This window comes from Lagopus muta, chromosome 1, assembly GCF_023343835.1.
Source record: "Lagopus muta isolate bLagMut1 chromosome 1, bLagMut1 primary, whole genome shotgun sequence".
In the NCBI taxonomy this organism is placed as follows: Eukaryota; Metazoa; Chordata; class Aves; order Galliformes; family Phasianidae; genus Lagopus; species Lagopus muta.
In genome coordinates, this window is record NC_064433.1 from 81,210,877 (window position 1) to 82,364,309 (window position 1,153,433).

General features: G+C 43.7%; 2 protein-coding genes and 3 long non-coding RNA genes across 9 annotated transcripts; 3 read left to right on the forward strand and 2 right to left on the reverse strand.

Moving 5' to 3' along the window:
* The first annotated feature begins 5,938 nt into the window (after window positions 1-5,938).
* On the forward strand, window positions 5,939-963,644 carry LOC125689536 (limbic system associated membrane protein). Of its 4 annotated transcripts, none has more exons than XM_048936808.1 (9): window positions 5,939-6,360; window positions 679,215-679,293; window positions 806,657-806,889; window positions 859,936-860,061; window positions 938,018-938,152; window positions 942,215-942,335; window positions 943,219-943,367; window positions 949,645-949,680; window positions 961,998-963,644. In XM_048936808.1, the coding sequence occupies exons 1-9, from the start codon at window positions 6,294-6,296 to the stop codon at window positions 962,093-962,095; spliced, it is 1,044 nt and encodes a 347-aa protein (XP_048792765.1). In that variant the 5' UTR covers window positions 5,939-6,293; the 3' UTR covers window positions 962,096-963,644. The 4 variants fall into 4 exon arrangements, with proteins under 4 accessions (XP_048792765.1, XP_048792785.1, XP_048792754.1 ...); XM_048936828.1 differs by lacking the exon at window positions 5,939-6,360 and adding an exon at window positions 625,071-625,095; XM_048936797.1 differs by lacking the exon at window positions 5,939-6,360 and having other exon boundaries at window positions 678,593-679,293.
* LOC125689545 (uncharacterized) lies at window positions 150,598-159,221 on the reverse strand. 2 transcript variants are annotated; one of them, XR_007375332.1, is made up of 4 exons: window positions 159,186-159,205; window positions 157,286-157,355; window positions 155,779-155,999; window positions 150,598-153,376 (listed from the first exon to the last, which is right to left on the reverse strand). It is a non-coding gene; the product is annotated as an uncharacterized LOC125689545 (long non-coding RNA). The 2 variants fall into 2 exon arrangements; XR_007375335.1 differs by lacking the exon at window positions 157,286-157,355 and having other exon boundaries at window positions 159,186-159,221.
* On the forward strand, window positions 277,017-279,196 carry LOC125689552 (uncharacterized). Its single transcript, XR_007375338.1, has 3 exons — window positions 277,017-277,053; window positions 277,907-278,001; window positions 278,665-279,196. It is a non-coding gene; the product is annotated as an uncharacterized LOC125689552 (long non-coding RNA).
* On the forward strand, window positions 305,679-316,056 carry LOC125689541 (uncharacterized). The gene is made up of 3 exons (XR_007375331.1): window positions 305,679-305,751; window positions 312,604-312,652; window positions 314,951-316,056. It is a non-coding gene; the product is annotated as an uncharacterized LOC125689541 (long non-coding RNA).
* A 17,454-nt stretch (window positions 963,645-981,098) lies between the features above and the next one.
* On the reverse strand, window positions 981,099-1,039,593 carry GAP43 (growth associated protein 43). Its single transcript, XM_048968950.1, has 3 exons — window positions 1,039,464-1,039,593; window positions 1,009,585-1,010,206; window positions 981,099-986,740 (listed from the first exon to the last, which is right to left on the reverse strand). The coding sequence occupies exons 1-3, from the start codon at window positions 1,039,491-1,039,493 to the stop codon at window positions 986,652-986,654; spliced, it is 741 nt and encodes a 246-aa protein (XP_048824907.1). The 5' UTR covers window positions 1,039,494-1,039,593; the 3' UTR covers window positions 981,099-986,651.
* Window positions 1,039,594-1,153,433: the final 113,840 nt, after the last annotated feature.

A 1,153,433-nucleotide genomic window follows, 5' to 3' on the forward strand; every position in this document is an offset into this window, starting at 1 on the left:
TCTACAGCTCTGCTTTTGGGCAGAGTAAGGCACGTGCAAGAGGATCTGAGTGCTTTGTGAAGAAAATATCTTCTGTACAGTGCTGCCGGAGGAGACAGGCCCTGAATCCAAGGCAGAGGTGAGTGAGGTCTGTGTTGCTAAGCTCTGGTAGAGATTTATGAGACCAGGGTGGTTGCAAAAACAGTCTTGAAAGGTGCTCTGTAGCCTTGAGGGATTGTTCATTCTTCTGCAAAGGCCAGTTAGTGCTGAATGTGGCAGGAATTTTGTGGTGTAAACACCTGTCCCTCTAAATTGTGGATTTACTGATGATCTTAAGGGCTTATTATTATTTTTTTCCCAGCTTGAAAGAGCTGACTCTTCTCACAGAAGATGTGATAACTCAAAAACATGATCTGCCAAAATTTTTCTTTGTTTGCTAGCCAATATTCTTTTTCTTCTTGTTGTTCACACTTGCAGATTTCCAGTAAAATTTTGCAAATGTTCAAAGAGCAGGGATCCTTTCTGCAGAACTCCTTATGTGTGTCCCAAAGGCTGGGTTCTGTGTGCCTGTGTCTCAGACTTCTCAGCATAGCTTGGATGAGGCCCTCCTTGAAGAAGTAGTTGACTTTGGGGGTACAGTAATGGTAGACGTGTTGATAGCAACTGCTGTTCCATTCATTTTATATTCTAATTATGTGGATGTCAAACTGTGGGTGTACACTGCTGCCAGATGCTTTCTGTGAGATACGCTTTATATGCCCTAACTTGCAGAGGATATGGATTATCAGAAGTAGTCAACATAGATTCACGAAGGAGCAAAAGTCATGCTTGATCAACTTGGTAGTCTTCTATGATGTCATCTCCAGCTGGGTAGATGAAGAAAGAACAGTGGATGATGCATACCTTGACTTCAGCAAGGTGTTTGACACTGTCTTCCACAGCACCTTTGTAATGAAGTTTAGAATGTTTGGGACCAGTAAGTGGACAGTGAGGTGGATTGAGAAGTGGCTGAGTTCTGGTTCAGACAGTTGTCATTGGTGGCACAGCATCTGGTTGGAGGTCTGTAACTTGCGGTGTTCCCAGGTATCAGTGCTGGGTCTGATTTTGTTTAACATCTTCATCAGGTAACTGAATGAAGGGATAGAGTATACCCTCAGCAATTTTGCTGATGATACAAAGTTGGGAGGAGTGGCTGACACACCAGAAGGCTATGCTACCGTAGCACAGGTGAGCTGGGCAGAGGGGAACCTGATGAACTTTAATAAGTTCTAAATGTGGGAGTCAAGTTGATGGAGGCTGACTTTTTTGGTGGCGTGCAGCAATAGAATAAGGAGCAGTGGGCAGAAGCCAAAACACAGGAAATTCCATACACACATGAGGAAGGACTTATCTACTGTGAGAGTGATGGAGAACTGGAACAGGCTACCCAGAGAGGTTTTTGAGTCTCCTTCTCTGGAGATATTCAAGACCCATCTGAATGCCTTCCTATGTGACTTGCTGTGGTGAACCTGCTTTAGCAGGGGCTTGGACTTGATGGTCTCCAGTGGTCCTTTCCAACCTCTACAGTTCTATGATTCTGTCTGCTATGGCTAATTTGGGGCAAACCCTCCCTGTGGTTCTTGTATCAGAACATGTAACATACTTGTCTCCAACAGTTCTTGGTACAGTCCCTACTGCATCACCACGCAGTGAGTGTTGCTGCTGTCTCATTAGCTAGCTATTTCTGTGGGTTTCTATTTTATGGAATTGCTATATAGCCAAGTACAGCCAATAAAAAGGCTGTGCCTTTTATTGGCTCAGAAAGACTCTTTTTAATTTTGTAGAAGCCCTGGTGAAAAATCCTTCCTTGAAGAAACCTTGAAAAGGCATTCTTCCTTCTTTGATGAGTTTCTCAGAAAGATAGTAAAGAGGAAGAGAGGAATGGGGTAGGGGGGTGGGAGGTAGTTGGGTGTAAAGAGAAGTTGAGAGTGGGATATGGGAAGAATATAGATAAGGAATATGAAGTGGCAGCAAGGAAGTGGTAGGTGGGAAGTATTGTTTGATCAGAGTTGGCTCTTCCTGACTCTCAGGCTGTAGGTGAATGGGAAGCATGAATGCTGTTTTCTTAGTCTACATAAAGCAGCCTAATCAGATGTGAGACTATTTATCATGGTCTTGATGCACTGCGCATCCCTTCAAGAACTCACATTTCTGGACACTGTGCAGTCCTTGACCTTGGACAGTGGTGGGTTTCATAGAGCCACATGACAAATGACTCTTTCTTGCTGAGAGAACATCTCCTTCCACTCCCTTTTCCAAGATCACATGCAGCACATGCCACAACACTCTTCTAAATCACAATAAAATGTGCTATTCATCACAGATGCACTAGTCCCAAAGACATGCTATGAAACCCACAGATGCAACACTCAATAAAACAAATAGTAATACACATATGTCAGAGAGAGACATGCAGGACAGGACGCTAAAACATCCAGGATAAAAACACTCTTGGGTAATGTATGGCTCTTGTCTCCTGCTCGCTTTACCAAGCTCTCTCAGCTTTAAATTTCAGGACCACTAATTTTCTTATGTAAACTCTGCAAAAATTTGCATGGCCAGCTATGTTTTTGATGCTACTCCTATTAAAGTAAAAGAAAAAGCCACTAAGCCTTTTGCTAATGCAACACGAAATTTGCACAGTTAAATAACAGTAATTTGAAAAAAAAAAAAAAAAAGTCTGTAATGGAAAAGTTATAAGTTCCTCTATCAACTTTAGTTTGCCTGCTTGAGAAGTATTTTATGGTAGGTTCAGTATGAACATTTGGAAGAAGTAATATTAGATGTGTGCAGGCACAGTCAAGTTAATATTGATATTGCACAAAGAGACTAAAGCGTAGATGGAATAGAAATGAAAGTGTGAGTGCTTAAACAGTTAATAGCACAAAGCACATTTATTTATTAAAAAATGGACAGGCATCCATGCACAGTGCATCTATATGCATCCACTCAGCCTTAATGAAATACTTTCACTATGCATTAAAAGTAGCCATCTTTCAATCATTCAGAGCTGTCAGAATGCAGCCTTTTTTTTTTTCCTCTCTAAATGGGGTTGTAGATACACTCTTTGATAGCTAATATGTCTGTGGCTCATCTGGCTTTTGAATCTAAGGTAAGTGGATAAACTGCAGCAATTCAAAAAGAAAGGGAGGAAGAACAATGACTTAAAGAAAATTTGTTATATGTGTTTAGGGAGAGTTGAATATAGTGTTCTTCCTTCTGTTCTTGTCCTTGCAGTCTGTAGGTAGCAGAGGGATTTGACCATACAAAAAGAGGGCTCACCTTTGGCTCTAGACCAATCCCAGAGAATTCCAGCCCACAGAATCTGATACTCCAGCTCATATTTAGTAGCCGAATGTCCTGACTAACTCTGTTGGTATGACTCAGCATGAGCAGGAGAGCCAAACCCCAGCCCTGAATGATTTTGAAGGTTAGGAGTATGTCAAATGGATGGTAAGAAGTAGCTGTTTCTGGCTTCTCCGGAGAAGCATGAGATGATGCTACCTGAAGTAAAGCTACTTCTTTCGAATCTTCTGATTATTTTTTCTTAAACTGCTGTCCAGTCCAAATGGGAATACTTCAATATCATTTTCCACTAGTTTTGTCCCTGCAAATTATGGTCTGAAGCAGAGATCTAATTCTGATTTTCCTATTATTATTGATTGCAATGTTGCTGTTCTGTCAATGATCAAAGAATTCAAAGAGGATTGGATCCAACGGGATGCTCATATCCCAAGTATGACATGGGCACACGGTTGAGAGCTGGCCTAGTTGGTCCTCATAGTGCCTGTGCCCCAGCTTGGTGGGAATTCCTGCAGCGACACTTAAAAACATACAAACTGGCTTGACAGCATTTCACTTTGGCACAGTGAGTTCCAAACAAAATGTGGGGCATGCTTATCTTTTGCACATGCCGTCTTTTATAAGGTAATCTGTTGGCATCAGAGGATGAAAACCATTGTAAAAGGGAAATTGTGAAAAAGAAGTATGTTCTTCCAGCTGGAGTCAGCTGACTCTAATCCGCTCTAATATTTTAGTTTGATTTCCTCAGGAAATGAAGCCTAGCTGATAGAATGCATCAATCTGTTTTTTCCATGTGTTGTTCCTCCCAACCAATTTCAACCACATTTAAAAGAAGGTGGAAAGCTGGAAAGTGAGTTTGCACCTGTATGGTTCTTAATAGCTGGTGATTAGGTAATGCCTCCCTCTGTCCAGAGGGGAAAGGCACCTGGCGGCAGCCAGCCAGGCCAAACAGTATCTCTATTTTGCACTGCAGTGCGCATTTTGGTCAACTAGAAAGCGAGTATGCACTTCTGGACTACCCGCAGCAAACAGTTTATTTTTGCTGCAGGGGATGTCATAGGGATATGATGGGATCTGGTCACGAGAAGGCAGGCTTTGTAATTTCTGTTTGCAGAGCAGCTTGCTCTAAAGCAGTCTAAAAAGGAATACTGCTGGAGTGGCGTTACTTCTTTAGTGGCAAGAATCCTGCATGCCTTTCCTACGCATGCGTTGTCTCTCCTTAGTTTTCTAGGGGGATTCATAAGGAGACTCTCTGTCCACATCTTTGACTCTGGACATACTTTCCAAGACAAATACATATATTTTTTTCTTCATGTTTTTAAGATTTGTGTAGAAGGTCTAGGACAGACTGGATATTTAATGAGAACAGCTGTTGCTGGCTGTTGCACCTGTGAGTACTTTTCTCCTCGAGCTCCTATTACTAGATCAGTGGTGAGGACCCAACCCCTTTGTATCTTCATCACCCTTTCTCCTTCCTCGCTTGCAGGCCGGACCCTTCATTACCTGAAGTTTCCTCAGGTTTTGTGAAAGCTACTGAAGGCTCCGTGGGAGCCTGGACTCCTGCCTGTGGCCATGCATGTGGAGGGATATTTTGCCTGTTGGCTTCTGCCTGAACTTTCAGTCTTTGAGGGCCTCGCCTGTGGGTGGCTAAGCAACGTTTGTGATGTGTAAATTGTGATTGTTATCTCCTAGCGGTGACATCCAGGCTGCCATGACAACCGTGGTGAGGGCACAACGTGGCCCAGGAAGGGCCGCCAGGCCGGGGGGCAGTTTGCCTGGACTGCCACCTCGCAGTGACTTCTCAAAGGCCGCACAGCGTCTGTGTCCCCAGCTGCAAAAGGAGGCCTTTTTTTTGAAATGCTTGGAGAGTGACTGATGAAAAGCCCTGTGCGAATGTTAAGTAGTACTTCATTACTGCTGCTCTTCTCACCAGAGGCAATGATTTCAGGGGGCAATGAAGCTACAGGAGCTAATTACTCCTTGGGAAGAAAGTTCATCTTGTGTAAGGTAGGAGGGACCTGTGTTTGAAGGGAGAGGGGTTGTGGGAGAAACCTGGTGTTAGCAAACAGTGGCTTTGCAATCTGGATTTCCTACACAGAGTGATTCCTTCTGGTCCCTCTGAAATTGCACGGAAGTCACGGGAAATCCAGCAAAGATTAATGCAGCCTGATATATGCTATTTGTCCTGGAGGCCTTGGCAGCTCTGTAATTACAGTCAGTGTGCCTAAGTCCCTCTCTGGCCCCCTGCGTACCGCCTGGTGGTGCCACCAGCATCAGAGAGACCCTGGATTTGGGACCTGTCAGGCAGAACTCCGCTGAGAAATCAAACCTGCCCCTCTGCATTTCTCACTGCAGCGATGAGGAGTGCTGTCCTCCTTTGCTAAATAACTTCCCCATGTCAGATGGAGCCTTAGGGACTCTTGAGCCAAGCGTGGCTCATAGACTTGTGATCCAAGAGAGATGTTTTTAGGGGAAAGAGAGAGCCATATTTCTATAACGTGTATATATATATATATATATATATATATAAATGAAATAAATGAGCAGGCTTGAAACACTAGGTGGCAGAGGTGGGATCTTTTCTGCTCAGAGCACTGTCCTATAAGGCATTGCTTGTTTAAGTACAGTCGCATTTAGTTGGAGCTGCAGGAGAGAGACAGAGAGATTCTCTGTGTTTACAGCCAGTGCAGGCTACGGCGAGCATCTAACCTGGCCCCCCTTCCTCCCACACTTGGAAGGGAGAGTGCGAGGTTGTTTGGGAATCTGGCCACTGCGGGTCAGCCCTCCCTGTGACTGGATTGCCAGGGCTGGTAGAGCAGAGCCCAGGGGGACTGAAGGGAAACACACATCCCGTTTTATTTGAGAGGGGAAGAGGAGAAAAAAAAAAAAAAAAAAAGAGAGAGAGAGAAACTGAGAGAGGAGGGAAGAGACGGAGAAAAAGGCAGAGGAAGCGGAGCGAGTGAGAGAGAAGCATGAGGACCTACTGGCTGCACAGTATCTGGGTGCTGGGATTCTTCCTGTCCCTCTTCTCCTTGCAAGGTATGTGATGAGTTCTTTCTTGCAACCTCCGCAAACCCCTTTGCTTGAATTGAGGCTGATGGACTGAGGGTGAATGGAAACATGGAGCTGGAAGCTGGAGCTATTTAGATTCCTTTCTTATTCCCCCCCCCCCACCCCCCTCACCCATCAAGCCTTCCCCCTCTCAGGAAATAATAATAAGCCAAGGAGAGATCGTTCTCAGTGAATCCTATGGTTAGAGGACATTGCATGTGACTGACTTTGCTGCTGTATTTATGCTTTTGCAGAGGGGGAGCTGGAGAGGGGGGGGGAAAGAGAAGATTTGCAAAGGTAGAGAGGGGTAGGTTAATGTGGGTATCCTTTTCATCTACAGTCAGTGTTCCTCAGCACTCTGGGGCATGAGTACTGATGCTTCAGGATTCCTCACCTTCCTAAGGAGATCAGTGTTAAGTTTCTTCTTTTTTTTTTCTTTTTTTTTCCTGTCTTATTTTATTTTGGTATTTTGGTTTTGCTGGTGAAGGGAAGAGGCTAATTAGAGGATCCTCAGTGCCTCTTTGCAAAAACATTGTCCTTCCCTTCCTCAAGGGAAAAAAAAAAGAAAAAAAAGAAAAAAAAAGGAGGAAAAGACGGGAGAAGGAAATTTGTTGGGTATGGGATTTTGTTCAGTGGAGAATTGCCAGCTGGGTTTCTTTCTTCAAGAGCCAAGTGCGAGTACAGAATTTAGTTAGAAGTGATGACAGACGTGCTAGCTGGTTTTGAGATGCTTTCTGTAAACAGGAGTTAAGGGTTAATGCATCCTGTGCTGTATGTATAAATACACATCACACATGCACATATAATCATAGCCCTGCAAATCACAGCTTGTGCATGATCCAGGCTCACTCACACGTATCAGTGGTCCCATATACCCCTGTGCACATACACACTCATGAATATAGCATGGAAGATGAATAAACTCGCTTTGGCACATATAGTTCTAGCTCCTGAGCTCCAGTTCCTGGAGTGCCAGTCTGCTGCTCTCTCGCTCACATTTGCTCTTCCTCACTCCATCCTTTAAGCCTCTCCTTGTGCCTTCTCTTCATCCTGCGCACTGGTTTTGGTGGCTGCTTGCACATCCTATGCCTGTCCTGCTGCACTGGTCTTGCAAGTGCATGTACGTGTAAACGGTACATTTCTGCCCTGTGTATATGCACCTATCTGGCTCCTGCCTTGCACAGTCTTGCATTCACAGCATCTTGCATGCATCTTGAGGGGATCTCTCTGCGACTGCCTTCACCTCTCACACTCCTGTGCACACTGTGATGTATGGAGGGATGCCCAGTCACAGTATTCAGCCTTTTTCCTCATACTTCTGCACAGTTTCACATTTGCTGTTCTGCGTCCACTAAGCAGATCACGCAGGCGTGCTCCTTGTTACACATGTTCTTTCTGTTGCAGACTCTTGCTTACCTGTCACTACTGTGTGCACTGCTGCAAAATCCCTCAGTTTCTCCCTCTTTCTCACATTTACCAAGTGTTTCCTGCCACACAACCCTCTCTTCCTCTGTTTCTGCATTGCATGCTTTTCCACTGTCACATATATTTGCTCAAATTTGCACACTTTGAATCATGAATCTAGCCCCTGCACCTCCTGCCTGCTTTCCTCTGTGAAGTAGCTGATTCTGACAGGCTCGGAGGATTTCCTCCAGCACACAGGATGCACGCAGGGTGACAGGACACCAGTAGTTGCATACCACAAATAGTGGGTGTCAGCAGTGTAGTTGGGGAGCTGCTGTGAACTTCCCTCTGCTCTGGAATTGTGGAATCACTGAGGTTGGAAAAGATCATCTAGTCCAACCATCAGCCCATCCCCACCATGCTCACTAAACCACATCCCTCAGTACCCCATCTACCCATGAGCACAGACCTCTCAAGGAAGATGGATGCTGGCTTTGAGCACTGCTCCTCTCTGATACTTGTTCCCTAGCCTGCAGTCAGTGCTGCTTCTCTTTGCACTGAGTCAGAAGCTTTCCTTGAACTGCAACCAGAGCATCCCAATCCTAGCACAACTGGTTGCTGCTTGAGAGGTCTGGGGTGCTCTTTCCTGAGAGGTCTGTGCTCATCCTTTCCAATATGCAGCTTATGCCAGGTTTGGGGGCTGTGTTACCTTCTATCTTAGTGAGTTACCATTGCCACAGCTGGGACAGAAAACATCAGGGAAGATCCCTGGGTGGCTCTTTCACCAGGAACCCTCTGAGAAGGCAGAGACAGCACAGTTGCCCTCTCTGGGTTTTCAAATGGGACTGAGGATACGGGAGATGTCACAAGCTAAGAGCTGCTGCTTCTCCTGCTGCTTCTCCTTTTCCCAAACTTCAGATGTGGTATAAACTAGCCCCGTTCTGCTGCTGGTTCCAGTTCAGTGCTTTCCCTTCCCACAGCTGGGAGTGAGGAGATGGGGAAGCAGGGACATTAGGGCTGCAGGTAAGGTGCGCAGTACATCACAAGCAAGCCCAAAAACATCTGAAGGAGTTAAGAATAGGAAAGTATTGTGTCCCTCTATGTTTGTTGTTGTCGTTGGTGGGGTTTTTTTTGTGTGGTTTTTTTTTTTTTTTTTTTTTTTTTTGTTCTCATTTAAAAGAGAAAGACGGCCGGGAGAGGGGGGTGTTGTGGAGAGCCACTTATTTCAAATTAATTGGCTTTCAGTGAAAGCGTGATAATGAGCCCGGTACGTTTCTGTGACCCTGCTGAGCACGGGTTTTGAACACTTGCCCTAGAGAACCACAGCACCGGCTGTGACAGGCAGTGACCCCGTCTCCGCTTCCAAGCGCGTTTCCCTCCGGAACCAGGCAGCTGTGCCTGGAGCTGCCCCAAACTTGCCAGCGCCTTCTCTTCCTCACCGTCCGCTTGGGGGTGTACCGGGGGAACGCTGAAGGAGCTTCTGGCCGCCTCCTGCCCGCCTAAGGCCACTGGGCACGGAATGATGAGGAGGAGGGAGGCTGGTGCTGAGCTGAGACTGGGTAATAGCAAGGGATGGAGGATGGGGGGAAGCGTGACGGAGGCTGCCAGGAGACCTACGGGCTGCACTGTGCCGAGGGACGAGGCAGCCTCCAAGCAGCTCTGCTGGGGACGTGCGATGGGATGCCTGTCTTTGCCTGAGGGGCATAGGGACTTGAACCCCCGTTCCCTACGGGCTCGAGGTTTTGATTGCTGCCCGGAAGAGCTACGTTTTCTTAACCCGGTGCCTCAGGCTGCGTGCTGCCGCATCTCTGCGCTGTCCTGGAGGCAGGTGGCTGGGGGGTGGCCGGCCGCTGTCCCGGTCCTCCTGCCCGGCGCTGGGAGGAGCAGAGCAGCCCCGGGCTGCCAGTGGGTGGGAACTGCTGGTGGCATGCTGCAGCTCTTCCCCTGAAGGGATCCGTCTCTTAGCTCGGTGTGCCTGTAGCTTCTGATAAGGGTCAGACTCTCGGATCGAACTTGGAAGCTGGATTTCCCTTCTTTTCCTCATCCAGCCCCTCCTTCACTCCCTCCCTTTTTCCCCCCCTGAACAAAACAACAACAATAACAAAAAAACACGACTCAAAATGTGGTGTGCGAGGGTGAGAAGGAGAAGCAAATTATTTGTGTCTATCAAAAATTGCATCTTGATCACTTAAAATAACTTCTTACTGTTTTCGCTTTTACCTCCTATTACTCGAAATTAACCGAGCTGCCTCTATGAGACGTTCTGTTTTTCCACCTGAGTTTTTTATTTAAGAAATGAATGCCTTTAAAATTACACATTTGCTTCACATTGAAAATTCTTCTAAATAAAATCCCCTTGAGAAATAGCAGCTGTTTCAAATCTACAATTCACTTCAGAAAAAAAAAAAAAAAATTATTCCATCTTATTTTAACCAAACCCTGCCCCCCTCCCCCACCCTTCCACCTCATTGTTTAATTGCAGATTGGTGGTGGTGTTTGGTTTTTAAATTATTAGAATCCTTCCATTTTGCCAGTTTGTTGAAGTAGATGCTTTCAGAAATGTTGTGTGGAAGTGGTCTGCATGGTACAGGTGGCATTTCTTTATAGTGCATTTTTTGAGTTGCTCAAGGGTATTCATAAATGGAGAAATGAATCTGTAAGAAATCAGAGGCACTTGGGTAAGTGGAGTAGGATGCCTTGGGTTGGTATGCGGTACAAATGTTATCTGTGAAGTCTTGTGCTTTATAATGTTAGTGGGCAATGTGGGTGTGAAAAATGATGTGTTTGTTAATGCGCAAGGCTTGTGCAATCTATATGGATGGAGGCATGTACCCAAGTGTTTCTGTGCTGATAATGTGTAATGGATGGGGAGAACAGAGAGAGGAGGAGAAAGAATGTATGTGTGGTGCGGTAGTATTTGTGTAACAGCTGTGCAGTTGGGTAATGTTGAAACTGGAGAGAAAAGTCCTTACTTTCTCTCCTGGTTTTATTTCTCTTTCCAGCTCTTTCAATCAACTGGGGCAGGTGAGACTCTGATGTGATAGACTGTATTGATGAGGAAATGATTCAGTCCACTGCTTTGTGCTTCCTTAAATGATGAAAAGGTTCAATACCTAAAAAAGGAAAAAAATGCTTTCCTTGTAGGTTTAAGATGAGAAAGAGGCAGAAAAGGTTCTGTATCTGCAAAGAGGGAACACTGAAAGGATATCCCAAATGTTACTTCTGGTCCTGTTCCCCTATTTGCAACCTTTTGGGTTAATGTTTGCCACACCAATGACAACCCATTTCTTGTTAAAAATCTGAGCATTCTTCTACACATTCAGAGAGCTTTATTATAATATGTAGAAATTTGCTTCCTCTTACTTCATGAGATATCTCCTCTTGTAAGGGCTTTACTAGTTGGGTGATAAAAGCCCTAATCCCTATGTTTATGGGAGCTCCTCTGCAGCCTGTAAGCACCCACACATGTGGTAGTGGTCTAAGGAGGACAAAATCCTTCAAGAGTCCCCCCCTTGCACTTCCTTGTCATCCCACAAGCATTGCAGCCCCTTCTGATCAGGGTGAAGAACATGGCTGCTGTCATCCTATGTTGATAGCAAAGCCAGTGCTTTGAGAGTTCGCTTCCTTGTTGTGTGCCTCTTGTAAGCCTTCAGGTGCTCCTTGCCTTGCTGGTAGGGATCATCTCCATCACTCAACAGACTCATTCTGTACAAGACCAATTTACCTAAGTAATGGGTGAAAGCAGTGATGTTAACATGTGGGCCCAAGTGCGGCAGTGACTGGGGGCTCTGCACAGGGGCCTTCCGAGGTTGATGCGGCAGTACCACCACACTACCTATGGACCTGTGTGCTGTACCATGAAAACAGACTAAAAAAGGTGATCATGAGTATATGAAAGAGAAACTGCCTCTTCTGGGCAGATCTGAATAGCTGATGGGCTTGATATGGAGGAAGATTAGCTGGGATTGCTAAAGGATGGAATAATTTCATGATCAAGTGAAATCTGCAGTGGAAGCAGAGAAAGGCATCACAGAAGAGTCTGGGGGTAAATCTTCTGTATGTGCTTTGGAATATGCAGGCGTGTGCTTTGCAATAAATGGTCCCCCTCATGTGCAGGGTGGCTGCTGGGAGGATGCTGCCTGTGGGTCCTGTAGGGAGCTTGATCCTCTTCCTCTTCAAGATCCCTTTTCCTTAAAGAACTGTGCACCATAGCTTTGTGTGCTGCTCAGGCTCAGTCAGCAATGTTTTTGACAGCTGATGTGCTCTTCCTGCTGTCATTTTTATCTGGGGTAAAATGAAAAATACCAAGCACAGCACAGACCGTCTTGTCCCACTGTGATAAGGAATAGATAAGGGCAAGATGAAGATCTGCGGGGGCGAGCATGTGAGACAAAGTCCTCTCCTGGTGTCAGGGAAGGGCAGAGATCCCTGCATACAGTACGGAAAGGAAGAAGAAATGCTGGGGATGTGATTCTTATAGGAGTGGGTGGGGAAAAAAAGAGAAATTCAGGCTCGATTCTGTGCTATGCTATTGCTCTGTGGTTCCTAAAGGGCTTTAAACAGGAGGACTATGGGATCTGGCGTCAGTGCTGGATATACTGGAAGCTGAGGAGTTTCCCCGTGATCTTCCTCCAGCAAGTTGCCTTCCAGTAAGGCAGTATGGCCCTGCCCATCCCAATGGAAGGAAGGGGAGCAGCAGGGGGATACGGCTGATTTCTCTGAGCCAAAGGGGGAATATTCTTCCTTGCTGAGGTGAGCAGGGCCTTACGGTGAAGTGTCCTGCTGACCATATCTGCTGTGTCAACGCCTCTGGGAAAATCTCTTTACTGAGAAGAGAAAGGCCCGTTACCTTGCATTTGTTTACTGTTTAATCACAAGCACAGAATAAGATGTTGCTCTGGTTTGCAGCTGTAGGGGTACTGGGCTTTGAATGACATTTCAGGAAGATGATGGCTTCAGAGGAAGAGTCTTAGCTTGAAACAGATGGGAGTATAACTGGATCTGCAAGTTCACAGGTGGGGCTTTTGTGGTTCCTACATTATATGAAGCATACTATAGAAGCTCCCTTGCAGATGACTTTTCCTTTAAACGTAGTCCTTTAGTGTCTGCCTCCGTGCGCTCTCATGGGTGCATGTTTCCTGGTGTCTCTGAGATTTGGTAGAGCCCTCCTGAGAACATGGTGGGCATCTCCCTTCTCTGGAGATATGCACTTGGCTGTTGGGGGGAACGCGTGGCAGGTAGAAGCAGTGTAATGAGGGAGGAAGTAAGGAGGGGGACGAATGGAGGGCTGTGGACTTTCCCATCCAGGTAATTCAATAGCATATCAGCATGCAGCCACTGAGGTACAAGTATGCAATGTTAGTGTGTAATCACAGCTCCTTCCCCTCTGTCCCTTAGCACTTGTATTGATGGCAAGTTGTAGGCTGGAACTAATGAATCCTTGCAATATGCTGGGACAATAACTATTAACTATTGTTAATATAGAACTATTGTGCTTCTATGCGTCCTCTGGCTGCTGCACATACATGGAGCCTGGATGTGCTTGGTTCTGTAGTTTGTTGACCCAAAGCTACACTGTGATTGGGAGTGTGGGACATTCTGGCTCCTACCCTCGTGGCCAGTGCCTACTGCATGCATGGGGTTTGATGAAGCTGACCGTCTGGATGTATATTTGAGTGTCTGACAAAGCAGGGATTTGCTTAGGGGGAGAACGAGTTATTTCAAGGGGCATCAGTGGATTTTTGTTGTGTGAATTTGTTTAGACTTGTGCTGCTGTGACTCCGTCTACTTGTATGAGTACTTTGTTTGCCTTGTAAAGCTATTTTGTTGTACAGTGGGTTCACTTCTTTCACAATATCCAGTTCTATTCATGCCTGTATATGTGGTCTGTATGCGAAGATCTGACCAGAGCCTTTCAGTATACCCTCCTTGGCTTTTAGGGGGATGTGTGTGACAAGTAAGATAGTCATAAATGGGTGTGTTTATGTGCATGTGACAAAAAATGTTTAAGTTGTGTAGTATAGATACTTGTGCTGTGTTAACAAATGTGGATCAGGGTTGCGTTTGCTGCAAGGGAGGAGTTGTGAAATGTTAGTTCAGTAGGTGAATGTAGCAAGATTAGTGATATCTGTGTAGCTGTGTATGCTTCTGGAGTGACCATTATTCATAGCAGATTTGCATCCTATCTTGACATGGCAAGAGATTGTTGCAATGAAACAGAAGCATTGCTGTGGCTACACCTTCTCATCTTTCTGATAGCTTCAATGTAAGATGGTCACTTAGTCATGCTCCATTCACCTGGGCATGAAATACAGTGTAGAGAGTGAAGAGGACACGCTTGACTCCTACAGTTTCATGTGAGAGTTGTGGAGAATAGAGGATGAAGGGAAGCTTTCTTGCACATGTAAACTGTGCAGTTTTAGACACTGACACACAGCTGAACCAACCACCAATCTTTTTTGTTTTGTTTTGCAACATATGAGTAAAAGATTCCTGGGCTGGATGCAATGTCAATGGGTAAACCAGCAAATCTGTATTTTGACTGTGACTGCAATAACATGGATTTGCTAGTTTAGCTGCATCAACAGCAAGGACTGTGTCCAGCAGAACTGTGTATTGTCATTGTGTCAAGTTTAGCCAGCTGAGTAACAGTCTGACCGCAGGCATACCCCTACGAAGGGTTTTGTGCTTAAGGATATGTTATATAAGCAAGTGGTTTGTCTGGAAGAGTCTTCATGCCAGAGCTGTGTTATGTGTTTTGCTAACACTAAATTCTTAGTTTAAAAAAAAAACAAAACAAAACATAACTCCAGCCAAAGTGGTGTAAGGACTGGCTGTAGCCTAAGCCTACTGAGAGAGGGAAGGTGAGAAAGCAGCAAGAGAGCTGATGTGAAGGTAGAAGCTTTCTTCTCCTTTTCCAAGTATCTTGGGTGCCTGCTCTTGACTGGTTTGTGTACCCCCAGCAGCCAGAGGACAATAACAGATCAGGTTGTTAAAAACAACAACAACAAAAATCAAGTTCATGCTGCAGCATGAGCTAAATAAGCTGTGGCATTACCCTAAAGGGACCTGAAGCTCAGGTCATCAATGCAGTCATTTTTCTTCTCTTCTGTGTGCTTAGAAGAAAGGCAGAAAAGACTATTTTGACTGGCCTCGCTCTGTCTTGCTGTAAAGCTTTGTGGCTTCAGGCTTTCTTTCAGGCTTCAAGGGAGCTCTTATAGCCCCTGCTTGCAGGCTCTGCTCATCCCCTGATTAACCTGAAGTTTCTGGTCTCTTTCTCTCTCCCTGCTGCCCAAAACAACACAAAAATATGAAACGGCCCAAGCTGTCCTTGATGCTGAGGTGTTTCTCAAGCTGCTGTGGAGGAGGAACAGTGATGAGAGAGGTGTTGTGGAGACAGAACACTTTGAATTCCAGCCCTTTTTTTGCGATGAAGCAAAGATCCTTAGAGCATCATCTTTGAGATTTGTGCAGACCTGGGTATGCTATGTGAGAAGAGGCTTTGAAATTGTTGCAGGTGAAGACTTGGGAGGATCTTGAACATCTAAATGAGCACTTTTTGTGGAGTTGGCATCTCTTTGGGATGCCTCGGCTACCCCATCAATGCCCTGGGAGCTGGTAGGAGCACTGGCACGTTTCTTTCTGAACCCTGCCTGAAGCTCACCAGAAATTTGTTGAAGCAAACCAAATGGTTCTGCAGAATAGCTCTGCCTCTCTGAATTGGTGTTTCTCTAAGAAAAAGAAAAAAAAAAAAAAAGTGTCCTGTTGGAAAAATTCCAACTCATGTTTCAAGAACAGATTAAGTCACAAGTGCTTAAAGGCTTCCTTGTGATGTGGTATCTGCTCTCATAAGATTATATCGAAGTCTCAACTATCATCTAAAACAAAAGAAGTTCTGAAAATGGTGGCCTCCATAGTTGTGATGAAAAATTCAAAAATATAACTGGTGTGCAGTCAGTAGTTGGTGTCTGTCTTGAGCCTGCATCAGTTAAAAGAGCATCCTTTAGGATTTGTCACTTGTTTAACTTCTCGGGGATGTTAGGCCAGATCTCCAGGTAACAACAATTTGGTTTTCAACACGGATGACAAAGAATGTGGTTGTCCAAGGATTAGATACCATTTCTGAGGAAAATGCTCAGAGAAACCACCGTTGGCATACATCCCTCAGTGTCTCCAAAATAGGAACAACATTTTTTATGGACACTGCTTGATGAGACTGGAACCATAGGAGCATGGAGGGTTGGAGCTTGGTGATCCTTCAAGTTCCTTCCAACCCAAGTCATTCTATGATTCTGTGATTCAGGTTATGGCTTGTGTTTGTGGTAGTGGTTATATTTGTTTCCCTGAAAAGGCAGGGAATTGTAAAACTTGAAAATAAAAGAGCCAATTCACAAGAAGTCTCCTTCAAGTTTTAAAAGCCCTGAAGATCATCTCCATCAGTTTTGGAGTTGGATTTCTTTGAAAGAAACCCAGCTGCTGTTACTGCGGTGGGGATGTGTGTGGTATGGGATTCGTGTCCTGTAGCTGTGCTGCCTCTGGACCAGAGGGTGAACACGTTTGTGTGTCTGTGTGTGCATGGCATATGTGGGGCTTGTGCTGTGATCACTGGAATTACAGTCTAGCCAGATAACGAGCTGTTGTTGTTTACTGCACTTGGTTCCGGGCACTTCAATTCCGGAAAGATGTAAACAAAATTAGAGGGAATTCAGAGGATTGCAATGAGAACGATTAAGGGGCTGGAGGGACTGACTTATGAGGAATGCTTGTGAGAGCTAAATATATAGCTGTTTGGCTAAATGACTAAAGAGGAGCTATGCTAATGATCTAGGCATGCTGGGAAGGCGTGAAGAATTCTATAGTGTGGACTGAGAGCTAGAAGTGTCTCGTGGTACAAAATTTGGAGGAAGGAAGAGGGGAAAGAAATTGCCAAGAGAGAAAAATACTTAATAGGAAGAAGGAGATTAGGTGGTGAAATAGCTTTGTTAAGAAATGTGGTGGAATTGCTGTCATTTGAGATATCTGAAGTTTGGCTGGGCAGAGCCCTGGAGAATAATCCGTGCACTACAAGCGTGAAAAGGTCCCTTGAGAGACAGTCTAGATGCCTTAATAGATTTTTATGCTGTCATTAATTTCTGAATCACAGTTAATACTTGCAGTCTCACAAAGAACCATATTCTTTAAAGCATGTTACTTTCTTGCCTTGTGTTATTCCTGCTGTGACACAGATCCTGGCCCAAAACAGACTCATGAGGAAGTCTGCTGCTGTATTAACTAAATAATAATGATAGAATATTAACTGCTTAGCTCCCAACACTTTTTCCACCTTCTTTCCTTTAATGTTGGCGGGTTTGGTTTTTCTTTTTCAGATAGGTAGGCAAAGGAAGCCTCCTGGACACACAGTAAGGTGACAGCTCAATATGTGTGGCCATACCTTTATTCTGTCGGATGTGTTAGAGTTTGCCAGGTTTCCTGTTACCATCTCACGATACATACATCCCTTGCTGTTTTTTCTTTCTCACATCTTTTTAGGATGGCTGAGTAAGTGAAGAAGTTTCTCAGGGCTCAGAAGCTGATTGTGGTTGAGCTTGTAGCATTCCTGGTGTGTCACTGGAGCTGAGGCACACCAGTACCACCTCTGTACTCATGGGGGAGACAGAGGTGGAACAAGATAGTAGGATTTGATTGGTGGAGGGAAAATCAGCCAACTGTTTTGCTCTTATATTGTTCATAACAGGAAGTGAATAGTGAGAACTAGATAGGTGTTGTTGGCCACTCAGTTTAACACTTCTTTCAGAAGTTCAGAAGTCAACAGCATGAGTTGAGACGGAGTCGTGCAGTAGTCACTAGGGCTGGTCCACCAGCCCTAGGTCACTAGCTGGCTGACACCCAGGACTCTGAGAGGCAAAAGGTGATGCAAGATAAGTGGAACAGCCAGGATATGTGGTATGGATCATCCAGACTAAAGATTACTTGTGCCATGGGTGCCGAACCAGAGAGAGTTCATCATACTTTATTAGCTCAGGTACCGGAGTATGCAAATTGCAATCTGTTTACTGGGCAGGAAAGCAAGGAGTACATGCATGCAGTACAGACTGGTAAGTGTTGCTGGATCTGTGCAAAGCAGTTCAAAAGTCTCAGCAGCACATCCTAGCAGTGCTGAGGATCAGTGTACAGAGACAGCTGAAGTGGGCTGGAAACTGATGTGTCTTAGCTTGGACTTGGCATTAACCTCAGTATGTGCAAGGCAGTTGTTGGTAATGACATCTCTACTCTGTGCTCCACAGCAGAGTGGGAGAGCTTGTTAGCTCAGATTCAGTGCAATAGGAGCGTGGTTGGACTCTGGCTCTGAACCAGGGATGAGGAATATGCCCTAGCCTAGATCTGTCTGTGTTGAACTTTTTTTTTTCTATTTTCCTACTATAACATCTTTATTGAAACATAGAAGTCCTGGGGAAATAAAAAATGACAGACTTGCTGCTTTGCTTTAGGTAGTGTTAGACTGCCCCGTTCACTCCAGAGTGGGAAGGCATGAGAAATTCAGTAAAGGAAGAAAGGGAGAAGATTGGCAACTCCAGAAATGAGAATATGTATTGGCAGGGACAAGTTGCTATTGGATGGTAAAGGTGCACGTTCATGAAGATGAGAGCTAGAAATCAAAGGCCAACGGACCCAACTCTTTTCTAGATACTGTTTAGGCAGTGTGTGTGCCCTCTAGTGGCATAACTCACTGAGGGGAGATGAGAGCTACTGCAGCTATCTTCAGTCAAAGGTGATATCTGCCACTTAAAAAGTTAGCCAAGGTTTGGAGCCTGAGGGATAAATGTTCTCCAGTCCTCGCTTGCTGCAGGGATAGGAGTGGAGGGGGAGAGGTAATTTGTCTAGTAATTGTGTTTGTTGCATGCAGCAAATGGATTCGTTACAGCACCTTTTAATCATTGTTCCATGGGATTTTGCTAATCTCATTCTAACCCCCGACTGAGTGTTTGTCACTTCACACCCAGATGTTGAGTCAACACATGACACTGTCTCCTTTAGACTCTGTTGTAGCCACAGGGGGCCTTGAAACACACTCCTGCTGCTGGTTGTAAGGAATAGAGCTGTGGGGTTGTGCTCCATGGGTTGCACAAACCCTAACTCCTGTAAGGAGAAGTGACACCCAGAATGCTGAAAGGAAGAGAGTGATTGCTATCAAATTTGCAATTACGTTGCTGTATGCTGAGTTTGGGAAGAAAAATTGAAGACTTTCAAATCCAAAATGTCGAATAACCTAGGCACCCATCCTCTAAAATTCACGGTGTAGATATCTAACAGTAGCACTGTTTAATAGCAGTGTTTACAGGGGGACTCTCTTCCTAAAAAACAAAATGAAAAAGTAATTGGTTTACTTTTTACTTCATTCAGGCATGTGAGTAAAAAGTGGATTGACGCTATTTTAGCAACTACTTTTGATACTGGTTAGAGTTGGTGCTGTAAAAATGATTGCACAAATACACTGAGACAGAAACTTCTTGGATAAATGGGGACATTTAATAAAAACTAGCCCTAAAAAGGATTTCTCATGATGGGATGTCCTTTCTGAAGGGAGTGGTGACTGATACAAGCTTGTGCAAATGAGTTTCTGTTCCAAAACAGAATAGGATCTGGTCATCCCGTAGTTCAGAAAACACATTAATCTCCAAACTGATCTTCTTTGTAGAAGTGTTTTCTTCCTACCCACAACATGTTTCTCATCACTAGACACGTTGGAGTCTGAGCTCTATCCCTCCCAGTATTCAGTCATGGGTTTCCATAGGAGGTGAACAAAAAACGTGCACCTGCACATAGAAGCAGGAGGAGAGTTCACACTGCTGAATGCACGTGAGCGCTGTGTCTCTGGTTTGATGCAATGAAGGCCAGTTTGTGGGAAAGCCTCAGCTTGTCATAGCAGATGGCTGAGAAACGATAGTTGTTTCTGGGAGAAGGGGCACCTGCAGAATGCAGGCCTTGCAGATATTTCAGCAGATGAGCTACCATGAACGTGGAGGTCTATGTTTTACAACCACATTGCCAGTTTCTTGCCCATTTCCCGAAACAAAAGCTTGAAGATGTCCGTATATCAAAGCAGAGTAGTCCAACAGGTTGTATGATACCTACCTGTTGCACAGGGTTATACTCAGAAGGTACAGTCTAAAGTTGATTGGAAACTCTGAATTCCACATCAGAGTTGAAGCTTTGGTCTGTGGTTTTGTTTGTTGTTCTGTGGTAGAGGGTTACCGAATAACCCTCAAATGTTTGCTTGTTTGTTTTTAATGACAAGCAAGGTCAAAATATAGCTGTTGGGGCTCTGTGCCTACTTTAGGGAGACTCAGTGTACAGTCCTTAATCCAATTTCAGGGAGCAGTGGCTTCAGGCTCAATTTATACCATCTCTGTCTAGGAGGTTGAAAATCTGTCATTTGACTTGCTTGTCCTCTACAGTCTCTGTTCCATCTTGAGACCATGAACATTCTAAACTGGTGCATTTCCTTAAGGGGGAATTAAAAGGAGAAGAGGTTATAATGCACATGTGTTCTGATCAAAGACAGTTCTGCCCTCCTTGAGTGAGGATACCTTTACCCTTCTGCTTTCTGCTGGCACTGTGAAATTCATTTCTTTCTGGTTTGTTCCTTTTATCTTGGATATTCCTAATGGAGGATTTTCCATCCTCCCTGTGATGTGAGCAAACTCCTTATGGGGTTATGTATGAGGCTTAAGGGTTGCATGAGGATAGCTAGGCATGTTATTTAGCTTGCAGAAATGAGGGAGCTGGTGATAAGAGCGCAAGATGCAAAGCGTCTACCTGGATTCTCAGATCCAATGGTGTCTTGCAGTGCAGGCTGGCAGTTAGAAGAAACAACTTTTCATGTATAATCTTGAGCATCCTTGAGTCACAAATAACTAAAAGACAATAAAATACATATTGCCAGTCTCATATAAACCCTTTTAAAGCTAGAACTGCACTTTCAATTAACTCTACCATATATGGCCAAAGTCGACACTGCATAAAACTTTGATAATTTCACATTTTAAAAATGTATCAGGAAGTCTCATTCATACATCTTCACTGAAAATTTCATGAATTGCACATTTCCTGGTGTTAGATGTTCAATAAACTTAAATAATGTAGCAATTTACATCCAGAAGGTTTGCTTTAAAACTGTAAAGTCTGGCTACTTCTCTTATGGATTGAGAACAGCTCACTCTTTTTATTCCTTCATCCATTAGAATGGACGATTTTGTTCTTCTGAAATTGTATGAGGTCTGTTTTGACCCTTCAGTACTAAAACCCTGGTCTCAGGAAGATATCTGAGGAATATGCATATAGGAAATGAAATATCCCTCTGCTGCGAGCTTCAAGTTGTGTCTTCGTTTCGTGGGCATCAACACTGAATGTAGTCAGAAATCTTCCAGTGAAGCACTTCTTTTATGAATTTTAGTGCCTCCTCATCCAATCAGGAAGTTGAGAGCAGAGCAAGTGTGAATGAAACTAGCTTGTGAAATCTGAGGTTTGTTAACATAAAGCACTTGCCTTGGCAAAGTCATTGCGTTTTTGGAAGCATTTTCCTATATGCTAATAAGCCTAAGGTGAAGTCTTAGTTTAAGTGGCAATTCTGTCCGTTGATGGAGACAAGACAGTTCCTGGAGCACCCTGCTTCTCTCAAGCAGAGTTCTATTTCCACATCCTATCTCTGATTTGGAAAACACTTTTTTTTCCCTTTTATCTGACTGATCTCAGGAAAATAACCCAAGATGTGAAGAGAGAGGCTTTAAACAAAGCTCTTTGAAGCCTTCCTCCCTGTTAGTCATCTAATTTGAAGGTTTTTCACAGGAATTCAGTCTTCTCATCCTCCTTGTCCTCAGTGTGATCAAGCTGAGGGTGCAAGAATGTTCTACCATGCACTTGCATTTCCAAAAATGATCACAATTCTCAGCTGGGAAGTAAGGAGATAAAAACTGATCCAAGGTGTTTCTGTCAGTTCTGGGACCGCAGCACTATAAGAAGGTCATCTCAAAATTGTCTCAAACATCTCAGGCAGATTTTCTACTCAAGAGACGGATTCCACTTAGCCATGCAGTACTGTTCAGTGACTTTCATCACCAGATATATCCAGGTGTGTAAAAATGCGTGTAATGCATACTGTGCCAACATCTCAACAAAAATAGGTTGGGACTTGATAATCCCATCTGGCCACACACAAATTGAAGGCTAAAACATTTTCCCACTGTAGTGAACTAGATCGGTTGCAGCGCAACTCCTGGAGCACCCCTTCTCTATTTGGGAAGATTTCCCAAGTTCAGATCTTCTTAGGCACGGAAGTAGGCAGTACTGCTGACAGAAAAGGTGAAACAGAGGGCTGTGAGGGGTAGAGAAATGGTTGAAGAGAGGGAGGCTCACTGATGTCTGTAATGAGATGTAGAAAATGTCTGGGGGAAGGAATAGGGATGCATTTGACAAGCTTTTGAAGCCTTATTTGCTTAATGGGAGCTTCTGCAAAGGCATGGGCTGTGTAAGCCATAAAGAGGAGTTGGCTTCTCCCATGGCCCTTGCAGCTGCACCAGGCTATGATAACAGAAATTAACTTCATCTCCTTTGTCTTGCTATTCAAGTGCCTCAGAATAGTAGTTATGAAAACAGTGCTGTTTAATATTGTCTTTGATCGAGCAATCCAACGGGAGCCCTGGGCTTGTTCTGCTCAGCTTTGTTAGTTTCAGACCCTAAGGCAACAAGCCGTTGCCTTCAAAGCCCAGGCAGGGCTGCGTTAAGTGTGAAGCGCGCAGCAGAAATCCCAGTTTGTCAATTCAAATGGCACTCACCTAGCAGCAATGCCTATGTATTCAAATCAGCAGCAGTGTGGGAAGTGGGGCACGTGCAGCTATTCTCCTCTGGAGAGAGCAGCTCTCAGGAGGTGGTAATGATGCAACATATTCAAAAGACCCAAAGGGAAATAATGGAGGGTGGATTTCTCCTGTTATTATTCAGCATTAATACACTGGCTTTTTTTTTTTTTTTTTTTTTTTTTTTTTTTTTTGCATTTGGTGCCTGCTGGCTTCATAGTGCATTTACATCCAGGCAGACTTCAAAGCATGTGCTGCAGGACAACAGTATCTCTAGAGAAAGGAGGTTCCCACTCTTCTCCTCCACCTCCCTGGTGTAAAGGTGCACATCTTTCCCTCAGTTTCCTCTTTCCATTGGTTTTGTGACTGAGGGAGCTAGCAAGAAGCAGCTTTGGAGATGCTCACATGTTGCTTCACAAGCAAATAAAATGAAGTCAGTTTCCAAAAACAGAAAGATGCTGGCAGTGATGTGCCAGGGGCTCATGCGAACCATAAAGGTAAAGGAGTTCATCTGAGTACACTGTAATCCATACAGATCCAAGTGCACTGACTGACCGTCCCTCTAGGTAACACTGAGAGACAGGTCTATGTACTGAGCCAAAGATGGGTGCATTTATTTACTTGTTTATTCTTCCTTCCATTGCTTAATTATGAGCTTTGCTCTGCTTTGTTTTTTTTCCCTGTGTAAAACAGAAATGAGGCACACTTTTGGTCATCGTGTGGGGCTAATGAAAGTTATAAATACTGCATTGACTCTTCTGATGCCTCTCAGAGCCCACTTGCCAATTTACTTGGGACTGAATCACCATGGTGCTTAATCTAAATCCTTACGTCTGTGCGAACTGCATAGAGGGTAGGTTTGGTTATGAAATGTTTTAGAACCCAATGTGCTGCTTTTCCTTTTAAATGGAGAGGGGCTTTTTATAAGGGCATGTAGCAACAGAATGAGGGGAAATGGCTTTAAACTGGAAAAGGGTAGATTTAGATTAGATGTTAGGAAGAAATTCTTTACTGTGAAGGCATTGAGGCACTGGAACAGGTTGCCTAGCGAGGTTGTGGATGCCCCCTCGCTGGAGATGTTCAAGGCCAGACTCGATGGTGCTTTGAACAACCTGGTCTAGAGGGAGGTGTCCCTGCCTATAGCAGGGGGTTGGAACTAGATGATCTTAAACGTCTCTTCCAACCCAAAGCATACTATGATTCTATAGAAATTGTGAGACTCCACTGAAATAAGGGAATGCCATGTATGTAATACTTTGCAATTAAGGCAAAAGGCAACAGTAATTTTCTATTACTATTTTTTTAAGGAAGCTCCAGTAAGTGTGAGTCACAAAGGGCTTAGTGCTAAGAGACAGGACTTCAGAGTTCCCATCTTCTTCTGTTCTTGACAGGAACTACTTCAGTTTCGACGCTTAGGTGTTCCTTTCTGTTTAAGGAGCAGGGGGATTTTGGAGATATTTTCAGATAGTCAGATGGAAGAAGGTAAAGGAAGTGCAACGAACTTCAAATTGCATAACCAGAGAAAAGATGTAGTGTATAACTTCTAGCTTCAGGTACCTGGAGAAGCTTTTTGGATGCTAAGGAGGTGGATGGGGGCAAAGGGGGATGGAAATTAAAATTAACCAATACCCTAAACTATGTTTTAATTGAATTTTCAATATCTTCACCTTGCATATTATCATACCAGACATTAAACTCATACACATTATTCTGTAACCATATACTACCTGCAATAAAAGCTCCAGCAATTAAAATGGAAGAGTATTAAAAGCTCTTTCAGTCTGCCCTCAGAATGGTTCAGCGCTGTTACTTATGCAGTATTTTCTGTTTCTGAAAACATAGTAGCCTGGAATTAAGCAAAGGAGAAGCTTTCTTAGGCTGGCAGGGCAGTTCCTCCCCACTTGATCACTGTAAGCTCTTTCAGTACAAGGACAGGCAAAATCAGCCCCTCTCAAATCTGTGCTGTATAATTACAAAGGAAAGCCATAGTACTTCAGAGTGGAAAGATATGGGTTTGTTAAGATACTGGGTTGATCCTCAGGAGAGCTGAGCTTAATTCCTGCCTTTGCCACAGACTTTCTTTAAGTCACTCAATTAATCAGTTTAGGCCTCAGCTTTACCTGTCTGTTCAATGAAAATGAAGACAAAGGAAGTTTCAGCCCAACCTTCCTCTACACATAAAGGATGCTCTCTGTGTGATGGGTCCCAATCTTCTCTCTGCATTTTTATTATTTCTTGCTGTAAAGGTACCTTACTTTTAGAAGTTCAGCTAACACATGCTTTTTTTTTTTTTTTTTTTGGTATTTCTCTAGTGCCATGGATAAGAATGTGGCACTACACTGATTTAAGCTGAGAAAAAGTCTTTATCACAAAAAAGAAACCCTAGCAGAAACTAAACCTATTGGATCATTCAATCCATCTTCTCAATTACCTTCTCTTGTAGCTTGTGGAGCAGAGTAATAGTCTGTGAATAGTTAAGGAAGTGATTGAATTTCCATTATGTTGCTGATGTTTTTGTTCTTCTTTTCTTGTTTTTCTTCTTTACTGGTGTTCGCTATGCACGATAAAGAACTGGTCAGTTTGGCCATTGACTTGGCACTTTTGTGTTGAGTTTGAAGTTAACTTTTTCCTGATTTTCATGTATAATGTATGGATCTGATATAGGCAATTTCAAATAAAAGTACCAGTCAAAGTGTAAGGAATCTCTCTGCCCTATCCTTCCACCATTTGTAGCAGTGGCAACAAAGACGAGAGGAAACATGAGGCATTTTGTTTTCCTGTAGTTGTTGACTCAAGATTGAGAGGGATGGGCAACAGATTAGTTGATTAAGCTTTAATTTTAAAAGTTTGAATTCTAAATAATGAGATCAAAATGGTTCATTGACTTGTTCCAGTGATCAACTTCTAGAGGTATAGGCTTTCATTAAAAAAAAAACAAAACAAAACATGTAATGCTGTCTCTATCCCTTTTATCAAGAGAGCTTGCTCAAGTCACAGATCGCTGGAGATAACTATCATTGGTGAAAGGGGACAAGTTTCCACTAAATGCTAATCAGAGGAGTTGATTGGAAATTGCTGCTTTTATGAATTGGCCTTCTGCAAAATTCCTCAAGCCCTGTATGCTTTCTTAAGGACAAAAACATGTGAAACAATTATACTTTTGTCCTATTCTGTTATGGACCAAAAGGGTCAGAAGAAGGATGGTAGGTTCTTTGGTTCTGCTCTTCTCTCATCAAACAATGTCAGACCATGTAGAGCAGATCCGTAGGTGTGTTCTTAGAGTAAAACAGTGCAGTCAGCAATGGAGAAAAAGGATCTGGGAAGAAAATCAGAAGGAAAGCTATGGAGCGAGCCTGTTGGTACTCTTCTTCCTGAACTCACTGGAGATTATTGCAGCATCATTTTTAAAAAGTGGCATTGGTCTTTTTTTTTTTTTTTAATTTCCATTCCATTTTCTTTCACCATCTACTTCTTTTTTGTTGTTGTTATTATCAATGTTTTTATTTTTTGTTTTAGCTTTTTGAAGATGTCTTGGAAAAACACGAGACCTTCAAAACCAATTTCAAGCAGATTTGGCATTTTCTTGCATTTGCAAGAGCCTAATGAAACAATACGGGAGTAAGGTTGCCACAGTACTCCTGTATTTTGTAAGTGGAAGCAAAAATCTTCAGTGACAAACTGTTCTTCTTATACGTTGTGACAAAGACTAGAAGCAATTCTGTTCAGTCACTGAACTCACCTTGACTCGTCTCATGCAAATGCCGTAATTCAGGAGTTCTTAAAGAGGGGTCTGCAACACACAGCAGTTGCCTCTGGATCTCTATGATCACTGGTGCTTTCAGCTAACTGATCACCAAAGTGCAAGCTACTCCTGGCCAAACAAAAAACAGGCTCTGAACTATCAACCCAGTAGTTTTGGAGTTATGGCTTCTTTGCCAAGAGCAAGACTCCTGCATTACTGAACTACTGTGTAATTAGTGACTAATGGAACAACAACCCCCAGTATATTAATTGCTATTGTAGCTATGTACAGAGCATTGTTCTCTGTTTGACAGACGTATAAATTGTGTGCAACTACATAGTCCCTTTCAGAGTTGCTCTCTCCAGAGTTGGGTGTCGATAATGAAATGCGACTGTTCCTTGAGGATGGGTAATGTTATCTCCAAGGGCTTGTCTCAGCAGGAGCACGCAGCAAAGTTGATCTGCATTAAGTAACAAGGTGGGTTTCAAGTGGATTATGTAAACCGTATTAAACTGATGCGTGCGTACACACATTCAGAATTTAAAATGGTGTTCATTTGATTTTAGTTTAATTTTCCTTTGAAGGGAATTAAACTAAATCGAATTAAAGCCACTTTAATTCTGGCTGGAAGTGTGAATGTTAATTCTACTGTGATCCATAATAAAAATTCAGTATGTTGTTATTCTGAGAAAGAGGCAAAATTCTCTTCCCGTTCCTGGGCACTGTGCTGAGCAAATGTGAAAGCTACCTTCGCTATCCATTTTAACATTCTGTAACTCAGTGGGAGTTATCCCTTTTTTTTTTTATTATTTTCATGCCTGAATATCCTGTATAGATAATGAAGAAGGCTAGTAATGATGTATTTTATAAGTATTTTATATTTAATTGATATAATGTTGGAAGTGTTGTGCTTGTTTATTTTTTTCCTGGAGACTTAATGCTTCCCTACAATAAAATGGAATAAAATGGAAGCACGGAAAGGATAAGCAGGTATCCCATAGAAACCCACCACAAGCTGCTTGTGGAAACCAGTGTGAGATTTGCTTTGGTTGGTGCTAATGCTTGGCTGCTGTATGTCAATATGCAGATCCTGTCAATATGAGCCTGGGAATCTGTGTGTCCAGGTTTTGTTTGTTTATTTATTTTTCTTCTTCATCTCATTCTGACAATCAAGCACTTAGACCTTCCCAGTATTATTAAATAGGATGGAGCAGTCCATCTGATATGACTGCTATTAGACATCTTCTTTAAATTCTTATGGAGAACTGATATTTTCTGTTACTGGAGAACCTCTTTCCTGATCTATTGTCTTGGTTGTTCACTGGGCCATATACAAAGCAGCTGAGTTGGGGATTGTCACTGCTGTGCAGTGCAGCTGAACTCAGGGAATATGAGAAGAGTGGTTGGAGAGTGGGGAGGAGGAAAGCCAAGCCCTGAGATCTCTCTTTAATGCAGAGAGCTTTTCATGAAGTAACGATAAAATGAGCAGGAAGGCACTAATTTGAAATGAAATAAACCTTTGGAGCCCTGGAGTTATAATGTACTGTTTTTAAATGGGTTCTTTTCTTGTTCATCCCACTCTTGCACGTTGAAAAAGGAACCTTTTCTGTGAATTGACCCACATTTCTTTCAAGTATACTTTTTTTAGGTAGAGCTGCAGGGAACTCCTGATTTGGTGACTGGTTAATCCTAGCCAGGAATTAGGAAAACCACTGGCATTGACAGCCAGGGCTGCATTAATGGAGATGTATCCAGTGAAATTGGTGAAGAATTGCATTTTGTTTGTTGTAGCACAGTTCTGCCTTTCCATAATGCAACACATTGTATTTCACAGAATCACAGAATGGCCAGGGTTGGAAGGGACCTCAAGGATCATGAATCTCCAACCCCCCTGCCACATGCAGGGCCACCAACCTCCATGTTTAATGCTAAACCAGGCTGCCCAGGGCCCCATCCAACCTGGCCTTGAACACCTCCAAGGACGGGACATCCACAACCTCTCTGGGCAGCCTGTTCCAGCACCTCACCACTCTCTGGGTAAAGAATTTCCCCCTGATATCCGACCTAAATCTCCCCTCCTTCAACTTAAAACCATTTCCCCTTGTCCTGCTGTTATCTACCCTTTCAAAGAGTCGATTCCCCTCCTGTTTGTAGGCTCCCTTTAGGTACTGAAAGGCTGCAATGAGGTCACCCCGCAGCCTTCTTTTCTCCAGGCTGGACAAGCCCAGCTCCCTCAGCCTGTCCTCATAGGGGAGGTGCTCCAGCCCCCTGATCATCTTTGTGGCTCTCCTCTGGACCCTCTCCAACAGCTCCCTGTCTTTTTTGTACTGCGGCTCCACACTTGGACGCAGTGCTCCAGATGGGGCCTCACAAGAGCAGAGAGGGACAATCACCTCCCTGTCCCTGCTGGCCACCCCTCTTTTGATGGAGCCCAGGATACCATTTGCAATATTTGTCTGAGTACTTAAATCTGCATGGGCTCTCTTCTGTTTCTTAGAAATAGCAGCCCAGTTTTTATATGCATCATGAATGGTATGTGAGAGGCTAATGAGAGCATGGGTTTTTATTATTTATTTATTTATTTTGCTTCCAAAACAAATCCAATGTTTTCTTGAACATTAATAGATGTATTCTCTATGTTTAACAATAGAACCTCATCGTAATGGTCCAGGCATTGTCCAGATGCCTTTGTCAGCTGGAGGGACATCACCTATGATATAGGAGTCATTGAAGTACAAATACAAAATATGGTGTTGCAGCCACAGCAGAGTACCTGGCGTGTTAACTCTGTATCTGTGGACTTGAACGGTTAGCCAGAATTCATGGGTGAGGAGGTTTTGGTTTAACATTCCTCTGAGCATGCTTGGTATCTGCTATCTTCTAAATATTCTCTTGACAGTCTTGCTGGTTGCTTTGCAATGAGCTTTGGATGCCTAACTTGGCTTGGAAGAGAAAATGTAATCAACTGCCTGACAGCGATGTGTATCAATATTGCTGTTTTTTTGTTGTTGTTGTTGTTGTTTTTTTTTTGTCAACATGAACATCATTATGAAAAAGATTCCACGAGTGGAATTCTACCAGCACTTGTCCACTAGTGACATTCTTCTGTATACTCCTTATAGAACAGAAAAGATGATCGGCTTATTTTAAAGGAGAGTTTGTTGTGTGGTGCTGTGGTAAACATTGACTTTTTAATGAGAGCCTTTTTATCTGATAAACCCAAGGCTAAATTTTGCTATATGTTCTCCAATTACAGAAATCCTGGAGAAAAAAAAGCCAAAAAAACTACAGTGATCCTGTAGGGAGTTAAGCTGTACCCAAGTCTGAGAAATTCAGCAAGTTCTTAATTGTTTTAGGTAGACATCTGATGTACCGGAACCCTGAGTCATGAAGAGGAGGAGGATATGCTAATGCAAACACTGTGCCTATGGTTGCACAGAGCTTATAGGATGTAATTTGCTGCAGTCTGACATAACCTGGAAATCGCCTAGAATGTCTTTTTTAATTCCTGTCCCACAATCTCAGCCTTTGAAATTCTCAGTTGTTCTTCAGGGGAGATCATATTATGCAAATTGAATCATATTGACTAACACCAAGATCGTCTTTAGAACAGATTCTCAATTTAGGCAGGACAAAAGATAGTCCAGTAAGTGAAGAATTCACTTCATCTTCCTAAATGATTTAACTATATATAGATATAAATGTAACAAGAGCTTGAATTTTTCTGTATCCATTTAGCTACACTTGTGGATGTTTGTTTATATTGCCTAAAACCTGGCTTTTTTTGTGCATTAGATTTATAAGCTACCGTTAAAGCATTTAAACAGCCTTTAGAAATCTGGAGTTTGGTCACTAGGGAAAGCAGAGCCCATCAGCGATAAATGAGACTAGATCTCTGATGCATCTAAGTCATGTCTGGAGATGAATCATCAGTCTGTAAAATGCACAAGCCCTTTTGCAGGTAGTGAAAATTCACCTGCAGAGCACCTTTGACCCAAAAGAGAGGAGCCCAAGGCAAAGGAGAGACTGAAATGACAAGGTGGTGGAATCACTGACTTTTGGCTCCCTGACTTGACCCCTGGTCTGAAGAGTCTAGGGGAAAAAACAAAGTTTTTCTAAAACAATCTAGAATAGGAGTCTTTGCTTGCTGTATAATAACTTCAGGGGAACTCACTGCTGGTAGTCTTCTTTGCCTCCAGCATCTGTGTGATGAGTGCGGATGGATAGAGTGGCAAAGCTATAGTGACAGACTTAGCGTGGTTATGATTAGTAGTGCTAATTACTTCTTGGTAATCTTTGTTTTGTGTTGATAAGCTTATAATTACCATTCAAGTAAATCAACAGAAATTACATCTCACTAGGTTGGATGTGCATCCTTCTGTTGGTGAGACCCCTTGGCACTTGTTAAAGCCATAAATAAAGGTAATAATTATGTGAATAATTATTTATTTATATTTTTACAAGACTATTTTTCTAAACCAATTTCCCCTCCCTTTCATACCTTCTCCTATTGGTGGGATTCTCAGGAGACTTTTAAATTTGTTAGGCCTGATAAGCTCTGGAAGAGAACAAGTGGGGCTATTTTAATCCTTGTTTTCTCTAGTATATGAAACAACCTTGAATAGTGCAGCTTATTCCATCTGTCACTCTTTCTCAGTCTGTAATGTCTGGAACCAGATAAATCTTAGAAGTGATGAAGAAGAAGAAATGAATGAAGAAGGTGAATTTTTTTTCCTGCTTGCCAATCCTACAGTTGCAGATAACTTTGGTATTTGATGTTTGACTTGCAATTGGTGGCACGAGTTGTATGCTATTTGATGTCCTTACTGGGCAAAGATAGTTTTTGTAGTGAGGGTGAGGGTGGACAGAGGCAATAGTGAGACTGAGAAGGAACACATGAGCAGAGTTGATAGAGCTTGCTGCATGGAGACCTTTCCCTTTGTAGGTCACGCAGGCCTTGCCTGCAGCATCATTCCTAGAAAAATCAGGCTACTGTAGGATTGATTGGCTGAGGCCAGAGCTCAGATGTAATTTTCTCCTGGTGCATTCAGAAGAGCCCTAAGTAATTGATTTTGTGTATATGCGTGCAGCTTGCACAGCCCAGTGATGGAGGGTGTGGCTGTGTCTTGCTCCAGCTCATTTAACTTGCATCTGACCCAGGGCTATGGCAAATTAGGGTTTGTCCCTTCACAGGGAAAGCAGCTCCCATTTACAATATGCTGACTGCGTTGTCAGTCATCAGCATGCAATGGAGAAAGAACCCTTGCAGAAAAGTCTTCCAAAGGGACTTGATTAGATGGCAGGGAGAGGCAAACAACAAGTGTCAGAACAGAGAGCCAGTGCAGGTTGAGTTAATCTGTTTGTTTCCCTATCCAGCAAATATTTGGGTTCTGTCTACCCACAAAAAGGTTTTGCTGGTAAAACTTCTGTAAATATTCATTGTGTATGCCCTGGGCCCAGGCAGGTTATTTTGGTTTAGTTTGAATCAAGCAGCTCTGAACTGCAGTGAATTGATAGAGGTTGAAAATGAAAAAAGCAGCTACTCCACTGGGCAGATGCCGATTTGAAAGTCGGATTGCTATGGCTTCGTGTGCTATTGCTGATCAGCTGGGCCACAGTAGCTCCCCAGTTTTAACTCATTTCATCATTTTCCTGATGCATCTGCAGGAGAGGAAGGATATTTGGCTTAGAATCAACAAGTTCAGCTCCACTTGCAAAAAATACTGTGGTAGAGAAAGTAATCTTCAGTAAATGGCATGCTTCTTCCTGGCTTTCATCTCTCATCACTAATGGATAAATAATATCCAAGCCTTTGTTTCACAAATGCAAGATACTTTATCACATTGTTCTGCATTCTCTGTAGAGGCATTACACCTATTTAGTAACAGAGGGAAGACCGATAGTAAGACCAACAGTTCTTTGTGTGTTGACTAACCCTAGCACAAACTGGAAGCATGCTTTCTCTGGTACATTCATGTGATCAAAACTCATTTGGGAGCACCAGTTGCAACAAACACCATGTATGGTATGTCAAAAGAATTCTTTTATATCCATACCATCTAAATTCTTAGGAGTTCAGTTCAGCTGAATTATCAATAGGGGCTGCTAAAAAGTTGCGCCTGCTATTTTATTATGTTGGCCCATGAAGTCAGAGTAAGATGGTGGTGGTATGGCAGCAGAGGTTGAACGCTGAACCTTTCCACCAGTTTTCCATTCGGTTTTGTTGTTGTGTACCAGATGGCAGCAGAGCGGCAGCCTAACAAAATGGCGTCTGACATGGAAGTGCGCATGAAGCAAGCAAAGGCGTGTCATTGAATTCCTCCATTACAAAGAAATGGCACCACTGATATTCATCAATAGTTGCTGAATGTTTATGGAGCCCAAACAGAGAATGTGAGCACAGTGAGGCAGTGGGTGGTACATTTAAGCAGTGGTGACAGTGAAATGAAAGACAAATCAAGTTCTGGATGGCCACGCGTGCCCTTCACACCATGAAATGAAGTGAATCTCGATCAGCTTATCCATGCTAACTGGCTAATGGTGGTGACTGTTTTGAATGGAAGTAAATAGGAGGCATTATTTTTGGAGTAACCTACGTAGTTACTGTTTCCCTCATAGTCCCGAAGAGGAATAGGAGAGAGGAGCAAGTCTCTACTTCTGGCTGTAACTGTGGATAATATCCTGCTTTGCCTTGGTGCTTTTGTGCTATGGCCTATCCATTATGGTACTGAAGGACTTATCTGTATGATTGTAGTGGAAATGAAATGTACCACAACCTTTCATAGACCAATGGATGTGAGTGTTGTTTTTATTAATTTGGAGATTTCTTATGTTTACGTTCCTGTCTTTCAGGGTCACTTCTACTTTTTATTGCTCTTTGATCGGCAAGATGAGTGTGTCAGTGTTATAAGTTTTTCAATTTTTGCAGCAGGAAGACCTTTAATCCAGCTTTCCAGCAGGGAAATCAGTAGAAATTTCCATTGACATGCGTGAGTTCTGTCTGACGGAAGGCCTTGTAGGACTGGGACCCAATTATATTACTTGACATTTTACGTAGTTGTATCAGAATGCTTGTCTAACAAATACAAGACAGAGCCTGACCAGAGACAGCTTACTACCTGATAAAATAATATAATGCCCTGAAAGCCAATTACTTTGCTGCTAAATTGCATAGAGTGAGAATGTACCATTCACATCTTCAGGCTGTTGGATTATTTTTTTGCCATTGGTCAGTTCTAGCCCAAAATGTCCATTTTGCTGAAGAAAATCCATCCATTCTTGTTTCCAAATGTCTCTATCAATTTAATTAGATTTGGTATGGGAAGCTTTTAGAGGTAATTGCCATTTGTGGGAAGTTGCATGGGTCAGACATGTCTTCTGCTACTTCTCTCAGGCTAGCATTTAAATAATGATATTAATGGTTTGAAATCTGTATTTCAGGCTTCCTCTTCATAGGAATCCCTAGCCAACTAAAAACAGAAAAGATGGTGGTGGTGGTGATCTTTTCTCAATGTTTTCTTTGTTTGATTTCACATTTTTCTTCCCCCTCCAGCACACTGTTTAGTGACTTTTTTACACTTAAAATGTGAATTTGGAAGGGGAACTACATCTTTGATGCAGAGATGCTCATTCTGCTCTCTCCACAAAATCATTCACTTTTTGAAAAACTTATTTTTTTATCATTACTTTTGCAGTGTTTAGAGAATGATGTTTTGTTGTGAAGAATACAGTTGTTTCTAGTGGTGCTGTGCCCTCTAATTGTTGTGCTGGAAGTGGGTGCGTTCATACTCTTCCACTTGACAGCTGAATGGCTTCCTGCAGTGCAAGTTTGCAGTTTGTGGGATGAATCCTCTTTCAGTCCTTCGCCAACACACAGCACCTGCACAAAGCCACTACCTGGGTTACAGCTTCTGCAGGCAGTTGAGAAAAACCCTTTTGCAGCATCGCTGACAGCACAGTGCGTGATGGGCAGGCACAGAAAACATGCTAGCCATTTCTCTAGCCCTCGGCCTGCCTGCACAGTGCAGTCATTGATCCCTGGCATGGGCAATGCGGAGGCCAGAGAGGAGCAGATTGGCCCACAAGCCGCTGTGGAGCAGGGTGGCACCGCAGTCAGGATCGATCTGCGCCTGAGAAATCAGCATTGGTTGTATTATATAATTATTGATGTAGCTGGAAAATGCCACAGGCAAAGCACAGCTTACTATTTGTTATGCTGTATTGTCTCTCTAGTCTGCGTCGGGCCTCTGTGTTTTGCCTCTTGTGTTCCCATTGCATGTTTATTTATACCGTGTGCCTTTAGCTTTCATATTTCTCCTGTGAATCCAACTTGGAAAAACCAGCTCTAGTTTTTGTTCAGGAGAAGGAGGGGTGGGCTGTAAAGGAAATGAATTCCTTCAGATGCTCACGAGAGCCCTAAGCTGAATACAAAAATCAGGGAGAAGGCGTGAGTGGGGAGAAGGGGCCTGGAAAGCAGAAGGCCCACTTCATCTTGCCAGGGCCCGCAGAGACTGCCAATCTTTTGACAAAAATGTAGACTTAAGAAGCAGCCGTAATGTACAGCCTCATCCATCATAGGGTTGGTACAAACAGGCTGAGACCTCATTTGCAGTACCAGTTAACTGAAGTCCAGCCGAACCCTCCCAGAGTCCTCTGGGATCAGACTTGCTTGGTATTGAAGCTCCTTCCCTTCCTGAGGAAGGGTCTCATGTTGAGTACTGTGCTTCACCTGACAAAATGGGAACACGTGGGAGAATGGATCTGATGTGGAAACAGGAAGAAGAGGAAGCTGAAGGAGTTCAGTAGAGCTGGTGTGGTTACCCCTGGCCAGGGAGCTGCAAGGCAGGTAGGGATGACAGTGGTAGGGCTGGTATGGGCAGCCTATAGCTGGAGCAGTCTATGTGCAATGAGCACAAACCTGGTCTGTATGGCAGATTTCCAGGGCAGGAGTGAAGGATGAGGCCTCATTAGGCAGAATTGAGATGGATACCTGAAGGCAAAGCCTGAGGTGAGCTACAGTGTGGGTGCAGGCCTCTCACAGCATCATCCCCCTACATGCCAGACAATAACTGCTGGTTACTCGCTTGGACTGAAGCAGAAAGTTATTAATCAAAATATAGATACAAAATATTACAATTTTCAGGATTATAGAACTGCACAGGCTCCACATATCTACATCAAGCAGTCCTGTAGGAAGATGGACTGGTGGAATTTCTGGGGTTTATGGGATTTTTCCATTATTAACAGCTGTGATTTGATTCCAGTATACAGTATAAGCTCCCGGTATGTGTATGTATGGGACTGCCCTCTCCTGGAGGAACTATGCTCCGCTTTCCTCTTCCTCCCCTTTTGTCTTCCTCAGCCCTGTGCTGCTTGATCCACTGGTGATTATGCTGTGCAGTACAACACTGTGTGAGCATGGTGCCTGACACAGGGAGCACGTGCAAAAGGCTTCTAAAAACCTCTTGGGAGCCCTGTCTTCCCTCTGATTTTACTGCCGTTAAACAGCTTTGTGTTGGCTTAGAGGAGGCTATAGATTAAACTGATGGTCTCGGTGCATCACGGCAGGAGCAGTGTTGACCCAATGGACCATGTGCCAGAATCTTTGGTTTTTGGAAGCTGTGGGTTTGCTGCTTCAGTATTTGAACTGTACCTCAAAGTGCTGAAGAGAACCTAAGCTTTGGAAAGAGGTCACTGTTGGGACAGGAGGGGTTCCCTATACAGAACTTACTGTGCAGGCTGTGCCACTGGGTGATCCTTGGGCTACTCAGTGAGCCACCAGCAAGATGTAAGCATCATCTCTGTGGCAAAGTGCAAGATCTGCTTGATTTGAAGGCAGCAGGCTTGCATAAAGTTGAACCTAACACTAATTTCACAGCCAAAGGTGTGAAAAGGCAAGATGAGGAAAGGCAGAGGCATAGGGCCTGACAAACGCTTGGGCTTCATGAAACCACTTGAATCTGCAGACTTCTGCTAAAACTAAAGGCAATGCTGCCATCGCATCGGGAGAGCAGTCACACCACAGCAGAAATCTCAGAGTGTGTGGGTGCTCTCTGAGCACAGAGGAGAACTTAGTTTATTCCCTGATCTGCAGCTGTCATGGGGTGATATTTTAAGTTGGTGCTTTTATTGCTGTACAGAGGGGGGCTATTTCTACCTGACATAGCACCGTGGTGCTCTTCCACCCTGCGCCTCGCAGCAGAGAGCTGCGGCAGGCAGGCAGCAAGCAATCGGTGGAGATTCACTGAGGGCTGTGATGCTGTAAAATAGCCTCTCGGCACAAGATACAGGGAGGTGCTTACCGAGGCAACGGGGAAACCATACATTTTTTCTCTCAATCCATTAATCAAAGCTCCTGCAACACCCGTTCCGGTGAGGCAGGTGAGGCTCTCATAAATATTGAGCAGCAAAACTTGATCCACATCCAGACTCTCAAATTAGAAGTTACAAACCAGTAAAGTAAAGCGGGCTGGTTCCCAGCCTCTCGGCTGCTAGCCCTTATTTGCAATTGATAAGCTGTGCAGCTGGCCTGGCTGGGCCTGAGAGGCTGGTGACGGAGTGGTTGGGCACAGCCGGGCGCTGGCTCTGCTGTGGGAGGAGGAGGCATCCCTCCTCCCCTTCCTCCCTGTGCTAGAGATGGATTGTGTGTGACAGGGCCTGCAGCTGGATTATTCCCCAGTGCTGTGGCTCTTGGCAGGCCGTTTTCTCAACGCCCCCTTTGTACTGGCTTGATCTTATTAGTGGTGAAGGCCTCAGGAGCTGATACAGAGATGGCTTCACGTCTCAACCAACTTCAGCAGAGGAAGCCCCTTTTGCAGGCCTGATTCAGCAAGTCTGGTTTGCCAAGTAGCTCCATTGATCTACACAGGGCTATGCAGATAAAGTGCTATGGTCCTTTGTTTTCGAGTACGCCTTTCAGCTAACATCGTTTCATGATTTCAGTCTTCCTTCTTCCCTGATACAGAAACGTAACTTTTAGGAGCACTCAGACTGTTTGTCAGTCTCCTGTAATTTCTGAGCACCTTGAGTGATTTTAGCTAAATTCAAGTCGTAAAGAAATCCAATCCTAGAAGTCCTCATGAAAGTAGGAGAAGAGTGACCTTGTTGGTTCTGTGGTTGTGTGAACTCAGCCATAGATGTGAGCAACAAAGGCTCCATCCAGAAGAGAAGTCATCAGTACCCAGAAAGTGGGGAAGGACCTCATTTGGAGGCTTTTCACTCTCCTCCAAATCATTTTCCTTCCCTCTTTCCTTCCTTTCTTTCTGTTGGGAACACAAACAGTGACCTACTCAGCCTCTCAAAAACCAGGTGTCACCAATCCCAGTTCTTACAGAATGACTTGCTAGCACTATTGGGCTATATTCCACTTGTTGCCAAGATGCCATTTACAGTATCAGACCACAGATCTAGCAGAGTCCGTGTTGTTTGCATCTTTGACCTTGTACTTCAGAGGACAGCTGAGAAAATCCCACAGTGCCTCTGTCCAAAGGTGCACTGCTGTGTATTGGGGTGGAAAGGTTGAGGGCAGGAAGGCTGAGAACAATCCTTTCAAAATCCACTGAGATTCTTGCAACCTTAGAACGTAGTGGTTACTATTATCTCTCTGCCAATCGATAGACAAGCAAGCAAGGTCTTTCAGACAGGGGAGTTGGGGCTCTTGAGTATTGCAGGCGGACAGTGACTCTGAAACTGTTTGTGCTGCATATTTTTCTTATTCAATAGTAAATGGAGCAGGATGATGCTTAGTCAGCTTTTATTAAGTGCTTAGAGAGACCCCAGGATAAAAGGCGCTCTAGGAATCCAAAGTAGCATTGTTGTTGTTACCGCTCTTTTAATAACATTAGTGGGCATAGTGCTTTCTGTTCCTTTTTAAAGACGTTAGCCAAGATGCTCTTTTAGTGGCAGAGTCAACATAATAGGTAGGTTGGTGTGCACTCCTGAGCTGGTTCAAAGTTACTGACCATTCCACTTGTTCCCACTGGTTGGACAGAGAGGTTAAGAATGTTTGTTTTGGAACTGGTTTTCTCCAATGTGATTTTCTGGTTTTACCAGTAGCAACAATTTTGGCAAATGTGTGGGAAGCTCCCCAATTTGCAGGCTCACTAATGTGTGCAGAACCAAAGACGTGTTTTTGTAACTTTCTGTAAGTTTTAAGATGCTTTCTGGAACTTTCTGAGGTTCAGATATTTCAGTATAGTCCCTTCAAGTGTAGTTACCAAAGGCTACATTCAAATAAGTATTTTTGTGACTCTTTTATTCAGGCCTCTGGACGGTCATTGGGTTCAGTGGAGTTACATGCCTGGTAACGCTTGTGTTTCTAGCTGTAGATGCCTTCCTGTCTTGCATTGGCTTTGCTGTAAGGAAAGGGTAGTAAACAAACATAATAAAGCTGGGACTTGAGCTGAACAGAACTGTTCTCTCTGCTTTTACATATGAGTAAAGGAGCCAGCCCCCAATGTTTGCTGAAGTGCCACAGTCCCATTTGCTTTTGGGTAGCCTGCAGCAATGTACACAATTGAGGATTTTCCCCATCTTTCTTTAGTACAGGCTACATTTCCATACATTGTGCATTTGTAACAAGCATGTGTTGTTTGTTTAACAACTCAGAGCCTATGCCGGAATTTTTCTGTTGGCTTTAAATGTGACCTAAGAGTAGTTTTATTCTAGCTATCTGTGAATAGGAGCGTTTTTGTGTTCTTAAACACTGGTTCTCAGTGACCAAAGCTGTGAATGAGATTCAAGCTGAGTCTTCAGCTCTTGCCATGTTATGTTAGGTATATCCAGAGGGGTAGAAGCATCTGACCTTTGCCATTTCAAGAGCTAGGCTGTGACGAAAGTAACCACAATGTTTATAAAACAGACTGTCATCGCTCTGGCCACTGGTTTTGCACTACTAAAGCAATAAGGGAGTAGACCAGGAGAGGATTTGCTCTGGAGATCTTTGAAGAAATGGTATGTTTCAGAAAAGGATACTGAGCAGATGAAAAGAAGGCTTCCGTGGTCTTGCTTGCATCAGCTTGTCCCATGGAGGTGTTTCTGATGTGAAATGGAGAGCAATGCTGCACCTAGACAACTCAGCAGTTCTGAGAGCTGGGATGTGGAGGTACTCCTGTAGAATCTGCTTGCATGGGGTGACCCATAGCCCAAATAGAGGTTGGTGTGAGCCATAGGTGGCTTCTAGCAGTGGAGATAAGTGCAATATTTGCATCACTTGAGAGTGACGCTTCTGGTGTCACACTTCTGTTCTGAGAAATGAAAGAGCAATCTTGGAAGTGCCGCTTCCCTCAGCACTCTAGGTTTCCCTTGATGGTATCCCATTGAGGTATTGACAAGGTTGGATGTTGCTTATCTTGGGAAATCAATGACATGATAGCCCAAGGTACTGCAGTACAAAGACAGGCAAGGAGATGTGTATCTGTCTCTGACTTTTTTCCACCTCAATAAATATGTTTCTCTAATCTGGTGGTATTGTAACAGTATGCAGTAATTACAGTGACTGCATCCATCTCTTTTGATTTAATCAGACAGATATTATATGTTAAGCATCAATTGATTATTAAAAACATATTTGCTGATGCTTCCAAATCCACGTAATGACGCATAAACAGTTATTTACTGCATAGCTATTAAAACTCACCAACTCAACTTGCTTTTTACAATCAGTATTTATTTAACATGCAATGACCATCCTATCCTATTAAAATTAAATGTGTTAGCTGTGTTTTGGGCATTTAATTTTAAAGCTTTTTTTTTTTTTTTTAAATTGTGATATAAAGTGATTACAAAAAGCCATTGTGTTATATTTGCAGATATTTGGTGCTATGCAAACATATTTCAGAGTTGCATTTTGATAACCTGTCATGATGTTACTCAGGGTCACAGCAGATGAACAGTGATGGTGCCCCTAGTAAAGTAGAACTTTTTGATAACGTAGGGAATTGTAAAATCTTGTATGGTCTTGTCTTCTGTGAGGTTGAACACCCTGTTTTATGGCCAGTTCTCCTGGGACGGGAGATACTGAATATCCAAAGAGTGCCTTTACTGAGCAGAATCCAGCTTTCCTGTTTGGGATAATCAGAGTTACTCCTTATGTCCCAGGATATTTAGTGCAATAGAGTAATTAGAGAATTTTCTTAACATTGCAGTATTTGTAGAAAAACTTTGAGTAGGTCACAACTGAACTACGGGTGCTTGCCTTTCTTCCTCAGTGAAGGCTCAGGAGCTCTAGCAAATAAACTTTCAGTAGTGCTCTTATTGTTTGAGTAACTGGGACTGAGGATCGTGGGGAGGCTGGGTATGTCTCCATAAGGTAATTAGCAGTCTTGGGATGTATGATGGTGGTTGGCTGGGCGTAGTGTTGTGTTGTGCAGTAGTGACAGTTGGTGTACATGGCTGCCTGTGAAGCAAGTGGGATGTGTCTCCATTCAGTTCCCTGAAGACCAAACCTTCCTTTCTCTTTGCTCCCGGGCATCATAATGCAGTTCAGGGTATATTTTCTTTCTTTGCCAGAAGATTGTTGAAAGCTCCATGGCAGGGCCTGCGATCCATCTGCCTGCCCTTTCTGGAGTCTGCAGAGCTTTCTTACAATTCCCTTATGCTTCAAAGCAAATAAATAAATATTTGCAGAGTTATTAAAGATTTATTGAAAACGCAGTATATTTAAACCAACTTGCGAAAAAATAGATGACTGAATATTTATTATTTACATGTTAGGCATCCTCTACATGTTTATTTATTCCTCCTTAATCCAATCCGTGTTTTATAAATATTGCAAAGGACCCGTCAATAATATAACATGTTTTCACTAATCCAGAGGAATAATTAGAAGACATTTAGGATAATATTGCTCTGTACAAATATTGCATGAGCCTGAGAAGAGAGATGTTTTGAACAACAGCTGCTGTCTGCACAGCTGGGGTGCACGTGAGCACCCCTTGCCACAGCAGATAGCAGTAGGCACACTCCTTGGCTGCCTTCTGTGCACTGATCTTCCTCCTCCACTTGTTGGGACAAAGGGCTTCCTTTGCAGAGAGACCACTGCACTGACAAGCCTGCTTCTTCAGATGAGGACTTCAGTTATTCTCTCACGAACCAGGATGGTCATCCCTCTGGCTGAAGTCGCTCCCAAATTGTATTTATCTCAGTGACGTGGCAGAGGTGAGATAATTGCAATTGCCCTCACTCTGTGCTGATCCATCTACAAGACAATGCTGAATTCTGCCCCTTTCTCCACAAGGTAAGAATCTTTTCCAGGGAAGAAGTCAGCAAGCTGATGATCAATTACTGTGTCTTCAGAAATGAGAACAAACTATTTGTACTAATGCATTAAGATCATGGGGAGCTCTCACCCCTATCACTCATTCCTCAACCTTTCCCTACCCTTGCCTCAGGTCAGAGGTTTCTGCCTGCGATCACCGTGGTTGGAATCATAACTATAAAAGAAAGAAAGGTCTGTGGTTTGCTTTCTTCTTTTCCCAGTCCTTTTAAAAACCATGCTCAGAAGGCAGAATTAGCACTTTTATTCCCTACACTGTATTAATTAAGACTTTGACCTTCTTAATGCTAAACTTTCACTGGAGGGGACCTTCTTGTATTCTTTACTATTCTGTCTTCATTGTTAGAAGTGCAGAAATATTTGAGTCCAAATTGCATCCACCTCTATCTGACTCTTTGGGAGAAGACTGTAGATGTCTGAAAGATGCTCATATCTCTACTTTCAGATCCTACCCCTAAATTAAAAAGAGTACCTAAACCTTAATGCGGATCAAACTATGAAGTAAATTAATTTCTGGGGAGCAGTTAATTGGTTACTACAACCATGCTTTTGTGTTTTTTTGTTTTAAACTGAATAGCCCTTGTGTGTCTGTAGCTGAACAATCTTTATTATGGAAAGACTGAAAAACAGTAAAGCTTGGGAGCACAGGAAGGGCAGGGTTGTCTCTCTTTGCATGTGCCTTACACTGCTGTGCAAGTCCACTTCAGCTATTTTGGGACCAGGATAATGGTGTGGATGGACCTCCTGTAAGATTACTGAGTTAGCCAGAGAAGCAGAACACAGTAGCGTGGTCAGCATGCTGCACTGATGTGTCCGTGCTTTTTCTAGGACCTAAGCTAAATTATTCTGCATGACACAGACATCTTCTTTGCTGTCCAGAGCCTAGGGCCAAGCAGCTCTTGCCTTTGGACAATGCAGACTAAAAATCTTAATGAAGTCGGTTTGAGCTCCAGCCCTCATACAGTAATGCTACTTAGCATTATGTTCCCAAAGCCTGTAGCAGACAAACTGCAGCATCCTTTGAATCTTTGAATGCTGTGTAGGGTGCTGTTTAATTGGGGGAGGGAGGAGTTGTTGAGGTGGGTTTGTTGGAGGGTGAGGATGGGGGGGTGTTTTGCGGTTGTGTTTTTGGCTTTTGTTGTTGTTGTTGTTGTTGTTGTTGTTGTTGTTTGGGTTTCTTTCCTTCTTCCAGACATTTTTTTACTCATCCAAAGCAAGTCAGACCCAAAGATTTGGGCTGAAAGAATTGACTGTAACAATTGGTTACCATAAGCAGCCAGCCTGTCATTTTGCCTAAGGAAACAGAGTGAGACATGGAGCATACAGACTTTATGTAAAATCCTAATAGGAATAGGACTTAGGGACATCTTGTTCCCAAGGCACTGTTAAGCTCATTATTTCACCTCTATCTGTTCTACCCACAGCGTTTTTCCTACCTACTTGTTGTTCACAGCATTTAGATGAACACCAACTCTAATTTTCAATCATTATTTGCTATATAGTATTTCATGATCTCTTCCAAAGTCAGAGCTGGATTATTTTAGGCTTCCAATAAGGAGCTGAGGCATGGTGATTTGACCAATATCACGTCATGTCTCTTAGCAGAGCTAATAGCTTAACCTCAGTCTCGTGTCTCTTCAGTTGCCAGGCAGAACTTCCATCTTCCTTTGTACTTTCTTTTTGGCTTTAATGTTGTTAGTCTTAAAACTATGCCTCCCTTCAGAACTTGGGAGCCTAAATGAAAAGTCAGAGAGGAAAACTAGATGTACATCATAGTCCTCGCCTTCAAAGTTGAATCTTCTGGCTGTGGGGCTTGAGAAGTCACATTCAGCTGTCCTGTCTTGAGTTCTCTCATAATCTTGCCTAGTAAGGTGCAATCTCAGTTGGTCAGTCTTTCTTATGGTTTTACCTAAGCGTTTATTATGGCAGATCACATAACAGCTGAAGAAGAGGCCTTCAATTCATTAACTGGATTGAAGGAGAATCCTAAAGAATCAGAAAGTTTGTCGTGATAAGCTTAAGGGAAAAAAGAAAAAGGAGGTAGGAGAGAAAGAACTTTTCTACTACAGGTTTCTGTGTAGACAGTGAGTTTGTTAAGAAGCTTGTGGGGGAAATGTATTAAGCATATAAAAGAGCTGTGGACAAATGAGGATAATTTCTATGGAAGGACCGTAGAGAGATGGAATAGGAAAACGTGCCTTTCTCCAGGGATGAAACACCAAAATACTGTTCTGTTTGAAAATTGTAAAGGCTGGATAATTATCGTAGATCTACAAGATGCTTAGTGCTCTCATACAGCTCACAAAAAGGCTTTTGTGTCGCATATCCTGTGGTTAGCAGGTGCCATGCCATTGGATGAGATCATGCCCCAGCAGCAGAGTTTTGACTTCAGCTGAAAGCATTGAGTCCTGTGCTTGGACTGTCATAGTAAAAATAGGAAGAACAGAAAAGTAGACTATTTTTCATCAGGTGATCATGTCACTCCATCAGCCAGTGCATGGAAACCTGTACAGACTTAGGACATCTGTCTCATCTTTGAAGCCTGGTGCCATACAAATATCTCCTGATGTCTCCTGCCTCATTCTTCTGGGCATGTTGCAGCAGGATGACTTGTAGCAGCAAGTGATGTGTACACTTAGCCCACCCTATGGGAAGATTGGGGTGGGTGAACCATGAGCAGTGGTGAATGAGAGCATGACAGCAGGATAAGGATAAGAAGGGAAAGATGATGTTAGGAAGAGCCTGCAGCTTTCCCTTTTCTTTCCATGTACTCCTTGTTTGGAGAAAAAAAGTGATTTTATTTTTTAGCAGAAAGAACGTTTTAAGGGAAAGACTCAATTTTTCCCCTTTCTGTTCAGAAATCACTGTGCAGAAGAAGAGAGGGCAAAGCATTGTGCAGGGAGCTCCTGCTGTCTCCCCAGTGTGATGGAGGGCCAAACAATAAGCTAGGAGAAATTGCATAGAAAATGCATCCTAGTGTGAAGCAGAGGAGACTGTGGGCACAGAGGTACATCGGCATTAGAAGCCAGGGAGAACACACGTTGGCATATTCAGCATGTTGGCTTTTTTGGCAAACGGCTGAGCCCGGATTAATAAAATGTTCAGATAAAAATCAGAGTTTTATTAAAGTGTGCTCACACAGCGGCAGCACCCGGCCACGCTCCTGGAACGTGAGCTGGAAGCCTGCCAGCCTTGCTCAGGAGTGCTGCTTATCATACTTGATAAGAAGGTCCTGCTGCGAGGGAGTGGGAGCAAGAGTGGGAGAGGAGGAGGGGAGCCTGGCAGCAGCCTGCCTGCTACTTGGCCCAAGCCTCGCCTCGCTCCAAGCCCACTGGCCCATAAGGGTTTGTCCTCTGTATAAATCCCATGCACGTTGGAGGAAAAGCACACAGAGGCTTCCAGGAGAGCAAACAAGGCCAATAGCTCTTGCAGCAGCTCCCCTCTCCTTCCTCTGCTCCCCCCGCTCCTGCCCTACTCGCAATTCCACAGCTTGCTCAGCACCGTATTTTAAACAAGACTTTTTCTTTACTTTGTCTCTTCTCTGTCAGCTTGCTCAGTGCCAGATCTCAAAGCTAATTAAAAGGGGCATGGACTGGGCTTACATTTTTCCTTCACTAGTGAGCTCTTGGCAGAGTTTCTGAGCTGCTAGGAATGGGGACTGTGAAAAGAGTGTTGGTGCTGGCTAGAGCCTGGAAAGCCAAAAGCTACCCTAACTCCTCTGAGCAGGGAAATGAATAAAGCACAACTGCAAGTCCTTCAACAGATTAAAAAGCAGGCACTCAAACACAGTGTCTCTCTCAGTTCTTCCTCATGTACTTTGCTCAAACTTTGTTCACTTAACTCTTTCTGCCTTCCAAATCTGTTCGTACGCTGTGTTCCCAAAATACACCCAGGATCCGTGTCCACTCCATCATGTCATGCTCTGCTTACCTGTTCCACTCTTACACCCCTTGTATGGAAACGTGGTCTGATTGCTAACAATATCAGGCTCCCACAGTCTCCTAGCAAAAACGGGCAGTGTGGATTTCAAGGCAATGCTAGGGAATAGCTGGGTGAAGCAAGCGTTGGGATTTTCTTATCTCATACCCAACTCCATGGCTTGTGTTTGTCCAGTCCTGTGACAGAAGTGACCCTGTGACTTGCCAGGTCAGTCATTAAGCAATGATGCTTGATTTTTTCAGGCAAGTGAAAAATGAGCTATTGTTGGGTTAGATTAATTAATGCATTCAGGAAAATTGCAGATGATGGATGTGATATTGGTATCAGCGTGCTACTTTGCAATAATCTTCCTGGCTAGCTTCCACCATTTATTGTAAATATAGTGTAGGGAAGAGTAGTGGCCTTCAGATGTCTTACTCAGATCATCCTTTTTGGTATGTCATTTCTCATTTTTAAAATGCAAGGTGCAGTTCACTCTTGGTTTACCTTCAAATTTAAGGCCTGTTGTGCCTGTGATTTCAAAGAGCCTTAAACCAATATGCTTAGTCTTAGTATGAATTAGATGAGCTACCAGCTTTATTGAATGCCTCTAGCATAGTGTAATGGCCACCTGGCACTAATTAACAATTCCCAACTGTTTCACTATCCCAGTACTGCATCTTGTGAGTCACCTGCACTGGATTATCTGGGAAGCTGTTCCTTCTGCTTCACTAATTCAAGTATCCCAGTGAGGGGTAGGGCATGGGGAAGGCAGCACAGAAAACAGTACGATTTTTTTGCCTCATTACAAAGCTGCTTTCAGCTCATCTATGCAACTTTAGCAAGGAGTGGGGCTGCGCTCTCTGGGATAAACGATGTCGGCATTATTCTCCTTCCTTTTGTTCTGCAACATTATATAAATATCAGGTGAATTGCCAGCTCTTTTCTCTCAGTTCTATAGCATTCATGTGTGCATAAACCAGGGAGAGAGCTGTTAACGTGGTTGGGATTACCATGTACCTACACCATTGCTCAGAGTCTGTCCTCATAGCTGGGCAACATTCCAGTATTTCATCTGCCTGCTTTCTGCATCTAACCCTGCATCTACCTCCTGCTCTCTCCCCTCTACCTCCCGCCTCTGAAATGCGTTTGTGCTGACGGGCCCATCTTTCCTCATCCACAGACAGGAGATGTGATTAGAGGGAATCTAATTTGTTTGGAGTGCTCTGGCGACGGAAGGAAATTATTCTACAGCAATATTTGCAAATGCATTCATCATAGAGTCCCTAGCAGTCCGTCACTATGAGCTGATGACTTTGTGATCTTCATGAAGGTCTGATTAAAAGTGCTTTCTAATGATCAGCTCGACTTTCTATCCTGCTCCTCCAATTATACACCTAGAGAAAATGGAGGAATTGAGAATAGAGGCCAGTTACATGCTGAGCTATCCTTTCTGTGTCTCTTGAATCCAGGCTAGACATAGAGACTTAGTCAAATGCCATCGAGTTGCTACCAAAGTCTGCAGTCCTCCAATTCTCTGGTTTGCTCTCTGTGTAGCCAACAGCCTCCTATCCACCTGTGCTCATTATATTTGAGACTTTTGCCTGCCTAGGGTGACAGGGAGATCTGCATAAGCCCTATAGCTGCCTCTGCAGTCTCAAACACCTTCTCGACTGCTTTGCAGACAGCAAAATTACACATACAGATCTTTCCCAACACCAGAGATTGGCACCAATCAAGAAATGTGACAGAGGGAGATGAGGAAAAAGTGAAAGTAGTGTAGGTGCTATTTTTTGTCATGTAGCAGCCATTCAACAGCACAGTCCTGAATGTAGCACAGTGCAGTGGCTTCTCTTGTCCTGCAATTGCTTGCACCAGTCCACAGGCCTCAGACAGCTGTATTTGAGATTGTGATTACAGATCAGAAGTGAAGCTGGGATGATGTACTGCAAACACAGGTGCAAGGCCAGGCATGTGAGAGCAGAAAGGGGCAATAACATAAGTCGTGCTTTGGGCTTTCAAGGGTTGGTGAGTTAGTCTGTCTGCAAGAGTTAAGGAGGTGGAATACCGGTGTATTCCACCTCCTTAAGGTGGATTCTGCATGGGAAGGTGATTCTACCTTCTCAAATTTTATGTGTATGTGTCTGTGTGCATGTATTAACAGAACTAAATAAACTTGTTCTACATAGTAAGGCTATGTAGCAATGGCTCCTCAAACAAAGCAGATAAGGGAAGTGGGACAGGTTAGAGCTAAGACACTGATTGTAAACTGTGCTTCCAGTATACTGAGTTGTATGCTTGGCATGTATGAGCCTGAACTTCCACTTCTGACTGCATCTATTTTCTGAGAAAACTGGATATCCAGTTGTCTCAGATCTGCATTTTTGATCTGGTGAATCCATCACAGACAAACTGCTATAGCCTTGTGCATCATACTTTTTGTATTAACTTTCCTATTAACATCGTACTTTGATGGGGAGGTATTCCATTCCTAGGTGTCCCACGTACTGCTCCCACTGGCTTCCAGGTTAATGGGCTTCTGTCCTCCTTCCCTCCTTCTGTAGTCTAGTAGCTGATCTGGGTTGAACAGATATGGGTCAAAATTAGTTGCAATAGTGTGCTCTTCCCTAGGTTTGCAAAGTACAGCTCTACAGCATTTTGTGATCTGTATTCTTTTCTTCTTATGGATTCCCTTTGGCTTGGGAGGTCTTGGTGACATTTGCTTACTCTGCTTTCTTGCACCATGCATTGGCACTGTGAAGATGTCCATCCATCTGGCTTGTGAATATGACTCAGACTCCCTAATATGTACTAATATATGCTAGTATTCCATTGCCATAGAGTCCTAGCAGGCTCTGCTGCCATACTAACCAGCCATAGCATGTTCTTATCATTGCTGCATCTTGAGCAACACCTGCATGGGGTTACCTTGAAGGATGTACACTACTAAACCAGTTCAGTTTGGTTCAGTCTTACCTCTAAATGTAGGCCCCCTGCAAAGGGTTACTTTACCTGCCTAATTATTTATTTTGTCAGGGACATAAGGGTAAAGTCTATGAATTCAATTCTGATTAGGCAGCTTTGCACCCACCTTGGAAAAGGCAAGGAGGTTTCTCAGGCTATGCTTTTATGCTTGTGCTGTGGACTTTTGTTCCACGTGATATTTTGTAGGTGGAGCTTTTTTAGCTCTTTAAAGTATAATATAGTTAGATGGAACTACAAATGCCTACTGAGTTCAGTAGGAGCTTTGTTGTGTATCAGTGGTGCCATTTAACCTGAATACCACAAACTCACCTTGAGCTCAACTAGCTCAGGGTCCCTGTTGTCAGGGGGAGCTGTTGTGAAAAAATGTATAAAGACAGTTTGGCCAGTTATCGGTGTTGTGTAAACACCATGCGGGTATGATCTATGTATTTATTTGCAGCAGGATGCTTGTGTGTATGTAGGAACGTGAGATAACTGTGAAGAATAGTGGGTCATTTATCACCCACTCCATGTCTTGAGCACTTAGTTACTGCTCTCCCACAGAACTTAACCCATAACTGGGGAGCAGTTTGCATTGTGGCTTTGGTATAGTTTCTATTCACATCTAGCCCTGAAAACTTCAGAGCTGTCATTTTTTGAAATGCTGTGTTTGTTCCCCCCCTCTTGAAGCAGAGGCATGTTTACCTGGCATGAACTTTGGGAGACGAAAACACAAAGGAGGGCTTCTTGAGGCTGCTTGTTCCATTCCTGGTGCACTGGGAAGTGGTTGCAGGCTGAATTTAAATTTTTTTCTAAAAATGTCTCAGCTGTTTCTGGTAGTATTTACATATTTAAAAGCACATGCAGTGCTTGTTGAGGGCAGTTGTTTTTTTCCAGATACCACTGCAACTCACTGCCTAATGCAGCATAGTTTAAGATGCTCTAGACCTTCTTGTTTGAGCTGAGCAGTTGGGCTGCGTTAAGTTTAAGGGTGGCTGTGGTAATTGTTTGTATCATCTGGGGTATATTTCAAACACACTGGCTGCTAATCCCTTACGTACTGTTCACTGGCTTGTACGTGTGCTTTTTACCATGAGCATAGTGCTATGCTTCTTTCACGCATGGGGGCCAGTGCTCCAAATTTAGACTGCATGCGTAACTGTCTCTAACACTTAATAAAGCTGTCTCTCCTTTCAGCCAGGTTCTGTGTTATGGACAAGAGGATCATGCTGACTGATGGGAAGGAAATGAGATTTAGAAAGAAGTTGATGCTAAACCAGAGGAAAAGAATTAGGCACTGCAGTAAGACCAAGTGACCAATAGTTCTAAGCTGTCCTCTTGTAAAACTGGCTAGCTGAATGCACGAGTACAAGGTTACAGGAGCAAATGCCTCTGCGTGTGTGGATCTGCAGCAGATTCAGTAGCAGAAGCATTCCCACAGCAACATTTACCAGCTTCTCCCTTCTGTGGGTTTCAGTTCAGCATCAGAGATACTGCTTTTAATGTAGGAAAATCTGTTTAAAAACACAAAAATTGAGGTGTAATGCAAATAGTGATGGTAGAGCTGCCAACTTGCTCGAACTATTGGGTGGCCTTAAAGTTTTCAGTGGGCACTTTATAATACTTAAATATCTAGTTAAGTTGTTACGTATGGTATATCCCTGCTGAGGTTCTCTTAACAGAAGTATTAGTGCTTGATTTACTACGTGCTGTCTCCAGATACCTTCTGAGGAAAGGGAACTAAGGGATGGTTGGCTTTCTTCAGCAGAGATGAGAAAGGAAAGAGTGCTATTAGAAGAGTGGATGTGTCCAAACCAGGAAACAGCATTTCATGAAACCAAACACTGAGGTGTACTGAAGAAAATGACCTAGAAAACCCCGCTTGACAAGGACAGTTCTAAGTAAAGTGTGAAGCCTGGAGCGACAAAGTAGCATGTGGAGACAGGAAAAAGCGTGTGTATCTAGAGTAAAAATTAAATAGTCTAGTAATAATTCAGCAAAAGCCTGTTCTCCACCCACTCAATAATTTGCTGGCAAATATTTCTAGCCACATTATCATCACTGTATGTATTTAATATAAAGAAGGAGTGCGGCAGAGTGATCTTCCCTAAGAAATTTGGATGTTTGACATTTCCTGAAGTCCTGAAACAGGAAATTTCAGCAGAGCCAGTGATGTTGCTGTAGGTGTGGCACTGAAGTAAAGTGTATTAACTTGAGGTATGGATCTTTGTTCTTGACCAGAAAGGACTTTCTCCGTATTAAAAATGAATTAGGGCACTGGATCGCAGTGCAGAATTTGATAGCCAGCTGGTCTGAGGCGGGGAAGGGAAAGATAGAGTTAGTTGTCAGGGCTTCTCATTGTGCCGTATTTCATTTTATTTATGAATGTATGGTCTTGTATATAGTGATTAGGACTCAGATTCCTCCGTGTTTAAATAAGAACTCATCATCAGAGAGAAGAATTTTTGTTTTCATCCTTGGTAGAACTCAACTTGTATGCATTTAGTGACGCTCTCAATAGATATTTGGCATCCTCCCTCTCACCATATCATAGAATCACAGAATTGCTCGGTTGGAAAAGATCTCAAAGATCACCAAGTCCAACCACAACCTAACCACACTACCCTAACTCTAACAACCCTCCACTAAATCATGTCCCTGAGCACCACATCCAAGCATCCAAGCCAATATTTTAAACACATCCAGGGATGGGGACTCAATCACCTCCGTGGGGAGGTTGATATACATCGTGGCAGAAGTGTGCTTGGAGGCAGTGGATGCCATTCTTGTCAAGTGGAGAGAGACTGCAGCCCATCTTGATTCAAAATCTTGACACACGGTTTTTCAGTTCCTCTCCTCTCTGTGCAGCCAGCGTTTTCTTAGCTAACTACTAAGGCAGAGAAATGAAACTATCTAAGCTGAAGCTTTCATGTGTAGAGTGTCCTTATAGGGGAAAAGAAATACAGGTATCTTAGAAATCAGCTTTTCAGAGAGAGAGGATATAATCAGTTTTGGTGGAGAGTGGAGGAAAAAACAGAAAAAAGGGTTTTCCAAGGAGAAATCTGGAACGAACATTTTAGTTCAAAAATGAACATTTTGACTGAAAATATTTCATTTCTGTTTCTCAGCTTAAAAAAAAGGAGAAACTAAATGATAGCTCAAATGGAAATGTCACTTTGTCACGTATGCTTTTATTCCAGTCCAAAAAAAAAAAAAAAAAAAATAAATAAATAAAAAGGAATATGACATTTTAAAGCAAAATAGAAGAAAAAATTGTCACTTTGAACCTATTCCAAACTTGAGTGGGAAAACTGACAGTTTTTTGACAGAAAAGACGATGATCTTAAAAGATTTTTCAGCTGAAATTTTGTGAAAGAAAATGTTGATTTCCCAAACAGTTCTTGGAAAAAGAGACAACTGCAGCTTGGGAATTAGTTGTGCTGTGTAGACTGCTCTACTGTGAAGTACTTTAATATTGTATTCTTCTGAAGATGAGCTCTTCTATTGCTCTCACAAGGAAAAAAGTGGTGCATGCCATTGTATTTTTCTCCTAAGAAAATACTCTCCAACCCCACGTAGATAACAGAGCTGCTGCTGTCTGCCCACCCATCCCTGGCAGAGGTGGGCGAGGAAGCAAATGCGAAGAGACTTCAACTGTGTTCTGTTCTGTGGTGGAAAGCTCAAGGGGTGAAAGCAAGAGCAAATTAATGACTGCTGCTTAAAACACTGTCCAAGATTTCCATCAGAAAGCACCATTTCCCTGATAAGGTAGCACTTTGTTGAGAAGACCTGGTGAAATATTTAGTTTCAAGTAGTGTGAAGTACTTTGTTTTGACAGAATTGCTGACTAGTTTATGCTGGTTGGTAGAGACCGCTGGAGGTGCAGCCTTCTTTTCAAATATGAAATCCACCAGCAGTAGTTGAGGCTGGAGTGGCTCTATCTGGCCGTCTTGACAAGGTTGCAGGTGCTGCTGTCTCCTTGGGCACCTGCTGCAGTGCTGCAGCACCCTTCCCAGTAAAGACATTTTCCCGCGTGTCCAGCAAGTGGCAACAGCAGAAGCATTTTTGTCCTTGTCAAAGCAAGGCACTTCAGCCTCATTGAAACAAAAAATTCTCACACCTCCTAAACAAAATGTTTTCCCCAGTATTTTATTTCACAGGAAAGCCTCTCATCTGGACAAGTTTCTTTGCTGGCAAGAACTGTGAACTTGTGAATTTTTTCCTGAAGAGAAAGAAAGGTTTTGACAAGCTCTGACAATATGATGATTTTAGGCATAAGCATAGTGGTACATACCAATCAGAAGCTGAAGGCAGGAGACTGTACTAGAAATGAGGCAGAAATTAAAAAGGATGATACCAGCTGGTCTGGCTAAGTTTATGGTAGACAGCCCTCCAGAAGCTGGAGTCTTTTAGTCAAAACTAGCTACCTTTCTACAAGATGGTGTAAAGCAAAAAACTTTCTTCAGTAAGTGCTGAAATGGCTGAGTGAGTTGCTTTGCAGCCCATGTTATCCTGATGGTTATATTAGCACACATGACCCCTTCTGACTTTATACGTGGTTCTTGTAGCAGTATCAAAGGGCCTTAAGTGGTGATCAGGACACTATAAGTGCGTACAGCAGTTCCTGCCCCAAAGGGTCAGCAATTCAGGATCGAATAAGAGCTAATTTCAGACCTGCTCCTTTCTATCTAGCCTAAGACAGGAATGGAGTTAAGGGTGCTAAGAGTTGCTGGAGAAAAGGAAAAAAAAAGGAGGAAAGGGTGGAAATGCTTTGCTTGAAAAATGGTGCTAAAGGCAGGGATTCATGGTGCTACATGCAGCTGAAGGAATGGGGAAGGAGACAAGATGGAGCCAAAGCAGAGAGGGGAGGAGTAGAGACTGCTCCACTAATAGCCCTATGGGGAATGGTGATGAAAGCAAATACCAAAGACATAGCTAAGCTATCCCTCTGACCATTAATTTCTTTACCTTACTTGTGGGGTCTAGGATTTTTTTTTCTTTCTTTCTTACCTCATTACTTTCTTTGTTTTCATTTCAACTTTTCTCTTTCTGCCAGCGGGTTTCAAAAGTCCGAGATGGTTTAATGCCAGTTAAAGTCCTTTTGAATCATTGCCTGAAGCCAGGTTTGTGAGGGCCAGGGTTGTTCACTTTTCTGTGGCTGGTGGCTTCCAATGAGTGAGTTCAGGAATCTGTGGATATTCCTTTTCTAGTTCTGCATAGCTGATGTGGCTCTGCTCTTACAGGATGAGATATAGCAAAAATAGACCCTGGGAAAATGGACAGGGAGCAAAAAAGCACAGAGAAAAGGAGTCAGCAGAAAGACCTGAAGTACAGGCACAATAAAGGTTGTGAGTAATGTCTTGGCTCATTGTAGCAGTTAGAGCCACAAGTAGCCTGTTGGTAACTTCTTGGTAGGGTTCAATTATGTGAGCCCTTTTGTCTTCAGTTTTCAATGATGGTACCTTTGAATTGAGATCACCGACAAATGGAACTTGAGACCCTACTGACCTTAATATAGCAAGGTGTCTTCACCAAGCAGAGGAAGCTTGTGACCCAGTGGCTAACTATGACTAGATCAGTGTCTCAAAACAAACTTAGTGTTTGGACTGCCGAGCAAAGAAAAAGGCGGATGCCTGTGTGGTCTGGGTGTCTCTGTCTACCTGAGTACCCACTAGAGTTTTCCAGTGCCTCCTATTGATTTTGCAACCTTTTCTTCTTTCTCCAGAAACTTTTCTGGGTGTGCTTCCAAATCCTTCTCTGGTCCAAATTCCAGCCTGCTGCAGAGTCATCAAACATAAGGTTTCTCACTCGGCCCACCTTGAACTCAGAACCCACCTTCTGAAGTGTGGATTCTGAGTTCTCACTTCTCTCTTGTGGCTTCCTCTTCTAGAAGTAGAAGAGCACATGTCGAAACAGGCTAGTGACAAGAATTCTGCCATCAGAAAATAGGCCACAAGCATCTGAACAGCTTTATTTGCAATGGGAGGACTCTGTGTTACTATAATTATTCCAAAGCGTTTGTGAGCAGGCAAGATCTTTTTTTTCCCCCCCTATGAACCAAAGATGTAACAAGCTTAACTTCTTGTGTTCTCCTCTTCTGCTTGCTCATTTGCTCTCTCTGTAGTTGAAGCCAGCACTGCATTTCCTCAGACTTACGGCCTTCAAATATTTTGGGTGAAGTTGCACTGGCCAAATAGGCTGTTACAGTATCTAGCAAGCACTTAGGCTGCTGTATCAGAGGTATCTAACCTCCTTTGGTGCCGCTTGTTCGTAGGCATATCTACCAGTGTGCACCCAGCGCATAAACATGACTGCCACAGCGTGAGACCAGTAGCTTCTCTCTGTTCCTAGGTAATCATGAATGGGTTGTATCACCTCTGCAGCATCTTATTTTACTTCTTGCAGAGAGGAAAAAAAAAACAAAACAGTTACTAGTTCTCTTAGTGTAGACAAGGCCTAAGGGACTAAGCATTGTTTGGGAAAGGCTGTTCTCTGTAGAAGCTGTATCGATTTTTGGGGGTAGAGCAAAGGAGAAGAGACAAAGCTTTTCCTTCTGAGAGTGAAATGACAATTGCTACTGAGAAATCCAGCAAATCTTATCAAAAATTTGAACGCAGGGGGGCAATTAATCCTCACCTTGCCTCCATTGAGCCCTGTGCATTGTATAAGCATTAAACTTGGTCTTTTCTATATGAGTGATGTGCCTTCCTGTGGTGGAGCAACATGACTCTGGGCAATTGGAACAGAGAGTAATGTCAGGAGTGGGAAGTAATGAAGGATTTCTCTACAGAGACATCCAGAGGACCCAGAAAAAAATCAAAGAAGGGCAGAGATATAGCCCCTTGCAGAATGGGTATACAATGGGGGAAAGGTTCAAAGGCAGCATCTCCATTTCCTACTTGCCAAGTGCTGCCTTCGGTGTAGAGCTGTGAGATCTATTCCCCTGTCAGGTAAAGCTGAGCAGCCATTGATTGGCAGCCAGATGGAGCAATGAAGGTGGATCAATGTGAATTGGATTTTTTTAACTTTAAATAAAATTTGTATCGGCATGAAGTTAATTAATAGAGAGCTGTCAGAGGGCTCCTTGGCACATCAGTGTGTTAGGCGGCAATGGTACCCTTCGGGGAGGTGGTGGGAGGAGGCTGCAGGAAAGGGATTCAGCTAGCAGCAAGCTGAAATTAAAAAAACAGACCAGTCTTTCTTTTGGCCCCAGTTCAACATTTTTTTCATCCTTCCTTCCTTCGAGATTGCTTTTTCTCTACTGACATGCCGTCCCTTTTTTGGCTTTCTGTTGTCATTGTTGCTTGCCATCTGAAATCTTTCTTTCCCCTCGTAATGGAAATGTTGTTCTACTGATTTCGTGTGTTGGCACAGCTGTTTCTGATTTTGCTTGCTTACTCCACTCACGCTTCCTTCCAGGAGAATAGGTGATGAGAAGTGGGATGGCAGCAGTCAAGCCTGAAAAAGAGGCGTGCAGGTGTAGTGGTTATTTTGTGTATGTAGTCTAACACAAGACCCAAAAGGAGTTCATCCTGTCCCTCTAGAAAGGACAGGGTGGGTGGTGGGATGCAAGTTACCTTTCAAATAGAAATAACATATCATTAACTCACAGGTCTGGCTCTCTGTTGCCAGCTGCTTGTGGACTTTAACATACACAGGGACGTGTGAAATAACCCCAGCATTTTCTGACAGGCCTACGTAAGAGCTAGAGGTGTGTATACTTGGGGACATTTCAGTTGACCCTCTGAAGCACAGTGACCTAAAGGCCTCGATCCCACCTGATATTTAATTACACTTGTCCAAAGAATAGCACCATTGGCCCTTCCTGTGGGGAAGGTGGCAGTGCTGGGCAGCCCCTGGGTTACGTAGGCCATGCTGTGGCTTGCCTGCCTCCCAAGGGGGTGGCTCATTGCATCACTGATCAGCATCTCTCTGCTGGCTCTGTGCGGGGACATGACGGAAATAGAGAGAATGGAGACCAGATGCAGTTTCCATGGCAACATCCAAAAAAGAGGGAGAGTGACTGGGGGTGGGGAGAAAAAAAAAAAAAAAAAAGGAAAAAAAAAAGAAAAGAAAAAAGAGAGTGTTATAGAGATTTAGGTTTAGAATGAGTGAATGAGCTCTGATGCTGGCTTGTCCGGTACTGGAGGATACTTTATTCACTCTCTGCTTTCTTTTGCATGAGAAGCATCACAGAGGAGTCTCTCTCATAGCCTGTTCCAGCCTCAGCAACTCACACGAAGCATTAGAGGCAGAGCTGTTGTCTGTCCAGCACGCTCCTACTTCAGGGACTGAGCATCCCAGCCAGTGGTGCAGGAGGAGGCAGGGTGAGACCTTCCAGTTATTCTAGTCCCTGCCTCTCCCTATGAAGAGTACATTAGGAAATGAGGTGATAGAAGCAGCAATGAGACATTTCACAGTTACTCCAGGCCCAGCAGCTTGCACACATGGTTAGATTTGGGCTTAGATCACATTCCTGGGCTTAGGAGAGGTTCCAGCTGCTCCTGCAGGCTTCAGGTGGAGCTGAAGATAGCTGTACTCCCAGCCTTTCCCAGCAGGAGGCACAGGGGAGAATGCTATAATGGAGCTGGCTTTGTGAAAGGCTTTCATCTCCTCAGAAATTCTCCTTTCTGTGATTTCCATGCGTGCCCACTTATCCCATTATCTGTGTCAGGAGGAAAACAGAATCATCAGCAGTCGTGATTTGTATCTCTGAAGATTTTCTTCTCTGTGCTTAAGCAAAATCCCCTCTTAACTGCTTCTTGTCCTTGCCTTCATAGGTTAAAGCGTTTCGGTTCATGATTTTTCTTACATACTTTCCTTATTTCAGAGTTCAGTCTTGTTGTTGCCACTCATTGCTGCTTTTCTTAGGCTGCCAGATATGGCCTAACATGGAGTCCAGTAATACAGTATACTTAGATCCAGATCAATAAAGGTTTTAGATGCCTAACCCCTTGCTTCAGTGCTTTTACTCTTTCAGATCCCTGTAGAGCTGTAAAATTCCCATTTTACAGAGTGGCACACTCAAGTAGGAGCTTGCCGATGCCAGCAGAAGTTGTGAAAAAGCTGCAAATACCACTCAGGGGCTACTACGTCTGTTTAAAGAACCTTAAGTTGCCTCCACACGTGCCATGAGCTACTGAGCAACGTTCTGTAGAGATCTCATGACACCTTCCTATCACCTTGCTGCTCTAGCTGTGGTCTCTGCCCCAGACTTTACTCTTTCCTACTTCAGTAGGGCTTTCTGAGGAAAATGTTCTGTAATACCCATTGATGACTTCAAATATGAAACCCAGACCACGCTACATTTTTGGGGGACTGCGCACGTTTTACAGATCGGCCCTGGTCTATGATATCTTCTATTGGTAACACTAAATGTCTGCTTTAACCTGGAGCTATGGGCCAGCTGCATGCTCCTTTGTCCTGAGGCAGAGTTGGGCCATAGTGTTCCCTGTAGCATCAAACACCCTGGGGGTTTAATGAACTCAGACGTGGCTGGACTTCTTGGTTTACATTGTTGCAATGAGGCGCTTGTCTTGAAACGTGCAAATTACAAATAAGCAGGTATAAGTAAAGTGTATCATAGTGGTGACTGGATATGAGTGTGTTTGATAACATTAGGTTGAAATCCAAGCTGCCTGAAAGTCTGTGGTCTCTAGGTCTATTTTTACTGCCAGTAGGCTTTGCTTACAAAACTGCTACACTCAAGGATAGCAGCAAAGCACCAGCTTAGTATTATGCTTCCAACGAGGTCTGCATTGGTAGGAAAGTTTTGTTTTTCCTTCTTTCACTTTTTTCAGAGCCTTTACCTTGCATTTAGAACAGGCAAGTTCCTTATCACTTTTTAGTTGTTCTGATTGTTCCTAAAGTTACCTACAGCAGAAGTGGTCCGGCTTGAAGTCATGCTGTATACCTGAGGAAGGACTACCCCTGTGGCTGGAGGTGTAGTTTGCTAGATGGTGCTACCATGCAATTATGCATTTCTTTTCTAATGAGATCGTTAGGAGTGCAGTACTTGTCGCTGATTAGAAGTTCCTAGAATAGAACTTGCTATTTTCTCCTAATTACATTATATAACAGTGTAATTCACAAGGATAGTAGTTAAGACAAAGTATATGGATTTAGGAGATTGGTTTCTGGTTCTGTTTTTTATTTTTTATTTTTTTTAAGGCACTGCCACAACCTTTTTGTATGACATTTGGGTAAGTTGCTTAATATTCTCTGCAGCCAAGATCCTCAAAAAGTAAATAGACACGTAGATCATTAAGTATCTAATTATCTTTGAGGATATGGACTTCTGTTCCCTAGGTGCCAAATGGGAGGATAACTTCAGAGATGCACATAAAGCCCTTTTGGATACTACAGTAAATATTAGAAAAGACAGTAAATAGTGGTGTGTATAGAATGAAATCTATTTTACTGGAACTAGATCTGTTGCCATATTATGGATTGTCCTTGGAAATTGTCAAGTTCTTTATGGTTCAGAAAGAGCCAGTTCTAAGTTGCAATCAAGTGATCAGCTTGTTGAATGTGGGGGATGCAAAACAAAGACTGTGCAAAATGAGGTTTATCTGGGACCAAGACTTCATCTTGTTCTTTTTTTGCTTGTAGCTGGGCACTGTAGGTTTCTTAGCTATGCATTTGAGGATTTTGGGTCACCATCACTTGTAATTGTCTTTTCTATGGAAGCGTGTAGGGTATGGGAGAAGTAGACCCTAAGACACCCAAAACACAGAGCATGTGAATAAAAAGCAAAAATAAATGGAACACTGCAAGTTGGGAAGCACTCGTTTCTGTATATGTAACATAGATTTGTATATGTGTCTCATATATATACATGCATAAAACCAATCTGTTATTAACTCTCTGTTCATATATATATTTTTATGTACCTATGGAAAGAATACTGGCCAATCTTCTGATGCTAACTTAGGTGTTTGTTACAATGGAAAACGTGTCCTGTTAGTACGATAACATCAAGGTCATTGCTTAATTATAAAGCTTTATCAAAAATCTTGTTGAAAGTACTGACTTTCCAATGACATCCGACTTAACTGGTATCCCTCGTAAGAGGAAATTGTAGTAGACAGTCTAAGGCCTTTGGTCAAAATTGTATTGCTTATTTAGGATGTAATACTTTTTCAATCAAAGCTGCTGTAACCTTGAACTTCAAGCAAGCCAGTAGAATTTACCTTCACTTGTTCAAAGAAGTAAACAATAAGATTAGGACCGACAGTAGAAGAAGTACACTAGTAGTTAAGAGCACAGGGCTCAAAAGGACCTCTTTGGGTCATCAAATCCAGTCCTCTGGTATTACTAGCAGCCAGGTCATTATCCTTTTCATAAGTTTGGAGCCCATGGAGGAATGTCGGGACAGATTTATAATAATCGGCACTCCCCGCACTGAAGGGCTTAACACTTAAACCTCCCTGCTGTAAACAGATGGATGACACCAAGAGGGGCCCAGGGGCTGGAGAGGATAGAGGTGATGATAGGTAGGTCTGCTAGCTATGCCAGTAATTGTGAGGTGGAGGAAGCTGCTTGCTGGTAACATTATTCATAACCTACATATGGTGTCTCTTGTGGCGAGTTTCTGAGTACAGGTTTTAGTTGGAGGACGTTATGGTGGCAGTGTGTTCCATTGGCTTCTATGAATAGATAGAGGCTGGTAAAAAAATATTGTTGGCTTGGTAGTGCATCTTATGTTGTTGTTTGTTGTTTCTATTTTTGGGGGGCTTGGGGTGTTTTTTGGGGGGGTTGTGTTTGGTTGTGTTTTTTGATTTTTTAACTTTAGTCTCAAAATTTTGTTTAAAGATGTTACTACTACTTCATTCCCAGACACGTTTGTTGTTGCAAGACATAGGACATTATAGTATTGAATGACAGCTGAACATTTCACATTTTCTTGCCTATTTTACGTCCCCTATATTTTCTTAGCTATCTGGTGTACCTGTTATCAACATACTGTAATCAGTCCTGCTTCTATGCGAGTTTGCCTCAGTAGGAGTGGATCAGACCCATGAAGTGCGTGTACCTTTCCAGAAGGCAGCGTGTCCTGGGATGCATGTCTTCAGGGCTCCTACTAAGACTGCAAACCCTTGCTGAATACATCTCATGGCAGAATTTGGTCCGAAGTGACTTGATTTCTCTTACTTGAAACTCTGACCCTCAGAAATCTATTGCTATGCCATACTTCAATTTTCCAAGCTAGTCATTCTTTACTGATGAGCACATAGCTTTCATCATCTTGGAAGGCCTGACCTATGCTTCCTTCTCTTTGAAGGGTACTAAATAATTAAGTAAATGCCAGTGACACCTTTACCTAAATATTGTTTTTAAACATTAAATCATCCATGTATTAACTGAAACTTTCTCCTTTTTTTTGTTTCCTATTCAACCCAACAAGGTTTTTGCATTCATTTGCTTTCCTGGGTCTTTTTTTCTCTGCCTTTTCTTTCACTTCAGGCATTCTCAGAGGGCACCTAAAGTTCTTTGGCTGTGCAGTTTTGAAATGTGCAATTTGGCAGCAGCACGAGCCTCAGATTGAATTAAATTAACTTGAGGCACTCTAATTTTTTTTTATTATTAAATTACTTTTTTCGAAGTTACTACAGAACATTCCACTTATTATTTTTTTTTTAATATTATTAAATGAAAAGAAAAAAGGAGAAAAGACATAAAAGTTGTGAAAAGTCTGGAGTCAGGACTTGTTTAGGTTTTAGGGGTTTGATATTGCAGATTTCCTGCAGTTTTCTTTTAACAGGTTTCTCCTTTTAGAGAAACTCTATTAGCTTGGAGATCCTCATGGATCTCGTCCACTTTTGGCATATATTTGATAGTGCCCTAATTTAGTACTTCTGAGAACTGCTAAAGCTAATTTGAGCATTACCACTGTCATTTAAGGATCCCTCAAATTCACATGCTTGATAGTCATGGAAACTACATATGACGTTCAGGCAGGTATTTCCACAGATCTCGGAAAACTATAAGATGAGGCAGCCCATGGCCAGAGTCCAGTCTTTAGTGCTAGAGGTCAAAAGATACAATTCTTGAGGACCAAAGGGGTGGAGTTGAGGAAGTGTTGGGGAATGGCTTTTTGGTAGTGATGATGATGACAGTCAGCCTCCTCCTGCTAGAGGAAGCTCTGTGTCCATCATCAGTATCTGGGTAGTGGTAAATAAAGGTAGGATTTCATGTTTTTGGGGGCTCTCGCTTTCTCTCTCATTGCTCTGGATGGTCAAAGGAGATGTACCTTCTGAAGTACAGTTGCAGCTTGCTCCTATGCAGCCTTGTTTTGATCTTGGCTCCCATCTGGCTTCCTTTATTTCTACAGGGAATTGAGCTGTGGAGTAGTCCTACCTTCTCCTTACCAGCTTGACAGAATGGAGTCTAGATCCCATATGTTAGGTTTTAAGACAAGTATTTCTCATCACCTCTAACAGTCTTCTTATGGCTGAGTATTTAATGTTTTAGCTCCCCCACAGTTGTGTTGGGAAGTCATAAAGCTATGCGGGGGATGGCAGTGGCATTCCTAGGGCTTCACAGAGTGTTTTGTCCTAAATGCAAAAGGAGCAGTGGCTTTGCCTTGTGGTCAGAGAGAAAATAGAAGATGGCTTGACCCAGAAAAAAAGTGCTTGCTGTTGCATTTCCTCTAGAAAGTAGTGGCACAGAAATAGAATATAACATTACTGTGATGCAGTGGAGAAAGAATCAGAAGCTCAACAGCTTGATGTGAATGCAAGTCACTGTACTCTTTGAAAAGGTAAAGCAGAAGCTTTCTCTGGAGCTGAAAGTGTGTGCTGACTGGACGCAGGTACAGGATGGGCCTGCTTTTGGCTCCCCAAGGTTGTAATCAACCAAGGACTTCCAAGTGGACTCTGGCTGGAGGAGTGGGGTCCATCTGCTACATGAGACAGGGGCTGCCTGTGGAAAACTTTCACTAGAGATAGCTGAGGCTCCCTGGAGCTTCTGAGGGAGAAGGCTGTGCTATAAGCGGCCAAGGAAAGTAACAAAAGGAAGATTAGGCTTTAGTGCCCTTTCTCTTTCTTGTTATGTCCTTCATTCTGCACCTACCTTCTTTGTGCTGTCTTCTCATGGCTTTTTTGGGAGCTCTTCTCTGTGCCATTGGCTTTTTGACTAAAAAGCTCTAATCACCTCAATTTGCTGTACTTTTTTGCTAATTATTTCCTTTGACATGAACAAAAACTTCTGAGCAGGTAACTTTTGATTTTGTATCTGTAATCCTGTCGATGTCAATACCTGGTACTGTTTCATATCAAGAGATTCTGCCTTAGTGGATATTAAGCTAGAGAAATGTCACCACGGTTGTCTTTAAAGGAAAATAACAGATGACCTGTTTTAGCTTCTGTTTTCCTTGGAAGTAGAAGGACATCTGTGTGTGTGTGTTTAAGAGAGGGAAAGGAGGCTGACTGCCTTGAAAACACATTCCTGGTTTGTTTACTATAATTGATGAGGAACAATTTGACCTGAAGAATCAATCTTGTGTCTCACTTCTGATAACTCCAAAGGACAGGAGAAATCAGAAGTAAGCCACTGAAGCAGATAGAGGGAAGGGTAAACAGGGGGCAAGATTAAGGGTGGAGACCAACAAGCATGCAGGTTGACCCACCTCTGTGTTCTTGGAAAGATGCAGCAATGCACAACATGCAGGATTTCCAAGAACATAATGAGAGAATTTACTATCAGATTCTATGGTGGGTTTTTTTTTGTTTTTTTTTTTTGTAAAAGCAATTGGTTTTCTATTAGTCAGACTTTGGTGTGTTTTCTTTATCTGTCTTCCGCTTTTTACTGGAAGATTTTAAGTGGTAAATGCTTAGTTGTATGCTGGCTTTTGTTTCAGATTTTCTCACTGCTCTTATCACTGAAGTGAATGAATTCTTGGACGTATATTTCTTCCTGGACAGATGCACTTTTGGTGTGATTATTTTGCTATAACTTTCCCTTTTTATCAAAGACAGTTCAAGCCTTTTAAAACTGCCTGCTAAACTGTGAAGGTTTTGTAAGGAAGAGAACAACCCAATCAGAACTTTGCAGATGGTGGAAAAGTCAGTATAATCTTGATATCAGGGACAGCTCCTGCCTTGGGGATAGCCATCCCCCACAGAACTTTGTAACCTTCAGTAAGATCTTCAGGCATATTTCCCTCTTGTGCTAACTGTGGATGGTGCAAATGCTATCGCCAAGCATGGCACTGCAAGATGCCAGATAAGAGAGCACACAGCACCTGTCCTGTATCCATCAGGAGGGATTTCAGTAGCTATCCCCAGTCCTGCAGAGATGAGCAGGTGGCAGCTTGCGCTGAGGGCAAAACGGGGCATGTAGAGAAAGGTACAAAGTCAAACTTACAGTGGCCACTTTTTTTGTTTCCCAACATACAATATCTAAGCAGTGACTTCTTAGCATTATCTTGATTATAAACAAAGAAAAAATCATGTTTTGGTTTGTTTGATGTTGTTCCCTGAAATGCTTGTTGTTATGAGCTTGCATGCACACATAGCTCTTAGACAAAATCTTGTATTGAGATTCTCACCACCTAAGAAGCAAGAGAGCTGCCACTGCATCATATTGCATCATTCCACTATGTGTCTATGTGGCCCATATAAGAAATACTATTTTAGGAATGTTTTAGGTGGGCTAATTTTTCTTTCTTTCTTTTCCTTACTCTGTGGGTTCAAATAGACTACAAAATGTGCAGTTGGTACCTCCTTAATAGAGTGCCTGATAGATCAGAAGGTAGAGTTACTTTCTTCAAGTGAAGTGGAATAGATTTGGATAGGGACAAAGATTGATTGAGTGGGGGAAGTTGAGATACACTGGTAGAATATATTTTAACAGGTTTTCAGGGAACAGTGAAGAGCAAAGCAAAATCTAGTTGAAGTAAGTAATATTTTGGAATGAGTCTTAGGAAAGAGGCTTGTGGGCAGAGTGTAGGGGAAGCAGTTAAAGATGTAAAATGAAATGTGCATGTGTTCAGTGGATCTTTGTTTTTGTTTTTTGTTGTGGTTTTTTTTTTTTAATTTAATTTTGTCACTTCAGTATCCCTTCTGGAACGCGCTGCGCAGGAGTATGCTGTTGCGTTTTGCTAATTAAAACATCTGGTAGCACTTTATAGAACTCTGGCCTTTAAAATAGTGGGAGGCAGGCAGGGTAATGCATTTATTCCTGAATAGCTTAATTTGTTATCTGGTTTGAGCTCAGGAGTCTCTCTAATCTGAATGCTGCCTGGATTAGCAGACAGAAGTAGATGGGAGAAAGTGTTTCAAACTTAAAGCTCTAATCAGGGAGGATATATTGGAATTTGGGGCCCAGGCAAAAACAAAACAAGAAGTGTTTTTCTTCAGCTTGCTTAGCCATTCGATAAAGTTGAGGGTTTTTTTCCTTCTTGGTAAGTTGGTCAACCTCCTGCCTGGTCGATACGGAGAATGGGAAGCCTTCAAAAGCAGGGTGCTGTAGGAAGTGGAATGTGTGCTTCCTCTGGATCGATGCTGAATGAATAATCCAGTGTGGTGCCAGAGAGTGCTGTAGTGCTCTAAGCGTGGTGCTTTCTGTTCGAGCCATAAAGCAAGGTGGGAAGTGGTTCCTTGAGAGTCAGTTCTGAACTTCTGCTCCAGTGGAATAATAGGCTGGGTCTGGAGTAAAACCTTCCCCTGAGGAGGTGTGTTGCGGTGAGCGGCAGCTTGAGGATCTGAAGGGGCATTTATCTCCATAGTGGTAGCATTTGACTCTTTGTGGTTTCCACAAATCTCCTTTAAAGGCATTGATCGCCACTGTCGGCGCGATTAGTGGAAGCGGTCATGCAGAACGTGTTTGTAAAAATGTTTAAAAATATATTCTTGAACATACCAAATCTTGTAAGGGATCTGACTATGCTGGGAAAGGGAAAGGTCAGCTTTAAAGAACGAGGGATGAATGGCTTTCTTTTCAACTGCTTTATTAGGACAGAGTTTTGATTTTTATTAAAGTAGAGACTTGCATCAGCGACTGCAGCCCAGCATGTTCTGTGCAGCGGACATGCGAACAACTTCGCTTGTCTGAAGAAACCTTCCAGTTCACCTCACCTGCCCTGCAGCCCTCCTGGTTTTCCAGTTCAGAGCTCCCCTGACAAAGCTCTGTCAGCGTCCCAACTTCTGACCAGCACCTCTCCTCCTGCCTTCTCATTTTTCCTGCATTGGTTTCAACCCCCCTCCTCCTCTCCCAAGCCTTGAAGCATAGGGTAGATTCTGAGTGAAAACTCAGAGATGCTTTCTGCGTTGTGTTTGTGTGTATTGTTACAGAACACAGCAGGAAAACTGACCTTTTGCCCGAGTGGCTGGGAGCTAAGTAAAGTTGACCTCAATACAAATCTGTGTCAGATATCCCAAATTTAGTTTACAATGGATGTCCCTTGAGTGTTCTGTAAGATTGTCTTCTGGTACTTAGGTGGAGAGCTCCACAGTGATTTTGAGGACCTGCAGGTTATATCCAAAATGGATGATGCCAGATGGTATCAAAGGTTCCTCAGATGTCTCTGCATGAGTTGGTATAAACTCATGGCAGAGTGCAGTGTCGGCCTTGGGTCCTACAAGTGGAAAAACAGAACTAAACAAAACCCAACAAACTCACAGATATACTGCATGGAGTAGCAGTGATGTTTTTGGGGTATTGCACTGCCAAGTCCTCGACTTCTTCCTGCAGGGCAAATGCCAATAGGTGGCACTGCTAAACATCACTCCTCCTTTCTGTAAATGCTGTCCATGAGGGACTGAAGGGAAGATATTGGATAAGGGAAAAGGGTGGTGCAGACAGGTGGTGTGATGGGAGATTAATTACCTGCCTTCATTGTCACACGACAGGTTAGTTAGAGCAGAGCCCCTGTGGGCCACAGGAAGATGTTTTCTTTCTGCAAGCTCCATCCCTTGTAAATAGCAGAGCTGGCTCCGGCTGCCACCCTGCATAACAGCAGGCTAATCCCACTTGTCACTCCCAGACAGTCCTCCTTTCCTCAGCATTCGGGCTGCTAAGAAGTCGTGATGTGCCTTGGCCCTCTGGGGAAATGGCTGTGGCAGGAAGGGAGATGGGTTGCGAGCACTGGAAGCGGGATGTGGGCAGTTGCCTGGGCATGTCTGCCACTAGAGGAAATCAGATTGCCACTCACTTCTTCCTGTTTTTTTTTTTTTTTTTTTTTTTTTTTTTTTTTTTTTTTGTGTGTGTGTTTTTGTTTTTGCTTTTTTGCTGAGCCCTGCTGTCTTCTCTCCAACTTCCCAAAGACCTGGGCATTCTCCTCTCTGAAGAGTGCTCCGGTTTTATCTTTCTGCAGTAGCTGATCCCACCAACCATACGGGAGAAGGAGCGACTTCTCTGGCCTTTGTGCTTGGTGCTGAAAACTGTGGTTCTTTTACTGATAATCTGTTGCACGTCTTTACAAACTGCCATGTATCTGTCATGTGCCAGCTGCAGAATGGCCCTTTGGGGAATACTTCAAGCTCCAGTTGCTGAGCTATGGTGAAAAAAATGTGCTTTTTCTAGTTGACATTGCAGTCTTCATCTAGGGAGTATGTGTGCCTATTTACTTAATTTAGTCCTAATCATTGCGTAAGTTGAAATATTTCAGTTTTTCTGTGGATGAAACTATCCCAGATACTCCATTATAGGGGTCTCCATTATAGGGGTGATCTGCCATTTGTGTCAGTTTGCTTTGGCTTTGCTCCAGCCTGGTGGAACTGGATCAGCTATTAATGTGTCCAGTGCTACTACTGATATAAACGTGCTCACCAGGAAATGGCCAAAGGCCGCAGAACTCCACCCAGCAGCCACCACAGAGCAGTGGACAGCAGTGGTAATAGTTTTAATGTGTTAGCACAGGACTCAAACTCACAACCTAGTGGCAACAGCTCTTACAGAGTGATGTGTGTACAGTAATGACTTTTATAGGACTCTCCAAACTGTCCTGCTGTATCTGTGCTGCCAGGCTCATCCAAATCCATCCTGCGTAGCCAAAGCCCAGCCCTTTGGTCTCAGCACATAAAACTCCCCACTCTTTTTAGTTTTGGTTTCTGTGTGTTGTGTCTAAATGGGAGGTTGAGGTTTTTAGACTGTGTGGACCTGGAACTTATTCCTGTTTGCAGCAGACAGATGTTCACACCATGCTTCCATCCTGAAAAAGGAGTCCATGCATTGTGGTCCATCTGCTAACTCTGCAGACCCAGCCAGTGGCCTTAATCCACCAAATAATTAGTTCCAATTTTGGATAATGTTCTTTCCACCTGAGACTTTTAAGCTCAACTGTATTTCTCAAACACTTTCTGAACTGCTGTTTTCACCCTTTTTCAAGAGTCCCTTAGAGAGCAGAAGTCCTACAGAAAAGGAGTAAAGATTCCAGGGAATTTCAGTGCTAGAATTTTACATGTATTTCATGCTCTCAGCCAAGGGGAATGTACTGGGCTGTTAGATAGAAGTCTGTAGGAAACAAAAACATGCCATCACTGGCAGCAAAAATTGTACTGAGCATCCACATATTAGGGCTAAAATCAAAGTATTTTGAGCAGAGCTTTCTACAGCTCTCTGTCTCATTTCCTGCAACCTCAACTTTGAATAGTTTGCCATCTCTACTACATTTTCTTTCTCATCTCTCTTCTAATTTTCCCTACTACAGCCCTTTCTCCACACACCCACTCTATGCCTTATCTTTATATGTGATATATATATCACTATCTCTTTCCAGATTGTTTTCTCTTATTTCTTGCTTTCCACCTCCACTCTTTGAACAGGATAAAAGCAACGCTGTCTAGCATTAAAAGTATTGATAAGTAAATGCAACCAAACTTTTACTACCCTTCTGGTTCCTCCCTTTACTGTTGTCCTCAATGGCTCAGAAATATGAGGCAGGGTTCACTTGCATGCAACAGGCTAAGGAAGGGCTGGTATTAATTGGCAAGGCTGTTTTAGGATGCCTTGAATCGCAGAGTGGCTTGGGTTGGAAGGGACCTGAAAGATCATCTGGTTCCAACCCCCTTCTGTGGGCAGGGTTCCACCCACTCTTGTCTTTCTTACAAGAATGTCATGGCGCAGAGTCTAGCAGGGTTTATGTTATTACCTTGCACTGGGACAAAGTTTATGTTTCCCTTTCATTGTCTTGACACTGATGTTTATCAGATCTTTCCTCAACTTGATCACAAAGGTGCTTTATTTGAAGATGATTCAGTGTTCAGTATATACTTGCCAGGCAGCTATCAGAAGGTTTCATGGCATGGTTTGGGGTGAGAAGACAGGGCAAGCTGAGATGTGATGTCCATTTGTCACACAGAGCTGATGGCTCTGTCAAGGGAAGATTTTTTGGTGCCCAGGCTTGCTGTGAAGGCTGTGCACCTGTTTGCACTGCACTGCAGCTGGCTTCAGCTGGCTCTTATAAAAGCCTTTCTAAGGCACAGTTCCCATAGGGGGGACCTTTGGCATGAAAAGAGCAGGAATAAAGCTAAGGTGATGAAGTCAGGTTTTCCTAATGTTGTCGTCCCCACCTTGTTTCCCACAGACTGACTCAGAAAAGTGGGTTTTCAATACCAGCCTGAATACTGGGAAAGAGGGTGAGAGATTTTAAATTTATAGTAATTCCCTAAAGTCTTCCACTTTTAACCTTGAGCGTGCAAGTGCTTTTACAAACATGGACACTGCATCAGTTTGGGTCAGTGGGCATCTCTGTTCTCTGTATTTTAATGAAAGGTAAATGGAGGTGCAGCATGTCTTCCTAATAGCATCTGAGTCCTTGGATGCCCTATCCAGGAATACAAGCCAAGCCTCCTGAGCCTTGCTTTTTAATCTGACTCTGAGCCAAAATTTTATTAGCGGATTAAGATCTGTGCTCTCATATCTGATAGATTTGAGCTGAAGGACTGTGGAGTTCAGGTTCCCCTTACAGCTTTGCTCTGGAAAACAACACAATTTTTGTTTACATACAACATCCTTGATCTGAGGCTTATGTGAGGAGAGAGAGAGGGGAGGGAGAAGGAGAGCTGAAGAAAAGTAGATGAATGAATGAAGGCAGCATGAGAAAGAGGCAGAGAAGAGTCAGGAAGGGAAGATGCTAAGGTAAGAGGTGTGGGAGGACGTCAAGAGAAAGCAATCTGACAGGAAGAGGAGAGGCTACAGGCTGGAATGACAAGGGCAGGAAGAGCTTGGGAAGCAAAGAGCAGTGAGATTGAATCTCGGAGTGGCTGCAGCGCTTTAGCCAGGTGGCTAGTGGGATAACTGGCAGGAAGCTGACATTTACCTGGATGCTAATTCTTCTCTTCCTGCCAGTCTGATAGGGTGAGTGCCTGCTCTCCCAGTGAGATGAGATCATTTGAAAAGCCCCCAGGCTGCTGATATGAAGAGTCAGTGAATGCATGCTCCACCATTGTGGTGTGTGATAAAGCATGGTGGCTGGGAGGGGAGGAGGCTGGTGGCAGTGGGAGCGCTGGAGACAGGCTGCTCTTTTAGTGCTGCCAAATTCTGCATCTGATTAATTACAGAGCGTTTGATTAGTAACATTGTGGAGATGCTTAATTCAATGGGAAAGATAAAGAAGCTGAGAGGGGTGGAGGGACTGGCATTGCTAGGGCAGATAATCTCAGAGGCTCCTTGGCAGTGGCAGTGCTGTGTTCAGTGGTGGCACCTGACGAGGGTGGTGGGACTGGAGATGGCACACTGGGAGTTGAGGGCACACTGCTGCTTGGAACTTCATGACAGCTTTCTGTGGAAACATCCAAGGTACAAAGGTGGTCCTCATCAATGTGGGAAGCAAAAATCCCTTTGAGTAGTCTCTGAGGCATTCATTCTCCCTGTCTCCATAGAAAGGGATGAGTGCTCTCTTTCATGAGGAGGCTGAGGATTCAGCAGAAAAGGATGCTCTCTTTTTCCTTCAGACTCAGAGGTAATTCATTTTCAGCTGCTATGGGACACTCACTTCCACTGCTGAATACAGGATTGTTCTCAACAACAGGGGCAGGGTGGATGCCCAGTAATATGTGTCTGGTGCCTCTTGCATTATTCTGTGAGAAGGTTGTCTCGAGGGGTTTCTGTTGTCCTTTGTAGGTGGTTTTTAACGCTTGAAAACAGAAGTAATGTAAACTGCTACCTACCCCTTGGCTTTGAGTCAGTGAATGTATCTTAGATATTAGATCAAACCTACCCAAGGACTAAGGATTGTGATATGGTAAACCACCAAGAGTTGTGCTGGGGACTAAACATTTGGATAGAGTATACACACCCCTGTTTTTATGTATTGGGTGAGGTGAAACAAATACTTAACTGGTGATTAGTGTAGGACATGGGAATGTAGACTTGGTGCAGCCCTTGACTCATCCTGTCTCCTGAACAAGGAGAAATCTTCAAATAGGGCCAGAAAGTGGTAAATATTGATGTCAAATTGGGTAATATCTATCGATGTCTGCAGCTGAGTTGCAAGGTGGCAGTCAGCTGGTGTCCTAATACTAAAATGAAAGTCCACAACACAGAACAAATCTTCAGTTCCAAACAGGAGATGAGCATGAGAAGGTTGCTGTGGTGAAGTCGTGGCTTGGAGAGGTGAGCGTGGAAAAAGTCCTGCAGTTTTCTTCTGGTAGAATACCTCCCTTCACAGCCAGGATCTGTTTGCCTGAGCGACATGTAGGTGTATATTTGTACCTGGGTGTATAAATGAGTTGTGACAAGGAAAACAGCAGGGCTAGTGAAATGTGGAGCACACCAGAGGGGACCAGAGCGTAACAGTAAGTTCTCAGTATGTTGGGCCAACAGTAAGGCAGTAGTGAAGGAGAATGCAGTGACTGAAGTTCTTGCATCCAGCAGAAAGTCTGGCAGTGTTTCAAACCAAATGAACAGAATAGAAGTAAACTGGCTCAAGAAATACATAAAACATGAAATTGGTCTTCCCAGTGGGAAATTTACTTTGTGTGATACTTTGAAGAGCTGGGGATGCTGGTGGGGAAAAATGTACTTTTAGTTCTTCCACATGTGCTTTTGATCTGCTTTGGGGAAGACTGGACACAGGATGTTGAATAGAAGACTCTGTGAGCTGTGAAGCAGCAGCTGCCTTTATTATTGTTTTGGTATTTTTTTCAGTGCAGATAATTAAGTAGTTGGAAGAGCATCAAAACAAGCAGACAGCTTTTAGGAAAAGAAACCACATGGGACTTCTCAGCTTTTAGGTCCCGTGTTTCGTTATTCTACCTATTTTCATATTTTCATGGATTGTATCTTTGAACTATCCCTGGAACATATGAAAGAAGAACTAGCTTTTTAAGTGAAGAACCAACTCAGTTCTTGGCTCCAAGCTCAGTGCCAAAGCTTCTGTAACAAATGTACAAAGGTGAATTTTAGAGCTTGTCTGGAAGCAAAGTACCTGATCAGTAATAACCAATACCCCACTCTTCCATTTTCTCCTAATTGATGTACAAATCTGAGTACACGTGAAGTTAGTAAATGTTTCCATTGTAAGTCCATCTCTGGGACTTGGATGATTTTTGATTATTTCTAATTTCACTGCAGTGATAAAGGGAGGAGGGAAAAAAAAATGGTGGCAAACTTGTTATGATTATGCTGCCCCTGTAAAACCTGCTCAAAAAGATGCTCTATTTTTTAAATTAACAGTGAAACATGCCAAAATTAGGATCCATCAATTAAGAAGATTTTTCTGTTTAGAATTGAGTAGTGTCACTAGAGATCTAGCAACACAATAATTGTGGCTTTTTACAAGTATCTGGAAATGGAAAAAAAATCTGACCAGTCTTGTATGAAAATCCCAGATGAGTGAAAGATAAAAGAAAGAACTCTGTTAAGGCAAAAGCCACAAGTAATTTAAATCTGGAAAGTGTGTTCTATCCAATAATCTATTCTAAAGTGCTAATAGCACAGTGCAGAAAAAATGTTATAACAATCTAATGAGGTCCCATTAAGTTTTCCTTCCATTGAGTTCTTTTGGGCCCTATCTAGGCTAATAAAATAGGTAATTTAAAACAAAACCTGCTTCTTTGTCTAAATGTGTGTTTTGTTAGAAATGAAATATGTGAGTTGATGCAGCCTGGGTTCTGCTGCCTTCTCTGCAATTGAGCTCAGAGCCTTGGGCTGCAAAGCTTCCCTCCTCTGGGCCATCACTTCCCAGGTTGTAACGCTTGTATGATTATTCTTATGCATCGAGCTGGGTAGTGGAAAGCGTGATTTCCAGGGAAGAGCCTGGGATAAAAGCATGTATACATGCATACATACATTCCTATGTATTGTGCGTGTGTTTGCTCCTATGCTTGTGTGTGTGTTTGACTCTCAGAAGTGTACAGATGGAACTCAGAACTTGTCAGGGTTTGTTCTTTGCAGAGAACAAATGTTAGAAGTTATTGGACATTTATTTTTAGCTTTCTTTCACTGGAGCAAGTGAAAGAACCAGGCCGTTCAATTTTGTTCACCCAGCCATGCTGCAATCCTGAACAGGAGCAGCTTTGACCCATGCAGGCTTTCAATCAGAAGACGCTCATGATTGAGGGGGGAAGTGGACAGACAGGCTTGCCTTCCCGTGTTCTTGATTTGCCTTCCACGGGTTTTAATTAGAAGCCTTTGCCAAAGGTTCCTTTGGGAGAAAATCAGCCATCAGACATGACGGCAGCAGACAAGACACCAGTTCACTCAAAAGCTGTCAGCTAACTTTAGCCCCTGTCTTGCTGAGCCATCCTTTATTTAATCAGGGTTGGAGGAGCATCCGTGCCCGACACTTGACTCTGCAGGTGGGGAATGATTTACTGCCCTGCTATCAGAGAGCTCTTTAATCTTGTCTTTATGAACACTTAGCACCTACAAATCACCTGTTTGGCTTGAAATACATTGCCTGCTTCATGCCTTGGTGCCCCCGAAGGGGAGCAAGTCAAAGGTACATCTTGTTTACGCGATAGTCTGCTTTATGGAAGTGGCCCTACTGCCAGCATGACGTTTCCCACCCCAAACCTCACCTCACTCCCTCCTGTAGCCCTTGAAGTGCATGGTCTCCTCCCCTGGGGACCTGCTGACCCTCAGCCTGCTCCATCTGGCTCCCCACCTCTCATTCCCTCAACCAGGAAGTCAGGCAGGAGTTTTCATTTATGCTTTGCACCCTTCACTCTCTGGCAGTTTTCATGGTTTAAACCACGTCCCCCTAGATGCAAAAGGAAAGCGAGAGTAGCTCATGATCAGTGTTTGACATTTCTACCAATGCATTTTATCCCAGGCAGCTTCAAACTGCTTCCTATTCAGCCATCCCACTAGGACAGTGCAGCCAGCTTTGGGGTAAAGCAGGATAACCGTGACTGTTAGCTGAGCTGCATGCCAGTCTGGGATGAGAATTAAGGACTTTAATTGAAGCAAGATGTGTAATTGAAACTGCAGGGGAAACTTTAGGATATATAGCAATTATACAAATTAGGACGTCATAACACCATAGCTCCACTTTAAAAAAGAAAAGGCTTCTGAATTTAGAAAAGAACAATAACCAGAAAGAAAAACCTCAGGCTCTTGAGTAACTAAAGATGAGCAGCGTGAGAAATCCCGCTGGAAAAACATATCTCCAGTGGCCTGGAGCCCTTCAGTACTAGTAAGGGGCAAGCTTTGTTACAGGTTCAGAGAACAGATATTTGACATTTGATTCAGCAGAACATATTCTTTGTATACATTTCTGTGAAAGCTCTTTTGTTCTTCGCCCCCCTACAAGCATTTGCTTACTATCTGGAAAAAAAGAATTGCCAGTCAGCCTTTCAAACAGAGGTTGGCCTTGCCCATCAGGGATGTCTGGGACTTGATGCAAATCTCAGGACTCCTAAAAACATAGATGCAGAATTTTTCTTTGGGTTTCTGTGTCCCATCTGAAGAAGCCACCCATTAAACCCTATCATCTGCCTTTGCTTATGCCACAGTGCTCATACCACAGTGAAGACAGGAGCCTGGAATGAACGAAAGCCTCCCATCTGTGTCCTGATCAACACTGCTAAAAATACTTTGATATAGATATTAGAAAATCTGCTAAAGTTTGGAACTTTTTTTCCCTACATTTCAGAAGAGCAGAAAGGGGGTTTCTTGGATAGAGATGCTCCAGGTTTGCAGCAGAAGGTGTTAAGTGTGGTCAGGAGTCTTTCAGTCAGCACGTTCTCCTCTCTCTGGCGCCCATCTCTTTCCATAGACATGAATCTTGATGTTATTTTTAGTATGGACAGACCAAATGGAGCTGGGGGAGGAGGGAATAAAAATGGAGCTGATAGTATAATGGGAGCCAACGTGCAGGCACTCTGCTTTACCACGAGATGAAAGATGACATATCATATATCAACAAGAACAATAAAACATGATAGATTTTTTAACCTCAGCATCAATCCTAGATATGCATGTCCAGTTCCTCCCGAAGCATCCAGGCTGAAATGGCTTAGCCTCTTCTAGAACTATCACCTTTATCTTTACCTTTATCACATGCATCAGTCAGTTTCAGTGACGGCCTTTGCACTGTACTGGACTCCTGCTGATGTGAGATACCCGCAGTCCAGACCAGCACTGTGGTTCCAGGCTCTTTTTTCTGCCAAAAAAAAAGAAAGAGCAGTTAGACTCTACGATTTCCAGATTTGAAAGAGTCTAGAGTTAGTAGGCAGCACTTACTTGAAGCCTGAAACTCATAAATTACATTTGTTTGAAGCCTAAGACATCTTCCAGATCATATTAGACTTGGGAGAGGTTGCTGAGAATTCCTAATTCCTGAAAATCATTTAGAAAGGATTTTTTAAGTGTCTATTATTTTAGGATTATGCAGTCTTGAATGATCTCAAGCAGATCTGAATTTAGAACAACACAAGCTTTCAAGTGGTACGTTCATTTCATCAAGAGAAGAATAAGCACAATTTCTCCCCTTTTCCCCCTCCTTTTTTTTTTTTTTTGTTTAATGCTTCTAAATATTAAATGCAGTTGTAGGAAAAAAAAATATTTGAAGAATCATTTAACACAGTGATGCAGAGTATGAGTCAGGTAAATCACTAAGCTGAGGGCATTGGGGAGTAGGAAAAGCTCAAATGCTTCTTCTGTTCTGGGCAGTGTCAAATATGGGATAATGAGTGGGCTGTTATGAGGTTTGACCCTATATATGGTAGTGGCGATTCCATCTTTGTCTAGATCTCTGTTTATCTGGAGATGAGTAAAAACAGTACTTGAATGTCTAGACTACCTTCAATAAAAATAACTGTAATGGAGTTTAATGGGTGCTTTTATTGTGGAAAGCACAGTTTGTTGTCTGGATCTCTTTGAAAAATGTTCTTTCCATCAGCTATGGTAGACCTTTCAGAAAGTCTTTGCAATGGAAATGCCTCTTCAATATCACTTCACCTTGCTAGACAGCCCCCCAGCCAGTGCGTGCACTGCTGTCTATTCATTGCATGCTTTTTCTTTAGCTCTGCTCGAAGCATTTCCATTTGTAAGGTGGCAAAGGAGACTGTATTCTACTTTTCCCTTAGAACAGTAATTTTTCTTGTCTTATTCCTGTTGTCAGTGAACTGCTGTTCCTCTGTTGAGCAGCTTCTGGTCCAGTGGTGAACAGAGCGTAAACTAGTATTTCAAGCAGTTCTCATCAGCTGAGAACTGAAAACATTCTTCCCTAGCTTTCAAAGTGTAAGTACTTCTTTGTACTCTCCATAGATGCTTCATATCTTTGTTTTTTGTGCCTGTTTCTTTTGGTGTGAATTATACTGTAGTCAAGGTAAAAAAAAAAAGCTCTGAAGAAAACTAAACAGTGAAGTAGAAGGGAAGGACTTTGAGCAGTGAGAAACTCACGCAGCAGGAGGGAGTACATGGTGGTGGTAGATGCTGGGAAAGGCTTTAAAAACATTTGAAAGTGGCCTGTGTGTCCTCACACTGAAGTCAAAGATAAGCCAGTGCTGTGTGCTCTTGAAACTCCTACCTGTAAAATTCTGCGTCTCGGGAGAGGAAAGCACAGATTAAAAAGAGAGGATTTCAAGTGGACACCAAGGGGCCAATATGATGACCCAGTGCTAAGAATTAATGTGTCCTGTCAGAAGCACATACATCTTGTTCTTCAAACTTGAATCCGTTTCTAGTGCCTCTGCATTTTTCTTCTTCTGAAGAAGCTTGTCCAAAAAGAGCCTATTCAGTTGAACTCAGTCATGTCTGTACGTTACATTTTGTAATATGTGGGGGGACATGTCCCAAATAAGCAAATAAGCTGTTGATAAATATGGAAAGATCATTGACTGCCTATGAAAATGGATCCTAAAAGCTTGTAAGTATATTTGATCAAATTGCTTGCTCATATGTAAAATAACAGTTTTAAAAGACAAAACAAAAACAATCACAACAAAATGATGAGATGCTTGCTCTTTGAAGCTTCACTCATCCAATTAGGGGGTACTGCAAAAGGTATGGGACTTAAGTGACTACTGTCTTGCTACATAAGATGACATTATAAAAATGATAGGCTTGAAGAGATGTCAAGATTTAAATCAGTCAGCCATGGCGCTGAGTCAGGCTGCCGTTTTGTGAGCCCCTTGCAGAGAAAGTGGGTACAAGGGGCAGAGAAAGATCAATGTGTTTGTGGGGCTTTTATGTCTTCTTATGTTTTACTCTCATAGTTTCAAAGAAAAAAACATCCAAAAGCCTGGCACGTATTCTTTTGTCTATATAAATAAAACCCGCAGTACAACCATAACAGAATCAAGCTGTCCTTATGCATGCCATACGTTGAAATGAGTTCACAGTAGGTCATGTGGTAAACTTAGTAAAATCCCAGACTGGGATTATGTGATTCTTTGAGAAAAACAAGTAGCATAAAAGCAAAGAAATGGCTGGGATCTTGCTCACTTTTTCTGATGATGATTCCACCATACTAGGGTGGTGAAGAAATTAGGCAGTCTTGCAGGTTTTTTAGATGGATGTAGGATGCTTCCGCAGAGAAGGCAGTGGAATAAAGCCTGTGCTGGTGCTGGTGGGGTGACTGGGAAGTCACTGCTGATAGAGCAGAAATGCTTTGGAGCAGCCAGGCAGAGCAATATTGAAGAGGAATAAGGTGGGAGCACCCTTTTCGTGTCTTGCCACCCCTTTCCTTTTGAAGCTTAATGCTTTCTGCCCTGGGTTTCGATAGGAACATGTTAGGACCTCTAGCTAGCCTTGTATGAGTCTGTTGGTCTTCTGTTTTCTTAAATGTATTTAGTCCACAGACTCAGTACATCTCAATATGCTTTATGACTCTGCTGAAAAAAGGACTAGAAGGATATTGCTTATCGAAGAGCTGTGTTTTACTTGTTAAGTAGTACACATTTTAAAAGATAGTGTGAATTGAGTAGCTCCAAAATAGTTAAGATTATGCTTTGAGTACATCTTACCATGACCATTTCTGTGGTCACCATTTTTGATCAGCAGCTGTGACCATCTGCTGAAAGTCCTCTCATATGGAGTTGTTTTTGTTCCTTCTAGTGAGAAGGAAACTGCAGTGATTGTTTCCTTTCTTCTGTAAAATTATGTCCACTTAAAATCATATGCATTCTCTTTGCTTAAAATGAAGAAGTCCTGAGGGGACGAATCAACGGGTGCTAAGTAAATAACATGCAATCAAAACTAGTAAATGAAGCTAGGAGCTGGCAGCAATGAGGGAAACAGGGAGCGGAAAATAAAAAGCAGGTATTGGAAAAAGAAGCAGTGTGGAAGGAATGAGAAGCAGAAAAGGCATTCAAGCGAGTTATTTATATTATCATTTGGGACTTCCTGCAAAAATTCTTCCCTTCCATTAATGCCCTTTTCCAGTAATCACACCTGAGTGGTGCAAAGAGAAGGAAGCAGAGAATGCTGGGAGAATCTGCAGATTTATTTCCCTACTTAAATAGCAACCACGTTTTGATGGAAAAATATTTCAGAAGCTGTTTCCTGAACCTGCTGCTGGGAAGGCCAAGGTCCAGCAAGAATCAGCAGGAAGAAGGAAGTTATTTTGTTCTTCCTCTCAGCAATATTTTCTAGGAAAAGCTGTCTTCCACTTCTCTAGTTTGCTGGCTGGAAGCAATGTGAGGTGCTTGAGTTAATTGCCATAGTAGCTTTGTGGTGCCCTGTATGGCACCTTTCCACCAGTACAGATGGAGGCAGGTATTCTGTAGTCCCAGTCATATCTGCAATTTCTGTGCAGATGCCTTGGACACCCCAGGGCATCCCAAATGGCACTGGGCACCTCTATTCAGGCAAGTGAAGAGAACCGCAGAGAAATGTCCTTCTTGGCAAAGCATGGTTGCAGATGTACTCGGGGAAAAGAATAAAGCCATCTGGGCTGGTGGTTTAGTAGGGCTCCTTTGTATTACTTTCCATAATATTTGTGCCACTGTGGAGTAGGGAAGGTGGCAAAGGTCTGATGGGATAGTGTGTTGCAGAGGAGGAAAGGGACAGATGTGGCAGATGGCTCCATGTGGCCACTGTGTTACTTGAGGATCCAGATAACGCAGGCTTCCAAGGAGTGCTGGCGCCGTGGCAGAGTTGGTGCTCTCTTACTCTGCGTGAAAGCTTCCATGCACTCCTGCATGACACAGCCAAGGGTGCAAGCTGCTCAGCTACGTCTTCCTAGCATTGGAGTGGAGCTCAGTAACAGCAACATTGCCAGAACACTTGGCGATTACTGAACCAGCCTGCTGTTGTGCTGACTAACTGCAGCAGTGGCAGGACATCTAGGATGAATATAAGTGTGTTGTGCACTGGACGGGGGTGCTGAAAGATTTTTCTGTCAAAGAGATGGAGAAATGCAGAGAAACAGGAAGTCAGGGCATTCACAGTCATGAAAATTTTGTGTGGGAACAAAAATTCTAAATCTAAATGCTGAAAATGCTACCTTTAAATCTAAATGCTGAAAAGCTGGAATTGGAAAGTTGGTCTTCGTAGTGGTTGTTTTTTGAAACTGTTGTGTTCTCTCTTCGTTAATGTCTGGATTTGTGCTGTCAAGACTGGTCTCATAAACATCAGGGGCATGTAGTATTATTATTAATATTGTTTTGGAAAGTAGATGAACAGTGCTCTTTCAAACTCTGAGGGTATACAGTGATCAAATCTAGTTGTGTAGCCCTGGTGATGTCCCCTGCGTCAGCTTTCAATGCTACATCCTGCACAAAGCTCTCTGGATCACCTTAGGAGTCCACAGTCTCTATCCCATGATCTTCCAAGGAGGCAGTGCCCAGCTTGCTGAACTGTGGACCAGTTTAAAGGTAGAAATGGGGAATATTCCCTACTGGGATCACATCTTTTAGGTATATAAGTAGCAAATCCATCTTGACTATCTAGTCAAGATTTTGTCTCTCTCAAGAGCAGAGCACGAGTTCTTTGGTGATGCTGGATTTTCTTTTTCTGTAAATTTTAATGCATGATTTTTCACTTCTCTTCCTGTTCCCCATTTATGTTCTCCCTAATGACTCCAGATGACTTTTCAAAGCCTCCATGAGTGAGGAAGTAGTTTAAAGAGGAAAAAAAAAAAGTTAAATTGGTTCGTGAAAAATTGTGTTCTGTGGTTAATGAAGCGATTTTTAAAGATTTTTTTTTTCCCCGTAAGAAAGCAATTAGACTAAAATATTTCAAGGAAAATGTTGATTTTTAAAATAGAGCTCATTTCTAAATTAATGTGGAAAGTATATGTTTTCTGCCCTTCCACTTCTGCCCTCTATTTTCATCTGAGCATTTTCTCCACACCCCCCTCCTACTCCTCTCCAGTCAAGCTAGCAGAGACAGTAACGCTTTCTCGCTTTCAGAAAGCTTTGCAGACCATCTGCCCTTTCCTTTGGCTCAGCCTCAAGCAGACGGTAGTGGAGGTGGGCTAAAGGACCATGCATCTCTTGATGGCCATGCCTCTATTCTCCTTGGTTTTCCAAGGGCCTGGCTACAGGAGCGGTCTGAAATGAGCAGCCCAAGCAAATCGTCTTTTTCCTGAGCCTGAGTCCTTCCCCAGGGCAGTGGTTCTCTCAGCTGATCAATCCCACTAGGATCCCAGCATGAATGCTAATAGGGAGGGTACAGGCAACTGATTTATAATATTCTTGAAAATCTGAATAGATTGCTGTAACAATCAGAATTAATTGCTCTTTTCAAGATTTTATGTATTCAAGCTTCCCATTTCCTCCTCCTCCATCCCCCCCTCCCCTCCCTGCCAGCTGAGCCGTCCTCTTTTCCCTCTGGAGTCCTTCCACCTTGGCTCCCGGCCAGCTCTCTACAATAAAGTCACATGCTAATCAATAACAGTTTTATTGAGAGTGACAGACAGGAGCTAACTGCACCAAAACAGTAACAAGCTCGGCCAGTAGTAAATGCGCTCTGCTCAAATCTCAGCCCTCATCCTTTTCTTGCTGACTCTTTGGCTTCCCTTCAATATCTGTCTCGGGCTCGTGTTCCTTCCTTCAGATCTCGGGATGCAATGGTTTTCTGACTACCCTGCCGAAAGTGACGGTCGCCTCCAGGCCTGCTGACAGGAGGCATTTGGTCTCCGGGATTTTAAGATCCTTTGGCCTTGACTGTGCTGCTTTGGTAAAGTGTCGCACAGGGCTATGTAGCTGTTCTTACTTAGCTATATTTCCCGGATGGTGAGAAGATAGAAGCTAGCGCAAAAACACAGTTGGCCATTGCTGTGGCTGCTCTTCTGATCCAGGCAAAACTTGGTCAGAGTAGAGTATCGGCATAGCAGGACAGAGGGGCAGGTGTCAAACTTTCCAGTGCATCCACAAGACTGACATGTCATCCTCCTTCATGCCACAAGAGGCTTTTGTGCCGCTAGGGGCCTACGTAGCCCGTGCTCTCTCCCCATCGCTGTTTCTGCTGGGAAGAGAAGTTGCGCTTCTGGTGCTGCCAAGGCCTCTGCTCCCTGCTTCTTGCCTTGCTTTTTCATTTTGCCTTGTCCGAAGTGTGATGTTGGTCCATAGCTTCTGCCACGCGCCATCTGAAAGACTGTCATAACCAGCTGTGGGTGTGCTGATAGATCTGAAGTGTTCTGCTTGTCTAGTGTAATACACAAACCAAAACAGCCGCAGAAAGAATTGTAGGAAAAATAGCAATTATTCCGTTTGCTGGACTTGATGATCTTCAAGGTCTTTTCCAACCTGAGCAATTCCGATTCTGTGATCTGTCATTATTTTCAGTAATTACTTCTTCTGTCAGAAATATAAAAAATCAAGAACAGTAGTGAACAATTTTGAACAGTAATGTCCAAAAGCTGCTTTTCACTCAAACGCTGCAATCTGTGTGTTTATCTTTTCAAATATTCTGCCTTCTATTTTTTTTTTTTTTCTTTTTTTTTTTCCCCTTCTGTTTTTTTTTTCCCTTCTTTCAGAAAATGTGTCATTTCTGGCAGGACCCTATCCTATAAGATGTAATTCCATAGAAAGGTTTGAGAAACCAAAAATCAGGGCTGATCATCTTTCAGTTTTAAAACGCAAGAGTATGTGTTCTGGGGTTGTAGCATGCACAGAGCACATATTTGGCCTTCTGAAGGATGCGCTGAGATCAGTTTGCTGAATCTTCTGCTGAGTTGGTAAATCATTTATTGTGATGCTCTATTGTACAAAGCACAGAAATAGAGCCTCATAAAATATGAATAGTACAAAAGACTTTGGTCCTATTAACAACCTGTAACTGATGCACTTGAAGTCTTTCTCATTTTCCTTTTTAATTTCTCTGTCTTGTAAAGTGAAGCTTGGTTTATGATTGCAAATAAAAATGAATTTGGTGGATCTCAGTTTTATAGTCTTGAAGCCATAGTTTCACCTTCTGGCTTGTAGTTTATAGTCTTAAGGCAAGGAAGCATGAGGGCAGGAGAGAGGAGAGCCTAGTCTGCCACAAGGAAGGAGATCTCTGGCGATAGCCGTGCTGGGGTCAGGGCTGAGGTACATTGTTGATCATCAAACCGCACGGCAAATCTTGCTCTGAGCTGTTCTTGGCTCATGCAAGGGATATTGATCCCTGACTTCCATGAATCTCTAAATCCTCTTTCAAATTAAAATAAGTGAATAAATAAGCAGAGGTGGAAATGCAGGAAGCAGTCAATTTCAGATTACTTTGCAGATCAGGAGCAAAGTATGAAATCTGTCAGCCACTAGGATTAACCCACTTATGTCAGCAGGTCACTTATGTCAGCAGGAGGGTTGTTTCAGCCCCCTAGTGACTTCCTATGTGGGAAAAGACTTGCTATGCTTACCTGTGCGGTCCCTTCATTGAATTCATCCATTATGCTGAAAGTTGGCTGTTGGCAAACCCCAAAACCACTTTCCTTTTTCTCATCTTCTTCCCCTTCTTAAGCCAGGGAATCTTTTTGCTGTTGTAGCTCTGTATTGTTCTTTATATGACTGTGTGGATGTAACAGGATAGCACGATGGTGGGAAATATGGCGACTCTCTGATCTTTCAAACCAAACTATTTCTGGAGATCAGTAGCATCGGCACTTGTTGGCGAGAGCTACATTCCTTCCTGCCTCCCTTCCACTTCCTCCCCTCTGTCTTCCTGCAATTTAATTGCCAGAGAGAGGAGGAAATAAGCCAATTCATCCTAGTTTATTCTTAAAGCATTCCCACCATCTTTATGTATTGCTTGTTAGAGACTCATGTTGGCTCTTAATTCCAAGGGTATTCCATCCCTATGGATGGAAGACAAAAATGGGACCCTCCTGCTCTTACTGAAATAAAATATAAACAGATGCTTCAGGGAGGTATGTGTTCCCCTGGAACTTCAGCTTTCCCCAGGCAACTGGGTGGGCTCAGTTGTGCAATGAAGAATATCAGGTTGAACCCAACCTAGGACTTTGCCTCACAGTAGGACATATGGGAGCAAATTGATGGGAGGGGACAGACCACGGCACTGTGGGAATGGGAGGGAGCAGATAAATTACAGCCCGGCATCCCAGGGAAGTGCAATTATCCTTGAACTGCAACCTGCTGATCCCACTGCTTTGCCTCTCTGTTGGCTTTTTGGACTAGAGTAAGAGTAAAATGATGTTTAGTTACCTGTAATTGTGCTGATACACCAGCCTTGCCATAGCCCTTGCTCCACAAGAGCTATACATTTCTATCTCCATTTCTTCAGATGATCATCCTTACACAATCTGACTTAACCTCTGCCTTTACGTGAATTCTGTTCTGAAGTGCTGGGGGATATGCAAACAATGCCCTTCCCTAACCATCTTCTTCAGTGAATGAGCAATGGGCAGTCTTGTGGATAGCTGACAGTACTTTGTCATGCAAAGCGTTAGTCAGATCTCTCAGATTTTAACATTCTCCCATCACCGCTAGCAGGCTGTGTGTGCAAGTGCGTGCATGTGAAAATCTTTGCCAACTTCTCATCCCTTATTGAGCAAAATATTGACAGGTTTGGAGATGGAGGGAAGATGAGAAAGAACATTGTGTCTTTCTGGAGAATTAAGAGGCTTCTGCATGCAGTGTATTGCTTGATCTCACACACGCATGCGTGCACAAACACCCCGCTGCCCCTACCACTGCTTCCTTGCATACAGCCAGAGCCTGGAGAGAGTATATATTTCCTCATCATGGAGCAAAATCTTTTTTAGCAAAAATAATAAAACTTCATTAGAGTATTAATTCAAGGCTTTTATTTTTTATAGTCCCCTTTTTATCATTTTTATCGCTAGGTTTAAAAGGAGGAGATTCCCTACATTAGGGAGGCAGCGAGCTGTTTTACGTGGAGTATCCAAGTGCCATTTACTAGCATCAACTTTGGGATGGAGGCTGGTTGCTTTTGTGCCTGACTTGCTTAGTGCCACTTTGTGCTCTGCTCTGCTGCCAATCTGAGCCTGTTTGTGTGCTTTTGCCCTGTTGTCCTATATACATCCCATCTGTTGTAAAGGGCTGCAACCAGAGTATTTGTGAATTCCCACCTGTGTAATGCTTGTTAATTGTTTCCTTCTGCACTTTATGCTGTGGAGGCTGAAGCTCAGAGCAGTTGTGAGCCAACGCCTGTTCGCTTTTCCCTGCGCAGTGACTCATGTAAGGGAGAAGTTACACATGTCAGCATCTACCTAATAACAACATGTGGATTGTTCAGAGCCCTAAGCTCTCTGTGAGGGAGACATGACCTTCATTATAATGATACAGTTGACATTTTCCCTGTGACACTTATTGTAACATCATTGCTTCCTGTTGGCATCTGTGGGCTTATCAGGAGGTTTGTTCAAGCAATCTGGAGTTGTGATGAAACCAGGCAGGAGGGAGGAGGCTGAGGTTTGAGGAGGAGGGGTTGAAAAAAAGAAAAAAGGATTCTTAGAGTATCAGAGCACATTGAGCATTTATCAATCTAATCTAATGTTCTCCCCTGTACACGTGTCTTGCTGCCTGTGGATTTGTGAGCACCCCTTGCTGCAGAAAACAGGCTTCCTGTGGCTTGCTGTCAGCACTGCTGCCGCTGTTGTCAGGGGTGCTCCCAGCACGAGGAGCCTGGCTTCCTGAGCTGCCAGACCTGACAGGAGATTCAGGGTCCTTCCTTTATTTTGTGGTGGGAAATGAGGCAAGCTGTAGTCTCTCTTGGAAAGTAGGAGTCAAGAAAACTGGCTTAGACACTTGGTGTCTCTCCAGAGGCAGACGTTGAGTGGTGCTTGTTTTGGGGTAATCCAAAAGATCCAAATGCACTTTGGAAATGGCTGCAGGCTCTTCTGCTGATGTGTTGTAGCTGGCTGGGATCTGACTCATCCTGGGGGAATATCATGCCATGCAGTGGCTGAAATCCAAAATGAAGTGTGCTGACCCTGCTCCATGAGCCTTTCCCTTTTTTGCCTTTTTTTTTTTTTTTAAATCCCCTTGTGCCTCTTTTCCGTCCTTCTGCAGAAGTCTTAAACTTACCCTTGCAGTAAAGAAGTCAATTAATGGTTTTCGTAGCAGAGTTTGAGAATATATTTCCAGTGGTTTCTTTGCTGAATCCAACTACCCATAGGCCACCCAATGCCTGCCCAAAATAAGGCTTTTTGCACATAAAGAGCTTTCATCCACCTTTGGTGGGAGCTTGTAAGAGATAGTGCCATGCAGAAGAAGAGCTTCATCCCTTATAATACATTCCCTGAGCATTTCAGTTCCTTGTCGAAACTCTTAAACCTTGCATACAAACCCTGCATCTAGAGACCTGCACTTTTGCTCCTGGTCTACAGTCTATAAACATAAAATGTACCACAAACTCATTATGATTAACTGATACTGCATTTTTTGTGTCAGGGCTGATGAGGGACATGAAATTAAAGTTCTCAGCTGTTCTGGTGGGCAAGTAGGCACATGCATCTCCTGTTCCCTTTGTGTTCTCCAATCCACACCTCTCCTTTACTTCAGGGTACCACTGGCAGCCAGGTCAAAGCAAGCCCTGCATGTTGCAATTTACTTGTGGCAGAGCACTGGCTGGCTAGCTGGGAGAGAAGAGCTGAGCAAACTGGCTCCTTCATTTTTCATGGGAGTATAGCATTTGACATACAAGATCAAACTCTGCCTTCTCTAATGGCCAAATATGTGATATTTCAGAGAATAGCAATACACTGCCAATAGAAAATATATTTATTGGCATAGCTTTCTGCCAAGAGCTCTGGATTGAGATGCCTGACAGGCAAGAGGTGCAGTGAGACCAAAGGCTCTCCAAGTCTCAAGGTAAAGCTGCAGGCTTTGGGCTCCCTTCCTGAGCCCCATGCAAATCATTACACTTCTTGAAGCATGAGGTTTGTTTGCCTCAGTAATTATTGTGGCTCCCACAGCTACAAATGCCATTAGTGGGCATCATATATTTCAGCCATAATATGGGGACTTTTTGCAGAGAAAAACAAAATTCTTAGTCACTGTTCACCTGGCTTGATCCCTTCCTCCAGGAGGGAATCTCCCAAGTTGCTAATATATTGTTTCACAAGTAATGATATTTGCGTGCAGTGGAGGTGATGGGATCTATCTTTCATTTCATCTTAAGGACAAATGGTTCAGGATTATGAGAGATAAATGGAGGTAAAACTCCCTGTTATTTTAGAATTAGGTGGCACTTTAGGCCTTTTAGCTTCAGTAATACCGTCTTCAGCCTCAATGGGAGAGGACACTTTGTTCCCTCATATACAAAGAGCATCCTTTGGTTTTCCCTGTGAATGTCTTTAATGAGGAGAGGAAAGCAGCATGAAAGAATTCAAGAGAAGCGCAATAAAGCATTTCAAATAAAGAATTGCCACAGCCTTAATGTTCAGACTGGGATTTGGGAAATTTTATTCTGTTGCCTCTCATGGTTTTAGCAAAATCCTTAGTCATTCCATATTTGATTTCAACCTCAGCACCTGTAGCTACATGAGCAAGAAGCCACATTTTCATCTTTTATTCCTTTTTGGGGGGAAGGGGCAGGGTGGGGATGGATGTAAAAGGACGTGAAGAAAGCTTTTTGCCACCATGTTGTGATGAAAAGCTAAAAATTAGCAACCTAATTGTAACATGATGATTCAAAAAAACAAATCTAGAACACTGATTTCCACAGTTGTGAGAAGCCAAACTCAGGATTCCTGATTGCTTAAAATGGCAGTACAAAGAAGCAAAGATGGAGTATTTAAAACTAAGCTTCCTTGATTTCAGGCCTGGTTTATGCAATAAAAATAAGATGCCATTTGTGTTTCACTTAGAGCTTTACAGCAAGCATTGCTTCTTGTAACTTATGAAGGCTGGATATATCTCCAGTCAGTACCTATGCAAGTACCAGCACTTTGTAGAATGGTCAAGGTAGAGAGAGAGGTTTTGGGGGACTCATTAGAGAGCATCATTGTTAATTATTCCTGTATTATGGCCGCTGGTGGCCTATAGTGTTGCTATTTCAAAGTGAGATTGCCAGCAGCACTTAATCAATGCTGCTGCTGGCTCCATGTTATTGGTGTGTAGCCATACAGGCATTTGGTGTATTATAAAGTCAGAGTACCCCTTAATAATCACCTTGCAAAATGTGCCATTGGTGTTTCCAAAGTGACAAGCCTGTCTGGAAATGCAATCGTGTCTTTAGCTGTAATACTATGGATATGATAGCACAGTCATACTCTGGGCACTGAGTAACTACAAATTAACTATGCAATTGAAAACGGGCAAAGTAATTAAATGCAACCCATCCTCCAGGCTGCAGAAGCCTTAGTGCTTCTCACTGATGGGGACACATCTTCCTGCAGAGCTCTGCAGGCCGAATGTGTTAACAGCCTCTCTGTCCTCTTCCTTAGCATCCACAAATAATTTTTCCTAGGCAAAGTGGTGTCCACCTAGCTCTTTCCTGCTTCTTGAGTCAACGTCTGAAAGCAGATCGCAACCCTTCCTCTTGTTATAGAAGAAAAGGTGGCACTGAGAGGCATTTTGACAAAGCAGTGGGAAAAATCACCAAGTTAGCTTTAAACAAAGGTTGTTTTCATCCAGAAGCTGAGTGCATTAATCTGTCCCTAGTGCAACACCGAGCTGGCTGTGTTTCTCTGGGAGATGAGCTCCCAGATCCCAGTGCAGCAGAGCCTCCAGCCTTCCTGGAGCTAGCTTCAGCTCCCCTGAGGCTCTACTGGCTGTGTTGCTCTACATAGATGTGCTGAGTTCAGAGGGGCTGCAGAAAAGTCATCGCCCATCCCCTTGAACCCTTAGCCTGGATTTAGAATGCTATCTTCATCTCATCTTACTAAGACGTAAGATTTTTAGGGAAATAAGACTATTCTGAATGTAAGATCCTCTTGGCTGGCTGGAGCTCTTTTCCAAACTTTGGCATCCCCCTGCCTGGCTTGGCCAGTAGATAATTTCCTCTGTGGTTCAGCTGGCTTGGCATCTGCTTGCAGGACTTGGCCATGGTGCTCTGAGCCTCAGCCATGGAAACACACAGGCCATGCACACACACAAGCCTGGTCTGCCAGGCTGAAGGACTGTGGCCAGTTGGTCACATCTATTGTAGTGTCTGGCCACCAGCTGGGAGACATGACACCCAGAATGTCGCTCCTTATGCTAAATGAATTGAGAATGATTACAAAACCTGTTTCTGTAAAGGCTTCTACTTGGTTCTTGGAACATCCATATGCCATGTCACTCTTTGAGCTGGTAAAGCTTTGGGAAGATGGCAGGATCAGGTCAGTGAAATGGAAAAGAGAACGTAGTACCAAGCTAGGTGTGCCCTCTTCTTATTAATCCTTTCTTTTAAAAATCTTTAATGAAACATAAGAGAGGCTTTACCTTCCTTGGTGACTAGAGTTATGCTGAGGGTAAGGCAGCAGGCACTGCTTCATATCCATGAGCAAGTTTACCTTGTGATGCCAGTGAACACAAGCTCAAGCTGCAAGCAGGTCTTGTTGCAACTGGGGATATGGGCTGAAAAACATTTTGCATGCCTTGTGCTCTGTCTGCGCAAGCAGTGATGCATGCAGGTAGCTCTGCCTCTGTCATTAATGCATGAAGCCTTCTTGCATATTTTGTTATGATATCACAATGGGGTGATCTGGAAGAAAACAGCTGACCTGGATGTGTAGGCATCTGATCAGCTGTGATGATGTTGTTCAGCTAAATTCGTGGCTAGGGTCTTCATTTAGCCAAGTTTTACTCACATCAAGAATGTTACAAGAAACAAAAATGTCTTTAGGCAGCATCCATGTTTATGGAGTGAGAACTGTATGAGAGTCCTGAGCTGGTCAGTGATACACAGAGATCAGTGTGAGTGAGGACATCCTCTTGGGGACTGCTGGTGTAGCTTCAGCATATTGCCCATAGATCAGAGATGCAAGGTCTTAAAAGCAGTAAAAAAGTGCTTTTAATTGATGTGTGTTTTTGTAGAATCATTGAATCATAGAATGGCCTGGGTTGAAAAAGACCACAATGATCATCTAGTTTCAACCGCCCTGCTCTGTGCAGGGTCACCAACCACCAGACCAGGCTGCCCAGAGCCACATCCAGCCTGGCCTTGAATGCCTCCAGGGATGGGGCATCCACAGCCTCCTTGGGCATAATCTCCTTGTAGGTATAAAGCTTAACCTGGATAAAATCGGGGAGAGAACCTATGTGTTTCAGAGTACTTGCTGATGACTATCTGTGCATGTTTGTGACTTTATCCAGGAATCTCTTAAGGCAGAGCAATACTTTGATAGGACCCTTACTGCTTTGAACCCTTCTGAAGCAGTGAGTCAGAATGAGAATTTTGGCTATGTGTGGAAATGTCTTGCCTACACAGGGACAGTAGATACATTCTCTGTTCTGGTGCTGAGCTGAGCAAAGGTTGCAAGAGCATTTAAACAAGGCAGGAGCTCTAGGTGCAGTCCCCAGATCTCTTTTTGATTCACTGGGCAGCCTTGAGTGCATCAGCCTCCCTACTCTGTTTCTGGAAATGAGTCTACCAATTTTTTAAATACCTTAGAGCTTCACAAGCAAGAATGCCGGAGAGGTGCCAAATGCTATGGGTCTTTATTTAAAGTTTAGGGTCAGCGTGAATTCTAAAAGGATTCTGTGCATTTGTAAGCTTACGCCGTGTAAAATGCATGCAGTAACAGAAAAACTGGTTGTTGAAATGCTGTCATCTCATGTCCCAGATGTTATACTTCTGGAGCCCCATCCACTGTGTTGCAAGATCCAGGCCAGGTTTCATATACCCATGTAGGCTTTTCTTGGAATAAAATACATAATGGATCAAGCTGCCATATTAAATTTAGTTGCTCACTGTCACATCACCTGGTACAGAGCCTGCTCCCTAAATCCCATACTAATCCAGTTGTTTGTATCTTCTTTGGTATAAAAGCACATTAGTCTCAAAACAAGTAGCAGAGCCAGCACTTATGGGAAAAAAACAGCCATGAGAGGGTTAATATCAAGCTCCAGTCCTAACTTGATATAGATTTTATATGTCCGCAGGAACAGCACCTCACCCTCAGTATGTATCCTTGATGCTTTGCTGGGAAGATGATGATTTGTGATTTGTCTTTATCCTCTCACAGACCCATCTTCTTTCATTTGTTTGTGGTAACCTCGATGTGTAGTGTAGTTCTAGCAATGTTGATAATGCACCTTTTACCTGGAGTGAGTTTAATGGGATTTGACAGTGACAAGGGATGGGAAATTTTTTTGATTTTATTATTCATCCCATTTCTGCAATGGTCTGTGAAGATTGTATACAGTTTCAAGAAAACATATGTCTTGGAAGTTTTCTTTCTCTCCCTTTCTCCATCTGCATCCATCCTTATAGCTTGCTCTCATTAGACCACAAGTATCTCTTGTCATTAAAACCCTTTGTGGGAAAGGGGCAGGAAGAACACCAAGAAACCATTCAGACACCAAGCAGAGTATATCCACATATTACAGGACAGGTCTTATCCCAGAATGGTTATGAGCAATATGGCAAGCAAAGCCAGAGTCTCCTTGATTTGTTACTTGCATAACTTGTGTCTGACACTTGGATCTGTGTTCTGTAAGAATGGCAAAGGCCTATTGATATTTTCACAGCATCTCTCTACTTCTGGGCATGGTTTTCTACAGTGTGCTCATATTGCTCCTTGCCAAGCTGCTGTTATGGGGCCTGTACCTTCTGCCTATTTGAACTTTATCTATTTTAGTCTTTTCCTGCCCTTTGATTTACTCTGTGACCATCACTTTCCTTTCTGATCTCCGGGGCTCCTGCTCGCACACAGCTTGCTGTCACTAGAGGAGCTGGGGAGGCAAGGTCTCAGCAGGGTACTGGCCTCTTGGCTCTGATTCCATCATTACTGCAGCACAGAGATATATAACTGATCCCTCCAGTTAGGGAAGGCAAAATACCCTCTCCAAAGTCCTTCCCGAAAAGGTTAAGAAATTAATTTTGGATGAACATCCTTGCCCTCCGAGCAAGTCTTTGTATTAATGATCTCATGACAGATTGCTCCTTAAACTGGCCCTAGTGCAGGTCAGGATAGAGTGAGAATATTCTCTATTTAATGAGGCAGAGATCAGAGCCTCTAATATTTCATCATTCGTGTGCATGGGTGGAAGGCAGTTATGAGCTTGGAGAGCTGATGGCAGAAGGGGCCCTTGTGAGCAGTTGCAATGGCAACTCTCTCACTGTACAGTCCTTAGACCTTAAGACTGTGCTGCTGGAGGTTTCTAGCTTCCTCTTGGAAAAACTAACCTTTATCATTAAACTCATCTAAATGATTGAACTGAGCGTTGGCAAAAGATCCAAGGCTAATAACCCTCAGGACAGAAGAGGCTTCTTTAGCCTGCAGACCGGCACAGCAGGAGAAGTGTCGTTGGATATGGACAATCTACAGGCCTGTGTGGAGCATTTAGTTAAGCTTTGTTCCTCCCTGCAGCTTTTGCCTAGGAGGGGTGGGCAACCCGATACTCAGATGTTAGTAAATTAGAAAGCCAAGTTGCAGATCCAGTGGTTTACAAGTGTCTTAATTTATTAATGAGTGGAGGCCATCTCAGTGTGTGTAAATATAGATTTCAAATAGTTGACATGATGTACGTAAAGAGTCAAACTTCTGGTGCAGTGCTAAGATGCTAATGTGAAATCCACCTCTGACTTGAGTGCTACTTTTCAGTAGCTCTGTGTTCCCTGGGAAGCAGTGATATATAGCACTGTGCAAATCACTGGTGCCCTTAAAACTGCAGCTCTGAAATATTTACACATCCAAAGTGTGTGTGTAAATTGGGAGTATCACTACGCTCCCATAGGGTGACAGAGATTTGTAAATTTTGTTTTCCGCCTTTCCTTGCTGGCAACTGAGAGCCAGGACCCAAGAGCATAAATTCCCTGAATAATTCTTGCAGTACTTAGGGTGAGCTCAGCTTCAGCTCTTAGGTACCAGAAGCAAATCTTTTTGAGGTGTCACAGTTATGGTTTGCCCTTTTGAAAGGAACTGGTCGTATCTATACAGTAACAGCTCCTGGAGGCACACTAATAGCCACCCAGGGTGCTTTTCCATGGCACTGTGTAAGGGCATCCTGCTGGCCGTAAGAGTAATGAAGGATATAGAGCTGGACAAAGGCAGGTGCTCAGTTCCTCCTAACTCATCAGAGCTGACAAGGAAACTACTAGCTAATGCACGTATAGCTAAGCTCTGCGCATTGCAAGTGTTCATCATTTTTTGCTTCTCCCCATCCAGCCAAGTAAGAACTGCTTCAAAAGACGTTAGGTCTGCAACCATAAGATGCCATACCTCAATCCACAGATGGTAACCTCGGACACCTATTTGCAACTCAAAATCCAACCACTAGATGTCTCTCTGCACTGATCTCTATTGTAAAGTGGGGCTGCACCTTGGCGAGCAGGAAAGGAAGCTGGAACTCGAATGTAAGGGCAGCTTTGGCTAGGTTTGGGTTTTGCCCAGTCTGGCTGCTTTCTTTAAGTTCAGCTTCCCTGTGTTATTGTGCATGATGCGCCTTTGTGGTTTTGCCAGGGTGCTGGGTTGCAGAACGAAACCTCATGTAGTAGGGAGAGCAAGGTGTAAAGGGATTGTTTTGGGGGTAAGAAAAACACTTTGAATGGGAAAGAAGAGAAGATACTGCACCACTTGTGGCTGTTATTGTATGATATATTTTGTAAGAGAAACTTTACCTTATTTCCTGATTTGAACCAGATTCCAATCTGGATAATTACATTCTGCCTAATCTCATACTCTCTCAGCACTTGCAATTCTTCTTCATTTGCTGCCTTAAACTATTGTTGCTTTTAAACAGCTGCTATGTTCCATCACAGAGGAAGCTGCACTTCAGGGAAGGGCAAGCACTTGTCAAATAATATTAATTCAATAATTTATATAGTGTTTTTTTCCCCCATATTTTGTAATAAATTATTCACCTCGTATCATTTCACATTATTCATCTGGTTAACTGAGGTAGCCTAACAATTTTCAAATGTATTTGTCAAAAAAATTGTTAAATTACTTTTGTCAGATTTTTTCACAATAAAAGCTTTGACAAATAATCACAGTCCTTAACTGCATGGCCCCTGTGGTCAGTGAAGTGGTTTAGATAGATTGATGGTGAACAGTTTGGTAAAACAGGAAAGAAAACAGGAAAGAAGAAAAAGCAGAGCAGCCAAAGCCTATCTTTGAGATTTTGTCTGCTGCAAAATGTAAATTATATGAGAGTCAGATCTGTTTGTTAACTCACCATTACTTGGGTGGCAGAAACTATGAGGGCAAGAACTTGCCACTTGAATTTTAGCACGGGTGTTAAAGAAAACCTGGTTGAAAATACGTGGCAGGAGCTGTTTGCTGCATCCCACGTTCCTGAGACAGTTTTTGCGCCTCCAAAATATGCAGGCTTCAATTATGTATCTTTACATTCACTACAGGATTACTGAAATGGTTGTCTTCCAGATTGCTTTAATCTTGGCCCACTTTGCATAAGATGAAGTCTACCGTAGGGTAAGAATGTGCATGCAGGTGGGAGGCTGGGTGTGGATTACATGCACGTCTTAAATGGTAAAGTGGCCTCTATTCAGCCCCCTGAGATACTTGAGCTGGATCAGCTGGGGATTGTGACAAAGAAGAGTTCTCCTCTTTCCTCTCCAGGCAGAAAGTGTAGCTACAGGAGAGCAAACTGAAAGGTATTGACATGTAGATTGAGATCTGTCCTGAAGGCACTGAGAGAGATGTTAAAATCATATCAAGTCATACAGCGCTCTTTGAAGAACTGCTTTTCTGAACCTACCTAAATATTTGTGAATTTGCTGTGCTCTTTTTTAATCGCTAATGGAGGCCTTTGACAACTGCAAGACAGATGTGCACCCTTCCCAGTGAGTACTGGGGAAAAAGAGAGGACTCGCCAAGAGTCCTTGATCCTCACAAGGGAGGCTGACCACACAGTAGTGCATGTCCTACACTGTGGGGTAGTGTTTATTGCCTTTACAGCAGATAAACAGTTTGGAGGTGAAATGAAGGATGGTCAGTGACTAGGGCACAATGCTGGCATTTGGAAGTATTTGGTTTGACTGTTTTGCTACAGGTGACTCAGAACTGCCTTGCTTTTCATGCTGCATAATTGCGGCAAGAATGCTTATATGCTTTTCTTCATCAGGATGTTGAGCGTATCAGTATATTACCTCTGATTTCCTATTTAGATACTGCAGACATTAGGACTGCAGAGGTATTTTGGCTATATGCTAAATGTCTTTTTGAAGCATTGATTGGCCAAGAAATGAGAAGCAGCAGGAAGCCACAGCTTTCTGACTTAGGAACGAGAAAGTCTTCCATACTGTTCATCTTGTGCGTTGCTGACATGATCTCACTTGCTAATGCTTTTTGCAGAGCATCCTATGTAACAACATAATTAGTGTAAATTACATTTTATTTTTAAATCATCCCCTTTCCTTCCTGAATTTTTCAAGTCTAAACGTCAACTTTTATGGTAAACAGCAGTGTTCTGAAAAGGAATACTTTTGTGCAGGTGAAAATGTGCTGGGGAAGTTTTGAGGCTCTCAGTTGAACTGGAGCTCCTCGGGCTGAGGTCAGTGTTCCTTTAAGACACAGCAAGTTATGCTTGATTTTGTTTTCTTCCTGCATCCTAAGTCATCCTGCCATATCGGGTATTAAAGACTTGAAATTATGAGTAGTACTGGAGAATTGCTAACAAATTCAGATTTTACAGATCAAAGGTAATTAATAATGCTAGACTACCAAATCAACTCAAACATGCTCCAGTAAAAATTCCCCTTCTCTATTATGGTATGGATTACTTTGCACTAAATACTTTCCTTTCTTTGAAAGATGAAATTCAAAGCAGTCAGAGCTCTGGGAAGTGATGCTACTAACTTTCCTCACCCATTATTTTTCATTTTCTGGCCATTCAACTCTGCCTTACTAACTCTAGATGGCATTAAGAATTCCAACACACTTTTCATTTTGCTTTTTCTTGTCACTATCGTAAGCTTTTTGGGAGTGGGCATGGCTTCCTTATTGAATGTAAGTGCAGATCTGGCACTGGGACTTACTTCTTGAGGCCCTCTTGTCAAAAAAGAAAATAAAAGTCAGTAAGTCATTTGCCAAACAGGACACAGATGATAGTATTTACTGGAAACCACACAAATTCCCAGTCCAGTTCAAAGCTAGGATGATTCTGTAAAGTTCAGATGAAGTCTGAACACTTACCTACACAGTATGTGACCACAATAATAAACTTGTGGGTGTTATTAGTTGTAACAGAATCTCACAGTACTCTTGAACACATACAAAGTGAGTCTGCCCATCTCCACTGCAGAGTAATACTATCACTATTACTGCTTTGGAAAATTGAGGCATGTATAATAAGAGGAAATTTGCCAAATGTCATAGGCATCTCACGTTTTCTGTCTCTTGTTCATCTAAGCTGTTTAAAGTTTTCTCCTTACTTTTCTTCATGATACTGATCAAGACAGAATGAGAAGAAAAAAAAAATAAAGAAAAGAAAGGAAAAAGAAGCAAGTTCCCAAAAGCTAGGGGAAGCTGAGAAGACAATGCAGCACTTGGAAAAATGTAGACTCCAGAAATTGGATTCTGGGCATGTACTGCCAGGATGGAGAATTTTTATTTAATTTTATAGAAAAATGTTCGGGTTATTTTACACTGAGATGCGAAATCTCATTTACAGCCAAGCCCCGGAGGGACTAAAAGGAACTTGGAGAGCTCATAAAGACAAGTGTAATAGGATTAATAAGAAAAAGGCCTAAGACATAAGCTTTCATTGTACACATTTCTTGCTAAATTTTGGTATTGATGAAGGGTGAAATGCCAAGACATATCCAAATGCTCGTGTCCTTGGGGCAGTAACAGTATAAGTGTTCACATGGGCTGCTTCTGCCGCCATTTTAAGAGCAACCACAACTGTTGGGGTAAAAAGAGAAAAGAGAAATGGAGAGGATGCCATGAGTGGAGGCAGCTCTTCCAAATACTTTCATGGAATTCATTGTTGACTTGTCCTGAGATTTTGTATGCACACTTCTACCACTACTTTGGCAGGAAGGTAGTTTAAAGGTTTACACCAAAAAGCAGCCTTTCCTTGCTGATGAGCAAGCCTGTAGCCCCTCCTAAGTGGATTGCTTCATTATTCTTCTTGGGGCTAATCTCTGATGGAAGTTATTGGTGCTCCACTTAATGTTGATGTGTATTTGATGCAAAGGAGACTGGAGAGAGGAAAGATGCTGAGAGGAATTCCTATGGCTTTGTATCAGAGATGGGCTCCCACTGTGACCATCTTGAGAGGATTTGGGCCTGATCTGTACAAGATGGGGCTAGGAGGAGCAGCAGCAGGCAGAAAAAACTCAGTTGGAGTTCAAGTGCAACACAGGGCATTTACTTCTGTGTCTCCATCCCAGCACCTTCACAGGGAATGAAGACTGGGGAATGCTTGGGGTCCCTGTGAAAACAAGAGGGAGCACAGCTGGATGCCCATTGGATGGAGCAAGGGTTAGCATCCATCACCACTGAATAGGTCAGGCGAGAAACACAGGCAGGCCAAACATAATAAATGGATCCTAACAAGAAGCAGATCACTGTCACCTCATGTCTTCTGTGCATGAGTTATCTTGTGGCATCTCCAAGGGAGCCAATGAACCTTTGCATCTTTCCAGCTGCCACCCGGAAGACCTCTATGGCTGCTCAGGCACTCAAGTGTTAGAGAAACCTGCCCTTTGTATGCTCAGGCGTTAATAGAAAGAAGAGAAAAGGAGAGATGGGGCAGGCCCATCATATTTTCTTGTCTGCCTGCTTTACCCATCTTTCTATCTACTGCTGCCAATGTCTGTACTGTGGGAGAAGGATGACTGCATCACTTCCATCAAGCATGCTGTTCCAGTCCTTTGATTTAGGGTGAAATTTGGTTGTGCTGCTGGGTGTTCAGATGCTTGCCAGGTAGATGCTCCCAAGAACATTTATTAAAATAGACAGATGGACACTGGGGTGGGAAGCAGCCATTTTAATGTTTGAAATCAACCAACTGTGAAATAGAAAAATCAAGAAACTGTGTATTCCTGATGCTGTTAGGACAGTCCTTCCTGTTTGGGGCTCTCCATTTTAGCCCTTTATCCTCAAACAGAAAGCTACTCATGAAAATGCCACAGCCAGGCTTTAGTCTATCTTTTTAGGCATTTCAGTTTGACTGGGATTTGGGAGTAATCCTAGAATGGCCTCCTGAGCCAAAACTGGTGCATGCAAAATCAGAATTCAGCTTTGTTTGCAAAGAAATGCCTGGGTTTCTCCAGGAGCTTGGGCAGCTCCAACACAGGCAAGATCTGTGCTGACCATGGTTGACTGCAACAGGAACCTAGTCACTGACTTCTGGTAGGTAGCTGAGGCTCCTAATCACTTGTCTAGATGCATTTGCAACTTACTCCAATTCCTTAACAGCTCCTTCTGTCTGCTCATGTTTCTTTGGCATTGTGATCACTCTCTATTAGCTCTCTCAAATAGTGGCATGAGATGCCAGGACAGATACTGTCAAAATCAAATCTTTGTTCTGTTCCTTTTCTTTTTTCTTTCCTAAGTCATCATAGGAAAAAATAAGATGGTATGTTGGTGTTTTCTTAGGTGTATTTAGAAGAGGGGGTTTAAGGCTATTAAATATATATATATATCACTCTGATTTATCAGATGACTGGGGAGATCCCTATTCTTCGCTTTAAAAATGTGTATAATCAGTCACTGCCTTCAGATAAACCATCATGGTGTCATTATTAGCAGTCTATTTTTGGTCTGTGTTAAATTCCCTATGGATGAAGGGCAGACCCCAGTACTGCTGTTTACTTCTAGCTGCTATCTTGGCTGAGTTGCTTACTTTCTGATATAGTTAGACTAGCCTGCAAGAAGTGCATAGGTCTCTGTGAACTTTCTGTGAGCTTTTATGACTCTAAACATGTCCTTAGTCTGACCATCTTCCTGCTTGTCTATCACTAATCTGAGGGAGCATGGACAGAGCCAATGGGTGCTCAGGGATTACAGCAACAGCAGGGATAGAACATTTATCTGATAGCTGAATCTGTGGAAAGAACTTCTTGAAAAGGGAATGGAACATCTTCAGAAGATCTGCCTTAGTGTCTGTGCTTCATCATACTGATGTTAACGGCACCATCCCAGAAGTAGAACATGAGACTTGTACTGAGAAAGCAGAGTGGTTTTCCCAGAGGGTTATCTGAGTCTATACAAAGCCAGTACAAGATCCTCTTGTTACTTCAGGGGAGTGATGTCATGGACAGAGAATGTAGGTTTCTTTGTGTTTTACTTCTTATTTGGGCACATGACAGCTCTGGCCTCTACATGGTGTCAACTGGGGTAGCCAGCGAGGGGTATGGCTTGCAAACCCAGGACCAAGCATCCATTGTGGTGGTGGTTTTTGTACTCACTGTAAATCTCTCTGAGATCTTCTAAAATATAAATAATTAGTCAAGTATACATAAATGTGCATATTTGTCCTGTTTCTCCTAGTGCTGCACAGTGTTCCATTCCATTGGCTGATTTATAACCCACAGATTTGCAAGGTCATCTCCATTTGATTCTGAGGGGTTGCATTTTGAAGGATGCCTCCCTTTCATTGCCAAGGTAGAAATAATACGAACTGAGCAGACTTTACCAAAGGAGTAGCCCAATAAAACTAAGTTGCCTGCACCAGGCCAGCAACTAGAAAACAATTTGCAGAGCTCAGTGATGCTTTCAGTTCTTTTTTTTGTACTCATTAGTACTCTGTAGAGCAGCCTACAAGATTCTGTAAGCATGCCTTCTTCTTATATACATCTTCTTCCTTTGTGACTTCTTTTCCTGTGTGCCTTAGCCCTGGTTCCTCTTGCACTCTAAACAGGTTCAGCTGAGCCAAAGGTTTTTCTCTTTTAGCTGAAGGCACTGCACCTCAAAGTATTGGAGTCGATTGGTGGACGTATAGTATGTACTCCAGCCTAGAGTTGTGTAGTTGGTGGATTTGACATACAACCTGCTTCTCCTCCTGACAGAGGCAGCACTTACTGGAACTTCATCTAAGGCTGATGGTTATCTTTCTGTTTTCTTCAAGACTTGTATGTGGCATCTTGTGATTTTCCAGCTATGGACCTCGCTGTTTCTAGGAGCAGAGGAGTCTGAAACAAGGCATCTTTGCTTTTTAAATGTGTTTCATTGGCAAGAGCAGGGAAGCATATTCAGGTCTTGAACAGCGTTCAGTGAGGAAATGGTGCATCTCTTTTCCTTTGCTCCTGCCTCACACGGGTGACCCCAGAATGTAAGGCCAAGGACACAATTGCTCCAGCTCACTTGATTGTGAGACATGTTTTTCTGGCCAGTGTGTTTCTACGTTTTCACTGTCTCCCAAGGTGACAGCTGTTAAAGGAAAGGAACAATAGGCAAAAAGAACTTTTTTTTTTCTTTTTTTTATTTCTTTTTTCCAATCTGTCTGTGATACTGAATTAACCAAGCATACCGTAGCATCATGGGAAGCTGTAAAGCAAGTGAACTTGGCCTAAACTGAAGAGATCACAGGACCCACAATCTAATATGATGCAGTGTGTATTCCTTTAATAAATAAGATCAAACCAGTGTTTGGCTGGTGGAAACTTTCAGAATCCTAAAGCAAGCCCAGGGCCACAACCATGCTTCTCTGGCTGAAGGTGATCTCTAGCTTACCTAGATTTAGACATAGGCATTTACAATGAAACCAAACCCACAATAGTTCATAGTGAAGCTGTTAAGTAGCTAGAGGTGTGCTGGCACACTCCCTTGTGATGGGTTTGGGACTGAGAAGGTAAGGTCACATTCTACGCCTAGGGCCCTTGTCTCTCTACATGACTTTATATTATATTTATATTGTATTATATACCGTGTTCAGTTTTGGGCACCTCAGTATAGAAAGTACATTAAGGTGCTGGAGCAGGTCCAAAGAAGGGCAGCAGGGCTTGTGAAGGACTTGGAGAATATGCGCTATGAGGAGAGACTGAAGGAACTGGGGCTGTTTTGTCTGGGGAAAAGGGAGACCTTCTTGCTCTCTTCCAATACCTGAAAGGTGCTTACAGCGAGAGTGGGACTGGTCTCTACTCACAGGTGACAGGACGAGGGGAAATGGCCTCAAGTTGCGCCAGGGTAAGTTTGGGTTGGATATTAGGAAAAACAACTTCACAGAAAGGGTTGTTAAGCACTGGAATAGGCTCCCCAGGGAGGTGGTTGAGTCACCATCCATGGATGTGTTTAAAAACTGTTTGGATGTGGTGCTCAGGGACAAGATTTAGCAGAGGGTTGTTAGAGTTAGGGTAGTATGGTTAGGCTGTGGTTGGACTTTGATGATCTTTAAGAATCTTATCCAACATGAGCGATTCTATGATTACTTCCATCTCTTCATCTTTCAGGGCTTCCTCCCTCTCTTGTTTGTGTATGTCTTATGAAAAAGCAGGCACTGTGATGCAGTGGAGTAAACACAGTGCTAGAGTGAGCAGGTTAGACAAATTTTTCTTCGGACAGAGATCACTTTTTCTGCTGGGCTTTGTTTTGCAGCACCTGATTCTCTGCTGTCAGCATTAACCTTCACCTGGCTTTATACCTGCATCAGCCCCTGCATCTGTGTCTACACGTGTAGGTCACTCCATACCAGTTGCTTTCTGCCTTTCCTTTGTTCCCTGGGGGATAGAAGGAGTAGGTCTGTATGATCTAGTCTTGCAATTTTCATGTGTTTACATTTTCACCTGCCTCACTGATGTCCTTAATTCCCCTTGCTCCAGCCAGTGCTGCCTTTTCTTTGCAACTTCCTCCCCATCTCTCCTTCACTATTCTGCTCTGCCATCACACTGCTCCCCTATCTGAGCCCTTTTGCTACAGACCCATCCAGGTCCCTTAGTTGGCATGCCGCATAGTCACTACTGCTTCTAGTTAATCAATTAAGATATTATGTTTCATGGCTTTGTTATGTTGTTGAGGTTTCTTTTCCCTACTCAGTATTATTTTTCCAGCTCCATCTTGGCACCTACATTTATTTGAAACAAATAGCAGGATAATTTGTTTTTCTAATTTTCGAGATGTGAACTCCTGGTTCCAGTGGGGGTCGGTGTTTTGGGCACGCGGTGCCAGTGAGCTGGGACTGCACACAGAGATTTGTGCTGTGTGAGGAAGTACTTCATTAGACTTGTATTCCACGAAGACACTCTTGCTTCTTAACGCCTATGATTTTAATTAAAACCTGGAAAGTGAAGAATCCTCGGTTTGTATTAATGTTTTCATTTCCATTAGGACAGCGGAGTTTATAAACACGAGCTGGGTTTATAAATTAGGCCTTGTACGAATATTAAGTGCAGAGTGCAGCAAAGGCAGACGAGAACTGGAGTGGAGCTGGCCCCATCTGTCTCTTTCCTTGGCTTGCTCTCATTTTACAGAGTCTCCTCTTGGCACAGGCTTTTCTGAGCTGTTCAAGGTTCTCCCTTGGAGATTAAGCTAATGGCTTCTTCCATTTCTTTCTGGGGAGGCTCTCATCACTCAGCAAAGCAGGGAGAGAAGCAGATATTTCAATCAGGAGCTTGTGGAATCACCTGCAAAGGTGACTTTGGGTATAGGTATTTTTAGTGTAGACCCAGTTCTCCTGTGTGCATGGAGATGCACATAGAGATAGTCAGATCTAAATAGGCATCCTGCTCAGGCATCCCCACCCAGACTATGCATATGTATTGCTGAGCATGCAGAGGAATGTGACAGAAGATGTGGTCTCCTCCGGAGATGATGTGACAGCTGTATACAGCTGTGCACAAGCTGCATGGGGAGGAAACATCAGACATTGCCTAGCATGCATGGCCTGACACCAGCAGTGATGCAGGGGACCACAGAGCCCGTACAACCTGACTGTGCTCAGCTGTGCGAACTGCACATAGGCTGTTGGTGTGACACCAGTGACAACAGCAAGCCCTTGTATGTTGTGTTCTGCTCAAGGACGGCAATCGTTGTCCTTGATTTTATACAAGAGAAGCTGAAGTGTTGATGGGTGAAGTGCTGAGATCCGCACAGCTACTGGTAGCAGTGCTGGGACTAAAATCTGGATCTTGTGTTTCTGGATGTATTCTGAGTTCCCCTTTCTGATGCTTGCAGTCTAAACCTTCCATTCTTACCTGTAATTACACAACATCTTTGGAAATGACAGCACTTTTTTCTTGACAGTGTAATAGTGAACGATGGTTATGTTTATTTGCATCAGTGGTCTTTGGCTGTGGTACTTGGAGGTTGGCTGAATGCTCTCTGTTGAGGACAGCTCAGATAGGCCTGCCCTGTGTGCAGTGGAGCATTGTGCCATTAGCTATCTGAGCTAATCAGTGTAGGCAGTGTGTGGTGTAGAATTGCACACAGCCGCCTGTTCCATGTTAGCATTTGCTTTTGGGGGGGGATGATGCACACCTTTCATGCTAAAATTTGGCTCCTCTTGAGGGTATGGAGGTAAGGACCCTATGCTAAATCCACCCATTGCCCCAGGATGCAAAGGACCTGCAGCAATGAATCTGAAGATGTTTTGCATGGAAACATGCACATCTTTGCTGTCTGAAGTGCGTGAGGGGCCTAGGCCATCCCTTCAGGCCTTGCTGAGGCTGGGTTAACACCACAGCTGCTGAACTGTCTGAGCCAGTTTGCAGGGATCTCATGTAGAGCTGTTTTCATCACTGGCAGAGGTGGTACAAGGGAGTGGAGGAAGGTGGAAAGAGAGCCCTGGGCACACCCACCTCTCCTTGTCTCCGTCACTGTGTGACTGGATGTTTTGACACATGGGTGATGTTCAGGAGAGAAGAGAGGGGCGTGCTTATTGTCAGTCTTTGTCTCTTCAAGCCCAGTAGGGCTGTTACTGATATAGCTTAAATAGAAATGTCTGGTGAAAAAATGAAAATAAATGGAGAAACTGTTGAGACTCACTCTCAGGGGTTCCTTTCCCCCGTGCTGCCAGCCCCTGAGCAAGAAGCCTTCTGGCACCTTCAGCCCCGACAGTGCATCTGTGTCAGTGGAAGGGGTGGCAGTGAGGAGGAGGAGGAGGAGGAGGAGCAGCTTCATGGGCCATTTTTCAGTCTCCTGTGATGCTGCTGAACCTATGGAAGCTATTACTTAGGCTGAGAACGTGGGCTCTCACTCTTAATGAGTTTTGGAGGGCTCTGGGCTATCACATCTTTGAGGAAAGAAGAGAGAGCTGAGACCCATTAGTCAGAGTGAGGCAAGAAGCTCCCCACTGGCAATTCCCAGTAACACAATGACTCCTGCTGCTGCTACCAGTTAAGTCCATAGGAAAGCCAGTGATGGTTCTGAAATGTTGACCACTTTTGCTTTCTCTCCGTCCCCTTGCTGCTGTTTTCCTTTAGTATGTTTCTGCAGGAGGTAGCGTATCATTTCATTTAATGAGTAACAGATTTAAGCTGCAAGAGGGCAGATTTAGGTTAGACATTTTGAAGAAATACAGATAGTGAGGCATTGGAACAGGTATCAGGGATCTGAAACCTCCCCTAGAATGTACCAAAGGGGCTCCTTCTGAACGTGTTGTTCCAAGGGAACCTTGCAAGAACTTCACTTTTCCAATGAGGGGATGTATGAGGGGGAGGAGAGGATGGGGTTGGAATAGAAATGCCCCGCTAACACCACACGTTAATAGCAACACTTCTCCAAGAAATTTCTCTTGAGAGTTCCTCATTATGCAAACAAGTCTGGCAAATGATAATACCTCCTGCACTTCTATGGATTAATATATGTAAATGGAAGAGCTGCTGTTCATTCCCAAAAGCAACATTCAGTTTCCCGCACATGAGCTACTGCCTGGGCCAAGGGCAATGTGTTTTGGCATACGAGCAGACTATAGTTTTCACCTCTTGCACAAGGTTGGCCTTTGCATTTTCTAAAAGTATTAGGCTCAACTTTGTCTTCCTTTGTACGTGCGTCCACATTGACTGCAGCATCATGGCCCTCCGTTGAATGCATATGGGGTCGGGATATGTCACTGTGTCCTGCTCAGGGAACGTAGGGCACTAAGGAAGTATTGCCTGTCCTGGCAGAGGAGCCAACAGGGGTGGTGCTGTGGGGACTTAATCCAGGGAGTAAACTGCGGCAAGACTATGCAGGGGGTGGGCTGCCCTCCTAGTCACAGAGTTAAATCTGATGTGGGAAAAGCATTGCTTATGTTAAATGATGTTGGCGTGTTTTGTCTTTTTTTTTCTTTTTTTTCTTTTTTTTTCCTACTTCTGAGCAGTGTGGTTAACACAAGGAAAAAAGAAAACGGAAAAATCAGATTGTTTTACAGAGATTTTTTTTTGTGAAGTAATCTAGGTCAGGTCAATCCAAGTTAGCTGAGCCTGGGGCTGACATGACCAAGTTTATCCTGTGGTAAAACCAAAGTATGCTATCAGTGCAATGTTTTTCCACTTGAGATAACTTCTGACAGTTGCCATGAGGTTAAAAACACATTTTTTTCATTTTTCCCCCCTTTTATTTCCCTTTCTTTCCCCCCCCTAATTCTTCTTTTGAGAGCAGACTTGACACATACCTTTCTCTCACTCGAATGTGTGTGCATAGCAGCACCCTGTCACAACTGTCAGCAGCAGCAAGGCAAGGCAGTACTTCCTACCAAGGTCCTGGGCTGTCCTGGTGCATGGCCCACAGAAGTATGCCATTCTCAAGCTGCTGTGCCTGCCCTCAGCACCAAATAACTGAATATGGATTAAATGACTTCTGATCACCACAACTGGTCTGTGCAGTTGCACTTGCAGCACAGGATATCGATGCTAAAGATCTTCCTGTTGAAACACAGACAAAGTGTTTTGTGGAGCAACTAGAGATAGCTAAAACTGAAGTAGGTTTAGAATTCTTTAGGTGCAAAAATTAATTTCACAACCTCTTTTTTCTTTTCTGTTATCAGGAAAATGAAAGCAAAGGATTTTGAGTCAAGTTTTGACCCAAGCAAAAATATACTTTGCATTGTTCATTTTTAGTGGGCTTGAACTCTTTTTTATCACTTTGGGATCACTTCCTTTGGGGTTGGAACTGGATGATCTTCAAGGTCCTTTCCAACCCAAGCCATTTGTGATTTTCTAGTTAGCTCCTTAGTTCCTGAGGCACACTCTCTTTTTATACATCATGTTAGGCTGGGGAATATGTGTGACATTTTTGTCTTCTTTTCCAATAGCTCAACTTAGAGAAAAGAACAAAATGCTACGTGGAGGTGGTTTCCTTCCAAAGCAGAATTAAATCATGGGAGATGTGTTCTGCATAGTACAGTTGGTAGCAAGGGAATGGAAGCATTTAGCATTACTCTGCCTTTCCTCAGACAAAAGGAAAATGTGTCTTAATGCTAAAACAGCTTGAAATTAAGCAATTTGGGACACTTCAAGATTTAAGACTGAAAGATTGGATGATAGGATCATTAAAATTCTTTCTCTCTTTCCTAACCAAAAGGAGAGAGATTCTTCTGATTAATTTTGAAATTTCTGGGGGAAAAAAAATAGCATTGCCCTGTATCTTGAGCATCTTGTAGAAATGGATGTGTTACATCCTGATGCCAGTTTTTGCTGCGCTTTGGGTACAAGCTACAGATTTCTGGTGACTCTGGGGTGTTGGTAGTGGGGGGAATGACTGGGAATGCTGCTAGATTTGGAACTCCCTCAGCTTCATTTTTGTTTGTGGGATTATGAAATTGCTCAGAGATTGCAGTTCTTCTCTGTCTTGGAAGAATCCTGTTGATATATGCTCCACATTATGATCGTATATAAAGACAGATAAGGCATCTGTGAAAGAAAATCAGAGGGGAACTTGTTGCCGTGCATGCTGAAGTAACAGCAGTGTGAGCGTCAGGTTGAAACCTTCCATTTTGATATACGGCCATAACAAAAGGGGTGAGGGGTCTGTCTGTGTAAAGAACGCTAGAAAATCTACTGCCTAATGATTTTTTAAAGAGAATATAAATCAAAATTGTGAAACTCTGAAGTTTTTTACACCTACTTACAGGATTCTGTGTGCACTGGATGTCTGAAGCTATAAAACCGCGCTGCGCTCTGTCTTTGAAAGTTGACTGGCAACTAATAGCACCTTATCAGGGCTTTGCATGCGATAGCCCTAAGGTTTACCTTTTGTAGTGCCTTTTGAAAAGAAAAAAAAAGTCCAGCTAGTACCAAGCTTGGGTCTGCGCTTCAGCAGAGGGTGAAAAGGAGCCGCAAGAAAGGGTAGTAATAAGATTACACCTAATTGCCTTAGCATCCACTTAACTATTTTACATACGTGCTTTTAGAACAAATGTTTGTAGAGTGTCTAGACTGGTGTTTACAAATGTGTTTGCGAGCTCCGCTAATTGGGGAGCAATTAACGTGAGTTAAAATGCTGAGAAGTCTAGACAAAGCCGGAGCAGGCTGTGGTTGGTGTGCACAGGCACACTGCCTCGGTTCTTCCAGGGAGATGGAGAAGGGGTTTTGACAAGTGTGAGGAGTCACACTGCTTCCTGAGTACGGCATGGCCCTTCCTTGTTCCGTTCAGACTGAGGTAAATTCCTCTTTGGTAATGGTGTCTGCTTTAAGAGGAGCAGCTGAGGTGTTGGGCTGGGGAAGCACAGGGCACAGGCCTCTCAGCAGGCAGAATGTGTCCCCACGGAGCCGAATGTGTGGCTGCAGCCCCTGTCCCCTGCATTCCCCTAGGACCATTCCTCACTCTGTGGGCAAGAAGGGAGCTCATAGTGATGCACTCCTGCTTGCATCCTCAGGTCCATGTGTGCTGGCATGCAGCAACTGTGCAGTCATCACTGTGGGCACTGTGACATCATTTTGCTGCTGGGCTACCAGGAGGACATTGTGATGATGTCACGTTGGGCAGCCAATCCAGAAGGGCAGACACTGTGATGTCAGTGCTGCCACTGGGCTGTATAGGGCAGTGGTGGGCCACATGTTGCTGCCAGGCTGGGCAAGGCTGACAGCAAGGCCCTGCTATCATACAGCACGAGACCTAGTCTCCTTGACTTGAGCCCTACTTTGGCCAACGTTGCCCATCAGAGATACTGACCCCAAAGCGTGCAAGACTATGGTAGCAGGCACCTGCAAGACAAGGACAGATGAGGTACGTGACTGGATTTCAGGTGGGCTGGCTTGTGAGCAAGCACCAGGCTGATGTGGATCAGGAATACCAACACTCAGCTTCTCCAAACGTTGCTTTTAAAGGTTTCCCAGTGGGCAAATTAAAGATTGCATGCACTGAGCAATTGGTTTGAAATTCCTTCAGGAGTGCTGTGTGTTGCTGCCCTGGTTCATATGGGACTATTTTTTCCTTGGGTGGAAGAATACTTCAGAATGTCTCATTAAAAGTAGTGTTAGATCAGTACCAAGATTTTCCCAAAGTGCCAGCACACTTGTCAGGTCCACTCAGCTGTGATTTAGTACACGCATTTAAGAAGCTTTTTAGAGATCAGTGTCCTCTGAGCTATTGTAGAAGTGCATTACGGGTGTGGCTGTGTACCAGGAGGAGAACATGTGTCTGCAGGCTGTTGGCTTCCATTTCTGCTGCTATTGATGCTGCTGGCTGCCTTGTGCTGCGCTGTGCTGCTGTGGTAGGATTGGAGCAGTCCCCATTGACTTCAGTTTCTCTGGAGGGAGAAGAACAGAAACTTGCTTGCATTCCACAATTTCCCTCATTTGCTGTCTTTGTTCTGCATTGACGAAGGAGCAACCAATTCCCTCTCAGAGAGTTTAGTGCTAAACGTCTTCACATCACTTTAACATTTCTTTCCAACCTTTCTTCCCTAAGTCCCTTCTTTTGATGCCCCTCTGGGTTTTCCTCCTGCAGAAAGCACTTTTGGACAATGGATTGCTGTCCAAGGGCTGCCCCCAGGTGCCTGGGGACATGGTACCACATAGCGCACACACAAAATAAACCTGTGCCTTCCTACAAGGCAGGAACTGAATGCCTTATTGGAACTGCGGGCAGTAAAAACTCTGTCAAGGGCAGAGTGTGAGGAGACAAATCTTACACGGAAAGGATTTATGAGAGTAGACACAAACCTTCATTTCTTTTTTCTCTCTCTTTTTCTCCATTGCACACACATATATGGAAGTTAAATCCATTAGCTAATTGCAAAGCCACACACACATATCTTTATATATATAAATAATAATAAAAAACCCATTCATTATGTACCCTGGAGTGTCTAACCTGTGTTGCATCCAATAATTCATTTGCCTGGGAATCAATCCAATATTAGAACAGCAAAAATGGAAGGTTGGAAGGGATCTCAGGAGTCGCTTTTCTTCTAATAGATGGGATCAAAAATACTAATTGCCAACCCACGATCCAGTTCACATAATCATACATGCACAGAAAGAGTTCAGATCTGCCAGCCAAATGAATGTTCTTTTCTTCTAAATTTATATTTTTTCCCCAAAACTTTCCTAAGAAGATTCAGTCGTGAGGCAGTGAGAGATTTAAGCTTCTGGTATCTTATGACAGCAACAGGACTGCAAGCTAATAATCATGAAGATTTTCTCATTTGGAAAGGGAGACTGGCAGTCCCCTACTGGGGCATGAAATATTCACTTCTAGTTCCTGAATTATCATATTTCAATCAAAGTTTCTGTATGCATAAAGTTGTTAAAACATTTTGGAAATGTTTTAACGTTCCAACATATTTTAATATTCCAAAACTTGGAACATTTTGGAAATGTTTTACATGCATTTGTTTGAGTCTTTCTCTCCTCCATATGTCCTTTGCGGTGCTTTTGCGTAGTCCTTGCAAGTTTTGGAATCACGTTAACTAACGGTGTTATCAAGATCACTCTGAAGTTGGAAGGAACCTTGTCACTGACTCAACAGCCATCACCAAAGATCCTGGGCTGTCTAGGTGGAAGACAACATGAAATGTGAGGTGTCTGTAATGACTGGGAATAATGAGGAAGGCATGAAAAGCGGGACTGTTTATTTCTGCTCTTGGGAGCTGTCCAAGAGAAATCTGCTTATTGTCAGGAGCATCCTAATAGTGTCTGTTGCAGGTAGAGTCATTTTCAAGGCAGTATCAGCTGTCAAGCTGAGTGTTGCCATCTAGTAGGAAACATGACTGGGATTCCGCTCTCGTCATGGGTTGCAGACATTCAGTGAGTTCACCGGTATTGCAGATTTATTTTAAGTTCACTGCTTTAGGAGAGTGATGACTTAAAGCGTTTGTCACTTCTAACATAGGCAATGTTGAAAACTAAACTAGTTTCCTAGGAAATAAATGTGTTTTATTCTAGTCAAGCAGAAGTTTTGTGTTCCCTATTATAAAATCGGAGATGCAGTTACAAAAAGAAGCAACACAACTGTGGCATCTGTCTGTAGTTTCAGCAGCCGCTGGTAGGATTTTCTAAGCACTCTGCAGTCAAACCGCTTCCAGATGTAATCAATCCAGGCAGAACAAGTACTGTTTCTCTTGTGTTTGTCTGTGTTCATTGGGCATGCTCTTATCCAAAGGGAAGTTAATTGCACAGGTGCCATGTTGGGATTTTCCCACCCTACCAGTTTGGGCAGTAGATGCTCAGTGGGAGGAGGTTTGGGAATGGCAGAGGGATTGGTCATATGTCCAAATGTAGAATGAAATGGTGTTCTGATGCTAAGTGAAAGTTCATTTTAACAAAGAATTTGTAGCTTAAGTGTTCATTTCAAAAACTTCTCAAAATTTCTCTCTATACTTCTCAAATCTTTCAAGAAAACATTTGAATTGTGTTTTAGGTTGTTGGTTGTTTGTTATTTTTTTTAATTATAAATAAAAATATGGAAGTGTCTGTATGCTATGGTGCATAAATATATGAAGTTGGCTGCTTAGATGGCTGGGAGTCCACCTGGGAGTCTTGCCAAGAGAGGGCAAGACGAATTTTGAAGTATCATTTTTTGAGGCACCGGCACAGGAGTGTTCCGAGGAAGATGCTGCCACCACAGGTTTAGGATGTCCAGTAGCCTTGGAAGACTCCTAATGTCTGTCCTTACAGGTTCTGTTTTTCAAACATGCTCACTCCCAGTGTGATAAGCTCTGTTTTTAAAGCCTGGAAATGGGATTTGTTTCCTGAGCAGGATCCCAGCCTTTTGAAAACCCTATTTCCTGCTATGAACACTGCACTCTGAGGAAGCCAGCCAAAAGTCGACACCTGCTGCAGCTACCGAGCTTGGACTAACATAAGCTTTTTACCTTGCACAAAGATAGGCTTCCATTTTGCTAAAGGGAGTGGCATGTTGGAAATCCATTCTTTTGATTTCTGGAGCCATTCCAGAGGCCTCATCCCTGTTTTTAGGTGCTGTTGGAGCTGTTGCCTTTTGTCACTCCAGTGTGTCCTAGTCTGGTGTCAGAGTAGTGTGCTGTGCCTGTCCTGCTCTGAAAATGTTTTGTGCCACACCTATCTTCTAATCTCCACTGCCACAGTTCTGTAAATGACATACAAATTCCCTTATTGATACTTAATGCAGCATCAGGTGAATGAATGGGAGGAGACTTGTCACACACCTTCAAAAGTGGGGTGTACTCATCCTCTCTTGCCTTTGCTTGCTGATATGCCAGCGTGATCTGAAAGCTGGTTCTCTGTCCAAACACAGCCAAGGTAGCGAGATGCCTCCTTGTTCATGGGGTTGGAGCTGTGTGCTCAAAGTGTCTGGAATTTCACACTGGGGTCCCCTGGAGAGATATGCACACCATAATTTCTGAATCACTCAGTGTGCTTTTGAGCACATGGGACTGTCAAATTTCTGAGTTAAATCTACTCATAACCATTGCAAAGCCATTTTGATGTCTATGACAGTTAAAACCTCTTACGGTGAAATCATTTATTGCAGCCTAACATTTCTCTACTGCGAGAGTAGGTGCTTCTAGTAATCCTTGGGAAAGATCAAATTGAATTGTAAAAGGTGCTTCTCATTGCTGCAGTGCTAAGTGCTTAACCATGTGAGGGTCCTGGGGAGCATTGGGCTTCCATTTCTGTAAGGACACCATCTGAGGACGCCACAAGGGGAAATCAGCAGAGATTCAGAAAATCAGAGGGGGAAGTGGCCTCACAAATCAGTAGCTCTTTTCACTGGAGGCATGCATATGTACAAGCAGCACGTTTACAGGGGTCTAATCTTCAGCTGTTTTTCATGTTGATGCAAAGGCACATAGGATGCGGCATCTTGCATTTTCTGGGTGAGAATTACATATAAGATGCCACACTTAGAGCTAACTAGTCGTTCGCCCTAAGCCTTTGTTTTATTTTACTTTCTTTCATTTCTTTCTCAGGTGCTTTTGGACTAAATGAAGCCATTCTTCTTTTTCCTTGATATTTTTACCTTTCATGTAGTATGCAGAATCACATTTCCATCACAGAACTATTAGAAAAGAAAGGGCACTCGTGTCCTTTCAGCTAATCAGTAATGCCTACCATTACATTAGAAAGGCTTTGAACAATGCTCTGGTCCTCTGCTCTTATCCCATGGTTTACCTTCTGCCTACCTCCCACATAGCTGGGTGTGCTCTGAGGAAATATTTAGGGGATGGTGCCTCAACTGGCCCCTGGAACGTGGTCCACAGCCAACAGAAACTGTCATACCTATTCACAGGCAGAGAGGATGGAAAGGCATAAGTGCTTTGACCTGGGAATGTTGGACAGTATGATCTTTTCTGCAAGATTTCAGTCTCTTTTTGGAGTCAAGACCCCTATTTTGAGATCTGCTTACCTTGGTGAGTTCATCTCCAGTGATGCCAAAGGTAAATACCTTGCTGGCTGCATCACAGGCCGGTTTGTTTAATCAGGTGGAAAGAAAAGTTTTACCCATGCCACTATGCAATTTGAGCTCCATGTTCCTTGTTGAATTCACTGTGGATATGAAAAACAACAAGATGTCCTCATCTTTTTTGCTGAAACCTTTAAAGCTTTTCAAGAATTGTTTTAATGTCAGGTCTTTTCTTTTGTCATCTTTAAGCTCAACAACCTCAAAGCACTCAAGCTTCCTTAGAAATGGTGCTTTCTGGACCTCTGCTTATTACTGCTGGCTTCTCCAGCTGGGCCACTTTTTCACTGGGGTTCGTTCTTTCAGAGGGGACACAGTACTCTAGCTGACTCACACTTGGGTTAGCTAAAGCACAAGATTAGATTCTGTGCTTTGCAGATGGCACGTTTGTAGACTTAGATGGTGTTTGCTTTTTTCTTGATAGCACGGTAGCAGTGATTCATGATAAGTTTTTGCTCTACTATTGTCCTTTTCACTGTAACCCCTTTTTCCACCACTCTGCTTATTGCCTAGTTGTTCTTCATCCTGCATCTGTGGAGGCTATTATTTGCCTTAAATGCAATACCTTGCACCATGAGCATATAGAACGTTATTCTACTTTTTATCTGTTCATATTGTAAATGCATTTGGATCATTCTGAATTCTATTCTTGTCTTTCACGTGCAGTTCTTCTCAGCTTGCTGTCATCTGTAAATTCAATAAACTGACTTTATCCTGGTCATTAATGAAAATATTGAATATCACCAGACTGCGAGCAGATCCCTGCAGAACCCCAGCTGGTGTATCCTTGCATTTTGACAGTGAACTCTTGGTAACTGATTTCTGAGTACTGCTTTCCAATGGGTTTTGTGTCTATTGTAGAGTGCGTTCATCTAAGCCACATTTTCTGAGCTTACCTGTAAGAATGTCATGAGAAAAGGTGGCAGAAAGCATGCTAAGGTTAAGATGTATGACAGAACAGCTCCTCTGCTGTCCACAAGACCTGTTACCCTTTCACTGAAGAAAATGAGATGGATTTGACATGATGCTCCTTGACAAGTCCATGTTGCCTGTTACTCATCACCTTGTTATCTTGCAGGTGCTTAAAGGCAGTCTGGTTACTTGTTGCAGTCAGCTCCTGTGAACCAAAGCTAAGCTCTGCTTTTAATTCCCTGGTCTTCACAGTTTTCAAGATAGGGACTACATTTGGCCATCTCCTGTCTTTTGTGCAACCAGGCTAGAGTCTGGCTGAACTTCTTGATTTTCAGTTTGCCTGCAGATAAAAGTTGAAGCAAAAATGTTAAGGCTGGGCATGCTTGATTGAATAACTTTGCACCCACTGAGATGATCAGCCATACCACCCCCAGGATCACAGCTTTGCTTCAGTTGTATGGGCGCAGTATATGAGCTTGTATCCAAAATGTGAGGTCTCAGGATATTACTTGCAGTGTAAATGAAATAAATCATGCACTGTTTGGAGTATCAGAGAAATAAGTATACACAGACAAGCATTATACTGGCCAAATCAGAAGCACTGTAAACCAGTTCATCTGTGTTTATCCTTCTGTTCTGCATAGTACTGACCCAAGGAAGGGAGTCTGAATAGCATTTTAGTACCACTGTTTGAAGATAAAGTGGAACAGACAAATGCCTCCTGGTGTGTGTGTGAAGAACTAACTGTGTCTGTAACTGGCACAAGCCTTTTGTATAGCTATTTCTAGGCAAATAGGCTTTGACTGAGCCTTGGGGCTTGTTCTGGAAGATTTAAAAATATCCAGGGAGGTACCTTCCACTTGTATTCACGGGTAGTCTTAATTTTACTTAAAAATGACAAAGAAAATGCAATTCAGGGTAGATTACGGAAAGGAAAAAGCAAAAGACTGATAGAAGAGCTCAGTAGCAGAGAAAGGCATGGGAGAGAGGTATCACAGGAGCGAAATGTGTCGAGTGAGTGAAGGCAGCAGTGCAGGCAAAGGGAGTGAAGAAGGAAAATGCCGGTAGAAGAAACTGGGGGAAAAGGCACTGAAAAGCATGGAGAGAAAAAACGGTAGTTGTGTGTTGGTGGTTTTTAAGGTTTGCAAAGACATCCTGCATATCAGGAAGTGCAGAGGCTGGTACATAGAGGTGGAGTAAGACAAGATATGGGATGCTTGCAAGAGTATCAGAATTACCAGGAAAGTCTTTGCTTGGTGCAGAATAGGTACATTGTGAGAGGTATTTATGGTCTGTGTCTTACTTGCAAGCTAGGTGCTGCTCAGCATATGAGCTTCTGGTGGGGAGTATGGTGCAGCCTGCATGGTAGGTGGTGACACAGATTGGATCAGCATAAACAGCTCTTGGTTCTTGGAGAAAAGGTGGAAAACCCTTTAGCAGAGAGACTGTTTTTTTAATTCCAGCATCACATGTACTGTCATCTTTCTAGCTAAAAGGCAGACAGTCACCTGGGTGTACCAAACAGTGTCCATGTTACCCTTGGGTCTGTTGTGAAAAACAAACAGGAGTGTGAGGACTGAGAGCTTTGCAAGGCTGGGAACTTGTGCTCAGCTGGAGGGCACTGGTGCCCTGAAACAGGGCTCTCACTGTGGTTAAGGTGCAGTTGAGTTTATGAGGGGTAGCAGTCAGTAAGAACAAGGCTTGCTGCCAGATAAAAAGAAGAAAAAAAAAAAAAGAAAAAAAAAGCAGAGAATATCTTTGGGATCTGTGGTTATCCTTGTAGTGAAACCCTGTTGCATTGATTCATGACACCTGGGGATTAATCTGTCTTGAAGTACACCCGGCCTGTAAAGGGGCTCCATTTTGTTTTTTCACAACCTGAAATAAGTTGAGTGAAAAAGAATTTTCTCAAAGTTTAGAGACATCCAGTTCTGGAGATTTGTTTAGCCAGCTAGGGAGAGCCAGCCAGCTGCAAACTCCAAATTTTTGTTCAATGCTCACTTTTATATCTGCAGAGATGCTCCTGCAGGAGCTCATCACTCGCCCTTCTGAGCCTTCAGTTCTGGTGGAACAGCAGAGTGACATGAAAGGCACTACAACACAAATGCAGGGAGAAATCTGAATCAGAATGTAAGAAAGGGGCTGTGATCATTTCCAAAGGCAGCAACAGGAATTTGTTCTGACTGGCTTGCCCCAGACGTACAGCCAGAGAGAAGCAAAGGCAGGAGGTAGCTTAGGGAGAGATGGGAAGTCTGATGGGTGAAATAGGAAAGAAAGGTGTGCACTAAAAATAAAAGATAAAGATGTTTGTTTTTTCTGAGGGCTTTGTCCTATGGGCACTTAGCCACATCTTCACAAGAGCAAGTAGAGAAGAGGGTTAGGAGTGATAGAGGCCAAGACTTTCTGGGAAAGAATGGTATGTTTTTGCTGAAAAAAAACCAACACATTGTCACCAACAGAGCAGACACAGCACTGCTGAGTCCCACAGCCCTGTCAGTACTGATGATGAGGACAGCCTGGTGCCAGCAGCCTGCTTTGAGGCTGGGGTGGGGATGAGACATGCTGCTAGCTGGGCCTTTCTCTGCCATCACACTTCCATGCAAGACCTTGCCAGGCCGATGCTGGTGTTGTCTTCAATAAAAATCAAGGGGGGACCTTGAAGTTTCCCTTCAGACTTGCTTGCATTACATGTCACTGAGGCTGAGGGCCCCTTCCAGGACCTGCAGGGCTATGCAGGTCCTGACTCCAGCAAATGCTGCTTCTGGTCATCTGAGGGAGGACAGATCTGGTTCTCCATCCAGCAGGGTAGCAGTCAGCAGTGATGAGGTCTGATAGGAGCCTGCACCTGTGCCTGAACTGAAGGATTACTGTGCAACTGCTGTGCTGTGCCAACACAAAGGTTAAGCTGCCCAGCACATGCTGGCTGGGGCTGATGGCTCCGACACTGCTGCTTATACATCCCAAGTCTTGGCCAGGCCTCACCACTTTAGCTTTCATTCTTAGTAAATCATGAAACGAAATGGAGTTTTCTTCCAAGTGACAGGTAAATCTTGGCCAGTCTGCAGCTGCTGTATGGGTATCGCTTAATTCTGTAATCCCTTTGCCCTCCGTTCCTTGGTGCAGTGAACGCATGCTGGGAAGCACCGGAATGACAAGCGATTTCTCTGCGCCTGACACCTCAGCCGGGAGACTTGATTAAGTGAAAATATCTTAGCATTCATTTTTTCAGGTGCAGAGAGTAAAATACACCCAAGGAATCCACTGGGGCTGGGAAATATAGCAGAAACTCCCTGCTCTGCTGCCTGCCCTGCCTCTCAGGCCAGTGCCCCTGCTGTGCTACATTCACAGCCAGTTTTATGGGAGGATGAGCATTTGCTTTGCTCTTTCAGACTTTATTTGGGTGAACTAAGAAAGGCTTTTTCTGGGACTGGTGCCTCTTCAGCACTCCTTACAGTGCTGTCTTCTACCAGAATTGGGAGATCCAGGTAAATCCCATCAGCTTGCAAGGTACCATCCTAGGGAGCTGGAGTGGCTAGGAGCTGCTCCCATCAAAAAGTCCCAAGATGATTCCCACCAACATCTCTCACCCTGCCTTGAGTGACATTACTGCAGCTCTGGAGATGGTTATTAGTATTCAGTGGTACACTTTTAAGCAAAACCTGAGAAAGGAATTAATCTGTCAATAGGAATGAATATACTGGACAGTGATTTATGCAGATCCTGTACTCAGAGTGACTGTGTTCGTTTCAACTGCATCTCTCAGGCTTGTTCGCAGAGCCCATACACAAACTTGCATTTAAAGTAACATTACAGATGGCTGATCATTTATCCAACGCTTAGGTCCACGTGGGCACTGCTACACTGAGAAGTCAATGCTCAGGTGACTCACACGTTTCTGTCACTTGTTACAGAGCCCAAATGGGAAGGGACATGGTCAGGGCACAGGGCTGTGGTTAGTTATCCAGGGCACATACTGAGTTCTGTGCTATCCTGTGCACGCAGCAGCCTTTGTGCGTGCTTATAACTGCACAAGCGCCGTGCTTCATCACGGGGTGTATGTGCAGAAACATAGGTACAGCTGTGTAAATGCTGCAGTATACCTGTGAGAGTGGAAGAACGTGCCCTTCCTGTATGGCTAGCACAGCTATAGAACCTTCACATCCATCCTGTGTATAGCCAAAAACAGCAAAGTTCACGTGTGTGCATGCGCTCCTGAGAGCACGTGTGTGGTGACAGCCTAATCTGGCTGGTTGGGAAAGCATTTTGCGGGTCAAGAGACATATGCTGTGTTTTCCACCATCCTCCTTATTTGTTGTGACACTTGGTACAAGCCACTTCGCAGGTCTGTATCTTTTCCCTGGTTTGTACGCTGAAAGCAGCAGCAGCATCACCAATTGGAATTTTCTGTCATGTGTCTCAGTGATAATTTGTGCTTTACCAGATGCTTCTGCTTCTGAAAGCAAATTGTTCTCCAACTTTTTGTGTACTTGATGGCAGAGCAAGCCTTGAAAATATGGCTCGATTCACCCTGGAGGCTCATAAAATGAGAAAGAGAAGAAGCAAAATGAACTTTTCTTATTATTTGGAAATCCTTTCTATTTTCTAGGAAACTGATTGATGATGTTTGCATGATTCAGGGTTATGAATGTTTATTGAAGTACTGACAGCGTTATTCAGCCTGGCATAGGTGGGACACCAGGCCTCACCCCACAGAAAGCTGTTCCAGCTTTGTAGGCCGCTGCATTTCATATTGGCACGTGGGTACATGTATAGTAGTGCTCCCAGCTCTGCAATGAAAGCACATGGAACAATGCCTATGAATGCGTATGTATTTATGTAGAGTAAAGCATCTGGAAATTGAGAGAGGTTCCAACCCAAACTGCCAGTGAATTGGAGTTACAGAGAAAAGTACTTCGAGACATAATTGTGCAGCTATACCAGGACTGAGATCAGAGGAGGAAGAGCACAGTTAAATGAGCGAAGTCTCTCTGTCATGCTGTATGTGACTGTGTGTCATCCCCCCAGCCAGAGCCCATTGATGACGTGCAGAGCAGCACGGCTCCAGTGGCAGCAGTGCGTCCGCATCTCCTGACTGAGCTCAGTGGTAGCCGGGGGCTTTTTGACAGGGAAGAAACAAAACAAAGCAAAAACAAACAAAGCAATGCTTTTGCCATTATGGCTCATTTCAGGTCTCATTGTAAAATAAGAGTGCAACAGAAAGTAGGCTGCTTTGTAATAGACATGGTTTTAATATCTCAGTTAGGGGTAGCACTGGTCCTTACTGTTCTCACACACAGCGCTGACTGTCCATGGCTGCCAGCCCATGAGTACTGTTGCTACATGCATGCAGCCATCCTTCCCACTCCTCCCTCCTCCTTTCCTCTCGCTTTCCCATCTGCAGTGCAGAAAACATGTTTGCTACCTGCTGACTTTTCCCACCCACTTCGCAGGTGGGAAGGGAGAGGTATCGGTTATTTCCTAGTGCTTTCCATCCCCCAGACTGGCTGTGTTTTGCAGCAAGCTTCTCTTGTAATTGTTGGGATTATTACCATTGTATATTTTATACATATGCATGCATGTACACACGTGTGTTTTTTATATATATACATATATATATATATATATTTTCTTCAGTCTCCCCGTGCAGCTGAGAGACGCAACCAGGATTTATCTCTGTAATGAGAAAAGGGAGATAGGGAGAAGTAAGGGCATTTTTCTCTGACTTGGACTGTAAGTCATTTTGATATTCATTGTAAAAGATGCTTTTCAAATATTTAAATGTATGTGTGCTCACATATCAGTTCTTCAGGATGGATTGTATGCGATGTAATCACTGGTTTATATCCATCGCGCTCTGTGATGTTCTCCTGTATGCACTCCTTTGGTAACTTCATCTGAGAGAGGTGAAAAGATGGAACTGGGATTACTCCCATAGCCCGTGCTCTGCCATCATCTCTTTTATTGGGAGAGAAATACACTTGTCCTTGACCAGAGTGCTCATACCTTCACCTGACACAACCAGTTCTGGGAGTGGAGTGAGTTTAAAGTAGCTGAGCCCACCTGAAGAAAATGCTTTTACACCCTCATGGGAAAGGCTGAGCTGGGATTTTGTTTGATGATTAGCTCGGCGTGCTTGGTTATTAGTTCAAACAAAGGGTACTTTAGCTGAGGTGGGAGGACTGTACAAATTTAGAGGTACCAATGCCACCTGCCCAGCTTCACCCCAGTGTGAAAAATCTCCTCTTGCAACTGGGTGAGTGGGGGGGTGGGCAGGTTGGCTCTGACTCGATGTGGTCGGGCAATGAGGCTGGCCCTGCTGCGTGCAAACCCTCCCCCTTCGTCCTTGGAAGGTCTGCTCTCTGTCAGGTGTGCCATCCCGCCATCTGCTCCCAGCACCGAGCAGCTGGCACAATCGCCGTAAAGGCTGGCAGGAGTGGCCTCCCAGCCGCGTGAATGACAGCACGCACCACTGCTTCCTTGGCACAGAGAGCTGTGATTGTAGCTGGGAATTGGAGGATTGTAAACCTGCTGGCTCAGAGTTGGGGGAACAGCTCTTCAAGCACCCCTCAGACATTAGGAACCTTCCCCAGACCCCCACAGATACCCTCATCTCTGCAGGGAATTGTACACCCATGGCTCGGCACTCAGCTGAGGTGCAGAGGGGGTGAGGATGGGTTGGCAGAGAGCTTCCTCCTCAGCTCTGAGTTTTCCTCAAGTCCCAGTGCAATATTCCAAATCCAGAAGAAAACTGAAGGATCGTTTTCAAAGTTTAAGTTCTGGCTGTCATAGTTAAATATAGGCTGTTGGTTTCAAATGTTGGGGATGTTGTGATCTGTCTGTGTTTGGGAACAACAAGTGTGAAAGCTGGGTCCACGTATGAAGCAGTGTGCCATAGAAATTCAGACATATTTACCTGTAGAGTTCAGACTTGTCCTTAATGTTCCTGGGAACACCTCTTTTAGCTGGGGAGGCATAACTTACCCTGTGAAATGGATGTTAAGCCTTATTTAAACCTGTGCATTCTGTAAACAGGCCAGTTGCCAGTTTGGGAGAATTGCTCTGATTTTATGCTTTGGCGAAAGCATTCTTTATCCTAATGTTTGTAAGGTGCCTTGTTTTTCTGCTTCTGTTCCTCAGTCTTGGAGAATCACCAGCCTTCTCTTTGTAAGTAGTTATCAAACCAAAGAGAGATGGCAGCAGTTAGAAAAGGGAAGAGGCCCAGGATTTGAACTTGTACTACAGGAGAAGATCTGGATTTTGAGGGTTGCACGTCCCAGGTGGAGGAAGCCAGCTATTTGCTTTTGTCCCTTTATGGCAAAAATATTCACTGTAAGGAATGCTCCTGCTGAAAGCTCAACGAAAGCTGCTAACTGTGAAAGACTTTGGCTTTTTTATGAATTGGCTTGTTACTACTCAAGTCTTTCATCCAGACACTCCCAGGCACTTCTGAGACTTAAATATATGCTCTTCCTCATTTTGAACTCTGTTCAAAAGTCCTTTTGAAGGTCCAAGCTGGAACCCTGGCCCTCACTAATCCCTCTCAGTTGGTCCTCGTTGCTCTTAGAGCACCTTGAAAATGTGGCTGTATAGATACGAAATAAGTTCTTTGCCCTGTTTTCTGCCTTCAGAGGAGGGGGGCTTCACATTCTATGAGCTGCTCTCATGCCTTGGCTGTACCATCGCTCATCAGCTCAGAAGATCTGAAAGGATTGACAAATAGATTAATACCTGGCAGCTATGGCTGAAACTAGCTACCTCTGAACGGGCAATCATTTATCACTAAATTACTTTCTCTAAGCCAGGTAATTTCTGATCAACATGCACAAAAACAGAGACACAACAGTGATGTGATGTTAACCAGAGGCCATTTCTATTCCCTGGGCCGGTGCAGCAATGAATGCAGAGAGAATTGTCACTTGAAAGGTTTATGAAGCTTAATGAAAAGTGACACTGCAGGATGCTGGGGAGGGAAGGGTCCATAAGGTTAGGTCTCATTTGTCTGGTAACGAGTGAAATGTGGAGAGGATATATGACTGGAATTGTTGCAGGGCTGGCATAGCTGGAGTGAGGAATCCTGGTGCTGAGAAGGGGTGGGTGAGAGGTGGAGACAGACCAGAAACTAAAGTGGGTGAGCTTTGTGGTAGCCTTGCTTTGGATGGAAGCAAGAATAACCACATATGAAGAGTTCTTTAGTGTGAAGCGGGTGATGAGAGGTGAAGCGTGCCTGAAGCAGAGGCACAGGGCGAGATACTTTTGAAATTGTCACTGTTTGAAGCTCAGCGTAGAGATGCAAATCCAGAAGTTGCGGTGTGGTATGACTGATGTCATTTCTGTCGGCACTGGACCAAACGAGGAGCGCAGTCCAAGCCTTTTCGAAATCTGGGACGCTCAGTTCCAACATGATAACTCCTGAAGAAGAATGTCTTTTGCATTTAATGAATTTTAAATGTGCAGCGTGTCTTTAGGGATCTTTAAAATTCAGAGGAGTTAGAAGAGGTGTCTCACCTCCCAGAATAAGGCCTGGTGGAAAGGAGGAGCAAGGGCATTTTTCTGTGTGCCAGGAGAAGTCACGATGAAGTTCTTAACAGCGTGCCTTGGCTAACGCCATGCCAAGCGCCATTGACGAGACACGTCTGTAGTATATCTCTATGGCCATGCAAGGTTAATTTTATTGTGCCTCATAGGGATTCTGTAATTGATGTGCATGCATACTTTTAGGCTGTGCATGAGTGTCAATGCAAAGTAAGACGCTCCCCATTAACCTTCCGAGCTTCCCCTCTCCCTGTTCTGCTCCTCAGGGATTGCTAAGCAAAAACCTTGAGCATCTCAGCAGGTGCCTTTTCCCTAGTGCTCCATACCTGTCCCGGTATTTCCCAACTGATACCTGGAGAGAGAGGAGCTGCTAAGATGCGTAAGGTTTCTTTCTTGACAAATGTCCCATTTTCACAGGCAGTTGAACTGAACTGCAGCTTGTGCTCCGTTCAAACATGTCAATAAACATTATTGCAAAGACGTACAAGCAATAATGGGAATGTATAAAACTCACCTTTATTACTTCTTGCCATGAATTTACACGCTGCTCTAAACAGCTTTCACTCCTCCAGGGGAAGCCTTGGGATTTTGCCTTTACCAGCATGCTGATTTTCCCTGGTTTGTACCAGAGATCTGTGCTGCCTTGTCTCTCTTTGCACCACAAGTGCTCTGGACAGAAGCTGTGCAGCAGAGCTGTGCGTACCTGACTGAAGTTGCAGGCTGGCTCAGTTAAAAGCTGAAGAGGTGAAGTTGCCATTCTCCAGGATAAGCTGCTACAAATGTTATTGCCCGTCCTTTGCTTGATCACACAATGCCAAGAAGTAAATTACATTCGACAGTGCGGTGGAAGGGAACAGCTCAATTCCCCTCTAGCTGTAGCTTCACAAGTGTGGTAGTTGTATTTCTGCATGTAGGGACTGAGGCTGTTCGCTGCACTTCCGAAACATTCACTGATGTTGGTTGGGGTGTTTTGTGAACAGCGTGCTTCCTGGCTCTTCATCAGTGATTTAGCACTGTTTTTCCTGTAGTGAGAGGTGTATAGCAGTACTCTTTCAGTGTGAAAACATCAGGGAGAACACGAGGATAAAACCCATTCCTAAGTTGCACCATGGCAGAAGCAGGGTAAAAAGAAACACAGGTGTGGGGAAGAGATTCCCAGTCTGGGTTTCTTGGTAATTGGGAAGCATGGATCAGGAAGACTATCAGCACACTAGGAAAGAGGTGTTCCCTGTCTCTAGGACAGCTGTGCTTTTTGTTGCAACACCAGAGTGCAGGCAGCTTTGCTCTAAGCTAGGAATTCCTTTCCTTCCTCTCTGGGGTTCAGCGTCTGCCCCTTGTCTTGTACCTTGTCTAATAATTACAGCAGAGACTGCAGCTTTGCTCTGACTTCACACAGGACCAGCCACAATGGCTTGCTCTTGGTCCCAGTGTGTATTCTCTATTTCCTTTATCAAATCACCCAGTACTCCAGCAGGACTCTACTCCTACTGACGCTCGACATGAACTGTGTGCTCTTGCTATTTTATCCTGCTGTCACGTATCCTCTGCTCAAGGAGATCCTTCTGCTTGGGGAAATTCTTCTGCTTAGGGAAATCCTTCTGCTTGAGTGCCAGCTCCTATGGGCGGGTGAAGGACCTCTGGGAGCTCTGTGAGGTGTAGGCTGCACGTAAGCTTGCCTTTCCCTGTGGCCTGGCTTGCCCAGGAGCACAGTTCCTCTCTGCTGCCTGGGCCGCTTCCCAGTTTCCCAGCTCAGTGCCAGAGGGCGGGTTGTTAGTTTGCCTGTGGTTGCTGCTCATGGAGCTCTCGTTCTGCTTTGCTGCCCATGGCACTGATGCCAGTGTGTAGGACCCATGGCTTGGCTCTGGCTGCTGGCCTGCTCTCCTGCACTCCTGCAGAGCCAGCTCTGCTGGCAGGCAGAGCTGTGATAGTGCTTTAACAGCCTGAGCTGTCTAATGGCTGCTGCTCTCCTGTGGGATGCATCCCTACGGGCTGACCTCCCTCTGTAGCCTCCTGCCGTTTGGTGATGTGGACCCAGAGCTGTCTTTTGGCACTCACAAAGCCAGCAGCTCCTTGGAGCTCATGCAAGCATCACAGAGTTTTGGCCAACCTGTTCCTCCAGCAACATCTGGATGTTGATGGCTCTGTTGGCTAATCTGGCAGAAAAAGAAAAAAAAAAAAGAAAGAAAAAGAAAAAAAACAAAACAAAACACAAGGGAAAGATGGGAAAATTTGGTACTTGGTTTCCTTCTTCCCAACCATGGTCTCACTGTAGCTTAGAACACCTTGGACAAGCCCTACAGATGGCCTTGGTTTAGAGACTTGTCTTCTTCGACTGATTGATGGTAACTGGCAAAATATAATGGCCCATCCTTTCCATGCTGTCTGTGTCAGCCGCTGTGTCTCTGCCTTCCTCCTTTTTTTGTTGTTGTTTTCTTCTGGTTACAGATACAATGTTACACCTACAGGCAGGAAGGGAAGTGTCTGTGAGGTCAGCCTGAAGTAAGTAGGTCTAGGCTTTAATAGGGCCCAGGAAAGGCTGAGAGAAAGCTGCAAGGCTCTCATGAGGCAAAAGGCCATGAAGAGGGCATGTTTGCCCAGACTTAGGCACTGCATTGCAGCAACTAACCAAAGAAAGTACTTCAAAATTTGTTTTTAAAGCTGCATGCGTGGATTTCTGTACTAGCCCATGCTAGCCCAGTAGACTGACTGTATCCCAGTGGTTTCCAGCATCCTGAGCTGCAGACAGTCTGAGCACGACTTAGAGCAGCTGTGAAGTTGCTGCACTGACCAATTCAGTGCATGCAGGAAGCATGAAAGTGTTGCGATCTTTAATTTTGTGAGGACTGACTTTGTTTCAGTCTTCTGAGAATCACATCTGAGTTTCTGCCAAATCACAAGAAAGCACATGAGATGGCTAATAGAGGAAAGGCAATGGTTGAAGATTGCATTAAGCTGGCAGAGATCCTAAAAATTTCTCAAAAAGGGATCACAGTCAGAAAGTAGCTGAGGTACGAGGCTTCTGCTTTCACGTCTTAAAAAGTTTGGGTTCTCAAAGCGTTGCCAGATAAAAGCCAGTTCCTATGGCAGCTGGGAATGGGCTGACACTTCTTTGCTAGCGGAAATCACACCGTCCACAGTTGAAAATCCCTCCTTCCCCAAGCAAACAGATTTTTCTTTGTTTCCATCAGCACTGGAGTTTGAAGTCTGGGGGAGATTTTAGAAGTGTGAGACGTTTTCATGTTTATGGCATGGATATCTGTGGATATGACCCCACCTCTTTGTCTGCTTCTTTGACCTGTGTACTTACATGGGGTGGAAGATTTATTTTTTATTTAAAATGGAAGTACAGGTGTTCATGCTGATCAAATAAGCTACTACGGGGTTAAGATATCTTCACACTGTCAGAAGCTAGCTCAGTTGCAGCTGCTGGCTTTGCTAGTGCACCGCCCTGGGACTTAGCTTGCAATGATTGTGTTAAAAATGAGTTAATTTGTATATCTCATCAGAATTTGCTCTGAGAAGTGCATTGTGCTATTAGTACACTTTATACCCAGGAAAGATATATATTTAGTAAGATCCATTACTTGATTAACAAACAGTGCAGCAGGGACAGCACGGGCTGAGCTAGACATTTGAAGGGGAAAGATGCTTAAAGAGCTGTGCAAGGAAGCTTGTTATAAAATAGAGCAGGTTGTGTCAAAGCAAAGAGAAGAGGGCTCAAAGAAAGTAAATGAGGAAAATCTGTTGAAAGCAGAGAGGGAGAAAAAGGCAATGAGAGAGCAAGACCAAAAATGGAGGCTGGAGTAAAGGAAAAGCTTTATCTAACAAGAGGGAAGGAGAAGAAAGGAAACTGTATGTGGAAGAAAAAAGGCAGACATCTGAGCACTGAAGAGCTCATGAAAAAGACAGGATCAGTGTCTGCAAAGGATCTTAGAGAGTCATAGAGGGTGAATTAAACATGGCCCCAAAGGGCCCAGAATCTCTGAGCAATAAAGGAAAATGAGTTTGGGAAGGAAATAGTGAGCTACAAGTGCAAGCGGTGGCCGGATTCTAAGTCCCCATAAGCAGGAAACTTGTCTTTGTATTTGTGCGTGAAGTGCTGTGCACTCCTGTGCTACTGTCGTACAAGTGATACATACCTGATAAACTAGACAGGAGAGGGTGGGGGGGTAGAAGGGAAAGGATACACAAACATGAAAGGGAGAAGTGTGTTACATTTATTTTGAAGGGCGGAAGGGTTTCATGGAGAAGACACCGGTGCCTGGCTATCAAATTCCCGAGGGTTTATTCCTGGCTGTGCTATAAACTGACTTTGCGACCCTACAGAAGTCCGTTTACCTCTTGGAGACTGTTTTATTCATTTGTGCTGTGGGATGATGATTCAAACATGCTTCAAGCACAGGTGAGGAGGTTAAATGCTCACAGTCATCCCCCCCACTAAGCTCGTGTTACTGTTATCATCGTCATCATCTTTTACAGGTGACACAGTGACATGTCCCTGCCTGCAGAGCATAAGACAGGCAGAGAACCAGGAGGCTGCTCTTCCTGCCCCTTCCCACTCCTCTCTTGCCATCAGACCCAGCTGTCTCAGCACCCTGGTGCTGCTGGGTGCTGAGGGGCATAAGCTGGTAGCAGCGCTAAGGGCTGGGTGGGTTTTTGCCCACCACAGCTGCCTGCAGTGCCTTCTTACTCAGCTAAAGCTGCTGACAGCTATACTGCTATTTATTTATTTGGCTGTTGAGGACAGAAACAGCAGGAGATAATCATAAGAAAATCATAAAAAAAGAGGGAAAACCAGCAGATAATATTCTGCAGAGGGATTTAACAGGGTGAAAAATTGTCTCTTGCCAAACCGTCTCTGACACTAAACACTGCCTCCAAGATCTTCACTCTTCCTCCTCACCAGAGGCTTAAGGAAAGCGACAGGCAAGGCTCTGAGCCAGCGTCTGGGGGTTTTGAAAATATGACAGGCAGGAGCCTTGTTTTTTTTCTTCTCATCAGCATGTTTTTCTGAGGCATGGATGCCATCAGTCATTCAGACTGTTTCTGAGCAGGACTATCCCCTCCTCCTGCCACAACGAATTGAGAGGAGGACACTTGGGACACGCCACTCTACTTCCTACACCCCAGTCTTTCAACTGAGATGAATTTTGCAAGAGCATGGTCAAATAGCTGGAAGCACTGTGAGCAGCTTGCTACTGCTACAGGAGGTAGGAGTTTCAAAACTAATCCTGAGTTTGATGCTGCAGTCTGGCATCGGTGAGGTGGAATTCACTTGAACAGAGGCGGCAGATGAGATTTAATTCAGACTGGGCAGATCCTTCCTGCTGAAGCTGTCTTCGTCAGATTCCCCTGCCTTGCTGAAAGCTCCCTCTGTCAGGCAGAGGGGTCAAACCTTGGGAAACATTACTGTGCTGCTGTCAGGCTGTCATGGTGTTATAGTACAACGTAAACCATATAGTTCTGTGTGGTATGATGATGAAGTGGTATGAAGGGCAGCTGCTTGGGTCTGGCTAAGATGGGATGTGCAAAGTCACCCTCTGGGGTGGGCTGAACAGCCTCCATCGTGTGGCTGCTTTTAGGAAAATGCAAAAAAAAAAAAAAAAAAAAAAAAAGAAGCCCACAAAACAACAACAAAACCCCTTTTTGTTCTGCTTCAGCACAAGAAGCTTGATGGGAAACAGTTAGGCTGTCAGAAAATCTGTATTTGAGTCCCATCACTGCTAGAGGCTGCAAGTTTGACTTCAAAGACATTGAATCTTGCTGTTTCCCTCTTTCAGATGGGCACAGTAGTTCTTCCCAGTCTCCCAGGAGGACTGGTGAGCGTTCTGCTTCTTCATGTGTGAGGTGCCTAGCTGCTGTGTTGGTGATGGAGGTCTTGCAAATGGCCTGGTTAGATTTCCTGAGAACAACTGCAAATGGATGAGATCTCTGAGTTCCCACCTACCTGCTGCCCCCTTACAAGAATGTAAGGTTGTTCCCTGTACATTATTCCCTGCGTATGTCCCAAACAGTGAGGTTTCTCTTAAGGCAGTTTCTTACAGCCTTCATAGATCTTGCTGGAGTAGAGGAAGAGATCATACATCAGGCTATGTGTCGTGCCTCAACCCTCAGCTAGCTGACTATCTCTCAGTCTGTAATCTGCATGCATCCAGGTTTTGTCCAGGGGAAAGCAAAACAGCTGTTGAACTCTGCAAGGCAGTCAGAAAATGAGGGAAGATGTTCTTCCAGAGAGTAGTGAGGTGGGCATCTTCCCAGGACAAACCCCAAAGACTTGCCAGAAAACTAGTATGCCCAAATCTGGTTTAAAATCCATAAATACACAACCCTCTTTTTTGGGAAGATATTCACTTGCAAACAAGTTGGCATAATCACTGTTTAGGTGGCTGAATATGGCATATCTCTTCCTCAAGGCTCTTGTGTTGTGGAAGAACTAATGCCGATGCAGATTCCCTCATCTCTGTGTGGAGGAGCTGAGGTTTAATTTAAACAAGGATCTGTTTTTACCACCAGGGGTTAAAGTGCTTCAGTGAGGTCTACACCTCAAACTGAAGCAGCATTTTGATCAGCAAAGTGCAAAAGTAAAGGCTCTTTACCTATGCAAATCACAGTCCCTTGGTGTTACGGGCTCATTGGCAACATGAGGATGCAGGAAGATGTAGATCTACAGGTATTTGTTCTTCCCCGTGGTGGTGAATGAGGGGAAGTTTGTTGGTGGCTTTTTTGGTTGGTTTTGCTTTGTTTTGTTTTGTTTTGTTTTGTTTTTTGAGAATTTCAGGGTTCAAGGAATACAAAAGATGCTTAAAAACAGTCCTTGCTCCTCCCAGTCCTGCCTCATGGCTAGCATCAGACTATCAAGCAGCAATCTGCCCAGTTTGAATTAAATCTCACGTGTGGCAAGAATAATATCATAAAGCAGTGTATTTCCAGAGCTAAGTCAGTTTGCAGTTCTCCACTAAAGCACATGAGGTGTGCTCAAAGGTCATCCTGTCCCAAAATGCTGTCCTTTTGTGTATCTTCTTGTAAAGACAGAAATGATTCTCAGTGATAAGTATAATAGAACTAGATAGGGTACAACTCATGCCTATGGCTCTGCAGTTCACTGTGGTACCTTTGATCAAGCAACTCAGTGACAAAGCTGTTTGTGGGACAGTGTCCTTTCTCTGAGATATTTTGCATGTGCTGTGCAGTGTATCTGAACCCACTGTGCACCAGCAATCAAACAAACAATTCCAGCTTCCTCCAAACCAGTCGTGCTGCTTTTAGAAGTGCTGGAGGAAGCATGAAAAATTCCTTCTTGTTTGAAAGTCCTGAAGCGTTGGTCAGCAGGAGATCTGCTGCTGATAGACTCTTGTTCTTTGGCAATGAAAGAGATCATAAATTACCCCAACTGACCCACACTTTAGAAACATTACTTACATTCTTAAAAAAGAAGGGCAGATGAGGACAATAAGATCTCAGGAAACTTTCAGAAATGCTGCTGCCAAACCTGCTCAGAGCTCCCAGCATGATCCCTCGTTGCTGGGAACTCTTGCTCGAGCCCCTCTTTGTGCCTTGGACATGCTTTGACATTGCTATTCACAGAGACAAAAGGAGAAGGGCAAGGGATCGAGGCAGGCTTGGGAACACCAGCTATTTACATGGGAACAGTGGCATTAGGATCAGGAAGTATAAGGCCACCACCCAATTGCTTTCCTAATAGCCTGCTTTGACAACAGATGCCTTTGTTCTGCCATTGCCCCCAGAGGCATGGTGTCAGGAGTGTTAGCAGAGCAGTTTTTGAGCTACTGAATTGTTGTCACATTGTTGGCATAGGGACTGTGGTAGATTTTAGTGACAGGGCTGGTGCATCACCTCTGATCTGAGTGTGCTGACCATGCCAAACACAGGCTCCGGGAGAGCACTGCCTATTCCCTCTGCTCGGGGAGGCATCACATGGGTTGTCCTCAGATCGTTTAAATACAGCTGGGCAGGTGACATGTTGCCATTAACAGCTGGACATGAACTGCATGCACAGTGCAGATGTGGAGTTATCACCTAGATTATCTGGACACTGACGTTTCTGTGGCTTGTCTTTGTCCCACTACTCACTTGGGATTACCTGCTACTGGCAGCAGTTGGCAGCATGGGCATCAGGAATGGATCGACACTGCAGATAAGCTGCAGCAAATGCAGTGGCAGTGAGATACGATGGTAATTGGAAAGGCTTATTGCTTTCCACTTTATTTCCATGTGGGAGGGCCAATATCAGCTGCCACTGACAGCCATTCCATTTTGATTTTAACCAAATGAAAATGAATACTTTTCAATGGAGAATTTTCTTGACTGGGTTAACAGCCTCCTCCTACTTCCTTGCTCTCAGCACCAAACTTACCCATTAATCCCTTCATCCCATAGTCGGAGCAATCCACAGCATCAGCTGGGTATTGCAGGGGCCCTGCTTACAGTCTCTGGTTGTCCAAGTGGGCTGTGCACCCACAATTCCTGCTGCTCCAGAATTTCAGGCTGCCATTTCCAGCTCTACACATTTAGTGTTGGTTCAGGGCACCAAGAGGTGTGAGCTACTTCAGAAAACTGCCTTCGTGGTGATTCATCCATGTTAGACATGCATTCTCTGACACTGCTACCAAAGAAATGTGAATCTCCTGGCTCTCTGCTATACAGATCTGTTTTTTGCCTATACCATCTGGCTTTTTATCTCTACCACATATACAGTGAGTGTGACAGTGGTAGTCAACAGGACAATGATTTCCTCATTAGGGGCAAAAAGGAGAAAGAAAACAGGATCCAGCATGACTGTTTCAGGGTGGAAAACGGGAGACTTGGGTTTGTCAGAGCAAAACTACAGCAGGGATCAAAGGCTGCTGCTGGTGGCTTGTCACCGGTGACTGATTCTTGCTTTCTCTCACCTGCGTCCCAAACTTCATATCTCACGGCCAATGCCTTCCCCTCTCTATATTCCCTTCACACGTCGGCACTCAGCCGGCAAGCGGAGCGGCAGAGAGCGAGCGTGAGAGCTGGCAGGGAGTCAATATATTTCAGTGTTTTATTACTACGGAGCTGAAGTAGCATTTAGTTGGTTAGGCTCAGCACAGAGTGAGCAGTCTAAAGTGACTCAGATATCGGGGACAACGATTAAAGGCACAACAAAAAATCCATGGATTAATTAGCAGGTCAATGGTGGTTGAGTAGTTATTGCTAAATTACAAGGTTTGCATGTACGAGAAGGGATTGATCACTGGATCTGCTGGCTTCTCTGCCTGTGTGCTAGAGGTGGGGGTCAGTGAGATGGATTCCCATTGCTGCGGGGGCTGGGAAAGGGGTCAAGAATGGTAGGGAATGGTGCTGCCCAGGGTTTACTTGCCCCTTGCATGAGCATGTGTGTTTTGTCTGTTTAGTGGAGGTTCAAAATGAACTGATGCTATCTGCTAGGCAGCTCTGCAAAGCCCATTGGGCTGCCAACAGGATGGAATGGGGTGCAGCCCCAGCGAGTGGAGTGGAGGATGTGATGGGCATCGTTATGGGTGGATGGATGGGTCTCCTTTCAGCGCAAGGAGAAATGAGCTGTTGGGAATGGAAGTTCCAAAAGTAGGGCTCAGACAAAGTCTGTAAGGACATCAAGACACACTTGCCTCCACTCTTACTGTGGACTACTGGACAATTTTGTGGAGGAAAATGTCTGTATATATTTATATATATATGCACACAAACATAGAAAGGTATATGCACACACACAGACCACAGCTTCCGTGTTGGGAAGAGACACAAAGACAGAATTGCAAACAGCTCCTTTCCAGCATGCTGGGAAACAGACGCTCTTCCCTTAGAGGGCACAGGAGAGTTTGGAGAGGGACAAAATCTTTCCTGGTGTGGAGTGGAAGGGAAAACACCATTTTCTCCACCATCACCATGTTCTGTAGTGATGACAGCTGGAATTGATCAGAAAAAAGAAAATTATCCCCAAGATCTCCATGTAAATGCAAAGCAGGCTGCTGGGGGGAGGGGTTGGAGGGAGGAGGAGGGAGGAAAAGAGAGAAAGGGAGAGGGATGCTGCCTAATGGATAGAGTACTGGGGGACTCCATGGGCTCTGTGTTGGGAGCTCACCAGATTGCTCTAATGTGCAGAATAATCAAGCCGTCAGAGCCCTCGTTCCAGCTCTGCTCGGAGGCAGGCAGCGCCGAGAACATTTTATCTCATTTCCAAATGACTTTTTATGCCCAGTAAAATGCTGTTTTCATATCAATTAATAATTCAGCTAATAACACAATTAAGGAATCCGCCTTTTGCTGGGAGCCATTTCAAGGAGACGGCAGGGGAGGGGCAGGCATAGCATCAGGAGGCTTCAGGCTGATGCTTCGCTGCACTTGTGGGTCGCTACTCCTGCGCAGAGTTATCCGATAATTAAATGTGTGCGTCGGGGAAGCCAAGAGTTATGGGTCTTGTGTCTCTCCATGTGACAGAGGCACTGTGCATCTGTTGGCAAACACTTAACTTCTCTTTGAGCTTCAGTTTACCTCTGAAAAGTAAGGTCTGCGCTGCTTCCATGCCGTGTTCTGCAAAGGGAACGTGTTGCTAAATGTTCTGGTGCTGCTGTCACACAGGCCAGGTCTTCCTTATGAGAAGATATATGCCGTGTTAGGGCTTTGCAGAAACAAAATACCAGAGCTTAGTGGGTCATCTGGGATTTATTGTCTACCGTGTAGCAGCAGAAATCTTGGTATGTTCAGAGCTAGCTATTTTTATCCCGATTATGAGAGTCCAAGGGTGAGGCCTACTCTGTAGATTTCATATTGGCTAAGAATATGATTATTACTAATTTGAAACTGATGCAATTATACGGGTGCAAATCTTGATATGAGCAAAGCAATTTTTTTTAAATGTGCCGTGAATATGTATATAATCTATTTCTTTCTTTCTCCATCCTTTGCAAACCTCCTCTAGGGTATTCTGTGATAGCAGCTCTATTCCATTATAGTTCAAATCGTACAGTGCATGACGGTAGCCAAAGCTTGCGTAGGACATTTAACTGCTGCTCTTTGCTATCCAGAAGAGGTACAACAGAGCCACAGTAAATGGGACACACAATATCTGAACATGAAAATGTTGATTAGGCTTTGTTCAGAACCAAACTGGAGGGTATCTATCTTATCCTTTCTCAGGATCTGACCCTTGGTGTTGTTGCTTTCCCCCATCTTTGGCAGTTTGATTTACCTCTTGAAGGCAGGTTAACTTTTGGGAATAAATAAACAATCTCTATTTAGTTATTTATTGCTTGCGAAGATTGAGTCCCGGTTGACTGATTGATGGTTCTATCTCCAGTTCTATAAATCAGCACTTGAGAATGTATCACATGCTAGCCGCTCTCTGAACATGCAACTGGTCACAAAGGAAGATCTACTACTGCTTTAGATCTGCTTAGCTTACTCTCATCCTAGCTAACATTCCCCTTACGTCCTCTCTCTGGCTTATTTAGGTGGGAGCTCTTCGCTGGACTGTCATTATACATCTGTGTTGTATTGCAGACAAAGGACCTCTGTCTTCATGACAATCTTTAGATAATCTTTAGATATGTCAGGGATCTCAAGAGATCATCTGTTCCCTCCTTTAATCTCACAGCAGAACTTCCTTTACCTAAGCCTAGATTATCCTAGATTATCTTTCATTGCAACCATAGTTCAGATAATAAATCTAAGTAATACAGCGTCAAGAGGCAATAATTTTCTGTTTTTTTTCTGATATTGCTGTTGCCTCATCAGTTTGTGCTTGTTTTGTTGTTTTGGTTTTTTGTTTGTTTGTTCTTGTAGTTGGTGGTGGTTGGTTGGTTTTTCGGTTTTGTTTTTTTTTTGTCATTTGTTTGGGGTTTTTTTGTGATGTTTTTTTTTTAAGCAAAATTTGCATGAAACATGCCAAATAGTGTCCCAGAACCTCATCAGATCAGTTCAATTCTATGGGAGTCAGCAGTACAACTTTAGTCTCTTCCAGAGAGGGTGAAAGTATGATACCTTTGAGAAGAGCAGCTGTCAGCTGCAACAAGTTGGATTAGATCCAGAACCACAAATGGTCCATGACCCAATCCGCCCCTTCCTTAGCAAGAGGAGCCTTTCCTGCTGCACTTCCTTTGGCTAGGCTTTGAGATCTCTATGCCCTGCTGTTCACAGTCAGAATAATTTGTTCCCTCCCTGTGGTTAATGTTGTCATAGAGCTTGTCTTGCTCTTTTTCATTTATTTATTTTTTTAACAGAACAAGATGTTGAGGAAAACACCTGCTCGATTTTGCTTTTCTTAATGAATAATCTGTAAAACATTAAATAGCACCACAGACCATTAAATGCCAGGAGAGATAATGGCCATGTGGTAAGAGTGCTAGCATAGATCGTTCATGTCAGGCATCTCCTAACAAGGTGCCTGGATGTGGGAATCACCTGGGAAATAAAGACAGCCAGCATCTGTATGTTTTAGGGAAAGGCGCTAACTGTATTTTCTCTCTTTCTTGCTTTCTTTTTCTAGGTAAGTGAAGCTTTGGTTTTCCTGTGTGATAACTACTAGTTGACTGGCCCTTGATGAACTGAGAAACTGATGTTCCTCAGCTGAGAGTCAACAGTGAGGGTCGTTCAGTCTCAGATGTTCCCGGTTCTCCTGTTTGTTCGTGAGTTTTTGTCATAAAAACCCTTTGGAAAAGAATTTCTTGCAGTTCTGTGATCCAGCAATTGGGATGGTTAACCTGCATTGCTTTGTACCCTGTCAGTAAGCTTTTACTTGTGTCGGGGTACTAATGGTATGCATACTGTTGTCCTGGGCTAATGGAATGTCATCTGTGATCAGAAGTCTGTATAATCTTTTTTTCCTGCCCTCTTGCCCAAGCCAGTTTATAATGAAATCATTGAGCTCTGTCCCTATTGTCTGTCTTTAGCTTAGGCGTTAAGAGGGCAGTGCTCCTTCTGGAACAGGCACTTGTGCAACTTCTGCTTTGTGGTAACAGTATGAAGGCAACTGCATAGTGCCATAGTGCAATTTACATGAGAACAACAGGCTCAAGCAAGTGTGCTCATATCTGCAAAGCTGATTCCCATTTCAGATGCCAAGTCCTTGTGGTGCGTGACCTGAGTCTGCCAAAGTATCTTTGAAGGTATTTTTATCACTCCTGTTCTGAAGTTCTGATGGCCACATTTGAAATCAAGATTTATGTCAGTATGGACTTAGCATACATGAAGGCCGTAGTTCATCCTTCCAATTCTCAAACATCTCACTGTTACGTCTACACTGTACAGCTTGTAGTGTACTGAGCAGAAAACTGGCCACAGAATAGCATTTTCTGTGCACTTGGCTCTTCAGATCAGTTTTAATGCGAATGCTACATGATTTATTGTTGCTCTTCCTCTTACTTTGTACATCCACGACATTAGGCAGTACGCCAGACTTTGGTCTGGAAGACCAGTGAATAACAAGCTTAGAAATGCAGCTATAAGGAATAAGGGATTCTTTTGGGTACAGATACAAGTCCTACTTATACAGAAACAAATAGCCAGCCAGCTGCATAGGCACAGGTAACAAGAATTTTGCCATTGATTTCTGTCAGTCTGTGGTATTAAGTTATCATGGATTGGTTCTATTCTTTTTCTTCAACTATGGGAGGAAACAGTATTGGACAGGTGGTATTCAAATACATCATTTGTATGACATGTACTTCTGCTCACAATTGTGGTATTGTGGTCCTGGTTATTTAGAGACATTGTCCAGATTACATGCTATATTGTAGTGGATTTAGCTAAGGAAGGAAGATCTGGTACTGGTCATGGACCAGTCCTAAACTTGTCCTGAACAAGGGGTTCATAATAACCATGCTTGGGAAATACCATACTTCTATTGCTTAAGCAGTTCTGCTAGGATATTCCTGCTGAGTGCAGAGAAATTATGTTGAGTAGCTGATCTTCTGTTTTAAAAGGAGAAAATAAATGAGAAGAAAAGGATAAAAGGAAAAAGAAAAGAAAAAAGAAAAAAGAAAAAAGAAAGTTTGTCTGTGTGGGCCAACTAGAATAGTAAATATCTGGGAAACCGTATGGGAACATACAGTTCATATGATGAGTTTCAGATACAGAGGTAAACCATTCAACTATAAAAAAAGGAAAGAGAGTAAGGAACACAAGAGGAGAACAGATAGCATTCATATTTAGGACTGCACTGCTTGTGTAGCTTTAATATGATTGTTGTGTCAAGCAAAGGTGGTTCTTTTGCTAGTGCATTATCTGGGGCAGGTATTACCTGGGGGATGAACTGTGAGGCTGTTTCCTGTGTCCTGCAGGCTGTGTGAGTGGAGGAAAGCATCTTTCTGTAGCACCTGTGTCACCAGCCTGTGCACAGCAAGTTTTTGGGCATGTCTTCATATCAGGAATTTTCACCTGGCTGCCTTATCTTAAGCAGTGTAGGGCTCTGTGGTCTAGGCTTGTCCCTTTTGGATTCAGATTACCTCAAAGAACTTTACTGCTAGCATAAGGCTTAAATTTCTCTCTGATGAGCTTCAGGATGCACATCACAAGAACAAATGTGAAAAAAATGAAAGGCAGATAGTATAGTGTTTTAGCTGAGTTCAATAGGGTTTTCAGCACAGAAGATGACAGACCAAAATCTGGCATCTCTGCCACCCTGACACTTTAATGTATTTAGATCCCCGTTGCACATTGCAGCCATGACAGACGATTGCAGGCCAAAGACACCCTGCGCAGCGACATCAGGCAGAAAAGCTGTGTAATTAGTTCAGCAGCTACAGAGCCAGAGAAAATCATCTTCTGTCTGTGTCCAGATGCAGCATGCAGGGAAAAAATCTTTTGCGTTGGTTGCATAAGCAAAGCCTTGACGTTGCCACTGAGGAAAATGATTTCTGCTTTCCCCTGGCCTAAAAAGAAAAAACTCATCCTTGTTCCACAGCTGGAAAAGGGAAAGCAAGATTTGGCACACTTGGGACACACGGGTCATTGGAATCCAGATCTTCCCCCTGCATCTCCTCCTGCAGTGCAACATGCATTTCCTCATAACAGGAGCATCTAGGACCCCACTCTTCTTGCTTGTCAGCTGTACCAACGTGTGTGTCTGCTGGCCTACATTGCTGAGCACATGCATACACTTGCTATAGGAAATATCCCTCCTTGCTCCCTTCTGCTTTGTTACTTTTTAGCCAGATGAGTTTTCCAATCTCATTCATAGCAGTTGCACAAAGAACTGCTCTTGCACCCTGTGTGTAACACACATAACTGATAGTAGAGAAAGGCTGTGATAGGATTGGTAGCATCTTATGCCAACTGTGGCTTTAATTACTTGTTGCTTTTTTCATTTCCTTTTTTTTTCCTTCCATCCTAGCTTCTGCTATCCTGATACAATTGTATCATTAGTTCAAAAAGACTCAAGCATCATGAGGTTTTACAACCCTAAATAGATATGGGGTTCCTTTTCATTGGTATCCTATTCTCCAAAAATCTTGATGGTTACGCGTTTATCTGAAATGCTTAATTGAGTTTCTTTCTTATTGACATGGCTCAGAGAGCTGACGCTTTTAAGAAAGCCATAAAGCTGTGGTGATATTGAATAAATCAGTCAAGCTGCCATTTGTTCAAACAGTATCCTTATATGGACACTGGGAAGCAAGGAAGAAGTCCTTGCCCAACCAGGATTACAAAAGAAATTGACGCATCATTTATGGCAGCCTTCTTATCATTATCATTAGAGCTAATGCCATCATCATTTTCCCCAGTGAAAGCAAGGCCTCTGGGGCTTCTCTGCTTCCTGACAGTGGAGACACCCGTGTGCATATTAATACGCAGCTTTGCTTATGCTAATGGCTGCTATTTGTAACATTAATATTTTCTTCCACCATAAAAAAATAACAACAATAATAATAATGCTTTGTCGTGAGGATTTGAGCTCTAATGCGCTTTGCAGGAGTGGAAGGGGAAGAGAAAAGCTTCTGACCTAATTTTTGTATCCTTGAGGGAAAGACCAAATTTGCAGATGGCATAGGTGCTGAAACACTCGCTCTCCTCAAAAGCAGTGTGAAGGTCAGTGGGGAAACTGGTCCACTTCATGCACAAAGCAAGCGACAGCATCATTAGAGCTGATCGCTGAAAATTCCTGCTCAAAGGCACTCCTGGCACTGAATCAGCAGCAGGGCAGAGGTGGGTGCAGTCAGCCATCAGGGCATACCTCCTGAGCCTCAATATCCTGCTGTGGTGTAGCATTAAGAGTACTTCCCTTTGCTTTCTGGAGCAGATCTCTTCAGTACAGTGCAGAGGCTTTGATACTGCCCCATTCCTGCAGCATTCCATTGCCATCATTTCTGTCACAGTTGTCATCTCCGTGCAGAAAGGAAAGTTGGACCCCAAGCCTTTTTCAGTCTTACTGTAGTCACTGTAGTTATTGGAGCCACACAGGATGATCCCACAATGGGAGGTGCTGTGCAATGGCAGATCAGGAAAATTGCTATATATTTTCTCACAGAGTTTGCAGTTGTCTAAGCTCTCCAATGTCTAGATTTGGATTGCTGAGATTACCTGTTTTATTTCTAAGCTTCATTCTTTTCTGTGGCCTTTGCTCACTTCGCTTACAAGAAGGGCGCAGAGTTCTTGGAACGGGTCTAGAGGAGGGCCACTAAAATCATCAGAGGGCTGGAGCACCTCTCCTATGAAGAAAGGTTGAAGGAACTGGGCTTGTTTGTCTTGGAAAAGAGAAGGGTCCAGGGAGAGCTCATTGTGGCCTTCCAATATTTGAAGGGAACATACGAACAGGAGAGGGAACAGCTGTTTATGTGGGTGGATAGGGATAGGACAAGGGGGAATGGTTTTAAACTGAGACAGGGGAGGTTTAGGTTAGAGATTAGGAGGAAGTTTTTCACACAGAGGTGGTGACGCACTGAACAGGTTGCCCAAGGAGGCTGTGGATGCCCCATCCCTGGAGGCATTCAAGGCCAGGCTGGATGTGGCTCTGGGCAGCCTGGTCTGCTGGTTGGTGACCCTGCATATAGCAGGGGGGTTGAAACCAGATGATCATTGTAGTCCTTTGCTACCACAAGCACTGACTCATATCTCATAGCTCCTCATCCAGGCACCTTTTGAACACTGCCAGGGTCGGCAACTTCACCACCTCCCTTGGCAGGCCATTCCAGTGCCTGACCACTCTATTGCCCCACTAATGTGGGGGCACTGCATCCCTGCTCTGCAGCACAGGTGCTGAATTGTTGGTGTTCGGTTTTATGTAAGTAAATAACGAAAAAAGTAAAAGATTTTTGCAGGATGAGGGAGTCAGAACCTTTAAAAATGTCTGTAATTAGCTACTTTGGGAGCAAATAACGATATTTAATGGGCCCCTCGGTGATAATCTTAGTAGCTTTTCCTGATACCTGACAAATACTGAACATTGTGTACTTAATTTTAATTAACAACTCTTTAAAGAAAATGTCAGTGATGTGCCAGTACCTGTAGCTTATTTGGTACTAGGGGGGTCACTGTTTTTCTTGTTGCAAAAAGAAAGACAGGAAGATTATGTTTTTCTGGATGAAACTGCGTGATCCCAAGCAAGGATCTGTCTTCCCTTGCATTTCTTCTGTTTTAAACTATTTAGAGCCCCTCTTTCTGCATCAAGGGCTTATGGTGGTTTTTACCATTTTATTTTATGACATGAAGGGAAGGAGGAAGGAAAAGACCACACCATATATTGAAACCATACGTTACAGGATTCGATCAAAGGAGAAGAAAACAATAAGAAAAACATCCCTAAGATTATCTTTCTTTCAGAGCTGATGTTCAGAGATGTTCTTTCTCAGTAGTATCAGGTTCCCTGACTGTCTCAAAGCAAGAGACTGACTTCAGAATGCCATGTAAGTCAGAAATGAACGACACCATCCTCGCCAATGCACAATCAGCACAAACAATTCTCAAATACCTGCATTTGTTCTTTGCATCAAGGTTCAAGACATTTGAAGGTTACAGTTTCATACTTTTCAGTAAATACACAGAGGTTAATGAGATTCTTTTTTTAAAGTGAGCTGAAATTTTCTTGAAGGTTCATGGGAGTTCAACCCATATATCACAACTTGAGTGACTTGTGTCACAACCGTGAGATTTAGGAATACTTCAGAAACAAGAAAATTATGCATGCAACTTAAAATAGAATAGAAATGACACCTACTCCAGTTCAAATAATGCTAAATCTAAAAACAGCTGCAAACATTTTACTCTAGTGTTCCTGATTCTCCTGTATCACAGCTTTTACTGCACAAAAACTTGTGAATGAAACTTAGAGGAGGTTGAACGTGGCTTTGATTTTTGGAACTCCTTGTACATTATTTCAGAAACATAATACTGAGCCCATTGAAACCTTATTGTTTTTGAGAAGGTAGCAATTTGCCTTCAATAGAGAAGTGAAATTCCAAGTGAAAGCAAGAGTCGTAGCTAGTAAAGAATTAGGTATTCAACAGTCTTTCAGGACCAATTAGTTGAAGGTGCCATTGGCAGCATAAGCAACAACTATTTGACAGGACGCTTTTGGAAAAGATGGAAGTTTCAGGTTTTCTTTACTAAGATGGTTCTGCAGTAAATTCTTCTGTTTATAATCTTTGTGTGAATTTGTTATTGCTTTGTCGATTCTACTATAGTGGCTTTGGTTTTTAACGATGTGATGTAATAAGAAAAGTCATCTTCCAAGGTTCTCAATCAGATAAAGGTCAGTCATGGCTGTGGTAGAAACACACCAAGAATTATTCAAGGGTTATTTAAAATAGGCTCTGAGGGGTAGGAACCTTAAAAGAAAGCGTGTTCTTATGGCAGGGAACACAGGACTGAATCTGCTATGTGCAGACATCTCCGTGTCCAGATTTGGTCAGCAAAATCATTTGGTTTTGCTGCGCAGCTCTGCCTCAAATAGATGGAGATATTAGGTTCATTTGTACATTCTCTGTGTCTGCATTGGCAGGATTCCTCAAATACCTGTGGAGAGGCACAAGGTATTTGTCAAGTGCAGTGGCATAAAAGAGATGTCATGGAAAATGATAGCATTGGCAGTGCAGCACTGAGGAAGGCAGTAAGACTTTATGGATTCTCTGGTACCCGTGAGTAACACGCATTGATGTTTCCTCTCTAGGCTACTGGGTGCTTTTAGGATGCAAAGAAAAATGGTACTAAAGGGAATACCTTGGTTCACTGGTTGTAGAACTCACTCAAAATGCACAGGTAATAAAGCAGCGTTGTCACTTGTGCCAAAAACTATCTTGGTTGCTTGCGGGATGGTGCTTGCGGGAAGGGGCAGTACGGTTGCAGGGGCACCAGTGGCAAAGAGAAAGTACTAGGTAAGGGAGGAGGTTAGTACCTTGTGTGCATTTGTCCTTGTAAATGTTCCTGCTCTTTGTTAGTAAGCAGGGGATATCCTCCTGCTGGTTGTTTGGTCCCTAAGCTTTGCAGGGTCTGAGCTGGGTGTAGCACCTGCCCTTAAAGGCAGCCTAGGCTCTTGCATAGTAATGAAGTACTCAAGTAAGTCATAAAAAAGTCATTCACAGCAACTGAGATGGCTTGTCACACGTGATGTGTTTGCATGTGTACCTAAGCTCAAATAACATTCTTTCTTGAGGACCCAGAGGAAGTCTCTGTTCCCAAGTAGTTTCTCCCAATTGATTTCTCCTTGGCTTGGTGCAGTAAACACGTGATACAAAGCTTGGCAGAGACTGCTTGCTTTTATCTGTGCATCAGGAATGCCTAGGATAGGTGAGATTCCCAGTGTAGTCTCTTGGTTCAAAGAGTGTTTGGTTTAGCTCTCTGTCTCTCAGCCGCACACGTCAGCTCTGCGTCTGTTGCCCCCTCATGACATCAACTACCAGACTGGAGCTCATTTGACACTAAGGTTAATTTTCTTTAGCCACTGACAGACTGATTTAAGTGTCAGCTCGTTACAATGGCATTCTAATTAAAGCCCCACGATAGCCTTTGACCCCCAAAAATGACTTGGAAGAGAAGAAGCAAATAGGGTGATAAGCTTTGATACTGGCACATGGGAGGAAATATATCCTGCCTGACGCTTGTGGGTGTCAACTCCAGTTTTATCAGATTGTCCTCTGGAAAGGACTGATTATTAGTATTTATCTCCCGGAGAAAAATTCAGCAGCACTGATTTCTTTTGCTTCAAAGGAAGTTGTACCTTTTTGCTGGGAATAGATTTAGTCCTCTGCCTTCATTTTCAAGGTGTATTTTGTGTAGTTTCTCTTCCAGAAATGTTGATCACTACTATGTGGAAGGTCAAAACTTTACTAGAATGTAGGAGCACAATTGCTGATCTCTCTTTTTTAGGCTATGGCTGGGGAAAAAAGAGATTTGGTTAAAGCAAGGGGGTTTTTTGTTTGGTTGTTTGGTTTTGTGTAGTGCATTTGTGTCTGCATCTACATGCTAGAAAAATTATTTTGTTTCTGGTATGATACAGCCTTTGAAAAAAAAAATAAAAATGGGACAGCCATCCTGGGTCTAAACATGTAAGTCCTGCACAGTATCAGGACTATCTGCTGTCCAAAGTAGATCCTTTTAGCAAAGCTGTTACAAAAATGCACAAACTCAACACATCCTAGCTAGGAGTACTCTCTGCCAAATGAGACTCTCATTCTTCTTCTGTACCTTGATTCATGCCATTCTCTTCCTATCCTATCAGGCCTCCTTGCTTTCTATTTCCCTGCTTCCTTCCCTCTCCTGTCCTTTAATAGCTTTTACCCTCTCTCACTTCAGTGGCTGTGTCCTTAAAACTTACAGAGGATAAAATATCCTCTTGTCTAACTTTGGCTCCAGCTTTCTGACATTGCAGTGGAGAAGAGGAAAAGAAAAATGACTGACAAACAGAAACTTTGCAAGTGCTGGTGGATCAGACTTTCCCTTCCTAGATCTTCACAGCTTGACATGCCTCAGTTGCTTGATTTAGTAAGTCAGACACTGATGCTCTTAGCACATGTGGTGAATAGTAGTTTCTTTTGCAGTGAGTTTTCCTTCCCATATTTTACTCAATTACTGACTGTGTAGGCTGTATATGTGAGCACAAAACAAGGACTCTGAGTCTGAAGGTATCAGTTAGTGGGCAAGCCAATGTGGGAGGATAAGAGTAGGATGGGGAAGTGCTAGGTCTGACAATTTCATCAATGGAATGATGAAATCATAGTATTTTATTATTGACAGTAAAGGGGCCTGGAGGATGTGATCCACTTGAATTGAAAAGCATTGGCAATCAAATAGTGTCCTTTTCCTTTACTGATCGTACCTGGTACATCTGAGAATGTACCTTAGTACGCTAAGTCTGTGGATGGAACCCTGCAGAACTCACATAAGAATCCTCTTGTTTCTTTGATGAATGTGGAGAGGTAGGTTTGCCCTCCATTGAAAAGGTGGAGAAACAAAGCAGAGAGTAAAGGTGTCATATCAAAATTGTGTCAGAACGTGCTAAAACTTGACTGTTGTATTTCAAACTTGATCCAAAGTTCACTGAAATCATTTAATCTTGCTAAGAGTCAGATTGAGTTGATTTTATTTATTTATTTATTCATTCATTCATTCATTCACTCATTCATTCATTTCATATGGGTAAATACCAGTTAATTGAAACAGAAACTTAGGTGGAATTGTTTTCATTTCATAGAATCACACAATGGCTTGGGTTGGAAGGGAATATTCCCCCCTCTTCATGCATTCAGGCATATGCTCATTGCTATCTCCATCATCTTTAAATCAGAGTAAAATACTTGGTTGCAGAGACTTTCAGCAAGGAGTGTGGGCCCTAAGGGGGTTTATTTTCATACAAATGTATTATGCAGAAGGTTGATCTGATCACAGGCAATTTGAACTATCTGTGCAACCCTAGGAAAATTCCTTTCAGAAATGTAAATGATGTGACACTCCAAAGAACACAACAAAACCAAACAAAGAAATGGAAAGGAAAGAAGAAAAAAAAGTTGGAGTGTGTACTGGTGCAGATTATGGGCATTTTCAGAGACACCAGGTGGAGGACACAAGCTCTCAGAGCTCTTTCACCTTCCCTCTTCCTCCTCTCAAAGCATAACCTTCCCATACAACAGCAAACTGTTGCAAGGTGCTGGAGGGAGAGAGTGTTGCATTAAATACAGTTACAGATTACAATAAATGTTTCTATGGCAACAAGAAAATGCCTTCCACGGCTTTTATTTGTTTATTTATTTATTTGAGCAAATAGGCGTGAAGTGAAGGTTTGTAAACAGAAGGCAGTGGACAAGATGTGAGCAGAGGGCTTTCTAGTGCCCTGCCTATGGTGCTGGCTCACCTGGGCGTACATTTCTTCCGCTGTGTTGGGCATCTTCAGCCTTGTTTCAGTCAGTTCCAGCTCTGATTTTGGACTTTGCTAGAATAGGAAGGAAAGCAGGAGGGCAACAGTTTTGTGCTTTTCCAGGTCCTTCGTTACTGATCTACTCAACAGTGCCAGAGGCCCAAATAGCCTGTCCTTTCACGAGGGAGTGAGCAAAGCTTTGTTTTTCAGTGGGATTCCCCCATCCTGCCCCATTGGAGAAGCCCACTCCTGACCCTGCAGAGATCTCTCTGGTAGAAGTAATAAGTGTAATGAGGGCAAGTTAATCCCTGCTTTCATAGAATATTAATCTTCCATTCACGAGAATTCACTGGGCAGAAAGATGCACTGTAACTGAAACCTCTTTGGCTTCTTCTTGCCAGCAGTGCATGGAGAGGCCCATCTATTATTAAAAACCCTATTAGTTGTGGTAAGATTGTACCACCCCCTCTCACTGTAGTTTCTAAGTATTGTCTAATTGGTTTTTATGACTATGCCATCCCTGGGAGCATGTGGAGCTGAAATGCACATTTGCTCAAACGTTTGTGTTCCCTCATCCTTGGTGGGGATGCTTTTAGACCATTTAAGGTTTTGTCAGCAGGATAAAAAAAGAGAGCGAGAAAGGAAAAGAAAAAAAAACAACTGAGGGGAGGCATTTCCCAGGCTGGAGACAACAAGTAGGCAGGCCCAAAAGGCTCAGTTTGGCTGATCCCCACAAGTCCTCCAGTGATCTTACCCCTAAAGGTACACATGTTTTGTGTCCCCTAGTGAGTACAGATGGCTTGAAATGCAGCTGGTGTTTGCAGCTGGTACTGTGAACCTAGGGGCCCTCTCTGCTGAGCTCTCCATACATATACCGGCACTCAGAGCAGAGTCTGCTTACTCAGGAGAGGAGCTGGGAGCGGAGCTCATTGAGGACAGGACAGACTGTGCCTATTAGGCACAGGATATGACCAGATTATCATGATGACTAGCAGCCTTTTTACATGAGACTGGTTCCATCTATTGCCTTATCCCTCTGTTTTACCATGCTTTTCCTCTGTTTCTCTGCCTTTGGTCTTTCCCCTAAATATCCCTTCAGACTTAATACGATCCTCTGCATCCCATAGTACTGTACCCATTAAGCAGTACTCCTGTTGATCTGTAAGATGACCCAAAGGTCCTCATTGGTTGACTCATCATCATGATGTTGCCAGGATGTGGAGACAGTGTTGGGGCAGGCATTTCTCTGACCAGGTTATTTGGCGTTTTGGTTATTTGGTTTCAGACTCCCCACTTGATAGCGTCCACAATCCTTTATGTCCGTGCAGATGAGATTTTTAACTTACCACCCAAACCACACGTGCTGCAAGTACCCAAAGGAATAAGCATCTTACCCTGTGTCATGCACATCTCCAGTAGTAGTAGCCTCTCACTTGCCTCGCGCTCTGCTACAGTCAGCATGTACGTGGCTCCAGCTGGATGTGTGAGGTTTGCATGTGGAGAAGTTCTGGCCCTCTGACTAATGATATTTGGGTGAAGGGATGCCACATGGCCTCAAAGTGCTGGGTGAGGTCAGTGAGATTTCCATGTTACTCCCAAGCAGTACAGGCATCGCTTGTTTAGAAATGACTGGATGGCAAGGAACCAAGTCTGGTGAGGCATTTCTGAAAGAAAAAAAAAACACACTGATACCCTCAACAAATCTTTCTGTCCCTTTGATTTCCTAAATATTTTACACATTTTGGGCCCAGAGTCCTTAGCAGTAGGTACAGATAAGCCTTCTTGTGAGGTGTGATGTGACTGCCTTCTACATGTGAGTTGTCCAACCAGGAAAGTGTAACAGCTTGATAAATATGCTCTGCATGGGCATTAAACAAGCTGTAACGCAGCATCGCTGCTTGCTCAATTCAGACTGGGACATTCTAGTTTTTGTGGTCACTGATCAAACGAAATTGTTTGTTACGGCCGGGTAGTTTGGTGTGTGGTCTTGATTTCATTCATTCATTTCCCAGGCACTGCTGCCACGCACCAAGCTGAACAGTTTAGATAGGGTATCAGTTGGTTGAGCAGGGCAGCTTGAATCTGTGTTTTGATAGTTTTACCGTGCCCTGAAACAGGCACTCACGCCACTGCTACGTGCTAATGAGAGCAAAAGAGTGTTTTGCAGGGATTAACACCCAGCGAGATGTTCGTGGTCTCCCCCATGTTGCACAAAGCCTACCCCCTCCTTGCTTTGTGCAGGCTGGCAAGGCACACTCACACCAGGAGCTCTGGCAGGTTTTCTATAATGCTTTTTTCCCTCTCTTCATGCAGTCTCCTGCTGAATGTACTGGGTAAACAGGTTTTTCTCTTTCCTTCCTGGAAGAGACTATTACAGATTGCTCCACTCTTCCTGTCAGTGTTTCACGTTAGTGTGCAGAGCATGTTGTTCTTTGAGCAGTGCCCGTTGTTCTAATGGGATCCATTTAAAGCAAACTCTACTGTAATTTCATTTTCCTTAGAGAGAGGGGGGAAAGTACTTTCTACTCGGGGCTATATCCATGCTACTCACTTTACATCTCTCTAGCAGGATCTGCAGCACACTGATTTCTCTCCAAGATCACTAGAAAATGCTGAGAGCTGAGGGGCCCTGGAGGAGTGTTTGCAGATGCGCTGCTGCTCTGCACCACTTCCCACAGCCAGAGCCCCATCTCCTATCCCTGGAGCAGCCTCAGCCATGGCTCTCCCTCCTGTTTGTTGTTTGGTCTGTGACAGCTAGACCATGCAATCTGCAGCAGGCTGCACCTTGCATTCAGTTCTTTAATGCGCATGATGCCTACTATGGTTTGGTGTTTGTAGTTTTTGGTTCCAGCACTGGTATTTATTGACTGAAATCACCTGGGAGCCTCCCACACCAGTGAGTGTCCTCTTTGTGTAATGTTGGTGCATCTATAGTGCCTGAGATGCCCTGTAGCTCTGGGCAGAAATTCAGCGAGGAACTGCTGAGCAGGGCTTTTTCCCAAGGGCCCCACAGCACTGTAAATCAGTCTCCCTGTAGCCTTCTGTGCATTAGCCTTCAGGGGATGCAGAGAAACTTGTCTGCTGGCTGGGCCACCAAGGGCTGGCTGAGATGTATGGGCGGCCAAAGGAGGGAGTTGTTTTTCTGTCTGAACCGCTTGCTATTTTCCTGTTGTGTGGGTTGGGATGTGTTGCTGGATTTGCTTTTGGTTTGATGTATTGTTGTTTGTTGAATGGCTCAGGGGTTTGTATATAACATTGAAATGACTGGGACCCATGAGGGGTGCTTTTTTATCTTGGCATTTAAAAAGAAATCAAAATAGATGAGATGTTTTTCGCATAATTAAAGATCACACCTAAATCAAATGCTCTAGACCTCAGTCTCCTCTATTTCCCCACTTCCCACTCGTCTCCCCCTCCTACACGCATACAAAGTTCAGCTGTTTCGGAATGCAGCTGAGAATTTCCTACTGTCTAGAAAGCATGAACTAAACCTCTTTTCCTCCCTTTTTCAAAGAAAAAACAACACCCACAACATGCAGCACGTTCGTGGTTCTCGTGTCAGCACTGTAGCTGGCACTCCTCTCTAGTTTCAGTGTAGGTTATTTCTGAATTACCCTAAATAGACCATTCCCCCATTCGGAGGTCAAGGTGAGTGCAATGATAGCCAAGTCCCCTTGTTGGCAGCTCTCTGTGGGGAATGATATTAACCTGCACGCCTCTCCCGCTCCTACTCCCTACAGCCTGTTATTAAACAAGGACAAGTGGGTAGCTTGTCTGTGTCTGTGTGTGAGAGCGCGACTCTGTCACCTGATGCATACAGATGGCTTATTAACCAATTAATTCATAGGACTAAATTGGTTAAATCAAACTAAATGACACCCAATTGCTGTACAAGGGTAGAAATGGATTGGAATAAGTGTTTCTTAAATGCCAGCCTCGTTGCGCAAAGGAATGAGTGGTGAAGGGAGGAGGGGAGCTCATGGAGGAGCAGGGAAGGCAGCAGACACTGGCAGCAGCACAGGCAGAGCCATTCAGGGCATCATGTCCTAGGGAAGGAAGCATCTCGCGAGCCCGTGGCTGATTGTGCTGCCAAGAAATCAGATCTCTCTTTTTGCTGATGACATTTTAGGGCTGGGAATTCCTCCTGAGAGAGACTTCCAGTTCCTGCCTTCAGTCTGTGGGCAAGAAGAGGGGGCTGCTTGGGTCCTAGACTTCAGTTGAAGCATGAAGAGTCATTATTGTTAGTTTGTCTCAGGAGTGAGGGTTTGAATTTCAGAAGTGCAATCTAGTTCTAAAGTGTCTAAAGTCTCTTGGAGCAGCTGATGTTCCTAGAAGCTCAGGTTTTTAGTCCTCCTTTAACTGGGCCCCAAGGACCAAGTGGCTTCAGTGGAAACAATTATATATTTTAAGTCTTCAAATAGAAAAAGCACAGAAGATGTCATGTGTGCATCCATTTTCTGGAGGATAACCCCACTGTCTACCTTACCTGCAGCAAGATCATCAATTGCTTAGGGACGCTCCTCTGTAATGTTTCCCATAGTGGCATTATCTGTACGTGTGTATTACAGAAGACTTTTCTCCATAGGACAGCACTCCTTTTTTCCACACCAAATACTAACCTTTTGCTCTGAGTTGTGATACAGATGATGAACTTGATCGGATTGACTGAATGACTGGAAGAGGAAGGTATTTCCCCTGATCCCAGTTCAATTTAACAACTACTGCGATACATAAGAGTCATAACCCAATTTGGAATAGGGGAGGGAGTACAAAAGCAAAAATACAAAAAGCAGAGTTGTGCATCAGAAACTACTCAGTGGAGTTTTATCTTACAGTTTGAATGTTTTGCCTGCCTCGAGGCTAGATCTTATATCAGCATATCAAAGCTGTGGTTGCTTGTACCACTGTTCTACTGGAGCTGATTATCAGAGGGAGGTCTTCTAGTTGCTTCCTTTGGCCAGAGCTTCATCTTGATAGCCATGACTAAAGGGGAACGTGTATGGCTTGTGTTAAATTGTAGAAGGGAGCTGTTCCATAAGGGAATATGGGAAATGCTGAGGTACAAGTCCTACATAAGATGGGTGCATGCAGCATAGTTTATGAGGTTTATGGCCTTGTTCAGCATGGCCCAGGGCTGACTCTTCATTGATCATCCACCTTGTGGTGTCTTGCTAAATGCATATCCCCTGGATAGCATTTGAAATCTGTACCCCTGTGCCTGATGGCACAAAACACAGTGGCACAACCCTGGATCAAGCTCCACATAAGGGTGAAGGTCACAGCCAGTGAATTGTAGACTTGTAGAATTACTTGGGTTGCAAGGATCTTTAGAGACTGTCTGGATCCAATCCCCTGCCGTGGGCAGGTCTGCCACCCACTAGATCGAACTGCCCAGGGCCCCAGCCAACCTAGTCTTGAATGGCTCCAGGGTTGGGGCTTCCACTGCTTCTATAGGAATGATTCCAACATTTCACTACCCTCTGAGTAAATAATTTCCTCCTAATACCTAACCTAAATCTCCCCTCTTTTGGTTTAAAACTATTCAGCCTTGTCCTATCACTATTAGATCATGTAAGAAGTCAGTCTCCCTCCTGTTTATAAGCTCTCCCCATGTATTGAAATGCTCTCCCATAGCTTCTCCAAGCTGAGCAAGCCTAGCTCCCTCCGTCTTTCTTCATAAGAGGGGTACTCCAGTCCTTTGATAACATTCATGGCTCTCCTCTGGACCCACTCCAACAGCTCCACATCTTTCTTGTACCGGGTGCCCCAGGCCTGGACACAGTTCTTCAGAGGGATAGTCCCCTCCTTTGCCCTCTTGGTCACCCTTCTTTTGATGCAGCCCAGAGTATAATTGGCCTTCCAAGCTGCAAGCGCACACTGCTGGCTTGTGTCCAGCATTTCATCCATGAGGATGCCCAATTCTTTCTCTGCAGGGCTGCTCGCAATGAGTTCTTCTCATCTTTACACATATCTGGGATTGCCCCAACCCAAGTGCAGCATATTGCACTTGGCCTTGTTGAATCTCATTAGGTTCACATAAGCCCACTTTTCAAGCTTATTGAGGTCCTTTGGGATGGCATCCATTCCTTCTGTTTATTAACTGCACTGCTCAGCTTGGTGTCAACAGCAAACTTGTTGGGGGTGCACTGATTCCACTATTCAGGAGCAGAGCTTACTTCTGGGATGGGAGCATTCACTTCCTTGGGATGGGCCAAGCGCCTGAAGTTAGCTCTGGGTTGGTCAGTGCTGTCTGTGTGCAGCTGTTTTCATTGTGTGACTCAGGAACTGTGTGATATGGTGAAGGACACTGCTGCAAAACCCAGCAATTTGCATGCATGCATTCATGTAATTCTGCTTGTATGCCATTAACATATATAGGCATAAATTGAAACATCCGTGCACATGGAGTACAACCCATTAAAAACAAAACCTGTGCATTCACAAAACTGCCAAGAGTATATTCACCAGCACCCTGGTACTAGCTGTGGATAACCGCCAAACAAACACATGCTTGACTATTATGTCAGTGTTAAAATTGCTCTTCTTCAGTTCCTGCAGCAAGATAAAGTCTCCAAAGCCCGTCATGCTGCGGCATCTTTTTCAAGGCTGCAGTATACGGAGTGTGTATAAAATATTGAATCATTTAGAGCTTTTCATCTTTGCTTTATTTATTTATATATATTTTTTTTTAAAGGAAAGAAAAATAGGATTTACACTTTGTCCACTGACAGAGCAAATGTTTTATGTGCTGGAGCCATGACCGCTGCTCTACAGCATTTTATGCATATATTCTTTTACGTTTCTTTCTTTTTTACAGTCATGCTACTGAAAAGGGTCAAATCAGCCATTTGGAAGGGTAATTTATTATTCGTAGATCAAATTGCACTCTAAGAGTTGTAAGACCAACTTTGGCCCCTTCTCACTAACATTTGTTCTGGAAAGATCCCTCGCTTTCCTTTGGCCCTAGTAGTTTTTGGTGTCTGAAACTATCACTGATGCCAGAGGTGGAGTGGAAAGGAGTATGTTGTTCCGACACGTTGAGAAATGGTCTGACACCCACCACACGTTTATTTTGGATAACAAAGACCTTTTAAGTTAGTGAGGCACTCACAGACAAGCTGGGTCTCTAAAGACTTCTTCACTGGTTCTCAGATTTCCTTCCTTCAGCTTCTTCTCGATGTACCTGTTTTCTGGAGGCTCTGATCATACTCTGTAGTGAATTGGCTGAACATATTGCTTCACAGTCTGTGTGTTGTATCAGCCTGTTTTAGTTGGTAGCAACTCTTCATGTTTCATAGTAGCCCTATAGGGAAATTTCGTTTGAAGAACCTGTGGCTTGAACCACACTCTTGTCCTGCACTGTGCCATGGCCAGCATTGCACAGGAACATCACTTTTCCATATATCAGGAGAAGCTAGAAAGGCTAATTTTTTAGTATGATCAAAAATTTTGGGAACAGATAAGTCACTCCAATCCTCTGAGCTGTTTTATTCCTCACCATTTACAATTATCTGGACTGTCTCTTGAAGTCTGAAGAAGAAGCAGGTTGATCTTGTCTGAGTTTTTGTTTTTACCATTCATTTGAACAGATCAGATAATTCAGAGTCCTTTCATGGGCACCGAGAACTTTTTTATTGTTTCTGTGGTCAGGAACTCTAGACACAAAGCAACAGCCCAAGGTAATAAGAGAAGAGAAAATTTTAATTAAAAAGAAAGAAGGAAGAGAAAAGAATTCTATTTTATTGCAAAAATGGAAGGGCTGAGGAGGCTGTTGCTGTTTGTCAGTGTAGTTAGGACTGTTATTGCCAGCCTGAGAGAAACCTCAAAAGATTTTGAAGTTCAGATAAGGAACCAAAAGTTCTTAAAATTCTCTGAATCTTACGATGATTCTCTTCAGAGAATCATAAAATAATCCTAAAATCTTTGGCCTGTGCTTCTCATATCACATTCAGAGATGTAGCTTAGACACCTGTACAGTTGCTGTCCCTGAAGCAATTCTCCAGTTCCATCAATGTGTGCAAGTTGGCAGCACTCACATGTAAAGAAATGCGTGTCAAGTTTAGAGGCAGATATGTCAACCTATACTTTGCCTTTGCCGTTAGGATGTGTAGAATAAATCTTTTCTAGGTCGCCTTGCCTGCAGGTTGAGTGGGACTAGGCAGATGGAGTGGAGTTCAAGGAAGCATGAGGAAGTTTATCTAATATGTGAAATTCTGCAGGTACCTTGATAATCTCCTTCTTTCCCTGAAGGAAACAAGGGGAAAATCTTTGGGGACATTCATGTTTCAGCTCCACAGAGAAGTGCCCCTACATCTCCTTGGAAAGCTGGGAAGAAAAAGGAAGGAGTTGGAGAACCAGAGGATTGTAACATAAGTCAAATCAAGATCCAGTTGACCAGTCACCTCCTGCTGGTCTTTTCTGAGTTGTCATTCTCCTAGAAGTGCATCCTCTGAGATGATAAAGAGCACCTGAAGTGCATTAGCAAGATCACATCTCTTGGGCCAGGAGCATTCTGTAATTCCTGAATTGTTTTGATGCAAAATGACAAGGAGATTTGGAAAAAAAAAATCCTTCTTACTGGCTTATTTTTCTTCTCCCTTTTCTGTCCTTGTTTTTGAAAGATCTAGGATGACTCAGGTGTAAAATAATGTCCAAACAATGAAAAGAACATTCAGAATGAATGTATGTCCAAATGTTCATCCTCTTGCTTTGAGTATTTATTTTCTTGCTTTTCTTGTCACTTCTCTGTGACCTTTAGCAAACTAGGTGTTTTGGCATTAAACACAGAAGTTTGCTGTAAAATGGAGGGGCAGGGAAGCAATTCTTTTATGCTAACCAACATATTCTGGTCTGAAAATGTATTTCAGCAGGTTTTCACGTAGTGTTTGGGCAGGAAAAATTAAGTATTTCTTGTCTTTTGCACAAGTCAAAGATGAAGAAATTTGAACTTTCCTTTTTATTGGGAATTGCTTTACTTGTGCTATCTTGCTTTGTAACAGCTTTGGAGCACATCATATTTTTTCAAGGTACTGGGTGGGTGACTCCAGGAACTAATACTAAATTTCAGTTGCAAGAAAGTGGAGAGAGGCAGCTGTGCATTTAATGCAGGAGGCCTGGATCCTGATCTCTGCCTTGCCATGCACTGCTTTTGTGACCTTGGGAATGGCGCACAGCATTTTTGTGACTGGATTCCCCATTTGTGAGCTGCAGAAGGCAAAATTACTATGTTAGTGATATTGTAAGGATACATGCTGTCCAGTCTGTCAAACGTTGAATTGTAACGGTGACTGGCACTGTAGGCAGGAATGAGCTGGGCTTCTGAGAAAATGCTGTGGGACAGATTCATTCCTTTCTCCTGCAGGCTCTGCGATCTGTGTTTGCAGTTTCCATCTTCTGTATAACAAATATCAGAGCTTTGTAGCCCTCAGCTGAGGCAGTGATGTCATTATCTTCATTTCACTCTTGGGAAACTGAGTCATGGAAGAGCTGTGTGCAGTGGCAAGGTCTGAAGAAAGACACCGGGAGGAAAAAAAAAAACAACATGAAATGAATGATTTCTGCCTTGTTTTCAAATAGCTAGAATATGCTGATAATAATTCTTCCTGAACTCATCTCAACTGCGTATCAGGGGATAAGCATGTGTGTAGCAAACCCAGCTGTGCATTGCAGTCATTCCGTTCTTGCTAGGGTTTGGAGCGCAAAGTATTCCTCTGCAGTAGATCTGGATAACTGCAGTTTTGGGACAGGGAGCCCTGGTGTGCTGGCCCGCACAAGTTGCTGAGCTTCCCGCTGTGCATTTTTAACTTTGGATCACTGACTGTATCGTTTCCACTAGAGAGGTTTTAAACACTGCTTTTCTTGGGCAATGTCAGACGGTGTTTAATGAAGAATAAAAGAAGCAGGGTGTTTCATACTGCTTTGGGGAAAACAGAAACGTCCCTATAGGAGCACTGAGATGCAGCAGCAGAGGTGGGTGCCAAGCTGGCAGTCCCAGTGCTCAGCTTGTGACTGCACGGCATGGAGGAGTGTAAGTAACAGCCACTGTGTCTTATTGTGGCAGAGGGAGAAGGGTCACCACTCCCCATCGCTTGGCTGTGATGAGCAGGAGAGGGATGTGGCAAGCAGCCGTGCTGTGAATGCAGCATCAGAAAGTGTTCAGGAACTGTTTCTGTCTGCATTTCTTCCTAAAGTCACAATACTGTCCCTTCACTGTTCTTCATCTCTCACTTCCCGGCTGAGCAGACACTGGCATACAGCAAGGCAGCTGGCATGTAATGTGCCTTTCTCCCTTCACTCCTGCTCTTGCTGCCAGTTTTGTCTGTGTGCTGCCTTTCTCGCACACTGAGCATGCGTTCTTTGGGGGTCTTTCTTCCGCTGAATGTCTGTCCCCTGTCTGGCACTGGCAGGACCTGCTCTCTCTTCAGAGCTAAGTGGGTAAGGATGGATTCTCCCTCCACCCCCAGTCTGTGAGTTTCAGTGGTGCTGGTGTTTCGTTGGCCGCATTGAGGCACTTGGAGTGTTCACCTGAAGCTGCTGTTGCTGAGTTGTTAGGCCATAGGTTTTGTTTGTTTGTGCCAATAATGGAAATGTCTTAGTACCTACCAATTACTAAAAAAAAGAGGCAGCGGTAATCTCATTTATCTTTCTCTTTCTGTCTCTCTCTCCATTTTTCTCCCCTCTCCTCTGGGACAGAAGTAAATAAAATGCTTGATAAAATTTAGGCTTTATGTGTGCGAGAGAGATACTTATTGTGGTGAGCTGGGCTGAAGAAATGAGATTTGCATAGATATGGATGGATAAAAAGAATAAGAGATTGGGAAAATAAATGCCTGAATACTGAATAACTGAAAATATATGGATCCAAGTGTATGCTTGGAAAAATGCTATGGACTTCAGCAAAGCTGTACTCTCTTGAACTAGCTCTGTGCTCAGCCCCTAATTTTCCATATTACTACATTACCCTTTTTGGCTGTTTGCTCCTTAAGTGTCTCATTTGTGGATATTCTTTCTCATTAGGATATGAGAGGGGAGAGTCAGTGTTTACTGTCTTGTAGGTGCTTCTCTACCACAGAGATTTAGCTGTGCTTAGTGTGGTTGATGACAGGGTCGTACTCCAGTAGAGGCCTTGGACAAAGAAAGTGCCCGTTGCCAATGAGAGTCAGAACTTGATGAAGCCCTGGGACATAGCCATGCATTATAAACAGACAAATGGTACAAAAGGCCAGGAGTCCTCAACTTGTCTATTTGTCAGGACAGAGACATAGGCTTCGATCAAAGATTGAACTAAGCTAGATGATTTCCTCTTCATACCAGTATTGGGATTTTTGAGACATGCCTAGGGCCATTATGGCAGATTTTGCTAGAAGATGTAAAGATCCTGGGAACGGGTTTTCTTCAGGATATTTCACTTCTTTCATGTTGCAGTGGTGACACTTAAGCTAGGGCATCTGAAAATTGAGGTCTGACTCAGATCTAGATTCAGAAGACCAGCTGTCATGATGGTCAACAGATACATCAGAGAAAAGGAGAAAAGTGGCACATTTGGAGAATCCGATCCTCATGCTAAGTTTCATTTCTAGTCATGAGAATTAGGAGTCTTCAGTTTACTTTCTGAAACTTTAATATGTCTTTAGAAATGTTGCTGTCGTTCATTGTCATAATTCTGGATGTTGCGATATGTCTCCGTCCTGCCCCGTCTGCAATACTGTGAGAGTCTTCCTTTCAATTATTTCCTTCAGCTTTGAGTCCCACAGTCTAATAATATAATGTGTGGAAGGGGGGGAAAAAAAGGAAGAAAGGTATTCCAGCACTTTTGAATTCAGCTTTTCATTTCGTTGAATGCCTTCTTAGTCCTTGTTTCCCAAGCTTGGACAAAATCTAAGCTGATGAAGAAAGGTAGCTACTTACTTTTCATGTGCTTAGGTCCTTTGGAGAGTCTATGGAAAGCATATCTGTGATCTCTCCAGGCCAGCCCCAAACCTGAAAATTGAACACATTGGGACCTTTCTTCCACATGACCATTTTGTGGCTACATTTCTGGTCCCCATACGCGGATAGAAAGCAGGTTTGCTTTGTCGCAATCCATTTCTGGGCAGCCCCGTGTGCAGTCTTTCCACATGATGAACGGGCTAATTAATTTACAGGACAGAGAGAGAAAAGAAAAATAAAGGAGGGTGAGGAGGGGGACTGGATCAATTGACAAATTGAAATGTCATTTCCCAGCCTGCAGCTGGATTCTGCTGTCTTCTCTCCCCCCTTCTTTTTTTTTCTGTTTTAGCCTTTTGTGTTTTGATTTGGTTATAAAAGCCAGGACATAATTGAAACTGGCATCAGAATCAAACAGTGTGACCTTGTCGTGTTTCTTGCAGTCCGGCACCGCAGCCCACTGGGAATGAGGGAAATAAAAGAGGATGAGGAGGGGCAAGGGAGCCCGCCAGCATGGGGACTCCCTTGGCAGTGAGACTGCTCGCCTGCGTGTTTTTGAAGAGCTTCTCTTCTTTGCCTCTCATCCTGCCTCCTATTTATTTAGCTTTTATCCAAAGCAGCTGAAGTGTTTTGGCAGGCAAGGAGAACGTGATGTAGGAGAAGGAGCAGGCCTGGAAGGTGACAGTGGAGCACGATTGCCCCTTTTTCGTAGGAGCTCTCACATAAATTTGCTATGGGAACTACGTGATGTGGGCTAGCAGTTTAGGAAAGTGATGCCAGCCTGAAGGAACTGGGAAAACAAGGGCCTTAATGTCTTCCCCCTCCTTGGCCTGACGAGCTAAAAGGAGCAATTTTATTTCCAGGACACGTGGCTCCAACTGTGCTCCCCACTTCCGTGTTGCAGCAGCACCCCTTCAGGGTGATTCAGCCAAGAAAACTCATCTCTCCTCTGAACTGGGCAATTGCAGGAGTTAGATCTGCTCAGAAGAAAGATTGGTGTAGAAAGACCAGCTGTCTGGGGCTAATCTGCAGAAAAGTAGACCTTGGACCTAGCAGCACCCAGCTCTTGGCTGTACCCTCCACAAGCTTTTGGGGACAGGGCTGTGGCATAGCTTTCCCTTTGACCCTCTTCTATATCAGGGAGTCTAGCAGGTAGGAGGGCATGGTGTACAATCAGGAGTCTCTGACTGTTGGAGGGGAAGCACCGCAGGACTGCAACTGCATAAACCAGCAAGGAATAAATCTCCACTAAATCTGTCCCATCTCTGCTGCTGTAGTTTTTACAGACCAGAGCAGGAATTAAGAATGAAAGAAGTGATGAAAAGAGGAAGCACAAGGAGAAGAGTTGGAGGGGAAGTTGGTGAGAGCAGAGTGGGTTTTCCATGCTGCAGTATTTGTTTTGGAGAGAAGGGCTGTAAATCTGTTACCCTGTCATGAATCCCTAGGCGCTCAGCCCCTAGAAGCTGGTTGGCAATCCTGGCTCATTTACCTGGCCAGCTTTCACAGGCTCAGCAGTTCTTCAGCTGCAACCTGTTCTCTGCCTTCCACTGCTGCAGGACCTGAGGGGAGAAGCCAGCAAGCTTATTTACAGGCTATTAGAAAGCTGGGTTTGAGCAGGAGGTAGTGGGTGCAATTGGTGTAGCCTGTATGTCCCTGTGGCCCTTATCCGCTCTGCTTATATGCTGCACACTCGTTACTTCACTGTAGGTTTACAGAGAAACTGCCATAATAAAAATAAAAATATGTATTTATGTATCAGCCTGCATTTCTTTGTTCTGATATAAATGAAGTATAGAGGAAGTGAGCAAATGGAGCTCCCGCAGGAGAATAGATGAAGAAGCTTGAGTCAGCAGAAGCAGAGCAGGAGGACCGCGATGGTTTATGCAGGCCTTGATGCTGCCTCATGGAAGACAGTGATTTGTGAGGTGGTGGAAATGAATAATACCATTTAATTCAATCGCTTCTTTGCAGACTTAAGCCAAATTCCAATGTGATTTTGGGATACTTTTGGTTACTGATGTGTTTTCTTTTGAGAATAATTCAAAAGATTTTGTTCACTCTCAGCTATAGAAAACTTGCACGAACTTTTATACAGATCAGAATTGGGCCCTTCAGGGAACAGAAGACATATTTAAACTATTATATATCTTTCAGAGTTTATACTGATTTGTCATGGTTTGGTTTGTTGGTTTTTTGTTTTTTGCTCTTTTTTTTTTTTGCAGTTTGCATTGATTCTTCAGTGTACCTGTTGTTAAATTTTTGCTCACTATCAGATCCTCAGGTGCTGGCATCTTTCTGCAGACCTGAGCTGTACACCAAGGGCTCTAGTTGGTAAACACTTAACAGCTCTATTTCAAACCACAGAATACTCTCCTTCCACGAATATCAACACAATTAGTGAGATTACAGCCTTTACAAAATGCTACTCGCTTCTCCCCCTGAGTGAAGTGTTTGCTGGTAAATAATGCAAACTGTATTTTTATGAATGTTAGATCAAACTTGCCAGTGAATGTGCTGTGGTTTCACTCAATGCCCTTTCATCCTCTCCCTGCGTTTGTTTGAACAATTTCATTTTATTGCAATTAAAAAAAAAAAAGAAAGAAAATGAATTTTGGTATCATGAAAATATTAATTGAAATTGAATGTTAGAAATTCCGCCAAGGATGTTCAGGTTAGGAGGATTTGTGCATTACTCTGGCCCTAGCAGTTGTCAGAGAGAATCAGTCTTGAAGTCCCTTGAGCCTTGATTTGACCTACCAGTGGGCAGCAGCAGATTTTTAGCAAACAGGTAAGGGAACCACCATAGCTGGCAGTTAATATAACATATTTATCAATAATAATGATTAGTTTCGTCCCTAAGCTATGAGGCAATATAGTCTTTCTAATCAGGATTCGTGCTTTGTATTTGGGTAAATTCTTGTAATTCTTTGTTTCATTTTGCTGATCTGTTGGCTTTAATATAATGTGGCAATGAGTTCCCCTGCCTAAGTTCAGTGTTCTGTTAAAACTAAATTTCTCTAGTAAATTTGTAATCACCACCTTTCAGGTTCATTAACTGCTCATTTTTCTTGCATTATAAAAAAAATAAGTAGCTCTTCACCTTCTTTCTTTGTATTACTCAGTATTTTATAGACTGTTATCACAACTTCACTTATTTGTCTTCTTTTTGATATGAACTTCCCCCCCCTTCATTTTTGCTTCATATATGCATTTTTCTGCTCCTGTTATCATTCTTACCACCTTTCTAAAAAAGAAGCTAAAACAATACATTGTAACTTATCTGGCCACTAGTCAAACCATCTGGAATTCCAGCCTTCACCTTTGAGGGGGAAAAACGGGGGAAAATCCATCAAATAAATTGGAAAAACGAATACATTTATTGAACTCACCATCTGGTAGTACACATTCCACCAGCAGACAAGAAGAACAAAAAACCCAAGCTAAATTCAACAAATCAATTATTCATTGTGAATTATTCACTAGCTTCTATTCCAAACACTGCCAAGATGTGTTTGTTTATTTTTATTTGGAGTTTAAAAAAATCCATGGCAACATTGCTGTTTGTCTTAGCTTTCATGTACAAAGTGCAAACCTGTGCTTCTTTACTGAATGCCTTTATTTAACCAAAGAAAAGCAACAGAGCGCAGAAGAATAAAAGCAAACTTCTCAGAAGAGAAAATACTGTGTATCTAGAAAAGTACCGTTTCACCGTGTCTCACAGAATGATAGATATTCCTGGTGACCAGGCCATTCTAGAAATATAAATGCAAAAGCCTCTGAAAGTGAAATTTAATCTGTTGTATCAGTTCTGTCTGTCGCAATGGTCAGATCACTTTGGGCTTGCCTGTGCTGGTCTCTCTTTAGAGCTGCCAGCTGTATCATGGGACTTCAGCAGGGACCTGGATGTGATCTGAGGCAAGGACAATTTATGATCTGCTGCCTGCTTTGTAAGCTTTCTAAGAGTTCTGCTGCTGGAGGGAGCTGGGGAGGGTGGTTGCATGAGGGAAGTCAGCAGAAGTGGCCGCCGTGTGTTCCGCAGTCTACAGCCTGCTCTATAGAAAGGCTCAGTAAAAGAGGCATTCCCTTTTCTTTCCACTTCTGTGTTGTTGGGTTTTTTTTTGTTTGTTTTTTGTTTTTTGTTTTTTCTCCAGACTCAGTTACACATAGCAACTAATTACCTTCTAATTGAATATTGACTGAGGGGCAGTCAGATAAGTTGTTTGTATTAGGAAAGCAAAGGAAATAAAAGTGCACTATGAATTATACTTTATATTGATTGTAGTCTTCTCCGATACAAGGTGCTAAGTGCAGGGCCTTAGAATGAAAACCTTTGGGGAGAGCATTTTTCCTCACGTTTGCACAGTGCCTTGCACACAACCTGGCTCCCTTTTCCACTGCTCTGGTCAGACACCAACATTAACACTGGTGTTCAAACATCCATGTGCAGGTGCTGATCTTGACAACCAAACACAAGATTCACAGTGCCTCATATTAGATGCTCAGTTCTGACTTAATGGGTGTGTTGCCCCAGAAAGCCCTGATGCCTTCACGTGGGAATGAAATCACATTATTTGCTGATGTACTTCTTCCAGAGAGTTACTTTTGGATGCAGTTTTTATGCCCCGATCGGTGCCTAACTGGTCATCAATTTAATATTTGCAATTAAATCCAAGTACAAAACGTTCTGCCAGTAAGCTGTGGACAAAAATGCTGCTGTCCCCGATTGCACCTAGAGAGGAAGTAAGAATTCTTCTTGATAAAGCTATACTCTCCATTACGTGCTTTCTACCTTTTAAAAACTGTGGCCCAGATTCTAGGAGCAAGGGTTAGAATATTCAAAACAGTGGCATTTTCTATCTGCTGATGTCCTCAACTTCCATGTTGCTGTTCTGAGCACTTTACTGTGCTAGAGCTCTCTACTGCTTCTTTTGACACTGATGCAAGGATATATTCAAAAAGAAGGACACTGAGATTGAAAATGAAAACACACAAGATTAAAAGTATAAAAAAAAACAGAAAAAGCGAAACAAAACAAAAAGCCCAACAAAAGAGAGAAAGATTAGAGACTTTTTTTCCTTAGGAAAAAACTTCATTTTAATCGTTTGATTTTCCTGGCTTCCACTCAAACATCACTTCTGTTCAGCTCTTTCTGTTCTTGCTGCGTTGTTTTTTTTTTTATCCCTTCCCTGATTTGCCCATCCCCATTTCCTTGCCACAGATCTGCCTGAGCAGGGCTGCAAATGAGGACTGTGTAATGTCACGGCTTATGTCATGAGCTGGAGATGTTTGTGCATCTGCAGGAAGGGGAGAAGCTAAGTAGGTTCATCTGCAGCAGGTATATTTGTGTCCTCAACTATGCAGAATCTGAAAGGGCAGAAGCTGAAACAGCAGAGGATGTGGGACTGCTCTGTTGTGGTTTGGGAGTGCCCGTGTTCTCATGGGGAATGTCTGCAGAAGTTAAGAGCTTCCAAGAGTGTGTAGACACTTTAGATCTTTCTGGACTTTGTACGGGCCAAAGCTATATGAATGGAGAGGGCACAGGGAATTTTGGGACTTGATAACAGGAAGTTCATAAGAAGCAGACTCCGGTTTGTTTGGGATTTCGTTGAGGAGGCTTAAAATTAATGCTAACAATGCATAAGACTGCCAGTATTTTTCAGCAACATTTTTCTTTAAGGTACAGGGGAGTTTTGTTGGCATTTACAAGTGATTTATTCTGACAGTTTTTGTATGTTCAACAATAAATTAAGTGAAAATAGGCTAATAACACATATTCACTGATGCCTTAGCAGCTCAGAAATGGATTGGAATTTCCTCTCTGACCTCACTCTCCTTCTTAAGTATACAGACAATCATGTGTAAGCCAGACAAAGGCAGGATTCTCAAACAGAAAGGATAGGTAGGTTGGGAGCGCAGAGGACTGAAGCAAATGCCTCTCTAATTACTGATGTGTGGTGACAGAGGACTAAGGAGATCATTGGAGGCTGCAGTATTAGTGACAGTGCAGTTTTCTCCCAGCTAATAACATGTACTATGAGAAATCACTCTTTCCAGGCTTTGAATCTTTCTGGAAGTTTGAAATCCGTGGCAGTTGAATGTTTCCCAAAAGTCCTTGCAGCATCTTGCACATCTCGAGGATCTCACAACACGTCAAAGACCCCTCTTCCTTGCCAAGCTGCTGTGCCACCCAAAATACAAATGCTCTGTCTGAGAGCAGTGCTCCTTGAACTCTGGCAGACCGTGCCCATTGCCTTGTAGAACAGATCCTGTTTTCTGCCTTTTTTTCTTTCTTTTTTCTTGTCTGATGTTGTAGAGCTTGCAGGCCTGCTTATGGATATGTTAGGACCAAAAAGACTGAAATTCTGGAGGGATGCGTGCAAGGTAACAGCGCTTTGGAGAGGATACTGAATGGTGTGTATATAGGCCAAGGATTGAGAAACCCTGTGGAAGAGCAGGCTGTGTATTGTGAGCTTAAGAAGTTTTTGATCAGCTGATAATTCCTGTCCTTTCCATTTCCTATTTCTCCTCCCTTCCAGTAGCCAGGGCATTTGGTAAAACCTCATGGCTGATCTCCCATGCATTGAGAGTCTGTGCTATTGCAAGAAAATAGCTGTCACAGATAGGTGATGGGAGGTTACAGAAGGTTGTCCATGGTGATTCAAGGGTGAAACCCAGACTCCAGCTCTTCCCCTTGTTCTCTGCCCAGTGCCTAGACATGTGGTCATTTGGCACTCAGTTTTCTGTCAGCTCAGCCCAAACCATACAGAGGCTGGAGACCTGATGCCAGTAGCATGCCTGTAGTAGTGGGGAAAGAGTGAGCTGAACAGGTGGAAGAATCGGGCAGCAGACAGCGTATCAAACCAACATGCTATAAAAACGCTCCGCTGAAGCACGGTGACACTGCAGGGGCTGCTTTTCCATCAGAAATGGACTGGAGCATCCCCAGTGCAGTGGTTGATGTACTCACCTGTCCAATTCCTGCTGAGGCAGTGCAGATGGGAGCGTAATTCTCAATGTTTGTGGGGCTGGAAGCAATCTGTCTGTCACCACCTCTTTTCCTCCCCTCTTCAGCTACTTTCACTCTCCCACTTGCCATGTCCTGTTTTCTTGTAAACAAAGTGGTGGCTGATTTTTTGGACCTAGAATGATAACAGGTCACTCTCTCTCTCTGTAGTTCTTCACCATCTATTGCAGCTGCCTGGAGCTGGAGTGTTGAGGGCATTTGCCTTGACTTTATTCAATAAGTGATTGTTTGCTTACTTATAAAGCTCTTTTCTATTTGCCCTTCCCTTCCCTTTATTTGTAAAGTTATTTTCTATTTGTCTTCCCCTCCCTTCCCCTCCCCTCCCCTCTCCTCTCTTTTTCCAGTCAGCAGCAAGGGTGAGGGGTTTGCTATTGGATCTGCTTTGACTGTGCTAGATCCCATGCATGTTTTCCCACTTTGCTGAGGCTATCTCTTGTAGACAAAGGGAGTAATGAAGAAACTAATGGCCCTCACTCCCCCTGAAAGAGGAATCAGTTTATGAAAAGAGAATAGAGAAGAACTAGACCACTTGCAACATGTTCAAAACCTCTTTTTCCCCCAGGCTTGTCCTGAAGCCTCCCTACTGGGAAATTCAGGCAGCTGTTCAGCTTGCTGACTGGGTGGGAGTTTAAAGGCAATCTTTGTGTGCACAATTGCATAAAGTAATTGTGTGTGCATTAACATTTTACCTGGATTTAGGCATGTGCAAATGACTTGCTGAATTACTTTGGAGCTGGAGTCGCAGTAAGAGATTTGGGGAAACTCCTCCTCTTTGCTGTGACAAGCAGCATCTGGTCCAATGTAAAGTACAACTTTCAGTGCAAATATGTAGATGTGTTTGAGCTTATTCTTTGTTCTCTGCCATTACCAGGACGTGGGTTGGCAAGCTAAAAATGGCTTTCCGCCAACATTTAATGGGAGCATCTCCCAACTGTGAATGTGTGTGCAGAAAGTAAATGCAAAAGAGAGAGGGTTGTGGTGGTCAGAGCAACCACTATTTAACTGGGGAAAATTCTTGTGTAATATGGATTCTGTAACTTTCCCAACTCTGGTTATGATACATTTTAAAATCCATACTGCTGTGAAGGAGAAATTATAGCCAATTAAACAAGAGTACCAAACAGAGTCTGTCCCCAAATTTTCCCTTTTTTGTATTTGTTGAACTGCACAATTATTTTAAATTGAGTGTTGCATATTCATAAACTGCATTTCCAACCACCCAGTCTTCTGTTTTATGGATCTAGTTGGAATATTAGCATATATTTCAGTAGCTCATTTCATTTCATTGATCCCAAAGTTCTTTACAGAAGACACGTACGATGCTCATACTGACAGCAAAGAGCAGCCACCTCTGCGATGGAATATAACAGGTGTTTAACAGAGCTCAGATTCCTCCCACTGCATCAGCTAAACCAACGTACAGCTTCTGCTTTTTCCAGCAGGAATGTCTAGAGGGATTGCTGTACAAACAGAACACAGCAGAAGGATTATAGCACAACCACAATGCTAGCAAATTTCTTTGCTTAGATAGGTATTAAGACCTGTCTTTGAGAATGACCTTAGACCCCAAGGGTTATTCTAGGTGGACTGATTGTGCAGGTGTGACCTGAGGTGTGGATTTCAGCTGCAGTTGCAGCGGAGAATTGGGTTCACACACATACTCTTACGAAAACTACTTCAGGTGTTCAAGTGAATGAGGCCATTTTCGAGTGAGGGTGTATTATACAAGGGAGTTAATGGGTGCAGCTATGTGTTTGTAAAATCACACCGTACCGGCAAATGGTGTAACTTTCCTGTGCAGGCAGAATCAAAGACCCGCTCCGTGAAATGAATGTTATCAAATGCCTGCTGCTTTTTCAAATACAGAATAGGGGTTGGTTGCTCAGGGGAAATTTTAGGACAGCACCCAGCACATCCCTCTCTGAAATGCCTGCTTGGACTTTGTGGTGGCACCAGTGCATTTCTGAGTCACTAGCAGCATTGTTTGCAATTTCAGGGATCTCCCATCCAAATAGTGACAGTTCGTTTCTCAGCTCTGCTTAGCTTGTCAGATCTGTGGCAGGGTGTCATGGTTGTTCAGTCAGTTACTGAATGGAGGGAAAGAGAGACATCTTTAATTTCTATAGCCTTTCATTCTGATGACATTTATCAAATTTCCTCTGTCTGACAAGTTCAACCTAGATGTGCTCCTCTGCCTTCCTGCAAGTGCCCTGGTGATGGGAAGGGAAGATGGAAAGAAGGGAAGATGGGAAGGAACCAGTGGACAGCAGTTACTTGTAAGAGGGTTGGATAAAGGAAGAGAAGGTGAGATGTACTAAAAGTAAAGAAGCTCGAAAGCAGGTGACTACAGAAGGACAAAAAGAATAGACAAAAGGAGAGGCAGAAAAAGTAACTAGTTGAGTTTGTATGAAAGGCTTTTTAAGCCCCCACACTGCAGTCTACACTCTTTAAACTACTTGAAAAACCAAATGATACTTTTACTGTGCATCTGCTAATGTCCTCATCACATAGTTAATTCTGTACTGCCCAGTTCCTAGCCCTCTCCTGCATTTCCCCTATATCTTTTTTCTTTTTTTCTTTTTCTTTTTTCTTTTTGGCTTCAATTAATGTCTTTCTTATATTCCTTCAGAAGGTTTTTTAATCCCTTATTTCTCCAGGCCTGGATCTAGAAGTGTCACAAGAGGTTTCTTTCATTTCTAGACAGAGGGACAACCTTAGTAGGTCATGCCCACCTACCCTCTTTCCGGGGCTAGACCAGAGGATGTTCCAGGAGGAGAAAGGCAATGAGGGATCTATACTGAATTTGGAGATCCTTCTGCATCTTTTCCCCCATCTTACACTTATTGATCTTGGTGCTAGCAGGACTGAGAGCAGTCACTGCCTCCTGTAGCCACCTTGATTAACCAACTGTCCTAAATGGGTCATTTAGAGGAGGCCACTGGGCCCATCACTAACACTCAGCTCTGCCATTGGCACTGGGCTCACAAGCTTGTCATATGCTTCTTGGTGCATCAGAAGGTAGACTTCGTGGGGATACTGCATCTGATGCTACTGACTGGTAGCATCTTCTCAAAAGGATGTGTTAGGAAGTCTTGATGATGTGCAGACATAGGTCTGGTCTCTTTGTGGCTGAAGGATGTCATGGTGGGGACAGCGGCCCTTCGAGCTCAGAGTGTGCTTGTAGCACTGCCAAGTATCAGGGAGTTGTCAGCATTTATCAGGACATCTCATGAGTCTTTTTAGCATTTATTACCAATCATGGAGAGGAAAGGTTGAGCAGTGGGATGGCTGAAACAGAAAGCAAACTGGGTAATGCAGCTCAGGTATCCATGTCTTGTTGGGTATGACAAGTGGAAAAAAGCCAAAGATATAGTCATTCGTTGATTCCCTGTACTTGCAGATATCTGCCTGAACGTGCAACATTTCCACACTGATAGCATTTCTGTTGCATGTTACTGTCCATCTGCGAAGAGATTACACATTTAGCATCTGTCTACCCATCCATCAGCGTTAGGTTTCTTTAGGCACCCTTTAATGTGGGTTTTCAGAGCCTGCCTTGCTTGCCACCTCTTCTCTGCGTTCTTCATCCTGCGTCTAGTGTGGATGTTTGCTACTTCATGTCTCGGTTCAGCAGAGACTTACTGGCTCTCTTTCATGGAACTGTGTTTTTTTTCTTATATTTTCTTCCTTTGCTCTGTAGATTTTCTTGAACATAAAATAAAAGTCAGGTAGGTTCAAACATTTGGCCTTACTGCTGGAAGATAGAAACATGACCTGCTGTGCATCAGTTACTGATGGTGTAGGACACCATTATATTAGCTCCTTTTTGAAAATACGCAGTATGTTGGATTCCTGACTTGCTAAGCTTCCCAATTCTGATTTTCTACTTGTGATTACAAAACACATTGCGTTTTTATTCATATGTATGAAAAGAGCCATCTTGGTATAGGCAAAAGTGGCTGACTTAGACATCAGAGCACATGCACAGGTGAACGTCTTGAACTTTTAACAGCTAAGCTATTAGCCATGCAGTCACGTAAAGACCTCCACTGCTGAATCTGCCAGAACTGGTTATCTGCAGAGACTAAATAGTTCTGTGTGGGGTTGATGTATCCTGGAGGCTCGAGGCAATTAGCTGTGGATGATGAACACGGAGTGTAATGATAAGTCCTCAGGGCAGAAGTGCTCAGCTGCTCTGCTCCTGCGGATCTTGGGCACTCTGCAGGACCCAACCTTCATCTTGAGGTTCATCCCTGGCATGCAGATAAACAGAAGGCTGGACTAACTGGGGAAAAAACTGTAGTAAACACTGTGCAGAGAGTTTCAGAGCTCTGCAGATGAAGGTTGTGGGTTACAGAAACTGCATAAGTCAAATAATTTTAGCTCTTTTTTCTTCTTCTCCTTGAAAAGAAGGAAAGTAGAAGCTAAATGCAGTCTGTCCCCTGTCCCTAGTTGAATCACTAACTTATTCTGTCTTGTAATAGCACTTAGAAACCCTGGTGTCATTATTAGCATTGTACAAAAATATATCAAAGAACCAGTCTCTTCCTCAGACAGCTTGCGATCTGAAGCCCACATCCTGCAAAGCCTTACAAATATGTTTAACAATATGTTGCAATTATTACTGATCATAATTACTATTATGGAACATGCAGTTCCCAAATATAAATCAGGATCCCAGGCTACTGGGCCCTCTAATGATACACAATAAAGGCAGTTCCAGAACCGACAAGTTTACAGTGAAAATGTTGAGCGTTGACCCTCTGTGGGATTTCTTGCAGTGCATACAAATTCAGTGCCTGCATAAGGCCTGGCAGACACTGTGCATAAAATAAAGGAAAAGATAAGAAATAGATACAACAAAGATATAGGTGGAAGCATAAGGTAACAATGTAATGTAATATTAAGAATATAAATCTAAGATAGAATTGAGAATATTCCAAGAGCTTGGTTTTTTTCTGCACCATTAACTTGATCTCATTGCGCACCAGAATATATATGGATTCTCTGTTCTTACCTTACCTGAGAAATGCACAATTTCATATATAATGCGTGATAAATAGGATGTACGATGGGGTAGAATCAATGATGCAGGAGAAACTTTAACATATGGAAAGGCTCGACTTCTGAGCACTTGATTTCTCAGTCTTAATGTTTTATCAGTGCTGAATTTTTTGTACTGGAGATATATCTGAATGTGTGTAGCCATCTGAATAATCAGGTGAAACCAGAGCCAGACTCAGCCATGTAGAAATGGAGCGTCTTTAACAAGAAAGCTCTAATGAGCTTGTTGCAAAGCCCATCTGTGTTTGACAGGACATTTGTGGAGTGCTTGTGCAGCTGGAGTGGGCTTCTCTTTAGTGAGAGTAGATGGGAAGACTGGTTATTTCTATGTGAGAGAGCTGGGGATGTGAGGAAGAAAAAAACATTTTTTGTGTTATTTTCGGTTATCTTTTTGTTGCTCTATTTGTTAATGTCTGGATTTTCTTGAGGCTCTTTTCCAAATTTCAGATAAATAAATAAACAATCCTATTTTTTCCCCATAACCTTGGGGATAATCTAGGCTGCCTCTGTAATATGTCAGAAGTTTTCTGCTTTGGAGTGGGGAGTGGTGGGGCTTAGAACATGTTATTTTAGACAGATATCTATTTGGACAGAGTGAAGAACCTGAAGATGATAAATGGCCTGTATTTGCACATTTCCCAACTGAAATGCTAGCATTACTGTAGGCCTATTTCCCAAATCTGATCTGAAAGACATGCTTCATACTTATGTCTCTTCCTAGTGCTTTTATGCCATCGTAAAGACTTTACTATCCCATCAAGACATATTAACATTTTTCCTTGAGCTGGGATGGCCTGAAAGTGGCTTATTTTCCAGAACTCATCACGCCTTCTCTTGGTAACAAAGAAGTCCCATATATCCTCACTTTCACTGCTTTTAGATGGCTTGAAGGAGCCTGTGAAGTAGCAGTAGAAAAGGTAAGGTACTCAGATAAAGTCTATGAAAATCCAGCCAGAGGGGCTCAGGAGAAAATAAACTATACCACCAGTGCTTTTCCCAGTGTGATGACCACAGCCCAGTTTTTTTTGCCTCCTTTCTTAAGGAAGAACATATGGAGTGATGAGAATATTCAGTGGAGGAAGGTAACAGATGATGCATAGAAGCATTATGTATGAACATAAACATAAATATATTATGGAAAATATCCCATAGCCCCAGCAAGTGCTTCCCCTCTTTCCTTCTTTCCCTTTCAAATCATTTAAATTAATATTTTATTTTTGTGCAGCTGTAGGGAAGGCATATATTATTGACGGGATCGTGTTTTCTCAGAATCTCTCCCAGTTCCCTTACTTTCTGTGGCAGATAAAGGAAAATTTAAAAGGAAAAGCAAACAGTAACTTTTAGGTTTGAAGTTATGGCAGTACCCAAAGTTACATCCAGATGCTTAACAGAAGTACTCTCTGCATGCTTAACTTTATGGCTCTAGTTCTACTTGTCTTACCTGGACACCCAGTATCATTATCATTAAGGCTCCCATGGGAAGGGAAGAGTACCTAAAGTTTGGCTCTTAGTAAGTTATGGAAATGGTACAAGATCTGAGTGTGGAGTTCACATTCTGAAGGATGACAGTCATCTTGCTCCCAGCCCTACCTGTGATTTTGAGTGTTAAAAAGCAGTGCTTCCCAGTTTACACAGCATGCTGTAATGATATGTATGCATGAAGAGCTCTAAGGAGAGAAACGTATTGAACTGTTGCAGTCCCAAGCCAAACAAAATTTGCAGTTGTTTCTTCTGAAGCAGGCCTAAAAATTTCTCATCCAGAATTAGGAGAATTTAGGTGCCCCGAACTTCAGCAGGGACTTTGCTTGCTTGGATTTCACAGAGAAGAGGTGATAAAGTCAGAATTTTTGGATCCAGACCAAATTTGCTGAACAGGACACCCTAGAGAAAATCTGGGCAGAATCTCCAAGTGAAGGATAGCAAGCATTCCTGTTAAAGCCAGTGCTCAAAGGTATCCCTCAAACTGCCAAAACATGAAGATGCTGATAAGGCTGTTCATGATCTCAGTTTCAAAAAGGCATCTGGAAATAAAAGATTTCTTGTGGGGCATGTAGGTGTCTTTTAACAGGTAGGCATGGAGGATATGACTGACTCTGTTTTTTTGTTGACTTTTTGTGAATTTCTGGGTAAGATATAGTCAAGATTCAGTGATTTGGACTAGAAATAACCCACATTTCAGATTGTTTATCTTCTGTAGCCTCCTTACTGCTCAAAATATCTTTTAGAAGAAAAGCTTGGGAGCATAAACTGCTCCTACAGGCTGATCTAAAACATGTTCCTTTCTGGCTAGTGGTAGTGTTGAGATTATCAATTCCTGGGTGCAGCATAACCATTTGCCTGGTCCACCATGAGGTCCTGTGCAAAATTTTCAGTTTCGGAGTGGCAAAGGGTTTGCAGTGTTTAGAAACCCAGAGCATCACCCTCAAGGAAGATCACATCAGAAGAGCTGTCTTGCCTTGCCTTGCCCTGGCTCCTCCCTTACCATCCCATCCACCCCCAGTGCCACTCCCAAATACGATCACCCCTCTGCTTGCTTTGATCACCTCTCTACTTGCTTCATGCTTGAGAAGACGCACAGCTGGAGCAGAAATTTGCATCCTCCTCTGTGTCCTCCCCTTCCCAAGCATGCACAGAAAGAAAATTCAATTAAGCAAGTGATTTGCTGTTGTGTTTAAGTTACAATAGTAGTAATCACACCAATTATAGAAATCAGGTTGGCAATCATGGACCCTGCCCTCTGGGTTGCTATTAACTTCATTCCGGTGTGTGATTTTCCTCCGCCCCACTGAAATTGGTGAATGTCACCTGCGTATATGCCTGCTCCTCCAGGATGTAATAGCATCTTTAAAACCTAACAGCCAATTGCTGCCCTCGCACGTGCATTGAGATTTATCCCTACCTCTCTTTATTACAATAATGAGTGGGTAGCAGATGTAGTCAAATGCTGTTGCAGTATTCTCCCTCTGCCCTCCCTCCCTTTTCCCCAGCAAGCGGTAGTTTGAATCTTAAGCAGTGTCTTGGATTACTTAGTGGAAACATTCTCCAGGCCCAGGGGAAAAATAGTTACACAACTGCCTAGGATCTTTTTTTTTTCTTCCCTTTTCTCTTCTTTTTCAGTTTAATCATTCTCTCTACTTGGGTGAATCTTCTTTAATTATTAAAACTGTACAGTGAGAAGCACTGCTAACTATGATGACAGATGTCTTCCTCTTTCCTTCTCTCCCATCCCCAGGATTAGCAATGGACATCTATGCTCAGCCAAAATATCACTTTGTTGTGATGTAAATTTCCCTGTGATTTTTCTTTTTGTCTGTTTCTCTCGTGAGTGTAGGCAGATTTCTTGTTGGGATCCTTTTGTTACCACTCCCTCCAGCTCTGAAAGTGAGGGAATGGAAGATTCAATATATATGGCTGCTGGAGCATTTTTGAGAAAGATGCTTTTGGTCCATTATCTTTGATTCAGGCACGAGATGCTTCCCTCTTTCTGCTGTGAAATGCTGAGACATTGCGTTTCAAATGTGGCCCCTGGCTTCAGGGTGCAACAGCTCCTCTGAGTACCCAGATACCCTCCAAACCCAGAAGCACTGAAATCACCAGCTGCTTTCAATAGAATTGGTCATCACTCAAATGTACATATCTATGAATGCAGAGCGAAATTGGGTTGTGACATGCAGAGGGAATGAGCTGAAGTGATGAATGAGATTAATCTCAAACAATTTTTAAAGGGCTTTGAGATCTTTGAATAGAAATGCCAGTGAAAGAGGAAACAGAATTACGATTGTTCGCATTGATACTGTTCTCTCATCACCATTTTGCTTGCTCCCAGGGCTGGAAGACCTGTGCATGTCTCAGGGCTAATCTGAACTGCAGCGTAAGGTCAGAGAGCTCCAACCAAGTGCTCTCTTGCATGCTTACCTCACCTGCCCTTTCTGGTGCACAGCTGCTCCTGCCATGCTCCTGCCTTTCCTGCAGGCACCGTGGCTGAATCAGGTGGTCACCAATCACTTGTGGCATTTACTGCAGTCCAGTGAAGAAGCTGGTAGGGAGATGCTAATTTAGCTGTTAGCTGCTTGTTCAAAAGTCAAATTAGCCTCTCACATCTCTGCCTTTTTGGGATCATTGTTTTTCCTGTGGTTGGTCTGCTGTGTTATTTACACTTTTCACAAGAGAGGTGGAGAGCCATCTGGATTTGGTGTGCAGCCAAAGCTGATCTGAATGCCCACAGAATTAAAACAGAGCTGACACGTATGGGGAATATCAAGCCCTTGAACAGGTACGAGAGCAGCTCTGGAGCAGCATTTTCCCAACATACTGTGCTTGGTAAATTGGGCAGCACCGAAGCATTTAAAAGATTCTCTTTGTTACGTCTGTTGTCTACTGCATGTCTGATGCTACAGCTCTCTAAACAAGCTCATTACAAATCAGTGATGTGCTTGGCTCAGCGTGTCCACACCACAATGTTAGGACCCAGCCAGTGATTGCAGAACTGCAGGCTTTGGGGTGGTGCTGCTACAGCTGGAGGCAAGGTGGCAAGGAGGCTGCTTCAATGGTGCTTAGGCTGCCATGGGGCCTTTACAAGAGGCCGAGGCTGCCAAGTGCTGGGCTTTGACAGCAGCACTGGGCCAGCTGCCTGGCTGCTCCCTGAGCAATTCCCAGGTCGTGTCATTGTACAGAAGAGACTAGTTTAATCCCAGAGAAGGGAACAGATGGGGAAGGGCAATGGCAGCATTTCAGGATTTGCAGGTGTTGCTTGCTGCGGTGCCTCTTTTGATTGCCTGCATGGAGAGGTGTCCTTGCTGCCACCTTTGCACCCTGTGGGCTGAGGAGCTCTTCAGCCCCAGGCAGGCAGAGGAGGTGTGCTAGGTCCCAGCCAGCCACTGTGGCTCTCAATCCAGTCTGCTTTCCCAACACAGCTGCCCAACTCACAGCCACATGTAAATCTCCCCTTGCTCCTCACCTGCCAGAGCCCAGGTGGTGAAGGATCTGGTGGCAGGTAAAGTAATCAATCTGGAGGGCTTTTAGCAGCACGTCCTGCCATCATTTGACAGCACATCTCTGTCAAGGAGACTGTGCCTTTCCTCGATCAATAAATCAATCCATCCTTTTTTACCTTTGTGCACCTGCATGTCAGTCAATTCATGCCATGGACAACGTAGAGCTGGCATTCAGGTGGCACATTAAATGTTCCCTCCCACCAAGGCCTCTCAGGGCAAGTTCAAGCCCAGGGCAGGGCTTGAACCTGCAGGATCTCTGCAGAATCTCTGCTGGTAGCTGTGACAGCAATCTCCCACATCTCATCACTTTCTCAGTTGTTGAGTGGCATCTGCTATACAGGGCATCCATGTCAGGATGTCTCCATGCCGTGCTGAGCATTTCTCTGAGAAGCCAGGGGCTCGTAATCCCTGTAAGCCAGAGGGCTTTGTTTCCCCTAGGTGCCATGGTCACTGAGTCCAACATCTCCCCTGTCTCCCTCTGCAGTGGAACTCTGCCAGCATCTGCCATGCATCCCTCAGGAGCTCCCAGCCACATGCTGGAGAAGTGACTGTGTGGCCGAGCCGCCTCTGTCTGCCTGCTAAGGTTTCTAGAGACACAGCTTGTGTCAGCCTCAATCTCCTATTTATCTCCTCATATTCCCACTGTCACAACCTCTTCCTGCGAATGCAGAGTGAGGAGGGTAGAAGCATTGGGCAAAGAGGGACTGACAGACAGCTGGGGCCTTGGAGCTCTGCTGTGAATAATATCTGTGCAGTGCGGTGTGTTTGCTTGTTTGCTAAGGATTGAGGGCCACCAAGTCAGTTTGCTCGAGAATGTCCATCTGTAATAGCAAAGGGAAGGGCTGTGTCTCTTTGAGCATCTCCTCCACTGGGATGTGATTGTGAGAAACTAGAAACAACTAGTTTGGATGTTTCATGCTAATTTAGGGCAGCTGCCTTGGTTGCTTTTTGCTCCTGGCTCTCTTGGCAAAAAGCTTTGTCTCCTTTAGTAGCTTTTTCTCCAATATCTCCTATCTAAGTATACTACAGGGGATCCTGATGTTTGGATACCATTAAAATGCCTCATTGTGGGCTTGGGAAATCCTCAGACTAGTCCCAAAGTATTCAGAAACACTGAAATTGAGATGTTGAAAGCTTCCCGATGGAGTCAGGAGGAGTCACTGCAACATATCAGAGACATCTGGGAGGCAGCACCAGACTGCAGCCTGTATTATCCTGTTCCTTACCTTTATGCTGTAACAACAAGATCAGCCTTCCTCTCTAGACACATCTAATTGTGTCCTTAGGCTATCATGACTATAACTACACCGCTACTCTAATTAGGCTTATGGTTCAACATCTTTCTTAATTTCTCCTTTCTTTAATTTCTTTGAAATGTTTTGGACAGCCTTCCTCACTTAAGCAGCCTTTCATCACCTAACATCCTTCATTGCTTGCTGCTGATGTGGCCTGTGGAGGTGCCACGAGACCATCCCAGCTTCCACTCAGCTATCACTTGCAGCTGCCAACAGGGCAAGAGGAGCCCCATTCTCATCACTACTGTGAGTTTCAGGCAAGGGCTCACTGTGCTGCAGAGTGACAGCTGCAAAATTCCTGGATGACCCTGGGTTTGTTCCAGTATTAATTGTTCTTACTTCTTTTTGGAGGTCAGGCCCTGCCGCTGGTTGCCAGCTCCTCAGAGAGCTGAGAGAAAAATGGAGACTAAAAGCTTAAAATGTGGTCCTCCTCTCAGAAAAAAAAAAGCAACCTGATAAAAATAGCCTCTTCCTCCAGTGTTGCTCTAATTCCTGTGTGACTCCAGGTCAGTTTTGCTTGCTCAAGACAGAAAAGAAGTTTTTGCTGTCTCTCTCTCTTGTTCACCACAGTGCTTCAGGAGAGAGACCTGCAGGTTCTCAGTGGGACACCTAACTAAGGTCTAAAGGAAAAAATGAGCTTCTTCTTGGCAATGAGAAAAAAATGCCCAAAGCACAGGTTTAATCCAAAGATCCTTGCTTAGGTCTGCATGGTTGAGAATAAGACTGAAGTGTGACCAGCAACTTAAATCCTTCAGCAGGGCACAGCGGGAATCACAGATTTATGACGAACACCATTTTAAGTATCTATTTCCAAGAAACTTCTTCAAGAATTATCCTTCAAATGTTTTGGCCAACAAGTGACTTGCAAAGTCTTTATGACGGACGTAAGCCTGCTGTTTGCCTTCAGTTCAGAAGATATACTTCTTCCCTGTAGGGTTTTGCAGTTTTAGAGTGTAAAGCATGTCTCCTTCTCTTGCTGCTGTAATTGCTGTGAATGGGTGTTTCATAGAGAGGCTCAAGGAACCTTTCTGAAGAAAGGAAAAAATAAGATAATCAGAAATGGGTTGCACACTACATTAACGAAGTATGCACAGTCGCCCTGCTTCAGACTATCCCATGCCCAAGAAAAAATGCCCTCCGGTTGTCTCTCTGTTAAGCTTGAACACACACATCTCTTCTTATGTGCACATCTGCATATAGAATGTGTATTGGGAGTATGTATCAGGATCTGGACATGAAAGCCCTTTCTCCTTACCAAAAGAGATTGTTCTTTCTGGGTGCTCCTCTCTCCTCCTTCCCACCAGCTCTGCTCCCTGGTTTTTTAAGTTTGCTGAATGCAAGGGACTACTAATCACAGACCAGGCTTGGGAAAGCAGAGGACTAGCACCCTCACCTCTCTGCATCGATGCTCTCATCTAGCTTCTTCTCTGCTAACATCTCTCCTGCCCTGGCTGAGAGCTTCAAGAGAGGGTTGTCCTGAGGAACAGACAAAAATATGCCCTCTGTCACCCTGACCAGAGCTGCTTGAGAGAGGAGGAAAGATCACAGCTGAGGCTCCCCATGGGCTGTGCCTGCATGGACACTGCAGGCTGGGGCATCTGTCAAATGGATCTTAAAACTTGCGACCTTTCCCACCAGTGGTTGGTCAGCACCCCATGGCAGACTTGCTTTACGGCAGGTCCCACTACCGATGTTATCAGCTCCAGGACATCCTGTGGGGACAGCACTGCAAATTAGGTCAAGAAATAGAGAAGCCAGGCTGGAGCTCTGAGAGATACACCTTTTTCATTCATTCCTTCCCAGGTGCCTTCTCAAGCAACCTAGAAGTTAAGGGAGGAGGGAAGCAAAAGCTCCTTCCAGTTAGCTGTGTGAGTTTGCTAGCTGAGGGGCTTTAAGGGCAGCTGCCAACTATAGTAAGGCTTGCACGAAATTCAGAGGAGTTTGCTGTTTGCATGTCAGATGAGGTAAGGAAAAGGGACTCAGTGATGTATACAGAAATAGAAGTCACCAAGCCAGCTGGGGAGAAGAGGAAATGTTGCTTATTCACAGGAAAAAAGAGTGTGTGTGTAATACTGTTTGAGAGGTATTGCCTGCTTTCCCATTCCTCTCCTATTCCCATTTTTTCATTCTCTTGTGATTGGCACAAGTCACCCCACAAGCATCCCTAGATTACCACTTCTTGAAGAAATGAAGCTCCCAGTGCCTTGAGAAGTGGTTCTGTGGGCTGCACAAGGGCTTTCCTAAAGCAGAATGCTGACCTCAAAACCGATGTGGAAAAGGATTTAAATCAACACATCATCATTTGGGAATGTTCCATGCCCTGTGTCCTAGAACTCTTCTGCTGTTTCCTGCCTTGTAGGGAGTGTTTCCTGCCTTGTATACTGTAGATTGGTGGGCCCTGCTTGCCCACTGCTCAGAGCCACGTGCAAATGTACCCCGCTGTCCTACCTGCGCTGCGATTTGCAGCCATTCTCCCTTGAACTGCAGACTATGCAAAGGGAAGGAGAATCTAACCCCAACCATGCACTGTGTGGTCTGGAGCTGGTCATCCCTGTCCCCTCATTTCTGTTACTCATTCCTGGGGGTTCTCAGAGTGTTTCTGCAGGGTCAGCCATTCTGGCTTGAAGTTGTGAGAGTGGTGAGGGATGAAGCTCGGGATGAAGCCAGGGTGAGAAACAGCAAGTGAAGCAAAAGCAGAGAACAGGCTCTGACTGAAGATGGATTTTGCCCCCTTCTGTCAGCTTCCTGCAACAGACCCGAGCTGCTGCCTCAAGCTGGTTCTGAATTGCTGTGCTTGGTGCATTTGGCTGTACAGATGCTGTCGACAGCCACTCGCATCCTTCTCCCAGACACTTACTGGTTACAGGCAAGGAGGCCAGAGATTATGACTATAGTGTTTGGGGAGCTCAACTTTAAAGGGTCAGAAGATATTAGGGTAGGGTAGAGAAGTTGGTGGGGGTATGGAAGGGATAAAATATCTGCTGGGGCAGATAGCTGAGGGGTGACTGGCAGTGTCTGAACAGATCTTGGAAGATGCCAGTGTATTTTTGCCTACTAGAGCCACTTGTGAAACTGCTGCTGTCCTAAAAACTGCCAGTACATGCATGTTGGTCTCACAGGACCATAAAGGCAGGATGCTCCCACAGGCCCAGTCTCCTAATGGATAGCAGGAGGAGTGATAGAATTGCTAAAGTAATGTCTCCCCTCCCCTCCGCTTTCCTTCCCTCTCCTCTTTTTTTCCCTCGTTTTTTTTTTGGTGATTTTACAATTGTTATTTTTAATAACAATCTGGCCAACAATAGCATTTTGAATCCAAATAGACTCAGGAAGACATGCCTTCAGAGCTGTGTTAACCTGCTCATGTCCAAGCTGAAAAGCAGATCTGTTGGCCTAACCCACTCCTTTTCAGCCACTGTCAGGACAGGTTCATCTCTGGAGTGCTCCTGAGCTCGCTCCAGGGTTCAGCTGGCATTAGCAGAAGTGAGGTGGAAATCTTAGAGGGAGCTTTGCCTTTTTCTTCCCTGTGGCAGTGTTGAATACCACCTGATCCCACTGCAGCAAAAACAATGTCCTTTAAATTGGTGCATGGGGTGTGCCTGTCTGGTGGAGGGGATCTGAGTAAGCCCAGGAAAAGGTGTAAAGGCACACCTCAGCCTTCCTGGCATTTCAACAGCAGACTGGTATCCAAGTGTCACAGAGCATCTTCCAGTGCATTGCTCCATTTCCTTTTCCTCTCATTATTTTGCATTTATCTATGGCCTTTGTATCTCTTGGCTGCAGCTCAGGCCAAGCATGGGCAGCTCACCAAGGCACCTGTTCCCTATCTCTGTGTCGCTTTCCCCCTCTTCTTATTTCACAAGGCAATAGATAGAGGTCACTGGGTAAAGCACCTAGCCTTCTGCATGCAGATTGTATCTACACAAGGCTTGGCAAAATCTGGTCAAATTCTAGTGATGAACATCTTTCTAGGTTGGCCAGGGTGGGATGAAAGCAATTGTACGTGGTACATTGGTTCTGTTTTTCCCCAGTGACAAGTTTAGTAAAGGCTGCATAAATGCTTAGAAGATGTTTGCAGCCCTTTACTCTCCTGCTCAAAGGCCTCACACTTCATCTACTGCCTCGATCCAGGGACACCAGAGTCCAGGGATGGTAATCTCCCTGCCTGCCAAGGCTGTGAGCTGGTGCCTCTTGATGTCCTGGCAAGATCATCTTGTGGCTGCCGTGTCTTTTCCCCAAACAGCTGAGGGTGGCACCTGCGACTCTGGGAGGGAAAGCTGGACAGGTTTTTGAAGTGCTAATGATGATTAGTTTGTCTAAGCCAGCACAAACTATCAATGGGCTTGAAATGTTAATCAGGAGAAGGGCCTAGTGCTAAAGAGCTGCAGAATGAGAAATGAATTGGGAAGCAGGGGGAGAGCAAAGCTGGAGATGCCTAAGTGGGGATTTGACACAAGTATTTTCAGCTGCTCAGCTCAGTGCTCTGTGAGAGGGATGGATGCCTTTCTCTTCTGCATGCCTGAAATACCTTACTTCATTTGCAGAAACATTCCAATTGTGAGTAACTTCATTCTGACTGCATAGGAAAACCTCAGGAATTGCTCCCCAGATCCTGCTCTTCCATCCAGGGAGCAATGCTGTTCCCCGCTCACATGACTCCCCTTGAACTTGCCCTTATATCCTTGCACTGCCATTTTCTGCTTGTTTATGTTGAAGTGCGTTTACTTAGCACAGTCCTGTAAGATACTTGCACACACCTGATTTCAGACAAACCACGCAGGCTGCACTTTCCTGTAGACTGCATGGATGGTTGGACTCTGATAAACACTATAAATATGTGCTCTGTAAAAAGTATTTGCAGATATTCTCCTCTCTCTTCTCTCTCCTATTCCTTTTGTAGATACCCGTGCATCTCTCTACACTTATCTCACATTTGCACTTGCACTGCAAGCCTGTAGTATCTCAGGTTTACCGAGACATAGAGGAAGATCTTCCTCAGGAAGCCTTGCCATGCTGTTCTGGCTCTTCCAGCTCCCAGGTCTCCTTAGAATGGCATTGCTGCTTGCACACATCTCCTGCTGGAATCGTGTTTTCAGTGAGTGATTGTAGATAGGTGCAGTAATGGTGTCCCCTAATCACACTGCATCCTGGTGCTGCATAGATGGGACTCTCAGTACCTGCTCATAGGAGCAGAGTGCCAGGTGCTCCCGTTCTTTTCTTTGAGATGTTCAGTAGGCTCTGTGGAACAGCATATGCAATAAAAAAAATGGAAAAGAACAAGAGAAAGAAAAAGAAACACGTCATTTCATAGCTCTCCAAGCACAGACATGCCTAGCTTCCTGCTTAAGGATCTGAGCAGCACAGCTCACCCAATTAGTCAGTAACGTAAGGTCTGCCATACCAGGCAGAACCAAGAATCCATCTAGCTGCCTTTCCTCCATATGTCTCCCACAGTGACCTGCAGCAGATGCCAAGAGACAAATGTAAGAGTGGTGTGGGTGTGTAATGATACCTCCTTGTTACACTGTCTGAGCCCCCAGTTATCCTGCAGTGCCTGCTCTGTGCTGGATGGTTCATGGTCTGAACTGCAGTCTGCTCCCTGACCCTGCCCTGTCCTGTGGCAGTGAGTTCTACCACTGAAACATGCACTGCCTGCTTAGTTGGGCATTTACTCATCACCCGTCTGTTTCTTTTGGTTCCCATTGCTTATACTGGAAGTGTCTTCCTTACTTTTTACGTTACTCATTATCTTATATTTCTGTCATGTTTCTTCTCAGTTGTCTTTGCTGTAGCCTGAAGAAATCTAATCTTTTTGCTGTGTGAAGAAATACCCAGACTAGAGGAAGCTTGAGGAAGCACCCCAAGCATCCTTAGCTTTTGGCACATTGAGCATCTAGTAACGTAGATGGAATGATGGCATTGGTGGACAAGGGAAAGGTGGCCGATGTCATTTACCTGGACTAGAGCAAGGCCTTCGACATGGTCCCCCACCACATCCTTATCTCCTGATTGGAGGGATGTGGATTTGATGGGTGGACCACTTGATGGATAAGAAATTGGTTGAAAGGCCACAGAGGGTGGTCATCAATGGCTCTATGTCCAGGTGGAGGCCGGTAACGAGCGGCATCCCCCAGGGGTCTGTCTGGGGACCAGTGCTCTGTAATGTCTCTATCAATGACATTGACAACAGAATCGAGTGCACCCTCAGCAAGTTTGCTTTTGACACCAAGCTGAGTGGTGCGGTTGACACGATGGAAAGAAGGGATGCCATTCAGAGGGACCTCAACAGGCTGAAAGGTGGGCCGGGTGAACCTAATGAGGTTCAACACAGCAAAGTGCAAGGTTTTGCACTTTGGCCATAGGAATCCCAGGCATCCATACAGACTGGGAGGAGCAGTTCTTGAAAGCAGCCCTGCAGAGAAGGACCTGGGGGTCTTGATGGATGAAAAGCTTAACATGAGCCAGCATCTCGGAAAGCAAATTGTATCCTGGGCTCCATCAAAAGAGGGGTGGCCAGCAGGGAGAGGGAGGTGGTTGTCCCTCTCTACTCTGCTCTTGTGAGGCCCCATCTGGAGTACTGTGTCCAGGTCTGGAGCCCCCAGTACAAGAAAGACAGAGAGCTGTTGGAGAGGTCCAGAGGAGAGCCACAAAGATAATCAGGGAACTGGAGCACCTCCCCTACAAAGACAGGCTGAGGGAGCTGGGCTTGTTCAGCCTGGAGAAAAGAAGGCTGCAGGGTGACCTCATTGCAGCCTTTCAGTACGTAAAGGGAGCCTACAAACAGAAGGGGAATCTCAACTCTTTGAAAGGGTAGATAACAGCAGGACAAGGGGAAATGGTTTTAAGTTGAGGGAGGGAAGATTTAGGTTGGATGTCAGGGGGAAGTTCTGTACAGAGAGAGTAGTGAGGTGCTGGAACAGGCTGCCCAGAGAGGTTGTGGATGCCCCGTCCCTGGAGGTGTTCAAGGCCAGGTTGGATGGGGCCCTGGGCAGCCTGGTCTGGTATTAAATGGGGAGGTTGGTGGCCCTGCATGTGGCAGGGCAATTGGAGATTCATGATCCTTGAGGTCCCTTCCAACCCTGGCCATTCTGTGATTCCATAACCTCTCCTTTAACTGATGCTAGAAGTCAACCTGGTAATGAGTGTACAAGCACTATATTCCAGTCCAAAAGGAACGCTTGTGTAGCCTGTCTGCCTTTTGTATGCTAAGGATATTAATATCCTGTATCTAGTGCTCCACCAAAAAGGCATTCGAAGAACATCTGCTCACTGCATTTCCTGTATTCTTGCTCATTTTCATGACTCAGGCCCTTAAGTAGTCCCATTTGTGCCAGCTGGCAGCACTGTCCTGGGCACCTCACTCCTCAGACGAGGCTGACACCTCACAGACAGACCACAGTTAATGCACCTGGGGACTCTGGTCCAGCCTCTGCCAGTCCTGTGACGTGCAAAGTGTCTCAGCCTTTTCTCAGAGTGCATATTCCTGAGTATGTTATTCTGTGAAGGAGATAACAGGGGAACTGTTATCAACGCATCTGGTAAGAGTCCTGGCCTTGTGCAGCTATGTAATTATTTGCATCCCTGGCACCTTGGGAGTGCCACCTTCTGCATCTGTCCTTTTGCAGAGGAGCAGTTCTGCAGTAGGCTGCATAGTGTAATCACGTCAGAGGCCATTAGGATTAGCTCTGATCTTTACAGAGGCAAAATCCACTTGCAGTAAGCGGCTCAGACAAGATGGAGAGAGCAGCAGAGCTCCCATTTTGGAAACTGATGTAAAGATAAGGAATTCCACTAAAGAGAAACACAGAAGAGAAAGCAATAATAATAATTAACCTTCTTAATCAAGTAATCTTTTCACAGCAAGCAGAGCCTTTAGTTAGTTTAGCCCCATGTGTTACAGTATAGCAGACAAACCATTTAAGTCAATGGACAGACACATTTTCCTTTAGCAAGCTTTGGAACAGGAGCTGGCAAATGAGCCAGGCACCAAGATCTGACATAGCCGTTGTTCCTAAGCTTTCATTGGGTAGCTGATAGGAATGTTTCAGTGAGAGCTGCCCGTCAGAAGATTGCCGTGTTTTATAGTTCAGGTACTCTGCTAATCTCGTGTGTCCACCACTTGCTCAGCTTTGCTGTTTCATCAGAAGTGGCTCACAAGTTTTCTAAGAGCATCAAGCAAAATCTTCTAGCACTGATACATAGTCAGCACAGCCATACTCCTGTCTTTGTCTCGCTCCCTGGGGACAGCGTTGCAAACCAAAGCCATTTGCGTTAATGTTCGCAGCAAGCGAATAAAATGGGCCACGAACACCATCAAAACAAATCTGCTGTTTATATTTGAATGACTGTTTGGTCATGCTCTAATAGCAATAATCATCAGCAGTAGCAGCAGGGAGCCAGCATGCGCGTTAACTGCATTACGTTTTCATTTGACATGAGTAATTGTAACATTCTGTGAAGTTGTTCTAATAGTTACGAGGCACTTGTTGGTCCACAAGGTGGGAAATGGTAGAAGGCCAAATTAAGGTAGTTTGCCTGACCCCCAGTAACGAATTGCCTCACTCTCTCCATAATGCAGTAGTACTTGGACTGCTGATGATTATTTTTAAACTATATTTAAGGCACATTGGCCATTTTCTCCTCTGCATGAGTACAGATAACAATGAGAGATGGCCCCAGTCAGAAGCCTGGTATCTGAAGGCTGGATGCAGTGGCTGGATTTTCTTTACAGCTTTTCTCTGTTCCAAACTAAATGAAGGCCCCCACGTTTAGCCACTCCCATGTTTTGTAGGGGAAAGACAAGAATCGGTTATATTAAACAAAGAAAATTCTCAGCTAATAAAATTGACTGAGTATCCAGTCTAGTGATGCTCTGTAGGATATCCTTAGGTCTTCACCTGCACTGGAAGTTGAGCCATGGGTCAGTGACCATACCACTGGGGGTTCAGACTCAGGATCTGAGGTACGCTAGCTCTGGTGTGCGAGTGCCCAGCCTGTTGCACTGAGAGGCTCCAGCTGAAGGCTGAGGCTGAGCACTGAGGCTGTATTTCAAACTTATCTCTAGTCAGCACTAGAACCACTGGATGGTCATCTTTCTTATTCTCTAAATTAAAAAAAAAAAAACAAAGTTGGAAGCCAGGGGCCTCACAAGGAGGCATACTTTGCTTACTTCTGCAAACTGTGGCTAGGCCTCTGCCTTGGTGCCCTCCCTGCTAGTGGCTGGCACGTCACTCGGTGTCACCCCAGGGTGACCTCCTTGCTCAGCACCATGAGGTTCTGACTCCTGTTCACAGCAGGACTTAAACGGAGTAGAATGAGGCTCCGATTACAGTTCTAACGAGGATGAAATTCCCGATTCCCATCTCGTGCTGAGATCCCAGCTGTAGGAATTTATCTGATTGTTACAGCCATGCTGATGCTTGCTTCTCATTCTGCCATGGCCTCGCAGTGTCTGTAAATAGCAGAGTGCTCCTTGTGCAGCCAGGCCAGGCAGCTTTCTCACATGGCAGCAACCAATCGTTTTGTTCACTCACCTGTGCACGCATTCATGGTTTCCTAGTTGCCTCTATGAAGCACTTTTCCAAACGCATACCTGCCTCACTGCTGGACTGCAAAAGGATCTCATGGGACCAAGGAGAAAGCTCCGGAAAGACCTTAGAAGAGTGTTTCTAAGGATCCAGCTTCACTTGTTTCCAGCTTTTTTTTTTTTCTTCTGGTCCAGGATCAACCCAAACCCCTTACACCAGGCCTTGCCCAAACTTTGCTTGGTTCTGTACAGGTCCAAGATGCATGTGCTCCCTCCAGCTCTGCTCCCTCCAGCTCTGCTCTGAAGCAGTCCAGAGCAACTCAAAGTTTCCTTCTGTTCAGCTGGATACAGAGGTGTCGTGCACCTGGCTCTCACCTGGGGAACTGAGCTGTTCCTGTGTGTTACCACTGTCTTCCTCTTCAGCCAAGTCTGTGATCTCACTTTGGCTGTGTCTGGTTGGCCCTTTCTGCTCTGTCCTGTTTTCTGTGCCATTTTGTCTCACGTGGGTTCCTTTCATGTAGTTTGTAAGGGATGCTGAGACTGCCCTGTGTGCTCCCAAGTGCACCCAGAGCCTGATGAAATCTGGTTCAGACAAGAATGGAGGAGGAAAGAAACAAAGATAAGTGAAATGAAGATGGAGAATAGGGTAAGGAGTTGGCACAGGTGTTCTCCATGTAGGGCCAGGCGGCACTTTCAGGCAGCAGAAGCACGTGGCGAACATCACTTCGCATATGAAAATCTAGTTAAGCTAACGAGGTCCTTAATTAGGGCTTTTATTATCTTTTAATTCTTTGCTTAAAGGAAAGTGATTACAAAGCTCATCTTTATGATACAGCAAACTAATCTTTCATTTCTGAAGTGTTTTCTTTGCTTTCCTTCCCTTGCCACAATAATGAGGAAAGGGAGAGAGAGAAAAGGGAGGGAGACAGAGAAAGGGAAACAAAACCTTGAGAAAGAGATTGTAAAGCACAGCGTTTGAACCTGTATGCTCCTGCAGTAGCATTTCACTGCGGATCAGAAAGAGCCTCAGGAAACTGTGACTCAGTAGATGGGAACAAGTGGGCGAGCGGCACAATGCTCATAAAGCCCAGAAGCACAGAACACTGTGGGCTCTTGCTGCAAGGTCTGCAAATCTCTGTGCCCAGCAGTGGGTTCACTGCCCACCAGTGCAATTGCCTGCCTATAGGCCATCTTGCTTCATGCCCTACAGTCCTACATTACAGGGTGGCTTATGGAAGATGCCTCATATAACAAAGCAGAGTAACCAGGGCTGCAGGGCTCATGTTTTATCCCATCCTGTTAAACTCACCTACGTACAGTCCTGGGCTTCACATAGAGAGCAGTTCATCCAATTGGTTTTAATTTATTGCACACTTGAGGGTCTGACACTGGATAACAATTTTTTCTGAGTTTTATGTTATGGCCATTTGTTGAAAACTGCTAAATTTGTGTTTCTTATGAACTTTGCTGATTTTAAACCTCGGTTGCCGCTTCACCTACTTCTGGAGGCATGAGGCATTATGGCACGAAGCCACGTCAACTAATATGGTGATCGTGATTGATCTCTACAACTAAAGAGTGTAAGGCGGGATTAATAAAACAGTGAGAAGCCCAGGAACCTCCTGCTGTGAGCTCCGCAGAGGCAAGTTGTGTGAGCCAGAACTGATCAGCTGCCTGCTGCTGCATCACACAGATCCCTATGCTGGTGGTGGAGCACTCCTTTGGATATCATATAAAAGAAGGTGCTGATCATCTGTTGCCTTGCACAGTCCTAGGGCATTTCTCATAAAAGTAGGGATGTTAACATCAACATCTTGGCCAAATTCTGTTACAGATTATTACATTCCACTTTCAGAATTCCTTCTCTGTGCAATTAGAATTTTCCACCCTCTTCCCTCCTTTTTTTTTCTGGCCTACTTGAGCATTGCAGAACAATTGCTGCATCCTGCACCACAGATAGCTGCATTTCGGTTCTTGCAGATGTGATCTTTACAGTACATATTTAATATAACAGAAAACACAACCTCAATGAATCTAAATACCATCCACTTTTCATTGCTGTGATTGCAATGTCTGCCATGCATTTTTAAATTCAGTTAGAACCCAAGATAACGTAACGTAGATTTTTTAAACCTTCAGCTTTCAGCCTGGAGTACAGCTGTGCATTGGACACTGGGCATCACAGCAATTTGTATCTATGCAATCACTTTCCCTGGTAAAAGAACATCAGCTTTATCTATGAAGTTGTAGATGATGCTGAAGACAAATGGGCTGATTTTACAAGGTGCTTGCTGTCTGCATTTCCAATTCAAGCTAATGCTTAGTATCTGTGAAAATTAGGCAAAAGATTTTTTACAACCACTTCAAAGTGCTTTGTTGTCTCTTTCCTCAGTATCGTTCATATTTATCTAGATTGAAGGAAGTTTAGAGAAGCAAATACAATTACTGGCACTTCTTTGTCAACCTGGCAATAGCTTCTGTCTATTCTGCTTAGAAATCTTGGTCTAAAAAGGTAAGATACGTGTGTATTTTGGCTTTCCAGACAATGCCTAGCGGATGCCGAAACAGCTTAGTCATTATGATATTTTTAAAGTGGTGGATTAGAGTCAGTGTTTTTAACTGTTTGTTTGCTTCTTCTTATTAATCCCCCCAATACCAGGTAGCTTAATTTTCCACTGATTCCTTAAGGACACACTGACCTTAGTTAGAATCAGTATGAGGTAGAGAACACAGTGTAGCATCTCCATAAATCTAATTTACATTATAAGATGAGGATCCTGCCATGGCATTTGCTTTGTCTGGAGCTCCAGTTAAGTCAGTTTGGCCTGATCTCTGCCCACAAGGTTCTGGTTTAGATTCACAGGTATTTTATGTACTGGATCAGCATCGCTTTCTAGCTTCCTGCAAGACTTGCCAAAGTCTTTCTTTGTGTTAACTTCCCTGTACCCAAATTAAAACATCATCCATTAAAAGTCTGACACCTTGTAATCCCTCAAAGATCTGTGCAATTACTCTTCGTAACACCTTGGGAGCAGAACTTGTACCAAATGGCCTTTGCTTCAATTCACTGTATAATATCCAAATGGTGTATTAAAAATCACTGGCTTGGAGCCTGTGCTAATTTTTTTCACCCCCCCCTCAAAAAAAATCATGTTTTATACACAACATTTAGAATATTTCTGGTTTTTGTTTGTTTGCTTTTTCCTGCTAAGATATTGGCTGTCTTTTGTGTGTGTGTGTGTGATTTTGATCAGATGCTATACAGATTTTATGGCTTCAATTCATTCATGTGAATCAATACACATCCGTAGCACATTTGACTACTCAGTTACAACCACGTAATTCCTTCAAACTGTAAATTTTTCTTCTGTACCAGTAAGCGTTTGCTTTTTCATATGGTCAGGTTTCGTTTTTCCACTTGTTAGGGTAAATTATACCCTTTTCTGGGTGGGCCTCACATGAAAATTACTAATTTATCAAAGTGGCCTTTGGAGATGTGAGGATTCCTATGGTCTGTTCAGGATTCTGCAGAGATTATGGCACACATCGCTTTTTACTAACTCAGGCTATGTCACTTTCAAGTCCTAGTATTTTCCCTGGAACACATTGCAGTTTCCCAATTTAAAAAAATACAGCCATGCCATTAACGTTTAGCTGTGTTTGCCTGTCTGAGCCATTTATTCTGCACTCTCTGTGCCAACAAAAATATATATGCCGTTACTTTCTGCTCACTAAATGTGCAGGGATAATATGTGTGCCACAGCTTTGAATTAATGACTGTGGGCCTTTCTTGGCTTCTGTTCTCAACATTGTTGTGTGGCTGGGGGGTTTGTGATAATGAGAATTTGTATTTCTCTTTTGGATTCTTTTTCAGATTCCCTTCTTCTCCAGTTTTCTCTTTTTGAAATGATGCAGCATGGACAACCATTCATCACTGAGTCATACAAAGCCCAGCTGTGCATTCTACTGCCTTTTAAAATGTCTCTGTTTCTTGTGTGACTTCTTCTTCAGAGATTTACATCCATTTGGGGTCTCATTCGATGCCCCCAAAAGCCTGTGGAATAATCCAAATTGCCTTCTATGGGCTTTAGCTAAGGCTAGGTCATTTTGTCCTGAGGTTATGAATTTCTCTTTCAATTAAAGGTTGTGGAGCTTTTCAAATCCATATGACCATGCTTAAATTTCTGTCCAGTCCCCACTGCATCAGTTAGATCACATTACCCATGGTTGTAATGTTTTTAAATGATCACATTTATATAGTAGCAGCTTCTCCCTCTGATTATCAGAGCTTGAGCCAAATCCTTCCCAGTTTCTTCTCCTCCCATGCAAAAGCAGTGCGTGCCAGCAAACACAACAGTGTCCACTGTGTGAATGGTACTGTGGCATTTTAAGTGCCTCCTCTGCAGCTTATTGGCACTGGGCAACTGTTCAAATTCTGCCTGATGCTCTCTTTTCTGTTACTATTTCCTGATAATTCGAAGAATTTAGGGAATATAAACACTTCTCTTCCCGCTGTGACTTGGGTCGTGGTTTACTGGACACTAAGAAGGAGAGGCATGGTGCTTTTATGAAAAGAAAAGTGTGATTTTATGTACAGGAATATACTCATGATTCTGGAAGTGTGTGAGTGATTCTGAGCACGCTCAGAGTATCAGTACACACATCTATATAGCCAGTCCCGTGGTAACGTAATGCCACCTCAGCTCCAAGAGCTAGGCCTGAAATAAATACCTCTAGGGTTTGACAAAATGTTGATCCTGGGCTTGGTCCAAGGATGCAACATCTCCGGACCAGAAGCAAGGCAAAAAGCTGAACACTGCAAGCTAGCTGTCATGAAAGCGAGAAGATAAAACACAGGAAAAAAGGAATTAACTAGGAGGCATCCATCAAAGTCCTTCTTGAGGTGAATAATTACACTCTCTGTTAATTACACGTAGTACCATAGCTTGGCTTTCATGATATATGTCAGTTTTTATTGCTCTTGTTGTCAGTTTCTAGATGTCATAACTCTGCTCCCCAGCAGCCTGTCATCAGAAAGAGCTATGCTAAATGAATTCCATAAAGAGAAGCATTTGCTAATGTTTGTTTCTCCAGGAGCTGCAGTGCAATAGGGTAGCTGGAGCTCGTGTACCAGACTTTCCAGGGGGGTTGTGCTCAGAGCTGACCTATTTCAACAGCTTCTCTATAGAATTGCACCCAGAGCCTGAGTAATTCTTGCTGTTGCAGACAGAGAGGTGTTTCTTTGTGCAGGGTTTGTTCTGCTACCTCCAATCTCAATCATAAACCACAAGCCACTGTTATCCCCTGGCTGGTTGTCCCTGGTTCTCCTGTCTGCATGGTGCATTGCATGCAGATATATCTACCTTCAGCTTCAGTAGAAGGATTTCAGGAGTTTTCCAGCTCTCATGTGGGACCTCATCTTCTTCCCTCTCCTTGTGTGTGGGCAAGGCATGTGGTAGTCCTCTTTCAAAAATGTTTCCCAGGTGAACCTTGTTTATGATTATGGAATGACAGAAATAAGCAATGAAAAAGTGTACTTGCTTATTCCGAAAAGCCCTTTCAGCTCAAACTCACCTGGTCAGGGAGATCCACTAATATTATTTAATTTTTCTTTGTCATACCAAGTGATTTGTTAGCCAGCTTTCTCAGAGCATACAAGCTCTTGAAAGAATTGTGGATGGGCGTTATGGTTTAAGCTACTCAAACAGAAATGTGTGAGGGTTCTGTTGCTTTGTCCCTTACTTAGCCAAAAATAAATACATTTCACTATGCAGTTGAAAATTTTAATTTGTTGTAGTCATGTGGAAAAGTTTTAAGTTTAGTCCACAGGCTGAAATATGTTCTCATCAATTTTCCCTTGAATACGTTTGCATAAGGAACAAATTAGTCAAAAATGTCTGTGTGCCAAAATTTCATGAAGAAACGTTGCCAAAATTTTTAGAAAACTGTGCTGCAAATATTTTATCCAGCTCGGGTGTTCAGGATGAGTAAGAATGAGTGAACATTTTCAGAGCAGGTTTGTGTATCTGGTTCTTCTGTGCTCTTGGTCACAGTCAATATCTGCAGGCTTGAATATATTGAGGCCTGTAATACCCCTGTGAAAACAAAGACAATTACTTTCTCCTTCTTCATGAATAAGAGTTTAAAGACTGAGTAAGACCACCCAAACTAAGCATTTTAGGATAGGATGAAATGTTGTCTGGAAGTGTGTAGGCTATAATGGGAGATGATGATAGAAATCTATTTCATAGGTAAAATATTAGGTTAGATGAATCCTACTAGAAGTGAGATGTCTCTGACAGAGAAAGAAACAAAACTGTTTCAGGGATCCAACGTAATTTATGGGCCCTTCTTTCATTTATGTCATTTCAATCATCTTCCTCTCTTCCAAAATACTTATGTTCTAATACAAGCCAACTAGCAACCCAGGCAGAATAGATCATGAGATCTCAAGCAAGCAGCGTGAACACAGCAAACATGCACCATCACAGAGAATTGAAGCTCAAAAAGCAAACCTGTTGAGAGGGAAGTGTGCAGATATACTGGTCTTGGTGGCCATGCTGTCAGCAGGAACTGAACTAGAGACTTCAAGAAATACATTATCAGATGCAAAGTTCTGCCAGACTCTGATCTTCTGCTCTGGAGGGGGAACAGCTGTTTACAAGGCTGGATAGTGATAGGACAAGGGGGAATGGTTTTAAACTGAGACAGGAGAAGTTTAGGTTAGAGATTAGGAGGAAGTTTTTCACACAGAGGTGGTGACACACTGGAACAGGTTGCCCAAGGAGGCTGTGGATGCCCCATCCCTGGAGGCATTCAAGGCCAGGCTGGATGTGGCTCTGGGCAGCCTGGTCTGCTGGTTGGCGACCCTGCACACAGCAGGGGGGTTGAAACCAGATGATCATTGTGGTCCTTTTCAACACAGGCCATTCTATGATTCTATGATGATTCTATGAAATGATAGGGAAAAGCTGTACTTCAGGGACTGTGGGGGACAAGCAAGCCATCCAAGAAGCGCTTGCTTGTAGGAGCAGGATCAGCCTAACACTTCAGATGCTTCCCTTTAAAAAAAGGGCTGCCTGGAAATACTGAAGGATTGCATGAGGTGGCTCAGGGTTTTGCTTCAGACACCTGTCAAATCATCCTCTAATCTGCCTGTCATAGCCACAAGCCTCAGCCCTGGCCCTCTCTGCAAGGACTGTGAGGAGTACAGGGGCTGCCTCTTCTCTCATGCCTTGCCTGCCTTTCCCTTCAGGGCAAGCCAAGAGGAGCAACATGGGGCCGCCTTAGTTCAAGGCCAGATCTCCTCCATGGCTCTCATAATGTTTTCAGACCACCTGGCAGAAGTTTATTTCCTCTGGAATATAAAATATCTGAATTTGGCAGTAATAGTAGCCTAAAATTGCTTTAACTGAGCTAAAACCAATAATTTCGTGGGTGCTGGAACTCATATAATCACATTTGTTCTGTGGTTAGATTCCCAGGTATCAGAAAATGCTCAAGCTGAAGCTTTCCATTCAGTTAGTACAATTGTAAAGTCAACATCACATTGGGGTGGGGGGTGGGGGGGTTCTGATGTCTAATAAGTCAGTCTTCTTTTGGGGAATAAGAGGCAATTGCTGGGCCTCTCATGTTCTTATCTAAAGATATTTCTGATCTTCTCTGAACTTATTTCTGAAATTTTTGGGGATATAACAGCTGAGAGACCATTGTTTATGAGTCAGAACGAATGGAAATGAATGCTTCTCTGCTGTCTTAGACATTCTTGGGTTTAGCTGTGCTCTGCCTTCTTATGTAAGTGCAATAACATCAGATAAAGCCAGAACCATTAAGGCAGTAGACTTTGAATTCCCCATCGTTAAAATGGAGTCCATGGCACTCAACATTGTAGGGGCTGTTCTGGGGAGTAAGTGTGAAAGAATCAGAAGTGTCTGTTCAGAGGGTTTAAGAGAAAGAGGGATATGCTCTGACTAGTTGAAAGAAGGTAAGGATAGAACTTAATTTTGCTGATTGGATTTTAGGAATAGAGGGTAAAGAAGGACAGGAGCTGAATTAGAATCTCTCCTGATTGTATCTCCTTTGAAAAACTTTCATCTGGACTTTCTGTAAGGCTGTGATTTTTGTGCAGGCACACTTCTTGTCAAGTAACATTGGGATCTCATGTGACAGAAAAATCAATAGTTGAAGCTCCTCAGCTTCTTACAACCCACAGCTGTTCTCTGGTAGCCTCCAGGCTGAATTGTGGTCCCAGGGACAATTCTTGCTGCCACGAGGTAGTATGCAATACAGTAAGGTATGTTTGCCATTCAGGGAGAATTTGCCATTCTGGTCAAGATGTTGGAAAGGCTTGCTCTAGAAAATCAATGTCATTCGGAGATGACAAAAAAAAAATCTAGGTGATCTTAATGAAACCTTTACATAGATACTGTTTGTGTATTTATTGTTAGCTCTCCTTGTGAAAACTTGATGTGTGGAGGAGTGATTTAATTCAATTACTTCAAGATTGTGCTTAAAAATGTTCTCCTAAGATCTCAGCACGTCTCTTAGCCTACCAGCATACTCAAAGACAGTTCGCACAATGGAAATCTGAGATCTCACATTCAAGTTAAATCCCACACAGTTGCTCTTGTTTTACTCAGATCAGCTTATGCTTCTCTCTAGGAATATGTTGCCCAGATGCTTGGGGCTTTATAAGAGCAAGTGTTAACAAGCTTTAAGCCACAATTCGATGTTAAGTTTTCTCTGATAAATAATATCTTTGAATTGATGCCAATATAACCTTTGCTATAACATACTCTCACCATCTGATTCTCAGAATCTAAAGTTCTGGTGATTTCATCCTTTAAAGCAGCAACCGCTCACACACTTGTCAGGAAATGCACTGAAAGCATTTTTCCATTGTTGACTGAATCTCTCAAACATGATTGTTAGGGGATAGCCAAGTTGATACCAGCATTCAAAGCACTTCTACCTAAGCATTTTCACATATTATTGAAAACAAACAATCAAAAACCAACTAGAGCAGTCCTAAAGATATCACAAGCCCATCTCTCTACCTTGAAGCAGAGTCACCTGTACCTTTTACTCCTTTGTGTGATATGGTTTGAAAACTGTCCCATAATGTGGAGCTCCACAGCCTCCCCACGCAGACTTTTTTAGTACTTTACTGTGCTTACCAATAGACCTGTAATTTCTCTTGCTAGCTGCCATACATTTTTCTTGCTGAAAATTAAGTCAGTTATGCCTTGCACTGTCTGTGTTATCCCCTTCCCTTTTGTATACATTGAAGATTGTTGTCATGCCTCATCCATTCCTCCCTTCTGATAACTGATTAGCTCAAGTTCTTTCAAATTCCCCTTGAAACAAATGTTTTCTTGAATTGTAACCATTTCTATTTGCTCTCTGTTAAGCTTTGTCTACGTCTTTCTGTAATTGTCCTCTGCAAAACAGGACACAGCATTCTACCTGAAGCCACTCAATACTTGGTAGATTGGAAGGATCAAGAGCATCCAAATTCCCATGTCTACGCAGTACTTGCCTTTTTTACAATGATACAACACTGCTTATATAAGTCCAGTTTGAAAACCGCTGCATTCCAGCCACCTCCAATTTTCTAATGAAATTCTATCTCATTGTTTCAGTATCTTATGACCATGCAGTTGTTTAATCTTGGTAAAGGCTTTAATTGATATTTTAATTCAATTAATTCTGTTTTTAAGAGTGTTTCTCCACTCTGTAAAGATCCTTTTAAATTCTAATTTTAGCTTTCAGTCTTCCTTGCAAGGTGTCACCTACACAATATGTAAGCAAGGTCTCAATTGCACTCCATCATTCAGCTTGGGGAAGATGCTCAGTATTTTGGGCCCTGGAGTCTTGGTGCAGCTTTCTTTTTTTTGACACAAACTACTGAGAACAAGCCTCAAAGTAAGACTGTGCCACTGGTTTTACACCTACCCTTGAGTCATTACTAGTCCATGTTTTCCGAGATTGCCAAAGAGCGTATTGCAGGCACTAATGTCACAAATCCTACTAAAAGTCAAGATATATGGCATCTATTGCTTGTCACCTATGCCCAAGGCCCATTACCTGTCACACAAAGAAATTAAATTGGCTTGACACAATTTCTTTCTGACAACTCAACAGGGCATGTTACTCATCTCTTCATACTTATCCTTTTAGCTTCTTACGTATAGTTCGATTATTTGCTTCAGTATTTTTTCTTGGGATGAAAGTTAAACTGAGTAGTCAGTAATTTCCTAACATAATTTTTTAAAGCTAGACACCATGTTTCCTCTTTCCAGACTTCTGAAATCTTTTCTGTTCTCTATGATGCATTTTCTCCATGAACTGAAATTACTTCAGCCATTTCTCTAAGTATTTGGAGGAAGAAGTTCATCACAATCAGACAACGTGAAAATATATTCCTCTGGGTGTTGTTTTTTCTTTTTTTCTTTTCTTTTTTCTTTTTTTCTTTTTTTTCTTTTTGGTCCTAGGTTATCATAACTTTAGCTTTCGTAATGCTGACATTGATAGCATAGCGTTAGATGCTTGCACTCTACCTTCTTAATTATCTGCATCCCTTATATGATTTGGCCTTTAGAGTGTCATCTATCCCTTCCCCTTAGCACTTTCCTTTGTATTCCTGTCTCTGTTGGTGATGGAAGGGGGTATTTTCTTGTTACTTTTCAGCTGCATCCCTACATCGTTCAGGTAGACACATCCCTGTATCCTCTTAATGGCCTGGTCTGTGTGCTTTCTTCTAATGCCTGAGCTCAGCAAAGTGTCTGATTTATTCAAGTTGGTTTCCTGCTTCCTTCCCATCTGCCTTTCCATGTTCTGCAAAAAGATAATTAGCACTGGGTCTCTTAGTATTGTTTTTGGAGTAATTCTCAGCTTTCCTTTTCTCCTTTCTCCTTTAGACTCTCTTCTTATAAATTTTACCTACCATTTATTCCATTTATTGGAATATGCCATGTCAATGCTCCTTTTTTTTTCATGTTGCTGTCTTCTTACTTGTCATGGATTTTGAACTCTACCCTTACTTTTTTGCTTTCACCAAAACTGCCTTCTGCTTTCATAATCAGAGTTTGCATTGGTTCCAGGTATTAAGCTTTTTTCACCAAGAGATGCTGCCTTTGTGACTGTAGCTCTTTCTGCTCCACAGCACTTGCTGCCATAATGGTGTTTCCCTTTCACATCCTCCTTCTCCTTGTCTGTCCCCCTAGTCGATGTTTGTAGCAGCAAGACTTGAAAGCACTGACTGAGCTGTAAACACAGGGGATCTGAGCTGCTGTAACTGCCCTTCTCCCACTGGGTCACTGGTTAGCAGTTTTGTTTACTTGGGGCTTTGAATTCCTTTGGGCTTGCCTCACATTGCATGAACTTCATGGATGCTTTGCGTTTGCTTTCTCTCATTTAATGCTCATTGAAGTTGAACAGCCCATTTCTTGCAGCTCTGCTTTGATTTACGTATCAGCACCAGTAACAACCTGATTGCATTACCTTCTTGTGTCAAATCCGGTCATTCCTACGGCTGATGCAGGTCCACATTAAGATCTCTTCTCATACAGAAGTGGCTTCTGAAGTGCCTTCACTTTTACATTTTCCTTTTGATTTCTTTTTGAATACCCTGTTACTTTTCTACGATCCCATAACAGGAAAAAATTGCAAATGCCTATTTGTTTCCTTACTGTTTTGCATGGAAACCTTTTATACACTCCAATCTTAAAGTTACATGTGTCACAGTGCCAATTTTAATGTGTGCTTACTTCTGTAGAATAATTTGTTGTTTGTAGTTTTTTGTACGTGTCGAATAATTTGTTCAAGGGCTCTGGTGTATGTGTTCTTCTAACTGAAGCTATCCTGAATTGACTGTAGCTATTCTGTAGTTAAAGTTTCAACTGAAGTTTACCTGATTTTGAACAGATGTTTGCCTTATGAGATAGATAAACAGAGGAATAAAATGCTCCCCAAAAGACAGACCATGTGAGGCCTTGACTAAGAGATTTTTTCCCAGTATGAAATGAATAGGATTCACTGGGTTCTTGGTTATAGCTACCTAATTATGGACTTTTTCCCATGCCAGAATGTCCTTTCATTCACTTTGCCGTTTTATAGCATACCAGCAACAATAACAGCAGCAAGGAGATTAAAACCACTTTAGCAGACTCATCTTGTTGAGATCTACTGCACAAGAGCACTGAAAATTAGTTGATTGAACTCTAATTTGAAAAGTCACTGACATTATAAAAAAATGTCAGAGGGCATGTCATCACAAACAGGCTTAAAATAGGATGTCAGATGACTGCTGAAGACCTAATTCTTCTTTCTGTTTCTTTTCTTAATTTGTTTAGCAGTACACAAGTCCTGAAACTATACAGCAACTGTCGAAGCAGCTTTATTAGTAGAAATTCCCCCATGCTCTCAGATGACCTGCATTTACAGATTGTATAAATGGTAGAACAACAAACTCTCTTCAAGAGGATCTGAACCAAACCTCGAGAGAAAACTAACTCCATAACCAGTTCTCTCTTTTCCCTTTGAATTTCATCAACCTTTGCTCAAGACAGTGCTTCCATTTGGAAAAATTTAATGGTGATGTCCTTCTTGTGTGATGCTGATAAGGATTACAGTGTTCAGAAATATTCTCTGCTAATGTGGACAAAGCAAGGAGATCCATTGTTTTGTTTTCTGTTTCAGAGGCACGCTCTTAGTTTGTAGGTGTTTGCTAATTTTGGATTTAACTAAAACAATCTTTTCTGCAGTCAAAACTCAAATGGAAAAGCTCTGTGCTAGTTTGGAGAATACGCTGTGAATTGCATCCAGTGTTGCAAAGCTGTTGTGAAGGTGTTGTAGTAAGGAAAGGTCAGTAAGTCCTGGTGAGCCTCATTCAAATGGGAACAACCTGAGCCTGGGGGAAAGAGGAAAGCAGGCAGACAGTCACACAAATAGCAGATACCCATTTCCTTCAAAGAAGGAAGAGGGTTGTCTTCCACCAGAAGAGCAAAGATGTCAGGAATTAATACAAAGTCATGTCATGCATCCCATTGCAGATCATGCTTGTCATTCCTGGACAGCTGAGCTTCTCCAGAAGCAGCTCCTGAACAACTGGAGCTGTGGCCCACTTAAGGCAGATTGGAATTTGTCATTCATCTTAAAATTCCAGGCTGTGAACTGCAGAGGTTTAGGAGCTTTTTATGAGCATCTTGAGTCTCTCTACATTAGGACAGGAGCAGGACATTTTAAATCAACACGATGGCTGTCAGACTTAGTCGCAAGCCGCAGCCCGCAGGGAGAATTAAGAACCAGAAGAATGCTGGCTGCACAGAAGAGCAAAAATGCATGTTTTAATAGTGGTGGGGTCTGTTTCAATGGTGAATCTGGGTACGAGGAGGGAATTCAGCTGCTGAAAAAACAAAACAGGTCTTTCTTCATGTCTGTGAACTGGGATCCTTGGCTACCTAGCAGGCTCATCCGAATAATGTTTCCAAGTGATGAGGCAATACAGTCAGAATGTGATTGCGAATGCTTTTTAGTCTTATTATAGATTTTTCTGTTTCTTACGCTAGCCAAAGTAAAGAAGGATTGATTTGTGAAAGCTCAATAGAGCCCGTGCAGTTCCCTTAGGATGCCTTTCAGGAAGGGTGAGAGGCGATTTCCAACCTTCCCTCTCAGCTCTGAAGGTCTGAGGAAAGGACGGACATGAGTTCTGTAAGATGAAGGGGCTGGAGCCAGCCATGGAGCTGAGCTGCAACGGAGCCTGGCTCAGCTGTGTGCCACTGGGGCACAGGGGGAGCACGGCTGTGCTGTGAGTGTGCCAGAGGGGCAGGGGAAGGCACGATGCTGCTGGCATCCAGGGAGGCTGGGTAGCACATGGGCCCTGCACGTGAGGCACAAATATAGACGCTTGGTGAGTGCCCAGCTGGGGCAAGGTCTATTTTGCTTTTTAAAGGAATGCTGTCAATTCGTGTTTGGCTGACAAATGTTTTGATTGAAAAACAAAAAAGGGGGGGGAAAAAAAAAGACAGTTTTGTTTTGCTTCCCCTTCCCACCACACACGAGCAAAGAGCAAACAATTCCCATTAAGTAGTTCACTTTTTAAAAGTTACACTGCAAAGGGTGGCCTTAAAACAAAACCTGCTCCCCTGTTACCTTCTGCCAAAATTGAGTGGAGAGAAAAAGGAAACGAGCTGCATTGATTTTCACTGTCCGAGCTGAGAGAGCACAACAAAGCTAACAGGGAGAGGGTAGAAGACAGTATGTACTTGGGAATCCTCTTCCCAAAAGTGGTATGAGGAGCTGCTTGCCACTCGACTGTGTTCCTTTAAAAAACATTGTTGCTTTTTAAGTGGCTAGTTCTGCTGTAAACAAATCTTGGAAAGCGCCTGTGGAATCAGATGTATTTCAATTAAAGAACTCAAAGGAAATAGTTTTTTACCTACAGCAGAGTATGGAAATGAGGGTGGGAACATAAAGCGTTTTACAAAGCAAGATGTGAGCTCCTTTGAGTGAACAGGGAAGGAACAGCTGTGAAATGCTGCTAGCAGAAATTGGATGTTATGGCCAAAGGTTTGTTTCTCTCTTAGACTGTTTGCTAGGGCATAATTGTTCAGGTACAAACAATCAATCAATCTTCAAGTGTAAAGAAAGGGTCACAGTGTCCATTTCATCAAACCAGACCGGTACATTACTTATATGCCAGCTTAAATTGTCTGCGGGAGGGAAGGATGTCAAAACGTCATGCCTGCCTCAGATTTGTTTTCTTGTAGACAATGATTTTTTAAATGTCTGGCTGTGGTGGCTGTAAGTGCGTTGCTCTGAAACAGGTAGTCATTGCCCACCAGGGAGGCCAAATTAAGGGTATTTTGGAACATGCAGCGGGATGCTGAGTAAGTCAGCTCTTACTTTGCCAGACGTCATTCAATAATGTATTTGGCTTTCTTTTTACCTTATTTTTTATTTCCTATTAGATGCCTGGAAGGGAGGTTTGTGCGCAGCAGCCGCTGGTTGTTGTACCCATGTAGGTACATGAGTTGTATCAACTTCTTGAATTCTTACTGGCATCAGAAGGACTGCCTGTGACTCAAGCTACACATGTGCATAAGTATTTACAGATCTAAGTCACAGTAATCACTAAATTCAAGTTAATGAGGCTTGTACAGGTTTTAATTTCTTTATGTGGGGCCCATATTTCTGCTGTTACTCTGCGCAGGCTAATTCACGAGCAGCTTAAGGACCCTGTTTGCCACCTTCATCTTTCTGCTCTGGGTACGTTTGGATTTCTGCCCATTTATTCGATGCTTCCTTGCCTGCAAGCTTGCAGCCTGAGTAGTTCCCCATTTCTCACAGGAATCTTCCCTGGGTATGGGAATAAAATGACGTTCAGGCCAAAAAAACAAATGTCTGCAAGGTTTCCCAAGGCTCCTGTCAGGAACAGACAAGAGATGCACAGCTCTGCTGCATGATGTTCTCCACTACAGCAAATGCAGTTGGATTCTTTGTAATGACTTTTTCTTTTTTTTTCTTTTCTTTTTTTTTTTAAAGACTTCTTCGTTGGCCATAAGAAGTAATTTGAAAACAGCTATTAATATGAAAAACCGGAAGATTAACAATGTTCAGAGAGGGGTTCTTTTTTCTTTGGAAGGAGAGGGGGTAGAACTGCAGGAAAAAATAATTGGCTGGGTTATATTTTATATTGAATCCAGTGCAAACACGGGGTTTATGCAAATTACAAAAATACTGAGTCCCACATGTAATTGGGGCCGAAAGTTTAACCTCTAGAAGTAAAAACACAGCCAAAGTAATGGAAAGAGTAATCGCCTTTAGCTCAGCATAGGATGAATCTCATGTTTTCTGTATGCAGCAATTTGCAACTTCCAGAGCAAGTGGAAAATGTTTTGATAATTTTCCATGTTTTAAGTGGAAGAGAGTCTGGTTTTAGGTTATTTTATCTTTTTCCAAAGCCAGAAAAAATTCCCCAGTTGTGTGATTTTAGCTTATGGGAGGTTTTCCAGCTAGCATTGGCTACCAGAGTATCAACTGTGCTTATGTTTGCTTCATTACAATTATGTGTTGGTGGTTTATGACTTTATGACTTGCACCTTGTTTTCTGCAACTGCTGCCTATGCATATGTTTTCTAAGAGATTTGAATTTTGAATCCTTTGCGGAGAAGAAAAACCCTCTTGGTCTTTTTTAGGGGGAGTTGCTTTGTTTTTATCTTCTGAAGTGAGAAGCCTGGCAAAGGTTCAGTCTGGTATTGCCTAACTCTTTGAATTATGGGTCCAAATTGTTCAAATTGCAATGAGGAGGAGGGAAGGGGGAAAAACAATCTTTTTAGCTTCAGTACCAAACCCTGCAATTATGAGCTGAAGTTTGAGAAATGTGTATGAAGAGTTATTTCAGTGAGAGCTTAGAGTGGAAAATGATAACAACCTCAGCTATGGAGAGGCTCCAACTTAGAATCATAGAATATCCTGAGTTGGAAGGGACCCACAACTTCTCCAAAACAAAACCATAGTGGAAACCCTCTGGAAGATTTTTGTCCTTCCAGATCTGCCATCTGCTCCTTTAGTCACCTGTGACCAACACATAGAGAATTAGGTAGGGGAAGGATGTCAGAAATAGAAGGTCCGCATCCTCTGTTGCTTTGGAGATGTAAACTTCATGAAAACCTGCCCTGGATATTCCTGAAATTTTTTTCATGGGAACAAAGAGAAAGAGGGCAAAAAGCTTTCTTGCCAGAGGTCAGTGGGGAGTCTTTTGACACAGAAAAGATGGCATTCTTTTGGACCTAGTCACTATTAATGATCTGGATATGGCATCCTATTTCAGTTCTAGAGGAAAAGGTCTCTCCTGAGCTCTTCCAAACGTGTATATGAGTCATCTCTATGCTAGGACCCTTTTCCTAACATCTCAGACTGGTATTTCAGATCTGATGCCACTCAGTCCATGAGATCACCCAGTCATGGAGTTCACAGGCATTTTTATCAGCTGGGAAATGCAGTAACATGGAAGTGGGATGCCAGAGTGATCCCACAGCTTGTTCTAGGAGGTGGTGATGGAGGGAGGTGCTGGGAGAAGCTGCAAACAGAAACACTTTTATGATTGCAGGACAAAGGAAAGCGATTTGAGTAAACTCTCATGGGGAACTCTCATGGCACTCTACTTTCAGCTGGGTGAGCTGCAGTGCTAGAGGGGGCTGCCATCAGTCTGCTTAGGGAAATAATGCTCTTTTATTGCTATTTTAACATTGTTTTGGTTTGTTCTGTGTTGTTTTAACTAATTGCTTTTATTTTCTGTGGCCCTGTAGTCTCTTGTATTTTTGCAAGCAAAAAGATGCAAATAGTGTTCAGGCATGAGGACAGGAATAATGGAAGACTCTTACATTGATTTCACAGCACCAGACCTGGGGACGAAGGTCTTGGTCCTCTTGGTATGTCTGACTTTGGGAGCCTGGTAACTCAGCCACTGGCTCCTCATTTAATCAGGCATAAGCAACAGAGAGGAGATTAAGGCAATAACAACAGCTGTCAGAATATAGCCTTTTTAGTGGTGTATTGGAATGGAAGTTTGGCCTGCGTCTGTCTCAGCTGAGAATGCTTCAGCAAGTCCCAGAAAAGATGAAGGAATGAGTGTGTGGCAGAGTCTGTTCCCTGGTTTGCTGTAAACCATATGTCTGCCTGTAGCATACACAAATACTGAGTAGGTGAATAGGTGACTCAGATGTTTGGTTGGCCATATTTTATGATTACCAGCACTACTTAGTCATGCAGGCTCTGCCAAATAACTTTCAGGCACTTAACACCTGTGGATGCTGTCCCTGTCAGCGTGCCAGAACCGAATGCCATCTGAATAACAGCAGCTCTGGCCCCTTGATGTTGTCTGCTTGTCTAGCTGAGCCAAGCTTAATGCACACAGGAATTGTTTTACCTGCAAATGAAGCAGAGCCACTCTGCTTGGTGTTGCTGTGTGTGTTTGTACTGTGCAGGCAATGACAAAGAGACTATTTCTCATTGAACTGCGGGTAACACAAATGCAATTATCTGTGTTGGTATTTGGCCACTAAAAATACAGTAGCATGCTTGGAAGCCAGAGAGTTAATGATTTTAAATCTTCATGAGCGGCTGAAGCCAGCCTTCTCCCCCTACTTTCTTTTTGCCTGCCTTAATGTAGAAGTTCCTACCTTTGAATTGCAGGTAATTAAGCTGGACTCCTCCGTGTTGAAATGTCACACTTACCACCTATAGGCTTCCTATCTCCAGCTTTAAAAGGAATTATTCTTCCTGCAGCTCCTGCTGCTCCTGTGTTCCACTCTTATTAACCTTGTGGTCACAAAGAACAGACCCTCCTGTGTTTTCATTAGATCTGCCTACTGAAGAGATGCAGCTGGGAACCAAAGGAAAATAAGCAGAGAAGGAATCGACTTATTTCACTTGTGAGGTGAGGATTGGCAAACAATCCTTCTAGCTCTTATGGTCCCCTCTGACCTGGTCCTTCTGCTGCATCTGTCACAGCCGTGTTTTCCTAGTTTGTCTCTCAGCAAGAAAGTAGTTGTAGATACATTTTACTATCATTCAGCCTCATGATACAAAACTCCTGGTTTGATACAGTCATAGAACTGAAGAATATTTTCATCCAGATAGGGGCCCTGCACTTAGAAGGGCTCTGCAGCATAGTAGTGTGCTTCTTTTGTGTATAATCCTAAGTGCAACTTGAGGGCACCCTGTGCTGCAATGCTGGAAAGCACAGATGGTGCTAGAGTCTGTGAAGGATGTTCTGGAGCTGGTTCAGAGAAACTTTAATCCATTTGAGGAAGGCAATCTATCAAAATGTAGTGCATTATGTCATAAACCCCATTCAGACCCATTCACTTGTTATAGCACTTGGCTCCACTTACTTGGAGGCGAGCAGTGATGGTCATTTGGAGGTTTCTGTAGGGAAAGCTGATCCAAAACCCCGTATTTGTGCTTCTTCTTCATTGCTCTTTTCCCACTCTGCAAGATGCATGGACGTGCCATGATAGAGCTGAGACAGTGCTGGATCTGCAGTGGATGCCAGCAGGAGACTGATTAAAAGAGATGACTTAGTCTCCTCATTAGATATTCCAACTCGTGCATTTACTCACAGGGCCTCACATACCTCAATGACACAGAAAAAGGCACAGGAATTCAAATGACAGCCCTTCCTTCATCAAGAGGGAGAGGATTTCAGGGCTTGGGATGGCACTACTGCGGGTGTCCTCCATCTCTTGGCTTTTTCGTACAATCTGAAAAGATTTCTGTACAGAGACACAGAGACTCCCAATGTGATTCAAAATCTCCTTTTTGATTTTGAGAAAAAATGTGTTGTTAGAGAAAAGAGAAGAGCAGTATGTGTACAACAGAAGGTGGTTTCCCAGCCACAGGAAATGGTAGATTTTTCATGATTACTCACAGGCAAGATTATCAGTTCACATATGCTAGCTCTGTTAAGTATTGAAGTCATTACCAAATCAGAAGGAGATCTGTAGCTACTTTGCCCTCATCTAGAAATGATAGCTTAGGATAGCTCAGGTGACTTAAAAAAAAAAAAAAGCAGTGCTCAAAACATTCAGGAAAGAGCCTATCTGCTGATGGTTATGGGCTGGAGGGATAGGAGCATCCTTTCCCGTCAGGGCACAGACCATGAAAAAGCCAAAGCTCAGAAGCTGGATGTTCTCAGCTCCCAGCCCACACTGCAACCAGGCACTGGTGAGAGCTGTGACAGACCTCACCCCTCTCCCAAGGGAGACTGAACTATAACTGGGTGGCTCAAATTGATGTGGAGCTCATTGCTGCGATTCTTTCCTTTGCAGTTTGACCTGGGAGAAATGTGGGTCTTATGCAGTAGGTGAGAATGGCTGCAAGAACTCCAGTCATAGCACTACTGAGTGCTTGCAGTGGGCAAGCAGCTGCCCAGTTCTTCCTATGTCCTGAGCTCGCTTGATGTCTTGATCCTTTTCCTATCCTCCCACAGGGCCAGTTGTGCACTAAGCATGTAAAGCAGAGGCATGAGGAGTGCTGTTTGGTTTCCTCCCTTCTGATGTTAAAAGCTTCTTCCCTAGAAAATGTTTTCCCTTCCCTCAGGGCTCTCTTCTCATCAATCGAGAACAGGAGTTAGGCAGACACACAACTGATTTTTAGATCTTCATAATAAACAGTTAGCAAGGCTTTGGTATGTACTGTGCTCTGGAGCCCTGGGATATGCAGAGACACTGCTTTTCATTACCAGTTCCACAAGATAATGAAGTCTTAGTTCTCCCTTACAGCAGTCTGAGGACATGCAATTTTTTCAGATTGCTTGGAGAGGCCAAGGAATGGAAGGTACCAGAGGTAGGGAACAACCAGCAGGACAATCCTGAGCCTCAAAAGCCTCTCCCTCATGATGAAGGACTACCACTCATCTTTCTCTGCCTTTTCCTGTGTTGTCAAGGTGTGTGAGGCCCTGTGGATGTTGGATAGGATGAGGTCGAGAAGAAGGATGAGTTGAGGGAGGCAGGAAGGTCATATCTGCACTACTGCTGTTCTGCTTTTCTTGATGTGGCTTCTCTGTGCTGTAGCAAAAAAACAAACAAACAAACAAACAAACAAAAAAAGAACCAAACCATTGCCTGAGGATTTGCATGTTTTATTCTAAGATCCCTGAATATGAAGAGGTGTAAACTGTTTCCTGTCCCTCCAAGCTGTGGGGTGACCCTGCTCCAGACAGGATAAGGTATTTGCCTCTGTCCGTAGTGGGATGCTTTCCCTTGCAGGCATAGACTTGTCATAAGTAGGAAACAGTGCTGTCATTTCATACTCCCTGCTTACATGTCCTCATCTTGTTCCCCAGACAGCTGTGACCTGTCAGTGACAGGCTGTGGCTAAGCTGTTAATCACAGGAATCCAAGTACGTGAGAGATGAGTGCCCATCCATTGACCATCAGGCACCTGAGGAAGGAGGAGTTCAGTGGAAGGTTTGATGTGGGTTGGTGCCTTGGCAGGGAAGAGTGTTACCAGTAATATTTTATGCAGTGAGAAGGAGATGGAGGGAGCACTTGTGAAGATCTGAGACAGGAGTTTGGTGATCAAGGTTCAGGAAGAGAGACTACTGGTTTTGTTAAAGAGTGAGACAACATGGATGAGGCTATTTTTAGGAACATCATGTCCAGGCAAGTGGATGACAGTCGTACTTCACAGCAGAAATTCTGATGTTGAAGTGCAAATGCTGCTGAGCTTGTGCTGCCAGCCTAATGAGCAGAGGAACATGACGAGCCAACTACAGCAAAATAGGGATTTAAATAGCATGGATCACAGGGGATTTGAATGGGAAAGAGGAGATGTGCAACAGTAGGTTGCAGAATGAGTGCCTTCTTTTGGGGTAAGAAACCTGTACAGCTTTCCCCTTAGGGCACCATGAACATTGGAAGTAGGGTAAGCAGTGATGGTCATTTGGAGGTTTCTGTAGGGAAAGCTGATCCAAAACCCCATATTTGTGCTTTTTGAGAGTTAACTAGTCTAACTGGATGGGGAAGGTGCTGGTTCTTTTGTCTGAGTTGTGGAACTGGCATTGCTTCCTGCTTGGGTCTGCAGGTGCAGGGTACATATTCAAGCATACTCCCACTAGAAGGAAAAGCAGTTTTAGAAACTGGACTTTGTCTCCTTGCAATCTTTTTCCCATATTCCCCATCCCTTGCCTTGGAGAGCAAAAGACAGTAAACCAAAAAGGTTAAAAAAGGTGAAGAAGAAAAAGCCCACCATACCCATTTAAATGTAATGCCCCAGTTTGAACCTTGCAAAGATTCTGCAGAAAATGGCAGCTAGGTCAAAAGCCTGATGTGGAGGGAGAGGAGTAGGCTGAAGGAACAGCCCAGTCGTAAGGACTGTTACCTCACAGCTTGTGCCATGGCAATGACGCAGACCCCATGATTCCAACAGCCAAGCGTGGGCCTGCTATCACCCAGAAGTTGCTGTGGTAGGAGATCACAGTCACTGTCATGACTGATGAACAGTCTTCTCTCACTGATGAGATGGATGTCAAGTGTCGTGTGCCAGCAAGGCTTTCTTTCATCTAGCCTGCTCTATCTGCCAAATGTTTGGTCTGGCCCCACGCATGGGATTTGCAGTGCTGCTAACTAAGTTGGCGTAGAGACAGGGTTAATTGAACTGCTGGAATGGGTTGGTGGAGCCTCTTACTTTGGGTTGGGGGGCTCCAATTAGATGTTGTGCTAAACTGACACCAGAACCTTTTTTTTTTGCTCAAAGCAAGAGCAGATGTGCGCAGAGACAAATCAAATTTAGCAGACTGTCTTAGAAAATGATTTCATTAAAACAGGTACAGTTTCTCTGCGCAGATTAGACCAGAGCTAAAGCGGTTGTTAAAGCGACTGTAGTTAAACTCATATAAATTTGAGTGCAGACAGGCTTTTACAAATTCATTTGTGTGGATCAATCGTGCTGCCGATTCAACAGAAGCACTTTGCAGAGCACAGGAAATAAGTTAATTTACTGGATGTCATTTGCGGGCCAGAATTCAACAGGCTCACCTGATGGTCAAGGCCATACCCAGGCCCGTGGAATGGGACAGTGCCATTAGTTATCACTGTGGTGGCAGATGGGCTGTATCTCACCAGCCTCCAAACATCACCTGCTCTCCCTGCTGAGCTGTTAGCCCTGTCCTGTCTATGTTAGAAACCAGTTCAGCTGGGAGCTTTGTTCCTAGCTCTGACTCTGCTGGGATATTGAGATGACTCTGTTTTGTGAGGGCAATTTTCAAAGCTTTCAAAGGCTGGTGTCACACCCAACATCTTTCTCAGGCTCAAAATAATGACAATTTTCGTACCAGCTCCAAAATACCGACCCTTTCCTAAAGGAGGCTCCAGCAGGAGCGTGAACGAAGCTGTAGCTCATCTTTAATAATGCTACTTTTAAAAATAAATCATGTTTTATGGATCTAAACTTAGCCTCTCCAGATAAGTGAGTCCCGAGGCCGCTGTGATTAATATGCAGCGCTGGAGCGTGGCCCAGCAGGGCCCTGATTAATAGCGATGACATCATGACTTTTAAACATTCAGTTAATGCTGGCCCCAGTGACAAATGGGGATGCGCAGCATCGCTTCTCGTGGCATTTGTGTTGCTCGAGTGAGGGCTCAGAACGATGCCCCTTCACCTCCTTAGCCCTGCAGATAGGATGTAAAGGGCTGGAATCTGTGGGGCTGGGAGTCAAGCTCCATCCCCCCAACCCTGTCTGCATGAATTCTGAGTCTGCCAAGAGAGAAGCAGGCATGCTGGAGGCATTCAGGGCCAGGCTGGATGTGGCTCTGGGCAGCCTCGTCTAGTGCTTGGTGACTCTGCACATAGCAGGGGTGTTGAAATTAGATGGTTATTGTGGTCCTTTTGAACCCAGGCCATTTTACGATTCTATGATTCTGTGATCCACCTGCATCTTCCTCTGTCATCCTGCTATTCAGAGAGCTTGTTTAGGGGCCTGAGGCTACCTCCTGCTCCCTGCTGCATTCCTCCCTGCAGCATGTGCCCCTACTGCGTGTCAAACCTGGAAAGCTCTGGCAAGATCTGTGCCTGGAAATCATAGCTTGGGTCCTATTTATATTTTCTGTTCCCAGAGCTTGAACTATACAAGTCCATTGTGTGGAGGGCAATCTAAAAGACCAGACTGCTACAGCTTTAGCATCCTGCTGAGCAGGTTTCTTAGCTGCCTAACATTTTACAAAGACTTTTTTGCCTGGTTTCAACGTAAATTCTCCTCCACTATCCCACCAGCACCAGAGAGAGAAGAGCTGTTTGAAAAGCTCTGCTTGTGTGTTCAACTGGTAAAACCCTATAAATGCAGATCGCATTTTGGCATCCAAAAGCAATTCCAGGAGGGCTCCTGACTGTTTGGATTTTATAATATGATTTGTCTTTTGCAGATCTGTGTCCCACTGGCATGAATCTCAGGGACCAAATCTGTGGCAAGCTTTGGACTGGCAAACATCTGCAATAGACTCACCACTTGTGCTGTGCTGGGGGCTCTGCCAGGCACTGCTCTGTAGCCCCACAGCTGTTAAAGCTCCATAAAAAGGCAGTGGCTGGAGACTCTTGCATTAAAGTTATTTTTGGTCTGTTGCTTTCTCTTTGAACTTTCCTGTATCAAATGATGGCACTACATTTTTAAGAGCCTTTACTGTGGAATAGCTATGTTGCTTTGGACTTGCTTGGCATGTAAGGAGGCTTTTTTCTTCCCAAACCGCTCCCTCCAAATCCCAAGAAATCTTATGCTGTGCTGTACAGAGCATATTTCACTATTTTAAAGGTCTGAGAATATAGAAGTGTTATAAATATATAACCTCAGAGCTACTGAGTCTCCGCCAGGGAAATGTTCACCTTCCCCTGTGTGTGACAGGGAATGCAGACATACTCTTTGTCGATGTGATCTTTGCTTTGTGCCCCCACCCATTCAAGAATGCCTCACCCTCATAGCAAACCCCCTCACTTCCTCTCTGCTCAGTCTCATTCTTTGCACTTCCACAGTCCTCGCCAACTGCAGTACTTTCTGCTGGGGCAGTGATTAAGTGCATCTTGGAGTGAAAGTAGAGACGATGGGATCAGGGGCATCTAATTTCGTGTTGTAGCCATGGACTTGTGTGTGCTTGGTTTTTCCATGCTTCAGCTTTCTCCTCAGTGTCAGGAACAAATTGGTATTTGTCATAAGCTCTTTTGATCCTTGAAGAAAATGAAGGGCCATTTAATATTTTTAGAGTAATAATAATAATGGAAGAAAAGGAAGGTATTCTGGTATCTGAGAACAGCAGGTATTTGTTTAAGAGCGTACTTTAGAATAATAGCAAAAAGGACCTTTAATCTCAGAATTTCAAGGCGCCTTGTAAACTATAAACATCGATTCTCTTTCGTCTTGTTATTCCTTGTGGGCGTTTTACCACTATAAAATGAAGCAAGGAGACCTGATGACCTTACAGCAAGAATAAATGAGTATTAGTGAGAATTGGGGCTAAGTACAAGTGGGATTCGGGTGGCAGAAAGAAGTGGGGAGTGTGCTGGAGATGGGTGCTTAATGTCCATGGTATTTCATCCATGGGGATGTGCATTCTGGGTAAGTCACAGGCTCACGGACACCTGTGAAAAAGAAATTTATATTGCCCTAGGGAAGCTGAGTAGTGGGGCATGTAAATGAGACTGGTCACTCAATAAATTTCTCTTCCAGAGACGTAGCTTTTAACCTGACAGGGAGGTGAGCGGGTGAGCGGTGTTGGATAACAGAGCGGACAAGCAGCAGCCAGGGAAGTTTTCCTTTGGCTCCTGTAAGTAAAGATTTCCTCCTAAAAGCCAAAGGAAGGGGCTCTAGATTTGCCTGTCTAAGAGGGTCCCTGCTTGTCGCCTCTACACTGATCATGATATGCTTTTTTTCTTTTTCTTCTTATCTTCCCCAGTTTCTATAAAGCAAGCACTGAAAACCAATTTGAGCTGTTCTGAAATTTTGGTTTTCTTTGTTTCTCTGCATTTCTGTTGGATTACGTCCCTGACATTATTGCCAAGAAGTTAAATAATACATCTAGAAATGGAAGAAACTGAATAATGCAGCTCTGCAGCTTATAGCTTTCCTAGTACTCTGCCAGAAAGCTTTTTGAGTTGAAAATTGTGACTGGCAGGCACATTTAGACAAAAAAGTTTTGGAAATGATTTTTTATCTTTTTTTTTATCTGATAAGCACCAAAATGTACTGCTGAAAACTGTAATATTCAGAGCAAAATAACCAGAGAGGTTCAGAAAAAGTAAACACAGATAGGTAGGAAACCTGTTTGCTTAACAGCTGTTGATGGCTGCAGAACATGGATTATTTAAGAACTGTGGGCTGTGCCGCTCCGTAGCAGGAGCTGGACACGGCTGGCTCATCTGGAGCCCTATGCAAGATGAAGTGATGAAGGAGATTCAGACTGTCTCTGGGTTGGCTGAGGATTTCCACTTACTCAAGTAGGTGGAAAGATTTATATTGTTAGGTACTGTAGAACTGGGGACACTCATCTTGGACCCTGGGTGCCTTGGGAACCTGCTGGATCACCTGGATGTCTCCATTATCTCTTCTTATCCGTGGATGCCCTTTGCTGCCTGCTCACACCAATTCCCAAGCCTGTTCAGGAAGCTACTCCCTCTTTCTTATGGGAATAGAAAGTGCTAATAAAAGCCCTCTAAAACAAACTGAACAGAACCCCACATGTTATGTCCGGACCTTGCTGAGTAATAGCAATCTGCCTCTAACCACCTACTCCTTCCTCTGCTTACCCTCCTGGTTGTTTATGACCTTCGCTCATTGTATCCTGTTGAATGGAGCTTGTGTATTCCTTACACACAGGAGCTGCATCTTCATTCATTTGTGGTAAACGCCTGAGACACTTAGGGCACTTGAAATTAAATAATCAACGGTGAAACAAAAGACCCCAAATGAGCACACAGACACATTGTCTGTTTTATTTGCGGATAAGTTCTGTCTAAAAGCCAGCAATGCGTGATGCTCCTTGCTGCTTTTTTAGTTTAAAACAGCTGTTGTGTACATTATTTGAAGCCATATACTTGCACTCTGTGATGTAATGATAACAGGAAGCAAGAGGTGAGAAGCAGGGATATCTCCTGCTTTTACAGGTGAGGCTCCAGGGAGCCTCTGGGCTCTGATGTAGATTCTAAGAGGTCTTATGTCCAAAGAGAATCCCCTTTCTCCTTTCTTGCCACGCATTTTTGGGAAAAAGCCTGGGAAGCTGTATTTGCCATCTCTTCTGAAGAAAAGCCACATGAGAGCAGTCTTGCACAGCACCCTGGGTGCAGGTGGGACATCTTCAGGAAGAAATGTGTAGCAGCACAGTGAGTCCCTCCCTTTTCATGTGTTTTTGCAGGACCCGATAAGTGCATCTGATTTAAAAATTTGGAAAGACTGTGTGTATTTTGTATTTGTATGCATGTACCCAAACCTTCCCTCTGATCACTGTAAGTGGCTGCTGGGCATAAGCAGCTGGAATATAACATGTTCATCTCTTCTGCCAAGGGCACAGAGCAGCAGCTGGGCCTTTGAGCCTTGACATGCCACTTTCCGTGTCTCCGGTCCCCTCATGCTGTCTCCAGCCCATTCCATGTGAAATCTTAAATGGACAAACCCTTGGTTGCCATTTAGTCTGTGTCCTGAGCCTATGAGGTCTGGCCACAAAGCAGAGGGATACCAAAGGATGGCAATGGGCAGAGCAAGTTAACCCCGTGGGGTCTGATGGTGCCAAGCAGTTGCCAAAAAAAGTCTTGTTTTGTGTGAAGAGGCTCAGGTTGCTGGTTACCTGCCATGTGCAGCCACAGTTTATTCTTCTTTGTCCTTATTTGCTGCTTCTGAAAGATTTGTGCAAGCTCTGCAGCAGGTCTGTGAGTGCGGTCCAAGACCCTTGGGGCTGCTGTATGATTGTCAAATGGACTTGGTGAATTGCAGCCCTTTCCCATGTTGCAAGGTGTTCATGTTGTAAAAAACACCTTTTGAAATGGAGGAGTGGGCAGCCAGCTTCAGGGCTGGGCTTATAGCAGAATAAACATACTGGCAGTGCACAAAATTAGACAATAATTGGAAAAGCATGTTGGTGCTCCAGTCCCCCAGAGAAGACCAGAAAGTTTCTAGGTGGGTAAGGAGCAGGAAAACTTCTCCTTCTGTGCTTTGTCCATGGAGTCAGAGGGATTCTGTTGAAACTGCCAGGTAAATAAGTGGAAGTTGTCCATGTAAACCCCCTCAGGCAGCTTTGGAAACCTAAACTATAAGCTCCAGAGATGTCAGTTCATTCTTATTGTCTGCATTTAAAATAATGTTTTATTACTATTATTATCATCACTTTTTTAGAAAGAAAAAAAATAGTGAAAGGAAAAAGAAAGGTGAGGGAGAAAAGGAAGGACCTACCGCAGGAAACTATCAAGGTTTGATAAGGTTTGATACAAATGAGCCTTGGAGACGAGAAACCTTGCCTCATGCATTCTGCATGCTGTGGGAATTATGGAGAAGATGGAAATATATCTTGGTATTTAAGGAAGAAGATGAAGGCTGTGACATGCTGATGAGTATGATGTAGCTCCAGCATTTTCTTTTGTTAACATACTTTTGCAGATATGATATTTTCAGTTTATCAGTGCTTTTTTTTTTTCCCTTTATTAGAAAAGACTTAAAACCATGACTTTTTGTGAAAACCACTGTATAATCCCCATTTTCAGAAAAGCCTAAGCCTGAGATGGTGAATGGCTCACAGAACAGCTGAGATTGGAAAGGGACTTATGGAGACCACCTGGACCAGCCCGTCACTCAAGCAGGGTTGGCTGCAGCAGATTTCCCAGTGCTGTGTGCATTTGGGTTTTGAGCATCTCCACAGACGGAGACTGCACAGCCCATCTGGGCAACCTGTTCCAGTGTTTGACCACCCTCACAGTTTTTTTCTGAAAAAAGGAGATTTCTTGGGTTTTGATTGCGCTGCTGCAAGGCCCTGATTCCTGATGGTTTGTGAGAACAGCAGAGGTAGCAGCAGTGTCCTTTCACTGGAAAGTGGAAAGATAACCCAAAAGGATTCCTTTCTACACTTACTTCAGTTTAGAGAATTGATGGGAGGGACCATCTGGAGAAAGCAGGAACTAATTTGAATTGGTATAACATGGCTTCATCTGATAGTGTTTTAGTTTTAAACCTCGCCTTGTAATCAGACTTTCACATTCTGTTTGTACTGAAAACAGACAAGTGCCAGTTGTAAAACTTAGTCCTGGATCTGGACTCAGTTTTTTTTCCTTCTCCACAAGCTTTAGGAAGCCTTGATTCAGATTTTCTTTTTGTTTTTCTCCTTTCACTTTCTGGCCAAGAAGAAATGCCTGAGCTTTGATTTGGGATCTGTGAAAAGCAGTGAATATGCATAGTTCTTAGGAACTGCATCTTCCTGCACGTCCTGGAGTGTTACAGAACACATTAAATAGGAGCTCCCTGCTTTCCAGGGCTGCTGGTAAAAATTATCACCATTTTACAGAAGAGAAAAATGGAACAAAATCAAGGGCAAAATGACATGGTGGCTCAAGGTGACCCAAAGAGCCAGTGCTGGATAGAAATTGCTGCAGCCCTGATTCCTGAACATGCCCTCTGGCACCTGCAGGTCATCCCAGATGTCTCCTCCCTCTTCTGAAGTATCACACCTCACGACCTAATCCTGCAGGGTGCCAGACATGTCTTGGAAGATGCCCTTAGTGTGGAGTGGAAGGGATCTGCACCGATGGGGATTACTTTGGTGGTGCTACTCAGGGCTTTGGTGCAGCACAGGGAAGGGAACTGGGCCTCTTGGGACTTTGATCAAAGCGATCCTCTAGGCAGAATGATTGCCCATCAGTAAAGAAGACACCACAGAGAACCACCGCCTGGTTCTTGACAGTGTAATGGGATATTCATGACAGTATAATGGGATTTTGGTGAAATGTGATATTTGATTCTCATTACTGGAACACAGCAGGGGCCCTTTAAGTCAGAAGAATTGATTTTAGAATAGGGCTTGTTAGAACCTTTCTGTCCCACAATCAATGTAAATGGGCAAATATCATTCTCTTTAAATCCAGTTTCCTGAGACACAACTGTGCTGGACACACATCAGAGAAACAGGAAGAACACTCCCATACACCATTAAACCTGAGAAAACCAGACAAATTCTTCATGAGCAGGAAGACCTCCAAAGGGAAGGCTGAGAGAGCCGGGCTTGAGTGAGCCAAGTTACACCCTCATCCCTGGTGCAATGCCATTGAAGTCTGGAGAAGAGAGAGCAGAAGGGAGCTGTGAGAACTGCCTGCTGACACATGAAGGGACGTGTTGCAGGGAGGAGAGAGACCAATTATTCTCACCATCCGACAGAAGTGTGGAAAATATATAGGTCAAGTATTAGGAGAAGAAACTTTCTAGTGGGGGTGTAATTAATCAGCAAAGGTGAGCCAGTGGGAGCTGGAAAACCAGGCCTGCACTTATAGGCTGGGAAAAAAAGAAAAATGTTGTTTTGTCTAGAAGGGCAGGGACTTGGGAATTTGGGTATGTGAAGTTTACATCTTGTCCCTGTCTCTGAGTACTAGCAGTTCCGTAGAGAGGTGAAATTTGAAGGATCTGCAGTTATGAACAGGTCCATTGCCAAATAATATATGTCCATCTGTAAGAACACGAGCAGTTTGAACATTGATAACTACTCAGTCATTGCCTTGCATAACTGCGAGGTGAGGTACACCTGCCCAGGACTGGGGCTACCTCCACTGTAAACATTATACGTACCACCTGTATTGCTAGGGAGAAGGCATTTATTGTTCTGTTACAGAAAGCTAGGAGGAATAATGTAGAAATGCCAGAGGAAATACTCTTGGGAAAATTCTAAGTGATTTAAAACCAGTTTTTCATCTTTGAAAAGTCTAAGAGTTTAAAACTTGTGTCACCTGACCTGTAAGAGGATGGTGGGGAACGTTATAATCTTGGAAGCATTTATAAAGAGTCTAAAAATGTTTTGCTTCAACCTTACTGAAGCATTTAACTTCTCCTTTGTGTTATATTCATATAATGCAAAAGCAATTTTTTTCAGCCTTATCCAAATGAGATGCTGTCATGAAAACTTTCCTTGAAGATTTCAGCACAATTGATATTTTCCTGCAAAACATGTCTTTTCTGTTCATCTTGAGTTTTCTGCCAGAAAATGTTCCTTTCAAAAGCCTTGGGCCAATGCTAATTACCATTATGCAGCTGCTGTTACTGTGGTAGATGCTTTAAAAACATAGCCAGTGAGAATGTGAGTTTGTAGCCTGTACCTCATGGCTCCTGATGCACTGGGGATATTTCATTTCCTCAGCTGACAGCATTGCTGCCTGATGGATGTAAATGGTAGAGCCTTAACTCTTACTCTCTCAATGTGACCAGACCTTTTTCTGTAAGTGTAGTGTGATGTGCGTCAACACCACAGTGCTCAGGCACACTTACCTGCACAGTGGCAAGGAGATGCTAAGGTTTCCTTGGAGCATCAGTATTCCCCATATTTCCCTAGGGGCACTGTATGAAGGTTTTTATCTTCTAAAATGAAATGAATATCATTTCTTCCTGTTAGAAGGGTATCAGACTGGCAACCCAGAGTCTGTGATTTCAGTCCAGGTTGATGTTGCAGCTAAGACATGTGCACGTGCAGATGCCAAGGCTTCCTTTGTCTTTTGTTGGGCATTCATGAGGATAAGTGAAGTGTAAATGTTCCCAGTCATCCATATTTTTTTCCTCTATCTCAGTCCCTGAAATGGTTGTATACTGGGATTTTTATGATGATTGAAAAAGCAATGTCTCTTGCTCCATAAAGCAAGCTGAATGAGAAGATGTTTCTTCTGTCCCCCTCCCTCACATCTTCAAGAACATAGATATATCCCTGTTTAAGAAGTACACTTGTGTGGAGCCTGATTTCTCTGGAGGAATTACAGTGACAATGGTTTCAAGTCTGGGGCTTGCCTTAATTTAACGAGAGGCGCACATGTCACACCCTGACAAGAACATTCAAGCAAGGCTTGTTTGCCTGTGGATGGTCAGGGCAACCACACCCTGACCATCCTGAGGTGATAAGGTGGCTCACAAGGCCACTTAGAAGCAAGTGCCAGGCCCTCCTCAGCTCCTGCCAGAGCAACGGGGGTTGTTCTGCGTAGCTGGCACCATGTCCCCAGCACCATCTGGGAAACACAGTGACATGGAAAGCAGAAGAGCAAGAGAGGAGCCTCAGCTACATATGAGGCAGTTTCCACCTCAGCTGGCTTCTGCTCTCCTAGAGTTTCCAAGTGCATGGGGAGTGAGAGCAGGACCTGCCACTGAATGCAGAGGTGTGAAAGGCTTGAGGGCTCTGTCCTGTCCCTCTCCAGGCAGGTGCAGGGCTTTTATTTGAGCATCACACTGTTAGGATTTCCTAGGTGACATTAAGTGGATTCATGGCTGCAGCTGAGCCCTGACACCACAGCGAGCCCCAGCATGTTATGGTGCCATTATTTGGTCTAATGAGGGGAATAAATACACCTGGAAGTAGAGAACCCTCTCTCATCCTGGGGCTCTGGCTGGCTGGATGTGAAACCTTATCAGTCCAGTGCCATGCAGGAGGCAGTGGCTGATGTTTAGTCCCTTCATCGGGCACGAAGTGATACTTGAGCACCGTTGCCTCCCAGTCACCTCCATCCCTCATTACCCTCCCTCTCCTCCCACTGCCCCCTCCCTCTATTACCACCCACCCGTAATGTATACTGCACCAGCACAGCACCACTGCAATAACAAACACCGCCTCATTTCAGCATGATGAATGAAGAGTTTTAATGAAACTGGCCTAAGCCGTTGCTGGCAAGCTGCCTGTTTTTTGTTTGTTTTAAGCAGGGGTGATCCATCACCCTCCCGCCTTCTCTCCAGCACAGCATCCCCAATCAATGCACCGCACCAGCCTCCCTCCCGCAGCCCTCAGTGACCCATTCCCATCTCCCCACCACTGCTGTGGCTCTCCCTGACCCCAACCGCTGCCAGATTTGCTCCCTGCAGTGGGGATTTTGGTTGGGCATCTGTCCTCTGTTAAGGCAGCAGGTTAGCAAGGTGCTCGGGAACGTGCATACGCAAATATCTTCTCTGCCTGTTCCTTTCCAGTCGACGGTGCTCACATAACACACGTATAGCTCACTAATAGTACAGTTGAATGTCTGCTGAGTATTAATTACCCTTGCAGTCTGCTCTTTCATTAGGGTCTCCTGTCTCTCCTGGGACAGGCTGTAAATCAAAGGGTGACTCATGGCTTTTGGAACTGGCAAATATAAATAAGTGATCCCTGAACAGGGGAAGAAATAACACTGAGCTCCACCCAATATCTTGGCAAAGATATATATATATAAATAAAAGTAAATGCAATTTCAAAAGCAAGAAGCATTTCAATTAGGTGAGCAGGTGCCAGCCTCCAGCTCAACATTTTAGAGACTTTGTGGGAATATGGGTAAGAGGTCTCTATGCATTGCTTTGTCCTCTTGCACAGCTTTTCCTCATTAGAAGGCAGGGAGAAGGAGCCATTTTGTTCTTTCTCTTTGCAGCTGTTGAGAGAGTGAAGCTGAAGTGCATGTGTGTGAAAGGTGGAGTGAGGCAAGACAGAGGGAAAGAGCAACCCAACTCAAATCACAGGGCTTGGTATTTCCTCCAGGTATGGGTTTCCTGCAAGGAAGGAGTAACTTGCTTTTCTAACTGCTCTCCAACTGCCGTCGGTATTTATGTTTCTCAAAGCAGCGTGATGAGCTGTGCTGAATAAATGCCATTTTAAAGCCTTTATCCAAGTATTTGACAGCTTTTCCTGGAGAATGACCCACAGAAGTTTATTTACTCCTGAGAATTCCCTAGGCAAACTGATTTGATTCCTTTAAGCAGATGAAGTAGTAAAATATGGGGTACAAAAGAGGCCATGGGAGAACCCATGGGAGTTAGCAGAAATTTCAAGAGAGAACTGGAAAAGTTTCTGGACAAAAGCATGCACAGCTGTTCTCATCTATTAAAGTTGTTCTGTGTGCCCACATTCTTGTTCCCTTTGTGAGCACAGTGAGCACCAAACTTTGGAGCATAGCTGCCCTTCCTGTAAAGTCAGTCTTATTTTTGGAATGGGGAGATGTGCACTGTCCTCGCTGTTCACTACTCCTGATCTTATTATTGAACATGTTTCACGACCACTCAAGTCACAAAACAACTTTGCAAGCTGTGGCTTTTTATGACAGAAAAGGTCTTTTCTTCTTTTCTTACCTACTTATTGTCTCATCCCATGATGATAAAACCCCCCTGTGGAGTTGAGGTAACCTTGCATGCCCCCAGTGTGGACTTACAGGTTTTCTTCTTTGGCTGTTTCAATCAGAAAAACCTGGCTGTACCTTGTTAAAGACATCCAAAATCCCACATGGTTTATCCAAACTTGTTCTTCATTCAAAGAAATAGCATCCTGTACAGCTTGCCAACTGTATGGGAACTGTTGAGTCACGGCCTGAACCACTGATTGATCACCTGAAGCAAGGTCTGAGTCAGGCATGGGAGCACAAATGAAGGCACCTGTGTGACTGGAAGGGATGGAGCCTGGCTGCACCTCTCCTAGACCCCATTTTAAGGGCTGACTGCCGCTGGGGAAGGGTTTCTTTCTGGAGTTCCCTTCTTTTGGAGTTTTCTACTGCTAGCCTAAGAGGTGGGTGAGCATCTTATTTTTGATCATCTCTTTCCTCCGTGATAATCTTTCTAATTCTAAACCTGCAAAATGCTATCCTAACCATGCTACTCTTCTAACTGTACATTTGTTAACTGTACGCCAACTAAAGTGACCCCATTTTGTTGTAGGAGGCTGACAATAGTTGGACCCTATGTAGGGGACTGGAATGTCTGTCCTGTGTTTGTGGGGCAGTTATTCTCATCTTTATTCACTTGCTGTAAAAATAACAGCTGGCCTTAAAGAGAATAGTTTGACCTTTGAAATCAGGGTATCCCTCCAATCTAAATGCCTCTTTTACAGAATATTTTTCTGAACCTTGGTCAATTTTTCTTGAAAAGAGCTTAAAATAAATGTACTAAGGTCTTTCGTTACCAGGAATGCATGCAGGGATTCAGTTAGTCGACTGCTGTAATGCACAAGGAGATGGAAAAAGCATATGGAGCCTGGGCTATCTAATCTAATCTCGCTATGTCTATATAATCTGGGTAAATGGCTAATCTATTACAGAGAGATAATAATAATTAAGGCTGCAACCAGGTTCCATTAGCAAAATTGATGTGCCCTGATCCCTATTGGGTTTACTTTGAAAGCAAAGGGGATTTTTTTTTTTTTTCCTATAGCTCAAAGAAAATTAGTCTAAGTATTTTTTTTTCCCCTTCAGTTGCGAGGCGTTAACAAATTAACCCAGATTTGGAAGTTTGGCTCTTACCTATCATTTGTTTTCTCATCTTCTGGCTAAACATAGCTTTATCACTGTCATGTATTCCAAATTTGCACACTGTGAAAGCCTCTTGAGGATCCACTGTTGGATGTATTAGTGGAAAATAGGTTGTAAATCAGCAGAATCGTTAACTCTTGCTTTATGTAGGAGCAGTGGTTGCTCTGTACTTTGCAAAGAGATGTTCTGCCACCTATTTGCCCCTCGCTAATCCAAAGAGAGCATTTTTTCAGGATGCCTGGAAGGAGCTTTTCATTTACACATGTCCTAGATCTTCAGGATATCTGCAGTCCAGGTGGTGGTAACAGAGTAGACCAGACTTTACTCATGAGGAAATTTATAAGTATGGCACTACTTGGGACTGACACCTGACACATGGGATTTTGTCTTGGTTTGCTTTTACTGCTCTCTACAAAAGATACCTATATTCTGTCAAGACAGGAAGGAGAAGTAGTACAGGGCTGGGATAAGCAGTACTGTGCTGTTTCTTCCACGTGTTCTCCTTGTGGCTCTCCTGCAGCTTCAAGCAGATTGCTAAGCTAAGAGCTGTATTTCACTGATTGCTCCAGATTTGAAGGGACCAGGTGCATCATCAAGTTTGGCCTCTAAATCATTTAATATCTTTAATTTAGAAAGGTCTACAAGAAAAAAAAAAAAATTATAACAAAAACAAAACACGTTTGTACAGCTAATCCAAAGATCCCTATGTACAGATCATGGAATGCTGCTTAAAACCCTATACTGCCCCATAAAGGGGGCAGATTTTTTCTTTCTTTTTTTTTTCCTTTCTATGCAGAATAGTGATTGGTAAGCCCTGCTCTGCAATGAAGAGTTACTTCTAAGTTCTTGGAGAATCTGCCAATGGAAATGGCAGGGAGCATTACTTCTTGTTAACCGTGAGCAAGTACAGTGGTGAAACCACAGCAGATGGGAGCTGGATTTGAACAAACAGTAGCTTTGGACTACAGATGTGCAAAATGGCACAAGCTGTAGAAGGGGCATTGTCTGGGGGAGTTTGTACTGTGGTATTTCACAGATGTCCATTTACTGAAGAAAACTTATAACCTGGAGGGAGTTTAATTATTTACCGTAGGACCAAAGGTAGAAATGCTTAGTAGATTGTTTGTTTGTCTGCAGCTTTCTGCCAGCGCTCTGTATAGATGAGAAGGAAGAGAGTTTGTCTTGCTGCGAGCAATTAGCTTTTGGCTGGGGGTTGGGATCTGCACCCAAGGATGCCAGTTGTCTGGTAATTCCAGCTTGTCTTGGTCTGCAATGCTTATAAAGCAGGATGGAAAGATATGTATCCTAGAAAGAGAGAGGCAGTGATTTAGTGTTTGTGGAAGTTAGACAGGCGTTTAAACTGGTCATGTGTAGAACATGCCGAGCTCAGTCAGAACTGGTGTGCTCGTGCTCCCTGCCTCCTGGCTCCTGCCATCTTCCTTGACTTATTCAGAAAAGCAGCTGGTCTAAGCTGCTCTGTTGAACTTGGAAAATACTCAGTACCCAGAGGGGATGGGGCCTGCACTGTAAGAATTTCTGTTGTTTTTCTGATTTGAACTTAATGATGTTTATGGAAGCAAGGAGACAAAAACAAAGGCTAGAATTGGACAATACATAGTTGGGAGCTACGTGAAGCCCCTTGGCCATGTCTTCAAATGAGCCGTCCCTGTTGTTCCTGGCAGCCCACATACAGCTTTTCCAGCAGCTCTGCTCATCCATGCCCCACAGCACTGCATCACTGAATGCTGCAGGCAGGCTTTGGTCCTCAGTTCTCTCTATGCTCCTATCTCTCTATCAGCTTCCTCAGCTTTCTAAGTGTTGGCCTTCCATTTCAGGGACTTCTGAAAGTGACCATTTTCTTACTTCAGATAACAGCAGATCCTATGTTCTGTTCCTCAGTGCTGTGAGCCTCAGAGCCTTGGAGATAAATATTGAAGAGTGTAGCAGAACAGAAATCACTCCAATTAGATTGAAAGCTCCAGTAGTTTGGGATGGGTAACCAAGGAGCTATGGAGAGATTTCAGTGTTGTCTCCCTGCTTCTATTTTCCTTTATTTCATTCCCTACTGTTTCTACCCTATCCCATATGGTATCTGTCAGATACTATACTCTTACCCCCAGAACTCTTAATAAGGAGGAGATAAAAGTGCTCCTTTATTAATAATTGTGAAAAGTGTTGTGTGTGGAGTTCAGAATCATGAGAGTAAAAGAAAGACAGTAATTAGCTTGTTTCTGTATCTCTGCTCACTGAGGCATTTTGGATACAGTGAGAACATTTTTGACAGATTTTTTCTTTTGGTTCCCCCCCCTCCACCTCCCTGTTCCTTCTTTTCTTTTGAAGTATCATACAAAGTTCTTGGGTTTGTTTTTTCTTCTTTTTAATGATAAATTCTATAATCCATGTACAGTTGTTTCTTGGTTTTTGGTTGTTGTTTTTTTTTTTTTGTTCCCCTCTGACTTGTCAGCGATATCGGCTCACAACACATCCCTTTGTTTGCCTGTTTTTCTAGGCAGTTCTGCATTTGGTCTTCTGAAAGGAAGTAAACATGCCAATTTTCCATTGACGAGCAATGTTTAAGAAGAAGTGATTTCATTAGAGGGGTCCGGAAAACCATTGTTCACCAATTTCCTTTGTCCCTTTGCAGGGGATAAAGAAAGGGAATTTAATAGTCTTCATTTACTGTAGGGCTGAGCCCTACAAAGATGAATGCAGGTGGCGTTCCCCACAGGTAGCGCACAGGATGAGACAAGATGCTGTCTACTGACTAGACCTGCTGTACCCCTAGGGAAAATCCTATAGGAAAGCAAAAGGCCTGTGCTTGCAGGGGCTGTGAAGGAGGACAGAAGCCTAAAAGCAGCCCTTGTGCGTGGTGCTGACAGCCTGACCAGAAAACAGAAAGGAGCTGGTGAAATGCCTTCCCAAAGGCATCTGCTATGAGTTGGGCTAGGACAGACATTTTCTAACTGAAAGCCAAGGGTCCTTGCAACTGCTGTAGCCTGTCTCTGAGTCATGTCTGTTGAAGGAATAGCAGGTGTTTATTTCCCTTTCTTAAGAAGAAAGAAACTGAAAGCATGGGAAGTGCGAGAGGAGCACTAAATCGGTGTAGCTTTGTCCCTTATTTTCTTTTTGCATGTAATGGATCTAAGTGGCAAGACAGGGTAAAAGAGGGAAGGAATGCAACATCGGTTTTGATGACATCAATAACAAAGAAGATTTTCCCCACCTAATCTTGGAGCCCCCTTTCAGGAGTTCTTGTTTGTTTTCTATATATTTATTTGTTTTCCTGCAGGGAATAATTTGTTGATTTGCATTAAGAAATAAATGAAAGACCAAAACCAATATGGGATAGGCTTGAGAGATCCTTCTGATTTTGAAAAACGTTTTGCAGTGGACAGCACCAAATGAGTACTTGCAGCCAGCAAGAGATTGCTTTGACTGTAACATTTTCTGCAGGAGCCAGGTGGCTCTTAAAGCATCCAGTCTGCGTAGTGTGCGGACTGTCTCCAGATTAGTATAGAGACACCTGAGTAAATTTGGTTAATTTCTGTCCAATAATGAAAAATGCTAGATTTAAAAAAAATAAAAAATGCTAGCTCTTAGTGCATTAATTAAAAGCTCCTATGAGACAACAAGGATGAGTGGGATGCAATAAAGACACTAAGAAAGAACATTATTGTAACGAACACTGATTAATGGGTCTTCACATAGTGGTGCTAATGGATGTTTTTGAACTTAGAAAGGAAGCGATGAGACAATTGAGTAATGAATTTTGCCATCAAAAAATCGCAGCTGAGCCAACATCACCATATAAAAAGGGAACTGATTTATTGATTATAATGGAAAAGACTAGGAGATGGATTTAGTGAAGACACAACACATTTTTATTTTTTTTCCAACAGGAATATCCTTAAAAGGCTACTCATTTTTGTGTCCCTCCCCAAACTGGAGGAGTAGTAATTACATCCTTTGTTTGTACAGTTCCTGAATGTACTCGGCATTAGTGCCAAGCGTGGGGCGTATGAATGCAAAGCTTAAATAAAAACTCAAAGTTGGAGGAGGCAACAAAGAAGACAGACATCATTGTTAAAGCACTGCTGAGTTTCTGCATGTGTGCAGAACTTGAGAAATCAGCTAGCCTTATGAGCATGCCTTAACGTTTTACATGTGACAAGTCCCAGCCCTCAATTGCACTGGAGTACAACGTACAGCCCCCCCCACTGCATCCTGCACACAGCCTTTTGGGGACTAATTATTACCTCATCCTGAAATCACTTTAATCACCAGAGGGAGGGAGGTGGCATCTGTTTAACATCTGCACAGCAGTAGGCTGCCCACCAGTTTGAGACATGCAATGCAGATAGAAACGTCAAGTTGGAAGTGCAAGGAGTGCTAAGCACAGACGTTGCTGCAGTGCAAGTATGGCTCTTGGGCACTGAGCTCTGCCCCGTCTCCTGATATATTCTCCAGCAGTGAGGACCCTGTTGTACATTCTGGGAGACGTTCCTCAACCTGCTGTACCTTGCTGTCAGGAAGTTTTTCTCACATTTGCTGTACATTTGCTTTTTTCTTTTACTGTTGGTATTGATATCCTGTCTCCTATTTCCAATCAAGACAAGCAGATTTGACCCTTTTGTTCTTTGACCATTCTAATTATCTGACTGTTTTGTTGCTCTGCTCTGCTTTTGTTTATTTTTGTCAATATATGCTGCGTAATTAGGTGCTCAGGAGTGAATATAGTGTCTTGCATGCACTCACATGATAGCTCCACACAGAGAAAGCGATTCCCTGCCTGCGCCAGGCAACTCCACACAAATAGGTGAGGGAAGGTTACATGGTCACTGAAGACTTTGCCTTTGTCTTTGGAGACTGTGGGGCATAAGTTGGGAGAGCAGTGACAACTGTGATGGAGCATCTGCTCCTGGTAGAAGTTCTCAAGACCTATTCTTCACCATAGCAAGCCTTTGGGCAACCAGGGCCCACAAAACTCTTCTTCACACCACAGGTTGGGAAGACATGCCAATCCTTTGAAACAATGTCCTATTCTCCAAAGGTTTGGAGGTTTTGTGAACTGGAGTCTCTCCAAACCCATGCTGCTTTGATTCTGAATCTTATCCAACATTACTGATTCGAAACACATTCTTTTTGAGAGCTTTCACCAAACTGCAGGAGCTTCACAGTGATGTGAGCATCATAAGTCATCACACACGCAATGTAAACAGCCCACAGACCTGAAGGCATGGAGGAAAGGAGAGATTTGTCCAGTGAATTGGTTTGCTGCTTTCAAACTTTGAATTACCACTGGTCCAAAGTCAGGCTTTTTCTCTGCAAACTGAGAACCAAATGTCAAAATTTCCAGTGAAAGAGAAAGTGAGGAGATTGAAGTGATTTGCTACACTGGGTTTGTGAGCTCTTGGTTGTAAAAGAGAGTTACGGGGCAAGCCTGATCTATCCTGGAGTTATTCACGTTTCCTGATCTTTTGAGCAGAGGCTAAGTCAAGTAGCTTCAGAGCAGAGAACCCAAGGACCCTGCAGTGGAATTGGAATACCATTGTCTTTTCAGGTGTAGCATATAGCAGGATCCTGTCAGTAATAATTGCACAGAACCATCCATGGGCACATCGAGGTACCCTATTTCTGTCACTCTTAATGTGCTTGGTTTTGCTGCAATTATCCATCTATTGATATCAGTGGTGAAGAAAACACTGGTTTGAATGGGAGTGATGACATGAAAGCTATCTGAAAGATGTCTTTGGTGCTAATTGTGAGTTTACTATTTATGAAGTAGGAAACAGGACTGTTTCCAGCAGAAATTGAGGTGAAGAGTGAGGCATGCTAATTATTGGGGTGGGGAGGTACATTACTGTCTGCTGCTTTGGGAAAGCAAATACTGTTGCTGCCTAGACTGTACGTGTTGTAGGATCAATTTGGGGTCTTGCTGAGATCCTCAGGAGCAGTGCTGTGGAGTCAAACTGTGTTTCTTCCTGCTGTGAATGAGAACAGAGTTCCAGTACTGAAATCCATCCTTAGCTACAATTCTGGAGTAGCTCTATTGACTGCACAGAGAGGTTGTACGGTCTCCTCCTCTAGAGATATTCAAGAACCACCTGGGACACTTTCCTGTGTGACTTACTCTAAGAAACCTGCTTTAGCACGAGGGTTGGACTTAATGATCCCCAGAGGTCCCTTCCCACCCCTTTGATTCTGCAATTCTGTGATTATAGCTGGACTTACCATGGGTTGTGACTGAGAGAAGGATTTAGCAGGTTGGTCCCTGGGGCTGTTGAGCTGGCATCTCTAACCAGAGCTACATTTAGTTAATGTATACAATGACTAAGTGTTGAGGTGTGATACTCCAAAACTTGAACCCCATTGAGGACAGACTGATCTTGCATGCTATCAACTGTGTTCCCCCAAATGCAAATAAGCCTGTTTGTGAGTGTGAGTAACATTTTTCTTCCTGCTCTTAAAGAATGCAACATAAGTCAGATTTTATAGCACAAGAATGACGTAAGATCTGCCTCCAGCTGTTTCCATATATGAGTCTCTGCCTTTGCTTTGGGAGCAGTGTGATGCAGTATCTATCCAGTGTGTCTTACACTCAGACCAAAAGGTGCTAAATGCTGGGAATTCCACTGGTATTTGTTGATGGCTGGTGGCTGACTGGAGTGAAAGACAGATCCCAGCAACCCCAAGCTGTAAAGTGAGTGATTATTTGTCAAAGAAGCAGAAGGTGCAAAGTCACAAGAGAGGAACAAATGTCTGGGGAGAGCTCCTGGTGTGTGGAAATGGGCTGGCATGGCACCTAGGTTTGAGTCTAACGCAGGGCTCAAGTGGCAGGAAGTTAGTGCTCTGCAGGGTAACTAATGCATATAGTACTAGTGCACTGGTAACTAGTGTTGTCTTAATTGTTTCCTTCTCCTTCTTGGAGCCCGATTGAATGAGTACCAGGTTACTGAGCTGTGTGTGGTCCTGGAGTTGGTGCAGCGCAGGGGCTGGCTGGCCAGGAGCAGAATGTGTATGGGAGCAGCTTGATCACACTTCAGCAACTCTCCTGTCTTAACGAGAATAAAATATCTGTTTTTGTTTCGTTTTTGTTTGTTTGTTTTTAAAAAAAGAGGGAAAGCAATTACCTGGATTGCAAGAGTTTGGCAGGCAGTAGTCCTGAGCCTCTCCCTGCAATAAAACCTGCTGTGAGAGGCTGGAACAAGCTGCAGTCATCCCCAGCTATTCCTCCAGCACAGCCCTGGCTATATTGTTGAGAGGCTCCACAAAGTCTACTAGGGATTCTGTTATTGCTATTGATTTTACATGGGAGATGCTTAGATATTGGGGGAAGAGGTCTGCAGCATAAGACCCATGACAGAGGCATCTTCAGAGCGCTTTTGGCCTGTGCTGCTACAGCTGCAGGCAGCTCATTCCTGTTTTACTAGTCTTCTAGCTGCTCTTGCTGGGAGAAAAGCCTGCTGGCTCTGCTCAAGGCACAGGGAGAAAGAGGAATTCAGCTTTTCTCCCCATTAACAACATGCTATGCACAGCACAAAATACCCTAATGTATATCTTTAGAATATACTGCAGAGCTATTTCTTCTCCTTTTTTTTTTTTTTTTTTTTTTTTTTAATAAAAACCTCTCTTTTATAATAATAATAAAAATGCAATTTATATACAGTATCTTCATATCCCAAATATTTATAAACATAGTTATCTTTGGTCGACTGATTCCAGGAAGTTTGCCAGCACATCAAAGCGATGACATTTTACATCTCATATTCTTTTCATTGTGAGCAATGAGATGCTTCTCAATTTCTTAACTGATTTTTCAGATTTTCTTTTAAGGCTGATCTAAGCAGGGTAAAAACTTGCAGCGCCCAGAACAGATAGAAAATTCCATGAGATTTAATAAACTCCATAGTTGGCTTGATGTTGCGGTAGGGTATTGAAAAGAAATATTATTGACCATTAGTCTGCCGCACAGAAATTCTGTAAGTTGCTGTCATTGGAAATAAGCCTGTAAGCATAACACATTACAGACAACTTTCTTAGAGCCTGGTCTCTAGTCTGACAGTTTCTGGAGCCCAAATACTGTAGCTTCATCCCATACCGTAGTTCTGAAGAAGTATGGGGCCCAGTGGTGCCTTGGTCGAGTATTTCCTGGTGCTCACCTTCAGGTCAGATTGCAAGTGCAGAAATTGCATGCTTTTTTGCTGGTAGCTGATTGTAGATGCAAACTGGGGAACCTTTTGAAACAATTGTCCCTTAATTGTCATAATGTCCTTTCACCGAGCCCTGGCACATTGAGTTTATTTATGTTATGTGTTTTGCTTAAGACTTTCTCAGTGAAATCCGTGAAGAAAATGCTATGGCATTCCTGAAAGTTCTGCTGGATATGGTCTCTGGATGTTTTTAAAGGTCCATCTTCTAATTCAACTCCCAAGAGGCTTTCAGAAACTAAAGCGAGCAATTGGAGGCAGCAGCATAATATGTCAAATGACCTACTCAGTGCTTTCTTTCTTGATCTCTTCTTTTCTCCATGTAGGTTATCCATTTGCAATGAAAATCATAGCACCTAAGCCATTTTTGCATTGTGTAGAAACCATTCATGCACATCACTTTAACGACAGGGGAGCAGACCTGCTGAGAGCTAGCCTAACAGATCCTGCAAGTGCAAGCTTTAAATGGAGAAGATGATGGATGGATACAGTATATGGGGCCCAGAAGACAAATGAGCATAATGAAATGGGTACGAACTGTGTAGATTTGAATAATGTTTTGGGTTTGGGGACAGCAAGGGGATGGACTCATTCTTAGTGTTCAGCTCACTGTCAGGAGTACCATCAAACAGGACTTCTTCCTGTAAAGTAACACCATTGTCTTCCTTATTTTCCATTCTTTCAGATACCTTCCATCGCAGCTAGCCCAGCTATCTCTTAAGATGCCTATTAGCCTCAGGATCACTACTAAGCAAGGGACTAATTTTTTCTAGAAATATACAAAATATGTGTGCGTTCATATGTGCATGTGTAACACAGTGTTTCAGGATGGTAAAGCAGGAGATTTTTAGGAAACAAATGCTATGCAGGAAAGGAAATCAGTCTGGTCCTCTGCCTTTCATGACTGGACATGGCACACATAAGAGGTAGGATGTTGAATTCATGCTATCTGCTTTGGGTCCCAAAGCCACAGTGTATTGGAAGAAGCTCCAGGAAGAGTGACAAAAATGCTACGAAGTTTGTAAAGTATAGCATAACTGAGAAGATTAAGGGGGCTGGTATATATTCATTGAGGAGGAAAGATGTGTGAAGAGAGATGTAATCACTGTCTGCAAATCCATAAAGAGACGCTACTGAGAGGATAGGGATCCATTTTTCTCAGTGGTTGGTACAAACAGGCATAAGACATAATGGTCTTGAGGTGCAGCAGGGAACAGTTAGTTAAAAAATATGAGGGAAAACTTTATAACTCTAGTGCTAAACAGTTTGGTGACAGAGCAGGCTGCCAAAGCAGGCAGTAGAGGCACCAACACTGGAGATATTCAACACAGAGATGAATCACCCATCTGTCAGGGATGGTTTAGGTGTAATCAGACCTGTCACAACGTGCAGCAATGGCCTGGATGATGCACCAGAGGTCTTTTCTCACCCAAATGAGCCTATGATTTGTCATTTGTGCCTAATTCAGTGCACAGTATTGTGTGTGTGAATGTTTGCACTTGATGCCTAATGTTTCTGTGCACATCTGCAGCTCAGATGACTCCTGGCTGGTACTGCCAGTTAGTTCAACATTTTCTTTTCTCTTTTCTTCTTGCTGCTTTGCTTGCCCTTGGTCTGTTTCTCTTACATTTTTACATTCACTGCTTCTTTGCTGACTCTTTATTTTTTGTGACCTCTTAGCTATTTTTCTTTCATGGTGATGCACATGTGCCTGAAAGTGTGTGTGTGCATGTATGCGTGTGTGTGTGTGTGTGTGTGTATATGCCCCTCTCCATGTTGCCTGTCTTTATTTTCCTCCTTTTGTCTGTCCTGGGTTGTGACAGCAGCAAATAGAGAAGTGCCAGCAGCAGAAGTATTTTCTCACTATGATCGAAGCTGCTGAGAATCACCCAGTTCTTGTTTGAAAGCTGTAAGGATGTGCTTTTGGTAACAAACTGGCCTGATGGGCAGTTGGTGCCCGACAAGGGATGGAACATGTTAAACTCTGATGTATAGGTCTGTTTCATATCTAATAATCTAAGAATCAGATGGAAATGTTGATCTGTTTGAGGGTAGGAAGGCTCTGCAGAGACATCTGGATAGACTGGATCAATGGGACAAGTCTAATTGCATGGTATTCAATGAGGCTGAATGTCCGGTTCTCCATCTGGCTCATAACAACCCAATGCTGCAGAATGGACTGGGGAAGAGCAGCTGGATAGTTGTGTGGCAGAGGAGGATGTGGGGATATTGGCTGACAGCTGACCAAATATGAGCTAGCAGTGTTTTGATGTGGCCAAGAAAGCCAATGGCATCCAGGTCTACATTAGAAATAGTGTGGCAAGTCTGACAAAAGAAGGGATTGTTTTTTAATACACAGCGCTGGTAAGACCTCAAGGACAAATTCAATTTTAGGCCTCTCACTTCAAGAATAATATTAAATTGGTGGAACTTGTTGGTGAGGAAAGGAGTTGGTGATGGGGACTAGAAAACAAGTCATGAGGTATGGCTGCAGGAACTGGAGCGATTCAGTGTGGAGAAGAGGAAGCTCAGGGGGACTTCATCACTGTGCAACTACCTGACAGGAGCTTGTAGCAAAGTGGGGATTGGTCTCTTTTCTCAGGTGATGAGTGGTAGGATGGGAGGAAATGGCCTCAAGTTGTACCACAAGAGATTTAAGCTGGCAATCAGAAGGAATTTCTTCACAGAAAGGATGGTCAAGCATTGGAACAGGTTGCTCAAGGAAGTGATGGAGTCCTCTTCCTGGAGGTATTTAAGAGATGTGTGGATGTGGCACCATGGGATGTAGTTCAGCAAAGGGACTCAGTAAGCCAGGTGGATGGTGGGACTTGATGATCTCAAAGGTATTTTCCAACCTAAATGATTCTGCTTCAGTGATTGTGCCAGGAGAAGCTTGACTTGGCCAACATTCTTCCTTGTCTCTAAGCTTGAGCCCCATTTCTCTGCAAGCTCCCCATGAGAGCTGAACAACCTGTGCCAGCCAACCAGCAGAGACAACACAGCTCACTGACAAAGATTCTGCTGACAGTGATGTGCTGCATCTTCCCAAACTTGAGGCAGCACTGAGAGAGCTTTATTAAAGTAACACATGATAAATACTCATGCTGAGTGCCAGGTGGATTTCAGAGGTCAAAACTGGGGAAGGTTTCTTCCAACAGCAGTGAGCATGCTTGAACAGTCACCAAAGCCAAGTGACATGTGCTTGCTGATGTTCTGACAGAGAGAATCATTAAAATGCTTTCTTTTTTTTTTTTCGTGAGTGTTCAAGTGTGCACACAAAAATCTGTGTATTCTGACTTCATTTTATAAACTACTTTAGATCACTTAAACATGTGTTCAGCTCCTCACAACTTACATTATTCAAATCAACATCAGATGTCTTTCTAACAGACTTTCTTTGCTTCACTCGCGTTATCCACTTAGAACTAGGGAAACTATGGGCTAAATGTAAGGTCTGCATCCCTCAGGGAGAAGCCCTGTGTGATGATTTCTTCAGTTCTCATCTTGAATATCAGTGAAGTTATCTATTGTATCAAGAAAAAGTTAAACATCAGGAAGTAGACAAGCTAGATTATATGAGAGCCCTCACAGGGAAACAAGGAGCCTATGGTAAATACATTAATAATGAGGATGAATATGCATGTTTACTCAGAAGTCATCTGGCACTACCTTATAATGGGCTGCACTAAAATTACTTTCCAAAATTATAACTCTGCTTTTTCATTTTAATACTGGTCTACAGCAAGTGTCTTACAGTGAAGCTTTTCATTACATGGCTGCATAAAAGTTTTCATGCAATGCTACTTTTTTAAAAATTATTTTTATTTAATCTTAATCATCCTTATGTAGCATCTTTTGTGCTTCTCTACTGTTCCATATATGGCAGATGAACAGAAGCAATGAAAGTATTTTGTACAAAGAAATGCACAGCAAATTGTGTTACACAGTACACAACAGATCAAGAACAGTAACAAAAGTAATAGTGAAGATGTGCTGGCATATAGAAGGGTTTATAATTAAATTGCAACATTAGTAATTCCATTGTTGGTGTTTCTTTAATATGTCTTATGAGAAATGCTCTATTACTGCTTAAAGTAATTACTTTGTACTTGAAAACATGTATATATTTTAATGTCATCTAGAGGAAGAAAATCTCACTTTTCAATTTACTTGTACTTGTCCGTTTAGAAGCACATCGATAACTTTCAGATCAGTACTTTTGTAGGATAAATTATTTATTCAAACTCTCACTCATTAAAGAAAGAATTTAACAGCAGTTTAAAGAAAGCAGATTGATTACCTAGAGGAAGTAATATTGGAACTTTATTAAAACGGTAAAAAATAAATCAAGTGCAAACTACAAAATAGTTAGATTGATACGTAAGAGAGCTAGTCAAACAAATCATCAGTTATTGTCATAAAAACTATCCACTGTTAATACAACTCTGTACACATATTTCTCAGAGAAACAGCTTTGGAGATAGTAATATAATGAATTACTGTGCAGAGGTGTATCTGTCTGCAGCAGAGAAAATCTATCTTATTTTAAATGTGCGTGGGTGCTGAGAAATTATTAGCATAGAGGCCTGGCATCAAGGAGAATATGGCATAAAAAGAAGCTTAAAGGTCATTTGCTGTGATGGACCAAGAACTAGCAAGCCTGGTAGAAGAGAGGTAGAGCAGAGAAGAAGAGGAAGGTATGCTTAGCAGGAGTTGAGAAGCTCTAAGAATTTTGCCCTCAATTTCTAAAATTGTATGGGTCCGTTAGGACAATTTTATCTTTCTCATGAATACTGTCTTTTGATAAAGGAAAAGCTAAAAAAAAAAAAAAAAACTAGAAATTTGAGTGCCATTTCTGTCTTATCCAAAGCATAGTCTTAACTCTGTGCTAAGCTGATTCCCATGCAGAGGAGAAAAGCAAGCCTCCTTTCCCTTCTGTAGAGCCCTATTATGCATCCTTGTCTCACCGCACTACTATGAGCATCATTTGTTGTTAGGACTGCTAGCACGTTTCTCATAGAATGATTCATGGGTGTATGGTGAATTGTAATCAAACATACACGCTACTAGATCTTGGAACATTAAGGAACAGAAAGGAGAGCCCTTCCCTAAGGCTGCATAGGAGGCAGGTTTGGTATCTGAACTGGCAGGCTGATCCACTGCCCTAAAAAATCCCACAAGCGGACTGTTTGGTTAATAGCAGAGGAGTAAAAGTCCAGCCTAGTAGTATCCCTGTCCAACCAGGAGAGAGGTTTCTCTAAAAGATGTTTTCCGGTCCATTGTCCAATCTAGATGCTTCCAATGAAGCACATGCCATGTTGTGGCACAGCTGAGTTGATGGAGTGGTCAGCAGGAGGGAGGAGGCATGTACCCAGAAGCTGTCATTCCTTGCAGCTGATCTTATGCCACAATTTGGAGAGCAGTTGCTCGAGACATTTGGTTTAAAAAACAAAAGCAGGTGACCTGCTTGGCACCTATGTGCTCAATGCTGGCTGCTCAGTCCCTTGGCTTTCCTTCTGCTCCCAGCCGAGTGAATTGGAGAGTGTCAGTCTGATCCTGTATTCAAACTCAATCACTTCAAGATGAACTGGGAAGCTGAAGTGACCTATTAGCGCAGCCAGCAATCTTTATATTTTTGTGATTATGTTTCATGTATTTCTTTACCCTTTGTTCAATTACGGCAGGATCCCTTTCTTCATGTCCGCTCATGTTCTCTCTCAGTGCTAAGTGCCAGCTGTCACTGCCTGCTGGATAATTACCATTTTACAAACAGTGTTTAGGGAAATGCCATCGGTTCCTGAATATGTGGCTGTCAGTGCTTATTTGAGGGGCTTTCCTATGTTAACTACCTCTTTCCTTTTCAGGCAGGAGGGCAAGGGAGGGGAAAGAAGCCAGGAGATTTGTCTTGTCTCCAGGCATTTGAAGAAAAATAGCATTTTATCATTTTCGCATTTTGACTGTCAATGCTTGCTCCTTCCTCCACCCTCTTTTCCCATTTATGCACTCCTCTCACTTTTTCTTCGTGACAGACTGCTCCGTCTGTCCTTCTTTGCAGCTCCAGTGGCCTGCAAGCAGCTAGTGGCAGCAGTAAAGATGGAGCTGCTTATCACAGGGGGTTACTAATGGGAAGGAGGGCATATTCTCAGAAATGGTCTTGGCCCCTTATTACTGTAATGTTTCTTAAAGCTGCATAGGTCTGCCTAAGGTGAAGCGGGGGATCAGGAAAAAAGCTTCAACTCTGATTGCCTGGTCACATGAGGTGGTAGCATGAGCATAGCCAAGGTGTGACGAAGCCCAGCTGTTGCTGAGAGAGGCTGAAATTTGGGGTGTCAAAGCCAAGAGCTTCAGTGAGAGAGTCTGAAATGTGGCTTTCACAAGGCACAAGCTGCATGGAGTCCTGCCTGCGAGGATGGCAGGGGAGCAAGCAGGGTCTCTGCAGCAGTTGTGTAGAGTTTAATTTGCCTTTGCTGAGAAGAGTAATGACAGATGCATAAAAAAATACATACATTCACCTGGACGGCCCAGACCAAACTTGAGATCTGTCAGCTTTTCTGTCATTGAAAGAAGTTTCTTTCCCCCTGGTGACAACTGGTAGTAGTTTCTTAATCATTTCTTTGGAGCCTTAGTCAGCAGAGGTCAGCACAAAAATTAGAGCCCTGTGCACTAGTGGCAAGACTATGTGTGAAGTTGTCCCAGTAGTACTCACCTCCATGAAGAAAGAATTTCCCCAAACTGTCAGTATTTTGTCTCTGTAAACAGTTTTACCATCTATCTGTTTTGGGGATGACTGAGGAGAAGGCAGGAACTGTTCCTTTGGCGCAGCAGTAGCTCCAGGGGCTCTCAGCTTTTTGCCCTGATCTGAGCAACAGGGGTTCGATAAGGGAGGGACCCGGAGGGATTCATCTCAGTCTCAGTCCTCCGACAGAGAAAAATAACACAATCCCTAGCAGAGTCTGAGTAATTATGTCAACCAGTAGGGTACAGGAGCCAGCATGAAGTGTGCATGATAGCTGCCAAAATGTCCAGACCGGGTTGCATAGACCTTCCCCCTACTGCTACCGCCATGGCTGCATCTCTGTGCCATGCTGCATGGTTGTCTCACTGTGACACGGACAGCTGGTCTGCTGTGTTCTGTTGAACTGGCTGGTGCTAGTGCTGTTTGAAGTAACATGATGGAGATGGATTTCTGCAGCAAACCTTAAGTACTGGCATAAAGAATTAATACCTCAGTGCAGTGGTGACTTGGGCACTCGAAGTGGCACAGATTTGCAATTCAGCAATAAAGATGCTAATGTCTACCTGACTGGAGGCATTCAGCATACAGTCAATACCTGTCCTGTGTCCTCAGCATTGCCTCTTTTTTCAGTTTGCCTCATTTTCCACCGTGGGCCAGGGCCCGTTGCTGTGGTAACGTGTGGTGGGATATGGCTTGTTTAATGCATGCAGCTCCTCAGAGTGGATTGATTCAGGGCCTTGGGAAAGAAGAGGAGAAGGTTGTCCTATGCAAGGAGGGAGATCTGTCAGAGATGAGTCTCTGCTTCCCACAGCTGGCACAAAAGCAATTGTGAAATTGCCGAGCTGTCAAACTGAAGTGCCCAGCTCTGGGGAAACTCGTAGGATAGAAAAACCTCCTGGAAATTTAAAGATCCTATTGATATTCACACATCAAGTCTTACTCCTCCGTAAAAGCCACTTCAGCAGAGACAGCGTGTATACACGAGTTCCTCTAGGAGGTGAACGTGGATGGGCATAGTGCTGTGCCTCCTCCAGGTCAGGGAATGGCAGCTACCATTCCCATTCAGAAAGCCCTCTCTCAGTTTCTGCCCACCCTAGTGCTCAGCTCTGCCCCAAACTAGGGAGAGGGTTGGTGGACCTGGAAATGACAGGAGGAGAAAGGAAAGAGACAAAGCACCTCCAATTCTTTATGTGTGACCAAGGAGCTTGCTTCTAATATCTCATTTTCCATCATCTGTCCAGTGAAAAGGCTATGTCCTAGCCAAGCACCTTAAAGGGGAACAGGGAGATAAATTCTTGGAAACCCTGACACCAGTGTTTAGTGGTATCCTGCACAGCCCTGCAGCCTGCTCTCTCTGCAGTCAGGCTGGGAAGTGCACCGGCCCCTACTTTACTGTAGCAGACAACTTGCTCTGTTAGGTTGCTCTAAAATATGGAAAGTGCATTTGAAATCATCTCTTATTTTGAAAAGTATTATGTCAGCCTGCTGCTCATACTCAACATGTAATGAAACACGTTCATTAGCCATTTGGGTCATCACTTCTCATGCTTTTCCGAGTTTGAGCTGCTCAGCAGCAGATTGCAAGGCATTTTTCTAACCATCCTTTCCAGCCCTCTATAGTGATAAGCAATATGTTGTGTACTGTTACTATCATGGTTATAAATGACCACCGTACCACATGCTATCCAAATTTAACATGCTGAGACTGTTCTGTCACTGCAGCTACTCCATTCCTTAATAGCTGTCCCCAGAGTGAAACTGCTTTTAAGGAATACAATGGCTGCTGACTCCTTCTGTCATACCAGGTCTTGCTGCAGCAGAATTTGCTTTCTACCTCCTTACTTCAACACCATTTGCTAAATCATTTCAGTGTCATTGGTGAGGTATTGTGATTCTCTTTTGGGAATCAGTATCCTGAAAGATTCAAATCACTTTGTTTGCTGTTACCTTCCAGCTCACTTCTACTTACTCAGTGGTTTAATAATATCAAAGAACAGCACAGACGTAGATGTGTTTATCTCCTCCCAAGGTAGGGAAGAGTTAATAACCAGAAGTCGTGTACTAGAAACTTAGTGCTGGTAGGATCAGGCAGATATTGAAGGTCAAAAACATGAAGTGGTGGCAGGGCTAAGAGCTAGGCGTGTAACCATCATTTCCCAACCCAAAGCCTTACTTCTTTCCTCTGGAAGCAGCTGGTTTTCTTCCATCGTTTCAGCCTCTTGATTGCCTTCTCTCTGTGTGGTTATTTATCACTTAGCCTGCAGAGCAATTTTGGTCCTGTTTATTTGAGAGATGCTATACAAAATACAGTTGTATTGTATTTCATTTCATCCACAAGGCAGCTTTCTCACAGGGAGGCCAGTTGCCAGTAAGGACAAAGAACCAACAAAGCAAAGGGCAAGAGTGCTCAGCACTTTCTTGAATTTGATCTACTTCCTCCTTTAAAATACACACAAAACCAAACAAAACTACTTTACTTCATGGAAGGGGCTTAGAGTTAAATCTTGGGCATAGCACAGGCAGAGTCATTACCTAATGAAAGGAGGCCTATTGGCTCTCTCCTCTCAGTTTAAGACTGCCTCTTCTCCTCCAATCTTTCAAGGGTAAAGCTATTAAATTAAGCAAAACCTGAATCAAATCCAGGCCATGTCTATCAAGAAAATTGCTATGCTAGCTGGATTGAAAGGCCCCACATTTGCTCTGAGAGCACTGGCATATTTCCATAAGCCAGCATGATGCTGTAGTAGACCAAGTCTGAAAAGCGGAACAGCCACCTTGGCGTGCTGGTGGAGGCCCAGTTGTTTCCAGTCAGGAGTGTGAGGAAAGCTGAGACCAGAGAGATGGATGGAGAAGGAGAGCTGGACTGCGTGACTTTGCATGTTAGCGTGAATTGATCAGTTATGCAGACAGCTCTTTCCTAAGTTGGCTGTTCTGTCAGAAGTGCTTTTCTCGCCGTCTGAGCTGTTCTTTCTGTAAGCTGGCATTTTTTATGTGAGCACATTTTTGGATCAGATAAAAATACAAACGGAAACACCATTTCTGGTCTTTCAGTCTCCTTGTCATGCTTCTGTTCTGATCTCGCTCTGTATCTGTCTACTCTCTGTGTTTCTTGCTGGCCCTTCGCCTGTTACTCACCATCTTTCCCTTCCTTTTTGTGCCACTTTGTGTCCAGGTCTCACCTAAATGAGCAGCTGTCCACTTGTACCTGGCCTCATTTCTCATTGTTCACTTGTCTTGCCTCTGTTCAGCCTACTGTGTCTCCTTCCTGTGCAGCACAGAGGCAACTTAGAAAGGTTGCAAGGTGGGAGCCAGCAGCTCTTGACGGTGAGCTGTGCAAGAATTATCCAGTTACCAAAAACTGTGTGTGTGCTGGAGATGAGGTGCTGGGGACTGGAACAAGAATCTGAGCAGACCCCATTGGCAGAGATCAGCATTTCATTCTGCCTTTCATCAGTACTGTGTGAGGATGTGTGTCTGTGTTTATGTGACAGACCCAAGAGGCCTGAGAGGCCATGTACGCGGTGCCTGCTGGAGCTACCACTGTTGAAGTGCTTACTTGCGTTCACTTTCATCTGAATGAGTTCATGGGATGATGTGGGTTGGAGACCTTAAGGAGTCTGTTGGATGTAGTAGGATGTGCAGGTCTGTGCTCAGAGCCAACAGGATGAACAGTGTTGACTCAGTATGAGGCTGGGGAATGGGAGCTCCAGGGTACTCTTTCACAGTTGATCTCTGGCCTCCCAGCCAACTACCAAAAGAGGCTATTAAAGCAGGAGGAGGAAACCTGTCCTGTCCCTTCAGCTTCCCTCTGGATCGTGATGGGCATGTTCCCCTCCTTCCTCATGGAGCACAGTGTAGCCAGCTCATATTCAGCACTTCTCCCTTGCACTGAGAAAGTACAGTTTGTTCTCTTCTTTTATCCCATGTTCCTGGAACAGGCAGCCATGAGTTGAAATCCCACTGCTATCTCCTGTCAGTGTTGTCTGTCTTCTTCAGCAGAGCATAGTACAGGAGCAGCCACACTAATTAGCTGGACTGGGAGGTCTGGCTCCCCAGCTAGGGAGGAGCTAGGCAGGCCTGGAGTAGTGAAGGCTTAGGGTACAGGGGAAGTGCTGTGGAAGGTCAGAGGTTCTGATGTACCTCAAGCTGCATTCCACATTTCCTCAGTGCTCCATCGTTCTGATTGTGCTTGCTATTGAAAATATGTTTGGGTTAAAAAAAAAGAAAAAACAAATCACATCCAGGCCAAGAATAACCTTTACGTGTATACTGTAGCATAGGGGTTGCCTCTGTTGCTTTATGTACAAGCATACTTATACCACTGGTAGCTTACTGGACCTTTTTTTCCTTGTGTCACATTTTTAGGGTCACATCCTTCTCCCAGACTTCCTTTTCCAAAGCCTTGCATTCACCTCCAACTCTCTACTAGAAGTGGGTGCAAAGCTTGTGAACTGTGTCTTTATAAGCTATATATGACACTTTCTTATTGTTTTTCCTCAGATTTCTCTTCCTTTTGCTTTAATGAGCCTTTGACTTTTGCTTGCCCTCTGGAAAGCATGGAATATTTCTCTGTTGTTTTTACAGAAAGTCCACAGCACAGTTACCTAATGAATTTGTGTAATTATTCAAACTAACTAACTGCAAAATAGCTACATTTCTTTCCTGGACAGGGAGAGCAGGCAGGTGCCAAAATGTAGTTACTGTAAGGGCCTGAATGAACTATGGAGACCTTTCTGCATGTGAACATGGCTACATGAGGTGAAAGAACAAAAACATAATGTGAGGTTTTATTGTCCTGGGGAGGCAGGTCATTGAAAGCAGCCTGACAGCATAGCTGAAGTTGATAGCTAAGGCTCTGCAGTTCAGCTCTGGGAGCTTGAGATGCACAAGCAACAGGCTGGGCTGCACAATTGTTCATTTGTGAACTTTTCTTACTAGTGAATCCTATCTCCATTAAAAAGGAACTACTGTAGTTTGTTACAGGGGGTCAGGATTTGTGGTAGATCCCTGGAAACGGAATCTTCTGTAAACAGCTCATACTCTTCAAGCTTTTTTGAAAAGACCTTTGAAAAAAATATTGGGATCAGTTGCTATACTGTAGAGATACAGGGTATCTTTTTCACACCAAAAATCTGTTCCCAAGGTCTAAGATTTAGTAGGTGGAACTCACAGAGCACCTATGTAAAACTTCAAGACAGCATACTCTGTGGCACCATGACTTACTTGCAGCTGCAAGTCTTGTGTAGAGCTGCCGTGCACAAACAATGCTGAGTTTCACTGTATATCTGGAAAGTGTTTGCGACTGTAATGGTACTGAATAATAGAGAAACAAATGACAAACCCAAGAGTTGCATACACTCTCCATATAGCTCTGGAAAGAGACACCTTGGATTCTCTTATTCTGTATTTATTATACATAAGATCTTCAGAGATGTGTGATACCGATTTTTCTTTTCTTATGCTAGTAACCCTACTGAAGCTGATGGGAGTCAACATGGATAAAAGCTATTGGACTGCTTAACCGAATGTTCATTGAAACAAAACAAGCATAAATGTATGCACAGTCTGCAATGTAGCAGGGCCTATCAGTGCATAATATGGGAGTAGCCTTTATGATGGGTGTAGCTGTGGATATGTCTAGCATCTCTCATCTCTCACTGAAAGCTGCCATTTTACTTTGCACTCTTTTCTAACAGGAAATATAGCTTGCACACAATATGCCAATTTGCAAATGAAGCTTTCAGAGGTGTTCACAAGCATGAATGAATTAAACCTCACAACTCCTCTGTGCAGTACAGGAGACATCCTCACCTCATGCTGAAATGCAGCCACCTGTGGAAGGCAGCAGCTGTTTAATAGTGCATGGTAACGTTTTACAACTGTTGGGTACAACAAGTGATGACAGAAAATACCCAGATTAAACTTGTGGGAATTAAGCCTAGGAAACATAATTGCTGAAATTAAAACACGTGTAGTTTAAGTTAGCACCTATGCAGAGTACAAACTGCCACTGATCCCTTAATGAACATTTGTGGTGAGGGTTAAGGCTGTGCAAATATTTTTCTGCCAAAACATTTGGGATAGAAAAATCGGCTTGCACTGAGCCAAATTCTCTTTCTGTTGTTATTCTCTTATACTCAAGTGCTATCTTTTTTTTTTTTTTTTTTTCGTATTGGAGGGGGAAAAGGATGGAAAACTTTTCACTTGACAAAAATTATTTCATTTGGCCCAAAGCAAAATCTTTCACAGCAGTGACTTGTAAGAAAAGGCCAGGGAAGGCAACCTTCACAGAGCTACTGTTATTGCTGCCGATGTAAAAAGCAGTACTACGAGCAATACAACACTTCCTAAGGGTATTCACCGTGCTGTCAGTGGACCAAGCTGCCAATATCCTGCCTACCTAGAGAGGCTGAGTCCAGTTCCTTCAGCTTTATGAGTGGTACAAAGAATTAAAGTGCAAGGAAATATTGTTATGTCTGTAGAGAAGAAAGACAGAGTGAAAAAGCAGGAAAAGAGCATGCCATATCTAAGCCCTTTAGCTGGTCCTGCCATTTTAAAGGAATCTCTACATGGCTGGTCTGAGCTGCTTTCTCAGTTGGCAGTGAGAGCACTTGTCCAGCATAGACCTGAATTTCCACTTCTAATAGAACTGAATGGTTAATTTAGTAGCAAAAGAAAGCACAACGGGCTTGTTTCATCTCAGCGTTGTTTTTGTCATGTTTAACTTACCGTGTGGAACAATTTCAGTAAGCTGTATTATCAGTTGAAATTTCTTTTTCCTTTCTTTTTGGTTGGTGCCCAAAAGCAGCTAGGCGAATGCATATCCAGTTGTATTTAAATTCACACTCTCACGGTTAGAAATTCACAATATTGCTTTCTCCTCTGGTGCCAGGGTTGCGGATGCCTCCTTATGATGAAGGATCTTATTAGAGTTAGCGCTCTGCATCAAGGAGAGACAATCAATTCCTGTAGGAGATTTAATTTTAATCATCTGGTCTGGCTTCTGTCTCCCTGTCTCTTCTATAAAACTTTCACCGTTCCCTACTCCTTGGTATTAGTTTCTGTGGATGACAGGCTGCAGAGCTTGTCCTGATAATCGGAAGCAGGAGGTTACATTAGTCCCAGGTTGTGTTGCACACAGCAATTCTATTTGCAGAATCTGTTTGCTGCACGGTTAACGGCTGCTTCAAACAGCGCGCAAGTAATTTCCAAATGACATATCCCCTCTCGATCTGCAGCTATTTTAAACTTGGTTTGCCACATGTGGTGTGGCCGTGGCTTTGGAGGGAGTTGTTTCCTGCACCCCTCCCTTTCCAGAGCCAATGCTCTGCTGCCCTGAGCTGAATGCTGAATACTGAACTCTTTCGACAGCTGAACTTTGGGACAATTATTATTCAAAGAATAGTTTTAGTAGCTCATACAACTAAACTAGCAACCCACCATTTCCAGATGATTTCTACATAGGAAAAAGAGATGGCATTCATCCCGTGAGCCAGGGTGAAATTAGCCTCAAAGTTCTCGTGCTAAGGAAGAAATTCAGGGCAGGCACACAGCATTACAGCAGTGACTTCTATGAAATTCTTTTCACTTTTGTTCATAATTGTGTTGTCCTTTAACCTGCAAATTCCAGTGCTGCTGGGAGGTATCTGAGCATAACTGCCTCTATCTTGTACATTCCCACATTCATGCAGCCTGGGCCCATCTCCTTCTGGTACTGCAGTTTTTCAGCAGCATGACTGATTTATATCATGGTGGGCTGGAGGGAATCAGACTCTTTTGCTTTGGCCATTCTCCAAATATGCCTTTTAGGAGCACTCTTCTTATTTGCATTCCTAACATTGACTTTAATGTTGGGATTCAGCATGTTCACTCTTGGGGTTTCTTAGCTTTAAAGCCAGATGTGACTTTGGAATTGACCTTTCTTTGAACATGATCCAAGTAAAACTTCAGGTCTAAATGGTAGTGCATGGTATAGTTTTGAGTTTCTGAGTGTAGGACCCTCATCTATGTTTTTGTCCAGAGCTCAAGCATCTGCTGTATGGTCCAAGGGGACCTTATAGTGACTTTCCTGTACCTGAAAGGGACCTACAGGAAAGCTGAGGAGGGACTTTTTATAAGGGCAGGTAGAGACAGGATGAGGAGAAATGGCTTTGAACAGGAAGAAGGTAGATTTGGACCAGATATTAGGAAGAAATTACTTGCTGTGAGGGTGGTCAGGCACTGGAACAGGTTGCCCAGCAAGGCTGTGGATGCCCCCTCCCTGGAAACATGCAACAGCAGGCTGAATGGGGCTTTGAGCAACCTGGTCTAGAGGAAGGTATCCCTGCCTATAGCAGGGGATTGGAACTAGGTAATCTCAAAGGTCCCTTCCCACCCAAAACATTTTATGATTCTCTGATTCTATGATCTGCATTCCCTCTCCTTGCCCGTATACAGCTCCCTTCCTCCCACTGGGCATATTAGGGCTGGGAGGATGTTTATCTCAGCTAATGGAAATCTTTTGAATCCTTTTCTTTGGGTTGTTTCAAATCTCAGTGGCTAGGATTTAAAGCTGGGAATGCTTTCTGGTGCTTCTGTCCAATTCTCCTTTCCAGCCTTCCTCTCATCAGGCTGCTCTTGTTCTCTGATGCTTAATGGTTCTATCAGGCTGGCACAGGGCAGCGTCCACCTTGGTATTATAAACCCAGCTGCACTTTCCATTTCTGGTCTGACATAATTTTCTAAGCAAAACTTATTGGTTTGTTTTCATTAGTCTTTATCAAAAAAAGACTATTTTTATCTTATTCAAAAGAAATCACAGTGAGATATTAGAAGCCAGCAAGGAAGCAGCCATGCTCTGACAAGAGTCTTAAGAATGCTTGAGTGAAAATACTCACCTTGATCAATACTAAGACTTGGTGATTGCTGAATTCATAGCTGCCACTCCATTTCTGTGTTCACAGCAGCATAACAAATGAGTGGGAAAATAAAATAATAATAATAATAATAATAAAGCATAGAATTCAATGGCTGTCAAAAGAATCTCGGCTGAAATGAAGTTTACCTGGTGAAAGGCTATTCATTACTCACAGCTAACAGAGGTAAAGGTCGGGAGGGAGCACAACTCAGCAATAAGGCCATGGCCAGACACAACTCCACTGTCTGCCTCTGCACTTCCCAGTTTTTTAACCACTTGAGTTTTTGCATCCTTGAGTCTGAGCAATAACAGGATTTTGTTGAAGGAGCTGGTTGGGAACGTTTGGGTTACTTGACGACTTCTTTTTTGGCTGGGAGACGTTGATTTATTAAAGCTGGGGCTATGCAATATAAACATACCAGTTCTGATCATAATGGGAAATATTTCATTCTGATTTTTTGTGTCTGGCATATCAAGCAATCAATTTTATTTTACTTTAACTCTCTGTAGCATTTCTTTATCACCAATTATTTGCTACAAGGCTGAATGGCTAAGCGCTCATTACAGGGAACACTGGGGAAAAGCAAAGCGGTAGCCTAGGTCAAGTACTCCAAGGGCTCTTGGGCAAATGAATACGTTTAGAGCTGTGAAAAGCTGAAGCTCCAACCTTAGTGGCATGGTGGTTTAGCCAGGGCTGAAGGGAGCAGTACCTCATTACGGAGTGGAGGCAGGGGGCCCGCTGTGGCTGTGCCCCTGGGAGAGACACACACTGCATGCGCATGCGTGCACACACCTGCCTTTGATGTTCCTTAATATCTCTCTTTTGAAGTTCTTGAATCCTGGAGCAATATCCTCAGGTCTTTCTTTCTCTTTTACTAAACTGAAGGCTTTCAGAGCTTGGAGCCTAGAAACAAGAGATGAAAAAGATCTCTTATATCCTTATCAAGTTTTTGCTTCTATTCTGTTTTGAATTTGCTTTTAATTTGAATTTTCTTTTAATAATGATACATGGATCCTGCTGATATTTTTCAAATGCTGATACCAGAAAAAAAACCAAAACAAAACCAAAAAAACCTCTTTTTTTTTTAAATATTGACAATTTTAACCTGCAAAAAAGAAAAAAATGAAAACCAGTTTTCCTTTTTCTCTCCATCACATTAAACTCTAATAACACCATTGCATTTTGCAAAGAGGTTGACAGCTTCGCCATGCGGTATGATATCTGTGCAACTGTTTAGCAAATGTGCACAAATGCTTAGGGCTGCAAATGGAGATGGGAAATGTACACTGGGAATGGATATAGCTGTGATGGGCCCCCATACACATCTCAGCTGTTCTTCCAGCAGCCTCTCCACTCGGCAGTACTAGTTTTAAGGAGTAACAATCCCCTTCATCTGTGTCTCCCTCAATATCTATCTCTGTGTGTCAGCAAAGTCCCACACAGTTATCAGGCTGCTCTGCAGTCTGCTGATGAATAACCACTGGATTCTTTAGCTTCTGCTTTTATCTCTGGAAGTCTCTGGTTCAAGCCTATGGTGTCAATCAAATAACTTGATTTTGAATGTGTTGAGCACACTAGGATTTTCCCACTCTGCAGTTAGGGAAGGCACTGCATAGCCTTGTAATAAGTGTAAAGAACAGAACATGTTTCTGGACATGTTCAAGATAAGCTACGATCATTGGTACAGTCACCTTTCTGTTGTGCCAGGACGATGACTACACAGTACCTTAGGAGATTCCAAAAAGTCTCTTCTTTCAGCAGTGAGGAGTTGTATCCTCCTTATTAAGGCAATGATGCTCCTTTCCTGCTTGGGCTGTGCACTGGGAGGCAAGAAACATCCTTCCACTGGTAGCACCCCATTCCCTTGCATTGCTGACATGTGTGGGGCTTCTCTGGGAATCAAAGGAGTAATAAGTGCTTCTTAAAAGCATGGACTTTAATAGGTCTGCTCGTTGTAGGTACCTTGCTCTTAGTCTGGAGTGACAAGTCCTTGTACTGCTCTGTGTTTGCATCCCATTCACTTTCCCTTTTAGTGCTTGATATCAGTCATCCTTGATCCTTAGGCTCTAGTTAGCATAGCTGCTTCTCTTGTGGAAATGGGGTACTTTTCCTAAACAGCACCAAGTGATCTTCCAGCTTCCTCTATATATAGCTTGCATTCCTGTGCTCACTCCTCATTTACTGAGCTCAGACAGACTGGCAACATGCACATTTCCCTTTCAATGAAGAACTTCAATGCAAACCTGAACACGACCAAATTTAACATGAACTCTGGTAAATATTCTTTAATAGGAAGACTGTGGGTGAAGAAGGGTTTGTTTATTTACAGTGAGATTTCCAGTTTGGTCTGATTTCTTTGAGTTCAATGGCCATGAGAACAAACTCAACTGTTTGTCAGATAGTTTCAGAAGGTGAAAAGGAGGGAAGGAAAATAAAAGACGTTTTTCCTTCACAAAAGGGTTGTGCTGTGCTTAGACAACAGATTCAGGCCACTTGTCTTCTAAACCGTTCTGCCAAATGATGAGGATAATTTTGGCTATATAAGTGTGCACTTTTTTTTTTTTTTTGGTAATGATATATTTTAAGCATTGTATTTGCATACGTGGGCTTAGAATAAGCCAAGGAAGCACAGACGAAATGCAAATAGAGACAGACAGCACAGAGAGCAAGTGAGAGCACGTGAAAAGAAAGTGCCAAGGTCCCAGTCTTTTTCTTCTGAACTCAGTGTCACAGAGGGGGGTTGCAGAGAGACAGACAGATAGAGCCATGTCAGAGACCAGGCAGATGGTATAACTGTCAGAGGGAAAATGCAACACAGAGTAAAGGAGACTTCTGTACATGCTATTGGAAGTGAAATATATTTTTTCCTTCTCCTAACCCTTATTAAGGCTTTAATCTTAATCCTATTCATCATCATTAACTTCGGCAATTGGCCAAAATATTTAAATGAGGTGAAATGAAAAGATTTAAGAGTCCACTGAAGTCTCATCAAACCACAGAAGAATAATCTCCAAAGATTAAGAAAGCTGCGCTGACCCAACCTGCAAGGAACGAGAGGAGGAGGAGGGGGAGGGGGGGCTTCAGAGATGAAAAGAAGTTACCAATTACATCCTTTGACTAACAGTATTGAGTCTTTTTTCCCCTCACAATAGCCAAGTGCAGGAAAAAAATTACAGAAGATGAATTAAGAGTTTAAATCCAGTAAAAGGAAGGAAAAAAAAAAAATAGCAGGTAATATTTTAATAAGACTTAAATGAGTCTTCCAGAGGGACTGGAGAGCTCTTGGGCCTGCATCTCTCCCCATTTCTGGGTGTAAAATAGGCTTTTAGCTATCACTGCGCTATGAAGTGCTTTGATGTTTATTCTACAAGGCCTGATTTTTGTGCCTGACGCCATTTGCTGCTCCTGTGTGTGTGTGTGTGTGTGTGTATTTTGTATGTACATTCCCCGGAGGCGCCCATTGTAACTCGGTTTCAGTTACCCTTTAGTTAATGGGCACTTAAAATAAAGTGGCACCCATTTCGCTTTAATTTCATGAAAGGGGTAGAATGCTGTTTCCTTTCCATTTCCAGATGAAAGGAGCAGGGCTGCAGCTTCATAACGAACCTCAAATGAGATGGAGAGAGCTGATAAATTTACCTATTTCATCGGCGTATAAATATACATGTGTGTGTTTATTCACACCTGTGTATGGAAATATTCTGTGCATGAATAAAATACAGCCTAAGAGAGAGGCACGGGACCTCCAGGTAGTTTCAAATGCTGGATGGAGGTGGGTTAATTTTTGCAGAACTGCAACTCAGCCCCTTGTGCATCAGTGACCGAGTGCAGCCTTCATTTGGAAGGCGGAGGGTAACAGCATGGCGTGGGTGTGCATTGGTTGTTTGGGTGTAATCACGTAATCTCATTTTAAACACATATATTTTTTAGAGACTTTGAGACATTTAGTGTGGCAGCTAATGTTGGGCCACTGAATTGTGCCCTTGAATTCCTGCTGCATCAAGACTCTGCTTTGTGGCAAAAGCGAGTCACGTTTCTTTCTCTTTCTGTCCTTGCAAAAGCTGAATGGGCAGATGTGCAGTAAATTGCAAAAGTCCGTAAAAGCCAGCTGGGGTGCCAGGGAGTTGTATCCTAGTCCAGAAGACATGTGCATGCCCAAAGCTGTCTTTTACAGGTATTGGCAGTCCTGGGCCAGCCTTGCCCCAGGGAGTTGTGGATGTGTGTGCGTGTTTGGCTATTTCTGTTATGCCACACGACTTCTCTATTATTTCACGTAGTGCTGCTTGTCCAGTGTCTCTTGATTTCCCTCCTCCATGTAGCTTGGTCTAATAATGCTAAAAGCAAGATGGGTACGGTGCTGGCAAATACTGAGGTTCTTAGTAACTTTCTGCCTCACTGCTAGCAGCACAAGTGTTGTGTAGCCCTTACCCTACAGAGAGTGAAAGCTGAAAGGTTAATGTTTGGAAAGCTGTATTGCAGCCTGTAATTCTGCATTTGCAGCTCTTGTATTTTCTCATAGAATTCTTACCTTATACTGAACCTATCCCATGCAGCTTAAGGGCAGACCTTTCTTCCCTCAGGGAATAGCCTTTTGATGACATTCAGAACGGGAGGCAATGTGAGTTCTTAGAGGAGAAGCTCAGCTTGAGTTGGGGGATTTTGCATAGACTGCATGTAACAACTTATCAGCTTGTGGCATTTGTACAATCTGTATCTTCATTCCCACTGTATAACCCTCCAAAAAGCCACATTCCTAGCTCTTCCTATCTTGAGAATCCACTGCGCTTTTAGAAAGATGAAGTGGTAAGGACTGTCTGCAGACCTCTGCCAAGTGAGTTTCCCCCTTCTCTTCCCCTGGTTGACCATGGCATTCATTTCTCCATCCTTCAACTGCTCTATTTTATCCCAGTGCTGGTCATCCAGCCAGCCTCGCATAGTGGATCCTCTACTTTCACCTACCCATCTACAACACAGGCCACACTTGCAGGGTAAAATATCATCTCCGTCAGCACCGACATCCGTCACTTTAATGAACAGCAAAAATCAATCTCTAATTGACAAAAACATTTTTAATCAAAGTATGAGGCATTTAGAGCACAGAAGCAGCCTTTCATCTTCTGTCAGTGTTTTCCTTTACAAGCGGAAGCAGCACAGGTATCTAGCTGGCCAGAGAGGCCAAGTGGTGTGTCTGGGAGAACACGGGGAAAGATTTCTAATGATATCATTAGAAAAAATATGCTGGACTTCACCGTAACCCACTTAGTTTGATTCATGAAGAATTAATAGCAATGGTTGGCAGAAAAAGGGAACAGAATATGTTTTAACCAAAATTCTTTAAGACGTCACTTAGGACGTGAATTTTTCCTTTCTTTTAACACTTCCTTGTGTTCAGCCTATCTAAAGATTTGCAATTGATGAGCTGCAGTGTGCTTCTGAGACCTATCACAATAAACAGGAGAGGTGAAGAAACTCAACTTAGCAGCTCTGGTATGTGCCATAGCTGTTAGGGATACTACCTGTGTATATCTGGAGTTTGTGTTAGGGCAGCTCTGCTGCTGGTGAAGACAGGAGAGGTGGTAGCAATTGTAGCAGCGGTTGTTTGAAAACCTATGGAAACCTATGTTAAATACAAATAAGGGAAACTTCATGCAGCAAAAAGTATAATTTTCCCTCTGCTTATGGAGTCCCTCAAAGATTTATATGGTTACCATGGGCAGCTTGGTATCCTTGCCAGTGTTTATGAGCCATAAAGGGCAAGGGAAGGTTATTAGAGCACCATCTGGGCACTTTGGTCTTTTTGCCATTTCTTACAAGAGGGGATTATTGAGAAGGCGGCTTTATTGATGCCTGGCACAGTTTGGGTGCCTTGGCATCGCTGCCTATACTCGTGATAGAAAGGGCATGGAGAAGTGCATTGCTAGTGACACTGCTTTAGCACCTTTGCCAGTGTTTGAGAGGGAAGCAGTTTGGAAGGTGCAGCAATATTTGGTGTTGCATGAGCTCACTGGCAGCACTGCCTTGCCTGTGAGAGGAGCAGCAGGGAGATGCAGAAGTTGGCACACCATGCTGACATTATGAAGGGAGAGATGGAAAAGGAGGGTGCATCCTCACCCACTGTAGTTGCCAGTGTTTGCAAGGGAATCGGGCCAGGGGGCTGCAGTGGTACCCGAGCACCATCTGGCCACGCTGGCATTCTTGCTGATGTTTGCGAGATTGGCTTTGGATAATGTCTTTTCCTGATCAAAGGCCAGCGTTTTGGATGTAAGCCTGGAATACGTGTTACATAAATAGTATGTGCTCCTTTCCAAATGGCTCCCACAGCCACAGAATCGTAAGAGCTTCACGGGAACTTCAAATTTTGGTCCCTTGCAGAGAAGTGACACCTCCAAGTATACTGATTGAAGGCCTATTAACTCATCCTCTCCTCCTCATGTCTTGATCAGGGAGTACGTTCCTTTGGTTTTTCTCATTTTGAACGCAAGGGGAAGAGCTGGTGGAATTCCCTCAGCATTCTCTGGAACCACTCTATGGAGCTATGACCTGTGTGCATAGATGTTCAACTGGGAGGAGATTGTTGTGGCTCTTTCTGTGTCGATGTTCCTAATGCTCAATCAGACTTTCATATGTTCCAAAGAAGCTTTAGTATGTACACAAAGAGGAAGAAATGATTTTGGCGTAGGAGCAAATGGAACAAGGTCCAGAATGAGGCAGAACATCCGGGATTTGGCATTGCAGGTGGATGGAGGACGCACATCATGAGGAAAATAGAGAACAAGGCAGAGATGGACCACAGAGCTGCAATGGGCATGGCTCCAAGGCATGTTTTACTGAGCATCCAGCACATGCAGAACAGCTGTGAGAAGGCAGCATGAGGAGCACGCTAGCTGGTGGCTCACCTTGCCTGGCGTATGAACATTTGCATGCTGCATAAACAAGGCAGAGCTGGGAATCGCTGCTATTGTGGAGATGCCAGGAAGCATGACAGAAAGCAGAAGAAATGAATCAGTGACAATTTCCTCTTACAGAAATGCTTACCACTGCTGCCCATCTTAGGGCTCTCAAGACTACCTCACTGGCATTTGCTTACCACTGGCTGAGCTAGCGTAGATGCTGTCATTCATAAAATATGCAGATGCCTGGCCAGGTTACTGGGTTCTCCTGCAGCACGTCTTTCCTAAGCTATGTTGAAATATATGGATATCCTTCACTTATGAAGATGGATGAGATCTATAGATCGAAGGTTCCCCATGTATCATGCCAGATGTCATGCTTGGACCTGAAATATGGTGGAGAAGGGGGAGGGGTGTATAAGTGAGCTCTGATTTAGGCAGAACCACTTTAGATAATTTTTCCTTGAAAGGTGAAATAGAAAGCCGTTATACAGCTAAATAGCTTGCCAGTTTGAATCTATCCCAGTTCAGCAATCTCGGAAGCTGCTACCATGCAGCAGCCTATGATATACAGAATGTGCTTACATCAGAAAACCCACCATTTCAAACTGCCCCCCTTGCTGGCAGACTCTGCAGAGTGGCCGTAGGCTGAACAGGACATCGAGAGAGATTTAACCTCTAGACCAGAGTACCTGTAGGATGAGATCCAGCAGTCAGAGAAGGAGATCATGAGATTAGACGTTTGTAAGCATCATTACAGACCTTGGGTTGCTAGGAGCAGATCTGCTCCCAGCACTACCAGTGGGGCAGATCTGGCTTTCAGAACATGTGGAAGCTGTGAAAATCTTCCACAGTTCATATGAGTTCCAGTAGTGAGATTTTAGTAACTCTAAGGTCTGTCATTTTATTTTTTTCCCCTTTTTATTTTTATTTTTTAATAACTTGGTATTTACCAGAAACTTTCTACAGGCAGTAATGCGAATTTTCTTTTTCCCCACTCCTCAAGTAACTGGCAGGATGCACAAGGGATTTATGCTCTTTAAATCTGTGTGTATTTATGAACATGCATATGCACATGCATGTTTCTGGTGACAGCTATGGCAGCCACATCAGTCCTCCCCTTCACTAATCCGGCTCCCTCTTGGCCAGTTTGACTAACAAGAATTTACCAATCGAGCAGCAGAGCAGAGCAAACATATTAAAAACAGTATCGAATGCAGCCTTGCAGAGAGCCATTGGCATCATTCATCCCACAACAATCTGTACCACACGCCTCTTCTCTGTAAGGCCAGAGACAGCCTTTCCCAGCCTGCAGCCCTTTCACAGTAGTAAATGTAGTGGCTTTCTTTCTGCTCTGTGACAACAGATAGGAACTCTGTCAAACACCTCTCTTCAGAAAACTCTGCTCCTTTAAGAATTTGGTTTTGCCTCTGTATAAGCTTGACTTGAAGCTTGAAAAAATAGCTGTTATATCCAGACTGTTTGTGGTTCTTTCAGAACAGGGTGGCTCCAGGTATTGCTCCCAGAAGAATAAATGATCTTGTCCAGTTTAAGGTGGAGTTATCAACACATCCACTGGGATCATGCATAACTACCAGATAGACTGAGATCTTCTCTATTCTCTGTGCTAAGATAATTTCAGCCTGTCACTCCTTATCATATCCCCTTTAATCATGCAGAATATTTCCTCCCCTTCTCTCTTTCATCATGCTTGTAGGCTTATCATTTTCCCCTTTAGCCTTCATTCAGTTGTAATATTCACATTGTATTATATATTCTCTATACAATTAAGTAGGAAAACTGTCACCACAGGATATCTGGAAGGCCAGAAGTAAGAATGGGTTCAAAAAAGGATTAGAGAGTGCATGGAATAGCCCATCAAGGCCTGTTATACTCAGATATGTATGTAAACACTGGCTCAGGATATCCCTCAGCCATACCAGTACACAGGGAGAATATACTAGGGAGAAACATCACTGTATTTTGTCATGTTTTTTTATAGGCTTTTCACAGGGTGTTTGCTCTGGCCAGTGTCAGAGAGGCTGGGGGCTAGCAAGACCTGTACATCTAACACCATTGGGTTTACATTCATAGGAAGTTAGGGATGAGATGCTTTATTGAATTATGGATAAAACACCTTGCTCTATTGTTAAGATAATTGCTCAATATAACTCTAAATTCTGTTCCCTGAGATTTATTGTGTTGTGGAGTCTTCCTGGATTTTTTGTGGATCTTCTTGGTTTTACAGACTGCAATTACTCTTGCTTATTGCTGGTTTTGCAGAAGCACTTAAAACAAGTGAGGTCTTTCTGTAGAAGTGGCTGTAGATAACCAGAACAAAACAATCTGAGTGTATTAGCTGTATATTTTCCTAGTTGCATCTCAGTTGTTATCAAAGTTAGAAATCTCAGGGGAACACAGGGAGCCAATGATTGAGAGGTGGATTTTTACAGTCTTGAAATGCACTGCGAAGTTGTCCTTTTTGTCTTTATGCTCTTGGCTTGTTATATACAGACTGTTGTAACAGTGTCCTGAAGGTGAATGTTGCTGCTTTGTTTTTTTACGTTTAGAAATACCGAGATTTTAAAGCCTTCCCTTTCAGGGTTTGAGTGAAATTCTAGCTCAGGAAAAGCAGACACAATCTGCTTTTTCTCTATCCCCCCTCTTTTTCCCAGTTTGAGAAAAAGGAAATCAAAGAGTATTTAACAAATTATGAGGAACCAGACTTTCTCTGGTTGGAAGCTCTCAATTCTGTATGAAAGCTTCTGCTGACTTGACCAGATTTTGATCTGAACCTCCCAAGCCAGAACTGCACTGACTTCAGCCTGTGGCCCATCTCTCTACAACCTCTCTTTCCCCTCGCAGTGGCTACAAACTTCATGATCTGATGCTCAGATTTTCCTTGGTTATCTTTCAGTCACCAGCTGGTGGGGAAAAAAATCAGACATCTGGGGAGTAAATTAGTGAGGAATTACTCTCATCTGACAGGGAGTTGATACAAGGTGATGCTGCTGGTTTCATGTTCATACTCCAAGAAAAGGAACCTATAACTTAGGCATCTCTGTGACTTGCCTACTTTGACCCAAAGTACAGCTTTCAGGGAGTAGGCAATTGCATGCAAGTTAGATGCATGCAGAATAGCAGCAGGTACTCTAAGATAAAGGCTGAATTAATGAGATGATCCACAGCTATATTTTTGCCTCTCTTTCTCTCTCTCCGCCAATTTGAAGCAGTAAACCCGGGCTGTTTGTATTTTCCTATAAATGCAAATGAGATAAAACTTCCATATCAGTTTAAAATTTTCAGTCTGCCTTTGTGTATCATAAAAAAAAAAAAAAAAAAAAAAACAACCTGATAAAAAGAGCAAAAGCACAACTTTGTTTGTTTTGGAGGTTTTGGGTGGTTGTTTTTTTTGTTTGTTTGGTTTTTTTTGCTTTTCAGTTCACATCTAATGAAGTAATTACAGTGAAATACACTCAAAATTCAAGACCTAATTAAAGCAAGGAATAAAATCTCAATTGATCCATTATTTAGATTGGTGAGAAGTGAGCGAAAGGAAGCAATGCAGAAGGTAGCATGTTCGGGGAGGAAAGAAGCATGCTCCCTCCTGGAGAATCCTGGTAGCAGGGAGATCCTGGGAGGCTAGCAGCCCAGTAAGGATGTGCTTACATAATTTACTAAGAGCTCATCATCAAAGAAAAAAGCAGGAGCAAAAACAAGCCAGTAAGTCAAAAGGATGATTTTCCCAAACAAACCCAGGTGTTGCCAAATAGATTTGAATTGGAAGCCGTCTTGCACAGTATTCTCATTTGGGATGGATGGCTCCCAAACTACCCAGTAAGTAACACTCTTAACTCAGCAGCAAAGTTTCTTTCTGTTTGCACATGGGTGTAATTTGTTGTACAATCTGTCTTCTATCTGCCTCTGCCTCTTTACAAGCATAGGGTAGGACGGCCTTCAGCACAGGACAACTCAGGCCTGCCCACATTGTGCTGCTCAGGCATCTCCAAAGCAAACTAAACTCCACAGGTGAAGCCTTAACCAACTGACTTTCCCTGCCCTTCTTTAGCAGTTGCTGTGAAAAATCAGAGTAAGAAAAAATTTCTGTTTACATGGAGATGGTTTTAAGCTCTGGTTGAAAACACATCCCATATTATTTTATTCACTAAGGCGTCTCCCATATTTTTTGAAGTACTGCCTTAAAGTCCTGGATAACCACCCTCCTGGCTCCAACATCCCTACACCTGCATTATTATTCCTATTGCATTTACACTAGAATGATACTGTAAGGGGAGATATCTTGTTTGGATTTATTTCAGCAAGTTAGTATGCTTTTCTGTAAAGCAGCAGCTTTCTGTGTTTGTTGTCTGAGCCACTAGCAGTTGGGTGCACCTTCAGCTTAACTAAATCTCATTCTCGTGATTGACCCTCCTGTCCCATGCTCATGTCTGGCTGCACAGCTGTCCACAGCTAGTGATTTGGGTGTCGGGGAGGCCTTTGTCACTGAAAGAGTCTCCCTGGAGACTCTATGGGTGTTTGTGATCTTTCCTCGATCACAAAATGTGCTGATGACCACGTGATGTCCTTTTTAATTATTTTTGTTTAACAATGAAAGAACTCTAAGTGCTGAGTGTTTCTTTGTCAAGGCACAATTGAATATTACTCTGCCGTCTTCAAGGGAACAATCGCCAGGTTTTGCCGGCCTGGAAATAGTCAATTCACTTTCAACCAAACGGGTGCCTTTGAGGGACAGTAGTTGCCCACTGTCTTCATCCTGAGCTGTGAGTACCCAATGCTCCTGAAATTCATCTCTCTTCATTACACACCTAGATTCAGGCAAACTTTTGAAACCACAGCCCCTTCTTGTTTAGATGCAGGTTGGAGAACAGTGATTGCAAGGCATCTGCAGGAACAACCTCGTCTGAACAAACATCTTAGACTGAAAATCATGTCATTTCTACTTGTACTTGTCTTCCGGGGGACTAAAGTAAAGCTGCAAAACAGTTACAGTTGGACGTGTAAATGCAATGGTGGAGTTTAGTCAGCAAGTAAATCTCTTTTGCAGAGCTTCACCAAGGGACAAAGCAATTACAGCTCTGCACGTAGATGATTTCCCAAACTGCTTTAGATGGTTTTTGCCATATATCAGTACATGAAACACACTGCTGATTCCCTCGATGGAAGGCACGGTTATCAGGTTGCGTTTTCCTAATGCATTTTGGGGAAGCAGAGTGGTTCTGTGTTGTTCAGGTTATAGAATAAATGCTACAGCTTAAGTCCTTGTAGTGCCAAACAGCTAACAACTGTCTGCACCAGAAGGAGGAGAAATTCTGCCTCTTCCAGTCAGCTGTAGATGCCTTAGGGTCACAAAATTGCTTCTCACACTTCTGCTTAACAAACAAGTCCTTAGAAATGTGCAGGAAAGGCAAAATGAACACTGGGCTTAACTCTGCTTTGTGAAAATGGACCCTTACGGTCTCAGCTGCGTATATATCTGTATGCGCACAGAAAAAAGTAAAGTAATAAACGCTGACTACAAGACAGCTTTTGTGTCTATTTTGACAGTTCTCCAAGTAGTATCCCCAAATTCCTCCAAAATCAAAATGTTCTATTTTCCCATTTTCAAAAAAGTTTAATTCTTGGGTTTGTGTCAATTGGAATCAACTTTTCTTTAAAATAAAACCTCTAATCATTTTTAATTAAATGCTTGAAATAGAAGAAAGTATTTGATTTGAAACAAAACTTTTGCTGACGTTCCAAAATCACTAGCAAACCGAAACATCAGTCATGAGTCTGAACTGTTTAACTATATCAGTGTAGCTAAGGACAAATGACATTCAACACCCTGCCAGCAGCAGTGGTTAAACTCGATAATTGTTTCTTTTATTGTCCCCCTTTGCTAAAAATTTAAATCCCTCGTTATGCAATTAACTCCTCTTTTCTGCTAAAGGCTCTTGTCTCTCTTGACAGGCTCTCTGATTACAAAATGTCTGCTGCAAACTCAGAGTGGCAGCAGATGCAAGGGTAGGAAATTTGCTTCCTCTGGTCATTACCTGAGCAGATTGGAGTTCTCGGATCTGTAATGGACAGAGGAGGGGAGGGTGTAGCCAGAGCTCCTGCACACAAGATTCCCAACTATCATCCTCTGGTTCTGCTTTCTTTATCTCTTCCAGTTCCTTCCCTCCTTCCTCTGTTGCTGCTTTTTCTTGGGGAACATCAGCTAGCTGTCACTGCTGGAGGGAGCAGTGTTTTCAGCGTCAGGCAAGTAAGCGAGTTGGATCAGCTCTTTCCTGTAGCTGGTGGCAGTTTACCTTCTCACTTCTATCTCAGAGATAAGCCCCTTGCTCCGCTTTTCATTGTCAGCCATGAAATCGGCTGCCATTTCAGAGCACCTCTCAGTAGCTTCCAAATGCTTTTGACGCACTTTGCCTAAACAGGAGACTGCTGAGAATAGCTGCTAAATCTTTAAATCTGGTTTCACACTTAGCCATCTTTGTGACTTTAAGTTTGTTGTTAGCACAGCTTGTGTTCCAGGTCACCGAGAGCCTGGGATTAATACGCTAAGACTAGGTATTAATATCAGAGTCTAGCAGTTTTATTGAGCCTCCCTGCTCTGGCTAGGATCAGTTTAAACTAACTAATGCTTTGCAGACTTGCCCCAGTCTTTTGTGATGCCCTGAATGGGCATGGAGAATGGGAGGCATGTCCCCCCCTAAGCATTTCCAAACGATCAGAGAAAGTGTTAAGTCAGGATGTTACTCCACCATTGTTTCTTTCTTGATTGTAGACCGGCAAAACTTTTCATCGGGTCATGGCTAAAATCCCTGTTTCCTCTGAGTGATACAAATGCACTGACTGGTAGCTGGTTTCTAAAGACACTGGATCTCTTTTCTCTGTGCTTCTTTCCCTCCTTGTTGCTTAATGAAACCATTCACTCACCTGGCTTTTCTCCCTCCTCCCCTTCAGTCTCCATCTGTCCGCTCCAGGTGGCAGCTCATCTGGATGATAGTGTACCTTCGGTATCATGGCTCTTGCATGGATGATATTTCCTAGGCACAGCTTCTGTTGGATGTGCTGGAGATTATTCATTCCAAGTTTTGGAAAACGCCCAGCTAAGATGGGCAGGAAGAGAACTGTATGGTTTTGACCAACTGCTTTAGAACTCTAATGGTATGTGGGACTCTCTAAAGCAAGGGAACTTTTTCTGCATGTCTGCTTACATATTTATTTCATGGAAGTATCTCCTTAAGCATTTTACAAGCTGAAAATGGCAGTTGCATTACAGAATGAAAGAACCATCCAGGTTGGAACAGGCCTTTAAGATCAAGCAGTCCCTTATGTGTCAAACATAAGGGTGAATAGCAGACTCTTCCTGCAGTTTCTCCATTGGTATGAGCTCTGAAATCATGTCAGTCAGCAGAATTTGGCACAAAAACATACAGGATCAAATCATCTTGGGCCAGCCAGATGTTTCCACACTAGGAGCATCAAACAAAACGTATTCAGAGCCAACAAGTACCTTTACCACTTGTTTTCTAAGGACAGACATTCTCTCTCTATGTCCTAAGACTTTCTGGATCTCTCCATCTCGCTGATCCTTTGTTATATAAACACTGCTTTTTCTCAACACTTTCCAGCCCCTTCCTCATCTTTTGTATCTTTTCCCTGCAGCTGTGACACCAAAAGAGCTCTCCTGTATACCTTTCCATTCTTTGAGTTTACTGTCACAGTACCCACAGAACATGATTATAAAGCCCAAATTGAAAACAGTATTGATTTTGCTGCTGAATAAAAGGCTAGGCTTCATGTCTTCTTTTGGTCTTTGCCCAGCAAGCAAGACTCAGACTGCGAGGCTTCCTTCCTATCTCTGGGCTGCATTCCCTACCTGCTGTGTGAAGAGGAGCAGTATTTCCTATTTCATTCACTTTTTTTTTTTTTCTTTTCATAGCTGTGGTTGGCCTCCTTGCTCATTCTGTGTAAAGCTCCATCTACAGCCCAGCTTTTAGAGCCATCTCTGTCCAGCAGAACTCATTCCCCTGCTGGCTATACCTGTTTCCACTTTAGTGTGCTGAAAGATTCAAAGCTAATGATTGCCAAATTCCATTCAATTTTCAGATGCTGTTACCCATGGCTTTACTACTGTTGAATTACAGTGGCTTGATGTTTTTGGTTTTTTTTATTTTATTGTGGGAAGAAGTTAGATACCTGCCAGCAGATCTTCCTGATCCTCTTCTGCTTCTCTCCCTAGATGCTCCCTAGATGCCTAGTAGAGTTGTATCTACTAAACCTGCCGGTATCTTTCCTTCAGCCAAGCAGATTTTACCATAGTAATTGAGTATTCTCATTCCACTTCCTTGCACCTTTCTAAGCCCTTGTAACACGTCCTTAAATCTCTCAGTCTGTCCAAAACCTGAGCAAGTTCCTTCACTTGTGGTTGCATATGGCCATCCCTCCATTTGCCACCTCTGCAGATGTGCAAGCCACTTGGTAAGTGTGAGGAGGCTACATACAGCTTCCCAGTACAGCTGCAGTCCTTTGGAAGTGTTGCTTCCGCATCCCTCTCTGGAGCACACTTCTGTGCTGCTCGGGCATTGGAAGAGCCAGTTCCACACCTCCTGCTTGTGCAGGTCTATCTTGAGCGTCTGGCTGAGGCTGTGGGGAGGAGGTGGCAAGAAAGGATAATGCTCGTTACAATATTAAATAAATCAGAGGAATTAGCTCTGAATAGAAAGCAGCAGCTGGCTTTTGTGGTGTTGTGAGAGGCTTTGCCAATTATGCAATGTAAATAGAAATTGTCTGACTTCCACGGCTCCTAGGCCATGACAGGTTTGAAAAGTCTATTTGGCAACTCCCTTGGATCATGTCCGCAAAATCAACCTCTGTTGAGCCTCAGAGAGCCTCTAGCCTCCACTGAAGAGCAACCCTTCTTCAGGTCCATTCTCTGTCAGAGCTGTTACAATGGGAACCTCCAGGCTCTACTATACACCCTCACAGACTGACACAGACTCTCCAAAAAACTCAGTTTTATTCATATTAACTGGTAACACTGTTAGCATTATACTTGTTATCTGGTAGCTGTGCTCTGGTAGTTTTTCAATGCTTAGAGCAGCAAAATGAGGCCAGCATACCAACACCATGGCACTTGCTCTAATTACTCTGCAAGGTTAATTTGCTGAGGCTGTGCGGGTACGTGTGCCTGACAGATTGATTCCTTTGTATTCTATTAGCTAAGGGAGGAAACTGAGTTTCATATACATATGGGGGAAGGTGAACAATTAGGAGGAGGGGATCTTTTGCTCTGGTAGCATAGGCAGGTCAAGGTTATGCTGAAATGAAGTTATAGCTGAAACACGAAGTGTAGATACCCTGTTCAAGGACACCAAGAAGGATTGGGATGAAAGATATTGAGGAGGAGATGGATTCTTTGAATTCAGATGGTAGCAGACTGGTAGGGTGTTCAACCTTGACAGGAAACTGGGAGAGAAGGGAGTTATATACTTGTGTGGGTATGCTCAGAGAAAATTTTAATTGAATCTTGTTTGACAGAGTGTGACCGTAACTGAAAGTTTAGAAGATTACTGTCCAGGGTTGAGAGCTACAGTGTGGAACTCTTCAGAGAACACATAAATCTGCAGCCAGGAACCTGAAAATGTAGCTGTTACATTAGAAATGCTAGATAATAGTGTTAGACTAGATCACAATGTCTCTCAAGAACGAGAGGCACTCACAAAATAGTGTCTTTTCCTTATTCCAAAAATAACTGTACTTAGAAATGTAGGATGTTCCTGATACAAGGATACTGTCTTTCTAACTGCTAAGAAAATGAGATGGTCCTGTTTGCTCCACAAGAAGCTGAGTATGATGCAGAAATGTTCTGGAGCATATCTCTGCAGAAACATCAGAGAGCAGAGCATATCTTAGCAGAGCAGTGAAGACACTAGTGGAAGAATTTTGATAGGACACGGTGGTGGTTCCAAATGCAGTTGTAAAGCTAGAGCTGGAAAATGACAATAACTGAAGAAGACCGCAGTGACATGTTTCCTAGAAGTAACCATGTAAACATATTCACCCCACATTAGAATAAGAGAATCCTAGAATTGCTCAGGTTGGAAAAGACATTAAAGACCACCAAGTCCAACCACAACCTAACTGTACTACCCTAACTCTAACAACCCCTTCTGCTAAATCATGTCCCTGAGCAAATGTCGCCTTGTTTTGCCAAATGAGCAAGCTGACAGTGAGGAGCAATGCCATGAATCTGAGTGCCTCCCTGTGTACAGACATTTTGTTTTTGACTTAGGTGCCCAGTGTAGACGCAGCAGAATTTGAATTTTCAGCCTTCTCCAGAAATCTTAGCTTAGGGCAGAAAACTGCTGATGAGTTAGCAGGGGGAGCTCTTCCTTTGCCTTTACCATAACCTTTTCCCCTGCATGATGTTAGTAAATCCTCCCTTGTCATGATTTCAGACATAAATCTGAAATTCTGTTTTCATAAAGATGCCATAGGTCTTGTAATAGGAGTAAAGGGAGTAAGGCAAACTTCCACTCTTGGGTAATTACATTCTGCCTCTGTAGCTTCTCCATCAGCTTTAGTGTAGAGTGGGTCATTTTCTGCAGGCAGGAGCAGGCAGAGCAAGAGATGTACTGGTAAGAGGTCTGTGTTTGGATTTGGTCCCATCCAGTATGTAACATGATGTGAATTTCCAAAAAACTCCAGATTGCATGAAACCACTGGGGATCCGCATCCCTGGAGAACTGCCCCAGCTGTGGCAATGATCTCTTTCCCAGTCCTGTCAATCAAAGGATGGAAAGAAAATGTCTTTTGCCTTGCATTAATTTAGATAGTTTGTGGAAAGGATCTGAGTGAGGTGTGTGGGAGGATAAAAACTTCCCTGGTGCATTTTGTGATTTAAAAATAAAAATAAAAAGAAACCCCGTGTGTTTTGAAAACTCTATTAAAAGAAATGTAGTTCTGCAGGAGAGATGCATGAAAGAGGAAAGCGAGGGCCTCCGCAAGGTGAATCAGAAAAAAAAAAAATATTATTTGGGACTGACATTAGGGAATAGAGCTGGGAGCTGAGTGAAACAAATGGCATTGCAGCATATGAAGCACATGAAGTTTGTTTTATATGCAGGCCTCATTGTATGTACTGGTTCATTTAGGCTGAGAATGGAAGGGGATGAGGAAGAAACAGTGTTCTCATGTAGACCCACTGGTGAAAAGAACTTTTTGGCTGTTCCACATAGGCTCACATGCCCCTTTGAACTAGCAGTGTAAGAAAGGCAAACTACTCTGGAGCTGTTTTGAACAGGTTGCCCAGAAGGGTGGAGGATGCCCTGTCCCTGGAGACATTCAAAGTCAGGCTGGACAGGGCTCTGAGCAACCTGATCTAGCTGTAGGTGTTCCTGTTCATCGCATGGAAGTTGGACCAGATGACCTTTAAAAATCCCTTCCAACTCAAATGCTTCTGTGATTCTAAGCTCACAAAAATAGCTCCTGGTAGAGAGAATGACCTGAGATTTGAGGACAAACTGATTTACAAATGCATGTAACCCCCTGTCCATCCCTCTGCTCAGCTTAGGGCATGGGAGGCTATTTGGAGACCCTAAAAACAAAGAGGTGTTGATTAAAATCAGTGTGGTATTTGTTGTGCAGAAAAAGAGAGTGAGAATGTTGCTGCCTGGTGCTCTCTATACAGATAGCAAATTTCAGTTATAAGCATTGGAAAAGGGCAAGCAGAGGCACTAATGTGAGAGCACTAGTGGTGGGGAATAAGCAAGAAGGGATCTCAAATGATAAAGGAGATGAAATGAGCTTTTTGTTTGTGGAAAGGTAGGAAGTGTGACAAACTCAAACCTGAAGCTTATGTTTTATTCTATATTTTCTCCTTGACCCCCGGAGAATACACAAATAAAATCAATTAATGGGCCTTGAAGAAGAATCATTTTAAACTGTTCAATTAAACCCCGCAATGCAGAGAATAGAAAGGAGAGGGGAGAAAAAAAACAATAAATACGTCTTAAAAAATGGACTTGTCTGAGGCGCCTGGGCCCCGACATGCACCATTACTGACGGATCGAATCACACTTCCATTAACACCATAATCTTATAGACTCCACAGGCCGTAAAAAAGGGATTTACTTTAATCAGGTTTGGTTAGGGCTGAATTTGAAAAGCGCTACAAGTGAAATAAAACACGACCTCGTCCCCCCTTTGATTTTCTTTCTTCTCACTCTGGCTCTCTAATTTACAATTTGCCAGCCGCCAATGGCTCGTTTCTAATGGCCACGATCCAGTGGTGTATATCGAGCTCTCTCCCTTATTGTGGCGGAAATGATTAGGCAGAACATAGACCTTTCATTTCCGCCCACACCTCCGTCTTCCCTAGACAGATGCCTAGCACATGGCATTTCCTTCCGTGCAGGCTTTGGTCCTCTGTGTCCCCCCAGTCCTTTTCCTGGATGCTATAGGGATGATATTCAGTGGGGAGGGACTGGAGCAAAAGAGGCATGGGTAAGAAGTGAGAAAGATGCCTGTTGGCTTCTAAGCATCATTACTGACCACAAAGGAAACCAGAAAGCCACAGGAAATCAAAATGATGTGGGTTTTTTTGTTTATTTGTTTGTTTCTCTTGCTGCCTCCTTTATCTTTTCCTCTTCTCCATCTTTCAGTCTGCACAGTTTATCACGTGGTCATAGAATCTTAGAATCACAAAATGGTTTGAGTTGGAAGAGAACCTAAAAACCATCTTGCTCCAGCTCCTCTGCCATAGGCAGGGATACCTCCCACTAGACCAGGCTGACCAGGGTCCCATACAACCTGGCCTTGAACGCCTCCAGGGATGGAGTACCCACAGCTTCTCTGGGCAGTCTATGGCAGGGCCTCACAACCCTCTGAGTAATTAATTTCTTCGCAGTATCTAATCTAAAGCTACTCTTTTCTAGTTTGAAGTCACAACAAGGAGTCCCTCTCCAGCTTTTCTGTGCCCCTCCTTTAAGTACTAGACAGCAGCAGTGAGGTCTCCCTGGAGCCTTCCCTTCTGCTGACTAAACTAACTGTCCTGGCACCTTTGTGATTCCTGATACTTTTTCCTTTGTTTCCAGTTCAAGGCTAATTCAGTGCATGCTGTGTGCAAAGCATGGAGCTATCAAGTGGCCATTAGAGTCTTGCTATCCTTAGTGATAAAAAATATCTTATTTTGTGTTATTTAGAGAGGTGCCTTAGCAGAATGGTTTTAATCAGCTTCCATTCTCTTGGGTTTTGTTGTACGTAGATCTCTTCAAATGAAATGCTTCCTGTTTATTTCCACAGAAACTACAGTAAATACAAAAAGCACGATAACACTATTTGATAGAGCAAAGTCTCAGCTACGAAACACTATTTTGCATCATAGTCACTGCCATTAGCTGTGCATTTTTGCCGCCAATGAACAAGAGCAAGCATGCTGCACTCACACCAGCGGAGATGTCCCACTGCCGCTGTTGCCACCGTGGAAGCACACCGCCACTGCCTCACTGTGCTCACATCCAATATTTGGTCTCCATAAACTTTCAGCAAGTGTTGACACATGTCAGTGGATGCAGTGTCTTCTTCGTGAAGGAATTCAATGACACACCTTTGCTTCATTCACACTTCCATGTCAGATGCCATTTTGTCAGACTGCCCCTCTGCTGCCATCTGTCACTTGGCAACAACATGTAGCAGAATATTAGTGGGAAGGTTCAGCCTCTACTGCCATACCACCAACATCCACTTCTGATGTTGTGGGCCAATATAATAACATAGGAGGCATTACTTTCAGAGTAGTCCTTTTACATCTCTAGATGTCACATTTCTAACCATAGCAATGTTGTCACTTAGGTAGCAGTGGTGAGGAACTGTAGGTCACCACGGGCTCCCACCTGTAGTAATAAAAATAAAAGAAAGCAAAGAACAGTCACATTGGAGTAGCTGTTGCTGCCTGTGCCTGCTTGTGTTGTGCTTTGGTCTGACAGGGCCTCCACGTGCTCCTCCAGTATAACTGGCCAGTGTGGTGGGAAATTGGCTGGATAGCAGTACTAAGTGCAAAGCAATGAAATTAACTCATGGTGTCTGCGCAGAACTCTGCTAGGTCAGCTGTGGCTAAGAATTGTTTTGTGATAGCTGGATGTTGGCAAGTGTACTTTGGTTCCCAGCAGGGTGCCCGTGTGAAATTATTTGGTTGTTTCACAGAGTTGCAGCTCCCTGAAAATTTCCCTCACTTATCTCATATTCCCTCGTTCCGCTCCAACGCACAGCCCACATCTGTGAATGAATATGTAAATTCCTAGTGTTTAACTAGAAAATGCTACCCACTTTTCCTATACAGCGCTAGCAACGTACGCCACCAGACTGGACATGTTCCTCAAGGTTTTCAGGATAAAGGCAGAAAAAAGAGTGGGAAGGAGAAGAGTTTAACTGCTGCATGGAAGATCTGATAGGATGGCCAATTGACTTGGTTCTGGAGAGCCACGCAGCAGGGAGCACATACTGCTCTTCGGGTCACTCAGTCTTGGTGATTCCTAAGGAAGGAAACTCACCAGAATGCCTTGTAAAAATAGCTTCAAGCTGCAAAATTTGCAAAGCCCTCCTAAATACATTAATCTCTGAGTCCTCAGAAGTCCTCACAGCCATAAAGCATCGCTTTGCATCTGCATCAGGTATAGAAGAGCCATCGGAATCATCTTGATTCTGCTTCACTTTGAAATGCTCGCACTAAAACAGGAAAGGTGTAAAGGAAGTTTATTTTTTTGGGAACATGAGATCAAGCATTTAAAATGGAGTAACTTCTGCATATTTTTGTGTCCTGGTATGCACTGGTATGCATGCATCATAGTTTGCACTAGGAGCAACATCTGGACATCTGACTTCATGCCTGTCTTTCTTGGATTTTGCTCCACACAGCTTTACCATCCTGGAGCTGCTCTGATGGGGCAAGAAAAGTGGCTTATGAGAAAAGTACTCTAAGGTGGACATTCTGCTTTCCTCCCTCTTGAAGATGACAGTTTAGCAGCTACTCAAAAAGTCCCAGGAAGCAAGAGGTGTATTGGCAATGAATAGTTTTGTTGTGGAAGAAGATGCTGAAGAAGGTTGAGGCTGTGAGATGGGCATTGTGGGTGTTTGTGTGTGTGGCTGGCAGTGGAGGGGGAGAGAGGAGGGAGAAACTTGAGGGAAGCAGAAGAGAGGAGTCTGAATGACAGTTTTGTCATGGCAAGGCAAGGCTAATGTTAGCAACTGATAATAAAGGCAGGCAAAGGGGAAAAAAAAGAGCATAAAATTCACTTTAAAAACTCTCCAAGTTTAAAAGCTCCCCAGAGGCTTTGTAATAGAAAAGGGCTTTTAAGTGCTATTTTTTCCCCCTGTTTTTCCTTTGGGGATGTCTCAGAGGGATGATTTATTGTCTAATGTATTTAAAGTGACAAGGCCAATTTTGGAGTGCTGGCTGCAGCGGTGCCAGCAGCGCTTCTCACGGTGCTGCAGAGCGCACCCTCTGCTGCTGGCTGCTGGCTGCTGGGCACGGGGCTGTGCCACTGCTCTCTGCACACAGCAAGGTGAGGGAGATGCCCTTGCAGACCATGTCAGCACCCTGGGTTAGCTGGTGAAAATGGAATGAGCATGCTTACTCATGGAAGAAGACAACTAGAGGCCTGCCCCAGTTTCTGCACCCAAGACAAGTGCCTTTCTGGTGCCCTTTATCAAAAGAGCTGCATCACCATTTCCTTTCCATGCTGCCTTCTGCTGTGGCAGCTGGCCCAGTCATTGTGCCACAGCTCTGTCTTCTGTTGAGCTTTCTGCAGGCCAGTTTGGGCTGTTCCTCTTCACTGGCGACTCATGAACTCTTACCTTCTTCCCTGGGTCCATTTCTGTGGAGCCTTGCTGCTCAGGCATGACTGTGCCCTGCTTTCTTCATACCACAGCAGCTGCTGCAAGCAATAAGCTTCACCTTCCCAAGGAGAATATAACAAATTCTCAGGGCGAAGGATTTTTATTTAATATTGAGCCTGTATTTACTTTTGCTCTATTACACTTATATTTATATTCCTTAATACAATTCCTCTACCTTCTTGGTATTTACACACTTGTAGATGGTTAATCTTACCCCTTGCCAAGCAATACATATTTAATTATTTTAATCTCTTCTCATATGTCAGTGCTTTCAGACCCTTAATGTTTGGGGGTGGGTTTTTTGTTGTTTTTTAATTGCTTTTTTGTTTTTTTTTTTTTGCTACTCTTCTCTGTATTCTCTGCAATGATCAACATTTTCTGTAAATACACGTTGCCCAGAACTGAAGGCAGTGTTCCAGTTGCTGTTGTGCCAGATCCATACAGAGGACCAGTACCGCCTTGCTTTCTCATGATTTCTGTGCAGATGAAGCACAGGAGTATGTTAACTTTTATTTTATTTTATTTTATTTTATTTTATTTTATTTTATTTTATTTTATTTTATTTTATTTTATTTTATTTTATTTTATTTTACTTTATTTTATTTTTCCCCACTGCTGCTATAGAGCAATTCAGATCCGTAACTTAACTTACTGCCCAGTATCTCTACAGCCTGTTCATCTCCCTTGTAACCATTTTCCAAATCTGCCTCTCTTTTAATGTCCTTGTTTCTGTAGTATTTTTTTTTCTCTCATATAATAGCCTAAGTTATTCCAGGTTGATTCTCTTTTTTTCTATTGGTCCCTTCTCCTAGACTTTCTGGTTTATGTTATATTTTCTCTGTCTGTAGCAGTGGGTAATGGAAGAAGCTATTCATGTTTCTGTACACTTTCTGACACTTTGCTCTACCGTTATTTGTGCTTGTTTATTCACTCCCTCCCTGCAACGGTGCCCCTTCCTTACAAATAAGCGGTCAGTAGTCAGGCAGCTGTGTCTTGCCTCTGAGGGAGCCAAGGAGAATCCCCTTGACCTGAAAGGCAGCAGAAGCAGCAACTATCTCATGCTCAGCTTGGCCATGTTAATGCTGAGCATGCCAGCCAGCTTTGCATGTTCTAAGTACTGTGTGATGCTTCCTTTTATAATCAGTGTGAGCATCACTGCTTCTCCCAATCGCCTCCTGCACTTAATTGACCAATAGAGCTAGACATATGGAGGATCGAATCACAAACCCAAATCAGCAGTTGTCAGAGGAGATTAATTCAAACAGGAAGCTACAAAACACTTGTTTTTTTTCTTTTTCTCTTTCTTTTTTTTTTTCCCCTTGAGCTCCAGTGGAAGAAATGATTATTAATATCCCCAGCTGTACACTCAGGCAGATGGCAGTGACTCTGGTGCACTTTCTCTGACCAACTTTCCACATGATTTCTTTAGCATTTAAGCAACAGTAGGAAAATACTGAGAGAGGGAAGGAAAGAGGAAGCTGTATTTACACTGCCTAACTCAAAGCATCTATGTTAGGTTAGCCTGTGTAAAAGGATAGTCTGTCTTAATTCACTGCACAATCAATGCAGGGAGAGACAGGTTCACTCTGGAAATGCATGACATCGCTGGCTCTCTGGTTGTCTAAAGAGGTGAACACCTTAAGTCAGGTGTACATATCCTCTTTCCTTTGATTGCATTGTGCTTTTTAAACATTCTCAGGAGTCTCCAGCTCCGAAACACATCCAGTAAGGATGCTCTGATGGTATCCCACTCTGACTGCATGCTGCAGCCATGCTGAGATTCAGGCTCCTTCATGTTGGCTGCTGCATGTTCGTCTGCCAAAGAACAACCTTTTCCCACCCTTGCAAACTAAAGAGATGGCACAGCCAAAGAGGGACAGTGAAGGGTGTAGAAAAGAGAAGCAGTGACTCAGTGAATAGTGATTCCTCCTGAGAAAGGAGTCAGTGCACAGGGAGACGGGAGGTCAGCCTTCTGATGGCAGTCAGGCACGATGGTTTCACCCTCCCAGGACAAATATCTGCAGGCTAGACAGTCAGTGCTTTTCTCTCGGGATAAGAAAGATGCACAGAGATGCCCCAGCCTTCCAGCAATACTGGCTCTGCACTGTTGTGCTACTTCAGAGCCACCCTTTGCTTGCAGCTTCCCGGAGTGATGTTGTGGCTTGTAGGTGCTTCCCACCACCCTTTGCTGTGTGCTGGGAGAGCCATGTGTCGTGCTGCACTTTAACAGATGTCCTCAGAGCCATCCCCAAAAGCAGCAGCTCCAGACTCAGAGAAAGGTTGCTTCAGGCATCTCAATTTCTATCTGTATAGCTGAGTTTGTGATGTACCTTATACTACAAGGGGTGGTAAAGCAAGATATCCTGCTTCGTAAGACGAATTTCAGAAAAAAGACCCATTTTCTCCCAGTCCCCTTGAAAATAAGTTCCCTCACTTCCCCTCCTTGTCTTGTCTAGTTGCAGGAAAACACAGCTGTGGGCCTCCTTTCCCTGCTCTGATTCTGGGGGAGGAGGCCTATGGAAGTGATGGGTAGGATGCTGGGTATTGGATGGGATGACTTGTGATGAGTTCCACCTGCACGTAGGGTTGGGGCAGTAGGTAAAAGCACTGAGAGACTAACAAAGCTACTGGCTTCAGCATGTGAGGGTTGTGGACTAGGCCTATGGTGCGTGCATTGAGGATGTTTATGACTTACTCTCTTGCTTGCCTGCTCCTGGAAATAATTTGGCTGCTTGCACACATTGCTGGGTTCTTGATTAACTGTAATCAGTAATGGAGAAGAAACTGGAGCTCTTTGCAGTGAAACCCTCTGCTCGATACCCAGAAGTAATTTTGCAATGTTCCATTCTTCCCCTTCAAAAAAAAAGAAAAAAAAAAAACTTGAAAGCGTGAGGATGCATGAAGATTGGAATAGAAAACATTGACAATCTTATCATACTACCATATAAATCAATAGTATGCACTTGACTGGAATAATACTGATTGCTGTATCCTGCAAAAGTTATAGAGGATTGAGGTGGGATTTGAAACTCTGAGACTGGCCTTTTTCAAGAGACGCCCAGGCCCATTACAAGCTGTTTCAGAAAGCACTGAGTGAAAACCCACTGTCTGTTTTACACGGGTGGTCTGGGAAGATCATCAAAATGGTCTGAAAGCATGAATGTTTGGTTAAGCAAAGGGCCCAGCTGCAACCCTGGCAGCAGATGGGAGAATTCAACGGGATGATTCCAGCCCTACGCATGGAAATGTGTACCAAAGGTAAGAGGGTGCAGAACAGTTTTGTGCAAATAATTGTATGTACATGGGGGAAATGAGCTATCTTAGTTTGAGTGGATGAAAAATTGCTTTGAAACTGAACCCTGACTATTGTCACCTGAACTCTGGCATGGAACAGAGTTTATTGGGTAAACTCTGTCCATATTTTCCTGGAAAGCTAGCAGTTGCCTGAAATGAAGAAATGCAAATTCACGCTCCTAACTAGGGCAGCAGAACTCAGTGCCGTAAGAGATCACTTGGGTTGTCAAGTGAGCAGGATTAGAGTTGGTCAAGGAATTTGAGAATAAACACAGTTCTGTTGTGCAGGATAAAAGGAGACGGTGATCGATATATCTTAGAGCTTCAAGGCTTAAGCCAAGCAGCATCTGACAGGATTAGGAAGGAACTTTTTAGACATAGACTGGTCATCCTGTAATTGTCTGCCTGGGATATTCACATATCCTTTTCTGATACCCTAGTGCAGCTGGCTGGCTGAAAGAGCCAACCAGTGAGGTGAGACCTCTGAAAAACGTACTGAAAAGAGTATTGCAGTTCTGTGTGTAGTAGTTACTGCAAGATGGGATACAACAAAGCTTGAATTTCTGGGTGTAGGATGGCAGTAGGTGCTATATCGTGCTTCTCAGTTACACCTAAGAAGAGTGGAAAGGAGAGGCTGCAGATCAGGAGTTGTGATGGTACTCTGCTTGGGACTGAGCCGTCACCAGGGGAGTGGATGGATGCAAGAGCTCTGGTGTGGTGAGGGAGCTTGCCAGCTGCTTTCTGGAGCTGTGCAGGTGTGCAGGGATTCATTACATTCTGCAGCCGCTGTCATTAAAGCAGTGGCAGATGTTGTGAGATGTGACTGGTGCAGCCACAGGGGACACAGCAAACCAGGTGTGATGGTCAAAGCAATAGAAAGGCTCCAGCAAGCTGAGAACTGTGGAGCTGGGTCTTGCTGTAAATACGGTGGTGCCTTCTGTGTGCGGGAGGCAAGCATTTGGTTTCTGGGTCTTCTCTGTGGGTCTCTGTATTTTAATTCCTAAACTCAGCGCTCACTGTTTTTTCTCCCCTGTTTCATGCCCAGTTTTTACATCTGAATGTAACCTGACGTAGGCAATGTGTATACTTGTGTTCTACTACTGTTTTTAGATAAAGAGAAATATCTTCTGTGTTCTGGCCACCTCCTCCGCAATGGCAATTACAAACAGCACGCAGTAATATACTCTATAAAAGGCACTGTGCTTCTGCAACCTCTTGTTTATGTGCTGTTTTCCTCTTTCTGATAATCATGCAGCACCCACCTACCAAATGCTTCTGTTTATTACAAAAGCCTAATAAGTAATGAGGTGATAATGAGAGAAAAGCAGAGTTGGTTGTGTCACAGCTCAGCCTCAAGAGATTCAGTGCATCCCCCTGTAGGAACGTGGAATCAGCAAAGGTTACATTTGTTTGGCCTACTAGAATCAGGATGCAAAAGGAGCATTGTTGAATTCTGTGGATACACTGAAACAAAAGAGTGCAAAGGGAAAAGGACTGTGTAAGCTGAAGAATGATGTTGGCCCAAGAAAAGCAGGGAACGTCTTAGAAGATTGCAAATTAGGAAGGAATTTTCTCAGTGTTTGAGTAGCAAGGTTCTGAAGAAGGATGCCTGCTGAAACTGTTAGGGTAAATGCTTTGAGCCATTCTTAAAAGAATATTAATCAAACTGTGAGGAAAATGAGTAAGTCACAGCTTGGCCTTTCATACCATGAGTTTTCTCTTGTGTGTGGGACTAAACCTGCAAGCAATGCTGGGTTGTTAGTATCTCTCACCTCTGGGAATAAATAATCTAATAAGGATGTAGGTGAAATATCCTTGGAGCTATTTTTGTCTGTCTTGGGTCTTTGACAATCAGTACTGTTGCATTTTAGAGCCTGCCTGAATGTACTCCTTCATTTGAATTTCTCTACTTTAAGTATCAGCATTTCCATTTCACAGATAAAGAAATTGAGACAGAAAGGTAAAATGACTTGCTTAATGTGCTCGCAGTAGAATCAGCACTAGCACCCTGAATGCTCAGTGCTGTGCTGCATCTGCCACTTTATACTTCTGTTACTGCACAGAAGGTCTGGCTAGCAAGCCTCTCTGAAACCTGGTGGGCTACAGGCTTTCTGGCAGTTCTCTGAGACATCAGCATGTGTCTTTATGGAAGTTTTTAGGGTTATGGAATCTGTTCTTTTTGCTTTTTACGTCTTACAAAGCATCGAGTAAAAATCTCAGCAAGTATTTGCGACTCTTTTCTACTCAATCCCAGAATGTGCTTGTTGCACTTATCATGACAACATCTAGAAACAGGTTTTTCTGTTCATGCTGATGTTGAAAGACCTGATGATCACTGGACAAGAGGTTAATCATGCAGTAGTGCAATCTGGCAGATTGGGAAAGAAGAGAAAGCATGCCCATCCTGCTTTTCCCTGCCTAGCTCACAGTCACGGGTCCTTCTGGTACCAATTTCTGACTGCTGTAAACTGACCAGCTGCTGCTGTTCCCCATAACTGAACTACGATGGCACAAGGACTGTTGTTAAATACAGATTGATATGTTCCTGCTTGCATAATTGGAGCAAGCGGGGTTTAGTATATCATCTGTCATGGTGTTTTTGTCACACTACTGGTGATGGGTTGGTAGCTCACCTTGCTACTGAAATGTGGGAAGGGGAGAAAGCAAAAAGCAGTCACAGTCTTTGTACATACTCCTTTATGTTTTCTTTCTGCTTGTCGTAATTGTAGGTTTCACTGACCATTTCAGATGATAGATAGGAAGTCTCTTTTTTCCTAAGGGATTTGGAAAAATAGATATCTGAATGTAAGGGAACAAACCCTTTGTTTTGATCTGACTGAGGAAGAAAGTCACGGAACCAGCTCTTCATTAAACCTCATAGAGTTTACTCAGGAGAAAGCCCCAGGAATGTGTCTGCTGTGGAGCTTTCCTTGGCTTCCACACCTTCTTAGCCACTGGAGCTGTGCAGCCATGAAGCACACAGCTGTAGGGAATAGAGCCTCATTAGTTCTATGGCTTGTGGAGCTACTTGTTTAATTTCATGTTTGATTTAAGAATGTGTGTATATCAAGCACTTAACATTCCTCTTCTCTTATGTAAGTTATACTGAATCACATATACTGTTTGTTTTTCATAAGTAATTACAACATAAACTCTGAATTATTTTATAAATTTTAGCCTAACTGTAGTATTTACGCAGGTCTCACACTTCTGTTACAGAGTGCAGAGGCTCTACTTAACCTGCTCAGCTATTGAGAGCTGTCTGCCTATCCATCTCTTTTCTCATAAGTACAAGACGTATTTGTTTTATATTGCTCCATATTGCACATAACATGTGGCAGTATGGAAGAGATGGAAGTCTAGCATGAAAACTTATTACATATGCATCTAAAAGGGTCTGGGGAACAGAATGTAAAAGGGGTAGTATTGGTGGCTGGCTGCCTTGGTAGTAGAGATTCCTCTTGGTAGTAGAGGTACTCTTGTGAATCAAAAAAGGGCAAGTTAAGTGAGGATTAGTGTTTAAGGCACTGGGCTGGAACTCGAGAGCAATTTTAAGCTGTTTCATGGACTTCCTGAATGACTGTGAATAGTTTATGGGATTTTCCTCATTCTCGTTCTGTGAAGGCATGTAATACCACCATCCCTTATCATGTGTATTTATATGGCTATGTGATCTGGGACACAAGTATCTGCTGTGTGTTTATACGGCTTTGCATGAAATCGGGCACTAATCTTCGTGTAGCAAGTTGCTACTGTAAAAACAAATGGTGATAGGTTTATTAATGGAACATGGAGCAGCCTCCTGGTTCTATGGATTGATGGGGTTGGTAAGTGGTATGAGAGTCATACGAAAAGCAGAGAGTAGGACAGGAATGATTTTAAGTACGCAGAATTGTTTTAATTGGGAAGCAGAACTGCCAGGATTTTGAAGAAAGCATTTGAAAGACACAGAAGCTTAACATTTATAAACCTTTCTTTTCACACAGTGTTTTGATTACCTAGCCAATCTCTTTACAGGGTACAAATGTTTAGTGGCATTGATCATCTGCGAAAGCTGAAACAGAAGCCTCGTTATTCATCTTTTGTCCAGCTGCAATGTTGGCTCAGATCGAGGAACTTAATTACCTGGTGTTTAAGTACAGTATTTAGACAGTGAAAGTTCTCTCTCCTGAATTCTGAAGCTGCATCTTAACTTGGGAGGGAAGGCTATCTTGTCACCTTGAGCCCATGTGTGGTGTCACTCATCAGTCAGATGCTCCCCGTTAGCAGGACGGACTCCAAAATGACAGGCACAGCCTTCTATTTCTAGAGGATTCAACACTTAATTACTTTGTTTCTGTCAATTGCTTTAGGCACAAGGAAAATCTCAGGCTCCATGGTGCCAAGGAGAGGCTGCTGAGCCCAAGGAGATGACACCTGGCTGAGCTCCTGGTGCTTGGTTCAGTCCCCACAGCAGCGTGCCTGCAGCGGTGATGAATGACCAGTGCTTGGTGGGGTTTTCATGCATTTGTCAGGACAAGAAACCTTAAGTCTGCTCATGCCTGTGCTGCTGATTCCTCCTGGAAGCTTCTGGTAGTGTGATAGGGCCTCAGTTTTCAGCTTTGCATCGCTGGTTTGAGGTGTCTCCAGTTTTGTAGCCACACCACCTGAGGCCTTCCAGACTCGATTCGTCTTCTGCCACCCAGACTACTTTAAACAGTTGAGGGCAAGTGGGAACGTCAGTGCTCTGCCTCTCAAGTGCAAAATACTATTTCAGCATGAAATGGTAAGGCAAAATCTTCTTTGGAAATAATACCTGTGGGCACTTACAAAAACCTATTTGGTCATAAAAGCCCTCTTTCCTTGCCCTCATGACAAAACATGCCCTCTGGACACCATCTCTTCCCAGACCAGGTAAGATGAAGTCATCTATGGACCCAAACTCTGTCAAGTTACTGTGTGCCAGCAAATTAATGGCACCTTTCCTTCTCTGCCACTGAACTTGCATGGCCTCCCTTTGGAGTGAGGGCTAATCGAAGCAAAATTACATCCCGCAGGGCCTTGCAAATTCCCTAGTGGCAGGAGAAGCTGCAGCATGAACTGAAACCTTAGTAAACACGAAAATCCACAGGAGTGAGTTGTTACAAATGCCCCAAGGGCAGGCAAAGTTTCAGCTGGTGCTTTCTCTTCTTTACACACTGAAGTCAATCAATCAGAAGATGCAAATCTGTAGAAAATGAGGCTTCATTAGTTCTGCTGCTCACAGCACTCCCTTGGGGTTTTGCTGGCTGCTTTTTTTTTTTTTTTCCTTCCCCTTTAATGTTACATCACATGTCTTAGAGCTTCTTGTTCTTAATGTGGTCAGGTAAGTCTGAGGGAGAAGTCTTGCTCCCTTGCTGTCTTTTGGAAGTCCCTCTGAGGTTTTTGGCAGTTCCGATTAAAAATGGAAGGGCAGTAGTCCTTCTTTCACAAGCACTGTCTGATGGACAAGAACTTGCAACCTTGTATGATTCCGCCTGTGACCTGATCAAGAAAAGGAGTTGCTTTTCAGTTAGATTCTCATGGGGATGTTTTGGTTCAACTTCCACAGGGTGAACAAACACATTGGTATAGGTATCTCAGTGCAGGCTTTTGCCCATGGCCTTTGAGGTCCTGGTCAAGGCTCCTGCAAAAAAAAACATTGGGCAGTGTGAAAGGCAGCAATTTTTTTTGCCACTTTTCTAAGTAGGAGTATTAATGTTGTTGAGTGGTTTTGCAAACCCTCCCTGAATCATCAAGTCCTTTGTGAATGAACCTGCTGTGCTAACCAGCCCTTGGAAGTACAATAGCCCTACTTCTGCTTAATCAGGACCTTTAAAGATACTTGTGCATATGAAACCTCTGTGGAATTTCTACTAAATGGTTAATAAGCTAGGCATATGTATATTTCTCTTCCATATAAACATATTTTTTCTGTAATATTCTTGATTTCTATTAGCCATTTTGAGGTAAGGAGGCAATTAGTCTTTGCTTTTTGTCTTTTAGTCCTATAGAAGCAAAATAATCTGGATAGCAGGGAGCACTGAGAAGGACTGCTGAGGCAGTCATGGCTGATCTTAGCATGTTCTGAATTAGGATTAACAGTATAGTTCTGCATCAACTGAACATGGCTCTTGGTTAGATCCATGAGATGCTTAAGCAAATAAATATTTAATTACAGAAAGGGGTTCTTTCTAGCAAGAGCTTCTGAGTAAAACTGATGGTGGCTTATACTCTGTTTCTGTCCTGATATGGACTGAAAGGGAGTTGAAGGTGCTTTGTTTACCTTGGTGTTGTTTTGTTTCTTGGAAGAAAAAAAAAAAAAGAAAAGAAAAAAAAAAAAAACCTCCAGCATGTTTTGAGACAGCCAGAGCTGAACCCCCTGATCAGTGAGCCTTATTTTTAGAGGGGCCACTTGGAAAACATCTCTGCTTAGGCCCATCTGTGTATGCATATAGTGCCCTGCAATGCATTGCAAGTCATGACTTGAACACAGATGTGTGCTCCACTCATCCTCCTGCTGTTCCAGAAACATCTCTTTTTTTCAGAGCTTTCATTCTTTGTGGCCAGTTGCTGTATTTTACCCCTGTCCAGCTGGAAAGTGCCTTCCGTGGTATCCATCTAGCACAGCAAGAGACCGTGATTGCAATCAGTTACTCCCAGACCAGTTTGCCACAGCCTGATGAGAGTGAAGAGCACTTCAGGCATGCTGATCTCTTTCCCTGCCTGCTCCCTCACTGCTAGCTTTGCAGAACTGCTGTGAGTTACGTGTGCTTGCCTCTGCAGCAGGAAGAGGAAAGCAGTGGCTGCATCCCTGCCTTGGCTGCTAGGGCTGGAAGTCATCTGTGCGCTGGCTGTGCCTGAGAAAAGGAGAACCTATTTGCATGGCCTATTTAAATTCTTCAGGCAGCTCACATTTCAGTGTTTTCTGTGGAACCAGCAAATCTCAGCATTTCTAGACAATTTATCACCATGTATTTCCCCCATTGGGGACAGCATGAAATCTAGTCCCAGCGAGAGCACTGCTTGCATTTTGCATGAGAAAGTGCTTGCAGTTTTAGGTGCTAGATGCCAGCAACCATTCCAGGGCTGCTTGCTATTAGTGCTGTTATAGTTCACCAGCAGGAACTTCTGGTGTTGGACGTGATGAAGCCACCTTTTCCTTGGTTCATGGCACCTCGTGATTTGAAATACTTCAGTACCAGAAGCCTGAGGATGCCCAGACTGACTGCAGCAGGTTGTGTCCAAATCTGTCTTTCTTTCTTGCATCCTTCCTGTCTGTTTCTTTTTTTTCCATCTCTCCATTGGCCACATTCTTTCTTTATGCCACAGGAAGCATCCCAAGGAGAGCTGTCTTTCAAGTACTCTTATAATGGGCTGACAGGATCTTTACCAGGCAAAAGCATGATTCAGAATGTGTATGTCAGGCTGGTATCCTAGAAAGCAACTGAACTATGAGTTGTCTCTAAACTACCAGATTATTAGAACATCATGCCCTATCAGAAATGAGCCAGGTCCCTCTAAAGCATTAAAGTATTCAGAGCATCTCAGTTTACTTCAGTATGAGCATCACCTCCATAATGAAGTCTCCAGGGCTCAAATTGTTGTATTGCTCTGTTAAATTCACATTTACTGGTCAAGGAGCTGTTGTCTCTATTCCTCTTATGCACGAGGGATTTTTCCTTGATAAACAGCAAATGCTTCTATTTATCTTCCTTTAGACTTAGTGATTGAGCTGACTGGGAAGTTTCTATTGAAATTATGTTTCTGCTATTCCCCTACAGAGCAGACTGGATTCCTGGGGTTTGTGTTTCCTTAGGCATGCTGTGGTCTCTTCTGGTTGAAATGGCAGCATACTGTTGGTCAAACAGCCATGTTACATCATGGTGCGCAAAATGAATCTGGATTATTTGATGTGGAGGACAAGGAAAAAGAGAGACAAATTTAGTAAGTTTTTCTTTATAAAAACAGGCTACCTGATGGAGCTTGGAAAGGGAGAGAAATTTGAACCACACATTGAAACAAGCATTTTATACAAGGAGTAAACATTTATTTTTAAAATCATTACGTTATTTAACGTGCTGAGTCAAAGTTTTCAAAATATTCCCTTTCATGAAAGCCACAGTTCTAAGTTTCTTACTAGGATTAGAAAGAGAAGTGGGGTACCAAAATGCTAGAATTTGGTGCGGATATCTTTTCTGTACTATTTACCACCTCACAGAGTTGCTATCTCTTAGTAGTTGTGTTCTGTGTGAGAAGGGTGTATGGGAACTGCTGAGTCACAGCCTGAACCTCTGATTGATCACCTGAGGCGAGCAGTGAGGCAGCCAGAGGAGCACAGGTGAAGGCAATTCACCTGTGCTGCCTGGCTCCACCCCTCCTAGACCTATTGAAGAGCTGGCTACCAGTGGGGAAGGATATCTTCAGGAGATCTGCTCTATTGGAGTTTTGTGAGTGAGCCCAGGACAGGGGTAAGCCGCCTATTTATTCTCTTTTTGTTATCGTAGTCTGCTTTGTCAAACTCTCTTGTTTATTTCATAATTATAACATCTTAATATTCATTGATTATAAACACAGGTGTGCTATAACTTGAGCTTCCGTACACAAAAACTGAAAGCATCACCAGACCTCACTGAATATGGCAGCCTTGTGTTGCTAGTGGTAAGACAGTTAAGTCTTAAAGATGACCCATCTGAGAAAGTAAGCCTGGAAATAGGTTGCCTGTAAATGCTTCTTGCCTTACAGGAGAGGGGTAGGTGCTGGCTATAGGTCGTCTTAGACTGGGTTACCTTCCAAAAGGCAGAGAGGACAAAAGCCATGTGATGGGAGTGCTGTAGGCTGGGGGCTGTCTATTAAGTCCATGAGCAGATCACGTGGATAATTTGCATTCAGCTCTGAGTGAACCATGAGCACTCGCCATCTTCCTCTCTCCCTTCTGGTCTCTCTTCTTGAGTGAAAAGAGCAGTGTTTCCCTCCTCTTCCACCTGAGATCATTTAATGTTTGGGATGGGATTGATTTCACTACTGATGTCTGTAAAAGTGGCAAACTAGGAAATGATATGCTGTAACAACTGTGTAACTATAGGATATTTATACATTCAGTCTGATTACTCAAATGTTACTTGGCACTTTATTCCACGAGTGAGTGATTAGATGATAAACTTCTTATGCAAAAATTTCAGCATCTGAATGCATTATAAAGCTGCTATATCTCAGTGTTGGAGAGGAGAAGGAGTATGTTTGGAGGTGATACTGGAGAGGTGGAAGGAAGGCAGCTCTGATTTACAAGCTGCAGGACCTGGGTTTTGTTCATGTTGATTTCAGCTGTGATGGCAAGCAGTGCCCCCTGGGCCTGGATTTTAGCCATTGACAGTGGCACTCACAGAAAGTCTGATAAGGAGCAATTCCTATTCTGGAAGGTGAGTTGGCTCACACACACTTATTTTTCCCCTTGGGCAGTTCACTCCATAGACACCAAAGCCAGGTTCTCTGGGGAAGAGAGGGGAAGGGGTTGTTGGAGCAGTATCCTAATATCAGCCTGTTGTGGGACAGATGCCTGTGTCTTTCAGCTGTATATATATATTATTTATATTTCAGAACTGTATATATATATATTATATATTTCAGAACTGTATATATATATTTCAAAATATACAAATTACGGGGTGTGGGAAGCTGGTAGGGATTGGTCAGCCAAATCAGATGCAATGTCACAGCCTGAGCTGTGACAGAAAATCTCAGTCATCAGTGACACCGCCATAACACACTTCTGTGCTTCCTGGCCCATGCTTCAGTGGGGCTCTCTGTGGGCAGCTATAAATTTCTTTTCATCGTGCCTCTGCAGCCTGATTCTGTCTTCCAGAATGCGAGTTTTGCTTGCCCTGCCACTTCAAAGGTTACTTCCCAGGCATACGATGCTGCAGGTGCTTTCTGCAAAGGTCTTTAGATGAGATTTCAGTAATGGCTCTGTTGCTGTTCTGACTGAATTAGAATGAGCCTGCCTTATGGAGGAGTTTCCACACTGTCTCAGTGTCCTGAATTTGATTACGGTTGTGGATTTCTTTGTCTTTTTACTTTTTCAGAGAAATTTGTGAATGCTTTGCCAGACGCCTACGCAGCCCTGATACCAATCATGCAGGGTGAGCTGTAAGAAAATCAATGCATCACATGTGTTGGCAGTTCCAAAAAGGAGATAGTTACTGAAGTTAGAAATACCCTAGCTGTAGGTGTGGGTGTTTCTCTCCCTCTCAATATTATGCAGGCTTCCAGGGAAACAATGGATTTACCTCAGGGTACAGTTGCATTGCTACAGATTCACATCTGAAGAAGTGCCTTGTGCAATCTGATACCCATCATTGCTCAAGATTTGACTGATTTTGAGAATCATCATTATAAGCATCAGGATTCTGTTTAAAACCATCTTTCTCTGTGTGTACCCACTCGACAGCTATTGGAAATATAGACCTATATAGCACAGTCAACATACTGGCTTGACAAGAAACTACTTTTGCTAGACTTGGAAGCATGGAAAGGTAAAGGGTCAAAGGTAGTGGAAACTGGCCTGTGGTTAGCTTTGCTTTGATAAACTCAGACCAATGGTAAGATTGTTTTGACTACTAATACCTGGTAACCACAGAGGGTCAGTGTATAAGATGCAGAGTTGCTGATGTCTAGTACACGCCTTACTGTCTTCCCCTGTCCCCCTCTATTATTCAGGGCTGCTGATTTCAGATGAAGTCCTCTCTGCAGCTACGACAATCTCTGTCTTGTTTCATTCTTTATTTGCAGTGTTGATACATGACTTCTTAATGTTTTTCCTTGTGCTTTGATCCTCTCCTCTGGAAAGAAGTCAGAGCTCCCTGTGAAGGTGAGCACAGTGTGACGTAGTTTCCCTCTCCTTAAATATCTTCTGAAGTTTTCCTATTGTGGTGCTTTCAAAAGCAAAGCCTCTAACTTAAGTGCTCAGAAGTTGGCAAAAGTATGCTAAGCAGAAGCATGAGGAAGTTTAAATATTTAAGACTTTTAGATTAAAACTCAGATTTGATTCCTGTTTGGAATGAATGTAAGGTTTGTGTCTTTTAAATTAACTTAGATTGGCACTTCATCCAGACCAGTGCATCTCAAGCAACTCATTGTTCCTATTGTTTCTGCTTTGTTTTAACATCTCTTTATGTCCACCTTTTAACTCTGGCTTTGCATGTGGATGTTAAATCCTCCCAGGCAAAGACTTTTCTTTGTACAGCATCATAATTAATATCACGAAATCCTGCTTGTGATGGTTTCCTGTGCTCTGCACTAATGCACACTGGTCCGACAAATTTCAAGGCAGGGATGTCCTCTTGGCTCAGTGAAGAGCATTGTTCAAGGCAGTCGCTCTTGGCATCACCAATGCTTGCTCGGCACAGCTGGATGTGAGTGGGACAGCTTGAAAAGGACTGATCCATGGCATGAGGGTGCTTTTTTTGCAAATACTCTCTATCTCCTCCTAGTTGAAAAGGTTCTGCATTGTGTGCCCAAGTGTGATTGTCTCCTCTTCACTGCCCTTTCCTTGCTATCAAGGACTGGCAGTGGTACCTGCCATGTTGCTCTTCCTGTGAAATGTCAACTGAAGCAATTCAATCTTATACCGATTAGCTCCAGCTAAAAAATGTCAGGAAAGCATTCCTTGCCATCAAAGCTTGCCTTTGTCAGAAGAGCTGGCTGGTGAGCAAAGAAGTCAGAGATTACTGATATGGAGCGATCAATTGAAGAACTGTAATTCAATCAAATGGTTCTGCTGGTATCATAAACTATGAGAGCAGGGCTCAGTCCGTTTTAGAGATCATCAGAGCCCTGTGACTGAGTTAATACAGACTCTGCGATCGATGAAACTCTCTCTCCCTTACCTCCTTTTAACTTACCCTCTTGCTGTCTGCTTTTCCATTTCTCCTGTTTGTCCTCTGCTCCTCCACCCTTGCGTGCTATCTGCTTTTAATTTCCCTTGTCGCCTTTCCCTCCTCTTTTACCACCTTCCTTCTGCTCCTGCTTCCTGCTTTGCTCCTTACTCCTGAGCCCAGCCTGATGTACGTGACAAGGTTGGCAGATGTTTTGTTGTTAAATGAAGGGGGCTCTTCAGTATGTCAATTCTGGCAGAGTGTATATTTTTTCCATTTTGGGACATCAAGAATTCATGTCGGGGGTCAGGAATACAGATTAGGATTTTTCCTTTCAAGAAGGTTTTAGACTCTGTGTGTGTCTTTCTCTGTTATTTCATTAGAATCATAAAGGGAATATCTGTCCAGGTGATGGGCTCATAAACACTATTAATGCCACTTAGATCTTCATGTATTTTTCATGAGCTGAACACATGGCTGTAGATAGCGGGCATACGCAACCTATGTAGTGACATAAAAATTTAAATTTGCTGGTGGGCAGCATGTCTTATGGCTGGCAAGGGGTGCTTGGCCTTTTTATTTTACCCTTAATCAGAACTTCTATTCTTTGACATTTTGGGTTGACTAGCTGCACCTGCTGTCCAACACAATTGTGTGAGCACTGCCTGTGATCACTTTGTAAAACGGCTGTGAGCATGTGTGCCTCCAGCTGTGCTGAGCCACAGCCCCAGGGAATCAGGTAGCTGACTGTGTGACAGGGTGAAGGGACAGCACCGAGAGCAAATGTAAGCTGGATGGCACCATAAGAAAGAGGACAAACTGGGCACTGTGTGAGAATTTGGTGTTGCCACTAGTCCCACTAATCAGCAGACTGAGGAGCAGATGCTTTACTATGGCAGTGGCTGGGCATTAGGTCTTGGGATCTGTTACTGGCTACAGAAGAAGTGATTAGATCTTCGTCACCACTAACACCTCAGCTGCAGCAGGAGACCTTTTCTTATAGTTCAGGTCTCTGTTCTGTGTGCTTCTGTTTTGGGGTGCAGTGACACTGATGTACCTCTGCACTTGGCTTAGTGCTTTGCTGCTATTTCCTATTCCCTTTTCACAACGTGCAGCAGGAAAGCCCAGCTCTTTCTTTATCTGTGGGTGGTACATATTCATCAGTCTAGCTCACCAGATCAGAACAATCAGCAATTGACCGTATGTTGAAAACAGACACGCTCATTAATTTTAGGAGCCAACGTTCACTAACCAAAATGGCTCATAAACTACCCCAGGGGATCAGGGAGAGATTGAAAATTCGAGATGTGATGCCTTTGCAGCAACAGGACTGCTGGTTCTTCTCCTCTCAGCTCCTCAGTGATTGTCTGGGATCTCATACGTGGCATTTGTGGGCCCTCTTCCTCTTGCCTGCATCCCTTACCTGTGTTCAGCACTGATGAGAAGAGGTGGGCTCTGGAGGCGTGCACAGCTGACAAAGGCAAAGCACGGCTTGGTGTAACCTCCTGGAAACTGAGCTGCTCTTCTCATAGGGAGCAACCATCCTCTAGGTCCTCTGTGAATTTCACAGCAGTCCAGTTAGATCCACAGTGCAGTCCCTTGGGCATCCTACTACAGTCACCACTGAAGTAGGAATATCAAGTCATAGCCACCTCAGCTTGTTTAAGCTATTCTTGTAGCTTTGAGTTAGACATCTCTTTGGTGTTCCTAACACAGAAGACTTCTCCCACCCCCACATACTTCAGAACTTCTGTTCTCTTTCAAGTATTCTTTTTTTTTTTGTTCTTTTGTTAAAATCATTTCTCTTCCTTCAAGCTTTTCAAAGTACTTCTGAGGCTTCTCAGTCACACAAAGAACGCTTTATGGGTTGAATTCCTAGTAGCATTCCCTGTATTTCTGGCTATTTCATGTTTCATATAATACAGGCAAGGTCTCTAGCAAGGACTGGTGATTATGGGCCATTCCATGAGACAGCTTGCCCACCCTGAGAAGCTATAAAAAGACTTAATCATCAGAATGCATCGAGCCTTCATTATTTAAAAAAATGGGGCTCCGTTTTAGTTGTTTTTAGACAGACTTCAAAAATGTATACATGAGGGCTGTGAAGAGGGAGATGGGCTTACAAATGATTTGGTCATCTATAAAAATTGCTTACCTTTTTAAGAGATGTGTTTTAACTAACAGGATAGAATTAGAGTTGCACTGCAATTTGAGGTCTGTTTTAGTGCACTTGAACAGCTGTGAGAATTTTGGCAAGTGGTTGTGGAGCTTGCTATCGTGTTCTGGTGGGTGTGAGTACATTCACACAGAGCAAAGGGGTATTGGCATAATGCATGCATGCATTTGTGTGGCCTGTGCTGGGAGTTGAACAAGTGATTAGCATTAATGGAATTACGCGGGCAGCAGCAATGGTATCATGTACTCTGTTCATCCTACACAGAAGCAGCATTCTCTGTCACGACTGAAACATTCTGCCTTCTCCCACATTATTTTTCAGCCAGGATGCGTGTTTTCTTTTTTTTTGTTTCCTGAAATATTCAGCTATAATACACATCTGAGCAATATCTAATGAAACCAAATGTGTGTCTGTGTGGGGGCGGAGAGCTGCCAGCATTTATTACAACAAAAGGAATTAGTCATCACAGGGCTTTGTCATGACCTTCTGTTTGTCTGTCTCGTATCCCAGAAAAAGCAGAGAAGCTGCTTTTTAATGCTGCTTCCCCTTGGATCCACTTCTTCCAGTGAAAGTAATTCCCACAGAAATGACTTTTACTCGCTTCTGAAATGAGGAGGAAAAGTTTGGGGAAAATACTGCTAAGATTCCTGATAAACTGGTGAAGAGTACATGAAGTTAAAACTGCTTCCCAGAACTTTGTATTAGAAGCTCATCTAATACGAGTCTCAAGAAACGAATGACTTCAGTGCAGATGCCTCAAAAATACTGAATTTTCAGAAATGCCTTGAAAATGATAAAAATGTGTAATAAAACTTCAGGGGCTTACAAAGATTGAAGAAACACGCAGGTCAGTGGATTTGTTGGAGAAATAGAAGGAATAAATCTAATTTACTCTTTTAAAAGTTATGTGCAAACAGCTGCAATGTGTCTGTCTTGCTCAAGCCATTTCCTTTCTTCTTTGTCACATACTTAACTACATTGTCAACAGCGATTGCATTTGTGGAGTACTGGGTGAACAATTTATAGATAATAGATGTGGGGTGAAAAAGTATGACAGTTCTGGAAGCATCTTGTCTTCATTTAATTTGACCATATTCAAACCTGCTGTTGTTCACTACACTTCAAAGGTAGCCTGCTGTGCTCAGTCAAATCCACATACTTGTGGTGAAAATTATTCAAACTTTTGAAAGAATCCTGGCAGTTTTGGCCTCTTGTTCGTGTTCTTCAGTGGTTGATAAGCAGATCGTCATCATCATTCCTCACCCTGCCTTGATTTATTGTCTGGTTGAGATTATTCAGAGAATTTCTTTGAATAACTTTGGTCTGTTAATATGTGAACAATTTGTCTGATACTCCGTCTGACTCATGGTTGTAAGATCTAACTGGACACAATAAGCCATGTGTTTTTCTTCCTGTTTCCTAATTGGATTACTGGAGTGCAGTCATGGGTGATGTTATAGATTTTATGAAATTGTAGAGTACATTTGATGTTCATCAGTATTTACAGCTGCGGCAATGTATTTGTTATTTTTTTTTATGGCAGGAAAGTTTCTTCTGGTGATATCACTAACCAAAAAGAAGATGCAATAGTGATGAAATTAGTGTCATATTCTGGAGATCAAAAGACGGTTTTGACTCCTAAGGAGGATTTTTTCTTTTCTGCTCTCTCCAGACTTAACAGAGGCAAGTGAAGGAGGAGAACAGGAGTACTTTTATTTCATGGTTTGTTCAGGCTCAGTGGGACCCCCTAGCTCTGAGTGGAGTCTGACTAAACATTGCCTTATTTCTCTGGTGCTCCTTCAGCCTTCCCTGTTTGTCAGCTCACTCTGATAAGAAGTCCTTGGCAGGGTAGTGGTACTCAGCTTCTGATATGTGAAACTGATGAGGGCAAGAACAAGCAAGGGAAGTTGCCCAAATGGGAAATGCCACTATCTTTCACAATTGCTATGCTGCTGGCTTTTGCTTCAGTGAACATGTGGCTCACAGAGGCCACCTACCACACAGAGAGTTTGCATAAAGGTGAGCATGGTGTCTTTGAAAGGGGAAGCAAGGTCTGCAGACAGCTCTGAGCTGATGGTCAGGGGAGACTGTGCAACCACACTGCCACTGATCACATCTCAGCTGATATATCATTTGATGTCTCATTAATGAACAGTGGAACAGCTTGGCTTCCTTGTTTGGCCATTTATGAGTAGGAACTTAAATATTTTAAGGGATGCTATGACTCAAGATTCAGCTTGGCTTTTGAAGATGAAGCTGTAGGAGGTCTCTAAGTCATCTTCTATAGTAAAAACATGTCCCACTAGGATGAAAGTGAGAACTTCATACTTAATAACATCTGTGATCTCATGTAGGCGCTCATTCCATCCATCTGTTTCCATCCCTTTGGTTTACCTGTATGGTACCATAGAGGTAGACATGGGATTGTTGAATGTATGCCTGGAACTTAGAGTAGTGTTGTAAATGGGAGTGTACTGCTGATTTATATAATGGTATGAGAATGTACTCATATTTCTTTGTCAGCAAAGCATTGCCTTTGATTCCCCCTACCCTCATCTACTACCTGTGCATGTTGATAGATTTTCACTGTGTTGCCCACATCACTCAGGTCTCTCTGCTGGGTGGTAGCAATTAATTTAGGCTATAGGTGTCAGTGTGGATAGTTCAAACAGGTTTGGCTGTTTCACCTTGTATTTGTTGCACAAAATTTCTGCTATTATGCTATAGGTATGCCTAGCTTGATAAGTGATCTCTGAAGATTCTTATTATATTGCAATCTAAACAAGGCGAATCTTACATCTGGATTTTTTTCATATTACTAATGATCTGTAAAAATACGCAAGTAATAAGCACAGGAAAAAATAGTCTGAGACTTATCGTATACTACATTGCTCTTCAGACATAATGGAAATGTTTGGGGTCCATTTTGTCTTGTATATTTCTGATTAAATGGCAGGACCATATGAATCTGAAAGACTGTTAGATTTTGTTCCTATTGCTGTTCTAATAATGTAAAATGAATGATATTCTAATCATGAGTATATACTAGTTCATCAATAACCAGCTTCATTTTAACTTCTCTAAAGTAATGGAAAAACAAGTTTCAAAGGGTTTTTTTTTTCTGCTTTTTTTTTTTTTTTTTTTAAACTGCCTAGAATTGGCAGAGTCAAGAAGTTCTCACTCACATTAACAGCAATTTGTTTCCTTAGCTTCCGTCCTTCTGTGCTTGGACATGTAGCTGTTATGTTAGGCTTCCTTTCCTTTTTGGTCTCCTTTATCATGGCATGTCTACTTCTTCTTTTTTTTTTTTTTTTCTAAGCAGAAATCATGTATTATACCTAGAATGTTTACAGCTTGGTGTTTTCATCACAAGAGATGCTAAACTACAACTCTATGCTTTTAGTGATGTTATATCACTGGATACTGTGTGTGCTGAGACTACTGCTACTCCAGTGGTCTATGTATTAGAGGACCGGTGTCTTTACTGTCATAACTCTACTGGAGTCATTGGAACTGTGAAGAAGAAAACTTGGCCCCAGTCTATCCTTCTTGAATACTTTATAGCCAGGTAATACAATATCCCATTGATCTCCTTTTCTTTTTTTTTTTTTTTTGTCATTTCTCCACATTTTGCTATCAGAAATACTTGTTGAGTTATGGTCCCATTCTTTTGCTAGGAATTCTGTGCTGCTTCTCAATTTGGTACAATAGCTAGCTTTCCATATGTCTTATTCTTGGCATTGTGCCGTCTAGTCCCTTAACAAAAGGAAACTTAGGAAGCCATTTCCTGCTTGTCATTTTTGCCTCGCTCACTGTTTGAACACATCAGCTGATTTCAACCAGAAGTGTCAAATTTAGGTGGTTAAAAAGCTTTATCCTCTACATTTTATGAATATAAGCATGTAGCTATTCCAAGTAATGCTGCTAAACGTGAAACTGTAGAGTGAGCTCTGATGTTCTGGGCACTGAAGAATTCTTTCAGGAGAAAACTCAGTCGTGGTTAATGCTTCAATCAGTGCTTTTACTCATGACCAAAGATACTTTTGGGAATCTTGGCTTATTTCATTTCTTTTGCCATGACTCTTAATATGTACTCCCAGTGATGTCCATGAATCCTTGATGTCTTCCTCCAGGTGCTGAGATGCAGTTTCTTATACCTGGGGTAGGACAAAGGGCTCTCTTCAGTCTTGTTTCCAGATTGATTTGTCTGACACGAGTACCTGTAGCATTTCAGTCTTTCCTCCCACCAGTAACTGCAATAAGCTCTTTAACCTTAGTAGGTAAATATAAAACCCCAACCAGTACTCACTAGTGAGTTGCCTAAGCACTGTGTAAAAATGCGAAGCACTGACACTAGGGCCAAAGGATCAAATATTCTTCATGTTTACCATAAATACAGCTTACCATATTTCTGAATATCAGAGATGGTCACTCCTTCCATCGTGTGAGGAAATATTTAGCCAAATCTTGTTGCTGTAAGCCAAGTCTCAGCTAATGGATTTGCTCTATTGTCTCTCGTAGTTTCTTATTCGTTACAATCTGGAACACTGGAGGTGTTGGCTCTGAGGTGTGTGCTGTCATCTCCATAATATCCCTGTAAGCTGTCTTTAAAAATAATTCTGGCTCTCTACCAGTTCAGCAACTCGGGCCTCAGAAAGAAATGCAGGATGCTTTAGTTTACCCTACCAGGTGGCCCTGAAAGGAAATTTCTGGATCAAAGTGATGTTTGGCTTGACTCAGCACTGGGGTAGCTGCAAAGGGCTAATCTCTGACCTTAATTTTCATCAAGTACTGATAGAGGATTGGAAACTGAGCAAGACAGAAAGCTCAGAATGACAACAGATCAAGATAGGACCAGGTACAAGGATGTGCCTGGAGAAGGAGAGAGAGAGAGAAGAGGTAAAAAGTATGAGGGAGCAAATATAAATGAAAGCAGGGAGGGAGGAGGTAGTGAAGAGAGCCTAGTTTTCATCTGTCTTCAGCACTGCAGCAAGTGAAGGGGCTTGGGTTAATGGAGTGTCTGGGTAAAAGCTTGGCCTGCTCGACAAATGGAGGAGAGAAATAAAAGGGAAGCCATCAAAGGGAGCAAGAGGAGAAGAGGAAAGTAAAGGCTGTAATTCATGGATGGAGAGACAGGAGAAGATAAAGCTCTAGGAAGACTGCAATAAAGGGATGTTGGAGCAATAGAGAAAGAAGGGCAGGGTATTAATAAAATGATGGAAAATGGAACGGGGGGTGGAAGAGCTTATGACAACTTAGAACTGCTCGAAAAAGGTCATGCATGCCCTCTGGGCTCCTAGCCACACAAAAGCCAGAGAAGACTGTCATGGTAGATAAACAAGGGATGGTAGGATTGAACACTATTTATAACTTGCTTGTCATCCAGCATGGGAATGGAAATGAATATCCTGCCCTAGTAAGGTTGTTGGGGCATTGCAGAAACTGGTGTCTGGTTTCTCTTGGCTGTCAAGTGGGAGGACAGGTGCCAGATACTCACACACGTTTCCCTTCTACACAGAGGTGCTGGGAGGGTTTGTGAAGGAAAAGAACAGATCTCTGGAGGAAAACAGGGCTTGTTGTATTGAAATCTGTGCTTCTATGCCTCCTTGTCCACTGGCTTAGGAAAAGTGGGTGCTTCAGGCTTTGATAGAAGTTTTAAGACCAAAGAAAATCAGTTTGAGAACTTAGTGTCAGGTCCTCTGTCTGGTTCCTTAACAGCATCAGAGATGGATCCTCAGAGGAAGTTTTATGAACTGCTGATCAAGAACAGGAGGCTTTAGAGAGGTACAGTGCTACTCTGTTATGCCACACTGTGGCTGTCTAGCTACAGCTGAATTCTTCCCAGATACAATAGGGGACAGATGTGCGTGACTATTCAATTGTGGTGCTTACATCGAGCCTTATTGAGGGCTCAGCAGGTTGAGAACTGTGCAACACGCAGATGGGATTTGTGCCATCAGCACATGGAGACAAGCTCTCCTCTCCCCTGGTATTATCTGAAGTACAGCTTTTCTTGCTTCAAGTTCAGATGGAGTGGAGGAGGTAGGGTTTTGAGATGGAAGTGGGCTGAGAAGTTACTGGATGTCACAGTGCGGTTCCTGTTATTGAATGTCTGTCTGCTTCTGGGATGCTGGCAATCCTTTTACTCTCACAGCAAGCTCTTCACGCTGATTAGCCATATGGACACTTTGAAAAACAGCTGAGCAAAGAGGTCTGAAAATCCAGATTTTTCCAGCATGTGGGGCTCTGTCCATCTGTGGGTATCTGTAGGTCAGATGATTCCAATAACAGTCCCTTGGTGGAGACTAGGAGTGGACAGCTGTTCTGGAGATCTCTACCAGTTAGCCAGAAGGAAGGGAGCTTTCACTGAGATGCTCCTTCAAAGAGCTTTGGCAGGAAAACCATGTCTGAATGTTCCTCTGCCAGGGAATGTAATATCACAGGTACTACAGAACAGCAGTAACAGACCACTTTGCCGTGTTTACAGGCCTAATGTCTATCCAGCTGGGGTGAGGTTTTAGTTATTATGTCCTGGGAGGATTTTTGGGTAGGTGGGCACCCGAGCCTGGTAAGCCAGGCTATGTAGCAGGCAACTCTTATAGCACATATCTGTACTCATCCCTCAAGAGATTTGTGTGTTTCTGCATAGGCACAAATCCCTGCTCATGTGAGCATGTAAGTCATCTTCCCTTCTGTAATTTCTCATTTTGAAAATCTGTGTTCTCCCTAGAGAAGGGGAAAGGCAAGCAGGATCATCTGTCTGACAAGGTTGCCATCACTTCTCACCAATGTTTGAGGGCTTTTGCAAGTGATCCCTTTCCAGCTTCCCATCCTTACCAGACTGTGAGAAGCAAAAGGCCACCAAGTCCACATGCTGTACTTTATTTCTGGTAGTGTGTATTTCTTCAGTATGCCTGGCATTTTTTCTGATTACTTCCATTCCATCAGCAAACAGCCCTGCTGTGATCTCCTGCACGTGCCTCAAGGCTTTAAGCCCATCTCATCCTTCCAGAGCAGGTGGGAAAGGGAAAAAGTGACTTCATCTGAAACATCAGTTGTCGGCTTTTTACAGATGAAGGCAGAAAAGAGTGTCGTATCTCCTCCTTCAGTGGCTTGTAAACGGGCTTTGAGCAGGATTTTAATCTTGAGTTGAGGTCTCCCTTTTTTGTTTGCATCCCACCACTCCTGCTTCCTTCACATGATGGTCTGAGGTACATATCTTCTGTCATGTTTTAATCCTTACAGTGCCCCAGGGAGCTGAGCCTGTCATCCTAGGCTCACGGATGGGCAATGGATGCACAGATGCAGATTAATGGTGTGACTATGTCTTGGAGACAAAGATCTGAGCTCTTTCTATGCGAGTTGCCTCCCAAATCTGGAACCCAAGTCTCATGTCTTGTCCTATCACTGTCATAAAGGGTGGCTCATTATTTCGTGCTGACTGCTGCCTGCTATATTTTGGCCTCTGCTTCCTCCATGAAATCATGGTGTCATTATAATGGACAATGAGCTGATAACGGCCATGTAGTAGGTGATGTGTTTCTTATTCCTGACAGTCACTGATTGTCTTATTGCTTAAAGCAGAAAGGCTATGACTCCCCACTGAAGCTATATAAAGTGGCAAAGCTACATCCCGCCCCTGCCAGTCTCACAGGAACAGTCAACACTTACTTAACCTTTAGTGACAGGTGACATACCTCAAAGAGAAACAATGGTTTGTGGGTAATGGTTTATTTATTTCTTCAACAGCAAGCTGTAAATCCACCTATTTATGGAAGCCACATTTCTTGCCTATTGTTCAACTGTTGCTCAGAAGTGCAATTCTGTTATCAGCGTGGATGTCAAACAGTCACAGCTCTGTCAATTTGATGTCATGTCTGCTGCGGGAGGAACTAAGGTTTTTTGTGTGTGCACTTGCATTTTGAGAGAGTAAGTGTGAATGAGCTGGAGAGAGAGGAAGAGAAGGGGCAACCTTGCATCAGTCCTTCACTCTTCATAGAATTATGGAGTCATAGAAGCATTTAGGTTGGGAAAGATGCCTAAGATCATCTAGTCCAATCATCCACCTACCACCGATGTTGCCCACTAAACTGTTAGTATCACATCTGCGTGTTTCTTGAACACCTCCAGGGATGGTGACTCCACCACTTCCCTGGACAAACTGTTCCAATATCTAATCATTCTTCCCGAGAAGAAATTCCTCCTGATACCCAACCTCCCCTGGCAAACTTGAGACCATTCCCTCTCATCACTTGTTACTTAGGAGAAGAGACTGACCCCCACCTTGCCACATCTCCTTTCAGGCAAATGTAGGGAGTGATAAGGTCTCCCCTGAGCCTCCTCTTCTCCAGACTGAACAATCCCAGTTCCATTAGCCACTCCTCATAAGACTTGTGCGCCAGGCCCTTCAAAGCTTTGTTGCCCTTCTTTGAACACACCCCAGTGCCTCAGTATCTTTCTTGTAGTGAGAGGATCAGTACTTGAGGTGCAGCCTCTGCAAAGCTGAGTACAGATGGTAATCTTCCTGCTGGCTCCACTATGCAAAATGATGCAAAACAGGGTGCTGTTGGCCTTCTTGGCTCCTATTCAGCCAATTGTCAACCAACACCCCCAGATCCTTTCCTTCCACAAAGCTTCCTTGCCATTTCGCCCTAAGCCTGTAGTGTTGTGTGGGATCGTTGTGACCAAAATGCAGGACCTGACATTTGGTCTTGTTGAACTTCATCCCACTGGCCTCAGTCCATCAGTCCAATCTGTCTGTGTGCCCCTGTAGGGCCTTCCTACCCTCAGGCATTACAGCACTTCCCCCCAACTTGGTGTTGTCTGCAAACTTACTGAGGGTGCATTTGATCCTTTCATCCAGTAAAGATGTTAAACAAGCTGGGCCCCAGTACTTACTCCTGGGGAGCACCACTCATGACGGGTTGCCAGCTGGATTTAACTCCATTCATCACCACTCTCTGGGCTTGGCCATCCAGCCAGTTCTTTACCAAGCAAAGAGGATACCTGTCTGAGCCAAGGGCTGCCTACTTCTCAAAGAGAATACTGTGAGAGCTAGTGTCAAAGGCTTTGTTGAAGTATAGGTAGACTATGTCAATAGCCTTTCCCTCATTCACCGGGTGGGTCATCTGGTCATAGAAGGAAATGCACTGCCCAGAGGGTTGATCAACTCTTCTTCTTTGAAGATATTCAAAACCCACCTTGATGCTTTCATCGAGTCATAGAATTGTTGAGTTGAGGTACCCTTAAAGGTCATCTAGTTGACTCTTCTCCTATGATCAAGGACATCTACAGCTACATCGGGTTGCTCGGAGTCTGGTCCAGTCTGACCTTGAATGACTTTAGGGATGGGGCATCTGCTGCCTCTCTAGGCAACCTGTTCCAGTATCTCACCATCCTTCTTCCATACATCCAATATAGATTTCCTCTCTTTTAGTCTGAAACCATTTTCCCTTGTCTTGTCCCAGCAGACCCTGCTAAAGAGTCTGCCTGCACTTGTGTAACCCACTCTAGGGAGCCTACTGGGGCAGAGAGGTTGGACTAGATGACCTGCAGAGGTCCCTTCCAACCCTATGGTTCTTTGATTCTGAGACAAAGTTGGTCAAGCAGGACTTGCCTTTCATGAACCCATGCTGGCTGGGCTTTATCTCCTGGTTGTCCTGCACTTGCCACATGATTTCACTTCAGATGATCTGTTCCATCACCTTCCCTGTCAGGTCAGCCTGACAAGCCTGTAGTTCCCTAGATCCTCAATACAACGCTTATAGATGGACATCAAATTAACAAGTCTTTAATCCTCTGGGACCTCTCCGGTTAATCAGGACCGCTAGATGGACAGTAGAAAGCAGCCTGGCTATCAGCTCTGCCAGCTCCCTCAGTGCCTTCAGATGGATCCTGTCTGTCCCCAGGGACTTGTAGCAGTCTAGATGGAGTAGAAGGTGTCTGTTTCCACCTGAATCAATGGGGGGTTCATTCTGTTCCTCATTCCAGATTTCCAGGTCAGAAAGTTGAGTACCCTAGTTATAACTGGTCTGATTTCTAAAGGCGTAAAGATGTAAGAAAGGCAATGAGAACTTCAGCCTTTTCCTTATCCTCAGTGATCGTGTTCCCTTCTGCAACCAGTAAAGAATGGAGATTCCAGAAGAAATACCAGCATCCTGAACAGTTCAAAGTCTGGAAATCCAAGGCAGCAGTTTTCCTGACCCTCCTTCTAACTTCAGCAGAGAGTAAAAACTCCTGTCAAATCTGCAAGGAGGTATTACCTGTTCTTTTAGGTGTAAGTGCATGTTTCTTGAAGCCTAACACTCACTTCTGTTACCTGTGGAGGAGGAGGTAAGAAATGAGTGCCAAAACATATAACCATAAACTCAGATAATACAAATCAGCTTAGCATCACTACGAGTGTAAGCTGTTCTCCTTTCCTTAGACCAGCCTGCAGATTGGCTTTGTGAGTGTACGTGTGCTAGTGCACTGAAATGTTATGTCCAGCAGTGTTTTGTTTATGAGCACTTTCATTAATATGGAGGTACCATGTCTTAAAGGTGTTCATTTAGTCAACCACATGACTTCATCCTTGTCTCATGAAGTCATGCGAGAAGCCAAGGCCACAATTTTCAGCTGTGTTACCTTACCACTGCTTCTGACGCTAATCCTAACTTAAGGAAAACTTCCAAACCTGTAGGGATGCTTTAGTCCTAGATATTTGACAAGCTTCATTTCTTTAAATATTTCCTCTTAAATATTTTGTGCATCTTCCATACTGCTGCTGGATTTCCTCATTCTCTCTGCTGTGGTGCTTTAGTGCTTTTATTCAGTGTATGGTGGTATTATATTTCAGCAATGTTCAAACAAGCCTTTAATTTTTCTGGCATTTCTGGATGTGCAAATGACCATTTGCATGTGAAAAATGAGCACACTCACTACTCTGCAGCTACCCATAAATATCGGAGAGTACAAAATTGGAGGCTGCAGTATGCAATTTAGCACAGTGTCTTTGTGCCCTGTTCTGTTCAATTTATTGTTGGTGAAGCATGCACCTATGCATAAAGCTGAAGTTGTACACGCATTTTCACTCTAAATGCTAAATTTCAAATAGAGCTGGATGGGATTTTTGGTTGCGTACTTCATTCATCAGAAATAAGCACTCTGCTTGACCCAAGTGATTTGTGAAATATTTTGGCCTCAAGCCCCCTCCTTCAGATTGAAGAATTTAAAATTTTTTGCTCCAACTTTTTCAGAATTTTTTTTTTTTTTTTTTAACCTCAGAATTCTTTGACAGTTTCATTCATTTTTCCTTTTGTTAATTGTTCTAAGGGAACAAGGGAAAAACAGGGGTGAAATGACATTAACTGCAAGCATTTGTGGGTATCTGTGGGTGGTGGAGCACCTTGGCAAGAAGATTCAGTGTTTCAGATAAACTGTAAATAAAATACGTTTCTTTGGCCAAAAAAGAAATTGATCAATACTGAATAATTTATTCCCAGACAATGCTGCCCATAGAAAATAAACAGGCTGCTTAGGTGCAAGGGCAACCACATGGGATCTGCACAGATTAGTTTAGGTCTGATAAAGCTTAATACCTCAGCTGCCATATGAATGCAGCTGGGCTGGTTTTGGGCATTCACTCAGTGCTCTTCTCTGCAAAGGTGCTATAGGCTGGGCATGAGATATGGGACGGAAAAACCTGAGTGTGTCACCACCAGTAATAGTGTTGTCTTGTCTTTTCTCCAGGATCTAGCTTTTTTGTTACTGTATCCAGTAGAGAACAGGTCATATTTGCACATCTTCATTTTAAGGTGCTTGCAGTGTTTGGATGGAAACCAAGCATCTTTCTTGTCAGCTTTTCAACTGAGCTTGGAAAAAAGTGATAACACAGTCATTGCATCTGTAAATGGCAAAGTCTAACTTCTCAGTTGTAACAAATGAAAATTCTCTTGCTGTCTGGTTTGCAAGTGGATTTCGTTCTTAACTTTGTTATGATGCACAGAAATTGTGATTTGTTTGGGATTCCAGCCATTGGGAATAAATGCCTGTGACAGGCCCCATCTAACTTGACCTTGAACACCTCCAGGTTTGGGGCATCTGCAGCTTCTCCGGGCAGCCTGTGCCAGTGTCTCACCACCCTCACCACCCATTATTTACTCAGGCAAATAATTTTCTCCTAATTTCTAATTCAAAACTTCTCTCTTATTTTATATCTGGTCCCCCTTGTCCTATCACTACATGTCCTTGTGAAAGCATCTCCCCAACTTTCCTGTAGGCTCACTTTAGGTACCGGAAGACTGCAATGATCCTCTGACCCTTGCCTTCTCCGCACTAAACAAGCCTATCTCCCTCATCTGTTTCATAAGAGAGATGCTCCATCTCTCTCATCATCTATGTGGTCCTCCTCTGGACCTGTTCCAACAGCTCCACAGATGTGCTGGGGATCACAGGCCCAGATGAAGTACTGCAGATGGGGCCTCGTGCAGGCAGAGTAGAGACCAGGATCACCTCCCTTGCCCTACTGACCACCACCTCTTTAGATGCAGCCCAGGATGCAGATGGCTTCCAGGCTTTAAGCGTGCGCTGCCTCCTCATGCTGAACTTATCAGCAAGCATCCCTAGGTTATTCTGTGTAATGCTGCTCTCGATTCACTTGTTGCTTAGCCCATATTTGTGCTTGGGATTACCCTGAACCAGGTGCAGGATCTTGTACTTGGCTTTGTTGAATCTTATGAGGTTCACAGAGGCCCGCCTCTCTTACCTGCCAAAGTGCCTCCAGATGGCATCACTTCCTTCAGGTGTGTTGACCGCCTCTCTGGGGAACAACCCTTATGACTGGTTGCCAGTCACTCCATATACCACCACTCTCTGGGCTCAATATTCCAGCCAGTTCTTTACTCTGCAAACTGTGTACCTGTCCAAGCCATGGGCTACCAGCTTGCCCAGGAGAATACTGTGGGAGATGGCATCAAAGGCTTTGCTTAAGTCTAGGTAAACTATGTCAATAACCTTTACCTTCTCCATCAGGCAGGCCACCCAGTGACTCACACAGCTTGGTGTCATCTACAGACTTGCAGAGGGTGCACTTAGTCCCACTGTTCTTGTCGCTGACAAAGATTGGGCTTGTGTCCAGAAAGTTTTGCTTCTGTGATGGAATTATTTTTTTTTTTCCTGTTTTAAGTCTCCCTCCACACCTGGTGTGGCTTAGAGAACTGAGAAGTGGCTCCATGCAGAGGGTCCTGGGCTCATTACTGAATATTGTGCCCTTTTGGCAAGTCATTGCATCCTCTGTGCCTCTAAGTCCCTCACAGCCTTGATCCAGTGTGAGCAGTAGCAGGCTTTTCTGAGACTTGGAGTCTGTATGGCCAGGGGCTGGCACTATGGGACCTTGGCCGTGTCCAGCAGAGCTTACTGAAGCATGAATAAAGCCTTGTTTTGCTGGCTAGCTGCACACTTGGGGCCCTGGTCCACACAGCGCCATCAGCCATGTACCATAAGAATGATCCCCCAGCCCTACCCCGCTGTGTAATTGAGCTAATTCTTAGCATCATATGACCTTTCGACTATTAACTCTGCTTGAGGTATAGTTGTGCTTATGCACTTAGTTTATAAATAATAATGAAGAGGTGAAAGCAGAACAGGTAGGGGATTCTTCCCCAGTCATTTGCTTTAAAGCAGGAGCTGGGCAATCTTCCTTTGTGTTTTCTGAAAGGATTTTTACAAAAAACATACTTTAATCTTGTTGAAACTCATGCATTGAAATGATGAAAATAGCTTTGGGGTGGACACAGAGAAGGAGGTGCCAGAAGTAACCTTAGGGAAGTAGAGAGGTGAAAACAGTAAAGCATTGGGAGTTTATATTCAAAATAATCACTTAGAAGGGAACTTTTTTCGCAAGTGTTAGAACTTTTAAAACAGAGCCATTTATTCCCAGTGCAATGCTTTGGTTTATCCAAACAAATTAGTTTGGGGGTTTCATTTGTTTCTCTTTGCTTTTTAACTTAAACTAGACTTTTTGGTAGGCTTTTTAGAGCAACTCAAAAATAACTTATTTTGATTTGCTGGCAAACCAAAAAATCAATTATTTCCACAGTTGTAAATTGTGCGTTTATAAAAGACAAATGCTCTATTGCTGTTTGTCAGTGTGTTGCTCATGAAGGAATTTCTTTGTTTATCCATTTTTCTTTTTTAAAGAGGCAATGAAACTCAACACAAAAGATGTGGATTAAAGCAGCATCAGAATGAAATGCACAGAAGTCAGGAAATGCTGGAATCACATGGTGGTCTTTAAAAGCTCACAGGCTGTTCTTAGGGCAGGATTTCTGCCTTGTTCAATGAGGGGCTTAGATAGTGTATGATAAATAACGTGTATCGCCACACAATGAATAATGAAGGAGAAATGAAATATTGAATAGCCACTTATTCAGCAAGTTGCAGGCTTCCTGTGGACCGAATGTGGCAGGGTCCTGCAGGAGGTAGCAGCTCAGTGGAAGTAAAGGAAAGCCACGTTAAAAAGTCTGCACAGGAGGCTGTGGTTAGGAGCATGAGAGGGGCTGTTAAACTGCCATTTGAGCGTTTCACTTCACAAATTTCACATTTTAGAAGTAAGATCAGTCTGAAATTCCAGATACTACAAAAGATTGTAAATGGCTGTGAGAGCTCTTGAGATTATCTAAATCAAGCCACTATGTAAAACGAGGTCACAGTCTTGCCCGTTGTGCTGCATGGGAAAGCTGTGAAAGGTAGTGAAGGCTGTGCGTGGTCAGGGTACTTGCACGCACAGAACAAATAGGCTTGCTGGAGCAAACACTGTACATTGTAGGTTGTGTACAAGATCGTTTGCCAAGCTTACAGCCTCTGCAAGAGCTGAACTTTGTTTCTTGCCACATTCTTTGGAGAATATTATAGAGCAGTCATATAAAGCAAGATGACAAATCTCAGGGGGCTCCTATGCTGTGGCTGAGTAATGCTGCTGTTTCCCAGTAACTTGGTAGCAGAAGGAAATGGAGTGTAGCCTTTTGCAGTGTTTCAGTAAAATGCAAGGTATATTTTCTGCTTGTTCTAGGGACGCTCTTAAGTAAGACTGGGGGCACTCTGGAGTCCCAGTGCTGTGCTGCAATGGAGTGCCTCTGCTTAGGCAGGAAGATAGCTAACTTGGTGCTTATGCATACGGATTATTGCTATTGTAAGTATGGTTTGACCACCGTTGAATCTAAGCAACCACCTAAAAAACTGATTGATTTTCAGGTAGTTTAGTAAGTTGAGTTGGTTGGCAGTGAAAGATTGGTCCAGCAAGCGCTGGAGTTGGTCCAGCAGCAGTGCTATGCAAAGGAGAAAAGATGGGGCAAGTTTCCAGTGACCTGTTGGATCTGCTCAGCTGCTCAAGGAGTAATGTCTTCGGAGGAAAGGTCATATAGAGCCATTAACAAAACTTGTACCAATATTTGTTCAAACTTTCCCAAGTTCTTGCTATTAGCCTGTGCAAATAAATTTAGCAGGGAGTTGGCAAAATGCCTTGTGTACTGTTAACCCTAGTAGTGACTGGTTGCAGGATCCCTGGCCTTCTCTCCTAACTTCACCTTGGTGAAACCTGGAGGTTTAGTGCCAATTTGGAGCCTTCATGCACGAAGTGGTGAGTGAGAACTTGGTAACAGGCACACGTTTGAAATGGCTTGGCAGATACCTTTTGCTTTTACTCCCAGATCTTAATCTTGTGGAGTTTTAAAGCTGCTCGGTTCTATCAGGGTTTTTTGGATAACAGTGATGAATGCCATTGCACAGTGCTCTGTAGTGGCTAAGTCACTTTTGCCATTTTCTTTCAAAAAGATAATCATTATTGGATACTGGCCAGGTCTAGGAAATCTCACCTCCAAAGAGCAAAAATTTCAGCAAGTCAGAACTCTGGAAACAGCAGAGGAATTCTTTTGAGTTCTTAACTGAAGCAGATGTTGCTGCTTGTTCAAGGAGCAGCATGCCAGACATGTCAAGCCAAACAGCATGCCAGAGAACTAGGGGCTACCACACTGCCACAAAACCTATTCCTGCTGCTTGATTCTTCCTCTTGTTCTTGTCCTCAAACATAAATTAGGACACCACAGAGCATGTTCTATGCAGTGGTATGTTGGTGGCACCAACTATGTTTTCAAGTGCTGTTATTTCCTCCTGTGTATTCATACACCTTCCTGCACATGCCTTAAATTTGGTTTTGGAAGTTGTGGGTAGAGAGAATACAAATGATTCAAGGAAAGGGAGCACTAAGAGCAGGGACTCAAGATGACACTGGACTGAATCATGAGAACCCATGAGACTTGGGTTCTCAAATGTCTGATTCTGAGTTGTGTGGAAGTGATGGGTCCTGAAATCCTCTTAAGGTTGGAGCTTCTTTGGAAAAAGGTCCAGGCATAGGATTGTAGTGTCAGGGCTGAACTAACACCCAGTACAAAATTTTTGTAATATCTTGGCAGTTAGCTTCCTGTTTTGGCAGGGAGGTGAAGTTCCTCCCTGTCCAGTGGCAGAATGTAAAGGGAGAAAACTTGAGTGGAAAGTCTTTGAAAAGGATTTTGCTGAACTCACTAGCATTGAAGCATACATAGGAAGCAGAGGGCCTCAGAGAAATGTGTGCCAGGTTTACTTCAATCCCTTCTTTAGGAGGCATATATCAGGGGCTGCCATAGCCAACTCACTGCTCTGCTTCTGTGGGAGAGTGTATTTTCCTCACCGCTGTTATCAGCATGATGCCAACAGATATTCTGTTTGGGTGCAAGCATACACAAGAATTTGCTTTTCTGTGTAGTGAATGTAATATGAGGTCGAAGTTGGAAATGTCAGCTCTATAGCTGCATGTTGCTGGAAAGGCCAGCAGAAGTCAGAGAAGACAACCCAGGGCATATAAAATATTGCTACACAGCTCAGATGACATACATAAATACATAGGCTGGGGATTACGCTGCCAGGCATGGGCTTGTGCCTATTAACATATGGTCTCGCAGCCATCCCTTTGGGTGCTGGTTTTTGTTTTCTGAAAATGTTGAAGTTTGGTGTAGAAGTTGTGTGTATTGAAGTGTGTACTGTTTCTTTTCTGATCAAAACCTGCTACTTTAAAGCACCAGCCTTTCCAAGGAAAGAAGGGACCAGCCTGTTCTGTCCCATGGCACTGCCAGAGTGCTGAGTCCATGGCAGCAACTGGAGGTGCTCAGCCCACGTTGGATTAGCTGGGAGAAAACAGCAGTGATGCCTGTGAGGAGATACATAGTGAGGCAACAGAGCGGTGGTCATTAGCTGCTCCCACACATCTCAGGCTTTTTGACACAAAGGGGAAGAAACCTCATTCAGTGGTGTGAGCTTGTGAGGATCTGGTTTCCATAACAACTCCAGGTCTTCTCTTCGTGTTCCAGCATCATCTTTTTGAGCCGCTCCTAGAACTTGACTTGTTACAGCGCAGCACGCTTCAACAGCAGCTCACTCCTCTTTGGCAGCTGGAGCGCCCATTGTTACCTTGGGAGATGACTTATTTGTCACAAAGGCAATGCAGAATGTGAAACACAAATCTGCAGTGTCTGTCTAGTCTTTCCAGCCTTTTCAGTGGCTGGTATGTTTGATCTTCCCCCAGATGGTGACCTGCTGGTCTTTAGCTAAACTGTCTGTATAACTCAAGGGTATGTATATGCACCTAAGCTCTGACTGCAGTTACATGGTGGGGTAACTCCCACCCCTACTGGCACACTAGGGGTGCCCAACGCACATAGGACTACCCACTCTTTGTATAAGTGGGTGTCAGAGCTCACAAAGGAACAGTGCCTGACTGCTGGAATATCTTTTAGAAAGGTATTAAAAGCTGACATGGGTTGCAGCAGTACAGAGGCTGTACATGTGGTGCAGAAATACTCTAAATCTTGAGGAGCTCAGCAGCGGGGTTGGGCATGGTGAGCATCTCTGCAGAGCTGGCTGCAGGCATTCTCCTTTCTGCTGCTGGTGACAAGGAACAGCGAGTTCTGTGAAGATGTCTGCCAGACTGCTACTTTCCTTTTTAAGTGTTGATACGGTTTGGGAAAATATCTGTGACTGTGACTCCCTGCTTGCTGGCAATTGAACAGTCAGAAGTAGAATCATAAAATCATGGAATATCCTGAGTTGAAGGGGACCCACCAGGATCATCGAGTCCAACTGCTGACTCCACACAGCACCACCCAAATCCAATCCCTGTGTCTGAGAGCAGTGTCCAAATGCTCCTTGTACTCCAGCACTCAGTGCCGTGCCCACAGCCCTGGGCAGGCTGTTCCATGCCCAGCGCCCTGTGGTGCAGACCCTGTCCCTGCTCCCAGCTGCCCTCCCCTGACAGCTCCATGCCGTTCCCTCGGGCCCTGTCGCTGTCACACAGAGCAGAGCTCAGCGCTGCCCCTCCGCTCCCTGTGAGGAGCTGCAGCCACCATCAGGCCTCCCCTCAGCTCCTCTGCTCTGGGCTGAGCACACTACTGGACCCCAACCGCTCCTCACACACCTTGCCCTCCAGACCCTTCACCATCTTCATAGCCCTCCTTTGGACGCTCCCTCTTACTGTTACGTCCTTTTTGTACTGTGGTCAGGCTGTAAACCAGCTTGTTTCTATAGCGCGTTACGTAGTTAGATCAGTTGGCATTGGAGTTCAGCTGTGCACTAGTGCACATCTCTAGGGGATGTTTCTTCCTTAATTTTATCGAAAAAAAGTTGTTAAAAGGTGCAGAGACTTTTGGAGGGAAGGTCTGACAAGCACAGCAGCCTGGGAATGGTGGCTTGCTCTGACTACTGTCTCTGCGTGGGTTCGCAACCCTGCCACTGATGGGGCAGCCCTCAAAAGCTGGGAGCAGCTTCATTTTGCAGGCTGTCAGCAATGCATGCAGCCCAGAGCAGGGGTCAGAAAGGCGCTAACACCCTCTGCTCCCATCTGTTGTTGCTCTGTCCCATCTTTTCCTGTTCACTCTACTTCAGTGTTTGTCACCAGGGAAGCCTGAATGCATAAAAGAGAACCACAATTGAGACTGGCATTGAAGTAATAAATTTAACTTTGAAATAAACGATACCTGTGGGTAATAGGTTTGAAATTGCTGTGTTCCTTGGTAACAGGATATAATTATAAGTACCACAAGATCTGCAGGGCAAAGGTGCAATTATCCCCCTCATTTCAAAGTTTCAGTGAAAGCATTACTACAATGTTGCCACAATTCAGTAACATGGAACAGTGAACTTATTGGGAAGATAACAGCGGTTGAGCACACGCTTCTTTGTGATCTCTCCACACTGGAGCCCTCCACCCAACAATCTTGAAAATGCACAATATGCTGTGATAAAATCCACCCAGCCACAGTGCATCGCAGTTGCTGTGAGATTGCTGAAGGGTTCCCTTAGTAACTGCCAGGGAATGCTCGATGAGTGATGGAAGCGCTTTATACCAGCGGGCAGGTCATCATTTGTTACCGCGCCATCCTACAGTAATTAAAGGCTATTGAATGATATTTCTACACTGTAACCGTGGGGGGGTGGGGGCTGCCTTTGTGTCCCTACTTACAGTTGCTCAGTAATTACAGAGTAATGACTGATAGCATTCCTGTGTTTCACTGGGCTGCTTATTGTGTAGGGTTGTTCTCTAGGAGTCTGGGGGTGATGCCCTGAATGCAGCTACTTCTAACAGCAGTCCATCTGCATACAGCTTTATTGTTCCACCTCCTTAGGTGCTGGCAGCAAGAAGGTGATTGTGCCAAGATCCGCATGGACTGAGGATATCAGAGTTAGGGGTGTTGCTGATGGATAGGGTATTCAACTGATAAGCGGGATATAGCTCTAAGGGGAAATGCTGTATTTCCAGTGGGGTGCTGTCTGTCTGTCTGTTCATTCACTTGGATATTGATCGGTAACCCATGTTTGGGATGGGTTTTTGTTCTGGTCCAAGGTTAGCTAGACAGCCATCATATAATCATTTGAGTTGGAATGGGCCCTTGAAGGTCATGTAGTGTAAATCCTCTGCAATGAACAGGCTAGATCAGACTGCTCAGAGCCCTGTCCAGCCTGACCTGGAATGCCTCTAGGGATGGAGCATCCACCACCTCTCTGGGAAGCCTGTTCCAATTGTTCACTATCACTGGGCACGTAACTTGAGGCACAACACCCCCATGGTCTCAAGGGGCCTTCCTGGAGTTGTACTGCTGCAGAATAACGCTGTAGGTGTAACTATGCATACAGCTTGGTCTAAACCTTTGCTCACAATGCAGAAATAGGGCTCTGGGGGCTATTAAACTCGAGTAGAGTTCATGCATGGTGCTCCAAAGCTAGTGGCTGAACACAGTGGGAGCTGTAAGTCAGCCCTGCCCATTCCAAAGCAGTGAGTCACATAGGGCCCTTTGTGACCTATCCATGTGCCACCCAGGTATGACATACACTGCCGCAGTGGCCCCACAGTGTCTGTCAGGACAGTGATGGGACAGGGCAGGAGTATGTGGGTCTGGCAAGGAGAGAGACCCAAGACAGTTTCCACTGCAGCTTTTCCTGGCACCACTCATCCCAGAGGATGGAGGAGAAATTCCCCAGCTGCCTCAAGGTGGCTTTGGTGGAAAGTGTGGCTCCCTAGAGTCCTACAAGGTGTGCAAAGTGAAGGTGCTGTGACTCGGTGAGTGAAGGTCCTGAATAAGCCTGGGGCCACCAACATCCCCTGTTCAGTGCCTCCCTGAGAGCCGTAGGCATGGGGATGGAGAGGACAGAGCTCCTTTGTCATGCTGGGCTTGTATTTCCTAGGGAGCGAAAGTGGGAGCAGCTGAAATGCTGGAAGTGGTATAGCGATAAGAGTCCAGAGTAACAACAGGTACTATTTAAAATTAGCAAGGAGCATTTTTATGCCAACTGTAGTCCTTTCTAGAGTAGTGTTTGAAAATATAGCCTTGGCTTGCCTCTCCACATCCTTGCTAATCCTTGTAACCCTGCCCTGCATTGCTTGTTTGTAGGTACAAGCTGCTTGTGACTTTTCCTTGTAGCATCCAGATTTGGCTATTTTTTGAAAAGATAGATTGGATAGTCCAGGACTTTGTGAAGCCAAGAGAAATAAAGCCACAAGCTGCAGTGCAGAGGCTCTGGGACTGCTGCAGTTCTTGCTCTGCTGGGGAGTATTTGGGAAGAAAACTCCAATTACAAAGCCACAAGGAGAACTGCTTGTCACATCCAAGCCTGTTTCTCCTTTTGGAGGCTGCTGCAGTGCTGCCAGACTCAGTTCTCCCGTGTGTGAGCCTGACTGTCTCTGTTGCTGGGAGTGATGATGGTGGTTTCTTTCTTTTCTTTCTTTTTTATTAAAAAATGTAACATTTGGGTCTTTGAAATTGAAATGGATTTCAGTCTTATATTAATTATTGATAAATGGAGCCTCAGAGATGGAGATGAAGCCTGGCATGATTAAAGACAGACAGTTTTTAATTTTATGTCTCTCACAGTGACAGAGGAATCCAGTTTAATAGGAGTCATTTATTAAAAGGAACTTAATCACAAGCATGCAAGTAATTGGGAGTGAGATAGCAGGAGAAATGGGGGGAAAGAGGTGTGCAGGGGGGCAGTCAGTAGGGGTGGGGATGACCCTGTGGTGTATAGAGGCCCTTTTCAAGTCTCAACTCGTGTGGGGAACACAAGAGGAAGCCACAGAGCCTAAGTACAAAGGCAAGGGAGCCACGATCTGGCAAAACAAAGTAGTGGTGAAGCAGCTGAACCCGAGGCTCGAGATGACATCTGAGCAACATTAAGAAGGCCTTGCCATTTACAAGGACCCGCTGCCCTGCCTGAATGCAGAATGAAAATGACAATTTTCTCCTCCAAAACTTTACAGGCTAATTAAAAGGCATGACACAAAAAAATGGATAAAGAAAGACAAGGAGATTATATTTTCCTCTGAATGTGGGAGTAAAAGTGTTACTCTCCCTGTCAGGCTTACTGAAAGGCATGTAGGTAGTTGGTTTGCATTTTTGTGATGCTGCTCTGTAAGAATGCCACTTCAGGAGGCCTGCAGTGATCGGGCCCCTCCTTCCTGTTCCCTGGCTGCACTGCCCACTGGCTAGCAGGTGGTGAGGATGCTGCTGCTTTAATGTTTATTCATTTCTCAGGTTGGATGTTACTTGGATTGACTGCATTATCAGTCTGCAGTCCCTTTTGCGATGGCATTGTCTGAGCTGTAAGCTAGGGGGATTGTGTGTGGTGAGCAACGTCAGCACCATCAACTGCTGCTGCCTGGTGAACTAGAGAAACCGTGGGTGGTTGTACCTCACTCCAGCAGTTCCGATACAAACTTGATTCCCACACTTTCATCTTAGCACCATTTTGTTGCTTTTTCTGTAATGGACGTTGCTAAATTTATAACTCTTTGCTGTGCAAATCTGACTTTGCTGTATTTAGTGTAGCCTGGGATGGGAATGCAGCATTATTAAACTGTACTGCAAAAAAATAAAACAGGGTAAAATACTGGGCAGCTGCTTGTCAGGCAAAAGCTGGGCAAACTCAAAGGGACCATGGTAAAATTTTTGCCTGAATTGCCAGCTCTTTTTGTGAGAGCTTAGTACGAAGACTAGCATTTTTGAAGTGCTGTTTTACTGTTACTTTTGTCTTGGGATAGTCTTGGTAGTAGAGATGGGGATTGCAGTGTTCAAAATGACAGGAACAAATGTGTCCACCATCTTTTGTGGCTAATGAGATTTTTATGTGGATTAAGTAGAAGCACACAAGCAGTGGAGGACAAGAAAATGAATTGATGTAACACTGATATTCATTGAAGGATGGAAAGAGAATGGAGCATTGATTTAGAGAGTTTTCCACATCATGTTTTTTCTCGCTATCATACATTACAAGTCTCATTGAGGAAAAGGAGAGTTATGTATGCCGTAGAAGAATGTTGATGGCCTTAAGAATATGAGATTTAGGGGGTGTAGTGGAAATGCTAAGTCATGGTTTGAAGTGATTGAGCACCTGGAGGGAAGGCAGGGCCAACCCACTGGAGCTCAGGTGCATGCACTCAGTGGACTTGATTAACTGCAAGCTGTGAAGCCAGGATCCACCCCTTCTCAGACCTCATTTAAGGGTTGGCAGTGGAGGTGAGGGTTTTTCATTGGAGATCCCTGCCTACCTGAGGCCTTCTGGGCGTAAGTAGAGTTTCTTCCTTTGTTTCTGCATCTATGGCTTATGCATTTGGGTTTGTCCCAGGCTGCAACCTGGGGTTTTGCTAGTCTGCTATCACTGCTGTGCTTTCCATCATGTTATAGCATTATCGGGGGCTGGGGTGGGGCTCTCTGATAAAAGACTATGGATTGAGGGGGAGGAGCAGTAGGAATGCTGGTGACCAATTTAAGGAGATTTCCCATTTGTTCTCCTTTTCTCTGTTCCTGTCTACTACATTTTCATGGAATCCATATGGTATTCCATACTTTTAACAAAATTGATATGATATACCTGAGAGGATTTTGGACTTCATTGTCCCTTTAGTTTCTTCTGATGAGAAGATATTTCAGTTCTCCACATGACAATATTTTTTCTTATTAAAAAGCAAATGCTAGTTTGGACCATTCTTGTTTTTTTCCAATTCAGGAAAAGAGATTGGGGAGAGCATGGAAAGTTGACTTATTAGTCCTTTTTTTTTTGTTGTTGTTGAAATAAGCACTGGTTTTCAGAGTAATGAGTATTACTCTTTTCAGGGGTGTTACAGGAACCCAGTCCTTCCTGAACTTGTCTGTATAGCTTCTGACACGTTTGCCATGTGGAACTTTGCTCTTTTTGTTCAGATGGATTCTTGAGCCACTCTTCCATACCTATCAGGATATAGCTTCCTAGCTCTTCTGTAGCATGTGCATACAGGAAGAAACACTTCTCATCAGGGTAGCTGTTTACATCCAAGATAAAAGAAAACATCTTGCTCTGTCCTTTTCATCGTTCTTCCTCTTTGTTCTTTGGTCTCAACTTAGCTGCAAGTTAGAAACACTGCAAAGCTGTACTTGGCGAAGATGAAGAGAGTAGCACCTAATGATCAAATGCTAGGTGTTCAGAGCCACGCTTGTAGATAGGCTTCTGACCAGGCTGCCTGAGACCTTCATGGAAAGCTGGTCTGGCTAAGAGGGTAAGGGTTTAGCATCAGTCATGCTGTCCTTTGAACGTGATAAAGTCTTCAGCCATTTCCCTAGGGCACTAATGCAAAAGATTATAAAGCAGCTCTATAATTTTTGTCTATTCAGAATTTAAACTACTATCAATCATCTCAAGTTTTTAGTGTCAAATAAGATAATGTAGCCAACTATATTATTAGAAAGAGATGTGTTTCTGAAGCAGTGAATGTCTGTGGGTGTGTCTGAATAGCGCTTAACTAGATACGCAGTCTCTCCTCAACAGTGCTATTTAAAAAGAGCTTCTGCTTGTGGAGGTGGACTCTGACTCAGGGAAGCCATGCTGAGGGATGTGGCCATCTACTACTTCCTTTGTAGCTTGAATGTTTGGTAGGGAGGCTGATAAAAAAGAAGGATATAACATCACACAGTCTGAAAGTAACTTTTCTATTGCCTTTACATAAAATAGCTCTGGGGCTGAAGAAACTTGGTTGAGAGGTGGTCTGGAAATGATCTGATTTGCTCTATCTGATGGTCACTCCCTCTTTTGTTTTGTACTCTTTAAAGAGGAGTTTTTGTGCTGGTGTAGATGCTGGAATGACTGATTTAGATGTGGATAGCTTGGTGCATATAAGCAGCAATAGCCTGGACAGCTGGAAAGCAAGCATAGTGCCGCAACTCTATTGTAATCCTTGATAGAGGCTTTCCTGAGTTGGAGAATTAATGAGTTGGAGTTCTGGTCCCTCTGTGGAAGCCAGGGAAGAGATGTGAGAGTAGAAATAAAAGGAAGGAGGGAAGGCACGTTGTGCTGAGGAGGTACTTTGGGGAGAAAGAGAACCGGGGAAAGCTGTGGCCCACAGATAACCTAAAATAGAACTGGGACACCCCTCAGATGCCACAGCGGTGGGTGGCCCGTACCATACAGGAACACCTACGGCAGCCTGCAAAGGACTTAGGCTGGAGCAGAGGAAAGAAGCAAAAAAGAAGGAAGCAGAGGAAGGAAGGGATGGGGGGGGAGGAAAATCAAGGAGCAGCAGTAAGAAATCACCACATAGTGCCCCAACCTCTTGCACCGCCCATTGCTTCACCCAAGGAACCGATGAGACTGAGTGCAAAATATGGCCAAAAACAGGACAAATTAGCTGGGATGAGGTGGCAGGTGATATGTTAGACCGAAGTTGAGCCTGGGGGACTGGAAAGAAGTAGTGTACCTAAGTGTTTAATTATTTATCATCTTTGTTTTTGCAGTGTCTCCTTCAGTAAATAAAAGTTTATGTTAATTGGCAATAAATCAAATTAAGTGAAATTCCCAAAGTTAAGACTGTTTTGCCCATGACACTTTAGAACTTACTCTTGCAAAAAACTGTTGTATCTCCCTCACAGTTATTTATAATCCCTTTCATCTGATGATTTGCCTTAATTTTAATAAGCAATAAGGTAGATTTTTCATTTTCAGAAGGCTATAACATTATGCCTCCCTAGAAAGTTGTAGAGGCTCCAAGCATGCTCTGTTGTGGTTCTCTTTTTTTCTTTATTAGCCCAGTGCAATCAAAACAAGCCTACAAAGCTAATGTTGGGAAAGAGCTGAGTAAAAAGTTTATTGGCTTCCTTCATACTGGTGTTTCTTAACCAAATAAAATCTTGACTTGTTTGTCCATGAACTCTCATAATGCCTTTGTACAAGAGTGTTCAGAGGACAAAAAGGAGGGCTCATCATTTCCTGTACTGGCAAGTGACTTTAAGATAGTGACTGCACTCATCATGCATTATAGAATAATGAGAAGAGATACTTGTATTGATCTCTTAACAGAGAAGCCACGACAAGCCATAAAAATGATGTATGGATTGTTTCACGTCACTGAAATGCAGCCATCTCAGGTGCAGGGCCTGCTAGCTACTAATGCATGCAGAGGTTTGGGGGTAATGAAGGATACTGAGGAAGTGACAAGTGGCCGTGTCACTGTGCTCTGATCTCCATGCTGGGTTTTTCCATATGGCATTGAACACTCCTTACCCAGGGTTTTCAATCACATTTGAATTGCGCTCAGGGCGAGGCCTGGCTTACTTACAAGAAGAAGGATGAAGGGAAGAGTATGCAGATGGTTGGTACTTTCAGTTTTATTCCCTTCCACCAGCAGGGAGTGAAGAGATATCAGTCTTACGTGCAAATTTACTTGGTTGCTTTGAGGCTTTTGTTTTAGTATTGTAAAATTCTTCACGTGGGTTCAATTCTTCTCGCTGCCCTTGCACTCAGTAGCCAAACTCCTGCTCTAGAGAAAACAGTGACTGGTGGTACCTTAGAAAAAGCTCCTTTGTTTTCTTCTGGAGTTTTTGTTTTTCTTTTTAAAAGCTCTGAATAGACAGATTCATTTCCAGCTATTATAGTAATAATGACCTTTGCACTAGAAAAATAATGATGGCCATAACGGTCTCCAGCCAGGCTATTGTGGGACCCCCAGTGCTGGAGGCCAGGCATCTGGCCCAAAAATTACATGTCAAAATATAATTGGCTTCAGCAACAAAGAGAGGGAGCAGAAGGAAGAAAGGGGAAGTCAGCAGGTCGAATAGTGAGGTTGCAGGTGTTTGTGTCTAAATGGCCTCCCAATGTACCATTTTGCTCCTATAATGGCACAGGATTAGGAGAGGAGAATAACTGAAGTCTTATCAAATGTGCAAGTGAACAGCATAGCCCATCCACCTCCTGTCCCCTCCTTCAGACTAAATTTTAAAGGACTTTAAGGATTTGGAAAACCAGATTTAGCAGCTGGAAATCATTCTCTCCCTCCCCTCGTTCTCCATCCTCTTTTCCATTGCCCCCTCCATTTCCTATTTCTGTTCCATTCAGTAATTAACCTTCAGAATAATCTTCTTCCAGAACTGGCTAAGCTGTTCTTCTGTTTCCCTATTGTTGTATCCTTAAGACATAAGCAAGACCAAATGTTGTGAATTACTGATGGGTTCTATAATCTGGAAGGCAGATGAGCTTAACAGGGGGAAGGAGTAACGGAGGGGAAGAGGGTGAAGTTTCTTCTGCTGGTAGGGAGGAGAAGTTGGGCTTTGGGATTTTTTTGGTTACATCTAGTGTTGCTCTTTTTAGGTGGTTGTCCTCTTGGGCTCTGCAGAATGAGAGCCAAATGTGTTGTTGCCTTTTGAAAGTCAGAAGCATCACAATCAGTGTAAGCAGAGGAAGGCTGTTTTCCTCCCCCCCTCACTTTCTCATCCTATATATTGGAAACTGTTATTTTTTTTCCATCAGTGTTCATGTTTTATTCTCTACTGTTCATTGCACTCTCTTTTTTTGCTATCAGTTGCTCCCAGTTGTCATCAGTCCACTCAATTTCTAAGAAGGTAAGCCCTTGGCAGGCAGTGTGTTATAAAACAAGGTCTCTCTCCTTACCTTTCTGTTCAGTAACTTATCTGGGTGCAGGCTATGATTTTACACTAGATTTTGCACTAATTTGTTCATTTTTGTCAGTTGTTAGATGAGTAGTTTGTGTGACTGAATTTTTAGCCCCTGGTTTATTTGAGAATTACTTTTTTCTGAGTATCTGTTCCTAATTTTCCGTGTCATTTGATGGATCATGGATGCCACATGACATTATTCTTGTTCCTAGATCAGTGAATCAGAGTTTGCTACAAGTTACATCCTTTAGCCTGTTGACAAGCTATCTATGAATATTTATAAGTATTCAGTGACTCTGATATTCACATAGCACAGAGGGCTGTTCAAAATATATGCAAGGACACTTCTGAATAGTATGTGTACATTGAGATATAACTGGGATCAGAATGTGCACGAATATTTTAGCATTATCTGCTTTTCTATCTCTGAACAAGCATCTTTATCCTTTCTTTCTTTGAATATGATTTTCTTGCAGCTTATTGGAGAGAAAAAAATGATCCTAAGCCTGTCTTAGAAATGAAGCACCCAACTTTGCTCCTTCTCACTGAGTCATTTGGTTCTTGTCTCCATTCAGTGAGGTTTTTCTCTTGAGGTGGGTAGGGTGGCTGTGTTGATTGGTGATGGAGAAGTCAAAAAGACAGCAAGAATGTGCATAAATATTATTTGGGAACAGCTGTCTTGCTGACCCTAGTAACAGTGTTCACATTGCCTCAATTTGATCTGTAGGCAAAAATACTGAGCTGGTACAATGTGTTGCAGTACTTCCTTGCGTAAATGAATAGAAAATCATGTAGCCAGAAGTCCTCATGTTGATGAGCTTGCTCAGCTGTCTGTGGGCTGAGTCACAGTTGTGTACAGGCTAGGATCTCAGCTTGCTGATACGGGTCTATAGCCCACATAGCTGATATTCCTTCTCCAAAGAATTTTGACTCTAATATGTTACTCCTTTCTGCTTTGGGCTATTGACTTCAATAATTTTAGATCAGCCTCCACTGAAAATAAGATTTTGAAGTAAAATAAATACAGGAGTTGCTTCAGTGTTTTCTGGGATGTGAGCCTTTGCTTTTTGGTATTTTTTTTTATTCTGCTTAAAAATATTAATGAAGCATTGCATGAAACATTCATCTTTACGGAGCAATATCAATGTTTGCATCTTTTCTGTGCAGCAGCTAATACCAGAATTCACTTAATTAAAAATGAAATGGTGAATTATAATGGCAGGGCAGGAGAAGGCTCGAGTTGGAAGCCTACCGAGTATTGGATTTTCAGTTGAGTTGAGTGATGCTTGTAGCTTTGCCACTAAGTTCTACGATTCTGTGTTTAAAAAGTTGTGAGAAATTTAATGGAAGCACCTTGAAACTCCCTGGAGCAAAACAGACTTCAGCTTTCTGTGTGTGCAGTGACCTAGCACTGTGGATCCTTGGCCTATAACGGCATGTACCTTGAAGAACTAGATGGTTAGTAAAGATGAAGAAAAGGATCTTGCAAAGCACTTGTTTTTGCTGCATGCAAAATAACCCTGGGAAATAAGCCCCCTTCACATTATAGAGCCAATTCAGGACTAATTTATTATGTTTACTTTTAATGGCTCCCTTCTGACAGCTAATACAAGTATTCCACGTAATCCTTAAGATCTGTCTGATATTCTCACAGCCAAATATGAGAGCAGTGGTATTTTCTAGTTCCCCAAGTGATCATCTTCTGATGTGCTCATCTTAAATGAGAATGTGAGTTCTTTGGGGCAGGAAGCTATATTTTTGTTTCAAGCACACCCATAACTGCTTAAAATAACCCTGTTCTTACTGTCAGCTGAAAAGTTGGTCCTTTCTGATCCAAGAGGCTGTCGCTGCAAGGAACTAGATATGCTTTTTCTTGGTATCTGATGAAGACTTTTGTCATTTCTGAACTAAATTTTCAAGAGAGATGGCAAGGAAAACCCACGCAATTACAGGGTGGAACTACTGCCAAGGAGCTGCAGTCCAAGACTGCAGGTTGTGATTAACAGCTCTATGGCCAGGTGGAGGATGGTCAGGAGTAGTGTGCCCTAGGGCACTGTCTTGGAACTCTTCTATGAAGAAAGGTTGAGAGAGCTGGGCTTGTTCACCTTGGAAAAGAGAAGGCTCAAGGGAGACCTCGCTGTGGTCTTCTAGTACTTGTGAGGACACTGTGAAAATTAGCCTCCTTCCTGTTTATGTAATCTGGTAGTGACAGAACAACGGGGAATGGCTAATCTAAATGGCAATTTAGATTAATTATTAGGAGGAAATTCTTTAATCAGAGGGTGATGAGACTGCCGCAGGCTGCCCAGAGAAACTGTGGATGTGCCATCTCTGGAGGCATCCAGGGCCAAATTTGGTGGGGCACTGAAGTCTGATCTGGTAGGTGGGCTCTGCTCATAAGGAGGTTGGAAGGGACCTAATTCCAAACTAAGCCATTTGATAATTCTCTGCTACGATCCTGTTTGCTCATTTCTTAATTTTGTTTCTTTTCTTTTATAGGTAAGTCTTAGGGCTTTTTAATCATCTCCTGATTGTCCTGAAAGTAATGGTAAGTTACTTAATTTGATTTAAATATTTTTACATAAGTATTCTTTCATATATACTTTCACTAAGTAATTTGGATTGATGACAAAAATGCTATGGTGTGTAATGAAGATATTGAAGGGAAAAGATAAATAGATATGCACTTCTTCTGAGTCCTAGTCATTGTTAAATATCTTGATGCTATTTGAGAGTAGCTGTGGTAAATACCAGTATTTCACTGTAACTGATGATCATTAATAGTTACAAAATATCACAGCATCGTGTAATCCAAATATATAGCCAACACTGCTTCTATGTTGAGCATGGGAAACAGCAACCAATGTGTGTACTGGAGTTGGTTATATCCAGGAACCTTAAGATCTTGCTGAGTGTTGTATTAAGAAGACCTTCGTACTGCAAAGCCTTCCTTTCTAGTTGTGTTGGAATGGATGTTGTGCAACGATAGAACTTTCTTGAGTGACAAGGAAGGCTAGTATATTCTTATGGGATAGGACATTAGCAGAGTCCATCGGTTTCCAAAGGAAGTTTTCTGTGTTTATCAGAAACTTACTGCGTTCTATGACACTCGACCTTTACTGTAATGTGACAGCTGAGTTCTGTTGAAGTTCTGGAAAGTCAGAGTAAAAACATCCATACTAAAATGCAGTCTGGAAGAGGCTGCTAGCATGTATCCTGCTCAGATCAACCTATTGACTCAAAGTGGGTGGTGCGATTTAGGGGAATGGGCATCTCAGCCAGTGTCAAGATATGTGGTCTACTGAGCTGAGTAGACAAGCTGTTTCCTTAGAAGGAACTTCTGATTCATATCTTAAGCTTTGTTCAGTCTAAAGTACCCAGAGTGGCACACTTCCAGAATTGCTTGCTGTTTTTTTTTCAGTAAAAGTCTTCATTTCACAGGTAAACCTTATGGCTCTGCCTCACACTATCTGCCTAACGTGATAAAATGAGTAAATGAAATGTCTCAAATGTTGATACTGTGCTTGGATTAAATGAAGAAAACTAAGTTGGTTAAGTCTGTACAATTAAGAGATTACTTTTGATGGTCAGCTGCTATACTTGAGCTCCTTCCATTCTTGCTAACAATTTTACATGCACTGGTTGCAATGGTTTTTCCGAAAGTCAATGTGGAATTAATTTAAACAGCAAATAGTTAATTGGCATGTTGGCAGTGGGAAGATGCTTATAGTCCAGATGTGGTCTGTCAGTATCACTACAGCTTTGTACTTGAAGAATATCTCTCTTACTCAGGTATACAGTTTATTTAGTGGTTGAGGAGGGTAGAAGGACACTAGAGTTATCCAGGTCCTGAGCAAAAATGTGCTGAGGATTTGATTACTGTTGCTGTGGAGCAGCAGGTAGTCCATGGATTCTGGGTTAGAGCTGGTGCTGAAGTCGACAGCAGAGCTTTCTCTTTTTTTTTTACTCTTGTCTGTCTGCAGTGTGCCATGGTCCGTGATCCTCAGTCACACAGAAAGGAGTAAGCAAAACTGTGCAAAGTTTGTCATCTATCCTAGTATTTCAAGCTCCATTAGAATCAGAAAGGTTAGACACATTGTTTTCAATATGGCACAGGACAAAACTATGCTGTGTGACTACAAAGAGGGAGTAAATCAAAGTGCCTAAAATGACATTAAAGAGTAGGGACAAAACTCTCAAAAGCACCTCAGCTGCTCACGAGCTTGTCTTCCTGAAAAATCAAAGGAGTTGGGGATCTGAGTTCTTTTAAAAAGTGGAACTTGTTTTTGAAAGCTACTTTTGAAGACACATGCTTTGTATTTGCAAACTTGTTTGTTCCACATCTAGGGAACGCGCTTATTAAAATCAGTTACCATGATGTTCAGGGTACTGTGGTTTCTTAACACAGTGTCCTCTGATCAAGAGAAAAGCTTTTCAGCAACTGGTGCAGGGTAATCACCATATGGCGGAGTGTTGTGGGATGGTTTATTATGGTGTAGGATAAAGTGGAAACCTGTAGATTATGTGGTCTGTCTCTCATTCCTTGTGAAGTTCATCTTAAGACTGTGCAATGCGTTAGTGACTTTCCACTAATGCTGAAGTTGGACATCCCTCTGTGATCTCACTGTGCTGAAAAGCTCATGCTGCTTTGTTTCTTTTTTAAACTCCTGGTTTAAGTGTATTCATGGTCAGTAAACATCCATATGTTCTAATGTCAACATGATCTCTTAGTTTAAAGAGCTCTTTTTCTTCTCTGGTGCTTACCCATCTGATGAATTTACAGCCTGTAATCACACAGCCTTATATCTCTTGCTGTCTTTTCTATCCCGTCTTCCTACACATTCAGACAGGGAATGGAAGGAAGAGTTTCCAAAATGATCTGCTGGGCTGATGTAGCACCATCTTGATGGGAGCCGCGATGCAGCTGAACAAACTTTCACCTCAAACAGCCTAATGTATTGACTTCATACGGGAGAACAGGGCTATAAAAATTGCAACCCTGTGTTGCTTCAACAGTGCTCAAGCAGTGAAGATGGATATCAGCCTAAGCAATATAAAGGACTCCAAATCTGCTTAGTGGCATCTGATGGCATATTTAGTGTTAGTACTCAGATGGGCTTCACTACAATGTTTTTTGAACACATCTGCTAGTCTGTGAGCTTTCTTTATTAATGAATCACAAAGAGGCACTGGGAATGAATGTATAGTTACAAGTGATTGGTCTGCAAATATATATTTTTTTTCTCCTTGGCTTTTAAATTACCTGCTTAGTATTTTAGGGATTGCAACTTAGTGGGAGTGATATGCCTAAAGGCTGTCTGAGCGTCTGGAATTCTCCTTCATAAAGCAATTCTCTGGTCAAGCTTTCAGGTGCATTTTATATGGGAGAGTTCTGTTGATGCCTATTCAGAGGCTGTCATGTGCTTTATGACTATATATTGGTGCCTGATATGAAGACAGAGTCCAAAGAATTTGCAAAACATGGCACCTTGCTGTGTCTTTAAAGAGCTCGTGAATCTTCATCATTGATATTCTAACCTGTCTTGTATCTTTTAAATAAATTTTTCTAAACAGTTCTTAGGCAAGGTTTGAGTTAGGACTGTGGGTTTTACTGAATTTCCATTTTCACTGTTGTACTTCTCTACTTTTGAGGATATCATTGTGTTGTGCATAGCTGGTTGTATTCCCAAGACTCAAGGAAACTATTTCCTGGCTGTCAGGATGAACAAATGGCTCCTGTAATACCTTCGATCATTTTCTTATTTACAGACAATTTTATTTGTTTTACACTACCTGAATTGCCTTTGTAGGTCTTCCAAATGACACCAGCATTCAAACACATCTCTAGTATTCGTCTGTTCTGTTTAGGTCCCTGTTGCTTGCTCCTTATGTTCTTTTCTATGAAATTTGTATGAGCCTATATAGGCGTGACTTCACAAACAGAAAAATAATTTTCAGAACTGATTTTGTGGGGAAGTGGTAGTCCTGAAACAGGAATAGCATGACTGTAGTAATAAGCCAAATGCTGCTGTGCGGAACTTTACCCCTCACAGAGTTGTCCTTATGGGAGACACCAGAACACATGGTGGCTAGTTTAGTTAAGAGCAGAGGTAAAGATGCGATGTTAGCTATTCGTGCCAAGTATTTCTCAGAAGAGTAGATTAGGCAGTTGATGCTCAGTGTGTGATATAGATTTACTACGATTAATTTGTGAAGTCTTTTGCCAGACATCGCTGATGCCTGCTAAGCTGTTTCTTGCAGAAGCCAGGTGGGCAGTTGGCAAGAGCTGCTCATTAGCAGCAGGAAATGCCAGTTCAGATTGTGTTGCATACAAGCTACCAACCACCTCAGTGACAAAAGAGCAGTGCTGCTGTTTGCATAGAGGTCCATGGTTCCATGGGCCTCAGGTCTCCATGCTATTTCAGTGCTCCTTGAGTGGTAAGATCTTGCTAAGGAAAAAGCATCAGTGAGCATGGCTGAAGATTCATCCTGATGTTTTGTCTAAAGAGTGCAAAAAAAAAAAAAAAGAGTGCAGAATAGTACAAGAGTGCAGAAAATGACCTAAAGGTTTTGCTGACAAATTATTACAGCTTTCTCACAACTAAGGTAATGTAAGGTTGTTGGAAATATCCAAACAATTTTTGTCAGGACGATATCTCTGATAAAAGCAGATTTTATTCGTGATTGCAATGGCGGGCATCCCGCAAGCAGGAGCGCCCCTAAGGACACAGTGACAGCTTTTTGTACCTTGTATCCCCTTTTGCCCATCCCCTGCCCCGTTTCCCTGTTGGCTGGGTACACCACGTTCACAATCTTATCAAAGTTTGCGTTTGTTAATTGGTGTGTTATCTGCTGTCAGTCAGCAGCCATCCTGTTGTTTCCAAGATGTCTCGGTGCTCTTCTTGTCGTATTGATACGGTGATTTTCTTCAAAGTCTTCATTAAATGAAGAGCACCGTGGGCAGGTGCATGATGCCAGGCCTTCTGATGTCTCTTCTGGAGCTTCCTTGGGCATGCCATCACTTGTTATCTGGTTTGATCAATCTCATGCAGGATATGCAGTGTGTATGATAAAATATACGTATATACACCTATATACAGAGCGTGCATTCCTGGGGGGAAGGTTCGTCTAGAGGATAAGTGATGGAAAATAGCAGAGACACTCCCCCACCACCATCCCCAAGTAAAGTAGAAAGACTCCCAAAAAGAATTAATGACAGTGGAGACCATGAAATATAAAAAAAATATATATTATCCAATTCTAATGCAGAAACAACATTTGATTCCCACAAGGTGAATTCATATTGCTGGGACAGTTTCTGCTCTAATAGGCTTGCTCAAGTATCTTTATCCCGAAAAGAGACAGAGGAGTTCTTCTTTATTATTTGAATAAAAGGAAAATCCATTGGGACATAGCCCTGTGGGGTCTCAAAATATCAGGGGACACAGCCCCTCTTTTATCCCTGTACTTCTACACTAGTAAATCCTTCCCCCTTTCCCCATTGTTTGAGGTACTCAGGGTTCACAGTCTTCTCATTTCGCCTATCACTCTTTGCTCTGTCCAGCAAAAAAGATTTACATGCAGGTACTAAGTTAGTTAGTATCCTGCCGTATACCTGCAAAATAAGTTTATTTAACCAGTTCTTCTCAGATCTTATTTTGCAAGGACATCCTTTCTTCCTTCATCTCAATCTGTATTTGGAATGACACCATTATATGCACAGAGTTAGGATCCATTTCACCAGTTATCTCCTACTTGTGTCTGCAGTTCAGGTTATGCGGTCTGCAGTGGATCTCATCTTCAAAACTTCTAAGCTCTCACCTGTACTTGCTTCAAAGGATGCACTGAAGTCTTGACTTGTAACAGTGGTCAACTGCAGAATTGCAGATGCCTGTAGCTTCTAATGTGCCCCTGGCTGCACAAAACTCTAGGTCAAGGTGCTCTGAGTGTCTTTTCCTGGTAGGTGACCATGTGAAAAGAAAGCTTGTATATCCAAGATGTTAAGTGGCTGTTATTCATTAACATCTGGCAACAGCCAGGGGATGGTGTAGCAATACCTCTCGGTTGGAAGCTTCTGCAGAAGTACCAGGGGAAAAAGAGATCAGCATCTAGCTTTTAGGATGTGATTTATTCTCATCTCATGCCACTCTTGTTTTCTCCTCCTGACTGTTTTTTCCTTTCTTTGTCTCGTAGTGTCTGTTTGTTAAAATAATCTTTTCTTTTCCCTGCATGAGCTTCTGTCATTAGATGAAAGGTCATGGATATAATATGAATCTGCAACGATAAATACAGTGCAAAATGGATTGAAATGCACACGGTAAAGAGGGTTTCCAATTAAAAAACACTTTGCCGAGCTTGCACCAAACAAACAGCCACACAGCCCCTGATTTCCATGCTTATAATTAGCTGCCATTGAAAGTTAATTACTTTCAGGACTGAAGTGAAAGTTAAATGCAAAAAAAGGGGGAACTTTTTCATAATGTTTCAGCACAAGTGTATAGTTGCCAACTTAAAATCTAGTTTTGTTGTTTTAAACTGCACATCAGTGATATTTCCTATAGGCAAAAACAGCAAGAGTGGAGAGAGACCAAGATTTTCAGTGCTGCTTATTCTTGACGGCTTTTTTTTTTTTTTTTTTTTTTTTTTTTTTTTTTTTTTTTTTGAGCATGCTCATCAGCTGAGAAAACTGTTTGCTTTCAATAATTCTTGCTGTGCTTTCTACAGATCAAGATCCTTCAGGGTATTTTCAGGCTGGGCACCTGGAGGAGTGTCCATGCTTTCAACTCCCCCTTGATGTGAATCAGTTTCCTTGAGTGATGGTGTATATCTCCTTTGTAACAAGCTGCAAGAAACTTGATGAGGAACAGAGTTGAGTGTTGTTTCTACACAGAGGCAGTAAACTAAACTTCCAGTACGAAGAAGGTAGATCTAAGTCTCTTGTTCCCAATTCACTCAAGATTCATGAATCAAATAGACACTTCAGTCTATCACATGAATAATTAGTTATATCTATATAGTACACTTAGGTGAAGTTTTTGCATATTTAGGGGATGTGACAGGTTTTGTTAATTCCATTACTGGGGACCATGTTTGTCCTTGCAGCATAAGGAATAATATTCAAAATGCCAAGAAAGAGTGTGGAATTCTTTACCAATACAACATCTCACTAGCAGAGATAGGCAAACCATTTGGAAACTAATTTGGTGTACAATGGCTCTGTTTCCACATCATTACCTTAAGGATCCTCTTTCTCTTGCTGGCACCAGAACACAGGAATACTGATATAACTGGGAAATAAAAGTGCATGGAGAATGTATGCTGAATAAAGCATTCTCTTTACTTAAATGTCTTGCTCTATGAGGAAAGGAGCTGTAATTGATAGAGCTGATAAGCCTTCCCTTTCCATTTGTGAAAAAGAAATAGAAAAATCTATTCAAATAAAGAAAGCAAAACAGATTTCATTTAATTTTGATAATCATTGTGTGGATTTATGTGTAAAAGGAAGGCTTGGTGAAATTAAAGAAGCTGATCAACTGTAATCAACTGAATGACCTGGTGTCACTGCTCATAGTGGAAACCAAGACAGACTGCAGGCCTCTTGGAAACACTTCTCCAGCTAGAGAGAGAATGCAGGAGGTTTAGGAAAATATCAGCCATGTGAGAAGGGTCAACCCTGGTAGCTTATGGAATTTCTATATGGAGAAAGAAATGGGTTGTAATCCTAGTGCTGCTATAGTCAAAGCTTTTTCTTGATATTGCTTTGCAGAAGTGTGTGAAAGCACTTCTGGAGCATGCTTACATCTTCTGCCCTATGCTGACAATGGTATTCGCTGTGGAAGGACAAGTCAGTCATGTTGTATGGTCTCAGGCACCCTTTTCCCAGGTGAAGTTTCTGGCCCTAATTCTGCAGTGGAAGCTTTGGAGGAGTCAAACTATCTGTAGTCTATATCAAGCTTTTCTTCTAGCCACAGAATCAGGACTTAGCTTTAATCCTATCCTGCAGCAGAGTATGCCAACATATCGCTTGAGAAGCCAGCCTCCTCCTGAGCCAGAGGAGCACTTTGACATTCCTATGCCAGCTTTCTTGGGGAAGGTTTTTGATTGAAGCTTTTGGAGGGGCAGGAGCAAAATAGAGCAATTTCATTTCACTTGGAGTCTTCGTGGCAGCACATTACTCCTCTTCTTCCCCCTCCCACCTTGTTTTAAAAGAAAACGGGGAGGAACAATAGCAAGCAAGGCCTTCAGTGAGAGCGAGAAATAGAAACTCATTTACAGCTGGAAAATATAGAAAGTCAGGAAACTATTGAATGATCTGTAAAAGGGGCATGGTTTGCTTGTTTGCTGTTCCATTCACTGTCCTCCATGTTAATCTCTAAGAAGAGAGACAGGCCATTTTCTCAGCCAAGAACAATTTACCTGTGTGCTGGCATACAGCAATTAGAGCAATTTAGAAAACAAAGAAATCCCATTCCAAATTATCATTTAGCTGCTGACATCAAGGGATTTTTTTTTCCTTTTCCCTCCTGTTCAGAAGTATAGGAACTAGGAGCATTCTTGCTCTCAGAACGCATCAGAAGTGTGCTGTTTGCAGGGATGGAGTGCAGTGTGCCCTGAGGGGACAGGGGCCCATCAAAGTTCCATGGACCTGTAGTGTACAGGTATGACTCTAGGAGCAAGGACTCTAGGACTCTCCTGTCCTTGCTCTTTCTGAGTCCAGAGATTTTCATAGGGTAACTACCTGCTTTGTGGAGGATGTTGTAACTAGGATTATTCCTTGTTGTGGACCAATAGTCTTTGATCAGTAGCTGAAAAAGCTTCTGCTTCCACCTGCCTGTGAATCCCTGCAAGCAAAGCAGTGACCAAGAAATCATGTGAACGCACAGTTTCCAGCTGATGATGTAAGCCTGTTTTGTTTGGCCTCTGTTCAGTATCACTATAACGTGTGCATATGACTGGAGCCTGGTCAGACAACTTTCCTGGTTCTGCAGGTTACGTTTCAAAGTTGTCATGTGGCAGGCAGCAAGAAACTCATCTCTCCTGAAGTTCATAGTGCTATGGGGAGATGGAGCTTCTTGAGAGTCTCCTGAGGCAATGGTCTCAATGTTTCTGAAGCTCTGCTGTGAGACAGGGTTGAGCCTGCTGCCTCCTCTAGCACCTGTTTGACTGACTTCTCCTATGGCCCAGCCTGGGTGTCTGGCATGTGATACAGCCCTGGTACAGGAACTTGCTGTGGTAATCTCAAACAATGCATGGCTAAGGAGTGACAAGTTCCTTGCTGTGGGAGGAAGACATCATCTGTGCCATCAGTGACTCTGTGATGATTTGCTAGACCAAGGAAAACATGGCCCCTACAATAGTATCTAATAGAAATGCTTAGGGCAAGTAGGAATAATTTGCTGATCTCAAACTTGTAATAGCACCTTTATGCTGGGGGAGAAAGCAGGTGTTCTGACACTGTCTGTACCTTACCATTCTCCAGGATAAGAAGAAGATCCTGGCATCTGAGTGCAGTCAGTTTCCTTCTCCCTGCTAGCACTGAACTCCCTCAAATTGTCAGAAAGGTCAGAATCCTGTGTTAGTTGCTGATTTGGAGCTCCAAAGCTGACAAAAAGACAAACTATTTTGGGGAGAGTATGATGTCTGTATGGGGAAGACTGCCTCAGCTATAGTTAACAGGGATAAGTATGCACAAGTGTTAGGAACAGGGGAAGTGCTGTCCCAAAGCCATTCACATCTGTGTGCTGCACCAAAAGCAGCAGTGAAATAGCAAACCACAGATAAGCTGATCTCTCAGCATCTTTTCTTGAAAATCACTTAGGAGAAAGAGACTTCGGCATGAAAGTGGTAGCACCCAAAACAATCTCAAAAAGGGAATTTCTTTTGAGGTCTTTGGTTTTTCTTGTTCTGATCTGGAATTAGCACTGAGATAATACTTAGAGCTAATAGAAGTGACAAGACTGGTCTCCTTGTGTCTTAAACTACCTCCATAAGGCTGAGCTGACTCAAGGAGGTCTTGAGGAACAGCTCGTGCATGAAAGCATGGAGTGTATTGGGGGACATGAAGCTGTTAGTTACAAAAATAGGAACATACATCTTCTCCCAGCTGTTAACATGCTGATCTAGTTTTCAAGGAAAGCCTCCCTCATTCCTCTCCTTTGCATGCCAGATAGAGGAGGCCCAGTGGCTCCCACTCAAAAAGATGCCAATGAAGGCATGTCCTTGGCTTACCCTTATTTGTGCACACATGCAGCACATCTTCGCTGAGGTAGGTGCTGTGGGCCAGGATGGACCCTGTGTGCTGCCAGCTGCACCACCCTGATCTCCTATCCACCTGCCCTGATCTGCAGTGCCCTTCTAGACAGTGATTAGTAGAAAGAAACCAGGTCCTCACCAATTCCTTTGCAGCAAAGTGAAAACTGTCTATATGTGAATGCATTCATCTTCTAATCACCATGCTCCTATGGAGCCTCAGGTTAAAATAAAGATGTGAGTGGCTCTAGAAGTAATCCTTCTGTTAGTTGTACACAGTGCATGTTCGCACTTATCCCTTTCCTCCTCCTTCTGCTAGAAGGCACCAATCCTTCCCCTCCTTCCCTGGAGCAGTCCACCCCATCATCTATTCTGCTGCTGTGCATGCCATGTCATTTCTTCTTTTTTATTTAATTTAATAAAATGAGTGTGTGGGCTGATTTGCATATTCATGGATCACTTGATTAATAATTGATGAGAAGGCCTGGGGCAGGTGGTTGAGAATGAAAAAACATTTAGCAGGGAGCAGAGTGGAAAGAACAGATCCCTGGCTGGCATGTGTCCACAGGGGGAAGAGCTGCCGGGGGCTGGGAGGGAGGGAAGGGGAGAGTGAGAGGCAGAGCAGACAGTGCTGAATGTCACCAGTGGAATGTAATTTTGTCAATTTAAATATTTAATCATGTCCTCTGAATTGGTGACATTTCAAGTCCCAGGGGCTCTTTCTTCATGGTGCTTTTGGTAGGAGAGCAGGTGAAAGGAGGTTTTTCTCCTTCAGATGGGAGGAGAATGGGCCGGAGATTGTAGAGAGTCACGTGCCAGGTCGATGATTTCTGGTATGAATCTGGCGAGTTTGGGGGAACCTGGTATTCAGTACTCTCCTGCAGGGATCTGTGAACAGGGCACGTGATAGAAAAGAAGGTGGCAGGGGAAGCTAAAAGCGCACCAACTTCTTGGGATCTCATTCAGTGAATCAGGAATGTCTGCCTTTTCCCTTCCCAAGTTTCCACCCTGCTTGTCCCTGGAAGGCTGTGTCAAATAAATGTTGGTAGGCTTAGGTTTAGTTGACCTCCAGGTTTTGAGGGCAGGAAAGTATGGTGTTACTTCATGCTTTTTACATATATAATCTGAATACAGATAACCTATCACATTCATCTTGGAATCTGTTGTTGTTCTTTTTCTGCCAAATGTGCTTCTGCAAAGATATACTGGATGGCTTAGGGAAAAAAAAAAATGTTTTGGTTTATTCCCTGGAAATCATCATGGGTAACACTTGGTATTACTGAGAGTAATTAATCTATTAATGTAGATGTGGCAGAGGTTAGGGAGACCTGGCTAGTGAAGGAACAGTGGTAGAAAATCTAGGGTTGCTCATGGCTGTTGAATAGTTTTAGTTCATCTTCATTTTGAGGGCTTTGCAAGCTGGTGGGACAAGCACCTTCACATTAGCAGCTGAATTTCATTGTCTGCACAAGAAGGGCAGGCTTGGGTTTTTCACCCTTAGAAGGCAAAGGTTTCCATTCTTCTATGTGGTGCAAACTTTCTGTCTGTTTCCTCTAAGGCTGGAACTATTCTGAATCCAGTAAGGCAAAAATGAATTTTGATCTGGAGTGATTCTCACCCAGGACTGACTTCTGATGTGTTCGTTACCTGCATATGTCAGAACTCCTGACGTTCCCATTGATGGTGACAATGCATAGGGGAACTGGGATCCATAATGAATTTTATCTCCTAGTGGATGGTTTGATGGTTTATTTATGAATGCTCTTCATAGATTAAAAATAAAAGCAGCCTTAAATAACAGCTCAAGGAGACACTGACCAATTCATTTCCATTAAAGTCCATCTGTCTATTAATAAATTGTAAGACAATGCAATTTACACAATAACTCATCTCTGTTCATAACATAAGTAGTTGTTTTTCAATTGCATGGTATTTAATGATGCAGCTTTTTTTATTATTCTCCTCCTTGCTGGAGAAAGGGATCAGTGATGAGCTTTTCACCCTCTGAACTCTGCTGCTGAATTTCCCAGTTGTCTCAGGTGGGAGAGCTGGGATCTTGACAAGCTCTGAATTTGCTTTAGCTTCTACGTTGGTATCTGTCCTTACAATACCCCCAAAGGGTGCTATATGTACTCCAGTACGTACTCTGCTTTAACTCTGGTGTATCTCTTAACCTGTCTCAGAGTTTCCTTCTGTTTCTCTTCAATACCTTCAGTTTGAAACTGAGTTACTTCCATCTGAGATACTGCCTCCCTTCCTTATTTGGAAGTAGTTTCTTCCGGCAACTGTCTCATGCTGTTACTTTGAGGACAATAACTTGTATCCTCCGTGCATACATACTGAAGGATTTGGCATCAGGATCTCCACTGGGTGCAGGAGGGCCACTGGGAAAGTTGTGTCAATTCATCTGTGAGCTGACACTGCAAGAACTTCACTAGCAAGAGCCTTGGCATAGTGCGTTTTTGTAAATATATCAGGAAAAGCTGCAAAGACATCTTCAATCTCTCACTGTTCTTGATCTTCCTTTTCAGGACAAAAGAGTAGGTGAAGCTTTAGTAACAAGTGAAACAATCTGAGCACCCTGCAATTCTGTTTTATCATTTCAGGAGCAGATACATGCTTTGGTAATTTTATACTCCCACCCTGTTCTCCTCTTAAAATCCTAAAGGAACATCAAGGGGTTTGAATCAGTACACAAAATAAAGCAGCTTCTCCAGACTTTGCAACTAAGTCTTTTTAGACAGAAAAAAAATGAATTGAAAACATGTAAAGTGTAGACTTCAGTGGAATATCCTCTGCTATATTTTCTATGCCTGAGATGGAATTATTCTGGTGGCAAATATCAAACAACTAAACCTTTGAAACCTTTTTCGTCTTAATGCCAAAGGTATATGGTAAGGGTGAGGGGGTATTTGAGGTTCTGAATCTGCTTTTTAAACTTTCCTTCTGAAATTCAGGTCAAACCTTATTTTAAGAGGAGTCCGTTCATTTTTCTACTAATTAGGAGCCTATGATCCAAGAAAAAAAAGAGCATCTGGGGTGAATGTAGATAGATATCTTTATTCTATCTCTGTGTATTTGCACATCCCAATGCTAATTTTATAGCGGATGTACATATCCAAAGAAACTTGCGTGGAAGATATTTCAACTGGTTGGAAATTTGTAGAGTATGTAGCAGAGCTTTTCATCCTTGCTTTTGCTAAGTCTTGAAATTCATTCCTGGATGCTAAGATAGGCATGTAACTTTTAACTGGATCAATTTTTCTCCTTTTGAAGAGAGTGGTTGAGTCTTCTTGGTCTCTCCTAGTATTTTTGTCCCCATTATCACTCTGTCTAATCACAACTACAGACATGATTAGCATATCCTTGGTGGGAAGGACCTGTTATTCTTTCCATTTCACAGGAGGGGAGAAAGAGACCCCAAACAACTGTGTGAGTAGTACAAAATCCCAAGGGAATAAACTGAAAGCACCATCTAGGGAAAACTGCAGGAAATGCTGCTTTGGTACAGAATACGGCTTTACTGAGTGTTTGATTTTGTAATGTGAATCCTCCTCACTGGAATCTGAGCTCAGACTCATTTGTTCACCTACATGCAAGCTGGTGGTAAGCATCAACCTCCATCTCCCAAGACCATGGTTTACCATAAGCGTGTTTTAGCAAAGTTACTGATTTGGTTGGCTGAAAGATTTCCCACATCTGGATAATTTTAGTCAGATTTCTTTTTCAGGTTTGATTTTTATCAGTATCTGAGACTTTGGCCAATGGTCACAGGAAAGAAACTCTGCTCATAGAATTCAACTCTAAACTTTCCACAAAATATGAAGGGAGAAATGATGGTTTGTAGTTCAGGCCTGTTTCATTGCTAACTTCCTTTGCTGTGTAGTTAACCTCAACAGTGATTGTAGGCATATTGTACCTGTCTTACAACTGTCCTGCTGGTACCACGCGCAATTAATATGACACCGGGGAATGTAATACATGCTTCACGTCATAGAATTCAATTCATTTAGCCATTTTCTTCCCTGGATGTGTCTTGGCTAAGGTCAGTGGATTTGCACTGAAATTTCGTTTGTCTCACTGTGCACATACTGCTGCATTACCACAAGATCCCAATTAACAATGTCAGGCACATTTTTTCTCCTTTTCTTTTAATAGGAGAAGAAAACGCACAATAAGCTGATTTTTCACAATGCTTTTCATGCACACAGGCCTTGGCACAACCTAGGGAATAGCCTTCTATTGCTAAAAATAATAGCTCTAAAGTCTTTGCCCAACTGTTAACTAAAATTTGTATAGTATGGTGGATAAATCATCTGCTTAGTACGTCTGAAGCATTATGTTCCAATCCTGTTAAAGTTGTAGTTATTCAATATTTCAATTAACTCTTTTCTGCTGATATGATTATATATTAATTAAATCTTGCTAATATTTTCAAAGCCGTCATAGAGGAATATATATGATCAGATAGTTCTTTTCATGTGTATGAAAGGCCTGCTAGAGAGAGAACTGTGGAACTGCGAAGAGATATACTATCTCTAAACAGAAATGACTTTAAGGAAAGGGCTGGCTGTGGGAGAGGCTTGCAAGCATCTTACTCTGTTATATGATTCTGTTTTTTTTCACCACACAAGCACAGTTGGGTCTCAGCAGAGACAAAATTGTAAGAAAAGACAGAATCGCAAAACAACGGTGATGCAACGGCTCACACTTCTCCTTTTTAGCTACTTGTGCAATGATATTCCTGTGTAGCAAGAGGGGTTCATGTGTTGGAAGCATTTTCTCATTCACAAAATCATATGGAGTGGCTTGGGTAGGAAGGAACTCAAAGCCCACCCGCTTCCTACCCCTTGCTGGGGGCAGGGCTGCCACTCACCAGATCAGATTGCCCAGGGCCCCATCCAGCCTGGTCATGATCACCTTCAAGGATGGGACGTCCACAACTTTGGACCCATTTCAAATCATTAATTAGGGGTCCTGTGATGTATCCCGTAAATACAGGTGACATTAAGTCACTGGAATATAAGCTCTGAATGAGGCAATTGAATTTTCGTAGTGCAAAGCTCAACTCTCCTGCCATTGTCATTGGAGAGTGATGCTCTTGTCCAGCCCCTGTGCTGTGCAGTTGAAGGCAGCCCTCTATCTGAGGGTGAGTGATGTGGGTCCTGCTTCTGTATCTAGAAACAAAACCTTCTGTAAAATATGGAGCATTGAGCACTGCTTTTTGAACCATGTAGGACAGAGTTGTGGCCATCTCAGTCTCTGCCTTCTCCGTGTGTTTAACACCTGAGCCCTTCCAGAACCAATGCAAGCTGCTCATGATCCTTTGTCATTTCATTTGACCGTACAAGCAGCTCACTTGTGCCTGGCCTGGCAGCTTTAGTCTTTCACTCTTTCCTTATCTCGGCTCATTGCCAGCGTGCTGTGATTTGGATCCATCCCATTAGTCCCTAATGACACCCCCATTCAGTGTTTCTTTACTGAACCCCTGTGCTAAGCCCTGTCAGCAGTGGGGCAGCCTGGAGCATGGGCTGTGCAGGCTGCCTCTAATGGATGGGCCTGGGCCACAGGGCTGACTGACAGGAGCTCACCTCGGTGGCATTGAGCGCTGGTCTCTGCCTTGCCATGAGAGTAAGCAGTGGTGGAGAGCTGTGATCCTGCAGTAAAGGAGCAGGCAGTGCCCTCCAACAGGCATGGGCTTTTGCTGCGTGACCTGCTGTTTGCTTTGGTAGCTTGAATGCAGGCATGCTGCCTGCAACCTCATTGCTGAGAGAAGAAATGTTTCTTTTTAAGTGAATCTTTAAGGCTCTTTTCTCTATGTTCATCCTATTCTTCTCTCTTCTTTTTTTTCCTTTCCATTTGTTCGCTTTTTATCTTCTTCTCCCTGCTCGGCACCTTCCATTCTCCCTATTCACATTTTCCCTTGTGATCAGGAGAAGACAGCATTTCCCTGTTCAGATCAGGTCCATTTGTTCCACCTGCTGTCCATCACGCAGCTCAACAGCATGCATGCTTCAGAGGGGAATGTGTGTGTGTGCCACACTGTACATAAATGGGGAAAGCATTTCTATTCTTCTCTGTCCAGACCCTGTTGCCCTGAATTTCACATTTGTTCAGCATAGCTTTCAACATTGTTATTTCTCCTGAAATTATCCAGTTTCAGTATGTGAGCTGACAGCCTGCTGTGGCGCAGATCCCACAGGTTCTCCATCACAGTGGGAGGTTTTCCTTCTTTTCCCAAATCAACTCCATCCTAACTTAATCACTTCTCATCGCCCTCGGGTTTCATTCCTGCAGTTCTGATGATGACCATAGCTTGCCCACTGTGTCATGCGTTTCTCTGGGTCAGATATGGTTATGTTCCTTCATAAATTGGGCTCACTATTCCTTGGACTCTCTCTGTGCAGCACCCCGGTGGCTCTAACAGATCTGACTGGTGTCATAGCATGGGCTCTGGACTTGCCTTCTGCAAATGTCAGCTCTGCCCCAGTTTTCCAACATGATCTTGTGCAGAACAATGAATCTTCCACTGCCTTTTCCTGTCTGTAGAGCAGGGATTTAATTTTTCTTTCTATGCTTCCTGATGGTTTTGCTTGTCTTAGTTATTCCTTAGTATCAGATGGGCTGTGTCTGTGCCCACAGCTGGAGCTCTTGCTTGAGTTCCTGTGTGTTAGGGCTAGCAAAACTTCTCCCCCAAATACATTCAGAAGTGCCAACATCCAGCACATGGATGCAGATCAGCTGAAAACAGTCTCTGTAAGTGGCCAAGAAAACACATTTTATTGAATGGCATCAAGCACAAGCACTGCAACTTTTATAAGGTTCACCGGACCTGGCTTCATCACCTGGTGGAAGAGAGGTTTTTATTAATCCATAATTAGTATTGATGGATTGTATTGATGAGTTTGTAGCATTGGGCTGATAATGGGTTGTTGAGATTGTTTAGTTTTGATTTGTTTATTTTTGGCCAATGGCGTCCTGGCCTGCATTAGAAATAGTGTGGCCAACAGGAGCAGGGAGGTGATCATCCCCATCTATACAGCACTGGTGAGGCTGCACCTCGAGTAATGTGTTCAGTTTTGGGCCCCTCACTGCAAGAAAGACATTGAGGCCCTGGAGCGTGTCCAGAGAAGGGCAACGAAACTGGTGAGGAGTCTGGAGCACAAGTCTTATGAGGAGCGGCTGAAGGAGCTGGGATTGTTCAGTCTGGAGAAGAGGAGGCTCGGGGGAAACCTCATTGCACTTCCTGAAGGGAGGTTGTGATGAGGAGGGGTTTGGCCTCTTCTCCGAAGCAACAAACAGGACCCGAGGAAATGGCCGCAAGTTGTACCAGAGGAGGTTTAGGTTAGACATAAGGAAAAACTTTTTCTCAGAGAGTGGTCAGGCACTGGAATGGCTGCCCAGGGAGGTGGTGGAGTCGCTGTCCTGGCAGTGTTCAAGAGGCGCCTGGATGAGGAGCTGCAAGATATGGCTTGTGGTAGCAATGGTGATGAGAAGACGGTTGGACTAGATGATCTTATAGGTCATTTCCAACCTCGTGATTCTATGGTGAGAAACTTGTCACTCTAGCAACCACCAATTGGTTGGTGAACTGGACTGAACCTTTGTGGTCAACCAGGAATAAGGAGTTCAGTCTCTGAGGGGCTGATTTAAATATAGCCTTTTGTGAGCACCAAGTGGCACAATTGATTGATAGTGTGATAGATATGTTCCCCTGCTCTGGGATCCTGACCTCCAACCAGGTTAGCAAGTCACATTCTGTTGTGAGTGTAGCATTTCTGGAGATTTAAAATCCTTTAGTACCCAAAAACAAATTCTTTCCTTGGGGCTGAGAGAAACCTTCTGAATGTAAACAGCTGCTGTAGTTAATATTACAGAATATATAACGCTAGCCAATGCATAGTTCATGAAAATTTCAATAAGAGGGTATGAATTTTGTTTTCTTCCATGTGAAATATGTAACGAAAAAGGAAGCATTGGACCCAAGAGCCAAATTTAGCCCTGTATGGAGCAATGAAAATAAATAAGACTTTATAGCATTTTTGTTCTATTGTCTAAAATGGAACAAAAGATTGTGAGGTGTGAAGTCACAGATGCAAACAGAACAGAGGGTTGAAAAAATGAGCAAATTTAGACCTACATACTCTGATGGTGGTTGCATCATGTCTCTGTGATTAGAATCTGGGAGATTTATGGGGTGCTGCAGGACAGAGAAAGAGGAGAGTATTAGTGGATGTTTGTTAAAAATTTAATTATTTTGCAAAACCTAATAATTATTTTTGTGTATATGAAGTTCAATTATAAGTGTTTTCTAAGACTTCCATTAGAACTTTCTGAAATGATTCTTTGTGAAAGAGCAACAATTAAATAATGCATTCTTGAAACTCAAGAGAAAATTACCTAAAGGTTGGAAAATTAGCTTAAAGGTGCAGTAACAGAAGATCATTCAGCTTTGACATTATGTGGGAGGAATCAACTGATCTTCAGCATCATAGATTGCTGTTACTTCATTTTTATTATTTTGTATCAAAAAATTTAAGGAAGGCATATGTGGAGAGTGATGGATCTTGGTTGCAAGGGAGAGTTCATATAATCAGTGTCTTAGGGATGGATTGAAACCTGTTCCCAATCCATCCCTGTTGGATATATGGGGACTTTTATCAGTTTCAGAATAAGGTGGCAAGAGCTAGTGAACCAGAATATCTCCCTGCTTCTTTTACTTTTTGGAGTTAGCTTTGCATTTAAAATATTGAAGGCTTTCATTTACTAGGAGTGGTGGGAGTAGAAGGGGGAAGTTATATGACACAAGAAGTTATCTGAATTAAAAACAAGAGCAACAGTGAAAGCCAACTGCAGTCATTAAAAATGAATTTCCAGGAAGGCTGGGAAAGGGAGATTAAAAAATATTGTGATTTCTGTCACGACCACATTGAAGCTGGGCCATTAAAGATGGTATTGTTTGGCCCAGCTGTTTTAGAACAATTATCTGTTTGACAACAGGCAGAAGGATAAGCTGCCTATTGCCCGTTTCTCTGAGATGCTGTATAGAGGCTACATGTGTGTGCATGGAGCATGCTGTCATGCCCTAGCATTCCTTCCTGCCTCATTCCCATGTTGAAAAATGTAAAACAAAATCCTGGCCCTCTACTGAAAGAGATGAATAAGGCAGAAATCTCAACCATAGACCCTCCTAGCTGAAACATTTAATAACATGTATGCTGCCAGAAGCCCTGTCTTTATTTCTTTATTTTCCTCCTATTTGGTCACAAGTCTGACAAGATCACAAATGAATGTTTGGCATGTGGCTGTGTGTATTTTAACACCCACTATGGCAACCACTTCTCAGTTTCTTGTAGTTCCTTCTGCTGTATGAATTAGGCTGGTTCTTTTAGCTGAGGAAGGAAGGTTCTTTTAGCTGAGGAAGGAATACTTAAGCAATCCATTTGGGGAAATATTCTTCCCTCTGTCCATATACCTGTTTTTGATAATGCTCCTTGCACATGTTCTGAATCTCAATCTTTCTTTCCATCTTTGGTTCCCTATGATGGTTCTGAGGTCTCAGAGGAAAATATGCATATATATATATGACTATATATATGTATAGTCTCAGATTTCTTAAATATCATTCAGTAAGAAATTCAGTGAGCAGAGTCTCTTGGGATTGATTGTTTGTTTCTTACTGACAGCAGGAAAGTTTCTGTCACTTTGCATATCCAAAGGGTAGGTTTTTTTTGTTTTCCCTTCACTTCCAGACCAATAGTTCATCCCTTAACTGAAAGCCAAGCTGCCTTCTTGGTAAATCACCTGTATTCAAAAGGAAGATGCAGCTAAAGGGTCTTAGTTAAAATGTCGCAAACAGTAATGTTAATCACTCAGCTCTACAGATAGGGCTGATGAAGAGAGGAACAAACTCCGAGGAAACATTTTACAGCATTTATTTTTCAGAGGTTTTTGCGGCTGTACTCCTCTAGGTAATTCCTGTCAGCTCGGCTGTACAATAACAGTAATCTATTTCTTAAGGTAAACGTGAAGTTTGTGATTTGGCTTTTGTTTTCAGCCCAAGATTACTTCAATAACAGGCCCAGGCCAGCAAGTGTTCAATCTCAGGTATTGTGTGCTGATCTCAGAGTGCAGGCTCATTCAGGGAGGAAATGCAGCAGTTTTCTCTGAATGCTTCTCTTTGGAGCCCTTTCTTCCCTTCATGCAAGGAGTGAAACCTGCTCAGGCTTGACTTTCCTCCCCAGGCCTAAAGGAAGGCAAGCAGATCTTCAGTGGCTTTTTTGAGCTTTGCTCTTGCAGTCACTGCTCTTAGACAGGGTTAGATACTGGTGTGGTGGGGCCTCTTCAAGGAGAAATGAAGTTGCTCTTTGTTGGGTGCATCTGCAGTAAATTTTCAACTGCTTCATGGGGTGAGGTGGCACCCTGCCAGTGCAAGTACAGCCTTAGGAGGTCAAGTGCACATCTTGGTCATTAAATGCAGCACTTCCTATAGGAATGGGCATTTTACTTTCTGTAGACATCATAGAAGTGACTGCTCCTTCCTCAGACACAGCTCTTTCTGATGGATGTGGTGTGCTTCTCCACTTCCTGCCCTAAATGGCAGTGTACTGTTTCTGAATCTTTTTCTGTATCCATCACGTACACAACAGTTTGGGAAATCTTTCACAGTACTAAGTCTGTTGTGCTTAATAAAGCCATGTTTCAATGCCTGTCTTGCCAAAAGGTTATGAGCTATGCTGACTGTATGATCTCTGTTACCACTACGTTTTATGCTGTGGTTGTTTGGCAGCAAGGCAGAGAATTTCTCCTTTGCCAAAGCTTGTGCCACTGGCACTTACGTTAAATCAATCTGTCTGCTAAGTGCTGACAGTACAGAGCCTATGACACATGGCTCTGCTCCTAATTCCAGTTACTAGAAAGTGATAGTACTGCACGCAAGCCAGCCAACTGGTTGCTGACGAGCAGTTGCAACAACTGCTGGTCATTGCTTCCCTTTCAGTTTGCATTCATCTGTATTTCTATCAAGCAGATGACCTGATCGCCACAAAGTCTCATCTTGTTAATGGCTAATGAGCAGTTCGCAATAGCTGTGGAGCTGCAGCATCCCTTCCAGGCTAGACATTGACAGGCAGTAAATAAATATCACACTCTATGCTTGTGTTGGAGTACTGGTCATGCTGTAGTCATTGCTCTGCTTTCTGTAGCTGCTGGCATATCATGTTAGTCCTGTCCCTAGGTTTGTGCATGGGAGGGAGGAGAGGATTACTTCATAAGAAGTTAAAACATGAAATTTGTCTTCCCCAGGCTTTATGGGGCTGCTGAAATGTGATGTGTCCTTGCAATATGAGGCTGTTGGTACAGTGGATCTTGCTGCGTATTGAATTTGTTTTAAGGCTCTCTTTTTTCTTACCTTTTCCAAGGTCTCTACTGGTTCTCTCCTTCAGATCAATTAAAAATGTGTTCCTCTGCTCTTGCATTGGACCTGTTTAAAACTTTTCCTCTCAGCCAGTGTTGCTGAGCAGCATTGGCTTGGGAATATGATGCAAGAAATATTCATTGTGTTTAAAAAAAAAAAAAAAAAAAAATTCAAGTACAGAGATATGCTATTAGTTTTTCTAGCCTTTTAATAAGGAAAGCTTTGGCTAGATTGTATTTTTTGATTGCAAGTCTCTGTTCTGTTTAAAATTTCCCCGTGCATCAGCTTTCATTTTTGAGGTTTTATAAGGAAAGGATGAGGACACTGCAAGAAGATTTTACAAGGTTACAAGAGTGCAGAATCTACTGGAAATGATAATGAAGGGTTGATGAAGAAATGCACCATGAAGCAAGAGGCAAAGAGCATGACTTTATTCTCTGTGCAAATGCGGGGAGTTTTTATGTGCTCGTGTTATTTGGTCATATGCACATTCTTGGCCAACTTCCTTGGTGATTACTCCATCTCAATGGAAGTCTCAGTCAGATCTCTGGACAACTGAATCTGAGGTATGCAAGCAGCTACTTTCTCTCTGACATAAGCTTCAACAAAATGGCACTGGGATGAGATGACTCCTTTGTGTAGTAGAAATGGATACGCTTTCAAATATGCATGTTTCCTTCTTGTCCTGTCTGTGGGCACAGCTATTCATCCACCTACACAAATGTTTGTTACATGGCCTTAACAAGCCTGTGCAGAGACATATTTTGTTTTCTCTTAGTTGTTCAGGAGTTCACCTACAAATAATCCAGGACGTGTCACTCAGCCAGCCGGAACAGCTGCCAGGTCTGTAGCACTGTCACATGGTCCAGGCATGGCTATCCTTATCAACATCCATTAACCCATGTGATACATGGAGAACGTGGATTGTGGACCATCAAGTAACTCAGACCCAGTCCTAAGTGCCTTGTCATAGCTATGGACCTGAAGTTGCATAGGCACTTGCTTGGGTTATGGCAGCATCCCAACTCATGATGTACAGTCATGTCTGTATGTGTTCAAGCATCCAGCAGCTCTTTAGATTACCTGTGCTTTTGGTTTCAAAGTCATGGGTCATTTAAATCAAACAAGATCCTGGTCATCCTTTCAAATGTCCCATAAAACAAGCCTGTTGAAATCTGGCAAGGCCAAATCCTTGCAGCTGTTGGACCTTGGCAAAAATTTGTGAGATACAACCATATATGCCTGTGGAGTTGATGATTCACCCAAACTCTCTGAATCCTTTTGTTTATATTTGTAGATAAACATGAATGTGTGCATATCGTTTGTTACCTGTGTTGTGTAAAGAACACATTTGTTCTTTCTCCCTCTGCACTTTTTCCAAATTCTGATTTTTCCCTCATTTCGCACATAAAACTGTACCCTGCCTTTGCAGTTAACTTTCCTGTGCAAAGCTAATTGTGCCAGATTTTTGCAGGGCGGCTAAACATACACTGTGGACCAGGTTTGTGAGATCATGCATCACCTCTCACTTGCACTGACTTACCTGGTGAGGGAATTCACATTTTCAGAACTGAAAGGCTGCCTCTTCAACTCTGCAGTTTTCATGGGTTTCCCAGGTTGTGCCTTGCACTCTGCTGCTTATGTGCCAAACGTGAGGATGTACAGCACATGCAATATATTTTGAGAGGCTTGACTGTTTCAAGCTGCTTGTGACTCTGGAAGCAGCTTTATTTAAATACTGCATGCAAGCTGGTATTTCAAAATAAGAGAATAATTAAGGCGAAGGGGAGGAAGGGAGGGTATCAAATATTCATGTACTTCAAAGAAAATACAATCACCTTAGGTGTCCTGTGGCTACAGAATATTCAGGAGCAAGATGTGCCACAGCAGTTTGCTGAACTTCTCTGTGCGTAGGTATCTCTGAGAACTTGCCTAAGCAACTGTAGTAGTGTTCGTGGATGGGCAGAATAATGTAGGGAAAAATAAAAAATATAGGAAAGCAGAAAAATGCCAGCAGGAGTGATACTTTGTTTTCCTAAGCACAGTCTGGGGAGGGTTTATGCTCTTTGTGCGTCACACTTGTTTTTGGGGAGGAAGAAATGGAGAAATTATTTGGAGGAGATGAACTATTTCAGTTTCTCATTTTGCAGTGACATTGCTGATTTGGAAAACTTCCTTTCAAAAAATAAAAATACAAAGAATGCTTGAAGGGAACAGGCATTTTTTTCTTGTAGGTCAAATAAAATCCTTCAACCATTCTGAAAAGATTGTTTTTCTAAAAAAAACAAACAAATTAAATGATAGGTCTGAGTCTTCCTGGAAAGAAATATTTTCAATTTATCACTTTGACCAGTGGACAGAAAAATTGTGCCTGGCGCTGATGAAGTGTTTGTTTTAGGGACAGGGGAGAAAAGGGAAAAAATGCGGAGAGACTGATAGAAAGACTGAAGCTGGTGCTACCAAGGTGAGAAGAGGGACTGAAAATGCTTGTACCCATTTCAGGGCTCCATGAACAAGCTCTGGTCCTTCAAGAGAAAAGGGACTGAGCATGTCTGCACCAGCATTGCCGCGAATAGTCTGGAGCGGATGGGCAGCATGGTTTAGGCTCTGCTGACTGCACTGCTTGGATGAACAGCAGCACAGTGCCTGGCCCTGGGCGCCAGAGGCTTTGTTATCAACATCTGTGGTCTTGAGTACAGGAGCAGGAGATGGAGAATGCTGGGATCAAGGAATTGCTCCACGCCTGCTGAGCTGTGGAAGCAGAGCTGTCCAAGAGGTGCAGCTGGAGCCCGTATTTCCAGATGTCTTAATTAGGGAACATCTGTATGAGAGTTGTGAGACCTGGACCCTTCCAGTCTGAGCTTGTCAGAGATGGACACAAAATGGTGATAAAAATTGGCTTTACATTCAGGACTGAAGTTTTGGCCCAGGGAGACAGTACTTGTTCACATAGCCTGAAGAGAGGCATGGTGTGAAGGAAAAAACAAGGAAAAGGTTTAGCATTAAACGTGGAGGTTGGTGGCCCTGAATGTGGCAGGGGGGTTGGAGATTCATGATCCTTGAGGTCCCTTCCAACCCTGGCCATTCTGTGAAAAGAAGGATAAAAGCAGGGAGTGAATCCAAATCAAACCAAGCCAAAACCTAGTGTTTCCTGGTGTTTAGTGCAGCCTTACTACAGAAGAAGCAGAAAGCATTCTCTTTAACCACTGTTTTCATTTCCAAGTCCAGCACAGATATATTTCCAAAGTGTCATATATGTGTCAGAGCGAAGTATATTTCTGAACTCTTCTTACCCTGCAAATAGTATTGTCCTAAATAAAAAAGGCAGTTGCATAGGCAAAGAAACTGTGGGCTAGCTCAAGTGAGCAGAGTGTTTTAGATGTGTTTTAGTGCTGGTGTGGAGCACTCTGGGAATAAGTGGAAGGGCTCCTATGCTAGTATTTTAGGAGGCCTGGTCTGGTGACACTTCAGCTGTGTAGGTTGGGGTATACAGGAATCTCGGAATCTGGCAAGCCCTACAGACATCATCTGGCAGCCTCAGTAAAGAATTGCCTTTTGGTTAAATGAGATCCTTCAGACCTTTTTTCATATCCAAAAGATCCATTACATAGTTATGGAGCTTTCTGTACTTGAATTACCAGTTTCAGTCTGGGTTTATGTTAACAGCTGTTGGATGTTGTTTTTGAGGAAAGAACGGGTAGATCTATAGCAAGGCAAAGGTAGAGGTTGCTTTGGATCTTGTCTGCAATTAGATTTTGCCCAGACCACGTTAGGGCCAGACTACACAATGTGTCTTTTGTACTCTTCTACCTTTTTTTGTGGTACCTTTCTCACATGTGAGGCAAGGAACTGAGCATCTAGCACTGTTGATTTAGCTCTCAATTATCTTCTCTATTAATCTCCATAGTCTCTGGAGAGTAGAGCTCTCTCTCCCTGCTGTCAGTGCTGCACTTAAGGATCTGCAGTCATCCTCAGCTCCCCTGCAGCGATGAGATCCTCTGGGCACATGGGAGAATATTGGGATTTCTGTGCTTGTTGACTAGGTCCCAGAAGCAAAGTCCCTGCGGTAAGCTGCTGGGCTTTTGTAGAGGAAAATCTTCCTTTGTTGGGTTATGTCAGAGTCAGAACCCAACGCCAAGATGGATTTAAACAACTTAGCATTGGGTTTTGAGAACATTTAATGATGATAATTGCAGGTCTGCTGCATGTGAAGATAATAAATTTCCTGTGAAGGCTGATTGAATGCGAGAGCTCAAAAAAGACAGAGCTCTTCTCTTTTCATCAGCCTTCTCTTCAGCCTCTTCCTGCAGAGTGCTGCACACTGGTCAGAGGAGCATTGTGGTTCTGTTTTCCATTTATATTTGAAGCGTCAGCACCGTCTACTGCTTCCGACTAGAAATTGTAAAGCAGGACCAATTTCTGGTCAGTTGTTAAGGGAAACTCATTGATTTAATTGTGCAGTCCTATAAATGCTATAGTTCCTCTTTTTGAGGACTTGTAGGTATGTTCAGTGTTAGGTGCTGCAGTTCTGCTAATGAAGTGATATTAAACTTGTACCTGTGTGTAGGTGCATTGACCTAGATTTATCAAGCTGTTACATTTAATGCTTAAATTGCACTTGATTGGCCCAGTGCTCTGATCTGGTCTGGCAAATCCTATATATTCTGTACTATGCTCCTAAGAGAAATTCCCTAGCTGATCACACATTTCTTTGCACTATTATAGATCTTCTCCTATCCATTTCTTCTTGCTCGTTTCTACTTATTATCTAGGGAAGCTATTTGCAGCAGCTTGTTCACAGGAACATGTGAAATTACCTTGTTCCTCTTTGCTCAATGTTTCCACTGTTAAAAGAACAAATATTTGATTTTTTTTTTCCCCTTAGCTGGAAACATCTTTTTGTATACAAGAGGATTAGCGGATTTTTTTTTTTCCTTCCTTTTTTTCCAATTTTCTTCCAGAGAGAAAAGCAGTTGGGAGTTTTCCACTGTAACAGGTTCTCATTAACAAATACCATTTTGTTGAAATCAAAACACTTTGCAGAAACTTACTGCAGAGTTGATTTCAGCAAACTTATGATCCACCACCGTCCAAGGGTTGCCAGAAGCCAGCTCGCTGGGCAAGCTGCTGAGAAGCACGCATTTCCAAGAGCTATCAGTCCTAAAGCAGAGATTTCTACTATGCAGAAACTCTCAGTTTTAGCCAGTTTGTTAGCACTTTGTTTGTATCTGTTTGTTTTTTTTCCCTGAAGCATTAACCAGTCGCGTACCCTAAGGGCAAGCGCTAAGTGATAAAACCTGCTTCATTGTTAATGTGACCATGGCTACCACCTAGCATCAATTTTTTTTAGAAGCCCTCACAATCCTGGGTTAATGTTTATAAATCCTTTACACAGATGTGAGGTTTTGCTTCTGGAGCACGAGTGTTATGATGTCCCAAAGGACACAGCACAGGCAATAGCTGAGATTTGCCTTTGTGTAAAGATGACCTGCATAATGATGCATTGCCTGTTGACAATCTGGGGACACAAGTTGTGTACAACTCACAGTAGCAAAATAATTTGTTTATAGCACTTAAGCTAAGGCAGCAGCTGTTTGGATTCAGACTGATAGGGTTCTATCTTGCAGGTAGACTGAATGCAAAAGAGTTATTTTGTATTTAGCCAACCTCTGAAATGTGAAGTACTGAGAGTTGCATCAGCAGCTCAGTTATCCCTGCAATCTAGGCTGGATGAACATATTCTGCAGTGCTTTCTATAAGAAGCTAGGATAAGATTCTAAAACAAACCATAATTTTGTCCCATTTGGGATGAGTTTTGCTGGACTTTACAGCCTTTCTGCTGCAGAGGTCTGTTTATAGCTTCTAATCTACTAACTCTTCTAACATGGCTTCTAATTGTTCTCCCAGAGAAGGCTCATTGACTATGCTGAGCACCCTGTCCAAGGCATGGGGACCTACAGAGGAGCAGAGCTCCATCTACGAACAGCTCTGGTGTTTTAGATGTGCTGACCTGGGTTCTGGGTACTCACCTTATCTTCGGTTAGGATCAGCTCACCATGTGGTACTTCCAGCCTATGGGAGATGATGTGAGCCTGGAACTTGCAGAGCTTTCCCTGAAGTGGTCCTAGATTTTAAAAGAAAAAGTAAATGTTTGAATGGAGACAGAAATCTGCCATATTCCCCAGTATCAATATATTCTCTGCTTTCTTCTGCTTTTGTCCTATAGGCAAGATATATGCCAGTTTTCTTACAGAGACAGTCAGATATTTATTTCAAGCCAGATGAATGTGACTGAGGATAAAAAAGCAAGCATGAATCTATTTTAAAATGTGAGATTCTGTTTTAAAACAAGGGAAGAAGCAAAAACTTGAGGAAGAGAATCAAATATTTATGTACTGCAAAAGCAAAGTGATATAATTTCAGTGACATTGTTGCTAAATGACTGTTCATCCCCCATCTTGACTGACAGATAAAACAGGTTGGTGTCAGTTTGAAGTGGCTCCTCATCGTGCAACTTATCCTTTGCAGTCAGGGCTCTGGCAGCTTCCTTTGGAGATCTCCATGGGGAAGAAGTGAGGAAGATTACAGACGTGCAAATATACCAGCCATTAATTCAATTGTTTCCTTTGCTTGTTCTGCTGTTGTTGTTGCTGATGGTATTTGTTATGTATTCTGCTGACTGTAAGATTATGTATGAGGCCCGTTAGTTCAGTTCAAAAGAACCCAAATTCTAGTTGCTTACAAACAGGGAGATGGTGGGGAGCCTTAAGAAGGTGGGAACACAGAGTTCATAATGTAAACATTAGCTTGTGATAGTCCTTTTCAAGCGTCTGCTGCCCTGTAATCCTGGAAACACTCGCAGCAGTCGATTTACCTGGGTGCTGGGTAGCAGCCCCACAGGGACTCCAGTTAATGCTTTTGGGTCTGTATTCTGATGGTAGTATGAGGCTGTGCTGACAGGAGATGGGATGGAGAGAGGGGAGCTGTCTCCATGGGGCATCACTTACAGGAGTCTGCCATCAGTCAGGGAAGCACTCACTGCTGCTGCCTGCTCGCTCTGTGTGGAAGCGGTCAGCTGAGGGGATGCATTGATTTATGGCCAATACACTTAAGCATTTCCACAGAGGTTTTATTGGGTCTCTGCCTATAGAAATGGATTGGGTTGGAAATGATCCCAGCAATTGCTGGGTATGTGTAGGGCTGTGTCAAAAGAAAAAAGAAAAAAAAAAAAAAGGAATAAACTGGAGGGGAGAGAGTGCTAAGCAGGAAGAGCAGGACACATCTTGGACACTTGGGATGGTGGGGGGGTGGGGGAGGGGCTGTCTTTAATAGTGCTAAGCTTAATAAAAAGTTAACAATTATTCTGGATGTGTTAGGCATAATCTGCCAGCTGCTAGAGTCGAACCTGGTGTCCCAAACAGCTCAGTCCCAGCATTAGTGTCTGTCTTGTCATATCCAGTAGGAGAACATAGTGGGGGATCTTTCCAAAACATTATGCATAATGTATCTTAAGTCATACCCGATGTGAGCAGCTTCAGCTCTTCCACTTCAGTGGACTGAAGTACACTGAGCATTTCCTTTCATTTCAGCTTGGCTATCATGAAATGTTTTTTTTATGTAGCAGCCTTGCTAATCCCTTGTTCTGTTTCCTCCCCCCTCCCCACTTAGAGGACTGTGCTTGCAGCAGTGCTAGGGTTAATTAGCATGATGTTAGTATGGGAAGCTAGCAACAGCAAGAGCAGAGCAGCATGGGCTCTCAAGTAAACGTGGCATCTTAGCTAGATTAAAAACAAGGTTGCTAAGCCTTCTCACATGCACCTGCATTTATTATCCACTGCTGATGTACCAGCAGCCTTCCTCTTTCATTTTGTGCTGGAGAGAGAGTGGCTGTGCTGCTTCATCCCCTGTCCAGAGATTGCATATCCACAGGTCAGGTTATGGCTATGGCCATGCGTGCAGAGCTGGGACTGCAGCGTGGCCAAGAGGACCCCACCGATGTTGTAACAACAAACTGAAGATATGCAGCGAGGAGTTCAAGGCTCCAGGCAGCTCTTAGGGAGATTTGCACAGCTGTGAAGTCTGTGTTGTCATGTCTGTCTTCACTGCTAGGGCATACTCCAAATTAACACTCCCATGGTTGTCCTCCAGCACTGTGGCTACTGATTGTATGCCTCAGTGAGTGCTCTGGCCTTCCCACAACCTATTCCATCCTCTCCATTATTCTTCCCTTGCTTCACTGTGGTGGGGTTTGCAGAAGAACTATTAACATCAGGGCTTTTAAATGACGGCTCTGTTTTCTTTAGCTACAGACTCCATCTCTGCATTGTTCTGCTAAACTGTTGGATGAATGTGCCAGAGCACGCTGTCATAGAAAGCATTCCTCATTATCTCTCTTTTGGAAGGACAGTCGCTCTGTGATGCTGTGAATAGGGGTAAATATATACACAGTGAATTGAACTGAGCCTTTCAGTCCTTTGCGGTGCTTAGTTTGTTAGCAACTCTACAAACTCAGAGTTGAGCATTAAGCATCTTTAGAGGCATATTCTCTTTATCTCTTCAAGGCTGCTCAGCTCTTTAAGATGGTCTGAAGATACCTTTAAAGAAAAGAAAATCAAGTCTCTCAAATCAGCAATGGCATCTCTGGAGAGGGGAGTGATTAGTGTGTAGTAATATAAAACTCTGAAGTAACCATAGGATTCTCCTTTCTATAGCAGTTTTTTTTTGTTTGTTTGCTTGTTTTTGTTTTTTTTTTTCCTACATAAATCATCTAAAAAATCATGTATTGAAACAACACCCATGATAAATTGCCTGTGATGGATATATGGATGGCAGCAGCTTACCGGTGTAGAGCAAGCAGGATAGTGCAGTGAGGGGAAGATGCTTTGGCCAATATAACATCCTTCTCTTCAAAATGGAAATGTATGGATTTGATGGATGGACTGTTCAATGGATAAAGAATTGATTTTGAGATCATACCCAGACAGTGGTGGTCAACGTCTACATGGAGGTTGGTGACAAGTGGTGTTCCTCAGGGCTCAGTTCTGGGACAGGTGCTCTTTAACATCTTCATCAGTGACATGGACAGTGGGATCTAGTGCAGGACCCTTAGCAAGACTGGGAATGATGCCAAGCATTGTGGTGTGGTCAACATGCCTGACAAACAGGATACTGCTCAGAGAGACCTAGACAGGCTCAAGCAGTGGGCCCAGGTAAACCCTGTGAAGTTCAACAGACCCAAATGCAAGATCTTGCACCTGGATCATGGCAACTCTCACTGTCAGTATAAGCTAGGGTATGTAAGGATAACGCAAAGCCCTGTCAAAAAGGACTTAGGGATACTGATGGATGGCAGCTGGACATGAGCCAGCAATGTGTCCTCATGGCCCAGGAAGCCAACTGTATCCTCGGCTGCATCAAAAGCAGCAGGGTGAGAAGGTGATCCTGCCCCTCTGCTCTGTGCTGGTGAGGTCTCACCTGAAGTATTGCGTACAGATGTGGAGTCCTCAGTACAGGAGAGATGTGGACGTATTGGAGTGCATCCAGAGGAGGGCCACAAAAATGATCCAAGGGATAGAACACCTCTCCTATGAGGACAGGCTGAAGGACCTGGGGTTGTTCAGCCTGGAAAAGAGAAGGGTCCAAGTGGACTTTTAGTGGTCTTTTGGTATCTAAAGGGGGCTATAGGAACTTTAGCAGGGCCTGTGATGATAGGACAAGGGAAAATTGTTTCAAACTAAAAGAAGGGAGATTTAGATTAGACGTAAGGAATAAATATTTTTTAGAGTAAGATGGTGAGGCACAGGTTGCCCAGAAAGATGGTGGGTGCATTGTCCCTGGTCACATTTAAGGTCAGGCTGGACACGCTCTGAGCGTCCTGATCAAGGTGTAGATATTCCTGTTCATTGCAGGGGAGTCAGGCTATATGACCTTTAAAGATCCCTTCCAACTCAAAAGATTCTATGATTCTAATATTTGTAACATGCTGACCAAATCTTTCACAGGGTTAATCAAGTATGTGCATGTTCCCACCAAAAAGAAACATGAGCTGTGAGTTTTCTTAAGGTTAGCAACACATAGAATGTTTTGGGCATAGATCTCATGGTAACATGCTCTCTCTGTGCTCTGAGCAAGTACAAGGGAATTTGCCATCTTCGGGGAAAGGGAGAACAGCAGCAAAAATCCAATCCCACAGCTCTAAACAAGAAGCAATGATTAGAAAATGTCAATAGAAAATTTTCCTGTTGGGAGACATTGTATCAACAAGATCAATGGTTTTTAAAGTCAGACTAGTGTTGACAAAATTCAAATTGGATAACAGAAGAAATTGCTGCTGTTTTCTGAAAGGATTTTTTTTTTTTTTTTTGATTGCTTGATTATATGCTTTTGGTAAAACAATATTTTATTATCACTCAGAAATTTAACTTAGATTTTATTTATCAAGACGCAGCACTTAAACCGTCAGTATTTTTTCCTTTCAGCATGATGTTTTGGGGAAGGTTTCAAAATTTTAAATAAGACCATTCTTCCTTTCTCTTCCTGGATATGTTTTTCCCCATGACCACAGCATGGTGCTTTCCTGGGGCAGCTGTTTTTTTCCACCTGAGGATTGCTGTGTGCAAAGTAAATACGAATTAATTAATCCTTGCACAGTTGTTGCGACATAAGTATTATCTGAGCTTTACAGACACGGATGTGGATGTCTGTTCCCAGGGGAAGAGGAAGGAAGGACCAAATGCAGAGAGGTGGTGCCTCCTGTTCAAGGTCATGCAGTGACAGGAATTGCACTGATTTCATACTGCTCTCTATCTGTACAGGCTTCTCCCTTGGGGTTGGCCTGTGGGCAGAATAGAAGAGGTTGTACAGTCATGATTTTCCAAACCTTGGTGGTAGTGAGCGCTTCAGGAGGTGGAGTGCAACAGGAGGCCTACAGCAAACACAAGGAGGAAGAGGAGGGATGCAGTGCAGTGTGTGTCCAAATACCTGCTGAAGGCTTTACCAGTTTTGCACTCATGCAGGCTTCTGTCATTACCATTGCTTTGCACTCATGCAGGCTTCTCACATCTCCCTGTGCTGCTTAAAAAGCTGCACTTCTTCTTTTCCAAGCACTTTTTGTCTTCATCACCACCTGACCTGACAACTTTGTTAATCAGTGACTTGCCACCTCTGCCTCCAGCCCAATATCCAGGGATGACTATATATTTATTCATATACTTCTGTATTTTTCCCACTGCATCATGGCTTCAAATGGCCACTGTCTGTTTCTCTATCGTGTTTATCTATGTTTATCTAAGAGAAAAAATGACAAAGAAATCCCGAGAAACAGGTGCAGGGACCCTCCTGCTGCCATTGGGTGATTCTCAGCTGCAAAGGTCAGTCTCCTCCTCTTTGAAGAATGCTGTCAGCTCTGGAATGGGCAGAGGTTCAGTGTCTGGCCTCCCTGTTGACACATTTAAAGATTTTGCTCGCATCTCTCTCCACTTGAAATACTTCTAACAGGCCCTTTTGAAAAAGCTGCAGCCATGAAGCGGTGCCCCTGCTGCTCCCTGCTTCAGCTTGTTACCAAACCAACATGCGTTATTAGCAGACAGTCCCCTGCAACCTTGCTGTGTTCTTAAGAATTTCACCCTTTTCCTATGCACTTTGAAGGCCTTTAATCTTTTCTCACAAATAAGGAGATGTACCAATGGAAATAGATTTGTAAAAGTAGCAAATAGGAGCTCTGAGGCTGACAAAGAGATGTAGCTTACCTGATCCAAACTCCCAGGAGAAACACCTCCTGCATTTGCTGATGGCTGCATCCATACAAAAGATGCATTGTCTGAGGTTGGTCAAGACTGGGTTTTGTCCTTGGCACTGTTTATATATGTTTTGTTTGGTGTTTTTTTTTTCAGTTTGTTTTCCCAAAGAGAATTTCAAAGAAAGGTGGAAGAGAGGTTTTTTATGTCTTCTCTACAACTAAAACTTTTTATTCAAATTTTGCTTTTCAGCAAGATAAAGCCTCCTCTAATATTTCTGCTGAAAGTGAAGAATAGGAAATAGTTTTGTATATATTGTTTGATTTTCTCCAATTTAAATACATATCTTTTCTATGGAGTGTATCTCATGAGTTAGTCTCCAAATTTCACTGAAAAACTTCTGAGCAAAAGTTTTCCAGGAAAAAAAAAGGATAAATTCATTAATTGCCTTGTGGGTTTTTTTTGTCTTCTCACTTTTAAAAATGCAACGATTTCAATACAGGCAGGTGGAAGTGGATAGCTTTGTAGCTATGAATGTTCCAAATGCAAACTTGATCAAAATTTTGTTACTTTTTTTCTTTGTTTTACATTCAAAATGACCGGCTTCACGACAGCCGGCTTCAGAACTGGCTTCTTTTAGCCTAGATCAGAAGGATGAGATTTGATGTAGTCGTACCTATGAAATAATGCCCAGTAATAGACCCTGAGGAGTTGCAGATTATGAGAAGTAGAAGAAAGACAAAAATATCTGAAGTGTAAAGCAAAATTTTGGAGGAAAAAAAAAATGCTGTGGAGCTCAAGAGGATGCTGCTATTAGCTCCTCCCTGCCTCACATTTCCTGTTTGTAAAGTAAAGCTGACAACTAGAGCTAATAGATTCATTTGGGTTGTACAATTAAGAAACGTCGATCCTTTTGTTTGCAAAACAACTCTGAGAGGATTTCGAAATTTTCAAATGTATTTGCTGTTTGGCAATTATTTAAGTCAAATGATTGAAAGTTAAATCATTTCTGCAAACAATTATTGGGCTGTAAGTTTACTTCTGAGATCTTCGTTCTGTGTTTCTCAGGTGTAGAGAAGAGGGAAATCCAGCAAGATCTTGATATGCCCTAGGTACAAGTTACTGCTGCTCCTATTGCTTGTTGCAGAGTTTGGAAATTTGATTGCTTTTCTTTTTTTTAATATATTTTTTATTTTTTCCTCCCCTGCTGTTTTTAAAGACTTGTAATATTTCATTTCCTTGGAGAAACATACTTCTTCCAGCTGGCTTGTGGGTACATGTTTGCTTTATACATTTGTGCATTGAGACATTTAGAATTACAATTAGGTGGTAAGGGAAGTCTTTCTGCCTCTTTAACAGTTCCCACTAGAAAATGAATTTTCTTAGGTAACCAACAAGCAGAAACCACTGATTAGTGAGTTGCAAGCACCCTTTTGCCTGATCTTTGGCAGTTATGTCTGTTGTTCGGCGCGTCCTTGAGACCCTGGTCATCATGCAAACAGAATGGGATTATCTGTGTGGTGGAAAGCAAACTGGCTTACAACCTGGACGCAGAACTACTTGCTAAAGTTCTCCCCTTCAATTTAGCTACTTAATTAAAATAAATAAATAGATTAAAAATGCATTAGATCAAGCTTGTGCTGACAATGCATGGCTTGACATTTAGATTATTTCCCCCAGTACAGGGAGGCCTGGTCTGACATAGCTGCTCTTCCTGGTTTTTGATGGGATGTGCTCACATGCCTTTCATAAGCAAATTCTCTTGTGTACAACTTTGCAGTTCATTTCCTGCAAACCCTTTGTGGCAGTAAAATTTGATTGCTTGAAACTCTGTGGAAATGACAGCACAAGGGTGCAAGTGAAATGAATCAATTCACTGTCAGTCAAAGGAGTATTTGTGGAGGATTTTCAGTGTCTTACCTACCTCTTGCGAAGGTATTTACAGCACCTACATCCCAAGGGTGTGATGAGACTTAATTTAATAAAAGCTTGTGAAGTGCTTTACGTTAGAAAAGAGGTTAGTGGTGTATGTGGTGGCTTCATTTGAATGTGCCTTTGAGCTTTGTTGTTTTACCTGGTCTTGCAGGTAGGAGTGCTAGAAAGTCTGTCCCCTGCACTTCAGCATTTGAAGGAGCAGTTTATTCTCCGGGATATTACTTGAATATGGCCCACAGCCTGCTTTGACTTGCTTAGTTGAGCTGAAAAAGCCAGGAACTCCAAAGCCTCATGCAGGCACTGGAGAAGGAATTCCAGAACCTATGAACTTTCTCAACTAGCATTTTACAAGCATAGATATGTTTTGTAGTAGGTCAATGGGACAGGGACAGCACTATGCAGAGAAACTCCATGTGATTTCTGAAGCCAGATAGTGCTATGCTAGTGAGACAACTATGCCCAAGCTGATAAACCCTGTTTCTCAGCAGGGCTGATGAGCTTGTGAGTAGGTCTGTGCTAACCCTGTAAAAACTCCTTGCACATCCCAGGAGCTAAGGTTGTGCTGGGAACAGCATTTGTACCAGACTGCATTTGTCTAATGTGAGGATGTCCTTGGTGCTCTGCAAGGAGAATTGTTTTGCCCGGTGTTGTGGTTTGGCAGCAAGCCCCTTCCTGGTGTGCTTGTTGGCTTTTGTGATCACCCACAATTACCCATACACAAACACTGCTGAGCTCCTCTGTGGTGTTTGGTTTTTCTCAGCCCACACAGTATGTGAAAGCTCTTAGTCCTGCTTCATAAAAAGAGAAGAGTGAGGCACAGGTATATATAAATCTTCTATTTGTGGTTACAGGGAAGCTGAAAAATACACAGACTTCCTCAATTCACAGGATAAGGTTAACTCCAAATTAAAATGCCTAAACTTTTAGGAGTCTTTCTTGTAGACACCTGCATGTGAGTTGATGTCTAAACAGCTGTTAGAGCTGGTAGAGATTCAGTGCAGTCAGTCGAGCTTAGGAACTTAATTCAACTCATCCTAGAGCAGGCATCTCCTGATCAGCCGAATTAACCTCTTGACTTTGCTGTCTGTAAGGACTGAGTCTCCATTAACTGTAGGAGGAAGTGAGACCACGCAGCTCTGACTTGTGGGAGGTTCAAGCACAGGTTGATTTCCATCTCAGCTCGCAGGACAGCTGTGCCTGTGACTTTGCAAACTGGCCTGCAGATGGAATTTAAGGAGACAGGAGAAAATCTTTCAGCCAGATCAGACTGGGGACCAGGAAGACTTGGAGGATGATAGAATGGCCTGGGTTGAACAGGATCACAATAATCAGCTAGTTTCAACCCCCCTGCTGTGGGCAGGGTCACCAACCACTAGACCAGGCTGCCCAGAGCCACGTCCAGCCATAGTCTTGTATGAGTCAGAGAGGACTCGTTCACCTCCGTGAAATAGGATTACCCATGTCTGTCTTTCATAATGAATCAAAGGAGGATAAAAACCTGCTTTGGGAAAGGGGAAAAATGAAAGAAAAAAAAAGGAAACTAACAGATGCATGCAGGCCTGAGACAAGAAGGATTCATATGTCAGTCACAAAATAAATTTTCCCTTCTTTCTTGCTCCCTCTTATTTCTACTCTCTTCTTGCTCTCACTGGAGAAGGAACATCTGGTTTAATTATATTGACGGACTCTTGTCTTTGGCTTTGTAAACCATTTTCTACACTAATGTATGGAGGCTGTAGGCACAGCAAGATTGAAGTTTCATTACTATATTCCTTTAAGAAGTGTTCAGTGACTGGCTCATGCAGCTGTCTGGATCCCTTCTGGGTGAAAGTGCCAGGGCAGGAATCTAACAAACCAGACTGCTTGGAAAAAGAGGAAAAGAAAGAAAGATGAGTTGGGGGGAAGCAGGATGAAACTGGGTACTTATCACGAATTTGTCTCCTGTGCTTGTTCTGATTTTTGTAATACAGAAAATGCATTTAGAAGATTGTGGACTCACATTTCAATTCTATGTGAAATTCTACATACAATAAGAAACGTTCATTTTTAAGCTAATTTCTAAATGTGATGGTGACGTATTTTACTTTCAGGCTACTTTCATATTGGTAGCAACCAGGAGCATTGCTGTAGCTGAGTCTACGATGGGTCCACCTACCTTTCTGGCTCTGGTGTATTTGTTCTGATAGAGCTATGTTATCTCCTTTCTCTCTAGATGAAACACATTATGCCTAGTGAACATCATTCTCCAGCTACTCCTTATAGTCCCTTTCTTTTGTGACAGTTTCTTAAGGAGAGTCATGCGTGCTCTGGTAGAATTGTTCTGTGAGTTCAAGAGCTGCAGGCTGTAGCCAAGGTGGAATGGACCAGAGAGAGACGAAATTCCAGCAGCTGATTTAAGAAGCACAGGCAATAAGCTTAGGCATGAAAGCAGGAAAGGAGGTGGTGAAAGAATGGGGTAGTAAGTGAAGTGGGGGTAGGACAGGATGATTTGTCTCTTTAAGGCATTGTTTCAGTCTCCCTTGAAAACTCAAGCAAGCAATGATGTGTCAAATATATCTATTTCACATTTTCCTTCAAAGTAAGAGCAAAAAAAAAAAGCAACTTCCATTAAAAAAAAAAAAAATTAAAAATCTGAACACAGTAAGGAAACAAGTACTGAGCTCAATGCCTGCTTGTAACTTTCTCAGACAGTTCCCTCTGGGCTGACATTTTTCATGCTTGAAGTAAAATAGCATGTATATAAAATACACATGCACAGTTCTACTCTAATGGGAAGTTTTGTCAGAATTTCAGTGATAAAGTTTTATGTAGTTTTGGTGGTGTTAGTTCTTAGTTTCTCGAAGCTGGCAAACGGTTTTCAGTTGCTTCTGTTGTACTGAGATGACAAAAACTTCTCATTTAATTGCTAGTGTGCTCCTGAACATATGCTCTGGCTGTCTCGCTTGGAGGGATTGGGGATCTGTTTCTGGCTAACCGTGAATGTATACACACAAAGATTGCATTTGGTGACATATGCAGTATATGCAGGAAAGAATGCCCTGTACTCTTATGCCTATACCCATACCCAAAACCAACTCTCTGCCTGTGCACCATAACACCTGCAGAGTCTCTCCTGCAGAGAAGAAATTGACTCTTCTCTGATGGTGCTGTGTTGCCAGGAAAGAGCACATCATGAGACAGGAACTCTTTGTGAACCTCCTCCAGTTTGTAGGTGGCAGTGGTATGGCTTAATGCAGGCATTTGAGGGGCTCTCTTACACCTGTGAGATAACATAGCACTCTTTTCCTGTTCTCTCTTTCCTCCCAGCTATCCTCAAGGCTTTAACACAACATGTCCAATGTGTTCTTATGGCTACCATGATGGTTGAATTTCTGGTTTTGCCTCCTTGCAATTTTAACGTGTTGTTTTATTCTTTAGTCCCTTCTAAGACTCTCTTTAAGCCCTCAGAGCCGTTTGAGTTAGCCTTTCTCTATTCCCTCCCCCATAGCGTGCTGCGCGCCATCCACCCAACTAGAAGTTGCAGATCCCATGGCCTTGTTTATTTTCCTGTGTTGCAGCAGAGAATTTGATTGATTGCACTAAGGCAGGTTTTGAAATGGGTATTTCAACAGCTCCAGTGCTGGTTGTCACAGTGCTTCAGGACGGATGTGTGCGGATTTTGTACCTGTCTCGCAAGTGTAACTGGGAAAGGAAAATACATACTGAATAATGAAATCAAATAGAAATGCCTTTAAAGTAATAATAGAGTAAACAATCTCAGCGTGTCATTTCCCTTAAAGGAAAGCTTTTGCTATTTAACTATATAAACATGTACATAAACAATAGTATGAGAAGAGACAGTGTTGTTTTCTTTTGCATAAGGCACGCTATCTGGTCTGCTGTTAGAAATCTGATTTCATTCATGCATTTGTGGCCTCTGTGATGTTCTGAGTTATCAGAAAGTTGTACACGTTTTTAAAACTCCTTTACCTGTTACTGGAATCATTTGACAGACTTCTTCAATCTTTAAAGACTTTGCAAATCTGTGTTTTTTTCCTGGCTTATGGTCTTGGTGGGAAGGCTCATAATCTGCAGCTTGCATGGTGTGCACCATCAAGGTAGGCACTGCAACCTCAGTGAAACATACTTCAGGGTCTCTTCATGAGCACACCCTCACTTAAGCTTTACAGGTGGCCTTCAAACTTATGTATTTCATTCCTGATACTGACATCTTCGTGGTGGTGTTGTCTTCATTTAGAGGCCAGTCTCTTGTGCAAGCAACCTGAGCTTCCTGGCATTTTTTACAGAACTGCTTCCTCAAAGAGGCACTTCTGAGCTCTTTTCAAGCTGTTTAGGGCAAAAGCAAACTACAAATTCCAGACCTGCAAGTTAGGGTAGTGCTATGGCAGCTGACAGCCGGGGCTGAGAGCTGCAAGATGTCTCAAGTCCCTGAGTGCTCTAAGTGCAGGCTGCTTGTCACGCTCTTTTCCATGTCACTATTTACTTTCCATCCTTTTACCATTCTGTTTATGTTCAGGCACACCTGTAGTTTCTATATAAGCAATAAGGTAACAGCTGGGGCTGCTATATTAGTATTGCAAACACTGCAGGGGCATAATGGATTTCAAACCACAACACTTCTTTTTCTGTTAAAATAATAACAATAAAAGAAGACAGGAAATTTTCTGAGCCAATCGCATCTTCTCATCCACTACCTTGCCCTCTTTAGCGCTGAGCTGAACCAGCACTGTTAGTTAAGGAATTAGAGCCTTCCCTGTTTGTGCTTGGTGATTCAGCCCTGTCTTCAGAGGCTGTGTTCCCTGGTGCTACAGAGCCACACACAGCATGGATCTTTTATTTCTGCTCCAATCCCAGGGAAACATATAAGAATCTGCATGGTTTTAAGGAGTTGTTTGTCCCTTTTACTTCCCTAGGGCTGCCATTCTGTTTAAGTTCAATAGTGCGGGATAAGGGTTTGGGGGAGGTTCCAACTGGATCAAATCCAGAATAGGGCTAGCTCTGCTGGCATGGGGTGTATGTGTGCATAATTGGCTGCTTTAGGAATTATAATATAGCTACTGTAAGTATAACCATATGTCTAAAACAATGAATTTATAGGCATCTACAGTGTGTCCATTGCTATTCAATGGGAGGGGAAATACCATGAGACCTCTGCATCACCAGATTGTCAAAATACAGCTTCCTGTATATATATAAGTATTATTTCTGTCCATTACTTACTTCTTTTTTTTTCCTGTTTAGAAAGAAGATTTGTGATTCATTCTTTGTAATGATTTGAAACTGTTTGTTTGTTGACTTATTTATAAAACACCTCCAGCACATATGGCTCTGTACTTGTAAATGCTATTGACAGGTCCACTCTCCTGCAACTCTTTCAAACTGGCATATGGTGTAGCAGTGCCATGCTGCACTGACCTGGCAGGGGCATCATCTCTGGAAGGTATGATGGATTTCAGGAGTGAGCTCTTAATACATGTATACAAGCAGGTGAGGGAGGGAAGATGCATGTGCTGCTGTACCCTCAGGGAACAGCGCTAAAAAGCAGAGCCCCTTCACTTCCCAGTTACAGAAAGACTTTAACCAGGAATCTCACTTAGATTTCACTTGTTTGAACAACAGCTGATGGCATGGTTGTGGCCTCCTGTTCCTCTGCCATTACCACTTTGCAGAGCCTAGAAGTTGGTGATAATGCAGTAGGGATACTCTTAGAGCAAATTCACACTGCATAAGTGTTTGTTCAGGAACAAGTTGTGTCCTAGGGAGCTTGCAGTCTGTATGCCTACAGCAAATGAAGGATGGAAGATGATAACTGCAGAGAATTTGAAGGTGACTTCTGCCTTACGGATGAAGGAGAAGGTACCTTCCTCTCCAATTGCTTTCCCACAATGTCACAGTCCAGTGTCTTTGCCTTGGCAAAATGTAGGGAGAGAAGCTAAAAGAATGCCTATGTTACTTATGTCCATATTTTTTTCCATCCCCTGAAACTCTCCCTTGCTTGCTGCATCTCTACTGCCCAAGTTGCTTCTTCTTTCCCACCTGCCTTGTTTGCCTTTCTCACCTAGTACTCAACTTTACTGTTACTTTTGTCATCCACAGCATTAAAAGTGAGCTCTTCTCAGCTTAAAGAAGTTGAATGCAAATCTTTTTGTGCTGTGGTATTTCATTCTGAAGAATGTCTTCCGTTTTCTATTGATAAGAGGCCAAGCCACCGTCAGAGCATAACGGTGCTGAGCAAAGGAGATGGAAAGGAGAGCAAGAAAACTGCTGTCTTAATGGGGTTTGGAGCCACTGACAGTCTCCAGAGTGTAATGTCTTAGATCCACACCTCATCACTTCCCTACCCACTCTCCCCCTCCCCCCAAAAAAAAGAAGGAAAAAGAGTGAGAAGCCAAGACTGACTTCGCTAGTTTGCGTTCCCTTTCCTCCCCCCTTCCCAATCTGTCTTCGATCTAATGGAGAAACCTACAGCTCCAGAACTAATACTTTCCCACATTGTGTTAATCCTAATTGACTTGGATATAAGTTCCCCCTCCTTCTATCTTCAGCATGGCATTACCACCTGCCCCCTGGGAATCTGCAGCCGCCTTTACTCGCTGACTCTTACCAGCAGCTTTTACACACAAAAAAAGAGGTTTCCCAGTGGGCTGTAGGCTGCATCAGGTGCAGCTGGAAGGACAGAGGCAGTGACCTTCTTGGAGAGGTCGGTGTTCAAACTCTGAGAAGTTGCTTGTTAGGTGTTAGCTGAGCTCTGGGAGAAATTGGGATTGGGAATTAGTGGGGTTTGCATCCCCTTCAATGCTGGTGATGCTCATGAGACACTCCTGGATCTTCTGCAGAATGGATCCTAATGGGTGTGTAACAGGAGGGACTGTTCAAATCTTTCCTGCTTTTGTGCCAGTCCCTTGAAAGGGAGTGGTAACAAATGTAGTACAGAAATGAGCTGCAATGCTGAGCTTGCACTAGCCAGAGAAAATGCAGGACAGAGTGAGAATCTGTTGTGTCTGTTTACACTTGTGAAATGACTTACATTGTGTTGTCCTCATGGTGACTTCAATTACTCTAAGACCAGGCATCTTGCCTTCCTCCTATCTGTCTACCCGTAATTCCCTGGACAACTGCTGACCTCTTTCTGCTTCCATTATTTTTCCTTTTGTCCATTCCGCTAGATATCTGTACTCCCATCTCTTCCATCTCCTTTCTTATCACTAGTGTAGCTAGAATTAGTTAATCCTTTCTTTTTGCAGATGGGAAAACTGAGGCAAAATCAATGAATTGATTCTGAGTTTCTCCCAAACAGTGACTAAGCTGAAATTCGTGCATCCTGAATCCTAAGCCCTGCTTAGAATCATTCAGTGGCTTAGCTTGGAAGGGAACCCCATCAATCCCAACCCCCCTGCCATGGGCAAGGTTGACATTCACCAGCTCAGGCTGCCCAGGGCCCCATACATTCTGGCCTTGAACACCTCCATGGATGGGGCATCCACACCTTCTCTGGGTAGCTTATGCCAGTGTCTCACCACCCTCTGAGTAAATAATTTCTTCCTAACATCTCACCTAAATTCTTCCTCTTTTAGTTTAAAACCATCTGGCAGCACAGCTGTTCAGAGCTAGTTTTCCACATGGTTTCTAGTGGTTCAGATGGACAAAGCAATGCTCTTACCTTGGTTGTTTCTCCATTCAATGCAATCTTCTGTGATCAGAATGGTGTGAGCAGCCACATACAGCTGGTGCTGTGGGGAACAGAGAGATACTGGCAGAGAGAGCTTGGATAGGTAAAAGAACTGGAAATCAGATATAGGGAAAGGAGCAAAGATGATGGAAAGAGAAAGTGCACTGAAAAAGGAGTGAAGGAAAATGCAAGGTGATAAAAAAAAGTGGGGTGCCCAGCCCAGAAGAGGGAGGTGCAGCTCCTAATAGGGAGAGTTACATCCACATAGTTTGGCTATGTTTGTGCAGCAGGGGGGACGTGGTGTGTGTTTGTTTTGGAGTTGTAACTGCAGAGAATTACATGCTGCCAAAGTTGCTTAAGAAACTGGAAATCGAGTGCCTGTGAGCTCTCTTCTGTATCTGCAATCTAAGCAATTTGTTGCCACTGTGCTGGGATTTGATCTCCAGAAATAAGGCAGAGAACACAGGGGAGTAAAAGGGGATTAGTGCAAGAGCCTTTCTTGCCTCTGTCTCTGCTGCTGTGATTGCTTTTCCTTCTCAATAACTGTCTCTTTCCCACTAGTGGCTCTCGGTTCTCTTTCTCATGTGGCAACATCTTCTTGGCTCAGCCTAGCCTGAATGTTTTTCTTTTTGGAGCACTCCTCTGAAAAGGTGTACCCTGGCTGACAAGCAGCTGATTTTTAATCCCCATCTACCTCTAGGCAGTTTGCTGTTCAGCTTTGCTCCACTGTGAGCTCAGGTGGCCTGTGACAGGAATGGGAGCTGGGGACAGCATCTCTTGTCTTTTCCTATTACTCAGACCTCTCTGGTTTTAGAAAGAAGGCAGAGGTTTTTGTCTTCCTTGTAACGAGTGGATGGGCCTCTAAAGACTCTTGATTCTCCCCTTTCTGAATACCCTTTACAGCATTTTCGTGTGCCCAGCTTCTTTCCCAGAATTGCTCCACTGCCTGCAGCAGTGGTGGCCCCAGCTGCTGGTCCTACAGATAGGAGAAGGAAAATGTGATCCCAGCAAGGAACTGCCTCCCAGATTAGCTCTAAGAATTTCATTTTTGTCACAAGAGATGTGCGTGGGGCTGAGAAGATACTGTTAACTACTCTTATCTATTGAAAGTGGCTGGAGGCTCAATTTATTTCATGCTCTTCATTGAGCAACACTAATAGCAGTGTAATTTATGTAGAAGGAAGTGGATAATGAGTAAGTTAGAGGACCTTGCAAAGATTCTTAATGTATTTGGTTTGTTTTTAGGGGCTACAGTATCATGGGCACATTGTGAGGTTATTCCACAGCCATGGAAATGTGAAGTCTTAACCCTGTGCTCTGAAGCCAGGGGCCATGGTTTGCTATGAGGGACTAGCTCTCGCTTAATGGGTCTGCCATTGGAATCCTTTGCCTCTACTGTCCCTCTGGCTTCTTCCCACCTAGCAACTTCAGCTGGGCTCTCCATTTTATTGTTTACACCCTGTGTTTTCAAGAGCAGAATGAGAATTGGCTGTTATCTGATCAGAGATAAGGGACTGCTTGCTGAGGACTTGGTTCACCTGTTTTGTTGTTTTAACTGCTGGGGTCTGGACTGCACCTCGGGAAACATCTTTGCCTGAAGGCCCCTCACAGTGGTTTGGAGAGGCTGTGGAGTACAGCAGAGTCACTGTCAGACCTAAATTGAGCCCAAGGTTTACCCTGCTGAAGGTCAGCAGCTGAGGTTTCCCAGTTGTTGAATGGACTCAAAAACCTTGAAGAAGCAGACAAATTACCTGTAACAAGACCCTTGGATTAGGAGGCTGTATAACTAAGTCCTCGATTGTAGAGGTCTCACAGGGCAAAGGACACTGCCCAGGCTGTCACCTCAGCACAGGAGCTGGGAATGAGGAGGCAAGTTCCTCTTCACCTGCACAAGAAGTGCCCTCCATTTAAATTAGGACATGGACAAAGATGTTTGGTCCAGGCTCACCTCCCCAGACTTGGGATAGACTCAGCTTCTTACCTTACCGTTCTGTGTTTTAACTACTCTACTGCTCCTGCGGAATAAATAAATGAAGAAATCTGATAGTCCCTAAGTAATCATTAGCTGGTTGTTGTGTCCCTCTGAAGACTTGAAATGCCATTTTCCTCTCTCCAGCTTCTCTATCATGCCAGCACTGCAGTTTCTGAACTCCATTATTGCTCCAGTAAATATTGATCATGGTATATGAAAGCTGAAGTTGTCTCTCACTGCTTTTCCCTCATATTGCTCTTTTAACCTCACAAAGCCACTGGGCCTTCCACTATTGTCCCTAGGGCAGCTGCTCGCGGATGCCTCAGAGGCAAGGAGCTCTTCCTGCCCCTTACAGCTGATGCAAAGGGGTAGTGCAGAAGGTGATAGCTGAGGATGGTGATGTGAGGAGTGATTCTGCTCAAATTCCAGGTACATCTGTGAAAGCTAGTGACAAATACCAAGACGTGGGAATCCAGCTGATCCTTGTTATTTTTTTTTGCGATCTTCCCTAGTTCTAGCTGCATCCATCTGGTTGTTTAAGGGCTGAGGGAAGTACTGAATTGTGCACACCTAGGGTAAGAAACACCACACTTTTGCTATGTGATAGTGACAAATAGAACTGTGTTAAAGTAAATCTTCTTTTTCCAGATAAATATAATTAATCTGCTGTATGCAGCAGCCTTTCATATCAGAGGACCTGGATGCCCTTTATGTTTAGATCACAAGTGAGTGATTTGAGTAGATGCAGCGTAGTCCTGAGGGGACATTTATTCACATCACTAAACCATCACAGAACTGGGAACAATTAGGCATGATTGGCTGTCTTAATTGAGAAAAAGCCAAAGGGACTGCAATAAAGGATAGTGTATTGATGGAGCCCAGTGGGCTCCCAGGACAAACTAAAAGAGGGGAGATTTTGACTGGATATAAGAAAAAAATTATTTTCAATAAGAGTGATGAGGCACTGCACAGAGAGGTGGTGGATGCCCTATCCCTGGAAGCATTCAAGGTAGGTCTGGACCCGACTGTGAGCAAAATACCCTAGCTATAAGTGTGCCTGTTCATCGCAGGGGAGTTGGACTAGATGGTCTTTAAGGGTCCTTTCCAACTCAATTCTGTGACATTCTGATGATTGTCGCCAGGAGGCTGAAGCTGGTGTAGGAGCCCCTAGGCTGGGGCAGTTCTTGGAGAAGTGCTGCTTTGCAGGATGGGCTGAGTTACTTGAGGGGAAATGGAAGTGGGTCTGAATTGCTCTGTGATTAACCTGACAAAAAAAACAAACAACAAAACACCTGAAATCTAAGAAAGACTTCTATTGCCATATAACATGTATGTTGAACTGGTAAATCCAAACTTCTCAATTTAAAGCAGAAATCCTGACAGATGGACAGCATGGATGAGAACAAACAAGGATTCTCCTTGCCCTGGATGTTTTCTGATCAAACTTTCAGCAGTGTTCTTAATAGGCCTATGCAGTGCCCCGAGTTCCGCTGTGACCCTGAGCTGCATTGTATTTTTTGTGTACTGAGCGCAAAAGCACAAAGCTTCAATCTAGGTGTTTTATGTCTGAGATTCAGGAAAAGGACAAATATTGGGTCTCCTGGCCAGAGTAAAAGGAAGGCACAGATTACCCACAAACATGATTTTCAATGTCAAGGCTCAGGAGTCACATCTACCAGTGCCAATCCTGCAAGCTCTTTGCTAAGCTCTCTGTCAGCCCTGCTGAGGCCAAGGGTAACCCCTGAATGCTTTATCAGGAGCCTGGGTGAGCATGATTCCTAGGGGATTGGCAACCAGGTGGGCAGCAATGAGAAGTTTTTCTCTTGGGTACAAGAGAGAGTATTCCTGAAGTCTTAAAGCAAGTTCAGAATTGAGGCACACTGAATGTTAGGGTAAGCTTTCCCTCTGCTCTTTCTCAGTTGGAAAAGACTTTGCATTTCTGACTGCCAGCTTCTTAATGATGCTGCAGGAGGTTAGGTTCAGCTCTGACACGTAAATCACATCCACCGTGAATCTTCCCAGGCACTGTTTGTCCAAGCTCGCTGCTCATAGCTTCCCTCTGTCACAGTGTCCCATTAGTTTGCCCAGGATGGGTTAGGTACTGAGGGCTACTGACATTTCCCACTCATCCTTAGGAAATGTTTGCTGCAGGATTGAGGTGAAGTCTCCAGTGCCTTGCTGTGGCACTGCAGAGAAAAGGACAGGGCTACCGGTGGTGCTAGAGGAGGGGAGGATAAGGGCAGGAGAGGGCATGGCAAAGAATTATGCGGATGTGCATTCCTCCAGAATTCAGGATATCCCTCTGTATAGAGACATCTTAAATGTGATGCAGTGGTGCTTATAAGAGATTGGTCTGCCTGGTCTTTCTGTCATTTTGTTATGATGATACCTGAGTGTGGTGGGTTTTTTTAAAATAGAAAGCAGATTTCAGATACTTGATGCTTTGCAAGGCTGTTCTTTTTTTTTCTTCTTTTTTCTGTGGGACCAGTGCTTGACTTCACAACAGACATGTATTTTTGTGCAGAGGAAAACAAGTGCATCCCAGGTCACGAAATGTGATCCAGTAATGTGGTACTCTATGAGCATGGGGCACATTCAAAATGAGAAATGATGGAGGTCAGCTTCCACCACTCACCCTACACTGAGAATCAGCTTCTTTTAAAACACTTGCTGCTAATAGGACTGCTGGGGGATTGCTCTGTGTCGGCAGAGGTTCCAGAAATAGGGTCAGCATTAATATGTAAGTGACCTCCTGAATTAATGTTTACAGTAAGGAGCTGCAGGGGGGCAGATGTCTATCTCTCTTGGAGAAGAAAGCCAAGAAGACAGGGATTGGTGAGGGCCATGGCAAAGCTGCTCATTAAGTAGAAAGCTTTCTAAAGCGCTGCTTTCCTTTTCAGCTTATTTGCAGGATGAGGATTAGTTTTAATTGCGAGGTTTTGCAGAATGGAAGTGCTTAATAAGCAGAAGATGCTTTACATGTGCGACTGTGAACAAGGGAGGGTGGCAAGGGGGTGCGGGGAGCGAACCACAGAAGGGCAAGCAGGAGTGTGCCAATGGATGTACACAGGAAGCAGCAACCCACACGTGCCCACTCCATGTGTTGCTCCTGTTGCAGTTTTTTTAACTGAGAGCAGTGAAGTTGCAGCTTGTCATCAGTGGCTGAGCTCTAAAGGGGAATCAGACCTCCCAGCTCCCGTTTCCCTGCTGTGGTTTTCAGGCAAAGTTGCCTCATGCTGCCATTCCTCCCTCTCTTCATCCTCTGCAAAATTGGCCCTAGACTCCCTCTCTTTTAACGATGGCTCTCTTCCTTTCTTTGCTCCTCAGCCCCCTCAGCAGCGCAGTCACTGTCAGACAGGCTTTGGCAGTCACTGTCAGAATGAGGTGAGGGAGCCTAGGAGTCTGTTGCCGCCCTGTCAGCAGAGAAAAAGAAATTCCCATGGCCAAGAACCTAAAATAGAAGCAGACAAAATAGGCCAGGAGACTGCGCTGGCCAGGCACTGCAGTCCTCTCTTCTATTCTTTTCCCATTATCTCTCAGTCATCTGCAGAAGTGCAATTTACAAGGCAGAGGTGGTAGCAGCAAGAACAAGCAGTGACTTTTTCTGCCTGACTTTACTACAGAACACCAATGGATGCTACACACATGCAGTCTATATAGTGAGTTGCACTCCCATCTGGTCTAAATGACTGGGAAAAAAAAGAGATTTCAGATGAACTGTACCTTTCTGTGTGTATTTGAATTTGGTCTGAAGAGAGACAGCTGGAGACAGGTGCGTCATATGCAAAGCTGATATGATTGCTTATCATTAAAGTGCCTAGGCGTTTTCATTATCCAATGTAATTTTCCATTGCTTATCAGTTTGCCAAACTTCATCCATTTGATATGAAGTAGTTTGTGCTGAGGATTAGCCCAGGGCTGAATATTTGTGAAAATATCAGCTAAAACGTCCAGAGATTAGGAAAACATATGTTGTCTTATTCATTAAAATTTTCCTGTTTCTGTTTTGAAGGAAAGTTTGGCATTTGGGTGGTTTGGAGGAGAGACCGGAATTTGGCAGGTGAAATAGCCGTGGTGTCAGGGACTTACCTTTGGTCGTTTCTGTTCAAATCTACCTAGATGTGGCCAAACTACAAGCTCTGAAAAATCTCTGTCCATACGTACTCAGCAGAGACTTGTTAGGGTTTGGCCACTAAATCTTCCATCTGTATCAGTCATGCTCCATCCAGTCTTGCCAACTGCTGAATTATTTGTAATTCTCATACCATTTGGTGTTTTACTTAACTTTCCAATACCCAGATAAAAGTAAATTTTTAGTTTCTTTGGAAAATGAAGTAGTTTTATAACAGGGAAACAGGGGGCTACACACACTCAACACGCAACGTTCCTTTAGCTGTTTTTCAGGGAAGTTAGCTGTGATTCATCTGTCAGAAGTCCCCTCTAATCCTGGCTTCCATTACCTTTGTGCATGTTTTCTTTCTCCCAAAGAATGAAAAGTATAATGAGACTTTAAGGCATGCATTACAAAGGAGTTCTGCTACGGTTATAAAATAAAACCCTTCATCTTTCTCTTAAACTTTGAAGGGTTGTGGGAGATACTGGATGAGTTTGGGTGTCTTGGGACTTCCCTGCGTAGGTAGTAAGTTGAGAGGGTGCAGCCCAGTTGCTGGCAGAGTAGGTAGGTTGGGTGAGGATTTCATCTTTCCTATGCAGAGGAAAAAAGTGGGAAGCTATAGATGCAGAAAGCCACCCATCCTCTTGATATAAGTGCAGGAAGCTTTCATAAATTCTGCAAAGTATATTTGTGTGAGCCTCCTGACTGATCTTGGACAGTGCACTTCTCTGCAGCTTTTCAAGGAGTGATACCTAACGTTACTTTCCTACTGGCAGAGAGTTTTACACTGGCTCAAAAAGCCAGTTCTGGATTATTTGATTGATTTGGGTAGACTGAAACTTCCATGATTTCCCATAGGAGCCCAGCGTTCATGATTCAGTATTCTAGAGGCATTCAAGATATGAATCATTTTGATTTTAACTTCAAAATGATGACTGTAATTCATTGATCGCTGGAGACATGCTATCCATATGGGTTATGATGTTCGTGGCTCTAGGTTGGGGGGCCAGCCAACACCTATTCCACCTCCAGAGAATGTCTGGCGCTGCTCCAGCCCCGTGCCGTTGTTGTTCTTGCTGCAGCATTTATTCAAGCTCTCTCTGATTCGCATCTCTGGTTTAGATGCTGTCTCCCACTTGAACAGTTGCATATCCAGACTCTCACGTTGTTGGTTCAAACACAGAGCTGCTGAGGCTGAAGCCTCTGTTGATTTCTGTGAGACTTATAGTAGCTTGCCATTGCTGGAAAAGACTTAATGCCTCTACTGCATGAAAGTAAGTTCAGGCTCTTTTGAGAAATGGCAGGGGGCCGAGGTAAGCAGTTTTTTTAATTAATACAGAGTTTTTCTATGACTCATCAGCCCTACCTGCTTCATTTATTATTTCCAGCTATGAGATATTAGGAAAACGGGGTTATTTTTTTTAGTTATGCAATAAACATGGAAATTATGCAGAACTGTTGGAGGGATATGTTTTATGAAACACATATACTCCTTTGTTTAAGTTAGAGAGTTAATAGTGGAGAGGGGTGGCAGAGGGAGGAAGAAGAAAAGGTTTGTTTGTTTTATTGTTTTGGTGAAAAAGACAAAGCAGGAGCTTCTTGAGGGACTGTAAGATCATAGAGAACACATTACCTTAGAAAAGCTGAGCAATTTCCTGATGATTGTTACAAAAATCAGTATTGTTGTGCCTGCAGCCTCCTCTTAACTTAGGGACTTCTTACAGGGAACTTCTCTAATGTCTGTCAGTTGGGTATAAGGTATGTGTAATAGAAAAGGTACTACTTCAAAAGGAAGGATATTAGAAGTTAGAGCAGTCTTAACAGTCCATTGCCACTTCTTTGTAATTCCTAGAAGTCTTCCAAGTGCCATAAGCAGTGCTTTTAACTTCTGAGATATCCCTCCTTTCACCACACTATTTCCCAAAAGAAAAATGTTTGCAGAACCATCAAGAGCCATCAGTGCCAGGGAGTAGAGCAGCTTGGTAACTGGATGAAGGGGAATGGTAAGAAGTCTGTCACGCTTCTGATGTAAGCAGTGTGCTTTTCTTTTTCTTTTTCTTTTTTTTGCTTTTTTTTTGCTTTGAGCTTGGTTGCAGAGGCTACCAACAGTTAGTATACGGCATAAAACTGATTCCTGAGACGGCTGTGGATAGAGAGCAAACTAGGTGGCTCTAGTTAAGATTTCGTGCTACTCTTAAGTGTTTCAGTGCAAGGGAAATAAGATGTCTTCCTTACGCTGTCTCTAACAAACATTCAGACTATGTGACCATAGGTCAGAGAAAGTAAGAAGCCCTATGTCAAATATTCTCTTTTGGATACCGAAGATAAAAAGATTTTTGTTTCTTAAACTCATTTCTAGTACTGAGTGAAGTGCTAACTTAGAATAGCTCTAAACTTAAAATAAATTGTTTCCATTAAAAATTATAAAAAGATACAATAGCTTTTCAGTGATGTGAGTTGTTAGTGGGAGGCTTGACAAAAACAACTCTATTTTAAAAATCAAGACATTTGAGTGTTGTTTGTGCCAAAGAAAACATATCTTGCCTTGACAAGGAAAAAAGATCATTTATTACTACTCCACTTCTTCTTGTGGTCTTCACTTATTTCATTCAGATACTTCGCATTTATTCACATTTCTTATTTGAAAATCGTTGGAGTAATTCTTCATTAGTTGTTTGTTGTTTGATTTCAGGAAAAATTCCTGAAAACTTATTTCTGAAGGCTTTAGAACAGTTAGCATGATAGGATGTGCCATTGAAGAGTGGTGATGTGTCATGGGAGATGGAACGTGTATTTGACACAGCTGAAATCTTCGCAAACTCACTCAATGAGAGAGCAAGTTGCCTTTATACTGAGTGCTGTCAGCAGCAAGTTGCTGGTATCCCATCGTGGAACGGAGCTGTTAGATTGAGGTAATTAAAAACAGTACTGAGACTGTAATTGAATTCTATTCAGGAAGGTACACCTTACCTAGAAGCTTTTTTTTTAAACTACTACAGCATTGAGATCCTGCTGTTATTTTGTTTATCAGGCAGGATTTAAGGGATCAGTTGGTGCAAGTCTTCAGCTGTTCATCAGAATATGACAGCCTCCTACTCTGTAGGACAGAAGAGTTCTCTGACCGTACCGAAAACAAACACATTTAATTGTTCAGTGTGCGAGGGGCTAAAATCCAGAGCCAAATCCTACTGCTGTCCATGGGATTTTGTCCAGTGGCTCCCCAGGATCTTGCCCATAGTTTACATAGTGGTATTATGTGTTGTGCCAAGCCCATCTCCTCTTTTCTTCAGTCTCTCTAAAGGCTGAGTATAATGACTACAGACTGGTCAACAAGCAAGCATAGCAGCCATTGTCTAGCCATCCCTGCCTGACCCTCTCAATGAACTGCAGCTAAATGAAGACCCTTGGGGAAATCTGCTGGAGGCAACAACAGCTGTAAAAGGGGATGACTTTGAGTGGTACCTTGTCATTTAATGGGACTCCCTTTGCCTTGAGACTTACTTTTTGCCCCTGGAGCAAAGAGGTTCCCTCAGGAAGTGGAACTGGCTCCTTTTGCCTCTGTCAGGCAGAGTTTCTGTAAGGAAATACAAAGCAAATAGGGCTTGCTTCCTTTGAGCATCTGCAGAATGGCATAGCAGGTGGCAGTGAGAGTCTATGCAGGCCAGTTGTCCGGTCACATAGAGCAAAGTGCCTTTGCAGAGGAAGGAAACAGCACAGAAAGAACAAACTGGTTATTCAGGAAAGGAAGGCGAAAGCATTCACATGGTGCCAAGAAGATTTTCCCTACCATCACCAAAGCCTGTGAATACACAGGCAATTAAGACAGAGAAAAACAGAAGGTTCTTTTCTCTCCACTACTGCATATCCAGTGCCTGATGCATTCCTCCTCATTACCAAGGACTTAAACAGAACAAAGATCTGCTCACATCCTTTCCAGTAGGAGCAGATGTGATGGATGAGATCAGCCAAATGGTCAGCTAGGATCTACCCCTCAGCCCATGTTTACCTTCCTTGGACACTGACCTCGATGTTTAACACTGAAGTCAGCTCAGTTAGGTCAATGCTGCGGTCATTCATTCCTGTTGCATTACAGGCACAGGCAATCAGAAAACAACATTAATGCAGATCCATAGGGAGAGAATTGCATGCAGATCTTTTGTGCATGTGTGCCCAAATCATCCAGGCATAAAAGCCCTAGATGGCTTATACGTGCCCATAAGGTTGTTGTATAGGCAATCCATTTGTGAAGGCAGCTGCGAACATGTCTTCCAGTAATGGTGTTCACTGCTTGATAAAGTCTGGTTTAAAATTCCTTACTGGAGTAGCTGCAGCCATCTTTGTCCTAGCTGTCCAGGTCCTTAAAGGCATGTTCCCAAAAAGGAATTAAGGGAAATACACCTCTTCCCACCAATGGACTGTATATAGATCCAGTTCAACTATTGTTTTTTTTACCATGATAAGTTTAACCAGTGATGACCAAAAATGAAGGAATCCAGCTCAGACTAAGGCTGTGTTAAAGGTAGGCACAGTTCTCCCAGGAAAGGGCCTAGTAATGAATTGAAGTTTTGAGTCATATCTTCAGCATGACAACTGTAATTTGAGTTGGTAGCAGTATCACTTACAGATATAGCGACACTCAGCTAAGAATGCAATGCAGGAACAGCTCAAAAAGCAGCTTTAATTGAGGCAAACATACCTACCTCTGTGAGGAGGTCAGGTTGGCATTCAGAAATAATGCAAAATACATATGTAATGATGAGATAGGTAACGGGGCAGCCAAGCACGAAGTGACAGGTATTCATGTCACCACACATCTGTGATCTGTCTATGTCTTGCAAACCAAGTGTGGTTCTTGGTGCCCATCTCTAAAAGAAATGTGCAGAAATACAGGAGGTCCAAAATGGGATGCTCAGGTGGTGAGAGGCAGGGAGCAGCTTACAGGGAAAAGACAGTCACTACTGGCTGTTGTGGGATGGCCTAAGATGATCATGAAATAGGTTTGCAAAATCACCTTTCCAGTGGAGAAGTTAGTCATAGAGTGACTGTCATCTCTTACAGTGAGAACAATCATCATCTAAGGATATAATAAGGAAGCAGCTTTAGGTAATGCAAAAAGGAAGTGCGCACCGTGTAGCTATTGTAGGAAACCTGCTGCCACAGAATAGCTAAGGGATGAAAAATAAAGCTGATTTTGGCAAGTGACTGGATAAAGTCCTGGAAGAAGAGGTCTAGTACTGTGCAGAGGCTGATGTGAGTGCAGAACCTGCAAGAGGAGGGCCCAGAGCAGCAAATGGCAATGGGCTGGGCAAGCAGACTGAGTTCGGGCCGTTGGGCACTGACCTGTTTTCTTAACATTTTCTGCAGTGTCTGCTGCTGCTCTTGCAGGCAGGACACCAAGCCAGGTTAGAAAATCCAGGTAGGATGTATACAGGGGATTCAGAGAAATGACCTGGGTACTTTTGGCAGAGCTTGATGTTGGTTTTGAAGTGCCAAAAGCCTGGAAAATATATTGATGTTGAGAGATGCTTTCGTACAATGGAATGACTTGAGAAATGAGTCCTATCATTCTAGTACTGTTTCAAGGTAAAATAGTACAAGAACTTGTTTGAGATCTCTTTAGCAACAACAAAACAACAACAAAATAAAAGTACAAGAAGGGAAATGTAATTAATGCCAATCAAAATGGATTTATGGGAAATAAATCCTGTCAGAGTTAACTGATATCTTTTTTTTTTTTTTTTTTTTTTTTTTGAGATAGTAGTTGTTGATAAAGGTAATTAGTGTAGATGTGATTTGTTAAAGCATTGGGTGTTGTAGCTCGTAATATCTTGATAGAGAATCTGGAATAGTACCAAATAACTTGCTGTGTATTAATAGTTTAAAAACAGGTTAAATGGCAATCAAAATACAACTGCAAGCAGGGAGTCATTATCACATCATCTTGTGTCACGTTGCACAGACTGGCTCTCATCCCTATTTTATTTACTATTTTTTATCAATAGCAGGGAATAATATGTAAAAGCAACAGAAGGAACACTTGTTAGTGACACAAATGATAAAACTCTGCAGACAAGCCATGAAAAGGGACAAGATCAAAGATGGAAAGCAATAGCAGATTTCGTGTTAAACTTAGCTTAGGGAAACAGTGTATTTTAGTACGGTCAATTATGAAGCACAATGTAAAGACATAGGGAACAAAAGCATTAGCCATGCTTTTAACCTGAGGAGTCCACTCTGAGAAGTAGCAAATCTAAAAAATATGGTAGATAATTCTATAATTATTTATTATTGTACAGGAACCCTAGATCAAAACTATGCCAGAAGACACAGTGCAGGCTTAGAGGTGTGAACAGAGGTACCTCAGGTGAGAGCTCGGGAAGCAGTGCATCACTTCTGTGCTTGACAAGTGCTCAGTTAATGCAATGCTGCCTAATGTTTTGGTGTCCACAGTTCAAGAGAGATGCTGCTCAACTGAAGGAGCATGCAAATAGTGATAATGCGGGGGGTCGTGCTTCACAGTCTGAGCCTCCAGGAGAGCAGCCTCTTGAGTTTATCTGTGGGAAACCTAAGGGCTGCAGTTTGTAAATACCTACTTAGAGAACTAAACTTTAATAAGAGGGCACTTCAAGCCAGCAAACAACGTATAAAAAGAGCTAGTGGCTGGAACCAAAAGCCAGGCAATTTCACACTAGAAATGAGGCACAAGTTTTTTCAGCAGTGAAAGTAATTAAACATTGGAACAATTTACCATGGGAATGTGGTGGATTCTCTATCACTGGCAATTTTAAAATCAATACTAGCTTTTTCTTCACAACATATGTTCTATCCAAGCATGAATTAATTCAGGGCAGTCTTATGAGCTGTGTTATTCAGAAGATTGCAAGAGAAGTACGCTCTTCCTTCTGGCATTATAATCTCTATTTTTTAACTCTTGGGTGATCCCTTCCTTCTCCCCCCTCCCCTCCCTGCTTTTTATTTATTTATTTATGGGTCTCTTAACATTCTTACATGAATGATCACATATATTTTTCAGTGTTGTTTCTGATTTGAATACAAGAAAATGATTTTATTTTTCCCACTTGGACAGGCTTGTGTTTTCCATCTCCAAGTTTTCAATATGAGTTTATCATCATTAATTTTAGTTTTGCCCATGGTTTGCCTTATAATTCCCCTTTTTTTTTTTTTTTCATGCTGCAGTGGTAGTTGCAATTCTTCTAAGGGATCAGTTATGGCTTCATTGGTACTCCTAAGTAATGCAGTCACAACAGTGTCATCAGGTCCTGCAGCCAGCTGGCACCACATCACTCATCCCCTATCTTGGTGCATTCTCTTAACTGTCAGAGCAGTCAGGCCATGCACAAATGGCCTGTGGGGAACAATTCCTCCTTTTCAATAACTTCCACACCATGATAGCTGGCATAGGTACCAGTGACCACAATAATAGTTCAACAGCGTAGACTTGTGCCTTTGCCATTTTAGTTATGGAGTATAGATGAAAAGCCCTGCGTGTCTGTTTTTTTTTTATTGTTAGAGCTTGTTACAAAAAAACCTTCAAAAGTATCTTGTAAGAGGTTGAAGCCTTTCATGGCAAACCGTACATTTTGATGAAAATTTTGACAAGTGTATGTCCAAATAGTGGATTCAGCTTTCTAAATTCCTTTTAGTAAGGCTGATGCATTTCTTCAGAGTAGCGTAAAAATACTTTGATTAAAATGTTTTGATAGATTCTCATTTGACTTTTCTACTAAATATTATATATTGTATTTTGTGTTTCATGTCGCAGTGCTTTGATGTTATCCAAACGCACCATGCCAATATCATCAAAATGAAACAATCCATCATCATTCTGATAGAATATTTCATTTAACTCTAATCTTGATTTTATAGAGCTATTGTTCTGCAGGATCTTCCAAAATTTTAGCTTTCAGCTTGACTTGAAATGAAAACAAATGATGAATTTCCAGAACTTCCCCAAGAGAAGCAGCAGCTTTTCTTTTCTTTTTTTAAGGGAGGAGAGAACAGGCTAAATCTAAGCATACACTATGCATTGCAGTAACTTCTATAGCTATGATTTTAAGTGTCAATGTGACCTCTTGAAATACGTTTGTTGCACATGTCCACAGTTAAGGATGGGTATCAACTGTGGACTGAGTATAAAATTAACTGCAGACAACTGTGTTAGCCAGGCACCTCAGCTCTCATGCCTTAGTCATTCTTTACTGCCTACATAGTCAAGTCAGACAGCCACATTTAGTCAGCAAGATGGCTCTTGAAACAGGTATAGACCAACGTCTTGATTCAGCTGCCCAAATTTTAGCTATATGGAGCTGTTTTAGTTGCCTTAAAGTGTGAAGACTTCTGCAGATGATTTAGATGGCAATGTCATGGGATGTTTTGAAAGACTTGCACACTACTCTGTGGAGGTGATTCCCTTGTGTGTTATTAAGAGTACAAATGTAAAATGTAAAAGCATTATCATAAAAATTTAAGTAGCTTTTGGATCCTTCAGCTGTTTCAGCTCCATCTCATCTGCTTTCACAGAAAATGAAGCATTCCTTGATGATAAACAAGAATAAGGTGAAATAAGAGAATTATTCATTTTCTTGTTACACCACTATCTTTTATTTTCAGTGCTATATTTCAAACGCACTACTTTAGGACAATCACAAGTCTTCTGAGCTGCTACTCAGCTTAGGGACAGCTCTCCTGGACTTGTAGTTTGGAGGAAGGGAACGTTAGACCATTGAATGATGGTCCAGGTCTCTGCTGGGGTCGATAAATTCCCTGAAGAGCACCACCTGAAAGGTTTGAGACCTGAATTTGGATGCTTGAATGAGGAAGGGAAACAGTAAAGAGAATTCCAACTTGTTTTGTTTTTTGTTTGTTTGCTTTGTTTTGTTATCGAATACTAAGGTATCAACAAAGCTAAAACAATTCATTTCTTCATTCTTGCTGTCAGCCCTACTTGAATTATTGTAGCAAGACCTTCAACTACCACAGGGCTTTCAAGTAAATCTCTTTTTAAACATGTATCTAAGTGTTCAAGGAAGCTAACCAGCCCCTGGAAGAATTCTGAACTCAAAAAAGGACAAATGCTAGCAATTCTGTACCTACCTCTATGACCCCTCTGCATGCGCTGTTAGTGGACTCTAACCTGATACTGAGTCACTGTCATGGAATAGCCCACATTCAGGCTCCTAAAATACTTCATTGTCCAGAACAGATCGGCAGAATCCAAATAACCCATTGGGAAAGAGGCATGACTGCTAACTGTTTGGCATACTGTTTGTTGTCCTAGGTCTAAACTGTCTTGGTAACCAGTCTAGTAGCTCAGTTAGTGTTGGTGGCTCCAGTGGTGAGAAACACTTCCAGGCACTGTTTCATTTACTAGTAGGAGAACTGCCGAGGAAGCCAGCTCAGAACTTTGTTATTGCTATTGATCTGACACTGAAGGGTATTTCAGTGATGAGCAGCAACATAAAATGAATAGATGGGAAGGTATAGAAATAGGTCATGTTTTCATCTGGATTCAATTTCTGATTCTCCAGTGCTTTGTGGTGGTGTTTGTATTCTCTCGGTTGGTTGAACTGGCATCAGGACAGACTGCTGTTTTCTGTAGATCTATTGGCAGGGGAGATCAGCCCAGTTCTGTTCTGCAGCTGTTCTTGCTGAAGCTCATTGCATGTGTGCCATTTGTTTGCAAAACTTGGTATGAGGGGTTCTGTGTTGGAGTTGTGTTCTCATTAGCCCATTCAGCTGTCAAAGATGGGCTCTAGCCTTAGCTTCCATATAGTTGGCCAAGAAGGATTGCCCTATCAACTAGTTTTGGAGGATTTTCTTTGTGGAGTTTTATCTACCTAGAGGATTCTTTATGGCACACAGCAAAGTTGGGTTTTTTTCATAGTAATTCTTTCATTTTTAGACTGAAACTCAGTCATTCATTAATTATGAGGCTTCTCCATATATAATTTAAAAGATATTCAATAACTATTCTCCATAATAAAATTTTACTTTGTTTTGGTAGTTTGAGGTTCATTTTCTCTAAGTTTGATCTACAGCTTCCAGGCAGTGGGTTGTGGAGATCATCCTATGCTGCTTAATACAAACATCGTTGAGTGTTAGCACCTGTTCCAGAGTTGATTGGCTGGAACTCAGGATTTGAAGAACGTCCAAGGAGGCTAGCAGGTCACAGGTGTCCTGTGTCCATGATGCAGAATGCTCCTCCAAGCCTACGAGTGTTCTAGTCTCCATGCATGTCTGCATAGGTTATATTTTCAGTCTTCATTTTTGAGTTACTGTATGAATGTAATGAGAGGCTATGTTTTTCTATAAATTTAATTCTGAGTGCCAGCCAGAGTCAAAAGCTGTTATTTAAGCTTATGCCTCAGAAAAATACCTTTGCAGCTTTTGTCTGATACATGCTTGTTAATGAGCATCTGCACGGTAATGTGGTTAGCACTTAGTTTTCTAGGGAAGAATCCCATTTGAATTCTCAGGATGATGTTATTGTTGGCCAGATACCATAATGCTTCTTTCTTGAGGATGCCACTGACTAGATTGCTTAAAAATATCTCCGTGGTGTGCAGGGATTAAGTGGATCTTGGCTTTTGTGTATCTGTGGTAGTTAGTTAACCTGACTGCACGTGGTCCTGAAGGGCGTCTAGTGGGCGCACGTGCCCCACTCGCAGTGTTCAGCTTGCACCAAACTTTAGAGAAACATATGAGAAAGGGAAGGTTTTGTGATACGGAAAGCTAGAGTGCCAGAGCCACAGCAAGCACACAGAAGGTGGGGGGGAGTGATGTATTTAAACATTTAGCCAGAGTTGTGAGGAGGAAATTGCAGACAGGGTAGAGCGGAACGCTTGTTAATTGTCGATTTTCTGGGCATTCTACCATAGAGGCACTCGCTCCTGTCTTGTTACTTGCTGAAGAGGTAGAGGGGTTGAAAAGGGAAAGCCATTTATTTTTCTGTGTGTGTTTTTAATTGTCCCTCCTGAGACGGGCTTTTGCACAGTTGCATGTTCAATCTGTTGCTCACAGTTTGTTTTCTGACAGTTGAGGCTCTACTATCAGAATGCACCAGCTATAGTGGGGTGAGACAAAGGGTGGCATTGCGGTCCCATGGTGGACAGGCTTTGTCAGTCATATTTTGGGTACATGTAGAGTTGTTCTTATCTTTCAAACCTAGACAAGGAGACTTGTTCCTCCAGTATCAACTTGAAGTGTGACTTCCATCCTGGTGGGTCTCCATGGTTAGATGCCCTACTCATTTGCCCTGAACAGCTGTTGTATGCTTTTCCTTGCAAAGATAATACTGATCAAAAATATGCTTTGTAGTTAAGGAACTGACATTCTCTCATGTTACTGATAAGAAAAGTGATAAAGCAAGCTGTACTGTCTGTTGCTGTTGTCATATCACCACTTGGTGATGGAGGGCAATTGGGTCTCCACGGTCCATTTAGTTTTTGGTTTTTCCTGATGGTTTTGCTTCTGCTTCCAGACTTCTTCCCAGTTCTGTTACCAGCATGGCTGGTCAGCACAGTATGCTGAGGAGTTCTGATTCACCCCAAGAACAAAGCATAGAGATTACTTAAATGGACACATCGGCTTTAATAGCAACAATGACCACACAATATGGAGATACCCAATTTCTGTTTCATTGCCTTGTTTTCAGTTTGGTTGTGGCAGCAGGAACTCACTGGGAATTAAATCACCCCGCTCCTCCACCGTGCTTTGTAGGCTTTGCCGAGCTTTGTGATGTGGTGAGACTTCTATTAGTACCAAAACACATCAATTGGACTTGCCAGCAGTGCCCTGCTGTGTGTAGATGGCAGCTGGCCAGATGTGTTGTTGTACTCTGCTCTGAGCAGAGCTCAGGGAGGCTGCCCTGAGGGGTGGCAGCTGTTCTCATTAGCGGTTCCTGCAATGCTCTACATAAACCTGAAACATGGATAGCAGTAGTAGGGAAGTGAGAATGCATGAAAGAGAAGAATAGATTAAATTTCTTACCTTCTACAGGAAGAGAAATAGAGGGAGAATGTCAGATACCTCTAGGGAGCTCCTGCTGGTTTTTGTGGGTTTTTTTCTCCAGAAAGCGTAGCAAGGGCCATTTCATTTCTTAGTCCTTGGGAGAAAGCTTGGTCAAAGAGATCACAGGTTTAATAGCTCAGATTAAATTCAGTAGTAAACAGGGAGAAATGGGTTCTCACTATCTATGGGCTCAATATAGACTTTTTGGGATAAACAAGCAGAATATATTCTATAAGTTTTCCATACATTTCCACTGTTTCTGTTATTAATACTCTTTTTCCATGCTTCTCTCCTCAACATTCCCTCTCCCTGTACAGAGATCCAATTCACTGAGTCCAAGTGATTATTAGGATGTTAGTCATCATTGGTCTGGAGTTCAATGAGCAGGCATCATGTAACATACAACAAACTACAACTACCAAGACTCTGTGTCTGTTTGTGCCTTGAATCCAAACTTGAAGCAGCCATCACCTCAGAGTAGTCTGGAAATGACTTCCATAAGGTCTTTGCATTCAGTTCTGCTGAGACATGTGGATATGGACTTGGTTATACTGTCTCCCTTCATGATGTGGCTGTGGAGCTCTTGATGTTTCTAAATAATATCAGGATTGTTGAGTAGACAATAGTATGTATATTAGATTCCCTTGATCTACTGGACTCTCAGACATAGAGTGTAAAGCAATACAGGAGCACTGTAAATGCACTTCAGTTGAGTAGATGATACATGCTTCTTTGAAGTTGCCTTGTCAGTAATTGTCATGATAGGAGTGCATGTCTGAAGTATGTTTATGTTTTCAGGAGTTTGTCAAAACAGAGTTTCATCCCACTGGAAGTGTTGAGACTTAGAAATGTGTGTTATTTTTCCCCAAAAGCAGATGGGAAAAAAAGATGAAATTTCTCTCTTTTTTTTTTTTTTTTTTTTTAATGAAAGAAATATTTAGGCATATGGAAAGCTTTTCTTTTGACATCATAGAGATTTAATTTCAGAGATTCTGAAACATTGCATTTCTTCTTTATCATCTCAACTGCTAAATGACTCAAAATATTTCAGCTTTTAAAATGGAACACAAACTGGTACATACTCTTACCTGACTAAAATTAAACATGTAAGTGCTTCCTAGTAAAAATGTCAATGAAATGGATTCAAATTTCTATCAAAGTATTTTTATTCTCACATGAGTGTTTTGTTTTGTTTTTATACCAAAGTTCTATTGAGGAAATTCTCACAAAAATCTTTATAATTTGTTTGGCACTGGAAAAGATCCAAACATATCTTTATAATAATAAAAATATTATATATATATGTATGTATGCATATTCCAACAGAATGCATTTACTCCCCTTCCAAAAGTGCTTCCTTGACAGACTGTGTTGACAGTACCAGATATTACAGCTTTGGAATCAAAGTGGGGAACTGGCTGAGAGGTACTTGTCATGAATTGCAAATAGCAAGCATTTAGCCTAAAACAAACAAACAAACAGAAAAACCCACAATTGCTAGGAAGGTGGTAGAGAAGCCCACTTAAACCATGCTGTCTGGGATGAGAAGATATTCGTGATTTTGCCTTTATCCCATTTTCCCTGCTAAAAGACCCACATGCACACACATTTTCTTGGTCTCATTTGAAAATCTTAGGGATGTTCAGATATATTGTATGTACTCCCTCTGGCTAATTAATACACTGCAAGATATCATTGCACTCCAGAAGCGGTTCATTGCTCAGACAGTAAGAATATTACTTATCTGACCAACTGCAAGGAAGCAGTACCATTTGAATTTGGAATATAATGCACGTGTTGAAGCCATTTATGAAAAAAATGCAAACAATTTAACAAATGCAATTGGGAAACAAAAACAAACAAAATCGAATTCAAAGCAATGGCCCTCTGGTCATGGACAGAAGCTGAATATGTTGGCTGTCTTATCTGGCATGAGTTACTTGATCAGCTGTACATACAGACATTGTCCACCAGGATTTGGATTGGGAGCCAGGAGCTTGTTGCTAGGCCTTCAGCTGGTAACAGCCTTCTATCATTAAATACTTCCCTGATAGAAATAGCTCACATTTAGAGAGCTTTTATGGAATCTTGCTTACTATTTAATAGAGAATTTGAGTCTTTCTATGAGAATCTTTTTTTCAGTTCTATATTGAAAAGACGTTGTGTGGACTGCTTATTAAGCTTCTCAAGAGCCCTGTTAAGGCGTTCTCCATCATAATCTATAGGGCTGTTCTGCAGGGCCATCTTGTAACCTGCCTTCTGGTACTGGTTCCTCTTCTTTTTCCTCTTAAGCCAGACAAGTCAGTCAGTGTTCCTGCTAGGTCAGATACACGGCTACTGCTCATCAGCTGAGCTCCCAAGATCTCCATGAGGTATCAATGAAGCTCTGTCTGTTTATGAGGGCCCAGGATCTGTCCCTATGAATATCTCTGTGTTTTCTCTCTCATGCCTTCAACTAGCATTGAAGCTAATTTTTAAATAGAAAAACAGCGTTTTTCTGTTTGAACAGTGACAACTGGACTTCAACATTTTTCTACCCTTGCCAATCATAAGTAGCATCACAGGTGTCTTGAATTTTGCAGCAGCCTCTAGTACTGGAAGAGAACACTTTGTTTTTCTGCGAAGTGTTTGGCAGAGCGTGACCAAAGAGGGGAGCCAGAACGTCAGCAAAGTAAGAGAACTAACAGCAGTCAGGCAACAGGATGTAATTAAGGATTTCTGGATGCTTGCGTGGGCCTGTCACTGGTGTGTATTACTGTCTTTCAGAACACATCTACTAGTTAATTAAAGCTAAATGCAGATCACCTTCTCTGCTTTCTTTCCTGTTCTGTTTTTTTCCTGGTGGTTTTTTGTTGTTGTTGTTGTTGTTGTTGTTTGTTTTTTAGTGGTGGTGGTGGGTTTTTTTTCTCCCTTGAGCTGAAGGTCTTGGATCACTCCACTGATTAGAAGCAGTGATTCGAACTGACTGCAGAGTCCTTAGCTAGATGCATAACTGTCTATGGAACAGGAAGCAGAAGCAGTATGAGAGAAATTTCAATTTATTTAGCTTCCTGTAATCCATGTTATTATGGCTCTCAGCGCCTCCCCTTTTTATGACTCAACTATATTAAAGAACATGAGTTGCACTTGCATAGCAACTGGGAACAAGTCTTCTAATAAGCTGCTCTTTGTGTTTATCCTTCCTAGGAATCAGGTGGCCTCAGCACGTGAGGGAGCATCCCATGGGGCCTCTGGGGGGCTCTGGGATGGGAAGCAAAAACGTAGTCACTGTGCACAAACTCCTTGGAAGTAGGGAGGTCTCTGGAGCATGGTGTAGTGGAAAACAAGAAGCAGGGTTGGTCAGCAGCAAGGTGCCACATGCCAGAGTATAAAAATGAGGCAGGGGTGATCTATCATCTGTAAATGGCATGCCTTGATATTAAGAAAACCTAGTCGTGTCTTTTCCTTTCCACTAAGCAGTTCTCTATGACCCCGCCTGCCTGGCTCAGCAGTTAATGTATTGTGCATGGGAAATACTTGTATCTATTAAGTATTGAATATTTTACACTCTTGTTGCAGGAACATTTTTCTCAGGATTTTTGAATGTAGTTAAATGTCATGTCAACGTAGTGGGAAATCAGGGTACCAGTTAGAACCAGGAAAAGACCCCATTTATTCCCACGGCACTTCTGCTGACATTAAAATATTTATAATCTGTCTCTGCTTGGACAGTATTTCCAAAAACGGGCACGTTTCCTAAGAGTTGGCCAATAACTATTTTAAGAACCTCTTAAAAACTGTAAAAGCATTTTTATGTAGTACGTGCTTATAAAAGTATGTGGCTACAAGCAGCATCCACAGGACATATTTGCAGTAGCAGACTGTCTGTTTCCACTCATCTTCAAACTGCAGAAGCCAGAGTCTGGCATTCTGGCCCTGATCATCCCATGTGTGAGACACTAATTCCCTGTGCTCAAGAGAATGAGTAAAAGCCATCCCATCCTATTTTCACTAGTGACACTGACTAGATGGTTAATGCTGTGATTTGGGAAACATTGACAAGGATGTTGCCACAACCCATGTGCGAGCCACTCAATGTCCCCTTTTTCTTGCAGATGGAGAAAAAACTTTCTGACTTGACAGCATAAAAGAAGGGTGGTTTTTTTCTTTTTCTTTTTTTTTTTTTTTCTTTTTTTCTTTCCGGGGGGAAAAATTATATAGAATTATGTCACATCAAGAAAAACACAATGATTAAAATAACTTGCTATGAATATTCATTCTCAGCTTGGCAGATGGATGAAGTGGGCTGAGCATTTGCAGAATATTGCTAACTGAGCTCTCTTCCAGAGAATAACATTTCAAAAGAATTTCCGATTAGGTCTGTTGGCCAAAACTATAAAGGATTTTTCTCTTCCTTCTTTTCTTTCTTTGGCATTCTGAGCTTCCACCTTCCTGCCGAAATGATTTTCTCTCTAATCAACAGTTTTGGATACTTCTGAAGCCTCACACTGAGGCCTTCCAGATGGGTTCACTGCAGTGGGAAAGAGAAATAGTCGTTATCATTATTATTATGATTATGATTATCGTTCTTAACTCTTACATTTACATAAACATGCTTGTCCCAAAGGATCTCAAACTGGTTTGCAAACAAGGGTCATTTCCACCCACCAAACAGTTGCTTCTGAAGGAGTGAATATTTTGTTGAACTACCTTTGTGATAAGGAAAAAATAGACTCTACACGTTTGGGAGGTTAAAAAAAAAATAATAATAATTAATGAGAGCAAAATGACCCAAACTGGAACTCAGCTGTGTTTGCATGTCGGATATCGTGAAAGACTGCATGGGCACAGCAGCAAGCAGTAGCAGAGTTGCAGAGGTAGCAGAGTTGTACCTCCTTGGAGTGTTGCAGTGCCCCCTAGCAGCAGCTTTCAATATTAGTCCGTGTAGGCTTTAAAGGACTCTTTTATCTAAACACCGATGCTGTCTCAAGTTCGGTTTTCAACAAACCAAGTGAAGAAATGCATGGGGCTTTTAGTAGGTTTTGTTGTTTTCTGTGTAGATGTGGCACTGTACCATGCTTCTGAGCAGAGCACGCCACTAGCTCTTTTGAGAAAGCTAGGATTCAGGTGTTGCTATATCGTGCCATTTTGCCTAGTCGTGTGGGACTGCAGAAAGATGTTCCTATGTTAACTTTCCAGAGCTGTCAGTGCAAGTAGGAAGCACGTGTTAGAGAAACCTGGAGGCTTTTACTGCTTTGGACAGATAGAAGATGTGGAGAAAATATGACCATTCAGGAAAAGAGCAGAGAAATGCAGGTTTATAAGGAAAAGAGGAATGTAGCAAACAAGAGTCTGCTTCAAAGTGATTTGTTATCATCCCAGCAATAGTTCTTGTTTCAACTGAGCATGATCTCTCCTGAGAAGAGGAGGAATCTAATCACGATGATTGATAATTCCTTCAGAGGTTCCCCAGTAGGTATCATTTCGGACACGGAAAACTGCTCTCTTCTAAGAAAGCACACAGGGGCAAAGCACGTAGCGTACTGCTCTGAGGGTCTCCCATCTCACTTCAAGTTCAGCCCTTGAACCAGGATGTTTCATTGCTTTGGAGAGCAGAAACAATTGTTTGAGGGCCATCCCAGGAAGGCCCCTGGCAGGTTGATGTGTGAAAGCCGGTGCTCCGGTTTAATAAACTCGGTACCACTTGTACACCTCTCTGGCAAATGGATAGTGACACAGAGTCACCAAGCTTTGCCGGCAGTGTTGCCTGAGGCTTTAATTGCTTTCCACATAAAGTTATTTATCTCCACATCAAGAGGGTTGAGACCACATTTAGGGAGTAATTACAAAGCTGCCAGAGGGACTGGTGTTTGCCATGCCAGCCAGGCTGTGATTTATTGGTTCTGCTTGTGCTTAGAAAGTGAGCTTTCCCCCTCACCTCTTCCCTTCATCCTCTGCGTTGTGGCCAAAGGCATCTGTATCCCGCAGTTCCTTCCTATGCTATCTGTATGGAATATAATGGGTGGCTCTAAAGAATCAAATACTGTGAGCTTAGTCCTGAACACTACTCTTATTGCTTTGCTCCTGAGGTACTTTTCTCCTTTCTCTTTTATTTCTTTTTATATAAAAGAAATTGTTATTAGAATTTTCAGTGGGATTTAATGACGGTATTTGGGGAGGCTTTGCATGAGCTCTTGATTTTTTCTGTACCCTTTATAGAGCAAATGCTTTCTTAGAGCGTTTGAAATGCCTCTGCCTTATCAGTAGGGTCTGTACGGTTTTGGTAGTTGTTTACTTGTGAAATATGAGAAAATGCAGTGTGTTCAGACTGTAGTCTTAGCTAACTGATCTGTAGATCTCTGTACTGTCCCTCCCTTGGGCTTCAAATACCCACCGAGGCCCAAGTGCCTGTTGCTCTTGGTCTGCATCCACCCTCACTAATCTGTTCCTTCATTTGTTCGTTCCTTTTTGATTTGGTTTTCCATAGCAACAATTTTCTGGTAAAACTCTGTTCAACCTGAGTAGTGGTATAGTCACACACTGTTGGATACTGAACCTTAATGCATCTCTTCTGCTAACCCAATGGAATTTTATGATCTCTAGCGTGTTTATGTCAGTGGACTGGAAACCTTGCCCCAGCAGAAGTGTGATTTCACCAAAGATCATAAACTGCAAGGATGAAAGGGATCTGCTTGACTACAAAGAATACTTACCATAAAAAAGGAAAAAGTGAAAGAAACTCAGCAATTGCCTAAGTAGCATGCTCTAACGCTTTGCTATCCTTAAAACTGATTTTTTTTCCTAATTTACAAATCAAATCTACCATTTTGTATGCTAAGCTGATTTCTTTTTTTTTTTTTTTTTTTTTTTTCCCCCCTGACTGCTGCAGACACAGAGCAGCCTCCTAAAAATAAGATTTCATGTATTCAAAGACTGTTAGTCCTGTAGTCCTCTCTTTTATAGATAAAACAGAAATACTTATGCCAGCCTTTCTTCACGGGTCAGGCTTTCTAAATCTCTTCATTTTTTCTTCCACTCTGGATTTATTCCAGGTGATCTGCCTCCTTCCTGAAGTCTGGTGCTCAAAACTGGACAACAGCTCTCTCCAGATGATGTTTCTCCATAATTGTATTCACCTTTCTCATTACACCTTGTGCCTCTTGCACATTGTTCTCCTTTTAACATGGCATGCATTTTCTTGCTCGGTTGCCTCATACTTAGTTTGTGAACTCCAGTCATTATTGCAGCACCACTCAGTATCTAATCAGTGATACTCATGACACAGTTTGTGTATGATATAATTCCCCTTTCTGATGTAGCACTTGGTAGTTTTTTCTGTCAGATTTCACCTCGCTTGTTTTGGACCACTTCTCCAATCTTCCATGATCACTTTGAAATTAGTTCTTATTCTCCAAAATGAGAATACAAACAATCACTCTCAGCTCAGTGTCTCTCACTGGTTCTCACCAGTGCAGAGAACCACAGAATAACAGCAGTGTGACCTTGATCTTCTCCCCAAGACATCTTCCCCTGGCAAAATCACTGTAAGAAAGGGTAATCATGAATTATTTCAAAGTGGAACCAAAGAAATTTTGTATTTTGCTTGCTTGTATGGGTTGGTCACAGTGGGACTGGATTCCTTTGTACTAAAGGGATACCTGTGTAGCTTTGATTTCTTCAACTTGTCCATTTCAATGTGTTGTTTTGTTTTAAGAGTTTCCTCAGCTGGCTTTCTAGAGTCTTGTTTACTTTTCTCATTCAGAAGTGTCTTTCTGACTCTCAAATAATTTTATTTCCTTGTCCTTATTTATTAGGATGGGGATTTAATCCTTATCACTTCCAAAATTACAGCGCTTTCAGCCAGCTTCCTCATTAGTTTTACAATCCTCTTTCAAACAATTTAGTGCTTCACTTCAGTGGTTTTGGGTTGTTTTTTTCCTGGCTTTTTTTTTCTTTTTTTCTTTTGTGGAATCCCTGAAGGACATGCAGCCTGATCGTGAAGTGGTCACTGTTTTTCAGTGTATCAACAACAGTTGCTTTGCAAATAGACTTCTGTCTTTCATGTCAAATTGCACTGAAAATAGCCTCCTCTCTTTGAGCTCTGGAGTAAGCTGTTCTAAGTGATAATTTATTTAACACATCAAGAAATTATTTTCCTAAACTGTCACCCAACATGACACCTGAATCATTTGTGTAAGCAGATAACCAAAGTTATCCACATTTTTCTGCTTTATTAGAATGATTGCTGCTTTGATGTTCATCAACATTATGCATTTAGCATTTTTTTGTTCTCTTGATCAAGAGGATGGTGATGTAACCCTGCTAGTATACTGATATTCTTATAGCTGGGGCTTTTGGAGTTTGCTTTGTGAACATGTCAAGACATTTTATCACTGGAATCTGGTGAGGGGGTGCAGCACCCTCATCTCTAACTGCCTAGCATGTTCTTTGTTGTACAGCTTGGAACCCAAGATTATATCCTTCCATTGATCTTTGTCATTCCATTAGCCCTTATTATAGCAAGTTTTTCTTCTATTACCCAGCATTCTCACTTACCCATTACTGCTCTTAGGCTTCCACAACACTATGTGCACACATGATGATTTTTGCTCTTGGCTTGGAACCTAATTTTATTGAGATTCTGAGTCTGAAACTCTGTTATTTCACAGAATTTATTTCTGAAGCTATAGTGTTTCTCAGCTTTGCTTCAGCTAAAGTTTCTGTCCTGTCCTTTGCTCCCAGATAGCAGTTATCTCTCTATTACTGACAGTCCTAGCAGATGTCTTTGTCTGACTTGAACGCTCCTCAGCACCTGCCAGCTTTCCTTAGCTCTGAATTTAAGAAAATCCCCTCCAAATCATTTTCATTTTCCAAAGAGCGGTTGGGGTCTACTGTGGTTAAGATGGAGCGTACCCTCTCTACAAACACAGCATGTTTGTCTGCTGTCTCTACATTCCTAGTAACATTTAAACCCTTCCTCTTTATTTGATCTTTCCATCCCCACAGAGTCCATGTAATTCCAGCCGTCTACGCAAGGTAACATGGTACCTATGAAATATTTCAGAGAAACCTGTCATAGAGACTTATGTGTATTTTAGATGTAATTCTCTAGAGTGTCTCTTGTACGACTATGTATTATTGTTACAAGTACGTGGCGTGACCCAGAACCTCTCCTCTGCGCTCATTGGGTATTGGTCTGGATGCCTGAGGAGAGCTATGAGCCCTACGAGCCCTGCTCTCTCACTGGCAGGCCCATAACTGAGTGCTCTGCTCCAAACTGCAGGCCATGCTGATTTTTTGTAAGGCATTCTTAAAGTGAGGGGGTGGGTTTGACATCTTTTAACTTAAATGTTGAGGGTTTATTTTCAGGTGGAACAGTAGAACAGCCCCTTCACTTCAATTTCTGACTCCTCCTCAAGCTAACTTTTTTTTGTGATGGTTGCCTGCTGGAAAGCTCATGTGAGGCACTGCACTGCTATCCTTCCCGTGTATTGCTATGGTAGAAACTAGAACAGATTGCTGAGTGGTGATGGGGGGCACCTAGGGAAGCAGAGACGATTGATAAATTGGTAAATAAGCACTTTACACCCAAGTAAAAGTTGACTGCAAATGTGTCAAGGTCAGAAGAGTTGCTTTGTTGAAAAATGAGAGGTTATATCTATGCTACTGTTTGCAGATGCCTCAGATATTAAGCTGGTTTCTGTAAACAGACCATGATCTGGCATCTTAGATAATTCTGTGAATTAAAAAAGCAATAAAGTGATTATAATCAAGAGTATAAACCAAAATGCAAGGGGAAAGCCATGGAGATGCTGGAAATGTGGATTCAGAACTCAGTGTTAAATCGTTTCTGTGCTCTCCTTTTTCTGTCCATTTCTCAGGCATTGTGAGTATAACATTTGACATTGTAGCCCTGGGCTGGCACCAGTAAACTTGTTACAAACAAAAACGAAGCAACCATCTTTAATTTGGTTTTATGAGGAAACTCAGTAGCATTGTGCTCTATCTCCCCTGTCTGTGAAATCTCCCTGTGCTCTGTTGGGGATAGGATGGGAGTAGGCCATTGCTCCAGCCGTTAGAGAGTGGGCCGTGCCCTCAGTTCTGCCACTGACATTGTGAGCACTCTTGGAAATGTCATGTTCTGCCTGTGGATTTCCATTTCTTCTGCTAAGATAAGAGAGCTATCATTCCCCCCAGTGTGAGCTGTGTTCTGGAAATCTTAAAAAGCATGCATTCTGTAAGTGTGAAGCCCTATTTTTTTTACAATTTATCAGCTTATAACTGGACCTCTCTCTTCATGTAGATACATAAGTCTCATTTTTTCTCTGATCTTTGCCCCCTTGACCTCTTGTGCTCTTTCTCTTTTGGCTCCTACTGCTCTGTGTGAGCATGAGATGTATTATTCAAATACCCTCACACTTCTCTTATTGCTAATTATATATTAAAGAGGTTCTGACTTCATTTTTGCTCTCTTCAGAGTCTTAGTCCGGCCGTGACACTGACAGAGAGGGCTGCCGGAGCTTGGTGAGAACTTGTGCAAATGGCACTTCTCTTTTTGGGCTGTCAGTCTTAATGGAATATTTGATGAGCTGGTAATAACCTCAGCACTCCTTATGTGCAAAGCTAGGGGAGCTTTCGTTTATTAATACGTGTTTGCAAAAATAACATTTTCTACAAAATGTTTTCCTGTGATTGATGCCACTTTCCATCAGCTTGGTCCAGGTCAGTGAAGCTGTTTTGAAAGATCCCTCACTGCTAGCTTGTGTGAGTTTCATAAGATCCCAGGGAAAATAGTGTAGAGGGAGTTGGAAAGCTCAGCTACTTCATGCTCACACCAGTGTGCAGAAACCTTTGGGCTGTTCTGCTCCCAGGGACGTATTGCTTAGGATGCATTGGTTATTGCAGTTGGAAGCATGAAGGAGGTGGTGTTAAGTCCACACTACTGTTTTATAAACACAGATTCATAGTTCCAGAAAAAGCTGTTGCATCATCCAGATCCACCACTAGTAGTTCCTCAGATATGAGACTTTCACTAGATCTAAGCCTGAGACTTTGGCTTAGACTTGTGGTTACGGATAGATGTATTTGTAAGCAACTGTGGAGGTCTGGCATAAGGGTGTTCATTGGATTTTGCATGGTCATTTTTGGTCTTTGGCTGTGGAAAATCATTTTATCTGTTTCTCTGTCTGTGCGAATTTAAGAACCCAAATTTGACCACCTTTTTTGTGTGTGTGATCTTGACTGCTCATTGATTTTGCATTTGAACATTGGCAGCTGCTGAGACACTGTATTGATGGACGTAGCATAGGGACCTAAAGATGACAGAAAAATTACTGAATCCAGTGACTTGCTGAACCAGAGATGAGTCTTTGTTCTGTCACCCGCTCTATGAAAATCTGACCTAACACATGAATTACGCTGTATCTTGCATATCAGGGAATCAGGATACCACAGGCAAACGTCTGTCATATCATGAAATGCCAGAGGCTATAGCAGCAATTTCTCTTAACAAATTCCCTTTCTAAGATATACCTAAGTTACACCTTCCTTTGTTTCTCTACGCTTTTGTACAGCATTCCCTTCCCAAGTCAACCAGGCATGAGTTGTGCCATGGCTAGAAGAACTTAAAAAGACTTTCTAAGGCTGTGGATGCTAGAATTTGTGCCTATGTAGATAAATTGAGAGGTGAATTCTGAATGTAGTCCTCAACTGTCTCATAATGCAGAAGTGTTTAAGCCTGAAAGGAATACAATGAGGCCATTTTCTACCTTAAAGTCGTGAGAGAACCAAAATGTTTTTCATTGTATAGTACACACTGTGGATACTTTGGCATCCAAATAAACAAGCAAAACAACAGCTCCATCACACTGTAGGCAAAATCCCTGTTTCAACACTCCTTTGAATACAGAGGACCCCACCATCCCCCATTCTTGCTGAACACCAGGCTCTCAGAGTCTTTTTTTGTTAGGGACTATTGGAATTTCTTACATTAAAACTCACACTATTTTCTTTTGATTTGTTGTCTTTATTTTGAGTCTTTTAATGCATTAAGCTAGTAAGTAAATAACAATCTACATACATCTGATAGCAATAGATTAAACAGTATATTAATATGACAAAAATCAAAACAAAACGGATTTAGAGAAAATGTTCTGAGACTATTGCAGTGAAACATTTGAATGCTTTGCCATCAAACATTTCATTGAAGTTGACAATTCCCATAGAGAGGTTTTACTTTTGATTTTTAAAAATGGAATCGAAACTGTTCAGGCAGTTTCTTCCCTAATCTCCAACAGTTTTAATGATAGATCGACTAAATTTCATCAGGACCTTTATCCATTAGGAGAGTGTCAGCTCACTGACCCGAAAGACAGTGTCTTTTTAGAAAATACAAAGAATCAAGAAACTTTGTCTTTTGATGCAAATTCCGATGCTGACTGCCTGGCTCACACCATATTGGTTTTCTCTTGAGCCCTTCCTTTCAGCAAATGAGGAACAGTCATTAGGGCTTTTTTCACAAGAATGTAGTCAACAGATGCTTGCTTGTATATGACTTGTATTACTGAGGTGCAAAGAAATGTACTGCTGATGTACTCATGTATGGGTAGCAGACCCAAAACGGGCTGCTTCGCCTTCTAGTGCAGTGCACTTTTGCTGCTGGCACTCCGTGGCAGGACAGATCATAGCACCATACCATAGTTTTATCAGATGCCTGCAAGACTGTGCTTGGACATCCTTTATAGAAGAGGTTCTCAAGCAACCAAGCTGCTGTTTCAGCAGGATGCAGTTTGTGACTGCTGTTCTCCTTTGATAAGTATTAAACCAACCATTGGAGGGGCTCTTAGTGGTTCTGTACCGTAGATGTTGAGAGTAGATGCAAAATGGATGTAAAACTCCCATGCAGTTGCTAGTAAGAAAATGCTTAACATGTACGCCTGGAAATTCTCTCTTTGTTGCCTGCTCACAACAGGAAAAAATGCATTTGCATAATATGATAATGACATCTTAAAGGGAAGTAAAGGTACTCGTGGCAGTATTTGTGTATTCACAGTCAGTTTTACTCCGTCTCACATGTGAAATTTGCAAATTATTTGTCAGTCTAGGGTTATAAGAAGAGTTATACCCCATGTTGTTTTTCCTGGTACAGCCTTGGAAGGGATGAGTCTCAAAGATCACCCAGGGCTCTGGCACTCAGCAGAGTGATGGGGCTGTTCAGCCTGGCAAAGAGAAGGCTTCAGGGAAACCTGAGAGCAGCCTTTCAGTACCTAAAGGGGAGCTGTAAGAAGGGAGGGGAAAGATTCTTTAGTAGGGCCTGTTGTGATAGGAGAAGGAGAAATGGTTCCAAACTTATAGAGGAGAGATTTAGGTTGAATATGAGGAAAAAAAAATTATGCTAAAGATAGTGAGGCACTGGAGCAGGTTGCCCAGAGAGCTGGTGGGATGCCCCATCCCTGGAGATATTCAAGGTTAGGTCAGACCCTGCTATGAGGAAACTGAGCTTTTATCAGCCTTATGCTTATGCTGTCTAAGTATTCTTCCTATAACATCAATTTCTTACCACTGGTGTTTTCTTCCATGTTATAAGAAGACTGTAAAAGTGATCAGTTTTTGTTCCCAGTGATTTTGTTTTTAGCTTGAGAATTTCCCGGGTGACTGCCACAATAGTGTGTGGGTTCTTGTGAATGCTTTCTGAAGCCACTTTTCTTAAAATGCTCAGACAGGGCTTGTTTTAGTATTTGGAGAGGTGTCAGTTTGAATGTCTTAGCCAAATTGAAATGTGGCTGTCTGCCTTTTTAGCTCCCCCATCCATGCGAGCTGGTTTCTTCACCCCAGACCTGAAGGCAGTTTGGCATTAAATGAAATGTTTTCACCTGCAGCGAAATGCTTTGGGATGAAAGATACTGTACAAACGAATGATTATAACAAGATAAGTAACTATAGTGAAGATACAGTATCTGTGTTTAGTAGCTCAATGGATAAGCAGTACTTTTCCCAAGCAAATAAGCGTCATTTGTAGCAAAAGCTGTGTGAATTACTGAAAAGTTCATATGATGTTTGGGCTGTGCTATTTCCTCCAGTACCAGTGTAAATCTTTGCTGTGTGTTGACGTCAACTTTCTCTTTTGAAATCATTCCACTTTCTTCTACGAAATTCCACTGGATTTATGCTGATGAGAGTGGATTTTGGCCCCTTAAATGTAGCCCAAGACAATTACATCTCCATTAAGAAATTAATTCAGAATTAATGCAGTTATTGTGCAGTGATTAAATCCCAAACTGCTGTTGGAAAAACTGAATTATTGAGGTTTGCCATTTAAGCTGTAGCTTGTGGAGACATAATGAACTGGCCTTTTATATTACGCGATAAACCTCATGTTCTTAATAATCACTTGGAATTGACTTCATGTAAATAACTAGTACAGCTGCAGCAATCAGCTCCTGAGACAGTGCAGCTATCTTGCCAGAATTTTTCTGGTTGCTGCATTTCATTCTACTTTATTTTTTACTGTGGAATTGCTACAAAACCAACCTGTATGGTCTCCTAGCAGCTCAATTAATACCTTGTGTAACTTGTAAAGAGCTCTTTATGGATATAACAGGTTCCTTATTGTAGGTTAAAAATGTACCAATTGAATTTGATTGTTGCCATTATTATTGTTGATGGAGTTTTTCCAACTCTGCGAGATGTATAAATTACAGTGGTTGAAGCTCAATAAATATGGTTTAACAGTAGAGCAGTTTGTATTTAATCTTCCATACAAGGGCTGGTCCAATAATCCAGAAACTGATAGTGCAAGTGTGCAGTTGTGTGTGGAACACTATTCGTGTATTTTTAAAAGTGGTTAAGGGACCCCATGGCTTTTGAACATCTAATTCCCTTAGCTGCTTTTGAGAATTGTCATTATAGAAATAAGCCCTGTTTTTCAGTGTGTGTCTGTATGGCTTAGTCTGAGGTTGGTTGGTTTGCATTTCCCAGAAAGAGTACTGATTTCTGTTACTGTTCAAGGAATAAGGCATAGATCAGGCCTATTACTAGACTGTGTGGAGGGATGTAAGAACTTCTCCTTACCAGGATGATGTTCTTACCTCTCTGCTTGGATTAGAGATTTTGAAATCTGAATGTCAGACAGTAAAATCAGAGAGAGCAGCTGCAAGTTCAACTCCTTTCAATTGCAAGCCATTAATTTAGGAGCTCCAATCTGAACTTGAAGAAATCTGTTCAGCTCTCTTATTTTCTCAGAAAATTTCAGCCTAATGACTCATGTTCAAATATGAACATAATGTCTCTCTTATGTGAGAAGACTCAAAACAGCAGGGTCAAAGAAGCTACATTTTGTAGGACATCTTTTGCTTTTCGCTAGCAAGAAGTGGCAGTGCACACACTAGGAAAAAAAAGCATCGTCTCTTCGTAAGTTTTGTCTTCCCCAACTTGCCAACAGCTGTGCCACCAGGCAGACTGCAGCTACCTTATGGCACTGTGGTTTTGCAGAACAGGATTACTCATAAATGTGTGGGTCCTGTCCTGTTGTGTGACGCAAGCCTCCAGCGGTTGCAGCACGCTCTCAGCATAGCTCCAAAGGGTTAAACACAAGAAAACTAATCTCCTTTCCAAATCTCTCAGCCACCACTGGTTTCTCCTACATCACGCGGTTTACCTCTGTTCAAGTGCTTTCTGGAGTTTCACAGGTGCAGCTGTCTGGGTACCCATTTGTCTACAATGTGATTATAATTATTATTTCCTTTCCAAATCAACTAATTGTGTTTTGTAGCTTCTTTGTCCACCTCCTCCTCAATCACCTTCTGTTTCTGTCTTCTTTTTTTGGGGTGAAAATTTCCCGAGATGCTGTTCAGCCAGAATTTATAGAACAAGAAACAAATTGTTTCTGGAGAGTGCTGTTTACCTTTTTTATTTTCTGCATTGTTAGCGACACAGAGGTTTCATTAGCAGGGAACAAAATGAATCCCAGGGACAACAAGTAATATGCACACAAATTATTAAAAACAAAAAAACAAAAAACCCTAGCAACCTTCAAACAGGAAAATAATCAAACCCCTGGAAATAATACAGCTGAAGTATGTACTAATAAGGAAGCAAACTGCCTTCAGGATGATAGTGCAAGGTAGAATTAGCCTTTTGAAACCTTGGGAACCTGGCGGTGCTGTAACCAAAACCAGCAGGGTCACCACACGTGCAACATGTTGTTAATTCTCCAGAGATCTGAGTCCAGCTGAAAAAGCATGCCAAAACGGTAATCACCTTTATTTCTTTATGGGTGTTTGTTTCTTTTTGCTCTGGCAGTTATTACAGTGGGCACATCAGGAAAAAAAAAAGAAAAAAAAAAGCATTATATGGAGGTTCTGCATGTCAGATGGTTCATCAGAAGCATGATGCAAGCACCAAGCTGGTAAATGGGAGCAGTGCAGGCCAGGAGAGCATGGCACCAGCACAGTTTGACTCAGACGTAGGTTCTGGAGGCAGAACATCAAGCAATAGTGTTGCTGTGGCTTAGTTGTCTTGCATTTATGAGAGTTCTTAAACTAAACATGCCTATTTCTGCTCTTCCCTTCTTCCCGCATGTTCAAAATGTGGTGTTACCAACTGTAGGACAGGTATAGAGTTCCTCTGCTCTACCATAGGTGGCAGAACTGCACAGCTTGCTCTCTGTGTGTGAGGAAAAAAGTTTATACGAGTGTGTGTCTGGAACACACCACCAGGAGCTGACTGGCTTCTGTGCACCAGTTTATTACCGGGGAAAACCCTCACTCTTGCAAGTGGTTCTAGCAGAAAAGCTTCGAATCTCCACTTAGGGTTGAAGGGGGAAAATAAAACAGCCTTTAGCCTCCTTTGAGCGTAAGGGAATGGAGCTTGTTAGAGCAGATAACCAGGATACTTTTATGAAATGGATCAAGCCCCTTCACCTCAGGGGAGGAGGTGTGAGGTGTTGATAAGACTGTACCACACAGAGGATATTTGGTAATTAGCTGTATCTCTAATGTAATCACTCACTAAGAGGTTTAGCTGAGATGTGACTTACCCAGGAGAGGCACTAGAGGAAAGGGGAAGAAAGGACAGGTGAGAAAAGCGTAAGCAGTCTTTGCCCTTCTTTAATGCTATCTATCTGTGGATCTCCAAGAGTCACCCCCTTTTTGACAACAGATGTGTAGTATCTGTGACCTAGGTGGTATCCTCTTTTTGCGTAGGAAGGAATAAGTTATAGAAATGCTGATGTCTAATGGCTGCCTGATGTGTGAAAAACAGATGGGAATAGAACAAGTGCACCCAGAATAAGGACTCCACATAGAGTTCGTGGCACTGAAATACTCGCAAACCTGGAAGATGTGTGAACGAGGCAACTTCTGTTTCTACTTCACAGCAAGTCTTGCCTTGAGAAGATAGTTGTTATGGGTTTACTGGAAATAGCCTTTCAATCCTATTACAAACAATAACATGCTCTTTAGTCTTGCTGCTTAATCTCCTTTTCCCTTTTGCATGTTACCATAAGCAAGTCAAGAAAGACTCACTGGGATAGCTTAGCAATTTCCTGGTTGTCTCCAGATGAACACCTAGTGTGAGATTTAACACTGCCACCTCTCTTTGATATGCCACATGTAATAATAGCCAGTGATAACAACTTGGTGCATTTGACCTCTAAATGTATATACACTCTTTGATCTTTATGAGGAGGACCCTGACACAGCATTTGAAGGAGATACAATTAGGTTCTTCAGATATTTGAAAGTATTCCCCACTTATAGATCTCATCTCATGCCACAAATTCATACAGAGGAAGTATTGTTTTATTTTTCTAACTTTGAAACTGAAACTTGTTCTTCAGCCTAGGGGGAGGCCCTTCATGTTGCAATCCTGATTCTTAGCTTCCTGTGATCCTCTTTCATCCAACACTCCAGCAGTCTTTATGTGCGCACATCTAGGCTTCTCTGTTTGCACTTGATCCCTGCAGAGGCAGTTGGGGTAGCTGGGTTTTTGCTCTCCCTCTTTATTTTTCTGTAGTCCAGTTCCCTATGGCATCACCTTCCTCTCCAGACAAATAATGCCTTGAGGCTAGCCAACATCACTGTTTTAGCCTCCTTTGCATGGGAAGTTGTCAGGCCTCATCTGACCTGCCTTTCCATCAGGATTATAAAGGTGACGGATAGTCAATTTCAGGGATTCATGATCCATTTTAGCACAGTGCTTCACCTTGCAGCTAAGTAATACGGCTGTGATAAAATCAGCCATAATCACTGCATCTTACTCAGCACTGCCTTGGCTGTAAATATTGCCTTCATATATTAAAAGAAAGAAAAAACTCAAATGGAAGGAGAGGAAAAAAGAGATCTAAGGAGAAAAAGTCTGTTGATCATCACTGACCAGTGTGATATTTCCATGTACTGTAGGTGTTCTCAAAGAAGGAAGCAGGGCTTGGAGCTGGTGGCCTCCTTAGAGCTCAAGGAAGACAGTGTAGGGTGCAAGTGTGAAGTCCTTTTGGTGAAAATATAAATACATATAAATCTAAAGTCCTCTGACTCCATGGTTGTTTGTTTGCTGTTGTCCTAGCATGAGTGGGACTTTCTTTGGAGTAACATCTCTACCATAGCTTATTAGCATCATATAACCATTCTGTGCCTCAGGAAGTCAATACCGGATATGAAATCCAAACCCATCCTCTTTTGACCTACATTCCAAATTTCTACTGTGCTTTTTTTCAGTGATATGAAGTATGTGACTATAACACTCGCGGCACGTGGTATTTTTCAATCAGATGAGATGAAAGTTTTCTTTCCTCTGACCCTGCTCACCCTGTCCTGATCTTACAATGAAAAGCCATTATAATCAGAACGTACATGATGTATTTCTATGATTGCAACAGACAGCGAGGTTTTTGGTTGAATCTGTTGAGGTTTCCTGCCCTTTAGTTTACTCTGGAATAGGGTCTGGCACTGGGAAAAGCATGAAACAGTGGTGTGAAGGGCTTTGTGCATATCCCTAATGAGAAGCCAACGAGAAGGATTTCAGTTGCTGTTCCTAAAGGAAGGTGTGATAGACACTCAGCTGCAGATAATAAAAAAAAAGTGGCTGAGATACAGTGATGAGTATAGAGTAGAAGTGGATGAAGCTGTTATGCAGCCATTCTCTGTAAAGCTGTGCAACAGTTTCATAGCTGGGTTAAAGTGGTTGCTGTTCTTCATCTCGCTTTTTGCAGTGCCTTCTCCTATCTAACTGCTTTAATATACCATGTTCTGCTCTGTGTTTCCTTTTTTTTTTTTTTTCCCCATGAATTTATGATAGTCTTTCTTTTGCTCACTTTGTATCTGGAAATAGAAAATGAGGAGGTGAGAAAAAGGGGCACATTTCCTTGGCTTCAATCTGGAAAGGGGGAAACAGCAAGGCAAGTAACAGGCAAGTAACTGTGAGTTTGCATTATCTGAGGGAGTAACCCATACACTGGACTCTGGGGCTGCCTTCTGGCTGTCTTCTGGCAGTACGGGTTGCATACTTGTCTTTCTGATTTGCTTTTATTCCTGCATACATATCTGCCTCTGTTGAACTTCGGCTGAACTGCATTGATCATCAGTGCTCATTCTATCTGCTCTGGAAATTACGAGAGAGAGAGAAGGGAAGGAGAAGTCTAGCTTGAAGTTAGCATCTCTTCAATAAGAATTTAATTTAGATTTTGCACGGTTACACTATGTTGGTTAAATCACACTATTATGAAGAGAAAAAAAAATTGTTTCTTATTCTGTAACCTCTGGATAAACCCAAACTATCTGTTCAGTAGCTACATTTCCGCTCTTTCTTGATTCTAAGGGCAAAATAAGTGAGTACATCTACTGAAGAGCAAAAAACAAGTTCTCTTGCATGCCTGCATCCACTACGAAGTGTCTGCCTGGACAGCAGGCATAAGACAGATTTCATAGGGTATACCATGCTGTTGGCTGCCTGAATCCCCTGTACTGCTCCTTCCCTTGTGTGTTGTCAGGGGCTTGGCTTCAGCAGCTGGCTGAGGAGTTGTCTTCCCCAGCAAAACCTGTGAATAGCATAAAGTCATCCACACTAACCTTCTACTTCTCTGGAGGAGAGAAGGAGACAGGAGTGGTTGTGGCAGGTCTGCCCCCTGCTCCTGGAAATCATGTCTCTTTCTCCCTGTGCTGATGAGAAACTGGGGGGAAGCTTTGAGCTTTAAAAGTGGAGCAATACATGTTCCCAGTAAGAAAAAAACATGTGGAGGGAAGAGAAGCTTCAAGGCATCCTTGCTGTGACAATGGTTGTTTATGCGGGGCTGAACGTTATTTTGGTTAAAACATGAGCACCTTAGTGATATCCTTGGTGCTTCCTGAACAGTTGTGCTCTAAGGACGAAAAGCTTAAAAGAAGCCAACAAAACAGAACAAAACCAACCATCCAGCATGTGAGGAAATTGGTTCTTTAAAGACTAATTATAGGATATAGGTCTTTTTGTCTTGGCTTCCTGGATCTTTTCTTTCTTCTTAATTGCTACATCAATAACCTACAGATATTTTGGAGTTTAGTTTGAGCATCTGAAATGAGTTTTGACAGCCTTAGTCCACTTAGTCCTCGTAACCATTTCCACATTTTTCAGAAGACTCTGGCTTCTACTGCCCATTTTAATTGGTGTCAAGGCACAGTGGCTGGGAATTGTATGGGGTGAGACACATTGCTGCTCTGTCCTTACCAGGAACAATTCATAGAATCATAGGATCATAGAATGACCTGGGTTGGAAGGGACCTCAAGGATCATCAAGCTCCAATCCGCATATCTAATACTAGACCAGGTTGCCCAGGGCCCCATCCAACCTGGCCTTGGATACCTCCAGGGATGGGGTATCTACATCTATCCTCTCTGGGCAGCCTGTTCCAGCACCTCACCACTCTCTCTGTAAAGAACATCCTCCAAATATCCACCTAAATCTTCACTCCTTCAACATACAACCATTTCTCTTTGTCCCACCATTATCTACCATTGTAAAGAGTTGATTCCCCGCCACTTTATAGGCTGGCTCCCTTTAGTTACTGGAAGACTGCAGTAAGGTCACCCTGCAGCCTTCTCTTCACCAGGCTGAACAAGCCCAGCCCCCTCAGCCTGTCTTATGGCCCTTTCTGGGACCCTCTCCAACAGCTCCCTGTCCTTCTTGTACTGGGATCCCAGACGTGGACAAAGTACTTCAGATGGGCCTCATGAGGGCATAGTAGAGAAGGACAATCACCTCCCTGTCCCTGCTGACCACTCCTCTTCTGATGGAGCCCAGGATACCATTTGCTTTCCAAGCTACAAGAGCACACTGCTGGTTCATGCTAAGGTTGTCATCCATCAGGACCCCCGGGGTCCTTCTCTACAGCGCTGCTCTCAAGGACTGCTTCTTCTAGTCTGTATGGATGCCTGGGATTCCTCTGGCCCAAGTGCAAGACCCTGCACTCTGCTGTGTTGAACCTCATTACATTCACCCAGGCCCACCTTTCTAGTCTATTGAGGTCCCTCTCAATGGCATCCCTTCCTTCCACCGTGTCAACTGCACCACTCAGCTTGGTGTCATCAGCAAACTTGCTGAGGGTGCACTCAATGGATGGAACAATTCCTTCAGATGAGAAGTGAAGCAGGATTTTGAGGTACCATGTGAGAGCAGTTCTGTACTGTGACTTTCCTCTCTGTGTCTTTAAGGAGGAACTCAGTCCTTCAGGGCAGTCAAGCCAAATTCTGCCAACATTGCAGGATTCCTCACTTCTCAAAATTTAGAAAGCTTTCACAGGTATAAAAGCAAAAATTTCTTTCCTTCCTTTCTTACAGTGTTTCATTTTCTCCAGGAAAATCTAAAAATAAATGAATGGGTAAATTAAATGCATATTTACAGATGCTGCAAGATGAAAATGCTCCAGTCTTTTATTCTGTAACATACTCCAGACACCACTTTGCTTTCCTGCTGTTTAAAATATCCCCTTACCAGTTTACCTGTTTTTCCTATCCATCTCTGGTTGTCTCTTCCCATTTCTAAAAATCTCAAGATTTTTTCCCTAGGGGGAAGTCGAAGAAAGGTGATATGAGGATAGAGAGTGCATGCATACTGAAGCAGCTTTAGGTAGAAGCTACTTCACTGAGTGAAACATTTTCCCTTTCCTGCCTATCTGAAATTGAAATTTCTGGTTCTACTTCAGGAAACACTGGCACTGGTAACAATACAACATTGCTGTGCTGCCTGGCTGGAATAATGTGCCCAGGACCAGAGAGTGCTGATTCCAGAATAGCTGTGCATCTTCACTGGGACAGTGCCCAGCTTGTAAAGCCAGGTGAACACAGGCAAGGCTCTTACTACTAGAGTAATGGCAGCCCTGGAGGGTTAAAAAGGAACAGCATTCTGGTGGGGGAGAAATTGTTTTGCATTGGGACCAAAGCTGGATGGAAAACTACTCTCCAATATTATCTGAGTATGGCCAATCTTCAGGTAGAACCGAGGCACCACGTTTCTATACTGCAAAAAGCTGCATCTTTGAGGAGATGTTTACAAGGAAGATGAAACAGTGCTAAGCTTTTGATTTGTTGGTGAGCTCACGCTCTTAGGAACTGCATTTAGGAGCACCCTGCCCAGACAGCAGATCACTCGGCAAACGAAATGCTTCTGGGCTGTTACCTCAAGTTTTGCCTGAAATGAACTGGCTTGTTGCTGTTCTTTTTGGGTCGATCATGTTGCCAACTGCTTGTGCTAAGATTGCCTTTGTTGCAGTAGGTGCTGTGATCTGATTCATTAAATGTCATCTTTTAAGTCACCTTCTTCCCTTGAAAGAAAGACTTCCTTCCTCTGGGGTGTACACAAAAGAAGCTTGGGTAATACATGTGCCTTATTTAGTTTTTGATGTCTTTTCTTCTCCTTCCCCCTTTCTTTACTCTCCAGATCAAATTCTTTCCAGAAGACTTCTTTCTCCCATCACAGCAATGCTCCTCTCTCTGTTCCTCACCTTTCAGCAGCTGGTCCCAGCAAATGGGAAACAGAACATAGCTGCTTTTAGTTTAGTAATACCATCATCTTTGTCATCCAGAGGTCTTCCAGATCAAGTGCACTGCTTGAACAACTGCTGTCTGGACAAAGGAATTGGTGCAGAGTATTAATAAAGAGTATTAATATCGTTCATGATCATTAGCTACAATTCACTGCCGGTTAGTTATGGCCCTAGAAGTAGTTACCCAGTTGCTTTCTCATCCATATTAAATGGATTATCTCCTCCTGGTAAATTAATGCCAATCCTTTGCAGTGTGTGTGGTGGGTTCCACCAGCAGCTGTGTGAGCCTTCTCAGAATTCTGGATGAACTGATTTTTTCGGTAACACAGTGCTGTGTTATTGATCGCAGTAAGACAAAAACCTGCTATGGTTAATGGGTTATCAGATGTCTGTTGTAATAACTTTCAAATGTCTAGAATTTCTCCTTTTCTTAGTAGTCCTGGAGATTTAACTAGTTATAAACAACGTTCCAGTTACTACCTCCTTAAAGAGCATGACTTGTGCAGGTAGTATCATTTTCACAGAATCATCAAATAGCTTGGGTTGGAAAGGACATTAAAAAGATCATTGAGTTCCAACCCCCTTGTCATAGGAAGCTTTGCTATCCACCGGCTCAGGCTGTGTAAAAAGTCTCCTTCCTATTTATAAGTTCCTCAAGTACTGGAAGGCCACAATGAGGTCTCCCCAGAGCCTTCCCTTCTCCAGGCTGAACAACTCTCCAATTCTCTTATCCTGTCTTCACAGGAGAGGTGCTCCAGCCCTCTGATCATCTTAGTGGCCCTCCTCTGGACCCACTCCAACAGCTCCACATTTTTCTTGTGCTGGGGGCCCCAGACCTGGATGCAGTACTGCAGGTGGGGCCCCATGAGGGCAGAACAGAAGAGGACAATCCTCTCCCTCTCTCTGCTGTCCACCCCTCTTTTGATACAGCCCAAGATTCAGTTGGCTTTCTGGGATGTGAGCATGCTTTGACAGCTTTTTTTTTTGTCTCCCATCGACAAATATCCCCATGTTCTTTTCCACATGACTCCTCTACATCCATTCATCCACATCTGTACTGATAACAGGGGTTACCACAGCCCAAATGTAAGGCCTTGTTGAGCTTGGCTTTATTGAACTTGGTTCACATGGGTCCACTTATTAAGTTCATCCAGATCAGGTCATCTAGCTCTTCCAAAACAACTGAAGTCTGTTTTCTATTGCAGAAAGTTTTTATGGGTTTTGTGCTCTTGTGGCAGCGCCAAAGCTGCCACCAACTGCTAGAACATATGCTAATGGTGCTGTGGAGTTCTTTCCTAGGCATCACCTTGAACTGGGTGTGCCTTATTCTTTCTTGCTTGTTTCAAGTATGTTGACTTTTTTAACTGTCTACTTTATTTAACTCCCTGCTGCCTCAACTAGATACTTAAAATACATTGAGATAGTAGAAATCACTGGCATGATATGGAGCAAGTATTTTCTTTGTCTTCATTTCAGAAAATTGGCATGCCTCTATCCAGTCTTAGAAATTCATGAGTAGTGTTTTGCCAGTAGTCTTATGAAGCTCCCATAACAAGGCTTCTCAGAAGATTTTGTAGCCATTTTTTGTTGTTGGGTAAGCATTACAATTACAAAGCTCTGCAAATCACATGGAAAGGACACACTGCAATTCCAGATGCAGAAGTATACAGCAGAAGCGTGGCTGCTGAAGTCTGAACTACGGAGATCTAAGCTGCAGTCTTTGTTTCCCTGAAGTTATTTAGCCTTCTTCCACCAATTTTCAGTTTTTTCCTCCGCACAAAAATAAAGACAGAGTCGAGGTGGCTTACTTTGCTGAGGGAATGCAATTAATCACCTGAGCAGCAATGGTTCATGCAGTCTAGTGGTTGTATGCCTTAATAGTGACCTAAGGCCAGATGTAGTGGAGGAAGGTAAGCCATAAAATAGGAGCCAAAGGTAAGAATAAAGCTATATCATACAACTTTGTTAGATTTCCTACACTGACTATGGTCCTGTAAGTAAAAAATTTCTGGGTGAAAAGGTGGCTGTTTTGTGCATGACATTACAGACTAGGAAGGTAGAATTTTCCCCTCAAGTGCTAGAACTGGCACTCCAGTGTTGGTGTCTGGCATGAAATATGACATCTGTTCAGATGGATGTACTTGGGCTTTTCAGCTAGTGTAGAAAGGAAAAATGCAGTGGAAGCTACTGAATTTCTGATGCTTTGTTTATAAAAGTGTTGGTGTTTTGATCGTGGTCTGAACAGACATGTTGAAAATGTGAGAGACTACTTGTCCCTGTTCTTTTTTAGTGAAGATGATGACCTGATCAGTCGCTATTCATGCAAGCCACTCACTTGGAGGATATAGAAGAGATTTTTGAGTTAAGAGAAGTTTTTGTTTGTTTCTCTGGAAAAAAATGTTCTGGTGGCTTCCCTTTCATTTCAGTTCGCTGAGGTTTAAAACAAAGTTAGCTCACTATTCTTTGCCAATCCCTTCTCCTCGCTTTTTAAAAGTAGATCCTCAGGTGATATAAGGAGTCATGGAGTTACAGCAATTTAAAGCCATCTGTGGAAATGCCCCTGGGTCTCCTGGGATGCAGTAGTTTTTTGAATTTTCCACTCATCAGAGGATGTCTTGGGTAGAAAGAATATGAATTTCAAATGTTGAATGGAAGCAGGAAAAGAATCCCTTGGGGCTTATTTTACACAGGGAAATGAACTGATAGAACTATAGTGGAATAATTATAATTATACTACTGTGGCATAGCCATAAATGAGATAGAGTAATTGTATCAGAAGCATCTTACTTTTATTCTCAAATACTGTGCTTTCATAGGGAGTTATTCTGCCAGTGCTACAGCAGACGATCATTATTATCATTATTGTTCTTATTTATTAACCAGCATTTAATTTAGCACCTTTTTGCTGCAGTTTTCAAAGTGTTTGAAAATACATCGTTCCTGTTTGAAGTACTACTCTTGTCCTTCGGGCCAGTTTCTACAAAATCTTAGGAAAAATCTTCAGACCTTCTTTATTCATCATAAAAATGAAACAAAAAAAAAAAGAGCAAAACCCCAAGTATTTTTCTTTTGCAGGTCACCTTAAATATACATAGCTAAGAGCCAAAAGAGATGAGTTGTTTTCCCAGCTCTGCTACTGACTCTCTGTACGTGACCTTGGCCAAGTTATTTCACTTCCACAAATGAGAATAATAGCGTTGACCTCGCAGATGTATTATGAGGCTTTATTTCTAAAGCCTGCAAAGCCTTTCGAGGTCTTAAAGTGGAAGGAGATAGCAAAGTTTGAAGTCCAGCTATTATTAAACACATTTATCATATGGGTTGGATACAGGCGTTTCAGCAATCTGATCTTGGTCTTCTTCATTTTTATACTTCAAAGCCTAATTAAGATTTAGATTCTGTAAGTTTCAGTGATTTCTTTATTTCCAGTGTATAGTTGATAACTGTGTGTTCTCCTTTACCTTTCCACAGCCCTGTAAAACAAATCTGTGGCCAGTGTCTTATCCATTCAACTTCCCTCATGGCCGTTCACCAAGAGACAGGCTGATGTAGGGGGGCTGACAAGATCAAGCATTGTTAGGTTGCTGATCTCTGCACTTAGGATTTTAATTACTTATCTTTGTGAGACCTCAGTGGCCTAATTGTTGCTGGGGCTCTTGAATCTTCCTGAGAGACTGGGTTGCAATCATGGCTGGGTAATGCTTATGATACCTTATCTTCGCTGCTAAAGGAAATCGTCCCTTTTGTTATAGTCTCTAAACATCGTGAAATGATTCCATAATGGCACCTCATTAACACCTGGAGCCTTTGCCTGTTAGTCTCCATCTTTAACAGCCTTTGTGGTTGGATACCTTCTCTGTGCCCTCCAAAAAGTAAATTCCATACAGTTTATTTGTTCCTAGCAGGACTGTTTCAAGTCAAGCATATTTTAAGCATAAGGAGATGCTGAAGAAGGGAAGCTATATCTTTTACTTTAGGGAATGTATTTTTCACGTCTTCTAAGCAAAGCAGTGTTTCAGTGGATAGTACCTGGTAACCCTGAAGTGCAGACCCTCTGTGTAGACCCACTAATGACATCTGAGAAGTGAACTCTAGGTGGTCATTTGATTAAAAGCATATTCTCTACACCGGGATCCACAATCCCTCTGTGGAATGTGGAGGGATCTGTTTATGAAAAAAAGGTTGAAAATCAATGCTTTAGAAAGCCCCACTGGTCTGTTTCCACAGCTGTTGGAAGTGGCAGTCTGAAAGAAGGGAGATTTGTATGAATGAGTAGCCAAACCAAATTCCTTGAACATTTCTGATTATGTTTCTTGCCAAACAAAGGCGATACATTAGCTGCATTGCCTTGGCCTGGTATTTATAGTAGGCAGTGACGTTGTTTCTCTGTAACGCTTTCTCTCAGTAGTTTCAATTAGGCGTAGATCAGCCAGAAGCGCTTTTGAGAGTCTCCTGTTTCTGTAGCCCCAAAATAAATATTCTTCAGCAGGCATCTCTACTTAAGGGATATCATTCCTCCTCATGAAAAGTTCTTCTCCCTGTGCTAATCAAATTGCATGGAAGACGCAGTTTTCTCCTGTCACACCTCTGTGATAAAAGGTACTCATGGACTGCTTTATCCAGGCTTTCTCAGTGCAGGTCTATCTTTCAGCCAAGTACAGTGCTACTTGCACTCTAACAGATAGAAAAGTGATTAACAAAAGTTGAAGGCCTAAAATTTTGGCTGTGCTATTTGCTCTGCTATGTCATAGATGTCACTAACTTTATTTGAGAGATGAGGAAGAAGTGGGGGATGGTTGTTGGCATTATGATGTTGAATAAGGTTTATAATAGCAATAATCCTCCATGAAAACAGTTGTTATCATAGTTAATGCCTGCTTTGTCAGTGTGTTAACCTTCCTTGGCTTTGCCTCGGGCCATTAAATGACCAACCATTCGTTAAACTCCCGGGAGCGACCAATTTCAGAGGGAATATTATGGAGTTCATTTGCGAAGTGAAGCACTTGGAATAGCATGCATGTATCACTTGCTACCACATAAGCGTGCGCACCTACACCAGCACTCATGTGCATGAGCTTGATTGCAGACACAGTGCTGTCATCACATGTGGCCTCATTTGTGTTCTAGTGTGCACTGATCGTGTCCTCCTGTGTTAAGTATGGATCCAGGTAATACAGATGGGCTACAAAAAGGAATAGAGGACTAGAATTGTCATTCAGATGAAACCTGAATGATCTGCATTGTTATTATCACTTTTCCTACTTTGACCTGCTCTCTTCCCCAGAGACTCTCTTTCTGATAGTTCTTCACCGTGAGAGGCTAACTTGTCTTAGTGTCTTTCATGATAACTGAACATAAATTTTAGTCTTCTACTTTTGAGCTTGACATTGCTTTTACAGCCCCTTCTATAGCTTTCCATAGCTGTACCTATAGCTAGCCTTCTATAGCTTTTCTATAGCTGTACCTGTGCACTTCTCAAGCAACTGAAGTTGTCAGTTGCTTCCTGAAGTGAATAAATGAGCTGTGTTAAAGACTTGACTGTTTGTTATCTTTTTTTTTTTTTCCCCTACTGAAGAATTTATCTGGCCATGTAGCACTGGGAGATGCAGCATCTCCGTGCGATCCTGTACACCAGACACCATCTGGGCTGGTTTTCTCAAGGCCAGGGATTTCACTACGTACCAGAAGAGTTGTTGTTCATACATTATGGTGATTGTGGATCCCGCCACATGCCCCTTGGCCTCTTTCTTTGTGTCTGTAAAATGTTACATAAAAATATGAAACTTTATACCCAGTATCGCTCACTGAATTTTGAGTATAAATCTGTTTTCTCTCATATCAATTTTAGAGAGATTTACTGTTTTGTCAACAGTAAAAATGGCGTGTGTGCATTCTCCTGCTGATATCCTCCTGTGTTTCAGCCTTTAAAAGTTCCCTCAGGCAGGGATCCTGTCTTTCTGAGTATCTGGAAAGCAGCTAGAACAGCCAGCAGCTAGAACATAGTATTTCTTCATGCAAAGAGGAAAAAAAGAAAGAAAAAGATTCTGCGGTATCAGTAGGATTGCAAAGGTTGCAGTGAAAGCTCCTACTGCTGAATATTGAGATCTATTTGAAAAGACAATGCAAGACAGCACACTGTGGCAGGAGCAGCAAGAGGGCACGCCAATGTCCCTGGCACCCCTTTGCTTGAAAGGGAAGCGGTACCTTTTGCTTCAGATATGCAAATGCAGGTGCTCTTTGTACTTCCTCAGCACTTGAGAAATTAAAACGAAAAGAAAGGGTTCTCCTTCAGTGCCAGCCACTCTTAATTGTGCCTCTCTGTCTTAATACGAGTTTCGCTACTTTTTAAGGGCTCCCCTGCTTTCCTCCCTGTCTTTCTGGAATAGTAAAGTGCTCTCACTTGCTGCTTGGACACTCCCAAGTGCTGCTCGCTGCAGGTGTCAGTCTGACAGTTTATGAGAGCACTTCATAATCCCATAAAGAGACAGAGAGGAGAGCACTTCGCAGTGCACAGCCAGAGATGCTGCTTAGCTTCGTTTGCTCTTCACATGCAAATTAGGAAGGCTGCTTTCACTACACAGGCCCTTCAAGGCACACAGAAGTGCAAACATTTTCAGACAGAGTCTGTATCTGGTAAGCAAACATCTTTAACTTTCCACAAGTGCGTCTCCCTTGTCCTCCAATCAAATAAAAAAGAGCGAGGAAGCTAAACATCTAACTAAATAGTTCTTAGGAATAGAAAGACTGTCAAAAGCAAATGAGCTAGATAGCTAAATAACAAGATTTCCTTCTGTCTCGTTCTTCTGTGAGATTCCAGCCGTACCAGCAAGGATCTGGGCAAGAAGCGTGAGCAGTAGTTTAGGCTGCTGGTAAGTTGGGCATCCAGAGAACTCAGATAATGAGCCTTGAGCCTGTGTAGCATTAAAATACATTAAGCCTGAGGCTTATCTATTTGATTCCTAAGCCTTTAGGATGAAATTGGTTCACGTTGTTTTGGGTTTTTAAAAATTACAAAGGTTTCTTTAAAAGTCAAAAAATAAAAAATGAACTGTATACAGAAAAGAAAACGACAACAAAAATACCCAACAACCAGGGTGTGGGTCTCAGCTTCAGAGAACAGTGACTTGAAAGAAAAAGAAACATTGCTCATAAGAAGCTGTGTGGAACCTGATGCCATGAGTGCCTTTAGGACAGACACTTCATTAAAGCACAAGTAGCAAGGGGATGAAATGTTCAGTTTGTAATTCCTTCTTGCCTCTCTGGTACATTTAATTTACTTTTAATATAATTATTCATTGCTTAGTACAGCCAAACACTATTTACCTAAATATCTGCACTATAAAACGTGCTTATCCATAATGAGGTCATATCCCTCAGTTGTTTCCATCATATCAAACAGTACTTTGTTTTGCAGAGCGTTTTACCAGCATGCCTTATGTGACTTCCCCTCTCTGTCAGATAGATAGAGGAAGGTGAGGGTATGTTTTTAAGCACAGTCCTGCCTATCTCTGGATTTATAAAACACTATTGCTAGAATTTTGGGCAATGTAACAAGCTGCTTGCTCACTAGTTATTCACACAGCATTGCATTACCCAAACACAAAGTCTGTTTTCTACAAGCGAAAAGAGACAGCAGTGTGTGCTGGGGAAGGAGTTAAGAATACATAGGATAGGGCTTGCTTTCTCTTCTGACCAATACCAGGGTAGAACATTTCTTTTTGGATTCAGAGAGACAGACCAGTGCCTTAGCAGTAAATCAGATCTGTGATGTGTTTAGGTTTTATAATGCCGGTGAGCGTTAACTTATGCTACTACTTGGGCTTCTGTGGGTGATGGGACTTCCCGCAGTTCTTGTCTCTAGTTAACATCACATGCAAATGAAGCTATTATAATTCATACTTTTAAGGCATATGAGTGGCAAATTAGCAACCACTACTTCAGGAAGAGATCGGACAGCCTTCCCACAGCTAGCACTGGGCTGGAAGTTAGCGATATACATGTAAAACAGGAGCTGGAAAGCTAAATTCCTTTAAGAATGGATTATACGAGTTCCATGGCTTTTCACTTCTGTATCAGATGTGAATGCTGACTAGGGAATGGACTCTTGTTTTCTGTGTCATGGCGGTAGCTCAGAAGACTGTGTAGGCTTCCCATCAGTTCTTTCTCCTTGGAACAAAGAATGTTGAGCCAAATGGAAATTCTTCTGCTGATTCTGTTGACTCCTGTGAGCTTTGAGCTGTATAATGGTCATCTACGTGAAGTGCATATCCCCAACCTGTAAACTGTGTCTCTTTAGAAGAGAATCCTGACTGAAGGGCCAAGCCTGAGGCAGTCTCTCTGTATCAGCATTTGGGTATGTCAGTGGAATAGAGTGTGGAAAAACAAGCACTGTTCCCCGTGCTTTGGATTAATAGAGAGTTTCCTGGGACTGGCAACACAATAAATTAAAACAAAAAATGAAAATACCAACAACAACAAAAACACTTCATAATAAATTTCCATGTAAGAAATGCCTATCTGAATTCTGGTTTCGTGCAGTTTGTTGCACTCGTTTGCATGTAGCATCCTCGTGTGTCATTGTCCTTGAAGATGGTTAGCACCTTTTATCCACAGTCCTCAAAGTCACTGCAAAGCAATAATGAATTAAACTGCACAGTGCCCCTGCTAGTTAGGTAAATGCCATTTCTGTTCCCACAGATGGGGAGAAATGAGGCACAAAGAGGTTAAATGCTTCACCTAAGGACTTGCTCTAATGCATCGTTTTCCTTTTTCTGCATGGTGAGGGCTCTGTCCCCCCTGCCAGAAAAAATGCTCAGAACTGTTCTTGGACTCTAAGCAGATCTGATGAATCCCATTCATACTGACAAAACTTGGGAGCTGGAATTATACTCTTGTCCCTCAGCTATCTAAAGTGAACTTCTGAAACTTGAATTAAAGGACGTCTTTATTAGCTAGCTGTGGTGATAGTAGGTAATAATTGAATAACACCTCTCAGTTGGCCTATCCAACACAGGGCTACACGATCGTAGTGTACAACAAACCATGTAACAATGCACAGCTTAGTCCTGGTTCTGTGATATGGAAAAGGTCTTACAGTGGCTTGAAGCTTTCTGCTTTCCATTTTGGGATGTTTTAGGGAGATAGCAGCACTGCTGAACACAGTGACGCTTGTTTCCGTATAGATTAAACTTTTACATACACTTCTATCTTCACCAATTTGTCATTCCCCTCCTTTCTCTTACCCCCATAGTTTTGGGAAACAGCTGTCATCACCATCTTGCTGATGAGGACAAATGGTGGAAATGACAGCAATGTCATTGTGTTTGCAAACAAGATAAAAGCAAACCTGAAACTCAAATGCACTTTCAACTATCAAGTGGAGAAAACTGTCATCAGATCAAGACTTGATGGTAAAAGAATCCTCCCGTTCTTATTTTATATTCAGGCAAAAAAACAAAATGATGAGAACTAGAAAAAGCAAGTTCCAGGATCCAACACCCATAATCCCTAAGAGGTTGATAGACTTTTTAATATATTTTTCTTTCTTTATCACAAGACCATCCGGGACATGTGAATGATCATACTCTCTTCCACTCCCAAGTGGCTTCAAATCTGTTGTTCACTCATGATCACAGGCTCCGTATGAAAACACAGTGCCTCTAAATGTGTCAGCTGCAGGGGACAAGCCTGAGCTTATGAGGCAAAGTTTTGTCTGCTAGCTGTCTTGTAAAAACTTTGTTTTTAATTTAAATATGATTTTCTTCAAAAATACTTGCAGAGAGCTGTGTTTTTCCCGTGTTGTTTCCACCTTATTACCTCTCTGACCAGTCAGCAGTGAACAGCTGCCAAATTGCCTTCTCACATCTCTGTGGACTGTGTACCATTGCTTCTACCATCTCTGCTCAGGAGCTTTTGCACATAAAGGTGACAATGCCAGCCCCATCTTAGTGAACAAAAGCTTCACTGAGGCTGGATGTTACCGATTGGAAGGAGATAACTCGTTCCACATGTAAGCAGAATGAAGGGAAAGAGAGTGTTCTGCCTGCCTGTCTTACACTTCATACACCTATGCTGGTATATATGTGAGCATTCATCATTATCTGCTCCTGAAATTGCTGCTTCTGAAATTCGACAGGTTTTTATTAGCTCTTTTTTTAATTATTATTTTTATTTTTAATTTGGATACCTGTTTGGCTAAAACTCTGTTCTTCCAACTTTGTCTAAAAAACCTGAGGTGTTTCTCTAATAGATCCTTTTCTCTCAATTTTTTGCAGTTAGGAGGGTAAGCTGTGCTGTTCTTGCACTGGTGTTCTTACTCTTTTGTTTGTATCTTCTTCTGTCAAGGTCAGCTGGGGAGGTGGGGACAGAAGATGTCCTACAGCCTTTTTGAATCTGCATGTCACATATCATCAATTACTTTTTGACAAGTTCAAGCAGTCAAACTCCATAATGAAATGCCATCCCCCAGGTAGCTGAGATGTACTGAAGGGTTCTAAAATAACTGTAATAAGCAGAGATTCTCTTGTTTGGTCCTCCAAGCAAGTTTTATGGTGCTGATGAAGTAGTTTCATCAAGAATTCCTTTGACCTCTCAAAAGAGAAGAGAAGTTCAAGCATGTAAATTACGTTTGATGGTATATGAATAGACCATTGTGCTTTACATACCGTGTTTGTCCAGTGAGAAGGTCTTTATCCTAGAAGCTCAGCACTGACATTGGTTCTTTGTTATTCAAGTTAATTATATGCTTTGGGGATACTGAATGTAGCTGCTTCCCCTGTAAGACCAGTCTTATAAAACTGTGATTTTGTTTTAGATTCCTCAAGTCCCACTTTGTTAGAAGCAGACAGAGAAATGAAGGAAACTTCTGCAAATTCACAGGCATTCTGTTAAAGAAATTTTCTGAATCAAAATAAAAGGAGGAAAATGTCCTTCGTAAGTGCATTGGATGTACAGTGCACATACATTCCATGACCTGAACTAGGTGAAACAGCCTTTTAAGTAATAGCCATGCTATTCCTTGCTGAAGTTGGTGGGACTTAGATAGCCGGGTTCCTTTGAGTACTTACAGCTTAAGGGGTTGCAGGAAGGCGAAGTCCTGGCGCAGGGAAGAATAGAGTGCACTCAGAGGTTTTGTTGCAGGGAAAGTATGGGAGGAATAGGGAATGCATTTCCTTTATGTTGGTTCTTTAGGCGCTGCTGACAACCTTCTTAAATATTTTAAAGTTTTTCTTCTTACGGCTTCAGAAGTTCATGTGCTTAAGTAAATCTCTTGGGCTGGGAACCCAAATTAACAACTATGTCGGTTCCTGGTGGAGGGAGATAAACAGTGCTGATTAATCAAACTCAAGGAAATGCTAATCATGTTGTTTTCTGAATCTCAGAGAAGTTACAGAGTTTGTTTATAAGTAAGTGGTTCTAGCCCTTTCTCCTTCTGCACTTAAAGTCTTATTAACCAGAATTTTTCCTTTCTGGTTTTCGTTCTTAAATTGATAGACAAACCAGAGAGGGAGAGGACACAGATCAGGATAGAAAAAGATGAATGGTGAGGAGCCTCTCTCCGCTGTTATAGATCCCATTCAACATCAGCACACCGAGTGTAGGAAATATACCCTGAAAAAGTACCAGCATTGGTGGGACTATTGCCTTCTACATTGCTTCATAGAACAGGTGAAGAGTTTTTTTGGCTTTTTTGCTGGTGGGAGCAGCAGGGTTTTGGATGGAACTGTAAGTTTGTGTTTAAGAAGACACTGACAAGTCCAAAACCAGACTTACTGACACTTGAATCTTGTTGGGAAGCCTAGACATGTGTTGTTTCTGGTAGCATGAAGGATTTTACTGCATTCAGGGAGAAATTCCGAAAGCAGAAATATCACCCCAGTGGTATATCTTTTGGGTAGTACATCCAGAGACTACACGTTCATCCTTGATTACCCTTTCTTGGCATATCACTTGTTCCTAACAGGGAGGAACTCCTCCTTGGCATATCACTGGGCCATATACTATATAAGTGAAATGGCCTCAGCTTGACTTCAGATGTGGGTGTTTCAGTTTTTTGGTATTTTTTTCCTTCTTTTTTTCTTTTTCTTTTTTTTTCCCAGGTACATAGCACTAATTAAAATCTTTCCTTTGTTAGTGTTGCTAGCGGGAGGACCTTGAAAAGGATTTTCATTTCTTTCTTTCCTACTTCTGTAGAAATTTTGGAGAACAGTTACAAAATTGTAGTTGTTTTTTGAATGTGTGACCAAGTGCCATGGTGTGTGTAGGGGGATCTGTAGATATTGTAAAAGCAGCTCAAATTTTACCAGCAGAAAAGAAATAATTTCTTCAGAGCAATATTCAGAGTGGGGAAAAAAAAAACAAAAACACAAAACCAACACAAAATCTTCATCTAAAACTCCTTCCATTGGAAAGTGATTTTTTTTTTCTTTAAAATTCATTTTGAAGGATAAGTGCAAATTCCCCTTTAGATGTTCTAGAGTGCAGCTTTGATTGTTCTTGTACAGAGCAACTTACTGTCGTAAAAGCTTCCTTGAGTGATTTAAATTTTGAGGCAAAAGGAAGACTGACCTAGAGTAGAGTTTTAGAACACTTGCTTTGGAAGAAGTTTCACAGTCTCAATTTTCTGTTTTCAGTGATTATCTCACACTGCTGCCTGAAGGTCTAGAAAAAGTCTTTAAAGTAAGAGGTTTCTTTTTGCAGTTCTACTGATTCTATTCACTTTCCTGTCCTACAAAAGGCCTTGTTACAAGCTCATGACATTCAAGGTTTGCTTGTAAGTGATTTTCAGAGCAACACTTTTCTACTAGTGAACCATGACAATGACAGTATACAATGGCATTCTGGATGTATGTTCTCCATCCAATGTTATTAACCCTGTAGCAGATGGTCTGCGTCTTGAATAAGCACTGTAACCCAAACCAGGTTATTTGTGTTCCTGCCTTTTGCCTTTGGGCTTGAGTAGGAGCTTTGAACATCCTCTCCATAAATATCTCTTGTAAAGTGGGTCATTAATTCTTTAAAATGTTTCACTGTCAAAATAGCAGTGTTAAGGGGTGTTTGTTTTGTTTTCACATTCTCTAGTAGTTTACAGAAAAGGTCTTTTCTTTCTCTGGCTTTCAGCTTCAAAAGCTTCCTGATAAATTCACTTGCCCACCTTGGGCAATGGCAAAAAGTTGGAAAGACAAATCCTGCCCTCACCCATGTAACATCACTGCTGTAAATCCCTTCTACCCTGGCATAAGAGCAGCCTGTATTTTCAGGCTGAGTGCCTCTGTACAGGAGGAGGAGGTGTGGGCCTTACATCTGATTACAGGCAGAGCTTTTCAGAGGCACAAATGGAAAGGAAGACATCAGTTACTGCTGTATGGCCATGCCTGGGTTTGCTACTTCAGTTTTATTATTCTTTTTTAAACAGCTCTGATGATGATGAACAAATAATGATAGCTGTGGCTCATTCAATCTACCTCTTCTGACACTCCAGGGCTGATTGGAAGAAGGAGCAGGGACAACTTTGGTCAGCAGAAACAACAAATTTTATTAAATCTTCTTGAAGGACAGGTCCATGATAGAAAAAGAAGCACATTTTGCAGGGCTGTTCTTTTTTTTCTCTTCAGAATCTTTAACACGCTTTACAAGATTAATTCCCAGCTAGCTCTAATTGGGAGATCTGCCATTGCCGGCAAGATTATTTGGGGGATATTAATCATTTCCTCAGCGGTCAGTAGGAGGAGGTGCAGAGTTGACATCTCTGCTGCTTACCTATGATTTGAGATAACCTATCAACTCTTCAGTCATGATGTGCAGAAGCATTTTTAATGCTCTTAATGCACTATTTTTTTCACTCATTTGTGCTGATCCATATGCAGCTCTTTCTCATTTGTTTGTATACCCATTTTTCTGTGTCTCTCTCTCTCTCGGTCTTTATCTCATTCTCCCATATATCCTTGTCATTTTTTCATCATCCTTCTGCTTCATCTTTGTATTTACTCAGTCTCTATTCTCTCTTTCTCTCTTGTTTTTCCCCTTTGTCAACTTGTTTTTCTTTAGTCTTTTTTTTGTGCATGTCTCACTTCCTCTCTACTCTCCCTCCTCTACTCATCCTTTATCTCTTTCCCACTCTTTCTCTTTTTTCCAATTCCATTAGTGAAAGTAGATAATAACTTGTGAATTCAAGTGGAACTTCATTTCTGAAACCGTACACTCATGCTGGAACCCATTAAGCTCGATAGCGAGAAATGAGAGAAATCATAATTATCAGGCCAGTAAAATACATGAAACATAAAATTTGTCAGGGAAAGTAATTGAAATTATTGGAGCAGTTGGGTCCTGGTGCTGTGCAGACCCTCAATGATAATGGAAAGGTTACGGGCAATGTTTAGCAATGCTGATGAGGCCCAAGGTGACTCAACGCCACCACAGTCAGCAACTTTATGCTCTGCTTACATTAATTTGCTAATCCATCTTTGGAAATGGCCAGGCTGAGCAGTGCATTGGGGTTCGTAGAACCCTTGCCAAAGAGCCAGTATAGGCAATGTTGCAAAACTTTTGCTTTCGTTTTCCTATTACTTTACCTCCCTCTCTTCTGTTCCTTCTGCTTCTTTCCTCCTATCTGGGCTTTCCATCCATTTCCCTCCACAGCCATTGCAGGGTCTGTCTGTACAGTCACAATATGTTGATTATTTCAAGCTCATACTGTAGCAGTCCCGTCCACTCCTCTCGTATCCCCCTCAGAGGAGCTGTGTTTAATTGCAAACCACCAGGGAAGTTTAGGAGCTGTTGCTGATGTTGCCATTCTCTCTTTTCGGGTGGGGAGGCTAAATCAAAGAAAACTGAAGCTGTCAGCATCCAAGCTGGACATAATACATTTATCTTTGGCCGTGCTCTCCCTTACCACTAGCTGAGCCTTCGTCCACTTCTTGATTTAAGATATTGCTGGCACTGTTGGAGAGCAGCGCAGCCTTCAGTGCAGCTAGCTGGTGCCGGTTCAGTGCATACTAAGTATCCTTTTGGGTTTGGGGTTGTATAATGAAATGTTATTGCATTTGCTCCAGCAAGGCAGCCCTGAAAAATTGGCACAACTGTTGATCAGACAAGGTACAAAATCTACTCTCCCACTCTCATAAAGGCAAATGCTAATGAACTATTTGTTCTGCGCAGAGAGAATGATTTTGCAGGGCTCTTTGTATTTAAAAGAGGAAGAGAGAGAGAGGAAACAGCATCTGCTACTCTTTAGAGCCTGAAACAGCTTGTGAGAGTTACTGAATCATCCAGCCCTGTCTTTATTTCTGAAGGGTTGATGTGATCTGGAGGCAGTGGCACAGGAGCCTGCGCTTTCTCCTTAGGATTGCTGTGATCGTGCAAGCCCTGATCTGAGTAGCCTATTACTATCTTTCTGTACCTGTCCTAACTGTGCTGACCCATCCTCTGCGTGTTGCGTCTAGAAAGGGGACTTTTTCACTCCCCGTGTGCTTGGTCCCAGTCACATGCAGTGCTCAGAATGCCCAGGGGCTTTGTTCAAGGGGGTTGAGGTGCTCTCTGCTGGGCACCTGCTTTAGTCCCATCTGGCAGAGGGAACCCATTCTTCTGAAAGGACCCCAAAGCCTGATGGGGCTCATCCACACAACTTGGGCACAAAAGTAATTGTTGCATCTTACAGGCTTTTTCCAACCGTAATAATTCTATGACTCTGTGAATCCACATGAAAAGAGTGGTAGGGTCTGTTACAGTGCCCCTACTAACCTTTTTCTCTCTTTAGCCCAAACTGTTGTGTGCTTCCCTTGCTGAGGGACTGATGCTTTCTAGTAGCACTCCAATGTAAGCAGTTCTGTGGGCTGCATTGGCAGGAGGACTGTGTTCTCCAGCTAGGTGCACAGCTAAAAAAAAAAATAGGAAACCTGATAAAACCAACAATACAAATTTTAATGAAGTGAAATCCTCTCTCCAGCAATTACTCCTAAGCTGTGGTGGTGTGCCTGTCATTTTCACAGCAGAATGCAGTTAGCTCTACTAGATTTCAGACCCCAGAAAAAAGGGTATTTAAAGAGGCGTCCAAGCAGCCTCTTAGCAGCAACGGCGGGAGTAGCACAGCTTATTAAGGCTGATGCCTTGGTTCAAAGCAGAGCTCCTTATTATGGGGAATATGTTACACGTAGCTTGTCTGAGGGGGCCGATTGTAGATATATCTTCTGTTAATATTCCTGATAGCGATTATGAAACCTCACTGCTGCAATTCAGGAATAATCCGTGGTTGTTTTTCTTGCACCCCCTCTCCCTCCCAGAAAAAACTCTTGTGTGGATGCACTGGGTTTAAGAAGTCTCCGCACAGTTCTGTCAGAGAAAAAAAGAAATCAACGGCTGCGGTGCCACTAGATAATAGAGAAGTTATAAGGCACCAGAAGAAAATGAGACATCATTACAAATGGCCTGGGAGCAAGAATTATCGCCAGCTCTCACAATGGCTGGAATGCTCTTTCCCCCTGACACTTGGGAAGATAGCCTTCACGTTTCAGGGACTGGAGATTATATTGGTATTTCTGTCCCTGGGAGCCTGGCTTCTCTAAGTGGTTGAGAGAAGTTGTAAGCAAGCCCAGGGGAAGATGAAAGAGGGGATGGTTTTCTTCCTTGCTGAATTGTTTTTTTTGCTTCTGGCAAAATCTGAGCCTGCTGTTCCCTGGCAGCGTGAGCACTGCTCCTTCTGTGTTGGCTCAGCCCTGGAGGGTGAGCAGTGGCTCACCAAGGCAGAAGGATGTAGCATCCACATTCATATATTTGAACCCCCCATGAGGCAGTGCTCTGCCCTGAGGTGGTCTGGGAAGCATCTCCAGTGGTGCCAGATACCCTGCTCCATTCTCCAGCCAAGCAGTGTCTATCAAGCAGCAGCTTTCTCTTGGCATTGTGTTGCTAAACCCTGAATTTATGATGAGCCTTGTGAGCATCTTTCTTCCCTGAACAACTGCAGCAGCTGACAAGATTTTGTAAGAACTTAAACCCTCTTTATTTCTTGAAATTCGCAAAATAAAAAATGGTTTCCTGCTATTGTGGTTGCAGAAAAATATCTGGAAATACATGGAATGCAATTATAATCTCAATCCTGACGTCACATTACAGAGGGGAAATTAGAAAGAAGTTGATTTTATTAAGTCGTGTTATGATTTTAAGGGCATGGTTAATACTTTTTTTACTTGACGACAATTTGCTGCATGAATGGAGCTTCAGAATGGTTGCTTCAAAATATAAGTCTCAGATGATTCCAGTATTTAAAAGAAGCCTATAAACAGGAGGGGAGAGTAGCTGTTTATGAGGGTGGATGATGATAGGACAAGGGGGAATGGTTTTAAACTGAGATGGGGAGGTTTAGGTTAGATATTAGGAGGAAGTTTTTCACACAGAGGTGGTGACGCACTGAACAGGTTGCCCAAGGAGGCTGTGGATGCCCCATCCCTGGAGGCATTCAAGGCCAGGCTGGATGTGGCTCTGGGCAGCCTGGTCTGCTGGTTGGCGACCCTGCACATACAGGGGGGTTGAAACCAGATGATCATTGTGGTCCTTTTCAACCCAGGCCATTCTGTGATTCTGTGATGGTATTCATTCCTCTAAGATCGTGTGGGAACTGAAGTTCGACATTGTCTCTAAACTTATGCTGTTGCTGTAGTTTTTGTTTAGGTTCTTAACTGGGGTAGTAGAGGTAGATGAGTTTGTTTCCCTTTTCTTTCTTGTTCTGAGACCTCGTGCGTGGTAGCAGAATCGAGAGCAGTGTAGGTTGAAAATGCTACCAAATAGCTTTTATGTTCAAGAAAAGATAATTATTCTTGTGATGAAAAGATGAGGGGATGAGTAGTTCTGAAACTGCTTTTCTTCCAGTCAAAGTCCAAATAAGTTTTGGTGGCAGCGATGAAGTTTCTTTGCTTCAAAACTTTTTTTTTTCAGTTTTTCACTTTCAAAATTAATATCAAAGCTGCAGAGAAAGAAGATTCTCGAGTGGCTCAATCTGCATATTTTCTCATTAAAAAAAGAAAAACATATAGTAGATTTCCATGTGATAATATGAATAGTCCAGATTTTATTATTTTTTTTTTTAATGGACTTTAATTTTTAATGAGACTGATCCTTCAGCTCAGTTATTTATAACTCCCAGCACTTAATTAAGTCCAGCGAGAAGGACTGACTAAGTGGGAGCATCTCGACCTGAGCTAGCAAATGGCAAACAGAAAATGTTAAGTGATGAGATGGGCTTTCAGCATTCCGCTGTCCCTTTAAATCTCTCACTACGCAAGCATGGCAATACGGCACAACAAGCAGGGCTTCTGCTTCTGGTGCTCTGTTAAAATGTCAATTTTAAGAAAAAAAAGTGTCTCTAGGTCAGCCTTTTGAGGTCTGGGAATGTGTCTGCTTGTGTGGGTGCTGCTGGCAAGCAGTTCGTAGACACCAGTGCATCAAAGTGTCTAAACAACAGGGCATAGCTGGGAGCAAGCCGGAAAATGAACTGCAAAGAGAGGGGCTGCCTAGTGCATATTAAACCAACTCACAGGCAGAAGTGATCAGAGAGAAAAGGAGCTGGTTGTGATCCACTTCAGCCTTCTGTAGTATGTGTGGGGTGAAGGAGTGAGTGTTAGAGGTGTCGTAGCTGTCTGAAGGAAAGTGACCTATGCTAAGGGAACATCCGCGCTCCATATACACAAGGCAGGGCTCAGGGGCAGGTGGTTTTGGAGCTGCTGCCATTGTAAGCTTTCTTTTTAGCAGGTGAGCAATGGATTTGGCTGGCATTTTTTTCAAATTTCAGCATGATGTTGTAATTAAAGCACCAAAGAGCTCTGGCACTGGGAGACATGGATTGTGCCCCGACTCCTCCATGCATCCTCTGTGCAGTTGTCAAACCATTTAGCTCTGTGCACGGGCAGGTAGTTGAGAATACTGTTGTAGCTGAAGTGCTTTGGGACTCTCATTTTCAGGTTGCTATAAATTCCTATTAGAACAATATGGTGATTGCTTGTGCAGGCACATATTACAATATTTCCGCTGTTTCCACAGAAAATGAGTATTTTACCCTAAGGTAAAAGAAAGAAGCAATAATGTTTTGGTGTTTGTAGTGAGCCCAGTTGTTTTTATGTGGCAGCAGTAGGCCCAGTCAGCTAGAACCGTAGAAACACGGAATATCCTGACTTAGAAGGAGCCCCAAGAGGTCATCGAGTACAATTCCTGGCTCCACGCAGGACCACCCAAAAATCATACCAGATGTCTGAATCAAACTCTGTGTAAGCACAAGGCAAACCAAGTCATGTGGTTAGTGATTGCTGAAGTACCTGGGTCCCCCCACCACAATCCTTTCCATCCTTCTGGTGTTGCTGGATAGGTAACTGGAAAAGAAGTTCCAGAGCGGGGAGGTCATGGATGCTTCTAACTTGGAAATCTGGACAGAAGGGATTTGCTCAGACCTTGCTGTCAGAACCACTTTGGAAAAGGTTCTCTGTCACTCAGCTGTGGGCTTTAGCACAGCTGACACCTCAGAGTTCACAGAATGGGATCCTGCCAATGGCATGAAAGCCTTAGTATTTGTCCAGTTTTCGGCAGGCTGGTAAGATTTTATCTTGAGCAACATGGAGTTTGGTCTTTCTACATGAAGGTACAATATATATGCATTCTTGTTGCAACTTCTTGGGGTCTGGCTCAGCTCTGTTTGTCTTACTGGCACCACCAGAAGGTGGATGAGCTGTCCTATAAAGTTGTCAGCAGCAAATGGCTTGCAAGATTGGGATGAAATTGTCTTTTCCTTGTTTTCCTCATTCCTTTTAGAGAATGAGTCAGTATGTGGTAGAACAAAGTCTCTGCCACACTAGGATTATTCTGCTTCTCTCTCTTATTGCTATACAATGCAATCGTGTCTAAATCGGTTAAAGCAGCGTTATGGCAAAAGTGGTTCCCATACTGATGGACCGGACATGTGGCCAGAGAAAATACTTGTCTGTTGCAGAGCACTGCTGGCTTGGAAGTTAGTCTGTAGCCAAGCATTGAGCCTATTCAAGCAGAGACAAATCTTCATAGATTTCAGCGGTCCTTCAGTATGCTACTGAATGTAGTTTTCTAGTTACTACTTCATTTCAGAAGGCTGGGAAGGCTTGTGGGGATCTGCCTTTTAGAGAGACATCATGGTGTATGATGACCTCTCCCAGACTGTCACTGTTGCCTGTTGTAGTTTGGATTTGTGAGAACCAGTGAATGAGGAGAATCAATTTGACAAGTCTAAGATTTTCTCATAGTTGTTATTCAGAGCTACTTGCTAGCTAACATCCATAAACACATTACTGGCTTTGCAATAATCCTTAACTAATCATGTGTTTTCCATCAGTTCACTGAGTCATATTATACCTGCTGGTCACTGTAGTCCTAGATCACACAGTGATCTTGTTCTTGCAGTGAATATTGCATTTCTCTCATATAGTTTTTAATGAATTCAGAAATTTCCTGTCTTCTCATGAAGTCACTTATCATGAAGACTCCTATCAGAGAATTCACTAGCTGGTGTTCTTGCTCAGAGTGAGCCGACGACTGAAGTTACTTTGTGTCACATGCACACACTTGTGGAACACTGCTTTTGTACTAATCACTTAGATGTGTTGGTTTCCCTGCATGGTTATGCCACTTGTATAGTTCTGAAGCACCTGCCTAATAGATTGTAATTGCCTGTGCGTGTACAGAAGCTGTATTGCTGTGTAATGTTAAGAGCTATTGTTCAGAAGTGCAGAAGAATATGTTTAAAAAACAAAACAAAAAAAAATTGAGTTCCATCCTTGCAGATATGTCAGACTACTGGGAGGCAAAAATAAGCATCAGTAAATTAGCAATGGTGCTGCATGGCAATGAAATCAAAATGAAGGGCATGCTGGAAACAATAAATACCTCATTCTTTTGGAAGCACTAAAACACACAAAAAAATGAGATCTCTGACAGGTAGTCTGTACTCCACCAAAGGTCTGCTTTCATCTTCAGAAGACTTTGTGCCTTCAGGTTATACATGTCGATGCAGGACAGGTCAGTACCCACGGCACTTACTGTTGTGTTGTTCTATACATGCTGCTACCTATTCTCATCCTGTACTGTAACACTTGTGGTTGTGATGGGTGTTAAGTTGCTTGTGTTGTATTTTCTGTAGCTCTATTTCAGCTTACTAGTATTTGTTCCCTGCCCTGACCTTAAATTAACTGGAAAGTTCATGTTCTAAGTGCTGTTCAGTTATCACAACTACTAAATAGGGAACCTCCCCCCCCAGAGAAACAAAACAAAGCAAAACAAAAATGCCAACAATACACAGAGAAAATGGAAGATATGCGTGCTCAGGGAGATGTGTGAATCATGGTGAGAATGAACCAGATGGGTTCCCAAAGTCTCAGTCACCTGGAAACTCAGATGGAAGCATTGATACTCAAAGCTCAGAGAAAGTGAGGAACCTTTGCTGTAGTAAGAATTCTTATCAACATATCTTTATGTTGATAAGAAATACAACATATCTTTATACATGCAAAGCCAGGGACGAGACAAAGCCTATTTATGGAAGAATGATATTCTGGTAGGAAATTTCATTTTCTTTCTGTTGAGTTGAATTGTTAAATGTAGAGGTCTGCACTGCTGTAGCTACACTTTTCTTGCTAACGCACTAGTTTTGCTGGACTCTGAAGGACATGCACCTGTAGTGTGGCAGCATATGTTACTTCCATTTATTTAGGTACTGTGTGTTGAACTGTGAGTTAGTGATAACTACCTTACATAAGGATGCTAATTATGTAATTAAGGCAACAGGAGACAGGACTTATGGGTTCTGTTTCAGCTGCAGGCATGTACTTTATGTGAGACCTTGGGAAAACGTCGAGGTGCCTCTTGGATAAAGAAGGTACAAGCTTACAAAGTAAAAAATAATTACTCTTCATCTTTTCCATGTGTTGCAATTTTAGATATATATATATATTTTTTTTTTTTCAGGAGGGCTTTAGTTTCTTAATGTAGGCACAAAAGATATCTAGTGCAATGCAGCTTAGCTTCTTCTCGAAACAGGAGTGCCACAGCACTGTCCTTATCTGCAGAAATACACAGCTCCTGTTGTCAATAATGAAGGTCATCTCTTTGCACGTGGAAAATTTCCATGGATTCCAATGAGGAAGAAATGGGAAATTCCTACAGTTAGATGGGAGAACGTGAGGAAATGTATGGAGCATCAGGGCACAAAAACTAGACAAGCCATTGTGCCTTTCCAGTGAAAGGAAACTTTATTTTTTACTTAATTGTTTTCCAATGAAATAACATGACAGTGCTGCCTGCCCCCACATGAGCTGTCTTAGTGACATGTGGGTTGTGAACACCTGCTCACACCTTATGCTGCACCATATCAAGAATGTGAAATTCCACAGAAAGAGCTCAAACACACCAAAAGCATTACTGCTCTGCTGCCCCCTCTTCTCCCTAGATTGGGGCCGTCCTGTGTACCAAAATTATCCTGTACATCTTTCAGCTGGTATGAGATTCTGAGAGTGCTTGTGAAAGCCCTTTTTTGAGTGCAACAATTGTTCTTTATGCAATTGCTCTGAGCTGTTGCTATACATCTGTTTAACATTCCTGACTTGTTTCAGATCTAAAGTTTTAGATATTTAATGCAAAACAATAAGGGGGAAAAAATACCCTCTCACCAGTCATTTGTCTTCATCACAAGAGGTGCTCATCCCTGGTTTCCATGGCGATCGTGCAACTCGGTGATTTGTTGAAGTTCACACCTCCCTCTCAGCTACGAGAGAGGAGATGCTAAAGGAGAGGCCAATGTAATTACTAACCTTACAGCTCTCCAGCAGCCCTGGGGCTTATCTGCTTCCATCAAGAGAGGGCTGTGCCTGAAGTATGGGAACCTGACAGTAAGAGGAGTTATGCTTCATGGAAAGCTGAGGAGGGGACAGAGGAAGCCAAAGGTGAAAGGTTTGCTTACCTCTAGAAGATGCATGAGGTACATGTGGGACATTTTCTACCACATTAAGTGTTGCAGTTAGGAAGGTCCAAAAGATGATCCCACATATATTTTGTCTCACACTACACTCACGAGTACTCATATATAAGAGAGAATCTGGAATAGCTCCACCTGAAATAAGTGCTATTATACTTCTATAAAGCAAGGTGAGGTGGGAGGAAAATTGGTCCTTTCTGATCGTGGTTTGCAGCAGTACTGCACTGTCAGTACCTTTCCTATGAGGGTGTTTCTAGAGCAAGCAAATTAGAAGTTAAAGGAGAACTAAGAAAGCATTTTATCCCTGTGAGCACTGTCATAGCACTATCATAGCTCCAAGTGGAAAAGTAGTGGGGTCGCTTCACCTCTCAGCAAACAAGGTCTAGGTCCAGAAATCACCATGAACTTCAAGTGCTTGTTTAACATTCAGGAGCTGAGACATTTTCAGTGGCTGTATTGTGGAAAAGAAAAAGAAAAATTAGGACAAAAATCCAATGAATTCTCTGTGGGCAAAAAAAACAGGAGCAGGAGGAGGGGTCTCAAGCTGTTTTCCCCTTCAGCTCTCTGGGAGCTACTCTGCACTGTAAATCCTCCTGAATGCTAAAGCTCTGCCTAGAGTTATTTCTGGACCTTCTTCCCATGACGGAGGGGAATGCTGAATGACTCTGAGCTCTCAGCTTCTGAGTAAAATTTACTATCACTTTTTGTCCTTGCTGTCTTTCCAAAGTGGTCATTTGGCTACAGCAACTATCTATGTATTTGTATTTGATTTCTGTGGCCCTGAAGATTTTAAGGAGGGAGAGAAGAAATCCGTGTAAATTCATTGGGTGTCAAAGACCTGCTTGTTTGCTTTAGACCTCTTAACAATCCTGCTCCACATCCCACTTTCCTTCTGTATTCTCTATTCAGCTTGAAAAATCTGTTTCAGCCAAAGGGGACTTACATGGTAATAGTTAACTTCAGCAGATAGTCTTGTTGTTGTTCTTTTTCCTTCAAGTTTTTTAAACAAATATATAGAATCAGAAGACTCTGGGGAATGTCATAAGATTCAGAATTGCTTGAAGCATATGAACAATGGTGTAAAGAAAAAACTGTAAAGGAGGAACCCAAGCACTACTAAAGACTGATAATTCCATGTGAATAGTAATGAGTGTGTCGTAGCCCTTTTTAGACACAAAGAGAAGCCATAGCCTGGGCAAATGGAGGAGAGTAGAGGCAATTTCACACACTTCTAAAGAGTTCAAGTGCCTGCAGACTATCGCTTGTATCTAAGATATTTGGAGTGTGCTGTCTTTGAAATGAGAACCGATTTGACCCAAGTCCTTTACTAAAAGCCAAAACCAGAGCCATAATTTTCAGTAGGTTATATCTTTTAACGCTATACTGTTTATTTCCTCAGCCTCTCTTATCCTAGCTGTTGTCTTTTATTTTAGTTTAGCAAAGTAAACCCAAAGAGTTTTCAGCAGAGGCATAACTGATGTTCCCTGTGCATCACTTGCATGTCCCACATCTCCATTGCCTATGGACTGTCTTTCCTCACCACAGCTGTGTTTAAGACTGTTGAAGATTTTGTCATGGTAGGAACGTTTCAGTTAAGTGTAAACTGGCTGTGAAACACTCAAGCCTGGCGGATGTAGTGTAAGAGCAGAAGTACCTTAGTTGTCAAGTATTAATATCACTGAAATTTTACCATCATCTCCTGTATAAATCATTATCTCCTTCCAGCCCTCCCTTCCCCCACACATACAGTTTGTCTGTAGTCTTGGGCAGTTAGACAGCCACAGTGGAGGCCTCCTTCCGTCCTGTAACACAATTAATTAATTCTGAAGATTATTTTAGGAACCTTATTTCCTTCCAGCTTCCTGCAGCCAAGCAGCAGTGTACAAGAAGAGTACATGCAAATGTTATCAGTCATTCTGTTACTATTATGGCATTGAACCTTGTCACCCAAAAGTCATTGCACCGCTCATCGTGCGATCACAGCATTGAAATGTTTCTGTATTGTCCGCTGCAATTTTTCTCCAAGTACTATAGAACCTGTAATTACTGCAGGGAGAATAACGTTTTACCCATTAGGCCAGGAAGCACTCAGAAGCATTGTCTAGAGCGTCGTCAACATTTACAGGAAAATTGCTACTAGTTCAATTTAACCTAATGTTGAAGCAGGTGGGTGACTGAGCAGACAAGGTTGTGGTGGCCAGACTTGGCATTTATTGCTATTGCATACAGTTTGTGCAGTGTTGGTCTCAACAGATGTAAATAAAAGGGTGGAATCCTTAGCTTAGTTTTCAGAGCACATTCCACTGTTGTATCAGACTGGACTGGGTTGGAGTTAATTAAATTTGCTTCTTGCTTGTATGATAAATAAAAAAAAGGTGAATTAAACTAGATCTGAGAATTAAGGACCACAGCATCTTACCTCACAACTAGGCAGAGGTTTTGGCCTAAGGGTAAAGCAGGAGTAAAGCTAAAAATCTGAGAAATAGAGGAATTGTAGAGATAATCTATCTTCTCATCCTTATTTCTTTCTTGTGGGCCTGATTGCTTGATTCACCATCTGGAACCGCTAGTGGGGAAATGGAGGGTGCAAGCAGGGAGGCAAAGAAGAACAGCTTTATAGAAGCATCATCTGACTTGTGCAGAAATGAGGCAGGAATGCTCAGGTCCACAGCAATCCAGCAAGAGCAGCTGTTTCACACAGAGGTAGAGTACCTCTGACCCAAGGCAAAAATGAGTTGATCAGAAGTATATTGCTCATATGAGCCCTCAGAGGCTGTGGGATTCTACTTGTAACACTCTCCAAAACCAGGACTTGTTTTCATGTGAGGTAGAAATTTTCAAAGAGAACATCCTGTGAAAGGGGCTGTGTTGCCACCTGTTTGCTTGCACTTCATCTCTGCTTGTCTTGCCTTGCAGCAAGATCTAGAGGAGTGTAGGTAGTTAAAAAACAGGGCAAAAAAGATGTTTTTCTGCCAAGTTTACAGAGTAGTTTAAAGTTCCAGGACAGAAAGTGTTTCCTCTTTTGTTCCAGATAAACATATTCCTGTAAGGAGTTCTTGTTAGTTGTGCTTTATTTTAGCTTATCTAGTCTACTGGTCTTAGAGCTAGCCTCCCCTGCATCTGTAAACATGTACGTGTTCACAAATAACAAGTAGAGGTTGAGATGTGATCAAAATGAAGAAAGGCTGCAAACCCAATAAATGAATTCCTGTGGTCCATGGGAATGTATAAAACATTTGTGTCTTGAGGAGATTCAGAAGAGGCAGGAGAGGTGGGCACGGTGCTTTTCTTAGAGGGCATGCAAGTGTGTTCAAAAATATCAGAGCCTGAGAGGGGCAAAATGTGGGAGCTTGCAACTCTGTTTGGTCTTCTAGACTGGAGAGCACTGACTTATGCAGAGTCGCATAGGGGAGAAGATCTAAAAGCAGTGTTCCGGTTGTTGGAGAAGCAGAATACAGTGTTACCTTGGCAACCTGAGATGTTCCATGTTCAAAGGGAGATAAGAGTTTTTAAAAGTGTGGAGAAAAGTCTTCACCAGTGTGGATGTGCTGGCAAATGGCTCTTCAGAACAGCAGTCACCTGAGCGCAGCCACGATAAGACTTTGAGCAGTAGTTGCAGTCTATCTGGAGTCTCCTGTGCATGAGTGCTTAAATCTGTGGGGTGAAAAAAAAAATTGCAAAGGCATGTGAGTTGTATATGAGTTGTAATCTTTCATTCTCTTCAGTTTAATCTTCTTTTTTCCTAGGTCTAAGGTACCCCTGTTCATTCACTCACTGAGGAAAGAATAGGTGCTTCTATAAAACATCCTTTTATTTCAAATCATGAAAAATTTACATTTAAAGTATCCTGTAGATAAATCTAATTCATTTTCAAATTCTGCTGTAGGCACTTTTTCTTAGGTGGCAAGGTGACCCTTTGCATTGCATTGCATCTGAAAATCCCCTCTGGAGCACTCCCTGTGTTTCGGGGAGGGCACAATTTGGGGCACTTGTGGGTCTCGTGGATGATTGAAACTTTCATGAGAGTAGAGTTTAAATCAGGAGAGCACTGTGCTCTCTGTACGTTTTCTATTCTGTCCTGTAGTTCCAGGGTATTACGCTACTTGGGCCATTTCTGACAGAAGTTTGTCTAACCTTAAAAAAAAATTTCTTGGCAGAGAGATTGTATAACAGCCCGAGGTAGTGAACTTCTAGTTCTTATTCTTGCAGATAGAAATTTCGTTTGAATATCTTATCTAATTCTGTTCTGTTGCAAATTAAATTAATTACCTCCTGTTCAATCCTCAGCAGACACAGAGAACAATTGATCACCATCGTCTTTGCTATATTTTACATAATGAGAGACTGTTATCATGTCACACCTCAGGTTTTCCTAGACTAAACAAGCAGTTCTTGTTCTTTTTTTCTCCCTGTATTCTTACAACCTGTTTCTTGAACCTTTTGCTTTTCTCAGTGCTATGCTTGTGACACTTGTTTACCCAAATCTTCAGGTGCAGAGGCAGGTTCTGGGTGGGTGATGCTCAAAGATGATGGTACAGTCATGATGAGATGATAAGCATGATGATACCTTTTAGAAATAACATGACAATAAGCATAAAATGGCAGTGATCATCACAAGCAACTCATTTGATATAGCATTCTTGACAGCCAGCAGGGGTGGAGGCAGACTCCACTCCTTATATGGAGTCTGCTTCCATGAGTGCTCCATCGTATTAGCAGGTTATCTTTCTTTTTCTTTTTTTTTTCTTTCTTTCTTTTTTTTTTTTTCAAAAACAAAACCATAGTACTGTTGAGGAAGAACAGCAGCCAGAGAAGTGCATGCATATTAATGGTGACATGATGTGTGGGGCAGCTAGGTCATTCTTTGCCCTCTCAGAAGGAGCGGTAACATGTGGGGACAATGTGACTGGGCAGTGAGGTGAGCACAATAGTCTTTCCAGCCTTGTAAAAATTGTCACTATGCCCAAATAGTAGAAGTGATTCTGGGTCAATGAAAAGTTGTTCAGTGTTGAGAATTGTTTGCAGAGATATTGCTGCTGTTAGCAATAACTGGTGCCCTACACAGACCCATGTTCCTCTTTCTCCTGGAAACACCGCTGGAGGGTGTTTGCTTGGCTAATTGCAAAGATAGAACCCACAAATCAACACCTTCTCCTTAAAAGAGGTCCTTCAAATGCTCATGTTTTAAATAGCCATTGTGAGGCTGAGACTAACTTTATTCACCAGGGTGTTTTGAGCAGCTTTGAATGAGGAATCTATCACAGACTTACAAAACAAATGTTACTCTTCTTTCTCTCCGGGAGTTGTCTGTGCACATTATGTGATCTTCTTGAATAATTCAGCATTCAAAATCATTTGTCAAATAATTTCCATGAATAATTTTTGACTTACAGCTTGTCCATGATCTATTTATTGTGAAGATTTGAAATCAGATCTGACTGATGAGCTCTGATTGCACACACTGGTTACCTAGAGTAGTGCTAATCCCTGATGGGATGGGCCTAGGCCTTTGAAGCACATTTATGCAGTGAACGCTTATGATTAAGAATTTTAAATTCATTCTTCACAAATAATCTCCAATGGCTGCTAAAATTTGCTGTTTCTGTGAACATTTCTGCCAGTAAACTCATTAGCTAGAATAATTGCACAAAAAAACAACAACACCACACAAGGAGAGGAAAGCAAGGCAGACCAATTTGTTTTCAAATCAGAACGAACATTGCTGAAATATTCTAATGTTCCCCTAGTCCTTTGGGACTTAGCTGTGTGAGAGTATTTTGTGATCTTGATAGGCTTTCATTTTCCTGAAGCTTTAACAGCCCCTATTTAGTTGGTGGGTTCAGCGCTCACCCAGTTTCCTTTTAGGCAGACAAAGCGAAGACTTTGAAACTGCATCGTATGCTTTCTGTGTAACCACAGAAATGCAGAGGGTTAAGCATGATATTTACAGATACAGTTCCAGCACATTGTTTGTACCTGGTTACTGTGTAGTATTTTAAGACTTTTTGGTGAAACAGAGCAGGTACCTGAGTTCTAAGGGATGCCACGGGTTCTGATTTTATTGCTCTCGGTTTCTTTTATGTTTCTGCGGAGGGAAAAAGAGAGAGAGCCTTTCCTTTATTTTTTGTTGGAACCAGGAGCCTGTTTTGGTGTTGGCTGATTAGCTTTCGGTATCATGTTTAAGTAGATGCCTACATATAAATTTGCCATCCTCCTGTCAGCTTTGGTTCCCTTCGGTTTGGTCCCTTTCCTTCTTTTTCTCTTTTCCCCACTCACTCAGGACATAAACTTTAATGATGAGATTTCATGCTCAGTCAAGTTTTTGAAAGCCACTTATGAAGCATCAATCAGATTATATACCTGCCCTGGCTGGGTGGCTGCTTTTCCCTCCCTACAAGGGGTTGATGGTCAAAATACATAATGAGCTACCACTGACAGCCTATCAGACTTCCATCTCTTTCTGTCTTCCTCAGAAGCCTCTGCAAATGATGGCTTAGTCCATCACCATGCAAACTGCTAGTACTTGACATTGCTCCACAGAGCATGATTGTTTCCCTTGCTTCATAGAATCATAGAATCTTATAATCATAGAATTGTTAGAGCTGGAAGGGATTTTTAAGACCCATCTAGTCCACCTCCCCTGCAATGAACAGAGACATGCACAGCTAAATCAGATTGCCTGGGGCCTGATCCAGCCTCACCTTGAAAGTCTCCAGGGACAGGGCATCCACCACATCTGTGGGCAGCCTGTTCCAGTGCCTCACCACCCTCACTGTGAAAGACTTTTTCCTTATATCTAACTTAAATCTACCTCCTTTAAGCTTGAAAGCTTGTTCTATCATCACTCTGCTGAAGAGTTTATCCCCTTCTTCCCTGTAGCTTCCTTTCAGATACTGAAAGGCTGCTATGAGGTCACCTTGGAGCCTTCTCTTCTTCAGGCTGAACAGCCTCAGCTCTCTCAGCCTGTCCTTATTGGAGACGTGTTCCATCCTTTGGATCGTTTTGTGGTCCTCCTCTGGATGCACTCCACAGGTCTATGTCTCTCCTGTACTGAGGACTCCACATCTGGACACAGTTCACCAGGTGAGGCCTCAGCAGCACAGAGTGGAGGGGCAGAATCAGCTCCCTTGCCCTGCTGGCCATGCTCCTTTTGATGCAACCCAGAATATAGTTGGCTTTCTGGGTCATGAGGGCACATTGATGGCTCATGTCCAGCTGCCATCTACCAGTACCCCCAGGTCTTTTTTGACAGGGCTGTTGTCAGTCCTTTCATTTACCATCTTGTATTGGTAGTGGGGGTTACCTCAACCCAGGTGCAAGACTTTGCATTTGGATTTGTTGAACCTCATGAGGTTCTTCACTTGGGCTCACTACTCAAGCCTGTCTCGGTCCCTCTGGATGGCATCCCGTCCCTCTGGTGTGTTGACTGCATCCCCACAGCTTGGTGTCATCAGCAAACTTGCTGAGGGTACACTCAACCCCACTGCCAGCATCACTGGTGAAGATATTAAACAGTGTCAGTCCTGCTGCTGAACTTTGGGGAACACAGCTCATCACTGATCTCCATCCAAACACTGAGCCATTGACTGCCACTCTCCGGACTTGGTCCTGCAGCCAGAACTTCATCTGTTGAACAGATGTTGTCAGGTACTGTGTCAAATGCCTTACTGAAGTCCAGATAGATGACATCAGTGGCTGTTCCCTTGTCCATTGTTGCACTGACACCATCCTCATAAAAGGCCAGTAGTTTGATCAAGCAGGATGTGCCCGTGGTGAAGCCATGCTGGCTCTCCCATGTCATCTCCCTGCCTTCCATGCGCCTTACATAGCTTCCAGGAGGATCTGCTCCATGATCTTTCCCAGCACAGAGGTCAGACTGACAAGTTGGTAGCTCCTGGGATTGTCCCTTTTACCCTTCCTAAAAATGGGCATGAAGTTACCTTCTTTTCAGTCAGCAGTGACTTTATCTGATTGCCATGAGTTTTCCAATATCACTGAAAATGGCTTGGCGTCTACATCAGCCTGTTCCTTCAGGACTCTGGGATGCATCTCATTGAGATGCACATACTTGTGGGTGCTCAGGTTCCTCAAGCGGTTACGAACCTGATCTTTGCTTATAGTGGGAGGGACACTGCTTTGCCAATTCCCTCTTACCAAACCAAGCATCTGAGTGCTGTGTGATGAGCAGTTATCAAAGAAGACCAGGGCAAAAAAGTTGTTAAGTACTTCAGCCTACTCCTTGTTTGTTGTTACCTGCTTGCCTGCATCACTCTGTAGCGGGGATATGCCCTGTACGCATTTACGCTGCCTCACATGTCCACTGACACATGAGCTGTCTGAACAGTCTTTACAGAAAAGACCCATTCAATGTCTTTCTACTTTTTTTTTTCTGTACTTCTGCCACTGGCTTTGCATGGGATTTTGTGTTTCTCAGCACATTTTTACCACAGCTGGGTCAAGAGTCTCGTTTTTCTGTTAGTCTTACTGCATGACCTCTGGTACTCTGGAGAAACACAGGAGAATATTCCTACAAACAGTATAATTAATTCAATCACACTGGGACTGGCACTGATAAAGGCCAGGGCCCAGCAGCTTCCAGTTCACTTTAGGTAATTATGGCTCCTAACTTGTAGTAAAAATGTTTGGAATCTGCTGAAGACTTGCCTACACAAGGGCTTGAAGCTTTAGGATTTTTACAGTTCTAGGGACATAACCTGCAGAAAATCCCTTTCTACACCTTTTCTTCCTGTGCTGGCCTTTGGTGCTAATGCCTCCCATCTGCAGCAGATGGGAAGGAAAAGGCTGTGGTGGTGTGTGTGCTTGTGAAATGCCTGAGGTTAGTAAGTCCTAGCTCTTAAGCTGAAGTCATTTCTATAAAATACTGCATTGCCCATCTTTGACACAGCGGCCTCTCTTCTCCTCTGGAGTGTTGTGCTCTCTGAGCAGTTCTTCCAGACTGCCCTGCAGAGTTTCAGTTCCGAATGGCCAGTGGCTGCATGGCATTCACTCCTTGCCCCACAGTTGGTTACTGCCAGCAGATGGCAGAGAGGACAAAAGGAGACAGTAACTGCAACTAGATTTACTAAAGTTTGTTTTTCTAATTCCTGTGCCCAGGGAACAGTGTTCCCTAACCATATTCAACTATGGATTTCTGAGGTCAGCCTTATCTACTGCACCGTGCTGCTTCACTCATTAGTCTGCAGAATATTGGCATTTAGTTGAGTCCTTCTGTCCACTCCATTTCCAGCTCAGCGTTATTATTTGTCAGATACTGCCTACCCAACTGCTGTTTAAATGACCTTTCTAAATGTAAAAAGTGTAATACATAAATACTGTCCACTGAATAAGAAAGTACAGATTATAGCTAAAAAAAAGTCTCATTACCCAGCTCTGATGTAGGATATAACAGCTCTCATAACATATTTTGACTTCTTCTAACAATATAAAACAGGAAATACAGAAAAAAATCGTTGTATGATTTCAAATGATGGCGAGAACTAACAGAGGGAAAGACCTAATTACATTTAAGTTTGGTGAGGGAGCTATGACAAGCAACCACAGCTCTTGAAAAAGAGCCTGAGAAGTTATTAGTTCTGTAGCTGATATAAACAAACGTCCACTAACATCAGATGTACAGTCCAACCAACACTTGATGACTTTGAGGATGAAATTAATTCCCCTAAATAATGAACATACTCTCTGCCAAATGGATTTGGAATTTTATTGTTGTTCTGTTGGCTCTTTGAAGCAAGCACAGTTTGTTTTATTTGTAATCTTTTGTATCCTTGGAATGTCGTTGTTCTGTAAGGTCCGCTGTAAATGAAGTGCTGATGGTTTGAGTTGTCCAGGCCTCTGCTTTTCTGCTTTAATTAGTTGCAGAGTGGAATTAACACAAGAGGTGCAAGTGGCTTATGAAGGCTTTCCACTTCCAGGAAGCATGCAAAAGCAGCAGTGTGATGAAGGCCTTTTCTCCACCTGAAGCCTTATTGCACAACTGAGTAAAACACAGGGCCATGAACTTCCCTTTGCCTTTCTGCCGAGTCTGAATTCTGTAGCAAAGTCTGTTTCCAGGAGTAAACAATAACCTTTGCTCTATAGTGCTCCATCACATAAAAAGCTTATGTTCAGATGCGCCAACACCATCAGGAAAGTCCCCTTCCTACACTGTCCTGTGCAAACCAGTGTTCTGTAGCATCCCTTAGCTGTGCAAATACAACCCTTCTGACATGCAGCTTGTGTTTTACATGAGAAAGAACAAGACAAAACTTCCAACGCACATAATATGCAGCTTGCATTGCGATCTCTTCAACACAAGCTTGGCCCTGCTTCAGGTCTTGAAATCAGAAACTGTTTTATGCAGCAGAGGCTGCGGTCATACCCTCAGCTAATCCCATCCTTCTGTGCTCACCACCAACTCCTCTTTGCCTTTCACAGTTCTGCTGTGTAATAGGCCTCTGTCTATTTAATGAGTTGATGAGCTGTTTTCAGAGATCAAATACGCTCCTCGGTACACACGTACCTTCATCTGCTAAAGCAAATTCTATTGGCTTTAGGAAAGAAGGGTTGACAGTGTAGAGAAAAAAGACTGATGAAGGGAAAGGCTGCGTGATTGCTGAGCATTCAGATTTGGGAGGCAAGAGGGGCTGCTGTTTTATTCCTCCAGTGTTCTGTGTATCCATCACTCAGACAGAATTCCTGTTAGTGGAAATCTAATTCTTCAGTCACTGGCCAAAGTTAATTAATTTGTAAATATATTTCATCTTGTAAGCAATAGCCTTTTCCAAGAGAGAAGCTGATAAAAAGAGCAAAGGTGTGAAGATGTCGTGTGACACATGTCCACCCCAGGGGACGGAGGTGACACCAGGTAGTTCCATTTCCCCCATCAGCAGCCCGGCCCGGCAGAAGTTTTCATTTTACTCTGTGCAGCAGTGCTGAGGCTGCACCAGGATAATGCATCCAGTTTGGACTTCCTGATTGTACGGGGATTTTGAGAAACTGAGGCGAGTCCAGTGGATGTCAACCAAGATAGCAAACAAGAGTGTGTGGCTTGTGATGAATACTTGAGGGACTTCTGTTCATTTAGATTGGTGAACAGGAGATACTGGACTGAGCAGATACCAGCTGGCAGTTACTTGACAGAGTTGCAAAGACAGCAAAGCCAGACTCTTCCCAGTAGTGGCAAATGACAGAAAGCAGTGCAGTGAACACAAGTTATACGGTTTGGTTGAGCTAGTCCCTGGTGAGTAATGTTGTATAGGAAAAAGTACCCAGATTGTCTCAATCTCTCCCTTCCAGAGGATTCTCAAGACCTGGCTATACAAATCCACAGCTGGCTTGATGTAATATTGAGTGGGTTATGAGACTAAACGGCCTCCATGTTCCTGTTCCAACAACCAGTTCTGTCATTCTGCCACCTTTTTGTTGAAGCTGTTCATTTAAATGTAAAGGAAGACCAAAAAAGAAAAAACAAGCTGAAGTAGGCACATATAAAAAGCAGCCATCAAACCAAAGTTGTGCCATTCTGGAAAAGTGAACCTTCCAAAAAATGAAATAAAGATCTTTCTGTGGAGCAACTGAAGGTTCTCTTGGACTCAGAACTGATCCCTTTGTGTTGTGGAACTCTGTTTTGGCAGAGAGGAAACTGTGCTTCAGCTTCATTTAAATGAGAAGTTTAATGAATTAAATATAATTAAATATGAAATTAATATACATGAGCAGCACCTTTCCTTATGTTTAGTTTATTTTGTTGTGCAGTTCCTTAACTAATAGTATGGGGATATGAAAGATGCTGAACCCAGAAGAGGAACAATGAATGGGGTATTTAAATAATGAGATGCATAACATACAATTAGGGACATTCACTGTTTTGGTAGTAGCAAAAAAGATTATCTGAACCATTTCACTGGTTCTGCTTGCACTTTCTTCACTTGTTCTTTTTGAAGCTTTAAGGAGGAGGAACACACTTTCTAGAAGTTAAAAGTTTCCAGGTTCCAGGCGTTGATCTGCATGAAATCTGAACATTATCAGTATTTTCTTAAATTTTCTTAAATTCCTTCTTCCATGACGAAGTCTAAGAAGTGTTTTTGGTCTCTCTGGCTTGATGTTTGACATTACTCACTGATGTTCTGGCATTACATTAGAGCATTTGTTGTAAGCAGTGGCTAACTTCTCTCTGCAGAGATGAAATACGTACTTTTCCCTTGTCATCAATGCAATGCATACGCTATGTGTGCTATAAAATTTACTGCACCTTTAATTGTTTACTTTAGTGCTTCTCAGTGCTTGTAAACAAAGGAACAGGAGGTACTTACGTGTCTTACCAAGTTTAACAAGTTATGAAAAAAGTTTTTTGTTACAGAACTTCACAGTTTATTTCCCTTTCAGTTTTCCCTCTTTCATTAGTAAGTGAAGACGTAATTTGTTAAATTCTTAGTAAGTGGGATTGAAGGGTCACCAGATTGCTAAATTAAAGGAACAAATTAAATATCGATACTAAATTAAAGTGTTGGCTGGGCTAGTGAGAACTGAAAAACAATATCTGGACTCTATTAGCAGCTTTGAAATTGTTGTGGAAAACTGTCAGCAAAACATGCAGTCTTCCATATATCATCCTCTATCTCTGCTATGGCGGGCAAAAGAATTCACCAATGACAGGTGCTGTCACAGAATATATTTATTCTGCAACTTTTTATTTTCTCCGTCAGCTACAATGATGGACAATCATGTCTTGTTTCCTGAATGATGGCAATTTCTTAAAGATTCTACAATTGCTGCCCTTGAAGACTGCCTGTTTCACGAACCAATGTCAAATTCTATCTATATGCCTTTACAAAACACTTATAACTGTGGTATTTAAGCACTCTACATGGATTAAAAATGAACAGTGAAGGTGCCTGGAGAATAGTTGGTAAAATCTACTTAAATTTTGGATTTGGTGATGTAATATGATTTCATTGGGTTGACAGAGGTAGAAAGACACAAAGAAGTACCAGACACTTCACAAAATATTCAGAAAAAGAGCTTTTCATATTTTTTAACTCAAAAAGAGATTCAAGTATTGAAAAATTCGAGAACAAATTCTAGTTGGCAATGAGACTTAAATCTTGACTTGCAAAAGAATCAGGGTTTTTTAGTTACTATGTGATGATGGGAGGTGGGTGTTCAATCAGCCTGTGATAGGCTTTGCCACTAGATTTACACTTCCTGTTCTATATTCATTATTTCCCCATTGGCACGTCAGTTGAGAATTAACAAAAAGTACGTTAAATGATGAGTTTAGAGTCCAGGTTCTTTGCTCTTCAAGCAGTACTTACTTCCATGGAGCTTACAGATTCCAGGAGCAAAGCTGCTTGACCTCTTTAGGAGTGGTGGTTCTTTTGGCTCCCCAAAGACATAACCCTGCAACACGGAAGAGATTCTCAGCTAATGACTCGGCCAAGTTCCATCACCTCAGAAACTAAAATTTTGCCCTTCTGCTGCAATCACTTTATTGTTTAAGAACTGCTTAGAAGGTCGCTCAAGCTTTGTACAAGTTCTGCATAGTCTGGGAGACCTTAGCTTTATACTGTAAACAATGCATTGGATGCTGTGTACCTCTCATATATCTTTCTGTCAAACTGCAAAGTCCATTTTGTCTCCAGAGCACTTTTTGATTATAGTACTGTTCAGCACCTTTAGCTCAATTGGAAAGCCTCCATACTGAGCTGAAGGATACAGGAAGAGGCAGGAAAAAATCATGCACTCATCCAACACTGAAAATACAGGGATACCAGTATTTCCCATAGTGATAGAGCAAAGCTCACCACTGGTGAGTAGAACTTTACCAAGCTATTGGTTTCATCAAGATGGTGGAAGCAAACCAGTAATTAAGGATAAGCGTGATAAGCTTTTGGAATTGATGAAGACAGCCACAAATGGGGAGGGAAGAAGATGTATAAGGCATAGCTCTTGCCCTACCTCAAGAAGTTTCTTCTCCCTTAAAGAGATAGAAGGAGTAAGTTGAGTAGGCTCAGGGAGTCACACAGGGGCTGGGAGAATCAGCACAGAAGCAGATGGTTCCCCTCTTCTGTTTCTAGAGCCCACATAATTACAGCAATATGCAAAGAGCAAAAGTTTCCATTACTTACAGGAGTTATTGACTAATTCCAAGTGTCTGACTGAATAAAGCATTAGCAAAGCTCTGCCCTGTACTCTCAAGAAAAGAAAGTGTACACACAGCCAACCGTCTCCTTGGCAGTGCACAGAAATAGCAGCAATTTGTGTTGCATTTGGCATCTTCTTAAAATGTCATTTTGGGATGATGGTGGATAAGCTGATATGGATACTTGTCACAGCCACAGAGTATGCAAATTCCTTGGGATGTAAGGTAACCAGCAATATGGACAAATAGATTAAAAAAAAGATTGTCGGTAATATGCCTTCTTTAACAGAGCAAGGAAATGTGAGATTTACTGAATATATGTCTTTGAGTGGCTGTGTCAGCAACCTGAGATAATATTTGTGCAAAGACACTCAGTAGAAATGGGATACACGTTCCTATGAGTAGTTTGTGATAGCAACTAGTGTCCAAGATGCTAACAGAGCAGTAGCAGGTAGCGTTACATACAGAGCTACTAGAGCAGGCACTAGAGCATTTATCTATATAACTTGTTCAAAATGGGAGACCGATGACTTACGTGCCATAACTGCAGCAAAACCTGAATCTCGGTATGTTCAAGTGGAGAAAGATGTCCTAGCTTACAGTTATGAAAAATTTCCAAGATGTATTTGTTGGAGGCCAGCATTAGCTGGAACTGACTGCAAGCCATTCATTGCAGTTTGCAAGATGCACTGGGCAGACACCCGCTGGGCACAGAGGGATTATTTATCTGTCCACCTGCAAACGTGTGATTTGCAAACTGAATAGTGGTAGAAAAGGTCTGGTGGCTGCAGTTACACTCCTAAGCATTTTTAAGGGTGGTTTACAGCAAACCACATGAGCAGCCAATCTGATTAAAGAAGAAAACTCCACCTTCCTAATCTCAGGAAAGTTTGAAGGATTCTCCTGATAATATAATTAAAGAATGAACTTTTTAGAAAATTGGTGAAGCTATTGGCCAGAAGTTTATGTGTCCACTGCCTTTTAGAATTAAGGAGAAGTTCTCAGCACTGTAAGGGATTTTGTTTAAGGGCAGTAGGATGTTGATCTGAAATGTGTTACAGGGAAATATGATTAAAATGATACATGAAGGTCATTTAGGGATTGAAAACTCTGAGAGAGGTCAGAGATGTTTTTCACTGCTCCTTAAATGAACAGTGATACCAAGGAAACTACTGAAGTGTCAGAAATAGAGGTCAGTGCACTGAATGAGACCATGCTGGTAGCACAGGAAAAAAAATCGTCCTTGAGCAAAAGAGGGATAGATTCAAAGAAAAATGTGCTGGTTCCCTTTGAAAACTTAGTTGAGGATGGTGCAGCCAAACAGGTGTTTGCACATGTCAAATCAATTTTTGCTGGAAATAGCATATGTGATAGATTCTGAAAATGGGGGGAATGATACTGGCTCTAAAACACAATGGTTCCAGCTCACAAAACAGAGGCAAATGTGTTACGTTCATCCAGTGCAGCAGTGTGAAGATTGGTTGTGACCCTGATCCTTCACAGAAGCCTAACCCCCATTATTTGTACAAGTTTGTTGTGATCTCAGGGCATTACTGGCAGGGACTGTGTTGTTAGCTTCAGCTCTGAAGTAGAAATGCTATTAAGACATTTTAATGGAGGAAATGGACTACACGCACGTCTACCGAGAGGAAGGACTTTGGAGATAGAATGTCCTGAGGTTTTGGAGTTGCCCAACTCTTCTGAATGTACGGACTGGATTAAGTTAGCAGTAGAGAAGCAAGTCATGAGTCAAATGAGGAGGTTTTGTTTTCAGAAGTAGATTCCTAGGCTGGAAATCACATTTCATTTTTGGATCCCAGGGATTTCTCTAACACTGCTTATGCTGTTGGAATACAGTTCTTACACTAATGATCTACATCTATTTCAAATTTTGAGGTGAAACATGATTTCATTCAGCACGTACAAGAATGCTAAGGACTGTAAGAAATGAGCAAACAGTTGGAAAATTCTGCAGAAAGTCTTTTCTTCTTTCATTTAATATTATTCTGCATTTGTTTTTTTTAGTCTTTATGGGTGCATTAAATGCAGAATTTTTAGCCAGTTGCCAGTGTAATGTCACTCACTGCTTTGTCTCAAGCCTTGCTCTTCCCAGTACAGTCTGGGGGTAGAAGCAGCTGCCGTGAGGAGGCTGTGCTACACCTCTGCAGTGCTGACCAGCATACAGCCAGCAGGTTTAGCCCTTGAGCTCTCTGCCCACTCTAAATCCACTCCTGATCTTATCTAGATTAGCCATTTTATACTTTTCCCACTTGTCGACTTACAGTCTCATTTCAGGTCTTATCTCAGATTATCCCTCTGATTTTTTCCCACCTGTGCTACTTTGTCTTTCCTCTTCTATAGTCATTTATTATTGAACACTACACTGGGGTCATGCTTTGTTTTTAAACTCTGGAAAGCGGTTCCAAATGGCATGCATGGAAAGAGCCGTGCAAGCACACTGTGTAATAACCATTTTCACCCCAGAAGATGGCTTTCACTACTCACGGACTTTGGCCTACACATTATCAGTTACCTCAGCACCAAAGAAATGGAGACACAGCACCAAGTGTTAGGACCCATGCTGACAAGTTGCAAAAGCTTGAGTGGCTGCAGATGAGCAGTAGAACATGCTGACAAGTTTATACTCACTCTGCAGCTTTTTGATGGAACAAAATAGGGGTCACATCAATTCAAACCTTCCTTTACAGAAACAGAGCAACTCAGTTAGTTATTAGCTGGGAATTAGAGTGGAATGCAGCTATTAGATCTTGGTGGAAAGGCTGCCAATTTTCATTATTTCAGACCAAAATGACAGTTCCTGGGGTATTCAGTATACTTTCTACCTCTATGTTCTTGGTATACTGCAATAATATAAATTACACATTAGGAATATGAAATCCCAGGTAGTGTGAGGAATGGCACAGTACAGGTATTCTCATAATATGGTTAATAAACAAACATTCTTTTGTTTGTGTGCTTTCAAAAACTGTCAGTATTAGTGCTCAAGGGAACTTAAAAGGACAAGGGAGAACAAATGGTATTCACAGTCTGTCTCAATCCTACCTAAGTTAGGAAACAATGGATAGGCAGACACTGTAGTGAATCCTCAGATTGTCTTTGTGGTCTTGGAGGAAGAGGTTCATCGTTTGCACTACTTGGTGATGAATCATCCCCACAGACAGCATTGAATCTCACCAATGGGCTGCAGAGGGTTTCCCCCTCTCTGGCTCCACTGCTCTGCATGTGTCTCTTGGCACAGGCACTGCAGGGCGATGTGTGTTCAGATGGCTGTTCAAATGGAAGTGTTTGCTAGTGGTGGATGATCCAGCCAGCTTCTCAGTTAGCAAAACAGGTTGCCAAATATTTTTAACAACTGCTGTGATAAACATTTGCTACAAAGGAAGGTTGAGAACAAAATTAGAAGAGTTGTCTAAATTTGTACAGAAACAAGCGTTATCTTTGAACAGAAGTTCCCCCCAGCACCTCTGTTAGCCCCTTCAGCAGTCAGTCCTTATGTAATCAATCATGTCTGAGCATGTCAGAAGGCAACAGTGTCACTTCTCTTGCTTCTGCCATTGTCCTTCTTGTTCCTCAGCTCTGGACCAGCCAGCATCCCCATGGCGCTTGCGTATGTCCTCAAGGTTGTGGTGCCTGCCTGCATAGCCCTTCTTTCCTACATAGTGCATCTGCTTTCCAGATGCAAGGGGAGTAGGTTGACTGATGCCTCTGTAGAGATGCTGAAGGTGCAGGGTACAGCTGTGGGAGATTTAATTTCCTCCTATTGTCAGAGAAAAAAATAATAAATTAAAAAAGGCTTACCCAGCAGCTAAAGGACTAGTCTAATATTTGGGAGGCGAGGGCTCAACCACTTCCTTTGCTACGGACTTTCAGTGTGACCATAGGGCAAGCCATTTTGTTTCTCCCTTTCCTTAACTGCATAGGCTGATGTTTTTTCCCTTGTAAGGATTTTCTAAGGCACATTGTAAATTAAGATCATGGAAACCTCAAGTGCTCTGCTGATAGGTGTATGTTATTAAAGATTATGCATGCTAATTAAAGAATGGGAATAAATGTGTAACAGTGATGCACTGACACATTACGTATTTTGTTTTCCCTTTCTCTCTTTTAAAATGTCTTCAATTTACCGACTTCTTACCTGATTACTCTGACTAAAAAGCTCTCAACTGACAAACCACCCTTTGGATTTGTTTACTCTGTGGACTCTATAAAGGAAAATGAAAGAAAATTACTGCTAGGAAAAGTAATGAAAGCTTCAGCAGTGACTGGATCTCACCTCTTAAATCCGTAGCATTTGAGGAGCCATTCTGTTTCTATTGCAGAAGTTCATAGTGTCTTAAAGTTGCAGTTTAAACAAGTTCTGGTGCTGGACATCAGGAGAGGCTAGTGAGTGAGAGAATGTTTTCATGAGCGTTTCAGTCATAAAGCATGTGTTTTTAAGGGCTGTGTGGACCCCAGTGATCTGTGCTGTTTTGTAGGGAGTTGCAGTGGCTGTTTTCTATGTTGTTTAAAATTACAGATGGTTGGGAATGCTCCGTGGGAATGATTTTCTGCAGAAAGATTTTTTCCAAAATTGAAACTTTCTTTTGGGAAATCAAAATGAAAGACTTCATTTTATTGTCAGTTCAACCTGAATCATAAAACTTAATTTTATAGAAGTGAACCAAATGTTTTATTTTGAGTCAGTTCAATACATGTTTAATTTCAACATTTCAGCTTGCTAGGGACCAAAATGAATGTTGAAATGTCAATATTTCTCAGTGGATGGGAATTTCATTCGGCTGTATTTGAGCTGTAGTTGAAAAATTCTTCCATAGGCATCACAGGCCAAAACTGCTAATTCTGAGCCCATTTTCAGTCTATGCTTTCTTTTGATGGGTGATGCAGGAAGCAGGTAAATCTAATAGTTACTTTCCTTAGTCGGTTGTAAATAAAAAAAAAAAAAGAATTAAACTGGTGACATGTGGATCTTAAAGCTCAAGGTCATGCTGCTGGATTTGAAATCTCTTCTTTGCAGACAAACATGCAGATTATTGTATTCATGTTTTGCTCAGGCGTTGCTGGCAGGGGAGGGTGGCCCGTGCAAAGCTGGTCCAAACCACCTCCTCTATGAGGTGTTTCTCTATTTCTGTTACAAGTGGTTTGGCTCCACTTGTATAGGTGGTGTTTGGAAATGCTTGTACTCAGAGTAACATGTAAGTGTGCTGTCCCACTAGAGACAGAAGAAGCTATGGTATTTAACTGGTTCTCAAACCAGCTCTAAATACATCCTGCTCCCTGCCATCACTGCCAAGGATCATTTTTCCCTGCCTTCTCATGGTTTGTGTCTTAGTGTCTCAGCCCCACATATAGGGCCAGCATTATTCCAAGAATGCTGCAACCACAGAGAATCAAAAACTGTCTTTGCAAACACAAAAGTGGTCTCTCATTTGTACCACCAATAAATTAAAGAGTTTAAATAGGGTTCTGCTTGTCACAGCTCTTCAGAACTGTCTGTGATCCATCCAAGACCAAGTTCCTTATACATCTGGGGGAATAAGGGGAATGTGTCTGTTTGTTGTTTCTGAGCCTTCTCTGTTCCCTCTTGCCTGCTAAGCCAGGAGTTGCTTCACCTCAATCTGGGGGGGTCTGTTGTCACTGGGTGGTTGGTGAGTAGAGGGAGGGTAAAGAAGCAGCCCTGTTCCCCCAGCCCTAATGGACTCATAGGGAGCATTTACTGCTTGTTGGCATAATGCAGGCTGAGCTGAGCATCAACTGTAATGGGAGCTAGAAATACAGATGCTTGCTTGCTAGAACAGTAACCTGCAGGAAAGAAAACACCCTCTGCCTTCAGAGTTGTCTTAAAATATTCAAGTCAATCTGTTCTTATTATACAAATGCGTCTGCTTCAATAGGATGTCAGAGGTGTCAGTCTTTTCCTTTTTCTTTATGGTTGTCCTAAAAACAGGTGTTTGATCAAGATCATGTACTTTGTCAATGGAGATCTTAGTATACACCCCCACTCCCGCCCTCATCCCCTTCCTGCCCCTGAAGAAAGGTCCCTTTAATCAGCTCTAGAGTGCTGTACCAATTACCTTCCTACAGGGTGACCTTTTTATCTCATAATGGCATTTTGGAATCCAGTCGCCCTAACCTCACTGGGAGTGTATGCATGTCACACTTCCAATCCTCTCTCTCTTCTTTCCCCCCGCTGTTGTTGGCACTGAATACGGCCTAATATATTCATGACCTAATTAGAGTAATTTTTGCATAATAACGACCTCCCGGGGGAAACTTTTTTGGGGTGTTTTTTATGTGTGTATGTGTGTGTGCATGCACACTCAGACTGTTCAGACACATTAACTGGAACAAGTGTTTCTTAATTTTCAAATGTTTCTCTGGTTATTAGAAGTATTTTTATGTTATTTAAAATGGAAACGATGCAAAAAGAAGCCCCAGAGGAAAGGGATTGTTTTACTTTTCTGCTCTCTGTTTCTCTCTGTTACTTTGAAGCTTATGTCTTCTCTTCTGAATGTCCAAGACAGCACCATGCTGCCTTGCTGTTATTGGATGCTCTCACTTTCAAGGTTTCGCTCTCATCTTTGCCAGCTTCATCCTTCCCCTCTGTCACGTAGCTTCTTCCCCTCTCCCCTCATGTCCTTGTTTGACCTTCAGGAACAGGTTGCCCAAGGAGGCTGTGGATGCCCCATCCCTGGAGGCATTCAAGGCCAGGCTGAATGTGGCTCTGGGCAGCCTGGTCTGGTGGTTGGCGACCCTGCACATAGCAGGGGGGTTGAAACCAGATGATCACTGTGGAACTTTTCAACTCAGGCCATTCTGTGATTCTATGAATCCTTCGTTTGCTGTGATGGTCACTTACTTGACCTTATCTTAGCCAAGGGCCATGCTCTCTGTTTCTGACATCTCAGTCCAGGTCTGTGTGGGCTGCTGTAAGTGGTGGCCCATCTTTGCAGACCATCTCAGCCCTGCGATGACCCTGACTCTGTTACTCTCTCACTTGTATGGAACTTGACATGTCTTCATTTCCTTGCTGACCTTTCTGTTTTCCCTCACTTTGCAGTTTCCACTTTTTCCTCCTCCTCAGCTTCTACTGCTCATTGTTCCTGGAACGCAGCTCCCACTGCCAGCCCTCTTTTCTTGAGCTCCAGTTGTTCTTTCTCTTGCAGTCCTCGCTGGCTCTCAGCTATTGTTCTGTTTTCAGCCTCCGCAAAAATGAAAATACAGCCCTTTTTGACAGAGGTCATGGTCCACCTTCCTCAGTGTTACGTTGTTATAAATAAAGTAAGTCTGTTGACCTTGACTGTGTTAGTAGAGATTTATACCAGCAGGACATGTTTATTTCTATAAGCATATTAATTGTGTTTTCCCCAAACTGCTGTTTAAAGAGCATTAAGGGGTAGTGTTCAGAGCACTTACTTGCTCTAAAATGACACATCAGGATGAGTTTGCTGAAAATGTTATTCATCTGTTTTCTGCTTTCTATGTATTTACTTTAGTCTTAGTAAATAGCTCACTCAGGTTTTACATCAATAAGAAAAGACAAGCTTTCCATAGACAGCTGTTTTCTAGTGTTGACAGAACCTTCCGTGCCTTGAGCACTCCTGTCTCTTGGGCTCTTGTACCCAGCTCTGCTGACTTTGTGCTGTATCACAGAACCACAGAATGGTTGATGTTGAAAAAGACCTTTCCTACAGTTCCAGGTTTTTCCAGTTCCTTTGTACGCATTCATCCATTACTTTGGCAAATGACTCCAATTATTATTGACCTGAGCATATTACTATATGAAAGACAGGCTGTTCTGCTGCCTGGGTCTGCAGATCCATCTCCTGCTTCGGTTATAGCCCTTTATCTTGTACCCAACTTGCATCATGCTTGGCTGACAGCATCCCCTGTCATTTCAAGAGTGGGTATACATGCCAAAAGGGAATAGAGAATTAAACAGGTATGCTCAAAACATTTCCCAACAAAATCTATGTTTTTTAAAAGAGTCTATGGGAATGGTACAGTCCACATTAAAAAGTGCCATGAAACATTCATCAGTGCTCTTCACTATAACACAGTTTGTTTTGGGGTTAGCTGCAAGATACATTGGGCAAAAACAGGGTATGTATAAGGTTGTTTCACATCGTGGCATATCTGTGTCTTGATGTTGCTCTTTGCATTGTTTTTTCAAGTGCCCAGACCTTTGCATATGCAAAAGTACATGCATATGATAAATGGGAGCCACTTCAAATGTATGATGCAGTTGGAGAATTGTCATTTGTTACTTTTAAAGCTGTACTTCAAATGCATCTTACGTTTCATAATCTTTGTGTGCTGTTTCAGTAGGCATGTGGATTGAGCATTAATATACACAGATTGTGGGCAGTGGATTTATGAGTAAGAAGGTACAGATGCTAAGATCCCAAACGCTGCTTGATTAGTGTATTACATTTGAAGGTACCACAGGAACAGGTGGGCTTGGGTGTTGGGATGGAAGGCGAAAAAAAGAGGGATGGATAGATTTGAGATAGTTCTGAATGTTTTCACAGCAGTTTGGCTTCAACGCTCCATCTGTGCTTGTGCGCTATACATGGTAGGGATGGCATATCTCTTTCAGATCACAGGAGGAAAGACCATTGTGAGGATTGTGATAATCCTTGAGCATGGTGGAAGAATTCATAGCAAGAAGAGAAGAGGCTATGAGAGCCTTTTGGGTCAGTGCCAAATTACCATTGGTAACCTTTTCATTCCTGCTGCTACTGTTGTTGGGTTTTTTTTTGTTTGTTTGGTTGGTTGGTTGGTTGGTTTTTTTTTTGGTCTTTATTTCCTTCAGTAAGGCAGAATTCCAACATGATTTGCTCTTTGCCATCTTGTAACACCTGAACTGGTCCAAAGAAGGGGGACCTCCTCAACCAAAATAGAATAGCAGAGGGGCAGAAGGGAAGAACACTGTGTTTAAATGAGAAACAATAGATAACTGGAGAACACTTATTTTGATACTTGGCCATCAACACTGTATCCCTAACTTTCCAGAAGTTGCCTAGGAACTGAAACTTTCATTCCCAAATTCTGCAACACTTCAGGGCTTCTGTTATGATGCCAGAATGAGAATGCTTTGAATCTGAGCTCTGACCACCTGGATTTGTGCATTTACATTTTTCACTATGGACTTTCTTAAGAGGTTGCTGCTATGTGCCACTGCTGTTCCCCCCTCTTGTAGAAGTACCAGGAGTACTTCTGCCTGTGAGCTTGATATGGATCAGCAAGTTAGGATGATGGTGCTGGACACAGAAACAAGATCAGGAATTTGAGTGTAATTTTTGTTGTTATGGTGGCATTTATGAACGTCTTTCATTAAATGCTGTCACTTGCTTTTGTCCTTATGATGTTCATAAGAAGGGATATAATTGTTTTTTTTTGTTTTTTTTTTCTGAGGTTAGGTTGGGTTTCTTTATTTTTATGTAGGGTTTTGATGAGTAAAGGATTGCAGGATATTCTTACTAGTGTAAGTCTCTTTAAATTTCTGAGTTGCTTTTGCCGCATCACATTCCAGTTGTTTTTATGTGCTCTACATTTACTGGAGTAAAGGCATTTATTATTATTATTAATTAATTCTTCTGACCTACAAAAGCGGTGTTGGTAACAAAGCTGAGCATATATTAGAAATCAAGAGCTTTGGTTTCACCACGCTTTATAATGTAAAGAACTACCAGCAACTCAGAATGCACAAATTAGGTTTTCCAAAGAACTTCAGAAGTGCAAGGCTTGACATTTACAGAACAATGAGAAATCCAAATCACTGCCTACTGCTTCCTGACTCCTTCTTGACACCAGGTGCATCTTCTTGTTGTACCTGAATGGAATAAATCTGGAATAGAAAAGGGGATGACACTCAAGAGCACTCAAAAGACTCTGGAGCTCCCAGAAGAAAGGAAAAAGAGGGGAACAAAAAATGGAACAAAACAACTGTATTAAGCTGAGTGGAGAAAAATCTTATTTAAATTCCCCTGACAGCTTTCTAATATTGCTCTTAGTGTGGTACTAGGAGAGCATGATACAACTCTTTGCAGATTTCCCCACTCCCTAAAAATCTTGAGGTGAATGAAGGTGCAAATGTAGAGAAGGCTTTTATTCTTCTTGTTTAAGATTTCCACAGATACGTAATAAATCCTTCAATCTTGCATATTCGATTCTGCTCTGACTCTTATCATTTGGGATCCAGATTGTTTCATCTTCTTGAGGATTTCTGAGGGAACAAAACATCAGCATGGAGAAAACTGATGGAGAAAAAAGCATGGAGAAAACTTTATTCCTTTGCCTCATGTCATCCCTTTCCTGACTAACCACAGCAAGCATCTAAAAGAGAGAGGAGAGAGGGCTGCTGAGTAACCCTGTAGGGAAGGCTTCTTTAACAGCTGGATCAGTGAAGTGCTTCTTCCAGAGGCCCGTTTCCTTGATTGATCTGGTTGACGTTTTCCCTTTTCATCATCCTTTTCTTCTCTTGGCACTTCATTTTAATTCATCCATGAGTAATCCTCCTCCTCTCCAGATGCCTTATTAAACTGCAGCCCTTCTTGGCCTATCCTTACCTTGGACCCTTATGCAAAAAAAAAACCAAAAAACAAAAAACAAAAAACAAAACAACCAACAACAAGACAAACCCAAAAAAACACAACAACATCACACTTTCATTAACTGTCTTTTTTTCTGGCAAGATGCGCATCTGCATGATCCTGATGTTTATAGTGGCAGCCAAGCTGTACCTGAGAAGTCCCAGCAGTTGTTTCCTTTTCTCTTTTCAGCAAGGGAACGACTACTGCTTGCAAAGGCCATTGACTTTACTGACAGAACATTTTTCATTGGAAAGTGCCTTTTGCTGCTGCAGTATTTGTTTGCAATGTTGTTTTATCATTTCTGAATCAAAAAACAGTAAAAGTGCCTTGATTTCATCTAAATGAAATGTTTCAATTGTTCTAGACCAAATGTTTGCACGTGTGTTAAAATTTTATTTCATAGGAAATGTCAGAGCTGTTTGGCTTTGTTCTGACTCAGAACAAAAACAGATCTTGATGTTGCCTCCAGTAGGAAAGAGAAAAAAAAAAGAAAAAGCTCTCAGCAGGAAAAGTCTCCCAGTCTCTAACTTACTTTAGGGAAGTTAGTATTCTTGTCTATGTTGGGATTTTCCCTCAAACTCCATTATAGCACGAGTACTTCTGCTAGTCATGTAAATGGTAGATTGACCAGTTCAGAGAGAAGGCTTCATTATGGTACCAGTGCTCCCTATCATTTAGCATTATCTAAATGTGCTGTGCAGGCACAATACTGGGTATTGGGCTATCAGCACTTTGGAATATTGGAGCTGGGCTCATCCAAACTAAGGCAAAGGTAAAAGATATGAAGCAAAGCTCAGCAGTCACACAGCCAGACAGATATGCATATTTGGTTTTGGTAGAAGAGCCATCATCGTGTTGCCAGAACTTCCTCGTTCATGTTTATGGAAGTGCCTCTGAGTTCCCAGAGGGATCTTGCTTTGTGAACAGGTATGAGACCTCTGTGCACTTTTTCCTCTCTCTGGTGTGTTTGGGCAGCACAGGGCCGTGTTCACAAATGCAGGCATCTACTGATCCAAACTGACAACATTCCAACCCAAAAAGTATTTTGAAGAGAAACTGACTCTAGATTTTCAGATTCATGAGTCTTCAAGAGGCACCTTTTGAGATAAACTTAATTAAGCAAGTCATTCTATTAATCAGTTCTAATTACCCATGCAAATCACAAGCTCTCCGGCCTGTGGTTAAGTGAAACCTGATTTGATCCCAAGTGCAGCCAGGCTTAGCGAGTCCGGTGGGTATTTGCAGGAACGTGCCTTCTCTGATCTTCCTGCTTCTCTTCAGACGCAGTAATCTTCTGGAGACTGTAGTGTGAATTGATTAGTTGTCATGGGCAGAGTGCCATTACCTTAAACACTGGTGAGGATGGGGAGAGAAGCATTGTGAGGGGTGAGAAGCTTCCTCTGCATCCCTTTGGCTCCCACGTGTGTAGACATCAGAAGGGCTAAGTCTGTGGGTAAGAGGGGAGGCTAGCTAGTCATGCAGGCGAAAGGAGACAGTTGCCCCTTTCAAGGCAGAGATGTATGGTTGTTTCTGGAGAACCAAGGAGCCAAATCCATCAAAAGGATGTGGCTTGGTGTACGATGTGATCCGGCCTACCTTCAGGCCCCTAATGCCATTCTCCATCTTAATCCCACCAGGTAAGGCAGCTGTGAATAACTCAGTGTTAGGTCGGCAGCCAGTGTGGACAGCGGAGGTAAACGAGTGAGTGATTGCTGACTTCACCTTGATTGATTTGCGAAACACAGCGCTGTTGGCTAAAGGGCTGAGAACACGGGCTTGTTCTTTCTCTTGCCTTTAAAGAGTCAGCAGCATAAATATTCATTAACATAAGATTGGTGTTAACACTTCAAAAAAGGCTCCTATTTCACAGAATCTCTGCTGCAAGACCGAGGTCTTTGATTGCATCAGCGTGGAGAAACTCCTTTTGCCTGACCTGGGATTTCCCTGGAACTGGGCTATAGTCAGCCGTCCCCATGGGCTGCGTGAAGGAGTGCCCATGAAGCAGGGAACAGCGTGGAGCCGAGGACTATATCCATATATCTTCCTGGCAGCCAGTCCCTGCTATGTAGTGGCACAGCTTCCCTAACATGAGCTGGGTGGAGCTCCAGCTGAGCTCTCCAACAGGGAAGCCCAACGCTCCTTGGTTTATTATTATTATTTACTTCTCTGCTAGCATGCCTGCCAACCCTGCGTGCACATGTCCATGTGCATTCTCCCTCCCTTTCACACTTCCTTGCATGGCTGGCAAAATGAGCTACAAGCAGATAAAAATTGAAACATAGAAGAGAGCAAATTACAACATGTTCAATTATCTTTTTCAAAATCATTCTTCATCTCTGCTGTACTTGGTGGCTGGTAATGTTCTCTTAGCAATCTGACAAGGGCATTATTTTCTCCCTTGTTTTATCCCTTCTCTTGGGTGGTAGGTGGTCAACGAGCCGGGACTCGTTGGGAGAAGTTAAGCAGCGGGGCCAGGCAATTCAGGTTGCATGAACCAGAGAGCCAAAAGACCAGTGCTTTTCTGGTCTCTATTCAGCAGCTTGTATAAGGAGTTCTCCTTTCATTAATTGCAAATGTTTCTTCTTGTTTCATGCAAATCTTACAGTGGCAAGCAGTGCTTCCCTCCCCACAGCTTTTTTTGCAGAGCTGTGCTTTGTTTCCATCCTTGCTGTTGTATTGCAACTGCCACCCACTGCCAGCTCGCTGCCGGCCTCACCGAGGGCTCTGCTAATTTGCTAATTAGCAGGCTCCCCCTCCTGGCTCCTCGCAGCAGCCCTGCGAGGTAAGAAGGGCTTGGACCACAGGTACCTGCCTGCAGTTTTGTTTCTCCCTTGAAGGGCGGGGGATTTGCTGCTTCGTTGCAGATTTCTTGGAGCAGAATTTTAGTATTGCTTCTGGATTGACAGCACTGGCAATTCAGGTTTTCTGTCTGTTTACAGGATGCTCCGGGGTGAGCGTCCTTCTGTACCCCTGAGACCAGCACTGCGGGATCACCTTTTGGGTTGAGAGGAGATTTTGTTCTTTATGGTCTATTTAGCTCTTGGCCTCTCCGCTGAGAAACTGTCAGTGAATATAGTGTCAAGTGTGGTAGTGATAGTTTTAATAATGAGGACACCTGTCTGCTGTAAAATAAGATTACATCAAGACATTTTATGCAGTTCACATGTAAGTTAGGAATGACTTTTGGTGATGCCAGCAGGGATTGCATTAAAGGATTGAACAATAAATGCAACAAATTGCCCATTAAAATTGGGAGAAATTTCTTCAAGTAATGAAACATATTTAAACGTGTGTATTATAAAGGTGAAACGGTTGAGCAGTTTCCAAGCCATATTAGGTCTGGTAAAGAGCTTGATCAGCTTAAATCTGAAAGGGAATGTTTTGTGGCTTAAAGCAGAAGCAGATTTTTTTCTAATTGTTCCGTTATTAACATCGGCATGGCAGTGTGTGATTTTAATGGAGTGCTATTGTGAGGATAGTTAAGAAGAAGAGAGGGGCTGTAAACAAACTATAGTGCTTGTAATGCAGATCCCTAGGTAAAACAGGGTGGCAAGAAGAACTTGGTTTCACCCCTGTTTTCAGGAAGATTGCCTTGTTCACAGTTGCTCAAAAAGTCACTGGCAGAACTGGAAAGGTGGCTCATCTTTTGGGAGACCTAGCTCAATATTCAGATCTAAACCAATGTTTTCTTTTGGTTACTTTTGTGAAGACAGTTTCCAGTGAAGACTTGAATGTGACATCTTCATGGTCTCCAGTCATAACGATATTCTTAAGATATGTGCTCAAAAACCCAAAGAAAAGAGCAGTGTACTGATGCTGAAAACCAAAGACAGCATTTAATGAGAAAGAAATTGTACTTATTATTACATTGCCGACATTAATCCACTGGTCTACAAAACCAGAACAAGTAGGAATATACTTTCTTCTTATCTCCAGTTAATATACAGGAAAATAGGGACACAGTAGAGCTATTGTTTAACCAGCATCACACACTAAACTAGGGATAACCTTTTAAAAATATATATGTATTGTCAAACACAGTGTACTTGTTCAAACCAATGCAAAGTGCAGACAATCACAGTGTTGCATAACATACAGTTGAGGTGCTCCAAAGTAGCCATCGGCATCTGGGACAAGTTCAAGACACTTTTAACAAGAGGACTGAGAAACAGAGTCCCTAAATCAGTAGCCTTTTTAACAGATGTAGGCCTAGGGTTCTTAAAATGCACTTCTAATAGTTTAAAGTGTCATCCAGGGAAGTAACATTTGGGTTTAAATTTATGGGGCCAATTGAATGTGTGATATAAATCTATATTATTTAGCAGTTTCCCCTGAAGTGAATCTTGGAGAGATTTTTATCTTGACAGTAGCCCTTTAAAGGAAAAGGAAGAGGAAGGCATTGAATTGGAACAAGCCAGCATCTCTCTGTGTTTGTCTTTGGTAAACACTGCAATTTATTTAAAGCACATGGAAGGCAGAAAGAATACGGTGAAGTTAAATCCCAACAAATTGTTTTATATTTACAAATGAATTAGATTATTTGCATTTGTTGTGTTTTTTGGTTTCTTTGAAACTGCAAATTAATGAGAAAAAATTATTTCCGAATCTTATTTTACTTAAAGGCGAGTTTAGCAAAGGCAATTTGCATGTAAATCAACGTTTACCTGACGCGTGCAATTTCCACAGTTAGATAAACCATAACATGAAACAGATGAAAGACATGGGAACTGTATAAAAATTCTTTGAAAGATAATAGGCAGCAGTTTGCAATAAATATTCATTAAGTGAGAGGTTGCCCTGTTCTCTCTCTGCTGCTATCCGTGCAGCACTCACCTCTTTCCGACAGCCTCCTCGTTATATATCTTTGCTCTCCTATTTCTTCCTTATTTAATCTGTCTTCTTTCTTACAGTGTAGCATGGGTCACTTTCATTATGGGATGCCTTGTGCGTTTCCATCAGCATTCTGTACTTGTGGGATGCATAATGCAGACCAGGAAGAATGCATGTGATAAAGCAGCAGGGAGGTATGGGCTGGTTGCAGGACAGAGCAAAGCAAGTGCCTGCTGGGCTCACAGGGTGGGAGGGCAGCTGTGGCCCTGCTGTCCGTTCTTTTTTTGTGTGTGTGTGAAAAGAGCTTTGCCCTCATCCAGTCTCCCGAGGAGCACCATTTCAGTTGGCCGATCCCAACATGTAAAGCTTTGAGCCTGCTTTCTAGGGCACAGCTGTAAATAAAAGGATATTTGAAAGAAGTACAGACCAGAGAAAGTCCATAGGTGTGCCAAATCCTGCACGCCTCTGAAAACCAAAACCCCGATCATAGTACCATAGAATCATAGAATGTCTTGGGTTGAAAGGGACCCCAAGGATCATCAAGTTCCAATCCCCTGCCACAGGTAGGGCCATCAATCTCCATGGTGTAGGCCATCGTCTCTTTGGCTGTTTTGACATTCAGAGGTAACATCAGCATACTGCCTGGGTCTTAGGAATGTTTTGAGACTTCTGCAAACGATTCAGCATGCTCAGAATTTCACCCAAATATCTAATACCTCCAGAGAGAGATAGATCAGTCTGTTGTCACGCTAAGAATATGGCTGTCATTCTAAAACCTGCAGTTATAGGAGCAACTGGTGTGTGACCAGTTGAAAGATCAAATGTTCCACGTTGCAGTGAATTCACACTGCATTTTATTGTATGTGTCTTCTGCTACCATTATCACTATGGTATCTGATCACGTGCCTGGAGAGCCATCAAAAGCTGTGTTGATGTATGGCCAGATTGCGGACTGGCAATATGCTGTGAAATTATAATAGCAGGAGGTTTGCAACATGTTTGTGAGGGCTGTGTTCCTGCTCCCGAAAATAAACTGTTTTCTCAAATGACTGATTTCAAGTTTGAGAGGCCGTATGCTACTCACGTGCTGCACTGCGGGATTTCCACATGCACAATGAGCAGACTTGCTCAGGTGGCTCATGTGCAGCAGACCCTTAGGATGGTCCTTACTGACGGCCTTCTCTTCCCGCTGCAGTGGGACTGTGTGCTGGTTGGACAGTGCAGTCCTTTGTATTGAAGCGCAGGTCCTATCGCTTTGTTGTTTGTATGTGTCATCTGTCACTTTCTTTTCCTAAATTTCATTTTGTTTCGTCCTGTCAACCTGTAGGACTGCAGCTAGAACATAGCTCTGGGGCTTGCTCTGTCCTTGGGAGCAGTTGTCGTCTTTCCTGCCGCTTGTGTTGTAGAGCTCTGTGATCATTTTCAAACACAAAGCCAACTCCATTCTCTCACACTCTCTATTTGCATTTAATATCCCTTAAATGATTAAAGCAAACATTCCTAATTAAATGTTAACGTGCTGTAAGTATCTGCAGCCAGAGTACTGGCCGCCCCTCTAATCTCATATATGTGGACATAGCACCTGGACTTGAGGAGAAAATTACTTTCAAAAAATTTGATAGGGGAAGCACGAATGACTTATCCAGCCATTCCTGTTACGTTTACTCTTTGCCCTTGGGAAGATCATTGTGCTGCTGAAGCCTGTGGGTGCCCAGAAGCTCAGGAGGCTGCTTTCTATATATTAGAGTCCAGCCTGCAGAGACACAGTGTGCTAGCCATCAAACAGCAGGCTGTGAAACATGGGGCAAATCACTCAGTGTGGGGATTTGACATGGATTCGGGTGGTTATTTTAAAAATGAAATAAAATTTGCTTTTCAAAGAAACACAATCCCTGTTTCACCAGGTTAGGTGGTTTGCATTTCTCAGTATGCTTTTAATTCGTATCTATTGGCAGAGTTCTGATGCTTTCCTTTTTCCTCCAAAAGGGTTTCCACCCTATTTAGACTGTGTCAGCACCGCTTCGGTGTCTCACTCCAGACTGCGGCACCCGTAGCTGTAGTCAGTGTGATGGCTGAGAAGGGTGTCTCTGCGGTTGCACTCCCTCTGCTGACTGCTTCTGCAACGCCAGCATTGAGAGCTTAAAAGTGGACAGATTCATTAAAGTGCCAGAGTATATGCAGGGCAGCACAGTAACTCTAATATCACCACGTGGGCCCTCTGATTTGCTTTCATCCCTGAACCGTAGACTGACTGCAATACTCACAGACACAAAACTGGTTCACTTGCCCATCTTCACGTTGTTTTCTGACATTCTTGTCTTAAGAAACTTGAAGTCTGTGTTCTGTTTTAGAATCCCTGACTTTAGAGCCCTCTGAGTTCACTGCTGTCTTTCCGAGACATGCTTCTTGTTCTCGCTTTCCTTCATGGTGCATGACTTGCTCTTCGGCTTTTTGTTCCTTGAATGTTAAAGGTCAGTCTCCTGGAAATAATTGTTCTTTTTATGCAGACAAGACAGATGAGATTAAATTATGTTACTAGTCTAATACGTGCTTCTCTCTAGAATTTTCCCATGCAGAATATTCTGGGTAATTCCTTTTAAGTTAATGTACAAAGTTTGGGGAGAAGGGTGGGGTCTGTTTGTCACTGTCTCAATTTTGTCTCATGAGAGCATCTGAGCATCCTTAAAATCAGAAGCAGTAGTGACACAACCGTGTCCTTACATGGTTCAGTGCCAGTATGGCTCCAGTGAACTGCTGATTGTCAGTCTTTCAAATTGAAGATCCTAAAGCATTGAAGTATCTGCCATAAAAACTGTTGCAAGCCATTTCCGGACTGAAGAGCTGTTGAGGGAAGACAAGGCGTGGTGACAGAAGTACTTTCTTCTGCTGTCATGGAGATCACTTTTGTGTCCTCCCTAAATCTCAGTTGTCGTCTAAATCTTCTATCATTATGCTGGAGATGATGATGTTTCCTTGCTTCATGGCAGAGCGTAGTTTGTTGGATTCCATTTGCTTACGAGCTTCAAAGATGCAGAAAAGGTCTCCTGATTTTTTTCAAGCCTGCTCTTTGAGACGTTAAACCTTTTGTTAAAATGACTGTATGTGTTCAAGCTAGAAAAAATATTCATCAGGCTGGAAAAAAAGAGTCTCTCTCTGTAGACTACTGGATATGCCAATCAGGTGCCTAAATGAAGGTACCTACTAGTGGCTGACCCCCAAAAGAAGGTGAGACTCTACTGTAGCTCTAAATACGAAATACTGAGTCAAATACTTGTTAAACGTTCACATGGTTGGCAAGGACCCATAGTTTCCCAGCTAGATGATGACTCAGTATCCTAATCCCAGCTCTCCAGATGTGCCCGTGTCCTTGCAGACAACAAACCACATAGAGTTGCCAAGCTAAATAGAAATGAGCTCAATGAAGACTAAAAGCTGTGCTTCTTGGGTGCAAAACAAGGTTTGCTCAGTTTCCCTGTGAATACATGCAGGTTCAGAGTTACTAGAAGTGCTATATTCATTGGTATCAAATGGCTCTTTTGGGGAACTTTTTAAAGAAGGGCGAGCAGGTTCCCTCAAGGCTTTGTTTTAGAGAGCTTTACAAGGCAAGCTCTCAAGTCACCTTCATTCATGTCAGGTTCCTGCAGGAGAAAAAGCAGCACGAAACAGAAGTTGCAATTACAGCTTTTGTTTAAGAAGATGCTGTCAAGCCCTTTAAGTACAAATACCAAACATGTCTTCAAAGTTTTGAATTATCCTGGGGACTGTGCTGTATATTCCACTACAGTAGTCTTGCTTTTTAAAACCAGTCCTCTGGTATTTACTAATCTGAAGAAAATACACGACCCTTTCAAGCAGAGATAAAAAAACCTACTAACAGCTGATAGAAGGGAATGCTCTTCCAGTATTCTGGGCAGCAGCTTAATTTTTTGAGGTGCAATTCCTGATGCACGCGATTGTTTTTTTCAACAGCAGTTAACACGCACGCTGATTTTTGAACGCCTCGGTTCTCTATCTGTAAAATGGGACGATAGCTTTGTGAGGATAAACGCTTACAGCGTTGTGTAGAATTTACAACCTGAGATGACAGAGTTGTAAGTGAGCAACTAAAATTCTCCCGAGTGCAAGTCAAGGTTTCACATCGGTTCCTGCGTTCTTTACTGCTGCTGAACATTCGGGTGATTAAAGTTAAGTATTTGCATGCTGCTGTCAAGTTGTGATTAATGTAAAAATAGTTACTTGCACAAGGAAATAAAGTTCAAAAGAGGAGGTTTTTCATGTATGTTAGATCAGCCAGTTAGGAGACAGAAGCTGTGCTCTGTGGCTCAGGTGAGCGTTGCAAATCACTCCGAGTGTTGAACAGTTAACAGGATGTTTACTGCTGCTGGTTCCACAAAGGCACAGCACCTACATTTCAGCTGTGCTAGAGGAAAACAGTGCTTCTGACTTTGTCTGAAGAGGTCACATGCAAGGTGCAAAAACTAAATTAGGGAGCGTGGTTTAAAGAGCTGAATAGATGACCTTGATAATTTCATCCAAAGGTCATATGACACTTTCAGATAAGTCCAGAGAGAAACATAAGTCCTTGTCTTTTCCTGCGCAGTTTACAAATCAGTGCAAGTGATAAGAATGTTTTGCAATGCACAGTTCATCCAGTACCAGAAAATAGCACCCTTAGAAGTGTTATTTATACAACATTAAATATACTTTCACTGTATTTTGTGAAAATTTTCAATTTTTACAATAGCTGATATTTTTTAAGTCCCACCTCAGAAGTCCTGTGATTATGCCATAATCATAGGTTTGCTATGTTTGAATGGGAAATACTCTTTTTCTTCTTGTGGTTGTGAAAAATAATTTGAAAGCATGACTCATAAGGACTCAAAACCTAAATTTCAGATTAAAAAGCCAACGTGTATGTTTTCAAATCTCAGGGTCTTTAAGCCAATCTCACAATTATTTTTTAGGCTTTACTCATTATTTTTTGCTGCTTGGGGTGACAGTTCTGTAGATGAATGTTGAAGGCCTGCCTGGTTCCATTGTGCCTGTTTAGCTTTGTGTACATATGCTGCAGTAGCTGAAGTAATGATTGTGGTTGTGATGGCCATGTTATTGTATGGCTGATATTTTCTCCACTTCGCTGGGGATTCATATCTTTTCTGAAACAGATTTAAGTGGAATGCGGGTATCTGTACCCACAGAATATTCATACTGACTGGGATTGGGAATTGCAGCCAAGGGGCAAATATTAACATATCTTTGAATCTTATGAACCTCCTGAGAAATATTACAGCAATAACATCCAATATCCACCATATTATTGAAAATTATATGACACCTATCAGTCACTTTGATGTTCATGGGACCTGAGCAGTCTGTCTGACTCACCTCTGCTTTGTGACCAATCTACAAAGTGCAAAGGGATCTGCTCCTCTGAATTTTCCTTGCTGATTGCAGCACATCCCTTTCGTGAACATTTCCTTGGCAGGTCTTTTTCCTCTCACCAAGCTGCTACAGCTTAGCCTGGCTCTGCTCCCATGCCTTATTCCTATGCTCAGTGGACAAATCTGTGGCCCACGCTGGGTGGCAGAGCCCTGTCTCTGTGAGTGGCTCCAGTGGCTTCAGAGTAGTTCATGTCTTTTGCGCTTGCTACCCTTTTGAGTTCCATGGGGGCAACTCAGTCACTTCCTTGTCGCCTGTGTTGGGTTACCTGCACCACAGAATCATAGAATCACAGAATTGCTCAAGTTGGAAAAGACCTTCAAGATCATCAAGTCCAACTGCAACCTAACCATACTACCCTAAAGTAACCTGCGTGATGAACAGCCAGGAACGCTGCCACTTCTCAGCTCTTTCTTGCTGTGGTGTCCAGAAAATCTTTACATACCACCTTAGTGACAGCCACTGGTTCAGCAGCATGTGCAGCAGGAGAGTTTCTGTATTTTAGGAAATCAATATGTCCACTTGATGTGACTGTAATATTTCTGCTGTAGGGTGACCCTCGGTAATATATTACTAGGAGTAACAAAGGATTTTTTAACCTATTTGATATTTCTTTGAATCCTCATATTTCATTTTTAATCCAACTGATTAAAATCCACAATATTTTCTGTTACAAAAGTTTTGACAGCTTAAATCTAATTTTTGCATTTTCTTATATCATTAAACTGTTCTACTTTATGCTAATGTGTAGTAAAGAGGGTTATTAGCACTGAGGGTGAACCTTAAAAGGGTTGGAGGTTTGATTCATCTATGAAGAACCGACAAATTTGGATTAATTATTCAAATCTAATCCAAACCTCTCGAGCCTGCAAAATTGGACTGGAAGTCTCAAGAGAACAGGTTAGCTTGTGGAATTTCTGGTGCTGCCTGCCTAGCTTTCTGATGAGCCTTCATAACCAGTAAAACCTTTAAAATACACCACCTTTCTAAATTACATATATATTTTAGATTCACCGCTGTTCAGGTGCATCTGGTGCATAAGCTATTGATCACGGGTGAGAAATGTTCTGCTATCGCAGTTCTCCGATTTGGTGCAATGTGTGGCACTTCAATGGCATTGGGGGTCAGGAGCTTAATATGGCTGAGAGCAGGCAGCTAAGATTGCTGCCTTGTGAAAGAGATATCCGCAGCCGTGTTTTTATATCACCAGAATCGTAAATTGCTCGAAATATTCTGGGCTATTTTTTGTTGAGGAGTGATTCTGCTGTGAAAAGGTTAGCATTTATTTAGCTTGACAAATAGTTTTGGGTTTCCTAAGGCTCACCATTTAAAACTATGTACCTACTTAATATTTGATCTTAAATCCCAAGTTAAGTCCCTTGATGATTAGATGTTCTAGGACTGTAAGAAATAGTTCTGTGTCTGGGTAGAAATATATAGTCTGTCAGGACGAAAATTATGCTCGGAGGGACAAGCACTGAGCCTAGCTTTATATTTGCAGAGCAGCCAGCACAGCAGGGTCCCTATCTTGATTTGAGACCTCTAGGAACTACTACAAGATAAATATCAGATGATAACTCATGCCATTCTGCAAGAGGACTACAGATTTTCAAGGAACACCAGGGAGTTTTGATTTTTATGACCCCAAGAGGAATAGCACAGACTTTTCTCTCCATATAATGGACAGGGTTGGTTGGGCTTTCTTGTTCAGTGACAGGCCAGCAGGCAATGCCGACCCGTGCATCTGACCTGTTAGCAAAATTCCTCCATCTCCTCCAGTACCCTGATTGCAGAGCGAATGAAAGGAGGTTCAATGGCACTCTGTAAAAGGTAGGACATTCATACCTGTTGCTGGGATGCAGGCAGAAAGCGTCACAGCTCATGAGTTCTGCAGTAAAAGGCAATTAATTATCACCTCGATGACCTCCTTTGCTATCAAATCGCTACTCAAATGATTTTACTACTATTTATAATGAGGCAAGATCCATACTATTTTATCCAGTGATTTCAGTGGAGGCTGATGGGTGCTCAGCACATTAGGAAACCTCGTATTTTATAGTTCTGCCACATGACTTCACAGATCTGCTTTTATACTTGTACATGAATTTTAGTGCTGCTCTCCTGCTTCTCTCTGCCTGTGTGTTATTTAGGAATCCTAGTGCTTAATGTGATCCAGTGAATATAAGGCTCAGAACAGATCAGTATATTCTGATCTCCAGCTATGTGGCTGGAGATCTGAGTAAAACCCTGCTTTTGTACTCTCAAGCGCTTCTGGAAATCAGATATTTGTTTGTTTGTTTTCCATTTTCAAGGAAATCACTTATCCATTCCTCACCTCCCCCAGCCTCTCTGTCTAAAGCAGTCAGGTGGAAGTGCGAGTGCTGATAGGTACAGTATAAGGCTTGTAAAGCTCTAGTTCTTAACCTTGTAGGGTTCACCTTTGTGATGAGGTGTGGGACTATGAGCAGCAGCTTCACAGATTCCCTCCCTCTGCCCTCTCCTTTTCAGGAGAATAAAGCAGTGCCCCTTCTACCAGGTTTCAGTGCCAGCTCTGAGCTCTCTGGAGCTTTGCACACCCTGGAGAACCTTTTTGCTCCAGCTGCTCCTCCTGCCTCTGTTGCAAGTCCCAAGGGCAGAAGAGTTTGAAAGGAGGGGAGAGCAATCGCTCAGGCCAAGGAATCCTGTTTCCCAGAGCAGTTTAAGAGTAAGGGAAGAAGGGGAACAAAAAGCTGTGGGAAACACAGGTAAGAAAGCTGGCGATTCGGTGTCACATTCAGGGGGGAGAGAAAGGACAAGAGAACAGAGAAAGGTTGGTTGCAGACATCTGGACAAGGCAGAAGAAATAATGTTCTCTCCAAAAAAAGCTGGGAATCAAAAGATCCTGACAGTTGTATTTTGCCTGTATCTGTGGCTGAAGCAAACAATTAGGGGGAAAAAAAACCAACCAAATTAAGCAAACAAAAAAAAATCTTAACTTTATAGCATCATTGCAGCGCAAGAAGGAGCAAAAAACTTCTAAGGGATGACAGGAAGGCCACATGAGGGAAAGAGAGAAGACCTGTTCTATCTCTGCTGAGCCCATGCTCTGTACAAGCTAAGGAGAAACCAAATTTGCGTTTTCTTTCCTGTTAGTGAAGTAGGGTCTGAAAACAACATCTCCTCCAGTTGTTAGTGCTGCCAGTCTTCTGGTTTCTGTACCACCTGCAGTGTTCAAGGTCTGCTTGCGTGGTCTGGAGGGGAAGGGATATGCCCTAGTGAACATGCTTTGCCCACAGTCATCATTCTGCGATCTATTGAGGAAGAAGGATTGGGTTCCATGGCTCCTTAGGTCATCAGCAGTCAAACAACAGAAAGCTCAAGTCAGTGTCACCTCTTGTGCAAGGAGCAGCCTTGACTGCAGTCCCAGCATCATTTCTATCTTTCTGCGCTTTAAATACACTTCCTTTTTCTTTCAGATTTTCTCAGCCCTTCCAACTGTACCTGGTAGCTTTGTTAATGTTGGGTTGGGTTGAGAGAGCTCTCTGCATGGGGAGTATGCATTCCTTCTTCAAATGTAATTTTGGTTTGGAGATTAGGGTTGGTTGGTTTGTTTTTCCATCTTCTGTGTTCCTGAGCTGTTGTAGTAGTCCCACTAACAGCTGTCAACGCCCTCAACAGAGAGACAGACAGAGCAACCAGAAAACAAACAACAGACAAAAGGAAATTCAAAATGTGTTCAGAGAAACACACTACTTCAAAGGCGAGAGTAGAAGTCCCCCCGGAGCTCATTACTATAGTCAGTGGAAGGGAGGGGTTTGGGAGAGCACGGAATGGGAAACTGTTTTCTTTCCCAGCAACTGCAGCAAACATCACAGCTTGCGGATATCCCCCCATCTCTTCCATCAGCCCATGCACCCTGGTTTCTTCTTCATCTCTGCACCTCTGTCTCTTCAGATCTTAGCTGACACAAATCCTCCTCCAGGTAAAGCGTGCTTCATGTAGACAGTCTTCTTCCTGGGAGCTCTTGTCAGATTTATGTGCGTGAGAAGCCTCGCCACCAGTAGGGGAGGACAGAGTCTGTGATCTTTTTGCTTCTTTGCTGGCCTGGGACTGCCAGCTTGGGAAACTGAGAAAGTCTATGGTTGCAGATGGTGCGAGGGGACCACTGGCCGCTGGGAGTTGGTTTGTGAGACCTGTCAAAACCTGAAACCTGTCCGTTTCAGCCTAACTGCTGTCTTGGAAACGTAGACGGAGTTTCTTTAGCCAGTGAGCTCACAGGTTTCTCTCCAAAAACAGAGGTTATTCTAAAATGACCTGCACTTTTGTAACACTCTGCTGGCTCCTGTTCCATGACTCGAGACTGTCACTTCAGTCTGGCCAGTCTGTCTTTCATGACATCTCAAAAGGATGGTGAGGTAATGGGTCATCTCAGAAAAATTAGCTCTGATCACAGGAATATCCTGCATTGGGAAGGGACCCAAAGGGGCTGTCGAGTCCAACTCCTGGCTCCATACAGCACCACCCAAATCTAAACCCCGTGTCTGAGAGTGGTGTCCAAACGCCCTCTGAACTCAGGCACTCAGTGCTGTGCCCACAGCCCTGGGCAGGCTGTTCCATGCCCAGCGCCCTGTGGTGCAGACCCTGTCCCTGACCCCCAGCTGCCCTCCCCTGACAGCTCCACGCCGTTCCCTCGGGCCCTGTCGCTGTCACACAGAGCAGAGCTCAGCGCTGCCCCTCCGCTCCCTGTGAGGAGCTGCAGCCGCCAGCAGGCCTCCCCTCAGCCCCTCCGCTCCAGTTCCTACTGAGGTAGTGTCTCACCGTACACAGTAGTTTCAGCCACGTGAGGGCTCTGTGAGGGGTGTACATTTTTTATTTATAAGACGCGGAGGAGAGGGGACTTGCAGAAAGATAAGCTGTGCATGGACTGTGTGCCAGCATTGCAGCATGTTCCCTTTGGTCTTTGTTGGTTGCCTGGTATGCTGTACAGAGGTGGCTCTGAGTAGAATAATGAAATACTATTATTGGGATGCCGCAGAGAGGCAGAAGAACGGTGGCATTGTACGCAGGTTTTATTTACAGAAGGAGTGTTAATGGAGAGCATCTGAATTACTGCATGCAGAACCGCATGAGCTGGTGGGCCTACAATAACAAAATAAGTGTTTGTAGCACCGTGCTCAGACTGCACTGGGAAAGCAGGAGGATGGTAGCATAGAAAGGCTACGTGATGTTATGTGCCGTGGTGCGGTAGTGATAAGCATCTTGTACATTAGAGCCTTTCCTCAGAGGTAGTGAGTAGATAGTGGGTGTGATAAGGTGCGCAGTGTGAGAAGTCAACACGCTGGATACCTCACAAAGCAGACAGTGCGAGGCTGTTCATCAGTGGAGAGATTACAACAGAGCCAGCCCATGTTTGAAGGCTTCCAAAAGCCTTCCCTTGACTTTGATCATTTGCAACTCATTCTCCCAGTACACAGCCAAGACCCACTGATCTGGGAAAGTATTGCAGCTGTTGCTGTAAACCTCCAGAAGGATCTAAAAAGCTAATTGCAACAGCCAAACCAGCTGTTAGAATAAGGGCTACATTCTCAGTCCTCAGATCCCAGCATGTCCCTGTGGGATGGAGTTTCTTCTTCAGCTCTAGGAAGCTGAGGGGAAGCAGCTGGGCTCTTTGCTGAAGCTGCATTAACGAGGCTGGGAGAGACTGTTCTGCCAATCAGGAGACTAAAATCTTAACAGCTGCTGTCATTTTGGGCCAGAGTGTGGAAGCTTTTATAAGGGACAGGATTTTTGTGTTCACTTGAGACATAGGGGAGTTTGTCTTTCTATTTCTTTTAACTGTTTCCTTCCTCAAACACAGTAGAGACTGACCTGACTGAACCCTCATGGGTTGTGCTATGCATTTCAGCTCCCATCTTTCCTTTCACAGCCGGGAAGGAATTTCTGCCCACAGCATCCTGGCTTTGCTGCAGCAAGACTGCTGAAGTGCGTGAGCAAGACAAGGGGGACAACAGAAAGCTTTTACAGGATAATACCAGTAATGGTGGGGAGTTTGATGCTCACTGTTGCGTTAAAACACTAGCTTGTGTATTTTTATGTAGTTTTTCCCAAGTGTGATAAACTAGGAGTGATTTTTTATCCCCATTCCTTGGCAGAAGCATTTCGTGTGTTACAGGGGAATATTCTTTGTTACAGGGTGGAGGAGGAATGGTGAGCTAAGGATAGTGAACGATAGCACCCTGTTGTGTGGTCATCTCTGACAACCAGGCAATCACATGCAATCACTAGATTCAGTAGCACATCTTGCTTTGCAGCCTGGTTAAAGCACAGAGTCCAAGTGGGTTTATTATGGAGGCACTGGAGTGTGTCTGCTCCATAGTCCCTAGGATGATCCACTTACTCAAATTATCCATTTTTTCCTCGTCCTGTAGGGCATCCCTGTTATCTTCCCTCCCTATTATCCAAGATAATAGAGAGCTGACTTGCAATAATGCAGTCACAATGGCTCCATAGTGTCTGAATGATTCCCATGTGATTGACATTTTGTGTCTGTCTGAAGCTTCCTGAAGAGCAATTCTCCATCAACACTTCTTTCATCAGTAGGCATTAGGCAGAACAGGGTCCTATAGCACAAGTCTATTAAAGCCAAAAAAGAAATCTATTTCACTGTGACAAACAGGAGATGTGAATTATACAAATGGATACGGTGCTGCTTAGAGTGTCAATTCTGTGTGTTTGTATGACGTACTGTAGCTGGGCATCAAGGTCAAATAGAACCTGAGGGTCTCTGTTTTTGGAAGCCAGATTTCCTCAGCTGCCCAGGCTTAACAAAGAGTGCAGACAAGAAATGGGGGGGAGTTGAAGCATCTCCATGTTTTCAAGTCTGCTGTTAGGCAAGAGCAGACTGTTCAATTGGAAATGACAAAGTCCCAAACTATCATTACTCCACTGTGGGGTTTTCTTCAACATTTGGAGGTCCTAGCCCATACTACATGTAGTATTTAGGAAGATATCGCCTTTCAGTGCTTTTGTGAGTCAAAGTTTTATTTCTTATTATATCTCAAAGGCCAAGAAGCAGCTCTAGAAGTCTGTGAAAAAGATTACAAGCTTGGTTTTGCTAGCTCAGCGGAGATGGGTATTTATCAAATTCAAAGTTCTGGTCAGTCAAGGCTTATGAGATTCAGAACCCTTAACCACAATCCACTACCTTAGTGCGGTAGGTGGACTAATGTGGGAGTGAGAGCAGGTTCTATGTTCTTCTCAACTTTGCTCTTTGTTCAAAAGCAAAATCTGAATTCTGTATTTACTTCTCATGTTAAGGGGGGGGGGTGAACCCAGAGCCCTTCGTAGTTTACAGAGCCCGAGGAGCTTCATTCCTGCTTTTCGCTTTGCTTTGGTATAAGAGAAACATGAGCGATGGCCCATCTGCATTGAAAACGCCTGTAGGTGGAGATTATTTATGAACCTGGAAATGCAGCCAAAGGCCAGCCCCTCAGCTGGCATAAATCTAAATGCTGTTGACAAAGGTACACTCAATTACACCGGCTGACCTGATGGTTTAAAATTTCTTACAAATTCAATATACTTTGTTCTCAGCAAATGTTTTGTCACTAGGCTTTGTTTTTCTGTAGGAATATTTTCAAAGTAACACCAGTGTAATTTCTCAGGCAGCGGGCTGCTTTAGCTTTGACTTCCTTTGCGTTGTGCAAGCATTTTGCAATATCCTTACCTTTATGTTGTGGCTCTTGCTACTTAAGTAGCCCATGCTGATCTCTGTGGTGTGAATGGATGACTGAAACTTTTTTTCCCTTCCCTTCCCCCCCCCCCCCCCCCCCCTTTTTTTTTTTTTAAGAAAGAAAAAAAAAAAAGAAAAGAAAAAAGAAAAAGTGAATTATGCACTTTCCAGAACTAATCTTCAGGCACTTGATCTGTGCTAAAATGCATGAGGCTTTGGGGATTTGTGAACATTTTCATGAATAATAAGAACTTCACAAATAACAGGAAAGCAAGCTTACTGATCTTATTCCCAAATCTTTTATACGTAGAAGAGATATGAACAGTTTTCAGAAAGAGTATGGAGGCAGGTCACTTTTTTTCTGAAGTGGAAAAAAAAAAAGAGAAACAAAGAATGGGGCATGCGGGAAAAGAAAATGAACCACATAATTTGCAAGGTTCCCACATCCATGAGTATTCCTTAACTTTTATAGATTTTCAATAAATTAGCGTAACTACTGTATCCAGGGTTTCTTGTTGTTGTTTTTCCCTTCCAATGTTGATGTGACTGAGAGGGAATCTGAATGCAACAGCTTTAGAGAAGAAGAGAGGAAATTATCATATTTAATATTTTTTATACAGAAACTGGTGTACTTTATGATTAACTCTTTTCAGCTCTGCAATGTGTGTGTGTGAAAGTAGGGAGGAGAAATGAGAATTAGCCCATATTTTTCCTGGCATGAGGTACTGTTGCTGCAACACTTGTATGGCTGGCAGCGTGAGACATAATATTACCTAGAAGAAAACTTTCAAGTGTTGAATTAATTTCCCACCATCTGCAATCTGTCTGTACTGGAAATCTAGCTCTAAAGAGAGAGAAAAAAACTGGGGAGCAGATCTGGATATTTAGCAATTAGGTTTGGAGAAATTAAAATTATTTTCAGGAACTGTTTTCTTGTCAGCTGTTTGGTGGCTGGAAGTGCTCAGTCAGCTGGGGAGCTGGGTTTGGAAAAAGTGCTTTTGCTTAAGTGGCCTGAGAGCATTGGAAGAGAGGAGCAGTGCTGTTTTGCAAAGCTGCTGCCAGTTGCAATTAGGGACAGACCATGGGTGCTGGCAAACGAGCCCTGAGAAAGCATACATGTAAATTTAGCTAGTAGTTATGTCCAAATGGGATTTGCTCAATAGGATGGCATTGGGTAGGGATGAAATCTTACCGTGATGCAGCTGTAGATGTTGGGAGAGGAAGGGATGGATGGTAGATCAACACAGAAGGCACTGAAAGGAAGAGGGAGCAGCAGAAAGGAGGATGTCAGGCACCTGTCATTTCTTTGACTGCTGCCTACATCACTGAAGCATGGAGAGAAAAACCCTCACGGGAGAAGATGAGTCGCTGAATATTCAGTGGAACTGCCTTGTGCAGAGAGCCTGGAAAGGATGGCCCTGTCTGTGCTGCTACTCTTGCAGCCGGAGCATGACGAGCCCTTCCCAACCTACAGAGTGACAGGGGGTAGGAGACAGAGTGAAGATGTGATTGCTGGTGGGAGTTCTGTCTCCTGTAATATGCTTATGTTTCTGTGTTCTCTTCTAGGTAAGTGTGTAAAGTGCTTTTGAATGGTTCTAAGGAGCTCTGGCCGATGCTGTACAGGCATCGTTCTGGTTTCTTCAAGGAGGAGGAAAATATTGAACTCTCTGAAGTGGTAACATGATAACCTGTGCTGCAGATGTGCCAATGGTCACTAAGGAGCAGAAGCATGCTGGGCCCATAACCCAGAGATCGATGGATGGAAACCATCCTCTGCTAGGCTCTCATTTGATGGTTGGACTAGATGATCTTAGTGGTCTTTTCCAAATTTAATGGTTCTATGATTCCATCTATCAGTGTGTTATTTGTATTTGGCTGTAACCCACTGCCTGTCAGAATCAGTATTCTTAATTCCATAGTGCAGCTTGCAGGCCATGTCCTGCATCCCATTGTGTGCCACCTCTTGCTCACTTTCCAGTCCTTCTGGGGCCCTCCCCAGAGGATTAGAGGGTGTTTTCTAGAAGAAGTGCTTAAATATCAGCCCAAAAATATTTGTGACCTTTGCTGCTCTTCTATCTTGAGATATTCTTGGATATTCGAGTGTTGCAGCAATCCGTATAGTCAGTTCTCATAGCTTGCCACTTCAAGTGCAGAGATCTCCCAGGACGAGGTTTTCTAAATTTCTCTTTCTCTGGCTGACTTTTCATTCACCCAGTGGGGGATTGTTTTGAGAACATAGTGACAACTAAGCAAAAGAAAATTCACAGCGACACTTGGGGCAAAGCTCCTTGGCAGCGAGATGAATTGAGCTTCTCGGGGGAAGTCCCGGCAATGCTGTTGTTTGAGATGTTCAAAACTCTGTAGGTCAGAAATTGCAGGGAACTGTTCTTTGCTGGCATATGGACATAGTGGTGGAGATGATGGGTCTGTCTCCTCTCTGACAGCTTTTATTTTTTTGTTATTATTTATTGTTTTATCAGCTTCAGATCATTGATTTCACCTCTATTTCAGTCTTGCTGTATATACTACACAGTCCATAATAAGCATGGTACTAAATGATATGCTTTTGTGCTGATGTGGTGCTTGTTTGTTTCCCAGTGGAACAAGATGATATAAGCACATACATTAAACATATTTATGATAAATTTCTCATCTATTACTTTTATTTAGAGTGGTTTTGAAGTAGTGCAGATTGTGCTGGAAAACAAACATCTTTTTAGAGGTAGACAGCAAATCCAAAAGTATATTTGCATCCTTACTCCTTTTTTTATTATTATTATTATTTTACACAGGCAACTACTTTGCAGGGTAAGGGAGAAAAAGAGCTCACTACTTTCATACAGTCAGGACAATAGATTCTGGCTCATCTCTACTTGCTGGAGAATCTCTCCTCAGTAAAGCAGGGAGACCACAGTAAACTGAAAACAGTGGCCGTGTCCTTTCTTTGTTGCTTTGAGTTGGGACAGCTCTCCTGAAGCTGGGAAACTCTTTGGATCTATATCTTTAAAGGCTTAGTGGATAAAGCTATCAAAGCAATTCAGTATCCATGCACATGGCTATTATTAAGCATCTGTTTTTTGTTTACAAATAGTCCCTACCCCAGCAAAAAGGGAGTAGGGAAAATGACCATGTTCAGAGGCCAGGGAAAATGTGTTGGGTGGTAAAGGCAACTGTCATCTGATTTCTGTGCCCTAGAAAGACCACAGATATATGTACCTGTACGTGTCACCTGAGAGCTACTGCAGTGTGGTAAAGGGTGAGCCCTTATGTGTTTTAGGAAAGTGTGTTTCTGAAGTGGTCCATGAAAGGAAATTGATGCTTATATTAGATAATCATGTCAAATAAGAGATCTCTCTTGAAGTTGAGTGCCTCCGTTCTTGGCAAGCCTGCTACCTCTTGTCCTGACTTACTTGAGGGAATATTCTTGCCTCCAGCTTTTTAATCTTCACTGATGTCTATTATTTTTCTAGTTTTCCTGCCCTCATAGATAGGCTTCAGCTGGACTTAGCCTAGGTTTCAAATGGTCTTATCTGGCTCAACCATGTAAAATGTAGCTCTGGTGTCCTGCTGTTGGACCATGTCTATTAACTTACTATGAGACTGAGATTCATAGGGAAGAAATGCTTTTCAGATGCACGATTCCTTCTTATAGTTATAGATTAATCTTATTATAATGAATGCTATTAGATGTTTTCTCTTAGGCTTATCTTTCATATCTTCTTTAGCTCTGGTAACGACATTAAAATGGCCAAAAAGCCCCTGCTACTGGAAAATTGTTAGAATGCCTTCAGCAAAATACCTTTGATGCTCAATTTTTATTTTTTATTTTTATCTTTGTCAGCCAGACCTTTTTATACTTTTATTATGGTCCTTCTGAATGAGGTATTTGGCTTGGTTTGCTATTTCTGAGCCTGTTTCCCCAAAGACTGTAATTACCAAGTTGTATGGGAATCCTGGGGCCCTCAGGAAACCTTTTTTCCTGATCTGTAACCTGCAGGAATTTAGTTAGTGTAATAATTTGTATCCACATTCAATGTAGTCAACTGACTTTATCTCTGATAGTGACCTTTCTAGTGAACTGAGCTGACATACGGTGTTCATGTATGCAGTTTGAGGCAGGGCTCTGGGAAAGCAGCAGTATGGAGCAGTCTTAAGCCCCTTAAGGAGAAGAGTCATGAAGTAGCTTGGAAAATAGTGAACATTTCTATATCATAGTAAGAGCCAAAGGCTTGCAGCCATGTTGGAAAATGCTTCCAAATTTGGTTACAAGGATGAGAGGTTGCAAGCTTTTGAGCTTTCCCTCTTCATTCATTTCCCATTGTATCCACCAATTCATTTACTTTTTCTCTGGCGTTCTTCTTTGCTTTCACATTCTGTTCTTTGGTCTTCTGCCTCGAATGCTAAGTGCCTCTTCTGCCCTGCATACTTCTGTGTGTTTGCAATCTTGTAAAATTTATAATAAAGCTGAGGCCTGATTGTCTTTGAAAGTAGATTCTAGCTGGGTTATTTATCAGCTATGTAGATTGCATTTCCTTGATCTAGTTAGCTATTTGGTTTATAAAGACATATTGCATGCAGTCAGTGGATAATGCAGTTATAAACTATGTTGCATAGAATTTCCATTTCTTGTCTGCTGTTTTGGGAACAGATGTGAAAAATTTCATCCTGATCCAGTGGTTTTCACTGTTGATGTTTTCTCGTGAATGTATTAGGCATTCTTCTCCCTGTCTGGCTTTCTGTTTTCTAAATGCTCTTCTTCCATGGATCAGTTTAGTTAAATCCTCTGCTGTATGGATCTGCCGGCATGGGCCCTTTTGAAGTCACTAAGATGAGCACAGTGCTCCTGAGAATGAAGGACTGTTTGCATTGGCAGGTAACACCAAACACTTATGACTGAGTGCAGTATGTAGTCCTACCCTAAATTATAGCAGCAGAGCCCTCTTAACACCTCCAAACTGAATGTAATTTGGCGATTACAGTCCAGCTTGGCTTCTAATATTTGCCAATAGTCATGTGAACCTGATAGTGATTTTGGTTAGTATTTAATACACTAACTCACTAAATCCCCAGATTGTATGAAGATCTCAAGAAGAGAAGATAAAATGTTTTGAGCTTCTCGCCATGTAATTATCAGTTTTGTCCAGTGCTGTCAACATTACCAATAGAATGGGCTCGATGTGAGTCAAAAGGAGCCTAGTCTGTGGCACAGCATCAGAGCTTTTATGGGCCCCTAGAGAGGGTATTTTGAAACACTGGCAAGTCTCATCAGACAATGATACGCTGTCTTTCAAGTGCCTCTCTGCAGCGGTCTGTATGCACTGGTGGAACAAATCCAGTCAGCAGCTCTCTTGCTACTGTCCTTTCATCTGGTGATAAAGTAACAGTCTCCAGATGTCTGCCATGGTGGTGTTCAAGTAAGGGGGGAAAGGAACCAGTGGACAAGAGGACCTTTGATACAGAGATGCTAAATTTAGGAGTGGGACCTTCATTCTTGTCTCCTGGGCATGGGTCCAGGTGAGCACACGTAGGTGGAGCAGAATGCAAATATGTCTGTGCAGGCAGGGCAGTGATCTGGATCTGAGATGATTTGGAGGAGGTGTGTTACAGCAGTTAAGCACAGGACATTTCTTTGTTGGGAGCTGACTTTGATCTTGGAACAGGACTTCTGTGTGAAATGAGTTCTGCTAGGTGCTGGTCCCTTTCCAATTGAGTGACTCCTGTATTTGGAGATGAATGAGGCTGGAATTCAGCCCACTTTGCAATTGGGCGCATGTTAACCTATGTCCTCTCTGTGAGACAGATTTGCCTGGCGCTCGGGCTGTATCACCCAGTGCAACTGTGAAAGTGAGAAGAATTTGAGAATAAACCTAGAAATAGAGGGTATGCATAACTGACTGTAAAGGCACAACATCTGCCTGTTTGACTCACAAGCTGAAGTTTCTTTCACAAATTTATCTCCTACAGTCTTGTATCCTCTGATTTCTCTGACATGTATGTTTATATCAATCTATAGGTTGGGAAGAGATGATATCTCTTCCCGTGCACCTGGTCCAAAAATGCCTCTCTACTTCTGTCTGCCTTGTGCCTTCTGATATACACTTTTGGCTCACAGGTACAATAGATGTACCTCAATTAAGTGATTGGTCAGATAGAGAAATATGCTTTTGACAAAAGTGTGAAATTTTCCAGTAGTCCTCTGATGCAATAGTGACTGTAATATGTGCCACACAAACTGCATTTATGTGGATCGAGCTGAATGGAAATACAGCCTCGCCATAAATTAGAGGACAGGGGACTCTCTTTTCTCTCTACATTCCTGCTCGCCTGACTCCCCTAGCTCTTCACTCTTTCTCTCATTGCCTGCCCTTTTAAAACTGCTCAGCAGCATTGTATAGGATGCTGGGACTGGGTGTTTGAGCCGTGGCCATCCATGCCTCTGTTTTACAGGTGAAGCCAGATAGACTCCACAGCATGCTAGGAACGATGAGCTGCTCTGTTGTGAGAGGCTGTGCTGTGCGAAGTACCTGCTTCTCTCTGATCCAAGCCCCTGCAAACTGTTGTGCCCACCACAATGCCACCGCCAAGAACTCACAGCAAGGTCATTCTGTGCTTGCATTGTCCTCCAGGGAGATCCACATGCCGGCGGAGTTAATTACACTAACAGCCACAGAAATTATATTGGCCCACCACTGGCCTAGTGAGATGAATATCTCCATTTCTTAGTCACAGGGGGATGTTAATGGTATTTTTATTAACTGGTGACCTGTTGACTGCTATTAGAATATAGATTGTATGCATAAACCAGGTCAGGGTACTGAAGATATGATTATAGAGCAATTACTGTGTCAGCCAGTGTGGCTTCTAATCAGAGCTGGCAAAGAGTCTTTGGAAGCCTGAAAACTGTTTTTGGAGTCCAGCAAGAAGAAACAGCTTTGAATCAAAGTCTGTATTGTGCCCTTACATCTTTCTGGAATTATATGTCTGATTTTCTGCGATTAGGATGGGCAGTCGAGGCAGAAAGAAGTCTAAGAAGGAGAGCTTTAGTGGAACACAACAGATTAAGGGAGTTCAAAGTGTGAAAACTTTTTTTCTTTTCTTTTTTTTTTGTTATATGGTTTATGTTTATTCCACTGAGCTGTCTGGGGATGCTAATTCTGCTCTTGCCCTTTAAAATGAACTGCAAGGTCATATGGCTGAGTGTCTGAGATGTCAGTAAAAACGATTACACTAATACATGCATTTCATTTGATGAGGGCCATAGCTACACAACCAGATTTAGAAATGCTCCACGTTTGTCAGAACCATTAAAGGAAAAAAGAATTGATAAAATGGAGAGTTTGTGCTTTAGATACAGAATCAGGGGCTGACTCTTCTCTGAGATGCAGCTGCTCATTCAGAGGTTGAACTGGATGCCTCAGTTCCCAAAGAGTAGCTTTGTTCCACCAGCAGTACCACTGAGCCCAGTGAAACGATAGGAAGAGGCAGAGGAGCTGCTCTGCAGGAATGAGAATTTGAGACTCACGTGTGCCTGGGCTGACACCTGTAAACATATTTGTATTCTCTCATTCACGGACTAGACTTGAACATGCTTGAGGTCACCAGTGCACCTGCCAAATACATTTTATATTTCATGTTTTCTGTAGTGAACATTGGCTTTACTGGAGGGTAGGGCGCAACAATATTTGTATGTTTATGATTATCCCATTTCCAAAAAGAAAAAAAAAAAGCTCTAAGACAGCTGAGATCTGAGCAGCTGAATAATGACACAGTAATCTGAGGCAAAAGCCAGATTTGTGTGTCTGGTTCGCAGGTTTATGGAAAGAAAAAAGTTGTTGTAATTCAGGAGGAAACAAAATGGTTATAGATTTCATTTGATGATTAACATATAATATGCAGCTTAGAGGATAAAGTCTCTTCTAGTTTGGAGCTGGAATTGAGCTTCTATAGAAAAAATAAAATTTGAATGATGAGTCTGCTGCTAGACTTTCTGCATTGAGGGAGTTGAGTTGCATGCTGAACCTTGAGGAGGAGGCATGTTTCTGTTTTTTCCATCAGGTCTTCAATGATCTCTGCAGTTGCCATTGTTATCAATGTGGTTAGTAAGTCCTGAGTATTCTTGAAAATTCATCCATTGATCTTTTGAGATTTGTTCCAATTCTGTCTCCTTTTTTAGCTTGTGAATGAAAAGGATGTATTCTGAGGGGGCAGAAAGAGAAGGTGGGAAGAGCAAGAGATTAATGCGCTTCTTGAGCCAAACTCCTCGTGAGAGTAAAGGGAAAAATGTTCTTTTGCTGCCGACAGAGCTTCAATCCACCATGAAATGGTGGCAATTCTTGACATACTTTTTTTAAGTCTTAAAGTTTATTTTGCGTAGTGTCCTCACGAGAGTGTTTGCTTCTGCTTAATAACTAAATAAAAGGATATCATCATTTGTAATCTGAAACATAAACCATCAAGAATTAGAATGGCACTGAGAGGCCCGATAGCAGTTATTCTTGCAAGTGTTAAAATTTTTTTTAGCTAATGTCATGATTCTTTAGTGTTTGACTTATTATCTTTGAATACTGAAATATGCTACTAAGGCAGATTTTCTTTCTTAAACACTTTTTCTCTGACTAACTTCCCAATCCAGCAGCTTGGCATCTATTTAATACTCTGTGTGTCAGAAATTCCCATCTCGGAGATGACTCTATTTCCATCAAAGCAGCAGCCGTACTTTACAATTTCACTTATTAACAGCCTACTGAGATAATTGGGTCTGCCCAGCTCATTAAAAGTAAAATATTGATGTTTTCTTAGGGTGGATGTAATTATCTTGCCCCCCCAGGGAACAGCAGCATGGAGGAGGGAGGGTGTGGTCTAATACACATCCTGCTATGCACCTGCTTGTGCTTTGCAGCGGAGGAAATTAGGAACTCCTAGCACCGTTACATCGTTAACAATAGGTGAAGATGGGGAAATGCAAGGAAAGATATTTGAAAGATATTTTCTTTCTAACCTGAAAAACAAAACACAAATTGACTTTTTTTTTTTTTCTTTTTTTTTTTTCTGTTTAAATGTCATTTAAATCCTGGTTATAGCAGAAGTGTGTCACAGTGTTTCTGCGCGTGGTGGTTTCACGCTGATGGCAGCTCAGCTCTACCACTCCGCTCTCTCATTTCCCCTCTTCAGCGCAACGGGGAGAAAATATGATGAAAAAAGGTTCATGAGCTCCTGGGCTCCGCTCATAGAGGCCACCACCACAGCCACCCCACCAAAACCTTGCCGCATAACCCCAGTATACTAATGTATAATACTATACTATAGTATACTCTTTGTAATATACATCTGCAAACATTCCATTCCAGGGAGAGATGTCTCCTTTATCTCTCCTTCGTGAGGAGCTGCTGGTGGTGCAGGTTTTTCTTTACTGCCCCACTCGATGCTACTCAGATGAGATTGATGGAGCCAGTTGTACAGGTAAAAAACTGTTCCAGCCTTTTATTTCTGAGGGTTTTTTTCCTCCAGCAATTGCTGATGTCTTGATGCCTCTGCGGGGCAGTAGATAGGTCACTCTCAAATCCAGTAGTACTGGTTATCAAGTGTAATATTAGACAGTAATGACTTATAGCTATCATAGATCCACTGGTGAACCAGGAGCACTGAAATACGGATGCTCTTGTACTCCCTTGCTGTGAGTTACCCAGTTTGCCTTGTCCAGCCGCAATTGTGAGATGTTTCAAAGGTGCTGCACAGGCAATGGGCTTTATTTCCCATTGCTGAAAATGGACACAGAGGGATATCAGGATTAAAACAAACAACAAAAAAGGACTTTTTCCTCCCCTTTCTTTCTGGTTGTTTTTAATGAGTGGTAGAAGACCACTTCAAAAGAAGATCTGAAATATAGAACACCGAGCGAGACTTAGATGTTCCTATCTCATTGTCCTGTCTTTGGCGCACAGAATCGCACCTCTAATTGAAAATGTGATAAAGGCTCCTGAGTCATTTTGGTTGCCAGTGAAGGTATTTTACATAGCTCACATATTTAGTTAAGAAAGTATTGCAGCATCCAAATCAGTGGAGACAAACTGCAGTTTTCATGCCTGGCTATGGTTAGGCTGTAGGATCACATCAGTTTGTTTCACTTCCAAGAAGAGCTGTACCAGCTTAAAAGCTGCAAAAATCTTGATGTGCTCTCTCTTCTGTTAGCAGCACTGCAGAGGCATTTTCTTGTTTTGGAGAAAGCCTCCTGTTCTGCTATGCCACAAATGATGTATACAGCTCTGCAAAATGGCTGGAGGCAGCATTATAATTTTTCAGGTTGCTTTTGCAGTCAACTCTGGAGTGCTTCATATGAAGGTCAGTGATAGATGTCTCTTGAGCAAGAATTAGGAAAATGGTGTAAAACCAGCAGGGCTTGTTCCTCCTGTGCTTTAAGAGCACACTGCCTCAGATTTGGTTAATACAAAAATGGGGCTCTCTCACCATCAGTGTGACTTAAAAATCAGCCGCTTCCAGGATGCCAGCCAAAAAAGAGAGACTTTTAAGCAGGCCAGTTTCTGCTTAGGCAGACTGCAAAATAAGTGGTCATGTTTCTGAAAGAGCTCACCATGTTCTGGCTGTAACTGTCACAGTAGGAATTGCTGGGCCCAGGGCACTTTGGTATATCTGGCCTTTATTTGGATAATGGGAGCTGAGCAGTTTGGAAAAATCTGTCCCTAATTATTGGTGCAGAGCCCTTGAAAATCTGGCCCTAAGCTCTTCTCAAATAAAAAATCTGGCCTCATGGGCACAACACTGTCAGAAGCAGTGCCTGGCATAAAGTGCTTCTTATCCTTTTCAGTGATTCTGTCCTCCTGTGAAGTTTCTAATTTATTTTAATTGCTTTAAAACTTTTTAAATGAGGCTATTTAATGGCTAGGATTTTGACTTATGGATCGAAGCTTCACTGCACTCCACATTAAATGGCGTGCATTTCGTTATGCCTAAATTCTATTGTTATGCCTGCCCTTTGTGCTGCCTTTTCATTTTCCAGTTTGGGGGTAGTTACGTTTCTAGGGCTCCCATCTGTCATAATTTAGTGTTTCTTCAGCACTTTTTCTCATCTTAGGAAGCCATTCAGCATGTCCAAATATTGCTTTATGCCTGCATGGACAATGCTCTCTATCTTTGGAGGCGTCTATTCTGTTTCACAAAGGGAAACATTGCCGTACATCTGACTGTGGACCGAATGCAACGACGTCTCTTTGAGCCACTGGGTTGTAAAGAGATGAACTCTCTGGCTGTCCTCTCTCAAAGCCTTTCATGAGCCTGACTGTTCCTGGGGGTTTCTTTGCATGGACCACAATTGAGCCTAGTTCTTCCTGTGATTGCTGTTTCACAGAGGGTAGCGCTACGCGGAGCTAAGAATGGAGTTTTGTTGCATTTAAATTCATGTCCCCAGTAGCCATTGGCTGGAGCTAAAAGGCTGAATCCACGTCTTGTTAATTAAGTCCTCCTGTCTTTCTTGTGAGAACTGTTTTGAATGGCATTTCTCTTGGTCCTGTCTTCTACCTGGGGTGATAGTCTGCTCTGCTGTTCCTGGCAGCAGAAAGAAAGATCCCTTTGACAACATGCCTGTCTGAAAGTGGGGAAGGGGAATGGTGTCAAGAGAGCAAAGAGCTAAAAGTGAGATACAGGAGGCTAGAACTGGGCCAGGAGACTCATCATCCATCTTGGGTCTTAGAGAAAATGGTTGGAGTCCATAGCAGCTGAAGAAGTTGGGACTTTTGCCTCTGTGCAGCTGAGGCCACCGTTGTCACAGAGTTTTTGTGCATCCCATGACAGACTGTGGAGCTGTTCCATGCCTCAATTTCTGTTTGTAGCACAGGAGCCACAAAGTCTGCCTGTCTTTCAGAGCCATTCTGAATGATTTTTGCAGCATTTTTTTCTCTTGTGTTTTGTTTTGTTTTGTTTCTTCTTCCTTTGCATTAGCAGGGGCAATCTGATAAGAAGGCAGCTTTCACAAGGACCTTCAGCTTTGTGTAGAAGACAGTATGATCTGCTTAATTATGAGAGCAGAGGGTTTCTTTGGTGCATAGAAGTCTATTGAGACCTATACCTGGAGTTGTTTTAGCAAAAGTGCCACACATTTCCTGACCAGAGCTACTTCTTGTTTACTGACCTGGCCAGATGAGATTCCAGCATAGGTTTATACTGCTGCAGAAACTAACACTCTGAATTTCTTGCTCCAGGGAAATCAGCTGCTGCATTCTTCAGTTTCAATGAAACTGAAGTTTCAACTGAATTTCAAGGGAGAGATCCTTTGGGTTACATCTGCTTGTTTGTCAGATCGGTCTTTCTGGTGTTTTTGATTTTGGTGAGGGATTGATTTTCCCTTCTTGCACAGCCATTGTGCCACAAGTGGCAGAAGAGCAAATGCTCAGTAGGAGCTGAGGTACCAGTAATGCTCTGAAGCCAGTCAGAGGTGCACTGTAACACCTGGAGATGACTGAAATTTGGAAGAAGAGCGTGTGTCATTGAGGCAGAAGTGCTGTGTGCTTGCTGGAAAGATGGCTTTAAGGAAAAGGGGTGGTCTCTGTATTTTCTCATTCAGTAGCAGTATCCAGTCACTCATATCCACAGTGGCAAGAAACCACGAGCAGAAAACAATCTGGAGATGTTTCTCTGCCAGCATCCTGGAAGTTGTCCTGGGGAAACAAGGTTTGCATGCTAGGTGAAGTTCAGATAGGTAGGTGGTTAGCAGCCCATCAGATGCATTCACCCCATCCTGGTGCTTTTATTTATCTATTTATTTTAAAGGTATCCCCTCACCATTTAAAATACAAAATAATAATTAAGAGTTTCTGCAGAGGCTCCAGATGGATTAGGGATGTCTTCCCAGAGGTTGGCTGACATTTCTGTTCTCTGAGTGTCTCTGCTCCACTCCCTCTTCAAGCAGCAAACCTCGATTCCAGCGGCCATCTGATTAAACAACAAAGCATCAGCAAGTACTAAAAGTCACTTCTCTTGGGCCAGGCTGCGCTGACAGTAAGGGCAGAAAGAGAAAATGATAAAAGGGGAGGAAGTCTTTTGGTGCAAAACATGTCTCTTGCTACTGCATGGAGAGCTGGAAGATGAAATGTTTTCCTTCGTATGATCCTGGCTGGGCTGCTGCTTGCTGTGTCCTAATAGCCTGGATCCTGGCTGCAAGTAGACAGAGATTTGATTTGTATCCTATGCGCCACTGTGTGTGTTTGTGTGAGGATGTGCAAATAAGGGCTGTTAACTCCATGATTAGACTCAGTTATCCAAACACTTCTCCACGTGAAACATTGTTTTACAGAATTTCCTCTGGAAGACATTACCACACCTCCCTGCCACATCCTTGCCCCATTTCTCTCTGACAGTCCTCTCTGACTGCAAGCTGCAGAGTGCTCAGTGCTCTGCCTCAGCTTGCACTACAACTAAGCCACTGCTCCCTTGCTGCTCTCCCAGGGCACCCCACACAGAGCTCTGCCTCGATGTCACATTGCCAGACACCAGGCATCACCAAAACAGGCACTGCTTTTCCACACTTGATCACTGTGTGCTAAGGTGGTAACACTGCTTTCACAACTGAATTAGTATCCCTCCTAAGCAACGTGCTGGGGAGAGCAGTATGGGACAGGGAGCAGAAATACCTGCTTGAGTTGGTTCTTGATGTGCCTGCCCTGTGTGACACGCAGCTCTGGTAATGCGACCAATTTTAGGGCTTTTATCAAGAGTGTTGTTATAGTTGGTATATTTTTTAAAGCCACAGCTCTTGGTGACATGCTATTACACAAAAATCCAACCTGCTGTTATTTTCTTTTCAAAGGAAGTTTCTAGTCCTTCTGGGTGAAAAGGTGGACAGAAGAGATTTATTTGAAAAGGAAGGAGAGAGGAAAGAAAATCTGCAGTGTTCTTTTTAAAAAGAAGTTACACTTTTTAAGTCAAGCATCCTGCATTTGGAGGAATGTGATTATTTTTTTTTTTTTTAATAGTTAGAGCCCCCTGTATTAAGACAGCTTCACCATTTCATCATAGCCCGCAGTAGTCTTTTATTTTGTGCTACATCTTGCAGCAATTGCCCCCAAAATGTGGATGTTACTGCATTTAGTCCTTGCTGATGCTAGATGGCTCTGGTTCAGGTAGTAAACTGTCTTGACTTTTGGTTTTGTAGCCCTCAGAGCAGGAAACACTTTTTAAGTCACAAGTGAGAGCCCACTCTTTGCTCACAGGAGGTGGTTACAGCCTTCCTTGGGCGGGCTTTGGTCAGCAGGCTGAGCAAGCACACTTGCTCTGCTCCTTCTGCTCTCACATTTGACTTTTAATTTTTGCAACTGAATTATGAAATGCCATCTCCACTAGCCGCTGCCAGGAGCAAGGAGCATTAATATTGATGTTGGAAGGCCCTGCTGCAGAGCAGTAAGGTGATTTAAGGGTGAGAATTATCAGGGATAGCATCAGAGTAAATAAATTCAAAGTCCAATTTATTTTTTCTTTCATCTAGCTCTGTGTTTTTGTGTTGTTTTTTTCTTTCTCTTTTTTTTTTTTTTTTTTTTGTGTGTCAAGGCAGATTTAATAAAATAAAATAATTTAAAAGATGGAAGAAAAGGTGTATCGACAGATTCTGTAAGCTGCTGACTCAATTGGTTTATAGTGCTTGTGCCTTGTTCTTCCCATTGCTCTTCAGGAGAGAGGCAGCCCCACGGAGCCCAGTGGCCAGAATCTGCCTGTTACTTTGTCAGAAAATGGAGTGAACTGGGCTTATTCTGGGCATTGTGGCGGAGGCTGTCACGTCTATTGCTATTACCTCTTCTGGTAAACAAGTTGAGGCAAGGCTTCTAAGCTTCCAGCTGTGACAGAGATGGCGACATGTCCCTTGTGCTTCGCCTGTGCTGCTGTACAAGGCCCAACCTGGGTAGTCAGGTGCAGGGCGGGATGGGCAGTGCGGTGCCCACAGCACAGCCACGCTGCTCTGCAGGCAGGCAGAGCTGTCAGGCCAGCAGCTTTTACTTGTCTCTCCCCAGGGACCTCCCTGAGTCATTCCCTTTCCATGCCAAGCTGAAGAGTGAAGTGACTGCAGGACCCACAGTGCTTTGTTTTTGCAGTGAAGTGTGCAGACAGGGCGGCATCATGACACACTGTTCTGTAGAGTTAATGGCTCGTTTTGTTGCTGGTGACTGATGCCAACACTGGGACATTTCCCTACAGAGAAGCTCTGCAGTAGTCAGGGCTCACCACCACAGTGCAGACCAGTATCATGCTCATGGGCCTGCAGGAAATAAATATGACTCGGGTAGGAGGGACTGCTTTTTTCTTTTTTCCCACAGCAAATGCCAACAATACATAGAATCGTAGAATAACACAAGTTGAAGGGACTCATAAGGACCATCAAGTCCGATTCCTGGCTCCAGACGGCACCGCATGATGCAATTTCCGTTCAGGTTTTCTTCCCTTAGAAACCAGAGATTGCAACTATGGTTCCCTAAGACACTCCTCTTTTCCATAGGCCATCACACTGCCATTCCCTGACCTTCCCATGTGGTAGCAATAACTACAGATGGATTGGAAATGACAGTTCATGGGGGATGCAGATATGTAAACTTGTTTTCCATGGCACTGTCCAGTTTGATATCAAGGCTTCTGCAGCTCTTGGGGAGTTTTACCTTTTTTCCTTCTTAAGAAAACTGTGCTTGCTACTGTGCCTGCCTCTAGCATCTCCCTTCCCTCTGAAGGTTCAGTTCTTTTGCCTTCCACAGCTAGGGCATCTCTGCTTTAGATGTTGCTTTTGATGGATTTTTTTTTTTCCCTTACCCATCTTAGTTTCTTCTGACCCCTATTCTGTTTTTATAATGAGGCCATGTTAATTCATGCTGAGTGCTTATGAGTTTTCTTTAAGCACAGAGAGGTCACTGAGAAATGTCTGGGAGTGTTTCTTTCTTCCCATGGCTGCGGTTCAGAAGGTCTGATCAATTTATTTCCCTATCACCATCAAACCATTTCCTGGCACAATTAACAGCAGTGCCTTGTGCAGGCATTGTGAAGGGAGGGGAAGAAAGGAGCAAATAAACTGACATAAGAGATAGGGATAGGAAGATAGGGTCTATGAGAAGATAGGTCTGCACCAACAAAGGTCTTTCTACGCAAATACCAGATGCTTTGCTGTTGTGTGGCAGAGGCCAATGATTTCGCATAGTGTAACTGGTAAGGGAAAAGCAAATTAAACAGTTACTAGAGAGAGAGGCAGGTGGTTGGTACCTTGCAGCGGGCTATAAGCAGACCTGTCAATCTTCTTCATTAATTGAAGACAGGCCTTAAGGGGAGCACTTCTTCGGGATGTTTACTTAGTTACATAGAAGGCCCTGTCCCTTAGCGAGAGCCTTATCATCCTTATTAGTGGTAATACAATAATAATAATGCTGACAAATATTACTTCCTCTTGAATGAATCCTCTTGGAGTTGTTTTTATTATTATTATTGTTATAAAAAAAAATCAGCCTCCTCATGCTGGGCTCTAATTACCATTTTTATGAGAACTGCATATTCTCCTATTTGTGCAAAAAGGTTTATCAAGAATTTCTCTTCCTGTACTGCATTTTTTAAGTTTTTCTCTTCAACCTAGGCAATAGGTGTTGGGATTTCAGGCTGCATGAGAGAGCTGAGTTGCTGGGATGGATGGAAAGCTGAAAGATCAGATTCCTGGTTAGGTTGAATTGGTACACATCCAGCAGAGGTTCTGTTGCTGCACTGCTTCCTGCCATTTGAAACTTTCACACAAATTGAGAAGAAGAGAGTGAAACAGTTAATCCCTGTGAAGCATTTATCCAGACTCAGCAACAAACATCTCACTCTGATTTGGGGAGCTGTTTTGTAAATGAAAAATAAAACAAGCTCTTTTAGTCACCCTCTGAACTTTCTGTGCCTTGGCTTACTCAAGCAGAGCAGTTCAAATTAGAACAAAACCAGAGAAATTTCTCATGAAAGTGGGTAACCAGAATTATAACTTCTTTCAGATGAGATCTGACCAGTGTCTTCTGTAATGACGTCTCCATTTCTTTGTCAGTACAGTTGCCCCATGAGGCATTCGTACTCCCAGCTCTGTCTTCTCCATTGTTCTTTCCTACTAACAAGCTCCCTGCTTGCTTGACAAACTTCAGCTGTAGTTCTTGACCTTGCACTTCATACTTTTCTCATTTTTGTTTGTCCAGTCCTCAAGGTCAGGTGGTTCATTGTTTATATGTCTCAGTCTCCCTCTGCGCTGACAGTGTTTTCCAACTATGTGTCATCCGTTGACTTCAATAGCACGCTCTTACTTTTATGCTAAGATCAATCATGAAAATATTAAATAAAGTTGGTCTCAGTCCTTGAGGAGCTCTATTAATAAACTCCCCTTTCAGCCTGACCGGTTGTCATCTCTTTCATCAATTTCATATTTGCCTTACAATTCTTTACTAATGCCATAATCTGCATCATAACTAATAATTCTCTTTTAGACACTGGATCCAACATTTTACTTAAACTGTGATAGATTAGTTTACTACAATTAGTCTATTTTGTTTAAAAAATCAGTTATCAGAAAAGGCAGTCGGTTTGTTTAGAGCTTTCACAGAAACTATACAGCATTTTATCCTATTTTCTGCTCACCTTGATGTCTTTAATTACTTCAGCTTGTATTCCAAAGCCTTGCGTACTGTTGGGTTACTGTCTAAGTAAATCTGTAGTTGCCCAAATCACTTTCTCTTTTTTTTCTTGCATTTATGCTTTAAATTGAGTATTTTGCAGTAACATAAGACCCTTCAATTTTGATCAGTGTACTGAGATCCTTGCAGCTTACCCTGCAGTGTTCCTTATCAGTTCTTCAAGTGTTCTGGGGTGAAAGTTCTCTTATTCCACCTACTTGTGTGCGCTATGAACAGAGTTTTGCTCCACTCCAGGAATTATTTCCATTTTCTCATTCTCATTAGCTATACTGCCCTTGTTCTCTACTCAGTATCACCATTCGTATTAAAACATTAAGCCAAGTCTTCATTTATTTTTTGGCATACGCACAGATCTTCCTCATTCTCTACACTATGCTGACTGCATAGCACTCCTGCTTAGTTTTTCTTTGCTGTCCTTTTATTAATATGACCAAGGAGTCTTTCTACTACTATTGTTAATATAATTTGTGAGGTCTTAGCATACCCTGACTTTTGGCAATCATCACCTTATTTGTATGCTTCTGGACCACAAGAAACATTCATTTGTAGATTCTTTCTTCCTTTCCTTTCACATTTTACCCCCTCACCAATATCCTTTTTACAGGGATTTCTTGTTCCCAGAGCTCTGCTCTATCATTCATGAGAGAGAACATACAAAGTTTGCACAGGACATCAATGCCTGAGTATATTAAAATAAAATTGCAAATTCCCATCAACTTTTCATTACTTCCATTTCATGTTTTTAAAAGAGGGCATAAGCTTCCATATTTTAATAACCAAGCTTAAACCAAAGGTACACATTCAGCCTCTACATCTGAAATGTGGAGAAACTTCCATCAAAATTCCCAACACAGAAGCTTGAATTTGTGTGTATTTTGAGTATTTGTTTGTGGACTCAATGATACAGAAATAAATTTTGCCTCTGCTGCTCCAGTAATAGGTGGGTGGAGTTGTCTCATTGTGAATGATACTTCCTGGGACAGATTATAGCTATTGAGGTAGTGAAGGGTCAGGAGACCTTGGGATGTGAACAAGTGAGATCAATCCAGACTTCACTAATACTGGCACTGTGGCTTGCTCTCCTTCCATATGAAATGAGAGCAAAGAAGGTGCCTCCCAGATTACTGCTCAGTGAAGATTAGACAAGATGGAGTTTGCTTGGATTTGAGCTTATTTGTATTCATTGGAGTCCTCGACGCCCACCTCAATTCCAGCAACCTAAAAAATAATGGTTACGCTAAAGCTTTCCAGCAAATGCCCACAACACAGATCATTATCATCTGAGTGACAGAAGGGAAAGAGATGAGGGGGAGGAGAGGCAAAGGGAAGCAGTACCCTGCTGCTGCTGTCTGGATTCACATCGTGCAACACCCCAATAGTCACAAAGGGAGAGTGTTTTTTCCAATAGAAATTGCATGCATGTGCCCTAATAGTGAAAGCAGAGACTTGCAGCTCCACACAAACATTCAGGTGTTCACAAACACTGAATTTAATGGAACAGCACACAACTACCACAGAATCTGCAGTCACTGTTGTCATCCAGACACCCTCATGCAATTAAAATAATAATAATTATTACTATAACAGAACTGTACTTTCATATCTATTACCTATGGGTTAACCATTTAAAAAGAAAAAATAAAAATAAAAGAAACAAAAACCCAAATCCTCAAGAACAGAAAGATTTAACATCAATACAGGATACATGTGCAAGAGCTGAACCTTACATCTCATCTCCCCAAGTACTTTTCCTTTCTTTAATTCTTCATGGTCTGTTCTTTGCTCTTCCATGACTTGTAGTAACTTGAGGCTGTGTATTACATGAGTACAGGGTCAACTAGGGAGCTGTGTCTTTTGAATTACTGAGGGTTATCTGTCTGAGTTGTAAGTTGTAATGTGAAAAAGTACATGGACAATTGTGCATTGATCGATATGGACCCATCTGGGCATACAGAGTTTGTTCTGTCCTTCACCTTTACCCCAAAGTCTTATGCTATTCTAAGTTTAATGGTAGCTATTCCCCTTGCTTGTCCTTAGTTAATCAGTTAAAGGCAGGTGTAGGATATCCATGACAAAGAGCTGTATTCTGGTGCTTGTCTCCTGAAAGGATCAGTACCTACATGGCTGGGTTGTCTATGTATGGGAACCTAGTACTGGTTTATGCTCTTGTGTGTGTGCCGTATGCAGTGAAGGCTGCACATGTAACGCAGGGCCTGTGCCCTTCAGGAGAGCCAGGCAGTGTACACTGGGGTCCCTCAGATGGCATCAGCTGCCTGTATTTACAAAACTGAATCACACCCTGTTTGATTCACGGGAAGACAATGTAACGGTTTACTATTAGATTTCAACAAAGCCCGAGTACACTGCAATGAAAAATGTTTTATAGGGTTAATAGTTGATATCTGTGCTTGCACAGAGACAGACGTATAACTGCAATAAAAGCCAACCAAACAGGCAGCACATGAAGGCTAATTATCTAAATGCATTTTCCCCTTCTCTGTTTTTATTTGCTACACTTTCAAATAGCAGAGAGAAAAACTGTACATAGAGCAGTTGTTTTGACCAGGTTTTGTATCTTCCAGATTTGAGCATGTTGGGCTTTATAGCAATGCTATTTCATTGTCTCAAGCTTCAGTGCCAGTTTATTTGCTTTGCTACACATTTTGAGGGGCTGTTCTTCTTAACTTCAGAGGCAGCGTGTGTGTTGTTGTAGGTAACAGTGCCAGGGGACCTTTCCAGCTGCCCCTGAGTGTAGCAGTAACAGAACAGTTACTCACTACTTGATATTAGCATGTTTTTAAGAAATTTGAGGAGATTTATGCACCTATGCATGAAATTGTTTGAATGTCTTTTGGCAGTTTGGGAATGAAGAGTCACAAACTAGATGTAAGATGTAGAATGCTTGGCACAACTCATATCACTTCAGCTTGCTTTGCTTTTGTATGGCATCAGCCCATCACTGACTTTTTAAATGGGAAGAAAGAGATGTAGGGAAAGTTGAGCTATCTCACCAACAATGGGAACTGATGTACAGTATTTCTGAGAAATGTTCTTTGTTGAGAAAAAGGCTAATAAACAGCAGGCCTGTGACATCCACTGCTAGAACATCCATGAAGACTGGTATTCCTCCCACTGTGTAACTTCTGAGGGATGGACAGAGGAAAGAATTCAGGTCTTTGGAGCATCATTTACACAGGTGGTTTTTTTGTTTGTTTGTTTGAGGGTTTTTTTACAGCTTTTTGTTTGTTTCTTTGCTTCTTTTCTGAAAGAGCTCCCGCAGTCTCCCTTAAAAGCAGTTTTCTCCTGGTTGTTGTCACCTCTGCCCACCACCAGCAGAGTGTGTATGCTGGAATGAACAAATGCTCTTCCATCATCTGCCCCTCTAGAGGGATGGTGCAGTCCTTAGCTGCAGCTGGAACAACATGGTTCTTCAGCTCTCTTAGCTCTAGGAGATCCATGATTCAGCCTCAATCAATTGGCCATTTTTTTGTAATTTTTAAGACTCTAACCTATTCTACGACTGAACTTGAACGTAATTTCGTAGCCTCTGAAGGTGGAAAGCAGGAACATTTAAAACTGATCTTAGAAGATGTAGTTCAGGGAGTTTCCCTTGAGGAAGGGAGGGAGGGAGGGAAAAGGGTAAGAACATACAGTAAGATCATGACTAAAGGAAGTGGGGCTTCTCTTGTGCTATGTAAGACTCTGAAAGTTGTATTTAGTTGGCCTTTATTCCTTCTGCTTCCCCTCATAATGGCAATATGAAAGAAATGACACTTATCAACAAGTATGTGGTGTTAGCTATGTTTGGCAAACTTCAATGTAGGGTAACAAATGCAAGAGAGGATAGCAGATTTTCTTCAAAGAGGACAGTGTGTGTGTTTGTATGAATATCTTAGGAGATCTCCTCTCAATACATATTGTTCTCTTCAACGTCAAGAACATCATTTTCAGTGAAAGTTTATTGAAAGCATGAGAGTGCAAGGGAAGCAGCACAGTCATAATGCTGATGTCAGCAGCAGGACTGCCACTGTTCCGATCCTTCTCTTGCTAAGCACCTGTTCAGGCATCGATGGAAATTAGAGTCTCTGAGTTGACTGCATTTCTTTACGTGACATCTCTTCCTGTTACTGTTAGCTTACACAAATATCAAAGATCCCAGCGGTGTGAGACTACCCTGTATGTTGAATGTACACAGTGCCCCCACAGTTTGACTGCAACAGCTATCCCAATTTATAATTAGGATGTTCCAGTCAAGGATTTGAAAGAGTAATGATATGCCTTTGTCTACATAGGCAATATAGCAGACCTATTGGAGAAGATCTGTAGAATGAAATGTCAGGACCTGTCTGCAAAAATTTCAAGGCTAGGAAATGTGTTTTGAATTAGATCTGCCTGTAAATTAAATACCTACTAGCATCTGCATCTTATTTTCAGCAGAAGGAAATCCAGTCTGTGCACTCCTAGAGTACTTTGTAGTCCAGACTCAGGGAATGGGGATGACCTAGAGATGCACTTCAAAATCTCATTTGTGCCGTGAACTGAAACACTGCTTCCTTGAAATCCTGGGAGATCTTTCCATTCAAGAAAAACATGGGGAAAGCTGGCTCCTGGAAAGGGGAAGTTCTTCAGTATTGTCATTCCTGTATTGTCATTCATCACTATCAATAAATATGTTTCTTGGCATTATAAATTTAATTATAGATTTCTAGTGATGGTGACCAGGTTTCTTGGGTTTCAGAGGAAACATAGTACTTGAAATTAATGGCCCCACTGGATTTCACTTCATCACTAATGATGAGTTCACGAAGATCTGTTTGGAAATAAGCTCAGCGTAGACAGTGTTGTGAAACTACCCAAATTGGATCCATCTGCAGTGATCAAGCCTGGAACTTCAAACCTAAATGCCTGTGAACTTTAGAGCTTTATTTTACAGTTTGAATAAATACCTGCCAAGTTTTGGAAGTCTGTATTCTCTCTGAGCTTTTGAGTTGCAAGCATAGGTCAGTGCATGCTTCCATAAAGTATTCACTGGCAGTTCTCCTGGGTTAATATTGTATTATAACAAGCCTGTCAGCGTTTGGATAATACCCTCCATAACATGCTTTAGCTTTTGGTTGGACCTGAAGTGGACAGACATTTACACTTGATGGCCTATGTAGGTCCCTTCCAACTGAACTATTCTGTTTTTTATCTTCTCACAGCTTGGATGAGGCACTACCATAAGCAGGTTCATCACTGCAGAAAGTAATGCCAAGATGGCTTGATATGCTGTGCTGTGTTTCTTCCTGAGATGGTGATGCAGTATACCACCATGGTGTGGTGAAAGGGAGTCACAGTGCTACTTAGTGAGACAGTGCTGTATAAAATCACAAAGTAATGTGATATAGATTACGTGCTTTTCATGTAAAAGTGAGATCTGGTCATGGATGTGCCTGTTCACAAGAACTAAAGATGTGAGGATGCAACATCCTCAGTATTCCCTAATTAAATCTACCTGAAAGAGGCACCAGAGCCACACAGTAAATTTTGCTCCTTTTACGACCAAAGTTGATAAAAATACAAAAGGACCCCACCTCTTAATTCCTCTTGGTGGCTTTCACCATAGCTGTCCTTTCAGCTTCGGTTAGAAGGATTCTGGGGAGCATTTAGTGCAGGTAAGCGTACCAGAGAGATGAAATAAAACTCAGTTTAAGACATGCATAGATTGCAGGACTTGTCTCCTACACTGTATTTTCCACCACTCTAATTGCAAAAGCGTGTAGAAAGTCATGTTGCTGTAATGAAGGATAAATATCTTACAACTGGAAGCACAGATTTTTAGCTGTAGTATTCCAGCAGCAAAATTTCAGCTTAGACATTTACTCTTCTAGAACTCTTCTAAAAAATTTTAGTAGACACAGAGGTCATCTGCACAATTTCCTGTGATAAGCTCGTCCCATGATGTGACCCTTAAAAAAACCACTGACATCCCACTCCAAAGATGACTGCATTTTAGCAGCAGGTGTAAGGAAATGCCAGTATTCTACAGTGTGTATTTAAATCTTCTGAATCCTTCACGATAAAGTGCAATATAAATGTCTGATGATAATAGGGTTTGGAAACATTGTCCTTGCTCCATACCTTGTAGCTGGTTGAATGATTTACTGACTAATTATCTGATAGCAGGTAGCAGTAACTTACCCCCAAAGCACATATTAGTGATGTTGATAAAAAAGACAGCCTTAGCCAACATGGTTCACCACGATACCTACAAGGTGGGGATCCTTTTGAAATAATAGTATCAGCTCTATACGTAACTCTAAAGGCAGGAAGAATCCATACTTCATGTAGTTTGGGAGCAAAACTGTGAGAGTGTAAAGAAGGAGAGATCTTCTAAGTGTTACAGTTATACCTATCTGGCATTAGATTTGGTATTATCTAGTATTATTTGAGAGCTATTTGATGAGAAAAAAAGGCATCAGAGTCACAAAACTGATGTTTCATCAAATCAGATTTGGGGGGCAAAGGGTGGCCTTGAAATGCCTATTTGGGGCTCTCTGATTCCTTTCTGCCACTGTTTATGAAGCTGTGCCCGGCAGTTCCATTAATGATGCCAGCACACAGGTCAGGGATGCTGAAGGAAAAAGTGGAACTGCTGCTGAAAGAGCAGGAACCTGTTGCCAAGTGAATTAGAAAAGGAACTTAGTATTTTCTTCATCTCAGCCTTTGCTGGTAAGATTTGCTTTTGGGAATCCCATGCCTCTGAGACCAGTAGAAGATACTAGCACAGTGAAGACAGGAATGGTAAAGGAGATTTGAAGACATTTAAACAAACCAGAGACAAACTAGTCTGTGAGACCTGACAAAATGCATCCTTGAGTGCTGAGGGAGCTGGCTGATGTTCTTGTGAAGCCAATCTTTATTGCTTTTGAAAGGAGTTGGTAACTGGGGGAGGTTCCTGGAGACTGGGGGAGAAAAAAATGCCATATTCATCTTCAAGAAGGGCAAGAAGGGATACTCATAGAACTACAGGCTGGTGAACTACCTCTCAGTCTCCGGAAAGGTAAAGGAAGAAATTATCCTGAAAACCCTTTCTAGATGCCGTTTTGGAGTTGTCAATGCAGATTTGCAAAGAAAAGACTCGTTCAGTGAGTGATGCATATTGGGGATTTTGACAGTTGATATTGTTTGATATTGTTGGGTTTTGTTTTAGAAAGGCTTTTGATGCTGTCTCTTCACTGACAAACTGATTAAGTACAGATTAGTAAGTGTACAGGAGGGTGGATTAAAAACTAGACCCAGTCTTCTCTGTGACAGCCAGTGAAGGTATAAGAGATGACAGCCACAAGCTGCAATACAAGAAATTCCATTTAATTACAAGAACGAAAAGACTTTTTAACTGCAAAAGTGCACAAACACTGTAACAGGCTGCCCAGAGAGTTGTTTGAGACATTAAAAATTACACATGGCTCTGAGCAACCTGCTCAAGTTAACCTTGCTCCAGTTAACCTAGCAGAGGAACTTTCCAATCTCAATGACTATCCTAGGAATCTGAATGCTTATGTTTGATGGACAATATCTGTGTTAGTTTCAGAGCTGTAGACAGAGAATGTAGATGGTCAGCATGCTGTATGTGAAAGAAAACTAATGTACACTTCCACTTGTAGAAGTTATCTTGAACTCATTTAAAAATGTCTGAACAGCATCTCTTGGTTACTCACTTTTCCAAACTTCTTTGGCATGAAAGAGCTGCAGTCACATAACAATCACAGAAACTCTTGCATTTTGGTAAGATTTCTTACTTATCTTGGCAAACATTGATGTAAGCACAGAATTTCATTTTTTTTAAGTTGTTTCACTCCCATTTGAAAAGGCAAAATTATGTGTTGGCAGAATGGACAGTGAAGAGAGTATGCAAAGATGCTCACTTTCCCTTTGAATCTCGTATTGATGACTGTATATTGACCCATTTGCGTGATGCAAAAGCAGTCCTCGGAAGGAATGCAAAAAGAGTAATTATTGTAGTTCATGCCATACAGATTCTTCTGAGGTATTCTGGTGATTCATCTGCACATTGAGACAATCCTCCTGATCTTTAATCGGTAACTTGCTCTTGTGTGTTTTTGGAATTAAATCTGCTGGCTAGGGCAACAATGTGAAGGTAAAAAGAAGAACCAGTACTGCTATAGGAAAAGCTTATTTAAAACACTTATGGGGAGGTGAGGGCAATTTGGCAACAGGTTCCTTATCATGTAAATGCTAAATGTTCCAGGAAAGAAAATCCAGGAAAGAAAATTGATCAATGCTGAAGACAATTTTTTTGGCTTTGGCAGTCAGGAGAGGAGCAAACATGTAGTTGTTTCATTTATAAACAGAGCCTGTTTGTTGTTAAGCCACTGCAGAACAATAAACTTCCTGTCTAAATAATTGTCTATTCCCACCACAGCCCTTGTATGCTGAAGAGATACAGGAACTCAAGGTTCTGATAGAAAATATTGATCTTTTGGTTGAGGTCAGCTAGTGGTGATGAGAAAGGAAGGGAGAAGGATGGGAAAGTGTGAGCTCTCTACGTGTTATTTTTTTTTTTCCCAAGAGCATCCACTTGAAGAAACCGCAGGAAATGTCCTTGTTTCATTAGTTCATTGTAAAACTCTCCCCTTTGCAATTGAGACATTCAGCCTCTTGGGAAAGACAGCTAAACAGAAATCCATTTACCTTTCACGTGTTTTTCATAATTTCCCCTGCTACTTTGGTTAATTAATTATCACCGCTGTTTGTGTTTAAACAAGGGGTCTGCCTCCCTCCCTCCTTCAAAGCCCATCTGCTCCTCCATGACCTTGCTGTGAAGTCATCACACGCTGACTTTGTGAAAGCACAAACATTCGCATGGCAACAGACAGCTGTGTGACAAAACCAGAGCTGTGACCTCACAGCAGGAGGGGCCAGGCAGCTTCTTGGGAGAGATTTCTCCCACCAACACTGAAGCTTTTGATGATCGCGCAGAGGAAGGCAGGACGTTACATCCTGAACAAATGATCCTGCTGTCTGAGTCTTCCTGCTTTAGAAGTTGTCCATCGCTTTAAATCCTCTTCTTCAAAGAGACTTTTTTGACTTGCATGTTTCTCATGCAAGGAGAATGGCTTCTCGCTCAGATTTCGACTCAGAAGACATCGTCAGGAGGAAATAGGGATGGATGTAATCACAGAGATGGGCCTGGGTTTCTAAAAAAACCTTGTAGGTATATGGATCCAAATTTTCATTTGTTCAGCTTGGGCAAACAAACCTAACTCTTGAAAGGCGGCCTGAGCTTTATTCTGATTGCACATGGATTTCTATCTTTGTCTGCCCCCACCCAAAAAGCTATCTTATGAATGAGATCAGATGTTCCTGTATAGAGCAATCTAGCGATGAAAGCTTTTCTCCATAAACATATTTGCATGACTGGATGGGAAGTGGAAATTGAGTCTCATGATCACAAAGCATTTTTAATGTAGATACAGCAAGACACATCAAAGCTGAATAACATATAAGTGGTACTTCACAAGCAATCTGCAGAAACTGCCTCAGTATGAGTTGATTGTGAGAGCACAGAAGATGTGGCTTGATCAGTCTGTTGCTATCTTCATCCTTGGCTGATTGCTTGGTTGTTCCATGAAATGGCAGTCTTCAAATCTGCACACCTCCTTCGTTAACTAAAAGTAGCCAGTGTTTCAATATCATTCATTACTGTTTATTGCCTGAGAACAATTCATAGTGCGGTTTGCTACTGTGATGGGCTAATCGTGTTGGAGTAACTCTCCCCTTTGGATCTAATATGCGATAATGCCATGCTTACTTAGAGCATGCACGATGGGGCCACATTGATTTGACCCACAGCAAGCTTAACTTTTCTGGAGCCCGTTTTCTTTCATGATAGCACCTCCATAACGCCTTCACCACAGCCGTTGACAGGTAGGAGTCAGTGTCCTCAGCAACCCCATTTTGCAAATAATGATACTAAGTCACAGTGAGTGGAAGCAATTTCTTACAGTTCTTCCATCTGTTCCCAAACTAGGGGGAAAAAGAAAAAAAGCCTGCACAAACTGCATGTTTGTTATTATCTAAATGCCAAACTGCCATCTTCCATGTCTGATATTATTTGGGGGATTGAGAAATTGGTAGGAAAGAGGACAGAAGATTGAAAGGATAGATGTCAGTTTACATTGGGATTGTTTTTCAACATTTTAGGGAAATGAAAGGACTTACCTCAAATTTTAAGGATTTGTCTAGTCAATAGGTGGAGGCAGAATCTAAGGGAAAATCAAACCCTTTGTGTCTCATTGAATGGCTCTCACCCAAGCATCATTTTACTTCATATCTGATTTGTCCTTGGCATTCCCTCCAGCTGCTGCAGCTGTTTGCTTTGAGTCCCATCTGATTCTTTCTTTATGTCTTCTCATCTGGATCACTTCTTATGTTCTGCTTGAGAATGAACCATTTCCCATCATTTGCCAGCATCCTGATGTATGTGACCTCTCCTCCATACACAGACTTTCCTTTCTATGATGGCTTTGCTTACTTGGATGTTTGGACATATGTACATGCATAACACATAGAAAATATTGATTTTTTTTTGCTGGAGGTCAACTAGTGATAATGAGAAACGAAGGGAAGTATCTCCCCAGGTGTTAAAGCAGGCATTTCTGTTTTGCACTAACAGTGCATTTGGTTTTGCTGAATTTATGTTCTTGCAAAAGTAGTCTTCTCGGACTCCAGTACCCTGCATAGCATGGAAAATTATTGCTCTCAGATCTGGAAATCTTTCTTATCATTGTAATAGAATTACTGGTGGAATCCTGTAAGAAACTGGCCTTTCTGTTTTGCCGTGCAGTCCGTCTGCAGGTTGTTCCTTTGTTCTGGTGTCATATTCAGCAGAGTACCATGGAGAGGCTTGTTGGGGGACAGCAGTAATGTTATACTTAAGTATGCTTTAAAGAAAGAAAAAGGGCAAGAAGTTTCTTTAGTTTGGCATCTTCTATCAGAGGCAAGATAATAGAATTTCTAAACCCATTGATTTTATGGCATTAAGAATCTGCTTGATAAGTCAGTCTCTGTACACTGGTGATCACTATCTCCAGCTGTATAAGCAGTACTGTCCCCATTTCATTTTCAATAAGAAATTGAGGGAGACTTAGCTTTGCTGAAAACTATGGAGAAAATAAGTAGCATAAAATCTCTGTGCAGTTGGCTACGGCACAGCTATTTATTATTAAATACTGCAGGGGTCAGAGAGAAACAGTGTTGGAGGAAGCATGAGCAAAGAATTCTTAACGGAGCCCCAGGCAGCGCTGGGGCTTTGGGGCAGGAGCAGTGCTGGTGGTGCTTCAGCAGACCTTTCCAGTGGCAACTCCCAGAGATGGGCAGGGGGTTTTTGTATGAAGGTGTAGCAGGGAAAGGGGCAGGAACTGGGGCGGTGGGGAGGTCCCTACAGTCCTACAGATGTAAAGCATCTACAATATTGAAGCTCCAGGGAAAAAGGATTGTGTTCCCCAACCACTTTGCCAAGACTCTGAAAAAGAAAGGGAATAAATGAGGGCGAGTGGAATTGCAAGAAGGCCCACGGCATTGCCAGGTACCTTGGCCAGATAGATGCACAACATCCCATTCCAAATGCTGCCTCCCTCCATGGGGCTGTCCAAGTCTGTTTTCTACTTGGCTGGTTGTGCTATTGAGTCCCATTTGGAAGGATTCACATGTGACTTAAGACTGTCCTCTAAATGTCTGACTCTGTCCTCTACAACATAAATAATGCAAAAACAAACATGCCAAACAGTAACCTTCACTTGTCTCCCTGACACTGCTGGAGGGAGGGAGGGAAGGAAGGAGCGAGTGTGAGCAAGTGAACTAGTAAACTGCATGCTAGGCAGGCAGGAGACTGGCAAGGAGAGGCAAGGTACGGCACAAGGAACTGCAAGAGCAATTAGATCCATTCTGCAGCCCAGCTCCACTGTTTTAGATGATGCTGCCTGCTGAAGCAGTGTATTTGGCACAGAAGGCCAGGGAAGCATCCGTCCCCACGCTGGTGTGGAGCAGCCCTCCTCCCTGAGCAGGATGCAGGGGAAGATTCAGCAACCTCCCTCCTGCTCATTTCTGTTCTCTGCTGACCATGGCTAGAGCTGGGTGAAAGCACTCGTACTTCTTGAGTTCAAGTCTTCGTTGTACAGCTTGGCTGCCCTGCTAGCCTCCAGCAAGTTAGTTAACATTGCACAGTGCGTGCTCCCTTCGTTGTGCCCTCTCCCAGAGCCCCAATTCTCTAAAGTGGAGAAGAGATTCCCTTTTTCTTATTGAATGTACTTGTGATGCAAGTATTCATTAATTGCAGATACAGTCATACGCAGCTCGCATGCTAAAGTACTATCAGCTTTGTGTGGAAGACAAATGCACGCTGACTTAAAAAGCTGAGATTTTTATCTCTTTCTCCTCGCATGGAAAATATGCAGCAAGTTGTCCTCGTCCAGGGACTTCGTAATGAAGAAAAAAAACTTCTGTCTATCTCTGTTTCCTCTCCCTGAGATAGGAGGAGGTAGGGAAGTGGCCTGCATACTCCTTCCAAAGAAGAGGGCTTCCCCATTCCAGTAGTGGAATGCTTCTGTCAGGTTGAAAACTATGAAACTTTCTCCATTTGTACATGGGAGAAAAGCAGAGGCATTTTTCTTCTTTTTCTTCTGGTGCCTTGCAACTTCATGGGGGAGTGTTCTAGGGAAGAATGTCAAAAATACAGGTTTTGGACAGAGAGAAAGTATTCCCTCTGTGTAAATAAAATACTCTGCCATGGAAATGTGGGTAAGTGGAGTCCTGAGGATCTCCTGAAGATGTGTGCTTTGGTGGGCACCTAGGGAGAGCACACGCTGAGGTGATCATGGAATGAAAGCTTGCCTTTCAAAGAATGAAAGCACAGTGATTCATTCAGGTTGGCATGGGCTTGAACCTGATGGATTGGAACGGGACATGTGGGATGGTCTCTTGCTGCAAGGGAGCCACCTGGACAGATGGTGAAAGCCAGGCCCCAGCTCAGCTTCTGATCAGAGTCCAGCAGCCAGGCAGGTAGCTCTCTCCAAACCAACTGTGAGGCAGGCAAGAGGAGAGGATGGCACACAAGGAAATGCTGAGAAGGGCTTCAGCCTGAGAATCTTGGCATCGAGGAGTCTTTAGAGAGGGGCTGTCCTGCTCCCAGTGGACTCTAGGCTGAAGGAAATCCAAGTTTCTGAGCATTTGCTAATCAGGTGGCACTGCTTAAGCATAAAACCGGAAGCCTTTTGTTTTGAGGAGTGCAGAAGACAACACTGCAGGAACAAAGCAGGTGAGATTGCTGGCACACAGGAGCACTGGGTAACTAGCTGCCTTGGAAGCAAGCTATTGTGGGCTGATTCCCTGGGTACCGCTGCCCCTATTCTGCTGATCTGTGTTTGCACAGAGCCGGTTCCAAGCCGTCATCTTTGCACTCAGAACCTGCCTCCCCATCTGCTCACCTGCCGTCCATCACTGCCTACATTCTGGGATTAATGTTCCCAGCCCTGCATGCCAGCAGTCTGACTTTTTCAAGCTTTTGTAGCTTATTTTCTTGAGGATCAGAGCAACTGTTCTCCTGTCCCACTGTTCAGTACACACCAACTCAATCTCTGTCATACTCACACACTCTTGTGCATACATGCATGCGCACACATGTACACACACACACTTAAGTTAGAAAACTTTTGCTTGTTGTGTCACTCACAGCATTAAAAGAGTGTTTGCTTCAGCAGTGTGATTATCCCATGTGTAAGGAATTTTTTCTTCATTTTTCTTCCTTGGTTGGAGGAAGGCAATTCTGTGCAGAGCTTGCAAAAATTTGTTTGCGTCTTTATTAATGGGGAGCGGAATGTTGTCTCTAGTGTGTGACAGGAGAGCCTGAGCCATTATTTTAAATTTTTATTTAAAAGGCAACAACAGTCACAGAAACCTCACAACAGAATGTCTGCTTCTTACCAACATAGATCATCATCATCTTATAGCTATATGCAGAATAATCTGTTTCCCCTCAGTCTTGTGCCCTAATGGGATGCAGTTCCTAAAGAAATGGGATTTACAATTCATGCAGGTTTTTAATATACCATCAGAATGCTGCTGTGTCTGAGACTTACTTTGGATCCCAGCAGACCTTCTCACCAATATTGACTTGCAGATGAAAACTACCATGTGCTATTAAAATAAAGAAAGATGCTGAGCTTTGTCATCATACAGTTGCAAGACAGAAGCATTAGGCTGTATCACAGCAGTGGTGGCAGGGGATTTACAAGCCTGGCAGAGTGTCTTCAGGCCTCTGATTCCTTCTTGGCTGGACAGGAGATGTTTGTGTGCAAAGCGGTGGTCAGTGCATGGCATAAGCCTGTGTCACTGGTGCATGCAGTTGGGCAGTGTGCACTGCTAAGCACATTCCATGCTGGGGTGTTTAAATAAATAGCTTTGATGCAAATTTATTGAAAGGCTCTGACCCATGGTTAAATGATCATGGTTTTATTATTGGCTGTAGTTTTCTCACTTCCCACATGTACGCTCTTAGCTAGAGCTGGGAGAGAAAATGGAGAAGTGCTGCATGTGATGGGACTAAGGCCTGACTTTCAGCTTTTGCAGCATTTTAATAATACCTCTTTTCAGCCTTGGAAACAAAACAGAACTTAATCACCATCTTTGACTTAACTGTAGGTCCAAGACAGATGTTTCTGGTAAACTGTTTTCGGAGTCCAGGATGGGTTAGAAACAGGAAAGATAATTAAGGTAGAGTATACATGAATTAAGAAATAATATGGAGGGAAAGGAATCTGTATGCATGTGAGATACAAATGTGTGGGAGGGTGCAAATAGCCACTGCTCTCTCTGTAACTGCATGTGTTGTCTTCTTGGGTTAATGAGCTGCTGTGCCTTAGGAAGCCACTCAGCACTGCCCTTCTGTGCTTACATTCCTGCCCTCGGGGAACTTGATCCAAAGTGGTAGAGTTAAATTGGGCTTTAGTCCCTTGCATTTGCTAAGATTATGCCCACAGAGTTGTACAACTTCAGCACAGTCAACTGATTATTTGTGTCAAAGCTATTTATTTTAGTCTTTTATCTAGTTCTTTTCTTGTTCCCATTGTTGCTGCAAAATGAAAGATGTTTGAATTTTTCAAGCTGACCACAGATAGTGCTCCAGGACCTTTATATCAAAGTGAAGAAGCAGGAGGAGATTGCAAAGGGAAGCTGATAGCATCCATCCTCACAGTTGGCTGCTGGGGCTCAGCGCCAACTTCAAGACTGTGTAGCTGAGGCTGGCCCCCCTTTTTTTGGTGGCCTTCGACCAAAAATCCCAGTCAGCTCTGCAAAAAGCCTCCACAGGGCCAGTCCCTCCTCCATGTGAGCTGCTTTTAAACTGAAACTCTACAATTCAGTCCTTGTCTGAGCTACATTATACTAGGAGTGCCTGTCTCCTGCTTCAGCCACAGCCATGCCTGGCCATGCACACCTGCATCCTGGCCCCATCCCCAGGATCTGTGTCTGATGCTGCGTACTCTCACCAGGCTTGATCCTGCTTCTTTCTTCAGGGTGCCTGAACACAGAGATATCAAGGCCTAAGATGCACATTGGTGTGGACCAGAATGAAAAAATAGATTAAATTATGTATGTGATAGTAAGTATGCTGAGGCAAGCTCACAGCTGCACTCTCCAAACTCAGCTGTCTGTCCTGTATCTTGCTGCGTTGAGGACTGTGCAAGAGAGGTACAGGGATAGGTTGGCTGACTGTCTCACAGATGAGAGCCAGGCTCACTGGGAGCAGTCTGCATTTCTTGCTATAGGATAAGAAAAATATCGTAGCGCATATGATCATTCCAACTGGACAGAGGACTGATACTCAGCTGTATGCGATCACTAGGAACACATGTAATGGCTACCTGGACCTTGAGTTCTGTTAGAGATGTAATGTTGTGGCATGGATTTCATTTAAGAGTAAGCTGATCAAAAACTCTGAAGATACTTCTTATGGAAGTACTAACATCTGAGCAGGTATCTTTCTTCCCAGTCTAGAAAAGCAAGCCAGAATAAACAAACATGTCTTTAAATGATGAATATTCTGATGAAGGAATGAGGAAAAATATGAAAGCTTGCTTCAGGTTCAGTTGCCAGATATCCCAGCCTCTTCGGGGCCTCACAGAAGCTGTGATGCAGGGCCCACCACATGCTTGTCCTCTCCTCAGGGCTTCGTACCCTATCCAACTACATCTTCCATAAAGGATTAGAACTTTAAGTTATCAGAGAGAACATCTTTATTTTGTCGAAACTTCATCTTCCAAAGGGAAAATGTTGTGGTCAAACTTAGTCATGATTATGCAGCCAAGCACAAGGATTATAAACAAAACAAAACGTATTTTCGGTATGAATAGCTTTTCATTCTAGATTAAAGCAAACAACCAGAAAGAATATTGGTCTCCCATGAGAGAGCAATGTATTGTTGAATCTATGGTAAGAATATGCAGCAACTCTGAGAATAAAATGGCTGTTGGGGAGAATTTTGGAAACATTTTTAAGAGGAAATACACAGAAAGCAAAGAAGCAAGAATTTCATGCTTCTTCCACCATAATAATAATACTTTGCCCAGTGCGTATGCTTTACTACTCACTGCAGCCAAGAGCGAAATTCCCTGCCCGCCAAACAAAATCAGCAAAAGGCAAGACTGACTTTGCAGGCAGGAAAACTTCACAAGTGCATCCATCAAATCCTGCAATGGGACCAGTGAAGCACACAGGCTGCAAGGCATCAGTAATGAGAACAGGAGAATAAAAAACCCTCAGCAGTACGGGCTCAATAATTAATCAAAGCTGAAAATCTTTCTAACGAAGGCAGCAACCCCAGCAAAACAAAAAGAGAGCATTTAAGGAGTTAGGGATCTGAAAAAGAAAGGAGTTCTCACAAAAGTCATCAGTAAATGGGGAAAGAATGGCTGCAGCACTTCTCCTCCTGAGATTCTTGAGAATGCAATGAAGCTGGTACAGCAATAGATAGGAATCTTCTTGATTTTCCATGATCTGATCCATATGAGTGCCTCTACCAGTAGCTAGCTACTTGCATAAGAAGGAGGTCATTCTGCAAAGGAAGAGTTCTGCTCAGGGAGCCTGCATCTGAGAGATGTCTCTAGTTTTCAGGGTGACACTGTAAATGTGTTTCTTAAAGTCCCTATTCTAATGCATAAAGTTGTCTGGCAAAATTCCCAGGTTGAGTCTCAAGACTTACTTAATTATGAATCAAAGCCTTAATATATACCTTGCGCTTCTACCTCTTTCAAACCAAGGACCTAAGGTTACTCCTTGCACTAGAGGAGGGAAGTGTTTCATACAGTTGGTTGTGAGGGGTAGATGCACTGTAGTCATAGCAAATGTGAAATAGGAGCCATCTCATCCTGACAGAATCACAGAATTACAGAATGGCCCAGGATGGAAGGGACCTCAAGGATCATGAATCTTCAACACCCCTGCCACAGGAAAGGCCACCAACCTCCCCATTTAATACTAGACCAGGCTGCCCAGGGCCCCATCCAACCTGGCCTTGAACACCTCCAGGGACGGGGCATCCACAACGTCTCTGGGCAGCCTGTTCCAGCACCTCACCACTCTCTCTGTAAAGAACTTCCCCCTGACATCCAACCTAAATCTTCCCTCCCACAACTGAAAACAATTTCCACGTGTCCTGCTGTTATCTACCCTTTCAAAGAGTTGATTCCCCTCCTGTTTGTAGGCTCCCTTTACATACTGGAAGACTGTAGTGAGGTCACCCCACAGCCTTCTTTTCTCCAGGCTGAACAAGCCCAGCTCCCTCAGCCTGTCCTCATAGGGGAGGTGCTCCAGCCCCCTGATCATCTTTGTGGCTCTCCTCTGGATCCTCTCCAACAGCTCTCTGTCTTTCTTGTCTTCTGAGGGCTCCAGACCTGGACACAGTACTCCAGATGGGGCCTCACAAGAATAGAGTAGAAAAGGACAATCACCTACCTCCCTGTCTCTGCTGGCCACCCCTCTTCTGATGGATCCATTTGCTTTCCAAGCTGCAAGAACACACTGCTGGCTCATGTTAAGTTTTTCATCCACTCTCAAGGACTGCTCCTTCCAGTCTGCATGGATGCCTGGGATTCCTCCAACCCAAGTGCAAAACCTTGCTCTTTGCTGCATTGAACCTCATTGGATTCACCTGGGCCCACCTTTCAAGTCTGTTGAGGTCCCTCTGAATGTCATCCCTTCCTTCCACCATGTCAACTACACCACTCAGCTTGGAGTCATCAGCAAACTTGCTGAGGGTAACTTGCTGCCTCCCATTCACTTTGTGAGCGACAGGGCTTCCAAGGCCATAGAAAAACAAGCTGATAGTCACAGCCAAGTTTTCGCTAAGCACTTGAAACTTTTCTTCCCTATAGTTTGATGCTTCTTGAAGGTATAGAACAAGATAATATAGAGATGGCTTCTGTGTAGAAGCCAAGCAAGTGAAGTAGGTATTTTAGCAAGAATGCTTTTCTGTGGCAATGAAAATATTTGTCCAGCTGCCTGCACTGCACTCGTTTTTGCTATGCACGTGCCAAGGGGACTGCAGTTCCCTTTATGGAAATGAGCCCTTACGACTGAAGAAGCACCCATTGATTGAGAAATTGGCAGCAAACCTGCTCAGAAAAACAAGTCTCGAGGGACACATTACTGTTATCTACCACGCTCTTCTGCAGCTGTCTTTGGGACGCATGGCCCGTTTCAAAGTCTTTGATCAAAATCCTGAGAGATCTACTAGTTTCTCTGTGAGGTTGTATCTTTTCTACATGTAGCCTTGTGATACAGTGATCAGGTAGAGTGACACAGGTGGCACAGCAGTCCCACTAACTGAATCCGTATTGGAGTTCTCTGCTGCATAAAGAAAAGATCACTAAATCATTGGTCTGCCAAAGCTAACTGTGGCACCTGTGTCTTTGTGTCATCTCCTCACATTCATTTCCATAAATCCTCTGCATTTAATCTTATACCTCTGTCCTGAAATCACACCACTTCTTTTTCCCCAGCAGAAGAAGAAAACATCATTGTTGTTGTTTACACTAACTAGAAACAAGCAAATAAAAGTGGGGATGCGGTCAAATTAGAACTGATAGATAAAATAGATTGGGAAGATAGATGGAAACCAAATTAGCTGTGAAGCCAGTGTCAAATAGAATAGAAAATCATTTCCACCCAATAGCCAGCTGAAAGATTTAGCAAGACAAGAAGGAAATAATCAAGATTGCCTAATTGCCAAGTAACCTTTCGGTCTTTCTTTTACTCCCTTTCTTCTCTGATACAATCTGTCTCAGATTCCTCTATTAAAACGGAGGAAAACATCTTTTGATGTGGTCTGCAATGTGAACTGCAAGACAGGCTCACAGAAACTCCTTCTGAAAGAAAGGTCCTTTATGTAAAGCTATCTCTAATGTGCCATACAGCTGCCTCATGAGATTTTTGGCCAAAGGAAAGAAAAGACAACATGCCAGCAAATACTATGCATGCTGTTCCCTTCTGGGTTGGCTCTGTTATCTAGCATGTCACATACAAAGTTTGATATGCAAACAGTGGGTGAAGAATTAAGTAAATAGCAGCGATATATGGGGTGCACTTTATCTCCATGAATTGCTGATAATCCCTTCCTGGGGGTGGAAAGGGAGAGCTTTGAGGAGCCGAAGAACAGCTTTGTAATTAGTGGGAGCCTCTGGTCACATTGAGAAGCAGTGTTCAACAGCAGCGTTCTTGGAGAAAGCAAAATTTTACAGGGTTGCTGTGATGGAAATCTGTTCCTACAAGCCTGGCAAGAGGGGTTCTATCCATTTTTTTCTAAAGGACTTAAAGGTATGTAAAGACTATAATATATTCTGTTGGTAGAAGAAGTAGGTAAAGAGCTGTGTGTGTCAGGAGATTGATAACAGCATGCCTGGATTTTCCTGCAGGTGACTTGTTCAAACCTCAAGTAGGAAAAATTGTTAGAGGTGCCTCTCAGAAGCAAGCTTACTTTTCCTTGCAGTGCATATTGAACATTAGTGTTAAAGTCCCTCAGAAGCAGGCTCTCTAGGTTCCTGCAATCTGTGAAGATACCAGGTGACGCCAGTAGGAATCAGGCACCATCTAGATGTCGAGTGCCCATACATTTTCCATTATCTATGTACTTTTTTTTCCTCCCAGCCTGTTAGGTGAAGGAAAACTGCCTGGCTGGTGGTCGCTTTTTGCTGGTTCAAAGCACAATACCAGGAAAAGACAGACTTGAAAAGCCAGACGTGAATGCTGAGCGCTGATGAGAGTTGTGCATATTGGGTTACAGCTCCATCTGGGAAGGCTTTCCACATTTTCCAGCTTCAGTGGGGTGATGACCGCCTGCTCTCCAAAGAGGAGGAGGCTTTGGCCACAGGCTCTCAGGTGGAGGAGGAGAAAGTCTAGAGCTCTTGCTGGGTTTCTGTGTAAACGCCAAATGTTATTTCTGATTGACTGAATGCTTCCTTTGAAGTAGGAAAGAGGGGAAAACTTTATGTTAGACTATACGCTTCTCCTAGGCAGACATCTATGGCATTTTCATTTCTTTTTTCTAAATTAAAAAGAATAGAAGGCTCCCTTGAGAACATCTTGGTTGTGTTCAGGGCTGAGAATAGTTTTTAAGTCTTTCTTCATTACAGAAAACAATAACAACGTCTTGACAAAAGGCGTGATGTTACCGAATGCGGTAAATAGAAAGTTAAAATAAATCTCCGTGATTCAGACCTGAGTGCCTCTGAAAGGCACGGAGGTAAAGACAAAGTGCTTGGCCTTTTCAGCAAGGTTGGAGCAAGGATTCTGTAATAAACGCTTCCCACTCAGCACTGCTCTGAGTCCTGTCAGAGCTGAGTCTTCAGGGTGGTTGTCTAAGCAGGTTTTTTTGCTGGGATTTTTGCTAGAGCAGTTTGGTTCTTAGAGGCCTACGCCATCTCAGTTCACCAGTTTGCAGAACTGTGTGATGATCCATCACTGCTATGAAAGTCTATAAACCCATTTGCTTACAGCGGCCTTTACATCGAACAGAACTACATGAAAATGTTGACATTCTCACTCAAATTTTACTCAAGTTGATACTGAGGCAGCAGTAGTGGCCAAGGGGATAGCAGTGGGGCCATGACTGGACCTCCTTGGAATGCATTCTCCGAGCCCCCCGGGACAGGGCCAGAAAACAGAAAAGCTGCTGCACGTGAAGCAACCATGTTTCCCAAAAGTGAAGCAGGTGAGGGAGGCATCTGTGCTGATAGTAAAGGCAGCCCGTGAAGTAATGCTGTGTTTCTGCCAGGAGCCGGAAAGGCCTATTCTTAAAGTAAGTACCTGTTCTGAGAACGTGGTTTAATTTTTCCCCCCCTCAGGGAGGTTGCTTTGAAGAAGAGAAAAGTGCTTTTACAGCAGAGTTGCAAGCGAATCCTTTCCCCTCAGTGTCATTTCCTACTTGTTGAGAAAGAGAGAGCAGTTCTGGGGAAAGGAACATTGAAATCATCTTCTAAATCACTTTGGTTATGGATCTCTTCGGTATTGTATGAAAACCCGGTGTAAATACACCATTAAGAACAGGTCTGGTTGAAACAGGCCACACATAGCCAATGTATTCAGATCAAATGGGTACAGCAAAAGCTCTAAGTAAGTAGCAGATAAAGGGGGAAAATGCCTATTAAATAAATAAGCACACATACAAAGACACGTACAAAGCAAGCAAGAGAAAAATCTCGTGTGACTCTCATGGGAAATAATAGCATTACTGTAGGAGACTAGGCAGAGGAATGAGGCTAATAAATGAGAAATATCTAGTATATCAATTCTATACCCCAGCAGTGAATTGTGCTGTTTTATACTGCAACTAAGGCTCTGGATTTTATTTATTTATTAACATAAAGAGTCAAAATAAATACTGAAGATTCAGGGAGAGGGTGTGAGCTGAATCCATTTCTTCGAAGTTATACTAACACATATGTGTGGAGAATGGCAAGTGCTGGTGACTGTCGGATCTACAGAAGATCTTTCCACTTCAAGCTTTATGACATGCAGTGTGACAGTAATGTGAGAAAACCTGCCTCAGTTTTCCGAGAGTGTAGGTCTGAGTGATGCAGTAGAAGTATAGCAGTGTCAAGGGCACCTTTGCCAGACAGAATAACTATTTTGTATAAGCTATTTTTTTTCTTTTTTTTCTTTTTTTTTTTTTCTGAGATCCCATTTACTGCCTATATGTTGTTCTAACTTGGCCAGGAAACAGTTATAAGTGGCAATATAATGCATCTGCTATCTGATAAGGACACAGTGAATTCAGTTTGCACAATGCAGAGTCAAGCAAGGCAGCTAAAAACTATCAAGAGGTTGGAAAATAAAGTAGCGGGATGCTTTTTTTCTTCAACCTTACAGACATCTTAGGATTTGCCTAGTTCTTATTTTCCTGCTAGAGGGCTCGTGTCACCTACCATTGTGCACATCAGGTATATAAATTAGATCTACCTAAATGATCGCTGAAAGAAATGGCAGCATTTGCACATTTTTAACATTTTGCAGCTTAGCTTAGATGAAATTCACAAATTAAGAATGAATATTTAGTTTAAACTCGCCTTTCTTGTAAACATGCATTATAATAAAGCCCTTAAAGGCAGTATAATAACATATCCATTCTCAAGTAACACCACGCAAGGCATTCATATTTTTTTCTGTGAGCTTTGACAAATGTGTAGGATCTTGCAGCTGTTCAGTATTCTGGTTGTTTCAAACAAACAGAGCTTAATGATGGTTTCTTAGGAGAAAAGTATCTGAACAATGCATCATAGATGAAGAGGTATTATAGTGAAAAGCATGTGTGTTCTAACGCCTATGGAGTTTTGTAGATAGGTTGCAAAATCAACTTACGACAAACCCAGGTAAAGTCTTCTTCTCATTGCTGTCCATATCACTTTTAGCTGATAATCTCAAAAAACATGGCCATATATCTTGGCATTTTTCTCCATCTATGTATTCCAGAGTGATTTTGCTACTGGCATTTAATACAATTAAATGCATTGGATTTCCATGGTTTAGCGCAGCACTTAAATGTAAAAAACTGCTCTTCGAGAGACCATTACTGGAAGGCTGTCTGCATTTGACTGCCTCTTCTAGGACTTGTTACATTTCTATTCCTTTTCTGATCTAAAACTCCTTCAGTCTAAAATTTCACATATCAATCTTTTACTGTCTCTTAGCTGCTGATTTTACCACTATGAAACCAGGCTCTGGCCTATGATAATTGTGTAACCTAGGGAGTTTTTGGATTCCGTTCTGTTCATAGTTATGTCCTAGCCTCTTTAAGCAAAAATCTTGTGCACTTATACAAGTGAACAAAACATTTTGCGAAAAAAAAAGATTGTAATTCATGAGCTTTTTATATGAATATGTCTAACCTGACATCATGTGTCTTATAAAGGGGACTTCAGAAAACCTGTCTTATGACAGATTCTGAAGTCTGCTCCTTTTATCAAGAAAATTGTCTTCCTCTTTTTGGTGAATTGCAGTCTGCTTCTGCTGTGATGGATCTTACTCTGCTAAAGATTTTATTATGCTTAAAGAAATTGACTGAGACCAGCATGAGCTGAGGGTCAGCCAGGACCAAGTATAACAGTCCCTGCATAATCCTTTGGTATTTGAGGTTAAGTCACCTCATCTACCGTATTACCTTTCCCTTCCTAGAAACAGCCGTCTTCGAGTTAAATCAACATATGCATTCAGAAAATGTCATAAAGATAATCAGTCTTTCATGCTGTGTGCACAAATTATTTCAGGCTACTTCAAATTTGTCACAGGCTTCTTGCTTGCAATACATTTAGAGAAGCCTCACCTCTCTCCTTCTTACCCTCAGTGTCAAGAGGACTGAGGATGGGGGACAGAAGCAAGGACAAGTTTTTGGATAAAACTGCATTAATTTGTTGAAAGTAGCAGTAAGAGAAACTTTGGAAACCTGTGAATGCAGATAGCTTCGGCAATGCGTATTGAGCCCCAGGGCTGAAATCTATGATTCAGGGGATGCAAAGAAACAGAATATTACCAGCAATTTGAAAAGAAATAGTTGATGTTGTTTTGCTGTGGTTTGGATGTATCGCACACATAGATAAAAGCTGGCTAGAGTTTGTTGATAGAGTTTGATAACAAATTGCATGTAAGGCTCAAATCAGTTTATGCTTCTGCACAAAAAGGTTGGCAAGATGTCACAAACCATACACACTTAATACAACTCTGTGCATCTGTTAATCTAGCTGGTAGCTTGTGAAATTCTACAGTAATAAATTGCTATTGTGAAAATCTACGGTAATAAATTACTACTCAGAAGTGTTTGTAGTCTCCAGGGAAAAAAAAAAAAAAGAAACTAAATCTTTTGTTTAAAATATAATGCACAGTGCAGGCAAAATTATTATAATACATCCCTTAAAAAGAAGGTAATTTACTGTTAAAATCTGTCAATTATTACAGTCAAGCATACAAGTATAATAAAATAAGCACAACTGTCAAACAAAAAAAAAAAAGAAGCTCGTGGAAAGGGCAGTTACACATTTGAAGTTTTAGGAAAAAACATCAGATACATTTGAAAAATCATTCCTGCTGGTTGTTTAAGGCAGTGATTAAAAAAACGCATACACAAGTAGAGAATTAAGGCAATATTGCTCAGTTCTAACAGGCACTTTGTGGTGGCAGTGGGGCTTATTTTTTCTTTTTCTTGCTTGACTATGCACATGTCTAGCTGATTTATGCATCTCCGTCTCTGAACCCTATACAGAGGCGGGGAGAAACATTACAGTCATGTTGCAGATGGCATAAATAGAACTGCTTACAATTACAAACCATATCAGCAGCAGAGCCAAGAAGAGAAGCCAGACGTTCTTTCTTCTTTACTTTGAATCCTGTGTCCAATTTAGTGAAGACTGTGGTTCTAAAGTTATATTAAATTAGGTCTCTGATCCCCATCTCCCCTGACCTGTGTAAAAATAATAACCCAGGCCCTCAGCTGCTAAAATCACTGCAGCTCCATCTGGCCCATTAATGTGCATGTACATGCCAGTGGACAAGATTGCAAGTTGTTACCTACTCCCTGCCTAACAAACCTGGCAAAAAAACAAGAGTAATAAACACATAAAACTGTCATTAAATTTCCAGCTTAGGTGGCAGAGATTTTTCCCTCTGCAGCACAATGGTGAAGATAATAGGCAAAAATCCACCATTTAATACTCTATCAAGAAATGACTATTCTTCTGGTGAATGTTTAGTGGAAGCCTATGTACATATAATTGTTTGCTGAGAGAGACAGAGAAAAATATGTTGGGCTTTATGCAGGTGGTAGGCTCCTAATCTCTTGTCCCAATAATTTTAATAATGGAATTAATGACAAGATTACCACAGCCACATTGAGATGATCTCTGATGTGAAACCAACAGAGTGTCATGGCAAAGGGCTGGTCAGCAGGGATGCATGATGATAACTTTCTTCTGTTTTTATTTATTTATTTATTTAAATTGTGTGTGGGGAAGCAGAGAAAGGGCACTGCTCTTGATAGCCTTGGCTCTCTGTTCATGAAAGGGCTTGCACCAGTCAGCCCCTCTTGTGGGGCAGCTCTGGGCTCTGATGCAGGGTTGGCTTCCTGTGCCCCAGCAACAGAAGGGATGTTGAGGCCCAGCAGACAGTGAGCCCCCCTGCTGCACCTCTGCACGGTGAATGTGATGAATGGCTGTATGAATAGCACTGTGTTGCTGTCCAAGTCAAAATCCAGGATTTCTATCAGGATCTCTTCCTCCAAGCCAGTGAGGAATAGGGGCTAGATGATGCTGTACACCAGCGTGTTTATGTGCGGCTGTGCTGCTCATCCCTCCCTGGGATGTCCCAGCTGCCTGATCCCAGTAGGGTCAAGTAGCACGAGTGACTCTGAGATGGGTACTGAGAGCTGCAGTAGCAGCAACCAGAGCACATTAAAGCACTAAGGCTCATCCAGTCCACACTCCAGTCCTCTCATATGCTCAGTTGGAGGGCAGGCAGAAACTGCTGAGCTGAGCTGCTGCAACCGTATTAAAGCAGTGCTGGCCACACAGACACAATCCATCACCTGGGGATGTTACAAACCATCACTTGGTCACATTGCAAAGCATCATCTTCACTCAACCTTCACTATGGAACTTCAGCACCTGTCTCACCCAGATGTCATAATCCATTGCTGAGTCATCACGATGAGCCATCCTCACCTGCAGCATGTGCATCAGCAGCACTCCAGACCCAGCACAAGTTCTCCAACACTACTGCCCACTCCATTCCCCACATATCATGTGCTTGGCATCAGTGTTTCACAGCAATCACCAAGGCCTTGGCCATGTCTTCCCATGTGCCCCGTTAGGTCGCTCTGGCCATGGCACACAGCTCCAGGGATGTACAGCAAAGGTTTTTTTTCAGTATAACTTCATGCTTCCCTCTGAAATCTGTAGCCTCAATGCCTGGGATTTGGCAGTATTCAGAAGTGTTTTGCCATGTGGGAAATTAAAATCTGCAAGTACAAAATTGCTTATTTAAAAACAAAGAACAGCAACAAAACCCATGTTAGTTCAATTAAAGGGTCAGTCCAGGGAAGCCAAAATAGATTTTTTATTTGCTAAGAAGCAAGGGACTGGAAAAAGATACATCTATGTAGCAGGTATTTCTAATTAACCAATGAGAGTAAAGGCACTTGTTCCACTTAATCACAAAGCAACAAAATGGAAAATAGCCCTTCTCAGCTTAAGAATATGCTCTGAAAAACAACCTAGAATGAAGGAGAAGCTTGTGGCATTTCAAGAATATATTCTACTTCCCTTCTCCATCTTGTAATCAAAACTGCTTCAGCCTAAACAGGTATCTATTTTTAGTTTTGTTTTAGGACAGGCTTAGTGCTTTGTGGTGAGCAGATGGGAATTTGATGTTACATTCTGTTTCAATTGTCTTTCACTGAAATTAATTGAAATAATGATCCTCCTTATTGATGTAACTCCTGTTTCTAGAAGTGTCCTACTGTAAGAGCATTAGAATCTAAAGAATTTAGAATAATGTATCTCAATACAGGATTAACACGAGAGATGGTCCTTGAAAAACGTCTCGGATTCAGGCAGCATGATACTTGAGAACTCAAGCAGCATTTTACATCTTACTCTTAGGTCTTTAATTGCTGCCACATCAAATAGAGCTATTGGGTTATCTATTTTGGGTCTCCTATGTTGTGCCTAGAGGTTCTTGCATTTTGGGCTGCTTTCTCGGAATCTCTTATCTGATGTAGTCCCTGTGCCCTCTTCCATGTTGTACACACCTTGTCATCTTTCTGCATATCAAGAGGATGGAAATGGATTCCAGTGCCTATTAGCAGTTTGGTGGGGTAGCAAAATGGCGCCAATGTACATGCATACCTCCATGGAGCTCCAGCAAGACCCGTGTTTTATATCCTGCCTCAAAACCAAACAGGGAGAACTGCTTCTTAATTCACCAGTTTTATCTCTCTGGGCTTAGTGAATTCTGTGCTCATAAAAAGTGAGAGACAGCTATTGCAGGCTAAAGGCTAGCACAGCGCAAGTTTCATGCATACATACCACTCTGCTAAATACACCTTACTGCTGACCCTGTGGCATGTCCTACTCTAATAATTCATCCTCCCCTGGTTCCCATCACTCCCCACACCGGTTCATTCTTGGCATTTCTGTTGTGCCTTGCACTTCCCTTTTAATATTGCAGGCTTGGATGCTTCCTGATTAGTGACTGAAACTTATGCTGAGCTCTGCAGCAAGTTTTGTGAAGGGTCTAGGGTGAAACCTTCTGAATTCATTTTCACTCTTGATAGAAACCAGACAGTGAACTTTAGTTTCCAGATGAGGTAATGATTCGCCAACTGATCCCTTGTGCTCCTTTCTGATTTAGGATCTTCCTCTGGGGAGATGCTCGTACATTTAGGAATGAAGTCACTTTTATAGCACACTGTCCTGAATTGAAAATCATAAGCATGGGCCTCTCTGAGCCCATTTTCTTTGTGCTAAATGGGAATGTGTTCTCCAAATGAGAAAATTCTCTTTTCAGCAGATGGTTCTTTTTTGCTTTTCTTTCCTTTTTAAAAACACAATGAAACTCTAAAGACTGGAAAAGGTCAAATATTTTAGTGAGCTTTATTCAAGGAGGAGGAAGAGATCTATCACAGGAGAGCATACTGAGACCCCTGAAATGTCAAATAAGCAGATTATTTGGTTACCAGAATTGGGGCAGCTGGTCCCAGGCGAGGACAGTGTCACAACTTCTTAGCAGTCTTTTTCAACGCTTAGCTTTAAGATTTCTCCAACTCAGATAGAACAAAAAATCAACAAACTATGTTTTTTCATATCGAAGAGAATTTCAGACAGAGAATAAAATCCCAGCCCTCTTTAGATCAGACAGATGTAGCCATTCAGTTCAAGGAGCATGGATTTCACCTGAAGAACAATCACCTGTGTGTCTCCTTTGATGAAGTAAAGTGACACATTTTGAAAGATGAGAGAAAAAATAAGCATTCATTAAGGTGTGGGCATGGACCAACTAGGAGATCTGCATCTCATCTGTAGGATAGACGTGACAGCCATAGGTCTTAAATCATCCTGTATGGACTTGTTGATACAATCCAGAGATGCAATAGCCTCTAACAGTGGTGGGCATTATGTCCGAGTGCAGGGATCATTGACACAGGAAACTAAAAGGATTTAATAAATATCTACCCTGTATAAAACGTTTTCCCTCCACAAATCTCCAAGCACTTTATGCAGGAGGTAAGCATCATTATCCCCATTAATGGGTTTTTCAGATTTTTCCTGCAGACATTTCTGGTTGGGTAAAGCCAGGTTAGCTGAGAGAGAAAGTGACGCTGTTAATGATCCCCTCACGCTTCATGGAGACCTAACTGACTGCTGCTGTAGGCCAAGTTGCAGCATGGGCAGCTCCAGGTTTTACCTTGCTTCGCCACATGTGAAATGAAAAACAAGTGAGAACAACTCACCGTGATGTTTTCGTGTGGTTCCAGTAGGTTTCTCCCAGAGGTCAAGAGTTTCCACGTAACCCTCCTTTATCTTTGAGTCTAGGGTGACAGTTTGGGGTAATTGAAATACAGTGATGGATTTTGATCACACTTTCCTTATAATAGCAGATAAAATCCGTGTATCCTGCCTTAGACCTGTCTTGTTACTTCACAGTGCTGAAGTGGGTCTGTGCAACACAATGCAGAAAACCACATAGGTGACTCTATACTGTGTCGAGTTTCAGTTATATGTGGTGTGGAGAGTGCTAGTGGACCTGTGGGTGGATGCTTTGCTGCATGGTGGTAAGCATGGTTTGGATGCAGAGGAATTCTTGTAGTTTTTTTTTTCAGGAGTGTTACAGCTGAATTAGCTCACAATATTCTTCCAATTTACTGCCTGGACAGCCACCTAAAAGAAAGTCTTTGCCTCCTCCTGGCAAAGGTTTCTTCACTCATTTTCCATGCTCAGTCTGTTGATATTTTGTGACTAAGATTGGTTGGCTCTAAGTGGTTGGAATTATATTTATTTCTCTGACTTCTGTGACATTCACAAGGTGAATGTATAAGCCAAGCATGCCTCTCTTGCTAGACGCTAGATGAAAGAGTGGCAGCTGTGGTGCCATTCTTTTTTAATATCAGAGACATTCTTAGAATGAGTTGACCATTCTTAAACATCTTAAAGGGTCGAGAAGTCCTTGTCAAATGCTATATTTCACTATCATCAAGCCATCGTTCTTCTAGCTTTATGGGGAAAAAATATTGATAGGCTTTGCCTGAAAAATTCCAGTTACACTAAGACCTGCAGTATTCATGCTTTTGACCTTTTGGTTGCTTAAAGTATACTAGCCAAACTACAGAATAACTGTTTAGTGACTTTTAGTTCAAAACTGGATGTTATATCTTGAGCAGTTTTACATTAGAGTGGTTAAGGAATGCTTGCAGGAAACACAGATATTATTTCAAGACAGGTTGTCTTCTGCCTTTGTAATGCTGGACAGCACGTTTCATTTTTATATATCAGAAACAATTACGGAGATGTTTTTGGTGAATATCACATCTAATATACTGAAGTTGTGAGGCCAAAGAGTTACTCCAAAATGTCTTGTTCTCTCAGCTCTCTCTTTCCATGTGATCTCTTTGTGTTCTTTGCTTAAGATGGAAAGTAGCCTCATTCCAAATGCAGTAATAGAATGACAAGTAGAAGAAAAACAAAAGTAAAAACAGAAGATAGGAGTGGGCAAGACACCACAGGCAGAAGTTGTGGGCAAGGAATGGATGTGGTTTGTAATGACACCAAATGGCATCCCTCTGAGGGGAATGTGGAGCTTGCCTGAAAAGGACCTGGAGCCTATTGGCACCTGCGGCCTCAAGAAGCACAGTCAGTTGACAGTATTTTCTCTGTGCTTTTTTAGAGAGTGTTTCTGGAGTTCAGTGACTTAGATTCTCCTAGCTGACCACCATGAATGAAGCAGAGGACTCTCGTCACTCATCTCCTCCTGGCTCTTTGCAGGAGCTGACAGCCCCAGGGACCCACCACCAGCCTTGGTGTATCTCCTGTTTGGTGCCACGTGAAAGTCAGTCTTCGTGCAAAGCTCTGCTTGCCCATGGCATCCCCAGATAAAACTCTTCATGGGAGGATGTTGCTAGCTCCAGTGAGCTCTGCTCACTGCCAGTCACCGGTGGCATTTTTATTTTTTGCTGTACCAAACAGAAAGGATTAATAAAAAAAACAAAGTTCATAAGAGCAGTAAGAATAATGAGAAAGCAGAGCAGAAATCCCAGCCAAACATACCTTCTTTAGTGGAGGAGAGAGGGGAAGCCTAGAGTTGCAGCACAAATACTGATTATTCCTGTCAAGGATTTGCTGCTGTTGCTATGTTACTGGCCTCTTTGGAAAAACCTTGAAGTATGGGGTACATTAGGAGCTCATTAGGGTCCCGGGGACTTGTGCTAAATGTACAATGTGTCTTTGTGCAAAACACACGTCAGAAATAACAACATAAACTTTCTGCACTAAGGTTTGCTTATTTCCCTTGTTGGGTTCTCTGCTCTCCTTCACTCCTGCATCGCTCCAGTTGTTCTTCCATGGCAGCTGCACTGTTTGACAGGACGGCAGAGGTTACCTGGATAGATGAAGATGAGCTCCATTTCACTTCGTGAAGTTTTCTGCTTTTCATGCAAGTTCCCCTGTGGGGGGAATGCAGGAAAGCAGGGAGCGTGATTGGAGACGCATCTCAGATCTGTTCAGAGTAGAGGTTTAATGACACTCTGGGGATTTTGTGTCAAGTTGGCAGAGCAAAGAAGCCTGAACCTTAGGAAATCATGGGTGCACAAAGGCCCATTTCAGTCGGAGGTGCTGGAGCACAGAGCAGAGCAGGCAACCTGGAGCTGGCTGCTCAGGTGTGCTGGAGGGAGCCCAGCACGCCGACAGCTGGTGGGAGGACTCAGGGCTGTTCTCAGGGGAACCTCGGCAGCGTGCCTGCATCCGGAGATAGCGCACGTGGGCTCTGCAGGGAGTTAGCAACGTGTCTGGGCTGAACAGAAAATGTGTATCTTCGCTGTTTTACATAATATTTAATGAATGATATATTAGTAGCCCCAACAGGATTTTAGTTTTATTTAATGTAATTTATAAATTAAACAGTCCAGACTGGGCGGAGAAAATTAACCGGCAGGCTTACTGGAAACAAACTGCCGGTCTTAGAAACAGACAGCAGTTCCATTACATGGATCATGTGCCATTTAGCTAACTAGGCATGAATTAAGCAGAGAAATACTCTTTTAGATTGCAGAATCATCAGTTTCCATAACTCATCAACCTGGAATCTACATCTGAATTGGGAGCAAACCTCAGACTGTTTGTTTAGGGAGCATTTTGAAGAAAGAAAGAAAAGCAAAAGAGCTTTCTCTGCACAGACCAAAACAGATGCACAGGGGATCAGCCAACAATTTTCCAGACGGGTTCTTAGAATTCAAGCATAAGGGTAGCACTCAAAGGCATGAGAGAGTTGTTGTGATCTTAGCATCTTCAAATCTGGTGGCTGAGATGGCGAAAATATTTCTAGCTGAGAAAGCAGTAACCAGCAACATACCTGATCAGAGGGACAAGGCTAGGGCTGTGCTGTGTCTTACACATACAGACTCATTGGCTGTTGCCAACTTCGTGATTCCTGTCTGCAATGGAGGAAGCCAGCTCAAGGTAGTGTGCTTGTATGAACCCTATCTGGCTACCTCTCACAGCTCAGCCATTTCAGAGATCTAGGCAAGACCTCTGTAGCTAAATGGGAACCCCATTCCTAGGTTGTGTTTTATATTTCTTTTTGTCATATTCTTTCTGTTTGTTTTATTTTGTTTTTTCCTCTGACTTGTAACTTAAAAGCCTGACATGTTCATTGCTGCTAAGTGAACTTTTCCTTTGACCTAAATACTAAGTTTATCCTGTGCTGTGAGTCAGAGAAAACCACTTACGTGCAGGCAGTCCTCAAGGAATGGCACCTCGTGGTATCTTTAATGAGCATGGAGGCAGGGACAGTTTTCATCACTATGCAAAAGAGTAAACTGGTAGCTTTTGGGGTTTTTTTGGTTTTTTTTTTTTTTTTTTGGAAGCCAGTTCCCCTTGGTGAGCAGGAACATGCGTCCCTCTGCAAAACTCAATTGAGAATAAGCATCCTCCATACCTGGCCCTGAGCAAACCTGAAACCTCCTTCAAATTTTCCCATGTGTTGCATGTAGGAAATAAAGGACCTCAAAATGGCGCTCACCCAAATAAGTGCCCTGGACAGATATGCTTAAATAAACATCTTCTGCTTCTAGACTGGGAAGGACAGTACGTGACCTTCTTGTTTTCAGTCTGTGAGATTATTTGACAATTTAGAAGCTCATGACTATTTTTGTCTAAGAGAGCAGACAAACCCGGCACTTATGCCACCTTCATACTGAGCTTGTAAATTGCCTGCAGAGTCCAAAAGCACTTCCTCCCCATCTGCAGAAAAACAAAACAAAACAAAAAAACACCATAGATTTTTCCCCTTTTCATTGATGTAGTTTCATGTAGTTTCAAAGAAAACTTTCAAGCACGGAGTGTGCCTAATTAACATAGTATCTGCCTGAAGCAGTTTCTCTAAGGTAGATTTGATCTATATCCAGTCATTTGTATTTGATGTTAACCCTGAAACCTAATGACTCTACCTGCTCTTCATGCTAGTAAAATCTTTCAGGGTCATGGCTTACCCACATCTACTCTGATGGCTGGCATCAAACAAGTGGACATTTGTGGAGTCTTTCTTACATGGAGGAGTTTAAATCCATGTCCTTCAGTTTTTAATTTGTGTTCAACAGCACCTCATTGCTAAATAGGATCCTGGGACCGAGTATTTAACTGTTCTGCTGAAAACCTGCCTTACCCATGGTTCCTCAGTAATGCAGGCCCACGGTTTCTATAGGGAAATGTATTGCATGTCAAAAAGGCAAGAGCTATAGAAAATAACTGGAACATAATGCTGAAATAAATAACAGCAGAAATTCAGTACTAGATGCATTATTAATTATATGAGTAATGAGGACATAATATTCAACTGGCATCCTTAGAAGTGCCCCTAAATCTGCTGCAGCACTGGAGGTTGCTGTAACTAGGGGCTCTCCTCTGAGCTTCAGTCTGTTTTCCTGTCTGCACAGGGCTCTGGCTCCCCTGCTTTGGTGGTTGGTATAGGGGGACTAATGAACTGGCATTTGTAAAGCCCTCAGAAGATAGGCATTTGCCTTTCCGAGTGATGAAGCCCCCTGAAATAGCTGTTTGGGAGTACCTGGTCTCTTTTGCCTACTGATTAGGTGTGATTAGAGCAGCTTCACCTCAAGGTATCTGTCCAGCCACATCCCCTTAAAAAGCTGCAACCTCAATTGTAGTATCCCTTAAAAGCCAGAATTATTTCCATTTCTTGCTTATGTATGCTGACGGGCAGCGACAGCAACAGCCTTGAGCATTTTGGCTATAGTGGGAACTATAACAGTCGTTCACTTTGATGAGCATAAAATTCTCGCAGAATTAAAACCAACAGATACCTTGAGAGCCCCAGCTCTGCTCTCAGGGTGGGTGAGTGAATGTATGCTGCCATCTAGCAGCTGATCTGGGCTCCTGCCGGAGCTCCCCGCCTTCCGTGCCAGGTCTCCTGCCTTGAAGCAAGTTTGTTGACTATTAATTAGTTTCACAGGTGAAGGGCTTTTCTTTTTCCGTTTACATCATCATCGCAGCATGTTGGACTAAACACATTGAGTGGTCCTTGCTGAAAACAGCAGTGCAAAGCTAGGAAGCTGTGTGTGCATCTGTGAATCCTGGCATCTGTGTTTGTATGAACATGTGCTTGCATGTGCTTGCATGTGAATTTATGTGCACCCAGCTTTTCTAGGAGTGAGAGATGCCTTTCAGGGGATGGCCACCATTGTGCAAGAGACAACTGCCAAGTCCAATAGGCCTCAGGTGAAAAAAAAAGAGACAGCTGACTTCATGATTTGCAGGAATAAAACAAGATCACAGGAAATTCAGAGGGAAAATAGCTGTGCTGCTAGATTGACCTTTATAAGAGTAAATGTAGTCTCTGTAGATCAGGCTATCTGATGCAGAGTGGACACTTGACCTTAGGGATGAGGACTGAGAGATGCTGATGGTGCGGGTGGAACACATTTAATTCTTTTTCAAAAACCTGAATGATCTTGACAAGGGTCCAGCCTCTGCCATACCAGGCGCGTCCCAAAACTATGGTCTCTGCTTTAAAAAGCTTTGGCCAAATTTCAAAGGGTTGGAAGGTAAAGGATTCAGTGAACTCTTCAAAGGAGCAGCTGGAATAGTCAGAAAGTGAAATTTCAGATTCACGTGAAAGGCTCTATCCTGTTAAAATGTGTGTGTTAGGGATGGCATAAGCAGTGCACTGCCCTAAGTTGTATATACCATTTTAATGCTGGAATGGTTTATTCTGGGGAGGCCAGGAGAAATTAGGAGATCCATGTTCTGTCTTCTCCTTGCAGTCCTGCTAGAAGTATCATGTAAAGCACTTAGACCATGCATGCTCTCCCAGTGCCAAGTAGTTTAACAATATCACCACACACTTCTAAGCCACACATTTTCTTAGTTTCACTATCCAACCATCTCTACTTTTACCTCTGTTATTACTGCTGTTTTGCTTTGCTTTTGCCTGTGGCTTTGTGTATAAAATGGAGTTAATAAGCAGTTTTCCATTCTAACCACCGGAATTGGGTGGTTTGCCTTCTTGACCATCTGCACCCCATTTATGCTGGCCTCTGCTGCTGTGCTGTGAGACCTCGTGGATGATCATCCAACTGCTCTCTCAGACTCTTTAACAAGTCCTTCTGCTTCCTTCAGTGCACATTCCCACCCTAAGCTGCCTCCATCTCTGCTTCTCACTCTGGTGCCACGTGGTCATAGTTCTTGCTCTTTGCCTTACCTCCTCACGCCTTTCAGTACCTGCTGTTCTTGCCTCACCACACCTCCAACCTACCACCCTTTTTCTCCCATTTTTGATGCAGAAGAGCAGAATTTTTGTACTCACCTACCATGGAGCAGAAAGCCAGGAGAAGACCTGTAGCTGCTGCCTCTATTGAGAAGTGGAAAGGAAAAATCACTGCAACAACAGAGGAAAGGGTGTGCTGGTCTGTGGTTCAGTTAGTTTTTTCCGTGGCCTCATTCTTTCTTTCACTGGATGGATGAACGATGCAAGTGCAAATGATACAGGCTCCATCCTACTTTCAGGAGATTTCTTTACTGCTTCCATGCAGAGATTCTATTTTGGTCACGTTTCCACCAATGCTGACCACCTGAGTGACAACCATGAAGTTAGTAGGTGGTGATCACAAAGCTGTAATAGAAAAATTTCTTACTCCACAAGATGCCTCTATTTGGGATCTAACTGCTATTCTGAACCTCTGTATGTCCACAAATTGCTCAAGCAATGACATGTTTACACTTGAATTTCAATTGCTTGGAGTGCGTATCTGTTTGGAGAGCAGAATTCTCCCAGGAAATGAGGGCAGAATGGTATGGAAAATTGCTCGTCTGTATCAAACTAATGGCCCATCCAGTCCAGTATTCTGTCCTAACCATTGCCAGTGCTAGATACTTTAGAGAGAGAGACTTCTAACAACCCCCTAGTGTGCCCAGTTTTACAACACAACATAATAGGGAGACATTGCTTTCTGACCCCTACTTGCGATCATTTTATACCCTGAAGTGGGAAGACTAATAACCCATATGGTTTTTATTCTAGCAAGCCTAGCTGCAGATGCTATTCTTGTAAGGTCTAATCCTTTTCTGAATCTTGCTAATCTGTTTTTCTCTATAATATCCTCTGGCAACAAGTTTCACAGGTTAATTATACGCTGATTGCAGAGACTTTCCAATCATAGGCACAGTTCTTTTGTACCTCATCCGTGTATTTTTAAGTCTCTTTCAGCATCCAGAAGTGCCTGCAAATTTCTTTCTGCAGAAAAATAATGAAACTCACTTTATACTGAATTCTGCATGCATAGGCCTTGAGTTACTGATATTATCTCAGTTTCCTTTGAATTCAGAGCATGCTTCTTTCCAAGTAATCTATCTGGTGTAGCTATAAAGAACTTCTCCCTGGGGTTCTGTCCTGCAGCTCACACCTCTAAAATTCACTCTCCCAAGTCATCTATAACATAACCCACTCTCAAGTCATAGGTAAGTCATCTAGTTAAACTACAGCCAAACCAAATCATGCCTTTATGTGTTTGTATTCCACTTCTCCCGATCTTCACAGCTCACTAGATGCTACATACTAGGATTTTCTGCATGCCTGGAAGACAACCAGCCCCTTTCAACCAGCCTGTGTTCCCCTGTGGTCCCACTGTCTTTCAAGAGAGAGTAGGTGATTACTCCAAAGAGCGTAAGTAATGCCAGAGGTGCATTTCCCTGTGGGAGCAGAAAGAATTCCCTGAGTTAAACATATCTGCTCTGTGCCCACGTGCAACTCTTCTAGAAGCTCATGATGTGCTGGCTGCACTTTGTCCCCAGAACTCCTTGGCTACCTGACCAAAGCTGTATTTGCAGTATGTCTTGCGTATTTGTGTGTGTGCAAGAGTGATGCGCTGTATATACACTCTTTCCCTGTTTGTATCATCCAGATGACTTTATAGCAGGAGCTGAAGGGTGCTTTAATCTCCCACATCGATATTGGCCAGCGTGGTATGATTGCCCAATATTGTGAGGCCATGCCTCTATCCCATTCAAACCAATACTGCATTGTCAGACTGTTTTCTAGGCAGCGCACCTTTTGACAGCATTAGGTACAGAGCAATTTAGGGTTTCCAAGTATATGCAGTGTCAGTGATGGAAGACAGACCACACTTGGCCCTTGCAGCCTCCCTCTTGCCGTTCCTCAACTATCCTCCCTGTTGTGTAAGGATCAGCTGAGTGAGTGTCCCATTCAGATCCCTTTACATACTGATTGCACCTGTCAGAGAAGGTAATCATTAAGGATCTCAGCTAAACAGAATAGGAAAGTGAGGCAGAGGGAGGCTTAATTACTTGCCTGAGGTCATCTTGTTTCTCAGCCTAACATCCAGCTCTTGTCACATCTCAACTACTGGGCCAGTTTTCCTGCTGACATGCAATTGAAATATTGCTATGACTCTCACACTTCTCTGTTAAATGGCTGCTCTATAAATAAATTTTCCATTGAAAATGGCACATTAGAAAAATGCTACTGCATAATTATTATTTCGTGTTGTGAGGGTTTTAGTCATCACATAGAGAACTCTCCACCTCAAAAGTCAGCTGCCATAGCCATTCCTCTTTACTGTTCAAGGAAGAGTGCTTACGTGTAACATGAGCCAAATTAAATGTACCAACGCAAACCAGAAGATGCAGAACGGAATAACTGAGACAGTCCTCTTGGATTCTCCTTCAGTACAGGCTAGAAAGGCGTTTTCTTCTCACCTGATGGGCTCTGGTAAGCTTAACTTCTCCACTGGAACACATGGAAGTGGACAAATGAGGGAAGTGACTGTAACATGGGCAAGGCTCTGGAGTGTGTCCTGAGAAGGCCAACAAAGCTGTGCAGGCTCTGGAGCACAAGTCTTATGAGGATGGTCTGAAGGAACTGCGATTATGTTCAGGGAGAAGAAGAGGCTCAGGGGAGACCTTACCACTCTCTACAATCTGAAGCAATTTGAAAGGAGGTTGTGGTGAGGTAGGGATCGGCTTCTTCTCCCGGGTAACAGCGATAGGATGAGAGAGAATGGCCTCAAACTGCATCAGAGGAGGTTCGGGCTGGCTATTAGGAAAAATTTCTTCTCTAGAAATTTCTCTAGAAAAAGTGATGAGGCATTGGAATAGGCTGCCCAGGGTGGTGTTCAAAAAACATACAGATGTAGTACTAAGGAAAATGGTTTAGTTGCAATATTGGTGGTAGGTGGACGGTTGGACTAGATGATTTCAGAGATCTTTTCTAACTTTTCTAATCTTTTCTAGTGATTCTAAGTGCATTGGAAAGGGAAGTCTAGCATCTTGTGTAAATAGGAAGACATAAGGCTGGGAGAAAATAGGCTCGCCATTTCATATTTTCAAGCTGTCTGCTGAAGTTTTTGTCAAAGTCATTCTAATCAGATATTTTCCTCTAGCTATTAAAGTACTAATACCTCCTCTGCTGGAAATGTCCTTATTTTCTTTATGTGCCCAAGAATCCAGGTAGCCCATAAAGAAAAGTCTGGTTACAGAAGAGGCTGGAAGTTTGAAAAAAGAAGCGTGAGGCCATTACATTGGCAGTTAGAGTCTGTCTTACAAGAAGGACATGTAGCATGGCAGATGTTGGAACTGTTCTTTCTTGGTTTGATTTTCATGGGGCCTCTGATGGGGTGGATGGACACAAACCTCATCTTCCCATCTGCAGCATGGTCCTACTACTTCAGAGTGTGCTGGAGGGATGCACAGAGTCAGGAGGGACTCAGCAAGCACAAACTGCTTTTCAAAGCCTGTTGGCAGACACAAGGGATTCATGCTTCTCTTCTCTCCCGTGGTAATGAACTCCCACAGAGAACGTACCAAGTGTTCTGTCTTCCTTCAGTCCATCTGTGTGGTGAGGTTTTTATGGCCCCTTCCCTCTGTCTGGGAAACAGGGAATTTAACAGCTTCTTCCCAGCAGCTCTAACCCCTCCGAATTAACGCCGGCACTACAAAAGGAGGTGGCCACCTGGTTCTGTGGCTCCCTGCTGTCGGGCGGTGAGTCCTAATGAACCTCTCAGGGGGAGCACCCGCAGGAGGAGGCTGATGAGCCTAATAGACACTTTGGTCCCTGGAGCTGAGAGTCATCAACAGCAGCAGGGATGGTGATTGGGAGGGAAGAGATGAAGGGCTGACGTCTTGCCTCTCAGCATTAAAGGGCTGACGAGCCTTCACGCCATCGTGCCTCTCAGTGTTAAGCTTCCGGCATATGGTGGCTAGTGATGTGTGAAAGTGGGGCTGTGTAGCTGGCACAGTGGGACTTATCATTCCAGAACTGCTTCTCCTTCCTGCTTGCCCTTCCCCCTGTGCCTATGTGCTGCCCTTGCTGGTGACTCATCAGCTGCTCCATAGGTACCTCATCAGCTTAAAAAACACCTGGGAAAGCTGGGGTGTCTCTATGGGTAACCAACTTATAAGCCAGGAAAAGCAGAAAGGTGCCTGATATAGGAGCATCTGCCCTTGTTACATCTCTAGCCATATGTAAGCGTTTCTTTTTTAAGTTATTTGCTGGTTGCTGGTCTAGCTACATGCAAAACTCCATCCGTCAGCTAACCCCTTTCAGAAAGAGACTAAGGACTGTGGATAGCGTCAGAAATAAATGATGCTTTCTCCCTCTGTCTGTATCACAGAAGATCTTTAGAAGAGGTGTACTTAATGGAAAAACCTCTTTCCACATTTATTAAGGGTCTGCCATTTTCCAGTAAGATTATTTACGGTGTTCTAACCTAGTACTATGAAACACCTGAATTTTGAGAGTTAGAGAAGGAACTACTGCTTTTTGTTTTTATTTTTTTTACGTTCTGCAAAATGATGTGACAGTGGTTTATAATCTGTAATGAGTGTGATCGGTCCTGTTTATACCAGTGCAGTGATACCAAGAGTGCTTGAATAACATGATGATGGATATTGCACAGGAAACTAGAGAACAGGGTAAATACTATGATCCAGGTAAATATCCTGGCTTCAAAACACACTCGTCTAATGTGCAACATCTGCCACTATCAGGCTGAAAATTGCCTCAAGGATTTTGGAAATTAGGTCATAACAGGGAATAAATTTCCATATCTTGGTAGTGTTTTATTGCCATATGGAATTCATGAGACGCATTGCTTTTTGCTTTTGGGAAAGATTGGTGGACAAGGTTTGCAATAGAGTTTCAGCCCAAAAGCAGCTAAAATGCTAGGAAAGCTAAACCTTAGCAGAAAGCCTTCAGGATCTTTTGAGCGCTCTTCCTCTGTCAAAAATATATTTAGGTTTCTGCACAGTTTCTTGTGTAAGAGGGGAAGGGGGACTCCTAAATCTCTCTTTGAGCAGCCATTCTCTCTCCCTCTTGCCCTGCAATTGCTTGCAGAAAAGTGGCCCTATGTTATGGGTGGATGGGAAATGCTACTTTGTCACTTAATTTCTGTGACCTTGTTAGATCCCTTTGTCCTTCCTTGTCCTGTTTTCCCTTCTGTGATGGGAGTCTTATGTTGGGAAGTTTTGTGCTTTTCTCATTGATTTGGGTTTTTAAGCACAGTGAGTAATGCAAAGTAAAAAGCAATAATATTTTTTTGTTTCAGTATTTTAATGTTCTCACTCTTTGTATCTCCCACACTTGTGTAGGATGAAGGATAATCAACTCAATGTAAACTCTGCTTTGTGGACAGAACTCCATTTACAAAGCCCCAAGGTCTCTTGTTTGTTAGTTTTTTGGGTTTGGTTTTGTTTAGTTTTTTTACAAGACTTCTTCATGGCTCCCATTGGTCCCAAGGTTGAAAAGAGCATGATGTAAATGGATTTTACCCCCAGAACAATTAGAAAAATTATAATAAATAATAAAAAATTTCTCCTCTTTAAGAAGCCAGATCTTCAGCTTTCATAATGCATTCCTGAGCATTTTGAGCATTTTAGCTACTTGAATTTTCTGCAGTGTAAGAAATCCTCTTGAGAGTGCCACGACCTTTCAGGTTTGGTATGCTTGGAATGAAGACACTATCAGTCCTTGCAAACAGCTGATCTCTTTTCCCTAACTCATTTTGTTTGGAAAGTGAACTGTCTGCTCATCAAGGAGATCATTGCAATGTTGTTTTCCAGGCATTTGTCTCCCATGTTATAAATGGTATTAAAATTACCAAGGGCAAAAAGGAAATTGAAGTCCTGGCTGTGAATACATATGGCTTCCTGCATTTGAGTACAAACTTTCTATGCAGCAGTCACTGGATGCAGAACTTGGCTGTTATATCCAAGCCTCTGTGAGTTTTTTTGAAAGCTTAGATCTGTGTCGAAGGCCTGTCTATAACAAATGTTTTCAAACAGTCCTACATAAAGATAATTTGTTAACTGTTAGAGGCTGTCAGGAATCCTAGATCACTCAAAGTGGACTTAAGAGTATTCACCCGATTAATTAAAACTGAGCATGTGGGCTCAAACATGTGGCGGTTGATTTGCAGAGAAGGAAGATGTATTAGAGTAAGATTCTAACCATCTGCTGTAGCAAAGGAGACCCTGGCTGACAAGACAGAGTTGAACAAAATGAGTATCCAGTGAGACCAAATAAAAACATTTGATCAGATTCTTAGAGTTTAAGAGAAATCTGAGATTTAGAATTCAAGACCTTTCCTGGTTATAAAGGCTGTCTGAAAGGCAGGAACCACTTTAAAAGATTGCGCAGCCCAAACTGTCCCTGTCTCACAGAACAGAATCGTTCTCTGTTCATTTTTATAGCCCTACAGTGGAAGAAACTAAAGAGGCCTAATGGCTGATTGGTTTTCTGCCACCACATTATTTCACTGTTTTTCTCCAGGCAAAAGAAGGCAGAGTCTCTTACTGATTGTCCTTTTAGGTTTTATTTTATTGCATCCATGTGGCATCGCATTTCTGGATGCATGTGCCAGGGAAGAAGTCTGTAAGATAGATTTTCATACTGGACTTACGAGGATCAGTTGATAGAAGTCTCTGTTCTGAATTTAGGGTGTGACACCTACAGTTTAGGAACTGGTAAGAGCTTGAGTCAGTGCCTTATGGTCAGGATATGCAGTTTGAGTTTAGAGGAATTGACCAAGCTTTTAGTAATGAAGAAGCATATGATGAAGAAATATGAAATGTATTTATAGTGTGAAGATTTAGTGTATGCTACAGAACACTTTCTAGATTTTCACAGCGTTTTTAATCTGTAGACTGAGAAATTTGTATTGTTCAGCAAGATTCAGGAATAGAGACCTACTCACGCTTAAGCCAAAAAGCACCTTATTTATATATCCTCCGTGCTTTGTCACTGTGCAGGTAGAGAAGCATGGGCTAAACAAGAGGTTGCTGATACAGGAGATATGACATAATGCTTACAAACCAAATCAGGACTCAGGCAACCTGAGCTGTAGTCATAGATCTGCCACGAATGTTTTGTGCGACATCTTTTGTGCAAGCATCTTAAGTCTGTCTTAATAAACTAATTGTACCTTGCAGCATTTCCTAACAGTAAAGCCAGGTGGCATGGAATGGCCCAGATCAGTGGTAGTAAAACACTAAAGTACCCCAAAGAGTGTAGCGCTGAGCAGCCCTTCCTGCTTACAGGTGTTTCCCTGGGCCATTCATTTCTGGGAATCATTTAGAGTAGGTGCAAATTTTAGTAGGGCAAATCTATGCAAGCAAACTTGCTTACAGTTTATTGACTTACTGTTTATTAATGTTACTGTATCTGGGATCATTCTTGGGCACATTTAAATTTACTGGTAGAGCACAGTCGTTGCTGCTGTAGTCAACTGATGGCCTGGGAAAGTGTTCAAGGAGCTGCTGGGGCAAGAAGCTGGATCCACCACCTCCTGTTCTCCTTTTACAGCCCTTTGTTTTGTTGGGAAGGAACCTTAGCTATATGGGCTGACAGGAGCTATGGAAACTCCATCTGGGTCTTACACTTACACTAGGACAATCAAGGGACCAGGCAAACCACTGCGCACCACTCAGTCCTCTGTCTATAAAGTGAGGGTAATAGAATTTCCTGACTTAGAAAATATGATTTAAGGCAGCACAGTAATAGTCGAGGTTAAAATACTCTGCTATATAATTGCTATGCTAGCCAAGCACTCTTTTTGCCTTAAATTGCTCCTGGGTTTTTGGAATCATTTGTTATGGGCAGGTTTTTCTAAAACTGCCCATGGCGTGTTTCTCTTACAGTCAGTTCTCAATTACAAAAAGTAATAGGAAGTAGTATATCTGTGTCCTTTGCTTCATCCAAGCTAATACAAGCTTGGATGGCAGCCAGATGAACCATTCACTCATCCACTATAACAATTTCTAAGCCTTTATCATTCGTAAGGATTGTATGGTATTTCTGACAGCTGTAGAAAAGCAAATAGTAGGTATAATCCAAGTATCTAGATTTTCAAGACTTAATTGGTCTAACCTTATTTAGATTGTACCTTACTACTAACTATGAAAAAAAAAAAAAAAAAAAAAGGTTTAAATTCTTCTTCCAGCAGCTGCATATGTATTACTGGAGGTCTTCAAAAGCTGCCTGGACATGGTCTGGGCACCCTGCTCTGGGTGTCCCTGCTGGAGCAGAGTTGAGCCAGATGGACCCAGAGGGCTCTTCCATGATGTGATTCTGTGATTTGCTGTGGGGTCAAAATAAACTCTACTGTGCCAGTCATCTTCATCTCTTTCGCACTCCCTGTGGGAGCGCAGTGTTGAGAGTTTTCAGCAATTACCTGATGGTGGTTACATTAAATTGATAAAAGAAACCTCCATTGTTTCCAGTGAAAAGGCAGTAGTGTAAAACGTCCGTTCACGGGCTTTGGCACAGCTGATTCTACACACACCAACAGTGCTGTTTATTTTATTTTTGTCTTATCAGCAGGTGAGTGGCTTTTCTTTCTTTTTTGTTTTTTTTTTTTTTCAGTGATGCTCTCTGCCTTAGCCATTTTTGAGAAACATCCTTTGCAAAGCTGAAAAAAAATCTTAATGTGCACTTTGTAATATGGAATTATAACTTCACATTTGCAAAATCAGCTTCTCCTTTTAAGATTCCCTTATTTTGGATTACTCAGGACTGTGATATGAATGCAGCCTGCTGAGTGGGAAATTGATGTAACCCTTCCCCACCTCTTGTCGTTTCTGGCTGTCACTCTCACCCCTTTTCCACCACGTAGGTTAAAGCTATATGCTGCTGTATCTCTTAAAGGCTCTCTGCTATGGCTAGTCAAAGTAGTTTTAAAATAAAGCACTGCTGCTTGAGTCACAAAAGATATTTCCAGGACCTTTGGCAATTCTGCCAGCTAGACTCCTAGAATGTGGCCGACTTCCCTGATGCTCGAGATTCTAAAGACCTGAAACTCTATGAATGTGAAAGGAAGCTGCAGTGAAATTCAACTGTAAATAATATTTTTCTGACGGACAGGTCTATGCTGTGCAGAGGAGCATTTTCCTGTATCTCACTTAAAGGTAGCTGTTTTTTGTTTGTTTGTTTGTTTTTCACAGTAAATAATGCTCTCTCTTCCACTCATCAGTTTTGGTAGCTGCTGTTCTTGTTTACTCTGCTTCTTCGTGGATCTTTGCCAAGGTCCTGACAACACAGTGGCAAAACAACCTTGTGTACCCTCCCATTCTGTGTGTACTCTGAACGAGCTCTTTGCTCATTTTTGCCTCCCACCAGAGCTGTGTTCCTTTTCCCTCATCTGTAAGGATGGACAAATTAAAATAATTTGTCAAGATGTATACAGTATGAAGGAAGCTCCCCTGAAATGAAGTTGTTAATAATACCCCTATTGATAGCAGAGAAAGTCATCTTTGGCGTAAAAAATTCCCTATCTCTTCCTATTTCTTACTTTCAAGTCAGTAGCATCCTCTTTCCTCCACCTAAATTGTTAAATAAAGGTTTGCATTTCTTATATTAACATTCTGGCCCTGAAGCTTGCTCTTCTTTGTAATCATGTTGTCAGGGAGGTTTGCTGGAATCCCACACCATGTCTGTTCCAGCCCCAGCTCAGTAATTGTGTTTCTTGGTTTCCTTTTGTATCAAATGAAACTGTTTTCCTGAGTAAACAAACAGTATTCCCACTCCCAGCTCTTTATCGGTGTATACCTTGTTTCAAAAAAATTTCTTTGAAATCTGCATAAATGCCGTGTTTACTGTAAAAAATACATTGGCCAGAATAACGATCATTTGCATGTTAATAGCTCCATCTCAGTAGGTGGCTGTTAGTTATTGCCGGTCTTGCTTGTTACAAAGGATGTGAATCCTTTTAAAGTCCTAATCTTAATTGCAAAATGATTGTAGTTTTCCATAATTCCCTATATTTCAATAATTTTAATCTGTTTCAAATGAGATTTCTTGACATGCTATCACCTGCTCTGTATGTTATGCCTGAGCTCTGCACATCTTCCAATAGGCGTGCTCATTGCCAGGCTGTTTGGTGTTTGAACTGCAAATGGGCCGTTAGCCAATTCTTTCCCACTGAACTTCCGTAAAGAATGGATTGAGACTTGAACTTGTGCATTGTGTCTGGACTCCATTTCATTCTCTCTGCTCTTCATTTCTTTCGCTGTATCTGACAGAGAAGTGACTGACATGGCAACGTGCTGCTGGCATCATTTCCACTGGGGGAGTGGGGTTACTGGGGTGCATGGCTCACTGTCATCATCAGTTTACGTGGCCTTTGTAGCACCAAATAGTTGGTGTTTAGCACACACAGAAATGTGGACTCTGTGTTTTAAAGGGGCTGAAAACAACTGTGTACAAGAACTTCTATGAACGCACCAGTGGAGATCTGTAGTGCACAAAGTTGTAATGGCTCAGCATGGAGGAAAGCTTAGGCACAACAAGGCTATGTGATGATGTGCTTTCCTATGTAATGGGCAATCTTAGCTCCAGATGGCTTGCATCTGGAGATATTACAGGTCTACATGAAGTGCTCGTGTGCTTTTCCTGCACTGTATAGGAAAAGTGAAATGTAAAGGAACGTTACTCAGGAAAGTCTGAGTGCAGAAGAGAAAGCCTATTAAAGCAGTTGCTAGGTATGCTAAGCAAAGCAGTATGGTTTTTACCCTAGGCCTCTTAGGGGCTTAGCTATTCCTGCTCTTAATTCCTGGTTTTGAACTTGAACATCCCAAGATAATATGAATCTGCTGTGACTTATCTTCTATCCAGTGATGGAAACTCTTTTCAGATTGGTTGTGTATCCATTGTAGAAGTCAATATTCTCCTGAGCTGTACATAGACAGGCACTCTAGAGGTGCAGAAATGGCGTGTGGTGGGGATGTTATGCTTTAAAATCATCCCTTCTTTTTGGCTTGTAGCTCACTGAATTCTTGTAAAATTATTGGAGCTAGCCTTTTCCAGCAGATTTTCTCAAGTTCTGTCCCAGGCCTGTAAAGAGGAGATCATCTGTATAACACAGAGCTTTCCAAAATGCATCCTAGTTTCATGGCTCTTTCAGGGAACAACAATCCTCACAAACAGACATGCTCGTGGAGGTCAGGCATTAGTGTACACAGTAGCATATGCATCTTGTGCATTCATTCTGCTTTAACGTCAGAATTCAAGAACCATATTCAGGAACTAGAGTGAGTTTAGTGGAGGCAATTAATATGGTGGTTGGGGCCTATGGTACAACTTAAAAAAAAAGACAGAAGGATCCAGGCTTATTTAATGTAGTCAAGAGCACTTGAAATATGATTACAAAGAGAACAGAACCAAGTGCTACTAAATAACAACAGACAGTAAAACAAGGAGCAGCAGCCACAAGCTGTGGCTTGGAAGATTCAGAGAGGAAATAAGGAAAGCCTTTCACTGGGAAGGTGGTGCAGCACTGGTAGAGGTATTCTGTAAGTTCTCAAGTTGTCTGTGTTGGGGCTTTGGGGACCAGCAGTAGCAAGCTAGCTTGGGAGCCGGCAGCTCAGCTACTTGGTCTCTCTTGCAGTGAGCAGGGACTGAATCTAGCAGAAGGTATATTCTTGAGGCTCGTTCAGAAATTATTTTTTTAATGACAGGAAAGCTTACTTTAGCTCTTTGTAAAGTCATCTTTTCCTGACTTGCCTGTGCCTTTTAAGGTGATCTTCTTTCTGTCTTTGTAGAGTGACTGTGTCTTGAGAGCAGCATCCCTGTGAGCATTTGTGGGGTATAGCTGTCGTCGCTGTTTTAGTGCAGTTGTTGGAAAAGATTGGAACAGATTGGTGCTGTGTGAAACTCACGTCACATGCTTTTATCGAATACACTCATAGTGGGATCTAAAAGTTTTAGCAGCATGAATTTGGGAGGGTCGTTTCCTTTATGGCTGGGGAAGAGGAAAATGAAAAGTGCACATAAAAACTTCTTTAATTCTTTCCCTAAGTCTGTCTCCAAACTTCTGTTATTCACAGAGGATTGTTTCTGCAGTTACAGAAGGTAGGCTGGAGCACGTGTGTTGGAAGAGGGGGACAGATCACCAGTCCTTTGGAAAGTCCTTATAGAGAAGTGATGAAGCTAGAAAGGAGAGGGAAAATAATCACAAAGAAATTATGCTGGGAAGAGATCAATAGCCAGAAAATTGCTCTCGTCACTCGACACCGGGACAGATGTGTTTAAAATCCTTCTCTTTATAGAGGAGTAGCCTTGAAATTGACCCATTCCATCCAGTCTATTCTTTTCATGTTAAAGCAACAAAGAAATTATTGAAAATGCAATGCCGCCTTCTTTCCAGCATAAAAGATGCAGCTGCCTTCCTTCCCCAGGTATGCAGACTGATTCCACTAACTGGGTTAGGACGGGTTTGGAAAGACCTTCCGGGGGTCTTCATAATATGACCACTGAATACAGCTCATCTGTATGGGGAATGATCTAAAAAATGAACCCCGTGCATCCTTCAAAGTGTGATTGCAGGGAACACTTCCAGAGGTTAAAACCTACAGGCACGTAAACATGGTTTTGTTACCATGTGAGGGCACACACCTCAGTGTTACCACTGGTGTACAGATAAACAGTGAAAGAAAGGGGCAAGCAGACTGGGAGAGGTGGAAATGGAGAACAACAAAACAGTTTCTGTGATGGGGACCTGTGGTTGGAGATGGCAGTATCCTTCCCAATGGATGGTTAAGAGGATTGTGAGAAGGGACATAGCTAATCAGTACGCTCAGTGTGAAGCCCACACAGCATTAAAGAAGTGAACAAGCAGGGAGACTTATTTTTAAATTTTGAGAGATGCTACTTTGTGATAAATCTTTTTCCTTTCCCACCTTCAGTCTCACCAACTTCTTTGTTTCAGTAGAAACTGCATTGTGCTGCAGAGCTTGGAATAGCACAAAAGGGTGATAGAAGCCAAGGACACATGCCAAGTGATGGCAAGGGATTGCCCTGGATTTCCAAGCTCAACTGATGAGATGCCAGGCAATTTTATTTTAATTCTGTAACAATGAATTAGAGCCTGCTCATAGTCTGTTCTATTTCTTCTCCAGCTCATTTCTTTCTGGAAGGATAATTAAAGGGTGGCACATCTAAAATTTCAGTTATCTACAGTTCCACCTGTGTTAAGCAGTTTGATTTATTTATACCTATTGTTACACGTTTAAATTGATATTTATTTTGCTTGGTATAAGACAGTAAGAGTTGAATTCTGCGCACTGCTAAGTGCATAATGTTTGCAAATATGAAACTACTGTTTCTGCATGTGACTCAATTCAGTTAAAGCTGGTAGTATCTTGCAGGAATGCCTTCCAGTCATGTTCTTATTCTGCGCCTGGCTTTTATATAGGTCACTATTTCAGTTGCAGTTGGGTTTGAATTCTGCCAGATTCACATTGTTCTTGTTTAAATGAAGCCTGTAGTTTTCAATTTCACTTCAGTTCTCATTAAGAAAATGTGACGCTTTCAGCACTTGTTAAAGCATAATCCGTACATCACCAATAGTATCCAACTCTTATGTCCATCAGGAATAGGAACAGAGCATTCATAAGTAGCTTCTGAGGTCCTAAAGATCTGTTAATAGCTCGGAAATTTCCAGGCAAGATATGGTTGTATTTTTGAATAAGGCAAATTTGGCATCTGAGCTTACACTCATTCTTCAGAAAAGATTTTTATGTTGAGGAGTCTTTTGATTTATGCTTCTAGTTGCCTAGTCTTCTTTCTTGAAATGGGAGAGAGGCCAAGGGCTAGATTTTCAAAGGTATTCAGATATTTCACGATGCAGGTAGATACACAGTGAGATGCTTAAAAAAAAAATAAATTAGGTTGCTCACCTTTCAATTAAACCACTGAGGATTAGGTATTCATGTGCCTTTGAGAACCCTGCTTTGTGATTACCCCCATCATTAGACATCATTTAAGTCTTTTCAGAAGCATCATCTGTACTTTCATTTCTATTCTGTGCAATTCAGACAATAGCTTTTCTTTCCCTTACAATCCTATTCAGAACATCAGTGTGTTATAAACAGGGTCATATAAAGTCCCTTAAATGAAAGAGCAATAAAAGCCTCGCTGTAGCAGCTTAGAGAACTGCCTACTGGGCTTAAGGGTGTTGCAGAGAAGATGCAGAAAGTAGTCAATAGTACTGGATGGGGCAGCTGAAAAATGAGAAAGGACAAGCATATTCTAGACCATCTGTTCCTTTGGAGAACGAAGCTCTTACAAGTTAACACCTGCTCTTGTGTACTCAACACGATGCTAAACATCTCTTCCGTGGTTTTTGACTGAATGACATCCTTAGTGCATTTGCTTTTTCTGATTATATTGAAATGTTAAAATGAAGCAAATAATGCGTTTTTCCTTCACTTCAGCTGCAAGTAAAGAGGAACCAGTGGCATTGCACAGGCCTTCTGAACCTACTGGTGTTCAAGACCTGCTGCTGTGCCTGCATTAACCGTGATGTTAGCCCTTCAACATGCAAAAGGATCTATTGCCTCTGTCAGTCGAGTTGCCCTAATGAGAGATTTTCATCACACAAGGATGCAAAAGGGTTGATGCCTGAGTTCTTAACTAGCAGGCATTCTATAAATACTTACTGTTTATATATAGATATGTTGAATATTTAATAATAGATATATAAGTTAAATACAAGTATGGGATTTGCAGCAGAGAGAGAGAACAAATGAAAAGGCCAAAAACAGGTTGCAGTCCTAAATTTGCTTGCATGGATTATAAGAATAGGGCAGTTGATACAGGGATGTCTTATACTTGGATGCACTGCCTACATCTGGTTTCAGGGCAACTTGTAAAAAGCTGGAGCAGGCCTATCTTACGTCCTGGGTAAACAAGACCATTTCTTCAAGTAGAACCAATTTCATAGCACCTTTGTCCCAGTTCAGCTTGCTTCCAGCCAGTTGTGAAACTCCCACAGAAATAAATCATTTTACAGTATCACAAATCCCATCACACACTGCTGGTAATGAAAATTAACCTGCCTAGATGCATTTGACTTTGGAAACTAATGATCAGTGTTCTTTCCTGGTCATTGCACAGTCCAAAGAGCCAATGTGAGAGGTACTCTAAGAGCAATGAAGACTTGGATCGGAAGGAGAAAACACCAAAATTACCACAAACATTAAAAAGAGAAAAATGAAGCCTTATGGATTAAAAACAGAGGCATGTATGCTCTTTTTGATTCCACAGTAAAGATGGGAAATCCTAGTTTGTCTTTAGGCAAATTATGATATGGCAACAGTCGTATCTATTGCAGTATGCCTTGACTGCCATTAAATATGTGATGGGAGATGGATATGATCTAATCTTTAAGTCCTAATCCTTCAACTTTTTGGAAGGCTGGATTCAGATCAGAACCAGCCAACCTACTTTGCCATTTGGCCTCCTTTGAAGGTGTTTGGTAAGAGTCACACCAGTGGAATTAAACCTGAGATTGCCGTAATCTTTGCAAAAATGTAAGCGAGTCTTTTGAGATGTCTGTCAGATGAAATTTCAGGGACTTGAATTCGAACTCTGATTCAGCCTCAAGCTCATGTACCTTCCCAAATCAAATGCTATTGACTTGACCTCTCCTTCCATTTGACCCAGGCCTATGAGTGTTCTTGCAGAGTATATACTCAATGGATTTACTGCATACAGCTAACCAAGTGTGGGTTGGTTGGCTGTCTGCACTGAGTATTGAGAATTATTAAATGTTTAGAATCAGGTGAGGCAATGGTGCAGAGTCCTGCATGCATGTGAACTCCATCTCATACTGCTCAGTGTTTTTATTAACATTTTCACTGGAGACTGGAATGGAGAGTATGCTAATCAAATTCATATGCAAAACAAAGCTGGAAGCAATCGCCAATGCATCGGAGAATAGGATTAGCCCAGAGACTGACTATGATGAATTCAAGAAGTGAGCTGAAATCAATAAGCTGAGATTCAATAAGCACAAATGTAAAGTAGTTCACATAGGAAGGCATAATTAAATGCAAAAATGGAAAATGGGGCTGTCTGTAGGCGGCTAATATGGACGGAGAGACAAAGAGGTTTTGCTCCTTAAACCAAATCTAGGAAGACAAGGAATCATTTTTATTCTTGGTAGTGAACAGCCAGTAGCTCTAAAAATTAGCTTCATGTCCAGATCTAGCTTTTAGCTCCACATGAGCTTGTCACTGATGATGCATAATTAAAGGTGAAAAAAAATCCATCCTAAAATCATTAGCTCAGCATTTTCTGCTCTCCACAGAAGCTGTTAGCTCTTAAATAAGGAATTTTCAAGATTTTGTTGTTCCTTCCTCAGCTCTCTGCAATCCCTTATCAGAATCTCTCTATTCTTCACATCTCATGTGGACTGTCAGAGATGCATATTTGCAGAACTCGGTGGACAGCTATTTTGCCATGGACAACAACTGTGACCAGTGTCATAACCTACCATACATAGCTCCTGCTGGCTGTTTTATGTCAAAAAGCAGCACATAATTTCTTCTAATTATTGATCTTTGCACCTGAATTTCTAGATTGACATGGGCTTGTCAGTGAGAAGAGAAGGTGTCTGTAGGCTGCAGTGCTTAAAGCGGAGTCTTGGTATCCTGAGCTGAGATAGATGAGCAGATCTCTGTACAGCCCTTGCAAACTTTGATAGAGAAGGATTGCATGGGTCAGTACTTCCTGGAGAGAACACAGGTTGTGTAGGGATGAGATTAAGAGAATTCAGTTCCGCTTCAGGCAGGTTTGAGCTGTAAAGCATAATGAGAGAACCAGACCTTGGCTTGGAGGGAAGGTCAGGGGACACCACCTTGAGTGGCGCTTGTCTATAGCGTGCTCATTTCGTGCACTGTCTGTCCAGGACTACCAAGCAAACACTTCACTCAAAGTTCCATATTCTTTGCAGGAAAAATAATATGTACCATTGTTTGAAAGGAAGTTTGTTTGCTTATTTTCAAGAATACAGTAAATTCCTTCTATTACCGTAATTGAGCTGTTGGAGTTAAAACCTAGCCCATATGCCCTGAAGGAGATTTTTTTCAAGTGCTGATCAGGCAGAAGTAGAGTGTTGGTTCAATCAGCTGCTACTGTCATGGGAGGGACTAACTGGAGATCATTGAGGACTGTTACTGCATCATACCAAAGGTCAAAATCTGCCTTTGTTCAAGCCAGAAACTGGGATCTTTTGAGAGCCACTGATGCTCACATTCCCTTATTAAATCCATCCAGGCTCTTTTGCTGAGAGGACTCTTCTCTAGCTAAGAGTTGATTTTATTTTCCAGTCTCCTGATCTTTCTCTTGTTGATCTTGGGCTAGAGATTTCTGTTTTGAAAATGCACTTCCAGGAATCACAGTTCTTGAAGGGCCTTTTGAGAGGCAAAAACAAAATGTTTTGTGTGCTTGAGGCTGTTAAAGAAGAGTATCTTTTATTTGTGAGGCCAAGAGAACATCTTTAAGTGAGGTGACAGCTAAGAGATTAGCTGGAGCTGTCAGTGGGCTACGTGCATTTAGATATTCCAGGGTTTCCAGTGGGGGACCAACAAATTGCATGTAGAGAGATGTTAGATACTATGGGTTGCCTTGATTTGAAATTTTGGCTTCAGGATTTGTCTCAAGAGAAACATCATTGTGGCAGAATTGCTTCTCATGAGGGCTGTTGTCATGTTTTTTGTTGAGTAAAATTTGCCTGAGTGGGGCTGTATACTTTCATCAAGATTCACATCTGTGTGTGCTTTCTGTCCTCTCCTCAACATTCCCAAACTTACCTCTGTAATGGAAATGCTAAGTCAGAGATTGAACTAGTGATTGAGCACCTGGTAGGAAGCCAGGGATCATGCAAGGGAGCTCAGGTGCATGCAGCGTGTCTGATTGACTGTAAGGGGTGGAGCCAGAATTCACTCCTTCCCAGACCTCACTTAAGGGTTGGCAGTGGAGGCAAGGGTTTCTTACTAGAGATCTCTGTGTACTTGAAGCATTTTGAGGGTAAGCAGTTTATTTTCTTTGTTTCTGTGTTTGTGGCTGTTCCATTTGAGCAAATCTTGCTACTCTGCTGCTGTTGTATCACATTACAACTGTGAACAAATTCAGAGGTATTAGCATACTATTGTGGGGTGCTGTGCTCCTCCTTCCCGTGTAAACAGTCATCTGTGATGTTTTCAAAACTAAGTTTTAGGGGTGGTTGGCTTAGGATGAGCTTTAATTAGTTTAATAGCAGTTTGATACAACTGGCAGGGTATTAGGGTGCAGGAAAGAACTCTGGAATGTATTTATTTCCAGATATATCCTTCTCATGTAATAGCTTTGAAAGACCATTATAAGATGACAAAATTCAGGGCAGTCCTGAGGTTTCTCTCAACTGTGGTGCACAATGAAGTGGTGTATAGCTGCTCCCAAAGTCAGGAACAGCTAACAATTGCTTTGGACTCCTTTCTGTACCCAGCAATTCTTGTGTGTGGCTGAGGACTCTCCATGCTGCTAAGGCCATAGCTGCAATAAGAATTCAGAGTTAGGATGCATTAAGCAAATTGAGCTAATGCAGCAAATAGCGTCTAGAAAAGATATTATTTTGCTGTGATCACTTAGGACTGAGTGCAGTAAGAAAAAGGCGTAGGACCCATTCATTAATGAGAATAGGTTTGGCATAACTGACTTGATTGGTGGGATAAAGCACTTGATTATAACGTTTAAAATGTGGTTTTTGCCATTAAATAGTGAGAGGAAAAAATAGCAGTTGAAGTGGCACCCTGCATAGAACTACTCTTAACTTTTCACAATTACTGACAAGTCAAAATTTAAGTTTTGATAATGATAAGTCATGCCTGCGAACACAGCCTAGGAGAGGGGCAACATGTGAGAGTATGTCTGCCTTAATTGTGCTCAGGTGTATTCCTGTGCATTGAGTACAGCTGGGGCAGAGCAGCTGTTCCTGTGCTGATGAACATGCTTTCCATTGAAGGAAGGGTGGCTTGATACACTCAGTGGAGAAGGGTCTCAGGAATGCTCTAATTTCCAAGTTGTGCCCCAGAGATTCTTGTGAGTGCTTCCCAAGCTATGCTGGGGCTGTGCTGGCTGCCCAACAGTGCAACTGATTATTTTGCTGTTTCCAGGACCACCTGAAGGCAGTGTTTATCTTATGAATATTGATGCAGTCTGACTGCCCCAATCACACCAGAAAAGTGTGATTGGCTGCTCCCTAGCGTGCTCATCTGAATGAATGTGAAGCAATTGAAATGTTAGCAGAGATGTCAGCGTTGACCACCAGCTGAAAGTCTCAAGCAATCATTATGTCTTCTAAAAAAGCCTGGACTATATATTTTAACTAAATGTAAGGCAAGAGACACAGAAATCCACACATGAGAAGGTGGAAAGAGTAAGAGTTAGTATTATTGCTTAGCATGAGAGAACAATGTGAGCACCTTGAGCCTGGCTGTCGTCATTATGAACAGTGCGGCTTTAGCATTGAGCTTTAAGCAGGACAACAAAGCATCTCTGCAGAAGTTAAGAGGAGGAAGCTCAAAAGCTCTGTTGAAAACATTTCAAGTTGGGTAACGCTGCCCTTCAGACATGGGAGCTAACCTTTCGTTAGGGATTCAGAGGTGTTGCTTGGATAAGGGTAAGCCGTAAAACCTTGACAGCAGAGATGGACAGTTTGTGTTTCCTTAAATAGAGGAGGAGCTGAAAGAAACAGGGTGAGAATACAACGTACTGCAGACAACAGGAAGGGAATGTGACCTTTGTCTTTCTGCACTGATTTGAGCCTGGCAGGTTTGCAGTAGTAAGACCAGGAAAAGGATGTTGTAGTGATGAGAAGGTGAGCTAATATGAGCCTGGGCAGCTGTTCTGGCTGCAGAGAGTCAGGAATTTGTGCCTTAGATGTTTTCTAGCAGCAGCCTTCAAGTTTCCATACAGAGCTCAAATGCAAGGACCAAGAAGGAGGTCTGAAGGAACAATAATGCCTGGGCTGAAAGAGTGATGGCTTGCCAGGGTGATGGTGTGCTTTGCAGGGATGGGAGAAGCAGGTGTTTCGGAGGGAGGGTTTCTCTTTGCGCATATTGAACAATCCCTTGTATTCACCACTGGGTTGAAGCTCAGCAGCATGTTCATTTGCATGTCTTCTAATGAAGCGTGAAAAAAATTTGCATCATGTTCATGTAAAGCCGGCTCCTTCCTGGATGTTCCATATGGGGCGTTTCCAAGGTGTGAAGGGAAGTTACTGGAATGTGCTGATATCCCAAATGTGGAATATAGCTCAGAAGCTGTGCAGGTAGTTTAGGCTGGAATTACCAGTCATAGTAACCGTTCCTTTGTTTATGAAATTGACAAGGCATTTTTCACTTCATTAATAGTTTTGATGGATGTTAGCAATGCTTAATAAGAGTAGACATTTGAAATCCATGGGCTCTGGTAAATTGTGCCACAGAGCTCACAAGAGGTGATTGAGGTGATCTCCAGATCACAGATGTTAATTTTAAATCTTTGTGGGAGAATAACAGTAATATTAGAGGAATATAAATGTTGCGCTGCATTCGAAGCAAAACAACCAGGATCACTTGAGCCAGCAGTAGGGCAGTTATTTTGACATTGCTCCAGAATAGAAGTGGAAATAATGATATAGAATCCAGCAGCTAAAGAATTAGATGGTAAGAATGTCATTAGCACTAGTCAACACAGATTTAAGGAAAATAGGCTTTTTCAAACAAATCTGCTCTTTTCTGTGGTATTAGAAGTCTGGCTCATAAGAATGACTTTATACTTGCATTTTTGTAACATGATATAATACCTCATGGCATTCTGATAAAATGTTAACACTGTGCAATTACCAATAAAGCAGAGATTAAGTGAGTTGACAGAAAGCTAAATGATAGATCTCTCAAAGCAGTTGTCAATAGGGAATCATCAAATGGGAGCATTCCTGAGTAGCTTCTGAGAAGTCAGTACAAAGCCCCACTTTATTCAGCATTTTTATCAATGATCTGTGAATAAGTATGGTGATGGGGAGGGCTAGGGGGGTGAATGACACAAAGATTAGCAGATGGATACAAAAAAATGACAGTGAAAACCTCGTGCTTGGATTATTTGAAGGCTGCATCCTTTCTTGCCAAGATGTGTAGGATACCCAAAATTAATTCAGATATTTAGGGGGGTAGAATAGCAAATCAGTCTTTCTGCTAGCTAAAAGACTATATCTTGAAAAGAGGAGTAAGGTGTTGTACAAGTGGAGCTTAGACTTGCAAACAGTGAGGTAATAAAAAGGATGTTAATGATGGTGGATCTCTAAACACCACAACAACGAACTGTGGTAGGAACTGGTTTTCTCACTCATGGCATTGGTGAGTTCAGTTCTGATACAATACACCCTTTTCTAATATCCACGTGTTCAGAGCATGCTGTGTATTAAACAGGCACACGAAGAGCATTCAGTGTGACTTTGTGGGGTGGTGAAAGTGTCTTGCAGTGAGACTTCAAGATCAGTCTGTTTTAATTTATTTGAAAAGATTGAAGGGGGCTTGATTACAGGGCATAAGTATCTTCATAAAGAAAAAGATGTATGTGCTACAAAATGCTTTAATCTAGGGGAGAAAGGCATAGCAAGGACCAAGACATGGAAATTGATGTCGGACCAATTCAAATGAGTAATTAGGCCCAACCTTTCAACAGTGAAGCTGATCAAACACTGGAACAGACTCCTTTAGGGCATGGTAACTCTTCATCATCTTTAAGCCAAGACTGGATACCTTGCTTTTTAAAAAAAATAAAAAAATAATTAAAAAAATTAGCCAGGTAACAGTCACTGAGCTAAGTACAAGGAAAATGGGGTGAAGATTAAAGCCCTGTGACATATCGAAGGCTAGAGGGAATTGTTTCAACCTCTGTTCCGGCCTTAAAACATACAAATCTACCGAACCTGATCTCTCTTAGCAGTGCTTTGCTTGTTTCTTTGTGCTTTGCATTTTTCTTCTGCCATCGCTCATAGGAGTGTATTGCACAGAAACTTGCAAAAATGGCAAACAGAGGCAAGCAACACCTTTAGATGGATCCGAAGCTTCTTTACATCTGCTGCCCTTCTCCTTACTTCTTTCTGTGATGATTGATGGGGGAAGTTCTGTTTCCTGATGCTGAAATGTCATCTTTTCTCTTTAATCTGTTTTTGAGAAGAACATTGTTTACTCTGGTGTATTGGTTGTTATTACCAGGAAAACGAGTAGGAAGCATTCGTTGCCCAGGTGATAATCCAAGCAGCTGAGAGGAGAGTCTAACTGAAGATGTAAAAATAAATGGTGGATTGCATGAAGTATGTCAAGGTAGCACATTGGTAACTACAGTCGCAGCAGGAGCAGTTCTCTTGTTCAAGAGTTTCTAGTAGATTGGAGAGTTGTGCAGTCATCAGTGGCACATAGCTCCACAAAGGAAAATGCCTGTTTCTGGACCTGAGATACAGTAATGCTAGACATGCTGCTAAGCAGCACCTTAGCAGGGAGGGATTTAGGAGTGATGGTAACAGCAGGCTCAGCAGGAGCCAGCATTGTGCCCTGGCAGTCAAGGGACAAACACTCTTCCAGGTGCATTAAAGAGCTTAGCTTTTAGTTAGTCCTGAAGTGGCCAGGCAGTTGGACTTGATGATCTTTCAAGGTCCCTTCCAACTATTCTATTCTCTTTCAAACCTTTAGTCAAAGCATAGCAATTTGTGCTTGAGCATCTATTGAACTCAGCAAGCTAAAGCCTTGAGATGAACTAAAATAGGGATACTAAACTCAGCATAACTTGTTCTCTTGATAATTTCTGAGAATCTGAGCTAGCTTATGTTAACATTACATTTACAAAGCCTAAATGTAGTATGTTCTGTGTTAGCTAAGTATCAGAGGATGTTTCTGCACTTAAACACAAATCCAGATGCAAAATGAATGGTATCAATCATACAAGTTTTGGGTCTGGGGACAGGAAGTCATTCATACCAGTGCAGGTACTCCTCCTGTCCTTGCTATATGACTTGAGAGCCTTGCTATTGATGTTAGGTCTTTGAATTTTTAAGCGAGTTAAGTCTCACTTCATGTACTCTTAAGACAATCCTGTCAGTGAGGAGGCAGCCTGTTTGGGACACTGGAATGTGTCAACTTAGCATAAGCCTCTGTGCAAACAGAAGGCTAGTGCTGTAGTTCAAAGATGATAGTTGAACAAGATTTGCAAGTCAGAGGCTTGAAATTCCACAAAGGAAAGATCAAACAGCCTCTTCCTTTTAACAAGCATTTCATTTCTTTAGGGGACTGGACAGTTTTCATCCAGAAAATAAATGCAGAAATTTCATGCAGAAATTAAATGCCACTATTGATATATATAACAAAATGTTATCCCTGACACACACATTGTCAACTGCCAGCTCATCAGCATATCTGGGAATCCATAGAGATGGTCCCTAACTAGCTGGATTCAGAGCGGTTGTCAGCGGAGATCATACTTGCACCCTGTCCCTCTCTGAAGTACACATTCTGAGTTTTACAGATAATTTTAGAAGCGTCTCCAAGCCTGTGCATTATCCCTTTAACAGCCCAGACTACAAACTTAGGCACCAGCACCTCTGAACCCTGTGGCATTTGAATTTCAAATCTCCTTTCTGTGTATTATTCTATTTCCATTCCTGATCTTAAAATGCGACACCCCTCCGCACCAGCTTTCCCCAACCTCCCGAAAGTGGTGCGAGCTGGAGAATGCTAATTCTGTTTCACGACAAGTTACAAGTTTCTGAATTTTGTTTTTTGATCCATGTTGGATTACACCCAAAACTTTTCAAGCATTTTAATGAAGGAGAACTGTGTTAAAATGTCTACTCTGCTTTTGGAATGGAAATGCTAAGTATTTTGATTTAGGTCTCTCCATCATCCTATGGATGTATTTGGCTAGTCTGCCCTAGACTTGAAATGTTTTGGCTTTCACTAAGCATCACATTTTGACCAGAACACATTTAGTTGGTAGTGCTCCACCAACTTAACTTGAAATTTTGCTATGGTAGTAGAGCACATCTCATGGTTAAATGAACAGCTGATACTGTGACCTCTACAAGCAAGCAAATAGATGCTGAGATGGCTTCTGCCATTACTGATGTCACAGCAGATACCATGGTGACATGTTGCCGTGGACATGATTGCCATTGCAGACCTTCTCAGAAACATTCCAGGCTGTGTAGGTATGTGTATACATTGCTGGTTAGGGGTTGTAGCTCCTCTGTTCAGAAGGTTTGGTTATTTATTTACACCAGGAGCATTTTGATAGTTACTTATAGAATCATTAAGGTTGGAAAAGATCACTAAGATATCTAGCCCAATTTTCGACCTGTCCCCACCATGCCCACTAAGCCATGCCCCTGAGTGCTGCATCTGCACTGTTTTTGAGCATCTCCAGGGACTCCACCACCTCCCTGGGCAGCCCATGCCACTGCCTCACCATTCTTTCTGAGAAGAAATGTTTCCTAATGTCCAACCTGAACGTCCCTGGCACAACTTCAGGCCATTCTGTCTTGGCCTGTTGTTATTACCTGGGAGAAGAAGCTGATCCTCACCTTGCTACAACCTCCTTTCAGGGAGTTGTAGACAGAAATAAGGGCTCCCCTCGGCTTCCTCTGGATTGAACAATCCCAGGTCCTTCGGCCCCTGCCTGTAAGACTTGTTTTCCATACCTAACACCAGCTTCATTGGGCCCTTGTCTGGATGTGCTCCAGGGCTTCAATGTCTTCTTTGTGGTGAGGGGCCCAAAACTAAACGTTCAAGGAGCGATTGGTCTTCTGCATCATGCAAGATACAACAGTAAGCCTACTGTACATCAATCTAAAATGATGCTTGGGGAATATCTGGCAGCTCAGAAAAATATACAAGTTGTTAGAAAGGAGATGTACATAGAATGGTAGAAAAATGGACAGAGAAGGGACTTCATAGAAAAGCATTTAATGTTGTGACCTGACTTTATCAGAAATACAGTAAAAGATTTGTCAGGTGCTTAAGATTCTCTTATATAAGCCTTAAAACACCTTTGGTCTCTGTTTTTAAGCTCTTGCTGGTTCTGGTGTTGTCCTACAACTTTGATTCCTATCCAGATGCACCTTAAATACAGCTATGGGTTTGTAGTCTTATTTCTCCTTTTGGCAACCTGTATGTGGGAGACTGAGGATACAGTGTCAAATCAGTCACAGGTTGATTCATGGCCATGTCCTTGCTACCACTTTCACCATTCTTTAAAGGCTTCTCCTGGTTTGATCTGCTTAGCTGATCTGCTGATGTCCTTGCAGAGTGGAAGCAGGTACTGAGCTCCCCTGGGTTGGCCCTGCCTTCCCACCAGGTGCTCAATCAGTGTTTCAGGGAGGGAGCTTAACTTGGCACAGTTGGTGTGGTGGCAGAAAGGTGCCATGTGTTGGGAAGACCGTGTGCTGCATCCTCCTGCATGGCTGGTGTGCAGCTGTGCCCAAAGCCTCCAGCTGCAGTCTGCCTACAGCTGTAGTTCAGGTTGCTGAGCTCTGTGCTCAGCAATGGGAGGACAGAACAGAGCATGGATGCAGTGCTGCCGAAGGGCCTCCTGTGATGCAAGAAAGCAGGGGAATGTTTAAGTAGGCTCCATCCAAGCAGGATGAGTGCTGTCAAGTAGTTCTCTAAATTCTTTCACCAATTTGTCTTGATTGCATTGACACTCTCTTGGCATCCACATCCTGTCATTATTCCAGTGAGTGCATTTATGATGAGGAAGGTTTGTGGAAAGAGTAGATCTCAGGTAAAGCTCTCTGACAACAAATTTTGAATTCGCAGTTGGCAATATTGGCACTCGAATCTGATTTTGAGAAGTGAGGTTCCGTCAGGCGAGGGAGGGAACAAATGTGCCAAGGGATGCAGGAGGCCAGTCCCAGCTGTTCATGCTTTTACAATGTGCACCTTGCTGGGAGGCTCTGGCATTTAAGCGGTGTGCTACAAGCTACTGATGGAGATCACAGGCAAATAAGTTTCAATCTGGACTAATTTTAGCTAGCATGGTCTGTTTCCAGTTTGTGAGTGGAAGTATTTGATGACTGTTTCTTTCATTCTGTGCCTCTAAAAATGAATGGAAGTGAGTTTGGGGGGAAAAAAAAACAAACAAAAAAAACCAACCCAGATCCTGAAATATAGTGGAATCACTTGCAGCTGTAATTCCATTTAGCCTCTCTCCCTTTGTTCATGTTACTTACCTCAGAGCTAACTAATTTTAATTTTTTTTTTTGGGGGGGGGGGGGGGGGTGATGTTTCCTTTGTCAAACCATTGCACTCTTCTATTTCCCGCTGTAGTGGAAATGCTGAGACACTGCCTGAAATAGTGATTGAGCACCTGGTGGGAAGGCAGGGCCAACCCAGGGGAGCTCTGGTGTATGCAATACACCTGAGTAACTGAAGGGGTGGATCCAGGATCCATCCCTTCCCAAACCACGTTTAAGGGTTGGCAGTGGAGGTGAGGGCATTCCTTGCTGGAGATCCCTGCCTACCTGAGGCCTTTCAAAGGGAAGCAGCTCTTTTCCTTCATTCCTGCATCTGTGGCTGCTGCATTTGGGCTTGTTCTCATTTGCTGTAGTAAAAGATTTTGCCACCCTGCTATTATAATCCCATTATAGCATTATACCTGTTTTCTTAATAATGTGGTTTAGGCAGGATAGACATTCACAACACCCATCAGTAGGATTCACAAGAACTAATTTCATGGATCTCCCCGTCAGTTGCACAGATGTGGGTACTTAGCAAATCCCAAAGCCGACTTCTTCACTGTGGAGCATCAGTTGTCCAGGGTGGACTTCAGTCATCTGACTCTTGTTTTCCTTTGTCCTGGGGAAGATTTAACTTGCTGTGAATGTCCTTGTTCTTTAGTGTGATGTGTGAGCTACTGGTTATAATACATGTGAGGATGAGGGGTTTCTTGCTCATTCCATCCCAAACTTACTGATGTGTGTTTTTTTTTTTAACTTGTCTGTAAAATGAAAGCACAAAGTGCCATACAGAGTTGTTAAATTAACTCATAGACTTAATACGTTACAGTATGTGAAGCACCTAGAAGTCAAAGGGCCCCCAAACCCCTAAAAGTAGCATTTGGCACAGTACTGGGAAGTACACACTCTGCAAGGGAAACAACTTTTAATTAAATTATCAGTGATCCTGATTTAATCAGGCACTCTGAGTGAGACAAGACTGAGCTTAGGCAGAGACAAAGGAGTCCTTTCAAAAGGACCTTGCATGGTCATAAGGGACCCTACAACTGCAGGGTGCAGGTTGCAAGTAATGGTGCTCTGCAGTCTTGTATGGTTCCTTAATTCACTGTGAACAAAACAATACAAACTCCTGCTCCCTGACCTTATTTCTAAGGAATGGCTTTATTTTTTTCCTCCCTGTTCAGTGGAATTCTGTGTTCAGGCTCCTTTCCACACTGCTGTATTGAGGTTGGTGGATCCTAATAAGCAGGTGCTCAGGGGTAGCTGCTATCCTGGTGTGGCTCTCAGACACCAGCTCTCTTGTCCTTAACAGAACATTTTGGGATCTTTCTGACTGCTGAATGCTGTGTAAATGCTGTGCATCGTTATCAATTAAACTGTGTCACCTCATAAGTTAACTTCTAATTACACAATTACTTTATGTGGCATTAATAAAAAGTAATGTGAAATTTTTCAGCAAACTCTAATTTTAAGTAAATAATATTTTTTGAGACCAAGTGATTTATTAAATTAATTTTTTATTAGACCTAATTTAGACTTCAAGCCATTTTTACTGGTGCTACCCCATAAAACTATTATGTAATTAGTAATACAGTTGTCATACTTATAAGTAATGGCTTTACTTAGAACAAATTAAAAAGAATTAGATTTTTTTAAGAGAGTACAGGGTCTCAGGGGTAATAATAATAAAGGATAACTTACATAGGAAAGGTGTAATGAAGTTTGATCATCCTTTGGAAGCACGATCTTTATGGAGGTCACCTCAGCAGCTATTCTTCCCTCACAAGAGCTATTTCTAGGGTGGAACATGCCATGTATTTTCTGCCTTCACTCAGCAGTTAATGAAGTTTGTGGGGTGCAAGTGGTTTCAGTTTCAGATGTTCTCACCCCACAGCAGGGACAGCTCACAGAGCAGCCCCTTCCCTAGCACAGTTTTACAGGCAGCTGAGCAGGCTCAGCTGACATCAGTGTGATTCATGTTAATTGAGTGAGCTTCCAGGTGCAGCAGCTGGCCCAGAAGTTTGGTTAGCCCATAGGTGGGAGCTGCAAGCACTGGGAGGGAGGCTTGATGGCAAGCTGCATGCCCTCAGCTGTCCCAGCTGTTGTTAGATTCAGCAGCTTCGCACCCTGTGATGAGTAGTGTTCAGAGTTGTTGCCATTAAGCGTCGATACCATTTGGTGATGGAGGGTGTCCAGGAGAGCAATGTAGTGCTAGGCCAGTATCTAGCTTCCCCTTGGAGGGATTGTAATTCCACCTGGGTTCTTTCGGGCCTGAACTCTGGGATGGTTTTTGCAGCCAGGCCTGCTGATGTTAGGTCCTCTATTGCTTTGCTTTGAGAAGTTAAAACTTCTTCCCCGTGGGAGTTGTATAGCAGAATACAAAATGCAGAATCTGAGCCAAAAGAGAAAGCTCTGGGCAGAACAACCCCTGGGAAGCCCTTGCCCCAGGGAGAGACTGGCATCACCAGGGAAGGCCAAAGCCTGTGGCAGAACAGGCAGGGAGAGCAGGGGAGAGCACCTGGAGTCTCAGCCACCCACACCGTCCCTATTATTCCCATTGTAAATAAATTGTGTTTATCATTACTGGCACCCTTTGTCTCCAGGCTTCTGAGGTGTTGAAAGCTCTGGTTAAATGGATTGCCCAAAGAAAACACTGTCACATTTGCATAATATTTTCATAGACACTGAGCTCAACCTGAGCCTGAAGGGAGACAGGGATGTTCCCTGCATATTTCATATTCCCTTCCTCAATTCTCACTAAAGCAAGCTCTAAATTGTGGCTTGGATATGGGTACACGTATGAGAGAGGGAGAGAGAAAGACAGATGAGAGGTCTGAATCTGTCTGGGGTATTTCCAGACACTCAACTTGAGGAGCTACTTACACCCCATGGAAAACTCTGAAATAGTGCTATTTAGAAACAAAGCTGTTCACATTTCACTTTTTTTTTTTTCCTCCAGTATTCTTCATTCTTCATTACTAGGGACATCTGTATAAAAACTGTCTTTTTTTTTTTTTTTAATCTTGGGAATTCATCTGCCTCTGCTGATTATCCCCTCCTTCCCCTCTCCTTCTGAAGTCATTATCTTCTGATTGCATTACATTTGCAGCCGTCCCACCGCGGGCGCTCTTCTCATCAAGATTCTCCAGTTACACAGGGAAAAGAATCGGTCAGCCTGCAGAAATGGAACCTTAAGGAAAGTCTGGCCTGGGCAGAAGTGAGGTGCTTGGGTCCAGTCTGGGTCACTGCCCATCTCAGCCATGGCTGTGCTTGACCTCTGTTATTTCTGTTAGGATGTAGTCAAGTGTTTTCCACAGACAGTGTCTGATCAAGAGTTGGGGGAGGTATTTTTTTACAAGATGTATATTTGCACCAAGATGCAATGTCATTCACATTGCCTACTCTGCAATTGTTGGTAAGCTTGGATTCATTTAAGGTAACTGTTTCATTGCAGGAGTGGGGGGGGGAAGTGCAACAGGAAATGCAAAATGCCATTCATATCCTTCAAACCCCAACTGTAAGCTTGCTGTAGGGTTGCCATATAACACTCTGGCCATATAATATTTATCTGAAGTGAAAAAGTCTCCTTAGGAAAGGATCAGGTAGAACCTTCTCAGCACACATACAAACTACAGTTTGTAATCTTGGAGTCAGAAAGTGAATTTTATCACAGGTCTACTGTGTCCTGCTGCAGCAGCAGTTTTCACAATCAGTTTTCCTGGGTGCTAGAAGAAAAAAAAAAAAAAGCCTTTTGTCTTTCTAAATCCCTTAACAGAATTAGCAAGGGGTGAAATTATCCTGTTGAGTATAGTTTCACTGGATTGGGAACAAAGCTGAGGTCACAAAACAAGCTGATGCATAAGCTGAACCCAACTCCCAGGTGTTCAGCCACATCTATCAGACCACCCCCTTCAAAAATTATCCTGCAGTATATTTCACTAAGCCCATCTAGAGGCTTAAAAGCAAATTCATGCATGCAGCATTATTAATATTCCTCTTTGTCTGTCCTAGCTTCCTTCCTCCACGAGAGGAGGATCCAAAATAGCAATGATAAAATTGTAACTTAAAGGATGAAGTTAAAAATTCTTCATGGGGTTCTGTATAAAAATTTAGTGGCTTTAGGAAACAGCTCTGCTGGCAAATCTTTGTGCAGTTGACCCATCAGAAAAATGTTACCACTGTTTTCTACTCTGCTCTTAATTACGTGCAAGTGGTGTCATAGAGGCATTGTTTGTTTCCACTGTTCAACCTCAGTACCTTCATACAATTTTTTTTTTCTGAAAATAGGGTGATAGGTCCCTTTACTTTTTTTTTACTTGGCAAAACTCATGTATGCTTAAGACAGCAACAGGGTCATAGCGGTAATGCAATGCAAGAGGCAGCAGAGTTTGTAAACAACTTTGTACAGGGTGAAAATGACAAACCTTTATTTGCAGACAGATGCCTAAGCTGTTCTGGTTCGCCCCAGGAGGCATTGGAAAGGTGATTCTAAATAAGAGCTCCCATACATGTGTTTGCTTTGTATCTCTGAGTAGGGGATGCCAGCAAATATTGAATTTACTTCTTGAATTAAGTGACCATGCAGCAGCACATTATTGCATTTAACTCTACTTTGGTACTGCAAAGAGTATCGGGGATAGGAATCAGTTTAAATGTAGGATGATCTGATTTCCTACTATCCCATTACAGTTGGTGGCTCCTGCAGTGTTATTGCACAGGCTTGGCATCTGCGGCTGATGGGTGCTTCTGCCTCTGGACATATTTGCAAAAGAATAGGCAGCGTACTGGGTGGTTTGATCAAGTGTTTGTTCCTTACAGATATGTGAGGATGAGACCATGATCTTTTTTTTCCATTTTAAATCATCTAGGTGAATCAACGTCCAGCAAGTTGTGGAGTTGTTTTTGAGTTCTTCCTCCAAAAACAGCATTAGGCAGGTAGAGTTCTGTAAGCAAAAGAGACTGCTCAACTAGAAACCAAGTAATTATGCAGAGTGAATATCCCTATGGATACTTCCCAGGGCTGATCCATACTTAAAGATGATAAGGGGGTTGGTTAAGTTGCTCCCAGTTGTGTATCCTTTGGGGAGATGAGGCAGAAAATAAGTCTGAGGCCAGCAACAGCACAGCATCTGGTGAGCCCAGCACGTATCCAGCTTCGTGTGCTATGTATGTCTTATTTAAAAAAAGAAAAAAAAGGCAACAGAGGAATTCACATTGTTGAAGTTAATCGCTGGATTAAATTGCCATTTGTCAATAGCAATGTAATTTGTATTATAAATTACAGCAGCCTAGCTCTCAGACGCATTTTATCAATGTGCTTCAAATTATTTAATAACAATATTTTTTCAGAAAATAAGCAATGGCACTTCTTTTCACCCCACCCCTTTTCACATCAGCCCATTCTGAGGGTTTCCATCAGCGTAATAGCCAGCTCTGCAAAAACTCCTGCTAAATAAATTATCACCAGGAGTCTCAAAATCCATTACCATAAACAAAGCCATTTTCCCCTCCCCAATCGATGGCCTGCTGTGTTGCTGCTAATGGGACGGTACACACATGTTGCACAGAAAGGAATTCATTTGCAAGTTCATCAGATTTTTTTTGTTCGTCTTTCTTGATGGAGAGGGGAAAGGAGGGGAATATTGTGGGAAGATTTAGAAAACATCTTACTGAACTCCGTATCTCATGCAGAGGATAAGTCCTTCAGCTTGCAGTAAGGGACACACTGGCTTGCACGGTGGGAGAGAATTTTCTGCCCTAGTTTAGGGCAAAATGGGAGAAGCAAAAAATGGGAAGGAAGCCCCCAGAGAACGTGATTGCTGCCTTTATCTGGGACATTGTTTTTGGCAAGCAAAACATCCGTGTATTCTGCTACTGGTTTACAAGTGTATCTGAATCGTTTCTTGTTATATCCTTCTCTGTTTCAGCCCTGTCTTTATCCTGCAGCTCTGCCTTGGTGCTTGCAGGCTGATTCCCTGCTCTCGTACCCCACACACAGTCTGTGGGTGCACTGCAGTCATTTTATTCTCTCTTATTTTGGACTGAGTACACTTCTCTTCTTAAAAGTGAATAATCATTGATGTTTCTTTCTCTTTTTCTTTACAGGTAAGTGGCCGTTCCTGTTTTTATAAGACCACTGAATAATCAGCAAACCTCAGCTCTCTAAGGTACTCTTTGTGGTATGGTTTCTTCATAAGCACCTTGAAGTATTTTCCTTGTCTGCGTTTGTACAGCACCTCAGCAGGAGGTTCGAGATAGATGAACTGGGATTTAACCTTAACCAAACAATAATTCCTCTTCTTTGATTTGTGAGGTTTAGTCGAGCCTTACCAAGGTGCCCAGAAATAAGGAGCTAACGGTACAGTGGTGGGAGAGATTGTGTGTGGCTCTTTCAGCTGCCAGGTACAAATACATGAAAGGCTGTTAGCACAGTGGGAGGTATGCTGTGCAAAGCTCTCCCAAACATCAGGTCGGCTTATGCAGGTGCACTGCCTCTTGCATATTCCAATTCCTTTTGCACTGTTCTCAATGGGTGCCTGTTAGAGGAATGCTACCAAGTCTGAGGTGCACACCCGAGCTCAAGTGCTCCAAGTGTTTCTGTAGACGTTTCTAAATCTGGCAGGGCTGGTTGCTAACTAGCAAGCATTCAACTGTATCTTCTGCTGCTCCTTCTCCTGGGAAAGTGTTGCACAACAGTGCCAATGGGATGGCAGGAAAAGACATGTGTAAGTCCCCAGAAGCTGTCTGCAATTGCTGCAAAGTTGTTAAGTCATATATTTTTAATTGATGCTTTTGGTATTGGGAATCCAGAGCATTTTCTGTCTGTCGTTTTCACCCCTTCTGTGATGTGAAGGTGTTCAAAGTGATTAAAAGGGAAACAATGACACTGTATTTATTTTCAAGAGTGTGGAAGTTGAGTCATTAGGGAAAAAAATAATACAGCAGTGATAAAGTCATGAAACAAAGTAGTACCAATCACTGGACAGAATGCTGGCACATCATAAGACTGATTTTACTTCAAACACAGGGCATTTCCATGGGAAAAATAAACCAAATATGAAATTGCTCAAATGCAGAGAACCTCAATTCCCTGAACAGAACAATTTTCAAGACCTCTGATTAGTTGCACGCTAGTTTTTGGTGCTGAATGGACAATTATTTTGTGGTGTGACTAAACTATTATCTCAAATGAGTTGGACACAGCTCTGAGTATTACCAAGAAATGAAAGTCTGGAACATATTAAATATCAATATTAATTAATGAGTCTTGGACACATACAGGAAATTGCCTTAAACCTCCAACCTTCTGAAAATATCTTCAAGTGGGATTACTGACATGAAGGATTTGATCTAATTATCAGTGCTAATTTCTTTTATGATGGTGGTAGCAACACTGTTGTTAAAAAGGCGCAGTCAAGATTAGTCACCTACAGTATTAATGTTAATCCCTTATCCTTAATACTAATATTTTAAAACTAAATCTTTTAGAAATTATCACCACCAGTGCTGCTTCACAATTTTATTCAGTGTAGGCAATTAGGTAGTTTAATTTTCTCATCTTGATGTGCTGGTTTGGGGCTTTATTTCTTTGAGTTTTCTTCGCCTGAAATTGACATTATTGGTTACACTTTTCCGGCCTTTGTGTGATTTGAAATGCTAGCTGTACACTATAAGAGTAGGAGGCAGGTGGATAGATTGAAATGATTTAGCAAGATTGTGTTTTTCCCTCTGGCTTAGCCATTAGAGGTAAGCAAACTCTGTGAAATAAACAAAATCCAAGAAAATTGTGATGAGGGGCAGGAGAATAACAAGAAAAGGAATCTGTGCAAGATAGAGGACCTCCATCTCCCCAGTGTGATTTTTTTTAATTTTTTTTATTTTATTTTATTTTATTTTTTTAATGAGAAACCTGAGCTCAAAGCCTAGCACTATACTTTCTGGGATGCAGCAGAGGTCTTGTGGTGGCATTGGGAGGTGTATACATGGCTCTGTTTGCTACCAGCAAAGCAGGTACTCTTAGGCTATGAGTCAGCTGTGCCTTAGTAAGACAAATGCTCCCAGAAAAAGGCCTCATGAAAGCTTGGTTGCTTCGTGAGCCCGGTGTCTGCCAAAAGAGTTTGTAGACAAGGGAGGTCTCTGAGGGAACTGACCAGCTGAGTTCCCTGAGAGCCTTCATCCTTGGGGACAGAGAGAATGCAGTTGAAAACCTGCTGCCTCCAGCACTGACACAGAGAAATGCTACATTATCTGTGAAGTTCATTATCTATTACTTGGATCTTAGCAAATAAAGTTGCTGCTGAAGAAATCCCATAGTCACCAGTGTCACAACAGACAGCACAATGTGCTATCAGCTCTTAAATGTCCAACCCATCAACACAAATTGGTTCTTCTGAACAGCAATCCCACACAGAGATCAGGTTTCCCTTGACACTCCTTTTTTCCTCCTCTCCTGGTTTCCTTTCTCAAATACTTGGAATGGTCAAGTGATCTCTTCTTGCATAGATCTTGGAGTATTATAATTGGTGCACAGTCCTCAGCTGGAAATGAATGTATTGAATTGGTGCTTTGTTTTGTTTCTAGTGCTGTTTTATTGACATCTCTTTCTGGGTAATGATCCAGACCTCTGCAGTGCTTTTATATCAACATGTGATGCTTTGATAGGGAATAGCAGGCTGGGACAGGGCTGTGTAGCTGGCAGGCTTTGATTCAGCCATTGTGCCAACGGGTACAGGACTTATTACCTGCTTCTGAGCAGACAGCAATTAAAAAAATGCCACTTTTTAGGGGGCTGTCTCATTGCTGTGCATCAAAACAATTGAGCAATAAAGGGCAATGCACAAGAGAAATGTGAGAAAACCCGGCAAATTCCTGTGTGACAGTGACACTCATTCATAGTTCTGCAAATTAGCAAATAAAGATGATAACAATAATAATAAAAAAGAATAAAGACGGTGAATCACATAACACTCTCGGTTCACATAGTTTGAAAATTGCTAATTGTCTATACCTTGCTAATGCTCAGATTTCACAGGAGTAATAAACTTTTGGTAATGTGGTACCTCTCCCCCTGCAGACGTCAATCTTTGCTGAGCAGAGCAATATTATTGTAGGTGGGAATCTGTGTGCAATGTACTAATTAATCTTGTACGTGTTAAAAGAGAGGAGGTAGAGAGGGAAGGAGGAAGGGAGGAAGAAAGTTTCTTTCAGTGGTGTAGTTGCTATGTGCAGCTGAACAAAGCACCAAGATTTAAAGGAGATGCGGGCTGTGGAAAATGATAAAGAATGCAAATCTATGCAGTTGTCCTCTGTGACTTGGAGAAAGAAAGAATTAACTAAATGGGGGTACTCATAAATGTTCATGTTTACATGCGTATGCATACATACATTTGTAAGCTCGTATGTGTGTATGCAAACAGGTGTATCTGTCTCAGTCTCTGGCAAGAGACTGTATGGTTGAGATAGGACTCTGCAGCTTGTGCCTTCTGCTTTGTATGTCCAGAAAGCTGGGCATAACTAGTTTTCAAGTCATTTGTCAAAGATCACCCAAGCAGGTGAATAGGACTGACTTCAAGTGCTCATCCCAACACAACGCCCACTATAACATTCTGCCAGCTCATCCCAGCTCTAGCATCTCTGCATCACAGCGGGTGAGAGGACAGTAATCCTAACTAACATGAGAAAAGCATGAAGGGTTTGCCAGGGTTCTAATGCATACCTCTTTTCCTCTATCCTCCAAATGCCCCAGAATGAAACAACTCCTCTAAAAAGTTCTCCGTGTGGAAAAACAAATCTACTGATCTAGCTATGTTTTTAAAACTTCATAGGGAAAAAGGGCTGGAGAGCTACTGCTTTTTTATTATTATTTATTTATTTAGGCTTTTAAATGAAAGCACAGTTCTTCAGAAGTAGTTTTGGCACCTTCTTTGAAAACCTGACGCCCTCTTCTGATGTTTCTAATTCATCGTTGACTCACTTCTCAAGTTTTTCTTTTTGCCTTTTCGAAATCAGTCCCGTATTGCTGGAATTCACCACTCTCCTTTCAAAGAAACTACAAGCTGCTTTCATGATAGGGTGTTGGTAAGAATCACTGGAAGCATTCTGGAAGCATTTTCCAAATGTTGTACATCATCTATATGCTGCTGAGTGCTGCATTTAAAAAAAAAAAAAAAAAAAAAAAAAAAAAAAGGCTTGCCTGAATCTCCCTACAAAATACTCTCCGTGGATTCAGGCAAGCACTTCTTTCTAGCTACAGGCAGTGTAAGCTTATGAAGTGGAAACCACCTTGTTGGAGAGAGGTATAAAGGAGCAGCCTGACTCTCTAGTATGAATATGATGGAGTATTGTTTTCTTCAAGGGAACAGCAAGTTGTGTTTTTCTTTGTATAACTGGTTCTGGCCACAGCCTTATTTGGGAGTGGGCTGTGACCACCTTGTTTGAGGCTGGCTGTCCCAAAAGGATTATCAGTGCTGTGCCACTTACCTGAGAAGCTGAGGGTGTGCAAAGCGGTGCCCACCAATTGCATCTGCAGCATCCTCAGAGCTTGAGCTTCGTGCAGAGGGATTCATTTCACATGCTGTACATTATTGGTGGTCTCTCAGCAGGCAGGGCTGGTTATTTGTTTCTATCCTACCCAGCTTGTTGCTTTCCCTGTTTCTGACCTAGCTAGCGTGCCAGTCTCTTGACAAGCCCCTGGCTGGCCAGTGTTCAGCTGAGCGGCACAGGTGCTCAGGAGCCTGCCATGGATGGTCTGTAAATCAGTTTGTGCTGTGCAGCAAGGCTCTGGCTTAACGATAAGTCAGAAGAAAAATGTTATTAATATTTAATGCGCGAGCTGAACGTCTGGCGTGCTGTTATTAGTTACACATCATGAGGGGTGCAGTATCGGCTACCAGTCAATGCAGGTCGCTTCCTCCAATGTTCTCATTCTGCAGACTTAATTTGTACTGTATTTTTCCATTCACTGAGACAAATATCTGCTCCATTTAAAGGGGCTTTGTCAAAATCTTCCAGCTAAATCTTTAAATTGGTGTGCCTAGCTTTCAAGACCCCTTTCTGTGAGACGCTTGATTACTTCAGAGAGCAATTCCTCAAGCTGTAGGGCACTGCTGACTTCCAGAGGGGTTCTGTGCTACATTCGGGCTGTGAGACCCCATTTGGAACGGGCTGCCCCGGGAGGTGGTGGAGTCTCCTTCTCTGGAGATGTTCAAGACCTGCCTGGATGCCTACCTGTGCGACCTGCTGTAGGGAACCTGCTTTGGCAGGGGGGTTGGACTCGATGATCTCTGGAGGTCCCTTCCAACCCCTACAATTCTGTGATTCTGTGATCTGGCAGATGACCCTTTGGGGGTGAGACGTAGGAGTCATGGAGAGCAGGTCTGAGCTGAGTCTGCCTGAACCTGTTCTTCAACGGTCTACTGCTTGCAAACCCTTTAAGTACAATATCCAAGCCAGGGCTGTATCTTTTAGCCAGCAATGGTGTTCTGCTGCTGAAGAGCACTGGATAATCCACATCTGAACTCTTCCTCAAAGCCTTTCTTCAGCCAGCTTCCCAGCATGGAGAATGCAGGGATGTGCTGCTAGGATTTCTGATCTCCACACATCATGTGAGGATAGATAGCTGTCCCTGGCTTGGGCTCTTGTTGTGCTGTAGCAGCCACTGAGCCTCCAGGAGGATGAGGTTTTATTTATGAATTGAAGTAAAGCTGCGCAGGGTGAGGAGTCCAGGCCAGTAATTTGTATGCAATTAGTGTAAAAATTATGCTTTCTCAGAAAAGCATCTGGCCAGTTTCTGCAGTCCGTTCCCTTCTATTCCCCTACCATACACAGTCATTGGACTGGGGTACATTTTCTTACTTGTTTTCAAGTCTCTTCACGGCCCTCTTGCTCATAAAGGTGTTGTTTATTATTATTTTTTTTCAACCTGCTCTAAAACTACATGCTAAAGAAGATTTAAAAAAAAAGAGAGAGAAAGAAAGGAAAGGAAAGAGAAAGAAAGACAAGGAGGGGAAAACCAACTACAGTATTGCCCCCAAAGAGGACACATGGTTTACAAATAAGTGACTTTTCTCTTCCCAGTTACTTAATACTTTGTGGGAGAATTTGCAGCTTCAGGCATGGGTTGGCTTCTTGTGACAGTGAGACTTAAAGGGATCCCTTCTCATTTCACATTGTTTCAATGCAAAGGTCTCTGCTCTTTGCTACAGGTCACGTTTAAAAAGAGGAATGGCTGGCAGGGACAGGGATTGTTCCCCTCTACTCGGCTCTTGTGAGGCCCCATCTGGAGTACTGTGTCCAGGTCTGGGGTCCCCAGCACAAGAAAGATGTGCAGCTCTTAGTGCAGGTCCAGAGGAGAGCCACTAAGATGATCAGAGGGTTGGAGCACCTCTCCTATGAAGAAAGGTTGAGGAAACTGGGCTTGTTTAGCTTGGAAAACAGATGGCTCTGGGGAGACCTCATTGTGGCCTTCCAATATTTGAAAGGAACATATGGGCAGGAGGGGGAATAGCTTATGAGGGTGGATATTGATAGGACAAGGGGAAATTGATTTAAACTGAGACAGAGGATGTTTAGGTCAGATGTTAGGAAATTTTTCACACAGAGGTGGTGATGCAATGGAACAGGTTGCCCAAGGAGGCTGTGGATGCCCCATCCCTGGAGGCATTCAAGGCCAGGCTGGATGTGGCTCTGGGCAGCCTGGTCTGCTGGTTGGTGACTCTGCACATAGCAGGGGAGGTGAAACTAGATGATCATTGTGGTCCTTTTCAACCCAGGCCATTCTATGATTCTGTTCTAAGTTATTCCTGAATCCCAGCATCACAGCTTATACTGAATTCAGAGCTCACCCTTCAGAGCTTCAGCATCATTCATTCCTCTTGCGCTAAACTGACCAACTCTTGAAGTCCTGCTTACTTGGAGTCAGCACCAATAAGAAGATTAAATGAAGCAAAACAGTTGTATTCATAAAGCATGTCTCTTCTTATGGCGTATGGGGGGAGGCACATACAGCTCCTCTTTCTCTATTCTTTTTGCAAGATAAACCCAATTCCTGTTCATTTGGGGGGGAAATCACAAGAAAAGCAACAAAGCCATACACAGGTAATAACACTTCAGGAGTGGCTTCTGGGGAAGAAAAAAATAGTGTATTGCTCTCAGCGGAAGCAGCTGCTTTCCTTTCTGTGTATTAACCCATTCCCCTTTGAATACCTTTTAATTTCTCATTCCCAGCTGTTTATATTTTTATGCTAGATTATTTCTTCAAGACACTTGACTGGAGCAATCTTATCAAATTGAGGTCAGTCTTACTGTAGGACTCCTCCCTCAGCCATTGGGCTCAGTACTTCACATGGGAAGAGAAAAGTTATCTCAGTAAGCGAAGACTGTGAGAATGAGATCTGACCAGAAAGTTCTTATTTTAAGACTATTCTGACTCTGCTTAACCAGCTTATTTTGACCACATAAGATATTATTAAAAGATTAAAAGTTCAGCTCCACAGTGTCATAACTTTGTTATTTTTAAATTTTAGCACACATGCTGGAAATGCATTAAGGGTAATAGAAGTCTGTACACAGTGATTTTTTTCTTTAAAAACAAAAACAAACCAAAACAAAAGAAAAAGACCAAAACCAACCCAATAAAATCATTGTGTGAAGTAGCAGGATGGGATGGATAGGCATAGAACGTGTTTTGAATGATTTTATTAACGCTATTACTAATAATTTTAAAAATAGCTTATTTTCATAAAGTTCCAGTGACATAATCCTTCAGGCTGTGACCTAGTGCCCACTGGTGTCAATGTCACCAACTGGTGTCAGTAGATTATCTATTAAAAAAAAAAAAATATTTTAAAATATAGTAATTATTCTCTCAATTGAATAAAAATAAAATGTTCTTTTGTATCGGAATTAAGGCCATGGTAGTATAGGATCCTAGAGCATTTTTACCCACTTCAGAGTATTAGTCTAGAGAGAGGCAGAATTCCAGTTAGGAATAATTGCATGTATTCTTGCTATGCTCTTCTTCTTTTTTCCACTTCATATCTCCCTGTCCTTCCTATAAATTGGCTGTGTTTCAGCAAATTGAAGTTTTTTGTTTGTGGAGTTTGCAAAACATTCAGTGATTTCTTGTGGAAGAAGCATTAATAACTTAGCATATTGGTGCTAATAAGTTGTGTGCTTCTTTTTTTTTTTTTTTCTTTTTTAAATCACAATCAGAGTATGAAGATTTGCTGTGAATTGCAAAATTAGCCAAAGCCGCCTGGCATGTCGCTGCTGCACTTTTTCTCTTCCACATGACATATTCTTAACTAAGTCAATCATTTACATGGGCTTTAAATTTAATTTAAATGTAATGAATTTAAATTGGGCTTTGCTCTATTTCAAGGTTGTTGGGTTACTTTTCTGTGAGTTAACATTCAGCGCAAGGGATTCAACTTTAGGTTTGCTGTTTCAGTTACTCCCTCTCCTGCCCCCTCTTTTTTTCTTCTTTTTTTCCCCCTTTCCCACTTTCCCAAATCAAATCCAGTCCCACCACCTGGTGGCCCGGGAAGTGTGTGGGAAGGAGAAAGGGGCAATGCAGTGGCAAGCGACGCGTGCTGGGAACGTGAGGATTGACAGCAACAGAAAAGCATTATGAGAAAATCAAACATACATTTTCAGGAGGAACCGCGCGATTCTCTCTGCGCATTACTGCCTATCTCAGTAATCATTCTTTTCCTCGATCAGGAGCCCTCTTAATCCTCCACCCCATCGTCCTCCTCTATCAAATCTCCAATACTTCTGAAACAAATCAAATCAAGAATTAACCTTTCAGCCGTGAAACATTCCTTTGCTATGGTGTGTGTGTCCCCTGTTAATCACTGTGCTGCAAAAACATGAGGCAGAGAGTGTGTACTCCATCAGAGTTACTGGACTTCTATATTTTCTACATTTGCCCTTGTAAAAGTCCCTTGTTCCATCTCAGCAAGAATCTCATGATGCCTTTTCTCAAATGTTGCACTGGGGAGATTCTGGTCTGTAGTGGCCCTAAACTGGAAGTGGTTCTGGAAAGCCACTCTGCCCAGAAGTCATTGTGCATCTTTGGGGATGATTGCCACATAGGGAGCATATAAGCAGGAAGGGAAATGGCTGTCTATGAGGGTGGGTGGTTATAGAGCAAGGGGAATGGTTTTAAACTGAGAGGTTTAGGTTAGATATTAGGAGGAAGTTTTTCACACAGAAGTGGTGGCACACAGGCAAATCTTGCCCAGGGAGGCTGTGGATGCCCCATCCCTGGAGGCATTCAAGGCCAGGCTGGATGTGGCTCTGGGCAGCCTGGTCTGGTGGTTGGTGACCCTGCACATAGCAGGGGAGGTGAAACTAGATGATCATTGTTGTCCTTTTCAACCCAGGCCACTCTGTGATTGCCATGGTGCTGCTCATTCATTTAGGGAAGGTTTTCTTTATTGCACTTGGAGAGGGACTATAAGGAGAGCTTACTCAAAGTCAGTGATTTAAAATGAGCAATTTGGAGACAAATTCTAGGCAAAGAAAAGGTGAAGCAGAGTGGCTTGAATTTGAAAGGACTCAAGAGTGAGAGAGAGGGCAGTTTTGCATAGCTTCAGGACAGTGCCTCCCAGAGCCTGATCCCAGCATCTGCCTTGTAGACATAGAATATCCAAACAGGATGCCTCAAATAATTTGCTTATTTCTGTGAAGTCTTGGTATTTTCTTGGTCGTTTCTGCCATATCCTGTGCATTTAATCCAGGCTACCCACTGTCTGTGTATGTCGGGTAATTCTAGACAGTGATGGGCAAGACTGTCAGTGTTGCACTTCAGTGTACCTTCTGAGGAAATGCTTTTCTCTGGTTTCTTTTTTTCCCATATTAGTATCAGGTTACAGTTTCTTTTACCTATCTGCCAATGGTATAAATTGCTACCATTCTGTTTTCCCTCACCTGGATGTCTTCCCCCTAAAATAAGGTCAACAGACTGCAAATATGTTAGTGCATTCAGTCTCTTTTCATCTGCAGCTAAAAACTGGGGTGCTACTGCCACTACACTTAGTCTTAACTCTCTTACAGTGGCTGCAGGTTCCCCAGGGGTTAACAGTGCTGGTTGCAAAGTGCAGAAAAAATATAGCAGCTCAATAGTAATGAAGTAACAATGTACTAACATAGCAAAAAATTGAGTGAAAATTAGAGCATAGCTGATTCATCACTGTGTTATTCTACTTAAACCAGTAGTGAATCAGAGCCAGCAGCTTGGGGAGAGGTTGTTAGAGTCTTTATGAAGTTTAGAGCCATTTACCAGCATACAGTCAAATTCATTTTGTTTCATTACGGTTATGATAACCTTACATATTTGGGGACAGTGAGTAAATTTTGTTTTGTTTTGGGTGTGTACGTTGTTTTGTCTCTTGAAGGACAAATCTGTTGCAGAAGTTTCTCTGTGTTCCTGCCTAATAAGAGCCAGGCTGTAAACCTGTAGTAAAACAGTTGTACCATCAAGGGGTATGCATAGTAACTTTTAAAGTGGTGTATCATTGCTGTGCACTTGTAAATACAGCCGTTCTACCTACTGTTGGTCTTGCCTTCTAATTAGACATACTTAGAGTCTTCTCTAAGTAATATTTCTGAGAGTTAGGTAAATAATTTATAGGGTACTCTTCACAAATGGATACAATGTGAATTCAGAGCTAATCTGCTCCTCTGGAGGAACATAAAATTATCAAGCTTATACAAGAGCAAGCTAATTAGAAAGCAATCATCATCAACAACAGCTGTTCTTAGCTCACTGAAGGGCGGAGGCTTCTCTAACACTGTCCACTCATCCATTTCCTCTCTCCAGCTTTCTGAGACACAAAAGCATCTCCAGAGCTACTCCCATACAGCCATTCCTGCCAGTTGCTCCCAGCTCAGTGGTCTGTCTGTGCTGGCAGTGGGTTCATTTCTGCGGTATGTTATTGCCATCTCACTGAGGATGGATGTGTATCTGGGTCACGGTTGGAAGTGGAAAGATGGGGGATGTGTCCAAAGTGTCTTTCATCCCACTATCCCAAAAGGAGGATTTTGACCACAAGATTTTGGTCTTTTTTATTTCATATATATATATATATATATGTATGTATGTATGTATGTATGTATGTATGTATGTATGTATAAATTGTAGTATTTCAGTGGGGTTGAAAACTGTGGTAAATGACAATAATAATAATGAAAAAAAGTAATAATTTCTATGACATTACTGTTAAGAAATAACATTTGGAAATGGTGAGTCAGTTCCCTTTCCTGACTTCACCTTTGTTCCTTTTAACCCCATCATGGGCTGTGTTTCACCCATTGGGTGGAAGAACGTGTCCATCAACTTGTACCTCAAAAGTGAAGTCATAAACCCCACAATATAAAGCATCCATGAATTTGGCAGATACCCTCTTGCCTTGTAGTCACCACGTGGCACATAATGGAAAGCCAAGAAACTTATTCATTGTAGCTGCCTCAGTGCATACTGAAGTACCTTCTTCTAGCAAATTTGTTGTGCTGGTAGACTGGAGAGGGATGAATTAGCTCTGGAAGATCTGTGAAGAGAGAGAGAGTGGTTAGAGAGGTTTTCAGGATCACTCAGCTCCAACTCCTTCCTAGTGCCCCAGCGATTAGAAGAACCTTGCCAACGCGTCATAAAGCTCTGGATGGTGAGGAGGTGATCTGTTGACAGCAGGCCTGGGGGCACATGCTGCTGGAGGCAGTCTTTATCCTCAGGAATGAATGACAGAGAGGTTTTTTTAGAAGGATAGGGTGGCCTCAAAACATTACATTGCTTTTCTGCTTTGGTGAAGGATTCATCAGAGAAGCCTTCAGCTGCCAAATATCTGACCTTGGAGAAGGCCAGGCTGTCCCACAGAGAACTGAGATTCTTAATTTCTTAATTCTTCTTTTTTCTTCTTAATTTCTTTTTGCTCTCCTCCCTGCAAAACACAGAAGAGCTGAGAGGAAGGGGAAAGTTGACTGTCAGTGGAAATGCTTTGAGAGACCTCACTAAGGATAGGCTCTCCTTAGCAGATGATGCTGTGTGAGTTGCAGAAGAGGAGACTAGGTTTGGGGTGAGGAAATATGGGTATCTGAAGAGGAATTCAGGGTTGGCAAAGCCTGCGACAGCTTTATAGATTAAACTGCTGCCAGATGTTAATTGTTTTCTGTGTAGTTTTCAATTGATCTGTAATTTGACTGTAGATTCCAGGCTTTTATAATAAATTGTGTACAAAGCTAGCCACTTAAGGTGATAATAAAGACTCAAAGGCAGACAGAGTCATAAATTTGGACTTATCCAAGAGTAAGAGATGAGTTAGGGCTTCCGTGGGAGTGTTTTATTTTTCTTCTCCTTCCTGCATTTTTGTTGTGTAGAGAAATGGGAAGGAACTGGAGTTTTTCTGCTCTGGAGACAGGAGCGAAGCAGAAGGTTGGATCCTAGCTGTGCTGCAGACACATTCCTTTCAGTGGATGATGCCCCAGCATCCATTTAACCTGGCAGATTAAAACTCCCATTTGTTCCGATAGGGCAGGAGCCTTTTTGGTGCTCAGGTGTTCTCCTCTGTCTTCGTTCATGTATGTGCATCCACATTCACTGGTGTGTGTGTCCATCTACTATTTTGGCTTTTCACTGTGACAGCTGCTGGCTTGGCTTGTTGTGGTGAAAGCCCTGCTGGAGGGTAATAACCTGCAGACCTTGCATCCTGGTGTGGTGTCTTGCACTTAGTTTCAGAGGTGTTAAGACTGCCTGTGGACAGATACTTCTGTCTTCATCTCTGGCAACTGCTAGGAAGCAACTGTCAGGCCCCAGATGATAAAAATTGGCTTGGATGGAATACTTCAGGCCTTCTGCTCTTTCTGTCACTCTGTGAATGGGGCACAGAGTTTTGGTCTCAAAGATTTATGATAGTGAGTATCTGATCATGATTTGTAGCATGCAGTGCTGTGGCACTGAGGTGTGTGGCAGAAGTTGGCCTCAGCAGAATGACAGTTTTCTACTTGAAAATAGTTTTTGTCTCCCTAGCAGAATGTTCTGCTGCACTCTTGCAGGAAAATTGAGTGATATGGGGATTACTTAGGGCTTTGAGTAGTTGCGAGAGTGCACATAGAACCCTCCTAGAGGAATATTGAACAGGAGTCACAACTGGGCCACTGTGAGCTTGGCTCTACTCCTGGACGCAGGGCACGAGAGCTCATGCATCAGATAGGGGAACTGGAATTGTTCTGGTGGCTTCAGCAAAACTAAACTGATTAGCATCACCTGATTGCATGGCCCTTTCCCATTGTTTTTTGCAAAGGCTGACAGAGCGATAACAATTTGCAAACTGCTGAGGACAGCTGCTGTGCTGTTGGACAGTTCAGGGGACTCTGCAGGAGTCAGGAGCCTCAACGGGCCTGAAACACTGGAAACAGAAAGCACCAGGTTTTCCTCATCCTTGCCCTGTGGGGGCATCTTTGCAGCAAGTTTGGAATCTACCCACATTGGTTTCTGATGACACCAGAGCTGCTGTGAGCATTCTCTTCTCCTAGTGCCATGCCTGCCTCTGCTGCTGCTGCTGCTTCCATTCGAAGTCACCCCTCTGTCTCCTTCCAGCTGCTACCACACAAGCCCATGCATTTTGATTATTCTTTGAGCTCCTGCTTCAAAGGAGTGTGTTTACATAGTTCTTCCCAGAGTACAACCCCTTTGTTTCAAGTTAATGCTCCTGTGTGACAGTAAGCCAAACAAGGGGCTGTAAGATGCTGTGCTGATGCACAAAACCACTTGTGTGCCCATATCCCCCACTGAACATGTGCATTATGTTTCGTTGTCCTGTGTGTGAGCTGCCACAAATAGTGTGTGTGTGTGTGGTGTATGCTATAGGTTCTGAGGATTTTATTGTCTGGCATGCTCTGGTGTCTCACTGATGTGTGTGCTTTCTGCATGCTCTCCTGCCCTGTGATGGTAGCACCCTCCGAGAGCAGGATGGCAGCCAGCTGCTGGCTCATAATTTGGCGTGGGCTGTCTGTCACATGGGATTAGCTTTTCTGATGTAGGTTTCTATGACAAGCTCTCCTTTTGAAGGTGTAGAATTGAAGCTGAATGTATGCAGAGCAGCACTGTGCAAGGTGATGGGCTCTTGTATGTGCATACCTGTAGTCGTGCTGTTTGTCCTGTGATGCTTAATATGAAATCCTGAGTGAGTTCTCCTTAGACAAATATATCTGAGGAGTTCTCCCTTGTATAAAAGGTCTTAAGATTGAACTTCTACAGCAGGATCTACTGTCTTGCAGAAGAGGCTGCTGAGAGAAATGAACAGCCTGATCTAGGGAGTGGTCAGAGATGAGAGAGCCCAGTGTGGAGAACTGTGCTGTTAATTTACTCTCGTCTCCCTTTTTGTGGAACAATAAATCCTCTCATCCCACAGACAGTGCATCCTGCTGAGAGCTAAAGCAATGAGATTGTGTATGCCCTGCAAGCACTCATCTGCCTGGAGATCCAAGCCCTCCTTCTGCTCCCCTCCTTTACTACCCTGCCCTGTCACAACCAACCACTTTATGACCTAAGAAAATGGTTCCTGTAAAGGCTAAAAGGCACCCAGCCTGCTAGCATTTAGAGAACTGTTGGACTCTCCCCTTTTCAACTGGTCTTTGCCACTTGAAACTAATTCATGAGATCCATATTCCTTTTCTCACTGTGTGATCCTTGGAAACAGAAAGCAAATGAGAAAGGCACACTCAGTTTCTACCCGCAGATGCAGCAGAAGCAGACAGCAGTTGCAGTTGAGGAATTTCTTACCTTTGTGCTTGTTTTTACTTTCTTTTTTTTTTCCCCTGCTGCTCTCTTCCTTCAGAGTACCTTGCGCTCATCACTGTGCTAAGTCACTTGTAGCCCTATGACTCTCGATTGCCCTGTAGAGAGGGGTGGGCTATTAACTGAAGTGGAAAGGGTTGGTGTGTTGTTACTTCTTCCTCAGCAGAACTGTCTGAGAAAGAAATAATATCTCAAGGACATCTCTCCTCCCACTTTGGAATCCCTCAGCCAGCTGGAGAGGATCTTGAAATATGTCCAGTTCAGCCGAGCCCTGTGATGGGACTTTTATTGCTGCTAACGAGGCAGGTCACCATGCAGTACCTGCCTGAGGAGCTTCAGAGCTGTTCCCCTTCCCTGCAGCAGAGATGCTGCTCGCCCTCTGACCTGCTCCTCTCCCAGAGGCATCACACCATCCATGCTGTCATTGGACAGGTTGCCCTTCCCCAGAATCTGCTCCACGCCCTGTTTTAATTAAACAACCTAATCTTTTAAGTGACCCTATGCCGTGACAGCTGCTGTAGGGCCTGCAGAGTCCGGACGAACGTAATTACTCACTTTGGAGATGCTGTGCTCGGCCATCCAAGTGACAGGGCCTTCATCTTCCTATTCACGCTTTCCAGTACAGTTTCTCCTGCGGTGCCAGACCCAACCTCCAGCAGGTGGTACTTGCCCCAGGCACTCCTGCCTGGCTCTTATTTAAACTGCCTTCTGCCTGCAGTCCTTTGTGCAAAAACTCACGCCTCTGTCCTTTCCAGCACACCAGCTCTGAGTTCTTGACTGAAAGCCTACAGCTGGAGACACAGCAGTGATTTCAAGTGATTCCTCTCATTCACTGGGAGATTTTGAAGGCCTCAATGGCCTGACTTTGGACTTTAGGCCAGCAGTTAATGACAGTTAAAGCCCCACAGCTCAAGGCGTGGAGTCTTCCACAGAGCAGAACGCAGGAGAAAGGGATGCTACAAGGTTTGGTGGTCTGCTTCTCCGTGTTTAGGGGAACCACATACCTCACCTGAATGGCTGCAACTGCTGGGCACATTTCTTTATATATGTCAGTTTATTCTGTGTTGTAGCTCAAGGGCATTTGAAGGACTCACTGCAAACTGGGAGAAAGGGATGGGTCTTACAGGTGGAAGGAGGAGGAGCTGCCATTTGTTTTGTCACTGGAAATTGTCTGATCCTGGCTGGAGTCCTCCTGTTTCCCTTGGCAGAGGGGAATGTGCAGGGAGGGGGAAAACCTGTCTCTTTAATCTGGAGAGTCGAAAAGGCCCAGATAAATAAATAAATAAATAAGCTTCTTCTCTTCATATTCTGGGCTGAATCTCTCTGAAGGGAAAATGAAAGGGGAGAATGAGAAAATCATAGTTTGTCCTGTGCAGCGAGAATGTGTCATCACACCCATGCTTCTAGGTGGTGGGTTTGCTCGTGAAATGTCCTTATTTACTCTCCCACGCTTTGCTAAAGTGTTTTTGCTGAGCAGAGTTGAAGCATTTTTTAAGAAGAGTTTGCTTCTCTCGAGCACTCTGTAGATGGCACCGCTGCGCCCCTTTCCAGGAACGGGATCTGAAATGCTAACGTGAAGTACCGGTGCCATCTGCTGGCAAAGAGGAGTTTGTCTTCTCGTGAGTTTTGTTCTTACTGGCTTGAATGCAGCAGGGTAGCTGCAGACTGCTCCATTTTGGGTGTTTGAGTAGTGGACTGTGAGCTCCAGCATTTCTAATTTGGATTGATTTGTTTGTACGTAAAGATTTTGTAGCCCTGACTTCTCACTGCAGGACTTGCAATGCAGCCCTTGCCTGGTGGTAGTGTCCCCGTTCCACAGAACGCTGAAGGACTTTATGGAGATCCCTCAGACTGCTGTGTCCAGATGGGATGGAAGATGCTGCCCCATAAAGCCTTGTGAAAATGAGCTTTGCAACCTCACATAAAGTACTGCAGAAAGGACTGTATTCCTCTCTTCAGAGTTTGGATGGTGTGCACTATGAAGATCTTTCTCAGATGCTCACATCCATCCCTGTCCTGGGAGAGCTCAGCAGGCCTGACCTTGAACACTTGGCACTGAACTTGGCATTGAACACCTCCAGTGACGGGGCATCCATAGCTTGTGCTGGTGCACCATCCACATAGTGAAGAATTTCCTCCTAACAACTAATCAGCATCTCACTTAGTTTAGTTTAGTATCCTTTAACTTGTCCTATTGCTCTCAGACTGTTCAAGAAATTGGTCTCTGTCTTGTTTATAATAAGCTTCCCTTACTGGAAGACCTCAATAAGGTCTCCCCAGAGCTTGCTTTTTTTCTGAGCTGAACAAGCCCAGCTCCCTCAACCTGCCTTTTTAGGAGCAGTGCTCCAGCCCTCTGATCATCTGGTCCAGCAGTGCTGACCCTTTTCACTGCACTGGTTGCAGGAGGTGAGAGAGAGTCAGCCCTGCTCTTCTTACCCCAGAAAAATAAAGGCATCATTGATGACCTTTTTCACAGCCTCAGTCTTCATCTCTAACTCTGAAAGGTGACTGAAGGTGAGGGGAACACCCACCATAGCACAGCAATTATTCTGCACAGCTAGGAGTGAAACTCTGAACCATCCCTTCACTTATGCATTGGTACTAACACAGCTTCAGGCCTTGGTGAAAGCTGAAGACCAGGATCTCTTTTGTCTCTCTTTAAGATCTTTGCACAGATTGTGGCTGATTATACTGAAAGCAGGTCTGGAAACAAGCAAGGTCCATATTAGGGTTTCATCTGGATTCCTTCAGAGCTTCAGAAATGGTTGTGGTGATTGGGAGAGGTGAAAGGATAAATGGGGAGATATGTTTACCTCCATAGGAAATGCTTTTTGTGAAGATAACCAGTGAAAGTGTGACACAACTTTTCTGAGAAAGGTCTCTCAAATTCCAGAGGGAATTTCTGGTGTAGGAAGGATAAGGAAATGGCAAAGACTGAATAGTATCCTGAAGACAAAAAGCAACATTTGTCTCTGCTCTTCCTCTCATTTTTTCTGTTTTTCACTGTTCTTTTTTTTTTTTCCCCACAGATGTTTTATGTTTTCCAGTATTCTTAGGCTGGTTGTGTTTTGTTTTGTTTTGTTTTCTTCAGAACAGTCTCAGAACGCATTCTTAAGGTTCAGGTTGGATATTAGGAAAACATCCAAAATACATTAGAAAAAAATCCTCAGGAAAAGCTGTGAGGTACTGGCACAGATTTCCCAGGGAGGTGATGGAGTCACTGTGGGCATGGTGGAGATGGGCTGACAGTGGTCTCTTCCAACCTTAATGATTCCATGATTTTCTGAAGTAGGTGACTCACAGCTGTAAGTGCATGGACCTCATAGGTGAGAGCTTTCTAGAGGAGTGGTGACTCTTCTGTAGATAGCCAAAGGCTGAAGGACTGCTTTAATGGCTTCTGGCACTGCAGAACAGCATCCTCTTTTTTTTGCATTATTTCTGCCCATCATTAAAGCTCCCATTGCCACTTCATGAGCAAATGCTGCACTTTCCTCATCAACTTCCCAAACCTTGTGCTATCCACATGCTTCAGGTAGAGCTCTGCCAAGCAGACTGTGCTGCAGACACTGCCAATGAGAGCTAAAGAACAAGGATGTGGGAGTTGCTAGGGAAAAATGGAAGAGAAAAAGTGGAACATGTGGGTAGGGTAGGGGAATGGAGTTGCAGGATCTAGATTTCTTTTTTCTGTTTTGTATTTGGTTGTGAATGTAGCAGTTTCATAGTCAACAATAGCTGAATCTTCTTTGACCGTCATAGAGAATAAAACTCATGCACTTTCACTCTTAGCAACCTCACATAACAATGCAGGAAGCTGCAAAACTTTCCAAATCCTTGCTTGTTGTGTAATGCCTTTTAAAGGATCCTCTTGGATATAAGTGACAGTGGCAGCATGTGAAGCCGTTTCTGTTCTCTGTGCTGCAGCCAACAGAGAGCAGCATCGTTATATGTCTGCTCACACAGGTGGTGAGGAGAAGCTGGTATGAGCCACTGCAGTGCCTTGCCTCAAGAGGGAAGAGAGATCAGGAGCGTTCCTTGGGAGTGGCAGCGTTGGTCCAGGAGGCACTGAAGCATCACATACGTTTGTGACCAGTGCCAGGCCAGGCTCTGACTGAGATTTGGGCAGAAAACATGGATAATAAGCTGTAAAGCTTGTTGGTTTGTTTTAATCAAACTTGACAGCAGATTGTCAAAACGTTTACCAGCTCTTGTATTAGGGAACTAAGCTAGGTAGCACAAGGCTGTGCTCTGAAATACATTTCCCATCTGACAGAGAGAAGTCTGGGCTTCTCGTTCTTTTTGTAGGATGGGGCTTGCAGCACTACCCTGGCTCTTGAGGGTGTTATATGGGTGAAGCATGGATGTCTGCAGACTGTGGAGTGGGGAAGCAGGAGGTAATGGTCCTGAGAGCAATACACTCCTCAGCCCTGGGGGTAAGTTGAGTCAGATTTGGATTGCAGCCTGGTGGGTATGTGTGTGAAGGGCCACAGCAGGCTGTTATCTAGGAAAAGGTGGCATTTATCTATCTGGGCAGCACAAGATACCTATCTGTGCAACATCTTCTCTGCTAGAATTAGTGGCTAAAGCCATGTTGGTACATCTTCCCTTAATGCACACACAGCTAAAGAGGTTAGGGTGGGCAGGACCCACTTCCAAAATAGCAGATTCTTCCCCTGTGGCTGCAGGTGCTGCCTCAATAGGGAAGCATGCTGTGGCTTGCTGCTAACCCACCCATGCACAAGCCACAGAGAATTAGCCAGATGGTTTCACTTGAAAAAATCAAAAGTGCAAAGCCATCTGCTCTCCTGTCCAGATGATCGTGAACTTGACTTCTTGTCTACCAGTCTAAATTGAATCTCCCAGAGGGCAGGAATCATTGAGCCTGATGGGGGCAAGAGGACTGCAAACAGCTTTATCACTCGAATTTCTTGTGGGCAGAAGTTTCCAGCATGTGTTGCGGCAACCTTTCTGAGGTGAGACAAATGCCAGCAAAACAGCTATTAGTCAGGGGAAAACATCAGCTGGGAAGGCTGCAGAGCACTGGCTGGCTCTGCCTGCCTGCAGCCCAGGGAACGGCAGAGGGAGCGCTTGCATCACTCTCAGGGATACATCTGCATCTCTTCCCAACCAGGCATGAGGGAGAGCTGCTCAGGGAATGGGTTAGATGCTCCTGAAGATGCTTATGCCTCAAGATGCTCATGACTGAGCTGATGGAGGAATGACACTGCCAGAGCATGCAAGCCTTCAGACAAGGATAAGAGAGAAATGCTTGCACAGGGGACAGTTGCTACTGAATGTAAATTGGAAAGATCTGTAGGACAAAAAATTAGATCCTATATAGGGACTAAATAGAGCTTGGGGCCGAAATCTTTCTCCAGCAATAGCTAGAAAGCCTAACTTGACTCTGGTTCTGTTCTCCCATTTTAGATTTGTGTGATTTTGTTAGGAAAGAAGTCCCCTTGCTGGAACTGTTGTAGAAATCATGGCAGTTAATTCAGCGTTGCAAGCAAATGTTTGTATGACTAGAGCATAATTGTGTAGTTGCCAGCACTCATGTTTTGTCATGAGCTGAGTAGTATTCTCTGTGTTCCCAAAGGCCTTAATGTTGAAGTCACAATAATTTGTCTTTCACATTTCTGGCCCTCATGCTTTAGACAACCAGAATGAGCCTGAAAGGTTAAGAAGAAAGGAGGGGAATGAAAAGAACACATTTGTTTTTTGGAAAAAAAAATGAAAGCCCACCAGGGGGCTGACTCCCGATTTTATTATTTGTTTGTTTGTAATGTATTGGTAACGCAGCACTGAGGAAATGTTGTGAATTTTGCTGGTTTCCTTGGAAGTTAAATTCCCTGGAAGCTATATTCATCCATTTGAGAATATGCAAAGCTACCACATAACTCTTGCAGTCACTCAGGAAAGATAGGTGCAAAATCCCAAACTCACTGCTAACAAGTAAGGTGAAAATAAAAGATAGCTTGCAGAGATAAAGGAACAAGATTCATCAAGACGAGCTCTGTTCAGCAAAAGCTTGAAAGTACAAGCTTACTTTTCTGCAAAGAAATCATCCTGCTGACTTCAGTGGATTTTATTGTGTTCATATCCAAATGATTTTGAAGAGAAAATAGGCTGGAGGAAGCTGGGAAGCAGTAGTGGACAGTTCATGAATTGGAGGAGGTAGAATTAAGCTAATAAATGATTCATTCAGAATTGTTTACCCAGCTTTAGCTAGCATCAGGAGGGAAAGAATGCAAATGGGGCTGATTATCCAGCTTCACTTTGTGCCACTGAGTTGTTCTTGGCTCAGGAACTCTTCCTACAAAGGGAAGGCTTGCGCACACTATCACTTGAGGACATTTATCACAGAATTGGACAAAGGTCTGAGAATGCACAGCAGGAAATCCTCATGGCAGAGCAGAGGGCTGGATTCCCCAGGTGCTCTTTCCTTATCTGCCACAATGCTTTAGTGTTGGTAACCATGCACATTGCTAGCAGAATTGCCTGAATGAAATTGTGATGAGGGAACTCTCCCCTAAGAGTTGAACACAATAAGGATTGCTAATAAAGGTACAGCAGAATCCTTGTCAAGTTGCTAACTCTTTCTTGCAGAGGAAATAGCAAAGCTAAAGTGAAAATACCTGGCTGATTCTCTGCAAAATCTACAGCCAGCCCTCTGTCTCAGATGAGGATTTTGGAACTGGATCCACCCACCAGCTCCAGTGACAAGCAGCAGGAAGCCCAAGACAGGCCTCACACTGATGGTGTTGCTCAAGATGACTGTGTTTGCTGTTCCTCAGTGCCCCTGAACAAGCAACCCATGCACAGAGATGCAGGAGGCAGGCCTGTTTATTTTGTGACCTACTCCAAGCAGAAACTGCTAGCCAAAGAGAGGGCAGAGCAGTCTCTTGGTGGATGTGATACCTGTCATTAGATGGCCTTCCCTTGAGAACATGTTCATCCACAGGCATAGGACAAAGAACTGAGAGTGCACAGAAATGCTCATAACAATTTTTTGGGGCTGGGGATGTATGGGGGATGGCAGGAAAATGCCCAGTGCTGTTTAAAATGTTAATGAAGTTACCAGCAAAGCCATAATGATGTTCCAGAGGAGAGGGCCAGGGAAAACATGGGCTCTACTTTACTGGGAGTTTAAAAGAATAGCATTGGACAAATGTCTGTCAGGAATGATTTTAATGTAGTTGATGTTTTGGGGGGAAGAGGATGTCTAGGTGATTCATCAGCAGTCTCCCAGCTTTATTTTATGGGATTCTAGTAGTATGGGTTGTAGGGCAGAACTGCATAGTAGCTCAAAGTGACTACAGATGGTCAAGAACTCTGCTTTACAAGTGGTTCTTGTCAGTGTCACTCCAGGACATGAGGACTAATGATGCTGTAGAAGGAATGACAGCCACTCACTCATGAACGCAGCCGCCTTCAGCACCTTAAGTTGTCTTTGGAGGTCTCCCATCCACGAATCTGAATTAATGCTCCCCTGGAACAGGGAGAGAGAGACAGAAGGAGATTTATGGTGGTTTGCAAGCCTGAGAGAGACACCATGACTAACAAGCTAATTAGCCCCTCAAAAGCTGGTAGACAAATGGAGAAGAGCTTCTGTCTAACCCGTAGCCATACATTTTGCACACTGCAAAGGCAACTTGCCTGCAGGGGCCAGCAGAGTTTGCTAGGAAAGAGACTTCATGTACATCTGCTTCCCATCTCGCCCCCTGCACCTCACCATGGTGACAAGGTTTCCTTCCAAACAAGATGTCTGAGGGGTAGGTGAAAGAGACTTTGGTGTTGGAGTTGGGGTAACTGAAGCGTGAGCCTGGTGGAGGAGGGGCACCAGTAACACTGTGCACCCTACATTTCTTGAGGCTCCTGCCTTGCGAGTTTCAGAGCGAGGGAGCAGCCCACTCCACCTCCATCTCTGTGAAATGGATGGAACGTAAGAAATGTTTTAAATAATTGAGTAATGAAATGAATATATTAATGCTCAGAGAGCGAGAGAGGGCTCCTGGTTGGACTCATTCAGGCAAACAGCCCCTGACAAGCCAGGAGAGAAGTAGGGTCAGCATTTATTCCTCTGGAGGGGATTGTTCAGTGGCTCTCCACGGAGCCCTCCTTTTTCACTCCCATTTCTTTGTTCAGTGATTGCAGCTGATTTTCTATCTCCAGGTTGTCTATTCAGCCCTGCTCTCATACTTGGCTGTCTCTGCATCTTATCTTCCTATAGCTTTACGCTGTTTAATCCTCCAAAACACAGGCATCCTTCTCATCCTATCCATCTCCAAGACGTATGTTCACCCTTATTCTGTAGCCACTTTGCTTCTTAGGAGCATTTAATTACAGGTGAGATTCATCTTCTCTGCAGATATGCTGCCTCTTGTTCAGGAGACAAGTAAGTGTTGAACACCAAGTGCACTTTGTTTCTGGGAACACTTGCAAGGCTGGCAGCTGAGGCTGGCGGTCTGAACCATCCATTTGCTTATGCAGGAGTGCAAGCACAGAAACACGTTGGGTTTGGTAAGTCAGGCAGTAAATGGCACAGGAGCTGGCATTAAGAACTGTTGAACTGTGATTCTAGTGAAAAACAGGGAGCAATCAAGCTGGCTGCAAACAGCTGCTGCACAGTGTTTGTTACACCCTGCTCTGCCCACACCCATCCTGCCTGCAGACCCCAGGCTCGGGCTGCCCGTAGCAGCTCTGCCGGTGCCTCTGTCCACCCTGCCAGCCCCCCTGCCCTCTCCCCACTGCTTCAGGACTTAATTCCTCTTTGTAGAGTCTGCCAGTGTTGCTGATGCATGTGGCGATTTGTCAAAACGACCGTTCAATTCCAGAATATTATGACAAAACCCGCTGATTCCTATCAAGTGTAACCTGAGTCATATTTCAGATCCTAAATCCAAAGTGCTTAAGGAATCACTCAGCCATTTTTTGTTTGTAAATGTAAATGCAAATCATACAGATACTAGCTTTGCCCTGCTTGAGCACTTCTTTTCCCCACTCAGATCTTCCTGTTTGGATTATGTGGGGAGCAGAACCTTTGGAGTTCTTGTAGCCCTGACGCTGAAGTCAGCAGGGCCCTGCTGCCTATGCTAAACATAGCAGTTGTGCTGCTGCTGTGTTGTACTGAAGGTGCTTTATGTTGAAACCTAGGGTGAAATGGACAAGTGTAAGTCAGAGCAGGAATGGGTTCAGAAGAACATGAGAAGAGATGAGCTGGGAGAAGCTGGGAGCTGGAGGCACTGCTGGAAACTTAATTTTCCTCTTTCGGTGATGAGAAGATTCCACAGATCAACATAAATGAGTAGCTTACATAGAAAAAACCACTTAAAATACATCTACAAGATACTTATATAATAGTTATGGAATCAGAACCTGGGTAGGGATCAGAGCAGCAGCTGGTGAGGAGAGGAGATGCTGATGGAGAGAGACAGATGATTTCTGGGTGCTGCGTGCAGGGACGGGTGGGGAGGAGGAGAGCACCAGTAGTTGAAAAGTGGCAGCTCTCTCCTTCATCTGAAAAGTTATTTCTTATGCAGAGTGAGTGTAACCCTCCAATGCGTCTTCCAGTTAGTGACACCCAGGAAATGTTTTATGGATGAGACTCCATCACCTGTTAGCATGAAGAGGAGAAGGCAGAGCCACCGGTGATGGATGATCCTCTGGAAACTGCACCGTGTCCTCTGTACCTCCAGCTCTGTGCCTCTTTATCATGCATCATCACAGCAGCATCCACCTGTGGCTGCCGGGAAACTCCCAGTTCCCATCTCCTCTCCCACTTAACTTCCAAGATGTTCTGACATCTCCTTCTCTGAATCTGCCTTTCTTTCTGAGTAAAGATGGATGAACTGTGGCCATTTCTGCAGGTGACAAAGGGATTGTTCTTCTCCGGATATGTTGTGTAGAGTTGTTACTTGTTAACCCTCACTTCCTCAGTGAGCATCCTAGCATAAATCAGATGGTTTTGTGGCTTGGGGGACAAAGCAGAAAGATTTTGCAGAGGATTTATTTTGAGTGGTTGTGGATACATGCTTACCAGTTTGAAATCTTTGTGTGCAGTATTTTTTGTTTCTTTTAGTAAATACTCTTTCTCTGCGTCTATGTCACTGTAAACTACAGTTGTTAATGACACGGGGAATGACAGAAAATAACCATGATGCGTATTGGAAACCCCTGGCCCCCAAACCAGATTATGGTGAGAGATGAAGTAAGGAGAGTGCTTCAGAGGTGACAGGCCAATCCCGCTGATACTGCTCGTTTGCTGAGCAGCCTCAAAATCCAAGCACTTGTCAGAACCTCATTTAATAAAAGTCATTTTCTGTATACCTTTGGAAAATACAGACAGAGCCTAGGTACTGGCCAGTGTTTCAGTGCGTCTGTTCTTGGATGGTGCAGTATCAATTAAACCTTCCTCTTCAGTCCCCAGTCATCAGGAGCTCCCTTCTGTGTCTGCCAAGCCCAGTTTACAGAAGCAGGTCTCTGACTGTGAGCTGTGTTATTGCCATGCCAACCCTTTCTTCTTTCCTGAGTCCCTGAGTCCCATCTTTGTTTTTGCTTCCTGCAGGAAGCCTCCTGCTAACTCCTCATTAATCAGCCGGCAGTTCACTTCAGCGCATCACTTAGTCTCATCTACGTGGTGCCCAAGCCTCCCCATCTTTTTTATTCCTCTGCAAACCAGAGATGGCTTCAGTGTATGAGAGCCCTGGAGAAGCAGTGTAGTGCTGGTACACTGCAGGCTGCGAGCAAAACCCCAGGGTTTATTTAAGCATGCAGTTCTGGCTCCAGGTTGGGTAGCAAGGGCAGTGTAGGTAAATTCCTCAAAGCTCTGCTACCTGCCTCCCAATTGCTTCCCAGCAGGCAAGTCCAAGTGATGCAGAGGGGCTTGGGACCAAGCTATGCCCGCATTGCCTCTGCATGTAGCATATACAGTGTCCCATAGAGTAAAGGAAGTATCAAGCTACGAGGCTGAGGCTATCCTGACTGCCTGGCCCAGCTCTCATCCATCACACCCACATCCACATGGTGCACGTACAGCAGGCCTGATAGCAGGGGAAGATGAATGCCAAGGAATGTTGCTGTGGTAATCGCCCACCCCAAGAGGCAGAATTTGTCCTGATTGCCAGCGAGCTGGGGATACAGCCTAATAATGGGTCCTAGGGAGCAAATTTATTTTAGTTTTATTCCCCCTCACCCCCACCCTTTCCTTTGCCTGAGTGTTTAGCTCTGAAAAGAATAATTTATCAAATCATTTTTCTTCAACTTCGGAGGAGGAAGAAAAAGGATGGAGGGGAAAAAAGGGCCCTTTGCTGTTTTAATTGCTTTGCGGTGTACTTGTGAGAGCGGAGCCGAGCTTATCAAAGCTGGTGCAGCTGAGTCCCTGCCACTTGCTAATGAGAGCTGCCACGTGAGCAGCCACGCTCCTCCGATGGAGCAGATAGTGCTCCGACCAGGCAGGGCTCAAACACTGGCATGTTCGCTTAAATGAGGAGCTATGAAATGAGGGGGGGGGGGGGGCTGCTGGGGAAGCTTGTTTTACAAGGACTCGGAAATCAAATTAAGGGGGTTGTTTATCTTTTTTTTTTTTTTAAAGGCAAAATGAGGCGTACAACCTAGGATGTTGCTGGACTTGTTTTTCTGATGATTCATTTCTGAGTCAGGTGCCAGAGTCTAGGGAAAAAAAGGAGGTTTTTTTGTTTGTTTTATTTTGCTTTTGTTTTTCCTGGAGTGAATAAAACACAAGGAGCCAACTGGATTCCTGGAGCTCATTTGTTTCTCTCTGTGCATCTTTCAAGAGTTGGGTGCTGTGGCCACTCCTGAGAGCTACTATGGAGGCTAGGGAGATCTAGTTGCAGGGTTGGAAAGGCTGATTAATTGGTCATAGCTCTTCAGTACCAAGGAACAGTCCTGAACCTCTGGCTCAGGATCATTCCTACTGAGTCTTAATATCTTAGTACAGTTTTATGTCATTTCTGCTAAGTTTAAACTCATTGCAAGCCAGTTTCTGGCAGGTGAACATTTACACTAGCTGCCAAGGTTCATGGGTTATATCATAACTAGCATCCTGACCTCCAGCATTGGGTTTTGCCATGGCATTTTAGTCACGGACACCTCATAGCTTTTCTTCATGTGGCTACACCAAAACCTTTCAACGCAGCTACCACTCCTTATGCAACCCAAACAAACCAGCTAACCACCAGCTAGCCCAATTTTGAGTGGCAAGTTGGATCGGGTGCCATCCTGAAGTCTTTTCTGGCTTTTATTCTTTTAGGGTTCTGTAGTTATGTGCTCCTGTTGTGCTGAGGATGAGCCTAGGGTACCCCCAAGTGGAGTGCATCCAGGATTGTACCCATCAGTGAAGATGACTTCTCCCAGCACAGGATTCAGCACAGCATTGCAGGCAGGAACACAGGATGTGAAGGAGGTGACTAAGATCTCCTATTTAAGTTCCTTTTCTATAACCTTGCTCTTGTCCCTCCTGGCTGTCAGCACACTTAGGTTTCACATTTTTAATTAAAAACTCTACAGCCAAAATTTCTGTAATATTGTGAAAGCAGAAACTGTATTCTACCTGACTGCTTGTCAGTTTCTTCCAATGAAGAAACAATGTCAGTTCTCTAAAATATCAAACGTGAATAAAATATGTTCCCTTTTTCTTTTTTTTTTTTAATCTTTACTTAAAAAAAAAATAGTTTCATAAAAAGCTCTCTTGAAAGCAATGATGGGACAATCTATTATTAAATGAAACAAATCAATATTAATGCAATCTGATGGCTGAGATTTGCTTGAGTAGTATTTTATATTCATGTGTATGCTGTTAACTCTGCCTTATTAGATATCCGCAACATGGGTGAGTTAAGGTTGCTGTGGGAACCATCATTTTTTAACTTTCCTGACTTTTACGCAGGTGAAGTCAACCCCAAGCTAGCTTGCATTAATATCGTGTAATTTCCTTGATTGAAAAAAGTGTTGGAGTACTTTATTGTCTGTGTTCCCGCATTCGATTGCATGTTCAGCCCAAAAGACTTCAATTCATAGCCCCACAGCAAAGAATTAGAGCATTTGAGCTGGAGCTCTCTTTTCACAGACACAGAGGAAGAATAAAGAGGGTTTTTTTGTTGTTTTTTTTTTCTTTTCTTCCAGAAAGCACTACTCCAGGAAGAGTGCAGAATTCTGCACTATGTCAACATCCGAAATGGTGGGAAAATGATGTCAGGCGTGGGCTGTGCATGTCACCAAGTGAATGCAATGCTAGTGTGAGGCTTCATTATGCTCTTTGCTGTTCCAATACATCTTCCTTTTACCATGTCTTTTCCTGAGCTTATCAAGCTTATTCAGGAGGAGTGAATCTAGTGGATGGCACCCTGCCCACAGCAGGGGGTTGGAACTGGATGGTCTTGAAGGTCTCTCCCAACCCAAGCCATTCTATGACTCTATGATGATTCTATTTAATTGCCTATTACTAATTATCTACAACTTAACAACATTAGTATCTATAACTATATTGGCTGCAAGCTCTTTATAGTTAGTGGAGTGAGATAGCCAGTTAGGAAACTGTTTGTCAGACATTTTCATCTCATGTCCTCAACAGGATGGGATGCTGTTTTCACATAGAGCCTCTGTTTCTAGTACCAAAACTGGCTTGCAGTTCTCTGCAAAGCTCTGCTTTGTGCCATGGAGAAATAGCCTCAGAGCTGTTTCTTTTACTGGGCATGGTTTGTACTGTTCAGCGTATTTTCAACTACTTGTAATCAGCACGTGAAATTTTACCATCAATACAAGTTTAGCTAAAGCTGGAGCATAAAGGGAAAATAGCAGCTCATCTGTTGTAACTGTTGGATAAGGACATGTAAATCTGGGAATAGATGTGGAAAAGAAGAACCTGGAGCTGGCATCCTACGTTCATCTACTCGGGAGGTATTGAAAATAGCAAATCAAGCCTCTCTGTGTGGGAAGCAAGCAATCTTTAATAGTTGGTTGGCCTCTTTTGGCTAATAATGCTAGTCAAAATGAGTGGTGTTATTGATAGCAGTCATTTTGTGTAGGAGCTGAAAAGAATGCGTGAATCTCAGTTTAAGACATATGTTGTAACTCTACTTATGCAAGGGGATAACTGTTTCAATGGTTAACTGAACTCCTGCAGTAAGTCATTGTGGCTGTTTAGCAGAGATAGGACCATGCACACTATTATGGTGTGTTACGGAACTACATAATTTATTATTTTGTGCCTTTGTTGGATGGTGATGCTTTTTGCAATTATTTGTTTCAGAAAGACAACTTTAAGCCAGTCAGTGTGATCCTTTCAGTCCAGAGATGGAATTTCCTTGGGGCAAAACCAGTTAATAAAAGTTAAGTCATTGCATAACGGGACAGGAAAGAATGCCATGTGACTGAGATGGCCAATTAGACATCATGAATATTCAGAATACTCTAATCGAATGAAAGCTCATTACAAACACTCAGACTGAAATTTACTCATGTAAAATATTCATTGAACAATTTTGCATAAATAAATAATAAACAATAATAAATGCATAAAAAATTTGTTCATAGACCATCTATCAGCAAGGGAACAAAAAGGACGGAATCTGCTAAATAAACTGAATGTAATGAGTAATCTGCCTACTGCGAGTTCTCCCATGGTAGGTCTGCTGGGGAGATCTGACATGGGCATCTCTCTTCTGAGAAGATATGAGTGAGTCTGAAATTTCGCTGAACATGTAAACTGGAGAAAACTTAGAGGAGCAGAGAGAGGTTCAAACCCGTTTCTGCCTATGAGCAAAAGCAGCCTCTTGTTCAGCCAGCCAAGGTTTACAAAACTCCTCCCTATGCAGAGGATATGCTCAGCTTCGCCTGTTGTGGTAGAGGGATGCTGAGTGAGGACAAAATTGAAACTGTAGTGGGTGTGAGGTGCAAGGGAATGTATATTGCTGGACACATGCAAACAGACTGTAAACAAACAGAAAAAGGTCAAAGCTGTCCCAGAGCTGCATATGAAATAAATGCAAATATCCGTGTCCTCTCCGCCTACCTGCTTGGTTAGCAGGGCCAGGGAGAGGAGGGGAAGAGCAATCAGAATGCTGTTCCAGTAAAATGTGAAAGCCAAAGAGCTGTTAGGAGAGAAATACCAAGGAAAGGTGCTCTCCTCTGATTGGAGATGGCTGCAAGTGGAAAAGGCTTATGCTCTGATCATACTGTGGGGATGCCCATCTATGTAGCATCTGGCTCTTGGGAGGTCTGTGAGACAGCCTGACCTATTGAGCATGGGCTACGCAGATGCTGTGTCTTCAGGGCAACTTTTGTTGTTTGTTTGAACAGATGCTAGAATAGCAGCTGCCTGCTCTCCAGTTGTGCCCCATCATGGGAGCAGTGAGCGGGACAGGGATAGGGATACAGGGTGATTGCATAGCCCTTTGTGCTGCCCAGTAATTAGAATGTAAAGGTGGTTTGTAAGGGTTAATTTAGTGAGATTGCTTACATTCCCACTGCTTACTCTGAGCTGTGGTCTTGGGCTGTTCAGGGGTGCCACCTGTTTTCCTTGGCCTTCAGGAGGTATTCAGCATCTCTGCTGATTAGGCAAGGGATGCAGACCGGGTGGGCTTTTATCTGCTGTCATGCCACGTGTCCAGTTCCCAGCAGGTGAATGTGTGATGCTAGCATGAAGAAAAACCATCTCCCATTGTGAAAGAGGATTTCTGAAACGCGGGATTTTCTACTGAAGTGGATGATTATGTGTCTTTCAGTTTGGAGTTTTGAGCTTTCTTGGTTGGATTTTGGTTAGTTGGAGAGAATCCTCCTCCTTTAACTGTTTGCAAATCCCTACCCTGTTATCACAAGACAGTTAACTGTCTAATCACATGGTTTTATTGCATGCTTAGCCATGAAACACCCCATCCTGCCAGATGCTCTAACAGACTGTATTAGGGAAATAATAACAAGGCAATTCAGAAGGCTCGTCTCATAGCTGCTGGGTAATTTAGTGACCAGGCTGTTCTGTAATTTTGTTGTCACTGTGGCTCTGTGGATTTGGCTGGGAAAAACTGTGTCAACACATGTGCCATTTGCCATGATGGACTGTGTGTTCTCCAGCCACGCTGCATGGGAGGAGCTGGTATATGAAGAACTGGAGGTGTGCTCATTTCTCTTTATTGCTAGTCAGGGCGGACCTCTGCAAGGGGGCTGATCATTGCTTTCCTTGCTAGCTGCTTTATTGGAGAGATCAAAAACAGAAATTGTAGTGTGGGTTGGTACTTCTCATCCCTACAACTGGTATTTCTAGGAGAGAATGGAAAATATGGGATAGGAACTCTTTATCTGTTCAGGCCAAAAAGTTATCCCTGGGGCTCTCTCAGATTAACATTTCTGCAAGCACCAGGATTTATCGAACAGAGGAAGGCAGAGAATATATTAAACCATCTGTTTCCCTATTGAAAGACACTGTAAGGTAGGACAGAGATGAGTGTGTCTCCTTGTTCACGGCTGCTACGTAACAGTGAGAGATGGGAGATTGAGTGCTGGCAGGAGACATTTAAAGACAAGTAGCATTCGGTAGGAGCCTCAGTAAATTCATATTTACTAGCAAAGGAGGAATAGCAGCGTATGAGCAATGTGCAAGTGAGAAATTTCTGTTCCATCGATCCTTGTCTGTGCTCTGTGCCTCAGCATGAGGCTTTCTTCAGCCTCAGTCTGTCTGAACAAGGCTTGGTTTGAACAATCCCTCTTTTCCTCGAACCCGGGTTGTAACCCCTTTGTAAAAGCACAGCTCCCTCCAGGCAGTGATCAGAAACCCACCTCCTCCAGCCATGCTACTCATTCATAACCCATGCCTCAAATAGACTGCTAAACAAATGAGAGTGTGGATGCTTCACCTCGTCCTTGTGCCGCAGCAGATGGCTGAACAGCACATCCTGCCAAGCAGAGAGTGGCAGAAGCTCATCCCTGGTGCTGGGCAGAAAGAAGAAAAGGGTGTCTGTGACTACCAATAAAGGGAGCAGTCCTCTCAGCTTTATTGAGCTGGACTGGAAGAAGCGTCTGTTTTGTAGCACCTATTCCTCTCCCAAAACGATCATAAAGATTATTGCTTAGTTGTATTTTTATCTCTCTGCTCTCACATTTCCTTCATCTGGACAGCAGAAGAGAGGAAAGGCATCAAAGCAGGCCTCCAACACTACCCAAATATCAGATGAGGAGTATTTGTGTTTGGGAGTGCTCAGATCTTTAAGATAAATATCGCTTGCACTGTGTTCAGTGGAGATTGCAGGGGGAAAGCATCCACATTTACAGAGGAAATGAACTGCCCAGTCACTATGTATAAAGTGAATGGAAGGTGCTCGAAGGAAGAGGTGGCAATTAGGAGGCTTGTTTGGCGTTTGAGAGAAGAAAGTTCAATTCCCTGCTGTGTCATACATGACCCATTTGTCAGGCAGGTCATTTAGCCCTCTACTCCCTGAGTTCACCATTGCAGTATGACAGTGGCATCCACCTTACAGAAGCATTATGAATGCAAATATGCTACCCCGAGGTACTGAGATACCATAGAAAGAAAACTAGTAAACACAGGTACCTAGAATGAAATATGGCCCCTTAATGCACTCTAGCAGTGTCAGAAACCATGCAGTGACAAAGGTCCAGCTGACGGTCTAGCTGACTGCAGGCAGCTGAACAGGGTCTGTTTCTTGCTCAGAGCTTTGACAATGCTTAGCATATTACAGAGTGTTCTTGGTTGCTTCCTAGACGTTACCATATTATTAAATAATCATCTACTGAAATTCCTGTAATAAAAGTGAACGAGCTGGGATTTTTCTCCTTCTGTTTCTGCTGCAAAAGCACAGTCTAGCATACACCAAGATGTGCCCCATACTGATGTCACGGAGAGCAGATCTTGCACAGAATTAAGAAATTCTAATGCCTGCTTGTCGATGAAGCTGCTGCTCAGAGGTGGAATGAGGTGGCACGTCCCTGTGCCACTTCTTTAGCACACTGATAACTATGCCATCATTTTTATAGAAAACAGCTCCGTTCATAGAGCTCTGATGATCTTAACAAGTGCTGCCACTGCTGCTGGGTTTCTGCAAGGTTATGCTGATTTAGGAACTGTTTCTTCTCTGGAATGCAAGTTACAACTCATCCTCTGGCTGGCCCAATCTTCTGTGACTGGCCTTCAGCGCTGTGCCTCTCAGAGAGCTCAGCAGGAGCAGGGATGCCTGATGGGCAAATCAGCAGAAAGCTGTCTCCTGGCTAGTAGCAACTGCTCTATCACAGCAGCCACAGTGTGGGCACAGCTGGGGCTGTGCTGTAACTCCTTGCACCGCTTGAGTCAGCACAGAGCTCCCTCATGAGTCACTAGCTCAGCATAGAGGCAAGACTATGTGGGGTGCAGCAACTCGTGCACACGTGAATTGAGTCTCCTATGTCTTCTTGAAGTCCTGCACTGTAGGATGAATGGGGACTCCCCAGTCACCCTCACGTGAATGGGAACTTGATACGATGTGATGCAGAGATCTATCTTCACATCCAGGAAGGGAGCATGCACACCCACAGAAACACTATACCTTTGTCATTTTACTCCCCAATTTGAGTTCTGGGCATGCAAATGAGAGCAGTGCTGAAAGTCAGGAGCTGGGGATACTGCTAGATGATCAGAACAGAGAGTTTAAAATCCCTGTTTGCAAGCAGACATCTCAGGAAATCTTTGGGAAAAAAAAGATGGATGTCCATGGGAGACTTCTATCCAAGCACTGACCTATAGTCTGGTGACTCATCCCATCTTCAGTATGACCAGTGGTAGATCAGAGGCAGCTGTCAGTCACTTACATTGCACCAATTTTGGGCTATGCAGTCAAACAAAGGTATTTTTCAACTTTTATTTCATACCATGTGCAAATATGGTATACATTCTGAACTGCTCGTATCTGCGTCTTAGGTTCTTTCATGTCCCTGTTAATCATTTTTAGACTTTTTTTTCATTCAGATTTTGAAAGTTTCTCATATTAGCTTATTTCTATGGGTTTTGGTACTCTCTGTTCTACTACCATGGAACAGTGAGTTCCACAGGTTCTCAAGTAGGCACAGTATGACACAGATGTGCAATTAGTGAAGCTACACTGAGTGCTTTCCTATTCCTCTCTTTTGGGTCGCTGAACAGTAGCATACCATTCATACTTGAGGTTCTAGAGGTTGTCCTGGTTTTGAAATGGTAAAGAGCAATAGCATGTTCCCAGCAGCTTAGCAATACAGAGAGATACATTCTCTTCTCTCGCTTCAGGGTATTTAAAGCTGCTTTCCTGTTATGCTTCTGCAGTCAGCAATGGACCTCAGTGCCTTTCTCCTTCCTCCTAGCTCTCCCCACTTCCCTCTTTATAGCTGTAATAGCTTCAATGAGGTTTGAATTCAAGCTTTCAATATTCCATGACCAAACCTCTGCAGGTAGCATGGCGAATTGGTTTCCATGCCTGAGATGCCTGCTTTCATAGAGCACGTTGAGTCATTGTGCCAAGGGAGGAAATGGAGCAGCCTCAAACTAACCTGAGAATATCGGTCGACTCCAGAGCTCTTGTGGAGGAAGCAAGGAGGGCTGGCAGAAGCCCTGATTAGTTACCCTACTGGATTTTAAACTGGTTTTTGGATGAAGAATTTACTGGGAACTCTGTGTCCTGGACTTTGTGCAAATCGAACTACAAGTGAGGCCAGCTTCAGAATTACTGGAGCGCTGAATAAATTGTGTTGCAGTGGCTGCAAGTTGAGCACATAAGTCTAAGTGCTTGGCACCCAGTTGTTAGGAGCAACAGCAACTAAACACAGCAGTGAGAAGAGAAAAGAATTTAGGGTGGAACTGCATGGCACCCAGTGTGTGAATTCTGGCTGCTGCATCCAACATGGACACACATGCACAGGTCTTACAGCTGATAAGCGTGCAGCCCGGCCTGGCAGGTGATGCAGTCAGTGTGCACATGCTCCTCACATCTCTGCAGGTGGCTCTCCCAGCTTAGTGCTCCTGTGGGTCCCACAGGGTCCTCTCCAACCCCTCTACAGTGCTCTGTGGGCAAGCCGGCCCTGAGAGAGCATTCTGGGGACCACACAGGAGACCACTGGGATGGATTAGCCAAACATTTTCCCATGGATTGCCTTGCTACGGAGCCAGTCTGTATCCATGACAGGTTTACTCTACTAGCAAACCCTCAAGGGACTTGCATAACCACTTAGACTATAAATCTGCCCCTTTAATACATTTAGTCTGCAGCTAGTCATTTCTCTCCTGTGATGTTTCTCATCTCTTTTCTTCACTTCTCTGCTTTAGAGTTGCTATTAGTCCTGCCTTTCTTTCCCCCCTCTGATTTCTTTCCCTCCTCCTTTCTTTCTCCTCTGGTGATAGAGTCCACTGAGCAGTCTGATTGCCACACTGGGGTTCAGGTCCTGCTGTAGGGTGGACATATTACCTTGCCTTTTTTCCTTACCTGCTACCTCATTTTAAGATGCTTGCATAGGCACAAAATGGAGCACCATGACTAGACAGATGCATTCTAAACCTATTTATTAACCACCACTGTGGCAGTCCTCGTTTCCCTTTCAGGAGTGAAGTATGTGTCCATTTCTCTTTTCTAGCAGTTTGTCTTATTTTGCATCTTTCTGCATGCCTGCAAGCAAGTTAAAATGCCCTTGTGCTGAAAGTGTTGGGGAGAATCCTTCACAATTCAAGCATAGGAGATGCTGGCACCTTGTTTTTGCCAACAGTTTGTAATGTTGTTTTACCTAGCATCTGAAAAGTAGGCCATACTGATGGGTTCAGAGTCCTGGAGAAAATATTTCTGCCTAACATTCTACTTCTCTTCTGCCTCTTCAAAAGCACTGTGGGCATAATTTTACAGCCCTTCTACCCCATAGGTATCCAAGAGTTCACTGGGCAAGGGCAGAAACGCCCTGCTTCATGAGGCTTGCACATTTAATCCATCCGAATAGGGAGGTTAAATCTCTTAGTATGTCATGGATGTGTCTATGCATATATGCCCACCAGTGCACTCTCACATAGAAACATCCCAATATCCACGTGACTAAACAGAGAGGAGTGCTTAGGGGAGAATGAGCTGACCCTATTGGGGCCATAGAGGTAGGATGAGGGAGAAAGCCCCTCTCCTCTGCTTGCCAGTGGAACATGTCTGGGAAAGGAGGGGAGGTGGCAGACTTGTGCTGTCTGTGCTGGTGAAGCAGCTTCCATTAAAGCCAGAGTGCTGCTGGGGGTAAGCCTGAGCCCATTGAAGAATCCCTGCTGCAGTGTGAACCTCACTCCTCAGTGCAGGACATTGCATAAAGCTACCATCTGTCCTAATGTGATGTGTGTTTTTAACAGCACCAGCATCCACTGTGAATTTATAGTGATTTTTCATTTAATCCCCTTGGCATGGCTTGCTAGTTGTTTTGCCTTCAAATAACATAGCAAAAGGAAATTCCTCCATGTTCTCTGTCGCTGGTCCTGATTTGGATCTGACATACACACCATTTGGAGAGGAGTGAGGGAAGAGAGTAATTTTCCAGTTTCACTGCTGCTCTTTTTTTTTTTGTAAGAGGCAGGTGCTGGGGGATTGTCATACCTGGATCACTGTGCTCAGGAGTGAGTTACTGGTCTAATAAGGCCACCTTCTTTGGCATTGGCCAGAGGAAGCTATTTCAGTAAAGCAGAGAATGGCAGTCATTCTATGCAGAGAAAGCAGTAAATTGCAGCATTGCTCGAAGAAAGAGAAGTGAGACCTCCAAGCTGAACTGGCACTGCAGCGTTTTGCAGGACCTGCTCTTTTAGCAGCAAGTTTCAGCTTTTGACTTAGAGGACCACAGGGCAGGTTGTACGTAGAAGAAATTGAATCCATGATCATGAAGCCTGACTTAGCAAGCACGGCTTTTCTGGGCTCCACTGATTTCCTTTGCCAGAGTGTTAGTTTGCCTCTCATGGAATATCTTTCAGCTCTTTTCTTACACCCTTTGGGAAGCAAAAATATAGATTACATATACTGCGCAGGGAGTGAAAAAAAAAAATAAAATAAATCTTCTTCATGCAAACTAGATGTCTTTTCCACATCAAAACATCTTGGTTGCAAAGCTTGTCGGTAGCTTTTGTCATTCTCTCTGGGCAAAAACACACTTTTGTTTTTCAGAATGAGACAAAGCTCTCATGTCTAGCCAGCTTGGTGAGAAACATTGAGTCCGTGCACATGGTTTCAATTCTGCCTAAATTCTTGTGTTTCTCCATAGCTGGCTCTAGCTTTCCTGATGTTCACACCCAGAAGTGTCAGCAAGGGGTCAGTAGTAGAATCAAGACTGTTCAAATTTGGCCCCTCATCCTTGAGTTTTTGGTTCAGTGGTCAAGAAGACTGCAGATACAAGGCTGTGTCTTGGCTATCCTAGCCTAAGTAGCTGGGAATGGGAAGGGTACAGCAAGACTAAAAAGTTGTTCCTGCCTTTATATTTTTCAGCAAGTCTGCAGAATAGTCTAAAAGCAATGAAATACCAAATACTGTTAACAGGAACAGCTCTTTTCTGAATCTGTGAAAAACACACAGTTGCCTGTTGATCGTTATCATAAATTGCATTATATCCTACTTCTCAGTCTTTTTCATTAGGAGATCCCAGGGCTCAGCTGCAAATGTAATGCCCACATCTGCAAAAAGCTAAGCAGCCCATCTGTATTCACAAGCTGTTATCTGTGGTTTCATCTCTGTTACATTGCCTTTATATAGTTTCCATAGGTTGTTCCATGCCAGGCTGCTGCTGTTGTATCCAGACATCCTGGCTTCAAGTAGCCATAAGCTTCTCTTGGCCTGCATAGGCTGTTTGCTTCGCATTTTTTTTTTTTCTTCCCCTGCCCTGTTTCAAGTACTTTTTTCCTTTTCCATAGAAGCTGGTCTTATGCTCTGTGTGCTGTATGCACTGGAGCCAGTCCTCACTGCTCTGGAGCAGGGTACACCTTTTATTAGAGCTCTGTAGGCAGGGTGAGTTTATAGACCCTTTCCTCAGGGACCTATCATACTTAAAGTGAAAATTATGCACAGAGATTGTAAAGATTCGGAAATCCCAGACATTCTTTACTAGCATGAGTATGTGCAAGGCATGGAAAATCATACATGGCAGTTACCTTTCCCTGCTGGCCCCTAAGGACTCTGTATTCCTGTGCCCACCAAAGACCTCACAGCCTTTCACCATCAGTGGCTGAGGGAATGCTCTGGCTTTTATAAGAGCTGGCTACCTCCACAGTGTGTTCCCATCAATGCAATGCACTGCTAGGTGCTCTGCTTTTCCTTCCTTCCCACTTCCAGCCTTAGTTTCAGCTTGGAAAACCAGCTTGCCCTAGGCAGCAGCCAGCTGGTTTTCTTTTGTGCTCTGTTTGAGTGGATGCCATCAAAGTTTAACAGGCCTATTCTGTTATCATTGTCACCTCCTGTGGATTTTAGTTCAACTTAGAGGCAGAAAACCTCAGAAAAGAAAATACAAAAAAAAAAAAAAAGCCACAGAGAAGGTATGAGAACCTCTCAGATCTTGGAGTCCTCCACTAATGCTGGAGCCCCTGGTATCAAACAGAATTCATAAGCTTCACTCAGACACATTATCCACATAGTCATGGCAGCTCACCATCCGCTGGCACTGGCATGAGTTGATCTGGGGTGCAAACACTCATTGGCACTCACAGAAAGGGGAAAGCGTGTGTGCAGCAGGTGCCAATGCAAGCAGCATCCTTTGGAGAAATGACTGTGGAGCCGCCTGTGGTCATGGAAACCACTCCTGCCTTCCCTCCCCTTCCAGCACAGCGAGACAGAACGGTTTGTTCTTGCCATAGCTGCCTTGTGCACAGCCTGAGCTCCTGGGAAGCCGAATGCGGGCAGCCCTTTGTGCTGCGCCGTGCTTTCAGCGGCAGGCCACATACAGTTAACCGTCCTCCCCGCACCCCACCAACGCCCCTTCAAAAGGAAAATTAGATCAAAGTTTTATCAGTTCGCTGTGTTTGAGAGTAACACATGCCAGGATTAATAGTTCTCAATTTTTCAGAAATATTAAAATTTGCTCTCTATTGTCAGGACAATAAATCTTTTAGCCTGCAAGTTCATCTTGCTCTGAGAACGACCAAGCGATTACTGACCCCAATTACACAATTAAATCTTTGAAATAATACTGTTTGATATTAAACAATTACATTTCTCATATGAAAATATCACCATTCTCTTGCCAGCTAAGAGAGTATTAATAATGTATCTACACAGATTCTATTGTGTGTTAATAATGAATGTCTACAAAACCTTATAGGATGTTAATACTGCATGTACCCACAGAGCTCTATAGGATGCTAATACTCACCCACAAGGCCCTGGGAAATGCAAATAGTGAATGCAAAGCAAAGAAATGGGATTGCCTACCCATTCTAGTCTTTAATACAGCAGTCTGCTCTGAGCAGTGAGAGCAGTGTAACATCACAGAAGAACGGGAGGAAAGTGCGGTCAGCTGCTCATATAAGATGTGAGTGGTAACTATCAGAAGTGATGTTTGAGATCTAATAAGAACTGGGGGCTTCTGGCATTGACTTTGCTGGGATTTAGAGTGGAGAGTACGAGAATACGTGGGGCAAAACCAGGTCTAGTCATAGAGCAAAATGGAAATGTGGAAAGTGTTGGTACACTGAGCAGGAAACCCTTAATGCACTTGCAAAATACAAGCATGGCAGTCTGTTCTGGTCTCTGGATGTAATTAATAATTGAAAGCAACAATATTGCACAAGGAAAGGAAAGATGAAAGCTGTCTCAAAGAACTTAAATGCGGAGATGTGGAATAATACCTGAAAAGATGGAGTTGGAGTCTCATTGCTGGCAGCAGTTACAACCAGCATGGATTAAGTTGTAGGAAAAAAATACAGAAAGGAATGTAATGACCTGGCTCCACTGGTGCTGGGCTAGGTGACTGAAATGGTTACTGCTGCCTGTGCTGTCGCTGGTTATGCCATGGCTGCATGTGCTCACAAATCCTAGCAGCAGCGAATGCTGGTTTAACAAGCATCCACAGAATTTTCACAGAAATATTTACCTCCCAGTTGCTCCGGGATATTGAAATACATCTCTGAACCTGATGTAAAAATAAGCAACTGCAGCATCTTGTCGGATGACAATAACGTGCCTCTGCAATCCCACGCCAGAAGCTAATAATTCAAAGCCACAAAATGGAAGTTGCTTAGTAGTTATGGAAAGGTGTACTTTCTTTTTTTATACTAGATCCTGAGCACTGCAAGCAGAGAAATGTCTCTCTTTAGTGCCAAACAATATTTTAAAGTTGCACTGCAGGAAAGCTGCCCTACAAATTGAATTGTGGTAGAGCAGGCAAGGTGTCCTGTTGCCACATGTTCATTCCTATAGATAGCACTTTCTATTCCTCAAGCAAGCAGGACGTGCTTGGCAGGGTTCTTGGTTGTGCCAGTTGGCAGACTGGCAGCATTATGGTTGGTTGGTGCACCCTTCTGTGTCCCATGCTGGATGGGACCCTGAAAGACGGGCTGCCAGATGCACACAGAGTATTCAGGGCACAGCATTGTTTGTATGAGAAGTGACTTTAGAGAACATAACCCCTGACCGATAAGAGTCAGAATAGCAAAACAAAACAGAAGAATAAAATGAAATGAACCTTCAGACAGGTCCCTTAGGAATAGACTGGGGCACTGGTTAACAAAAGAACTATTTGTTTCCACGATAAAACACTCCTTTTGTGTTCTCTTCTGTGTGTATTGTAGTGAGTATATTGACTGGCAGGAATGTTCATGGGAGCACTGAATTTTATGTAAATATTGGAGACTATTTGCAGGAGGCAAATTTTGAACTCATAAAAAGTAGTATTCTCTATGGAAGCCTGATCCTAAAGGTTACTCAAAAAACAAAAACATACAGTGGGATTTACGGAATATATTTCACAGAAATGTATCTAACTCAGCTCCAATTTTGAATATCGACTATCTGGGCACAGTTTGTGGACAAACAATATACTGAGAATTATTTACAGAGACAAGTCAGCAAATAATTGCAAATGACAAATAAATTTGAGAAAATTACAAACTGCTTGTGGACAGTTCATGAACAGAAGTGAGGCAAAATTAATCAGATAAATTATTCACAATGAATGAATCTCTCAGCTCTAATTAAAACTCTGTAGGGTATTAATAATACATGCTCACAGAACCACAAACAGAATCTTATAACCAAAAGGATCCATCTGTGTCTGCCTCACAGACCTTCCTATCCTAGAAGGGCAAGCTGCTGTTACCATCATGTCTCAGTATCTTGTTGTGTTTGCATGCTGATGGTGCTTGCTGCTGATAAAAGCCCTCTTTGCAGGAGGTATGTGTGGTTAGTGTGGTAGGTTTCCCACAGATGTTTGTGGTGCAGAGGATCTGCTCCTTCAGAGTTCTTTTTGCTCTTCCAGCTCTAGGAGGATTCCTGGGGAACATGCATAGCATTGCCACTGCTTATCTGAAGTCCTTAAGGTTTTTCCTTCATGAGTGTTGCAAATGATTTAGAAAATGATTTAGAAAATGATTTTTTTTTTCTTTTTTTCCCCAAGATACAGATACAAACAAAGACCTAAAGGCTTAATCCTGAAGATTCTCACAGTGGGAACTTGGCTAGCGCAGAGATCCCTGCACCGACTCTGCCAGTGCCCCCAGTGGCTCGCAGCCCTTTGTATTGCAGATTGAGACTCCCTGCACATAGGTCTGCTGTGACCTGGTGTGCTGCCTGATTAAAGGAAGCCTTATCCTAACAGGAATATTTTGAGGGGCTTGATCGCTGTGCATAGCAGGACTCTCTGCCATGGGCAAGGAGCAGAAAGCCCAAGGCATTAGGCTGAGTGATGGCTGTTCTGCCTGTTGAAAAAATGCCAGCAAAATAAGGAGACTTGCTCTTCCTCCCTCCCAGAGTTGTGTTATTTAGCTCTGTTTGTGGTATAACTGCACCTTCATACTCTGAGGAACTTCTCAAACCCATTCCCCCTGCCCTGATTCCCTGTCTTGCAGTCAAGACTTAGTCAATCAGAAAATTGTTTAATACTCCTTTATTCCCAAGAGATCTCCTGGCCTTCTGTGTTCCATCAGCTTCTTTTCTACCAGCTACCCCCACCCTTTCTGTGTCTTTTATCTGCCCAAACCCAATCACTCTTTCCCTCTTCTTTTTTCACTTGTCAAAAGGAATCAGAATTCAATAAGAGCAGGCTGCAAAATATCAGCATTAATCCCCTTGTTCTCATGGGGCCAGTGCCATGAGTCCCTGGGTCCCCTTATCGGCACCAAACTGTATTTCACCAGCTAGAACCCTTCTGATAGCATGAATACCTGCCATGCAGGTGTCTCCAGCTGACAAGATAACACATTATCAATCATATATCCCCAATTTATGCAAAAAGCCCGTCTTCCGTTTATTTCATCTCATGGTGTATGAAGAGCTGGTGAAGGGAGGGGCCGAAAATTAAATCCTTTCTGTTCCCATACACCCTTAGAGCCAAATGACACGTCTCTTGCCTGTCCACAGCAAAGGCCTTTCTCTCCTGTAATTCACTTATTAGCAGTTATGCGGTGATGGTGGCTCAGAAAAGGAGCCCTGTGGAAAGCCACCAGTGACTGGTCATGAGTCTGATGTAACTCCATTAATTACAAACTTTTATGTCTGACCTGTCAGCCACCTGCTCACCCATTGTAATAGGTTTTTCTCTGTCTGTATGCTGTATATTTATCCAAAAGGATACTGTGAAAAGCAGTATGACAAGTTTTGCTGAAATCCGCCAAGATTACATCAACTGGCCTCTCTTGCTCAGCCAGATTGGTAACCTTCTTATGAAGGAGGTGCAGTTGGTTAAACAGGATTTTCCCCTTGTGAACTCATGCTGGCTGTGAGCAATGACTATGTTGTTTTTCAAGTGTTTTTCAATAACTCCCAGAATAATCTTCTCCATAATTTTGCAAGGCAACAAAGAGAGAGTGACAGACCTGATGCAGGAGGCAGAAGATGTTCAGGGTACATCTTGCTCTTCACTGGCCATCTAAGGTGCCCATTACAGTCATAAAGGAGGGCAGGACCTTGCCTCTGTGAATCATAGAATCATAGAACGGCTTGGACTGGAAGTGACCCCAAGGATCATCAAGTTCCAACCCCCCTTCCACAGGCAGGGCCATCAACCTCCATATCTAATACTAGACCAGGTTGCCCAAGGCCCCATCCAACCTGGCCTTGAGCACTTCCATGGATGGGGCATCCACAGCTTCTCTGGGCAGCCTGTTCCAGCACTTGCCACTCTCTCTGTAAAGAACTTCCCCGACATCCAATCTAAGCCTTCCCTCTTTAAGCATAAAACCATTACCCCTTGTCCTATCACTATCTACCCAAGTAAAAAGTTGATTCTCCTCCTTTTTATAACCCCCTTATAAATACTGGAAGGCTGCCATGAGGTCTTCTTGCAGCCTTCTCTTCTCCAGGCTGAACAAGCCCAGATCCCTCAGCCTGTCTTTGTAGGGGAGGTGCTCCAGCCCCCTGATCATCTTTGTGGCTCTCCTCTGGACCCTCTCCAGCAGCTCCCTGTCTTTCTTGTACTGGGCACCCCAGACCTGGACACAGTACTGTAGATGGGGCTTCAGAAGGGTAGAGTAGAGAGGTCCCTCTCTCTGCTGGACACCCCTCTGAACACATGGCATCTTTAAGTTGTGAAAGCTCTCTGTGCTGGCAGCTCGCCTTCCTCCTGTGACAGCCCCAAATGGCTATTGCCTGCCAGGGCTCATTGGCAAGGGTCTGTAGGACAAGCAAGATTGGCTTCAGTTCACAACTCTTTTAGTCGTGTCCTCCAACACGATTCAGCCTTGTCAGCAAGGTGGGTATAGTGTGGGATGTGCATGAAATAGCTTTCTTTACTTCATCCTGCAGAGCAGAGTAGGACAAAATTGATCTTAAGTGAGAGGGATGAGGAAGGAATATGCAGTGTCTGTGGCGTTGGGGGTTTTTATGCCTTTAGTTTTGTTCTCTGGACTCTGCAGAGTTAATGGCACAACTTCCATGTCTGCAACAGGTATTGGTATAAAAATGCCTTTGACCAGTCTAGTTTGTTTTGTTTACTGTAGGGAACTATGCTTTCATAGTAAAAGGAGCCAGTACAGGTCTAACAGTTACTTTGGTTGAAATGCTGGGATAAGATTTCACAGACTGAAATAGTCAGACCTGTACACAGTACTGAGTTGACCAGCTTGACCTTCCACTGAAGTGTGATCGCAGTGGTAGCCATCATATGCAAAGATCCAGTTTAAAAGTCCTAAAAAAAAAAAATAAGTAAGAATGAATGATACTTAGTAAGTAAAGAAATGGAGATGCAGTACCATTTCCATTCCTGCAAGGTGGCATTTTCTCTGCTCCGCAGCACCCTTGGTTCACAGAGTGGCTGATGATGTGTGGGGAAGGAAATAAGCATCAAGAGCAAATGACCTCATAGTCAGCGAAGAGCTTGGCTTCTATTGCAAATGCCTTTACTAGGATGGAAAAAGGTAGGAACCAAAAGAAAAAAAAAAAAAAAGGCAGAAAGCTCAAGGCAGAAAAAGGCCTGGAAAAGATGTCTTTTCAGTTGTTTCCACAGCATCTGTTCCTAAAAGGGGTTGTGGTTCCTTAAACATATATTTAACCCTATTCTCACAAGTCTTTTCTGTTCACTAATAAAGGAAGATTCTAAAAACAACAGTGAGCCCAGGTGTATCACAGGGCAGTATTTATCTTGGTCTCTAATCTGTACTTGAATTGTAATGTGCTTGGAGCAGTGACTGTATCCTTGGTCTTTGTGTGTGCAATTCTTATCAGAGTGGATTTCTGTTCCGCAAATGCAGCTCCCATATGCTGCCTCAATACAGAAAATTAGTGATGGTAATAAATCACAGCCAGCACTGATTCTGGAAAGACCAGTTGTGTGGGAGAGGAAAAGAACAGTGGCTGTTCAACCTAAATCATAGATGTTCCTGTACTCTCTTAGAGTCTTTGTCCCCCTTCAGTGTCTGCCCTTGCTACTTATTAAAAAGTAAAATGACTCCTTTAGGATGAAGGCTTGTTCTGTTGGTACTGAAGATCCCAGCTTTAAGCTCTAGGGACAGGTGTGGCATCTGCCATCACTCACGGTGCCCAGAAATCAAAATGCTTATGCCTGTTATGTCAGTGAGAGTGTCTGTCTCTCTCTGACAAGGGAGTCAGTTGACTGGTGGACTTGCTATAATGAATTAGCTAGCTGAGCCAGTGTTCCTTTTCTAACCATCATGGGTAATTAGTATTCTGTACCACTCCAGTCCTTCCAGATGCAGGAGTCCCCACCTTTGCACTGATGCACTATGGGGAGATCTTCTCTATCTCTGGACCCTCCAATTTTCCATGTAACAGCTGATATCACTCTCCAGACCTCTACCTCCCTTTCACCCTTGGGACCTCTCCATAAAGACACCTGTCTTATTCGATTAGGACTGTTCCCTGTGGGGACGTGGAGATGTATGGATCACGTCTACTGCAGTTTCCATCTCCAAACTATGACATGTCATTGATCAGCATCTTCTTGCTCTTGTGTCTCCTCCCTCAGTCATGAATGACCTTGATGGACACTTTATGTTGTACTGCCTTGTTTTCCCAGCACTGAAAAACGTGCTGGTGATGCAACCAGAAGCCTTCTGTTTCTTCTCCTTCACTGAAGTTTTTGTTATATCCACACTGAGAGAGAACATTAGCATGAATGAACATGATGGAGAGCTATAAAGTTTTTATTATCACAATTTTAGGCTGTTCATCTTATAAGAGGCAAACTAACTCCTTGGGAGGGAAGAGTATTGGGAAGCACTTGCAGAGCAGTTTGGGGAGGAATCCCAGTGGGGATGGAGGAGATGAAGGACAAGGGAATTTGTGTTGTTCATAAAAGCAAAATGAAGATAGTTTGCAATAATCAACCCTCAGCTACATGCAGGTAGTGTGAAATTGTCATCTTGATGTGGCCTAACTTTGTGCATTGGAGAATCGTATTTAGCCTCTTACATGCACTAGTTTGGTCTGGATAATACAATTACTAAAAAGTGGCTTGCATAGTGCCCAGGACAGCTGCCATAAGTGTGTGGATGCTCTCTGGGCCTGTGGATGAATATACTGTGGATGTGTAAGCGCTTTTCTCTTATTTACTCCTCTCACCCTCCTCCCCTTTTAAAAAAGACAATTTCTGTGCATCTTTCCCTGGTCTCTGGACTGTGACTTTCAGACAGTTTTCGATAAGTCTGTGTGGGTGTGGGTTGTTTTGTCACTTATTACCTGGGCACTGCAGAGCTCGCTGAGTTTAAATTTATGTGTTCCGGCTTTTATTGCCGTGCCACTTGGCTCTTTTGAATTATCTGAGTCACCAAATGAATTTTATAGTCCACTGGGGGCTGTCCATGCTTGTTAAGGTGATATTTCCATCTCCAGCGTGCTGTGGAATCTCATCTGCCACACAGCGATCGCTTATGCTGCCAGCTGCCTATCACTTCTTCAAGAAGCACCCCCTGCTCCTTGGAGACTCAGGCAGTGACTGGACGAGTTGTAGCAGGGCTCCTGGGAAAATGCACGACTCACAGCAGGACTTTTGCTCAGGAAGGAGGTGTCTGATGCTGTTGCATTGTTGGCTCATACCAGCTGCTTGCCCCTGAGCCCTACTTCAGGTACATCCCCCAGTAAAGAAGGATTATCAAGCAGAAGAGGCGGTCCCATGGTTCAAGATCCATCCTTTTGTTTTGCCATAAATTGTTTTCTCGATCTCTTCTGGAAGCGGGTCTGATATTATGAACCCCAGTGTCACTTCAGTAAAGTTGTCAAAGTTTCAGGGGTATTTTGAGAGTTTCCCATGGCTTGCATCAGGTCTCATAGCACAGCAGATCTGTATGGTGGCAAAGGTATGAGAGCAAGTGAGAAATTTATTACTCTGCAGTGATGAATGCTGTGTGTTTGATACAGTGCTGAAGTGTGAGGAGTTGTCCAAGGGCAGACCTAATGGCTTGTACTCCTAGCAGGGATCACAACACTCTCCCTCTCCATCTCGGCATCCAGAAGACTCTCTTTCCCAGGAGACTTCACCTCTTCCCGGTGCCTCCCCAAGGGCCCCCGCAAGCACTTGCCATGACTGCTTAGATGTCTCCAAATGACTGTTTCTGTCTTGGAACCTTTTACCTGTTTTCCGTTGGCAAAAAACAATTAGTATGTCCCTTGTGCCATTTGTTGGCATGGCTGATAAGCAGCCCATGTATGGCTTTGCCAGGAGCCTGCAGGTAGAGAGATCAGCTCTGTTTTTCAGCTACAGTATGTTATCCATCACGGTGGCAATACAGTGATTGTTCCTCGGATGATGTGGAGTTCTTGCATTTTTGCCCTGATCCCCTTAACAGAGCTTCCGGTGGAGTCAACCACTAGAAGATAACTTGCTGCTTTCGTTTTCCTGCACAAAGGGCTCTTTGATGGTATTTCTCAGTGAGTCTCTGCTGGACTCCATGTGATGTTGTTTCCTTTCTCCACTCCTCCATTGTAAACTACCAATCAGTGATATATTGCAGCTGTTTTCATGATTCATTTTCTTAAGCCTGTCGTAAGGCTAATTGGTTTTCAGTTTAAGTCCTGGATCTTGCAAATTACAGTGTGTGGGCACTTTGCAGGATCCAGGCCCCAAATTTTCAATCCCCATTGTCATTAGCTGTGCTAGACTCTGCGTTAATCCCTCTCCAGCTAACTGTCTTCACACAGCAATTTAACTGCTTCATATTAACCTAGTGTACCTCTTCCTGCTGATTGTTCTGCATTCCTATGTCACCCTTGTGAGCACCCCTTGTATCCCTCCTACTGAGTGCAAATAAAAGCAAATTATGAACAAAATAAAGCTTAAAGCTACACATCTCCTCCCTTTCTCCCCATTCTGTCCCTCCAAAAAAAAAAAAAAACAACACCAAACCAAAACAGATTCCTGTAAGGAGTTATCATGTCCATCATTTAACTAAACTGTACCTATCTAGTGTTTTTAATCTCCCCTCATAAATCAATCCCTCCAGGTCCTTATCTAGTTCAACCGTCTGGAAATTAAAAAATAAAACAGATGTCACAATAGGACAACTCTGAAATGTCTTTTCTGGGGAGGGATTGAGTGGTAGCAAATGATATTTCATATTTTATAACCCCTTCCATCTAAGGATCTCGATGTACTTTGCAAACAGGAGTGACTTAAGGGGTCACTGTGTCCCCCGTGAGGCTGGAAAGGCTTGTCACAAATCTGTGTCAGCTAGCACCTGTCTTTATGAAGCACGTGCAGCTGCTGGAATTGCTCAGCCTCTGCAGGGATTGAAGTCATTTTTTCCTGCTGCAGGAAATTAGCTTCTACCTGCTTCAGTTGCAAGTGAAGAGGAGGCTTCCCATTAGGAGCAGAAGGCTTCTTACGGAGATGTGAAATACTGACTTCTTTTAGTAAAGCTAACTGGATTAAATGTGTACGCATTTAATAAGCTATGTATTTTAGAGGCAGGAAAAGTCAGACACAAAAAGACAAAGTGATATGTTCGGCATCATGCAGTGAACAAGAGAGTGAGGGAGTCTTCATCCATTGTTTTAACTGCAGAACCATTCCCTTTTCTGCAAATAGCAGGAAATTTTGACTACTTATGGCCAGCAGCATGAAATTTGGGCTATACATCTAGGGATTCAACAGAATGGCTTTATCAGAAACTCCAGATTTGCTTACAGGCGCCAAGGGAACAGTCTTTCTCAGGAGATTTCCACTGCTTCCTGCTTCAAGGAAGATTGTTTTCAAGGAAGACAAGAGCAGCTGTCTTTCTGGTGGTATCTTGCCATTCCACACTGTCCTCACAGCCCCCAGAAGGCACACTGGCCTGCCCTCAGATGAGATAGCAGAAGGTACCAGGTCTTTTTCAGGTTTGGCTGAATTTCTGAATGTAGGCTTGCATTTTTTCTTCTCTTGCCCTTACTGATCCAACCCATCCCCAATAATTATCTCTCAGATTCATCCTTTCCCTCCATCCCGATTCTCCTTAACTGCTCATTGAGATTAGGAAACATCCTTTTAGTCTCTCTCTCTCATCCTCATTAAATCTTCTTTTTATTTTTTTTTTCCTTTATCTTCATCTTCTCCTTCCTAGACTGTCACTAAATTAAAAAAGAAAAAAAGTAAAGAAAAGCTCTTTAATGTGTTAAAAAAAAAGTCTTTGAAAATGATACCGTCTGTGTCGCTTCTCTCTCTCTGTCTCTCTTGCTGTATGCGCTTATTTATTTATTTTTACAGACTGAACTAAAACTGGCTTATTGATAAAAGCCACAGTGGCTGCTGTTTGCTGATGATTAGATGCAAAGAAGAGGCCTTTCCTTGCTCAGATAGGTAAATATGTAAAAGATGTTATTTAAATTGAAAGAACAGGATGACAGTGTGCATTCCTCCTCCCTCCACCACCACATGTCACAGGCACAGATGTCCAGGAAAAAGACAGGACTAGAATCCAAAGATAAAAGCAGAGTTTGCCCACAAATGTGCACTTAACCCCAGGCACTGATTCCAGAAACTGCTGATGTCCCCAGGCCCTTGAGAGATGTTCCTCTTACTAGCAGACTGCAAATTACAGCATCTCAACCCTCATGGTTTCCATTAGTCAGCCCTAGAAAGGAAATGGTACAGAAGAGCAGCTTCTTACCCAATGCGAGCCGGATCAAGATGTTCTCTTTCAAAAAGAAAAGACAAAAAAGTAACACTTCACTGTTTGAAATACTTGAGGACCAGTCCTAAACATCTTCTCACAATACCCTTAAGTTTGGAAATTTGTAATCTGAATCAAAGTGCTAATAGTCAGAAAAGACTACTAATCCATCTTCACTCTAATCTGAATGTGTTACTATATGAGCATGTGTCCAGGTTATCTTTGTTCTCTCTCTCTCAAATACTATGAACAATGAAACTGCAGGAGCTTTTGTGTTACCTACATGCACTTATCCAGAGCTATGTGCCCATAGCAAGTCAAAGTTGTGCTCTTGCACATTTAGAGTTGTTGGCAAACAACCTGCTGCAGGTAGCTTGCTGCAGTCACACTTGTGGTATTGGTAATGAGGTTGGTAACTCCTGGTTGTGGAGCTCCAGACCATCTGTGTGTGCCAGCTGCCTGGGCACTGACATGAAAGAGCTGGGTGTGATGGTGGCACATAGAATCACAGAAGTGTTGGTTGGAGGGGACCACTCATTGGACCTCCAGTCTCCTGTCCAAACATCTCTCAGAGGGCCACACGTCAGGATCAAAAGTGCTATATCTCAGTAGGTTGATTTCCTCTTCCCCCCTCCTTCTCCCACCTCATTACCTCCTCAACACTCTGCCAGCACCAAGGCAGCCTTGGCTGCCTATCCAAGTCTCAGTTCCAGAGGCACATGAGGTGGCCTGTTGCAGAGCCAGCATAGATCCAGATTTGGTTTTTAGTTCGGCTGTAATGTGCTTTTGGCTTATGAGCAGAACCGGCTTCAACCTTTGGGTATCGCAGCTGTAGAAGGCAAGGAACGGGTCCAGTGCACTATGCACTGGGGCCTTTTGTACGTCCGGTGGAAGGTGTGTGTGGGGAAAAAGAAGAGAGCCTTTGGATAGTTGGGAAACATGACAAACTCTTATTCTTCTAGTCAGTCCATTCTCTTGACTGAAGAGTTGATGTCACAAATAAAAAGGTACGTCATGACTCGACGAGCACTGGCCTAGGAGAACATTACTGCCTAGAGAAGACAGCAGTGAAGGTCTTTCATCTGGCCTGTGCTTGAACACATAAAAAATGATTTTAGAAGTAGAAAAAGAGAAAGAAAAGCTACAAATTGATAAAATCAAGAACTCAAACTGAAAGAGCAAAGTAGGAAAAAGACACAGATACCAGAAAGGAGAAACTCTGCGTCATGGGGAAGGTCAATATGATTTATTTTCATGAGCAGGATCTAGTCTTGGAAAGGTGGTTTGCATTTTTTTTCCCATGTGGTTACCTATAAGGAGGCATCTAGGTGAATTTGTAATAACAAGTGTCAATTTTGCTGCGTTTAATGAGTGATGTGGTTTGTACTGGAAGAAATCATGTAATATACAAGCTCGCATTGCTGCACTGATCTGAGGAAGTCAGTGATACTTTTTAGTTTGCCCTTCAGGGTAAGTAGGACTGGATTCTCGACAACATCAACAAAATGTTCTTGAGAATACAGCAAGGGTGCAAATGGAGAAGAGGAGAAGGGTTTCTGCCAGATCCGTGACCTGATTTCTGCTGGTGGCATTTTGTTCAGAGATAGACATCGGCCTTACTTTTGTAGTGGAGCCAAACAAAACCCACAGCATATCCATCTGCATTTCAAGCCGTATCATTATGAAGTTGCCTTTGAATTTTCCAGTTCTGTGTGATCCTGCTGCCCTTGACTCCTGTGGTAGAAAATACCAGTTTATATAACCGAGGGCTGTGCCTTGCTTTCTGGAGTTACCTCAAAAAAGCCACAAAGCCCAGTGAAAACATGCATCCTATATCTTATGTCTTAGAAATGCTGCAGGCATTTACCAGATCATTCTCTATGATTCTTCAGTGCTTAGTCACTAATTGTTATTCACTGCTCCCACAGAGCATTTTGTTTTTTATGACGTGTGTAAATGGCACACTTATTACCAAACAAGGTTTAAGAGTGAGAACAAATCTAGTTTATTCTAATAAAGTGAAAATTAAAACAGTGGGCTACGCTATTGGAAATGGGAGTTATGCAAAATGAGACAGCAAAATGGACTGTCAGTTATCTATGTGACACTTTTCTTCTCTTTCCTGCTCTTTACTGAGGAGCTCTCTCCCAGCCTGGGACTCCTAGAACTGAGAGTGAATGCCAGGAGTTATTCTTCCTGAGTGAATAGCTTACATGGCGTACGGCCTTCCAGTATATAACCTTCCATCTTTGAGGAACCATGGCATGAATGTGCCTTTTCAAAGTGGCTCCTTACCTCACTATTCTCTTTTATAAGTTTTGTACTTATACAGAGAGAATACTTACAGAGTATTCACTAATAGCATCCTTTCCCTTTCTATTACACTGTTCAGATGATTTCTGAGAGGGAAAGGGAGAGGGAGAGGAGAAACAGTTGGAAGGACCTTCAAAGACCAAGAAGCACAGCTGACTGGCCACTTCAGGGCTAAACAAAGGTGAAAGATCTCCAGAAGTATGGAGCATCCTCTAGAGGGCTTGATGACTTCCAAGAAAAAAGGGAAAATGAATCATTCTCAGGTTTGTATCCCTCGTGCAGGCATCAGGCCCTTCACTCCCTTTGATACCACTCCTGGTGGTCCCCAAGCAGAGCTGTCAAATGGTAAGATGGTGGGACAGCCATCGTCAGGCTGATGGCAGTCCTCATACAGAGGGGCTATTCGCCTCTGTGCTGTAACTAACAGTAGTGAGGGGTACCAGGAAGGATCTCTGTTGGGTTGCTCCCAGTCATTCCATATGAGAGGTTAAAAAAAAAGGTGTTTCAAATGTTTCCTTTCTACATGCCTAGAGGCTGCTTCTGCTCCTCACTCTCCATCTTTTTGATTGTTTTTCTTTATATCCTTTTGCTGTCTTGCTTTTTTGGATGGGAATCTCTGAGGGACTGTGATAGTCTCTACACCTGTATGCCCATACAAGATCCAGTAGTTAGGGGCTTCACCATTAGTGGGGCTCGTGAGCCTAAAAACAACCAAGCGTAGTGGTTGGGTATTTGCTGGGGTGAAGTTCACATCACAGTGTTACAAGGTTTCCAAGCTTCCTCAGACCTAGAAAGTGATCAAATAAAGAAGAAAAAATGCTTAACTTAGCATGAAAAAACCTGAAAGTGTCAAAAAAACTGAAGGCAATGATGCCAGTCTCCCCTGGCACATGGCAGAGCAGCCTCTCTCCCTTTGCTACCAACGCAGGCCTGTCACTTCAGAGGGACATATGGCCCTTTCATTTCTCTGGCTGTCACCACAAGAGCAGAAAGACCACCCTGGAAGCCACCACCCCTACTGCTGCCCTCCCCTTCTGAGCAGGAGAAGGGACAACCTGTCGTACTGTACCTGTTATCTCCTGGGGAAGGGAAATGGAGAGAAGTTATCCATTTTTCCACAGTTGGGGCATGGCCACAATGCGGAGAACAGCACCAGCAGGGGCTGGCCATGGTTGGAGATGTGCAGCACGTCACCTGCTGTGAAGGCCTTGGGGGCCCCTCTGCTATGTGCCACTGGGATTGAAGCACTTTATTCTTTTATCAAAGAGAATTTAGATTGGACATCTAAATCCCTTTAAAAACAGAGAAGTCTTGATGTTCTGTGTTCCCAGTGTTTGATGCGGGAGTGTTGCAAGGGGCAGGTAACACTGGTTTCCTGGCCCCATCTTGCATTGCACAAGTCCTATGGCATGGTGGGGCAGAAGAGTCCAAGACCTACTGTGAGGAGCAGGTCCTTACAGTGACCTTCAGCTGGACGGATGGGGAGTGCTTTCAGTTGTCAGAAAGATGAATGAGTAAGTAAAGGCTTCTTTAGATCTCTTAAAGGACTGTAGTGAGCCTTTTCCCATGGGAAGACATTATGAAAGCTCGAGCACTGAGTTATGGAGTTTGGCTTTTATGCTTCTGGTGACTGATGACTCATATCTTTGGCTTAGAAAGCCTTGCTGTCCATTTGCCTGCCACAGCTTCCCTCAGTTTGAGCAGCAGTGCATCATTTGATATTCCTTTTTATGTACAGGTAATACGCACCGTTATGTATAAGTACAGAAGGCACAATCACAAACTTGAAAGGCACTGGGTTTGCAGAGTGCTGTGGGAGGACCAGGAGGGTGACCGAGTGTCAGTAGCTCTATTTTCATAGTGTAGAGGGGAGATTTTTAAAGGGTTGCAGTGTGCCTCTGGGAATTTGGTGCTCAAGTTCCAGGTTTTTAAACATGCTGGTGTCTCAGTAGGTTTAAGCAGTATAGAAAGATGAAGGTAGCAGCTCTGGCAGCGCAGACTTAAAGGCATGATCCCATATGCTTGAGGTGGCAGGGAAAGAGGCAGTGGGATGTGACTGGAGGGGAAATGTGGAGGAAGCTGAAATGTGGTATCACTGGTAAAGGAGGAGGCTGAGCTCAAGGTGAGTTCAGACAGGTGAAAAGAACAGACAGGGCTGAAATTGCTGTAGGTTTCTGTAAGTGAGAAGAAGAAATTGAAAACTCAAGAAATTGAAACTCAATCCGGTGGACACTTCAGAAACAACAGAGGGATGAAGTGGGATAGATGTGCTATGACAGGATTTCAGGGTGAGGAGAGAGAATGCTAATGGCTATATTGTATACACTTCGTGTGTCAGAAAAGCTAGGAAGAAATTGCAGTGTATGGAAGTGAGCAGGAACGAGCAGCCAGGCATGCCTCCCAGCTGTCAGGACAAAAAAGAAGGGCTTGGGTGCTGGCTATGTTGCACAGTTGTCATCATCCCAAGGGACTGCCATCTGAAAGCCTCTCCGTGGGAGGTTCACTATTTCCCTTGTCAGTACTGCAGTCTCTCATTCTACACACTGAAGAAGCGGCCCCCAGGACTCAAGAGACCAGGCTGGGTCATAATAGTTTCATTCCTCTTCCAGGCCTACCACCTTTCCAAAGGCTTCTGCTTTTCTGCACTCTGGGGAAATGAACTTTCTGGAGAGAAAGAGCACAGATATTGTGAAAACTATTTCAGTGGAGTTGTTTAATTGCAAAGGAGGAAAAACAATTTGTAAATTAAATGAAGTACCCTGTTTACAATTAAGAAGTGTAAAGAATGATCTGAGAAGAAACTGACATTTTGTCAGTCTGATGGCACAGTCGAAGCCACAGGAGATACAGCAGAGCATCTCAAAGTAACAAAGGAAGCAGTGGCTTTTAGAGCAACAGGAAGGCAATTAGCTTTGCTTTCCCTACAGTTCCTTAGATGTCTGCTTGCTGTTACCTAACTGTCCTGTCTGCCTCTTCATCCCGTGCTCTGCTAGGCAACGTGCACACTAGAGGGTCACAGAAACTTGAGGGGCAGCTGAGAACGGCTACAGTATTAACCACCTGTAAACTGAATTGCATCATGTAGTCTAGCACCTGCTCCCACCCTAACAAGATGAGTGGGAAGGGTTTTCACATGAGGTAGTTAACGTGTTCGTCTGTCTTTTGGTCTGTATATTGCAATAGAGATGTGCAGCAGAGGCTGGGTATTCCTTGTAGTGGTGGAGCTGGGGTTGCTTTTGCTGTGTATGTTTGTAGTCTAGCCTCCAGGCTTTCCCCTGGGTGGTGTGAGGCTTCCAAAAAGTGGTCAGAAGGAGCTAGAATCTATGAAGCAGTCACACTTGGTAAGATGTTGGCAGCAGTAGCTGTCTAGCCAGTTGCTTAACTATTAAATAGTATGTCTGTACTCTCCTAGGACATCCTGCAGTAAAAATTAATAGTGATTACATAGTGATAATACAGTGGTTCTGATAATAGTCATATCAGCCTGTATGTAAAGAGATAAGAGCCAATACTATAAATACAGTAATATCTATGTGGAGAGTCTTAAGAACATCACATATAATAAATGTGGCTATAGTATTTGTAATGAACAGTGTAGTTCTTTGCCTATAAACTCTGCAGTTTTCTTGCAATTAACTTGCCTCATTTTATTCCTTTTTTCCTCTCTGTGCTGTTGTAACTGCATAAGGATGCTTATGACTTAAGTAAGAAGCTATGCTGAGCTGAGTAGGTGCCTGTTAATATTCACACTAAACTTTAGAGCAGAGACTAAGGCAACAGGCAAGTTCTCAGGACAGCCTTGTGCTCAGAGCTTAGAAGGCTTTTCTGGATTTCCACTTCTGTTAGTCTTTCTTTTTCTTGTGCTATGCCATGAGAAAGCACGTGAGGAAATGGATGAAAGCTTTTTAAGCTGACTCACTAAGGTTAAGGTGCCTTGTTACTCAGCGTATGCACACTTAGAAGATACACAGCTGTGGGAAGAAGTCCCGCCTCCTCTGAGAAACTGAAGTGAGCAGAGATAGCAGAAAAACCCTTCTGTGTGCTTCACACTTGTGCCTCCTGCCTGTGGCTTCAGGGAGGAACTTTGAGCTGCTCTGCGCTTCCTCAGGGCTTAGTCCCAAGATATCCATACATTCTTTGAATGCCAGCAGCCAAGGATGGAAGCAGGAAACTCTGAGGTTAGTGCTATCAATTTTTTTTTTTTTTTTTTTCTTTTCTTTAAAGAAAAAGGAAATAGAGGTGTCAACAGAGGGAAGGCCTTCCCTGGCTTTCTAAGCTGGTGCTGCTAGGGTTAGAGAAGTGGGTTACTATTTCAGGACATTCCTTCTCAGTAGAAACACAGGAGGGAGACTTTTAGATTCAGAAATCCTATTAGGAGTGACCTGTGCTAACTGAGGATAGCTGCTTTTCTGTGGATTGCAATGTGTGGAGGGCACTAAGGTTTTCTCAGGCCCAGGTGGTTATGCTTTGAAAAAGATGGCACAGCATGTGGTAAACTGATCAGCACAGTGTGCTGGGATGATAAGGAGGGCAAAGTATCCTCAATGAGAGGGGAAAAAGTCCTCAGGAGTGCAAGGGATTGTACAGCCCAGACCCTGCTGGTGATGCTTTACACACAGAGTTAGCTGCCCAAAAGCTTGGCCTTCTTCTTGGCCTAACAGTGAGTTGTACCTGTTGGGTGGCACCAACTGCAGACGCTGCCTGTGGACCCAAAGCTTCTCCAGACTTATAAAATTCATACTAAAAGACTTTGGCTGCAGTGTTTGTCAGAAACCCAAAAGGATCCTGATGGCACAGACAGCTGCCTTGCTCGCCTGCAGGGCAGCAATGATAGAGCAATACTTTTGAGTGGATAATGGGGACAGGAGTGGTGTGGGGGATGGTGAGTGAAATGGGCCACACAAGTGCTCTAGGAACTTTCTAGAGGTGATCGGGGTTACTGTCAGGTGTGGTCTGTTCAGCTGGCTGCTGTGCTGCTGAGAGTGGGTGAGGTGGTTTCCTTAATTTATGTTTAGAACAGCATTTTCAGCTGATATAAATGCATTACTTGCAAAATTTAAAATGGTATGTGTAGAGTTGCAATCAGATATTAAACTCAAAAATCTGACAATGTCTCTTTACCAAAGATTTTCATAGAATTATAAAATGGTTAGGGTTGGAAGGGACCTTCAAGATCATCTAGTCCCAACCCCTTGCTTTAGGCAGACACCTCCCTCTAGACCAGGTCGCTCAGAGTTCCACCCAGTCTGACCTTGAAAACATCCTGGGAGGGGGCATCCACAACCTTGCTGGGCAGCCTGTTCCAGTGCCTCACCACCTTCACAGTTAAGAATTTCTTCCTAATCTCTAGTCTAAAACTACCCTCTGCTAGTTTAAAGCCATTTCTCCTCACCCTGTTGCTGCATACCCTTCCAAAAAGTCCCTCCCCCGCTTTCCTGTAGGCTGCTTTTAGGTACTATGAGGCCACTATAATGTCCCTCTGGTGTCTTCTCTAGCCTGAAGAGCCCCAGTTCTCTTTCTGTCCTCATAGGGTAGGTTCTCCAGCCCTCTCATCATCTTCACAGCCCACCTCTGGACATGTTCCAACAGCTTGATGTCCTTGTTGTGCTGGGGGCCCCAGAACTGGACACAGTTCTCTAGGTGGGGTTTCACATGGACAGAGTAGATGGGCAGAATCACCTCTATTGACCTGCTGTTCATGCTTATCTTGATGCAGCCCGGATATGATGGGCCCTCTGGGCTGCATGCACACACTGACAGTTCATGTTGAGTCTTTCATCAACAGACACCCTCAAATCCTTCTCCTCAGGGCTGCTCTCAAGCCATTCTCTGCCTAGTCTGTGTTTATGCTTGAGATTTCCCTGATACAGGTGCAGGACTTTGCACTTGGCTTTGTTGGACTTCACAAGATAACTGGCCCATATCTTAAACCTGTTCAGGTTGCTCTGATGGGCATCTCTTCCCTCTGGGGAGTCAACTGCACCACTCAGCTTGGTGTCATCAGCAAACTTGCTGGGGGTGCATTCAATCTCACTGTCCATGTCACCTACAGAGATGTTAAATCTAATCCCAGCACCGATCCCTGATGAATACCACTTTTCACTGGTACACTGAGCCATTGACCACAACTCTCTGCAGCCACTCAGCCAGTTCTTCAGCCAGCCAGTGGTCCATCCATCAAATCCATTTTTCTCCAATTTGGAGACCAGGATGTCATGTAGGACAGGTGGATGATGTCAGTTGCTCTTCCATCATCTACTGAAGTTCTAAATCCATCATAAAAGGTCAGCAAGTTTGCCAGGCATAATTTACCCTCAGTGAAGTCGTGTTGGTTACCACCAATCACTTCATTTTTATTTTTCATGTGACTTAGGGCCTTCAGGAGGATCTGTTCCATGATCTTGCCAGGCACAGAGGTAAGAGTGAGGGCCTGTAGTTCTCTACATCTTCTTTTTTTTTCCCTTCTTGAAAGTGGGGATTATGTTTCCCTTTTTCAATTAGTGAGAGCCTCACCAGACTGCTGTGACCTATCAAATGCAGTGGGATAGTGGCTTAGAAACTTCTTCTGCCAGTTACCTTTGAATCTGTGAATGGATCACCTCGGGTCCCATAGACTCGTGCTCCTTCAAGTTTTTTTGGTGGTCTTGAACCCGATCTTCACTTACAGTAGGCAAATCTTCCTTCTTCCACTTCTTTCCTTTGTTTTCTGCAACTTGGGTGGTATGACTAGAGCTCTTGCTGGTGAAGACTTTTAATAATCCCTGTCTTACTAGAGGGAAATCTTTCTCACTTCACAGTCATTCCTTACTCATGCAATCACTTTTTGGTAGTCTTTACATCTGTGAATGACTGTTTTCAAGGATGAAGTATAGGAAATGTAAAATTTCATCTGAAAGTCTCTGAGACCTCATTAAGAATTGCAACTGCTGCCAATGATCAGCTAGTTTCCCCAAAACAAGTTCAAATATCCCCCTAATTTTATGATTTTGTTCCTCTGTTTTTTAAAATGTTTTAAGAAAAATATTTAAAAACTTAAATGTTTTGTTATTTACATGTTAACAATATTGTATATTTTATGAGGGCTGCTCTGAAAGTAATGCCTCCTATGTTATTGTGTTTGCCAGTGACGTCTGAAGCGGATGTTGGTGGTATGGCAGTAGAGTTTGAACCTTCCCACCAGCATTCCATTACATGTTGTTGCTATGCACCAAATAGCAGCAGAGGAGCAGACAAAATGGCATCTGACATGGAAGTGTGTATGAAGCAAAGATCACAGAATCATGAATACCCATGCATTACTGCAGAACTCTTAGGACTCGTATGGCTCTCTGGTTGCTATCCAGTATTGTTTTCTTTTTTCTTCATGTTGACAGTGATGAAGTAGCAAAAGGAGGTCAAATTGAAAGGGAATTCAGGATGTTGATAATGTGATAGGTAAACAATTAGCTGATGGATTGGGCTCTATGTGTTACAGAATTGGGGTTAAATCAAATTGGTGTCCAGTCAGTGACGGTGTTCCGTATTAGAGCTAATTCTCCTCAGTATTTTCATGAATATATTGGATGCAGGACTCGAAGGTATGCTAAGTGTGTTTATAGACAAAGCTAAATTAGGAGGAGCTGCTGACTCCCTTGAGACCTTGCAGAGAGGTCTTAGCAAACTGATGGGCTGGGCAATTGCCAACCCTGTGAAGTTCAACAAGAGCTAGTGTGGGATTCTGCACCAGAGAAGGGGTGTGAGTCTATGCCCCTGTATCTGTATACAGACCAGTGGATGAGAGGCTGGAGAGCAGCCACAAATAAAGGGATCGGGGATTCTGGCTGAAAGCAAGTTGAATGTGAGTCAGCGTGCCCTGGCAGCCCTAAAGGCCATCAGTACCCTGTGGTGCATCAGGCCCAGCACAGCCAGCTGGGTAGGGGGAAGGGTTTCTCGCTTTGCTCTGTATTGCTGCAGCCTCACCACCAGAAGAAAATGGGAGAGGTCAGCAAGCAGGGACCTGGAAGGAGAAAGAAATAGAAATTGCAGTCTAATTTTTTTTCTCTCTCCCTATCTTCCCATTTCTCAGTCTTGTCTGTTTGAGGCTTCGTGTCAAATACCTTTGTGCGTGTTCCCCTCCCCACTCCCAAATCTCATCTCTCTTCAGAGCCTTGGCTTTAAATACACGCACATATATATGCAATTAAATGCAGGCTTTGACTTTTCGCCTGGGAAACTGGAGGGATAAGGTGAGCTAAGCTTTTAATTACGAGTACCCATTCTGGGAGGCAGGGAATTCAAGCTGACAGTAGATGCTGCAGTGCTGTGCTTAATCCCGTCTTACAGGGAAGGGAGGGAAAAAAAACATGAATCTGCTGGAGAAAAGGTTTCCTGAGTATATAAAGAAAATATTGTTTCTTTTTTCTTTCCCTTTTGAACATTTTTTTTTTTCAATGTCAAGTAGAAATTAGGCATTAAATACTGAGAATTTGATTATGGCTTTTATTAAGGTGAAAGCATTAATGTGCCCAGCTGACCTCTAGCGTCGTGCTGTTTGTGCTAGAATGGGTTATGTTCATCTAGGCTTCTTGCATTAACTTGGCTGGAGTCACAGTCACAGACACTTTTCTTTCGTTTGAGTGATTATCTTGGTGGAGAGATGAACAGTGTAGGAGTTCAGTGGCACTGCTTCCAATATGAGCACAGTTGAGGTTGCTTGGGGAAAAAATAAAAAGTGTTCATTTACATTCTACAAAGAAACCACTAACGGGTTTTCCAGCGCTACAAAAAGTAAAAGTTGTTCTCTGCTGTTTGCCAAGTATGATGCATGGTCCAGTCTCGTTCATGCCTCTCTTCTTTTTTTTTCCCCTATTCCTTCCAGTTATTTGTCCCTGTGGTTTAGGAACAGTAAACTGTCTCCTTGCTTAAGAGGTTGTGAGCCTACAAAGGGAGGTAGGATCAGGCCTGGAGCCAGGATAGCGGGTGCAAGTCACAGGTGAAGACTGGACTGAAGAAGAAAAGCAGAACAGAAAGTGAAATGTGCTCACATAGCATCTCTGCTGAAGTGCTGGAAGGCATCACATCTATCTTGTCTTTGTGTCCTCCTTCTCCCAGCCTATGCTACAGCTTTGTCAGTCAAACTCTGTGCTCTTTGCAACTGTCCATGTGCTATTTTCTGTAGTGTGTTTTTTCTGCAGCTTGTGCTGGAGCCTCTGACCAACCAGCCTTGGTTCAGGCTGGAGCTGCTCTTGTTTCCACTACTAGCTATTACAAGCCTTTCCAATATTTTTCCTTCTCCCTTCCTTTTCTCTAGATTAAGTAGAATCATAGAATCATAGAATCACTAAGGCTGGAAAAGACCTAAAAGATCACCCAGTCCAACTGTTCACCTATTCCCAATAGCTCCCACTAAACCATGTCCCTCAACACAACATCCAGTCTTTCCTTGAACACCCCCAGGCTCGGTGACTCCACCACCTCCCTGGGCAGTCCATTCCAGTGCCTGACCACCCTTTCTGAAAAGTAATACTTCCTCATGTCCAGCCTGAATCTCCCCTGGCGTAGCTTGAAACCATTCCCCCTGGTCCTATCACTAATGACACGAGAGAAGAGGCCGACCCCCAGCTCACTACAACCTCCCTTCAGGAAGTTATAGAGAGCAATAAGGTCTCCCCTGAGCCTCCTCTTCTCCAGGCTGAAAGTAGTTGCGTGTCTGTGTGAAACTATTCCATTTGAGTATGTCCATGAAAGAGGAAGAAAGGTCTTTACCTTTCATATAGGAGAGTCAGTTATTCCTTTAGGGAAGCTTCTCGCAGAAGGACATGGGGTGCCATGTACAGGAGCATAACATTCTTATAAAGGGTTTTTAGATCAAGAGAAGGTATTAAGGGCCAGGTTTAGCAGGAGCCTGTTAAAGAATGAGGTCTGGGCATTCAGAGAGCTGGTTAGTCAGTGGCACAGTGGAGCTCTTGTTTTCTTGTTTCCACGCTTTGGAGGGAGCTGGGCTAATATCAACATTTCAGATGGGATTTTTCTTAATTCGAGTTCTTTTATCTGAACTTATGCAGAACAAGAACTGTAAGAATGAGTCTTCTGCTATAGACTGTGACCCTCTATGCGGCATAAAAGCCGAGGCCTTTGCCTAAGACTGCTGTTAACTGGAAAACCTGACTGTCTTACTGATAAGAAAAATCTCAAAATTTCACTACTGCCTCTGAAGATCCTCTGTAATACCATCATGCCTCCTGATTAATTTCCATAATGCAGTTTTGCCAGGTAGACCTCTGTAACCTTCTAGCTGACCTCCCTAACCTGCTGTTCCTCACAGGTTCCTGCTATTAAGAGCTGAATAATCCAGCCAAACCTACTGCCTTCAAACAGATTAATGGAGTAGCCTGACATTTATATAAGACGGATTCCCTTCTCCAAAGATACCATCTGTACAAAGCCTTTATTTCTTGGCCTCAGCTCTGCTTTTTTTTTTTCTTTGTTATTTTTTTAAGATGCCTTTTTTCCTTTGCTTCAATTCTTCAACTTAGAAAACTGAGTTGTATTTACACAACTACAGTGTGTCACCTGTGATAAAGGAAACCTGTCCCAAGCTAGCTAGCATTCAGTTTAGGATTTAACAGCCTGTATTAGATACAGTGCTCTAGGTAGACTTCTCTGTGCCACTTCAGTCAAGTGGGAAGTGTGACAGTGAAGTTGGTGGTTGCCTAATGAAGCAACATCCATCGGGATCTGACAGCCAATTTGTGCATGGGGAAAGAAAGCACTTGAAAAATTAAGACATTTCTTAGCTTGAAACTAATAGTGTGTGTGCATGCATGTATGTTTGGGGGGGGTGGGGGGGGCATCTCAAAAATGCTTAGAATCCCAACAAACCTAGCTGCACCTTTTGTGAGTCTTCTGATGTGTGGCTTGCAGAAAATTGTGAATCCCTTCAGTGAATAATGTTCTCAGTCTTCAGGATTGCCTTATTTCTCATGCCTTAAACACTGACAGCGTTGCCCAGTTTCATGAAACACAATAAAGGTGAATGCATGGAGGCTCTGTGATATTGGGCTAGTGTGGTGACTAGGAAGGGGGAGAGAAAGGCACAGATTAGTCTTGGAGAGGTTCCCTAAAGCAGCACAGGTAAATTTAGAGGTTGTTTTACTTGTGGGGAGAGTATTTTTGTTTATTTTTTCACCTGAGGGTTTGTTTCCTATTGCCTCCTTGACCTGCGTTTTGCAGATGGAAGGAATCTCAGCCTGGAGCAAAATTTTCTTTTCTCACTTGGCTGTGCTGGTCCTGACGGAAGGGTTCTACAAACAAGCAGCAGGAAAAAAATGCAGAGTGTCTTGGTGCCCTGCTTTGTGTGATGCCTGAAAGCTCTCTGAGTCATCACTGGGGCAGAGCTGAGATACAGAGTGGGACTGTGGGGGTCTGAGCTGAGGACCTCAGTCTGTTGGCTTGCCTCTCCCCCACTTCTCCAACTCCAGCTGTGGAATCCCCTTCTGAGAGGCTCTTGTAAAGGAGCTCAGCATGGCCATGCTGGATTCAGCCCTCTGACCTGCTTTTCAAACCACCTTCATAGCACAAAGCAGGTCTGGAGAAGGCTTGTGTGAAAGCCTTTTGGGAATGGATTTGTGGAAAGAGGGAAAAAAGAGAAGTGGGATCTAATAGGCACACTGGGGAAGGAAGGAGCAAAAGAGAAGGGAGCTCTCTGATCTGTTGTGTGCTCAAAGTACCTTGGCCATGGGCTTGCCCCTAAGGTGATGCTGGGGCGGTGAGACTGAATGCACAGTTGGTATGTCAGGAGGATATGTCTGAGAGAAGCGTTTATTTAAGACAATCGTGATCAAATATTCATCACCTCTCACTCCCTCCATCCCACTACGGCTTCTTTCTTGCTTCTCTCAGCTGGAAAAGACTTCAGAGTAAAAGAGGGAGCAGCACTTAAATGCTTATTTATGTTGTCATTTCTAGGCATTTTATCAGGTTTCTAATGAAATAGATTTTCTCTCAAGAGGTGCATATTTTCTGAGCCAGAGGGGGAGAACACTACAGATTGCTGAAAAAACTGCCCACATTCAATACATTTGTTGCATTATTAATGATGATAAAAGCAAGAGGTTATAAACATTTTCTTTTCTAAGTACTAATTGTAGCTGACCTTAGCTTTAAAAAAAAAAAAAGTACAAACAAACCCAGTAAGCCTAAAATGTAACTGTCAGGGCAAAACTCTCTTCTTGACAATCCCCAATGCTTTCACATATATCATTTCTAAGAGTGCTGCCAGAGCCAAACCATTTGGGACTAGAATTATAGCAGAGATTAGCAGGATTCTGTTCCAAGAATATCTTTATGGTGATCACTTGTCACTTGTCATTACAAATAAATCCTATTGGTCTTCTTTCCTCAGTCTCATCCTTGGCTTACTTACACTTGAGAAATCATTCTTCTTCTCTCTTTTACCAGCAAGCAAAATTCAGGTTGCTTCTTCAAGTGGCTGCTGGTTTATCCTGACTCAACACAGCCGTCAGCCCTGGGTAGGGGAAGATGCAGGAGTTTTTCATGCTTGTGTTTTGTCCTGTAGCTGATAAAATGTATTCTAGTTGGTGTTGTTGGATTCTTTCACATTTCTGTGTTTTCACGTGGGGCATCAGTCTATGCACAAAGGAACAGACAGCTGACCCTGCATCCCATTTCCTCGGACAAAATGAAGGTGCTTTTTGAGCCATGACTCTGACTCTCAAGGGCACCTGGAGTGTTCCAGCAGGACAAGTTTCTTTTCATGCTGTATTGCTCACATGCACACAGGAGAAGCCATCTGAGTAAAATAGCAGAAAACAAGTGCACGAAGAAATAAAATAAGCCTTTCATTTGCCTGCACCAGTTTAGTGGGCTAGCTAGCTGATTGGAGAGCCCAGGTATCGCGAATTTTGTAGTGCAGTCCCACCTCGTGAGCTGTATACCTTCTCTTGGATGCTGATGCACGCAGGGCTGTGGACAGGGTAGCTAATAACTAGACTGTCTACTTCAGTGATGCTGGTGCTCTTGTTCAAGGCAGCATGAGGCAAATTTTGCTGGCTGAATTCTCCACAGCTGTCGTGAAACCCACTGAGTTTTTATGGGTGATGCTGAGACATCCTAAGTCTAAGCAGCAGAAATGGAATATGAAGCAATTAAGGAAGGTATTGCACTGTTACATGAACAAATCAAGTTAGTTATCCATATGAATGTTCAGAAGGGTTGAGAGTTGAATAGTTACCCGCTGACTTGTGTTGCTTTCTTTGGAGCTTTAAAAAAGACATTGTGTGTTAACATCGGAGCTTAGGCTGGTGTTTGAATATGCTTTAAAAAACCAAACACATTCACTGATATGTTGGCTTTGTTTGCAACAGAATGCCTTATTTCTATGTATTATTTCAGTCATTTATTATTTATGTTACAGCAACAGCTAGAAGCCTCTTTTTGCTAAGTGTCATACAGATTCATTGTAAAGGGAAAGTTTGTCTTGTCTGCTGGAGATGTGGGCATGCATTCAGAGAAAGGAGAAAACTAATTGCAGAACATGGGAAGGGCTCAGATCTGTTGGATTCTGGCTTCTCAATGTAAACAGTGGCCCTCACAAAGGGCTGTGTGAAACAAAGATGTTGCCCTCTTTCATGTGAAAGCTTTAGTTTGAACTGACACTGGATGGAAGCCTTTAAGTATATCATACAACTAGCTCTGCTTGGATGGAATGTCTTCCTGAATTGTATTGCACAGCTGAAGAAAACTGTGTTGCCTGAAGCTGGTGGCCTCTGTGTTTTTTCTGGAGCGTAAGCATGAAAAAGGTTTTTCATGCACTTTCCAGAGGCAGAAAATTAGAGGTCGTGCTTAACTTCTCTCCTTAGTAGAACACATTGTCCGCATTGCTCAAGGTACCTGGGGAATCTTCCCCAGATGTGCATGCTAACAACTAAATGTTTTGATGGCTGCTGGTCTTTGAGTTTAAAAGCAGTTGGAAAGGGACCAAACCCTTGGAGATTCATATTTGCTTTCGTTAGGATAATTAAAGAGCAGCATAAGCAGAACAGACAGACTTCCCCAATTTAAGATTCAAATGAGGGATTCTGTGAATGGTATTTTGGATCAAGTTTTCCTTCATGCTATGCAAGGAAATGGAGTTCCAGCAAGAAGAGGACGGGGGTGATTTGAGAATCTTGTTTTTTTGTTTTGTTTTTTTAATGCATCTTCTGTCAGTACTTGAATATGAGACACAGATGATCTCCTGATCTTGGTATAGAAGTAGAGTTATTCACAGGAGTGAATCTCCCAAAGGATTTTCTTGGTTGTTTCTCTTGAAGAAGAAAACTAAAGCTGGCTTTGTGGAAGAAACTTCAGAAGTGTTTCAGTAGAATGACAAAGTGGTTGTAAGGGGAAAGAGATGGAAGTTGCATGGTGATGGGTTTCAGTGTGAGAGGGAGAAATATTAAATGGAAAAGACGTGTAGATGCAGCACTATAGGACTTGGTTTAGTGATGGGACTTGCTTGGTCTGATTCATGGTTGAACTCCACGGTCTTGAAGGCCTCTTCCAACCTAGGTAATTCTGTGATTCTCTGTTTCCCAAGTGGCCAAGTTCATGTATTTATTCTGCTTTGGTGGACGTGCGTAGCAGTAGAGCTGGCTACATTGGTGTTCTGTGAATGCAGCCATACAGTGAATCTGCCACTGTGTGGATGATCGTGGAGGAAATCATAGAATCATGAACGTTGGAAATGACCACTAAGGTAATGTAGTCCAGCCATCAACCCATCACTACCATGCACAAATGAGCTGCTTTCCTGGTTCTAGTGCAGTATGGAAGTTAATGTGAACTTGACAGATAATCACCCACTTCTTCCCCTGTACCACAGCAAGGATAAGCAGCTGAAAGCATGCCTTCCAAAAGTCTTTGTAACAGTGGTACTTTGTGAGTAGGTACTATAATGGAAAGAGTTGTGGTTGTGTTCTTTAATGGAGTGCTCTTCAAATCTCCTTTCCTTATCTGGGTAGTATTCTTGTCCTTTAACAGACAGAACATCAACTTTGTAGCTTTGCTAATATTCCAGCATATCTACTCTATATCTACTTTATTTGTGTCATTATTTCTGGCATTAGCCTTGCTTTCTTCTCACGCCCCTCCCCCCCCTGACACAGCTAGGCCAAATATCAAACAGATGCCTTTTCCTCAGGGATGTCACTGAACTCATTTCTGACAGACAGGGCTATTTTCTTATTAATTATTTAGTCAGTTTCTCTGAGGAGATCTAGGCCCTTTCAAAAGCACTTTCTGGTTTTCTTCCAGCGCGTTGGAGCTGCGTGTGCACGGTGGTACTGTGCCACACATGTGAGCAGTGTCCTTGTGTCTGAGTCGACTCTTGTTCAAGGAGTAGACTTGCTCTTCCCAGCGAGTTCTGGTGTCGTTACTTCTGCTTCTGCCCATGGAACAGGTGCCAGAGGGCACGTGAGGGGAGGCAGTGAGTCCGTGAAGACTAGGCATAAAGCTAAGCAAGTAAAAAAAATAATTGCAGGAGGCTGTCCTTCACCTTTTATTTTGTAAACACTCAAGTATTAAATATAAATGAATCTTTCAAGGATGTATGTTTTCTTTAGGGATGCCTGTTTGCTACATCCTTGTTATAGGAAAGCTTGTTTCTTTGGGGTCTAGAAAGCAAAAAAGATATCATCTTCTCTATCCCTGCTTTCTCCTCCTACTCCCACACAGTCTTCCTTTTTTTTTTCTTGCTTCCTTTACTGAATGATAGGAGAGCAATGAACGCTGCAAAGCAAGCATGCCCTTACATAAACTACCTAACCAAAATCTTAAGCATATTATAAACCTCAGCAACCAACTTTTTCACATAGCTTTGCCTCTGGACCATGTTTGTTTAACCTGTGTCACTCACTGGGGCAGCTACCCTGCTTTGAGTGCTGGATGCCAACGTGTTCAACAGAGCACAGAGGCTGCAAATCAGAGCTTACAGGTCATTGTCTATCTTCTGCAGACTGGCATGAGCAGCTCGGGTATGTATTTTTGATAGCAACCCCCTTCTTGTTGCTTCAGATTAAAATGTTTTTCTGCAGTTATTTTATATCAGTGCTGCAAATTAAATCACATAGCAGGAGACATCACCTTGTTGGCTGCTTTATTTTTTGTAAGTTAAGTTGCCTTGTAGTAGAAGCAGACTATCATTGGCTAAACTGCAAGATCATTACTGAATGTAGTATCTTAATTACATCATATGAGTGTCATGTCCACTGCAAAGTACTGATGAGATAATCCTAAACCATACCAGCTGTCAGCAAGAGGAGAAGAGGCAGGTTAGGGATGCATTTAATTTTTGTACTTCTAGCTGTTTTGCATAAACAAGCCATTGCACCAGTATTGGTTTGAAAAACATGCAGATTAATTATTGTACATTTACTAGCAAAACTACCTTTTTAAAAAAAATAAGTCTCTGATGGCATCTGGGATGTAACATGGCGCTATTGTTTTGGGTTTTTTTTCTTCAGTGGGGAACTCGCAGCGACTCCCCTCATAGCCTCTTGCAGCAGGGAGCAGGCAGAAGCAGCAGCTGTAGTGTGCTCTGGTCCCAGCTGGATGAAGCACATATGCCACAGTATGAAAGCTGTGCCGCTAGGGAAGCGATCAAAGCTTCACTACTGTTGCATTCAGAGTCTCCTTCTGCCTTAGACCCAGGAGCACAGCTCTTCCCCATCCTGACTGCTTCCAGGGGAAGGTACGGTTTCTGTGTAACTGTAAATAGCTGGCACCTACAGTCAGTTCCTCCAGTCTCCTTCCAGTGCCTTCCAGTTCTCTGCATGTGTGGTGTCAGCAAATGCACAGCAGTTCTGCTTCCAAATGGGATTGGGCAAAATAAATGAGCTGAAACTGCAAGAGGATTATTCATCACAGCAAAAGCTTGAGCTGCCGCAGTGTTTGTCTTCTGTAGTGCCTTTGTTATCAGTTCCATCACCAAGGCCAGCACACCTTGTTGTGGGTTAGAAGTCAAACCACTACGGAGGGGCCATTCCCTTCCACTTCGGTAACTAAGAGTCAAGGGTAGAGGTGAGTAACATTACATTTGGGACAAAGGCACTGCAGGTCGTGGTTGGGAGCATTTCTTTCTTTAGGGACTACAGATGTAACTGTAGGGGGTGAGCTTTTTCCTCATTTCTTTCCTTAGCTCCAGTGACTAGAGGTAAGGTTTGAAGTTCTTTTCCAATCTGTTTATTTGCTCCCTCCTCTATAAAGACAGAAGAGTTGCATCCATCTTTTGCGTAGGGAGAAACGTGAGAGAGTAGTATTAAGTTAATGGAGGACAGGCTGAATGACTGATAACCTGTCTGTCCTTCTTACATATTCCCTCTTCACCTCTTTCAGTCATTCATGTACTCTATCACTTATTCTCACAAAATGTATGCAAACTGACATCTAAAGTCTGAATGTTTTTCTGCCCTGCCCTTTTCTCTTCGTACTTGTTAGTTTACTCTGTTCCATGTTCTGGTCCAAAGAGGAGCAACAAGACTTGTGAAGGGCTTGGAGAATATGCCCTATAAGGAGTGACTGAAGGAACTGGGGCTGTTCAGTGTGGGGAAAGGAGGCTGAGGGGAGACCTTATTGTTCTCTTCCAATACCTGAAAGATTATTTCAGTAAGAGCAGGGCTGGTCTCTTCTCACTGGTGACAGGACAAGGGGAAATGGCTCCAAGTTGTTCCAGGGGAGGTTTAGGTTGCACATCAGGAAGAGCTTCTTTACAAAAAGGGTTGTTAAGCACTGTAATAGGCTCCCCAGGGAGGTGGTTGAGTCACCATCCCTGGATGTGTTTAAAAACCATTTGGATGTGGTGCTCAGGGACAAGATTTAGTGGCGAGTTGTTAGAGTAAGGGTACTGTGGTTAGATTGTGGTTGGACTTGATGATCTTGAAGGTCTTTTCAACTTGAGCGATTCTGTGAGTCTATGTCTTTAAGGGGAGATCAAAAAACACAAGCATGGGAAGGTGTAGCAGTAGGTATAGCCAGCAGTAATATGAGAGATGACATGAAGGAGGAGAGGAAATTCAGACAAACTTGCTGAACCTTGAAAGCTCCACTGCTTCTTGGCTCTCCTGAGGGCCATGTCTTTGCATGAGCAGGAACAGCCTTAAGGCTGCTCTTCCTCACAGCAATGTATCAGTTGCTCCACAGCTTTTTGTGACTCCCATGGCACCTATGTTCTGGCCCCAAGAAAAGCTCTGAAAGTTATCCTCTTACTTCTAAATCACTGTGGCCGCAAGGGAAAGAGGCTGGACAGCTGTATGGAAGTGGCCTATAATTTTGGATGCTTTGCTCTCTGCTGAGTATCTCTGATGACATTGCTTTCCTTCAACATCAGTGTGCACGCAGGTTTATTCAGAGTAGGGTCTGTAGGGGGAAGTGTGGCTTTTTTTTTTTTTTTTGACTTCTGCAACCTGTCCTGTGTCTGGAACTCCATATGAGGAGCTCCCTCTTCTTTTCAAGTGGCCCTTTGAAGGCTAAAGGAGAATGGGGACCAAAGAAGTGAAAGGTATGTGCAAGCAGGCGGGTTACTGAGGACCTGTTCATATTAGGGCCATCTTCTGATTCCTCGCTTTAAAGACATTTTATCTTCACTTCCAAGGGAGGTCTGTCCTTTGCCCTTTTTTCCTAAGTAACTAAAATTCATCAGATAACCTCTTAAGGCCAGGCTTAAGGCAAAATCAGTCTCCAAAGGAAGCAGCAATTGCTGTAGCTTAGACAGCTAGCAGAATGTGAAATCCATATTGGTTTTTAAAAGCACAGGCTTTGTCTTGCTTATCTCTAATGATGACAAGCAGCAATTATTTTTATTACATACACATGTGGACATGTGAAATACAGACTGTGCTAAAGGCAGGAGCTTCCTGGGGGACCTTGTAGTGATCCTCGCTTCACTGCTGAGGGCAGCTGAATCCTTTCTTGAGCAACGTCCTGTGTCAGTGTTTGAATCAAGTACCCTGATTGATCTGTTTTCCTCTGGAGTTTATTAACTGCTCTGTTCCCCTAGGAGAGCTGGGTTTGGAGGGGAGATGTATGGCAGTGAGATGAGCATGCACTGTGGCCCCACCAGCTGGGGCTCTGATGGAGAACCAGGGGGTTTTAAATGTCAGTGAGTTAATAGCATCCAACTGGTCCCTGAAAAGGAGGATGCTGCAAGCAGAGGCTTTCTTCTGGGCAGGCTGGAAGGCTCCTAATTACTAGAAATCAAGAGAAAAGTCAGTCAGGCGTGAGATAGAAACCTCACAGTGGGGAAACACCACACTGGGAAATGCCTAGTGAGCAGACAAAGTTTCTTAGCTCTTCACAAATGTAGAAGATGATTACCGTCAAGTTTCTTTCTCTTCCTTGCTCTCCTACTTCCCTGTGGAAAGAAAAACAAGCTCTGTCTCACAAGCTGTGCCTCTCCTTGTCAGTCCCTCTGGGGTCCCCACAGTTATGCAGAGCACTTTCCTGCTGCTGCACACTTTCAGCTGGCCCTCTGCAGCCCAGGGTAGAGTTAATGAGCTGGGGACGCTGCACTGTGCTCCTCTCCTTGCTTTCATTATGCTTCTTACTTCAAGCTTGCTCTTCTTCTTCCCCCCTCCCTCCCCAACTCATATGTATACACTCAAGATCAACCTGGCTGTGTGAGTCGATCATACGATGCCTTGCTTTGGGCTGCCAAATGATCCCAGAGAGCTCTGATTAACGTGAAAAACTGGTGTCAGGTAAAACCAGGACATTGTGTGCTCACTCTGCAAGATCTGATTGCTTGGGAACACAAATTGAAGGGAATGGTGAGGTGAATTAACTCCCTGATAGGATTGGGGAGGACCAGTCAGCCACTGCCTTGACAAATCTGCCTTGTCTTTGTGTTTTCCTGTCCCCATTTGTCACTGTGAAGATTTCCTTCCCCCTGTAGTTTCTCCCCTGCGGTTTACACATAGTCTTGGGAGCCAGGAACTCTCTGTTTGTCCTAGATTCCTCACAATTTCCTGGAGTCACTGAATTATTAGGGCCAAAACAATCTGAGTGTCTTGTGTTGCTCGGAGGGGAAGTGCCCTTGCTTTTTTCGTGCCTGCCTTACAGAGCTGTTTTTCTTTATACAGCTTTGGCTCAAAATGTAATGCTGGGAAGTTTTCTTCCTCCTGTTCTGCAGCAGTGGAGGTCACCCAGTAAGATCTGAGTCTCGTGGAGGTGAGGAAGGTCAAGTGAGGAAAGCAGGAAGGCACACGTGTTGTGCTTGGTTTCTAGGAAGTTTGTTGGAAGCTGTTTGTGTCACTTCAGACCTTTGTGTCTCTCTCATAGCCTGCAGCTACGCGTGCTACTGCTGATATTCTGCTTGGTTTTTGACAGAAACCACAAGTCAGGTTTTCTGTGAGAATGTGTCACTGTCCTTTGGCTGTGTCATAGCACCTTGTAATCATGGATATGTGCCACTGTGCTGAACTCTCTGCCCTGTTAAGTCTGCAGCTCTCGTGTTAGCTGTAGTGTTGAGGACAGCCCTGTAGTGCAGAGTTCCTTCGAAACTTGACTTCGGGCTTGGACTCTTCCATGCTACTGGTTTGCCCTGTACAGGAGCCCACTCAGTGGGAGGAGATGGCCATTTCTAGCTATTGCAGGAAAACAGCCTTGCTTTTTTTTGGAAGCCTTGGGAGAGGAAGGAGGGAGAAAAGTATGAAAAGCCCAGCAAGTCATCACTCAGTCACAGAGCTGTGACTCAGCCTTAGCTCTCCCTGGAAACTCTGATCACATCTCCAGAATGTGCATGGAAAGCAGTGCTGAGGCAGGGAAGCGTAAGTCTGGGGTCAAAGAATTAACAAATGGATGTTTCAGCTGAAAGCACAATGAGGTCTCTGCTGCTGGAGCTCAAATCACTTTGCATCTTTATAATATGAACAACGCTATTATTAACATACAACTTGTGTGCTGGTTTTTTTGGTTTTTTTTTCCCCTCTTCTGCTCCAGAGGAATGGAATTCCCCTAATCCCTGTTTTATAGATAACATGAGGAACAGGCAGGTGAAACAGTCAGCAGCCTAGCCAGAGATGCAGCATTTTCCCTGGAATCTATAGTACATTTGTATAATACCTGGGCTCTTCATCTTAGTATTTAAGGCTGTCTTTGTAGGAGAAAGGCTTGTTTGGGTCTGGGCTGATGTTTTTCCCATGGAAGTAAACGTGCCTGCTCCTCTTCCAACCATCCTTAACACCCACTGTTTCTGCAGTGATTCACTGCCCACTGAGTTATGCACTGTCATCTTGTACACGGGCAGGTCTGTGCAGCTTGTTTGGGATTCTTTGAGCCTGTGAGGTTACTCCTAAGAGGATGTCCCCGTAATACTCTCTTTGTCTGTTTTGGATATTAATTACAAGTCACAGGTATGTTAATGTAGAGTAAACTTGTTGTTTATTGCATACAGCCATCTTTGCCTCGGGAGGTCACTGAAGCCAATTATTGTAAAAGGATTTCAGAAAAGGGCTGGATAATTTTATGACCACTTGTAATTTTATATTAAGAAGGGGATAATCAAATCTTACTCTTTGTGGCAGAAGATGATAACCATAGGGACTATGAAATGGCTCATTTTCTCTCCTGTGCCTTAGCTGACCATTAGGCTGGAGGTTTCACCTGCCTCTCTATCACTTTAAATTAATTGCTGCTGAGCAGAGCAGACTAAAGGCCCTTAATCTTCTGATTTCATCTGGCAGGTTGAAAGCTGTTAGACTTTGGTCTGCTTCTCCTGTCTTGTTGTTGGGGAGAAGCAAGTAGAGATATTTCCAATGGAAATCATTGGGTGCAGGAGCAGCCCCAGCTGCCCTGTGCATTCCTGGACAGGTCAAGCTCACAGCTGTGCTCCTGGTTGCAGGAGCAGTGGCACAGCATCACAGGTACATGGTGAATAGCTTCTGGCCCCAACAACTCAACCAGAGCAGCTGTCACATTGCCTGGCTCCCAGGCAGCATTTGTATGAGCAACCTGTCTTGGCAAATGATTACGTTGGATTTTGGATGAGAAAAAAGTCTCATTTGTTCCAGGCTTCAGCTGCATTGCTTGCATTGGCTCATCTTTAGGATGTTCCTTGGGCAGGGGATGCCAAGCTGACGGGATTGAGAAGTGAGGGTAATACAGGGAGTTTTTCATTCTGTGGCTCTGCTGTGCTGGCTCCATCGTGATCCATGGCTGTCTGCTGCGTTTGTTCTGTAAGGTGCTGCAAATGGATGAAATGTTTCACTGAATAATGAATTGTGGCCTTTGAGGCAGCCGTCTGTGGAGATGCTTCAAACCATTTTCAATTGTGAAGAAAGTGATGTTCTTGCCAGTGGCCTCTCCAGCTTGCAGAATTCCTCGTGCAGTTTCCTCATCAGCTTTCTGTATAAAATGGAAATTTCAGCTGCATCAGTTTTCAGTCACTACTAGACAAACTGTTTTCCCTCCCCAGTCTTTTAACCTGTCTGCTTGTAGGCAGAGGCCAGAATGCAGGTTGTCACAGATATGCCATAGGTGAATAAAGTAAAACCAACTGGATATTTTATCTAAACACTCTGTATTTTAGCCCTCTGCATCTGAAGGATCCTGTGCAGATGCACTTTGGGGAATGCATCTCTTCTGAGGCTGGATATGGTAGCAACTTCTCCACTGCAACATTAACTGTTGGTTGAGATCATAAAATATAGAAAGAGCTCTGTGTCCCGTTAAGGAAGATGGAAATGGTATCCCTCTATCTTATCCTAGCTAGAAGACAGCAAACATCTGTGCGGCTGTACGTGAGAGTCTCTTCAGTCTCTTGCTTCAGTCAGTAACGCTCTGAACTGGCAAATCCACTGCCTTGGCATGCTGTTTTGTAGTGTTACACTGTCCATCTCTTACAGATGGGAATCCTAAATACTTGATGGAGAGGAATGAGATCAAAAGTAGAAAAACTGCAGGATTGTTGGCAAAGGAGAATAAGAGATGCTGTCAAGAGAGGAACTGAACTGGGAAGGGGAGTAAATGAGGCAGATCGATGCAAGAAGGCTGTTCAAAAGGCAGGACGCAGAGCAGAGACTTTCAGAGCAACAGCAGTGAAAGCTCTACCACATGAGATAGTGCACAATGAGAAGAGCAGTGGTTAGATAACACAAGAACTCCATCTGTCAAGGTTTACATCTTGACATCCATCAGATCCTTCTCCTTGCAATCAGTGTTCCCATCTCGTTCCAGCCCTCCACACCTTGCTTTGTGCCATGCTGCTTCCTTCCCATTCCACAGGCTTCAAGCTGTGAGTATTTCTCCCAGCTGCCACAGGCTAGTCCAGGTGATCTCATGACTCTTCAGGCTGAATTTTTCTTTACCTATAATTAAAGGAGCAAAACAAAAAAATGTTCCTTCTCAGTCAGCCTGGTGGCTCTGTACCGAATTTATCAGCATGTGCATCCTGATGCTCGATGTTCTCCCACAAATTGGGCATTGCTGTCCTCAGGTCATAGGGCTGTGTGTTTTTCACTGAGTTTGGTCTTCTCATTATCTGCTATAATTGGGGAAAACTTTAACTTCATGGGACAGAAGCTGTCAAACCTATTTCTCTGGTATGTCTGTAACTGCAGGAATTTGTAAAAATAGAGCCAGAGCAGCATAGAGCTGATTGGAGCTTGCAGCAGTTTACCAACAACCACTAATTGCCAGCTCTGTTCGGATGAATTGGAAATGACCAAGATAATGCAAATTAAGAAGATGTTCCCTTAGCAGGGTTTTAGCAGCTTCTGGGAGCAGGAGAAGTCATGCAGCTCTCTCTGATCCTGAGAGCAGAGTTCAATTTGTGGCGGCTTCCTTAGGCTGGGAGTAAACCTGTGAGCCCCTGGACCACGGGCTGCCTCCGGGGCTGTGCTGGTAGCTAATGCCATGCAGAACCAGGGTTTCTCTCAGTCTATTTTGGTCTGCCTATGTAGCTTTTAATGAAATATTTTCAAACTTTATCAGTAAGAATTGACGCCGTGAGTTTCTTACGCGCTCTGTTTTTTTCCTGAATGTAGTAGTGATGTATTGGGAAACTCTACGCCTGAGAGAATACGGACAGGGATATGGGATCAGTTGTGTAAGAGATTCCTGAGATTCCCTTGTTCTCTTTGTTCACTTGTTGTGCAGTTTTGTGGTACTCCCCCTGATAAATCCACGAGCGCAGGTGGAGTAGAGCCTGATTATTGTGGGAGGACAGAGGGGAAGCCTCCCTGCTCTCTGAACCCTTCCATCACATTCAAGAAATGTGCCTATGGGGAGAGAGCCCTGACACGCGTGCCCTGTGTTTAAGGCAATGGAAAGAACTGTGTATTTTAACAGTTTGTGTTTCTGGTGGTCTGCTGTGGTAGGCAGATAGAGACCCTTCAGCTTTTGCAAATGAAGTAATTTCACCTTTTTTGTCCCTACCTCGTACAAGTTTTTTATTTTATTTTATTTTTTTGGTGGGAGAAAGTAGCCTGCTCTGAATAAGGAGCAAACAGAAGTCAGATCCGTTCCAGGCAGGGGGAAGTTGGATACTGTAAGTACAACAGCACAGCCTCAGCAAGGAGCAACCTGTAGTAAGCATGGGGCTTCCTCTTGACAAAGGGTGTGGGGCACTGGATAGATTTAACCTGGCCCTGCCAGAGAGTGGCTGTCATCACATACTTCCAGGGGTAGCAAGTAATGGTGAACCTGACAAATATTGGGTTGGAAATTGTCGTCACCAGATGGAAGTCTGCCCAGATGTCTGCTGATTTGAAACTTGCTGGCTGTTATCTGGGTGGCTGCCCAATCACAAAAAAACTTGTACTGAAATGGCTTGAGGTCTTGGGTGCCATTCCTACCGTTTCACTCAGGGAATAAAATCAAGAGGAGCAGGCTGTCTATGGACTCTGTCATTTCTTTCTGGTGCTTGTCCTATGGCAGTGGATGTTTCTAGGAACAAGCTTGTTAGTTTCTTTATTTCCATGAATGTTCTTACGGGCACATTGGGGTGTGAACACTGCTAAAGTACAGATATTTAAAAAAGTTTTTTTTTTAAAAAAAAAGAAAAAACGTGTTTTATTTCCCACTTTTCTTTGGAAAATGAGATTGGTGGGAATGCGTTTGCATGTGCGTAAGGTAAGGCAATGATGTTCAGCATGGCTAGCGTGAGTGCACTTAATACTACACACAGAGGGAGAAACTTGAGACTGATGGTGTAATTGTTTCAAATTAAGCTTTTTTTCCCACAGTGAAGGCTCAAAGAAAGTTGAGGATGGCTGCCATGGTGCAGGAGGTACAGAGGAAGGGCTTTAACACTGGCAGTAGAGTGCCAGCAGTGAAAGAACCCAGAGGTTCAAACATAATTCTGCACTTCCACTCTCTCTTTAAGTGGTGTGCTTATGTTAAGCAATTCTCATTCACAATGAAATCTGGTGTACTTTATTTAATAACTGTGTCAGGGGGTTCCTCTGGGATCCGGAGTGCCAGAATTGGTTGGCTTTTTAATGGGGCCTGTCAAGGGAATTGGCTACAGATGGGGAAATGAGACGTGTTCGCTCATCTCTGGTTTTAACCTCCCAGCTCTGGAGTAGAGGGTGGGTTCTGTTAAGTGCACTTTGTGGCTTTTTCTGGTCCGTAACAGCCCTCTACTTAATGCAAAATGCTACTTCTCAGCTTTAACTCAGCAAGGCAAAGTGCACTGTTACAAAAGCACTGTGGGAGGGGAGAGGACGGAGAGGAAGTACGCATGTTTATTTGCTCCCATTACAGCACTGCTGTTATGAACACAGATCGAAGCTTTCCTTCCAAAAGGCCCCTTGGCACAGGTTATTTGCACATAAATGGCTGCAGGTGATTTATTTATCTGGCACAACTGGGTTCTGCAAAAGAAACCGTGGGCTCTACTTCCAATACGTTAATACCATTCCAGAGGGCGTGGAATTTGCTTTGCTGCGGGAGGCTGCAGACTTGAAGAGCATGGCTGAAATTTTCAAAAATCTGGGGTAATTTGTAGATGTCCTTTCTGCTTACTGGTATAACTTTTTTGAGCATAGCACTAACTATCACATAGGGATTTCGATGCTGTGGTACAAAGGGAAGGAAGATTGTTAGGGAAGGAGTTAGGAAGGGAAAGTTTGCATTGCCTAACTGGGTTAGTGTGTTATGCCACTGTAGAGGAAAGAAGAGTTTGAATACAGGGGAACAAGAAGGGGACTGCTGTGGGCTTGTTCATTAGGTAGAATTGACTTTAGTGATTAATGAATGCCGTGGAGCTAGGTGGTCTTGAAGGTCTCTTCCAACCTAATCCATTTCTATGTAGTCATACAAAAATGATTCCTTGATATGAGGGTGTATTCTACCTCTATCTGAATTAGCTATATATGTGACTGAATCTAGATTTTGATGACTGAGTGTTGCCCCTTGAATACCTCTGGTGGTGGCTTGTTTCCTCTGGAGCTGTTGGTGTCCACCATAACGTAGACGTTTAGCTACATCATTTGTAACATGAATTACAGTATTTTTGTAACTCATTAGAGAGAAGAGAATTTGTCATAAAGATCAAATTCAAATGCGTGCAGTGACTATGGTTGGACGATGTCCTCACTGGTTGGGTTGGTGAGGATGTTGTGTACTTTCACTTCAGCAACGTGTTTGCCATCTCCCTTCCTTGTTAGAAAATATACGAAGTGTGGGACAGATGAGTAGATGTAGTGATGCAGAGTCTGGTTGGAGGCCTGTAACAAGCGGTGTTCCCCAGGGGTCAGTGCTGGGTCTGGTCTTGTTCAACGTTTTCATCAGTGACCTGATGAAGGGATGGCATCCACCCTCAGCAAGTCTGCTGATGATACAAAGTTTGGAGGAGTGGCTGACCTGCTGGTAGGCTGTGCTGCCATTCAACAAGACCTGGACAGACTGGAGAACTGGGCAGGGAGGAACCTGATGAGGATTAACAAGAGCAAGTGTAGAGTCTTGCACCTGGGGAGGAATAACCACAAGCATCTGTACAGGTTAGGGGCTGATCTGCTGGACAAGGGGCTCCGTAGAGAAGGATCTGGTGAACAACAGGCTGGCCATGAGCCAGCAGAGTGCCCTTGTAGCCAAAAAGGCCAGTGGTATCTCGGCGTGCATTAAAAAGAGTGTGGCCAGCAGGTTGAGGGACGTGATTGTTCCCCTCTAACTCTCAATGTGGTGAGGTTACATTTAGAATACTGTGTCCAGTTCTGGGCTTCCCAGTTCAAAAAAGGCAAGGATCTCCTAGAAGGAAGTCCAGCAGAGGGTCACAAAGATGAGGAAGGGCCTGCAGCATCTCCTGTATGAGGAAAGGCTGAGTAATGTGGGTCTGTTCAGCCTGGGGAAAAGAAGACTGAGAGGGGATCTAATAAATGTCTAAAGGGGTGTGGGAGGCAAATGGATGAGGCCAGGCTCCTCTTGGTGGTGCATAGTGATAGGACAAGGAGTAGTGGCCCAAAACTTGAACATAGTAAGTTCCATACAAAGATGCAGAAGAACTTCTTATACTTCTTATGAACCTGCAATAAGGGTGACAGAGCAGTGGGACAGATTGCCCAGAGATGTTGTGGGGTCCCCTTCTATGGACATATTCAAGACCCATCTGGACACCTACCTGTGTAATCTACTATAGGGAACCTGCTTTAGCAGGGGAGTTGGACTTGATGATCTTTTGGAGGTCCCTTCCAACCCTGCAATTCTGTGATCCTACTGGTCTTTCGCAACCTTAATGATTGTATGATTCTTAATGATTCTGTGATCTATCACTACTGGTTTTTAAGATGAAAAGGACTTTCCAGGTAGAGTACCTGGATCCTAGAAATTGAGTACCAAGAAGTAATGAGTTGCTGGGAGAGGGATATGGTGGGGAAGGGACTGCAGGGATCAAGTGGTCATACATATCAGTAGGGTGAACAGAGGATGCTGTGGAAAGGAATTTGTTTTAGAAAGTACCTTGTAAAAATTGGGGTCCTCAGAGCCGTCTGTAGAGAAAGCGGTCTGAAAATCTCTCACATCTAACTTCAAAGGTGCCCAAAGGCTTTCAAGTGCAAATATTTAGAAGCTTGAGCATCAGTTGAGAGCAGAGGGGATGGCTTGTTTTCCCTCTCACTATTTTTTTTTCCCCCCCCAAAGGGAATTATGAACTGTTATTTCCATAAAAGTTTTCCACAAGGGAAACCTGTTTCCATCACAGCATATTTACATGAAAGGCCAAAAAGCCAAAAGTCTACAGTACTAGAACTGCAAAGCACTTATGTCTTTAGACGTCCTTCTTCAGGAAAACATGAATTGTTTTTCTCTGACCTAACCTGTTGCCTCTGAGCTGGGACTTATAGAAAATCTCAAGATAGAGAAGCTCATGTTTGAATTGGATTAAAATTTGGCATCCACTAATCAAACAAGAGAGGAGCTGGAGAGAAAGGTACACTGAATGTTTAGGCACCTGTATCGTTGACCAGCTGGAGCCAAGAGCATAGGGTGTTTGTCCTATCACAGTATGCAGAATTTTGTACAGCATGCTGGTCAGGGTATGAATTGAAAGTTGAAGGAGCTGGGTCCATATGCTCTCAGATAACTCTTAGACAAGTCCTTCAATCTTTTAGTCCTTTAGCTTGCTGCTTGCAAAAATGAGGGTTGTGACATTGTCTTAAATCAGAAGCCTTGCAAACATACATATGTTACTGATGTTCTAGTTCTGAAGATGATATGAATGCATTCAACAATTAAGATAAGCCAGCGATTGAAGGGTATGGAAGGTAGTTGGGTTTAAGTTCTGTTTTGAGTTCACTTTCCTGCAGGCCGTGCGTAAGAACTTGAAATGAGTCTGCTGGAACCTGACATCTAATTCCTTCCCATCTCTAGAGGAATAGAAAATACCATCTAGAATGTGTACTTAGGAAGTCAGCACATGTTGATTTTTAACAGGGCTGAGGTTATTTAATCTTTGTTACTTTTAGGTGACTCAAGATTTTCTTCAATGCCATTGGAGGAAATAAGACAATTTCCTTTTCTTCCTCCTTCTCTTTTATGACAAAAACCCAATCTGCTTAGGGTTAGCTCTGTTATAAAATTTTCCTTTTAACAAACTCAGTAATACAAAAATGTCATGTGAAATCCTTCTTACCCATTACAGAACAATAAATCTCAATCTAGAAGCTGGAGATCTCTGTGGAAAAAGTCTCTCTCTAAATATGTATATATATTTTTTAAATTTTATTTCAAATTCTCTGTTGTTTTCTGCCTGTCTCTACCCCCTGGAAAAAAATGTCCTTATGTGAAGTAAATCAGCTTCAGTTTTCTTGAGATGACAGAGCAACTTCTATTTATACCAATTTAAAAGTCTTGGATACGGGATCAAAATGTGAATGCAGACAATGTCCAGCTATTTCTTAAGTGACCGTAGTTTGAGCTCTCCCATTGTCTGACAGCTTGTTTGAAGAAGGGTGGTGGGAGTGATGGTCTGGCATAGTAAAGAGTGTAGAAAGGCCTGGAGAACAAAAAAGGAGTCAAGATCTCACTGGGCTAGCTGACTCACAAGGAAGATAACACTGTCAGAGAAAGCCTGAGTCAACCCTGCAGTGGTAGGTTGAAAAAGATCTAAATATATCCAATTTCTGTTCATGCTATGACAGCTTATAATATTCTTAACCAAATATTCATCGTATTCCTACTGTTAGAATGCAGCCCTGGTGCGAGCACACTGCGAGTCTGGCACTCGAGTAGCATTTGGCTCTGTGCTTTGCCAGAGTCATCCTAGGTGACCTTGGGTAAGTCACAAAAGGAGAAATGAATATTGTGAAATCCCCTTACAAGTTGTGTGCTTCCCTCTTTCCTCAGGAATCTATCAGAGTTCCTAAGCCAAATATGCCCTTTTCTTTTTTTTTCCACGGATGTGGGAAAGTCTATGTGCAGGGTGGGGGACAACAGCAAGGTTCTCTTTTGTTTGCTCCAGGTTCTTCCTCTTGCTGAATAGCTCAGGTCTGCATATTCCTTGAAATGTGGGCTTAAGTCCTTACTGGTAATTGAGTATAGGAAGGATTTGCATGAGTGTGCTCTGTACTAGATTATAGCTTTGAAAAGTGCTGCTATGTCCTCCTTGTCTTCAAAGAGAAAGAGAAAAGGAAGACGGGGATGTGTTCGGGCAGTAGGAAACATACTGTGTGTAAAACCCAGATGACAAGGCAGTGAGGGAGTATCTAGCACATCAATTCAGCCAGAGCATGGCTGTGAAGGAGGGTTTTGAATGTCTGCCAGGTTTAAGTGGTTATACACATGTTTAATTGCAGAAATATAGATGTCTCAATAATGGATGAGCATAAAGATTACCCACAGAATTACCTCAGGTGCCTCCAGGGCATTGAACAGAAGCCAGGAGGAGGTTTGGTGCATGGCCAGTAGCACCTACGTGTTCAAGGTCTGTTTAAGGATCCTGCACTTGGCTCTCCAGTAATGTCAGCACAGCTCTGCCTGCCAGAAGTGTCACAGGGATTCATATCCAAAGTGCAGAAGTGCTGGGACACTACAGACATGTGGTGCTTATCAGTGCCTATGAAATGTGATCAGGATGGCTCCTCAAGGGTGCATCTGCAAAGGTGAGACTGGAATTTAAATCTTATTAGCTCTCTGCTGCAGGTTTTTGCCAGCTTGGTGTAGCTGGAGATGAAGGAGCAGATTTTGACCCTGAGGCCTGTGCAGTCCCTGAAGAATGGATAGGGGTGCTGCTCTTAGGATGCAGGTGAGCTGACATGTGAGTTGGAACACTGCTGGCAGAAAATGCAGCAGGAGGGGCCGTAACCTGGCAGCAGCAAAGCTCTTAGCCTTTGTGTTTTGCTCAAGCCTGAAAAGCTGTAAAGGTCAAGGCAAATTCTGGGCTTCCTCACAGTCTTCCTGCAGCTCTGCTCCAGATGTCTTGGTGCTTTAGTTGTTTTTCGTTTTGTCTCTTCATAATTTTGTTTCTCTCCTTCATTTTGCTTGTGTGCGTTTCTTGCAGTTTATAAGGAATCAGAAGTGGGGGAGGGGGGACTTTCAGCATTAGGAAAAAATAGCCAATGCACCTCATGCCCACATGGCTCTCGCACACACACTTCCTGCGTTTGACAGCAAAATCAATTAATCATTAGGAATCTCCTCCTGGTATCAGCACTGAAAGATTTCTTCGCTGTAGAAGAGAAAAAGCATACAGGAAAAAGGCAGAAAACGTAAAACAAACAAACAAAAAGCCCAATGAAAGAAAATGAAAACCCACATTTTCCACCTGCTTTCTCTCTCTTGTTTTCCTTTCACATAGCCACACACTCACACCTGCAGATGTTGACACAGCGATCTGGCTGGCTGGAGCTGCCACTCAGTACAAGCACTGTGGGAGGGCAGAAAATAGCACTCTGAGGAATAAATGTGTCCCTGTTGGTCCCGCTTGGGAGGGTTGTCTTGTGTGGGTCTCCTCTTTATCCCCTGCTCTCTTTTCTCTGTTGAGTGTGAGCATGTCCACAGGACTCCTTTTGAATTTCCAAAGAGACACACTTGCCCCTTTCTGCCCGTTTCTTGCAGGGAACAAATGTGCAGAATGCTGTCTCTGAAAACTTGACCAAGAGGTTTTCTGCTCTGATGGAGATTGTTAGTCCCCTCCTTATCTTCTGGGATACGTGTCCCCTGTGCCAGTGTTTGCTTCTGATTTAATGCAGTGCTGAGAACAAGCTGTATTCCCAAGCTGCTGTGTAGAAAGAAGGGCAAATATGTCATCTCTGCCAGCTGAAATCTTCAAGGTGAGAGGAGGGATCAAGCATAACGCAGGAGAAGCTCACATGAAGGTGACCTGGTGGCTGTGGGGTTTTAGTTTTGTTTGCAGAGAAACCATATGGGTATCTGTGCATACTGCTGTAGGGAAAGCAATTCCCCTGCAGAATAAAAAATGACATTCATGGTGCTTTGATCCTATATGTCACTAATGCAGCTTCAGCACAGGCTGATGTTAGTCAAATGCAATTGCCCTTAGCAGGCCACCCAGCATTTCCAGCTGGAGGAGCGCATGGACTAACATTTCTTCCTCTGCAACCAGGGCCCGCTCCATGCAGTCTCTGTCCTTGCAGGGAGTACTGGCAGCAGGTCTCTCCCTGGTGTCCTCAGAAGGCACCAAGCAGAGAGCTTCCTGGTTCCTGTCTACCCTTAGAACATGAAATCGCCTGATGAGACAATGTGGAGATTAAATGAGGAAAGCTTAGGCTGTTAAGGTGATTGGGAGCTCACTGCAGCACAGAGAGATATCTCTGCTCTGCAGGCAAGATGGAGGGTTTATTTTTTTTGCCTGTTGGGTTATTTTGTCTTCCTCCAGGCAGCAGGATTCACATTCACAGCATCGCAGTTCCTCCTGCTTACTCCACACCACACTCTACCACCACTAACTCCTTGGCCCAAGCTGTGGGTGTTGGGACCCTGCTCCTGTTTGGTGATGAGCATGCATTTCTCTGTCCCACCCTGTGAGACCCCAGTTTCTTTTAAACAAACACTGCACCCCACAAACATTTTAAGGAGACTTTTGCTGATATAAGCATTAAAATTCAATGGCCTTAACTGCAGGATGTTTGAATTGGAAATTATTTGCTTTCTCTAATCCACCAAATAAGCCAAATAAACCCAAACTGCCTCGCTGCAAAGGTGACTCTCGCTTTTTGTGCATTTGGAGTTTGCTGTGATGATCCTGAGTATTTCTCCATAACCAAAAGGAAATAAAACCCATCCATCTGTGCCGGCAGCTCTAAAAGATTCTGGTTTATTCGGGCGGGAGTTATGTGAGGAAAGGACCGTGGCTGAAAGCACCACAGGGAATTAGGAACGCTGAGGCACGATTCTGCTTCTGTCTTGGTGAGTGATATTAGTCGAGTTATGAAAACTTGGATGTTTTTCCCCTTCATTCAAGCCTAACTCAAAGGCATACTGCATAAAAAGGCTCACTGGTGCCAATTTTTCACTCTGCCTGGCATCTGCGGCCGGGGATGGTGTTAACAAAGAAGCTAGTGGTTGGCTCTGTGGCTTAGAAGTCAATTGTATGCTAACCTCTGTGTATAATTTAAGAGCAGCCTGAGGGAATACTAGTCCACGAGTTCCTTTAAACTCTACCATCTGGCCAGGGCCCCTGGTGACAAAGATGTGGAGTCAGAGAGCAATAGTGTTCCAGCTGCACCCCATATTGCCTTCCATGTTCCCCTTACCAGGGGAGGTGCAGTGGGAATCCAGTGCCATCAGCTTCAGCTGCGCACCAGCTGGGAGCATCCTTTTGGGGAAGGTCTTCTCCCTCAGAAGACAGTGGGTGAATCACTGTCCAACTGTTATGGCCTAATTCTGTTTTGACAAGAGTTTTAGAGGGAAAGCATGGATATTCTCAAGATGAATTTTTCAAGTCAATGCCACAATGAAAATACTGGTTTTGTTGTTAAACTAGTTCCTGTTTTCTTGTTTTGTTTTGTTGTTGTTGTTGTTATATATGATTGTCTCTGGAGAAATCATCTCCATTTGAATTTCAGGGAAGATTATTTTTATTTTCTGTAAGTCCAAAATGTGCAAGTTTATAAATCAGTAAAGACGGCGCTCGATCTCAGTTCTGCCTGGTCCCCCTGTAAAACTGTGTGCTCTGATTTAATACGAGAGTTGTCTGTCGCAGACAATGGATGACTCTACCTAACAGAACTGTTGACGCACAAAAGTTATTTCCATCACATCTACAAGCTTAAAGAATGTGTTTTGCCGATGCAATTAATTTGAAACAAACCCTGTGTATCCTGTAGAAAAATTAGGACGCAGCAAATCCTGGCAAAAGAATGGCAGCTCAACCTCTTTCCCTGTCAGAAGTGCAGGCAGAGCAGAATAGTTCAAGGCAGCTGGGACTGCCCCAGCCACAAGATTACAATGCCTCTTAGAAGATGTAGGGGTGCACCTGCTGTTGCATGGAATCGCATGAGCTTGGATGTGTCAAAAACAGCATGTGGAGGTGGCCCACTGTCTTGCAGACCTTAAAAGGCAGTATATTGCATGATTTTTCATTTTTATTTTTTAATTTTTATGTCTCCTCTGGGAAGGTGGGAAGGTAGAAAAGGCCTGACGTAGTCTGTGGCTTGGTCTTCGTAAAGGTCAATGAGTGCTAAGCTCTGACTGATTTGAATGTTAGAAGTGATGCCTGGCTGAGTCTTGCGTTACCAGGAGACTGGATTTAGGAGTGCTGGGGCTTAATGTGTCAGGATGTTTGGCAGCAAGTTCAGGCAGTACCAAAGCATATGGTATGTTTTATTAAATACCTGCTGACAATTTAGCCAAGAAACTTGGCAGCCAGCATGTGATGTCCAACTGAACATGTGGAAGCTTCCAACCACCGAGGCTGATCTCCAGTCCTTGGACAAACAGGAAAGCATTATGAGAAGTTAGTAAAAACAGGCACCACATTTTCCCTTGTGACCCAGCCATCAGTGAGCAGTGCATGCCCAATGGCAGGACAGTCACGCAGTGTCTGTAGTGCTTTTCGACAGTGCAGTATCAAAGGTTTCTGTACCAATGTGTTTGCTATTAGGTTTCCTCATTCGTGCTCCCACCTTTCTTGGCTTCTCCTCAGTGCTGGAGTGGGAGGACACTGTCAATTATTCTATTTGTGCTCCATCCACAATCTGAAACTCTGCCCATTATTCTAGGGCAGACAGATGTTTTTGTTGAAATGAATGGCTGGAAACAAGTTAACAATGCCGACAGTTAAATTGACATAATTAGACTTCAGAGTTAATACCCATAGAGACCTTTGAGAGGAGCTGGTATTTAACATAGCTGTTGTTCTTTTGAAAAGGGATAAGATGGATCTGTATTAGGGAATAAAAATAATATTAAAGAAAAGATTACAAACTTTTTTTTTTAATCACAAAGGTTATCACTTTGCTAAATGCAGAACTGAAGAATCCCATAGTCTGTGTTGAGTGCTCCCAGATGTTGCATTCCAGTGCATTGTTAGGTGCTTATGCAGTCTGAGCCTTAATTTTGCTTTCTGAAATATTTTTTTGCATTATTTCTTGGCTTAATTGTTTTGTTTTGACATATATCCCATTTGGTTTTCCTGTATTCAGTCTTTTCTCTATTTCAACTTTCAATTTCTCTGTTGCAACTCTTTCCCTTTGTTACACATACTAGCTTGTCATGATGCAACATTTTAGGTCCAAGCAGGCAAACCTATACCTTCTGACATTAAATCTGCAGCTGTGTCCTTTGTGCCTTCCACTGCTCTTACAGAGTGCCCACATAGCTGTGCTATGCCCTGAGCACGTCATGTGTTACTGAGTTCTAATTTTGCTTAGAACGCATAAAGTAGAACAAAAAATGAGCTGCCATAAAGGGAAAGGGAGCATCTTCTTAATAAACTTATTTGTTCCCTTACCTGGAAACTGCTCTGAGCAGCCCAATACTCGCAGAGGTACTTGAATTTTTGCTCCTGTGCAGGAATTGTGCAGTGTAGAAGATCAAGCTGTCTGCCTCCATTTGTGTAATGAGACCACTGGAGGTAGGAGTTGAGACTCAGACTGAGATGCACGTGAAAGATCGTGAAATGCTCTTTAAACAGATGTACAATTACAGCACTTCATATTTTCCTGGAACACTGGCTTTGTGCTATTAGTTTCCTGACAAAGAAGTTTGTTTAATGTTTGATTTGGTTTTTGTTTTTTTATTTTTTATTTGCACTGCTGGAGCCAGAGCGTAGTATATCCAGAAGCAATAGAGCTTTTATAGGAATCTGTGCCTTTCAAGCTGGCATTTGCCCTTTCGCAAGCAAAAAAGAAGAAGAAAAAAATAATAAGAGAGGCTGAAGTCTTTACAGTGCCTAGTGAATCCCCCAAGTCAACCACAGAAGTCTGAAGGCCGACAGCACGAGGTGCACCGTAGGCCCCGGTTCTCCTCCAGGAGTGTTGTTTGAACACAATGAAAAGGGCTTCAGTTGCAGAAGTCAGAAAAAAATCAGTGCTCTGCAAAGGCAAAGGATACCAAAGGATGCTTGTGTTGGGAGCTGCCCTGAAATGAGGAGATGCGGGTGAGATTTGGCTTTGCCTCTCCCTGCAGTTCCAGGTTGCTTGGATCCTAGCCCTTGTGGTTGGCTTTCATTCTTCCAGAAAGCCATAAAATGTCTTTTGTATTGTAAGGGAAACAGAAAAAGCTAGAATAAAAAGTCAGTGAGTGAGGAGGAGAAAAGCAGTAAGGGAATTATAAAAGTGCTGCACGCAGCTTCCCTAAGGCCCCTCTGCAGCCCCCATTTCCTTAGGCAGCCTGCCCAGATTGCAGGCAAGCTTGTAACTTCCTCTGCCTTTATAATGGAGTGCTTTTCCAGAGTTCCTTATCAGAGTCTCAGTACCAGTTCTCCAGGGCTGTTTGCTACATGTCTGGCTAACGAGCAGAGGTGTGCTCTGTGAGGGTGCTCCCCCATGCTGACCTCTTCTGTCTCCATGCTCAAAATGGGGACTTTCAGTCCAAAATGGCATTTATTGCAGACAAAAAAAAAGGGAAAAGTTTCAGAAGGTTGGACTAGATGATCCCTGGAGGTCCCTTCCAAACCCGACGATTGCGTGATTCCATGACAGAGCACAGTTCACTGAGTATTTTTAACATGAGAAATGATTCCAACCTCTCGCAAATTAGCAAACTCAGTATATAGACTAGAAAGGTTGGCTGGTTTTCAAAGAAAAACAGAAGAAAATGCCCAGGAAAGAAAAAACATTCATTACTGCTTGCCCATGAAGACAAAGAATACTTTAAGTCTTTGTCCTACCAATTGTTCTAGACCTGTTTTTAAAAATAAAAGTTAATGGTTTTGTGGTGGCTTGGCTATGAGGAGCTGTTTGGATTTGATGCAGACCAAACAGTGAGCAAAGCCTTTGCGTATGGGATAAAATATGGCTTTCTCCCTACCATGCTCCATAGCTGAGCTTCAGAGTTTTGCCACTTTGTTACTTTAGGCATAAAGTTAGGGTACCTGATTTAGGAGGATGATCTTTGAAAGTGACTTTGATGGTAACAGTCATCCTGCAATTTGTCTGTCTCTTCATTCTTGAATCATCCAAGGTGCCTAGACTCTTAGTACGGCATCTTTGATGAGATAAGCCTGGATGTAAATCCTGGACATATGCTGTTGTCTTGTAGGGAGGGAGGGTGTTCTTGGCATTAGCATAAAATTGATGTACCTATCACTCTGGCTTACATGACGTTGTCTGAGTATCACAGATGGTTGTAGTAGACCTTCTACTAACTGGTCTTGTTCAACATCTTCATCAATGACCTTGATGAGTAGCCAACCTCATCAAGTTTGCTGATGAGACGAAGCTGGGAGGATTGGCTGACACGCCTGAAGGCTGTGCTGCCATTCAGCAAGACCTGGACAGGCTGGAGAGCTGGGCAGTAAAAAACCAGATGAGGTTTAACAAAAGCGAGTGTAGAGTCTTGCATCTAGGGAGGAATAATTGCATGCACCGGTACAGGTTGGGGGATGAGCTGCTGGAGAGGAGCTCTGCAGAGAGGGACCTGGGTGTCCTGGTGGATGACAGGTTGGCCATGAGCCAGCAGTGTGCCCTTGTGGCCAAGAGGGCCAATGGCATCCTGGGGTGCATTAAAAAGAGCGTGGCCAGCAGGTCGAGGGAGTTGATCCTCCCCCTCTACTCTGCCCTGGTAAGGCCTCATCTGGAGTACTGTGTTCAGTTCTGGGCTCCCAGTACAAAAAAAACCAGGGATATCTTAGAAAGAGTCCAGCGGAGGGCCACAAAGATGGTGAAGGGCCTGGAGCATCTCCCCTATGAAGAAAGGCTGAGTGAACTGGGTCTGTTCAGCCTTGAGGAAAGAAGACTGAGAGGGGACCTGATCCAGGTCTATGAATATCTAAGGTGTGGGGGGCAGAGTGGCAAGGCTGGATTCTTTTCTGCAGTGTGTGGAGACAGGACAAGGGGAAACAGCCAGAAAATGAAGCATAGGAAGTTCTGCACAAATGTGCACAAGAACTTCTTTACAGTGAGGGTGACGGAGCACTGGAACAGGCTGCCCAGGGAGGTGGTGGAGTCTCCTTCTCTGGAGATGTTCAAGACCTGCCTGGATGCCTACCTGTGCGACCTGCTGTAGGGAACCTGCTTTGGCAGGGGGGTTGGACTCGATGATCTCTGGAGGTTTCTTCCAACCCCTACGATTCTGTGATTCTAGGGATACCTAATGCTCATGGCCCCCTGCACTAATGGCTGCTCAGGGACATTACTGGAGAACATACCAAAATACTTGAATACCTGCCAAGTTCAGCATCTCTGTGCAACTGTTAAGTGAACTCAAATGACAGATGCCCTGTTCCTGTACCCTACAATTGGGGTGTGAGTTTTTAGTTCTTGGATGAAATGGCTGCACAGAGAAAACAAACTGGCCGGAAGCTGAATGTGAGCAAGGGGCCAGACCACAGCTGTGATTTTGAGAATCACAGCTACCTCTACTCACTTAGGACTGAAAAACACCTTGTCATCATTAGTCTCTGGTCTGTCAGTTTGAAAGGTGCCTCTGTAGAGCTAAAATTTCATGTATTAGTGCTGCTCTGTAACAGTGTAGAAAATGATCAGCTTCTTTTCTGCCCCCCCCCACCCCAAAAAACCAAGTTTCCAGTACAAGATGTATTGTGTTTTGACTTCATTATTTTTTTTTCCTCGGACACAGAGGTAAGCTGATTAACTTGTACAGGGAAAGCAAATATGAAGTTGCAATTAAGGGCGTGGTGTTTGTCCTGAGAGCTGACCCAAGTGTACTAGGTGACTGCCAAAAGGTTAAGTGCAAATGTGTGTCTAATCTGTCTGGATCTCGGGCAGAGCAGATCTTCCATCCGTGAGTTCAGAGTTGGCTGGAATATGAGATGGTTTGTTTTTCTCTGTTACTGAGTCAACAGCCATGGGGTGAATGGCTATCACAACTCTCACAGGTTTCTATTCCAGGTGTAACATACGCTTCCTTTGCCTTTCCTTTTTCAGTGTAAGTGTGATTTGCATGTATGCAATCAGCGAGATACATTCAGGCTACCAGTAAAATAAATTCTCCATCTCCCCCCCACTCAAATGTGTAGCAGTTGATCTACAGGAACAAATGTTGAGAAAAAATGATTTGTGGCGGATGTTGTATCATTACCTCACTACTGGAAGTTATTTTGAAGATGTAGAGAAGAACCAGACTATTCTTAAACTAAAGCATATTTACATTTTAGATACTGAATGCTTATGAGCCATAATGTATACCACAGACATGGAGAGTAAGCATTTTCTTGATACATAAGTCAGAATGCCAGCTCAGAAAGAAAACAACCAGATGTCTATTAAGCTATTTTTGTCAGGGTTGCTTTGAACTCCATGCCGTATTTAAGAATGTCAAGTGCTTTTCAGTATCAGACTTCTTCACGTACATTTTGAAATTAATTTTTAATGGCTGTGAAAGATGAGTGGCTATCATCCTCGCTTTCTATTTGATGAAGACTATTGATGTGATGTGCTCAAAGTGGTGAGAGGAGTAGGTAAGCCTTCTGTTTTGGCTAGTTGGACTGGCATTTCTTTGAAGTGTTGCAGCACAGGTGAATTGGATGAAGAATCTGTTTTTTGCTGGCTGTCAAGATCGCAGTTTTGTTAGTCCAGTAGGCAGCACATAGCCTCTCATAGAGGTGGTACAAATGGGATCCATGCTGTTGATATCTCTAAAGAAGGCCTGGGAAGACTCTGTGCCAAAAGCACCAGTGCTGGCATTTTGCTCAGTGTTACCCTTGGCTTCTATTTCACTGTTTATGAATGAAAAAAGAAAGTTGTCATCTCAAAAAATTAATAATAATAACAATATCTTTAAGAATTATTAATGGCTAGTGCGCAAGCAGACAGCAGAAAAGACTTCTTAATTCCCAGAAAACTTGTAATGGACTAGTGCCATATGTTTAGAACATATGGACTGATCAAATAAAATGCTTCTGGAGGGAAGCATTTACACCTTGCTTGGCAGCATTTGAAACCAAAATGTAAAAACCATGGTGGATCAGCCCTACCTGCACTGCAGACACTAATGAGGCAAGTGGAGAGCTAATGGACTACTGATTAAGCATGTTTTAGATATCCATTTAACTAAAGGAAATATTATTGGGCTTTGCTTACCCAGGAGGTCAGAGATTTCACAGCTTAAAAATGCAGGAAGCATCCCTGAGGGTTATTAAGACATAGCCCCTCAGATCTCTCAGGAATGAGCATTCAGCAGTGCACCATTAGTCTGTCAGATCACATGGTCTTATCACCCTCCTTTCCTTCAATTTTTGCTATATTCACCTGCTGGATCTTGTCTTAAATTAGGCTGTGAGCTCTTTCTGGCTTTCTTTGTATTTGCATAGAGACGAGTACAATGGGGTCCTGATACTGAATGAGGCTTTTGGGTCTACTATAATACCAATATATGAGTAATGAATAGCTAATAATAATAATAATAGTGTCTGCTTTGTGTATGAGCTGCTGCTGCTTTTTTTTTTCTTTTTTCTTTTTTCTTTTTTCTTTCTTGCTCTTATTCTTGTGAGTTACCTCAGCCTCAGTGGCTTGAGCCCACAATTTCTTTTCTTATTTTGCTTTTCTAAAGTGCAGTGTCTCCAACCTAGCAAGCAGACATACACTGATGTACTAGAGAAGAGCACAGGTGGAAGAGGGCATGTGACAGGTAGCATAGATGTTCAGTCAGGTCAAATAACAGTGTTATACCTTGGGTCTTAAGCTGCGTCCCAGCTGTCTTTGCCAGTGTTTCAGTACTGTCTCTCCTGTGGTTTATTCTGATTCTTGTGACCTTTTCCAGCTCTCTTCCTTGCTTTACAGTTACAGAAGCAGGATGCCAAGGGCAGCTCTGTGTAGAAGCCCAGGCTGTAAACAGGGATGGCTTCTCTAAGTGGAAATTGCCTGAGCTCAGAAGAAGTATCTCTAGGGACAGACCAACTTTCCCTCAGAGGGAAAAGGCTGGGTAAGCGCAGAAGGCAGCCTATGCAAAATGAAAAATAAATCTCCCCCAGAATAGTATATGTCAGAGTTAAAATGTAAAAGAAAGAATAAGGTACAGTTAGTTACCTGTGAGCTGCCGTCATCTAGCACTGACTCCATCTCTGTTCAAGTACTTGGGCGCTTTTAATGGCTGCCTATTCTGGCACTGTCTTGATTACCTAACCCTTTATATTTGAGAGACATATTTCTTTAGTAATTTTTTTTTTTAGTGATAAAGTGGATGCTTACCTTGTTCATCTTCACACACCTTTCCTTTGAGTTAGCAGTTACTCTTAGATTTCTGTATTGTCTGTTCAGGCTTCATCTTTCCATCTCTGTGAAGGCAACCCATCCTCGGGACCTTTGAGCAGGTATGGCTAATGAAGGGTCAGTCTTCACTTCAGCTTGTAATTTCCAGCCCAATTGAAAACGTTGGTGCACTGGGGTCCTTACAGGGAATTTTGCACCAGAAAGGCCAGTTCTATAATAGATTCTCTATAGTCCCTCTTGCTCCTCACACCACACCCTTGCATCGTGTTCTGATGACTGGCTTTGGGGCCAGAGACATTCCCAGCATTCACTTAGTTAACTGGTTGAAGCTGAAAGAAAGGGAATGATGCCAAAAGGAAACTTGCTCCCCATATACACGTGCATCCACTGTGGAGTAGAATGTGATCTCGGGGATGCAGCATGGACTTGGCTTTTAAAGAGCTGCATGCATGGGCGTGTGCCCTGTTTGAAGGGGGAAATGATGATTTGGGAACGCTGTAGTCTTCCAGAACCAAAAAGCTGTGCAGAGCATTGCTACCTCCTGTTTTCAGATGTGCGTATGCTCTGTTGACTGACTTGGAGTATATTTAGGAGATAACCAGGAATCTGTCTGCCTGTCTGTCTGCAGGGGGTATAATGCAAGGGTGGGTCTTTCCCACTATAGTTTTTGGTTGGAAGGAGGCTCTGAGAGGGGTGTAGAAAAGGAAGGAGATAACCCTTAGGAAAGTCAAACTATCTATTTATTTAGTTATGTGTTTTGGGTTGCATTTTGCATTAATCGCTGCCACACACAGGAGCCCTGTAATTTATTATTGGTGATAAGTGTGGACAGTAGCTATTATTTTTGCTCTCTGTTCTAAAACGTGGCAAGCAGGGACACTTAGATTTATGGAACATGCATTATTCAAATCTCAAGGCCCGATGGCTCAGCATGAACAACCCCAGCTATTTCCAGAACCTCTCAGTCCTTCCTCCTTTGTTCCTCCTTGTTTTTCCTTTCCTGTATGTTTTCTTGCTGTGTTGTTACGTTGGGTGGAATTTTTTTCAGACTGGTGTAGCTCCAGTAAAACTACAAGAGTGACAGAATCAATCTCACAAGGAGTTGTGGTTGGGTAGATACCTAACTGTTGGAAAGGTGCTGATGTGGCAAAGTGTAAAAGTTGAGCAGTTTCCTGGGTCAGTCTTCTTTATTTAGCTTTTAATATTGGACCGTACTGGGACTGCTGTAAGGCTGGAACAAAGGCTGTATGTCTTCTTGCCTGCCTCTGCTAGCACTTCAGGCACTACACCTACAAGACCTCTTGTCTTTAGACATGCGCTGTCTCTACATATGCCTGAAATCACTTTCATGTCTGCAATCAACATGTTAATCGGTAAATGTCATGCAAGCAGAGGATTTAGATGTCTTCATTCTCTTCTTTGGGTATACAGATTGTGGTAGCCGGGAGGGTTCTCTTGGCAGAAGTTGCCTCTAGCCCGACCATGGATTTGGCTAGTTTCTCCCTCCAGCTGGTTGTGACTGCTGTTTAATGAATAGTAAAGAATTTCTGGGGAATGGCGAAGAAATCAGTTTCTTGGAAACTCCAATTTGCAGTTAGAGGCCGAAGGAAGAAAAAAATAAATAATCAGGTGTGAAGCCATGAGAAAGCCAGTAAATTTTAAGGAGCCTTCAGGCCGGGAGATAAAACCTGATGTTGGTAGCAAAACTGAAAATGAAGTCTTTATCACTGAAGAATAATGTATGGAGGCCCAAACAGAGCCACAGCTTAGAAAGACAAGAATAGTCAAGTAGTAATTCTCAAAGAAGGAGTAAAATTTGAGCAAAAAGAAATTCAGTGACTTAAATACCACCTGAAGAGGTCTCAATAACACCTAGTTCACACGCATGCTTCTGAAGTGTTACAAGTCTCCAAGTGTGAGCACTTCTGTGCTGTCAGGGATATATTTTAATTGAAATGCTGCTCTTCGTGTTATGTAGCGTAGTTACACCTACTGTGGGCTCATAGGATAAAACCACTACATCTTCACACACATTACCCTTATCTTGAATTGTATATTGCCTTTTAAAAATACTGTTGGAAATAGGTCATCAGGAACCTGCAAAACAGGATATGGTAGAGAACTGAGTAAGTGTGACATGCTATGGGGGATCAGAAAACTGGAATCTGAGGGTTTATTTCCCATGCATTAGTTCACACAGATTTTATCTGCCACCCTGTTAAAATTGTAGAGAACTGGAGGGATCTAGTTGTACTTATGGAAATACAGTATGTGGATAGCAATCTTCAACTTTACCCAATGCAGCTGTATCTTCTCAGGCCATTTGCGTAGCTGCTGTTGAGCCCTGGTGTTCTTGTTATTTCCATGCTATATTACAGCAGAAGAAAACTTTCTCTTCTTTCTTTGGAGACTCTCAGGATCTGCTCCTAGGGCAAAGTATCTCTTAAAAAAATAAATGTGAGGCACGATGAGAGAAAAACAGATAAATATACGACAGAGAAAATAGCAATTTTGAATCAACATTAATTGGGAAAAATCAATGAGTTACAATAAAATCTGTGTGTGTGTGTGTGTGTGTGTGTGTGTAAAAAATGAGGTAAGGTCCCAGACAAGCATTCTATGTAGATTTGCTTAGGCTCTGCCGAAATACCATTTCTGATAGAGCCTTTGGAGAGACAGATTTCAGGTCTCAAAGACATAAGCACGTTAACTGTTTCTCAGCCTCTGAAATACCATGACCAGGAAAAACTCAAAGTCATGCTTTTGATACTTTAGGAAAGAACTGTAAGCTGTACTAATTCAGAATTGAACTGAAGTTAGAAATCCCAATTCCGAGAGCCGCTGAACTTTGACATGTCATCTGGAACAGAACTTTGTGCCTGGTGCCTCTCTATAATAGGATTACTGTGAATTATCCAAACTGAAATTGAGCACACGCAGCAGCGTCACATGGACTGGGGAAACAGGTTATCAGGCTCAAGCAAATGTTGTTTATAGCAGCTAATTTCTTGAATGCACAAGGAGTGCTAGCTCCCATTTTAGGCACTCTGGACGTTAATTCTGAAACGGAATATTGTATCTGGTTGGAATATTTTCTCTAAGGAAAAAAAATCATCGTATTTAATATTTTTAACATAGTATAAAAATAAAAATGAGTTGCAAATCAGGATGGCAAGGCAAGAGCAAACTGTTGATGGAAAATTAATTTCTAAGAAAATTTCAGAGGAAATTGAGCATGATACAGTTCAGAGCTTTGATGAGATTGACACATAGCTGCAGAATACTTTGATTTCCACAAACTGGCAGTCCTTGCAACACTTTTTTTCCATGAGACATTTTTCCAATCAGTGCTGCTTATTGTGGCTCAATCATTATGAGTGACTTGAACGGACCAAATATGTTGTCCTCCCAGGAGAATCACTTGAAGAGTGACATGACACAGAACTTCAAGTAAGTAGATGATTAAAAACTCAGATGATAGTTTTAAGAGCCTAAAGGGAAAAGTAAGGATATTGAAATCCTTAGAATGCTTTGTATGTTATTTATTGTGTTAGGATAACGTCTAGAGGTGAAATACGATTCCTGTCCCAAATTCAGCCTGTTCTAAATAGAGAATGCTTGAAAGTCTGTTATCAGGGTGCTATCAAGTATCTGCAAAGTATTTTGTCTGCTTCTGAATAGAGGTGGGAAATGAAACACAGGGAACTGTGGACATATAAGAAGTAGTCTTTTAAGAACAGGCTAGCTAGAATGCTCAGAAAGTTTAAATGGGCTTAAAGTCTGGAACCAAATAGTGCAGGTCATGCTTGTATGAAAAAGAGAAAGGCAACACAATTGAGGACAATCATACACTGAGTGCATCAGCAGTGCCAACAGCACATGCCAGAGGTTTTTGGCAGTACAAAGGAGACATTAATTGAACTGTCAGGAAATAATAATTAGTGAAGTGTATAAAGACAATTAATGTATTATTTATAATGTTGTTCTTCTCTGAAAAGTGTCTGGAAAAATGTAAATACAATGGTAGGTCCCAGTAGGAAGCTGTGAGGGTTGAAATTGATCTTTCAGGTAGTGGGGTATGGTGAAGGCCGCACTATTTCCAGCAGCACCTGGGGAACCCTGTAGTATGTGCTGTGTGTTCTTTGAAGGCACAGCCCAGGTTTTTAGACATGTGTTAGTTAAATTAAGCATCTCGGTCTTCACTCCCAAATCCTAGCTGCTGTACTTTCAAGATCTGTTCCTTCCCATGTCTAACATTTCTGATCCTCACATTCACCAGGATGTCTGTATCTGTGAAGAATAAGAATGGCTAAAAAAGAGATGATGAGCTTTTACCTTCAAATACACCAGAATTAGGTCTTGACTTTTCATAGCTTCCCTTTCCTCACTTGTTTCTGATGTTTAAATGCTGTAGCAGGTGTCTTCTTTTCTAGTCATGAGTGACACTGGCAGGGTAAGGTTTCTTTCTTGCATCCCTTTTTCTCATCCTAACTCTCAAGACATTGCTGTTTTTAATTCCAGCCTAATCCAAGAGTCACCGTTTTTTCAGTGGATCCTTTAGTAGACTGTTCTAAAGACCTTTATCCCCAGCAAGTCTTAGTAGGGTCTAGCAAGCAACATGCAATGGATTTGGGGCTTCACTGTCTTAATAGTTACGAATTTTTTCACCTATCACTGCCTGCTTATCCACTTTTAAAATGAGCATAATCTAAGCTTACTTAAAGCAGTAGTTGGAGTGCTGACAGTCTTAAAGAGGGGATGCTGGCAGAAATGGAAAGGACATGTTGGATGCTGAATCAACGAATATGTATCATTTTAAGTTTTTCTCAGAATCTCTCTGTGATTGCTCTAGGGATTTTCTTGTTTTCATACTAAACTCTGAATAGTGGACTTCCAATCTAGTGCATTTACATTTTTGCAAGCACCACTGCAAAACATCTGGTATTTCAGACAAGTGTTGTGGTCCTTCCTGTGCTAACTTCTTAGAAATTTCCAGGTGGGATGAAGGGAAAGAGCTGTCTTATTTAGTAATCTGTCAATTAGTTTTTTATGTAGAATACTTGCATTTACTCAGGTGGTTATTTTAGATCATTGTAGCAGGGTCAATGGACTTTTCCAGAATGAAGAACAGAGGATGAGATGCTTCTCTAACACACGTGACCTGTATAACTCAGGCATATGTAATAAAAGCATCTTAATAGGCAGTTGCATGATTCCTGCATTACACTCCTGCTCACTGCATATAGTCCATACAGAAGTTCTCTACAGAAGGGCAGTCAGTCACTTCAGGTTTTAGCTCTATTGGTTTGCTTTAACGGTGCTGATGCTATTAAATATGACAGCGCTATATATTCTTAAATCTGCAAGGAGCTGGTTTAGTGCCATGATTTTATCTAGAAATCCTTAACCATTGTGAGGCACATTGCGTTATGAAACAGAGTAGGATTTAGCAGAAACACAGTGGGAGTTCCACCATGTGTGCTTGGATCAAACATGGCAAAAGAGACAGATATTGTTCTACAGATCGTACCAAAAGAGTTTTGTGGGACATAACTTAAACTTACTGCACTACACTTGATCTTAGCCAAAAGGCTGAGAAGCAATACAAGCTACTGAAATTAGATGAGCTCCTAAAACAAACTGAGACAAAAGAGATTGATGAACCTCTATAAGGTGGGTACTAACCAATTGCAGCTTGTCTTTCTCCTTCTTGAAAGCAGCACTGTGATTGCTCTTCAAATCTTTGTAAACAGTCAACATTTGGAATAAAATCTCAGGCTAAAGCTGGGCTTCACCAAGGAGGCAGCTGTGCTGGCAAGAACCATGCTCCCACAGTATTGCCTTAGTATTCACTTGAGCTTGGAGAGGAAGGGAGGTTGCGCTGCGCTGCTTTGCAGCAGAAGGCCTGAAGAAAATGAGAGGATCAGAGAAGTCAAGCAAGTTGGTGTGTTTGTCATTAGATGAGAAGATCTCCCTTTGAAGTTGTCTCAGGACCTGCCTGAATAACAAGGCCTGTCATGAGTAGACCGATAAAGACCAAGTGCCTGACAGTGACAACAGTAACATTTTACCATTCTGGTGGCAGCTGGACTTAAAAGTGAGCTGGGAACAGGGGCTATCTTAGTGCTGTGTGACCAAAAGCCTGCTGTAGAAGTAGTGCTGCAATGAGGAATTAATGTTTCCACAGTGTTTTTTAAAAGGAGGGAACCTTTTCTGACGCTTTGCCCTTTTCAGAGTCTGTATGTGTTTGTCAGCCTCACTTGAGCTTTTAAAGAAGAATTTTACACCAGCATCTCAGTGGGAATTAGAAGATGCTGGGTGTGCTTGAGTATCTATCTGTCAGGTACAGGTTATTTGCTCTCATCACCAAGTGGAGTGTGCAGTTTGGGATTGCTGGGCACCTCTTCTGTGAGACAGCCTGGAACTGGGAGACCAGAAGGAACGACATGTCAGCTCTGAGATTTGTCAGGACAACTCATGGGGCCTTCTGACTACAAGAGCAGCTGGTACGGGAGGTGGAGGTGAAAATGTACTCGCAAGGCTCTTGCTCAGAGGGGAATATCAGGCATTATAGAAACCCTGCTGTTTGTAGTTGGGGCAGCTATCTGAATGTGTAGAGGGACAGCTCCCAACTGCTATCCAAAATTTAAATGTTATTTCTATTTTTTTTTTCTTTTTTTTTTTTTTTAATCACATTATACATGTGGCCAGTATACATTTATTTTTTTTCTGGAACTCTTCTTTCAACCATGTTCTCCCTGTATTTGTTGTGGAGACCTCTTCTTTCTGATTTAAACCTCTATGAAACATAGTCTCTTTTTACCTGTCAGAAAGCCTTTAATTATGGATGCTGCTTTCTTGCAGTAAATGTTGACCTTAAACCTTCCAGCATGTGGTACAGCTGGCAGATCCACAGACATCTTTGAACTAAGTGTGTAGAGTTCAAAAATTTGTTCTTCTTGACCATAGGGTGTTCTAAATCATGGTAGAAGTCCATGGTTTGCTGGACTCAGAGTGGCTGCTTCACAGATCCCAACCTATTGTAGCAGTTTTGTTAAGAGCTGCTAGGTTTCTGATGAACAAAACAAATGAACATTTTTATTCTATCCATGTCTTTCCTGAATTGATCTTTATAACCATTGCAGTCCATGGATGTTGTTGAAGATCAGGCTCTTGCACTAGCAATGTGAAGGCAAATGATTTCACTGTCTCTAACTTCCAGCCAACCATTGCTGCTATTGAGATAACGTGTGTTTTCGTTGCTCCAATGTTTTTTTTTGCCATTCAGTCAGGGCTCAAAGGTGATGGAAAAAGCAGATTGTCCTTTAGTTTAATAGGTTGCCCTGCTGTTTTCTGATGCTGAGATCCTTGGCTTAATTTATTGCTGCAATGGATTGCTTCCAAATAAGGATAATCCTCCTCATGCTGTTTCTTCACTTGGTTACCTCCAAGTTCTTTTCACTGGCAGCATCAGCCTCTGCAATTCTGATTTATTCTTGCCAGGAGAGTCTTATTTGTTTGCTGTGTTTATTGTGGTTATGGTCCTAAACCCGGTATCTTCAGTAGCTTAAAACTTTCCAAGACAATTGCTTCAAGGCCTTGAACTTTTTCCTCATGTTTTCAACCTAAGTTGAAAACCTAGTTCCAGAAGAAGAATTTGCTTGGCTGTGTTGGTAGACATGATTTTAAAGTCATGACTTTTTTCTTTTCCTGGCTAAATTCATTGAAATTAACAACTTTGTGCTAGGTCGATTCCTGATTGCGTGAGGGAGAGAAAGTGCCAGGAGTTTGCTATCACCAAATTCCTTCAAGAATGCTGCCTACAAAGCAATGGCATCTCTCACATCTGCTCTTTAATAAATAAGATGTTTAATCTGGCTTAGTGAATCTTCTTGGCTCTTAAAGCTGGAGCCTGGCTTTCACCAGGATGCCTGTATCTATGAAGAATAAGAATGGTTCAAAAAGAGACGATGAGCTTTACCTTCAAAACCTCTCAGTGGCTTTGAAGTGGCTTTGGCACTCTGCACTTTTCTGTCCCACTGCTACAGTCCTCTGTACTCACATGACTGTGGAAGATACTAGAGAGGAGAGGGGTGAAACTTGTATCACATAGTCCAACAAAGCCTTATTTTGATCCTAATTTCCTGCAAAGACAGAAGAAAATAGCATGTGATTGTCTCCTCTCCCCTCCAGTTTGTTGGGCGTTTTCATCCTTTTTTCCTTCCCCTCTCTTTTCTTTCTTTTTTAAGGAGTGTGAATGTGCGGAGGTGCACAGAGGGAAATAAGTTATCCTTGCAATGTGCAGATTCTGGTTGACTGGCAGAAATCAAATAGGACTTCTCCAGGCAACCTTCTTCCAGGTTCACAACATTATAGGCAATGATTCTCACCGGCAGTCTATAACTCTTTCTGTAGCTCTGGGAAAGAGCACTGTTACTTCATTTTAACTTTGTGCAAATTTAATTATCAGCAGAAATTCATTTATGGTAGTAATTTTCGACAAGAAGCTCTTCTTCCAAATAGAAGCTGAAAAGAGAGCACGAGAATGCATTTAAGACAGGCAGATAACTTGCTGTCTAACCTCGAGAAATGCTCATATTCAAACACCTCATGCACATGGAGCGTCATGCTCCAGCAGACCCTTCACCTCCCTCTGCAAGGGGCCTGAGATAAGGTTGCTCTGTGAACCTCGGAAGAATGAATTTCTCAGCTCCTGCACGATTCACATCTCAGCCTGAAAGTTGCATCAACAGGCTATTTGCTGCTAGACTAATTACTGGATATCGACAAGGGGGGTAGATGTTTTTGCATGCTCAACCTCAGCTAACTGCATTAACACAACAGTCAGCTTTCCTGCTTTAAAGCCAGTGAAGGGCGTTCTGCCTCAGACCTGTGCCCTGCTTGTTGGAGTGCTGCAGGGGAGAGCTGAAGGCTTGATTGAAATTTGAAGTTGTGCTCTTCCTGCTCAGTCTTTTGCTGAAATGGTTTTTAAATCTGAACGTTGCCCTGTCACGGAGGCACAGCACAAGGTTGCAGCAGGCCCTGGATAAGAAAGCACTGAGGAATGGGAAGTTGGCTACTCACCTGTAGTGCAAAACAACCTCATTGATACGCAGGAGACTTCAGTCTCGGTGACTTTCAATGTCTTCCACAGCATCAAACTGATATTTCAAAGAGATTAAGAACTGAAGGGAACATATGATATCCATTTAAAGCCAAGACTTCAGATTTAATGAAGGCTGTATCAGAATGAGATATGATTCAGATATCAAATTACATTTGTTTAGCCCAACACAGCTTAATAAATCACAGCAACATTTAATAAATATTTATCTTCTTTTAATCACCCGTTAGTGCTTTTTCTGATCTCCCCATTCCCTTAATGGCTCACTCCTGTATTTATGAAATGTGATTTCCATTTCTCTAATAATCAATACATCTTTTTATTTTTTATAATTTGGGCAGCTTTACTGAACTTTTGTGAGATTTAATTAAGATTAAGGTTTAATCTTTAATTTCAATATATAAATTACCCCGTGTTTGCCATTAAGTCATTATTTGGTAACTCATTGGGTATGAAGTCTTGACTGGAAATGTGGCAAGCTCAACAGTCATTACAGTATAAATGTTAATGAACTTCAGGGGGGAATCTTTGGATAGGAGGAGGATCGTGGCTGCAGTTACGTCTCTCTAGCTGATGTGTGTAATTAATAATGCGAAATGGGAAGTAAGGAAGGTAGGTTGTGCGTGGCTGTCAGAGCTTCTGTTTGCATGGGTGTCTGGTGCAGCAGTGGAAGTCAGGGTGAGGTCAGTTGGAAAACAGCAGCTTGTGGAAATAACGCTTGTACACGGTGACTCAGCTGCCAGCACGGCATGCAACGTGCGAGGAGGCTGTGAGTAGGTGCGAGTCTCATGGGGTATTTCCTACACCATGCCGAGCTGCTTCGGACTCAGAGATTGAGCCTTGCCTAGCCATCTGAAGGGAGATCCAGGTGCTGCCAGCGGAATGACTCGCAGCAAGACCTTGACTGCTGCCTAAATCTCCTTGAAGGTGGTGCTGTGCAGCTGTTCCGTGCTACCTTCCCCATCATCACTGGCTCCCAAACTCAAAATAATAATCTGTGAAGCTCCGTAGGTGGTTGTCAAAGTCTAATTTAAATTTCAGGGCACATGCATTCTGCAGCCCCTTGCTAATCCCAGACACACTATGGATCTCATCTGCCTACTTGCTTGTCCTTCCTATGAAAAAAAAAAAAAAAGAAGTGAACTAACAAAAAAACCAGAGGGAAGCAAAATGGTATGTTATTACCTTGTCACAGCTTGGGCAGGCACCTGGATACTGGGGAATGCTCTTAGCTTCCACCATGCAGATAGAACCCATCTTCCAGAAAACTCTCACAGGTAGTTAAGTTAGACATATTTTAGTCTTTCCATGAGTTCGTATTGTTTAATGACATTAGCATTGCCTTTGTCTTCTGTCTGGCACTGGAAAATTTCTGTTGACTCCCCTTCAGGATCTTCTGCTATGTGCAGAAAACTTTGGTTTACCTACAGAGCCACGGAAATAATGGCTAAAAAAAATCCATAAGGATGCATGTAATATTTATAAAGTTAATGCACTGTTCTTTGAATATTCCATGCTTCCATAACATCTGTCACATATCAGTGTAATAGTCTCTGAATTTTGTATGACTCCAGAACATCACATCTGCCATGGCCATGTTTGGCAGTCTGCTGTCTAGAGGGGTCATAGTGCTTCTTTTCCCTCTTCCACGCTTAATATAAACCCCATGCATAGGATAAGAGCCTTATGGACTTCATTGAGGGTATCACTTTTGCCCAAAATGTTGTAGACTCGATTCAGAATTTTTGCTTAACCTCTGCACAAATTTTTCAATACTTACAAAATTATCTAGACCTTAAATTCTGCTCAATCAGTTGTTAACTGGGCTTAATGCTTTCAGCCTTTGCTCTTCATGTCTTGTTGATGGTCCCTTCTCTAACCATATGAATGTTGCAGAGTAGAATACATATTCTGATGCTTCTGTTTATAGGTTTGAACAATACAACCATTTTATATCTCGTCTGAGAAGCAGCCGCTGCTGTAAATTAGTGAAGAGCTATCTCCTCTCTCTGGTTCTGTCAGTGTGATTACTGCAACATATCTCTTTACTTGAGCCTACTATGACTGTGGCTCCTTTTTTGGGACCCTTTTCCTTCCAAATCACTGCTGGAAGGAGATTATCTAAGGAACTTTGTTGTTGTTGTTGTTGTTGTTGTTAGGTGTCACAGCCATTTGCCCATATTGGAACTGTATAGACATATACTTTGGATTGGAAACAGGTTGAGAACAGTAGACTGGGACACAGGGATGAATCCTCAGTGTTTGCTGCACAAGGCACATCTGATGAATGGCATTCCAAACTACCTCTTCTGTTGGCTCTCCCACTGGAATGCTGTAGTGTACCTACAGCAGTAACATGAGGAAGGAAGAGGGTTTGTTTCCTTTCTCTTCTGAGCCTTCTGCTTGCCACCCATCAAATGTTTTGAAAACATCTGTGAGGAAATTGCTTGCAGTTGCAAGGGGCTGGACTTGGTCAGCAGGTAATTTATAGACCAAAGTAACTTTAGACTGAATAAAATGCTTCTCTCTAGCGTAGTCAGCATGACTGCAATCAGTTGGGGTGGAAAATAAACATATAGTTTATCAGATTCACCAGATGAAGTGCATTAATCCAAGATGCGTGGCAATGCTTGCATTAAACATCCTTTGTAAGAGTTCTTCTTGGACTGCTTTTGCCTTCTACCTTTTGTCTGCCTTGAGACTGATTCCTCAGCAGTGTCTTGCAGTGAGCAAGGAATTTGAAGGGTTTCAGGAAAGCTGTGTTTGATATGTGTTAGCTGGGCAGCAGACTGAACAATTGCATCAAATCTACAATACCCACATTAAGGTTCTTCGTTAATGGCACCTAACCTCGATTGTTTGAAGGAGATTCTCTGGCAAACTTAGAGGCCTGATCCAGCAATAGTGCTAGTACAGAGCATGAAAAAGAATACCTTTGCTGTTACACCAAAATGTCTTCTGGTTTTGGGTAGGTCTGTTTGTAACCTAGCAGCAATAGCTCTGGTTTGAGTTTCTCTGTTGCCTCTCTTTGGTTTACCTCTATGGACCATAAAGACTGTGAGTCCCTTTAGTTTCAGGGTTACTAGAGGAACTGTACGTTATGGCATGGTAAATGCCCCTTTTGCTAACATATCCCCAAATTATTAGTACTTATCACTTTGAAAATCAGTCCTTGGAGGAAAGAAGGGAAGGAGATTGACAGGCTGACGTCTGTCCTCTGGCATCAGCGTGTGCTGTGGTGTCCTGGGGAGCTTTGGTCTAGATTTTGTAGGCCAGACAGTTCAGGGAAAATCTAAAACGCTGAAGAGGAGAAGATGGATGCCTAAATGGGGGAAAGCATTAATTGCAATTAATGTACAGGAGGAGTAGTTCATCAACAGTAAAGCAGGCGAAGTCCTGACTGGCCAGCCAGCTGCCTACATCTATCACTGCTCAGCACCTGCAGGCAGACATTTTGTTGTGCTTATTCTGCAGCCGCCCAGCACTGATAGAAAAATACCTGGGGAAGAGGAGAGACAGAGAACTGCAGACACTTGAAAGGAATTTTGCATAGGCACAGGAAGAAATCACACCTGCCAAAGCTGAAAAGTGAAGTGGGAACACTTGTGGCTGGGCAGGGGGAAGAAACTTCTTCCCCAATAGATCACTAGGAGAGGAAAGAAGACAAACAGCTGTACTGCTGGAGCATCGTCCTTCCCTTCCCCAGCTCTGTGCCTTGTTGAGGATGAATACCCTTGCCTTTTGCATCTTGTAAGGGTGATTGCTGCTATGCTTTGCTGATTGCATGGTTGCCAGCTTTTTCTGATTTTTTGTATTGAATGGCAAAGCCATACTGACTTTTTGTTTCATGGAGCTTGCCAGAGACCACATTAAAAAGATTCTGGCTTTTGCTCCAGAGCACTAGTTTGTACCATCAGTCATTTTGACATTGGGTTTCCAAAATTGAGTCCAGATGCTAATTTCTTTAATGGAAGCTGCAGATTCTATAAAGGCCTCCTTCCACGTTGCCCTTGGATCTTCTTTCCCTGGGAAGAGGTGCATACTGTTTTGACAGACAGTTCCTATTTGCATTGGAGCATGCAAGAACATCTGGGGAAAGAAGGGAACTTCACAGTTGCCTGTGGCTGAGAAGAAAAAGTCATCTTAGCACAGCAGATTTGGATGCCTTTGGCTGACAGATGCCACGTGAGTTGTGCTTCTTAGAGGCAGAACAGCTCGGTGTCTTCAAAGCACACCAAATCCGTAGGAGTCACTTTCCTGGATGCACTGCTGTTACTCTGCTTCTTGTTATTAGTGTGTCAGCCCCAGCAGGAAAGCTGGATTTGAGATAAGGCCACAGTTGGAAATATTTGGGTTGGGCATGCTGGTTGTGTAAGGGAGGTGCTCACAGCCAAGGCTGTGCCTGCCTGGGAGGAATTTGGAGTGAAGCAGCTCGAATCTTATTATGCTAAAGCTGCACCAAGGGAAAAGTCTGCACACGCATGTGCAATGGATAAAAATAAGCTTTTGTTGTATTTTGTGCCCTCCTTAGTTCCCACAAGTAAGGGTCTCTCTCTCTTAAGCTGGAGGAGAAATTGCTCAGCATGGAGGGGGAGGCTCAGTTGGTGTGCTTGAATCACTAGAACAAAACATACCCCCTCAATATCAGAGAAAACCCATCCCAGCCATCAGGATCCTCAAATCTGAGTCTTAGCTAGATGGTAACACATTCATGCTCTCCAGGTGCAATTACGTGTCATACACAAAGGCAGTCTCATCTCCGCTACAAACTCTGGGACAGGAAAGTTCTGTTTTGTTCTCTCACTCGGTTGGTTTGACGTAGCAACTGGCAAAAGAGGATTCTGTTCTGTAACCACAGAGTGCTGCTGCTGTCCATCTGTTGAGATGCTGACAGTGACGTGTAAACCAAAAGAACCCCACTGACATCAGTGGAGTCATTTCCACCTTAATGAGGTACAGGGATTGAAGTTGGCTGTGACTTTGGACCAGTTCATTTCCTCGTGCCTCAGTTTCCCTAGCTGTGAACACATTGATTACATGCTTTCATCAGCTTACCTAGAGTGGTTGAGATTTCTAGGTTGTCTGCAGAGGTTGTTGTAATCTTCAGATGTTGTAGGAGTGGGAAGGATTATCATCATTATTTCTGACAGGCAACTGTAATTCATCTTTGCTTACCAGACCCCTATGGTAGTCTTATTGTGAAATGAGTAAAGGTTGCTTCAGCGTGGGATTCATGTGAGTTTATTTGTCATTGAGCCTGGTAATAAATTGGCCCCAGACAGTGTTACCCGAGCTGTGCAAACAGAGAAAATTTTATGATTCTTAATTTAATTTGTATTCTCCATTTCTCACTATTTGTATTCTCTCAAAGTCTGAAAAAAGCTTCTTCTCCATTTGATCTGGACATTTCCTGTGTGATGAATGCTGATTATTTCTTTCTCCTCCTCCTGAGATATTTATATTTTTGATTTTTTTTTTTTTTTTCTATAAAGTAGGAAACGATGACTTAATTAAGTCATGTGTCTCCTGAAAGTAAAGCTTTTTTAGTTATTTTAAGCTCCCTCCACTGGAGGCTTCTGCAACAGCATTGGAGAATGGAACAACCTCAGATAAATACAACGCTACTTAATTTTATACAGTGCCATTCTATAAGAAGCATGTGAAGGTAGAGTCATAGAGTCATTCTGAGTTGGAAGGGACCCATGAGGATCATGGTGTCCAACTCCTAGGTGTTCTTCCTATGTCTATGGTGAGCATTTTGTGAGGGAATCTTTCAGGCGTTTGATGTAACACTAATTTCTTAACCCTTATGATGACAGACCTTTGGGAAGCAAGTGGAGTGCTTTCAGAGCAAAATATGTGGCTGCCAGTAAAAAGCAACCTTAAGGAACGTACTGAGGGGTGAGATGGGGTTATGCTAAGAGCTGCAAGGAGAAGGTTCTTGGAACATGTTGAAAGGGCAGTGAATGTAGTAGCTCCCAGAGAGAGCAACTGCACCAGAAACAGAGCAAAGTACCATCCAGCCCTCACCAAGAGCAATAGGAGAAGAGGGCAGACAGAATTATTTTTCCACTGCCAGCAAATCCACCTGTCTTGTAGTCACATAGATAAAGTTGTTTCACGTAGGTACTAGAGAGCATTCAAGCTTGTTATGCATTTCCGAGCTTGCTTAATCAGAAAATAAAATCAGACTGTATATGTGAAAGCATTTCATTTTCAAATGTTTCAACAAAACAGCAGGCAGCCGGTGGGATAGCATTAGGATCACTGAACCACTTCTTGGTAGGCTTTAATTTGCCTAAGCCTGACTGTTTGGCTTTTGTTGAGAAGGAGGGAAGATGATTCCCTGCTTCAGATCACTCTGCTGAGACAGTGGCTTTTTCTCCATCTGGTCCATCTTCTGGCCTTAAGTTACACCATAGGAGCTTCAGGTTGGATATTAGGAAAAATGTCTTAGAATGAGTGGTGAGGCAGTGGCACAAGTTGCCCAGGGAGGTGGTGGAGTCACCGTGCTGGAGGTGTTCAAAAGCCCAAAGATGTGGCACTGAGATGCACGGTTAGTGGGGATGGACTGGGGTTGACCTGATAATCCTAGTGGTCTTCTCCGACCTTCATGATTCTGTGATTCTGTAAAGGGAGATAATATTGCTCAAGCTGAGACAACCAGGAGTGGAGTTGAGTAGAAGGCTGGCAGGATTGACTGGAACAAGCTTTTAGGGTGAAAACTGTATAAGTATTCCTCCCCCTGCCTTTGCTGTGAAGTGTCACCACGCTCTATTCCCTCCCATTCCTCCTGCTTAGAACCACTGTTTATGGATGCTGTCGCATGCTCACCACAACCACACCACTCTCAGAAGCGCTGCTTGGAGCGCTGCCCCTCCTCAGCAGCACACAGCGCTTGAGGAGCTCGTCCTTACGGGGAGGCCCCATGCACGTGCTCACTTTGCAGAGGTAGGGGATGACAGCGCAGAGAGAAAGCTGCTTGGAGCGGTGGTTTTTCTTCATTTTTGCATACAGCTCTTTAATAGCTGTGTAATAAACCAGTATTGATGAAAGAGGCCATTTACCATCAACTTATTTGGTTTTCTGCGATGAGCTAATGTTTAATTAATGTGCAATAACTTTTGCGACCGAATGTATCCCGTTAGATTTACTATAGGGGACAGTTTGAACATCAACTTAAGCGGCCAATGACTGCAAATGTATTTATTAAGGTTTAAACATGTGTAAATGAGTTCGTGTCTATTTGCAGAGCTGTTAAACTACAGTAAATATGTTCTTTGTCAATTGGTGGTTAATTAACATCCATTAGTTCTCCATTAAGAGCACAGTTTGGTGTCTGAATTTCCTTGCTTAGTACTAACTTTGAATTAAGGCTGCATTTTCACCTCCTTCTACAGAACAGTGTTTCCAAAATCCACTTTCTCCATAGGGCTGGAGCGCTGGGAGCAAGAAGACGTGCCAGTTTTTGGAATGTGCTTTGCAAGGCAGGAGGTTCACGAAGGGACAAGTGGAATCTTAGTGCTAGGCCTCGCTGCTCCTATTTATAAGCTGAGAAGCTTCCCTCTTCTTGCAGCTCAGCCTCCCGAATGTTTGTAGGCACTGCAAGTTACGGAGCTGACTCACATGTTCAATGCCTTTCCACCTCTGAGCATTTTGGGATTTGCCAGTGCAAACACTGCTAACACCTGAATGGAGGGGGTACGCCGAGCAGATCGCAGAGGATCTGTTTACTACAAAGGAAATATTTAAGGTGGGCATTTCCGAGCAAAGGCTGTGTGGGGCAAGTTCACAGAATTGTAGGGGTTGGAAGGGACCTCTGGAGATCATCGAGTCCAGTCTCCCTGCCAAGGCAGGCTCCCTACAGTAGGCTGCATAGTAGGTGTCCAGGCAGGTCTTGAACATCTCCAGAGAAGGAGACTCCATAGCCTCTCTGGGCAGCCTCTTCCAGTGCCTTGTCACCCTTACTGTGAAGAATTTCCTTTGAATACTGGTGCAGAACTTCCTATGCTCAAGCTTACAGCCGTTTCCCTTTGTCCTGTCCCCACAGACAGCTGAAAAGAGGTTGGCCATGTCCCTTCGACAGAAGGGGTGTTAGGCACCCTGTCTCCCCGCTCGGTTGGCCGCTATGTCAGCAAACAACCACAAGGTGACACTGTCCCAGTACGTTATTTATGTTTTGACAGGGGAGCGTAGATTACACTTGGCATAAAAGAGTGTTCTGGGCATCCGGATCTGTTCCCTGCTTCTTAACTGGGAGTTAGGTATGATGCCGACATCACGCACTTGTTGGATCTAGAAATTAAAAGCATTTTCAAATTGCCAACTCTCCAGGCAAGCACTGCCTTTTTACAGAATGAGTAGCTGTAAGAGAGTGACATTCACTACTGCTCACTCGGTTGTCTGAGAATTTCATCCAGCAACTGAGGAATGCCTGACCAGTCACATTACCATCCCAAGCCATCACAAACGTTTTGTCTTTCTCCTCCTTTCCTCTGCAGCTGTCAGAATTTGAGGTGATAGAGCATATTGCTTACGGCTGAGGATGGGAAGAGTCCTGTTGCTTTCTGCAGTTGTGCAAATATACAATATACTAGCTGTGCAAGATACAGCAATGAAGGGAAACATGGGCTGCTAAGGCCAATATTTTAGGAGCTGGGTTTTTACCCAAGGCATTCCAGTGTCTTTATGCTAGGGTTTGGTTTCTTCATTGTTTTACAAGAATGCTTCAGCTCTTTGCTGGAACTGATCTTGGATGGTAATGCTGAGTGAAGGTATGATGTGGTACAGGCATAATCTGCGTGTTGAGGTAATAACCAGTGATGTAGATTAGACATATAAGTAAATGGTTACTATGATAAGAATAAGGTACTACAGCATGTGTCATGTTTTATCAGACATAGTATCAGAAGCAGCTGAGATAAAACCCATTTGTAAGGTACATGGAAGTACAGGTAAAAGATATGCTCGGAAGGGTGGCCTTTGAACCTGTTTGCCCAGTTGTGATGTTAGGTTACCTGTGGCTATCTTGTTTAACCAGATCAGGTTTAAAGAGCTGACCGTGTTGTTTGTGTGGTCATGAATAACAGGCTGAACTTGATACTGTTCTTTTGCCTCATGCTCTGCGCCTGCAAGCGTCTGCTTTGGTTTTAATAACATTAGCTAAATTGGTAGCACTGTTAACTACTTCCCCTTGATTTCTCCCTCATGAGCCTGCATGCCTCCCTGCATTTTGCTACTCTGAGATTATTAAAGGAACAGGCAGAGAAAAGAACAAAACTTTGATCAGCTCTAGCCATCAAAGCCTTCCTCAGCCTCCTAGTAATGGGGATCATTGAAAGAAATTGACCTAGTTTATTTCTAGGGGTGGGGGCAAGAGGAGCTTTGAACTGAATAGGAAATGCAGTAAATGGGCTTTCCTAGAAAAGCAGCAGATTCATAGGATCACAGAATCATAGAATGGTTTGGGTTGAAAAGGACCATAATGATCATCTAGTTTCAACCCCCCTGCTGTGTGCAGGGTCGCCAACCAGCAGACCAGGCTGCCCAGAGCCACATCCAGCCTGGCCTTGAATGCCTCCAGGGATGGGGCATCCACAGCCTCCTTGGGCAAGATTTTTCAGGCTCATCCTGGTTCCCTGCATCATTCCACAAAGAAGAAGCTTTTTGTGGTTCATGATTTGGTAGTGGGGAAGAGCCCTGTGCTGCCATTGGTATTGAAACCGCATCCTGCCCATTGGTAATCATCTGCATGCATGCCATTATGAGCTTCTGTGCAGTTAAATTAGCAGCTTTGGTTTGAGGCATGTCTGTAAGTAGCAATTGTAACTTGTCTTTCTTTTCCCCCACCAATTCTAGACAGGCAGGTCCTTGAAAGAACAAATCTGTAAACTGTGAGCAAGTGGACATGGTGGCCATGTCAGTTGCAGGCACAATGCTAAGGCAGCAGCAGCAGAAACTTGCTCCTTCAGCTCCTTGGACACAGGCTTGATCTGAAAGAACTCATCCCAGAAGAGCAGTAATCAAAAAAGTAGTATCTATCGTAGGGTGCTTTGCTGACTTATAGGAGGAGAGCCAGGCTGAATTATAAAGCGTGAAACTGTCCATTGGGGCTGTTGGGTTTTGTCTTCTTCCCTAAATTGTCCAGTTCTCTGTGCTGCAGTCAGTGCTGCCCAGTCACAGCCTCAGCAGGGGTGGGGAGGATTTCTGGGGATGTTTTTCTGCAGAGCAGACAGGCAGTTGCAGCCTTAGGGGAGGATGGGGACGCGCGGTGCCTGACCAATAGTTACGCGCTCAGTGGGAGACCTGAACTACAATTCCCATGAGGCATTCCATTCCCAGAGGCAGAAGCACCGTACTGCTGGGAGACTCAGAGCAAAATGCACTAAATTCAGAGTGCCAAAACGTTTTGGCTCATTGGAAAATGCTGAAATTTCCCAATTAGCCTCTATATTTCAGATTTTTTTAAATATATATATATATCAACATTAATATTTCAGTCCTTAACTTGAATTTGGGATGAAAATCAGTGATGAAGCTGTTGGAATTTTCCATGAGGAAAACATTCTGATTTGTTGTTTCTTTTCCTTCTGAGCACAGCTTTAAAAAGAGGTAGCTGCACTTGTTTCTGTGAAGTGCTTTGATATACGCGGATGAAAAGAGCTATAGAAGTGCTAATTATTGTCACACCGGTTTTAATTATTCTGTCAGGCTGAGGAGCAGCTGCCAGTTTTCAGCCAGCAGTGGGTTTTTCAAGATGTCCTGTCCACAGTTCTCATAGAAACAATCAGATACTTATTTTTAATTGTTTTAAAAAAGAAATCTCTCTGTGCTCAGCAGATGCTACATCTCTCTGATGGAAGTTCAAATCCACCTGTGTGTGGGATGTTGGTATCAGGGCAGTAATTAAGGGAAGAGATGGAAAGCTCCATTTGCTAGCTAATAGGGAGCAATCTCTGGGGGAGGGGAGGAGGAGGAAGTGGTTGCCAGCCAGGATGAGATGCTCTGAAATTTGCTGTGCACAACATTTTAAAACGGAAACCACAACGTCCAACATTTGGGAGAGGAGTGATTTTTACCTCTTTCCTATTTGTCGCTGCAGTTATTTATTTACATTACGTTTTGTTCTGTCTCTGGGAAGACCTAAACGAAGCACTGCATCTTCAGTCAGCTCAGAGAAGCTCAGCAGAGCCGCACAGCTCAGCCAGTTTCAGGATAAACTTTGTTTACCCGGCAGTATTGCCAGCTCTCAGGGGAGCTGGAGTTGGAAGGCCTCTGCTCTTGCCTTGCTTTTCAGCCGTTCCGCCTGGCTGTGCTGCCTCATCTGTGTCAGTGGAATCCTAAGGCTATGCTGGCTGTGTGTGTTTGTCCCTGCAAAATGATCCGACAGAAATCTGGGGGATTTACCTATGGTACTCCAGCAAAGACAGCCTGCCTGGTATAAAGAAGCCTACTGCGTGTGCTAAGGGAGAGATTAGGATCGGGGAACTGATAGGCACAGGGCTCTTTAGGGTGTTGTGTTCTCACAGCAGAAGTATCAGTGCTGTGAGCTAATGGAAGGAAAGGAACTGTATGGACCAGAAGTGACCTGAGGATGCACCCAGACATATCAGGAAATAGGCTACAAGTATTCATGGGGCCATCTCCAATGGAAATGCAAGGTGTCACATAGAAGGGACATCGGTGGCCATGAGCGGATAGCTAAGCTCTGGAAAAGCCGCCTTCCAGTGCAGGCTCTTCTGTCTGTGAGATTTATAGAAATAAGATGAAGTTTTTCATGATCTTTCGAAATTGCATTATGTTTTCAGAAGAAGAAACATTTGCAGAAGGCACAAGTGGCAGTGACAGGTCACTCCCTCACTGTCATATGGTTCTGTGCATCCCTGTGTCAACAAACTGGTGTCTAGGGCATGCAGCAACTTTTCAGTGCTGTCAGTTGGCAATTGGTCTCCATTAAAGGATAACAATGATATTTCTTTGGAGAAGAGACTTTCTCTTCTGTGCTGGTAAATGATGTGTCAGGCTGTTAAATCACAGAGGTGGTTTTATTCTGTCCCATTTGCTCTGTTTGCTTTCTTTCTTTGTATTTCCGGTGTCTAGTTCCTCAAGGCCAGCATGGTGTGCTATATGTAAATCTAAGAAGCTTAAAAATCCAAGTCCTTCCACACGTGTGTTCTCCTTTTTAGGGGAGAAAGTCTGCTATATAAAACCCTGTGACATGATAAGCAGTAACGTGGCATTGATTTCGATCAATATGAAGCAGAAGGATTTGCCCCATTGCGGCGGCTCCTACTCAGTTGTCGCCTAAGGATTAGGAGGATTTTAAAGAGATAATGCACAGCTATTCTTCCTGTCCTGGAGAGAGCTTGGTGCCGCTTCATGTGACTCAGCTGTAAAGCAGAGGAGACAGACACACAAGGAAAATGTGTCACCAGGACCTCGAGAACCTCTTTCAGACTCTGTGACGCTGGCCCGGTGACGCCCATGTAACTGTTCTGCCTGAGCAAGGAAAAGGGCAGAGGGAAGAACACTATTTCTTCAGAGAGTTGCACAGAGAAACAGCACAAGGGAGTGAAGATTGCACGTGAGGGCCAAGTCTGTACTCTGAAAGACAGTGGGTAATTTCAAGTTTTATCATATAGTAGAGGCAGGAAATGAGGGTGGGTTTTTGTTGTTGTTGTTTTTTAAATTAATGTTGAAATGTAATGTGGAGTTATCTAAAAGCAACTTGCATGTTTGGGGAAATCCTACCAGATATTTTCACTTAGAAAAGTCCAGCTGAATTCACACAGGTACTGGGGCAAGTAGTGCTTTCTTTCCTCCTCTGTGGTTGGCAGACATTAGCCAAAGCCAGGCAGTGTCAGGATAAGCTTCAGTTTGTCCAAATTGCCTTGCAGCAGCTGAATTTCTGCCAGTCTTCCAGCAGGCTTCCACCTCCCTGTGTCCAGGATCAGGCCCACACTGTAGTTTTTGTTCCAGAGCAAAGGTTCTGTGGCCCTGTAAGCTTCTTGCCAGGAGTGTTTATTGAGGAGTGAAGAGATAGAAGTATGTTGCAGCAGTGTCAGCATTATGTTAACTTCAGCTGGGTTGGCCAGCAGAGCTCAACCTTTCTATCTTTCTCAAGGGAGCTTTGAGGTGAAGCTGTCTTTGGGGCATGTATTAACAGCCTAATGAAAACAAGGCAAGCTGACTCCAACATCTGGTAAGCACAATGGTAGGAAGTAGCTTAAGATTTAACTCATGTTGTACAGCACAGAAACATACTGCTGTATTTGTGATAAGCTGGTAAAACATATTAGTTAGTTAAATGTGTATTCTTTGCATTTCCTAAATCCCGCTATGGACAGTGCAAGAGTAATTTTCTCAAAAGATCATCTGTACCAACTTAAAATCCTAAAAGCAGTTCTTTTTCCTTTCTTTTGAAGAAGGTAAATCTTACTCTGAGATTCCTCTGTTTCCTTTTGAGGAAGGCCAGTGAGGAAATAAAAATAATATTTTTTATATATATATATATATATATATATATATATATATATATATATATATATATATATATATTATTTCTCATTGCCTATATTCCAAATCTTGTCAAAAAATCAGAAAGCATTCATCATTTCTCTAGCCAGTCTAAGACAAAGGGAGAGAATCTACTTTTGTAGGCTCTCTGAATAATGCTTCATGTTTTGTTTTGCTTTCTGAAACACTTTCTGGTCTTAAACTTTATTACCCTTTACCTTAACTTTCCAAAGTCTTCTATTCTGACTTACTATTAATGTGACTTAATTGCTGTGGTTGCCATATGAGTCGTCAAAACAGCTTTGCATCTTTCTGGGGGATGCTAGAATTTGACATTCTCTTTTGTGCTGGCAAAATCGTCAGGGGAGATGAGAGCTATAACCTGGTGGGGAAAGTTATCCTTAACTGCTGGATTCAGGGAATCAGACAAAGTTGAGCAGCTTGCACATTGTTTTGGGGCTTGCCATTAGAGCTTCATTAGCTCCATAATCATATTCCAATTACAAAATATGTCTCTCTGTATACTCAATTCCATCCATCTCCCATACAGCTATCCAAACACATGGCAGCTTTATGGAAAGATATTACAGGAGCCAGAAACATGCAACCTCGGTTTCACTTTGTGAAAGCTCTTGAGTCAACTGTCAGGAGCTAAGGGTCATCTGCTCAGTAGACATCCTCAGTCTTTCTGTTACATGTAGTAAACTAAAAGCAAAATGCCTTGTTCCCCAGTCATCAAAACATTGACTCTTTCCTGGCCATCATGCTCAAACAGTGAATTTTAAGATTGGCTCTTTGGGTTAAGGAGATCTTTCAAGAGCTTCAGAATCATTCTGGATGATATAAGGAAAAACTTGCTGTCTGAGTGAAACACTTTTTTTCTGTCCTTTCTATTTCTGATTTAGTTGGTTTCCTTATTGTAAACACTATTCTCTATTTAAAAAAAAAAAAAAAAAAAAAAAAAAAGAGAGACTGTAATACGATGGAAAGCACAATGACAGCAGAGCAGCAAGGTCTCAGGCTGCATGGAGTGAGGATTCACTGAAACACAACAGCCATGGGCACACAAATAAGGGAACCTTCCTGAACAGGACTCTCCTCCAGTGGAGCGACCGTTATCTCTTCTTGCATATCACTGTGATATGTCACCAGGCCTAGGATTCTGGAGCTCTTCTTTCAGCAATGACAGACTACTTCTCTGGATGAGATAGGTGGCCCATTGTGCCACTGTCTGTGCTTTGGCCACCCCTGCTTCAGGAAGGTGGATCAGGTCTTTCACCCATCGCTGAATTGGCAAGGTCATCTTAACTAACACTGTTTGGGTTAGTGGCTCTACTGCCTATAATGTGCATGTGCCTGAAATAACTGTTTTCTGTCATACTATCTCTTCTGCTCCACACCAGACCCAAGATGAGAACCCAACTGGGGTTGGAATAGTTGGGCTGCCATAGGCCCAAGCTGAACCTGACCTGAGTTACATGGACATAAAGTTCAGCTGGAAGGGTAGAATTGCATACACCTAGTGCTTGTGCCTGTTTAAACTAGTTTAACAGCTAGTTAGGCTGGAAGGCCTCCTGTTCCATTCTCCCCCTGTCCCATATTCGGTCTTTCTTTGTGAATGGGTATAAAGGCCTCAGCATGTGTGCTCAGTGGGGTAAAAAGGAACATCAGTATTCCAGTATACCCAAAAATTCTTGCAGCTGCCTTGGCACAGTAGGGACTGGGAATGCCTGAACCTTGTCTGTTTATTACACTGGGTAGTACTTTGGTCTTTCCCAACAAAGCTACAGCCAGGAATTTCACAGATAGGCCTGGTCCTTGCACCTTCTGTGGATTTATAGCCACCATTTCTCTTGCAGATAGGTAGAGAATTAATCTGCTGCCTTTTCTAATGCTTTCAGCGAGTCAGACATCAGCATGAGATCATCAGTATAGTGGTAGAGTTTGATGTTATCGGGTTTATTCCAATCCGCTAGGTCATGCACCACTAGGTTATGACAGTACCCTTGTAGCAGGACCTGAAAGGTCCACTGCCTGCTTCCCCACTTACATGCAAACTGATCTTATTATTCGTCATGGATGGGAATACTGAAGAATGCATTTGCCAAATCTAGGACACAGTGGTAGGTTTCTATCTTCCCTACTTAATTTGTCTGTAAGGGAGGCAATACTGGGCACAGCTGCATGATCAGGCAGCATGGCCTTATTCACTTCTCTGTAATCCACTGTCATTCCCCACATTCCATCTTTCGTACTGGCCACATGGAGGAATTATACAGGCTATGTACAGGTCTTACGATTTCTTATTTTTCAAATTCCTGCACCATTCTTGAGATTTCCTCCTGCACCCCTGGGCTTCTATACTGTTTAGTGTTAGTAATCTGACGCAGCTCTGGCAGGCAAATCGGTTCATGTTTCATATGGTCTCCTAATATTGCCTGCACTGCCCGGATAATAATACATCTCTCAGTCTGAATTCTCCCACAGTTGTCTGGAGAGTCAGACCCCATAGTATATCTATGCCCAGTATATACTCTGGGGCTGGAGCAATAGACATCTTATACCCTTGGAGTGGGAGTCACCCAACCCCCACCTTCAACCTTGTGTGGGTTACAGGGACGGTCTGTCCCCCAAACCCCCAATCATCACCCTAATCTCCATGGAATTTAGTTGGCTCACCATAAACAATTGATGTTTCTGCACCCATGTCTACTAATGCCATCACTTGTTGTATGTTCTTCCAAGACTGAAAAACAGTTAATATAGGGCCCCCAGTCCATCTGGGAGTCAGAATCCCAAGTAACTGCTCAATTGCCAATTCTTTTTCCTCAAGTGGCTCAGGCATAGTGGCCCAGGTCACTTGGGAAGGCTTTTTCCTCTTGTTGGGAACTAGAAATGTAGAAACTAGATCCAAGACTAGTCCAAGTTCCATGTTCTTGTTGGCACTTGTTCAGTAATTCCTGTCCCTGCTTTTTTGGTTTTTTTTTTTGAAATTTTTTATTTTCCTCCAGCTGCTTCCATAGCTGGAGGAAAACAGGATTGGGCTGGCAATCAATCTTTGCAAATTGAACCCCAGAATTGATTAAATCATTAAACATCTAGTTTTGGGATACCTGCATGGGCCCCAGTCAAGATGTCCACAGGGTGGGTCTCCTAGTTTTAGTTACAGAGAGGACCTCTGCCCCTTCTAATGTTCTGATATTGTGCCTGGTCTGTAGGCACTTGTTTGAACAATATGCATTAATAGTTAATGGTAGCAACCCATGCTACAGTGGATTTTGCTCCTACTCTTTCTTCTTTGTTAGGAAAATTTGTTCTAGTTTATTCAAAAGTTCTGCCATCTTGGAAGGGGATTTAATAATTGTACCATTGTCCATTATGGGTCCCCATTCTGAAATGATTTGAGCAGCATTCTGCCAGGGGGATCCGAGGGATCCCAGGGTTTCCCCCAGGAGTTCCTCCTTTGGAGTATTAGAGGTCCCGATGACCAGCCAATGCATTATCCTTGTAAGATAATCCATCCTAAGTATATATACTGCTGTCACTCCTGCCTGGTTAGTGTAACATGATGGAAAGCACAATACTGACAGCTGAACAGCAAGATCCCAGGCAGCAGCAAGTGAGGATTCACTCAAATGCAACAGCAGTTAGCATAGAAACAAGAGAAAGAAGCTGCTTATCTTCAGAAGGCCTTACATATGCAGAGATCTCCAGGGAAATATCCTTACCTCCACTGCCAACCTTTAGCTGAGGTCTGGGAAGGGGTGGATCCTGGCTTCGTCTCTTCAGTCACTCAGGTGCACTGCATGCCCCTGAGCTCCCCTGAGTTGGCCCTGCCTTCCTATCAGGTGCTCAATCACTGGTTCAAGCCTTAACTTAGCATTTCCACTACAAAGACCATAGAGCTTAAAACTTGGTGGTGTTTTTTTGTTTTTTTCTTCTTCTTCAGTTATCTCAGTAGGTTGGAATGTCATAAATGCTGGTTTTACCTCACAGAGCATGATGATGTCATAGTCCCCTTTCCACAACAAAGCATACCCTTCTCCTCCCTCCTCCGAGTTTCTTTCCTTATGTACTTACAGTGCCTGGGGCCTCAACCACGACTCTGTTGTGCTGGGTACGTCAGAGTGGGGAGCATTTTCTCTCTAGTGAAACTTAAATCTTGTGAGCAACTCTCTGTGCCATCAAGAGCAAGCAACCTTTTCAGTCCAAAGATTTAAGCCCTGACATGTTACCTATCAACCTTATATGTAAAATAAAACTTTAGCTTTTTCGATCTTTCTTATTGCCAAATGTTGAAGGATGTAACCACATTATATATCAAGTATTGATTTCTTCCAGTTTGCTTTGGATACTTTTGAGTGCTCATGGTCTTTCTGTGCTTCGATCAACAGTGCTTCATTTGTACAGTGGCATTGAGGGGGCTCTGTGGTGTGGATGCTTTATCAGAGTCCATCTTGGAAGGGCATAAAGGCAGCAGGGGCTATTTTGAGGCTTTTCTTTTACCTCTGTAAACATATGCATGACTGCTGTTTTGCTGATAAAAATATGATTTTCATTTGCAGCAATATATGTATGAATATAAAATAGTGATTTAACAAAGCTTAATTGTAAATAAGATAGCAACTCCATAAGATGTAAGATGGCAAGGACAGGGTTAAACATACTTATCCAGGAAGACCCTTCTGTTGAGTCACAAGGTTCAGAGTGGGCCACTTTGCTTCTGAACTCCTTGAACCAAATCAAGGAGTATATGGATGGTTGATAACACTCCTAAGTCCCAGACTTTGTCAGTATTTTATGTCTAAAGGATTATATGTTCACAGTTAATCTAAGACACCATCTTAGCAAAACTTAAAAAGTTCTGCAAGCTATTAGTCACTTACTGAGGACCTGTCACAGCAAGGATTCTCTTGATGTCAAGGCATAGGGAATCTCTTCAGTAGAGGCATTCCTACTCAAGGGGAGATTGTGTTGTATATCCCACTGTTGTATAGGAGAGCTCAATGTGCTCCTGGGCTGCTCACTGTTTAAGAGATAAGATGATTGACTCATAGTCATATTTGCGAACTGAATGCAGATCTTAGTTTCTTCTAAATTTGGCTTGAGTGAGACATTGACCTGCACCGTGGTCAGGTGAGTGCATTGCTCAAGTTAGCCCTTAATTATTGTGTTGTTACTTGTCTTCCCCAAATCCCCATTGAGTGGAATGCAGCCATCGTGACCTGTCACATCCATCATGACTGTCACTGATGTTTATTAACTGCTCAAGTTGGATACAGGAATCACGACCACCTTTGGTGATTGTCACTTTAAAAAGATTACAGGAAATATAGATCAGGTTGCAGAGGGATGGAGGAAGCATACTGTCACGTGATATCAACATTAATTTATAGACGTTATGTTTACCAAAATGCTTAAACTTCAGTGCCAGTTGTGATTCCCTTAACTTTTGTGATAACAGTGCAAATGTGTTTTATATGATGGCTTACAGTGTGGAGGCATGTGTCTGGTAGCATAAGCAGTGTGACTCAGCTGGCAATGGTGTTTGCAGATATCCCTTACTCACAGGTATCTCAGTCCTTCAGCCATGGAAATGAGGCTGAACATTTCAGTTTGTATCAACAATGCATCCTCAGTCTCATCATAGTTATAATGTGAACAAGGCACCAGCTTTTCATGAAGCACTCATCAAACATCAGTAAGGGACAGGTTTGTTTTGGATGTTCTTGAGTAATGATGGCGATAATCTGCATGACCTACATTGCTTGTGGCTAGGAGCTTTATTAGTTTGGCTTCTTGGTGTTTCCTTATTGATTGAGTTACAGCAGTAAGACATGACAATTAATTATAGCAATTTGGCTACCAAAGATATTTCACTGTGAAATAATTTAGTGTACCATGTATGTCAGGGACATGAGGAGAGTTTGTTTGAAGTCAGTGGGAGAAACTTTTCAAAAACCTATACTCTGTTGTGTCCTTTAGTAGAGAGGAGAAATAGAAAATACCTGGATTTCGTCCAGACAGCCAAATTTGTCTCAACCTCCTCTTTCCTATTAGCTCAGAATTTTCCTTCTCCTTGGTGGATGCTTAACAGATCTTCTTGTAAGGTCCCCATTTGCTTCTTGGCACTGGAGGATTGGCCCAGATGGTGACAGGACAGACAGAGCGTGTAAGCACTGTTTATGGCATTAGGTTTCTCAGGTGGTTCCTTGGTATGTCCCAAGCACGCACTCAGTACAGAAATAACGCAAGGTTTGGGAGCATGGGAACTGTAGAACTAGCTTCACCTTCATCCTACTAGCAGCTGCCTTTTGCTTTTGGAACACAGTCCTTTTCCTGTCATCCTCTGAGAATTTTCTTTACTAAATACCAGCAGAGACCTAAAATATAGGTCTTTCTGTGGCATATTACATCATCAGATTCAAGTTTCTTACTGACAGCCATTCAGTTGCTTTGGGTGTTGGGAAGCATTTGGAGGGGAATGGAAGTGTTTTTAGAGCGTGCTTGTGATGCAGGGGGATTGGCCCTAAGGTCCCCACTAGGCTCTCACGTCGTGCGATTCCCTGCAGACACACATGGGCAGAGAGGTGCTGTAAGGCCATCGGCTTCCCGCTGGCATTGGTCCTGCCATTCTTCTTTGCAGAAAGCATTTCTTGAATAAGGGGCCTTATTCTGAATGCTGCTCTCCGTTCGTATTGTGTTCTAATAATATCACACAAGAGACATGAAATGGCTTTGATCATAGGGAGTAAATGCCACCAAATATTCTTCTTCCTGAAGGAGAAGCCTTTTCCTTACATCATTAAAAATTCATGACAATAGCAGCTTCATCTTTTCAGGACTTAGCTACTTTAGCAGATGAGGAGAGTGGGCAGGGATAACAGGGGATGCTGATGGACAGAATAGGGGTGTCCTGCCAGAGATGGAAGCAGTAGAAATAAGCACTTCATCTGCTTATGCCAGGTCTGTCAAAGGCTAGTCAGATTCACTGTTTGTTCCCCATTTTGATGAACAATGAATTTACTGGAAAATAGTTGTAATTCAGTCAAATGAATTTGGATTTGAAGGCATGCCTTAATTTCCATATTTGCTTTGCTATTTCTGTGTTGTGATCATTCTCTAGCCAAGAGGAATTTACAGGAAGCAGGGTGAGAGGTGGACTCAGGAGGTGAATTTACAGCCCCGATGAAATTAGTGGCAAAGCTCCATGTGATTCTATCAGGGCTAGGACTCCTCCAAAGGGCCTTTGCCTGTCAAGATTGTTTTTGCCATCTCAGAAACTCTTAGAAATTTCAAACGAGGAAAATTGGTGGGCTTTAGGCTTCTTCTGCTCCCAACCTTCATCAGATCAGTATGTTTCAAGGCCTAGGACTTGTGAGGATAACTCCCTGCTTTTGGCGGCACTTTCTCACCATGCCAAGACAGGCTTTCCTGCCAGCTGCTTTGTAGTAAGCACTCACCACACAGAAAGTACCTCTGCTAAAGGATTTTTGCATTCTTCCATGTGACTATGTGAAAGTGCTTTGTCAAGGTGAAAACTATCCTTTTCACAAATTCAGGCCCTCCTTGGTTCCTCACTTCTATCTGGCAATTGCAGGGCAATTCCTTGCAGACAGAAAGAATAAGGTGAAAAGGTCTTATGGGCCACGTTTTTTGACTTCAAAGTAATCAGTGATAGGTATCCCCCAAGGGCACCTGAGGCAACCTCACCTACCAGTGCTATCAGTCTGGTATCTGGGGTTTGTTTGCTAGTCCATTTGTGTGTCACTTTTTAAGTAATGAGCAATGGAAATGGCCTGCTTAGAGCTCCTTCTCATCATCAGAGAGGTTTTGGGGGGCTTATTTCATTACCCTGCTCCAGTCAGATCCAACTGTAGGGCTGTTTGCACATCAACAGCCTCTGTCTAGGCAGCTGCCAGGGTGCTCTGTCCGACCTGCTTTTTGTCCTCCCCTGATGTCTGCCCGCAGGAAGAAGCTGGCAGGCTCATGGCGTTATTTAAAAATCACCCGTGTGTTGTATAAATTAGGAAGGTAATGAAGTGTTGCTGAAGGCCAGGGCTTATGCACAAATCCTCAGGGGTTCACGGGAAGCAACGCTTCCATTCCTCTTTGGGCTCTTTTCTTTTTGTTCATTCAGCAAGCTCTTAGATCTAACAGGTTTCTTCAGAGGAATAGATTGTTGGAAGGGGTGTTTGCTGGCAGTATGGGGACAGGTTGAATTCCTACAGCTGCCTCTGCCCCATAAGGAGAGCGCTCACCTGTTCTCATACTGGAAGCCTTACAAAATGTTCCCAGCTCTCTGCTCTAAGGAGCTGTTTCAGGATGGGTTGGTCACTCCTCCAGCCCAGCTTTAACAGCACTGTAAGATAGGCTACAGAGAAGAATTTCTGTTCCCTCTGTGGGTATTGGCTTGTCTGGTAGGTACTGTTTCACCTGAGCAGTTTTCAAGTATGCCCACCTTGGGGTTACTTTTGTTTATTCAAATTGATGAGTTTGAATGAGATTAGATCAGGGTTGTTGAGACAGACTGCCTCTGCCTCAAGCAGTGACGCCCGTGGGCAGTGCAGCTGTGCTGCTGCTACATCCCATCCCAGGACTATGCCGGAAGCAGAGCGGAGCTGCCTGACAGGACCAGCTGTTGGAAATGCCACCAGCAAAATCCCTCATCCCCTGGGATCCCCTTATTTCTGCAGCTCTCAGTGAGAGGGACCTACTTACCCCTTCCACTGCTTGGACTTGGGCTTGGACTCTAAGTTCTCATTCCTGGCCCTATCCGCATGCAGTCTGACCCTCATCGCCAGCATGGCACAGGGAATCTGGTGTCTGCCAGCTCTTGTGGGGGCTGCTGAGAGAACTCTATTTCCCTTCCTGGCATTTCCACCCTGGGGATGCGTGGTAATGTATTTAACTAGGATCAAAATTGGTACAAAGTGAGACTCAAACAGGTACAACACTATTCTTAGGGGAGTTTCTAACTACAGATGACCATTTAGTCTAAGCAGATAAATGCATGATTGGACTCAGTGGCTGGATTGTAAAGAAAATAAGTTGGTGCTTAAAATAAGATGAGAAATTCTTGACTTGGGGGGGATAACTAATTAATAAAACCACTGATCTTAAATCTCTGCAACTGGAGGTGCGTAAACCAAAGTTGGGAGAGTCTCTTTCACAAGGTCCTCTGGCACCTTGGCACAACCAGTGGTCGTGGCTTCTTGCCAAGAGAAGTGAGTGAGTTTCCATGGCTTGGGGCAGGCAGCTGGACAGCAGCTTTAAAACCTATAAATAGGGCTGTCTCTGACAGATATAGGACATGGATGCAACTCAGAAAAAGGAGAGACACTTAAAAATATCAGGATGAGGAGACAGGAGAAAAGAGCAGAAAAGAAGTGATGTAAAGGTATCCCTGATTTGCAACCTTTAAGAATGGTATTGAATCTGTGGGACAGTTCTCCCATCTCGTCATCTTGAAAATCTGGACAAGTTTAGGAATATGTTTTCCTTCTTTTCAGATTTGAATGCAGTGAAATGATGTCAGGTGTTTTCAGAAGCATGAATTTCAGGCAGATTGTAATTTCAGAGGGACCCTTCTCCAAATTTCTGCATTCAAATTTATCTCCTTGCTTGTTGTCTGTGAGGTTTTCTGACAGTACCTGCTGTCCTGATGGCATCACAAATCTTGAGAATCTTTCTTGTCTCGCTGAAGGCCTCACTTTCAGTTTCATAAAAACTATGTGGGAGCTTCTGTTATGGACAAGAAAAAGCATGGCACAACAGCCTGCTGCACTCTATTCATCACAATAAAATTAATTCTCTGGTGATGATGAATGTATAGCATGTATCATTTCAGAAAGACTTGGGAGCTCTGTTCCGAATCATCACTGTCAGAATGATTATTCTCATCCATTAGTATTGTGTGGAGAGCTCCATGCTGGAGCAGGTCACTGAATTTAGAGCAAGGCTCAGCAGAATGGGTTTTACCACTTCCTAGTCGTACAGGATTCCTGTCTGCTGTGATCACAACACCCTTGGCAGTGGCCACACAGTCATTTAGGGGTTTGTTAATGACTGTGTTAAGAAACACATCACAAACTTGCCCCGTGTGTTCCATAGATTGTGGCTTGCGGAGACTTTTTTTATTGCATCGTCAGATCTTTTTACAGTCTGTGGTGCTTCATACTTTGAATACCATCAGAAACTAGAGGTTTACAGGGATCTCCATTAGGAGGCTGGAAATTACGACGTGCCCCATGAGACATTACTTTTTTAAATGGTTAAATTAGGCATCTGCTCTGAAGTGTCCTCAAGAGAAGATTATCTCTCTAAGGGCAGAGGGAGACAAGGGAGATTAGCCTTTTAGCTTTTGTGAATTCCTCATTAAGTGATTTACTTAAAGTCACAGAGCAAATAGGGATGGAAGCCTCCCAAGTCCTAGAACCTCCCAACCTCAGGGTCATCTCTGCTTATATGTTGGGTGGGACTTTCAGCTACCTTAGCATCCTTTTGTGAAGCCAATCCTAGTTACTTCTATTGGGGCTGTAGATCTTCACTAGCACTGGGAGGGACGTTCCGGGAAGACACTGAGCCTACACAGATAGAGCTGCTGCCTTTCCAGGCATTTGTACAGGAAGTGAAGCATTTCAGGCTCCACTTGACTCATCAAGTGTTACTTGACAGTTGTAAAGCAATGATTTCCCTCCCAGAGCAAAAAAAAAACCACATGTAGCATCCCTTTGAGAAATGCCAGAGCTGGACTCAGCTCTCTCCCTGCTTCCAAAGCCATGAACAGGAGAGGGCCTTGGGAGGGCAGTGCAGGCTGCTGCCCAGTAGGTCTGCAGACTCTGTGTGCAGGTAGGGTTTAACTGAACAACTTCTAACGAAAATGGAAGCTCTCCTAGTTTCTCATTCCTCAGAAGTAGGAAGGACTTGTTACCAATGACTTCTTAGTTCTAAAAGCACTTACTGTGGCAGCAACCAGTAATTAAGGCCACAAACCAGTTGTGATGCTAATTCTGTAATGCCACTCAATCATATCCTGCTGAAAAAAGGTTGCTGTTCTTCTCCTGTCTAAGCTTTGGATTTGGTCTTTAAGGGTGAATCTGAGCATGAGTACAAATCCATTTAGCCAGTTGAACAAGATTTTCTCTTTCAATGATGATAACAGTTTTCAACCCAGGCAGTGCAGAAGCAAAGGAACTTCCAAGCTCAAGGCCTCACATTTAGGTGGTGGAAATCAGGGATAGCTTTTCAGCTGTGGGGGTGATATGTCAACTTAGGGCAACTCAGAACCTGGATCTTGGTCTCTAAATTGTCCATGTGGAAGTGATCGATTGTGAAGAGAGATCGATGACACAGTAAAGAGGTTACAAGTCGGTGGAAATCACTACTGCTCTGATACAGGAGGAGGTTATGTTACAGCTCAGTGACCACACTTAGAGTGTTGTGCATGTACATGTTATCATCCACAGTTATGACCTATCTGTGACTGCTCTTGATGTGCTAAATCCTTCTGTCTGATGAGGTTCTTAGTTCAGAGGAAGCTTGTTCTGGTTTCAATATATGTCCTGACATGTGTCTCAGGCCTAAGCTTGCTGATTTTCAGATTCAAAAGCCAGACTGATTTATAGATTTGCAAACCAGTCATAACAAGCCAGTTTTTCTTAAAATAAAGCACATGCTGAAAGTGTTATTACTAGTATTTGAGCTATCATACACTTACATTTCCTCATATTGCAGAATGTTTCCATATAACCTGTCTTCTTTAAGTGCCCTGGGGATATGAGTAAGTGACATTAATGCTCCAGTCTCCATAGGATGAAGATGGGTAGACAGCATCTTGCCCTCAGATTTTCTTCTTTTCAGTTTCCTCATGGAAACGTCCTCTCTTTTTGCAACTCGCTTTTTGGCCTGGTGTAGATGGAGGCCACTGTATCTGGCAGGTACAGCTGGTACAGCTGGAAGAATGGTCTGAGTGCAGCCTAGAGGAACTCTCTTTAAGTGTGAGGAAAAAGGTGTTAAACATTCAAAGTTCATTTTGTCCTCAGTTTGCCTGTAGACGCACCTGCTGCATTCACAGGCTTTTCCCCTTTTAGTCTTGCTTCTCCTCCTGCTCCTCCTCCTTTTCTACTCTTTTGTCTCCCCATAGGCCAGAAAGAAAAGGAGGGTTGAACATAGCTGCTTAATTAAATGATACAGCCCTTTGCCACCATGGCAGAAATGTATGCCAGGAGGATCTGCAGGCACAGGAAGCAGAGATCATCACTGCCCTGACACGGTTCCTTCATCTTCTTCTACATGAAACCACTTTGCCTCTTCCCCATTCATAACTTCTCTGCCAATGGAACACAACTGTATTTTCTCTGCATGGCTGAGGAGTTGTGAGTAGGCTCTGCTGCTGAGTACAGCAGTGTATCTTGACTAAACATGTCATAGCTCACAAAACATCATATGTTTTCACTGACCACTGTAGATACCCTAAATAAAGTCCCTAGGTGCTTGGATTTGACTTGCAGAGCAGTTAATGCTGTCCCCTTGCAGCAATCAGGTGTGTCATGAAATACTCTGAAGGCTTCTGTGAGAAATTCTTTGCCTTTAGACAGTTCAAACGCAGAGAAGTCCATCCCTGTTTGTGTCCAAAGTCCATGATTTTAGTTTCTGCTGGCTTTCCATCAGAAGCAGATGGAGGAAGGTGATGTGGTACCTATAGGACTAGGCTCATGCTGCCCATTCCATTCCTGTACTACAGCATATTAAAAAAATGTTGACTCGTCAGGCCAGAACTGACAGTTTTTAGAAGGTAGGTAAGTCAGAAGGCAGTCCTGCTGCTTTCGTTATCAGCTTCCAGCAGGGGGAGATGAGCATAGAGAGTTATTTCTTCCGGGAGCACACACCGAAAAACCCATGTTATTTATTTTGCTCATGAAGCTTTCTCCTAGCATCTGTGTGATTCTTGCTTGTTTGGACTTTTATACCCAGGCAACTTCTTCCTTTTACTTCTGTATGTTTTTAAAAGCAAATAAGACAAATTTCAATGTTTTCCCAAGGTTTACAAGACCCTCAGGGGAATTTAATCCTTATCCCTCTGTTTATTATGATGATTATTATTAAATAGTTATGCTAGAGTGGTTCTAATGAGGATTGCATAAATGTCTGAGAAGATGAAGGCTTTGTTCTTATTTCCATTTCAGTGGAGAGGGGTCTCCGACTGCTGTGATGCAACTATGTCATTGGGAGGCATAGCCAAGTGCAGTCCCACCTTAAGTCAGGCTGTCATGGGGGTCTGGGGATAGGATTCCTGCCTTCTCCCTCTCTGAACCCTCCTCTGTCACTGTCTATATAAAACATACCAGTGTCACTTTCCACGAAGTATATTTAACTAAGCATTAAATTTAGATTTAACTGGATAGTTATTGCCTCCTAAGTAAATACTCTGAGATAAGGAAATATTTAGTGAGCTCTAGCAGTTGGGTGGCAGATGCTTCTTGCATTACATAATAGTTAATCTTTGACAAATATGTTTTCCTTACTCCACTGGCATTTAATTTACATACAATAGTTCTTATTAAATGTAGATGGAACATATGTGGGAGGCCCTTGTAAAACAGATCCATGCAAAGTTTTGATTTGCAAAGAGGAGTGCTATCTAACTTCATATGGGGCTGGGGCTTGTACTCAAACTGTTGCAAGAGTCCAGAGGCATCTTCCTGATGCCCATCGTACCATGCCTGGGATGCCACCAGGGTGATGGCACCTCTATCCCTTGTGCACAGGGCAGTGGCTCTGAGTCGCTCAGCAGCAGGGGCTTCTTCAGTTCTGTCTTCAGCAGCTCAGAAACACTCAGTGTGTGTGGATGAACTGCCAAGCCCTTTCTCCTTGCTCCCCTTCTCTGTTGCCATCCATACCAAGTCTCTTGCTGGGAACTATCTGCATCTGCTCACTCCCTTGGCTTGAATACAAAGCAGCCATCTCTTTTGCTACTGCTTGCATGACACTGGAGAAGTGGTGTCTTGACCTTAGCCTCTAATTTGTGGGCTTTTAACACATGCAGAGATTGTTTAAGCACCCACAGACAGCATAGCCTTTCCATACCAAGACTGCAGGGGTTGGTTCCTAGGGGTTCAGAGAGGACTGGATGCATTCCTGGAAGAAGAAAATCAATAGAGGGCCATGAACTACAAAGACATTGCCACTGGCTTGGGACATGCCGTAGACACAGATCATTGGGAACTGGGGAAACGCTCAGGGGCAATCACTGCCCTCTTGCCTTGAGCTCATGATTGGCTCAGCAACAGGATGCAGGGCTGGCTGGACCTCTGCTCTGATCCTGAGCCTCCGTTTGTATGGCAGGGGGTCACTGCTTGCATCTCCCTAGTTTGGGTCTGACGTGCCCCCAGGAGTCTTCGAACTACTTCTCCCCTCCGTTTTGGCCATAGAAGGGTTATGCTGGTCGAGCATTCCTAGGAGCCGTTCTCCATCCCTCCCTCCCTCACACACAGGGGAGCGGGATGGGGAAGCAGCAAGCCGGTGACAGCAGTAAGACACACGGCCTATTCCTCTCCATTAATTTCATCTTTTTTTTTCCTCTCACTCCGGTGCAGGGCCGTTGTGTGCTCCGGGAGCCTTCCCGGCGGGCAGCGCTGCTGCAGGGCTCGGGGCTCAGCTGCGGCTGCTGGCACGCGGGGAGGACAGGCTGAGCATTCACACTGGCGGCAGCTCAATACCAGCATTGTCCGCCCTCCGTCCCTCAAAGGCTGGGAAAAGAGGGGGGGAGGGAGGGACCGAGCGAGCGGGGAGAGCTGGGAGGGAGGCGGAGGGAGCGATGTGCCACTGTTTGTTTGGGGAGAGAAAGTGTGAGAAGGGAAAAAGCGCTGCTTGGGGCTGCAGGGGCAGTTGCCAGCATTGCTCCTCCTCGTATCGGCGAGCTCATAGCCAAGTTGTTTGCACTTTTGGCCGTGCTGCTTTGAACACGCAGCCCCCTTCTCGCAGTATTTACTCCTGTGACCGTTCACCGTATTGTCCTCCATCCTCCGTACCCCGCTCCTGGGGCCTCCTCCATCTGCCTCCCGCAGCCACCCCCGCCTGCCCTCAGCCTCGCCACCTCCCTTCCCGGCTCCCCCATTCCTCCTTCTTCTCTCCCATCCTGCCTCCATTCTCCCTTTCCCTCCTGTCCCCATCCTTCCTCCTTTCTCTTCCCAGTCTCCCAGCTCGCCATCGTCTTTCCCCTTCCCGGGCTCCCTCCGCTCACGCACACACACTCGCGCATCCCCGGCCAGTCCCATCGCGGAAGCCCGGTCCCGAGGATCAGAGGGGCTGAGGGCATGGGACCGGGGATGCAGCCGCTCCTCGCCGCTCCCTTCCCGCTCTCGCTCCAGCCGTGCGGCCGAGCCGCCGTCCTCATCTCACGAGTGCGGCTCCCTCCCTCCTCCTCCTCTCCAACCTCCTCCTCCTCTCCCTCCTCCCTCGCTCGCTCCGCCTGGGAAAGTGGGTTAGGAAGGGAGCTGGGAGCTGCACAGCCACGCACCGAAGCAGGACCGGCCAGGCGCGCAGCCGGCGGCACGGGAGCTGCGCTCTTCTTTTTTTTTTTTTTTCCCACCTTTCTCCATCGCTCCAGACGGGTTGATTTAATTGTTGCTGGGTTTTGCCGCCTGACTTTTGCGTCGTTTTGATCTGCCTTTCTGACACGCGCACGCTCCTCTTTTTTCCCTCTCTTTTCCTCCGCTGAAGGTTGTGCACAGACTTTTTTTTGGAAAGAGGGGGGGAAGAAGCCGGCGAGAGACCGAAAAGAGCACAAGAAAGTGGCAGCTGAGGGCTGTGAAATCACCTCCCCTTTCCGGGGCTGTCTGTCAGAGCGAGAGTTGTACATTATTATTACTGTTTTTCTTTCTCCATCCATCCATCCACCCATCCACATACACGCGCAGAGAGAGACGAGTGCAGGCAGCGAAACTCACCGAGACCAGCCATGGTAGCGAGGGCTCAGCCTGATCGGAAACAATTACCACTGGTCCTACTGAGATTGCTCTGCCTTCTCCCCACAGGGCTGCCAGTCCGCAGCGTGGATTTTACCCGCGGCACCGATAACATCACCGTGAGGCAGGGGGACACAGCCATCCTCAGGTAGGGCGTTCTGCCAACTTTTCCTTTTCCGTATGCGTGTCTGTGCTGCCGTGCTTGCAATGCATAGATGTAATACTGTGTGCGTGCCTCTGTGAGTGTTATTTTGCCTCTCCGACTGCGGTAACGGCAGCTGCTGCAAGCAGGCTCCGCGTGTGTTTGTGCCTTCGTATCAAAACATTTGCAAAGCCTTTGAAAGCCTCTCGTAGTGCTCTGGATCAAAAGAATTTCAGCGGGGAAAGATGTGTTTGTGTGAGTCTGCTCTCGCCAGCGTGCGTTCGCCACCAGCCCAGCCGTATCAATGGAGAGAGTGAAAGGGATCCAGCTGTGCTTGCCAGATGTTCTGTTGATTATGCCGTGCCTCTTGTCGTACCTTTGCAAAAACTTTATCCCTGGTGCTGTGGGAACTCTCGGACAAGTTGTTGCAGGAAACTCTGGCTTTTCATTTTATTTATTTATTTTCTGTGCCCGGAAGGGAGGGCAAATGGATACAGAAATGGGAAGGATGGAGAATAAACAGCGGGAGAGCTTTGGTGTCCCCGCAGCTCACATCTCACTCACTGCGCTGGGTCTTTTGCAGGGCTCGGTGGGTGGGTGTTTGCTGTGCCTGAGCAGCTGGGAGGAGGAGGGTGTCTTTGCACACCAAGCCGTGTTTTGCTGGCAGTGTTGAGCACTGTATTTCCTTATCCGCCGTGTGGGTTTTCCAGCAGTAGTTCTGTGGCTTCGCAGGCTTTTGGTTCAGAGCGTCTCAAATAGCTGAAAGCTGCTCCTGTGGGTTTATTTTTCAAATTCTGCCTTGCTCAACTTACCTGCAGTAGGTTCCCTACCAGAGGAAAATGCTGTGTGTGTGCATGTGCTGTATATTATGGCTATAAAACTACTGGACGTAACGTGAAATAAAGTCTGTAATCTGTGTGAGGAGCTGATAGTGCACAAACCCTGAAGCACCAAGGGAGCAATTCCCTAGCAAAGCGAGCAGCAGCCACAAAGTTTTCTTTCTCTTCCTCTGAAATAAATCCGGCTGGATGCCACCAAACAGCCTGCAACGTGATCCTCTGTGCCCTGCATCCCTCCCAGTTAATGACAGAGGGTGTGTGAGCCAGCAAGATGGGATCGGGGACGGAGGATGCTAGGAGAGAGATGTATGTGTCTGTGTGTATCGCTTCCCTCAGCCCCCGTGTGCTGGCTTGTTTTGATCCTGGCATATCCGTTCACAGCTTCCATTCCCCAGCTCTCCAGACTTGTTAACTCGCGTGTAAGATTTATCCACACGGGGTAATAGGATTTACAGAGTAATTCATCTGCCTTGCATACGCGATGGAAGGGGTTTAGAGGCGACACGGTAAACACCTAACAAGGGGTGTTGCCTCTGACTCCGGGCTCCTCTCCTTTCCACTCAGTAGCAATTCCTATATCCCATTAACCCTTTTCTGGTGGAACTCTTGGCCGGCTCATCCCATTTTTTAAAGGCAAATCCCTTCCATCAATCCTTTGCCTTGGTCAGGCAGATGTTTGCTGGCGTATGTTTGGGACAGCAGCTGCAGACAAGTCATTAAGCTCACTTGCCCAGCCAGGGGTCACTGGATTTCCATTTCCCACTTAGCCTTGGAGCTCTGAAGTTTATCTAAACACTGTGTGCTGAAGCTGCGTTTGCAGCAGAACAAGCTGAAAGATGGTGGGGATGCTGCCTGCATGTGTTGCCTGCAAAAAGTTCTGTCAGCAAGCCAAGCAGGGTGACAGGGAGTGTGCCTGGGAGAGTGGTTTTGGGGTACATAGATGTGCACAGAGAGCGTGGCCTCCCAGTGTTAGGTCAGGCACTAAAATGCAACATCTGAATAATGAGATCCAGCTGTGTTAGCCAGATGTGTGCCAAGTGGCACAGTTGGTGGGAGCTGTGCACCTCCCAGCCCTGCAATTGCAGCACCAGGTAGTATGCTGCTCCTGGCAGGATGTGCTTCTGTCACAGGTCAGCATGGACAGTGACCTCCCCCAGCTCTTTAAGCAGATCTCATGTTTCTGAGGAAGGGAGGTTGTCTCCCTCCCTTTCCCCAGGACTAGTCCCATGTTTCTGGGACATTTTGGTCCTTGCTTCAGAGGAGGGGCTGCAGCCGGGAGATGGGATGTCAGGTTGCAAAGGGAGAGGGTTCCCTCTGCCTTGAGGTCCCGCACAATGACTTTCATTCCCTCAGTTTTAAAGCCAGACTCTGTTTGCTTGCTCCCCCCTCACCATCTCCCCTGCCGCTCCAAAACATAACTCATCATGACAGCCTTGTGTTTGGAAAACTCCCAGCATCTCGCTCTCAGTGCCTACAGACCCACTGGTGACAACACAAGGGGAAGAGCCAGATGGGGAAAAACTATTAGAGGGTCTGTTCTGACCGTGCCCTGAGCAGATCTTTACTTCCACAGAGAGATAGGTAAGAGATTTCTGTACAGAGATCGTATCACCTCTTATATCTTTGTTACACATCTACTTCAGAGCGAGCATGCAGCAGCAGTTTACCAGTGCACAGTAGCTCCAGCCTCTAGCTTGAAAGGAAAATGTAGGAGGGAATGAAAATGGTATGCAGTTGGAGAGAATGGAAGGCAATGTACATAACGATAATATTAGTAAAAACATTCTGTTCCTCCAAATTGTGGCATGGAACATTCAGCGTGGCATGGAAGACGGGGTATTCTCAGTGCATCTGCTCCTCGGGGGCCTTGCCCATTTATTTATGCTGTTGCACTGGTAGGCGGAAGAATGGGCGGATGGACTAATCTATGAAGGGGAGAAAAATATTTTCCTATTGTAAGCCCTAATGTTCCTAAAGGAAGCCACTCCTCTGGAGCTTCATCTACAGCTTGTTAGAATGGAATTATTCTGGGAAGTTTGAGTATGACTTTTTAAAGCCATGGCATTTAAATATTCCCCTGATACGGACATTAGAAAAATGTTCTGAACGCTATACTGGCTCATCTCCTAAATGACCTGGCACCAGGTTTGATTCATCTGTTGGCCTTGCTGAAGGTTGATGACTTTCAGCGATATTTTGGCATGGGGAAGTTAGTCAGGGAATTGCAGAGAGTGAGAATAAAAATAGCTTGTGATGGACTATCCACAGGGAAAAGGGTAATGATCGGCTCCTTGCAGTAAGACTGGAAAGGGAGGAGGGGGCTGAAAGGTGTAAGAGGTGAGAAGGGCTGAGCAGAGCTGCTGGGGTTTGTCTTCGACCAGGAAGATGGAATGGGATGTTTAGGAGACGATGCTGTGCATCAGGGGCTCTGTCAGATTTAAGAGTTCATTTTTAACTCTGTCTTCAGCAAGTGAAGGGGAACACTGAACCTTAATTTGAGTACTGAGAGGGAATCGTGTAATTCCTGCCAATGCAAGATCAATTTCTGCCTGCAAGATCATGGTCACGAGGTTTTCAGGTTTTGTATGCAACTTCCCTACTTGATGTTAAAAAAAATTGCCAAGCAACGAACACACAAAATATCCCCCACAATCAATTAAAACATGAAAAGAAAAACACAGCCCTTCTTTCTGTTTGCCCACTTCCACCTCATTTTTCCTGCAAGCACTGAGTGAGCAAAGGCAGGGGCCCAGTGCTAGGAAGGGGATGAGAAACAGGAGGACATCAGCTCAGCTGTGACACGTGTGGTAGTGCAGGGAAGCTGCTGCAAGCTGAGGAAGCAGGGGACCATGTCACTGTGTTACATTTGGCCTTCAGGTAGAGTTGCAAGCAACTTAGTGATGGAATCTATGCTGTATGATCACACCAGAGTACCTTTACAGCACTGTTCTGGGGCCATCAGAAGGACTTGCAACTTGCCCAGTGCTTTTGGTAGTCATGGTACAGGGACTAGTTTGGCCTTTTATGTCTTCTGCAATGGGTCTCGTTGCTAGCTGGAAACAAAATGGGTCTCATTCCCATTCCCATCCATTCACTGATACCAGGAGAAATCCACCAGAGCCAAAGGGCACTGCCAGAAATACCTCCTTTGTCTTTGGGGCAGTTTCCTGGGGACTGCCAGTGAAAAGACACAAGTGACACAGGGCCTAAGCTGCTAGGTGCTTCTCAGGTGATGCTGAGCCCCATGGGGAGCTGGGACCTGGCAGAATCTAGAATCTGTTTCATGGTGTTTGAGTTTTTCCAAGTGTCAGCTTTTGGTCAATCTGCTTCTGAGGCATTAATGAAAACTAACATTTAGCTAGGTGTCCAGTTTCCATTTTTACCAGGTAGGAGGCTTCAGGCTGACAGCATGTATGGGAGCTTTCATCCTAATGGGCAGTTTCTAAAAGTCCATGTGGCAGGATGGCCTGGCATTTGGTGACCAGCAGTGGCAGTGGCACTGTTTGTGTGATCCTGTGGTATGAGCAATTTCTGCTAACCCTGTTAGTGGCTGCCCTGTGTTTTGCTGATGTTCCACGTGTAGAGCTGTATGGAGGATAAAGGCACTTCAGGCCAAGTAGCAGCACAGCATCACGACAAAGCTTATGCCCTATACATACGTTTTAAAATAAAAGGAAAAGCTCTTCAGATTATACTTATAATTAGCATATGATTTATAACAGGGAGCACCGAGTTGAGCCCTTTACTAGAAATGAGAATAGGCATGTTCAAAGGTATAATGCTACATAATAATACAGTCTCGGCGGTAAAATTGTAACCCTGCTTATTAGTGGTATTGTTGTGGCACTTAAGGCCACGGCTAAGTCAAGGCACCCTTTGTGTTAAGTGCTATGTGAGCGAAAGTGAGTCCCTGGCCATTAACTGGGATGGGCAGGGAATGGGGGAGAGGGGGAGGCCCAGGGTGACCGGCCTGGCCCCAGGGCGACAGCCCAGCAACATCTCCATTAGGCTCAGCCACACACTACAGCCCAGCAGATGTGACAAGCAAGGCTTCCCATGTGCATCCCGTTCTTCTCTGGCATACAGTGCTGTTGTGATGTGTGCATGTTGAGAGGGCGTGTTGGGGTCTGTGTGAAAGGGTCCACACTTAGCTGATACTTTCCTTCAGAAAAAAAAAGAGAAAGAAAAAGAAAAAGAATTAAACTATAAAAAGAAGTATATAAATGCAGTAACAGATGATGTTGCAAAACTTCCAGGTCTGGCAGCAGATGGTGCCATTATATGAAGGCACACACGCGTACATAGATGTCTGTGTGTATACATATGATAAAGGGAATTGCAGTACGTACGGGAGATCGGCATCTCTCCTCCTCTCACATGCACGTGCGTATGCACAGCGTTACGCACAGAACACCCAGTGAGGAGTGGGGAGCTTGTCAGAAGGCTCCCCACTCAAGGGGACAAACAAGGACAAACCAATTATAAGCAAAGGTTGGCTGGAAATTAGGAAAAGATTCTTCTTTTGGTGGAATTACTTATGTTGAATAACACTGTACGTACAAGTTGCATTCAGAAAGATGGAGGAGGAGAAGCAGTATCAGACTGTATGGCTTTAACCTCCTCTCCTGAGCCTGCACGCGCACTTCAGTTTGCAGCTGAGCACCATATGCTTTCCTACATAGTTGACATTAAAATTTATATAGTGGGATGTGTTACCTTGGAGTGTCTTGGAGCCAGCACCTCTTCCACACTGCTCCCCTCCTCTGCAGGTCACAAGGAGAGATTGAGCCTTAAAATACCTTGCAGTTACGGGAATTTGCAGTCTCGTAACTATAAGTTTTCAAAATATATATTAGACGTACCTGCCCTTTCCTTCCAGACCCATAGGCTTCCCATTCTGACGGAGCTGCAGGGCCACCACTTGCTGTGACGCAGCTGCAGGGCTCCAGCAGGCACACTGCAAGGCTGGATGTAGCCATTTTCACCTCCTTGTGTTGTCCATCAAAATTCGCTCTGGTTTGTGTGAACTCTGGCTCTCCTGGAGTAAGAGCAGTGGAGGGCACAAAGGTGAAGTCAAGAATTTACTGAGTTTTCTTTTTACTCTTCTCTGGCTCAAGAAGAAACGAATGTGATTTTCAGCTGAATCTGACACCAAAGCATTTGCTTCAGGCTTCAGGCACATCTAACATGTCTGGTTTTATGGTAAGTAATGGGAACTAATAACGTTGAGTTTCACCTCTGCCTAGAAAGCAGCTATTTCAAAATAATCCCAGCAGCCAGTCTCCTCGGTGCACGCCTCATTCTGCAGATCTTGTTATTAGGAGCAACTCGGTTGTGTGGGAGAGGCCTGCTCTGACCCCCAGGCGCCCCGTTGTGCAGGGAGGGGAGAACCAACCCCGCTGCAGCCCAGCTGAATGCACCGGGGATGGGCTGCTCTAGCCAGAGGCAGCGTGATGGAGCTCTCTGCTGTCCATCACTCTCTCTGTCCCAGGATGGCTGTTTGCACTCAGTGAGAGACCGAGCCTCAGAGCTGCCTGTCTGCCTGGGTTTTGGTGCTTTGCTGTGCAACCAAAACCCATGAAACCCACTAGCAGGCAGCACTCATGATTTTGAATAGTAAATACAAATCTCTCCTCTCCCTCTGTGTATCTTTCTCTGTTATTAAGCTGACAGGCACTTAGCCAATTACCCAGTTATAGTCTCAGCTGTACTTATGGAGGAGGAAGAGACAACGTGCACAGCTCCTGTCTTCAGGGCTTCAGCTGAGCCTCCCTTGTGTGCTGTAGAGTTTTCCCTTATGTGGGCTGCTTAAGACGCTTGGGGAAAGAAACCAATGACAAAGATGAGTTACGGGAGGGGAACGTGGAAAGCAGGAAAGGGGGCTGCTCACCTAAACCAGCAGCATGGGCAGAACTTCCATTGTTTGCCATTGGTTTTGTGTTCAAATTTGGCAGAACCGCGAGTGCCTTTGTTGAAAGAGGTCGCATTGGGGGTGGAATGCGATGGCTACGGGGACACGCTCTGTCTTTTTTGGCTGTGACAGGGCTGAGAGTCAGAAACTGCAGCGACAGACTGTGAATCTGTGCCTTGAAGTACGGGGCTATGTGTACGTGGGGGATGTAGTGTGAATCCGTAACTCGGAGCCAAGAGCCACCCCTAATCCCTGATGCATTGCGCCTAGAACATACAGCCTGCGCCAGCTCAAGTGTTTACTCCAAACAGCAAAATTTAGGCGAATAGAGCTGAAGTGTTCTGTGAATATTTTCATGAATGTTAAAAATGAATTCACTTTGGCTGCAGCTGCGCTTCCTTTGTGTGTGCTCATGCATCCTTTTTTGTTTTCCTCTCTCCCCTGTGTATAATCTGAGTGGATGAGTTTTCTTTGCCCCAGCGTTCACGTACAGAACATTTTAAACAGGTTTGTAGATGAGGAAACAAGGTTCTAGCTGCAACTTCAGCAGCTGGCAGCCTGTGGCTGTGCAGATCTGCAGGCACGTGCCCTTCTCTCCCCAGGCACTAACTCGGTGCATACGCTGTGATGCTCTTGATACGTATTTATATAGGATGTTGCTTGGGGAGCATTGGTCATGGTCCTTGCAACACCTCATCAGAGCCTGAGCGTAAAAGCAGTGGAACAAGCAAGATGTGGAGCTGATCGCAGCTTGAGCCACAGTAATTTATGTGCATGTGACAACAGAAAATTACCTTTAAACTCTGCACCCAACCAATCAATCTTGCAGCAGCCTGTTTTTGCTAGGAAAGGTGCCTCAGGCCAAGCCTATCAAGCTCAGAAAAAGAAAGGTTAAAATGTTCTACCATCATAATCTCTTTCTTTTCGTTTGGAGGAGAGGAGCCACAGTGACAAAGCCAGGCTGACTCCTTCACGATGAGCCCCTCCCACCCCCAGCTCAGATTCCCAAAAGGAGTCGGCAGGAATTTCTGTGGTCTGATCCCAACTTCATCTTCTCAGGGAACAGAAAGCATGTGATGGAGGGGCATGCTGGAATTAGAAAGCGCTTGAGAGAGGAAAAGCATCACCATGGCAAAGCAGCAACCCTACTGGATGGCTGCAGGTAGCACAGGGACTTCAGGAAACCCCCCTGGATCCAGGCTGCCCTCTGAGCTTGCAGCAGAGGGACGTGGGAAGTGATTAATCCCCACAAATTACTGTCCCCTCCTTGCCAAATACAATATAACATGATCCGTAGTCTCCCTCTCTGCAGCTATGGAGCACGGAGCCTGCGCCAGCTGCAGCAGTTGTTTATTGGAGCCCTGTTGTATTCAAGCCCCCTCCTTGTGTGAGCTGTGGCATGTGTGGTTTGCTGGAGCCTTGGTCCCTTGAGCGGAGGCGCATTTATTAACAGTTCCCTTGGGCTAAAGGACAGTGAAGATGGGCAGGGAATGCTGCACCCTCCTTTCCTTATCTCCTTCCCGTTCTTGTTTGCAGCTTGCTGTTTCTCAGATGGACTCTATCCTCTGTGGGTTTGCTGGAGGATGTAGCCCATTTTGAAAGCTTGGCAAATGCAGCCCCTTGTAGTGGCTTTCCCCCTCAACTTTCCCACTGCAGGCTGTCTTCTGGAATGGATCAGCTCAAAATGAACAGAAGCATGCTTCTTTATTTAAAGCCAAAAAGGCAGAAAGTATAAACACTAAGAAGTGTGCATAGTCTGATCCTTTCTCACTTGCATGCTACATAAAGCAGCCATGGTTTTGGATAGCAAATAATTCAGGGCAGTATGCTTTAAAGTGTGCTAAGTGTGGGCAGCAGTAACAGGTGTTCTTATCTTAATGAGGGACAGAAAAGGAGTTGCCTCCTTCACCAGCTGAATTCATTCTTTAGGGCCTCCTGCTATTATACCTACTGCTTGCTGACACTTAGTGTGCCAAGAGCAGATGCAGCACCTCATCTTCTTCCTTCCACTGCCATCCTTGGGTGTCTTCTGCACCCAAGGACAGGGGGGTCAAGCACATATACAATGGTTGTCAGTTGGGACAGGAAGGATAGATAAGTTCATCGGGGGACAGGTGGCGTATCTTCATCTCTGTTTCCCCTCATGAAGCCTGTACACAGCTCCCCCTGTTTGGCATGCTCCCCGACCCAGCCTGTGACCTTGATGAAGCTGTCTGTCACATCTCTTCCATGTCTTCTCCACTTCCCCTACCTCTCCTTTGCTTTTTGCCTCTCTCAATCCGTCTCTTTCTCACCCATTGCCCCTCCTCAAGCATGCTTTTATTCCTGACTCGAGCCACTTCTTTCTCTTCTTTGTCTTCTGCTCTCTTTGCTCAGTTGTCCTCTTCTTCAGACTTCCCTTCTTCCTGGACCTGGGTGCAAGAATGGGGAACTGGGGGAGAAGCAGAGGAGGATGGCAGAGCAGCATGGAGACTGTGATGCTCTGGCCTCTTCTGCTTTAGATGACAGACTGAGCTCTGAGCTCTTTTGTGGAGCCCAGCCACTCAGTTAGCCACTGGTCTTCAGGCTGGGCCTGCAGAATATTCCCAGGGCATTTATTTTATGCTCCAGTGAAGAATGCCTGATGCCTGTTTGTCCTCTGAGTGAGGGTAGAGGCTGTATCACCAATAAAGCTCCTTATTTTCCTAACAGGAATGTAGTTACATCCCAGTGATCTGCTGCTCCTGCTTTCAATTGCAGCCCAAGTTGGAAATGAGTGGAAGAATAGGGCAGCTGACAGGCAAGAACTGAGGCTGCAGGCTTGCGTGAAAGCAGCTTTGCTGCAGTCTGCAGAAGACCACACTGCTCTGCTTATTTCATGTGCTCTGTGGTTCTGCTGGTAGAAGATAAAAGGGTGCAGAAGGTTTGTTTTTTTCCGTCACGTCCTTCTTGGGTGAGAAATCTGACACTCCTGCACGATGCTGATTTGGGGAGACCCAAATTGGTACTGGGGTACAGATCTGACCTTATACAAACGGCAAGGAAGACAGATGCACTTAAATAAAAGCAGTAGTGCAATGCTATGGAAAGTCCTCAGTGTTCAAAGTGCCAAACCTCTCTGGCCATGAAGAGAAGCAGTTTGTCTTTAGCTATTGAGTTATGATCATCTCAGACAGATTAGTCCATTGTAGGAGAGGCTTTGCAGAGACTCTGGAGGCACCTCCGCACATTTGGCAGGGAACCATGAGATGCTAAGAACTAAAGCCAGCTACTGGTGCTGTATGTGCATGGCCCTCAGTGCTGGTAAGCCTTTTTTATCCTCCCATGGTACCTCTGTTTTGTGGGACAGGGTCTCCAAAGCCTTTGTGGCAACAAATTCAACCTGGCTGCCTTCACACTTAAGGGAAACCTGAGCCTGGCATCCATAATCAGGAGCAGAAGGTGCTGCCGGCAATCTGTCTTCCAAGCACTGCATTAAACCCATTTTAGCTCTTTCAGCTAAATATCAAATTATCTGTCCACCCACACATCCTCCCCCCTGCATCGACTGTGCTTAGCGATGGGCCATCTGTAGGACTTCCACCAGGACAAGGGGGTCCACAGGGGTTCTTGCATAATGTACTTTGTGCGTGTTTGTTGGCCTTTAGAGTGGCATTTCTTGCCTTCCTATTACTCTGGCTGCTCTCCAGTACTGGCGATGAATCAGAGGCATGCAGGTCTATCCATCTGAAAAGTGTGTCCCAAGGTGGAGCAACAAGCAGCTTCCTTCTCACTTGTGTTAGGAAGAGGTGCTCAGATGGAGGCCAAGTGGGTCAAGGACCTTGAGCATAATCGGGACAGTTAGCCTTTCAACTGACCTCTTTTTTCCTTACTAAATTCAAAGCAGGAGCTGTTAGGCCTAAGGAAGAGAGGTCTAAGGATGAGGTATGATTAATGACATGTAAGCAGGTAAGGTGCAAAAAGAAAGAAATAATATTTTCTGCAGGAGAATGCAATGAGGAATGGTTTTAGACTGCAGCAAGAGAGATGGGCAGAATGTCAGTAAGAACTCTGCAACAGTAAAGACAGCAAAACATTGGATCAAATTGCTTTGGGAAGCTGTAGCTCCATTACTAGAGGGCTGTAAGGACAGACTAGACATATACAAGGAGTGACAGATGCCACAAATGACGAAGTAGAACTGATCCATCCTTCACATAGAGGAACAGACTGGACGGTTCCTTTGGGTCTCTTGCCCTCTACTTCTCTGCACATAGCCTTTGGGCTCAGAGGATGGCAGGAGCTCGGCAGAAAGACATCTGAAGGCAGAGAGGAGCGCCTTTGGAAGGAGCCTTGTAAACCTGGCCAGGAGGTCCTTGCCCATTTCTCCTGCTGCAGCTGCTCTTCTCCTTTCCATCCCTGGAGCACAACATGCTCTGAGCCATCAGTAGTTGGTGCCTCTCCAGTCCATGCATGTTACACTAAAACTGTCTGGCAGAAGAGGCAAGAATCAATATCAATACTGTTCTTAAAACCAATTTTCTGTTGAAGGGACACATACCTGTTCCTCATCTGCTGCCCTGGGAGGGCTGTGGGAACCTCCTACCACAGATGTGACAGGAGAAATGAGTTGAAAGTTGCTTCTTAGTGGAGAAGTTTGAAGTTGTTACTGAATGTTCATCTCATAAAGCTTTGTCAGCATGTTCTGCTAATGAAATGGTACCTTTCCCTGCTGTGAAGTCATCTCTGTGCTCTGGGATCTGAACATGTGAGACTCAGGGTCTGCCTGAGGGGTGGTTGCGATAGTGTTATGAATGCTGCTGGGGCCTTTCACTATGGGGGAGGTAGCATGTAACATAAGGCACAAAGTCTTGCATCCACTGCTGTGCCTCAAGGCAGAGATTTGGCTGGCTTCCAGGGACATCTCAAGCAACGAGAAGGCTCAGTGCAATGGGGATGCAGGCGAGCACAGGAAAGGATGCTTGGGGAGAGAGAGGAGCAAGTTAAGAGAGGAAAAACTATCCAAGAGTGGGGGTGAAGAATGCGAAACAAATCTTGAGGGCCTGCTGTAAAGCTTGGATGGATGTCCTTTGTCTTAATCTTTCTCCAGCTGTAGTGACCAGGTTGTTACAAACTGGTCAGGCAGGCTGCCAGAGGCTGTCTCCATTGCTCACCCATCGTCCGCTCTTGTCCCGTCTCTGACTCGTGTTTTCTTGTCAGCATTTCTTTCCAACAGATCGATCCCTTCTTGGCTCATCCCAGTGATTTTTTAAGCATAGAGAGAAACTTCCTCTTGGTGAGTGAGAGATAATCAAGCTGAATTTTACCCATCTCTGAAGTGCAGGCACTCTGTGAGCAGAACCAAAGTCAATATCTTGGCAGATGCTGTTTTGCATTGATTTATCTTCTCTTGGAGTAGGCTGGATGGCCTCAAAGAAGGCAGCACGGTCTCCTGGCCAAGCCCCAAAGCATTCGCAGGCAACATTAGCCTGCTTGATTCAGGATCAAGGAGCTGCTCTCCTCACTGTCTGGGAGTAGAAGACTGTAGTGCCAAACTCACAAATCCCTCCTTTACTCTTGCGTTCACACTGGTGCTAGTTCTTGTGCCGAGACAGATATTGGGCTCTGAGCAGCAGCTCAGGGTGCTGAGCTAAGCCAGCCTCATCTGCTGGCTTAATGGAGCAAGAAAACAGCCGTCTGTGCTGCTGCTGGGGCAGGGAAGAGCAGCAGGGGACCTGCCCCAGGGGAGCTTGCAGCATGGGGGGGGTTTTCCCTTGTGGGAAACCGGGATGTGTTGAGAAAAAGGGAGAGGAAACTTCTCTGTGAGCAGGGAGGGCCTCCAGCAGAGCAGGCAGGGGGCTTTCAAAACCACAGCTAAAGAGAAACCATGTGTATGATCTCTAGCAGACAGCTGTGTACAAAACCGGGTCCCTCTGGCACCATCCCATCTCCTCAGCTCCCTCCCAGCCCCTCAGCTCCCAGCCTGGCTGAACCCATCACAGCTCCTCTCCCCCCACCTTGCTGCTTTCATGCTAGAGCAGCACTGACACATCTCCAGCTCTGCAGTCTCCCTGAGGGCCTGGCCAGATGCTGATTGTCTTCATGCCCAGTTGGGGACAGCAGGAATTGTTATAAAATAGCATTGATTCCTTGTGCAGCACAGAGAAAACTTTCCCGTACAAGTCCATGCCTTTGCTCCTGGGACTCGCTGAGATGTCTCTCAAATGTCACAGTACGTTTGCAGTGGAGAGTACCTCTGGAGGCTTCCTGTGGGCTCAGGTCTTGATCCAGACGGAAAATAGAACGAGTTGGTTGAATCTTTCCTTGCAACCTAATTCTTTCTGCTTCCCCTTGTCATTTTTACGTGAACAGAAGAGGCTTGGGACTGAAATAAGAGAAGCTGCAGAAGCGAGCGCTTCGGATGCAGGAGAATGCTGTGCTGGGGGAAGGAGAGGGGCCTGGAGCAATGGCTGAGCTGGGGTGCACAGGGTAGGGGCAGAGCTGGGCTGAGGAGCTGGGGGTGCAGGTCTGCCATACTGTCACGTGAGCGTGGCACATTAAGGGAGGGCAAGCATTTCTACAAGACGGCAAACAAAAACAAGGGGAGCTTCTTCTCCCCTTGTGTTGCTTTGCTGTGGCAGGAATCTGTGCTATGTGGAGGAGCCCAGAGGAACCTGTGCAGAAGCACAGCTCCTGGCCCCCGGCTCCCTGCCCATAGGCACAGCTGAGCACGCAGCACCTGTGAGCAGATGGAGCCCTTTCTATCTCTCCAGTTGACACCAGCTCCATTTGTCCCCTGCTTCAGCTCTGTTTGAGTCCTAGGCACTGCGTGCTGCTGCTGGAGCTGGTGTTGGCACCAGCACATGTTCCTTCACTTGAGGGCCTGTGGCCACGGGACTGGTGCTGTGCTTGTACCATGCATTATGCCATCCACTTCTGTTTGTGATTTCTGCCCTGTCCTTGCTTGTTCTCTGGTTTCCTTTGTGTTTATTATTCTAATTTATTGAGTTACCTGAAGTGTTGCTGCAGACACCAAGGCTGCTTTGCAGAAATTAACGATTGTGCATTCTGCGTGGTGGTGCCTCGTATAGACTTGGCTTTTATGCGATGGAGCTTAAAATATGCTCAGGGAAAATGAAAATGTTCACCTCCATTATAAGCACGCGTAGATAAGTTGTTGTCAGATCTGTGCCAGAGCACGTGGAATTACTTTGAGACTGTTTTGCTCAGTAGTCGCTGCCGTTTCTGAACCTCAAGATACTTTAATTAATTTACCCTTCGAAACAAGTTACAGTTGGTCACTCCATTCTGCAGTGGGAGAAACTGAGGCTCAAAAATGAGATGTGCTTAAGCAAATCAGTGGCTGGCCAAAGGCCGCTTGGTTTATAGGTGGTCTTCAGAGTTGTGCTAGGTAACAGGCTGCTGCACCAAAATGTCGCATGAAAGCCTCCTGGTTTGTTCTGGGCTGCATGAAAGGAGGAGTGGCCAGCGGGGAGAGGGAGGTGATTGTCCCCCTCTACTACAGCCCCATCTGGAGTACTGCGTCCAGGTCTGGGGCCCCCAGAACAAGAAAGATGTGGAGCTCTTGGAGCGGGTCCAGAGGAGAGCCACTAAGATGATCAGAGGGTCGGAGCACCTCTCCTATGAGGAACGGTTCAGGGAACTGGGATTGTTTAGCTTGGAGAAGAGAAGGCGCTGGGGAGACCTCATTGTGGCCTTCCAGTACTTGAAGGAGCTTATAAACAGGAGGGGGAACATTTATGTTTATAGGGAGGATAGTGATTGGGCAAGGGGGAATGATTTTAAACAGAGACAAGGGAGGTTTAGGTTAGACATTAGGAGGAAGTTTTTCACACAGAGGTGGTGACACACTGAACAGGTTGCCCAAGGAGGCTGTGGATGCCCCATCCCTGGAGGCATTCAAGGCCAGGCTGGATGTGGCTCTGGGCAGCCTGGTCTGCTGGTTGGCGACCCTGCCTGTGGGAGGAAGGTTGAAACTAGATGATCACTGTGGTCCTTTTCAACGCAGGCCATTCTATGATTCTATCATAATATAACAGAAAAGTGGGGATGCTGTCTTCTCAGTTGTGGTCAGAAAGGGCCGAGCTGGCAGTTCCAGTTCACTGGCAATGAAGGTACATGCAGGGAACATGCAGCTTCTTTTGTGTTTCTGAGAAAGTCACTGATCACTGCTCACACTCAGCTCCCAGTACATGAAATGGAGATTCTGGTCCAAAGGATAAGCAGGATGGTGCAGAATGAGCCTGCATTCATGTATCTCTGTAAAGGATACAAAAGTTAAAGATAGCAGTGTGGACTCTTGTGTTGTTTAAGGTGTTCTCATTTGCTTTTCTGGTAAAGAATAAAGAATATCTAAAGAATTAATTGCACAGTGCTTAGCAGCTTGCTGGGCTCTGCTGGGAAGATCTGGATGGGGACATAGGAGATGACAGACCTGCGTGTCTTGGAGGTGTGCAGCAGGTCCTTTCAGGGGCTGTAAGTCAGTTGCGTGTGCCCTCCCAGCTCACTGCGTTCCTTGATGTGTCCATGCCAGATTCGGTGTTTCTTGGAGATTACTCAAAGGGGGAATGTATGATGCAGGGTGGAAATTCTAGCTGCTGGGACATAAGCCACTTGTGTAGTGTGTTCTCACCCCTCTCTTGCCTGAATGCTTAAAAATCCTGCAGAGAGAGTACTTTTCAAACAGACTCTTAATTAACATATGTGAATTTCCTCACAAACAGAAGAATTTAGGAAATATCAGGTGATAGCAGAAGTCTTTTAGAGCACTATCTTGCATTTCTTAATCGGCATTGTGTAAGAAAATAGAAAACCATCCTAAGTGGGCAAATATGCAAAATGACTTGCTGATATGAGAAATTTCTTCTGTGCCTTAGGCGGATTGTCTCCTGCATGTGGTTAGAAACAAGAGGATTTGTATCACAGATGTTGGGGGAAGAGGTTGTGAGGAGGAGTTTTCCCATCACATATTAAGCAAACATTGGTATTCTTGCAATTCACATAATTGCCTTGCGCTCCTTTTGTGAACAGAGTTTGGCCTTGGTAATACATAGGTGGCTCCAAAAGTAGTGCTTCTTATTTATTCCCATGGAAACCATAACAGATACAAAGAGCACAATAATACTATTCAACAGAGCAAATTCTCAGCTACAGAAATCTATTTTTCTAAACAGCCTACGTTAGCTATGAATTTTCAGTTAGCGATGAACAAGAGCTGTACTTGTAAAGATCTGCATGACAGACATGACCCACTGTTTCACAGCTGCTTTGACAGCTTTGTTGCTATCACAGTGTTGCCCACGCAGTCCATCTTTCATTGGCCCAAGCAGATGGAAATCAGAAGATGCAAAATCTGGACTATACAGCAGGTGTAGTAGGACAGTCCAGCTAAAACTGGCAATGTGTTCCATGGTCTTCCAAGTGGTACGGGGCCTGGTGTTATTATTGTGTTGCAAGAGAAAGGCTGTTGTCTTCTCTGACCTGACCCTGGAAGTTTGAGCCTTCAGCTCAGTCAGTGTCACAATGTAGTGGTTAGAGTTGATGGTTTGTCCGTGTTCCAAGAAATGCAGCATAGTCACTCCTTTTTATGGCAAAAAAACAGTGCACATCACTTTACCCACCAAGGCCTGCATCTTGAACATTTTCTTCAATGGAGAATTCACACATTGCCATTCCATGGACTGTGCCTTTACAGGGCATTTGCCTTCTCTGTGCTCTCCATTATTTTGTTTATTGCTGGGCTATCTGCTCTGATTTGTTTCCTCCCGATAGCAGAAGGCCCCAGTCTTTTCAATCTCCCTTCTCACAGAAGTTTTGCCAGGCCTCTAACTCACTGCTGTCACCCGTCCCTGAACCTCGTTTATTTCTATTGCGTCTTGTGCAAATATGGTGACCTGATGTGGAATATCGTATTGCGGTACAGCACTCTGCTTGGCCTTGGTTTTTCTCTCTATCTCCTTGCAACCTGTCATCATGTTTAGATTTTTTTGTCAGTTCCAAGCAGAGGATTTTCAGGACTCTTCCATATACGTATGGAGAAATCTTCTTTTCTTAATGATTAAATGATTTAGAAGCCAACAAGATATCTCAGATTATTTTTTCCAGAGTGTGCACCACCCTGTGTCCTGTTCCTAGTAAGACCTCTTGCATAAGGCAACACGTGCCTGAGCAGAATATCCTTTTTTTCAGTTTTTTTCTAAGCCAAGTTGCTGCACTGCCTGCTTGCACTCTTGTTTAATGGAACCACAGTCTACTCTTCTGGTTTGTTTTTTTTCCTTAAAATTCGCTGTTTATTTTTGAAGCAGTCTTCTTGCCGTCCCTGCAGGAAGGGTCCTGCTGCAGGGCACAGTGCTCTTCTCATCACTCAGGCAGTTGCCTCTGAGGCAGAACCTGGCAATTAACAAATGGCACGTGGCAGACAAGAAGTGAAGAAGAAGGATGTATCCAATTGAGACTGCAAGTGGAGTTTGGGATGGCAGATTGTAATTAAACTAATCAGAATTCAGACATGACTACCGTCTTCGCACCCGGCGCTTTTGAGAAGTGTCAAGCAATCTTTGATTATAAATGGTCTCTTCCTTTATACTCTTATCATACTAAAGATGTTGTCCAATGTCTGATGTATTAAGTCCTAGGAGGCTAAAAGGTACTAAATAGCTTCTTTTGCCAGAAAACCAAAGCCACCTGTACAAAGCCTCTGTGGGCTTGAGCAAAGTAACATCCCCAGAACTCTGCTGTTCTGCACAGTATCCACCTGAGACTTTTTTTCTGTATTTTTCAGAGGCCATTACATTTTTTTTTCAGATGGAAGTAGAAAGCAGCAGTATTCAGGTGGAAGAAGCAGGCATGGAGGCTGCTGAACAAGATGTAGCCATAGAAATCAAGAGATAGAGAAGGAGAGGTATCAATACGAGCTTCCTTACCGCAGATGCTTTTAGACTTGCCTATTACTTGATCACTTATTGTATGTAATTACTTCAGTCGAACTTTCTTTGAGCTGTGTTATTTCATACAGAACAAGAAATCCATTTGCCTTGTAAGAAACTTCTGAAACCATGTAGCTGACCTCAGCTCCCAAAAGAGTCCAGTGGAGAATTCAAACATACAAAGGAAAAACGCTTGAGCAAAATACAAGAAAATTGCTTGGCATGGTTTTGACCTGAAATACGCCCTAATAAGATGCTGGTTGCAAAAGCTGAGATCACGTGATGCTCAACAGTCATCCAGCTGTGAATAGCTGATTCACTGTTTTTTTTTTTCCCCTATTTAAACTGAGAGGAAAAAAATAAGGACATTCTTAGTCTGTGTTACTGAAGAGCAATAGATTTAGGTATGGCTCTGTAGGAAGAGCCCCTAGTGCTTTTGCTATCTAACCTATTGTGTTTTAGTACAGGAAACGCGTATTGGTATACGCTCTTAAAATCTGATAAGTTGGCAATAGTAGCAGACTTCAAGAACTCCCTCTGACCTTTTGGGAGGAAATTAGTCTCCTGTATGTTCAGAGCACTACCTTCTTCCTTCTTTCTGGAAGAGTGCAGTTGCAGAGTCCTTTTGGATAATCAAGGCTCCAGCTCTTGATGAAATAAAACAGCCTTTTATAACAACAGCACCTCCTTCCCACATCTCCTTTCCTCCCAGAGTGCAGTTTACCTCCCACCACGTCTCTGTAAGTTCCCTGTTTGTTCCTCCAAAACATTTTACAACTCTTTAATGAGACACGTATCTCCAATTTACTACTATTTAAAAGGGTAAGCAGTTAATGTCATAAGACTGAGAATGCCTGGTAATTAATTATTAACTCCAAGGACCTAGCTATCTCTCTCACCAGCCTTGTCTCAAATAGCATCTCTCTCAGTTAAAACCTCTGTTCACAGTAATTAAGTAGGAAGGAGGAGGAGCATCGTGGAGTCTGCCCAGCCAAATCTAGCTAAGACCAAGTGCAGCTCTGCCAGGCTGCCCTTTCATCTGACTGTCTGGCACTGGCATCATGGGAAAACAAATTTGCGTGACCCTTCGTGCACTCCAGCTTTGTCTAACAGCAACTTCTGCAAATAATTCAAGGGTATCCCCTCTGCTCCCTACTGCCAAAGTACGAAGCTGGTTGGGATCGTCCCCATCTCTGGAAGGGCAGCCTGTCCTGAGAAGACTGCAGCCATCAGCCAGCAGTACTGCTGTGCTCCCTGAGAGTGCAGCATTCAGAGCAGGAAGCAGGTTTGCACGACTGGCCCTCAGCACCTATGCAGCATCCTGTAGCACTTGGCTTAGGTTCTGCCCTTTAAACAGCATTTAGCCTAGAGTTGTGCAAGCAGAAATGCTAGTGTGTTGGGAAGAAATGTTTGTTAAGCATATACAGTGCCTGATGCAGAGATGCAGAGCAAGATGATTGAGGTGAGAGCCTGTGGTTTGCAATGGGAATGTGCTGAAAGCATTAGTGGTGGGTTTACAACCTCAGGTCGAGCTGGCTTGATGAAGGACTCTCTCGTCGTGATCTTGCATGGGAGAGCAAAATTGGGAAACCCATGGTGTGTTTTCTACACTGCTGACTCACTATGCGTGAGTTTTGGCATCCTGTTTCCACTTTCTAGACTTCCCCTTCCTTATCTACTCTTTAACAGGGATAAAGATGGTTAACACCTTCCAAAACTGCCTTCAGCACTGAAGGAAAAGTGCTAAATAGCACTGGGGAAAAGCAGGGTTGGTTCATTGTCTCATGGCCAAGTTTCACTTTGTTTAGCTATTTAATTGCCTCTGTACTTTCAGCTAGAAGAGGTATTCTTCAGAGCTTCCTTAAACTGTCTTGTGGTGCATCTGTGCACTGCTAACAAGCGAGGCTTTTCAAGTCTAAAGGGAGATGCCCTTCTGTGATGACTGAAGTGATCGCTCATTGTTCCTTTCCCATCTCCCAAAGGTGCTGCCAGGCTTTAATGAACTATTCATCAAGTGCTTTGAGATCTTTTGATGGAAGCAGTCCAGGCTAGTACATGATTCTCACTGCCAGGGAGAGGATGACATCCAGCCATTTGCTGATTGCCTTCATCTGCAGTCAGTAGCCCCTTTCTTTGGATGGGGGAATCCAGCAGCAAAAACCCTGCTGCAGACTTAACATGTGAACAAATAGGAAGCTGTAACTGTGTCAGGTTCTTTTATTGCAATGTTTTTAATTGGCTAGATCTGTGGAAAGGACAGGCAGGTCGGATCTGAGATTTCTGTGGGTTTTTTTGGTGCGTGGTTGGTTGGTTGTTTGATTGTTTGAATCAGGGCTTGCCTTCCTGTTGTGGCTCTACTGCACAGAATAGGCTGTTTTTGCCAACTGCTCCAAGTCAGATGCTGAGTTGATCAGAACTGAGCTTTTGTGTGCATGACTGTCTTCTGTGCAGTCCTTGTAATTTTACCTCTGTAATAAACTTCTGTGCATAGTGGAACTCGAATGCATTTGCTGTGCCAATAAATCCTGTGGCCTCAGCATGGGATCCCTTGTCTCTGTGTGAGGATGGATTGTGAAGCAAGTAGGAGATAGACACATCAGTGTGGGGGAAGTCTGAACATCGTGCAGATGTCTGCCCTCCCTGGACATACATCTAGCTGCTTCATAGTGGCACATTATTTCTGTGTCATATTTTGAAAAGGCTGAACCTCAAGCAAGACAATACATTCCACTCCTGCTGTCACGTACTCTTTCCCTCCCCCTGCTCCAAGCGGCCTGTTTCTGTGTGCTGGAGGAGCCTCACCTTGCTCCCTCGCTCCACATAGCCCTATTTCTTCTTTCTTCCTTTATGCCTCTCTTTCTAATTATCCTTTTCATCTTCGGTTTCCTTTGTTTGTTTAACCTCTCCCATCTCATTCAGAGAAATGCATTCCATTTCTCTCCCCTCCTGGCAGTGCCATTTCTGTACCTGTGTGCACAAGTTGCCCCCACCTCCTGGGCTTCAGTTACCCTTCTCCCATAGCTGTCTTCTCCTTTGTAAAGTGCTTTGAGGTTCCTTTATTCCTGCCACGGCCATACCTGTGAGTCAGAGCTACGAATTCTTATCCCTTTTGGCTGGGCCCTGAGTCCAAAGAACAAAAGGGCGAATCTTCCTTCAAGGAGCTTGTGCTCTGAGCAGCAGGGATAAGAGGTGAGAGCAGGCAGCGAGTGCACAGAAAGCACAAGATACTGCAGGTCAGCGTGATACTGACAGCCAGGCCCTACAGAAGTGCCTAAATGATATTACTCCCATTTCTTTTTCCCCTTCTGCTCTCTTTTCTATCCTTTTAATCACCTCTGGGTTGTCTTTTTCTTCTGTCCTAGAGATTATAGGGCTTTGTCATTTTGTCTCCAAGCAAAGGGAGAGAGCACAGAGTGTTTTCATTAGGCCAGGGGCTGGAGGGAAGGAGCAAGCCGTGGTATATGCTAGCTTTAATCTTTATGGTAATACTTTGGTAAATATCTGCTGTTCTTTCTCTCCTGTCAGTGTGGCAGCCTGTGAATGATATGGAGTTGAGATCAGGGGAAGAAGAGGGAACTGCCGAGAGGATTAGGAGGTTAAGATAGGATTATGAGGTCAGAATGGAGAAAAAAAAGAGAGAGAGAGAGAGAAAAGAAATAGCAAAAGAAAGGAAAAGAAAATGAAGTGTAGTAGTTGCGATAGTGGAAAGTGAGGCAAGTATACAGGGTACTGGAGAAGATGAGACTTTTATGAATGGGTCGATGAATTCAGAGGTCCTGGAGTCAATAGTCTCTCTAAAATGATTTATTGAACAGAAAATCATTTGTTCCATGTTGCTCCACAAAGGCTTTTCTTCTTCTTCGCTCTGGAGAAGGGGTCTGGCAGGGATATACAGACACCACAGTACCCGGCAGCCCTGCTCAGCCAGGAGAGCACAGCAGGAGAGACTGTCAGGAGAGGTGTGTGAGCCACCACAGCTACACTGGGGGAGCTGGAACTGGGAAAGTCCTTGCTCAACTCTGACAGCCTCCCTCCCTCCCTCCCTCGTGGTCCTGCTGCTCGGTGCCCTACTTTAAGGCAGCCTCCTGCTGAGAGTGATGGAACAAAAGTGAAAAAGGTGCAAGTGCCTGCTTCCTTGAGCTGATCTGTGTGGAGCTCAGGGAACAGATTTGGGACTTTGGACGTCAGGGCAGTTTCAGTCCTGCTTTTGGTTGGTGTAATCAAAAGGAGAGAATGCGTGAACCATGTCTGGACTCAGAAGGAAGTGACCCAGACCATTGCACACATTTAATAAGTTTGGATGAATTAAACCAAACAGGTCAAATGTCTGATCTGCCTCTTCTCCTCTAAAAAATAATGAAATGAGAAGCTAAAAAGAATGCAGCATTGGGTTTGGTAATGAAGCCCTTGGAGTCAGGGCAAAACGAGGGCCTCCCTCTCTCTGTGTGAACTCAGCAATGCATCCAAAGCATCCACACCTCCAGCAATGCTAGTGGAAATGTGAGTGTTCCTTCTCTTTTTGCATGTCACACAACAAAAAGGTGTGGAAGCTGCAAAATGGCTTCCGACCACTGGTCAGCGACAGGTCAGTGGGATGCAGCAAGTGGGGAGCTGAGTGCAGTCTGTGCACACACGTGGTTTCCCAAGCATTCTGTGAGGCCTGGCATGTAGTCTGCCCTGTAGGCTCTGCTTCTGCATTAGCAGGAGTTCTGAAGAAGGCATGGATGCCTTTCCAGAGACAGGGACTAGAAGGGAGCACACCACTTCCTCTGCTGTAGGCTCAGTGATCTTCACAACTGATGGCAGCCTGTAGCCTTTACATTATTTTATATGATGCTGTTGTTTGACACTGCCTGGACATGTGGCACTTCCCAGCACTCGAGAAGCAGAGATGTGCAGTTCTCCTTCAGTTTTCTCTGTGGGCAAAAGTGAGTTCTGGATGGTCTGTGTGGGTCTGTGAGGAGCGCTGCTCCTCTCTTTCTGTTTTCTTCTCCTGAAACAGGTTCTACTCCTTTGAGGGCATGTGGTCACTGCTTGTCTCTCTCCCCAAAAGGAATGAAAGCTCATTACAGCTTTTTGCCTCTTTTCATCCTTCCTTCTCCATTCACTCTTTGGAAAGCTTGAGGCAGCAAGTCCTGTGTTCTCTTACATCCCTGATACAACTCAGTCGTTCTGTGCAGCAGGGTGAGATGCCTGCTGTCAGCAAAAGTTGGGATGCTCATAAAATCTGGGCGTGTTTTCTCTTCACATTGACAGCCTTTCTGACCATCCCTTTCCCTCTGCCTCTGAGCCCTTCCAGTCCTTCATTTGTGCCCTTGCTTTCTGAAGTCACCCTGTAATTTGTCACTTTTTGGAGGTAATGCTGAGTGCAGCCCCACTGAAGCAGGGACTTTTGCTCTCTTGGACTGTGTTCTCTCAACTGGTTAAGATCTTCAGAAGATGCTCATGGGCTTTATGTAATTTCCATCTGCATTCAGACAGCTAAACTCCATTTCATTTTATTTGCATTTAACAATAAGCTGCTTTTCCTTAGCTCTAAGTTGCAAATTATCAAAAGTCATCAAACTCTATCCATTGAAATTAAATATATAGTCCCTAATCAAATCCAGGTCAGTTAATCTGACTGGCTGCAGAATGGTCCCAGGGCAGGACTAGGACAACTACTGTATATACAGGGGTAGAAAATTCTTTGATGTATTTCACTAGGGGCCACACAAGACATTTCTGATATAATGTGATTGTTCAGACGAATGCCTAAGCTGCCTCGGCTCTGTATATTCATCTTTAATTACTAAAATAGGACAGATAATTCATAACCCTTGAGGTCTTTATTTTCTGACAGTGAAATTCAATGTATGCTTGGCCGAGGGGGAGAAAGGTAGATTCCAAGAGCAAAAGAACAAAGTGAGAGGAGTAGATGAAGAAAGCAAAAAAAAAAAAAAGAGATATTAAAATAAAAAGCATTCTGGAAATACGAGGGAGAATGAGAAGTAAATGAGGAGGCAGCATAGAACAGCCTAATGGTCAGTTGTACATCCTTTACTGTGAGTAACAGGGCTGCATTACACATTATCATGTTGTTGCTTATTATCAAATACAACTAGATGCACTGATCTTGATGTTCCTTCCACTTCTGTGTTTTGGGGAGGGGTGTAATGACTGTTTTAATATAGGCTCTTTATATAGGGAGAATGAGTGACAGTCCTTCCTCCAACGATCTTAAATTGTGTATGTGGTTGCATCTTACCAGCAGAGCCAGTTGTCAAATAATAGCATCTTTGAGGATGTGTTTTCACAGAGTTTGGAGGACGAGGTTCAGAGGAGAGGAGGGATGGAAGGGAGAAAATAAAAGCAGACAGAAGAAGAAAATACAGATAAGGAGGAGAGGCTCAAATCACAAACTGACTGCAATAAAGTCAGAGGGAATTAAGACAGACCACCACGTAACAGCAGAAGGATAGACATCAAGATCCTAGCAAGTTGAGAGGCAGTAATGTTGATGTCCTATGGCTAGGTCACTGCCAGTCAGTGTAAATGCTGCTGCACATTCGCAGCCAAAGGGGCTTAGCAAAGCTAATGAGCAAGGAAAGAATGAGGGACTGGGGAAGGAGAATTTCTCTCTTAAAACTGGCTGGGAGAGGATGTCTCTGTGCGAAAGGATTTGCAAGGCAAAACAGCACACACTAGTGCAATAAATAAGCCGAGCTAGGGAGACAGTGAAGGGAGGAACAGGAAGTCAGGTTGTAGTAAGGAAAAGGGAGAGCCTGGCATATTTGCCCTGTCTAAATCTGCTCGGTCCTAGTAATTAGAAAGAACATACTGAGAGTGCTCATCAGAGTTGCAAGTTTAATGATTCAAAATTACAGCAGCCTGACATCCATTAAGCCAAAGCATTTGTTTTGGAAGTGTCATTTTTCATGAGGGAACACTGTCAAAGCACTGCCCAGTCTTGTGCTGGCAGAGCTTTTAATGGCAACCCAAGACTGATGTGTCAGGAGCATACAGGGCAGGAACTAGGGGTTTTGGCAGAGCCAAGTTTGAGAAACGGAGGGGTGAATGAGTAGGGATGCTGCAGGGCAGGAGAGGAACACTGGTAGGACTAGGTGAAAGCATACCTTGTACCTTCTCCTTCTTGGGCATTGCTGTTTGTAAGTGTTACGTGCACCTACATTTTTCATTTAAGGGAAGTGTAGTTTCTGCTTTGTTTCACTGTGCTATGAAATCTGTCACACTTAGGGGCTGCAGAGAAACATCTGTCCTTAGCCATGGGGAGCAAAGAAGGACCTGCTTTGTTTTTTGCCAGGGGTGGTGGTCATTTTTGGGCACAGAGGGGTTACGGCAGGAATCTGCTAGCAGTGTTGTTCTGCCAGTCCCCAGCAAGCAGCCATGTGCTTGCTCCCTGCCTTAGTTCCTCCCTGCAGCAGTGTGCAGGCAGCAGGATCTGTCCATTTCACAGGAAGGCTAATTCATGTGCCTGTATGTTAGTGAAGACGACTAACAACAATATTGCAGAAAAGCAAAATCTGAAGAACAAGTCCGTGTGCTTTGAGTGACAGTACTTCTAACTGGAGGTACACTTGCAGACTGTGGCAGGGAGTAAACTGTTTCAATCAAAAACTAAGCCATGGTGAAAAACTCGCTGAGCTTCAGGTCATGCAAAGACACAGGAAAATCCATCTACATTTTTCATCTCAATTTATCTCAAGCACTGAAGCATCATCAAGTCAAAAAACCACAAAATACCTTATGTGAGAGCCCGTGACCTGTCAGCATGAACCTGCAGAGCACGTTGGGCATTTCAGCATGCTGGCTCTTGACAGAGAACTTGGAAGGACATCAGGTAAATTCATTAGAAACCAGTAGTTCCATTAGTGTTATAAGGAAACCTGTTTTCTGTGCCTCACGTATCACAGCTCTGTTGGGTACTGATGATGCACAAATAGTTTAAGTGCTTCTAGTAGGCGGATTTTATACCTTTCCTGCTGAGTACTTCCTTTGGTACTTGGTAATGTTCCTCGGGTGCATAGCAATGTCAGTGTTTTAATACTAGCAACAGCAGTAGCTTATGTTTATCTTTTATCACTTAATCATTGATTTCTGAAATACGTTTCTGAATGTCAAAACCGTGGATTCCAGATCTGTTTCAAGCAAACCTAGGAAGTAGGTTTGGTTTTGAGTTGCTAGAGTTCAGGCCCAGCCTTTTGACCAAGGACCTCCACCACTGGTTCCACGACCTAAGCCAGTAAGCAGGGGTAACAGCTGCAGTCACTCTAACCAGTACTGATTATGCCAGTAAGTTAATGAGAGAGAAGGAACCAAAAGGCTTGTGCAAGTTCAGCTCATGTAGAGAAAGCATTCACTGCAAAATTTAGTGCCAGTTCTGAACTTTCTCTGTATGTTTCTGAGTATTTCAACACAGGATTTATTCAGTCTGCTGCTGCCAAGTGTGTGCAAATTTTGTTCTACGCACTAAGGGCTCATGTCACATCCCTGATGTCTGTACGTGTGGAGTTGTTAGAGCAAAAGACTCATGATAATGCCTTAGGGCAGGAAGCGACAGCATGAGCAAAGAGTATTGGAAGGCTGGCACAGGAGCTGAGGATTGGCCAAATTCTGCCTGCATCCCTAAGAAGTGTTAAGTGACTGAGAGACAGCTTCTGCATTTCACTGAATCACAGAATTGCAGGGGTTGGAGGGGACCTCAAGAGATCATGTGCTGAAGCAGGTTCCCTACAATAGGTCGCACAGGTAGGCATCCAGTTGGGTCTTGAATATCTCCATAGAAGGAGACTCCACAGCCTCTTTGGGCAACCTGTCCCAGTGCTCCGTCACCTTTACTGTAAAGTTCTTCTGCATGTCTGTATGGAACTTCTGTGTTCAAGTTTTAGGCTATTACTCCGTTATGCACCACCACGTGCATTCATTTGTCTCCCATCTCCATTTAGATATTTATAAACATCAGATCTCCCCTCAATCTTCTTTTCCCCAGGCTGAACAGACCCAGCCTTTCCTCATACAGGAGATGCTCCAGGCCCTTCCTCATCTTTGTGGCCTTCCACTGGGCTCCTTTCAGCTGCCAAGTAGCTCCAGATCTTTGGTTCCTGTGAGACTGGGACCATGGCACCTGACTTCATTCCAAACAGAGGCAATCAGCCTGTTCTTGCCTTACTTTAATCACCTTCCTACTGAAGGTTGGCTGCTTTTTGGATAGGTTTGTATCCCATATATTTTCTCTCTGCACCATCTGTTCGCAGACTGGATTACAGTTGCTGCCAGTTAAAAAGCAGATTGCCTTGGCCCAAGGTCAGGATCGCAGCCCCAGTGCCCTGCCTGCCTCCCGTGGATTTACACGCTGCACAGAGGGCTCACCGCCTGGCTGCTGCTTGCCCGAAGTTCCCACCTACTGCCACGGAGGGATATTCAGGTCCTTCCTCTTGTACCTTGCTCCCATCCTCCTGGACTCTGTCCTCCTATATGCCCTACACTTGGCTCACTTTAAAGGCCAGGGAAAGAGAGGAGAAGGTAAAAGTACTGGCTGTCAGCCTTGATTTACCTCCAGTGACACACCGTGCTCAGACCTGTCAGTACGCCAGCCTCAGCATATATCAGCTCTGCTTGCCAAATTGTTTTGGTGACTTCTGAGAGACATTTGAGCCCTGCTCTGCCCTGCTGGTAATTCAGAGGCTGGCTTACTTCAAGGAATGGTGAGGAGGTGCTGAGCAATAGGATATCTGTCCCACCATCTGACTTTATCTGACTGGCAGAAAAGAGAAGAGGGATTTGCAGTAGTGTGGTATTCCTCAGCCATGGTTGTGCCCTTCACAAAAAAAAAAAAGGGGGCCAATGCATTTGCTTATCAGGGCACAGTGGTATCCAGAGGGTGAATAGCAAGGAGATTCTCTGATCAATATTTATCTGAGGAAAGCAATGGAACCACTGGCATGCCTAACCCCAGATGCATCTGAACCATAGTCTTGTACTTACGGCTGTACGGAAACTGGATGCACAAATCTCCCCATTTCTTTTCCCTTTCCCTTCCTTCTGATTGTATGGACTCTTTGCAATCTCTTCTTGATTTTCTCTTCTTCCACCTCAGACCCTCTGTAATTTGTTCTCTGTGTTTTGAGGGCGGTGCTGGGCCTCAATCGGCCTCTTTGTGGCAAATTGCAGGGCTCTGCTCCCTTGTTTGACATAGCACATTCCCTTATTCTACTTTCTTCTTCCAACTTTAAGTCACACGTAGTGTCAGTGCCACATCCTCCTGAGCTCTGTGAATCTCAAAGGGCTTTGTCCTTTCTAGACGCTCACGTTGCCAAATCCAGGTTCAACCACCCAAAGTGACTTCTAGACCTCCTGCACTCTGACCTATCACACTATCTCTACACCTCTTAGTCAACAAGGGCTCACAGCTCAGGCTGTTGTTGAAAAGCTGCTTGCTTTTTCCTTTCAATTCTATTCACTCCAGTCCTTTTATCACTCCTAATGATGAAAAAATCCTCCCAGACACATACTCTTGTAATATGGAGGCTAGTTATTTTCTCTCTTGTATTATCCCTAGTCTGTTTCTTCCTCTGCCACATACAGAAAATCCATCTCTTTTTTTCTCTCAATGTTTCTAACACTTCTTCATGTCTTAATCCTCCTTAGTCTTGATTATTTTAACATTTGCTTCCATACTTCCTTGAAAGTCTACCCCCTTTCTCTGGACACCATAAAGTGGCATGCTAAAATCTCCCCTTTTCCTCTGCTAGTGAGAATTCATTGTCTTTCTGTTTGTGTGACTCATCCTGATGTCCTTTGGACTCAAAGTTCCTTGTCTTTGCCTTCATGATCCTACAAAATCCTGCTGGTGTTTCTAACTGAACTCTCACATTCCCTGCCTTTTTATAACAACGGTATTGTCCCAGTCATTTACCAACAGTATTCCTCAGATACAGCAACACAACACCCTTCTGAGACCATTTCTTCTTTGTATTTTTACCTGACACCCCAAAGTGTTTCTCTTCTGCACTTTCTCAGTGTCAAAGGAGTAACCTTTCCTGCCTCCTTCACTCTATGCCTTATCTTAGGCACTTCTCTTGGCAGTGAGGGATTGCGTGCTTTGCCCTCAGCATTGCTGGATGGTGCTCAGTGACTTGCATACCCATTCAGTTGCCCTTTAATCCAACCACACTTGCCAAAACTTTAGTTTCTACTACCTCAGTAATCCGCCCTGCTTATTTCAGCCCCCGCAAGAAGCTGGGGATGCCAGGCTGGGAGGTATGTGCCCCAGATTTGGGTCTCAGTGCTGGACGTGGCTGGATTAGGGATACCGTGGCAGTTGTGTAATAGCACTAAGAGGATTGCTGTTACCTTCCCAAGCGTGACTCAACTGAAACTTATTTTGGATGTAGGTGGGCAGGTGATGTGTCCCAAGAGGAAGGGGAGGGAACAGATTCCTCAACCATAAGTCATCTTTTTTTGTTGTTTAGTGGTTCTTGTTGCTAGCAGTACAGCACAGCATCCAATTTCTGGAGCAGAAACGATCCTGTTGGCCTGTCCTGCTGCAGGGCCGATGCAGGGCTGGGTGGGGAGCAGGAGGCATAGAGCTGGGCCCTCGGTGCAGGGCAGGCTCTGGCAGGGAGCAGGCTGTTCCCTCCATTAGCGGTATAATTCAGGATGCGACCAGGATGACCTGGCTGGATTAATGAGGTGATTCCTCTGCACCTCATATGGCCTTGAGCTCTTGTCGTTTAGCCTCAGCCCAAGAGGCCTGGCTCTGTGCTGAGGGGTTGGGGAGCACGGGGAGACCTGCTGCTGGTTGGAGTGGGGCTTGAGAAAGCCAATACTCTAATGAACCAGCAATGGCACCTAATCAATGTGTGAAAAATGGGTAATTCTTCCTAATGCCCTGTTAATGTTCTCGTAATGATCTGTCAGGGAACTCTGGCTAATTATCGTCATGGTAATTTGGCACAGGTTAGCTTGGGATAATGTGGCCTGTGTGACCAAGAGCACATATTGCCACCCATGGCCTCCTGCTCTGCTGCTCTCTCCATTTCCTCCCGCTCTTCCCCTGCTATCTCCCTTTCCTGATCACAGTTGTAATTAGGCAATTAGTTGATTGATTAGTTAATGTTTGTACAACACTTCAAACATGCATAGTCCCAATTCAGCGATCTTTGTTACTGCTTCTTTGCTTCTGTCTTTTTTCTTGCTTTTATGATGCATTTGTCCCTCTTCCTTCTTCCCCTCCTATTCCTACCTCTCCTGGAGGTTCAGGACATATTTGTTCTGGTGTTTTTCACACTAGCCCAAAGACCACATAGAATCCCTATTTCTTCAGCCTTACCACCATGCCAGGGCATGTGCTTTCTCTTACAACAACTTCAGTCTTGCTGTCTTGTCACAGTCTACCACTGCCCGGTGCACAGAAATCTGAAATCTGTGCCGTGTGATGCTGGAATACAATCGTGTTTTACTGGCCAGTATGTTGTTGACCTCGAGTCGAATTTTAATTCATGTAATTTTTTAGGGAGCTTAGCGAAAGGAAAGAGTACATTGTGCCTTTGAAAGTCTTCTTGTTTCCCTGCGGTGCTAAATCAGGAATACCGAGGACTTACATTTAAGCTCTTGCTACAGTTAGCTTGAAGCTAGATAGAAAGGAAGTGAGTGGGAGGGCAAGTGGAGAGCGACCTATTTGCACATTAATGTATGATACGCCTCATTGTATTATATAAAGGCCTGGTTTGCATATGTTTACATAGCTTTTCAAAAGGGGAAACCCAGTCATTGGAAACCCTCAGGATGAGCATATGGCTATAGAATGGCTGTACATTTACAGAGGAGCTTTCTTCTCCTAGCTGACATTTATGTAGCACTTATTTGTGTCATCCAGAAGGATCCCAAACCACTTAGCTCACTGCTGAAAGGCAGCCAACTCTGAAATGAAACAAGTTCACCATTCTTGCAGAGAAATTCCTCTGCAATGAAAGTTTAGGATGGGATCTGGAGATCCTTTCTGTGGCAGAATATACATGCAGAACCTTGGCTTAGGAAGCTAAGGGTGCAGCAATATGCCGATGCCACTGTGGTCTGTTGGGACTTCTGGGATTTCTTAGTGACAGGCCATGGCCAGTCTGAATAATTCTGCCTCCTACACCTGGGTGCTCTTTAATAATAAAATCACCTTTGTACATAGCCAAACCGCAGCTCCCTTACTGTCAAAAGACCTAAAGAGTCTTTTACTACTTAGGAAGGAGTGGAGCAAGGCTGTGTGTCAGTTTGGGTTTCTTGTCCCGGCAACACAACTTCCCTCCTGACTAGTAGCATTGCCGGTTCTCTCCATTTGGTTCTACAACAACAGCTTTGCCATCCCTTAAAGACTGTGAAGATGTCACAACTGCTTAATATTAACAACTGTAATTTTTCCCTCACTTGTCTCTGGCCTGGCTTGGCTCTTGAGAATGCCTGGCTCTAATCTTGAGCCTTCTTGTCTATTTGCTACTTCTGCAAAGTGGAGATGCTTTTGTAGTTGGAAGCCAATGCAGAATGTCATTGTGCTGAGAGCTGGATAAATCCTGCCCAAATGTAAAGTGTTGATAGTCAACAGACTTGTTTCTAAAAACCCTTCCTCCAGTGAGTGACCTGGAGCTGACCCACGTTTACTTTGGTATCATTCAACTCAAGTCTGAATCTGGCCAGGAACACATTTTGTCTCTTTGGTTTTGTTTTTTTCTTCTTTTTTTCTTTTTTTCCAGGAAAGAGTAATTGTGAAAATGGAGATATTACTTCTCTTTTACCACTCTGAACCACTCTGTGTTTTGTTCTAACCCTTTTAGAAACTGTTAATTTACTGAGCTGTGTTCGCTCAATGTTTCCAGAGAGAAGAAAACAAGTACCAGTGTTCCTGCCGTGTGAGTGGCTTGAATAGCAATATAGGAAGAGAGAGCACAACAGACAGAAGAGTGCTCTGGTACAAGATTAGGCAGTTGAGATTTAGTACTGAAATGTATAAACCAGAGGGCATATCTGTATGTCTCATCTGTTTACTGATCAGTCTCCATGCCTATTCCCCCTTTCCTGCTCCCTCCCTTACCCATTCAGACACAGTGGCCAGCACTGGGAAGGAGTGTATCTTTCCTTGCAGAAGTGTGTTTCCAATTACAGGCCCTTCAGGCACTCATTCTGATGAGAGATTAGAAAATGACTTTCCCTCTGCTGCTCATTCCCTCTCTTAATCTACCTGCTCCTATCCGTGTGTATGGAAGTTTGATGTGCTGCTTCCCTTACTTCTGGGTCTCCCAGCGAGGAGATACAGAGTAGGCTGAACTCTGGCTCTGAAACAAGACAGAGGACAAATTATGACAAATGCTTATAAAATTCTGAATGTCATGGAGGAGGTTTCACTGAGTATTTGTAATGCAAGAGCTAGTAGCAGGTTCAGCACTGACTGAAGAGGAGTTCCTTTTTCAAACACAGGATGTTTTGTGTAGAACTCATGGGAATTAGCACCCAGAGCCACATTCAAAAAGGCTTCTTTAATCTGCTATAATAGCAGCCTGTAGATTGCCACCCTTACTCATGCATTTATTTCTGCTACTGCATGGGGACCTATACTGTCCTGCCATTGTCACCCTCGGTTTCCCCTTTGTGGGATTCACCATGGTTATGGGGTTAGTCATAGAATCATAGAATCGCCTGGGTTGAAAAGGACCATAATGATCGTCTAAATTCAACTCTCCTGCCACAGTCAAGATCGCCAACCAGCAGACCAGGCTGCCCAGAGCCACATCCAGCCTGGCCTTGAATGCCTCCAGGGATGGGGCATCCACAGCCTCCCTGGGCAACCTGTTCAGTGCGTCACCACCGTCTGAGTGAAAAACTTTCTCCTAATATCTAACCTAAATCTCCCGTCTTAGTTTAAAACCATTCCCCCTTGTCCTATCACTATCCACCCTCATAAACAGGCATTCCCCCTCCTGTTTGTAAGCTCCCTTCAAGTACTGGAAGGCCACAGTGAGGTCTTCCTGGAGCCATCTCTTCTCCAAGCTAAACAAGCCCAGTTCCCTCAACCTTTCTTCATAGGAGAGGTGCTCCAACCCTCTGATCATCTTAGTGATGCTCTGGACTTGATATTTAAGCCTTGGTACTTAAAATGTTCCTTAGCCTTGTCCAATTTTCCAATTTATTCCCCCCTTTTTTTTTTTTTTTTTTTTAAATGTGTTAATTTTTAGCCTGTAAAAAGAGAAATATGGCATCAATTAATCTCAAATTCTTCTACTAATTATACAGCTGATTCATGCCCTCCATGCAATGCTTTGTCACCCCTTAATAAACTTTAGCAAATACGCACAGGGGTCCCTTAGCAGCATGCACATAACGAACCTCAAGTTACACTGGTTGGGTTTCTTAGAGGTACAACGTTGCTTGTTCCTTCTTTAAACAGTTTCCATTTTGTATGATCTTTTGCAGCCCAGGGTCTCTCCAGGGCTCTGATCATTTGCATTGCCCGTGTCTGCTCCTCTCACTCATTTTTTAGAAAAGTACTGGAGCTGACCAGCCACAGTATTCCAGCTGAAGGCACGGCTTGACATATGCAGTGGCATTAATACTTTTCTCAGTGGGTGAGATTCACCCACCCCTGAGAGAAATGACTCACACGAAGTCTAGGCACCACTTAAATCCAACGTAAGCTGTATTTTGTTGGCTTAGATGAGATTTTGCTGGAGCTTTGGCCTCGCGCTGAGCCTCTGCACAGGAATGATTTTTCACCAAGTATTATTTTTGCGTCTTAACGTTTCATTTGCTTTGGGTCTACTATTGAGGTACGCCGGAGAAAAGTCTTCATTGATCTGCCTACAGTAACACAGTTTTTTTTTCTCATCGGATCATACTTAATTTTACAACCCAGGGAGATATCTGAGGAGTGTAGATTATTTTTCCGAATGCGCGTTGCCTGTGTCAAGACCGAAGCTCTTTCTGTGGTCTGTCCAGCTGCTATGTATCAGCTTGACTCTTTGAGGATCCACAGAGTCCAGGATTGATCATTTTATATTAGCAGTAGATATTGGTCTCTTGCAATTTCCTTCTCCCTCTCAGTGCATTAGCTGATGTATTGCGTATATACGCAAGTCGTACAAAATTCTCAGCAGCACCCTGCTGTTTTCACCGTATTAAAAGAAGATCCATCATTCTTTCTTTTCTGCTTTTTGTCTTGTAGAGGCATGTTTTCCACGAGAGAACTTTACATCTCCGATGCAGTATTCCTTAGCTTTTGTAACAGATTTTTCATGAAATGCTCTGCCAGAGTCTTTTTTGAAAGGCAATTTATAAGAATATCCACGTGTGCCTATCTTTTGCAGGGAAACAAAAGTCAGAAGTGAAAAACACTCAAAAAGCAAATGAAAGGAATAGCTGTTGTATACGGAACTGTTAAAGATGGGGCTCTGTTGGAGAGTAAACACCACTAAGGATCCCCGTGGTCAAGACTGCAAAACCAGAGCGGAACAATCTGGGCATCTCTTTTACTATGACCTCAGCTGAACCTCATATACTTCATCAATTCAGCAGGCCCACTGGATTTTCCCAAAAGAGGGCCAAAGTAATGAGCATTTATGTGCTCTTCAGCAGTAAAGGGCGAAGAGAATTAATATCAGTTATTATTTTCCAGTGATGCCAGGCCTCGAGGCTTGTTGTCACAGTGATGTTCTAGCACGTGGCAGATTTCAAGCAGTCACACTTAGCAAAACTATGAACACAGGGGAAAGTTGGCCTTCCTTTGTTTCTTCAAGGAACGTTTTCTTCTTCATCTTATTTTTTGTCACCTGATTTAACAGGCCTCCCTTCAGGTGAAGGTGCAATCTTAGGGCAGCTGATACTGGAATGCCTGTGAAGGGTACCCGCTGAAAAGCTGTCGGGGCGGTTTTGTTTTCTATTTATTATTGTCCTTGATGGCTTCAGAAGAACAAAATGTATTTCCAAAGTCATGCATGAGCATGAGCTCTTGGAAGGACATAGCCAGATACTGTACAGCAGTTAACAGATGGAGACAGGAGCACATCCTGAGGACAAAGAAATGAGGTTGCTCTCCAGTTTGCATTTCTCCTGTGCCCTCTTCCACCTCCATCATATTTGTGCACTACAGACGTGCTAAAGGCATTGGTAGTATATCTTGCTGGAACAGGATGAAAAGCCATCTTGCTCTTCACTTTCCCCTCTTTTGCATGCCTTCCCCTCCTCTTCCTCCTACTTCTCTTCTTCCTCCTCCTCCTTCTCCTCTTCCTTCTCCATCTTGTCTTCCTCACACACTCAGATGCCTGCACGCACACAGCCACACGTGTGGATGCACACATTCCTTCCCTTGCAGTAGCTGTCCCTTCAAATCATGTGTTGATCTCTGTGGGGACATTTCTTGGCACAACAAAGGAAAATAGATCTTGTCTGTAAGAATATCTTAGGAAGAAAAGCCACACAAAGATGAACCTCTGAGTAACAGAGTGAGCGAAGCTGAGAGGAAGCTGTCTTGTTACATATAATTGAATCCCTCAGCACCCTTAAGTGACACCTTTCTTGCTTACACATACAGGAAATATACTGCACAAATCCTATTAAGCTGCAGCTAAACTAATTTAGCTGGTGGAGTGGGTGGACAAAATCCTTCTTCCTTTAAGAAATTGTGTACCACTGATTGCCTGATAAATGTGCACGAACCCCCCTGTTTAAAGAAGATGCAAGGACTGACACAATGCCCAGGCTCACAGCTGGAGTAGAAGGAGGCAGGTATTTCACGTCAGTCAATTACTTTACAATGGAGAAAAGCATGCACAGACCCTTCCCTTTTGCAGTGAAGGGGCAAACTCGTGGCAGCAGAGTGCAGTTACACTGCTGGTACGTCAGTGCTCGTGACAAGAAGTGGTCAGGCCCTTGTGCTTAGGTTTAGCCATTAAAGTGGTTGTTGCGTTTCGCACCTGCCATACAGCACATTGATCTTGTTACATCTAGCCCTTGCTTAAATCCATCAGGATTCTGTATGCAGAGGCAGACAGGCAAAACCTGGAATTTGTCATAAGCTCTAGAAGAAGAAAGCAGAGTTTAGGGACTGGTGAACAGTGCCTTTATGGCCACCCAGAGCTGTAAGAATGAGTTAATGGGCTGTTGTCACAAAGGCTGGCAACATCTCGTTGCAGCATCTCATGAAGAGCAGGTGAATAAATTCAATTCTCACCATATCTCTGGCTAGCAGGGTGCTGAGTACTGCTCAGTCACATGAAGAAAGTCAGTGATTTTCCTGTACTTTGTGGTTACCTGCCGTAGAGGCCCAGCTCTCACATGTGTTGATGGGGAAATGGTCCTGGTGCTGGGTGCTGGAAGCTAGGTAGTGCTTCATTCCATTATTATGAATTTATTATGCCATTGTTCGATTCTTTTGGAACCTTGTTAGATCTTAGCCTCAGTTATTGAAGGGAAACTAGTATGGCTGCAAATAGAAACTGACCTGTTGTGATAAGTTCCTGATCATGAACTCTGGGCATCTTCCATGTACAAAATTAGCCATGCAGCAGTAAAGTTGGAATTTCTGAACTGTGGCCATGTAGACGTCTTCATTTGCATCTCCAAGGCAAAAAACCTGGGGTGGGATTACCCAGCTCCCTTCCAATAACTGTGCTACATTGAGGAGTCAGAACAGTAGCTCTTAGGATGATTCTCATTTTGAATGAAACTTAGGTTGGATGAGATTATACGGCAAGGAGGTAGATGTGTTGCATGGTGGAGAATCTCCTTAGGGCCTTTGCCTGATATATACTTCCAGAAAAGTTGATGTGTGGCCAGTGGTCTCATGTGCTGCTTGCAGTGCATCTCTTTTCTGATAGTTGTTAGTCACTGAGCTATCTTAAGCAGATATGTGGCCTTCATTGCCCTACTATATGAGTACCTCTCAATCTTTTTAATGCATTGTCAGAGCACCTCAGGCGTGCAAGGAAGTAAAATTACTCTATTTCACAGATGGGAAACAGGGAAATTGATGGTGAAACTCTTAGAAAGATACAGATACCAAAGTCTTGCCCAACTGCCACTCTTGGCTCTTAAATCCAAATGCGCTTCTTCAGTGATGGTCGTTTCTATATAATAGATGCATATTTGTGTTGTTTACCATCATTTCTATCCAGGTACTTACACTGTATTTCTGTACAAGCCCAGGAGAACCCTAGTCCTATTAAGACTGAGCAGCTTAGCAGCTTGGCTTCAGAGCAGAGGCTTTGGGCAGAGGTGCGAGTGCCTTGCTCCACAGGCTATGCATGATCCTTCCTTTCTCAGGCCCAGTGCATTTTTATGGTAGATTTAGGACGAAGGAAATAGTATCTTCTCAGCACCGATGGGGATTATGGGAGTTCCTCTGGGAAATGGAAGAGTATGATCTGAACCTCCTCAGACAGAAACCAGAATTAGACCTACATCCCTAATGAAATTTCAAGCTGCTGAGATATAACATGAAGGGGAGCTGGTAGCAATCGTTTCTTTCTTCACCCTCTTTTCTGGAAACATTTTTCCAGGAGAGGGCAGATTTTTACCTAAGTGGTTCAGCTATAGAGACAGGTAGCATTTAGCAGGCTAACAGGCACTGCACCCCACTCCCACCCCCTTTCCTCCATTACCATCTGTGCAGCATCCCTTCCTAGTCATATGATTATATGACTTATATGCAGGAGCTACTGCAGAGCTCTACTGGAGGACAGGGTGTCCAAAGACTGACTTTAAGCATGCAAGGCAGCAGGTTGCAAGAAAGGAATGACAGTCTAGGATTCTTTGGCAAAAGTGGTGACACAACTGGTAATTTAATAGCTGCTAACTGAAACAGATCAGTGTGATACAACAGGAACACAGCGTGGTACAGCTCCTATAGCCACTGATTATCATTCATTCCACTCTGTCCCTTTGGCTCCTTCAGCATCAGAGAACTCAAAAAGGTGCAGAAAAGAAGGGCCGAAAATACAATGTGAGAGGCTTCAAGTCCTGAGCTAACAGGACTGGCTAAAAATAAAAGAAGGTCTTTATAGTCTATGAAGAAGATAAAGAAGGAGAAGCTGTTAAGAGAGGATTTAATTAAGTGTAAAATCCTAAATGGGACAGATAATGCCATGGCATGTTACTGTTCACAGACTGGCTCAGGGAGAGGACAGGCACCTGCAAAGGAAATGAGTTCAGCTCAGCTAATTTGACAGGACTTATTCATACAAAACCTACATATGCCTGTGCCAGAAAGAAGTGAGAGGAAGGAGCTTCAGTGTAGCACAGGTAGAAAGGCTTCCCAAGGGGAGCAGGGGACCCTAAGTGTCTTAGTTAGAAAAGGAGATGGATGGTCTAGCATGAAGCAGGAGATGGTCTGGTGACCAGCTAGGAGCTTCCTGGCCTGGACCATGGAGTGTGGCACAAGTAGGAAGATCTCTTTTGTCTCAAGCTGGGTAAAGTTGCTGAGGTAGCATTAAGACCTCGACAAGACTAGTTAAAGAGCAGCATGACCCATACTGTGTATTTTACTTCTCTGAGTGGTATTCTCAGAGCATAAAATCTGACCTTCCCAATGCACTTCAAGAACAATGGCAAATATCTTCAGAATCACAGAGAAAGGTTTGTCCTGTCCTTTGCTCTACTGAACTTGCAGGAGAATCACATTTGCTGCATGCAATAGAGTGTTGTTCTTGATGCATCTTAAATGCCAGAAACCTGCCCTGGAATTGCCTCTGCCTGTGTTTCCAAATGTTTTGCCAGGGACTGGGGAAGAAGCAGTTTAGAAATTCAAGGCCTCTGGTGCGTGTTTACCATAGCATATTGTCCGCTGCCAGTATTATACTGGATCTCATTTCAAGTTCTAATTAAAGTGTAAGCATGAGAAATATGTCTAAGGAAGGAATTTCCATCCTTTAAGTTTCATTTCCTCTAAGAAAACCTAGAAATATCACCAAAAATAAACTAAAGGCTCAGAAGCCTCTTTTTCATTTCTTTCTCCTCCTTCTTCCCACCTTCCCCACTTGTATTTTTTCTGTAGTTCAAGCTGGCAGTATTGCTGATAAATTCCTTATGACATGGTCGCTGCTCTGAAGGTTACACTGAATAGGGGAAATATCATTAAAGCCAGGATAGCGCTTCAAATGGAAGATTTTCAGTACCAGTAGTGAGAATAAGGATGGGAGAGGGCTGCAGGGGTGAACTGGGGAAGGAGAGAACATATTCATTAAATGAGATCTGAGAAATTAGTGCAGCGCCTCCTCTTTGGCGTGCTGAGAACAGATTTTGTTTTACGGATGGAGAATGCAGTTGGTTTTGCAATACCAATACTGAAAAATGATTTCCAGACATACGATACATTGTGCAAAGATTTGCCAAATTTTCCATTTAGAAAAGAATAATAGTATGAGTATTTAGCTAATGAAAAATGTAGACAGACAAACAAAACCGTCCTCAAATGCCGTTTAGCTGTTGCACATCTCCTGGGAATCAGCTGCTGCTTTCAGTCTGGTTTTACCTGCTATTGCTCTAAGCTAAACTTTCCATTTATATGAGAAAAACTGGAGTCAGGAGGATTACAAGCACCTCCGCTTTTGATTTTTAATAAAAAGCGAACATTTACTTCTCAACAGTTGCAGCAAGAAAGGGAATTAAACCTGAGGAGAGCGGGCTGACCTCTGGGAGCACGAGCATGTGCACACACGGATTCTCCCTGTCTCTCTTCTTGTTGCCCAGTCCTTCTGCTGGCATACACTGTGCTGTGTGCATGCCTAGGTGTGTATGTGTGCCTGCCGTGCTGTATGCTCTTGCACGCTTGATTCCTCGCAGGTGACCCCATGTGAAGATGCACATGTGGCCTCTTCATTCATTCTCCTCCAGCTATGTAGATGCACAGGCCTTCATCCCCTTTTTCTTATAGCAAGCCCCTTACAGCATCTCTAAAACCGTTCTGTAGAATTGTACTCAGCTATTCAAAGACAGGAATCTGATCCATGAAAGTGGATTTTAAAATAGCAAATGCAAGAATATATTTGAAGTCTGTCTTTTTGTTCCCTGCTTTGATAGCGCACATTTACAAGTTTTTATTTGAATCCCTAACAGCTAGAAACTTGGTATTTGTATTTGAAAGAAAAGCTTCAAGGCCTTTGGTTGGCCATCCAGCTTTAGAAGCTGGGACTTTGGGGAAAAAAAACATACCTACGTAGTCACAGAGCACTGATAAAATCGCAAAGGTAGGCAATATCAAATGAAACTTGAGATTACAGGAGAGTTGGCCAGGAAATCCCCACACCGGTGCTTTTTCTGTTGTGTTTTCTAACCCTGCTCTGGTTAGTGCTTCCTGACCCAGCAGCAGGAAGGGAAAAAAAACCCTCTCTCTCTTCACTGGATATTTATGCTCCCGTGACAGCTATCACTGTGCCAATGCTGTCCTGAGTAGCAAGGCAGCAGAGGAGGGTTTTCCAAGAAGGAATAATGCAGGCGGGGCTGAAGAAGCAGATGTACATTATTTGTATTGGCAGAAGGTGAAAAACAACCCAACCCCCTCCCCACCGAAAAGCACACTTATAATTAAAACCCAACAGATTTATTGCTTTGACTCATTCTGGAATTTATCAAAGTATCGCTGTGTGGCACAGAAGTGTATGGCATGATTTACAGTGGAAAGGCACGGCAGCGATTCCCTGCAGGAGAACAGAGGGAGCTTTGTTGCCGCTGTGATAGGACCAGACGTGGTGGGAGAACCTGGGGAAGCGAGTGCTTTGTCAAAGCCGACCTCTTGCCTCCTCCGTGTGTGTGTGCACAAATCTAGTCACTCCGATCACATCAGATGCTCTAACCCTTGTGACATTATGTATGGAGAAGCAGGCGCTCGTAGAGCACACGCTACTTTCTTCATCATCGTCATCTAGTTGCTTTTTAGAAATATTTTTCACCTTCTGATGAAGAAAACACGCTGGAAATTGACAGCAGGGATAATGAACACAAGAAGGTGTTATAGATGGTGGCAAACTAGGAAACAGGTTTCTGAACTTCCTAACTTGTGTTCGTTTAAACAAATGGATTTATGTTTGCATGCGGCATTCAGTAGTACATAATTTTTGCATTTCAGAACACCGGGGGAGACCCTCTGTAGGCAATATAAGAGCAGTAAATTGTAGACCTGGCAAGTGGGCTGCGTGAGCCTTGTCATGAATGCAGAGCTCGCCTCAAATTGTAAAGATGTGAGTTCAAATCCCTCTGGGGGTTCTGTTTTTATTAGTAATACTTCATAACTTTAATTCTAGATGTCAAATGGATCACTGCACGTTCAGTACTTAATTATCTCCATCATCCAAAAATACCCTGCCTCTAATAAAAATATTTAAACAGCTCTTCTAGGAGCATAGCGTGATGAAGGGCCCTCCCTATTCCTCAGAATGTCCCAGTTCTGCTGATGATGTTTGTTAGGTGGAGCAGTCAAAAGCATCAAAGTGGCTGAAGCATTTTTGTCTAAGAGGGGTGAGGTGTGGGACTGAGGCCTGGGTAGCTCTGTCCCACCTAATTTTAACTTCAGATAAACCAGTAATGGTGGGATGTCAGCAAACCAGACTAAATATCCAGCATCACAGGATTGTAGAGGTTGAAAGGGACCTCTGAAGGTTGTCAAATCCAACCTCTACTAAAGCAAGTACCTTACAACAGTTTGCACAGGAAAGCATCCAGGCAGGTTTTGTGTATCTCCAGAGATGGAGTTTCCACTACTTCTCTGTGCACTTGTTCCAGTGCTCTTTCACCCTCTAATGAATGGTTAATTGTTGCTGTGCCATCGTGCCTTGGGGCTGCTGTAGGAAATGTCTCCAGCTAGTTTACACGTCAGATAAATCACAGTCCTGTTCACTATCACAGTTTGTATACATTGCTTATATGAATCCTTGAGTTTCGCAAGGAAAGTGAGAAAAAGCAGACCCCAAACATAGTAAAGTGCTCTGTAATTATGGCCCTGTGGTATGTTTTTTTCAGATGAGAGGAGTTATTTGTTTCTTGTGGCGAATGACTGTGAGCCCTGTTATTGCTAATGCTCATGAAGAGTTTGTGCTTCACTTTCCACACAGAGGCTTCCTCTCTCTGTTACACACAGCATGCATGGTAAAATAAATTATTTCTTACAGTGTAGAGTACAATAACTGCTGCTTCCATTCACTCTTGGGCACTAAGAAGCCCAGAGATTCTGTCACCTTGCTGTCAGACTGTTATTGTTTCCTTTGACAATGGGCAGAGAAAAGGGCATTTCCAGAGCAATTTTTGAATGATTTCAGTCTTTCCACTGTGTTACTAATACTGTTTTGTTCTTGTTACTATATGGTGTGGCTTTCACTTTGTGCAATAGCATTTATTTTCAAGGATTGCATTCTGCTTATTACGTTATTATATTCTGATTCTCAGATTGTACCAACATTCTCATCCAGTCATAACATGGAAGCATCACTGATAGTTTTGCTTCAAACTGGGGATCAGTTTCATTCAGAATGTTTGAAAGCCCTCTAATGAATCTGAGCAGAGTTTCAACCCAGTGACAGACGGATGTATTCATTCAGCTTATGCCTGGTTTTGCATTTTGTATTTCAAATGTTACACATGGCAGTAACAAAGTTCTGCTAATCCTTGGTGCTAAACAGAGCTGGTCAAAATGAGGATAAAACTGCTGGCGAAGTGTCTATGTTAAAATAATTCTGTCTGTTTGTTTGTTTATTTATTTATTTTCCACCAGTTTTGGAACCTCTCGGTGTTTTGCAGAGCAATTTTGCAAGAAATGATCTGGCAACTTTTAGATTTTTTCAACACTTACAGGAGAGTGTTGAGTTTTCTTGTCTGCCTGACATGAATTGGCAGGAAGGGCTGTGTGTACAGCTTCCACTGAAAAATGCCAATTAAGTAATGTACTACTTGTTGAATAATTAAAGCATCAGCCAGCGCACTCATTAAGTGTTCTCAGCAGCTGATCCAAGTGGTTGCACTGGGTGGTTGGGCACTTTCTGTGCTTGTTGACAAGGTTTGTTTTTTTTTTCAAGATACAAACTGTCATTCTAAAAAATCTGCAGTTGTGGCTGGGATAAACACGTTCGCAGTGTGGCCTGCAGCCTGTGTGTTTCAGCAGGGCATTTAGACAGGCTGGGGGTGTTTGAAAAGCACCCATGCTACTGGCAGTAGCAAAGTTTGATGATGGTAATGAAATCCATATGGTACATGCATGATATGAAAGACTTTCTTTGGGTATGGGGTGCCGGGCCCTGAGCTCTAAATGCCAGTAATCTCCCTCCCACCGTGTTGTCCTTGCTTTGTTCATCAGTTTGCCTTATTGTGCTTTCCTCCTCCTTCTCCCCAGCCTGCCCCACCACTGCCTACGGCCCCAAGTTTCTGCTGCGTACTCATTTCCTCCTTGTAGATCAATTCAGCCTGTCCTGGCCAATTTGCACTGCTGACTGGCCTCAGCAGCCTACGTCCTTGTCACTGCTGTGCTGAATTAGAAATTAAACCATGTCGGATGAGAGCCACGGAGAGGCCTTCTACAGGTTATCGACGGAGTCTGTTGACAGTTTCCCAAGCCACTATCTTGCATCCCAGCCAACAGCAGCAAAAGAAACTGGGTCATTCCAGACAGAAGCCTGGCTGTTCTTGTCCAGCAGTGACATCAGGAGTGGTTTTTACTCATCTGTAGGATAGCAACGTGTGGCAAGCGCTCATACAGAGGTGTATGCAAGCATCTTGTGAGCCTGTTTGACCACAGGCCTGCTCCAATCTCACATTAGGCTTTTATAGTTTTAATTAGCTAAGAAATAAGTCTTCAGCTTTGCTTCATTGCCAGACACTTCTAATGTCTCTCCCTAAGTGCCTTCTGCAAACACAGGTCACTGTATAACTGCATGGTCAGTGCTGGTTGAGATGCAGGTACTCATTTCTATAGTGGGAGTTCAGAACAGGGTAAGTTAACATAGGAAAAGTATCTGACAGGTGACGTGGCAAATGGCAGCTAAGCTAGGTGAGGCTGGGAACTCAGTTTTGCAAACCAAAGCTATGCCTGTTGGCACAGCAATCTCCTTAGCCCTCACGCTTTCAACAGATGTATTCAGCACAAACCCTCCCTTGCTGCTGTGACACCAAGTTCAGTTGCACAGACCAGGAGGCCCACAGGCCCTGAGCCCCAGCTAGGCTGGGACAGCTGAGTTCTGCCTGCAGGGAGCCAGCCCACTTCTCCTAGCAGCCCAGTGTGAATTTGACCATAAGGAACTCCACTGAAGTAGGGAACTTGCAGCGGTGGAGTTCAACATCTTCAGGTGCCTTTGCTTCTAAAAATTAAAGAAGAAAAGTAACAGGGAGAAAGTCCTGTTTGAGGAAATAAAGACATTTTATATGATGTACAGTTTGACCTTAAGATGTTGTTACCAGTGCATCTGAGGAAAGAACAGATGCTTCTAGATGGACCAAGGATTTTCTTTCCCTTATCAGAAGGTTAAAATAAATGCTTTTCCCCTGCTGCTCCTTTTCCTGCGGTCCTCTGGCTGATAAGAGGGAGATCAGTGTTATCAGACAAGGAGGCAGGATAATCCTCAAGGAGGGGGCCATAGCCCTGGAAGGCGGTAGGGCAGTGGAAGGGAAGGCTCTGCATGCCCTGGGGAGGAGAGGGATTGCGTCCCACCCTTGCTCCATGGCAGGAGGCAGCACAGCCCATTTACTCAAAGTGAGAGCTGGGCCCAGCTCTCTGATTCAGTCATGGTCTCAACTGCCTTTCCCTGAATTTTCGAGGGAAGTTGCACTGATGGGATGCAAGCCCTGCTCTGCAATTCAAAGGCAGGTTGGGAAATCTTTGCATCTGAGAGCCAAGCTGGACTCTTCGCTAAGGTGCTGCTGCAGCTGGAGCTTCTCTAACTCTGGTTCTGCTGACCAAACAGGAGGTTCTAGTTCCTGCTTCGGGGGCTGTGCTGGCTCTGTCAGGAGAAAAAAGTAGTGAATGCTTATTTCAGTCAAGAAAGTGAGTGGTGCTCTCCCTGATCAGCCCAGGGGAGAGATTGAGTGTGCAGAAAACCCAGTGTTCTTGCACAGTCACTTCTCCAACCCGAGCAGCGTTTTGAGGATGCAGAGCTCTGCTTGGCGTGGGAGGAACTAAGCTTTGTGCTGCTGCCTCAGCATTTGTGCCATCCGCTTGTGCCGAGCAGAGTATTTTTTCTTCTCTTCTCTTTTTTTTTTTTTGGAGTGCTCCATGAAATTGTAGTGACTCTTTAATTATCTTGGGAGCTCCATGAGCTATTTTGATGTGTTGCCTCTCTGGCTTTGGCACACGCTCTGGGCTGATGACACATGGTCACCATTCTCCATCTCCGCATCACTCTGTCACCGCTGAATTTCAAATGTCGCCCTTGAATTTGACACGTAGGGATCTGGCCAGACTTTAAAAATCCTCTCCTGCCTTCAGACACCAGTGCAGGTAATAAAAGGGATTTATCAGCCTGCACTTCTCTGTGCCTGTGGGAACGAGCAAGGTGTAAATTCATACTGAGTTCTCAGGAGACCAGTTTGCCTCTTTCTCTCAAAATACCGTATAGCATAACTTCATTGTCTTGGGATTTTTTTTTTTTTAATTTTTTTAATTTTTTAAAATTTTTTTGCAAATTGTATCTCAAGTTCTTACAAAGCAAAACAACTCACAACAATGGATAAATGAGGAGTTGAGAGCTGGCAGTCAGAGGGGCCAAGAGCAGAACAGCAGAGGGAGCGGGGCCCAGAGAAAGAGGATGGGGAGATGTGAGCTGTGAGGGAGAGCAGCAGAGATGGCTGAGCTGGCAGGAGAGCTGCTGTGCACAGCGGGAGCAGAGGAGGAGCCGGCTGCTGAGCCAAGCTGTGCGCAGAGGGAAGAAGAAGAGGTGGGTGCGGGAGAAGGGAGATGGCAGGGAGGTCAGCTGGGTCCGCCGCAGGGAAGATTGCACAACAGGGGCGGGTGGTTTTCAGAAGTATACACTGTTGGAGCAGCATTGTATGAGTTCTGATACGGAAAGATGTAAGTAGGCATGTACCAACACACACGAAGGAACTGGAGAGCCGCATATCGGGGGAAAAAAGAGATTTCTTCTTCACAGCTGCGCAGTGCAAAAGCTTGGAGACATCTTTGGGATCAGTGCCCTTCAGTGGTGACTGGTCCAGAAGTGCTCCCTGCTAGGGCTGCTCTCACTGGGGCTTGCCAGCAGTGTTCCTCTGTCCCCCGAGTCCTTGGGTGTGCAGGCCAGCCACTAGCCACTTGTTTTCTTTTACCTCTCTTTGCTAAATTGGTTTGATCAAAACATACCCAGGACCTGGGAGTCTAAATAATGGTCTTGCACTTCCCGTGTGGAGCTCTGTAATATTTACTGAGCCCGACGGCTTCATTCTCCTTGGCTCTGACTGCATTAATGGCTGGCTGCAGGGAGGGAGGGCAGGGATGAAGGATAGCTGAGAGGGGTCCAGGCGACACGGCTAACGGATGGCCTTATTAGAGACACTTTCCTGGGGCCTAAGTGGAGCTTTTTTGTCTGAGTCGGCAAGAAGTGGGTCATTTTGCTGGGCTGTCAGGCCCCAGCTCTCACTGGAGAGAGGATGCGGTGAATGCAGCAGCATGCTGGCTTTTGGATGCTGCACCTGGCTGGGGGTGAGGCAGAGAGACCTGCCTGTGCACTGCCCTTAGGGACCCCTTCCTGGAGAAAAGCAGACCCTGAACGCTGCCAAATCCCACCCGATTAGCAAGCAAAATGCAGAAGGAAGCTGGTAGGGAAGTAATGCAGCTGATCCCACTGCAGAACACTCCTCTCCCAGCTTTTATCGCTACCTCTCTCTGCAGTTCTCTGGAGAGGCGGTGGTGGCTGACGAGGGACTGGCTCAAGCTGCTATCCATCTAATCTGGCAGCGGTTTTAGAGACCTAGTGACAGCTGGGTCTCATTGGTCCAGTGTCGGGTCACACCTGCAGGGATCTGAGACTGCTACAGCCATGCAGGGAGAGTCCCAGCTCCATCTTAAGCTCTCACTGCTGGTGGCTTTAGCTCTGCAGATGCCTGCTTCTCTCTGTAGTACTGGCCCAGTCTTGGGGATGTTGCATACTTACTCCCTCCTCCCATCCTTGCCATCATAAATGTGTTGATGGATCACCTGAAAAAAGCAGTATCAGAAGCAAACGAGCCAGAGTACGCTGCAAGAGACTGCTCTGAGGGTATTTCCAGCTCAGCAGGAAACCCAGTCCTAAGAATTTATAGCTCAAGATTGCCAGAGTTGAAGTCTGAGATAGTCTCCAGTAAGATTTACATTTCTTTCGGCACTATCCCAAATGCAGCTGGTGATTCCTGTGATGCTCACCAGTCCTAGGAACACAGATTGCTACCAGAGGCAATGCTGGGTTTATCCCAGCACATCTTCCTGAGGAGGACCTGATTAAAAAAGAGCAAATGTGCTGTCAGCTCTGTCTTAGAGGAGATGAGAGATGGAGTCCTTTTTTGTTAATAAGGAGGGCTTGGTGCTGCATTGCATTGGCTTCCATGTGAACTGGTGTTATGTGAGGGGTATCTGAAAAGGATGGTACGGTCGGGGTAAAAAATTTCTTGTTTCCTGAAGTGATATTTGGGTTAAGTACCTCTGGCTCAGCATGCTGGAGAAGGGCTGCTGTGAGATACTTTGGAGGAAAAACATGACCAGGTGAAATGCTATGGTAGGAGACAGGAGTAAAGAGGAACATTTGTTACAAACAGGCCTGTTCTTTCTTTCTATAATGAGGGAGGTGAGAAGAACGGCCCAGCTTCTGACCTTCCCTGTGCTCCATCCTCAGTTACGTTGTTTTTTGAGGTCATCTTCTGCACAGACTGAACTGTACTCACCCTCAGAGTAAACTCTGCTTACATTCCTGTGAGGCAGGAAGCAAAAGGTCAGTTTGGTATGGATTTACTGACACCCACCCTGGTTTTGTACTCCCAGGAACCCACCACATTCTGAGCACCATTGGGCAGGATGAGAAACCAGACCACAGGCATTGCTCTGTCCTTGTCCAGCTCTTCAGAGATCTGCTGCACATAGCAGCCTTGAGTTGCTGGTCTGGGTGAGACAGATGTAATAGCTGGTCTCTGGGATTGCCACGTGATTCCGAAAGGTGCAAGCAGCTTGTACCACACCGTGGCTGAATTACCTATTCACAGCAGACATTTTCTTCCTGATTGAATGAGGTTAATGAACATCTTATGCCTGCCAGCATGAGGGTATGTAGTCCTTTATCAAACATAGGCGATGGTTCTGTTGTTGCTATAAAAGCTTTGCTCTTTTTTTTTCTTCTTGTTTTTAAATCCTCCTCTTTAATTTGCAGCAATAAGTTCTAAAAGTTGATTTTATGTAACAGGAAAAAAAAACCACACTGCCTTTGGACAAAAATATTTTGAGTCCTTTTATCGTGAGCTTTATAGTGTGTTCATATATATATTACAACTGGGAAGGATGGTCACTGTTTAAAAAGAAAAGAAATCCGATATGAATGATCAATTACTTGATTCCCCCAAACAATCAACAGCCCATGGCAGATTGCCGTATCCTGTGGCAGTAATGAATTAATGATTACCTTTAGATTAGGCTTGTACTGCATGCCTGAGACCCCGAGAGCATGGCTAAATTGGCTCGGATGGAGCTGGGATTGCTGAGTCTGTATAAGCCTCCTTGGGCTGTGATCTTGTCAGAACTCATACACTGAGCTGAAGAGTTTGATTAGGCGGCCAGGCCTGTGGGGAGGAAGCGGGAAGAGTCTGGACTCTTTGATAATGAAGACTTGAGCTCACATACCTGCAGCGGGCTTTCAAAGGCAGCAGGCCCTATGTGCAGACCCAGGCAGGCGAGCAGGCTCTCAAGGAGCTCCAGCGTCACCGTGGGGCTTATTCCAGTCCCCAGAGCATGGCCTGGATCCCAGTGCAGCGTGCACAGCCAACACGCTGGCCTCCCTCCCTTCTCTTTCCTGGCCCGTGGGACCTCCCTCGGCAGCTGACACAGTCCAACCAGTCATAGCTTTTGACGTGGGCAAGATCTGTCTTCCTGGCATTAGGGCCTCAATTAGCCTCTTCTATTTCTAATGCTCTAAATTTGCGTGGTGAGAGCTGGGATTAAGGACAGGCAGTCTTAGCGCAGCTCCTATTAATAAATAAGGAAGATTAGGAGCTTTGTCAGATAGACACTGCTTCCTCCTTCATTTAATTATTCAAGAACACCTTGTGTTTAACCCTCCACCCTCTGAATGAAGTAAATAAAGAGGTCTGAGATTATTAAAGATAACATTTAAATTAATTTTCTGTGTTGTTGGTCAGGTAAGAAAATTCGTCCTCCTGTAATTGAATGATCCTGGTGCTGGCTTCCGCGGGTTTTTAAAGAAGTCTTTTGCTCCCTTTTTTGCATAAATACATTTTTCTGTCAGGTTGGGAATATTTCTGTCTGTGCTCAGGGACTGCTGTGCCTACTTACAAAGCACAAGTAGCAGCAGGGCAAATTTCTTCCCTACCAGCAGGCCACAGTTCAGCTCCTGAGGGACCACATTTGGAATTAAACTAGGAGCGAAATTTTTGTGGCCCACTTTTCCTCACTGATACTGCCAGAAAGAAGGATGTCTGATGGACTTTGTGAGGTTATCTGAGGTTTTCATCTTACCGACACCTTCTAATTCATTTCATAGTTGGTCCTCTAAGAGGCATTAGTACCCAAAGAAAGAACCTGCTCCCAAGGATGCATTCAGGTTGCAGTGACCTGGAGGTAAAAAGTACTTCATCCCATTCCTATGCAGCTAAATCCCCTCGGGATGTGTATCTCAAAGTGTGACTACAACAGTTTCCAGATGTTTCATATCTTCTCATGCTCTATAAAGAATGATGACTAAATTGCAGTTTAGTGACCTTAGAGATATAAAAAGGGGGAGGGAGAGAGGTGGCTGTCTGGCAGAGAGCTTTACAGTAATGGGATCTTTGCCAGTATCATTCATGCTTGAGTCAAGGACTTTCATTTCCCAAAAAGAACTGGGGATTACTGCAGCTTCTGCAGCTGCCCTGCAAGCAGATATGTCCTATCCAAAGATGTGGGTGTGTGCAAAGGCATCCTGGTGTCACCTCGCCTCGTAATAGGAACAAACGTAGCAGAGATTGGGATGCTTAGTCTAAAAATCATGAAGGAAGAGATGGCAGCTATTAGCCACAATATAATCCGTTTGTCTTCTGTGCCTCTGGCCACAGCGGGCTCTGCAAAGCTACCTTGTGCATGCTGTGAGCCCTTATGCAGGCTGGAAGGGCTGACTCAGTGCATTCTTCTTCCATCTCAAGTTGCAGGGCATAATTCCTGATCAGCTAATGTGGATTAATTGTTTCAGGATTTATGCATTTTTTTATCTCTCAGGGGGTCTTTGGATTCACTGTTATTTGTAACAGTGAGCTACGCAGGGGCAGATAAGAACCTTGAGACCACCATCATTTGGCTTGGAGCCGTCTTTTGCTGATTGCTCTTGCCCCATGTACATCATTTTGGAATATAAGCCATGATGCTTCCCGGCACGGGCCATTTCTTTTTTCTGATGACCTAAGATCAATAGACTGTGTTGTTTCTAAGCAAACTGCTGCTAAACAGCTCTCTGATTACATCTCCTGTTTTTGTTCCTAAGCAGGCCTGCAAATTTCTGGGCATGTAAAGGCACGTTCACTTTGAGGAAAACTTGTTCTACATCGCCTGTTTCAGAGCAATTTTCATCTAGGAGATTAGCAGAGCAGCACAGGGACATCTTAATGTACACTCAGTAAACTCAGAGTTGGTTTTTCAGAGCATCTATTCTTTCCAACTTTAGAAGGTGCTTTCAGCAAATATTCTCTGCTGTTCACTTGGCATTGACTGTTTCTGTAAATGCTCTGGCAGCAAACTTATTCAGTAGAATAGTCCCAGAAAGGGGTATGACTGAAGTCACCTAAATAAATAATGTAGGGGAATATTCACTGATTTCTCTGCCCAGCATCTTGTACAGTGCTGTGTGCTGTTCTTGTTCGTGTAATGGATTACCTTGTTCTCCATAAAACACGTGATGGGGATGGATTTTTGCCATTGAAAGAGCCTCCAGTGGCAGAAAGGAAGAACTCGAGATGAGCAATGTACTTCCCTCTCCATATTTCCTCAACCTGTACAAACTCCTCCTGCTGCTTTCCTCCCAGGAGCCATGAAGGTCAGGATGCTGACGCTGACTCTGAAGCATGAGGAGGCACCTTCCCTCCCATGGAGGGCGATGGACCAATATTTTTCCAACAGTGTTTCTCCCAGCTGCTGGCGTGCCGAGCCCTAGATCAAGCTGTGAATTAAACGTCCCTTGTACACAGACGAGGCATTCCAGCAGCCCTGCTTGGATGCCCACTGGAGCTGCAGTTCAGCCAGGACCTTATTGAAGCTCAGGGCTAAAGACTCAGGGTGCGGAGCCCAGGTAAAATTAGGATAGTTTCTGTAAACCCAGATTGCAATTATGTGGTCACCTTGGTGCTCCTCCTTTGTTGTAACACCCCCCATGGTCTCCAAGGAGTGACTCAAACCCAGCTGAAGCAAGGAGGGAACTCCCTTTGGGAAGGAAAATGATGACTTCTCCTTCATTTGGAGAACGCTATCTGTAGGTGGGTAACAGTTGTTTTGGAATAACCGAGAGCGTAACAAAGAAAGGGGCTGGGAATGCTTTTCCATTTTCACAGAAGTGTGATGATGATAGGACTGCTCGCTGTGAGACTTCATTCTGTACAGAGTGACACTATTTAGAGAAGCCACGCTCACACGCAGCGTCCTTTGCTCTGCCTGCACCTGCGCTCTGTGTGTGCTACTGCAGATGGAGGGCATTAGTTGTGTTTTGCTCCACTTCAAATGCATCTCCCTTTCACTCCCTCTTTGTCTTTGGAGAATGTTATGGCAATGAGCTGAGCAGGCTGACAGTGCCACATATCCTTTGTATGCACACGCGGAGGCACAGGAGTAAGCATCCCTGCTGCAGCCTGGAAGCTTTCTCTTTGTAATAGAATGCGGGCACACACATAGTAAGAGGGAAGAGGAATCCTCAGTGTGCTCTCCATACCTTTTGTTTGACATGGGGGCTGTGTGCATTAAATTAAGACTCGTGCTTGGGCAGTGTGTCCTTTTATGTAAGAGGGTCATCTCATAAGTGGGGCAGGTCAAAGCATCTCGTGTCCCACACTAAGCAGCTTTGACCCATGTAATGCACGTCAGACTATCACTCTTAATTTGATAAACTGAACACTAGATTGATAATCCTGCCTTGTTTTTCCCTCTTCTCCTCTTTCTAAATATATCTGTACCTCTCTGTCCCTTAACTGTGAACTTGTATCTACCTCTCTCCATAGATTAATCATAAATATGGATATAGATGACAGAAGGTTGAGGGCATGGTGGGAAGGCAAAGCTATCTACCTCATTTATCATTGCTACAGTGGATGTTTGGGTGGTGCCTCACCTGTCCAAGGTCCACGCTTTTCAAGCAGGGTCAAGAGCAAAGGTATTGGAACAAACAGGTCACAGACTAGCTAATTTTAGTCTTCTGCTTTGTGTGGTTAGCTCTCTCTGAGCAAATGAATCTCAGGCCCTTGGCGCGCTCTTGAGTGACTAGAAAAATTATGCCTGGTAATTTTCAGTCAGCTGGAGCAGATTTACATTGAGGCACGGAGAGTCAGACCCCTCGATTGCAGTATATTAAAAGGATGAACAAGGGCTTTTGAAAGGGTCAGAAAATGAAAGGGATCAGTTGTTGGCAAATATTTGTAGACAAGCATTCAAATCAGCACAAGGGTTTTGTAAAATTCTAAAGATTCAAGGTCATGACAGTGGGAATTGAGGACTGGGGACTTTCTTTTTGGCACTGAGCAAACTAATTGAAATATTAATTAAAAGTATTTTTAAAACTACCAGTAGCATTGAAATCACCAAGTTAAAGATGAACCAAAAATGTCCCTCTGTCCTTTCAGACCATGCTGACAAGCGTCTTGTGTGCAGTGATGCAGCAGTGAAATAATCAGCTGTACCCTGCACTGATGCACTGTCTGCTGACGTGCTGCGTGCAGTTTTGGGCAACATGCCTTAAGGAAGAGGTAAACAAGCAGGAGAGAACCCAGAGGGGAGCAGAAGGTTTTCCAAGAGGCTTTGAAAACACGACCTGTACCGGAAGGTTAAAAGGACTAGAACTGTAAAGTTTCACTTTTCTAAAAGGGAAAGGAGAGAAATATTAAGAGTCTTTGTTCTTATAAATTGTTCTTTTAAAGGTGGTATTGATCTGTTGTGCTCTGAATCCCAAGATGCGAAGTTGAATACTACGAAGGCTTTCTAACTATGGGAATAACAATGTGCTGGAAGGGGTTAGAATCATAGAATCATGTGGCCTGGGTTGAAAAGGGGCACAATGATCATCTAGGTTCAACCCCCCTGCTGTGTGCAGGGTTGCCAACCACCAGACCAGGCTGCCCAGAGCCACATCCAGCCTGGCCTTGAATGCCTCCAGGGATGGGGCATCCACAGCCTCCTTGGGCAACCTGTTCAGTGTGTGACCACCCTCTGTGTGAAAAACTTCCTCCTAATCTCTAACCTAAACCTCCCCTATCTCAATTTAAAACCATTCCCCCTTGTCCTATCACTATCCACCCTCGTAAACAGCCATTTCCTCTCCCTATTTATATGCTCCTTTCAAATATTGGAAGGCCACAGTGAGGTCTCCCCGGAGCCTTCTCTTCTCCAAGCTAAACAAGCCTAGTTCCCTCAACCTTTCTTCGTAGGAGAGGTGCTCCAGCCATATGAATCACAAAGTCAGAATAGGTGAGAGAATGCAGAGCCTCTTTCATTGGCACTTCAAGTCATGTAGGCTGATGATACTCTCCAGGAGTGGAGTTAAAGGTACATTTGATCCTGTCTCGGTGTGGTAGGCTGGACTAGATGATGTTCTTGAGGTCCTGGCTGGTTTTACCTTGCTGCAATTGCTGTGATTCGACATGGTCAAACCAATCTGACTTCCATATAAGCCAGCTGTCTTTTCTTTACCATACTAAAATTACTCCCGTCTGAAACAGATGAGATACCAAGAAATGAGTACATTTCATGTAAGCAAACTTTTCTAAATGCCTTTAGGTTTGGTTTTTTACTCAGTCTCTTACAGGAGATTATTAAGGAGCAAGCTTGTCACTGGGTAAGAGATAAAGCTGTATCACAAATAAAGTAATAAGAAAAACAAAATTTACTGAATAAATGCAGAGGGAATATATAGCTGGTTCTCATCATGAAAAGATGCCTCAGCTCAGTGAATGTGTCACCAAACAGTGTTATGACTTGTGTTTAATATGGATTAATAGCCCCAAAATGGGAATATTGCTTGGGAGGAGATGTGTGTAGATAATACAGCAATATTTCGGTTGCCCAAGCCTACAAAAGACACTGAGGAGCTCTGGCAACGAGCTCGCTGAGGTGGTTTACAAGCGTCATGAGAGTAAATGAAATTCAGTGTAGCAGAGGCAAGGTGATGCACTCAGGAAACAACACATTAGAATTAGTCATGCTCGTTTCTGGGTTCTAAAATAATTGTAACCACTCAAAAGAAAGGAACAAACAAACAAACAAAAAGAGACACGGCTGTGAGCAGCTCTGTGAAAACATTTGTTCAGCCTGTAGTGATGGTGAAATAAAAGCATGGAAGATGAGAGAGTGCATTAAGAAAGGGGTAGAGAATAATAGATAAAATAATACAGTACCATTATATAAATTGATGGTACGTGCTCTCCTTGTACACTCTATTCAGTTTGCTCACCTCATCGCACAAAAGGAAATAACAGAAATAGATGAATGACCAGAGAAAGGGAACAAAAATGACTGGAGTCTTTTAATAGCTTTCTTCATAAAGAATGATTAAAAAGAGCAACACTGTTTTCTCGAGGAAAGACAAATAAGAAGCACTGTGACAAAGGTACAGAAATAGTCACTGCAAAAAATAAGTTCACTCAGCCATTCCTATTTACTTTGCCTTCATTAGAAGAAAACAGGAGAAGCAATTACATGAAAAGGAAAACGATTCACACCTGTGAAGAGGAGATGCTCTTTTACAAAATGGCTAATTAACATATGGAACTTAGTGCCACCAGATACCACCCAAAATCAGAAACAGAGCAAGAGCTCAATGAGATTCTAGGCTGACTCCTGTGTGCGTGCTGGTAACACTCAAAGGCCCACCAGCAAAGATATGAAGAAACACTGGACAAGGTAATACATAAGACAGGAGAGAGCAAGGGGTCTTGAATCTTCCTGTTCCTCAGTAACAAACAAAAAATCTATTGTCTTGAGAGCAGGAGAGGATCTTCCTTTCCAACACATTGTTGCATGTGTGGACGGTGTGGGAGTACTTTGGTAACTTATTCTAGAACGAGCCATTTGTAGAGATGGGATGTGATTGAGGCGAATTATTAGTTACCTGTTTTCTGTCTTTTGAACTGTGGCATTTTGAAGATTTTGGCAAGAGAGCAGCTGGCTTCTGGTTCCAATTCTGCCATGGAATCATTTTGGGGTATTTCATGTCTCTTTCCTCAGTTTTCCTGTCTGTACATAGGATAGCTGTATTGGTGCAGCCTTGTAGGTTAAGAGACTCCAGGATGCTTAACCAGTTCTTGTTTGTTAGTTACTGTTAGAAGCTGAGATGGGCGTACTAATGATGCTTGGTGAAAAAAGCAGTATGATAGGCTGTGATGTCCAGGTGTTTCTGTGTTATTTTAAATGTGACAGGCTGTTGTATTTTCAGGCAGAGGATGTGTTCCCCTTCCTCATGCTACCCTGTGGTCCTGTGGCTATACTCATGCTCAGGAACCTGCTCATGAATCAGGATCTTCTTTGCAAGACATTAAAGAACACCTTATGTTAGCATTAACTTCTTTTTTTGTGGGTGCTCAAATCCTTCACCCCCAAAATCAATTTTGATAACCATGGATATCGACTACATTCAAATATACCTTCAGGCCAGCAGTGCTGCCTTGCTTTTCCTGGCCGTATTAGTCAGAATCTAGGGCAGTTTCTCTGTGTGCATGTTCTATCTGCAACTTGCAGAGAGTTCATTCTGTTGCAGAGTGAGGAGCAGAAAGCATCAACTGCAGATCTGAAATTTAGGTGCCTCCACTCCACCTCACCTGGATGTCAGCCGTGCCATGGACTGTGCCAGCACACACAAACCTACACATCCTTCTTTTCACCGCAGCTCCGATTTCTCCACATGGTGACACACGTGTTTCAATGAGTGTGTGTTCCCATCATTCCCCAGTGTCCCATCTGGCACAGTTTGTGGCTGCTATGGAGCACACATTTACAATTCCCATCAGGCAAGAATAAATGGTTGTAGCTGAAATCTGTCCCAAGTGATAGAGGAGTGTTTAGTCATCTCCTTACTAGGAAATAATCCTAGCAAGTACTTGGTTGGTGCTTTTTATTTCCTAAGTGCTTTACAAATATCAGTTAATCCTCAGGTACCAGCACACCTTTTGCTTGGCTGTTTGCACTGGGGGCTGAACATCAGCTCTTTGATGATAGAGGCAAGAGCCTTTACTCTCTGAGCTAAACAGCCAGCTCCAGTTGCCTGTCTTCTAGGGTGTCTTTAGCCCCTCCATCTTCCCTGTTCACGACCACAGAGGGCAGATCGCTGCATTATTAATTTCTCATGCTCTCTTAATACCTTCCATAAGCGAGGAGAAAGGAAGAGAAATGCCTCTCCTGCTGCAAAGAGAAACCTGCCAGATTCCAGGGAGATACTTTTCTCTTCCCTGCCCATCCTGAATGGTGCATTCCTCTAGATAGTTTCTGACCGGCAGAGAGCAAATCATAATTTAGATTTCTTTTTTCCAAAATCAATTAGACTCTTTCAGTGGTAGAAGTAATTTGTGTGACTTTTAATCTTTTGCCTCAGACTGATCAGCACTTTTTGAAGAATGTGGAGCCAATGTCTCTGCTAATCCAGGTAAATCAACCATATCTGGAGACAGACGGACAGAGAGGGAAGGAAGGGAAGCTATTAAAACCAAGGAAGGCCCGTCTCAGGATTAAAAGGCATCAGTGAGGTACCTGATTTATAGGAGAAGAGTTGCCTTTCAGTCATTTTTAATGGAATATTATTAAAGGAAAATCAGGAGCTGTGAAACCTTTTGTGTCTCATCTCCTAATGTATTTATTTCTGCAGCAGGGAACCCTGTTAACCCCACCAGGTAATGTATTCCTCGGCTGGCACAGGTGGCAAGGTTGTCCCCTAGAAATTTTATTACAGAACAAACTCTGTTAAATATTTGCACATGAGAAGTCTGTCTCAAGGTTTCAGGGTTCTGCAGTTTGCTTCTAAAGAAAAGTGCCTTGTGGAGCTGCTGAGTCTTGCTGTGTGTGGCTATCAGATACCATCATTTCCACAACTCTCTGCTTTTTTTCTTTCCCCAACACAAATTAATTTAGATAGATAGACTGCTAAATAAATGCTTGCCTAAAACAGTGCTGGCCTCTGGGCAAGGGTTGGGTTATGCTTCCGAATTGCTTTCCCATAATTTTTTAAGCAAACTAATAGTTGGGATTGTCGTCATTGTAAGGAAGGTGAGTTCCACATAGCAAATGACATACAGACCTCAATCTTGCAAACACCTATTTCGTTTTCTGTACCATTAATAGTCCTACTGCAGTTGCTGGGAAGTCTAAAGATGACTATATTGAAATGTCAACCCCAGATATGAGTAATATGGAAGATGTGGCTTTCTTGTGATATTAGTGAAGACTCTACAGGAGAAAAGGCTGTTGGACTGGATCTATCCTTTGCATTCTTCATTCCTGCCATCACCATTCATTATCAGCAATGCTTTCTAGTGCGTGCTGAAATCCTCACAGAGATGCCAAGACACTTGTTCATTGGCTCTCCAACTGGACTGTTTATGCAAGAGGAGATTCTTAGAGGCAGCCACCATATTGCTAACATAGCAGTCAATCGGACTTGCTCAAAACCCAAAGCATTTAGCTGCTTTTGCATTAATTATTGAGCCACAGGCTTTCAAATCCCTTGCAAATGTAAATCAGAAAGTTGTGTGTGTGCATCTTTATGCATTCCTGCAAGGTGTTTCCATCAAAAGGAATCACCCCCTACAGTCATTGGTTTCAGCCAGAACAGTGGCACAGTGGGAAGCATGTTTACATTCAGATGTTACCACCTCAAAAGCAGAATCAGTAAAAACATAGTTTTGATTTCATAGGATCAAATAAGAGAATATCCCAGTGCTTTCCTTTCATTCTACTAAGTCTTTTAAGCAGCGTTTGTTTAAACAGCATCAAAGTATTTATAAGCAAATTAGGCAAAATCACGTAGTAACCTGATAAGGAAGGTGTAAGTTTTTTCTTCTAGGACCTCCCACGATATGCCTGCTGAATAAGGCTTAGCAATGTGTGTCACTGTTGTGGGCTTGCTAAGAACAAGTCTGCCATTGGGCTTCTTCGGGAGCTTTTATGCAGCAAAGCAGTAAATGGCAACACAAGATAAAAGCTGGTGGAGAACTGGGACCTTAGGCAAGCCAGAGAGCCAGGTTATGATCTCAGTGTAGCTGGCATAAGGGTGTAATAACATGAAAATGGTTATTGCAGCTTCTGTGTTCACCTCTGCCATAAGTCGGTCAGATTTAGGTTTACTGAACGGATCCATGCATGCTGACACAGGTGTGGGTTATGCAGCACTGTGTGGATGGGCAGAAGGAAGTTTCTTGTGATGTCTCAATTTTATCTCATTCTGGTTCAGTGTAAATGCTTTGCTGCCATCATAATAGACACGGGTCCATTTAAATTCACCTCAGGTTTCTCTCATGCGCCTGTGTGAGCTGGAATTGTGATGTATTGGGAGCATATGGTGAGTTCTGGGAAAGCAGCCCTGCCAGGGGTGTATTTCATCAACTGGTGATCCAGAGATCTTAGCTGGTGGTTGGTGGTGTTTGGTGCAGTCATTTCAGAGCCCCAGTTCCACTGGCCACAAGAGCTCTCAGATGTTCCACTTCTGGGCAGGATTTTGCATTGCTGCTGGGCAGTGAGGCTCTGACTCCTGGCTTCAGCAGGAAGTTTCTCGATGCGCTTACAGAAAAGACTACATTAAAACCAGCTGAAAAGCTGGATATTTTTCTCCAAAGTGATGATCTTGCAAAAAGTTCCCATTAGCAAATTTCACATAGTCAAAAGGGTCTTCATTTTTTAGCTGAAAGATATTTCTCCATGTGAAAAGTCTTTTTCTTTTGAGGGAAAAAACAGTTTCTTTATTTATGCAGGAACCAAAATTTCCATTTAAAAAGTGTTCCAAACGATGGCTTTCAAGCAGATGCAAATCCATTCTTTCTCCAACCCGAAAACTGTGGCACACACTCATCTACACTTGCAGTTGGCTTCCCACTCTCTCTGCCCAACATCTCCCTTAGGAGAGCACCTGAGAGCCCGGCCTTGTTCTTTAATCCCAGCAAAAGTTGTGCTGCAGCTGCTCCCTGAAGATTGCTGCACCACATGAAATGACTATGCACAAAATTTACTGATACGCTGTGTACTTCTTTAGTAGAATATTTTCTTTAGAACATCTTCACACCCTTCTCCTCTTCCCCTGCTTTCCTCCAAGGGAATATGAGCCTTTTTAATTTTAGGTTTTCATTTTGTTTTGTTGTATTGTTTATTGCTTTCTGTCTCTCTGAGGTTCCCATACAAGACTTAGCTGCATCTGGCTTTTATTTGAGGAAAGTCCAAGCTTGCTTCTCTCGACCTCACTGCTGGGTTCTCTCTCTCTCTCTCTCTTTTTCCTTTTCCTTTTGTTTGTGTTAGGAAGCCCTTGGGCTTCTCTGATGCTTTTCATCTTGGGACAGTGGTCTGTTGTATCTGATTCTGGTGTTAGAGGAAGGAATAATGAGGATGGAGTGCAATGATTGTTTAGTGCACTGTATGTATTCAGGGGACTATATTTTGTATATATATACTATTTGTGCACACATGTACATATACATGTTCATGGATACATATTATACTGGTAATTGCTCTGAGCATCTTTGTTGCTTTCCTGTACTGCAGCATTCACTGTTTGCTACAGGGGAAAGGAAGAGCAGAGAGCACACAGAAATGTCACAGCTGAGAGGGTTTCTGTAATCCTCCAACATATGTTAAACATTAAAGCTCCTTCAGCAAGTCTGATGTGCTCACAGTCATCATGGGACCAGCAGTTAAAGCGCCCCAGTGCTGCCAGGAAAACGTTATCCTGGCCCTAATTGAGAGCGACTTAACTAATGTTTCATTTCCTAATTAGTCCTTGTCAGCCGCTGGAAGACTGCGGATGCTGCTGGTGGCATGGGGCCCATCACTGCTGTAATTGAAGTCGTTCTGACAGTCCAGGGCTTTGGGGTGATCCATAAAGTAAGGCTGATGGTTTGGGACCAAACTGGGTGGTGGAGGAGAGAGGGTCAAGCATCAGCTGAGGCACCGTGTGAGTGTGCTGTGCCAAACCTGAATGGTCACGGGTCAACTCTGAAGCGACCGAGATGGTAGGAGAACAGTGAGGGGATGAGGAGATCACTCTGCTGAGCTCGAATGGCTGGAGAAAGCTCGCCAAAGAGAGCTGCTGTTACTGCATGGAGGTGAGGAGGAGCAGATCCTTTTCTGGAGAGCAGGTGATGAGCAGTGACAGACCAGCTGTGAGGAAACAGCGCGAGTTTGGTGGGAAGAGCTCAGCCTCAGCTCCCTCGCTCTTGAGTGCTGTGATTGAGCTCCTGCCTTCTCCACCACCCCTGATTGGGTCTCTACTGGGTCAGGACGTCCCTTAGCTGTGTTGCCAAGGTACCTGAAGCAGAGCCAGGGACTGTGGGCACCCAGGACAGTGCCACATCAGTTGGGGACAGGGCATTGGGCTAACGATTGGAAAATAAACTTCTAAAAGCCTCTTTCAGTTGGAGATGAAAGAGGGGGAACAGAGTTTGTGAACAGATTCTAGCCAGGAAGAAGTGATTTGGAGCTGCTTGGCAAGGGGGTTATCTGCCTTTGCTTGCCAAAAACCCTGGTAAACAGTAGGTTGGGATGTATCTTGGGGAGGAACATGGCTCATCGCACACATTGCAGGATTTGTGAAGGGGAGCATCTGGGCACCCGTGACTTTGGCAAATACAGCTGGCAGGCACCTGAAGGACGAGTGGGCAGCAGGAAACCTGCAGGAAGAAAATACAGGCAGAGCCAGCTCTGAGGCACATCTAGCTGTGCACTGGGTGCTGTAGCCCTGCCCATGCCTCGAGTCATTGTGATGGTCACAAGAGAGGTCTGCAGGTGATGGAACACGTCACAGCATGCAGGTGTGCTGAAGGAACAGGAAATGGAGTCAGATCTCTGGGTTGATGTGTGAGTACCATGGTGAGTAAGAAAAACCCAACAGCTTCTTGCTTAATGAGCACAGTTCAGTGGTTCAAGCTGTAAATGGATAAGCAAGCGTAGATTTGTAGCACAGCATCAAATGAAGGGAGAGAGCTGGCTAAGTGCTGGGTGATGTACTGTCTTAGTGGGATGATGCTCAGCATAGGCATCTTTTCCCAGAGACTCTCTAGTTTCTTACTGAGTACCCCATAAAGGTAAAAAGGGGAGCTTTCAGATACATGTAGAACCCCACTGTGTTTGTAATTTCCATAGCAAACACGACCCAACCCGCTCCTAGCTCCTGCCTGGGTGATTTCTCCCTTTGTACCAATTGCGTTGCTCGACCTTGTTGCCCTCTGTGAACCTGTGAACTCGAACACAGCATAATAAATTCCCACTTCATCCCAGGTGCCTGTCAGCCTGGAGCTCCTGAAGTAAGGTGAAGAGGGAAAGAGGGGGCTCGTGTCTCTTTACCAAATCAGGCTGGCTCTCTAATGCCCCATTAGCATACCACACGCAAGCATTCAGCTTTTAATTAGTTACGTGGTGTGATAATTAAGTAGCATTTCTCCACAATTTTCCTCTTGTGTGGAGTGGAGGGGAGGGGGACGGGTGCCTGTTGGGGCTGGGGGTTGAGGTTGTGTTAATGCTGTGAGTAATTGCGACCCCAAGGAGAAGGTGAAGCCAAACGCAAGCTCTCCTGGGGAGCCAGGGAAGCTGCCGTAGTCTGGCTCCATCTCCCTCCCTCACCCAGCAGTGCAGGCTTCCCCTTCTTCTCCCTGCAAAGCTCTGTGTAGAGAAAATCATCTCCCCTGGCTCTGAGCGTGTGCTCCTTCTCTTTCTGGGGGGGCAAAAGAGGGCCAGCATCCTGCAAGAATGACAGTTGCCTGTATTTATGGGACTGCTATGGGGAGAGGGAAGGATCTGGTGGGGAAGTGCAGGATCAAGGGAACCATGAGCTGTTCCAGATCTGGGGAGCCACGCACAGAGCCAAGCTGGAGCAGTAACACAAAGGTGTTTTGTAGTAACAGGGGGAATGGGACATTGACAGAGTAGGGCAGGAGAGAGACAAGGGCAGAGCATGATGGGCTGCAGTGCACCATAAATTTGGTGTTTGGCTCTGCAGCAGGCATGGGAGGATGAAACAGCTTTCCTGCCATCAGGAACAGCAAGGGCCTGTGCCCAGCTGCAGCAGGGCAAGCGTGGCCTCGTCAGTGGGGAATCTCTTATCGAAGTGTGGAACAGGTATAATTGATCCATGCAAAGCAGCAGCAGAAATAAAATAAAGCCTATTACCAACGCGGCCTGTTGTTTCAGCAGCATGCACACCATTGGGCTGCTTATGACAGGGAAACAGATGGTAGTTCTGTGAGCCTCGCACATCCTGGCACGCATGGAGATTCAAAGAGTTACTGCATCATGGAAGAGGCAGATGCAAGTTTGTTAGGTTATAAAACAAAATACAATTTCACAATGAACTCGGCAGCCACACCATCCCTTAGCCCGTTCAGAATTGTCTGCATCGAATATTTCTCCACTTTCCAATCACAAATTCAAATGATAGTGAACTCTGAAATATGGTGGGCTTTTCTGCTTGTACGATATGTGGGAGCAGAACTTGTGAAACAACTTCTAAATAATTTCCAGAAAGGCCTTTTGAAAATGATCCATTGGTCTTTGGAGTGACAGCATAAAGCTCTTCCTAGGACATCACTGCCAAACCATGGCCCTGGGCTTTCATCTGCTAAGGTGAGCTCTGGTACCTGGATTTGCCTGCTCACCCTGGTACTTCAGGCACTCCCGCCTTAACCAGCACGCAAAGTTTTTGCCTTTGTAGTGTCCATCTCAGGGGGTTCTACCAACACTTCAGTCTGTTCCCCGCAGGCTGAGGAGACATCTCCTCCAGCTTGGAGTGTTAGCATGGTGCTTGTTGGGAGTGGCACCATTTTAGGATCTGCATCTTTGCTCCTGTGGAGAACAGCAGCCTGTCTGTGGAAATGGCCAACAGCTGCTCCAGAGTTGTGCTCTCCATGCACACGGGGAAGGTTTCTAGGAGGCTGCTTAACAAATGTAGATGGCAGAGATGAAATGGCAGGGCTCCTGTCATTGGTGTTTGGTGATTGTGTGCAAAGCAACAGGAGCGCTGAGTATCCGTGAACTCTCTACGAATGTAGAGAGGGTGTTGAATAGAAGGGTGTTGAATGGAAAATGGCACAGCTGTGATGCATCTTCGAGTTTAGGGTGTCAGGGAAATCATTTTGAAGTTCTGCCAGTGTAAGATGTGAGGCTTTTGCCTTCATAGCAGCTCACTTCCCTGTTGGGCAGCTCTGAGGATGAGTGCTTTGCTCCCTTCCTGCTCTCCTACCCTACCTCCCAGCTGCTCCAATGCCTCGTAGTGCTGCCCTGCTCTCCAAGTCCCAGACCTGTTTTACCCCAAGCCTGTCATTCCTGCCCAAATGTGCTATGATACATGAAAGTGTCCAGTAGGATAATCATCTGTAATTACCAAAACACTTTTTTCCATTGACGAAGCTAGGCTTGGAGTTTGGAATACAGGGCGTAAAAGACCAGCAGAATAGAGCTTGATTGATAGCTAGCATGATTGCAAAACTACAGTACCTGCATCCAGACAGCTATAAATTGTTCCACAGTGCCTATCAGCCAGTTTCTCTTGAAACATTTGATTAGAGCTTCTTTCAGCCACCCTTGGCCCTCCCCAGCTGCTAGGGAAAGGGCTTTTGTATGAGAAAAGCTTACATGATTCAAGCTGAAATCGCGTCCTAAATATTTGAAGCGACATGAATTGAACACCCACATCTTTTTCTATGGCACTGAAACTGGCTAGAGAACTGCCTTGCAAAATGATAGAGCATTCAATAGCCAAAGCATAAAATTGCTTGCCCAAAATAAAATGGCAGAAATGCTGGAAAATTATCTGCCCAAGAAGAGGGTGTGTGTGTAGGTTTTTTTGTTTGTTTGTTTTGTTTTTAATTTGGTCACTGGCACAAGTGTCTGAGCAACACGCAGATTTTTGCTGTTTCCCTTGGGAAGAAGGTGCTCGCAACCTGGGGAGGTTTGTCTTCACATCCCATTGGAAAGCGCCATAGCAGCATCACTGCAAACTAAGCTCAAGGTCACTGACAGAACAGGGACTTGAACTCCAAAATTCTTCACACGCTGCCCTGTCCTTTCTCCTCTTCCAGGGTAGGACTGAGGGCTGGGGAACACCCAGCGGGTGTATGTGAGTCACGTTTTGCAAAGCTGTGCAACTATTTAAGCGTCCTACCCAGCTTAAATGGCAATGGGCAGAGACCTCCCACGCAGAACTGTCAGAGCAGCGTGTATTTATTTATTTATTCTCTTTTGGATAATTTAGTTTAAATCAATGTGACACACACTGGTATGTTTTCTAGTATAAATCAACAGGAAAATATAGTTCTGTCCTTGTTATGTGTACAGGCTGGCATATCCATCTATGCGGCTGAGAAGACTCGGGGGGCCTGACAATGAAACTTCCCAGAGGGAACTAACTTTTGCATTCCCTCCCCCAAAACGTCTATTGCCTCCGCAAGCGCTTTTTCTTTTACTAATGAGAATAATAAGCTTTCACAGAGAGAGACTTGCAACATGTGTTTACTGCAGGGAAAGAATGTAGATAGAGGTTCGAAAGAAAGCAAAATAAGGTTCTATCTTGTTCAGAAGAAATGGCAGTTGAAGGAAGAGAACTCAGAATCGCTGAGGATCCTTGAACTTGGTTTGGGGATTCTTTTAATGGAAGTAGAAGTGAAATAAAACCACTTAGCAGTTTTGAATCAAAATATCAGCTACACTTGGAAGCAGTCTGTGAAGCAAATTATTTTTGTATGTATAGCTGTTAAACAAAAACTGAATACGTTTTGCAATACTTGATTTCTTCAAGTATTTGCATGGGAAAGGAAGTAGCACTCCACTTCTATGGAGCACTGAGTGCAGGGGATTTTCACAGTCAGACTCCATAGGCCAATATCCAAACTGAGGCTCCCAAATCTTCTATTCCCTCCCTGTCTTAACATTCAAATATTTCCATATTAAGACCTCAAACAGCTGAAACTTCAGCATGACACTCACACAAGGTGAATGAAAAGCATGCCTGGGGAGAGCACAAATCATTAGTGAAGTGAGTGGTTGGTCTGCCTTTTTCCTATCGCAACCCTTTTGCAGCCATCACAGAGCAATTACAAATAGGCGGATGCAGGACCAGAAAGGCTGGCTTTCAGGCTATTTTTCTAAAGGAAAACAGGGCAAATCAGTTGCAGTGCACTGACAGAGTGACATGCCATCCTTAGATGGGTGCAGGTGAAAGGAAAACACCCAAGTTGTAGCAACCAGCACATTATCTCAAGGAACTGCAGAATACTGCACTGGGGATAGGGTGTAGCAGTGGGGGAAAAAAAGCAAGCCCGAAAGAAACTGGTCTGTGCTATCACACCCATTGGAAATGGGTGGCTTGCTGCAGCTTACAATGCTGCTCTGTCTTCTAGGCACCTTGACACCAAGAGGATGCAGACAAATCAGAGAGAATCCAGAGAACAGCAGCTAGGATGATTAAAGGGCTGAGGGATTGACTTATTAGGGAAGAAGATTAAAGGAACTAAATATGTCTAGCTTGGCTAAGTGGCAACTTAAGACGGGACATGAATTATAACAATCCACCAGCTTTTGAAGGATGCAAACAGCTAGGAAAGAGAGAAACAGGGAGGAATTGACAAGTCTGGTTCAAGGGGTGAAGAGTAGCTCACTGAGCTTATGATAATTTAGGTCGAATAACCAACAAACAAAGAATCCCACCCAATATCCTGGATAGCTGATGAGTCTTTGAAGGAAGTAATAGACAGTAAACAGTGAGTTGCATTTAAATAGAGATACACCGTAAGAGCTAGACCCTGTGTTTGGTAGTCTCCTGGCAGTAGTTCATCAGCACTGCTGTCTTGCTTAGGCCAGTCAGTAATTGCTCCTGCTCAGATCGTGGCTGCTAATGCACAGAGGTGAGAGGCTGCCACAGAGGGCAGATCTACTGGGAATGGGAACAACAACGTGGGGATGCTGTGAGAGTGCACTCAGTGCTCTCTTCCTGTTTTTTAGGGGGGATGTGAAGCACCTGAAAGTCCAATTATCTTTGTGACTTTATCTTGCCAGTGGGATCAGAGATGAGGTTTGTGATTTCATCTTCTCATTTTCTTCCTGCATATCACATAGCCATGGCAGAGCGCATGTGCTGAGCTGCCAGAAATTCTGCATATTATGGAGCTTGCTGTACCGACAGCGTGAAATGGAGGTGTCAGAAGGATTCGTGCCACTAATTAAGCTGCTGTGTGTGGAAACATAAGCGTTGTCAGTATTTAGCCCCTACCATGCCTTAAGGCTCTGCTGAGGTGTTTTTCCTTTCTTTGGCTCGCTGCCCCCCCCCAAGCTGCCTTCTGAGGGGCTTCTTGCTTTGCTGCCGGCAGGCCCTGCATGGGTCCATGGAGAAACAGAGTCTGTGTTTTTTGGGAGAGCACCAGAGATCTGGACCTTGTCAGGGAGGTGTTTGGGCTGGGCTGTATTCCCAAACCAGACCATGCACACGGCTTCCAGGAGCATCTATCAGAGGTCAGGCACAGACAGCCAACGTACCACTTGCAGGAGGAAAGGAGACAGCATACTTCTGTCCCAGTAATAGGGAGCACAGGGCCTAGGTTGCATTCCTGACCTTTCATATGGCTTAGCAGTCCTGTCCTAGCCCTGCTCTTGCTCAGGTGGGCCCATAGGAGAGGATGAGGCCCGGCCCATCTTTTTGCACTGTGGAGATAACGCCTGCCACGCTGTGAGTTCTGCAGGCCGGGGCACGTTCTTCGTGCAGTGAGGGCCAGCACTGGCTGTGCTGCGGAGGAAGGGCCTCATCTCTTGGTGTTATTTGTGGGTCTGCACTTCAATCCTCCACAAAGTATGGAATGACAGCACAAAGGTTTCCCACTGCGCAGCATCAGCCCTTCCACTGCAGTCAGGGCCGGGTGCTGCTGCTTCTGGCCCGCCAGCATCGCCTGTACTCCCTACAGGTTACCTAAACACCCCCAGAGCAGCAGTGGGGGCAGGTAGTGCCAGCAGTGCCGGTGTCAGCAGTGCCAGCAGCACACAATGCAGAGGTGTTCCCATACAATAAGTTCTGCTCGATTGCAGGCCAGCCCTCCACCAGGCGTGTGATCAAGTACCCTCCCCACCCCAGCCCCCTTTTTGCATAGAGGCTGTTTTGCAGAAAACACCATGGGGAAAGCGGCTTTTGCTAAATGTTTTATAATGTGCCAGGGAACCTTTATCAAACATTTAATCCCAAACCTGGCTTTGAAGCAGGGAGGCATACAATTCCGTAATTAATTTTTTTTTTTTTTTTTACCTTCTTTTGCTAATCGCTGATAAAAAGCTTAATTCTATTAACAACTCGACTTGACAAATTGCACCGTTCAACGGAAGCGTTTAGAAATTAATTACGCATTTTATTGCATAAGATCGGATAAACAGGGGAGCGCCGGCTGAGCGGGAGAGGAGCATCAGTGCTGGGCCCAACGCAGCCGCTCTACGGATTGGTAGCCCTTTTCTTACACCATCTTGGAGCGTGCGATTTACATGGCGAGAGAATCGCTGACAGGACTGTTTTTCCATTTGTTTGTTCTGGTCTCTTTGCTGATTGCAAAAGTTCCACGTAGGAGAGTTTATTTTTGTAAAGGTGAATTGCAAAGCTATGGTGAAAATTCAGCTAAGCACAAATTTCTGTGCTGAACAGCCTCCGGGGGGGATAGCCGGGCTCCACGAGGCTGAGGATAATGAGAACAGGGGATAGCAGAGCAAACCGTGAAGGAACAGCAAAGCGTTGTAGGGCACAAACGGCAGATCGGGATGAAGGGAAGCCCAGCAAGTCGTATGTGTAGCTAGTGAGAGAACCTGTGGGTTTATACTTGTGCATGCATGTAAATTTGCATCATATGAGCGTTCGCAGATACATCGCACATGTGTGTATGCATGAAGACACAAATATGCTCCCAAATTCCCCGTTATGAAATTCAGTCATTTGTGGTTTCATGAAGCTATTCCAGGAAAAATGGAGAGATATACCAAAATGGCAGATTCGTTTTATCTGCCATCCTAACATACCACAGCTGTCCATAAGCAATCCTTAATGATGTTCAGACTCAGAGCCACATTAGCAGACCTCCAGGTTTGCGGCAGGGCTTTTCTTTTGGGTCCTTGTTTGAACCTCCAGTGAGATTTGGGCCCATTCCTGTTAACTTGGAATGCATGGATGGCATTTCTCCATCCTTCCCACGCTGCTGCCTGTGTGCTGGCTTGTTTTTCTCTCGGCTTTGTTTTTATTTCTTAGAGGCATACCAATAACCTTTCTCCTTGGCTGCAATCCATGCTGTTGTGACCCTGATGAGTTCCAATCTGAATCTGGAAAAGGCAAGAAAATGAACTTCATTTCTCACTGCTGCCTCATTTTCTGTAGGTGGGCCTGGCAAGTGCAGGTCCCCACAGGCTGCCCAGCCAGCTGGCGAACACTCGCTGATGAGTAGGGCTTGGGAGGAGAGGGTCACTGGGGGTGTGCTGGGCATATACACACCCCTATTTGTCCTGTGTGGACAGCGAAGCCCATGCACCAAAATAGGGATGATTGAGTCCATCTTGAACTCTCCCTTATTCCCTTGGTAAACACAGGAGCAGTCTCAGGAGTGAGAAAGGATGTCCACAGGCACATCCTTGCTGTCCTCCCCTGCTGCTGCCCTCCCTCGTGCACACAAGCCACAGCAAGTGGACAGTGTGGGAGCATGATGATGTTTTCTGGTATCTGGCAGATTTCTGGTATCTCAGTTCATGGTGCTCCCCTAATTGCAGTAGGCACAGGGGAAGGCAAGGACCACGTCAACAGAGAAGTCATTGGTGTTTCCTTGCAGCACCTCTCTCCTTACATTGGGAATTTCCTTTATTTTGGTGGCATCGGTTGGGATTACTCAGTTAAGGCTAAGTTTATACTTCCACTTTTAGGCTTATTTTTAGTTTTCCAACCCATGTTAGGAGAAACTAATTTGTTTGCAAAATGAGATATTCAAAACCATGTAAAAGATGCCAAGGAGAGGTGGGACTTCTTTCTTTTTTTTCTTTTTTCTTTTTTTTCCTCCCTTAGCAGGATTACAAGTGTTCATGATTTGCCACAGCATCCACTAACTTTATCATCTCTTATTACATCTCTCTCTTTGACTCAGGCACTCCCAGCCGCTTTGCCTTGCCAGAGCTCACAGTGTCACACCCCCACACAGGTATTTTTCACAGGCAGCAGCTGGCAACTGGAGAGAGGACCCCCCGAGGTGGGGGCATGGCCAGCCCTCAATAGCTTGTGCTAGGAGAGGGAGTCATGGGGTTGTGGTGATGAAAGGCAATCGGGGAGTAATCGAGTTGTGGGAGCATAGGAGAGGCAGAAACAGATATACAGATGGTGCACGGCAACTAAGAAAAGAAACATGGTGAAGGAGTGAAAGAAAAATAAATAAAAGTTAATAGAGCTAAGCAAAAATACTGAGAGGAGAAATATAGTGCTGCTGAAAGAGGGAACAGAATGAACCCAGAGACAGGCAACAGGGACGTTGCAGAGAAAAAAATATTAACAATAAAAGATAGATCACAGCGTGCTAGATGGCAAGAAATAAACAGCAAGTTTAGACAATTTCAAGGAAAACTATTGAGTCAAAATGTGTAGAGGGAAAAAGGAGAGAGAGGAAAGAAGGCAAAGTGGGGGGAGAAGAAATTCAGAGGCAGCTTTGAAAATGAGAATTAAGTGACTGAAGTGTCAGTGCCAAATGAGCATGGTACTCCAAGGTCTAAGGCATTTAGCAATGAAATCCAGAGGGAGCGATGAAAGCTGCCTGGTGGCAGCCCCCCAGCCCACCCCTGGGGCTGCCCGACCCCACAAGCTGCCCACATGCGGATCAACAGCCCCCATCAGCCAGGACAAGTGGTTTCGGGAAGGGACGCACAAAGGAAAAGGGAGAGGAGAAATGTATCTGCCCTAGCAAGCCTCCTTGCTGCAGGGTCTGTGTGGTTTCAGGGCTGGGTGAATTTGTCCCAGGATGGGTTGGAGGTGCAGGTGGATGCCGGCAGTTCACCCTGGCCCAGCTGGCATTATGCAGGATGATGGGGTATGAAGGAATGCACCATTGGTGTCCGGTGAAGCAAGAGGAATTCACTGGTATTTAAAGTTAAATCAATGTGCTGCCTGCAAAAAATGATCCTTTGCCCTGAATATTAATGTCAATTTGGCGTATGATAATTTAAATTTAATTTAGTTGTATAGGATTCATTCTCAGACCTACGCATGAATAGACAAGTAATTTTGCAACATGACTTCATCCAGCCCTTCTGCTTGTAAAGCCGTCACAATGCGTTCAGCCACAGGCCAGGACGTCCCCATCTCTTATCCACCGTGGTGCCCCGCTCTCCTTCCCTGCCTCTGAAATGTGAAGCTTGATGGAGCGTGGCAATGTGTGATGGTGAATAGGAGAACAGTAAGCAAAAAATTTTACCCCTTCCAGTGTCATGAGCAAAATCCCAGCTGCACTTTGTGCTCTGGTGCCAGGAGCTATTAATAGAGGTCTGCTAAGGTTTATTAATTATAGCATTATACTGGGCCTGCTTCAAAACGAAGAGCGTGTACATTTTGTTCCCATTTCCCCATGTATCTTCTTTCTATCATCTGAAGAAGCATACATAAGTGCAAAGGTGTTTTGAAAGCAAAGGAAGAATAGCCATGCAGGAAGCTTCTAAAACTCGTACGCCAGGCCCAGCATACCCAAAACACCTCAGTGAGAGCTCAGCCTTTGCTGGTGCTGTGGTTGTATCTGGGCAAAATGCAAAAACATGGTGTCCTCAGACTGTTGGGAAAATCAGACTTTATTTTCGATTCTGAGCTGTGCCAGTCGACAGCTCCCTGCAAAACCCACCAGGTGAAGCACATCAGTTAGAGCTATTTATTTACAGACCTGCCACCCAGAAGTGCAGCTGAACATCTCAGCTTCCCTTAATAGAAACCAACATGACCTGACAGACTTTGATCTTCTGAAAATAACACCAGGTTCCAGTGGTGACGTAGGGCACTTTGGGAAGTCTGCGAGGGACTCTTCAGGTTCCTTCACTGAACAGCTTAGTAGCACTTAAGAGCATGATCCTGTAAATCTGCTCTTAGGCAACTAGCCCATTGAGTTTAATGGGATTACTTGTGCGAGTAAGGCTTTGTGAGATGCAGCCTTAAGGGTGGTGGAAATGTAGGGAGCTGGCACAGTAGGGTATACCTTGATGGAGATGCATACATCACTGGGAATAGATTGTACTCCCAGGGCTGTGAGCCATTTGGTTTGCACCAAAGGGGAAGGAGATGTCGGGAAGGATAGCAGAGAGGCTCAGTGTGGGCAGTGCAGAGATGGGGACCGGCGATCCCTAACATGGCTGAGGGACCATCAAAGTGGGATGTGTATGTGCAGGGAGATTCATGAGTCTTCCGTTCTGATTCCAAAGCAAAGCTTGACATGATGATGTTTGCAAGCCTTCTGCCCTCTGTCTCTGCAAGTACTGAGGTTTGGGTAGAACAAATGCTCATGAAAATAAAATTCCTACTATGAGTATTTCCATCAAAGGCAGTTTTGAAATGCTCTGTTGAATGGCGAAATTTGCATTTGTGTTGCCAGCTTTTTATCCAAGTCACAAGCTTCGTTTTTAACCTGTTCCTCTGTTAGTTGGGTCAAGCTGAATAAATGTGGCACTTCTCTTCCTGTTTGCATCCTGGAGCTGCCTGTCTGCAGTGGGTTCCATTGCTTCGGCCTCACTCTGAGCTATGCTGGCTGGCTGTGATGGAGCCCTCTCATAAGCCCGTGTTTGATCTGTGCATAAACTTGTACATTTTCCAGCATTTCTGTAACATGCCTGGCTCGTGTTGTGTTGATTTTGCTAGCGATACGGGTGTTAGTCCTGCAGTATGTAGGAGGGAGTGGTAGGGCTTACAGCTGGCGGTAATGCTCACAGTATGTGTAATGTGTTGGGAAAAGATTATTTGCTGCCAGAAAATACGTCAGTAATCCCGAATAATAAATGAACTTGAGAATTGGAGATTTCCCTTGTTATTACAAAAATGCCATGGCTTTGGTCACTTACAAATACACATAAGTGTGTTTGGTCAGCAATGCAGATCTCTCCTGGTTTTGGTGAGGAAAAAACACCTGAGTCCAGGCTTGTCCTTCAGGTTCCCTGCCTTCTAAGGAACCATCTGAAAAAGGCGCAAGTAATGTTTAGCTTCAGGTTTTGCAGTCCTGTGATGTCCTGTGAGGTCTTGTGATGTCCGTCCAGGAGGACCTGTAATGTTCTCCACATGGCATTTTGCTGAGGATGGCATCCACTCACTGTAGACAGAATTTCTGCATCTAGAGAGACAGGCAGGGAGGAAGGATGATGTGTCATCCCTCTGCCCTGGCAGAGGGAGGCGTCAAAGACACGTCCCTTCTGGCTTGGTGGACTGGGAGGCTGCCCCTGCACTGTCCCTATGAGTGTCTCAGACCCGAGGACATCTCCCATTTCCTTTATGTACGCACAAGTCCAGGAACAGCAGCACATGTGAACGAGCATCACATAGCAATTGGGGCAAGTGTGTTTGTCACCTGTCAAGCTTGGTGCTGGCACGTCTGGATCTGCACATCCACCTGCTTCAGGAGAGAAAACACACCAGCGTGCCCAGGGGATGTGCCCGTATGGTCCCCACGTGTGGGGCTGCATTTGAGGCATGTCGCTGTGTCCTCTGCCCACGTCTGCCTGCGTGTGCAACTGCGAGGGTTGTTAATCCTGTTTATAGCCGGCAGCAAGATGGGCAGGGAGCCGCTTAACAAGAGCTGACACATGAAGAAATAAGGCTTTTGTCTCCGTTGTACGTTAAACAATTCATGAGGTTTGGAGTTGAATAAGACATTTAATGAACGTTGGCCTGCTCGGGCTGCCTGCAGCTGGTCATTTCTCACCAAGGCCTCGGTGCTTTTAAAGGCAGAATAAGGAGATGTGAGCCATGAGTCATAAAATTTTAACAAATAAATGGCATTTCCTATTTTTCTTAACATGTGGAAATAGATGAGACTGCTAATAGCAGCATTTCCAAATATCTGGAACAGCAGCAGGTTTGTAGATGTTGTGGGAGCACAGCTAAATGGCGGCGAGGATTACACGTGGATAGTTGTATTTACCTATCGCTGGCATTGTTTGTTTGGTGTACAGAAGCAGGGCCAGGATCCCTGCTTGCTTTGCAGCAGAACCTTGCTAATTCCCTGCTTAGATCTCACACGTGTGAGGGGCAGAGTGGTGCAAAGGGGATGATTCGTGAGCTGAGCAGACCTCGCAAGGGTGGCTAATTGGGGGCTGGAGGAAGGGGGGCTGCTGAGGTGCCCGTGGCTGCGGGAGCATGTGGTTGCCCTTATGGTTTCATCTTGGTTTTATATTATGCGAGATTGTCTCCCTTTACACTGAAAAAAGGGGGAAAAAAAAAGAGAGAGGGAGAGAAAGACATGTTTACACACTTTAAATGTTTGGAAATAAAACTTTACAGGGCTGCTGTTATGTTGCTGTACTCCCATTTGATTCACTTCACCAGGTTCTGTGGTGCCAACAAGCAGCATCTATTTGTGCTTTTGCAGTTTGTTCTCCCCATGGGCTGCGGGGAGCCGGGGTCAGTAGCCTGCAGTGTTGTGAGACTGGGCTCCCCCCAGCTCTCTTGGACATAGGCAGTAAGCACCAGCATGGATGCTGCATCTGGGGCCACGTGGGCTTTCTGATGTCTCTCTCCTCAGTGCTTCCAGATGGGAGCCTGGAGCAGAGGCAGAGGCAGGGAGGGGTGTGCTGCCACTGCTGCTGAAGTGTTGCAATTTAATTTGCTTTTAGGGGGCTGTTCATTGCCGTTGGCTTTGCGCACAGCTGCTGATTCCCCATCCCACAGGTAGCAGGAAGGTTGCCTTTCTCTCCCTGGTGCGTGTGAAGCCCCACTGCTGTGCCGGGGCTTGAGCTGGCCATCCAAACCAGATGGTGCAGCTTCATGCTCAGCTTGCACCACTGCCCAAGGCAGGTAGTCAGTGCCTGCATACCCACTGGATGATACAGAAAGCAGCTGCCCTACATGATGCTTTTGTCCATCCATTACAAGAAGAGAGTAGCTGAGCCCTGGGACACCAGTCCCACTGGTCCCAGCAGCACGTTTTGTTGGAAGGGCTTTGAAAATCCTGTTTATAATCCCAGTCCGGCTTTCAGTACGGCAACAGGGACTTTTGTTTTGGCCTGCTCATAATACTCAGGCATTTTGCTCCAGAACAAAGAATCCTGTTTTAGCAACAGTCTTTATTAGTGCATATTAATGAGCGCAGTTGGTGTCATTTATTTTAACATGGAATTTAACACTTTCTGTCTCTGCACTGGATTAATAGGAATCTCATTGCCTGTCAGTGGGAGGCAGCCATTTAGGCTGTTTCACATTATGTGCTCTGGCATTTAGTGCACTCTTTAGATTGTAGCCTTTCAAGACAAGGGTCTTCTTTTCCTTCTTGTGCAGTAGATTCTTCCTAATGTGCAGCTATATATATAGCTATTACTGCTAATTCACCTAATATGGCATGGAGAATTGGTAGGACTTTGGAAATGTTGTGACGAAGAATCATGCAACACGATACATGGTGTTAGCAGTTACAGAGGTCACAGGATTGGGTTTACATTGCATTTATCTTCCTCACTTCTCCAGCTCCTCATGCCCTTGAACCACACGCACCTCACAAAGAGGGGGAATCAACATGGCTTCATCATGGCCTCAGTAGAAGAAGAATGTGACCCAAAGGTGCAAATTGCCTTTTTTTTTTTTTTTTTTTTTGGATGTCTCCTGACTCCAGTTGTTACTGTAGATCTGTATGAACATTCCTTTCAGATTTGTGATGCCCCAAGTCATCATTTTTTGTTAGCTAGCCTTGGTCACAAAACTTACAGATGCAGCTTTAAAATAAGCAGCTTTGTAGTTGCTTCCTTTCACTAAAGACATGCCTGCCCTCAAACACAGGGGCGAGAAAGTAGAGCAGGGGATTACAAGGGAAGATGATATGCCATGCACAAATACACATCGACGGCCTCGGGCTTTGACACCAAATTATTATGCTAATGCCATGCACATTGGTGCAGTGACTGTTTGCAAAGGCAGTGTCTTTTAGGGATGGGTCAAAACTGTTTTATCATAGGGCTCATCCTGTGAAACTGGAGTTACAAATCTGTCTTGATGCCTGACTGCTATGAGATCTACAGCCCGTACCTTGCTTTTCACAGAGGTGAAAGCTCCTTGAAGCAAATCATGTTGGCTGGTTACAAGCCCTTAGGGTGCTGTCATTAGAGAAGCAGGAGAGGGTGAGCAGAGCTGAGGTCCTGGCACAGAAGCTGTGTTGAGTGACACTGGTGCTTTCCAGCCATCAAGTGGCATTTGCTCAGTGTCTACTCCTCGGGCTGAATCTGATGACACCAAGATGGCTTGTTGTGTCTGGTGGCTCGAAGCCCTCCCCATATGGGACAGGGACAGCTGTAGAATTTCCACTTTGTATTTTGGAGTCAAAACTGGGGAGCAGAATAAACCTTGGAACAGCATTTTGCCTTAAACCAGCTGTCAGATGGGAAAATCACAGTCTTTCACCTCACATGAAAGAGTCAGGGAACCTATCGCTCTATCCATCCTTTGGTGTCTATTTTCTATGACTCTCTCCCTTCACCCCACCATATGCGACACACTGACTGTGCTGTCTCCCCTTCCTCTTTTCTGCCCCGGCGTTGTGAGCTGGAGAGTGATGTCTAGTAGTGCTTTTTGTCATACAAAGTGCAGAGCAATATGAGGATGGCAGCCCTACGGGAGCAGATGGCATCACTCGCCTGGCTCTGTTTCCTCAGACAAAGTAGGATACTGCAAACTGGTGCTCGCTTTGCATGGTACTGTCTGCTTGACGTATCCATGGGTCCTGTGTAGTCTGGAGAAGCAGGCAGGCTGTTAGAACGGCTAATGTGAGCAGGGTGTGGTGAAGGCATGTTGGGAATGGAAGTCCTGCGTGTTTCTGGCAGTGTTACTTCTCAGAGGAAAGGATAAGATGCCAAAAGAAAGAGGCCATAAAGAGGAGATTTCTCCACTCTCCTCTGCATGCGGAAGTGTGACCAAGAAGTGCACTCTACCACTTCCAGCAGTGGTGGCCAAAAATATAGGATTAATTAGAGCAGGGAGGAGAGGGAAGGTTCACGGTTCCAGGATGTCCAAGCTGTGAGCCATCTCCTAGCCAGGCACTTTCCATAGCCAGGAGCCCTCCTGCCCCGTCCATGCTGTGCTGCATGTGACAGTACTGTCTCCTTCAGTCATGTGGGAGCCTCCCTAATTTTGGCTTGCTGGCCCACCCTCTCCATGTTAGCGCGTTGCTAATAATTACCATTTTTCAGAACTATTTTGACTGTTAAAAAATGCTTTTTTAGAAAAAAAATAAAAATAAGCTGATTAAAAGAGACTACTCATTAGCATAAGCTCTTTGCCGTTCAGCCCTCTTCATAATTAAAAGCACTCATCTGTGGAGACCTCGATTCTCCCCTGTCCTCTGGGCTAGCTTTTTGGACATTTTTCCCTGTCAGTTTGCTGTATTTTACCCTATCCTTCTTTTTCTGGTTTCCTCTCCAGCAGCTTCCTGGTAATGGTGGCAGAGGATTCAGGCAGGTGGAGGCTTAGGTATTAAGTATGAGATGAAAAACAGGACAAATTTGCTGTGCCTTAAAGCAGTGTCTTCTGTTTATGGCTGCTGGCGTGGGAACAAAGCAACAATGTGCTGTGTGGCAGCCATCTCTGCTCTAAACAGCATTGGACCGGGGGTGTGTATGGATGGCAGACCTGTCATGCACCATGCTTACAGCCCTTCACCAGGGGAGCGGAGGGGCAGCGCTGAGCTCTGCTTTGTGTGACAGCGACAGGGCCCGAGGGAACGGCATGGAGCTGTCAGGGGAGGGCAGCTGGGGGTCAGGGACAGGGTCTGCACCACAGGGTGCTGGGCATGGAACAGCCTGCCTAGGGCAGCGGGCACGGCACTGAGCTGTGAGAGTTCAAGGAATGTTTGGACACCGCTCTCAGATATAGGGCTTGGATTTTGGGTGGTGCTGTGGTCCTTGTGGGTCCCTTTCAACTTAGGATAATTCCCTGCTTCCTCCTTCCCTCGCTCCCTCAGTACCATGCAGTTCTCTGTGTCTCCTGTTTGTCAGTAGCCACCACATTTAATCCTGAAATGCTGGCCTTTGTGAGTCCACTGAGTACTCTGGAAACCTGTGGAAGAAATGGAGGAGAGCCCTACCTATAGTTCTCAGCACCATCTATGTTTTTACAATTAAAGCCCTGAGGCAGAAGCTGCATTCAAATCATCTTGCAGCTTAAGTTTTATGAGTGGAAGCTCACCTCCGTGGGGTGGACAATTGCTCACTGTTACTTGGCATAGACAAAGGGGATTCCGTTGCCTGAGTGAACCCCTCTTACTGGTGCAGATGAGGGAGATTTCTCCAGACAGTCTTGTTTAGAAGTCTATTTATGGCTAATATTCTCCTGTGATGTGAAACGATGATGGACCTTGAAGTATTCCATCAACTGTTTGCTTTCCCAAGGAAAATTTCTGTGGGTCACTTGTCAACTATGGCAGATGGCAGCAGTCAGCAAAAATGTGGTTTCTTCATTTAAGAAACTGCAACCATGACTACAGTTGTGCACTACTTGATGCTACTAAAGGGCAGCCAGGTTGGTGCGAACATCAGCTTTTCCCTAAACAAACTTGGGGCTGGCTGGCAAAGATCTATAACCTATTCCAGGAACAGTAGGAGATGGCAGGCCTTTTCCTTGTCCCTGTTTCCCTCTCATTTCCTCACTACCAAGACTGCAAAAGGACTGGAGTAATTCCAGTTTGCCTGGGAGGAGTCTTTAGGTAATGGGGCCATTTGGCTTTATAGCACCTTTTTGCTCCTGGAGCAAAGCTTAAGAACTGTAACTGGTACCAGCTTTGGTTCACTATCTCTACTCTCCATGCTTTTTCAGTGTCTTATGCTTGGCCCTGCAGGAGCTGACACAGCTATAGAGAAGTGAGATTGGCGTCTAATTTGCGTCATGCCTCAGCAGCTATAGTCTGACTGCAGGCTTTTTCTTCCCAGGGTTCCTCTAAGAGCCGGCAAAGAACAGCTGATTTTTGGATCCATGAGGGATTTGAGATGGCTGGCAGGTTAGATACACTGGGGCTAATGGTCATCTCTTTCACATCAACTTTCCACTGGTGGAAGTCCATTGATTGTAATGAAGTGATGCCTGATTTACCGTGACAGCCAGAAAAGCATCGCTGTTACTTTTATTTATTTCCCTTAGCTCTGTAAAACGTAACACATCTGAAGTGAAGGGGAATATGTCACAGTGAGAGACTTACCCCAGTGAAAAGCACTTGAAAAGCTTCTGGACTCTATGCTGCAAAATTCACCCCACACTCCTCCATCTTCTTTCCCTGATTTGTATCCATAAATCCCCTGTCTCCTCTGAGCTTGTGTGTGCTATGCGAGGGTCATCTCAGCGCTGGATATGGGGGTGGAGAGAGGGGTACACTGGTGTTGACTCTTGATCATACCATGGTACCTCATAAGTAACTTGGCAGGAGTTTGTGACGTGACAGCAGGCACCATCAGCCCCAGGTATGCATTCAGCCAAACTATGGCTGCAAAGTCACATTTAAAAGGTCAGGAGCAATGTTCTCGGTTTTCACTTTCCCCCAGCACCATGGACTTGCTTGCTTGACTGTCTTTTTCAGAGCTGTCAACCTGGCTAAGGTCTCACCTGTGTTTCAGAAATAACCTGAAATGAACAGCCTGAATAGCCTGCAAAGGTCAAGGCAATGCCTCACTGCTGGTGAAGGGCCAGAGTCACTTGTTGTTTCACTCATTTCATTTGGTAATGTTGAAGATTGTGGCTCAATTTTTCTCAATCCAATAATCTATGTTTACCTTCGCAGAAAGGGTGCATGCTACTGTCCTTTTTTTGAAGGCAGGGAAACTGAAGCAATAACGCATTTATACTAAGCTGCCCAGGATATCTCCATGTGTTGCTTTTCACCATCAGAGCTACAAAAGGAGAGTGAATGATGTTATCTGCAATGTACAGTTATAAAAATCCAGTCATGTTGATTGGAGAGAGCTGTCAGGGCAGCATAGTGTGTCTTCTTGAGTTGCTGTGATGCCCAGAACCAGCAGGCAGGCTGTAGTTAGCCTACAGTAGTTAGCTGTAGTTAGCTGTAGTTAGACTGTGACTCTCCAGCCTGGGTGCATGGCTCTGAAACTTTGCAGGGAGGACAGATCAGCAGGCCGTCCCTTTGCACCACAGCGATGACTGTACTGCACTTCTGCGTAAATGAGCAAATAGAAAGTGGAAGTGGCAAAAAAGTTTCACTACGAAGTGTTCACACTTGTCCTCAGTCACAGCAGTGCTACACATTTAGCACCTTCAGCATCCTTCTCAAGAGTGGAGACAAAAAGCACGTTCATCCAGCCCTTTCCAATATTTGGGGGAAGTGTTGTGCTGCTTTCAAGGGAGGGCATTACTGTCATGAACAGGCATTGAAAATGCAGTATGTCCATCAGTCACTGCAGAATCAGAAGCATCTTCACATTGTGTTTTGCTGCTTACAACCACAGAATTCAGAGGCAAAGGTTATGTGGGAACAGTGTCCTACCTTCCCATTACAGGAGTTAGGTGGTCCCTTTCATAGAATCATATCATAGAATGGCCTGTGTTGAAAATGACCACAATGATCATCTAATTTCAACCTCCCTGCTATGTGCAGGGTCACCAACCAGCAGACCAGGCTGCCCAGAGCCACATCCAGCCTGGCCTTGGATGCCTCCAGGGATGGGGCATCCACAGCCTCCTTGGGCAACCTGTTCCAGTGCATCACCACCCTCTGTGTGAAAGACTTCTTCCTCCTCCTTCCATTTCTCACTGAATTTCAAACTGATAATAGCAGAGGCTTCTCTGGATAAATGGTCAAGATAAATGATCAAGTTGTTTCTGATTTTTGTCACAGGCCCTGACTGTTTCCCTGTGAAACTGTTGCTTTGCCCCTATGGATGCTGGCTTAAGTCCTACAGGAGTCCTACAGACTCCTAGCTTAGTGGGTTTGTGAAAAGTCATGGTGATGAGGTGCTCTGCCGAGGAAATGAGAAAACATAGGGACAGTACTGGCGTGGAAGGATGCTGAGAGTTTTATAGATAATGAGTTTTACATTCAGACCATGGTAACATTAAAGTTATATCAAGTCTTAGTTATTTCAGGTCTTAGGAGAACTTGCCAGACACTGCTGCTCTTTCTCATAGCAATAGCATTTCCACTTGACCCAGGGCACTTAAATACTGTGGTATTAACTTTAGAGTAGACAAATATTTGTGGATAGATAGTTTACCTAGAGAAGGAGATTTATTATTTGCTATGTAGAGTCAGCAGACTCCATGGGAATCCATGTATTTACTTTCTGGGGGCAGTGTAGGTTGCTGTCTACAGTGAGGCAGTGTGTACGTGGGAAACTTCTGAAGTTCTCAAACTGACATGTTTGAAAAGCAATGGGTTCTACAGGGTAGATGGGTGGGTAACCCTGTGTTTTTTTGAACAGTAAGATCAGGTAAATTCTGATCAGATAAATTCTGATTGCCTATTTTCTATTCCCTCATCTGGTGAAACCCTGCATATTAAGTGTAAGGAATTGAGATGTATGTAACAGTGGTTAAATTCAAAAATGGAACACAAATATAGTTCTCAATTTGAACTATTCAAGTCTATCCAAATAAAGCTCTTGTCTTTTATCCAAGACTTTGTGGAACACTTAGGTTTCTACTACCATGCACCAGCCTTTCATAGTCTTACTTTTCATCTGTCCTGCTAACACATAGCTCTTTGATATCTGGCTACAAAGATGGGACTCTTGAGGGACACAAGGAGTTAAGCAGTGAACAGAGCAGTCACCTGGCTAGTAAATTAGGGAGGAGGACCCTGATCCTCTAGCCAAAGTGCTCATATTTGCTAAGACTGGCTCCAAGCATCAGGTTGTAAGGAGTCTTCCCTCTCCCTCAGGAATCCAGGTCTTTTCTTTAGTTAGCTAGGAAGAGAAAAACAGAAGCAAACCAAAACAAAAAGCCTGACATCAGATCTAATTAATAATAATAGAAAAGCCAATTTCACAGCCCATTACCCCTTGTAGCCAGGTGGGGGGTAGGCAGGTGATGAGGAGGAGGGACTTGAACAAACATGGGCGGGTGTGTTTGTGGACCTCATGAAAGAGGTGGGGTGATGGTGACTCTCAGAGTTTCCCTGCCAGACGTATTGCTTTAGGCTCCATTAACCCAGAACCCAACAGAAGGTACCATAGCCAAGGGGAGAATCTTTAAAAATGCCGACAGCATCATTTTGCTTCATTAGCAGGGCTCCTGCGTGCCTCGTTCTCTCTTCCCCGCCACCACGACCCCCTCCCTCCATCCATGCCCCCTCCTTTCCCTCTCTTTCCGTTTCGTTTAACTGAAGGCAATTCATCTCGTTTTAATTAATTTTTACTTGCAGCGTTATCACCCCAAGTATAAAGGCAAAAAGTTGTTTTTTTTAATTACAAAGCTAACGGCATTAATTACCAGTACAGTAAATGCATCAACGCTCAGGAGCCAAGTAGCGTTTGGAGGCACTGAGGCAGTGAGCGGCTGTGACAGCTGTAAAGGGCTTTAGTTTTTTATTCCTTCTTCTTTTTCTTTTTTTTTTCTCTTTTTCTTTTTTCTCCTTTTTCCTTCTGTTTAACAACCTCATCATAGAAGAGCCTCTCTTTGGAAAAAAACAAAAAAACAAACAGCCTGAGAGTGTCTAAAACACAAGTCACCTCCAGCTGTCCACTGGGATTTGGCATTTGGAAGGGGTGTAGCAGTGAATCCTTGAATGAAAGAGTTGGAAGTGTCAGGAAGAGTCCATTTAGTTCATCTTGTGCCATCAGAGCAGATGCTGCTGAATCTGTTTCAATTCTGGTGGATATTTTGTCAGTCTGCTTTGACAGACTTAAGGAAGTGCATGTTTCTGTGGTCTTCCAAGTCTGCATAGTCCAACTCCAGCTAGTTGAGTAGTTCAGCCTGGTTTCACACTCATTTCCTAAGTGTATCTTTGTGAAATGGGATATTTGCAAAACTTTGGTGGGCTGGGAAGTGGAGATAAGACAAAATGACGGGGAGCTAACCTCTGTCCAAGCAGGACACATGGGCCCATCTCCAGGAGGTGAAGGTGACCCTTTGCTTCAGCTGCGATCTCCACAGACCTTGAGTACAAACCAAAAAGCCTAAGTAGTTTCACTCTTTTGCGTTTAAAGAAATAAAAAAAAAGTGGGTGGTATTATACAAGAACTGCATTTTCTTCTCAGATTCACTGTGTGCACACAAGTGGTCATTCAGGTCTTGGGTGAAAGTCTTCTTGTGAGGATAAGGTACGTGCTGCTTCAGTATCCTTGCACACGTGTGGGAGGAGATGTGCAGAAAGGAAGGTGCTCACATGCCCTGAGCGTGATGTTATGCTGATTTGATCACGTATCCTCAATACCCAGAAGCCTTCCCTCACTTCTTGTGTCTGAAAGTTTTTATGTTGGAAATGACTCAACCACAAAGTCTGGTTCTGAAGTGGTAACTGTGGTTCGGTCCATTACTGAGATAAAGCACAGGGTATGGTAAAGCACTAAGTCAGACTCAGGTGATGTGATGTAAAAACTTGTTGCATCTGACATGAGGTTACGAAATTGGGGTGGGGGATCAGGATGTCATTCGTGGTCCCCATTCTGAAAACTTCTATCAGCTCCTGTGGCTAACGAATGTAAAATGTCAAGTCCAGGAGGAGAATGTGGGAGAAGTCCTCATTATGTAGGAGCCACATCATTGCATAGATTTATATTTTGGGTTTCAAAACATATTCATTTCTCAAAAAGAGACTTTAAAATGTTCTTGATTTTTTTTACACCATACAAAGCAGCACTTGATGACAGGGAGAACAGTCAAGAGAATAAATAGCTTTGCCTCTCTGTAATGTGTGGAGACATAAGGACTTTGTCTCAGAAAACGGGTGCCAAGTGTACTGACTTTGTTAGAGAACTGGGCTTGGAAAGTGAGGTGTGAACAGCATTGACAGCGTTGGAGAGGGGATCTTGACTCTGTGCTAGGCAATTAAGAGGCATCTGGCCCAGTATCTTTTGTTTCTGTATGGTCCCAGAGGCAGGTGCAGAATTGGTTCAGAAGGAGAGAGGGGTCAGGTTGGCGACCACACCATGGTAGTGACAGATGAAGGAGGCTTTGTCTTCACCAGTCAATGGTCAGCCTTTGAAGGAAAGGAAGGATGGTGCAGAAAAGGCCCTTCAGTAACTAGGTGAGCCAGGGAAGGAGATGCAGCGTGTAAGGAAGGTTGCTTTTGCTATTTTTATACGAATAAAGTAACAAGTATGTGGAGGATGGACCCCAGACAGAAGGCTTACAATGGGATTCCTGAGCCATGCTTTGCTTTGAGCTGTTTATGGCCCAAACCTTGTCTGGTCCTGCTACAGTGAAATACCTCCATTAAATTGTACAAGGCTGTTCATTCAGCCCTCTCTAAAAGGATGAGAAGATAGGTCTTTGTATGTCCTTGCTTTTCAGTAACCTGGATGTGGGAGGACAGTGAGAATGAGTGAAAATGACCCTAATAAAGAAATGTCTATCATTTTCTTATCCCAGCCAGAAATTCTGTGGCATAGAACATTAAAAAAAAAAAAAAGGACTAAAAAAAAATTTAAGAACTTGGAAACAACCCGAAGGGAAAAAGTTATGAAATTAAAACCTAGAGAACCAGCAGAGAAGGTGCTTTAAAAATCTGTTATTAAAGTCACAGGAGGTAGCACCATAGCCTGAAATGAAAATCAAAATAAAAACCTGGAAGCAAAAAGGTAAGAGAAACTGGTGCACTTAAATAGCAGGTTATGTGGGTTTATTCAAGTCAGAGAAAGAATCCTTTAAAAATTGGATATTCCGTCCAAGTGATGCTAATAGGATGGAACATAAATTGCAGCACTGAGATGTAAAATTGAGATTAAAAAAAAAAAAATACTGAAGAATAAACAGCCAAAGATAACACAACCAATAATAATAATTTCTTTACATACCAAGAGTTGGGAGCCCCAGGGAGAGTCAGTTGAGGAGGTAATCAGGATGGATAGAGATTGCGGGGAAGTCTTGGTCATTACTAAAGAGGAGAAGAGGACCCTGAATGCCCCCATATGCATTTTGCAGGGAAAAGAAATGACACTGTCCTCGGGTGATGTGTGAGTAATAACAAATCTGCGTGTAAAATGGGACTGTGCCAGATCTCCCTGTTATTCCAAAGAGATTCCATGTCTGCAGGTCCCAAATGTGACTTGTTGTTCTTTATAGAGGAATTTATATCCCTTCAGCTTTACCCTGGTACCACCATATATTCTGTGGGGAAAAACGACCTGAAAAGAGCAGGTATGAAATTAGAACTTTTAGAACCAGCAGGGGACTGCTATAGGAAGACATCCTTATTAGATTCACAGGAGGTAGTACCATACCCGTAGATTAAAATTGAAATCAGAACCTGGAAGCAAAAAGGAAGTAGAAACAAGGGCAGTTAAATGCCAAGTTGCACGGGTTTATTCACATCTTTAAAATAAATAAATAAATAAATAAACAAGCAACAAAAGAAAGAAATGTAAAAAAGGAGCATCCCAGGGCATGGAATGCCCTATTCTTTTTTGTTGCTGTTCTTAATGATCAGGGTCTTCGTCTGTATAATCTTAATCAGTTTTGTTATTCCACTTTGACTGCTTCTGTTGGTCATCTCCATTCTGAAATGAGCATTTCTGTCACCCACGTCAGGCTTTGGGCTGACTGCTGGCATGGCCTCACGGTGCCAGGTACCTGCCATGGGCTGTGCCAGTTGCAAGTGGTAGTGGAGGATAAGAAATGAGTCAGGAGTATGCATTAGAGATGTAGTTCAGAGGAGTTTGTTGGAATCAAATCAACACGTTACCTTCTGTATCGCATCAACGAGTTACCTCCCGCATTTCAAAATATGAATTTCTTCTCTACCTATCTCTTCCTCTCCTCAAAGTATTCTCGTGAGCACCCTTGCATTTCCCCTAGGCCCGACCTTACTTTCTGCTTAGTCGCTGGATTGTCCCTCCCCTCCCTTCCCTCCACCCCCGGCCCCTGCCTTCAATCTGCATCCCAGTCACCTTCCCGCTTCTGTTCCGCGTCCTTCTCCCTTTTGCATTTATTTATTTATTTCGCTTCCCCGGGGAGGGAAATGGAGAAAAAATAAAAATAAGTATGCAAATGAAAGGGAAAAAATGGAGAGAAATTTAATTAAAATGTGTGTGTTTCTTTCCCTTCGAGTGCTTTAGGGTGGAATAGCAAATTGTTAAAAAAGAGAGCACTCAGAATAAGGTTAAAGAGCTGAAAACTGATTACATGCAATTGAAAATGAAAGCAGGGAGGGGGACGGTGGAGATGCAGTGTATTGAGATAGGTAAAAGGCTCAGGGAAACTCTTGCTGGAGATGGGGCATTTTTCAATGTGAGTTACAGCCAGGCAGGCGCTGCATGCGAAGTCTGTGACGGGGTTTCAGATGCTTTACATCAGGAGAGAGGCAGGGAGGGGAGCTTTTTACTTTGAAGAGCAATCTGGAGAGAGCACTGTGCAGATGAGAGCTGAAAAGAAAACAGGTCAGGGTGGAGGGCTGGAGGTGAGGCATCTGCTCCATCCATCCTGGTTTGCGGTGGTAGCTCTGCCATGCCACAGCAGAGGGCAGCGCTACCAGAGCCTCCAAGGGTGAGAGGGAGGAATAAAACAAGCTCATGCGTTACGCAGGATCTGCAATCTTCATTTCTGAGCTTGATCAAAGCCCTGGATAGGTGTGTGTGTCTGTGGGAATGGGAAAGAGAAGTTGTTGGGAGCTGTGTTTTGGCTTATGAAAGATGCCAGGGTGAAATCCGAGTTTGTGGGGGAGCTGAGGTTCCCGGCCTCAGGCAACTGTGGAACACAGGGCCCACTGCTGATCTGTTCATGAGGGATTCTGGCAGCTTTTCCTAAAATAACAGCTCCATTAGATTGAGCACGGGTCCTTCAGGAGTAAAGCTTGTCTTCCCTGTAGGCATGCTGGGTCGACATAAGGACCAGCTACCATCTTGTGCATCCGTGAGAATGTATATATTATCAGGTCTCACTTTGGAGCAGTGTTTTTCCATTACATCTTCTCCATTCTATTCTCATTCCATTGTGGGAATCATTTCTTGGCAGCTTCATTTTGTAATTAAACAGCCTGTGAAAGACCACATCCCCACTTATGCCCAACCTTAGCTCCAGCCTGCCAAAGCCTCTTCATTACCCAGAGCCCACGGGACACCTCATGAATTTCATTTCTGAACCAGTGTCTGGCCCAGTGCAGCCGTGAAGAGGCACATTCCCAGCAGCTCTTTCCCAGCGCCATCATCACCTGCAGCAGGGACTGGGGGCTTTGTCTCGGAGCTGCAGCAAAACCCAAGCCCTCCTTTATTTGCTGCTAGCGCATACTGCATTCAGATGCTGATCCTGCACTTCTTCGAGCCTTAGCTGGAAAGAGAGGAGAACAGGGAGTGCTGGAGGCAGCTGCTGGGCTTTGCATACTGTGGGTACCTGGAATAGTGTTTGGAAGGGCTTCCATCCTAAGTAGCCATCCCATCCAAGTTACTGACCATGGCTCGTCTGTGTGCTTTTTCAACCCTCTCTTGCTAGAGGCTTGGTGGTAAGGACAGTCAGATCCTTCCCCCTCTGCCATAGCAGAGGTCGAGGTTGCAGCTTCTATAACCTACCAAGGGCAGCTGTTCCCTTCTGCCCTCAGATATTAAGGGTCCAATTTTCCCTTTCATTTCCTGTGCCTTCTTGAGGGAAAGAGAGAAAAGAAGTCTCTGCTGTGATGCAGAGTGATTGCTGCCATTTGACATCGGCATTTATCTGCTTGGTCTTTTCATTATCTCCTTCCCATTTGTTTCTGCTCATTTTCAAGTGTCTGCTGATCCTCTTCCTTCCTCTGGGGCTGGCTGTTGTTAAAACTCCACTGCTTACCTGCTCCGTATATCTTGACTTATCTGCTCGGTTCACGTCTCCATTCATTGATTTTTTATACCCAGCTGCTAAATGAGCACTATTTGCCCCTTTTCTGCAAGCATCTTCCCCTTTGCTACTGCAAACTCCTCCGTACTCCAGCTAAAGCACTCTGGATTCTCATTACAAACAGCAAAGCTGGTAGGCTTCTGATTTTTCCTGCTTCTGCCTGTGTGCCAGTTGCTTTATTTTCAGTATAGAGGTCACACCGCTGCTGACTCTTGCTAGAGATGTTTCCCTAACTTTGAGCCCAATTTATCAGTCAGGAAACATGGCTCATTTTTCCCAGGTGCCCAGACCAGGAATAGCCTCTGGCTGTTACATAGCTTTTCAACAAACTGTGTCAAGAAGCAACAAAATCCTGCCTCTGGGAACATGTTCCCTTTCTTAGTTTTATTCTGTATTGTTAAAATCTCGGTTAGTGTCTCAATTACATATAGACAGGTACAAGCTACAAATTCAGATCAGAAATTCACGGATGTTTGTATCCCAAGGGCTTGTCTGCCTCACTTTTTTGTACCAAAGCTATATAGATTCATGAGGGATAAGCTACGAATACATCTGTAGGAGTATCACTGTGCCTACATTTGAGGGTTATTCTGAGCCATTCAAAGCTGCTTTAGTAGTGCAAAGTCTAGAAGCAGGCCACCCCCAAAGTTACTGCATAAACCTAAGTGCTAGAAAATTCAGCTTCCAGTGCAGACATGCACACCAAAAGCCAAATCAATGCTTTTTATCCAGTACTATAGCTGCAGAGGTATCAATCCCACATTTCGTACCCATAAAATCAGTGCAATTTCTGTTAACTTTGACATATATCTTTTTCAATACTCACAAGGCCTGCTGTTTTAGGGGGGGAGAGGGAATAATGAAAGCATGAGACACACAGCACAGCTTGTGGTCTGCAGAGATCTTGTGCAGCATTGTCTGTTGAACCAAAATGTAGATATTGTAGATATAAATGGAGGCATTGCAGATAAAATAAGACACAGCAAGAATCACTGCAGATTTCACAGAATCACAGAAACACCACGGGTGGAAAATACCTACAAGATCACCCAGTCCAAGCATCCACCTATCACCAATAGTTCTCACTACACCATGTCCCTCAACACAACGTCCAAACGTTCCTTGAACACCTCCAGGGTCAGTGACTCCACCACCTCTCTGGGCAGTCCATTCCACTGCTTGACCACTCTTTCAGAAAAGTGGCATTTCCTAACGTCCAGCCTAAATCTCCCCTGGTGCAGCTTGAAGCCATTCATTCTAGTTCTATCAGCAGTTATACGAGAGAAGAGGCTGATCCCCAGCTCACTACAACCTTCCTTCAGGTGGTTACAGAGAGCAGTAAAGTCTCCCCTGAGCCTCCTCTTCTCCAGACTGAACAATTCCAGCTCCTTCAGTCGCTCCTCCTAAGGCCTGTGCTCCACATCTCCACTGTCCTGGTGTGTGTTTGCTGCTGTGGAGTTAGGAAGTCTTTGGGGCTGGAGGTTTTTTGAGGCAGAAAAATGGTTTCTTTGCCTTCTGTAAGTGAAGTTTTGGAAGAGAAGGTAAGTTTGGCTCACTGGAAGTCTCCAGTGCTTGTAACTGTAGGAAGTTTGTGGTTCTGGAGGTTTCTTGGTTACTCTGCAGTGACAATCCCTATGTCTACTCCCAGTTAATACAGACGTGTTGGGAAAGCATAATCCTGTGGTTGCCTGTAAAGTCCCACATCTAACATTCCCTCTTGGATTCAGGAAAGAGAAACCTGTGTAGGTGTGAATTTCTGTGGGCTGCAGGAAAGGCTGCCCAGGAGCTGGGAGGCGAAGCAGGCAATTCTGCTTGTCCCAGCACGGGTCCTCAGCTTTGCTTTCCCAACTGTGGAAGGCTGGCAGCATGCATATGTCGCTCTTAATCTTCCTTTTGCATCCCTGTTTTTGTAGTTGTCAGAGCGCCATATTATGCAAATTGGAATTAAGCAATTAAGGCGATAATGTTTCCCTTGAAGAGTTTGACAAGGCAGAAGGAACACAGACTGCTTTCCAGACAAGCTTTTGGTTGCATATTTACCTAAAAACAAAAGTAAGAAGGTGATGGACAGACACCCCCGCAGCTCCATGGCTGAGCCACCGCAGTTATCCTCCCGTTCTGCTTATCTCATGCCCGCTATCAAGGCCATGGGTCAGAGGAGTTGCTCCCTTGTCCCCTCAGCACGTGAGAGGCTAAGGGATGCCACAGCCCTGCATGGCGTTTGCATCTTAAACAGATGTTTAAGGGTAGATCTCAGCACCGTGCTGTGCTTAGGTTCAAGGGCTTTTGACACTGACCCAGCAGCTGGGCTATCACACAGCTTTGCAAAGCTGGTATTGGGGATGAGGAAGGGTGAAACTGCTGTCAGACGTGAGGGTGCAAAAGTTCAGAGCTGTCAGGAGTTCTTTGACTTTGTGACTTTGCTGTCTCTTGTGATTTCTTCCCATCTTGCCCACAGCGAAAGTTCCTCTTGTTCTCAAAGACAACTTTCTAGTCTTCCTTCATGTAGACTTGCAGTAAGTTTGGGAAAGAGGCCGTGGGTCTGCTATTGAACTATTTTGCCACAGCAGTGATTTTTGTGTTGCAATCAAAGATGGTCTAAAACTGAAGCTGCAAATCTCAATTGTCTTTGAAAGCAAGGTGCTGGGAGCTGGACTGACCTCTGGAGATTTGTGCTGCCGTTGCCTTTGCGCACTCTTTGTGTTCAGCAGTTGAGGTAATGCCTTTGAAAGCAGTTGATCAGATGTAAAATCTGCTTTGAAGCAATAATTATGTGACGGATCGGACCCTGGGGGTAGAAATCTGCAAAATGGCATCATTTGAGATGAGCTTCACCCTTTGTTTTTTCACAAGCTGTCCTTTTTTTTTCCTTGGGCTGTAGGTGGTCACCCCTGCTTTGAACTTCACTAGCTCTTGAGCATCACATTTTCCGCATCCTCTGCAGATCCCAATGGAAAAAGGAAAGGGGGAGGGGGTGTTACGGAGTTGTTGCCAGCTGAGATACAGAGGACCTGATTCACTGTGGCTCCGGTGCACCCAGGGAGTCACTGGCACAAAACAGTGACTCAGAGGTGGTGACTCAGGCTCCAGCTCTCTATTAAATAGTCAGCAAATGTGGCAAGCTGAGTCCCAAGCGACACTAATGACTGAGAAGAGATTGGAAAGCCTGGGGTCTAATGGGGTCTGTTTCCCAGCTGGCGTGGGCACACAGGGAGGCATTACCAGAGAGAGGTAATGGGTTGATCGGGCTGTGTGACAGAGCAGTCTTTTGCAACAGCATATGGGAGTGCACAGGAGGATTTGCTTTAGCTTAAACCCTTCCTCAAGTTCCGTGAGCTAAAATGAAAGAAGGCCTGCTCAGAGATGATTGTGAGAAGCTGAGAGGATATTGCAGAGATGGATGACCCTTTTCCCTAAGTATTTTTTACTGCTTATTTTCAGAAGAAGGATATGGACGAAGGGGACCCTTCTTCCAACCCAGCAGGGCTGATATTAGGCTACATTTATGGGTAAAGATGTAGTGAGTTAATCATCCATTCTGAGACCCTGCTTCTCTTACATGGAGCAGCTTTCACATGGCAGCAAGTTGTCCCCACGGGCATGAGTGTCCAAAGCTGTTCTTTATGTCTCCATCTTGCTTGGTCACTTCCCAGTGAGGTCAGCTGAGCTTATTCTCAGTGGCAGTTGTTTGGCCTGAATTAGTACTCAAGGAAGCATTGGCTCAATCGATCCAGATAGCTCTATCTAGCCTTTTTTTAAATAAGGCCACAAGTTCCCACCAGCTGCGCATCATTTATCTGCTGTGGAGTTCAGCAGCCAAGCTGTGTTTGTGGAGACAGGAAAAACAAATAGAAAAGAAAATATCCTGGAACAGCAAAAGGTAAATGCCTGTTTCTGCTTTCACTCAGGGTAGCCAGAGGAAGTACTTAAGGGCCACTACCAAGCCTTGATGCCCTCCATCCCTCCTCCTTGCTTGCCTTTAACTGCTCTCTGTGGCCACGCTTAGTGGCTGTTTGCCTTTGATTTACCGTTTAACCAGCATACTGAGCCCTGGTTCCAACTGCGATTGCTCTTTTCCTCCCACTAGCTGAGAGCTGCACCGTGCTGCCCTCCCTCCCTCCCTCCTCAGAGAAGCTCCGGACGCTCTGCCGGATGCTTTAATGAGCTTGCATTTTCCTGAGAGGCCAGATCTGATCGTGACTTGAATGGCAGCTGCCAAGCAGACAGAGCTTTTAGTTTCAAACTCAGCAAGAAAATGGCTTTGCCTTCCATCAGAGCACCTTGTGTACTTCAGAGGCTCACTCATTATGAGCAATTTCTATTAAGAGCTGAGTACCTTTTGTGTTCCTTGGGAGCAAAGGATGCTGAGTGTCTCCCAGGGCCTGCTCAGCACCGCTGAGGATTGCGCCTGCTGTGTGTTTGTGAACTAGCATCAGCAGAGATTAGACAAGCATGCTGGGAAGAGTGCGACTCCAATTGCAGTCCCTGGAGGCTTTTTTGTTGTTGTTTCTGCTGGTTCACTAGGTATTCTCCCCCACCCCCTTCTTAATATATTTATCTTACAAAAGTTGCATTTTGTACTCTCCTGAAAAGCATTTGCCATTTTCTGTATGCCTGGCAGATCTTCTCGGAGTGCTCTGCTTCCCACTGGGAGCTGCAAGCATTTGAAGGGTAAATACAGTGAAGGATACAAGTTTCTTATGGGGGTTCTAGGCTGTTCAACTGAAAAGCATGAGGTGTCATAGAAAGAAGATTGTCAAAAGTGCCCGGGCGTTGAGCAAGGCTCGAGTCCTGCTGGTGGAACAGGTCTCCAAGAGGAGGGAGAAGGTTCTCCTTTCCTAAAAACTGAAGAGGAGAAAGAAGCTTATGGGTATATGATGGGATGTGGCGGGGGAACCTCATAAGCAAATGAGACCTTTTCTGCCTCAGTGGATAGGGGAACTCAATCGAGTCCTTCTGTGACTGTAGTAGCCACAGAGCTTGTGCACTTACAAAGGTGAATTTAGGCAAAGAGTGCACAGAATCACAGAATCACAGAATCACTCGGATTGGAAGGGACCTCAAGGATCATGTAGTTCCAACCCCCCTGCCTAGCAGGGCCACCAAACATACACATTCAGATCAGGTTGCCCAGGACCCCGTCCAACCTGGCCTTGAACACGTCCAAGGACGGGGCATCCACAACCTCCCTGGGCAGCCCGTTCCAGGGCCTAACCACTCTCCTTGTAAAGAACTTCCCCCTAACTCCTGTTACACATCAGAAGTCACTCTCACAAATGGCCTTCAGAGAAGGCAGTCTCAAGGAGCATCCCTGAGCACCACCATCTTCCTGGCAAGGTCTGAGGATAAGCCCAGTGGGCTCGCTGACCTCCAAAGAGCAGATGATGATAAGGATGCTGAACTGCAGTCCAGAAGGAAAGATTTCTCCTTCTTCCTACACTCCAACTCCCACAGCTGGATCTGAGTAAATGACTCATGCCAGCTGCAGCTCGCAAAGTGACAAGAAATAAAGAAGCCAAGGGGACAAGGGAGAGTAAAGCCAACTGAGTTCATCTGCTGTGCTGTTAGTATGTTATGGACCGTGCTTTCACGGAGCTCAGAGGGGCTTCAGCTCTGCGACAGGAATAGGGTACATGTGCAGTATTTCCTGTGCAAGATGTTTTACAAAGTACTCTGGATTGGAAAGAGTCTGAGTGGCAAGGAACTTCATTAACTACAAGAGATGTCTTTAATAAAGATGACAATAGTACTGAAAACACCAGAGAAGCACTGTAAGATGAGGAAGGCCCTTTATGCTAGCATCCTATTAAGCAACAGAAAGCAGGCTGAGAGCAAACCTTGGTCTATAATTTCAGCAAATTGTGTTTTATCACACTTGCCCCAAACTATCAAGCCTTTGACCCCCAGTGCAAGTGGAAGGAAACCCTGTCTTCATTTACACTGCTCTTTGTCTAGAATGTGCCCACCAAAATCCCTGGAAGCACAATAAGAAATACAATCTATCTATAATTAAATGTCTGTAAATCTCATTGAACTTGAGAGTGGCTGACAGGTGGATGAATATTCAATTGAAGTATTGTACACACTGTCCCTTTTCTTCTGAGCTTTCCCTAGAATCAGCTTTTAGTCGCTTTGAGAGGCAAGAGAATGGACTTTGCAGACTGCCTCTTTAACCTGTACAACAGCTTTTCTGTTCTGTGCTGCATCAGGATTTGCCTCCCTGGCCTTCTGGGAAGCAAAGAGGTACCCGATCCCTGTTCACATCACTGAGGATGTCACCAATGCCTATTTTAGTTTCAAGGATAAAGTAACTTCTAGTCACATTTGAAACCTGTGAGCTATGAAATCCACAATCTGAGTTTTGACTATCTTATGACCTGCTCCATGCCTGACTTCTTTCTCTGCTCCAGTGTCCTGTTCCATGCATGACCATTTATCCATATCAATGCAGTAAAATGCAGGTGAGGAGCACAAAGTTTTCTCATTCTCTTTTGATTGCCTTTTTCACTTGACAACAGTATATTACAATACTAGTGGCAAGGCTGACGATTTTGGTTTGTCACCTTTGATTCTTACTCCTGGTCTCTGATCGCCGCTTCATCTCATCAAACAATACAGGAAAAACTCTCTAGCCCATTTCTCATATTGTATTAAGTATTTAAATCACTCTCCATTTTATCACCATGCCTAACAACATCTAGGTCTTTGTTCTAGGCACATCCCTGGAATAGCACAGGCCCTACAGTATTCCTCAGCAACTTCATACAGCAGAGTATGCCCGCCTTCAACGCTTGCTCTAGCTTAAAGAGTTTGAGCCAATGCATCGTAGTCCCAACTCTTCTCCATTAAAATGCAGGCACGTGCTGTTTGTTTATCTCCCTCTGGGAACAAGCCAAGAAGAGTATTAGTGTCTAGGAAAATAGTAGTAGTAATAATAATAATAATAATAATAATAATAATAATAATAATAATAATAAAGCCCCTAGGTGACAACTCAATGTTTTCCGAGGTCTGGTTAAGTTCTTTGGAGCATAGAACTCCATCACTTTTCTCAGCAGGGTATAATTACTCATAACTTGAAGGTTTTATCTCTGGGCTTCCTGTATGAAAAGGGAGAAAGGAGGTGAATCTTGCATTCCACGAGAGTATAGATGTTTAATTAAGTATCGCATTTAATTGTTCCAGACTTCTGCTTGACAGTCACTGAATTTTGAACATTTTGTTGTTTTGGTGTTGTTTGTTTTTTTTTTTTTAATTGGAATTGAAAAGAAAAAAAGTGTCTGACATGTAAATGTTGTCAGTCTCATGTCTCACTCTGTGCCTCAGGGTGACATGATCCAGGACTGGTACCCAGGTTCCTGCTGGGAACTCTATTTCCACTCCGTTCTCTGGGGGACAAGTTACATTCTGCTTCCAATAGCCCTTTCTGTCACCTGAAGTCCAACCTGACTTGTGCCTGCTCCCTGGCATTTGTATTCAGGTCTTTCCTCTCTCTTTCTTCCTGTTTCTTCAGGACTAGGGAAAGAAGGGCAAACTGGACCTTGGAATAATAAATGTTCTGTGTCTTTCTTACACCTCCATTCATCCAAAGATCTCAGAGCACTTCGCAGGAATTAATAATATAAGGCTCGCTCTCCCTCTGTTAAGGTGACTGGTTTTATTGTCCTTGCAGTGATAATAGCAGTCTCTTTGAAGCCTGCTTTGTCTCCTGTCGGATTGGGAGATCTCCTATCTGTAAAGGAAGGAGAAGGTAAATCCTCTCCAACACTGCTTCCCAAGAGCAGAGATGCCTGTGCTGAGGCCTGAGTGGTGGTTTGGATATGGCCAGCACCAGCATTACAAGATGTGAGACCCTGATGCGCAGCCTCTGCTGGGAAGGGGCAACCACGTGAAGGCAGGAAGGCTGCTGGGGGGAGTTGGGTCTTTGTGAGATTCTCCTCTTTGACCAAACTCTGGAGGCTTTAGAGGAGGCAGACCTGACATTTACATGCTGTAAGTAGGGAGATCACAGCTAATAAGCTCTGTCTGTGAAGCATTGAGAATTGAGTCACTTGTGCTGATTCTCATCGTAAACAGTACCCAACCACAGTTTTTCCAGTGGAGTTGTTTCTTGGGGCTGTCAAAACTATGACAGAAAGAGGAGAATTCAGTGATTTGGTTTCTTTGTCTTTCTGCTCCTTTCTTGAGGATAGACAGAAGTGCTGTCTTGCTTTTCCTTCTATGTCTCTGCTGTAGTTTCTATATACAGCACAGCAACTTTTCTGTGCTGCCTTTGTCCCACCTGGTGCTAAAATCCCCTGAAGACCAGACTCCCTTTACCTCTGATTGAGCTTCTGTGCCTTGTTTTCAGCCCCAAGAGACAGTGATGAAGCAACATCTCAGCCTGACTGAAATAAAGTGCATTTGAGCCTCTTTGGGTTGTCTCACAACAGCAGGTTCCACCATGGCTTGCTGAAGCACAGTTTGCCCGTGCTGTTAGTCATGCCCCAACAAGATGGAAGGAGATTTTGTGGTACCACAGCAGCCCTCCAGTTCAAATGCCTGCTGGGACCTGTAGGAAGACTCTGTGACAGGAGGGGGATGATAGAAAAGGAAGGAGAGGCACATCAGCTGAAAAAAAAAGAAAGATGAAGAGTGACTGGAAGACCCTACTCTTCAGTTATAATAGGCTTCATCTATCAGATAGATTGCCTTAATGTGTCTCCTAACAAGGCTTCTCCAACACACACACACCCTTTACTTTGGTTTACCTCTTTGATACTGTCACATGTTCTTCATTTTCCAGTGCATTGCATTCATTCTTTGCCTTTAAACTCCAAGGATTAAAGCAACTGGATAAAATAAATAAATAAATGAAATTAAAAGAGCTGACATTTCATGCTGTTGTCGGCAGCCTTTGATTTTCTTCCAGAACAAGATCATTACTTTTCTGTCCTGCTTTCAAAAAAAAAAAAAAAAAGAAAAAAAAAAGAAAAAGATATGCATAGACTCCTTATATATTCATTTATCACTTGTGGGATGTGGTAAGCGTGGGGAGCAGTTAAGGAAGGAGACACTTGTGTCTGCAGTGTAGGGAACCCTAAGAGACGGGAAGCTAAAAGCTTCCAAATCTAGTTCTGGGAAGGGGACATCCTTTGGCTGAATTGTTCATAGAATCCCCAGGACAACAACTTCATGGTCCAGGCTGAAGCTACCATAGTAACAAAGGTCATCTAGATGAAAAACAATCTAAACTGTGAAGTTGCAGTCCAAACAATAATTCTGCAAGCCTTCAAAGAGGAGGAAAGATGACCCCTAGGATTTTCGGCTCACTGCTACTAGCATGGAGACTGGGAGGTAATTCATAAAGTGTGGTGCTGGCTCTCATTCTGTGCAGGTTTGGAAGTTCCTTGGCCCAAGTTTTTTATTGACAGTAGATTATATCTATCCAGGAGCTTTTCCTAGGTTTGAAGCTTAACTCAAATTTGCTGTGTCTGTGCCTCTTCAGAGCAGACTGAGCTGTGGCTCTACATCCACAATTGTGGTTGGAATCAATGAACCTGCTGTGGAATGTTTGGGAACCCACTGGGGGCACATTTCCCACCATGAAATTGGAGGATATGCGGCAGTTCAGATCCAGCCTTGTTTGGGCTCTGAGCGTATCATAAATCTCTGGCACTGGGTGATGCTTTGCTGTGCAAACGAAGTCCAAGGAGAGCCTGAAGCAAAGAAAACGTGTTTGCACTCTCGGTTCCAGCCTGAGTGAATCACAGAGTGACTATAAATAAGGAGAAGGAAACTGCTGCAAGGAAGCTGATTACATGAAATCGTCCATTCCCTCCATTTCCTTTTTCCAGGATGGTTCAGTGCATCATCTGTATGTTTCTGACAGGACAATTTTGGTACATCCTAATGCCGAGCCTCTTAACAACTGTGGTCGTATCATTGTTTTCTCAGCCATACTGCCTTACAGTTGCTGCCCTATGTTGCTGAGAGACTTTCTTGAGCTATCTCCTAACAAAGACGTGTGTTATAGTACTGGCAGTTCCTTGTTCAACCTGGGCAGAAGGCAGCATCAGCTGAGAGAAGAGATGTTAAGGTCTGATACATGCTAGCTGATGGAGGTGAGTCTTATGGGACAACCTGGCATCATTGCCGTACACGCTCCATGTAAAAGTTCTGTGCATGTCATGCAAATGTTAAGCATGCCAAGTAATGCATTACAATTAACTCAAAAACCTCTGATTTTCATGCGTTTCATCTTCCTAAAATCCTGGCTATAAAAAGAAATGGAATCTTTTGAAAACTTTGAAATTCCTCTTGTCAGGACCTCTTGCCTCAGTGAGCTTCTTGATATGGACAGATTTCCATGTCTGTGTTGGTCTTACAGCATGAAGTCAATGACAAGATGTATGTTAAAGGTCAAAGGCCTAGAACTGGATGACTCAGTGCACATCCTTGTGGTTCTCTACTATGTGTTGCCTTTTCCTGCCAGCAGGACAAGCCAGCCCTGTTTACCTGTTTGGCATGCTGGGAGTTAGCATCAAATGTTACATTCCTAACCACGCTGGCTGCATACTGCACAAACAATATCAAAATACAAAATCTGGTTTCCTATCAATTGTCCAAACAACACCAGGATGAGTCACTGGTACAGGTTACCTTGTGTTGTGGTTGATGCCCTGTCCTTGGAGACTTTCAAGGCAAGGCTGGATAAGGTCCTGGTCAACCTGATCTAGCTGTGGTGTTCCCGTTTATTTCAGGGGAGCTGAAATAGGTGGCCCTCAGAAGTAGCTTCCAACTCTCAGGATTCTGTTATGCTATGATTCTCCCCATGGTCATCTCAGTCACAACTAGAGAAATAAATATCAGACATGTTTCTTGGTTTCAACTGTGACAACTTATTGTGCAGCTGTTGACTTAATTAAATTAGAATGACCTCTAAAAGTACATCCATTAAGAGCAATGCTGCAAAGCAAAGTCCCATGGTTCTGCATTGCTCTCAGAATGCTCACTAAGAGTTCTCAGTGCAGAGTCTTGGTCAGCAGTGACACACATAACTCCAAGTGGCTCGCTCAGCAATCGCTTCATCACATTCAAATGCGTTTCATCCTGATCAGAAACAGAAGATCAGCAGCACCAAAAACAGAGCTCCTTTCATTGTCCACAAAGACATTAGCAGCTTACTTGTGCTACTCTGCAACTACCCTGCTTTGACATGAAGTGGATCTGGTCTCTATAACCTGATGACTGTTGGACATGCCACCCTAGCAGAGATGTAGACCTGCTGGGCGGAGAGTTCTCTTTTTATGCTTATGTTCTCAGGGTATATCCTCCAAGTCACCAGGCAGCTTTCACACGAGAACTGGAGTCACAGCCATTCAGGGTTGAGACCACTGCAATTCTTCTCTGTTCAAGTATGTCTGGAGAAAAAGTTCTTGCCTTTGTGGTGCAATAGAGGTGATTCAGCTTCTTAGTTGCTGAGCTATTGCCTATTGCAAACTGTATGGAGAAGAGTGAGTATCTTAATTTTTCAAATTAGGCTCAGAGAGTAGATGATGACTCTCAAGCCTGTTTTGTACCTTGCAGTACGGAACCAAAACCCCTGAGAAGATGTTCTCAAGGATGGTGATTGCACTGTTGATCTGAGACCTGGGACATCTGGGTTCATTTGCATGTTCTTCCAAGCATCCTGTGTGACTTAGGGCCTTGCTCAAATGCCTGTCTGCCCAGGCATCCAGGACAGGGAAAGGATTTAACCTGGCCCCGTTTCCCTGCACAGTCATCACAGAGAGTCAGGTGTTTCCCTTAGGCCATCTCATCGTACTCTGGGTCCCATGCTCATCTTTCCTCTGACCAAAGAACTAAGATTTGCTACCCTTAGATAACATGTGACCTCAGTCCCACCAGCTGGGATGCAAAAAAACAAACAGCAAAGTCTTTTGCATATGGGTAGCAGCAGGTCTGAGCACAGCTTTTGCTTTGGTGCCCTGAAGTAGCCTTTTTGAGAACATTTCACGTTTTTCCAACACGCTGCACAAGCATCAGTGATTGCCCAGTTTCTGTACTTTGCCAGTTTTACTTTCTACAATTCAGGTGCAAAATGCTACAAACACTATCTGGCACCTCTGCCTTGTTTTGGTGAGAGGAGATTATGGCATTTTAGTACGTGCTCCAAAAGTGAGAAGTCACAGTTTTGGAAGCGGGGCCTGGGGTAATGGCTTGCTCTTAGCAGGATGATAGAACACCTTGGCCCATGCCCACAGGCTCACTGGTGGCTCCATTTTAGCATGCACCACTTTGTCTCTTCCTCATCAGATGCTGGGAATATTTGTTATGGCAGACTCTAGAGAGATCAGTGCTACTTCCAAGCCTTGATCACTGAGCTGGAGTAACTAGTGGGTTGATTCAGTGCTGTCACTGCTTCCTTACAAGTTGCTGCTAACCCCTAGCCTGGTGTTAAAGGAAGCTGAAGTATTACTTACAAATATCATCTGTCAGAAACGGCTTCTGCTACTCTTGCAGCGTGCAGCACTTTATACCACAAGTTTTTGCTCAGAGGTGATAGTGTGAAGAATATGGATAGCAGCAAAGCAGAGGGATGTTAGAGCATTGCTGCTGTGTGATAAGCAATTTGTTTATAAACGGCTTCAGATTTTCTTCCAGTGTTTTAGTGGTTGATAAGTGCTCACTAAAAAGAGTAATTTTTAGAACTCCAGCTGTTCTTTACAAACTGTTTGCTTCAATGAATCATTACTTGCTCAGTATTTGCACTCTTTTATTGGTTAACTGAATATCATGCTAATTGTCTTTCTCAACTGGGTAAGTAAAATATTGGTCAGACTTTTTTTTTTTTTTTAAATTAGGCTGTTGGGAAATTTTTTCATCCTGCAACATTGATATATCAGAATGGAAACATTTTACAGAAATGTCTGTTTCTGTATGCAGCAGCCTTCAGCTTTTCAGAATCAATATATAAATTCTGGTCAAAAGGCAAAAGAGAGAAATAGTCAAATTGGGCTCTTACTGAACAGGCAGGGATCTTGTTTAGGCTGCAGAAAACCCTGTCCAAAGCCTTGTATGGCAATCTGGCAGGATCTTGTACCCGTATCTTGCATATACCAAGCAAATGAATGACTGTTACCTGCTCAGGAGTGGCCCTTCCTTGACCCAAAAGAAAAAAAAAAAAAAGAAATAAAAAGTTTAAAACTTTGTAATAAAACTTAGGAACAAATTCCAGAACTTCAAAATTTTGCATGCAAATGAATTAATGTATTTTAATTCTTTGGCCAGTCCTATGAATAACAAATAGATGCTGTCTGGTGTGTATCAGCCTTCATGTTACGAAGCATGAAACCTTGGCAGTTCACAATTTTTCACTGACACCAAGAAAGTTGTCAAATGCTCACAAGTGACAAGTGCCACGAGTGCATAAATCACAGCCATTCAAGCTCAGCTTTTTTATTATAGCAACTGCTAACCGATCAGGGGCATTTTCTTTTAGTGTTTTGTTCACTCAGTACTAGCAAATACAGTATGATGCAGTGAAAAAGAAGTGGGAACACTAGGCAGCTTCAGTTATTGCAGGATCTCATAAACTTGCTTGAAAAGGATGAAAACGTCAGAGTAACGTTGTCTTTTGCTTGCATTTTGGTTTCATCTCAATATTGGTAGTTTTGGTTCTTAACCTGAATCACTGTTGGTCATTATGTTGGTACGTGTGAGCTATTCGGCTGATGATCATGTTCTGCTTTAGAAGTGCCTGTGTATGACTCGGAGGTGAAGTGGCTGCATTTGGAAGCAATTTTGAACATTTCTTGATACAAAAAAAAGAATATTTGAATACAAAACCAAAGAAATTGTGATTTTTTTTAATGTCTACTTTTGGCGAATCTGTTGATATCAAGTGTACTTGCAAACTGCAACCTCAGATACTAGGAAATAATCTTTTGGGTCTTAATAAAGAACAAAAAAAAGTCTTCAGACAGCTGTCCAACTCTGGGAAATAAATGGGAACAATTTGATTTTAGCCATGACAATGCACAATCTGGCATTTTTTGAATGAGAAAAACTTGGAGACTGGAAATTAAACTGTCAGTGCTGGAAAGTATGGGACTGTGAAGACCACAAAGTGTTTAATCAGTGTGTTAGGATCATTCCTGAAAGGGGCAGGAAACAGATTGCCCTGGAAGGACAAAACTCCACAAATGTAATTGCAGTGTAAGGACAGAAGAAGGTGGGTGCAGGAGCGTCAGGAGCTGAACAGGCAGATGGAGGACAGTGAAGTTTGCTTTTCAATATATGCACAAGAGAAGAATTCTACTGTCCCGAAATCCTTTCCACAAAGTCATCCTTAAACTGGACCCATAACTTGAGGGAGAGAGCAGAACCTGACTGTTCAGGCGATGCTGAGGGGATACTGATGGCTCTTGTAAGTGCATAGTCGAATAGTTCCTTGGATGGACAAGGGAATAAGAGCAAGGTCAGCAGTGGCATTATGCTATTAAATTTCCTCATGCAGGCAGCCATTAGTAAGCTATCTCTGCTTATTGCTGTAATAATGTATGCTCTGGCTCTGCACTGCCATCGGATACAGAATTTTGGACCCTTTCTTCACTGTTGTTGTCCCCGATTGCAACCGTACTGCCGCACCAGAAGGAGATGCATCTTTCACCCCAGCTTTTCTGTGGCACCATCCTTGACAGGGATGTTCACTCCAGTTCCAGAGACGGAGGTTACATCCACAGGCTAGTGCGATGTGCAGCATCTGCAACAAACTGAGACCAAGCACATTCTCTGTAAAGATGAGCTTTGTTTTGCTGTTACAAAAACCTCACATGCTTTTTTTTCTTTTTCTTATCTCTCTGATCCTAATCCTGATGTCTCCCTTTAGTCTCGTCTCAAACGGTATAGCAGAGCGCAGAATAAGATAATCTGTACCAAGCAAGTCATGCGGCTTGGAGCTGCATTGAAGGAGGGGAGGGGTGTCAGGTGAGGGTTAGGAAAATGTTCTTCATCTTTTCTTAAGGGTGGTGTGTGTGGAACAGGCTGCCCAGAGCAGTGGGCACAGCCCCGAGTGCTGGAGTTCAAGGAGTGTTTGTACACTGCTCTGACATAGGGTTTGGATTTTGGTTGGCCCTGTGTGGAGGCAGGAGTTGTACTCGATGATGCTTGCGGGTCCCTTCCAACTCGGGATATTCTATGATTCTGTGTAAATAAAGCCTAGTGACACCCATGTGTTAGGTATGCTCAATTATGTGCTGCTTGCCCACTGCTTGTCAGCTATGTACTACAGTCTGGGGTAGTGCCACTAACCAGTCGCTCCCCACACGGAGCAAACTGCACATCTGTGTTTGAATGTCACTCCCTGCATGCGTGTCTGATCATCATTTGTAACTGATGTCAGGGAGATTGTTCTTGGTGTGGAAGTGAGGAGCCCCAGTTTCAGGTCTGAATGAACTACTCTGCTGTGACTTAGCTTTCCATTTTTCGACTGTTTGTTTTATTTGCAAAGCCCTTTTCCTCCATCCTCTCCATCTCTGTCGCTCTGTTTGTAGAGAAAATAGGCAGAACTGACATGTAAAGGTGCCCTCAGAGCCAATTTGCAGCAATTGGTAAAGATCAGACTGCATCCATCTAAAAATGCCTATCCATAGGGAGCTGCCTCGGAGCTGAGTGTTAGAGAGTGTTTTAAAGGCACAGCTAGAGCACGAAAAGGATCTGTTTTTAAATTGGAGAGGGGCAGATCAATTCAAAAACAGCAAGGCTGTCCTCAGCCCTTCACCTACACCTTCTTTGAGAGCTGAGACAGTGATTGCATTTTTATTTGTTGCCGTACATTTTTGCACTGCTTGGTTTTAACTCAAATGGCAGCACTAACGCTAGATACACTGTATTAGCAGCTCTTTGTAACTACCAAGCAGACAGCAGTGAGCAAAAAACTGTAGTGTGTGTCTTTACAGATCCAAATCCCTTGGCATTTGGGTCTTGTGCTGCCAGGTTAGTGGGTTGGCATTTTTGTTTTGTTTTGTTTCTTTGGACCTTTTATTTTATTTTATTTTTATTTTATTTTATTTTTTGTAAAGCTAAGACTTCGATGGAAGATTTTGGCCAAAAATACTGTTTTTCCTCTTGCCCTATCTACCTAGCCAAAATCATTTGGAATTTTGTTTGTTATGCCAGCTAGAAAAGGAAATTGGCAATAAAATCATGTTTCTTTGGCAAAGTCTGTCTGTTCCCAAGAATGTATCCCGCCTTATTTCTGTTGGGCAGCAGGGAGCAGACTATTGGAGCCAGTTATCCCATTCACTGCTCCAGCTTGGTTTCAGCAAGCGCCTGATGTGAGAACCCCTCTCCTTGGGCTCCCTTCTGCTGGCTCATCCTCAGTTCTGCTCCCCCCTCTGCTAGCTTCAGCACACTGCCACGTTTTCTACCCAAGCTGTTTTGATGCCATTTGCATATTCAGCAAGCTTTCCTTAGCAATTGCAAGCTCATGCTCTCTCTAACTACTGCAATGACATTTTCAGGTAGGTGTTGCAGGAACAGTTAAGGCTCTGAGTTTCAGCAAGGCTTAACTTTTGTATCTTCAGAGTTTGGAGCAGTTTGGGTTCATACTTTAGAGGGAGAGCCCCCAAGCAACATCAAGTAGGATAAGGCATCTGCAGCCCTGTGGCTTTATGCTGGCAGCTGATGCAAGGCTTTATCAGTCATGCAGTCAACAGCATGCACCTTCAAGTCATCGGTAAGGTTTATGATGCTAGGAGAAATTATCTGATTCTGTATTCCTTCTGCAGGCTTGTTGTCTCCCTCTCCCCCTTGTCCCTTGTGTGTAAATGTTGCAAAGCTATCTTTTGCTCAGCTACTGATTAATCCAGCATTAATCGACCTCCCTTAATTGTACTTGGCTATTTTCTCTCCCTTTATCCTTAAATTGCTCTACTGGGCAGGGGGTCTGGAGGGCAAACACATTCATTATCTTACCGGCAAACAAGATATGAATCGCACTGCAGGGGACAAAATTAAATTTACAGTTTCCCCTTGTACATGTCATAAACTATTGATTTAAAACAAGAGGGGACTCAGGAGTGGAGCCAGTACATCGGCAATCTTGCACTGTTTTCGCTGTATTCTTCCAGGGGTGCAGAGGAGTAGCGGGTCCCCCAGGGGATTTGTAAGGCAGTGAAAAAGGCAGAGGGTAGTTAAGGTGTAGTGTGTCTGGTAGCTCCATGGGCAGCTTACCTACGACTCTCTTTCTAGCTCTAGATCTTAAAGTCCTGTGGTAGTCTTAATGGACCCACAGCAGATACTTCTTCCCACATATGCAAAGACTGTTGTGATAAGGAGCTCTTTAGAGACTCCATGTGTGTAGCCCAGTCCCAATGACAGGGAAAGGAAGGGATTTCAGACACTGGCCGTGGTGTTTGTTGTTGGTTCTTGCTCTGTCTGCTGTGCCAAATAGAGGAACTATTGGCTGGCAGCATGAGCAAATCAAAGAGTACCTTTGCAGTGCTCAGTCAGCGTGAGCCCTAGCAACTGGCGCATTGCTAAAGCACAGTGTTTGCCTCATATCTCATGGTCTCTCAAACAAGACTGGAAACTCTCGTGTGATGAAGGCCAGGAAAAAGCATACAGTCCATTCACACAGGAGAAATATCCTGCATGTGGTACTGGTTGTCAACAGCGTGCCACGCTGTGCCCCTCTGCTAGTGTTGGGAATGTGGGAACATGTATGGGGCTAAACACAAACCCAGTGCTTGGTGGAACGTCATCTATTATATGCCTAATGATGTTAAAAAAGAATTTAGTCCCTCCTGTGCTGGCAGCCGTTTCTCATTACCAGTTAATTGGACCTAGATGCAGTCACTGTTGAAATCTGTTGTCAGTAGCAAGTTGTTATATTAGAGTAGGTGCACCTTGGGAGGGTTGCTTACGTCTCCAGACAGCATGAGAGAGTCAAAGGCTGCAACTACATAAAACATTTTCCTTTTCCTAGGGTTTCCTAGGGACAGATCCCATTAAGGTGTACTCTGGCAAGACTAATAGGGCTGCTGACAAGGGCTGAACCTGTATGTTGTCCAGACAGCAAAAGGGTTTCAGCACCTTTTCAGCACAAGAAATCTTGTTGCTTCTCCCTGACAGCTGCAAGAAAGGTGGGAGGATCTGCTGGAGAAATCTTCCTTTCCCCTCCCTTGCCTCCTCTGAGATGGTCCACATGAAGAATTAGATGCAAGACTCTGCATACTATCTGCTATAGGACCTAATCTAGCAAGTGGCCAAAGATAAGCACTGACTGCCGAGATTTGATGTGAAAATCTGTGCAGAGGAAGCTCTTTGCAGTGAGGAACTTTTATTAGCTCCAGGATATTGACTACATACACTCAAGCACTGTCTTCTCTCATCTTATCTATTGCTTTAAATGTGTGCCTACCCACTGACCCGACTCTTCCGGATCGTTCCTTTAATCAGCTTGGGGATGTAGGAGAATATTTTGTCAGAAAATATTTCTGACTGCCAAACTTAGTTTATTTGCGTCTCATTGCAAAACAGACCCCAAGAGGTGAAATGCCGTAATCACTTGCATTTCTGATTCCCCAGATCACTTGCCTCTAAATAACTATGATGTGCTGTGAGGACTGGGTAAGAATTTAATTATGTTATCACAATTAACCTGCCATCTTTTTATTTTATTTTTTTTTTCTCTCCTCTTTTTTTTTTCTTACAACTACAAAATTAACTTTAATTTTGAGCCAAAGGCTTTGTTGTCAGCAACTTTATCTGCTATTTGCCAACTCACCACAGAATCCTTTCTACTAGCACATAAAATAAGAATTCACAAAGCACTGTAAAGCTTGAATACGTCTTTACTTGCACAGCTTCTCCTGTTCATTTTCAGGATAGTCTTTTGCAGTCTGTAATATATCACTAGCACTGCCCCTTCTTCCTTCTTGTGTTGTAGATTTCCTAGGGTCATAAAAAACTTTTATCAAAGAAAACCCTCCCATGTGTACTCCATATTCTCTGCTCCCTTGCAGTACCTTTTCTACAGCTAACTTAGGACCACGGCTTTCATTCCTGTGTCTTCTCCACAGAGGATGTGAGCTTCTTTCAATCAGGGTGAAGCATTCAAGCAGCGTGGTGAGTGCTTTTCAGTTCAGAACCATAGAACACATTGGGTTGTAAGGGACCTTAAAGATCATCCAGTTCCAAGCACCCTGCTTTGGTAGGGTTGCAGTCCCCACTCCAGTGTATGAGCTAGTAGGGAGGCACTCAACTACCATTCACCCAAAGACTCCTGCTTGGTACAGTCAGCTTTGTAACAGTGTCATTTTCATCTCTCCTTCAACACTACTCCATTTTTTTTCTTTCAGTGTAGTTATATTTGCCATATTGAGAGGTTAAAGTGACTTTCCGCCCACTTTGGGCAATTGAAGAATCTCACATGAGACAATGAAGTTACGGTTCCATTTGTCACTCAGTTTCCACTGTTCTCTTTCGTGTGACACATCTTCCCCTCCTTCCTTACCTGTTCTTCAATAAGGGATTTCTCTACTTTTCTCGTCTTCTGCATAAGCCCAACCCTGAAGCAGAGCAGCTGTCTTATCTCTGCCTGGCCCAGGGGTCTGAGCATCTGGATGAAAGTGCTGACTCTTCTCTTTTGTGCGGTGCAGAAGATGTGCCCTAGTACCCTTCATTTCCAAGCAGAACTGGAGCTAGTCCAGCCTGTGAAATCTGCCTAGAATCTCAATTTTCCTCTCCTTGCCTGCTGTCACCAGAGAAATCCCAGCTTCATCAAGTGCTTATTCTGGTACTTGGCTTGTTGAATTGCTGGGGAAGGTGACTTGAGAATTTTGGGTTCTTGCCAGTCATTCACAAGCCAATAGCAGCAGAGGGAATAGTCACTCATAGCACCTGTGCCAAAATGTGGGCATAGGCCTGGGAGCTTTTAGGAGCCCTTGAAATGTCACAGTATGCAGTTGTTCAGGGATTCTGGAGGGTCACCTGGATTTTCTTATCTGCCCCGTCAGCAAATGGAAGTTATTCTTCATCTTTACTTTGTTACCAACCAGAACTGACCATAAATCACTTTCAGGAGTTGTTTTTGCCTTCTTCCTTCCCTGCCATCTACCCTGTATGGCCTGTGTTCCAGCCCTCTCTGAGCCTGCACTTCTAGGAGTATCCTACATCATGGCTGTTTGTTCTCCTGACTGTGTTGTGTATAAAGGAATTACTACAACATATGGTCAACACTCCACACTTCATATGTTATCCATCACATTACAGAGTTCAACCACGTGTCCCTCCTGCAGCCTGGGAAAAGAGCCTGCCCAGCTCTCATCAAGTGGTCCTGTTAACTTGCCCCTCTGCAAGAGGCTTTGGGATCATTTGCAGGCATTGCTCAGATGCAAGGGTAGTACCAAAAAGTTGGCAGTGAATGGAGCGATGAGGAAGCGTGCGGAAGTCAGCTGGGAGAAGGGACAGTATGGAGTAAATTAGGGAGAGAGGAGGAGTTCAGGTTGTGAATGGAAAAGAAGAGAATAAAAGGAGAGTGACGACTTGAGGGAAGAAATAACAGCTGTGTTTTGAAGGAGATGTAAAATCAACATTCTTGCCTCTCTCAGCTATTAAAAATCTCTTTGATTTTGTTTTAAAGCCCAGATTGTTATCCCAAGAGTCAGGTCTAAATTCAGAGTGGGTAATTGCAGCCTGACCTACTTGTCAGACCCATTCTGGTGGCAGTAGGGTCTCACTTTCTGAACCTAGCTGTGTTGTACTGCTGCTATGATCTAACCCAGAAGTGGCTTCATCTCAGTGCTGAAGGAAATGACTGTGATATGGGTCTCTCCAGTTTCATCCCAGTTCCTTCCTAGGAAAATTCCTCATGTTAGAGGGAGGTACCTCCACCATTCGGGAACAACACGTGCCTTCAGAAATGCACAGAAATTCCTTGGCAGAGTAAACAAATGTGTGCCTGGGAATTCCCACCCCATTGGAGAGTTTGGGTGGCGGCAGAGAAGGCAAGCAACAGGGTAGAAAGGACCAGCTGTGTGTTGTAGAAAGGAGGGCTGTGTGTTGTTCCCTTGCTCACTTGATGCTGATAGGTGGCAGACTTGTTTTGAGAGGCTTAGAGGGCTGATATGTTTGAATCTCCCATTGAGTCCTTCCACTTTCAGCTTTCAACCAGTCCTGTCACAGACAAAACTGCCAACATCCTCTTTGAAACTTAGTTGGGAAGGCAGCTTTGGTGGTCTCTTGTCCAACGTCCTTCTCAAAGCAGAGCTAACTTCAGCATTTGATCAGGTTACTGGACCTTGCTGCATTAAATTTTGGAAATCTCCCAGGACAGAGGTTCTTCAGCCTGCCTTGGCACCTTTCCAGTGCTGCAACACCCTCATTATGAAAATATATATATTTTTTTCCCACCAAACATTTTAAGAGCTCAAAATTGCTCCAGTTGTACCCTCAGAACTGCTGATGGGAGGGAAATATTCATTTACTTTGGCCTGCTGTTTACACTCTCATTATTGCAGCCAGCTATGCCTTTAGCCTTCCTTGCTGCAAGGGCATGCTGGAGAATGATCTTCAGCTGTTAATAACAGGGACTCTCTGGTCTTTTTCTGCAGGGCAAGTTAGACCTCATTCTGAAGTGTTGCCCGGGATCATTTCAGCAGATGAAAGACTTTGCGCTTGTCCTTGTTGAATTTCATGAAGCTCCTGTTATCCAGTTTGTCCAGGTCTTCAGAATAGCCTCCAGAGAGCCCCAAACTTCCCTGAGTTTGATTTTCTTCCTAAAGATGATGGAGATTTGGTGTTGAGCTCAATGGTCCTTGTAGATCCCTTCCAGCTCATGATGTTCTATGATTCTATGGTCATCCAGGTTGCTGATGATCAGGTACACCAGTCTGTCTGACTTTGTGCAGAGAACTGAGTACTACTACTGTTAGCATGGGTTAGAGTGCAGAAAGCTGGGGGCCTTCAGCCTCTGAGGTGCAAAAACAGCTTGAGATACCTTCTGCCTTGAAGGGAATGCAGGTTAAGTAGACAAGGCAGAGAAAGGGCATGAAAAAAAAAAATGAGACCAAGGGATGTTTTGGCTTGCTTGAGTTGACATTTCAGGAAGCTTCATTGCTGAGAGTAGAAGTGTATTTGCTGAGCATTAGGGCAGCATGATAAACATGGGCTGCCCGGCTGCCTGGCTCACTGTGTGCAAGTGTTATGGTATTACTGAGCCTGCAGACAAGCCAGGGAGCTTTCTTTTCTTCCCCACCCCACCTGGCTTTTGAACCTTGAACTTGCTCCATGGAAATGTTCAACCCACAAACCGGCTCCATGGAGCAGCTCTGTCAGTGCTGTGGGGATAGGGGCTGCCCTAAAGGGAGGCAAGATCCCATCCCCAGATGCTTCCATCCACACTCACCAGCCCTGCTCAGCAAGCCCAGAGCTTCAGCTGTTGGAGAGATTAAGGAAGTAGTTGAATCTGCTAATGCAATAATAGTAATTAATAACAATAATGGGTGCTTTTAATGTATTTTGTCATGATTTACTAGGCAGGGAGTGCCGTAGGAGAGCAGAGCACTTTGCAGTGAGAATAAAAAGGCAAGGTGACTGGGCCCTAAATTGCACATCTGGGCGTGATTTGGAGAGGCAATTTATTGAGACCATAAATGACGGCTTTTTCAAGCAGCTTGTTTTGGTGCCTGTGAGGGAGAGCACGGCTCCTGATTTAAGGCCCCGCTCTGCAGTCCTGGCTCACAATATAGGGTTCCAGGAGCATCCCTCACGGCAGAGGAGCCCACTCACTGAGGATGCCCTCTTTTTCCAGGCTCTCTGGTTGCAGTGTGGTCTGCAACAGCCCTGGCTCTGTCAGTCCCTCAGAAGCAATTCCTTCTGCCCCTAAAAACGAGCTCTGTGAAATGTAAAAGGCTGTGGAGAAGCCCATCCTCCCAGCACAACTTTAACGCTTCCATTGATCTCAGTGATTTTGTGTCAGCGTTGTGGCATGAGTTGGCCTCCGCGCTGCAGAGCCTTGCCTGGGCGAGTGGGCACTTTTCACTGGGTTTTATTAGTATTACTTTGATAGGGCCTGCAGCATACAAAGAGCTTGCCAGGATGCAGCATGCCCTTCCCTGAGGCTGCAAGCATTGTGGTGGAGTGCCGCAGGTAGTGGCCAGGCACGGAGGCCTGGGGTCCATAAAGCCTCCCCTGGGATAATCTGCTCCTCAAATAAGCTGGAGGACAGAGTAAATCAAAGCAAACAAGCCAGAGGAAAAGCAATCCTTAAAAGCCCTGGGCTCATCTTGGCAGTCATCCCTGCCTCCGTGTGCAAGGAGGCCATGGAAGCTCCACATGGAGGGGGATGGGGAGGCTCGCCAGCCACTCTTCAGAGCGTGGGCACTCATTAGAGCTCATCAAGAGCCTTTTAATGAACTTCCAAACTAGCAGGGGTCAGATGTAATGGTAGGTGATGTGTGAATGAGAAGGAAGCCGGGAAGAGCAAGAGGCAGCAGTGAGGGGACTGTGCTTACACAGTGCTGGGAGAAGGATGCCATTGAAAGCTGCAGCAAAGGCGGCAAGCATCCTCCCTATGCTGTCAGCCTCTCACAAGGCAGTCGGCAGCTGGGAAGAAGGAACAGGGGCTGATGCTGAGCAGAGTCTCCATGCAGACGCCAAGCACCCTGCTGAGAATTTTAATTCCTTGAGGCCAGGGGATTCTGTCTGTGGGCTCACTTGGGAGCCTCCTCTGCCCAAGCAGGGCTATGCTTGCAGCCTTGTGGTACAGACCCACACCCAGAGGTGTCCACATGTGCCAGCAGATTTGGGGCCAAGTGATCCAAAATCAGGGTGCAGGGACATGTCTGTGTGAGGGGCTATACCTGCATGTGGCTGACACCCTGGAACATTGCAGTGGCAGCTCTGTGGGCATCGTGCACTCGTCTCTGTGCGGATTTTTGCTGATGGGGATGATATATGCATACAAAGTATTTTGTTATTGTTATTATTACCCAAAGTTATGGATCAGCTTGAGAAACTCAAATGCAGTAAATCACTGGGACTGGGGTAGCATTAGTCTCAGGGCTCTGAAGTAAATAATGCATGAAATATACTGACAGCAGTGTCTGACAGATCCTTATAAACTGCATCTCTCTAACGAGCGCAGAGCTGCTAATAGCAGGGCTGGATGCGGGAAGAAAACACGGAATCCTTGCCGCTTTCAGACAATATGATGCAGATCAGCAACTGCCACTCCCGCAGCCAAGGACCTGCTGTAGAGAAGGGATGATGGCATGGGGCTCTGGTGGCAGACTGCTGTCCCTCCTCCCCCCCCCACGTGTCTCCAGCCTGCCCTGCCTTCACCCCAGTGCACTGGGAGAGGAAATGCTGAAGGCATGCTAACTGCTATTATTATTTTTTTAATAATCAAAAGACATCCTGGGAATTATGTGTCTATGAGCTCTCTTTCAATGCTAGCCAAACTGATTGTGGAGCTAATTAAAGACAGACAGGTACAATAGTCGGATAACTGTAACACAACAGGATCAATCCTGTGCGGCTTCTAGAAGGTAAAACTGGGCCTTTTTGAGCCACGAGTTTTTATTTTTTTTAAGTTCAATAAAGTAAGAGATAAAGGTGATCCCCAGCAGACATAACGTGCTTTGATTTTCACAAAGCCTTTGATAAGGCCTTTCACAGGAAATTATGAAGGGAAATAAATAGCCATGGGAGAAGGGGCAAGGTCTTGGCATGGTTTAAAAAATGGTTGAGTGCTAGGAAGCAGAGAGCAGTTGCACCTTCCATGGAGAACAGCTACAGTGGGAGTCAGAGAGTTACTTGGAGGACTTCTGTCTGCCTGCATTTGTTCGTAGTGTTTTGGTGATGACCCAGCCCAATGTTAGGGTGTCACAAGGCCCATCAGCACCATGGTGGGCTGCAGAGCAGTAAAGCAGGCTGCAAAAACAGCCTCCACTTCAGCTGCACGGTGATGAGCTGAGCTCCCGGGCTTCTCAGGGGGAAGAGATTGGGAGTCATGGTGAGTAACTCGATAAAAGCTTCTTCACTGGGTAGTATCGCTTCCAAAAGCAGAGAGGATGCTTGGTTGCCTTTAAGGGACAGGAAAACAATAGGGAATATGTTATAAAAAATGACATTATCTTGAACACTGGCTACACCCTCATTTAAGACAGCATGTAGAATTACCAGAGGGCCGTGAAGCATGCTTAGTAATCTTGTGAGATTTACCTACAAGGAGGCAGTCGGTTGGACCAAACGGGGCTCTTTTTTCTCTTTTTTTTTTTCCTTCTGTTTTCCACTGTTAGCAATCTCACAAAAACACACGAGTGCCATTTCCCCTTTGCATCTCTCCCTCCTAGTGCTTGGTGACGTGCCCTCTGGCATCCCCATGCATGCACTGCCTGATCCTGCTCCAAAGGGATGGTGAGCTCCACACATCCGAATGCTGTAGGCTTGTAATTGAGTTAGTTACACTAATGAAGGGTGCGGCGGAAACGGATTGGTCCCTCCTTCTCTCCTCCTGTAACACTAGAACAAGAGGTCACTTGGAGATGCTAATAGCGGCTTAATTTAGACCACATGAAAGGAGACACTTTTTCGCACAGCAGGTAGTCAGTGTGTGAAATCCACACTGCCTCCGGAGGTCAGAGAGTCAAACGATGCAGAAGGATTTGTGAAGTTTCTGGGTCATTTTTTTTGCACTATAACAGCTATCATCATGGAGAATACGAGAGCACCCCCAGGCAAGACCCCATGTGCAGTGCATGGAGCAGCAGTCAGTGCTGCCCTAGTGGCTTTAACCTTCATGCCCAAAGGAAGCCAGGGTTGGTCTGGTTAGAGATTATAGAGTCACAGAATCATAGAATGGTCTGGGTTGAAAAGGACCACAATGATCATCTGGTTTCAACCCCCCTGCTGTGTGCAGGGTCACCAACCACCAGACCAGGCTGCCCAGAGCCACATCCAGCCTGGCCTTGAATGCCTCCAGGGATGGGGCATCCACAGCCTCCTTGTTCAGTGCGTCACCACCTCTGTGTGAAAAACTTCCTCCTAATATCTAACCTAAATCTCCCCTGTCTGAGTTTAAAACCACTTCCCCTTGTTCTATCACTATCCACCCTCATAAACAGCCTTTCACCTCCTGTTTATATGCTGTCTTCAAGGAGATCTTCCCCCCAGTGTGTGTAAATATCTGGGATTGCCCCGACCCAAGAGCAGCACCCTGCGCAAGTGTCATGCTTTCATTTTTCTTCTGTTCCACCTCTAACCCAACTGTCCATCTAGCATTCCCCTTCCCTTGGTGTCATGCATCCTGAGTGGTAACAGAAGTAGTGCAGCCAGCAGGAGCAAGGAGGTGATTGTCCCTCTGTACTCAGTGCTGGTGAGGCTGCATCTTGAGTACTGTGTTCAGTTTTGAGCCCCTCACTACAAGGCCCTGGAGTGCATCCAGAGAAGGTCAGTGGAGCTGGTGAGGTGTCTGGAACACAAGTCTTATGGTGAGTGGCTGAGGGAACTCAGATTGTTCAGTCTGGAGAAGAGGAGGTTCAGGGGAGACCTTCCCGTATCACAGCTCCATGAAAGGAGGTTGTGACGAGGTGGGTGTTGGCCTCTTCTCTCAGGTAACAGCAGTAGGATAAGAAGGTATGGCCTCAAGTTGTGAGAGAATAGATTCAGGTTGGATATTAGGAAAAATGGCTTATTAGAAAGAGTGGTGAGGCAATGGCATAGGCTGCTCAGAGAGGTGGTGGAGTCCTTGTCCCAGAAAGTGTTCAAGAACCATGGTGATGTGGCACTGAGGGATGTGATTAGTGCACATGGTGGGGGTTGGTCAATGGTTGGACTTGATTTTAGTTGTCTTTTCCAACCTTAATGATTATGTGATTTCTGTGAGGGCTCTGTTTCAATATATAAATGAATCTTTTGCTCTGATGTTAAAAAAAGGGAGGACAGTAACTCTGCAGCTGCCTTTGTCCTGGCCAAGTCAGTCCATGACCCATAGTGCTTGAGTGATCTTGAGATCTCTTGAACATGGTGTCTGTGGACTGGTGGCTTTGCGACTCTTCCAGTCAGTTGCCTGCATTGCCTGCAGCACCATGAGCTGCTCAGCAGGTCTGACTGTGTGTAGGTGTTGGTAGATTCTCCCTGTGGGCACCACAGGCCAGAGATTGTGGTAGTGTTGAAGAGCTGTAAACATGGGAAGGTATTTGTATTTATCAGCAAGAACAAAGCATAAAGGAACAGGGAAAAATATTTGCAGAGCTGTCTTTGTCTTTAGATCCATGTTTGACTGACCTGGAGTCCTAGGAAAGCCATTAGCCCCTAGAGGTTTGGACTCAATCTGTTGTTGCTATTTTTCTTCCCGTTGGTAAATCCAGCTCAAATCCTTTTGTCACTCTGCACTCATTTTGACAACAGGGGCTGCCTCACAGCGGTGCAGAGGGCTTTACAGGGGATGGAGCCAGGACACCAGCGCTTCTAGTGTCGTCCTTCAACTCCTTGCTGTAAGAAGTGGGCTGTTGGGTGCGTTCCCTTGTAGATAGCTGCTGAAAAATCTCAGTTCGTGTACACTAAAAGTGATCATAATTCACTCAAGGCTTCTGAAGCTCTACACACAGCTCTCCTTCTGGCGGCATCACGGCAGCTCTCCAGCTATCCTGCCCGCCTTTTGCTTTCCACTGTTGTTGCCGCCTTGATAGCTGCCTGTGTTTTAATATGTCAGCCTGTTGGATTTTTTTTTCCTTCTCTTGTTTCCTGTGTTCCTCTAACAAGCAGCTTGCAACAGAACAAACAAGCAATGCAGGAGTGCTCTAGGCAAACGGGATGTTTGGTGTTTGATTTGAATACATACATATTTTTCTTGGTTAAAACTTGTGATATTCATCAAACACATCGAGGAAGGCTGTGAACAAGACCTCTCTCTTTTTCCTCTCTGACACACACTCCTCATCTCAGACGAATCCTGCACACCTTCTCATTCTCACTCTCGCTGTCTGCTTTCCCTGCAGAGCGCAGTCTCTCTCACATCCTTGCATGCAGATTCTATGACCGAGGTCTCATTCTGGCATATATGAAGCTGCCTTCTTGTCTCAGCAGACCCTGTGCACGCTGCAGAGGACACATGCACCCATGCACAGCTGCTTGTGCACCCACAGGGGCTCTACTGCCAAGAACAAAATTGCTTCTAAATTACCTGGCTGGGTATGGCTGTGGTAGGGAGGAGTGGGTGAAGAGGTGAGGCAGGGCTGGAAACAGTGTCATCTTTTCACCTTTCTGCACTGGTGAAAAAGAAACATGGAGGAGAGAGCATGGCCTTGTCCCTCTGTCATTCACTTGCATCCCCTCCCATGCACTCTTGTACCATTCTCCCCAAAACTTTCTTGGTCGCCCTTGCTGATGGCTCCTTTTCTCTTGTTTCTGCCTGTCTGTCAGGCCCTGATCACATCGCTGTCAGGGTTGCAATGACAGCAGCTTTTTCTGACAGGTGGATATGGTCCTGTCACTCGCAGCAAAGCTCTTCAGCACCCAGATCCGAGCCGAAGTAGCAGTGCTGGAAGGCACAGCTAAATGGTCAAATGTGACGATGACATCTCATGTTTCTACATGCACAAGGTGACAATCCTGCCAGGTTCGGCTGTGTGTTTTCAGGATGCCCTGCTTTCAAAGAAAGCCTTGCAAACTGTGCTTTGCCTTTATGAGGACTGAGATTTGCTGCGGCTCTTAAAAGAAAAGAAGGCCCTAGACTTTTCTCTCATGTATGTCTCTCCCCTCTCCTGTGTAGGGAGGCACTGTGTAGCCTTCACCTTGCATGAAGCAATGACAATGTTTTGGCTGCTTTGATGGATGCCGTGGGTGTGCTCTAGAGCAAGCAGATGGATGCCCTTCACCCAGAACATGACCACGTGCATCCATAAAGCCTGAGAGGTGCTCAATGCGTGCACAGCAGGCGAGAACTCTCAGGTTTTCTGATTACCGTGGTGGCAGCTGGTAACCTTCCAGCAATGGGAGTTTGGAGTGGTGCATTCCCATGGCTGCTGCAGTGCTCAGATGGTGCTCGGGTTTGAACTGGCACCAGGCAGGCTGGGAGCAAAGAGATTATTAACAGTGAATGCGAAGAAGAGGAAAGGTGTTTAGGCAGCTCCTACTTCGCATGTCTAATTCGGGAGCAAACCCTTCTGTAACTCCCCATTCTGTGCCCAAATTCAAACTTTGCAAAAGCATAACTCATTAAGCATTAGTATACCGTAAGATAAAGACCTTGCTTGCGTAAGGCCATCAAGCACCGATATTGACTCTCCAGGACATTTCTAAGGCTATTTATATCACAATAAAGCCTTTTTATTAGCGTCATCAATCAAGAGAGACCGCATTTTGGCCTGGAAATGATTCTGCTTGAGTTTCCAGAAAGGAGAAGAGCAAGTAATTATGGGATGCATTATCCTCAATCTCATCTGAAATCCCCTAATTGAAACCACACAGGAGTGGAGTGTATTGGTTATAAAATAGATGGTAGGGGCATTGCTAGCACACCTATGGTGAGTACAACCTTCCAGTTCACAAAGGGGTAGAGGCTGGTTTTTCGGTGGGTAACACAGAAGTTGCTTATGCCCATGTCTGAACAAGGAGCATCTGCATTTCCCTGCAGTTGTGCTGAGAGGGGGCACTCACTGCTTGCAACTCACTGTGCCCTCAAGGTGCTTCTCTGTGTGCAGCTGAGCATGGGCCGTGGTGCAGGTAAGGGAGTGCGGCTTCACATTGCCTGTGGGGGCCTCCGAGCCTGAGTAATGGCAGGGCTTGAAAGCTGTTACAGATATTTGATAATTAATTGGCTGGGAAATCAGTTTATTTTAATGACTCTGGTTAAATAAAGTAGAGAGATAAAAGGACTCTAAGTTCCTGCGGTGCTAAACTACTTCCAGGGACAGAGACAGCCCATTACATGTCTGCTTTTATGCCAATGGAGGCTTTTAGTTCTTGCAAAGGCTCTCCTGAATGGTGGTTGAAACCTTTATCTTCCCCAAATCCCAGCAGTTTGGGTTTGGAACAAGAAAGGCTGAAGAGTGGTTTATTACCCAGGATCTGCCAGGCGGGAGGGGACAGGCAGTAGAGCTGCTGCCGTAACCTCGTGCTTCACCTCCGGCCCAGTACTTACCGCAACGCGGCTCCACTGGTGGTTTATCACTGCTGTATACTGCTCTAGGGGGAGCAATGCATGTAGCTCGGTTAACCTCACTTGTCTTTCCTAACACTGGCAGATCTCACACACTCAAGATAGCATCACGGAGAGGAGACGTGCAGCAGCCCAGCATGAGCAATACCGAGGCTGGGCAACCCTGAACTGCTTTTCCCTGACGAAAAGCTGCAGCAGCACAGCCAGCACGATCACCACAGAGTCAGAGAGGGGTTGGTCTCAAGTCCCCTGAGTCAGTTGTCTTTTATCTTCCAGCTGTTTTGGAGGTATCCTTGTTTAGCACATGGATGTGTTCCTTGAGGGAAAACAACGTGTCCGGCCAAAGAGAATAAGGGATTTGACTGGGATCTCAGCATGAAGATTTCAGAGGGTCATACTGGTGTGAGCTTTACATGGGTCTGTAAGAAGATGTTTTGTGTGTGACTGTTCCAAGTGCGTGGAAGGACCTCAGCAGCAATGCTGAAGGAGAAACTGTAGGATCTGTTCCTTGCTTTGAATGTGAACTTTCATCTCGAGCCAGTGCATCTCGTCCTGAGGGTTGTGCAGCAAGCTGTGGATATATGAGCAGTGTTCCCAGCGCAGTCATATTTGTCAGAGTCTGCAAAGAGCCTGCAACACCATCTGTTTTAGTGAGCAGATAAGGGATTAAACTGCAGGAATCACGAGATCTATGCAATACATGGAGGGGGGGGGGGGGGGCCATGCCAGACGATCACAGTACAGCTTCTTTTTTTTCCCCAAAACCTAAGAATAACTTTAACATTCTCACTTCTAGGGTTTAATGTCAAAATTAACTACTATTTCACTCCCGTCTCGCAAATCCCAAACAGCTCTCATTGCTGCCAGTACTGGTGCTTATGCTGCTGCAGATTAAAATTCAGCACACATCCTCTCCAAGAAAGAAGTGCTGTTTTAATAGAGCAGACCAAAAGAAAACACTCAGAGTGGTAGAAGTACAGCAGGACCTCGTGTTTGCTGCCTTGCGGCTCTCGGAAGTGAGCAGTGTCCAAGGGTAATTTTGGTTTAGGTGTCCCACAAGGTTGTGCAGTCCTGTGTAAATGCCAACCAAGCACAGACGCTGGGGATGCAGACACCCACCGGGTGGGCACGACGTCAGCTCCCTTGCATGGCTGGTGAAAGCCTACCTCTAGCCAAGTGTAAACGCAGAGCAGGCTACAAATCCTCATCTTTTAAACAATCCCTGGATCTGAAACCTCCTGCCAGCTGGAGCTGCTTTTAACTGAGCAGACTGAAGTGCTGTATTTAACGAATTCATTTAGAAGCTGATGTGAGGAAGCAGGGCCGAGCCTCAAGTCATGTAAATCTAGGCATCTCCATTTACTTAGCAAGGCCTCATTGACCTTTGATTTACACCGGCTGAAGCTGCAGTTGGGCATCTCTCCATTCACTGCCAGACTTCGGGAAATCAGTTAGCACAAGCAGTCTGCCAGAAGAACCGGCAGGATCAGGCATGGTCCACGTGGGCAGCCTGAGCGCTTGCCATGGCAGGAAGAAAGCAAGCTGCTGGCAGCGCAGGACCGAGCTCTGTGGGTAGGGGACTGACTGTGCGTAGGGGAGAGGTGTCATTGCACGGCAGGCTTCTGGGAGAAGTGGCACGAAGGGCAGTTGGTCCAGGTAAGGTACTTCTGGGTAAACCCTTCCAGCAGGATTCAGCAGTATTGTTTTTGCTAGGAAGTGCAAAAAAAAAAATATTAAAGTTTGGTTTTCTTGCCGATTTGCACAGCTTGTTTTGCCAGTTCTTGAAGACTGCAGGTCAGAATGTTCAGGAACAGTCAGAGCGGTTGTCTGCGATGCCGCTGGGAGCTGCGCGGGAGTTCATGCTCCAAAGCTCGGAGCCAGTTGACCCAAGCCTGTTGCTTTCAAACCGTGGGCAGCATGAGTTTGTGCTCTGGCTGCTGCTTTCTGCTCTGAATTAGTGTCCCCAGGCAGTTCCCAATTAGAGAGAGTGAAAGCACGATCTCTCACAGTAGTGCTCAGATAAGTGTGCCCAAAGGTGGTGTCTGGGTTTGTGAAGGCTGTTTTGCAGCCATCACTCCCCACCTCTCACCATCCCTCCCCACCTCTCACCATCCCCACTGCACACCAAGCAACTCTGCCTATGAGGCAGGTCAGGTCTGCCAGGTTTCACTGCAGGATGACTGCGGGAATTACTCCTTCCCCATTACTCTATGAGTCCTGCCTTCCTACCAGTCTGTTTCAAACAGGAGGTTTTAACCAAGCTCCTGGCTTTCGTATTAACAGACGAAACACTATCAAATGTGCTTGACACTTCTTTTCCACTCTTCCCTCTCTCCTCTGCTGTTTATTTATTTATAAACATGTCCTCTTCTGCAAGGCGTACTGTATTGGAGGGTGAAGGTAAGCTCAGATCAAAGCTTTTCAGAGTTCTCCCTTGCAGCCACTTCTCTTCTTCCCCTCCCCTGCAAGCCTTTTTCCAGTGCCTCCTTTGGAAAGGCTCCTTTGGTGGGCTGAAGTGGTGCATTGGAAGGAGGCAGAATGCAGCAAAGCTGCAAATAAAGGGACAAAAGTATTGCCAAGCACTGCCTAGCTTTTATGGCTTTGCCATGGTTTCCACTTAATGAAGCTCTTTGGCACACAGGATAAGCAGAACACGTCTGAGCCTTTTAGCACTTTCTTCTATGATTATAAAACATCTGTGAGACGTATTTTCAATAACAGCTCATGTTCAACAGCAAGGTAAAGGGCTACATTGGTAAAGAACTCATTCTGCCAAATGCTATTTAGAAATGTTGGTGTTGTACTGAGAGCTAGTAGGCCCCAGAGCAGTTTGGCAAATCTGATCTTAATCTCAGTGCTGAGTACTTTTAAAAGTCAGGGGTCAGTTGTGACTTTTAAGGGCTTGAAAACTTGAAATGCTTTTGGGAATATGACCATCTGCCAGTGGTTTTTGGAAATAACAAAACATTTAGTCTTTGTATCGGTAGTTTATTCAACTAGTAGTTGATTGCTTAGGAATGTACTTAATGAAAAGAAGGCTGTAGCTGTATTAAGTATCTGAGACATTAGAGGCTTCCTTGCTTTCCTTGGGGGACTCTTCATGAGACTAGCACTTGAAGGTGGTAAAAAAGTTCTTCTTCCTTCAAGTCTGAACACTTATTTCTCCTCTCTTTCTTGACTCAGTTCTCCTTTCTGGACCCCCACACATCATGCTAAATAATTCCTCTCTTCCCTTGGTGCTTTCAGCTTCCAAAGAGGTATAGCTTGTCAACATATCCCTTTTAAGTCCTCTCTTAGTCAAGTTATACATATTTAATGTTTTAAGCTTCCCTTAGATGCTGATCCCTTTCCAGTCTTTGATGGATTTTGTTGTTGCTTGCCTCTGAATTCCCTCCAATTTCCCCATATCACTCTGGTAACAAGGTAACCTGGGATTGACTGTACCGTCCAGGTGCGCTCCGTACTCATCCGAAGTTGGTTTTGGATGGAATTAAAAAAGAGAAGCAGCAGAATCTCTCAAAGGGAATCTGCTTCGTGTCTTCTTCTCTCAAGGCATTATTTCATGATGGTATTTCAGCACTGGCTTCAGATATGGAAATGAGAACGTGTGCCTTGCTCAGAAGCTGTTTTCTGCTTTCATGTGGAAGAGAGATAGAAAAGGGGAAGAAGGGTTAAGCTCCTCAAAGGCTGTGTCTACATTAGACTTTTTTCTTTCTATTTCCTACTGTTGCTCGCATGGGTGTAGTTTAGTCCACAGTGGCACTGATGACAGCGTTGGAGCAGTCAAGGAAGCCAATGTTTCTCTGTACATGATCTGTGCAATCTCTACAAGCCCCAACTCCACCAGTTGTGCAGCAGCAGTGGGAGCTTTAGATGGAAAGGGTCAGTTGTAAATAATAGCTGGAGTGTTGGCACATCAAGGAGATGTCCCTCTTGCGGATGCAGCAGCAGGAGGGATAAGGCAGGTTAGGCCCACCATTGCCCTCATTGCCGTAAGCCATCCTTCTCATTCAGCTGCTGAGGGCAGTGCTTGGAAGGGTGGATGATAATTTGGGTGAGTCATCTCAGGTATTCAGAGCCTCAGAGAAGATGGGAAAATTTGGTCTTATTTTTGCTAATATTGCTCCCGTTCCCACTGTGCTTTGCCTCTAAAAGGAATTTCGGTATTCTCCTTTCCCTTTTGGAGAAGGAACAGTATAGATGGAAAAGATACGGTCCTCAAAACAGCACAATGTTGGAAGCCAGGTAGTGTACTACTCAGGTGTTGGGAGGAACTGTTTCACATCATACAGAGCATGGAGTCACTTCCGAGTTTCCTGTAACACTTAAATCTGATACACGTCACAGCCCTGTACCAATTAAGGGTTAATCTATGAAATTCTCAGCAACAAATTATCAAATTATCTCAAAATGAGGATGTTAATGAGTTTAAAAACAAAAGTAAAAGGGGGCAAGGGGTTAAGAAATTCCTGGGGATAAAAGAGGTATAGTACAGACTTACAAGGTGGAATGCAAACTGTCATTCAGACAGGAGGCCAACTCATATTTGCTTAAGTCTAGATTAATGGGCTTTTGTGGCTGGAAAGGATCATGAGATTTAGATGGTGATTTACGCCGTCCTTTTAGTAGGTGTTCCAGCTTTGTTTGAAATGTCTGTCACTAATTACAGGAGGATGAGCACTGGACCATGCATCTGGGTGCTCAGATCCTGCAATCCCCATTCACTGCTGCTGCTGTTCCCAGTTCATTCCCCAAACATTCGTGTCTGGACAACCCTTGCTCTATGATCCCATTTCTTTCTGCTTTCCCTTCTTTCAGAACTGGCCTTTTCTGTACTGATCTGTGGCATCATCTCATTCTCCAGTAGCTGTGCCGGCTGCCTTGATGTTTCTCGCCAGCTTTTGCCTCTCCCTGTTTTTTCTCTCCCCCCTCCTGCAATGTAGCATTGCCTTTCTCCATCTGCCCAATTGTCTCTCTGCTTTTTATCTGGGTGCTGGAGCTCCAGGTGCTGTCATTCTCTGCGACAGCACAGAACGTTTCGCATTGCCTCTGCGGCTGGATAATTACCAGATACTGAGTCACGTGGACTACCCAGCCAAACCCTCCCTCCCCTCCTGTCAGAGAGGAGATCACATCTCGGAAATACGTTTCCTTTTTATTATTATTATTATTATTATTTTTAAGAAGAAAACCAAGGGAAAGTTTGGAAGTTGCTCTTCTGGAACGACCTAGTGGTGAGCACATGAACGTTATCAACAAGGCAGTGGCGTCTCAGGTAGAAGGAATACTTCATCTCCAATACTGAATTTTGTGAAGGAAGGTAAAGGGGATGATAGTCCATAGGGGCAACTTATTAGTCACTCCCAGGCCCATTCTTGGTGTATTCCTGAGGCAGAAAAAGATTATAACAGTACAGAGACTCTTGAGTTGATGCTTAGTTTCAGGTCCTTCTACAAATTCAGTGTAAAAGCCAATATCCAGTTCCCAGAAGAGACTAATTGTCTTTCAGTGAGCTTCAGTTCCTAAGCGACTGCAGGTGCTTTTTAAATGCCAGCTCATGTCCTGCTGATGGTAAAAGCACAGCATCCTTGGCGTAAGTGAAGCGAAACCCAAAGACAGATCCTCTGGCAGTGTTCCCCATTGCCATCCTGCATCATCTCTGTTATTCCCTGGTTTCCCCTTTTGAAAGTGCGGAGGTCCCAGTGATGCTACGAGAAGCTGCAGACAAGCCAAGTGAGGCATACACTCACGGCTGGAAGAGGTGTGTGATCAGTAGCTGATTAGCGTCACCTAATCATGCTTCGTCGAGATCAGAATCAGGTTTCTGACTGAACTTAAAAGGTACACCAACAAGTCCCAAAAGGGAAAAGGAGGGAGCTCGTGGGCTTTCCTCAGCAATCTCATCCTCCCATCTGATCCCACTGCAAGACCCTGATGGAAGCTTTAGGAGCTTTATTTGGAAATTTGAAATGTACTGGGTCTGGCTAGGATGGAGTTAACTTTCTTCATAGCAGCTCGTACTGATATCATTAAAAGGTACCTCTGCTTGAATGGATGTGGACTAGAGCTGTTTATGCAGGTATACTGATCCCCAGAAGATGGGAAGAGCTATAAATCAAGCCAGTATAAGTTCTCTTGTTCTGGTATAGTTACATCCACCCCAGGAGAGTACTGGCATAACAATTACTGTAATTTTGGGTTTGATATTTTTTTTCTATACAGAAAACAGAAACCTATGCTCTTAAGAAGTCATTTTAACATAAAGAAAACCCATGGGAAACCAGCTGTGTGTCTGCTAGTGAGAGCCCATGCAGCTCTCATTTTTAGGCTGGAATATTTTTGGCGAATTCCCTTGGATTTCATTTTCCGTCCGTATCGAATGGAGAGATGAGGATGCTCGCAGCACATGAGCAGTTCTGCACTGATAGTCATATTCGCTGGTTGCAATCCTTTTTGCTTTCATTAAAAACAGTTGATGTTAGGGAGAGCGAGATAGGAACATTTCTGTACAAGGCACTGGGGAGACCTCATCTAGAAAGTTGGGTATGAATTCTGGTCACGGCAGAGGAGTTCAGACTGAAGCAGGTGTGGAGAAGGGCTACTGGGATGTTTAGGGCAATGGAGAGTCTATCATACAAGAAGAAACTAGAAGAGTCTGGCTTGTTGAGCCCAGCAAAATGAAGGCTGAGAGGGAATATGATTGCTCTCAGTGAACACACTGGAAGATAAGCACCCAGGAGAGAGAAAAGTTATTTAAGCTAAAGGATGGTGTTGGCATGAGAGGAAATGGATATGATCCAGCCATGAATAAATCTAGACTTAAAATTAGAAAAAAGAGAAAGAAAAAAAAAAGGTTTCTAATCAGCAGAGCAGAAAGACTTTGGGCTGCCTGCCATGCCAAGCATTGGAGAGGGCACTCATGCAATTCAGATGGAGAGTGAGCAGTGGTGCAGGGACCAGAATTGTTGTGAGTGAGTGGTGAGGGGTTAGGGTTAGGGTTAGGGTAGGGTTAGGGTTAGGGTTAGGGTTAGGGTGAGCTTTGGAACTGCTTTTAGCTGATGAGTGTTAGCATTTCTCCTAGCAGTGCTAGTGGAGCTGGTCCTGGCTGTGTAAATAAATGTCTGCAGTCAGGAGCAACAGAGCACATCTCCTCTGGAGAAAATGAGCCAGGTGAGATTTTCTTTGCGTCATGTGTCTAGTTTTTCCAGTAGTTAGAGGTGACATTTCTGGCTGAAGATCCCAAAGCACTTTCCTGGGGTAAAGGCATTATCCTTCGCTTTTCTACTGTGAAATTGCCCAAGACCGTTTTCAGTATTGTGGAAATGGTGACTGAGATGTGTGTGAGGATGTCCAGGTGCCTTTCTCCAGTTCCAGTTTCCAGTTGTCCACTCCTGGATGGCTCTTACACAATTGTCAGGCATTGAGTGAGGAAAGGAAAGATATCAGTAGCAGCTAGAAATGGCGCAGTAGCTAAAAATCATGAAGGAGCCACATTATATTGTACTGTTTGTTTTATTTTGTTTTATTTTTAGTTAAGTTTTTGGGGCCTTTTTTTTTTTGCTTTTTGTGGGTTTTTTTTTGTTTTTTTTGTTTTTTTTTTTATGAGATAGCAAAGAGGCTAAAGAGGCACAGCAGCAAGTTTTCTTTTCCTTCTCTGTGTATGGATTGAACTGATGGTAAAATCAATAGTTCCTAAGTCCCTGTAGTGATTGTCCAAGACGTGACCATCACCGCTCGCCGCCCTTCTCAGTAGCTACATCAGCAGATGTCAAGAAATTAAACCCGAAACCACAAGGAAAAGCTGAATGGATGGATCACAAATAGTTTATTAGCACTCACTAGCACTGATGGTAATGCTTTCAATAAGCCTAATGAAAAGCGTTTGACTATCTCAGTGAACTTGTTTATCGATTATTAGTGAATGATAAGAGCCATTTGATATCTTGCAAGATGCCTTGCTCCCATTGCCTTGCAGTTAAAATGTCAGTTAACATGCCATTTAATATTCTATTAGTATTGAATTAGCACTTATTACACTGTGAAAATCATCGCCATAAATCCTTATTAAAGCATGATCCATAAGGTTGGGTGGCATCTCTGGCAGAGTAGGAGGGTGCATGTGTGCAGACTGACATGCTGGGAAACCTGAGTGCATGTTTGGAGCATGCCTGGGCTTGGAGTTTCCACACTCGTACACTGATTTTCTGTGGCAGTTTCAGAGGCGCAGGTATGCCCAGATGAGTAGTTCAGACCCAGTTTGCTCGCTCGTCCAGTTTTCCTCCTTGCCTTTTCTTTCCCATTCTCTCTCACATTATTTTGGTTGTACCACTGGCCTAGGGATAACCCTGGGCAAAAGCAGCACGCAACACGTTCTGGCACAGTTTTTGTTTTCTGTAGTGTGTCTCCTCCTCCTGTCAGTCACTGAGGGCCCCTGGGTGAGCATTCTGAAGGGGTATCTTTGCACCTCATCAAAGAGCATGGCGCAGAAATGGCGCACCTGCCTCCAGGCAGAGTAGGTGGTACATATAGTGCAAGTCCAAAAAGCAGCATGACTGGGTTGGTGCTGTGCTGGCGCTGTTGTACTCTGCTCGTGCAGATAGGTGTGTTGCGGGTTTGGAAGTGGCTGAGAAACTTCAACACCCACTGAGTTCAGCTGCAGCTGTTAATCTGCTTAGTTTCTCAATGCCATCCCCCTTGGGATCTTCACAAATCCAAAATGTGCACAGAGGAACTTGGAATACCTTTCAGAAAGATTGAACCTTAGGCTGGGGTCTTTTGGGCTGCTCTCTAAAGCAAATGTTTGTCAAATCAGGCTTGCTTCCAGCCTGGCCAGCAGCTTGGTGGGCCTCTCAGCTACTCCCACACAGCCTGGCTTTCCTCCTACTCCCAGGTAACTCAGTACAACCCAGAGTGCATCCACAGAGCAGGGGAGTGGGAGGTGCTGGCCGTATGGTGGGGTCACGTCACACAGGACACAGCTGTGGCATGGCCTGAATGAAATGCATTCAAGCAGAGGACCTTGGAAAATGTCTGACCCGTGCTAAAAGGCTGTGTGAAAGCCTCCTAGCCTACTGTCAAATGTTTGTCTTATCATGAAGTGATAATCTTTATCCTCTCTCTTTTCTTTCTCAAAGGCAACACATGCCTGAATAGTGCCAGGGAGAGGTGCTAGATTATTTGGATGCCAGGAGGCTGTGAGCAGAGCTCTGAGCAATGGAGGAGCGAAAGCTCTGGAGACTGAGCTGCTCTGTCCTACAGGCTGCTGACGGACAGGCTCTCTCAGCCTATGTGAGCCTGGCTCTGATGGGTACAGCTGCCAAGAGAGAGAGAAGTTGAGTCCCCCTTGTCTTCTTCAGCTGTGAGCTTAACACCACAGCTTCTTCTCCTTGTGCTGCTGAAACTGAGGGCTGGAGAAGCTGTGTGCTGAGCTGACAAAGCTGAAGCCCTGAACCTTTGCCCTCTGAACTGGCAGGGGGCTGGGAATGCAACTCCTCTTGTGTGCTTAACTTCTGAAGGTGAGCGGGGAGCATGTGAAGGACTCCTGACCTTTCCTACTGGCAGTTAGAAGGGATCTGGTGACTGGGATCTCTTGTGGCCTTCCAAAGTCATTTATTGTGCGTGTGTAGGCCACAGACAACAGGAAGTGAGACCAGGAGCTGTGGCCACCCCAAATCTCAAATGTTCATGAAGCCTTTCAAAAAATCCTTGTGAAAGAATCGGGCTTTGGGCCATGGTGATGAGTAGCTGCTGTGCCAGCAGGATTGTACTAACTAGCACCTGAGCAATGTAGTAGAGGGAAGGGACAAAATGGAGACACTTGTTAATCTCTCTCTCACCTTTCTCACCATCTTCAGGTGTTATGTAGAAGACAGAAGCTCCAAGGTGGCCTGGTTAAACCGTTCTGGCATCATTTTTGCTGGAGAGGACAAGTGGTCCCTGGACCCTCGAGTAGAGCTTGAGAAGAGAAACCCCCTGGAATACAGCCTGCGGATCCAGAAAGTGGATGTCTATGATGAGGGGTCCTATACGTGTTCAGTGCAGACACAGCATCACCCCAAGACTTCCCAGGTTTACTTGATTGTGCAAGGTAAGCAACATGCCTGAGAAGCGAGCAAAGAGAGACAAACATGGCAGGTGGAAGGATCTGTGTCCTTCTTAGGGAAACCACAGAGCCAGTAGGCTGTGGACCTTGCAATGGCAGCCAAGAGTGAGCAATTCCTTTGGTTTACAGCAGGAGCCAGCAGGGCTGCTCCTTCCTCTGTGGCATGGCGTGGCTTTGCTCTGACATCAGTCCATCCGTTCCAAAGCAGTGACAGAGTAGGGAACATCAGTGATACCAAGGCATATTCTAGATACAAACCTGGCTCTTGGCTCTGGTCCTTCTGGCTCTGAGGGGAAAGCATTTGTTTATGATGCCACTTGTTGGGATGAGGTGCTTGTCTTGTGTCTTCCCAGATAGCCCTCTTGTTTCTTCATCGTCTCTGTCCTCAGATTTTCTTTCTTTTTTCTTACATCAGCAAGAATGTTGTGCTTTTTGGCCTTCTGTTGTCAGCCTCTTGCAAGGCTGGGGAATTAATTTTCCTGGATGTTTTTCTGTGCAGGGGCACTGGTTTGCAGGGTGCACTGTCTCTAGGCATGTGTGAAACCTGGTACCTGTGGTAGCAGCCGCCTACCTTATGTTATGTACTCCATTTTTAGCTGCCCTCCTCCTGCGTATGTCACAGGGAACTGGAAACTTGGCAATCTGAAGCAGCATTGCCCTGTCTGCCTGCCTGCATGCTTGGTATAATAGAGAGTAAACACATCAAGGAGGTCACCAATTACTGGTAAGGGCACTATGGAGTTTGCTTGTTCCATCCTGCCTAGACCAGAATAGCAAACAAAACAGTTGACTTTTTTTTTTTTAATTTAATCTTCCTGCAATTCTGTCTATCTGCCTATTTATCTAAAATATTTATAGATTAGCTTAAATAGATAGATACGTATGGCTGTGTTTAATACGTACTGCAGAAACATTCAGCTTCTTTGTTATCAGTCAGATAGGAATTTGTTGTCTCTTTGGATCTGTCTAGCAAACAAAAATGCTCCAAATTTTATTTCTCACAGCTAATGTTTGGATTATTCTGTGTATAAATACATGTACAAATGGACTCTCCTCTTGCTATTACTTGGCCAGCTCAGGGCTAACTAGCATGTTGAGTGTTCATCAGCAAGACAAAGTCGGGCTGTGTGGTCAGGGGTGATGCCTTACATTTGAGTGCAGTAAAAATGAAGTTCCCAATTTGTCTTGTGCAAAATCCCCCTTCAGCAGCATGAGGAGTTATGTGCACCAGCACTCAGAGCAGGTCTTCTGGACTGTTTGAGAGTTTGAGGGAATGCAGCCAGCATGAAACGCACTCACAGAGCCCTGAAGATGTACCCAGCCTTGCTGCTTGCTGCAGCCGTGCAGGTAGTTTACTTCTGGTAAAGTCTGACCGCATGCGGTTTTCATTTACCTGTCCAGAAAAAAATTGGTATGAATGAATTTTAGAGCCATGCACATGTATTATTAATTTTATTTGTGCCCATTAGATACAAGTGTAAGCAGCAGAATTGAGTTCTCCAGCTGAGCTTTCAATTAAATGTGTGGGTGTCCAGCTCTGAGCTACTGCCACCTTTCTGAGGATGAGAGAATTCAGGTACTGGCACACTCAAACATGCCTCAAAGCAGTGTCTGTGGATAATCTTTGCTTAACGTGTTCCATGAATTTACCAAAAGACCCACTGCAACATCATGCTTACTTCTTAAGCCTCTGGTCCCAGAATTCTGTAATTAGATGAAACTCACAGCTTCAATTTTTCTAAAATTAAATGTGATTTGTTACGATTGTTGAAAGAAAAATAAAAAAAGAGAAATATAAATACAAATTCCTTTACAATTTGGAGGAATTAGGCTTATTTTAAACCATATTTTTATTAGTTTAAAACTAATGAATAATTCATTTTAAATAATCTTAACTAATAAAACTAATTTATTAGAAACTGGTATACACTGCAAAATATCCCTTTTCTCTCACTGTATCATTTTCTCATATTGATTATTATTATTATTCCCAGATGTGCAGTTTGCCAGCCTGAAAAATAGTCTGTCACTAGTGCAAATGAGAGGAGTTTGGATATTGAGTTGTGTGCTAAGCTTTTTAGGTTTCTTATTTAATATAATTTATTTCTTTCTCATGCTTTTGTGTAATAAAATTAAAAGCATGGACTGGAGAAAGCAGCGGGCATCCTAAACTGAAAAGTAAATAAATGTTTTCAGGAGGACACAGCTACTGAAAAATTAAATAACAGGGTTGTTAGTTGATTGATGTGCTGGTCTGGCAGGAGGATGCCTGGGCTGACCATCAAAAGTTCTTTCTAAGCAATCAGGCTGGTGCTGCCCACACTTGCCACCAGACATCCTGCAGTGTCTGCTGATGGACATCAGCTGTGCTCATGCCCTTTCTCTTGCTCAGTTAGTGATGTGCCAGGTCTCTGCTCCCCTGCATTGGGTACCAGAGGCAGGGCCTTAATCTCTCATTTTTCTGCAACCTCATCTAGATGGTCACTGTGAAAGCCCAGCCTCCTCATGCCAAGAAACAGATGAGCTGGCTATATCAGAGACTAACAAGTAGGTAGGTACAGGATAGGTGCAGTATAAATAAGGAAGGCCACTTCCATAACTGCAGTGCCAGCTGAAAGAGATGGGTTTTGATGTTTCCTAAGAATTGGCTGCATTTACATCATCACAGCTTAATGGAGTTTCATTTCCACTCTTCAGAAAATCATAGAATCATAGAATATAAGATTATCCAGCATTCTTTATGACTCTTTCCCCTTTTTCAAACTCTAAGACTGCTCTACTTGGAGACGTAGACATCCACTGCTCAAAGATTGCTGAGCATAACCATTGGCTGGCTCTTCTGTCTTTCTGACTCAGATAGCCAACACTGTTGCCAAAGTGGGGTGAGCTGGAGGCAGCTGTCTCTGCCCAGCTCAGTCACAAACAAGTGCTGGTATTGTGCCCTTCATATTGAGGTGAAGACATGAAAAGGCAGCTATAACCCACCAGCATTTTATGCTGCCACACTGTTGGTGTAGTGGCAATTAGAGACTTTCATTTGCTACTCTGCATATTTCTTTTTGCCTTTGATCAGAGATGCAAATATCTGGAAGGGCCCACAAGAGGCAGCATGCTCCCTTCCTATGCACTAGAGACAAGATCAAATAGATGTTGGTTGCTTCCAACATGTGTTTTTTGAAGAGACCCCATGCACCAAAAGCCGTGTATGGCCATTATCTCATACTTGTTGTGCTTGGAAAGCTTTTAGTAAGATGTGATCCAAACTGTTTTTGTTGCCAAATATTTATGATCCTTCCCCAACGGATGATGGTAATTTATCCTCCTCTTACTCAAAACTACCTTTCACCTGCCCATTAAACCCTATGTCTTAGACATCTGCAATCAAGCCTAACTGGCTGATTTCTCACAAGTTGTATTTTCCATCCCTTATATTGTGCTTTTTTCACTACTGTACAATTTGGTAACGCTTTTCCTTAAATATATTGTCCAGAACCTAAGCAAAAGTTCTAGTTCAGGACTCATTTGTGCAGGTGAAAGGTAAATAAGTGACTGTAATATTTTGCATATCATGCTTCACTTAACTGACCTTAGAATGAGATGAAATTCACCTTTTATTTATAAGAATACCTCATTGCTTTCTCTTATTAATTCCTGCAGCTCTCAAGTAGTGGCTTGCTGCATGTTGTGACTTGATGCACATTCTCCATTTCTACAGCTGAGCATTAATTGTGATTTCCCCCTTCCTGAGCACAGCATTGGTGCTTGCTGCTGTTGCTTTCCATCCAGTTGATTTCTCAATGGAGATGGGCTCCGTGGAGAACATACTTGTAGTGGCCCTCATCTTGGCTTCCTCATTGAAAGTCAGGTGCCTTCATTCTACCGCATCCCAAAGGCGTTAAGTGAAGCATTAAAAAGATCAGGGCACAAAGAAGTCCGTGGTAACAACTCACAAAACCTCCCTCCCCGCAGATAGCTGTCTGTTGTTCACAGCTCTTTGAAGCATCCTGATGGTGATTTAACATCTGCCATATTTTCTTAGCTTGTTCAGGAGGCTGTCAGGCCTGCTCAAGTCAAGATATATCACACACTGCTCCCTCTTTATCCACTATGCCAGTTATCCTATAAAAAAAGGGGTGACAAGATATATGTTTGCCAAAAGTGCATTGGTTATTTTTTCCTTTACTGTATCATTATCCTCTAGGTGTTTATAAAGGGAATGTTTAATTGTTTGTTCCAGTACGCTCAGTAACTTGTTCTAGAAGAACAAGTCATAAAGGGAACCTGGTGGCTGCCCCTCTCTAAGCTCTGTCTTGGGCTCTTCTAGGGCTGTAGCCTCAGGCCCTTTTCAGACATAAATAAATGCCAGAGGATAAGTCCCAATAGTCCTCACTTAGCAGGGTCACAGGCACAGAGACACAGAGATATTAGCAGGCATGGGGCTTAAAACTTTTGGCACTATTAAAACTGTCCAGCTCAAGCTAAATTACTCTCAGGTAGGAGCAGGCAGATAGTTGCTGGTTTTGGCTGTCAAGAGGCTTTACACCACGGCATCACTGTGAATGGAGATGGCCAGGAACTCTTCAGTGGGACAAAAACATTTGACTGGTTTTGGCTTTGATTAAAATTTCATCAGGAAGGTTTTAGAGGTGTTAGGTTCCTTTTGTGGTCAAAACTGGGAAGAGGAAAAAAATACAGAATTACTGTAATTTATCTAAAAGCTAATGGTCGTATCTGGAGTATGGAGAACTCACGCTTGCCTTTTTGCTTAGACTGTGGGACTCTTGCAGCCTCTAACACTTCTTGTGATTCCCAGTTATTGGCAGTTCAAAGGATGTGCGCTCTCCCTTCTTTAGATGTTTATTTTATGACAAAAATTCAAAAGAGCTTTGTCATTTTGGCAGAACAAAAACAACTTGGAAGCATCAGCAGCAAGTTCTCATGAAGAGGAATTCTTGTTTTCTGCCCAGCCCTAATCACAAACTCGAAATCAATGTGTACCAGCTAAAGGCCAAATCCTCCAGTTTTCTTCCAACTGATCACAGGCATTATTGTGTGGAAAGAACCACACAGGTTCTTTCTCCATTATGCACGGCCTTTGAGGAGCTCCTTGCTTACAAAGACTCAGAGTTGGCCATTCATTGTTTCTAAGTGGTACAAAGATGTAGTTGTTGATGCTGAGATTTACCCATTGAAAAATTATTAACTCTATTTAGTACATTAGCTGTTGCCCTTCAGTATCCATTCCCCTGAAATTAAAGGACTTAGTGCATGCACTGCAGAGCAAAATTCCTTGTCCACAAAGGCAGCTGAAGCTAGCCAGGCTTCTTGTGTATAAACACTGCCCTGGCAGTGAGTTCCTTGGTAAGATCTAGTTCTGGAGTTTCCTCTGAGGAGGAAGGGGGTTTTCTATCTACACAGCCTTTGCTCTCACTGCTGAAGATAAGCATAGGGGAAAATTCTGCCTTAGGCTTCAGAGTTATGGGAAGTGTTTCTGGGCACAACTGGAGCAAGGCACACCAGTGTCTTTTACAGGAACCTGAAGTTAGATATCAGATGGATGTAAATGTTGCTGGACATCTTGGGGTAAGCCAGTGAGACAGAGATTCATGTGACCACATGTAGCTGTTTCCACTGGAGTGACTCACCTTGGACTCCCTTTATCACCAGTGAGGAGAAGCAGGCCCTTCTAGGACATTAACCAGTTCAACCTAAAGGAGCGAGCCAAGCTTCATCAGATGAACTGACCCACAGACATGTCAACTTGTCTCCAGCAGCTGCAGAGGGGAGTGCAGGGTGGGCAATCTGTGTGGAGCTGTGCACCTTTTAGCCTTTCTAGACCCCTTACTGTCATTCTACTGCAGTTTGTTCCCTGACAGATATGGGGTTGGTGGCTCTCAGTGCTTGCAGGTGGTCACTGCAGACCAGAGCTGGTTTCAAGCTAAGCAGAGTTTTGATGGGGGCCCATCTTCCCCTGGCATTTCTGGCCTTCCCACCCCTGTGCTAGAAGCAGAGCAACTTGAAGAGAGCTGAAGCTATTTTTCCTTTGCTAGCCAAGCAATAAGGATGTTGGAGTCAGGTGCTGTTCTCTGAGATACGTTTTCTTTCCTGCTTGGTGGGCACAGAGCCCAGAATTCGGAGGGATCTTTCTAAGTGCTAGCACTGTAGCATTTTCAATTCCAGGGAGTCTGCAGTAGGTAAGAATGAGCACAGACCACTTTGTCTTTTTCAGGACATAGCTCCAGTGGGAAAACGACAGCGAATTTGGCATGCTGTTGCAAAGAATAATGAGATAACATGGGAGTATGAATTTTCTGGGAGGGAGAAAAAATATCATTTTACTGGAAGCAGTGCAGGAGAAGAAGAAAAAAATGGAGGGAGGAGATAAATTTGGATTACTACAGGGCTGGGAGAGACAGGACCAACGTGCACAGAAGGAAGTGACAGCAGATCAGATTGGTGGGGAAATTAAGCAGAGAATGCAGAGAATCGTCTTGGGGAACCGAAGCACAGTAGATTTTGCTGCCCCCCTTCTGTTGTTATTGTGGACTGTAATTTCCTACCAGCAAAGTAAGTCTAGAATTTCAGGCACACAGTAGCAGTGGTGGCAGCCTTTCTAGGTTTTCTGTGCTGGGTTTTTGTTGTGTCCCCCCCCCCCCACCAAACCAATAAATTACAAGAAATTGCACCTGGTGTTCCATAGTTTACCAAGGAACTTTCTGCCACTCCCCATCTGTTTATGGTCTCCCCACAGTGTCCTGATTCCTCTTAACTTTTATTTTCCTATCTCTAGGCAGGGCTGGAATGTTACTATGCAGTGTAGGTTTTGGCTCTGCTTTATAGGTTGACTCTCAGCACTTAGTGCATAAATCAGGAAGTTTTTCTGGAAATATTTTGGTGCTTGCTTTGCAGGTGCAGGCAAGAGACAAAAACAGAATACTTCAAAAAATGCTTACTCATTTTGGTGGAAAAAGTATTGCATAAAATGCACTGAATGTTTTCCTGTGGCTGGGAGGAAGGGTCTTGATATGATAATCCAGTTCCGTATATATATAACTCATCTTAGCTTGAGTGGTCTCTTTAGATAAGTATCATCTGACTTTGCGTGATTTTGCCTGTTCAGCTGATTCAAGGTTCAGACCAATGCTGTGAAACATTTTCCCTTGATATTTTTTTGTCCATTTTTCTCAGTCTACTGTCCCATGTCTTAGCTGGGGCTGTTAGGCAGTGGTGTAGGGACAATATTTGCTTTCAGCTCCATAAACAGCAAGTATCTAGTCCCATGTCTGCTAACCCTTGAGAGAGTGCAGATAGCCATTAATCGTATATCCAAGTGTGTTCCTTCTCTCGTGGCTGGAACAGCAGTATCCATGGTAGCAAAAGAGTTGTTTTGAACAGTTCAAGCCTTGAACCTCGACTCGATTTGCCCGTAGCAGGATATAGCCCCTTTGATATCCTAAGTAATGTCTTGTCAAATGTTGAAGAAAAATTTGTTCTGCAGATAAAAAGTGCTCTGAAAGTAACACCTCCTGTTTATTTCCATGGAAACTACAACAGATACAAAGAGCACAATAACACTATTTGATAGAACATATTCTCAGCTACAAAATGCTTTTTTTTTTTTTTTCAACTCAGTCACTACTACTAGCTGTGCATTTTTGCCAGTGGTGAACAAGAGCCTGAATGCCATGATCCTAAAATTCTGCGCCAGCGGAGATGCCCCACTGTCACTGTCACCACTACTGAAAAGCACCACCCACTGCCTCACTGTGCTCTCATCCACTGTTTGTTCTTCATAACTGTTCAGCAAATGTCAATGAATATCAACGGGTGCCGTTTGTTCCCCAAGGAGAAATTCAGTGACACACCTTTGTTTCATCAGCACTTTCATATCAGACGCCATTCTGTCAGACTGCCTCTCTGCTGCCATCTGTCACACAGCAACAACATGTAAGGGAACACTGGTAGGAAGGTTCAACCTCTACTGCCATACCACCAACATCCGCCTCTGACGTCGTGGGCCAACATAATGAAATAGAAGGCATTGCTTTCAGAGCAGCCCTTGTAATGCTTGTTGTAAATAGCAAGCCTGTAACTATTTAGTAGTTTAGTAGTTATAAAAAGAAAAATTTCTCACAAGATCTGATCTAGTCTAAAGCTTTGTATTTCTAACCTACAATAATAAAAGATGTATATCTAGTCTCCACTAGAAATTTTAGGATCAGCTTGTATTTTTACTTGCGCTACAGATGAGAGCTAAAGGTTAATCATGCTCCACCTTTTCCTGTCTCAGATCAACCTTTACTGTAGCTTTACTATCTATTTTATTTTCTTCCTTGCGTTTGAAAGAAATATTGCCAAGTTGAGGTTAGCTAGATTTGTGGTTTGCTTAGCTGAGTTTTTATTACATTCAAACCCCAGAGATACTGAAGTTAGCTTGGCTTGCTAAGGAAACACAGTATGTAGGATTTTGTTAGTATGGTTATTCTGTTTGCCTGTCCTTCGTCTGTGTAATCCTCTGCTCAGCTACCTCCAGCACCTCTTGTATCCACTGAGACCTCGACTTAAAACATTCCCACCAATGTCTTCCAGTCTCCTACTGCATCCCTTTCTGATGGGGCATACAAAAAGGTTTTCAGCTACATGTCAGTTTAGATCTGTGGATGTGCCAGCTGGCTGGTGCCATGTTCACCAAAACTGGTCAAGGGCTCTGAAGGCTGTCCAACGGATGAGACAGGAGGACCTGGGACAGCCAGGAATTGTTAACACACAGAACAGTGTGTTACTTTTTATTGTTTTTCTTATTTCACCGGTTCCTGTGGAGTTGATGCTGCAAATCTGCCATGCCTGAAGCTCCATATGGGATTCTCTTGAAATTCCAGATTCCTGGGGCCCAGCAGCTCAAGTTTCGTGGGTTTGGGCGATGTGTTACTGTCTACACTTGTAGCTGTGTATTAGTGGATAAGGACCTGGATCAAAATTGCGATTCCACTGAAATTAGAGGGAATTTTGTTTCATTGGCGTCAAGACAATTGGAATTGGCTAGAAACAGATTGTAAAATAAACCTAGATGGAGCCAACAGTTCAAAAACAACATCCAGACTTGCAGAAAGAAGCAAATTTATTTCCTGCTTTAAAAGCTTTCCATTTAATATGAATTAATTACAGAAAGAAAGAAATTGCCACATCAGGAAAGGAAACAAGGTAATCATATTTCTAATGTGAGACTGTCCTCGTAAAGGTGACTTTGGGATTTGAAGGTGAGAGAAGGCAGATAGATAGTTACGTTATCTGTGCTGTATCTTCCTACCACGTGTTTGTGTCTGCACAGTGCATATTGATCCCAGCCACCTCGTTGTAACCTTGTGCTCCTATGACTTGTCTCTATCCAGTTGCTAGCCATCATCTCACTTCCCAGCAGATGTGTCATTTGTCGTTCTGGTGTACGTGTAAGCCGTATCTTGGAGGATATGCCTCCAGCTACTTTCCAGAAAAACAACAAATGATAAACTGTATTAAGTGATAGGCTTTCAGGGTTCGGGTTTTGATGGCTTTTTCAGCACTCAAGCTCTTCTTTTTATCTTCACAAATATTGGAATTGCTACCTCAGTAGCAGCTCCTTACTCACCAGAAAGTGAAGAAGCATTCTGAGAAAATAATGACTTAATATCACATTTCCTGTATAGCTGCTAAAACGTCAGTAGTTGGTTGCTTGAAAAAAAAAAAAAAAAGTCTCCAAAATAACAGAATAGCAGCTTGGTTTAATAAAGCCTGAGATGTGATAGTTAAGGAGAAAAAAATAACTTGCCAAATGTGAGTACTGCAAAATAGACAAAACCGACACAGACACTTAGACATATGGCTTCCATTTAGTGAGTATTCAGACAGGGAGCACTTTCTCAAAATCAACCCTAGCTTTTGAAAATATCTTGGAAAAAGTAAATATTAGGTTAAAATGTGTTAATCTCCAACAGAAGACTGGAGAAAAGTAATGGATTAGAAAAGCAATAGCAGAATCCAGGTTGTTCCTGGGAAAGAAAGAAAAGCTCACCTTGGCGATTTGATTTAGCACATGGTAGATGTCATCAGTGATGCTGAGTCTTTGTCTGTCAGCAGGGAGACCTGTGGTAAGAGAATCAAACCCTTCTTGAGCCGTGTGTGTGTAAGTCTGGGAATATTCAGACTTCTGAATCAAGAGATTGGTTTGTTTCCTGAAGGCACATCAAGAGTTGCCATCACTTGTTTGTTTGCCTTTCACTTTGGAAATCCCTTTGGAAGTCCAAAAATGGGGATTGAGAGCATGGTCTGTTCTGATAGCAAAAGGTTGAGGCTGTTGAGGCTTGGACAAAGCTACGCATAAAATTCCCTCCACCTTCGTGTATCGGATTTACCTTACATCATCTACTTGATGGCACTTGTCCAATTTGAATGAACAAATTCTAGAATTTGTTCCAGGAATATCTTTATTACATGGACACATGTAGGAATGAGGAACAGTGTTAAAATGTAAAACTTCCAGGGACTCCTCAAACAGGAAAGTAGGGTATAACTACATTTTTCTTCTCATTCCATGAAGGTTACCTTTAAAAAAAAAAAAAATCGGTGAAGGAAAAAAAAATTGATAACTAGGGAGGTCCTCTTTAATGAAATGAGAATTGGATTTTGGTGATAAGTTTTAATTTAGGGCAAATAATTTAATTGGAATGACTCATTAATTTTGGGGTTCGTAAATTGGGCCTCTGGCAGCCTATTATCTTCTCTTTTCCATTCTGAGTATTCTCTGCCTGCAGTATAAGAAAAGCATAAGAAAACTCCTTTGCCTTTAATAAGGTAAGGAGACACTTCCTTTTACTGTGTGGTGAAGGGACTCTCATGGTGCTGTTAATGCAATGGAGTCTCACCCTTGGGTGAGCTTAGCTTTTGAGCTGCACTTTTCCCAGCACCCTGGCTGCAGTTGGTTGTAAGAGAGGTTAGTTGTGGTCTGCCTGGCAGGGCCGTCACAGGCTGGCTTGGGAACCATTAACAAAATTGTCTGCAAGAAGATTAGAACTGTGACACAAGAAGTTTAATGTCAGGACTAACGTATAGCATGTAGGTAGCTCCAAAAGTAATGCTTCCTATTTATTTCTGTGGAAACACAACAGATGCAAAGAGCACAGTAACAATGTTTGAAAGAGTAAATTCTCATCTACAAAACACTCATTTTCAGCATTATCACCACCATTAACTATGCTTTTTTACTACTGATGAATAAGAGCCTGCGTGCTGTGCTCATAAAAATCTGCACCAGCAAAGGTGACCCACTGTTTCACAACTGCTATGACAGCTTTGTTGCTAGGAAAATGTTGCCCATGCAGTCCATCTTTCATTGGCCCAAAGAGATGGAAGTCTTTAGGAAGTATTACTTTTCAGAAAGGGTGGTGAGGCACTGGAATGGACTGCCTAGGGAGGTGGTGGAGTCACCGAGCCTGGGGGTGTTCAAGGAAAGGCTGGATGTTGTGTTGAGGGACATGGTTTAGTGGGAGCTATTGGGAATAGGTGAACGGTTGGACTGGATGATCTTTTAGGTCTTTTCCAACCTTGGTGATTCTATGATTCTATGATAAGTCAGGTGTGCCAAATATAGATGACACTGTGGGTGTGGTTGGACAGTCCAGCCAAGACTGGCAGCATGTTCCATGGTCTTCCAAGAGATATGGGGCCTGGTGTTATCATGTTGCAAGAGAAAGGCTGTCATAAATCTCTGGCCTGACTCTGGAAGTTCCAGCCTTTGGTTCAGTCAGTGTCATGATGTAGTGGTCAGAGTTGATGGCTTGTCCGTGTCCCAGGAAATGCAACAGGATCTCCCTTTCCTATCCTAAAAGACAGTGGTGTGGGCTGCATCTGAGCTTCTTCTTTGATGGGGTATTCACCTGCTGCCACTCCACAGACTGCCATTTTGACTCCAGTTTGTAGTGGTGACACCATGTCTTGTCGCTGTCTTGTCATGTCAGATGCAATCCAGGAAACTGTCACCTTCAGCCTTGTATTAGTTCAGCAGGTCTGGTCAAACCTGCATATGGTGTTCTGTCTGTTCCGTTGTGAACATTCGTGGGATTCGTCTGTTATAAATTCCAACATTGCAACCATCACTTCCAAGGAATTGAAAACAGTATTGAGCACTATACACAGTTCTATGGTCGTAATCTACCGATTCACATGGATGAGCTGATTGAGACACTCTTCATTTCGTGGTGTGGCAGCTGTGTGTAGCCATCTGGAACATGGCTTGTCTTTCACGTCGCTGAAACGCACCACTCACCACCTCACTATACTCACATCCAGTGTTTGGTCTCCATAAATGTTCAGAAAGCATCAGTGAATGTCAATGACTGCCATTTTTTCTGCATGGAGGAAGTCAGTGGCACACCTTTTCCTCACACGGCAGCAGCATGTAACACAATATTGGCAGGAGTGTTCAACCTCTCCTACTGCCATACCACCAACATCTCCCTCTGACATTGTGGGCTGACACAATGAAATAGGGGGCATTACTTTTGGAGTAGCCTTTACTCTGAATTAGTGGGTGAGTGACTCATCTGTCAGTGTTGTGTTAACCGGAAGGTTCGGCTCTCAGCTTTGCTGTGTGGTGAGTATATCCACCAATGTGTTAAAAGCCAGTGAAGACTGGCAAAGTAAAGCAAATGGTGTGAAGAGCCTTTTAAAGGGAGAGGAGCCAAGAAGCAAGATCTTAAACTGGAATTTCTTGTCGCCCTCATGCGGGTGCCACTGCAGCAGCTGTAGTCTAGAGTGTCTCTTCAAAATGACTGTCCTTTTGTTAGTCTAATGGGAATGTGACTTTTGGGTATGTTCCTGTTTTGAATGCAAAGACAAAATACTTGCCAAAGTAGGATAAAACTCCCCAGATAACCGCAGAATGGACTTTCAGTTGTAGAAGCCTTGTGATTTTAACTATACAAATCCAGCTGTGATCTTTAGGATTATGCCTACTCCCAGTTTGTGATCTTCTCTGGAAGTTTAATCCACTTATTGACCCGCCGGAAAGAGATTGAGAACAAAAATCCATGAAGAGACCAACCTTGGCACTCCAAATTGGGGTACCTTGGCTTTCTCACTGCCAATTCCTTAGCCTGTTGCAGAGGATGGAAGTGAGTGTGTTTTTCACTGTTGTAGAATTTCCATGTAATGTGTGGTCTGATCATATTCCAGGAGAGTATTTACAGGTGTGCAAAGCCTGTAGACCATCTTTGCAATTGAGGCTGACGTCTTGGCTGTGCCAATACTGCCTCTGTGAACAGTATCAGAGAGAGCCCTGGACTCCAGGCCAGATGGCATAGACTGGCTTATGTTCATGCTATGTGGTTGTCCTACCCTTTGGAACAGATCATGCTGACACTGCACTGGGCACCGGCGAGGGGTTGGTCTCCTCCTTGTTCCCTCTTGTGCCTCCGTGGCTGTGAGACATGCAAGGGTTTTTTAGTTAATTGATTGATTTGTTGTATTTTCTGCTTAAAAGAGTCTGGAATAATGAGAAGGCTGGGACAGTCTGGCACAGTGGTGCTTTTGTAACTCAGTGCCAGGAGTGTGTGTTACATGGCACAAGGGTGCATGGAAGAATCTGAAAGCTGGGGACTGCAGAATTTGTGTTGGAGGATTTTCCCAGGTCAGGGGAGCCAAAGCTGGCACAGTCTGCATGTCTGGAGTGGGCTGGCCTTGTCAGCTGTGCCTGAACCTCCTCTGAAGAGGATGCACCAGAGCCATTCCATAAGAGAAACTGGGACTGAACTCATATGCATAGCTCTCCAGAAGACTGAAGTGAAAGTTAGTAAACCATATTGACAGTGTAGACATAGCCATTCAAGATCATAAAAGGATTTACCTTGTTTTAATAAATCCAGGGTGTGTACTTGGTACTGCTAGATAAATTACACAAGTGCTCCATCAGAGGCAGGATTACAATTCAGGTCTAGAAATGCACTTCTCTGTCTCTCCATTTTTTATCTGTAATTCTCTTTTAAGGTTGCATCTCTTGTCTACAGGCACTTAGCCATGCAAACAGAAGGTGTGCAATACAAGTGAGATTCATCACACTTAATTTTATATGTCTAAATATTAGTAGTGCAAGCCTAATTGAGATTTACACAGTGAACTTTTTGATATCTGAAATCTGGTGACATGAATCTATCTTGTGTGTTTATGCAGGAAAGCGATACTGTGTAAGAGACTGGTTCTGGAGACTGCTATTAGCCATAGTCTGACAGTGCCTCCTTGGCAGGGTTGACTGGCCTTGACTCTTGCCATAACCTGGACTTTGTGACGTTAAGCAGTTTAACACTGCCTTTTCTTTTTATCTGTAATCTGTTCTGCAGTGGATAATGTTTTGGTTATAGTCCCTGATATATTTACCTGTTCTCACAACCGGCAGCTGCTTTTCCCTCCAAATCTTCTTGTTTTAAGCCTGCCATAAATTCTTATAAGCTCTCCAGTGGAAGATTGCCATCTTCTTGTCTGAATACTTTTGCCTGATACTGAGCCAGAGGGCACAGGACTCCCCTGAAAAGGTTTCTGCACTTGCTGCTCCCTCAGCCACCAGCCCAGGAAAGCCCTGAGACAGATGCTAAATTTTTCATTAGATGAGTATTCCTTTTCTAGCCCAAACTATTCTAGGCTACTCCATTTTTTCTCCTGGATTTTGTGCTGCCCTTGTCTCACTAGTCCTTGAACTCCTTTAGGACATTGGTAGTGTTAAACCCAAATGCTTCTTTCTCCCTCCTTTCTTCTTCCTGAAAAAAAAACTATATAAGATTTAGAAACAAAACCACAGATATTTAGTCATTGAATCCTGCAGTTGTAGAGTGTTGCTGTAGTTCTGCAAAACCCATTACTCCTTATGAATTTCACAGTATTACCCTCTTCTTCTTGGGGTTTAAGAGCACACTACTGACTGGTCTGCCACCCAGACCCTTCCATTCTCTTAAAAACATACAAACAGATGAACAAAACCTACCCTGCAACTCAATTTTTCCAGTCATATTGGTTCGGTGGGCACGTCTTCCAGCAGTTGCAGAAACTCCCAAGTCTGCACCTGAATAGCAGAAACGTTCCTCTCTTTGGCCCCCAGATCAAATCAAATTGTTGTTTATTTTATTGCCCTGATAAATTTTTTATTAACTGCGTTACAATTCCATGAGGAAGAGGCAGGGGGAAGAGAGAAAAAAGCTGTTCAGGAATGCAGGCTGGGCATAGTGCCCACAATTAATGGGGTAGCAGTGACCAGCGGGTAGTTGAAAATTCACCAGTGCCAACTGCCAAGAGCATTTTGCTGCCTGTGACAGCTGGTCATCATTATTGGACGACTGCTTCTGTGTACATCTTAGTTTTGTATCTTTGTATGCCTCTTACCCAGTCACTCCCGATTTCTGTTGGCAGGGACATACTGAAGCAATTAGGGCATGCTGGATGGTTGTAGGGATGAGTGAACAGCACTGAGAAAATATATAAAACATAAAATTTATCTCTTACTGCTGCCCTAATTCCATATCAAGGAACTTAAACCGCTGTCTCTGAGATAGGGTTCCCTCAACATTGGATGAATTTGAATTGGGGCTTTGGAGCTCTACCCAGCCACTTGGTTAGGCCTTATTCCTTGCTGCTACAGGGCAGTCGATCACTTTAAAAACAGTTACAACCTATACTGACTGTGAAAGTCATCTTTAGCAAGCAAACCCAGCCTTTTAATGCACCATATATCTGGCGTTTGTGTCTGCTCGCCCACTAATGAAACTGAACAACTAACCTTGATGGCTTACACTACACAGTTGCCACTAACAAGGGCAAACCAAGACCACTGTCTGTGCCATCCAACCTGAAGGAAGGGATCTGTAAGTGTAAAAGTACTGTATGGGTCTGTTACAGCACGTATGTGAGGCACTCGTTCTCCTTGGGAATGCACTGAATTCAGCAGATGAGCCAAAGCAGAATAATTGAGGTGGAGAAAGACCTCAGAACAGAAGGGTTAAATGCAATGCAGGCACATTCAGGTGAGGGCGAAGCAGCAGCAGCAGCATTCATCTATCTGCAGAGAAGTTAAAGGAGATAAATCCTTGTATCTGTTTTCCCTGAAATTTTTGACATGGAGACCCCCACAAGGAGCAGCTGTGTGGTAACTCACAAGAATTAGATGCGTAAAGACTTGTTTAGGATCTAGAGGGAACTCCAAGGCAAAAATGCAGTCACCATGTGTAATGTGAACACGTGAAGCAGGAAATTGTTGTAGATGCTAATCCTCTTAGTTTTTTTCTAGTTTCTGTTCCTCCTTCGTCTGCTACGCTCAGCCATTGGCCAATCTTGGAAGGGGAACCTCAGACCAGTGATGGAAATATCCATCTCGTGCTCTTAGGAAAATGTACCTTCATGTCTTCAGCTTTCCAACTCAGTATTACAGAGCTAGGAGCAGTGACCTGCAATGACCCAGGCATAACTGGGGAACACTTGGCACCACGCAGGGAGAAGGAACAAAGGATTCTGGATGACTTTTTTTTTGTGGCAGACTCAGAAGACCTGAGTGGAAAAAGAATTTGGTTCTTGGGATAAATCTGCCATTCAGTTGAAGAGAAGGCTGAAATCAGTCTTGAGGAACATATTTCACCCAGGGATGCTGAGCCTGGGAAAGAAAGAGGGTACTGAGTACTTCAGACTAAAGTTCTTATCAGACATGACACCTCAGCAGGGAAACTATTACAGGGCATTATTTACTTTCTGTAAGTATGAAAGGTAACTATACTGTGAATATTGTTTTTTTTTTTTACTTCCATGTCTCTATAAAAAAATGTAGTAAAAATTACTGTGCCAAAAGCCATGTACAAAAAGACACTCCAAGCTCTGTCCCAATAAGTCATTGTGAGACAGCCTACAAACATCAAGAGGCACTGGCTAGCAGAGGGAAGGAGGAGTGCTTTAATTGGATCCAGAGTGCTAAATCAATGGGAAAACACTTCTCATAACTTGTCCAGTATTCTAGCTTATCATCAGTTAAAGCTGCTTTTTACAGGATCCCAACTTGTTCATTAGAGGACCAATCACTGAGTTGCCTGCTATGGTTAAGCAGATATGCTTGCTGTACATCAGTTTTCTACTCCCTGCCTTTTGCTGCTAGAGAGTTCTTGCCATCCCCATCGTGTCTTCATTTCACTTGTTCACAGTGACACAAAAAGTCTCCTGCTTGAGGTCGGTCTCCCCATTATAAAAGTATCCTGTAGAATTAGTCAGTCTCTAAGACAGGCATGTATCAAAAAAAAAATAAGCCTTCGGAAAATGGTAGCAGTCTGTCAGTTCCCATTAGCTAATGCTACCTGGGCAACCTGCTGACTCTCCACCATTGTACGTGGGAGAGAGTAGTTTTAATGAGCAGCAGAGGGAGTGGAGAGGAGGCAAAAAGGGAAAGTAGTTTAGAAGTGATATTTTGGGTAGCACATGACATAGCTATGTTCATAGACATGTTTGTGCTGGTGCCTGTAAGTATGTAATTGAATTTTGCAATAACTGTGTGGCTTGCCTGAACTCATCAGGAGCTAGCAGTAATATTGAATGATTGCATCTTGGCCCTTCTTTCTTTAGTGGCCTCTTTGAACTGCAGCAAAGTTGATCAATACAAGTAGAATTGTTGCAAACTGTAAAGAGAAATGTGGGATAAGGATCTGGCCACTTGGGAAAATGGCCAGCACTGCGAGCACTGTCAGGGCATGAAGGATGCCTGAGGAAGGCTGAGGCCCACCTGCATGCAGTTAAATCTGGGAGAGGGAGATCAAAGACAACAAGAAGACCTTCTTTAAGTACATCAGTAGCAAAGGGAAGTCTAAGGAAAATGAGGTTCCACTGCTGAATGAGTTGGGTGCTCTGGTAACAGAGGACACTGAGAAGATTTCTTTACTTCGGTCTTTACCAATAAGACCTTTAGGAAAGAGAGTCTGGACAAAGGAAGATCTAGTTAGAGATCATCTAGGCAAACTTGATGCAAACAAATCCATGGCCTCTGATGGATGCACCCAGGAGTGCTGAGAGAGATGGCAGAATTGGTTACCAAACCACTCTCTATCATTTCTGAAAGGTTTTGAAGGAGGGGAGAGATGTCTGAAGATGGGAGGAAAACTTATATCACTCTTCCAGAAAGAGCGAGAACGAAGACCTGGAAAACTACAGGCTAGTCAGCCTCACCTCTGTCCCTGGGAAGCCAATGGAACAACTTACTCTGGATGGCATCTTCAAGCAAGTGGAAGAAAAGGAGGTTATCAGGAGTAGTTAACATGGATTCACCAAGGGGAAGTCATGCTTGACCAACCTGGTAGCCTTCTGTGATGTCATAACTGAGTAGATGAGGGGAGAGCAGTAGCTGTTGTTTACCTTGACTTGAGCAAGGCTTCTGACACTATCTCTCATAACATCCTTGTAATGAAGCTTAGGAAGTGTGCAGTAGGTGAGTGGACAATGAGATGAATTGAAAACTGACTGGCAGAACTCAGGGGGTTGTGATTAGGGGTGCAGACTTTAGTTGGAGGACTGCAGCTAGTGGTTCCCCTAGGGATTGGTGCTGGGTCTGGTTTTGTTTAAAAACTTCATCAGCGACCTGGATGAAGGGATAGAATGCTCCCTCAGTACATTTGATGGTGATACAAAGCTGGGGAGAGCAGCTGACATACCAGAAGGCTGTTCTACCATTCAACAAGACCTGGACAGACTGGAGAGTTCGGTGGAGAGGAACCTGATGAAGTTCAACAGGGGCAAGTCCTACACCTGGGAAGGAACAACCACATGCATCAGTATGCATTAGGGGCTGACCTGTTGGAAAGGAGCTTTGTGGAGAAGGACCTGGGCATCCTGGTGGACAACAGGTTGACCATGAGCCAGCAGTGTGCTCTTATGGCCAAGAAGGCTAATGCTATCTTGGGATGCATTAAAAAAAGTATGGCCAGCGGGTCAAGGGAGGTGATCCTCTCTCTGTACTCTGCCCTGGTGAGGCCACATCTGGAGCACTGTGTCCAGTTTTGGCATGCCCAGCTCAAGAAAGATGGGGAAATACTGGACAGAGTCAGTGAAAAGCAACAAAGATGATTAGAGGACAGGTATGTCTCCCTTATGCGGAAAGGCTGAGACGCCTGGGACTGTGCAGCCTGGAGAAGGCTGAGTGAGGATGCTTGTAAATCCCATCTAAGGGATAGATATCAAGTGGATGGGGCCAGGCTCCTTTTGATGGTGCCCAGTGACAAGTCAAGGTTTAGTGCACACAAACTAGAACCCAGAAACATCTGAGAAAAATTTCTTTACTTTGATGGTGATAGAGCACTGGAACAGGCTGCCCAGAGAAGTTGTGGAGCCTCCTACCTCTGGAGATATTTGAAACTAGCCTAGACACTTTCCTGTGCAGCTTACAGTAGGGAATCTACTTTAGCAGAGGCATTGGACTAGAGGATTCCTGGAGGTTCCTCCCAACCACTACAGTTCAATGATTCTGTAGTACAACATAACCGACTTCACAGAAGTTGCTCTAAATGTATTGCAGCTAGTTCTGGAGCATGGCAAATTGAATCTAAGTAACTAAACAGCCTGCAAACACCTAACAGAATCACCAAACATTTAAAGAAGTTGTGAAGTTATGTACGGAGGTCATAGCTAGGACTAGCAAGGGCAGATCAGGAATGGGATGTATTCAGCTGTGAAATAGTCTACCAAGGACAAAGGCAGAAGAGTCATTTCTCAGAAACTTTTAAGACTAGTTGGCAAAACACTATTAGATATGCAGCAGAGAAGAAACCTGCCTTTCCTAATGCCCCCAGCTCAGTAAGATAGAATAAGCGTGCAAATGATTCTTCTGTCTCTAGAGTATGTGAACATCTGAGATCTGAATTGCTGCAGGTCCCATTCTTCTCCCTGGCATTTGACCTACATTTATATTCTAATTGACTTAGAGCGAAGACTCACAAAGCTTTCTCTTTTTTGCCTGGATGCTGAATTTTCAATGAAAATATAAACTGTCATTAGATGTTGGGCAGATATTGGGCGTAAAGGAGTTGGTTTAAGCTGCAAACAGCACAGTTTATTTCAATGAGTCATTTGGCATACAGAATGCTTGTGACTTGCAGTGACTCTACTTTTGGAGAGGAAATACGTTAGTATAACTAAATGCACCCCCACTGGATATTATTGTTAGCACAAAGCTTGCTGCTGGTGAGTGTTGAAGATGTCATGAGCCTAGGTTAGTTTTTTTGGACAGTTCCTCCATCTTCACACTGGGAGCTGCTTCTGGAAACACTTTTTCTGCCAGGCCCTTATACTTGATGTGTAAGTGGTGCAACTATTTGTTTTGTTAAGATATTTGTGTCTAATCAGCTTGTCTATACTCACAGACTGATTTTGATTGTCTCTAGCATAGCATAGTGTTATGCTTGGGTAGGCAGGAGACTAGGCCCACTACTAAAGGTCTCCAATAACATGAGATAAAACATCTCCTCCATCATTACAGTTTATCAGTAATCAGATGCTCCTGGGCCTCCCTGTCCTTTTTTGGCTGAACACTAAAAATATCTCTTTCAGTTTGTGCATCAGAGGGAAGCTTGCCTAGGGGAGCTGCTTGCGTCATTTATTATTAGGAACTTTTAGATGTTAGGAATTCTAGGTCTTCCTCTTCATCTTGCTATCCATTTGCAGGAGTTTCCTTGCTCTCCCATCTCACATTCACCACAGAGAAGGAAGTCTAGTGTACGGTTGAGACTTGGCTAGGGTAGGAATTCTGTCAGTTTAAAACATCTGGGATCTTTATGCGAGAAGGACTCTCTTGCTTAAGCTCACAGAGCTCTCAGCAGACCAAGAGAAAATATGCCTCTCAAATATTCAACCTTTAAATAGGGCGTCCTTCATGTGGTAGTATGGGGCCAACTGTATATATACAATATATACCATACAAGTCTGAGGATTGCCCAGGAAGGTAGCTCTCCAAATAGTTCCCCTAGCATGTTTCTGCTTCCCTAGAACGTCAGGCTTTGTTAAGGCCAATTTTTCTGAGGTTTGACAATATGAGGCTCCCATAGTTCCATTTCCTTATTGTTTGAGGCTGCCTGACAAGTTTGAGCTCTTCTTTGGAATGTAAAGGGCAGATGCGTATTTTGTTTTGGTCTGATAACCATTGTGGACTAACAACCAATACAAAGAAGAGAAGGAAATAAATCTCTCCTTTTTTTTAGGCTTGCATGAATGAGATGTCCAAGGCCCCAAAAAGACTGTTGGAGACTTCCATGTTACTGTTGACTTTTGTGGAAGGTATTCAAAAACTGTCGCAGGCAGCAGATTCAAAGCCTTTAAATAGGTTAAAAAAGTAGGTTGCCCCTCATCCACAGGGCAAAAAAAAAAAAAAAAAAAAAAAAAGTTGTGTTTTCACTGTTCCTCCAAAGCAAGTAGCTAGTTTTTGGCAGAGTTTTTGTGCCTGAAGGCATCACAGTATAATGTGTCTCATAATGGCTGCACACCACATGCTGTGAGCTGTGGAATTTGGAGAAAAGGTATCTGTGCTGGCCAGGAGAACAGTGTACTCCCAGCTGCCTTTGTTTCCCCATCACCTTATATTGCCTTCCATCAGATGTGGAGGTGAGATAGAATCACAGAATCACAGAATCGTAGGGGTTGGAAGGGACCTCTAGAGATCATCGAGACCAGCCCCCCTGCCAAAGCAGGTTCCCTACACCAGGTCACACAGGTAGGCATCCAGGCGGGTCTTCAATATCTCCAGAGAAGGAGATTCCACAACCTCCCTGGGCAGCCTGTTCCAGTGCTCCGTCACCCTCACTGTAAAGAAGTTCTTGTGCACATTTGTGCAGAACTTCCTGTGCTGCAGCTTATGTCCATGAGATGAGATAGGGCTCTCCTCACCACAGATGTGGTGGAGGGAAAGGCATTTTCCCCAGTCTGCCTCACGGCTGCCTCCTCTGACAGGTATACAGTGCATCCTGTTGTGCTTGCCTGTGGGCAGTATTGCCTCATCATGAAAGGGGATACAGGAACAAAGCAGATGGGGCAGCATGCTAAGATATTCAGTGAGGATCTGTGGTAGCCATTCCTGATACAAGGCAGTGGGAAGGGGAGACAGGCCTGACTCAGCAGTGCAGAGGAGGCAGTAAGGAAATTAGGCTTTATTCTACTTTGAAGTAGCAAGAAAGGGCGCTTGAATGTTTGGTGCCTACTGGGGGTATCTACATCAAATCCCATGCTGAGCATCAGGCTTCTTGAGTAGCTTTGTGGGAGTTTTTTCTGTGCCCTAATTCTTCACCTGTAAAACGGGATGCAGAAAACTTGTATGCTGGGTGCATGGGCCTTGCAGATGCTTTGCAAGTTCTCAGAAGTGATCCCATGTTATCAGAGGCAACTGTAATGAACATAACCAAGCAGGTAGGTTTTCTTGGCCTAACTATGGCCACTGTAATACTCTAACTTGAAAGCAGGGGCTCTGATGGACACTCTTCTCCTTATTTCATCTTAGACACAATCATAAAGTCATAGAGTATCCTGAGTTTGAAGGCACCCACAAGGATTATCAAGTTCAACTCTTTGCTCCATACATGACTACCTAAAAATTAAACCCTATGTCTGAGAGTGTTGTCCAAACACTTTTTGAAGTCATGCAGGCTCCTCCCATTCTTGACCTACCCTATTCTTTATCTCTGGAGAGAATCACGTTGAAGAGGTATTGTGAGGGAGCAGTGCTAATGGTAGTAAGGCTGTTACTTCAATGGTGGGGACAGGGAAGGAGAGGCTGTGTGATGGTGTACCTAAAAAAGGTCTGGGAGGGGGGGCTGTGGGCAATCTCCTTTGTGCACCAGGATAGCATGTGCCAGAGTCCCAGTCATGAGAGACAGTGTGAGGGCAAGACACAGAAAGATACTGGAGCACAGGAGAAAATCTCTTAATTTCATAGCTTAATTAAGCATCACGTAGATTACACAGGGCATCCTGTGGTGCCATTGGTATATCTTAATGCTAGAGGGAATGAGGAAAAGCAAGCCATGTGGGGGAGTGCTTTTTCTGTTCTTCCTGATGGAAACATTCCATTGTAGATTCCTGGCTTTCAAGAAATATGCCTTTCCAGAGGGGAATAACAAGGAGACGCTTGGCTCTTTAACTCACTCTGTTTCCTATAATGAATTGGGGTCTTCCTCCAACATATGCCCAGACAGAGAGGAAAGGGAGCACGTGCAATCAGTTCTCACTCAGCTAACCAACGAGATGTGAAATAGGTTCCAGGGTGGATGATACCCTTGAACGAAGTCACACTGACTTGATTGCTGTGATAATGTATGGATACTCTTTCCCGTAAAGTCTTCCATGTAATTGAACCCTGTTGTCTGGTAACTGGTATCGGGTGAGTAAATCGTTGCTTTCCAATGGAGGTTAAATGCTGCAAGCTTTGTTCATAGCATCTTATCCAACTGTCCCAAGCTTTCTCTTTACCAATGGAAACCTGCCCTTCAGGAAAACCCTGAGGCATGCAAATGACAGAGGGATTCCTGCCTCCTTTACAGGCATCCTGAATGCAAAATGTTGTATAGTGTGGAAGTCATGGTAGGCCACTCTGACTCCTTCCAATTTAGTTTGGGGCATTTTTGCTCTGCAGCTCAGACTGTCACTTCCATTTCTTGCTTGGCATGCACTGAAGCAGCCCTATTTTTCACTCTCTGAGCTCTCTCATCTCATGTGTCCCTGCCTACAGCACAGGGGTTGGAACTAGATGATCTTAAAGATCCTTTCCAACTCAAACCATTCTATGATTCTTTGATCAGTCTTGCATTTATTCCTTCCTTTTACTTCTCTTCTTGTCCATCCTTTGTATTTATTTTTTTCTTTTTCTCTTTCACCTGGAGCAGGTTGCTTCCAGCTACCCTTCCTAATGTACCGCTCATTGCTATTGCCTATAGTAAGTCACTCCCCCATATACACCTCACTAATGCCTCAATTTCTCCATAGATAAATTTAGAATGATAATTATGTGTTTCACCAGTGCAGGAATTACAGGGCTTGGACAGATGATGTCTGCTGCATACTTTGAGGTCCTTGGTACACACTGACAATGGAGTCCATGCAGTAAGGCTGTGGGAAGACACACAATAGAATAAAGGATGCCCTTGGCCCACACTAAAACAACTGTCATTTTCAGTTCCTGTCTGTGAGGGAATTCACAGACTTTAGTAGCAATGGTATCCAAGATAATGTAAAAACAAGGAACAAACTCCATGCTTTTTTTAATGCCATCATCTTGCTGATCCCAGGCAGCTGCAGAAAGTTTCCCCTTTTTGGTATGGACTGTCTCATTGAAGACCAGTCTTGGGGGTTGACATGGGCAAAACCGTTTAGGGAAGTTCATTTAATTTACTGCCAATGAACACTCAGGACACCTTGTGTCCTTTGCTACACAAACAGTGGTAGCTATGCTTAACAGGGGTCCATCATTGGACTGTTTGCCTAATATTTTCCATGGAGTTACTCCTTTGGGTGAGGATAACTGTTTTAATTTTTCCTCCTACTGCTGTGTTGATCAGGCTGGAGTTTCTCATCTGGCAGATGCTTGCACTAGAGGAGTGATTTTGCAGAGGATCTGTGCAGACAGTCATACATCAGTCCTCCTATAAATTTGAAGTGACATGCCTGTCAAACTCGGGCAGAGTGTGAGCCCTGGGAAGATGTGGGAGAAATTCTGCTAGAGTCAGATGAGCTGTGCCAAAGCAGAAACAGTGCAAGGGAACAGAGGATGACATTCTGAGATCAGGCAGAGGTACTGTATGCTGGATGGAGGGTGGGGGCTTCATTTTTCACTGTGTGACTGACAGGTTTACCTTCATCTCTATCAACCCTATAATAGAAGTTGACCTTTTCTCTCCAGCAATACAGTTTCAATTGACAAACCCTGCCTCTCCCTCCTTCCTGCAGTCTGTTACAGTAAAACAAGGCCATTCCATCAACTTTTGGCTTGTTTTCCAAAGGAAATGAATATTGTGTGATCATGGTGATGGTCAGCCCTGACTAATTTCCACCACAGTTGCTGGAGGAATAAAGGCTTCAGGGTTATTAGAGCTCCTATGTATTTTGTGCAAAATATGACCCAAAAGGTAAGAAATGCTCCTTTCAGCACTTTCATGGACCAAAATCTAGAAAGAATGAGCTCAACTCTTTTTCAGACTTCAGAAAATCATTGTAGCTACACCACCTTTCATGGCAAAGCCACAGGAAACCAGAAATATGCTCAGAGGAACTTGCATTATGCTCTTATCTTTACCTTTGCATCCTCCTGTGTAAACAGATATTGTTCACAGTACCTTTCCAAATTACATAGAGATTCATGTAGCAAGGGTGTGCTATCAGCAGAACTGTAGCACCTTGTACACTGCAGAACCCATGCAGTCATTCCTGATGGGAACATTGTGTCGTGGGATTTCAGCTGGGAATTGCTTATGCAGGCTGGATTTGTATTTGAGCACATGCCTCCATATTGCTGCAGTGCCAGTAAGCACAGGGTTCACATTGTTCCTAAAAAAGAAAAAGCTGTGTCAAAGGAAAAGATGTTTCCTTAGCAGCAGACAAATTAGGCTGTATCAAGTGGTAGTTCTGGTGTGCACCAAGTCCTAGCCTGACTGAAATCACCAGCTGCATGAGTGTCAAGGGTGCTGAAATGAACTGCAGTCATTCTTGGGCTTTCACACAACCCCGTGGAAGGTTGTGACTGTTGGTCATTGGGTTTGCTGATGTCCTACTGTCCCCCTTCTATCCCATGCTCTTAGTCGTCACCTTTCATATAGCTCTGCTTCTCTGGAGGAAAGACTTATCAAATTCATAAAGCTTTAAATACAAAATATTTCCAGAGCAATCTGACAACATGCTGGAGTGAGGTGACGGGAGAAAGGTCTTTTTCTGTTGTCCCATTCTTTTATCTCTGAGACATCTAGTCGTAATCAAAGCAGCTGCAAACTGCAAGAACATGGTAGAATATACTGTGGGGTTGCTTGTGGGAGCTCTGGCTTTATTGCCTGTGTGCCAGTGAGGACCAGGACCTCTGTGGATTGCCTATAATGAAAGGGGCGTGCTTGCTGCATGGGTAAGCATGTGGAACATATGCGACTGTTTGCTGTGAAGGCTCTGAGCCAGCCAAATCCCTCCCTTTTACTCCAAGCTCTTTCCAACTATTCCAGTCCTACACAAACATCTTCTCCCTCCCATCCTTCCTCTCGCTTGTTCCAGCATCCCAAACCAGGGCCTTTGAGCTCTGCCCCTCCATCTAATCTGTGCTTCCCTGTCTAATGACGTGCGCTAATGTGCGCTAACAGATGTCTGAGCAAAAATTAGCTGTGGTGTCCAAATCAATTAGACTGGAGAGGCTATGCAGGAGCAATTGCTCAATAGGCTGTGCAGGTTGCCTTTCTTTTTCTTTTTTTTTTTTCTTTTTCTTTTTTTTTCTTCCCTTTCTTTAGAAGAGGTGAAATTCTGCAGCCAAGCCTTAGCCTGCTTCCCTGCCTTGCAAACTCCACTTACAGGCAGTCTACCTCTGTGCTTAATAGGTTCTGATCTGGTCTCCAGATGGAGCTGGCTCCACCAGCTGCAGGCAAGCAGCAGCTGCTCTCTGAAAGGAGAGGTACATGCTTCTCCAGAACCTCACAGCATGGGTACAGCCGGCACGTCAGAGGCAGCTAAACGGTCCTGGCATTTTTCATGTGTTTGCCTGCTTCGCAGGAAGAGCAAATTAGTTTTACAGGATCAGCCACTTGTGGAGCAGCATCTTGTGGAGAGTTCAAAATGGGCTATGGCACACATAGACTTCTTGGCACTTGGAAGCGTGGCTAGAGCTCACCGTATGTAGAGAAAGATTCTCCATGGTGCTGGGAAGCAGAGAGAACACAAATACTGAAATGTACTGTACACGCTTTTCAGGCAACAAAAAATCTGCTGCCAACAGGTGTGTCTCTCTGTAGTTTTATTGTGTCCTGTGATGGAAGTCTTTTTCTTCAAGGACCTCATGGTAAAGCTGGTGCTTGATTAAATGGGTTTCTTATGTTGCTTGTCAGAGAAATTCAGTCATAGGCCCCAAATCAGCCACACTGTTTGCAAGTGAAATACAGATGTGTTTCTAGAAATTAGCTCAGGGATAAGTGGGAAATACTGCTGGTCTTTCCTTACGTACACTATTGCATCTGGACCATTTTCAGAACAGCCATTGCTTCACTGCTGTACTCTTGGCACTGACTGCAGTTTTGAAGACAAGATGTAGCTGCAGTGTGTAGAGTTGACCGAAAAGTCAGTACCTTGTGTATGAAGTGGAAATGCATGACTTGCAAGCATGTGTGGAAATACACTCTTCTTTTTGGGAGCTTTGTTTGAAAGCATACACTATCAAGAACAAATACATACTTAACAACTCCTTCATAGAAGTCCTTATGAACTTCATTCTAGTTTCAGTCCCTTTTCCATTAGCTGCACCTACTTTTTGAGAACAAATAGTATTTGAAGACCTAATATGTTATCTGAGTCCTACTAGTTTTGGCACATGTAATTCTTCATCTCAGCTGCCAGTGCTTTTCACTCCTAGCTCTAGGTGTTCCCTGTTTCTTGCAAGATGGTGCTGCATGAGATGCTGGTCAGCAAACAGTAGTCATTTAATTTAGGCATGCAAGTACACTGACCAAAAGAAGAGGGTTCAAGTCATTTGTGTGCTTTGCAGAAGTGGTGTCTGGGTACATTTAGTCCTCTCAAGCCCCCAGCCCTCCCTCAACTTTTTTTTTTCTTTTTTTTTTCTTTTTTTTTTTTTTTTCTGCAAGCTTATTGTGTCTTTTTCTGCAAGCTATCTGTGTCCTATTTCCTATTTATGACTCCATTTTGCCATCAAAGTTGGCTGGCTCCTCCTTCCCTCTCCACCCTCCACAGTTAAGCATCTGTATTTCAAATGATGTTTCTCCAGTTGTTCTAGCCTGCTTTTTCCAAAGTGCATCTTGGTTTTGTTTTCCTTTCTCCATTTGTATCTTGTTCAGCCCAATCTTTTGAGGCTTCTGTAAAGCAGCCCCCCCTGCTTCTCTCCTGCTGCCTCATCCCCAGCCCCATGCTGTGCCCACCTTTTGCCCCATCCTGTGTGTGCAGCCATGGGCTGTGAACACTCACCAGCATTGTGCTTGGTTCTGTCAACCAAGCTTCCCAGCCACATTTATCAAAATTATCCCACAGTTCCTTGCAGAGCCGAATATTAATAGGGTTCATTTAAAACCAAGAGTGTTACTAATGCTTTTTTTCCTGTGTGCTAAATGGGAGGAAACAAGAATTACCCAAACAAGCACACATGCAGAAAGTGAGGCTGTTTGGAATAGTAAATAAGGCAAGTGAAATTGGTGGCAGAGGAAATACAGACCAGTCAGAAGGCATTCATGTGCCAAGTGCCCTAGTAGTCATTTCTCCCAGACCTAGTGGCAAGGCTGCTAGAGCATCCCTTTGATGGCTGGCTGGCATCCCTCTGATGCCAAAGCTGCCTATTTCTGCATATCAGTCTGATTCAGCTCTGCTTCAAAGGTAGGATACAACTGGTGTTCCCTTCTCTCTTTGCTATGAAGGCTTAGGCAAGAAAATTAGAAGTTGAGATTGGGATAAGAAGGGAGCTGGAAGATTAGTTAGGCAGGTTGCAAGAGCAAAAACATTTGCACCTTTGTCAGGTCTCTATTCATGCTCCTTTCTTTTAGATCTGTCTTTATTCAGATCTGCTATAGCCCTTTGCCATTCCCCAGTCAAAAGAACTGTCATTCTGTCTGCCAATCCTGCATGTCAGACTCTGCATCCTCCTCTTCATCACTGTAGCCCAGCAGCCAGAACAGGCTCTTTCTAAATGCCCACTTTCTTCCCAGATTAAAACTGAACCTCCAATGGGTTTGTAAGAGAGGAAGCATATAGAATTGCATATAGCACTAGAAAAGATTCTGAAGTGCTTTTATGAGTATCCACAGGTATGTAGCGTGCTGTCATCAGATTGAGAGCTGCTGAGGAATCTTGCCACTCCCAGAAAGTAGCAGACATAAGCTGCCATAAAGCCCTGTGTAGGGAGAGGGGGAGGTCCCAAAGGGCACAGCTGCACCCTCGTGCAAATACTGGCATCTGTTCATCCACTGAGAGTCCATCCAGCACTGCTTTCTGTCCCATGTCGTGGGGCAGGCTGCCCTTCACTTTCTGTTTGAGGTTTCAGCAGCTCACCTCACTCAAGCCTCCATTTGGCCAAACGGAGCTGCAGCAGCCCCAGGTGCTTGAAGAAGCAGCAGCATCTCCTTTGGCTTCCAGGAGGCCACTGCTTCTGAAATGCTCTCCCAGCTCAGGAGATCCTCATGTCCTAGGGATACATACCAGCCAGCTTTAAGAAACTCTTCATCTCAGCCTGATATTGTCCTTGACTTCTCCAAGGAAGCAGCTTTCAGGCACCCTGAAATTTTTCTCCTAGCTTTATTTACACAAGGATCAACAATGCACCATCAGGTCATAAAGCAATCCCCTGCTGTTTCTTGGGTTTAACTCTGATTGCAGCATTTGGGCACACGTTTAGTATTGCCACGTGCATCAGTCAGGGACTAATTCTGTTCATGGTAATGTGGGTAAGAGCAAGGATTGCCTCACTCTTTTCAGGAATGACTGTATTGCTGTGTTGCAGAGATCCTTGTGACACTCTGCAAGCCCCTCACGCTGAGCTTTCTCCTCCCTCTTTTCCTTCTTGCTTTGACCTTTGCAGCCCTGCCAGCTGTCATACTTAAAACAGCCCAAAGTGCTTTGTGGCTCTAACATGGACATCTCCAGAGCGAGGCAACTTATACCAGCTGCCTTACCCAGGCTTTTCCTCATCCTGTTCTGCCTAGTCTGGGAAGCCAGCCCTGGCTTGGGAAATGGAGGATTTGAAGAAAAATCCCAAGTGCATAAAAGCACTATGATTGGTACCTGTGTGCGATTAAATGCGGTCCAGCCTTTCAGTGCATTGCTCTATGGTGATTCTAGTGGTAACCAAAGCATAAAAAGCTCACGTAGTTGGCATTAGTGCAGGCCAGCTCAGTCCTAGAAAAAAAGCGTTTGTTTCTAGGGGAAGATGAGCATGCTTTTCCTATCTCCAACCTTTGATTTATTCAGTGATAGGCAACTGGGAGTTAGGGAATGCCAAGGAAGCTTTGAGAAAAGTGCTTGAATTTAATTAAGGATTGTGAGACATCCATGGCTTGCAGGAGGGAGGTCGTCTGGTCCTATGGAAGCAGGAATATCAGAGCATTGTGGCTGGTCCTAGATGCCTTCTCCTCATGAGCAAAAAGGGTACAGTTAGTCCAGGGAAAGATGGGATTTGTTCCTGGTGGGAATGGCAGGAAGAGAGGCGTAAAGATTAGGCTTCACAAGGGGGAACAGCAAAACAGTTGTTTATTACTGATATGAAAGCATCTAGGGATGCGAATGTAGAGGAGGAGTTTGATGAGAAGAAACAAAAAGCCTTGTGATTCTGGAGCTTTATGGAGCAAAAACAGATCCCGAGCAGATTTCATTTAAATGTGCAGTTTTATAGCTGTTAATGTGTTTCCTGGGGAAAAAGGAGGAGGGATTTAGCAGCAGTTACAATAAAGTAAATCACTTAAATGGAAGCAATTGTGTTCCCCAGCCTTCCTGCCTGTCAGTCAGTTCACCAGTGTTTGCAGAAGGAAGGACACAATGGTTTTCGTGCTCCTCATTCCATATTTTCCCAACAAGAAACCCCCTGTGTCTCCTACCCAGCACCTCTTTGTAAACCTCTGTCAGCCCCGTGGTTGTGTCGGATGGATACCTCTGCAGCTATGACTTAGTGGTCTTCTGTGCCCCTTCTTCTTTGCTGCTGGGCATTTCAGACACACAAAGCTGTGTGTTTTAGACTCTTTTTCCATGTAACACTGCTTCCAACTAGTTTTTGTCTGTTTGGGATTCTGCTTGGATTTCCAGAGGCTGTTTTGACCAACTAGAACTTGAGGGGAAAAAAAGAAACAACCAAAGAAAACAAAACACAAGACCTTTCCTGTGCAGTCGTTTCACAAGAGGACAAAATTTAATTGCAAAGTGAATTGGGGAGATCAGAGCAGCAGTGGCTGCAGGCAGTGAGGGGGAAGTTCAGTGCTAATAAATGAAATGTCCCTGATCCAAGGAGAGAAAATAATCAGCACAGCTATAGGACAAACCTGGGACATGACACCAGGCAGCTGAAACTGTCAAATTAATAACACCCCTTTAATTTTGTCCAGCCATGCTACTAAGCCCTTTTCCTGTAGTTGGGTTTCTATTGGGCTATAAGCCACGCTGTCTCCCCAGAATAAGGAGAGGAGCTAGGACAAAAGAAGGAGCTCAGCGGGGAGGTTCATAGCATTGCAGAGCATTTTGAGCATCTCACTACTGACTTTTAAAGGGAACAGCTGTAACAGGCGGTGTCTCCAAGGGTGGGAGCTCTGAAGGCTCTGCTCCTAGTCCATGGAGATGGGGAAGTGTTCCCTGAGACACTGAGGGCTGAGACCGCCTTCTCCCTCTGGCTGTGCCCACCTGGCTGGAACAAAACCACGCATGTAGCACTGCATGCTTTTTCCTTCTCTCCACACACTCTCCTCTCCGTGTTGTTATCCAGAGGGGCGAGATTCAGAGCTCAGGTATCTGAGAAAGAGAGGAACAAAGATTCCTTCATACTGCTCGTAACGTGGCAGTAGCCTTGAGCATACCTGGCCTGGGAGCATGGGGCACAGGGGAGGGCAGGGAAGGAACAGAAAGACGGATGCTGGGCGCTGCAAGCATAATTGCTGCCTTGCCTATAGCTGAAAAGAATGCTGCTGCCATTCCCGCTGGGGCCAATTTGCTATTGCTGCTCTTATCTCCAGTGTTCATCAGGCTGCGGCTACAAACTTGCTCTGTCCAGGAAGGCATGTGAACCCCTTCTCACCTCCTTTCACCTCATGATTTGAAAGGGAACAGTGCACAGCAGCCCATCAGGGTACGGAGAGGAGTGCTGATAAACTGCAAACACCTTGGTTTGGGAATGACGAAAAGGAAGCCTGAGGTATCAGAGCTACCCAGGTGTCCTAAGAAGGGTTTGCGTGCCTGAAATGAGGGCCTGGCCTCTACAGCTAGGTCCTGAGTTTGGTTTTGGATATTCCGTCTGTCTGTGTGTTAATAGCACTCAATTCACAGCACTGCACTTTTAATGCACAAAAACTCCTTCTCAGACCGCATGTCCCTAGGATCTAAGTCCAAAACTGAAAATATGAGACTTCCTGACAAAAGCCCTCACATCCTTTGTGGTTTTCAGCAAGTCCCTTAAATTCTTTGGCCCCCATTGCTTCTCCCCTCTTAACTGCATTGCCTTTAAAACTTGAACTAGACTAAACTACCTCAAACAATGTTATTTTAAGCATCCTGCTTATCATTTTCTGGGGAAAAAAAAAAAGCTGCATTTCAGACTGAGTTGCCATGTTCACTGAAGCCCAGTTGCAATTTTTTTAGTAAGAATTTAATATTTAATTTGACCATTTTGCACTGAACAGCATGCAGAATTAAAAGCACATTTTTGCGAGTGAACTAATAGTTCAGATTCCTTATTTAGCTCTTAGCCAACTGAAAAAGAGACTTACTTTGTAACTTCCGATTCTACATTTTTGTGGTGCAGACTGGGGAACGTCATTTCATTTTGCTTATTCCGATTAAAACCAGTGTTCTGTCTGCAGGTCCCAATCAAGTCTTTCTAAGGCTGCAAACAAAGGCTGAGAGATAGTCCCTGCCCTGCAGAGTCTACAGTTTAAATAGACCAGATAAAAATGGAGCGGTAGAAAAAAAAGCATTGCTACTCCCAGTGAGATGAGGCATGTGGAATGTTGCCCAAAATAAGAGCAAGTGAGTGGCAGGGCCTGGCTCTGAACTGCTGTAATCAGTAAAATATTCTATTTTTGATAACTTCCTTGTCTTCTCTGTCCCTTGGCACCCCCGCCTGCTTAGAATTTTTTAGCATACATAAGCATATATTTCGTAGAAGATATACTTTTTCTACTTCTTTTGCCCAGTCAAGTTTTAAATACCCCAAACCGAGGAGCTGGAGGAGGCACGAATTGACCGCAGGTGATAGGAAGAGGAAACAGACAAGATTACTTCTGTTCATTCCTGAGTTGTTCCTTTTTGGATTTTTTATTCTGTTTTGGTTTTGTCTTCTATTTAAAAAAAAAAGAAAAGATCCTAGTAATAAATACAAAGGCTGTTCCAAAAGTAACACCTTCTATTTTGTTACGTTGGCCCATGACGTCAGAGGTGGATGTAGCTAGTATGGCAGTAGATATGGAACTGGCCCATCGATATTCCCTTCCATGTTGTTGCCATGCAACAGATGGCTGCAGAGGGACAGTCTGACAGAATGGCTTCTGACATGGGAATGTGGATGAAGCCAAGCTGTGTCATTGAATTTCTTCATGCAGAAAAAATGGCACTCATTGACATTCATCAATGCTTGCTAAACATTTATGGAGACCAAACAGTGGATATGAGCACACAGTGGATGTGAGCACAGCGAGGCAGTGGTCGTGTGTGTTTCAGCAGTGGCGACAGTGACAGTGGGGAACCTCCGCCGGTGAACATTGTTATGAGCATGGCATTCAGGCTCTTGTTCATTGCTGGGGAAAATGCGCAGCTAATGGTGGTGGCCACTGAAAAAGAGTGCTTTGTAGCTGAGAATATGCTCTATTTGATAGTGTTATGGTCCTCTTTCTATCTATCGCAGTTTCCATGGAAATAAATACAGGGCATTATTTTTGAAGTAACCCATGTATAAAAGAACACAGGTGCACTAGGTGAGAGGTTAGTCTATTATGTTGCAAGGATGCACAACCATGAAACAGTTAACACTTTCAAATGCAGTCCTACGATCTTCTATATGTACTGTAGAAGGGACCAATTCTGGCTAAGTTTGCAAGAGTGTGGAGGAGGTGCTTCAGTGCTGGGATAATTGGTGAGCTCTTCATGATCTGTACAGCTCTTCTCCGGCTAACAGCGAGCTGTTACAGATCATGCTCAGATAAAGGCTGCTTTGAGTCATTAGCCTTATCCATATTGTATAATACTAAAATGAGCATTGGTCTAGTCTGGTCTTCGTGTTCAAGTGAGTTGTTGTGCATGAGGTGTGTCATCTTTTTTGTATTTAGACTTACCAATACAAGGACTGCCTTTCTTGTTTTTTCTAAATCTTTAGGGTGCTGCTGCATACCTGGATGAATCGTTCCACTGAATATGTTATGTTAGTGGTGCTAAAATGGACCTTTCTTCCACTGCATGATGCCTTCATAATTTGTCTGAAACTTTACTCTTCTACCATTTAATCTGTCTAGATGCCAGGGAATTTGCTGTCATCTTTCACTTCCTCAGCATTGCTCTTCACCATATTGAATGCATGCATTTCAGTATTTTTCTCTCTTAGTCAGTGTGGTTTGGGCCTCAAATGAGGAGGCAGTACGTTTGAAACATGATCGAAGCTGATATACTTCAACTTGTCTATAAAGACAGCTATAGACTAATGTGCCATTCCTAATACTGACGTTTTATAGACTGGACCTTACATCATGTTTGTACCTACTAATAGGGGGCCAGGCTGCTTAATCATTTACTCATCTAGAACTTAACCCACATTTTTACATTTGTCAGTCCTTTGAGAAGTGTGTTCCAAAAGTTGCACACCCATTCTTTCTGAAAAGGTGCGTGGATCTCTTCAGACCCATGGTCTTGCCATGACCATGAAAGGACTGTTATTTTCCCAGTAGAGCTAATTAGCTTGTTTAATTCTATTCTGCCTCTATACCTAACCCCTGCATATCCCATTTTGTTTGTCTGCCCTGATGGATGTTTGCAGCTCCTCCCAACTGAGCATCATCCACAGCTTTCATTAGGGAGCTACTTCTTCAGGCTCATTAATGAAGATGTTAAATGAAAGCAGACCTCACACAGATTCCTACAGCACCTCGCTTACCCACCTACTTACAACTTTGCTCTTACATGCCCCTTATCGTTATCCTTGTTTATGGTTCTTCAGGCAATTTCTAAGCCGTGACAGTGCTTCTAACCCAAGACAGATTGAATTAAATTCACTTGCAGGAGTTTGTAAAGCGCTATATTAAACATTGCACCCTCTGAATTCCCTGCAACCCTGAATTTAAAAGCAGTCTAAAAATAGTATCACTGGCCATGCACAGATTATACTGGACCATCACAAGTTATAGAGTTGTGGTTTTAGAACAGGTGATAAATATTATTAGTTTGATGAGGCTGGAAGACTGCCCCAGCTCAGGTCTCATCATCTCCAGAATTGACATTGCTTATGCTGTAACATCATTCCTGAGCTACCTGATTTAGAACTTCCATCTGGTTTGTAAGTTACTGTTTTTCCCTATTGAATTAATAATTTAATTGCTTATATAGGCAGTAGCTTAAATATGTGCTTAGTGCTTATCCTTGCTCCAAAAGTGAATTCCAAACTCAGTACTACAGTACAAGGTGAGAATTGGGCAAGGTTTTCATTCTAATCTAGTTCAGGAAAAAATAAATTATATTTCATTACTAGTCTTTCCCCGGTGAACAATTATATCATCATTACTGTTTTTTTTGTTTTCTATATTTCTTTCAATCTGCTGTCTCCCCAAGGGCATGATTTTGAAGGAGTCCCAAGAGGTCTGTACATGAGAAGGGTGAGATCATGGGGAGAAATAAGCTGGTTGATGTCCCTATGGCCATTTCTTAAAAAACGCAGACCAAAACAGAACAGTGATCATTAGTAAAATGCTGTGAATGATGATTCATATAAAACTGTGAAAGCTGTGATCAGAAAATGTGATGCAGCTTCCTACTGGAAGACCAGTTCTGCCGGCGTCAAAGTGTTTTGCAGGAGCATGGTGATGCAACAAATTTTTTTGACAGACGAGTGTCACAACAAATCATTTTAACTTCCTCATTTCATTTCACTAATGTCAAAACATTTAACTGCAATGAGGCAAAAACGTTTCATTTTGACTGTATCATTACATTTAATTTTGTTTAGATTGGCATGTTAATTTTGATACCATATATTTATACCTAATGTTGCAAATTGTTACAAAGCAGTTGAAAAGAACCTCACTTTTCATGCTCTTAAAATATAGACTTAAAATGTTTGCAGAGTTAATATTTAATGAACAACTGCATTCTCTCCCTGAGGTAAATATCTTATCCTACAGTGGTAAGAAGCAGCCTTCAAATATTTCTACCAGTGCTGCTGTCCTCTGAGCTCCATATAGTTTCTGAGGTCTGCGTGCCCTGTCACATATAATTAGGAGCTGTTGAGTGAATTGATCGGTTAATTTCCATCTCGCACTCAGATGCATTTAATCCATTAGCTGATGATTTGCAGAGATTTTTTTTTTTTCCCCTGAATATTTCCTCACCTGTGTTTTATCAATAGTTAAATTGATTGGGTCACCGTTACTCACTGCTTGTCCAAACCCTGTTTCTTTGTTTGCCTCTTTCCAGTCCATGTGGTATTTTAACAAGCAGTTGGCACTTCAGTCATTTAAATGTCATCATGAATGTCACCTCTTTTTGTTTATTTATTAATCAGCATACCTAGTATCGAATGATATTTCCAAATAAAATTCTTTCTTCCTTTCCTGAGCCTCTAGCATGATCCCATTGCTGCTTCACAATACTGTTGTTTGCACCTTGGTCAAAGACCCAGCCAAAGGCAAACCTTCTTTGAGGTGTTCTGAACGCCTCAGCAGTTCCAGGAGAGCAAGTTGGTCATGGTTGTTTATAAATGGCTTTTGGTGAAAGGGAATTTTCCACCTAATACTGTTTCTTCTGCAAGGTATCGTCTGCAAATTAGGTTTTCTAAAAGTAGGCCTAAATGACCAGACTGATCTTCGTAAAAGAAAAAGCCTTGGTCAAACTGCAGAGCAGTGAGTCTGAAATTCTGGGCTGTTGCATTTCCACTGTGACCAAAAAGCTCAATTGAGATCCAGGCTACCGATGCATTAAATACTGCATGCACCTAGAATCATAGAGTGACTTAGGTTGGAGGGGCCCTCAATGATCGTCCAGTTCCAACCCTGTGCCATGGGCCTTGAGCACCTCCAAGGGCAGCCACTACTTCTCTGGCACTTGCACTTGGCTGGGTAAGTCCTTGGTCCAAAGTCTTTGAAAACAGAAGAGGCAGAAGAGGAGGAAAGAGAGGGCAAAGAGAGTGGCTCAGAGCTGCCAGAGAGCTCCATGGCAGTTAGACCCAGCTGTGGTTCTGCCTTCCCTTACACTCCCATCTTCTGCCAGCCCCAGTATCTTCTGCATCTGTCACTGCCTGTTTCTTCATCAACTATTCCTTATTCCTCTCATCTCTCTCTCAAATATGTGTGTACAACTCTGGCACACGATGGCAAGTACTACTGAATTCCCGTTTTTTTCTCTGAGTAAACAGACGTGTTCCTCAGCTAAAATGGGGATGAAATTTGCAGCTCACGGTGAGACAGAGAGCAGGGCAATTTGCCAACAGTTTCTGTGGCTTCTCTTAGCTCATCCCAGTACCAACACCATTCTGTAGGCAGCCTCACTCTAGCTAGCAGCAGCCTACCTAGGTCTGGCTTTCCCCTTCTCGCAGCCACTCTCCACTTTAAATAAAAACAGCAAAACCAAACCACACATCCTTGTGAAGAAAACTGAGAAACAAAAGAGATGGCCCATCAGCTGCTAGGAGGATAGAGAAAAAGAAATATTTCATGCCCTGAGGACAATGTCATGTTGCTCTAGAGGGGCATGATGGACATAGACAGGTATCCAGGCCCCTAGGAGCTGCAGTCTGCTTGCAGGCCCAGCTTACTTTCCCAGCCCTAGTTCCTTCCTGAGTCATCTTCCCCCTTCCGTCTTTGATGCCCAGAAAGTCTGTAGACTTGAAGAAAACCAAGCCAGTTGTCAAGAGAGTTGCATTCACCATTTGGTGCCTGTACTTCCCCTGGGAAATTGCAAAATGCCCTCAGACTAAGAACGATTGGAAGCCACCAGTTTAGATCATTTAAACTAAGTTATACTAACCTATAGATCCCATCTCCTGGAAGAGAAATGTCCACTCTCCTCAAATGAGGAACACATTGGTAATTTCCCAGTAGGCCAAACACAGCCTTCACTGTGCAAACAGCGAAGTAGATTAAAGCTGCACTCAACTTTAATACAGCACCACAGCCCAAGGGCACTATAGCTGCTCTGATTTGGGGACCAGGCAGATCAGAATGGAGTCTGGCTCAGTGGGATCCCAGTTCTCATTTCGTATCAAATTGAAAGTAGCCAACAGAGTTACATTGTGCAGCTCAGGGACCACAGTGAGGACAGCTTTGTCTTGGCTGTTTGGCAGGTTACAGACCACCAGCCAAATGAGAGCTCCTGAAGAGGCAAAAGGTTTCAGGAACAAACTGCAGTATGTGTGCAAGTGCTTACATTTGTATGCATGTATGTGTATACATATTTGTAAGTGTTCTAAGTATGTATGTATTTTATATGTATATATGCGCGGATACTCACATATGACAGTTTTATGCCATACATATTATTTTTCTGCATGGAGTTGCCTGATGCAGTGCATTGGAACGCACATTTCTATCAGTGCTCTCCAAATATCCTTACAAATAGTTGTAAGTCTTCAGTGTTTCACTCTGGAGCCAGTGGGCTCCTCCTGTTCTTGTAAGGAATGCATCTGTAATCAAAGAATTGTAGAATCATTTGAGTTGGCAGGGACACTTAAAGGTCTTCTTGTCCAACTGCCCTGCAATGAACAGGAATACCTACAGCTAGATTAGATTGCTCAGAGCCCCATCCATCCCCACCTTGAATATCTCCAGGGAAGGGGCATCCATCTCCTTGGTTCTGTTGGTCAGGAGAGCATCTTAGTGCAGTGCCATCCTGATACAGTCAGCCAAAGCTGTTTGCATTTTGGTGCTGTGCTTCCCGCTGCTAAGTCAAGAGAAAGTTTTATATACCTCTGAGCTTTCCATCACACCTCTCTTTCTCTTTAGCTAGAGGTATGGTTTCCATCTCCACTTTCCTTTGTGTTCCCTCAGTAATGCTGACCATGCTCAGTGCCTTATACCTCCTCTTGAACTACGGGTTTTTGTCTGTTCATTGTCAGCATCTTTCCTACACAAATCAGGAGATGGCTTGAGACATGAAGAGTGTGCATCTGCAGTGCTCACCTTTGACTTCCAACAAATCCCTTCTCTGCATTTCTCCTTCTTGAACCAGGTCTTGGTTGCTGTCAATCTCTTTCCATTCTGCAGTGCAACTGGCCGGACATCTCAAATCCCAAACAAGTTTTCCTACCCAGCACGATGGGGAAGTACATCTCCTTCCCTGTTGTCACCACCTCTCTTCTGAGGTAACTAATAAATTGCTCTCAGTCTTTAAATGGGCTGTTATTTCTTCCTTCCATCAGCACTCTCACTCTTAACTCTCAGAGCAGCTTCAGCTTCAATGAATTTATTGGCATGACAGGGTACATAGGTGATGCCAACGTTGACAACTTAATTCATCAAGTGCTACTGTCTTTCTCTCATCTACAGTCTTCCGTCACTCCTTTTCTCTTTTCCCTTCCTCAGCTTACCTTTGTCTGTCTGGCCGTGTCTGTCCTTCTGTCTGAAGTTGTCTCCCTCTCCCCCTCCTTTTTGCTCTGGTAGCCTCCCTAGGTGATAGTTAGCTATCTCACACTCAAGACAATCTGTCTCTCCTGACAAACAGAGCCATCAATCAGAGGGCTCACCAGAGGGGGAAAGAATTGGTCTTTGCAGCACGGTGGCTATTTTCTTCTCTTTGCAGCACATGTGGGGCTGGGGGTTGAGGGCAGCAGTCTTCAAACTGACTTACAGAAGCCACATTTGCTTTAAGGCTGGTCTGGGACTGCAGAAGAGAGAGCTGTTGTGTCACAGGGACAGAGAAAAGAAGAAAAACCCATCAACGCCAAATGTGTATAGGCAGGTAGAAATATAATTTAAGAAGTCCAACTTGACAAAATCCCCCCAGAGAATAAGGACTCTGTTAAATAGAGTAGTAAATGATCTGTCCTTCTCACCCCCCCAGTCCCATAATCTTTTGTTGGCATGGCAATTGCCAAAGTGTATAAAGAACGAGACAGATCCCTCAGGTATCTGTCAGCACTAGATACAATCTACCCAGGACAGTGTGTGTGTGGTATTTAATCCTCCATACATCAAGCATATGCCCAGGATATAGTGTCACACTGTATTTGTGCTGCATCCCTTGTGCCTATTTGTCATGAGTGTCTGTGCCTGATCCAGTGGCAGGTTGATCCATAGTGTGATGCCATCTCAGTTACGTCTCTGCTTTTCCTCAGACTTTGGCAGAGTTTTCATCATTGTGTTCTGATGCAAAGTTTCTTTGTTTTTTTAATCTCTCTTTATACTTTAAGGAAATCAGTTTTTCAGACTCCACCTTATCATGACCATCAGAATAGAAAGTGTAGAAGTATAGAAAGTCCCTCTCATCGATCAGCATTCCTGACTGCACTGATTGCACTTCTGCTCATTTTTAAGCTTTTACAATGTTTTCTAGATTTTTTTTTCCCGTGAGGCATGTGGCTGATTTTCTCCTTTATGAAAAATCAACTTCGAATCTTAGAATCATAAAATGGTTTTGGTTGGAAGAAGCCTCAAAGATCACCAAGTTCCAACCTCCCTGCTGTGCATGGGCAGAGACACCTCCCACTAGACCAGACTGCTCAGGGCCCCATCCAACCTAGCCCTGAATACCTCCAGGGATGGAACATCCACAGCTTCTCTGGGCAGCCTGTGCCAGAGCCTCACCGTTCTCTGAGTTAAGAACTTCCTCCTAATGTCTAATCTAAATCTGCTCTCTTTTAGTTTAAAACTATTACCCCTTGTTCTATCACTAATTACCCTTACATTATAGCGTCTCTCCCCATCTTTCCTGTCGACTCCTTTAGATAATGAAAGGCCACATTAGGATCTCCCTGGAGACTGCTATGATGAACAACCCCGATTCTTTCAGCCTGTAAAAGAGTATTTTATTTTTACTTTACATCAGCAATGAAGAATCAGAAACAGACTGTGTAGTCTGTCTGTGGGAAGGTCTGCCTTGGGTTTGCCCTTTTTGCTTTGCCAAGAAAGTCTGCAGCATGATAATTCCTCATGGAGAATTCCCTTTAACAGTCTAAGGCTTTGCAGATAGTCCTCCCCTAACCTTCCTATTCATCATTTAGGGCTGTAGAGGTGAAGGCATTGTACCTGTCATGACACCAGTCAGATACCAATCACTGGGGATGCCATACATCTTGCACTCAGTAATTCTCTAAGAGTAGAATGGACAACTGAGCCTCAGAAAGGTGGACTGACTTACTCAAGGTCATAGCAAAAGTGTGCAGCAAAACAGTCACTGAACTTGGAATAGCAGACCTTCTGAGTCATCCACAAAGTCGTTCCTCTCTTCATTTTTGAGTAGAGTTGCTTACCTTGATAACTATGATAGGTGCTCAGATGTGTGTATGCTGTTATGGCAGAGACACAGGCTGTGTTTTCCTTCGACCTTAGCTTTTGATCACCCACAGTGATGGAAGCAAAATGTAGTTTGAAGTGTTCTTTGGTGAGCAACAGGGAAAATCACTTCATTCCCTCTCTCTGGCCAGTAGTGGTAGATTCTGTGGTGGGTAGTGTTTTATTGCTAAATGTCAGACAAAAGGTGTCTGTAGAGGTGCTGTCTCACACAATATGAAGGTGCAGGAGATCTTTTCTTAATTATTCTCCTGAGAGGACAATGCCTGCCCATTTCTTCTCAATTTGTTACTCACCCTTCTGAAATTTCTTACAAAGCCCTGCTGCTTCTTTATTGCACACTCCTGCAGGTATAACTTTCTTGTAGACACCCAGGCTTCTAACAGCCAGACAACTTTGGGTGGGTAATTCCACTCAGCTCCAGTGGAACTTGCCTACCTACGGATCTGGTTCCCTGCACCTCTTTGCAAACCCAGCACGTAATATGCAAGATAACTCAGTTTGCTAATACTGAGAGACCAGCAAAAAAATTCCTGTCAGTTTTGAAGAGTTCGGACTTGGAGCTCATTGAGAGAAAAGGGACAGCCAGCATCTTTAATGTGCCTTGCTAAAGCTGCAGGCTATAAGTAATAAGCCTCATGTCTGGACGTGGGGGAGAGATTCTCCTTTAATTGAAATGGCACCAGTAATGTGTTTACAGAGCAAAGCTCTTGGAATCCATCCCTCACATCCCTTGTGGTTGTCTGTGCATATACAGCATGTCCTTACCACATGGCAAAGCTTGGAAAACAAAACAATGGGAAACTTCTAAAACCTCAAGGTGCTGCTGCACGTGGCTGAACCAAAACAGAGCACTCTTTCTTTTGGCAGAGAGTCTCGGAGAGCAGAAACTCTACTCCTCAAGAAGCCTTGGCCCTCAGTTGGTTTGTGGGAAGGAGTTTGTGGGAAGGAAATCACCACAATTACATCTTAGCTGTAGTTGGCTGCTTGCTTTGTTTGAAAATGCCTTTCCTTTAGAAGCACTGTATTTGCTTTCTTGTCTTTACTGCTGGAGCATATTTGTGTAGATGAGCATGTCTGACAAGGGATTTTTTGCCTTGAACTCTCTAGCTTTCCTTTCTCCGATGGCTGATGATAACATCCTGACCTTTATAAATACGCTGCTGCAGCTATCACCAAGCTTTACAATAACTAACAATTGAAGGTCTCACAGCTGGCATTTCATAACTGCATGTGCTGAGGAAGGCCACCATCTGTGGATTCAGCAGCAATGAAATATAGGAATGTACTGAGCAGCCCAAATGGAAAAACTATGAAGATGCACTTTGAGTCTTTTTCAGGCTCAAAATGTGCAAGATTTTTGGAGATTGGTCTTTGGATCAGGTTCTTTTTTGCTTGATGTGATTTTGGTGGGGCTTTCAGCAACTCTGTGCTACAGCATCAGTCTTATTGCTGATCTGACTGCACAAGCAGCTGTGGTGTCTTCTGTTATAGAATGTTCATCATTCATTGAATTGGACAAAGTGAATCCTCTTGATGGTCAAACAGCTATATTTTCTTCCCAGACTGCTGTCTTAATCCAAGTTGGAGAATTATAGTACTATAGTTCAATCACAGCATATAGTATTCTTTGCTCTTCTCTGAATCTTTGCCCTTAACACAGGAATGAATTTTATCCAGAATTCTTAAGATTTGAGTATGGGATTTTTCACTTTATACTTTGTACTAAAAACAAAACCAGCATTTCCAAAATGCTGCAGTAGCTTTGTGCTCCCCTGGAAGCCTGGAAGCAATCTTGAAAAGTAGTTACAGTAAGCTGTCCTGCTCCATTTTGCTCATTTCAATGCATAAGAAGGAAAGTTGATAATAAAAAATGTTTTACATCTACCACATACATTTGATTTGAGCAAGAGGCTTGCAACTGAGAAGTTGTGGGTATTGGTTGAAACTGAGCCAGATCCTTGGGTATGTGGTATGCACAAGACACTTAGAGCATTGTATTCACTGCCCTGTGGCTTATCAGAGACTGTGGCATATACCATGGTCAGCCAAAGGAATCTGAGAGCAGAGTTTGGAGAGCTGCCTTTTCTTTTCAGCCTGTGTGTAGATTTCCGTCCGATGGTTCATGAGGGCTGTTCTCTTCTGTGTTGTCTGTCCCTAATGAGCTGAACATAAGCAAAAGTATGCAATCTGAAAAATAAATCATCAGACAAACAAAAACTCTTTGTTTCTGTTTCTCCTGACTGTACAGCCATGATAGACAGCCTTGCCTTCATCCAGAGTGGGCTGTCTGCCGAAACTAGCTTCCTACTCTGCTTTCCTGATCAGGAAAGCCTACTCATCTTTGTAACTCATAAACACCCTCTCTGAACCTGTACCTCTTGCTCTGAAATAGCATAGGCTTTTCTGTCTACTTTCTGACTATACCTGGCCTATGCTTTCCAGTCTACTTCCCAAAAAAAGAGGTAATAGGCAGCAACAAAGGACTGCTGGGACTCGGTTAAAAAGCCATAATATGGCTCATTATTTCCTCTCAGCTGTCCCTGTTATGGTTACAATGCTTCCCGAAGCCATCGCCCATTCTTGCTTTAAAAGAATTTGTTCAGAAATCCTTAACATCCAAGAAGGATCTCCCTGGACTTTGAATCAAGCTTGAAAATAATCATACATTAGCTGTACATCCCATATACATCCAACATGCTTAATATTTATATGAGAACGGTTTTCTGAAGAAAACTCTCTGAGATGCATTTGGAGGACTTAAATGCTAAGCAGAACATTTCTCACAGAATTTCTCACAGAATTCTTCAAGGAGGGCGGGTTATGTCTGCAGAAGAAAAGACCTTTCATTACTTCAGTACTGTAACTAAATACTTCCAGATTTGGGGAAAAAGAAAAAAAGAGAATGGTCTGAAGGAAAATATAGGACACACTCGAAGCACAAAAACTGAAAGCTGTGTACATTTGTAGTCCTAGAAGTGTTTGGGATTAGGCAGCATTCCAAGGGTTAATCCTTTGGGATGAGCGTGGTAAGTACTTCTGTTGTTGCTTACACATGTCTTGTGAAGGAGGATGTTTTTTCACAGCGGGCCTCTCCAGGAGAATTGGTCAGAAAGCATTTGCAGCTGGCTTCAGCAAGTGCAGTCAGTTTTTGAGCTAAGAGAACCGAAGCGATGCCGATGGCAAATGCACAGAGCTTTCTTTTAAAGAGATGAACCACAGATAAGTGGATCGCTGCAACCCCAGCATAAATTTGATATGTTAATTGAAAAGAAAAGAAGTTGCGTAGCAAGCAACCAATACTTCACGTACAGAAGTTGGAATCTGGAGATAAGGAGATATCAGGCATGTGCCTGGCTTGTGCTTTGTACTAAGCATGTGGCTAAGAACCTGGTGTCCAGAATCCACAAACATGGGCTGGTGATCCTTTGCTTGCCCAAGGGGGGCAGCCAGAATCCTTGGTGAAATGCTGACAGCATGGGAGCAGGCCTGGGGCTCAGGCTTGCAGCTGGAGCTGCTTTATGGTAGAAGGCTGGGATCTGAGATTAAAGGTGAGGCACTCGGCTAGAAGGATGAGACTGCTTTTAGCCCCATCCCTCAATTAGGAAGTAGAATAATTTCTCTCTTGACAAGTTCATGGAGATGAGTTTAAAACAAATCAGTAAGATCATGTAAGCAATAGAATCCAGTTCTGTGCTGACTTTTCCAATGGGTCTCAGATAAGGCAGTTCAGCAGGTTTTCACTCCATGCTTTTCTCTGCTAGGAATCAACGAACATACTGAGAGTGTTTGCCATGCAATCTGATGTGGAAAAACAGCCCAGGCACTTAAATATATGTCAGATGAGACAGAACTTTCCTTTGGACAAAATGGTTTGGCTTGTCAGCACTGCAGCGAGGTCTAACATGCTACCCAGCCCCGTAAACTGAGGGGTTTCCCACATGGCTTTGATATGACCGTGTCCTGTTTGTTGCTCCACTCCCACTCAGTGCAATAGGCACAGTCCCCATTTAGATTTAAATGATTCCCTATGTGACCACCCAGCAAGTGAGGCTCAGCTGCTCAAAAGGGAAGCTTGCTGTCATGCAAAGGCCAAACTGGCAGCCCCCCGTGCTTCCTTCAGCCTGTGTTCTCTGTACATCAGCAGCAACTGATGTTTGGAAGGCAATGTGCCTCAATGGAGCAGGCAGTGCTGGGACTGGCTACTGCAGGTCTCTGGTGGCTTCCTTGCTCAGGATGTGGCAGACCATTCCCTAAAGGCTGCCAGGGGTGAACATGGCAAAACATTCCCTTACAGACAACGGAAATAAGCAGTTTTTACATCTTGTTGAAAACACTGCAGTGTATTTTGAGAGATCTTTTTGAATCCCAAGGGATTCAAAACAAAAACAAACTTTCATTGTTTCTTTCTACTTCACCAGAAGCTTTAAAGCTACTGGAAGAGGCACTGGTAGGATGAAGCAAACCTAGCAGAGCAGAAGGTTGGAGAGATGTTTTGAAGTCTGCATTTTTCAGTGAAGTTCAACAACTTCACTCTCTGCCCTCCTGCCCTGGTGACAGCTTCATCTCTCCGGTTGAGGCTGCAGCATGAATCAGACCGTAAAAAACACGTCTCGGGTCTCATGTCGCATTTCATCTGTAAAGTGCTTCCAAGACATTAGCATGCCACATCCCAAAGGGCATTGAATTTTACTTGCTAGCCCTCAACTTGCTCCCCGTGCAGACTAGAGTAGCAACAAGCTGTTTCTTGTTACTACTGCAAAGAGCCGTGATTAGCCTGCTGCACACATAAGAGGGAAATTAAACCATTTAGTTGTGTTTAGCAGCTCAGCCCCTTCTTCAAGCCCTCTCTCCCCACTAACACATTGACTAAACAATGACTAATGAGGCCAATTTGCTGACAGTTAATTGCCCCAGGAAAGGACCCCTAATTGTGGTGAGCAAGGTGGAAGCTCTAAAGCATTCAAGGGCGTGTGATGGTCAGCAACCCCCTACCTCTGCCTTGGGGCCTATTAGCGACTTGGTATTTGTTGCAAAGTGCCGTTAATTGGGACCTCGGGACAAGGAAATGAGAACTCTGGAGGCTAATTGATAGGCACCTGCAGAGGGCTTTGGTAGCTGCAAAGTTCCTTTGACTTTTGAGAGAAGTCCTGATGTTTTCTTTTTGCCCTGAAAGCCAGGGGCTCCTGTGGACTGGTGAGCGGGAGTCTTATTTTGCCCAACAGATGGGGGTCCCACTTGCCAATAGAGAGGGAAGTAAACAGACTGGAGGAGGTAACTAACTAATAGGGATATGTGGAAATGGTTGTGGTGACTTTCTTGTCTGTATTCAAGGTTCCCTTCTTGGGACGAGCTATTAGAGCACTTAGTGGAGATTATGGGCTGTTGGGCTTTCTTATTTTCAGTACTGTTTGCTTCTACTTCTTGGGTAGATTAAACAGCTTTTGCTGTATCTCAGGTCCAGTGAGTGGGAATAAGACTTTTTATTATTATTATTTTATTTTAAATGCATTTTGTAACTTACTGACAAAATACCGAAACATTAAGCAAGTTTATAATTTTAGACTGGGGAGCAGCTGCTTTGGAGTGTAAGTTTGTAACTCACAGTCTTGTGCCAAGCTCCATTTGCCAAAAGGGAGCAGCCAGGTAGCCTAGTTATGGATGACAAGGGGTGCTCTCTAGTTCTGTCCTCTACTGCACTCCACTCATGAGCCAGCCTCTGCGGATGTGAGTTTGCATCTCCTAACCATTGGTCTGACTCATTTGGTAGGAAATCAAGGGCACAGCCTCACTCATTACCTGCTTCCATAGCTACATATGATAAAGCTGACCTAGCGTACACAATTACAGCTAATATCTCAGGAGGAGTTTTGAGCTCTGAAGGGGTTTGGTCATAAAAGGCAAGGATAACAACAGCAGATGTTGTGTGTTCTCTTGTTTGTGGTTTCCTTGCTGCCTCCTGTATATGGCCCCTGGCTTGTAATAACTGCTGTAGCGGGTGTTTTTGAGACATGGCAATGTTTTGTGAAAACAAATCACTTGCTTTCATTTTGAGAGCAACAGTGATTGTGCTGGGGGAGTGTGCTCTATTTTTCATGTCTCGGTCTTTCTTATTATATAAATTAATGTGAGTTGCAGTTGTCATGAAAGTAACAGATTGACAGCAATTAACTTGAATGGGCTTAGTGCAAAGCAGGTTTTGTGCAACCCTTTCCTACCTCGCTCTGTCACTGCACGTTGCCTGGGACTTGCATTTCTCCACCAGCTCTGCCCTTGCCCCTCCTGCTGTGCAGCCCCCGCTCTTCCAGACTTGATCTTCTTGAGAAGAATGGTTAGTGGTTAATTTGTTGTTTATGATTTACAATCAATGACATGTACTAGGAGATGCTGAGCTTGCATCAGGCATATCGTAGATCTGAAAGGTAGAAGAAATAAATAGGCATTCATGAAAAGCTGTTCTTCCTTGAATTCATTTCCAGCCCTCCAGAACGTGTCCTTGGTATGAGTATGGCTGTGTTATGTGGTGTTCTGCACATCGGTCCCTTCTCTCCCCCCTTCCAATGGGTCCCTAAGCATAGGGTAAAGTCTGCCCTTTTATGCTGAAGGGAGAAAAACAATCTGGCAGCTTAGTCTTCCTTAGCAGTACCGTAGACCTGGCAGTGCTTTCCCAACATCACCAGAGCCAAAAGGATCCGACAGCAGCCTGATGTCTGGAGGGGCAAGTTGTTCAGCTGAATAGAAGAACGTGGGAAAGTGCTGTTTAATTGTAATGCTTCCCATTCTGCAGGTCTCCAGGCTGTGATTTTTTTGCCCTGATGCTAGTGGCTCAGAGAGGCCAGGCGTGAGAGGTTTTGCTAGATGAGAGTCACTAAGAGATGGCTGGGCAAGAGGAAACTGTCACATCTCAGAAGCTCCTCAGCCTACAGGATTATTTTTTTTTCTCAGCAGTCATCCTTCCTGCAGTCTGGGAACTGCGAACATATAACACAGCCCACACTTGGGAAAAAAATAATAAGGTCAAAGCTTCTCATTTTAAGACTATCCTAAAAAGGTGTGTACAAAGTAGTGACAAGTGCCAAGTAGGCAATGCTAACTGTTGCTGGTGCTGACAATTTCAGCATTTTTAACATGCCATCTTGACATCTTGAAAATTAAGTCTCTTTATTGTCTGAGAGAAATTAATGTCCGCTAAGATCTGGTCACTTTTAATGCTGACTGGCTGTTAAGCAGGATAATCTAAACTGGGCTTTACATTCACAGAAAAATTATTTCCTATGCTATTCCCCTTCCTCTCAGCCTTTCCTTGCCCTCTGTCCAAGGTAGCAGGCTGAAGGCAACCAGACATTACACTTCTAACAGGATTTCAGCCTTGAATGCCCTCTTTTCTCTTCCACAGAAAAAGTGGCAAGCTAGATATGACCATCTGGAAATATCCTTCTCCTCTTGGGCATTTGGTCTGCGTGGTCAGATCTATTTCTGAGTTCGTTTGATGTGCTGCAAACTAAAATGACTTGACGGCTTTGGAAGGGGCAGGGTGCACATGTCCTAACTGAAGCTCTGCTGCTGATGCCCAATGGTGGCTTTGTCTGCTGAGCCATTTGGCTTGCATTGACCGTTCTGCCAGAGCCTCCATCTGCTAGGCCTACTTCAGCTTAGTCCAGAACAGACCTTTTCTTGGTTTGTTATGGGGCTTTTTTTTCCTGATGCAATCCCCAACCCTTTGAGGTTAAGATAAGTCCCTGGAACATGTTGTCTAGCACTGTTCTTGTCTCCTCAGGGCTCTGCTTTCATGTTTTCACCAGCACATCACAACTCAGCTGTGCTGAGGATGCTGTGAAATCACTATCCTTGTGTCCACTGACAGAGAAGTTGGGCACAACTCTTGCAAAAATAGCAGCACTCCATTTTTCTTTCTCACGCTAAGCCTACAAGTTTAAAACAAAGCCTACTCAGTGCTGAGCCAGATCTCATCATGGTGCTGCAATTCAATGCTGTTTGTGCATACCACAAATGTGAAACCATAAGTGCCTTTTGGAGGAGGCAGGGCATTTGATTTCCTACCTGGGGTATTTTCTTTCTGCTGTCCTTTCTGCAGTCCTGAGGCATTAGTGGCCACTTCCGGAGAGCACTGTGTGACTGTTGTTTTGTACTGCCAAGCATTTGCTGTGCAGAAAATCCTGAGGACAGGGCTGTGATAAAGGGAAGGAAGCAGGAAATGGATCGCTTTCACAGTCAGTGGAACTCTCATACATCCCTCAGCCTGGTGAGATATAATTATTTGGCAACATCAGTGTTTTTCAGCAATGCTTGCTTGTTGGTTTTTTTTTCCTTATGTCTTCTCCAACTTCTTCCTACAAGTATGGATGCACTACTAATGGCTCACAGGAAATCATTGATGTAAAAGGTATCAAGGCTTGTTTATCAGAGGATTTTGCTTTGAGAGAAAGGGGTTGATTTTCTGCTCTGCCTTGCTTTACTCAGTGTTGTGCTCTTAGGAAGATATCCCTGCTCTGAAATTCCTTATCTCCTGGAAAGGGAACCCAGGTGCAATCAACTGTCTCTTACGTCTCTTACTCCAGTTGCCTCACCAAGAGCTCAGCCATCAACACAAACTCTTGCACAGCAGACTGGCTTCCAAATTCATTTCTATTTCCATTCTGGTGCCAGTTAGAGAAGGTTGCTTAGGTTTTCATCCAGGCAAGGGTTGAGTATCTCCAGGGATGGATATTCCACCACCTCTTTGGGAATCTGTTCCTGTCTTTGATTTCCCGAAAATGAAAGTTTCTTCCTCATTTTGAGTTAGAATTGTCACTGTGTAGCAGCTCGTCTGCTGCTTTTTGCTGATCACTGTGCAATTCTGAATGTCGCCTGTGCACCTTTCCACTAGGTATTTGTAGACAGTAGTAAGACCTTCACTCTTCTTTCTCTCTTTGAGTGTGAACTTACCCATCTTTCTCAGGCAGTGCTTGTACACTGTGCGCTTGCAGCCTTCTGATCATCTTGGAAGCCCTCTGGTGGACTTGCTTCTGTATGTCAATGGCGTTCTTGTACTAGTGAGCCCAAAACTGGATGTAGTGCTTAAGAGACAGCATCTGAAGCACCATATAAAGAGATATAACCACTTCCCTCCACTTAGGTGGTTATGCTCCTGTTAATACAACCTAAGATATGGTTCATCTTTGTTGCAAGGGCACAAGCTTACGCTAAACCTGTGGAACCACTACTTCTGCTGGGCTACTTTTACCTATCCAGCAAATATCAGGGTGGCTGAAGTTCCCTGCCAGGCCTGTGACTTTGAGGCTTCTTCTGTCTCACAAAAGGATACTTCATTCACTGTCTCTTCATAATGAAATAGCTTGGTAGCAAAAAAAACAGCCATCAAGTGTGATGCTTTGATAGCCTCTGATCCATAGCTCCCAGCCAGCTCACCATTCAGAACACAGCTGGATGTACTCCAGTCATTGTGATGACTGTATTTGTGCACAGCCCATTTGAGATGGACCCGCAGCTTTCACAAGCAGAAGTGCAAAATCCTTTGCTGTTTTGCTGGTCCCCTTTGCTCTCTAACTGACTACGGTGCCGTCCTTTCTCTCCATACTATGACAGTCCCTCCCCACTCCTCATTTCAATCCCTCCTCACCTAGGTTAGCAAGCTTGCCTGCAAATATGCATTTGCCTTGTTCAAGTAGTTCCTGCTTGGGTGCCCTTGCTCCTCCAAAATGATGCCATGGTCATAGATACTGAAGGCCTGGCTGTGAGTTTGGGGCCAACAGAATGGGGGTTGTAAACACCATTTTGCTATGAATCCAGGTATGCAGCTTGCTGACGTGAGTTGCTCTCTTCAGGCTTCATTTCCTTTTCCCCACCTATCTATAGGCAGCTCTGCCTCAGAAGGGCCATCAGCCACTCCTGCCAAGGAGCTGAAAGAGGAGGTTGCTGTCTGTTTACTCTGTGGTAAGCAAAGCAGAAAATGATGTTGTTTCATTCCTCGCTACACACAAATTTGGAAGCTGGGGAAAAAAAAAGTAGAAAGTAAGAAGATTCCTTTTTAGCTAAACTCCCTCACCTCCTCCTGGGCATGATGCATGGAAGAGACACAAACATGAGGAAGGAACAAACCACGGCTTGTTTTGCCTCAGAAAATGGCTGGGAGGCTGAAACACAGGGCTCGCTCCTTGCCCACAGCCTCTGCTTAAGCCCCTGTGGATCACTTCATTTCCTGACAGAAACTCAGTTACTTGGGAAGGCCGTTAAGGCATCAGGAGCAAAAGCTGTGGCTGGTATGAACCTTTAACCATTCTACTGTGCTTTGGGAGCTGTGCCATGGGAGGTGCGGATAGCGTCTGGCATCCTGCTTAGCTGAAAGGCACCACAGAAAACTTCCTGCTGTTGTTGTACCTTCACACAGCAAATCTCCATAAGCCATGGCTCACATCTCTGCTTCTTGAACTTGTTGTGGCAGTCAGGGAGGAAATGAATTTATGGGCTCTCTAGATCCATTCCCAGTGAGTGTTTGGTAACACAAACAGCAACAGAGCAGGGCCACGTGCCCTTACCATGAGTTGTATCTGCTCAGGGAAGGCATCAGTAGCAAGTGTACCTCTGATTCTGTGCCTTAGGTCTGGAACCCTGCAGGAGGAGATAAAATAGTGTCCAGGGTTATTTTAGTTTCAAAATGAATGTTGAGAGCTGGGGCAATGTGTAGTGTTGACCTTCTTCTGTGCAGCCTTGGGGCAGTAAGGCAAGTTCCAAGAGGTTCCTTTATGAAGCCTACAAACATAAAGTATCACAGTTGCAGAAAAAGATACTTCTACCTCTTCGAAGATGTAGGTCCTCAAAACAGAGGTAGTCCTGTAGGGCAGCTCCCAGAAAAACAAAATTAAGGAGAGAAGATAGCTAAAGGAAGTCTTGTGCAAGAGGCTTTCCTGGAGATTCTGATTTGGTCTCCTCATTGCATATTTCAGGTGAGTCATGCTTGTCCTATGACTGTGCCTCCACAGAAGTTAGTGCTACTGGGCTTTTGGGGCATGTATCAGGTGCTCTCTAATCAATGCTGACAGCTTTCTCACAGCCAGAAGACCCTACTTTTTCAGTGTTTCCTGACTCGGCTGTGACCTTGCCCATGTCTCTGTTTCAGTTCTCTTTTCCCTCTCCTGGCTGCTTTACCCTATGCGTTACTCCTGAAAGCAGAGCATTGCTCTATGTATCTTTTTCCATTCTCTTTTTACGTCTTTGAAACCATTGAAAGGTTGTTACACTTGAATTGATTTTCTCAGATGCTAAGAAGCCATAACCTTATATTTGGAGCACTGTTCTAATTCAGAAAACTGGGTGGTAAACTGGAGTGCAATCTGTGAGAGGAGTTCATGTCTGCCTTTGGTTAATAAGTAGGACCAGCTTCCCTCCAGAATTAATGAGGTCCAACTTTGTTTTGTCTTCACAGTTCCACCAAAGATCTCCAATATCTCCTCGGACATCACCGTGAATGAAGGCAGCAATGTGACCCTGGTTTGCATGGCAAATGGGCGTCCAGAGCCTGTGATCACCTGGAGGCACCTCACCCCAACAGGTAAGTGACTCAACAGGCCTGTATCCTGCTGGGGATTTGTGAACTCTACAGTAGTTTCTTTCTTTTCCAATGTTACTGAAAATTTTAGTAGAAATTCAGGCAACTGCAGAAATGAGGCAAGGCTCCTCAGTGCATTGCAAGCATGTTTTGTAGCATGACCTCCAAAGCATGATAACCAGATTGTCCCAGGGAACAACTGAAATTACTTCAGTAGATTTTGTGCCGAACTGGACCTGTGATTCTGTTTAGCTTTGGCCTTTGTCTTGCTGTTCTGATCTCTACTGCTGGTAATGCACATGAAGGGAGTGGGAAGAAAACGATGCTGGAGTGGGAGAGAAAGAAGAATTTCTGTTTGTATATTACATAGAAGAGGTTCTTTCTGAAAAACTGAGTTTGCTTCCCATTGATTCACCTTAAAAGGGAGAGGAAGATAGTAGTAGAGGTGATTTTATATTACTTTCCACTTTGGCAGACAGTGTTCTGGTTTTTTGTGCGGTGAGTAAAGGAGATATTTGATCTGCCATGCAAAAGAGCAGTTTTTGTTCTGCTATCTAAGTAAGTACACCTTCCATGTTTGAAAATGTGGCAAGCTTGGAAGGAAGATGTTCTTTAAGTAGTCAGACTTCATGGTGATAGCACTATGAGTTGCAAGGAAACCTTCATTCCTTAGAACTTATCACAGGGGATGGGAACAACTATTGGGTTTCTCTTCTGTATCATGTCATTTGAGGAGAGAGCTCCTTACTGGATTTCCTTTTTGTCATCATAAATTCTGTCATCTGAAGCATGTGGGGAAAGCATTCATTAACTCTGTATAGTATTCTGTGGTATTGCCATATGTGTAAAGGGTTAAGGAGAGCTTGAAGTATGCAGAATACAAGCCTTCTTTGTATGCTAGAGAAATTTAAGCTGTCAGCCAGCAAAGGGAAGAGAGTTGCACAAATAAAGTTAGAGAGAGGGGGCCAGAAAGAGATGATAGAACGGGGCCCAAGTGCTGCATCCAGAAGCCCCTGGATTTGATGTCTGTGGTTCACGTTGGCGTTGTTCAGGTTTCCTGTCTCATCTCTTCAGCCAAAGCATTCATGTATTTGAAATCTAGATATGCATCTTGTGGTTTGGGCCTGTTTCTTGCAGAAGAAGGAAAGAAGATGAGTAAAGACTGCCAGGAAGAAGTGGGAAGAGCAGATGTGGGGAGCTGATGTGGGGAACACTAATCCTTTATGGTATCATTGTCACTGCTTGATTTTCCAGATTTTTTAGTATTAAGCACAGATGTGCCATTGACATGCATGGTGAAATCAGTCCTAACTTTTTCACCTTTAAACATGTACTTAAAATCTTTTAATGTTGACAGTATTCCTCTTAAGATTTATTTCCTACTGAGTCTTCTGTCTTACTGTACCCTCAGACTTTTAGTCTTCTACCCAACTTTTTCTTGTATCTTAGTATGAAACACACTGTGAGCACAACCTAATGTTCGAGTTAAAGGAGTTATAGGAGAATTAAATCTTTGTGAAAACTGAGTCCTGACATGTATCAGATGCATCATTCAGAAGAGCAATATGAAGATTCTTGTCTTGGCTCATCACTTTGGCTGCATACTTGTGCTTTGAGGTGTTTTTCAGTTGTACTGCCTTCTCCATGGTATCACAGACTTCATTTCTCCCTTCTGAGGATTCCTCAGAGCATATTTCTATTCTGGCAATCCTCTCTGGTAAACAGCTGGACTGGGGAATCCCACCCCTGCTTTTATTCCTGTGTCAGTTTTCATGGGTCTGTTCATCATTTTCCCAGTGTTGTGCCTCCTCACTTTTCTTCCTGTGCTATGTGTCTGAGAGACACTGCCTTGTAAATATCCATCAGTGTCTTCACACTAGCCCTCTTTCAATCAAACTTCAGGCCTTCCTTTTAACAGTGAAGCCCACCAAGCTCCTCCTTTCTAATTGGGGAGGGAGGACAGGCATTCCTTCATGACAGTCTGTCATGTCCACATCTCACTGCTTGTTCTACTGTCTCTTCCTGCGTCTCAACCCATCTATTAGCTTTTATCCATACAGAGGAACTGATTTCAGGCAGAAGTCCAGTCTTTGTGTAGCACGCATACCAGTAGGACACTTGTCCAAAATGAGGGACAAAAGGGTTCCTTTTATCTGTTTTCCCTGAGGTTGACAATTAACAAAAAATTCCAATTGTATTTCAAAGCTACAGTGGTTAGAAACATCTTCTTATCTTGGAATCTCCCTTTTCCGTGATTGTCAGGCATTTTGGCTTGATTTATGCTAGTTTTGAGCACATCTGCTATGCATCAAAGAGCTATTTTAGACATTGTAAAGGTTTCTAAAATCTCTCTCTTTTTCTCTCTGTGGATCTTTTTGTGATTAAACTCATGTCTGCAGAATTCTAAGAGCGAGTGTTATAGAGCTTGTGTAGGAGGTTTTCAGTGGACAGGTTATGAAATTAAACCAGCACTGGGGGTCGAGAGAGCCAAATTACTTTTTCTTTGTGCACTTTCCTGAAGGAGTTCATTAGCAAATTTGTCTACTGTTTATTTCATTCATTGATTCGGTCAGTAGTGTTTGGCTAATTACCTAGGTTAGGACCACAAAAATGATTTATTTCTTGTTGGCTGGGAAGTGGAAGATACAAATGCAAAGGGAAGTCGGTGATGCTGCCTACTTTGTGCAAAAGAGGCAGAGATGCATGTGATCATTCATTTAAATGAACCATCATATCCCACTCGTTTGCCTATCTGGGAAATAGAAAATTCATTTTAAAAATGCTGCATGCCTTCCTTTGCTGGTACTTTAGTGAGTACTTGAACAGGGCATTTTTCTCGAATCAACTGTAAGTCCCCAAGCCTTGAATCAACCCACAGGAAAACCCTCTCTCCTTCTCTGGTGAAATAACTGAAGTTTGTCTGTAATTGTTGACTCTAGCACCTGGGAAGAAGACAGATAAGGGGAAAAATACTTAATAATTCAGATGGCAATTGACAATACAGACCAGCTTTAGTTCCAAGCAGTATATAGTAATGAAAGCAGAAATTACATTCCTTGAAATGATTCAAGTCCTTGCTCTCCTCCTCTGTTTCTCTTCAGGTGGTTGTCTGACTGGATTTTAACAGAGCAACCAAATAAGAGAGTCAGCCAGACCCTTTTCTTCCTTATCTGACAGGTTCCAGTGCTCTAGGACCAGGGCAACGGCATCTAACTAGCTATGGATAGCTTAATAGGCATTGCCTGGGAGCACAAACATCAGTAGCTCTTCTCCTTCAGCCAGCAGAGGTCTTATGGGATTGCTGACCTGCAGTTTCCAGCACCTCTCTGCACACAGTCCAATTGCCTCCCTTGAGATCCAGGACATGGGCTTATTAAGCCTGCTGCGCCATGTGACTTCTTATCCCACTGTGTGATGGTAAGCCTTAGAAACCCTCTGAAATGGATGTATAAGGAGTCCCTGGTTTGTTCCTCTAGAATGGGGATGAGTATTGGAGATTACTAATACAAGCTAGGTGACTTGGCAGTTGGCAGCATTAGGAATATTTCACTTGGGGATATCCTGTAGGCTCTCATCTCTTGAAAGGGACAAAACTCAGAATCTCCCCTCTGTGACTTTCTGTAAGGAGTGGGTGCTATCCTGTTGTTTTCTTCTTACTATTAACTCATAGCCTACATGAAGGTATAGATTATTTTTCCTCACTGAATGCAATCCAATCAAATTCCCAGTTGTGCCACAGGCTGGAGAAGGCCCCAGCTCAGGGCCACATATCATTCATCATGCTGGCAGGTTCTGTGTGGGCTAACAGGGGCGGCCTACCCATCTGTGGCCAGTTTCATTATGAGATGCTCTGTTTTCCCTGAACCATGCATCAGGAGAACAACTTTCACAGTCAAGAAAAAACTCAGTCAGATAGTTTACAGATGGTAGGCAGTGTCTGCTTTTGAGCTCATCTTAGTTTTATTTCACGTCTTTCTTGACTTATGTTTATTCAGGCTAATGCATGTTCTCCCTACCCATAAGCTGCTGAGATCAGAATCCAAGAGGCAATCATTTATCATTCCTCATCTCTCCATCTTAGTCAGAGCCATGCTAGATGCTTGGTTGACTGAAAAAGCTTCCTGGGGAAAATAAATATTCATGTACATTCATATACTTCTCAATAAACTCTCTCTCAACAGCAGCCCTAAAGCTCTTGTGAATTGAGTTAACAGCAACATGGACATGGACTGTTGTTGCAGGCATCACCAGAGATCTCGCTACCAAGCCCATTGTCCTAGATGGGCAGACAAGTGCCAAAGAAAAAGGCAGCTTCTGTCTGGAGGAGCTGGTATTCACAGTGACAGAAAGAGTCATCCTTCTGCTGCTTTCTCATGAGGTGTTGGTTAAAATCTCCCTGAAGGCTTTGCTCCAGGATGCTATGGCAAGTTCTGTGACATTAGTAGCCAAGTGTTTTGGCAATCTCAGAGGCTGTTACAGGAAGGCAAAGCTACACTGATCTCTATGAGGCTCAGCTCGAGGTTGAACAAATGGGATTTACTGGTTCTGTGTAACCAGTAGAGTTGCAAACCATTCCATTTTCTTAGAGCAGTTACAGTGTGAAACCTCTATGAAATCACCAGGTATTTCATTCCCAGTCTGACTTCCCTGACCTCAGCATAGCAAGGCAGTTTGGCATGGAAGACAAGAGTCTGGATTCCCTCATATTCCTCCTGACATTCTAAGGATATGTACTTTAGCTCAAAAAAAGAGCTTAGTTATGGCAGTAGTAATCACAGCATAAAAAACAGTCTAGAGGAAAGCAGATAAGTATTGATTACAACACCCAAGTTTCATGTCACAGTGTAAAATGAAAGGAGATGGGAAGGCTTGTCAAATATGCCAGGTTAATTCCCCCTAGGGGGTGGTAGAAATTCTTATTGAGTTTTAGAGAATTTACCATAACCTGGGAAGTTTAGAAGGGTAGGGAATACAGAAGAGTGCCTTCCTGCTCTGTGTAATTGAGATGGTATACATGTAATATGTTTATAAACAGCTGTAGAACTCACTGCCATGGAAAGTTATTTAAAGATAGGAACTTGGCAAGACTCAAACAGTTTGTGTGTTTCTGAGGATAATGTGAACAAATCTGGATATTCTTGTTATTCACACCAAAATACTGAGAAGGATGTTATACTTCATGCTTTGGGGCTCAATTTCTAGAGATGAGGATGAGACCTAAATTGAAAGAGACAGATTATCTCACATCCTCCACTCACTCACGTATCTTCCTTCAGTATGTGCAAGTCCCCTTTTAGGGTCAAATACTGAACATGAAGGAAGCAGAGAGCTCTCTGAAAGCATGAAATTTAAGGTGACCTTGTCATTCACACGGGCAACTTTGGTCTTTATGTCCAGTGTTTGTTTGCCTCTCCTTGCTGTCCAAAGCCTTAATACTTCACTTTGAGTTTGTAAGGAAAGCTTATTTCTGCTCAAAGAAGATAATAAACAGAAAGCTTTCATACAGAGTCATCACAAGTCAACCCAGTAAGCATTGGGTGGTGACATGTGGGAAGGGATTTTCTGGTTATCTAAGCCATTTGCATTTAGCCCACCTTTCTTCTACATTCTAAAAACCTTGAGTTGAGGAGAAGGAGTTATATAATATATATAATATATATAATATATATATATTATATATTATTTTCTTTTAAATGTGATTATTTTTTTTAATTTGGTGGTGTTACTGCATGAGCTCTGTTCATCTGCCTTTGCCTAATCTGGAAATGTAAAGTTTACAAGGTACTTGTTTCACTCAGCTTTCTACGATGTTGGAGGGAAAGAATGCTTTTTAACCATGTCTCCTTTCTTTTATTTCTTGTATCGTCAAAATACTCTGGAAAAAATCTGGTCTTCTCTTCCACAGAGACCTCTCACTTTGTCTCTTATATGCTCCCTGTTTGTTTCAGGACTCATTCTGAAATCTTTTCCTCTGTTAGCCCAGTTTCTCTCTTGTCCAATGTTGTACAGGAGGATTTGGGGAAGGTTGCTGGCTCACAGAGTTCCTGGGAAAGAAGCCAAAGTTTCAACTTTTTCCAGGCTTTTCCAAAAGGCATCCAAATTTACTTCAGTTTCTATTTTCATCCCGGTTACTTTGGCTCCACTTCCCACCCCACCTCCCCTTCCCCCCTTTTTTTTAGAAGTCACAGAATCACAGAACCTTATGGGTTGGAAGGGACCTGTGAAGATCATCTAGTCCAATCCCCTGCTACAGGTTCTGGAGTAAGTTGCATCTTACTTCTTATCCCTTCTTCTTCTTGCATGACCCAGAAGCAAGAGCCTCCCACCCCCATCTATAATAACGTTACGTGATTAAGTCCTGCTCTCTCCCTGGTACATAGAATGGGTTTGATTTCTTCCTTCTCTATGCAGCTTATATATCATTAGGTACAGATCGTCCTATTGTAATAGTGCTCCATTCAGTCCCTGCTGTCTGTGTTGCTGTTTCAGTACAAACATGCTTCATGTTGATACATTAAACGTTCATTGTCATAGCAGCTTTAATGCAGCTTTGATTTCTCTTTCCCATTCCATGACAGAGACAAAGAGTACGGCCTCACAAGTATTTTAGCACTTGAGGAATAGGTGAATTAGTCTGCTGGGAGGAGGGACTTTGCCCTGCTGCCTTCGGCAGTGGTTGGAGGGAAACATCTGTGGTCTTTTGGTCAGTGTTTGTCTGTTATATCTTTGTCAGGTTTTTCTGTGCTATCAGTGGGAATATGGTAGTTGTGTACCAAGTTAGTGGCTTTCCTGCCAAATAGAAATGCTATGGGTTTGTTTTTTTTTTTTTAATAGCAAGTTGAAGTCTGACAGAATTGCCTCCATTTTTCCTCATCCCAGAATGGGTATTGCTTTGAGTCAGTGCATGGTATTTGGATCTTTTCCATGGCATTTTAAAGGCTGAGTTATTTTGTACCTATATAAAAACTTTCATTCACCTGCAGAAGAGCAGCATCTTTCTAGTTCACTGCGTGTATAATATTCCTGTCTGTGCAGTTCTGTATAGTCACTACCTCTACCTTCAAGTGCTTCTCAACTGAATCACAGAATCACAGGGTTGGAAGGGACCTCAAGGATCATGAATCTCCAACCCCCTGCCACAGGCAGGGCCACCAACCTCCCCATTTAATACCAGACCAGGCTGCCCAGGGCCCCATCCAACCTGGCCTTGAACACCTCCAGGGACGGGGCATCCACAACCTCTCTGGGCAGCCTGTTCCAGCACCTCACCACTCTCACAGTAAAGAACTTCCCTCTGACATCCAACGTAAATCTCCCCTCCCTCAACTGAAAACCATTTCCCTTTGTCCTGCTGTTATCTACCCTTTCAAAGAGTTGATTCCCCTCCTGTTTGTAGGCTCCCTTTAGGTACTGAAAGGCTGCAATGAGTTCACCCCACAGCCTCCTTTTCTCCAGGCTGAACAAGCCCAGCTCCCTCAGCCTGTCTTTGTAGGGGAGGTGCTTCAGTCCCCTGATCATCTTTGTGGCTCTCCTCTGGACCCTCTCCAACAGCTCCCTGTCTTTTTTGTGCTGGGGCTCCACACTAGGACACAGTATTCCAGATGGGTCCTCACAAGAGCAGAGTAGAAGGGGAGACTGAGATGTGCCTGTTTAGCCAGGATATTTGGGATTTACCAGATTATTCTTCTCCTGCTGACTTTCCGTGAGATGGTCTTGAAGGATTCCAGAAGACCAGAAATCAAAACTGAGAAGATGAGAGTTCAGAATCTTATGTAATTAATGATGATAGGGAAAGGAATTGTTGCCATACACTAGCATAAGTGGAATTCCAACAGCAAGTTGATGAACCTTACCAAATTCACCTTCATTTCCACCTGCAAAAACCTTTTGAAATCAAGGGACATTGCTGGCATGACTAGGAAGAAAAAAGATCTGCTTGCCCCTGTCCCTGCTGTTTAGTAGGTTTTGTCTTGCTCTTTCCCTACCAGCCTTCCCTGTGCTCCATTGTACAAACATGCCATTGAGCACACTTGTATCCTACCTTTAAGAAGTCAACTTCAATAGACTTTTGGCAGAAAACATCACTGAATGCAAGATACTGCCTGTGTGTATGTTATCGTGTCTCCCTCTAGTGATGTGAACTAACGAGTCTGCTTTGGGTCACATGTGCTTGGTGCTACTTCTTCAGTGACAGGTATTTTTTAGGCTTTATAGGGGCAAAGAGGTGACGTTTTAAGACTGGGTCCCATTTCCCTGATGTCTGGAGGTCATACTCATCACTGGCAGCTCCATGTTTACAGCTAGAGCTCACTGCTCAAAATGTAAAGTGTGCTTGTAAAGATACAGAAAGGTTGACTATGAATTAAAGAGATATTAAATTTAAAATGCTGTGAATTTTCTGGTTTCAGTTCAAACATCCTTAAAAAAGTGGTTCCTAACAAGGAAATGGAAAGGCTGCATTTTTTCCCCTTGTAGCTGTAATCTATAAGTACTTTCACTTCAGACAAGCATATTCCTCTCCTTTCGCAGTAGGATGAAGATACACTAGGGAAGGTTAAGGTAGTAGCTTAAAGCTGTTCCCTGCATTACTATTATTACATTTCATTTAAAGAGAGTTCACCAATTTTAATATATGGTGTAGTTTGACTTCAGCTGATCTCAGTGACGGCTGACTTCAGTGCCTGATATATGCTGTATTGGAGCCAGAGTGGCTGTCTCCTCTGGTGTGAGGATCTCAATGAATGTGGATGACAACATCCATAGCAATGCATAGAACAGTGCTGTCTGGAGGGAGTTAAGCATACAGCCCCAAAGTCTTCAACCTTTCCAGCTTCTCCCATGAAATCATTTGATTTTTCTCTTGGCACTCAGAATCACAGAATCACAGAATTGTAGGGATTGGAAGGGACCTCCAGAGATCATCGAGTCCAACCCCCCTGCCAAAGCAGGTTCCCTACCGTAGTTTGCACAGGTAGGCATCCAGGCAGGTCTTGAACATCTCCAGAGAAGGAGACTCCACCACCTCCCTGGGCAGCCTGTTCCAGTGCTCTCCGTCACTCCCTCTACTTGCACACCAGTCCCACTGATGAAGACACTTAGTATCTATGCCCCATGAGCTGCAAGAAGTCTGCTGACAGAGATGAACTCAGGGCAAAAAATAAACCGGCTTTGGGGGGCAGGACATCCTGTCACTGCTTGCTGTGTTGACCACAGCAAGGTCAGGCATCATTCAGCCTTCTGCAGAGTGGAGGCTTTCTCCAGCATCTGAATACAAATGTCTTGGAAGTGGGAACATGCCAACTGAAAGTATTGAGTTATTCTGGTAATAAAAGGCTGCAGAAGAATCTGGGGATGTGAAGGCTGGTGCTCTTTGCCCCCCTCACTCAGACCTTCTTTGTGAGCATTTCAAAATTGTGTCTTCAGAACATCCTTCCCTTTCTTGTCTGAAGAAAAACAGGAGAGACTGTAGACATGGGATTATTTTAACTTAATTTTTTTAGGAGGTGAAATTTCAAAAGCATTGTTCTTATTTTTTCTACACTTGATTTTTCTTTCTTGCTGAACCATACCAAAAGAAAAAAAACCACAAGTCTTCTCATATACCCTGTACTATTTCATGCACTGGCTGAGCAAATCATCCCTTCTCATAGACTTGCAGTGAGTGGCCACCTCAGTATTAGCGTGGTGCGGGGTGCAGAGCAGGCAGCAGGAGAATGACTGAGTGCAGGCCCATCCAAACAGGGAAGAGTCACTGCCTGATGCAGCCACTGAAGTTCACACCAGGTTGGGGCTGACGTGAGTGATGTGAAGGATGAGCATATCCTGAGGATCACCACTGGCCTGCAGCCACCAGTAAAAGTGCATAATGCAGGTAATAAGGGCCTGGAAAAAGGCATTGATCGTCAGAGATTTCAATTATCACAGTATTGATGTAAGGCTGCAGCAGAGAGGAAGAGCCACAGAATTTGGAGAAGGCCATACCCACGACACACTCCACTGGGCAGCTCAAAAGCCCATGTCTTGTGTCCCAAAAAGGCCACCAGTGGGACATAAGCTGGCTGCAGCTTGAGGTAGACGAAGAAAGCAGTGATGGAGGATTCCTGCTTGCAGTAAATGTTCTTGTGGGCCATGTCCTACTTCATGAGCCTGATTGAGGACTGGCAGCAGTCATCCCACTGAGTGGATAAACATTTAAATCAGTGAAAGCCATGTGGGTATCCATGTGCATACTGCTGTATGCTTCACTTGGGAGCCTTTTACTATGTGCTCATTTGTTTGTTCAACCTGCTGGTTGTGTGCATGCATTTTGCTGCACGTGTAAGTTTTTTGATGTTTACCAACCTTACGCACCTTCCTCAAAGGCTAGAACTGTGAAACAGCAGTAAGCATGCAAAGTGAAAACAGAGAAGGAGAAAAAAAGTATCCTGAGTCATGCTGTATCTGCAAGGAAAAGGCATCCTTTGACTGCAGGATACGGATCTGTACAGCTGTCCAGAGACTGCCTATAGAACCTAAAGTACAGCTGTGTGAAGGGAACAGGAGAATAATTAATTATCTTTAGTGTCACTCCTGGTGAGATCCAAAAAGTCAGAAATTCTGTGAACTACAGCTCAGACCAGGCTCCAAACTTTGCATCTCCAGACTCCTTCTGACAATCTCACTTGTATCAAATGTGTTTGTCCCTGATGGACTTGGTGTCTTCTGGGCAAATAAATAATTGATTCTCATCTCTGTCTTCCCTTCTGCCCACGGGACTTAAAGCTAATTTGTACTGACTGTTGGTCTTTGGGTAAAAGGCTACTGCAAAGGGAAACCAGGGTGTAAATAAAGATGGATGATTCTTGCACCGTGAAGTTGTAAGTAGCCACTCATCCTGTGAGAGGTCTCCAGCTGTGAGAGGGTTCCTTCAGGAGATTTCCAGGGAATTAAGCAGGTGGGGATGGGAAGCCCCTATGACTTAAACATTTCAGCAAGCTCAGCTCTAGGCTCAAATGCCTGGAGTTGCACACACCGCAGCCTGGGTGAAATACAGGCACACAGTACAGGTTGCTCCATGTGAGAACCTGGCTTGTGCCTCAAGAAGTGGCAGGGTGGGTCTCAGAGTCTGTGCACAGATCACAGGCTGTAAGGAAGCTGGGGATGAAGAAAAGTCACATTTGACATGAGCATCTCCTGAGTGAGACCCAGGAAAGATGCAGAATGGAGACTGTTAACTCAGACAAAAGTAATTAGAGGAGCAAAATAATAGATTAATGAGCAGCTAGTGTCAGGGGAACTTAATAATTATCAGTAGAGGGTTTTCTTCAGTGCATAGGCTGGCTGAGGGCAAGAAACATAGCAAGCAAAACTCTAGTTCTGTTTAAGGAAGCTGCTAGGGGATTAGGGGCAAGGGATGTTTGGAGGATGATAGCAGAGGCTGAGTCAAGTGCTTCCTTTGAATCTCTTGTTTTCTGTAGCTCAGGTAACAGCTGAGGAGGAGGGGGATGTGGGAAATGCTAGATAGTATCTAACGGTGTTAATAATGGTTCAATAAAAATGCTCTGATAAGAACACATTAAAGTTGCACAGTTAAGCACTTGCAAGCCAGGTAAGGTGAGATTTAAGGTTACAAATACAACCTTAACTCTTCTCCTGCTGAGTATACCTTAGCAGGCAGCCTCTAATTAAGGGGCATCAGGCTACTTTCCAAGTAATGTATCATAACACTGGTTAATGCTCTCTTCAGCTTTGGGCAGGATCATACGGTGCTTTAAATGTTGTGTGTGTCTGTGTGTGCCTGGTGAAACGTATCCATTTTAATAATGGTGCTGAGAATGCTGCATTAGTTGCACTTGAATCAAATAGTGTGGTTTAAACACAAGGTCCGTTTAGAGTGTTCAGACAGAAGGCAACCCACCATCCATTCTCTTGGGCCACCATCTCATGTCTCAGAGAGCAGTACGCTAGGAAGGAGTCAACATTTGCTTCAAGTAATGTTGAATGTAAGAGATTTCTGAGGACTGATTTTGACTCCTTTAGCTGTGTGTGTTGCATTTTTGACCTAATTGCTTTTCTGAAGTCACTCTGACCATAAGCCAAGATATTACTCTGTTACATCAGACTGTACCGCAAGATGTGCTTGTCTTCTTTGTCACTGAGACTTGGGTTTTCCATTATCTTATGAATTTATTTTCCTCTTAGGCATTCTACACTTACAGCTTTTAGTCTCATTGCATGTACCGTGGTTTGTGATACAGTGGAAAAGAGAATACGTATAAATGGTAGATCTATTCATAAGGAGCACTGGAGAAGTGAGGGCTTGCAGCGAGGGGCTTAAACTGCACACTGCAGATTCTTGGTAGCTATGTGAAGTTGTTAGCCCTGCCCATGCTATGACCTCACAATCCTTTGAGGAGTATCTATCCCTTCTGCTGTGAAAGTGACATTAGACTATGACTCTCTCCAAATCTGTCATCACGTGAGTTCAGATGCAGACTTGCATATGTTTGAGAGTGTCTAGAGCAGTCTGGGATGCCCTGAGCTTTATTTTTGTATTGTGAATCAGTGTTCAAAGAACAGATGGGGTAGCAGGAATGCCAAAGGCAAGTGAAGTAGCCTCAGCAGTAATCAGAGCTCTGTAGATATTTCTGCAGGTTTCCAAAGGTATGTTTGGTTGTCCCAGCAAGGAAGAATCAGGTTGTGAGAGCTGTCCCTTCAAGGCCTACCAGTCAAAATAGAGCAGAAGCTCAGCAAAAGGGTTTTGTGTGAAAAGAGAAGGTCACAAAACCCAGCCAGTCCTCTGGGAGCTGGCCACAGAAGAGCAGAGGTCATGTGCAAGAAATGAGAGGACACCTGTGAGGAGACAGCTAGAGAATTTCACAGAAATTTCCCCAGCACGGGAAATATGGTGATTAGTTTCCACAGACCTGCACGCATCTGAAGTGAGCTAAAAATTTCCTCACTCAGAGACTTTGGGGATCACTGAGCATAGTTTGTTTAAAAGAAATGAGCTTCATCTGAGAGGTTTTGCAACTTGTGCTAATGAGAGTCTGTCTGTCAAACTTAAGTGGCATCAAGTGGCTCAGAACAAGGGCTCTTGGGCGTTAAATGGTTCCTACCAAATACCAAGCCCATTACCATGATTGGCTGTTATAGCCCTCTAAACGGCAAAAGTGATTAAATTGGTCGTTATGAAACACTAAAGATGCATAATTATGAAAAATAGGGCTTGAGTAAGAGGAGATTTCATCTCACTCACTGGCTTGTATCTCAAGGAGGAATCAATGCAGAAATGTTTTAAAAGCAGCCAAGGGTTGCCCCTTGTCTGGTTTTCTCCTGGCAGTCTGGAATCATGAATGTGTTTGGAAGGGAGCGTGTTTCTTCAGTCTCTAGGCCAATATATGAGTTGGAGCCTGAGTATAGCAAGAACCTCGTCTGCACATAAGGTTAAAATTCTCCCTTGCCAGGGGAGGCTTTGACTCCTTGCTGTCCCTCACACCCCATGGCTCTGAGAGAAGTCAGCTCTTCTTGGTTGTGTGCCACAGGATCCATCATACCCATCCAGCAGCACGGAGCAATGAGCTGTGAACATGTGTCCTGTGCTGAGCCAAGCCCCAGCAGAGAATCATTTGGGCAGAAGAGGTTATGTGGGCAGGAGCAGCTCCAGAAACTCGGTGAGAGCTAAAGCATCAACATACTGGTGTTTATTTAGCAGACTGGGCAATCAGAATTAAGAATTGAGCATTTTTCAACAGGAAAATGCTGTGGGAGGCTTTGAGATGCAGCCAGTACCAAGCAAACCTATCCATACCCAGCTGTCCCTCATTTGCTGAGCAGCTAACCTTGGCATATCAGGTGCTCCTGCCTTATTCAGGAGGCAGGGATGTGTGCTGCTGGATGCTGTGGGTGTGAGGGCTGCTCCAAAAATCATGCCTCTTATTTTATGATGTTGCCCACGCTATTGGAGCCAGATGTTGGAGGGATGGCAGTAGAGGTTGAACCTTCCCACCAGTATTCCCTTCCATTTTGTTGCCGTGTGACGGATGATGGCAACAGAGGGGCAGTCTTGACAGAATAACATCTGACATGGAAGTGCGGATGAAGCAGAGGTATGGAAATGAACTCCTTCATGTGGAAAAAATGGCACCCGTTGACATTCACCAATGCTTGCTGAATGTTGATGGCGGCCAACCTTTGAATGTGAGCACAGTGAGGAGGTGGGTGGTGTGTTTCAGTAACAGCGGCAGTGAGGCACCTTCATTGGTGCTGATTGTTAGGAGCACAGCATGCAGGCTCTTGTTCTTGCTGGTGAAAATGCACAACTAATAATGATGGCTATGTTGAAAAGTGGTGTTTTGTAGCTGAGAATGTGCTCTATCAAACAGTGTTGTGGTGCTCTTTGTATCTGTTGTAGTTTCCATGGAAATAAATAGGATGCATTACTTTCAGAGTGGCAAACAAGCATTTTGTGCTCCTAGGAAACTCTCTGTTAGCAGACAATGGTTTGTGCCTCATCAGTGAGCACTGCTGAACTTCACCTTTACACTTCAGCTCCTTCCCTGTGGGCTGAGGGGGCATCTCCTCCTTACACGAGTGGCACTGTTTTAGCATCTGTATGTTTGTGGCTGTGGAGAACAGCAGCCTGTCTGTGGAAACAGCCAACAGCTGCTCCGGAGTTGCTCTCTCCATACCATGGGGAAAGTTTCTAGGAGGCAGCTTAACAAAGGTGGATGGCAGAGATGAAGTGTCGGGGCTCCTGTCACTGGTGTTTGGTGATTGTGTGCAAAGCAACAGGAGCGCTGAGTATCTGTGGAATACAACAGGTGTTGAATACGAAATGGCACAGCTACTACCTGTCTTTGAGCTTAGTATGTCAGCGAGAAGGGTTGTAGAGTTCTGTCAGTGAAGAATAGGAGGCCTTTACCTTTGTAACAGCTCCCTTTCCTGTTTTTGGTCAGCTCTGAAGGTGAGACAGGTGCTTTGTACCCTTTTTGCTCTCCCACCCAGCCTCCCAACTGTTGCTCTCGCTGCTGCTTTAGATTGCCCCTCAAGTAATTCTCACGATGAAAGGCTGGAATAGCACCAAGGACAAAGCAGAATATGCGCATGGTTATTCTCACAGCTCCATCAACCCAGACTTCCTAAAGCTCAGATGTGGGTTTGCACAGGCTTTCAGTGGAAGCAGGTTATTTATTTATTTATGTTTTAGTATCCTTTTAGTTCTCTCCTTTGATGCCACCCGAATGCTAGAAGAGCTCACTTTTACAACCTCCTCAGAAAGAGTAATAGCTGTGCTGAGCTATACGTAGCCTCTGGGGGCTCTCCACTCTCCTTGGTTGCTGCATTTCTCTGTAGGTGAGCACTGCCTGAGTTGCTGAGTCCATGTCCTTGTTTTTCTGGTTGAACCAAGTGGTCACTGAATATGAGCTCATATTTACATATTACTCCTTCTCTGTCTGATATGTAATGTACTGGCAGATCCTACCTGAAATTCTGCTGACCATTCATTTCCCTCACCTACCCATGTCTGCCTTCCATCTTTCCTTGTATGACAGCTGATTTGGAGCACCTTGCAGAAACCTAATTTTTTTGTAAATCACATGCCTTTAAAAAATGATCAGATGCTGCTTGGTATCAGAATATGTCATTTAAGGCATTAGTCACTTCTAAGAAAATACTCAGTGTGTATACAATTTATGTTATCATTTGTATCCCAAAGGGCAAGTAATATCATCTTCAGGCGTATGTGAGAGTGTGTGAGCAATGCTGTTGGCTGATTTGCTGTGTAAAATTGCCTTCCCTAGTACTTCTGTTGCTGCTGTAGTCAAAATAAAACGTGCCTTGTCCTAAATGGAAAGCCAACTATCTCCACTTTTTGAAGAGACTGTACTCTTCACAAAGATAAAGTTGGAACACACCCCTTGGCTCCTGCTCACATTTAATCCTCCTCCAAGTCCAGTCTACTTACCCAACTTGACCTGTCTGAAGAATTGCTTGAGTTAATTTAATTGGAGTTAGAAATATCGTGAAAGGTTTTAGACCGCTCTTGTGTTTTGAACAGAGGATGGCTTGTGAAAATGGATTGATTTCATTCCTTAGATGTCTTTCTAACTTCTTTTCGTGACTTGTTGTAATTTGCACATAGTTGTTAGCTTAAATCCCCAGCTGTACAGGAAAAGATTACTCTTTGCAAGAGTGAATGTTTGCCTCAAATTCTGATTCCGGGAATGCAGACATATTTCATTATTGCAGCTTGCTTCCTGGAAACAATGTGACCACAATGAAGTTCCTTGCCTACACACTGGCTTGTACATATTCGAAAATGCCTACATTTTAGACTCTTCCAGAATAATGAATGCATCTGAGATTTCCCATATTATTAGCTTAGCTTATGCTAAAAAATAATAGGGTTGTGATTGCCATTCTCTTTGGATTTGACATTACAAGTGTGTGTATCAGGAACTGGATCACTTGAGAATTAAGCTTGCTCACTTCCCTGCAGAAATAATTTAGTCCAGATGCCTCAAAAAGCTTAATTTGTGTTCAGGGAGCAGCTTCTCAGGAAAGAATGGATTACAGACACTGGAGGATAGAATGAATGAAAAACTGAGCCTGGGTATTGCATATGGAACCTTTTCTGTCCTCTCATTTGGTCTATAAGCCCCAACTGCATTTTAATCAGTTGCTTTTGACAAGTATGATTTTGATGACAAACACCACAGTGGGTGGACACCAATAATATTGTTCTCACAGGTTTCAGAAGGGCTTCAGAAGTGTCCTCAAACACTGCAGCCTTCATGATCAGGACGTCAATATCCAGAAATTGTACCTAAACATGGAAGTTGCATATTTCTAGCCTAGACATTTTTATACTAATGGCAAATACTATGTTGTGATTGTGATCTTACTTTTTTGCCTGTGACACATCACTTTGTTTTGCCTATATGTTGCCTCTCCCTTTGCTTGTTGTTGTTGTTTTTAATCTAGTGCTTATACTCTGTCAATAAATCTAGGAGGGAACGCTGCAAATTCCATGTTTTCCACTTCTCAAATCCTAACTTGGAAACTCAAATTCAAAATGTTAAACAGAATCCATGTGTACTGCCTTCGCATTGCTGTGGCAAACTGACTGCATTGCCTTTAAGATGCTGGAAATAGGTTCCCAAGAAGAAACTGCATTCACGAGTTGTCTGGAATAGATTTTCTGGAAGTGACTTTAAATACAAAAGTACTGTCAAAGAACTACCCTTAGCAAAAGCTACTTATTTAGCTGGCTAGCCAGCAAACCCAAAGACCAGACCATGTATTAGATGTCCTTTACTAGACATCAGTCTCGTGGAGGTAGGGACATTGCCTGTAAGCTTGTACCAAAGCAATCTGTTACCCAGCTGTCCTTTTTCTCACCATTTGCCAAGTTGGCTCTTTCCTCTCCAGAATTCCCCAGGTCAGGAAAAGAAAATGGAGTGAGGTACACTTGTCAATAGCTCTTCCATCAAAGCCTGCCTAATTTATATGCAGGCAATAAGTGAATTATGCCTGTAGGGAAAGGCAGCAGAGACAGGGCTGTTTGAGCAATTTTAAGTGATCCTTTCCTGTTTGCATTTTTCAGTGTTTTGAAGGCCATTTGTAACTCTACGTTCTCAGACTTGTGAAAGCATATGGTAGGTAGCAGGGTTTCACACAGCCTCCTATACTTACCTTGAAAGAGAGTGCACCTGGCAATGAGGTGTTGTGCAAGAAGATTGGAGCATTTGCTGTCTCAGCATGCTCTTATCCAGAGGGTGTATGGCAGTCTCTGAAGAGTTTGCCCTGTAGGTGCAGTGCTCAGAAGTGTTGTTGGACCTCTATCTCATGCCAAGAGCTGGAGCTGAGGGAGTGGGAGTGTTGAAGAGAAGAAGCTGGCAGGGAGCTTGGAGCAAATGCCCATAGGCATCAAGAGGGCTGTGATAAGCAGTGTGTGTGAGCATTTCACAGTCAACATCCTTGAGAGCGGTGTGACTGAGTCTGCCCGGGCTTCTCCTCCTGTAGCTCATTTTATCAACACTGGTGCAGGATGCAAAGCAGATCAGGTCTCCAGACTCGGCCTCCTGGCTGCCGAATACCTCCTGTGCTTTGTCCTTCTCCATTTGCCCAAGCATCCCTTTTACAGCAGGAAGAGCAAGATTCTCCTCTTGCTATGAACCCAAAGCATTTCCACGGATTTTTGGAGGTTGTTGCTGGCCACATCCATACTGTACCACAGTACAATTACCGGAGACACTCTTCCCCTCTTCCCACCCCATACTGTAGTGGGAATCAACTCTTCTCGTGGCATCAACCTCAAAAGTCAGTATTCATAGCCTTTTTGCTCCTTCTCCCTGCCTTGGTGCTGGCAGCTGCTGTTCCACTGCCTTCCCGCGTTTGAGATACCTGCCACAGTAGTGAGATCCTCCTGCAAGCTCATTAATTGAAAGGAATTTCTGTCTGGCCTGAAGATGTCAGAAGGCTGTTTCTGTAAAATGAGGCTTGATCTACAGTGCAACAGTCTGGATCACCAAGACTCCTTGATGCTCACTGCCTGCAGCCAGCTTTTCCATGGGGACGTTAATTAAAGCACAGTGTTTGGGGTGTGGTTGCCAGAGCCCCCCAGCTCTGCTGCTGGTGTGTCCTCTGCTGCAGCACTGTGCAAGGGGCCGTTGCTTTCTTCCCCTTGCCTGTTGTGCCACTTCCATTTCTCATTCCCATCAATTTGAAACAGAGCCCTGCTGACCCTGTTGACTGCCACTCATACATTCCCTGGCGTGGTTAATAATAATGGCCTCTGTGGGAAATGATGGGGCTGAGACAGCGAAGGGATGTAATGATGCTATGGCTGGGGTAGGCAGAAAGAGGAAAGCGAAGTGACAAGAAGCTAAGCAGCAAGAGAGTGGTGTGATGATAAAAACAAACAAACCTGCAGATGTCTGAAACCCACAGCAGAGGTATCCCTGAAATAAATGGAGAGAGACAAGCTTGAGCCCCTAAGGGAAAGGAAAGGGGAAAAGAGAGAGAGAGGGGAAAGTGAGCAGAGAATGATCCAATAATTGAGATGGCATCAGGGAAGAAAAGAACTGAAAAGCACAGAGGGAAAGACAGGCTTGGAATTGGCAGATGGAAAAGAAAAAGGATGAGAGGCAGAGGGAGCAAGCATGGATGTAGGAAGATGTAGACAGTGAAAGAAAAAGACAGAGGGAATAGTATATGTAGAGCTAACCATAGGGAATGCAGGCAGAACTGGAGGTGGAGAAGCATGGAGGGAAAGATCACGTAATGCAGAGGAGGAAAGCAGAGGTGAACTGAAGCCAAGGCAGAGAAAGGAGAGAAAGCACGGTATTTGGGTTTAGAAGGAAGGGGGAAATGAACAGAAAGTGGGACATAGAGAGCTGAAGAAAAGCTAGTTGAAGAGTCCCAGGTCTGTGCTATTGAAATTCACCAGAGAATTATGAAAGGCAGGATCTGGAAACACTGAGGGTCTGATGGCTCCTTCTTCTCTGAGGCTTCACCTGTCCCTGTCAGGTTCTTGGGATCTGAAGGTAAAATTCAGGGAAGCACTTTTTCCTTTTTGCATAAACAGAGTTTATTATGAGGGGAGATTTTTTGACCCTGCGCTGCAGCCCTGGCAACTGTACCAACATAGTAGGCAGGTTTGCTGTACACGTTCTTTCAATAGCAGGCATCTCTTGGCTCAGCAGATCCACCACTTCCTTGCTTCTTGCCTGCTGGGTGCTGCACAAGAACGATGTCTCTTTCTGTTGGTAAAATAGATCAGTGCTGACATCGTGCACTGTCAGAGATTTTTCTATATGTGCAAGCGGCTGCTGTTGCCCTTGGCACTCCTCAATAACCAATTATGTGACTATCTGCATTTTCTGGCTCACTGTTTTTTACCCCCACACAGATTAAATTAGAGAAGATGGTTGAATTTGCTCTTGGTAATTCCTGTCTTTTGGCTATAGCTGCATCAGTGGCAGTTGCTGGAGAAGAACTGTGTTTGCTGTGCTATGGGAAAGTTGGCCAATGTGTAGTACTGGCCCATAGCTGCCCAGAGAAAGTTAAGTGGCCAAAGCTTCTGCAGGGTTCATCATTCTTCTTAGCTGCTCACATGCTCAACAGTTGAAAGCCATTTTGCAAGTGGTCCTGCACTGACACCTAGCACTTGTGTCCTGGGCTCTGTGCTCAGTTCTTTCCTTGCCGTCCTGTGTAACAGTGTATAAGACAAAGATCTTTCTTTGCCTCTCTGTTCCCTCCCCCCCCCCCCAAAATGTCTTCATGACTGTCTCCATGTGAATTTTAGCTTTGATGTACATCTAAGGCATTTCCGATCTTTTTGATGGGATGAGGCAGGCATGCACTTACGTTAAGCAGAAATATTTTTTTAGGATTTGGTGACAGGTGTAAATGCACGTACACGTCTGGAGCTTTGCTTACTTCAGACATTCTGCAACATTTGTCAAATTGAGTCATTGGGGCTTCTTCTAAGTAAGGCATGAGAATAAGTCTGAAAACAACTGCACAAACAGCACAACCACAACAATATTTATTGTAAAGATCTGCATCAATATTCATGGAACTGTTTTTTATTGCCATCCTTTTCCTCAGCTTTTTTCCAGCTCCTTAGAAATCACACCCCTCCCATCTCTTGCCATTTCAATTTCCACCTGTTTCATGTCAAGTGTTGAAATCAGCTCTTGTCCTATTTCTTCTGTTAAAGATGAAACTTGTTAGTATCAAATACAAGCCGTCATGGCATGTGGAAAGGGAGGGACATAGGTGAGCCTCATGGCTGGCATTCTGATGCAGAGATTTGGTTTTCAATTAGATAATGCTCTCTGAAAAGAGGGCTGCTGGAGCACATGGGACAATATTGACTAAAGCACAAAGCAATTCAGTGGGTGACCTTCATGCTCCCAAGGATGTAGCCAGTCAGGATTCATGGAGTGTAAATGCCACCCAATCAGTATTCATTTCATGTGACTCGTAACCAACCAGCACCAGGGAAGGGATGAAAGGCAGCATTCAGGTATGTAATATGATTATCAGATAATATATCAGACTGCGATTCCACAAAGCCAAAGGGTCAACAGGACTGGAAAATGTATTTCACAGCTTCTGAGAAGATGAATTTTTTGAAGATTAGTGTGTTCTCAATATAAAATGAATAAATAAATGAATAAAATAAATTGTTGACATATAATATGGCTCCCACTTGTCCCTAGCTGACAGCTCCTGGAGACTATGTCTGTGGGAACTGTCCACACACTATATGTGTGGACATCCTTGTTCATATTTGGTCTGGGTTGTGTTTGTACATATGGAATAAAAGGAGAGTTCTGGCCCCTTCACCACTCATCTGTCAGCCAGTCCTGGTTCCTCTAACTGAGCATGCTTAGAGAAAGTTTCCTGCTAGGCATCTGAGTGCTCTTTCCTTACCAACCTACCAAAGATTTGAGTCAAATCACCATTGCCACACAAAGTAGCAGACATTTGCTCAAGAGTCAGCATTTTCTTGGCCTTCAACGGGGTGACTTGACTCCCTTGTGTCTGGGAGGATGAGCATGGAGATTATTGCTATGACTGACTGAAGTCGTGGTGTTAAAAGTTTTACCAAAGTACTCTCAACTGTTGGCTCCAGAGAGGCTACAGCTGTGATAATGCTATAAATCATTACACTCATAAAACAGGGTCCCAGGCATTTTTTGCTGCTGCTTCTGATCTCCAGTATGAGGAATGGTCTATGATGCTCTGTCTCTGTGATGCTCTGTCTCTGTGATGCTCTGTGATGTCTCTGTCTCAAAGATCATCTCTGAGTGATCTCAACAGCGGCATTGTTTGGGTTCAAAACCTCGCTCATATATAACCCCCAACTTCAAAAAGGAGAAGACAGTAGACACAGACTGTGGGTTTTCTGGCGTGTAACTGAATATGGCTGCCCAAAAATCTGGGAGCTGTACCTGCAAGGCACCAATGATAGCTACGCTGTAGTGAGTGAGAGCAGCTTTTAAGACAGCCGCTGTCTTTTCTCATGGCTCAAAGAGTGAGTAACAAGAAGTAATAAATCTCAGAGAAAAGAAATGACCTTTGAATCTTCTCACTAGAAAATCTGGCTCTCTTGAACTGAAAAAAAAAAAAAAAAAAAAAAAAAAAAAAAAAAGGTAGCTTAGCTTTGGAAATAAGTATTCCTTGCATTAAGGGAAAAAGGGAAGTGTGATTTTTTTGTAACTAAATTTCAAGACCCTGAGGGACCGTCTAGTTTGATTTCAAGTGCTGCACAGTCCAGAGAATCTGGCAACGCAGTTCCTGTGCCATATCCATAACATCTGTTGGAATGACACAGTAGTTTCCACAAGGGCGCAGGTGACTCCACTGCAGCTTTTACATGTTCCTGTGGAGCACTACCGCCCAAAAGAGGTTCCATGAAACCTGGAGCCCCAAGAACATGACCTCTTCTTTTCCTGTACCAGGTTCCCTTCTCACATACAGCTTCCCGCAGCCTGTGGGGAGCGTGAAGAATCAGAGAGATGAAAACTAATGAGGTAAAATATAATCATAACTCTCCTTCAAGCTTGCAAGCTGCTCAGATCAGCTTCTGGGGACGAGCAGTCATTTGTCTTTCTTCCACACTGGTTCGATCTGGCTTAGCTTGCCTCCTCTGAAATACTCGTGATTGGAGTATCTTAGGTGAGAGAAGCGTAATAACTTTGTGCTACACTTAGGACACCACTGTCACATTGAAGGATTGGGGAGGAGCCACTTCATCCACGGAAAGGATTTGTATTCGGTGCCTGCTGAAGTGCAGGCAGCTTCTTCTGGTCTCGGAGGGGAGCAAAGCACCCTCTTGCATTTTGTCTGCTCAAAAAAAATGCTTTGAATTCAGGAATATAGGGTAAGGAAGGAGGAAATCAGCAAGTCCTTCCTGGACATGCACAACTTTCTGTCCCAGTGCAAGCACCCTGACATGGAAGTTTCTAGTTTTCACTGTTTCTAGTGTAGTGCTGGAGAGAGGATAAGGAACTGCAAATAAATGAGAACAGATCTTACCCTCAGGAATGTCCTGTGTAGCAAACAGAAAAGTTCTTGTAATGCATGCAAGTTACAGAGGATGTTTGTGTGTACACTAAATGGAGCCAGAAAGAGAGGCCTCCAAGGAGCTGCAACATCTGTTTGTGCTTTAGGCTGTTTCACAGCATTGCAGTGGGCACATTTTTTGAGGTTCCAACTTTGTATCTTGATGTATGTTAACTTGGTGCAGTAGGATCTGCTACAAGTAGTAAAATAGAAATTGGGAAAGAAAGAAAATGCAGCTGGGTGTATGTTGTGTCCTGAAAAGCCAGTGATCAGCCAGTACATAGGGAAAAATGTGTCAAACACAGTAAATCTGGAGCTCTGTCAAGAAGAGGACAAAGGAAGACTTTGTATAAATGGAAATCATAGAATGGCTTGGGTTGGAAGGAACCTCAAAGATCATCTAGTTACAACTCCTGCCACAGGCAGGAAAATACAGAGAAATGTGATCTATAACATCTTCTGAAGAGAACTTGTTGTCTTTGCGTGCAGCTAGACTTAGTTTCTCTTACTTCCTTAAAGAAATGGAGTAATTGACAGGCATTTGTTGCTGGCATGTCAAAAGTGGGAACAGATTGCCATTCTCAGCTTTATCTGAACTGCTCAAATGTTTGTCCTCTGTGAGCTACATATGTGCTTTTGTTGTGAGATGGTGCAGGGCAGTGTGCATCCTCAAACAGACTGAAAGGTCTGAGGGACTGCCTGATTTCACAGTGGTGTGTAAAATACAGTAAATCTGTCAAGTATACCAACTCCCAAAAATCTCTGCGGGGTTCCTGCTCTGAATCTCAGGATGACCACTAGAAGGCAGAGCGTATTGCTGGACATCATCTCACTGGCTAGAAATTGCTTGTATAATCAATAAATATTAAGATGTTATAATTACAAAATAAACAAGAGAGCTTGGCAAAGCAGATAATGATAACAAAAAGAGAACAGAAAGAAAGCTTACCCCTATCCTGGGCTCACTTACAAAACTCCAGCAGAGCGGATTTCCAGAAGAGATCCTTCCCCACTGGTAGCCAGCTCTTCAATAGGTCTAGGAGGGGTGGAGCCTGACTCCAAGCTTATTAAAATTTGGGATTTAAACTTGACACGTTAGACAAATGATCTTGAAAGTTAGAAGTAGGGAAAGGGTGATCAAAGAGAGATACATGTTTTCATACCAACAATGCAGAGAGTGGAACGTTTATATTCTCTGTCTCCCAGACCTTCCTCTGACTTTGAAGGAGACGTCTGATTGCTAAGAAATATGATAAATTATTTGTGAAGCATAGATAATCTAACTATACTATTTAAATAAAATGGGGAAATAGCTGAATTGTATGCCCTGATTTAGAGTAACATTTGTAGAACTCAGATTTAAAATGTATGTCCTATAAATAGAGTTTTCTATAGCTGTACAGTGATGGAGAATGCTCAACAGCTTGGCTAGGAGAAGCCTGCCAACATTTCCAACTGAGGATAGCTACAGGTATGCCAGTAAGAACATGCTGAACAGACCTAAGAGTCCAGAAACATTCTGTATGTTCCTGTCCCCAAAAGATACAGAAGAAATTTTTGATTTAAAACTATTCTGAGTGTTGGCAGAGTTACCATCTGAGAATTAGATGAGTGAGTAATCAATCAGAGACTTGCTGTGGCATCAAAAGCTTTTGGAAAGATAGGAATTAGAAACTCTTTGGGTTTTTGAAGAAGAGTGCGTATTTTATGTGGTCAACCTCCCTTGAAGTGCTAGCAATAACTTTCTTAGGCAGTGAGTGAGTTATAAACTGTGACAAGTGCCTATACCTGGAACTTGAAACACCAATGTTTTGTTTGGCAGGCCTCTGAAGCTTGCAGAGTCTGAGCAAATGGAGAGAAAACTCTGGGGTTTTAAAACCTAATACAGAATTTTGTATTCTAATAGGTCTTTTCTCACCACCTGCACTTGTAGCGGTGCCTCCCCAGGAAAGTGATCAGTGTTTTATTCATTGATTGATTAGATAATGAATGAAAGTGATGAATTGGAAAAGAGAGGATAGAGGCTTTGGAAAAGGAAATGCTTTTGACAGGTGTCAAGAGAAACACAGAAAAAACTTCAGAATTAATGGATTAGATACCAAGGGAACCAAGAAAGTAACACTCACCTATCTTTGAAAAAGAAGCAAAATCCCAAGGGGGAGTTGCAGCAGGCTGCCAGCAAGCTGGAAACAGAAACAATGCACGATGACAGATAAGTGGTGCTTGTGTTTATTTTAGGTTAAGAGAAACAGTAGAGGTGATTTTTTATTTTTTTTTAAGAGGATTAATTCTTTTTTCTTAGAAGCTATTTCTGTTTTGCAAAATTAAAAATGCAGTGGATTCTTTGATTTTATAATACCTTAAAATGTAGCATTGAAGAAGTTATTTTCCTATTCATCTTTTTTATTTCTCAACATTGTATTTAATATTATGGTAATACCATACATATTTTGAGAGTGTATGTATATTTACACTTTCCACTTTGTAGTTTCTGGGATCATCTCCATTTTTGAGTTAGCATGTAACTGCTCATTTGTTATACAACTTCAGAAGATAAGAAAGCTAAAAGGCTAGAAAGGGGGAGTTTTAAGAAAAGCAAAGGTGAAAAGATAGATGTATGTATCCATTCAGCATCAAGTGGGGAAATGCACAAAGAGCAAAACAGAAATACGAAAATGAGATGTTTCCATTTTTGTCAGACGAGAATTTCTTTTTAAACACATTTGAAATTGAAGCTAAGTTTCCTACTGAAGTAGTTTTATGTGAGGAAAAAATGTCATTTGAATAATACATCTGCTGTAGAAAACGTTTATTTCAGGAGGAGTACCCCTCAGCTGGAATATTTGGTCTGGTTGTAGGAAGGACAAGAAGGGCAATGGAGCTCTGTGTGTGGCCTTCCTATCAGAGAAGCTGCAGTAATTCTGGGTGCGGAATAGCTTTAGAAATGTTAAGGGACAGAAATAGACATTATGGTTTACTTCTGTATGTTACTTCTTTAGAATACATATCTAAACCCTTCCAGTGTGCATTCAGCTGTGACACCTGCCTTATGCAAAGGTACATGGTATTGAATTGGGTAACAAAGCTTATTTTATCTGTGTAAATGTTGAAAATAAAGAGAAAGTGGAGTGTGGAAAAGGAGTACATTAATATAGACATATCCTTCCTGCCTAAGGAAACCCATACCTTAGCAGTGAGTGGGGTTTATTGTTAACCAGCAAAGCATATCTGGAGAATGACTGCAGAAATGGTGAAACAAATCATTTTAACATAGCACAGTGGGGCTTGGAGTAGGAAGCTGACAGACCTGAGGTCTACTTTTGCATTTGGTGTGGGATGAGTGACCTCTTATGAACTGTGGCCCTTCTTTGTGCCTCAGTTTCCTCAATCGATGATATTAGTTCATCTTTAGGGCACTTTAGACTGCATGTCTTGAAAATGTTTTTGTCAGAGCTCAGCGTTATTTATCCTAAATGACAGCACCTTGTGTTCACTGTGTGCTTTCCTCTATTACAAGCCCTTTCTTCACTTGTAGTTTTCCTTATTTATGTCTTTGCCTTCCCATTACCTTTGTGTTAAAGCTCGCATCTGCATTGATTTTACATCACTGCACCGTACTGCAGTCATTACAAGTTTACATTTTGGAGAGATCCTTTTGAATCTTTAACCCACTGCTCCAAAGAGACTGCAGTGGATAACCTCAAGTAGACTTTTTATAATGGGGGAGGTGAACTGACCACTTACTGTCAAGGGAAAGGGCCAAGTAAATTTGAAATAACTACATTCCTAAAGCATCCAAGTCTCTCTTCCCCGAGCATATGAAGATTTTCAAAGCGGGACACTGCCAGTATTATAATAAATCACTTGGGAAAGCACAGTCCTAGAGCGGGAAAGTTAAAGAGCATTGCATGTCATGACTTCCACTCATTTGGTGGTATGAATCAATTGGAAACATGAACTCCCTCCCTCCATTCCTTTGGCCGTGTCATTAAATCACTGTACTTGCAGCAGGCTGCTTTGTAGATGTTCTGGCAGTGGCATTTGCTAATGACAGCAAAAGGAGCTGGGCCTGACAGCTCTGGAGAATGCCGGATGTGAATTGCTCATTTCTCTCTTGAACCTGGATGCCACAACACACCATCAAGTTGTAGTAGCTGGCTGGAGTATGGTTCTTCATCTTTCTGCCTCCATTCCTCACCTGCAAGGCATTTTTAAAAGCACCTTCCTACTTCAGTCTGAAGGAAACATTCTCATAGTTAGCATCCCTGCACAATGGGAAGAGCTACACAGGCATATGTAAAATAGGTCATTAAGACACAGGAAATATTTATCTATGTGCCCAGTGAGGAATTTGCATGATGCTCTGAGATGTTTCAAAGTGTGAAACTGCTGTTGCACATTGGCTAGGAGGGGTGGCTGGAACCAAATACAGGATTCTTCTGAGCTCTGCACCCAAGTTGGGGTAACTCCCATGGAATCCTTCACTCAGCTGGCAGGAGCTTTAGAGAGAAGGCCTTAAATCTGTGTCATAGCACCAGCCTCACAAGGGGAAGAATAAAATGTTAGTTTCTGCCTTTGGGCGCAGCAGAGGAAGGTGTTACCCCAAGGAACAGAGACACATGAGCAGTCTGCTGGGAGGAAAAGAAAGCCTAAGTGACCTGTCAGTCAGAGACTTGACATGGACTAGAAAGCTCTGCAAATGGTCTCTTTGCTTGAACAAAGCAGACCCGAGTCTCTTCACTGTAAATGCAGGTACTAATAAGTGTTTCTGTGTTTAAGTTGCTGTACAACTTCAGCTGCTTGTCACAGTATTTAAAGCTCAGATTTACAGTGATACTGGTAATTGCTCAGAGATGGCAGACTGTAGGAAGCAGAGGAGCAGGTATCTTTTCATTTTTGAATTAGTTACGGGACTCGCTCTCCAGGAATCCTGATGCTGGAATTGCAATATCCTGACAGGGGCATAACTATGTACTGAATCAAACTGGGTTCCTAATAGCTTTGCCTAGCAGCTGAACGCAGGGAGTTTGAGTTATTCTTCACTGAATAAACGGTGAGACTGGAAAATAAAAGATCCTGTGATTAATTTACTGAAGAACAGAAGAGATTCATTTTTTGTGTGCTTAGTCTCGCTATTCAGGGGAACTTGCTCATGCTCATGTTCTGTTTGAGAATGTGCTTCTTTAATGAGCTGGAGACCTGGAAGTTTAATCAGAGCTTAATCTGTGAAACAGCAATTTTGAGGTCACCAAAGGACAGATGAGGTGGCAAGACTGAGTGTATATGGTTTGGATGAAATACAGTGATAAAGGACAGTTCCTTTAAAGGAGACATTCCTTGTTATTACCTTGGGGTTTTGTCCTCTAAGCCTGGTCCACATTCAAACTTTCACTTCTGATGGTGCACACTGTCAGATTATTTACAGTAGAAGTACATGGCCAGTCTCAGGTATGGTCAGAATGGTAGCGTGTGAACAGTGTGGATATCAGTTGTACTTCACACAGTAAGATATTTCTGTCCTGGGATGTGCAGGGAGCTGTTTGACTGTTTCAACTTCTGTTTGATTTTTCATCAAAATCAACATGACTTGATCCACTGGGAGTTAAGAATTAAGAAATTAGTGGAGGAGTACACCTTGCAGGCAAGATACTACAAGCCTGAAGTAGCATTTGTGTGAAGCAGGATCTCCCATGGTGGAAATTTTCCCTTGGGATTTTTACACCCGTGTGGGTTCCTGCCAGGAGCTGGCTGACTGCTCACAGACAGACCCGGTCACTGGATTTGGGGGAGGTGTCCTGGTTCAGCAAATCCCCATGGAGAGCCCAGAGAAACCAGAGTTATTAGAAACGGGCAGTACGGACTGTTTGTGTGAATAAATCTCTGGCATCACAATTTGAAGATTAAAAACTGGCTATTGAGGACCAATGAAAAGGGGCAAATGGAAGATTCCGTAGTTTTCTTTCTAGGTGGAAAACCAATTTTGCATAGAGAGCCTACCCCAAAGATCTACAGAGCCAGGCTTCCCTGGAAAGAGAAAGCCCTGGTTTCCGTTGTGCCTGCCTGCTGCACTGGGAAAACTAAATAGAGCTGTGTGATGAGGATAAAACAGCAAGGTAATGCCGACGGCAAAGTACTGCTGCCATTCAATATTTTTCAGTGCCCTCAGGCAAAACTGTTTCTAGTTGGGACAAGAGGAGTGTTGATGTGCTAATTCAAAGGAAATGTTTGGCTCTAATTGCGGTGAAGGGAGAGGAGGGTGGATGGGTTTAACAATAGATGAACTGTAAGAAGACGTGGCATAGTGACAGAGAGGTAGATAAGGACTAAGATTTGAAGAAAATGGCTCCAGCTTATTCTACCAGGCTGATTCTAATGAGCTCCGTTCTGCTAGCCCTCGTGCTCATTTTCAGGGAGCTCTTGTGAGGCTATGCAGCTATTGTTTGTCCCCGGTAAAATACAGCTTTCAAGGCAGCTAGTCTTGTTATTCCTGAACTCAGCATTGCATCTGAGTCAAGGTTGTTTTTTTCTCTTCCTCAGTTTCAGTAGGTTAATGTATTTAATCCCCATCTTGGATACAGTGAGTGGATGTGGGCATAAGTACTGACTTGGAACTTGGACACAGCTGGTGGTTTCAAGGACAAATTTTCGAGGAGATTTGAAAGCTTGGGGGTTAGGTTCTCTTACAATGATTGCTCCTTTTTACATGCCTAGATGCTTCTTGATTTCAGATTCAATGGGGGAAGGAAGTGGCTGACTAGAAGGAAACAGACCAACCCCAAGCTATTTCTTCATCATCTCAAGCAAGAAATCCCCTTAGAGAGCTCATTCGACTGAGATTTCCAGCTCGGTTTCACGAAGTGAAGCCCCTCACAGTTTTGTTGGAAACATGATATAGGGCAGTTAGGGAGTTAAATGGTTTGTCTGAACAAGTGACCCTGGGAAGTTACACCTGTTCCTTGTGTGCTGCTTACTCCATCTGCAAAACACCGATAAGGATACTTACTGAAGATAGGAATAATGGCTGAACTGGTGTCCAAAGACAGTTGAGGATGTCTGAAACAACTAATTGTTTCTCTCAGTGGCCTTTTAAAATTCCCTGTTCTCAGTACACACGGTATGTAAGTTTTTGCTCATGTTAAGGTTGCTATGCGATTGCTCACTTACCTAAATGTGATAGGAAGCAAGCAGCTCAAGTATGAACAAATACAGTCTATTCGTAATCACCCTCATTAACAAGGTTCTCGTTCTTGCTCCACGGAGGCTAAATGCTTCCACGTGACCCAGGTCACCACTGGCAAACCTCATATTACTGAAGCAAAGAGCATTGGTGTAATCCAGTACAGTGACATTTGTTAACATTAACTGTTCATTAACAATTTCTGAGCAGCAGACATGTTCATAAAGCTCACAGCCTGCTCACGGATAATTCATGAGAATAATAAAAGGATTCATTATTCATATAAGTTCTTTACTGTGGAAATTAAACTGGCTCTAATACCTCACGTGCATTGGTGCATGTTGGGAAGGTTTATTTGTTGCATTTGTCTTGTGCTTCAAATTCATGGAATTAAAGTTACTATGGAGAGATAAAGCAGTGTGGACTGAGTCTTTACATATATCATTAAGGCCTTATGAATGCAAAGTCGTGCTACCTCAAGTGCACAAGTGTAGTAAAGGCAGTGCTAGTATTAGGTATACTGCCTAATGTATATTCTGTAAAAGCAGTTCTGTGGTGCTTTACAGCAGCACAGCTGTACAGGACCAGGAATATGCTCTCACAGCATATACACAAATACGTGCCCGACATTAACTTTGTAAATATCATGCCCAAAAGCACCGCCCTCTCTCTTTCATATCTTTTTTTTTTTTAAATTTATTACTATTATTTTTTTAACTGTCTCTCTGCTGAGGATTGCAGTTCTCTATAGGTAGAATAGGGTAGCATCAAACTTCTCTTATCTGCTTTAATGTGAAATCAGCTGAGTTTGCTGAGGTTGCTGTTGACTTTTTGCCTTAAGTGGCGTAGGAGATGCTGGGAGCAATAATCTTCAGCAGAGAGATAAGAGCAAGCGTGGAGAAGGGATAGTGCCTTCAGAGATTAGGCTTGAAATAAGAGATACCTGACCACGGCTTCCTATTCCTAATAAGACTATTACTATCTGGATAACAAAACTATTTGTAGACCGAGCATTAATACTCCTGATATAATGGTTTGAATGCAAACCGAACTACACAAATGATACAGAAATCAATGAGTATATCTATTCAGTCTGACACTAGCATAAGCTGTCTGTTATTGAAGATTTGAAAGAGTCGTATTATACATCCTAAACAGAAAGCTACACACACTGAAAGGCCTGAGAACAAATGGGCACTTGAACTGTGAACAAAACGGACTGTTGCATGTAAATGAATGTGTAAGCAGGGAGATATTCCCCTGACAGGCATCCACATGCATGCCAAGTAAAACTCACCAGCAAGGCATTGTTGCTGGTAAGAGTGCTGTAATAATTTTCCTGACTACAGGGCCTTGAAGATCCCATGGCTAGTGAAAGATGTGTAAGAATGTAAGGGGAGGGGGGCAGTCTGTTATATTTATTTTTGCTTTGTGCACTTTGGCAGTGGTGAAATTGCTTCTTAACCTTTTCTTCTTATTCATCCAATGCATTTGAAGTGATAAAACTCCTTTTGCAAGCAGGGAGGTGAAGCTGCCACCAGGGAGGAAATGAAATGTCTGTTCTTCTTACAGACATGTATGTATTTGTGTACTGGGGCCTCCCTGATATTTTTTCTCATTTTAATATTTTTTTCCCCTCCTTTCAATCTGCGGAAAAAGAGCAGAAAGAGAGCAGAAGCACCAGTGTGAATAGTGTTAACAGCCCTCTTGCAGTGCTTGAGTGGGCAGAGTTAGAGGGAAGTCAGAAAGTGAAGCCAAAGAACGACCTAGGTGAGGCCAGGGCAATCTCTGAGGCTCCTGGCCAGCACACTTCATCCTGTTGTCCCCAAAATGTGTTACTAGAGAAGCCGAGCCAAGTGCCATGAAACTCCTGTTGTTATGCCAAAATCAGGAACTAGCTGCAGAAAAGAGCAGATTGTGTGTAAGTGCCTTAAGCACTGCCCTATTACTACATGCACATTAAAATCACCACTGGACTACCAAATTGCTTGTGTGTTAGCCAAGTCGTACTTTTCTCATCTGAGACCACCACAACAAATCAAACTCCTGAGAAAAGGCCTTGCATGAATGTTTATGGAGTGTCCTTCCCTGCTGGATGGTGAAAGGACCTACTTCAGCCTCATCCTCCAGCATAAAACAGTCCTGTTGCCTCCCCTCCCTTATGATTAGGGAGGACAGAGCTAAACTGTGCTCTTGCTCCAACTATAGAAGATGTGAGGTAAAAGAGCAGAGCTCCTTATCACTGCTTGAGCTGAAGGCCTTGGACTGTGACAGCTGTCAGCCTGCTCCTTTATTAAATACCACTCCATTCCCATGACTCCCTTCTGGAGCAAGTGCTTAGAGAAAGGTGAGCAATGGGCTAAGGAGAGTAGTGCTTAACCTCGTGCATAGTCTATTCCCTGCATGATCAGGTTTGGGATATGGGCATGGAAGTTGAATGATTTTGACTTATATCCTGTTCCTAGGCACACACAGAAGGCAAGGCACCGTGATGATGCTTTCTGATATCGTATTATCATTTGATATTATTGATCAAAGAACTCTCTGTGCAACAGTAAGTAGATGAGGGTGGCTCTATTCATGTTTGCTGGACAGATTGTAGGGTTAGTATTGTCCCTACTCTTTTGCTCTCTTCTCTGCACATACAAGAGATGAGAGACTTTGCTGCTTTGCCAATAACCTACTGGTATGGCTCAGTTCTCATGCTTAGAGGGTGGTAAAGCATTGGAACAAGCTGCACAGAGAGGTTATGGAATCTCTTTCTCTGGAGGTATTCAGAACCCATCTAGATGCTTTCCTGTGCAACCTGCTATAGGGAACCTGCTTTAGCAGGAGGTTGGTCTAGATAACCTCCAGAGGTCCTTTCCAACCCTAGGATTCTGTAATTCAGGAGGAGCTGACTCTGGTAATGTACAGGAATACGGACTAACTAGCTTGTGAGATCCCTTCAAGGCTTTTATTACATACATCTGTTGTAAGGTGAGCACTGTATTTCCACCATGTATTAGCACAGTCCAGCCAGCAGGCCTAGTTTCAATGAAAGTAAGAACATTGCAAGGAGGAGAAAGGGAAGGTAACAGAGCACAGGACACCTTACAGTTCAAATTGTAACGATACATCAATGTGCTGAATCAACCTAACTCACCCATGTAGGATTTCCTTGTTAAACTGGCTGCAGTTTTCAAGACATACAGTTATGCTAAGCTGCTGTGAGCACACAGCAGTACTCATCCCAGGGAGTGCTTTCCTTACTCATGGTTCCTCAACCGCAGCCCAGCCAGGTGCTATGGGACTGTCCCAATGCCGTGGGACTGTCTCTAGCACCAGCCACACTAAGTAACAGGACTTCACCTTAGCTGGCCAGTGACTTCATAAATATCTGAAAATTCTCTTTCCCAGATGGCATTTTACAGGCAGAGAAAGGGAAGACAAATAAAACCATTGTCAATAGACCTGTGTATGATCTGGCTAAAAGGGAAAACAATATTCCCAGTGAAGAGGCCAGGATGACACATTTCAAAGTCTTCTCTTGGATCCCAGCCAAGCAGGCATACTCATTTTCACCTATGTTTTGACCAGAACTTGATGATCAGGAAATCTCTGATGTATTGTACATGAAAATATAGGTAATTTTTAAATTAAAAAAAACAAACAAACAAAAAAACAACTTTTGCCCTTCAAAAACTGGGTGCTCTTCATGACAGCAGCAGCCTTTTTCCAGAAGTGGCTGAAGACTTCTGACTCCTCAACATGGCTTTAAAACGTGAAGCTTCTGTCTCTGAGTTTAAAAACACTGGAGATTTTCTGATTATCTGTCAAACAAAAGTCAATTCAGTCCAAGTTCTCTCTTGTAAAAAGCAAGGAGGTTGTAACTGCAGTGTGATGGCCAGGTTCCCAGGTAGGGGTGTAGTTACTTTCTGCTTCCCTTAAATTTACCTCAGCAGTTTAAGATTGGACATGGTCCACATTACCAAAGACAAACGGCTGCTGTGTCAGGCTGTGGAAACTGTCAACGCAAGCCTTACGAGAGCAGCTTCCTTAGTATCCTGCCACAGAGTCAGCCAGATGCCAGGGTCTAGATTGGAAATTATGAGTCAGATCTTCAAATGGAGCAAAATGACCGTGTTCCAAGTCAGCGCTTGATTTATGTCCTCCAAAATCTGGCCTGCTGATCTCAAAATGGATCAAATTATCTGAGTTTCTCGACTCTCTAAAACCCAACCTGATCTGTGCATGTGAAACATGCTCTCAAATACGTCAATTCATGGATACACACAGATTGCAGGGACATCTGGCTGACAGAAACTTTAGAGGACGTAGAACTTGTGGCAGTGGGAAGGAATCCATTATCTGATTAAAAGACTAGCTACAGTGGGAGGAAAAGTACTTGCAATCCACCTGTTGATCAGAGACTTACATGGGGAGGATGCTCAGAGCTCACCGTTAACCACTTCTTGCTAATCAGCTTTGATGCAATTCTGCCTAGGCATGCCTAATTCTTGCAAACAGCAATTTGAGACATACAGAACACGAGCAGGTACTGTGACAGCATCTCTAAAGCCTCCACTCCTGCCCTGCGGCCCCCTGGCTCCCTCAGCTCCCTGCCCAAGCTCTGCTCCCCAGCCTTACTCCATCACTGTCTCATCACTTGTCACACTGAGCTGTTTGATGTTCTATCTGCAGCTACCAAGGCTACACCAAGCCAAGATCTTTTTGTCAGAGCTGAAGCCAGGAAGGTCACATCTGATGCCAGTGGCCTAAGCCTTCTTCCCAAGGGATGTTTCATTTCGCAGTCACCTTTCTGGTTGGCTTGGCTCCCCAGTAACTCCTCAGTGCTTATAAGCAGTTGATGTGTAGACACAAGCGAGCAGCTGCTGAAAGAGAAGGAGTTAAGAATCATTTAAATCATTAGGTTTTCATCAGATCTCATTCTGCTGCTGGAGTGCCTTGGAAGCATCTGTTAATAAAGCAGGGAGGGGGGCAAAGAATAAAGGCCCTCTCCCTCGTGTTGAGATATCTTTTTCTATCCAGCTGCACCCAGAATGAAAGAGCTATCAAAGAAAGCTCCCCCATTAGCCATCAATTCAGAGCAACTTCAATCAGTCAGTTCTGCTGGAGCCTGCGGGAATATCTCCCTAGCAGCCTCCTACATGCTGCACTTGAGTGCTCAGAGAGAGCCACATTAAACCTGGCTGCTATCAATCCAGAGGCCTCCTTCTCTGTAAGTTAATGAGGTGAGCTGGCTGGCAGCACTGACAGGGAGCTGAGGAGTTAAAATGGAAGTGGAAATGCAAGGCACCCTGTCTGGAAAGGCCTGCACACAAGAGGGAAGCAGCTAAGTCACCTGCCCTCTGTCATGGGGCTCTGCAGGACTGGAGTCTGCAAAGAGGGTTTCTGAGCAGTAGCAAACCCACGGGAGGTCAAGAGCAATGGAGGGCAGCCACTTACCAGGATGAGGCCTGGACCTTTCCCCTTAATGGGCTGACAGCACTTGTTGGCATGGCCTGTCATCTCTACTCCCAGCCAGATAGCCAGGTAAGAGAGATGGTGTTCACCTTCATCCCCACCATGATTCCTTTTGCTACGCATACATGATGTGCCTGGTGACCAAGTCTGGAGAGGAAAGGCCATGCCCCTTCTCTGCTGCTCTAATGAGGGGGCAGGTGGCTCACATATGTTGCTTTCCCAGCTGACACAAAACCTCCCTGTTTGTCAGGCAGCTGGAGAACGGCTGAGCCACACAAAACCAGAGTAACTGTCAATTTCCTGGCCATTTTTAAAGACACGGAATAAATCACTGCTTGAGACCAAGGGTCTTCTCTCAGGCCTTGTCTCCAACCATCTGGGATAGACAAAACTGAAGCAAATTCCAAATACATCCAGTATTACACTGGCAGATCTAGTCCAGTTTTCAATGCTGAACTGTTTTCTCTTTTGGCATCCATCTACTACACACAATTTTATTTCCCCTTCCTTTTCTTGGGAGAAGTTGCTAGTGCTAAAGGGAGATTTCCCAAGATAAGTGGGCCTCCCTTTTTGAGTGCCACTTGAAAATTGCTCTTCTTGTGTATCAGAGGCTATAGGTTGGAGTGGGAAGAGTGCTGTGACGTGAAGACAAAAGTCACACACCAATTGAGTTTTTGTCAACAAGAATGACTAGGTCTAACATGAACTATAGGGAAGTTAAGCCACTTTTGATGCAGTATACCCACCTGTCCTGTATCATGAGGTTTTCCTTCAAAGTAAGTTCTCCAATGCAAGAAACGCTGCATGGCCACCCCTATGAGCATAGCAGAGTATTTTCCTTGATTCTTTGGAGACTTGAGTGTTCAAGAGGAATTAGCAGTTCAGAATGACCAGTAGGAAATGGCCTACTGTGACAGCTGGTAATAAGATGCCTCAAATGATGGTGAGTAATATTAGGTTGCTCAAAAAGTAATGCATTCAATTTCTTTCCACAGAATCTACAACGGATTCAGAGAGCACAGTCACTATAGTACTACTTGATAGAGCAAATTCTCAGCTACAAAACATGCTTTTTTCCACACCAAGTAGTTATGCATTTTTGTCAGCAATGAACAGGAATCACAGAATAGGAAAATTGTAGGGGTTGGAAGGGACTTCTGGGGATCATCCAGTCCAACCTCTCTGATAAAGCAGGTCCCTTATAGTAGGCTGCATAGGAAAGCATCCAGACAGGTTTTAATATTTCCAGAGCACGAGATTCCACAACCTCTCTGGGCACCTTGTTCCAGTGCTGTCAACCTCAAAGTAATTAGGTTATTTCTCATGTCAGATCAGTCTGTGTTTCAGTTTGTGCCCATTGTCTCTTGTCCTGTCACTGGGCACCACCAAAATGGGCTCAAACCACTTGACATCCACCCCTTAGATATTTACAAGCATTTATGAGATCCCGTCTCATAAATCCTTCTCCACACTGAACAGTCCCCTTTAACATCTTTGTTGCCCACCACTGGACTCTGTTCAGTAGTTGCCTGTCTTTCTTGAGCTGGGGAGCCCAGAACTGGACACAGTGTTTCAGATGTAGCCTCACCAGGGCAGAGTAGAGGGAGAGCATCACCTACGTGCTGCTCATGATCTTGTTAATACACCCCAAGATAGCATTAGCCTTCTTGGCCATAAGAGCACACTACTGACTCATGGTCAACCTGTTGTCCTGCAGAATGCCCAGGTCCTTCTCCACAAAGCTCCTTTCCAACAGGTCAGCTCCCAATGCATCCTGATAAATGTGGTTATTCCTTTGTAGGTTTAGGACTCTACGCATGCCCTTGTTGAACCTCATCAGGTTCCTGTCCACTCAACTCTCCAGATGGTCCAGGTCTCACTGAATGGTAGTGCAGCCTTCCTGTGTGCTAGCCCACATCCCCTAACTTTGTATTATCAGCAAACTTACTGAGGGAGCACTCTATCCCTTCATCAAGGTCGTTAATGAAGATGTTAAACAAAATCAGACCCGGCACTGATCCCTGGAGAACAGCACCAGTTACAGACCTCCAGCCAGACTCTGCATCACTAATCACAGCCCTCTGAGCTCTGCCACTTCTCAGTCCACCTCACTGTCCACTCACCTATTCCACAATTTCTAATCTTCATTACAAGGATGCTGTGGGAGACAGTGTCAAATGCCTGAAGTCAAGGTAGACAACAAGAATCATTCCTGATAATTAGCTTGTTTTGAAAGACTCCACACCCTCCTAGGATAAATTAATCTTGTGCATCATTATTCTTTCTATATGTTTGTTTGTTTGTTTGTTTTTACCAACTTCATGATTTTGTCACTTTCGTTATGTACTTCAGTCTTTAAGCTGATCTTGTCTTTCCTTCTCACCCATATGTTCTACACCTCTAGTCATTCTTTTGCTCTTTTATGGACTCTTCGCATGTTGTGCATTTTCTTTTTATCCTCACCCGCCAATGTTCATCCTTGCCAGTGGGTTTCCAGTTTGTCAGGTAAATATATTAGTGAGCTGATGACTGTGTCTTACACAGTCTGAATGTAGGTATTGAGACTAAGCAAGTATGGGAAAGCATTCATGATTCCATCAAATCATCAGATGCCCACTGATTGTCTGCTGATTTCTTATGCTGGGGCTTGAGCCTGGAATTGGCCTGGCAGCTAGCTCTTCTCAGCTGGAGGAAGTAAACAGGTAGGAAATGAATCCTGCAGGTCAGCCAGGCCACTGATGGATATGTGCTACTAACACAGTTCCCGTATCTCTTCCCATCTGCTTCCATCCTTTTCCAAAACTGTGGAAATCTTCCTGACCGCTACTTGGTAGCTGAGCCATGAGACCATAAATAGTCATTGTCTGAAATTAGAACAAATATCTGGTGTGGTGCCCTAGTTTTGCTAGTGCTGTAAGGCACTCCAAATATTATTTCACTAGTGGTCTACACCATTGCTACTTCTTAGAAAGTGCCCCCCAAGCTGAGCCAACAGGATGCACATGGATTGTTGAAAACGCATCACAGAGATTTATGGCAAGCCTAGTTATCCTCTTTTTATTGCAAAATATCTCCATCTAGTTCAAGGATGTTCTTGGGAAGCAAGAGGTAAAAAAAAATTCACTCTCATGGGAGAACAGATCTAGTTGCAACCTTCACATGCACAGTTAGCTCCTAAGTTCACCATGACACAGTGGGACCATAATCCACATGTTTTGTTTATTCCTGCTCAAACTGGCAGTTACAGGAGGGACAGATGTAGTCCCACTGCCTGTGCTCCACAGAGCACATGTAATGAAAGCTCTGCATCCCAGCCAGCATGTCTGCAGACTGAAGGTTAAGCTGGCAAAAAAGACCTAAGGTCTGACAAACAGCCTGGAGTTTGTTCACATGCATGCTCTCTCATTCTCCCTTTCCACCTCCTCCCTGACCTTCCTTCCCTGACCTTTTGCCAAATATTGTCTATTATTTCTACAGAACAGTGGTTATTTATTTATTTTCCTAAAACTGTTTCCTCCGCTGCTACTTCATTACAGCCTGATTTTAATGGTCTTCAAGATTGCTCCACTGAAATGCTAGACCGGGAGCTTTGCTTTAAAAGAAACGTACTGTAACACTGATTTCTTGCTCTCCCTTACATTTCATCTTCCTTTCTTGCATATGTGTTGTAGAATCTTGAACCCATGTTTGGTGCTGTTGGAGAATAGAATCTTTGTGTCTCGAGGAGAGAGAAAAGAAGCATTAATTCCCTGCAGTAACATCCATGTACCTGTCCATCACGAGGGTCTGGCAAGCCAGTTTCCTCCTACCAGTAAGATCTCACAGTTCAGTGCCTGAAAGCTCAGGGGTGAAAGTAGGTGAGAGAAGCTGGGGTTGGAGGTAAAGGGTATGAACCTGTCTTTCTGTGATATTACACTGCCCAGGCAGCAAGTGGTGTTGGGTCTTAGTGCATTCTGGCTCTGGCGATTGACCTCAGTCCCTTTTTGCCTCACTTTTTTCCAAATTTGCCTGGATGTCAAGAGAAGGAATTCAGTGAATGCTTCCCAACCTTCTGCTTGGTATTTCTGTGAAGGCAGTATAGGCTCTCTTGCAGCCATTCTGCACTGCCTGCAGTGCTGCACCTGCAGTTCAGCTGAGTCCCAGTTCCTCACTTGTCTCTTTTCCTCTTATCTCATTAGATGCCAAAGTTTCTCTTTCCCCGTCCCGTTACCCTCACTTCCACTTCCTTCTCTGGAATGAGCAGGGAAAAAGTCTTGGGAAAGTCTAGGTTCCTAGGTCATTTTTGCTTTGAGACAAATAGCCTAACAAATATATAGCAATGGCAAGGGGAGATACAGACAGTCTGCCAGGCTTGTCTGTCCATCAGACAGCAAGAGTGTAGTGCTTTATTCACTTGCTGCATCTTCTCATACCATAAAGCACAGTCCAAATGAAGGCTTGGGGAAAATGGATTTCATACTCCATAAAGAGCTCATTTCTTGCACTGCTGGGTAAGACCATGAACTTCTCCAAGTGGGCTCTGCTGTGCTGAAAATTAGAGAGACCTGAATGTCTGACATTAACAGTGAGCAAAACATTGTGCTGATGCAGGCCCTGCTCTGAACACCGCATACTGAAGTATCTAGGGACGACACCGCAGCCTTTGAAGGCTCTTCTTCTGTTAATAATAATGACAGGGTACTTCAGATGCTGTATACCAAAGGGAAATGCATTCATGTTTTCTAAAGAAGAGTGGGATGATTTATCTAGGGAAGGTAAAACCACTAGCTATCTTGGGCTGGAAAGTATGCCAGAAATTCATTCTGCTCATGTTACTTTAGTGCAAGAAAATAGTCCACAAAGAGAGAAAATTAGAACCATGAATACAGAGGAAATCTAAGCCAGCAGCTACATGTACAGTGGTGAACTTGACACAGGTGTATGAGTGCCAGGATGTTGCAAGGTTTGGTGGGTGCACACAGTGAGCAGACCTTAACTTCGAGGCTGGCCAGAATGGGTCAGAAGAAGTAGTTATGGGGAGAAGCACAACATATTGGTTACTTAACTTTCCCCAAGATGCTGAATTACCTGTCCCTCTCTGTTATCTGGCTGTGTCCTGAGCTATACAGGCTGCTTTGGGATTTTGGCCACTCATCCTGGCTGCTAACATATACTAGAACATCCCTAAAGAGACTGCTGTCTGCCTCGTTACCAACTCCAGCCCAGGGAGCTTTTGCCCTGTCTCTTCCACAGCACACTTGTAAGCATTTCCTGCACACAGGATGTTTCTGAGGAACTGGTGATTCTGCAGCAAGTAAAGGGTTGTTTGGACCAGTGCCTTGAGCTGGACCTCTACACGTAGGTTGTATTCATTCAGCGCTCCCTAAGAACAGCAAACTCATCCTACAGTTCCAGGTTTTCTTGTAATGTGGCCTTTTTCTAGCCAGTTTATCCTTCATGTTCGTTGTAAAAACAGTGTATGTTGTTGCCTGAATTAGGTTCTTTTCTCAGTAGGCATGAGCCTTTATTTCAGCAGCTCTGGTAAGTGTTTGTCAGATAAGGTAAATATAGCATTATTCAGAATAGGCATCACAGCAACAGACAGCAGGATACGGCCTTGCTTAGACGAGAGCTCAGAGCTTAAAGAAGTCCGTTCCTCCTGACAGCCCTGTTTTTCAGGGTGGATTTCATCCCTAGTGCATCCCTTGTGCACGCTGTTATTGTTCAGTACACTTGCAAAACCTTGGATTCCACACAGCTTTCCTGTCCCCAGCTTCAGATACGTGACTTTCATTGAAATCAACAGGCAGTGAACGGGAACTACTTCCAGCTCAGCATATACACTGCCGAAAGCCTGTGAGCCCAGAGCTTGCTCTTGCTTACCCACTGTAACTGCCCTGGGCTACATCCTGACCTTTTGGGGATGGGTGTAAGTCTGGAGTTAAGACTATCAATTGTGATAGTGTGCATCTAGCATTAGACAAGCATAGCAGAGATCAGAGCCTGCCCATGCTTTCGCCTTTGGTGTTTGATCTTTGCTTAGGTGCATACAGAGCAAGGGTTACTTCCGTGTCCATTTCCACTCTCTATTCCACATATTGTTGTGCTGCTGTGCTCATGCACTGGCTCCATGGTCTCATATACATGCTGCCAAATCCATGCGCTCATTTCTGGATTATCTGAACGAGAGGACAGCCTGCACTTGTCAGATTTAGTCATTTCAATCTTTCCTGTAAACGGAATTTCCCAGAGCTGGCTGTACAGTGTCCTGCCAGAGGAGGACAGCAGAGATGATGGCTGGGTATGCTGAGGGATGGAGCAACTTTTCCTGTAGCTGCCAGAAAGAAGGAAATGGCCACACTTCAGCCTGGTTTCATAGTTCAGCATCTTAGCCCAAATCCAGTCTCAGGCAATGGTTGAATGCTGTAAACAGGGACAGCTGGCATATAATGCATGTATTCATACTGGCTCTGCTATGGAGCTGCTAATTTCCATCAGAGTGATTGAGCAAAACTGATCAAAATGCTGTACGTTGTCTGAGATGGGTTATCTAAGTACTTTTGTTAGGATCCTAAATCCCTAGAAGCAGGCTGCAGTGGACCAACTATGCTGCAGCTCCAGGGCAGTGGGGACTGTCATATCCTAACCAGTGATGTGGTTTCTTCCCTCTTTAGAGACATGCTGCCTCAAGAAATCTTGCTTTGGAAAAAGCTGTTCTTCTTATCTTAGATCTCTAACAGAAATGACCCTCTTGTGCATCTTAATTTTCTTTCTGATTTCTGTTCCTGAGTGAGTAAAGAAAGAAAAATTTTGTGTCTTAAGCTGAGCTTTATATATCTGAGAACAGTGCAGGAGCCAAGTTGCTGAGAGTGCTGGAAACCACATATATGAATGCATGTGTGTGTAGCCAGAGCTGAACTAGAGTACTTGTGAGCAAGCCATGTAGGGCAGTGTGGGATGGCACTAGAACAGGACCAGAGGGAGGGAAGTGCACCTCTGTTTCTGTTCAGAAGAGGTTGAAGAGGATTTGCGTATGTAGCATGCATATAGCTGAGAGTGGAACAGTAATTAGGAGTAAGTGAAGGTGAAGCTGAAAAGGGAATTTCATGTTCTGTGGAAGATCTTTCCTTGTAAGTTATTGTTCAGAAAGGTTATTAACAGGCAGCAGTACAAACTGTCCTGAGCCGCATGCTCTGCTTTTGTCTGACTACAGGATTTTTATAAGCCTTTTTTTCTTTGAGAGCTGACAACATAATGGTCCTGGACAATGCCAAATCATCATCTGCACGCTTGCTAGGGGAGCTGGGCTTTTATATGAGAGCGAAGAAGATAAAAACAGCACACTCAAAGCAGGACCAAAATGACTGAACAAGAGAAGGAGAGTAGAAGAGAGAGACTTAAATGCTGTTTGCTGGGCTGGCTGATTTTTTGCCTTCTGTTTACTTCGCTTCGATTTCATCCCCTCCCCTTCTCATCATGTTCTGGACACCTTGTTTCAGCTCTGCTTCAGTCACTGTGTGGGCCTGTGTTTGCAGAGCATGAAGGGTCTGGTTGTGCAGTAAATACCAAATAGAAGCTTAAAAAACAGGGAAAAAAGCGCTATGAAAGGAAATTGGGTACAGATGTTTTTCTCTCCTTCCCCAAGCAACATTTCTGCTCCTGACAGACAGCACTACAGACTCCACCTCCAATTGGACTCCACTGAAATACTTCTCCAGAGGTATTGCACGAGTGAGACCTGTTGGGTCAAGGCTATAGCCTGGACAAATTGGAACCAATGCCAAGAGGGTTTCTGCATCCCAACACAGGCATCACTGCACTGCCCCGACTGAGCTGTGACTCCTGGCTTGGAGGCCAGTTTCGGTCCAGAAAGAGGGGCTTGGCTGTGAGTACTGCCTGCTGACTAGGGGTCAATCCATGTTGCAAGGCTCAGACAGAAAGCCAGACTTCTCTAACACTCGTGTGTCTTAAGAAAGATCAGTATTCAGATACTTCCTGACAGACTCTCATAGGCAAACCAGGGGTTTGTGTCTCCAAAGCCCGTCTTCTCTCCTCCATTCCCTTATTTCCATTCCCTGAGGCTCCTTATGCATCCCTCACTGTGCAGTTCCTTTGGTAATGTGGTGAGAGGGTGAGCAACAATCAATCTCCTGCTCTTTTTCCTCCACTTCCCCTGCGAAGATTGCAGGAGCTGCTGCAGTCGTTAACACTGAGACACTGCTGTGAAGCATTTCTGTTGCCAGTTTGTGTTTGGTAGGAGGAGGATTTCCTTCAATCAGTGGGTCCCTAAATTGCCCCAGATATACAGTGTGTGCTGGCAGGGATGGCATCTGGCTTTATCAGCTTTGTTGTTTGAAACAAGCTCCATACAGTAACACTGTCACACAGGAACAAGGCAGCACATTGCAATTCATGTCAGTAAACCCTTTATGCTGTTGTGTGTTACCATTAAAGATATGATTGTGTCTGGCATTACAGAGTACTTTAGAAATGTTTTAGGACATTTTAGCTCACTGCACTAGGCCCATTGTCTGCTTGCCTTCAGCAACAAATCTGGGGTGCCTTACTAATCTAAAGTCCAGCTTTACAGAGGAAATCCTCTGAAATAATGTCATCCTCCTGCATATAAAACCATCAGAGCTTTTTGATGTCTTTTATCTTAGACTATTCCCAGGCTGATAGCAAATGGGGAGCAGTAGCTCTTTCCCTTTTCTAATGGGATAAATCTGCTCCTGCCAAGGTGTGAAATATTGCAGCACCACAATTTAACCTGCAGAGAACTGGAAAGTCTGCCATGTGCACTAAGGTTTTGGTGGGGAGGAGAGTGAAGCAAACAAATACTTCTTTAGATACCTGATTTGCTACTCCTGAGTGGTTTGAGACTGGCTGGGATTTTGCAGAGGAAGTATTATGAATGTAGAGTCTGGGTGTCCTTCTGTATAGCTCTGCTCTTTTTGACAGTACCTTTGCCTGTCTATTAGGTTAGCTACCATGCTGCATTCTCAGAAGACCTATGGATCAGCGTTAGGAATCTCACCTCTGTAACTGGAGCCCTTCCTGGAGACTTTTTTGTATGCTTGCTTGGGAACAGTACACTTTGCAAAGAGCCTCAGTTTTGCTTTATTATGTGATTGCATATAAAGAGCTTATTAAAAAATGAGTAACAATAACCATGTAATTAACATTACATTTGTTATCGTCCAAGCCCTGTGTTGACTGCTGGTGTTTGGCACAGGCACCGACATGCAATTAAAAAAAAAAAAAAAAAGGCTGAAAAAAAATTCAGAGAGTTTTTGAAGGCTTTAGCAGTACAGCAAACTAATGTTACTATGCTAGCTCTTCCTTGATATTTACACTGAAATCCAGAAGAAGCTAGTTAGCCTGGACACATTTTCTAGAAGGAACTCAGGTACTGAGGTCCAGAACAGCTCCTTTTCTTTCCAGGCTCCAAAACACTGAGTCATTTTTTTTAGCTCCAAAACAGAGTCATTTTTTCTAGCATGCTAGAAAAAACTGCTCTTTTTTGCCTTCTGGCCTGAGCACAGGAAAGACTGCAGAGAGTGGGCTATTCTTCAGATGTGAGCTCAGCTGATGGAAGCATCCTCCCTGGCCCTGCCACCAAACCAGCTGGTCTGATCAAGGAAACAGAGTCAACCAAGGGAACTTTACTGCAGCTGAGAGCAGAATAAAAGCCTGAGTCTGCAGGTCCTCAGGATGCTGGTGAGATGCATTGAACAGCAAGGTGCAGTCAGCCTGTGCTCCACCTGGCTACAGCTCTTGCTATGGAGGAGGACTGTGATAGTTCTCATTATTTTGAGGAGAGTAATTTTTTTCTGTAGTATGTTGGTGTCTCTGAGTTATGGTCCTGCTGCTCCCCTTGTTACTGGGGTATATGGGGGCAGGACCACCAGTATATGCTTGCATCCTCCAGCAATAGACTTCACAGAACTGCCTAGGAGAGAGGAAACCAAAATAAAAATCACTTCTGTGTCCAAAATGCAGAGAAACAGATAAGAAAGTGTCCAGTCAAACAACAGTACAGCAGAGATTGCTTTCTGTGGGCTGTAAAAAAGGTGCTCAAGAGACGAAATGACAGGCAGCAGCTTGGCAAGCATTAAACATTTTTCTTGGTCCTTCTGCGAGGTACCAGTCCCAGCCAACCTGCAGGCTTTTCCCACAGGGGTCCCTCTTTTTCCCACAGGCTGGTTTCTCACTTCAGGCTTGCCCCATCCCTTGGCTCCTTGCTACCAATGACTTGTCTTCTTCAAGGAGTACTCTGACCAAGTCTGAAGATGGGATCTTTCTGTAAAGTACATCAGCTGAAGGGTTGCTAAGGTACATAACCATATGTGAGAGTACATGGCACTGCACAGAGCTAAGAGGGAGCCAGAAGTCCGAGGTCTGCTTGGCAAACAGGTTTTTGTGGTACCAATCATGAGTGCCAGGAGACCCAGGAAAAAAAAAAAAAGAGCAAACACAGAATCGGATCAGTAAATGGGAATGAAAAAAACACTCTGCTCACTGTCACCAGATTGGAATGAAAGGAAACCCTTGCTATTGAGCCCCGGGATGAAAAGAGAGACATTCCCACCCAACGCCTCCCACTGAAGCTTTGGCTGTAGATGCGGGGTTTGTGCTGCGCTTTGTCTGCTGGTAAGCTGGGATGCTGCAGGGCTTGTCGGGGAAAGGGGAGCAGAGATGAAAGTTCTGCTGATAGCAGTGGTCTGTTGTGGCCTCCCCAGTACAATCCGCTGAATCAGAGGGAAGCAGGCCCTGTGCTGCCCACGGTTTTTACAAGAAAGGAGATAAGTCAGAAATGAAAGGAAACACACCAGTCAGTTGTAGTGGCTCAGAATAAATTGCCGTACTCTTGTCAGCAAATTACCTTTTTCTGCAACCACAGCCCCCTCCTGTCCCCACACACTGGTGCCTCCCCCTCCTTCTCCCTCCATTCCTCATGAAGCTGCCTCCATGTTTGCCTGATGCTCTTTATGTAGCATCACCGTACTCCTGAGCATACTGAGATGTGTGGCTCAGCTCTTGGAAGGCCAGAGATCTGACCTGCACCCTCGGATGACTGTCAACCATCCTGTCCCAACAGGGGATGTGCCAGCAGCTCAGCTTTCAGCACGCCTCACTCTGCTCTCATGGCAGAAATGCTGCCAAGGCTTCCAGGAGGACACCGTGAAGCTGTCCTGAGCAAATATGGCTTTGCCAACACCTTTTGTGCCTTCTGTGAGCACAGAAAACCTTTCCTTTATGCACATGTGCCTCCATCATTAGTGTCCACATCAGCATGCTGCCCACTGCAGATTTCTCCTCCCTGCTTCCCTCTCAAGCTGCTCAGAGCCAAGCAGGCACTCTCTCTAACGCAGACCTGGCCTGAGAGTAGGCCATGCTGCAAATGGCGACTTGGAGAAGGCCCCTCACAAAGCGCCGTAGGCTGCAGTGTGTTACTGACTGAGAATAGGACATGCTGCTCCTTTCCTGCCATATGCCAGCCTCTGCCGGAGAGCCATCTGCGGCCTGCTCCCAGCTCCTGCTGCCTCAGCCTCTCCAAGCATAAAGGCAGCCTCAGAGTGATGACTACAGAGAAAATAATGTTATAATAACCGAAAGGAACACTCAGAGCTCCTCCAGCACTGCACAGTCTGTTCAGGAAGGCTATAATGTTGTAGGAGAGCAGCGCTTGACCGATGGAAGCTGATTTGTGTTACTGAAAGAACATGTAATGTCGTATTGGATAATATCATCCCTTTCTCTGTGTCTGACTAAATCTCTGAGCTTTTGATTTTCCTTAGCTTATCCGGCTGTGACACTTCCTGCGCAACGGCACAGGATAAGCTCCTTCACCTCTGTGCTGCTTGGGGGATGATTTTTTTTTTCCTTTATCAGGGCACACTCCAGAAAGGCATTGGATGCTGGGTTAAATCTGCCCTCCTAAGATTTTACTTAGCAAAAGGAAAAAAAAAAAAAACAACCACACGTAAAAGCTTTTGTAAAGCTTCTGAGAAGATAGTTGGCCAGACATTGCAGAGCTGTGCTCCTTGGCCTTATCTCCTGGGTCTCACAAGCTGCAGTGTCCCAGCAAACTGCAGCAGCTGTGGGAGCAGTTACCCTCGAGCTGCAAAAGTAATGCCACCGTAAATGTAAAACAACATAAGAAATGCCAGAATTGTGCCACTGAAGTTGCGATTGTGACAGTGCTGTGGAGCCTGAGTTGGGCTTGCCCTATGATGAGAAAAGGGATGCAATCCCACTGGAAACACACTATATATATTATAATAGGGTGCTTGGGTAAAGGGAGGAGCACAACTGCATCAGAGTAGGTACAAGCTGCCAAGGTAGTAAGTCAGTGTGGATCCTGAGCAGGATGAGCTGTGGGAATTACAGCTGGTGGGAACTGGTTTTGTCCAGCCTCACTTGAAAGTACTGGTTTTCATAGGTTCTCAAAGGATTGCAGGTGCAGGCAGTAAGGGGAGCATGGCATGTCTGCTACCATGGGAGAGAGAACCAGCAGGACTGTGCTGAGGGCAAATCCTGGGGAAGGGCCATGAATCAGCCAAGTACCTTATTTTCAAAACACGGTGCAGGTGAGATGTCTGTCAGGCCCTTTGCACTCTCCTAGATCAGGGTTTGTACCAGGTGCTCAAGGAGCCTCTAAAAGCTCACCTTGGGCAGAGGACGTGCCTCTTCCCTTTCCCAGCATGTGGCATGTCCATCTGCATCCTCTGACATATTAGAGCAACACCTTTGTGACAGAGCTCAGCATAGCCTTCCTTCCTCCACCAGCCTGATCTTGCAGCTATTTCCTATGTATGCCAGCTGTGCTTCTGGAAAACGGAGGAACTCCTAGTGCACAGCTTGGGTAGGAATATGCATGCTGCCTTTTTAGGGGCAGCTGTGAGGAGGGTGGCATATGTCTCTCATTCTTTTCCTGCTGCCCCTGGCAGGAGGAGCACTGTTGCATTACGCCAGCGTTTAAGAAATAATAATAATTAAAAGCTTTCTGATGAACGTGGTTAATTTCCTATTCTAAAAAGCTGCTAAGGCAGCGCCTTTTGTGCATTAGCATATTTGCAAGGTTAATGTAGTGTACTTAATAAGATAAATAATGCTTGTCATGATATTTCAGGCCAATTTTAAGGGGAGGGAATAAAAAATATTTTGCTTAACATCTTAAGTTTTTGCCTGGACAACTTTAAGTTAACTAGTGAACTACCACTGAGTGCTGAAGTATGTTTCCCACTTCTCCTCTTGGCAGGTGTTCATAAGTACTTGCAGCGGGTTAAAGGAGACTGCTGAAGCACAGATGGCACAGGCGAGCTTCAAGTGCGCTCTCAGTGACTGCCATGTTAGGCATCACTCTGGAAATGTGGGTGGGAAGGGCATTGGGAAGGCAGCAAAAGCCTTAACAGGCTGAAGGAAAACACTATGGGATTGGGAACATCTATGACTGAGCAGGAGGGGGCAGCAATACCAACAGAGAATCTGAGGCTACAAGAATGGTGAGCAGTGATCAGCCATGGACTGATGTGGTGGGACTACAAGGCTGGAAGAGGTAGTGGAGGTTTCTCAACAACTCAGAATTCTTTTTTTTTTTTTAAATGTTTTTCTTGAACCCTTCACATCATGGTTTATTTTCCTCTAAATGTCCAGAACCAGGGAAGCATTTGAAAAATCCCTATATAAGACACTGTGGGCCAAGGGAGACAATCATAAACCTTCTTACCTACCTGCCAGTGCTGGGGAAGTCTCAGGTAATGGTTAGCAGAGAGCCCTTGTGTTCCTAATGGCTTCTCTTGCCTCCTCTTCTGCAGAATGATTGGTTTCTTAGGCTTTTTAATAATATACAGTAAGAGCAGCAGCATCTTTAGACAAATGAGGCCACAGTGGGCAGGGAAGAAAGATGAGAGAACTTCCCAGGCAAATGATCTGGGGCACCTGGCTTGCTACTCCCACATGCTCTTCCCTTCTCTCCCATCCTCCCCCTGACCAGTCAAATAGACCAACCAGCTCATTATTTTCTCATAATGATGAGGAGAGGGAGGCAGAAGCAAGCCAGCAAGATTGTGAGTATTTGTTATATAAGAATTTTAAAAATGAATATGCCACCCAGATACATGCCACAGTGAGAGGATGGAGGAATGGACAGGTATTTACCCATCACAGAAGACTGGACCAGTATGATGGGGGAAGAGACAGCAGAGGCAGCTGCAAGATGAGCGCAGAGGGGGTGGAAGAAATAAAATAAAGAAGCTATAATGCACAGTGGAGAAAGAAAGATACAATAAAAAGGTGGAACGGGAAGAGAGCTACAGGCAAGGAATGAGGAGGATGAGTAAATAGATACAGCTCAAAGACAGGTGGATGAGTCTGGCAGAGGGAGGATGGAATAATATGTTGTTGTAGGCGTCTGAGGGGGGAGGTTGTGAAGGGTGGAGGGCCAGCGAAAGTGGGTAGATTGATTTTGATGTTAGCTATATTGCAGGTCAAACACAGTCCTCACATCACATCGACTCCACATCTGTTTCTTCTTTTACCTGCCTGTCAGCCCCCTGCTGTGTCCTAGATTTTTCCGATGGAACCCCTCTCAGGCTTGGCACTGCCTGCCTGTCAACCATGGGCTGGGGGGAGCCCAGGGCATCAGGTGAGGTATGTACTATCCCCTGTGCCCACTGCACCAATCTCAGGGCAGGCTTGCAGAGTTGTGACCCAGTGCGTTGGGAAAGCACATCACGTGTGTGCATACTGTGAGGAGTGTAAGCACATTCTACCTCCTTTTGCCCTCCTGCCCTATCCCCAAGCAAACAGACAGGTTCGCTCCACAGCACAGGGGCATGCAGCCCCCAGCATGGGTCTTCTGCATCGCAGCACTGCAGCCTGTTGTCAGCTTGCAGCAGTGAGTCAAGGAGACAGAACTTTTCCCCTGCCTCCATCCCAGCTGGCTGTTCCTTTCTCTGGCTGGGGGACCACAAACAATGGCACTGAGCTCTGCAGGGGGACTCTGCTCCCTGCCCTGAGCTTCCAACTCCTTCCTGGCACCCCCACCGCTCTGCTGATGCTAGTCATGTGGTAACTGTGATGTGCTGAGGGATGACACCTTGCTCACAGCCCTCCCTGCTCTTCCCTCCCCTCCTGTCTGCTGGCACCCAGTGGTTTGCTGGCTCTTTTTCATTTCTCTTCCTTTACCTTCCCATCTTGTTTTTGTCCTCTGGAAATAATTCTAAGCAGTGTGATGTGCTGCCTTAGAGGAAGCAGGATTGCTCTGGGCAGTTAGCCACACATCTGGATAAGGATCTTAAGAAGAAGAAAAAAAAAAAAACAACTCTAAAACACAATCAGAATTTTCTCCATTCACAGTTCCTTTAGTGCTTGCTAGGGCTGCTGGCAGAGCTGGGAGGAGGAGAGGGTCAGCCCAGGGCTTAGGGAGCGAAGGAGCTGAAGGTGAAGGCCAGTGCTTTAGAAGCAAAGATGTAAACAGAAAGAGAACTGTCAAAGCTGTAAGAAGCTCAGGGTTGAGATAACCGAGGGAGACACAGTTCAGGACTGAGGTGCACTGTGTGCAATGCAGTGACTGCCTGAGGCACTCAGCCCAGTGCCTTTGCTGTGCTTTAGTGCTCTGGATGTTGCCCTGTGAACTTCACAAACCAAGGAAATGCAGGAAAAAATGCAAAAGAAAAGGAAGTCCAACTAGTTCAGTTGTTCTGAGCAGAGGAGGAAAAGAGAAAATTAATATTTCATGCTTTCCCATGTAGAGCTAAGTCTTCCATGGCATGCAGAAATACATATGCATGCATATGTACGTACGTACACCAACTCTTAGGCAGTACTCACTCAGAAAAGCTTCAGGAGCAGCAGAGAGCCCCATGCTGAAACTCCCTAGATTTGGCTCCTGTCCCTAAGCCCAGTCCTTGGCTGCCCTTCCAGAGCATGTTGGCAAGGGCTCTGTCAGCTGCACTGCACTGATGGAGTTGCAGTGGGGTTAACAGTAATACCGGGGAAGCTTTTGCTCATTCTGTGCATCATCTGTCAGCAGCATGCTCTAGGTCTGTTTATGATAGCAATCAGATAGCAAAACTTCCAGAGGGAAATGCCCCACCAGAAGGCGTTTGTGCAGTAGGCACGGGAATTGAGAAATATGAATGATGGGTGAAAATGTGAGCTGGTATTTATATATATATAATGATAGCTCTTTACTGGGAAATGAAACTCAGCAGGGGAGAAAATACTGTGTAGATTTCAAAAGTCTTCACATGTCCATGCACCATAGAGCATTTCTTCTCCTTCCCTTGTTCAACCCTGACACTTTAGATGCCTCAGACTTGAGCAGTCTGTTTGAACTCCCTGCTGTTAAAAAATCTTGAGGAGACAGCTGAAGCACTTTGCTGCTGACGCCTTTCTTCCAAGGCATCCAGGAGCCAGGTGAGAGCAGTATCTGGGCTAGTTTTTGCTCCTAGGAGAGTAGGCAGACTCCCAGCTGCCTCCATGCCCTGTTATGCCTGCTGGGGGAGATAAAGCTGCTGGGTCTTGCTGGCCTGTGGCTGTCCTGTGCTGTAGTGAATCAGTGATAATCCCAGCTTGCTTAGGAGGTGGGATTTCTGTCTCTAGTTAGGAGAGCCTGAAGGGTTTCTCTTTTACAGAAAATTCTTAATAGGGGCTGGTCTGATTTTTGCTGATAAACCTGCATTTTACTCAGGCTTATATGAAGGCACACTTTCACAGCATTGTGTATCTGTGTGCATGAGTTCCGTGTCCTTGCCTTACTGACATAAAGAAGTGCCTTTTCCTCTTAGCTTCACAGATCCAGAAAATCACAGACTCACAGAACTGCAGGGGTTGGAAGGGACCTCAGGAAATCATCAATTCCAGGGCCCTGCTAAAGCAGGTTCTCTACAGTAGGTTGCACAGGTAGGTGTGCAGACGGGTCTTGAATACCTCCATAGAGGGAGACTCCACAACTTCTCTGGGCAACCTGTCCCAGTGCTCTGTCACACTTAATGTAAACAAGTTCTTCCACTTCCGTACGGAACTTCTTATGTTCAAGTTTAGGCCATTATTCCTTGTCCTGTCACTGCACACCACTGTGAAGAGCCTGGCCACATTTGTCTCCCACCTCCCTATACTCATTTATAAACAGGTCTGGAGCCCCCAGTACAGTAAAGACAGAGAGCTATTTGAAAGGTCCAGAGGAGAGCCACAAAGATGATCAGGGGACTGGAGCACCTCCCCTACAAAGACAGGCTGAGGGAGCTGGGCTTGTTCAGCCTGGAGAAAAGAAGGCTGCGGGGTGACCTCACTGCAGCCTTTCAGTACCTAAAGGGAGCCTACAAACAGGAGGGGAATCAACTCTTTGAAAGGTAGATAACAGCAGGACAAGGGGAAATGGTTTTCAGTTGAGGGAGGGAAGATTTAGGTTGGATGTCAGGGGGAACAGAGAGAGTGGTGAGAGAGTGGTGAGGTGCTGGAACAGGCTGCCTAGAGAGGTTGTGGATGCCCCGTCCCTGGAGGTGTTCAAGGCCAGGTTGGATGGGGCCCTGGGCAGCCTGGTCTAGCATTAAATGGGGAGGTTGGTGGCCCTGCCTGTGGCAGGGGGTTGGAGATTCATGATCCTTGAGGTTCCTTCCAACCTGGACCGTTCTATGATTCTGTAATCAGATTCCCTCTCAGTTTTCCAGGCTGAACAGACCCAGGTTACTCAGACATTCCTCATACAGGAGATACTCCAGGCTCTTAATCATCTTTGTGGCCCTTCACTGGATTCCTTCCAGGAGATCCCTGTTGGTTTTTTTGTACTGGGGAGCCCAGAACTGGACACTGTATTCTAAATGTGGCCTCACCAGGGCAGAGCAGAGGGGGAGGGTCACCTCCATTGACCTACTGGCCATGCTCTTATTATCCTGCATCCCAGAATAACACTGGCCTTCTTGGCCACAAGGGCACACTGCTGGCTCATGGCCATCCTGCTGTCCACCAGGACTCCCAGGTCCTTCTCTGCAGAGCTTCTCTCCAGCAGATCAGCCCCTAACCTGTACAGATGCTTGTGGTTATTCCTCCCCTGGTGCAAGACTCTACACTTGCTCTTGTTAATCCTCATCAAATTCCTCCCTGCCCAGTTCTCCAGTCTGTCCAGGTTTTGTTGAATGACAGCACAGATTTCTGATGTGTCAGACACTCTTCCCAGCTTTGTATCATCAGCAAACGGCAAAAGTTGAACTCTATCCCTTCATCCAGGTAATTGATGAAGATGTTGAATAAGACTGCACCCAGCACCAACCCCTGGGAACACTGATAGTTACTGGCCTCCAACCAGACTCTGCACCACTGATGAGATGTTCTTTCACCATGAACATTATCAGCAGAAATATATATGTTTCCAATGGAAGGATTGTTTTTGCTGAGAATGGTAGATTAGGCAGAAGGGATTTTCTTCTCTAGAAGAACCTCCTGGCATTGGGAAAAGTATATTTTGTCTTGAATAAATTAGGGAATATCACAAGGAAATTCTTCCACCATCTCACTTTTACAGCCATTCTATAATCAAGATTTTAAGAAGAGAGGGATTGAAGATCCTGAGGTAAAGGATGATGGGAATCTTTACTCTGATCAGTTCTGGGATATGGAACTCTCGGATGAATGGATCCATGATACTCAATATTTATTCATCATAAATGGATTTTAACAGTAGTGATTTGATTGTGCTAGACATATTAAGTATGAATCAGTGAAAGAGGTCATTCTGAGGATATCCAGAATCAGAAGAAAGTCAGGATCTTGGGAACTCATGTGATTTTAATGCACTTAAGTAGAGGTGGTAAGGCTTCTTTTTGCACTTGGCACAGTGAAATATTGACCGTTCACATGAACTCTCCACCCTGGGCGTAAATTATTGTAGAGGGAATTGATTTTGAATCATGTTTTATATTTAGAAATATATGACTTATAAAGTGCAGTGCAACATGTGGTATGTAGGGTGTCTACAGTAGCAATTGAGTTTGAATCCTGACTGTGCTTTGGAGGCATCTCTGCATACTGTGTGCTGGTTCCTGTGGCAGGGATGATCTTTGAGCATGCACTGCACTTTCCAATGCAGCTAAACCAGGAGATGCACAGACTCACTGGCCACTAAGGGAGTGTAATCTATTGAGCCTGTCCTGTGGTTCCCAGCTAGTCCCAAGTAACCCCCTGTGATGGGAATAGCTCATCTCTTAAACAGTTTTGCTCTAAAAGTCTGTCTCTTTTGCACTGCACTCTCAATAACATAGACACAGTGGCAGGCCAGGCTGGGCTCTCAGTCTCAAGAATTCAGCCTCTAGAACCTATTATTTCTTGTTGGAGTTATGGCCACCTAGAAGAATGTGAACTTGCCTGGATAATTATTCCATCTGATACTTTTCTCCACCATTGGTAAGCTTGTGTGATTTAGACTTGCCTGTGGTCTAGACTTACCACGCATTGACTGCCCGTTGTTTATGCTGATGAGATCAAATGCTTTCACATTGACCCCTTGATTCCCTGATGCTGGCTGATAACAGCTCTTTCTCCAAAGTATGCTGGCAGTGCCTGGTGGTTTAGCTGTGTTAGGTGAGAAAAAGAGATGTCAAGAGATCACTCTCACAGTGTGCTCCACACATGGCAAGGCTGACGCTTTTCCTGGTTACCTGCAGGGAGCCCTTCTCTCTGGAGCCCTTCTCTCTAGGGCCCTTCTACATAAGAGCACTGTAGCACAGTGCCTTCTGCTGCTTTGACTGGAAAATGCTGCAGCCCTTTCCCTATTGTAGAGGTACCTGCCAAACTTCCCATCTCTTCTCTGTGTCTGCCAGAAATTGAGTGTTTGCGGCCTCTAAGGTCAGATACTGACAGCAAGAATCAAGAGAGAGCCAGCACTGCGCTGGTGTGTGCTGCACCCACCCTGCCTATCCATTCCCTCACTGCCTCTGAAATGGTGATTGGTTCAAAGAGAAACTGAGTATTGAGGGCAGTCACTACCTTTAAGGGTGCCATTAAGCCATTGTGCTCTTTCTCATTTCCTTTTCCCAGCACTGCAGAGAGTTGCTACTTAACTGGGACTTTCCAAATAGCCTACTGGAGTTAGCCATCCAGAGCCAGTGACTTTCTGTGCATAGAGAGCATCTAATTCTCTTAAAGCCCATGGCAAATCCCAGCATCATTTCCTATGCAGATGACTGCTACACAGAAGCAATTAGGAAGATAACCAGTATCTTCCCTTCCTCTCTTCCATTTTTAAAGCTGCAGGGGACAGTGGCAGTATTTTGGTTACAGATAAGTATAAACGAAACCCTAAGGTGCTGGCAACCCAGAATACTTGTATGTAGCAGTTTTAAACTAGCATCTAGATTTGTATCTCGGATATGGTTCCTAGCTTTGCTTCTTTGAATAGTAAATCTTTTTCACAGTTTGAACTGTGAATATAATTTAGAATTAATGTACCATGTATGTCTTTGATATGGCCAGAAGGGACAAGTTATGTATCTGAGTTGGAGCAGAAAGATGTATCACCGTATTGGCAGGATCTTTACCACCAGAACAGGAAGTGCAGGAGTGTTAAACTAAAGAGACATGGAGAATATTTAGGTCTGAAAGTGTCAAGTATGTACATCTGTGATAGCTGCTACAGTTTGGTGTGAGATGTTTCAGGTGTAGAAGTGGAGTGGAGGAGGCATGAAAACATCTGCAGCAAGGAACCATCTTCTGCAGCCACCATATTTCCTTCTGTTAGGGGTCCAGCACTGGGCAGATCCTGATCCTGTGTTAAGGTTCCTTCTTGGGTACATTCTTTTCCTTTTCTCTTCATCTGTGGGAAAGAGAGAGAGAAGGTTTTTACTGTGTAAAATTGTTTATGGTTAGAAAGCTGAACAGCAGTTTGCAGCATTATATGGCCTTGTTAAGTTATGGTCTGCTTTTCTGCTTGTTGCCTTACTTGAGAAGGAAGGAAAGAATTAGCGCTCGCTAAATCTGAATGGTAAAATTAATCATGGCTGTGATTCAGTATGGGCAAAACAGCTACACATTTCTCTGTTATTTTTAATTTTGGATCCGAACTGCAGAGTGTATGGAACCCAAAATAGCGACTGAATTCCTGGGAGCAACTTCATTTCCAAATGTGAACGTATCAGAATTGCCAGGGACTGCAGAAAAGGTGCAGGCAGGTGAGCCTGCTTTTAAAGGATCAAAAAGCCCCTCCATTTCTTTGGAGTTAGTCTGAGCTGTTGGTAGTGAGAAATGTCAAGGCTAGAACAAGGCAGATCATGGAGGTCTGGCTAAGTTTGACCTGCTGTTTTTTAAGGTGCCCTGCCTTTCTCTCAAGGACTGGCTAACACCTCGTGTCTCTCCTTTCCATTTCTTTTTTTCTTTTTGTCTTTTTTCAGGGAGGTCATTATTATTACTATTACTATTGCTATTATTATTATTATTATTAGTTTGCAGTGTTTTTTGGGTTTTTTTTTTAGTCATTTGTGTTGCGCTCTCTTGAGAGCAATGAAAAGAAATCAAAATGCTTTTGTGAGTTGTGACAGAAGAGTGCAAATAGATTGATTAAAAACGCTGTTTCTTTTTTTAATTTAAACAGAGCAGAGCCTTGTGGGTAATGTGCATAATGTATGCTCGGTGGTAACAAGCTGGCTGTGGTGAGAGAGGAAGAAAGTGAGAGAGAGAGGAAAAAAATTGGAAGTGGAGCCAGTGTTGTTCTGCCTTTAAACACAAGATTGATTTTACATTTTCCCTGCGTGTCACTTTCATTACTAGCAAATTAATCCTTCTCTCTCAGGCCTGAAACTTATTTCTGGGGTTTCTCATAAGAAAATAGCTTTTGGTGTTCTGCCTATTCTTAAAAAGGGAGCTCAGGGCTTGACTACATGAGGAAGTTGCACTCATTTAGCCAAATGTGTAATTTTAAGATTGACCCTGTTACAGAGGTGCAAATGGCTGGTTTGTTTTCATTTTGTTTAAGTCTGCTATGCAACTGACAGAAACACAACCGTCTAGAAATGATGCAATGGTGTTGACCAGAGGGTGAGTAGCATCAGTTTCACTATGTTGACAAAAAGTTACCTCTTCACAACTATTGCATCTGGTCCAGATAAAAAAAAAAAAGCCTGTGGCTGGAAGGATCAAGCCCTCAGGAAACCTCAAGGAAGGAGAATGGGAGGTGTTCCTCACCCTAAAACTGCTCTGCACAGCAACAGTGCTTTGGAGCACAGGGATCTGCCATGCTGCTGCAGCCCTCTGGATCTCGGGGAGTTTCTAAGCCTAATAACAGGCCAGAGTTATTGAGCTCTTATTTCAGGTCAGTGATTGCAGGCAATTTTATAGTTAAATAATTTCACTGCCTGAAGCTACAATGATATTGCAAGTTGAGCAAGCCATTTCACCACTTCTGGGTTTCTAATGAGGGCTTAGTGGGACCACTCTCTCTTCAGTCTTCAGTTCACAGTACCAACCTTAGAAATTTGAACGTGCTTTATTTCCATTTAAATTACCTGGTGTACATTGAGCTTAAATCATTTCTTTGCAGTTGATGACCACTTGGGTCATTGCCTAGATAGCAAATCCTCTTGCTTTGTTGTTTGACTCATCTGTATTGATTCCTCTGACAAAGTGAGAGGGCTCTTCTGATTCAGTTTTGGCTCGGAAAGCTGGAGTGTGACCTATTGCCACTTCCTTTGTTAGGTTAACTTTAACATTTTCATTTACCTTCCGTTTAAGATGAGCAGGTAGATCCCAGCTGGCCACTCTCATGGAGAATCACTTGCCAGAGTGATCCAGATCTGTTGCGCAGATCCATAGAGGCTCCCATAACGGGGCTATGTCTGAGACCTGCAGTGGCTGGCTAACATTTGGGTTAATGCAACAGCAATTTCTTACCATCAACTGCTGCCACAGAATGAAAGTATAAGAGTATGTTTTTCGGGCTGGATTGGGCAGGGTACTGCAGTCCAATTGACAGTGGTGACTCATAATCAACTCGGGAAGGTTAGGAAGACGGTCTTTATTTTTCCTGCTGAATATCAAAGAGCACACAAAAATAGCCATTTGCAGCGACGTGAAGATTTTCTCCTATCAGTGAAAATACAGCCTATTTTATCTGACCATAGGTCAGGTGTTTATTTGGATTAACAAACAAAAGGCATGCCAGATGCAAGGAGGAGAGAGACTGCTTTTGAATCAAAGGACTCTTATTTTGTCTTTTCCTTCTGAAAACTCTGGTGGCAGCATTTCAAGATGCTTAGGCTACGTTTCAGTGAAAATGACTGCCAGCTTTTCCTTTGCTGTGTGGTGGCCAATTCTGATGGAGGATCTGGTATGTGATTAGGCTTCTTAAGTGGCAGGTGGGGGAGTGCATCCACTTGTACAGTTATTGTTAAAAGGAGGAGCTTTTGGGACTTCTCTGCAGGAACTCTGGATTGTTGGAAATGTTCCATCGGGTTTTTCAAAAATGCTCACTTATAGACAGGCAAATCACAGTTTTTACTGCTGTCTTCTGGATTTACAGGAGCCTTGAGAAAGCCATTGGCTTCTCTTTGAGCGTATGCTTGTTCAAGCATACCTGCGCAGAGCAAAGGAGTGCACAAAAAATGGCTGCGCTATACTCAGTTCCATTCTGAATGACTTTAAGGGGAAGGAGCCAGTGAACATCTGAAGTACTTGCTGCTGCTCACTGGACACCAGAACTTGTAGGAATTTGGACTGATTATCTTCAGTGTGAACAGTGTGGTATATTATTGACATCCCTACTCCTGCCATTGCAGAGGACAATCTTATTTTGTCCTCTGCTATGTGTCCTATGTGTCAAACAAGTTAAGCCCAGAGTGATTCTGTCTTGAAATGGAGACCAAGCTCTATTCCCTTTAGAATAATTTGCAAAAAATGCCCCAGAAATTATTTCATGGGAAGACAGTATCTCAGTCTTGATGCCTGCTCTGATGTGCGAGATTGCCAGCATTGTTTTTAGATACGCTGTGCTTCCCAATGGACTCCTGGGAAGAGCATGTCATTTGGAAGACACTGATTGTTGCAGAGTGGACCCAGAATGACAGCAGAAGAGAGTGTCCTATAAGAGTAGAAGTGATCAGTCTGAGGGGGTTTCGGGGAGAGCAAAGGCCGCTGCAGGGCAGGTGGGTGGACACAAGCAGAAGCATAGGGTTTGCAAGCACAGGATTTGCCCACAGTAGTGGGCATGTTTGTACCTTACAGTATAAAGCTCTTCTTTTCCAACAACAGAGTTAATCAGCATTGTAAGCAAGGGATAAAAAATTGAGGATGAACATCACAGAAATTAGAAGGAATGGGGAAGGAATTTTGTGTTGTCTTGTTTATCAAGAAACAGAATTTTGCTGGGCCATGATACTAAATTACAAGCGTATTATCCTCATGCCTTCCCAGCTCCAGTGCCAGCTCTTTTCTTTTCCAGGTGAGGCATTATTGTGTTAATTCTTGCAGGAGGAGGGGAAAAACAAGTCCAAGTGCCCCTGTTTGAAACGTCCTATCAGTGCATAAAATATGTCTGCGGATTTGAGAATTACGCTGACTTCACAACAGTAAATTTCAGATAAATAATTTATCTCCTGCAAACACATTTCTGTGCTCTTACACATCCATTTGTTTCTGGAAAGCAGCGGGGGCGATGGGGAGGCAGAAGTGATTGGTGCTCACTGGGGAACTTCCCGTGGTGCCGCCTGTAGCTTGGGTGTTGTTGGCTGCTGGAGGTGAGGTTTTGTTCTCGCAGCCACCAGCTCCCACATCATAAATAAAGCCATTTTGGAAACAAGAGGCACCTTGAGCTAAAACTGGCATTTCTCACAGTATTGGCAGATCAAGCCAGCAACTGTTGATTTTAAATGTTTAATGAGCAATATGTTGCTGATTCTGGTAATAATGTTGTGTTTGCCTAACCTTTCTCGGTATGCTCCCTTCTACTGTATCACTGGCAGGTTTCCAGGAGAGAAGGAAAGGGAAAGAAAATAAAAACCCACCGGGAAGGTTGAAGCAGGTGCAGGGAGAAGAGGAAGACTTGAACGAGTTAAGGAGAAGGGGCATAAAAGGAAGGGGTAGAACTTAATTAAAGAGAAGAGACAGAAGCAGGATATTGATGCCATGCCAGAGTATTAAACTGGAGTTTGCAGAAGACAGCTTTTCCCTGCTGTGATATTCATACTGAAGAAATTGGAAGAGAAAGAGTGGGTGCTAGTATGAGATGGACAGGAAGAGTCGTGCAGAGCTGACTCCAGGTCCACAGCATTGTCCAGGAGTTCAGTCAGCTGGTTAAAAGCGGGTGGATTGGAAGAGAAGAAGCATAGTGTAAATCAGTTAAGGTGCTCAGTTACTTCTGTGTCAGGCTCATGCAGTGCTCACTCTGAAGGCTGTCAGCAGTATACTGTATATTTTCCAATTTGCTTTTGTTTGACCTGTAGTTGAAAACTCTGAGTCATTCGTCATAACCTTCTGTGACACTGGGTAGCAGGTTGTGGCCGTATTGAGGTTTATGTGCGCGTGAAGAATACGAGGGAGGCTTCCTCAACCAGAGGAGGTGGGAGCATGGAATGGAAACTAAAAAAGACTGCTTTTCTAGTCATAAATGGATACCGCATTCACTGCTGTGCTCATCCTAGACTAGATCCTCCCTCTGCTGGTGTGAGCGCTGGCCACTGCTTGCTGTACAAGTCCAACATCGTGCTTAATTTATAACGTGACTATTGTACTGGGGAAAGTACAAGACCGAAATACTGGAAGCTGAAGGCTTCAGTCTTCAGAACAGAGAGGTGTGGGGCAGCAGGGTCAAACGCTTCCCGCTCCAGTGCCTCAAGTTCTCTTCGGCGTCAGTTACGCAGAGAGTTACTGTGCAAAAACTGTGGAAGGTTTTTGTAATATCTTGATTGGGCTCCTGAGTAAGAGCAGGCGTTTTCTCATCTTTTAATCATTACCTGTTTGAATGATGCTTAAATCAATGCCTTCATGCCAAATGCTCACTGCCCTATTAGAAAGTCTCTTCTTGCTTTACATAATGGCTTATTTATTGCTTCCATTGTATGTACAGCACAATATATATTGTCCAGAAGGGAGATACAGATACTAGGTCATATGCGGTGAAGGAAGATTTTTCTCTTTTTAATGAGGAGAATATCAGCTTTGCAATGCTTGTTATACTTTTGTTTCCAGGCTGCTGAGTACAAATTGCATTATATAAAATTGACCACACAAATACTACGTATAGAAAAGTGTGATTTGAGACACTGTTAGAAGTAGAGAGCAGCAGGACACAGAGGATGTATCTAAGAAAAGCCTTGTCAGAAAAAGAGCAGTGATCCACCCAGGCCATGTCTTTCCTCAAACAATGAGAGAGGCTTAAGAAGACGGTGTCCTTTATTTATATAAGCTCCCTGATTTATTATTTTACTTTTGTGGGATAACCTGTCACCTCCTTAAGTTACTTGCTTCCTTGTTAAGAAGTGAGTGCAAAACATGAATGTATGTTCCACATTAAATTTTCAATTTTTAAGAGCAACTATGCATAGGATTGCTGAATTGACCTTCTCTTTCTGTTGTTTACTCTTTCCTTTACACCATCATTATATCTTCTATTGTTTGCCTGCCTTCTTGATAAATGCCTTAAGGACTGAAGTTGATATGTGCAAAAGATATTTTTGTGAGACTTGAGCTTTCCACCAGGGTCCTTAAGTATAAATAGATGCAGACTGTAATTGGTTCAAACCAAACACCTCTTCAGTAGGTCATCTTCAAGGAAATTTCTAGCAGACATGCTCTTTCACACGTGGCATTCTTTGTTATCAACAGCTCCCAGTGATTTCTCTTTAACTCCATTAGTTGTAGGGGATTTTTTGTTCTGTTTTGTTTTTCTCTCTCTTCTTATAATTCCATACAGCTTCGAAGTGGAGCAACCAAGTATTTTCCAATCATGTAATGGGAGATGGAATTGTCTCTGTTGTAACAATCTCCACGTTTGCCATGTAATAGACAACTGTAAAAGCAAAACAAAGCCGCAAATACAGGAACTCTTCTCCCATTTGCTATTTCTCTGTGAATGTTTTTGTCATTGCAGTAGTTCAGATGAGTTATGGCCAGATTTTGGTCTTTTAGACAGAAATATGATTGGAAGGAGAAAAGAATAGGAAGACATGAGAAGTAATAATAGAGGAAGAGAAGGAGAAGAAAGAGAGGGTAAGACAGAGAAGTGATAAGGCAAAAAGGGGTACGTGAGCTGAAAAAGAGGGAAAAGGGTGAGAAAGTGGAAGCAGGAAGGTGATGGGTCAAAAGCAGGAGAGGTGATGGAGATCTCTGGGATGGCAAGCTCTGAGGGTTGTGAGCTTTTCTTGCTAGGACAGAGCCCTGCAGAATTCAGTGTAATCTCTGGCCGGGCCCTTCAGTTTAGGGGCATATAAACAGAGGAAGATTTATTGTGAATTCTGGTTAATAACTTTCTCAAAGGGGAGAACTCCTGTATTCTCTTTGAAATACAATTTCTTGTCTCATAAACTGAACCAGCTGTGACTGTTCCCTCTGCACACAGACTTTTTTCATCTTCTTTCCTTTTTTTTTTTGCTGGGTGTATGCGTGTGATTTTGCTTAATGATTTTTCCCTGCAGAAGGGACCCAGAATGTGGTGCTGTACACAGTTTTGTGATCAGTGTCTTTGCACAAGCACAAGAAAAATGCCTTGGGCATTTTCTGCTTTTAGAAAGGAACAAGTGTTAGGCTATTAGTCTGAATCTAACTTAGACTGCATTTCTCGTGAGAAAACTCAGTAGGAAATTCTCCCTCATCATTCCCTACAAAGGCCCCTGCCTAACCTGAAATTCAATTTATCATCTAGTCTTCAGTGAAGGGGCTGGAAGGGCTGTTAGCACCTTCACAGCTGCCATGCAGACAGCAGGGAAGGGGCTGTAGGTCAGCATCCCTATGTCCTTTGTTCCCATCCGAGCTCTTAAGGCATCTCTTCCTGGACAGGGCTGATGATATACACCACGGAGCAGGTAGGGACCTAGATTCCCACCTCAAAAGGGAGTCAAGGCCATCTCCCTCCTCGTGACTCTTAAGCAGTGCTGAATGGTCTCTGCCGGCATCGTCTTTGTGGGTACTTTAAATGTTTACTCTATCTTTAGTTTCTTAATTGAAAAGAGCACAGCTTGTCCTTGGGCTAGTACAGAAATCTACCAGTGTTATGGATGACTGAGTGAACAGAAACACAGACAGGGAGTCATACCTTCCTACCTCAACTCACTGTCTACTCCAAGTTAAGGTGTTCAAATCCCTGAATCATTAGGCAAGTGATGCATTGGTTGACATAGCATTCTAGAAGAAATAGCATGTGCAGATATCCAGAGGATGTTCAAATTAAGAAGGTTAAATGTCAACCTTCCACTAATTTCTGTTTGGCAAGGGCTTGGAAAGGCTTCTGGCTTAAGAAAATACCTGAACAAGTACCTCAGTCTCTCATTCCACCAGCTTTCTATCATGACTTCCTATACATACCTTTAGATGGAAAAAGAACAGGGAATGGAAGAACCAGGATTTCCTTGCATGTGAGTGGAAATCACCTCATAGCAGACTGCATATGACAAATGCTCTTTGACAAGCTGCAAGTTAGCATCAGAGGATCGTAGAATCATTTGAATTGAAGAGGACCTTTAAAGATGATCTAGTCAACCCCTTTGCAATGAATAGGGACATCTACAGCTAGATCAGGTTGCTCAAAGCCCCATCCAGCCTGACTTTGAATGTCTCCAGGCACAGGGTATCTACCACCTCTCTGCACAACCTGTTCCAGTGCCTCACTACTCTTAGCATAAGAAATTTTTACTTATATCCAATCTAAATCTCCCCTCTTTTAGTTTGAAACCATTTTCCCTTGTCCTGTCACAAAATGGGAGGTGTTCCATCCTTTGGATCATTTTAGTGGCCCTTTTCTGAAGGCGCTCCAGTGGGTCCGTGGCTCTTATGTACTGAGGATTCCACATCTGGATGCAGTACTTCAGGTGAGGCCTCACCAGCACAGAGTAGAGGGGCAGGATCACCTCCCTTGATCTGCTGAGTGTGCAGCTCAGCATACAGTTGGCTTTCTGGGCTGAGGGCACAGTGCTGTCTCATGTCTAGCTTGCTATCCACCAGTACCCCTGGTCCTTTTCAGCAGAGCTAAGTTCCATCATTTCATCCCTTGGCTTGTACTGATAGTGGGGGTTCCTGTGACCCAGGTACAAGACCATGCATTTGGCTTTGTAGAACCTCATGAGATTCTCCTGGGCCCACTGCTTGAGCCTGTTTAGGTCTCTCTGAATAAAATCCCATCCCTCGGGTGTGTCAACCGCATCTCACAGTTTGGTGTCAAACTTGCTGGTGGTGTACTTGATCCCACTGTCAATGTCATTGATGAAGATGAACCCTGAGGGGTGCCGATCGTCACTGATCTCCATCCAGACATTGACCCATTCTCCAGCCCTTCCAGGGCTGTGTGAAAAGTGCTGGATCTTGCCTTCTGGATCTCCTGCGGTGCTGAGATTGTTTGTGGGCTAAGAGTACAGCTTCTTCCTTGTCTTCTTGAGTCATTAATCACAGACTGTCTCATAATATGAAGCATTCTATTAGCTGAGGCCTTTTAGAGGAGTCGTCCGCATTCGAGATGCTAGCACTTACTTATCTAGAAATGGGAGGGTAGTTAGGTAATGATATGCTTTATCTGCCTTTAATATGATGGAGCAAACAGAAAATAATGAGGAGGCACCAAACTCACTCTGTCCCTAGGCTTCGTTATAGAAGATCATAGAGACATATTATCTATCTTCTGACTTGTATGTTCCATGCATGCATATATACCATGTAAGTGGCAAAGCTGCTAGCAGCTTTGAGTTGCGTGTGAGCAGTGAAGTTGTTTACCACAGATCAATATAACTCAAATACATCTGAAAGGCTCAGAGTTCAGTAACCACTTGCATGTTGTATTTCCAGCCAACACTATCTACTTTCCTCACTGCTTTCCCATGGCAATACACATTGCTTAGACTAACCCTGTGCATCCCCTCCAATTTTAATCAACCTTTAACTTGTATCTCTTGCTCTCTGTCTCATTTCCTTATCTTTCTCCCTTTCTGTAATTTTCTTTCAGACTTCTTTCTCACCAACTATCTTCTTTATGCTTTTTTTTTGTTTTTTGTTTCATTTGTGTTTTGTTGTCTTACTTAGTTCTTCCCCAGTTCTCCATTCTCCTTCCTTCACCTCTTCATCCCTCTCTTTCCTGCTCTACTCATCCCCATGTATATGTAAGCTCAAACTGCCTAAAAATTATCTCAGGACCTTCTGCTCCTAATGCAGCATTAAAAAAAAAACAAATAGTCTGCACACAAATCCACCATTTTAATGTAGTTAACATTCCTCTCCTCCTTCAACTGTTCTGAAATTGCAGACTGCATAAAATCCCACCAGGATATTGACATAACCTGTAAGCCGGGAAGTTGTTTTAATCAAAACCAGCATCCCACTTGGAATGCTGAACCTAGAAATACAAGGACAGCAGTTTAGAGAGCAGCTGAGAAATAGGGAAATAAGTGATTGGGGAGAGGAGGTTTAAGAGCCATTTTTTTAAATTATTATTTCAATTCCTTCTGGTCAGAAGTTGCAGGACTTTTGTTTTTTTCTTTTTTTTTTTTCTCCATTGAGTCATCGCCTACACAGAGTGCTCAGATGGAATATTGTTATTGGAGATGTGATAAAAAGGAATTAGATTGGGTGTCTGGATTATTAAGAGGGGTTCTTATCTAGTAAAAGTGTCAGAGGACCTCAGTCCACGGAGCACAGATGATTACTGTGGATGAATTCCTGGTCCTTGGAGGCCAGGTGGGAGGGCACAATTGTCGTGTTCCCCCCCCCCTGTAAAATTTAGAGCAGCCTTGGCTGAGCCACTTACAAAAGTGTCTGTTACGTTGCTTGGAAAGCAGCGAATCAAAGGAAGAGCAGAAGATAGCCAGAACTATTTGTCAATTTTGAACTTGTGAACTCCACCTGTTTCCTTCAGTCCACGTTTCAGTCCAGGTTTCTATCTTTGTCCATGTGTGACTGGCCCTACAGATCAGCAGACAAGGACAAGATGTTGATAATTGCAGATGCTTTCAGTGGCAATGATGATAAAGAGGAGAAGGGGCTGCAGTAAAGGAGAGGTGACCAAAATCTGCGTACTGCAGTGCTGGTAAATATGCCTTTGTTGATGCAAGCCAATGTTACAGCACTCTAGTCTGCCAGGAGGGAGAAGTGGCCCATTTGCAGTCTTGGTTTGTTGCGAAGGCAGCGTAGAAACCCACATGAAGCATACAGCTTTTGCGTTGTGGTGATGAGCGACAAGGGGAGATTTCTGTCCCCAGCCAGTGATCAGTTTATTCACTCAAGTATGAGGATTGATAGCACTTGTCACTATTAGCCCAGCTAATGTAGCTGCAGATGCTACATTTAATCATATAAACTATGTGGCGCAATTGCAGAACAAGGGCCTCTGGCCCATTGGAAAAGGGAGTGAAGCAGATTCCTAAGGGGCTGGTGGAGAGCTGCAATCAATGTGCATGCATGTGACAGAAAACAAGAGGATGCGTCCTGCTTCTGCACAGCACTCTTGAGTAGGGATGTGTGTTTGTGTGCATGCATGTGTATGATCTGCTGAGTGCACATGAGAGAACAAACTGAAAGGATCTTGTGTATGAGATCAAGAGTATGCAAGAAAAAAGGCAGAGTTCCACTGTGCATGGAAATAAGGAAAGGAGAGGTTGCGGCAGTTCCATGGGATATGCCTACTCCACTGTGGCTGTCTTTCATGTTACCATATCCCTGACAACTTAGTCTTGATATCTGCGGGCAAATGGGGAGACAGAGCTGCACAGATTTATAAAGAAGAGAACAGCTTCAGAATGCTTAAGACCAGTGCTCTTCAACAAGGTGTTTGTAGTACTGTGAGGAGAAAAGAAGCTAGAAGGAAGCATGACAGACCTTTGTGCTGCTAGGAGGCCGTTGCAGGGGTGGTGTCTAGCTGGGTCCAGAACTCATCTGAGTGCAGCACTAGCACAGAACAGCTTCCCATCTTTCCCACCTCTCAGTGTCATCCCCTTGCTGCAGCAGGGGCCAGAGCAAATGGCTGAGAAGTGTGGAAGGGCAGTGCTCGGTTTTGTTGCTGTGGGCTGAACTCAGGATTTGTGAGAGGCTGTGGAAATAGCCCCACTGACGTGAGATGGGCCACACCTGGACTGTAGCCTAGGTAAGAAGGATCAACCCTGAAATGTTCTCATGCAGAAATGGAGCCAGTCTCTGGTCACATCTGCCAAAACAGTGCTTTTTCTTGGGCGAGCATGTAGCTGTGTAGAGGCAGGCACAGTGCAGCCCTTGAGACAGTGAAGGCAAATGGTGCTCTGAATTGCAGTCCTCCAAAGCAGAGAGGAAGCAGAGAAAGCTCTGCTGTACCCAGGCAAGATTGCAAGCATCTCCCGCGTTCGTTTTCCTGCCTGCCAGCCTTCCCTTGCGCACCTCATCATGTTAATGCTCTGCCATGCGTTCAGTCCCAGCCTCCACGCATACTTTCCCCCATTCGTGCACCCATGCACATACACAGTTTTACTCACCTTCTCCTACTGCTCAGCTCTGTTACTAAGCTCCGACATGTCTGCATTCAGAACAAGACCAGCAAATGTCAGGTTAAAAATGAATGTGTAGGGAATGTCCCTTTTCTCTAAGCTCATACCCTGCTAATATATACCCCGAGGGGGAGGGTATTCATATATACAGATAGCTGTGGCTTTTGCTGAAGAGGAGCAAGGGAGATGAAGGTCTGGCCCAGCACCTAGCACTTCGAATGAAGTGACTTGTCAAGTATGCAACTGTGGCCAAGATCCTAGAAGCAGTAAATTTAGCAGCACTCACTTCCACTGACAGCCTGTCATGTGCTTGAAACATAAATAGTGGTGGAGACAAATCACTGCTGTTTTCCTATTAAGCTTTGGCCCACTGGCCTCCCAGCTTGCCAGCAGCATTTCTACCTAGCCTGTTGCCATGCCTCATCTCAGGGACGGATGGGCCTCCCCATTGCAAGCTTTGGAAGTCGGGAAGGGAATTATTGTGCTGTTATTTCCTCAGGTGTCCTTGGTGTCTGGGTACTTGCTCAGCAGCTGATGGATTTCTCACTCAGGCCGTGTGCTGTCAATCCCTCCTCCCTCTGCCCAAGGTTGAGGGGACATGGGCCCTCTCCCTGGAGGTCTCAGGGTTTTCACCCCTGTCCCTGGTTGCTTCCACGTAGCCTCACAAGGTCGTGCTGATGGAGTAAATGAGGTGCTGATTTGAATAGGGGAGCAAAGGTGACATTTTCCAGTGCACCTGAGTGACTTGCAAGCACAAATGCCATTAAAAGCTGCTGGGTCTTGTTCAGTTAAAGCGTTTAGAAGCTTTTGGAAACCTTGTTTTCAAGCATTAATTATTATATAACCATTTAATAAAACATGTCATCAGAAGCTTACATTAATCTTTACAGAGATGAGAGATCCCTTCGTGCTCTAAATTGAGGAATCAGCACATTTGCCCTTCTTCCCTCTCACCTATCAGGTGTGATTCCTCTTTCCTTCTCTCCTCGAGGAAGATGAAATTGTGCCGGTGATTAAGGTGTCTTGCTCCGTGTTGGTTTAATTAGAACAACTGCTATTTCAGCTATGGTAAAACTCTTGTGCTAATAAAACACCTTTCTCTTCAGAAAGGTTGCAGAAAGGAGCCAATGAGTCTGGCACATAAAATGAAGGTTTCTCATGCTCTCTCGGTCAGTGTTTTTGGTCTGCCGTCTGTACCCTACATCCAGTACAGCTGTTGAAGTTTTCTGTAAGCATCATGGAAAGAAAAAGCATTGGGAACTGGGACAAAGGCAATGAAATACCTTTTTGTTTATTTTTTTTTTTCTCAGACTTTCTTGTAGTCTCACAAGGTAACGTGGTGGAAGAAATGGGAAGGTGGTTTGAAACTGTTTCTTCTACTCATCATCTTCTGCTTTCTCCCTTTCTGATATCTCACTTTCCTGATGGGAGAGGATCTAACTCATAGCCATGATTTGCAGTAGAGCTGATGACCAGCAGCTGCACTTGCAACTGCAGGAGCAGCGTCTGGGAGCTGAAAAGCTCAAAATCAGGGCCTGTATTTCCTCACTGCTTGCCTCCCCTGTCCAATTGTATAAGCTGCAAGATGAGCAAAAGCCTTCCTCCTCCTTCGCAGTCAGCCTTGCTAGTTTGAGAGAGAGAGAGACTCCCTGTTCTTTGTAAAGCAAGGGTGTGTTTAATAGCATAGGAATTAGACACCCTGTGCTGAGGCAGTCATTTATCTGGACCAGTATCACTATGAATCAACAGCAGATAACTCAGATGATAATATCACAGGGGCCAGCCCAACTGATCTGAAGTTCCTGCAGTGTACGAGCCCAGGCAGTTATCTTAGCAGCACACTCCACCCTGCTCAAATCCTCTGTGATCCTTGTTTTGATACCTGGCAGTGCTTCATGCACACTCTGTCTTAAGAGCAGCCACCCAGCCTCAGCTTCCAATCCCCCACGTCCCCTGGAGAATAGCCCCTTGCTCCTTTCATGAATGACAGGTATGGTGATGGTGTCAGGCAGTCTCTGTGCTGGACCTAATTGAGAAACATTGCAGCAGGGAGAGTGGCCAACAGGAAAGCAAACAAAATGATTTTTCAAGGAGCTAATCCACCAATACAAATATTGGCGCCAGGCGTCACAACACACTGACGTGTTTTTGAAAGGGTAAATCTTGCTGAGGGGTGGCTTAACTCTTTGACCCCATTTCTACAGTTCAAAACTATAGCTGTGTAAAAGATCAGCGGAAAGATCCAGGCTGATACGGAAATCCCTGGTCTTTACGATTTAGTTGTGAACTCTGTGTTCAGAGTAGCCTCGCTGAAAACAGCGATGAGCTACAGGAATTGCGGTCTTGCAAAAGCACATGAGATTCAGGGGCTGTGTGATCTGTCTGTGAAATGATTCACTCCAGTTTGCAGAGAAAGAACAGCAATGTATAAGCTTCTGAGTTAACACTGCTTCCTATTTCGAGTAAATCTGGGACAGACTGTAATTTCTTAGGCCTTTTTCAAGTTCTGAACATAAAAGCATGGAATTCTGTGAGCTACACTGAATCTTTGTATTATTTTTATTTTTTGTATTTCTTACAATGTTTAAGTTACATTGAAGTTCTGGGTTCATTCTTACCCCTTCTCAAAAAGTGCAAGTGTACATAACACAGAAGGCAACAAACCCACATTTAAAAACAGGGAAACATTTTTGTGGATGCCAGCGAAAGCATGCCGCTTGATTCTTGCACAATAGTATATTGAGCATGTCTTGCTCTACACAGGACACAGGACTCTTGTAAGGAACATAAGAAGGACATTTAAAGATGCCACCAAGCACAGACCAACCCTGTGGTTCTTACACTGGCTGACTGGCACAACCAGTACTACTGAGCACCATCACGTGAGGTTTCCCAAAGTTCTAAGCCTGACATAAGGGTTCATGGAATTAAAGTGAGGACATTGCAGTCCGTTCCTGCTCCCTGCTGGCAGGATAGAAGCAATCTGGTTCAGCTGTGCTTTATGGAAAATGCCCCAGAATGGACTTCTTGCTGTTATCTTTTCCTTAGCCTTGAGTCCTCAGGGAAGAACTTGTCAAATTTGTCTTCCAACTGCTTAACGATGATAGCATGAGTGCTTTGTCCAAGATGGAAGAACTTGTAGGGGAAGGAGTAGAAGAGGCCAAATGAGAGGAAACCAGGTGACCCGGCTATGGGAGACAGTAGTGATTGGCTGCTTTCTGTTGCATTTTAATTACCTTTCATTAGTCTCCATGACATGCAGAAAATCTCAGTCCCATGCAGCAGGTCTCAGCTGACATTGCCTTCCTGTGCTTAACACAGTGGGCAACAAATCCCAGCTGTGCTACCATCCATGACTGCACATCATGTAACTCCTAAACTTGGGGCTGCTGGGCTGGCACTGGCGTTCCTTGTTGGACCTCCTGATTTCAACCAGCTTTTTATTAGCTGCTCCAGCACAGTCTCCTCAGCCCTGAGGACTTCTCTACCTTTCCCTTCCAATGCATGGTTTTATTCAAGCATCTGGTGTCATCGCAGGGATTCCTCCAGCTGATTATGATATCTGCCTCACATTGTAAAGTAACCTCCAATTTTAGGGATGGAGGAACAGTGCAACTATTGGTTTGTTCGTGTTTGTATGTCATTTTCTTGGCAGTGGGATTAGTACTTGATGTTTCTTAGCACTGTCCTAACACAACTCACATCGCAGCATGCAACATTTAGGGAGCATAATACTGTAGCTGTGACATTAGATGACTTAATTTACCTTGTGGCTGATAATTTGCTTTATACATTGGCATCACGGCCAAGTTTTGTGCAAGAGCAATTTAGCTATTAAAAAAATGCTATTTCTGTTCATTAAAAAAGTGTTAGCAAACTTGGGTCCAATTCAATAAGTAATGGTGGTGGGTGGGGGAGGGGGGGAAAGAAGAAGAAAAGAGATGGACATCTCAAGCTGAGGCAGAATGAAATACCTTTTTCTGATTCAACAAAACCAGAATTTGGTATTTCAGAGAAAGGTTCCCTTCCTTATGTCCGCATAAGTTTTGAACAGAAAAAATGTACTCAGTTATTGAGACATAGTGGTCTCTTGCACACCTGCTCTGTGCCCACATCCAGTGGTGTGTGCATGAGACAACCTTTAGTGGCCACTTATGAAAAGGGGGAGCAGGAGTTTGGAGACAGAGGCTGCTTTCATCCAGAGCTGTTGTACGTGCACGCTAGGTGTGCAGGGTTTGGAGGAGGGTCCACAAAACCTACACACCTGCTAGGTGTGCAGGCTTCCTGAGCTGTTGGGGCACAGTCCTGGATGGAAAGGTACAGCAGCCAGCTCTGCACAGAAGGAGAAAATGGGATTGCTTTTGAGTAAGGTCCCATGAGCACCAGGAAAAGTCATGGCAGGATACTTCCTCCTGATTTGACTCATTCGCATCCATGGAACCAGAGCTCGGCCAGAGCCCTCACTGGCACTGCAGTAGTTTTTTGGTTCATGTGTAATAGCTACAGACCTAAGGGCATAGGAGGCATGAGGCCAGCTTGAACAATAAATACCCTGCTGTGCCTTGCTCCCTGAACAAAGTAATTATTGCCTTATTACATCTGACCCCTCTCTTCCTGTCCCTCTGGCAGTGGTGACTCCATGGCAGCCTGTGCCTCTCTGCACTGTGCATCTCTGTTCACCACCATCTCTCTTCCTGCCTTTATATCTCACTCTTTGGCTCAATGCATTTCTCTGTGTCTGTAGCTGGCCACCATTTTCTCTTTTTCTCAGTCCCTGAAGAATCTCACTTTGTTTCCATTTCCCTCTCCCAGCTTCAGCTTCTGTCCCTCTCTTTGTTCCCTCTCTATTATCTTTCATTTTCTCCATCTATTTTTCTCCGTATCCTGTGCCATGCTCATTTTTCTACCTTCCCTCCTTGCTGTAGCATTGTAGCACTGACGGTCCCTTTGCTCATCTACCATCTGCTGCTCTCCACTGATCTCTTTGCTAAAAACAAGCTTCTTCAGCTAAGGGACAGAAAAATTGCCAAGTTCATTGGAATCTGTGATGGGTGAGGAGACGGAGGCTGATAAATGAAAACTTCAAAGTTTTGAATTTAAAAAAAAAATCCCAGCTAGATGTAAAACAGGAAAATGATGTCTAAGTCTCCTGTGGCTATTTTTGGCTTTTAGAAGACTATTTCTAGGGAATACAAGTTGCAGAGGGAAGAAAGAAAGTTAAGAGGGCAAGACCTTCAACAGTAAATGGACAGTGCAGAGGGAATAAAACTTCAGCATTGGAATTTGCCACACACAAAATACATCACTTCAAATGGCATTTATTGATTTGCACTCCTTTTTCATCCCTTTACATCTTGTTTCAGGCAGAGGAGAGCCCAGCCAGGACACACAGCCCTTTCTGCTCACCCCTCATCACAACTATAAAGGGGCTTGGAAGAAACACACAGAAGCAGAGCATCTGATCTCTTTTTGCACATACCAAATGCAAACAGATACTTTCATGGAGCTTGAGCTTCAGTTTAATAGAAAAACACAACGGAATTAAAAAAAGAAATGCACTGAGGAAATTTCTGCACAAGGAGGAGCCCAGTGTGGGAGGCACAAAAAGGAGAGGATGGCACACATCATGGTTGCCACCTCTACGAGTGCACCCATTTCTAAAATGTCCATAAACACATGGGGAAAGTCCAAGTCTGTGTTTCTGCATGCACAGTGTGATTTGGCAGCATGGATGAGAGCATAGGCAGGTGTGCATGTCACTGGGGGATAATATACAGAGGGGCTTCTGTGAGGGCTTCTATGAGGGCACATCCATGGGCTGCAGAGAAGGATGCTTCTTGCCAGTAGGCTGGCACTGCAGGGCTGGTTTGCTGTTAGGGTTCATGATTTAATTTATGAACCCAGGGGATATGAAATGTGGCTGAGGCAGGCAGGCAGAGGAGACACACAGTAGGCCCCTCACAGCAAAGGAGTTGCCCCAAAAAAGACAACACAGCTGGGGGACAGCCCTTGTGAGCAAGGACGGTTTTGGCAGTGAGGCCAGGATTGTTCCCCTGGGTAGTGCACTTAAGGCAGATGTTTTCTGTCAGTGGGGAACAGAGCAGCTCACTTGCCACGAGCTGGCAGTCCCGCTCTTTGCCTAACAGAGTATGTTCTTTGTTGTATGCACCAGAGAGCACTGCCCCAACCTTCTCCCTCCCCGCTTTGATAAACTGCAACGTGACAACCATCAGCTCCCTGCCAAAGCTGGCTTCTGCGCTGAAACATTTGTAAATTTGCTCTGTGTATGGAGCTGTGTTTCTGTTCCCCCCGCCTCGCTTTGCCTTGGAGGTTAGAGTTAATATGACTCACCTAATCTGGCTGCCAAGGTGAATTAGTGAAAACATCTCTACAGCTCTGTGCAAGATATCACAACCTGACATTTTTCTAACACACCGTGATATATCTTTTTTCTCTCTCTGATGCGTACTATGACACCTCAATTTTATATAAATGCTCTTTGTTACGAATGGTTAATGTACTCTAGGGAGACAGGGCTGCAAGCAAACGGGTCCTACTTGCAATGGGATTAACCAAGTTGTTTTAGGAAAATGTTGATGCCCAGGGTTGAAACAGATCACTGCTGCGGGGACAGGATCAGTGATACCACCACCACTGTTTCAGACAGCCTATCACAGAAACTTCTCCTGAAGTGGTATGCTCATATCTGCATCCTCGGGCAGAGGAATGAGGAGCTAAGTAGGCTTGGTGGTATCTTCAGCTTCCTTTAACACAGAAGCCTCCCTTTCACACATGCTGGTAGAGCTCCACTGGGCAAAGCAGCAGCCCCTCATATGAATCACCTGCTGGTAAGGGCTGCACATTGCTGCTGGAAGCCCTTCTGCTGGACACAGCACATGGTTTTAAGTGCATGCGTATACATCAGAGAGGAGCTGAAAAATATCTTCACTTAGGAAATTGTGCACTTCTTGGGATACTTTCTGGAGCCCCTATGATGCAGTGCTCTGATAGACAGACTTAGCAGCACCCCTAATGAGGGTGCCACTCCATTAGAGCTGGTAAGTCACCCTCAACCCTTTTTTCATTACAGTGACAGTCTTGTGACAAGGGCAAATTGCAGGAGAAGCAAGTCCCACTTGGAATGAGCCCTGTGTATAAACAAGGCAGAACTGCAGAGCAAATGATTTGCAAAGCAGAGGCAAATTATGTTTTAACCTTTTCCCTGTAAGTCTTTCCTGGATGTCCAATTAACTTTCCAGTCAACTGGCTGACCTACCAACTGGGAGTGCTGCTGTGAGAGGAGTGGAGTAGTGGTTGTCAGCTCGGACTGAGGGTGGCATTTTCAAAGAGCATTATTAGCAGGCAGCAGCGTGTTAGAAGATGATGTGGGAATTAGAGGAGATCCCAGCCTCCCAACCAAAAATGATTCGTGCTATGGCAGAAACACACCAGATGTATTGGCTATACAAACAGCACCACAGTGCAGAAGTGTTGCAGTTCTCTGCCTATGTTCAGCTGTGGCGATGCTTTGTATCTGAAATGCTGTGTACAGTTTAGGGTGTTGTCAGAGAGATCTAAACGGAAAGAGCAGGAATGAATAAGGTCTACAAAACCTCACCAATAGAGAAAGGTTGAAAGACCTGGCACTATTCAGCCAAAAAAAAACAACCTGGTGACAATCAAGGGAAGAGCATAAGTGATTTAAAGTTGATAAAAGACTATTGCAGAGAAGGAGGGAATGAGTATTTGTTCTTTTTGTCAATAGGTGGCAAAGACAAAAATAATAGACTTAAATTGAAGCAAGGAAGACTTGGTCAGGCTGCAGGGAAATGGTTTCAGCAGCAAGGACAGGGAAGCACAGGAACAGCCTGTCCAGAGAGACTGCGGAGCCTGTCACTGGAGGGCAGGACATGGCTGTCACCAAGAAACAACCCTTGTGTCATGCTGAAGTATGGGAATGGGCTTGATGGGCACTGAAGCTCCTTCCCGTACCAGGACTGGCCTAGCACTGCTCCTACAGGAGTTAATATTCTCAGACTTATTCATGAGCTACCCCACTGAAAAATACCTATGCAAATCCTGCCCTACTTCTTCCTCCAGGAACTCTGCCCTGGCTGTCCATAAGCACCAGCATAAGATTGAAGCAGTGTGTCAGAGCATTGGCAGGGTTTTGCCAATGGATTGCCTTGTAAAATACATGTTGCCATGCAGAAAGACATACAGGTTTAGATGCTGTACTAAGTAACATGATTTAGTGGGGAAATATTGGTGATAGGTGCATGGTTGAACAGGATGATCTTGGAGGTTTTTTCCAGCCTTGGTGATTCTATGATTCTGTCATTGTAAGGCATCTCAGCCGACTGCTAGGGATGAGAAAACCTGCATCAGAGCAGTTGGAAATTAGAGATTTACCAATGAGGTATCCACTCATCTGAACATCTGGTAGGAGTTGGAGGAGGGATCACTGAAAGAAAGGGGAAAGCTTGTCTTCCTATGGGCTTAAAAGATGCATGTGCTGTGTGTCTCCATGGCAGGGGATGGTTTTCCCTTAGAACGGTTCTGAAAATTGCCTGGAGAAAAGAAAAGGGCAGAAATAATGGTGTGATGGACAGATTTCTGAGCAGATTCTGAAGTTGCTCAAGTTCCTACCTCTAGTGCAGAAGTCAAATCACTCTGTGTGTGTGGTGCACCCAGCTTGCCCAGGCTTATACACTGCAGCAGCCAAGTGTCTGTGGTAGGATTTGTTGCAAGTGACTATAGGGAACTTGAGCTCCGAAGAGGGGCTTAAATCAGTGCTGCAGAGCCGAGGAGCAGCCCTGTCCTCCGGGCCTTGGCTGAGCTCCGTCAAACTAATGGGAAGTGGGCACAATTTCAGAAGTGCTCAGCACCCTTTGAGCAGAAATTGTCTCCTGGGCAGAGTTTCACTGGAAAATCTGACTGTTCTCCTAGAAGCCTGAAAGGGAGTCCTTGTTGTGTTGATGTTTTCTTTGAGGGGGTATGAGGGGAAATCTGTCCTGATTCTCGAGTCACAGCTTTCAGAGCTGTCCTAGCGAGGCAGCACAGCTTAAATGTGTCATTTCATATACCGTAGATGGAGGATTCGTAATGATTATTGGGCTCTGTGGATCAAATGACACTTGATTTCTCAGTTTGGATGTGTTTAACTGTATGTAGCACGGCCTGATCGATGGCTCTTCAGGGTGGCAGCTGCTCTGAGAGGCAAAAAGACATTTTTCCCAGTTTGGCAGTGATGAAAGGGCTGCTGACAGTGCACCAGCATATCTGGGGAACCAGCCACCCCTGGTCAAGCACATCAGTGGGCTGACTTCTCTCAGTCATACCACAGAACTCAGTCCATCCTCACCTGATGGAGATTGTGTCTATTGGGCAGCCTGTGCAACACTGTACTACCGCTTGTGCTTCCTTCTCAATTTCCTGAACCTGAGTTTTCGATAACTAAATGAAATGCAAATATCTTGCTGATACGGCGTCTGAAATAACCTCGAAATAGCTCCCTCAGTGGCTGTTGTTTATTTGCAGAATCGCTGTTGTGATTGTTCCTCCATAGCAATTAAGCAGAAGGCTTCCCCAGTCTGTATGCCTACCAGAGAGCCATCACCTGTATTTTTCTGTTCTGCAGGAAGGGAGTTTGAAGGTGAGGAGGAGTACCTGGAGATCTTGGGGATCACACGAGAGCAGTCGGGCAAGTATGAGTGCAAAGCTGCCAACGAGGTCGCTTCAGCAGATGTCAAGCAAGTCCGGGTCACTGTGAACTGTGAGTACCTCGCAGGAGAGCAATCCTTGCCCACGGGCAAGGGTGGCTGTGGGGTAAATGGAGATGTCCTCCAGGTCCATGTTAAAGGATCTGAAATGGGGGGGAGCTATAAGGCGCTTACCGTAGGGTGGAGTTTGTTCTTTAAATATCAAAATATGTAAGAAAAGGGGAGAAAAAAAGAGAGATGAATCATCACAGAATGGCGTGGGTTGAAAAGGACCACAATGATCACCTAGTTTCAACCCCCCTGCTATGTGCAGGGTCTCCAACCAGCAGACCAGGCTGCCCAGAGCCACATCCAGCCTGGCCTTGAATGCCTCCAGGGATGGGGCATCCACAGCCTCCCTGGGCAACCTGTTCAGTGTGTCACCACCATCTGTGTGAAAAACTTCCTCCTAATATTTAACTTAAACCTCTCTTGTCTCAGTTTAAAACCATTCCCCCTTTTCCTATCACTATCCACCCTCATAAACAGTCGTACCCCCTCCTGTTTATATGTTCCCTTCAAGTATTGGAAGGCCACACATGGAAGGCTCTCCCCGGAGCCTTCTCTTGTCTAAGCTGAACGAGCCCAGTTCCCTCAACCTTTCCTCACAGGAGAGGTGCTCCAGCCCTCTGATCATCTTAGTGGCCCTCCTCTGGACCCACTCCAAGAGCTCCATGTCCTTCCTGTACTGGGATCCCCAGTCCTGGATACAGTACTCCAGATGGGGCCTCACAAGAAGTTTCAATGTGTTGCCCCTGTCACTTCCCTCAGACGTCCTGGCCATGCTGTGTTTTTACTTATTGATATTTGAGATGACAGCATAATGAAGAGCAGCTTCAGCAAGAATAGATAAGGTTCAGCCAGCTCAGAGTGAGCATCCATTTGACTCGGCTGCGCTTACATGGGCATCGTGCTCCAGTGGCCTGAGGGAATGCATGGTAGAGGCACCATTAGTGAGAGGGGGCAGAACATGACTTTTAAGCTGGTTTCAGGTCATGTGAAAAAAGCCTTCTGTGCGTCAGTGCAGTACAGAAAAAATGTTTGGCGAAAGGAGCCTGCTATCCATCTCAGAGCACTCACAGGTAGTGCCATGTGGCTTACATCCCACTCCAGCTCCTGTGAATCCTCACTGGGTGATGCACTGCTGAGCAGGGCATGGACCACTTTGTGCATGCACACACACAGGGCAGATCCACCTCATCCTGCAGGTGCCCTTGCAGTGACATATGTCAGACCGTCTTCATTCCTATAGCCTTGTATGTGTGTATGGCCACCCCCATATGTGTATGGCTCATGTTTGGCACTAGTTATTTGGTAGGAATATACCCACTTCACTGCTCTGTTTCCCTGACTGGAAGCTAATAGCTCTGCAGCAAGGATGGATGAATGTGACATACACCCTCTCCTGACCTTCTTCAGGTGACACACCAGAGCACTAACTTCAGCTGCAATTCAGGTGGTTGCAGGCATGAGTCAGCATGTGCACACGTGCCCTTGATTCATAGGTAGCACCCCCTGTGAGTTGGCAGGGGCAGACCTGGCAGCAACAAGTGGCTTTGCCCATCCCTCTCTCATTTCCCACCACATGTGGTTTTAACACATCTTTGTGCCATTCTTGCTCTTCCTTTCCCTCTGAGCCCATCACATCATGTCAACTTTTCTGCCTTGCTTTAGAAGTCAAGGTTGCAGGCATTGCTTTTGGGGTCCCTGCAGCATCTTTGCAATCCAAACCACTTCAGCAGGAATTAGGTGTTCCTGCTTTCAGCAGGGGGTTTGGAACTAGATGATCTTCCAACCCAAACCATTCTGTGATTCTATGAAAATTGGATGGTGGGAGTTTAATAAAGGCTGCTTCATGGGCAGGTTTAACCAACTAGTGTGAAACTGCAGTAGCAGATATAATGAACTAAAGTTTTTGTTTTATGTGTGAAATATGTGGTTTGCTTTGTTGTTTGTAGGTTTTTGTTGGTTTTTTTTTTGTTTGTTTGTTTGTTGTCAAAAACAACTGAGCTTATAAACCCGAGACGTTCCATTAAAAGCAATTAGTATTTTCAGATTTTTCTATGAAGTATAATTTCAGTGCTGTATTTAGCATGGTTGGATAAAGTCTACGTACAGTTTTGACTTTGTTTCAACTTAGTTACTGGAGTGCTAGAGTGAGATCCTTTTTCTCATGGAATATGAAAATAAGATCTGATGCAGTACTGCAGTATTAGTACATGGCCTAATGTGTAATGTGAGCAAATGATCATTTCCTGCAGGACCAAAAGGTTGCCAAGCACACGGATAGATTCAAAGAGGTCATGAGATGCACAGAAAAAAAAAAAATTGGTCCTGTTTGGGGGATGAAATCCAGATATTTACATACTTCTTATCTTGCTTTCTTAAGCTACACATGCAGTAGAAGCAATGAAAATCACAGTAAGATTGAAAAATGGGACCTGTCCCAAGTGAGGAGCTCCCATGCCATCCCTTATCACCTGATCTCTCTCGGAGGCTGAGCAGCGGGCAGGTTGTCAGCCGACTGCAGGAGAAAGCAGTGTGTCTCTGCTTCGGTCTCACACCACCACCTTCAGGCTTCTTGAGTAATGGCCCTGGCACATTGCAGATGGGAAACTGAGGCCTGGGGAAGCGAGGAGGGAGAGCAGCGAAGGAAGCCCACTCCTGGCTGCCCCGGCCAAATACGGAGCGGCTGCATTTCCTGTGCCCACCGAATGGTTCTGTTTATGGCACGACTCATTGCGCGCTCTGGGTTTAGTGAAGTGGAAAAGGCTTTTCTCACAGCAGCCGGCAGGGTACACGGCTTGTACAAAAAATTGGAGAAGGAGGCTTAAAAAATCACCTTCGCTATCCTTTTATTACCCCTCCTCCTTCCCGAATTAAAATATTTACGTGAACCCTCAGCCTTTGAATGCAGGATCCTATTTCTGTACACTTATTAATATTTATGATGTTAGAGGGCGCACTGCAATATCCCTAAAGCCCTGCATAAAATCCCGATTAAGGTCAGGAAAGGGATCACATTGAGCTGGCTAATGCGCTCACAACAAACTTCTCTCAGTGCGTTTTCCAGACAGTGCTATTTTTTTTATTTGACAGGCACGATCCATTCTGATTATTTTTTTTGGCCTTCCTGTGCCAGGATGGACACAGGCAGCAGAGCTGTGCTCCATGCACAGGCAGGGTGCTTTGCGGTGGCCTGAGACTCAGCATGGCAGCTAGCTCTGAGTCCCTGGGCACTGGTGATGGCAGACAAGGTGCCTACTCCCTCCCAGCAGCCAGGTGGAAATAATCCTGCCTTTTCATTGCTCCATCTTGTCACTAAGGCTGGAAAAGACCTGTAAGATCATCCAGTCCACCCGTCACCACCATGCCCACTAAGCATGTCCCTAAGTGCCGTATCTACATGTTTCACGAACACCAGGGACGGTGACTCCACCACCTCCTTGGGCAGCTAGATCCAATGCTTCACTACTCTTTTGGAGAAGAAATTCTTCTTGAAATCCAATCAGAACCTCCCCTAGCTCAACTTAAAGTGATAACCTCTCATCCTATTGCTTGTTACCTGAGAGAAAAGATCAACCTTTCCTTTCTTATTATAGTTTTGACATTAGACGCAAAGGTTGTATGGAAATCAGTTTTTATGGTAGTGCTAAATTCCTGCTTTCTTTCTTTTGCTTCTGCTTTCTTTCTTTACCATTGATAAAGTCTTTCTCTCATCATCTTCTCTCTGATAAGGCCATGTGAACTAGAGATCCATGGGTAAATATTCATGAATTACAGGAGTCTATCATTAACCTCAACTTTACCTGCATATGCCTGTGCAATTATGACAGAGCTTTATTCAGTGCCACTGAAGAGAAGCACGCGTAAGAGTAATGCTGGTATAGTTATTAGAGGAGTTCAAAGAGCAGATATTTTTCAGAGGAGCAGGGGCTGGATGTGCCCCAGCATACGGCTGCTATAGTCTTCCACCAGCACCAATGGTTTGCTTAAGGAAACCAGTTCCTGAAGCAGTTCTACTTTTTTTCCATCCATCTGGAAGTTGTGAGTTACCCAGTGTTTCCTTCCTGCAGACCCTCCCACCATCACAGAGTCCAAGAGCAATGAGGCAGCCACGGGACGACAAGCCTTACTCCGCTGCGAGGCATCAGCAGTGCCCACGCCTGATTTTGAGTGGTACAGGGATGACACCAGGTAAGGCCATTAGCTCTCCTTTTCCTTTCTCTACATTTCAGTCCACTCACTAGGGCATCCTTAGACAATCAGCTGTCATCCTCAGTTCTTCTCTTCAAGCAAATTACTCTCTGTGTGCTATATAAGTCAAGACTGTCCCTTCAGCCCAGGCAGAGGCAGTGTGATTGGGACTAGAAAAGGCAGTCCTTCTCTAAACCAGAGATGCTGAAGGGAGAGCTAAAGATGAAGCTCCTGCCTTTAAATCAGTAATGGAACAATTCACAATTAAAACATTAGTCGTGCTTCCTTCCTTCCAGTGTTCATGTGTTAAATAGATCGTGATAAAAAAAATAGTGTTGCTCTCCAAGTATGTAACTCCAATCTAGCCATCTACTTCTAGGGGAGGTATAAGAAAATGAGTAAAAGGATCTGTTCCTTATACCTGAGCATCTACATTGCATTTAGAAGGTAGTGTTATTACTGTAGTTTTTTGGCTCACCCATGTCTGCAGGCTCAGGGGTGGCCTGGCTTTTGTAAATGCTCATATTAAAATATATTAATTGGTATGTTTCACTAAAAATCGTTGTTCCAAGTATGAACTAGCCTTCAGTTGGTCGTAGTAAGTTCATTTCCCAATGTAAGCCAGTGCTGAACAAAGGCTTCTTCCCTTTCCCTCAGCTTTTCTTTCTTCTCCACTGCTTTACCAGAGGCACTCCTCTCTGCTGCACCCCTTTTTCCTTTCATTCACTCCTGCTTCCCATCAGTGCCTTCCCTGGCCTCTTTCTTCTCACGTCTCATCACTGCCTGCCTCCATCCTCACCTGCCAGCTGGTCTGAAGAGCATTGATTTCCTCCCCAAAACACAATGGCCACTGCACTGCACTCCTCTTCTTCTATCTTTCCAGGATAAACAGTGCCAACGGTCTGGAGATAAAGAGCACGGGGAGCCAGTCTCTGCTGATGGTGGCTAACGTCACTGAGGAGCACTATGGGAACTACACCTGTGTGGCTGCCAACAAGCTGGGAGTCACAAATGCCAGCCTATACCTTTACAGTAAGTATAGAAGAGGGCAAGGGGAGGTCCAGGTCACTCTCACAAAGAAGAACCAGGCTGTGTTGTAAGCATGCAGGATCACTGGTCCGTAAAACACTGCTTGTCAACCTTGCCAAACCTCTAGCTGAGAACTGACTGCTTTGGACACATACATGTCCATACTCAGAGTGAAACATGAACGCAGCCAAATTAAAAGGTTAAGGTCAAGCCCTTTGATTGACTTTATTTGCCAAAGTCAGACTTTGTTAAAATAATCAAAATGTGTTTGTTTTAAGACTGGAACTGAAAACTCCCTCAGAGTGAAAGCCCTTTTAACAAGCAGAGAAAAGGCCAAGGCTCGGAGGGGCTGTGACAGCTGAGAAATGACAAGTAATTCAGAGAGGTGGAGAGAACTAGCCACTGAGCCTGAGGAGAACAAGAGAGTCAAGAAAAAGAGAAATGAGTTTGAAAGCAGGAGAAAATGGGAAGGAAGGAAGTAGCATAAGACAGAATGATTTAAGGGGGCATACCTTGGGGAACATGGGGGAAAAGATAATCAGCAGGTGAGATATGAAACAACTTTCTGGGATCTCATTGCTCCCTTTCAATGACTGAGTTTTTGTGGTAAACTTAAGAAGAAAGAAGCTGGGGCCATGACAAACTCCAAAAACAGAATTACCTGCTGATTCCAAATTTTGCATCTGGTTCTGTCCTGCCCTATGTTAGCCCCCGTTCTTCTCCTCCCACCCATGCACACATGGGTATATTCACTATGGTGTTTTCAAAACCCAGTTCTGTATTCAAGGCACAAATCCTGGACTCAGCTTTCACTGCACATTTCTATTGCCTCCAGAAATAGACTGAAGCAGAATGACCCACTCACACAAATGGACCAGAGACTGAGAAGTGACATAGGGTTGTATTCTTCTGCTGATCTCAAACTGAATTAAAGCACTCAGGCCACGACCTGCATGACCTTCTAAACAGAAACAAAAATAAACTATGCAAATCTGTCTTAGTGTGAGAGGCAGTCTAATGTAGTCTCTGTTGTGGGGTCAGATAAATCAAAGTATCAGGAAAAAAAAGTGTTTTGGTTTGGTTTTGTTTTTTAGCAGATGTACTGCAAAAGTACAGATCCATTGGCATTCTTTGTTTGCCACCTCTAGATTTATTACATTGCAGTTTGAATTCTTGTAAAATTTGGGTGCGTTCTGTGGATTTTTTTTTCGTGAAGAATAGATTTATCATAAAAGTACATATATTTGATTTCCTGCTGCATTTGTCAGGGAAACAAAGCAAATTTCTACTTTGAAGGTCTTTTCACCCTCATCTTGTGACTGTCATGAGATTCAAATGAAATTCTCAGGCAGCAATCTGGAACACAGTTTTCAGATACTTGAGATTTGTTCTTGCTGATATTAATATAATGCTAAGTTTAGAATCCATTATTTGTGGCTGCATTCTAAATTTGGCCCTCTCTATTGGTTCCTGTTGCACAGATGAGCTGAATGCATCACTGAAACAAAATATAAGATGAAATTCAATAATGTATGTATGGACACGTGATATTAGACAGGGGTTGGTTTTGCTAGAAAAGCATTTTGCATGACTTGAGAGCTTCACCTCAAAGGATCTCAAAGGATTTGCTAGCAATGAATATTTTAACATTGCAAGTTATTCAGAAATCAGTGAGTGTTATTAGCACTTTTTGCAGTAGGAAGACTAAGAAACAGAGTGAAGAAGTGGTTTACCCATGGTCATGAATTCAGTGGCAGAACCTATAAGAAAAGTGAGGAGATCTTGCAGAGTTGCCAGTATCTATACTGAGAGGAAAGGTGGCAACTGTTACGGATGACTTGAACAAGGAAATAAAGTGAGGGTGCTATTTTAACCTCCTTTTAATGTGCGTTGAGGTAACTTTCCTTCTATCAAGTTGTTGGATTTTGTTCATCATTTTTGCAGTAAAAATTCAAGTGCTGTCTGTGCCGTGAAACACTTGAGAACTTGTGAAGTAGCAACTTCACAAGAGCCAGAAGAATGGAGGTACAGGAGGTGAGAAAGATTGGATGATTTTCCTCAAACTGTTTCCAACTTCTGTTTTTGTTGTTTAGTTAATTCCCATTTTCTTCAGCATTCAGTGTTGTGGAGGGAGAAAGCCATTGTGAAAATTGTGTAATATTATTTCAGGAACTCTCCATTCTCCTTCTGGTTAGTATGGAAAAGAGAAAAACATTAAATTCAGGCAGACTCCTGTTGGTATTCCTAAGGTTAAAAAATCAGGGAGGAGGTGAGTGAAGGGAATCAAGCTTCATAAAGAAGTGGCCAGAAACCTACAAGCCCAGCTGAAAAAATTGCTGTACTGATCTCAAATAACCAGCAATGTACAATCCCAGCCACAGACTCAAGCATAAGAAAAATTAAGAAAAGCAACGCCAAGTTTTTTCAAGGTACAGTGCATACTCAAATACTCAGTGTTTTTCTTCCACAGAATCCAGGATTTTTATTTTAATTATTTTTAAATAGAGATCAAGCTCACTGTAGGGCAGCATCCCAGCAGGGAGGCAGACACAGTGGCCCACTGTAAAAAAAACCCCTCACAACAACAACAAAAAGTGGCTGTCAGCAGTGCAGTAACAAGCAGAAAGTTAGTAATGAGGTACTGGCAGCTTTGTCTGAGGTGGAGGGCAGATGGGGAGCTAGCAAAATGATGTGAAAGTACAGTTCAGCAACAGAGAAAAATGGGTGTCTTCCATTCCAGGAAGTTTCCGCCTGCATTTAAAAACTCTGAGAGAGACCAAGTGCCTTAGATGTCAATGCCATAGTTAGAAGATGCATTAAATTACAAAAGCAGCTTCCTAGAGCTGTATGAATAGATAGCTAGTGATCTTCCATAAAGGATGTAGCAGCATGAATGCCTGCTGTAGGTGGAGAGATTTATACCCCTCTCTCCTGGAGACAGAGCTTATAGCAACACACAAATAGCGATACTGGGTCTGTCTTACCCAGGGTCCTGTCTCCAGCAACAATCTGGAATATGTTTGCAGACAGCACACATATGTACTGTCTGATGATACAGAGGATCTGATAGCTTGCTGCCATCCCCTCCTCCTTGCTTCTTACTCCCCCTGCTCTATGCCCCAAGCTTTTGTTATTTCCCATACTCTGATACCAGTGGGCCACACACCAAGGCAGCTCAACTTGTGAAAACATAAGGGAGCTTTACCACCCACCCTCTAAATGCTCCCAAATGTTTTCTTCTGTTGCAGGGAGCTGAGTTAGTTCGGGGAAAGGTTCAAGGGGCACCAGAGCCCGTGCAGGAGGGAGGGACATGCCCACACAGAATCATAGAATCATAGAATGGCCTGGGTTGAAAAAGACCACAATGATCATCTGGTTTCAAGCCCCCTGCTGTGTGCAGGGTCACCAACCAGCAGACCAGGCTGCCCAGAGCCACATCCAGCCTGGCCTTGAATGCCTCCAGGGATGGGGCATCCACAGCCTCCTTGGGCAACCTGTTCAGTGCATCACCACCCTTTGAGTGAAAAATATATATGGACAAAGGAGCTGGGAGGCAGCACCATGTTGTGCTGGAGGTGGGTTCGGCTCTGCAGAGCCTGGGAACAGGGCTGGTAACTCGTAGCACAAAATGCCATGAAACGAAGGAAGTGGGCAGTAGAACTCCTGAGTGTGAGGGTGACCTGACAGAGGTAAAGCCAGTCTGCTTCACAGAACAGCGAAGGTGAGAAGCAGCAGCACAGCTAAAGGGAAAGGTTTTTTCCCCACAGATATATGAGGAGAGAGGGAACTTGTTTCCTTCTCATTCCATTAAGCCAACAGAGTGCTATGAAAAGCTACAGATATAAAAGCCACAATTTATATGTTAGCTCATGCTGCACAGTGGTACACATATGTGTGTATATATATAAATTATATATGAAAGTATATGTCAGATGCATATCTGCCATACAAGCATATGCATACATAGGCTTACATGTATGAATATATGCGAGCAAACTCATCCACTGGCACACAGAAGCAGCTGCAGCATCTGGCACAATCGTGCAAGGCAGAGAAAACCAATGAAAGCCCTTCCAGACGAGTTGACTTCTGCCTCCTGCAGAGCCAGCTTATCCCTGAGGATAAAGGAGGAGACAACAGCGCGGTACTGCACACCTCAATGCAGTCCTGCTGCCTAAATTGTCTCAATTATGGGAGACTGCCACCTCAGCAGGAGCCCTGCTGCATCCTCAGTGCCCTTCAGCAAGTGAGGAAAACGGAGGTGAAGCAGCACCTGGCAGAGCCCATGCCAATTAGATGCAGGCAGCAGGCAGCATCCCACCACCACCTCTCAAAGTGCTTCAGGTACAGTTATCAGTTCGGTCCAGCAGTTTCAATCCCAGCTAGAGGCAAGCTCCTCGGAAGAGCTGGCACTTGCCTCTCACCTGCCATTGCTTGTTAGCACCCTGGAACAAGTGCTAGCTGGTGGGCACCCTCTCATACCCGTTGTCACAGTACTCTGCCTTGTACCTGAGCATCTGCTTGTGGTGGTGGTGTTTGCTATGGTTTGGAGTAAAGTCTGAGGCTCTCAGCGCATCCCCCGTCTATTCCCACAGGCTGTCAGTAACAGAGACTTGGGAGAGGAGAGAAAGTGGTGAGGGTGACAGCCAGATGGAGCGAGGCTGAGACACTGCTAATGAGCCAGGGTGGAGCAATAAAGGCTGCACGCAGCAGGCAAGGGGAACAGAGGGAGAGTCCTTGAATAGAAAGCAGCGTGATAATGAGGCCATAGTGCTTTGCTTTAACTGCTTATGCTGTGCAGCCTGCAGCCTGCTGTGTGGGAAGAAGGTAAAGGGGAGTTGAGTTATTTAACCAAACTAAATAACAAGGAAGTCATGTCAGCACAACAGCCTGCTTTCACAGAACAATAGTCCCCTGGTGCTACATAAACACAGAGATCGAGGCTAGCTGTGTATTTTCTACACAAGAGACAATCCCCCCTGTCCCTGCTGTGGTCTCCCATGGCTCCATTACCACTGTGAAGGCAGGAGATCTGCAGTGTTACAGGTCCTTGTGGTCTCCAGCAAGTCAGAAGCCAGCTCCTTGCACCAGGAATGCTATACAGAGAGCATTGGCTTCCAGAGAGCTGGGACTGGGGTGATCAGAGTGCAACAGTGGACTACAGCTGTATCTTACCAAGCTGTATGTACATCAGCAGTGATCTTAGCAACACCCTCACAGATAAACCAGGAGACAACTCATTGCCTCAGGCCTATTAGCTTTTGCATAGTGACATATTTCTGCAGCTAAATGTCTGCCTCCCAGTCAGCCCTTGAGTAGGAGCATGCCTCAGTCAGCACAAGGCATCTAGCAAGCTCTGCAGTTGATGAAGAGAAACCCAGCGTAGAGCCAGAGTAGAGTCTGGTTTGGTGGGCTTATATTCATGGTTCTGCTCCTGACTCTGCCAACAGATCAGAATTTGACCTTGGACAGACTGCTTCCTTGCTTTCTTCATCACCTGCTCTACCTGTAAAATGGAATTAACACTCCTTCTGCCTCAGACTGAGGTCTCTGACTGCTGATTTCCCTCAGTGTCTGTGCAATTCTTTTGAGATCCTGGCATGGAGGAAGCAAAGCGTGAAGCCAGCAGTGATGTATACCAGAGGCTTGCTGTGATGTAGAACAAGGACACACTGTAAAAACCCAGTAACTGAAACAGCAGGCTCTGCTTGCTGCTAGAGATCGGTGAATCTGTAAAAGCTCTGCTCCTTTACAGAGACAAATGCCCAGAAGAAACAGAATACCATTTAGATTCACCAGGCTGACAATTCCAATGTTCATATCCCTAAGAGACCTCTCACTGGCAAGAAACCCATTGTGGAGAAGGTTGTGTGGAGGCAGTAACTACCCACAGAGGACCTCTACAACTCATCCTGCTGCCAAAGGCTAGCTTCCAGCCAGAGGTGTAGCTAAGAGGAGCTGTAACATGATGACATGAGTGGTCTTGAAATTCAGAGAGGAGATGTGGCCCATTCATTCCAATTGACCTCACTGCAGGTGCTTAATCCCTACTGCTGTATAGATATTATTTGTTTAGTTTTTCAAATGACTTCTCTCTGACTCCCAGTCACAGCGGACGTGTACTAGGTGTGTTGCTAGAAAAATGCTCCATATATGCAACCTATTCTAGCTCATCTAATTTGGGGATGGACAACTCCATCAGGTTTGTATTTGCTGCTTGCTTGGTGTGAAAAGTGGCTTTTCTCCTGCATGTTGCTTATTGTTTTTTTTCCCCCCTTAGAACGAGTTTTACCCACACTCCCCAATCCTTTTCCAGGTCAGTATATGTTTTATGTCAAAGTAGCTCTCTAACCGGGTCATTCTCCATCATCCTGATAAATGCAAAGAGCTGGGGATGGGCAAAACAGGGCAGGACAATAAGGGCTTTCCCCCCTCTTCCACATGCCATTTGTTCTCTTCTCCTCCCTTATTCTTCCCTCTTTCCTCTCCCATTTCAGGAAACCAATTAGCTAAAAAGCAACAACCATTTCCCAAGCTTTGATCCGTGACACCATGTCCTCATCCAGGTCTGGACAGTATTCACAGGGGATCAGTTTTTCTATAGACTGACTCCCTCGTATATACTCTTTCCATCATATCCTGATTTGGATCAAAAGCATAAGGAGACCTAAAATTTTGCAGGGTTTGTAGAGTGGATGAATGAGAAGCTGAAAATTAAATTGCTGCCAGGAGATTTTTTTTCACTCTAGTTGTGCAAACTATTCCCAATGAAAACCTTTTTTTCCTCATTCCTTCATCATACACCCCTAAATCTGTCCTGTAGCTCTGCCTTTGTGGCAGACAGAATGAAAGGAAAAGCAAGGTAAAAGCATATACTGCAGTAAAGTGTTATGGACTAGTTTATTGCAACGGGAGAAGGCATGAAGGCAAAACAAAGCCTGAATATTCTTCCTGCCCTTGCCGCATGCTGCCCAAGCCTCCCTCAGGTACAAGCAGCATGGCCCAGGCTTGCTGAGTGCACCTGAGGTTTGGGGTTTGGATGTGATCCTGAGGTAGTGTAAAAGCACAGAAACTCAGCACTTTCAGAAATCAGGCTGTTTCCAGGTGCTTGAAACTAAATCAACAATAAGGCAGCCGGTCCCCTTATTCATGTTAACATTTTGGCCTAGAGCTCCTCAGTATCTTTGTTTCACTGCCATATGGAGATATACTCAGCTCATGGGATGCTCTGAGGCCTCAACAGTTAACGTCTATGTAGAGCTTGGAGGTGGAGTGCTATTATGAACCCATGTTGTGTTGTAAAAGGGCACCTGCCCAAGTAAAGCACCTGCAGGTACTCCCATGGAAAGAACAATAAATGCTGGGTGTTACATCAGCTCCATTTAACAACTCCGTGTTTTCAAATCATGCTCTGCTCTTGGCAACTTATTTAGGCTCAGGATGTAGCCACAATTGCCTATTTAAAAGGCAAATCCACAAATACAATTAAAGAAAAGCACCTAAAAAAGGAGGAAAAAAAAAAAAAAGAAATCAAACTACCATTAAAATGAAATCCCAGAAAGTGATTTGTAAATAACATTCAAGGAGCTGAAGAAAGGAGTAAAGTAAGCCGTTGGGAATGTAGCATGGCAAAATAAATCCAATTAAACACCATTATCATATGTATTGCAAATGAAACGTGTGCTTGGATGTGAAATTGAAGTTGCTGAGGCTGTTTGGGATGTAGGTTTTTGAGGAGTTTTCCAATTCTGCGTCTTCTCTTTTAAGCAGAATTCTCCATTACAAATATTTTTGTCTGATGGAAAACCCAGGGCTCTTTCTTTTTATGATTATTTTTATTATATATCCTTAAATTCCACAGACAGGCACTGTTAATTCTTTTCATAGCCAGCCCTGTTTACTGCTGGGTTTGAATTACTAGTCCATTAAGGTAAATGATAAAGCAAAAACCGCAATCGATTTCCAACCAGATTTCCATATCAAATGCCCCTCCTAATCAAGCTGCCAAGACCACCCTGCAGAGCTTTAGTCTGTCCTTTAACACACTTCCCCCTCTGCCTTTGAAGTTGTCGTTTCATCCTTTTGCTGCTCCCTGTTCCCTGAGACCATCTTGAAGGACATCCCAGTGTGACATCACTTCTGTGAGGAGTCTTCAGGAGTCTGTGATGCCAAGCGCAGGAATATCTCCACTGACCCTGGACACACTAAGAGGATTTTGCAGAGGGAGAAAGTAGAATTTAAATTCTCATTTGGTTTCTGAAAGCTCATACCAGCTTCTGTAATGTGAGCATTCAGCACAGATATTGGTACTTTATCTCAACATTTGCTTTTACTTTGCTGTTCATCTTCAAAGAAACCTTAGGTGTAGAATTGCCTTGTTAGACCTTTTTCTCCCAATGAGTTTGTGTTCTGAGATGCTGTCCTCAGCTCTCAAACAAGCCTTTTCTCAGTGACCAAAATCACAGCCTCCTCCCTCTTCTCCCTTAATTTCCATTTCTCTAAGCCTCAGTAACACTTCCCTGCCCTGTAGGGCTTTGAGCATTAATTTAAAAGGAAGGTGTTTTGAGATGAAGAGCACTGTACTCATTGTAAGCGTTGCTATCATTAGCTAACTGCTGTGGAAACATCTTGCTTTCAGGCAGGCTAGAGACTCAGAAGAAGCTCATTCAGCTAAACACATGGAACTTGAAGGCTGTATCCGGGAAAGCTGGTAGAGCTCAGCTGATTCAGCTCTCAACTGACGTGTCCCTGGAAAAATTTCCAGCTTTCCTGATTTTGCAGCAGGGCACTCAAAATGCCCTGAAAAGTCTGGCAGGGTGGTGTTACCTAATCACATTCTCCTGTCCTCATTGTAACTTTGCTTTGTGATGGGACCTTAATGCATCCTCAAGTTGTTTTCAAAAGGGATTTTCTTCTGAAAAGGGAGAATTTTCTTATTCCTCATTATACTCAAAAAGGACAGGGCCAAGCGGGATCTGCTGAACCTCAGAAGTCTATCACTGTTATGATGTTAGCTCCATCTCCATCATCCATTGTCCCTTGCCCTCAGCCCTTTGCACATAGACTCACTCCCCTGTGATTAGCACTAAGACTAATCCTCACCGTGGCTTATCCAGACTGATAGGATTCAAAACCCATGATTCTTCCTGTCAGGAGATTCATGATGAAGACTGACCACAGAATAACCAGGAACTTTTCTCAGCAGGATTAAGCTTCAACCTTGGGAGCTCTGTGGGGCGATAATGCATTGTCCAGAGACAAGCATCCAGATCACTCCTTGGGGTCTGATCTGACATCAGTGCAGTCATGATCATCAAGAGAGCAACAAAACATTTATAGCAACAGTGTTAGCAATTAGTGGAGGAGGGGGGAGAGAAACAGAATGAGCAGTCCTGTGTTTCTGCCAAAAAGGTGTGCTGATTGGAGAATGACCCCTGATGACTACAGTCTGTAGATTGTAGCTAGTCTCCATTTAGCTGTAGCCTGTGTAGCTTGTGCTGTCACTAATGCCTTCATGGGGTGGGTGGAAGATGGGAGAATGGAGAAAAAAGATGTTCATTTGGGTCTGATGACCAGAGTGGGAAACAGAGATGTGATATTGTCTCAGTCCTCTTCTTCCTCCATGGAAATCCTAGCTGTGGAGAAAAGAGAGTTCATCTGTTGCATTGATCTCCTCCACCCATTGCTGCTCGCCTTTTGCTTCCTCCAATGCCTGGCCCTGTCAGTCCTGCTAAGCAGGCAGCTCTCATGTGAGCTGTGTGTCTTTGTTTTGGCAAAAGGATAAACATCTGAATATTTTAAAGCTAAGGAGTGAAGCATGGGGGAATACATCAGAGATTACAGCCTGTAAAGAGTTAACACATTATTTGCAGGAGGTTTGCCAACTAGGCAGTGATATGAGAAGAGTCCAGAGAAACCAGTCCTCCAAGTACAATGTGGCTGGTTAAAGAACCCATCTGTCTCGAGTCTTATTCATTGAAGTGAGAACTTGCTCTTCATTTCCAAAAAATGGTCATTGAAAACCCAAGCCTTGACAGTCTCTGAACCATATTAGTCTGTAGAGCTGGGAAAAACACAGCATAAACAAAGACCAAAATAGCCAATCTTGTACCTGGGATAGCCAGCAAAACTCAGGGCTCACCTTGCTTCTTGCTGGTGGTACCCAGCCAGATTTTCCCCTTTTTCCCAAAAGCCCATTCTCCACTGCAGAAGGGGAACAGCTCTGCAGGGTGAATCATGCAAGCCAAGCTTCTCTCATTGCTAAAGGTCAACATCCATGCTTGCCAGGTCTGCAAGCACGGTAGTGGGTGCCAAGCCTGCTGGGGCTTCATGCCAAGGGAACAGGAAGAACGAGACAGGGCAAAAGCAGAAGGCCACAGTATTGTTTGGTTTTTTTTTCCTTTTGCTTCATAGGCACCAGCCAAGCAGTGGCATTGTGTCTTATTTTGACCCTATGGTTAAAATAATATCAAAATCAAAGTGATTATAGTCCCTTCCAAAAGGGCTCATAGGAATGTAGCTGGGGAAAAAAACAGACATCTTAGAGAGAAAAGAAATGCTAAGAATTATTTCTATTACCACCGATACTAACATTGCTTCTGGAGAGCAACAGGCAGTTTCTGTTTGCTGAGACTGTTTTAAAACAACATCTTCTTCTTCCCAAAAAGTGCAAAGAAAAAACCCCAGCTTTTGTAAAGAAGAAAGAGACACAGGGGAGAAAGAGAGAAATAGCTTTATTGCTTGATCTGTTTCTGTACTTTTTGTTCATTAATTTTAATTTAGATTGATTTATTCCAGAATGAGCCCTGGATTGCATATATTTGCATAACCCTCCCTGGTAGTAATGCTGTGGAGAATCCAGCAAGTGAGGAAAAGTGGAAGCAGAGGGTAGGAACAGAGACTGCAAGTCCCAGAACAGTATTCCTCAGGGCTGGGCCCTACACTGGGACAGTGAAGGCATTTCAAGGTCTGTTTAGCCACAGGTATGGCTGTGTGCATGCAGAACAGCCCTGCAAGGCAGAGGTCAGAGCTCAGCAGGCAGGAGGGAGAGTGGAGGCTGGGTGAAACCAGTGGGGGAGAAATCACACAACTGCACTGGAGAGATTAGAAACAAACCCCCAGAAAAAAAAGCGCCATGGAATATCAGTTGTCCAGCAGGGACACTGATAGCATCAGAGCTGTAGCATGGACAGATTACCCTGCAGAGCAGAGCTCAGACAGGCCATAACCCTCCTGAGGCAGATGTCCCCTGCCTGCAGGACACTCATAACCTGATACCATCTGTGTGTTAGATGAGTTTCCGAAGCTACCAGCTGGACGTTCCTCCGCAGGGATGATGAGACTGACTTCTACCCATTGTACAACAGTGTGCCTAAATCCCCACTCTGCCTCTCGGTGAGCTGCCTGCTGAACAGACTGGGATCAAAGCGTGGAGGGCAGCAAGAAGGAGAAAGAACAGCCATTATTGTCTTGATTTAATCCTTAAGCACGCACAAAAATTCCTCTCTCCCCCATTAGAATATGGCCAAAGAGTAACTCCCACCCTCATCATCCTCCTCTCTCCCTCACTTCCATTTCCTCTCAAGAATTTGCCTAACAAATTGGCCTCCCCTCTGGTTGTTGTCCCAAGTGAACAGTCTCTCCATTCACTAACCCATGACGGTAAGTCGGTTTGGGAAGCAGCAGGTTTATCTTCCCGGCTCAGGCACTGCACCAGGCCCGCTTGCGATCCAGTTGCCATTCAGTGTCTGCTCTGCTGTTGATAAAGCACATTACACATGGCTGGGCTTGCATGATTAATACAGCTGTCTAAGCGCTCTCTCTAAAAACAAAAACAACCGGGAGAAGGGAGGTGTGGGATTTGGGAGGGAGGGGGTGCGCAGGGAAGAAAAGAACATTCCAAAGAAATCAGGCTTGCAGTAAAAGCAGAGTTCTCCTGGCAGGCCTGCCCTGCCACGGGCGAGCAGGTCTGTCAGCAGAGCATCCCAGAAGAAGGGAGAAACCTAGCAGCAAGGCAAGCAAAAGAGGAATGCATTGGCCCTTCCCCAGCGTCACCTGCATGTCCCTCTGCAATGTGGATGCATGGGCAGGAGCAAGGAGTCGGGCCATGGAGAAGGATGTGCTGTGATCAGCACAGCTCCAGTGAAGTCCAGACAGGCTGACTCCACGGTAGGTGTTACAGAAATGCATGCTTGCTGATGGGCCAGTGTACTCCTGAACTCGCTGACATGACATGCTTGGTGGTGCATCCCACTTTCTTCTCCAGCATTATCCATGCTTTAAAGCCCTGCTTGCACTGTTAGGATACTGAAGTGGCCAGGAGTCTCACACTGTGATTGTACATGCCTACACATCTGTGTGTCTACACATCCTTTGATGTGCAAACTACAAATAGCATGAAGAAATATTTACTTAGGTGTCTCCCATGCTGTAGAGGTGTACCGCAGCCTATGGGCCTGCCTTCTCATGACTTTGAGAGTTCTCGTGTTTGCTGATCAGTGAGGAAGGCCTGCAGAAGAGCTCAAGGGCAGGTCAGGGGCACCATGCTGCAGGCCCTAGAGGAGAAAGTTAAGAGGGGCAGAGACAGTGGTACAGCTGAGGTAGTGGTACAGCTGGATATCTCACATGCTGGTCACTCTCCAGCCCAACCTGGTTCTCTTTCTGCTCCAGTCTCCCCTCCAGGTACCCCTCAGTGTGTCCCTCTCTCTTTATTTCTGTTCACAACCACTCCAGTCTTTCCCTTTTACCTAGCAAACCTTGCTGAAAACAGCAAGGATGAAGTGAGTAAACAGACACACATAAATCTGATGAAAATATTAATTTTTCAAGAGGTTCCAGAGCTTCCCATTGGCAAGTCTGTGAGTGCTCTTGTTAAGGGGAGCTATGCTCTTTGTTCCCTAATGAGAAGCCAAACCATCATCGCTGCTGGTCTGCTGTGCCTTACACAAGTGCTTAAGATGTGAGCAGAGATTTTCCTATTTTAAGAAAAAAGCAAAGAAGGTTTAGATGATCCCCCCAAAAGGCTACGCTACATATTTTTTTGGATGGTTTGCTTGTAGGATGGAAGTCCTCAATTCAAAGACAATCATTCAAAGACAAAGGAGTTTTAAGTAACTGATTCCATATCAGCAATTTGCCAAATTTTTGTTGTTGTTTTTAAATAATCTCTTACAGCTGCTGGGAGAACAGAAAGGGTGGAGGACGGTTCTTAGCTATGAGATCTTTCTGATTGATATATGCATGATAGATCTGGTAATGAAAGATCTTTGTAAATTTGAAACACAGGTCTTCTAGCCACCACCAGCCTTACAGATCAGGGTGACGGTTCATTCTAGACCAGCATTACTGTGAGCCAGCTCTAGAATAAGTGGTGTAAGCAGCCATCTCTTGAAAACCATAGCCTGCTCAGAGAAATACAATTTCAGACCTCAGAGAAGGATGGGTGAGCTGCATTACAGCATGAATCTTCACTATGACATGAGATATGATAGATGAGTACTTAGTGCACCATGAATGAGCTCCAAAACATGGGAAAGAACTGTTCAGTGCTTAAAAAACCATGAGCAAATTCTGACATACATTAAACAGTGTGCTAAGATTGATAGACACCAGAGACATTTCCTTAATCTTACTGGAGAGCTGCTGCAGGGCATCCTCTATCGCTTACACAGTGGTACTTCTGCTTCTAGAAGAGAGAGTCTATTGCCAGTGCAGTTAGAGTCAAATTTTAATTACAGAAACAGAACTCCACAGATATTAACTGGTAGAGAGAATGGGGTAAAGCAGGTAATGAGCGAAATAGTTTCAACATTAAGAGCAGGGAGTGAATAAGCATGTCTTCTTCTCAAAGTAGAGGGGGACAGACTGAAAACCAGGAAGAAGAAAGCCTCAAATGAACCCTAGTAAGTAGAAGCTGCTAATCCTTAAAGCCGCAGAGTAGAGTGCAAAGCCTTGGAAGAAAGAAATTAATAACTTTCAAAGTATGACCTTGAAAATGGAATTAACAGTATTCCTCCCTTTTAAGCCTTCATGATAATAAAGATTTCATCTTCTGAAGCCCTGGCAAGAGTCAACAGAGTAGAAAAATGAGTTCTTGCAGAGGGGCTGGCAAGTGTAAAACCTAAGGCCCCTCCTTGTATCACTATGGTGCATATTCACTTTCCCTTTACCTTCTCCCTTAGAGCATTTTTTATTCCTCCCTTATTTTTGGTCCTCTTATTTGTTCACAAAGCCACTCTCCAGCCATTGCTATAAGTATAGTTAACCTATCAGCAGCAACAGAGCCTCATAGCACGGAGAGAAGCTTGAAAAACAGCTTGTGGCTCCACTTGCTTTACCATCATTCCTTCTTTTCCTTCACAGAGAAGTCCTTCTAGACTGTCCCATGCCTTCTCCTGCCCTCACCTTCAGTCAGAAACTCATGGGGTCTGATCAGCATCTTGCACAGCATTTTATCTCATGTTCTTTGAGAAGATCCCAGGGACAGTCACCAAAGCCAGGAAGAATCCTGTGGCTCTCTGACGCCCTTTGGAACTTCTCTGTGTGCCCTCCTCTATGAGCACTACAAACTTACCAAGAGCTTACCAAGTCTTACTAATGTAAATAAGATAAAAGTGGACACCAGCTGCCTCTTTTCCTGTTTCCATTTTGGTCTGTTCAGGTGATAGGACCTGGGAGCCAGTGGGATTCCAGGCTGGTGAATGTGAGTGAAACACGGAGACGCATGCTGGGTGATTGAGACCACAGCTAGGTGATTTTGTCCCTCTCTATTTAGACCAAGAACATGTCTATTCCCTGCTTGCAACCAGTACCATTCCGTTTGAGATGGCATGTAGCAAGGAAGGATGATCATAGTCAGTGGATGGAACGGAGCTGACTTAGGGTCTGGCTGCCAACTGGACAGAAGAAAGGGAGCATGGCCTCTGGCTAGCTAACCAGCATGGCTAGCTCTGCAAGGGGCTGGCTGCACTCAGACTCCCAGCTCTCCTCCTGGTGCCGGTCTATCCCATCCGACACAGGCGGCAGCACCCACTGCAGAGCCCTTGGCATTGCAGCATCCCTCCTCCAGCACCCATGGGCTGGGCTGGGCTGCTAGCCCGTTGCGAAGGGACTTTCGCGGGGCTCTGCTGAATCCTGCAATGGTGTTTTCTTCGTAGCTGCTTTATCGCTTGTTTTTCCTTTGTCTTTTCTCTTCCTTCCGCTGCCACCTGGTGGGAAGAAATGCACATTGCTTAGGGCGCAGCCATTCGCTCGCCTCTGCGCCGGCACTACAGCAGCTTTTCCTACGCCTGTGAGCCGATACAGCTACTCCATCCCACCTCAAGCACTTTGCTTGGCCTGGCCGTCCTGCGGTGTGCTGGGGAGGCTGCAGAGGGAGGAGTGAACTTTCAGGCTGCAGTCAGCAGCGAGCAGCACACCAGCCTTTCTCTTAGTGCCAGCATCTTGAAGTCACGGTAAAAGGGACACCCAATGTAATGCAGGGCCATAATATTGCTGCTGGCCACCACAGTCCCTAGAAGCTGAGGGAGGCCGTGGATGCAGAGGTCTTCAAGGAGCCTATGAGTGCCCCATCGCTGGAAATGTTCAAGGCCAGATTGGATGGAGCCCTGGGCAGCCTGAGCTGGTGGGTGGCAGCCCTGCCCATAGCACAAGGTTCGGTGGGCTTCGAGGTCCATTCCAACCCAGGCTGTGCTATGGTGCTATGATAAGTGTCTGGGCAAGGTCATGAAAGAAGCAAATTACACAACATGGAAACATTCCCCTGCCAGAGGCACTAGCCTATGATGCAGTAAGCAAGTGAGACCCTGCTGTGGGAAGGGTCATGCAGCCATAATGGCAGTGAGTGCACACAGGGCTGATGAGGCTGCTTCATGCCCAGCACAGCACAGATAGCTGAGGCTGGATGTGGTTATCCCATGGCAGCAGTCTGCCCTGCTGCACACCTCACTGTCTGCAAGCACAGAAAGGGAAATGCAATTTTACTCTCTGTTCCTTCCAGATCTGTTTGATGTGGCTGGTCATTCGGGTTCTGGGGTCCCTTAGGGGCATGTTTATGAAACACTGCTAGATAAGAGTATTAACGTATCATCCTCACAAGCCCAATTTCCCTGGCTATGATGGAAGGAACCTCCTTGTATGTTATTGCACGGCCATGGCCACAGAGGGGCTGCCCGATCGCGGGGACCTATCAGCCCAGGAGCCGTGCTGGCAGGCGGACTCCCGGAGCCCGGCTCGGGCTTACCGGGACGTGGCAGGAAAGCGCCGTAGCTCCCCTGTAGCCCCTTTTACCCGTGGGCGGGGATGCCCCATGCCTGGCGCTGGGCCCAGGATGCTCGGACGTGCTGGGGGCACCAGGGGGCGACGGAGACCGCGCTGAGTCTCGGCTTGCGGCAATTCGTGCCCATGTTTCGGTTCCCAGAGATCGGGAGGTTTTGTTTTGTGGCTGGGCTAGAGCCGGCCCGCATTTTCACAGTGCGTGCGATGCGAAATGCATTGCGGTAAGGTCAGGGATCAGGTGCAGTCGCAGGATCCCGTGCAGGTGCTGCGGTGACACAGAGAGCTCAGCAGAGGAACACAAGGACATGCAGTCATGCAGCTTGCATCCTTTCCAGCCATGGAGATGGTATCCTTGGCTCATCAGATGCCCACATGCCTACTTAGTGAAGCTCAGGGAGCAGGAGCTGCTGAGATCATCATCACCCTGCATGTCTTCCCTTATACCTATTCCCTTATACCTGCTCTGGAAGACTGTGTCCCATATCACACTGTACTATACCCTACCCTATTTACCTACCCTACCATGCCATGCCAACACACACAATTCCCAGAACCATGCAGCAATACTCAGGCAAGGTCAAACACTGCCTCTGCCTTGCTAGGTGCCTCCATAGGTACACTGTGATCCTATATGCATTGTATAGAAAAGTGGTGAGGAGGGGGCTGGTGGCTGCTTGTGTGTGTGTTACAAATGGTATTTCAGATAGAAATATAGTGTTTTAGCCACGTAGTGAAAATGAGATGGCGAAAGGCAGTTTGTGGACAGCATGCCTTGCCTGGTGAGTTGTTGGTTATTTGGTGGGTCACGTTTTGTGACTTATTAACTGCCAAAATGTGGTACAAACAATCCCAGAAAATCACTCCTCCCAACTTATTTGACCAAGAAAAATGCAGTCTCTGACACAGGGTCAGGTAAGTGCAGCAGCTGAGCTCATTCCTGAGTTCAGTGAGGAAATAAGATCCTATCATCTAAACAAAGAGGGAAACAATGCTGTAGGTTTTGTGTGACAAACTGCAAATGAACAGGGAATACCTGAAAAAAAAGAAGCCATAGATAGAATACAAATTTTCCACATAATCCACTACATTCCTATCTAATGATGAAAGAACAGCTGATCTAGAATGTGAAAAGCTACCTTAGAAAGAAATGCAACAATTGCAAGTGCCACAGAATTTATGAGCTCTGGGGAATGCCCTTTGTGGGGGGGCTGCCCAGTTGTCATTAGACAGACCTCAGCTGCTACCTGTGCTGCAGCAGAATGGAGCTCATACCACAGGCTGAGGTGGAGCAACTGCATTTGACCTGCTTGGGGCTCTTCTGAGCAGGGGTCTCAATATTTATCTATTTGATTGTTTGTTTGTTTGTTTTGCCAGTAGGGATATCTTTCTCCACAGCAGGATTGTTCTTTATATAGACTCAAATCCACCTCCACACTTCAGAATCTTATTGTGTAAAACAGTGTGCATACATGTACACACACATATATATACACACATGGAAATGATGATGAGCACGCCTTTTATGAAAACACAGCAATGCACACAGCTCTGCCTCACTATAAAGGAGAGGCTGCTGAGGCTTGTCATTGCAGGATGAATTTAAAACAGCATCGCTGCTTTTAAAGTCATCCAGGAAAGGAAACCCGTCAAGGAAAGGATGGATGAGAAGATGTCAGAAGCGTTTGCACTTAATATTCCTGGAGCAAGCCTGTGTTGTTTGTTGCTGCAGCAGAGCTCTCTTCCCTGCCCCCTCTGGCAGACCCACATGCACACACAAAGATTCATTCTCCACCCTTGCCAAAAATCCTGGTTTTGCCCCTTAGGTGCCATGCTCTCCTCCTCCCTGAATAAGGAATGGTGATGGGGAAGTCTTTGGGATGAGGACTTGACTGATTGGACCAGTATGATGCATCAGTCCCTGCAGAGCTGGTGTCTTTCTGCCAAAGAATCATAGAAAGATGATCAAATCATGGAATCATAGAAAGATTATAAAAGCATAGAATGATAGAATTATTAAGGTGAAAGGGATCTTAATGCCCATCCCATTCCAGACCCCTGCTATGAGCAGGGACACCTCCCACTGGATCAGCCTGCCCAGGGCCCCATCCAGTCTGGCCTTGAACACTAGCATGCAAAATTACACCCAAGGGTCACCCACCACAAGGATGGGGACAGAGCAGGGGATGCCGTGTTGTGAAGGTTCACGTGATGTTGGTGGCCTTGGGTTGAAGCCTTCCACTCACTCAAAGCCCCATTCCTGCGGGCTGGGTGTCACACAGGGAGAGAGTGCTGGAGCCCTGTGTCCCCAAGCCAAATGTGACGTTGTCCTCTTTTCTCTTCCCTTCTCGTACCCTGCAGGACCCGGCACGGGGAGAGTAGACAATGGCTCCGTGAGCTTGGCCGTCCCACTGTGGCTGTTGGCAGCATCCCTGCTTTGCCTACTCAGCAAGTGTTAATACAAATCAAAATTAAAAATTAATAATAATAATAATAATAATAATAATAAACCAACACGACAACAACAACAACAACGACGACAACACACAAAACAAAACGCATTATACAGGAGACAGAGCGAAGAGAGGGGAGAGAGAAAAAAGAGGGGGAGAGAAGAAGTGAGAGGACCGTTTCAATCACAACAACTTCTGCCTGTTCAGGAGCAAAGAGGGGGGAGAGGAAAAATCACAGCAGGACCACTCAGCAACGCTTACATGATTTCCGACTGCCGGCCGTCACAGCACCGACCTCACAAGGAGAGAGGCAAACGGGGCACCCGCAGGGCCCATGGAGCCACAGGATGCTGCGCTTCATCCACATCGATGACACCGAGCTGAGCAAAAAGAAGATCCCTTTTCTTTTCTCTCCTCCTTGCTGTTTTCCATACTCCTCACCTGCCTTCCTCCCTCCCTCCTCTTTCTTTCTTGTGCAGAAAGAGGTCTTTGCTTCAGTGTCTATAGCCACTTAACTTTTTGGATGCCCTTGGTCATTTTTGTGAGCCGATGCTCAGGCACTTCATACTTTTGGGAAGAAAAAAAAAAAAAGGAAAAAAAAAATCATGAACAGAGCAAGTTATCAAAGCTCTCTGCGCACTGGTGTCCTATGAAGAACCCCTTCCTCTCTTCACATCATCCCATGCTCCTGTGCACTTTGCTAAATGCTTTCTGTCCTGCACCCTCCCTCATGCAACATCCCGCTCTGACCTGAAGGAAAGCTATGTCCTTCCAACCCAGCCTGCTCTTTTATTTGCTTTTTTGATTCTCTCCTTCTCCCCCTCAATTTGGCCAAGTGTCTTTCTCCAGTGTGTGCCTGCGTGCGTGCGTGCATGCGTGTATGTGTGGCCCTCGTGCTCTGTCTTCTCTTTCTCTCTTTCTCCTGCTCTCTCTAAGCATGCTGAAGAACAGTCCATGTGTACATACACCCATCCCACTGTAGATAACGTCCTGCCTTGTCAGTGTGAGACCGCATGCTGAGAGATCTCTTGGACTGAGAAGAGGGCTGAGGAGAGAGGAGCATCTGCAGCTCAGGGCCCCATGTTGGCCCCTCTCCAGAGTGCCTGGTCACCTTGACAGCAGGAGTCATTCTGCATCCTTTCTTCACCTTTTTTTCCCTCCCACCCACACCCGTCTGGCTCTCAGCCTTCATGTACCAGCAGAGCAGCTCATGTGGGTGTGAACCCCACAGTGTGATGGTTCCTAAATAGAACCAATGCCCCCTTCTGTTGTTGTCTTACTGTGTGTTTACACCGCTGCCAGGATGAAGCTCACTTTGCAGCTTACACATACAAAACAAACTGGGTCAGAAGATGTCCAGGACCTATGAATGTAAGAATAAAAACAAATATCAGATCCAAAATTCTGGGCTTAGCCAGAAGGGGCTTCAAGTGGTACAGTGAAGAAGTAGGCTACACTCTTGCCTCTTCCTGTGTGGAGGGTGCTGGGCCTGCTGGAGAGGGCTGTTGCTTCCAAGCAAATCCCCTGGAAATGCCATGCAAGTGCTTGGCACTGCCAGGCCATGTGGGCATAGCAGCATCATGCCCAGCAGCTTGCACATCCCAAGGCCTGGTGCCTTCCTCCTGGCTGCCAGGCTCAGCTTTTGGGGCAGCAGCCAGCAGGCAATTCAGCAGGCAGCCTGGGTGAGTGAGGAAATGAGAAAGGCTGAGGGGTGGATAGTGGCAGACTTACTGTAGGCCTGCTGTGGGCTTGAGTGATGTTATATTATGCTCAGTCTCCAGGCCTTGGTGCCATCATGTCCCATATCCCTCGGAGTATTTGTATGCCCCTGTCACTGTGTCTGCATTTCAGGAGATCTGTGTCACCCAGCACGTTGGTCACAGCTCCAGATTTCCTGCTGTAGCAAAGGCTCCTTGTCCTCTGCGGGGTGACCCTGCAGCTGCAGGCTGATGCTGCTCCCGAATCTGGGAGTGGGAAAACTCCACATGGCCAGCATGTCTGGGTCCCCCTGGATCTGTTGTCACCAGGCTGCCCTTCCGGTCTGGGTTAAGTCCTTCCTGTTTAGATTGAGGGTTCTCTTCCATGGCAGCCTGTTGGTCACTGTGGGGTCTGTCCTGTATCTTGTCCTGCACAGGTCAGAGCCCTGTTGGGGTGCTGCTTGCATGCTATGTCCTCATGGGTTTGGGTGTTTTGAAGAGTTTTGAGGAGATTATTATTTTTTTGAAGAAAGCACACAGGTTTTTGCTTTAAAGACAAATATGTTACAAAAAGCAGGACACCCAATTGCTGAAGCCATCTTCTTCGCTGCAGGAAATGGCCACAACCTCGATGCTGGCTTCTGGTCTTTCCTGCAGGATGTCCACAGATTCATGTCCTGGTTGTGTGGCTGTGAGGCAGGCTTACAGCAGATCTATCCCAGGTGTGCCCCATGGGTGCTGCAGGCACTCCACTCTGCCAGATCTCTAGCAGGTATTACTCAGAGCATCTGCCAAGATAAGAGCTCAGATGAACAGGGGATACATAAGGTCAGCTGCTCTCCCTTCCTTTGGCCATATCTCAAGCCCTTTCTTCTAGAGCTCTCTTTCTCTGCATTCACGTTCCTGCCTCCCCATCCCCTGCAGATAGCTATGCTCTTGCCTCCTACTGCCTCTTGTCTGCCTCTAGACTGGAGAGGGGGGTTTGGAACAGGACACCAGTTCCTTGAGCTTGTCAGTGTCATTGTGTTTGGTCAATGGAGATTTAACATTTAGTGTTATAAAAAGAAGCGAACGAAATGAAAAAAAAAAAATAAAAAAAATTGTATTTCTTCTACCGGTTTGTAAATATTCCAGGAGTTACATGAAATGTCTGGTAATGTCCAAGCAGAGGAACAAAGACTTAGATTTAATATATGGCCCCGTACTTGCTAGCAGATTTCAAACCCTTTTGGATGGCCAAGCGGAGGGTGGAGGCAAGTCTTTCTGGAAGGAGCTGGGCAGCGGGAGTGCTACCTCAGCCTCCCACAGCATTGCTTGGCACATCTGGCGGGTGGCAGGCAAAGCAGGCAGTATGGGACTCTGCATCTGAAGCCTGTACCATGGCACTTGTGCTCATTTTTGTTCATTTCCAGCCCCGCAGCTGGCTGGTATGTTGCTCAGTGATGCACCCCCCCCCCTCCTCCTCTCTTCACCAGTGACGTTGTGTCGCCTCATGCTAGCACTGAGTGCATGTTAACGTGCCATTCATGAAGATTTCATTGGTGACATGCATTGTGTCGAGAGTTGGTCTTTGTCTGCACAACTTTCTTACGCCACTGACTGTCGCTGCTTAGGCAGACCTCATGTACTGCTGCCTGCTCCCCTCTTGGTCAAAAAAAGCCTGAATCCCATCAGTGATCCTTAGCTCTGGGTGCATCCTGGCCATGCCCCCAGACCACTTGGCTGAGCAATCTCATTTGCAACATCCGAGCCCCCAGCACAGATCAAGTTAGTCATGCCGTCATCTGAATGGGAGCTACACGTCTGGAAAGGATCTTGGGGGAGCAACAGAGAGTTCTGAGGATTCAAGAGCATTTTGGGAAGAGGATTTGGGAAGTCAGAGGAGTTGCATTTGAGTCCTCCTCAACCTGCCATTGTTCAGCTCCATCTTGTGCTACATCTTCTTCCTCCCCTAATGATGGAGATCATGGGCAAGGATAACAACTCTTCTCCACCCACACCTCTGATCCAAGCACACTGACTGGTCACCCACACCATCACAGTGCTTGATGTGATGTAGCAACAGTGACAGTCTTGTGGAGGTCGTAGTGGGTGAGAAGTTCTCCCCCTCTCTCTTCTCCTGCTGCATGATCTCACCGCTTCTCTGGCTCCAGAATTCCTTGAGCTAGGGATGCTAGAAGTGAACTGTCCCGTGGAAAGAGCAGCATGCCAGGCAGGGAAGCAGAGGTGAAACTGGATGGTAATTTCCAAGGTGTGATGGTAGTGGAAATGGGTAAGGACGAGTGCTGCCCGTCATCCACGCACAGAGCTCCTAGGCATACCAGCGGGCAGACTGTGCCTCTCAGCACTGGTCATAAAGTGGCTTCATTTCCAGCGGGATACCCTGAAGATATTTTATTTTAAACTGCATGACTCCTGCTACAAAGAGCTGTGTCACACCATTAAAGCCTCTTTCTCTTTTCCTTCTTGCAACTTGCTAGAATGGTGCTCACGTAGATCCTGCATCCCCCCAAAGTTTCTGCTTGGCTCCCATCAGGCCAGGCTGAGATATTTACTGTGGGAAAGCAGAAGTCAGCTGGGGGAGGATATGTAGGTGAGGCCCTCTGTATCTCTGCAGCGTAGGGAGATGTGGTGGCAATGAGATCAGCCAAAACAGGGCTTGGGAAAAACGAGCATCTCTCCAGGTTAGCCCAGAAGGGTGGCAAGTGAAGAGTCCTTCCTTTGTTGCAGATTGAGGTCACTTCTATGCTGCAGTGCCTCAGCCTGCCTTGGTAAGCCCTGCAGAGGCACCCAGGCAACGGAGAGGAAGGGGCAATGCATGTCAGAAGGTCACAGGACCATACCCCAGGTGCAGTTCCTAGGTAGGGCAGGACCCCCTTCCCCTCCCCCTCATCCTCCCTCTCATTCTCCCCCTTCCCTTCCCTTCCCTTCCCTTCCCTTCCCTTCCCTTCCCTTCCCTTCCCTTCCCTTCCCTTCCCTTCCCTTCCCTTCCCTTCCCTTCCCTTCCCTTCCCTTCCCTTCCCTTCCCTTCCCTTCCCTTCCCTTCCCTTCCCTTCCCTTCCCTTCCCTTCCCTTCCCTTCCCTTCCCTTCCCTTCCCTTCCCTTCCCTTCCCTTCCCTTCCCTTCCCTTCCCTTCCCTTCCCTTCCCTTCCCTTCCCTTCCCTTCCCTTCCCTTCCCTTCCCTTCCTCACCCTGCCCCCACATAGATATGTCTGTATAGCCCATGCATAGATGGGTGCAAGGATCAGGTCAACCTGGAAGCCACTCTGTGAGCACAGCACCTCCCAGCCAGGACTGCTCTCCAGACTGTCACACACAGGCACACACACACACCCTGTGTCCTCTGCTGTCCTCTGCCACACAAAGCCTAACATGTGCATGCTCCTGGTGATGGCTCCGTCTGTCCGGCACACAGTGAACTCCTGTGCACGTGCAGGAGCACAAACGTGCGAGGACAGGGAGGAGGGGGGCAGAGGGCAAGTGCCTGCCCTGCGGGGCCACCGTCACCCACAAACTTTTCAGCTCTCCCAGCTGGAGCCAGGTTTCATCCTCTAGACCTTGAGAACAAAGGCCAGTCCCTTCTTGCTGCACGGCGGGGTGGTTAGAACTCTCCTCATTAACAGTGTTATATACATATAAATATATATATATATCTATATCTTTATATATATTTTTCCCCAGCACTGTAGACATGAGCTGAACTTCTCTTTAACAAAACGAGAAAAGGGCCATTTTATTTTTCGCCATTGGTTTGTTTTTGGAACTAGCTCTGTGAAAGGCAACTCTAAAAGCGCAAGTGTGTATGTAGTGGAAGCGATCAGAAATGAAACCACCCAACCAGTGAATGAGCCAAACCCAGTGATGAAAACAAACAAACAAAAAAAGAAGCTTTTTATTTTTTCTTTTCTCAATGTATTTAACTTCTGTTATCTTGTTTCTGTTTCTTTACATGTATGAATGCTCTGCTCTTCTGTGATCTTAAAAAAAAAAAATACAAAAAAATACAAAAATGAAATAAACGTGAAAAGGAGGTGATGTTCCTTCGTTTCCCCTCCCTTCCTTGAGTACCCTGCCTTGTCTCTTCTCCGAGTCTGTCTGCTGGTGGCTTCTCTGCTGCACAGGGTCTTGGCAATGCTGAGGTCCTGGTCCATGCGCACTGAAGCTCAGAGTGAAGGTAAGGCAGCAAAATCCTGGCACACACAATCTCTGTTTTCATTAACATTTTAAATGGTTATTTTTAATGGTACATTTAACTAAGAGTAACTTATCCATGGGAAGAGAATTTGGCTGTTAACACTGGCATCTGCTTAACAAACTGAAGCTTTGCATTTGGTGAGGCGTGAGCATAACACCAATAGCATTACTTGCTAAGAGTAGACTCATTAGCATTAATTGCTGCAGTTAGTACCACAAAGAGCTGCCCGTATCTGTAACAGCAGTTATTATATGTACCCCATTCTCCACTGGAAAAGGCACATAGGAAGTTACTAGCAGTGATGCAGACATACCAGCAAATGAAGATCCAAATTCTTGGCACTTAACTCAAAAAAACCATCCACAGGTGTAATAAAGGGGATGAGGTGTTCTGGGGTCGGTGTTCTTCAGCCTTCCTTGCTGGAGGACTGTGTTCAAACACAGCTGAATTGCAATTGGAAATGGATTTATGGACAATGGCCATCATCAGATGCACAAGAAAAGGCATGTCTCTAAAAGTATCTTGCATTTCAGCAAAAAGTAGCAACGTTCAGGTTGGATCTTAGGAAATGCTTCTTTTCTGTGAGAATGATCAGGGACTAGAATGAGTGCCCGGGAAGGTGGTAGAGTCACTGACCCTGGAGGTGTTAAAGAAACATTTAGATGTTGTACTGAAGGACATGGTTTAGTGAGAAATATTGGTGAAAGGTGGATGATTGAACTGGATGATCTTGGAGGTCTTTTCCAACCTTGGTGATTCTATGATTCTAAGATTTTACTGTCCAAAGCACACATTGTCAGAATGGGCAAAAGGGCTGGATACAAGGAAATACTTTGCAGTGGATGAAACACAGGATTTACCACAGCTGTGCACCAGTTGGCACTCTTAAGGTTGACAGGACTTGTCTCATGTGCCCATCATCTGCTGGAATCCCAAGGCAGTGTATTTGATTTAGAGACACCATATTTTGGTGCTTCGGACATGAAGTACAAATTTTTACATGAAGTTTCACCAAACGTGACATCCCAGGCTGGGTTACCAATCAGGATGCAAACATCACAGCTTACCAAAAAATCCATACCCAGGCAGCCCAAAAACATGGGTGCATCTCTGAGTTGCAGTGAGTTGGGGTACCCAGGAAAGGAATGCTTTACTTCCAAAGAGCGCCTATCACCTTGCTACTACTCTGTCATCTGTGCTACTAGCACTGCCCAAGCATGGCCGGGGAGGGTGTCTGTCCAATTTTGGAAACACACTGTAGAAAAACTACTCTACACAGTGCTTCCTGTTGATTAATTCCTGCAGAGTATATGGTTGGTAGAAAACTTACTCCTTCCTTTTCAGAAGTCCCGTGTTCCCTGTTAAGCTCAAGAATGTTACAATACCCAGGCAGCTGCAGGAATTAATGTTTTGGCCATTTTCAGAAAGAGGAAGGTGCTAAATGAAGTGCTCACTAAGGCTATCATACATTCCAATAACTTTGGTGGTAAATCTTAATTTCAGGTCTTTTAACGTACTACATACAATACATACTGCCTCTCCCACCAGTGAAGCCATGCAGTTTACCATCAAAATTTTCATGGTCAGAGACAGGAAAAGGTGATGTATGCCATTAACAGATGGTGCTTTATTATCAGGCTGGAGGGAAAGGCAGCGCAGAGAGAAAAGTCCTTACATCAAGTAAAGGCTGGTATGTCTTCCTCTAGGGCCACCATCCATTCGTAGAGTGACCTGAGAACTGAGATCTCCACAAATCTTCTCCCTGGCTGGTGATTTACTGGTTTGCATAGAGCAGAGTCAAGATAGACCCCTTGCCAGTGTTTGTGCATTGGTTGTCTTCCTTGTGAGAGGAGGTCTGGACTCACCCTATCTTTCCATGACAACTTCTTGACCCAGCCTTCCTTCTACCATAGAGTCCTGCACACCTTCAGCACAGCATCCATCCATGGTGTAAAGGTGCTTTTCATAGCATGGACACCGAAATGTCCAGAGAACCATCACTGAGGACACACACTCTGCCCTGTAGTTACTCCCAAGATGGCCTCTCTCAGTGCAGCTGGGGATCTCCTCCAGCTCTGCAGAGAAGAGGTGGGGGATTTGTGCTGCTGCCTGCTGGCAAGGATTTGCTCCATGAAGAAGCTGTAGTGCTTGTGGTAATGTTGCGACTGCCCTAAGGCAGCTCCCCTTCCCCCGGCTGGGGCACCCCGAAGGTGCCAGGTCTGCCAGGAGGGCATCTGCAGGCAGGGGAACAAAGGCAGTGCAGGATCTTTGTGCCTCTAATGATGGCTGCGATGAGGGAAAATTAGCGCCAGACAGACAAATGGGGACTCATTTCAAGAGGCAGCGAATGAGACAAAATTGTAATTAAAAGCTCAGGAGATTAACTCTGTGGCAATAAAACTTTATCTCCCAAGGAATTCAGCTCTTTCTCGTTCTCCCACTCTCGTGGGCTGCACCCTGGTAGTGCTTCCTTCCCATCCTCTGGTGCTTTTTCTCTTACATAATCGCTGGAGCTGAGGAAACATTTATTCAGAGCAGGAGAGTGAATCTGCTTTGGTGCTGTCCTTCCCTCCCTCCTTTTTCAATTCTTATCTGCAACAAACCCTTCCTGTCTGCAAGGAAGGCAAAGGGGAGCAGGAAGTCATCCCATCTCCAATGTTCAAAATTGGATATGCTGTGCTTTATAAAGCCATCTGACAAACTGGCATGTCCTAATAATAGGACCTGGGATGTTTTGCCTTGGGATGCAAGGACAGAGGCTGTGAACTCTGGTGTTTGCCCGTGGGAATAGGCTTGTCCTTGGCCAGACAGGCAGTTTGGTTTAATGAGTCCTTGTCCATTCTGAAGCACATGTATTCCTCTGCTCCATGACACCTCCATGACACAGGGGATGTTTTTAGCCCCATGTCCTACCAGAGGGATTCTTGTGAAGGGTGGGAAGAAGTGTGCCTTATGGGGAAGGGCTCATGTTCCACCTTGTGGGGTCTGCACCTGGAGGGTGGTGACAGAGGAGAAAGGCCTTAGCCAGCATCAGCGTGTTAATTTACGAATGCATGGCTGCATAGGGTGCTCAACTCCATCATCCTCTACTCTTACTCTTTTGCATTCCCATTAGCTGACACACCTCCCCACCTTTGCTGGCAATTGGTAGTTAATAGCCACAGGGGCTTTGCCAGCTTACGGCTTTCCTCTCCCATTTCTGCTTCTAGTGCTCGGTTTTGTTGAGCAAGCATGAGCCATTTGGCCTCATGGATTATTAATGAAGATGGAGAACTTTTCCCTTCACAACGTAGCAATGGGTGGGTTGGCATGGCAGGGGCTGCAAAGGTGGGAGTGGAGAAGGGGCACACTTCAGTCTGGACTCACTGCTGGGATGATGCACCTGTTATGCCAGTGGAAGACCAGGGTGTAACGATCTCCTTGGGATTTGACAGCACAGAGGTGCTAAGAAAACACTAGCAAAGGATGAAGCACTTTTCCAATAAAAGGGGACACGTTTTCAGGCAGGAGTGGGCAGAGAAAGTGACACCCCACATCTGGTGCGCTGGGAGAAGAACTGCAGCCTGCTCGGGGAGCAGGGGCAGAGCTAGAGAACAAAGGATTCGCACAGTTCTATCCAGGCACAAGGGAGGAGAGGCTGCAGCTCTCCGGTGAGACCACATGCCGTGATTTCTGCAAAACCAGGCAAGTCACGCACTTGTGATGGGTCACTGGAACCTACTCAGGTGGAAACGGAAAAATGAGTTTCCCTCCCCAGCACTCAGCCTTTCCTAACCAGCCCTCCTTTTGTGTTTTCCCTCTTTTCATTGCCTCTGCTCACACTGCCTGCTGGTAGTCCAGAAAATGGAAAAAGAAACAGAGATGAATAAGTGTTCGTGAAGAGGGGTGTCCATATGAAATAATGCACACCTGGGAAGTTATGAAGGTTGCTCCAAAAGTGACACCACCCATTTATTTCAATGGAAACTACAACAGATACAGAGAGCAAATAACACTATTTGATGGACCATACTCTCAGCAGCAAAACACTGTTTTTCAGCATGGCCACCACCATTAGCTGTACATTTTGGTCAGCGATGAGCAAAAGCCTGCATGCTTCACTCATAAAAATCTGCACCAGTGGAGGTGCCCCGCTGCCACTGTCACCACTGCTGAAATGCACCACCTCACTGTGTTCACATCCACAGTCTGGTCTCTCTAAACATTCAGCAAGCATCAGTGGGTCAGTGGGTGACAGTAACAGAATACTGGTGGGAAGGTTCAACCAATAATGCCATACCAACATCCGCCTTTGAAGATGGGATTTGACATAATAAAATAGGAGGCATTACTTTTAGAGCAGCCCTGGTTCATTCATGGGATCCGACACACAGATACAGAGCTGGCAGCCTGCAAAGGTGCCATCCCTTCCTCTACACAAAGGTATGCTGCACAAATCCATCGCAGTCTGAAAACCACTCTAGAGCAAAACAAATAGATCAGAAGAGAAGGACAGAAGCTGAACTGCCTTGTGAATGGAGATACTATTAGAGTGCGGTGCCAACAGGATAATGGACTATCAGTTACTGTTAATACTGAATAGGAAACCAACACAAAGCGAGTTTAATATAGTTCTCCTAAAATTTCTTGTCACTTCTGCTCTTCCTTTCTTCGAGTAACAGATGAACCTGTCAGACTCCAATCTGCCCCGTGGCTCATGGAAAAAAAAAAATGTTTATGGAAAAAAAGTAATAAATTCTGCTCCTTCAGAAGCCCTTTTGCTACGCGAGGTGCCTTATCAGTCAAATACAGTCAGGAATGAAGAACAGCAGTGTTCCCCGCCTTCAATTGCATGTGATCGTGGTGTGCAGTGACATTCCCAGGTGGCACAAAAGCAGGACAAGAGCATGGGGTATCTGTGGGGTATCTGCAGTCAGTCAAGAAAGTACATGCATGCATGATGGACCTTCAGTCCAGCTTAGAAAAGGATGGATCCCAATGCATCACTTCATACACGGCTTTCTCCATTATGAGTAGGGCAGCATGGATGGCTGCTGAGGAGAATGAGATCCCAGTGGCAGGGATGCAGCACCTCTACCACAGCACAGGTGTTAGAGCGTGCAGACTGTACAGAAGGGATAGATTTTGGGGTCTCTTGTGGCTTAGCACTTGAGCCAGGAGCAGGTGCTTCCTCTCAGCCAGCTGTGGGGCTGAGCTTGCTGTGAGGCTTGCCGAACAAAAGGCAAATCTTATTTTCCCCTTCAGCAGTCACAGCAGCAGAAAAAGGCAGGGCTGGTGTGTCTGCACAGCACAGGCTCCTTTCCATATATGCATGACTGTCTGGCTGCCCTCTCTCCAAACACTGCAGCACCCTGCAGGCTGCTGCCCCAACCCCTTTTTCCCCAGCACAGTGTGCGGAGTAGCCCCCCATTACCTATTCACATATTGAATTCAGATATTAATAAAAGGGTAACTCTCTGGTTAGAGAGGTAACTCAGCACCAAAGCAGATTCACTCTCCTGCCGGTTTGCCCAACAAAACCTTCTGTGCAGCGGGCACAGAGAAAGTATGGATGAGGAGCTGAGTGAGCTGTAAAGGTGTGCGGGTGCTCCCCTGGGGCACCGCCCTTAGCAAAGTGCTCTCTGCAGAGATGCTCTCCGGGGGCCTTTTCCTCACTGAGTGCTTTATGAACAGGGGCATTCCCCGGAGATGATCCCCGGAGACACTTTTACCCCCAGAAGGCAGCTGTCTTTGTGGTGTGTATTTTTAACAAAGCTTAAAGGTGTGTTTTATTCCCGTCCTCTCCCCCGCAGAACAAGTACTCTGGAGCAGAAAAATTATTGATCTGATTTGCACAAGCTCCTGAGGGATGAGCTCACTGCAATTTTCCCACAAGAACAGAGAGGATAAGTCACATATTACGTGTGTCATGGGCAAGATGTGACGTTGTGTTTCTTGGCTTCCTCCTGGTTTCAGACCACGATGTTGATTTGGCAGTTCAGAGCACATCTAAGACCTGAATTTGTATTTTAAATGAAAGGGGACTTTCTGCCCTGATGGTGAGCACTGTGGGACAAAAGGAGTTCCTGGTTCTGGACTTTGCAGTCCCCAAGCTCCCCAGGAAATCCAATATGAAGAGAAGAACAGTTTTAGTCATAGAATTATAGAGCCATAGAATGGCTTAAATTGAAAGGGGCATCTAAGATGATCCAATTCCAATCCCCTGCCATGGGCAGGGCTGCCACCCACTAGGTTCAGACTATTCAGGGACCTATCCTTACCGTGAATGCTTTCAGAGATGGGCATCCAAAACCTCTCTGGCAGCCTGTTACAGCACCTCATCATACTTTCAGCAAAAAAATCTCACCTGACATCTAATTCTCCCCTTTTAGTTTTCTGTGAATAGACTCAAATTCTTCCAGTCTGTGCGATATTATGACAGGATTGTCAGGCGAGTTTTGTGCAGTGCCACCAGGAAGGAAATGAAGATGACTACTGTTGCATGAAGCATCCAGACCCTGTCAGGCCAACAGAGCAATGAAAGGAAGCCTGAATCCTTCTTCCACCTGTCCTTTGTATCTCTGTGAAATCACCTGAGAAGGTACAGGAGTTTTTTTTCTGTTTGCTGCAGGGCTGACAGAAGTGCACTCATAGAAGCTGAAGGCATGGCCAAGATCTTTGCAGATGCCCTCAGCCTCAACCCAGAGCCTTCAGAAAAGTTCTGCTCAGCCACTCTCATTGCACAAGATGCATTCTCCTGCCTCACAGGACAGCCATCACTGGAAAAAATAACGCTGTGTGCCTGTTCACAGCATTTTGAACCAACGTACAATACATTTCCATGTGCAAGTACAAGCAACTACTTGCTTTAGAGTGGTAAATAGCGATTTTTATTTTGTGGGGAGTGTGACATGAACTGATTTGAGTATGGATGCATTGTGGAATGTCTGATTGCTCAGGGAGAGAAAGTCAAGCACTGTAACAATTGCTTCACAAATCATAATTCACAGAATATTCTGCGTTGGAAAGGACCCATAAAGATCATTAAGTTCAGCTTCTGGCCCCATGCAGGATCACCCCAAATCCAAACCCTATGTCTGAGAGCAGTGTCCAAACGCTCCTTGAACTCTGACAGCTTGGGGCCGTGCCCACTGACATTAGGAAAAGATGAAGAACGTTTCTCTAACCCCAGCTCCCCTCCCCTGACGCAGCTCCATGCCGTTCCCTTGGGCCCTGTCGTTGTCACACACAGCAGAGCTCAGTTCTGCCCCTCCGCTCCCTCCGCTCCGCCATCAGGCTCCCCTCAGCTCCTCTGCTCTGGGCTGAGCACACCATGGGACCTCAGCTGCTCTCCATACACCTTGCTCTCCAGACCCTTCCCTACCTTAATAGCCTTCCTTTCAGCACTCTCTAATAGTTTTATGTTCCAACCTGCAAGCAGAGATGAGACACAAATCTGAGTCACAAGTTCCATGTTGGCTGCACCCATCACAGTGCTTTCTGACCACCTCAGCCAAAACAAGTAGTTCTCCCTTTATTATGCAAGTGCCTGTCTGTTGAACACCTACACATGTCAGGGTACAACACATGGAAAGAGAAGCTTTATCATCTACCCGTACTGGTAGATGATAAACCATCTACCAGTGGCTTATCATCTGGTACTTAAGTCCTCAATTAAATGTTTTTTCTACAGTGAGAGTTAATTGCTACACTCTGGACCTGACATGTTTAAACCTGAGATGCTCCGTGTCTGCTGGCACATGCCTGCTGCTTTGCAAACTTCCCTCTCCTTGCCTGCAAACACACAAATAACCCATAACCGGACTCTCCTCCCTCTGGGGTGCGTGGTTACGAGCACCGTTTGGCAGTAAAGTAAAAACATGCAGACTCATTCACAGCAATGCTGCTGTGCAGGGCTCCGTGGCAGAGCCTGTGGGCGTGCGATGAATACCTAGTAATTAAGCTGATTCTGGGCACGCTGATTATCACTTCAGGACGATGTGGAACATCCTGCAAGCACTTACACAAACAGCCGATTCCCGGGGCACATGCACGTGTGCGATGGGGAAGGGGGGAAGAGGAAGCAGCCTGACGAGCGCTTTGAAAGTGAGGTAAATAGGTGTTGGTGCATCTGCAGCTGTGTTGGTTTTTTCCTACCAGGCAGAATTGGGAGCCCCTGGCTGAGCACCTCAAAGTAGCTTGCAGTGGTAACACTGTTGTAGCAAGAATCTGTTTTCTCAGGGCAGTCTCCAGGCCCTGCTATTATCTGTGGAGCCACCAATAAAAACTTCCTCAGGACCTGGACAAGCTGTGGATGCCCCGTCCTTAGAGGCATTCGAGGCCAGCTTGGGTGGGACCCTGGGCAGCCTGATCTGGTGGGGGGCAGCCCTGCCCATAGCAGGGGATTGGAGCCAGAAGGGCTTTAAGGTCTCTCCCAGCCCATCCATTCTGTGATTCTATGATTCTATGACTTTCATTTGGGAAACATCAGACCAGTCGGGGGCAAGATAAGAAAAAGGAAATGAGCACACCTGCAAAGGATCTAACTGATATCATGGCGGGTTGTGCCATGAAGTCTGACTGCTCTTGCTCTGTGCAAGGGAGGGATACACAGACCCCACCTGGCCTTGATCTTCTGAGACACTTCCTACAACACAGTGCAGTGGCACTATTTGTCACACCCTTTCTTTCCAGCAGGACCTTTGCTGTGTCTGGAACTGAGCATCTGAAACCCAGCACACTTCTGCGCTCTCTCCCTGAAGCTCTGGGTTTTCCCTGTATCCCAGCACAGCCTCAGTGCTGAGGCAAGGAGGGAGCTGATTGCCTCCAGGCATTTTCCATCAGCCTGTGCAATTTCTGCAAAGCTCCTGGCCTCACAGATGAGGAAGACAGGCAGGGAGACAGACATGGGCTGTATGTCTGCAACAGGGTTGGGGCAGCAATTCCAGGGAGTACGCTGCCTAATTGGTTTCCTTCCTTTCCTGCTGTATTAATCACCTTCCTGTGCATGCTGCCCTGGGCTCATTTTGAGGGCCCAGCAAGAGGGACAAGAGCAGCCCTGGCAGCTCTGGTCACAGGCTCAAGTCTCTTCCTCTGCCTCCCTGGCTCCAGGGCAGCCTACTTTCCACTCAGTCCCTCTTCGATGCTCTCTAATGGAGGAGGAGGTGAGCATGAAATGGACTGCTAAAACCCATGAATATTTCAGAGGGAAAAGTCAAGGGACTCCATTAAATCCTCTTCAGTCTCTGCAAATGGAGCGGGGGAGGGTGCACTGGTTAATGAGAGACTTCAGCGGCATCCAGGCAATGTCAGGAATGCACCCAGCAGCTTCCAGGCTGCTGTGACCATATGCATTTCACCCCATATCACGGCACCCTTCTCCATACCTCGCTGTCCACACATCCGTCCGGCACTCGTGCTATCTTTTCCTTCCCCAGACAGGCCTGAACAATGCCACAGTCCATTGTATCTTCTGCTACTGCAGCCTGGCCCAAGGTACCTACCCAATGATCATCACCTGCTCATCCTCTGCCCCCGCTCCCCTTCCCACTCTCATACCCGCTTAGTCCCAGCTGCCCTTTCACATCCTTTTGGCTGGCTTTGAGCCCCATGTTCTCCTCCTCCAGCAGCCCACCCTCTCTCCCCGCCACCTTGTCAGCTTCTCACAGCCCCATCCCCATTACCACGGGCTCCAGACATTTTTTCCCGCAGTCAGCAAACAGTGAGCATGGCGGCAGCTTTCATAGCAACAGCCAGACGCAGCCTGACAGCCCCATATGTTTTGGCAGAGACAGTTTCTCCCTCTAATGGGCCCAGAGGAGCGCAGCTTTCAAAGGATTCAGTGTGGAAGTGACAAGCTGGAAAGCCTTATTAATGGGATCTCGGCTGGCAAGGGGCAGGCGGGTGGGGAGTGCGGATTTGCCCAGCAGTGGGTGGAGATGGCAAGAGAGAGCCCCTGTCTCCAGGCCACCACCACCCTGCCATGCACAATGACATGCCACATACCCTACCATCTTTCCCAACCTACCTTTGCCCCACTCATCCTCCTCCTCCTTCTGAGGCATAAAACTTAGCAGCTGTATCCCTATGGTTATTGGGTTTTTCCTAAGGTCTAGTGAGCCTACAGGGTCTTTTAAGACTACTTTTTGCCAACTAGCACTGAACAGGCACTTTGATGACTAGATGGTCCCCAGAGAACACCAAACTGACCCCTCATCAGTCCTGGGGATGCTTCACGGCTTCCAGGAGGATCAGTTCTCCACATCACAAACAGCTAGACTCCAGCACCCTCTTAGGGCATGATTGCACTTAGCAATTTCATGGCTTTTCCTATGTTGTCCCTATAATGTTCAATTACATCACAAACTGAGAATATGAAAATGAGGACTCTGCCTCACAGCACCCACAGTTAGACCAACCCTGCATTTAAACACAGACAGGAGGTGAATGAAGCTCATCAAAATCTAAACCACAGACCGAATGAACGTGCGTAGATAAATGGCCATGGATGGGCACCCAGAGCATGCAGGGGACAATTGAAGGGGACTCTTCTCCGTTTGACCTCTCCTTCACCAAGAAAATTTGGTTCTCCTCTCGGTCAGGGTCCTAAGGATGGCCACCAAATACTTTAGAAGATGACATCTCAAGAGAGAAAAAAAAACAATCACAGACTCTGTAGAGACTTCACCAGCAGTTTCCACCTCAGCCCAGACAATCTCCCCCCTGCTATCCAGCCAGCGATGGCCTGCACCATCCTCTCTCCCTCGACAGATAATGACTCTTATCTCTCTCCTGGCTTAGCATCCACCCATGGTTCCCAAAAGTCTAATTACATTTTACTCATAACTTGTTTCATCAATTATCATAATTAAATTAAGCTCGAAGCAGTGCCTTTCTACCTATACTCAGCTTATAATTCAGGTTGTAGGCTGGTTCATTTATAGACTAAAGCACCCTGAAATCCGCCTGTTTCTGCAGCTACTGCACCTCATCTGGTACAAGCTGCCACCTCTGCAAACTCTGTCACTGCACTGCAGATTCAGTGCTGCTCCTTGGAGAGTGCCAGACTTTCACTGCCTTGACTGTCTTGCTCATGCTCACCACTCTGTGCCAAGTGAAATTAAAATTATTTCCTCTTTAATAAACAAAAACAGTCCTATGAACAGGAAAATAATTTCATTTTTGATAAACAAAAGTGATCATAAGTACAGAAGTGCGCAATTTCCTTTGTCTGGCATTTCCTGCTCTTCTTCAGAGGGCAGCAGCTTCTGTCAATCTGGATGCCAGCCTTGCGTATGACAGTAAAACAGGGCAAAATGTAACTGATTAGGAGCCAGTAAATGTCTGTTGCATGGTGCTTGGTGCTGCCTGCAACACAAAGGAAAGCAGACCTAGAAATGCGAATGAAAGTAACTCATCTTCTGCCCTTACACATTTCTGAAGCTCTCGGTGTGCTTTCTCCAAGGAGAGGACATCTCCCAGGAAGGTGTGGGATAAGTGTGGGCAATGCCATGGGAACCAGAAACACATTCATCTGCCCACACCTCACAGCAGTCACGGGGAGGCTGCTGACACAGATCACGTACATAAAAAGCCTCCCAGAGGAGGCTGTGTACCTGGACAGCACCCAAGGTGAGCCTCATTTTGTACAGTTTGGGCAGAAAATCGATTCCACCCCACAGTGGCAAGAGTGTGACACTGAAAGGGATGCCCAAGAAGCTTTGTGTGCCTGGTTGGAAAGGTTCTGGAGGGGACTGATATGCAGCTGAGAGTCTCTGCTGACACGTGTGCCGAGGGCTAACAGTTCAGCCTCCTGTCCCCACACTGCCATGCAGAGCACCAGGCAGCCCTGCCACCCTGAGGGAGCCATTCACTTGGAGGGAGGCCTTTACCTGCTGTTTCCCAGCTGTTTCATCCCACCAAAGCAAAACCAATCTGCCAGGGCTGAGCCCTGCAATCTAGCTCTGTGGCTAATTGAAACCACTTGATTTTGAATGCTAAATATTTGTTTGCACACAAGCTGGAGTCCACGCCTTTTTTGGAGAAGCGTGGGGCATCTGATGATTACATGCAAGAACACAGACATCTAATTGTGTCATTTTCATTTGCAAATTGGCACTTTGTCCAGAGCCCATGTGAGATGCTGAGGTCTGCTCTGTTTCCCAGGCAGCTCCTTGGAGCCCCATCAGGAATTTTCCTGGGCCCTTGCTAAGCCAGCTGCTGTATTTCAGAGAGGAGATGCAAACGCTTTCTAAATCGTGCTTGCAAAGCTTCCTGGGATGAACAGATGAGATAAAAATGTCTGATTTCAGCTCTGCTCTTGAGCTGCTGACATATACAGCACAGTATTAAAGACAGCAGCCTAGCACAGCTTCAGGAATTGCTGCTCTGTTCATATTTCATTGCACTTGGCACAAAACTGATGAAAGGACTTGGTGGGATTCCTAAGGTGCTGAGGTATGTATTCTTATCCCAGTGGGTTACCAAAGCTTCAATTCTTATGGGGTATTCGATATCTTTAGGTAGAGTTGCATAGAAAGCAACAAAACAGAACAAAAACAACCAACAGATTGTCTGATTGTCTAAAAAATTTGGTACTTGCTTTTCCTTAAACATGCTGGGTGCTTTTCTTAATGGTGAGTCACATCACTACTTGCACACGCCAGCAAATTCCTCCACTCAGAACATCCCAGGCCCAGCACTTTACTGCAGACATGGTGCAGATATGTGGTGGTGAAGGCACAGCTTTCCTCAGTTTGGCCACATCTTGGGGAGCACCAAGACAGCCACAGATCTTTCCTGGGTCAAGAGAATCTGCAGCTATATGTGTTTCTTATTATATAAATATCTGGTACTTCTGTATGGGAAGACCACATCTTGCTTTGGTCCTGTGTCTTCTACCTCAATGGATATTTAACAACAGTAAAAGCATACCAGGCCTTTTACTTCACCCTTTCATTTTAACATAATTTTTTTTTGCCCAGAGAGAATAAACAGAAAGTATTTCTTTCCACTGTAACAGGATTTAACTGGAAAGGTTGCGGGATAATGGAATGAGATTTGTCAAACAAGCTCTGAAAATCTGCACAAGGGAGAAACTGCTATTCCAGGAGCAAATAACTGCACACAAGAGCACATATCTGTAAGTGAGAGACTTTATTTGAACCAATTTTTCAAATACAGACATCTGTATTATTCTCACTTCTCGGGAATGTTTTCTGCTCAGTTTTGAAGCTTGCAACCTTAGGACAATATTCAGGACATATGTGTACATTAGATCTCTGCAGATGGACACATTCATAATGCACAAGTACAATGAGTGAGAGACTCTTTCCAGATCCTCACACAAGAGCATCGGAAATGGGCCGCTCTAATCGTCAAGTTCTGCTCTTATTAGCTTCCAGACACGTCACAGTTCTTTACACTCTCTAGGCTGTAGCCTTCTTCTTCGGGCCCTGATTTACCACTGTGTTACTTCAGCTGTATGCCAGTGTAACTCCTCAAAATAGGGCTTAGGTGATGCATAGGGATGTCTTTTGTTCATTGGGAACAGGCATGAGCAGAAAAACCAAGCTATTGGATGAACGGCTATCCTAGGATTTTCTCTTATGAGAGCAGTCAGGATCTCGGGCTGGGATTTTTGGAAGTGACCGGTGGTTCTGGGTGTGTACTACATCAATCTTAATGCTCACAGTACGTTGAGGACCTCAAAGTTTGTGCCCCAGTATGGAGTCTCCAAGTTGGGCGCTCCAGATGTGAACCACTTGGTCACTATCCGGTTCTGCAAATCTCAGCCTTCACCTTTTCTTCCGAGTATTGCTCAACAGAGGAATGTGGTAATAAAGCATTGTAGGTAAGAATGCAGGCTCGCATATGACCTGAGATCAACACCCTGAACAATGGATAGAGGGTAGTGTTTTCAGGGCCACCTAAATGACTTGGGATTTATAGCTCCTTTTTCCAAAATGACTTGAGAATTTTAGCCCTGACATGGGCTTCAGATAGAAGCTTGGACATCCTTCAGGATCTGGGCCTTAGGAGCCTTAAGTTAATTTGAAAGCCAGTGAAATGTATACTCTCAAGCACCCATGTCACTTGGGTTATTCTGAAAATGATACCCTATATACATATGGGTAGGTAAGGGGCAGACTTTCACAGGCACAAGTGGCAGTTAAACATGTAACTCCCATTGATTTTTTTCCCCCTCGGGGACCTGGAAAACTCCCCCCGAGGAGTTGAATCCTCCTCTTGCATTATTTTCACACCAGATTAACACCACTGCTTCCAGTGGAGTGACTCCTGAGTTACCCCAGTGTGAGCGAGAGGAGAACCAGTCCTGAGGTGCTCTAAATATCCAGTGAAAGTGCTAATGTGGCAATGCGGAAAAGTGGGGAATCTAGCACAGGCCTGGAATAAGACTCCGCCACCGCCACCCCAGTCATTGAGCTCAAGTGGTCACCAAACGGACTCTTGGCCAAGAGGGCCCAAAAGAGCCTCCCCTCCACCTCTGCAAACCACAGCCTCACTGCTTCCCTCCAAAGACACCTATGACAAACACCAGACCTTTGGTACAAAAAGCCTCATGTGCTATAATGTGCCATTTGGAGAGCACCGAAAAAAAACGAACTACCTCATTTTATGTTTTTCTTCCTTCCTTTCTTCCTAAATTATAGTCAATTCTTTCATCTACAGCAACATGCTCCCCTAGAGACAGTGCTTATGTAGTCACCTTACATGAGTTCCTTCCAGCTAAGGCCACTCATGGGGCTGTGTTAGGGTTTGGTGCTGGAAAACACAGGGTCTGGAGGTGTCCCAGCAGGATACACTTCCCTCCCTTTGGAGAGTGGCTCACAGAGGATCTTCTTGGCTGATGCAATGCTTCCAGGTGTTGTGGTTTTTTATATGCTATCAATGCATCAAGTCCATGGATGCCGTAAGCATTGCAAAGCAGACCAAATTCAAGCAAATGATTCATTGCACTGATGGGGGGGCTGTTAACTTTGGATTTTTTATGGTTTTCCAAGGCTTAATCTAGATGAGGTGAAATGTCAAGAGCCGGCCTACAGCTGTTAGGAGCATTCAGTACAGATGTGGATCACTAGCACATCTCACTGCAGAGGCACCAAAAAGTCCCTCCTGGACTCAGCTCTGCGCATGAGGCCAGGCACCATTCTCCCTGCAGGAGTCACCTTGTCATCCCCTTCCCTCTCCAGACACAAAGCAACAACCACAGACACCTTCAGGCAGGATATATACTCTTCAGGGAAAGAGAAAGAGATACAAGTCTGTTGTTGCATTAGGAGCAGTAGAAAAGCTCCAGCCACTCTGCTGGATACTCCTCACTCCCCTCTTCACTTCTGTGACCTCCTGTCTTTTGTGCTGCTCTCAGCTCACATGATACCCTGCTAGAAAATTCATTCCCCCAAAACCCCTGTTTTCCTTCCAGTTTCCGTCCTGTGCTACATCCTTTGAACTGCTTCCTTTCAGCCTTTAAAGTCTGACTGAAGAGGCAACACAAGGAAATCCAAATGCTTTTCTCTGCTCTCTTCCTGTACCCTGCAGACAGCCCAACTTCCTATACAAATCTTGTGTACTACACATGAAACCACCTCGTGCTCAAGGCAGGGTTTGTCTGTGCGCTCTCTCTCACGCTCCCTTTGCCCTGACTCTCTGGCAGGATCAGGACACGGTACAATAAGAAAGATAGGGGGGTGCTTGGTTACAGCCAGTAAATTTTAAACTGGAACCAAGGGAGAGGAATTAGTATTCAAATTTTTTTAGGTTTGCAGTTGGTAACCACATACCCCGTTCTCTTCGTGGGGGGGAAAAGAAAACACAAAACCCAACCCTTTGTTCTCTAAGCAACATGGCAAAGTATGTTCTTATAAACGGTGGCAAAACACACGCGATGCCCCAGCCATCAGCCAAAGGGGAAGCAACATGCAAAATGCAAAGATAAAACATCCCCAAGGGAGAGCAAATGTTTCTGTTTATCAAGGAGGGAGGAAGGTCTATGTCCAGGAAGACATAAGAGGTTGTTTTCTTTTCCTGATAAAGTGAAAAATTGTAATAATAAAATGGAGTTAAGAGGGAAAGTTTGGGGTTTGAAGTCAGAAGAGCAGGGATACCAAGCGGTCCTTGCAGACACGCAACCCTTAAGTAAACCCTTCTAAATGGCCATGACAGGAGATGAGGTCAAATAAAAGCCATGCTTTCTCCTTCCTGCCTCCTCCTGAACACTTCTCCCACACTTCTGAGAGCTGAACCTCGCTCCTCTCCGTGCAGCGCTAGAGTCACAGAGCGTCCGCAGCGTCCTGGCCGGGCACCCAGCGTGCCATGAACAGCAAACATACTCTGCCCCTCTCCTGGTGCGCCCCGTGCCCATCAGAGCGCTCTCCCTCCCATACCCCATCCGCAGGCTTGTGAGACCTGGCATACGGTCCAAGCAGTGCCTGATGTCCGCGCTACATTTGCTGAGTTGAGGTCAGGCTGGAAGGTGTCTCAGGGTTTAGTACCCATCATGACATGGGAATATTAGCATATATATCGTTTATGAAGTATGACACAATACCTATCTGTCAGTCAGCCCATCTTTCTACCTATTGAGTCTGTCTAATCTACTTCAGCTAGCTACGTTTCACTATCGCTATCACCTATTGCTCCATGTTACCTAATTTCTTCCTGTCTCTCTCTCACCTTTTTCACTCTAACCTTTCTTACTCTAGCTATACTCCCCTCTCTCTCCCTATCATCCATCTATCCACTCTAAAGTCTTTTTTTCCCTTCCTCTCTTTAATCCCTGTTTTAAAAAATCTCTGTCCAATCTCTCTCCCACTCTCTCTTTCCCTCTCTTTTTTCAATCCTCCCACTCTCTCTCTCTCATATTTCTACACAAGGCCAGGAAGCGCATGGAAATGAATCCCTACACATTTTGATGGCACATCCAGTTCAAAGGGATTCACTCTGAGGAGACACAGTTCATCTTTTCTCCCTATTTCCAACAAAGAGATGGAGGAGAACAAAGGAAGCGGGAATTAGCAAGACTTTGGGGCTGTCAGCAGACTCATTTTTTGGTGCTACTGCTTGTAGGCCAATTTAATCCTGTTCCTGCCAACAGCACTGTTCAGCAGTCCCAGCAGCCATTTGGCCTTTGGGCTGCCCGTCCTTCATGATGGAAGGCCAGGTCGGGTGGGAAGTTGGGGGCAATCCTGCATCCTGTGGGCAGTGGCCAGGAGGTATACACAGTGGTGCTTGGATGAAGAGCCCAGCCTCAGCTGTGCTTAGAGCAGGCTGCAGGAGGTGGTCATAAATGACAGCTGAAGCCCAGGCTGGGTGACTAAACCTAGGTTTTACCAGGCAGCAAGGGACAAAAATTTCTCCAGGTGCTTTTGGCTGGTTCTGACACCACCAGACCTTGCCATGACCACATGCCTATGCACTTATTGCACTGCCCCAGTACATTTTGCCAAACAGAACATCTTTGGAGAACAATGCCACATCAGTCAACAACTTCTTAATTTCCATCCCAGTGAGGCAAACACCAGTGGGGACCTGGCCCTTCCTGGCTCTCAATGCATTTCTTGGCAGGGCTCAGAGTTTCAGCATGGACCAAAGCAGGTCCTTCAGATGGCACCCATGGGGCTCCCTGGGATCACTCCTCTGAGGTCACTGTGCTCCCCTAAAACAGGACTTAGAGGACTCCTGGAAGCGCACTTCTTTTGTTCTTTCCCAAGATCAATTTTGCTACTTTTCTTAAGCTAATGCCTCACTCAGAGCTGATGCCTCACTCAAAATCAAAGCCTGCTTCCCTTGAAAATCCCCTGAGAGATGCCAAGGAGGAGAGTGCTTGGCCACTGACCGATGGTAGAGCAGTGGCTGAAGAGCAGAGTGGGGCCACGCAGCAAGCAGGCCACCAAAGAGCAGTCTGCACAGAGGCCAGCAGGACGTACAGCAGCATAGAAATGCGACACGGTTATGTTAATGATCATTATTCTCATTTATTATAATTATTGTTCAGTTTGAAAAAGGAGCCTGGAGCCAAGCATTATGCTAATTGGCACATGTTTTTTTGTTGTTGCTGTTGTTCTAGTTCTGAAAAGAAAATGGGATTTAGTACTATTGTTTGTTCATTTGTTTTGTTAAGTTTGTTTGTTTTTCTTTCGTTCATTCCATCACATTGAAAAAGGAAGAAAAGGATTACTATTCTTTTTTTCCTGCTTTGCTTTTGTTTTAACTCACTCAGTAAGTCTGGACTCCTCGGATGAACGGAACATTGCACACACACACTTGGAGAAGAGAGAGAGGAGAGAGAGAGAGAGAGCGCTCGCGGTGGGCAGACAGACACACGCACGCGCCAGGTCAAAGAACTCTGATACAGTGCAAGAATTTTCCCAAAATGATTGGATCATCATTACCAAAAAACTCGCCATAACAACACCAAGAAACAAAGAAATGTTTAAGCCACACTGTTTGACTGGGATTTTTCCTGCTTTTTTTTTTTTTTTTTTTTTTTTTTTTTTTCTTCTTTAAATGTTTGCCACACAGAGAGAAAAAGGGTTTAAGTGGGAATGGGAGAGGGACGGACAGGCTCACAGACGTGAGCAGGAAGGGGGGAGATCAAGATCGGGGCAGGAAGGAAGGATAGAGGATAGGGGGAGGGAGGGAGGGGCAACGGGGAGTCATTTCTTAATGTTCAGGCATTTTCTTGGTCCGCCTTGCTCTCTTCTTCTTTCACCTCTTCCTGCTGGGCACTTTCAGTAGGTTTGGTTTCTTCTACAGCATCTAGTGGGAAAGAGATGATTCAGCATTAGTCAGCCACAATCTAGAGCATCCTGCACATGCATGCAGTCATGCACAACAAAACTGCTGGGCTTTTGGCTTCTCTCTCCCAAAGGAGACCCAAGTCTCAAGGTTTCTAGCATTTCTGCGGCATGGGAAGAAGATGCCCAGGTTCAGCCTAGCAGATGGGTGCATGGCTCTCACATGAAATCTCCAGCCCTACCAGAAACCTGATGCAACTGGGAGGAGCTGCCTAGAGCCCTAAGCCCAGCCTCCTGCTGATGTGTCAGTCAACTCTCATTCATTTCACCACACGCACTGATGAAGCTCTTGGCTTGTAGGGTGAAACCAGCTAGATCCAATGTCTGAATTATCCTTTTATTACACCCACTGGCTGTGCCAATCACCATTGAATTTCTCAGCTCTAATTGCTGCTACTGAACTTCTCAGAAGCTTGGAAGAGGGAAAAAAAAAATTGTAACCTGTAACTCAGATTCCTCTTACACCAAACAGAAATAACGAATGGGAGCCTTTGGACAAGAGGTTGTCTTTCTCTCCAGTTTTCTGGCCTCTCCTTCCAAAGGCAGAGCTGCATGGGGGGAAGCAGTGATAGCAAATGGAGGGTGGATCTGCAATCCCACAGTAAACAAACCATCAGGGAGGGGAAGACAGAGGCAGTCAGGAGGAACAAGACAGTGGTTCACCAAAGGGTTGCAGGATAATGCTAAGGTCTTAGTGCACTGGAGTGGCTGGTCTGCCAATTCTCCCCATTCCATGCTTACTACTCCTCAACCCACCTAAACATATGCACTGACACTGTGGAGAAGTCAAGCAAGGATCATCGCTCCAGATTTATTATAAATAATAGAGAAAAGAAGTGCCAAAGGGCTGGGTGGTGCAGGATGGGGTACAGGACTGGTATGTCACATACTGCAGCACTGGTGCTTGATATACCTCTACATCATCTATGTATTTCTGGTGGGCTCAAGGGTACCCTTGAACAAACCACTTCCTGGCTTCTGAGATGGGCTGTCATCTTGTGTTACAATGGCAAATAAAATAGGCCAGGGTTTGCTCTCTTGCCCTGAAGCTACATGGCACTACTCAACTCAGGTACATATGGCTAAATCCTTGCACTCCAGAACAAGAAAGGATGTGTCTGAGAGCTGTCTGGAGCAAAGCTAATTGGAATATTAAAAAACCACAGTATGGCCCACTTTGTCAGCTTAACATTACAGATGTTCACATGACAATGTTTAGTTTGTGAAGGTAAGCATCCTCTCATCCATGTTTGTCACTAGTCAGAATACTAAATGGGATGTGAACCATTCCTGACTGAGGCCGATGATGCGTTTTTGCCTGGTCCATTCGATGCCATCAGATGGCAGACTTGTATTTGCTTCCAGCACTGGAAGCAGGTGCCGCAGCTCTCACACCCCTCTCTGCCTCAGCTCCTTAGCCTCTCTTTTTATGCCTTCCTATGCACCATTTCCACGTGCATCACCTTTAAGGTGTAACATCCCAACCTAAATCAACTTCATCAACTGCTCTGCTTTTGGAACTTAAAACCCTTTCTGTCTTAATGAACTTCAGACATTGATTTTCCAGTAAGAAAAATTCTTCAAGAACATCCCCATCACCCAATACCATGGCCTGAGATCCTGCATTGCCAGCCAGCAAAAGCTTCTATGCACTTGCTTTCCCCTGATACCGAGCAGCAAAATAGAGTGCTTCTTAAAGACCCTTTCTATATATAGTACAGGTACAACAATGAACCAAAGACAAAATAGACTACTGATAAAAATGGGATGTAAAAATGGATAGGATTGCAAAGCAGACTAATTTGCCTTAGTTTGATTAATGTTTCCAAATGATTCAATCACACTCCCCATAGAGGGCAGGGAATCTCTTTTATCCTGCTCTTCTCCAAGGCATTCATAGCAGGGCACATGTTGAATTATGGAGCTGAGGACATGCATGGCCATCTGCATCTCAATGTAGGCCAAAACAATGTCATTTAACCAGTAGCTTTGTTAGTCTAGATCCCAGTAAGACGAAAGGTCTGTTTTCCCGTACGTAAATGCAAGATAAATGGAAGATCAGCAAAGGATGGGCAACTCAGCATAAGGAACACAATCCCAGCCACATTTCATGTTCTAAACATGTGTTTAAAACTTTTTGCTTCTTCTTAGTGAAAATGCACACAGATTTCAGCCAAGAGTCCCCACAGCCTTCTCAAGACAGTGTAACAGAAGGGCACATAATACAACAAGCACAGGGACAGACACTGGGAGGTCCTGAGTTCCTGCTGTCCATAGTGAGAGCCTTGCCCAAGCCATACAAACCATTAAGTTGCAAAGATTCCCTCACTGCAGTTAAAACTGGGGTCCTGGTTCTACAGAAGTAGGATCATATAGTACTATAGGCTTTCGACAATTGTTCTAGTGATGTGAACAGGAATTCTGGTTGCATTCAAAATGGGGGAATAATGTGGGATTGCTCACGATACTGTCCCTGCTGGCTCACCACAGTGGCAAATCTAATTTCCAGGGGACTGTCTGTGGCACCTATAGGGCCTTGGCTGGCAGAGGAATTTCCTTGCTGCACAGGATCCTTGCTGCCCACCCTGTACTTCTCTGGAGGCAGTTGGCAGTAGGCAGACATTGCACTGACTTCTGCCATGCTGAAATAGCCTATACTGACCCTAAGGTTAGGGAGCAGCAGAAAGGCTATAAAGTCACTTCATTACATATTCAAGTCCTCTGCAGAACAGAAAGGAATCAGAAAAAAAAACCAAACATATGCTGAACGCAACCTTCAGTCACTTTTCACCTTTTGTTAATGGCCCAAGTATAAATAAGAGCTGTATCTTTCTAACAAGAGCTATCAAGCCAAATTCATCTAGCCACTCTCCTTTTAATTGTACATGGTTTCTAAATGAGGGGAAATACCATACCCACACGTGCACCCTGCTGCCACTAACCTACGTCTCACTTCCTAGCAGCTTTAGCACAATTCCATTGATCTTTAAGACAAGGGAAAAGAAGCAACCTGGTGTTACTATTCAGTAATGAGCTTCAGCAAGAGGTAACATCACAAAGGATAAACAATTCAGCATAAAAAATGAAGTTCAAGCTGTGGCACTGCTAAATCACAGCAGTGAAAAGAAGAGGGTTCTCCCCGAGCAATGGGAGCATTGCAGCACAACCCTACTGACATCAGGGCCAGTTAATAGCAGTTCATGATTCACAAGGAGAGACGAGACGGTTTTGCCTGACTCACCCTTCACCGGTTTGTTTGATGCAGGTTATTTCTGCAGTATGTTCTCGGGGGTTTTCTCCAACCTAGTTTTCAGCGTCCCAGTAAAGTCTGCCAGGTATCCCTGGGGAGATTATTACAGACTTATCCTGGGGGATCTCATAGATCAGAGAGGAGCTTTCTTCCTCTCTTCCTGGATATCAGGCTTGATTTCCCACTGCCTTGAACTCTGGGCTGTTGCACATGTTGATTTGTAATGGACAGGTACAATTACACAGCCAGACCTGTACAACCTTGACATTTCACATTCACTTTGCACTTTGTTGAACTAGGTGTAAAAGGTGACAAAAAAAAAGCAGGTGAGAATTCAGGGCATCAAGGGGAAATGTTCTGCACCCTGCTTGAGGAACAACAGCATGCCATCCCAAGTGGTCAAATTTCCACCTGTCTAAAGCTGCCCCTTCAGAACATGCAAGCATTGTGAGGTCTCAACCAGAAAGACCAGAGTGCCTGTGTCCACCCTCAGTGAAGATAACAAACAAGTGGCACTGCCTTATCCTTTAAGATGGGCCTGGACCAGGGCAGCAGAAAGATGCACTGGGAGACATCACAAAATAGGAATGTTGAAGTAAGAGAGGATAGAGAGGATAGGGACCCTATTCATCACCTGGCAGCAATGCACAGACATCATCAGCTGGTCTTCTCACCCTGCTCTCCCTTTCCAATTACTGAAGATAAACATGGCATTTTTGAGGCTATTAACTGAACCTCTAAGGGCTGCTTCAAAAGTAATGGCTCATATTTTATTACATTGGCCCATGACATCAGAGGATGTTGGTGGTTTGGCATGAGCCTGCATGCCACACTCATCAAGATCTGCACCAGTAAAGGTGCCCCAATGCTTTTTTTGCCACTGCTGAAACACGACCCACTGCCTCGCTGTGCTCACATCCACTCTTTGGACTTCAGAAATGATCAGACGTTGTCAGTGATTGTCAGTAAGTACAAAAACCTTTTGGACAGCCTTGGACAAACCCTAGGCTGTGACCATGCAAGTGCTTCAAGGATAGGGCTGTTTGATGGGAGGGACTGAAGTGTGCTTGCTTCCCAGCTTAAGGGCTCTGTCTTGACAGTTGCCTCATACCTAGAGCTTGCACCTGACAGGGAATTTTAAGTGCTTTGTCCATGGGAGAGAAATGATACATAAATAAACTACAGATCCTTGATGAAATAGGGTCTTTAGGGAGCTTCTGCCCCTCAGCACTCTATTTCCTGGAAATGATGAGAATCATATCCATAAGCTCTGCTGGTGACCAAACATCTTGAACATATGCAGCTCTGGATGCTGTGGAGACACAGCAAGCGTGCAGGTAACAGCATGGCTGGATGGTGGCACCTCCAGCTGCCTTTGCCTGTGCTGCACTCTAATGGTTGAGCATGCAGGCTTCTCTCCAAGTCTCCCCACTGCCCTACATTAGTGAAATTAGGTTGAGTGGATTTCCGGGTAAAATACTGTCTCTTGGGACCTGCCCAGCTCCCATCTGACTTGCCAAGATTAATTAAATCAGAGCAGACATCAGTTTATGACCAGAGTAGCAGTAACCTCTCTTCTCATCATTTCTTTTGTGGCTGGTGGCTTGGGTTTTGTTTTCCTTTTCTTTTCTGTTCCATTGTAGATCTTCAAATTACCACAGCTGATGCCAAAATAAAAGAAATTGCACAAACACTCTGGGACTCTACTACAGATGCAGGAATTTTGCTTCTGCTGCTTTCCCACTGTTTGCATAATTATTGCTGATATTGATTGTGTGGCTTGAACATGTCTGCGTGCTAACGCATTGCCCATCCCTCCTCAACAGCTGCTCTTTCTCAAGCATTGGCCACAATGTGGGTCCATTTGCCATACTCAACTCCTTTTTCTCTCTGCCCTCTGCCAGCTACAGTTTGGCCAGAAATGGGAGTGAAAGCCTGCACCGTGTCTGGTCTCCTCTTTGCTTCCAAATATTAATCTGGGTTTTGCTGCCCTGTTATAAGCAGCCCCCGTTTACCTCAGAGAGGGGAATTTTTTGGAAGGTAAGGAATACAGGGAGGCCCCATTTGAAATCTGTGACCTAAGCATCTCCTAGTTTTAATGACATTTGGGTCCAGATTTGGATCCAGGCTTCACAGCTTGATTCATCTGTCCCGATCCATCTGTCCTTCTTGCCAGCCAGAAGCTGCTTCCAGGCAGTCTATGGTAGGTCTGAAATTGCTGAAATCAGATGCAGCTCGGGTTCAGAGCTGTTGCTTATACAGCTCCCTTTCTGATCCAAGTTAGCCTATTGCAGTCAGCCCTGCTATGCACCATACACAGCTCTAAAATCCTACGCCCTGTCCGCTCACTGCTTCTGTGGATCGACAAATTTATGCTGGGAAGTGAAGAGCTGCGGAATTCGGACAAGTGACTGTTCCTGTTCCAGGGAGAGGGGTTGAGAGACTTTTCCCAGAAGCCTAGGGAATCCCTTGCTCGCTATGGGCAGACCCAAGGCAAAGCAGCAGGGAAGTAGAATGTGTTGTGTTCATGGATCCTGCTGGTAAAGGAGGCACATGGCATGCTGGGGAAGGGGTGAAGATTTGAACAAAAAGGTGAATGTGGCCACAACACATGGCATTTTTGGCCTCCCACTTCTGCACCACATCACCTCTGTTTCAGCCTTGTGTATGCCAACCCCAGTTGTACCAGCAGAGAGAGGAAAAGCCACTTCTGCCAGTGCCACAGCTGATGACTGCGGGCCCAGCTTGGGCAGCCTTCTCCTTTCACTTCAGCTCAATCCTCGGAGGACAACCAGCCCCAGATCTGTCCTCCCAGCCACATTTGCGCTTTGTCAGGCTGCCCAGCTCATAGCTTAGGGATTTCCCCTCCTTCCCTTTCTTCCCCAGCACCACCGAAATCCCACCCTGCATTGGCATCTGTGCGTGCAGGAGGTGGGAAGGGAGGAGTGGGTGATGGGCTCAGGGAGGGGCTGCGAAGGGCTGCAGCTCCATGGCCCAGCATCTTTCCCAGTGTCTAGACACCAGCTGCCGGGTTGCCATGGAAACACTCAACTTGGGCGGATGGGCAGAAGCTGCAGGGTCTCCAGAGAAAAGGAAGTGGTGCAGCATGAGGGTGGGGAGAGAAAAAGGGAGATGCTCTTCGCAAATGGGAGGTGTTAACCCTGTTACAGCTACGTTTGCAAATATTTCTGCTTCCTGGAGAACTGGGAAAGGAGCGGCTGTCCTTTCTTCTGCTGCTGTTTCCTTCCTGCACACAGAGGCAGCCAAACCTGAAGGCTGAGACAAATGACATGCCAGCTGCTGGCAGACGTGTGATCACTGCCTATTGACAGCACTTTGGGCCCACATACAGCACCTATGGCAGGGCCGTTGCAGACAGCTACAACGAGAAGAAGCCTACAGCTTACCAAAGTGGTTAGGTTTTTCAGTCATAGTTCTCTCTCAGCTGCCATCATAGCTACAGCAAATGCAGTCCAAGAGTGACACAGTAGTTGAAGAGGAGGCAAAGGAGCTTTTTTGGTGTGAGAGTGCCTCAGAGGCAGATGGCTGGCAATGAGGTCTCCCCAGAGCCTTTTCCTCTCCAAGCTAAACAAGCCCAAATCTCTCAACCTTTCTTCCTATGAGAAGTGCTCCAGGCTTTTGATCATTTTTGTGGCCCTCCTCAGACAGCTCCAACAGCTCCACATCTTTCTTGTGCTGGGGACAAGAAGGGGGGGAACAATCACCTCCCTCTCCCTACTTCTCTTTTGATGCAGCCCAGGATACTCTTGGCCTTCCAGCTTCAAGCATACACACTTCAGGCTCATGTCCAGCTTTTCATCCACCAAGACACCTAACTCTACTGCAGGGCTGTTGAATTCTTCTCCCAGTTTGTACACATATCTGGGATTGCCCCTTGCTCTTGATTTTGTTGAACCTCATTAGATTAACGTGGGCCCAATTTCAAGCCTGTCCAGGTTCCTCCAGATGGCATCCCTTTCTTCTATTACATCAACCATACCATCTGCAAACTTGATAATGGTACACTCCATCCCACTGTCTATGTCATTCATAAGGATGTTGAAGAGCACCAGTCCCAAGATGGACCCATGGGTCACCACTCATCACCAGTCTCCACTTGAACAAAGAACCATTGACCAGAACCCTCTGACTGTGACCATCCAACTAACTTTTTATCTACCAAATAGCACTGCTTCCAAATCCATATTTTTCCAATTTAGGGACAAGAATGTGGTTCAAGATCATGTTGAAAGCCTTGCACAGGTCAATGCAGATGACATCAGTTGCATTTTTTTTGTCCACTAATGCCCTCACTTAATAGTAGAAAGTCAACAGATTGGTCAGGCATGATCTGCCCTTGGTGAAAGCATGCTGGCTGTTTCAGTTCACCTTCTTGCTCACACGTGCCTTAACATCTCTTCCAGGAGGATCTGTTCCATGATCCTCAAGATGTGAGGCTCATCTTCCTTAACAATGGGAGAGATGTTTCTTTTTTCCAGTCAACAGGGACTTCCTCTGACAGACATGACTTTTCAAATACGATGGAAAATGGCTTGGCAACAACACCAGCCAATTCCTTCAGGACTCTGGCATGCATGTTGTCTAACCCTGTCAACTTGTACATACGAGAGGTATGGAAAGCATGACTGTCAGTGAAGACCAAGACAAAGAACTTGCTTAGTGCCTCAGCCTTCCCCATATCTGTTGAAGCCAGATCTCTCTTCTCATTTATCAGAGGAGATATACTCTCCTTTGTCTGTCTTTTCTGATGCATGTATCTGAAAGATCCCTTCCTGTTACTTTTCACGTCTTGCCATCTTCCATTCCATCAATACACTGGCTTTCCTGATCCCATCTCTGCATGTCTGAATGGCATCCCTGTATTCTTTCCTGGCCACCCATCCTTGTTTCCAATGCATATACATTTCCATCTTTTCCCTCAGTTAGTCCAGTAGGTCCTTGCTCAACCATGCCGGTTTCCTGCCTCCTCTGCTTAATGTCTTATGCTGAGGGATGGAGAGCTCTTGTGCTCTCAGAAAGGTGTCCTTAAGGAGCTGACAGGTCTGTTCCATTTCTTTGTTCCTAAGGACAGTTTCCCAGAAGATCTCATCCAGTGACTCCTGAAACAGCTAGAATTTCACTCCTGCTCTTTGCCAGGCCCACATTGCTCAAGCTCACACACTTGACCACGCCATGATCACTACAGCCCAGTAATGCTTTACCTCTGGCTGGTCTGTCCAATACCTGGACCAGAAAGTTATCCTTAATGAAACTCAGGATTATCCTGGATTGCTTGCAGCTTGCTATATCATTTCCCAGCAGACATATGGGTGGTTGAAGTCCCCCATTAGTATGAGAACCTGCGAGTGATGCCTCTTGTAGCTGAAGCAAGAAAACCTAGTCAACAGGCTCCCCGTGATCAAGCAGAGTGTAGTAGACCCTGACCACCAGGTGTTCTTTATTGGTCCAGTCCCTAATTTTAATCCACAAACTCTCAGTCTGGTCAGGGCTGTTTCTCAGAGGCAGCTCTTTGCTGTGTATCCACTTCTTAACATAGAGTGCAACTCCCCTGCCCCTCCTACCTTGCCTATCCCTTCTAAAAAAGCTTATTTAATAAGGTATAATCCCTAAATCATACATTTGTGACGCATCCAGATCTATGTGAAACTTAAGAGCCCTCTTCATTGTGACCTTCCCAAATATCTATAGGCAGACAGAATGTGGCAGACAGCAATGTATTTATGTGATCTTTATCACCATAACAATGGCCTAACTCACAATTGTGGAGGTATTTAATTATTGTGTCCTCCCAGTGGGGAAGCAAGGGCTTTTATCTGCATTTTAGAGACACAGTATGAGGAGTTGGGATGCAGTCATACAAGAGCCTGTGGTATTCCCCAGTGGCTGAGTCTCCTCTTCCAGCAGCATTTTCATAGGGGCAGCAACTTGGTCATGGTGTTCAGAAAAAGGTCTGTGATTTCTGAAATTCCCTAATTTCAGGCTAAAACTGGAAGTGCAGCAACCTCAGCAATATTACCAGCCAGCCATCACAAGACAGCAGGTAGAAGAACAGCATTTATAACTTTACCTCTCTGAAATAGGAATAGCTGAGAAGAAATAACCTAGCAGTTATTCTTTGCTCTTCACATTCGCTACTCCAGTAGATTTCACAGAGGTCCTGCACACCATAAAGGCAACTCTTTTTAATTAATTAAATACCTTGTGATTTAAACAGCTTGAATACAGAGGTTTTTACTGGCTTCCAGCTGTGGAATGTAACTCTTGGCAGCTGTTCTTGGCATATGCATTGAAAAACAAGATGTCCCCATCTCATCATACAAGAGTACTCTCTTGTGCCACCCATCTTTTCCTCCTAAGTTGGATTAAATGCTGGAGAATGGTTTGGAAACGGGGAATGTGAATGGAAAGAGTACCAAGGTCTTCTCAAGATGCATCCATTTATTCTTTAGCCTCTCTACCATTGTTGCCCTGTGAGATCATAGAGGAGAAATCAGAGGAAAGATAAGAGGGAATGGAAATACTCGGAACTGATCATGGGCAAGTGAGCCAAAAGCAGCCTGACTGAAGTGATTGCTAGTGATTCCTGTACAATCGGGACAATCCCAGAAAAGTAATTAATTCAGGGAATGAAGCTTACAGCACTTTGGAGATGGAGGTGCACATTTGGAGAGTCCTGGCAGATACACAGAGAGTGACAGCTCTGCTGATCAGCCTGGCAATTGTGGTAGGATCAGGAGGGGAAAAAAATGAACCCAAAACAGTGGCAGCCTGCTGGCATTCATGCACTGCTGATCCTGAAATAACAAGGGCTCAGGAGAGGAAGGAAATATGCAATGCTGGAGCCTTTGGGTCTCAGTCTTCAGCTCCTACCCACCTTGTCACATGGGACAGGCTGTGAGGTTGCTCTCCTCCCCTGCTTTGGTAATATCGGCAAGGGAAAAGAGGCCAGAAGAGGAAATTTTCTGTAATTGCAGCAAAAAGGTCTAGAAATTCCTTTGGTGCATCCAGAATTAATGTGCTGCTCCTCCCCTTGTTCTCCTCCCCTTTCAGCTGTCACTGACAGGAAAACAAATTACTGCAGCCCTTACTATAAGCCACACTCCCGCCTCCCTTCCCCCAGTCCAAAAGACATGTGCCATTCATAAGCTGCCTGACTGCTAGTCTCCATTATTAAACCCTGGAAGGCTGATAAATTGGGGATTCATGGAGCCTGCAAGCCTCCAACAACTCAGATTGCCATGGAAACCAGTGGCAGACTCCATCTCCAGCAGAAATGATATTGATCTAGCTGAAGGCAGGGAATTACAATCAAGGAGAGAAAATAAAATGTCTCTTTTTCTTCCTTTTGCCACCCTCCGATTTTGTGCTGAAGCAAAAGGGAAATTTCATTTAGAGATCATTAGTTTGTTTCAAGGCTCTGCAAATTTGATGCTAAAATGAATACTTGTTGTCAGGCCTTCCACGGCCATTTCGTTGATAACTGCCCCCAGCAGTTGCAACGTCACCAATATGAGCTCTTTGCATCAAAGATGTTAATATTTCGCACACGCTGACCTGTAGGGTGCCAATGTGTTTTGTGCAGAATAAGCATCAAAACACACCCACAGCTCTCTGGGAGGCAGTTTGGTATTAATACTATTCCCACTGAAATTACTGGGAGCCTTTGCTGTTCTTTTCAATGAGAAGAGGTCTTCACATGCATTGTGACAGCCTGGACGCAGGAAAAGACACTGTGAACCAAGTAGTCTGCTGGGGAAATCCTCATCTGGAGAGAACATGAAGTGGCACTGCTGGTGCAGAACACCCTTCCTCTTAAATCCAAATCCGTTCTTTGGGACTGCTTAATCACAGCCCTCCATGGCAGGAAAGAGCAGGAATAACAGCACCCATCCTGAAAAGGTGAATGGGTAATGACACTTTTCAATCTAACCCTGCAAAGGCCTGATCCTCCCTGGTTGAGGACCTCTTCCCTTAGGTGCCTATGACAATGTCTAAGCGTTGTGATGTGAGAGAACCCAGCTTATCTTACAGCAGAAGGCCAGGCAACATACTTGCCTCTTCTGCCCTAAGAAATCTCTTGCTGTGAAAGGAGCAGCAGTAGCATCACTAATTCTAGTTTTAGTCTAAATATGGCAGCTTTAAAGAAAAAACAAACACAAAAACAATAACAAAAAACACAGCAAAGCAATCTTCTCCCAGGAAGGAGAGACGTCCCTCTCATGGGAGGGATGTACTGTCCTCCAATGTGAGCACTGCACCAAGTACATCAGGGCGGCTGCCCCACAACAGCCATTTCAGTTTAATTGGCTTTTCACAATAACAGTTGAATTAGGAAAGTAATGAATTTGGTCTCTTTGAACAGAGTGGCTGCAAATGCTACAAATGACATCTTGCAGAGGTACAGCCAAGTTATACCCAGAATGGTGGTGCAGCATGTTCATGTTGGTTGTTACTGGCAAAGTTGAAGTTCATTTGTATGGTTCATGTACTCTTATCCGAGGCATAAACTTGACCAGGCCTGAGCAGCTCAGAAATTGCACTGAAGCAGAGACAATGGCCACTGCTTTGTGCTCATGTTGTCTCCCTTGGTCCTCTGGCAGATGTTTTTCCTTGGAAAGTTTCTTGGCTCAGGTCCTGCATGCTGCTCATTGAGTGTTGTTGGGGGATATCCATGTGAATGAACATATCTCTCTTGCTCTTCCTCTCCTACTGGAGCTGTTCCACTTCCATAAGTCATTAAATATTCATTAGGCCAGAGAAAAAGATTGATTCTGCAGTCTGGTAGTGAGGATACTCATCTGGAAAGGGGGAGATCAAGCTTGATCCCAATCTTGGTCCCAGTAAATAATAAATAATTTATATGAAGTGGAACAACTACAGCAAGAGGCATCAAGAGAAACATCCAGCACAGCCAACAGCCTGATGTCTTCCCTGCTGCTAAGCTTATTTGATTTCATTTTCCTGATGCAAGGCACAGACACATGTTGTCTTCTGCCACTTTAGGGAGTACCTGACCCCTCACATGCTTGCTACTATAAAAGCAGACAAAGGTTTCTCTTACTACTTTCATCCAGAAATCCCACAGTTCCTGATTCTGGTGTGTTATGTTTCATTCTGACAAATTCATAGAATCATAGAATGGCCTGGGTTGAAAAGGACCACAGTGATCATCTGGTTTCAATCCCCCTGCTGTGTGCAGGGTTACCGACCACCAGACCAGGCTGCCCAGAGCCACATCCAGCCTGGCCTTGAATGCCTCCAGGGGCTTCCACAACCTCCTTGGGCAACCTGTTCAGTGCGTCACCACCCTCTGAGTGCAAAACTTCCTCTTAATATCTAACCTAAACCTCTCCTGACTCTGTTTAAATCCATTCCCCTTGTCCTATCACTATCTACCCTTGTAATCTGTCTTTCCCTCTCCTGTTTATATGTTCCTTTCAAATTTTGGAAGACCATAATGAGGTCTCCCCGGAACATTCTCAGTTCCCTCAACCTTTCATCCTAGGAGAGGTTCTCCAGCCCTGTGATCATCTTAGTGGCCCTCCTCTGGACCCGTTCCATGAGTTCCACATCTTTCTTGTTCTGGGGGCCCCAGGCCTGGATGCAGTACTCCAGATGGGGCCTCACAAGAGCTAAATAGAGACAATCACCTCCCTCTCCCTGCTGGCCACTCCTCCACAGCCCAGAACACAGTTGGCCTTCCGGGCAGCAAGCACACACTGATGGTTCATCCGTCTTCTCGTCTACCAGGACTTCCAAGTCCTTCTCTGCAGGGCTGCTCTCAAGGAGACCTTCCCCCAGTTTGTATAAATAACTGGGATTGCCCTGGCCCAAATGCAGCACCTTGCACTTGGCCTTGTTGAACCTCATTAGGTTCTCATGGGCCCATTTCTCCAGCCTGTCCAGGTCCCTCTGGATGGCTTCCCTTTCCCTTACTGTATCAACTGCACAGCTCAGCTTGGTGTCATCTGCGAACTTGCTGAGGGTACACTCCATGCCATCATCTATGTCATTGAAGAAGATGTTGAAATTAAAGGGATCTTTAATGAAAACAAGTTTCATTAAAAAAATTAGAGTCTGGCAGGACTTAGAAGCTCTGCATGGAGGCAGTCTAAACTGCAGTAAAGCTCAGGCCCTCTGTTTGACAGAAACATGTGTACTTGTTTTGCTAGAAATGAAGTCTAGAACCATGCAACATCATTCAGGAATGACTGGAATTTTCTCTTTGTTCCCTCAGGTAGACATCAGTGACTCCATCCATCTTTCTCAGTCATTTGACTTCAGCCGTGAAGGTTTGTAGCCTAAGGCAGAAAGAAACATTTTATTTCTCATTCTATGTGTCTTTATTGAGTGCAGTGAACAGTACTGAGTTAGTATCTCTTGAGACCAAATCTGGCCATTCACTCACAGCACTGGTGCTGTACAGTGGCAGGGCTGTGTGTTTCTCCCCAGTGCCTTGCTGCTGGGCTGTAGGTATGTTAGGAGGGGTTGTGTCATAGACAGGAAGTGAAGTTTAGTCCCTGTGCCTGGCACTGTGTTTGGCCACATTGTCAGGTCTACAAACAAAGAACTGACAGTAGCGAAGGGAAGGGTTCATGCTTACTACCTTCATGCACACAAAAAAAGCTTAAGGATGTGCCAAAACCATTTACATTGCTGCAGGATCCTACCAGTCCCACTGGCTTGCCAACCTGGAGCACTCTCTGAATACAGCAGAGTTGCAACTTTCTGCCACAAGTTCTGACCACAAGTGAAAGCAGAAGGCCAATATTTATAGAATCACAGAATCATATAATCACAGAATGGCAGTTGGAAGGGTCTCAAGGATCACCACATTCCAGTCCCCTCCTCCCCCAATCCCTCCACACGAAGTGTTTCCAACAACTAGATCAAGTACTAGATTAGATTGCCCAGGGCTCCATACAACCTGGTCTTGAACATCTCCAAGGATGGGGCATCCATAACCTCACTGAGCAACCTGTTCCATCACCTCACCACTCCTCAGTGAAAAACCTTCCCCTGACATCTAACCTAAATCTTCCTTCCTTCAGTTTAAAAACATTTCCCCTTTTCCTATCATCCAGTTCCAACCCCCTGCCATGGGCAGAGTTCCCAGTAACTAGATCAAGCTGCCCAGGATCCCATCCAACCCAACCTTGAATGCCTCCAGGGATGGGACATCCACAGCTTCTCTGGGCATCTCCAATGGCTTCTCTCTTGTTTCAGCATTGGTGACTGAAGATTATTCTGAATCTCTTACAACACCGATGCTAAAATAACAGGTGAAATCCTAGCCTTACTTAAATTGGTGAGGTTTATATTTCAGCTCTGAAGCTGCAGCTGCCATTGGTGAGTGTTGCTTCTGAACAGGCTGTAAAAGATGGAAGTAAGGAGAGAGAAAGAACAGGAGCTTGAAGACAAATTTTGGAATAGGCAATGCAGGTTGTCAGAGCCAGAATATATACTTATGCCTAAAGCCAGACAGAATGTGGGGATAAAGTATTAAAATTCACCAAAACACTAGGCAGTTATGGACTTCATCCACACAGGCTTGCATTCAAACCTTCTTCCTCCTTCTTAGAGTTTTGCATCATTTTCAAATCAACAGGTGCTCAAATCTCTTCAGAACCAAAATGGTATTCTAAAAATACTTTGCACCACCTTAATTCTGACTACTTTTATCCCATTTTCCTTGTCTTCCATCAGCTATCTAGTAAGATCTTTGAAACATTTTTCACAGCTGGTAAGACAGTTCTGCCAAAGTCAGCAGCACCGGGGAATGCTACTGCACACCAGCCACTGCTCTCACTCCTGCCCTCTCATCCCTTTCTCCATACATGAAATGCATTGTCAATTCTGGTTCTGCAGTACTGCACAGCTTTAACATAGGGATTGGGATGCTCTTCTAAATGTTTGAGAAATTTTCTTCTTCATTAAGCCCTGTAGGTTACAGGTAATGTCCAGTCATCATTAATAGCATTTCCAATTACTGTTTCTTGCTGGAGGAAAATGAAGAGGTTGAAAAGTGTCTGTTTTCTTTCATAATGAAAAGAGGATTCGTTTGCTTGAGGTACAGCTGGAAGCGTGTGGTCATTTGAACACTGGCTAATTGGGACCTTATGACCTCTATCTAAGGCTTATTTACATGAAGCCTTGAGTCTCACTGTTCCTATCATTAGGATAACAACATTTCCTTTGCATCTCTTGTCCTTGTCCAGTTCTTTAGTTCTTTCCCTGAATACTCTGCAGCTCAGCAAAGGGCCAATGTCCAGCATGGGAACCTGGCTGCCAGAACCTCAGCTGAGATTTAAGCCCTGGTCCAATGTCGCATGCTGACAGTGATATTACATAGGCCACAGAAAGGAAGAAGCAGCATTTTCACAGACCACATATTCACAGTTGAAGATGATAAAGCCAAAGATCTTTATATGGTGTAGGGTATTAGAGCTAAAGGATACGGGAAGGGATCCTCTAGTTGGGAAGAAAACCACAGATCTACTTGCCTGCAAAATCAAATTCCCCTTCAGAGAAAAGCTACAGCACTCTTTATTACTTAATTTTTTCCGATACTTTATTATTAACCATCTCCTCTACTTTTCCGCATGCAAAATAGTTCAATATCAACAGAGAGAAAAGCTAAGGAATTAGGAAGTTCTCCTTTATATCTACAGCATTAATGCAGCCTTGAGAAACACACTGTGCTTAGAGATGTTCAAATTGAGCTTGCATGAGTTGGGGTTTCGGATAGTCTATTGGAAGTTCAGAACTGGAGGTGGAACCTACACACAAAGCCAACTCTAGTAGCTGTCTTCATGTCCACCACTGACTTGTAGGCCTCTTGCAACTATTTCCATTTCTTTGGTTCTCCTGACCACTGCCAAGTCTCACAGACAACTATATGGCTGAATATATTTGTGCTGTGCTTTTACAAAAAGGACACCTTTCAAGTATAAAATGGACCTACATGTCATTGCAGTCATCCACGATCATTGAGTGGCTGTGTTCAAAAAACAAATATGTTAGTGTGTAAAAGGGCTGGAATGAAGAGAAACACAGAAGAAATACTGCCTTCCTGGAAATACATAACAAGTACAGCCTTTTCTGGACTAATGTATGTAGTGTTTGTCACCCTGTTTCACAAAGAACATTTGTAGATTAAAGGGGTGTTCGGAGCAAGAGACAAAGCCTGGGAATTCTTTCATACAAAATGCAACAGAAAACATTGCTTGCATTTTTGTCAGGAAAGAGTGAAATAGCAAGGTCTGTGGTACTGTGCCATCTGTGCATGTGCATATAGAATACACTATATACCATAAGCAACAGCATAATGTTGCTTAATAGCATAAAGGGCTATCAGAAGCTTTTGTTCTCTCTGTGCTGAACACAAGTAAAGAAAGATATTTCAGGCAATGATGTCCAATTCATTGGTAATCCTTCCAGACATGGTACAGTTGATTGGAGTTGGGAAAGCTGTTGACACTTAGTTAATCAGATATTGTGTATTTTTATACACGCCACATAAAGCCCTAGTTATAATTAGTATCGAAAGAGATGATACATCACGCTTTAGGTGTTAAATCAAATTCTAAGTGGCAGAGGACAGGGATGGGTCCTAGCTGTAGAGAGCCTATAGCAGCATTTGGTGCTGGCCACAGCAGGGTAAGTACAGTAAATAAATCTTAGGTCTGACTTGTATTGGCAGCTTTTATGTCCCTCTGCAGTTATTCTATAACTTCACTCTGCTAGGCTCCATGGAGCTGCTGCAGAGATTGGAAGCGATCGCTGAACTGCCACTGGTAATCCAGTATTAATGCACCTATTATGCAGCACTCAAGGAATGTTGAACTAATCTGATCCCTCTGACCTGCTGAACCTTCCCAGTCCCATTTCTTTCTGCAGTCATCTATACCACTGAGTCAGTACCGCTACCTCTAGAGTGACGCTTCTTGGATCTGTAAATCCCAGCTGATACTCTGCAAGCTTATATCTGTCTGCAAAGTTCAGCCTACTTGATCCCAGTGCAAAGATTTGACACTGGTGGTGCTGCAGAGCACAGCTGAGAGCTACAGCAAACAGCTGCCATTTAAATTTCATTGTCTGTCTGCTCTGTCCAAGAGTCTGCTATTTGAAACTTCCTACACTAAAAATTTAGCTATCATTTATGGCAGAGGGGATTCCTTCCATGTGGGGATTCTGGAGCATTTTCTGAAGATGGCCTGTAGCAGGTCACTGCAGAAGGCACTGTAACAAGGACATAGTGATTGAAAGCATGACCTAGGCAGTTTAACCATGGACTTTGTCTGTAGAGACCTGTGTTAGTGTGAGTTACCACTACGCAATACACATGACATCAGTATGTACTGCCTTCAACTCCATCTGCATGTACTGCTTGCAAGAGCTCTTTCCTATAGAGGTCTGTAGGAGTATAATGCTCTCAGCAAACCTCACTGTATGCATCACCTAGGAAGTTTAGTACTACACATGTCCAAGACTTTGTCCACTTGTGAGAATGCTATATAGATGTAAACAATAGTGAGACTGCTGTTTACAACCTCCCCATGGACAGGAAAGCCATGCAGTTTGCCATGATCAGTGAGGAGTGGCTCACCTGATACTGCAACAGCTGTGGTTCTCAGCATTAAAAGGTGTCATCTTTCCTATAATTTCCATCCTTCACAAAATAAACCAGTTAACCACTCTTTCTAACTGAGGCCTCCTTGGCCTAAACCAGTGATTAATTTGCTTTCCTTGGGAGGCATTTTCCAGAGTCATCCCACACGGTATCAGTAAATATGCTTAATGCCACCTAGAATTTCATTAAAAATGGTCAGGTCTTTTACACTGCCTACATGTATACCGGGCAAGCAGTATCTCATTTAAAAATGGCAAATTTAACACATACATGGCACCAGAGATAATATTTCACTCTGCAACAGAGAAGAAAATCTGCATCTATTACAAGTTTCTGGTCGTCTGAAAAACTCTGCTCCTCACGGGGACTGCAATCCACATATCCACCTAGGCACAATGCAAAGATTAAAATTTTCAGAGCAGCTGAGAACTAGGCACATACTTTGTCACCCTGAACCATGGTGCAGGTAACCTAAATTGCATTTATATTCTTATTTTTTTGCTTGAGTAATACTACAGACAGGAAAATTCTGGTATGCTTGCTTACAGTTGTTCCCTCTGGGGTGCTCATGGGAGGACTAGTGCATTTGCATTGTGTGCCTCAGCTGCCAGGTGTAGCAGCAGAGATAAGCTCCAGTGAAACAGGAATGTCAGTGAGGTTGTTCTGTCTCCTGCCAGCTACCCACAAGCCAAGACTAAAATTCCAGTTATACAACTGCAATCCTCTTGCATAGTGCAGGCTGTACTCTAGCTCCTACATGACAATGGACAGTCTTCCCTTCCAAATCTTTATACAGCCAGTGCTCTCTAGATGCAGCAACTATTGTCCTTCAATCAATACACTGATTGAGCAATAAACAAAGAACTTATTCAGCTATAAACCATGAAAAAGGATCTGCAGGGACTTGCTGCCTCTGAGGAAGTGAACATGGTGCCTCCCTGTGTTCCTTGCTTGCAGGGTACGGGGCCCCAGGGAGAACTGTGGGCTTGCACGCATGCAGGACAATTGACATCTGGCTGATTTTTCATTTCAGCCGTGAAACTACCCCATTGTAAAGCTATTTCATCAAGCGGGAGAAAGCAATCTTCATTGCTCAACAAAAGAAGACCAATTTGTTTCCTTAGGCACAATTTACTCTTTCACATTTCTGGGCTTTGTTGTATCCTTACCTGACAACTTGAGAATGCTTTTGAAGTGAGAGCTAGCCAAGTTTGGAGATGAGCCTTGAAAACCTGGTAAATTACAAAGAGAATCTAACATTGTGTGATATTCACTTCTTCTCCTCATAAGGCTCACAGTATCCCTTCTTCTATAATTTGCTGTGCTGGATGCTGATCTCACTTCAAAGCTGTATTAATGTAGATTCTTTCCAATGACTCTGATGGACACTCTCCACATTTAAGTTAGTGCATCCTAGATTTAATATCTCACCTCTCCATCCATATGTAAGGTATAAATTCCTTCCAGTCATTTTTGAATTTTGACCTGTTGAGTAGATTGTCATTCAAGGCAATTTCTCTAAGCATAATTCCAACATTAAAGGGGCAAAAGTTGGATCATAACTAGAAAGTCAACAAAAATAAGTATTGGCAAGAAAGCTCAAGTAAGAGAATACCTTTCTGACATGCAAGTCATCCACTAGTCATGAAGAGAACAGAAAGAGGTCTTTCTTACTTCAGTCCTGCATTGCCACTGAACAAAGCCCAGTGACTCATTTCATAGTGTCCTCAGATTGGAATCTTCCTACTCTTCTCAGAGACGATTCACTGAGGATTGCTTAGAAACTGCCCTACTTTACAATTCAGAATGCCCATGATATGAGAACAACTAATAATGGATGCAGGACAATTGGTTGAAGTCATTTCCTAAGCCACTACCAATATACAGGTCGAGTACATGGAACTGAATAACAAAAAGGGTTGAGGTCTGTCAGGGGAATTAGAGGATTGTATGAAGAATCACCCAGCCTCCCTCCCACTCCAGAAACATTAAATATTAAGCATTTAAAAATCATGTAGTCCTCTTTATCCATTAATTAGCCTTTTCCTCTCTTCCTGTCTTCTTTGTCTTGTCTTCTGATAAAAATAAAAAATCTCTGACTGTTTCTTGTGTTTGTCCATAGAAGATATCTACAGATAACACGACATAGCCTGTATCTACAGCCTGTAGTAAAATTCAAGGCAGATGAACATGACTGCACAAAAGTAGCACGGTCGGCATGCCTCACAGTAGTAGCAGCCAAGCATGCTATGGCAACCAGCCAACCAATGACACTGGCAAGGAGCCAATTTGATTTATTTTTGGCAGCCTGAGACTGCATTCTACTACTGTGCCAGTCTTCGATCACAGAAACGATAAGAGATGACCTTTGAAAGCCAAGGGGACAACTTCTGGGAGAAGGGAACTGATGAAGCTGAAACAGGGTCTGCCCCCAGGCTAGCAGAGTACCGGAGTGGCAGATGTTTGGTAGCCCTCCCTCTTCCAAGAACAATCAACTAGTTCAGTCAATGCCAGCAACCATCAGTGAATGATATGTTTACTGGGTGAAAACTGGGAGAAAGGTTGAGACACATGTCTGTAAGACCATGAAAGGTGTAAGTGCCAAGAGAGAGAAACAGAGTTTCAAAGAGATGAGAGAGAATAATAGAATTAAGATAAGCAAAAGAGAATTTAGGCATCCTAACATGAAATATTTTCTGTCTGTGGGATCTTTGATAATGTGACAATGCTCTTCTGTGGAAGATGCTATGAAGAGAGAGCTGCTTCTTACTATTCTCGACATTGCGCTATAGAGCATGTTGCAGAACACAACCTAGCATCCTCAAAGAGACAGACAAGAAGGCCTATTTAATCTGTGGGTTTTTCTTCTTCATTTCCTTCTTGCATTGCTCTGGGGCCCAGCTGTTTGACTTTGTGGCTAGGAGGCTGATACCATCCTTTAATAAGAATTTAGAAAAAAAAAAATCTATATTCATTAACATTTAAAAGAGAATATCAGTTTAACTGTGGCCACACACCTTCCATGTTTGCTTTCTGCAAACATTTGTAAGCTTGAGTATTACTGCATGCATATTAAGTGGGTCTGAATAGATGCACATACTGGCCTTGAACAATCAAATAATCACTGAAAGCTCATTTTTAAACACTTATTTGATTGTAGATTTTGTAACTTACTCTGTTGGCTAGTTATTTACATAAGCAGCAGTATCATGTGCAAATGTGTATTAGATTGTAATATTCTCATTTCAAATGATGTTAAGGGCAACAAGACCATGGGGAAGATATCTGCAAATGACTCAGAATACTGAGTACAAAAAAAGAAAACATTATTTGATTACTGACCATTGAAAACAGGTAAAATTAAGCAAGTGAAATATCTTAATGCTATGAATTGCCTATCTCTATTCATTACAGAATATTACACTGAATAAAAATACGATGTTAATTCAAAGCAGAATAGCTATTCTTATTTAGGAATAAGGCACTCCAAATCTTAACCAAAAGTTAATTTGCACTCATTATTCTGTGTACACAAGACTCCAAAACACTGAATTACACTGTTTTTACCAGTGACATTTATACCTTTGCTTATGTACAAATACAATGCAAGTACAGCATGCAACATACCAAATTAGATTTCTCAAATCATATACCATTTATTTTGCCACTCAACTCATCATATAAAGTGAAAGACAGAAGGGATGGAGACCACCAAGAGCCAACATGGTTGAATGCAAATTCAAGATTTATCTCTAGAAATGCTTAAATAAAAGGAAGTAAAATAAGCATCCCTTTGCTGTTATGTACTTTCAGCTTAGAGTCACACTCCTCAAAGCAGTTCCCCTTGTCTGCACATTAAAACAGAATTATTTTGCACGAGCTCTTCTCTGAGTACTTATCTGTCCTTTTGGATAAGTACTTCCTTATCTTTCCACTTTGCTGAGTGGGTGCAGTCACCTGAAGCTCTGAGTTAGCTATGAAGCTTGGAAGCCTAACTGTAGAACTGGATTTATCATTTTGGAAGAGAAGTCATTCAAGCAAATGGAATGAGGAAAAAACATCAGTGAGTGCAAGTCTGGATGAAGATGCTCTCTAACATTTACATAACGCCATTTATGAAAATCAAGGTGGTACACTACGTTTTTTTTCCTCAACAAGCTATTGATCCCGGTTGAGTGCCTCATGAATGTGGAGGTCAGTTACACTTTGCACTGCCTCTTGATCAAGTTTCATGTGGTGCCTGCCTCTGATGTACTGTTTCTTTTATTTATGTTGTTTTTCTTTGATAATTTACAGAAAGTAAAGACCAAGAGCAAAAACGTCCTCAGGTCTTTGATGTGTTTTCTACCTATCTCAGTATCATAATTCAGTAACTGCTCTTTATGGTTTGCAAGCAATATGCTACTGTCAAAAATGTTCACTTTTGCCTCTCCAAACTTTTGACTTCTTCCCAGGGGAACTAGTTAAACAGACCTGCAGCTTGGTTAGGAGAAAGAATTGGAAAACACTTCCTAGACTGACTGCATTCAGCTCTGTCTCTCCTTTCCTCGTTCATTGAGCTGTCAGGGCCTTTAATCTTCCCTTTCCTACCTGATCCTATTATCAGCTGACTGACCCTCTCTCGCCACCGTGTAGAAAAGGGCTAGATGGCGCATATACCTACCTAGAGGAACAAGAGCCTCAAGAGGAGATGCAGTTTTTCCAAAGATATTGGGAAGCAGAAGAGAGGATGTTAAGGAATAGCATGCACATCCACCACCCACAAAACCCTTCGAAGGCATTCCGTCTTTAAGTCTCACTCTGATTCCTGTGATGGAATCAGAGGTCTTGGAGCCATCTGTATGAGAACAAGGCAGGCACCCATTTCTGGAGAGGCCCACTCCCTACCGAGGCGCTCACTCACCTGTCTTCTCTTCGGTTTGGCTGCTCTCCACTGTCTCCATTTGGGGTTGCGCTGTTGCCTTGGCAGTAGCATCCTCTGCAGCAGGGGTGGTGGTGGCAGTGGTGTCAGCAGCAGGCACGTCGGCTTGTTTAGGCTCCTCTTTGTCTTGGGCTTCGTCAGCCTTCAAGGATGGCGAGTTGTCAGTGGAAGCTTTAGTGGCACTTTCCGTCTCGGCGGCGGCAGCGGATTTTTCCTCCGAGGAGGCGGCAGGAGTGGCAGCCTGCGGGGCTGGCTGCTCTGAGCCCGTGTCAGCGGCTCCGTTCCCTTTTTTCTCCTCTGCTGGCGCGCTGCTGTCTTTGCTGCCCTCATCCAGCTGGGCACTGTCGGCGGCGCTGGCCTCTGTGGCAGCAGAAGCCTCACTCTCTTTGTTCTCAGCCGCTCCGCCAACAGGGCCTTCATCCTTCTTGTCGGCGGCCTCAGACTCGGATGCGGGGGCATCTGCCTTCTTCTCCCCCTTGAGCTTTTTCCTTGTTATGTGTCCACGGAAGCTGGCCTGGATTTTGGTCGCTGCCTTATGAGCTTTATCTTCTGGTTTGATGCCATCTTGCTCAATCTTTTGGTCCCCGTCCTCATTTTTTTCAACCTTAGAAGAAGAACAAGGAAGGAGGGCAGAGGAGAAAACAGGGTAGTATGGTTAGGTTGTGGTTGGACTTGATCTTTAAGGTCCTTTCCAATCTGAGTGATTCTATGATTAGGTAAATTAAGATTACTCCAGACACAGCCCAGACTCATCTTTAATTGGGAAATTCCCACCCTCCCCTCCTGCTAACAGGTGACAAGTTTGGAAGCAGCCATTGCATTTGTTATGGGTTTGAGGACAGCGGCTCTTATTTCATGGCTGGGCAGACACAGGGGATTGGCAAAAGGAATTTGCCATCACCTCTGCTAGCGATGCTAGAGCAACTTGCCTGCATGGAAAGGCTTGCACTAGCTGGACTGTCACTGCTGGCATGATTTACTTTCCCATCCATTTTGAAATTTTCCATTTTTTTCCCCCAGTCACTTTTAAAACACTCTCCCACAGGGGTGTTCCACAGTCTTTCCAGATCCTCTTATGCCTTCAAATCTTTGTTCCTTTTTAATGAAACTTTGTTTCACAGGTGTGTGACTCTACATCGAGTGTTTCATGCTTTATAGCTTTTTGACTCAGATTTGCCTGCAGAGACCATTACTGCCACCCGCCCTGCCACAGATGCAAACTATTACACACACATACATATCCTCCTCACAAATGGCCTGCCTGCAAGCATTCTGAGTCCTTTTTCTCTGCTCCCCACTCTTGGTTTCATTGTAAAAATAATGGACAGATAGATATCAGTGTTTCCAATTTCAGCAGATTATGACTATTTCTCTGACTGTTGGGTAGAACACAGCTTTACAACAAAGAACAAGCATTCCTCCTGTTTTTTAGACTTAAGCCATGCATTAAAGACTTAAATAGGACCAAAACAGAGCCCATACTTCATGCTGGTCTGCTGCAGACAGATAATGCTCAGTTTGTAAAATCCTACTGAATTTACAGGTCATACCATTCTTCACCCCAATAACTTTAGCTGTTCTTGGGCAAGTAGCAGCTCAGCTGCATACTGATGAAAGGACACTGTTCTATTAATATTCCCATTGGGAAGCATTCAAAAGAGCTACTCAGAAGCAGAGGCACTGGCCTCTTTGCTGTCTGCGCCTGGTTTCCAATGCTGGCTCGGGTCACAAAAGAAAGAAAATGAGCTGGCTGAGAAAGATAGCAAGTGTTTATTTCTGCAAGGGAAGAAGAAACTATTCCTCAGGCCACTGCAACTGAAAGATGCCATCTGGGGAAAGGACCAGAACCAGAAGTTCATAAATACGCCCAAAAAGACTGCAGCTGGAATAAGGGAGGAGACACTGCTGTATCAACACATAGTGCTGGAAAACAGTGCATGTGAAGAGGGTGACAGTGGACTGGCTACAGTCATCAGTCACTGAGAAACAGACTGTAAGGGATCGTTCCCATGCAGAATGAAAACACTGATGTGAGACAGATGGGAATGCACATGTGAACAAAGCAGTGCCAGCAAACCCAATATTTGGCCACCAGTAAGCAAGAAGTACCCACCACATCCTTCTGGGGCCACCAATGAGGACAAGGTCCCCTCTCCTGATGTCCAAGCAAGATAGTTCTCCAGATAAAAAGGGGTGAATTTCAATAGAGATGGTGGAAAGGAGCTAGCAGCCCCAAATAATCATGGAAAAGAGCTGCTCCACACAGCTGTGTAGGATTAAGGATTGGTCTGAATGCACCAGCACAGCTGATGTTGAAATGTAACCCAGGTGAGCAGAGCAGAGTTCTGCACAAATTCACCTACCCTGCTCTTCAGGCAAGCTGTGCAGTTTCCACTAAGTCCTGTGTTGCTGCAGCAACATTACTACTGCCCAGGGAGGTTGTGGAGTCTCCTTCTCTGGAGATGTTCAAGACCTGCCTGGACACCTATTTGTGTGACCTGGTGTAGGGAACTTCCTTTGGCAGGGGGGTTGAACTCGATGGTCTCTGGAGGTCCCTTCCAACCCCTACGATTCTGTGTAGACAAGTTGGTTTAAGGAGAGCTTGAATATATATGCGTTATACTGAAGCCAGAGCAGCACAGACACAGATACACAGACGTAGATATTCCTTTCTAGCACCAAGTAACACATGCCCTAGCTTTGACACTCACAAAGATCTGTGATCAGTTTCAAACAGCAGCATGATTGGGAAACTGGAAAAATAACTACAAGATCCTAAAGATCCAGTACTATATGTCGGATTCCTGTCAAACCAATAGTGAACGTGGCAAAGTTTCAGTCCTTGGACAAAAGGTGAAAATTATTGCTTGAAAGATCTCTTGCCACTAGGACAGCTGTGATGAAATGTAGCCTTGCTGCATATCTTGGTGACAGCTTCCTCCTCAGCAGGGCTACGCAGTTCTGCGAGAGCTTCTCTCCCTCCTGCTGCAGGATGGATTCTCCTGACACAAGAGTTCTGATTAAGGTGCATGCAGGGCTCACTGGCCAACCACCCTTAACCTGACCAGGAGTGGGAGAGTGCTTTTCCTCTTCTGGGATGTCAGACTGGAACCTCACAACCACAACTACTGTATTTCAGAGCTAGAAGGCTCACTGCTATTCCAATGACATCATTGTCCCCTTATCCCAATTGGGATGACATCAGCTTGAGTCCCTGCCAGACTGCAAGGTTCACAATTGCAGAATGTTTTTCCAACAGTGCGCTTACAGCATCAACTCAGATATAAAAGATAAGGAACATGAGGCTGGGTCAGACATGGTTTTAAGGTCATGAATAAAAACAACGTTCTAATAGTTGGACTGTGTCAATTCAAACGGCTCTTAGTAGCCCTCAAGAATCCCACTTCAGTTTTTCTCCACTGCAGCATCCTAGGCATTTGAAATGACTTATTTTGAGCTACTGGCCTGAAGCTATCTCTGGGATAGGACACGATATCCATCTAGTATGTAAGTCATGTTGTGTAACAATGGGTTGGATAAGAAGCAGATTGTTTGGAGGTAAACTTCTGTTCTCACAAAAGAAATGAGGGCTCTTCATCTGTAGATTACGCACACAACAGATAAGGTTTAATTAAGGAAGTTGCTCAGAAATAACCTGTACACAATGAAATTCCTGGAAAGCAATTTGTCTTCCTTCGAAAGCTAAAAGGGTGAGTCAGCCTTGCCAGGATGTATTCAAAAGCACTGCAGTGGAAAACAAGAAATCTATCTGTCTTATCTATCCGCCATGCATGTATGACATCTTGGTCATAATATTGTAGTATTCTGGTATAAAAGTGACAATTATTATTAGTGTTTGTACAGACTCAAGAGCCCCTAGCCAAGAAAGCAGGTCTGGTAAGGAAAGTTTTCATGTATTATTATTCAGTCATGCACCCCCTTCATCTATAAATTTATGTATAAACTCATACTAATACTTAATATTGAAATATTCACGATATTCTTAATGTGCATGGAACTTGAAAATACTAAGGCTGGTTCATATATAGGTACATACAGAGCCAAACACGTCCTTCATTTAGACCATCCCCACATACCCTCTGAAGCCAATGTACAAAGCTTTCCCTTTATGAGACATACTGGTAGGATTTCTGTCTCTATCTGCATACCCCACGTCATCTTTCCAATCCTGGAAAAATGATCCTCTCACCATCTCAATCTGCTTGTCTGCCACACCTCCAGCTTTCTAGGACATTCCTTCCCAGGCAGACAGTTCCTGTAAGTGAGACTTTCCTTGCTGTCACATAGCTCAGAGTAGTAGATGAGAAATGAATGCTTAGGACATAGACAGGGTAGAGGTTAGTTTGTAGGTAATAAAAATGTGGAAATTTCATTGACCCAAGACCCCAAGATTTCTAATCTCTGGCTACTTTTCTACCTTCCATCTCCAGAGCTTACAGAGGTATCAAATATAAAAAATAATGAAGAAAGCTCTGTTTTAACCTCCAAGACCAGCTAAAATACGTTACTCTCATTTTAACAAACAAACAAACAAAAAGAAAACAACCTTGTATTTAGTGAAAAGATATATGGACCTTAAGTAATTCAATTTTCATGACACCTGCACTAAGGTACATGTAGAAATCTTTCCTTCAGTTGACTGGGTGAAACAGTGCTGAATCAGCTAATCATTGGTGGTATTTGTGGGGTGAATTAGAGAATGGCTTGGGTTGGAAGGGACCTCAAAGCCCATCCAGTCCCGAGCCCCTAATGTAGGCAGGACTTTCGCCCACCAGCTCAGGCTGCCCGGGGCCCCATCCAACCTGCCCTTAAACATTTGCAGGGATCAGACATCCACAACCTCTCTGGGCAGCCTTTTTCCGTACTTCACAATCCTCTAAGTGAAAAAATGTAGTTTAAAACCATTCATCCTTGTCTTAACACTATTTGCCTGTGTAAAAAGCTGGTCTACCTCTAGTTTGTAAGTTCTCTTTAAATACTGGAAGGCTGCAATGAGATCTCCCTAGAGCCTTCTCTTCCCCAGGCTGAACCTGTCCAGCTCCCTCAGCCTTTCTTCATCAGCCCTCTGAGGAAGATACACATCAGCCCATAATGCTCTAATCTTGACTACTGTACAAGATATATTTGACTGACATCATTCAATTGATTTGCAATGAGATTTAGGCACCTGATTCTCACTGATTTCACAGGATTGAGTCACCTCAAAGCTTTTGTGGGCCTGGCTCTGCATGACCTGATTTGTCTCAGATACAGCATTTAAGGAGCAGAGTGCATTAAAAAAAAAAACACACAAAAAACCATCTGTCTCCCCAGAAGGAGTGAAACATGGACACGTGAGAGAGAGAGAAAAGACTTTCACATCTTGTGAAGTGAGGAAGCAATTTAGCACAGAGAACAGCTTTCTTTTTTAACCCAGTTAAATGGTGTGAAGACACCTGGATATGGGATGGCACCTCTTAGCACAACCTGTCTGCAAGTCGAGGAAACAAACAGAGTTCCTTTTATTCCCAGGCTAGCAATGGTGATGGTGGCAAAACACCCCGGAAAGAGAAAAGGTTAGTTTGTGTCTCCAGAGGCTATGCAAGATGGTTCCCCAGAGTATAACCAGCAGGGTGTCAGCTCTTCAGCTTTAATACTTGAGCAATTATTGGGTTTCCATTATTTTCCCTATGAGATTCTCTCACAGATGTGAAATTTCCCCTCTGTTTTATGATACCTGAAATGGAACAGGCTTATGATAGGCAGGCAATAGATGGATGTTATACACTTGTGTATGGTGACTGAGAAGTGAGGTAGAAAATTACCTAAACTAAATCTATGTAAGTATTTTCAGTGTGCCTTCTCAATAAATCCACTATACTTTCCACTTTGGTGTCATCTACTACTTGATCTCCCCATAGTTCCAGTGTTTAAAGTGAGAAAGGCACTATGAATGCCTATACTGCCTTTGCAGGCTGGGTCAGAGAAGGAAAAGCCTCGTACCTGAAGCTGATGCAAAGTGCCCAATGTCCAACACTCAGACTTTTTGGAGCAGAATGGCTGTGGGAAGTCTGTGAGAAATAGCACTTGGGTCTGTGGGAAATACTACTTGGGTTTGCTGCCGTGGCCACAGAGCACAAGATGCCTTCACTCATCTTTCAGCTCCATGTGCCCAAATCATACTTTGGTGCTACAGCCCACCACAATGATGCTTTTACAGGATATCAAGGATGTATGCTTACCTTGAGGGCTTATATGTGTGAGGGTACCTGAGAACACAAGGTCTGTGTGGACTATATTGAAGGTTTTGAGTGCTTGCCATAATCAGCATCTATGCTCTTGTTCTAGGTTGGATCTTGGCACATGCCATGCTGCTAGCTGTGCCTAGTCTTCTTTTTGGAAAGAAATACCTGCATTGCTCCAGAAGGAGCCAGCCAGCAGGTGTTCAGGTCAAGGCACAAAACCTTTTAAAGTAACACCTTTACATGAAGCAGTAGCTTGTATCCTGCAGCTCTTATTCATCCCCTCTGTGCGAGCACAGGCCTGCATCAAGCTCTGCTGAAGGGACATGTCCCTGCTTCTCCCCAACCCAAGCAAACTGCAGGCAGGGATACCACAAATCCTTCCACTGCTGGTCTCTGAGGTTCACTTGACCTTTACTAGGTTGCACCAAGGAATTATGAGGCATTTTGTGCTGGCACCCACAGAGCAGGAGCAACCAGGCTGAGGCCCTATTACTAGTTTTGCACACAATATTTCTCCCTGCTAATTTGCCCAGGGTTTTTCTAGCCAGCAGAATGACAATGAAAGGCTCAAGCCCCAAGACCATCCAATCCCTAAACCTTCTTCTTAATCTGCTTATTAGTCTTAGACTTCTGGTACCTATGACAGTAACTCTTAAAACTAATCACTCAACCTTGTGAAGAGAGAGAGTAGAGCATCAAGTAGCTCCCTCCCTGCTTGATGATAAGCATGGGGCTGTATTTATTATTTTTACTATTATTATTTTAATTTACATCATTGAAAATGGGGGCAATTACCATCTGAGAAAGCATTCACAGGTTTGTTAAAGTCAAACAAACATCATAAGCAATTAGGGAAAGCAAAGAACGTATTAATTCCCATGACTTGGGAATATGCTCAGAGGGTGGGCTCTGCCAATGCAGCAGTAAGCTCCCCCCCAGCACAGCCCCAGGCCTTGCCACTGTCTGGTTGAGCAAGGAAGTTGTGGAGATGAAGCCCACAGTGAAAAGAAGGGGCTCTGCAGAGGGCTGATCTGGTAAGAGAGAAGGCTAGGGCAGTGCCATGTCAGAGCTTGAGAGGGAGGGGGAGAAAGAAATGAGAATGTAGGACTGGAAAGTACAAAAGAATTAAATTGGGAGGAGAAAAGGAAAGGAGAAGAAGAAGTAAAACCTTGTCAGAACCAAGCCACTTCACTCAGCACAGACCACCCCCATCAGCCATGCTCACCTCATTAACTGTGTTCACATCAACCAAGTCTTCAGCAAGGAAAACTCTCTGACTATGCAATAGCCTCCCTTGCCTTCCCCACACTGCTCTACAGTAAACTGTTCTGCGAGATGATGCTTCTATAACACATTGCATCCCCCACTGCTTTATACCTGGGACCATCCCAAAGAAGAGAAGGTCTCTCTCCTCCTCAACTTCAGCTATTGATAGGGTAATACTCTACACCTGCTTCCTGTGCCCACAGCCATGATGGGTGGCACAGGGGTGCTGCATCCCACTGAAATTAGTGGCAGACCGAAGGAAGTCACAACCAAGATTCTTGATCAGGATCTGGCAAGGACAGTCAATACTGCTTTTCTTACCATTCATTATCCACCCAGTCAGACTTTTTTCTTCTGTTTTTCTAATCTCCCAAAAGTGAGCCTGAGCCACGGGACCACCTTCAGTCAACACCTTCCTGCTCCACAGGGAGCAGAGAATAGCCTCTTTAATCATCAGAGCTACTTCCAGCAAAGCCCAAACAACCAGACTTGCAGGTCTTCTACATTACTTGAAAAATGCTCTAAACCAGATCGTTCTGAAGCATCTCACTACTTTTTCAGCTTCTGTTTCAGACAGACCAATGCCACAACCTCTCTGCAGAGCTGAACAGTGCATGTATTGTGACCTTGTATCCCTGAAGGGGAGGATTTCATAACAAAGGCTGCTACCTATTGGTACAGATTCAGTCTCCTTACAGGTGCAGCTTGTTTACTTGGCTTAAAGTTTTGAAGGGTTCGATGGCTCCTGGTGGCCCTGCCTTTCCTAACCAGCCACGATTAGATCTGCTGGCTCAGCTTCTTGCTCTGCAGTGTTGCCTAACCCTACTAACACCAGACCTAGTTCCACTAAGACTGCAGTTAGCTTTGTACCTGGATGGCAGTGTTGAGTGCTGGCTCTGATTTTCACAGCACCTCCATTTACTGATTTGTGTTGTGGCTCTTCATGTTAATTTGGGATTTTCTTCATCCATACAGATGCATTTTTTTGTTTCTGGCTTGCCCCGGCCTTTCTCTCCACCCACCCTTACTTCAGTGGCACCATTGGTGCTCATGGTTGCTCCACAGACTTTCTGCAATGCAGCAAATAGGGCTCTCACTACAGTATGCATATGGACTCACTACAAGTAATGGATAAGACATGGCCACCTCTTATGGATCTGAATTTTTCCAACCAACAGCATGTCTTGGATACCAGAGACCTTAAAGGAAATCTTCTGTGAAATTATTCTTGGCCTACTTTTTTTTCTTTTCACTCCTTTTATGTGTTTAAATACAAGCAGAGAAAGGAGGGAGATGTGTATCTCCTCCCTACTTACCCTCATCTTAGTTGAAGTGAGGATGGAAAGAATAAAACTTACTCTTGAAATATCATAGAGGAGAATGGGTCCTTGGGCCCACTATCAGCTCTTAGATATTGCTGACACAGAAAAGTGTGAGAAGACCTGGACCTTATCTCTCTATTCCTCCTAGCCCAAAGTTTGTACAGCTCACTAACAGACAGTTGCACTGAGATCTTATTGGAAATTCAAAGCCAAATGCAATGTTGGGTGGCTAAAGTGGGGTGTAATTCTATTGATTTCAATGTAATTTTCACCTGAGATAATATTTATAAGTCCTTTGTGGTCTGCTACTCCAAACTGCTTGGGAAAGATGACATTGCTATGTTCCAAAAGGACTCTGATCCTAATTGAGTTAGCATTTGCAGTGCTGTGAGAGTCTCAAATGCATGGTGTTGTAGCAAGACAAAGTATTGTGCAATATTTAAGCTTCGCTCTTATCTATTCCCTTCTGTCAGTGTAGGATAAGAACATCCTGAAAGGAGGGATGAGAGCCTGTCAGAACCTGAAAAGGCCTCCAGAGGGGACCTGTATGACACAGCTTCTTTCACTCAAGTATTTGGGGCTTGACTGACTGAGACCATACACCATTTGTGTTACTTTAATACTTTTCAGGGTGCATAAAGCTGAAGAATCAAACCCTTGATTGCAGCTGTCACTCCTGGTGGCAGAGTGCCCACAGCTTAATGCTGTCCTTACCCCTCTCCTGTCCTTCAGGCAGGGTTGTCACCAGAGCGCAGACAGGGCTTTGATGGGAACTTTCCCTGGGGGCCACAGGCAGAAAACGTGACACCGAGCAGCCTTAGGGCTTAATCACTTATTCCAGAGACTGGCACTGAGCTCTGGGAAATGCACATGTGGCTTCAAGCCATTTTGTTTCCTACTTTGCTCCTCTACTGTACACAGCTCAATTGAAAAAGGAAGAGGGGGAGGCAAGCCTGCAGTGCATGCTGAGATAGACCCTTTGTGGACACTGTTGAGTTAATGTTGTAAAGATCTCCAGCCAAAAGGAACATGTTGAATAGATGTTGGGAAAAAAGCCTAAGTGTTTGGATCTGCCTCTCATAAGGGCTAGTATGCCCACAGACATGTAAAAAGTCTCTCAGAGCTTCCCCTAAGATTCCTGCTGTAGATGAGCTCTTCTGTCTTGCTCTTATGGACATCCCATCATTAAGTACATTTTATAAGAGAGCTTCAAATGGCTTTAAATATTTTGGTCCTAAAATCTTCTGGTTTTGTTATTTACTTATTTATTTTTTCCATTCTTCACTCAGGAAACAGAACAAGCTCCTTCTACTTCTTTTGTTCTGCTGTGGATGTGTTATGAGAAGTGGGTTTTCATCATGAGCAGAACCTGTGAGGTTTCTTCTCTCATGAGCCAGTGCAAAGACAGGCAGAAAGCAACGGCATAAACGTGTAGACTGTCTAACATCAGGAAAGTGTGTGTTCAGTCTTTCAGGAAGAGCCAGCACACACAGAGTGCCCAGCTTTGTCACAGAATGAAGAGCAAATAGAAAGCATTGAAGGCCAGTTAGATGCTCTCCAGGGTCCTCTCAGCCCTCTCTGTGCACTGCAGCAGGGCTGATATTGTTCATATTTAACCAACTCTGTAAGATCAGCACCTCTTACCAGTATTCATTCATTTCCCCCAAAGATGATTCTCTGGGTTTCTCTGACAGCTTATTCATTTGGTAAGCTAAAGAGTTCCTTCCCAGAGTTTCAGTCAGCCCCTTGCTTCTTGACCATGTTGAGAACAGCTTGCTTCTGCTTTCTTAGTAACATTCCTTTATAAATCAGTAACTCCCATCTCTCATACTGTTCTTTCTTACCAGACCATTCTTCCTACAAGTCTTAATCCCAACTCGGGGATCCTACTTTACTTACTTACTGAATTCACACTTGTTCTGCTGAGAAATGACTAAAACATCACCCCAGCTTTAATGAATAATGAAACACTATACTCACGAAAATAATAATTAGCAGTGTAGCTAAAAATACATCAGTGTGTGGATCAGACTCCCTCCCAAAGGCAGTAAGAAAAGCCGCAGCCACGAACATAGATGGTGATGAAAATAGCTCAGCACTTTAGAAAAAAAGAAAAAAAGAAAGACTTCAGGGGAACTTAGGAATGGCCAAGTATCCTATAGATAGATAGCAATCCATGCAGACTGTTCAATGCAGTCCTAAGCCTGACTGCTCCATTTCCTGTCAGCCTTTCCCAAACGCCATTCAGTACATTTAGGAGTTTTCTGAGGATGTCAAGAGGTTGGATAACTGAAGCTGGCTAGGACAAATAAGATGGAGTGGAAGGAAGCCAGCCACTTTTCAGAGGTTCTTAGAGTTTTCATCCGGGCTCCTATTGTACTAACAGTGAGTTTCCAGATGAAGGAAGAGGTGCCTGCTGTGAGAAGAGCCAAATGCAGGAGGATTTATGATGATGACGATGGTTATTATTTCTATATCCTTGGGATATATCTCCCTTGTGGTGCTGGGACAGGAAGCAAAGAAGCAAGCAACAGAAGTCAAGACAATGAGAGTGCTGAATACAAGAAAGTTCACAGGCAGCATACTGGTTTAAGGAGGAAAGACAATTGAGATACTGTAGGGACCAGCTTGCTTTCTTAGAGCACCATCAGACAGAGCCTTTTTTTTTTCAGAAAGACTTAATTTCTGCTTCTTTGGGAAATCACAGGACAAAGATGACTCTTGTGAGTCCAATTTGTTGATTCATCAACAGTAACAACATTTAGTCCTTCAGAAGACATGCTACTGGAATTAGGCAAATTGCAGGTCTGCTCAAATGAAGAAAAAATTATGGTATGCAAAGATTACGGTCTATGTTATGTGGAGGTTACATCAGTAATTATATTCCACTTTTCAGATGAACTGTTGGCTTAGCCATGAAAATAGTCACAAATCCCACATATATTATTACAGTGAATGATTACTGTATCAGATATTTTAGCCTTGGAATCTTCTCGTTTTGTTATTTGTGGGTTGTTTGGGTTTTGTTCATTTGAACCTTTTATTTCCTTCCTCTTCAGTGAGAAAGAGGACACTATCATTGGAGTATCACAAACTGCATGTCACAAACGTATATATATATATATATATATATATATATATATATATAAACAGAGGAGTACATCAATAACATGGGAGCAATCTACTGCCTGAATTCAGTTGGCATAACCTATTCACTAAATCCTGCTGAAATAAAATCAGAAATGAAGCACAGATGCAGAATATTTCCAAACAGAATAAATTCCACAAGGGTCCTTTGAGCTCCTCAAGAAACAACAAGTTCCAAATGCATGAATGGTAGTCTTCCAAACTAGTCTCTAACTCAGGGTTTCACAATCTGTCTAATCACTAGTAATACTTAACAGCATTGAATGTAGATGTGAAGACCCTTTTGGGGCTTTCAGATACTTAACATTTTGATTTCAGTGTAATGCAAAGGACAAGAGTTTCCACCTGTTTCTTGCTTTGGTTGCAGAAACTTTTATTTCAAAGCCTCAAGAAAATATAACACATCCTCCTCTCTCCTCATCAAGGTGCTCCCTTTCCAGATTGCACTTTACAGACATTAATAAATTGCTGACATTTTAGTACGCGTTTATATGCTTTAGATCTAGTGGGTCCGTATAAACTTGATTCAATGAAGAATTAAAGGGTCAGGTCTTAAGGAACCAGTGGTGGGCTTTTCACAAATGCCTCCTTGCCTTAATCCTGCTAAAACCAGTGAGAATTAAGCACCAAGACTCTTCGAAAAACCTCTTGGGCTCCTGCCTATACAAATCTAATTTGTCAGGACAGTTCTGTAAATTACCCAATGCCATCTTGCTACTGTTGGAAAGCAGCACAGTAAATATCTGCTGAAAGATTGCGAAGGAAAACAAAGGAGCTTAAAGAAGACTTAACGCTTGAGAGGGAATTCTGGATATTTGAAGCTCAGGAAACTCAGGGGTATAAAAGGATTACAGTAAAATCTTGGTCCCGATTTTTGCAGTCAGATGGTGGAAAGTGAAAACGCAGGAGGCAGACAAACTCCTACAGCCCTGCTCTACTTTGCAGAAGTCTTCTGTTAGCCTGGCCCAGGATTTTCACAGGGCAGCTCCTAGTTGCATGTCCCTCACCTTTGATTAGCTGGCTTTATATGCTTTGGGTTTGATTCAGAGCAGTGCTGAACACTCAGAGCTGCAGCTGAGATCAAAGGGAAATGTTTTCAGATATGTGCAACAGAAAATAAAAGCCAGTAGTAAAAGTCACGTCTTTTCTCAGAACTGGCACCTGAAATTAGGGAATCCTGTTGACCAAACAATCTCTTTGTGCCTCAGTTGTCCATCTGCAAAAACAGAATAAAATATTCAGTTATCCCACATAGGTGTCACAAAGATTAACTAAGTCATGTCAGGGAAGTTCACAGAATCACAAGGCAGACCAGGAGAAAATTAATATTTCTGATTTCAGAGCAGAATCTGAAGAGTATTTACTGAGTATAGCTGTGGGGTCACATGCTGACTTATTATGAGTGAACAAAATATTGAATAACTGCTCATTAAGTGACTGCTGTCCATTCTGTGACCTGAGTGTGGCAGGAATCCCTGGATAGAAAAATAAGATGTACTCCTGCTATTAGATGTGTATTAAAATACATACACAAGAGGAGACCGTTGTGAGTTTGCACAGGCAACTACACTTCCAGTACTGGCTAGCTTTGAAGTACTTAACTTAGCAGCCTTAATAACTGTCTTTTAACACAGTTTCTCTGTGGTCTTTTTCACATGTACACTAGCTCACATTGCGTCTAAAATCTAAATATATCTTCACTCTTAAAAATGCAGGATAATTCCATTTCTACCCTGATTTCACCTTCTAGAATGCAGCGAACTTCATCATGGGAGTTCAAACCTCCTGGCCTACAAAAACACCTGCCAATGTTTGGGCAGGTTCTAGTTTGGCCACTTTGCAGAAGAGAAGGCACTATGGACACCTCATTGCAGTCTTCCAGTATTTAAGCAAGCTTATAAGCAAGAGAAGGAACAACTTTCTACATGACCTGATAGTGACAGGACAAGGGGGAATGGCTTTAAACTAAAAGAAGAGCTATTTAGATTAGATATTGGAAAGATTATTTACCCAGTGGGTGGTGAGTCTCTGGAAAAAGTTGCGTGGAAGAGCTGTGGGTGCCCCATCCTTTGAGGTAGTCAAGGACAGGTTGGATGGGGCCATGGGCAGCCTGAGGTTGTGGTTGGCAGCCCTGCCCACAGTAGGAGGGTCGGAGCTTAATGATCTTCAAGGTCCCTTCCAATTCAAGCTGTTCTATAATTCTGTTACTCAATTTTTCTATGTTCAAGAGGTGCCAAACCCATGGCAGGTACCAGGAATGAGGTGAGGGATTTTCAACAAGTAGCTTAGGAGGAAGTTTTTCACTCAGAGGGTGGTGACACACAGGAACAGGTTGCCCAAGGAGGCTGTGGATGCCCCATCCCTGGAGGCATTCAAGGCCAGGCTGGATGTGGCTCTGGGCAGCCTGGTCTGCTGGTTGGCGACCCTGCACATAGCAGGGGGGTTGAAACTAGATGGTCTTTGCAGACCTTTTCAAGCTGTTCTGTGATTCTATAAGACCACGAGACTGTCCTCCTATACAGGAATGCCTACTGAAAAGCAGCCCTAGCACCAGCAAAGTGTGCTATCAGTAATGTGACGTATCTCCATAGTAGGAGTCACACTTCAATTCCTCAGTCTCTGTGTGTGGCTTAGAAGCCACAGGTTGGTCATAGTCAAATTAGGAAAGGCAGAATTATCGGTGGAAAATGAGATATTTTTCTTAGCAAAAAAATAAATTAATGGAAAGTAAGTCTTATCTGGCAATTTAATGAATGCACAATTACTGCATCAGGGAAAAGCCCCCTGAAGATTTCACTATTTAATATGTACAAAAAGCTACTGAACAGAGAATTACTTTGTTCAAAGGATCAGTTATATCCTTGCCTAGTTCCCAGCAACTCAGTAGCTATCCTGCAGTATCAGAACTGGAACAGCAAAGGTGCTGCAGGGCAAGAGCATGGGATGCTGATAAAAGTGGAACAATGGAATGGCAGAAATTCTGCTCAGCATTTTTCTCTGCTCTGTATAACTGAGTGCTATTTCACTGCCACTGGCAGCAAACTGACCTCCAGTTCACACTGCAGTACTTGAAAATCGCGTTTTTTAGAAACTGTGCCCATCTCCAATTGTGATTCATTTCTCCAGGCATTTCTGCGACGTTCAGAGTTTTCACAAATAGATTTCCAAACAGCAGAGTTGCTCTGTACTCCAAAGAGGTACTCAGCATACTCTGCTGCTCGCTGCACCTGACAGCAGGAAAAGCTTAGAGGCAAGTACCCAAGAGAGAAGTTGAAACAGTACAGCTTGGAGATATCAGTATCGATGCTACCTTGCTGTGTGAAGCTGCGATGCAATTAATTATATGTGAGAGGTAGAGCTGGATGGGGCTGGATATGAGGAGCCAGAGCAATGAGAAACACGTTTTCCTTTCTGTGGGACCGGGTCAGAACCACAGAAGAAAAAGAGGAAAAACCAGACCTGTCAGTGGGGCCAATCACTGTACTTAGCAAGACAGGAAGGCTAACCTCAGTGTGGGAAGGCCCATTCAGTTGTATAATTCTGTGCTGTGGCAGTGGAGATGCTTTGGGGATCAAAAAAGGAGTCGGAGTTGCTCCAGGATGAAATCCCATCTGATCTGAAAGAAGTGAGAACTACAAAATTCGCACCACCTCATAAATGCTAACACAAGACCTGCATTTTCATTACCTCTGGCAAGCATGCATCTAGTTTGGCCAGATTCACTTTGCAGCAAGGCCTTTTTCTTCTCTACAATGATAACCTCTCCACTTCCACCCCTAACTGGCCAAGGAGGGGGATCCTGCCTCCAGACTTCACATCAAAACCTTCTCTTATAGCCAACTCCATATAGTGTCTCTCCAGATCACTCAGCCCTGGCCAATGAGTCTGCAAAAATCAGAGGACTAACTAGAGGAGCAGTCTCTTAAGATGCCATGATGGGCAGTCTTGCCAGAAGGTACTCAAAACAGGAGACAAGGTGTCCTCATAAGGCACAGGCTTCATAACTAGTAGTTAGTTTTGTCAGGTTTACAGTGTCATGCCATGCTGACACACCTCAAGAGAACAGAGGTACAAGTCTTCTTCTATGCATGGAGTGCAGGAGAATTGCTTTTGTTCAAAGACTTCTGAATTTCTGCGTTGCAATTTCTCTATTTCCATTTCAGCCTCTGTTAAGACAAAACTGTTCCCTGAGCATGTTAGGTTGCTTTGTGCCCTGGTGGAACAGGAATCTAAACTTCATGAGAGCAGCATCAAGGTTGGGACATAGAACCTACAATGCCATATACCTGCCTGCTTTCTCGCTTGTCAAATCTAGGTCTTCCTCAGGAGATCCTCCCACACAATCCTACAGACAGATGCATGCTCCATTCCCACAGGCACACACACAAAATGACCAGCAAACCAAGCAAACAAATGATTTACATTACTCAAGCCACATCTTCCAGGTGCAAGGCAAAGGAAGAGGAAAAGAAAAGTATGTTTCCCATTATTTCTAGATTAGTTTATGGAAGGAATGTAAATACTAGTTTAAATGGTATTGATGGTACACAGAGGAGAAAACAGACAGAATGACTTTTGCTGATGATTCCACTTTCTTCTGTGCCTCAGTTTCTGCACTCACAAAGGGAATAATAACAAGAGAGGTCTAGGCTTGATCTGTTAGGGATCTAGGATGATACTACAGAAAAGGGTAGTACTAGTTTCAATGACAGAATATTTGGCCCATTTTGGTCCAGTAATTTTGCAACCCCTTATTCACAGGCACAAGTACACAGTAGTGTGACTCATGCATTACATAAAAAGCCTGTCCTACAATCATCTTTATGGGCACATGCTAAAAGCTGATGTAGAAAATGCAAAATGGAGACTTTCTCTGAAACTTGGCTTTCACACCCTTTTGAGTATGCCCTATGATAATTTTTATCATGTCATTTATTTTTTTCTGCAAGTCCTCCCCACCCCCAGCTACTATAAAAGATAGGCAAAGCTCACTGAGTGGGTAGCTATTCAGTATTTCCCTTTATCCTAATTTCAGGCATGGCAAAGTGCCTTATTCGCCACACATCATTCAAAGCCAGGACTGAATACAGAATTACTAATTACCTCACAGCCTTTTCTAGGGTACTGTTTTGCCACAGTATCTCAGTGCTCCATGAGCCTTAACAGATGTTCTCACCAGGGAGGTAGGTGGGGTTGTTATCTCTACTTTACAGACACTGAAATCAGACACAAAGAGTGTAAGGTGAAAAAGTCCGCAGCATCTGCTGATTTGGGGTCCCTAATTTGAGACGCCTTGGATTAGCATTTCCCCAGATCTGCGTGCACACTGGGAGCAGAACTCCACACAATACCAGCTCTGCATTTCTGCCAGTCAGAGCCCAGGTGTCTCAGATGGAGAAACCAGAAAATGAGAACACACCAATTAGTGGCCACCCCTGGCAATCTCATTTATAGGCATTTTCAGTATCACACAGAAACCTGTGGCAGGAGGCAGGAAAAATTCAGGAGCAGAATTCAATTGCCATAACATGAGACCATTCTTCTGCTTTCAAACAGCCCTCCGCTCAGTTCAATACACAACCTTCATCGCGGGCAATAAATGGAACAGGAGACTATAGAAAACACCTTTGTTCATGGCAAAATTCATTCAGTCCCTAAGTATATCTCATTTTGTGCATTGAATGAGGCTAGGATCCTAGCAAAAAATTAACCCACCCACTCCTTTCCCCTCCTTCCCCCCCAAAAAAATAAGATCAACACACTATTTGACCATATAATTAAGGACCAAACCATATGCCTGTATACAAGAGAGGGCAAATTAGAGAAGGAAGGAATGACAACTCTTTAATTAATTATTTACATTCAAAGTGTCTGGCTTTGAAAACTCAAAATTTGCTTTAAGAAGTAATTTCCTATTTTAAAAATGCAAATGAAAAAGAAAGGAAATAGGAAATTCCATCTTTTGAAACTATAATGGCATTATGTTTCCTTGTGTTTTAATGCTACAGTTGTTGCTTATTAAATGGTTGCAAAACTCTTACACTTTTTCTTCTAATATCAACTTCAGACACAGCCAAACAAAGAAAAAAAAAATTAAAAAAATCACAATATGCTTTTGAAGAAGATACCTACCAAGGAGCTTCTTGTCCAAACAGGAAAAATTCAGCAAAATTCCATGTAGTTAAAAAGACCATCTTTGATTGTTACAATTTATCTCATCCCCTAAATGCTGGGTAATCCTGACTACAGGGAAGATGTTTTGTTCCTGCTTTTCTGCTTTGCAAAGGCTTTGGAAGAACCTAAGAAAAGGATATCTTGCTGAGGGTTGTATGGACTCAGCACATGATAATAGAAGATACTACAGATCAGCTTTATTTCTTCCATAATCTCATGCAGCAGTACTTCTTCTGCTGTACAAGAATTTATCCAAAGAAAGTGAAATCCCTTCAATATTACATCTCAGCATGTTTTATTTAGTACTCCCAGCAACCGCTGGGACACATCATAATGGGAATAGAGGGGAATAAGTACTAAAGGTGAGTGCTAGTAGGGGTACAGCACTCCAGTTGGGAATTCCTGAGTGACTGCCATATAAATGCTTTGAGATAATTCATGTCAGACAGGTAGAAGAAGTCACCAACTGATAAATCCCTACTAATCCTCTCCTGAGGGTGATGAAAAGGAAATATCAGTGTGGAGTTCCAGCAGATGACCAAGTTCAGAAGACAGATAGTGGAGTTACATCTAGGATGAGATGACTTGCAGAAATCATAGCTTTAAGGCCACCAGAAAATATGTGCAGAACTAGACACCTCATTATCACAATACACCAAATGAATGTCTTCTGTACCTATAAGCTCATGCTAAAAGCAGAAGACAGAGTGACATCTAAACTGCCAGGATTTAGGCATCTAGCTCCAGTTATCAGTGAAGCATCATCTGTTTTGGACTCCAATCCCTGAATCTCTGCTCAAAAAGGACATAACTATAGTCCTCTCTGACAGCATGCAATTTATAGGCTTTTAGGTAATTATCTGAGTGCTCAAATTACGGTACCTACATTATGCCCCAGTTCTCTACCTGAAGAGATCTCAAGTCTTACTTTTCCTACTACAGAAGACTGTTCAGAGTATGGTACTTCTAGCTTTTCATGCTTAATATATTAGGCTTTTTTTTTTTCTTTTTCATGGAAGAATTAAATTAGCTTGAGACCAGAGACAGCACAGAAGTACATCTAGCTTTACAGTCCAGTGGCTAAGCACTCTTCTGCAAAGGGGCAGATTGGGTCCAGTTCCTGCTTCAGTGAATATTTGATACTAATCACAGAAAATCCTCCTTGGAGACCATATGAGACCATTTAGTCCACCTCGGGTTCAGCAATACCTCAAGAGCCCTACAGTGACTGGAGCTGCTGCCATGGCTTTCTCAGACAATCTACCCCACTGCATCAGTATTTTTTTGGTGAGAAAACTCTTCCTAAACCATAGTCTGAATCACTTTCATAGCCCATTAAAGACCTTCACTCCCTCTTTTATCCATTCTGGATACAAAGAAGAGATTATTCTCATTTTATTGCACTTGTTTCCTATGCATTTGAAGACCTTTATCCTAAGTCCTCTCTGCCTTACGCCTTTTATGTTAAAAACAAGCTAATTATTTCAGTCTTTCCTCACAGATTACATTTCCCTTGACCTCCAGCAATTCTCACTGTCCCAGTTTGCACCCTCCCTCACTGGACCAGACTTTCTTAGAGAACGATGAAGAATAAAGCATGGCATTTCAGCTGAGACTTACATGTCCTGATCAGAGCAGAAGGCTTATTATGTGCATCTTACAGCCTCTACTTCTATTTGCACAACCTGGTAAGATGAACTTGTGGTCATCTAGAGATGCTGTCTCCCCTCCTGAAGGATAGCTGGTTGTTGTGTTGGCCACCATGGATAGCTGGGTGCAATTTATTAATCCTATCCATGCAGAGCACCTTGGATTCATTCTGATGCTTTTCAGACTAAGTCCTTGGTTTGACAAGATTGCCTTGAATTCCAGTAAATTTCACCAACATATACCTGGTTCACATTGTCTGTATTTTAAATAAAACACTTCTTTTAGCCAGTCATCCAGGTTGAAATTAAAATATAAAGTACAATGTACTTAATGAGAACACTTAAGCACTAACAGACCACAGCTCAAGCTGAGGCAATCTGCTCAATACAGTCTTCTATTTCGACAGGAAATCAGCAAAAGTTACTCATTGAGTAGGATTATCTACATCAGTTATGCATCTATGTTTTAATGTTTTCATTTGGACCATGCTCCTTTGCTTCACTTACGATAAAGGCTTGTGAGATAATGTCAAAATCCTTTAAAATGACAAGGTATGACAACAACTTCCCCTGTATCCACAAGGCTTGTTACAGAAGAAAGCTAAATTAGTTTGACATGATCTATTCTTGACAGATCTGTGCTGGTTCCTAATCATCTTCTTTATTAGATTATTTCCACCATTTTTTTTTTCCAGGAATGAAGTTAGACTGAGTAGTCTGTAATTTCTTATCTCCTCCTTGTTCTTTTTCAGGTTTCAGACACTTCACCCAGTCCTCACGAGTTTTCAAAGCACTCAGAGCTTCACAGATTGCTTCCACCAGCTTCATAAACAACTCAGGATGGTTTGAATCAACCATATTACATCACTACATTCTGATCTGTTCTTACCCATTCCTACATCTTGACCTTCTTCCTTTGGCTGCACATCATTTTAGCCATCTACTAGCAGTTGACCATGCCACTGAAGACATGCAAAATAAGCGTTAAATACTTCAAGAAACATGATGTAAAGTTCTAACTGAAGCTCTTCCCTCCCTCCATGAATATCGTAAACACCAAGGTAGAGAGTTACGATGACATTCTTATACTTCCTTCCTCTGGTCCAAACAATATTTGATTCTTCCATGCAACAAATGATCATTGTGTCCAAGAAACATAGGGATAAGTGGGTCCCTGCATAATGTCTAATATGGACTAATAGCACATTCTCCTTGGAGATGGGTTTTCAGATCTACTCTGGGAGTAACAGTCTATTTACCGCATTTCTAGGTGATTACTTCAACCAAAGTGTCTCTGGATTACAGGAAGGTAGTAAATTCTCTTCCTCTTGGATGCACTCTGCAGAGGCTTGATCTGACAAACTTACCCATTTTGGCTGTGCAGGGAAAGCAACTGGAAGAATACTTGGTTTGTTGCTCCCAACAGCTTAGCTGTTAAGTAGGTATTGAGCTGATTAATGTTTATAAAACTAAGATTATTTAGGGATTCTAGTAAGAAATCTTTCAATGTTTAGGAAGCCCTACAGGTATATGTATAATTACCTCAGGACTTGAGTTACCTCCATAGTTGGAAAGGAAGGAAGATCTAAAGTTCCACAATGTCAGACAGAACACCTCTAAGAAGGTAGTTGAACTTGGAACAGCATAAATCACTGATTTCTGACTTCAGAACAATGGTAAATACTGTGATACGTCTTGGACTCCTCTTTCCAGCCACACCTTAATTACAAAGGAATGAAATTCTACAAGATAAGGCACTGTCTTATGGTATCTTTTCCTGCCTTGTAGAATCCCATAATTCAAAGGAAGAAAACAAGGATCATAAAACAGAAATAACTGAACTTTAAAGGAAGATTTGCTAATCCTATAAGCCCTATGGGCTCATTTTTTACTAATTTGTCAATTCTTTTATCTTCCAAGAGTCATATACACTGGCATCATTATGGAAGGTTCTTTTGGCTGTATGTCTAGTTTTACCCTGTAAGAGGGTATTGATTCACATTAACTTTTGTAACTATGCTCTGTAAATGATCTAAATTCTATTTACTTCATGGAAGTTTTTGGTTAGCTTCAGTTCTGTTACTTTGAGGGTGTATCTTTCTTCCTTGCTCCATTCTTCCTCCCCTCCAGATTGAATCTCTTCTAGTCAGTATTTCTGACTGGGCTTTGGAAACATAGGAAAGGCCCTTTAGAAGATCCTGCACTTCAGGAGGGATTGGTTGCACCCCTTTCATGCTTTTTACTGCATTTTTAAAGGTCCTGACTTCGTTAAACATCAATTTTCTGTTGTGGATGTCTGTCCTCAAAACTCTTCACAGGGCTTCCCCTGGGTCTTCCACTGGAAATGCAAAGAGCAGGAAGGGTTAAAAATACTGTACTTCATCCTTGATCAGGCAGAGTCTCCATTCTGACAGGTTCTGACTCAGCCTGTGCTGTCCAGCCCTTTGCAAGCTGCCAGTCTGACTACTCCAATGAAACAAGTTAAGAAGGAAATAGTAACACCAAAATGTTTCTGGTTTTGAGGAACATAAAATGCAATTTCAGTGCAGCCCTCTAGTCTGCAGTGAAATGTCCCTGCTGAGCACAAGCCCTTTGGTCAGCTTGTAAAAGCCCCTTTACATCAGTTCCCCATTGTTCCATTTCCCCAGAGTTCCGGTGCAACCTTCCAGCCACACCATGCCCTGCTCAAGTAGAGCAGATGATGCTATCCAAGCATTTTCTCAGCAGTGGATCTCACACTTACATGAAAATAAAAATGCCTGCAAGTTTTACTTCAGCAAATCAGCAAGTCACACTTGTTTCCTTAGTTCTACATTTCAAAACACAGATAACTTTAATGAAATTCTTCTTAAATCCACCACTGAATAACATTCCTAAATCTGTGGGTAAACAAGAGGAAAGCATGGTGCCATACTGCCCCAATATCCTCATCCTTGAGTACTTAACATTGCAGATTTATAAGGTTATTGGATACTACTGATAAAATAAATAGATTAGATTCTATTCGATATTGTGATGAACTGGATGCCAATTGATAGGTCTTAATTATAAGAGTAATCGAAACTAAATTATTCTAAACATCATCAATTATTAGAAGCTATCCCAACTGATGAAAACTAGAAGTTCCTGGGACCACAGTTTCACTCCTAGGAAATTACGAGAAGAGTGGAATTAGACTAGCTTCAGAGCTGGGTCCAGATCCAAACACACTCCTCTGACTGCTTAAATTTTAGGGGCATTCAAACCAAGCAAGTAAGATTCTTTCAGAGTCTGTTAGCTTTACTAATTACCAGCCTTCAGAGATACATGTCTCCTACATTGAAAATGTTTAAATATTATGAGATGTCCCAGTTTTCTATAAATATATACCATGATTATAGCTGGAATTAATTCAAGAAACTTCAGAAGTAAGATGAGTAATGAATGAGACTGACATTTATTGGTTATAATTTGAAAGAAGATAAGTACATCCTGGCTTTCTTTTCAAGGAATCAAAGCCAACCAGCCCTGGTGGGAAGAAGGCAATCTCTGGACACACTTTTGACTAACAAGACAGCTAGAACACACCTTGACACCTAAGAGTGGCATCAGCAGCTGAGGGACAGGCCCAGAGGAAGCATGAACCATCAGGAAAGCAGGAACTGATACTAGCATGTACTGTATGAACTGCTTCTATGGCAGCCATACTCCTCCCCAGCTCCTTGCTGGGGTTGGGCAGTTTTTCACCTATGTGACAGCAATGAAATAAATAGGTGAGAATGAACCACTCTGCTGTCTCTGCCTATAGGCATTCATTTTCTTCAACTGCAACACCTACCCAAGTGGAGGAGACCTGGGGATGCTACAAATGCCAACCGGAAGCACAAAGGAAGAACCTTTGTATTTTCTCCTAGCAGTTTCCCTGCTCATTCCAGAGCCAGGAGGGTGAAAGGAAAAGGCCCCTGATGGTAGTAGAGAATGCTGCTGCCAGCAGGACTTCCCAAGAAGCATAGACCTATGGAGGGCTAGTAGGTACCCAGCTGGAGGAGAGAAGCAGCAGCAGGAGGACTGCATGGTTAAGGGAGCAGGAAGGAGGCAAGGAGAAGAACAGAAGAGACAAAACAAATAATAGGAGGAATCACCAGGATCAATGTAACTCCAAAAGTTACAAATTCCCATTTTTATATGGAAAACAAAACAGTATTTTCATCAGTATTTCCACCCGACATAAATTCTGTAGGTTGTACAGGCTGGTGCACAGTGATAGTAGTAGAAGAGTAGCATACTGGTGAAAGGTAGGGGGAAGGTTAGGTAGTAACCCTCTCTCAAACTCTGGTTCATCGTGGTTAAAAATAAGTCTGGGGAGAAATTCAGTGCTTTGTTTATTAGCCACACAAGTGGCTAATAAACATCCCAGCATGGGCTGAGGACAGATACAGCAATGCTTTGCCTGTTTACATCACCTTTCACCTGAAGGCATCTGAATCCCTTTTTTTTTTCCCCACATACTAATTGTTTAGATTCCATTTTAAAGCAGCATCTTGCAGAGAGGGCCATGATAGCCAGAAAAACTATGCCTTCATCAAGTCAGAAAGCAGGTTAATAGTGCTGTTAGAATCAGCTAATTCAGAAATCAGCTCTCCCCAAACACATTCCTGTATACTAACTATTGGCCTGTGGTGCTTGCAACCATGAAAAGCCATGGAGTTTTACACACACACACTCAGCAGGTAATAGAGAGAGCCCTAAGGATATATAAACACCTTCTCCACATGAGGCTATCAGAAGTCTGAGGTTACATGTTGCCTCCCAGCATGCTCAGGAAGATCTTCGAATTAGAGATGAAATGACTGCGAATGGACTTCAAACTTTGAACTTCAGTACCTGCTTCCAGGATACCTGCTCTGCTATTTTGGTATTTCCACTGGCAAGGCCCATTCATCTTTCACTCAGCCTTTCTAGATGGCCACCCTCATCTCAGCAGCCTAGTATTACCCTGGATGGAGCTACTGGGCTGTGGTTGTTGCCTTACAGTTGGAAATCGGTTCTTCATAGCTCAGATGCAGCCAGATGTGGACTGCTGCCTAATGCCTTCCTGAGATTTGCCAGCCTCAAGGCAAATGGGTAATGAAATGCACAGTGACTTCCAAAGGGCATCAGCACAGAGGGCTGCCATCAAAAGGTTTCCCATCCTCAGGTGGCTTTAGCCTGGACCTGTCGTCAGAGCTTTCATTCATTCTCAAACCCAAATAAAGCCCTCCCTTTGAGGAAGCCTGAAACAACGGAACAGCAACGGACAAGAGGGGAGTTATATAAAGGAAAGGATACAAGGGCCAGCAACACATGGTCTGAGCAAATGGCAGTCAGTGATGTATCACCAGCAGTAATGCACCACTGGGAGCATGAGAGAACTCAAGTTATGCAAACTTGGTGTAAAAGCAAGCTTTTGCTTCATACTATCTCACCCAAAAGCTAAGGTAGTCCTTGCGTTATGCCTGCTGGTAACACCTCAGCATGTATGTACTTGCTTTGTACAGACCAGGGTGAGCCCACATATGCCCCACATTCTCTGCACGTAGAGCCAACAAGTTGCTCAGGGGGGCACATGTCCCTGTGTGTGAGGCCAGTGAACCCAAGCAGGTATACACATCCTTGATTTACATCACACAAGTCTATCAGCCTGTTTTTATCCTGCTGTGGGCAAAGGGCCAAGTTTACCTTCCCACTAGCATAAGAAGGCTTTGCAGTATGGCAGATGTCACAGTGGGGTATTCTCCCTCCACAGTGTCTCTGGGAAATGGGGAGGGAGAAATGCAGTGTCTGTGTAGGGCAGCTCCTAGATCACAGAGTCCATGACAGCTGGCCTGAAGTGAGAGCAGACTTCAGGAGGAATCTGTGCACTTTCATCTTCATGTCAGTGAGAGCCATACAACAGCAGGAGAGCTTCCTGTCAGATCAAGCCTTAAGCAGGAGAAGACTCAAGTGTACCAGGCCATAGCCTGTAGGTACCAGTGGTACTGCCTGCTGCAGGACGCCGGGGATTCCAACTCAGGAGCAAGTGGCAAAAAGAAGTTTCAATCAACAGACTGGCATCTCTCTTTTTGAGCATTACGGCTGTCCTTCTGTCCCTGGCAACTCTGCCTACATTTGCTGAAGAAGGGGCTTGTCTGCACCATTAAGAACCTTTACTTTACGCGATCGAGAAGAAATCAATGCCTTTAATTGTCAGCAGTGGCAGTGGAGGAGGACAGGGAGATGGGAGGGGTGTTTCTCTGGAGACATGCTTCTCAGGAGAAATCCCAGTAGTATTGTCACAGGAAAAGAAATAGTAAGGACCTGAAGTAATTAAACTTCCAGGCAGCAATTGTTTACTGGAAGCAGCACAGAAACGGCTCTGAGCCTCATAGAAAATCAGGGCAGTGGCTTGGCTCTCCTAGGGTGCAGATGCCCCCGCCCTGAAGTCAATGGATGGAGGTGACATTTACACCATGCTGGTGAGTGGAGAGAGGAGAAATGTGGATAGCCCCTTTCCTTTACTTTTCCTTTTGCTTTCCCTTCCTCTTCCCCCTCCATCTCGGTGTTTATAGGCACAGCCATGCCTCGCAAGTTTGGAAGCATCCGCATCGTGCGGCATAATCAAGTTATTCTAAATGAGATCTGAGACATTTTAATATCCTGAGGCCATACACCCTTAACTCCGCGTGCATCTTCCTCTCTCTCTTTTTCTCCATTTCCTCCTTCCCGCACACCTCTGCAGTTCCTGGAATGACAAGACACCTCACCGGCTGGCTGCAATTGCTAAAACACTCCCTAATGCTTTCTCCGATTGCATTAAGCGGCTTCTTCAGAGATACAGCCCTGTTTATTCATGCTGCTCGTGTGGAAGGGGAAAGAAATGCAGACTGCCTCTCCCCCTCCCTCCTTTGATTCGATGGGTGTGGCAGGTTTAAACCTTTGCAGCCGAGGCTCGCCAGCACTGGGCGCGGAGCAGAGGACGGAGCGGGAGGGAAGCCGTCGGATATGGCTGGTGATGAATGAGACTCATCTCACCCACAAGTGGGAAACCTGCTTGCGGGTTATTGTTTAATCACTCATGCAATCCAATACTGAGCACATACCCCCATCACGCCCATCTGTTCCAGTATGCGGTGCATACAACACTCGCATTTCTAGACACCTATCTGACTACCCAGCCCTGCAAATTACTGACCGCATCTCTTGCCAGAAGGAAAGGTTACATTCAATTTTTCAGGAACTGCCTGACACAGCCCTTACGTTATGCCTCTTTTTAGCTGAATATTTTGCGGGCACGGATTCAGAGGTGCAATTGGCTGTGGGCAGAAATGACAACACCAAGCTATCTACATCTCTCATGGGCGTGCAGTCAGATACCTCGCTCCTCACGCTGGCATTGCACCCACAAGAAGGAATCATCTGCAAACTGCAAGTGTGTGAACGTATTTGTCTTCGACGGGCGGGAGAACAGACGCATACAGACGCACCTAGACACAAATGTGAAGAGATTCCTTCCACGCCCAAGCCTGTAACTTCAATGGTTTGCTCTTTTGCTGCCAGAAAGATGGGACATCGGGGGTTTCCCCTAAAAAAATAATATGAGGTGAGCTGTCCTTATTTTTTGCGATGGAAGCTCTGATCTGTCCTGATAACTCATTCCCTTTTTGTCCTTCCATGAAAGATCTGGGTGGGGACATAGGAAGAGCCCAAGCTGAAAACTGCAATCTTTTTCTTCTCCAAATTAAATATGCCTCTAATGTATCACCAGCATCGCTGACCGCATTGCTATATTGCCAGTTTGGCAATTTCAGCGTATATTGAGGTATAGGAATGGGAGCTGGGCTCCAAGCCCAGAAACATCCATGGAATATGCACAGGCAGGCACATTCAGGATGTATGGTCACATAACGATGAGAAAGCATGTGCAAACGGGAGCATGTGTGCTGGTGCATATATGTGTAGTAGGGTTGCGAGCGATCAGAGAGCGCGGATGTGTGCTGCACATGCACGCGCAAAGGGGTGTGTACCATGCGGTGGATTAATGTACAGGGCAGGGGGAGAGCACCGCGTGTGATCCAGATACCTGCATGCCACGCATTTCTTAATATGATAGAATACGAAGTGATAGGAGCGGATGCACGCAGATGTAAAGAACAGCATGTTGCAGTTTGAATCAGGAGTGCAAATGCTCAGCCTGTGAAAGTGGAGGCAAAATTATTCCCCAATAGCTTTTTTTCTGACTTCAGAAGACCCCAATGCTACTTACTTTATCTTAAAATTTGCCACGAACCTCTGCACTCTGCCTCTCTGCCTGCCTTTTCCTCCTCCGCTCTTTTCATCCCATAACTGCCAGCTGAACATGCTGTGCTGGCTGGCTGCAGTGTGATCCCCTCTCCCCCCAGCCATCACCCCCTCCCTCCAGATTTTAGCAAACGTATCATTAATTGCAGAGCATTTGAAACCTGCATGGGGAAAAACACAAGATGACGCAGGGTCCCTTTCCACCCTGCTTGCCTGCCCCTCCCCGTTATTCTACAAAATCACTCCTTCATCTGATAACACACGTTTCTCCATTCAGAAACACACCTTTCCCTGCATTTTTTTTAAGCACTGCACTGTTCTATAGTATGGGAGCTTCTTGCATCAATGTGCTAAGCTATGGCTCGAGAGTGCTGCAGTGCTATATTGTAAAGGATATATCAATGTATGCACATATAAAGTAACCACTGTGGTTCCACACCCAAGACTGAGTTGAGCTTTGCTCTCAGAACAAGGATCCAAGCTCTTTGTCATTACCTCTGAACCTATAATTAGGGGAAGTTCCCCAAATGCCTTATAAAGATATCTGGGGGCATCTCCTGTCTCCAAGTTTTACCTGAATAAATCCAACATCCTCCCAAGAAAGTCCAAGCAGCTCCATGAAAATGGGCTCTTTTAACAAGGAGCAGGTTTGGGCTTTCATACAAAATAAAAACAGGGAAGGTGGGAATGAATTATATAGCTTTTTTTTTTTTTTTCATTCAAATATATCATTTTAGATACAAAAATTTCATCGCTGACAATCAAGCCGCCGCCCGAATTTCCTTATCAACCCGATTTCCTGACAGGAAAAGCCAGGTGGAACCAGGGAAGAGAATGAACTGGTTTCCAACAGGTTCACACCGTGAGCCTCTCTTATCCCACCCGAGTTCGGAGCTGGCAGAGGCGTGGTCCTCTGTCTCCTCACCAGCTGGTGCACAGTTGTCTAACTGGTTGTACTACGAAGGGTACTGCAAAGAGGCTACATCTCCCCTCTCCTGGCCAATGCTTTTGTTATTAATTAATTACACTTTTCATTATACCATAGGTTGGAAGACGGGGAGAGAAAAAAGAAAAAAGGAAAAAATAAAAAATAAAAAAAGCTTCAAGTTAATTCCTGCTCGGATTGTTGTAAGACAAAAAAAAAAAAAAAAAAAAAAAAAAAAAAAGGAATGCACCTGTTCTCCGAGCCACCTCACAGCACATGCCCGTAAAGCATCTCCCATTCATCAGAGCCAGGAGCAATAGAAAGCACTCTGACCAGGGATCAAGGCTCACCGGGCATCCTTTCTTTTCTTGGCATATGATGAAGAATCGCTTCCTTTATCTCCAAGGTAGAGCCAGATCTCATCACGCTTCCTGCCAGCCTCCCCCCCTCCACCCCCCACCCTACATCCACACCCTCAGAACCACCGAGAGAAAATCCCAGGCAATGCATCTGATCACAATTAAAGCAAAAAATAATACTAATAGTAATGGGGAGATGCTGGTAGCTCCCCAAATGTGGACACAGGCCACCCCCCTCCCCACATCAGCAGCCCAGGAAAACCAAAGCAGTCACGCTGAAGGGTGTGAAAAGAGCCTTCAGTCGCAAGATGCTAAAGAATTGCAAAAGAGACATCTGCTGAAAGCAGCTGAAATGTCCTCCCCCTTGCCCCAGCCCCTACCCAAGCCCCTCACACATGCGGGCAGACACACACCCCACGGGCAACCAAGAGCCTGGGAGATTTCTTAGCAGAAAGAAATATAAAAATCTGCAGTTCTACCTGTTTTGTTCTTCTCATACAGCACAGCATGATCGTATTGTCCCCTTCCTTCCTTCTTCTTCCTTCCTTCTCCTCTCTGCTTTTCCTCTTCTCTCTCTTATCTCTCCCCCCCACCCTCTCCGCTCCCTCCCTCCCTCCCTCCCTCTCTCTCCTCTCTCGCACACGCACACACGCACACACGCACACACACCAGGGCAGCGAGCAGTGACTGGAAGGTCCACAGCCACCGCTCGTCGCACATGCACCCGCCGCCTCTCCCTACACCCTGCCCAGAATTGTTCCCCGGCGCTCCCCGACTCGTCCCCTCCCCGGCCCACCCCACGCCCAGCCCCGCAGCCCCCCCAGGTCCCTTGGCCAGCCTCATGAATAATTAACATCTCCAATCTGGACCCAATTACCCAACGCCTTTCAGAGGCTACTGGGAAGAGGGGACGCGGCGGGAGCCCCCAGCCCCGCTCCCACCCGAGCCCCCGGCCACGGTCGGGAGTGGGATTTATACATGGAGGAGCACGGGGTGGGCACGGAGGGGAGACGAGGGAGCGGGGTTCTTGCCGCCGCACGCCGTGTACTTCATGCACAGGTGACGTACCGTAGGTGGGAGCTGTCAGCTAAACGGGAGTTGGAAAATATGTTAAAATGGCTGTTAGAAGCCCCCCCCTCCCCCTCCCTGCACACCCGCAAACATATATGCACACGCTGCCATCTCCGTGTGTGCAGGCACAAACCCCCATGGCAATGTCTTGCTGTCCCTACAACGGGACAACTTTCCCTCTTGTCCCCTGAGTCCATCCTATAGACTTTGTGTGGGCACAGAAAACGATACCCCTGCAACAGATTTATTATTTTTTTAAATTTAAATAGCACTACAGAAGTCATCGGTCTCCCTTCTCTATAGTTCTATATTAATTTCCCTGCCTAAGTGATTTCTGCATCTATTGATCTCAGCCAGCGAATTTCTGTAAACTGATTTCTGTAAAACTATGGTAAGGGAGATGTGCATGTTCACACACAACCATCCCTATGCACGTGTAGGGGCAAAAATGTATGGGTCTGCATGCACGGCAGATCATGGCAATGGGTGAGTTGGAGTGAACATTAATGCACACACACACCTCCAAGCACACGTCTTGAAAGTTTTAGCATGGTGTTTTCTCGGAATATATACAAGCAGGGTAGCTATATCTGTCATTCTGAAAAAATATTCCAGACAATGTTTAACGCAAAGCATGAGAATGTTGAGCATGTGAAAAATATAAAAAGACTGCTGGATTTTTAGGATTTCATCTACTGAAATTCAAATGTAGCTTATTTAATTTACTGTGTCTAGGAGGCACAGTCAAATGCTGTTCTCTTTCATAGTACTAATGTCACTACATCAACTTCTCAGTTACACCATGGAGTTACTCCTAATTTACTGTAATGTGAAACTGCTCACAAAAAAGAAAAAAGAATCTTAGGTTATTAGTAAGTGTAAATATAGCTAAATAGATTCTGAATACAAATATTCACACACATACAAATAATAAATACAGATATAGATACAGTTTCTGAAATACCCCTCAGCGCAGACTCCTGCATAATCATATTCAGTTGCTATGACATCATTGCAATTCCCAGCACCCCATATTTTTTTTTTAAGGAAAGTAAACAGCATTTCAAAGAGAATCTATCTAGCTACATCTGTGTGTAGTTTAAGGGAAGTGCCTTTTAGAGTTAAGCAGGTATAAATATTACTTCTGGATTTATCGTCTAGAAAAGGGAAACCATTGCACGGTAATGAGATGCAGAGAAGATACTAAACTGGGAAGAGTTGTGAGCACCAGCTGACAGCGAAGTAAACCAAAGGATTAAATAACAAAAATTAGATTCATCTTCAGAAGATGCGTGCAGAGGGAAAGAAGGCAAACCATGCAATCGTAAAAGAAGTGAGAAGTGGATCTGCAGAAAACAATTGGCATCAGATCAGAGGAAGGGATGTCGGTGGCATAAACCATTGATGGCAACTCCATGTCAAGGCAATGAGAAGCAAGGCTATAGCATTTTGGAATATGCCTATGGGGCTTACGAGTCTCTGCCCCAGCTTCAGATGTTGCCGGGGCTCATCTTCTCAACAAAACTAGTGTGCCGTGAGCTCAGATCTGCTTGCTACCCCACACAACGTGTGCCCTTGGGATACAGAACTCGTCCTGTTCAAGCACGCACTCTCTGTCTGCAAATATAACCCTGGACTCACTTTGGAGATAATGAAGAGGAATGGGAACTTCTAGGATGTGATTCAGATCATCCTATAGCAGAAGCCTAAACTGGGTCAGATGAATCACACTTCAGAAGTGTTTTAGAAGCTCATGTTCTTCCCACTGAAGAGGCCTTTTTAGGGAACCTCCCTGCTGTAGGGAGCCCTGGCAAGGAAAGCCTGCCTGGCCCCCACTTTTCCCAGACACCCACTCAGACAAGGAGCAGGCTGGCAGCTGAATGACTGCATGAGTACAATGAAGGCAAATCCAATGTCCTGTATGCACTTGGGGTTGCTGTTCAGCCCCTGAAGTCAGAGCCAAAGTCAGAGCCACTTTGCTTCACATCCAGCCCCATGAGCACTCAACACTCTGACCCACTGCAAACCACTTCTGTCATAAAGACAAAAGTCCTTAATGAGTTTGCTGTGCATGTGGAGTTAGCGGTGGTCAGCCAGTCACTGGAGAGTCACATCTGAGTTCCCTCTGAATTAATCTTCTCATGTAGAAGAGCCATATACTGTGACCCAAGTTACCACCTATTTTAGTTCCTGACACCTTCTTCTTTAAAAATCAGGACCCCTTAAGTACTTTTAAAAGTGGTACTTTACACTGTTTACCCAGCTGCGTGGTTTTGACAATGATACGTTTGACGATCATGTGTTTGATAATTATATGTGAGGAGGCTAAAGGGAAGTATCATGGCGGCTGCAGCTCCTCACAGGGAGCAGAGGGGCAGCGCTGAGCTCTGCTCTGTGTGACAGCGACGGGGAACGGCATGGAGCTGTCAGGGGAGGGCAGCTGGGGGTCAGGGACAGGGGCTGCACCACAGGGCGCTGGGCATGGAACAGCCTGCCCAGAGTTCAAGGAGCTGGTGGAGCTCAAGGAGCATTTGGATAAAGCTCACAGACATAGGGTTTGAATTTTTTGTGGTGCTGTGTGGGGTCACGTGTTGGACTTGATGAATCTTGTGGGACTCTTCCAGCTCAGGATATTCTATGAGTTTGTGATATCCCTATACCTGCTGTCCTGCCATTTTGGCTATGTCATCACTTCAACTTGTAGGGTAAATTATCTGATTACCACATAGAAAGGAAAAAAAGGACGAGTCCACAGCAATTATAGAAAAGTTGAAAAGAATGTGGAATTTGAGTATGAGGTTAATGACACACACTTCAGCCAAGGCATTATTGAATATCAGAAGCAAAACTCAAGGAAAGTAGAGGTGAATCCCCATTTCTCAACGTCACTGAGTCAAGATAGGATGCTTTATCCAAATGACTCTTTCATCTCTCCACTGTGCTGCCAGTGCTGGCTCATTCACCACTCCTTCAGAGTTTCTGGATAGCACTGCACTATGCAGTGCAGACATGCCCTGGAAGGCTCCTTTGACCTTGGCTTTTGAACCTATACAAGTAAAAGGAAGAGCAGTTTCAGAGAACAACATGAACTGGGAACTGGGCAACAGGGCTGGCAGGAAGGGATGAACAATGAGTATAGATTTTAAATGCTTCATCTGTGAGACTTGTCTTAATGACACCTGAGGAGGTGGAGAAGTGTGGTATTTTCAAAAGCTGTAAGCCTCAAGAAGGGAAAGGAATTATTTGGAGAGATATATAGCCTACTGTTTGGTGTATGCTGCACGTTCCTCCTCTGTGAAGGAAGGTTTGGTTAATGTAAAATAATTATTAAGATAACTTCTTTAATTCAAAGCCATGTTTTCAGTTTAAAAGACTCCAGATCATTTAAAAGTAATGACACGTATTGGTGGTTGTTGCAACATAGGGTGGAGGAGAGGGAACTGAGAAATGCAAACCAGTGCTGTTTTCCTGTTGACTTCTCTTGCAAGGTTTATCAGCGCCTGAAGTTACCCCAGTAGCTCATGGTCCATATTGGTTCAAAGAAGAACCATCTTCAGTTCAGCTGCAAATCTAGGTGCTACAGTAAAAGCTCATCTTCAGTTTTGGTTTAAAGAATCACCTTGTTTGAACTAGTTTCTGTGACTATCATCAGGCTGATCTCCTGGACAGAAAAAATTAAATAAAAGCAAGTTAAAGGAAGACAGTTTGCCTATAGGAACCATCCTAGTGGCAAGCAAGCTGAGCTGAAGAGGCGTCTTTTCAAGAGAGGCACTGTGAAAGTCCTGTTACTAAGGATATTTAAAGCTTCAGTATAAACAGAACTGAAGTGAACGACTTGCTTTCGTTAGGAGATAGATTGGATTTTCTCTTTATTCATATGTTCCACATATAGTGGTAGCCTTGCCTTTTGTTAGCCAAATTTCATACTGAAGGGAAAAAAGCCAATTTTAAAAAGATTTTTTAGGATCCTCATTTGAATAGGCATTCCTGAAAATCCCTCTGTTGGCCGTTTGCATTTTTAATGTCCTCTGGAGCTATCCAACTCTGGTCTCATTTGGCCTCACTTTCAGTCATCTAAAGTCTATTGACACAAAATAGTGTAGTGTACCACTATGAGCAAACTCCTTTTTTAGCCTGATTTAGATATATTCAGGAATCTCCCTGGAGGAGTGTGGTTTCCAGTATAAGGGTTACTTATGCTACCTTAGATTTCAGTTAATCCTGAGTTTAAAAGTTAAAAAAGGAGAGCCTGGTTTATTTTGACAAGACTGTCCATGTTCATCAAGCTGAAATAAATGGCTTTGAAACCCTGATTTTTAATAGTCACAGTGCCAGTGTGGTATTGAATCTTTTAAATTCTGATACCTTATCTGGAAGGCTTCCAAAAATGCCAGTCCGGGAATGCTCTATTTCATTCAATGTCTTTAACAACTGCTTGGTAGCTCATCCTCTGCAACAGTGAGTACACATGACATTTGTAATTGTTGCCAACTCACAGGTGCTCTGCATTTATTCCCAGTGAATTCCACTTTTCTTTCTGTACCTGCACAGCTGGGTCACAGTACTGAAAACACATGGCTTTACAATTGGAAACATAGTAAGAAATGGCCTCAAGAATTTCCATGTTTTTCATTATTAGAGAAAAAATGCGTTTTCTGTAACTTGTGTGGCATATTCAAACTCAAATATCTGGGTGGAACCAAGAGTAGAAAGATTTTAACATGCACAAAGAATGGTCTTTACAACTCCCAGGTCATTATTAATTATTGTTGAGCTTCAGAATGATAAAAAATGCAAACACAATAGTTAAATACCAGAACAGTTTAATGCTGAATATCATAACTCTTTAATAAAATGAAATCTCATCTGTTTATCTGTCAACAAGAAAAATATCTTCATGGAGAGCAGACAGCCTATCCACTATTATTCTCTATATAGTATAAGTCTGCCATTGGAGAACACAATACGTTACAAGCCAAACCAAATATATGGCAGGATGACACAGGAAGCCCCTTCTTTCTTCTTCAGGGACCTTTCAATCTGTGCTGTTGGGTCCACATAGCAGTCCCTTGTGCTGTAGACTCAGGAAAGCAAGCTTTGAACAAGAACCAGCTGTAACCCAGATGGACCACTTACCTATTTCTCAAGTTGGCTCCATCATTTACTCCAAGTTATAGAATCATAGAATGGCTCGGGTTGGAATGGATCTGAAGGACCATCAAGTTCCAACCCCCTGCTACAGGCAGGGTCTCCAGCTGCTAGACCAAGTACTAGATCAGATTGCCCAGGGCAGCACCATCCAACCTGGCCTTAAATGCCTCCAGGGATGGGACATCCACAAAGTCTCCAGGCAACCTGTTCCAGCACCTCACCACTCTCTCAGTGAAAAGCCTCCTCATGACATCCAATCTAAAGCTTCCCTCGTTTAGTTTAAAACCATTCTCCCTTGTCCTATCACAATCTACCTGTATAAAAATTTGATTTCTGTCGTGTTTATAAAATCTCTTGAAATACTGGAAGGTTGCAATGAGGTCTCCTCGCAGCCTTCACTATTCCAGGCTGATGAAGCCCGGTTCCTTCATCTTATCTTCATAAGAAAAGTGCTCCAGTCCATGGATCATCTTTGTGGCACTCCTCTCGACCCTTTCCTAAAGCTCCACATCTTTCCTTTGTTGAGAGCCCCAGACTTGGATGCAGTATTCCAGCTGGGTTCTCATGAGGGCAGAGTAGAGGGGGAATAATCACCTCCCTCACCGTGCTGGCCATTCTTCTTCTGATTGAACCCAGGATGCCATTGGCATTCTGGGCTGCAAGTATGCGATGCCAACCTATGTTAAGTTTTTCATCAACCATAACCTGTAAGTCCCTCTCAGCAGGAGTAGTCTCAAGGAGTTCTTCTCCCAGTTGGTATAGATATCTGGGATCACCTCAATCCAAGTGCAAAACCTTGCACTTTGCTTTGTTGAAGCTCATTAGGTTCACAAGGGTCCACCTTTTGAGCTTATCAAGGTCCCTCTGGATGGCATCCCTTCCTTCTGCTGTATCAACGACACCACTCAGCTTGGTGTCATCAGCAAATTTGCTGAAAATGCACTCAATCCCATCATCTGTGTCATTTATAAAGATGTTAAAGAGTACCAGCCCCAAGATGGACCCCTAGGTGACACTGCTCATTACTGGTCTCCAGAGCCATTGACCACATCGCTCTGGCTGCAGCCTTCCAACCAACTCCTTACCCAGTGAATTCATCCACGCTTCAAATCCATATCCCTCCAACATAGATAAAAGGATGTGATAGGGGACCACGTCAGAGGTCTTGCAGAAATCCAGGTAGATTGCATCAGTTGCCTTTTCTTTGTCCAGTGATGCTGAAGTCCATCACTGAAGGCCACCAGGCTGGTCAGTCATGACCCCCCCTTGATGAAGCCATGCTGGCTGTCTCAGACCCCCTGATCATCCCTCATATGCCTTAACATATCTTCCAAGAGGATCTGTTCCATGATCTTCTCAGACACAACGGTGATGTTCATCGGCCTGTAGTTCCCTGGGTCTTCCTTATTCCCTTTTTCCAGTCACTGGGGACTTTGCCTGACAGCCATGGCTTTTCAGATATGTGGGAGAGTGGCTCAGCAACCACATCAGCCAGCTTCTCAGCTCCCCAGTTCCTACCTAGAGGTGCAGGTTCAGGGCTGTGAGGTTCAGGGACATAAGAATCTTGGCTGCCGGTGAAGACTGAGGCAAAGAACTCGTTGAGTACCTTAGCCTTCTCTATATCTGTTGTAGCCAAGTCCTGCAGTGTCGTGGCTAAGTTGCTGCCAGCATCTAGGCTTGTTACCTTACAGTGCCACGCAAATGATGTCCATGCTGCTCACTGCTTCTTGATGTGATGGGACTTGGACAGGCATGCACTGAGATGTGAGTCCAGCTCTAACTTCATAGCATGAGAAAAGTAGAGGATTCCATCCCAGTGCTGTTTCAATTCCTTGTTGACTTCTTCACTGATACATTGTCATTCCCCTAACACTACAGTGCTGCATCCAATAGATCAGATCTTACCTAACTTTCAGACCTTAAGGAAACAGCATTAAGAATTTCTGACTGTGGCCATGCTTCAGTCACAGGTATGTGATGACCAGGCCACGTATTGAACAAGATCACAGCAGCAGGCTTCAGAAACCACAGAGAGGGTTTTTAAAAGAGTACCTGTATTGTGAGGTGCTGGACTGAACCGATAGGATATTTTCACTTATTTTCACATTTCCAGAACTATACAAGGAGATAGTAGAACAGTTTCTTCAGTTTATTCAGTTTCTACTGAGAGTAGAAGACTGTAAACATCCACATGAGTAGAATCACTGCGGCTCTTTCAGAAATAAAGGCTGAAGCATTTTTAACACCCACCTTAAGGCCCTAAAAAGCAGCTCTCCCCATTGTGACTTCATTCAGGTTGGACACAAGATCTAGAAAGAGGAAAGTCCATGTCCCTCAGTTTTTCCACCAGGCATGCATGACACATACAGAGGGTTTGTTCCCTTGCAGTGAGCTCCACGGCACAAACCTCACTGTGTCCAATTAAAGTAGAACAGTCCTTATCCAAAATACCAAGCACAGGGCTTGATCAGCCAACTGGTGTGTAGTTAGGCCTTATCATTGTTAGAGTTCCCAAAAAGTAGTCCTACTTGAAACCAGATTTTTAAGATTTTTAACCAGTGATTTTTAAGATCTCTATGAATTGCAGATAGGGACTGTGACACTCTTATAGGATAGAAGTGCTCAGTTTGGTCTATAAAATTACCAGTATTGGAGAACAGAAATTTCTAGTTAAGAATCCCACAGCTCAGCTTCCTCATCACTTCACTCCAATGGCATCAGAGCTCTGCATTGGCATGTGTGTGCATTAAAAAAGATTTATCTTACACTGACAGAGGTACACCATGCACAGCCCTCACAGTAGTGCCCTGGTATAGCAATTATTGTTTGCTTTCCAGGACCCCACTGTCAGCCAAAAGAATTCACCCTGGAGGGCAGGAAACACAGATGGAATTTTATTAAGAGTCCAGGACTGTGCAGGCAGGAATCCAAACCTGCTGCCCTGTGGATGGAAACTGCGTTGCAGGGAAAGGCCCTGTTTTAGCTCAGCTCCACGGGACACAGAGCCATGTTTCTGGAGCCTGTCTTACTGGAGATATAGAAGCAGCTCCAAGCATAACAGTGAATTTTCTTACTGTGTAAATCCATGGGATTAGCTCCTTCCACAAGTGATCCGGATGGCAAGGAGAAAGAGAAGCTTTCTGGGGTGAGGCAGCTTAATCTCCCAGGCTGCCATACAGTCCCCCCCACTACTTGACAGAACTGTGTTATACAACATCAGTGGCATAAAATGTGCCTAGCACTGCTGCACACTAGTTTCACAGTTCACCCAGGTTTTCCCATCCTCCTGGAGTAGTTGTCATCCACAGCTGCCAGTCCTCACTACCCAGTAGGTGAGGCACAACAAGATGTGGGCTGAGGCCAGAGAGAGGGAAATGCAATCCTGAAAAATGCGGTGAGAAGGAGCAAGCGAGGTGACAAGGACCTGCATCCAAGTGAACAGGGATTTTTATGGAACAAAATAGCACAGGAAATGCAATACTCAATGGAGGTGGAAAGGTCTCCTTCAGCTTGAGGGAGAGAGAGAAAAGCATTCATCTACCGCCTGCATCAGAGAAGATAAGTATTCTGATCTTGACGATCTTTTCATGTGTGTTCATCTCAGCAGGGAAAAGTTAGAATTTATTTTATTACTGTATGCTGTAAAATATGAAAGGCAATTCTACCCTAATTTATTCAGCAGAGAGGAGGAAACGGTTCATTCTCTGTTTGTTATGAAAGCTAAACCCAGGTATGAACAATGTTCCATAGTAAATGACAGAGAGTTTGAAAATCTTATCCATATCATATGATCATCTATTGAAAGGTTCTATTGTTAAGGATAGATACAAGGGAATACAATTTCAGCTGCTTCAGGAACTGTAATTCTGAGCTTCCTCGATTTCTAGAGTTCTCTACAGTCTCTACAGGAATCTGTGTTTTCTCAGCACAGCTTTTTGCATGCTATTTCCTTGGGTACTTTCTAAACGGGAAATAAGTCTTTGCAACATTAGAAAAGCCAGCTTTGTATGTTCTGCTTTCTCAAAGTTAGTCACAGCATAAAGATAAGACTTGAATGGCCTTCTGTTCAAGAACAATTCTGAGTTCAGTCAAAAACTTTAAATGTTAGTAATCCCTTCTTAAGGATAAAAGCTAAAAAAAAAAAGAAGAAGATCAGAGAAAACAAAACATCACAGGCAACACCAAGAAAAAAGAGGAAAAGATGCTACAGTGTCAGGTAATCTCCATTACACAACACACTCCAGCTTAACTGTTAGCCTCTAACGTTGAACAGAGTGCAGCATGGTCATTTTCACTCTTGCATTAAGCTCCAACAGTTACCAAGACATGGCTTGAGGCACTGTGATGCCTGCTAGGTCTTCCAACCTTCCTGCAACAACAGGGAATTAATAAGCCAAAGCTGAACCCAATAGAAAAAGGGAAGTTGCTGAAACACATTGCACATTAACACTGTTGCCTGAAAGCCAGTAAAGGTTATTAATTCTTAGACCTTTGGCAAGTACTGCCACCTTCTATGTTTATTCATCCAAGAAATCAAATGGTCTCCCAAGGGTTGTTTAGTAACTGTCTTATTTAATCTTGACTACTAAAAATATCAGGACTTTGCTGAATCTACCTTTTTACTATCTCGTCAACCTCCTGCAATCTCTTACTAAATCTTCTTCACACACAATTCAACCTCACTGGCCTGAAATTTGTCTTGCTATTTCCCAGGAAATCTAAGAGAAATCTACATCTTTCTGTGTAAGTATACTGGTCTCACATCCTGGGAGAATTAGAGGATGATTTTGTACTTTGAAAACATAAGACATACTCAGCATTAGACTACAATTCTGTTCCTCTGCATGAAAAAATTTTAGGAAGCATTTATTTTGTCTTTGTTGATCTTACAACTGATTTCAAATCCTATCTTTCCTATCGCTTCCTTCAACTCATGCAATAGATTGTATGAGACTTCCTGCCTGTCTCACAATAGTAAGGTCATCTGTGAATCAAAGAAATTAGTGCAGGACATGTCATTTCACCTAATTCTGAGAATTTCACAGCAGTTTTAGCAAATATATTATTAAAAACCGTAAGAGATGGTAAACCTTTCTGCCCTCTCCTGCAGTGTTACTAAGTGGAACAGATTCTACTCTGTAGTCACCACTTTTTGAACCACAAAATGCAAAATTGTCCTACCTTAATTACTTTATTGAGGATTTTAAACTCTTTATTTATATCCAATGCGATCGTGTTTTTGTAAAATCTTTGCAAGTATTCTAGTCATAATCTCATGTCTTTTCAATTTCTTTCGATTTGCTGGTAAGTTGTTGGATCTGCTGTGAATTATTTCTCAAATCCTTATTCCTTCTTCTAAGGGATTAAATCCATAGAAGGATCAAAGGTAGGATTCTGCAGACTGACGAAAATGCTTTGATAAACATTAGTTTGCCTGCCTTTTTCAAATTTGGATGCAGAACCACTTGCTCTCATTTAAAAAAAAAAATTCTTTGCAACATCCCATCCTCAACTTTGAGAACGAATCTTTCTGTTCTCCGTCACCCAGTCTGGAACGCAACAGAATTTGTTGCTTTATTCTGACCCCAGCGCTCAACTGCTCTTTGCATTTCTTCCAATTTTGGTTCTTTCACCAATGTTTCAGGTCTTTGAAAGATAATGAGTTAACAAACTTAAGTAAAGCTCCAGGTAAAGCAAAACCATCTAAACCATCTCCATTCTGACAATATAGAATACCAGCACTTTGGGTATGTGTCTTTAATAATGCAGTGCAGTTTTGATGTAATTTTCTCTACGGGTAGGTTTCCAAATCAGTACAGCATTTCAGACCCATCAGAAGCTATTTCTACATCAGCTGTCTGCAAACATATTCATTCTGCAATTTATGGACTTCTCAACTGTTATTGGGCAGCAATATTAAAGCAAAAGTTGTGTTGTATGGTTCATTTAACCAATGGTGTTTGTGATGCCCATGGTGCAAAGGACGGCTTTGAGCTGCAGTGGCATTAGAAAAAAACATTAAAAACAATGTTTTCTAGGCTTTCCCACTCAGCAGGAAGAAGTTGCACAGCCATGCAAGTAAATTATAGGCTTATCATTCCTCATCAAGCATCAGCACTGACATTCAGCAGAATCTGCATGCCCTTGCAGCAAGACCACAGAAAAGTAGTAGTTTGAACTGTTCTGTGCGTTTGTGCTTCCCCTTATTTATTGCCCCTGCTCTGTGATTTTGCTGCATGGTTATTCAACAGTTGCCCTTTGAATAAGAAGCATGTGGCACAGAGATGACTAGAAGGCAAGGCTAGAAAAGAGCAACATAGGAAGCAGTTGCATAGGGCTTATTAAAAAGGGCAACTAACTGATTCATCCATGCCCTCCCGAGCAAACCATGCCATATAAATGCTATTTTGAAATTAGCATTGTGGTATAAGAAGGATTAGTTAGCAATGATATGCATGCTTGAAGTGTGAATATGTAATGTCTTTGCTCCCTAAAGAAAGACAATTTTTTCCCCCTCCAACTGCATGGTTTCACTCAATTTATAATGTGTGCCCCAAGGCCATTTTTGCAGCCAATTCTAATTTAAAAGAATTAGCAGGATTTTACTTCTCTAGCATTGGACTAGCATTCTGCCTCTGACTCTCACTGAATATTGGAGAAAGAAGGCAAAAGAAATGTTGTAACCCAGCATAACAAGATACTGCCATAGGAAGAGATAGGAACCAGAGTTGCTGCCTCTTGGAGGTCTTGCAAGGAAAAACAGCAAATTTGCCAAGCTACAGATTGCTGTGTTAGCATGCAGTAAGGTTGAAAGAGCATATGGCAGAAATGGCTGCCTGGCTGTGGTGCACCTATTGCCAGCCCCGTCATTCAGAGCTGTGGAGACAAGATAAAGGTTTATTTTAGTGCCCTGACAGCTGACAGGAATGTATTGCAGAAGCTGCTGAATCTCAGTCAGGGAGAAGGAGAGGCAGGGAAGCGAAGTCAAAATCAATCATATACTTGGTGTATGCCAGTCTAGTCTCCTGGGGGCAAAAGATAGGGTGAGAACTCTTGTGTATTCTGTGTGTACAGCACATTCCATGAAGGGGTGCTAACAAATGCAAAAAGCAGTCAGCAAAAGGAGCTAGAAGAATCTGAACTTTATTTTATGTTGTACTCACTTTTCAAATATCATGGAGAAAACTATTGCTCTTGTCTATGAGGAAAGCTGATCTGACTGTCCAAAATGGAGAGGAACTTTAGCCTGCAAGATCCTCCTTGCAATGCAATAATCCTGGTAGGTTTCCACAGTTCCACAGCTCTGGACACCTGAGATGACAAGGAATGGCAGAAGGAAGAGGTTGTGTTTTTTTAAGAAGCATTTTGAGTCTTCCTACAAAATCAGTAACAATTTGTAGACTGAGGAAAAAAAAACACGCACACACACACACAAAAACCATGGCAATATGGCAATGTTTAGATGAAAACTTTCTACAGAGATTAAGTACTTTGTTAAATGGATGTAACTGAAAAAAAGATAATAATCCCATAGTTCTGCCTCAGTCGTTGAGGATGCTCCCCCCACCTCACCCCACATCTTCCTTTCTGTTCAGTTTAGACACACGATTTTAGATACATTCCCTCTAACGTGTCACAGAATCACAGAACTGCATGTGTTGGAAGAGATCTCAAGAAATCATCGAGTCCAACTCCCCCACTAAAGCAGGTTCCCTAGCTGCTCCTATCTTTACTGTTCTCCTGTCTCTACTGTTGATACCAGTTAGTTCTTTTCTTAATGTTTTTAAGCCAGAGTACTGCTGTGTTACTTCTACTTCCAGTGAACATACAGCCTTTTTCCCAACCAAAGTTTTTGAATGGTGTTCTGCATCTTGTCACGCCTATAGGCTCCTAATTTCTTGCAGTAGGAGACATCCTTTACACAACGCCAGGTACAATGCTGAACAAACTGCAGAAGGTAGGTAGATGTGTCAGTTTTTTCATGTTTTAAAAGAAGTCCAAATAAAAAGAAAAGTTGGACCTGGATTTCAGTGGCAGTCAGGAATAAACTTTGGATTCAGATTCAATAAGCAAGGCATTTGAGTCAGATTTATGTGCTTGCTTTGGAACAAAACGTCCCTAAAACAGAGCCTGGATTTACTCCTTCTCATTGTCATAATGTGTAAATGACACAACACGCCTCTCGTGTCTGATTGTTCCTCATGTTTCCTCTCGCTTCATGTAATAAAACACCTTTTAAACAAGCACCTTGCCATTTTGGAGCGGAATAATCTCAGTCTGTGCTTGAATTGCTGAAGGAGTGAAGGAAAGAAGGCAAAAGAAATCTGCCAGCATGGCTGAGAGAGAAGCTTATCTTGCCTTGGCTGGGTTCACTTTGGTTTCCCTCTTCAGCTTCTTTCCGTCAATCGCCGTACTAATGTATCCCCAAAGGTGCTGATCCCAGAACAATATGCTACAAAGATGATTACAGTCTAAAAAAGAAAAGAAAACCCTGTCACTATGGATGTTGTAGGTTTCAGCTTTTCACATTTAATCCTTTAATTGGTCTTTCTGGCAAGAAGAATTTGATACTTGGCTTTATTGCTGCATGGATGAGCTCTATTGCAAATCCCATTGGGATGAAGTTACAGTCATTTGGCAGTAAGAAGATCCTTAGCAACTTCTCAGAAACCTACCCAGAGGGTTCCTTGTTGACATCAGAGTTTTTGTGTGATGTCATAAAGCCTCCTAGGAAATAAAAAAAAAACAGCAGTAGAACCTTTGGATATCTGATGAGACTGTGGCAAGCCCTTATTCTGATACTGTGTGTATCAAGAGCTAAAGAAGTGTTTGGGTCTTGGCTTGTAGCCAAAACATTGATGAATGCAGAATACAGAGCAACACCTGAACAGGCTGTATGCACAATGAGAACAAATACTGTAAAGATATTGAGTGCGTAGGACAACAGGGAGAGAGAGCCTTGTACCAAGGTGTTTGGGGAGGACTAATCAATATGTATTTACAGTTTACTATTGTTTTATGAACAGTTCTATAGGCTATCTGCCTGCAGTTGGGCAAATCCAAACAAAGGCTGAGTAATCGGAGTGACAGACTCTTTGGAAGAGAAAGTTATGTCTTATGGGAGCACACAAGTAAAGTACCTTGTAATCTCCCGTGCTCCAGCTCAAGAGCAAATAGCAGCTTCTTCATATTCCAAATGATCAGCTCGTGAGGTAAGAAAGAGAGAAACTACTCAGTTTAGAATACAGTGAAACTTAGGAACTCTGATTCACATCCTATTCATTAACAACTGGTAACTCTTTCTTCTCAAAGAGAAGGGGAAAGACTTAAGTCATTGTAACAAGTGCCTCTTCAAGACAGGAGTATACCATTAGTTTAAAAGTCGCTGAATTAAAACCTGAAAATTTGGACCTAAAAGCCCCTCAAGTCAGACAATTTTTGCTGATGTAACTAATGAGGTATCTGGATCTTACGACCCATTGTCATGGCATATATGAAAAAAGAGCAGATTAACAGCTATCAAGCTAAAAATAAAAGCACATCACCTCAGATGTTGGGCCTACTGTGCTTACTGCAATGGGTGGGGTAGGATTGGTAGAGCTGTGCGTCCATCGTGGATGTCACCATGGCACACCCACGCCAACATCTCCACGGAGACACAGCACATTTCTAGCTCCTGCATCACCAACTTGTTGCCAAGGAAACAAGAGGATGCAAAAAGAAAAAAGAAAAAAGAAAAAAAAAAAAAAAGAAGAAGAAAAAAATCTCAATGACATTCAATTTTGAGACAGTCAAGAAAACCCTGAAAGGGATTTTTAAAGTGCCTGAGAAGGAAATGGAAATTGGGCTTCTAATTACAGATTCTCAACCAACTCCTCTTTATTCTCCGGTTATTCTGTCTGCGCACGTCACTGTCTTCCTGCCATTCTCTGTCTACAGAGGTACGAATGCCAGACATCAGTGAAAAGAGAATCAAAAAGAGCTTTCCTGGAGTGAAGGAGGAGATGAGGGAGGGAGAGCGGGGGAAAGGTTACTCAGTACAAGCAACAGTGGAGATTCCAGAACTCCGGGAAAGGTGGTGGACAGAAGCTGCAGGAAAGGAAACATGTGAAAGAAAGGCAGAGTGGGAGCAAAGGTTTCTGTGAGAAGAGGATGTATGCATTTGGCAGGTGAGGGTGTACACATGCATCTCTACACCCAAATGCATCTGTATTTTTATGTATGCAGCTGAAAAGGTATGTCTAAATCCAGACTTAACAGTCCAGAACCTGTTTTGTACTCCTCCAAAAAATCAATAAGTTGACTGAGAAATCAAGCAATTAAACATGGAAAAATTTGTGCTCCTTCCTTCCTTCCTTCCTTCCTTCCTTCCTTCCTTCCTTCCTTCCTTCCTTCCTTCCTTCCTTCCTTCCTTCCTTCCTTCCTTCCTTCCTTCCTTCCTTCCTTCCTTCCTTCCTTCCTTCCTTCCTTCCTTCCTTCCTTCCTTCCTTCCTTCCTTCCTTCCTTCCTTCCTTCCTTCCTTCCTTCCTTCCTTCCTTCCTTCCTTCCTTCCTTCCTTCCTTCCTTCCTTCCTTCCTTCCTTCCTTCCTTCCTTCCTTCCTTCCTTCCTTCCTTCCTTCCTTCCTTCCTTCCTTCCTTCCTTCCTTCCTTCCTTCCTTCCTTCCTTCCTTCCTTCCTTCCTTCCTTCCTTCCTTCCTTCCTTCCTTCCTTCCTTCCTTCCTTCCTTCCTTCCTTCCTTCCTTCCTTCCTTCCTTCCTTCCTTCCTTCCTTCCTTCCTTCCTTCCTTCCTTCCTTCCTTCCTTCCTTCCTTCCTTCCTTCCTTCCTTCCTTCCTTCCTTCCTTCCTTCCTTCCTTCCTTCCTTCCTTCCTTCCTTCCTTCCTTCCTTCCTTCCTTCCTTCCTTCCTTCCTTCCTTCCTTCCTTCCTTCCTTCCTTCCTTCCTTCCTTCCTTCCTTCCTTCCTTCCTTCCTTCCTTCCTTCCTTCCTTTTTTAATACACTATAGCACTACATTTAAAGGCTTTCTCCACAACCCGATTTGCATCCTTTTTTAAATGACAGCCAGCACATTCATTCAGCTGCCTGACTATAGGAGCTCATGCTGTACAGAAAAGTAACAAATATGATGAGAAATATAAAAAGGTGCTGAAAGTTGGCAGTACACTTAAATACAAGAGCACACAAGAGGAACAACAGATACATTTGCTACAAAGTGGATGAGTGTGTATAAAGAGGAGGACTTGTTGGGTGTTATTGCAGAGAGACGTGGCCATCAAGACAACCTGTAGATGTGCTGTCAAAGAGTAGTGGAGCCAGATTTCAACAGCACTGAAACTAACATGGTCCACAATTAGCTATCTTGGGGGATGAGCATAGAGATTAACGGTTTGTGTAAATGTGTGCCTATCATCTTACTTGAGCATGGGACATAGAGAAGGTTTCATTATATGATAGCACAAAGTGGCACAGATGTTGAATGGTTATCCTCCATAGCTAGCAGTATCGCTTGCATTTGTGTTAATGCTGAAACAGATGAAAGAGCTCTGTTTTCAAGTTCTTCTCTTCAGTACCTCACCACTTGCAGTCTCACTCTTCTTCACGCCTCAAAACTGCCATCAAATTTGCAGCCTGAGGTGAGATGGCTGTAGGCCAAAAAGGCAAACTTACACACAGAAGTTAATTATTGCAATGAAATACCTACAGAATGGCACTGAGGCATCCCCATTAAAACCTAAGGAGTTTTTCAAGGCTGGATATCCAAGGAATTCATGATCTATGGCGGCTAATACTAAAAGGATGCCATCAGTAAGGTTTGGACTCCATGCCACATAGAGAAGCAGCAGTCTGGCCATATCAGAACACCCCTCATGCCACTCCACTTGCCCCTTGTGTATACTTTTTCAGGACTGAGAAGCCCTCTACTAAGGCAGATTGCCTTCCCCTTGCTAGAAGCAGGCATAAAGGAGGATGTCAAGCACTCCTCTCCAAACCTGTGTAGTGATTGATAGTCTTGGAGTCCAACAGCAGTGGGCACAGCACTGAGTGCTGGAGTTCAAGAACCATTTGAACACTACTCTTAGAATTAGGCTTTGAATTTTGTGTGGTGCTGTGAGGCCAGCAGTTGGACTTGATGATCCCTGTGGGTCCCTTCCAACTCAGAATATTCTATGATCCTATTCTATAATTCTTTGAAATGATGAAGCCAAGATCAGATTAAAACATTTTAAGCAGTTGTCAGTGGCCACTTCAACCTTTTTCTTGGGTAAGATGATGATAGGTAGAATAACTAAAGCAAAGGCCATAGAAAGTTGTCTCTCTGCTTTTTCTGCCTCAGTGTCGGGCTCCTTGTAGACTCAGCCCTTGTCCACAAAGACAGAACACAGCGTGGGTAGATCCAGAGCGGACCTCTCATCCCACTAAAGCTGCAATGACAAGGAGTTTCTGCTGCTGAGATCTAAATATGTGTAAGAAATAGGGAAGCAGAGGCATTGCTGTCAACATGCAGGGGAGGTCTGAGTCAGGGAGAAGACAGTAGAAGTCTTTTTTCTCTCTTCACAGATGAAAAGGATTTCTTACTTCTCCAGCATATGGCTCGGTCATACTTTTCCTCTCACATATCCAAAACATTAATTTTTCTCAACAGAGAAACACTATTCAGATGATTATTTTCTGAATATTAAAAACAACAAAAAAAAGGGTGCTTCTAGCAGGTAATTAAAATGAACAAACTACTTGTGGGGAAAAAAAAAAAAAAGGATTCTTTTAAAAAAGGTGCATTTATTTCACAACTTCTAGCTTCTGAATCACTGGTGACATATTCATTTTTCCTGGAGGGAAAAATGTTTTTCTGGTAACTTGCTGTTTAGAATGGATTTGTCGTAAAATACCAAACAAGTGTCATTAAGATTTGCTTAGGACAACATACAACTTCTGATGATTTTTGATTTTTCTGTTAGCCCCAAGCGTTGTTTATCGATGAACCAAACAATTGCTCCAATTGACTCTTCTAAGGCAGACATTCTATAAGTTGCATTTCCCTAGGTATCATTTTGAATCTTCAACAAGCATTTTAATAATAACTATTGAAAGCCTAAGTGCTTTGAGTGAAAAAGTGAAAAAAAAGTCCAGGACATTCCACAATTTCGAAAAAAATGTTTCTAAACCTCTACAGTGGTCTCTATTGTAAAAAAAAATTGCAATAGAATTTTAAAATTATCTAAAATACATGTGGGCTTGTATGCATATATACAAGCTGTGTTATTTTATACTTAGACACTTTCATTTTGTGTAATAGACACACACTGTCTTTCTTCTAGGACACATGGCCTTTCCTCTTTTGAACAAGCACAATGCAGGCTCTCTCTTTTGTATACACACATACACACGTGTGCATACTATAACGCACTGCATTCACAAAATGTCGTGTACACAGCGTAATCTCACCCTCTCTAAAAGCACAAATAAATATTTCTTAGGAAAAGCACAGGTACATACACCTGCACAATGAAATCTTTGAAACACAGAGGCCCTGAGAACACGATTTTATCTCTCTCTAATACGTACTGTTGTTCCTTTTCCTAACACAATGTAATCTCTCTCACGCTCACTTTCTTTCATATACACAGAGACACACAAACGTACACATACAGTGTAATCTCTCTCAGATTCAACTACATTATCTACATTATTTTCAGAATTACTTTCCGCCTGATATTTTCATTTGTAGACTCCATCACTCACAACTACTCAAATGCTTGCAGAGGTGGAAGAATGTGGATGGAAGGGAGTCCTTGAGCATACAAACGCCTATGTGCTCACACAAAGAAGCCTTTTCTGGAAAGACTTTCTTTTACAAAGAATATGTTGTAAGTAACACTTTCACTTTGGATGCAGTATTGGTTATGCAGTGTTTCTTGTGATGATATTACTCCACTAACAAATGAAACTCAAACAACTTGATAAAAAAAGAAGTCTGCTAGATCATAAAAACATATTATTTCCATGTTTCTACCACTGTCACATATTTCATTGATATACTGAACGACTCTTGCTGCAAGCAAATTACAATATGCAGTTACACCGATATTCCCTGTGACATATCACACAGTGTAGGCCCTAGATATCAAAAGAAAAAAAAGAAAGATGTATAGAGGAGGTTCCACCTCCACTTAAGCTATTATTTCTACAACAAAAGTCTACACTTAAATCACTTGTATTAGCAGGATTGTTCTAATGGGAATATTAGATGAATGTCTGCCTTTGTGAGCTTCTTTACACAATGGAGACTGATAACAGTAAGAATTAGGGGATACAGTGCTGAGCAGTTCTCTTGTATGTCAGTGATTCAGAGATGGGGAGTTTGATGATGGTTTTGGGGGAACTCAGCAAAAGTGAGTTTCATATCCTTATTCTGATTTCCAGTCAATAAATTGCACTATAACCAAAACAAATACTAAAATGAAAACACTGTAAAGGATCGGGAGTTCGTCAGTGATGCTAAAGACTAGCAAAAGAGGAAGTTTTGCAGGGCTACATTGGGTGGCCAGTAATTTTATTACCTCCATAGGGCAAGTTATAAAGGAAAACTGAAGAGGAATAGAAAATATTAAAAATAAATAAATAAATCAGGAAAATAGCTTCAAAGGTGTTGTCTTAGCTTTATATATGCACTCTTGGTCACTAACATGCAGTAACTTGATAAAATCCCTGGGAAAATGCTACTTCTAGGCCATAAGGGGGATTCTGGCCAAGAATTTGGGTCACAGGATCAGGTGCTTAAAAAGCACTTCCTTGGAGATATGGGAAAGGGAGTACCTTTGTGGAGCCGAAACACATAGAAGACAGGCTCCATTGAGTGCTTGGATGTGCCAAGACATCTGTCGTATTACCAGTAGAGACTAGAGGAGAGGTTTTCCTTTCATAGTTTATGATAGTGTTCAAATTAACAATATCTTGCTTTGAGAACCTGTTATCAGAGCAGAACCATACGGCTCCCAGCAGGAAGCCTGCTGAGCCGGAACCAACTGTGATCACAGGCAATTGGAGTGGATGGATGTAGGCAAATAATAGGAGACAACAGATCCCATTTTAAAGGTGTGAAAGCCCAGAACTTGAAGAACTGCACTCAGGTGTGGTGGGAATGTGGTATCTCCAGCTCCTGGCAGTGAGACCTGCGGATAGTACATGTATGTTGTTAGCAGCACTAAACAGGGCATGTGAAACACCCATGCCTTGCAGACTTCTGGCATTTGTTAGTCTGTAGTCCTATGGAAAGTCTAAAGTAGTGGTTTTCTAACAGCATCAGTCCAGCATTCAGCTAACCCACAAATATCTAAACCCAAGCTTATGACAAAACTGGACTATGTCTAACCACTTTTGACAAGACAGAAATTGACTCTAATCTACTGCAGGAAGCACACATCACCACAGAGCTTGCAAAATCCATACAGTGAGCGTTAATGTCAGCCTCTTTCTGTCCACAGAATTGACAGAGCAGGAGCAGATGCGCTGCAAACTTCCCCCACACACCACATACTCATGCCCTCTGAAATAGATGCCAAGTGACCACGATCCTGACTGTAAGGCTGTTTATAACACTGGCGTGCATTAGAGGATAAAAGAACACTTCACAGTCAAGACCCAAGCTCACTCAGCCCCTGAAGGGCAGCTTCACTAAGCCCCTTTCTACAGTGAGAAATTCAGCTGTTGCATATAGCAAATACAAGCGTAACATGGCACATGAATTTCTGACACTGTGGCCTATGCTGCCGTGTCCCCTTTCTTGAGATATCTGATAGCCACCTGGTATCTGCTGCATAGAAAATATTCCCCACAAAATAGACTAAGAGACTAGCTCTGCTGCTCTCAGCAGCTGCAGACTTTTCTCCTTCTCCCTGACATCAAATATCCTGACACTGGGGATCCTTGCTATTTTGAATGCTATTTAGATGTCATTTCTGCTGCTCTGCCACTGACCTTAAAACCCTACATGCCGATCGCGAGAGATATTTATTTTTCAGAATCACCTTCACAGCGCTAAGTCTCTGAGAACCTGCAGGGGAAAGTCACTTGTGGGCTAGTCAGCTCACCTGGAAAGCTGTCTGCTTAGCATCTCCTTGTGGTGTCTTGGCCAATGGTTCATCACTAGGAATAAACCATTTTTGTGCATAGCTGATCAGAGTTTGCCACAGGTCGTTTGGTCTGTGGAGCAGTTGTCACTGCCATATTCCTCTCAGTTGCTTCCTGACCTTGCTGTTCCTGCAAGTCTGAGCAGAGGCCTTACTGTCAAACTTTCCAGGTAGAGCTCAATGCAGTTTCCTGCAGTTCTTTTACGTTTATCTCTAATGAGATTGACCCACAGAGGCCATTCCATTGGTATTCAGGAAAAAGCCACTAATCAAGCTGACAGAAAGCCATGTGACAAAGATTCTCCCTCTCTGTCTCTCTGTGTTCCATACTTTCTTCTTTTCTGATGAATCAACCTAGTTATCTATCTTTCTGTCACAATAGCAGTTAAGCAGCACTTCAATATTTCTGAAATAGAAACAAATGATATGCTCCTTTCTTTTTTCTCTTCCAAGGCTGTAGGAGGAATTGTTCAATTAGTTTTTAGGTGCCGTGATTTGTTTGCTTGTTTATAAGCATACATGTGAGTGGGTGTTTTATAGATGTGTGTGAAGAGCTCAATGGATAGGGCTAGGCTGAAGAACCAAGCCAGATTTTTATTAAGGAGAGTGGCGAGATGCATGACCTTCCATGGCTGATGTAGTAAATACCTCCACAGCACAGCCCGTGTCAGCAATCCAATCTGTCTCTTGCTTTTAATTCAGCCCCACCAACAAATCTGGGCAGTTGCCATGGAAGGAAGAAACTTAATGGGGGAAGGAAGAGCAGTAATTATTTCTGACTTGGTTGCTTCAAGATTTCTGGGCAAGGATAAACAAGATAGCCCCCATTGCTAACTGAACATCAAAAAGGAGGCAAATAATGTAGAGAGCGTCAGTACCATTTATGAGGCCAAAATCTATGGATGGGGAGGAAAAGAGCTTTGGGACACACAGGGTTCTCTTGGGTTTGAAGCAGCAGTGGAGCGAAACACTGTGTAAATCTTTGCAGAAACTTTTGACATTGCCAGTACTCTGAGACATAACAGAGGCAATTTTTTGGACAGTTTGCTCTTTCAAAAAATAATTTCTACAAAACTTCTCTAAAAAACATTCACGCCATCAAGTACAAATATCCCAAAATATTTTGCTCCCATCAATGACATACTCCAATGGCTTCTAACAACCACATCTAGTGGAACAGCTTTCATCCTTTTAACAGCTCTTCCTTTCTCCATGTGCCATATGTTGTGCGCAGATTCCATAAATAGAGAGAGCCGAAGGCAATATTGAGGGTCTCCTGCCATTTTTTGAAGCTAACTACTACTCAAGGGATAAAATAGTATCAAACATGATGTCAGGACTTCTGCAGCAACAGGACACGGCAAAAGAAAGCATTTAAGTTGAGAGAAGATATTTCCAGCATTGATTCACTGGGAGAGTGCTACCCCTATCCAGATTGCATGGCCATTTGGGGACTTCATATAATTCTGGGATGACTGTTTTGAGATTTTACAGTAAGTGCTATGAGAAGAAAAAAGTCTCTTTGTTCACCCTAAGGCAGTCTGTGTCTAAGTTTGTCCGACTGCCTACCAGTCTTCTGGCAATGACTTCTGACAGATTTTGTCTCTAGTTGCTACTAGAAGAGTAGTGGAGTCATTACTGCAAAGACCTTTCTTAAATGTATGTGCTCATGGGAGCTGGAACAGAAGGGAGAGGCAAAGGTGAGGTACTGGGTACAGAAGAACCCTGCATTCCTACTATGCTCATTTTGCAAGAATGTGTTATGAAAAGGAAGACAAGAGAATTGCTTACCTAGCTGGATGCACATTCTAGGTGCCCACAACACAAAAAGACTTCCTCCTTAGAAGTAACAGCTGATTTAAGAAGTGCTTAACTTCGGAAAGCAGAAGGGAAGAAAACGTATGTTCCAGCTGTAACACAGCTGCAGTGAACCATCCTGAAGTCATTATAGTGGCTCAGCATCTGGACCACAGTGGAAAGTCATTGCATCTCTGTGTGAGATTGGCTTCAAAATCAAGCAATGCAAAACACATATATATAAATACATATGTGTGTACGTATGCATATTTATAATCTGCATTCTTTTAATTTCCTTGCTGGGTTTTGAGTCCTCAGATTTCATATGGCTCATTCTTTTAGTGCTGTTTGCAACTCTGAAAACTAGAAGCTCATATTTACAAAAATGAAATATTTTATTATTGTGTAATCCCATGATTCTAGTGGCTGGGGATTTTAAGAAACAGCTGAAGTACCATGTAATGCACAGTGCTGGACACTGCTGTTCCGAGCATAGGTCTGTTTACAATCTTTCTGTTAATGCACACTTTCCCTTCCATATATCATAGCCTTCCTTAAAGCTGTGGATTCCTGGAACTGCTGAGCTACTTCTCAGTGGATGGGTGTAATGTGGGTGTAACGTTAGATCTGAAGCCATGTCAAAGTTACTTCCCTACAAGGTAGACCAGAAGCAATGGAAAAGCAGCAGGAGTTTCATCCAGCGTTTGTCTCAAAGATAGACCTTTATGCCAGCACTGGATGACATACTTCCCAAATAACACATGCCAGAGGGTCTCCACTGTCCCTTCCCAAGGAAAGCAATGCTCCCTTGAGGAGATGGCTTTCCCTTGCTCTCTCTTTCTTCTCCTGTTATGCTTCAATAATAGAAAATGCTGCATTTTCCATCAGTTAAGCTTGCAAATTCCTAGGCAGACAACAGACAGATCTCTCTGTTTGCTGGCCCTTCTGTGACCAACTCAAAGAATACAAACAAGTGATGAGGCAGATGCTAAAGATGGTACAAAACTACAATGTAAACAAAGGCTCTTGTGGGATGATGACAGCACCACCACTTGACTTCTGCAGACCAAAGGCAGAAGTGAGAACAGAATGGCTCTTTCCCTATCCCACTTGGATTCCCATGTAAGATTGTTCATAGAATAATAGAATCATAGAATCGCTCAGGTTGGAAAAGACCTTAAAGATCATCAAGTCCAACCACAACCTAACCACACTATCCCAACTCTAACAACCCACTGCTAAATCATGTCCCTGAGCACCACATCCAAACATTTTTTAAACACATTCAGGGATGGTGACTCAACCATTTCTCTGGGAAGCCTATTCCAGTGCTTAACAACTCTTTCAGTAAAGAAGTTCTTTGTAAAATCCAACCTAAATCTCCTCTGGTTCAACTTGAGGCCACTTCCCCTCATCCTGTTACGTGTCACCACTGAGAAGAGACCAGCCCCACTCTCACTGCAATCACCTTTCAGGTACTGGAAGAGAGCAATAAGGTCTCTCCTCAGCCTCCTCTTCCCCTGATGAACAGCTCCAGTTTCTTCAGTCACTCCTGATAAGGCATGTTCTCCAAGCCCTTCACAAGCCTTGTTGCCATTCTTTGGATCTGCTCCAGCACCTCAGTGTTCCTTCTGCATTGAGGTGCCCAAAACTGAACACACTGCTTGAGGCGAGGTCTCACCAGAGCCGAGTACATGTGTATATGAGATTCATAAAGCACAGCGACACCCCTCCTCTGAGTATCCAATACTGTCACAGAGACCAAAAAGCTGGGAGTCTAGACTGCATCACTAGTATTCACCTGGATGTTTGATCTTCACTATTTGCAGCAAAAGCAAACAATGTGAGACGATGAAGCAACAGACCTCTTGAAAAGCATATATGTCCAGCTCCCTGTAACCCCAGAGTAGGGAGAAAGCCAGAAAGCAGGCAAACGACAGCTGAGTGGAGCACTGCCTACATCTCCACTGCCCTTCCCTTCCCAAGCGGCAACCAAAGGAGGGCAAGTGCTTGGAAGAAGGCAGACTGGCTCCCTGATGCGAGAACCCTGCTCATAAAACTCAATTAAGTGGATTACAGATGAGCTCATTCCCAACGGTGGGTCACATTCCATTAGAGGTAGGCTCGATGCCAGGCGGACTCAGCTCTGCTCGGATGGCAGGGCAGTCTGCCCCACCGTTTACTGACTCTGCCTCTGATCTCACCATAGCCTGCAGGATTTCCTGCACCATGTCCTACCACTGAATGGCTGGCTCATTGCTCACCCCTGCTCACTGTCCCTGTGAGATAATCAGAGCTAGCTTTAGGTCATGAGGAAGGATGGGGATGGGCAAGCTCTCTGAACCCATGTGGTCTTGGAGAGTAGTGTAGGAAGGGAAAAGCAGAGGGAGAAAAAGTGAAGAGAAAGATGAGGAGAAAGGGGAGGTGTCCCTGAAGAAGCAGAGGAATACAGAAAGCACCAGCCCCATAAACTGGATCAGTGGTATTTTACATAAAAGTGAGAGTAATCAGAGCTCTCAGCTCACTAATCCCAAAGGATTTTTCACAGCATAGGTGTAAGATTACAGCATAGTCTGCTGTATGAATGTATATATTCCACCCACAGACAGTGCACTCCAGCATTCATTAATGGGTGTGTGTTTGCATATTGGGAACAAAGAGTGTCAGAGGTGGATTTATGTGTGGGAATAACTGTTTGGAAGCGAAAGGAGGGAAGGGAGAAGGTGAATGAACCTGTGAAGGGTGAGCATGTGTGGGCGTGAGGGCAAGAGAAAGATGGATGAATGAGTGTGTGGGTGTGTAATATATGGGATGCAGTAAGTCAAATGTTATAAGCACCTGCAGGCATTTTGCCAGATTTGAGACCTATTTTGACTTGCCTTGTGCATCCCACTTTCCTGTTCACTGTTTGCAAACGTTCCTGGCAGCGCAGCTTAATTTGTACAAATAGCAACCGACCGACAGAGAGCCAAATATGTTGTGAAATAGGCAGAGGAAGAAGCAGTTTTCTGTGCAGATCCAAGCAGCAGGGGCTTGGTACCATCTGGAACCTACGTACCAAGTCCCAGGAAAAGACCTAAAAGGGAGATCAATTTAGTTATCTCCCCACCACTTGCCATCCCACGTGAGGAACAAATACTTCAGATAAGTTGCGGAGTGAGACATGCTGTCTGGACAGTGATCTTCATAGGACATGGGACCCACACAGCGCAGGCATCTGCTATCCTGGCACAGGAGACATCAGCATCTTCAGAAAGAGCTTTTTGCTTTATCTCAGAAAGGCTGAGAGGAAGACAGCAGCCTTATGTTTCATTACCTTGTATGTGACAAGTGAATTCCATTTGGCAGTGGGAGGCATCAGGTTTCCTATTTGTTTTACCACCAGTTTACTGGGCAGTCTTGGACAACTCCACTCACTTTCTGCACATCTGTTTCCTAAGCTAAAAACCAAACAAACAAACAAAAAAAACAACTAAAATCTAGCAGTAAAGACGTGGGCATGAGATTTCTTGATGAAAAAAAACTGTGTAAGACTCAGGTGGTACTGTTTTTCTGCACTAGCAGAGAGTGATTACTAAATCTCTTGTGTTCTCCTTGGCAGCAGTATCCAACTCTGAATTCCAGGATTTCTAACTCTAGGCTCTCTAATCCTGCTGCTCCCTTCAGCAGATCATGACACGGGTTCTGGCTTGCTCAGAACTTCCAGTGTAACAGGTAGAGACCATAAGAGATAGTGAGAGATCACTCAGTCCCTTTTGCATGTCCCAGATTGTGCTTGCTACTCTCCCCTTGGCAATATCACCACTGGTTGCATGTTGTGTGTATTAGAGCCCAGTATAGATGGGACACCACAGTACTGTGGCCACACCCTTTCTCTCCCAACCATTGCTCCAGGAGAATACAGGGAGATGTAGAGCAGCCAAGAAGTCAGACTTGCTGTCTTTTAAATCTGCTTTTCCCTTACTTTCTGATGGGCTTTTCTTTACCAGCATCACTCTATCAGTTAACCTTGACACAAAGGTTTGCGCCAAAGTGCTGTGCAAACTGTTCAGAGCTGCCTTGCTCCAGCTGGTCTTGCTGCAGGTTCCTGTAATGGCTGACAGTACAGTGCTATATGCTCCTGCCTGTGTGTGTGAATTAGCCAGTCTTTTCATTTTACCTGCAACAGAAACAGTGACCTGTCTATGCAAACAGCCCCCTCTCCCTTTAAGTAGAGGCAAGACAATACATTGCCTCTCCTGGGAGAAGATCAGAGATGCTATCTGGGTGCCAAAGCACTATGTATTAAAAGGCTTTTTCACCCTAATAGTATATCAGGTCCCGTTCCAAAAGCTACTTTTGAACCACAGCCAGAAATGATGTGGTTCTATCCAACGTGTTTTTCTTCGGCTTCCACCCCCGACCCACCCCAGCACTTTTTGCTCCACGAATGTATTTCATTCAATAAACAGCTTAAGGCACTGCTTGCAAAGAGGATCTTTTGTGAAATACCACAGGTCTGCCTTCTAAACCTTTCAGCTGAATGACAATAACTGCTGTGGTTACCACAGCACAAGCTACACAAATATGATGCTTATGTTTAATTACACTGAGTGGCTGAGGCCACTGCCTTACTTTGCTCTGGGATATGTTCTTCTGAAAAGCAGCCAGGTAATTCAGCTGCTGCTGCCATTCCCTTAGTGCCTTAGGAAGGGAACAGGGTTGACAGGGAGTGGAATTTCTGCGCAGTTAACTATGGCAAGCAAACCTGAGCCGAGAGTCTCAAAAGATGTGACTACATCAGGCAGTATAGAGGTGGAGTGCCAGCTGTGGTTGGTGAATTCTAAGGAGTGTACATAAAGTTCAGTTGTGAAGTAAGGATTTGAGGGACTGGTCCTGTGCAAGAAGAGGAAACAGAAAGAAAATGGACTTGGAAGGGAAAGAAGATTATGAGATGCCAGTAACCTCAGCCCTCATAAATTTACACATCTTGGCCCTTCTATGGGTGATGCTGCCAGCCTTGCTTTCCATTACTCTGACAGAGTTGACACTAGTGTCAGAGGCATTTCATTACCTCATGCAGCTACTGCCTAATTTGTATGTGCCTAGAGTTGGCCATGGATAGTTCTGCCCCATATAACTCCAGAACTGGAAAAAATACAACCACTTGTGCACAGATTTGAACCCCTGTGAATTCTACTCAGGAACAAGGCTGATTAACTTCAATGCCATGCTATGTTAATACGGCTAATTTCTTTCCACAGTTCATGTCTCTGCATGGGTAAACACAAATATACCAGATCATCCGGTGCACACTGAAGTACCCACAGTACAGCACTGATCTGCCTATATGAACATGCCTTGTGTAGCCTATTCATGAGTGATGTTTTCATCTCCGTGGGCAATGTCTTTTGCAGTGCAAGCAGTTCTTGGACTCAAAACCTCTCTCATCTTCAACAGATTCCTCTCAGAATGCTTCAGAAATCTTCCACTACTAAAACTTGGCTAAAATCAGCCAAGCTTCACATGACTCTAGGGAGACCTGGATAAAAGAGAATCCAGAGGGCTGGGTATTTTTTGCTTGGTTTGATTTTCTTTCCTCCCTTGTATGAGAACTGGTGAATAGTGAGTCTACAGTACAGCTAGAGCTCCCTGCTGCTGCATTCAATTTTACAAGACTCTTTTTGGAAGACACTGCCTGCAATGGACACCACTTGGTGTCCATCTTCTTTATGTATAGCTAATGGGTAGACACTTGTCTTATTTCAACTTGTTCATTTCATGGACATACATACAATTCTCACATGAATTGTGATCCTTGGCTTTAAAAGGTAAAGACAGCTGCATTTAACCCTCTGGCCACACACTGCAGATCCCTGGGCCTGGCGCTTTCATTTCCCAGGAAGACTCTGCATTGCGCGATCACCATGGCAATAAACACTTTTCTATATGGTAACAACTGTTCTGAACTCTGGAACTTACTCCAGTCTGAAGATGAAGCCGGCGTATTGACACAGGCAGTCTGTTTTGCCTGTGAATCCCAGCTGCAGCATCTCAGCCTCTGCTGTTCGCCAAGCACCTTCCTGCACCCCACCACATTTCTGAGATGACCTGGCACACCCTTGGGGCACCGTAGGGGCTGCCACCAGAGGAAGCAGCTGGGCTGACCTCCTAAATATTTGATCAGGAGAACGGCTGGTGTCTTTACCAAGACTACCGCATGACAGCTCCTTGGAGGATGCAGTTGCCTCCGCCCTGCGCCGCCATCCCTCCGCCATCTCTCCCCGCCCCCATTCTCCCTCGCGTCTCCGCAGACGACTTCCCTTCCCCCGCCGCAATCGCCATGGAAACCGGCCCCGATCAGCTGCCGGCTGCGGCCCGGCCGCCGCGGCGCCTCCGAAGAAGGTGGTGGAGAGAAGCGATGGCCGCAGCGGCTTTGCGACCTGCCCGCAGGGCGGCCATTTTCTGCCCGGTCAGCGAGAGGGGCGGGGGATCCGGTCCTCCTGCCTGAGCAGCCCGGCGTTGTTGGGACTAGGGGAGGATGGAGCAGTGGCAGCACGCTGCAGCCTGTGCTTGCGCGGTTGCCGCAGTTCAAGTCCTGAAAGAGGAGGCTTCCCTTGTGGGGAAGGGACTCCTAAAGGCAATGTAGTCCAACTCTCTGCAATGATCGTGGATCAGCTAGGTCCGGTTGCTCAGAGTCCGATTCAGCCTGACCTTGAATGTCTCCATGGATGCCCGCGTCCACCATCTCTGGGCAACCTGTGCTAGTGCTTCAGTGCCCTTATTGTAAAGAGCTTTTTCCTTAGATCCAAGCTAAATCTGCCCTCGTTTAGTTTGAAACCATTTTCCCTTGGCCTGTCACCAGGCACCCTGCTAAAGAGTCTATCCTTCTTTCTTATAGCCCCTCTTTAGATACTGAAATGCTCTCCCCAGAGCCTTTTCTTTTCCAGACTGAACAGCCCCGGCTCTCTCAGCCTGCCCTTGTAGGAGAGGTATTCCATCCCTTGGATCATTTTTGTGTCTCTCCTTATGGGAGGACTGTATAGCATACCTCTTCATTGCAAAAGTTGTCAGCATCCCACTCAAGCCCCTCCCAACCTCAGTTCCCTTCATGCAGTTCCCATGTGCTCCTGCACAGACAAATGTGATCAAAGCTTCCAAAGAAGAGTTGTGCCACGCAGCAGAAATGGGAAATGGCTTTGGAAGCCCTCACAAAACCCGCAGCAGATCCTGTAGCAAATCAACAGGTCTTCCAGTAGGCTCTTATAGAACTAGCCTAGTGGTGCAAATGCATCTCAAATTGTGTCCTGAAAGTGGGTTGAAATAAAATAGGAAATTCAGCTTTCCTGTCTGAATGTACATTTTTTCCACCTTTCTCCGAGTTACACCTTCCTGGCTAGCAAAACCTCATCTCCAGTTTCAGCTCTGAGAGATTCCTGGCAACTGGAAGGTCAGAGTATGTTCCTAATTTTGGATTTATCCATAATCCTATCTTGATCTAGCCCTAAAAACACCTTCATCCCTAAGAAGCTCTCCTGGATCTCATCCTGTTCTCAGTCATGTCCCTAATTATGTGGCTGCTGAAATCTTTCTGCCCAATTTTGCTGTAATATTTCACAGTGTCCCCAACTAGCAATTATATGCCAGAGATCAAAAGGAGCGTTTCCTCATAGCCGTACACTCTGGCTCAGACTAAGATTTTGCCTGTGTATGTGAGGCAGCCCTATTGTCTCAGCTTTTCTAAATCAAACTGGTGTTGGCTGCTTGTTGTCCTCCAGCTTTCCCTCCCTGCATTTTCCCTATAATGATCTCTGCCTTTTACCTTTCTCCAGTATTGACTGCAGCTCAAAATCTCTTTTTTTGCTGTTGTCCTCCCATGCCTCAACACCAAGAGTTCACTCCCTAATATGACACATTAGAGACATGGCAGGTGCTGTTTGGCTTCACCCAAGGAATGTCTCCTTGACACTGCTGTTAGTAAATTATGAGATCTGATGTGATCTAATATGCCTGAGTGTTAGATGCAAACCCCCTCAGCTGTAAAATGCTAGGTGTAGTTGCAAGCAGCTCTCTATTTTCTGCTCCTCTCATATTTTCATATTACACTAAATAAATATGACCCTTCCTTCTTCCCTACTAGAACAACCCATTTATCCAACACTTAAATATATAAGTAATGAAGGTGATAGAAGTGCACGCTAATGGAGCATTAAGGCTGTAATTTAAATACACACAGAGCCTAGGCTATTCACTCCCTGTTACGTGATGTTAGGCCAGTTCTCTAGCTCCATGGACCAGAGGAAGAACACACATCACAGGGAGGTGAGTGCTGGGAGTTGCACTGAAGTCTTCGAGTCTGTCAGTCATAAAAATTGCTACTGAGGTTTAGACGTGTATCTAAACCTCATTCTATTTTGTCTAATCAGAACTGCTGCACCTCTTCCTTTAGAATGAGCTCTTCAATAAGGCATCTGTGCTTTTATTACTCTCCCAGCTGACCACAACAATGAAACTGCCATTGCCAGAAGAAGCTCTGGTTGACTCAACTGTGACAGCCATTTGGAAGCCACCCAGCTGTGTAGCAGCTATGTAACTAGCTAAGCAACACACTGCCTCCAGACAACAGACCTCATATACCAGTACTGCTAGAATCCACCATAAAGTTCGTTCTTTGGCTTATCAACAAATAGAGGAACGAAGTACAGGATGAAAAGATGGAGGAGGAAATAGATTGGGGGGAGAGTGAAATTAGATTCTGCTTGGCCCTCAGAAGCCATTAGGATGAGGAGGGAACGTGCAAAGAAAAAAATCAACCAATTACAGAGAATAAGAATGGGTAAATGAAAATAAACCTGTTCTCCATTTCAGCATGCAGTTTTTGCAAGTACACCCTAGTGTGTATGCTAGACTATCTCAGTCCCTTGAAAGACTTGACATGTAACATATACCATAATTAAACTTGTGCTTCCCAGCACCTTTAACTGCCACTCCATTAATTCCAAGATCTGAGAAAATAGGGTTCAAAGGGGTACCAATAGACCTTGTTGTCTGCCTTCCTTGCCACTACCCAGGATCAGCTACCAAGAAATGCCCACACTGGTAACTGGCGTTGTTTTTGTCATTATAATGTAGTGACATAGTGAGATATTAATCAAACCATCTGACAATCTGGGTGGTGGGATTTATCCCAAGTGTTTGTACTTAGAAGAATGAAATATCTCCTTCAGGGACTTGGAACCTTGCCTATTTTCAGGCTTAATTTGCCTTCAGCCTACTGCAGGGAAGTTTAGGATGAAGTTTTACCTCTTCAAATAGGTTAGCTGTGTTAGTCCGTCACTTATGAGTTTGGAATCCTCCACACTTTGTACCCAAAGATTAAAATTAGCACAAAACAAACTCTGTTTTTGCTTTGTACAGACTAAATCTGAAGAAGTGAAATCAATAAGTACAATGCCTAAATTAAGTCACCTATATTAGTGTTTATCTGGCCTGCATGTACCTTAAATAGTGGGAAAGCATGAGAGCCTCCTACTGCTAAACTTTGTGGGGTAAGGAAGGAGATGAAAATTGGATTTAGAGGCAGAGAAGGCCAGAGGTTGCTTAATAAGGGTCTTCTCACAGGAGGGAGGTCAGCCAGAAGGATGAAGGTAGGGTTGGCTTCAGGGCTTTGGGACAGCTCTTCTGGCAGGAGCAAACTAAGGGCAGAAGATGGATGGGTCCCACCACCATTACACAAGCAGCTCCTTCTCAAAATTCAGTATCAGCAGGAACAAAAATTAGCATACACCCATTTCTTAATTAAAATTGTGTTGGATTATCTCTTTTTTACAGCAAGCTCCGTTTCAGTCGCAAAACAGGTTTAGACTTCAAAAGTAACAACACAGTGACTCCCGGAACAGAGTATACTACAGAGACCAATCTTTGCTTTCAGTGGTGATTCACAGGGGCAAATGAGGACAAAATTAATATATGTAGGGGAGAAAAACTGACATTGCTGTGGAAACCATTTCATTTCATGACATTTTAAGTTTAAACTGTAAATTCCTGACAATGAATCAATGTACTTTTGTGTTATTCTACTGTTGCAGCCAACCCAGAGTGGGCCTTGATGACAAATACCTTCCGTGCTATCTCCATGCAGCAGAAGTCCCTACTGTTTCAGCCAAAATGCCTGTAGTGGCAGTATATGCTTTTTGTGGTTCAGCTAGGACTGGGAAACTTGATCTCATAAACTTTGTCAGCATGAATTATGATTTTATTATATTAAATTGTTTCTTGGCGTTTGCCCATACACCACATGACAGCCTGAGCAAACATGCAGTACAAGTCCCTCTGCCAGAACATGCAGGCACAGGGGCAAAGTTATGGTTGTTGTGAGACCTCCTATCTCTGAGCCTGTCCAATTTGGTCATGATTGACATCTCAGCTGTCATGTTTCATCACTGTAAGTCCCCCCTTCCCTGCCTCATTCTTCAGCCTTCAGAAGGTTGGTGCTCAGTCCTCTGTCTGTTCAGAGGAAGCGCCATGACCTACACGTCTGTCCCTGACCTTTAGCCTGATCAATAAAACTACAAATTGGTCTTTTCTTATCCTCGGCACTTTAGTCATAAAATCCCTATTGAGATGGAATGAAACACTGAACTTTATGTCTCGGCATCATGAACATATTTCGAGGCGGGGGAGAGAGACTGGCAGTATTTCAGCCATTAAATATACAACCCTCTTTCGTTCACTCACTCTCAGTGCAGCAATCTTGCATTTTATATTTGAAACTTGTAGAACATCCCTGTCAGTTCAATATTTATGTATTTTCCTAAATATTCGGGAACGGAGAAAATCCTGCATCCTCTACCAACTCTTCTTTCCACCACATTCTTTCCCCCTTTCTTGACTGTCCCCACTTAATGTTGCTGTGAATAGGGATGACTGGCTTAGGGTCCCTGTACAGCATCCTACTGGGCATGGGATGTATCTCCATTGCATGGAGCAGGGTATTCATGGGGAAAAGAGGGATAATTTATCTCTGTGAGGAGAAGGTTTGAAAGGAGGGCAAATTAAAAAAAGAAAAAACAAACAAAAACACCAAACAGAAGTGTTTAACCCCAATTTTGAGGCACTGTTGCTATTATTTCTACTATCAGATATTTTGCCACGGTCACTGCCTAAACTGAATCAGGCAGCATGCGTGGATGTTGGAGAGCACAACCCAGTGTGCTCATCTCATTAGACACTGCAGCGGTGTCAGCAGACCTGAGCTTGCACTTGCCCTTCTGCAATAAACAGTACTGAGTCTCAGGGAGTTGAGCCTGGAGAAACACATAAGGACTCGTTTTTAAATACCAAGAGCCTTTATCAGAAAATCAGAGGAGTCCTAACATGGTGATGGAGGTATTTAGTGTCATTTTACACTTACTGCAGAGCAATACAGTGGAGGGATGAGGCTGTACTGTGCACTTTTGCACACAGCTTGCATGACCTATTCCATTCTCTTTACAGTGAAAAGGCTGGTGGAGCCACATGACTTCTTTATGCTGGTGAAACAGTCATGTGTTCAACATGCACAGCTGCCAGTAAGACTGGAAACCATACTTTCTACTCAGCTGCATTGCCATGGAATGGCCCTGAATAACCTCCTGTGTCACTTCAGGGCTTTAGCTTACAAAATGAAACATGACTGTGAATCAGAGGAAGGAAGAAAATCATTGCAGGCTCTCTTTGGATTCTTTTTTAATAGTTGGACCACTCCTTACGCCAGGAATACTTGGCATCATGTCCATCCATCCTGAAAAACAGAAAGCCAGATGCAGTCAAAGGGTGAACTGGAAGACCAGAAGCCTTCCAGTCACTGAAAACTCGGAAGTGGTATGAAAATAGCACCACCTCCAATGCACATCATCCACACTAATGTGTGCTAAATAATACTGCCGAGTCTGCAAAAAATACAGTTTCCTGCACCTAAGCTTGGAGAAGAGACCAGAAATGTTGGAATCACAGCTCATGTGCAAGGCAGGCAGGTGACATGTTCAAAATGGAGAGAAGAAACAGCTCCTTTACATAACGTGCAGTTAAGCTCAGGAGTACCTTTCCTCAGAATTTTATGGATGCTCAAATTCTTTTAAGTTTCCAAAGTAATCAGATACCAGTCTGGAAGAAACAAACATCTGAAGCTACCCGATGTAGCTCTTCTGCTGGATTATACAGGGAATTTTTAAGCCAAAACTTGCTGGATGCTGAGAGAAGGAGTATACAAGAAAAGGGATGTTACCTGCTGTGCCTGCTTCATACTCTTACCAAGGCATCCTGTCAGCCACTACTGGGGGCAGTTTTCCAGGGTATCCTGAATGGTTTCTTTTGCTATAGTGTTTATGATATATTCTTACATAGCATAGGCTGAGACCAGAGTCTTCTGTATTTACACGCTTGGGAGGGAAATCCCAGCTCTTGGAAACAGGCCTTTTCCAAGTCTTGGAGTCACATCAGCTTTAGTGACATCAGATCTCTGTATATCGTTGCAGAGACGACACTTCAATCTTCATCCCTGCTTACCCTTTATTTTGCCTGCCACATGATCTTGGTGCCATAACAGAGACTGGGTGTTTAATGTACACTGTGATGCCTTGCAACAGAGGAGTCTTTCCTCAAAGAAGTTGGATGCTGAAAAAAAAAATAGACAAAAAGACACTACAGAACAGGCAATGAAAAGAAGCTGGGAAGAAGTCACTCTTATTGGAGCTGCTGGGAAGAGCAGTTCACAACTCTTAATGTCAAGACCTATGTATGCCGTGTCACTCAGTCCAGTCCCAGGCTTTTTTATGTCATACCTCTGCATAGTTTTTTTGCTATTTTCTTAAATGCTTCCTGATTTCAGATGAGTGCCCCTTCTTCTAATGAAAAGCATGAGGATCCAACGACGGATGACAGCTTTTGGTGATGGTTATATCTCTGTATCACTGTGTTCATCTTTCCTTCTGCAATGCCATTATAGGCCATAGGAGGTAAATATTTGGAAGATACCACACCTTTAGGGATCAGTCTGAGCAGCAAAGTACATTTCAAACATACCAATGTCCACCCACTAGTTTCCTCTTGTAGTCCATTCTTTCCAGGATGCAGGACTGATATAGCTGAGGCCTTTCAGGCAACAAACTACTGAAACAGTGGCATGACTACATCATGATTTTAGTATAACCAGGATTTCATACTCCAGCTTCTCAATATGTTGGCTGATAGTGTATTTGAGCTTATAACTTGAAGTACTCCATATGACATTCACTACGCTGCATACCAACAATTTTGTGTTGGAATCGACTTAGTCATACTGAGATCTTTATTCATATGGTTGAGCTGTGCAAGGAATAAATGTTTCTAGTACCAAATTCAAAAAGAATATATTTTATTGCAGACTAGAAAGTCTTCTTTGGTTGCAGTGCTGGGGATTTATAGCAGTTTACCAAATGCACAAACTGTGTGTGTGTTTTAAGCTCTTATCTCTATACTAAACTGCTTCCATAAATTTTAGGCCTAATGCTGCTTTTCAGTTACACCAACACAAAAGCAGTAGCTTCTATAGTATTTTAAAACAGATAAATTACAGAAGAATCTGTTCCCTTCTAGTCTCAGTATTTCTGAATGTTCATCATATCTATGTGTAGAACATATACGCACTCCAGATTAGCACTTGACCAAGTTTGGCCTTGGTGGAATGCAACTGATAGTCACTGACTATAACCAAGAAGGGCAAATTCTAAAGATCCATTATTTGAAATGATTTATGTAACAGTTATTGTGATGGATTTGGGGTGTTTGGTTGTTTTGTTTTTACAGTATATTGCTGGTCAACTCACAATATGTGCTATAGTTAGAGCTGTGGATAAAATAGCAAGTTCACAGAGGAAAAATAAGAAAAGAATTTACACTTCATTCATTTTTTTGTCTTTGCTGCTTTTAATGCCAAAATATGTTTATTGTATCCTAATCTACATCAAACTGTCTTACAGGAATATTCATTATTCTTTTATTGTCAGCAAAACACATTGAAAGAGGCATATTAAACATCTGGCCAACATACGTTTATGTGGCCCAAATGGCATATTTAAGTTCTGCAGTATGTAAGAATTCCTTTGGAAAAATAAAAGTCTTTGCTTTGGGAGAGAACCCATTGAATACAAGCTGATATAACTAAGGCAACGGTCTCTGCATGAGACAATGGATAGCTTAAAACAAAGCCTGAGTACTGCAAACTCCTGTACTCAGCCATTAATCTCAGATTAAGCCTAATGAGGGCACTTAGACAGTCAGAAATAACTAGCTTGCTGCCAAGCCTCAGTAACTGATAAAGAGACATGCTTGGGTGAAAACTGAATATGGCCAAAAGTAGGAAATGCAAAGGAAGTGAAAGGAGAAGGGAGTAGAAGAAAAAAAGCAGAGATTTGGGAGGGATAAAAAATAAAGGAAGTGGGCATGTTCTCATCCCCATAGAGGTCTCTCAGCCAAGGGTGCAATTGGTGGAGTGATATTTGCAGCTCACAGAGGTGTGAGAGCAGCCACAGCTCTTGTGAGGTTGGTGTGAGGCTGCCTGGGAGGTAAATTCCCGGGCATCAGGTCGCAGCCCTGTCAGCTTAGGTTTTCAGCCTTGGACGATTTTCCTGCTGTCAGTACGTTTTAGGGTGAGAATGGTAAGGTCTGCAACAGTGCAGTGCAGTGCAGAAGGAGAAGGAAGGAGGTCTGAAAAGCTGAAAAGAAGGGGAGCAAGAAGAGGATGGTTAGTACTGTGGGCAGCATCAGCGTGATGGAAAAGGTAATAGATTTCAGGAGGAGTGTGAGCAAGAGAGGGTGGCAGTGGGATTTTGAAATCTATGAGAGACCACAAGCAGGCAATGGGGTTCTGTCTCCTCTCTTCCAGTTCACTCACCACCTCTTCTGGTGCCCTTTACTTCGTGGAACACATGGGCTCCATTTCCAACCTGTTCCATTTCCTGCATCCCACAGACACCTCTCTCTACCTGAGCATCCTTCTACTTGCACATAGTTTCTCCGTCCTGTTTATCATTCATCCCACTGAGCGCAATGGTTCCTGTGACAGAGACTGCTGCCACAGGGATATGAGCACAGGGCCAGAACTAGGAAGACAGAAATGATGGTGTAAGGTGAAGGAGATGCAAGTGCAAATGACTGCACCATTGCTGTCAATGCAGAGGGTAGCAAAGGCAACATATAGATAAGAGAGCCCAGGCACCTAGTTATCCTTCGTAAGTCTTCACCTTAATACTACCGTCTAACTTACAGGGGTTTTAATATGTCAAGTGATGTGGCAGTTGACAGGGGAAGGTCTGTTCCTACAGAAAACACAGTTCATGGGGTATATGTGAGTGTGGGAGTACCTTAGCAGTCAAATTCCCCATAGCAGCTGCCACCTCTCCTGCAGAAGAGCCTGCTGTGAGACCGCAGCCTTGGGCACAGCTGGCTGGCAGACAGGCAGGGTGCAAAGGGGAGAGTGCTGGGAGTGCTGAGCAGAGAAGGAGGGAGATGCAGCGGCTGTGCCAGGTGGCAGGAGGTGGGGTGAAGCAGTGGGGAACTGATGTGTTGCACGCAGAAGGTGCACCAGCTGGCAGGGCTGAAAGTCCTGGTCTTACCAGGCTGAGCAGAGCACAGACAAACCAACACAGTGGAAAGGGACAAGACTGAGATCGAGGTCATATTCACAGCACAGACATGTAATTTTTACCACGTGACAGTTCTGTACCTTTATTCGATGTAAGAGTTAAAAGACTTGGAAATAATCAGCAAGAATAAACCTTGGATCACAAGCATCAGGGAGTACCCAATGAGAAAAGCACTATTCACTTGTTTTATTCGATAGTAGAGGAAACCCTGTCTTATTTTAAACTGGGATGAAATACTGCAGGTCTTGTCACATGCTTTAATCTCTTGGCTTTATAAATTTCTACAGGTGTGTGTGCCCACTTTACAAATTTAACTAGTGCACTAATCTGTTCTGGACTAACTAAATATTGCAGTGTTGAGTTTGGGTCTAATTTTCAAAAGCCCTATCAAATGGTTAAAAGGTTGCATCATATTTTCCAGAGCAACTTCAGCACTTTGAGATCAAATTTTATCAGTAGTCCATTTCGATTGGGCTCTCAAAATCACCCTCTGTACTTTAGGAGGGTTTGTTTTGTATTTCAGAAGCATCATAGCCTACGTTAAGAATGGGGAGGTCTTGGAGTGGGGGAGTCTTGGATGGGAGAAGTCAGCGAGTGCTGAGAGAATGGCTGCTACAGAAAGGAGCACAGGACATGCTAGGTTTGGTTTCTTTGGGGCAAATTAAAAGGGACATACAGTGATGATAACCATAACAAGAGTAACAACAGCACCAATAACAAGGGGAGGGTGAGCTTGCTGTCACATGAACTCTGGTAAATTGAACCACAGTGGTGCTGCTGCCCTCAGCTGCTCACCGTCTCCTCTGCCAAAGCAAAGCCGATGGAAGGGAAGCATGCCTGGATCAGCAGCTGTCCTTGCTCAGCCCACAATGGGCTGCAGCTCACACGTGCTATGATGAAGCGCTGCTGTTGAGCTGCAAGCATGCATTTCCCAGTTCTGCTCCAGCTGGCAGACGGGCTGGGCAGGGAGGGCACTAATATCCCATCGAACCCATAAAAATCAGAGCTCTTATTTTGATCCTCATGAATGAGGAGCCCTGCGTCATGCCTGACTACATGACTCTCCCATAGGATTGTCACACTGATGGCATCTGAGAGGCTCTTGACTGGGCAAAGCCCAGAGCAAATGAACATTTTTAATGAAACAGGATGAGCAACATTGTGTTAACCCAGAAGAATAGGGCAAGCGTGTTAAGTGCTGTGCTGTCTCAGGTCATAACCCCAGGCTGGTGCAGTGATGATGTGTTGCACCCTGTCCTGGGGACAGCCATCAACCCTGTTCTGGGGACAGCCATCAACCCTGTCCTGGGGACAGCTATCAACCCTGTCCTGGGGACACCCTTCCCCAGCAGCCAAGGCCAAGCCCTGCCCATTGCCATGCCTGCAACATGTCCACTGCTCTTTCTCTCCGCTGAAGCAGCTGTTGCTAGGGAACTGCTTAAAGTTCAAAAGACAGTGCAGGATGAGAGGCGAGCAGTGACTGAAGGATGGCAGGCCAGAGTCTGGCAGATGGAAGGGACAGAGGAAGGGAGCAGGGGGTTCTGGAGAGAAGGAGTAAAGGGTGGGGTGGGAATTCCTTCTCCCCCTGCCACAGAGCAACAACTCCCTGTCCCTTGCAGCTGCCCTGGGTTTTAATATACCTGGAAAGGGGCAGGTTGTGTTTCTTTCTTTTGATTTAGTGTGCTTTCACATTATATGTTGTACTTAATTTAATTATCACCCCTTCTTCCATCACTTTCCTCTTTTAATTAAAAGAGAAAGTGTTATTTTCACCTTTCCTTTACTCTTACAGATCATTATTCTTTTCCACTGAGGCACTTAAGCTGTGGAAACACTTCATTTTATAAATTCTGATAAAAACAAAACAACAGCTTTTTTTCTCTTCGTGCTCCAAATTTTCCTTCTTCTTGGAGATTTCTTCTTCCTGGGAGCTGACAGATGATCCGACTGTGAATCAGGGTTATACAACTATTCACCATCCAGAGCTACCTAAGCTCGAGTCAAGATCTGCTTTGTTCATCTAAAAGGCGTTTTTCAAAGCCAGCTGAACCCAGCGGCAGGTCATCTTCACATGAAACTCACTCTGCTTTAAGCTTCTTACTGCTCAAGCACTACAAATCACTGCTGGCCTGCAGCTCACCTGTAAGAAATGTGGCTCACATTTGCATCCTGTGACATCTGACTGTCCAGCAAAGCCACCGAGCACTGTTAGAGTTGGTATGGATCTCTGCATGGGTCCAAACCAAGGTTCAAACACCAGCATTAAGTACTCACAAAGACGCTCCAAGGTCCCTGTGACCACAAGTGCCTGTTGTGTGGGTTGGAGTGTGGTAAGTGATGGCGTTTGAATTTGAGAGAGTTCTAACTGTGGGAAGTACTGTCTGAATAGTGAACAACTGCACCTAAATAAAGAATAAGATTATATGGTTCATTGCCAAGCAGAAACAGAACCAAAATATTCTCAGCAATTAAAAAAAATAATAACATCATGTGAATAAAAGGGTTGGTAACAAGATATATATTTATGAAGTCATTGAAGAAAATGAAGTAAGCTGTATGTGAAGTTTCCAAACTCAACTGTGGTTGCAATAACTTCCAAAGAAAGCCACAGTTATAATAAAAAGCTCTGTTTTACTGGCTTCAAATACTACAGTGTGTAACTGACTTACAGCAGGGGCTGCTCATCCAATAGGTAGTATTTCACTTCAAGCATCTGGTCCAAAATCAGCCTTGGTTAGCAGTGATTGAATATTGTTAGTGTTTTGCTGGTCTTTGGAGGAACCAATGAAATAAGTTGGAGGTTTCATAGCACTTTCTACTGGACAGGTGCCCACACCACTGAAACCACAGCTCTTTGGGGGCTGGCTGCATCCACTCTTATTGGCAATCTCAGCGAAGAGGCTCACTGCTGAATGGAGTGTGGAGCAGTTTCCACGCTGATATTTCTTCCTGCAGAGAAGGTCCCCAGCCCTGTGCTGAAAAACTGTAAGGAAAATACTGGGCTCAGTGGCTTCAGAGGCCAGAGCAAGAAAGTTCCTTTCAGAGTTTGGACCAAAGGGGATAGAGGAAGATTACCAAGCTTGCAGGTGTTTTTTTTTTTTCCATTTTTCCAGGGGAGAAAGTAGTGAGGGTGCAAGCCCTACATTAGTGGGATGGAAATTCTGTTTGCTTTGATCTTCAGTGATCTCTTCTGCATCACCAAAGGAGCCCTGGCCTTGGCTGGGCTCCTCTGTAGTGTCTGCAGTTCTTCATGGCCAAAGATGTGGTTACCAGGAAGTCCATGAGTCACCCCTAAGGATGCAAAGAATAAAATGGCTGGATAGAAACCGTGTCATTTTCTGAACTTGGAAAGCTCACACTGTTCTTGCTGCTCAGTGACAGGCAGGAGGACTGACCACTGGAAATGAAGGCTCTTTGGCACGTCGGGTTTGGTCTTTAGAGGCTATTCACAGTGCTCTATAGCTCATCTTTCTGACTGACATTTAAATTTAACATATTGCTTTCACCTCATCTCCCTCCTCCTGTTGCTTCTTGGCAGGCTAATAAATCCACCTGGCTTTTGATGGCTGTCTGTCAGGCTGCTTCACCCAACCATCTCCAGGTCCTGTTCATTTCCCTCAGCAAGTATGTCCATCTTCTACTTTGCTCCTATATTTATTTGCCACTTGGCCTTGCAGTATCTGCCAGAATGTCGTTATCCTCAGCAGACGGTATTAGGTGGCTTTTTCATTAACCTCTTTGCTGATGTAGGAGAAATGCATGGTAGAAAGGGCTCACAAAGGCAGGCTGAAAACATGGTCAGCAGTGTTGGGAGAGAGGGACCACCCAGCAGCTGCTGTGCTCAGGAATTCCCTACTGCCATGAAAATCTTGAATAACTCATGCACCAGATGCTGGACTGCAACCAAAAGACATCAATGTGCTAATGCTCAGGGGGATCTTTTAGTCAGAGAAACATTTGCACGTAAAGCTAGCTGCAGGCCAGACCTGTGGCTGCAGACTAGTTTTCTGGGTGCCTTCTCCAGCCTCCTCCTACATCCCAAGCAATAAACTATGCTTTGAATCTTCCCTCTGAAGAATCCCTCCGGCTTCATTAACAAGCCACATTGGGTAGACAAGCTTTCTACCCTAGACTTTCATCTAATGCTGAGAGATATCCCTGACAGATAGAAGGGGAATCATTCATAGACACCTGTGTTTCCCCACTGATTATACAGGGAGTCTGAATACATGCTTATACCAGATGTCTGGTTTTTAGATGCTTAAACTCAGCTGCAATAAACCTCATGCCTCATAGTCTCAAGATAACAAACAATAAATGATTGGAAGTGAAGTCATCTGAAGTTAGAGTTGTCTTCAATATTTCCGTAAAGTAACAAATAAACACCAATATTCTACAGCTGGTCAAATTTATTACACAACATAAAAGACAAGTGAAACCAGAATAGGATGTTTCATGTCCAGAAGTGGTTTCTTGGGACCACAGAGTTTGAGTGAAGGAACTTAGTTGTTATTAATTGACTAATTGCCTTTGGCCTGAGCAGATAGAAAAATGCAGCTGTAGTTGCTATGGATAGGAAACAACAGCGCAGTCACTGGAGTATAAAGCAGTGAATGATTAAAGGTTTATTCATGCTACCTGATAGTCCAACTAGCAGAACAGTGGTGGTTTGATCAGATGTGGTTGAGAGGAGAGCTCGTGTCAAGAGCAGCGTTGCCCCAGTCAGAGCAATGAGGGCTGGAGAACGAAGGGGACAGGCCCTGGAGAACGGCACTGATGACGAGGTAATATTTCATAAGATGAAAGATCAGCAAGGCATAGCCTCAGCACTGAACCCAAAACAACTAAGCATGATTCCCTGAGAGCAAAGTTGTCTCTGCTGCCTTTCCTGCGCAGAGAGACTGATACCGGGGGATTTATGAAGAAGTTGTAGGAAGGGCTTTAAAATATCCAAATATAAATGGCACTTCTTGACACATGGGGAGAAAAAATCTGTGTCTGCGGAATCCTCTTCCCAATCCAATCAGTTTTCTCTGTGTGTTTTTAATAGAGAACAAGGACAAGAAAATGCATTTAGGATGCAGTGGTGTCAAAAGTGGTTGTGTGGTTTGCCACATTGCAAATACTGCAACATGATTGGAATGGAGCTCTAAAGAAAAACAGCTGGTACTGAGGATTTGATGTCTACGTTGCACACATTTTGGAGGGTTTAGATTGGTCTGGATGGATTCTGATTCCATGGGCTGAATGTTCATTAGTAAACACATTTTTGAAACATGGTTTTCCATTTAAAAGGGAAAGTAAAATAACTGGGAGACAACCAGAAGATTCACTTCAGAAGTGCACCTTTGGAACAAAATAAAATTATTTAGACACATGGTATGTAACCCTAAGCATGCCTCCCCTTCTATAAAATAGAATGAATTATGTTCATCTGCCCCAAATAGGATATTATTATCCAGAGTCCATTTATCTGTTGGAAGTGTAGTACATTAGCAGCTGAGGATGAATACTGTGTATTTAGAAACATTAACACTTGGAAAGTGTATAGGAATGCCCTAAAAAGAAACATACCCTATGTTAGCTATATTCTCTGTGCTTTAATGATCCACCCACATTCCGAATGTTGCCTCCCTCTTTTTCAATCCTTCTTTGGCCTCGTGCCACATTTATTTGCACAAAGTAGTTTTTCCTTTGCATTGCGTGTTGCTGAGAGCCCCTTGTGAAATGCTGAGAACCCTCAACGCCTGCTGACTCTGGTGAAAACTGATGGCACTCAACACTCCGTAAAAGAGCACGCAGTCTCCTGGCTGTTAGCAAAGGATGTAGAGGGCAAATGGCTGTGTGGGTGTGAGCATGTCCACAGGGAAAAGAGGAAGCAGCTGTGTGTGAGAAAAAAAGAATGACCAAGGAGAAGAGTTGTGTGTATGTGATAGGGGGAGACTAATACAGTTAAAATTGAAGTGATAAATCATACCTGAGATTTCTCCTGAGACCTATAAATAGGAAACTGAAAAGCATTTCCTTCTATTTATTTTATAAGTGCTATAAACTTTATCAGCTTTTAGTATTGGAGACTCGTGCAGTATTTATGGGCTGTTTACTTTAGAAGTTATTCAGAGGTTAGCGTCAGGAGGCTAATGAAAAAGAAAATTGGGATGGGTAAAGAAAAAGAGTGCTTTTTCCTACAGCCCCATAGTAATAAATGCATCACATCTAAGTTGCTTGGCCCTCTTCCCAATGTCCTTTGCTCCAGGGATGCCTGTATTTCTCTAGCAGGTACTTACCCTGAGCTTCACAGCTCCACAGGGGATCACAAAGAGCATCACTTATTGGTAAAAATGAAGAAAAACATGTGCTGGAATTCCCCTGGGAAGACTCAGAATTGCACAATGGAACTTGCATGCCTCAGAAAGCGTTTCCGATGCTTGGAAAGATGAAAGTATGTAAAGGTCTTCTAAATGGGCCAGAATCCAAGGTCTGCCTTGAGTAGTCTCAACTGCAATATAGAGGAAGGCCACTGCAGGAATGTCCTTTTTCAATGAGTAAGATGAGGGCAGTATTTTTGGATGGATTAATAATTCTAACTAAATAAGGACCTTCTTATCCCTCCCAGAATTTCACACCAAACACAGTTCAAATGCCTAATTTATTTCTGAGTGTTTGGAAACTTAATTTTAACTTTATGTGCTTATGCTTTTTCAGAGATTGCTTATCTGTGCTCTTTCCTTTCAAATAGAGACAACTGTTTTCAAAGTTTTTGAGAGAAAGATAAAATCTCTTCAAATTTATAGCTGGGAAAAAAGCATTCCAGAACCTGCTGTTATGTAGAACCTTCTCTTGGTGAAAGTTGCAGATTATTCACGTAAGGAAATATGAACATACAGTGACAACTGGGCCCCATTATGAAAAGGAATTCCCTTCAAAGAAAAGGCAGCAAATACAAACCAAAACAACTCTGAAGAGCACATCTTACAAGTAGGATGGGTGAATGAGCCCCAAATGGGGAAGAGGTGGACACCAGACATGGCATCAGCAAAGCGCAAGGCTTTTGTGCAGCTTGGTTGTTTCTGTATACAGCCATAGTATAAACACTGAGCTAAGAAGAGAACATAAAAAGAGGCAGCTTGCTGATCTCAAAGGCAGGGAGAGTAGTATACAAAAAACTTAATTTGTTCTCCATACCAAAGAGCAGACCAATGGGTTGTCCAATTTATCATTTATGAGTTCCTTAAGAGAAGCTCCCAGTGTGTAATAGGTTAATAAGTCATTAGTATGGAAGAGAAAATTCAGACCATGAACGCATAGTGGGAAGCTAGACACAGACATTCACACAAGAAGAGACCTGCTTTTTCTTCTTTTTTCTTTCTTTTTCTTTTTTTTTTTTTTAACATTCCAAATAAAAGACCAAAGTTCTAAAATGTTGTACAGAATTTGGCAAATTTCTGAAGTCTTCAAATCAAGATCAGACACTTTACATTTTAACTATACACATGAGTTATTGGACTCATTACTGAAACAGCTGGATAAATGTCTCTGGCATGTGTCAGATTAGATAGCGTATTAATCCCTTCTGTCTCTAAAAATTTAAGTTTGTCAAAGAAGAAATTATTTATTCCTATAGATGCAAAACACTGTCTATTGTTTGACTATAGAGACCCTATCCAAAAAGAAAGCTTTACGTGGAGAGATTCTATGGAGGAAGGTTTTTTTGCTTATGGAAGCCTGCATATTCTGGGTAATTTTTTGCCAATAAAAATTCAGTGGAAATTATGCCTTCAGCTTCAATAAAGATGAGGTTTAAACTGTTGTCTCTGGCAGCAGTTGCCTGTTACCTTCTGAGAAGCTTCAAACAATTCTTGAAATTCAGTGATGCCTTTCTTGCTTGTCACCTAGCACCAGGTGGATTAGCAGAATGCTTTGTGCTTCAGAGAGCCCTGGAACAAACCGTCAAGGATAGTTTTGTGGTAACCTCTTTTACATATGCTATTCAAAACTTCTGCTGCTGTTGACCCTGCTGGAAAAAAAAAAAAAAAGAAAAAAAAAAAATCTGACTGCATTATTTTTAAACCACTCTTTACAGATTATTTTTTTATTTACTTGTATGGAATTTGTCAAAAGAGCTGGAAGTAAAAGTTATTTGGCGTAAATAAACCACAATGCATGTCTCCTAAGACTTTATGTCTAGACCAGAAAGTTAGTTATGGAATAACAAAAGGGAGAAAGAAGAGAAAAAGAAGGTGTGGTGAAAGGGTACACAGCCAGCATCGTACCTAGCAAAGACTGAAAGAAAAATAATGATGGCCCATGGTTCAGTTATTACAACACAAAAGTTCAGAGAGGGCAAAAAGCCTGAATTACTGGAAAGAAAATGATTAAATGATTCTACTCTTTACTAGCCTAAGGAAGATGTAAGTGAATATGTTACCATTGAAACCAGACACAAGACAGAGATGAGGAACAGTCCTTTCTTGATTAAATCAATAAAAGGCTACATTTTTGTAAGAGTGCTATATGCACATTATTAACTAAAACAATATGATGCCGCTATCATTCTTGAATATCATGCATTTAAATTCCTAGGAAGTTTCTCACTTTTGCTTCAAGGAGTGGTATGGAGGAGTAAGTATTTATTTTTATTTCACATCCTAGGTGAAGGAGACCTGTGCAACCCCAGACCTAGGAGGTGTCTTCGAATTGTAGAATCATAGAATGGCTTGGGTTGGAAGGGACTTTAACAGTCATCCAATTCCAAGCCCCTTGCCATGGGCAGGGTTGCCACCCACATCAGGCTACCCAGGATCCCATCCAACCTAGTCTTGAATGCTGCCAGGGGGACAGCCTGTGCCAGTGGCTTACTACTCTCTCATTAAAGAACTTCTACCTAACATCTAACCCAAATCTCCCCTCTTTTAGTTTGAAATCATTCCTCCTTGTCCTGTCACTATCTGAGAGTGAAAAAGTTGGTCTCTCTCCTGCTTGTAAGATCCTGTCAAGTACAGGAATGCCTCAATGAGATCTCCCCAGGGCCTTCTCTTCTCCGGGCTGAACAAGTCCAACTTCCTCAACCTTTTTTCATAGGAGAGGTCCTTCCTGTTCATCTTTATACTCTGAAATAAATCATCGTTTATAGGAGTTAGTCATACTTTGTCCAGATGTATACACAATACCAGAAAGGTCCATTTGGCATCCCAAAGACCAGAACCAGCCTTCCTTTCAGCCCACCATGTCTCCTGTGAGGAAGTGGAGAACAGATGCTTGGGTAGCACACGTGGACCTAAGAATCAAGCACCTTCCCTCAGGGTTGAGAAAAAAGTGATGGTTAGAGTTCCACATGCAAGAAGAGATGGCACCAACCATTTTCCTTCATTCAGAGACTCCTGCCAGCAACCTGTCATCTCTTCTGACATCAGACCATGAAAGGATTTCTGGATCTCATCCTCCCAGTGTGGAAGTAGGTGACCTGTTACGCTGAAGCAATATTGAAGAAATCCTGAAACAAAAAGCAAAATCATAAAAATAAACAAGGAAACAAACAAATCCAATGCCCAAAAGAAACACAAACAAACAAAAAGGAAAATGAAAGACACTGAAGACTATAATCTAATTACTTAAGTCTTCAGTGATGGGAGGTGTGTGCTGATTCTACCTTTAAGATGACACGAGCATATATCTGACCAAGACCCATCACAAATGAATGCATCAGTAAACACAGAGCCACATACCTTCAGCGTAGGATAGTTATTACGTAGGAATAAAGCAAATGGGTCCATAAACACTACAACTACTGAAGCACAGTTTGCTTTCCATCTGTGACCTAGCATCATGTGACTGAGAAGCTTGTTCTGTATCTGGGATGCCTCCAAGAGCTCCTTCTAGTGTAGTTTCTGATGTGCAGTAAGGGGTGAGATCACATCTTCATCCTTTCCTTGCTAGCTGCTGAGATGGTCTCTTCTCTGGCTGAACAGTGTACAAAGCTTGATGTCAAAACCTGCAGTCCTCACAAAAACAGCCAACAGGTTCAAGTGTCGGAGGAAGGAGTGACCAAAATGCAGTGCTAAGAGAGAGCAAAAGTAAGCAAGTAGAGAGCAGGGAGATTTTGGATCCTTTGCAGTACTCTACAGCACTCAGGGGAACGAAATGGCTGCTGTCTGTGAACACAAACTCCTTTGGAGTCCCTGGAAGAGCGCAGGTACAATTCTTCAAAAGCAATGCTTCAATGCTGTACAAGCCCACTCTGCTGCTGGCTTGAGCTTTGTTCGATGATGTTTGCCTGCTCAAAGAGCAAGAAAATCCATCCAGGGAAGGTTTATTCATTTGAAAAGATTATGACTTTGAAGTGAAAGAATCAGACCCACTGCGATGAAAGAAGTGGCGGTTTTGAGGTGACAATGGCTTTCTCACCAGGTGACAAGACCATAAATGTCAATGGGCATTTCATTAGAGGGAAGGAAGGAATGTATAGACTAATAAAAGGCATGATGCTGACAGCAGCTTCTCCTCAGCAAACATTTCCGGCCCACTCATCTGTCATACAAGCAAAATTTATTGCCTCTACAGAATGCATTAACCCTTAATACATTGGCTAGGGTCCAGGGAACAGCCATTTCTATGCAAGTTATGTCCAGCAATAGAAATACAAGATTTGGCTTCAGGGAAAAGTCTAGTTATATCCTCCCACCCTGCCGGAGATCAGACAGTCTATTCTATGACTAAGGTTGGAAAAGATCTCTAAGATCATCCTGTCCAACTGTCCACCTTTCACCAACATTTCTGATTAAACCAAATCCCTCAGTACAACACCTAAATGTTTCTTCAACACCTCCAGGGTTGGTAAGTCCACCACCTCCCTGGGCAACCTATTCCTGTGCCTGACCACTCTCTTGGAGAAGAATTATTTCATAATGTCCAACCTGAATCTCGCCTGGTGCAACTTGAGGCCATTCCCTTTAGTCCTACTGGTAGTTACATAGGAGAAGAGGCTGACTCCCACCTCACCACAACCTCCCTTCAGGGAGCAATATGGTCTCCCCTGAGCCTCCTCTTCTCCAGACTGAACAATCCCAGCTCCCTCAGCCGCTCCTCATAAGATTTGTGCTACAGACCCCACACAGCTTCATTGCCATTCTCTGGACATGCTCCAGGGCCTCAGAGTCTTTCTTGTACTAGGAGCACAAAATTGAATGCAGTACGTCGAGATGTGACTTCACCAGTGCTGAGTTGAGTACAGAGGAATGATCGCTTCCTTTCTCCTGCTGGCAACACTATTTCTGATACAAGCCAGGATGCCATTGGCCTTCTTGGCCATCTTGGCACACTGCATCTTTCTTCACCTGATCACTAACACAATCCAATTTCTCCTGTCCATACCTATTTTTGTATCCTGCAAGCCTACAGCCAGTTCATTTGTCAGAAAAGGTGGTCCTAGTCTTCACCCCAAGACTCTCACTGCAATCTCTGAAATGCACCGGCTCCTCCCTTGCCCTGTTTTACACCTTGGTCTGAATACTTACTCAGGGTGGCCCTTGAGCAATTTTTCAGACACTGAGCTGTGAATGAAGATGAGTGAGGTAATCAGTACATAGACCTCATAGCTTAAAGGCAACCATGCTTTAAGTACACGATGATCTGTGGACTTGGGAGCTCTTAATATTTGGAACAAGAAAAGTCTTTCACTATCATCTTTTCTTTCATTAATTGTAACTGCTCCTATTTTTCTTGGTGGACTTCCAGAAGATCTCCCAGTGCAGAGTATCCACAGATGTAATAGGGATACATCCATTAGAAAATCTATTGCAGTTTGTGCTCTTTGCTCCTTGCTCCCCTCCAGGGGCTTCCTTTCTCCCCCTCTCCCACTGCCCTGGGGAAATGCTGAAGCCAGCTCCTAATTAAAGTGCTCACAATTCCCCACTGCAGCACTGGCGCCAGGCCCTGAAACCATCCTGCATCCGCGTCCCTTAGAGACACTCAGCCACGCTCAGACACCTCACTGCTCACTCCTTCTGTCACAGAACTCCCCAGATTGGCTCCAGCGGGTATCTTCTGTGTTTTCTCATCTGTGCTAATCTCTCGCCAGTGCAGCAGACAGGGGATGGGGAGGTCACTCGGCAAATGGAGTGAAGATCTCCCCGCCCTGAAAAAAATGAAAGGGGAAGAGCTGTGAGGGGAGGTGAGAAGGGCTGGAGCAGTGATACAACTCCGCCTTGTGCTGCTTCACAGTGACAGCATTTCCATTTGACTTGCTGTTGTCCTTTGCTGGGGTCTGATGCACTGCACAATGCATGCCACCCACATGACACTGAGCATGTAATCCACTTACTGCCCAGATTAGTGCTTTACAGGCACCGTGTCTACACTCACACAGCCAACATGGCCACATGGCCTACCCCACAAAGCAGCACAAACAAGTTCTGTCCCATGCATCTCCCTGTGCATGCTCTGCCCACCATAGGCATACTCATAGCCCCCCACCAGCAAAGTATTTATTTCTGAGGGCATCTTTTGTGCAGCACGGAAACGCTGCTGCTGAATGCACTATGCAACTAACACACACACATATCCCTACTGCAGCCAGTGCCCACCACACAGTGGTGCTAGGAATAATAATAATGCATATTATAATGCTCTGTGTGGAAATACACACCTCAAGTGTCCTTTGGAACAGAATCTGTATTCATACTCATCCTGGGAAGACTGTAGCTGCCTCATGTACCAGCATCACTTACAAGACATGATAAATGATCACATCATTTCTGATGTCCAGCCCAGGAAATGTACTAAAGGAGCTGTAGAGTTGAATCAGACAGGGCCCCTCTTCATTTGGCGTGTCATGCTTTATTTCTGCAATTAGAGCTGTTCCTTATTGGGCAATACAGGAGACAGAGTCATAGCACCTCTATTCTCTGAACTAAGCAGAACTCTGCTACACAGAGGCCTTTCCTGATATGCCTGGGACTATGTGCCAAAGTATATTATAGTCCCAGTACTATACTAAAGCATTATGTATGTTTCAAACCTTCTATGTAAATCCTCATCAGATGTGAATAAGTAAGCACCAACTTGATCAAAATCGTACTCATATGCAAATGCACATGTGAAACATTTATTCTTCCCATCAGCCACACATATAAGCTCTCTGAAGGTGCCAACTAAGGTCAGTTGGTGAAAAACAAGCTACGCCTCACAACCAGTCAAACTACACTGTGTCATTATGGAAAATTCAGTGGTAGGATTAATGTGTTTCACAGTAATGTTTTCACAGGTATATGAGCGACTTAAGAGCCTAAACCTTATTTGTACAAGGAAAGCAGACCTTACATGGCTGAACCTCCTGCACCAGTATAGATGAAGTTCAATTTTGCCACCACGTGAGAGGCAACAAGGGTGGACACTTGCTGCCTGGGGAGGGCAAGTAGGGGTACAAGCCATCCTCAGGACTTGGTCGCAGGATGGGCAGGGAGTTCTGCTTCCAGGGAGACAATGCACACTCAGGCACAGCCCTTGGCTCTCACCTCTTGGTCTGTGGGCAGGCAGCCTCCTTTCCCCTGGTCCTGAGACAGAAAAGCAGCAAAGGGACAGCGACTGTTTGCTGCCACCAGAAGCCTGCTGCTCTAGGCAACTGCCTGCTTCAGCTCTGTGTAGAGCTGGCACTAATCGCACCCGGCCTTGAATGAGGCTTAGGCTCAGGGGACTTGGCTGTTTTGGAAATTGTTAGCCTGTATTTCTCTTTCAGCTGTGGCAGATGAGGAGACAACGGGGCAAAGGGAGCAAGAAAAGCCAGTATAGCTGGAGTTGCCCAAAAGTTTTTACACAATATATGAGAAATTGCTATGGGAAGGTGGAAGCATCTACTTAGAGATTCAGCCTAGCAATGTCAGAAAACTGCTATCAGGTATTCTGAGAGAAAATCTCTGTGAAAAGAGAAAAATAGAAAATAATTTAATCAAAATGTTCAGTGAAGCGAGTTGAGTTTTCCTTATCGATTACTGCAAATCAAACTATTTCAACCCAGAATAAAAATGGTCTGGTTGACAGTAACGAAATGTTGAGTTTGCAGCGCCATTATGGAGTCTTGTAAGAATCACGGCACGAAGTGACTTGTGCTCCTGCTTCACATTGTGTGCTGGGGTCTTCAGGTGGAGCGTGCCTCCCCCAAGACCCACCAATGTCAATCAGTAAGTGGATTCTATCATTGCTGCAGCTGTGTGTTGCAGTGCATCATGAGCCGTGATGTCTGGCAGGGGTGCTTGGCTCTTAAGGGAAATGAAACAGCCTCCAGCTCTCTCACAAAAAGGAAAACAAATGGAAAATACAAGTGCAGAAATACATTGAAAGCAACAGGCATATGAAGATCCTTTCAATTATAATCTCTAGGGCTGGAGGCTTACGTACTATTTTGTTAGCTGATGAGTGAGTTTGCAGCCAAATACTGACCCCATTAGACTGGAACCGTCAACAAGTCTATGAAAACAACATAGTGTTAACCAAAAGGCTAAACAATAGCTTATGGTTGAAGTCATTATAGAGAAACAAACTTGACTATCAACAATCCTACCAATGAGAGGCACTTAAAGAACAATTAGTCATTGTTTCACCCAATAAAGAATCACCAGAATTGTCAGATTTAGGTAGAAGTAATTCTTTAAAATAGTTCTTAAATAAACATATATTTTTCTGGTATAAAATGTTGTACAGACCAGGAACAGAAATGGATTCAGACAGGGAATAAGCAGTTTCACTGCTGGTGACGATGGAACACTAGAGTTTCTCTGTGATATTTGAATTTCCTTACTTTCTAATGGTTGACAGCTGGGAATGTTTGATTAGAAAAGACTGGTCATTATTTATTTCCTCTCTTCCCTGTAGTTTTTCCTCAGCACTTAGAACTGAACACATTGGAAACATACAAATAAAAGAGGTGCTCTGATTGCGCGGCACTGAGATGTCAGTTTTTAGGTTCCTACTACTCAGCAGGGCACCAGCACACAACATGTGCTGTGTTACACTGGAGTGAAAATGTCATCCAGCATCAGCTCAGCCACATGCAGCCATCTGATTGTAAGAAATGCTGTGTGTTTCCAATAATTCCCATCTCTCCTCTCATCAAGGAATAACTATCATCTCTCCCCAAATCAAAACATAATCTGCTCAACAGGAAGCTAATAAAAGAAGTGCCATTCTGAGGGGACGAATGACAGGGAAATTTTTAGGCACATAAAATATTAATAAAAAAGACTGTTGTTGTTCAAAAATAGTCCAAGCTGCTATTACTTCATTTGGATTTGCTTTCTGGACAACAACCAAAGCGGGCTGTCTAGGAAAAGGATTGCAAACCTCATGCTTGCATTAAAGATGTGAGTAAGACTCATGCCAAAGGCTGCAACAGTCTTGTTACCTTTTTCTATGTGAAGCTATACAGAATGAAATTCTACTTAGTTACTGAATAGAACCAGATTTCTTCTGAAAAGATAGTCTTCCTCCTGTGTAGATCATCACTAGTCTCAACAATTTACAATCAGTGAAGAAGGTGGCTTTCATCCAGCATGCTAAAATACCTCAAAATAAGCAGTTTGTACTGTTACTGCTCTTCGGTGTCCATTACTGGAGCTACTTCTATTTGCAGATGTCCAAAGCAGAGACATGTCTAAGGAAAACAGTCTGACATTCCCAACCTGATGTGTCTATCTCCAGTTTTCTGCTAATCTTGTGCAAAAATCTGCCGGAAACAAAAAGGATTAAATTTCCAGTCCCTGTAGCAAAGCATATGGGACCAAATAACCCCCCAAACTCTTTCTCTCCATGCACATTTTCATGCTGCCAGTTGTGACCAGCCACTAAAGGCAGAACCCACTGTATCCTAGGAAAGCACTGCCTTCAGCACCAATTTCATTACTGTTTGTTTTTTTCTTCCCAACAATATTGGCCAGGTCCATCAACACTGCAGCACCTTTTGAATGAAAAGCCCCAGCAAGCTGCAGAATTCACAGCTATTTTATGGCTAAGCAAAAGTACTGGGAAACCTCTGCACTGGTGCTCACAGACTGTAGCAAGCACCAATGCCCCAGATACCTTCAGGGCTTGCTGGGATCTGATTTGGCCCTAGACAGCCCATCTTAAGCTATCACCATGGAAACCAGCACGTTCCTGGGCACCAGGCCACCTTTTCTTGGGACAGTCTGGTTTTTCTTGAAGCTCGGCTAGAAGTGGTTATTCTCATACCGAAAGGGGGTAATACTCTAAGTAACAACATACAGACTACAAACAAATTCCTCCTGTATTTCAAGGAAGCCTTCTGAGATTTGGTGGCCATTGTCGAGAGGAAAAATAATGGGCTGGCCTGCTGAAACATGGGCGCCTTGTGGGAATATTGACTTTACCATTTCTCACCAGACCTCGGGCCAGCGAAACAGTAAAGATACCTTCTAATAGTAGGTACAGGGAGAGGCATAACGAGATAAAAAATATCCCATACAGCAATGTGCTCTGTGGCCATTTTGTCGACATGGCTGAGTTGTGTGTGCCTTTCTCACACAGAGACGTACCATATGTTTTTTGCAACCAATTATCTTATTCACAGCTAGAACACATTCCCCTGCTAAGACAAAACCTGCAACTCCTGCTCCCCATCAGAGTCTCAGAATGAGCAGTGCACTGACAGTTTTGTCCCCCAGGGCCAGGTATCTAAGCCCAAGGGACTGGAAAACACCCACACAGCACCAAGTGAAAACACCAAATCAAACAAACCTGGAAGGAGGGGAGAGCTGCCAGCTCCTCAGGAACACTAACAAGAAAAGTAAAGCAAGGCAGCACGCTCCCTCTTTGCAGCTTCCAGTTAGAGTGCGCCATGACTGCAGCTACCAAGGTGGAAGAGCAGGTTCAGGGCCTGGCTCTGCATTACCTGGCAGTCCTGTGCCATCAGGATGTGCCAGTCACACTGGTCACCTGCAGATGAAAGCATTCTCTCTCAAGAAATTGCCAGAAGGCTCCTTTTAGTTCTCCATTTTTGAAACAAAGCTAATTTTTAAGACATTTCTGCAAAATGGAACAGGCGTAACAACGGCTGCAGGAGAGGCACAAAAGTACCCAAGATCAGAAGTGTTCTGCTTTACAGAGATAAAGACCTTCCAAACATCAAAAAACATTCCTAATTTTGAAACAGGATTGCAGGATTATTTTCTGCCATTGCTGAAAGAAAGAAAAACAACACACCTATGAAAAAAATGATGAATTTTTTTCAACACACCTATGAAAGAAAGGCTGAGACAGAGAGAGAGAGGGGAGTTCAGTCCTTCTCCCTATGTTCCCCGTGCCCATCCCTGCATCAGTAACAAGCAGCCTCAGGAGTGCAGGACAGGAGAAGAGGAATGGTGGCCAGGAGCAATGAAGGAGGCATTGCATTGATGGCTCATGCAAGGCAATGTGGGTACTGAGCAGGTTGCAAAGAGCTGATGTGCCATCCAGCACACCACAGAGGACAGCTTTGAACTACCAGTTGTAATGACATGTTGCAAGTCTCTAGGGAGACTTGGCAATGAAATCCTATTGTTACAGGGTCACCTGTACAGGGACATCAGAGAGGTGTCAGGCATAAACTCTGTGAGTATGGCTGTTTTTCTACAGATGCTCAGGAGGAAGCAGATTGCTCTAAGGGGCAAACAAGGCTGGAGCTGAAAAAAGATAGATCCAAGTGCTAACACAAACCAAGATGAAAGGCCAAGGGTTTATTTTTGATTTGTATGCTCTCCAGTGATCTGTGACCCACTCTGACCTCTCCCTCTGACCCCTCACCTCCAGCAGTTAGGGGGAGAATTAGTCACTCTAACTAAGGACACAGTCCCTCCAACTGAGGTCTGTGCAAGTTTCTTTAGGATTAGGGGACTGTAATTCCCTGCAGCATATGCTGTAGGTCACAGTGCTTCTCCTGTTGGTCGTCCATCTTCCATGGTTACTCAGCAGGAAGTCTTTTTTTGTTGAATTTGTTGCAGGATGCTCATTTCAGAATTGATCTTGTCACTACAATAGGAACCTCGGTTGTCACTTCTGGCTGCCCTGTTATTGCCTCATTTTTCCTAATGAGCAGCAGAAATAGTGAGTCAAGTTCTGCAAGCCTGATACTCCATTAATGCTGCTGAAAGGGTGAGACACTGCCCATGAGTTGCTTAGGGTATGCAGAGCTACAGAAATTTTGCTCTGTCTTATGAGTGAGCTTTGACTGGACCAAACACAGCTGGGATGAAATGACCGACTTCTTACTAAACAAGAAGTTAATCTCATCAGAGGACTCGATCAAAAAAGGTGGACTGCATTTCCTCAGGGTCTGCCCTGGTCCCATGGGAGGGACAACAGGGACAAAGAATTGAAATGGATGGCTTGCTCCCACTGCGGCCTCCCCAGATTTGCAATTCAATTCAATAAAAGGTGGAGCAGACTGCTGAGCTGCCTCTGAAAGGGTCAGAGGGTTCAGAAGCAGCAGGAGGGAAATGGAGGCAGGATGCAAGCAAGAGAAGGGACAACATTATTCTTCTTCAGTCCAGAGTGAACGCTTTGCCCCAGGGGCAGGAGAAAGAGAACCTCCCTGATTGAATTACCAGCAGGACCAGAAGAATAAGCGAGTGCTGGATGGCTGACACCCATAGCGTTTGGCAGGCATAGATGTGACCCAAATCAGGGTGAGCAGCATCTTACAGTAAGAAAACGTTTGCTCAGGGTACTGGAAACAAACTTTCTACTCTTGTGTCCACATCCCTGTTCTACCACCTTCCAAACATTCCTAACTTTCCATGCTATGGAAAAGGACAGAGGCAGTGTGTTATACCAAAGCACATAATAAGACAGATTAATTTTTTCCTGAGTTGCAAGAGGCTACTGAGACTGGCCCAGAAATATGTACTGAAGTGTGCTAGGAGACTACTTTAGCTTAACCCTTTACCTCTAATCCCTGGAGAGGGTGAGGTATTGTAGTAGGCAGCACTGCCTAAGAGCTGAGCAGCTAGCATGAATTACAGCACAGTGATGAGAGCGATTTAGTACGCAGACAGAAGAGAACCTGAAAAGGTCACGAAGAAAATCCCTTGATTTAACCACTAAAATGTACAGAATTATTAGTAAGCAAATTTGTTTCCTTGAAGTTTCAGTTTCTTATTCTTGCCCAAATTCAGACTATACTATTCATGGGAAGTTAACACTATCTAAATCAATCAGTACAGTGCATTAGCTTGCAATGCAGTCCTGTCCCAAATTTTTGAGGACAGAGCCAGCACTAGGGATTGTCAGCACCAAGAGAGTACTCACCTGGATGATAAGGAATTTTAAAATCATACACTTTTGCTCATCTACACATCTTTGGATCAGGCAGGATGTTGCTGGACGTGGCTCCTAGCCTGCTGTTGGAAAGGGAGTCAGGCAAGATGATACAAGTGGGTCTTTCCAGCCTTCAGAACTCAATCTTTCACAGGTTCATTTCTTTCTCATTCTTTATTTCTCTCATTTTATATTTTGATTTTCTTCTGACAGAATTATCTGCTGTCCAGCACTGGATGTCTTCAGGCAGCATTGCATACATCTCTTACCCGTAAATCTTTCTTAGCATAAAATGATGGTCACAAGAAGCAGACGTATCAGTGCCACTATGTCCCAGCTCCATTTTTCAATAGTGGCCTGTTCAAGCAGAGTATAGAACTAAGTGTGGAGCTTCAAACTGAAGTTTAGCAGGAGAGAGCAAGCTGCAGAATGCAATTCTGTAGTAAAAATTGCAATTCTGTGGTAAAATCTTCATGCTAGGGCAGGTATAAACTCAAACAGTTTACAGAAAAGGGGAAAAGTAAATTTAAGACTAGTCTTTATCTGCTTGTTTTTACAATACCTCCAAATGGCAACAGTCTTACACAGTCCTTTACTCCTCCTACTCCCCCTAGGAAGGATAGTGCATGTTTTCTGCCTTTCTCTTCAGAGCTTAGCAAGGCAATTTCTTGATTTCTTTACCACTCCCTAGGGTGAGCCTGGAAGCTTTTTAAACCAGATTACAGACAGCACTGCTTAGCTTCCGCTAAAATGGCACCTCCAGACTAAACTAGTCATCTTATGGAGTTTGATCTCTCCTAAATCATTTTTCTACTCAACATCCAAGCAGGAAATACATTTTTCTCATCTTTCTCCTATGCACAGATTTACCCACTTCTAATGTATTTCACAGCAGTCTGTATCCAAATATTTAGTGAGTAGGGTTCACATGTATTGCAAATCATATAAGAAAGCAAGCCATCTTTGCTAGGATCAAGGCCAAAGTCAGAACCTCTTCATTCTTCTCCATTCATCTGGATTTAACTCATCTTTTCAGAGCACTCTGACTCAGGCAGCCTCAGCAAAGTACAAATTCCAGCTGCTCTGATCTTACAGATTCAAAATTCAAATATTCCCATTTTCATGGCTACATGCTTCCCATACTTTGAACTTGCTTTGAACTTTGGGTTTGAACAAACTTAGGAGCTTCTGGTCATAATCAGTGAGATTTCATCTAGTGGCAAAAAAAAGGGGGGACGAGGGGAGTGAAAGGGGGAAGAAAGAAAAAGGATGTTCTTTATGGATCAGACAGAAAATCAGCTTTGGGTTCAATCAAAAAGGTCAGATGAATTTCCTAATGAGTCCTGCCTATGTTTTAAGCTCGCACTGACAGTTGCAGCCAGTCCAATTTCACTCCATTTCAGGTTTCATTTCGAATGTTTCATGCAGTTCTAGACCTCACCATTTTCAAAATATGTAACTTGGTTGTTATATTATATAAATCATATCACAAAAGAATATGGTCAGACTGTTAAACCTCTTCTCAATTGCTCAACTTTGAGAAGGCCATTTTTTCCATAATATGCTGAGGTTTTTTCACATGGAGGTAAAGAAGCCACAGATGTCTATATGGTAAAACTGTTTCAGCTGGGTCTTGCATATGAAGGTTCCTGCATATGAAGGGCCCTTGGTTTGGTGGAAGTTGCTGTAGGTACCCACAGGTACTGGGACCTACCTTTAGTGTGAGACTTCTGGATTCACTTCTGCCCCACGCTACCAAACAGCCTGTTTCTTGGGCAGCAGCACATCCATCCTGAGAGCCTGTGCTGCCACAGAGTGCTGGATGAGTTTCAGCGCATGATATGAGAGACTGATGATGAACGTGGTCACCTGAAAGGAGAGCAGCCCAAGGGCTTGCATTCATAAGGCAAGGAAGCTGTGGTTGTCTGATGCCAGCAGCATCCCAACTTCCTGCGTGCTGCTGCTCTTCCTGGTCAAGAAAGTCTTTTCTACCATTATTCCTCCCTTGTATTCTGCTACTTTCCAGTTGTATGAGCCCATTATAATACAGCTTTCTAGTCCTTCTTTGACAGGTTGAATCCAAGTATTTCTTCTTCTCCTCTTTCTGGAGGCAGTTGCATGTGATCACTTGAGTAAACTGCGTGTGTTTCACTGAAACCTGAATGATGCTTATGCAGTAAAGAGAGATCCAAATCCAAACTGCTTCTCCAGTTTGCTTCAAGCTGATGGTGGAGAGAGATAAGCGTGACACAACAAATCAGGTGCCAGCGCTTCAACCAATGCAACTTCATTCCTGTTCAGACCACATTTGCAAGCTAAGTTACCTTCTGCTTTTCCCAACAGATCAAAGCAGGTGCACAAAGGGAAGTGGGGTAATATCCATCCATGGAGATATTCGCAACTTGCCTAGAGTTGTGAATATCTCCATGGATTCAGATGGACACCTTAGCAACCTGGTCTGACTGGCCCTACAGAAGGTGGGAGAAGAAACCTCTATAACCTCCTCCATGATTTTCTGATTCAATCATCTTTCGAGTTGTTTGGCTGACACATTTTTGGGCAAGAAAAGAGTTGAAATGCCCACTGTTCATTATAAACATACATATATCAATAAGTAAAAATAGATATATTCTCATGTATAACAAACCTTAGTTTTGTTTTTTTTTTTCTAGAAGAGAAATGTGAGTTCAATTTTAGCTGAAGCTAATGCATCTCTCTTCTGCTTATACAAATCGGGTAAAAATATTCTACTATGTCTCATGTCTATCTGTTCTTTTTCTAACATTTTTTAGGTATCTCAAAACAACTCAACTGTACCATAGGTCTGAAGTTCAGCTTCAACTTGGATATTATTAGTATTATCACCTAAGAGTTCTGAAACAGAAAGGGTGAAGGAATTGGAAAGAAGAAAATTCCAATTAAAAGTAGGAAGTGTAGAGTACAAAGAGAGATTGTGAAGTGATGACGAATGAGTACAGGAAAGACAAGCAGAGACTGTCAAATAAGCAGCAGGAATGCAAGGAGAAAGGGATTTTAATTTTAAAAAACTTGATAACTATAGCTAGCCAGAAACTACTTTTTTTTCCTCTGGAAACATTTTTACAAAAATATGAATTGCTAGGATTTTTTTTTTTTAAAGACTCAAAAAAACAAGCTTTCATCAAAGACAAACCATTTTCAATACAAATAGGAAAGATATCTTTTCAAGTGTTTTCAATTTCCTTAATTTTTTTTAATAAAATATGAGGGAAAGATGAATTGTATAACTATCATAAGAATCACATAACCATAGAATGGCTTGGATTGGAAGGGACCTCAAAGACCACCCAGTTCCAGCCCACCGACTGTGGAAAGGGTTGCCGCCCACCAGATCTGGCTGCCCAGGGCTCCATCCAACCTATTATTGAATGCCTCCAGGGGAGCAGCCTGTCCCAGTGCCTTACCACCTTCTGAGTGAAGAACTTCTACCTAACATCTAACCCAACAGGAGAGCAAAGTCAGTCCCCTCCTGCTTACAAGATCCCCTCAAGTACAGGAAGGCCGCAATAAGATCTCCCCAGAGCCTTCTCTTCTCCAGGCTGAACAAGCTTAGCTTCCTCAATCTTTCCTCATAGGTGAGGTGCTTCAGCCCTTTGATCATCTTCATGGCCCTCCTCTGGAACCGCTCCAAGAGCTCCACGTCCTCCTGTACTGGAGGCCCCAGGCCTGGATGCAGTATTCCAGATGGTGCCTTACAAGGGCAGAGTAGAAGGGGAGAGTCACCTCCTTCTTTCTCACTGGTGGCCATTCTTTATTCTTAATGTCCACATTATCAAATGCTTTTGTTGCAGGAGGGCCAAGTGACAAAATGTGTATTTTCTCCCTCTCAGTATGTTAGAATATGTTCTCAGAATATGTTCAGAGAATTCTATCCTGGTGGCTCAGCCATGCTTTTTGGGAGTGGGAAAAATTTGTGGGTTCCAGTTCCTCATACAGAAGACTGAAATAATCTCCTTGCTGACACTATCAGCTTCTGTCTTCTCCTCACTCTTTACATCCGCTTGAATTTGCACATTATTTTGCCATCTCAGAAACTACAGCTCATGGGACACAAATGATTCAGCAGAAAAAGAGAAAAGAATTCACCCATCTCATTGCTGCCATACTTTCTTTATTCATCTTTTCATCTATGAGGACCCTGAAGTCCTACTCCACAGGGCTGCTCTCAGTGAGTTCTTCTCCCAGTCTGTACGCATATCTGGGTTTGCCCCAACCCAAGTGCCACATCTCACAGTTGGCGTTGTTGAACCTCATTAGATTCATGTGAACCCACTTCTCAAGCTTGTCCAGGTCCATCTGGATGTCATCCCATCCTTTTATTGTGTCAACTGCATTAATCAGCTTCACCTTAATGTCATTAGCAAACCTGCTGAGGGTACCTGATCTCACTGTCTATGTCATTGATAAAGATGTTGAAAATCACTGGCCCCTTGATGGACCTCTGGAGGATACCATTGTTGACCAGCCTCCACCTGGACACAGAGCCATTGACACTTCTCTGGCTGTGACCAGCCAACCAAGCTTTATCCACTGAATAGCTCAGCCTTCAAATCCGTACCTCTCCAACTTAGAGATAAATATGTGGTGCAGGACCATGTCAAAGATCATGCCAGTCCAAGCAGACGATATCAGTTGCCCTCCATTAGTCCACCAAAACCATCATTCCATCGTAGAAGGCCACCACATTGGTCAGAAATCTGCCCTTGGTTAAGCTGTGATGGTAACTCTCAAATCAACTCACATGTGCCTTAATATCTCATTCAGGCTGGTCTGCTCTGACCTTTCCAGGCACAGAGGTAAAGCTTACTGGCTGGTAATTTCCCACATCTTTGTTTCTCCCCTTCTTAAAAAATGGGAGTGATGTTTCCCTTTTTCCAGTTACTTTCAATGACTTCAGGTCTGGTTTGGCCCAATTCCATGACTGATGGAGTAGAGGGACCCACAGACCCCCACTTTAAAAAAGGAAGGGGGGAGGGGATGTAGGGAAATGGTCCTAAGAACAAAACAGCAGCAACGAGATAAGGGAGAAAACTAATTTACTAAATATGATAGCGGAATGCAAGATAACACAATATAGTGTAATGTAATTTCAATTGAAGCTAATAAATCAAATAAAATGAGAAAGAGAGTGTCCAAAACCAAAGGCCTTACTCTAATGTTGAAGGCAAGATGACTAGGAAGCACACACCCCAGTGACAAGCAGTGAAAGAAGGGGGGGACATCTTATGACTCACAAGCAGTTTTATCTTTCCCACTAAATGGAAAATGGAATTGAAACAGTGAAAGTGTTTTGGGATATGTAGTTCTTCTCTTCTGAGAACAAGGAATCCGGAAATATCAACAGTACACAGAACTGGAGCATTAACTCCTTAACTCCCAGTGTACTCCATGATGTTATGATGTGGAAAACTGATAACAAATAATCATAAAACTATGGCAGTCTGACAGCCACACGCTTTCAAATATGATGGAGTGGCTTGGCAACCACATCAGCCAATTCTTTCAGGACCCAGGGTTACAGCCTCATGAGGTAGTCTCAACTTGCTCTGCTCTTATGGTGGGAAAGATTTAGCTCCCTTGACCCCCACCTAGAATTTCAGGGCCATGAGAGGCATTGGAAGCCTAACTTGGTCAATGAAGAACAACGCAAAGAACTCATTGAGTACCTTGGTCTTTTCCATGTCTATTGAAGCCAATACTCCCTCAGAGGGGGGTATACCCTCCTTTGCTTGTCTCTTCTGACCAATGCATTTAAAGAAACCTTTCTTGTTATTTATCATGTTCTTCACCATGTTCAGTTCCATCTGCACTTTGGCTTTCCTGATTCCATCACTGCATGTTCAGATGGCATCCCTGTATTCTTCCTAGACCACCCATCCCTGTTGCCACTGCCTCTTTAATGATCTCACCTGCACTGGTGAGCAACGGGTCCAGTAAAACTCCACTTCTGGTGGATCTGCCCAATAACTGGACCAGGAAGTTATCCTCAACAGATTCCAGGATTCCTCTGGATTGCTTGCAGCCCACTATGTTTTCTTCTCAGCAGACATCTCAGTGTGAGAGCCGGTGAGTGTGGCATCTCTCATAGCTGAAACAAGAAGACCTCATCAACATGTTTTCCTTGATCAGGTGGTCTGTAATAGACCCTGACCACTTGATGTCCTTTATTGGTCCAGTCCCTAATTTTAATCCATAATCTCTCAGCCTGGCCATGGCTTTTTCTCAGAGGCATTTCTTTGCAGTCTATCCAATTTATAACATAGAGGACATATAACATAGAGGGCAATTGTCCCACTCCTCGTGCCTTCCTTATCCCTTCTAAAAAGCTTGTAGCCTCCAACTGTAGTATTGTAGTTGTGCAATTCATCCCACCATGTTTATTAAGTCATAGTTTTTAATTGATTCATGATTTCCAACTTGTCCTTATTTCCCATGCTGTGCATTGGTACAGTGGCACTTCAACTGGGCTATTGACCACATTACCTTCCTGAAGGAGCCTGCTGCCAAATCTACTTTGATAAATCTGAAGTTTTCCCCTTCTGCTTCCTAAAGCAACAGTGTACCCTGGCTTTTTTCTGTCTCTCAGCAGTACATTCAATTCAATACATTCATCAAATCTAGTTTAAAGCTCTGCTGATCAGCCTAGCCAATTTGCTGTTCATTATGCTCTTGCCCCTCCTGGTCAGTTGTGTCCCATCCAGTGTTGACACGCCTGATCTGCTGACTGTGTGTCCTATATCACAGAACTTAAAGCTCTACACCATCTCCGCAGCTGTTCATTCAACTGGTCTGTTCTCTTCCTCCTGCCTGGATCCCAATCTCCATCTGGGAAGATGAAAGAGAACACTACCTGTGCTCCCAATCCATTCAACATCTTTCTTCTAATATTTCTTAATTTCCTAGTTTCAGCCAGCTTAATAGAACAGAAACAGATAGTAGTCTTCCAGTTTTAACATACTTGGTAGCCTCTTCCTCATGTCGTGAATGTGGGATTCTGGCAAGCAGCAAATCTCTTTGTAGAAGTTATCCACATGTCAAGTGGGTGCCACAGTGTCCCTCAGAGTCGAATTTCCAATAACTAAGATCCTTTGCCTTTCTTTGGTGGCACTGGTTCTGACTTGGGTCCTCAGTTAAACCACCTTGACGTGGTTGTCCCTTTCTGGTTCTGAATCACTATCTTCATCCTCTTCCACTTTTATCCCCAGAGCTTCATATACAATGCTTCAGGAGCAAGGGAAAGGTGCCCTCTTCTGCTCTGAGCAGAGACCAGGGTCCTGTCTCCCTCATCTTGAATGTTTTTTGCCATTTGCCTCCAGGGTTGGTAGTTTGCTTAGCTTCTTCCCCCTGCAGGAACTTAAGACAACTCTGTTGGTCTGCCTACATCACTGCACAATAGCATGCATCAGTGTCTCTCTCTGATTGCTGATACTTCTCAGCCTGGCAGTCTACTCACAGTCTACTCACCTGCTCAAAAAGTTCATCAACTCAGCACACTTCTTCCCCTGAATCTTTCACTGAACAAAGTTTCAGATATCTTATGGAGTAATGTCAGCTTAGGGCAGCTTGGCTGTTGTCAAAGCATTATCCAGCACTGCTATTTCACATTTGATTGTAAGAATTTTACACATATTTAATATTCCTTAGGAGGAAAAAAGGAAACAAAGCAAAGCAAAATAAAAAACAACAACACAAGCAGATTACAAGGAGAAAATGATTTAACATCTGAAAAGATTACTGCATAGATCTACAAAGCTACAAATACCTTGAGATTAAACTTCTTCCTACTGTCTCCCTCCCTCTCCCAGCAAATTATTCTCAGCTTTCTGTTGTGTTTTATGCAGCCATGAACAAAGTCCTTCTTCCTACACTACTGTCAGCTGAGCTCTTCTACGCAAAGTAGCTGGGGCAAATAATCCATCATCTGGCCCCTCTGCAATTCATGAAATACTCAGCACCAGGCAGCTTTACAATGCAAAATGCTGACTTTTTACTTTTTCCTAACATAAGGCTGTGGATGTAGAGGATGAGGTTAAAATCATTTATTCAGAACATTTGCTGAAGAGCTATGTTGGGAGAGGGAAAATCCAGGCTAACCCCAGGTCCTGAGACACATCAAAAGCCCCAGTTTTTAAGAGTTACTGATCAAGCTAATTGGTGTTATCTGGAGTAGGAGGGGAATACATGAAATGAAGATCCATCTTGAGCCTGAGTTCCCTCCCTCTGCTCCATATTCTCTGCTCTTTTTCTTGCATTAGGTTTCTTTATCATTATGCTATTAAGGCAATGCAGCCTAAGGGAATGCCCGGAGCAAATACACGGATTCTTCTTACATTTTTGCAGGATCGTACACCAAAGATGTGCTTCCCATCTTTGTCTATGGGACTCTTTATTAAAATGCTTTGCAGGATTATTCCTGCAGGTTTTTGTTTTTTGTTTTAGTTTTTTTTCTGGGGTTTTGTTCTTCTCATGAGGAGAAAATCAGCTGGAGAAGCTGGCATCATGCAGTTCTCAAAATATTTCTGTTTCCAGAAGGGAGTGCAGCAGAGACTGCAAACAATGACTGTGGGGAGGAGGAGGGAGAAGAATGGATTTGCTCATACATTTTGCTTCCACATGGCTCAGCCTTACTCTCCAGTTGTTGTGACACCTTTGTGCCACACACACCCCAAGTCTGCATAGTCCTCCTATGCTGCCTCACCCTCCCTTATCCACCATTTGCTACCCTGAGCCATTGTACCTCGCTTCCAGCAGGACTATGTGAGAACTATTGTTGCTGTTTGACAGATGAACATGAAAAAGGAAAAGACAAAACATTGTAGTAGTTGTAATCTGAGCCAGAATTCAAATGCTTAGGGGAATTTCTTTGCCAAATCAGTGAACAAACAAACAAACAAACAATCTCTCTCTCTCTCTCTCTCTCTCTTTTTCTTATTTTGGCTCAGGAAAAACATTTCATTCAGTTTGAAATGAAAAAAAATTCCTTTCCATTTTCAGTATGCCTCACAATGAATGACTGCAGGCAGACACTGCTTTATTCAGTAGCACAGTGCTAAGACACACAAAGCACAGAGGGGCAGCATTTGCCATCTCTGGAGACTGGAATACTCAGGTTTTCCCATTTTAGGTCCATGTCCTCTGCCACAGAACTTTCTTAAGCAATTTAAGGCCAGTCTTCACATTGCTCTGCTCTGTATTACAGACGCAATGCATGTAGCCAATCTCTTTATAAATCCAACAGGAGAAGGATTTAAATATGTTATAGGAAAGTGGAACAGCACCTGTAGGAGGGTATAAAAGAGATTTACTTCACAAAATCTCAGGTTAAAATATAGTTTCAAGCAATTGAGGCAGTCTGTCTCTCCATCAGCATGAGTGAATGAATGGAACAGACAGCTAGGTTAACACGGGCCCTTCCTCATCAGCCTCTACTTGAGGAATATTAGGCAGGAAGGAATGAGAGGAGGAAAGAACTGTTTATCTATTCATCAGATTTGGTTATAATTATTGTATGATCGTGACTGATTTCATGATCATTAAGAGGTAGTGTAGTTACCAGAAACACTTGGTTTTGTTTCATTATGAGTTATGTACAAAGCTCTTTGAACCAGAGACACCACTTCTTACAATCAATACAATATTGCACAGTGACACACTAAAACCCAAAACTTCAGCAAGGACTCTTGACACTACATGAATAGCACATCTAACAGTGAAATTGCTTAAAAAAAAAAAAAAAAAAAAGAGAAAAAGAAGAAAAACCTCAAACCAGATCACTCGTATCCTAAAGAAGAGTTCTTCTCAGACTGTTTATTCCAAGATTTTTCATTTTGTATGAAGTAGTTATTAGTCTAAATGATACTGACATTTGATAAATGTAAGTTAACTCATTTCCTAAAACTCCAGTGAAAATCTCAGCTTTAGGGGAAGGGAGAAGCAAAAATGTTCACCTTAGGAGACTTTGGCAATATTAAGACAGGCATCCTGACGCACTGCAAGTGGTTGGGGAGGTGAGTAGTAAGAGCAGCATTTCAAACACAGTTTATCAGCAACCAAGGGGCAAAAACACTGAGAAAGTAAATAAACCACTTCTCAATATGGCAACAAGGCTAACTGGGAACTGCTTTGCCTCCCATTCAGACACTGCAGACCCACATGAATCTATTTGTTTCCCCATTTACCCTTCCTGTTGACAGGATGCAGTCTGGGTATGAGCCATCCCGGTTGTGCCAGGTACCTCAGAAGGCAACCGGGCAGCCCAGCACAGGTTGTCCCCTGCCTCTCCACATCTGGAGCAGGTGGATGTTGTTGGTTCATTCACTGCATCACTTTCAGTCAGGCTGCAAATGAACTCCATTTCAGTTTTGCTTATAAACGCTTTATCTTCACATTGCCGTTGTTCCCCAGGAATCTGGCTCTCCTTACGGCACTTTGTTCTTTAATGACTTTTTTTTCCTGGAATTTAAAAATAATAGTAATTACAGAAAAAGTCTTGCTATGCTGTTCTGAATAAATGAAGTCCCTTTGAGAAGAACTGTTAGCAAAAATGAAATGAAGATGTCTTCTGCCATGCTGCCCACACCCCTGTCGTATCCAGTCAATAGTATGAACTTTCTATAGAGAAGAGATTTTAACAGGACAAAAACTGGTACTGTTAAATTATGCAACACTCACAGTCTGATACGTGCACTCCACATCTTTGAATCTCCATTGGTATGACAGGAAAGATGTACGTGTTAAACTTCCATATAAACTTGAACGTTCTTTTTTGTCCTTCCTATACAAGTTAAATTAAAAGCCATTAAGCATGCTTTTTGCATACAAGGAAATACAGCAAGATGTGGAGCTGTATGGTAAGTGTATGTGCAATTGCTGTATGGGGAGTAATTGAATCAATGAAACCTGCTTGCAACACTCAGTCTGCACATGCAAGGATGCTGACTGAATTTTGAGAATGAAAGGTGAATGAGCGGGAACACCAGCCCTGTGACCCATGCATGTGGAATGGTGCAAGCTTCAAGCTGCACAAGAACCAGCTCTTCCCAAATCTAATTTCAAGCACAGAACTCCTTAGAAAGCAAAAGAGAATTTCATTTTGCAGGACTGAAGTGCTCCCTGAGCTCCTTACTGATACTGGCAAGCAGGCTGAAATATTGCCAGTAGATTTTAGCTTGGTTTCTAAGGAAACAAGGCCTTTGTGATTGCACAGGAGCATGTGTGTCCATGTGTGTGTACGTTAGCCTCTCAAATGCCCTTCACCTCCAATACCTTTTGAGCTCATCAACCAATCTCAAGCCAACCTTGCTGAAGGATATGAGCATTGGAGATACAGCGTTCTTACAAGTGTCACGAAAATATGTGCTCGCAGAAAAGATGTGCTGTTCATTCTGCCGCTGACAAGAAAAGCTAACAAACTTGCCCTTTTCAGACTTCAGGGAACGCAGGATACTGGAGGCCATATTCCATTATTTCTGCAGTTTGTAAACGTGTTTGTTTCACCTTCTTGAAGCATTATCTGACATCTGCTGGACTGAGCACACTGAAAGGGGATGATCAGCAGCCACTGTCCAGTGATCCATGCTGGAAGTAAGATGATGCTGACAGAGGGTCCCTGTATTTTCTAGTGCCTCAGGTCTTGACTTGAGTCTCATGTGAGGGGACTTTGGGCCATGAGACTCCCTCATCTGGTATTATTTGACCAAAGTGTCCCAAATTCCCTTGGCTTCGGTGCTTTTCTTGTTGCTTTTCACCCCCATGCTGACTCTGCTCTTTAAATGTATCCAGAGAGCATCTCTAGGAGGGAGGGAACACGGGCACCAACGAAGCGGAGATGTGCTTAATGCAGGCACCATTAATAAATCACTGATAGTTAAGATATAGATTGGGTGATGGGTGGCAGATGGGAAGGAGGAATGTCAAATTGCTTTTCTCATATAGATTATTGGATTAACAAGGAAGCAGCGGGCGTGTGGCAAACCGGTGTAACAAATTACTATCATAAAAAAAAAAAATGGAACTCATCGCGAGCTGGTAATAATGCCATGTCGGCCATTAGCTCTCTGCAGAGGTACTCAGCGCTCAACATCCGTCTTCTGGAAAAGAGACGGCCGCTGGACCACCAGGGTGAAGAAGGGCCCCATTTGCTCTGCCTTCCCCCTCCCCCTGCCTCCTAGCTCTGAGCTCATGCTGTAAAACAGGGTGGCCAACAGCAGCAGTAATGAATAATCGTCAGAGCTTTTAATAAGCACTGCTAATTATTCCCCCCTGCCTTTGCTCGGGCTCCTGCACTCCCCTGCACCAATGCAGACGATATTGGCGTGAGATCAGCAGGCAAACAGCAAACTGCCAAGCTGACTCTCATCTTGGGCTTCAATCCTGTTCCATCTCAAAGCAATGACTAAAATTCTGTTTGCCTTTAACAGAAGCAGATAAAGTCTTAATTCTCCTGCTGTTCCAACTGCCCAGCACAAGCTCCTGGCCTGCAGTTCAAGAGTTGCGTACCACCATTATGCTGCAAACAATTCCTCCTGATACACACTCAGTGCTTCAAGAGAAGCCTCAAGCTGGCTTTTCTCCCTTCTGTCAGAGTTCCCATTGCCTATTACCAGCAGTGAGGTATGTCAGAAAGAAGAGAGCCAGCACAGCAGGAGAACTACAATCTACAGGTGTTGTGGGAATAACAAGCATATCTTCTAAAATGTATGCATTCAGTAACGGTGAAGCTGTGAAAATCCTATGTGGAGAAGGAATGAATGGAATAGAATGGCACAGCACAACGTAGAACAGCCCAGTTTGATCACTGATCTATTCTTATGGATTCAGTCACTCGGTTCCTCAAATCTCTGGTTCAGCTTAGGCTAGGTAGAATCATGTTTTTCTTCCGTCCACCCACATTTCTGTGTTTGGCCACCTGTCCTTCATATGGTAGGGGCTGCACCCCCTCACATTAACCCCCCCAGCCGGTCTATCCCTGCATGCTGCATCCAAACCACACAGTCAGTGCATGTGAAAAAGGCTCTGCCCAGTCCTTATGGTCCAGACTCAAATAGCAAGCACCATTTTTCTGTTTTCCACACCACTCCCTCCCTTCCCTGTCAGCCTCATTTAATTGCTCTGGAGACAGCAGAAGCCAGAAATCAATGTCCAAACATTATCAGACTATTTCTCTTAGCCTTACAACTTGCTATAGAGTAGGCTAAATCACACTGTGAGACCTTCCTCTCAATTGAATGCCTTTCTCATGTGAGCAGAGTGCACTGTTGCAGCAGAAGTCAGCTGCTGACCTGTGCAGAGTGCCTGCCTGCGGGCACTGAACACCTTTCTGCATCACTCTCCTGCACAGGCAGTGAGGTCAGACTGTGCTGCTGCAAGATGAAGCCCACTTAATACGTAAAATCAAAAGCGAGCTGCTTGCCCAGGCAGTTGGGCTCTCTAAAATCCTTGTGATTTTGTTCAGCTGCTGATCTTTCCAGTCCAGTCTCATTTTGGCCAGAAGACTTAGAGAGCAGTCTGCAGAAGGGCCAGAGAAAGAACCAGCAGTTTCCATAGTTTCAGTGGTCAACCTCCACATCAGAAAAAAACTGGCTTTGTTTGTCATCAAAGGCCTTGTTGGTCATTTTCCTGACGAGGCCAAGGAATAATTAGACCATGGAGGCTGGGGCATCACAGGCAGACTTGACAAGGACACCAAGAGCCTCCTGGTTCATATCAGCTCAAATCTTGTAAATGATCTGTGATCAATTGGCTTTCATTTCCAGAGCTATTATCTGGCACTTCCCCACACAAAATTACCATTTAAAACTCTGTTATAGATGTAGTGTTGGCATGTGCATGTATGTGTTCCTCTGTGTGCATGTTGGTGTGTCCATGGGTTGATGGGGCTGATAGAACAGGTTTGGGCTGTCATTATAGCAAAGCCACAAACTAGTCACAGCTCTCCATGGAAACTCTAATCCCTGTGAAATAGGATCTTTGTTTGTTTTTGTTTTTAAGAAACCCATAAAAAATAACTGAGAGATTGTAAAGCTAGATAGAAAGATTGAAGAGGACAAGAAAACCATTATCTTATCTCACAGACTGCCCCAGCCCCAAAACAGTCAACTGGGTTTTAGGACTTGCTTCTGGTGATGGACTGGCTACTTATGTTTTCCACCCTCCTCTGTGTCAACACGTACCTCATCCTTTGTCAGTTTTAAAAAAAAATCAACAACAACAAGAAAAAAAAAAGATAAAAATAGAGGACAATTTCATCTCCTACACATCTTCCCCCATATAATTTATCCTGGATAGATGAATAGAAACAATGAAAGTGGTTTAAATGTGAAGTGGAGAAGTTGTTTGTCCATCATATGCTTAAGGAAAAAAAAATGGCAACAACACCCACTGATTATGCAGACAATATTACAACCTTACAATATACTGCTGAGTGGAATGGATATAGGAATGACAGTATCATGACATACCAGTTGGGTTTTCATTTACAGCTAATCTATAGCTCCAATCATTACTCACAACACTCACAAAGCAGAGAAAGCAGCCACAGCCCCAGCACAGAAAAGCAGCCACAGCCCCAGCACAGAATTTCACTTTGTTGTGGCATTTGAGCCACAGTTTTAGGGCTAGAATAACAAACTCTAGGTTTCTATTTTGTGCCTAGAGCTTCAAGTCCAGTCTATTCAAGAAACTGGTCATCTTCAAAGGACTTGGTGCTTTCAGTTCCCTATCCAAGGGGACTGACTTGTTACCAGTGATGTCACTTGCTGTTACCCAGTGCAGTGATGCCATCACAGGGCTAGGTGCTCACAGCAAACATCAGGAAGTAACGTGAACAGATGGAGTGCTCAAGTACTAAACTAGACCTGAATTAAAGGGGAAAAAAAAAAAACAAAGCAGAAAACAGACCCAGAATACATCCCAATTCAGTGCTCCAAGGGTAATGGCATGTTTTCATCTCCTGAGGTGCAAAGAGAGCACAGCACACAGTGGGTGAATGGTTGTGGGGAGAAAGGAGCTAAAAGATGGACATTTATGTTTCCCATGAGATGCTGCTCCTGTGCAGGGGGAAACACAGAACAAAGGAAAGTCGGAGGTGGAGGAAGGTTGGAATCGACCCAGACACTTTTGCTTTTTTGAGAGAAAACAAGGTGTTTTCCTGCTGAAAATCCTCTCTGCGGTAAACTCCCATTTTCTGACTGAAGAATGTTTTTATCTGAAGTCTATGGGTGCATTTACTCTAAGGTCACTTTGTCAGTGAGAAAAAATGTCCTGTTTTGAAAGGGAACCGGTGCCCTGAGGCTTAAGGCAAAGACTGTGTAGCATATGGATTTCTGAATTTCAGGCCAGTGCAAAACGGCCCATTTGCAGCACAGAGCAGCAGACATCATACAAGAAACAGTACAGAACCGCTAAAAAACATTTGATTTCTGTAATTAAATGAATTTATCAAGCCTCTGAGGTATGTATGAAAGTATGAGGTCATGCCAAGTATATAGGAAGTCTGTTTTCTAACATACAGGCAGGTTTCAAACAAAGGCTTCAGCAGCAGAATCTTTGAAAAAGAACATCAACTTCTCTAAGCATTCTTTGAAAGCTGCTCGTCCATCTGTGGACCATGGGTTATCCCTGCCACTGGGGCAGGTGGCCTTAGACCAGAGAGTCTTCCACCACACCTGTGGCCCAGAGACAACCAGCCCAGGTGGCTTCTTCCCAGTTAAAAGTACCAGATGCACCTGCAGGATTTAAAATGTGTAGGTTTTCAGGCAGAAAGCTAATCTTTTGAATCTGTTAATTAACTGGATGCCAACTGGAGAGTGCAGGTGTTTGGCAGTTTCATGAGACATGCCACAGAGTCAGCAGCTGCCATTGTATTGCCTGAACCGGAAAACGTTCTTTGCTTGTGGCCCAACACAGAGGTCCTGTACTGGGGGTAACTCAAATGCTGTGACTTTCTGTGTTGCAATGAGATTTTGGTCAGTTGCAGCCATGGAGGAGGACAAAATCTCAAACTGATGAGCCCCAGAAGACCTTTCCATTTCATTTAGGACACTGTGGTCCCAGCTATCTTTCTGCCTGAGGTTCAACATGACCACAGAGATGCCCCATGGGACATTTGCCGACAACTCTGCCCCCGTGAAACTGGTGAGCTGGGAAAGAGGGCAGGCTGGAGATTGTACCAAAGGCTCAGAACCCCAGGGATTCCCCTATCCTGGTGTTGGAGGTGCTTCATGTGGGTTATGGTACTGTGGGGGGAACAAGGGTCATTCATCCTTCACAGACTAATGCAGAGCTCTGCAAAGTGGCACAGCATCCTTACACTCCATCCTCATTCCTGTCAGGGCTCTGTGTTTGAACGAAGTTTTGGCAGCCCATGAAAATAGGACTGAGGGAGATAGCAATGGGATAGGTGAGAAACATCACGTTCACTTGAAAACACCTGAACCTTCTAAAATTTGTATCACAGGTAATCTTACTCATACCATTCTTTGGAATATTTGACTGTAGTTTTAATAATATGCTTTTCATTGTATATGATTTGCTACAGAAAAAAGAAAAAAGGAAGAAACAAACATTTCTGTCATGTATTTGACAGCATTGGAATGACATAAACACATTCAGGTTGGATATTAGGAAAAGTTTCTTCTCCAAAAGAGTGGTCAGGTGCTGGAACAGGTTTCCCACGGAGGTGGTTGAGTCCCTGTCCCTGGAGGTGTTCAAGAACTGTGGAGATGTGGTACTGAGGGACATGATTCAGTGAAGAAATATCAGCGGTAAGTAGATAGTTGCACTAGATGATCTTGGAGCTCTTTTGCAACCTTGGTGATTCTATGATTCAATAATTCTTTAAGAGATGGGGACAGACCTGAATGCCACTGCTCCAGTAGCACTGAGTTCAGGAGCTGGGCAGCTATGAGTGACTGCAAGTGAACCAAAAGTTTTAACACAAGCCCTCTCCCCAATCTATCTTCTCTTCCTTGGTTCTGTCTGCAGTGGGTGTTCTGGTCTGTAGTTGGTAGGTAGCTGCTGGGGACTGCAAAATGGACCCATTTATAGACATTTACACTGCTTCTGCTACCTCTACAAATAGCTTTAAAAGGAATGGTCTTGAAAATGGTGTAACAGATTATCAGAATTGCTCATTGCCCTGTCATAAGCAAAGAAAAGCTATGATCGCCTTTGAGAGGAAGCAGCAGTGCAACGCCAAGAGGATATACAGTGAGCATCAAGGCTTGATCTTTCAAGGGAGGCTTAGGAGAATAGTGTGTCCATCTCTCCCTGAGCTCCTCTGAAAACCCATAGTTCCTGTCAGGGACGATATCTAGCATTCATTCACCTAGTTCGTCTGCAGGAGGCTACAAAGTGCCTGACGTAGGCACAGAGCTGACAGAACAGCAGGGTTCCCTGGCAAGGCCACCAGAGCAGTGAACAGACAGCAAGGTCTCCTTTCCCCCACCCCCTAACTGATTAGCATGCTCAAGAAAGGTTTTGGGTGTGCAAGATATCTGTAAGGCCTGCTGCCAGCTTTTTTGCAGAAGCACTGATTTTCATGATGTGAGTTATCACTTTCTTCTAGTAATTATTGATAATGCTCTTGGATGAATTACAGACATTTAAAAATGAATTAGATTGCCTGTGTCTCTGTCTCTCCCGTCCCCTTTCTGTTTCACCACCACAGGATCTCCAGCTTTGAAATGTTGATACATATTCATTGCAGCTTCTAAGACTTGAAAGGCATAGCTAAAGGGAGAGCTCTGATCAACAAGAATGTGAAAGCAGCAATGAAAGCAGGATACGTGGATGCAAGCTCAGTGAGTAAGCAGCATTTGAACAGTTAGCACAGTGAATGAGGCAACGGGAGATCTGAATTCTGGTTCTGATTCTGCTGTCTCTGATGGCTGTGGACAAGACCGCGTGCCTCAGCTCCTTTAGCTGCAGGATAGATGCAGCAGCAAAGCTTCAGCATTCTGAAGCATCATGCTAATAAACGCAGTCCAAAACTGGTGACAAATTAATCCAGCTATCACCTTTCTTGTCACTTCCACTTGTCAGACTGATGAATCCAGTGAGAAATCACGGGGGGGAGAAAAAAGCCAAGCAGTTACCAAAATCACAGGTGAAAGCCTCTTCTGCTCATAGTATCCAGAGCAGCATCCCTGTGGCATGTGATATGCATCCACTTTCGTACAATCATGCATGTGCACACATGCATACACGCTCTGTACTTGCACAGAGCTAAGTTTTGTTCTGTCTTGTGTTGAAGAGTTCCTAAACTAGAATTTGAAGCAACGATGAAAAGATGTTTAGGGGGATCTTCCAGATCTATTCCTACAGATTTGGAGGTAGTGAGAAAATGTAGGTGAAATATGAGCTTGTGTTTCTTTGGATCATTGCAACCGTGTAGGTGTGAAAAGTGAAGCAAATTGCCTTTGTGCCAGTGGAGGAGCATAATACTGGCATGCTCATTTGGCTCTTTCCTTCTTTTTGACTGCAGTTTCTTGTGTGCACTCCTTTGATGTGAAACTGTGTCCAGCACCAGAAGGGTTTGGGTTAGAAATCTCTGTTTAGGGCATAAGACAGAAAATCACACTAAGTAAGAATTCAATTATTAATCTGAAAAAATCCTTCCTAACCAAAGCTTCATCAGAACTAGTGAGAAACTTTGGCTTTTAGCAAGCTAGCAATTTTTTGTTAAAATCAGTGAGGTTGAAAAAGGCTGGCTGTGACATCTGAGCAGTTCTACCTCTCCTTGGCACAGCTTCAGAATGCAAAACTGTTGCATTTGGGACATCTTCAAGCTCTTGTGTGGAAGCTCACTCACCTGTTAAAGCTGCCTAGCCTATTCATTTTACGCCCTTGCAATTCAAACACCACTTGCAATTCTTCTCTTTCTTCATGAGGATCTCTTTATGCTTATGCTAAATATGAAGCTGGTAAAAAGTATCCAAGTAACAGCAACAAGCCTCTCAGCAGAGCAGGTTTAATGCTTGAGTAAGCTTTTTTTCTTACAGCTCCCAATATTAATACATTTCAGATATTTTCCCCAGAGAAAGAAGAGTAGCTTGCAGCTCATTCAATTTCTAGCCTTTCTACCAGGCTTGCCAGTGAAGAAGGGAGAGTTTCCAGCAGCAGTGGTATTTCTGACATTCACTGATCGAGTAGGAAATGGACTGGGACTAGGTTCGTTTCCTATCAGCTGACAGCCAGTCAGCACTTGATAGGAATTTGCAGTCCCTGCTGGGTGTGGGTTGGACTCATACTGGCAAACTCCACATGAAAAGGCTGTCTAACCCATTACTAAACTGTTGATCCTCCATCTCCTGTGAGGATTCATTTTATAGTCTTTATGAGTAGCTCTTGATGTAAAATGGTTGGGACTACAAAGATACAAAAAAGAAAAAGCATATACGAGAGAAAGCGTAGCTCTTTGTTTCTAGAAGCACAAAGATCCATTCCTGAACTCCTGAAATATGGAGGCTGGATAATGAACAAAATTTGATTTACGAAGGAGATGTTCTTCTGTCAGCTGCAGAAAGGTCACACCTGGAACATACAGGCTTTAACCATTACATATAAAGATGGATGCAGAGCAGGTTTCCAGGAACTCCAACCCACTGCAGTCCCCAGGGGCATGCTGTGAAGTTGCAAAGAATTGGGATTTTTTTTCAGTTAAAGTGGGAGTCCCTCTTTCCCCTCATGCACCCAGAAGAGAGGTCAAGTGAGAAGCAATTCTCAGGCAAGTAAATTGTCACACAGGAGCATTTGGGCTGAGCACTTTGCCTGTCCGTAGGAAAGCAATTTGGCCTACTTTATCATGAACCCCTATCAACCCTGAGGGAAGACATCACTGGAAACTTAATAACCCCCTCACAGAGCAGAAATCATGTGGTGTAAATCCCAATCTCTGTTTTCTTTTGAGTTTCTCTTGGAGGTTTCCTCTGCTCCTGCTCTGCAAATCTCTCTTCCCAGGGTAGAGCTGGCAAGATCTGCCTGTTAACATGAATCAGGCCCAAGGCACTGGCCAGATACTCAGCAGCAAAAGCCAACTTAGTACCACAAGGCTAATGGCTCTGTCTCAGTTTTACACCAGAAGACAGCACGGCTCAAGTGCATTATTAGGTATATTATGAAATTTGTTGCTTGATTTACACCTATGTTGACAACGCATTGTCTGTTTGGAGTGCCATTCCTTAATCTGTCCAAGAGGCATCAGCCAGGGCAAAGGAACAGTGATTTGGAGGGGGAATCCTGCTACCTAACTGCCAGGATGCCCTTAAGGCAATATCACCTTGGTTTCCCCCACACAAGACTCAGAACACATATTTAGGCATCCTTTGTTGAAGGGGACTAACCATGCCCCCAGTGTTATTACAGATGCTCCTTATTGAGGTCATGCCTGTGGCAGCTGATGCTCCTTCATAAACGATCACAAGTAAATCAGTGTCTTTGACTTACAGTGGCAAGATAGTTCTGTTTGATGACAGCCTGCTTTAATGTGTCTTTTATCAGTGCCTTTCTCCCAAGATAAGGAGACTGTCAGAACGATATCAGCAGTGGTTTAGGGAGAGCCTGCTGCTGTTCTAAATTAACAGCAGGACAGCCTCCATATACATCTCTTGGTGGGAGGTGCTAAAGGAAGCTTGGCCACAAGGACTGTGTTACTCATGGCACCAGTGTATATGCTCCTAACTACCAGCTGTATTATCTCTGCTGAGGGTGGATTAAACTCCAAGTAGGCTGCATATTCCCTTCTGATAACAGGCTACCTCATCTCACATCACCTAGGTCTGCGAATACTGATAGGCTCAGATCACTGTGAAGAAAAGAAACCCTAATCTGGAGCAAGGGAGAGTGTAAATGAATATACAGTTGTGGCTCTAAAAAAAACCCAAGAGATTCCTCTGGATTCACATAGCAGGTCACAGCTGAGTGGTGTACAGAGTATTGGAGCTGGTGTGGACCATCAAAGTAGAACATGGTCTCCCTCTATATTCTTATAAGACCCCACCTGGAGTCCAGTTCTGGGGGCCCCCACCACGACAAGAACACTGAGTTGTTGGAGTGGGTCCAGAGGAGGGCTACAAAGATGATCAGAGGGCTGGAGAACCTTCCCTACAAAGACAGGCTGAGAGAGTTGGGGCTCTTTAGCCTGGAAAAGAGAAAGGTCTGGGGGAATATTGTAACAGCCTTCCAGTACCTGAGGGGAATCTACAGGAAAGCTGGGGAGGGACTGCATAAGGGCATGTAGTGACAAGACAAGAGGAAATGGTTTTCAACTGGAAGAAGGTACATTTAGACCAGACATTAGGAAGCAATTCTCTGCAGTGAGGGAGGTGAGAAACTGGAACAGGTTGCCCAGTGAAGTTGTGGATGCCCCCTACCTGGAAGTATTCAAGGCCAGGCTTTGAGCAACCTGGTCTAGTGTAAGGTGTCCCTGCCTATAGAAGGGGGTTGGAACTAGGTGATCTTAAAAGTCCCTTCCAACCCAAACCATTCTATGATTCTACAATTTTCCAGGTCCTAATAGACTAGGGTCCACAGAGAGCAGTGCAGGGTACCAAAAGACTTAATTCAGATTTAAAACCACAGTGTGGGTCCTTGTTGATGTTAGGGGATGTGGGAACACTGAAGATGGGAATGTGAATTCCAGGCCACTGGGAAGAAGGGTAGTAAGTCCCAAGCTAGTAATTAAAGGACTTAGTTACGTGTTGTTATGGATGCTGTGATAAGGTGTGATAGCCATGGGCCAAGAGAAGTGGCATGGGAAATGGTTAAATAAATCTATATGAAAAGAGTTCATTGTCCATGTGAGAACACATGCGTATGCCAGAGCCTGGATCTGTGCTTCTGGCTGCTTTCCCAATCCAGTGCACAAGGCAAAAGGGGAATTATGAATCTATTGCACCAAGACTATGGTGAGGGTAGACAAAATGGACATACATTTTTCCTCAGAGGGAGAGGCTAGCATGTTTTCTTTTATCCATTCAGAAAGTCACGAATGCAAACAAGATGGTAGTCTTTTCTCACCTGAACATATGGCTTTCTCTCTGCAGTGCCAGTGCCTACCTCTGGCAGGCTGCCCCAGAGGCTCATAAACCTGAGCTGAGAGGCCAAGACTGTCAGTGCTTCTTCTTCATATCACCTCATTTCGGCCATGCAAGAGGATGTCAGGGGTATCTGAGCTTGATCTCCTTTCAGTTCACCTGGTGTGCCTCAGTCTACATGCACTGGTATGCAGACATGTTGTCACCAGCCCCAGCCTCAGGCAACAAGTTTTGTCCCTGTTGGCAAAGATTGTACTCCCAAAGTGCTGAAAGATGACTCCAGTGGCTTATGTAGGTTCCTTCTTTTTCATTCTCCTGCAGAGGGAAAATGCCTTCACTGACCAAGTCAGTGACCAAGCGTTCCCCATCATTAAGGTCCATCCTCCTGTGATTGCAGCTACCTGACAAAAACTGAGTCTACCTGGCTGCTTCCAAACTTGAGTGTGGTGCATGAGGCAGCCTTTAAACTATGCCCACATCTCTCCATTTTCATAATCCGAGATAGGTCTCCTTCCTTCTCTTCTCTGGGGAGGAACAGAAGGTTAAGCTGTTATCTCTGTGTTTAATTCATTCATATATGTAATAGCTGTTCCTTTGAATTGCTGACTCAAGACCCATTGTGATTACATTAAACAGAAAGTTTCTCATCCTTATTCTCACTTTTAATATTAGACACAATTAATACTTATGTTCACTGACTTTGGGCAAGAAAGTCATCAGCAAAGCAGCAGAGTATCATGAATATATATGTATGCATATACATATATATCTTGTCTATGTCTGCATGCATGCACTTCACCTCTGAAAAATGAAATCCTTCTGTATGCTAATTTTTCTCATTGAGTTTCCAAGACAACGGTAGTTGCACTGGTCTGCTTTTTTTGTCTGATTTTTGGATGGTCCTGTGTGGAGCCAGGATATGGACTTGATACTTATGAGTCCATTCCAACTCAGGATATTCTGTGACTGTGATTCACTCCGCGTTGTCCCCATCTAACTCCCTGGCCCCATCTTCAGAGCCAGCTTTACAGTCTGTAAACACATTGTGTTTAGGTTTTTAACATTTCTGTATCTTTTTCACATGTTTCTAATCAACTACACTGGACAGCCCTGCTACATGAATCAGTGAATACCAGCCCACAGAGAAGTTAGGTCTGAATAAGCTACATGTGAACTTGCAGAGAGCATCAACCACTCTGGAGTGATGGCTGTGTGAATTTTCTTTCTCCATGTTGCATGCGGAGTCACTTATCCCATTTATTTTGCCAAATAAACAACCTCACTTTGGTATGGGTAAAAGCATGTCCCTGACTTTCAGATTGTCCTCTTCACTATTGCCTCCTTCATTTCATAGAATCATAGAATCATAGAATGCTCTGGGTTGAAAAGGACCATAACGATCATCTAGTTTCAACCCCCCTGCCATGGGCAGGATCACCAACCACTAGACTACGCTGCCCAGAGCCACATCCAGCCTTTCCACTGTGTCAGTCCAGCTCCTTTCTTCCTTAGCTGAAAACCCAGATTATTTACCAATTGCACCATTCTCCTTCCATTTATCTCCTTTTCACTCCTGCAGCAAATGTTACCATGACCATGAAAACTATCAATTCACAGAGTTTAGGAAGATGCAGTGGGAAATCAGGGAAAAACCAAAACTTCTAGATATTAGTATGAGGTAGCTGCTCAGACTTCAGATTTGAAGGAAGCTTCTTCTCCACCTTCTCTCATTATTTGTAGCTGTCATTTCTTATCAGTTCAGAAGATCAGACTCACTCATGGGGCACATGACTACTGGCAGAATATAATCAGGTGCCTATGAAAGCAGCCCAATTCCTGTGCTGTTACAAGAAAGCATGAGAGAGTAATGGAATACTCTCTGGAAAGATTCTGCATGGAAGCTGTGAATCAGACGTTTCTGCTTATCTCTTATCAGGCTTTATTTTCCAGCTCTTTATAAGAAGCTTGTGCTGAAAAGCAACAAAAAAAGCAAACCTCAGGTCCAAGCTTTGTTTAGAACTGCTTGGATTTGGTGGATTCAAAAACCTGTTCAAGTTTGATAGGAATACATGCAGGTCTGAGAAATCCCTTGGGAAACGCAATCTTTCCTGCAGAAAGCTGGAAAAAGTGCTCATATTTAGTGATGAGGGAGAGTAAACAAAACCACAGATGCTCCAAAATACTGCCCAAAGGTTATTTCTATATGCAGCTGTGGAAGAATAACAAGCAGCAGTGCAAAACGTTGGGATTCAGGGAGAACAAAGGTTTGGAGAACAACACATACATCCTCATTGGCTGCTATAGAAAATAACTGCAGAAACGTCCAGCATCCTGACCGATCCCAGATCTAGTACAATAATCAGAAGCACTCATGCAGTCCCTCAGTTTCCAGCTCTGCTGGATGCAAGATCAACAGCAAAATGGCTTTCTTTACAGGCACATGCCTGGGTGTCACTCATCACAAATCTCCCTAGCCTAATTTTTTACTGTGTATATGCAAAAAGCACAGGAGATCAAATACAAAGAGGAAGATAAATAATAGCAAATAAAAATGAAATAAAACATGGACCCAGCTGGTGCAAAGTTGTGCTGTTGTGAGTGGCTTCCCTTACCATCCTTGAAGGGAGATAGCTGAGGAGGTCAGAAAGAGGACTGCTTGACTCTCATCTTCCAGGAAACTTCTCATCTATAGCTATTTGTTTGAGAAATGAAGATGCAGACAAAAAGCTCCATCCTAAAGAAGGCAAAGCCTAGTCTGAAGACACTCCTTCTATCAACACAAACTTGCCTGCTTTCTGCATCCCTGTAACTTTATGTGGAGCATCAGCTTTTATGGAGCATTGGTCTTATGTCAACGAAGAGCCAATTTTTAAGCATCAAGCTCAAATTTTACAAGAACTAGTGATTTTTATGCAGCCTCTTAAGGCTCTTTGTAGAGTTCAAGAGATTAAACTGCCCTATAGATACAGACAATGTTTTGTTTTGGCTGGATATTATCTAATCACGCTTCAGAATAGGGTCAGACACAATCCAAGTCTTATGACAGTTCTATTCACACCTACTTGTCACTAGTGAGTGCAGAGGTCTTCAACAACACTATCAGCTGAGGGAGGAAACAATACACAGTGAAAAATGGCTCACAGTGAGTCACTTGCTGCTACATGTACAACTGGCAGCCTCAAAAAGGAAGAATGTGCTTGTTGCTTGATCCTGAATTTATTGCTATGAATTACATTTTTCCCTACTGTTGCCCAAAATTAGATTTGCAACGCAATTTGAAGATCTCTTTTATAAACTCTTGCCTGTAATAACTGAAAAGATAGAAATCATTAAAGACTAGTTAAGTTGTGGATGAGAATTTTAATACATTTTTCACATGAGATTTTATATCTAGAGCATATATTTGCAGTCTCTCTTTAGAAATCCCAAGTGAAGTTTTCACTCAGCTAAACATAACAGCGTTGACTTTTACCCAAAGCATCAAGTTGTGCCAGCATTTCTGATACACTAATTACAGATAAGGCTGACATATGAACTCAGTGTCAGCTGTGTTGGGTTATATCAAAGGTCCATCTAACCAGGACCCTATGTCCAGCAATGACTGGAATGACATACTTGGAAAGTGCTTTTTCTCAAAAGAACAAATATAACATGTATATCTGGAATGTCCGTAATGTTCTGACATTTGGCTGCCCCCTGGTTCTCGCAGCAGAGAGTAACCATTCCCCATGCCATCTGTGAGAAGGCAGAACGAGCCCTGTGTCACCACTGGGTACATCTCTCATGGTAGGTACAGAAAGCCTCTTAACTGTACACATTCATCTCAATCGCAGCAGCTCACTAAGCCAAATCTAAGCCCAAGAAATGCAGATATTAAGCAAGGCAAAGTCAGCATACCCTTCAGGATACCTGCATTCTTTTTGCTGGACTAATTCATTGCAATTGTTGACAGTCTCCCTTGGTTGACACCTCCTTCTTTTACCTGCTCTGGCAGCCTATCTAACCCCTGCAGGAGTCCAGAGTCCCAGGGCCCAAAGCACATGCCCACTATCTTGAGGGATCCTGGTGCCAGCCAGTCTTTATATTCTTCAAAGTCAAAGGCCCTTTGTCTTTGTCTTTGCCCTGTGTCTCCTTTCAGTTCCAATATGCTCTTGATTTGAACTAAAGGATTTTCACTGAGAACCAAGGGGAGAGGCATGCAGCTAGACCAGAAAAGACACAGTAATCAAGACGTGTCCTGCATGAGTAAATAACAAGAGGGATGCTGGAAATGCTTCAGTCAACTCTGAGGCCAAGTAAGCTGAGCTGAACGCTGAGCAATGACCATCTCTGTCCATCTCTATTCACAGACCAGCCCAACAGGTATCCAGTATCTACTGTTCTGGGATAATCTTAAACCTAATTTGAGGGGTGGTGCAGGAAAGAGCTGTGATCAGATTCTCTGAACAAGTAATTTAAACCTTTTTCTATAGAGCTTAGCTGCTTCTTCCATATCACGTCTCTCCTGTTAAACTAAGGTTAAAATGAAGTCAGTATAAGGTAATTGTTGGAAAAGAGAAGAAAACAGCATTCTCTAGGTGATATCTGCCAGCTCCTCTCACACAAACACTAGCAGCATCCACATGCACTCACACACACACACACACACAAATACATACACAGAGTCTACTTCAAAGAAGGGAACTGTTTGAAAAGGTCAGCATTCTGTATTCATTTTCTGCCCTAAGAACCACAGAAAATACTCATTTAGTCGATCTTCTGCCCTGGAGAAGAATTACTATTTGTATAAACATGAGTGTTTTACCTGTTCTGAAATACCTCCAGTGCTGGCAATTCCCACAGTCTCCCTAGGCCATCTATTCCTGACCTCATATACCTTTTATTTAGCTTAAAAACTTGCATTTAGTTTAAGTCTCCTTTATAGCAATGTATGAAGAGAATAGTTTGTTTCATTTCTCCCAGTAGAAATTTCTTATATTTTTAAAGACTTACAGTTTCCTATGACTTCCCTCCAACCGCAGTCTTTTCTAGTCGATACAACCACATATCTTTCAGTCTTCCCTCACAGGCTGTGTTTTCTAGACCGCAGATCATTTTTATTCCTCTTCTCTTCTGTCCAAATAAAATAGCCAAATATTTCTTTTCATGCAGCATACGAAACTGGATGCAGTGCTTCAGCAAGGTTTTACCCTCACAGAGCAGAATATGGCCTCCAATGTTATCAGACTTTTTTTATAGCTTGACATGATGCCTGTCCTTTTTTTTTTATTTATTTTTTTTTAATTTGGTGACAGTTCAGCATTTATAGAATACGTGTAGGTACCTTCAAGTCTTATTAGGGACTTATTAGATGGGACAAATAGTTCATACTTTAAAATGAAGAGATGACAAGGTACAGCAGTCAAGTAGGAAAACAGGCAGAACTTATAGACTTATGTCTTGATCTGGAGAAATGACAATTTCTTTGAACAACATTCTGGCGCAGCTAGAACACCGGGCTAGATTTTGAACGTTTTATTGTATTTTGGATACTGAAAGCCAGAGAAAGAGTCAAAGAGAAGTTCATAGAAGGACAACAAAAATGATTAAGAGGTTACATAGAGAAAAGCAACAAAAAAAAAGTCATTCTCTATAATTTAATCAAGTAATAATTCTGGGGGAGTATTATAGGATTAAACAAGTGTCAAAGATGGAAACACAAACAATGCAATGGCTTAGAGTATTAAAGGACAAGAAGCAGATGGTCATGAGCAAATGCACTGACATGAAATTAATGAAAATATCATTTCAGTGTAACCTCGCATAGAACGGGCTTTATCAGGCAGTAGAATAGTTCTTACAAAAAGTGATGGAAGCACTACACATTTCTGCATTTGAAGCCAGCCTGGACAAAAGAAATATTAGTGGACAGCAAGGGAAATGTCTGTGGAGCAGTCAGGTCTGGATTATTTTTTGCCTACCTACCATTCCTTTTTTCAAAGAAGAAAATGTAAAAATTACACATATATGAAGAGAAAGACCACTCTACTGTATCTTTGGCCTGACTGATAGAAAAGTTCATACAAGAGATCATGGGGATAATTTGGGAATGAGGGAGACTGATCTGCAGCCCAGTGAGATCAGAAAGCAGCCCTCTTCTGACTTTGCTGGGATTAGGGAAAACCTTGAGAAAGTTACCTCAGGATTCCTAAAGCAGATATCAGCTTTTGTGTTATGTCTAAGCTTCTCACAGACAGAGAGAATTTGCTACTGATCCATCAGGGGCTGAGTAGAGCAAGTGTGACAGCAATGAGACAGGTGAATTCTTTTCTCTGTTTCTGCTGAATCATTTGTGTCCCATGAGCTGTAGTTTTGGAGATGGCAAAATAATGTGCAAATTCAAGCTGATGTGAAGTCAGAGTAATGAGAAGACAGAAGCTGTTGGTGTCAGCAAGGAGATTATTTCAGCCCTCTGCACGAGGGGTTTGAATCCAAATTGTTCTCACTCCCAAAAAGCATGGCTGAGCTACCAGGCCACTGCCAGTCACTCCAGCTGTGACTGCCTTGCTTTGCAACAACATACTGAGAGGGAGAAAATAAACATTTTGTCACTTGGTCCTCTTGCATCAAAACTGCTTGACAACAAGGTACTCGTTAAGGGGTGGCCAGCAGTGAGAGGGAGGTGATTGCCCCCTTCTACTTTGCTCTCCAGGCCCCATCTGGAGTACTGCACCCAGGTCTGGGGCCCTCAGTACAGGAGGGATGTGGAGCTGGAGAAGATGACGGCAGAAAGCTGCATGTCCTGCAGTTGCCTTGGCACCTCATACAGTGAACCCTGGTGGCATGGACTGCTGCTGGAAATAGCTGCTATACATCTCAAGGCATTGAATGCCTTGCATTCCTCTTACTTGGGGTCAATGGCCTTGCTTTCCTCCAGATCATACAGCCTGCCACCAAGGCGCGATGTGGCCACCACCCAGTTCAAGTGAAATGCTTTTGTGTTGAAACTGACAAGAAAAATTCCCATTTCCTGAGGAAAACCCCAACCCCTGCTACTTCAAGGTGTATAAAAGAAAGCCGTGCAGGTTCACACGCATGCCGTTCATTCTATGGCCTGCAGTGAATCCTGAGCTTCAGGGTGGCAGCCCCGCAGACACCAGCCCCGCAGACCAGAGCAGAGCACAGAGCACTGTGAGCCCAGCTGCCAGGCGGTGTCACACTCAATTTCACAGAGAGCATCAGGGCTTCTTCACAGCTCACACCAGGCAGCAGCTCTCAGGTCCCAGACATTTATGTCCTGAACAAGCCAGCTCATTTAGCTTTTGTCACAGGTGTTTTTTGTTGGTTTGTTTGTGGGTTTTTTTTTTTACTCTGCTGGAGTAAAATGCTGTTTGCACATCAGCAGGCCTGTCATGGCCTCCCTGTCACATCTATCAGAGGATCTCCGTGGATTCAGGCTGAACATCTCACGCTGCAGTGCTGGAACAGAAAGTCCTTTCCCATCTTGCGTGTGCGGGGGCAGCGGGCTGCTCTTCCACACTGCAGGACCGCGGGGGATAGGAGCCACCAGGCCCCATTAAACAAGGGAGGAGCTCAAGACCTTGCGGAACAACAGGGCGAGTGAAGCCATGTCCTTTATTGTGCCTGGATTTGTAATCAAGGCTGACTCCAGACAGCAAAATTAATCCATGCTCCCTGAATCTCAGCTGGAAGAAAATGGATTTGCTTTACTGACTCTGCCGAAGCTGAAACAATTTACCCTGGCTGAGGATCTGATTCTTATCCCTGCCTCAGGTTACTATGTGTGTTTCAGCATACAGCACAAAACCACGATCTTCCAACTGACCAGAGGTCAAACATGGCTTCCAGGCTGGAGGGCCAAAGCAGAACTGAATCTAGGCAACACAATTTCAGTGTGGTGTGAGAAACACCGTGCTGGGTAAAATGAAAATCCTATAGTAACACCTTGTGTGATAAATACCCCATCTCTCACCCCAGCACCAGCAGCTGAGGTGCCTTTCCCACAAACACAAGGGGGCCAGTAGCCCCTTGATACAGGCAGACCAGCACTGTTCCTGGCCCTGGGGGGGTGATGATAAGCAGTACTGCAGGACACACTGCAGGGAATGTGAGAGGCTGTAAACGAAGGTCTTCCTAATTAGAAGATGGTCAGAAGCACACACAGATTCCTTGTCCAGGGTAAGCTGTTCCACAGTATGTTTAAGGTGACATTAAAAGGTAAACATAGGAAATAACAGAGGATGTGCCAGTGGATGAAGCAGCAGGTGTGTGCAGGGCAATGCCAGCAGCACAAAGGCACGAGTAATGGCCAAAGAAAAGGTAAGAGTTTGAGAAAGGCAAGAAGAGGCAATTCTGAATCGTAAGCACAGATGACTAGTAAGCAAGACAAGATCTCAGAATATTTGTGATTTGTTAGCATGCTGTAAATCTGCATAGCTGGGATTCCATAGAACAGAAAAGCGCAGTAGTTGGGAAAGGAAAGGTACAGGCTGTAATATATCAGTGGGTCATGCCCCTGTGGCAAAGGACAAAGGAGTGGAATTATGGATCCTGTGTCTCCTAGCTAGTGGTGCAGTTCTAAACCAAACTAAATGCCTTGGGGGATTAAAATTAAACCACTGTAAAACCACAATTTCAGCTGCAAGGGCAAATATGTTTTCTGAATACCTGAAGTTCTGCTGCAAGAAGAATACAACTGTACTGGTAGTGAAGGGCTCTTGACAGATTTCCCTTGACAGCCTTACTTGAGTATCCTGTGGCAAAGTGATGGCTATGATGCTGCATCCTCTCCACACTGTGGCAGAATGCAACCCTTATAAGAACATACAAAGAGAAAAAGAGAAAAGCAAAAGTCTCATGGGAGATAGGGGGATATCCTGTAACATAAAACTGCATTGGATAAAGTATTCAGAAGTGTTTGATAGGAAAAGACCAAATAGCACCTAGTAATATTCTCTTAATGAGGTAATTTAACTGCCTGTAATTCTGTCCTATGCATTGTGCTCTCCCAGCACAGGAGTTCAAAGAGTTGTCACAACAGGCCATCAAAGGAGAGTTTTTATAATGAGTGGTATTTCTTAGGGACTCAGTATGGGGCAGATGTGCTGAGGAGAGCAGAAAAGAGAAAAATAGAGGTTACACTGAAAAACCGGTCATCAAATTCTATAGTCACTGAGCCATATTGCTGGTTAGTGTAAAGCGGCACTAAAATCAGTAGAGCATTTCCATACACTCTGGTCAGTTTTTGTTTAAGAGTGGATACACTTCAAATTCAGTTTGACATCTTTACTAAAGAGATTTTAGAAGGTTTCACCTGTTTGGTTCCCCCGTGAGCAAATGCTTCCCTGATACTAGAGTAAAATAAAGCTTTCCCAGCACATCTCAGAGGGAAGGCCTGGATTCAATTAACTGGCAGAGAAAATGCTTTTCTCTCTCTCTCTTTCCTTAAGACAGTGGCTGTCCTTACTTGTGAAGGTCACCCGCAGCATGTTCTTCAGGGAAAAGGTAGAAAGCTGGGGAAGCTCACGCTGTGGCAGCTGCCACCTTGGTAACCTCCACAAATACAAACATCAATTGTACAGAGAACGGTAACTGTTTTAAATAGGTTAAAAAATAAAGCCTGGTTATTTAATCTAGTGTACATGCTAGGTGGGTCAATATCCATCACTCTCTCCCCATCTTTCTTCCCCACCCCTCAGGTCTCTGAGGGCAGAGGTTTAACTCCCAGCTGAGGAAGCAGAGCATGCTTCATTTAGTAGCACCGCAGCAGGGCTGCTGGGGATGTCATGCTTCTGATGAGACATTAAATCAAGGTAAATACTAATCTTGTGGGCATCTCTGCTTAAGAAGCACGGGAAGAAAAAAACAACAAAACCTTCATGGCTCTTGTGCTTTGACCTCTTAGTACAGTGAAATTCCTCAAAGCAAGGAAGCCCAACTGCATGGGGTACAGGAGGTATCAAAGTTTCTGACTGGTTAGTTGTGCTTCTTTTGTTTGCTCTAGGGGGTGATTTTTTACAAATAAAAGGATTCTGCTAAAAGTAAAAAACAACAACAAACCACACAGTTTTCATCAACAAGAGCAGGCAGATACTGTCCCAAGGCCCTGGTTAGCACTCAGACCACAAAATCATCCTTTCTATTCCTTTGTACACTTCTCTCCCTTCCTCCCTGCTGTAAAACCTACCTCTCCCCTTACACCATTACAGCACACATACACTCTTTCATCCTACGCCCCAAATGATGTGGGCCATTTTCCCTGTCTAATGGATTCAAACGCTATTAGAACGCCAGCAGGTCAGGTCAAGCCAAATCTGTGCAGCAGTACCACAATATTTCCTTTAAGGCTAAGAAACAACAGGTAAAACAGCTGCAGTATTTCAGTCTCTTCTTCCCTTCTTCCCAACCGACTGCAAGGACCTCTCACTGAAGATGCATGATTTTCTCTTTGAAACAATCATGATGCAGCTGGTAGTTGCTGGAGATCCTAAGTATAATTGTTCAAGAATTCTTTTTTTTTTTCATAAGCAAGTAATTTACAGTAATTCTTGTTGAATAAAAATGCTGCACGGGTTGCACAGGGAAGGAGGGAACTGTGGTTTCACAGGGTGGGTAAAGAACATGACCAGCCCTCACTTGTACAGTGGAGGTGGTTGAGAGATAAAGGCAAGTTACCACACAGGGCCTCAGCTCTGCAGCAAGTACATGCACTAAGTCAAGGGGGCAGAAGTATGCCCATCATATGTGACAGAGGTCTGAGGTGCACTGCAGGGGCAGCTATAGCTTGCCACAAGCATCACCCTGATGATGGGCAGGGAAAAGTTTCCTCTAAAGGAAGCGGGAGGAGTGCAGAGGGAAGGAGGGAAAAAATATACCTTATTATTTGGGGTTATTGTTTTTGGTGGGTAAGAAAGAACTAAAAATTGTTTGATAGCATCGCTTTGTGAAGAACAAACAATTCCCTTCATTCTTCCTCTGTCATGTGGAATTAACAGATAGAGCTAAAGCCAAAGCTACTGATTTCATTAGGCGTACACTAGGGACGAAGTTCTCCCTGCATACCAAGCATGTCATTGTACATATTTAAAACTTTTCCTCTGACCACGTCTTTTCAATTACTTTCCCATCTCCACACCTCCCTAAACTCTTTGAGCAAACAACTATTAAACTCCAGAGAGCCTCAGACTCACTCTTCAAGCCCCTCCATCTGGATTTCCCCTCTTCATCTCCTCATCCAGAAATCTTACTGGGGATATTTCCTGACTCGCTGTTGTCTTCTCCCTGAAGCCTTGCTGCCACCCCAGGTGCTGCTGCTCATTCCTTTCTGACAGCTTTTCTCTGCTGGAGCTCTCACAGCTCAGACCTTCATTCTGCTGTTTTTTTGTTGTTTTTTTTTTAACCTAACCTGCAGAAAATCTTCATGCACACATGACCCCATTCAAGGAACTCTGAGTTTTTGCTATTCTATGATCTTTATTCTTACATCTTTGAACCCTAATACCTCATAAGAATGGCAGCCCACCCCAAAATCTTCTCCACTATTTGCATTACTTACCTTTGCTGCTTAGCATTCTCTGCTCTCATCATCTGAGTCTGACACTTGGGAGTCATTCTCAGCCCTTTTCCTTCGCAAAATGTGGCTAATTTCTTCATTGCCATCCTTTATTCTTTTGCACCTGTCACTTTCATATTGCTCCCATCAGCCACATCAACACACACCCAGCAGTGAAATTATTTCCCATCTTGATGAATCATCCCTCCAGTCACCCCAGTTTGTCTGAAATCAGATGCATCCCCCTGTGCACTACCAGTGCAAGACGGTGGCTAGAAGAGCCAGGAAGAAGACAGGCTGATGTGATTCTCTGGCAAGTTCAAAAAACCCTAGAGAAAGTTTTATGAACTCCCCCTGGGAGGTCAGGGCAGCTTTTTTGCATCCTTTTGGTGTCTCCTCCTGCCTGATTGAGCAGTCAGGCGTTTGGCTCAGGAGAAGTACCAACCCGGGGAGCCATGCCCTGGTCTCTCAGGACTGGGCTTTGGCTGATGTTGGTCCAAGGATGCCCACGTTCAGAATTCACATGTTCCCTCTTCCCCACCCGCCTCTGCCTGAGAAGGAGATTGTGAAATGGTTTTGTCTGTACTGCTGAAATCTTTGTAATAGCAAGATTTAGAACAGCAAACTTAGCGCTGAGGCTTGTAAGCCCCGTGGGGACTCAGGTGCCTTTCAGGCATTACGTGTACCAGTGGCTCTCTTTGTACTAACCGAAGATGACAGAGGAGCGGGCTCAGTGCACTCACGCAGACCTACATGACGTGAACCTGCTCTCCCCGTGCCCATGCGGGCAACGAAAAAGCTCTGTCTCCAGCCTCCGAGCATCTCTAGTGCCGCACACCCCCGCGGCACACCCACACCCCGCTCCGCTTCTCCTCTCCTGGCAGTTCCCAATGCCCACAGACGCGCTCCTTGCGCACAGAGCTCTCCTTTTCTTGCGGGCACACCCACCCTCCGCTCACCGCTCCCTTTGTCTCCCCTTTCACGTCCACGGAAACCTCCTCCTAAAGCCGCACACACGCACACCCCAACTGGAACCGGCCATGGGATGGAAGGAGATGGCTCCTACGTAGGTAGCGATGTTACTAGTGAGAAAATAAATACCGATCTATACATTTCTTGCTCTGAAAGGAGGGGGCTGGGAACGCCCTACGATGCAGACGATGCGCCCGCAGCGAGGCTGTCGAGAATGATTTTTCCCCTGCAGAGTAGCGGACCCTTTGGTGAAACATCAGGATCCTCGGTGGGGGAAACAGCGAGACAGCCTTCGTCACCGCACCGCAGCGGGGAGGGAGCGAAACGGGGCTCTCGGAACCCTTTTCTGCTACGAGAGAAAAATAGCGGCAGCACTGCCTCCCGAGGGCTTCGGATGCAGTTGCCACAGCAACGCTACATCTGAGTCAGAACTATTAGGGATCACCATGGCAACAAGTGTCTCACTTGCCATTTCCAGAAAGCTGGCGGCTTTGGGCTGCAACCATAGCAGGGGCAGGGTTGGGCACCCACCCTTCTGGGTCAGACCTGCTCCAGGTGACTCCTTGCGGTGTCCCCGGTCCCCGTGGCCCCGAGCCCACATCTGTCAGGCTGGATGGAGCCTCAGTCCTGGTGCCACAGCCCCGAATCGCTCTGCGGAGCCTCCGAAACGAGCAGATTTTTTTAACCTGTGAACTCCAGACAAAGGAGGAGACAAAGCTCCCCGTTGTCTGCCGGCTCTCGCCCTCCCCTCCACGCAGGAGCCTTCATGCTCCTGTGAATATTGAGTGGAGACAGCAGCCCCCGAGGGATTTGCATTTCACACTTGCCAGCAAATGAGCAACAGGAAGAGCACACCGAGACGCCAGCACGGTGCTGTTACCAATATGCGCATTAGGCATGCACTCGCTGCAGAGCCTGAAATTGCTCCTTTCTTTCTCTGCGCTTTTGTGGTCACAATGTCAGCGCTGTCAGTGCCCTGGGTCCTGCACCCATCAGAATACAGGCACATCTGCACGCTGGATCAAACCTCTGAATGTGCCATATTCATGTAGTCAGACGCACGTGTGCATGCAGAGCACAGCTCTGCCTTTTGCACAGTGCGCTGGCTGGTGATTCAGGCTCATGCAGGCAACAGGATAGAGGCTCTCTGGAAATGTGTGCAAAGCTTTTAGCACCTCCATGTTTGTCTGTGGGGAGTTAGGTGCAAGAAGAAAAGACTCCAGCCCGAAGGAAAGGGAGGAAAGCATCCCCAGCATGTTTACGTTGCCATTCTCTTCCTGACAGTGTTCAAAGTGACTCTCAGTACCATCCTGCTGTAGAACTGTTTGAGATGCTGGCAACACAGCTCCTGCAGAAAACACATGGGAATCTCAGTGACCCATGCGAGGCATTAGGTAGCTCTGGGTGCTAAGACTTCAGCTTACTTGCCTTTCCTGCTCAGTAACCTCCACACAAACTACCCATAATGGCCAATGGACACCAGAGAGAAGTTGCTATCAAATATGCTGGTATTTGAAGGGCAGATGAAGCACAGATTTGCTTGACAGGGGCTTCATGTTGCACACGGTCTCACAGCAGCTTAGCAGACTGGTAGAAGCACCTGCACATTCCTGCATTCCATGTTCAAGATAGCACATATTGGCACATCCATTTAGAGTGGTGAGACACTGGCACAGAGAAGCTGTGGACACCCTATTCCTGGAGGCATTCAAAAGCAGTTTGGATGGGATCCTGGGCATCCTGACCTGGTGGGTGGAAGCTCTGCCCATGGCATGGGATTGGAACTGGATGATCTTTTAAGTTCCTTCCAACCCAAGCTATTCTATAATTCTATCCTGCTGAAGGACATCCTTCATCCTCTATTGACTGCCACCTCTCAGGGAAGGAGACACCATGCCCAACATGCTGGAGCCAGATGTTGATGGATCCCTAGTAATGGGACTGTGCCACTGAACCTGCCTTTACCTCTGAGCTCTTTCAAGCTGAGTTGTAAATGCAGCTCCCTGCTGGCAGCCCACTTGCCTGGAGCTACTGCAATTTGAACGAGCCAATCTTTTGAAATATTTTTATACTGCGGTAACTAAATTAACAGGGCAGTAACAAAGCCATATCCGCTGCAGATCAGAGGGCTGATGGGAAATACCAGTAACAAACACTCACCTGCAAGCAGGAAGACTCCCTTCCCACTTGGGGCTTTGAAAATGGACGTGTGGTTACACGCAATCACAATTGCTACTAAATGGATAGGAAGCAGGTCTTTATGGTCCTGGAAAGACTGCAGCCGACTTTTTCTTCAGGACAAGCTTTAGGAATAAGCAGCCAAGGTGCCAGGGGACTTCCATCTTCCACACCATTTATCCGTGTGTTCCGTCAGTGTCATGGATCAAATAAGGCATGGTCAAAATTACCCACTGTTTTTGCCAGAAATAGTGAGATAGTTCCCCCAGAAAAATAGCTGGTGTGCACAGCGCTGGCTATAGAAGAAGTTCTTCCTGGATATGTGTTTCAGTTCTCATTTAAACCAGCCCAAACCAAAATCTCTACTTCAAAAACTAAGGAAAAAAAATCCTACAATGAAATTTTTATAAGTACGTAGGTTAGTAGACTTTAAAAAATGGATCTGACACTCCCAAGTCACTTCAGAAAAAAAATATTTCTTCATAAACAAGCTTCCCTTCAGCCGGGCAATGGAGAGACATATTTTCTAGATAAGGAGATGTTTGGTTTTTTTTCACTGAACTGTTATCATTAGTCCCCAGAGTGAACACGCCTGTGGTGTTGACTCAAGGCCATTCACAATTCATTCTTTCTCTGAGATTTCATTTCAAGTAATTTTTCTGCTGACCATGCTGTTCCCAGCAGTACCCCATAAGGCCATTCACACCATTCTTTAAATATTAGCAAATGCACAGTGCCATACTAGATCTATGAAACACCAGCTTCTTTCTTTTTAACAGAAGGATCTGCTGCAGGCAGCCGTGACCATAGGCACATGCATGGCAAATTGGTCCCTGCTAATGACTGAATGAGGATAGTCTCACGTATCAGTCACCTATTTTTTCAAATATGTTCCTCATTTGTGGCTTTTTTTTTTTTTTTCCTTTGGAGGAATAATAGCAAACCTGCTGGTTAGAAAGCTCAATGCCTCTCCACAGCCCTGAAATGGGCCTGGATTGGTCATAACCCTGCTGCTCATTTAGTTGGTCTCAGGACCTTTTGACAAGCTGCAAAAAGTTGGGTTGGGTCTAAGAGCAGCAAAAGATGTTGTCTCACGCCAAGGCCTGCATTTGGAGCTGGACTTCAATGGCATGAGTGTCAAGGGGCAGTAGGAGTGGCCAGCTCCGTTTTCCTGCTTTCAGATGTTTCTCCCCTCAAATGCTTACCTCACTCAGCTCCTGACAAGAGGTGAAATACCACAGTGACCAACTGGCATTCTCCCACTCTTCCACGGACACAGCCACTCAAAAAGTGATTTCACGTACCCATGCAGGGACAGCAGGAGACTATACAAGGGCTCTCTGAAACCTCTTCCCCCTCTTCAGTCTGAGGTCAACTTGACAAGGACACAAAATAGCACAAGTTTGGGCTGGTCCTGTTTTATCTCAGCTTCAGGTCTTTGGTCCATGTTCAACCCTGCAGATATCCCCTCTGGCACAGGGATGCTCCTGTCTGTGATCAGACACCTATGAGGTTGCCAGCAGCTCCAGAATTCTGCTGCAAAGAGATTCCTGTGCATCTGTTCAGCTAACACAGCCTTGGGAAAGGGATGAATTATGACCCTTCGGTCTCAGGTCTTTTTGTGTGTGGAAGAGAATGGGAAAGGCAAGGAAAATGTACTGCTGGATAGTTTTTGCTGCTGTGGCTCAGTTCTTGTTAAGTACTGATTAAAGCAAGCAAGCTGGAGGATTTAAAAAGGATTTTCCATTAAAATTAGTGTACAAAAGCTTTATTACTAGTCCCAAATGCTGGAAATCACGTCAGGTCTCATCAAAATCCTGACAGTGGCTTAAATCATGAGATTAAAAATAGATGTGTTGGCTTATTATTATTTGTTTTATGGTTTCTGAATCATTATGTTAAACTGGCATCAAGCTCTTAGTATTCTTGCACGCCAAAAGCTCAAAAAACTCACTCTAAAAATATTAATAAAACCCCTGAGATTCTTGACTTGTCATGTTCCTCCAGAGTCCCAGTCATCATGGGGGAAAAAAATACTGTCATAAGATCCCTGCTAAAACCATAAGATCAGCAAGCTTCTTTCTTCTCCTCAGGGTTTCCAAATATATGTTTCATTTGCTCTTTTCTGACAGCAGTAAATACAATTGGTGACTAAGCAGCACAAAGGCCAGGTTTAGTTTCAGGAGAAAGTAACACTTTCCAGTTATTTAAGTGTTGGCAGAAAGCCTGAAGATGCTGATAACCCAGCTATCAACTAACTTCCACGCTACCATATTGCTTGCACATTGCTTAGCATCAGCCTCTTGAAATAGATCCAATTGATTATGACCCTGGCTGTAGTCACAGGGGCTTGCAGCCCCAAGCGTGACCATAGCCCTTGCCTTTTTGCAACCCACACTAACACATACAGCACCCTCTAGCACCATTTGAAGGTATCAGGTCATATTTAATTAGATCAGTGGGCACCTCTACTTTCTACTACTCCTGGAGCTACTATGCTGTGCTTCTGTTACTCATGGTCAGCCCTGAAAAAGAGCTTTTCCAGCCAGAACAAATGAAAGTCCCATCCAGGTATATGGCAGCGGCAGGGATGGAAGGGGGAACAGAAAGAAGGTGCAGAAAGGCACAGACAGTGGACACCAAGCCATGAACCCATTTCCTCCATGACCAGGTAAGTCTCTGGCAGAGATCCAGGCAAGTCTCTAGTAACCAGCTTCCAGCAAATACAAACCCCAGGGGTGCAGCGTTGCTCTGCCCTCTGAGCCTCCCTAGCCTTGCTGAGGGCTGAGGAGCTTTGGGAAGGGCCAGCCAGGGTTTTTCTGCAGCAGTGGTGCAGTCCCCAGCAGATGTCAGACTCACACCTCGGTCTTGAGGGGAAATTTCAGGGCTGGGACTGAGCGGTCAGGCTGATAGTTAACTCGTGCTCACCCAAGTTTTCTGCAAAGCACAGAAATATGAATGCATCTGGACGTGCCAATTATTTGTGCTCCCTTATGGGCTCAGTGTCCATTTATTTTTAAAACAGCTCTCTTAACTATTTAAAGTAGGAGAGAGACAAATCACAGATAACCTTTCAGACATAGGCAACCTGATCTCTTTGTGTGCTACGTGGGACCTGCATGGCAGAGATCAGGGACGTGCCACCAGCCCTCACAGAGCAGGAGATCTTAGCATCACAGGCAGCAATGCAGGAAGGACCCCGAGATGCCAGAAGGGTTGAGAGGTATAGCCAGAAGATGCAAACACTGGGAGAGAAGAAATGCTGAGCGAGGCAGCTGGGGGGGGGGGGCTGACAACGCCTGCCTGTCAGGGGAGCAATCTGACAGGCAGACAGCCGGAGGAGGGGAAAAAACAGCTCACTCTGGTCCACGGACCCATAACTGGGTTATGGAGCTATGTAATCCACTTAAGCTCTAAGATCGTCCTGCCTCCCTCCCCCAGCCTTTACTCGTCTCTCCTATGCCTCTAATATTCAGAAATGTTTCCTCGAAGCTTCACAGGAAGTCTTGACAGCGGTTCAATTTGATTAGAGCTCACTGCAGAGTTTTCCCAGAGGATGGTGGGAAATGCAGAGATACATACCCCCCAGAAACCTGCAGGGTATTGACGTCTTCATACGGTATCTGCAGCACAGAAGAGACCTGCTCTGTAAGAAAGGCACACGTGCAGCAGAGAGGGTTGGTTGCTGCTTTTATTTTATTTTTTTTTTAACCTGCATTAGGAATTATATGTGGACACTTAATGCAGTTTATTCTAAAACAGCTGTCTTTTCCATTATGCTTCATTTACCCTGAGAGAGATTGGAGCAGCGCAAGATGCGAAAGGCCTCTTAGATCATCTAGCCCATCACCCCACAAATGAAGAATTAATCCCATTAAGGGCCACTGTTGGCTTCAGGATTTGGTCCTAATTGCACAAACACAAAGCCATTATAAGATTGCAGTCTGAAAGAGGAACTTTCTAGGTTTTTAGGGTATATGAGTTTTTAATTAAAGGGGCTTATCCGCATGCTAATAATGAGGAAATTATTGTCCACTTCTGTTCTCATTTCATTCCTAAATCCTGATGTGCTAGAGGCAGGGGGTGAGAATGTGCAAACACGCATATGTACTACGAGATCAACAATGCACAGGTATATCAAAAAGACAGATCCTTACCCATGAGGGGATTATGACGTAGTTTATTATATTGATTGCAGCAGCACATTCTAAACAAAAGAAAAAAAAAATCATTTTATAGGAAGGATCGAGATTGCAGCAAGAAACCCTGATCAAAAAAGGAGGAATCCACACTGATTTTCAAATGCTTTGGGTCAGGAAAACACAACAGCTGAACATGTTGTTAGCAAGAATGTTCACCCTTGTATTAAATAGGATTTATCTATAAATGTTTGGGACCCTAATGACAGGTTGTATGGGGCCCTGAGTAACCTGATCTAGTGCCTGACTAAGAGGTTGGCACCCCTGCCCATGGCAGGGGGGCTGGAACTAGATGATCTTTGAAGTCCCTTCCAACCCAAGTCATTCTATGATTTTATGCACAAATTTTGTTTGCTCTCTAATTATTCATTTAGAAAAGATGTTCAGTCAGGAAGGGGACTGGGTGATAAACTTCCCTGGAAAAAAATGAACTATGAGGGTTCTATAGAATGATGGTAACAGAGTTCAGAAGGTTGTCCCCAGCAGACAGGTACAAAGGCAGCAGGAGAAAGGCAGCATCAAGGGCACAACTCATGATGGACCACAGGGTAGGAAACTGCAAAGAAGCCCATTGAAAGAAGACCAAAAATTTCAACAGGAAAATAGAACGCAAAATTCAGAGAAGAAATAGTGTAACTAAGGAATCCAGCTATCCCTGCTCTTTCTTCATCTTTCAGCATATTATGGATGACAACTAAGAGCTCAAAGCCTTTGCATAACTTAATTATAAAATAATATCAACAGTACAAGATTACTAACCTTGAATTTGCAAATTTTCATTTTGTTTTGGGCTGAATGAATTTGCGCTTTATTTTTTCAGATAAACCATACACTCTGGACATCTTCTGTAATAAAAGTGTGTCCAACGGTTGAACAGTGCTAACGGATTTTAATAAAGGCTAATTAAGTAATGCTACAAGATTGGATAGAGCATAAGCCATGTCCCCAGCAAGCCCTAGAGCCAATCTGAGGGGAAAGGAGAAAGGGGTCTTATCCTTGTGAAGCTACAGGGGATTATTTCACCTACTGCAATTTTTAATAAGACTATCAATCAGCCAGGAGGGATGTTTACCCCCCAACATATCATACAAAGACATTCATTCCCTGGACACAAACAAATAATGAATTGTTCTTTGAACCAAGAAGAAGATGAGACCCACTGAGATACCACCTCAATCAAAACAGAAAGCACCGAGTCAGAAATATAACCCTAGGAAAGACAGGGTAGCAAACCAGACTAAATGGATGCATAAATGTTTGTACATTATAGAAGGAGGGACTGGAGTGAAGAATAAATTGTAGCAAGCCTTAAAAGAGATTTCTCAGATATGTTAGTGGTACAGATAGAGAAATTGTAACTGACACCTTAACTCCTACTGAATATCAGCATAGCAGGAAGAGCAAGAAGTGGGGAGCCAAGACTCCAAAATTCAAAGTTTTTCTGCTGCCTCACACTACCTGAACTAAGAGTTAAAGTAGACTCACAGCTTTACTTTAAAAAAAAGTCTCTGTCCTTCCTGGTTGTAGAAAGCTTGGAAACACAAAGCAATTACACCCTAAAGGAAAGTGAAATGAACTCAAACCTTGTTATTTTAAAATACATTATTAGATTAAAACTCTCAGGACAGATATATGTGGGGACAGCCTCCTGTTCTGTGAATGCTTAGGACTGCAAAAAGCTGCTTAGGGAAGGAGAAAAGAAGATTTCTTTCACATGCCACCTAGAAAAGATGAAGAGGACGAACATGAGATATCTTTTAACATTGTTTTGGCTTTTTTCTGTGTTTTCCTTTCTACATGGCACTCTCTGGTGTCTATGTGAGGTTATATCCCCTGAAAGATCTGCAATATCTTACACATATGTACATATGTGTGTGATATTGCACATTGCATCGCTATTCAGAAGCTTCTACACGTGTTACAGAATCATAGAATCCCAGAATCCCAGAATTTGGGCTGGAAGAGACTTCTAAGACCATCAAGTCCAACCATTCCATATTCAATACTGTACTAATTCTGTAGTAACTTCAGCAAAGTTTGGCTTACTATTGAATTTGTTAATGTTATTACCTGACTTAGCTGAAGGCAAAAACTCCATAATTTTCATTTACAGAGTAAAATATGAAGCAGAAAAACATGATATTTTAGAAGCTTAGTATAGAGTCATTGCAATAACAGAAGAGATAATTGTGGTAGTCTAAGAAAAATAGCAAGAGAAGCTGTTGGGAGAAGTATTATCTTTAGTCAGACCAATTGATACGGTTAGAAAAAATGATAAAGTTTTTTGCACACAAGCATCTTTCCTGTCCTTTCTCCCCACCCTGCCAAACATATCAGCCTGTCTAATAAGAGATGTTGCAACTCCTTACAAACCTTGCTTCATTTATAGAGAGATGAGCGTGTGATCAGGTGAGATGTGACAAGCAGAATCAGCCACGCATGCAAACTGGATCTTGAATTATTGAATGGCAACCATGTGGCTGCCACCCTAGCAAACAGATCTGAACAATAAGAGAGGAAATCTGAGGAGCATTGTTTATGGCCATTTGTGTTTCACCCCCAGATATCTATTTTTCATTTGTATCCATGTTTTTTAATGGCTTAATGAAAAAGATCTCCTATATGCTTAGCTTCACACGCACTATCTCTGCGCATGGGTTCACTCCCCCTTGCTTTCTACTGTCTGCCATTCAAATTAGCAATATCCAAGGAAAATATAATGGAGAATCAGCCAGTATTTGTCCAGTGTTCCTGCCCATGTCTCTGGATTAGACCTCAGGATGATGTAAACCAATGGAGATCCCCCTGAAATCACAGAGTTCTGATGACTCATGCCAGTAAAGCATCCAACTTGTTTACTTATTAGCTGTTTATATGTTACATGATAAATCGTTCCTATACTGACAGTTAATAAAAGATGTATTTATGTAAATGAGAGAGCGAGCACAATTTCTCCAGCATTATGCCAGACTGGAGTTCAATTATAAAGGATTTTTCTCTCTACAAAAATATCACTTAAAAGACAGACAACAGACAGACAGACAGACAGATGCCATGTTTGTTTTGAAATATTGGGGCTCTAGTTAAACACAAAAGCCATAAAAACTCTATTTTTTTCTCAACAAACGTAAACTTGTCATAAAAACAGAATTTCCATTTGGCGACACAGTTGTTTTTTCAGGTTCTGCTGGAAAGCATTCAGCCTGAAGAAAGTCTTGGATTCCCAAAGGCTCTTCTGTTGTGTTGGTTTTTTTCCCCTCCAAATATGTGTCAGTTCATCCACTATAAGAGATTTTCCGGCCTAAAAACCTTGCCTCACTTACACCTTGAGACACTCATACTAAAACAGCTTAGATCCACCATTCGTTAATGCTGGCTTTCTGTCTTCAGATATATGAGAATTACATACGTGTGCTGCAAAAAGAGAACTTGTAAGACCACCATGTGTTCCTCCCTAAAAGGGAAACTATGAATCAGTCACAATATACATCTGCAGCAAAACAATAGCTATTGTCCTTTCATTTTCTCTGACAACTGGAACACAGACATAGAACAGCAGGACAACGAAGTTGTGTCAACATGCAGGAGGGTTTTAGAATGCTTACAGATATGAGTCATCTCAATCTGCTATTGAACACTAGAACTTTGGCGTTCCAAAACTTTCTCAGTGGTTTGATTCTCTTTATTTTTGTCTTAATTACTTTTCCCCATCACTTCAGATAATGTGAATGGAATGCATTCAGGGCTTGCAGAAAAAATAAAAAATTCTCTCAGGACTGGGGAGAATGGTCAATTTTCACCAGACATTCTCATTTGACTTAATAACTCTTGCTTCATGACATACAGACACAAAACACCACATCCAAATATAAAACCTCCTAGCATTACAGATGAGAAAAATGTTGTCAAGATATAGCAGGAGAAAAGCCTTTGTGCTTTTTTATAGGTATACACAGGCAAAAGCACCTGCCCTGGCTAATGCTTTCCACTATGTTTAGAGTTTCTAAATTATTCTGCAGTGCCCCCTTTCTTTCCTTGCAAGGCACTTTTCCATTATTGTCTTTTAGCAGAACATCTTTGTCTCATCATTAGCAGAAATACTCTTCTCTTGTCTTTTGGGACTTGAATGAGAAAGTGTCGCCCTACTTTTTTTCTCCATTGTTACTGTAGGTGCACAGTCATCGTCTCTAAATGCAGTTTAAGATCACTGATTCTGTATTTGGTAACAATCTGACAGAATTTGGCACGCTACACGGGGGTGAGGTCATTTGATAGAGCAGAGATTCTTCGTGGGGATCTGAGGCTGTCTTGCTTATTATAATCTGTTCCTCCCAAGAACTCTTCTGCTGTTTTAACTTCTTATCTAACAAATATTTTGAGTACCATTCCATCTCTGGAGAGATTATTTGCTCCGTGGTCCTAAATACTGATATTACAGTCTAAACAATTTGATGGGCTGGAGAATGGGATTGTGCTTTCATATGGAGCACATGCAGCTCTTAATGGTGAGCTTAATGGTAGCTAGCAACATTTGCAGCACTATTCAGATTGGTACCACGTTGCAACATCCTTCCCCTTACATTGACAATTCTCCCTCCCACCCATTCACCTCGTATACTGCTCATCTGTTTTATCCAGCTAACTATCTCTAAGCACCTCCTGCCCTGATCATGACCCTTTGTATTTAAGTCATTACAGCCAAGCTCTTGGAACACACTGGGGATATGGTGAAAGCTGATCCCACAAGAAATACTGCAATTCTGCAGCCAACTCTGCCTAAGTCCCCACTCCACTTTTATTTGAGCCCCTGCCATGGGAAGTATTGAACTGGACTAATGCACAGCAGAAAGTAAATGCATATTGAAGAACTGTTCAAATTTTACCTACCCACATATTAAATGATCTTGAATTTGGGGAATAGATGGGCTAGGGAAGAAAACAAAGCAACAAACGATCTGTTGGACACGGCTTTGGAATTGAGTCAAATCTCCACGCTTATGTATGCGTGTGGTGAGGGGAGTGCACAAAGGGAGGGAAGCCAGGCAATGGGAATATCTCACTATGAGCTAATCTGTTCTTGCTTTCCTCCTCCCCTCCCTATCGCTTCTTTTCTCCCTTTCTCTCCTGGGGGATGACTCACACCTGCTCTGCCCTGATACTACCATTTCCCATCAGAAGCACACAGTCACTCTGATGTCATCCAAGCTGTTCTGTGTTAGATCCCTGCATTTCTGACATCTGTTCTTCGGTGTGCAGGATTCAAATGTGTACAGGCAAATGCTGTGATGGAGAACAAGCTCATAACTAAGCGGGGACTCCTGAAATCCAGCCATGCACCTATGACATGTTGATAATGCCTTGATGGCACTGCAAGTTTCTGAGGGCTTCAGACTACTGGGAACTCCATTTCATGACAGTTCACTGAGCCTTTCCTTTGTCTGGTCTTTGTGTGTCGCTGGCAAAACATTCACTGGTTGACATGAGGTCCTCAGACTACTGACTTTTCAGATGCAAAGATTTGAGTCATTTCATCTGCATTTGACCTTATTCTACGTATATCTCCTGCTTTAGCTAACACATACTTTCTCACTTGTATATAGACAATCATAGCAGCATTCTCTAATGCTTCCTACTTTGGTTTCCAAGCTCTGAAAACACTAATGGATAAAAAAAACAGGACCTCATCACAGTGACAGCAACCACTGTTTTAATTTACATTATAGGAAGCCAAAGGCACAAAGTAAATTAAGAACTTACCCAAAGTTGTATAAGGATTTAGGAACAGAAAATTGAAAAAGAATGAGGCAGTATAATCTCCAGTACTGTTTTTGAGAGTCAAGATTGCTCTTCAGTGCAGCTAAAAGTTTGTGCAGGCTCTTAAAATCAGTTAGTTCTGCAAAGTTTCACATCTCAGAGCTTCTCTGAGAGTTTCAGGTTTGGGTAAGCCTGTATACTGCAGGGACATTCAATAATACTGGCTGATGTTGACCTCCTTTATGGCTCAAAGCAAGGCTATGGACTGAACCAAAGCTCAGGAAACCACTGAGAGTTATAGGTCTCTATACCCACTGAAATAGCCCATGCACAGGAAAAACTGCATGTTATTCTGAATGTGACTGAGGAGGTATTATTCATTTATTATCCTGTGATTTATTCTCCATCTTTTGTGGGTACACCAGAAATACACATTAGGGTAGTACCCACTGTTCTTTGCACACTTTTCAAAGGTGGGAAACATAGTTGACTATGAGTTGTCAGAAGGAAGTTCTCTGTGTGCATAGATACTGTACTTATCCAGCATATACCTCTTCAGCAGACAGCTAGAATTATCTGAGGAATGTGACAAATGAAGGCGTGATGCTTTCCCGACCTAGGAAGATGTTTTCCTTCAGATGTGATCCCTGTACTGCATTCTGAGAGTTGCAAGCTTAAGGTTGATCTCCAGGAGAAGCCAGACGTGAGCCTTTTGCTGTGGCAGCTAAAAGCCCTGGAAGAGACCTGCTGGGAATATGAGCATCCTCTTCGGTCACAGCTGTCACACCAGAAATAAGGGACAGAGGTGGGCAAACTAGCTGCCCATCACAGCACATATGACCTAATTTTTGGATGTGCTGTGGACTTTAACTGACATGAACCCAGACTTGCAAACAATCCAGAGGAAAAGGAATTTCCTTTCTCCTTAACATGAGAGAAGCAGCCACCCTTTTACAATTAAAATAATCATGAGCATATGTCTGGCTGCTTGCATAAGCCAGTAAAACTAAATCCACAGTTACAAAAACTCTCGTTTTCTTTGGGAAATGTGATACTGAAATAGTGCCTTGGCTTTTCCCAGTGATAATTTCCCTTTTCTCTTATAGGACAGATAAAATAACAAAAAGAGTTCAGCACAGGTTTCCAAAAGGGCTTTTACATTTATATACAAGGGATACATATGCTACTTTCTAGAAATTTTTATCTGGTTCATCTACTCGCTGTTTCAGGTGTCACTGGAATTCACAGTAGGCCTGTTTTATATAAACTCCAGAGCTCTTCTGCAGTTCACTACGCCCTCACTGAGCCTCTGGATTTATGCTCTGCTTTCTTGCCTACCTCTCCTGAATGTCTTATCTTCTTCCTCCTATTAATTTGTCCAAGATATCGCCTACCTACCACAGCCTTCTTTCCTCTATTTTTTCCTTTGATTCATCAGTTTCTGCTTCATCTTTCACTCTGACAGTGATCAGCAGGGGAACTGAGGGCCACGAAGCCTGCCTGATCCCTCCACTTGGGTACTGATCACAGTTAGCAGAAGCTTTATAGCCCCATGTGCCTGACTGCCTCAAAACATGATGCAGAAGCAGTCACACACCATCTTTCATTGACTTATTTGCTTGTGATTGCAGAGACAGAATAGGACAGCCAGGAAAATAACCCTTTGTAGTCCTTGCTTCCAACCACAGAGATTACCAATGCAAGCGTGGATTCCTGTTCAGATTGCTGTGTGGTGCAGTCCATGAATGTGCACTACCTGTGTATCTCCTCTATCTCCCACCCTCTTGTTCCTGTTATACTGAGCTCTAGGAGGTGCCATCCTCCTTTTCTGTGGCACTGAAGCTGCACTGTCCAGTAGTGAGACAGTCCCTCCACTGCCTCATGTGATGCTGCCAAGTCTTACTAGCTACCTGCCATGCCCATACTCACAGATCCTCTAAACTTCTAATAAAATGCAATTAATTAACATTTAAATGCCAACACGAAATTCTTCAGTGATGTGCACTTACACTGATCAATATTTCCAAGAAACCTAAAGCTCCAGCTCACTGAATATGGAGCCTGGCCTTTGACAGGTGCTTCCTCATTCTGTATCATGTCTCCTTTGGATCAACATCTCCAGCTAGCATCCTTGGGGCTCCAGCAGGCAACAGGGCTGCACTCGCTCCCACTTTGATGACCTGAGCAGGAATGAAAGAACTGTTCAGGAAGCACAGAGAGAAATATCGAGTATTCTTAGGTTTGTCAGGGATGAATAATATATTTCCAGTTGGATGAAAAATAAGGGTTCTGATTGTATTTGAAAAACAAGTGTTTATTTGGAAAGTTAAGTGCTTTCTGCTGAGTAACTACCGCACTTTGAAGTTATAGAGTAGGCTAATAGAGTATTTGTGTTTTCTGAAGATGCAGAATTTTCTGGCAGTCCATGCCTGAAATTTCCCCTAGAAAATCCACAGGTTTTTGGTATTGCCTTTAGTACCTGCTAACCTTTCTATCTCACCATTTATCTCCATTTGCAGGCTGCTACTCCTGTCAGCTGGTCCTGTCAGCTAGCAGCTGCACTCACATGATTCTTCCAGTAGGATTCATGAGACAAAAGTAAGAGAACACACTGCATCAAATGTGTACACATGGCCCTTACCTTTCAAAACTGATTCATTAGTATGCATTTCTTCTGGAAGTTTTACTCCAGAGACTGGCAGCCTGAAATGGCTGAAAATGTTAGGACTTGCCGGGAGACAATAAGAGCAAAAAATGTAGAAATTCTCAGGCTACTGTAGAAGCCCATTATTTCTGTTTCCCATCTCAGGAGGGCATACAGCAGAGCTGGGAGAGGTTCAAGATATCATGGATATACAGAAAAATTCAGATACCAAGTATGTCTAAGTGACTGAGGAATCTTCAGCCTAGAGATTATAGAATCGTAAGTGCCGTGAAGATGTTGGGCACACACATACCTTCAGAAAGGAGAACCTTGAGCACCAAATAAAGCTAGTAAGCAGTTGGTTCAAAGCAGACAGAGGAGATATTTTTTCTTACAACACTCAGTTGAACAGCAGAGGTCACTGTCACAAGGCATTGCTGTGAACTTAGATTCAGAGGGGTGCTGGGAAAAGAAATTCCACGGTACCAAAATGAATCCTGGTTCAGGATGTCCTTGAGTTGGAAACAGTGCTGCACATATACTCAGAAGAAGTACTTCCTACACATGCTTTTTTCTAACATGCTTTCCTAGGTATCTACTTTTGGCCAACAGCAAAGACTGCATATTGGGGCAGTAAAAACATTGCTCTAACCCAGTACTGCTTAAAAAGAAAAGGAAAAGCTTCACTTTGCTGGAAAGGAAGAGGATAAGCATCCACATAATAGAAAAGCACACACTTCTATTCGTAGTAACTTTAGTTACAGCTTCATGGAAGAAACCAAGACCTGGAAGTGTATGGAAAGAAATCTTCAGCTCGATATAAGAATCCTTGAAGCTAGGAAGGCCAGTCTGTGATAAACCACTTGGGTGCCACTTGGTACTTCCGAGAGGCTGAAGGAAGAGCAGCTTAATGGCTTTTGCTTCACATTTGCTTTGCATTAATTTCATGTGTCTGTCCTCTGCTTGCTTGTCTGGGCCAAGTATAGGAATTTTCCCCTTACTTTGAAACATAACTTGTCTTCAGGATGGGAAAAACATTAAACGGGTCACAGTGAGTTGAGCATGCTGGCCTTCCTACTGGCACTGCGATTTTTCTCACAGAATTTTTCCACTATTCAGACCGCTGAAAACCGCTTGGTGTGGTGCCTTTGTTTCTTTTCCTTAAGTTTTCTTGGAGTGTTTTTGTTTGTCTCTTTGTTTTCTGAGTGGTTCTTTTTTAAAACGAATACCCCACTGTATCAGCAATATAGCATATTAATGTCCCTCCTGTCATCTTCCATGGAACATTTTAGTGAGCTTTTTTGGTCCTATGTTAGGCCGTAAGTTTGTTGTAAGCATTTATATTATGGCTGTGAGCAGAGCAGATGTTTTATAAAATTTTCTGAACTGGATCTTTAAGGCATGCTGGTCCTTCCTCTGGTGTGTTTCTGGGAACAAAAGCACTCTCCTCACATTCAAGGACAGCTTATTTGTGTCCTCATGGAGGCACAGTGATGGCAAACCATGCTGTACATTGCAGTGACGTTTTAGGGACTCATGGATTTATGCTGGCAGGGGAAAGAGCAGGTTTCTGTAGGTGTCCTGAGCTTGTCCTTCAGATCAAGATGGAAAAGCTTTGGTTTGCATCCACGCTCACACAATTTCACACTCAGTTTCTTTACTGTGCCTGCCATTCAACACAGAAACTAGCACTTGTCAATCTTTTCCAAAGTCCTCAGCATAACTCCTAACTGATTTGTATTTACTCACAGTGCTCAGAATAGAGAAATTCATTTGTGAAGCTAAGTGCTACCAAAGGGGAAGGTCTTCTGTCTCACAGCTTCTCATATCCTTGATCTCTATAGAAACCCCGGCTTGGTGCCAGAGATGAGGCCTGACCCAACACAGCTGAAACTGGAAACATTCTGACCCAAATGGTGTTGAAATGGGCAGACTCTGCAGTGCATCACAGCTCTTGCTATCTGCCGTCAGCTGGGAAGGCCACCCAAGTCCCTTCCTTTCTTATTTACACACAACAGGCCAGGATCAAAAAGCTCACTGTTCCTACATCCTCTCAAGTCTCAAAACCTCCTTTTATATTGGAGGAGGCTATAATCAGAAATGGAGGAAAGAGAGACCATTTAAAATCTGTAAGGTTGAAGTCCTCTCCCCTTTCAACTGAGTACAGAGGCAGCACGTGCTGCTGTCTTTGTAGATTCCTCTAAACAACCACAAATCTCGTTCCAGGAGCTGCGCTCAGCATCTACCTCATGCTCCTTTTCAGCCACTAGGCTTCCCTCCTTTCCCTTTGATTTTTCCATTATCTCCTGTGTATTCTCTGTGCGCTGGCCACTCCTTCAATTGAAAGCCATTACTCTGCTTCCTGAGATTCAAACAGGCTGCCACCTTTCATCAATAACAATTTCCCTTTTTTTCCCTCCAGAAAAAAATGCCTGTCTAGCAGACAAAGGAAAGCACCTCTCACATAAAAGTGGAGCAGAACTAACGTATTTACTGTATTTGCCTATTTTATTATTCCTTGGAGATGTATTAGTTTAACAGGTTTATTTATGGTACGTGAAAAGTTAAATATTCCTTTGTCCTTGGGATTTACATAAACTGGTGCAGTGTGAGATTCTGGGATTTTTAATGAGGTATTTGTCAAAATACTCTCACTGGTAGATTTTTTTTTAATACCCTTGAGACCATAAAAAATCATTTCACTACAATACTCCGCCTCTATTGGAGCCTGTGTGAGTGGCTTGTAATATCCTGCAGATGTATTCTCTTTAGTCTGTTGACTTCTCTTTGGAGCAATAAAGGAAAGACGAGCAGAGCCTAGAGGATGCATTGCAGACCCTCTCCTGAGCTAGGACAAAGTGGAGCAGCAGAAGCAGCAGCTTCATACACTCTGCATAGCTCCCTAGCAGGGACCTTGGGGATGCTGCAGAGCCCTTCTAGTGCTCACAAACGCCCATGTACGGAGTTAAGACATTCTATAAGCTGTTAGTGTAAAACCCTCCAGGCCAGGGAGTCTTCTCTCTCTGCTCCTTTCTTCCTTAACAGAATGAAGAGAAGCAGCTTAATGTCAAAAAAATTGACATTAAGAAAATTGGAGGAACAGGAGGAAAATTGTGGCACGTGATAACTGTCCTGAATAAAGTCGATGTGTGATGTCCCAGGCTCTCAGCACCCAGGATCGTTCTTATCTTTACTCTAAGGATACTGTCCATAAGAACTGGGCATTACCATGAGGCCATTATCACAGGAGCTGTGTCCAACCAACCCATTGCTCCTGTGAATTTTAGCATCAGCTAAAATGATCAGCCAAAAGGCACAGGTCAAAGTGAAGAATGTATTTGGTGACAATGACCTTTTCAGTGCTGTGTTAACCTGCTAACACTCTCAGCAGTGCCAGGTATTTACTTACGATGGTCTTTATGGGTTCAGGCCAAAAACATAGCAAGGACTGAACAGAGAGCTCAGATCCTGGTGCTCAGAGCACCACTGATCATCCAGAGGTGATCAAGCATCACTCTATGGGCAGAAGAGGTCCCTTTCTGGCCACAGAACAAGGTGGACAAGTGAGAAGGAAGCTGGTTCCAAACACAGGGAGCGGGATCAGTCCTGATATTCCAGGCAGAAGAGAAACAGGAGTGGGTTATGTAACTCATGTGGATCTCTCCCTTTAAGGACACAGATGGAGACAGACAGGAGACAATTATATAATAGCTTTATTTACAGGTTTGGCAAATTTCTTTGCAACTTCCACATTTCCTTTATTGTGCAAAGCAAGCCAGATGGAAAATGAAAATTAGAGCTAGTTAGGGATACCTTCATTAATTCGTTTTTACTTAAGTAATTCTTCTGAAAATTAGAAAGCTCTGAAAGTTCCTTTAAAAGAAAAAAATCCACAGAAAAAAAAAAAAAAAGAAAAAAAAAAAGGTTGCACCAGAAAATAAACTAATCCCTAATTATCAACTTAGTGGAGTGAATCAATATTTATTTCAAAACATGCTAACTATATATATAAACACAGCCTCATTCTTCCCCAGTCTGTGTGGGTGTTGGTTTCCGGCTGCAGCACAGCAAGCACAACCTGGATAGTACTTAATTCTTCTTGATCCCAGGAAGAGACAACATGAGCTCAGTTTGCACCACAAGTCAGCACTAAATCCTATCAAATCTCCATGCATGGTGACTGGCACAGAAGCACTAGGTGTAGGTTAATTCTGATGTGAAGTGTGATACCTACAGATATGCAGAAAAAGGCCTCAAGGGACATGGTTAGGATGGGTAGTTCCTTTACAGACCTTGTTTTCAACTTATGTAGAGAAATCATCACACACACGGCTGTCAGAATTAGGAATAACCTAAAGATATTTCTTTGTCATGGTTTCTTTGCCAGGTATGTATGGATTCCTTTCTAGCAAACTGATCAAGAGTCCACTGAAGATGCTTAGTCCTTCCATTGGCTTTAATAGGCTTTCTATCAAGGCCCACAAGGTAAATTCTATAAAGTATTAACCTAAATTCTATAAAGTATTAACTAATTCTGAGTGCCCTCAATTCTCATTGAAATGCCAGCAGTCAGCATCTCCAAAGGGGCTCTAGATCCTGCGTGACAGGCAGTGAGTAATTTATTTGTTTTTTAAGGTGACACTTCCAAGGTCATCTGAATCACGCGTGATTGGATGTCCATCTCTATGGACACAAATGCCTCCTTATCCTCATGTCGGCGAGAGAGGCAGGATCGATCAGCAATGTCACACAGTGATAGACAACTACAACAAAAATTGGGTGCAACATTACAGAGTAAGGTTGCTATTTACTGTAGGGCTGTTACAGCTCCTAAAATATTCATTCAATTTTTAATAGGTTATCTGTTAAGTGAAAGAAAAAAAAAAAAGAGCCAGTTCTCTGAAACTAAATAAACACTTGCTGAATGGAACCTTTAAATTTCAGAGTACATAGCTAGCTTTAAAAGCTGAAGTGCAGTCATTCATTATTTATAACCACTTATAAATTTTGAGTAATCTGCTAAGAGTTATTACCTAACACTTTCTTTTCAGTGTCCAAAACATACTTACTGCATGCAGACAGTGAGATTCAACAAGGTGAAGGAATGAAAGCGCCCTGCTCTTTTGAGCATCAGGGCTCCTGTTGGCTGTCTCTGTAACAGAGGGTCTGGTGCTTCTCACAGCATTCAATCCTCTCCTGCCTGGAGGGTTTGCAGCCTGGAAGCAAGACAGATCTAAACTGTCCCCTAGGTGTATCTGCCAAAGACATAGAGATAAAGGAAGAATCTCTTGAGAGTAATTCATCCTTTCCTAGGGGAAATTGAGATAATTAGTCAGGATGGGATCTTCCATCTCTTTCTGTTAATTCTCAGGAAAAGTCTAGATGGCTCTTTAGGTAGCTGAAGTCAGGTAAGATTTGCCCATTTATAGGCCACTCCAAGTAGTATTTTTAGCAAAGACAAACGCAAAAGGATTACATTTTAAAGGACCCCCAGAAAACTTCACAGAAGGGATGGGTTACCAGGATGGCATTCATCCAAAGATATTGAATATCCCAGCCTCCATGTTTCAGGAAAGGTTTAGGTTACATATTAAAAAGAAGTTTCTCACACAGAGGTGGTGACGCACTGGAACAAGTTGACCAAAGAAGTTGTGGATGCCCCATCCCTGGAGGCATTCAAGGCCAGGCTGGATGTGGCCCTGGGGAACCTGGTCTGGTGGTTGGCGACCCTGCACATAGCAGGGGGGTTGAAACTAGATGATCATTGTGGTCCTTTTCAGCCCAGGCCATTCTATGATTCTGTATGATTCTGTGATTCACGCTGGTCGAGGCACAAGTTGAACTGTCCAGGACAAAGGGCTGCCCTGGACTTGGGCTTTTGCAGACTCTTCCAGTCTTCTTCACTTCTTTGGCTGAGGGCCAGCGCTGACATTTCCAAGTATAAGTTCTTTGTTCAAAGGGGAAGATGGAACCATATCTTGTGCTAGGTGCAGCA

Coding starts and splice junctions, on each gene's coding strand:
- GAP43 (XM_048968950.1), bottom strand. CDS start 1,039,493: ATGCTGTGCTGTATGAGAAGAACAAAACAG. Junction 1,010,207..1,039,463: donor GTATGAGAAGAACAAAACAG/GTAGAACTGCAG, acceptor TCTTCTTCTAAG/GTTGAAAAAAATGAGGACGG. Junction 986,741..1,009,584: donor CCAAACCGAAGAGAAGACAG/GTGAGTGAGCGC, acceptor CTTTCCCACTAG/ATGCTGTAGAAGAAACCAAA.
- LOC125689536 (XM_048936797.1), top strand. CDS start 679,139: ATGGTAGCGAGGGCTCAGCCTGATCGGAAACAATTACCACTGGTCCTA. Junction 938,153..942,214: donor AGTCCGGGTCACTGTGAACT/GTGAGTACCTCG, acceptor TCCTTCCTGCAG/ACCCTCCCACCATCACAGAG. Junction 942,336..943,218: donor TGGTACAGGGATGACACCAG/GTAAGGCCATTA, acceptor CTATCTTTCCAG/GATAAACAGTGCCAACGGTC.